We start from the raw sequence: 1,153,433 nt of genomic DNA on the forward strand, positions 1-1,153,433 counted from the left end.
CAGTTAATTTTTTCTTTTTTATTCTTGGTTGCACCGATCTAGACACTCCATTTGCTTGGCTAATTGTGAAAGTAACTTGGCTATCTTCCTGCAGTATCAAGGCCAGGACCGCTTTATTTTCTCCCTGAGATGCAGTGTTAAGGCTGCATAATTGTTTCTGTCCAATTTCTGTGGGACAAGAAACAGTCAAAAGGATAGAGATGGTGGTGTTACTTCCAACTGAATCTCTGCTTTTTTCTTTATGAATTTTTTATGTACACTACTGTTTACTCTTATTAGTTATAGGCAAGGGTAAATTGAGATTGAGTGAGTTTACAAAAATTTTAGAGCCCTTGTTAAGGAACATATGGCAAAATTATGAAAACAAAATTAGGTCCAAAGGACTCACATAAGTGAGGGAACCCTGAAGCTTAAGCTTTCTTGTGTTAGTGAAAGTGCTAGTCACTCAGTTGTGTCTGACTCTTTGAAACTCCATGGACAAAGCCTACCAGGCTCCTCTGCCCATGGAATTCTCCAGGCAATAATACTGGAGTGGGAATTCTCCAGGCAATAATACTGGAGTGGGTTGCCATTCCCTTCTCCAGGGCTTCTTCTTGACCCAGAGATTGAAATTGGGTCTCCTGCATTCCAGGCATTTTCATTACCAACTGAGCCACCAGGGAAATCCGAGTGGCCTACAGTCAATCTGCCTTAACTAGGTGCTGCCTGAATCCTTTATCCATGTCACTCAAAGTTATTTTTATTATGCAATGTGTAGTCCTGATACCTTTCTTTCTATCAGAGTCATCTTCTCCATTTTCTTTCCCCACTTTACAGACTCTACAGAAGTTTCCAGATACAGTTTCCTTTGTTTCACGATCAGAAGAAGAATAAGAGAACGTTCCACCTTTGGTGGCTTCACCGATATTTTGCCATATTGCTTGGGATTGTCTGTGCAAATGACACTGTGTTTGAGTCAGGGTTCTCCAGAGACACAGAACAAGTAAAATACATATATTGATATACATATGAGGAGATATGTTTTAGGAATTGGCTCACATCATCATGGTAAACAAAAAGTCCTAAGATCTACTGTCTGTAAGCGGAGAAGAAGGAAAGCCTGAAGAATAATTCAGTCTGAGTACAGAGGCCTGAAAAGTGGTGAACCACTGCTGTACCCAGAGTCTGGAGGCCTGAGAGCCAGGAGCTCCCACGTCTAAGGTCATGGGAAGATGGACGCCCCAGCTCAAGACTGGAATGACAATCCACCCCTCCTTTGACAGTTGTTCCCTCAAGGGATTGGGTGAGGTCCACCCACATTGGTGAAGGCCATCTTGTCTGTGCAATCTGCTGATTCAAACGCTAATCTCTTCCAGAAACACCCTCACAGACACACCCAGAAATACTGTTACTGGCTCCCTGTGTACCCCTTAGCCCAATCAAGCTGGCACATAAAATTAACCATCACTGGGAGGGACAGGATCCAGGCCAAGCTCTACCTACTCTTGGGGAGAGTCCTACACACTTTCCCTTTCCCAGTTTCCTAATTTAAGTTATTATTGTTTGTTTACTATTTATAAATTTTATCACAGGTCTTATTTTAGGAAAGAAGAGACAGATTTTGTGAGAAACTTCTTAGGGTAAAATTCTCCATTCACTCCTTAATCCTTCCAAACTGCTCCCACCACTCCTCTGTTCCATCAGGGGGCACAGTAGCCTCCTTGTTGGTTAAAAAACAACAAAACAACTCCCTGAACCCGTCTTTCTCGATCTCCCAACATAATTTTCTAATATTATTTATTGACTTTATTTAAATATTTTTCCCCTCGGGTTTCCTGAAACAAACTGCTCCTAATTCACTGGCAAGGATTTTGCTGTCTTTTGGCTCAATTCTTCTCCTTGACTTCTGAAGAGAAGTTACCTTCAGGTTACAGTCTGGAGCCATTTTCATTTCCTCCACACCTGTTCATCCCTGGCTTACATACCTGTTAGTTGAGCTAAGAGTTCCAAATTGGTATCTGTAGCATGAACTTCTATTTTGAGCTCGAGAAACAAATACCTCTCTGCACTTATATATTTCACAGCTATCTGTAACTTAAGTGACCATAAGAGAATTTTACCTTTTCTTGTCTCAGATCTCTACCTTGCATTCCACATGATTGTATATTTTATTAAACATGACAATTCATATTCTTGCTCATCTATTCACTGTTGAAAATAAAGCAGATGTGCAAAAGATACATGTGTACATAATGTACAATTTAATGACTATTAAATGGCTATTAAGAAAATAAACACATATGGACATGCTAGTGACCCTAATTAAAGAGATTAGTATTAGTAACTTTGAAGCCCTTCTCAGATGCATCTCCTACCCAACTCCCCCATGTAATCACAATTATGATATTTCTTATGCTTACTGCATATATGTTGGTGTCTGAATATAACTATATATATGTATGTTTATTGGAGAGGGAAATGGCAACCTACTCTACTTTCTTGCCTGGGGGATCCCATGGATGGAGGAACCTGGAGGGCTGCAGTCTTTGCCGTCATAAAGGGCTGGACAGAACTATAGCAACCTGAGCACACACACGTATATGCTTATATGCATATGATTTGGCATGGAAGCATGCTCAGTTCAGTTCAGTCGCTCAGTCATGTCCGACTCTTTGCGACCCCATGGACCGCAGCAAACCAGGCCTCCCTGTCCATCACCAACTCCTAGAGTTTACTCAAACTCATGTCCATTGAGTCAGTGATGCCATCCAACCATCTCATCCTCTGTCATCCCCTTCTCCTCCTGCCCTCAATCTTTCCCAGAATCAGGGTCTTTTCAAATGAGTCAGCTCTTCACATCAGGTGGCCAAAGTTTTGGAGTTTCAGCTTCAACATCAGTCCTTCCAATGAACACTCAGGACTGATATCCTTTAGGATGGACTGGTTGGATCTCCTTGCAGTCCAGGGGACTCTCAAGAGTCTTCTCCAACACCACAATGCAAAAGCATTAATTCTTCAGCACTCAGCTTTCTTTATAGTCCAACCCTCACATCCATACATGACTACTGGAAAAATTATAGCCTTGACTAGATGGACCTTTGTTGGCAAAGTAATGTCTCTGCTTTTGAATATGCTGTCTAGGTTGGTTGTAACTTTCCTTCCAAGGAGAAGCATCTTTTAATTTCATGGCTGCAGTCACCACCTGCAGTGCTTTTAGAGCCCCCAAAAATAAAGTCAGCCACTGTTTCCACTGTTTCCCCATCTATTTACCATGAAGTGATGGGATGAGATTTGCCATGAAGTGATGGGACCAGAAAACATTCTTAGTTTTCTGAATGTTGAGCTTTAAGCCAAATTTTTCACTCTCCTCTTTCACTTTCATCAAGAGGCTTTTTAGTTCCTCTTCACTTTCTGCCATAAGGGTGGTGTCATCTGCATATCTGAGGTTATTGATATTTCTCCTGGCAATCTTGATTCCAGCTTTTGCTTCTTCCAGCCCAACATTTCTTATGATGTACTCTGCATATAAGTTAAATAAGCAGGGTGACAATATACAGCCTTGACATACTCCTTTTCCTATTTGGAACCAGTTGTTGTTCCATGTCCAGTTCTAACTGTTGCTTCTTGACCTGATTACAGGTTTCTCAAGAGGCAGGTCAGATGGTCTGGTATTCCCATCTCTTTCAGAATTTTCCACAGTTTATTGTGATCCACACAGTCAAAGGCTATAGCATAGGCAATAAAGCAGAAATAGATGTTTTTCTGGAACTCTCTTGCTTTTTCCATGATCCAGCGGATGTTGGCAATTTGATCTCTGGTTCCTCTGCCTTTTCTAAAACCAGCTTGAACATCAGGAAGTTCACGGTTCACATATTGCTAAAGCCTGGCTTGGAGAATTTTGAGCATTACTTTACTAGCGTGTGAGATGAGTGCAATTGTGTGGTAGTTTGAGCATTCTTTGGCATTGTATTTCTTTGGGATTGGAATGAAAACTGACCTTTTCCAGTCGTGTGGCCACTGCTGAGTTTTCCAAATTTGCTGGCATGTTGAGTGTAGCACTTTCATAGCATCATCTTTCAGGATGTGGAATAGCTCAACTGGAATTCCATCACCTCCACTAGCTTTGTTTGTAGTGATGCTTTCTAAGGCCCACTTGACTTCACATTCCAGGATGTCTGGCTCTAGGTGAGTGATCACACTATCGTGATTATCTGGGTCGTGAAGATCTTTTTTGTACAGTTCTTCTGTGTACTCTTGCCATCTCTTCTTAATATCTTCTGCTTCTGTTAGGTCCATACCATTTCTGTCCTTTATCGAGCTCATCTTTTCATGAAATGTTCCTTTGGTATCTCTGATTTTCTTGAAGCGATCTCTAGTCTTTCCCATTCTGTTGTTTTCCTCTATTTTTTTGCATTGATCGCTGAAGAAGGCTTTCTTATCTCTTCTTGCTATTCTTTGGAACTCTGCATTCAGATGTTTATGTCTTTCCTTTTCTCCTTTGCTTTTCACTTCTCTTCTTTTCACAGCTATTTGTAAGGCCTCCCCAGACAGCCATTTTGCTTTTTTGCATTTCTTTTCTCTGCCCAATTCTCTCACCCCATGAACTGTAACCTACCAGACTCTTCTGTCCATGGTATTCTCAAGGCACAAATACTGGAGTAGGTTGCCATTAGTTACTCCAAGAGATCCCTCCGACCCGGGGATTGAATGCCCGTCTCTTGTGTCACCTGCATTGACAGGAGGATTCTTTCCTGCTGAGCCACCTGGGAAGCCCCATATACATATACTCTTATACACACACACACACACACACGTGTGTGTGTGTGTGTGTGTGTGTGGTGTGTACACACACACACCAGGATCCTCTGTCCATGGGATTTCCCAGGCAAGACTACTGGAGTGGGTTGCCATTCCCTTCTCCAGGGGATCCTCCCGACCCTGGTATCAAACCTGTGTCTATAAGCATTGCAAGCAGAATCTTTATAATCTGAGCTACCAAACTATGGAATAAATGGTACTGGAACAATTATGCATATGGAAAAATCTAAACTGAATTCCTGTATCACTCTGCTCATACAAAATCCCTGTTTATTTAAAATAAACACATAGTTAAAACAGTCTTTTGGACTCTGTGGGAGAGGGAGAGGGTGGGATGATTTGGGAGAATGGCATTGAAATATGTATAATATCATATATGGAATGAGTCGCCAGTCCAGGTTCGATGCACAATACTGGATGCTTGGGGCTGGTGCACTGGGACGACCCAGAGGGATGGTATGGGGAGGGAGGAGGGAGGAGGGTTCAGGATGGGGAACACATGTATACCTGTGGTGGATTCATTTCAATATTTGGCAAAACCAATACAATATTGTAAAGTTTAAAAATAAAATAAAATTAAAAAAAAATAAAAAAACACATAAATACAGCAAGACTTAAGAAACAGGGGTGGCACACATCAGAACAGGAAGATCAAAGAAAGATGCCATTCTCTTACACATAATAGCAGTTCTCTCCACTGTTCAGCTGTGGTGCAAATAAGTCATAAAAATAAGTAACAAATAACTTTAAGAAGGAAATGCTGTGGTGTGCTATGTCGCTCAGTCATGTCCAACTCTTGGTGACCACATGGACTGTAGCCTGCCAGGCTCCTCTGTCCATGGCATTCTCCAGGCAAGAGTACTGGAGTGGGTTGCCATGCCCTCCTCCAGGGGATCTTCCCAAGCCAGAGATTAAACCCAGGTCTCCCTCATTGCAGGCAGATTCTTTACCATCTGAGCCACCAGGGAAGTCCTTAAGAAGAAAATGTGATTATTAAAAGAACAGAAAACTTTAAACTGATATTAAAGCAAAATTTCAAACCTAACAGAATTGACTTAAATGTGAAAGAGACAACCAAAAATTAAGACCAAAGAGTAAAACTGGGGAAAGTATAAGACTAAGAATATATAAGTTAGACTAAAATAATACTTAAAATAAGGACGACTATAAAAGTTATGGAGATTTTTTTGAGTGGTGAAGTTGAGATATATCTGATAGCCAAAAGATAAAAGTTTAACATTTTGAAGAAACATAGTTGAGAGTTAACAGAAGAGAAGGAAAAAGTAAGTAAACAGCGTTAGAAGGAGACAGGAATCGTGTATTGTGGGGTTTTGAGGGCTTGCCAACTTCTTTGGGAATATCGTATTCTACCATGTATTTCATGTCTCTATTTTCTTTTTGGACATCTGAGAGATAGAGTCATTTATTATTACTTCTTTTTATTCCATTTTTCATTCTACTGCACATCACAGAACTTTTTTACTTCTAGTATCCTCTCCTGCTTATATTGCCATTTGGGTCTTTCTTCCCCTCTTCCTTCAGAAAGGAAACCTCAGTTTGTCCATTGAACTCAAAGTTTGAACATCGTTTTCATGTACAAATAAAACTCAGACAGCAAACTTTTTACAGTGTACTGAGCATAATTTATATATTTAATGGCCATTTACTTAATATTCAAGGGCAAGAAGATCATTAGGGTTATTTAAAAGCAAATTAAGGTTGACTGAGATTCTAATATGAGAAATTTGGATCTCTCTGTCGCTCTTCCTCTACAGCAGAAGCTGAGGTTTACATGAAGTGTGGAACATGGGAGAGTTTGCTGAAATCACAGCAAATCCTGTTGTTACCGTTTCTCCTTCCAATCACAACCAGTGAACACCTCCTCTTCCTATTTCTGTCAAGCAATGATGCCTCTGAGAAGCTCAAGGGTGAATCTCACTCATAGCAGGCTTAACTATAAAGAACTTTGCTGCTTCTCTCTAGGGCTCATGTTTGTGACCCGGGCTTCACAAGCATCCTAACTTCACCTCCCCTCCAGCTTGCCAAGAACAAGCCATCACTGAGAAAACTACACAGACTGTACAACAACCTTGTCCCTTCCTAGTCAAGGAAGATGAAAAGTATTGCTTTCAGGTCCACAACCTAAGCTCAGTAGCATCTGTTCACATCCATTCCCCTCCTACATGCACACACACACACACACACACACAAATGTGTATAAATTATATACATGTAAGTTCCAGATGATGAAAAATGCTATATTAGAGGTTGAAAATCACCTCTCTGCATCCAAAGCACAACTACTGAGTCCTAAGGAAAGAGAGTAAAACACACACACCATGCACAGAGGTAACCTTTCATTCTTTCAGTCTCTTACTCTGGTGAAATCAACATCTTAAGGATGAATTTCTGTGTCAACATGACAGTCTTACACTGTCCCCTTATTTTCCACTCGTGGCCCCGCTTCTATGGCTTTCAGTGCCCATGTTCCATGACCATTTATTTCTGCAACTGCTCAGACTTTGTCAACTCTATTTCTATGGTTCTAGCTGCTCTGGCCACTCCAACACCTTTATTATCTAGTCTGCTTAAAATCCTGTCTTTGACCCTTGCAAAGTATGAGGTCCTTTCTCTTCGTCTGACTGTATCTTCACTTTGAATATTTTCTTTGCTCTCTTCTATACTCTTCTTCTACTCGGAAAAACTGGGAGGAATACTATGGCCCTGCCTGTCTTTTAGATGAAAGAAAGAAGCTTTCAGATCGCCTTTGACCCCGAGCCTTCTTTGATACGTCTTGAATTGTAGCATCAAACAGCACCTTCTTTCTCCACTTCACCTGAAATGGTATAAAAATTCACAGCCTAACTCTTTCCTGCCACCTCCCTGTAGGTTATGTCAAGAGATTCTAGTGTTTCCACATTCAGCCAAATTATGAAAAGGTTTTAATTAGAAACTTATGCTCATTAAAGAAAGCTCACATTTTATTAGCTGACTTTCTTCCCTTCATGACAAAAGAAATGGGGGCAGTGTCTCCTGTTAGCAACTAACTCCACCCTTACTTATCTGATAAAATGCAGATAGGATATTGCTTCTCTTTCCTAGCTCCGCTATTCTTAGGTTTTCCTTTCTTGAAGGTTAGAAAAAAACACTGACAAGGAAAAAAGCAAAGGTAATTACTGTTCAGATTTCATGAATTAACTGACTTTGAAATTTTTGGTTTTGTGCTAAAATAATTTTCTGAATGACTAAATTATTTTATTGTTAGACTTTTTTAGTTTGTTTAGAATTTTGCAGTCTAAAATGTGTCTTGGGGCAAATGTTTAAATTTAAACTCAGTGATGTATTCCTACAGTAGTTTGCTCCAGCCCTCTGTTAAAAAATGCTACTATTTCTTTCATTGTTTAGAAACATTTGAAAGAAACTTTCAGTTTCTCCACAATTGTCTTAAAATTTAGAGCTCTAAAATACAGGATGAGTCTAAAAATCAAGGATCAGTTGGTAATTTCTTTTTCATAAGTCACAAAACTGGCTATGATATTAAACTAACTTATATTAGAAGTCACTATTCTATAATGCAGGCTACCCTAGTGGCTCAGTGGTAAAGAATCTGCCTGCCAATGCAGGAGACTCAGATTAGGTCCCTGGGTCAGGAAGAGCCCCTGGAGAAGGAAATGGCAACCCACTTTAGTATCCTTGCCTGAGAAATTGCGTGGACAGAGGAGCCTGGCAGTCTACAGTTCATAGGGTCGCAAAAGAGTCAAACACGACTTTGTGACTAAACAACATTCTATGATACAAGTTAGCCCTGCTTTCACACTCCCAGGTCATTCCTATTCTTGTAAATTGCATAGAATAAACACTGACAATCATGTTGCTTTTCAATAATTGGGACTGAATTTCTTTTTCATAAGAAACCACTTAAAAATTCTTCCAATGCAAGTTGGGGTGAGAATGTCTACTTTATACCTGAACTATGGGAAAAACATTCAGCTGTCCGAATGTACACTCCATGCAGACCGTCTTGGATAGCACCTTTCTATTAGTCCTTATTCTATTAGCACTACTTTTGATGTTTATGACCTTCAGTATCAGAGAAAGTTCTTTTGATACCAGTCTGATCCATGTGCACTGGAATTCAGATGGAAAGTACAGCATAAACCTAGCTTGAGAGAAGCAAAGGTATTTATAGTTTTGAACAATTCTGCTGGTCTTGGCTAAACATTTTAGCCTTTAAAACACAATTTACTAGAAATTAAATGTGAAATATATGTTAGTAGTACCTATCGAAGCTATAAAAGAATGGCTATATTTTATACCGCTTTGCTATGGCTTAGTTATGACAGTCTATGAAACTCTGAAGTGATATTCAGGGAATGGCTCTCTCAATACCCACCTCTGATCACTGTATAAACCTTACTCCATTACCTCAAAGAAGACTGACGATATTTTCTCTTGGCCTAAGAAAACAATGTATCCTTTTGTTACAAAGAGGTTCAAGAAGTTAGCCACACTAAATATGATTCTGGTTTTGATTATATAACAAATGCCACAGCCTGTACTGATGGCAAAGTCACATCGCTCTACTGCAGATAGAAAATGAGAGAACTGGAACTTGCTGTGCTAAACTGCTGAGATCACCATCATGCATTATTAATTAAAATAAATAAGAAATAAAAGAAAAAAATGACTTTTGCTCCTGCTACTTGAAAGGTCTGTAGTCCATTATCTAATCATCAATTCAATTTCTTTTTTACCACATCATGCATCCAGACATCAACTCTGTGGGTGACAAAATTCTCTCTCTGACCTTGTCATTTCAAGTACCCCCCTGACCCCAGTATCTGTCTCATTGTCATTAGAAACTCACTTCTTGAATCTTATATTCAAAAATCACAGAGCCTTGGGAAAAAGGTAAAGCTGCTGTCATTGATGGGTTATTTCAAAATGACTAAAAATAATATGAGTGAATCTGTCACTGGAAAACTTAGAGTGAGTGCTGCATTTTGCTGGGTGACCTTGCAAGAAACATTTATGTTATGACTACTAGATTTCCAAACAGACAACTGTGGTGGCCAGATGAGGAAGACAGCCAGTCTTAGAGAAGAGAGGAAAAACTACAGGAGGAAGAGAAAACCTACAGGAGGAGGAGAAAACAGGAAGGAAGAAAGATATTCAATTTATTGGAAAATCCAATTTATTTTCCATTTTATTGAAATAGCCAATTATCTTTTAGTGAAGTTACTAGCTATTAGAGTAAAATAATCAGTCTTTTAAGCAAAAAAAAAAAAAAGGAAATTTTAATCCTCCAGATAATCTTCAGTGATTTCAAAATATTTCAGCAAGCTCACTGACATTCCTTGCCTCAAAGGGAGAAGCTTAATTTCCCTACCATTGAATGTGGGCTGGAATGGAATTGTGAATCCTTTTTGGTAAACAGAATGTGATGAAAAGCAAGGCCAGGTCTCAAAAAATGAAAACTTTTTTTTTTGGTATCACTTCTAGAGGAAGCTGGCTGCTACAACATGAAGATACTCAGGCAGCCCTGTGGAAGGTTTATGTGGCGATCTGAGGCTTCTCAAGACAGCCAGCACCAGTTTGCCAATCATGTAATTGAGCCACCTTGGAGGTGGGTACTTCTGGAAGAGTTAAGACATCAGATAATACTTGACTAATATCTGACTACAGCATTGTGAGAAGCATCAAGCCAGGACTGCCCATCCAAGCTGCTCCTCAGTTCATGACCCATACAAGCTATGGGGGATTAAAAGTGGACTGCTGTTTTGAGACCAAAGTTTTGGGGAACCAGACAAGGACACTACAAGAAAACTGTAGGTCAATATCTTTGATGAACATAGATGCAAAAATCTTCTACAAAATATTGGCAAACTGAATTAAAACATTAAAAATATCACATACACTACAGTCAAGTGGGATTTACCCCAAGGATACAAGGATGGCTCAACATCTGCAAATCAATTGATGTCATGCAACATATTAACAAAATGAAGGATAAAAGCCTATGATCATCTCAATAGATGCAGAAGAAACATCTGATAAAATTCAATATCTATAAAAGCCTTCAACAAGATTGGTATAGAGGCAACATACCTCAACATACTAAAGGCCATATACAACAAGCCCACAGCTTTCACTTAGTGGTGAAAATCTGAAAATGTTTCCTCTAAGATCAGGAACAAGGTGACGCCCACTCTCACCATGTTTATTCAGCTTAGTACTGGAAGTCCTGGTAATGGCCATAGATAATAATGAGTCATAATAGATTTTCATTCTTTACCGTTTACTCTTTGAGTTAATGATGGAGATGACTGTCTCTTTTGTATATATTCAGGGCTTCCCCGATGGCTCAGTGGTAAAGAATCTGCCTGCCAGTGCGGGAGATGCAGGAGATGGTTTGATCCAAGGTGGGGAAGATCCCTTAGAGGAGGAAATGACACCCCACTCCAGTATTATTGCCTGGGAAATTTCATGGACAGAGAAGCCTGGTGGGGTATAGTTCAAAGGGTCACAAAGAGTTGGACACAAGAGAGCAACGGATACTTGTATATATTCTACTATGATTTTGTTTCTTGTGTTTCTTTGCTTAAATCCCCAAACAAAAATAACATAATAGAAACAAATATGAATTTCTATTAAAGATGGCTTTTGGATGTGATGTAGCAAATTGTCTCAAGGATTGTGTTTATTTCTCTCTCTACTTTTATTTTTTGCAGTTAATTCATTTAACAGACATGTATTGAAGTCCAACTCTGTGCCTGCTAGTGGGAATCTAGTAGTGAAGATTACAGACACTAAGCAGTTTACAGAGAAATTGATCTATACTGTAATTAATTTATGCCATAATATGAAGAGCCTGAAGTGATTAAGCATACTCACATTGTAGCGAGAAGAAAGGCCCTCTACGGAATATCTCTTTGCCAGTGCTACTCAAAGTTCTTGTCTATGAGGAGGTCCATGAGTGTGCCTGAGGGAAAATCAACACACTGCTGCCTTCATTGAACAAGTCTTACTAGGAAAAAAACAGCAACTGAAGTTAAGAGTATACTTCATGATGCAGGTAATTTATGTTCTGGTACAAGCTCCGTATCTCATTATGCAAATTCTACGAAGGTCCTTTCTTTATAGTCCAACTCATCCACACATGACCACTGGAAAAACCATAGCCTTCACTAGACAGACCTTTGTTGGCAAAGTAATGTCTCTGCTTTTTAATATGCTATCTAGGTTGGTTGTAACTTTCCTTCCAAGGAGTAAGCGTCTTTTAATTTCATGGCGGCAATCACCATCTGCAGTGATTTTGGAGCCCAAAACCGTCTGACACAGTTTCGACTGTTTCCATCTATCTGCCATGAAGTGAGGGGACCGGATGCCATGATCTTAGTTTTCTGAATGTTGAGCTTTAAGCCAACTTTTTCACTCTCCTCTTTCACTTTCATCAAGAAGCTCTTTAGTTCTTCTTCACTTTCTGCCATAAGGGTGGTGTCATCTGCATATCTGAGGTTATTGATATTTCTCCCGGAAATCTTGATTCCAGCTTGTGCTTCATCCAGCCCAGCGTTTCTCATGATGTACTCTGCATATAAGTTAAATAAGCAGGGTGACAATATATAGCCTTGACGTACTCCTTTTCCTATTTGGAACGAGTCTGTTGTTCCATGTCTAGTTCTAACTGTTGCTTCCTGACCTGCATACAGGTTTCTCAAGAGGCAGGTTTCTCAAGAGGCAAGACCTGACCTCTTTCAGAATTTTTCACAGTTTATTGTGATCCACACGGTCAAAGGCTTTGGCATAGTCAATAAGGCAGAAACAGATGTTTTTCTGGAACTCTCTTGCTGTTTTGATGATCCAGCAGATATTGGCAATTTGGTCTCTGGTTCCTCTGCCTTTTCTAAAACCAGCTTGAACATCTGGAAGTTCATGGTTCACGTATTGCTGAAGCCTGGCTTGGAGAATTTTGAGCATTAGTTTACTAGTATGTGAGATGAGTGCAATTGTGCAAAAGTTTGAGCATTCTTTGGCATTGCCTTTCTTTGGGATTGGAATGAAAACTGACCTTTTCCAGTCCTGTGGCCATTGCTGAGTTTTCCATATTTGCTGGCATATTGAGTGCAGCACTTTAACAGCATCATCTTTCGGGATTTGCAATAGCTCAACTGGAATTCCATCACCTCCACTAGCTTTTTCGTAGTGATGCTTTCTAAGGACCAGTTGACTTCATGCTCCAGAATATGCTCTAGGTGAGTGATCACACCATCGTGATTATCTGGGTCGTGAAGATATAAAGAAAGCTGAGCACTGAAATATTGATGCTTTTGAACTGTGGTGTTGGAGAAGACTCTTGAGAGTCCCTTGAACTTCAAGGAGATCCAAGCAGTCCATCCTAAAGGAGATCAGTCCTGGCTGTTCATTGGAAGGACTGATGTTGAAGTTGAAACTTCAATACTTTGGCCACCTGATGTGAAGAGCTGACTCATTGGAAAAGACCCTGATGCTGGGAAAGATTGAGGGCAGGAGGAAAAGGGGACAACAGAGAATGAGATGGTTGGATGGCATCATCGATTCAATGGACATGGGTTTGGGTGGACTCTGTGAGTTAGTGATGGACAGGGAGGCCTGGAGTGCTATGGTTCATGGGGTTGCAAAAAGTCAGACACGACTGAGCAACTGAACTAAACTGAATGGAACTGAACCAAGGTCCTTATCTTGCTGCAGACTAGCAAGAAACTATTTAGAGATGGGCAGTCAGTCTTCTGATCTTACGTTGGAATGCACTGCTCTGGACTATATTGCAGCTTTATTGAGAGTGATCAATTGTAGCCTCAGTTCACAAAGGCTGTAATTTGAGTGCATGGATAAGGAAGAGCTAAATCTTAGTATAAAAGGTCCTAAGAAATCCCACTGAAGTGTATACTTTGGGAGGCTAGTACTTGTTATTTCAAACCTGTCACACATGATAGATGAAGGGTAAACTCTTACAACCACAATTTTTAGAGAAATGGTTTCTTCTTTAAATTTGAATCTTTACCATTTTCCCTATCATCCATTATTCCTTTTAATCATTTTTGAAGATTTATATTGGCTACATATTAATAGGAAATCAGTTATTAATATAATGCTGATTAGCATATATCTTTGGAGAAGGAAATGGCAACCCACTCCAGTGTTCTTGCCTGGAGAATCCCAGGGATGGGGGAGCCTGGTAGGCTGCCGTCTATGGGGTCGCATAGAGTCAGACATGACTGAAGCAACTTAGCAGCAGAGACTTAGCAGCATATATCTTGGAATTTGTTAGGGAAATGAAATATCTAGGAAAATTCTTTTCTTTGCCTGGGGTTAGGGAAAGAAAATAAATTTTATTCTTTTGTTCTGTACATATAGGCATGTGTTTTGTGGCATTCATTCAATTGCTTTCTAAAACAAAAACAAAACTTTTCTAATGTTATTTATTGAGAGCTCCCATTTTAAATTATATAAACAATTTTAAAATAGCTTAAAGCAGAGTAGTATAAAGGAAATTTATTATATGGAAACATTTAAAAATTATTTTCCTTGTCAGAAGGTTAATACATTATAATTTTCGTGCCAAGATCTTAGGATTTATCTGGTCAGACCCTCTCAGCTTATACCATATATTTTTTTCCTATAGAAAAATCAAAGCCCAGTGAGACTGGGCAAAAAGTGGGATACATAATGCTAGAGCTTATCTAGCAGAGGCTTTTCCCACTTCTTTATCATCTTGCTGCTTGTTTTAGATATATTTTTATCAGCATGCCAAATTTATATTTGATATCAGTTACTATTTCATTCTGAAATCTTATACCATTTTCTTACTTTCCATCTGACTAGCCAAAGGAACACTGTTTTTCCATATCACAAAAACACTATGACTATAGAACTAAAACTGGCTCAGAAAGTCCAGAGGCTGCTCTGACTTTGTGCCCCTGAGCCCATCACCTGGATCACTAGTGTACAGGGGTAGGTGAATAATTAATACAATTGAACTGCATTCTGGCTCCGTAGTACCTGGGTGTATACAGGTTATTTCTCCTCTACACCTATTTTCTTGAACATATAACCAAGTTACTAAAGAATAGAATATGAAAATATTTCACTGACCTTTCTACCGGGATAGGTCATCAGTGAAATCTCTCATGTTCTTCATTCTTTTTTTTTTTTTTTCAAAATTGAAATCTGTCTCCTTGAAATTGTTTCAAGGGGCATAGGTTTTTTCCATTCCATACTGCATATTCCTCTCCTGGAGGAGAACTCAGTCACATTTCTGCTTCTTATTCTTTAAAATAATCCAGGTTTTACTCCCATGATTCCATGTCATGAGACCGTCCTATCTAGCATCTTTCCTTCACAGTTGGTATGACTCTCTCGTCACTTTTTCACTCCTTGAAAATTTTAATTCCTGCTTCACGGTCCCTCTCTCCACCACTACTCCTACCATATTTCTAAAGAACTGTGGTATCCACTTAGATGGTCCTTTCAATGTCTTTGCCTAGAGCTCTTTGACATCCTTCCTTCCAATGCCCATGTCTCCAGCTCCTAAAACTTGTTGTTGACAGTAACTACAGTCCCTCCAAATTCCATTTACAACATTCGTTTTCCCTCCAGCAACCACATCCTATCTTTTCAGTGTATTGGTCTAAAATTCCAACTCCAACAAGCTCTTTGAGTCATGGATCTCTACTGTTAACCCGACCACCTTTCTTTATCCCTCACCCATCGTCCATTTCTACACCCCTCCTATTCTGCTTATTCCATGTTCAGTCGCTATAATCACTCCCTGACCTCTTCAGCTTCCCTGCCTTTCACTTATTTTCTCTCCCCTCTTGACAAAGCCTATATGTACCTGTTTACACTTCACTTATCTCATTTTCTACTCCCTGCCCAAACCAGACAGCTGAACATCCTGGGGGAAAAGACACCACAATTCTTTCAATGTGACTACAAATGTCAAGTGAGCTTTTTTTTTTTAATTTTATTTTTAAACTTTACATAATTGTATTAGTTTTGCCAAATATCAAAATGAATCCACCACAGGTATACATGTGTTCCCCATCCTGAACCCTCCTCCCTCCTCCCTCCCCATACCATCCCTCTGGGTCGTCCCAGTGCACTAGCCCCAAGCATCCAGTATCGTGCATCGAACCTGGACTGGCAACTCGTTTCTTACATGATATTTTACATGTTTCAATGCCATTCTCCCAAATCTTCCCACCCTCTCCCTCAATGACACCTGGGATTCACGTTTTAGTTGCCCAATCTAGTGTCTCTTCCCTTTTCCTGGATAACTATTTTAAATGGTTTTCTCTCTCTTCAAACTTCCAACACCTACTCTTTTATGCACATTCTTAGTCCATGACATAGCATATTGTGTTTTCTGAGAATACTGAAGCAACAGAAGAAAATTTCAAAGAGCCCCAAACAGATATGCCTGCTACATGTACCCGTGCCTATGAACGGTGTCTATTGCTATAAACTGTACTCCAAGCCATGACCAGTCTTTCCACTTACGCGCCAGTTTCACTCAACCATGCAAGCACATTGCTTCCACCAATCTCCCCCTCTGCTCCACCATTGTTTCTTTTCTACTGAGATTTTCCCATAAACACAAAATAATCTCTATTATCTCTCTCCTTAAAACAATTTTCCTTGGAGCTCTCTTTTTTCTTCAGATACTACCTCAGATTTTCTTTCGTTACTTTGAAGAAAAACTTCTCAAAATAATTGTCCTCAGTGGCACTCCATTATTTCTCTTCCTATTTTGTAACTTCAACTCATCTCATTCAGGTTTTCATGCTTCCAACTCCACTGAAATGACTCTTGTCAATGTCACCAGTAAACGCTGTGTTGCTTCTATTCATAGTCTCCATCTATTGTCCTATCTACAGCATTTGACAGAGTTAATGGGTCCCTCATCCTTAAAACACTACCTTAACTTGGCTTCCAGAATGCTCACTGCCATGGATTTTCTCCTGAGTAACAGGTTGCTCCTCCTCAAGCTCTTTTATGCTGTGGTCTCCTCTCCTCACCTATCTCTAAACTTAGAGTGTTCCAGAACTAAGTATTTGAACCACTTATCTTTTTAACCAACACATTTTTTCAGCCTTGAGATCATTTAAATCTTGATGAATTATAAATGAACATCTTCAGCCCATACCTCATCCTTGAACTCCCAACTTGAACAAATAATTGCCTATTTGACATTTTCACCTAGGTGTCCTCAGGTTAAAATATTACAAAATGAACTCTTTAGGTTCTAACTTTCCAAATTGCATTTCCCTGCAGTCTTTATCATCACTTTAAAAGAAGCCCATTCTTCCATTTGTGTGATGCCAAAAATCTTTGGAATAATATTCTAACATCCTAAGTCAATCTGTCAGTAACTCCTTCTGGCTCTCCCTTCAAAATATACCCAGAATTTTTGCCCACTTTTCCACACCTTTAAAAAAGTCTCTCTAGTAAAAGACTTCATTATTATTATTCACTCAAATTAATGCTCAAACCTTCTTGCCAATTACTCAGCATCTGCTATAGGCCTCCTCATTCTGTTCTTACCACAACTGTTAGAGTGCTTCTTATAAAATACGTGCTTGTGAGTAGTTGCTCAGTCATGTCCGACTTTTTGTGACCCCATGGACTGTAGCCCACCAGGCTCCTCTGTCCATGGGAATTCTCCAGGCAAGAAAACTGCAGTGGGTTGCCACGCCCTCCTTCAGGGAATCTTCCTAACACAGGGATTGAATCCAGGTCTCCCACATTGCAGGCAGATTCTTTATGGTCTGAGCCACCACAAAAGCCCAAGGATACTGGAGTGGGTAGCCTATCCCTTCTCCAGAGGATATTCCCGACCCAGGAGTCCAAACAACGTCTCCTGCATTGTAGGTGGGTTCTTTACCAGTGGAGCTACCACAAGTCAGATCAAATCAACATTCTGCTCAACTCTTCAGAAGCTCCCCATATTATTCCATGTACAAGTCATTGGAAAACATCTAAATTCCTGTTAAAACCTCTAGCCTCAAAAAAACAAAAAGAAAAGAAAAAAAAATACCCTCTGGCCTTGTGCATGCATGTTTAGTCATGTCCAACTCTTCGTGACCCCACAGACTGTATCCCACCAGGCTCCTCTATCCACAAAATTTTCAGGCAAGCAAACTGCAGTGGGGTGCCATTTCCTCCTCCAGGAGACCTTCCTGACCCGGGATCAAACCCTGGTCCCTTGCTTCTCCAGCACCGGCAGGCAGATTCTTTACCACTGTGCCTCCTGGGAAGTGACAATTGCTCCTTTCTTACTTTGTTTCAGTCACGTTAACCTCCTTTCTCCCAGAGACAAAACAAAAATGCTTCCGCAGGAGGGCCTTTCTTCTCAGTTTCCTCTGGTGGCAGTGTTCTTCTTCGGGACCCTGTGTCACTTTATATCTCCACCAGATCTTAACTCAAACGTCACCTTCCCCATGAAGACTTTTGGCAACTGTACTTGAAACTACACCCTCTATGTACTCCCTATAATTCTTTCATTTTTTTTTTCTTTCAGTAGCACCATGTAATATGCTATGTATTTCATGGAGATTATTTATGATCTGCATTCACTCACTAATAAACTAAAAACTTTGTGAAAGTATGGATTCTGCTTTGTTCACAGCTGTATTTCTAGTATCTAGAATAGAGCATGATACAGAATATAAATTTTCATGATATGTATGTTAATTATTGTACAAAGTATTAATGTTATGAAATGAATGAGTCAATGAATCAATGTTGTAAAATGTATTTTTTGACATTCATGATGGTATGAGCAACATATACTAAAAGTGTATTCCTTTTATTCCTTATAGGTGGTTAGCACTGGGTGATTCATAACACAGAGTGCAGAGATTATTAAAAATGGAGATTCAGGGTCTTCTCAGACTGGATAGGTATGGCAGGCCAAGCTGAAAACCGTTAGAAGGGGAAACATGATGGCAATTAGCTTAGGGAAAAAATCTTTTCTTTGACTTTGTAGTTAAAATTGAGAGTGAATAAACTCAGGTACTCACAGAGGAGGGAACATCAAGGTATGGAAGATAATGATATACTTATGTGTCCCATAATTCTGATGAAGAAAAATGGACAGTTTCATCAACGTTTATAAACAAGCAAGAGCTAGCATTCATCTTTTAAATAAGGTGCCAAGGATCAGCAATCACAGCAATCGCTCTACACTATTTTCAAACATGTTTTCACATGTGTTCCCTTATTTGACTTGGAAAAAGCAGAGAGTCATTTCAACTACAGAAAGGAAGTCTAGAATTCATGTGCCACGGCCAATGTCATATGGCTTTACATGAGTAGAACAGGTATCTTTGCCAGCCTCTTAGTTCAAAACACTTCTCTGCATCATTCCCATCAATAAACCAGGTATCCCAATCGGGCTTAATCTACCTAGAAAGGGAGACCTTCATCTCTGGGGCACGAAGCTGCTGTGTGGCCCCTGGGACAGGACAGTCTCTTCCCAGCTGCCAAGGCTCTATAGCATGGATTGATCTTTTCATTGAAGCAGTGCTTCATAACTGTCCCACACAGAGTGAAAGTGAAAACCACTCAGTTGTATCCAACTCTTAGCAACCCCGTGATCTGTAGCCCTCCAGGCTCCTCCATCCATGGAATTCTCTAGACAAGAGTACTGGAGTGGGTTGCCATGTCCTCTTTCAGGGGACCTTCCTGACACAGGGGTCAAACCCAGGTCTTCCACACTGTAGGTGGATTCTTTACCACCTGAGTCACCAGGGAAGCTCAAACATGGTATTGCTGCTATATGAGTCATCTACTGCACATGACAATTCATCTCCAAATTTAATGGCTTCAAACAAACATCTTTTTGTATTGCCTGGATTTGAGAGAATCATAACTGAGTGATTCTGGCTTTAAGTCTCTCATGAGATTACAATCAAGATCTCTGCAACCATCTGAAGTCTTGACTGTGGCTGGAGGATCTCCTTCCAAAGTTGTCATCCCATGTAAGCTCTCAAGTTGCTCTTGACTCTTGGCAAGATTGTCTCCTTTCCTTGTCAGTCTGCTTCCCACAGTGCTGCTTGGGTATCCTTCTCTAATACCACCTGGCCTCTCAGGTGACCCAAGAAAGCAAGGTAGAAGTCTCAGTGTCTTTTATTTTTTTTTGTCCATTTTCTTTCTTTTTTTGTCCATGCTGTGCAGCATGAGAGATCCCAGTTCCCTGATCAGGGATTGAACCCATGCCCCTTGCAGTGTGGAATCATGGAGTCTTAGCAACTGAACCACCAGAGAAATCCCTTAATGTCTTTTGTTACCTAGCTTTGGATACCACATTCCATCATTTTTGCAGTACCCTGATGATTGCACAAGTCAGTCCCACTTAATACAGAAGGGCACAATAAGACAGTGATCGTAGGAGGACATGAAGACCATGAGGGGCCATATTAGGGGTTGGCTCCCACAGCTGCCCATGGGAGAACCAGGTCTCACATTTCTAGCATAAGCATTCTATTTTTGAGAGGATGGATCTGCATGCTGAAGGCCTGGATAAATGGACTTTATTCTAAAGTTATACAAATATTTAACTTAGCAGTTTATGTTTAAAAAATAGTTTTCATACATCCCTGGCTGCATTTATAATACACCTCAGCACTCAATTCTCCAGGAAGCTTGGCAAGATCAATCAGTTTAAGAGTGAAATAGTGAGAAGACGGAATCTCTCTGCTCACATCATAATAAAACATCTATTACTGGCACTCTAAGAGTAGTCATGAGTGCATAATTCTCATTAATTTAACATTAAATATCAAGCGAGCATTACCTCATCATATAGGTCCTGTTGCTATAGCAGTACGACGTCAACTGTTTTCCAATCAATTTAAATGTATTTTTGAGCGGAAACAGTGATGAAACCCCAGTAATCTGTAGATTTATAATGTAATTTTTAGGTTGGAGGAGAAAACACACATGATCCAATTGAATTGGATTGATTACACTGAGAATTTCCCAACTCTCAGGGAGTTAGTGTTGTTTTTACTTGTTAACTGATAAGAATATGATTATCTACATTAATACAACAATTTACTTGGGATCTAACAAGAAAAATAGAATAACCACGATTTTAACACATCCTATAAAGTTGAAAATAACCTAATCCAACATTTAACCCAATAACCACCATCAGCCAACCTACCACCCCAGCTTCAACATGAATAACGAGTGGTTATGTAGACCAACTCTCAGCCAACTTTTTCTGTAGAATTTGATACTAATTATTTTAGATCTGAGAACTAGATAATCTTCCACAAGTACTCAAAGAGCCTTGGGCAGTACATGGATTAATAAGTGTGGCTATGTTGCAATACAACTGTATTTATAAAAACAGGCAGATATGTGAATTTGACCCATGAGTCATACTTTTCCAATCCCTGATTTAGACAATGGATCATACACTGGCAACCCAGGCCAAATATGAAAACAATAGCAGTTTTCTTTGATTACCATTGAGTTCATGTTTATTTTTAGAATGAAATCCATTAAGCAAACATGTTCTTGGAAATACAGCCATCTTAGACTCTGTTTTTTCAAACTCAGTCAGCTTTTAAACAATCGTATGTATTGTCCACGTCCAAGTGCATTTGAGTCCAAGTCACATTTGGCTCAAATGCCTTCTGTGTTTGGAATCTCAGTATCTTTCGAGGTAACTTATTAACTGATTGAATGTATTTAAACAAATTAATCACTATATTCTTGGTTCTCCTTCGGTATATTACGTTACTTTCACTATTTATTAACTTTAATAGTATAGAGACTAGTCTCTCCTGCCCAAATGAACATTTTGAGACATGAGATTGTGTCTCATGTACTTTTTAACCTCAGCATCAGGTGCATTGTTCAGCGTACAAAAAGGGGCTTTAATATTTTTTGCTGTTGTTGAATTAAATATGAAAGTTTATCTTCTTTTGAACTTCTTCCCATGGACCTCTACTGCCATTGGGAGACTAATATTCTAATATCACTTCCAAATCCAACCCATGTAGTCATGACACCACTAGGCCACCAGCGTCGCGTGTTCTCTCAGGCTTAATTCTGATGACTTCTAACTTCTGATGACTCAACACAGTGCATGGCCCTGGACCCTTCATGACCTCCATCGTCCATCACTGGACGTGCTTCCAGTTGCTGGCATCCCTCTTAAGATGCTATGCTCACAGAGGCACTCAAGTAAGCATGCCGCCACACGGGGCAAGGCGCTAGTAGAGCTGTGCTTAACCAGGGCAAGTACAGGTGGTGCTTCATCTTTTTCTTTTTCCTTTACCTTATACGTGTTCACAGATTATTTTAAATATGCTGAAATTTAGATCAAGATGGAAGATGAGCCCCTTGGCCTACCAGCACTGTTTCTATACATTTTTCATCCTTTGGCTTCTCCACTGGTCATTATACTGCCTTCAATAGAATGATAGGGGCTCAAGGAGATTTATTAGAACCCTTGGATACTATGTTTCTGGACCAGAGATAAGACTGTACTTTGCAGTTTAATTGAGATATAATTCATGTAACATTATACAAACTTAAAGAGTACAATGTTTGATTTGGTACATTTATGTTGAAAAATGATTACCCTCATTGTGTTAGCCACTACCTCCATCAAGTCACATGATTACTATTCCTTTTTTTGTGATGAGAATATGAGATCTACTCAGCCATTTTCAAATATACAATATAGTATTATTAACTATAATCACCATGCTGTACATAGATTCTCAACACTTATTCATCTTATAACTGTTCCCTTTGACTAACAAGAGATAAAACTTGAACAGTCACTTCCCTCTTGTAAGCTCTTTATTTTTTACTTAAATTCAGCGTGGCAAGTAAGGAGTTTGTTAGATGCTACTGGGACTCTTTTGAAATAGTAATGATGTAAGACTTCATCTGTGACACACATGACAGAATATATTAAAATTTTACAGATTCATTGAAAGGAACTAAAAATCTGAATCACAGGCCAGGATAACAGGTAAAATTCATAGAAAAGGAAATCTATGCAGCCTGTAAACCTCCTCAATGATCAGGGAAGCCCTGTAACACATATATGGACACATGTAGTTACTTTTCATATGTATCTTATTTACATTCCTTGAGTATTCATGTATAGTAAGAATCTGATGTTAAAATGTGTGTTCCTGACTTCCTTAGTGGCTCAGATGGTAAAAAATCTGCCTATAATGTGGGAAATCTGGGTTTGATTCCTTGGTTGGGAAGATCCCCTGGAGGAAGGCATGGCAACCCACTCCAGTATTCTTGCCTGGAGAATTCCACGGACAGAGGAGCCTGGTGGGCTACAGTCTATGGGATCACAAAGAGTCAGGCATGACTGAGTGACTAACACATTCACACTTGTTCAGTGTTTTCTGTATTGGCGACTCTGCTTTCTTTTTCTATGAATTTTAACTCAAGCCATCAAGTTTTATTTCAGTCTCTAATCAAATACACACACACACATAGAGTCATGTTTAATTTCTTTATTTCCTTTAAAACCCCCTTATTTCTCCTAACAAAAGTTTTATAGCACCAGCAGTGCCCAGAAGACTTCCAATTTCTTATTACTTAGATATGTATGTTATGTTTCAACTCGCTTCTAAAAACATTCTAACATAGTAACCTCAGAATTATTGAGACTCAATAAATACTTGCTAAATTGAATGTAAATGCATGATGTGCATTCTGTCTTCCTATGAAGTCATAAAGGTGACAGCAGTGAGCGAGGCTGATATATACCACAGAATAGAGAGATACTTTCTAGCTAGCTAGGCTAAACTTGCCTCATGAGTACCATTCACCAATGGGTATTTTGCACAGTTCTCTGACACAAATGAGAAACTTTCAGCTCTCCCATCATCTGAGAATCCTCTCTTCCACTTGTATTCTCTTTCTTCCCAAGGCCTGGATCACTGTTTTTCAAACTAATGTTAATGAAACATGAAATCAACTTACAACCAGAATTTTTTAAATAAAGTGTTATTTTAGCCTGAGTCCCTTTCATGCTCCTCTCCCCAAAAAGGAGAATTTGTGTCTAAAATATATGTGTAAGTGGTTTATTTAGGATTTGACCCCATTCCAAGAAATAGTAGTTGGGGACTTAAGAGCGGGGAAGCCAGTACATGGAAAACCAATCCACAGGTGCTTTGTCCAGGACGTTACTACAGGCACAAGGGCAGAGCCCACTGGTTTGACCCTGAAAAGCATGAATCATGCATCTCAGAAGAGGCATGAAAGAATTAGTTACCTGACACTTTTAGTAATATGTATCAGAATAGTTGACGGTACTCTCATCTAGGCCAAGGTAGCAGTCAGTGGTTGAGAAGCTTCAGGGCAGAGAGCAAGAAATAGTTGACCCAGCCGAGGCAAAGACTGGTATTGAGATGCATAGCAAGACCCACAGCAGATACCTGGAGAACATTATGTAGCTCCAACACAAGTGAAATAGAATACAGTAGGATGGATGAGAGGACATAGGATATAGTGGGTTAGAAAATGTCAGAATAATGTCACAGGTAACAATTGTCATTGCCAATAACAATCAGCAAGTGTCATTTGATTAAAGCTTTACCAGGTGTGTGTTACTGAATAAAATAAAATACATATTTCTTAGCTTTGTCTGTGGCTGGAGTTCGAAAGCCACTTCGGCAGTGCTCTTCTACTCTTGCACATACTGATACCCGAGTTTCCTCTCCAGAACCCAGATTTTTTTTTTCTTACTTCTGTGATCAATTTTATATTGAACAATCATAGTGTCTAATAAACAGGACCATACAGAGCAACTGCAACATTGCAATCTTTCTCCTACCATTTATGACTGAGTATTAATTTATAGTTTAAGCACCTGAATCACACACAGAAAGCATTTGGACTGGATTGCGGTTTACCCAGGAAGTTAGGCAAAAGCTATATATTGTGCTTTGTTTATAGCTAAGGAACAATGACTGCACCTTGGCATCTACTATGAGAAAAATCAATCAAATGAAATAGGGGCAATGCATTGAATTTTAAAAGAATTTAACTTCTGCAGTATAAAACCCATCTCTATAAAGTACATTTCATTTTATGCACTTGGTGGATACCTAAGGAGAGAGAAAAACTAAGTAATATTTAGAGGCCTACAAGTAAGGTAAAATGTTCTTTAAAAATTCAGAGTTTTGATTATTAGATGATCTTTCCTGATTTCCTCCTCCATGTAAGGTTTTTGACTACTGTTGGGATTTTTCCAGAAGTACAATATTTGAGCACAAAGGAAAGCAGTGAGTTGGATCTTTCACCTATATGGCATGCATGTTGAAAGACCATATTAAGGTATGTAGATTGACAGCTTTGGATAAATTATTTAAAACTCCTCTATGTTTTGGATGATCAGGAGCAGAGTCTTTTTTCTGTAAGGTGTTTGTCAAGGCCGTCCTCAGGGAAATGTTGGAGAAGTTAAGGAATGTGTAGATTGGGGTGGAAGTTTTTATTTCATGCTTAACATGCTTAATACTACTGGTTATCCAGTCTGTGAAGTAGGCTAAGAAAAGGTCATTTACTATTTAAATGTTTTCAACCTTTTAGAATAAAAATAAAGGTATATACATTTCAAGGATCACCTTATCTTTGTTTGGTTTAGAGAATTTGCTTTGAAAATCTTATTAATGATGTCTTGGTTAGCAAACACTTAAACCACCATCTCAAGCACTAGAAGTCAAGTGTTAAATTGAATTTTCTGCCTGTGTCATTAGTGCATGTTTTTTTACTAATACTTGGCCGTCCCTAGCTTTTAAATGAAATAATACTTTCTCAATTTCCATTTTCTATAATACTAACTCTAACAGCTTGAATGCTATTAAAGAGGAGCAGCCACTTCTTTTAAATGTGTGTTTCTGTTCTTAATACTGACGGCATTACTCATAGATAACTAACCAGTGGCATTCCAGCTTTGGGTATGTGGACACTTTATCTGGTTTATCATTCAGTCAACAAAGTTAACTAACCAGGGAAAAGGGCCAGAAGTTGTGATAATGTTCACATTTTCTCTGCTGGGAAAGAAATAGTCATTTGGAGATACAAAACAGATGGGCTTCCCCTCAGTGGCTCGGTGGTAAAGAATCTGCCTGCAATGCAGATTCAATCCCTGGGTCAGGAAGATCCCCTGGAGAGGGAAACGGCAACCCACTCCAGTATTCTTGCCTGGAGAATTCCATTGACAGAGAGCCTGGTGGACTACAGTCCATAGGGTTGCAAAGAGGTGGACACAACTGAAGCGACTTAGCATGCATGCACAGATAAAGAGACAACACATGAGAGGGAACCAGAGGTGGTAGTGGTTGGAGATTGAAGTGTTGTTTTAAAGTCATTAAATAAAATCCCTGATACCTGAGTTTTAATGACTTCCTGTGTTGTTACAGGGCTCCAGGAGAAGCACATGTGTATAGTAGAGAATACTTCAAGTAGCGCCAAATCCTTAGCTGGTCTTTCATCTTGGTAAAGTAAGCTGAACTTTATGTGATCTAAGAAAATTCTTTTTGCTTCTTTAAGGCTCAGATTAAGTCAAACTCAGTCTACCCTAATCTTCTTCCCAAGCTTACATTTGAAGACTATCTTCATACAGTAAGAAAGCATGGAAGATTCAGATACGCAGATGACACCACCCTTATGGCAGAAAGTGAAGAGGAACTAAACAGTCTCTTGTTGAAAGTGAAAGAGGAGAGTGAAAAAGCTGGCTTAAAACTCAACATTCTGAAAACTTAGATCATGGCATCTGGTCCCATCACTTCATGGCAAATAGATGGGCAAACAATAGAAACAGTGACAGACTTTATTTTTGGGGGCTCCCAAATCAACGTGGATGGTGACTGCAGCCATGAAATTAAAAGACATTTTCTCTTTGGAAGAAAAGCTATGACAATCCTAGACATCATATTAAAAAAACAAAAATATTATTTTGCCAACAAAGGTTCATCTAGTCAAAGCTATGGTTTTTCCAGTAGTCATGTATGGATGTGAGAGTTGGACCGTAAAGAAGGCTGAGTGCCAAAGAATTGATGCTTTTGATCTGTGGTGTTGGAGAAGACTCTTGAGAGTCTCTTGTACTGCAAGGAGATCAAACCAGTCAATTCTAAAGGAAATCAACCCTGAATATTCATTGGAAGGACTGATGCTGAAGCTCCAGTATTTTGGTCACTTGATGGGAAAAGCTGACTCATTGGAAAAGACCAATTCTGGCAAAGATTGAAGACAAAAGGAGAAAGGGAAGACAGAAGATGAGATGGTTGGATGACATCACTGACTCAATGGACATGGGTTTGAGCAAGCTCTAGGAGATGGTGAAAGAAAGGGAAGCCTGGCATGCTGCAGTCCATGGGTTCTCAGGGAGTCGGACATAGCTAAGTGACTGAACAACAACACTGAAGACTCAACTCATAGGAAAAGGATACCTCCCCCTCTTAAAAACGTGTGTATGGCCAGCCACCTCACTCTTTTTGTGGCCCCAAATCCCACCCTATCCTGCTTGACTTTTCATCAGCAGAGAATCAGTTTATGCTTACTTTTCCATACTCTCTATTTGGGAAGAAAGAGAGGAGATGGAAACTGCTGTCCACGTCCATAAAAACTCATGACCATTAAAAAAAATTCTTATCACATGCCAAGTACTGTCCTAGGCTATTTACATTTAATATCTTATATATTTCGGAGAAGGCAATGGCACCCCACTCCAGTACTCTTGCCTGGAAAATCCCATGGATGGAGGAGCCTCGTAGGCTGCAGTCCATGGGGTCGATGAGGGTCAGACACGACTGAGCGACTTCACTTTCACTTTTCACATTCATGCATTGGAGAAGGAAACGGCAACCCACTCCAGTGTTCTTGCCTGGAGAATCCCAGGGACGGGGAGCCTGGTGGGCTGCCGTCTCTGGGGTCGCACAGAGTCGGACACGACTGAAGTGACTCAGCAGCAGCACCTTATATTTATAAGGTAAGAACTATCGCTGTTCTCATTTTACAGATTAAAAACCAAGAATGCTGTGATTTGAGAAGTCCAATGGGAAACAGCTTGTACATGGAGGCTCTGGGGTTCAGAAGAGTACCAAAGAAACACATTGCTTTGCTCACCTCCCACTTCCCATCTCTAGCTGTGCCCTCAAACCACATACCCCATCCTGCACACACAGCCGTGTGCCCTCCTTAGGGCAGGGTAGGGAATGACAGGGAATTTGACTTACAGAAAGTGAGTCTTTCAATGTCATTTATTTTTTAACTTATGGAGTCTATTATTAACATTCTTTCCATGACAGTCTCCCTAGATTTCCAAGGAGGGAAATTTCTAAATCTTTGAGAATGGAATCTGTTGCATTATGTATACTGACTGAAGTGGCTCTACAAATATTTAGCTCCTGTTTGATGCCAGTGTCAAAACATCCTGCAGTCATGCACAGCTCATCATCTAAAACATGTAGCAGAGCTTGTGCCTTTGAGAGTTAGTATCCTATAGGGATCACCTTACTTAGGATGCAGTTTTGAAGGGGAGAGATATTTTTACCAACTTTTTTTACACTTATTTCACTCTCCTGATGAACTTGCTTTTTCCAAATATTCTCTAAGGTCAGGAGAAATTAATAGTAATGGGCTCATTTGGAAAGCAATGGGCTCATGATCATTTTGGCTTTGTTCACTCTGCTAAATGGCTCCTGCTCACTTTATTTTAGGGAATTTTGCTTAGGCAAGATGCTGAGTGCAGCAAGGTGGTTTTCACTAAAATAAACTTATTGAATTTTGGTGAGCCTCTGGGACAAAAAAAGGAAAGAAAATTGCCTATAAAATGTGGGATTGTTATCTTTTGGTGAAGAAGAACAGTAGGTGTATGCAGCTCCTAAGTGATAAACATGTACATTTCTAACTTCATTTGGACACCTGCCAAATTTCCCCAGCAGCTGTCTACATTACAGCCATCTGAGCACTAATAGAAAAACCCAAAATTTCCTCAGCAACATGCATCATAACTAAACTCGAAAATGGTTTTTCTATGATCAGTTGGAAAGTTTAACAGAATGTATAATATATTTTAGAGTACAAAGTTTGTGGAGATTTTTATTCATTTTGTTTTACATAAACATTATGGTTTCAAAGGAGAGCACATTTAACACTTGGGAGTGAAAAATGGCAACAGAGTCTCTCTCAGGAAGCAAAGCACCTGATATTGGTACAGAGATGTAGGTAGTAACAGTGAAAGTGTCAGTTGCTCAGTCATATCCGACTCTTTGCAACCCCATGGATTATAGCCCTGCAAGGCTCCTCCGTCCCGTGGGATTTCCCAGGCAAGAATAGTGGAGTATGTTGCTATTTCTTCCCCAGGGGACCTTCTCAACACAGGGACTGAACGCAGATCTCTTGCATTGCAGGAAGATTCTTTACTGTCTGAGCTACCAGGGCAGCCCTATTTGACCCAAAAATGTCAAGGAAATGGTTGTATATAACAGGTTCCTATTCTCCATGAACACAGTTCTGAATACCTGGGTTTCATTTGTTTGTTTTTGTTTTTCTGGTTGGGAAAAGTTGGGAACATGGAAAGGAATAAACACTTCTTGCTGCTCATGGAGATTCTCCAAGGTACTACACGTGAACCATGAAATGAAAAGACGCTTGCTCCTTGGAAAAAAAGAAATGACCAACCCAGGCAGCGTATTAAAAAGCAGAGACATTACTTTGCTGACAAAAGCCTGCCTAGTCAAGGCTATGGTTTTTCCAGTAGTCATGTATGGATGTGAAAGTTGGACTATAAAGAAAGCTGAGCACCGAAGAATTGATGCTTTTGAACTGTGGTGTTGGAGAAGACTCTTGAGAGTCCCTTGGACTGCAAGGATATCCAACCAGACCATCCTAAAGGAAATCAGTCCTGAATATTCATTGGAAGGACTGATGCTGAAGCTGAAGCTGAATCTCTGATACTTTGGCCACCTGATGCGAAGAACTGATTCACTGGAAAAGACCCTGATGCTGGGAAAGATTGAAGGCACGAGGAGAAGGGGATGACAGAGGATGAAATGGTTGGATGGCATCTGTGATTTGATGGACATGAATTTAAGCAAGCTCCCGGAGTTGGTGATAGACAGGGAGGCCTGGCATGGTGCAGTCCATGGGGTCGCAAAGAGTCAGACATGACTGAGCAACTGAACTGAACTGAACATGTGAGTAGCTCAGAAGTTTGCTTACCCTATGGAAGCCTGAAAACGTAGACTATGGAAGCCTTGCTAGTTTTGGCTTGCATTCCTGAATCTTCTCTTAGTTATTCTGTTGCTTTGTGTAATTTGTTTTGTCTTTCTGCGTGTACCCACTTGAAAAATAAGGGTGAGGACCAGTGTCAACTGTGTTCAGTTATTATAACTGCTAGATAAGATCACATGTGCCAAATGCTTAGCATATTACCTGGAACATATTGCTAAAGAAAGGCAATTGATCTTACTCATGTGAAAGCTGGAAAATTTCATTTGGGAATTGATTTTCAGTGTTTATAAACCAGGACTTATTTGTAAAGGGCTTAGGAAGGACTTGAGAAAGTGTCCTGAAGGCTCTACTTTGGCACCATGAAAAAGGACCTGGGAGGTCAGGTTATGTTGCATAGTGAGGCAAGATACACATCAGAGAAAGCAAGCTTAGTCTCTCATGAAGGAAATGAGGCAGATGACTCCATGGGTGTGTGTGTCTGTGTAGTGTTTGCTTTTGGCATTTGATTGGGAGAAAGGGAATTCAAAAGCATGCTGAAGTTATAGGAGACAGAAATTCCAAAAATCTAAGTTCAACCTCAACATTTAAAGCCAGCAGCATTGGAACGACATTCAGAACTTGATTTTCAGCCTGCTGTTCACTGATACTGGGCAACACATTGCGATGGGATTTTACATGCTTATAAACCTTTGTTTTTCTAATAGAGAAGTAAATAATTCTTTTCTAGCTTCAAAGTTACATGATCTTTCAGGTTTTATAGTCACCTGATAGACTAGAAAATTGATGGCTTTCAAAGCAGGCATAGCTAAATTTGAATTCAGCTTCTCTTATATTGCTATGGAGTCTTAGCCAAGTCAGTTGCTTTAAACTGAGTGTTCATAAGACAATGAAGGTTTTAATACCTGCCATATAGGATTTCTGAGAGAATCAAAGCGAATAATCTATGAAACACCTAGGACAGTGCTTGCCTCATTGCTTGTGTCTGAGAGACTATATTAGTCTCTTTACATTTCATAATGGATTTCTTGATGTTAACTAGCAGTTGTAGTGGCTAAAGAGTTTATGGACATAAACCACCAAAGATGTTTCTTGTAAAAGAGTAACTGAACCAGATAATCTTAGTAAATGTAACACTGCTGCTGTTGCTAATTTGCTTCAGTCGTGTCCAACTCTGTGCGACCCCAGAGACGGCCACCTGCCAGGCTCCCCCATCCCTGGGATTCTCCAGGCAAGAACACTGGAGTGGGTTGCCATTTTCTTCTCCAATGCATGAAGATGGAAAGTGAAAGTGAAGTCGCTCAGTCATGTCCGACTCTTCGAGACCCCATGGACTGCAGCCTACGAGGCTCCTCCATCCATGGGATTTTCCGGGCACGAGTACTGGAGTGGGGTGCCATTGCCTTCTCCTAATTGAAACCAAAGCAGGTACTAGGTTAGTTTCTCACATGTATCCCTAAGGCCAGTCCACACAAAAGCCCTCAGATATCAGGAAACATATACAAGCATACAAACTTAGAGAGAGTCTGCAGTGGTGCTAAATATTGTTCTTGTTAGTATTGTTCTTGTTAAATGTAGGAGATAAAGATGATCCAGATACAACCCCATGTACACAAATTAGTAAGTAAGCTCTAGTCCTTTTTAAAAAACTATTATTTTCTAATCTGACTTGAAATGGAAGATTAAAAAGAATTTTCTGTAGTTTGGTTTCAAGCAAGACATTAAAATTAGTGACAAAGTTAGATATTCTTTTGAAGTACTATTTTTGTTTTAATGACACTTTATTATTAGTGTCTTAAACTTGTCTGTGGGATGTATTTGTAAAAGAGTTTTAGAGTGTCACAAACCTTCTTAAAGGCAGGAAAATAGCCAGAGTAGGCCATCATAATCTTGGGGCTTTCATTTCAAACCTGCCACAATTTATAACTTTGGCAAAGTGAAAACTTTTTGAACCTCTCCACAAAATCATTGCAATGAAAGTATGATCTTGATTTTGTTAGATCTCATCTCCTTCAAAAAGTGTTCCAAGTTCATATACATAAAACAAATACAAATCATTTGAATTATTTGAACTGACTGCTTTTTGGCATAAGGAAACCACAACAGGGAAGCAGCAAAATTTTTCCACGACTGTGAAGAATCTGCTGTGTCATTTTTCACAACACGCTGAAGTGAATATTTAAAATTATTCATGAGACATTGCTGCAAGAAATATTCAATTAAAATTGTTATTCTTTCAAGGGTTGCAGGCTGGTTATGTACATATTCACTCAAAACACATGTAAATTTAATTTTCCTTTATTTTAGATGCCACTGTTGAATAACGTATCAATAAAACCCTTTACAAATCAATCCATATTGAGTTTTCGAATCCTGCTTTGTTCTGGTCATGTTAAATGCAGATTTTCCTATATGAGATGCACATCGTAAGAATATTGTATTGTCATTACTAATACATATAAGAACAGTTCTGTATCAGTTCACTTTGGATATTAGATTTATTCTACCCCTTGCCAGAAGCTTACAGCTTCTGATATCATAAGAAGACTTTTGTTTAAGATTAGAGAGCAAGTATAAAGATTTCAGAGCTTGGTTCTATGAGGGAAACATTAACAAACAATATCAACGTGATTTGGAGCTTTCTAGGACTTAGTGGCAAAGTTCACTTTAACTCTAAATTATTTATAGCACAGAAGGAGACACTTGGTAAATAACAGGAAAAGCTTAGAAATCAAATGCAGATTGTGGTATCTGCTAACATTAACACCTGGGTTACCAAAACCCAAGCCTAGTGATAATTTATTTACTCTGAATTACTTCCCCAAAACAGTTACATTTCTGGTGGAAAAAAAGTAGGCCATTAATTAGCAAATGACTAGAAAAACTTCACAGGGAAAAAGAAAAATCATTCTCCTGATTTTATGTTAAAGCAAATTGTACAAAACTTCTAGGAATCTGAAAATATTTTTTTCTTAAAACTTACAAATGGTTGAAAACAGCCAATCCTATTTCAGTATAAATTAACATGGCATGTTTCCATTAAATGCAATATACCACCTCCAGGACAGTAAACAAACCCTCACAGGAAAGTTAGAAACATAGATATGGTCAGGGGCTTCCCTGATTGCTCAGATGATAAAGAATCTGCCTGCAATGCAGGAAACCCTGGTTCGATCTCTGGGTCAGGGATCCCTGGAGAAGGGAATGGCTACCCACCCCAGTATTCCTGCCTGGAGAATTCCATGGGGTCACAAAGAGTTGAACATGACTAAGGGACTAACACTTTCACTTCAATTCATAAATTGTTACATAGAGGTTAGAAAATTTTATATATATATATGCATATATATTTATATATATATAGCTTACTTGAGAAAGCTACTAACTAAAGGAAAAAAAAAATCAAAACCAAATACTTTGTGTCAACTCCAAACCAAGTTAGAATTATAGAAAAATTGATCTCTTCTTTCATTCAATGCATTTCAATCTCCTCTGTGGTATGCAAGTAATTATCCTTACTTTTAAAGCATTTTCTTTTAATACTTCAACACTTTTTTATTTAAACTGGCTTCTATTTGTGGATTTCATTTCCGACACTGTGAACTTGAATACTAAGGATTTGGTCAGCCTCCTTTTTCATGGAAGGAAATGGTCACAGATGATGTTTCCTTCTATTAAATTCAGTACAGAAAACTTTCATTGGCATCTGCTCCTGATGACATCTGGTTTATTTGCTACATAGCAAAGTTTTTTTTTTTTTTTTTTAAGCTAAAGTCATAATACTTTTTTTCTTGGAATTTCCCTTAAAGTTTCACTAGGCCTACCTTCTTAAACATTCAGTATTCATTATTTATATTGCTCAAGTTCATGGCAAACTCCCTTTAAATATAAATACCACATCATCCATTTTAGTTTCCAAGTGGCAGAGTCCAAATAGAGTAATACCTAGAGCGTGAGTGCAGCTTTCCCTTTTTTCACTCATCTTTGGGCTCTTATTCGGTTCCTCCTTTTCCTTCTCTCATTTTTTTCTTAGGAATTTGGAGTCGAGTCAAGCTGACTGTAAAGCCAGTGTACATTCTGCTACCCAAGGCTGTTTCTTAAAGGAAGGACTTTGTAAAACCAAAAATCCCTGAATATCTTAGATCTGGTTATAAACTTTTCTTGTAGACATGGACCATGTTATCAATTTTTTGACCCAAGAGGCAAGTGAGATCTGTTTCAGTGAGACACATTATGCATTCTTGGTAGGATGCAACAATTTATAGTTGAGATTCACAAGGGGACCCTTGAAGAAGATGAGAAACATGGAAGGGAAAAAGAGAAAAGAAACACTGAAAGAAGGCTCAGTTTGCTGAATTTGTGATTTGGACCAAAGCCAGACCAAGACACACATGCTGGAATAAAAGGTACTTGATCAGGCAATGTTTATGATTGTATCTATATATGCGTATGTACGTATGTGTCTTCTCCAAGAAGAGCTGCAGGTAAGTATAGGTTTTATGGAATTGTGAAAGGGAGGAGCTAGCAGAGCAGGAAACCTGCAGAATGGTAGGACAGAACCTTGTGACTTCATCGTGACTGATTTCCTGAGGTTCCTTGCTAGTGATGGGGAAAAAGCAAGCAACAGGCATACTTGTGGGAGATTGGAAATCTTGACCCTTGGCCCCTGAAATGGAAAGGTAAAGAGACCAAAGTAGAACAGGATGTTTTCAAAAAGACCTACTGGCAGGGAAAGTAAACATCACTCCCAAAAGAAAATAGCTGTGAGGAAAGGTAAAGTCTAAGGTAGTGTTTACAATAAGACAAAGGTCTAAATGCTTTTGAAGAAGAGTTGGTGTGAATAAAGCTTTCCCTTGGAGGAGGAAGCCCATACCGATAGAGCAACCACTGCATGGTGTTATATTTTATATTGGGGGGAAATGGCCAAACATTGTGAATAAAAGAAAGGAAAGCCAACTACTTTAGAACCTATGCTTGGGGTGCAGTCACTCCTATGGCATGCGGGAATCTGCACCAGCAGAAACATCACCAACAGGAAGTGTGCTGATAAACTTTAGTGGTGTCACCTAGCGGCTGAAACAAGCAATGGCACAATCGCAGGGGTCAAGACTCCTCTTGGCCTCTCTCTGTACCATCCCCCTAACCTTTCCTCTGCTCACACTACGGGCCCTGGTGATTCCTGCACCAGAAACAGGTATGACTTGGGTTTCATGAGAACAGGCTATGTGAAAACATGAGCAATCAATTGTAAAAATAAATGCGATGTGACTATTTTAGAATCCTAAGTTGATGTAGAAGGTTGAAGATTGAACAAATATACCTTTTCTTCTCTATCTGCCAGAAGAAAATTCTATTAATCTGCTTGTTTCTGTTCTTAGTCACTAAGTTGTATCTGACTCTTTGTGACCCTGTGGACTGTAGCCCACCAGGTTTCTCTGTTCTTGGGATTCTCCAGGCAAGAATACCGGAGTGGGTTGCCATTTTCTTTTCCAGGGGATCTTCCCAACCCAGGGATTGAAAGTGCATCTCCTGCCTTGCAGGTGAATTCCTTACCACTGAGCCACCTAGAAAGTCCATTAATCCACTGAAACGGTACACACAGTACAAAACATATATGAGGTATTTACTCTTCAAAGTGTTAAACTAAGAACTTCATTTTATTGGTAAAATTCCTACAAATCAGTTTTTAAAGAAATATGTTTTTGAACCTAAAGGAAGAATAGTATACTCCTCTTTAACCTAAGCATCAAATATTGTTATAACTTTACACTTAATGTTATGACTAGAAAACATACCTGGCTGTAGTGTTTCTTTATTTATTTTTATGGTTGTTTGTTTAATTAATTAATTTTTCATTGAAGGAAAATTGCTTTACAGATTTTTGTTATTTTCTGTCAAACCTCAACATGCGGACTGTAGCCCACCAGATCCTCTGTTCATGGGGTTTCCCAGCAAGAAAACAAAAGCGAATTGACATACCATCCTCAGGGGGATCCTCTCCATCCAGGGATCAAACCTACTCTCCTGCATATAAATATCCCCTATACATACATCCCCTCCCTTTTGAGACTCCCTCCTATCTCCCTCCCCATCCTACCCTTCTAGGTTGATACAGAACCCCTGTTTGAGTTTCCTGAGCCATATTGCAAATTCCCATTGGCTATCTATTTCACATATGGTAATATAGGTTTGCATGTTACTCTTTCCATAAATCTCACCCTCTCCTCCCCTCTTCCGTGTCCATAAGTCAATTCTCTATGTCTGTTTTTCCACAGGTGCCCTGTAAATAAATTCTTCAGTACCGTTTTTCTAGATTCTGTATATATGTGTTAGAATGTGATATTTATGTTTCTCTTTCTGACTTACTTCACTGTGTAAAATAAGTTCTAGGTTCATCCATGTCATTGGAACTGACTCAAATGCATTCCTTTTTATGGCTGAGTAATATTCCATCATGTATATGTACCACAAACTTCTTTATCCATTCATCTATCAATGGACATCTAGGTTGGTTCCATGTTCTAGCTATTGTAAATAGTGCTTCAGTGAACAATGGGATACATGTGTCTTTCTCAATTTTGGTTTCCTTTGGGTATTTGCCTAGGAGGGGAATTGCTGGGTCATATGGTGGTTTTATTCCTAGTTTTTAAAGGAATCTCCATACCGTCTTCCATAATGGCTGTATCAATTTACATTCCCACCAACTCCACACCCTCTCCAGAATTTATTGTTTGTAGACATTTTGATGAAGGCCATTGGGTGAGGTGATATCTCATTGTAGTTTTGATTTGCATTTCTCTAATAATGAGCGATGTTGAGCATCTGTTCATGTGTTTGTTAGCCATCTGTATGTCTTCTTTGAAAAAATTCCTGTTTAGGTCTTTTTCCCACTTTTTGATTGGGTTGTTTGTTTTTCTGGTATTGAGTTGTATGAGCTGCTTGTATGTTTTGGTAATTAATCCTTTGCTAGTATTCATTTGCTAGTATTTCCTCCTATTCTGAGGGTTGTCTTTTCACCTTGCTTATAGTTTCCTTTGTTGTGCAAAAGCTTTTAAGATTAATCAGGTCCCACTTGTTTACTTTTGGTTTTATTTCTGTTACCCTGGGAGGTGGGTCACGGGTCATAGAGGATCTTGCTTTAACTTATGTCATTGAATGTTCTGCCTATGTTTTCCTCTAAGAGTTTGATAGTTTCTGGTCTTACATTTAGGTCTTTAATCCATTTTGAGTTTATCTTTGTGTATGGTGTTAAGTGTTCTAATTTCATTCTTTTACATGTAGCTGTCCAGTTTTCCCAGCGCCATTTATTTAAGAGGCTGCATCTTTGCCCCATTGTATATTCTTGCCTCCTTTGCTAAAAATAAGATACTCATAGGCGCATGGGTTTATTTCTGGGCTTTCTATCTGGTTCCATTGGTCTATATTTCTGTTTTTTTCTGCCAGTACCATACTGTCTTGATGACTGTAACTTGGTAGTATAATCTGAAGTCAGAAAGGTTGATTCCTCCAGCTCCATTCTTCTTTCTCAAGACTGCTTTGGCTATTTGGGGTCTTTTGTGTTTCCATATGAATTATGAAATTTTTGGTTCTAGGGATTTGATAGGTCATTTGATAGGGATCACATTGAATCTGTATATTGCACTTGGTAGTATAGCCATTTTCACAATATTGATTCTTCCTATATAGGAATATGGAATATCTCTCCATCTGTTTATATGTTCTTTGATTTCTTTCATTAGTGTCTTATAATTTCTGTGTACAGTTCTTTTGTCTCCTTAGGTAAGTTTATTCCTAGAAAGGAGGAGTAGCTGTGCAGTGCAGGGGCAGCGGCCATGCAGTGCATGGGCAGCAGCTGCATGGTGCAAGAGCAGCCGAGAGAAGATACCACATGTCCAAGGTAAGAGAAACCCAGTTAAGACGGTAGTCACTGAGAGAGGGGATCAGAGGGCAGACAGACTGAAACCACAATCACAGACAACTAGCCAATCTGATCACATGGACCACAGCCTTGTTTAACTCAATGAAACAAAGCCATGCCATGTAGGGACACCCAAGACCGATGGGTCATGGTGGAGAATTCTGACAGAATGTGGTCCACTGCAGAAGGGAATGGCAAACCACTTCAGTATTCTTGCCTTGAGAACACCATCAACAGTACGAAAATGGAAAAAGAGAGGACACTGAAAGAAGAACTCCTCAGGTCAGTAGGTGCCCAAATGTTATGGATATGAGTGGAGAAATAACTCCAGAAAGAATGAAGAGATGGAGCCAAAGCAAAAACAATACCCAGTTGTGGATGTGACTGGTGATAGAAGCAAGGTCTGATGCTGTAAAGAGCAATATTGCATAGGAACCTGGAATGTCAGGTCCATGAATCAAGGCAAATTGGAAGTGGTCAAACAGGAGATGACAAGAGTGAATGTCAACATTCTAGGAATCGGCGAACTAAGATGGACTGGAATGGGTGAATTTAACTCAGATGACCATTATATCTACTACTGTGGGCAGTATCCCTTAGAAGAAATGGAGTAGCCATCATATTCAACAAAAGAGTCTGAAATGCAGTACTTGGATGCAATCTCAAAAACAACAGAATGATCTCTGTTCGTTTCCAAGGCAAACCATTCAATATCACAGTAATCCAAGTCTATGCCCCAACCAGTAACACTGAAGAAGCTGAAGTTGAACGGTTCTATGAAGACCTACAAGGCCTTTTAGAACTAACACCCAAAAAAGATGTCCTTTTCATTATAGGGGACTGGAATGCAAAAGTAGGAAGTCAAGAAACACCTGGAGTAATAGGCAAATTTGGCCTTGGAATACGGAATGAAGCAGGACAAAGACTAATAGAGTTTTGCCAAGAAAATGCACTGGTCATAGTGCACTTTCTCTTCCAACAACACAAGAGAAGACTCTACACATGAACATCACCAGATGGTCAATATCGAAATCAGATTGATTATATTCTTTGTAGCCAAAGATGGAGAAGCTCTATGCAGTCAGCAAAAACAAGACCAGGAGCTAACTGTGGCTCAGACCATGAACTCCTTATTGCCACATTTAGACTTAAATTGAAGAAAGTAGGGAAAACCACTAGACCATTCAGGTATGACCTAAATCAAATTCCTTATGATTATACTGTGGAAGTGAGAAATAGATTTAAGGGACTAGATCTGATAAAGTGCCTGATGAACTATGGATGGAGGTTCGTGACATTGTACAGGAGACAGGGATCAATACTATCACCAAGAAAAAGAAATGCAAAGAGCCAAATGGCTGTCTGAGGAGGCCTTACAAATACCCGTGAAAAGAAAAGAAGTGAAAAGCAAAGGAGAAAAGGAAAGATATACCCATTTGAATGCAGAGTTCCAAAGAATAGCAAGGAGAGATAAGAAAGCCTTCCTCAGTGATGAATGCAAAGAAATAGAGGAAAACAATAGAATGAGAAAGACTAGAGATCTCTTCAAGAAAATTAGAGATAGCAAGAGAATATTTCATGCAAAGATGGGCTCAGTAAACGACAGAGATTGTATGGACCTAACAGAAGCAGAAGATATTAAGAAGAGGTGGCAAGAATACACAGAAGAACTGTACAAAAAAGATCTTCATGACCCAGATAATCACAATGGTGTAATCACTCACCTAGAGCCAGACATCCTGGAATGTGAAGTCAAGTGGGCCTTAAAAAGCATCACTATGAACAAAGCTAGTGAAGGTGATGGAATTCCAGTTGAGATATTTCAAATTCTAAAAAATGATGCTGTGAAAGTGCTGCACTCAATATGCCAGCAAATTTGGAAAACTCAGCAATGGCCATTGGACTGGAAAAGGTCAGTTTTTACTCCAATCCTAAAGAAAAGCAATGCCAAATAATGCTCAAACTACCACAGAATTGCACTCATCTCACACGCTAGTAAAGTAATGCTCAAAAGTCTCCAAGCCAGGCTTCAGCAATATGTGAACCATGAACTTCCAGATGTTCAAGCTGGTTTAGAAAAGGCAGAGGAACCAGAAATCAAATTTCTAACATCTGCTGGATCATGAAAAAAGCAAGAGAGTTCCAGAAAAACATCTATTTCTGCTTTATTGACTATGCTGAAGCCTTTGACTGTGTGGATCACAATAAACTGTGGAAAATTCTGAAAGAGATGGGAATACCAGACCACCTGACTTGCCTCTTGAGAAACCTGTATGCGGGTCAGGAAGCAACAGTTAGAACTGGACATGGAACAACAGACTGGTTCCAAATAGGAAAAGGAGTACGTCAAGGCTGTATATTGTCACCCTGCTTATTTAACTTATATGCAGAGTTCATCATGTGAAATGCTGGTTTGGGTAAAGCACAAGCTGGAATCAAGGTTGCTGGGTAAAATATCAATAACCTCAGATATGCAGATGACACCACCCTTATGGCAGAAAGTGAAGAGGAACTAAAGAGCCTCTTGATGAAAGTGAAAGAGGAGAGTGAAAAAGTTGGCTTAAACCTCAACATTCAGAAAACGAAGATCTCGGCATTCGGTCCCATCACTTCATGGAAATAGATGTGGAAACAACATAAATAGTGACAGACTTTATTTTTGGGGGGCTCCAAAATCACTGAAATCAGCCCTGGGATTTCTTTGGAAGGAATGATGCTAAAGCTGAAACTCCAGTACTTTGGCCACCTCATGCGAAGAGTTGACTCATTGGAAAAGACTTATGCTGGGAGGGATTGGGGGCAGGAGGAGAAGGGGATGACAGAGGATGAGATGGCTGGATGGCATCACTGACTCGAGGGATGTGAGTCTGGGTGAACTCCGGGAGTTGGTGATGGACAGGGAGGCCTGGCGTGCTGCGATTCATGGGGTCACAAAGAGCTGGACATGATTGAGTGACTAAACTTAACTGAACTGAAAATCACTGCAGATGGTGACTGCAGTCATGAAATAAAAAGACACTTACTTCTTGGGAGGAAAGTTACGACCAACCTAGACAGCATATTAAAAAGCAGAGACATTACTTTGCCAACAAATGTCCATCTAGTCAAGGCTATGGTTTTTCCAGTAGTCATGTATGGATGTGAGAGTTGGACTATAATAGAAGCTGAGTGCCGATGAATTGATGCCTTTGAATGTTTGATGCTCTGGTGTTGGAGAAGACTCTTGAGAGTCCCTTGGACTGCAAGGAGATCCAACCAGTCCATCCTCAAGGAGATCAGTCCTGGGTGTTCATTGGTAGGAGTGATGTTGAAGCTGAAACTCCAATACTTTGGCCACCTGATGCTAAGAGCTGACTCATTTGAAAAGACCCTGATGCTGGGAAAGATTGAGGGCAGGCGGATAAGGGGATGACAGAGGATGAGATGGTTGGATGGCATCACCAACTCAATGGATATGAGTTTGGGTAAACTCTGGGAGTTGGTGATGGACAGGGAGGCCTGGTGTGCTGTGGTTCATGGGGTTGCAAAGAGTCAGACAAGACTGAGCTACTGAACTGAACTGATTCATTTTGTTGCAATGGTAAATGTGATTGATTCCTTAATTTCTCTTTCTGAGTTTTCATTGTTAGTATATAGAAATGCAAGTGATTTCTGTGTATTGATTTTGTATCCTGCAACTTTGCTGAATTCACTGATTTGCTCTAGTAATTTTCTGATACTATCTTTAGGGTTTTCTATGTACAGTATCATGTAATCTGCAAACAGTGAGAGCTTTACTTCTTTTCCGATCTCAATTCCTTTTCTTTCTTTTTCTTCTCTGATTTCTGTAGCTAGGACTTCCAAGAATTATGTTGAATAATGGTGGTGAAAGTGGACACACTGTCTTGTTCCTGATCTTAGGGGAAATGCTTTCAGTTTTTCACCATTGAGAATAATTCTTGCTGTAGGCTTATCATATATGGCCTTTACTTTGTTGAGGTAGATTCCTTCTATGTCCATTTTTTAAAGAGCTTAATCATAAATGGGTGCTGAATTTTGTCATATGCTTTTTCTGCATATTGAGATTATCATAGTCCCTTTAACATTTGTTGTAAAGCTGGTTTGGTGGTACTGAATTTTCTTTACTTTTGCTTGTCTGAAAAGCTTTTTATTTCTCCATCAATTTTGAATGAGCTCCTTGCTGGGTACAGTAGTCTTGGTTGTAGAATTTTCCCTTTCAGTACTTCAAATATATCCTGCCTTTCCCTTCTGGCCTGCAGAGTTTCTACTGAAAGATCAGCTCTTAAGCATATGAAGTTTCCCTTGTATGTTACTTGTTGCTTTTCCCTTGCTGCTTTTAATATTTTTTCTTGGTGTTTAGTCTTTGTTAGTTTGGTTAGTATGTGTCTTGATGTGTTTCTCCTTCGGCTTATCCAGTATGGGACTCTTTGTGCCTCTTGGAATTGATTGACTATTTCCTTTTCTATGTTGGGGAAATGTTCAACTATAATCTCTTCAAAATTTTCTCATACTTTCTTTTTCTCATCTTCTTCTTGGACCCCTGTAATTAGAATGTTGGTGCATTTGATATTGTTCCAAAGGTCTCTGAGACTATCCTCAGGTTTTATCCATTGTTTTTACTTTATTCTGCTCTTCAGAAGTTATTTTCACCATTTTATCTTCCAGCTCACTGATTCATTCTTCTGCTTCAGATATTCTGCTACTGATTCCTTCTAGAGGATTTTTAATTTCAGTAATTTTGTTGTTTGTCCCTGTATGTTTATTCCTTAATTCTTCTGGGTCTTTGTTAATTGATTCTTGCATGTTCTCCATGTTGTTTTCAAGGTTTTTGATCATCTTTACTATCATTATTCTGAATTCCTTTTAAGGTAATTTGCCTATTTTCTCTTCATTTATTTGGACTTCTGTGTTTCTAGTTTGTTACTTCATTTGAGTAGTATTTCTCTGCCTTTTCATTATTTTTTTTTAACTTATTGGGTTTGAGGTCTCCTTTTCCCAGGCTTCAAGGTTGAATTCTTTCTTTTGGTTTCTCCCCTCCTATGTATGGTCCAGTGGTTTGTGTAAGCTTCATATAGGGTGAGATTTACGCTGAGATTTTGTTTTTGATTTTGTGTTTGTTTGTTTGTTTTTCATCTGATGGGCAAGGCTGAGTGAGGTGGTAATGCTGTCTTCTGATGATTGGGTTTGTATTTTTGTCTTTTGTTGTTTAGATGAGGCATCCTGCACAGGGTCCTACTGGTGGTTAGGTGATGCTGGGTCTTGTATTCAAGTAGTTTCCTTTGTGTGAGTTCTCACAATTTGATTCTCCCTAGGGTTAGTTCTCTGGTAGTCTAGGGTCTTGGAGTCAGTGCTCCCACTTCAAAGGCTCAGGGTTTGATCTCTGGTCAGGAACAAAGTTTCCACAAGCGGTTTGTTATGGCATTAAGTGAGATTAAAACAAATACCCAAAACCGATAAACCAAAGAGGAATCCCAGACAAATGACAGTTACAGAATCAGGTAAATATAATGAAAATAATGGAATATACACATAGACATATACACCTATAAGCAAAGTCAAAACAGTCCAATGAAAATAAAGTACAGCGGACTGACCTGGAGAACAAAGCAAACCAAAAATTCTATCTACCAGTTAAGAACAAAAGTAACTAAAGCACAACCTGGAAAACAAAACTAAACCAAGGTGTCATTTGGGGAATAACGCAATGAAATAAAGCTAACAAATATGTTGAGAGGGAAGGAAAGAAAGAAATGAAAGAAAGAATAGGTGTACAAAGTTAAATAGAGGTAGAAAAAGAAGATATATATACATTAAAGATTAACTACAAGAGAAAAAGAACAGTAGGATAGGAAAACAAAGGAATAAATGTAGAAAAAACAATAATAGGTTTTAGAAGTTAAAAATTAAAATTAAAGAAAGATAAAGGGGGGCGGGGGGGTGGGGGAGGAAAACTCCACAGAACTGCAAAAGCTCACTGTAGAGCCAGAGGTTTACAACAACAACAACAACAAAAAATGTGACTGAAAAAAAAAAGCTCAAAAGCTTAATTAGATTTCATAGTACCAATAAAATTGGCAGCTACAAAAGGGGGGCGGATAAAAGGAAAAAAGAAAACAAATCCAAAAGAATCTACTGAACAAGTCAAAACATAAAATTAATAAATGTTGTTCTTGAGTCACTGCTGTCAGAGTCCTTTTTCCCTCGCTGGGAGTCACAGTCCACCTCACCTCCCTAGGATGCCCTCCAACACTGCTGGTCTCTGGACCTACCGTGGGGGAAGCTCCAGTGTTGATCTGGCTCCTGTGTGTTCTTGCCTCCAACGTCCACAGCTCTCAGAACTAGTGTATTTTCTTTTGTGGAGCTCTCAGTGTCCTTTTATAAATTCCATAGAGAGAGTCTGCCTAGTTGATTGTGTGGATTTAATCCATAGCTTGTAAAGCTGGTGGGAAAGTTTAGGTCTTCTTCATTAGCCACACTGCCCCTGGGTTTCAACTGTGGTTTTATTTCCACCTCTAAATGAGGGTTGTCCACTTGGGTTTGCTCCTGAGGCTGCCCTGGAGGACTTGGGTTTGCCCCTGTGAGGGCCAGGTGTGGAGGTGGTGCAGCTGCTTGGGTCACAGGGGTTCTGGCAGCACCAGGTACTCAGAGGAGATGGCAACTAGGGCGGCAGGAAATATAGTGTTCTAGAAAGATATGGCAACCAGTATTGGCCAATACACTCCAGTATTCTCGCCCAGAGAACTCCCCTGACAGAGAAGCCTGGCAGGTGACAGTCTACAGGGTCACAAAGAGTTGGACATGACCAGTGCGACCCTGCATGCATAGACAGAAGAATTTTTTTGCCTGTGACATCTCTGCCCCAGTGAGAGTTGAACGTGAAGGTGGCACAGCTGCTTGGCTTGTGGAGACCCTTGTGGCACCAAGTGTTAAGGACATCGACTGCCTCTGCCCCAGGAGTTATGGCCCTGTCAGTGTCTTTTTTTTTATCTTCTTGTAGCTGATGATCAAAAGGGCCTCTTTGGCCAGTCTTTCTCCATAGCTCACAGCACATCAGGCACATAGAGAGGCCCCCCTGGCTGGGGTCCTATTCTGTAGATTGGTGCATCAGGCACTTAAGGAGACACCCTGGGTGGGGTCCTACTCTGTAGTTGAGTGTGTCAGGAGTTTGATGGGTCAGCCTCTCCATTGTTCAGCTGGCAATGCTGGCGTGTGGGAAGAGAGAGGCTATGGTGGTGGCTCAATCACCTATGTGTGACTCAGCAGTATCACTTTGCTTCCATGGCTGCCTGGCTTTCCTCCACAGGCATTTCCCACCACAGTCTCCTCCCTCACATCCCCTCAATCTGTCTCTCTGCAGTCAACAGCAGCCCTCTCCCTGGGATTGCTCCACAATCCCTAAACTCCAGCTCCCAGCCTCTGTGCCTTCTAGGGGACCCGAGTCCCTGTCCAGCGTATGTATGGCTGTGACAAGGCCTGTCTGATTCTCATTCCATTTAGGCTGCTACAGATCAGCTGTTTCACTCTCAGCCTTAAATATTTCTCCTCTGACTTAGATAATTGCCAGTTCCTCCACCTGCCAAGGGCAGGTCCAGTCCTACCAACACTCCTGTTTTCCCCCTAGTTCCTTCCTCCTACTGAGTTTTGCATGGTTCTATATATTCTTTTCCACTGGTCAGGTACTCCTGTCTGCTCTCAGCTGGTGTTTTGCATGCACTTCTGTGTCTGAAGGTGTATTCCTGATGTATCCAGTGGAGAGACATGTACTCTACAACCATTTACTCCTCTGCCATCTTGTTCTTCTCTGTAGTGTTTCTGAATCAAGTTTTCTAAACAAAACAGAAATAAAAATTTGAAAGAACCTGAAGCCTCAACTTTTAAAATAACAAATAATCAATAGTTAATTTAAGCATATTCATGCTTAGGTTCCCATATTGTTGTTGTCATTATCCTTAGTTATTTCAATTACAACCTTCAATTGCCTAGCTTATTTGGGGTTTTGCATTTTACCCATGACATATTAAAACTCTGAATAACCTTGCCAACTCATGTCCACCCCACTCCTTAATTATCCCCATTATCAGGTATCGTTCTTTCAGAAGAAACAAATTTTAATATTTGCCTAATAAAATATAATTATGCAAATTGCCTCTACAATTAATTATTCTCTGAAACCAAGTGTTTTGAAAATAGCTATACTACTATAGACTTTTATTGGAGAATTCAGACTTGACTAGAATTCTATTTGAAAAGTCTCTTAGAATTTTGTATTTTTTAACAATTTGAACTATTTATGGAGAAAGAAGTAGTCTTGGAATAGGTGGGTGCTTTATTCCTAGTTAACTATGGGAATGTAGACAAACAACTTAATCTATGCATGCATAATTTTTCAAAGTATGTTTAATGAGGGGTTCTTACAGCCCTAAATATTTGGTTCTAAAAGTGTAAAGTGTTACTGGGGCTGATTTAGATAATTAAAAATATGGTAGAAAGTAAATGATAGTTTTGACAAGATAAAGACACCAGAGAATCAGAATTCTGTTCACATACCTGAAGTACAAATCCCAAGATTTAAAAAATGATTTAAAAACTAAAATGAGCTATAAAAAATTATTTTTTTTAAATTTATAAAAGTCAAATTCCAAAATAGCTCAAAAATGAAATGGATATTTTCAGTAATTTAACCATTATAAAATTAGATGCTATTATACTTGTCAAAAAATATATGGACTAGAAACCAATGGAAGATTGAGTTCTAGGATGGAATACTGATTTGATGCTATTGTTTTCTATTTTCAAATGCCCATTACCCCTTCTCTCAAATCAACAGACATTTTTAGTGTAGGAGCATTTATAAATTAGGAGAATAAAATCACTATAAGAGCAAAGGAGTTAAGAATTTATTCTTGAACTTCTAAATATTGTTCTTAAATGCCAAAACTATGTGTTTAGCAGCAAAGTTATTTGAAACCAAAAGATCATTTAGATACCTTAATTTATGCATTCATTAAGGAATAGAGATTACTTTTTTAACCAAAGAATCACCACTGATCTTCCAGCTGTATGGACCAAAGGGAACCTCTATTTGGCCTATTTGTTTTCTTTCATAAAAATAAAAAATAAATAACTGAATAAGCATTATCCAATAACATTCAAAATTCCTTTAACACTATAAAGTTTAATGCCTTGAAATTGATACAGGTTATAACTGACTCCCCCATTCTTCAATTATATTTACTTTGCCAAATTGTGTGTGAGGTGGCATGTGTTATGTGTCTGTGAATAAATGAGTGGTAGACAAAACTTGTGTCTTTTTCAAAGAACCTCTCCAAAAGGTAGAAAACACACACTGAGAAGAAAAAAAAAATCTATGATATAAAAACTTTAAAAGACATGCCAGATATTTAGAGTTGCATATGTTAAGGTAATCTAAAATATTACAAGCCAAAACCCAAGTAATTCTTCATGGATGTGAAAAATAGAGCTCCCAGCATGCAGTTACTAGAGAGCGCAGAAAAAGTTACAAATATGTGCAAACATTTTGAAAATATTTATTAGCTCATCTGCAGCTCTTTATAGATGCTAAGTGTTTTAAACTCCTATTTTATCCATTATTTCTTGCACAATTACATTGTAAGTCACAATTTAATGACTGGAGGCAGTGAAACAAGCTTGGAATACATTAATTAATTCTCTAATAAATAATAGGATATTAAAAGCCCTGCATTTTCTAAGATTACAAGGATGTTAGAGGGTAAAAAAATATGAGTGTAGATGTCCTGGAATTCCTTGAAGAGCTCTGAGTTCTACTCAAAGTCTCCTAGGTCAGCTATTACTCAATGCTTTCCTATATATGTGGTGGCTAAGGTCCCTTCTTCACTGTAACATACCTCACTCGATTCTGGACTGTGATTTTGATGAGATGATTGGTGTGTATTTTTATTACTCTTGTTCTTTCCTCCTCCAGTCAAAATAGCTTATTCTATATGCAACAAAGATATTATAAAAATTTTAAAGCTATTTGCATGTACATGGAAAAGAATTCATTTTATTTAGCATGTTTTCCTATGTTATTAGTAGTGTATGAGTAATATACCACCGGAAAAGGGAATGGCAAACCACTTCAGTATTCTTGCCTTGAGAACTCCATGAACAGTATGAAAAGGCAAAAAGATAGGACACTGAAAGATGAACTCCTCAGGTTGATAGGTGCCCAATATGCTACTGGAAAAGAGTGGAGAAATAACTCCAGAAAGAATGAAGAGATGGAGCCAAAGTGAAAACAGCTCCCACTTGTGGGTATGACTGGTGACGGAAGTAAAGTCTGATGCTGTAAAGAACAATATTGCATAAGAATATGGAATGTTAGAAACATGAATCAAGGTAAATTGGAAGTTGTCAAACAGGAGATGGCAAGAGTGAATATCAACATTTTAGGAATCAGTGAACTAAAATGGACTGGAATGGCAAATTTAATTCAGATGACCATCATATCTACTACAGTGGGCAAGAATCACTTAGAAGAGATGGAATAGCCCTTCTAGTCAACAAAAGAGTCTGAAATGCAGGACTTGGGTACAATTTCAAAAATGACAGAATGATCTCTCTTCATTTCCAAGGCAAACCATTCAATACCCCAGTAATTCAAGTCTACGCCCCAACCATTAATGCTGAAGAAGCTGAAGTTGAACACTTCTATGAAGACCTACAAGACCTTCTAGAACTAAAACCCAAAAATGATGTCCTTTTCATCATAGGGGACTGCAACACAGAAGTAGGAAGTCAAGTGATACCTGGAGTAACAGGCAAATTTGGCCTTGGAGTACAAAATGAAGCAGGGCAAAGGCTAACAGTTTTTGCCAAGAGGATACACTGGCAAACACCATCATAGCAAAGACCATCTTCCAACAACACAGGAGAAAGTTCTACACATGGATATCACTAGATGGTGAATACTGCAATCAGATTTGATTATATTCTTTTGCAGCTAAAGATGGAGAAGCTCTATACAGTCAGCAAAAACAAGACCAGGACCTGACTGTGGCTCAGATTATGAACTCCTTATGGCAAAATTCAGACTTTAATGGAAGAAAGTAGGGAAAACCACTAGACTATTCAGGTATGACCTAAATCAAATCCCTTACAATTATACAGTGGAAATGACAGATAGATTCAAGGGATTAGATCTGATAAACAGAGTGCCTGAAGAACTAAGGATGGAGGTTCATGACATTGTACAGGAGGCAGGGATCAAGACCATCCCCAAGAAAAAGAAATGCAAAAAGGCAAAATGATTGTCTCAGAAAGCCTTACAAATAGCTAAGAAAAGAAGAGAGGCTAAAGTGAGGAAAAAAGGAAAGATACCCATTTGAATGTGGAGTTCCAAAGAATAGCAAGGAGAGACAAGAAAGACTTCCTCAGTGATCAATGCAAAGAAACAGAGGAAAACAACAGAATGGGAAAGATTAGAGATCTCTTCAAGAAAATTAGCCATACGAAGGGAACGTTTCATGCAAAGATGGGCACAATAAAGGACAGAAATGGTGTGGACTTAACAGAAGCAGAAGATATTAAGAAGAGGTGGCAAGAATACACAGAAGAACTATAAAAAAATATCTTCATGACACTGATAACCATGATGGTGTGATCACTCACCTAGAGCTAGATATCCTGGAATGTGAAGTCAAGTAGACCTTAGGAAGCATCACAACAAACAAAGCTAGTGGAGATGATGGAATTCCAATTGAGCTATTTCAAATCCTAAATGATGATGCTGTTAAAGTGCTGCACTAAATATGCTAGCAAATGTGGAAGACTCAACAGTGGCCATGGGACTGGGTAAAGGTCAGTCTTCATTCCAATCCCAAAGAAAGACAATGCTAAAGAATGGTCAAACTACCGCACAAATGCACTCATGTCACACGCTAGCCAAATAATGCTCAAAATTCTCGAAGCCAACTTCAACAGTACATGAATTGTTCAAGCTGGATTTAGAAAAGGCAGAGGAACCAGAATCAAATTGCCAACATCCACTGGAGCATAGGCAAGCAAGAGAGTTCCAGAAAGCCATCTACTTCTGCTTTATTGAATACACCAAAGCCTTTGTGTAGATCACAACAAACTGTGGAAAATTCTTCAACAGATGGGAATACCAGATCTCCTTACTTTCCTCCTGATACATCTGTATGCAGGTCAAGAAGCAACAATTAGAACCAGACTGGGAACAACAGAGTGGTTCCAAATTAGGAAAGGAGTATGTCAAGGCTGTATATGGTAACCCTGCTTATTTAACTCATATGCAGAGTTCATCATGTGAAATGCTGGTCTAGATGAAGCACGAGCTGGAATCAAGGTTGCTGGGAGAAATATCAATAACTTCAGATACACAGATGACACCACCCTTATGGCAGAAAGTGAAGAAGAACTAAAGATCCTCTCGATGAAAGTGAAAGAGGAGAGTGAAACAGTTGGCTTAAAACTCACCATTCATAAAACGAAGATCATGGTATCCAGTTCCATCACTTCATGGCAAATAGGGGAAACCATGGAAAAGTGAGAGACTTTATTTTGGGGGACTGCAAAATCGCAGCAGATGGTGACTGCAGCCATGAAATTAAAAGATGCTTGTTTCTTGGAAGAAAAGCTATGACCAACATAGACAGCATATTAAAAAGCAGGGACATTACTTTGCCAACAAAGATCTGTCTAGTCAAGGCTATGGTTTTTCCAGTGGTCATGTATGGATGTGAGAGTTGGACTATAAAGAAAGATGAGTGCCAAAGAATTGACGCTTTTGAACTGTGGTGTTGGAGAAGACTCTTGAGAGCCCCTTGGACTGCAAGGAGATCCAACCCGTCCATTCTAAAGGAGATCAGTCCTGGGTGTTCATTGGAAGGACTGATGTTGAAGCTGAAACTCCAGTACTTTGGCCACCTGATGTGAAGAGCTGACTCATTTGAAAAGACCCTGATGCTGGGAAAGATTGAGGACAGGAGGAGAAGGGGACGATGGAGGATAAGATGGTTGGATGGCATCACTGACTCGATGGACATGGGTTTGGGTGGACTCCGGGAGTAGGTGATGGACAGGCAGGCCTGGTGTGCTGCGGTTCATGGGGTCGCAAAGAGTTGGACACGACTGAGTGACTGAACTGAACTGAAAGGAAATCAGTCCTGAATATTCATTGGAAGGATTTATGCTGAAGCTGAAGCTCCAATACTATGGCCATCTGATGTGAAGAACTGACTCATTGGAAAAGACCCTGATGCTGGGAAAGATTGAAGGCAGGAGGAGAAGTGGACGACAGAGGATGAGATGTCCATCACGGACTCGGACTCAATGGACATGAGTTTGAGCAAGCTCTGGGAGCTGGTGAAGGACAGGGAAGCCTGGCATGGTGCAGTCCATGGGGTTGCAAAGAGTCAGACATGACTAAGCGACTGAACTGAACTGAATATGTCAGTGTTAAAAAAATACTTGCATCATGCTGTAGGATCACTGAAAGGAGAGCAAAGTGAAAGTGGGTAGATGAGTTATATAGTTACTGAGAAGAGTTCAAATGAGAGATAAACAACAAAAGCTAACCAACAGCAGGGGGAATAGAAGTAGAAGACAAACGAGAAGATGTGAAATAAACTGAATAGTGAACCTTGGGTAACTGATTTGATATTGAACAGTGCTATGCTTGTGTGCTTAGTCATGTCTGAATCTTTGCAACTTCATGGACTGGAGCCCACTAGGCTCCTCTGTCCATGGAATTTCCCAGGCAAGAATACTGGAGTGGGTTGCCATTTCCATCTCCAGTGAAATAGTGGGTCATACCATTTCCATTAAATTGAAAAGGCAGCTACAGACCTGGGAAGTTTGTCAGGTGAGAATGTAGAAGAGTCAAATTTCTAGCATAGTGAGTCCGTGATACCTGTGAACATCCAGGTAGAGTTACCAGGAGGCAGCTGGATTAGGTCTGTGGCTTGGAAATGAGATTGGGCTCTTGGTGAAGATTTGAGTATGGAACAGGGCTTTACCCAAACCATTGTCCAAAGTCCTGATGTAATAAACCAGAGAACTTGAGGGACTATTTTCAGTGACCTATTGCAAACCTGAAGTTTCACTTTAATATTTGTTCCATTTTAAACATGTATATGGATTTCCGTTGGTTTTTACATAACATTTTTTTCCCACATTTTAGCTAAATATGGGAATCCCAAAGATACTCGTTCCTTGACATCCAACATTAAAAGGCATGTATATGTTGAATAATGAGAAGTACTTTGTAGGATTTAAGCCCCTATTCAATCTCCTTATAGCTAAAAACTCTGAATTATCTTCAACTCCAGTAATTAAAAACAGCAACATCATGTAATATAAATAAAACATTTACCATATTTATGTGTTTGTCCCTTTTGTTTTATTTGTAAAGTCATTTCAGGAAAAGTTCTCAATGAAACTAAGAGTTAATAAAATTTGATTAGGCAAACTGAATAAAGAATGAAAAATGTCCTAAACTTAGTGATAATATGAAAGTTATTACTTCTACTATAAACTACTTGTTTATAAACTTCCCTAGTATGGCCTCATGAAAGTTTTTAATTAAAACTTTTAGGTACTGGCATTTTAAATGGCTTCATGGTCCCATCAGTTAGAATATATTAATAATCTACATGAGGACAATGACCTTTGCTTTAGTCACACGCTTTCTGAGGCATTTGGTAAACATTTACAGGCATTTAGTAAACACATTCAGAGAAGGCAGTGGCAACTCACTCCAGTACTCTTGCCTGGAAAATCCCATGGGTGGAGGAGCCTGGTGGGCTGCGGTCTATGGGGTTGCACAGAGTCAGACATGACTGAAGCAACTTAGCAGCAGCAAAAGCAAACACATACTAAATCTGTTAAAGGAATCAAGAGATACACATCATTTTCATCTGAGTGTTTCAGCATGTTTAACCTCAGTTGAAACAACTGACATCAGCAATGATCCAGACTTCTTAGTAGAGAGAGAGAATGTGCTAAGATAGTAGTGAGTCTCACCATCACCAGGTAGACAAATATCACTATTTTTCCTAACTACAGAAGAGGCAACTTATAGAAGAAAAAAAATTCTTAGTACTTAAAAGTTTGGGGCTGAACAACACTTATACAAGTGTTTTTGCTTATTTGTTAGCCACACAGCATGTTAAAATTAAAAGACTTCATACAAAAATCTTAATATGCCATTCGTCTTGGAAAGTGGAAGAAATGGTGATGTCAGCATACCTTTCTCATTTGGTAGCAATCTGCTTGCCCCCATGTGGCTCCAGCCACCTATAAACCAAGTTTTAGTGTGTCAGTTCCGGCACAGTTCTCACCTTTATCCAATGCCCACTTACATGATTTAACCAAAGGGCTTTGGTCCTTATGTTACCCCTGTGAAGGGGGAGAAAAAAAAACAGGTTCAAAATAGAGTTGCTTATGTTAAGCTTCACATGAAACAGACTTAAATACAGTTTCAGCTCTTGAGAAATGGAATCTTAAACCAGTCAGTCCAGAATCTCCTAATCAGTAGTTAGGTATCGGCCCGATAAGATTCCGGCCTCTCACTCAAGCAAAGTAACTTTGCAATAACCACTCAGCTTTTCGGCTCATATTACTTCTTTGTTCCTGTTCCCTTCTGTGTATGAAAGGCTTTCATTTTGGACAGGTCCTTGGAGCTCCTTTCTTTTTGCTAAATTAGATGTTGACTGATTCTAATTGATTTTTGCTTTTTTAAAAAATTAATTATTTTAATTGGAGGATAACTACTGTCCAGCATTATGATGGTTTTCGCCACACATCAACATGAATCAGCCACAGGCATACATGTGTCCCCACCAACATAAACTCCCCCTCCCAGCTCCATCCCCACCCCATCCCTCTGGGTTGTCCCAGAGCCCTGACTTTGGGTGCCCTGCTTCATGCACAGTCATGAAGGTCATCTTTTTTACAAATGATAATATACATGTTTCAATGCTATTCTCTCAAATCATCGCACCTTCACCTTCTCCCATAGAGTCCAAAAGTCTGTTCTTTACATCTGTGTCTCCTTTGCTGCCCTGCATGGATGATCCTTGGTACTGTCTTTCTAAAATTCCATATGTATGCATTAATGTCCAGTATGTGTTTCCTTTTCTGACTTACTTCACTCTGTATAGTAGGCTCCAGTTTCATCCACCTCATTAGAACTGACTCAAATGTGTTCTTTTTTATAGCTGAGTATAATATTCTATTGTATATATGTACCACTCAAATTAACTCAACATGTTTAACATGACTCAGTTTACCTTTTCACACCCTCTTGGCCTCTTTGGGTATTTGTCACCTTTCCCTTAAGCTTTGATAACTAGTTCCCTTTATAAAAGCAGCAGTCTTAGGTAGGATGTTAGTGCTGCCTTTGTGCTCAGAAAAGCTCCCTCAAGACAAGGCTCCCTCCAAAGAAGGGGGAGATTGGGTGTAGGAGATCAGTCCTGGGTGTTCATTGGAAGGACTAATGCTAAAGCTGAAACTCCAATACTTTGGCCACCTCATGCGAAGAGTTGACTCATTGGAAAAGACTCTGATGCTGGGAGGGATTGGGGGCAGGAGGAGAAGGGGATGACAGAGGATGAGATGGCTGGATGGCATCACCGACTGAATGGACATGAGTTTGGGTAAACTCTGGGAGTTGGTGATGGACAGGGAGGCCTGGTGTGCTGCAATTCATGGGGTCACAAAGAGTCAGACACAACTGAGCGACTGAACTGAATTGAACTGAGTTCATGTCGAAGGTAAAACCTGGAAGCAAAAGTGAGAAACAGAGGCAGGCAAGAGACCTAAGACAAGGTAAAAAAAGCGTATGTCAGTGAGGGGGCTACTGCTATAGGCAACTGGGACTCAGTCTCACTGGCAACCCTCTGAGAAACCACACCTCCAAATTGTCAGGACTAAAAGGACAGGAGAAGCTGGGACATTTATCAGTGGACTTCCACTCCAACTAATGGAAAATTGAGCTGGGGGCTAACACTAGACCTCACTTCTGAGTGGAGCCTAGGCATGCCCTAGCAGGTTTAATTCCTTGCAGGTGAGTGTTCCCGGCAGAGAAGGGTCAGTGTAGGGATCTTTCCAGAGCTGCAGGTGAACTCAGGATCTGGGGTGTATGGCCCTTTGACAAGTGCCTATATTACAAAATTGCAAGGCATCAATTTCTTAAATCTTTCCAAGGACAGTAGCAGTTATTCCTACATTCTGATTTTTTTTTCAAATTATTTGATTGCATTTAATCAAATTATTTGGAAGATAAATTTCTGAAAGGGAATATTATTTTATAGGACTGGAACTTTGAGACAGTCCTTAGACTCTGGTAATATGCCATCGTTATATGAATTTTTCATTATACCAGAGATTAATGGTAATGAAAACATTGACACTTGTTCCCTGACACTTGTTTAAGCAGGGTAAGAACATCATTATTGGGGCAGCGGCTATAGAGAGAGGTACAGGAACTGTAACCCACCAGGACCCCATGGAGCCTTTCTGACTCCAGGGGGCTCCCCACCCTGACTCTCCACCCCTGAGCCCCATGTCTTCCAACTGCCTCTTTGTAGAAAAATCTTAGCCTCCTAGGGCTACACCAGGTTGCAAAGAATAAATTTAATCAGAGAAGTGAGAAAATGCAGCAATGAAGGAAAACAGTCAAGCAAGACAAAATAATAATTTAGCCATTAAATAAAGTCAAGGACCTTTAGTTCCTCCTTAAGGGAACTAAATAATATTCTGAGCCGTATCCTTTGAGCTGCTTTGCAAATGTTGAAACCCCCACCAGGTGGAAGAAGTTAACTGCATGCTGCCCCAGAGCGCATAGACCCCAGACCCCTTGGAACCTGAAGGTTGATGATGTTGTCTCCCAGTGATCTCACTGGCAACCAATCAGAACTTTGTCCACAAGCTGATGACATAGCTGGCGACTGTCCCTCACCCTGTCATTAAAAACCTCTCCCTGAAAGCCATCATGGAGTTCCCGCTTTTTGCACACTAGTTGCCTTGACTCAGTGCATGGTGCCCTGCAGTAAAAACTGCATTTTCCTTCACCACAAACCAGTGTTAGAAGATTGGCTTTACTGTGCAGACCCAAGTTTGGTTCGGTAATAGAACCACTGCAATGGAACTTTACGATAGACGAGAGAGCCTGGACTCAACTGTAAATATGACATGGGCAATGGGGATTTATAGCTAAGGGGCAAATTACTTAGAATTGGATGGAAAATTACTCAGAATCACCATCTGGGGCAAGGGGGCATTCTCGCCGAAGGCAGGCACAGTGATCAAGTGTCATCTGATGGGTAGTGGTGGGGATGAGAAACCTGATTAGCTATCTCATGATCAGATGTGGAGGTTGGGGAATTTGGCTAAATTGCTTCAACGGGATTCTTGCTGGAGCTGGACAGTGCAGAGACAAAGAAATCCAAAAGTTGAGGCTTAGTTGGAGAAAAGTTCAGGGGAGCCTGAAGTTCAAGGAGGGAATTTTTGTCACTAAACTGTACCAAGACCACCAATTTGATTTAATTTCCCCCAGATGGGTGGGTGGCGATTTCAATGTGTGTAACTCACCATAGTGAAGGTTCCAGAATAGGAAAAGGAGTCAGGTTAAATATATGCTAAGTTTAAGTTTTCATCTGGCTGCAATCTTCCTTTGACTTGGGAAATTCTTGTTTAGAAATAGAATCCAGTATGTCTTTTACATTGTAAAATATTGGCAAGGTATCTTAATTTCCCCCTCAAACTATCTGACACTTGTCACACAAACCAGTTTAAATTAATTAGCGTTTACCAAGCACACTCTTTCAAGGCTTCAAACTGGGATAGCAATCCAAAAGCAAAAGTAGGGCTCTGACCTGGAAGAATGGGAGGCTTCATTAGTTGACTCTGTTCAGCTACTGCTCCCGCTGAAGCTGAACCTGCAAGGGAACGTGCAGGAAATTGTGGGACTGACATAATAATTTAATTTGAGAAGGTAACTCTAAACCTCTCCTTTAAAGTCATCTTTTATCATTCCTTCCTCCTACAGGCAAAGTGGCAAGTGTCGTTGGTGTCCCAAGAAGGGGAAAAATCATACTACAAACTTTCAAATAACTAAAACCAGGATAAAGTATATAGTTCAGTTCAGTTCAGTTGCTCAGTCGTGTCTGACTCTTTGTGACCCCATGAATCCCAGCACGCCAGGCCTCCCTGTCCATCACCAACTCCCGGAGTTCACTCAGACTCACATCCATCAAGTCAGTGATGCCATCCAGCCATCTCATCCTCTGTTGTCCCCTTCTCCTCCTGCCCCCAATCCCTCCCAGCATCAGAGTCTTTTCCAATGAGTCAACTCTTCGCATGAGGTGGCCAAAGTACTAGAGTTTCAGCTTTAGCATCATTCTTTCCAAAGAAATCCCAGGGCTGATCTCCTTTAGAATGGACTGGTTGGATCTCCTTGCAGTCCAAGGGACTCTCGAGAGTCTTCTCCAACACCACAGTTCAAAAGCATCAGTTCTTCGGCGCTCAGCCTTCTTCACAGTCCAACTCTCACATCCATACATGAGCACTGGAACACACTCTCAAAGGCTCTCCGACTCTGATCTCCTCTTCTGACTCTGACTGCTTCTACTTTAAAGGGCTCTTGAGATTACATTGGGCTCATCTGGATAATTCAGAATACTCTGTTTTAACGTCAGCTGAGTAGCATTCTTGATTCTTCCTGAGACCTTAATTCCTCGTGGTCTTGTAACGTGTTCACAGGTTCCAAAGATGAGGGGGCCCTTAGTCTGCTTATCATCTCCCCAGCTTCTTTTGGAGAAGGCAGCTGTCCATTGCTCTTACTACGGCACGGGCATGCAGATCCCGTGCAGACTGACTAACATCCATTTGTGTGTGCTCAGACCTGTCAGACTTTTCGCGACCCCATGGACTGTAGCCCTCGAGGCTCCTCTGTCCTGGGATTTCCCAGGCAAGAATACTGGAGTCTGTTGCCATTTCCTCCTCCAGGGGACTGAACCTGAGTCCCCTGTGTCTCCTGCATCGCAGCCAGATTCTTTACTACTATTGGTCACTAAATTCACTAAGTTGGAAATACTGTACTATTGCATATGGGAAAGTGACGGGATGAAAAGGACATTAGGATAAAGTATAAGTTTACTCACCCAACGTTTATAAGGCATGATAAAATACTTCTTCTGTGGTATTAATATCAATTTTATGATTTATTACAGACTTTTCCCTTCCTTTTTAATATTTTCTTCTGAAACAAGGAATACATTTTATAGTGACTGGGACTTATTTTAGTGGTTGTTATTTATTCATTCAAAAATTATTGGATATCTAATACAGGATAGTCCAGGGGAATAGTTAATGATGAGGACCCAAGGCTAGCATTCAAATGACTCATAAATTTAATGAGAAAATCAGGTATGTAACTATCTAAAATACAGAGTGAAAGAACTTTAGAATAGATGTCAGAGTTTTAAAGGAGCACAAAAATAAACTCATCGGAATAACTCATTCTAATGCATTCAAGACCAGCGTGGCTCCGGAAATCCTTCTGAATGGAGGTAAACAAACCCTTGAGGAAGGGAATGTGGCAGTGATTATAAAATCTTATAAAAAACCAATCTTATATAAAAACAAACTGCATGGTCCTGAAAGAGCATGGTATATTTGGTGAAGGCAAATAGCTGTAACTAAGTTTGCACATGGGGTCAGAGGGGAGAGGACACAGGAAAGGTTGACAAGGCACAACTTCTGAAAGCCCTCTATGCATGAAGATTTTGAACTTTTATCATGTAAAAAACAGTGATCCAATAAGGAAAATCATCTACTTCCAGACAAATACAGTTGGCATTGAAGAGGAAGGGCTGAAGTAGGGACAAAGAGGTTTTCCTGCTGCTGCTACTACCAAAATTACTACTATTATATTTCCATTAAAGCTGAAAAAAGTCATTTGATTGCTTGCCAATAGAAAGTAATTTTGAAAGTTACCTCGATTTAATCTCACAATAACCCTGAAATGGGTGTTGTGTTTATCTGTATTTTACAGGTGAGAAAACTGAGGCTTAGAGAGATTAATTTTCTCCTGAAACATATTCTGTGAAAAAAGCAGCTGGGATTAACTTTACACCGCTGTGTCAAGAACCTTCTTAGGGCTGCCAAAGGCAGAGTTATCTTGAAGTTCCCACGCCGGCTCTTCCATTTATCTCACTGGCATGGGCCCATTCCAAAGCTTGATGAATACAGGGATGGAGCGGCAGCCTGCTCAGTCATACGGTTGAGTCCTAGAGCACTGTTTCACTCTGGGGACCAACTCATCCACCAGGACATCGGGCAACACTCCACATAGCCTTAGGTGAGCTTGCATGCGTGCTCAGCCGCTTAGTCGTGTCTGACTCTTTGCGACCATATGGACTATAGCCCTCCAGCCTCCTTTACCCATGGGATTTTCCAGGCAAGAATTCTAGAGTGGGTTTCCATCTCAATCTCTTCCAGGGTATCGTCCCAGCCCAGGGGTTGAACCCAAGTCTCCAGCGGTTCCTGTGTTGGCAAGCAGATTCTTTATCACTGAGCCACTGGGGAAGCCCAGCCTAGGTAAGCATCCATAACTAATCTTGACCTCAAGTAAAAGGGACCCCAACAAACACAGCTCTACTCTGAGTTCAGTGGCCATTTTCATCCTGGCATACTGGCCTCTGGGTCCTGTGAGGATGTGAATGAACTAGACCATGACTAAATTGCCAACATCCGCTGGATCATGGAAAAAGCAAGAGAGTTCCAGAAAAACATCTATTTCTGCTTTATTGACTATGCCAAAGCCTTTGACTGTGTGGATCACAATAAACTGTGGAAAATTCTGAAAGAGATGGGAATACCAGACCACCTGACCTGCCTCTTGAGAAACCTATATGCAGGTCAGGAAGCAACAGTTAGAACTGGACATGGAACAACAGACTGGTTCCAAATAGGAAAAGGAGTACGTCAAGGCCGTATATTGTCACCGTGCTTATTTAACTTATATGCAGAGTCCATCATGAGAAACTCTGGGCCGGAAGAAGCACAAGCTGGAATCAAGATTGCCAGAAGAAATATAAATAACCTCAGATACGCAGATGACACCACCCTTATGGCAGAAAGTGAAGAAGAACTAAAAAGCCTCTTGATGAAAGTGAAAGAGGAGAGTGAAAAAGTTGGCTTAAAGCTCAACATTCAGAAAACGAAGATCATGGCATCTGGTCCCATCACTTCATGGGAAATAGATGGGGAAACAGTGGAAACAGTGTCAGACTTTATTTTTCTGGGCTCCAAAATCACTGCAGATGGTGACTGCAGCCATGAACTTAAAAGACGCTTACTCCTTGGAAGGAAAGTTATGACCAACCTAGATAGCATATTGAAAAGCAGAGACATTACTTTGCCAACAAAGGTCTGTCTAGTCAAAGGTATGGTTTTTCCAGTGGTCATGTATGGATGTGAGAGTTGGACTGTGAAGAAAGCTGAGCAATGAATAATTGATGCTTTAGAACTGTGGTGTTGGAGAAGACTCTCGAGAGTCCCTTGGACTGCAAGGAGATCCAACCAGTTCATCCTAAAGGAGACCAGTCCTGGGTGTTTTTTGGAAGGAATGATGCTAAAGCTGAAACTCCAATACTTTGGCCACCTCATGCGAAGAGTTGACTCATTGGAAAAGACTCTGATGCTGGGAGGGATAGGGGGCAGGAGGAGAAGGGGACGACAGAGGATGAGATGGCTGGATGGCATCACTGACTCGATGCACATGAGTTTGAGTGAACTCCAGGAGTTGGTGATGGACAGGGAGGCCTGGCGTGCTGTGATTCATGGGGTCGCAAAGAGTCAGACATGACTGAGCGACCGAACTGAACTGAAGGGGGGTTAAAGGGCTTGAATTCTCTGCAATACCAGCTGATATCAGGCATATGAGGAATGTAAAAACAAGACAAAAATGATACAAATGAACTTATTTAGAAAACAGAAACAGAGTCACTGACTTAGAGAACAAACTTATGGTTCTCCGGGAGGGGAGGGTCAGGGGAAGGCATAGATTGAGGGTTTGAGATCGACATGTTCACACTGCTATATTGAAAATGGATAAACAATAAGGACATACTGTATAGCACAGGGAACTCTGCTCAGCATTCTTTAAGAAACTAAACGGAAAAGGAATTTGAAAAAGAATGAATCGCTTTACACCTGAAAGTAACACAACAGTGTTAGTCAACTATATGCCAATATAAGATAAAAATTCAAAAATATATAACCACAAAAATGTTACTTTGGAGGAATGACCATGGGATCTTACCAACAGGAATTAGAAAGGCAAAACCAATACAATATTGTAAAGTTAAATAAAATTTTAAAAAAAGAGATTATTTTAAAAAAAATTAAAAAAAAAAATAAAAAACTTATTCAACCATTGTAGAGAAAAGACCGAGTTATCTATTTGCTCTGTAGAAAACTATTACAAAACTGTTATCATTAACACATTGTACAATTAGTATTCTCTATTACTTTAGTTTTCTGTAAATTTTAGAGTTTTTAAATTATATTATTAAGATACTTTTAGTTAAAACTCTCTGAAAATGTAGGCTGGCCAGATATTGCTTGGAGGCTTTCCAAGTCAGACTTGGTAATTGTATTTTTATTTCTCCTTGATTTTCCTTGATTCCAGGATGCAAAATTAATTGATAGTCACTTAATCCTAATCTGGGGTTTTGCCTTTATTCTCTCTCCCTCCCGAATTACTTCCCTTCTTTATTTTTTCCATGCTCCTTTTTTCCCTTTCTTGCTTCTAATAATTTTTTTTAAAGATCCACTATTCAAAGATCTAATACATGAATTCCCTAATCTTTTGATGAATTGAGGCAACGAAGCCTGAGGACCTGGTTTCTAACCCCACACCCTCACTCATCTTCCCTGATTCAAGAGCTCCTTCTTTCTCTTTGTCTCTTCACGTAAAGACAAGTTAGCCTGAAAAGCCATTTGCAGATTTATCTTCTCTGGAGGATTTTTTAAAATCCTTCAACCAAGTAATCTTTTCTCATTTGAATATGTATCACATTTTGCTTAACTTGGTCTTTTCATGTGTGTGTGCTCAGTCGCTTCAGTTGTGTCCGACTCTTTGTGACCCCATGAACCATGGCCCGCCAGGCTCCTCTGTCCATGGGATTCTCCAAGAAAGAATCCTGGAATGGGTTGCCCTGCCCTCCTCCAGGAGATCTTCCTGACCCAGGGATTGAATCTGTGTCTCCTTCTGTCTCCTGCAATGCAGGTGCATTCTTTACCACTGAGCCACCAGGGAAGCCCAACTTGGTCATTTCCTTAGTCAACAATTTAGTTAACTCTTCCAATAGATGGAAAGGCACTTAGGGATTTACATCACGAAAAAATTCTTTAATTTCTGCAGCTCCTTTGTAAAATATTGTGTACCTACTCAGTGCCTGTGAGATATCTGGTGAAGTCTGTTACCCAAAATAAAATCAGAAATCAGTTTCATCCAGAAAATTGAATGTAACCCTCACAGAATCCCCGGTCTAGTCTTTCGGTTCCCTTGATGCAATCAGTGGGTTTGCTGGCATTCCTGGAATTTATAAAATTGGTGGAACATTGTTCTTAGCAGAATCCTGGGGCCAAGCAAAGCAGAAATGGTTCAATTCTTAATGACACCAAAATTCAGTCCCCCAATACTCAGACTCTTTATCTCTGACAAAATACAGGTGGCCTGCCTGGTACCCCCAGTGGATATCCACCGGGGTAGATTGTCAGCTGCTTGAAGAATTAATTTATGGACAAAAGTTGGGCAAAATGGTGGAAAGGAATGACATAACCGAGTGTTAACATTTTTATTTCAAAAAGCAGAATACTATATATAATAACACTTTCTGAGAAAATAAGATAGCATAATGAAATGAATGAATTCCATGTTTTTAAACACAATAAGGATATAGAGAATCCTTTAAATGTGATTTTATTCAAACTTTATTTAAATAGAATGCACTTTCATTGAGAGACTTAGGGGGTGATTTCTGCATTTCCCCAAATAAAAGCTCCTTGGCAAATTTTTGCTTGTTTATTTATTTATTTAAGTTTTACATCCTCAACATATATTACAAGGGCTTAATATTTTCATTTAGAATATATGTACTCTATTTGAATAGCTCTTTGGGCTAATATGTGCCAAGAGAGGAACATTTTCCTTTTTATAACCAATAAGAAACAAACTTCTGACACATAAAGGAATGGGGCTGTTTGAAAGTTTTGTCTTATTCAAGTAGAATACAGTCTGAGATTCAAAACAGATTCTTCCTTGAAAAGCACAACTGTTTCCCATCCTCCTAAATAAGGAAAAAAGAACAAAATGTGAAAAAAAACCATATATATCTCATTCAATAATTCTCACTGGAGTTAAATTTCCCCCTGCAGTAGAATACACTAAATATCTGAGTCTTTAGCTTTATTCTGGCTATAATCACACAATCTGTTTAAAAATAAAAACTCTTTTAAAATTCTATTTTCTTTACTTCCTACCAGATATATTTTCCTTCCACAATAAATTTAACAGCATCAGATATACATGGTATACACACATAAGTAGAGGAATACATTTATGTCCATTAAAATTCTCCATTCTACACAGAAACCTTCTTTCCTGTTAGCAGCATAGATATCCAGCTTTATTTTGGAATTTCTATTTATCTACTCAGTGTATGGCAATACTCAGCAAAGTACATATCTCTTTTCCCATTTTCCTCTGAACCCAGAAATCCCAGTTATGATATTTACTCAAGAGCTTCATCCATTTAAAACTTTATACAACTATATCTACTGTATTTAGAAAAGGTTGACTCAACAATGCAAACGTTGACCCACACACATATAAGAAAAGTTTCCACCTTACAAAGCTAACTGTATTTAATATTTCTATATACCACAGAGCTTTCAGTTTGGAATGTTTCTTAAAATACATATTCTTCACTTGAAGCTGTCAGAAAATGGTGAGAATATCTTCTCTGATTTCAAAACTATCAAAGTAGTTTTTAAAAATCACTTTCCAAACCCCTTGAGTAGTGTTCTTGAAGGGCAAGCTCATCAGTATCTTCAGAAAGTGAGCTGGGGAGAGGAAAGTTCGATTCCTGTTTGAACATTTATGATTGGTACCAATGAATCCCACTGACTGAAGATGTAACTACAGTTGTTACTAATTATAACTACATAGCTACATTGAAGGAAAGCTACAGCCCAGTATTTCAACTATTGAGGTCTTAAGCAGGTGGCTTGATTTCTCTCATCTCACTGTCTATTCAACAGCTCTTCAGTGCACAGATTGTTAAAACTGATTCACAAACTGGTGCTGCCTTCAAACTATGAAAGGTAGCCAGGGAATAATTGTATGCTGTCCTGAACACAAAATAATTTGTGCCTTCAGAGTATGTTTCTGACACAAAGCCTGCCGGCCCATTACAGAAAATGTTGTCAGTCTGTGTGAAAATATTTATTACCTGTAACCATAGATACACAAAAATCAATGTGTGTGTTATGTAACATTATGTCAGTAATGCATTTGTTACTGTTTTGAGATTTCTTCTGGTCTAGATGGCTGCTCTGCCAAATAACTTTTATTGTACTAGGGCAAGTGATTGCTGTGCTACATTTGCAACTATAACGATAATTTTCCTGAGAATGCTAAATAATGTCTTAATTTATTCAAAAGCTTTTATTTTTAAAGCAATTAAACTTTTGTTGATTTATATTTACCATCCAATGTTCCTGAAACACTAAAAGAAAATGCTTTAGACATAATCTTCCAGGATAGCACATTGCTGGAGAGTAGTTATTTGCTATAACAACATTCAGTTGAGTCTTCCAATCAAAGAACAAAAATTATAGCAATTTAATTTGAAATCCATAAGTCCATGTACAGGATTATGTTCAAGAATCACTAAATGCTATCTGTAATTCAAAGATGAATGAATCAATAGAAAAACAGAACTGAAAATCATTAGTACTTTAATGCAGAATGGAGAGAGAAACTAATAAATCATGCATTTCAAGCACTTGTTTTCCTTATGGCATGTTTAAAAACATAAAACATGCAACGAGGAGATGCAGCTCAATATGAATGAACAATACCAAAACTGCTCAGAACAAGCATTTAATTTTATATCATAGGTTTAAATGAAACACTTAAAAATACTATTCCATAATTTCTTCAAACAATCAGAGAATTCAGCCATGCCATGAAAAACTTTAATAACAATCTAGGGCATTATTTCCAAATAAATATTTGAAAAGTCATGGAGATGGGAGTGCAGGAGTTGAAAAGGGAGGGTGCCAACTGCATGCATGATTGACTTCAAAGAGCTCAATATTATTACAGGGATCAATTTATACTCGAAAGGAAATGATACAATCATTTACTTTCGCAAGTGTACTTAGCTGACCCATTCAAAATTATAGACACCTATACTCACAAATGACCAAAAAAGCAAGAAATTAGCTATTGAGCTTTGATTGTGTTGCATAGCTTATTGTCTGTGAAAGGAGATTTTTAATTATAATTAATGGGTAATCCCTTCTCTTCCAGAGTTTTAGCCATCACAAAATTAATCATTAGAACCATAAATTTTCTTCATGATGCTTAATTAATTATGCATAACCCATTTCTTTCAAGCATCTTTTTCTGAATCTTTGGTGGGAAATACACTTAGGCACATAGTTTCAAACATCTATTTGGTTACTGTTGTGATTAAGAATTTTCTTCTAGATTCACATGCAGAAGGGAATAAGGCTTGCCATAACACACTTTACTGCCGAGTAACATGATTTCACTTATGTGTAGAATTAAAAACAAAACTAAACAAAATAAAACCACTTCCTACTTCTCAGCACAAGAAAATTTTACACCTGATATTTTATTAATAAATTCCACTCAGAAGCATATTAATAAATTCCACTCAGAAGCATCAAGAAGTCAAAGGAAAACTATTTAGATACAGCAAATAGACAACTATTTAATAAAACCTTTCAATTAAAAGTTGCTCCTCAAGTCATAGGTCAAAGATCATTGATATGCTTTTTGATTCTTAAAGGGAAAAGTATAGCAATCTGCAATTATGATCACTGAAGCATTATTAAGTAGTGCTTATTAATAACTGGAATCACATTTTCTGTGACATTTCCTTTTTTTGTTGTTATTGTACAGACTTTTCTTACAGGTTAGTATATGGAAATTGGTGAAGGAATGGATAGGAGACATAAAAATCTATGGGAATGCATGCAACAAAAATATGCAGTATCACTTCATGTAAACTTCCGCTTTCTTCATGCAAAGATGCCCATGAAAACTGAGACAATAAATTTCCTATTAGCTGAATTTTACATTAACTCAGTCACAAAAACTGTCAAACCAGTTCCATGATTTTACATGAGCAGGAGACTTGAACTTGTTCAAAGGTTTCCAGCATAAGTGTTCCATGGCCCAATTATGCTAATTACAGTGCCAACAGTGGAATGATACGGGATTATTCCTTGCTTCGGTTTCTGGTTCTTTTGACGAGGGAGCAGAACAACCCGGTTTTGGGAGGAGGACCCATCAGCATTGGGGCTTGGTTCTTGTGTATAATTTTTATCTAGGGACAAAAAGAGAGAAAGAGTAGGGAGTAATCCTTGGGTACAATACGAATTTCTGAGAATCTCTGTTAAGGTTAATCACATTGCCTGTGTTACTGAAACAGCACAAGAGTAAAATGTAGTTTCAGAGTTTCTATTATTGCAAAAATATTTTTAAGGAAGATAAGGTATGATTTTAAACCAATGCTCAGGGTGCTAACAAGAAACCAAACTTAGTTGAAATTACATTTTAAGTATCATACTATTTCTAACCTGGCTTGTATTAAACCCCCAAATTCCTCATTCATGCCACATGATTATTTAGTATAATTTATTGACCATTAGTTATGTATTATTTATTTAAGACAGGAAAGGATGCACCATTATAGTACTCAGAATCTCAATTATACCCCCACATCAAGATGTACTTGGTACCAAGGCAAGCCTTATTTACCCTGTTAATCAGATTGTTTCTCTCTTTCAACACGAACTGCAAGCCTTAATTTCAAAACAATCATTTAGAATGAAAGTCAAAAGCTAACGTGCATAAAAGGTCAGAAATGATGAACTAGCTTTCTAATTTGTTAATTAATTGGTAATAGAATAGAATCAAATATTGAAAAGCCTGCTTAAAACATTCTGAGAGACTGTTCTAAAGCTCTTCTTTTTGATTTCTTTGAAATAAAACTACGAATCACCTTAAATGAGACAACCTTAAAGTAGATTATGTCTGTAATTTTCTCTAATTCAAGTCTAAATTAGAGAAGACATTTTATGAATATATGCTATGCTCAAAGCTAATTGAAAGCAATTATCAAAGTGGCATTTTGTCTGTGACTTTAAGATACATTGTAAGATAATAAATGATTCTCATTATGTAATAAAAAGGTCACATCATGCCTTTGGGCTAGTGATGCTAAGAGTTTTTCAAAAGCAATCTGAGACATTTTCTTTAGAGAACTGCGACTAATATAAGAACCATCGCTTATTAAATATCAGTTGTCACCTGCACAGCACTTGCATCAGAGATGAGTATTTCTTTCAAAAAGAAACACCGCCTCATTACAAGCTGCAAAAATATATCTCTTAAAGTGCATAGCTGACATTTTCAAGTTAAAATGAATATCCTTCACTTGTCATTTACTAACAGCAATGAAAAAAAAAAGGATGTCACATGGACTGGATCATTAAAATTCACACTGAGGCCTTTGGGAAATAGAGATCTTTCTAGACAGTCTAGAAAGACAGAAGTATGTCAAGAATCAGGATAAATGAGCAACTTTATTTAACTCTGTGGGAATCAGGTTATTCTGGGAAGATCCAGTGTTCTTTGTGCTGTAAAAATAAATTGCACCTGTAAAGGCCACCAGGTTCAACCAGCCTCAAACTCTCTGTACATCTGATTTCATCGGATTTTACTTTTGTTATCTTATTAACCGAGGAATCAACAGCCAGATATTTAAGATGTCAGAATGCACCTATCTATGTAGATTGAAAAAGATCTCAGCCAGATTTTCTCTCCTAATAATTCACACTTAGATTACACTGTACCTCTTACCACTGAATTTTATACTCCTCTAGAGTATCTAATATACCATCATTCATTCATTTCATAAAATGTATTGAGCTCCTACTATGTTCCAGACACTGTACCAGCAGCCTTTAACAAATAGACAAAGCACAAATCTCTACCCTCAATAAATTCTAGTCAAGTAAGAAACAGAAATTTAACAAGTATGTTCAATAGTGTTATAGATGCTGAAGTATGAGGCTAAGCAGAAAGGTACTATTTTTTAATGCTGAATATAAAAATGAATCTTTTCATACAAAATGTCCTTTAAAAATGAATATGTGAGGATGCAGTTAACACATGCTGCTTATATAATAATCTTAGATTCAAACAGAATATAAGAAGCCATGGTAAGAAAGTGAAGATTTCTGATTCACAGTTATTAGACTAAATCCTTTAGAGGGTATGTTACTATTAGGGTCTTTTGGAAAACAATATCATTATTACCAAACTATTGTTGTTGTAGGAAAAGAAGTATATCATGCTAGTCACTTAAAAAAGATTAGCATCAATTTATAACAAAGTAGAACCAAAATACCACAACTTATTGTGTATGAGATTTTGTTTGCCTTCTGTATTAATATTTTTAGGTTATTTAGATTTTGTTTCATCATGGCTATCTTTTTATTAACAATCTCTTTTAAAAGAAGTCACATTACTATTCCTTTGAAAATAGCACAATATCTCACTAAGTGCTCTTGACACAGTAGGACCCTTAATCCATGCTACTGACTACTTTGAAGTTCTAGTTCTAGTTTCTAAGCTGGATAATGGCCAGTCTTATTTTTAAAATCATCTACCCTCTGTCCTCTTAGTTGTTTAAGCACTTCTATGGTCACACACAACTCTTTCACATTATTTCTGTAAACACTGAAATCTGTCTTTTTGTCCATTCTTTATAAAAATGAGAAACAACGGGCTGCTTTCCTCTCAGGGAGATACCACGGAAGAAAGCTGCACTCATGAGATTTCTATGGTGTATCCAGGCTCTTTACATACATTGCCTCATCAAATAATCTTAGATCTTTGAATATTTGAGCGGAAGCAAACTCTACTCCAATAAGGATGAGAATAATACCAGTCCAGTACCAGGTTGAACTGCCAGTTTTATAATCACAGAAAGTCCAGGTGTAGGCTTCAGAAAACTGTAGGGCCTAAAGTGTTACTTATGTTCAGATGGTTCGTGTTGGGGGATCCTGGTTAAGGGTGATTCAATAGGCATGCGATAATGACTCAAATGCCTGTTTCAACTCCACACCCTTATATTTTTATTACTACTTTTTAGAACCTGTTATCCATGAGGAAAAAAATACTGAGAAAGGAGTAACATATCCCTAAAGACATTAGAATAGATTAAATCTCCGCAATCTGAAAACATGAACCAAACATGAAGATCTCTTTGAGTGCTTCCGTTTTTTTAAGAGTTGGGTAGTTACTTCTTAGTTGTTTCTGAATACATTAATATTTATTGAGCACCAACTATAGCAAACACCCTCTTCCAACAACACAGAAGACTCTACACATGGACATCACCAGATGGTCAACACGAAATCAGATTGATTATATTCTTTGCAGCCAAAGATGGAGAAGCTCTATACAGTCAGCAAAAACAAGACCGGGAGCTGACTGTGGCTCAGATCATGAACTCCTTATTGCCAAATTCAGACTTAAATTGAAGAAAGTAGGGAAAACCACCAGACCATTCAGGTATGACCTAAATCAAATCCCTTATGATTATACAGTGGAAGTGAGAAATAGATATAAGGGACTAGATCTGATAGATAGAATTCCTGATGAACTATGGAATGAGGTTTGTGACATTGTACAGGAGACAGGGATCAAGACCATCCCCATGGAAAAGAAATGCAAAAAAGCAAAATGGCTGTCTGAGAAGACCTTACAAATAGCTGTGAAAAGAAGAGAAGCCAAATGCAAAGGAGAAAAGGAAAGATATAAGCATCTGAATGCAGAGTTTCAAAGAATAGCAAGAAGAGATAAGAAAGCCTTCTTCAGTGATCAATGCAAAGAAATAGAGGAAAACAACAGAATGGGAAAGACCAGAGATCTCGTCAAGAAAATTGGACATACCAAGGGAACATTTCATGCAAAGATGGGCTCGATAAAGGACAAAAATGGTATAGACCTAACAGAAGCAGAAGATATTAAGAAGAGGTGGCAAGAATACACAGAAGAATTGTACAAAAAAGATCTTCACAACCAAGATAATCATGATGGTGTGATCACTCACCTAGAGCCAGACATCCTGGAATGTGAAGTCAAGTGGGCCTTAGAAAGCATCACTACGAACAAAGCTAGTGGAGGTGATGGAATTCCAGTTGACCTATTTCAAATCCTTAAACATGATGTTGTGAAAGTGCTGCACTCAATATGCCAGCAAATTTGGAAAACTCAGCAATGGCCACAGGACTGGAAAAGGTCAGTTTTCATTCCAATCCCAAAGCAAGGCAATGCCAAAGAATGCTCAAACTACTGCACAATTGCACTCATCTCACACTCTAGTAAAGTAATGCTCAAAATTCTCCAAGCCAGGCTTCAGCAATACATGAACCGTGAACTTCCTGATGTTCAAACTGGTTTTAGAAAAGGCAGATGAACCAGAGATCTAATTGCCAATATCCGCTGGATCATTGAAAAAGCAAGAGAGTTCCAGAAAAACATCTATTTTTTGCTTTATTGACTATGCCAAATCCTTTGACTGTGTGGATCACAATAAACTGTGGAAAATTCTGAAAGAGATGGGAATACCAGACCACCTGACTTGCCTCTTGAGAAATCTGTATGCAGGTCAGGAAGCAACAGTTAGAACTGGACATGAAACAACAGACTAGTTCCAAATAGGAAAAGGACTACGTCAAGGCGGTATATTGTCACCCTGCTTATTAACTTCTATGCAGAGTACATCACGAGAAACACTGGGCTGGAAGAAGCACCAGCTGGAATCAAGATTGCTTGGAGAAATATCAATAACCTCAGATATGCAGATGACACCACCCTTATGGCAGAAAGTGAAGAGGAACTAAAAAGCCTCTTGATGAAAGTGAAAGAGGAGAGTGAAAAACTTGGCTTAAAGTTCAACATTCAGAAAACTAAGATCATGGCATCTGGTCCCATCATTTCATGGGAAATAAATGGGGAAACAATGGAAACAGTGTCAGACTTTATTTTTTTGGGCTCCAAAATCACAGCAGATGGTGATTGCAGCCATGACCCATGGCAGATTCATGTTGATGTATGGCAAAACCAATACAGTATTGTAAAGTAAAAATATATATATATATATATATATATATAATAAAAAATTAAAAAAATAAAATAAAAGACGCTTACTCCTTGGAAGGAAAGTTACGACCAACCTAGATAGCATATTCAAAAGTAGAGACATTACGTTGCCAACAAAGGTCCATCTAGTCAAGGCTATGGTTTTTCCAGTAGTGATGTATGGATGTAAGAGTTGGACTGTGAAGTAAGCTGAGCACTGAAGAACTGATGCTTTTGAACTGTGGTGTTGGAGAAGACTTGAGAGTCCCTTGGACTGCAAGGAGATGCAATCAATCCATTCTAAAGGACATCAGTCCTGGGTGTTCTTTGGAAGGACTGATGCTAAAGCTGAAACTCCAGTACTTTGGCCACCTCATGCGAAGTGTTGACTCATTGGAAAAGACTCTGATGCTGGGAGGGATTAGATGCAGGAGGAGAAGGGGACAACAGAGGATGAGATGGCTGGATGGCATCACCGACTTGATGGACGTGAGTTTGAGTAAACTCCGGGAGTTGGTGATGGACAGGGTGGCCTGGCGTGCTGCAATTCACGGGTTGCAAAGAGTTGGACACGACTGAATGAATGAACTGAACTACAAGCAAGGAAAGTTTGCAACTTGACTGTTTTGTTTGGAAGGAATCTGAGCTTGTAACTGAGAGAGAACTGTAGGCAATCCTAAGCAATGTTGATGGGGCTCCTAGGAGCTGGAATGGCTGTATAAAGGTAGAAGTGTGAAATGTTAGTTGCTTAGTCGTGTCTGACTGTTTGTGACCCCATGGACTGTAGCCCACCAGGTGTTTCTGTCCATGGAGTTCTCTAGGCAAGAATACTAGAGTGGGTATCCATTCCCTTTTCTAGAAGAGCATTGCTAAGATAAATATTGTCAGAATTAGAATGATGTTTTGTATAATTTCTTCATTTCTACTTAGCTATTCCTTTAGAAAGCAACAGCATGAAAATCTCATGACTCTTTCTACTTCTATCTTCCCATGTCAAATTAAGATTGAGCACCTCTAAAAATAGAAACATGAAAATAGTTGGTTTCAGTTTTATAAGTTTTTAATACGAAGTAAAAATGCACATATAGAAACCAGATGAAGGATTACAAGGCACAGTTTTCTTGTCTGTGTAGAACTGTCAGGGTTACATAGTATGATAGGTGGTCCCACCTTACACTGTAATATTAACAATAATAATGACAAGATTTGACTCTAAGCGTGTGCAGACTATTACACTAAGTGCTTTACACATGATATTCAGATGCTACCTGTCTCATTCTTCTCTTTGAGTTGTTCTTGACAAAAGTCTACTCTCATAAAAGTATTATTATCAAAGCACATAGAATTGAAAACCTATGTCCTAAAAGGGATAGAGGAGAGGTTTACAGCTTACAGTACATGGTGAACAGTGTCTAGTTGACTAGCTATTTGTGTTCTCTCCAAAGTCTTTGTTTTGTTCTTGTTCATTTGCTTAGTCATGTCTGACTCTTTGTGACCCCATGGACTGTAGCACACCAGGCTTCCCTATACTTCAGTATCTCATGAGTTTGCTAAAATTCATGTCCATTGAGTCAGTGATGCCATCCAACCATCTCATCCTCTGTTGCCCCCTTCTCCTTTTGCCCTCAATCTTTCCCAGCATCACGGTCTTTTCCAATGAGTTGGCTCTTCCCATCAGGTGACCAAAATACTGGAGCTTCAGCTTCCGCATCTGTCTTTCCAATGAATATTCAGGATTGATTTCCTTTAGGATTGACTGGTTTGATCTTTGTGCTGTTCAAGGGATTCTCAAGAGTGTTCTCCAGCACCACAGTTCAAAAGCATCAATTTTTCAGTGCTTGGTCTTCTTTTTGGTTCAGCTCTCACAACCATACATGACTACTGGGAAAACCATAGCTTTGACTGTACAGACCTTTGTCAGCAATGTGATGTCTCTACTTTTTAATACCCTGTCTAGGGTAGTCATAGCTTTTCTTCCAAGGAGCTAGTGTCTTTTAATTTTATGGTTGCAGTCACCATCTGCAGTGATGTTGGAGATCAAGAAAATAAATTTTGTCACTATTTCCATTGTTTCCCCACCTATTTGCCATGATGTGATGGGACTGGATGCCATGATCTTCATTTTTTGAATGTTGAGTTTTAAGCCAGCATTTTCACTCTCTTCTTTCATCTTCATTAAGAGGCTCTTTAGTTCCTTGTCACTTTCTGCTATTAGGGTGGTGTTATCTGCATATCTGAGGTTATTGATATTTCTCCTGGCCATCTTGATGCTAGCTTATGCTTCATACAGCCCAGCATTTCACATGATGTACTCTGCATGGAAGTTAAATAAGCAGGGTGACAATATACAGCTTTGACATACTCCTTTCCCAATTTGGAACCAGTCCATTGTTCCATGTCTCCTTTTAACAGTTGCTTCTTGACCTGCATACAGATTTCTCAGGAGGCAGGTAAGGTAGTCTGGTATTCCCTTCTCTTTAAGAATTTACAACAGTTTGTTGTGGTCCACACAGTCAAAGGCTTTAGTGTATTCAATGAAGCAGAAGTAGATGTTTTTCTGGAATTCCCTTGCTTTTTCTTTAATTCAACGCATGTTGGCAATTTGATATCTAGTTCCTTTGCCTTTTCTAAATCCAGCTTGTATATCTGGAATTTCTCAGTTCACATACTGCTGAAGTCTAGCTTGAAGGATTTTGAGGATTATCATGTGAAATGTGAAACTGAGCATGTGAAATGAGTGCCATTGTGTGGCAGTTTGAGCATTCTTTGGCATTTCCCTTTTTTGGGATTGGAATGAAAGCCGACCTCTTCCGGTCCCGTGACCACTGCTGAGTTTTCCAAATTTAGCTAATTTTAGTTCCACTAAAACTGAGGAAGAGAGGAAGGTCTTCCTGGATTCATCCTCCAGGCATAATTTGGCCCAGCTCATTGATATTGTCTTTCCTAGCTCCTTGTTTTTCAGCTCTGAATATTCCTACCTACTCTTTGCTGTGAAGAGTATTATTTTTCTTCCTCATGTTGTAGGAACACCATGCTTAACACCCAGTCTCTGTATGCCACATCCACCAAACCAACTGCTTCTCAAAGCATCCTAATAAGATTAGAATGAAGATGGATCTACTCTATCTTCAAGGAATTCTCATACCTAATACCAAAAGAATATTTTTTTCATAACTTTAATTATATATTATCTAAATATACCCTCCCAACAGCCCTAAGGAGGTAGGTGTCAACACCTTTATTAATAATGCAGGACAAAAACTTATGTTCTGTAACATGAAATGCCCCACTCAAGGGGCATGCAAGGGTTAATGGAAGGGCTGTGTTTGAAAGCTGATTCTCAGATCTTCCAAGCACTCCTTGTTGATTCCCACTTCTGTATCTTTGTGCCAAGTACTGCTCTTGAGAACCTCCCAGCAAACTTTGATCCCTGCCCTGCCCAGCTCAAATCACACATTATTTTGAAATTTCAAAGCACAATGACATAAAGAAGGTTCTAAATGCCCGCTGAAGCTGAAGTTCCAATACTTTGGCCACTTGATGTGAAGGGCTGATTCACTGGAAAAGACTCTGGTGCTAGGAACTGTTGGAGACAGAAGGAGAAGAGGGTGACAGAGGATGAGGTGGTTGGATGGCATCACCAACTCAATGGACATGAGTTTGAGCAAACTCTGGAAGACAGTGAAGGACAGGGAAGCCTGGCACACTGCAGTCCATGGGGTCACAAAGAGTCGGACACGACTTAGCCACTGAACAACAACAACAACAACAACAAATGCCCTCTGAGAGGAAAAACGCGTCACTTACAGAAACATGAAAATCAGCATGGCATCAGGCTTCTCAAAAACATTAATGGTAGAATAAAACAAAGAAACGCCTTTAAACCTCAGAGGAAAAGTTAATTCTATCTTAGATTTCTCAATGTGGTTGGTATATCAATTAAATGCAAGGGTACAATTAATATATTTTCAGTCATAGAAAGATCTAGAGAGCTTGCCTTTTATATGCCCTTTAAAACATATTTGAGGGTGTTCTCCAGCAAAACAGATGTATGAGCTAAGAAAGAGATTCAAAAAAACAGAGGATCAAATGGACAACACCAAGAGTAGGTGAGGGTGTGGAGTAACAAGAACTCCCATACATAGGTACTGGGAGGGCAAAACGGTACTTTGGAAGACAGTTTGGAGGTTTCTTATAAAACTAAATATACTCATCATATGATCCAGTGTTTGTACTCATGGAATATATACAAAAAAGTTGGAAACTTATGTCTGCGTAAAAACCTGTACACAAATGTTTACAGCAGCTTCTTTTATAATTTTCAAAACTTGGAAACAACCAAGAGGTCCTTCAGTAGGTGAATGGATAAATAAATTGTGGTGCCTCAATCAAGACAAAGGAAAACTGTGTGTGTGCGCATGCTAAGCTGCTTCAGTTGTGTTTGACTTTGTCAACCCTATGAACTGTAGCCCACCAGGGTCCTCTGTCCACGGGATTCTCCAGGCAAGAATACTGCAGTGGGTTGCTGTGCCATCCTCCAGCAGATTTTCACGACCCAGGGATTGAATCCATGTCTCTTATGACTCCTGCATTGGCAGGCCCATTCTTTATCACTAGGGCCATCTGGGAAGCCCAAAGGACTATTCAGTTCAGTTCAGTTCAGTCACTCAGTCATGTCTGACTCTTTGAGACCCCATGAATTGCAGCACGCCAGGCCTTCCTGTCCATCACCAGCTCCTGGAGTTCACCCAAACTCATGTCCATTGAGTCGGTGATGTCATCCAGCCATCTCATCCTCTGTCGTCCCCTTCTCCTCCTGCCCCAAATCCCTCCCAGCATCAGAGTCTTTTCCAATGAGTCAACTCTTCGCATGAGGTGACCAAAGTATTGGAGTTTTAGCTTTAGCATCAGTCCTTCCAAAGAACATCCAGGACTGATCTTTAGAATGGACTGGTTGGATCTCCTTGCAGTCCAAGGGACTCTCAAGAGTCTTCTCCAACACCACAGTTCAAAAGCATCAATTCTTCGGCACTCAGCTTTCTTCACAGTCCAACTCTCACATCCATACACGACCACTGGAAAAACCATAGCCATGGCTAGACGGACCTTTGTTGGCAAAGTAATGTCTCTGCTTTTGAATATGCTATCTAGGTTGGTCATAACTTTCCTTCCAAGGAGTAAGTGTCTTTTAATTTCATGGCTGCAATCATCATCTACGGTGATTTTGGAGCCCCTAAAAATAGTCTGACACTGTTTCCACTGTTTCCCCATCTATTTCCCATGAAGTGAAAGAATATTATTCAGTGCTAAAAAGAAATGAGCTATCTAGCCATGAATGCACATGAAGGAAACTTAAATGCACATTATTAAGTGAATGAAATCAATCTGAGAAGGCTATATCCAGTAAGATTCCAATTATATGACACTCTGGAGAAGGCAAAACTATGGGGACAGTGAAAAGATCAGTGGGCCAGGGGTTTTGGGAGAGAGGGATGAATAAATGAAGCACAGAGAATTTTCATGACAGTGTCATTCCTTATGATCTTATAATAATAGGTATATTATTATTGTAAAGACCTTATACACTTGCCCAAGCCCATGGAATGAACAACATCGAGTGGACCCAGGGCAAACTATGGACTTTGATTGAACATGATGTGTCTATGGAAGTTTACCGATTCTATCAAAAGTACCATTTGTGGGGTAATTCTGTTAGTGGGGAGGCCATGCGTGTGTGGGGGGTGAGAGCTATATGGGAAATCTCTGTACCTTCCGCTTAGTTTTACTGTGAACCTCAAAGGGTTCTAAAATATAAGTCTATTGAAAACAACAATGGCAACAAAAAGAGGATCCAACTGAGACCCTGATCTGGAAGAAACTCAGGAAGAAACCTGCAGGGAAGGGCTTCTGCCATATAAAGAAGGGAGTGGGGATAATGGATTAATTGATATGGTGCAGTGTTTAAGAAATGAGAATTATTATAATGATGGCTTTACAAAGAAAGGAAAAGAGATGATAAAAGCTCTGTAGGAAAGAAAATGTAATTGTGTGTCAGTAACTTGGTTCTATAGTTGATGACATTTTCATAATCTCAATCATTCTATGTTTTATATGGATTCAAATATTCTTTTTTTCAGAAGCAGAATAGAATACTGGTTAAAAAATCAGACTGACAGGATCCTCACTTCCTATCTGGAGACTTTGGACAAATGACTAAATTCGTTTTCACTGTCTATACCACAGAGATAGTGCCTATTTCATTGGTTGCTTGTAAGGAGTAAATGAATCAATGCATACAAAATGCTTAGAACATTATCTGGCACATAAAAATCACCCAGCAGATACTAAGTATTAGCAAGATTTAAATGGAGTGATGTTACAAACCACTTTTGTAAAGCATAAACTAAGCAGAATATACCTAAAACTATTAAGTAAAAAAACAAACAACCAAACAAAAAAAAAAAAACCCCAAAACTATAGCAAAGCAGATTGAGTGAAAAAAGTGTTAATCACTCAGTTGTGTCTAACTCTTTGTGACTCCATGAACTGCAGCCTGCCAGGCTCCTCTGTCCATTCGATTCTCCAGGCAAGAATACTGGAGTGGGTTGCCATGCCCTTCTCTAGGGCATCTTCCCGACACACGGATCGCACCCTGGTCTCCTGCACTGTAGGCAGATTTACTGTCTGAGCCACTGGGGAAGCCTCAGTCAGAAGAGACAGCCAAAGAATCAAAGAATGGATCTGGTGACGCAAATGATGGGACAGAAGCTAGTCATTTTCCTTGAAATTCCATACATTTTGTTCTTTTCAATGTATACATATAATTTTGGTACATGTATTAAACAATAAAAATCCTTCGGCAAGAAACAGTTTTTCTCTCTAGTGTTTTGGTTCTCCAAATGTGGTCCACAAACCAGGAACACTGACAGCATTGTGAGAGATGCAGTCTCCTAGTCCCACCCCAAGCCTGAATCAGACTCCACTTTATAATAAGATTCCCATGTAATTCACACACGCATTCACCTTTGAGAAGCCTGGGTCTGTTTGTCACTTGCTTCCCTTTCTAAGGGGGTAAGACCAGTAGGAATCTGTTGACTGACTGAATAAATGAATGTCCAGCACCTTCTTACACTCATCCCCCAAACATATTGCTGAAAGCTAATATCAATGGAACCAAATAACCTAATTTAACTCAATTTTAATTAGCTTGATTGTTCATCTAACAGGTCTAGCTTTTTTCAGTATAGTGATGGGGGTTCCAAGTTGAACAGATACTGTTTACAATATCACTGAGGTGCACAGAGTCAACTGATGGTAACATATGTAGCAGCAGGATGTGACACACAATATGCTATGGAGATATTCTCAGAGTGCAATGGGAGCACAAAACAATGTCCTTCAGATCACGGGAGAAGGACAGGACATAATTAAACTGAGTCTTAGCAGTGACACTCTGAAGCATGGCTTAGGGGCTGCATATCATACCAGAAACAGGGAGATCAGATGGGAGGTGAATAAAATAATCTAGAAAAGAAGTAAAGTGGATTTTAGTTGCAGCATTGGCAATGGGGACAGAATAGAGGGCAGATCTGAGAGATACCAAGGAGGCACACGTTGCAGGGTATAATGGATGCAGGGAGTAATCAAAAAGAGAAAGGTTCTAGTATGACTTTCATACTTTTAGCTTTGCTTGTTGTGTGTGTGGTGATGCTTTTTCACAGAAAGAGATGTATTTTTTGGCATGAGTGAGAGCCAGTAAGTTGGTGAACTCCTATAGCGTGTGATATTCTAGAGGAGATGCTCAGTGTCTTTGGGATATGTAGATCTGGTGTTCAGAAGGGAGAATGGCTCTCGAGACAGATTTGGATGTAATGATGCTGTAAATAACATTATCCATTGGAAAGAGATGACTAAAAGACAGATGTGTTTTTCAAATGTGAATATCAGACATTATATTATATAATGGGGGAGCATGGACATATAACAGTGAAGCAGGAAATTATATACTATGAAAGAATATGAGGACAAGTAACCTGGGAGTTAGTAGAAAAAACTAGAAAGAAGTATGATCATGCAAACATTTCAAACCTGTCTTCAATGTGGCCTGCTCGTTTTCTATTAATGAAGGTGAGACATTCAAATTACATGTATCTGGGCTAGGCATGCCTCCATTTTCACAATGATTTGCATGTAAGTTATGTAAGCTACTAAATTAATACTAATTCTAAATCTAGAAATCATGTTTGAGAGTTATATAACTGTAAGATGCTTATGCAATTTAGGGGTTGGCAAATATTTTCTGTAAAGGGCTAGATGATAAACACTTTAGGCTTTGTGGTCTAAGAAGTCTCTGTAACAACTCTGCTATTGTGCACAAAAGTAGCCACAGACTAAATGTAAACAAATGGATGTGACTATGTTCTAGTCAAACTTTACGTATGAAAACTAAAATCTGCATTTCATATACTTTTAACATTATAAACTATTATTATTCTTTTGGATTTTTCAACCATTTAAAAATATTAAAAATATTCTTAACTCTTTGAGACTATGCAAAAACAGGTGACTGGGTAGATCTGGCCCAAAGATTAAACTTGCTGACCCTTGATGCAATTACAGTCAAATAATGAATATTAATTTAAGACTATGACTTAATGGGTCAATATCTAAAAGACTGCTTGACAGGTGGCTCAAAGAATCCAGTTGCCAATGCAAGAGACACGGGTTCAATCCCTGGGTCAGGAAGATCCCCTGGAGAAAGAAACTATAACCCACTCCAGTATTCTCAACTGGGAAATTCTATGGGCAGAGAAACCTGGCAGGCTACAGTCCACGGGGTCACAGTCAGACGTGACTTAGTGACTAAACAACAACAAGCTAAAAGATGAATAAAAGTGGAAATAGTCTCATATGGCATCTCTTTGCTATACTGAGTGCCACCATTCATAATTTATTCTGTGAAAATTCTGAATTAGAATATATACTAGCTTTCCCAATTTTAGTAACAGATCAACTGATCAAATTTGGCTTCAATGTTTAATCTCTTTATTGCTTTGCACCAGGGTGGGCTTAATAATATTGTGCTTCTTAGAAATTATCTCAGAAGGTAGGATTTTCCTTTTTAAATATTCCCCCTGCATTTAGCCAAAATTTTCTTTTCCTGATTCATCTCTTTAAGAATTTATTATCACTGGATTTATTCAGCTACCTTAAAAATGAATGGGGTTTTCAGAGCAAAATAAATGCCATAAAATATCTGCAGAGAGAGCTTAATTTAGCAATTATCTGGAACATTAAAAGTTACCTAGCTTGATTCTGGAATAAGAGTGTCTCTTTCCAATAATGGAAACCATTTTGAATTCATGCGTGTAGCTGAGCCATATGACAGTGGGAATAAAGAGCATGCTAAATTTTTCAGGTCCATAACTGCCAAAAAGCAAAGCAATGAAACGTAACAATTTTCTAAAATCCCTGTGCCAGCTTCTTTATGATTCCAGCCATTATTTTCTGGAATGATAGTAATTTCCAAGTTTAATGTCAAAGTCTTTGATCTAACATCAACCTCAAAGAAATCACTGTGGAGATTTACAATAAAATCTCTAAAAGAATGGGTTTGAGAGGTTTACTTGCTGATTAAATTCACAGGAATTTTAAATAGGTATGGCAATAAGAAAAGAGAAACTTTCTCCTGAAAGTGATGGGCTATTTGTCCAAACAGCAGAGGAAATATTCATACCTGGGTTTGAAATCTCTTTTAAGATATAAATTTGGTTTTCATTTTATTTCATTATTATAAGCTGGTAGCCAGGAAGGTCAATGACATTAAAAAAAATGTTTTTATAATTTTCATGTCTTTGCAGAAAAATGATATCACAACTTAACCTAGAAACTATTTTTCTTTTTCAAGGGTCTCTCCAAATATTTGATCATATTGGAAAAAAGCAAAAATTTTAAAAAAGAACAAAACAATAAAATATTTCTCCTTGACTGCAACTGGAGAATATTAACAATATTCACAATTTGAGATTCTACTTTTCATGAATAATATTTTATACATCTTCTTTTCTGTGGTCTTTTCACATAGCAAATTGTCACATGGATAAAGCAATGTACAGGCATACTTCCTGCACTTCATTTTATTGTGCTTTGCAGATATTAGGTATTTTTTTTAATACAAACTGTAAACTTGTGACAACCTCACATCAAGCAAGTCAATGCACACAATTCATGCAATTTCCCAACAGTCTTCATTCATTTCATGTATCTGTGTCACATCTGGGCAACTATCACAATGTTTCCAACTTTCTCATTATTATTCTGTTTGTTGTGATGATCTGTGCTAGGTAATCTTTGATGTTATTATTGTAATTGCTGTAGGGCACCATGAACTGTACCCATATAAGATGGCAACATTAATAGATAAATTTTGTGTGTTTTAACTGCTCCAGTGATTGGACATTCCTCCATCTCTCTCCCACACTTCAGGCCTCCCTATTCCCTGAGCACTACATTATTGAAATTTAGCCAAATAATAACCCTACAATGGCCTCAAAATGTTCAAATGAAAGGAAGAGTCATACATCTCTCACTTTAAATCAAAATCTAGAAATGATTAAGGTGAGTGAGGAAGGCATGTCAAAAGCTGAGTCAAGCCAAAAGCTAGGCCTCTTGTGTCAAACAATTAAGTTGTGATTGCAAAGAAAAAGTTCTTGAAGGAAACTGAAAGTGCTACCCCAGTCAACACAAGAATGATAAGAATGCAAAACAGCCTTATTGTCGAGATGGAGAAGGTTCCATGGTTTGATAGAAGGCTGAATCAGCCATAACATTCCCTTAGGCCAAAGTCTGATAAAGAGCAAGGCCCTAACTCTCCACAGTTCTGTGGACGCTGAGGGAGATGAGGAAACTTTAAAAGTTTGAAGTTAACGGAGCTTAGTTCAGGAGGTTTAATGAAAGAAGTCATCTCCATTACAAAACAGTATGAGGTGAAGCAGAAAGTGCTGATGTAGAAGCTACAGCAAACTATCCAGAAGATCTAGCTAAGACAATTAATTAAGGTGGCAACATTAAACAATAGGTTTTCAATGCAGACAAAACAGCCTTATATGGGAAGAAGATGTCAGCTAGAGAAAGTGAAAATGTTAGTAGCTCAGTTCAGTTCAGCCGCACAGTCATGTCCGACTCTTCGCGACTCCATGAATCATAGCACGATTCCATCACCAACTCCTGGAGTTCACTCAGACTCACGTCCATTGTGTCTAACTCTTTGCAACCCCATGGACTGTAGTCCACCAAACTCCATGGGATTTCCCTGGCAAGAACACTGGAGTGGGTTGCCATTCCCTTCTCCAGGGGATCTTCCCAACCCAGGGGTTGAACCCAGGTCTCCTGAATTACAAGCAGATTAGCACTGAGCCACCAGGGGTCAGTACTCATAGCTAGAGAGGAGAAGTCAATGCTCGGCTTCAAAACTTTAAAGGACAGGCTGACTCTCTTGTTAGAGGCTAATTCAGGTGGTGATTTTAAGTTGAAGCCAGGGCTCATTTACCATTCTGAAAATCCTAGGATGCTTAAGAATTATGCCAAATCTACTGCGCCTGTGCTATATAAATGAAAGAACAAAGCCTAAATGATAGCACATCTGTTTATAACATGGTTTATGAATATTTTAAGCCCATTGTTGAGATGGAGTGCTCAGAAAAAAAGATTCCTTTCAAAATATCATTGCCAATGCAACTGGTCATTGAAGAGCTCTGATGGAGATATACAATGAGATTAATGTTGTTTTCTTGCCTGCCAACACAATATTCACTTTACAGTCCATGGATCAAGAATTAATTTTGACTTTATTTAAGAAACACATTTTGTTAGGTTATAGCTGCCACACATAGTGATTCCTCTGATGGATCTAGGTGAAGTCAACAGAAAACCTTCTGGGAAGGATTTACCATTCTAGACATCGTTAAGAACATTCTTGATTCATGGGAAGAGGTCAAAATATCAGCACTGCAGGAGTCTGAAAGAAGTTGATTCAACCCTCATATATGACTTTAAGGGGTTCAAGACATCAGTGTAAGTAGTAACTTACACTTATAGTTACAAGAAGTAACTATAGATGTGGTGAAAATAACAAGAGAACAAGAATTAGAAGTGGAACCTGAAGATATGACTGAATTGCTGTAATCTCACGATAAAAATTCCACATATGAGGAGGTGCTTTTGTGGATGGGCAAAAAAAGTAGTTTCTTGAGATGGAATCTACTCCTGCTGGATATTGTGTAAAGAACATTGAAATGAAAACAAAGGGCTCAGAAGATTACATAAATTTAGTTGATAAAGCAGTGGCAGGGTTTGAGAGGACTGACCCCAGTTTTGAAACGAGTTCTCTTGTAGGTAAAATGCTGTCAAACAGCACTGATGCTACAGAGGAATCCACTGGGGAAAGGAAGAATCAATGCAGCAAACTTCATTGTTGTCTTATTTTAAGAAACTGCTACAACCACCCAATCTTCAGCAGCCACCACCCTGATCAGTTAGCAGATGTCAACAACCAGGTAAGACCCTTCTCTAGCAAAAAAATTATGACTCACTGAAGGATCAAATGTAAGTTGTGTGTTTTTTTTTTTAAATTTAGGTTTACACTTTCTATTTTAGAAAAGTGCTATCATACATTTAATAGACTACAGTACACGGTAAACGTAACATACAAGCACTAGGAAACCAAAAAAAAAAAAAAATTCATGTGACTTATTGTATTTGCTTTATTGTAGTAGTAGGGAACGAAACTGTGTGGTACAGACATACCTAGGAGATATTGCAAGTTTCGTTCCCTACTACTACAATAAAGCAGATACAATAAGTCACATGAATTTGACATTACTTTGCCAACAAAGGTCCGTCTAGTCAAGGCTATGGTTTTTCCTGTGGTCATGTATGGATGTGACTGTTGGACTGTGAAGAAAGCTGAGCGCCGAAGAATTGATGCTTTTGAATTGTGGTGTTGGAGAAGACTCTTGAGAGTCCCTTGGACTGCAAGGAGATTCAACCAGTCCATTCTGAAGGAGATCAGCCCTGGGATTTCTTTGGAAGGAATGATGCTAAAGCTAAAACTCCAGTACTTTGGCCACCTCACGCGAAGAGTTGACTCATTGGAAAAGACTGTGATGCTGGGAGGGATTAGAGGCAGGAGGAGAAGGGGACGACAGAGGATGAGATGGCTGGATGGCATCACTGACTCGATGGATGTGGGTCTCAGTGAACTCTGGGAGTTGGTGATGGACAGGGAGGCCTGGCGTGCTGCGATTCATGGGGTTGCAAAGAGTTGGACACGACTGAGTGACTGATCTGATCTGATCTGATGTCTGTAATATTTTAAAATCCTCTCTTTTTAAAAAATCTCCAAAAAAAAAAAAAAAAATCTCCTCAAATAAGACATGTGCAACTGTGTTCTGACTATTCAAGGAAATAAAAACAATGAATGATTAAATTTTATTCAGTGTATTTTATTGTTTTTAATTAAAATTTTTATTCAAAATTAGTAACCCATCTTGGGACTATTTCTATGAAATACTGTGCTCTGTTCATGGATAAAGAAGGTTTACTCTTGAAAACTTTTAGCAATACTGTATGTTACATTTTGAGGAAAAGTTTAGAATATGTTAGCCATAGTTTCTAATTTTTAATGCACAAAATCAGAAGAAATGAAGAACTAGATAAAGTCTTTCACAAGGGAGAAAGATCAGGTTCAGGCCTAATGAATCTATAGTTTGTATCCAAAAAAGAGATCTCTGACTGCTTTGGAAAGAAAAAAATCAAACTTATTTATTGGTACAACAATGCCCATCAATTAAGAGACTTTACTAACTTTACCCATTCTACAGAAATATATTTAATTTTGAACCAGATTTAAATATAAATATCTACTGGTCCTTTAGAAAGCTAATGACAAAATTCTGTTGAGTGCATATCATTCCATCATTTGTAGCGTGTTCAACAGTCCCAGATCACATCAATACAAATGCATAAGGTATTATGTACATATATATTTCTTATCTCAGTTTCTGCCCTTTCATGTCTTTGGACATTGTGTCCACTTTGGGTTTGGAGTTCCTATCCAAGAACATATCTATGAAAGATACTATTATCTTCGAGCTAAGCAGAAATGAACTTTTCTAAATTGAAACAGTGTAGATTAATTCAGGTTTCAAAATGAAAAATAAAAGAACAATGTGGGTTTATTTAACAATATTTAAGTAGAATGTATTAAAGAACTATAAAAAGGTGTAAGTCTAATTGTAAACATAACTCGTTTGGGATCATTTTTAAAATACAATTCAGGAAGAAAATGTTTAAAATATTTTTAATGTTTAAAATATTTAAACATGTTTAAAATATTTATACGTGCTTAAATATGTTTAAAATAATTTTGTGCAAAATGCAAGCAAATCTAATCAGTTTGGCATCAATTAAGCTCTAACAATGTACTTCAGTATCTCTCCTAAGTAGAGTGATCTGTTTTCCCTTCACCCAGGTCGATTTGTGCACATTATGGTGTCATCATAATTTTAAAACATACTGAGAAAATGACAGAGCTGCAAAATTAAAATAAATGATTAATGGTAGTTTTTTCATGTTTTGTACTAATAGGTATTACTGAGACTTTAAATTAATAGAGCTGTCAAGCTCACGGATGTTACAGATCCAGCAATGAACCAAAATGGAAATTATATATTCCACAGACACCTAAAGATGACACTTTGGAATATTTTAAATTTTAATTAGTAGGTGCAATTGTTTTGTTCCCTGTAACTACCGCAAATTAATTGGAAATTAGTCACAACCAATCTTTTTTTTTTTTTTTTAACCAATCTAAGATGAAGAGGTTGGTGCTCTACACCTTAACATCTTTGTTTGCAGGCCAGAAAGCATACATGCAGTAAATTGCATTGTCAATTACAAAAACAACAACTGTTGTGAAATTAGGGAAAAATTATGCACAGGTAAACAAAACTAATTAATGCATAAGTAACAGGGGAACACACAAAATAATGCCACTAAACACTAACATGCTAGTCTTTGGGGGGGAAAAGAGGCTTAGAAATGTAAATCTATGCAAGAGCATTTACCAGTGAAGTTTTAGGAAAAAGGATGCTTTTAGTTTATGTTTTATTTAACTGCTTTTGGAGTCTTACTACCACTCATACCTTAAAAAGTATACCCACAAGAACAGCCACCTGATTATCCAACTGTGTCTCAAGATGACAGAAGACTGTTATTAATAGCTAATTTTCTTTTCCTCAAAATACCAAGATTTATACCCATAACAAATGAAGAATCTTAAGATTCATCCTTATTTTATGTTTAAATATTAAGTAAATAGTAATTTTCAGGTGTACACCCACCTATTAACAATTTTCCTACTGATAGTTTATGGGTTACCTCTTTCCTTTTAGCACCAAAAATACACATAACCTTGTCTACTTTTTCCCTTTTCTAAAGTGAGCCCATTAGAACCACTTAAGATTCCTTAAAAATGGTGTATCTGCTAAGGCAGCAAGTGTCAAGTTACAATAGCTGGGTAACTTTGAATGAGAAACTAATTTTCTTATCAAATTTTCAAAATAAAACTTCCCAGGAAGTCAACCTGATGCATTGCTGCTGCTAAGTCACTTCAGTCGTGTCAGACTCTGTGTGACCCCATAGACGGCAGCCCACCAGGGCTCTCCCGTCCCCGGGATTCTCCAGGCAAGAACACTGGAGTGGGTTGCCATTTCCCTCTCCAATGCATGAAAGTGAAAAGTGAAAGGGAAGTCGCTCAGTTGTGTCCGACTCTTCACGACCCCATGGACTACATACAGCCTACGAGGCTCCTCCGTCCATGGGATTTTCCAGGCAAGAGTACTGGAGTGGGGTGCCACAACTATTATTTAATATTATTTCAATCTAATAGACAATGCAAGGGTCTTGGGAGATTCAAGAGTTAGGCAATCTGCATTTTCATGCAGTACTCTATTCTGCATGACTTTTAATATAATTTTCCTTTTATATAATTACTAAAGATGCTAAATATTATGGTGAAGTGATATCCTTTCCAATGAGTTTATCTGTAAATGATTACAGGAAAACAGTAAAAATCACTGCTATATTTTCTATTAACACCTTGGCTAAATCTCAAAAAGATGTCAAATACTATCCCAACACAAAATACCATGAGTTTAACTATTTTCTCTCCCTGTATGACTCAGAATAACAAGGAAGTTAGTCTAAACACTGAAAAAGAATAAAATCCATGTGTATTATTGGTTATAACAAAACTAATAAACACTAGAAAATAATACTTTTTTAGTGTTGACAAATGAGATACAAACTAATTTTCAACAACCCTCCAGTACTGTCATAATTTGTAGGCAGCTGGTTTTAGTAATAAAGAAACAGTTCCACAAGTAAGCAATTCTCTGAAGTCCAGAGGTCACCAATACAACAAATATGAAACCCCAGATTCTGGTTTTTATTTCTGTTTTCTACCCATTGGGATACAGGTATTTTGCTATACTATTTCTAAGCAACTTTTTCCTCCCCTCCTTATGAAAATAACATAAAACACTATTTTCAAGGAATGAAAAATATTTTTAACCTCAGACTACTTTGAATTTCTGCAAATGGGCTAGAGAAGTGGACTTAGTTATGGATGCCAGTCTCTCAAATTTGCCCCATTCTCCCCATAAATCTTTTCATGGACTGTTTATATATTTAGACTTTAGTAGCTTCTGGTCATGATTTGCCTTTAAAAATATTTATTATATCTTTGGTAATCCAGAGAGAGGTATAAGCACATAAACAATGGAAACAAGTGATCCAATATCAAAGAAAGACAGTGGCAAATGTTCAAACTACCATACAATTGCACTCATTGCACATGCTAGCAAGGTTATGCTCAAAATCCTTCAAGCTAGGCCTTAGCAATACATGAACCAAGAACTTCCAGATGTACAAGTTGAGTTTAGGAAAGGCACAGGAATTAGAGATCAAATTGCCAACATCCACTGAATCTTGGAGAAAACAAGGGAATTCCAGAAAGACATCTATACGAAAGCCTTTGACTGTGTGGACCACAACAAACTGGAAAATTCTTAAAAAGACAGGAGTAACAGACCATCTTACCTGCCTCCTGAGAAACCTGTATGCAGGTCAAGAAACAACAGTTAGAATCCAACATGGAACTGGTTCCAAACTGGGAAAGGAGTATGTCAAAGCTGTATATTGTCACCATGCTTATTCAACTTCTATGCATAGTATATCATGTGAAATGTCGGGCTAGACAACTTACAAGCTGGAGTCAAGATTGCCAGGAGAAACATCAACAGCTACAGATATGCAGATGACACCACTCTAATGGCAGAGAGCGAAGAGGAACTAAATAGCCTCTTGATGAAGGTGAAAGAGGAGAGTGAAAAAGCTGGCTTAAAACTCAACGTTCAAAAAATGCAGATCATGGCATCCAGTCTCATCACTTCATGGCAAATAGATGGGGAAACAGTGGAAACAGTGACAGACTTGATATTTTTTGGCTCCAACATCACTGCAGATGGTGACTAGAGCCATGAAATTAAAAGACACTTGCTCCTTGGAAGGAAAGCTATGACAGACCTAGACAGAATATTAAAAAGTAGAGACATCACTTTGCCAACAAAGGTTCGTCTAGTCAAAGCTATGGTTTTTCCAGTAGTCATATATGGATGTGAGAGTTGGACCATAAAGAAGGCTAAGTACTGAAGAATCTATGCTTTTGAACTGTGGTGTTGCAGAAGACTCTTGAGAGCCCCTTGGACGGTAAGGATATCAAACCAGACACTTCTAAAGGAAATCAACCCTGGATATTCATTGGAAGGAGTGATACTGAAGCTCCAATACTTTGGTCAGTTGACAAGAAGAGCCGACTCATTGGAAAAGACCCTGATGCTGGAAAAAACTGAAGGCAAAAGGAAAAGGAGGTGGCAAAGGAAGAGATGGCTGTATAGCCTCACCCACTCAAAGGACATGAGTTTGAGTAAACTCCGGGAGACAGCAGAGAACAGAGGAGCCTGGCAGTCCATGGGGTACATGACTTAGCAACTGAACAAAAACAATCCATCTGATAGTATTGTATTTTCTAATATAATATCACATGAAATTCTCATTTAAATGGTATCCCCAAGCAGAAAGGATTTTCATGATATTCAACTTTACAAGTGGGCTGAAAGGGCCATTAAAACAATCTCTCTTCTTAAAACTATGCAATTTGCTTCTCTATGTAGGTGCCCTCTGCTTGGTTTGCAGTGGTCAGAAGCTGCCGGAGAAAATCTCACTGCCTGGCTCTTTGTTTTACACCTGCACTCCTTTACCCACTACTGTGCATTACAAAAATTTCAGAGGCCTTCTATTTTCTCCTCTTTGAACTTTTATCCTTAGGCAAATAAGCCCAATGAACTGATGATGAGACTAGAAAAAATAAGAAATAGTCCCAGTTTTATAATTCTTTACTTCATGACCTCGAACATTCACCTAACCTCACTGCCACAGTCTAAAACCCTCCCATAAAATCACATAACTTACTTGCAACAGTCTATAAAACATGTTTACCTACACACGAAGTAATCTAAAAAAAAAAAAACACCTCATATGGTCATCCACATCATTACTGTCTAGACAAATATGTAAAACTTACCTTTATTTGTATAGGAGGGTAGAAAATCTGTCTTTTTGGTTGATTACTTTTACTCAAGTGACAAGGTAAATATGATCTCTGCTTAAATGCACGACACAGGAATGGAAGAAAATTGAAGAAGTTTTCTCATAAAGAATAAGATTTATGATTCAAGGTTTAGAGCACTTCTGAGATTTATGACCATTGAATTGAAAAGCATATTGAAAAGCAGAGACATTACTTTGCCAGCAAAGGTCCATCTAGTCAAGGCTATGGTTTTTCCAGTGGTCATGTGTGGATGTGAGAGTTGGACTGTGAAGAAGGCTGAGCGCCGAAGAATTGATGCTTTTGAACTGTGGTGTTGGAGAAGACTCTTGAGAGTCCCTTGGACTGCAAGGAGATCCAACCAGTCCTTTCTGAAGGAGATCAGCCCTGGGATTTCTTTGGAAGGAATGATGCTGAAGCTCTCATGTGAAGAGTTGACTCGTTGGAAAAGACTGTGATGCTGGGAGGGATTGGGGGCAGGAGGAGAAAGGGACGACAAAGGATGAGATGGCTGGATGGCATCACTGACTCGATGGACATGAGTCTGAGTGAGTGTCCATCACCAACTCCGGGAGTTGGTGATGGACAGGGAGGCCTGGCGTGCTGCGATTCCTGGGGTTGCAAGGAGTCGGACACGACTGAGCAACTGAACTGAACTGAGATTTATTTAGAATTTTTGTAAAATACATGTAAGTGGGGAATATACTGTGAAATCTGAAGTTGGCAGATAGGTACTTCTGGCTAATAATATACCAATTTTATGGGGACTATTCATGCAGAGCTCAATACAGCCAAATACAAAATCTAAGGAGAGGGGTGGTGTTTTCCGTTCTAGTCAAAAAAGAAGTAAGCACATTCCGTGACTGTCCCACTGAAGGCAACTACACACCCTGCACAGAACGCATGGCACAGCTAAGCATGGACTGCTGAGAAGCAAGCGACAGTAGGTAGACTGGGGAAGGAAACCAGAGCAGGGCGTGTCCCTGAACCAGTGACATCTTCCTGTTTTCTTCCTCCCCTCTCATATTTACCAGTCTGGAGTTAAATGTGGCTTAACACTTGGAACTGTACAACAAGTACAGATGGAGAGCGCCATCGAAAATCCCTGTGTTTCTGGTTCAAGGGGTAGGAGATGAATGACCTGTCGGGAGAGGTCAGAGCGGGTGAGAGAGGTATCTTGCTTCATTTCGCCCCTCCCCTCGCCGCCTCAATCTCTCCGACCCCAGTCACCTGGGAATTCCATAGCAGTGGCAGGTGCCTACAGCTCCAGTGACGCTCTCCCTGGTCCATGAAACTATGATCCTCAAATCATGGGCAAATACCTACTGATTTTTTCTCTCTTTATCCCCTTACTACAGGGCCCTGGAGGCAGGAGCTATATGAAGAAGTACATGGCAATGCAGAGAAACGAAAGCCTTGTATTTATAATCAGAGGAGCCCTGGGAGTCAAAAACCATCAAGGAGATCCTGGAGTGGAGAGGACCTCAAAAAGACTATCTCTTAAAGTTGTATATGATCCCCTGAGTTTTCCCCTCAGGAGTATATGCATAGATTTGACCTTATGAAGCCTAACATAGAGAACTGAATTTTCAACAGAAAAAAAATCAATGACCAAAATAAAAGTTAACTGCATGGGCTCAAGAACAGCATGGAGATAAGGGAGGAAAAAGTCAGTGAGCTTGAATATAGGTGAATAGATATTATCTAGTATGAGGAATAGAAAGAACAAAGAGGAAGGAAAAAATTAACTAAGACTCAGATATTGAGATACTATATAAATATCTAAAACATGTCATCAGGGTTTAGAAGGAAAGGAGAAAGACTGTGGGCTTAAGTCAATATTTGAAGAAATAATGATTGAAAACTTCCCAATGTGGCCAAAGACATAAACCTGCAGATTCATGAAGTTCAGAGAAACCAAAACAAGAATAAGTTCAAAGAAATCCATGACCAGACTCATCAAAATTAAAACACTGAAGAGTCAAGACAAAGGAAAAAAAAATTCTTGAAAGCAGCCTTGGAAAAATGATACATTACATTTTGCAGAGCAATAATTCAAATATGGACTTTGCATCAGAAACCATATTATGTAAGTGAGGTATGAGGAGGAAGTGAAGGTGAAATCATAAAATGCTTACAATTAAGTCAGAAGAACTGGACAATATCAATAGAAAATATCAATAGAGAGTCACAGGAGTGCAAAGAATCAGTTTATTTCAGATAGATACAGAGTTTAAAAGGTTTCATTAGAAAATTGATGCTAAGCTTGCCATTGAAGGAAGAGATCTTATTTTATTTTTGGTATATGTGCATTTATATTCTATTGCTTTCCAGAAAGATTTTAAAGTAACATATAAAAATATACATATCCCAACAGCACAGGATAATTAATTCAGGCAAAATAATAAACCATAGGAAAGATTAAATGAGTCCTAGAGAACTGTTAGAAGGAACTAGATTCCCTGTGAGCATGCTTGAAGGCAAGAAGAATGTGTCTATTTCTAAACCACAAAATAAGGGATGGAGATTTTAGCAGTATGAATTAAGCAGTATGAATAGAAAGCCTTTGGAGAGTGGTCCTGACGAAGTATAGTTGGCAGATGGAAGCCTTGGGAGAGTGATTTAATGACGTGACAAGGACACTGAACTCTATGCTGTAAGAAATGAAGAGGCAGTGAACTTTGAGATCAGGAAGTTGGATGATCATAATTATGTTGCTCAGTAGCAATTCTGGCAATCAGATGGATGGCTTTGGCTACACTATTTAATACATTAAATAATGTATTAAACAAAGAGGAAAATGTAAACAAGGTGAAAAAGAACTGAATTCTGTTATAAACGATAAGCTGTAATTGACTACTAATACAAGCAACTGAGTGAGGTGGCAAAACCTCATAATTAAGGGAAAAAGCATTAGAGCCCACTGACTGCCTCTAATTGTGTGGCCTTGAACAAAGTGGTTGGCTTATCTGTTTCAGGTTTTAATTGTTTAATTTATGATATGGTATGGTTTCCCAGGTGGTGTACCGGTAAAGAAGCCTCCTGCCAATACAAGAGGTGCAGGAGACATGGGTTTGATCCACAGGTCAAGAAGATCCTCGGGAGTAGGAAATGGCAACCTATTTCAGTATTCTTGCCTGGAAAATTCCATGGGCAGAGAAGCCTAGTGGGCTACAGTCCATGGGGCTGCAAAGAGTTGGACATGACTGAGCAACTGAGCACACACATAGGAGTTACAATAACTTTACTGACTTCTTAGGGTTGTTTTGAGGATCAAATAAAAATATGAATATACAGGACAGAAACTGGTAAGTGATGCTAAATAATGTTAAACAGTATTACTATGGTTTCTTCCAAACATCTTAATGACATCTAAATATTTTGAAATTTAATTAGCCTTCATCTACATATCACTAAATTCCTGGAACTGGAAAATCTTACATTTATAAAATTTGTGCTTTCTTTCTTAATGTCCTGAGATTAATTTGTATTTCAGCAAATGGTTTCAGATAAAATAACACTTTAAAATTATGATTATTTTAAATAATTACAACAAGCACATCAATAAAATTTAATAGGCCCCAAAACTCTGTTTCTCCTTTAAAGAGTTTGCATTTTAAAACTGTTCTGAATATATTCTCTTTACAAAAACAAGTGTCAAAATGAAGACAAACTCCAAGTAACTTCAGTGTTTAGGGCGTAGGAAAAAGATCCAACCTTCCTAAGAGAGGGGGCAGGCAAAGGCGAGGCAACTAGCCAATGTCTGAATCAATTAGATGCTAGAGCCAGAGAAGGAAACTGGCATGCAAGCCAGAAAACAGCATCTTACAGAATGGCCCACACAGTGGAAATGGGGACTGAAGGAGGGAGTTGGTTCATGGGCACTCAGTGAGCAAGTATGTGTCACACAAATACTAGGGATCACGAAGCAAGACTACCAGGCTTGGCAGGGATTGCCTGACTACCGAGTCAGAGCTGAGTTGAGTGTTGAAGGTATTTAATATTAGAGGCTGAGATTGGGCAAGTGGGTCAGAGTCCTGAGAATCATCATACAAAGGAGTATATTTAAAATAGGCAAAACAGCACCAAAATACTTGTAAAGGCCTTCACTAGAAGTTGCCTTGACTTCAGCTATCACCTTCATATTTCACCTGTGGTCATTTCACCATTTAGTTCATGATGTGTTCCTGACTTCCTTCCCATCCTCTACCACATGGAAGAAAGTTTCAGGCATCCTTTCTGAATTAATCATACACAAAGCGCCCAGAGTGATACTGCATTACAACCTCTTTGGCATCACTTTTCATAAAAGTAACACAAGTAATAATTCACATATGACTATTAATATTTCAACATATTAATAGAACGCAGCCTATACAATGTGTAAAATGAATACATAATTGATAATACAGAAGGAAGTGGCCCAAGAAATTTAATTGTCTTATATCAGGAAACAGATTAAATCTTTTAAGGTTAAGAAAGTATTTCTTCCTGGTACATTCAAAATTCTTTGCTTTGAGAATGTAATGAATAAAGATAACTTAAAATAACTTTTGCTGCTACTGCTAAGTCACTTCAGTCATGTCCAACTCTGTGCGACCCCACAGACGGCAGCCCACCAGGCTCCCTGTCCCTGGGATTCTCCAGGCAAGAACACTGGAGTGGGTTGCCATTTCCTTCTCCAGTGCATGAAAGTGTAAAGTGAAAGTGAAGTCGCTCAGTCATGTCTGACTCTTTGGGACCCCATGGACTGCAGCCTACCAGCTTTTACATGTATGTATATATGAAATGTATGAGAATGAATTGCTAGCCAACCTATATTATGTTCAGTGAAAGATTTAGTAGAAAGCATTTTTTTAAATTGTTATACTTCTCCAAGAATTAGTTAAGGAACACAAACTCAAAATACGCATGGTGTTGGCAGCTAATGGTGTGTGAGGCACAGTGTTATTCTCTGGAGGTAGAGAGGTGACCAAAATCATAGTGTCAGACCTCAGTAAGCTTATGTCTACCAAGAAGCTAGTCAAAAACCCAATGATTTCAATTTAACATAGGTAGCTCTTTGATAAAGCCATAAAGCACTGGGGCTGAGTTTTTAGACTAGTAGGGATCACAGATGAGATGGAATGAAGGGAGGGCTGATATTCAAAAAAGGAAGAGTGGAAGCATGAAACGAGTCTCAAAAGACGAGTTGTGTAATTCAACTGAAGACGAAAAGTTTATTTGGGCAAAAGCAAAGTATATGAAAATATAAAAAAGAAGTAATTGATGATTGCAATGAAACAGGAAGCTTGATTCAAATTATACTTTATCAGATAGAAAGTAATTAAATGTTTTAATTAGAAGAGTGCCAGGGTGAGATTAGTATATAGCACCCCACTCCAGTACTCTTGCCTGGAAAATCCTGTGGACAGAGGAGCCTGGAAGGCTGCAGTCCATGGGGTCGCAAAGAGTCGGACATGACTGAGCAACTTCACTTACACTTTTCACTTTCATGCATCGGAGAAGGACATGGCAACCCACTCCAGTATTCTTGCCTGGAGAATCCCAGGGATGGGGGAGCCTGGTGGGCTACCATCTATGGGGTCACACAGAGTCGGACACGACTGAAGCGACTTAGCAGCAGCAGCAGCAGTGATCATTTTGGTAGAAAAGTTAAGGATGGATTTAAATAGGAAAAAAAAAATGGAGAAGGGGAAAGACTGATGAGGTACCTCATGAGAGAGATAAATGAAATGGGCCAAATCTAGGACAATGGTGGTAGGGATTAAAAGAAAAGACCCAGAAATATGACACTTGATCAAAGTGTGCACAGATACTGAATTTTAGGGTGTGAAGAGAAGTATAGGATGACTCTCATATTTCTAGCTTAGGAAACAAACACTGAGCTCCACTAGCTCAATATGGTAAAAGGAAGGATAGGAATTCAGGAACTTAAGGAGAAGTCATTAATAGTGAGTGGGGAGGAGATGGAAGAAGGTGCATGAAGAGTCCATTTTGGTTACATTGAATTTAAGGCTTAGTATGGTTGCTCCTCACTTAATGAAACTTAAATTAGGCACCCATCACTTGTAATAAATTGGGGTGGGAGGGCTGGGTGTGCAGATCCAATATGAAATCTGACCTAGGGCATGACCTCTCATACATTACTACTCTCCCTTCTCTCCTATTGAAACTATTCTTTTTTTTCCTTACCACAATGAGAACATATTGACAACAAAGTCAGTATATTCCAAGTCCTCAGGGAGAAGGACTGGGAAGAAAGAAGATAGGAAGGGGAGCATAGTTAAGTTCTAGACTCCACCCTGAAGAAAGGCTCTTCATGAACTGCTTCAACATAATGTCTTCTAGAATCAACTGTGTCTTTGTCATGCTTATGCAACAGAAGATTAGATGGTTGGATGGCATCACTGATTCAACAGACATGAACCTGGGCAAACTCCGGGAGGTGGTAAGGGACAGGGAAGTCTGGCATGCTGCAGTCCATGGGGTCGCAAGGAGTCTGACACGATTTGGCGACTGAACAACAATTGTTAAACGGTTAAAATCTGTTCTCCATTAACTCATTGACTCTTACAAAACTGAACACAGGCATAACTAACAAGTTTCTGTTGACTACTTTATAGTACGTTGATAATCATAAAAATAATTGTAAAGCATACATTTGAAGAGATAGCTTTAAACTCTTGCTTTCCGCCCCCCGCCCCCACTGACCTGATAGTTGAACTTAGAATTGGTAAAATCTGTAAGTGAATATCACCTTAATTTTTTTCAGTTGCTTTTTTTTTTAATTGTGGTACAACATATGTTATGTAGAGTTCACCACTGTAATCATTTTAAAATATATAATTCAATTGCACTAAGTATATTCATGCTATTGGGCAACCATCACCACATCCATCTCCAGAATTTGTATTACTCTGGTTTTTAAAAAGTGTTCATTGATTTAAGAATCAAGACCTATTTGTCATTTGCTTTTCTATTTTAAATATTTCACTTACAGAAAAGCAGAACTTCTGCTATGCTCTAAAATTATATCTAGAGCAATCCCTTCATAAATTGAGTATCAGCTTATGGATATTTAAATTCAGCAAAAAATTTGAACATTCTATCATTTTGATGTTCTGTAAGAGGAACAATGTGTTATTCAAGTGAAGCAAAGAACACTCTTTGGTCCAACCATACCAATGCTATGAATACTAAATATTCTCTATAGTTAAAACGAAATTTAAAGTTCAGATTTCCATGTGGTTCTAGGAAAAAGAGGGTATGCCAGAATGTGAAATAACAATAATGAGCCATAGTCTAGTACAGTTCTTGGCCCACTGTGTAGACTGCAATAAATGTCTTAAATGAATAAGAGAAATTACACAGAGAGGAAACTGAAGTAGACATATAAAACCTGTTACTAATTTAACCATTGTTTAGATCATGGTAATTAATAGCTGAAATGAATATCTTGTTATTCTTTGAGAGAAAAGTTAACAAAAGAGTCATTAGAAAAGCTTGTGTGAAATATGCTACAAGTATTATAAAATATTAATTAGATTTTAATAGATAACAGACTTCATCTGTTGGCTGCGGAGAGGCAGAGGTGATTTATTAATAGCAAAGGTCATGCTCTAGCGTGGCAGGCCACGGGGATGGCCTGGGGCCCTCTCAGGTGGAGAGCCAGGGTGGGGAGCAGCCATGAAGGAGCCGGACAGTAGAGCCAGGCTAACTGCATTTTAGCTTCTACTCTGCCACTTAGCATGTGTGGAATCAGGCAAACTAACCTTTGTCTGCCTCAGCTGTCTTACCCATAAAATGAAGCTTATTATATGCTTTCTGTGAGAATTCAAAGTGTCAATACAGGTCAAGTGACACAAACTACAAGCTTAATAAATGTTAGAGATTACTGTTGCCATTAATCTTTCTTGATTTAAAACATGGCACAGGGACTAAATCTCGCTTCTCTCCGAGAAGAGTCCACAACAATGCAGGGTACTCATGGAAGCTGTTTGGTTTCTCTGTCTTTCATTTATTCTTTTGTGACCCAGACTGAAGACCAGTGACCTTTCATTAAAACAAGAATACTGCTATTACCACTGCCACTACCGTCCTGCATCCTGACCACGAGCACCGCCTACACTGATGGCACCTCTGCCAGTTCACCTTGACCACCACTGGCCGCCATCAGCACTCGCACCAACATCATCAAACTACCATCACCGCAGGCTTCACCATGACCACCACCATCCCCATCTCTACAATCAGTGTATCACTGCCACCACTGGCAACAATAGTAACAGGATCTTTAATATACATGTGAGTGTAAAGGTGTAAAGGTCACTGGGAGAGTGAAGAATAAGAAACAAGATGCAAATATACATATGCTGGTAAAAGGAGGAACAGGAAATTTCTTAAAAGATACTTGGAATCAAGCACAGAGATACAAGAAGGCATAAGAAATTGCCATCCTCGAAAGACTTTTTGACAAGTTTGTCTTACATCATTATTGTAGAATTACTAGATTTACTGCAGAGTAAAGGGTACTGTCATTCTCAGATGGCAGCTACCTCCATGGTTCATCTCCTTCCCTCATTCCTATCCCTCATCCCAAGGGAACTCTTTAACAAATTCTCCTTTCACCCCCAGAATGTACCTCAAATCCACCCACTTCCTAGCCACTATTGCTGTCCAAGCTCAGAGCGCTTTGTTGAACCCTATGTCCCAGTTGCTACTCAATACAATCCATTCTCCACACAGCAGTTAAGGTGAACTTTAAAAATGTAAGTCAGATGATGCGTAAAGCCTTCAGCAGCTTCCTATTGTACTCTGAATCGGATGTTAATTGTTCACCATCATTTTTTTCTACTCTGTCTCCTGCCCATCTTTTCTACTTTGCCTCTTACACTCTCACCCCACATCTGAAACTTTGGTCACACCATCCCTCTTACTGTTTAACACACTGAGCTTTTGGATCCGTCTTTGAAAAAGGCCTCCCAGACACACTTACCTAAAGCAGTCTTTTTCATACTCCATCTTCAGTTCCTCTTCATCATATTTCATACCTCTTGTAATCAAAAGTTATATTATGCATGTTTCTCTATATTTATTGATTTATTAATTTACTTAATCTCCTATTATCAGAATGTAAGTTCCTTGAGGACAATTATATTATTGAATACATTCTATTTCATGTTCTTATTACTCTAATGTTTTATTATGTGATCAGAGTTCTATTTTTAGTGCCAAGATTAGCACCTAACATATTATTGAAATGTAATATTCACTTAAAAATGAAATTTAGTGAGGTCTAAATGTCTGAATTAAATAATATCTCACATAAAGACACTATAATGCAGTCTTTCTATAGATAAGGAAGCTCTCAAATTCCAACTGGAGGCAAAGAAGAGATGAGTAATACATTTAGGAAGAATCATGTCTGAAGGTCCCATAAATATTTTTCCTATAAGGTATTTGGAAATAATTACAAGAAAGGTTAAGAGAAACCTTAACAAATTTGTTTAGTTTCACAGTTTATAACTGTGGTTATATGTGGTTATATATAGATAACTATGGTATCTAAAGATTACACTTTGGCTAACATAAGCATTCAACTCTCAATCATTGCCAAAGGCATATATTGCCTAAAACCTGAATGCAATGGCTCTGTCATATAAAAAAACAAAAAACAAAGCAAAAAAGGCTCTTGGAGATAGGTCCAAAGCTTAGGTATTGTGATTATTTACTTATAGGAGTATATGATTAGTTAGCTATGGCAGGATATAATATCTGGGAAACAAACAGGAAAGTGACATAGCTTTTAATTACTCTGTACTCACAGTGCATGGGGTCTGCATCCATGGTTCCCCATCAATCTGCATTGGCAGAGACTTGCTGGTCCTGGAGAAAAAAAAAAAAAAACAATCCAAGTCTAGCACAGAAATACTTTATACAGCAGACTATATGTCCCATATAAAATGGTGAGACCAGGGAATGCAAATATGGTAAAAGCTGGGTTCTGTTCTCAAGTAATCTTTTATAAAAGGAACTTCAGCTCTTGACTTGGGCTCCCCAGGAGGATCAATGGTGAAGAATCTGCCTGCCAATTCAGGAGATGCAGGTTCAATCCTTGGGCCAGGAAGATTTCCCTGGAGGAGAAGGTGGTGGCCTACTCCAGTATTCTTGCATGGAGAACCACATGGACAGAGGAGACTGGTGGGCTACAATCCATGAGATCACAAAGAGCTGGATATGACTGAGCACAAACCTTGACTATCAATGAATACCCTGTACCTTAGTTACAAATATGTTAAGTGCTTCCTGGTAAATGTGATGATATACACAAAAAGTTCTGGATAACAAAAGACAAATGTAGGGTGTATAGTTAATGACACAATCCAAATTACTTGGTTTGTTTCCAAGGCAAATCATTCAACATTACACTAATCCAAGTCTATGCCCCAAACACTAATGCTGAAGAAGCTGAAGCTAAGTGGTTCTAAGAAGACCTATAAGACCCCCTAGAACTAACACCAAAAAGAGATGTCCTTTTCATCATAGGTGACTGGAATGCAAAAGTAGAAAGTCAAGAGATACCTAGAGTAACAGGCACGTTTGTCCTTGGAGTACAAAATGAAGTAGGGCAAGGCCTAACAGAGTTTTGCCAAGAGCTAACCCTTTCAACAACATAAAAGATGACTCTACATATGTATATCACCATATGGTCAATACCAAAATCAGACTGATTATATTCTTTCCAGTTGAAGATGGAGAAGCTCTATACAGTCAGTAAAAACAAGATCGGGCACTGACTGTGGCTCAGATCATGAACTCCTCATTGCAAAATTCAGGGTTTAGGGAAAACCAGTAGGCCCTTCAGGTATGACCTAAAGAAAATCCTTTATGATTATATAGTGGAAGTAACAAATATATTCAAGGGATTAGATCTGATAGAGTGCCTGAAGAACTATGGTTGAAAGTTTGTAGTACTGTATAGGAGTCAGTGACCAAAATCATCCCAAAGCGGCGCGGGGGGGAAAGCAAGAAGGCAAAGCAGTTGTCTTAGAAGATTTTACCAATAGCTTAGAAAAGAAGAGAAGCAAAAGGCAAAGGAGAAAGAGAAAGATATACCCCTCTGAATGCAGAGTTCCAAAGAACAGCAAGGAGAGGTGAAAAAGCCTTCTTAAATGAACAATGAAAAGAAATAGAGGAAAACAATAGAAGACTAGAGATCTCTTCAAGAAAATTAGACCAATGTTCACCCCAATGTACCCCAATGTTCATCGCAGCACTGTTTATAATAGCCAAGACGTGGAAGCAACCTAGATGTCCATCAGCAGATGAATGGATAAGAAAGCTGTGGTACATATACACAATGGAGTATTACTCAGCCATTAAAAAGAATACATTTGAATCGGTTCTAATGAGGTGGATGAAACTGGAGCCTATTATACAGAGTGAAATAAGCCAGAAGGAAAAACATAAATACAGTATACTAACGCATATATATGGAATTTAGAAAGATGGTAACAATAACCCGGTGTACGAGACAGCAAAAGAGACACTGATGTATAGAACAGTCTTATGGACTCTGTGGGAGAGGGAGAGGGTGGGAAGATGTGGGAGAATGGCAATGAAACATGTAAAATATCATGTAGGAAACGAGTTGCCAGTCCAGGTTCAATGCATGATGCTGGATGCTTGGGGCTGGTGCACTGGGACGGCCCAGAGGGATGGTATGGGGAGGGAGGAGGGAGGAGGGTTCGGGATGGGGAACACATGTATACCTGTGGCGGATTCATTTTGATATTTGGCAAAACTAATACAATTATGTAAAGTTTAAAAATAAAATAAAATTGGAAGAAAAAAAAAAAAAAAGAAAGAAAATTAGAGATACCAAGGGAACATTTCATGCAAAGATGGGTGTAATAAAGGACAGAAACAGTCTGGCCCTAATAGAACCAGGAGACATTAAGAAGAGGTGGTATAAATACACAGAAGAACTATATAAGAAAGGTCTTAATGACTCGGATAATCACAATGATGTAGTCACTCACCTAGAGCCTGATATCCTAGAGTGTAACGTCAAGTGGGCCTTAGGAAGCATTACTACGAACAAAGCTAGTGGAGGTGATGGAATTCCAGCTGAGCTATTTCAAATCCCAAAAGATAATGCTGTGAAAGTGCTTCACTCAATATCTCAGCAAATTTGGAAAACTCAGCAGTGACCACAGGACTGGAAAAAGTCAGTTTTCATTTAAATCTCAAAGAAGGGCAATGCTAAAGAATGTTCAAACTACAGCACAATTACACTCATTTCATGTTAGCAACGTAATGCTCAAAATCCTTCAAGCTAGGCTTCAGCAATATATGAACTGAGAACTTCCAGATATACAAGCTGGACTTAGAAAAGGCAGAAGAACCAGAGATCAAATTGCCAACATCTGTTGTTCATAGGAAAAGCAAGAGAATTCCAGAAAAACATCTGCTTCATTGACTACACTAAAGCCTTTGACTGTGTGGATCACAACAAACTGTGGAAAATTCTTCAAGAGATGGGAATACCAGACCACCTGACCTGCCTTCCGAGAAACCTATATGCAAGTCAAGAAGCAACAGTTAGACTTGGACATGGAACAACAGACTGGTTCCAAACTGGGAAAGCAGTATGTCAAGGTTGTGTATTGTCACTCTGCTTATTCAACTTCTATACAGGGTATATCATGTGAAATGCTGGGCTGGAGGAAGCACAAGCTGGAATCAAGATTGCCAGAAGAAATATCAATAATCTCAGATATACAGATGACACCACCCTAATGGCAGGAAGCAAAGAGGAACTAAAGGACTCCTTGATGAAGATTAAAGAGCACGGTGAAAAAGCTGGTTTAAAACTCAACATTCAAATAACGAAGATCATGGCATCCAATCCCATTATTTCATGGCAAAAAGATGGGGAAAAATGGAAACAGTGACAGACTTTATTTTCTTGGGCTCCAACATCACTGCAGACAATGACTGCAGCCATGAAATTAAGATGCTTGCTTCTTGGAAGAAAAGCTATGACAAACCTAAACAGCATATAGAAAAGCAGAGATATCACTCTGCCAGCAATGGTCTGTATAGTCAAAGGTTTGTTTTTTCCAGAAGTCATGCATGGATGAGCGTTGGACCATAAAGAAGGTTGAGCGCTGAAGAATTGATGCTTTTGAAATATGGTATTGGAGAAGACTCTTGAGAGTCCCATGGACTGCAAGGAGATCAAATCAGTCAATTCAAAATGAAATCAGCCCTGAATATTCACTAGAAGGACTGATGTAAAAGGTGAAGCTCCAGTACTTTGACCACCAGATGTGAAAAGCCACTCATTGGAAAAGACCCTAATTCTGGGAAAGATAGAAGGCAAAAGGAGAAGGGGCCTCAGAGGATGAGATGGTTGAATGCATCATCAACTCAATGGATATGCGTTTGAGCAAACTCAGGGAGATAGTGAAGGACAGGGAAGCCTGGTGTGCTGTAGTCCATGGGGTGGCAAACAGTCAGACATGACTGTGTGACTGAATAAGAACAACAGCAAAATGAGCCTCCTTGTTTTCATGCAATCGCATGTTGCAAATGTGGAGGAAAAGTGTTTGATATCTCACATTTTCCAGTATTAACTTTCATATATGTTAATATAACATCAGTTATATCTGTGCTATAATCTGTAGTTTCATGTTAGTGTAATATTAGACTTTTGTTTTACAGGCATAATTTTGAAAAAGGGTTTTCAAAAGATTTAAATGCAATATACATATAACATTTTACTTCATAATAATTATTTAATTTATAGAAGCAATGGTAGACTTCATGAAAGAATGTATGTTAATGATGCCTTAACAGCATTTTCATTGGGTAGTTTGCCTAGTAGATACTTCAATGCTTCTGTAAATTCAACCGTGTGTGTACCAGACTAGAGGAGATAGAATTTGTATGTTAGAATTGTATCCATGGTCTCAACAAAAGATTATCAAATTCCAATGAACATGGTAAGTAACAGTGAATCAAATCTTTATAAATTCTGTCAATTTCTATTATTTTGAAATGTATCAGTATTAATCATTGATAACAATGTATAGATGAAACGAAATCATTATCAAAATCTTATATAACATTAATCTAAATAATTTGTAGTTATGCCATCTCTGGTGGCTTGACAGTAAAGAATCCGTCTGCAATGCAGGAGACTGGGGATCAAATCCCTGGGTCAGGAAGATCCCCTGGAGAAGGGAATGGCCACCCACTATATATTCTTGCCTGGAGAATCCCATGTACAGAGAAACCTGGCAGGCTACAGACCACGGGGTCACAAAGAGTGAGTGACTAATACTTTCACTTCACTTTTCACATGTCAACCTCCTTTCTGAATTACAGAGAAAGGGATACCTGATGACAACAGAGGAGCACTGAGCCAGCCGCCTCCCAGCACTTTTCAGTCCTGTGTATATTTGCCCCATCTCCATGGCTCCTTCCAAGCCAACCACCTCCAGCAGCTGATCACTCAGATCTGAAAGGAAACAGAAGCCTTGTAAATTACAGTGTATATGCATACAATGCCATTCCATTAGACACTATGGAAATGAAAAATAAAAGCTTCTTGAGAAAGAAAGCTTCTGTCTGAGATACTATACTAAAAGTAACAAAAAGATGGCCTGTCTGTCTTCTGAAACTCTCAGTTTAAGCACCCCTTTCCCCACAGGGGTGCTGTGGGGAAAGATGTGCTGTCAGCTTATTCTACAACAAAATGGGAAGAAAGGATTCTGAGCCAAATTATGCCAAAAAATATACCAGTAGCTTTAACATCAACAAACTTAACATTATTCCACATGTATATATGGGACATTTATACCCCCCACATCGGACATTTGGCAGCAAATACACATTTCAGTACTATAAATAAAGTATGAGGACATGCTGTCAAACGTGATTTTGTTGAATTAGTCAAACAAAAGATCTTAGAGATCATGGGATTAAAGTTTCTTATTTTAAAGATAAGAAGACTTGAGGCATTAAATCACTGAGTGACTTGTCCACGTGCGGGTTAAGTTGCTTCAGTTGTCTCCAACTCTTTGCAACCCTATGGACTATACAGCCTGCCAAACTCCTCTGTCCATGGGATTTTCCAGGCAACAATACTGGAGTGAGTTGCCATGCCCTCCTTCAAGGGATATTTCCAACTTAGGGATTGAACCCACATCTCTTATATGTCTCCTGGATTGGCAGGCACGTTCTTTACGCCACAGTCATAGGTAAACTTGTGCAGAGTTTTTCTTGACCTTGAAAAAAGAAATGTTTTCCTGATGGTAAAGAATATGCTACCAAATTCTAGAGTAGGTTAGATAATTATCACCATATTAATACAGTGTTTTTTCTTTTTTTAACCAGAGGACAGTAAAAAAAAAAAAAAAAGGTTAATTGTATTAGGTACTGCTTGTCGAGTGTTTCCAAAGTACCTGTCACTGCCTAATCACTCGCTCCATATCACCTCACTTGCTCCCCTCGCAAAACCAATTTAAGACAAATACGATTATTAGAATTTACAGACAGAGAAACTTAAAATCAGAGAAGTTAATTCAATTTATTTATATTAACATAAAGAGGAAGTGACAGAGCCAAAATCTGAGGTGTAATCACAATGTTATATTTGGTAAATCAGCCATACCAAAGAGAGATACTTTTAAAACTGATAGAAGTATTTCTTATTGAGGGAGTGACAGTGGTGTCTGCGTGAGCTGCAAGGTCCCTTTCCAACCTGCAAACTTTCACTCTCCAGAGTAGCAGAGGATGTAGTCGTATCAGTAAAACCCTACAGAGCACAACGGTGGCACACAGCCCCTCCACTCACTTACCTGGCTCAGAATGCCCGAACCCTTGATTTGAAGGCAAAATTTTAGGTGCACATATATGGTCCTTTTCTATCATGATATTTTCATGTAATCCCATATGTTTTCAAATGCAAATAAATTGTTTAATACTGTTTTCAGTAGCAAAAAGAGCTGGAGGGGTGGCATAGAGTGGTATAAGGTAAGATATGATTATACAAGTTAACCGTGTAATAACTAGTCATAGCTGAGCGTGGACTTGAAGCAAAACCAGCATATGTGTGCTATATGTACTCCATTTTGTACAGAAAGTCCTCATTTCCCACTACTGAATCCATTTTAGCACAAAGTTCAGAGAGATGAATGATATATTTTCAGTGTTGTTCATGTGTGTGGTAAACAGCACTTTGAAACTTCAAAATTTGTTAGGCCCATGATCTTCAGCACATTGTATCTAAGCTCTGAAAACACACTGTGTGACCAATCCACTGTACGTTTTTTGAATTGAACTGACTTTTAAAAACCATTGTTTTTTAAACTTTAAGCGCGAGCTGCAGCAGGAGGTTTCTTCACATGTGGACACAACTATCCAGCTACTGAATCAAAGGCTAACAAGTCATAGTATCTTAGAGCATTCACCTTGCTGTTCTAAACCATATTTAGACTGATTTCTCATCAAACTTATTCTGTGTTTCTAGTTTAAATTTATGTTGCCAAGAACAGATGGACAAGGAATGGAAACATATTCTTTCAGCTGTAGCCGGCACTAAAATGTGCTTGGCTCTATAGCCTGGGTGTTAATATACGCATTTCTTAGATATATGTCAACCAGAAAACTGCACTGTGGCAAGCTCTAAAACCCCAGATGTGTGTCTGGTGATATTTATAAAACAACAACAACAACTACCACGGAAACGAAGCTCCTGTTCAGTATTCTGTGTTTTCCACTGCTTGGTTCTTAAATAGGTGAAATTTTACACTGATTTCTGTAATGATCTGGTGGATGGGAACTGTTCTACAAGAAATGAAATACTTCCTCACGACAGAGTTAATCTGTGAGCCCTAACTTTTCCATGAATCACGGGGACTGTCTGCATCTACACCATATTGCTACTGTCTACCACCCTCTTTCTGATTTTTTTCTTTCTTTTAATTTGTCTTTGTTTTTCTCCCTGCAAAAATGCTCCGAAAATCAATTCTACCATTAATCACTGGTAATGAAGACTTTGATTATAGATTTAGAAGACGTAGGCATTTAACCTTTCATGTTCTTGCTAACACAAAGAACTGCATAGAAATAGTGTTATATTTACTAGTGCAAAATTAACAACATATTCTTTTTAATTAAGCATTCAGAAAAAAAAAAAGAAATTCTAATTTGTGCTGCACAAATTTGCTCCCATAACACTTCAACAATTTTATATACAAAAGCCTGTAAGGTCTGTGTACAACTGCTGCCTCTTACATACTGTCTTTGGGGGCAGGGTCCTCACTGATTTCAGACAAAGATAATTTCTACATAATTTTGAATTTTATTTCTACCTGTGGTATCATCTAGAAACATCAAAACTTCCTCACTTCACATGCTAGCTAAAATTTATTTTAAGCACAGGTCCCCTTGAGATGGTATAACCAACCAGATTCACCTCCTTAATTGGTTTGTTATGTGGCTACTGCTTTGAGCCCATGAACTGAATCAAGCCCACTGTCTGTTTATGTATGGCTTGCAAGAGTGGTTTTTACATGTTTACAAATGGGAAAAAACTGATACACTGTGACACCTGAAAATACATTAAGTTCAAACTTGAGCATTCATTAATTAGTTTTTGTTGGAAGCAGACACTGGTTGGTTGAGGTTTTGTCTATGTCTGCTTCCACACTATAATGGCAGAAGAGAGTGTCTGCAGCAGAAACCATGTGGCCCAGAAAGCCTACAATGTTTATTATTCAGACCTTTAGAAAGAAAGTGCCAAGCTCTGCCTGACTGCTTGAGTGAAATCTCAACTATTTCTGGCCACTGAGGTTTTCAACTTTAGTGCATCTGCGTGCTAAGTCACTTTAGTCACGTCGGACTCTTTGTGACCCCCTGAGCTATAGCCCAGCAGGCTCCTCTGTCCATAGGATTCTCCAGGCAAGAATACTGGAGTGGGTTGGCATGCCCTCCTCCAGGGAATCTTCCTGACCCAGGGATCGAACCCGTGTCTCCTGCATCTCCTGCTCTACAGGCAGGTTCCTTACCCACTGAGCCACCTGGGAAGCCTGGGTTTCACTTTGGTACTGCCTCTATAGATCCTAATGGCATCACAGTTTCCTGAAAGACATAATGTCCGAGCACTCATTCCTTACTGTGTGTGCTGGTTTGTAAAAGAACTTCAACTATAGAATCTCACCATACTCATATACTGTGAGGTTTCCTACAATCAGTTTGCTGTTGATCGTGAAATACCAGTTTCTAAATAACCCCGTTACAAAAGAAAGTAGAGCAGCTTAACATTCAACATTATGCTCAGTCATTGCATCTGGTTAGCCTTCTCGTGTGTGAAAGTACAGTCATAGGTAGGAAGGCAGAAGTCTCACCCAGGCCTGAAGATACACGTGTGTGTCTACCTGTGAGAGTCTCCAGCTGAGTACTGAGAAACCCTGACCTCCTGATACTAGGAAGTGTCTCTATTCCAAGGAAGGTGGTGCTTTTGATCAATTTAATGTTGCTTTTGAAGAGGAAAAACAGTACATTTCTGAAAGAGTTAACGTATCTTTCCAAATGCCTCCATGGGTATAACAGAGGCGAGGAAATCTGCCAAATTTAGTATTTCCATTTTTAAAATAGAAAGTCTAGAAAAGGTGTTCAGAGGGAACAGATGTCATGAAAAACAAAAACTGGGTATAGTAGAACAAGATTTTTAACACAGGGGCAGTGATTCTGAATGCAGAAAAATATGACTTTTTTTACCAACATTAATTAAAATTAAGAATTTCTTTCAATTATAAATTTAGGCAAGAAACCACAGTTGTAGTAGAAATATCTCTGACTTTGTCACTGATAGATATCACACATATTTCCATATCACATTATAGTTGTTGCAATATTTAAAAATTTATACTTTATATTTAAGAATTCTATTTATATTTTAAAAGTCTATTTTTATAATCTTTGACATCTTAATAATTACTAAGCCTCTGCTAGATTTCTAAAAGTAATTTATTAAAATGGGAAAAGAATCTAAAAAAGAGTGGATACACATACACACACACACACACACATATGTATAACTGATTGTGTCAGACTCTTTGTGACCCCATGGGCTATAGCCTGCCAGGCGCCTCTGTCCATAGGATTTCCCAGACAAGAATGCTGGAAGGTTTCCCTGATGGTTGAGCGGGTAAAGAAACTGCCTGAATGCAGGAGACTTAGGAGATATGGGTTCAATTCCTGAGTCAGGAAGATCCCCTGGAGGAGGGCATGGCAACGCACTCCAGTATTCTTGCCTGGAGAATCCTATGGACAGAGGAGCCTGGTGGGCTATAGTCCACAGTGTCGTAGAGTCGGACATGACTGACTGACTAACACTTTCACTTTCTTCAGGGGATCTTCCCCACCCAGGGATCAAATCTGGGTCTCCTGCATTGCAGGCAGATTTTTTACTGTCTGAGCCACACACCACTGTTTATCAACTATACTCAAATAAAAATTTAGAAAAGAAGCACATATATTACTGAATTGAAATCTTAACATTTCAATATTATGGATTTCCTTTGAAGCCTACATTTTTTTTTAATTTTATTTTTAAACTTTATAATATTGTATTAGTTTTGCCAAACATCAAAATGAATCTGCCACAGGTATACCCGTACTCCCCATCCTGAACTCTCCTCCCTCCTCCCTCCCTATACCCTCCCTCTGGGTCATCCCAGTGCACCAGCCCCATGCATCCAGTATCGTGCATCGAATCTGGACTGGCGACTCGTTTCATACATGATATTATACATGTTTCAATGCCATTCTCCCAAATCTCACCACCCTCTCCCTCTCCCACAGAGTCCATAAGACAGATCTGTACATCAGTGTCTCTATTTCTGTCTCGTACACAGGGTTATTGTTACCATCTTTCTAAATTCCATATATATGTGTTAGTATACTGTATTGGTGTTTACATTTTTTTTAATGAATTTTAAAACATTACTCCAAGGAAGAATCAGTAGATTTTACCAGGATGGCAAAGAGGACTATAGCACAAATATGGTAAGAAACCCTACTTTAATCTGCCTTTGACTTTGTATACCTTTTCCTGAACATTGCTAGTGCTGCATTATTGAGATACAGGTAATCTGGGGGTATGAGCATAAAATCTGAAGGTCAGTAGTGTGGTATAGATTTGAGAACCCAGGAGCAGCACAGCTAATAAATGGATAATACTTATTCGTGCTTAGTCTCTTCATTTTTGACAGTTACACCCTGATAATACATCTCATTATGTAATTGTTTCAGACTGACATATGTAGGGAACAGAAGAGGAGGCACGACAAACACAGACTGAATGTGGGTTGTAGCATTTTGGCATTTCGTTGAATAGAGTGTGTACTGAAGGGAGAGGGACGAGGTGGGGACAGGGCAGGGCACACTCCTTTGTGCATGGTGTCCATCAACATGCGGTAGCACAGGGGCCAGCTATGTCCTGGGGTACACTCAGTGACTCAGAAAGGACACTCTGTCATCACCTAAATTGCTAATTATATCACAACTCTTAAGGACTTATTGGCCAAGGTGACACCAGGCTAGCTACGGAGTTGTACCTTCTAAGTGCTAAGACTGCATGCCTTCCAGCAATGCTTGTTTTAGCTAGCAAACATTTGAAACATGCCTGAGGATCCAGAATAAACTTTAAAACCCCTAGGGGTATATGAAATTACTAAAGTGAATTCTTCAAGGATGGTTTTGTAGCATGTCCGTCTATTACCCATTGATTCTTTATTTTTAATTTATTTGGCTGTATTTGGGTCTTAGTTGTGGCACGTGGGATCTTCACTTGTGGTGAGCAGGCTCAGTTGCTCCATGGAATGTGGTATGTGGGATCTTAGTTCCCCCACCAGGGATCTAACCCTTGTCCCCTGTATATGGTAAGGCAGATTCTTAATCACTGGACCACCAGGGAAGTCCCTGCCAATTGATTTATTTTAAAATATTTGTTTATTTTTAAACAGTTTATTTTTGTTCTGGGGTACAGTTGATTAACAAACAATGTTGTGACAGTTTCAAGTGAATAGCAAAGGGACTCAGCCATAAATATATATATATATACACACATACATACACATGTATCCATTCTCCCCCAAACTCCTCTCTCTATAGGCTGCCACATAACATTAAGCAAAGTTCCATGTGCTGTAGAGTAGGTCCTTGTTGGTTATCCATTTTAAATATAGCGGTATGTACATATCCATCCCAAACTCCCTATCTATCCCTTCTCCCCATTCTTCCCTCGAGCAAGTACAAGTTCATTCTCTGTGAGGCTCATTCTGTTTAGTAAGTTCATTCATATCATTGTTTAGATTCCACACAAAAGTGGTATCAGATGATATTTGTCTTTCTGTCTCTGGCTTATTTCAGTCAGTATGAGAATCTCCAGGTCCATCCATGTTGGTACAAATGTCATTATTTGATTCCTTTTAATGGCTGACTACTATTTCATTGTATATATGTATCTGTGTGTGTGTGTGTGTGTGTATAGATACACACCACATCTTCTTTACCATTCTTCCGTCAGTGGACATGTAGGTTGCTTCCATGTGTTGGCTATTTTAAACAGCGCTGCAATGAACACGGGTGCATGTATCCTTTCAACGATGTTTTTCTCTGGATATATAACCAGGAGTGTGATTGAGGGTCACATGGTAGCTCTATTTCTTAATTTATATGTACGCCTCATGAACATAAAGCTCTTTTCTCCAACCTCCATAAACTAGAAAATGCAATTAGAAAAGCATCTGAGGGGAGAGAGCTGGAGCAAAAGCGTATTAACATGAACTCTGTGTTTCAAGTTCAGTTCAGTTCGGTTCAGTTACTCAATTGTGTCCGACTCTTTGCGACCCCATGGACTGCAGCACACCAGGCTTCCCTGTCCATTACCAACTCTCAGACCTTGGTCAAATTCATGTCCATTGAGTCAGTGATACCATCCAACCATCATCCTCTGTCGTCCCTTTCTCTTTTGCCTTCAATCTTTCCCAGCATCAGGGTCTTTTCCAATGAGTGAGTTCTATGCATCAGGTAGCCAAAGTATTGGAGCTTCAGCTTCAGCACCAGTCCTTCCAATGAACATTCAGGACTGATTTCCGTTACGATTGACTGCTTTTGATCTCTTTGCAGTCCAAGGGAATCGCAACAGTTTTCTCCAACACCACAGTTCAAAAGCATCAATTCTTTGGTGCTCAGTTTTCTTTATAGTTCAACTCTCACATCCGGTTTTTCTGGAAAAACCTAGAAAAAACATAGCTTTGACTAACAGACCTTTGTTGGAGAAGTAATTGCTGTACTTTTTAATATGCTGTCTAAGTTGGTTATAGCTTTTCTTCCAAGGAGCAAGTGTTTTTTAATTTCATGGCTGCAGTCACCATCTGCAGTGACTTTGGAGCCCAAGAAAATAAAATCTGTCACTGTTCCACTGTTTCTCCATCTATTTGCTATTAAGTGATGAGACTGGAAGCCATGATCTTCATTTTTTGAATGTTGGGTTTTAAGCCAGCTTTCTCACTGTCCTTTTTAACTTTCATCAAGAGGCTCTTTAGTTCCTCTTCACTGTCTGCCATCAGGGCGGTGTCATCTGTGTATTTGAGGTTATTGATATTTCTCTTGGTAATCTTGATTCCAGCTTGTGCTTCATTCAGCCTGGGGATTTCACATGATGTATTCTGCATATAAGTTAAATAAGCAGGGTGACAATTATATAGCCTTGACATACTCCTTTCCCAATTTGGAACCAGTCTTTGTTCCATGTTCTAACTGTTGTTGTTCACTTCTAACTGTTGCTTCTTGACCTGCATACAGATTTCTCAGGAGGCAGGTAAGGTGGGCTGGTATTCCCATCTCTTTCAGAATTTTCCAGTTTTTTGTGATCCACACAGTCAAAGGCTTTGGCATAGTCAATAAACCGGAACTAGATGGTTTTCTGGAACTCTCTTGCTTTTTTCTATGATCCAACAGACGTTGGCAATTTGATCTCTGGTTCCTCTGCCTTTTCTAAATCCAGATTGAACATCTGAAAGATCTCACTTCACATACTGTTGAAGCCTAGCTCGGAGAACTTTGGACATTACTTTGATAGTTTGTGAGATGAGTGCAATTGTGCAGTAGTTTGGCACTGCCTTTCTTTGAGATTGGAATGAAACTGACCTTTTTCAAAGTATCTTTAAAGCAAACTTCTGGCATCTCATGGAACATACTATACAATTATGTCTGTCAAGGAAATAGAGATTATATATATACATTATATATACACATAATATGTGTATATATAATGTGTATATATATATATATATATGCTACATCTACCCTGAGAAGACTTTCTGATAGGAATTTATAGGCATTTTTCCATTTAAGACTTCCAACAATGCCTTGAGGCCAGTATTATTCTTTTTTTTTTGAGGAGGAGGAAACTATGTTATCTATTCAAGTCTTCATACACAGTTGAAAATATGGTTTTCCAACTAGGTTGCTTCACTCCAAAATCCATGTTATTAGACATATTGACAACAGTTAAGAACTAACCAATTAAATGTTATCAGTGACTGAAAGACAAAAGTACAACAAAGAAATATATAATACCATAAAACGGTGCCATTAATAATCATACCACTGAATCAGGTCAGATGTTCTCACCAAATTATAATATAGTATAAAACTCTCATTCACTATGACTACCCTAGGTCATGTAAAAGAATTATACTTAGAAGAATTTTGATAAGAAGCCTAAGACATGCAGAACACTTTTTGAAAGGATTTCTATCCAATGTGGATAGAAATATTTTCATTTTAGAAAATAAAAACGAAAAAGGTTAAAGTGTAGTACATAAAGGATTAGGAGAGTTACTTGGAAAATCTAGCAGTGTGAAGTATCCCATTCTCTGATTAAATCTGAAAAATAAGGAGTTAAGGTATATACAGACACACACACACACACACACACACACACACACACACACACACACACAGAGCAGAATCACATGCCTGACTTTAAAAATGACTTTTAAAGAATAGATTTGATCATCTCTTTTAAAGCCATCTGTTTTTTAAAAAAAACAACCAGCTATAGCTGACTATAACTTCATGTATTTTCATTCTAAAATTCTGAACTTCCCTAAATGGATCCAAAAAAAAAAAAAGAATCATAGTAGTCTGGCATACTGTCAACAACTGCCCTACTGCGATCAAAGTGGTCCAGGCCTGGCAATCACTTTATTATGGCGTACTTGAAAGAGGACTCTCACCTGACGACACACAACCCCAGAAATCAGGGACATTTCATACACAAGGCCGTAGAGAGCCAGCTTTAAGACTCCCCACAGAAAGCTATTGCTACAACTGGCAAAGAGAATTATCAGTAAATGTAGGCATAGAGTTTAGGAGTACAAGCTAGCAGTGATTCTGAACACTGCTGCTTCTGGGGTCTTGAGTCGGTTTGCTCTTGTTAAGCTTTGAGGAGGGACTGAATTTCAGGCTGATGCTTGTTTTCTGTGTGAATGAGCCATTAGGGTGTGAGGGGCTGTTTTCACAACATCACGCTTCCCATGCCCTCTTTCATAAACCAAACTACTTTACGCGTCTCCTCGCATTAGTGCCATCACTAAACAAAGTGAGTGCACGTGAATGAGGGCTGATGTCAGCAAATTCTGAATAACTTCTGGAGGGGCATCCTGAGTTCCAACACTGAAGCCTGCTAAGGGGCTAAAGGCTTCCCTAGTGGCTCAGATGGTAAAGAATCTGCCTGCAGTGCCGGAGCCCCAGGTTCAATCCCTGGGTCAGAAAGATCCCCTGAAGAAGGGAATGGCAACACACTCCAGTATTCTTGCCTGGAGAGTTCCATGGACAGAGGAGCATTACAGCCGATAGTCCATGAAGTTGCAAAGAATGGGACACAATTGAGCAACTCTATCTAAGAGGCTAAAGTGACCAGGAAAATCACCAACCCTTACCTTCTAAGAAATAAGTAGTTCCAATAATTAAAAAACAATTTAAAATCCAACTTAATAGAGGGCAGTGGTGATCTTATTTTACATATAACTATGTGATATTTGGCCTTCCATGGGGCTCAGAGGTAAAGAATCTGCCTGCAATGCAGGAGATGTGGGTTTGATCCCTGGGTCGGGAAGATGCCCTGGAGAAGGAAATGGCAGCCCATTTCTGTATTCTTTCCCGGGAAATGCCATGGACAGAAGAGCCCAGTGGTCTACAGGCCATGGGGTTGCAAAGAATCAGATAAGGCTGAAGCAACTGAGCATGAACATGATGTGATCTTAATATTCAATTTCCAGAAGCACTAGGAAAACCAGCTATTTTCTTGAAATATATTATAGAATATAATAGTATAGTCCAACAGTCTCCTTATTTTAGTTTTAATGAAATGTGAAACACACTTGTGAACTAATAAAATTTTTAAAACTTGGTAATACATTGGAACTCACTTATAAAATTAAGGCTGAAAATTAAAATACAGACAAAATATAATTGTGAGGAATAGTGATTTACACTACAAATTGGCCTGTATAACAGAGCTGGCTTTGATATCCAATTATTCCTGGTTACATATAAATATTATATGCCTAGCAAGAGTAATACATTGGGGTTCCTGTGCTTTCTGAGGCCATTTGCATAAAAGTACTGCTGGTCAGAAGTAAATCTTACTCTCCTGGCAGTTTGTTTTCTGAAAAGAGGCTACATGACTAACCAGAATTAAATCCAAGTAATCTTTGGAACTTTTTGGTAGTGGTTAAAATATAGGATCATATCCTGAAATCACTTTGCCGAAAAAGGTCTGTATAGTAAAAGTTATGTTTTTTTTCAGTAGACATGCACAGATGTGAGAGCTGGACCATAAAGCCCAGAGCACTGAAGAATTGATGGTTTTGAACTATGGTGCTGGAGAAGACTCTTGAGAGTCCCTTGGACTGAAAGAAGATCAAACCAGTCCATCCTAATGGAAATCAACCCTAAATATTCATTGGAAGGACTGTTGCTGAAGCTCAAACTCTAATACTTTGGTCACCTGATGTGAAGAACTGACTGATTGGAAAAGATCCTGATGCTGGGAAAGACTGAGAGCAGGAGGAGAAGGGGACGACAGGATGAGATGATGGATTGCATCACTGACTCAATGGACGTGAGTCTGAGCAAACTCAGGGAGCTAGTAAAAGACAGGGAAGCCTGGTGTGCTTCAGTCCATGGGTCACATAGAGCCCGTTTAAGGAGTTTTGCTGTTATGCAGGGGCGAGGACCACCACCCACCCCAAACAACCGAGGACAGGACACAGGAACAGGACTGAGACAAGAACTGTGACAGCCTCAAGCACTGACAAACAACACACTTAAATCACCATTGCCTCACCATTTAAAGAGGAACACTTCTTGATTCATTCAAATCAGAGAAGACACTGTTTCATTTGGCTTATGATCAATTACAGGCAGATGGGGTAATGTATCTAATATGCTACCTGTTAACAAGTTAGTATAGATTAAAATACACCTGAATTCTTCTGTTTTCTATCTATCCTCCTTGTTTTTTTTCCTTATGCAGTAAGATAATTTTGTTTCATGGCTTTATGGCCACAGAAGAAGAATTAAATTACATTCTGGATTACTAAATTGAATTAATGTTGACATAAGTAGTTTTATTTGGATGAGATTTTTAAATTAATCCCATTTGTAAATACTTATAAGAAATACAATATCCTTTGTCATGTCAATTAGGAAGTTAGCAGAGAAATCCATTACACATATGTGATCACTTAGGAGTGAGACCCTGTAACCTACTACTGTGTAGAAGCTTTGCAGTGTCTATTCAACTCATGACACTTATTAATCATGTACTGACAAGCTTCCAAAGAGCTTGAATTTTTTTAAAAATTAAAGAATAAGCCCTTGTATGTAGACATGTTGAGGGACTCAAATAAGTACAAAAGGTCTCTGTGAAAAAGTTTTTCTTTACATTTTAAAAAGCATGTCATTTTAACTTTAGAAAAGAACCACACTGATATTAATTCATCTTTTAGGAAATACAGCAACATTCATGACTAATAGTAATGGGGAAAGTAGAAATGGAACATTCAAAGTATGTTCACCCTTAAAAAACACTTGAGAACACAACGGAAGTTCAAATGCAAACTTTCAGATCTCCAATACCAAGAAACTCAGGACTTTATCTCCCCTTTCAAGGACTGCCTTTGGGTGTGGGGGAAACCAAAACCTCTTTGGTAGCACAAACTTTACTAACATAACTCATTCTTCTCCTACCCCCTCATATAAGAGATATACCCTTTAAAAAAAATAGTTTAAAGTACTACCACATTGATACCCTCCATACAGAGAAAATTTATTCTATTTAGTAGCATTCTTTGAAAAGTTATTTACTTAAAAAGGCTTTACTGTATCGGTCTTGTAGCCCTTCATACAGCTGAACAAAAGCAGTTCTATGAAAGAAGTCTAAACTTGGACAAACCGTAAAAAAAAAAAAAAAAAAATAGCAAAGTTCCTCTCTGTTTTTATCAAATTTGATTGCTGCAGCTGTTCCCAGTTTCTGTATTTTAAAAATAGCCTTATTCAGTGCCTTGTTGGCTAAAGGCCAGAGTGCCATTAGAACATGCTGTACAGAAAACCTCTATTCAGTTACAGATACAGAAATATATTTAAGATCAGTGGGGGTCATCTGCAGCAAACACTTGGAAGGGAAAATAGAATTTTAATGTGTTTGGACCAATCACCACTTCTACCAGAAAGGTTAAAGCTCCTGTGCAGAAAGTTCCTATTCTTTTTTTTCTCCTAGTTGGGTAAAAATGCAGAATGAGTATCAATTTCACTGGGAAAATATTATTAGAAATGTCTACCCCTCAAATAGTGTTTGTATAGCTGAGATGCGCATTTCAAAGGATACCTACTAGTGGTTTCTGTTGGACAAGTATGGCTGGTATACATCTACCCAGGGCAAAGGTGCACATTACTGAACAAATGCTATGGAAGGAACTGCAACTTTTCTCTGATGTAGGCCACCAAACTAAGGTCATCAGGCGTGAAATAAAATAGTGCATGCAGGGGAAATGAGCCGAGGGACTAATTTTGGACTGATAAATCCATACCTTTGGGCTGGAAGTGTGAGGTCAAAGAATTGAATTATTTGGTAGCATCTTTAAAACTGTACTCAGATATTCAGTTCTTTCCTTTTTTTTATCTTAGTAAAGGATTCCATAAAACTAGCATGTTCAGAATGGAAAGTTACTATAAATTACAAGTAAAAAGACTATTCTGCAAGTATCGTCAATAAGAAGAAATTGTTGAAGCCCAGGAATGAGAGTAATAAGAAAAAATTAAATAGCAGGTGTCTAGAAAGAACCTAGGTGAGAGGAGAAGTTTACACCAGAGAATGTACATCATGATCAAGAAAGGAAGTATCCAAGATTTTACCTTTCTTGAAAGCTACCATGATAACTTGTCATGATCAGAGGGAGTCTGGCAGAAGACCTGAACTTCTGGAGTCAGAGATCCAAGACTTTATTACCCATAACACTAATGTCAGTGCCCTGAACTCCAGTTTCCACAAGGTGAGGCGAAGAGTATTTCCACTTTAGAGTCAAAGACAGGAAAGAAACCACATCAGCAGTTTGCAGGCTTCTTGGGATAGGAGTGGGCTCACTGTAAACCCAGGGGCAGAAATAAAGCCCAGTTTTCACGTTAATTCCATGAAGAATGGGAATGAAAAGATGATGCCCAGGACTTCTTGGTGCAATACCAGAACCAAATGTTCAGTGGGATTGAACTGGTGGGTAGAACAAAGCTGAACCATAAGTAGGCTATAGGTAGCCCACTGTAATGAAGATCTTTCTTAGATCATTAAATTAATACAATAATTGTATTGCTATTCTTTATGATTTTTGAAATAAAAATATTAGTGATGCAAGTATACAATATCTTAGATCTCTGGGAAGACTACTGGAAAATAGGACATTTCTTATTAACTACATGCTTATTATAACATCATGAATAACAGAAACAAAAATGTTAAAACAAAAAAATCAAAGAAAGATTAAAACTATATGTATCAGTTGCTAAGCTAGGTGCTAAGGGTACAGTGGTGAGCAAGACAAAAAACAAAGACCAAATACAATCTTTGGAAAGTAGAATTTCACATTGTAATATAAGTCCAAAAATGAACAAGTCTGAAGCTTCTACAGGGCAACTTGCCACTGCATGAGAGGAGCCATTCTGGTTATTAAATTGTCTGTGCACTTAAGACTCAGCTATTCCTGAAATTTGTCATTGACTTCTTTTTTTGGCTACATGAGCAAATGTACACATTTTGTATCTTTCAAAATCATTTTAGATATTTATAAAAAAAAGTGGCCTAGTTTTATCTAGTCAGTTGAATTGGGTTTCTCTCACTTTCAAACTGAAGGGCACCTGAGTGTCATGACTTACAGTTCTTACCATTGTCAAATTCACCCTGCTTAGTGTACTTGGGGCATATCATTCTCTTTCTCTGACACGTTTAATGATTCAGTTCAATTCAGTCGCTCAGTCGTGTCCAACTCTTTGCGACCACAAGAACTGCAGCACTCCAGGCTTTCCTGTCCATCACCAACTCCCATAGTTTACTCAAATTCATGTCCATTGAGTCCGTGATGCCATCCAATCACCTCATCCTCTATTGACCCCTTCTCCTCCTGCCTTCAACCTTTCCTAGCATCAGGGTCTGTTTCAATGAGTCAGTTCTTCACCTCAGGTGGCCAAAGTATTGGAGTTTCAGCTTAAGTCCTTCCAATGAATATTCAGGACTGATTTCCTTTAGCATGGACTGGTTGGATCTCCTTGCAGTGCCAGGGACTCTCAAGAGTCTTCTCCAACACCACAGTTCAAATGCATCAATTCTTTGGTGCTCAGCTTTCTTTATAGTCCAACTCTCACATCCATACATGACTACTGGAAAAACCATAGTCTTGACTAGATGGACCATTGTTGGCAAAGTAATGTCTCTGCTTTTAAATATGCTGTCTAGGTTGTTCATAAATTTTCTTCCAAAGACTAAGCGTCTTTTAATTTCATGGCTGCAGTCACCATCTGCAGTGATTTTGGAGCCCAGAAAAATAAAGTCTGACACTGTTTCCACTGTTTCCCCATCTATTTGCCATGAAATGATGGGACCAGATGCCATGATCTTAGTTTTCTGAATGCTGACTTTTAAGCCAACTTTTTCACTCTCCTCTTTTATTTTCATCAAGAGGCTCTTCAGTCCTTTTTCACTTTCTGCCATAAGGGTGGTGTCATCTGCATATCTGAGGTTATTGATATTTCTCCTGGCAATCTTGATTCCAGCTTGTGCTTCATCCAGCCCAGGGTTTCTCATGATGTACTCTGCATATAAGTTAAATAAGTAGGGTGACAATATACAGCCTTCACGTACTCCTTTCCTTATTTGGAACCAGTTTGTTGTTCCATGTCCAGTTCTAACTGTTGCTTCCTGACCTGCATACAGGTTTCTCAAAAGGCAGGTCAGGTGGTCTGGAATTCCCATCTCTTTAAGTATTTTTCACAGTTGGTTGTGATATACACAGTCAAAGGCTTTGGCATAGTCAATAAAACAGAAATAGATGTTTTTCTGGAACTCTCTTGCTTTTTCGATGATCCAAAGGATGTAGGCAAATTGATATCTCATTCTTCTACTTTTCTAAATCCAGCTTGAACATCTGGAAGTTCTCAGTTCACATACTGTTGAAGCCTAGTTTGGAAAATTTTGAGGATTCCTTTGCTAGCGTGTGAGATGAGTGCAATTGTGCGACAGTTTGAACATTCTTTGGCATTGCCTTTCTTTGTGATTGGAATGAAGACTGATCTTTCCCAGGCCTTTGGTCACTGCTGAGTTTTCCAAATTTGTTGGCATATTGAGTGCAGCACTTTCACAGCATCATCTTTTAGGATCTGAAATAGCTCAACTGTAATTCCATCACCTCTACTAGCTTTGTTTGTAGTGATGCTTCCTAAGGCTCATTTGACTTTGCATTCCAGGATGTCTGGCTTTAGGTGAGTGATCATACCATTGTGATTATCTGGATTGTGAAGATCTTTTTTGTATAGTTCTTCTACGTATTCTTACCACCTCTTCTTAGTATCTTCTGCTTCTGTTAGGTCCACACCATTTCTGTCCTTTATTGTGCGTATCTTTGCATGAAATGTTCCCTTGGTATCTCTAATTTTCTTGAAGAGATCTCTCATCTTTCCCATTCTAATGTTTTCCTCTATATCTTTGCATTTGTTGTTCCTTAAAGTGCAACAACTTTGGCATTCGGCTGCTAGTAATTTTATTTCCAGTATTCCTCTATGCAAACTTTCACACCTTGTTCAAACTAGTATTTTTCTGTTCCCTAAAATTGTCCCATTGCTACTACTCTGCTCCTCACTATTAAGCAAAGCTTTTTCCTCACTTGCTTAGACTCTGTTAATCCTTTAAGGCTTAGTTTAATAACACCTCTTTCTGTACTGCTTTCTTTTATGCCACCAACCCACTGCTAGATGTTATAAAAACACTCTATCTTTATGATCCTTTTGACACTCAACCCACACTGTGAGGCAGCAAACAGAGTACCAAAGATTCACATCGTGTGGACCATGGAGCGCCAGACCTAGCAATTCAAAAATGACACAAATGACTTTTCACTTTGGTCATCTCATTGCCTAATGGACTACATGAAAGCTCTAACTGTTGAGTGTAATTGTTATTGATATTTTAGTCTAATTCTGATTTTCCCCCCACACTACTCATAAAAGTAATCCCAACTTTTACATAGCTATTATGAATTTCTGATGATCTAATTTTATTCCATCTTGATTAGGAATTTTGGCAAGAATTTTTATTTCCCTGACTTAAATGTCATCTCTATTTTGTTAAATCATATATATTGTTTCAGAAAAATTAACATTCATGCGTTCATTTATCCATTCATTTCATACAACAAAGTGACACTGAGCACCAAGTAGATGCTCAGTAGGTCAATATATGCCAGGCACTGTGGAAAGTGACTGAAACTGATGCGAAAGATGTTACAGTTTCTAACTTCAAAGAGGTCAGTATTATACGAGAAAGGATAAAAAGAGTAAAGAAAAATTGTAATGTAGCATAAATAATGCTACAGTAGACACATATTCAGGATTCCCAGGGAGCACTAGTGGTAAAAATCCCACCTACCAATGCAGGAGATTTAAGAGATGTGGGTTTGATCCCTGGGTTGGGAAGATTCCCTGAAGGAGGGCATGGCAACCCACTCCAGTATGCTTGCCTGGAAAATCCCATGGGCAGAGGAGCCTGGAGGGCTATAGCCATGGTGTTGCAAAGAATCGGACACAACAGAAGTGACTTAGCACACACGCAGACACATATTCTAAGAATACATTAGAAACAGTGTTGAGTGTTTAACTCCATGGATGGTACCTGGGGGTGGGGAGAGTCAGACAGGAGAAGTTTAGGGAAAGTCTTAATGGACTGATGATGTGATGATAAATTTTAGTTTTCTGATGTTGGGTTAAGTGAAGCTCTTCCAGGATAAGAAAAGTGTATAGAAACAAAAGGACATTTAAAATAACATGGAATGTTCAGTGAATTATAAAAATCTCCATTTTTCCTGGGTTATAAGAAGCACAGGGAAAAGTTGTGACAAGAGAGGTAATGAGGCCTCACTCAGGAAGGGCCTTATAAACCTTGATTGGAAGCTTGGGTTTTCCCTGTGTTTGACTGGAGGCCAGTTAAGATTTCTAAGCTGAGAAGTGAATACATTTAAATTTAAAAGTAACAGTTAGGGAGTGATGTGGAAGATATATTTATAAAGAAAGGAGGTAAGAAGCAGAGTGGGCAATTGGAACACTGCTGAAGAATCCTGGTTAAGGATGACAAGGAGTTATAGTAAGGCCACGACCGTGAGCATGGAAGGGAGTAGAACTGACATACCATGAACTGGGATTCTGGGGGTGTTGGAAGGCACAATGATGCCCAGGTTCATGCCTGTGAGGCCAGCTGATGGCAGTGCCAACAACCAAGATGGGGAAAGTCAACAGAAAAGCAGAAAACATGGTAAATTTGGTTTAGGATATGCTGATATCATGGGCTTCCCAGGTGGTGCTGGTGGTAAAGAACCTGCCTGCCTATGCAGGAGACATGAGAGATGAGGGTTCAATCTTTGGGTGGGGACGATCCCTGGAGGAGGGCGTGGTAACCCATTCCAATATTCTTGCCTGGAGAATCCCATGGACAGAGGAGCCTGGCAGGCTACAGTTCATAGGGTCACAAAGAGTCACATGTAACTAAGTGACTTAGCACCCACTCAAGCTGATATCACCAGTCTCTGTGAAGGCATTCACGCAGAGCACTCTAAAACTCCAGAGAGGACTGCCTGGAGAAAACGAATCTGTAACTATGAACACTATCGCCAAATTAACTTAAATCTGTAAGACTGAGAATCGTACATGGTGTTGCTTTGGAGTTTGTTGTTTTGTTTTTAGATCCTCAAATGCACAACCTGGCACAGAGCACACAATCAATAAGCATATGCTGAATTAGTAATAAGTATTGTATTAAGTACACTTCAAGCTTTCTGATACTTCTCTAGAAGAGTCTCCAAAAGAAAGACAGGCTCACTTTTGCTAGCTAGGGAACAAAGAGGCTCCTGATTTTAGAGAAACATTCTTGAAGGGACAAACAATGTATTCTTTTTGATTACAGATAAATACTGATAGATTAGGTTTTGCTGTTGTTTAGTGCCTAAGTTGTTTCCAACTCTCTGTGACCCCATGAAATGCAGCACACCAGGCTTCCCTGTCCTTTACAAGATTTTCTTTTATGTAGTCGTAATTTCTTACATTTATCTGGCTCTGTTTAGTTTCCCACATTTTTTCATGATTTAATACACTTATAGTACTTAAGGACTAGCCTTAAGCCACGGTTAGATGGAATTTTTTAATTTGCAATGGAAGATTTCTTACTGATACAATTTTACAGATGGAGAAGTCACAGAAGACAAATTAGGGTGTCTAGGGTTCTTCTCAGGATATCAAAATTCCTCCTTGCATCCCAAGGATGCTGATAGAACAATTCTTTGGACTCTTTGGAAAACTGTCATTAATTAATAATGTCAAGGTCATTTTCAAAGGCAAAAACAGTTGTTATCTAGCCATTTTGTTTTTGGAAACTAGTTTGTCATTACTAATTCTTCTTAACCTTTATCATGACTCAAAAATATTGATAACGTCATTATTTTTATTGACCACGTCACTGCTTTTACTTTTAAAAACTGAAATTGATTACCACATTCTTTGATATATTTTAAGCCACAAAAATAAATTAGGAATACGTCTATAACAATACAATAAAGTGTTATATAGCTGCCAACTAAATGTTTTGCTTTCAAATATTTCCAAAACTGATTAAAATTTGATAAGATTTTTAAAATTAAAAAATTCTTTCTTTAAATTAGAAATAGATACTTGTCAGTATAAGAGGCTAATCATATCTTCACGTGGTTAAGTGTTAGAAGTATTTTATGAATTTTGAATTCTATTAAATGATGATTTATTTTTTCCAAAGAAGTCACCATGCAAGAGGCACTTACTTATTACACATGTTTTTCAGCATATGTTGCAAGTTTATTTTAATGCTGAAGAGGCACATTATGATCAAAGCTGAATTCTGCCCAATTTAAACTATTCCAAGCTATTTTCATACATTCACTCATGTAATACTGTAAGATTTACATTAAAATAAATGTTCCTCTACAATTAAGTGATTCAGTCAACATTAAAAAAAAGGTGCAAATGTGTGCAACGTGAAAAAAAAAATCAACAGATGTGCGAATAATCTCTGCTTGGGGTATCAAAAAGAACAGTAGCCCCAAAAAATAAGTTTCAAGCTTTATTCTTTCAATACTCTACAGTTTCTCTGCACTCCAGGAAAGGACACACACACAACATTTTCAGGGTTTTCCCTAATACTCATAACTGGATCAGCCAGTGATAAATTGGAATGAGGAACAAATAATAAACTACAAAATCTATAATAGCACTCAGAGATGGATATATATTTTGATCTAATCTTGTTCTCATGTGTTTTTATTCTGATAATGAATAAACTCCAAGGGCAGCAATGATTCATCCATGTTTGGAGAAATGTCATATGTATAAACCAGAATATTCAGCATTAAAGCATTTACGCTGGAGTGAGTCAGCCAGGATACAGTAACAAAAAGCAAAGCTTCAGATCCTAGAGGTCGCTAAAGCTGCAGGTCAGTGCGTGTAGCTGTCCAGGTTGCATACCACATCACTTTGGGGTCACCAGTCACATCCTTGTCAAGTGAATGGCCTCTCCTCAGATTTTACAGAGCACACCCTATACAGTCACAGACCCCTGGGCCCTGGAAAATGTCATGAAGCTGTAGGAAATGTGAAGAGCTTTATTTAGATGGGATAAACGAGATGCAAGTTCTTCACAAAGCTTCATTTCTGTCTCCATGAGACATATCGTGGTGACCTCTGGAAGGATGTCCAGTCTTCATCTATCTATGTCAGTAGGTGTGGGGCAAAGAAAAACTGGATGCCAACTGACAACCTGTAATATTTAGCTAGGCTGGAGCTGCTAGTTGAATGGCACCCATAAAAGGCACTTCAGCATCATTCCTATCCTCTCCTTTCCCAAGGAATTTCAAGATAGCTATCCTTTTGTCATGTTAACCGAGCTTCCCAGAGCCATCTACTTGAGAAAATAGAAAATCGGAGATGGTACTCACAGATAAGCATATTCCTGACTAGGAGGAAAATGAGTTGGTGCAACTGCACTTAAAAATATTGTCCAGTAGTGTTTTTTCAGCTAATTAACTTTTATGTAAATCACTGATATACGTTATATTAAACCACACACTGCAAAATGAGGACAGGACCGTTCTTTTGTTCACAAATTTCAACATGCTATGCTACAGTAGATGACATTTGGACACACGGAAACTTGTTTGGTGTCTGCTCAGTCCTGCACTCTTTTGCAACTCCACGGACTATAGCCTGCCAGGTTCTCAGTCTATGGGATTTTCCAGGTCAGAATACTGAAGTGGGTTGCCCTTTCCTACTCCAGGGAATCTCTCTGACCCAGGGATCAAACCTGAGTCTTTTTCATCTCCTGCATTGGCAGGAGGATTCCTTACCACTGTGCCACCTGGGAAACCCTGGGAACTTGTATACTGAGGCTTAATATAAGCATTCATGTTCAGTTCTGACATGACCTAAATGTTCAGCTCTTATACACAGATCTACAAGTAGCCTCGGTAGGTAAATTGAACCTTCTAAATGTGTCTAAGTGTGTTTGTCTATCCAGATAAATATGAGCAAAGAAACAGTTAGCCTGAAGTCTCTAGTGAAGTCACTGACCATACTTCAATCCATTACATGGTACCAACTCGCCACACACATTTTAAACAGGGAAATATAAAACTGCTGAGAAAATATAGGGTTTATGATTGGCTGAAGAGTTAATATGATCTAAATTATCTCATAAAAATCTTCACTAGCTTTTTACTCATGAGAACTAAAAGGTTTCAGTTCTTAGTGAACTGGCTAAAAGGAGACCATGTCTTTGAAACACTATGAAATAGTTAAGACCCCTGTCATAACAAAAGGGCAGCAATTATTTTCCACACTTAGAAAGGATATTGAAAGAAGGGTCATGGGTATGGAAGAGGAACACATGCTCAAGTGGATCAATTCAAGGAGAAAATAAATAAATTAATTGTTTCTGTTCTTTATCTCTGGTAGTTATTTTCATGCAACTCTTTGAAATCAGGGGATATGCTTTTATTTGTAAAAAATAATAATTTGAATAATGCATATTGTGTGTGTATGTGTGTTCAACAAAAATATTGTAGCCTTTACTTCCTGTTAATCAACTTAATTGTGCTTAACATTTTCCCATTATCCATCTTCTCTGCACACTCCATCTCAGATATTTTAAAGAACCTTTCCTCTCTGAAAGTTGTATAATATCCAGGACAATTTGAAATAGGCTGTCATGTTTAGTGTCGTATTACCATGATTATTTAGGGTCACAAGCTTGCGTTTTGATGCCATGAACGTGTGGAACTGAGGAAGATTCCTGAGACTTGTCTCGGGGCTTTTTCTCAGCCTTTCCATCTGAGGACATCTTCTCACCTTCTCAGGACTCTTCCAGGGCGCTGCCTGTGGTGCTACACTGTTCTCAGGACCCATCCCCACAACCCTTTCCCTGGCTGGTCTAGCAGAATCTCTCCTTTCCCCTTAAAGTTCCTCTTTCTTTGGAACATCTCATATCATCTCTTCAGAGAGCAGAAGTCACAAATCGTTGGCCAGAGGGATGAATCTGCTTCACACACTTGTTTGACTCATACTATCAAATGTTCTAAACTTTTAAATTGTTGCTAACTTTTTATTGGACTTTCCTGGTGGCTCAGTGGTAAACAATCCACCTGCCAATGCAGGAGATGTGGGTTTGATCCCTGGGTCAGGATCCCCTGGAGAAGGGAAAGGCAACCCACTCCAGTATTCTTGCCTGTAGAATTCCAAGGACAGAGGAGCCTAGCAGGCTACAATCCATAGGGTCGCAAAAGAGCTGGACACAATTTAGCAACTAAACAACAACCATGAATGTCAAACGTTTTATTAATCTCTCAATTTTTTAAAACAAAACTATATTATTAAGGTATAATTGACATATAGAAGCTGAATATATTTAATGTATACAATTTGATGAGTTTGGAAATAAGAATATACTCATGGAACCATCATCATAATCTATGCCATAAACATCCCAGTTCCAAAAGTTTCCTTCCCTCCTTTTTTGTGATAACACCAAAACATAAGATCTATCCTCTTAGCAAACTTTTAAAGTATACAATACAGTGTAGTTAACTATAGGCTCTATGCTCTACAATAGATCTTTAGGAGTTTTCTTCTTGTACAACTGAAATTTTGTATCCTTTGAAGAACCCCTGCATGTTTTTCTGTTCCTGAAGTCCCTGGTACCCCTGGTTTTTATTCTTTGCTGCTTGTTTGCTCAGTTGTGTCCAAGACTTTGCAACCCATAATCTGCAGTCCACCAGGCTCCTCTATGCATGGGATTTCCCAGGCAAGAATACTGGAGTAGGTTGACATTTCCTACTCTAGGAGATTCTCGCCTTCTGTGAATTAGACTCTTAGATTCCTCATATAAGTAGGATCATGTAGTATTTGTTCTTCTTTGTCTGGCTTATTTCCATTAGCATAATGTCTTCCAATCCATCCATACTGTCACAAATGGCAGGATTTCCTTCTTTTTTTAAGGTCAAACAATATTTCATTGTATATATACCAAGTTTTCTTAATTCATTCACCCATTCTCTATTCACGAACATTTAGGTTGCCTTCACGTCTTTCCTATTGTGAATAACACTGCAGTGTACATGAGAATACAGACACTGCTTAAACATTCTGATTTTTGTTCCTGTGGAAACATACCCCAAAGTGGAACTGTTCAATAATATGGTAATTCTACTAACTTTCAGAGGAAATTCCATACTGTTTTCCATGGGGGCTGCACCAATTTTTACATTCCTATCAACAGTGTACAAAGTTGCCTTTTCTCCACATCTTCACCAACAATTTTTTTTTTTTTAATTTGCATCAGGTCAGATCAGATCAGTCACTCAGTTGTGTCCGACTCTTTGCGACCCCATGAATCGCAGCACGCCAGGCCTCCCTGTCCATCACCAACTCCCGGAGTTCACTCAGACTCATGTCCATCGAGTCAGTGATGCCATCCAGCCATCTCATCCTCTGTTGTCCCCTTCTCCTCTTGCCCCCAATCCCTCCCAGCATCAGAGTCTTTTCCAATAAGTCAACTCTTCGCATGAGGTGGCCAAAGTACTGGAGTTTCAGCTTCAGCATCATTCCTTCCAAAGAAATCCCAGGGCTGATCTCATTCAGAATGGACTGGTTGGATCTCCTTGCAGTTCAAGCGACTCTCAAGAGTCTTCTCCAACACCACAGTTCAAAAGCATCAATTCTTCGGCGCTCAGCCTTCTTCACAGTCCAACTCTCACATCCATACATGACCACAGGAAAAACCAGAGCCTTGACTAGACGAACATTTTTTGGCAAAGTAATGTCTCTGCTTTTGAATATGCTATCTTGGTTGGTCATAACTTTCCTTCCAAGGAGTAAGCGTCTTTTAATTTCATGGCTGCAGTCACCATCTGCAGTGATTTTGGAGCCCAGAAAAATAAAGTCTGACACTCTTTCCACTGTTTCCCCATCTATTTCCCATGAAGTGATGGGACCGGATGCCATAATCTTCGTTTTCTGAATGTTGAGCTTTAAGCCAACTTTTTATCTCTCCACTTTCACTTTCATCAAGAGGCTTTTGAGTTCCTCTTTACTTTCTGCCATAAGGGTGGTGTCATCTGCATATCTGAGGTTATTGATATTTCTCCCGGCAATCTTGATTCCAGATTGTGTTTCTTCCAGGCCAGCATTTCTCATGATGTACTCTGCATATAAGTTAAATAAACAGGGTGACAATATACAGCCTTGACGAACTCCTTCCTATTTGGAACCAGTCTGTTGTTCCATGTCCAGTTCTAACTGTTGTTTCCTGACCTGTATACAAATTTCTCAAGAGGCAGATCAGGTGGTCTGGTATTCCCATCTCTTGAAGAATTTTCCACAGTTTATTGTGATCCACACAGTCAAAGGCTTTGGCATAGTCAATAAAGCAGAAATAGATGCTTTTCTACGATCCAGCGGAGGTTGGCAATTTGATCTCTGGTTCCTCTGCCTTTTCAAAAACCAGCTTGAACATCAGGAGGTTCACGGTTCACATATTGCTGAAGCCTGGCTTGGAGAATTTTGAGCATTACTTTACTAGCATGTGATGTGAGTGCAATTGTGCGGTAATTTGAGCATTCTCTGGCATTGCCTTTCTTTGAGATTGGAATGAAAACTGACCTTTTCCAGTCCTGTGGCCATTGCTGGGTTTTCCAAATTTGCTGGCATATTGAGTGCAGCACTTTCACAGCATCATCTTTCAGGATTTGGAATAGCTCAACTGGAATTTTATCACCTCCACTAGCTTTGTTCGTAGTGATGCTTTCTAAGGCCCACTTGACTTCACATTTCAGGATATCTAGCTCTAGGTCAGTGATCACACCATTGTGATTATCTGGGTCGTGAAGATCTTTTTTGTACAGTTCTTCTGTGTATTCTTGCCACCTCTTCTTGATATCTTCTGCTTCTGTTAGGTCCATACCATTTTTGTCCTTTATCGAGCCCATCTTTGCATGAAATGTTCCTTTGGTATCTCTGATTTTCTTAAAGAGATCCCTAGTCTTTCCCATTCTGTTGTTTTCCTCTATTTCTTTGCATTGATTGCTGAAGAAGGCTTTCTTATCTCTTCTTGCTATTCTTTGGAACTCTACATTCAGATATTTATCTTTCCTTTTCTCCTTTGCTTTTCGCTTCTCTTCTTTTCACAGCTATTTGTAAGGCCTCCCCAGACAGCCATTTTGCTTTCTTGCATTATTTCCCATGGGGATGGTCTTGATCCCTGTCTCCTGTACAATGTCCCGAACCTCAGTCCATAGCTCATCAGGCACTCTATCAGATCTAGGGCTATCCTAAGAGGATGAGGTGAGAACTCATTGATTTGCATTTCCCTGATGATTACTGTTGCTGAGTACCTTTTATACACCTATTCTTAATTTATATGTCTTATTTGGAGAAATGCCTATCTTGTTTTGTTTTGTTTTTGCTAATCAGTTGGAGGGAAGTTCCTTATATATTTTGGATATTTATTGATTATCAGATACATAGTTTGCAAATACTTTCTTCCCACTTGGTTAACATTTAAAAAAAGTAGACTCCACATAAATATGTAATTCTGAGATTCTTGAAAGGCGGGAAGATCTGGCAACACTGGGCCAACCTGCCCTCCTTGCAAATCTCCTTGTCTCACTCAACCACATTCCCGCCCAGAGCATTTCACTTTTGGTTCTGCTTGGCAGTTGTGACTTTGTCTTCTGAGCTGATGATATTAACTGCAAAAAACCCCACGCTGGAACATGGAAGGGTCTTACTGTATCTGTAAAACTGGGAATGGTAAAATACAGGCAGACAAGTCAAATAATAATATATTGTGTATAAATAAAATACAGATGCAGTCAGAAAGACGAACAAGCAGACATAAACAAGAAAAACCAGACTTTGAAGAAGACAGTATCTGCTATTTCATACTAAACAGGTGATAATTTATTAATGCACATATTCAGAAGAAATGTATGTACTAAATAAAAGCTGTCAATTTCCTTAAAGAGCTAGCATTTCTGAGAACAATTAGGAAGACATGGTATATATTCTCACAGAGATTCCAGCCTAATAAAGAGAGGAGGTGGTGTGGGGAATTCACATAGGCAAACAGTTCACTAACACACTAACTGAAAAAATGCGATAGGGATTAAGATGGGGCTAAGTTTAAGATGCTGGGTAGCATGGAAGAAGGGAAATTCTTAAGGAAGATTTCTCAGAGGAACCTAGGAACAGCAACAGCCTGAGAATATGAGACTCAGCTAGGTGAACAGGTAGGCAGTGGCGGTTTTAGGCAGAGCAATAGCATGTGTAAAGGTACAGTGAAAAGTGAGAAAAATCCTGGTACTTAAAATGACTCAGAAATGGTTCAATACGACTGCAGCATGGAAGTTCAGGGATTATGAAGGAAGAGGCAAATTAGATTCAGAAAATAAGCAAGTGCTGGGCACATGGTTTTATAAACTACCTTAAAGAGTTTGAATTTATGTTGAAGAGCTGCTGGTCTTCCACTGAAACACTTTATGTGACAGATAACAAAATCAGGTTTAGGGCACTGAGACCCCTCTGAAATCTAGTTTCTTCAATTTGTAAAGTGAAAATAATGTCATATAACAAGCTTGTCTTATTGGACTATTGCAGTGGTCCAATAATAAATGCTAAAGTGCAGCCAACTCTAAGATACAAGTAAACATCACATTGAATAAAAGTAATTTCTTTTGACTATTTTGTAGCAAGAAGTCTGATAGGGAAGTAAATTTTATTACTGGACTGCAGTGGTAAAGGACAACTTACAGCAGTTGCTAAGAAAATATTCAACTAAAAGACATATATGATAGAGAAAATGTTAAGTATTAAGGTAAAAAAAAAAGTATGAGATGGAGAATAAAGGTGTTGAAAATAACTTTTCATCTTTTCTCTTATTCAGCAGTGAAGATATTTGCTTTTTTTTTCTCTTGCTGCCCAGCACTTATAAAGTCATCTCCCTGTGTTTTAGGAATATAAATACTGCCTTCAGCAGAGCGCAGCAGCTCACTGGCTCTGCCTTCTCTGGAGTCAGCATATGATCCGTCAGCTTGTGACCCACCGGCACATGGTCTGCCTGCACGTGACCCAGCACCTGGGATCCAGCAGCATGTGACGTGGGCATTGCCAATCAGGCACATCATGTGAGGCTTTCATTTGGAATTCGGTGCCCTGAAGGAGGGGCCAGGCAAAAAGGACTCTGGACAGGATGGCATGGCGAAAGTGTTTTCTGAGGGGAGAATGTCAGAAGGGAGCATCCTGCACCTCTGTTGCAAGCTACCATGCTCCTCCACAGAAGCCGTGACAGTAGCGGTCCCTGTGCAAAAGGGAGGCGATGGACTTTGCTTGTGGTTCCTGGCAGTGCAGCTTTTAAGCCTGATTCTGTCCTTTGGAGAGGCTCTGGAGCTACTAATACCATGAAATAAAGTCCTTCTTTCTTGCGCAAGACTAGATCCTGTTGTTTCCAACCAAAAAATCTGATATTATATGTGTGTGTGTGTATGTTAAGTCACTTCAGTCAAGTCCGACTTTTTGTGACCCTATGTACTGTAGCCTGCCAGGCTCCCCTGTCCCTGAGATTCTCTAGGCAAGAATACTAGAGTGGGTTGCCATGCCCAACTCCAGGGAATCTTCTTGACCCAGGGATCAAATCTACATCTCATATGTCTCCTGCATGGGCAGGTGGGTTCTTTACCACTAGTGCCACTTAGAAAGCTCAACACACATATGTATATATACATACATACAAAGCAAAGTTGTTATTTTTATCCTGAATTATGTCTTATTCTACTTGGGAACTAGGGCATGAAAACACTGAGGGTGAGATTGTAAATGTGGAAAAAAAATAGGAGAAAAAAATGCAACCCAATCCTATATCCTCTTGGCAAAGTAATATATAATCTTACAAATTAGCAATCTCAACATTTAAATATTACTTAATACCATTTCTCATGTGATCCTTGAACATGTCTACAGAATTTTGTTTGTAAAATTGCTCTATGATCTTCTCAGTAAAGTTTGGTAGTGATTAAACATGGAAACTTTATGAGATGTGAATCCACATTGTTGTGACTTCAGTTACTAATTATGTGACCTTGAAAAATATTTAAACTTTGCAAGTACCTGTCTCTTTGATTGCAAAATAAAATATCTATAAGAGAATATGTTTAAAAAGAAAGCACCATACTTGGTACAGGACAGGTCCTCAATAGTTGTTGCCAATATTGTTAAAAATAAAAGCATTTCATTTAACTAAGAAAGCATTCCAAGGGTTGAATAGTAATAGTGAGTACTAGTACTCCAGATTCTTTTTAACAAATTATTATTAATTTATGTTTCTGTGAATTTATTTATGTATGTATTTATTTATTTTTGGCTGTACTGGGTTTTCATTGCTGTGCTCAGACTTCAGTTGCGGAGAGAGGGGGATACTCTCTAGTTACAGTGCACGGGCTTATTATTGTGGTAACTTCTCCTGTGGATCACACACTCCAGAGCACAGAGACTTCAGTCGTTGTGGTGCACAGACTTAGTTGCCTCAAGGCACGTGGAATCTTCCTGGACCAGGGATCAAACTTGCGTCCCCCTGCAATGGCGGGTGGATTCTTTATAGTTGGACCACCAGGGAAGTCCCAGTGCTCCAGATTCTTGAACTGGAGTGGCAGTGTAGTATTAGAAGGCCTTCAAAGATCAAAAAGCACAAAGATTAGTAATGCTATTTTATCCTCATTTTTGAAGTAGGCGGCAGGGAGGATTAATGGAGACTCAAGTCTATTTCAAATATTTCCTGTTTATACTGGATGCTAGGGATTGCCAGACAGCCCTGATTTCTTCCTCTTTATATGTCTTCTTTCTTTCTTCTAAGTTATGGATTGATGATTCTTTGCACCTATGTGTACACATATGCCGGCTTTTTTGCACAGAATCAGAGTTCTAAATGGAAAGAGTTAACATTAACTTTAGAATATTTAAGAGACTCCCTTTACTGCTTTCTTCTTGATTTTTCTGCATTCCGGCTTTATGTCTTTAACTTTGGAATACAGCACTACTAGGTAACCGCCACAGCTAGCCCAATTCCATAACTATTCACTGAACACACTGCCAGTGTGTGTTCAGTCCTGTCCTAGAGCTCCAAGAGGTGTCAGAAATAAATAAAAGGACATTCAGAGCCTTCTGGGCTCTGGGTATAACTCGTTTTAATTTTTTTCATTTACTTCTTTTGTTTCTTCATTCTTCTTGGGTTCTCCTCTTCTTTCTACTCCGTCTCTTAATTAGCTGGTTTCTTGATTGCCTCAATATTCTGCACAAAGAATTACTAAATTACTCCAGTAATATTGATATAATGGCACGTGTTGTTTCCCTTTTCTCTGTAGGCACATGTATAAAGTCTCATGCAGAATATAACTGTGGCCATGTGCAGAATGGAAAGTAAGCAGGACATGAATATAAACCTGGAAAACTATTACTACTGATGAAAAAAACTTTGAAAACCATCACCACTTATCTATTTTTAAAATGTAGCTCATGTTTAAACATTTATTTGTTTCAAATGAATAATGAAAGGCAGTTCCATTTCCCCCCCAGACCAAAATTAAGTAGCACTGAAATTCCTTCTCATAGAGATCTTTCAAAATTAGCTATTTGGAAGGCTACAGATGCTGCTTGCAATTATGAAAACAAGATCAAAACATTTTGATGCCCTTTCCCTACTTCAGTAAGATAGCAACTACACAAGGGTATTCTCCAGAGTAATGATCTTGCCTCCCTCCAAAGGTTTTTTTATCCCATATTCAGGAGGTCACATCCAGTCTCCAGCTGCACAGAGTTCTCTGCTATTAATTTAAAATGGGGCCTTCAGAGGTTCACATACAGGAAAATCTGCTCCTTAAAAGGTAAGCTCTACCAATCTATTTGAAGAGAACAGGAGAATTTAGCTTTGAACAAAATAATCCATTTATATAACCTATCTTCACTAATCAGAAATAAAAGCTTAAACTGGAGGTCCATAAAATTATCTTTGCTTAAGCATAATTCAGTTTACTTCAATGTCTTAATAACATTGTTTTTATTTTATTTCTTTTTCTTAGAGGGGGAATCTGGTATTGTTATTTTTATCATCATCATCATCATCATTTTTGTCAAGTTATCTGGCAGATACAGAAGGTTATTCACTCTATAGCTCTCTCATTAAAAAAATGTTGAGCAGTCATTGAAAAGGATGAAAGAAATCTGGTTGAAGACGCAGGTGCACTAACAAATGGGTGGTCTTTGGATTACAGTATTTATGTGTGCTATGGCAAAGCTGAACAGAAACCTAAATGTTATACATACAAAGTGGTACAACAAGAACATCTGTGTTGCAAGGATTGAACTGGCATGGCTAACACCTCCAGTGCCAGGTGCAAAGGAAATTTCAATACAGCTTGAGTAATCTTGACTGCTAGCATCTGCCTGCATGAGATTATCTCCTGTGTTCCTAGTCCACCATTCTCCATTAGGGCATTTATGTGATACATCTGGTGGTGCCATGGCCAAGCACGAAGGAGCCATGCCTCCACCACTGGGGGGCGAATGCCTGACTCTTTAACTTAACACAAAAGCAAAGAGGAATTCTTTTCAGGATCAAGGGCAGCCAGCCAATTCTCCGAGACTGGTTAGCAGACAGCACTCCAGAAAGATGGCAGCTTTCATCTTTTCCGGTTAATTAGATGTGTATCCATGAGCGTAATATGGAGAAGGTTAGTTCTTCAGTTTACAATTCTGTCTCTAAATATTATTGCCAGGAAAAGGACAGAATTTTAATATGAGAACTGAAACAGAGTTTTAATGCGACTTGGCTCGGCACACAGTCTCTGCATACAACTCATCTTCAGAATCGATCAGCACGGTAGGGTGAGGATGGTAGAGATGATCCATCCAGCAGTCTGCAGCACGGAGCCTCACATAGATTATGTCCCTCTCTTCAGATCTCCCCTACTCTCAAGAAATGACCACAGCACCTGCTGCTGAGAAACTAGAAATCGCTAGAAGGGCACTGCTTCAAGAGTTTTCTGTTTTAGAGCCTACACAACCCAGCACCCACCTGGTCCCCTTTGTTTCCCATTACAGTAGATTTGTGGGCTCTTTATGGAGCAAACCCATGTCTATCTACATTATATCCTCACCTTTACCTAAATGTTCATACTCTCTCTCTTTCCCCTGGATTTTTGCTCTGTGAATTAAACCCACTTAGGATTCCCTCCTTAAAAGAAACCCCCACTGATGCTTGCTCCCCTGCAATGGTCACCTTTCACCATTGCTCACCTCTTTCACAACTAAACATTTTTACAAGTTTCTTTATGTTGTTCCTCTCCCACCTACCTCTCAAACCATTCAACTCTGGCTTCTTTCCTTAACATTTCATTAAAATTCATCATGTTGATGTCATAAGTCATCCCCTTTGTGATGCTAAAATCAAAGGGTTTCATCATGCTCTTAGAGATGCCTGTGGCATATGATATATGTGACTGCTCTTTCTCAGGCAGTCTCTTAACCTTTGCTTTGTAACATCCCTTCATGTTTTGTTTCCTGCATTTCTGGCTACATATTCCTAGTTACGTATTCACTCCCCATTTTCTCTAACAATTAAAAGATGGAATTCTGCAAGGTTCTTTTTCTTGAGTCCTGTTAATACTCGTTCTTTAGAAATTTTCATTTACCAACATGATTTCAGATCAATTTTGTAGCTGACTTATACATTTTAATCTCCACTTTTCTAAAACTCAGGCTTCCCTCGTGGCTCTCCCTCTTTCCATTTGCTCCTTCCCAATTGCTCCTCACACTTTCTCACTTTTGTTCTCTGATACCACCATCCTAGCCCAAAGTAACTGTAGCAGCTTCTGAACTGGTAGCCTTCATCACTCTGTGTGCATGCATGCTAAGTCACTTCAGTCGTGTCCAACTCTGTGCAATCCTATGGACTGTAGCTCGTCAGGCTCCTCTGTCCCTGGGTATTCTCCAGGCAAGAATATTGGAGTGGGCTTCTATGCCCTCCTCCAGGGGATTAGTCACCCTCAAATGCAGATCTGATCACATCACTTTCCTGGTTAAACACACTTCACGTCAGTTCAGTCCCTCAGTTGTGTCTGACTCTTTGTGACCCCTTCGACTGCAGCAAGCCAGGTTTCCTTGTCCATTACCAACTCCTGGAGCTTGCTCAAACGCATGTCCATCGAGTCAGTGATATCATCCAACCATCTCATTGTCTGTTGTCCCCTTCTCTTCCTGCCTTCAATCTTTCCCAGCATCAGGGTCTTCTCTAATGAGTCAGTTCTTCACATCAAGTGGCCAGAGTATTGGAGCATCAGTTTCAGCATCAGTCCTTCCAATGAATATTCAGGACTGATTTCCTTTAGGATGGACTGGTTTGATCTCCATGTAGTCCAAGGGACTCTCAAGAGTCTTCTCCAGAACCACAGTACTAAAGCATCAATTCCTCGCCACTCAGCTTTCTTTATGGTCATAAATACACTTAGTCTTTCTGATTAACCTCAAGACAAAACTCCAAACCCTTGACAGAGCCAACATGGCCTCATATTTTCTTCTCCCTGCTCACCTCTTTGCTCCTTTCTTGAAATAAACTATAATCAGCAGCTAAAATAAGGTGAGGATATAGTATTCTCTATACTCCTATGGTGAGAATAGAAACTATACGGTTATCACCACAGTTTTATAAATGTTGGTGGAAGACACAAGACTCCTGGATTACAGATGAAGTTTAGTTTTATACTCTTAGCAACAGTAGTAGCCATAATATCAGTAGTTTTTTTTTTTACTGATTCCCCAAGCCTTATTCCCCACAGAATGACTTAGAGAAGGCCAGATAACATCACCTATTGTCATCATTTTCTACAGCAAACATAGGTTTTCCCTTTCTTGAATATGCCATAGACTTGTTTAGAGGATGTTCATTTATAAAATCAAATTCAATATGCTATTTCAAAACTATATTTCCAAAGAAATTTATTATGATTTCACATTTTGGAAATAAAAAATTAAAAAAAAATGTGTTCTGCTTGTACACTGCAATATAAATAAAAGTATAGGAAGAAAACATACAGAAATTTTACATGGCAGTTATTTCTGAGTTGTAGGATCAATACCTATTTCTTATTTTAGTTATTTTAATTCCATATTCTTCTCTTTCCTGCAACAAACATATTTTATACTTTACCAGGCAAGAGTATTGGAGTGGATTGCCACTGCCTTCTCCGACTCTTTAATTAGATTATATTTTCTCAAAATCTGTCTTTTTTTTGCCATTATTTTGTGCTTTTCCATCACATGATTGCAACAAAACAATGAAACTTCAAATGTGGTGCATGGTTCTACATGCAAGAATGCAGCACAAATTTGAAAATAGCAAGAGAAGATTAAGTGTGTGAACTACTTCTTTGCTTACTGCTTAGTCACTTCAGTCGTGTCCAACTCTGTGCGACCCCATAGACGGCAGCCCCCTGGCTCCCCCGTCCCTGGGATTCTCCAGGCAAGAACACTGGAGTGGGTTGCCATTTCCTTCTCCAATGCACAAAAGTAAAAAGTGAAAGTGAAGTCGCTCAGTCGTGTCCGACTCTTCGAGACCCCATGGACTGCAGCCTACCAGGCTCCTCTGTCCATGGGATTTTCCAGGCAAGAGTACTGGAGTGGGGTGCCATTGCCTTCTCCAGAACTACTTCTTTATCCTCACCTAAACTAACTTCAAATTAATCAGAACTAAGGAAAAACAGCATTAAGCTGAGGGAAAATTCCATCGCCTGTTTGAGAGGTTTTAGAGCCACACAGTGCTGTCTCGGCTTTTGCTATCCTCTTGTTCTCACTCTTTTGTTCCTCCTCCCACTCAACACTCAGGAAGCACCATCTAAGCACAAGGATGGCTGCTAAACAAGTCGAGGAGCTCATGGGGAAACGGAGGAGCTGATTTAGGAACACCTACCCTCATCATGATGGCAAATGATAAGACAGAGCATGAAGACAATGGTTACGATGAGAGGTGCCATTTGAGTGGAGCCTCAGGGACAAAGTGGACACGTGTTTGGTGGCTGAGGTATGCAGTGAGATTTTTCATATGAGGGAAATAAGAATGTTTCAGGTTAGGCAAATAAAAACAATTTCATAAGAGAGGAACCTGTTATATCAGCATGCATGTGTGACAAGTTGGTTAATGACAAACCTGGGAGAAAATGAAAGTTTTAAGACAACTTTTTTGTAAGGGCAAAATATGGATAATATAGTATAAGCACTTCACAAAGTGTGAAGTGAATTGAAAGTCACTCAGTTGTCCGACTCTTTGCAACCCCACGGACTGTATAGTCCATGGAATTCTCCAGGCTGGAACATTAGAGTGGGTTTCCTTCTGCAGGGGATCTTCCCAACCCAGGGATCAAACCCAGGTCTCCCACATTCAGGTGGATTCCCTACCAGCTAAGCCAAGTGCAGGCTCATGGTAAGCATAAATATTAATGTTCTTCCTTTTCTATCACTTATGTGCACAATTTCTTTCTCTTAAATTTCATAGCAGTCTGTGCATGCAGATAGGCCCACGATAATAGTGGTGATAATGATAACAATAATATTAATATTCAGAACATTTAATAAGTGCAGCAAGTATGGAAATGGAAATCACTTTCACTCAGTCATGTCCAACTCTTTGTGACCCTGTGGGCTGTAGCCTATCAGACTCCTTTGTCCATGGGATTTCCCAGGCAAGACTGGATTGGGTCGCCATTCCCTTCTCCAGGGAATCTTCCCAACCCAGGACTCGAACTGGTCTCCTGTATTGGAGGCAGATTCTTTACTATCTGAGCCACCAGGGAAACCCAAGAGAAGCAGTAGTATACAACTGTTTCATATGTTTTACCTAATTTAATCCTCAAATTGTCCCCCAAAGAAGTTACTAGTATCTCTATTTTACAGATGAGAAAAACTGAAGTAGAGTTAATTAACTGGCCTAATTAATTAATGCTAGAGATGGGATTTGCAAGCAAGTAAGCTTACTCCTTGGAAGGAAAGTTATGACCAACCTAGATAGCATATTCAAAAGCAGAGACATTACTTTGCCAACAAAGTTCCATCTAGTCAAGGCTATGGTTGTTCCAGTGGTCATGTATGGATGTGAGAGTTGGACTATGAAGAAAGCTGAGCACTGAAGAATTGATGCTTTTGAACTATGGTGTTGGAGAAGACTCTTGAGAGTCCCTTCGACTGCAAGGAGATCCAACCAGTCCATCCTAGAGATCAGTCCTGGGTGTTCATTGGAAAGACTGATGCTAAAGCTGAAACTCCAATACTTTGGTCACCTCATGAAAAGAGTTGACTCATTGGAAAAGACCCTGATGCTGGGAAAGATTGAGGGCAGGAGGAGAAGGGGACGACAGAGGATGAGATGGCTGGATGGCATCACTAACTCGATGGACATGAGTTTGGGTAGACTCCCGGAGTTGGTGATGGACAGGGAGGTCTGGTGTGCTGCGTTTCATGGGGTCGCAAAGAGTCAGACATGACTGAGTGACTGAACTGAACTGAATCTGATTTTGGATTTGAGGTCTTATCTAATACGTTTAATACTGATGCTATTTCTCTGTGTGCTAAAATCATACACATACAGAGAGAGAAAAAAGACTCAGAAGGCATGTGTTTTACTCATAAAAGTCAAACATTTCGAAACATATTTGTTTATAGAACGCTAAGCTTATTTTCTCTATAAGTGTGCCACTATGTACACATGGCCTGGATATTATTTCCTTAAGCAGATTGACTTGAAGTTTCACTTACAAATAGTTTTAAACTCTACTATGTGTCAAGGTTTGTACTAGAACTTCAAAGGGTTGAAAACAATTAGATACCATTCCTGCCTTCTTGGAGTTTACTGTCTAATAACATTAGCAGATTAAAAAAAAAAACACTAAGATTAACAAATTATAAAGAATCAGTTCAGTTCAGTTCAGTCGCTAAGACGTGTCTGACTCTTTGAGACACCATGGACTTCAGCATGCCAGGCTTCCCTGTCCATCACCAACTCCTGGAGTCTACCCAAACCCATGTCCATTGAGTCGGTGATGCCATCCAACCATCTCATCCTGTGTTGTCCCCTTCTCCTCCTGCCCTCAATCTTTCCCAGCATCAGGGTCTTTTCAAATGAGTCAATTCTTCGCATCAGGTGGCCAAAGTATTGGAGTTTCAGCTTCAACATCAGTCCTTCCAATGAACACTCAGGACTGATCTCCTTTAGGACGGACTGGCTGGCAAGTTACTATGAAGGAAATGAACAATATACTACAAGGGGAAAGAATAATAAGGGAACACAATTTTGATCTTTACCTTTTTAATCAGATTGGAAGTTGAAAGTAAGGAATACATTTAAGAAAGAATAGAATGACATGGGTAAAATGTGGTGAACATTACTCCAATTTCAGCCATGCCCAATAGTTTTTGGACTTCTTAAAGTTATGCTAGTGTATTTGTTATGTCATGAATGAGAAATTTTGTTTAAAATATTATAAATTATAGAAAGAAAATTATTGTTATGAAAATAGAAATGGTATGTTACCACTTCTGCTAGTGAATATGTGTGGGAGGGGCCTGGAGACAAAGTATTGTGAGTTCAGAAAATAGTTTGAAGAATTTGTATGAATGTGTTGCTCATAGTTATTTTTGAAAGAATTATGAATGATATTTATTCCTTTTCAGAAGTACATATTTTCTATACATTTCCCTGGTGGCTCAGATGGTAGAGAATCTGTCTGCAATGCAGGAGATCTGAGTTTGATCCCTGGGTTGGGAAGATCCCCTGGAGAAGGATATGGCAACCCACTCTAGTATTCTCGCCTGGGGAATTTCATAGACAGGGGAGACTGGAGGGCTACAGTCCATAGGGTCACAAAGAGTCAGACATAACTGAGCAACTAACACTTTGATTTTTTATCAATTTTACACATTATGTTTCACTAAAAAAATACATAAATCTATAATATATAGATATATTATATAGATATAATATATAATACATTATATATAATATATATATATTATATATATAGATATATATAAAGTTAGTGGAGGTGATGGAATTCCAGTTGAGCTATTCCAAATCCTGAAAGATGATGCTGTGAAAGTGCTGCACTCAATATGCCAGCAAATTTGGAAAACTCAGCAGTGGCCACAGGACTGGAAAAGGTCAATTTTCATTCCAATCTCAAAGAAGGCAATGCCAAAGAATGCTCAAACTACTGCACAATTACACTCATCTCACACGCTAGTAAAGTAATGCTCAAAATTCTCCAAGCCAGGCTTCAGCAATATGTGAACCGTGAACTTCTTGATGTTCAAGCTGGTTTTCGAAAAGGCAGAGGAACCAGAGATCAAATTGCCAACATTCGCTGGATCATGGAAAAAGCAAGAGAGTTCCAGAAAAGCATATATTTCTGCTTCATTGACTATGCCAAAGCCTTTGACTGTGTGGATCACAATAAACTGTGGGAAACTCTGAAAGAGATGGGAATACCAGAACACCTGATCTGCCTCTTGAGAAATCTGTATGCAGGTCAGGAAGCAACAGTTAGAACTGGACATGGAACAACAGACTGGTTCCAAATAGGAAAAGGAGTACGTCAAGGCTGTATATTGTCACCCTGTTTATTTAACTTATGTGCAGAGTACATCATGAAAAACGCTGGACTGGAAGAAGCACAAGCTGGAATCAAGACTGCCGGGAGAAATCTCAGTAACCTCAGATATGCAGATGACACCACCCTTATGGAAGAAAGTGAAGAGGAACTAAAAAGCCTCTTGATGAAAGTGAGAGTGGAGAGTGAAAAATCTCAACATTCAGAAAATGTAGATTATGGCATCCAGTCCCATCACTTCATGGGAAATAGATGGGGAAACTGTCAGACTTTGTTTTTCTGGGCTCCAAAATCACTACAGATGGTGACTGCAGCCATGAAATTAAAAGATGCTTACTCCTTGGAAGGAAAGTTATGACCAACCTAGATAGCATATTCAAAAGCAAAGACATTACTTTGCCAACAAAGGTTTGTCTAGTCAAGGGTATGGTTTTTCCTGTGGTCATGTATGGATGTGAGAGTTAGACTGTGAAGAAGGCTGAGCGCCGAAGAATTGATGCTTTTGAACTGTGGTGTTAGAGAAGACTCTTGAGAGCCCCTTGGACTGCAAGGAGATCCAACCAGTCCTTTCTGAAGGAGATCAGCCCTGGGATTTCTTTGGAAGGAATGATGCTGAAGCTGAAACTCCAGTACTTTGGCCACCTCATGCGAAGAGTTGACTCATTGGATAAGACTCTGATGCTGGGAGGGATTGGGGGCAGGAGGAGAAGGGGATAACAGAGGATGAGATGGCTGGATGGCATCACTGACTCAATGGACGTGAGTCTCAGTGAACTTGGGGAGTTGGTGATGGACAGGGAGGCCTGGCGTGCTGCGATTCATGGGGTTGCAAAGAGTCGGACACAACTGAGCGACTGAACTGAACTGAAGGTGGCAAAACAACTGTACTTGGAAAACTAGAAGATACTGATGAAAAACACTAAAGGGAACATAAACAGATGAAAAGATATACTGTGCTCATGAGGCGGAAGAATTAATGTTGCTAAAATTACCCAAGGCAACCCACAGACTCAATGCAATTCCTATCAAAGTACCAATGGCATTTTCCCACAGAACTAGAACAAATAATTCTAAAATGTGTACAGAAACACAAAATAACCTGAATATGTCCAAAACAATCTTTGATAAAGAACAAAGGTGGAGCTATCACCTCCTTGATTTTAGACTATATACTACAAAGTTACAGTATGCAAAATAGCATGGTACTGGCACAAAAAATAGACTCATAGATACATGGAATAGAATAAAGAGCCCATAAATGAGTCCACACTTACATGAGCCATTAATCTATGAGGACGAGGCAAGAGTATACAATAGGAAAATGATACTCTGTTCAATAAATGGTGTTGGAAAAACTTGACAGCTATATGCAAAAGAATCAAACTGGACTTTTGCACACCATGCATAAAAATATGTTCAAAATAGATTATATATATATATATATATATATATATATATATATATATATGGCCTGAACTAATAAAACTTCTAGAAGAAAACATAGACATTTTGCCCTTTGACATTCATCTCAGAAATCCTTTTTTTGGATATGTCTCCTCCAGCAAGGGAAACAAAAGCAGACATAAACGTGTGGGACCACATCAAACTAAAACGCTTTTGCACAGTGAGGCACATTTTCAACAAAATGAAAAAGCTGCCTATCGACTGAGAGAAGACATTTGCTAACAATATATCAAATGAGGAGTTGATACCCAAAATATACAAAGAACTCTCACAACTCATTGTTGAAAAATCCAACCTGATTAAAAAAGGGTAGAGGAGCTGAACAGATGTTTTCCCAATGAAGATATACAGATGGTCTATAGACATATGAAAAGGCTTAACATCACTAGTTACCAGGTAATGAAAATCAGAATCAGAAAGTGATATCACCCAACACCTATCAGACTGGCTACTATCAAAAAAAAAACAACAAATAACAAGTGTTGGTCAGGATGTGGAGAGAAGGGAACCTACATGCTCTTGGTGGGAATGTAAATTGTACAGCCATGAAGAAAAACAGTACTGAGTTTCTTCAAAAAATTAAAAATAGAACTAACATATGCTCCAGCATTTCCCCTCCCAGGTATTTATTCAAAGAAATTGAGAACGCTAATTAGAAAAGATACATACACCCTTATGTTCACTGTAGCATTATTTATAAATGCCAAAAGATATGGAAGTAATCAAAATGCCCAAGAATGGATAAAGAAGAGGTGATATACAAATATATATATATATATATATCCATACACACAAACATACATATATACATATGTACACATACACGCAGCAGACTATTGCTCAGCCATAAAAAATAATGAAATCTTGCCATTTGCAACAACATGGATAGAGCTACAGAGAATTGTGCTAAGTGAAATAAGTCAGACCAAGAAAAATACTGTATGATTTCACTTACATATGGAATTTAAGAAACAAAACAAATGAACAAATGTGACAAAACAAAAACTGTCAGATCCAAAAATCAAAGAGGTGGCTGCCAGAGGGGACAGGCATGAGGGGGGAAGAGAAACAGGAGAGCCAGATAAACAGGTACAAATTTCTAGTTGCAGCGTAAATGTCATGAGGATGCAATGCACAATGTGGGGAATATAGACAATACTTATGTAATATCTCTGTAAGTTGACAAATGGTAACTAGACTTATCTTGGTGGTCTTCTTGAAACATAAGAAATACCAAATCACTGTTTTGTAACAGGAACTAACAAAGTGTTGTAGAAAATTATACTTCAAAAACAGTTCAAAGAGATCAGATTCACTGTTACCACAGGTAGCAGGTCAGGGGAGGGGGAACTAAGTAATCAAATTATAAGATAAATACTAGGAATGTAATATATAATATGATATAGGTAATCAACACTGCTATATGATATATATGAAAGCTATTAAGACAGTGAATCCTAAGAGTTCTCAACCCAAGGAAAATTTTTTTTCCTATTTAATATTGTAACTTTATGAGATATGTTCACTAAACATATTGGGACAATCATTTCATGATCTATGTCACATCATTATGATGTGTACCATGAATCTGTGCAGTACTCTATGTCAATTATATCTCAATAAAACTGGGAGAAAAAAGTCTGTGATGAGGTCATAGTGGTAATTACAATAGATCTGGCTAGGACATAAATGGAAAACAGCAAAACAGACCTCACAATAAACTAAAGGTAAGTTATACACAAATCTGGAAAAAGCGGCATCATTCCTTCACATGTAGATAAATGAAAATTTCCATTCAGGCTTGAAGCTATTTAATTTTCTTCCCTCCCTGTAAAGTCACCACAAGTTTGCCAGGTGAACTGAGCCTTGAGAGAAAGGTATGCTCCTCTCAAGGCAGCTCATTCGCTTTCCCCTCTTCCTCCCTTCATTAGTTGAGGTCTAGGTAGTAACAACTTCACTGCATCTGATACCCTGGTCCTACTCACGCTTTTGTAGTAAGTCCTTTGTAAATAAACCCTCCTCAAATTAGCCTTACTTGAGTGTTTAATCAGTTTCCTGTTAGGGTCCTTTCTAATGGGCAAATGTTAAATGTCATTTGACTTTGAAATAAGATAAGTTTTATTTGGTAGGGTAGATTCATATAAACCTAGATATGCCTACCAGATGTGGCTTTATGTTCCTATGACTGCAGTCTTTAAAAAGAATTTGAACAAAAAGAATAATCATTTTCAATATGAGGATTTTAATATTAATGTGTTCAAAACAGAGAACAGAAAAAGGAACGTACTGGTTTACTCAGAGAAAATGGAGAAAGAATTTGAAATCTTTTTCAAATAGATACTAAATTTGAGCTCTATCCTAACGTAGTTATGACACTTGAAATCATATTTAAAAGGTAGTTTTAAAAAGTTATAAATCTTGATCAAGATTATATGTCTCAACATTGAAATCATTTTGCAAAAGCACTCAATTGTTCTATAAAAATATCACTCTAATAAAAAATGTGTAAAAACCACAATGATATTTGCTCAACCTCATAGGTGAATTTGTTGGTGGTCTAAAACTGTCTGCCAGAGAAAGCTCTTTCTGTGCTCTGAATCGACCAAAGGCCAAATGCTAATGGGAATGAAGACCTGATCTACTTTGGAAGTGGCTCTTGCCCATAATGAATAAGATATGGCCTAAAGGAAGATAAGGGGAAGCTGATCATATTTTTGCCCATTTATGGACTTTTCACACTACATACTTTGGGGAAGTAGCTAAACCACCTGGGGCAGAGACTGTTTTATTTGTTTTGTTTTTTTTTTTTTTTTTACGGCTTTAGTGAAACAGAATTCACATTCTATAGAATTCAACCATTTAAAGTATACAATCCAATGTTTTTCAGTATACTCAAAGTAAACTTTAGAACATTTTTATACCCTTTAAAAGACACCCTGTATCCTTTAATGTTGTCCCCTTAGTCCCTAATCCCCAAATCTCTCAGTCCCATTCTCTCCCCAGCAACTACTAACCTACTTTCAATTCCTATAAATTTGCCTATTCTGGATATTGCATATAAATGCAATCATATGATATGCTGCCTTTTGTGACTTGCTTCTTTCACTTGGTATAATGCTTTTATGGTTCATCTATGTTGTAGCATATATCAATACTTTATTCCATTTCATGGCTGAATAATAATTCATTGTATGAATATATTTTGTTTATTTATCCATTGGTAGATATTTTGGTTGTTTCCAACTTTTGACTTCTATAAATAATGTTGCTATAAACATTAATATAAAACTCTTTGTGTGACCACATGCTTTCATTTCTCTTGGAAATTTACCTAGGAGTGTAATTGTTAGGTCATATGCTAACTCTCAGTTGGTAAAGAATCTGCCTGCAATGCAGGAGACTCCATTTTGATTCCTGGGTTGGGAAGATCTGCTGGAGAAGGGACAGGATACCCACTCCAGGATTCTTGGGCTTCCCTACGGCTCAGCTGGTAAAGAATCTGCCTACAATGCAGGAGACCTGGTTTCGATTCCTGGGTTGGGAAGATCCCCTGGAGAAGGGAAAGGCTACCCATTCTAGTATTCTGGCCTAGAGAATTCCTTGGACTGTATAGTCCATGGGGTCACAAAGAGTCGGACACAACTGTGCAACTTTCACTTTCACGCTAACTCTATGTTTAACCATTTGAGTAAGTGCCAGACTGCTTTCCAGAGTGGTAGCAATCATTTACAATCCAGAGAGCAAGGTATAAGGGCTGTGATTTCTTTACTTCTTCAACACGTATTATTAATCTGACTTTTTAACTCTAGCTATCCTAATGGATATGGAATGGTAGTTCACTGTGGTTTCGATTTGCAATTTTCTGATCAGTAATGACATCAAGCACTTTTGCATGTGCTTATTGAGCATGTGTATATTTTCTTCAAAGAAATATCTATTCAGAAACTTTCCCCATTTTCGAACTGGATCATTCATCTTTTTGTTATTGAGATGTAAGAGCTCTTTATATATGGCAGATACAAGTCTCTTGTCAGATACATAATTCACAATTGCTGCTGCTAAGTCGCTTCAGTCACGTCCGACTCCGTGCGACCCCATAGACAGCAGCCCACCAGGCTCCCCCATCCCTGGGATTCTCAAGGCAAGAACACCAGGGTAGGGTGCCATTTCCTTCTCCAATTGATTCACAATTACTTACTCTTATATGTGTGCTGTCATTTCACTTTCTGGATAGTGTCCTTGAAGCACATGCTTCCAATTTTGATGAAGTTCAATTTATATATATATTTTCTTTTGCTGCTCATGCTCCTGGTGTCTTACATAAGAATCCATTGTCAAATTTAGGAATCAAGATATACCCCTACATTTTCCTCTAAAAAATTTATAGTTCTAGATCCTCAATTTAGGTCTTTGACTCAAGTTATTTTTGGTAAATGTTATAAGGTAAGAGTCCAATTTCATTCTTTACCTGTGTCTGGCTTGTCCAGGTGTTGCAGTTCTGTTTGTGGAAAAGACTCTTATTTCCCCATTTAACGGTCTGTGTGCCTTTGTCAAAATCAGCTGACCATAGACACATGACTTTCTCATTTCTATTCCATTGACCTGTATGTCTATCCTTATCCAAGTGCAGCACTGTCTTGATTACTTAGTGCTTTATACTACTTTCTATTGGGAAATTTCTATTTCTAATTGGGAAGTGAGAATATTTCAAATTTGTTCATCATTTTCCTGATTCCTTTGGCCATCCTGGATCCCGTGCAATTCCATGTGAGTTTTAGAATCAGCTGGTCACTTTCTACAAAAAGTCTGCTGTGATTCTGACAGTGATCACACTGAGTCTGTAGATCAATTTGGGGAGTATTACCATCTTAACCAACCTAGACAGTATGACCAACCTAGACAGAATATTAAAAAGCAGAGACATTACTTTGCTGACACAGTTCTGTTTTCTAGTCAAAGTTATGGTTTTTCCAGTAGTCATGTATGGATGTGTGGAGAAGGCAATGGCAACCCACTCCAGTAGTCTTGCCTGGAAAATCCCATGGACGGAGGAGCCTGGTAGGCTGCAGTCCACGGGGTCATGAAGAGTTGGACACGACTGAGTGACTTCACTTTCCCTTTTCACTTTCATGCATTGGAGAAGGAAATGGCAACCCACTTCAGTGTTCTTGCCTGGAGAATCCCAGGGACGGGGAGCCTGGTGGGCTGCCATCTACGGGGTCACACAGAGTCAAACATGACTGAAGCAACTTAGCAGCAGCAGCAGCAGCATGTATGGATGGGAGAGTTAGACCATAAAAAAGGCTGAGTGCCGAAGAATTGATGATTTTGTACTGTGGTGCTAGAGAAGACTCTTGAGGGTCCCTTGGGTGGCAAGGAGATCAAAACAGTCGATCCTAAAGGAAACCAGTTCTGAATATTCATTGGAAGGACTGATGCTGAAGCTGAAACTCCCATATTTTGGCCAACTGATGTGAAGAACTAACTCATTTGAAAAGACCCTGATGCTGGGTAGATCGAAGGCAGGAGGAGAAGGGGACGGCAGAGAACAAGACGGTTCTATGGCATCACCGACTCGATGGACATGAGTTTTACCAAGTTCTGGGAGCTGGTGATGGACAGAGAAGCCTGGTATGCTGCAGTCCATGGGATTGCAAAGAGTCAGACACGACAGAGCAACTGACCTGAACTGAACATCTTAACAATTTAAAATTTTTCATTCATGAAGAGGAAATGTTTAGAGTTTCTTTAATTTCTTTCAACAAGTTTTTAGTTTGCAGTATTAGTTGAGTTTTGAATTTTGTTTAACTCCTAGTATATTATTTTATGATGCTATTATAAATGATATTTTTAAATTTCATCTTTTGCTTAATTGCAAATGTTAGAAATATAACTGATTTTTATATAATGATCTAGTATCTGACATGTATGTTCAATTTCAGTTCTAATAGTATTTTAGTAGATTTTTAAAAATCTCTAAATACAAGATCATGTTTTATAAGAATAGAGATAGTTTTACTACCTCCTAGTCTTTGAATATAAAAGGTATTCTATAGACAGAATAGAGTAGGATTATTTGTTTTTTTGTTTGTTTTTCCCCTTTGACAACTTCTGCTTTTGATCAGGTTTTTAAACTAGTCACATTTAATGTCTTTTTTATATTGTTGGATTTATGTCTGTCATTTTACTTTTATGTTTGTATTTTGGTATGGATCATATCGTTTTTGTATCTTTTTATGGATTTTTTTGCAAGTAAATGTTTTCTAATGTAGTATTTCAATTAATTTAATGATTTAATTACTTTAAAGACTTTTTCACCATTATTTTCTTGAGCCATGTCAGCATTTGCCCTGAGGCCTACCAAATACATTTTTATTTATAAAAATTAGCTTCAAATTAACACTAGCTCAATTGCAGTCACATATAAAAGTGTTACTCCTATTACTCTATTCCTTTTTCTACCCTTTTATGATATTACTTTTATAATTATATCTATAAATGCTAATATTTTAATATTATATTTATAATTGTCACATTATATACTTTTCTGTCTTTTAAAGAAGTTGGGAGAAGAAATGAGAGCAAATAAGCATCAATTCAGTTCAGTTCAGTCACTCAGTCATGTCTGACTCTTTGCAACCCCATGAATTGCAGCACGCCAGGCCTCCCTGTCCATCACCAACTCCCAGAGTTCACTCAAACTCATGTCCATCGAGTCAGGGATGCCATTCAGCCATTTCATTCTCTGTTGTCCCCTTCTCCTCCTGCCCCAATCCCTCCGAGCATCAGGGTCTTTTCCAATGAGTCAATTCTTTGCATGAGGTCACCAAAGCATTGGAGTTTCAGCTTTAGCATCAGTCCTTCCAAAATACACCCAGGACTGATCTCCTTCAGAATGGACTGGTTGGATCTCCTCGCAGTCCAATGAACTTTCAAGAGTACTCTCCAACACCACAGTTCAAAAGCATCAATCTTCAGTGCTCAGCTTTCTTCACAGTCCACTCTCACATCCATACATGACCACTGGAAAAACCATAGCCTTGACTAGACGGACCTTTGTTGGCAAAGTAATATCTCTGCTTTTTAATATGCTATCTAGACATGGGAGAAGGCAATGGCACCCCACTCCAGTACTCTTGCCTGGAAAATCCCATGGACGGAGGAGCCTGGTAGGCTATAGTCCATGGGGTCGCTAAGAGTCAGGCACGACTGAGCGACTTCACTTTCAATTTTCACTTTCATGCATTGGAGAAGGAAATGGCAACCCACTCCAGTGTTCTTGCCTGGAGAATCCCAGGGACGGGGAAGCCTGGTGGGCTGCCATCTATGGGGTCGCACAGAGTCGGACACGACTGAAGCGACTTAGCAGCAGCAGCAGCAGCAGGTTGGTCATAACTTTCCTTCCAAGGAAGGAGTAGGCATCTTTTAATTTCATGGCTGCAGTCACCATCTAGCTTTTCTTAATTAACCTAACATTTCTGATCTCTTCATTTGTTCCTGTGAATCAAGTTACTATTTGGAATCAATTTCCTAGCCAAAACAGCTTAGATTACTCACTTCCATTATATTATTTTGCCAAAAGTATTACACATGTATATATTACAGGCCAAATAACATATAAAATTTGTAGCCTGTAAAATCAGTTAAGAAAGGAGAAAAAATATATAAATATGCTATATTTTATAGTTATATTATTAACTTTATTATTGTTTTCATATGATCTGGTAAATTTCTGTTACTGTATGGGGTCAACTGCTTTTAGCCTAAAGATTTTCTTTTAGTATTTCAAACCATGTGGGTTTCTTAGAAACAAATTCTCATGCTTTTATTTGGGAATATGTTTATCTTGCCTTCATTTATAAAAGTTTTGCTCAATATACAATTTTTGGTGACATTTTTTTCTTTGAGCTCTTTAGAATGTTGTATATCCTCCACATTTGTGGTCTGCCTTCCACTGTTCTATTAATCTTATTGGAACTTTCTTTTAGAGTGTTTTTTCTTCTTGTTGATTTGAAGATTTTCTCCTTATCTTTGGATTCAATACTTATACTGCGATGTCTCTGACTATGGGCCTCTTTGTGTTTATATGACTTGACATTCATTGGGTTTCCTGGATGTGCAATGTTTTCAATAAATTTGGCCAGTTTCTTTAGCTATTATTTTTAAATGGTATTTATGCTTCTTTCTCCTTTCCTTCTGGTACTCCTATTATACGTATTTTGGTACACTACAGTGTCTCCTATCTCTCTGCACTGCATTTTTCTTAATTCTTTTTTACCCTTCAAACTGTATAATCTTTATCAATCAATTTTCAAGTCACTAATTCAGTTTAAATCTACTGAATTTTTCACTTTCGGGATTTATTGAAGTACTCAGTGAGTCAGCTGAATAAAACGTAATATTCAATTTTCTGGTTGTGCTTATTTTTTAATATACATTTTTGTGATATAACACTGTCATCATACTTTTACTTCTTTTATCATTTTTTTAAAATTTCTTTGAATACATTTAGGTGACTACTTTGAAGATTTTGTCTGTTGAATCTAACATTTGGTTTAATCATAGAAAGTTTCTGTTGTCTTCCTCCCCTGCCCCCACTCCCCTTGTACATGGATCATATTTTGGGTTTCTCTGTAGTTGTCCCTCTCTCTCTTTTTTTTTGAAACTTGACACTTTAGATAATGTGCTTTGGTAACTCAGGGTACTTCCCTCTTACCCTAGGGGCTTGTTATTATTTGCTTATTTGTTTAGTGATTATTTCAGGCAATTTTCCCACTACTACCAATTCTCCACTCACACCCCTTAGCATTAAGCCTCTGATGTTGCTCCTCAGGGAACACAATCTTGGATATTGCTACAGTTGCTCTGGGAAAACAAGAATTTTTGTGGGGCTCTCTTTGTTTCCTTCCCTTACCATAACCAGGCCTAATACTTGGTAATTATCTGTGCTCTTATTTTCAACAATGTCCTGAGGCATAAATTGCTTGACAGACTGATCCAATCAAACTTGGGATCATCTGAAAGAACAGTTTCTGAGATTCTTGTTTGAAATTTGTTTTAATCCAAGGAAGCCACTTCCCAGATACATCTGTCACTGATTCTTCCCCTTGAAATAGCCAACTTAAGGTTCAGCTTATATTTCCATTGAAGCTGTCAGTCTCCTCCCAACTGTCTATTTTTCATAACCACAACTACATCTGAGAGTATTCTTCACTTTGAACTTCTCTACGTTTTATTGCAGATGATGCCAGTTCTTGTGGAAAGATGTGGAGCTCTGAGCTCAAGCTCTGAAGCAGAAGTGGGGACGATAGAATACTTCTCTCTGAATTTGTAACACCTTTACTTTATGAGCTGAATATTCAATTGATGGGACTGGGTACAATAATTCTAGCAGATTTTGAGTGCTTCTTATTTGTTCATTATATGATATATGTTTGCCTTGCTTAGAACCACTTAAGAGACTAAATGTTCCCCTAGGACCATTTCTGGAGGCAATTTTTTAAAACAATTTTTTTTCACTAGAATGAATCCACAGAACTAAAAAGTCCAAAAGGACTACCATGTCAAAAGTGAAACTTTAGAGGTGTTTTTTTGGCTGAGATTTGGGACTGGATTTACATAATTCAGCCACATTTTTACTTGAAATGTTTGTCCTTTTTTTAAATAGCTTGGTGCAGTCAAGCCACGGAATCAGATAATTATTATATACAGACATTAAAAAGCCAGTGACTGGTAGAATATTGTGATGAATTAATTTTGATTAGGTTAGCTAAAGAAAAAGATAATCATGTGATCTATTAAGGTGAATTGATAGAAATCAAGACAATAATAAAAATGAGTTTATTAACTAAGAAAACTTTTAAATTTTCATGCAATAAAAAATGCTTAATATACTCTGTAAAGTCAGCCAGGTTTATGCCTATGAAATGTGCTATATCTGTATGAAGGGAATTTATTATTTTAGCATAACAATTCAGGACATTTAATTTTATAGTTAGTTTCTCTAAAATAAATTAGAAAAATATTATTCTCTTCCATACTTAGTAGAATTTCTGTTTATTTTTCTCTCCCCATTAGGCACTGATTTTCTAGTTTCTACACTAGTCACTGACTTTCAGTTTGAAATATCTGAAGGTCAAATTATTACTTAGCTATAGAGATCCAAGGATTAAAAAAATGTCTAATCACATCATAAATAACATTTCAGAATCCCAACAAGGTAAAATAGAAATGAAATAAGTAAAAATAAATCCACACACAGAGACAGAAGCATATCAAAAATTATTACAAAAGGTTGAATTTCAGGGAAAATGTTATTACAAATATGTAATCCCTGGTTACTAATTTTCCCCCAGATTCTTAGATTTAAAGTCAGATTCCTTCATTATTTCTGACCTGATATGAAACACCATCTGGCATGTGAATGTTAGGAGGATTATATGTAAGCAAAATAGATATTTTTTCTCTTTCTGATTCTAAGACTTTTTAAATTAGATTATTTTTAAGTTTGAAATGTGAATTACAACCAAACTGATAAAGAGAGAAGATGGTTTTCAGTATTAATTTTTTAAAGGAATTACACATTACCTATTTTAACTGGTATTCTGTAATTCTCTTTTTTTGTAATTCTCTTATAAATTTCAGCCTCATGACTATTTTTCTTGAAGAAAGATTTTAAATCAAGACTTCATAAAGCAAATGATAACAAATATTTTTATAATTATTTTATGATATATACACACATCAAACTGAATCATATAGTTCACCAAATCTATGTTGGCAAATTTTTTCAGATAATTAGCAAATACTTATCAATATCCAGTGGTCTTACTTATAATACATGAAATGAATCACATGTAAAAATAATTATGGCATTAGAATTAATTTCTTTTTTTTTTTTTTTCTGTGTCCTGATTTTATTGTCCGCAGCGGAAATGCCCGACGGAGAAACATAATCGCGCGCATTCGGCTGTGCAAAAGAGAGGATAGTGCTTAAGTACAAATGGAGACATGATTTTCTTAAATAAATACTTAAACACGGGTTGGTCCTACAAGCACCTGGAGTCTAGGTCTGGTGTGTGGAGCTGCCTCGACTGTGGACCCATGGAGACCCCCCCGATTGCCCTCTCCCCCCACCCCAATCAACGCGTGGACCCAGGGCCGATGGTTCTATAATTACTTTTTTAGATGAGACACTTATGCTGTCTTTAACATTCACTTAGAATCATAAACTTTTAAAGCTAGTGGCTAACAGGTCATATGGTTAAAATATTTAATTTTAATGATAAAAAACCTGAGGTCTACAAAGTTTACATAATTTATCTAATGACTGAGTGAGATATCCAGGGTTATACTGCTGCTGCTGCTAAGCTGCTTCAGTCGTGTCCGACTCTGTGCGACCCCATAGACGGCAGCCCATCAGGCTCCCCCGTCCCTGGGATTCTCCAGGCAAGAACACTGGACTGGGTTGCCATTTCCTTCTCCAATGCATGAAAATGAAAAGTGAAAGTGAAGTTGCTCAGTTGTGTCCAACTCTTCACGATCCCATGGACTGCAGCCTACCAGGCTCCTCCGTCCATGGGATTTTCCAGGCAAGAGTACTGGAATGGGGTGCCATTGCCTTCTCCGAGGGTTATACTATAGGTTATCAAAGTTCTGGTCCACTCTACTTTGAACTCTGCTTTTTTTCATAACCTTGATGAACTCCTGTCCAGAAAATCTCACTCTGGAGAGTTTGAGAGATATATGGTTACCTGATCCTCACTTACAACACACTGTAAATTAAAACTAGACTTACACTTTGAAAAGTTCCCTTTTCTTAATGTTTTACTCAAACATATAATTAAATGTTTGAGTTTCAAAACATTTTTCCCAAATGTGCAAGTTACTAGAGAAATCTATGAAAAATAGCCAAACAAAAATAGCCAGTGTAAATTTAAAAAATAGACTATATAACAAATAAAAACAAAAATTATTTTCTAAGATCAATTCATCAGGAATAAGTGTCAACTGAATTTCTGTTTCAAGTATGGAATTTCACTGGGTTCTACCTTGATAAAATTACACAAGAAGAAGAGAAAATGAAGGAGGAAGAAGGGAAAAAGAGAGTCAGCAACCTCGTTTATTGTTTCAGTCCTTCATGTTGGACTCAATGAAAAAATATGCAAATACCCAAAGCATGGAACAAAGAGATATAATTCATACATATTTCATATATACATATGTAATATTTATCTATGATTTCATTGAAATAGAAAACTGCAGGTAAAATAAAACTGCTTCCCTGATAGCTCAGTTGGTGAAGAATCAGCTTGCAATGCAGGAGACCCTGATTGGATTCCTGGGTGGGGAAGATCTGCTGGAAAATGGATAGGCTACCATCCCAGTATTCTTGGGCTTCTTTTGTAGCTCAGCTGGAAAAGAATTTGCCTGCAATGCAGATATTTGGGTTCGATCCCTGGGTTGGGAAGATCCTCTGGAGAAGGGAAAGGCTACCCATTCCAGTATTCTGGCCTGGAGAATTCCATGGACTATAGTCCATGGGGTTGCAAAGAGTCAGACATAACTGGTCAACTTTCACTTTCACTTTAAAACCTGAGGTTCTGTTAAAGTTTGATCTACTCTCTTTCATCTCTTGCACAAAAGATCATATCTGTCTTCAGAATTCTGGACAACTATGTGTGCTACTGAAAAATATTAAATAAAATAGTTTAGTGAGGCTCATTAGTGTTGTTTGTTCTGTCTGCGAAGTGTATCATCAATTAAGACAGCATTTATCAAGCCACTGTCTATGCTGACTAGCTACTGTACAGAGTGGTTTAACTACTCATGTTCTTTGGGCTCAGATAACTCAATATCAGTATCATAAAGAATTTCTGGCTTTGAAAACTAAGGTTGCTATGTCATGAGCTTCTGTGGCTCACTAATCCCTCTAAAAACAGGGTTCTCTGTAATTTATTTTAATTTAATTTTATAACTGATGCTATTTGCCTAGTGACCACAGGATAGAAATAGCTACGGAAGTTGGGGATTTGGGGTTCTATATATTAGGAGCTCAAATGTCAAAACAAACAAAAAGCCAAATAGACTGAAAAAATTAACTCTTCTTGGATCCTTCGGTGAGAGGAGAACACAGATCAAATTGGTCTCCAACTGACAGGCAAACGTAGGGAATCTAGGCTTAATGCAACAGACTTCAACTCATAAGCAAGAAGTACTATGAGCATCACTGCTGAGGTAGGAAAAGCTAAATGGTAAATGATAAATTGCTGGAGGCTCAGTAAAAACAATTCAGAGTTAAAAACCCCAGGGGGCTTCAGTCATAGGGAGCCCTCAAAATACTGTAAGATTTACCTCCAAGATCTTAACCAGATTCCCACATTAAATATCAGAGAAAAATCCCCTCAGGCTTTGTGCATGAGGACAGTAAAAGGAACCATTAAATATATACCAGAATATTTTTTTATTTTTGACAAAGCTTGTCTTGGGAAGGGAGGAAGGACTAATTAATCATAGCTTAACTTGCTGTAGTATTACCAGAGTTTAACTGAGTAGTGTAAAGGAGATACCCAACTCCAGTCCATTCAAGCCATTCAGGGAAGGAACCACACAAAGAGGGAGAAAAAAAGCAAAAATACTTCTCAAGTTTACAGTCAAGAGAACTAAAAGACCTAAGTGTAGGACTACAGAATGCTCCCTTTCTCTGACAACTCACTACCCTCACTACCCCTTGGCTAAAAGTCAACTTATAGTAGTTCCTCTTACTTGATACATCATATTCCACTATCAAGAAAATTTTACAAGGCATAGAATAAGGCAAAAAGGAAAATTTAAAAAGAAAGAGCAAGCATCAGGACCAGATACAGCAGGGATGTTGGAATTTTCAGAGCAGGAATTTAAAACAAGTATGATTGATATGCTAGTACTCTAATGAGGATAGTATGCAAAAATAGAGAATATAAGCAGAGAGACGGGGATCCTAATAAAGAATTCCAAGGAAATTCTAGAGATTAAAAAAAAAAAAAACACTTTAATAGGAATTTTTTAAATGAAGAAGGGAATGGCAACCCACTTCAGTATTCTTGTCTAGAGAATCCCATGGACAAAGGAGCCTATGGGGCTACAGTCCATGGGGTCGCAAAGAGTCGGTCATGACTGAGTGACTAACACTTTCACTTTATGGGCTTAACTGAAGATGACTCAGGAAAGAATCTGAATGAAGACTGAAAAATACAGAATATAATATCTAAGGACGGTAGGACAACTATAAAAGGTGTAACATACATGTAATGGGAGTATCAGAAGAAGAAAGAAAAGGAAGAGAAGAAATATTTGAAACAATAATGACAGAATTTTCTCAAAGTAATGTTAGATACCAAATCACAGATCAAAGAATTTTAGAGAATACCAAGCAAGATAAATGCCAAAAACACTCTATCTGGGCATATCATTTTCAAATTAGAGAAAATCAAAGGCAAAGAAAAAAATTTTTTAAAGAGGCAAAGGAATAAACACTTCGCCTAGAGAGGAACAAAAATAAAAATTACACACAACTTTTCCTGAGAAGTCATACAAGTAAGAAGAGCGTGGATAAAATATCTAAAGTGTTACCAAAAAAAAACCATCACCAACCTAGAATTCTGTACCCTGTAAAATTACTCTTCAAATATGAGAAGGAAATACAGACTTTCTTATACAAGCATAAATAGAAGACATATGTTGCCTGTACACTTGCCTTGTAAGAAATATTAAAAGGAGTTCTTTAGTGAGGAGGATAACAATACAGGTCAGAAACTCAGATGTACATGGAGAAAGGATGACGAAAAAGAAGAAATAAGTGAAGATAAAAGAAAAAATGTTATTTTTCTAATCCTTAATCAATCTAACAGGTAACAGTTTATTCAAAAGAATAATAACAACAATGTATTCATATATATGCTTATGTGTGCTTATGTATGTGAAATAAATGACAGCAGTGAAAAAAGGGAAGAGGGGAAGGAATTAAAATGATTTTGTTATTATAAGGTACCTACAGTACTCGTGAAGTAGTATGGCTTCATTTGAAGGTGAATTTTTCATAACCACTAGAGAAAGTTAAAAATATCACAACTATAAGTGATAGGCTAAGGACAGAAACAGAATCATATGAAATGCTCAAATAAAATCACAAAAAGCAGAAAAAGAGTGGAAGACAAGAAAGGAACAAAGAACAAGGGCAATAAATAGAAAACAGTAATTAATATTGTAGCTGCTAATCCAACTGTATTAATAATCACATTTTTAAAAAAGATTTACTAATTTTATTTTTTGGCTGTGATGGATCTGCATTGCCGCATGCAGGTTTTGTCTAATTGAGGCAAGTGGGGATACTTTTTAGTTGTGGTGAACAGGCTTCTCATTGTGGTGGCTTCTCTTGCAGCAAAGCACAGCCTTTAGGGCACGTGGGCTTCAGTAGCTGTGGCACATGGGCTCAGCAGTTGCAGCTCCAGGCTTTAGAGCACAGGCTCAATAGTTGTGGTACACGGGCTTAGTTGTTCCGCAACATGTGTAATCTTCCAGGTCCAGGGATCGAACCCATGTCTCCTGCATTGGCAGGCAGATTCTTTACCACTGAGCCACCAGGAAAGTCCTCAATAATCACTTGGAGTGTCACGGGTCTAAATGCCCCAGTTAAAAGACAGAGCTTGCCAGAGAGGATCAAAAACTACAGCCCAACTATATGTTGTCTATGAGAAAACCACTTTAAGGGAACGTATTAATAGATTAAAAGTAAATAGATGAAGAAAGTATATCATGCTAATACTAATCAAAAGAAGGCAGAAGTAGCCATATTAAATATCTGATAGAGCAGACCTTAAAGCATGGAAAATTTTCAGAAATAAAGAAGCACATTATATAATCATAAAGGCACAAATTCTCCAAGATGACATCACAATTCTCAAGGTGTGTGTTCCTAATAACAGAATATCAAATGAAATGAGGCAAAAACTGACAGAACTGCAAGAAAGAATAGACGAATCTACTGTCATAGTTGGAAACTTCAACATCTCCTTCTCAGAAGCAGACAGATCTTGGAGGAAGAAAATCAGTAAGGACATTGCTGAACTCAACAATATCATCAATCAAATGAATATAATTGATATCTATATATCATTGAACAATAGAAGAATATGCATTTTCCTCAAGCTCATAGGACACATCACCAAAACGGACCACATTCTGTACAAGAAAACACACTTTTATTAAAAAAAAACTTACTCAAATAATGTCTACTCTCAGATCACAATGGAATTAAATAAAAAATTAGTAACAGAAAGATAACTGGAAAATGCCAAGCAAAGTACATGGAGATTGAACAGTACATTTATAAATAACACATGGATCAAAGAACTGAATGAAAATGAAAACACAACTTATTTGTGGGATTCAGCAAAAGCTATGCTTAGAAGGAAATTTATAGCGCTGAATGCATACATTACTACACAAGAAAGATCTAAAATCAATAATGTAACTTATCATCTTAAGAAACTAGAAAAAGAAGAGCAAATTAAATTCAAGGCAAGCAGAAGAAAATAAAAAGAATTACAGCAGAAATCAATGAAATTGAAAACAGGGACCCAATAGAGAAAAACCAATGAAACCAAAAGCTAGCTTTTTGAAAAAATCAATAAAGTTGATAAGCCTCTACCCAGGCTAACTAGGAAAAAAGAGACAGGGTATGAATTACTAATATCAGGAAATGAAAGAGCAGATATCACTACAGATGCCATAGAAATGTAAATAATAATAGAGGACTACTATGAACACTTCTATATTCACAAATTTGAAAATACGATGAAATGGACCAATTTCTCAAAAGACACAATTTGCCAAAGTTCACACAAGAAGTAGATGATCTGAACAGGACTATATCTATTAATGATATTGAATCAACAATTAACAATCTTCCAAAACAAAAAGCACCAGGCCCAAATGGGTTCAACAGTGAGTTTGATCAAACTTTTTTTTTTTTTTTAAAGAAACTATACAAATTCTATATTATTCCTTTGAGGCAGAGGGGATACTTCCTAACTCATTCTATGAGGCCAGTGTTACTATAACGCCAAAACTGAACAGGGACATTATAAGAAAACTACAGACCAGTATCTCTCAGAAACTTACATGAAAAAATCCTCAACAAGATATTAGCAAACTGAGTCCAAAATGGTATAAAAAGTATTACACACCATGACCAGGTAGGATTTATCTGTTATGCAAGATTGGCTTAACATGGGAGAAACAGTTATGTCTTTTTTCAACACATCAATAGATAAAACAGCAAAATCACGATTCTTTCAATAGGTGCAGAAAAAGCATTTGACAAAATCCAATAACCATTCTTGATAAAAGCTCCCACTAAACCAGGAACAGAGGAGAACTTTCTCAAGTTGATAAAGACTATCTACAGGAAACCTGCAGCTGTCATATTTAATGTGAGAAATTCACAACTTTCCTTTAGGTATAAAGTTATCCTTTCTCATTACCATTGGTTAACATCAGACTGGCAGTTTTACTAATGCAATAAAGCAGGGAAAAGAGAAGGAATGGTGCCAAGATATGGAAAAAGAAATATAAAATTATCTTTGTTTCCAGCTGACAGGCTCATCTATAGAGAAAATTTGAAAAAAAAAATAATGGAAAAAACTCCACAAACTCCAAGAGCTAATAAGAAATTACAGTAAAGTTGCAGAACAAAAATCACTTGTTTTCTATATATACATAATGAACAAGTGAAATTTGAAATTAAAAACAAAATACCATTTACACTGACACCTTCCTAAATTTAACACTTAGGTATAAATCTAACAAAATATATACATGATCTATAAGAGGAAAACTACAAAATTCCAATAAATAAAGTCAAACAAGTAAATGGAGAGATATTCCATGTTCATGGATAGGAAAACTCAATATTGTCAAAGTGTCAATTCTTCCCAAATTGATCTGTAGATTCAATGCAGCAGCAATCAAATCCTAGCAAGCTGTTTTATGGATGTCGACAAACTGATTCTAAAGTTTATGTGGAGAAGTAAAAGACTCAGAATATTGAAGGAGAACAACTGAAATGAGAAGACTGATGTCACTTGAGTTCAGGACTTGCTATAAATTTATAGTAATCAAGACAATGTGACAATAGTTAAAGAATAGAAAAATAATCAGTGGAACAAAACAGAGAGCCTACAAACTGACCCTCATAAAAACAGTCAGTTGATCTTTGACAAAAGAGCATAAGCAATACAGTGAGGCAAAGATGGTCTCTTAAACAAATGGTACTGGAAAACCTGGACACCCAGAAGGAAAAAGGAAAGAATCCAGACAGAGACCTCATATTCTTCACAAAAACTAACTAAAAATGGATAATAGGCTTAAATGTAAAATATATATTTATAAAACTCCTACAAGATGAGAGGACCAAGATGACTTTGAGAATGGTGTTGCCTTTTCAGACATAATACTGACCCATGAAAGAAATAATTGATAAGCTGTACTCCATTAAAATTAAAAGCTTGTCCTCTGAAAAAGACCACATAAAGAGAATTAGAGGAAAATACTTGCAAAAGGGGAAACTACTTGCAAAAGACACATTTGTTTAGACTTATTGAAAATAAACAAAGAATTCTTAAAAATCAACAGTAAAAACCAAACAACCCAATTAAAAAACAGGCCAAAGATCTTAGCAGACACCTCATCAAAATCATATATGGATGAAAATATGCATATGAAAAGATGCTTCACATTATATATCATCAGGCAAATGCAAATTAAATGAGGTACCACTACATAGCTATCAGAATGGCCAAATCCAGAATACTGACAATACCAAATGTTGACAAGTATGTGGAGCAATGAGAACTCTTCACATTGTTACTGGGAATGCAAAATGGTACAGCTACTTTGAAAGACTGTTTGGAGGTTTCTATAAAACTAAACATATTCTTACCAAACAACCCAGAAATCATGCTCTTTGGTATTGATCCAAAGGAGTTTAAAAGTAGGTCTTCACAAAAATATGAACATGGATGTTTATAGCAGCTTTATTCACAACTGCAAAAATTTGGAAGCAACCTAGATATCTTTATGTAGGTAAATGGATATATTAACTGTAGTAATTTGGAAGAGTGTAATATTAAAGAGCCTCCTGATGAAGGTGAAAGAGGAGAGTGAAAAAGTTGGCTTAACACTCAGCATTCAAAGTACAAAGATCATGGCATCTGGTCCCATCACTTCATGATAAACAGAATGGGGGAAAAAAAGGAAACAATGAAAGACTTTATTTTCTTAGGCTCCAAAATCACCACAGATAGTGACTGCAGCCAAGAAATTAAAAGACATCTTCTCCTTGGAAGAAAAGTTATGACAAACCTAAACAGCATATTAAAAAGCAGAGACATCATTTTGATGACAGAGGTCCTTCTAATCAAAGCTGTTTTTCCTAGTAGTCATGTACCGATGTGAGAGTTGGACCATAAAGAAGGCTGAGTGCTGAAGAATTGATGCTTTTGAAGTGTGGTACTAGAGAAGACACTTGAGAGTCCCTTGGACAGCAAGGAAATCAAACCAGTCAATCCTAAAGGAAATCAAATCTGAATACTTACTGGAAGGACTGATGCTGAAGCTAAAGTTCCAATACTTTGGCCACCTGATGCAAAGAGCCAATTTATTGGAAAAGACCTTGATGCTGGGAAAAATTGAGAGCAGGAAGAGAAGGGAGCAATAGAGGATGAGATGGCTGGATGGTTTCAATGGACATGAGTTTGTTGTATAGACATGAGTTTGAGCAAACTCCAGGAGATAGTGAAGGGAAGGGAAGCCTGGTGTGTTGTGGTCCATGGGGTTGCAAAGTGATTGACTGAGTGATTGAACAATAACAACGTTCAACATTAAAAGAAATGAGCTATCTAGCCATGAAAAGACATGGAGGAAATTTGGTGGCTCAGATGGTAAAGAATCTGCCTGCAATGCAGGAGAATCAGGTTCAATCCCTGGGTTTGGAAGATCCTGTGGGAAAGGGAATGGTGACTCACTCCAGTATTCTTGCCTGGAGAATTCCATGAACAGAAGAGCCGGATTGGTATAGTCCATTGGACTGCAAAGAGTCAGACATGATTGAACAGTTTACACACAAATGAAAAAAGCCAACCTGGAAAAAGACCAGTGGTTGCCATATATTTGTGGGGAGGGACAAATGAACAGGCATAGTGCAGAGGATTTTTCAGTCCATCAGTTCAGTCACTCAGTTGTGTTTGACTCTTTTTTTAGGGCCATAAAAATACTCTGCATGAGACTATAATGTTGGCTTCATATTATTACATGTTTGTTTAAATACACAGAATGTACAATATCAAGTTGAACCCTAATGCAAATTATGAAATTTGGATAACTATTATGTTTCAGTGGAGATTCACTGATTGTAACAAGTGTAACAAGGTCTGTATAGTCAAGGCTATGGCTCTTCCAGTGGTCATGTATATATGTGAGAGTTGGACCATAAAGAAGGCTGAGCGCTGAAGAATTGATGCTTTTGAACTGTGGTGTTGGAGAAGACTCTTGAGAGTCCCTTGGACAGCAAGGAGATCAAATCAGTCAATCCTAAAGGAAATCAATCCTGAATATTCATTGGAGGGACTGATGCTGAAGCTGAAGCTCCAAAACTTTGGCCACCTGATGCAAAGACCCGACTGATTAGAAAAGACCCTGATGCTGGGAAAGACTGAAGGCATGAGGAGAAGGGAACAGTAGGTGGTGGCAGAGGACGAGATGGTTGGATGGCATTACCAACTCAGTGGACGTGAGTTTGAGCAAGCTCTGGGAAATGGTGAAGGGCAGGGATGCCCTATGTGCTGCAGCTCATGGGGTTGCAAAGAGTCAGATAAGACTAACAACTGAACAACAACAAGTGTACCACTTTGGTGTGGGATAGTGATAATTAGAGACCCTTTGCAAGTGTGGGAAGCAGTGGTGATATGGGAAATCTCTGTATTTTTTCTCAGTTTTGTTGTAAATCTAAAATCGCACTAAAATATATATATTTTTTAAAAAGTCATAGACCAGGACCAAGAAAACATTATTAGGACAAAAATGCTCAACACAATTTGCCTCAAAAGAAGAGGTTAACTTAACATATGGTAAAAGATGCTTTCTCTTCAGTCCCTCACTTGGCAAATCCACACAATTCAAATTTATTTTGTGTGAATTATTTGATTAGAAAATCTGACTTACCACAAATGGGTGAGTGAATTTTGGCCTAAAACACAAATGTCAACAGAAAACCTCTTATGGTCAAGTCACTTAGTATATTCTTGGGGGAAAATGTCATTTCACTGTGAAAAATATGAAATCTAGTCTATATATTTTCAAAAACTGTTGTACTGAAAAGTCATTAACTGAAGAATTTTTAAAATTAATTTATTTTTTATTGAAGGATAATTGCTTTACAGAATTTTGTTTTCTGCCAAACCTCCACATGAATCAGCCATAGGTATACATATATCTTTGTGAGATAATCTGTAACGTTAAATATCCTGCACAAATGAAGGAAAAGGAGAAATTAATGACATCAAGATAAGACATTGACTGAAAAACTGGTATGACCAGAAGATTATGGTAACATTAACAACTTTGCTACATTCCATATAGCAATACAGATTCATAAGTATTTTAAAATGTTAAACTTCAGAATAAACTTGCTAGATCAGTAGACCATTCTCATTAGTCTTGTCCCTTTACATTCTCTTTGATGTTTACTTTCCTTAGCTGAAATAAAGAAAGTAAACTCACTTTAAAAGACCCTGACGCTGGGAAAGATTGAAGCCAGGAGGAGAAGGCATCTACAGAGGATAAAATGGTTGGGGATGGCATCCCCGGCTCAGTGGACATGAGTTTGAGCAAACCCCAGGAGATAGTGAAGGACAGGGAAGCCTGGCAGGCTGCAGTCCATGGGGTTGGAAAGAGTCAGACACAATGTAGCAACTGAACAACAATAAAAACAATCAAGACCCAGCCTTCTCTACTCAGTGTATCTCTAACACATGCTAATATATCTGGCTGGAAAGTGAGCTTCTCCCTGTGTCCTGCTAAGTCTAAATACTTCAGGGCAGTCATCCTTTCTCTCCTACCAGATGAAACATGTCCCAAAGGTGTAGATCTATTATAAATATCTTTAAAACAATTAAATAATTATTATGTAAATATTTGTATCTTCATTATTATGCTGTAGTCCTCCTGGAACACGTTTCAAGTCTCTGTTGCTCATTTTTGATTGACAAATTGGATTAAGCAAGAGTGTACCTTTTAAGGACTACTCAGGTGATGCCACATTTGCTAATACTATTCCACAAAAGAAAACTATTCTGTAAAAAAGTAATTCATTAGCATTTTGAAGAACTGAGTATATCAGAAATTAATGACATAATTTCTACAAAAGAATAGTTCAGCATATGGTCAAATTAAATTTTATGTGCATATACGTATGTGCATATTTGCACATGTATGCTGTATTTGTGGTATATACATACATTAAAAAGTTTTAGTCACTTAATCATGTCCGATTCTTTGCAACTTCATGGACTGTAGCCTGCCAGGCTCCTCTGTCCACAGAATTCTCCAGGCAAGAATACTGGAGTGGGTTTCCATTCATGTTTTCCAGGGGATTTTCCCGACCCAGCAATCGAACCTGTGTCTCCTGCACTGAAGGCAGATTCTTTACCATCTGAGTCACTAGAGAAGCATATACATATATGGGTGGATTTCTACATATATGTACGTGTTGTATATTTATATATATAGCCTCTTGGTATGGAATGAAAGATAATTTTTTGTTATTCAGGAAAAATATTGCTTAAAACTAGTTACTATGTTATGTCTTTGACAATGCTGAAGTTTTATGGTATTGTAATTCTGATGAAAGAGAATCATGTCTACTGAGTTTCTGAAGGAAAAAGAAAAATTTAGTTGATATGCATTTATAAGGGGAAAAAAAGTACATACTATCAACAATATTATTCAAATATCCCAAATTTATCAAGTCTGGCTTACAATGTTCAATTTGGAAGCCCCTTCCTCTGAGTTGGGGAGAACTTGATTAGGTTTTATTGAATTTTCCTATTAATATTTTTAAGAGTTCTCAGGAATGCTTTCACACCACACAAACCCGCCACGGACTTATCTCCTGGTGACCACTGCCCAGATTCTTCTGCTGGCCCACTCCAGTGAGCTATGAACTACTGGTTCAGATTGTTGTATTCCTTCTGCATTCTTCTGCCTCTCCTTTAACTCCCCTCCCATCTATGACACAACTTAATAAAGATTTAACAGGAGGGAATTAAATGAAGGAAAGTAACAGATTACAGTGAGTATTAAATATCCCCTCTTCTAGAACACAGGCTTCTAAAATGGCTCAGTGGTAAAGAAGCCATCTGCCAACGCAAGAAACCCAGGTTTGATCGCTCAGTCAGGAAGATCCTCTGGAGGAGGCAATGGCTACTCATTCCAGTATTCTTGCCTGGAGAATCTAATGGTCAGAGCAACCTGGTGGGCTATCGTTTATGGGGTTGCAAAGAGTCAGACACAACTGAGCTCTTATGCTTCTAGAATGTGTAAGTCTCACCTCCCCAGAAGTCCTACCTATGGGCCCTCTTTATCCTTAGTCCTTAAGTACTTGGAAGTTTCAGAAGCCATGTGTCTTCAGTAGAAAAACAGCTGTTCAAAATCCCTTCCATTCAAAGTTCAGGGAAATTTAGGAGGGGAAAAAATGAGCTCTTTCCCTCAGGATCCCAAAGTTGCCTTTGTGTTTATATGATTAAAAGTGTGACCATGTATCTGCTATAGTAGAATATTTACAACCTACCATAAAGGGTGATCCAGACCATGGAGACAAAGGCAAGCGAATCTTTAAAGTAGAACGACTGGGTCTCAAAATCTGTGATTCAGTCTCACTCTCCCTGGCATATGCATGCTCTAAGCACAGGGTGAGCTCAGATTCCTACTGGAATTAACTAATCTTTTAAGGACATCCAAAATAAGAAAGAAGCAACTCTTACGAAGCACCTAAGACACGTTAAGTTAATATTTACTGTGAATTGTCTAGTTACTAGTTCAAGGGGTCTCTCAGAGCCATGAAGAGGTATCTGTATGACTAAAACATGCCCTGCAAAGTGCAGCTCCCAGAATGATGAGCATGCCCAATTAGAGGACAAATTTCAGGCTCCCTGTGAAGCAAAAATTCTTCACAAGCCCTAAGATATCTGCTTCTAAGCTCCAACAATTGTGAGATACAGACTACATCCAAACCAACAGGAAGAATCCGCCGACCATTTAAAAATAGCCTTTTGTCTTTGACATACAGAAACAACTCAAGCTTATTATCCATGCTTGATATTTTGCTTTAATGGTTTAAAAAAGGAAGAATGATTTCTTGAGGTGTCTTGGCTAGAGTTGGAAGACAGAGGGGAAAACATGAAGGGAACTCAAGACAACACAAGCCTATGTATTAAAAAGGCTTGCCTTAAGCTATGAGCAGGCAAAGAAAGACGAAAGGGAACACAGACAGGAAGTACTGGGAAATGATTCTTCCAGACAACACACCACCCTAGTCTGGTGAGCTAACAACAATCTGGACTATACGGAGAGACTGAGTGAAGAGCAGTGTATGAGTATCTCTGTCTTTCTTTTCCTTGTACTTTATCTCTTAGCCAAGGGAGGATACTTGTATTTGCTATTTTGTAAAGAATTCATGCCAACGTCTTTTCTTCTTTCCCATAAATGGAGTCCCAGAATTTCCTTTTTGATGTCCTGTTGAGTCCCAGGACTCATTTTTTTTACCACTCTGAGTTGCAAACTTAGCAGTGGAAATATTCTCATTTGTTCCTTTTGTTCTTTTGTCTGTCTTTTTAGCAAGTGTGAGAGAGGGTGATTGGGAAAAAAAGTCTTTCCTCATCAGAGGTCTGTACTGCTCAGTAATAACCATTCTTGGTCAGAGGGATTGAAAATAACTCCCTGAGGTAAAGGTAATAATGGTGTGTGCTTGCTCTGTTGTGTCCGACTCTTGGTGACCCCATAGTCTACAGTCTGCCAGGCTCTTGTCCATGGGATTCTCCAGACAAGAATACTGGAGTGGGTCGCTATATCCTGCTCCAAGGGATCTTCCAGACCCAGGGATCAAACCTGCATCTCTTGCATCTCCTGCACTGGCAGGCAGATTCTTTACCACTGAGCCACTGGGGAAGCTCAGTTGTGACATGGGGAGAGACAAACAGAAGCTTTATTTCCTGCTTCTTTCCCTTTCTGGGGGTAGGAGTACAGATCGCAGGGACAGAGGTAGGAGGCTCTCTTCTCTCCATCTTCGGAGACATGCACCTCACCCACTCCCTCTACTCTGCTTCCTGTTTCTTAATGTTCTTAATATAGATAATGTTCTTCTGGGACTACCTGCCCTCCTCCCAGCTCCATATAACTTAATATTCTTAGATAATGAATATTCTTAATATTCTTAGATAATGATGATCTTGGCTTCCCTGGTGGCTCAGATGGTAAAGAATCTGCCTGCAATGTAGGAGATGTGGGTTTGATCCCTGGGTCAGGAATATCCTCTGGGGAAGGAAATGGCACTCCCACTCCAGTATTCTTGCCTGGGAAATCCCATAGACAGAGGAGTCTGGCAGGCTACAATCCATGGGGTCACACAGAGTCAAACACAACTGAGAGACTAAACAATGTCACAATTGCCTTAGCCAGAGGAAAGGCCTGGCAAGGGCGATTTTAACTGTGATGCTCAGAGGAGGAAGTACACCTAGTCTGGGTTCAAAAAAGAGAAACCAAGTTGTCTAGAAGGCATGGTATCTTCAAAGTGCTCCTTGTCAGGCAAGTAACAGCTCTTGAGAGCTATAAACCTCTGCCTGCATGCTCATTCTTCTACCTTTCATTGGGGTGAAACTTTCCAGCCTGGAGGAAAAGTAAGGAATTTCTTGATGGACTTTGAAATTCAACACACTACAAAACCATGAAGGGAAAACAAGTCCTCTATTCCTTCTCACAAACACAGTTACATATATACTTGTCATTGCTAAGTAACTGGGGAATTAAGGATCAGGTATTAACCACAGATTTAAAAAGAAAATACATTTCATATACTACTCTCCAAAAGTAAATGTGGTTTCTGCAAATATGCAAACACACATATGTATTTTTATGGTTCTTAGACTATTTGGAGGGCTTCCCTGGTAGCTCAGATGGTAAAGCATCTGCCTACAATACAGGAGACCCAGGTTCGATCCCTCAGTCGGGAAGATCCTCTGGAGAAGGAAATGGCAACCCACTTCAGTATTCTTGCCTGAAGAATTCCATGGACCGAGGAGCCTGGTAGGCTACAGTCCATGGGGTCACAAAGAGTCAGACACGACTGAGCGACTTCACTCACTCACTCAGACTATTTGGAACTATCTTAGCAATATCTCCCCAATAAAATATTCCTCTCCTTGAAAATGTGAAAAATACAATGCTAAGAGAAATACTTGCTATAAATATTTTCACAAATATTTACAAATGCTCTAAATGTCAAATTAATTGCTAGAAATAAAGATAATATTTTTGAAAACAGTTTCATGTGGATGGATTGTTTATGCAGACACAGATTTAAACATCTGAATCAAAACAATAAAATTCAGTTTAAAATAGCCTCATTATAGTATACCACCCTATCCAGATTTTATCAATACTTACACTCTTGGAACATTACTTCCTTATTGATACTTTTCCACTGGCAACAGTAAAATTCCAAAGGAATTAGAAAAGGTGATGGATCTAGTCTTAGATATAGAAGTATTCACTTTAAAGCAATGTAATCCTTTTCTGTTTCTGCCCCAACATTTCATAATTATGTCATTTTACAAGAATTGTGTAATTTACATAACCACCTAAATTGTCATAATTGCTAGAAAGTGCTGAAAAAGCATACGTTAGGCATTTCGGATTCATTTCAGCTCTCTGTTTTAAATGCATTTGAAATGCCTTTTGCATAAAAATTCTTTTGGTCAACAAAAAAGTAACTTGGGTTTGATTTTGAAGGAACCATCTCTTCTGCTCAAGCTGGCTCCTCCTCCTCTTCCTCCAGGGAGCCTTTGCCAGGTGGATACTGAGGTTCCACGGAGGTAAATAAGTCCCTTATCTGGTTTTACAGACAAGGAAACAGACCTGGAGAGGTTGGCTGATTCCATCTGACTCTCCCAGGTCACCTCCATGGATTAAAGTTAGAACTCACTTTTTTTTTTTGACTTGCATATTCTGTTTACTGCTCCATACCTTTATCCACTGCATTCAGAAAGAGGAAAAAGGAAGGATAAAAGAAGGGAATGGTTTCTCCACAGTTTTCTCAGCATGCCATTTCCATTATAATTATCTTAACCATCTGTTTTGCTTGGAACAGGCAAAGGAATTTGATATTAAGAAACTAAACTGTCATTCTGTACAGCAGAGAAGGGCTTCAGAAATGGGACCCTATTTCAGGATGCGGGAGTGAATATCAATTTTATCAGGGGTTTTTATCAGCATCAGTGAAGCACAATGCCAATATTTGATCACTACTCCCTGGAAAATTAGTGGTTTGTAATTTCATAAATAAAATTTTATAATTAAACATCATTGAAACATATTGTATATGGTACTTGCTAAAAGTGTAATCAGGCAACATGTGAAGTAAGGTACCGATAGACAGTTAAATGTATTTCAAAATGCCAACTATTTCTCTTTAACTCTGCTTCAACATCTCCTCTGAAAAGCTAAACTATCCTTACATATTGAAAAGCAATGAATTAATGTTTAGCTTCTTGAAGCTAATGTGGATGTTATGTAAATCTATAAAATCTCATGGCAATAATGTGCATAAATAGCAAACCATGTTTTCCCAGTGCTTCTGCCCCCATGCACACACACATGTATGAACACACGCAGCCACACAACACACATGCACAGCTAATTTATGATACTCCTAAGTCAGGCTGACTTTTGAAATAAAATAAATAAAAATGAGCTCATGTACTTATTTGATAATTTTTATCAAAAGTTACTGCAAAATATGCATTTTAATCCTGATTTTAAAATAGAATTCAAAGAGTGATGTAACTGTTTTGCAGTTACAGACTTTTCAAATTACAGATACCATTTGAAGAACCAATAATACTTCATAATCATCACTTAAAATGAATTATAATTGTTACAATTTAACCAAGCATCAGAACAAGTAACTATCAACAAAAAAGGCAGCTTATCATTTCCCAAATAAGTAGGGATGGCACAGCAGTTTTCTAGAAAAGTGAAGTTTATTCAGTACAATTAAGGAAGAAAGTAATGATAAATTATTATTTCTGCCAAAAAATTGGGGCAATATTAGCAAAGCTAAGGAACCAGAGACCCTTTGAACAAATCACTATTGTTCCAGAATATATAATTTATCATAATGTCACCGAAGAACAAAAAGGTTAAAAATAAAAAATAAATATATTTGATAAAAGGACAATTTTGAGTTTTCAATGAAAATCAAATTAAGAATCAAATTTCACACAGCTGATGAATGTAACATAGTCCTCTGATTTAAATAATTTTAGAAATAGTGGGAAATCTTTAACTGAAAAAAAAACAACGTTCATAGAATTTTCTAAAAATCAAAGCAATTAAACTTTTCCCAACTCTGAATTATTTATGAGAAGTAATTTAATCTCAGATTTCTCTTTTCTGACATAGTTGCTAGCAAAACATTTATGAACCTTAACTTATCAAGTCAACAGACTTAAATGAATTCAGTTCTCCCACCAGAAATACTAATAGGATGATTATATTTCAAAAATTAAAACTAACTGGAAAAAAGTTTTAATGAAAATAAGCTGTGGACAACTAAACATTTTCAGAATATTAGGTCTATTTTTTTTCTTCCTGGACACTTTTCTTTTTTTCTTTTAAGTCTTAATGTAATATTTACCCTCCATTTTCTAATTTTTTCATAACATCATAGAAGATCAGTAAATCAATCTGGTAAACAGTCACCTAGAGACAGACATCCTGGAGTCTGAAGTCAAGTGGGCCTTAGGAAGCACCACTATGAACAAAGCTAGTAGAGGTGATGGAATTACAGTTGAACTATTTCAAATCCTAAAAGATGATGCTGTGGAAAGTGTTACACTCAATATGCCTGCAAATTTGGAAAACTCAGCAGTAGCCACAGGACTAGAAAAAGTCAGGTTTCATTCCAATCCCAAAGAAAGCCAATGCCAAAGGATATTCAAACTACCATACAATTGCATTCCTTTCATACAAAATAGCAAAGCAATGCTCAAAATTCTCCAAACTAGGGTTCAACAGTACGTGAACTGGGAACTTCCAGATGTTCAAGCTGGATTTAGAAAAGGCAGAGGAACCAGAGATCAAATTGCCAACATCCATTGGATCATCATAAAAGAAAGAGAATTCCAGAAAAAAAAAATCTACTTCTGCTTTATTGACTATGCCAAAGCCTTTGACTCTGTAGACCACAACAAACTGGAAAATTCTTCAAGAGATGAGAATACCAGACCATTTACCTGCCTCCTGAAAAACCTGTATGCAGGTCAAGAAGCAACAGTCAGAACCAGACATGGAACAAAGGACTGGTTTCAGCTGGGAAAGGAGTCCATCAAGGCTGTATTTTGTCACCCTGCTTATTTAACCTATATGCAGAGTACATCATCCAAAATGCCGGGCTGGATGAAGCACAAGCTGGAATCAACATTTCTGGGAGAAATATCAATAACCTCAGATATGCAGATGACACCACTCTTATGGCAGAAAGTGAAGAGGACCTAAAGCGCCTCTTGATAAAAGTGAAAGAGGAGAGTGAAAGAGCTGGCCTAAAACTCAACATTCAAAAAACTAAGATCATGGCACCCAGTCCCATCACTTCATGGCAAATAGATGGGAAAACCATGGAAACAGTGACAGACTTTATTTTCTTGGGCTCCAAAAATCACTGCAGATGGTAACTGCAGCCATGAAATTAAAAGACACTTGTTCCTTGGAAGAAAAGCTATGACAAACATAGACAGCGTATTAAAAAGCATAGACATTACTATGCCTACAAAGGTCCATCTAGTTAAAGCTATGGTTTTTCCAGTAGCCTTGTATGGATGTGAGAGTTGGACCATAAAGAAGGCTGAGCACTGAAGAACTGACACTTCTGAACTGTGGTGTTGGAGAAGAGAGAAGACTCTTGAGAGTCCCCTGGACTGCAGGGAGATCAAACAAGTCAATCCTAAAGTAAATCAACCCTGAATATTCATTGGAAGAACTGATGCCAAATCTAAAGCTTCAATACTTGGGCCACTTGATGCAAAGAGCCGATTCATTAGAAAAGACTCTGATGATGGGAATGACTGAAGGCAGGAGGAGCAGGGGACGACAGAGGACAAGATGGCTGGATGGCATCACTAACTCAATGGACATGGGTTTGAGCAAGCTCAGGGAGATGGTGAAGGACAGGGAAGCCTGGTGTGCTGCAGTCCATGGGGTCACAAAGAGTTGGACACAACTGAGCAACTGAAGAACAACAACCATAGAAAAGGTGAATTCAGTTAATAAAAACAGGTATTTCCTAGTAAATCAGCAGTAAAGAATTGTCTGTAATGCAGGACATGTGGATTCAGTCCCTGGGTTGAGAAGATCCAGGAAATGGCAACCCACTCCAGTATTCTAGCCTGGGAAATCCCATGGACAGAGGAGCCTGGCGGGCTACAGTCCATGGGGTTGCAAAAGAGTTAAGACACGACTTAGTAAGTAAACAGCAACGATTCCTAGAAAAAACTTAAGTCAAAGCTGTATCTGATTTGACATATACTTCTTCAAACTAATATTTGAGGAAAATTTTAGTTGATTAACTACATACTATATCTATGTATAAATGATGATTAACTTTCAGATGCTTGTTGAAGTATTATAGGAATATTGCCTAAGAAAGTTAGCATGCTTTGTCTTACGTCTTAATGTTTTTTTTTTTTTCTTTTAACTTGTCAAAAGGAGATAGAGGCATATAAAGCAATGATTATACTACAGTGAAGAGAGATTTTGTTCTGTCAGCAATAGAACATCTTCCAAGGGAGATAGATGAATGCCCACTCCCAAAGCCTAACTTTGTAACTGCTTGTTCTGTTAGTTTCCTCTCATTCATTTTGCATCCGTGTTAGGCTTGCATCTGTTTATGTACTTGTCTATTATTCATCTACAGGATAACTGCTCAGCAGTCGTTACTTCCTTTCATATCTTTTCTGTATCTTTTGTTTCCATGGGTTGTTTTGGCAATAAAACCAAGAAAAGGGTACAAAGCTTATAAAAAAGTGCAGTTGGAACATCATGTTTTTACAGCTCTAGGAATGTTATTGCTGATTTCAAAAAGTTTAAAAAAATGTTAAAATGCATTCAGCAAAGTTTAAAGCTCATAGGTATGATAAATGTGAAAATCAGAGAGCATGGAATTTAAAAAGTGCTTTCTAAAAGAGTTCACTTTGATCTTTACATGGCAGACTGCTTTGTGCAATTTTCTGTAGACTACGTTTTCACACCAAAGTCTCAAGCAATGCAGTCACGGTAATTCCTTACATTTGTATAGCACTTCATCATTTCATCATGTGTTTGATCATCCATTATGTACTCTGAACTTTCTAGGTAGATGATTAGTATTTTCATAGTAACTAAAAAAAAAAAAAAAGAATTTGTTAAATTATCTGCTAGGTCAAAAGGTCAATGAATCTCTGAGCCTTATACCAGAATCTACATTTACCGGACATCCATCCAGCCTCGTGTAAACCAGGAAAAACTCCACAGTATAGTTGCCCCAGGCTTCTTGTGGACCAATGAGAGTAAAACATAATTTGGAACTCAGTTTATGTAAGCATAGTTCTATGTGTGATTTTAAATTAGTATTGTGTTCTCAAATTCAGTAAGACTCTGTTGCTGCTGCTGCTAAGTCGCCTCAGTCGCGTCTGACTCTGCGTGACCCCATAGACGGCAGCCCACCAGGCTCCTCCGTCCCTGGGATTCTCCAGGCAAGAACACTGGAGTGGGTTGCCATTTCCTTCTCCAATGCATGAAAGTGAAAAGTGAAAGTGAAGTCGCTCAGTCGTGTCCGACCCTTAGCGACCCCATGGGCTGCAGCCTACCAGGCTTCTCTGTCCATGGGAGTTTCCAGGCAAGAGTACTGGAGTGGGGTGCCATTGCCTTCTCCAGAAATAAGACTCTTGGTAATTAAAGTCCATTACCCCTGAACATGGGCTTCCCTGGTGACTCAGACGATAAAGAATCTGCCTGCAATACGGAAGACCTGGGTTTGATCCTTGGGAAGACGCCCTGGAGGAGGGCATGGTATTGTTGCCTGGAGAATCCCCATGGACAGAGGAGCCTGGTGGGTTACAGTCCATGGGGTCACAAAGAGTCAGACACAAATGAGCGAATAAGCACAAGAACACAAAATTTTTATGTTTTACTTCTGAGGGATGATTATGGATTCTCTGAACCCTTTTTATTCACCCCAGAATAAAAACTTCAACTCTGTATGATTAATTTGGTCTCCTTAAGCTACATTGTTTCTTAAGAATCTGTTGAATCTGATTTAACATGGTAAATTGGGCCCAAACATAACGCTAGGTTATTTTCAGAAAAAAATAAAATAAAATTGAAGGTCCATAAAGCCAATTCAGATTATCAAAAGCAAGACATCTGTATAAACTCATGAATTCAGAATACGCTTACACTTCTTCCTTTGTGAAAACTGCATATGTTACATGAGATGATCTGTAGAGTATTAGGACTAATTGCTCTTTTCCTTATTCAGATACATATTAACCTGTTCAATAAGCCTTCACAGCTGTGAAGAGCATAAATAACTGTAAAAGGCAACTGCAGTGTTATTCCTTCATATATAAAGCCCATTAACCATGACAATATTACATTCCTTAAATCTTGATAGGCACAATAAAAGGAACAATGAAAATCACGGTAAAGTCCTTGTATACGATACTATCAATACTTAGGCTTGGTTGAGTTAAAAATGTTGAAAATGTCACACACAATTGGTTCTGACTAGGGTGAGAATTTTATCTGAATGATGCAAAATACTCTATGGTTTGGGATGCCTAAAAGTTTTCTCAGATTTACAACAGTATTGTGAAAATGAAAGTCACTCAGTCCTGTCCAACTCTTTTCGACCCCGTGGACTGCAGCCCACCAGGCTCCTCTGTCAATGGAATTTTCCAGGCAAGGATACTGGAGTGGGTTACCATTTTCTCTGGGGATCTTCCCGACTGAGGAATTGAACCCCAGTCTCCTGCATGGCAGGCAGACTCTTTACCCTTTGAGCCACCAGAGATTCTTTCAATAAAAGCCAAAGACTTCTACTGGAGCCTATAGGCTGCTGCTGCTGCTAAGTTGCTTCAGTCGTGTTCAACTCTGTGCAACCCCATAGACGGCAGCCCACCAGGCTCCCCCATCCCTGGGATTCTCCAGGCAAGAACACTGGAGTGGGCTGCCATTTCCTTCTCCAATGCATGAAAGTGAAAAGTGGAAGTGAAGTCGCTCAGTCGTGTCCGACCCTTAGCAACCCCAGGGGCTGCAGCCTACCAGGCTTCTCCATCCATGGGAGTTTCCAGGCAAGAGTACTGGAGTGGGGTGCCATTGCCTTCTCCGTTAAGATAGGCTAGGATTTCCAAAACAATGCTGAGTGGGGTCATTGGTGATGAGACCATGCCTCTAGCTGTCCTGATTGTTATGAGACTGACATTTAGTTGGTACAAGGGATTAATATGAGATGAGAGCTTTAAGATAAACCTATAGAGATATATGTATTTAACCTTATTACAATTTATATACCCTATAGGAACACATTTAATGTTGATGAGAAATATATTAATAATTTAAAAATATCGTAATTGCCTCCTGGCCATGATACACAAATTGTTTTTAAAACATTAATGGAAAGGAAAAGGTGAGGAAGAGAAGAAGACAGCACAGTAGAGGTCCACATATCTTCTGTGTCCCCCTTACCAATTATGCATTGCTAATATGTTGTTATTATCCAGAAAACACTTTTATGCTTAAGAGATTTCATTATTAACTCTCTCTGTTCAATGATTTCAACCTTCTACATCCCAGGGTGGCAACAGAATAACAAGGTGATCCTCCAAAGCCAAGGTTCTGCTTAAAAGAATTTTTCTTTGGTGACTAGCAGTACTTGTGAAAAATCATGGCATTTTAACAAGCCATTTGTATTGCATCCAAAATAACCAAGAAGTGTCAACGTTTAAATAGCTGTGTAATTATTTTAAAAGTTCTTATCTTTGGACTGGTTAAGCTATCATTAAGTGATAAGTGGCAAATGATTTTATTTTGGCCTGTGACATCCAGGATTCTCCTCTGAAACCTATGTCTGTGCTTCCTTATTATTATCAGCACAGTCACTGTAGCACAAGATGCCTTATAATAAAAAATAAACCGCTTCCCTCTTTCAATCCCCTCAACCAGAAATGTCATAAAGTGCCCCTTACCTTTTGTTCCCTCCCCAAAAGAAAGATCCTTGAGAAAGGGCTTAGCTTCTGCCATTTGGGACTCCTATTTACTTTTATCAAAAAATAAAGAGAAAGCAAGTGGCAAGAAGCTGCATTTGCTCTGACATCTTGCTCTTCCTTGTTGTTTTTCAGTTGCTCAGTAATTAACTCTTGATAAGCTAAGACATCTTCAGTAAATAGTAAATGGTTACTGTTTATAAAGATGAATAGAGGTGCTATGCTATTAAAAAAAAAAAAAAAAACCTAATAAGCCAAGCCAAAGGAGTCCCTGGAAATTTTTAAAGTACCTCTTACTGAATTTGTGGGGCTTCCCTCATAGCTCAGTTGGTAAAGAATCTGCCTGCAATGCAGGAGACCCCGGTTCGATTCCTGGGTCGGGAAGATCCGCTGGAGAAGGGATAGGCTACCCACTCCAGTATTCTGGCCTAGAGAATTCCATGGAGTGTATAGTCCATGGGGTCACAAAGAGTCAGACATGACTGAGTGACCTTCACTTTCACTTTCTTTCTTTTATTGAATTTGTAGAATCTGTGAGTTAATCATTTCACAAACCATTTGGGGACGTTCTCTTCAAGTCTCTTTCAAGTAACTATGACCACAGATACGTCCTTAAAGCCTATGTGACGTTTATCCTCCTTTTTGACTCTTGATAAATAAATGCCTACCAGTCGTTACAAACTCAAGCACCACCAAGAAATGGTCCAGAAGTGACTGCACTGCTAACTGACTTAGATTTAGTCAGATCATTAATTAAATGTATGGAGCTTTCTTCTAAGCTCATTCCACAGGCATATAATTAAAGTAAATGGTCATTATTATTATTGCTATAAACTATAACATTAATAATTGCTCTGCATACGGTACATCAGATAAAAACTCAAAATATAAAAACAATTAGTAATCTTGAATATTCATTGGAAGGACTGATGCTGAAGCTCCAATACTCTGGCCACTATATGCAAAGCATGGACTCATGGGAAAAGGCCCTGATGCTAGAAAAGATTGATGGCAAGAGAAGAGGGCATTAGAGGAATGAGATGGCTAGACAGCAACACTGACTCAACTGACATGAGACTGAGCAAACTCTGGGAATTAGTGAAGGACAGGGAAGCCTGGCATGCTTCGTCCATAGGTTGCAAAGAGTCGGACATGACTTAGCCATTGAACAACAACAAAAGCCCAATTTTCTCTTAGTAGTTCAAACATACAATTTCTCCTAGCTAAGATCTTTATCTTAGCATTTTCTTCCATGGTGATTCATAACTCTATAAAGGCTATCAAAATCCTGAATAACTTTGATCATGTGAAGAGGAGTCCTACATAAATTCTAATATATTAAAATTACATATGTGAGTGTTATATTCCTAAACTCAACTCATACAACTTATGAAAAATGACACAATATTCTACAACACTTATTATGCCTGTCCTAAAATGACTTTTAAGCAGCTTATATTCACTTAACATGAAACAGTACAAATTAACAGGCTCTTAAAAATTTAATTGAATTAAAAATGTTCTGTTTTAGCTGGTTGGCTTTTACCTGAAAGTAGAAAAGTAAAGTAAAATGAATGAATAATATTGATATGCCTGAACTCCAGGGAACTTATATATATCATGAGAAAATTTACGCAGATGTCAGAAGAGAAAGAAGGCACGTGTGAGAGATACAGCATGTGAAGTCCTGGAGAAAATATTAAGAAAGAAGCAATTTTACAATATTATAAAATGATTGCAAATTAGTGATTAAAATAAAGTATAAAGAAACTCCCTTGCAATATCTTATTTTTAGAAGTAACAGGTATCAACAAGCTAGCTGGGGTAATAGAACAAATTGTATTACATTACTGACCTGCAGTGATTTATATATTTCAACACATCAGTACAAAAAGGTCAACGTGAAATAAATCAACATTCTCTGGTCCATATTTATTAGGCATATGATGCCTGGCAGACAAGAAAACCTACGCTGATTTCATTTGATTCCACCAGTCCCTGACCTGCCTGCAGGCTGACATCATTTTCCTTCATAGACACCAGTTTCTGGTGGTTACCAGACTTGATCTCATCTAGTGGAGAATGAGTTCTCTTTGAATTACTGGAACGGGGTGTACCCAGGATGGATAAATCAGCCAAAGAGAAAGGCCTCACAGGGCAAAGAAGCAGTAGGGCACCTTTCCTTGCATTGTCCTGAAAATGACCTTGAGAGTGACTTTCTGCAAGGTAAGAGGTAATTCTGTCTCCACTTTGGTGCGGCTTATATCACTCACAGTAAAGGTCACAAATCCTGACAGCTTTCTGTGCTTGAGAATCAGATTACTGTTTGTCTGAGAAGGCGCGCAGAGCCACGTGGCTTGCTTCTCTTAGGAATCTAGGTCAGAATTCATCCAGTAACACCACCCAGGCCCTTCAAAGCAATATCTTACATTGTGGAAATACTTTGAGTGTATCCTGATGGTTGTTCATAAATTATATTACAACCTGAAGGAAGAAAAAGTTATTCTGCTCTTCTTTTGACTCCGGCTTTTCATAAGGTAAGTTATAAAATTTAATTGGTGACCTTGGAGAAAGGTCATAGTTCTTAAATTCAACTGTACCCTTCATAACTTCCAAGTCAATAACAATAACTGAAGATGATGTTAGTGCTTTTAAATTCTATAGAAGTCTCATAAATATAGAAGAACCACATCCAAATATATGAAGGCTGTGTGTGTGTGAAGCTTTCTGCGCATTTCTGAGACACTGCAAGAGTTCAGAATTTGGACTTCATGCAAATAGGAGGCAAACACATATTTCTTAATAAAGATGACAATATGAAAATTGGTAATTTGAAGATGATCTGATGGAAAAAAAATTACAGTAATAGAATAATCTTTCTTTGAAAATGTAGTTTGACGTTAAATGCAAATAAATGAGAAAGTCCATAAGCAAATGCATTAAGCCTATTTTCAGGCAATTTAGCTTTTCTTAGACTAAGAAAAGAAGAGATGGATAAGAAAAAGCTAAAATATAAAAGAGGAGACTTGGAGAGAAACTTGCATGTTGGTCCGAGGCTGTACAAAGGTTGCCAAAGCTACACCCAGTGCCTTCTAATGAGTGGGAGATACAATTTGCACTGAAGAAAGTGTGTGCTGTGACTGCAGCGTTTGGAAACCTATCGCTCCTATGGATGGAAATGAACTTTTAGTTCTATCAAGGGGCAGACAAGTCAAAGGAAGTGAATAAGTGATGGACTGGTGATGACACACAGCAATACATTTTAAAATTCCCAGAACTAGATGTAGATGGATGCTTTTTATTTGCTTTTAATATCAAGTAACTAACTCAGATGGAGAAGGCAATGTCACCCCACTCTGGTACTCTTGCCTGGAAAATCCCATGGATGGAGGAGCCTGGTAGGCTGCAGTCCATGAAGTCGCTAAGAGTCAGACAGGACTGAGCAACTTCACTTTCACTTTTCACTTTCATGCATTGGAGAAGGAAATGGCAACCCACTCCAGTGTTCTTGCCTGGAGAATCCCAAGGACGGTGGAGCCTGGTGGGCTGCCGTCTATGGGGTCACACAGAGTCAGACACGACTGAAGCGACTTAGCAGCAGCAGCAGCAGCAACTAACTCAGATATCCTGATTTTTACCTTTCTTTTTTTTTTTGAATTTAATTTTATTTTTAAACTTTACATAATTGTATTAGTTTTGCCAAATATCAAAATGACCTGTGGCGGATTCATTTTTATTTTTACCTTTCAATGTCAAGGTCATATGCTGAAATTACCAACATCTCATCCACTTAAGTGGAGAAGGCAATGGCACCCCACTCTGGTACTCTTGCCTGGAAAATCCCATGGATGGAGTAGCCTGGTAGGCTCAGTCCATGGGGTCGCTGAGGGTCGGACATGACTGAGCGACTTCACTTTCACTTTTCACTTTCATGTATTGGAGAAGGAAATGGCAACCCACTCCAGTGTTCTTGCCTGGAGAATCCCAGGGATGGGGGAGCCTGGTGGGCTGCCGTCTATGGGGTCGCACAGAGTCAGACACGACTGAAGTGACTTAGCAGCAGTAGCAGCATCCACTTAAGACATACTCAATATAGGGAAAGCACAATTTTAGCTTCTGATATGGCATTTCAGTTTCCAAAGCAAACAGATTCAGGAATGTCTTTTGAAGCATTAGCACACCAAAGCACATGGCTATTCAAATACTTCATGTAGACAAAAAATATTCAAGTTGGTTATTTCTTTAGCATACTATATCTGATACATGAAATCTTCCCTCTTAATAGTATTACTGTCCTCCCAATAAAACTGAGATGACAATTACCTTTGACTGTAGCCTCTTTCTGAAATTAGCCTGTAATATTGTCAGTGTTTCCTTCGAAATAACGCTTACTTTAACAGCTGGACACAAGTACTGAGCGACTCTCATTTCACTCTCTCCTTTTATTTCTACAGCCATGCCATAATCTGAACCTAAACTGAGAGTCACAATAACCGATTTCTAGTCCCATCTTTGCTATTTGATACTGGTCAAAGCTTCTAACTTTACTTCTCATTTTAATAATAAACATGATCCAAGCCTTGAATAATGAGAATAATGTTAAAAAGATAGAGAAGGAAGTAAGAATGAATTTATCCACCATCATTCTTTTTAATAATTTTCTCACAATTTATTTTTTCATAAAATCTTTGAGCAGTATCACTAAATGCCAACCACTCCATGGAGGAGGCAAAGATTGCTAAATGCAAATTCCTATTATTGATATTTTCCTTCTATATAAGATATTATGAGGGATTTTATGGGAGCATGGGGAGCAGAGATCCACTTTACAGGTACTTATTAGTACATAAAGAGAATAAGGAGACTTCTAGTAAAATGAGAAAGACAGGGGAAGACATAAAGAGGAAATAGAAGATGATCCAGGCCTTGAATAATGAGAATGACATTAAAAAACTAGAGAAGGAAGAGATTCATTTATATGAGGGAAATACACACACACACACTCATTCACACACACTATGATAAACTTTGGTAATAATAAAAGAAAAGGCTGTCTGGTAAAATAAATCTTCTCCTGAAAACTTTGATGAAACCTCAAATTCTAATTACTATTATTTAGGGATGTGGTCAGATAAAGAAGATTGAAATTTGACTGCAGTTAAGTAAAAACAACAACAAAATGACATGTTTAATGATATCATGACCTTTGGGGAAAATATCTCACAAAACAAAAGAGGAAGGTGAATGAGCCAAGTAAGCACATGAAAAGAGGTATTCGAGAAGTTAGTGGGCTTCCCAGGTGTCTCAGTGGTAAAGTAATTGTGCCAACACAGGAGACACGGGTTCGATCCCTGGGTTGGGAAGATTCCCCTGGAGAAGGAAATGGCAACCCACTCCAGTATTCTTGCCTGGAGAATTCCATGGACAGAAGAGCCTAGTGGGTTACAGTCCCTAGGGTTGCAAAGAGTCAGACACGACTGAGCAACTAAACCACAACAGTGAAAATCTCCTGTGCTAAGAATGGTATGTAACTCATTGTACAACTGTGTAACAAGTTATAATTCTAAAGAATGCACTCAGTGGCTTTTGAAATAAAATTCTGTTTTTGCTTTGGTTTTTTGGGGGGAGGGTGAAGGAACTAGGAGTAACTAAGAAGTGAGGCACAGTGTTAAGGCCTATGAGTTTGGGTCTGTTCCCTTTCCTGGGTCCCAGCTGTCTGGCCCTGGCTATCAGCATTGGATTATCTAATGTCTCCTGAAAGGCCTGCATTACCTAGTCTTAATAATTGATTATTAACCACTGAAATAGCTACCTCTCCCTATTTCCCCATCCTTAATGCTCTTATGTCTGAAATCCCTCTGGCAACCAATTTTTTTCCCCACCTGCCAGATTAGAGTTTTGAATAAAGTAATGAGGACAATTTTTAAAAACACCTTCAATAAAATCTTTTTCTGCTTGGAGGTGAAAATTAAAAGGCCCCTCCCCTTCCTCTGCCCTCCTCTCAGAAGCATGAGTCTGCTCCTCCACCATGGTGAGTGACTCCACCACACTCACCACTCCATTTGTCCTGCTCTTCCTTGTTGGCCTCTCCCCCTCCACCCTGTCATACTCCACAAGAGGACAGACCTGCTTGTCTCCATCAGTCATCTTCTGAAGTGAACATGTCTGTTTGGCTCATCTTTGTGTGGAGAACGATCCACTGTTCTCCAGAATACACTGTGCAGAGATGTGACTTTGGTTTAAGTACTAATGGTTATCTAGTACCAGCTATGACCAATTTAATAGGATCTGAAAAATGATTTTATGCTTAGATGCCAAAACGTCATTGCTAAATTCATGAGGGTTATGGGGAAAATTTATTTTTTGAGTTATTTTTGGCTCTCCAATGTAACTATGAAACACTTTCTTAATAACAAGGCATTTAAACTCAATAACATTTGGTTTTCCTTTCATTTATGAAGAAGAGAAAGAAGAAAGAGATGAAGGAATAGAAGAGGAAGAATGAGGAGAAAAATAACAAAAATAGCTACATTTCATATAGGCAAAATCTGAAACACAGAGGGAATGGAAAACTTTTGGGAGGATATGAAAGCAGAGACATTACTTTGCTAACTAAGGTCTGTCTAGTCAAGGCTATAGTTTTTCCAGTGGTCATGTATGGATGTTGAGAGTTGGACTGTGAAGAAAGCTGAACACCGAAGATTTGATGCTTTTGAACTGTGGTGTTGGAGAAGACTCTTGAGAGTCCCTTGGACTGCAAGGAGATCCAACCAGTCCATTCTGAAGGAGATCAGCCCTGGGATTTCTTTGGAAGGAGTCATGCTAAAGCTGAAACTCCAGTACTTGGGCCACCTCATGCGAAGAGTTGACTCATTGGAAAAGACTCTGATGCTGGGAGGGATTGGGGGCAGGAGGAGAAGGGGACGACAGAGGATGAGATGGCTGGATGGCATCACTGACTCGATGGACGTGAGTCTGGGTGAACTCTGGGAGTTGGTGACGGACAGGGAGGCCTGGTGTGCTGCGGTTCATGGGGTCGCAAAGAGTCGGACACAACTGAGCGACTGAACTGAACTGAACTGACAAGTATCAAAACTTGAATTGAATGCAAGATGCTTGCCTTGAACTGCTATCACCTGAATCCCAGAATCGACTCCATGTTCTTTTTAAGAGGTCTTCTCTACACTCTTGTGCTTATCATATGTTTTACCAATCTTTCTCTTGGTCACTTGCTCTCTCTCTCACACACTGACACACACACACAGAGTACTTAATATATTTCAATTATTTTAAGCTACTTCTAGATACTTAAAAATCTTTTCTAAATGTCAAAAACTGTGTTCATTTCCCTGCTTTTTCTTGAGAGCAAACACAGTAGTGCGTTACCAAGTTTATCCTAAAAGATAAGAAATAAAAACTAGAACCCAATTGAGTTTCCCTGCTTTTTAAAATCCCATCTCAAACCTTTCCTTAATACTTCACATAGAATTCGTCCTTCTGTACATATTCAAAAATACTGATGACTTCCCAAGTGTGAACAATGCTCCTTAGCACTGAAAAGTATAAACAATAGGATTTTTCTTTTCTTCTTGGCAGAGCAGTCAATGGAAACTGAAGGAAGTCCCACATCTGATCCATTAAATTAACTTCAAAAGAAAAATTCACAAATTTCTTTCAAGTAAAAATGATTACAGCAAGAAAAAAGGGTACAAAATAAAATACAGATGTGGAGGACAATGAAGTGGGGTGTCAAAGCAATTAAATTTGCCTTCTCTTAAAGTTGTCCCCATTGTTGGAGAAAGAATTATTGGAAATCAAAACAAACTTGAAAAGTCTTGTTGAAAGACAGATATAAATGTTGCAACAAAGATGAAAACATTGCCATATTAAGCCTTGGAAAAAATAAAATAATGTAATTAGAGGTGTTTTAATGATTAAAATATTTTAATATTAATCACCCTCCTATTGCTACTACACATAATGCAATCAGCAGAGTCAATATGGGTATACTTTTATAATGACAAAAACCAAGACACAGAATTCAATTAAAGACATTTCACTTTACTCAAAGCATGTCCCTTGGCCCCTAATTAAGTGGGAAGGAAAAAAAAAAAAACCTATAAAAAGTATCTTGAAATATTTTCAGAGACCTGTAAACAGGAACCATAGCCAGAGGTTACTTGGAGACCTCTCTGCTGTTTCGAAGGTAAGAGTGGAGAAAAAAGCTAAAATGTTGTCTTTTCTGAAAATTATTCTCTTTTCCACACAGAGAATAATACTATGAATACCAGCTTCCAGCTCCCAAACTCACCTCCCTCTCCTAATTCTCTCACTGTGGTTTGTGAAAAATCTCCACTTCTTTACTGGATTATCCTCCCAGCTTTTTCTCCTCATCTTCCCTTCACAGCTTTTAGCAAAATTATTGAGCTTTATTTTCTACATCTGCCATTCACTCTTCTGTAACTGCATTCAAGCTTTGATCATGTGCTCTGACCCCACTGAACCTATCCAGAAAAAATCATTGAGGTCCTACTAAGTATTAGACATAGTGCACATATATTTCATTTCTTTTTCTCTTGAACTGTAGGGGGCTTGTGAACAACTCTTTCCAGAAATTATCTTGTTTCAATCTCTTCGTTCTAATGTCCTCTTACAATTCTCCTCATTGTTTATTTACCATTCCTTTTAAAGCTCAGTACTTTTTTTCCCCCATTATATTAACTCTTCCCTGGTGACTCAGACACAAAGAATCTGCCTGCAGTGTGGTACACCTGGGCTTAATCCCTGGGTTGGTTCAATCCCTGGGTTCAGGAAGATCCCCTGGAGAAGGAAATGGCAATTGAGCCCAGTATTCTTGCCTGCAGAATTCCATGGACAGAGGAGCCTGGCGGGCTACAGTCCATGGGGTCACAGAGTCAGATACAACTAAGCAACTAACTAGACTTTCGAAGAACCAGTCCTTTTATTTGCTTATCTATGGAGTCTTTGTTTTCTAGTAAGTCAGTTTCTACTATTACCTTTTATATGATTTTCCCCTTACATGATTTTTGCATTTATGCTATTTTCCTAACATTCTAAGTTAATTTCAATCTTTCTTCATTCCTAGTACTTACATTATAGCTAGATATTTTTCCCTCTAAATATTGAGTTACAACAGACAAAGTAAATAGCAGCATCATTAAGAAACATAGGAGAAATGTGAGTAAAGAGTGAGCAAGGGCCAGGAGTAAGTACTTTTTCTATGAGTCTTTTCTAATTAAATAATAAGTGTAACTCATATTGGGTCTAAGCTTTAAGTTATCTGAGCCTGCACTAATGAATTGCACCTTTAACAAAAACACAGATATGATACATATTTATTATCTTAGTAAACAGATGTCAATGTAAAACAATGGCATTCTTTATTTGGAAGTGTCCTGACTAGGAAAGATAAAATAAACCAAAGGACCATGATGAGTATAAATTGATGTGCATAGCAGTACAAGGACTTCCTTGTAACTGTCAAAAGCCTTTACATTAATAAATCCTGCTTAACATTCACTGTTTTTAAAACCAATAAGGTTTTGTGTTATATATCACTTCCCTGATATCCTTAATTTTTGATGGGCATCCAGAATAAAATGCTGTGTTTGTGTTAGAGATAGGAAGACTTGAGCTTGGGGAAGGAACTTTGGATAAGAAGAGGAATACAGATTCTTTTCTGTTGGTGTCTTAAGATTTTTTTTTCATAGTCAAGAATCAATAGACTGTCTGGATTAAATGCATTTTAGACTTGTAGCCCAGAGGAATAACTAAAGATACATTTTCAAGACCAAAAGATGCAATTTACAAACTGCTGAATTTAGAGTGAAATGCAACAGGACACTTTGTCTTATAGCTTCCTTGCATAATCCAAGAACATTTAATCAGTTCAAATTTGCCTGAATGGAAGAGAACAAAAATTGCTAGAGGGTGAAAGAGATGGGAGGGAACAACCCAGAGATGGCAACTGCAGCTGTAGCTCTCCAATGGCAACAAGTGTTATGGAAATACACATAAGCACAATCAAGTCTATGTACAGCAGAAACTTGGTCTTTGGTACAAAGAGGAACAGACTTTTCACAGTTGATTTAATTTGTCCATGTCACAAGATGGAATAATGACTCAATAAGGAATGAAAAAGGGATCTGGAGCTCTAGGGTGAGTGTGTTTCTTCAACTAGGGTCCACCTCTCTAAAAAAAAAAAAAAGTGATTAGCCCAAGAAAATCTGTAGCTTTTAAATTATTGTTGGAAGGCATTTATTTTAAAACAAGAAAATTCTGATTCTTAAAGCATGAATCAAATACTGCACTAATTTGTAATGCAGATGTCTTATGCATTTGTCTATGAAATTTGTTCAACAGGTTTGAAACAGCTATTCAATAGCACAGCTTTTTTCCCCCCTTGAACTCTACACCATTTCCTGTTAACATGACTTAAGAAATTCCTTGGACACCCATCTCTTTCCTACCTAGATTACAGATTCACTAATGGGCATTGATGGTCTCTGTCTTACCTAATGAAAATTTTCATTGAAAGAAAAAAGTTAAATGCAAACTCAGAAGTGTGCAACTATGCTCAATAAACTTTGACATAAAAGGGCTATTTCAAATATTTATCAACAAGAATTATTTTTTAAAACAATGCAACATTGGCAACATAACAAGGTTTGTTAACTTCAATGAGATTTTCTGTATTTGTTCAAAATACAGTAAATGTTCCTACAGTTAAGTGAACATATTTAAAATGTTGATTTTCATTGCATTTGCCTTACAACTATGCAGTATATGATACTGTAAATGGAAAGCTATGGGTTTCTCTTTTTAAATAAGCAATAGGTACTTCTGATATTGTCCTTGAAACATTAATATCATAGAAATTTTTAATTGCATTTCTTCCTATTTCTCTTTTCACCTTTGATCTAATGTTAAATGGTGTGTCTTAATTTCACAAGAATTGCATTATATAAAATAAATACAATTTGTTGAGCACTTTATCTTCTTAGTTGGCAATTATGCATGTCCTGACTTTGAAACTTTATTGCAGATTAAAAACAGATTAAAACACACACAAATATACACACACAACCTTGAATTTGCTTAGGAAAGAAATCCATCAAAATAAATAATTCATGTTGGGATGGACTGAAATCTAGTCTTTTAGGAGGTGCCAACAGATGGTTTACATTTATAGAATGCACACTTGCTGACTTCCAAACAGAAATTAAAATTCATAAAGTATGTCATTAGTACTCCTTATAAGCAGGATTATGTTTATGATACGAATTTGGATTTTCCCAGGTGAACAGTTTTCCATCATAATTTTACTAAGAAAAAAGTGAAACAAACTGCTTTACAGTTACTATTTTGTGTTAGCAAGTTTAAAATTAAAACTTGCTGGTGATCATCCAGCAACATAAGCCAGTGGGCTCAGAGCTAGATGAGACTGTTGTTTTCATGACATGCAAGATATCATAAGAACTCCTAGACATTATCCATCATTCAAATAAAAGAGATTATTACAAATAATAAAATAAGGCAGCATCTCTAGCTTTCAATTCTTATTGCATCAGTAAGGTTAGGAACTTTCAACCAATATAATTAAGAGTGAGACTTCAGCTTATTAAAGGTCAGCCAACTAGGCATTTTTAGTTAATTTTAGCCACTCTTGGGGTCTATGTGTGACCATTTAATACCGTGGAATTACAGTAACATTTCATTTCTGTGAACCTTACTACTAACCAAAATGTTAACATTTAACTCAGGTAAGGTTATGATTAAAACTTGCTTTAAGCCCACAGAAAGATATGCTTTATTGCTCATTAAGATTTTGTCTACCCAATAGAAAGGGAATATTGCCAACTATACACTGACTACAATTAAAAGTCAAGAAAACCATTAAAAAAATTCTGGGACTTTATTCACTAAGTGCAGTTAGCTAAATAAATATCAAAGCTTCTTTAGAAAGACTGCATTTACACTTGCAGAATGTAAGAAGATTAAATAAATGGACTGGGCAATTGCTTGATGATTTTAACATGTTTTAACTGCTTTAAATTATGCAAGGTATGCTTTTTCATTCCCTTCTTCAACATATTGGGTTGCTTGATGTCAAAGTAATTCAGACAAATATTACAGAGGCAAAAAAGCCATTTCAGTCAAATATATATGTTTGGGTATCACAGAAATAAAGCAACTAATGCATAGACTGGATTTGCTATTTTTCAAGCAATATTTTCAAAATGTATAGCTAGCTCCTTCATATTTTTATGCAGAAATAAGTGCTGGTATGAATTATTTGAAGAAATGAAATCGTTTCCCTTTGTAAACTGCAGATGGTGAAGGATGAGAGACAGAAGTTTTGGACACAGCTATTCAAAACCACCTAGAATTAGGTTGATATTTTTGCTTTTTTAGGACTGACTTGATATTCTCTTTAGAAATTATAATAGACATTATATTTAGATTCAATTAATCCATAATAAATTTAATATATAGTATACACATGATCAGGCTTCCTTGGTAGTTCAGCTGATAAAGAATCTGCCTGCAATGCAGGAGACCTGGGTTCGATCCCTGGGTTGGGAAGATCCCCTGGAAAAGGGCAACCCACTCCAGTATTCTTGCCTAGAGAATTCCATGGACTGAGGAGCCTGGTGGGCTACAGTCCATGGGGTTGCAAAGAGTCAGACACGACTGAGTGACTAAGCACAGCACAGCACATACACATGGTCAAATATAAAATAAGATTGAGCAAGGTCCTCTTCCTTAAAATGAATGTAGGAAGAAACCAAAACATGGTCTATATAGCTGTATTTTATTCTAACAAAGAAAATAATTTTTGCTATTTTAAAAAAAGTGCATTATTGGTATCTTTTAAATGTTTAAGTACCAGGATTTGATATTCCTACGGTCTGATTCTTTTTCAACTAGACGTGCAGTATTCCAAAAAATATCCTTATGAACACAAAACAAAAACAAATTCTTTCCTGTAAAGCTTCCTAATGAAATAACTTGAGACCAAACTGTGAGAATAAGACTGCTTAGTAAAATGTGCTTTACATGTTACAGAAGACTTCGAATAACTTCTGGGGTTTTGTGGTGAATAATTAAGAATGGGGATTTATCTTCTCTGGCTTTGAGTTAAGAGAGGTATAGTGAGGCTAGTGGAGAAGGCAATGGCATCCCACTCCAGTACTCTTGCCTGGAAAATCCCATGGGCGGAGGAGACTGGTAGGCTGCAGTCCATGGGGTCGCTAAGAGTCGGACATGACTGAGCGACTTCACTTTCACTTTTCACTTTCATGCACTGGAGAAGGAAATGGCAACCCACTCCAATGTTCTTGCCTGGAGAATGCCAGGGACAGAGAAAACTGGTAGGAGGCCATCTATGGGGTCGCACAGAGTTGGACACGACTGAAGCGACTTAGCAGTGAGGGCAGAGGGAGTTTTCTAGAGAGTCAGAGCTCCCCAGATGGTAACACAGAATTTGAATTTTCAGCTTCTCAAAATAAACTCAATATCTAATGGTGTTGAGTGGAAAGAGCCATCTCTTTTATCTTGTAGCTAGGCTGAAACCCAGATATACACTGTACCTGGAGGAATGGCTGGGGTGCCTCCTGGGCTCAGAGCCAGGGACCTGCCACCGGGCTACTGCAGAGCATAGTTCAAGCAGATGGAGCTGTGAAACACCCAGACAGAAAGAGGATATGAGATGCCACACACAGGGCTCTGGCCAAACCAGCTCCTACTAGTAAGACCACATTAAACTGTAGCTCAAAACACCAAACTGTAGCTCAAATCAAACTGTAGCTCAGAACACCAACTGGACAAGCGGTGATGAGCAACATAAGGTTTATCACTCTCAGACTCAAGGGAGATAGAAGACACTTTATCCAACAAGTCAAACTTTCCTTTCCTATCATGAGGTGAGTTAGGCCACACCCTTCTCATCACACATCCAAATGAGATCCTAAAAATCTGAGAAGGGGGTGTACATTTTATCTTAGAATCACTAAACATTATGTAAAGAGATTCATTAGGTGCCTTAAGTGCATTTTAAAACAGACAGGACTATATTTTGTTTCTTTCCTGCTGCTCAGCAGATGGTAGTAAATCAGACCTGATTAACTATTGGTAAAATAAACTAAATGTTGTTCACATACCTGAGTAAACTGTAAGTTAGCAACCTTTTAAAAGCAGGCAGTATTAATATGTTATGTCTTTATTTTGTGATGACATACCCTACAACTAGATGAAGGAGGAAACCATGAAAAGATCAACGTTTTAGTATTCATATATTTTTATAGAAATCTCTCTGAAAAAGCCATACCAAATATTCTGAGTTTAGCTTTTCTACATTAAATAAACCCAAAGATAAGTGAAAACATTTGTTTCCAGGGATACCTCAGTAGGACATCTAGGAATGCTCTTGTTTGGTTTTCCCGGTAGGAATCCTAAAACGATCATAAGTCCTGATCGTAATTAAGGTTCTTATTTAAGAGTATGGCTTCCCAGGTGGTACAGGGTTAAAGAGTCCATCTGCCAATGCCAGAAACTCAGGAGACATCGGTTTGACCCCTGGGTTGGGAAGATCCCCTGGAGGAGGGCATGGCAACTCACTCCAGTATTCTTGCCTAGAGAAATCCATGGACAGAAGAGCTTGGTAGGCTACAGTCCCTAGGGTTGCAAAGGGTTGGACCTGATTGAGCAATTGAGCATGCTGTTAGGGTGTAGGCTCAACTCTTGTGAGTGGCAGAGATCATCAGTGAACAGGGCCTACACCTTAAAAAGGCTAAGGAGCTACTGTGTTTGCACTTTTGGGAGTTCCAACTCATCATATAAGAAATGTGACTACTCTCATGGAGTGAACTTTAGAGAGGTCATGTGGAGAATGATTCTCAAGCCTACAGGGAAAGAAAGAGAGGCCCAACTGTCCAAGTGTCCCAGCGTGGGTGCAGCATGTGAGTGAGATGTCTTGGGTGTTTCCTTCCATTTGTGCACCTGGATGAACCATAGCTTCAGCCGACATCACCAGGAGCAGAAAACCTGCCAAGCTGAGTACAGTAAATACACAGAATCATGGGAAAAGAAAATGGTTGTTTAAGTTACTCAAATCTGGGTTGGTTTAGCGGCAAAACACACATACACACATGTTACATGGCAATAAGTTATAAAGCTGAAACATTACCAGAAGTATGGTTTTGCTAAAACATAAACCAGTCAGTCCTAAAAAAAATCAACCCTGAATATTCATTGGAAGGACTGACACTGAAGCTGAAACTCCAATATTTGGTCACCTTATGCAAAGAGCCAACTCATGGGAAAAGACTGATGCTGGGAAAGATTGAGGGCAGGAGAAGGGCGTGACAGAGGATGAGATGGTTGGATGGCATCATTGACTCCATGGACATGAGTTTGAGCAAACTTTGGGAGACAGTGAAGGACAGGGAAATCTGGCATGGTGCAGTACATGGGGTCACCAAAGAGTCAAGACATGACTTAGTGACAGAACAACAAAAACCAAAAATATGTAGCATTGTCTTTCTGACAGGGATCGAGCAGAATCTGGAAGGACTTTGAGAAGATGGTCATGAGAGCTGGAAGGCTTCTTCTTTTAGCTTTCCATACTTGACTCACATTTATGTAATAGCAACTTCACCTTCCTGTCTCTGGTAGTTTTTTTTTTTTTTCCCCAAGCCAGAGCTCATTTAAAAAACAAATATGTCATGTTAGATTTTAAAACTTTCAAAGTAACTTCTTTAGAAATTGGATAAAAATTTTTACTTTTGTACCTGGTACTTCATGATCATGCTTTTTTACCTCTGGCCCCAACCATCAGCACATAACCTTTTGGCTTCAGGAACTTTTCTCTATATTTGGAATGCCTCCCTTTCTCTTGCATTCTCTTTTTTTTTTCCTTAGAAGTTTTAGTTCATATGTGATTCAACTTACGACATACTCCTCTACTACCCACCCATACTGTTAGTTGCTCCAGCTAACACATCTTTTCTTATCTCCTGATAGTCATATTCCTTTCATATTCCAAATCTTTTCCTTGACTGAGCTAATTCTCAAAATGTCCTTTTGGTCTTTCTTTTGGGAAATCTCTCCCCAGTTTTCCAAAACTGAGTTAGGATGCTACGTTATCCCATCCTTGTCCCAGTAACTGCATTTTCCAACTATCTGTTTATGTGTATTTTCCCTTTAGGTTCTTACTCTATTGAAGGCAAGAACTATGTCTATTTCTCTCTGGTCTAAGCACTGATAATAGTATCTGGCACATAGTAGGTTCTTTAAATATATTCTGAATAAATGAATAAGTTAGAAAATGAAAAAATGATTGAGCCAAGCAGTTGTTCATTTTTTCATAATATAATATTCTTTCTGGCAAAGTAAACATACAAAAAATGTCTTCCAATTTGGGGTGTTTATGTGAGTTTTAGTGTGCTATTGCTTTTATTGCAAGGGGACTATACAGTGAAAATGGTGGTTAAAACAGGGTAGTTTGGATTGCTGTTGAAGTACCCTCTTGCCCTTGGCCCAGACTAAGTAGGTAAATGCTACTGAGTTTATGTTAGCGCTACATAAAAGGCAACCTTTTCTATGGTGGTCTATTCTCTGTGCTCATTGAATTGTTATTTTACAAAGCAAATAGCTATCAGTGTGTAGAGAAGCTATCAAGCTCTTATAGATGGTTTTAAAATACTGTTTTTAGTTTGTATGTCTTCAAATTGCACTTAAATAACACAGTTATTTTTGACTGATTGATTCTAAGAATTTTGCTATTACAGCCAAACTATGACATTTTGCATCATATATTTTTAGCATTTTTAAAGAATGAAACGCTTTTCTATTTTTTAAAATGATTTTTCATTTTGAGTTTCAGCCAAATATCTCAAAAATCCATAGCTCCTAGAACTCAGAGAAAATTAGCAAGGCCAAATAAAATATATGTGGCTTACAGCTGCAGCTGTATATTTTAAAGAAAGCTAATATATCGACTGGTTCTTAGAAGAGCATTCATAATTGCTGTCTTTGAAAAATGTTTGCAGCTATAAAGGCTAGAGATGATGTCATTTTGCTGCTACAGGTAGAGGCTTCTGTGCATTTGACCTTTTAAGTATTTCTATTGAGAGTCTAAATACCAATGTACCAAAATATATTCACCATTATTTATCCAACATGTCCAAAATAAAACAATATTCCACTGTATCATTTTATATTTATATACAATTTTACTCTCTGGTTATTTTAATGGCTCAGTTGCCTTTTAATACACAAAGAAATACATATTGTTTTAACTAAATGGACAATGCTGTTCATTTTAATACAGTCTCATAACTTAAAATGATCATCTAATCCATTTCCTTGATACTAATATTAGATCACCAACAGCATTACAATGCAGTAATACTTAAGCAAGCAAATGTGCTTCAGTGTAACTGAAGCTTTTATGTTTTAATTTCTCTGTCATTAGTCATTGGAAGGACTGATGCTGAAGCTGAAGCTCCAATACTTTGGCCACCTGATGAAAGAGCTGACTCATTAGAAAAGACTCTGGGAAAGATGCTGGGAAAGATTGAAGGCAAGAGGAGAAGGGGAGGTCAGAGGATGAGAAGGTTGGATGGCATCACTGACTCAATGGGCATGAGTTTGAGCAAACTCTGAAAGACGGTAAAGGATAGGGAAGCCTGGCATGCTGCAGTCCATGGGGTCACAAAGAGTTGGACACGGCTTAGCGACTGAACAACAACAACAACATTACCTTATATTTTAAAACCAATTTCACTTGAAATATAGATTATGAGCAAGTTGGATCCCTCTAGAGTTATCTGTTGCTTATGAGACATACTGGTGCAGTCTTCCAGGATGCGACAGATTAAAGCTGCCGTAATTATTTGATGTTTTTCCTATCATGCCCTAGAAAGCTCTGGATTGTTTAAACCAAACGACAACAGCAGAGGTGATACTGTGCAGTTTCTGGGGAAGCCCTTAGGAAAACTGGCAACCTCCTCCTCCTGTCTGTTGGAACTACACGGACCATAAGATGGACCCACGTGGACTCGGCCTTTCAGCTCTACACTAGGGCCGAGCTGGCGTCCAGGAAGCGACGTGATCCCAGTCATACCACAGGGAACAGAAGACATACTCAACAAATTACTGACCCAAAGAACCTTGAATTTTACCAAACTGTTGTTGTTTTAAGCCGCTAAGCTTTGAGCGTTTTGTTATAGAACAAGAAATAATCAGAACATAGGGCTTCTCATGTGGCTCAGTGGTAAAGAATCCACTTGTCAATGGAAGAGATGCAAGAGACCCAGGTTTGATTCCTAGGTTGGAAAGATCCCCTGGAGAAGGTGATGGCTACCCACTCCAGTGTTCTTGCCTGAAGAATTCCAGGGACAGAGGAGCCTGATGGGCTATAGTACAAGGGGTTGTGGAAGAGTCAGAAACAACTTAGTGACTAAATAACAACAAGGGTAAATGGTGCAAATCTCTGGCTTGACACTCCATTTTGTGATTGTCTTTCATGAAACTATTTCAGAACCATTCTAATAACTAGGCTACAGTAGGCCAAACATCTAAATATCAGAAACTAATTCATTATAAGAATATACAGAAATAATGAAATAATTAAGTCCTCAAACCCAGGGCTAAAGAAAAATCTCAGGGATGCCAACCAAGGATTACCCTGTGTTCATGTTTGTTTTAGAGATGTTAGGTCTGTTAGTTTCTAGCCCACTGATCTAATCACTGAACAGAACAATCTGACTTGCAGATTTTAAACATCTATCTTAAACATCAAAAAAACTCCAAGTACTTATCACCAATTTTATAAGTCATCTTATAAAGATTCTGTGAGCTAAGCAGTGAATTCACCTACCACCCACAGGCAGCTGCTTCTTGGGAGGAATTAATCTTCAATGGCAATAAATAAATAAAGCAAAAATGGAATGAAAAAGAACATATGCATTTTAGTATTCATATATTGTGTATATATGTGTATAAGTACAAGATTCTTTAAGCATATGCAAGATTATTGATTTAGAATTCAAAATGAAGAGGTACTCAAAGAATCCAAGGAATAACAATGTAAAAACATATAAGAAATTCTTCTTCTTGGTTTCTTTTAAAATTTAAAACTGATTTAAGAAATGATTAAATGATCATTTAAGCATGATTTAAGAAATAAACGTGTTCAAGGATATAGAATCTTTGGGAATTCCTGAACAACAACAACTAATCGGTTTTGGAGAAAGTGAATCTTGTTTTCCCTTAAGAAAAGCATGCAAATATTTTATTGGTTGAACAAGGTAATGGCAACCCACTCGAGTACTCTTGCCTGGAAAACCCCATGGACAGAGGAGCCTGGTAGGCTGCAGTCCATGGGGTCGCTAGGTCGGACATGACTGAGCAACTTCACTTTCCCTTTTCACTTTCATGCATTGGAGAAGGAAATGGCAACCCACTCCAGTGTTCTTGCCTGGAGAATCCCAGGGATGGGGGAGCCTGGTGGTCTGCAGTCCATGGGGTCGTACAGAGTCAGACACGACTGAAGGGACTTTGCAGCAGCAGCAGCATAACATATTTACAAGTATACAAAGTATAACATATTTAGAACACACACTAAACATTTTGAAAATAGGGTACATTATGTATCATTTCTGATAGGGAACCTGCTGCTGCTGCTAAGTCACTTCAGTTGTGTCTGACTCTGTGCGACCCCATGGACGGCAGCCCACTGGGCTCCCCGTCCCTGGGATTCTCAGGCAAGAACACTGGAGTGGGTTGCCATTTCCTTCTCCAATGCATGAAAGTGAAAAGTGAAAGTGAAGTCGCTCAGTCGTGTCTGACTCTTAGCGACCCCATGGACTGTAGCCTACGGGGCTCCTCTATCCATGGGATTTTTCAGGCAAGGGTACTGTGGTTATTGACAAATAATTTGAATATCACAACATTAAGTACCTTTGAGTTTCATGGTCTCCCTACAGGATGTAAGGGTAGGGTGTATATGTGTACCTGTGTGTGTGTGTGTGTGTTGCTCACTCATGTCTGACTCTTTGTGACCCCATGGACTGTAGCCTACCATGCTCCTCTGTCCATAGGATTCCCATGTCAGAATACTGGGGTGGGTTGCCATGCCATTCTCCAGGGGATCTTTCCAACCCAGGGATCGAACCCAGGTTTCCTGTGTTGCAGGCTGATTATTTACCGTCTGAGCCACCAGGGAAGCCCCAAGGGTAGTGTACTAGTTATCTGTTATAGGTGACACATTAACTTCAGGTTTAGCAGCTTAAAATTGCAAGCATGTATAAATGCAGAGTTTCTGTTGATCAGGAATCAAACAGGCTGATTATTACTTAGTTTCTCATGAGGTTGCAGCCAAGCAGTCACCAAGCATCTGAAGATTTACCAGGGCTGATCTGCTTCTGGTAATGGCTCACTCACATGGCTACTGGCTGGATGCCTCAGTCCCTCACTGGCTGTTGGCAACGGCCTTAGTTCCTTGCCTGAGGATCTCTCCTGACACAGCAGAGGGAGGGATCAGAGAGAAAGGAGGGAGTTGCAATGCCTCTTATGACCTAGTCTCTGCAATCACATACCACAATGTGCAATTATTCTAGTCCTTAGCCGTGAGCCACCCAGTCTACCCTGGACTCAAGAGGAGGAGGATTAGGCCCCACCTGTGAGCAATATCGAAGAATTTCTAAATGTATTTTAAAACCACCACTGCTGGACTGGATGAAGCACAAGCTGGAATCAAGATTGCTGGGAGAAATATCAATAACCTCAGATATGTAGATGACACCACCCTTATGGCAAAAAGTGAACTAAGGAGCCTCTTGATGAAAGTGAAAGAGGATAGTGAAAAACGGCTTAAAATTCTACATTCAGAAAACTAAGATCATGGCAAATAGATGGGGAAACAACGGAAACAGTGACAGACTTTATTGTTTGGGCTCAAAAATCACTGCAGATAGTGACTGCAGTCATGAAATTAAAAGACGTTTGCTCCTTGGAAGGAAAGTTATGACCAACCTAGACAGCATATTAAAAAGCAGAGAAATTACTTTGCAAACAAAGATTTGTCTAGTCAAAGCTATGGTTTTTACATTAGTCATGAATGGCTGTGAGATTTGGACCATAAAGAAAGCTGAGCGCCAAAGAATTGATGCTTTTGAACTGTGTTGTTGGGCAAGACTCTTGAGAGTCCCTTGGACAGCAAGGAGATCCAACCAGTCAATCCTAAAGGAAATCAGTCCTGGGTGTTCATTGGAAGGACTGACGCTGAAGCTGAAACTCCAATACTTTGGCCACCTGATGCGAAGAACTGACTCATTTGAAAAGACCCTGAGCTGGGAAAGGTTGAAGGTGGGAAGAGAAGGGAACCACAGAGGATGAGATGGTTGGATGGCATCACTGACTCAATGGACGTGACTTTGAGTAAACTCTGGGAATTGGTGATGGACAGGGAGACCTGGCGTGCTGCATTCCATGGGGTTGCAAAGAGTCGGACACGACTGAGCGACTGAACTGAACTGACTGCCAGGCCCAAAGACTCCATTGGTTTGTTTGGTGACAGTCTAGTGCACACTGCACGGCTTTAAGTCGTAGGTAGCATATCGTTCTGAAGACTATATTCTCTCAAGGACTGTTTCTGAATTCACATTTCTCCAGTTCCACCACTCAGTCTCACAAAAATCAAATATATTCTCTCAAAATGTAACTTCATATTCTGGCAGTGTGGCAGCAATTCAGGTCAAGGTACTAGCCAGATCAGAGGAAAATAACCAGCACTGAACTGCCATTCATAGATTTAGAAACTTTGTGTTTAGATGCAATCCATTCTTCTTCTTTGTTTTATTTGTTAAGGAAATTTGGTTTTACTCCTGAGAAATATTGGGATCTGATTTGAATCTAAAATACATCTTAGAATGAACTACACAGAGAAGGTTTTATGATACTTCTTAAGACAGGTCACAAATATTTAATTACCTGTGTTTAAAACCCTGTAACATTTCATAAGATAGAGAATTAATGGGTAGGCATTTAGAAAAACTGATTTTTCTAAATCAGGGGTCAAGGAATTCTATGCCTTTAATTAAGTGTATTGCTTATTGTGTGTGTGTGTGTATGTGTGTGTGTGTGTGTGTTTGTGTGTGTGTGTATTACTTGCTTAGTCATGTAGGGTCGGACTCTTTTCGACCCCATGGACTGTAGTCTGGCAGCCTCCTCTGTCCACGGAATTCTCCAAGAATACTGGAGTGGGTTGCCATTCACTTCTCTAAGGGATCTTCCCAACCCAGGGATCAAACCTGGTCTCCTGCATTGCAGGCAGATTCTTTACCATCCAAGCCACCAGGGAATAAGGCCTTTTACTGTTGCTATTTCAAGAGAAGAATTGGAAAGGGGTTTAATTTTCAAGACGTATGTGGATACAAGTGAAAACAGAAAAGAACAGCTATCAAAAGTGATGCAATTCCAGGTCGGGTCACTCTCACTGTCCCTCTCACAGGCTGCACACTGTCTCTCATGGCATTTTCACTTTTTACTGCACATATGCTACATCTTCCTCTCTTCCTCCCTCCTAACCAGGCTCTTATGCTTACTCACAGTTTCTATTCCCTCCCAACTTGAGCTGGCCTTTGGGATCCTAGCTGTTCTCACCCCTCTGTAAAACCATGCATTTCAGCTGTGAAGTCACTCCTCAGCCCAGGTTCTGTGTTGTGTAATTTGGGTCAGGACCTCACCCATCCTTTCCATCAGCTCTGACTGGGGTAGATGTGGGCATAGGGGGCTGCAAAACACTGCCTCTTCAGGAAGAGACCTGGGAAACTGGCTCCTCTCAGAAAAAGGTTTTTGGTGGAACAGGCATTCTGAGTCCTTGTTCAAGCAGTACAGTGTTTAAGAAAATAGGCGAGTTTATGAATACACTATTTTAGTCCTATCTTTCTACTAATTTCCTATGTGATCTCAAGAAAATAATTTTATACATATGTTTTATCTGTCAAAGATATATTCATTTTGGTAACTAAATAGACATATTGAAGGCTTATTTATGAAGCCATAGCTAAAACTTGTGGAGTTCTGAAAGATGCTTAAGAAGTTTGTTTACCTTCAAAAGCTTCTAGTGATTAACAGGATGGATGAAGCATGTAAACAAATGGGTAAAATACTTAAGGTTTTTGTACCTTAAAATATTAAATATTTAAAGTATAAAAACAAATAAAGCAAAACTGACTTTTTAAAAGAGAAAATTTAAATATGTAGCTGTTAGGATTTAGATTAAAATTGGATAAACCATTATTATTATTATTCTGATATTGCTCAGCCATGTATGACTCTTTGTGACCCCATGGAATGTAGCTTACAAGGCTGCTCTGTCCATGGAATTCTCCAGGCAAGAATACTGAAGTGGGTTGCCATTTCCTACTCCAGAGGATCTTCCTGACCCAGGGATTGAACCTGGGCCCCCAGCATTGCAGGCAGATTCTTTGCCATTTGAGCCACCATAAATCACAGAAAATAATATCTCCCTTAAAAACTTTATAGAAAATACAGTATTCCACCTGATATAATACGGGTCAAGCTTGAAGGGAAAAAACTATAGGAACACATTTTGAAAAGAATAGAGTCCTATGGGAATACAGGCTCTCTTATGAGTAAACAATGATTTAGGAATTGATGACTCACTAAAAAATTTAAAGAGCTGCCTTGAACTTTTAAAAATGGTTTATAAGACTCTCAGACCTTTTCCAGAAGAAGTCTGTAGCTAAATTTAAATTCATTTTCTCAATACTTTAATAGGTATCAGAACTTCCATTCAAAGGAAAATAGTATGAAAAACAGAATATGTCACGGACCAAGCTATGCTGCTTGCTGTTTTATGTTGTTGTACAAGTCTGAATTTCCAAGGCCTCAGTCTTCCTTGAAAACATGAAATGATGTAGAGCGAAGAATTTGAAAATCCGTGTAGCTCTGTGATTCTATTGAGCCTGGCCCAATGAGTCAGAGAGTTACCTATCATTACAGAAGCTATGGTGTATACATTGTAGCACCAAACCACAACTTAATAACAGGGCCCAGGAGCCACAATGCCTCCTATTCTCTTCCATTACTAATTTATCAGGGGCTAAAAGCAACCAAACTGAGAATCCCAGGCAGACAATGGTGCCTTTGAGGGCAGGATAAGCATCTTTAAAGGGAAAGCATCACCATCCCAAAATAGTGGCAGAGCACATGGCCTGCGTGCTCTGAAAGAGAGCACTACAAAAAAGGTATTCTCAGCTTAAATGCCCTTAACACAAAAGCTTCTAGTTGGGATTTATAAGGGAAAAGAAAAAAAGAAAATAGCTCCCAAGAACTTGATTTCACCAGTATCCTTTTGTATGTGTGCTGCTGAGGAGGGGGTGGGGATAAGGGCAAACTCTGATTTGCCAAAAATCTAACAATACTATGTTTCTTATTTAGAACAAAACCCTAACGTTTTGCTAATGAGGATAAAGAGAGCAGAAGAGAGGTTTCTGTGTTCTTGCCTGGTTTGGTTATGGGAAGATCATGCGTACGGCCATATGCCTTCAGTGTGTTCAAGTTACAGTTCCATGTCTCTAGCCTTCTTCTTTCCTTGACACTTTGATTTAAAACAAGTAAACAAGCATACAATACAATAGGTGCGGATGTGACAATTTAATTTGCTTTGAAGGGCAGCAGTTAGACTAAAAAGCAAACAACTCTTGCTAATCATGCCATTTATATATTATCCTTCACCAACATCACAAGATGATATTATATTTTTATTTGGAGAATTAGATGAATTAATCATTTTTCAATTTAAAGAAATGTAAAAGATATATGTGAAAGTAACCTTTTAATATCCCTATCAGATTGGCAAGGCACTTGGTCACAGACTCTCAGTACTAAAGTTCTTTAATTGTAAAAAATTCTATACAAATGGCAGACGTTATTATTACCATAAAGAAGGCAGATAGCAAAGAATTTGGCTTTGAACTGTGGTGCTGGAGAAGACTCCTGAAAGTCCCTTCGATAGCAAGGAGATCAAACCAGTCAATCTTAAGGGAAGGGAAATCAACCCTGAATATTCAGTGGAAGGACTGATGCTGAAGCTGAAGCTTCAGTACTTTAGTCATCTGATGAGAATAGACGACTCATTGGAAAAGTCCCTGATGCTGGGAAAGGTTCACGGCAGAAGAGGGCATCAGAGGACGAGATGGCTGATCAGCATCATGGATGCAATGAACATGAACTTGGGCAAACGCAGGGAGATGGTGCGGGACAGGCAGGCCTGGAGTTCTGGGGTTGTAAAAAGTCAGACATGACTGGGCGACTGAACAACAACAACAACATTACTACCATATACATATGTGTAAGATTATTGGTTGGAAGAAAAATCTCATGTGATAAAAAAAGGAATGTGTTTTTTAAATCTATGTAGAGGACCATGAACTACGAAAGAACATTTAAAATTTTCAATAAGAAAAACATATTTTCCAATTGTTTTTTGGGTTGAGATTTATGTCTTTGAAGAAGCTATGCAGTTAGCTGAAGATCACACTGTAGTTTCTTTTTCTGCCATATTGTTAGAATCTTCTTCACTGTGTTTATTTTCACTCTCCCTTTAATGTTTAAACATCCACAACTGAAAACACTTTTTCTCTCTGACCCGTTACTGTCTCTATATAACAAAATAAATCACGTAAGAACCGAGAGATGTTCATAGTTCATAAGAATTTTTATATTTTAGAAATGGCTGTTGCCCCAGCATTCTTAAATGAAAGATTCCAACTGCAAATCCATTCTGAATAATGAAAGATTTAAGCAGGAAATAAAAATGCAGATGGTAGTACTGAGACTAGGGAGCCTATTTTTGGTGGTAGATAGAATAGTTGGATGAATGGATGTTTCTGATAATAGGATATTTAGAATAGCTGAACCAAGAGGTGAAGATAATGCAACCCAATGTGTGTCCCATCATCAGTCTAAATTCATAACAAGGATCACAACTTTCCTCAACAGGAGATGTGATGATGTGTTTGGCAGTCTCATTTCAGATGAGATTCTATAACAGAATAAGAACATGAAACTGATGTGCATGTGTAGTTTATAGATTCAGGTTGACTACTTAATACTCATAGCCAGTATGTTTCTACGAAGCACTGTGAGCTCTCTGGTTTATCACACTGTGCTGGTAACGATGGCAAGGCTGGAGGGCTGGATTTGGGATTGATTAGGATTGTGCTATGGAGAAGGCAATGGCACCCCACTCCAATACTCTCCCCTGGAAAATCCCATGGATGGAGGAGCGTGGTAGGCTGCAGTCCATGGGGCTGCTGAGAGTCGGACACGACTGAGTGATTTCACTTCACTCACTTTTAGGATTACGCTAATCCTTGGAGGGACTAATGCTAAAGCTGAAGTGCCAACGCTTTGGCCACCTGATGTGAAGAGCCGACTCACTGGAAAAGATCTTGATTGAGGGTGGGAGGAGAAGGGGGCGACAGAGGATGAGACGGTTGAATGGCATCACCGATTCAATGGACATGAACTTGGCCAAACTCTGGGAGACAGTGTAGGATAGGGAAGCCTGGTGTGCTGCAGTCCATGGGATAACAAAGAGTCAGACATGACTGAGTGACTGAACAACAACAAGGATCTTACTGTTCTGATTAGCACGAAAGTGAAAATGTTAGTCACTCAGTCATGCCCCACTCTTTGTGACCTCATGGACTATAGCCTGCCAGGTTTCTCTGTGCATGGGATTTCCCAGGCAAGAATACTGAAGTGGGTTGCCATTTCTTTCTCCAGGGGATCTTCCTGACTCAGGGATTCAACCTGGGTCTTCTGCATTACAGGCAGATTCTTTACTGTTCTGGTTAGCATAGTATATTATAATGGCTGGTATTCATGTAATATGGTACAGAGAACAGATTATAATTGACTGACAACTCTACTTACAAATGCTGTGTAATATATATTTCCACTGATAAAATTCATCTCTTGTTCTGCAAAGGCATGTTCTAAAACTGCATAGATATGATATTACTCAGTTGTTACTAGTAAAGGGTCTTTACTTTCCCTTCTCTTTCCTTTCCTTCCCTCCCTCCCTTTTGTTCATGTTGAAGAGAGTGTGTGTGCGTTTTTGCAAAGATATATCTGCATATTAGTAATTTCATTTTGTACCCACAGATAAGCAATATGATAATATATGGAGTTATTTCATATTTTACTTGCAGAATGATTTTTAGAGGGATTTTAAATCATTGGAAGCATACTTATATTTCATCGAATTGTGAAAAACTGTTCTAGATTTGACCATCTATGTCCCTTTTTTTTATGGGCTTGAGCAATGCACTTAGATGGGAGTTGGGTTAGTAAGACAGCATCACAACCTGCATGCTCTTGTGCATAAACCACCTAGGATTTGAGGTAAAAGGTGAATTCCTGTGTGGTCACTGACTTCCTACTTGCTCCAGGTAGCACCTCACACCCCCACCACCAAAATGTGACAGTCTTATGCTTCAGTTTCTTCCTCTGGATTTTGGCATTCTATTTAGAAGCTTCCTTGCAAGTATTATACAATGATCTGTCCTGCTTTTGGCAATAGTCTCCAACTTTTAACCTTGTTTTCTCCTCTTAACAACTTAATCCTACTTTCATATATCTCGTCAGAGTTTTTGTTTTTTGTTTTTTTTTTTTCACTAAGATGCCTACCTTCTCAAATCTATGAAAAATCATCAGTGATTTCTAGTTATTCCAAATTCAAATGTGTTGGTATAGCAAAAAGACCCTTTATGAACTGACTCTTCCCTACCTGGCTTTAAATTGTTTTGATCACTTGATACTTGTTCTCTTTAATATCAGACTAACAGCTTCTCACATTCTGCTATTTCTCCTTGCATGTGTAGCACAAATGCATTTTTGTCTACTTTGAAAGGCTTTCTCCTTTGCCTTAGATAAATTTCTCTTCTTTGTTTAAAATTCAGATTAAACATCACTACCTATGAAATGTTCCTCTACCACCTTTGGGCAGAACTAATGGAAAAGGAGTACGTCAAGGGTGTATACTGTCACCCTGCTTATTTAACTTATATGCAGAGTACATCACGAGAAACGCTGGGCTGGAAGAAGCATAAGCTGGAATCAAGATTGCCAGGAGATTTCTCCTGGCAATCACCTCAGATATGCAGATGACACCACCCTTATGGCAGAAAGTGAAGAGGAACTAAAAAGCCTCTTGATGAAAGTGAAAGAGGAAAGTGAAAAGGTTGGCTTAAAACTCAACATTTAGAAAACAAAGATCATGGCATCTGGTCCCATCACTTCTTGGCAAATAGATGGGGAAACAGTGGAAACAGTGTCAGACTTTATTTTTCTGGGCTCCAAAATCACTGCAGATGGTGACTGCAGCCATGAAATTAAAAGATGCTTACTCCTTGGAAGGAAAGTTATGACCAACCTAGATAGCATATTGAAAAGCAGAGACGTTACTTTGCCAACAAAGGTCCGTCTAGTCAAGGCTATGGTTTTTCCAGTGCTCATGTATGGATGTTGGACTGTAAAGAAAGCTGAGCGCTGAAGAATTGATGCTTTTGAACTGTGGTGTTGGAGAAGACTCTTGAGAGTCCCTTGGACTGCAAGGAGATCCAACCAGTCCATTCTAAAGGAGATCAGCCCTGGGTGTTCTTTGGAAGGAATGATGCTAAAGCTGAAACTCCAGTACTTTGGCCACCTCATAAGAAGAGTTGACTCATTGGAAAAGACTCTGATGCTGGGAGGGATTGGGGGCAGGAGGAAAAGGGGACGACAGAGGATGAGATGGCTGGATGGCATCACCGACTCAATGGATGTGAGTTTGAGTGAACTCTGGTAAGTGGTGATGGACAGAGAGGCCTGGCATGCTGCAATTCATGGGATCGCAAAGAGTAGGACACGACTGAGCGACTGAACTGAACTGAACTGAATGTCACTTTTTATGTTACAGTTGCTTTGAATATACTTAACTCCCATGGTTTTGCTTTTTTTCATTCCATTTTTAAATGTGTATATATTTACAATGTTTCTGAATTCCTCTTTCTGTTTTCTCATTGTTAGTTTACAGGAATGAAACAGATTTCTCTGTGTTAATTTTATATCCTGTAACTTTACAATATCCATTGATTAGCTCTAGTAATTTTCTGGTGGACTCTTTAGGGTTTTCTATGTAGAAGATCATGTCATCTGCAAACAGTGAGAGTTTTACTTCTTCTTTTCCAATCTGGATTCCTTTTATTCCTTTTTCTTCTCTGATTGAGAAGAAACTTCCAAAACTATGTTAAATAGTAGTGGTGAGAGTGGGCACCCTTGTCTTGTTCCTGACTTTAGGGGAAATGCTTTCAATTTTTCACCACTGAGGATAATGTTTGCTATGGGTTTATCAGATATGCCTTTTATTATGTTGAAATATGTTCCTTCTATGCATGCTTTGTGGAGGGTTTTTATAAAAATGGACGTTGAATTTTGTCAAAGACTTTCTCTGCAACTATTGAGATAATCACAAGGTTTTTATCTTTCAATTTGTTAATGTGGTGTATCATGTTGATTGATTTGTGAATATTGAAGAAACTTTTCATCCCTGGGATAAAGCCTACTTGGTTATGATGTATGATCTATTTAATATGTTGTTGGATTCTGTTTGCTAGAATTTTGTTGAGGATTTTTGCATCTATGTTTATCAGTGATATGGGTCTGTAGTTTTCTTTTTTTGTGGCATCATTGTCTGATTTTGGTATCAGGCTGATGGTGACCTCGTAGAATGAGTTTGGCAGTTTACCTTTCTCTGCAATTTTCTGGAAGAGTTTGAATAGGATAGGTGTTAGCTCTTTTCTAAATTTTTTATAGAATTTACCTGTGAAGCCATCTGGTCCTGGGCTTTTGTTTATTGGAAGATTTTTGATTACAGTTTCAAATTCCATGCTTGTGATGGGTCACTTAAGATTTTCTATTTCTTCCTGGTTCAGTTTTGGGATGTTATACTTTTCGAAGAATTCATCCATTTCTTCCAAGTTGTGCATTTTATTGGCATATAGTTGCTGATAGTACTCTCTTATGATCCTTTGTATTTCTGTGTTGTCTCTTGTGATTTCTTCATTTTCATTTCTAATTTTGTTGATTTGATTCTTCTCCCTTTTTTCCTTGATGAGTCTGGCTAATGGTTTGTCTGTTTATCTTCTCAAAGAACCAGCTTTTAGTTTTGGTGATTTTTGCTATAGTCTCCATTCTTTCCTTTTCATTTATTTCTGCCCTAATTTTTGTGATTTCTTTCCTTCTACTAACGCTGGGGTTCTTCATTTCTTCTGTTTCTAGTTTCTTTAGGTGTAAAGTTTATTTGATTTTTCTCTTGTTTATTGAGGTAACCTTGTATTGCTATGAACTTTCCCCTTAGCACTGCTTTTACTGAATCCCACAGGTTTTGAGTTGTTGTGTTTTCAATTTCATTCATTTCTATGCATATTTTGATTTCTTTTTTGACTTCCTCTATGATTTTTTTGTTATTCAGAAGCATGTTGTTTGGCTTCCATATGTTTGTATTTTTAACAGTTTTTTTTTTTTTTTTCCTGTAGTTGATATCTAATCTTACCACATTGTGATCAGAAAAGATGCTTGAGATGATTTCAATTTTTCTAATTTTTCAAGGCTGGACTTATGGCCCAGGATGTGATGTATCCTGGAGTATGTTCCATGTGCACTTGAGAAAAAGGTGAAATTCATTGTTTGGGGGTGAAATGTCCTATAAAAATCAATTAGATCTAACTGGTCCCTTGTATCATTTAAAGTTTGTGTTTCCTTGCTAATTTTCTGTTTAGTTGATCTATCCGTAGGTGTGAGTGGGATATTAAAGTCTTCCACTCTTATAGTGATACTGTTAATTTCTCCTTTCATACTTGCTAGCATTTGCTTTACATATTGTGGTGCTCCTTTGTTGGGTACATATATATTTATAATTATATCTTCTTCTTGGCTTGATCCTTTGACCATTATATAGTGTCCTTCTTTGTCTCTTTTCATAGCTTTTATTTCAAAGTCTATTTTATCTGATATGAGTATTGCTATTCCTGCTTTCTTTTGGTCTCCATTTGCATGAAGTATCTTTTTCCAACCCTTCACTTTCAGTCTGTATGTGCCCCTTGTTTTGAGCTGTGTCTCTTGTAGACAGCATATATAGGAGTCTTGTTTTTGTATCCATTCAGCCAGTCTTTGTCATTTGGTTGGGGCATTCAACTCTTTTACATTTAAGGAAATTATTGATAAGTATGATCCTGTTGCCATTTACTTTGTTGTTTCAGGTGTGAATTTATAAACCTTTTCTGTGTTTCCTGTCTAGAGATGATCCTTTAGCATTTGTTGAAGTGCTGGTTTGGTGGTGCTGAATTCTCAGCTTTTGCTTGTCTGTAAAGCTTTTGATTTCTCCTTCATATTTGATTGAGATCCTTGCTGGGTATAGCAATCTGGGTTTTAGGTTTTCCTCTTTCACCACTTTAAGTATGTCTTGCCATTCCCTTCTGGCTTGAAGAGTTTCTATTGAAAGGTCAGCTGTCATCCTTAAGGGGATCCCCTTGTGTGTTATTTGTTGCTTTTCCCTTTCTGCTTTTAATATTTGTTCTTTGTGTTTGATCTTCATTAATTTGATTAATATGTGTCTTGGGGTGTTTTGCCTTGGGTTTATCCTGTTTGGGACTCCCTGGGTTTCTTGGACTTGGGTGGCTATTTCCTTCCCCATTTTAGGGAAGTTTTCAACTATTATCTCCTCAAATATTTTCTAATGGCCTTTCTTTTTGTGTTCTTCTTCTGGGACTCCTATGATTCGAATGTTGGGGTGTTTAACATTGTCCCAGAGATCTCTGAGGATTTCCTCATTTCTGTTAATTCTTTTTTTTTTTCTTTTTTGCTCTCTTCATTTATTTCCACCGTTCTATCTTCTACCTAACTTATCCTATCTTCTGCCTCAGTTATTCTACCTTTGATTCCCTCCAGAGTGCCTTTGGTATCAGTTATTGCATTATTCATTATTGATACTTTTTTATTTCTTCTGGGTCCTTGTTAAACATTTCTTGCATCTTCTCAATCTTTGTCTCTAGTCTATTTATCTGTAACTCCATTTTGTTTTGAAGATTTTGGATTTTATTTACTATCATTATTCTGAATTCTTTTTAAGGTAGACTCCCTATCTCTTCCTTTTTGGTTTGGTTTGGTGGGCATTTCTCACGTTGCTTTACCTGCTGAATATTTCTCTGCCTTTTCATTTTTTTTAGATTGCTGTGTTTGTGGCGGCCTTTCTGTATGCTGGAAGTTTGTGGTTCCTCTTTATTGTGGAGCTTGCTTCCTGTGGGTGGGGTTGGACTAGTGGCTTGTCAAGATTTCCTGGTTAGAGAAGCTTGCATTGGTGTTCTGGTGGGTAAGGTGGATCTCTTCTCTCTGGAGTGCAATGAAGTGTCCAGTAGTGAGTTTTGAGGTGTCTATGAGTTTGATGTGACTTTAGGCAGCCTGTATTTTAATGCTCAGGGCTATGTTCCTGTGTTGCTGGAGAATTAGCATGGTACGTCTTGCTCTGAAACTTGTTGCCTCTTGGGTGGAGCTTGGTTTCAGTGTAGGTATGGAGGCTTTTGGATGAGCTCTTATTGATTAATGTTCCCTGGAGTCAGGAGTTTTCTGGTGTTCTTAAGTTTTGGCTTTCAGTCTTATTCTTACAGTAGCCTCAAAACTTATTCATCCATACAGTACAGATGATAAAACATCTAGGTTAATGGTGAAAAGATTTTCCACAGTGAGGGACATCTACAGAGGTTCACAGAGTTACATGGAGAAGAGAAGAGGGAGGAGGGAGATGGAAGTGACCAGGAGGAGAAGAGGGGAAATCAAAAGGGGAGAGCCAGTAATCAATCCCCTATGTGCTCTCCAAGTCTGGAACACCCAGAGAGATTCACAGAGTTAAGTAGAGAGGAGAAGGGAGAGGGAAGAGCTAGAGGTGACCTGAGGGAGAAAAGAGAAAGTCAAAATGGGAGAGAGCAATCAAGGCAGTAATCACAACCCTAAGCAAAAATGGATACTGAAGATTAGATTCTTAAAGGTGCAAAACTGATAAAAAATACCAAAAAGCAAAGATTAAAAATCTAGAGTAGAGGTTAGACTCTGAAAAATACAATATTAAAAATACAAAACAAAATCAGTCACAAAATTATAAAAAAATATATATGAAATTTGCTTTAAAAATAGGGGTTTTTTTTTTTGCAAGGTAATAGTAGCTTATAAAAATGAAAATTAAAGGAGTAATAAAAAACTTAAAAATAAAAAAGATAATAGTAAAAATATATCTAGGAATTTCTCTGGAGCTGTTGAGGGCAGTGTGGGGTCAGTGCAGTTTCAGATAGTTCCTTGTTCCAGCTTATACTTCTTCTCAAGGTCTATAGGCCCCTTCCAATCATTAGTCATGCTAACTACAGGGTTTTAATCTGTTGCACCTGTCACTTCCAGAGCAGTTCCCTCTTCTTGGTTTATTTTGGCTTTCTCTGTTTGCAAGTCTCTTCAGTGTTTAATTTCTGTCCTGACACAAGGGGGTGAAGGTGGTCACTTGTTTAGGATCACTTGTTCAGTTGTGCTGTGGGGAGGGAGGAACACTGCAAACAAATATCACTCGTGTGTGTGGGGAGTGCTCACTGTGTATGGACAACACTGGGTTTGCCCCAGCTCATGGTGTGTGTGCTGTCCCGTGCTTTCCTGACCAGGTGCTTGGAGAGCCATTGTCCCAGGTGGGCTATGCATCTTAATCACCTCCCTGGTCTGGCCACTTGGTTTCCCGGTGCGCTGTGGGAGTGCCATTTCAGGTATGCTCTGTGTCTCCTCTGGGGAGCTGATCTCTGGCTGTGACCCTCCTGGCAGATGTCTACCCTCCACGATCCCAGGAAGACCTGGTTAGCAACTGGGAGCCTGGTCACAGTTTGGTGGAGGATGCTTTCTCTGGGGCCAAGATTGCCCCTCGCCTTTTGGCTCTGGATGTCGCCTGCCTGCCTCTCTGCCTCTGGTGAGGGGATGGGCCAATCCACAGCAGGCTAGCTCTCCTTTGGTATTTGCTCAATCCTTTGTTCTGTGAGCAGATCAGGCTGCACCTTAGGTTAGAGTTTTTCATGGGAAAGTTCTCTCTCTCTCTCTTTTATTTTTCTCTTTCTCCGGCTATCCCACAGTTTGGGTTGCTGTCTCACGTTAGGTCCCTCAGATTGTCCTCAGGGCATTCGGGTCAGGTCCTTATCCTTAGCATGCAACCTGCACCTCTGTGTTCAGCCCCTGCTCACTGGTGGCTGATGCAAGCGTCTGGGCTACTTCTCCACTGAGAGTTGTGGTTAGGCGCGTATTTTGTGTGTGTGTGTGTGTGTGTGTGTGTTTCTCCTGGTTATGTTGCCGTCTGAGATTTCTGAATGCCTGGTGTTCTCTGCCAGTGTTCAGAAGTTGTTTAGAGGAAGTTGCTCAGCATTCAAATGATCTTTTGATGAATTTGTGGTAGAAAGAGTGGTCTTCCCGGCCTATTTCTCTGCCGTCTTAGGACCACCCAGAATTATTGCTTAATGTTAAATTTAAAATAACTTATTAGAAATAACTCATTCCTAATATATATATTTTATTGATTTGACCATTTATGTACACCAAGCCCTAAGTACACTCATAAAATGTACTGCCATTGCATGGGTGCTACAAAGTTGAACAAGACATGAAACTTACTAGTGTGTCCAGAAAGTTATTGATTGCATCACAGTTACTGCTATAATAGAGAGGCTATGAAGTGGTAATGGACCTAAGTGGTGGGAGGGATGCAGTAAGCAAATGTCTCAGAGAAGATGCCCTCATAGGTGATGAAGATACCCTAATTTAGGGGTTTAAGCTGCTCATCCTATTCATCTTTCTCAAAGGCATTCCAAATGCAGCAGACTGAGAACTGACAAAGAACTAAAATTAAGTATACAACAGTTTAGCAGAGGTAAGGAAATGTTATTTGAGACAAAAGTCTCATAGATCACTTTGTGGAGGACAAATAAGCTGGGTTAGGTTCACTGATGGTTATGCATACCAAGCTGCATCTGATGACTCACAATATACATTAATTGGACCCCAATTAACTATGTGCCAAAGATGGACATTAAATGCTTTTTACTTTTGAAATCAGTTATGAAACATACTTTGGGAAGGTAGATCTATGTATGTAGGAAAATGTTACATAAGTAATTTAGAGAAACACAAATTTAGCACATTTGAGAAATCCTTGACCTTAATAACCCTGATAACAGTCAGCATTTCTGGATTAACTTCAAATAGTTAAATATCACATCATATTTGTGTTTAAACATTTTTTAAAAGACCTATGTTTGGAACTGCCTTTTCTGTATTACTAGAAATTATTCTGTATACATCAATGGACCGGTATACAATTTTCTTTTTTAAAAAATTTCCTTTAGAAAGTGACAGCAATTAGATGTTAGAGACCTCTTTGCCTACTGATCCACAAAATTTTCAATGTCAGAAATCATTATTTATAATTAGTGCAAGTATACAGCTGAGCATTCTCTTCAACAACCGTGGGAAGCCCTTAATGAAATCTATCTTATGTAACAGACAACACCTGTGAGCCAGCTTTGCCCAGGTCTGTGTGGTATCACTTCTTATCTATCCAAAGTGTACACTTCACTGAGCACTGGAGCATAATACTTTGGAAGGGCAGAGTACATATAACTGGACAAACTTAAGGAATAATATAACTTCACACATTAGCATGCTGACAATATGGGCTTTATGGCATCTAGACTCTTACAAGTGAAATGAATAATTAGAGAGAACTGCTTAAGCACTAATATTTTGTACTAAAGAATATGAGAGGAGATAAAATTTGGATTTGGATTTCAGAATCTCTTATGGTAACTAATGATGTTCAAAAGAGGAGAAGGTGTCTGAACTGAGAATTGGGTAAGCATTCATACATGGAAAAGTTTACTTTAAAATGACATTCATGGACACTGTTCACTGTCCTAAACTCTCATTTTTGCAGTTCTGTGGGAAAGATTGAGGGCAGGAGGAGAAGGGGGCAACAGAGGAAGAGATGGTTGAATGGCATCACTGACGCAATGAACATGAGTTTGAGTAAACTCCAGGAAACAATGAAGGACAGAGAAGCCTGGTGTGCTGCCGTCCATGGGGTAACAAAGAGTTGGACACGACTGAGAGACTGAAAAACAGAAACTGTGTTGCATGACATTTTTCAGATCTTTTTGGATGGGAAACTTTTGTAAGTTCATAAGAACTTTTTCATAAGTTCATTGATCATTAAATGTCTGGATAAATTCTGAGATTCCAGACTGTTTTTCAATAACTGCAGTTATAAATACATAAGCATATTACAACTTAACATATTTTAGTCATTATTGGAATTATACAATACATGCCAAAATCTAAGACAATGTTAGAAAAATGTTTCCATTGAAAAGTGAAGTGAAGTGAAGTTGCTCTGTCATGTCCGACTCTTTGTGACCCTGTGGACTGTAGCCTACCAGGCTCCTCCATCCACATACTGGAGGGGGTTGCCATTTCCTTCTCCAGGGGATTCCCGACCCAGGGATCGAACCCAGGTCTCTCGCATTGGAGGCAGATGCTTTAACCTCTGAGCCACCAGGGAAGCTCCTTTCCATTGAGAAGAAGGCACCAAAAACATAAAATTGGGAATGTCAACCCATTCCAGTAGTCTTGCCTGTGAAATCCCATGGACAGAGGAGCCTGGTGGGCTACAGTTCATAGGATCACAAAAGAGCTGGACATGACTTAATGACTAAACAACAACAACAGTGAGTTTCTGAGTTCTACATTTCAGTATTCCTTTTCTAATTAGGTTACGGTTAATTCAATCAAGTAGGGTTTGTGATGCCATTTTTTCTTATCTCCAGAATTTTTAATGGAAATTTTCTAGGAATTTCTAAGTTGTTCTAAATGTGTTACCATAGTTAACAATTGGTAGATGCACAATAGAGATGTGTTGAACTAATACTCATTTAATGACTGTTGGTTTTCACCTACGTCTATTGAATGGACTACATGACGGATATGGAAGCCATGTCACTGTAAACACACGATTAGAGTCCATGGTTCACATGATACTAGATCTTCACTAGGAATAACTGACAGCCATAGGCTTCAAACAAAACATTTAAGTGAAGCACTCTTTTAAACTAGGTGGTAGAGTAACGAGAGAACAGCAGAGAAAGTGAGTGCAGAGATTTTTCAGTACATGAGTCCTAGAACTTGGTGCCAAATTGTTGTATTATTATACAACATGAAATAATAACAGATTTCATTAATATGCTTATATCCAAGGCATTTTAATAATTTTAGTTTAATAGAAGGGCCATGTCCAATGGGTTGAGCCTCACAGAACCTACTGTGAAATATATCTGAAAGGTCAGAATTTTAAGCACAACTTAATCCCATGGCACTGTCTTATTTTCACCTTGGTTCTTTTGGGGTACACTGGAATGTGTAATGGAATGGAAATGGCACAGGCAACTGAGACTATAACACTTCAGGAATAATAGAAGCTTTCTTTGCTAGTTTTCTTAAGATTCTTATGATCCTAATGTTATCAGGATCAGAAATGGACAGAATGAAAAATACCATGTCTAAGCCAAGAAGATCATGTTTGTGGGTATATAAGAAAAAGTATCTTGAGCTTTCTGAACTGGTTGGGGAGAACTTGAAGGTGTTAGAACTCCTGACATTCTGGAAATGAGGCGTCTATCTGAGTTTTTACTATTAATAATCCTGGATGACTTTGGCCTGGGAGAGATCATATTTATTATTTTTCAATATTTTTAGTGCCATTGTTGTTGTTTAGTTGCTAAGTCATGTCCACTCTTCATGACCACATGGACTGCAGCATGCCAGGCTTCCTTGTTCTTCACTATCTCCCTGAGTTTGCTCAAACTCATGTCCACTGAGTTCGTGATGCTATCCAACTATCTCATCCTCTGTAGCCTTCTTCTCCTCTTGCCTTCAATCTTTCCCAACATCAGAGTCTTTATCAATAAGTTGGCTCTTCATATCAGGTGGCCAAAGAATTGGAGCTTCAGCATCAGTCCTTAAAATGAATATTCTGAGTTGATTTCCTTTAGGATTGACTGGTTTGATCTCCTTGCAGTCTAAGGGACTCTCTACTTTTCTCTAGCACCACCACGTCTATGGTATATTTCATACACTGAATTAATATACTAAGTTCATGGAGTCGCAAAGAATCAGACACGACTGAGTGACTAACACTTTCATTTGCACATTCATAATTTGAAAAGAACTCACTCAGGAACTGACTGTAAGAACATATTTTAGTAGTTAGGCCTCACTCATGGTTGCTATGATTTACTTCTGACCAATTATATACTCCCAGGAGTAAAGTGCCCCTTGCACTTTTAACCACTACCTTCTCCTATGTTCTTCCTTGCAACATTTTCCATGCTTTTCTGTTTCCCTTTTAACCCTCCATTTAATTGACACCCTCTTTCTACTCTCTTTACCTTCATCATTTTATCCTTGTAGAGTAGCCAAAGTCAGCCTGTGCTTGTTAGTCAGACTCCACGGGCAATTCCCTCAATGTTTTCGTTGTTTACATAAAAGCATCCAAATGTATAGCAAATAGACCAGCTGGAAACCTCCTCACAGACAGACGTACCCAAACAGGAGGTTCCTTGATGTGTTGTGGTGGGTCAGTCTGGTTCTGCTACCAGAAAGCACAGCCCACACCCATATGCACTGTTGCTCCTGAATGCAAGGCTTGCGATAGCATCCACGCAGGCTGGGTCTCAGCCAACACTCAGCCCCTAGCACATACAGTGATACAGAAAGATGTGACGACAACAGTTTTGGAGTACTGTTTGTAGCATGCTGTTCTTTGGCATAGCTCTTCAGGATCTAAGAACAGATTTCTCCTAATTTCCCAAGACACATGGTTTATTATAGAAACAGTCTTTGAAAATGTCTATAGATCTGGAAGCAATTGATAGATTTAATATTAAAGTCAACATTTACTGTAGATGTCTTAGAAATTGTTTTGAAATGTTGCAACAGAGACTCATGCTTGAAAAAAACACCTAGTTTTTAGTGTTTTTTCAGAGTGAGGGAAGAAGAATATTAGTAATGAGACAAATGCACTGATACTTTACTCTAATTGGAAAAATGCAGTGAAGATTTATGAATAAATGTAAAATATTTAAAACTGAAGTAAATATATTTGAAGGCATTCTAGAATACAGGCAATTTCTGAACACAAATAATATATTTGAAAAAGTGTGCATTTATATTAGACAACATACTTAAATTTTATTAAAAATAAATGCTTCAGGTAATTTTGAATATTATAGGATATGGACTAATCACACAAATTTAACCAGAAAGTATTTTGTTATAAGTGATTTGAAAGAGTAATCAATTATAAATTTCTAAGTCATGATAACATGCAATAACAAAAAAGGATAATACCATTAAATACTGTCTGAATTTTAATTTGGTTTTTTAAATACCTTTCTTTATCACTATACTTTAAAAAGGAAAAGACAAATTCCACAAAATTGTAACAAAAACAATTCTATAAGAGTAGTGGGTCACTAATACAATTATGTAAAGTTTAAAAATAAAATTAAAAAACAAATGTCATGGTGCTGAAAAAAAAAAAAGAGTAGTGGGTTGGAGACACATATTGTTAGCCTCTTCTAAGCAAATGCCTGGGTAAAATGTAAGTGTGGCTTTGTAAATCTGTATGCAGGTCAGGAAGCAACAGTTAGAACTGGATGTGGAACAACAGACATGGTTCCAAATCAGGAAAGAAGTACGTCAAGGCTGTATATTGTCACTCTGCTTATTCAACTTCTATGCAGAGTACATCATGAATAATGCTGGGCTGGATGAGGAACAAACTGGGATCAAGATGGTCAGGAGAAATATCAATAACCTCAGATATGCAGATGACACCACCCAGAAAGCAGAGAAGAACTAAAGAGCCTCTTGATGAAAGTGAAAGAGGAGAGTGAAAAAGTTGGCTTAAAACTCAAAATTCAGAAAACTAAGATCATAGCATCTGGTCCCATCACTTCATGGCAAATAGATGGGGAAACAATGGAAAAAGTGAGACTTTTTTGTGGGGTGAGGGGCTCAAAAATCACTGCAGATGGTGATTGCAGCCATGAAATTAAAAGACGCTTGCTCCTCGGAAGAAAAGTTATGACCAACTTATATAGCATATTAAAAAGCAGAGACATTACTTTGCCAATAAAGGTCCATCTACTCAAAGCTATGGTTTTTCCAATAGTCAGTATGGATGTGAGAGTTGGACTATAAAGAAAGCTGAGCACCGAAGAACTGTTGCTTTTGAACTGTGGTATTGGAGAATACTCTTGAGAGTCCCTTGGACTGCAAGGAGATCCAACCAGTCTATCCTAAAGGAGATCAGTCATGAACATTCATTGGAAGGAATGATGCTGAAGCTGAAACTCCAATACTTTGGCCACCTGAGGTGAAGAACTGACTCATTGGAAAAGACCCTGATGCTGGGAAAGATTAAAGGCCAGAGGAGAAGGGGATGACAGAGGATGAGATGTTTGGATGGCATCACCGACTCAATGGCCATGAGTTTGAGTAAGCTCCAGGAGTTGGTGATGGATAGGGAGGCCTGGCATGCTGCAGTCCCTGGGGTCACAAAGTCAGACATGACTGAGCAACTGAACTGAACTTGCAAATCTGTATGATTAGTATCAAGAAAAACAGCTGTATTTTTCTGACCTTTATGCTTGCTACTCTGGAGTGACCAACCTGAACTACGAACTCATTAACTGACATTCAGGAAATGTGCAAAATTAGATGCTATAACCCAATCCAAAGTGCATGTAACACTGTTATAAATTTGGCATATATTACAATCAACATGGAACCTTCAACATGTATGGAAGGATGCACATAGACACAGTAAAGGAAAGAGAGGCTTTGGCTTGACCCCAAAGCCCAACACAGGTACAGGGTGAAAAGCTGTTCCTTATTCTAAGCAACCTCAGGTTTTCAAGGCACTGCATTCCAAGAAAGAGATTTGGAAAACAGAGGAGTGAGCATTAGACCTCTTATCCCTCTTTGGGAAAGACATTAAATTGAATTCCAGAGACTGATTGAAAGTTAATTATTTCATCTTCTACAATCTGAACATCTTGAAAAGAATGACTTCTTAGATTTAACTTTTGGCACTGGAAAACATAGGTTCTGAGAGATCAATGATGAGAGATCAAAACAAAGAACCTAAGTTCTTGGTGACTTACAACCAAAAAGCTTTATTTTTATCTGTGCTGCACATTCAAGATGAATTCTAAGTTGGCTGCATATTTCCTTCAAACTATCTGGGACACTGCTGGCTGCTGTGATGGGGGTGGAGGGAGACATGCTAACTATACATTGCTTCTTGAAGGTTCTGCCCAGAGGAGACACCAACTACTTCTTCTCATATGCTATTCAGCAAAAAGGGTCACATGTCACACAGGAAGTCAAGAGGTTATAGGAGCAAATGTATCCTTTTCTTCTATCAGGGGAATATTTGTGAACAATAATTCAGTTTATCACAGATAGCATAATAGAAAGTGAAGTCACTCAGTCGTGTCCAACTCTGCGACCCCATGGACTGTAGCTCACCAGGCTCCTCCCTCCATGGGATTCTCCAGGCAAGAGTACTGGAGTGGGTTGCCATTTCCTTCTCCACCACCTAATTTCCAGGAGTTAAGTAGAGCTAAATCAGGGAATGTCAGACTCTCGGATGGACTGGGATTGCATAGTCAAGGAAAATGATCACAAATAACAGACCCATTGTGTCTCCTACCCCCACAGAGTACTACTAGGGAGGAAGTGCCAAAATACCACACTATCTGAAAAGTAGACAAATGCTGTTCATTGTTAAATACAAAGAGATGAAACATTAAATCATTTCCTAACTTGTAAATTTAAGGAATTTCTTTATTATTGACCTAGGTACAAGAAAGACTTTCATTTATATCTCAAGGAGACATGAGTTTGAAGTGAAATTGGTCCTAAAATGTCTTCTCAGATTTTGGCTCTTTCCTTGGTAATCCCCAATTGTTTTGATTCAGGAATCTTAAATCTTCCTCAGGGGGTTCCCTCATGGCTCAGTGATGAAGAATCCTCCTTCCAATACAGAGGTCATGGGTTTGATCCCTGGGCCAGGAAGATCCCACATGCTGCAGAGCAACTGAGCCCACGTACTGCAACGAAAGTGCCCTAGAGCTCATTCTCTGCAAGAAGAGAAGCCATTGCAATGAGAAGCCTGCACAGCACAACTAGAGAAAAGTCCATGCAGCAGCAAAGACCCAGCACAGCCAAAAATAGATAATAAATTTAAAATATCATTAAAAAAATCCTTCTTAGAGGAAATTCTCCAGTCTTATAGTTATCTATAGTTTTGGCCCAACAGAAGTTTGAAATTTGACCATTTTTGTTTTGATGAGAAAATTTTTCAGTATAATCCATTTTACATGACCCAGACAAGAGTTCCAGTTTTAAAAATTTATTTTCAGAAATTTTTTATAGATTTCTAATAGTAAAGAGCAGGAACACATCGAGGTAATTGATTCTATGTAAGCAGAAAATTCTGCCACTACTAGTAAAATCACAAACCCTATAAGTAGGTAACAAAGATCTTGTTGCCTAAACATTTTGCTTCTCTAAGCAACAGATCATAAGGTTATTTTAGACAACAAAGCAAACACTGGCCAGAGAGCCAAGAGCTAATCTCAGGAGTTTCACACAAAGTAACTTCTGGAAATTGTTAGTACATCTACTATTTACCTCCTATTCAATTTCTTCATAAAAGAGGCACAATCTCTGAGGGACAAACGCTTGCTTTTGAAGTCTGAATATTATGTTTAACATAACATGCTGTGAAAAGCAGTAGAAATTATGTCAACTTATTCATTTTGTTTGTGAAAAGTCACTTCGGCTTAATATATTTTTGGTTTTAAAAAGTAATTGTTCATGTCTTTGGGAAGATGTTAACTATAATGTTGAAGTACAAACATCCTTCCCTATAAGAAGTCCGTTTTCACTGTGCTTTTATCTATGGTGGCTCTGACATGACTCACTTATGTGGTCTTCTCTTTGTCCTGCTGCGTCTTCCCTTGCAAAGTAGTGCTGCGCCATCGGCACTGACTCAGAACGCAGGATCGGGTGAGGTCGTCTTTCTCACAGTATTTTAAGTGCATTCAAGCTGTGAAAAGGGTTGCAGCAACACTCCCATTCTCTGTCAGCTGAACTCTGCTTGCTTGTGTTCATATGTTGGCTTAACTACAATTCAAACCTGGCTCTTTTTTAAAATAAACTGGTACAAAGTAAAAGGTATATTTCAGCAGTGTTTTGGAACTTTTAAATAGGGAACCAATCTTTGGACATATCTATTACCTTTCTGTCTGGTGGAGTATCAATCCTTAAACCAGCAGGTGAAAGTACATGTTATTAAATGGCTCATTCTAATTCAGATCCTGGGTGGTCTTACTTATTGGATGAATTATACTACCATCCTAAGAAAACTATTTAACCTATCTGCACATGGAGAGAGCCTCTGCATACCTGCTATATGATTTCAAACCATGAGATGAGCAGTTTCTGGCTTTGAAATCAGATTTCTCAGAGGTGCTGGTCTTAACAATGGCTCCTACTTCAGTCATTCCCTTCTCCAGGAGATCTTCCTCATGCAGGGATTGAACCCAAGTCTCCTGTATTGCAGATAGATTCTGCACAGTCTGAGCCACCAGGGAAGCCCTCATTAAAAACAGTATAAGTATGCAGAGCTTTGGCTACTACTGGTTTCATTTGAGACCATCTTTACATGATGCAATTTATCAGATCAAAAATTAATCATCTAGTGTATTGGGTCTTCTGGATGGTAAAACCACAGATTGAGAAAACTAGAATGATTGTGTCTAAATCATTCTTAGGATGAGAAAATACAAGGAAAAAAAGTTCAGTAGACACCTACTGACATGTCCTTTGAACCGCTTTATTTAAAAATAATTTTCTTTATATTTAAATTAGAAATACTGCTATTTGTTGAATATGTGCATTTAGTACATACATTATACTTAGAAACACCAATCACTAAATAGTTTGGAAATGAAAATTCTTTTATAAATTTTCTCACTTAAAAATAGAAAAACTCCTCAGATATCATGTCAAGAAAGACAGTTTACCTGAATTTGCAGCTGTATGATAAAAATATCTCAGTGCCCAGTTTCTATTTGTACCTGCCAGGATGAAGGGGAACAGAGGAAACTGTGAAATCTCCCCATGGTTTCTGTATTTCATTCCATCATGGGATACCCAATGTCGTTTTCTCTTCTCTTCACAGAACAGGACCTAATTATCTCATATCTGTGGCTGATTTATTCTCTATGTTCTTTGCCATTTATTGACTATTTTTTACCATACCATGTAAAGTGTGCTCAATAAAGAAACTTGTAAAACAGAAAGAAAAAAAATAAAAAAGAAAACACATGAATTACCTGACCTGTCAAAATTCAAAATAGCTAATGGTAACATGGTTTGGCTTTCTGGTACTTTTTTCTTTTTCTACTCCTCATCTCTTCCTGGGCTTTCTTCTTCTTTCTATCTGCATCCTTTTTCTAGGTGTTATCCTCCCGGCTTATCTATAATCCATCTTCCACAGAGTGGACTGAGTTTAATTTCTAAAATTCTATAGTTTAAAACCGCTCCATGGTTTCTTACTTCGCTCTGAATAAATTTCAAAGTCCTTATATGCTGTTCTTGCTGAATCTTTCACAACTTTCCTTTCTGATTGTGTACAGTCTGGTTCTTTTACTCTCCTCCCCTTTATTAGTTTTCCATTGTTGAAACAAATTAGCACAAACTCAGTGCTAATTAGTCAGGAAGACAAATTGTTAATCTTTCAGTTCTGGAGGGAAAAAGTATAAAGTTGGGTCTGAATAAGCTAACATCAAAATGTTGGTGGATATGCTCCTTTCTGGGGGTTATGAAGGGGAATCAATTCCCTTTGTCTTTTGCAGCTTCCAGACACCATTTGCATTGCTTGGTGCCTGGGCCCCTTTCAAAGCCAGCAACTTTTGGCTGCATCTTTCTCATGCTGCTTTCTCTCTGGTTTTCTCTCTTCTTAATTCCCTCTTCTAATTATAAGGACTGTAATGGGTGAATTTAACTCAGATGACCATTATATCTACTACTGCAAGCAAGAATCCCTCAGAAGAAATGGAGTAGCCATCATGGTCAACAAAAGAGTCCGAAATGCAGTACTTGGATGCAATCTCAAAAACGACAGAATGATCTCCGTTTGTTTCCAAGGCAAACCATTCAATATCACAATAATCCAAGTCTATGCCCCAACCAGTAACGCTGAAGAAGCTGAAGTTGAACGGTTCTATGAAGACCTACAAGACCTTTTAGAACTAACACCCAAAAAAGATGTCCTTTTCATTATAGGGGACTGGAATGCAAAAGTAGGATGTCAAGAAACACCTGGAGTAACAGGCAAATTTGGCCTTGGAATACGGAATGAAGCAGAGCAAAGACTAATAGAGTTTTGCCAAGAAAATGCACTGGTCATAGCAAACACCCTCTTCCAACAACACAAGAGAAGACTCTATACATGGACATTACCAGATGGTCAACACCGAAATCAGACTGATTATATTCTTTGCAGCCAAAGATGGAAAAGCTCTATATAGTCAGCAGCAAAAACAAGACCAGGAGCTGACTGTGGCTCAGATCATGAACTCCTTATTGCCAAATTCAGACTTAAATTGAAGAAAGTAGGGAAAACCACTAGACCATTCAGGTATGACCTAAATCAAACCCCTTATGATTATACAGTGGAAGTGAAAAATAGATTTAAGAGCCTAGATTTGATAGATAGAGTGCCTGATGAACTATGAACTGAGGTTCGTGACATTGTACAGGAGACAGGGATCAAGACCATCCCCATGGAAAAGAAATGCAAAAAAGCAAAATGGCTGTCTGGGGAGGCCTTACAAATAGCTATGAAAAAAAGAGAAGCGAAAAGCAAACGAGAAAAGGAAAGATATAAGAATCTGAATGCAGAGTTCCAAAGAATAGCAAGAAGAGATAGGAAACCTTCTTCAGCGATCAATGCAAAGAAATAGAGGAAAACAACAGAATGGGAAAGACTAGAGATCTCTTCAAGAAAATTAGAGATACCAAGGGAACATTTCATGCAAAGATGGGCTCGATAAAGGACAGAAATGGTATGGACCTGACAGAAGCAGAAGATATTAAGAAGAGGTGGCAAGAATACACAGAAGAACTGTACAAAAAAGATCTTCACGACCCAGATAATCACGATGGTGTGATCACTGACCTAGAGCCAGACATCCTGGAATGTGAAGTCAAGTGGGCCTTAGAAAGCATCACTACGAACAAAGCTAGTGGAGGTGATGGTATTTCAGTTGAGCTATTCCAAATCCTGAAAAATGATGCTGTAAAAGTGCTGCATTCAATATGCCAGCAAATCTGGAAAACTCAGCAGTGGCCACAGGACTGGAAAAGATCAGTTTTCATTCCAATTCCAAAGAAAGGCAATGCCAAAGAATGCTCAAACTACTGCACAATTGCACTCACATCACATGCTAGCAAAGTAATGCTCAAAATTCTCCAAGCCAGGCTTCAGCAATATGTGAACCGTGAACTTCCTGATGTTCAAGCTGGTTTTAGAAAAGGCAGAGGAACCAGAGATCAAATTGCCAACATCTGCTGGATCATGGAAAAAGCAAGAGAGTTCCAGAAAAACATCTATTTCTGCTTTATTGACTATGCCAAAGCCTTTGACTGTGTGGATCACAATAAACTGTGGAAAATTCTGAAAGAGATGGGAATGCCAGACCACCTGATCTGCCTCTTGAGAAATTTGTATGCAGGTCAGGAAGCAAGAGTTAGAACTGGACATGGAACAACAGACTGGTTCCAAATAGGAAAAGGAGTACGTCAAGGCTGTATACTGTCACCCTGCTTATTTAACTTATATGCAGAGTACATCATGAGAAACGCTGGGCTGGAAGAATCACAAGCTGGAATCAAGATTTCCGGGAGAAATATCAATAACCTCAGATATGCAGATGACACCACCCTTATGGCAGAAAGTGAAGAGGAACTAAAAAGCCTCTTGATGAAAGTGAAAGAGGAGAGTGAAAAAGTTGGCTTAAAGCTCAACGTTCAGAATTCGAAGATCATGACATCTGGTCCCACCACTTCATGGGAAATAGATGGGGAAACAGTGGAAACAGTGTCAGACTTTATTTTGGGGGGCTCGAAAATCACTGCAGATGGTGACTTCATCCATGAAGTTAAAAGACGCTTACTCCCTGGAAGGAAAGTTATGACCAACCTAGATAGCATATTCAAAAGCAGAGACATTACCTTACCAACAAAGGTTCATCTAGTCAAGGGTATGGTTTTTCCTGTGGCCATGTATGGATGTGAGAGTTGGACTGTGAAGAAGGCTGAGCACCAAAGAATTGCTGCTTTTGTACTGTGGTGTTGGAGAAGAATCTTGAGAGTCCCTGGGACTGCAAGGAGATCCAATGAGTCCGTTCTGAAGGAGATCGGCCCTGGGATTTCTTTGGAAGGAATGATGCTAAAGCTGAAACTCCAGTACTTTGGCCACCTCATGCGAAGAGTTGACTCATTGGAAAAGCCTCTGATGCTGGGAGGGACTGGGGGCAGGAGGAGAAGGGGACGACAGAGGATGAGATGGCTGGATGGCATCACTGACTTGATGGACGTGAGTCTGGGAGAACTCTCGAAGCTGGTGATGGACAGGGAGGCCTGGCGTGCTGCAATTCATGGGGTCGCAAAGAGTTGGACACGACTGAGCAACTGAACTGAACTGAATTATAAGAAACCTTGAGATTACACTAGACTGAACCAGTTAATCCAATATAATCTCTTTATTTTAAAGTCAGTAGATCAGCAGCCTTAACTCCTCTGCAACCCTCTTCTCTTTTGCTACATAACAACATAATTCACAGATGCCAGAAATGAGAGGATGCGGTCCTCTTGCAGAATGGGGAGCATTACTCTGTTGACTACACTCTCAATCATTCTCTGGAAAGTCAAAGCTGGCTATGCACTACTCTCAAAAGCATCAAGCACACAGATCCTGTGGTTGCCCATTGACAGCCACTCTGATGTGAAGAGTGTCATCTTGTGCCTAATGAATCATTTGAAAAGTTGGAAATGTTGGAATATTGCCAATGGAAAGTATAAAAGATGAGGAGGACATGAGGATGAGGGTAAAGTTATTCAAAGTTTATGAAGGATAATAAAAATACTTGTTTTGTTCTACTGATCTCTGTTCATTGTGATTTACCAAATAAAGACTGTTTTCTTTGTATATAATTTCTTTGGGAATGCATCCTGTGTTTTATTGCAACTTGCATTTTGGTGGCTGTCTGTTATTCAGTCATTCAAAAGATTATCTGAAAATCTATTATGGGATGGCTTTGGGGAGATCGTTGTGACTAGGACCTAGGACTGGGCTTTTAAGTGACTCACCAGTCCACTGAGAGAATCAGATGGGTAATAAGAACAATTAGCTTAGGTTTCACAGGATCTTTATGGGGGCTAAAAAGAGACTAACCAGAGTTACCTGACCTCTAGAATAGGGAAGTTCCAGAAATTTTTCCAAATGGAGCAGCTATTGAGGCATGGGATGTGTCATTGTGTACTACATTTCTTTCTCTGTTATCTTTTTCCTCTCAAAAGCCTCATGAGAGAAAAAGATCTTTCTCTTGATCATTACTGTTTCCTCAGCAGTAGTCCAGTTCCTGGCACACAGTAAGCTTTGTATAAATATTTAATGAAAGTCAGTATGATTGCATGTATAGAAAATATCCACTTTTTCTTTATGGAAAGGGCATTGTACTGGATGAATTATTTGGTAACTTATTTTATTTTCAGTTAGCAAATATGTCACCATCATTGCCTGATCTCATTTTGGTAAAATTTAACCTCAAATAAATGTTTCATAGGTCACTTTACATTAGATTTATTTATCTAGAATTATAGAATAAAACACATTATTTCCTTTTATTTCTTAAATGAGCTTCAGGGACCAAAAATGTGTTTGAATTATAATTTTTCAAAGCTCCAAACCTGCATGTATCTGTTAAAAGGCATTTGTGCTTTAGATCTTTACTTCTCTCCATTTTCTATCTGAGTTCAGGGTTATGGGGCCTGCAACTTCACTTACCTTTTTCTTGGACATGGTTTTCTGGATAGTTTACTTTTTACATACTCTCTCAAAAACATAGAACATACTCTTGCTTCCAGTAAATAAGTATCTGAATCATCAACCCTCCCTCTACCTTGTTTCATGACCTTCTATAATTGGTTCTTTTCTAACCAATCCTCATCATTTCAGTTCATATTTATCCAAAGTTAGTGGAGGTGTTGGCTGTGGAAGTGGATATTAGAGGAAAGGTAGGTAGTAGCAGGCAGAAAAAGTGAAAGGACATTTTATACAAGTTCCAGGCAAGCTATAATCTAGAGTTTCCAAGGGAAAAAGTAAATGAAAAAATGGCTATGTGGAAAAGCCTAAAAAAATGTAAAATGACATTTCTATAATAAGAATCATTTGATCAATGTATCATAATCTTCTAGAATAGTTTTTGATACATTATAAGGACTCAATATTAAATGGGTGAATGAATAAATGACAGAATATCTTAAAAAAAGTTTGGGGGAAAAAGATTTGCTTCAGTACAGAAAGCTAAATAAAAAAAACCACTATTGATATTAAGACTAATGTACTTCATTTAGACCAACAACTACTACAAAGTATTATCCCCATTTCAGCTCATCCTTCTTTATCTTTCTCCCTCCCTCCTTCACTCTCTCTCACACACACACAGACACACACACACACACAGACACACACACAATGTATATCTACTGTGATAAAATTTTATGAATCAAACACTGAGTCACATGGTTTAAACCACATGGACAGGAGAGTATATGAAGAGTTTCTGGAAAGGCAGAAAAAGGGGCGACAGTTACAAACTCACTTGGGGGTGCTTTTACACTTGGTACCTCTCTTATATTTTCTTACAGGTCCCCATGGGGCACAACCTACATTCCTCATGCCCGAGACATATTGTAGTTTGTGTTATACTTGTTGCTATTACTGAGCCCAAAGAGAAACAACACACCCACCAAAATCCCTGTATTTACAACCATTTGTTGTTCAGTTGCTAAGTCATGTCTGACTCTTTGCAACCCCAAGGACTGCAGCACACCAGGCCTCCCTGTCCTTCACTATCTCCTGGAGTTTGCTCAAATTCATGTCCATTGAGTCAGTTATGCTATCTAACCATGATGTCCTCTGCCACTCTCTTCTTTTGCCTTCAATCTTTTCCAGTGAGTCGGCTCTTTGCATCAGTGGCCAAAGTATTGGAGCTTCAGCTTCAACATCAGTCCTTCCAATGAATATTCAGGGTTGATTTCCTTTAGAGTTGACTGGCTTGATCTCCCTGCCATCCAAGGGACTCTTAAGAGTCTTCTCCAACACCATAGTTCGAAGGCATCATTTCTTCGGCGTGCAGCCTTCTTTATGGTTCAACGCTCATATTCGTACATGACTAGTGGAAAAACTGCAACTTTGACTATGTGGACCTTTGTCAACAAAGTGATGTCTCTGCTTTTTAATATGCTGTCTAGGTACTTTCAATCAATTTTAACATTTTCTCAACTTTATATTTAACTCCTACATTAGATGTTTCTTTTTTTTTTAATACTTGTCCTTTAAGCCTAACTTTCTTAAGCATCCAGAATCCAGTTTTAGCAAATACATCATTCACAGAAACGTCTCCTCTGAAGCTCTACTCTTCTTTTTTGTTGTTTCCTGGCTTTGAATAGTTTTACTTTTAGCTTCAACAAGGAACTTTAAGAGACTTCCTTTCAACTAAGGCAAATGGTTGTTGAATTCACTGATTCACTCAGCAGAGAAAGTTATTAGACATTGGTTTATCAGTCAAAGATGACTTGTTTTTAACCAGATGGGTTTTCTTAAGGAAATCCTTCAACTGGATGCAGCTTTGATCGGATTTAATTTTCCTACACTATTAGGCATTGGAGTTTCATAGGTTCACACATTACCTGCAATACACTTGACATGATTTTAATAGTCAAGGTTTTAAAAATAAATTATTGCACTTTTCCTTAAGTTTATCTGTGGCATTTGAAATTTTATTTAATAAATGCATCGTCCTATAATTATATTTCCAAAATGCAAAATCTGAGAACATATTTTAAAAATGGAAAAATAACACCAAAGAAAACAATCTCATTTGACTAACATATCAAGTTGCAATGAAATAGGAATAGCTTATCCTGTACAGAATTTTCCCTTGGAAGTCAAGTTATTTAACACCTATATTTCCCATATCCTACATACCTGACAACTGGAAAGTCCTGAGATTCCTACCTAAAGAAAAATAAGCTCTCTCCACAGATATCATATCCAGCCAAAGACATCTTCATCTATTGTGCAGACAACAGAATTATTGATCTAGCTTATATTCTGTCTTTAATTCTTACCACTTAAGTAAATTCCATTCTTCTTAAGGTAGTCAGTATTTTTAAAATATAAATTAGGAAGGCTTTACTTATTGTGATAAGAACTAGGTAATTTGGGCCAGTTCTACAAAGAAGATAAGGAGTGTTGTTGTACACATACATGTTCATATGCATAAGCATATCCGTATATATGTACATGCCCAGGTATATGTGTATATGCCAACAAAGGTCTGTAGAGTCAAAGCTGTGTTTTATTCTAGTAGTCATGTATGTATGTGAGAGTTGAACCACAATAAAGGCTGAGTGCTGAAGAACTGATGCTTTAGAACTGTGATGCAGAAGAATACTCTTGAGAGTCCCCTGGAAAGCAAGGAGATCAAACTAGTCAATCCTAAAGGAAATTAAACCGGAATATTCATTGGAAGGACTGATGCTGAAGATGAAGCTCCAATACTCTGGCCACCAGATGCCAAGAGCTAACTCACTGAAAAAGACTCTGATGCTGAGAAAGATTGAGGGCAGGAGGAGAAGTGAGCGACAGAGGCTGAGATGGTTGGATGGCATCATTGACTCAATGGACGTGAGTCTGAGCAAATTCCGAGAGACAGTGAAGGGCAGGGACGTCTGGTGTGCTGCAGTCATGCGGTTGCAAAGAGTTGGACACGACTCAGCAACTAAACAACAAATGTGTGTATATATATGCAGGTGTGTGTATATGTATATGTCCATCTACTTGAAGGCTTAGAAAGCTAATAAGGAAGTAAAGAAACTGGGTCACCCTCTGACTAAGGATGGACATACCCAGGATAGTGGACTACTTTTACCCTGTGGGCTTTCCTTCATTTCAGGAGGAATTTCAGGAGAGTGAAGAATGTTCTTGTCACAGTCATGGGGCTGAGTTCCAGGCCACCAAAGTAGGTGGCTTGCAAAATACTGTTTGCCTTGGTTTGGGACCCCGAGTGGCAGAACTTTAGCAATAAGAGCCAATTGAAATCATGCGACTCTCACAGGAACTGCATTCTACTTTGATTTTCTCAGTCTCTGCAATACTGTATAGCAACAAATATGAACAAACCAAAGTCAAAGACAACAAAATGAGCAGATTTCACAAATATAATACTGAATAAATAAATGCAGATACAGAAGAATAAATGACTGAATTTATTTCAACACACAAGTTAAACTATAATGTTTAGGGATACAGTCTTAGGTGTTAAAATTAGATGGAAAATCATGAAAGCATTTATCATCAAGGTCAGGATAAGGGTCTCTAATGTGGTGGTTCAAGGCTAGAAGATGAAGAGAAAACATAAGGAAATTTTCTGGGGCGCTGCCAATGTTCTATATTTTTGGTGATGTTACTCAGGTTATTTTACACAGGTGATGTTACTCCATGATAAATCACGGCAGGGTATTTTTTGTTTTGACACGTGTGTTCATGAGTGCTATATTTTGTCCTAAGATCAATGAAGTGTTTATTAGATCATGGTCCCTACTGAAAACCTTCCAATAATCTGCCATTGTCTTTTCCTATTTTCATCTGTAAATAGCCTGCCTTCCCTCTGCTCATTTCACTCTAGGCACACAAAGTTCCTTGCTCTTGCTCAAAAAGACAAAAATATTTTGCCCACATCAGGATCTCTGCAATTCAACTTCCTTCTTTACCAGACATATACCTTCACTGGCTCATCACGTAACTGTTTCCTCGTTTTTCTGCTTCAAAGTAACGGAAGCTTTCTTAGAGAAGCATGCCTCACCACTCATTCTAAATAGGAAGACATCCATCGATTACTCTATACCATCTTGTTTATTTCTCTCATATCAGAAAGTGCCATATAGTGAAACTGAATTTATAAATTTTTGTGTATATTTACTTGATGTAAAATCTTTGCTATAATGTAAGATCTATGACAGCAGGTATTCTTTTAGTCTTTATTCTCAACACAGAATGAATCTTTGGCCACAAAAAAAATATCTTTAAGAGTCTCAAGAATAGTCTATTATGCTGTAGAAGTTAGGAGAAGCCCAAGATCTCATTCAATAATGTGGTTATCATAGATATGTTGCAAGGCAAAAAGAATATTTATTTATGCCAGCTATCTAGAATTATATTAGACTAATTTTCATATGTATTCAAAATGACTTTCTTCCTGGCATACCTAAGTGAAGTATTTCTCTCAGGGACATTATGAAACATGGAAAGGGAAGACCATAGGTGGTAACGACAACGTTTAACTGTAATATAACAAAGTACAGTGAAAGTGAAAGTGTTAGTCTCTCAATCATGTCCAACTCATTGCAACCCCATGAACTGTAGTCTGTCAGGCTCCTCTCCATGGAATTCTCCAGGCAGGAATACTGGAGTGGGTGGCCATTCCTTTCTCCATGGGATCTTTCCGACCCAGGGATTGAACTTGAGTGTTCTGCATTGCAGGTAGATTCTTTACCATTTGAGCCACCAGAGAAGCCCAACATAAAGACAAACATGACTGTATTTCATTTTTATTTAAGGAATTGCATAGGTTCTTCAAGAAAATTTGTCTTGGTGTTTATGACTATTTTTCCCTTCATGGAAAAGTAAGATTAATTTATTTTTCTTTCTTTCATTTTAGGAAGGATGTTTTACATAAAACCACATTCACCCCTCCACGATAATAAATGGATACTTAGCCTGAATTCAGAAAGGATGTATATCTTACTGATTATTGATCCTTTTGATACTGTGCTTCTTTCTACTTCATTAAATACAATAACTTACCTGTTATATTTACCCTTTGAACCCTGGTTTGCTTTCCCATTTAATTTTTTTTTTTCCCTTTGCTGTTTGATATTTCTTTGTTCAGACCAGACCTGGTCTTGATCCAGCTGCACTGTGCTTGTGTTCAAGTTCAAATACATGCACTGAATCATGATGGTACTCTCTATTAACTTATAAGCATTAGAGAAAGTCAGTTTAAACAGGGATAGAAATCCCAAAGGTCAACTGCCACTTATACTGAAACAACAGCTCCAGGTAAACACTGAAGTCGTTTCTTTAGTTAAAAATAATGAGTGGCCAGGAGCCCTCTGAGTGCAGGCTGCAGAGTCTTTATGCAGTTTGTTTTCAGTCTTCTTTTGCCATCCTGAAAATCACGCGAGGACTTAAAAATCTATCATAGAGGATAAATGCTATCATACACACAAACAATTCAAAGTTTTAATGAAATCCTAAATTGGAAGATAGGTTTGCTTCTTCATTTTTATTTTATTTTTTATGTTATATGTCTGTTAGTCTACATAGCTTCCTCTTGTAGAACTAGCATCACACACACACACATACACACACACACACACACCCTCATATATACACAAACCCTAAGCAAAGGAGGTGGCTGCAAATAGATTTTCTCAAAAATAACAAATCAACTTGTAATTCTTCATGTTCAAGTTTATTTGCTTCAGGTTAAAATGACTGACCTGAAGATGAATTATCTTTTTCTTTTTAGTTTTTATTTATTTATTTATTTTTTTTGAGATCTGCCTACCCTGTCAGGGTTCTACATTTGGCATCATTACACCCAGTTAATGTAAGACAGCTTATTTTTGCAGTGTGGTGTTTTATAGATTTTTTTTTATTGCACCATTAAGAGCATTTTGATTTCTGCAATATTTCCAGGTTTTCTTGTCACAACATTCCACAGTCTCACTTTGTGCTAAGCCTCATAGCATTCACTTACATCCAGTTTTCTACCTCAGAAGGCCAGGTAATGAGATGAGCTTCCAGAAAAGAAATTGCAGGCTTAGTTTCTTACATTAGAGTCCAAGCAGATTGTTTTCTCTTCAAACATTAGCCAAAGCTCAATTCACAGACATTTCCTCTGGTAAGCAATCACTGCAGTTTAGTGTCCAGCAGTGAGTTCATAAATGTCATTTGACTTTCAATTTTTAAACTGAGAAATAAAATGTCTATTTTAATACACTGTGGATTTTAATGGAAATTTTGTGGAATTTTTCAACTTCTCAATAAAGTAAAAAAATTGTCCATTTATGACACAGTAGGCCTATTTTAAGCCTAGTGAAAACCATTACGAGTTTAGATTATTGATACTGACTACATCTGGCAATATTATAGAATTATTTCAATGACAGAAAGCAACCTCCAGATTTGAAGTTTACATAGTTTATTACTGTATTATCTGTGACTTTTTACTCAAAGTACATACATATCTCAAAAATACTAGTTGAGATTTGTACCTCATTTCGTTATTGCCTGGAGAATCCCATGGATGGAGGAGCCTGGTGGGCTGCAGTCCACGGGGTCGCTAGAAGTGGGACACGACTGAGCAACTTCACTTTCACTTTTCACTTTCATGCATTGGAGAAGGAAGTGGCAACCCACTCCAGTGTTCTTGCCTGGAGAATCCCAGGGGCGGGGGAGCCTGGTGGGCTGCCGTCTATGGGGTCGCACAGAGTTGGACACGACTGAAGCGACTTAGCAGCAGGAGCAGCAACAGTTATTATTTAGTTAATTCAATCTACTTGCACAATATTTTTTGTTTTGTTTGCTTGTTATTTTCTTGCCTCATTTCCAATCATATCAAGTAGGGATCTAATTTCTTGTAGTCAGGTGTGAGGTTGACATGCGGACAATAAGGCAGTCATGATTAGAAAGAACCAATTTTAAAGACAATGACTTTTCTTATATATGTGGATGTATGTTCACAATCACTGTTCAAATGCTGAAATTCAAGGCTTTCTGAACATGTTTTATGGCAATTTTCATTTACAGATCAAGTGGTTTGTGATCCATCACATGGCCCCCTTGTCATTAACTTCAGAGACAAGAAGGTCTTCTTGGCACTGTTCCAATACACTGTATAAGTGTAATTTTAAGACTGTGATTTGGTAATGAACTTATCATAGCAGTGATCCCTAAAGTCTTTTCAGGTTTCTTACTTCAAAAAAAATTTTTGGAGGATAATTGCTTTACAATGTTGTGGTGGTCTCATCAATGCAAATCAGTCATAATTATTTATCTCTATTCCTCATGAGCATCCCTTCCCCATATTCTACCTCTCTAGCAAGAAGATCCAACCAGTCCATCCTAAAGGAGATCAGTCCTGGGTGTTCATTGGAAAGACTGATGTTGAAGCTGAAACTCCAATACTTTGGCCACCTGATGCGAAGAGTTGACTCATTGGAAAAGACCCTGATGCTGGGAGAGATTGGGGGCAGGAGGAGAAGGGGACGACAGAGGATGAGATGGCTGGGTGGCATCACCGACTCAATGGACGTGAGTTTGAGTGAACTCTGGGAGTTGGTGATGGACAAGGAGGCCTGGTGTGCTGTGATTCATTGGGTCGCAAAGAGTCGGACAGGACTGAGCGACTGAACTGAACTGAACTGAGGTCATCATATAGTACCAGGCTGGGCTCCCTGTGTTATAGAGCAGCAGGTTTCTTATTTTAAAAGACAAATATTAGAAAGCAGAAGGTTCTGTAGTAATTGCCAGAGCTTGACAAGATGACTAGATTGCCAACTTGAGTATTTTTTTCAGATGTTTGTATTTAAACTTTTATCTAAATGATAATGTCACTTTGCATGAGAACAGCAGAGTGCAAAAGCAGATGAATTTTCAAGGGTTAAAAAGAATGGATGAGATCAAGTTTAATTCTAGGACTTAAATTTGAAGATTAGATTTATTCATCTAGTTGGCCTGAAATCTAAGTGATATTTTTTTTTTCCCTTAGAGCTGATAGTCTCAAGTAAGATTTTTAAATTCATTACAAAGTAGTTGAAATTTTTGAGAAACTATTTACTTATCTGGAATCACTTGTTTTTTGTTTTTTAGTTTGAATTTTTTTTTTTAATTTTATTTGTAAGCCAGAAAGAATCATTTGGTTTTATCCAGTGGCACTGAGTCAGTCAGAGTCTCTCTCTGTCTCTCTCTCTCTCCACACACACATACACATCTATATTTTTGTGATGTTTACAGGTAATCACTCTGTGATAAATCACAGTAAAACAAGATAAAGAAGTTAGACTAGAATCAACAAAAATTAATAATCCAAAAAGATACATGCATCTCAACGCTCACTGTAGAGCACTATTTACAGCAGCCAGGACATGGAAACAAATATCCATCAACAGAGGAATAGAAAGATTCCTATCTGTGAAGATGTGGTACATACGTACAATATGTGGTACCTATGACTTAGCCACTACTAAGGACAAAATAATGCTATTTGTGGCAACATGGAGGGACCCAGAGCTTGTCATACTGAGTGAGTTACAAAATAGAAATACAAATTAGATGGTTTACCAGGGGGCAAGGGGATGGGAAGGGATAAAATGGGAGATTGGGATTGACACATACATACTGCTATATACAAAATGAGGCTTCCCTGGTGGCTCAGACGGTAAAGAACCTGCCTGCAGTGCAGGAGATCTGGGTGCGATCCCTGGTTTGGGAAGATTCCCTGGAGAAGGGCATGGCCACCCACTCCAGTATTCATGCCTGGAGAATCCCCATGGACAGAGGAGCCTGGCTAGCTACAGTCCATAGGGTTGCAGAGAGTCAGACACAACTGAGCGACTAAGCACCTAGCACATATATAAAATAGATAACTAATAAGGACCAGCTGCATAAGCACAGGGACTGTTACTCCATACTCTGTAACGGCCTGTATGGAAAAAGAACCTAAAAAAGACTGGGTCTACATATATGTATAACTGATTTATTTGCCGTACACATGAAATTAACACAACCTTGTAAATCAACTATATGCCAATAAAAAGTTTTTTAAAAGCTTAATAATGTATAAAATAAAGTGAGCAAGAAGGGAATAAAATAAAAGATATTAGTTTAAAAGCAAAGAATTAGTAGAGGGATTAATGATCCTATAGCTGGTTTCTAAGAAGGGGCTGTTAATTAATATAGCAAGAATATGGCTGGGACTTGAAAGTGCTTCTTTTTGGCCAATAATAACAATGAAATAGGTACTGATAGTGGTTATTATATGTTTATATTGTGGCTTTTATCAAGTGAAGTGATTTTCTTCTCAGAATTTTTGGCTGGCAAGGTTGATAAAGGACTAAAATGGAATGATCCCTGGCTCCTATGACTCCATACTTCAGAATTAGGCCTGTGGTTTTGTTTTTTTTTCTAAAGAGTTATGATGTATATTGGAAATCTTTCTAGCTTTGGGCAGAACTGAGTTCTTCACTTCACTGTATACCCACTTAATGAGTTTGAGCACTGTTTTAAACTGGGTCAGTTGCATCACTAGTAGGGGTAATATTAAATTATCTATGTGATGTATATGAAGTCTGTCCTCAGCCTCAGGGTTTCCAGTTCTCCTCTGGCTTTGTTTTGTTTTCACAAATAATCCTTGGGTTACTACTCTGTACCAGGAACCAAGCTCAGTCCAGGGGAATATAAAATGAAACAGAAAAGAATGTTTCTTGCCCTCATGATTCTCACAGTTTAGCAGGAGAGAAGGGGACACAATGCAAGTAACCAGGCCAATCATTAGCTAGTTCTAATGGGACTTCTTGCTGAATGTCTTCAGCTCTTCAAATGTGTCCTCCTGTCCCACCAGAAATCTGTTGTTATTATTTAGTCATTAAGTTATATCTGACTCTTCTGCAATCCCATGGACTATAGTTCTCTGGGCTTCTCTGTCGGTGGAATTTTCCAGGCAAGAATATTGGAGTGGGTTGCTAGTTCCTTCTCCAGGGAATCTTCCTGACCCAGGGATTAAACCTGAGTTCTTTACCACGGAGCTACCAGTGAAACCCCATCAGAAACCTAGAATAATAAAAACATTTATCTCCATCTCTAGATACTTAATTCATTCTCATTCTTCAAGTCTTCACTTAATGTCATCTGTTTTCTAACTTCCCTAATCTCTTCCACAAGCTGTGGTGCTCCTAGTATATATTTCTATCACTAGTACTTCCCCCTACAGTTGATCATATACTTTATTATGGGCCTTCCCTGGTGGCTCAGACTGTAAATAATTCACCTGCAGTAAAGGAGACCTGGATTTGATCCCTAGATCAGGAAGACTCTCTGGAGAAGCGAATGGTTACCCACGCCAGCATTCTTGCCTGTAGAATCCCATGGAGGGAGGAGCCTGATAGGCTACAGCTCATGGGGTTGCAAAGAGTCAGATATGACTGAACACATACTTTATTATAATTGCTGGTTTAATTTTATTTTCTACCTTCTATTCAAATCTATCACATTGCTTAACATATAAACTAGCACAATAATACTAGTAGAAAAATGGCTAAATAATTGAGTAATATGCTTAATTCTATGTTTGGAGCATAGTAGAGATCAAATACCTAACAACTATTATCACTATCTCAAACTGTACTTGTCTCTAATTTCTAAAACAGGAAAATTTTTAACAGTATAAAAAAATGCTTAGAGTCATTTAATATTTCTAGACTTCAATTAATTAAAGTCTTTCATAGAAAATGATGTGGTGTTATAAGCTTTCATCTAAGACATTTAATTCTAGTTTTAACATATTTCTAATGTATGACTGGGCATATTAATTAGATAGTCAAATAACAGTAAAGGTTAAAGACTAGAGAATTTTCTAAATGAAAGATGAGCTGCTGGCTGCTATATATGCATATAGGAAAAGAACAGCTGGAACTTTCTTAGGATTAGAGAAATGTGGCCATATGTGTACAAATAAAATAAAATATAAATTTTACCATGTACAGTACTGAATGCCAACTCATAAATAAACTGTTCTGTGATGGTAAACTCAGTATCAGTAGTTAATATGAATAACAGTATATGTTGCTAACTACATCCATTGTGCTTTTCCCTAAATATAATAATGCATCATTGACTTAATTTTTCTTTTTCTTCTAAAACCGTAGTATCTTACTCAAAATTTTATATAAGCTCTTTAGATTTGTTCAAAGCCACTGATATATTCCCATATTGACATCCTGAAATTATGTGTAAGTATCTTTTACTTTTGGAGAAGGAAATGGCAACCCAGTCCAGTACTCTTGCCTGGGAAATCACATGGACAGAGGAGCCTGGTGTGGTGCAGTTCATGGGGTCACAAAGAGTCAAACACTACTTAGTAACTGAACAACAACAACATCCTTCACTTTAGCTCAGATGTATCAATTAACTAATAATCCCACTGGCTTAGGGACTTAGGGTAAATATCAAGAAGATTTTTTAAAAACAAAATATTGTGAAATACTATATTTTCCTGTTTTGAAAAGTACCCACTCTAGTATTCTTGCCTGGAGAATTCCATGGATAGATGAGCCTAGCAGGCTATACAGTTCAGGGGGTCACAAAGAGTTGGGTGCAACTGAGTGACTCACATACAAACATAAACTAATTATAGAAAATTTGGAAAAAATAAAAAATAAGCTATTATCTCATTTTGGAGATAATTCTTTACGTACTTCATGTATATGTATATACTAAAAATAAAATAATAATAATGCTTTTTGTATAGTTTTATATCAGTTTTTTTGTGTATAATTCAACATCATAAATATCCTTAAATATTATTAAATTTCTGAGAGCATATTGCAATTGTAAATGTATCAAATCAATACATGTATACCTTAAATCTATATAATATTATATGTCAATAAAATACCAAGTGAAAATATAAATGTAAAACAAAACAATACTTCAACATATGATTTTTGATGGCTATGCCATAACTAGTACAACATTTTCCCTAAATTTGGACACTTACATTTCTCTTTATGAAGTGAATATATTCAGATTAAGTTGCTTCTCTATTTATTAACTTCTAATAGATTTCTTTAATAATGCTTATTAAAGGACCTAAATTTTTACACTATACTGCTAATATTAACATGCTATTTAAATGGTATAAAAATATCTGTTCTGTGGTGGATTCATTTTGATATTTGGCAAAACTAATACAATTATGTAAAGTTTAAAAATAAAATAAAATTAGAAAAAAAAAATATCTGTTCAGAGAATAGCCAAAATAAAAACATGTTTTTTCTTTTAATTACAAACATTTCTGCAAATCTTACTATAAAAGAGAACAGTACAGAGGCATAAGCATCTTTTTTTTAACACAAATAAGGTGAGGTTATCGAATTAGTTACAAAATTACAAACATTAAGCAATGGTTTAGAACTATTAGGTAAATCTAGAAATAAGTGTAGAACTATAAGTATCAATATAGACAGAGGGGAAATGTACGGGCTACATGAGGGAGGAACCAGGGAATATTAAACCTGATGGGAAACTTAAGGGGAAAAAGCCCCTTAGAGGCTGTGCCAGGGTAGAATGAGGTCTTGTTCCTAGAATAAGCTAAAAATAGGGGACACACTTTACTCACTTCTATAAGTAGGTCTCCAGCGGTGTCTATGCTCTCTGTTCTACTACTGATAAATGACCTGAGTTTCTTCACCTTTAAAAATTGGCAAAGCTCTGCTTTCTTTGCAGGACTGTTGCTAGGATTAAATGAAAGGATCTGCTAGAGGTAGAACACTCTCTCTTGTTCATTGTGTATACTCAGGGCCTAGCATGAAACAGATCTTCCATACAATTTGTTTTTTAAAATTGCTCAAGTGAAAGCAAATAGTATACTTGATTAATCACTAATTCCAGGCAAAAAGGGAAAGCCAGAGGGCTTCTTATGCAAAATTTAAGGATATCTAACCCTCTATAGCCAGAGAGCAAGGACAGGAAAGGACCAGGCCTGGCACTTAGTCATGAAAGCACCGGACTTCAGAGAAGTTTGATCTCCTAATCCATGATCAGAAGAACATTCACAATTGTGGAATTTCTTTGGTGGTTCAGTGGTTGACACTTTGCCTTCCAATACAGGGGATGTGAGTTTTATTCCTGGTACAAGAGCTAAGATCCCACATGCCTCAGGGCCAAAAAACCAAAGCGTAAGACAGAAGCAGTATTGTAGCAAATTCAACAAAGATTTTAAAAACAGTCCACATTAAAAAAAAAAAAAAGAGAGAGAGAGAGAGAGAAGAATCCTGAGAGCTACAACTGTAATACCTGGATAGATGCAATTCAGAAATCAGATTTCCTAGATTCTCCCTGGGCTTGTAAAAAGAGGCTCTATCTCTCTTTTTATAAGATCTACTCTGCACAGTCCAACTTGTAGACCAGGTAGAGACCTGACAAGAGGCAGGTTTCTGATAAATAATCCTGCCTTCCCTGTGAATTTGCTGACATCAGTCCCCCTGACAACCAGACAAATGTTAATGGTCACATATCAGCACCACCAGACCAGAGATGCTATGGGGTGCTAAGAGATGGAGGGGCTATCAGTGAAGTTGGTGAAGGATCTGCAGGAGCTGGGAGAGTACGCACAGCATGGATCCTGAGGGTCCTTGTCAACAGGTGACAGAATACACATTGAGATACAGTAGTTAATTGATATAAGAGCACTTTCCTGTGATACAGAATTTAAAACCCTGGCACATATCCTAGGAAATGGTATTAGCAGCTGCCAGGATGGTTCTTAGAAATTTGAGAAAATTTATGACCTATGCTAAGTGGGTAGAAATTCCAGAACTCCCATGGGAGATGAAGGATGAAGAGATCAAAGACTCAGTGAATTGGGCATGCCTGAGAAAAAATAAATATGTAAGGTCAGAAACCCCACCAGCTAACTATAATCTAGGGGCGAGCCCATCAGATGCTCCATTTACCAAATACTAAAGAATGTGCTATGGGGAGGTACATCAGTATCACTGAGAAGCTCAGTGGTAGCTGTCTTCTGTAGGGAAGGTTGGAAATGACATTACAGACCTAGGATTCCTGATAAAAATGTGAATGACAGAATCTCTAAATAATAAATACCAAGAAGTGGCACTTAATGACCAGAAGAAAGGCAGGTGCAATCATTGCAATGAGCAGGAACACAGGCGTGGCAAAACTGGGTATTACTTTTAAAAAAGAAGATAGAGTAAATAAATAGAATATGGAGTTCCCACATCAAGATAGATGGGCAGGGTGTTGCTCAATTTACACAATGAGAATAAATCAAGAACAGATGAATAGCAGACTAGTTCAGGTTTCCCTCCTTGATCTGTTCCTCCCTCTACATCACTCCCACTTTCCACTCACCATCTCTTGAACAGTTTGGAGAACTGGGTTGAGTCTCAGACTTTTGTTTGAAGACTATCTGCTGAAGGACAGGACAGATCTCTAAGAGGTGGCACCAAGCAGTGTCATGGTAGCATGAAGTCATAATTCCCATACTCCTTTTCCAAAGATTCTTAAGACCCTTTACTCAAGGGACTATGCATTGGATAAAGAGAAATATCCAGAACTTTCAAGGATTGTTCACTCAGAGTCAAAACTAAAACTGATATCCTGAGGCCCAGAATGATTCAACAGTCCTCCTAATAGAAAAGACATGGGAGGGAGCCAGATAATAAACAGAATTCTGGCCTTCATCTGGCACATGGATGTCCACAGACCCATCAGGTGGTCTTTTCTGAGACCTCTAAATATATTATTGGATTGCACATCTTTGCTAATTGGCAGATCCTTCCCATTGGTTTCTTGTTCTGTGTATAATGAATGTCATTTACAAAGATTTAAAGAAGGCAGAAGTAGTAGTCTCTGTCTTATTCTCATTTATGACACCAGTTTAACATCTGTTAAAAATAAGGGATGGATAATTGCCTAGAACAGTAGAAAACTAAACTTTACAAAATAGCAACATCCATTGCATTTGCTCTGCAAATATGGTATTTTTCTGGAGCAGAGTAACACAGCCTTCAGTGTGAGGTACAGAAAATGTATCTATTTCTATCTCTTTCAAAAGGAAGAAACAAAATAAGTTTGCATCCATGTGAAATAGACAACTGTAAACTACAGAGTCTGGAGAAGGGAATGGCAAACCACTTCAGTATTCTTGCCTTGAGAACCCCATGAACAGTATGAAAAGGCAAAATGATAGGATACTGAAAGAGGAACTTCCCAGGTCAGTAGGTGCCCAATATGCTACTGGAGATCAGTGGAGAAATAACTCCAGAAAGAATGAAGGGATGGAGCCAAAGCAAAAACAATACCCAGTTGTGGATGTGACTGGTGATAGAAGCAAGGTCCGATGCTGTAAAGAGCAATATTGCATAGAAACCTGGAATGTCAGGTCCATGAATCAAGGCAAATTGGAAGTGGTCAAACAGGAGATGGCAAGAGTGAACATTGCACTCTAAGAATCAGCAAACTAAAATGGACTGGAATGGGTGAATTTAACTCCGATGACCATTATATCTATTATTGCGGGCAGGAAACCCTTAGAAGAAATGGAGTAGCCATCATGGTCAACAAAAGAGTCCAAAATGCAGTACTTGGATGCAATCTCAAAAACGACAGAATGATCTCTGTTCGTTTCCAAGGCAAACCACTCAATATCACGGTAATCCATGTCTATGCCTCAACCAGTAACGTTGAAGAACCTGAAGTTGAACAGTTCTATGGAGACCTACAAGACCGTTTAGAACTAACATCCAAAAAAGATATCCTTTTCATTATAGGGGACTGGAATGCAAAAGTAGGAAGTCAAGAAACACCTGGAGTAACAAGCAAATTTGGCCTTGGAATACAGAATGAAGCAGGGCAAAGACTAATAGAGTTTTGCCAAGAAAATGCACTGGTCATAGTGCATTTTCTCTTCCAACAACACAAGAGAAGACTCTACACATGGACATCACCAGATGGTCAACACTGAAATCAGATTGATTATATTCTTTGCAGCCAAAGATGGAGAAGCTCTATACAGTCAGCAAAAACAAGACCAGAGCTGACTGTGGCTCAGATCATGAACTCCTTATTGCCAAATTCAGACTTAAATTGAAGAAAGTAGGGAAAACATCTAGACCATTCAGGTATGACCTAAATCAAATCCCTTATGATTATACAGTGGAAGTGAGAAATAGGTTTAAGGGACTAGATCTGATAGATAGAGTGCCTGATGAACTATGGACTGAGGTTCGTGACATTGTACAGGAGACAGGGATCAAGACCATCCCCATAGAAAAGAAATGCAAAAAAGCAAAATGGCTGTCTGGGGAGGCCTTACAAATAGCTGAGAAAAGAAGAGAAATGAAAAGCAAAGGAGAAAAGGAAAGATATAATCATCTGAATGCAGAGTTCCAAAGAATAGCAAGAAGAGATAAGAAAGCCTTCCTCAGCTATCAATGCAAAGAAATAGAGGAAAACAACAGAATGGCAAAGACTAGATATCTCTTCAAGAAAATTAGAGATACGAAGGGAACATTTCATGCAAAGATGGGCTCAATAAAGGACAGAAATGGTATGGACCTAACAGAAGCACAAGGCATTAAGAAGAGGTGGCAAGAATACACAGAAGAACTGTACAAAAAAGACCTTCACAACCCAGATACTCACAATGGTGTGATCACTCACCTAGAGCCAGACATCCTGGAATGTGAAGTCAAGTGGGCCTCAGAAAGCATCACTATGAACAAAGCTAGTGGAGGTGATGGATTTCCAGTTGAGCTATTCCAAATCCTGAAAGATGATGCTGTGAAAGTGCTGCACTCAATATGCCAGCAAATTTGAAAAACTCAGCAGTGGCCACAGGACTGGAAAAGGTCAGTTTTCATTCCAGTCAATGCCAGACAATGCCAAAGAATGCTCAAACTACTGCACAATTGCACTCATCTCACACACTAGTAAAGTAATGCTCAAAATTCTCCAAGCCAGGCTTCAGCAATACATGAACCGTGAACTTCCAGATGTTCAAACTGGTTTTAGAAAAGGCAGAGGAACCAGAGATCAAATTGCCAACATCCGCTGGATCATGGAAAAAGCAAGAGAATTCCAGAAAAACATCTATTTCTGTTTTATTGACTATGCCAAAGCCTTTGACTGTGTGGATCACAATAAACTGTGGAAAATTCTGAAAGAGATGAGAATACCAGACCACCTGACCTGCCTCTTGAGAAATCTGTATGCAGGTCAGGAAGCAACAGTTAGAACTGGACATGGAACAACAGACTGGTTCCAAGTAGGAAAAGGAGTACGTCAAGGTTGTATATTGTCACCCTGTTTATTTAACTTATATGCAGAGTACATCATGAGAAACGCTGGACTGGAAGAAGCACAAGCTGGAATCAAATTTGCCGGGAGAAATATCAATAACCTCAGATATGCAGATGACACCACCCTTATGGCAGAAAGTGAAGAGAACTCAAAAGCCTCTTGATGAAAGTGAAAGAGGAGAGTGAAAAAGTTGGCTTAAAGCTCATCATTCAGAAAACGAAGATCATGACATTTAGTCCCATCACTTCATGGGAAATAGATGAGGAAACAGTGGAAACAGTGTCAGACTTTATTTTTTGGGCTCCAAAATCACTGCAGATGGTGACTGCAGCCATGAAAATAAAAGATGCTTACCCTTGGAAGAAAAGTTATGACTAACCTAGATAGCATATTGAAAGCAGAGACATTACTTTGCCAACAAAGGTTCGTTTAGTCAAGGCTATGGTTTTTCCAGTGGTCATGTATGGATGTGAGAGTTGGACTGTGAAGAAGGTAGAGAGCCGAAGAATTGATGCTTTTGAACTGTTGTGTTGGAGAAGAGTCTTGAGAGTCCCTTGGACTGCAAGGAGATCCAACCAGTCCATTCTGAAGGAGATCAGCCCTGGGATTCCTTTGGAAGGAATGATGCTAAAGCTGAAACTCCAGTACTTTGGCCACCTCATGCGAAGAGTTGACTCATTGGAAAAGACTCTGATGCTGGGAGGGATTGGGGGCAGGAGGAGAAGGGGATGACAGAGGATGAGATGGCTGGATGGCATCCCTGACTCCATGTACATGAGTCTGAGTGAACTCCGGGAGTTGGTGATGGACAGGGAGGCCTGGCGTGCTGTGATTCATGGGGTCGCAAAAAGTCGGACACGACTGAGTGACTGAACTGAACTGAACTGAAGGACCCATAGTTTAGGGATAACCAGGATCCGGGCAAATACATCAGACAAGCTGCCCAGTTCAGCAGAAATACTAGCTGAGTTTTAGTACATATTTTTAAGATAATTACATTTTTAAACATAAGAAAAATTTTGGGTGCAGATGGCTTCAGAGAATATATTAAGATAGTAAACTCCTTAACTTGTATTACAAGGCTGGCATAATATTAATAACTTTAAACTAGCTAGTGAGGTTAACTAATGAGCTTAACCTGGTTTACCTTGTTAATTCAACCTAATAGTAACATTATAAGAAAGTAAGTAGTGATGATTCTCATGAATGCTAAATCTATTAGCAGCAAATTCAACCCAGTGCTGCACAGAGACGACAGAACATCATGCCAGGTTAGATTTTGCAATGGAATGCATGGTTGCTTTAAAATTTGAAAATTAAAGTAATTCAAGGAATGAAAAAGTAAATTTGCATGCTTTTCTCAATACATATGGAACCAAATTTTGATAAAATTCAATACTCATTTATAGTAGAAACTTAGTAAACTTGAAGGCTAAATCTTTAGTCTAAGATGTACCTATAAAAGCATGCAGCAAACATCAGATAAACAGTGAAATACTAAAATTCAGCTCTTCACTATCCAAAATCAAAGTCGCTATCATCACCTGCATTTAGCACTGTACTGCAAACTTTAAGAAGGCAACTAAGAAGAGTAAAATGGAAAGGTCTAAGAGCAGAAAAAGAAAAAAAATACAGCTGTCATCACTTGTATCTGATATGAAAACAGGTATTTAAAATCCAACAGAATCGATGCATACACTGTCAGAACCGATAAGTAGCTTCAGCAAGTTTTATATCTATATAACAGCAACAATTAGGAAGTAAATATCAGAAAATATGCTATTTAGAATAGCATACCCAAACATCAAATATCTATGCATAAGACTACTACACATCAAAAATTATGAATCATTATTTTGAGAAATGTTTTTAAAAAGCTAAATCAAGGAAAGATACAGTATGCTCATGAATTGGGAGACACAGATTGTAAACGTTAATTTTGCCTAAATTCACCAATGTAATTCCAATTACAATCCCCTCAGTTATTTATTTACTTATTTCTTGACTGGAGGAATTAACATGCTGATTCTAAGATGTGTAAGAAAAACTTAAAGGGAATATTCTTCTTGAAAAACAAGACATTAATGAGGACAGTGCGGTATTGACATAAACATTGACAAATAGGCTGATGGTGGTGAACAGGTGTCAGCAAACTGTAGCTATGAGTCAAATCTGGCCTGCCACCTGTTTTTGGAAGTACTTTTACTGGAACAGAGCCATGTGCATTCATCTATGTAGGGTTTTTGACTGCTTTTGTGCTACTGTGACAGAGTTGAATAGGTGTGATAGAGAGCACATGACCCCCAAATTTTAAATATTTATTCTCTGACATTAGAGAAGTTTGCCTATTTTTAGTATAGAATATAGAGTTCAGAAATAAGTCAATAAATAAACAGATACCTGAATCAACATTATGTTACCATTAAACAATGGAGTTAAGGAGGCTTTTCAACAAAGTGTGCTTTGTAAATTGAATAATTATATGCAAAAAGCAATTATCCCTGACCTCAATCTTAAACTATGCACAAAAATCAATTTCATTTAAAAGTTAAACAAATAAAGCTTCTCCAAAATAACATAGGAGATGTTAAAAGATTTAGAAAAATAATTTAAAAGACCTAACCACTGATAAAAAGCAATAATCAAAAAGGAATAAATATACTAAAACAAATCAAATCAAGAGGTTCTGATTTTCAAAAGACATCAATAATAAAGAGGTAAGCCACATAGTGGGAGAATAAATTATCAATCCAAAGAACCAACAAGACTCTAGTTCTTTCAAATATAAATACACAGTGAGCTAACTAGATTGACCCAATAAAAAATAGGCAAGAAACTAGAGGATATCCAAATAACCTGTTCACATAAAATGGTGCTCCACATTATTAGTCAATCAGTAACATGTGTATTTAAAGCACAACAAAACAGAATGACTAAATTAAAAAGACTCATCATACAAAGTGTTGGTGAGGATATGGAATCAACTGGAAGCCTTGTCTGCTGAATGGAGTGTAAACTGGTAAAACCACTTCTAGCAGTATCTACTACAGCTGAATATACACAAAATCTACGATCCAGTAATTTTCATTTCTTAGTCTATATTCAGAATATATATAGATATACATATACGCATCATATGTGTATATGATGCATATACACATCAAAAGACCTGTATAAGAACATTCATAGCATTAGAATTTATAATAGCTTCATGATGAAAAAAATAGCATACTAATACAATGAATAAAATTGAAAAATGAAATTATGAAATTAAAGAAGCTTGACATAAATGAATATATGCTACATGACTGTACTTATGTAAAGTTTAAAAACTGACAAAACTTATTCATAGTAATAGAGGCCAGGATGCTGAGGAGGAAACAGGTTTGGGCTCTGTTCTGTGAGGTTGGTAATATTCTGTTTATTGATCTGGAAGAATTGCTACATAGATGTGCTCACTTGCCAAAACTCACCAGTTGTACAACTATGATATGTACAATTTTCTGTACAAGTGTTTTAGTTCATTAATGTGTTCAATTTTTTAAAAAGGATAACACATAGTAAGACAGGGGTAAGACAGGGACAATTTTCTGTATAAGTGTTTTAGTTCATTAATATGTTCAATTTTTTAAAAAGGATAACACATAGTAAGACAGGGGTAAGACAGGGAGTAGGGAGTGGGAAGGAACAGCATGATATTTTAGGTATGTGATCAGGGAAGCCCTTTCCAAAGGGAGCATATTTTATCAGCAATCTTAAAGAAGTGAAACCATGTGAAGAGCTAAGGTCAGAATATTCCAGGCAGAGGGAATATCAATGCAAAGGCTCTGAGATGGTGCCATGCTTGGTGTTTGTGATGAGCATCAAAAAGATCAATTTGGCTTGAGTGGAGTAAGTAAGAAGGAGATGATCACAAGTCCGATCGGCTGGGCATGTATGAATGAATATCTTGTGTGTATGTTGTTGTTTCTGGTCTTAATATCATTGCTCTTTGTTACCTATTCATTAAGCATACATGTATGTTCAGCCACTCAATCATGTCCCAATTCTGTGTGACCCCATGCCAGGCTCCTTTGTCTATTGAATTTTTCCAGGCAAGAATACTGGAATGGGCTCCCATTTCCTACTCCAGGGGATCTTCTCGACCCAGGGATCAAACACGTGTCTCTTGTGTCTGCTGCACTGGCAGGGAGATTCTTTACCACTGAACGACTTGAGAAGCCCTAAGTATACATAGCACACTGTAAAATGATTTTAAAAATCCTACCTACTAACTTCAGTAAAACAGATTTAAAATGAGGGAAATAAATTTGCTCAGTTGAAGAGCTTATTCCTGTTTAACTCAATCTTTAAAGTTCTGTCCATCCTACACAATTTCTAATGAAGACAAAAACCATTAGTTAATCAAGAAAACAGGTTGAGAAAAAAATTGTTAGTAAAAGCATAATCTGTTCATTCACTGATCATTTATGAAAAAAGAGTTACATGCATTCTCTCTCTCCCCCTATATATATGTGTATGTATATATATATATATATATATATATATATATATGAAAGTTTACACAGAGATAATGCTAGATATAAGACTTTGCACCAGCAATCCAGCAATAATGGAAACAATGGACTGGTTCCAAATTGGGAAAGGAATACATCAAGGCCATATATTTTCACCTTGCTTATTTAACTTATATGCAGAGTACATCATGCAAAATCCCAGGCTAGATTTAGCACAAGCTGGAATCAAGACTACCAGGAGAAATATCAATGGAAACAGAAAAACAGAACATCATACTTTAAAGGGACATATCACAGTTAACCTAGTAGAGATTAACCTAGTCAATCTCTACTAGGGTTATCCAGGAAATACTAATAACTTATATATGCAGATGACACCACCCTTATGGCAGAAAGTGAAGAGAAACTGAAGAGCCTCTTGATGAAAGTGAAAGAGCAGATTGAAAAATCTGACTTAAACCTCAACATTCAAAAAAAGAAGATCATGGCATCTGGCCCCATCACTTCATGGCAAATAGATGGGAAAACCATGGAAACAGTGACAGACTTTATTTTCTTGGCTCCAAAATCACTGCAGATGGTGACTGCAGCCATGAAATTAAAAGATGCTTGTTCCTTGGAAGAAAAGCTATGACCAACCTAGACAGCATATTAAAAAGCATAGACATTTCTATGATGACAAATGTCCGTCTAGTAAAAGCTATGGTTTTTCCAATAGTCATGTATGTACGTGAGAGTTGGACCATAAAGAAAGCTGAGCGCCAAAGAATTGATGCTTTTGAACTGTGTGTTGGAGCGGACTCCTGAGAGTCCCTTGGACTGCAAGGACATCCCACCAGTCAATCCTAAAGGAAATCAGTCCTGAATATTCATTGGAAGGGCTGATGCTGAAGCTGAAGCTTCAATACTTTGGCCACCTGATGTGAAGAGCTGACTCACTGGAAAAGACCCTGTGATACTGGGAAACACTGAAGGCAGGAGCAGAAAGGGCCCACAAAGGATGAGAGGGTTGGATGGCATCACCAACTCAAAGGACAAGAGTCTGAGCATGCTCCTGGTGTTGGTGATGGACAGGGAGGCTTGGCATGCTGCAGTCTATGGGGTCACAAAGAGCTGGGCATGACTGAGCAACTGAACTTACTGACTGACTATACCACACTCTAACTCTGTGAGACTTTTCCCATATCAGTTTAAAAATACTAGTGTCAACATCACCAACAATAGTAAAACAATACATGCAATAACAACAAAATAAAAACTCAAAGTCTTGAGACAATACAGAGTTCCCTGAGAACTGGGAGTGACCTGTAATGACACTGCAAGCCTGCTGCCTAGAAGGAGCTGTTCCAAAGCAGGAGGCTGTGAACAAGTTAGAAAACTCCGACTTTCCTTTTCTTACCAAGTCTATGTTCAGTTCAGTCCAGTTCAGTCGTTCAGTCATGTCCGACTCTTCGTGACCCCATGAATCGCAGCACGCCAGGCCTCCCAGTCCATCACCAACTCCCGGAGTTCACTCAGACTCACGTCCATCGAGTCAGTGATGCCATCCAGCCATCTCATCCTCTGTCGTCCCCTTCTCCTCCTGCCCCCAATCCCTCCCAGCATCAGAGTCTTTTCCAATGAGTCAGTTCTTCGCATGAGGTGGCCAAAGTACTGGAGTTTCAGCTTTAGCATCATTCCTTCCAAAGAAATCCCAGGGCTGATCTCCTTCAGAATGGACTGGTTGGATCTCCTTGCAGTCCAAGGGACTCTCAAGAGTCTTCCAACACCACAGTTCAAAAGCATCAATTCTTTGGTGCTCAGACTTCTTCACAGTCCAACTCTCACATCCATACATGATCACAGGAAAAACAATAGCCTTGACTAGACGGACCTTTGTTGGCAAAGTAATGTCTGTGCTTTCAATATGCTATCTAGGTTGGTCATAACTTTCCTTCCAAGAAGTAAGCGTCTTTTAATTTCATGGCTGCAGTCACCATCTATAGTGATTTTGGAGCCCCAAAAATAAAGGCTGACACTGTTTCCACTGTTTCCTCATCTATTTCCCATGAAGTGATGGGACCAGATGCCATGATCTTTGTTTTCTGAATGTTGAGCTTTAAGCCAACTTTTTCACTCTCCTCTTTCACTTTCATCAAGAGCCTTTTTAGTTCCTCTTCACTTTCTGCCATAAGGGTGGTGTCATCTGCATATCTGAGGTTATTGATATTTCTCCCGGCAAATTTGATTCCAGCTTGTGTTTCTTCCAGTCCAGCGTTTTTCATGATGTACTCTGCATATAAGTTAAATAAACAGGGTGACAATATACAGCCTTGACGTACTCCTTTTCCTATTTGGAACCAGTCTGTTGTTCCATGTCCAGTTCTAACTGTTGCTTCCTGACCTGCATACATATTTCTCAAGAGGCAGGTCAGGTGGTCTGGTATTCCCATCTCTTTCAGAATTTTCCACAGTTTATTGTGATCCACACAGTCAAAGGCTTTGGCATAGTCAATAAAACAGAAACAGATGTTTTTCTGGAACTCTCTTGCTTTTTCCATGATCCAGCAGATGTTGGCAATTTGATCTCTGGTTCCTCTGCCTTTTCTAAAACCAGCTTGAACATCTGGAAATTCATGGTTCACATATTGCTGAAACCTGGCTTGGAGAATTTTGAGCATTACTTTACTAGCGTGTGAGATGAGTGTAATTGTGCAGTAGTTTGAGCATTCTTTGGCATAGCCTTTCTTTGGGATTGGAATGAAGACTGACCTTTTCCAGTCCTGTGGCCACTGCTGAGTTTTCCAAATTTGCTGGCATATTGAGTGCAGCACTTTCACAGCATCATCTTTCAGGATTTTAAATAGCTCAACTGGAATTCCATCACCTCCACTAACTTTTTTTGTAATGATGCTTTCTAAGGCCCACTTGACTTCACATTCCAGGATGTCTGGCTCTAGGTCAGTGATCACACCATCATGATTATCTGGGTTGTGAAGATCTTTTTGTACAGTTCTTCTGTGTATTCTTGCCACCTCTTCTTAATATCTTGTGCTTCCGTTAGGTCCATACCATTTCTGTCCTTTATCAAGCCCATCTTTGCATGAAATGTTCCCTTGTATCTCTAATTTTCTTGAAGAGATCTCTAGTCTTTGCCATTCTGTTATTTTTCTCTATTTCTTTGCATTGATCTCTGAGGAAGGCTTTCTTATCTCTTCTTGCTATTCTTTGGATCCCTGCATTCAGATGCTTATATTTTTCCTTTTCTCCTTTGGTTTTCACTTCCCTTCTTTTCACAGCTATTTGTAAGGCCTCCCCAGACAGCCATTTTGCTTTTTTGCATTTGTTTTCCATGGGGATGGTCTTGATCCCTGTCTCCTGTACAATGTCACAAACCTCATTCCATAGTTCATCAAGCACTCTATCTCTCAGATCTAGGCCCTTAAATCTATTTCCAACTTCCACTGTATAATCATACGGGATTTGATTTAGGTCATACCTGAATGGTCTAGTGGTTTTCCCTAGGTTCTTCAATTCTATGTTAAGTCTATATTGAAGGGCCATAAATCTTGCTGACCGATATTGGCACATCAACTGGCACACAGTCAGTACCAATTTGAAAAGATTTTTGCAGCTTCAGTTCAGTTCAGTTCAGTCGCTCTGTCGTGTCCGACTCTTTGCGACCCCATGAATTGCAGCACGCCAGGCCTCCCTGTCCATCACCAACTCCCGGAGTTCACTCAGACTCACGTCCATCGAGTCAGTGATGCCATCCAGCCATCTCATCCTCTGTCGGCCCCTTCTCCTCCAGCCCCTAATCCCTCTCAGCATCAGAGTCTTTTCCAATGAGTCAACTCTTTGCATGAGGTGGCCAAAGTACTGGAGTTTCAGCTTTAGCATAACTCCTTCCAAAGAAATCCCAGGGCTTATCTCCCTCAGAATGGACTGGTTGGATCTCCTTGCAGCTTAGCTAGCTCCTATTACCTGCCCCTTGCCCTCTCCTAAAATTTATGTTCACTCCAGCAGACAGCACCTCACAAAGTCAGTAATTTGTTATGCAGCTTGTCCTTTCCATTACAGCTTACTTAAGCGAGGGATTCCCTGGTAGCTCAGTTGGTAAAGAATCCGCCTGCAATGCAGGAGACCCTGATTGCAGGGTCAGTTCCTGGGTTGGGAAGATCTGCTGGAGAAGGAATAGTCTACCCACTCCAGTGTTCCTGGGCTTCCCTTGTGGCTCAGCTGGTAAAGAATCTGCTTGCAATGCTGGAGACCTGGGTTCGATCCCTGGGTTGGGAAGATCCCCTGAAGAAGGGAAAGGCTACCCACTCCACTATTCTGGCCTAGAGAATTCCACAGACTGTACAGTTCATGGGGTCACAAAGAGCTGGACATGATTGAGCGATTTTCACTTTCACTTATAAACAAACATCTCTATGAATCACCAGTAATGCTGCCAGGAGGGGAAACCAAATTTTAAGAGCAGCAGGTACAATCTGAACTGATGGGCAAAGCAACTTGGTGGGCAATTTGCTTATCTGGCTCCCAAAGAATCAGTACTATGGCCACCACAATCCTAAGACTTTTGTGAGAAAGAAAAACGGAAGGTGTGCAATCAAAGGGAGTGCAGAAAGGAAACATTTTCCACAATTCACCATGAAGAAGAGAGGAATGAATGAGCAGATGAGACTCCAAGAAACTAACCAGCATAAACAAAATATTTCTATCATCCCAACACCTGGAAAGAGTGAACTGAATTTTAATCAACTTTGGTTGGCACAAATATTTTAAAAGGAATTTCCATTTTCTTGGGAAAGGATGATTAATAATTGTTTTACTTCAATGGTAGATCAGTACTTATTTCCGTGTCAGATCTCATTTAAAGATTTCAAGCATTGAGAATTCTACTATTTAACCATAAAACAGTTTCTCAGGAAAAGAAATATAATTCATAATGTGAAGTAAGAATCCTATTTATTTTTATAATTCTGAAGAATGAGGATTAATTCTTAGAAAGGCTAAATTTTCCATGGATGGAGAATGACTGCTTAATCTTTGCCTCCTCTCTCATAAATGTGGGCCAAACACACAAATGCTTCATACACTCTAGGGTGATAGCTTTGTCCATATCCTTAAGTTGATCAAATATGCACCTTACGTTTCTATAGTAAATTATTTGAAATGTGTTAATATGTACAAATCACTCTGTAAGGTGAAAACATCATAAAGGATTATTTTCATTTATATACAGGTTAGAAAACAGACTTGCCAAGTTAACAATTGGTCTGAGGTCACAGATTTCTTTCTCTTTTCCATAAATAACTTATTATTGCTATATTCTTACAGTCCAGAAAATCAAAAACTAAAGTCTATCTCTAAGAAATTCACTGACCTATAATGTCCAGGTCAAAAGTCTTTCCCCTCAGGGGCTGTTGATTTGAAAAGATAGTAGGAAGAAGTCAGCCTGGATTGGCATGAGGATTTTGTTTAAGACAAACAATTGGTGTGATATTATTTTGCTCATTTTTTTTCCTTGCCATGGAATATAAACTTCTTTTTATCACACACATCATGAGAAGGCATATAATCAAAAAATAAAAAAGTGAATACAGTATAGTCAACAACACTGTACTATAAACTTCAGAGTTGCCAAGAAACTAGATCTTAGTTATTCTCAACACAAACAGAAATAATAATTACGTGACATGATAGAGGTTTAGCTAACACTATGGCGGTGATCACATTGCAAAATATAAATGCATCAGATCAACAAAGTTGTACAGCTTAAACTTATACAACGTTATACGTTCAATTATAGTTCAACTTTAAAAATGAAAGAAAGGAATGTCAATGCTGCATTGGTAAACAATGTCAGCTATAAATTGGCACTTGCCATCTACCTCTGCAAGGATTAAATCATGTGCCCCTGCAGCTGCTGATTTTTAACACCCCCTGAAGGGAGTTCAGGGTGGAGAGCAGCAACGAGGCACTCTGTGCTCTGAAGAACTGTCAGAACAGGTTTTCAGATAGTTAGGTATTTAGGGGAGCCAATTTTATGAGCCCAATTTTTGTATCTCCTCACATCTAGAAAAGCACTAAAATCCTTCACAGTAATGATTGTTTCCCGTGACTAGCAGAAATCTTCAGGAGACTAGTAGAATCCTTCTGGAAAAACATGGGATTGACTGCATGTACTCTCCCTTCACCAAAATCACATAAATACTGTCTTTCCCCCCACCTCTTCGGAGCAGCTTCTCAGTGCTATCTAAGTGCTGTCTCCTCAGCTATAATCTTCATTTTGCCCCCAGTAAAACTTAACTTTCAACTTGCATGTTGTTCGTTTTTTTTAAGTCGACACAATTTTCCTATAGACCTTCAGAAACTACTGTCTTCTGATTCATAAGTAGGTGTAAACGTACTGCAAGGATTGATCAAGAGGGTTCAGATCAAGAGTGTTCGGCTACTGTTACAGGGTCACTCTGGGATGGGCTTGCTCGTCTGAAGATAGAAGAGTACGGGAATCTGAAGACAGCATTATTCCCAAAGGATAGCATAAAGTGGGGAAAAAAGGAAAGGAATACAGAATAAAGAATTCCCTTCTACCTATTTTCATCTCTTTTTCCCTTGGAATAATGGGATCATGATTTGTATTTTAGAGAATGCTTTGTTCTATCATGCTCTTTCTATTGCTATTAAAACAAAAATAAAATTTCCCTTCCTTTCTTAAAGCAATGCTTTGTTTCCCCTGCTTTTCTTTCTGATTGGAACTTCCAAAATAAATTGTGTTCAAGTGATTCACTTCCATGCATCATTGGGATACCTGCATGTCCATATGTCTTACCCCATAAACCATCAACATATATGTCTACCTACAAAGGCACACACGCATACAAACTCTGTCCCAGCATATACACGATTAAGGCATTTTATTTGTGTACTCACTTAATACACTCTTCTATGAAGTCTACCAAAGGTATTTAAAATGTCAGATTTATAAAAATTTTAATTCAATTTTTAAGCCTAAATTAACACATTTACTTCATTTTTTGCCTGCTATTTTCGATAACTTTGATTTCTTGGCTTTCAATGGAAGTTAAATTACGATATCTACCATAAACAGGATATTCATTCCCTTCTTCAAGAATCAAAATACCTATCATAATCTCTTGTTAATTCCTAACTTTTGTATGAATATTGGATGAAATGTTTACAAATGTAACATATATAAAATATTCAGAAGCTAAATAGCACAAATTAAAAAATGAAACAAAAAAGAAATCTAAAAATAATCTATCTTATAAAAAAGAGATGAAGACCTATATAATCCCTTCAGAAGAAACAGGTTTCATTAATAAAAAAGGACAGAAAATATATAATGAAGAATTATAAAAATAACACCTAACTACAAAAAATGCACAATATCTCATATTCAAACTTTGACTCCAAGTAGCATTGTTAATATATCAGCATGTTTTAGTTGCATACACATAAAATGAGACACACAGATTATTTCATTTCACAGCTCTGGGAGTTCTTCAGATCCTACACATGTTTAAAATTGCTATTTATATTTGATACAATTACTGTCTTTAAAAAATCAAATAGCATCTTTTATATTTTTATACTGAATAAAAGATGCACAGACTCTCTGCTTCCCACTAAGCTCACTGAATATGATATCCTGTACTACAGTTTTAGCAATCTGGGCTGGACGATGTTAAGAAAAGACTACAATATACGAACTCCAGGAAGAAAGTGTTTATCATCAAGTATAGAAGGCTTGGCAAAATCATCAGTGATTGATATATTATTTTATTACTGTCCAGTTACTTACCATACAGATTTATGTTGATTTAAAGCATTTGCTTGCATGTGACCATGGGTAGCTTATTTCACAGTACCAACATGTTTAAATATGAGGTGCTATGTATTAGACCTATTTTCTATTGAAGTCACATTTTTGTGCACATGAATTTCCTTTTACTTTTGAAAAGACATTTAGTCACAGATTCTATGCAGCTTCCTTGCAGTCAGTTTAAAAACAGAAAGTTCTTTGATATTGGTTAACATTCTACTCATTATTTTTCTAAAAAGATACTCTTAAAATGTGAATGACATTTATTTAGTAAGAAAATAGTATGATATAATATTTGGATGAAGTAAATATTCTCAAGCATCTGTAGTGAAGAAGACTATATGCTAAGGGCTTTAACTATCAGAAGAGAGATAGGTTAAATCACTGTACATAAAAAAGATTCTTAAATACTTTTTGCTATTCAACATTAAAAATGTTTGTTTCATTCATAGAAATTGAGTTCATTTCAAATAGCAGCTGATTCCTTCATTAAATCAGAACCAAATTACTAATTTCAGTATTAATGGTTAGCTTTGACATGTTTAAAAAGGGTAGAAGATACTTAATAGACTTGTCTTCCACCTTGAAACGAACTGTTCAGGGAAATGGAATTGTTCAAAGATACATTTTCTTTCTGCCAATCTGTGAGATATAATTATTCTCTTAATGAACCTCTCAACGAGTGGCAATTTTCAGAACTTGAACAGGTAAAATATAATGATAATGGGAACAGCTTTATAAATATAAGGATAAAGTGAGGTTGTTATTTTATACCATATTATGGGATAATTAGAATAACAGTGCAGCAATTGAACTTTCTCAAAAAAGCCGCTTGTGGGCTCATTTAAATTAGTTATGTTTATCCATAGATGTTTTTAGTCTTTTTTCAAGTGACTGTCACTTTACAACATTCAGGCCTCAATTTTTAATTTACTCTGATTAATAGCTGTACTGTACACCAGCCAATAGACAATGCCTCAAACAGACACCACCTGCACCCAAGTTATAAATCTATAATTTGTCCAAGGAAGAATAATATGACTGTTTTTATTTAACCAGGAGAATAATTATTCAGTATGGAAGGAATTGTGATCTATATGAATCTCCATCAATTTCCACAAAAACACAGTTGGCTGGATATTGTCCAAGAAATTACCATTTCTATGCTAACTAGCTCTATCATGTATTTGTAAAAAGTAAAATTCATGGCAGTGGTTAGTTATTTTGGTTAAAGGTACATACAGGCTAAAGATAATTACTTATGGTGAGATTTGATTCTTTCAAGGAACAAGTCTCTTTGCTCTCTGCTAGATCCTACCCTGACCCTGGAACACTTTGGTAGTTAAGACAACTGTCTGTAAGGAACATCAGGAGCCAGACTGGCGTTTGCATTATATCCATTAAGGTAATCAAATATAAAACACTTATAAATAAAGAGGGGTAAAATAAAAAGTTCAATGTCTCTATCATGACATGAAATCATTAGACATAATATCACTTCAAAAGATGGTATAATTAAAGCTTCATTATCAATAAGATTATATGTTTTCTTGGTTATTTTCTCTCGATGGAAAAGAAAATATGGTGTTTAATACAAATAGAAAAAAAAAATGGAACCATGACTCATATTTAAGAATTTATGTAACTGATTTCATGTCTTTTTGATAGTTCTTTTGTGTTTACTGTTAAAAAAAAATTCTCCTATAATCAGGACATATGAAACCATTTTTATATGTACTGATTAGCCAACACAACACCACCACCAATAGCACACGAACTCAAGATGAAAATAATATATTGGTAAGCTGTTCTAATCAACTTTAAAAGCTCTGTGTGTGCTGCTAATATGAAAAGATTGTCTCTCCTCTTTAGCTTCCCATTCTATTTCACCATCTCTTCAAAGTTATGTCCCAGAAAGCCTGAAAATTTATCTGCTGCTGCTGCTGCTAAGTCCCTTCAGTCGTGTCCGACTCTGTGCGACCTCATAGATGGCAGCCCACCAGGCTCCCCCGTCCCTGGGATTCTCTAGGCAAGAACACTGGAGCGGCAACCCACTCCAGTACTGATTATAGGAAAGCTATTTTAACTTCCCTATTAGCTGAGTGTCAAACCATCATCCTCAAATGACAAAGTTATTTGTATATATTTGCTTTATATTTAGGACACTTCTATGAATGGCCTCATATTGGGAAACTTTATGTGACTACTGTTTGAAAGCATACTCTACCAGTGTTAACGAGTCAAGACTTACATAATCAGCCAGTATTTATTTAACTTGGAAATATGCTTTGTATTTCTACCATGCACAGGTTAAATAGATTAAAATTTATACTGCAGTTTTAGCCTGAGTAAATAACTTGGCATTATTTTAAAAAAACTCATGATTCTATGCTATGTCACAGAAACAAGTAAGATGGTTGTCTTATCCCTAATATCAGACATCAGCATTGTGGAGAAAATGACCTGTTAAAGCATTTATATTTTCCATCTTTCTCTGAATTTAAAATTAAACTCAGAAGTTGAATTTTAGTTAGAAAATAGTTAGAAATACAGAAATAATAGTCAGAAACACAGAAGAGTCTGGGAATAGCATTAGCAATTTGAAATGAAGAAGATACTTTGCCTCAGAAGACAGAGAAGGTAACAGCTGAACCTTCATTTAAAACTCCAAGTAAACAAATTCCTTTCCCTTTTCCCTTGCATCAATTGCCAAATCACATATTTTTCAAAACGCAACCATTACTAAAACCTCATTTTTTTTTCAAATTTCCTAGATTTGTTAGGTGAAAGCAAATGGCCCCTTGTTCTACAATTCCTATCTACCTGTTCTTTGGATTTTCTTCATTTTCCTAATTTCAATTTGTTTTCAGGAATAAACCTTTAATTTCAATGATATCATTAATATGTATAAGAAAACACCACATTTCTGTTTAAATGATAACTTATACTGTATTATGTCCAAAATAATTTTGTAGCCTTACTGATTTCACTATAATAAATTCAAGATTTGTACTGCATGTCAGATTTTATTTCTATAATTATACTGTCTGTCAGATTTTGAAACTTTGACTATTGAACATGGGGTATAGGGCAATAATCCTAGTCACAAAATGGTATTTCATATAGCTCCATAATAAATAAAATAATTTTCTAAAGATTGATATTTTAAGTTTTTATAGTGTCATGACAAACAGGACTTTCATAAATACTTCTTCAATATATGCATGATTTTATAGGACAGCTAGGGAAGTTATGACCAACCTAGACAGCATATTAAAAAACAGAGACGTTACTTTGCCAACAAAGGTCCATCTAGTCAAAGCTATGGTTTTTCCAGTAGTCATGCATGAATGTGAGAGTTGGATTATAAAGAAAGCTGAGCGCCAAAGAATTGTTGCTTTTGAACTGTGGTGTTGGAGAAGACTCTTGAGAGTCCCTTGGACTGCAAGGAGATCCAACCAGTCCATCCTAAAGGAGATCAATCATGAATATTCATTGGAAGGACTGATGTTGAAACTGAAACTCCAATACTTTGGCCACCCGATGCGAAGAACTGACTCATTTGAAAAGACCCTGATGCTGGGAAAGATTGAAGGTGAGAGGAGAAGGGGACAGTAGGAGATGGCACAGGATGAGATGGCTGGATAGCATCACCGACTTGATGGACATGAGTTTGAGTAGACTCTAGGAGTTGGTGATGGACAGGGAGGCCTGGAGTGTTGCAGTCCATGGGGTCACAAAGAGTCGGACACAACTGAGCAACTGAACTGAACTGAAAGGCCAAATATAAGAGCAGATGATCTTATATTTTGAAAATATATTTTTATACATAAGAAATGTTTTGTATTTTATAACTTCTTTTTATAGTTGTTTATAAATTTTAAATTCATGCCTTTTGTAAAAAATAAAACTAAAAAAAGGAGAGAGACCTATCACATTAATATATCCAGGCCTATGATGTAATTTTCAAATGGCAAACAGAAATTTTGATATTTAGATGGCTTTATTAAGTACTTGCTATTACTTGCATTATCCATTGCTAGAAATTTTCAAAGGAGGCAGTTTAAAAACATACAATTAGAAACTCAACTTGAGACATCTCCTTAAAGGTTACTAGACAGCAAATGTGTGGATTTATCTATTTTAAACTAATGAAATTGTCATGGTATTGGTATACGCATATATCTCTGTAAAATGCAACATCTCAAATGCCATGATCTTTTTTCAGCAATTTTAACATCGAGGTATAATAATGCAACATGAAATCCTTTTTTTGCTTCTAAATGTAATTGATTTAATCACTGAATTTAAATGCCTGGAAATTGTTCTACTTGCTGGTGTTTGAATGCCAAATTCATCATCTACAGTTCTAAAATGAATGTTGCAGTTATATTTAGACAACTTAAAAAAAATGCCTTCTAAATTACCCTACATAACCCATAGAAATGTCTATAAAATGTATAATGCATGACAAATGTCCATTTTTATCAAATTTCAGGTGTGGGTTAGTTGCTCAGTCGTGTCCAACTCTTTGCAACCCTATGGACTGTAGCCCGCCAGGCTCGTCTATCCATGGGATTCTCCAGGCAAGAATACTGGAGTGAGTTGCCATTCCCTTCTCCAAAGTTACAAAAGGTAATTGTAACTTTTACAAGGAGTAGGAAGCGTTCGATTCTTATTATTTAAATATCCTTTGTGCAGTTTTCTAGGCAAAACAGTAACAGCACACATAGGTTAATCCCAACTCTTCGAGAACTCACAATCCCCATTTTAATGATAAAGACCTTGAAGCCAATAACCTTATTTATTTTCAGAAACAAAATTCAACTTTAGCCAAGCTGTCACAGATCTCAACTCATTTGTTTTCTTCAATAAGTTCGGCTTGGACTGACCTTTTTTTCCTTTCTACTTCTTCAGAGTTTTCAAAAAAATAGATAAAGTCATTTGATATAGAGAGTCCATGACAGTTAATCACATACACAGTTTTACCCTCTAGCTCCTAAAAAGAATGAGGGTTTTAGTCTCCCCAGTACAGAGTACAGACATCAAATAAGGTGGGGTAGGGGTATGTGCAGTGTAAGCTTATTTGGGGGGAACTTATACATAGTAAATTTCATACGAGATAATGAAGAATAAAAAAATATGTTTACACTAAGTATACAAAAGTGGGGTTATGCAAATAAAATAAAGTGCTGGAATCTGTAATATTAGCCTTCATGAAGTTTTCTACACTTTAGTCTTTCTGGTCCCACCATCAGTTTTTTCCATATCCACATACTTCCTCTATTATTTTTTAGTTTTGGCTCAGTGGTAAAGAATCCGCCTCTAACACTAGAGCCGCAGAAGACGTGGGTTCAAACCCTGGGCCAGGAAGATGCCCTGGAGGAAGTCACGGCAACCCACTGCAGTATTCTTGCCTGGAGAATCCCATGGACAGAGGAGCCTGGCAGGTTACAGTCCAGAGGGTTGCAAAGAGTTGGACGTTACTGAAGCAACTTAGCACAGCACTATTTTAATTAAATGAACTTATTTCAAAAATGAAATTATTTAAAATTACAAATTAAGAAAAAAGTACCCCTTACCAAAAAGAAAACAGCAGCCACTGTACATATAAAAACTATCACACTTTAAAATATTCATCTGAGTACAGCTCAGTTTTCCTTCAGTGGAGTATATGCTACCCTGAGAAATTTGGCCCAAAGAAAAGAATTAGCATTGGCAAATGGGAATGAAAACATTGAAGATTTTATTGACAATATCGTACGTTAATTAGCTTTTAAAATAAACTTTTCTATCTGTATCCATATCTGGGGTAGACAGTCACCTAGTTAATGAGGTTTCAAGCAGGAAGTCCAGCTGCTCCTGACAGTACCTCCCTTAGCTTTTGGCAAATGTTTGAAATTCTACGGCTTGAATGTAATTACTTTTGCTCACTGGTTTTCAAACTTTTTAAAGCAGTCAACCTTTTTTTTTTTTTTAAATGAAGCAGTATTTTTAAGACCAGTAAATTAAAAATAAAATTAGAATTTTATGTCTGCAAATATATTTCAGAGGTTCAAATTGCTAACACCTGTGATATAGTCACTCTATGGGAATAATGGAGTTATTATGAGGAGGGCAGCTGCAGCGTTATAGGCAGCCTATTTTTTATTGATTTCTGGAGTTCTTTTGTTGTTGTTGTATGACGTCGTATGATATTCTGATCAAGCTGCTGCTGCTGCTAAGTCACTTCAGTCATGTCCGACTCCGTACGACCCCATAGATGGCAGCTCACCAGGCTCCCCCGTCCCTGGGATTCTCCAGGCAAGAACACTGGAGTGGGTTGCCATTTCCTTCTCCAGTGCATGAAAGTGAAAAGTGAAAGTGAAGTCGCTCTGTTGTGTCCGACACTCAGCGACCCCATGGACTGCAGCCCACCAGGCTCCTCCGTCCATGGGATTTTCCAGACAAAAGTACTGGAATGGGGTGCCATTGCCTTCTCCAATCCTGATCAAGACAGATACGTAATTGTAAATGACATGAACTTTGTACCTCTCACTTGACAGTCTTGCACCATTCTGCATTCCTTACTGGAAAATGGTATAGTTAGACTTTTATCTTCAAAGCTTAAAACCATTAGAATATGTAAAAACTGCTTACATTACTTGAGAGGTCCTTGATGTTAAAAAATAATTTTTACAAGTATCCTTTTAGTATAGTTTTTCAACTTTGTCAATAAAATTTACTTGCTGCATGCTTCAGATGTTAACTCAAAGTTTCAATTAGTCAAATTTGTCTTATTTCTACACATTATCTGAAACTGTTTCAGTTTCATCGTTGTCTCTTTAGCAGAAGTTGTGAGCATGTTTGTATCATAAATCTCTGTTAAAACTCCATTGTAGTACAAACTTCTTATTTGGCGGAGACAGTTAACTAATGCAATTTCCTATAACGCAAAAACTTTTCCAAGTGACTTCCATTTTCATTAAAAGTATTAATTACATTATTATCACCACCTTGTTTTCATTTCCTTTGATTGTTAAGCTCTGTTTATTGCTTGTGCCAAGCAAAAGTACCTGAGCTTGCTGGCCTTTTAGTTGTGATTCACATACACTGTGGTGGTAATGTACCCATTTGTACAATTTTCCTCATTAAATATACAATGATGTATATTAAAATGACCATTGCACAGCTAGAACTTTCCAATTAATGTCACATTTATCTATTTACTCATTTAGACATGTATATGTTTACAAACATGTGTGTAGAAAGAAATAACCATCATGTTCTCCATCTATCTACAGATCAATCCAGCCACTGGGAAGAGGAGGTGGAACAGGAGGAAGAAAGGAAGCTGCTTTGTGTAGTAACACAATTTGATGATTTAAGAATAGTCAATATGACAAAATGTTTCTATAGAATGCACTTTACAGGGTTTTGTTATAGGTTTTCTGCTGTTGTTTCAAAATATGACAGAAATGAATTATAAACAAGAACTACAGTTATAGCTCAATGGAACACAGTATGAAAAATAATGGTTTAGCTGAAGGCCTTTGCTTCTCTTAAAATGCAAATACCTCTACATTCATGGGCAGTCATTTATATATTAATGTGAAGGAATTTATTAGATATCTTTCTGATGCTCGGATTTAATGCAGAAGAAGTGGAGAAGAATATTTACTTAGCAACTGAAAGAAATGGGAAAGACTATTAAGGCTAAGGGCACTGAATATCAAATTTAATGATTTCACAAATTTGCTTAAAGACCATGCTGTCAATATATGATACACACATTTGTATTTCCTAAAGAAGTAAAAGAAAGCAGACAACAAAAATAAAACAAAAAGACCAATGCACAAAGAAAATGTCTGAATTAGATAAATGTACAAAAATGTTTCAGAATTGCATCCAACTGTTCTAGAATATTTTACTAGAACAATAATATAATTAAATTAATTACTTATAATTTTGATCAACTCGAATTAAATCAACCATAAAGTTTCCAACAAGTGAATTTATTAAGTGAAGATACTCTGATCTGATACTCTCAGTGTCTTCAAAGATTGCAAGCAAATAAATTGTGTAGGAGTTGCAGATCATGTAGGGCAAAGTATAAATGAGTATGTCATGCTCCAAACCTGATCTTGTACCTTATATTTATGACATTAAAAAATTAAAACAAACTTGCAAATTTTTTTCTTAATTTAAATCTTTCCACTAAAGAATTAAACATTCTTTATTTCAAGAATCAAGTTAGATATGCTCTCCCACCTCCCAACCACCAAAACTTCCTAAAGTTTATGGCAACAAACTTACATTTTAATACAGCAAAAATTTAGTTTAAACTTCAAATCTTTTACAGAGCCATATCAGAAAGTTGCTAGTTAATATTTAAAGAAGTGCATCTTAAAAAGAAGACATTTAAATTATTAACCTATTTAATTTATTTAATTCTATCTTTCTAAGAGTGAAATTATTAATTTGAACCTAGGTTAAATAAGAAAACTTGTTGGACTAGAATTATATTCTCTGTATTTCATTCTACAGACAATACCTGTTCTTTTATGTAAATTTGAAAATACAGTTAGATTTAAAATACTGATTGACCTTTAATACTATTTATTATTTTGGCATCAAGAAATTGAAAACAAGATCAAATGATAGAAACAATTACCATTTCAAAGAGGGATACATGCAGATATTTTAAGTAGTAAGTTTCTTTCATTGCTGATAATTAAGTATAACATTTAAGAATTGATAGAATGAATGTGAAATCAAAACTTAGAAACATTTTGAGATATTCTTAACTATTCTGTTGTGAAACATATCAAAATGAAAAAATCTTGATAAAATTAATAAAAGAAAAGACTGGTTAATATAGAAATCTTTACAAAAATATTCAGCTGATAAGGTAATTTTAAGCATTAACCTGCTCTAGTATTCTTGCATGGAAAATTCCACAGACAGAGGAACCTGGTGGGCTACAGTCCATGGAGTCATGAACAGTTGGACATGACTGAGTGACTGAGCAAGCATACTGATCTTGAAGTAAAATTAATCCAAACTTACAAGCACATTTGGTACAGAGAGTAGAAAAACAGTTTAGCCAAATCCATTATAAAGCATGCTTTTGTACTAATACAACTTTTGAAAACTCTGATTTCTGATGTTTTTCCTGATCTTTGTACGCCCTGGTGGCTCAGATGGTAAAGCGTCTGCCTACAATGTGGGAGACCTGGGTTCAATCCCTGTGTCAGGAGATCTCCTGGAGAAGGAAATGGCAACCCACTCCAGTATTCTTGCCTGGGAAATCCCATCGACGGAGGAGCCTGGTAGGTTACAGTCCATGGGGTTGCAAAGAGTCATATACAACTGAGCAACTTCACTCACTTGTACTGAGAAAAATGCATCCTTAAGTCACAAACTCTGTAGTTTCTCACTTCTTTCTTTCCCAAGATTATGGAAACTTGAAACCAACAGTTTCATAGTACAAAGCAAGAAGATAGGATGGGAAGAGAGACCTTTTTCTAGAGTTATAGGCACTGACAGTCTATACTTCTGGCTGATCTGTCTGTTCTTCACACCAAATGTGTATTCCTCAGCATACCAAGGGGAATGAATGAGGTCATGAGTGTGTGCTAAGTCACTTTAGTTGTGTCTGACTCTTTGCAACCACATGGACTATAGCCCACCACGTTCCTCTACCCATGGATTTTCCAGGCAAGAATCCTGGAGTCGGTTGCCATTCCTACTCCAGGGGATCTTCCTGACCCAGGGATCAATCCATGACTCTTATGTCCCCTGCATTGATAGGCACGTTCATTACCACTAGCGCCACCTGGGATGCTAGATCCATAGTGAGTCTACAGACACTTATCCTGGTGGAGCACAGCCATGAATTTTACAAACTTTAACAACATCTCATTGGGTAAACATAGTTGGCAGCTGAGCACTGAGAATCAATTCAGATACACACCTGAAATATCTACATACAAAGGACATGCCAAGTATTAACATATAGCGATCAAACAGAAAAAATAAATGTAGAAATTATTACATACATATTATATATATACACACACACATATATATATAACTTCTTTTTTAACTCTGTGGATTATATTATTATATGTTCTCATTGCTTCCCTAGGGATAGAAGCAGAGATTTTTAGGTTTTGTCTTAGTATGGTTCTTGAACTAATTTTTTAACTTAGAAATTTTTTAGAAATCTTTTTAGAAATCTACATTATTAGTGTCAACAACTCCTAGAAATAAATAGTTATACCTAATTCCCCTCATTTTAAAATTCATATAGCACAAATTGATTCATTTTTTTCTATGTATCTCTCCAAAAACCATTTTTCTCCATGTTTTCATGCAGTTATATTAATTCTGAATATAAAGCTTTTTAATTAATTTGGTACACACTTTCTTGCATTAAATTCCACAACTCTATAAGATTTGTCTTTTTAGGATCGCCAATGCATTTAATAGGCATAAAAACTTTCTGTTATTGGCAGGTTGTAATAAACACTTTCAAGAGGATACTTAATTGCTTCCTCGTCAGTTTTTTTCCACCTTCATGGTCACCAAATTCCACATTACAGAAGTCTCTACTGAAACTTGAATCAGATACCTGAAGACACCAAAACATGAAGCTATTTCCCACCAGCATCAAGCTGATCAACCATGCTCACATTTTATTTCTTTATTTAAAAAAACAAATTTTTATTTACTTTATTTATCCCATAAGTTTGTAACCACTTCCCATTTTGTCTTTGCTACACACGGCTGGGCCAATATGTTTTCTTGGCCATCTGAATGCCATCAGTGGTTTTAGGTAGATTCTAGAAGGCTAAAAAAATAGTATGGATACATAAACTGGGACATGATCAATTATTAGAATACCACCAATTTGGTGTCTATGTAAAATCTATCAACAAGAATTAGTTGTCATGTCCCAAGGTGAACTCTATTTCAGTGGAACTGAAAATTAATCCATCACTATTGCACCCTATTTGTTAGCCCTTTACCTTTTGTTTTCCAGGCATTCCAAGTTTTACTAAATTTCTGGAAAAATAGAAGCAGATAATCCAAACTGACCATGGGATATTTAAACATGCCATTATATATGATGTTTATGACAACAGCTTCATGTAAGAAAGCCAAGAATAAAACTTGCAACACACCTCAGGAAAAGTGTTAATCTAGGCCCTGGTTATAGCAACTCAAACATCTTAACCAAGATGATCACATTCTAGAATTTAATGTATAATACATCCTATATTATAATCTACTAAAAACTCACATACATTTTACTTCCTGTGTAAAGAACTATATCCAGAAAAGGAGAATAAAGAGAAAAAGTCCATGAAAAAATAGACAGTTACATGACTTTTAGAATCTATTATGATATAACAATCTCACTTGTGTATCTAATATCATTAAAAATATAACCACATAAATATACAGGCTATAGGGAAATGGAAAACTCTTTAATTTTAGAGTAGCCTTCAAGAGCTGATTATTAAGCCACTTAACAATTAAATGTTAGAAAACTTACCTTGACTTGCAAACTTCAACTCTTTGGCATCTATGAGCGTGGTCCTTTTGTCAGACCCTTTTTTCTCTATTCGGCGATGGCTTCGTCTTTTCTTAGACTCTCCCCAAAGATTGGACCCTCCATGCATGCTGGGTATATTCAAAATAGCAATTCCTTCCAGAGAGATGTTTATTAAATCAATCTGTACTCCATCACACTGATCAGAAAGATGAAAAGAACAGAAACAATATGATTTCATCTTTTGCATTTTCTCATCTTTCGGTAAGAATTTTTAAATCTATAATCTTATCCTTTCTAAATTAATCTTTATAAAAGATAAAGCAGTCAATAACATTTACCAGGTATCATGAATAGTCTTTAAAAATGATCAAATTAAGTCATTGACATATCTTTGTTTACAGAACACCTTTGGAAGGCACACTTTAGTGTCTGCACATATAATGAGCTGCAGATTTCCAATGCATTACAGAGGTTGACTCTGTTAAGCTTGGTGACATTTCAGACTGAAATTGTAATGACTGCTTCCTATTTAGAACACACTCCAGGGTTTTATTGGGGAAAAATTAAGAAACAGAATTCATAATTCAGGGTCTCATTTTTGGGGAGCAGAGAAAGAAGTGGCTTAAAGACTTTCGAAAAGAGAAGGTAATTCAAAGAGAGATGAATTACACTCAAGTGGCCAAGGATATTTCCCTGGACTAGATTAAGTCCCAAGCACAGTGTCAAAGGCAGAGAGATGCACAGCTATTTAGATGAGTGTGGAGGAGCAGAGAGGCTGAGCAAAGGAAATGCCAAGATCAGCCTCAGTAAAAGGAATTCCCATCCTATCATTACTAGGAACTGCGGTAACAAAAGACTGAAAAATGAAACCAGTTAGTCCAGCCAGATTTTTTGTTTGCTGGGTGATAAGACATCCTTCACCCTTCTGACTGTGCAAAATAGGAAACATTCTACCAGACAACGCTATTCAGAATGGTCACTGTTTATTTTTCAAATTTTCTATACATTTCCACTGATGGATATGGGTGGAAAGTGACAAGGCATACTGTATTTTTAAAGTATTATTATTTATTCATTTGCTTTGGGTTTTCTAAAACGATCATTGGAGTAGTTTATAAATATATCCCAGATATTCCTCTGCCATTTTTAGTTAGAAGTTAATATGAGCAGATTAACTTGCTTTACCAGTAAGTAACCCTATGCTTTACAAGTAAATATTGTTAGGAATATGAACTTCACATATTAAAGTATAGCTTCAGTGGGATTGTTTATTTGCTGTGTTTTTATTACAGAAAAAACTGTGGACATAATTTCATCATTTTCTTTCAAATAGTAATCATTGATTTTTGAACTCAGAAGAGATAATCTGCCACCAAAATTATAAAAACAACAAAAGTTAATTGTAAAAAACAATGAAAAAAACCACAAACCTCTCTTCTCCCACATTTTCCTGATCATACTGAATCTAACACTGTATCTTGTTCACTAAGATATAAAAACTGTGAAATAAAGCAACACATCTTGAGCCTACTTGGAGGAGCTAGAAACAAATTCTAGAGACGGTGCCAAGTTTTCATTCAATTTGTTTCAACGAGGGTGAAACCAAGATCTGGGTGATGCTTTTCTTTTCCGCCTTAGAAACAACTGATTTTTTCCCTCTTCTTTTCATATATTAAATTAAGACGATTTCTTTTTACTAAAGAATTCTGCTCATGTGTACACTCACTTACTGCTATATATTCTAGATAAACAGATATTAATTTCATAATTAAAAGTAATCTTGTGTAAATACCCTGCAGGCCTCCATGAATCAAACACATACTGTGTGTCAGGCCCCCCACCGTCTTCAAGTGGAATGTACTGGCTGGATAATTAGATAGTACATATTTTTTAACCTTATTTGCATGCATATTATATCTTTTGCACACTGACAAGCAGCAGTAACAACAAAAGTCAGATTACCACAGGGAATTCCCACAAAGAAGTCTTCATTCCTTATAATTTGCAGCCTAAATTAAAATAATTTGATCTTTGACAAGGATGAAATGTCAAGCAGAAGGGGGTCCTCTACAAGCCACGGCCTGTGGCTTCTGAAATCTGCCTAATTTATGTCAGTCACTTCTTAATACATATTTAAGTATTACACGAAAAAGATGATAAATATGCAATCTGACACCTTTGGTATTTCCCTGCTGTTAATTTATAAAGGTCTGGCTTCCCCCAAACTGACTAAAATCATTTAAATAACAGAAGAATTGTGAAATAAGCTGGAGTTGGGGCCTGGCTTCCATTTTCACTCAATATTGAACACAGCAGGCAGTACGCTAAGACAATTATTTGACTAGGCCTCCGAACCCCACTGTGACAAGTTACTTTCAGAATTAGTGAAGGAGCATTCCTTTGTTCATCTGCAGAAAAGGAGAGCATGCTGCAAATAGGTTTTTTTGTTTGCTTTTAATTGAACTCAGGGAATCACATGTGACAACTTAAAAACATCAGTGTAGACTATTATTCATGTTTTCACTCTCCATAGTCTTGTCACGTGTAGGTTTAAGGAAATAGTAAGCAGCTCTCTGAAAACTCGAAAAACTCCTTAAGAAATCCCAAAGAAGAAGGACCGATGAAGAACACTGAGGTTCCTATGAAAACTGGACAATGTTCTTACATAAATGCCTATTTATTAATAATTTGTTTCCACTAGTTTTTGACCACAGGCTACCTTCGTCTGTTGGCTTTAACACTGTGTTGATTAGTCTGGAAATTTCCAGAGCTGGTTCTGATGGAGACCAGGAGTTGTGGCATACCAGTTTGAGTGCATGGAAATAAAAGCTGAAGTGAAGGCTATGAAATATAAACAAGTTATAATACTGTGTCAGATAATATTTTCATCCACTTGGAAGATTTATGATTTTTAAAAAGGTAGCTACAGAGGAAAAGAATTTAAAAGCTAACAGCCTCAGTGAGTCAATAAATCCTGAATATTTTTATTATGTTGAAGAAAGGTTATTAACATATAGTACTCTAGGAGCCATTTGCAGAGTGCAAGGTTGTCAGGCCACTGTCCACTCATTTCAGTTTTGAAATGGAAGATCTTATTCTAGAGACAAATTTACCAAAAAGAAAAGAAAATGGTTTACATTTTTCTTCAAATATATTTTAATCCTAGATTATAAATATACCATGCACCATACTACACAGAAGTGTTAAAGACAAATTTTTATATGTGATTTTAGTGTTTGAGATTCAGTTAATGAGCATTCAAAACTTGTGAAGAACTTTGAAGAGCAATAAATGTGCACAACAAATCTGATGAGATATGATTAATGATAAACTGTAAATATTTTTTCATAGTGACTTTAATTCTATGCCCAGGTCAGATAAAATTATTCATAATTTTACTTACTAAAATGTAAAACATTGCTTTGTTCACTGTTTAAAATGGCATGGTGTAAAATGACTTAAATAAACCTGATTTTTAAAAGAGTTTCTGCAAACTTATAGGTAATTCATAGCACAGAATTACGTTTTACAGAAAACCACAGCAGCAAATCTACAAGTTAAAACAGACACATACACATAAGTGGCTCAACGGGACTTCTGATATTTAAAGGCTGTGTACTCTGTATTTCACCAGTGATTAAGCTCCATGTTTTTTGAAATGCATTTTAAAAGTATTATCCACAAAACACACTGTAATATAGGGACTCAGAATGCCTTTTAGGCAATTGTAGTATTAGCTGGTAATCTGGTAATGGTGATAAAAGTGCTGATTACAGATAATCGCATAGTTTTTTTTTTTTTTTTTACAGTGGAATGGGAGACAGCAGGCAAAGGAGAGGAAGATGGAAGCACACCGCATACCTGGAAACAGGAATATTGAGAAACTGGTACCATGCCTGCACATACACAGCTGCTGAGCATGCTGAGAATAACAACAGTGCTTTGGGTTCAAGATATCAAGCACTAGCCATAAGTATTAGCAGAAAGCCACTTTAATTTTACATGTTTCTCTTTTTAGGAGATTCTGTGAAAGTCAGAAATTATAGTTGGGATATTAAGTTTCTCACTAAAAGCTATTAAAAATAACTTCAGGTAAATATAGAAATTTCACCTGTTGCTTACCTTTTACCTGTCTCATTTTTTCCTCACCTCCTCAGTAAGAAAATATAAAATATATTTATCTTAATGAAATGGTAACACTGTCTGACCCCCCCCCACACCAAATTTCTTATTTTTTCCTGGAATAAGGAGGTATTTTTTTGTTTGTTTGTTTTGGACTTAATGAATTCAATTTTTGTTTCCTATGATCATCTTGGTTGAGGTCCACATCTTACAGTTTCCCTTCATTTTTGCTTCTAGAACTGCATTTCCCAAAAAAAAAAAAAAATCAAAAACAACACCTGTGTAACTTTAGAAGCGAGGGAAGATCTTTTGACTATTCTTATCAGTTATGTGTACACACACATACATACACACACATGTGCACACATATAGAAAGAGGGCAAGGAGATACTTTTGGAGGTGATGAGATGTTAATGGCTTTGATTATGATAATTCCACAGTATTTCTTTTCTCCAAACTCATCAAGTTGTCTACATTAAATATGTATAGCTTTATATACGTCATCTATGCCTCATTCAGGGTTTAAGAAAGAATATTCATCCGCAAGTTTTATTTCTCCCACTCCAAGATAGTCTTTTGCAGGGGGAAGGCTGGGCTCAGGTTCTCTAAGTACATGCTGACATATGATCCAGGATGATTTTGATATATGGGGCATAGACAAAGCTGTGAAAACCTGCCTTGCTGCTGCTGCTGTTGCTGCTGCTAAGTCGCTTCAGTCGTGTCCGACTCTGTGCGACCCCATAGACGGCAGCCCAGCAGGCTCCCCTGTCCCTGGGATTCTCCAGGCAAGAACACTGGAGTGGGGTGCCATTTCCTTCTCCAGAAAATCTGCCTTACTACTGCCTTTATAATTTTGCTTTCTGGGTTACTGGTCAATCAGAATCTTGTCTTTCTAATTCTGCTAATTAACTTTGTGTCCCTGACACACTTCTTGCAATTTGTTAATTCTTGAACTCATTTAGGTTTTATGGAAATGTCTAAGTTTTATGTCTTAATCATTAAGACAAAGCTCAGGGTTGGAGGATGGAAGTTTTGGCCTTAAAATAACATCCTCCCAAGTCTCACCAAATACCAAAAGACTGAAATACTTTGGAGAATGGGGCATTTTATTCTCTCATGAACTTTGCCGGTACAAAGAGTAAATTAAAAATTCATGAACTTCGTAAGATTCAATCCCAGTTGACGACATGAGAGTGTTAGGTACATATCCATGCTCCAGATAGTTTAGTATAAATGTTGCTTTTAATATATTACCTTGTAAATTTAAATTATTAATTTAATTTTTAAATTTCTTTATGTTTTGTTATGAAGTTAGAAGATAAGAAACTCTTCAAGTTAAAAATTTCACCTTTGTTAAATCTCTTTCACTGTATTTGGGCAAACTCCAAGAGACAGTGAGGGATAGGGAAGCCTGGCATGCTACAGTCCACTGGGGTGCAGAGTCAGACACGACTTAGTGACTGAACAACAAAAATATGTGTGTGTGTGTGTGTGTATTCATTCTCCAACTGATTTGTTTTCTTAGATTTAAATATTTTGGCAGCAAGCAATACAATTCTTTTTTTAAATTATGAAAAAAATGCTCATATGTCTCTGCGGTAGAGAAACAATAGAATCTCTTTAAATGAAAGGATTTGGGGGAAGACTAAATCAGGCAATGGATGTGCATTGCTTAGCACCAAGCATGAGGTATATTTAATAATTGATAAATCTTAATATTATTATTATCAACTATTATTGTTCAGTCAGTCGTGTCCGACTCTGCAACCCCATGGACTGCAGCACACCCTATTACCCCTTGATATTAACATTACTCCAAATATTCACCTTCTTTGGGGAAAAAAAGAGCTTCCTAAATAAAAGAGAGATGTGAAATAAAGGGTCACACAGCAAATGGTTTGTTTTGAAGAAGCTGTCATTAAAATATATATCTATTACTTGAGGTACTCTTGTACTGAAGTGCTTTTATTCTGTTATATATTTTCAAACCATAGTTGGTATAATTTTAGGCCAAACAGGAAGCGAGAGCAAGCAGAATCAAATTTCCAAATTGCTGTTTTTATTATATTTAATTAGGAAGTAACCTTGAGGGTACAAAGGCGTATATTCTGCTAATATGATAGGCTGGATTCATTAAAAAGTGAGTAGAGAAGCAGATTTTACATCACCATCCATACACACAAACACACACACAAACCAAGTTTTAGAAGTAAGATAAATGCATACAAATCATAACAGTATTTCAAGATATACAACAATAGAATGAGGAGTGCACAGCGCTGGCTCTGACTTAATAAATGCTACCGTGGTGGTGGCTAGAATAAGGCAGTAAATGTAGAGCTGGGAAGCCAGACTTGGAGGACATGTAGAAACACGAACCTAAAGAGTTCTCAAGATGTAAAGCTTGGTGGAACAAAATCACTGAATCTTATCACTTGTAATGTTAAAATCAATGTTTTCCATACTTATTTTCATCACATGTCTTTTGCTATATGATATAAACTCTTCCTTGAACATTTTTCACTTTGTGACTAGCATATTACTGTATGATAGATTGATGTGTTTTCTTTTTGGAAATTAAGACTTTACTTTTTAGAGCAATTTAAGGTTCATGGCAAAATTGAGGGGAAGGTACAGATATTTCCTGTATACTTCTGTTTCTACAAGTGCATAGCTCCTCCCACTATCATCATCCCCTATTCGAGTGGTACATTTGTTACAATTGATGAACCTACCTCAACACTTCATAACCACCTAAAGTTTACAGTTTCCATTTGGATTCACTCTTGGTATAAATTCTATGGCTTTGAAAAAATGTATAATGACATGTAGTCACCATCATTATATCACATAGAGTATTTTTATTGCCCTAAAAACTTCTGTGCTTTGCCTGTTCCTCCCTCCCTCCTCCTTAATTGGCAATTGGAGATCAGCCCTGGGATTTCTTTGGAAGGAATGATGCTAAAGCTGAAACTCCAGTACTTTGGCCACCTCATGCAAAGAGTTGACTCATTGGAAAAGACTCTGATGCTGGGAGGGATTGGGGGCAGGAGGAGAAGGGGACAACAGAGGATGAGATGGCTGGATGGCATCACTGACTCGATGGACGTGAGTCTGGGTGAACTCCGGGAGATGGTGATCGACAGGGAGGCCTGGTGTGCTGCGATTTATAGGGTCGCAAAGGGTCGGACACGACTGAGCTACTGATCTGATCTGATCTGATCTTTTACTGTCTTCATAGTTTTTTCCAGAATATCATATGCATTATACAGCATATAGCTTTTTCACCATGACTTCTTTCACTTAGGAAGATGCATTTATGTTTCCTTCATGTCTTTTCAGTTTGGTAGCTTTTCAGCCCTGAATAATATTCTATTGTCTGGATATACCGCAACTTATTTTTCTGTTCATCTGCTAAAGGACCTCTTATTTGCCTCCAAGTTCTGACAATTATTAAATAAGTTGTTATTAACATCCACAGGCATGTTTTTGTGTGTACATATGTTTTCAGCTCCTCTGGGTAAGTACTAAAGAGTAGGATTCCTGGATCATGTGGTAAGGGCATGTTTAGCTTTGTAAGAAACTTCCAAACTCTCTTCCAAAGTGGCTATACCACTTTGCATTCCCACTAGAAATTATTTAGACCCCCTATTGCTCCATATCCTCACCAGCTTTTGGTTTTAGCAATATCCTAATAGCTGTAGAGCAGTATTTCATTATTGTTTTAATTTGCATTTTCCTTATGAAATATGATGTGGAGTGTCATTTCACCTGCTCATTTGTCTTCTGTGTATCTCCTTGGGTGAGGTATCAGTTAAAGTCTTTGGCCCAGTTTTCAATAGGGTGGTTTATTTTATTATTGTTGAATTGTAGGGGTTCTCTGTATGTTTTGAATATACAAAGTTCTTTATCAAATATGTCTTTTGCAAATATTATTTCTTAGTCTGTGACTTGTTTTCTCATTCTCCTGACACTGTCTTTCAAAAACCAGAAGTGTTTCATTTCAATGAAATCTGGCTTATCAATTCTTTCTTTCTTGTTTTGTGCCTTTGGTGTTATATCTAAAAGGCATCATTATATCCAATGCCATTTAGATTCCCTCCTATGTTATCTTCAAGCTTTAGAATTTTGCGTTTTACATTTAGCTCTGTGATCCATTTTCAGTGATTTTTATTAAAGGTGAAGGCCTGTTAAGAGGGTTTTTTTGTGTTTTTTTTTTTTTTTGCCTGTGATTTCCAGTCATCTCAGCACTATTTATTTAAAAACTTTCTCTTCTCCATTGTATTGGCTTCCCTCATTTGTCAAAGAACAGGTGATTATATTTATGGGAATATACTTCTGGGTTCTACAATCTGTTTCCTTGCTTTGTCTGTTCTTTCACCAACATACACTGTTTTGATTATTTTCTAGTAAGTCTTAAAGACAGATAATGTCAGTGCTCCAACTTTGTTCTCCTTCAATTCTGTTTTGGCTATTCGGGTCTTTTGACTCTCCAGATAAATTTTAGCATCAGTTTGCTGATATTCACAGAATAATGTGCTGGAATGTGGGGATTGCATTAAATCTTTAGTTCAAGTTGAGAAGAACTGACATCACTACCACAGTGAGTTTACCTAACCATGAGCATGAAGTATCTCTCTCAGGTAGTTTTGTTCTTCAATCTATGTTCAGTCTATGTTCAATCTATGTTCAGTGGTAGGCGAAGATAAAGAGAAGTGAAAGAGGTTTCACAGTATTTACCCTATGTTACCCCACTCCAGTACTCTTGCCTGGAAAGTCCCATGGACGGAGGAGCCTGGTGGGCTGCAGTCCATGGGGTTGCTAAGAGTCGGACACGACTGAGCGACTTCACTTTCGCTTTTCACTTTCATGCATTGGAGAAGGAAATGGCAACCCACTCCAGTGTTCTTGCCTGAAGAATCCCAGGGACGGGGGAGCCTGGTGGGCTGCCGTCTATGGGGTCACACAGAGTCAGACACGACTGAAGACTTAGCAGGAGCAGCAGCAGCAACCAAAAGCCACACTTCAATTTTTTCTTTTTCATTTTTGCCTTTTGCTACAGATTTTCTTTAAACAACAGTTTTTGAGGGCAGAAATACTTAAGATCTACTATATAATGAATTTTTAAAAATTTATATGCACATATAGCTATATAAGTATATATATATATAACATATATACACATTTATCATCACAAATACCAATCACAGAAAGTCCATGTTGAGCCCAAATCCTTGACCTTTTGTGAAAATAATCCTTTTCAGGATTATGAGCTGATTCAGTCATGAAGGGCCTTTCCCGTACCATGACAATCCATTCTACCTGTAATACTTTGATTTATTTATCAATCATGACGAAGAAAAAGTCCGAAGAGATATAGTCTGAATTAGTACCACTTTTGCTGTTATTATTATTAACAGTAAATTAGAAAGCTGAGATAATGAAGAACCTAGCCAGATGATCATATTTCTCTGTGGTCCCTAACTGCTTTTGTCTACCAAACTTATTACCTGAAAAGTTGCCACTAAAGATTTAGGTCTCAGCTGACAAGTTGTTTCTTTTTAAAATGAAAAGTGTTAAAGCCAATATTTCTCAATTCACATAAGCTAGTCATTAGGCATCCTTGTTTCATGATTCTGTTCATTTGTCTTTACTACTTATCAAAATTTAACTTTTCCTTTTTCTTTAACCCCTAAAATCCTCTAAATAAATCTAAGTCATTTTCTATTATAGCTTGTCTCCAAATTTTTAGTCCTACAATGTATTTAATTTTGATAGACATACTTGCTCCAAACCTTTTTAAAGTCTATCTTTTCTTGCTATCTTCACTCTCTTTCTTGACTTTTTCACTTTCTACAAATGTAATGGGGAATGGCAACCTCAGGAACTGAGAAAACCTAGCTAATGAATGGGTATGGGGAATGGAAAAGTATATTTTTTAACCTTTATTCATGAAAGTAAGTACAATTTTAGTGAACTGTATTTTTAAAAGTTATATGATATTGAGACCTAAAAATAATATGTTTTTTCCATGTATTCTGCAACTTTTTTCTTTCCCTTCAAGTACTTTCTTTTATCTTACAGCTTTCTGTCCATACAGTATCCAGTGATATCTACAGTTATTTCCACCTCTCAATTATTTTATGCTGTATTAAACAATGCATACTCACACTTAGCTTTTCATTAGTATTTCAGATAGTGCTAGATTTTCAATAAGTGACAGAAATGACATTTTAGAATACTGGGTAAAGCTATGTGGATTGCTAAAATTCTAACTTCTTCCATGGGCTATCACAACAAATTAATACACTCAAGCCATTTCATAGAATTATAAAGAGAATTCATTTTCTTACTTCTATTTCTACAGATTCATGTAGCTTCTTGCAGGTGGCTGAGAAAGTTTCAGATGTGCCAAACTCAAAATACCAAAATTTGTTCTTCATTCTGAAAAAGGAAAGGAAGAAGCGGCTTAGGCAATTATTAATAACAAAAGGTATTTTTAAAAATTGAGTAGACCTGTCTTGTATTATGAGTGATTGAAAAGGTGTGAGGACATGTACCATCTGTTATGTAAAAAATGCTCACATAATTTTCAAAGTTTAAGTGCTATTGTCAAATTATGTGATTGTCCTGGAGGGGATTATAGGGATGTGTTGATCTATAATAGTGGTTGCTCAGATTTTAAAATATGGTTTTAGTGCTTATGATTTGTAGCTAGTTCTTAGACAACTTGATTTGAGACCAGCCACTGTGTAACCATAAAGAGAAAGAGAAAAAAAAAAAAGCATAGACTTTTCATGAGATCTTTTTTTTTTCCTTTTTCAAGAAACCGAACTGAAATATGCTCAATTTTTCTAGATGGCTATGCATTGACTAGAAATTACCATGATTGGAAAGCATATTAAACAGAAAAAAAATAGTTATCCACAGGGTAAAATTCAGCATTTTTTAGATAACTATCAATTATCATTTAAAGATACTGTCCTCTGTTACATGAATGGCAGTGGGAAATTATGATACAGCCTGATAGAACTAAAGAAGTAATAACAATATTTTATCAGCAAACAAAGTTGTGAAGAAAATATAGTTTTAAATTAGTACAGTATTTAATCTGGAATTAAGATATTCAAAATTTATTTTCTCCCAGAAATCAGTGACCATATCTTGGTTTCTTTGTACAGGTAATTAAATTAATGATCATTTAAAGTAATTGTACAAAGGATGACTAGATTTTTATGTAATCTTGTACTGGATCTAAAAATTAATTTTCACAAAAAGCTGCAGTTTTTAATTATACATAGTCTAACATACTGTCATGCCCTCAGTTAGAAGAAAATACAGGTAAAATGAGATATATGTTTTCACACATGAAGGTAAAACAAAAGAAAATTTTTATAATGATATTCAAATGTCTCTACAACAGCAAATTATTTTTTTCTTTATAAACACTGACATGTGATTTTCACATTAGAATGTAAAGCATTTCAACAATTAACAAAGACACTTGGCAGGGACCTTACTATTTAATGCAAATACTATTACTTGTTATAAAAAATGACATGGAGTACTTATTGTTATGCTGTGTTGTATAGAGTTCTCTGATATGAAATATGAATTATAAAAATAATCTTATCTACCTAGACACATCCAATAATATTTAATTTCCTACAAGGTTTATTTGCTTACAAAACTTTCACTTGCCTTCTTGCACTAATCACCATATTAAGGCCGATAATCTAAAAATCAAAGGTAAGTTTCAGAGGATTCTAGCACTATGAATTATCATTCTTTTTCTCGAGACTGTCTTCCTTGCATATGGCCTGATTTCATATGTCTGAGTAGATAGAAATAGATGATAACTAGTTAGAAAAAACAATGACAAACATTTAACAGTAAGACCTGTGGGTCTAGGCCTACATGTATGTTTATGTTAAATTAATGAAAACAGTCTACTTTATAGAATAAATGTAGTTTTACAATTTTATACATTGGTTGAAGTTTAGGAAAATTAAAAATATTTTCCTATTAATGCACCATTATCATAAAAAGATACCATTCAATAAACTGATAGGAAGATATTGTTCAGTATCAAATAGTATCTAGACAATCTTTGAATATTATTTAGTATATATTTTATGCTGCTTCTATTTGGAATTGTCTTTCTACATTCAAAAAGTTTTCTAATAATACTTTTCTGTTGATGTTTTATCCAGACCTTCCTGGATTCATTTATTCATCACTCATGCAATCAACTTTCAGTGAGAACATTCACTTCTATATTCTGTGTTTATCCTAAAGATACAACTATGAACATGATTATCTTCGTCTCTAAGGAGCTCAGGATGTTAAAGGTTATGGGCATATAAAATAATTAAAAAGCGAATCCTCTAAATTAAATATGACTGAAATATTGTGAAGAAACACTTTGGTGAATCTCCTGCTTTTACCTCCAGGGTCCAAAAAGCTTTAGAAGAGAAGGTGGCATCATAATGGATAAGCAGAAGACAAACAGGAGGAAAGGGAGACAAGTTCTGGAGCAGATTGTTAAGAGTTCAGTGTGACCTGGGGGGTAGGGATGGGAGGAGGGAGGGATGCTCAAGAAGAAGGGGATATATATACACTCATGACTGATTCCCAGTGTGGTATGGCAGAAACCCAACACAACATTGTAAAGCAATTACCCTCCAAATTAAAAAAAAAACAAAAACAAAAACGTGCAGAATGACTTAAAGAGATTCCTAAGCGTGGGCTAACTAGGCGTATGCCAAGTTAAGGGGTTTAGACTTGATATGACAGATTTACAGGATGCTATAGAAGTCTGTTAGCACTGGAGGGATGTGGCCAGTCTTGTTATATGGATAAAATAAAACTCACAGAAATGAATAACTGAGTGGCAATGTCGAACTGTTAGTGCTATGGACAGAAATGTGGTAACTGGAATAGCACAGGTGAAAAATAACCAAGGGGCAAGGAAAATGGGAGAAGAGGCTCAGTTTAAGAGACATAAATTCAGGTGCATCAATACGAACTGGTAGTATTAGATAACACTAATTTCTGCCATACCTGGGTTATCTCTGGGGGTATATGTGGGGATATCAAAGTATTACTCCAGGAAAAAAGAGGGGGGCTATGAGTTCATGAGTCTACATTTTGACAGGTTTGGTGATATTTTCAAACTTCACTGTATTGAAGTTTGAAAATTATATACATGACTTCAAATTGCATGTAAATGATTACTCCCAACTTTTTTTCCCAAAGTTCTTCATAGCTTAACCGGGATGATGAGGAGATTGTATAAGCTAACCAAGATATACTTACTTTAGCAAACACATCACAAGAAACAGAAATTCTGAGAATTTACATTCAGGCTTTATTCACCATATTAGTTAGCATTACTGCTCATGTGCAAAAGCTGCTTTAAATTCTCCATTATTACAACCATTTTATGTTTCACTTAGATAAATATATGGAGGCAATAAAAAGCACATAGGATCAGATTCCACATGACAAATTAAAAGTTGTTAAATTTTATTTTTTCCCACCAAACTAGTTTTTAGGTTGTAGAAATGCAAAAAGCACATTTAAGCATGTATGCTATTTATTTTTATCACTCACATTAGAAAATGATCCAAATAATTCAAACTCAAATTTGTCAGAGGAAACATATAGCTTTGGATTTGAAGAACAAGGTAACAGGACATTTAACCCCCTATGAAATGTTCACACCACAGTCAAATTTATTGTATCCTTAGACAAGTTTCGTGATTACAGGTATGATGACATAAGTCCTCCAAAAAAAAAACAGTTATTCATACTATTATAATTTTAAGCTGTTAATATATTAAATCCTATTTCAATGAATTTAATTGTAGGTCTACAGCCTTCAGTTTAATATTTAAAGTGCTTGGCTACCAGATGTTCAGGTAAAAATGAAATTGACATTCATTTGCCAGGCATTTATTTTTCTTGCTACCAGTAATTTTGCTTCTTTTACACACTCTCAGGAAAATGTGAACTATCAGAGATATTGCTCAGAAAGACAATTATTCTTGTCACAATGAAATGTAGGTAATATTTAGTTCCACAAGTTTTGTTCAAATAGGCATTTTAATTTCTAGCAATATATTTAACCTTAGAACTTGTCTTCCTGGTTTACAATTTTTTTAAAAACTTTTGTCTGCTAAGTAATGATAATGTAGCAAACATAAAACAAAACAAGCAAAACATGAACTGCCAGTGCAATTCCCAAAAAAGAATACCAAAGAACCTAATTAGATATGAAGTTCACTTTAGCAAAGATACAACATAAAAAGGGTGAAATTGCTTCATTTACCTTACTGTAGCAAACTTGAAAGTCATAAACACAGAAAAAGTTTTAATTCAGTCAAATTACTCTTAAATATCATTTTTTTTCTTTCACAGGTGTGCTTTTTTTTTTTTCATGTATTTAGTGGTGATGTAGGAGATACTGGAAGTCCATTTATATATGTGTAAAACTGAATAGACACCTGAATCCATTCTCAGACATCCGTAGCTAAGGGATTATATCTATACTATCTGAATAACATGCTCATCAGATAAAATAAAATTCTGACCTTTGCTTTTCAAATGAAAGCAAAAACATGAAGCCCTCAGTAGCTTAGTCAAAATGGATTTTAAATGAATATTTTTTTACTCATTAAGCATGCTTCAAAAACCTCATTTATATTAGCTTGCTTTCATTTTTGCCCTGTTATCCTGTTATGTAAGCATTTCAAAGTCATTTCAAAACTTGTTTTAAAATTATTTTCCATGGAGAACAATGCTTCTGACATTTCAATAACTTTATTTTAATAATAAAAATTCAGTCTCACAATTTGATGGAATACTCTAGAAACAGGAATTTTGAATTTGGCTAACAATGTTGGTGATGAGAGATGTGGCACTGTTGACTTATAGCAATAGGGTAAGTGTTGAAAGTGGTACACTATGTCATAAAACTCAGATCAGGTTTGGTTTTCACTGCCAAGAGACGTTACAACAAACACAAGTAATAGGGTTACTCTTTCATTCCCAAACGAGGTGAGGTGTTACTCTTAATATGATTATATCTTATAAAAAGAACTACATTTCATTGAAACCCTCAAATCTATGCTTTTTTTTTTTTTAAATAGGAAGTTATACTCTCTCATAGCAAAAGAATAATGATGGTAATACCAGTTCATAAGGAAGAAACATGGCTGTAATGACTACAGTGGAGTCACTTTATATTCATATGGAAGACAGCAAACTTTCCTCATATTTGCAAACAACAGGTAGAGATACATTTTTTGAAATGACATATAAAAATGCTTGTATCTAATGTGCATCCTTAAGGCACACTTGTTAAGCCCTCAGGAGACAATGAAACATGCTACAGAAACTTCAGACAGAATCATAAAACATTCTAACTTAGTATGTAAAAACAAAAGAGATGGGTAGTCTAAAAATGCAATTTTTAACCTGAATTACTTGTATAAGATTAAAGTTGCTCATATGTAAGGTGAAAGCTGCTCTCAAAGATTGAATATTTTAGTCTGTTTTAATTCTCTGGAAGAAAGAAAAAGAATATGTGGTTATATAAGACTACTTTTATATAAGAGGACTTTCTTCCTTAACAGAAAACAATTATTTCTTTCCTAATGTTCTTTCTCCTGCTTTTTGATTCCCTGGTAGCTCAGTTGGTAAAGAATCCACCTGCAATGCCAGAGACCCCAGTTCAAATCCTGGGTGAGGAACAGCTACCCATTCCAGTATTCTGGCCTGGAGAATTCCATGGACAGAGGAGCCTGGCAGGCTATAGTCCATGGGGACGCAGAGTCAGACACGACTAAGCAATCTGCACTAGAAAGAATTAGGAGTGTTAGAATGGAAAAGTATAAAAGCAGTACGATGAAAGTGAGAGAGGACAGTGAAAAAGTTGGCTTAAAGCTCAACATTCAGAAAACGAAGGTCATGGCATCTGGTCCCATCACTTCATGGCAAATAGATGGGGAAACAGTGGAAACAGTGTCAGACTTTATTTTTCTGGGCTCCAAAATCACTGCAGATGGTGACTGCAGCCATGAAATTAAAAGACGCTTACACCTTGGAAGGAAAGTTATGACCAACCTAGATAGCATATTCAAAAGCAGAGACATTCATTACTTTGCCAACAAAGGTCCGTGTAGTCAAGGCTATGGTTTTTCCAGTAGTCATGTATGGATGTGAGAGTTGGACTGTGAAGAAAGCTGAGTGCTGAAGAATTGATGCTTTTGAACTGTGGTGTTGGAGAAGACTCTTGAGAGTCCCTTGGACTGCAAGGAGGTCCAACCAGTCCATCCTAAAGGAGATCAGTCCTGGATACTCACTGGAAGGACTGATGCTGAAGCTGAAACTCCAATACATTGCCACCTCATGCGAAGAGTTGACTCATTGGAAAAGACTCTGATGCTGGGAGGGATTGGGGGCAGGAGGAGAAGGGAATGACAGAGGATGAGATGGCTGGATGGCATCACCGACTCGATGGATGTGAGTTTGAGTGAACTCCGGGAGTTGGTGATGGACAGGGAGACCTGGTGTGCTGCGATTTATAGGGTCGCAAAGAGTCAGACACGACTGAGTGACTGAACTGAACTGAATGTCATATTACAGAATCTAAAATTCTAAAATCCAAAATCTAAAAATCTAAAATCTATATATAAATACATAGTAAGACCTCAAAGAACAAGGATAATTAATAATTAAATCAAATGTGTCTAAACGGGTGTTTAAGATGTTTAGAACTTAGTATTTTTTAAGAGCAACTAGATCTCTATTATTAAAATAAGTATTTCATAATCATAAAATGTTCTTAAAGAAAATTGTTAGGGAGATTAAATGAATCTGTGATAGTAATATTTGTATTGTCATTCAGCATGGCACTGTCACAGGTGAACCCAAAGAGGTTTAAAGTCACTCACCCAACCTAATATGGGAAGCAGCAAAATCTAACTCAGAAATTCTACCTTTTTTCTCATACTGCCTCTTATTAAATATAATAATGAATGCAGCATCACATGAAACCTTTTTCTAAGCCATTAGGGAAATGTTCAGAGAAGGCAATGGCACCCCACTCCAGTATTCTTGACTGGAAAATCCCATGGACGGAGGAGCCTGGTAGGCTGCAGTCCATGGGGTTGCTAGGAGTCCGACATAACTGAGCAACTTTACTTTCACTTTTCACTTTCACTTTTCACTTTCATGCATTGGAGAAGGAAATGGCAACCCACTCCAGTGTTCTTGCCTGGAGAATCCCAGGGACGGGGGAGCCTGGTGGGCTGCCGTCTCTGGGGTTGCACAGAGTCAGCCACGACTGAAGTGACTTAGCAGCAGCCGGGAAATGTTAGAGGTCAGATGGGTGATCATCACTAAATGACTTTTTTGTTCATATTTCTATTTTAAAAGTATTTTTAACTCCCCTTTCTTGAAATGAGTCAATTAAAGGTGACAATGTAATCTAGAGCAGACCAATGGGACCTGAGAGATGTTCCATTCTAAAAAAGAGACATGTAGAATGTGAAAGCAAGGCTCATTCTTTCTCAGATGGTAAAAAATCTGCCCACAATGTTCGAGACCTGGGTTTGATCCCTGAGTCAGGAAGATCCCTTGGAGGAGGGCATGGCAACCCACTCCAGTATTCTTGCCTGGAGAATCCCACGGACAGAGGAGCCTGGTGGGCTACAGTCCATGGGGTTGCAGTCTATTACTGGCTCTCCACTCATGTGAGATTGGTAAATAAGCTCATTAGTTACTTCATATATTCTGTTACTTGTAGCCAAAAGCACACTGACAGCACTGTCCATTATAGTTCAAAAGAGAATTTTCACAATATTATTACCAGTGAGATATTTGGAAAACCCCAAAGAGATATATATTTGGATATATATTTGTTATACAATACAATTTTTCTAGATGTGAAATTTTGTGGTAACTGAATTAAGGGAGTTAAGGTAGTGAATTCGGAGAAGGCAAGGCCACCCCACTCCAGTACTGTTGCCTGGAAAACCACATGGATGGAGGAGCCTGGTAGGCTGCAGTCCATGGGGTCGAGAAGAGTCTGGCACGACTGAGCGACTTCACTTTCACTTTTCACTTTCATGCATTGGAGAAGGAAATGGCAACCCACTCCAGCGTTCTTGCCTGGAGAGTCCCAGGGACGGGGGAGCCTAGTGGGCTGCCGTCTATGGGGTCACACAGAGTTGGACACGACTGAAGTGACTTAGCAGCAGCAGCAGCAGATAGTGAATTTCTGTTTAGCATAATTCCCTGTGCTTATCTTGTGACTAGATATGCAAATATCCCTGAAAAGCTATCACCTTAAATTTTAAGGAATGATTTCTATGTTTATATACTTGAAATAACCTCAGGGAAAAAGTCACAAACCACCCCTTTCTGAAGTGTTCCTAATTTGCAACTAATACTCTTATCAGAGTTATAGACGAGAAACCAGCTGGTAAGTTCACACTTCCCACTTTCTTCTGTCCCATATCCAAAAACTTAGAAATCGAGTCAATGATATTTGAATTAATAAAATAGACCATGATGTCTGAGATGATGTACAGAAATATTTAAGGTAGAGTATCTCTCACTAATATAAATAGGAACACCTTTACACAGCCTAGCTGAAGTTGACAGTGAAACTCTAATGAAGGTTTGTATGCCTCGATATAAAATAAAGGTCTACTTCTTTTCAGTGGATTGTGGAATTCATAAACAGAAAATGTCCCTAATACAAAAATTCCCTTCAGTATGTATAAAAGCAAAAAGAGGTGTGTGTGTGTGGTCAGGCTCTTCAGTCATGTCCAACTCTTTGTGACCCTATAGACAGACTTTAGCCTGCCAGGCTCTGTCCATGGAGAGGAAGGCACTACAGATGCAGGAATTAGGAAGTTTCCATGCCTAACTCTGAATGTCAGGGGAAAGTAGAGAAACTTCTGCTCTCTATGGGGAAAAATTCATTTATCCATATTCTCAACACCTACTGCAAGGAGATCCAACCAGTCCATTCTGAAGGAGATCAGCCCTGGGATTTCTTTGGAAGCAATGATACTGAAGCTGAAACTCCAATACTTTGGCCACCTCATGCGAAGAGTTGACTCATTGGAAAAGACTCTGATGCCAGGAGGGATTGGGGGCAGGAGGAAGAGGGGACGACAGAGGATGAGATGGCTGGATGGCATCACTGACTCGATAGATGTGAGTCTGAGTGAACTTCGGGAGTTGGTGATGGACATGGAGGCCTGGCGTGCTGGGATTCATGGGGTCGCAAAGAGTGGGACACGACTGAGCAACTGAATTGAATCTAACTCTAGACATGGAACTGTGACAGACAATGGGATTACATCTGTACACAGGATGGAAGTGTCTGCTCGCATTACACTTAACTTCTAGTTAGGAAAAAAAAAGTGTATGAAATGATTTAATATCAAATGTGATAAGTTCTAAAAAGGAGGTTCATAGGATGCAATAAGAGTGAACACATTAAAAAGGAACAGCAAATTTCTTTAAGGAAGGAAATTGGCCGGGTTTTCCAGAGTCTGAGACCCATCCCTTTCCTTTGCTCTAATACCATAATTAATAAGCAATCTGGAGCTATTCTGAAATTCCATGGATTTTGATATCATGAATATGTCTTGAATTATGGAACTGTTCATTCTACTCTGGAGAGGAATCACCACTATTTTCCCCCTATTTTAAGTGGCTCAGAGGTTAAAGCATCTGCCTGGAATGCGGAAGACCCAGGTTCGATCCCTGGGTGGAGAAGATCCCCTGGAGAAGGAAATGGCAACCCACTCCAGTATTCTTGCCTGGAGAATCCCATGGAGGGAGGAGCCTGATAGGCTACAGTCCATGGGGTTGCAAAGAGTCAGACACGACTGAGCAACTTCACTTCACTTCACTTCACTTCTTCATACATTTTATTATATGGTAACTTCAGCAAGTGATTAAGAGCCCCATCACTTCTGGGTGCCATGATACAATGATATTTTTCCATTTTCTAAAAATGAGGATGAGACTGGGCTAGGATCACACAGTCAACATACTGCTCCCTGGGAAGACGTCTATAAGACAGCTTTAAAGGCCACTAAGACATCTAGCTTGATAACAAATCGAGTATGTTGATCTAGATAGTAAAACAATTTCTTGCTATATCCTCTTCTTTCTACTATTTGCCAGTTGACTTTCTTGGTTATATTCGTCTCCATCTCTGTCTCTCTTTTCTCTGTTTTATTTGCTTTTACTGAATGCACTAAGCCAATCAAGTATTTAAGCACTAAATACAAAACTATAAGGCCTTCCAAGGTGGCACTAGTTGTAAAGAACCTCCTGCCAATGCAGGAGACACAAGAGATGCGGGTCCAAACCCTGGGTCAGGAAGATCCCCTGGAGAAGGAAATGGCAACCCACTCCAGTACTCCTGCCTGGAGAATCCCATGGACAGAGGATCCTGCTAGGCTGCAGTCCATGGGGTCACAAAGAGTCAAACAAGACAGCAACTGAGCACGCAGTTTCCCTAGTTTCAGGGAATTTAACTAAATGTAATAGTTTCAGTAGACTTACAGGAAAAACAGCTCCAGTTTTCTGACCTGACTCATGGACAAGTCTTTAAAGCTAGAATATGAATTAATTTATAACTTTGTGCATTTGACAGTTATGAGAAGGAGTCAACATTATTAAACTAAGTAACTCTGTTTAATGGCATTTGCTTTGCATGTTAAAATATTAATGACATCTGAAATCACTAAACTAGTTTCAAACATAGGGAATTCAACATGTGAAAAAGATTACATGAATATTTTTGCAAAATACATCTACTTTTCATTATTGAAAGGCCAATTAATTCTTTTCTATTACTATCCTCAGTGTCATAGAATAGCTTGCAATCAGTAATGATGAATCATTATAAAATATTACACCTTGCTATATTTTTAATCTGTTTCTCTTAAAGAATTTTTAGATACTCTATTTTGTAAAACTTACAAAAAATAAAGAAAAAAAAGTTACACCTATCTAGCTCCTTCACCAGAGAAGGCAATGGCAACCCACTCCAGTACTCTTGCCTGGAAAATCCCATGGATGGAGGAGCCACATAGGCTTCAGTCCATGGGGTCGCGAAGAGTCGGACAGGACCAAGCAACTTCACTTTCACTTTTCATTTTCATGCACTGGAGAAGGAAATGGCAACCCACTCCAGTGTTCTTGCCTGGAGAATCCCAAGGACGGGGGAGACTGGTGGGTTGCCATCTATGGGGTCGCGCAGGGTCGGACATGACAAGCAACTTAGCAGCAGCAGCAGCTCCTTCACACATCATTTCCCTTGCCTATATTCTGTTGAGGACTAACACAGCTTCACAACTTAAAAAAAAATTACTTCTAATAAAACTTGTTTCTACTCTCTGAATATTAATGTTTTACTTTTGTTTTTCCTCACACATCAGCAGTCCTTTTCCAATTCTGCAGCAAGAGCCACAGCTGTGCATTTTGAAAATGCTATTCACCTTAAATCTTCTCTCACACTGGAATTAAAAATGAGACAATCCTCCTTTTCCCAATGCTATAGAGGGATGGCTTTACCAACACATTAATTATTTGTATAAAAATGATAAGGATAGGAATCAGACTACTTGAGTTATATTGAAAATACTGATATTTTCAATCAAATTGAAGAATTATATAGTCTAACACATGAATAAGTAAATCTGTGACTATTTAGATTGCATTTTTTGTCACTGATTTATATCCTGAGGGACCCAGATGACTCCCTGAAATATCATGATCTGTTTTTGTTTCCAGTCAAGATACTAAAATTTATATAAAATATTCAGGCTGACTTGTATATGAACTAATTGACAGATGTAGGGATTATTATTTGGGGATTAATCATTGTGCTGGTACATTCAAGTACATGTTAGACAATTCTAAGAAAGATTTCCTTGTCTTTTCTCTCTTGCATTATTTATTTTTTATTAAAAAATTATGCCAAGCCCATATTCTATGTTCTACTGTTTGAAATTATGCTCAAATAAGCAGATAATAAGTGGAGATGAATTATGGTTGAAGATATTTTATAAGATAAAACTTTTTCCAATCTGCATTACCATCAACAAATCAATAAAGTAACATTTTTTGCTATAGTAGTATACTTAGCAACACGTTGCATCACTTCCCAGAATTTAAATAAAAAGTCATCAAGTTCGATGCAGGATACAGGATGCTTGGGGCTGGTGCACTGGGATGACCCAGAGGGATGGTACGGGGAGGGAGGTGGGAGGAGGGGTTCAGGATGGGGAGCATGTGTACACCCGTGGCGGATTCATGTTGATGTATGGCAAAACCAATACAATATTGTAAAGTAATTAACCTCCAATTAAAATAAATAAATTTAAATTAAAAAAAAAAAGTCATCTGCAAAAGAGACACTGATGTATAGAACAGTCTCATGGACTCTGTTGCAGAGGGAGAGGGTGGGAAGATTTGGGAGAATGGCATTGAAACATGTATAATATCATGTATGAAACGAGTCGCCAGTCCAGGTTCGATGCACAATACTGGATGCTTGGGGCTAGTGCACTGGGATGAACCAGAGGGATGGTATTGGGAGGGAGAAGGGAGGAGGGTTCAGGATGGGGAACACATGTATACATTTTTTTTTTTTAGGGGACTAGGCACTGTTTAATGTCAGTTTAGGAACAACTCACTGGACCAGAGCACACGGAAAGAACCAACCACGGCTTTGCAGAAACACACACGTTGGGCTCACTGGAATCCACCGATAGGCTCTGCAAACCTGTGCCGAATCAGGAAAGTGGCAACAGCTTCAGCTACCTTGTCTGGAGCATCCTCATGGACTGCGTGGCCACACTGGGGCAGGACCTGCATCTGGAACTTCCCTTGCATTTGGCCAATAGTCAGATCTTTATCCAATCTATCAACACCAGCCAGGAGCAGCAATTTAGGAATAGGACAACTAAGAAAGAGATTGGATAAGCCTCGGAACCAGCCATCCCAGTATTTTTCTGTTTTTGCCAGTTCAATTCTCCAAGTGTATGGATGGTCTTTCTTGGTCTCCATGTCATCTTCCTTTTTCCTCTTGTTTACTGACTCACTTCCTTCTTCGTCTTCTTCTTCTTCCTCTATGATTCCTTCCACTATAGACTTTGAGCCTTCTGGACTTGTAATTCCTTCACACTGTTTGACTTGGCCAACCATTGATACACGGGCAGACTCCAGATTTCGAATCTGGCCACTCTTCATACTCCATTCAATGGCATTCTCCAGAGACTTGAAGGTTTTAGGACGACCATGTAAGAAATTCTGCATGCTATTAAGTGCATCCATGGCTGTACCTTCCACAACATCAATCATGCACAGACCCAAGAGGTTTGGCACCAGGTTCGACGATACTGTGTGGACTGCAATAGCACCGTGTGGATTCATTTTGATATTTGGCAAAACTAATACAATTTGTAAAGTTAAAAAAAAAAAAAAAAGTCATCTGTATTTTTCAGCTGAGGAAAAACAAAATGATACTTTTGTTCACAAAAATTTTGCTGAATCCAGATATAGTACTGAAGTCGTTTCATACTGAATATTATTAGATATGTATAGTCACTCATTTAGGTTAGTGACTCAGTGATGTTTCCTATTATGAACAGACTATAGAGAGTGCAGAGGCTATCTTGTTATTTTTATCAATCAATATGAAAACAAAATCTATTGGAGGCTCTTTTTAGTAAGTCGTCAAATGTAAAATAATTATAATATTATTCATATGTGTGTATTATGTTTTATTATCGCTAAATCTTGACAGAATTCATTATTATGGATTCATGGATATATTCATGGAAATAATATCTTACATAAAAACTCAAATAAACTTTTTGAACAACTCAATATGTGGATGAGCAGAAACACTACTTGTCCCTCAGCCTTTTCCCTAAAAATTTACAACCTAATCATTTGAGACAGATGAAAAGAAAAAGTGACTTCCTTAAGAACATAAAAAGGAAGATCAAAGAAAAGGATGTCTATTAATTTTTCTCATTCATTCATTCATTCAACAAATATTTATTAAATACCTCTTATGTACCAGAAATTATTCTAATTGCTGGAAGTTCATGATTAAGTTCCTGCTCTTATACAGCTCACAGTCTTTATTTATCTAAATGTGAGATTAGATCGCCTATTATCTCTTAGAATTGATGAACCACTCTCTCCGTTTCTTCTCATTCTTAGAGCACAGTGTATATAAAGTAAAATTCCAAAGCAAATACAATAAATGATAAAACATATATATCAGCCAATTCCTGAACTAGCTTCAAAATTAAATTATAGTTGCATTTATAATTAATTAAAATATTACTGAATACAACAGTAGATTGTTTAACAGGCACAAATTCTTCCCAATCCTGCATAAATGCCATTATGCAACAGGACTATGCTGCATTTCCTTTCCAGAGGAAAATCTTTTTCTTCACCCACTTTGCATCTGGACTAGCCCTAGTGACTGACCAACAGAATACAACAGAAATGATGCTGTGCAAGTTCAAGAGCTTAGGCCTCAACAGCTTTGTAAAGGCCACCTTCCCTCTCATGGAGCACTGTCTTAAGAACCTCTTGCCTAGGGTAGAAAATGATGTGATGAGAAAGATCTAATATCCTAGCTGAGCCCAAGCCCAGAAAATCCACCAGCTTATTGTAGCTGAAGAGCTGCCTTGCTAACCCCAAAAGTATGAAAAATAATAAATTGCTGTTATTTTCAGGTACCAAGTTTTGGTGTGGTGAGCTGTGTAAAAATGGATAAAAGAGACTTATTACACAGAAGTGTAATACACATTACACATTATTACACATTATAAGTTTTGTTATGTGCTAAGCATAACATGGACGGAGAAGGCAATGGCACCCCATTCCAGTAGTCTTGCCTAGAAAATCCCATGGATGGAGGAGCCTGGTAGGCTGCAGTCCATGGGGTCGCTGAGAGTTGGACACGACTGAGCGACTTCACTTTCACTCTTCACTTTCATGCACTGGAGAAGGAAATGGCAACCCACTCCAGTGTTCTTGCCTGGAGAATCCCAGGGATGGGGGAGCCTAGTGGGCTGCCGTCTATGGGGTCACACAGAGTCGGACACGACTGAAGCGACTTAGCAGTAGCAGTAGCAAGCATAACATGGAGAAGGCAATGGCAACCCACTCTAGTACTCTTGCCTGGAAAACCCCATGGATGGAGAAGCCTGGTAGGCTACCGTCCATGGGGTCACTAAGAGTCAGACACGACTGAGTAACTTCACTTTCACTTTTCACTTTCATACATTGGAGAAGGAAATGGCAACCCACTCCAGTGTTCTTGCCTGGAGAATCCCGGGGACGGCGGAGCCTGGTGGGCTGTCGTCTATGGGGTCCCACTGAGTCAGACATGACTTAAGTGACTTAGCAGCAGCAGCAGCAAGCATAACATATAAAGAAGTCAGCAAAAGCTTCCATCAATTCTGCCTTAGAGACTCTGCCCTACAGTACAGTGGGAAAGACAGTAATTCCTCAAGCACACACAAGTGAAATTGCTATGGTACCATGGGAAGGAGAAGAGTGAGAATGTTTTCATGAGAGGTTATAAACTAGGAGGGAAGCACATTTCTAGCACAGGTGACAGTACAAAGGCCCTGTGGCAGAAAACATACCCAAAGCCAAGTGGAGGAGACCAAACAGCCCAGACTAGAATGTTAGCTCAGTGTGTCTAAGTGCTGCTAGAGGAGGCCAGACATTTTGCTGCATAGTATATTTTTCTTATGATGAATACTGTCAGTGGCAGCACTTATACTGAATTTGTATTTCTTTGTCTATGCATATTATTTCTTTTGATACAATTATTTGCTGCATGAGCATTCAGGAAGTGGTAGCAAAATACGTTCCTAAAAGATCAGCAGATAAATGCTTGAATTTCATTGCTAAAACCCTGTGCATAACCAAAGCCTCAGAGCTGAAACTAAGTAACCTGAATAAATTTAATAATGGAAATGAATTAGAGAGAAGAGCACTCTGGTAACTGTGGTTGTATTTGTCTTTCAATTGAATGATTTAGACTTTTACACCAGATGAAGAGGAATATGATAGGGCAATTAAATACAGTAATAACTAGGCAAATCAACAAGTCTCTGTTGTACAAGTTGACTCTGTACTATGTGGTCATAAAATTCATCAATTCAGCATCACATAAAGAGGATGCAACATTCTGAAAGGGAGATACAATTTCTCAGACTCTCACTGTTCGCATAAAAGGAAAGCATTAAGTGAAAAAGTAACAGTCAATTACTTCCAATCAGATAAAACTACTGAAATATTTCTGTTGGAAACAAAGTCTTGCTTTCCTCTCAGCTCAAAAAATATAGACATAGCGAATTAATGTTCCTGGATTTCCCTTCATTTGCTTATTAGACTCACAGTTACATGATTGCTCATAAGGATGAGGAGGCATTTGGGGAGATTATTGGTTTAAGCAAGAACCCATTAAAGCAAGGCAAGCAGAAAGAAAAAAGAAAGAAAAGAAAAAAAAAAAAGGAATCTGAATTCTTTTTGTTACACACAATCGTCACAATAGAGTAATTTTCTCTCATCATCCATAAATCTATCATCCTGCTAATACTTCGGTAAAATCATTTCATTGTAGCACATAATATATATTAATAAGCTACTAGACTTTTTCTAATAATCTACTTTCCTTTCCACTTTAGATTTAACAATCATATAATAATCACTGTTCTGCTTGCGAATGAATCATATGCAATAGTAAGGAAATAGCTAAGAGGGAGATGCAGCCCATGAGAGATTTAATCATAGGAAATGGCTGACTTTTTATTTCCAATAACCATCTGCACTCATGGTAAATCAGGTGCTAATGAAGCTCAGGCCCAGACTGCACAGGAGCATAAATCTCAAGAACCAAAAGTCGTGGAGCAACAGACTTCAGAAAAACAGAATTTCCTAAGGAAATGCACCAAGATTATCATATAGAAGGTCACCATCTGCAAATGTGTCACATAAATGAATATATTTGGTAGTCCTAATTCCACTTTATGACGCTGGCTGTGAACATCAAATATATACCTTTCTTTTGAAACATCATTTTAAAGTATTGTGATCATTTATGGTTTCCTCCTAGAGAGTCAACATTTTAATGATTGAGACTCCATGCTGCTGCTGCTGCTGCTGCTAAGTCGCTTCAGTCGTGTCGGACTCTGTGCGACCGCATAGACAACAGCCCACCAGGCTCCCCCATCCCTGGGATTCTCCAGGCAAGAACACTGGAGTGGGTTGCCATTACCTTCTCCAGTGCATGAAAGTGAAAGTGAAAGTGAAGTCGCTCAGTCGCGTCTGACTCTTAGTGACCCCATGGACGGCAGCCCACCAGGCTCCTTCCTCCATGAGATTTTCCAGGCAAGAGTACTGGAGTGGGGTGCCATTGCCTTCTCCAAGACTCCATGCTCATTTCATTTTGATCTTCTTCATAGTGCCACAGGCTTAGAAGTACTCAATACTTAGAAAATCAATGATGAAAACAAATATTAATTGTGGAATCTCACTTTTAGAGCAGAAAAGTACTGCAGAGCTTTTTTTTTTTTTTTTTTTTTACTGCCTCCCCCCCCACCCCCAGTGAATGTGGATCTAAAGTGGGTAGAATTGGGGCCAGACATGGGATTAGACTCAAGTCTTCTGAGAATTGATCAATATGACAATGTCTTCTAAGACTTTCTGTCTCCATCATCATAATTCTCTACTTTTTGCCTCATTCAGCCACTGTTGAAGTAATATCCACAATACGAATCAACACAAAAGTAGAGGGGCAACGAACAGCCCAGCATCTACAGTATAAATCAAATTCTGTCACATGCACAAGAAAAGGATTCAGTACTAAGCACTGAATACTGACCTCTTTTCAATACGGACTTTGTCTAGCCCCATGATTTTTAATGATTATATTCTTAACCTTTTGCAAATACTACAAAAACGGGGACCTGGAATTACAGGTAAAGATGAGGCATGGGTTTTATATTAACACTTGAGTCAACCTAAATTTCCCACCATCCCCAGTGTAATGCGGCTTCATCATTCTCGATGTGTTACCATGTATGCAGGAATTCCAGTGAAGTGCTAAAAAGTCTTTTCTCTCACTTTTGTAAAAATAAATTAGAAACCATGTAAAAGAAATCTAGATGCAATAGCCAATTAGACTGTAACTAGCTTTATGAATTATGTGAAGCAAATACAAAGAGCAATGGTTCATAGCTTTCTGTGGGTCATGGACACCTTGAGAATTCAATGAGTCATGAACCTTCTGTGCTGAAATACACAGGACACATATGTAAAGGTTATGCCTAAAACCTATAGAGTTTTTTAGTCTTCCTGAATTCTACTCATACTGTCCAGAACTACATAAATTCAAGTTAAAATTCCTGACTATGGTCATATTTGAAATCTTGAGAACTAACAAAAATCTTAGGTCATATGTGTTGTAAATGATAGATCTTAAAGATAATGTATCTTTAATTTCTTACTCAAAGTTACTTGATACAGCATTTATCATGTTAGAGCACAAATGTCATTTTCAAACTATATTTTCCCATTATCTACATAAAGTAATTAGATAATTTATTTCATTTCAAATTCAGTTCAGTTCAGTCACTCTGAATGGTTGTATGAAGAGCTACAAGATCTTTTAGAATTAACACCCAAAAAAGATGCCCTTTTCATGATAGGACTTCCCTGGTGGCTCAGATGGTAAAGCATCTACCTACAATGCGGCAGATTCGGGTTTGATCCCTGGGTTGGGAAGATCCCCTGGAGAAGGAAATGGCACCCCACTCTAGTACTCTTGCCTGGAAAATCCCATGGATGGAGGAGCCTGGTAGGCTACAGTCCATGGAGCCACAGAGTGGGACACGACTGAGCGACTTCACTTCTCTTTTCATGATAGGGGACTGGAATGCAAAAGTAGGAAGTCAAGAAACATCTGGAGTAACAGGGAAATTTGGCCTTGGGAGTACAGAATGAAGTAGGGGAAAGGCTAACAGAGTTTTGCCAAGAGAACACACTGGTCATAGCAAACACCCTCTTCCAACAACACAAGAGAAGACTCTACACATGGACATCACCAGATGGTCAACACCGAAATCAGACTGATTTTATTCTTTGCAGCCAAAGATGGAGAAGCTCTATACAGTCAGCAAAAACAAGACCGGGAGCTGACTGTGGCTCAGATCATGAACTCCTTATTGCCAAATTCACACTTAAATTGAAGAAAGTAGGAAAAACCACTAGACCACTCAGGTATGACCTATTTCAAATCCCTTACAATTACACAGTGGAAGTGAGAAATAGATTTAAGGGACTAGATCTGATAGACAGAGTCCCTGATAAACTACGGATGGAGGTTCATGACATTGTATAGGAGACAGAGATCAAGACCATCCCCAAGAAAAAGAAATGCCAAAAAGTAAAATGGCTGTCTGAGGAGGTCCTACAAATAGCTGTGAAAAGAAGAGAAGTGAAAAGCAAAGGAGAAAAGGAAAGATATACCTATCTGAATGCAGAGTTCCAAAGAATAGCAAGGAAAGATAAGAAAGCCTTCCTCTGTGATCAGTGCAAAGAAACAGAGGAAAACAATAGAATGGGAAAGACTAGAGATCTCTTCAAGCAAATTAGAGATACCAAGGGAACATTTCATGCAAAGATGGGCACAATAAAGGACAGAAATGGTATGAACCTGACAGAAGCAGAAGATATTAAGAAGAGGTGACAAGAATACACAGAAGAACTATACAAAAAAGATCTTCATGACCCAGATAATCATGATGGTGTGGTCACTCACCTACAGCCAGACATCCTGGAATGTGAAATCAACTGGGCCTTAGGAAGCATCATTTTAAACTGAGAGGCCATATTTTACTAATTGGTAGGTATTTTAAGGATATGATATTATAGTTATATTATTGTTTTGATACTCTAACAAGAATTCACAAAATTAGAGTTGATTATATTTTATGCGTGAGTTTTAATCCTCAATCTATAATCCTACCTCCTGCAAATTTACTTTGCTGTATCCTAAATACATTGACATTTGACTTGTGTTAATTGCTCAGTTGTATCCAACTCTTTGTGACCCCATGGACTGTAGCCCACCAGGCTCCTCTGTCCATGGGATTCTCCAGGCAGGAATACTGGAGTGGGTTGCCATTTCCTTCTCTAAGGGATCTTCTTAATCCAGGGATCAAATCCAGGTCTCCTGCATTACAGGCAGATTTTATACCATCTGAGCCACCAGGAAAGTCCCTAATTTGCTATTAGAGAGAGAAGTATTTTTACATGTATCATATTATTTTCACTTTGATTTGTCTTCTTCTCTCATTTATTTTAACACATAGTAAAGAACTTATTTTTTGCTTCTTATACAAATTATTATATCTGAAGCCAAATCCCAATCTATATTCTTAATTCCACAAATAACATGAAGTACACAGTGATTTTGTCATCTAACATTGCACTTGGGTGTATTTTTGAAATAATCAATTAGTATTCATGATAGAGGATATTAAAAGCTAAATATTAGCTTTGAACTTAAAGTTTGCCTCAAGGATTCCCTCTAGAGAGGAATATACTTTTATAATTATATCCCTGACTGTATCAAACATATTAGAAATTCTGCAAATCACAATATGAAGGAAAATACATTTAGTGATATAGCCTATAATGAAAGTACTGAATACATCATAACTTGTGGCAATAAGTAGCAGAGTTTTAAAAAATATGCCAAAGCACTGCAATGGAAATATCTGCATCCTTGTGACTCAGCTTCTCTTTGTTTCATGATATCTTTACCATTAGAGGAATGTACATACAGAAAGAATTAAATATAGCCACGATTTCCTAAGGCAATTCCTAGAGCAATTAGATGGTAACAAAGGTGTTACGTTTATATTTATTAATCTATTACTTTACATATTCACATTGTTTTATTCACTCATACACTTTCTTAGAACTCATATAAATCATAAATATGCTTTCAAAATTATACCTCTAGAAGACTTTATTCAAGTATATCCTTCAAATCCAGTCATTTAAAGTTTTATTTCTGTTACTTTAATCTCAGTCATTATCATCAATTGCCTTGATCATTTAATCACACAACTGGATAAATATTTTCCCTTTGGGGAACAAGATGAATTATATTTCCTGGTCCGTGTAAGGTAGGATGGGGCCATGTGGCTACTTCTGACTAATGGGATGTTAATGAACACAACGTGGGTCATTTCAGGACTGGAATATTTAATTGTCCTAAAGAGGCCCTCTGAAATCCTCTCCTTTCTTGAACATTGAATGACAAAGTACAGATACATGGCTGTGCTATCAACTTGGATTCTTGATTGGGCAGAGTAAACCAAGCTCCTCTGTCCCTGCAAAGAAATTGAGGGCATGATGGAGACAAATCTTTGGTGGTTTTCGGTCACCTTTAGTTTGGCATTGTTTATTATCTTAGCATAACACTTCTTAACATGTTCAAAACATGCTCTAACATATCTTTCCAAACATGCTGTTCCACTCCCAAACTACTCTCAAAGAGTAGACATTTTTTTGTTTATTTGTTCAATTATGTAACCGTCATATTGAATTAAACTGATTAAAGGGAGGTTATCACAAAAAATAACTTTTGAGATTTGCTTTAAATTTATTCTATAATTAGTTCTTTGCTCAAAATGAAAGTTTTACATCATTAATTAAAATGCTAGTTTCCTCAAAACTCTTAATCTAATTTAAAGTTGACATTTCTTCCCTGCCATAGCTAATGGTTGGTGAGAGAAGAATGCCTATGGTAAGGAAAAGGGAGTCAAATTCTTCACTCCTTTATCACCTAGGCCTGATTCTTTTCCTGCTCCATCTTACCATCTATATTCTCTGGCCCTTTTGATTTACAACACGGGGCAGAAGAGGCAAGGAGAGCAAGATAGTTCTCATTTGTTTTGCATCATAATGGGAAAACTTCTGTACTTCTGTAATATCTTAAAAATTCCCTTTTCCCTTGGGCCCTTGCTTTCATTCTTTAGAAATTCCTCCCAACACTGTCCTCTACCCCTTTCCCCCAACACTGGAGCTATTTCAACCGCAGTCTCCTGAGACGGTCAAGATTGTTGTCACTCCAGCTCATTCTGCCCTTCTCCACATTCTCTGGAAGACAGTCAGTCTAACTTCCATCTCCTGCTGCAGCCACTTCGTCCTTTTCGAAGGATCTAAAACAATCCCAGAGCAGCTCATGTTCTCCCCTCTCCTACCCACCTCCTCTCCCTGCACATGGCATCTTGCCCTCAAGCTGAATGATTTGCTCTGGAAAATCCAGAGAGCACAATCCTTTTTCAAACTGCAGTCCTCCACTCTGCTATCAACAGCTGCCTCAGTCAGCCACCTACTGTTTACCTCACTCAGAAAAAAATCCCACTCAATGTCCCACAAAGAGGCAGAGACAGAGAAAGATCTCCAATTCCTCAAATCTCCTTTCCCTACACGGGTGAGGTGGGATTTGCAGGGACTGACTCCACTAGGAGGGTGAAGAGGACCCAACAGCACATCTTCCTCCAGGAAATCCACTTCAAAAATCTTCCAGTTTATACCTATTAGACTCTTTGGTACTTTGGCATGGTGTGTGCTCAGTCACTCAGTCCTGTCCGACTCTGTGCAACCCCATGGACTGTAGCCTGTCAGGCTTCTCTGTCCATGGGGTTTTCTAGGCAAGAACACTGGAGTGGGTTGCCATCTCCTTCTCCAGGGTTGCTGTGGTGGAACATTTTAACAAGTCACACGTTGGTTCTGTATGAGCACCCATCTTTGGAATGTCATGCCACAGCGGAGATTCCCATTGTCATAATCTGTTCCAAATATAAGTCAAGTTTTGCCAAATCCATTTTTCCCCCATAACGTCACACCACTGCCGCCCACAGACATTCTGATTAAAATCCTACAGTGAATTTATTTGAATTTAGGATACAATTTAATTAAGCCTATAAAGTCCTATGAGATTGTTTGATCACCCTCCAATGATAAGATCTAGTCATAGGGGTCTTCCTTTTTTTTTACATGAGACCATTTTCCTGCCTTATAGCAGGATAAGGGCCAAATCATTCTTTGTGGTGGGCCTTGTCCTGTGTGTTACAGAATATTTAGCAGCACCGCTGGCCTCTACTGGGCTTCCCCTGTAGCTCAGATGGTAAAGAAACTGCTGCAGTGTAAGAGTGTGTGTGTACTTCGTTGCTCAGTCATGTCAGACTGTGACCCCATGGAAGGTAGCCCAGCAGGCTTCTCTGTCCAGGGATTCTCCAGGCAAAAATATTGGAGTGGGTTGCCATGCCCTCAGTGCAGGAGACCTGAGCTCAATCCCTGTGTTGAGAAGATCCCCTAGAAAAGGGAATACCCACTCCAGTATTCTTGCCTGGAGAATTCCATGGACAGACCATGGGGTCGCAAAGAATCAGACACGACTGAGTGACTAACACTGGCCTCTACTTATGCCAGTAGCATTTCCTGCCTTGTGACCATCTAAAATGTCCTCAGACATTACCAAATGTAGCCTTGAGAGATGGACAAACTATCTACCTTCTGTCTTAGAAACTTTGTCAAGGATACTTCCTTTGCTGGGGTTCCTTTTTATCATTTTTCACCTAGAAAATTCTTACTTATCTTAGACTTGGCTGACCCAAATTAAATAAGCTCTTCTCACCAGAAAGCATCCCATAGGGCAACCCCTTGGACTGAAGCATTCCTGGCTTCCCTGTCCTTCACTATCTCCCAGAGTTTGCTTAAGTTCATGTCCATTGAGTCAATGATGTCATCCAACCATCTTATCTTCTGTCAGCCTCTTCTCCTCATGCTCTCAATCTTTCCTAATATTAGGGTCTTTTCCAATGAGTCAGCTCTTCACATCAGGTGGCCAAAGTACTGGAGCTTTAGCCTCAGCATCAGTGCTTCCAATGAGTATTCAGGGTTGATTTCCTTTAGGATTGACTGGTTTGAGCTCCTTTCTGGCCAAAGGACTGTAACTGTATATTTCTCAACACTCTCTTTAACTTCATGAGTTACCTAATCCATCAAGTAATATTTTAAATATATTTTCTATCTTTCTTGTCACAAAGATTATGAAAACAGACATATTTTCACCATAAAAATAACCTTACATCAGTTGAAGATTCTACCAGTATGCCTCCAAAACAAAGTTACTAGTTATGCAATTTTCCATTTTAAATTCCTGTCTCCAGAAACCTATTAAAAGTTGAGCACTTTATAGCAGAGGTAATGCTGAATGTTCACAAATTTGAGAAACCATTGTTACAGTGCTCCAAACTCTAGCAAATAGAATGATAAAAGCCTCAGAAAAACCATGACTGTCCCACCTCTGACCCTTAAGAAGCATGTGTGTTGCTTATCTAAATATAAACTCATGTAAAGCCAACTTATGAATCTTATGTGCTAAATAATTTTCTAAGGTGATAAAGGATCACCCAGATATTTCCATGCAGGAAGACTGGTGAGAAGTTGGTCTTTTAAAGCAGAAGCAGTCTTTCTATAAATAACAGAACTTGGCAGAGAAGTTTGCAGTTGGTGTGAGAGTCTGGGACCTCATCCTTTCCCCCAAAACCATGGGGAAAATTTCCAGGAGAACCAGAGCACAAGGCAGCCCAAGGCTTCTGTAACAAGCCAGTATTTCGGAAATGTAAGTGCCCGACTGTCTCTGCATTTTGCAGGTTCCAGTGATGATGTTACAGTACATGGGTTAAAGTTGGGGGGCTGGTTTATGAATCATGAGAACCCCTAAATTTGAGACAATTCTGTGCCATGAGATTCTGAGTTCTTGCTCAAGGGACTTTATCCTTTGAGCCATTGTACAGAATGGTTTCCTAATCAGGCTCTTTCAAAGCTAAAAGGGACAAAAATGCGGTCAAGCAGCAAGCCGCCAAGTGTACCTTTTATAAATCTATCTCTAAACTTGCAGAGAATTCTAACAATGGTTTCATTAATTTAGCAATCACTCAACATCATATCTATTATAATGTACTAAACTCTTAAGAGAGAAAGAAAAATGAAAATTGTTTTATTCCCATGATTTAATCTAAAACGAAAGATGAAAAACTGCAATGATAATCGTCTTGTTAAAGTTTTTAAATTCTCTTTATGATTTAAAGTATGGACTTGCTTTCCTTGAGGGGCATGCTTTTGTCTTCTATTTTAAAACTCTTCAGTGTCCATTCTTATCTTTCTAAGGGCAGGTATGACACCACTGAACTGAGGAGCTGACTGTGGCTCAGACCATGAACCCTTATTGCCAATTCAGACTGAAATTGAAGAAGGTAGGGGAAACCACTAGACCATTCAGGTATGACCTAAATCAAATCCCTTATGATTACACAGTGGAAGTGAGAAATAGATTTAAGGGCCTAGATCTGATGGATAGACTGCCTGATGAACTATGGACTGACGTTCATGACACTGTACAGGAGACAGGGATCAAGACCATTCCCATGGAAAAGAAATGCAAAAAAGCAAAATGGCTGTCTGGGGAGGCCTTACAAATAGCTGTGAAAAGAAGAGAAGCAAAAAGCAAAGGAGAAAAGGAAAGATATAAACATTTGAATGCAGAGTTCCAAAGAATAGCAAGAAGAGATACGAAAGCCTTCTTCAGCGATCAAGGCAAAGAAATAGAGGAAAACAACAGAATGGGAAAGACTAGAGATCTCTTCAAGAAAATCAGAGATACCAAAGGAACATTTCATGCAAAGATGGGCTCGATAAAGGACAGAAATTGTATGGACCTAACAGAAGCAGAAGATATTAAGAAGAGGTGGCAAGAATACACAGAAGAACTGTACAAAAAAGATCTTCATTACCCAGATAATCATGATGGTGTGATCACTCACCTAGAGCCAGACATCCTGGAATGTGAAGTCAAGTGGGCCTTAGAAAGCATCACTATGAATAAAGCTAGTGGAGGTGATGGAATTCCAGTTGAGCTATTCCAAATCCTGAAAGATGATGCTGTAAAAGTGCTGCACTCAATATGCCCGCAAATTTGGAAAACTCAGCAGTGGCCATAGGACTGGAAAAGGTCAGTTTTCATTCCAATCCCAAAGAAAGGCAATGTCAAAGAATGCTCAAACTACCACACAATTGCACTCATCTCACACACTAGTAAAGTAATGCTTAAAATTCTCCAAGTCAGGCTTCAGCAATATGTGAACCGTGAGCTTCCTGAAGTTCAAGCTGGTTTTAGAAAAGGTACAGGAATTAGAGATCAAATTGCCAACATCCGCTGGGTCATGGAAAAAGCAAGAGAATTCCAGAAAAACATCTATTTCTGCTTTATTGACTATGCCAAAGCCTTTGACTGTGTGGATCACAATAAACTGTGGAAAATTCTGAAAGAGATGCGAATACCAGACCACCTGACCTGCCTCTTGAGAAATTTGTATGCAGGTCAGGAAGGAACAGTTAGAACTAGACATGGAACAACAGACTGGTTCCAAATAGGAAGGAGTTCGTCAAGGCTGTATATTGTCACCCTGCTTATTTAACTTATATGCAGAGTACATCATGAGAAACGCTGGACTGGAAGAAGCACAAGCTGGAATCAAGATTGCCGGGAGAAATATCAATAACCTCAGATATGCAGATGACACCACCCTTATGGCAGAAAGTGAAGAGGAACTAAAAAGCCTCTTGATGAAAGTCAAAGTGGAGAGTGAAAACGTTGGCTTAAAGCTCAACATTCAGAAAACAAAGATCATGGCATCTGGTCCCATCACTTCATGGGAAATAGATGGGGAAACAGTGGAAACAGTGGCAGACTTTATTTTTGGGGCTCCAAAATCACTGCAGATGGTGACTGCAGCCATGAAATTAAAAGATGTTTACTCCTTGGAAGGAAAGTTATGACCAAACTAGATAGCATATTCAAAAGCAGAGACATTACTTTGCCAACAAAGGTTCGTCTAGTCAAGGCTATGGTTTTTCCTGTGGTCATGTATGGATGTGAGAGTTGGACTGTGAAGAAGGTAGAGAGCTGAAGAATTGATGCTTTTGAACTATGGTGTTGGAGAAGACTCTTGAGAGTCCCTTGGACTGCAAGGAGATCCAACCAGTCCATTCTGAAGGAGATCAGCCCTGGGATTTCTTTGGAAGGAGTCATGCTAAAGCTGAAACTCCAGTACTTTGGCCACCTCATGCGAAGAGTTGACTCATTGGAAAAGACTCTGATGCTGGGAGGGATTGGGGGCAGGAGGAGAAGGGGACGACAGAGGATGAAATGGCTGGATGGCATCACTGACTGGATGGACGTGAGTCTGAGTGAACTCCGGGAGTTGGTGATGGACAGGGAGTCCTGGCGTACTGCGATTCATGGGGTCGCAAAGAGTCGGACACAACTGAGCGACTGATCTGATCTGATCTGATCTGAACACATATTTAAATGCAGTGCTTGGTTGTGCATGACTCTTTGCGACCCCATGGACTGTAGCCCACCAATCTCCTCTGTCCACAGACTTTTTCAGGCAAGGATACTGGAATGAGTTTCCACTTCCTTCTCTATGGGATCTTCCTGACCCAGGGACTGAACCCAAATCTCTTGCGTCTACTGCATTGGCAGGCGGATTCTTTACCACTAGTGCCATAAAACTTGGTAACAAATCCAGCCCCAAAAGCTGCATATACAAAAAGTGCATATCAAAACAACATACCTTACCAGGACCCCAACGTATCTATGGTAACAACAAAGTACCATGTCTCCCATCAATAATCATATACCTCACACTGGGCCCCTGTCCAGGATCCCTGGATTTTCTGGGGATTCTTGCCAAATGCAGTCAGCAGGTCCCATGGGAGGATGTGCTTCTTTAGTGTTGTGCACAACTGTTCATAGCCGGGGCTTGTGGTTTTCCCTCTGAAGTGTATTTGTAGACAGTACAATACCATCCTGTCTTTACAGTGTTCCTTGGATGGTGACCTAAAACAACTGTCTTTTCAATCCACAGAGGGCTTTCCTAGACTGGAAATGCACCGGGCCTGCCAGCCTACTCAGTGCCCCGGTGATTCTGCAGTGCAGCTGAAATCTATCAAAGATACTCTGTCAGAGACATTCTCAAGATAGTTTAGACTGTGCTCAGGATGGCACAGCCAAACCTGTGTAAATTGTGTGACTGCAGGGGTGAAAGTCTTCTACTGAAAGCAAAAAATATGAAAAAGAAAAACAGATGAATTTAATTCGAGGCTCAAGAGGCCCTTTTCCTCCCTGCTAATTTTGAAATTGACCTCTTTATGAACATTGTTCTCTTCGGAGATTCAGTCATTTCTAGGGGAAGAGAATGACGTTCTCTTTATGTGCAAATACCTTTACATATATAAACAGAGTAAAAAAAAATAGTAATGTTAATTTATCAGTTTGGGATGTTTACTTCTTAGTTTGGCAAATGTCTTATGACTAAGTTGTTAACTTTAGTGGAAAGTGGGTAGAAGATGAAATTATTTCATCATTCTGGATTTCCCCATCTCTGTGCATCTCTGGGTATATAGAAATTCTCTATACCATCTTTGCAACCTTTTTTCAAAAATACGTATCTGACTCAAAATATTATTTAGTGATAGAAGTTGAGAGAGTTAATTCTCAGGTAGGTTGATAATAAGCCTGGGGTACCTGAGGAGGAAAAAGTGTCTGGGGCTCTCGAGGAAGAGAAAAAGACAAACTTTCTTCCACCCCCACCCCCCACATCCCTTTCTCTTAGTCACATTTTTTTTTTTTCCCCTTAAGCCCAGATCTAATGATTACACAACAAAACAACTCATCTGGCTCAAGGATATGTTCTTCCTTAAATGCTAAACACTATATAACAACAAGGAGAAGGCAATGGCACCCCACTCCAGTACTCTTGCCTGGAAAACCCCATGGATGAAGGAGCCTGGTGGGCTGCAGTCCATGGGATCACTGAGGGTGGGACACGACTGAGCGACTTCACTTTCACTTTTCACTTTCATGCATTGGAGATGGAAATGGCAACCCAGTCCAGTGTTCTTGCCTGGAGAATCCCAGGGACGGGGGAGCCTGGTGGGCTGCCGTCTCTGGGGTTGCACAGAGTCGGACACGACTGAAGTGACTTAGCAGATATAACAACAATATATCCTGCTGGAGGACATGTTTCTCCTTAAGAACCTTCTGACTAATCTTGTTATCTAAAACATGCATTATGGGAGTGGGAAGATCTTTCTATTATTAATTCTAATCCTGTTATCTTAAAATGTAAATTATGGGAGTGGGTCTGGTAATACCTTTACAACCTTGAGATGTTTTTCCATTTATTGTTAATAAGCAGTTGCAAAAGAACATAGCTCCCTTGCTAAAACTAATGACAGGGTCCTCCCCCTTCCTTTTCTGATGTCTGTGTCAGAAGCTTTCTCTGTGTTTTTTCACTAATAAAACTTCTGCCACAGAAAAGCTCTGCGTGATCAAGCCTGGTCCCTGATCCTGAAGCTAAATCTTCTTCAGAGATCATGAATCCAACATGAATCCCACATCCTTTACCATAAGCTATCAAAGTCATCTCCAGGAATTAAAAAAGTCAAGTACAGGGGGCAGTCCTAAGATGGCAGAGGAATAGGATGGGGAGACCACTTTCTCCCCCACAAATTCATTGAAAGATCATTTGAACACTGAGCAAATACCACAAAACAACTTCTGAACGCTGGTGGAGGACACCAGGCACCCAGAAAGGCAGCCCATTGTCTTCGAAAGGAGGTAGGACAAAATATAAAAGATAAAAAGAGAGACAAAAGAGTTAGAGATGGAGACCCATGCTGGGGAGGGAGTCATAAAAGATGAGAAGTTTCCAAACATCAGGAAACCCTCTCACCGGTGGGTCTTTTGGGAGTTTTGGAAGCTCAGAGGCCAACATAACTGGGAGGAAAAAATAAATAAATAAAACCCACAGATTACACGCCTAACTGCAACTCCCAGCGGAGAAGTAGCCCAGACGCTCGTGTCTACCACCAGAAAGCGGGGGCTGCATTGCTTAGGGTAAGGACCAGGCCTGAATGCCCTGAGGACAATCTGAGGGAGCTAACGTGAGAAAGCAACCCAAAACCTGGGATAGCCAAAGAGAAAAAAAAAAAAAAGAGGAAAGAGAGAGAGAGAGAGAGAGAGAACTTTTCCTTCAAAAGCTCTAACCTAAGGCACTGCCAGGCCCACTCACGGAACAAAGGACTGAGTGAATACCAGAGGACAGTTATCTGGTTTCAGACCTGCCCATCCCCTGATAGAGGCAGGGAGGCAGGTGGGCAACATCCAGAGCTGGAAGGCAAGCGGCAAACTCGGCCCCAGAGATGGTATCCCCTGCCAAACTGTGAGCAGGCTCCCAGTTGCTAACCAAGTCTTCCTGGGATCCTGGACGGTTGACATCTCCTGGGAGGGTCTCAGCCAGAGATCAGCTCCCCAGAGGAGACACACAGCACCCCTGAGCCAGCGCTCCCGCTGTGCACCCAGGGAACCAAGTGGCAGGGACCGGGGAGGTGAGAAGACTTACTGCAGCTGGGGAGAGTGCGTTCACCGAGCACCTGGTCACCTGAGCTGCTCGCACCTGGGAAGCGCACAAAATGCAGGCCCAACGGAGTCTGCACCTTTCTGGAGTACCAGAGAACCTGAACACGAGTGGTGAACACACAACCCAGGGCCCGCCTTAGACATCTCCCCTGTAGAGCAACCTGGAGCCTGAGCAGTGTAGACCAGGAAAACACACACGCTGTGAGCGGGGGCAAACCCAGCGTGGCCCAGGCATGCAAGCACTCCCCACACACGCCAGTGATATTTGTTTGCAGTGTTCCTCCCTCCCTGCAGCACAATTGAACAAGTGAGCCTAAATAAATGACCACCTTCCCCCCCTTGTCTCAGGGCAGAAGTTAGATACTGAAGAGACTTGCAGAGGAAGCCAAAATAAACAAAGAAGAGGGAACGGCTTTGGAAGTGACAGGTGCAACAGATTAAAACCCTGTAGTTAGTACTGGACACACTGGAAGGAACCTATAGACCTTGAGAAGAAGTATAAGCTGGAACAAGGAACTATCTGAAACTGAACTGACCCCACACTGCCTTCAACAGCTCCAGAGAAATTCCTAGATATATTTTACTACTATCACTTTTTAATTTTTTTTAAGTTCTTTATTACTCCTTTAATTTTCATTTTTAAAACATACCATTACCTTGAAAAAAAAAAAGACCATATTTTTAAAGGAAATTTCATTTTTTTAATAACTTTTGCAATTTTTTTTTTAATATTGTATTTTTGAGAGTCTAACCTCGACTCTAGAATTTTAATCTTTGCTTTTTGGTATTTGTTATCAATTCCATACCTTTAAGAATCCAATCTTCAGTACCCATTTTTACTTAGGAGTGTGATTACTGACATGATTGCTCTCTCCACTTTGGACTCTCCTTTTTCTCCCCCAGGTCACCTCTATCTCCTCCCTTCCCCTTCTCTCTCTACTTAACTCTGTGAATCTCTTTGGGTGTTCCAGGCTGTGGAGAACACTTAGGGAACTGATCACAGGCTAGATTGGTCTCTTTTCTTTTGACTCCCCTCCTCCCCTGCTGGTCACCTCTTATGTTCTTCCTCCCTCTTCTCTTCTTTATGGAACTCCGTGAATCTCTCTGAGTGTTCCAGACTGTGGAGAGCAAATAGGGAATTGATTACTGGCTAGATTGCTCTCTCCCCTTTTGATTCCCCCTTTTATCTTCCTGGTCACCTCTACCTCCTTCCTCCATCTTCTCTTCTCCATGTAACTCTGTTAACCTCTCTGGGTGTCCCCCACTGTGGAGAATCATTTCACCATTAACCTAGATGTTTTATCATCTATGCTGTATGGATGGAGAAGTCTTGAGGTTACTATAAGAATAAGACTGAAAGCCAGATGCATGAGGCCTAAATCCAACACTTGAGAACACTAGAAAACTCCTGACTCCAGGGAACATTAATGAACAAGAGCTCATCCAAAAGCCTCCATACCTACACTGAAACCAAGCTCCACCCAAGAGCCAACAAGTTTCAGAGCAAGACATACCAAGCTAATTCTTCAACAATGCAGGAACATAACCCTGAGCATTAAAACACAGGTGGCCAAAAGTCACACCAAACCCACAGACACCTCAAAACTCACTACTGGACACGTCACTGTACTCCAGAGAGAAGAGATCCAGCTCCACCCACCAGTACACTGATGCAAGCTTCCCTAAACAGGAAACTTTGACAAGCCTCTCATCCAATCCCACCCCCAGGAAGCAAGGTCCACAATAAAGAGGAACTACAAACTTCCAGCATATAGAAAGGCCACCCCAAACACAGCAACCTAAACAAGATGAAAAAGGCAGAGAAATATTCAGCAAGTAAAGGAACATGATAAAAGCCCACCAAACCAAACAAAAGAGGAGGATATAGGGAGGAGTCTAACTGAAAAAGAATTCAGAATAATGATAGTAAAAGTGACCCCAAATTTTGGAAACAAAATGGAGTTACAGATAAATAGTCTGGAGACAAGGATTGAGAAGATGCAAGAAAAGGTTAACAAGGACCTAGAAGAAATAAAAAAGAGTCAGTCAATAATGAACAATAAAAAAACTGAGATAAAAAGCACTCTGGAGGGAACCAACAGTAGAATAACTGAGGCAGAATATAGGATAATCGAGGTGGAAGATAGAATGGTGGAAATAAATGAAGCAGAGAGGAAAAAGAAAAAAGAATTAAAAGAAATGAGGACAACCTAAGAGACCTCTGGGACAACGTTAAATGTCCCAAAATTCGAAAAATAGGAGTCCTAGAAGAAGAAGACAAAAAGAAAGGCCATAAGAAAACACTTGAGGAATAGTTGTAAACTTCCCTAAAATGGGGAGGAAATAGCCATCCAAGTCCAAGAAACCCAGAGAGTACCAAACAGGATAAACCCAAGGCAAAATACCCCAAGACACATATTAATCAAATTAACAAAGATCAAACACAAAGAACAAATATTAAAAGCAGCAAGGGAAAAACAACAACACACAAGGGGATCCCCTTAAGGATAACATATGATCTTTCAATAGAAACTCTTCAAGCCAGAAGGGAATGGCAAGACGTACTTAAAGTGATGAAAGAGAAAAACCTACAACACAGATTACTGTACCCAGCAAGAATCTCATTCAAATATGAAGGAGAAATCAAAAGCTTTACAGACAAGCAAAAGCTCAGAGAATTCAGCACCACCAAACCAGCTCTTCAACAAATGCTAAAGGATCTCCTTTAGACAGGAAACACAGAAAAGCTTTATAAACTCGAACCCAAAACAACAAAGTAAATGGCAACAGGATCATACTAATCAATAATTACCTTAAATGTAAATGGGTTCAATGCCCCAACGAAAAGACAAAGACTGGCTGAATGGATACAAAAACAAGACCCCTATATATGCTCTCTACAAGAGACCCACATCAAACCTAGGGACACATACAGACTGAAAGTGAAGGGCTGGAAAAAGATATTTCATGCAAATGGAGAACAAAAGAAAGCAGGAGCAGCAATACTCATATCAGATAAAACAGACTTTGAAATAAAGGCTGTGAAAAGAGACAAAGTAAGACACTACATAATGATCAAAGGATCAAGCCAAGAAGAAGATATAAATATATATGCACCCAACAAAGCAGCACCACAATATGTAAGGCAAATGCTAACAAATATGAAAGGGGAAATTAAAAGTAACACAATAATAGTGGGAGACTTTAATACCCCACTCACACCTATGGATAGATCAACCAAACAGAAAATTAGCAAGGAAACACAAACTTTAAATGATACAATGGACCAGTTAGACCTAATTGATATAATATCATTAGGTCAATTGATTATATATATATATATATATATATATATATATATATATATATATAATATATATTATATATCATATATATATTGATCTATATAGCATATATAGATCATATCCTGGGCCATAAATCTAGCCTTGGTAAATTTAAAAAAAAGTGAAATCATCTCAAGCATCTTTTCTGATCACAATTCAGTAAGATTAGATGTCAACTACAGGGAAAAAAACTATTAAAAATACAAACATATGGAAGCTAAGCAAAACACTTGAATAACCAACAAATCACAGAAGCAATAAAAAAAGAAATCAAAATATGCATAGAAATGAAAACATACAACCTAAAACCTATAGGATTCAGTAAAAGCACTGCTAAAGGGAAGGTTCATAGCAGTACAAGCCTACCTCAAAAAACAGAAGAGAAATCAAATAAATAACCTAACTCTACAGCTAAAGCAACTAGAAAAACAAGAAATGAAGGACCTCAGGGATAGTAGAAGGAAAGAAATCATAAAAATTAGGGCAGAAATAAATGCAACAGAAACAAAGGAGACCATAGCCAAATCAACAAAGCTAAAAGCTGGTTCTTTGAGAAGATAAATAAAATAGACAAATTATTAGACAGACTCATCAAGGAATAAAAAGAAAAGAATCAAATCAACAAAATTAGAAATGAAAACAGAGAAATCACAACAGACAACACAGAAATACAAAGGATCATAAGAGACTACTCTCAGCAACTATATGCCAATAAAATGGACAACTTGGAAGAAATGGACAAATTCTTGTAAAAGATAACTTTCTAAAACTGAACCAGGAAGAAATAGAAAATCTTAAGAGACCCATCACAAGTACAGAAATCAAAACTGTAATCAGAAATCTTCCAAAAAAACAAAAGCCCAGGGCCAGATGGCTTCACAGCTGAATTCTACCAAAAATTTAGAGAAGAGCTAACACCTATCCTACTCAAACTCTTCCAGAAAATTTCAGAGGAAGGTAAACTGCCAAACTCATTCTATGAGGCCACCATCATCCTAATACCAAAACCAGACAAAGATGCCGCAAAAAAAAAAAAAAAGAAAGAAAGAAAAGAAAACTATAGGCCAATATCACTGATGAACATAGATGCAAAAATCCTTAACAAAATTCTAGCAAACAGAATCCAACAACATAATAAAAACATCATACATCATGACCAAGTGGGCTTTATTCCAGGGATGTAAGGATTCTTCAATATTCATAAATCAATGTGGTACAACACATTAACAGATTGAAAGATAAAAACCATGTGATTATCTCAATAGATGCAGAGAAAGCCTTTGACAAAATTCGAAATCCATTTATGATAAAAACTCTCCAGAAAGCAGGCATAGAAGGAACATATCACAATATAATAAAAGGCATTTCTGATAAACCCATAGCAAACATTATCCTCAATGGTGAAAAATTGAAAGCGTTTCCCCTCAAGTCAGGAACGAGACAAGGGTGCCCACTCTCACCACTACTATTCAATATAGTTTTGGAAGTCTTGACCAGAGCAATCAGAGAAGAAAAAGGAATAAAAGGAATCCAGATTGGAACAGAAGAAGAAAAACTCTCACTCTTTGAAGATGACATGATCCTCTACATAGAAAACCCTAAAGATTCCACCAGAAAATTACTAGAGCTAATCAATGAATATAGTAAAGTTGCAGGATATAAAATTCACACACAGAAATCCCTTTCATTCCTATACACCAACAATGAGAAAACAGAAAGAGAAAATTAAGGAAACAATTCCATTCACCATTGCAATGAAAATAATAAATTTAGGAATAAATCTACCTAAAGAAACAAAATACCTGTATATAGAAAACTATAAAACACTGATGAAAGAAATCAAAGATGACACAAATAGATGGAGAAATATACCTTGTTCATGGATCGGAAGAATCAATATAGTAAAAATGAGTATACTACCCAAAGCAATCTATAGATTTCAATGCAATTCTTATCTAGCTACCAACAGTATTTTTCAGAGAATTAGAACAAATAATTTCACAATTTGTATGGAAATACAAAAACCCTTGAATAGCCAAAGCAATCTTGAGAAAGAAGATTGGAACTGGAGGAATCAACTTGCCTGACTTCAGGCTATACTACAAAGCAACAGTCATCAAGACAGTATGGTACTGGCACAAAGACATAAATATAGGTGAATGGAACAAAATAGAAAGCCCAGAGATAAATCCATGTACCTTTGGATACCTTATCTTTGTCCAAGGAAGCAAGAATATACAATGGAGAAAAGACAATCTCTTTAAGAAGCTATGCTGGGAAAACTGGTCAACCACTTGTAAAAAATGAAACTAGAACACTTTCTAACACCATACACAAAAATAAACTCAAAATGGATTAAAAATTTAAATGTAAGGCCAGAAACTATAAAACTCCTTGAGGAAAACATAGGTAAAACATTCTGACATAAATCATAGCAGGATTTTCTATGACCCACCTCCCAGAGTAATGGAAATAAAAGCAAAAATAAACAAATGGGACCTAATTAAACTTAAAAGCTTTTGCACAATGAAGGAAACTATAAGCAAGGTGAAAAGACAGCCTTCAGAATGGGAGAAAATAATAGCAAATGAAGCAACTGACAAAGAATTAATCTCAAAAAATATACAAGCAACTCCTGCAGCTCAATTCCAGAAAAATAAGTGATCCAATCAAAAAATGGGCCAAAGAACTAAACAGACATTTCTGCAAAGAAGACAAACAGATGGCTAACAAACACATGAAAAGATGCTCAACATCACTCATTATCAGAGAAATGCAAATCAAAACCACAATGAGGCACCATCTCACCCTGGTCAGAATGGCTGCTATTAAAAAATCTACAAACAATAAATGCTGGAGAGGGTGCAGAGAAAAGGGAATCCTCTTACACTGTTGGTGGGAATGCAAACTAGTACAGCCACTGTGGAGAACAGTGTGGAGATTCTTTAAAAAATTGGAAAGAGAACTGCCATATGATTCAGCAATCCCACTGCTGGGCATATACACAGAGGAAACCAGAACTGAAAGAGACATGTGTACCCCAATGTTCATCACAGCACTGTTTACAATAGCCAGGATGTGGAAGCAATGTAGATGTCCATCAGTAGACGAATGGATAAGAACGCTGTGGTACATATACACAATGGAGTATTACTCAGCTATTAAAAAGAATGCATTTGAGTCAGTTCTAATGAGGTGGATGAAACTGGAGCCTATCATACAGAGTGAAGTAAGTCAGAAAGAAAAACACCAATACAATACATTAACACATATACATGGAATTTAGAAAGATGGTAACGATGACCCTATATGCAAGACAGCAAGATACACAGATGTAAAGAACAGATTTTGGACTCTGTAGAAGAAGGCGAGGGTGGGATGATTTGAGAGAATAGCACTGAAATATGTATATTATATGTGAAATCAATCGCCAGTCTAGGTTCGATGCATAAGACAGGGTGCTCAGAGCTGGTGCACTGGGATAACCCTGAGGGATGGGATGGGAAGGGAGGTGGGAGGGGGGTCAGGATGGGGAACACACGTACACCCATGGCTGATTCATGTGAATGTATGGCAAAAACCACCACAATATTGTAAAGTAATTAGCCTCCAATTAAAATAAATCAAAAAAATTTTAAATAAAAGGGAAAACAGAAAAAAAAAGTCAAGTACACACTAGGGAATGATGAATTCAGTCTATATAAAAGATGGAAAATTACCTAGTTTCCATCCTAGATACAATGACTGTTTTCATTAGAGATGTGTGTGTGCTGTGCTTAGCTGCTGTCCTGCCCGACACTTTGTGACCCCATGGATTGTAGCCCACCAAGCTCTGTTCACAGGGATTCTTCTGGCAAGAATATTGGAGTGGGTTGCCATGCCCTTCTCCAGGGGATCTTCCCAACCCAGGGATCAAACCCAGGTCTCCTGAATTGCAGGCAGATTCTTTATTGTCTAAGCTCCACGGAAGTCCTTTATTACAGACTAACAACAAATACTTCAACGAAGTATTTATGTGTAACACTTACAGACTCGGGGGAATGCATACAGTGGGATACAGACTGAACACTGAAAAACTCAAAAGGACCAAAATCAACCCTTGTTTTTAATAAACTGTTTACCTGTAAACATCTACCTACTTATTTTCTTCAGATCTCTTTTTTTACTAGGTGCTTATGCAAAGCATTAGGAAGGGGAGGAGGGAAATTAATGTTCTTGTTCTTGTCTATTATAAATACTTACACAACTTGGTGAAATAGAAAAGAAGTTGTTAGAAAAGTTTTCTTGAAAGAGTAGGAGGAAATGTTGATTAAAAAGAAAGCATAATGACATTGACGAAAATGTCATCTGTGGAAGAATTTTTAATTTATTTTTTAATTGTAGCCAACATTATTTTTTGAGAGTGCTGAAGACAATTTTGTTACACACACACATTTTAAGAATTTTCCCTACTACAATAGATACTTTCAGTTTCTAAAGTGTTATCTCTAAGTCAGATTTATTTTACTGACTTCATCTTGTCTTTATATTAAGCTAAATTCAGTGAGTGTTTTGAACCCTCTTTAAGTAAAACCTGTTATTTGTTTTTTTCATCTGCAAGTCCTCCATGAAGGAGTCCTTGGGCCTAGAAAAGAAAACTGTCTCAAAGGCCCTTGCTGAATCATCTGACTTTGGGGAAAACAAAACTGAACTTCAAGCCCCTCCGTGATACCCCTGGCCTGTTGCATCTACCTGGGACTTATCACCCCCTCCCCAGAAACTTCCCACCCCCTATTCAACTACAAATGCCATCTCAACTAAAGATTACCCAAAACGTCCTGCCTGACTAATGTTTCCCTTATCACTTCCACAAACCTCCCTTTAAATATGAAGCCTCCCTGATCCCTCTCGCCTCAGCCTGATCTTTAGGCTGGCTGTCACCCCTCCTTGCCTGAATAAAGGTAACCTACCTCTGCTGAGGTTGTCTCTCCTTCTTTTCTGCCTCGGCCCAAACTATACCTTACACTCCATGTACAAAATCATTTTTTCTTGCACCAACTTCACACACCACAGTTACTAAAAATTCTAAGATAAATCCATCATTAAGTGCCTCAAAGAAATTATGGAGTTGGTTTTTCACCCAGTTTCATTTCTAGTCCATATGTGGAAGTTTGAAGAGTCAGGAAAAGAGGAAATAGAGTGGGGTGGGGGGAATCCTGACTGATGCCATGTGTTTGGCTAGTTGATGACTTCAGCTGATTTTAAGCAACTGCTTTTAATACAATAATTCCTCTTTTAATGTCTTCCAAGATAGACCTGTGCCTACCTCTAGAGACTGGGCAGTCCTCTCTCCTGATGACAGAATATGCTGGTAGGACCCTTAGGCTCAAGGGTTGGCCAAGGAGATGCTGTGTTCAGGAGGTATGTGCAGACTGAGGTGCCCCTGTAGATGAAAGCTAAGCCCCCTATAATGCTCCATGGAGCTGCGGTTGGGAAAAGAAGAGGAAACATCCAGCTGAGGGCTGTGGCTAGGGCCTCATTTTCTCTGTGCTGTCATCTCCAAGTGAGAAACTTCACAAAGTTGGAACATGGCCCTCTATGTTGTTGTGCCAAGTTAATCAGGTACAATTTATTTTATTCAGCATTAATAAACAAGTTAGTGGTTGCTGCTGCTGTTGCTAAGTAGCTTCAGTCGTGTCTGATTCTCTGCGACCCCATAGACGGCAGCCCACCAGGCTCCCCTGTCCCTGGGATTCTCCAGGCAAGAACACTGGACTGGGTTGCCATTTCCTTCTCCAATGGACGAAAGTGAAAAGTGAAAGGGAAGTCACTCAGTCATGTTCAACTCTTCGCGACCCCATGGACTGCAGCCTACCAGGCTCTTCCGTCCATGGGATTTTCCAGGCAAGAGTACTGGAATGGGGTGTCATTGCCTTCTCTGTTAGATCGACTTAAAACTTATAAATATTTAGATATATGTATGGTATGCGGACCTCCATTTTTACTTTTTTTTCTAAGTCCTAAAATCCGCAGGTACAACCCTAAGAATAATAATCCAGTGATTAAAATTTAACTGAGTGGCTTCTATGTGTCAGACACTATGTAAAAAGTTCTACATGTACTACTTTATAGAATTCAGATAACAACTCATTGAGATAAATCACTTTGTACACACATTTTAGAGATGAGAAAATGGAAGTTACAGGAGTAGAAATGTATCTTACTAACAGGTTTTCCTTTTAGTCACAGATTTTGTAGGAATATTTCTTTTTTTGGCACTGAGGTAGTAGATGTCCTCCTCAGTTTCTTTCTGTATTTAGACATGGCCTAATCATAAACCTCGGAGAAGGCAATGGCACCCCACTCCAGTACTGTTGCCTGGAAAATCCCATAGACGGAAGAGCCTGGTAGGCCAAAGTCCATGGGGTCGCTCAGAGTTGGACATGACTGAGCGACTTCACTTTCACTTTTCACTTTCATGCACTGGAGAAGGAAATGGCAACTCACTCCAGTGTTCTTGCCTGGAGAATCCCAGGGACGGGGGAGCCTGGTAGGCTGCCGTCTGAGGGGTCACACAGAGTCAGACACGACTGAAGCAACTTAGCAGCAGCAATCATAGACCTAAGTGACAATCCTAGAAGTTCCAATAATTTGGATACGTGATGCAAAGAGCCAACTTACTGAAAAAGATTTTGATCCTGGGAAAGATTGAGGGCAAGAGAAGAAGGGGACAACAGCGGATGAGATGATTGGATGTCATCACTGACTCAATGGACATGAGTTTCAGCAACCTCTGTAAGATGGTGACGGACAGGAAAGCCTGACGTGCTGCAGTCCATGGGGTTACAAAGAGTCAGACACGACTTAGCAACTGAACAACAACAATCACAAACCATTTCCTAAAACATACTGGTCTTAGAAGAATGCTGATTGAGTTCGCCACAGTTTCAATTCCCTTCTGTGCTTAAAGTGGAGTAGCACCCAATCAGCAACCTTTAGCTTTGGTTACTGATTCTGCCAACTCTTTGTAATAATGCAATCTTTTCATTTTGTCAGCATGATATCTTTCTGGACCCTGAATTATGTATTTCACATGGGTTCAAATTCAGCCATCATTCTTCAACTTCTTTTTACAAGACGATTTAGTCTTAGACTACAAATAGCCTTCATATCATATTTCACCTGGTAGTCTGGTAACAGTTGCCTGAATGGCCCTACAGAGAAGGACAATGGGATTGTATGTGGATACAGTAGGGGAGAGCAACTTAGAAGACTAGAGTTGGGGTACACCATCTATGAAGTTCTTACCCACAATTAACAGGCTTCTCTGTGCACAGAGGTAGCATTTTTGTCCACTAAAGTGTTATTAGAGATACCAAGGGAAAATTTCATGCAAAGATGGGCTCAATAAAGGACAGAAATGGTATGGAACTAACAGAAGCAGTAGATTATTAAGAGGCAGCAAGAATACACACAAGAATTGTACAAAAAAGATCTTCATGACCCAGATAATCACGATGGTGTAATCACTCACGCAGAGCCAGACATCTGGAATGTGAAGTCAAGTGGGCCTTAGGAAGCATCACCACGAACAAAGCTAGTGGAGGTGATGGAATTCCAGTTGAGCTATTTCAAATCCTAAAAGATGATGCTTTGAAAGTGCTACACTGAATATGCCAGCAAATTTGGAAAACTCAGCAGTGGCCACAAGACTGGAAAACATCAGTTTTCATTCTAATTCTAAAGAAAAGCAATGGCAAAGAATGTTCAAACTACCACACAATTGTACTCATCTCACATGCTAGTAAAGTAATGCTCAAAATTCTCCAAGCCAGGCTTCAACAATATGTGAACTGTCAACGTCCAGATGTTCAAGCTGGATTTAGAAAAGGCAGAGGAACCAGAGATCAAATTGCCAACATCCGCTGGATCATCAAAAAACCAGGAGAGTTCCAGAAAAACATCTATTTCTGCCTTATTGACTATGCCAAAACCTTTGACCATGTGGATCACAACAAACTATGGAAAATTCTGAAAGAGATGGGAATACCAGACCACCTGACCTGCCTCTTGAGAAACCTATATGCAGGTCAGGAAGCAACAGTTAGAACTGGACATGGAACAACAGACTGGTTCCAAATAGGAAAAGGAATATGTCAAGGCTGTATATTGTCACCCTGCTTATTTAACTTATATGCAGAGTTGATCATGAGAAACGCTGGGCTGGATGAATCGCAACCAGGAATCAAGATTGCTGGGAGAAATATCAATAACCTCAGATATGCAGATGACACTACCCTTATGACAGAAAATGTAAAAGAACTAAAGAGCATCTTGATGAAAGTGAAGGAGGAGAGTGAAAAAGTTGGCTTAAAGCTCAACATTCAGAAAACTAAGATCATGGCATCCTTTCCCATCACTTCGTGGCAAATAGATGGGGAAACAGTGGCAGACTTTATTTTTCTGGGCTCCAAAATCACTGTAGATGGTGATTTTCATGGTGACTGCAGCCATGAAATTAAAAGACGCTAACTCCTTAGAAGGAAAGTTACAACAAACCTAGACAACATATTAAAAAGCAGAGACATTACATTGCCAACAAAGGTCTGTCTAGTCAAGGCTATTGTTTTTCCAGTAGTCATGTATGGATGTGAGAGTTGGCCTGTAAAGAAAGCTGAGCACTGAAGAATTGATATTTTGTACTGGATTTGGAGAAGACTCTTGAGAGTCACTTGGATGGGAAGGAGATCTAACCAGTCCATCCTAAAGAGATCAGTCCTGAGTGTTCATTGGAAGGACTGGTGTTGAAGCTGAAACTCCAATACTTTGGCCACCTTATGAGAAAAAATGACTCATTTGAAAAGACCCTGATTCTGGGAAAGATTGAATGGGGTAGGAGAAGGGGACAATAGAGGATGAGATGGTTGGATGGCCTCACCGACTCAATGGACATGAGTTTGAGTAAACCCGGGAGTTGGTGATGGACAGGCAGCCCTGGCGTGCTGCATTCCATGGGGTCACAAAGAGTCAGACACAACTGAGCAACTGAACTGAACAGAAAGTGTTATTCAAAGAGGCACACAACATATAAAGAGGAATATCTCTGTATTCATTCATATTTCCTTTCCTTTTATTTTCTTATCAACCATCCCCAAAGACCTTTTTAAATACTTGCATACGTATGCACATATACAATGATGCACACATAAACCCACATGTCCCCAAATGGATAAAACATTATGTGAGAAAAAGATCTTGATTCTGTTCACAAAAGAAATTATACTTCTTACTGATAGGTATGATTACCTAAAAACACTTACTAAGGTAGTATTAAAACCAAAATAACAACTCTTACAAAATTAAGCATTTCAGAGAACCTAAAGATATTTTGTAAAATAAGAGTGTTTTCAATAGCATACTGGAGTGGGATACCATGCCCTCCTCCTGGGGATCTTCTCTACCCAGGGATGGAACCCGTGCCTCTTGTGTCTCCTGCATTGGTAGGCGGGTTCTTTACTACTAGTGTCATTTGTGAAGCCCAAGCATGCAAAGGTATTTTGTAAAAGAAGAGTGTTTATAAAAGGAAGGATCATAAAGTTTATGAGGTTTTAATGCCATGGGCTTTCCCCTGTAGCTACAGATTGAGAAGAAAGAACAAAGATGGTGCCTGGGGGTTCTGGGACTATATTTCTGAACCTGAATGGCTAATGCTGGTGACTCTCAGTGAGGTGGACTTTGCAACAGCAACAGGGGCCAGTGGGTGGTGAATGTGGAAGTGCCAGTGAAGAGACAAGAGGGGATCCTTCAGGAAATTTAAAATATGAAAAATATAATAACCGCATGCAGGGCAGGCAAGAAACGAAATAATCTCATTGCTATTCTGACTGCCCATGGGGTAACATTTTGATAGGTCTGAGCAAGAAGAATTTCCTCCTTCTTTTCTTTTAGAGTAGACTGAAAAGTAAGATTTCTGATAAAAACAAAGTTCAACAGCAAAGTTTTTTTTTTGCAATAAATAGTTCCTATTTATAATGGTTCTCAGGGAAGAACATCTCTGGAGAACACAGGGTTTCCAAATAACATTTCAGATCTCCTCACCTCTTTTCTTTTGGGACTAGTGTCCAGGTAATACCCCTGGAGGAGGGTATGGCAACCCACTTCCGTATTCTTGCCTGAAGAATTCCATAGACAGAGGAGACTGGCGGGCTACAGTCCATAGGGTCGCAAAGAGTCTGACATGACTGAAGTGACTTAGCGTGCACGCCCAGGTAGTTGGTCTGAAGTTTACCAGTTCCTTAAGTACTTAGGAAGTCAGGCTTTCATATGATCACCCAATGAACATTATAACCATTTTCAAACTTATGACTAATTCAGTCAAGTGTGATTATATTTTATAGCCCATAACATAAAAATCCAAAGCCACATTAGTTTAAAAAGTTAGGAGTGTATTCATTTTTCATGTAGCAGACATCAGTAGGTACACAGTCTTTTGTGCTGGCTTCTTAGTGTCATAAGGGACCCAGATTCCTATCTTTCTGCTCAGCCATCCTCAATGTGTGGTTTCTATGCCCATTGTCCAAGATAGCCTCTACTGCTAAAGCCCTCATATCAAATGCCAAGCCAAGAAAACAAAGATGCCAAGGAAAACAAAAAGAGACTCCTTGCTGGTAAACTATTTAAAATCATCCTTTCTGAATATCCTGCACAACACATCTATGAGCTATGTCTCAGGCCACAGCTTGAGTCATACAGTCACATGGAACTGGAGAAAAGCCTGAGAAATGTAGTCTTTTAGCTGAATGCATTATCACCTTGCAGTAAGCCCAGGGTTCTAATTCTAAGGAGAAAGGGGAATATGGCTATGCAGTGGTATCATTTAACATAGCCTGTCCACAGAGGACATGTTAATTGGCTTTCATACTGAGGTTTTAATAAAGCATATAGTTTGTTTATAGGAACCAAGATAGACTATACTGTGTGGCTGTCTTTGGTTATAATCAATCATTTACTGAAAGGCTTTTAAAGATGAGGTATGTATTGTCTAACATTTCTGTAACAATCCACTTACTCATTTCCACCTTACTTTCAGGCACAAGATACATAAATGTTAACAAATCTGTGAGGACTACATCACGCTGATTCATTAACTTATATAAACAAATCTTAGATATGACACAGCGTAAATTTTGAAAATTAGTATAATTAAATTATTAGCTGAATATATTGAATACATAAAATGTTTCTCAAAAATCATCTTTCCTTATTTTAGATCTAAAATTAATAAATAGCATTTAAAGTAAGGGTGAGAAACCTAGATTGCTGGACAAATTTAGCTTACCATGCTTTTGGTATAAATAAAGTTTTATTGAAACCCAGAGACTCAAATATTTACATATTGTCAGTGTCTGCTTTCACTACATGATGGCAGAACTGAGCAGCTGTGTCAGACGGTCTGACCCACAAAGCCTAAAATATTTACTATCTGATGACAAAGAAAAAGTATGCTGATACTTGATATAAGGCCTAACAAAATAAATAGCAGGACGTACTGAATTTTCCTCACATTTAGAAGTAAGGGCCACAGAACACTCTTGAAAAACTGCCTGTGTAACTGTATCATTAATTATATAACAGATCAATCAGTTTTCACCTTGACTCTGAAATGTTCCTAAAGAATGACAAATTCTTTTCTCTTACAGATATTTAATCCAGTGGTTCTCAAGTGGGGCCAATTTTGCCTGCCAGGAGACATCTGCAGTATCTGGAGACATTTTTAGTTGTTGCAACTGGGGCAGGGAAGGATGCAAGAAGCTGCCACTGGCATCTAGTGAGCGGAGGCCAAGGGTGATGATAAGCATCCTGAAATCCACAGGACATAGCAGCTTACTGTAACTATCTGGCCCCTCATGCCAATGGTGTGGGTGTTGAGAAACCCAGTGGCAAGTGAGAACATGAACAAGTGGTTGCCAATGATCAATCACTTCCCTTGAAAGAAAGTGTCTTGTGGTATTCTATCTCAGTGGTGGTAGCCATGCTATATTCATACCTCACCTATTTTTTTTTTCTCTCGCTGAATCAAAACACCATTTTTACTTGCACTTATCAACTCAATGTTTTCCATTTATCACTTAAAATGTACTAACACAATGTTTCCCACACAGGTTATCAGGTTAAATGCTAGCTCTTAAGTTCTGTTCTGAAAGAGAAAAGGATTCCATGGCAAAAAAGAATTGGGGGAAAGATGCTTAGAATATCATAGTAACATCTTTTTGGAGATTCATATTTACATAGGCTCTGAGAAGTCTGGTGGTGAAAGAAACCTAGGAACCTCGGGCACGTTGATCCCACTGAGGCAGCCAGGTATAGACAGAACTCTAGAATAATGTGGTAGATCCATGGAGCAAAGGTCATGCCAAAATTTTCTCAAAAGTGTCCCCTGGAAGACTCATTCCAACTTGATTGTCAGTGGGAAAAATAAGGATTCAAAAATAAATAATTTTGAAATTACTAGGTTAGACATAATTGAATAAGTTTATTCCTAGCAAAGGTTTTCAACCACTTTTCATGTAACAGATCCTTTTGACAGTCATCGATCCCTTTTCAGAATAATGTTATTAAATACAGAAAACAAAATCTATAGAGTTTTAAAGGAAATGAATTGTACTGAAGTGTCATTACCAAAAGATAAAAATAAGTTTGTGGCAAATATCAATGCAAGTATTTATTAACATATTAAATAAAATCTAGTAATAGGTCAAATAACTACAAAAATTATAAAATAGGGTTGAGTATAAACAATTCTTCATTATAGTTGCAACAACCCTAATTTGATATGAAAACATCTGTAATTTGTAACTGGAAACAAAGTCTCAGGAACTAGTAGAGCTTTGTATCTTCATTCAAATCAAAGGGAATACTGAATTTCAATGAGAAGCTAGTAAAAAACTAAAATATAAAATATCACGGAGCCTTTAAAATGTTATGCGGATTGTGAATTTCCTAGAGTGAGGGTTATAGTACTTATTTGAACTTGTTTAAATATGAGAACTATTAATTTATTTCAAAACTACAGTTCCACATGGCATGTGGGAAATTCTGCTCTGAGCTAGTGCTTTCGGCCTGGAAGCTTCTAATGTCGTAATGCAGTATTGCATTTATAATCATTGTTTTAAACTAGCATTTTCAAATCCAGTTCAGCTCCCTGATAACAGCTGTTGTTTTTTTTAATGATACATTTCACTTTCAGAAATAAATTTTTAAAAATTTTCTTTGAGCTTCCTACTTGTTCCTATCAAGAATCTCCATTTAAATTCCAAGGATAAAATCGCTCTACACTTAGGGATTTAGGGCTGCGTGTGACCTTCTGCCCTAACATGTGACTATGTATCAAGGATAATTCTTTTCTAATTCAACAACCTCATTCATCGAGAAAGATCTGTGATGAGAAGGTACTTTTATGCCACAGGGATCACTCCACAGCTATGTGCTGGTTGCTGAGACAGCGGCACAGATTTTAGTAAAAAGAAAGAGATAAGTGAGAAAGAAAGTATGAATTGTCAGCCCATGAATTACTGCTGTCCCTGGTCTACAGTAATTACAGCAAAGCAGTGGCTAACTGTCCCTCTGGTGAACTCCAGCAAACATGCGTTTTTCAAGCTTATCAGCTTGACATGTACCGCTCCTCTCCCAGGAGGTCTAGCCTCCTCTAAATGATCAAATATTTTGATAGGGGAAATGAAGGACAAAAGGGAGGGGGGAGAGAGTGAAACAAAAAGATTATTAACATCAATCAGATTTTTGCATTTATTCTATTTGGAAGGTCTTTCAAATAGGAGGCTTTTATGTTATGGTTTCACTAAGCGGCACTTGCCATTTTAATGACAATTAATGGATATAACAGAAAACTCAGGTAGCTAAATTTTGTACTGTGAAAGCAAAATAAAGGAAAGAATCAGGTAAACCAAATTTTAAGCTATAAATTCAAATGATTGATCACCACTGCTATTACTTTATAAAATACTTTCCTCTCAAATATCTCATGTGGTATGTGCTCTATTATTATTCCCATTTTACAGGTTATTACTGTCAGATGGAGAAGTGTCCTTTTCAAACCCCACTGCTAGAAAATAGTTACTGATTTGAAGGAAAATTCTCTTTAACAGATTATGTAAAAATGCTCCTGAAATAATTTTAATGAAACAATATGCAATTTTCCCCAAGTTTTGGTTTTAATATTAAGCAAATATACATACAAATCTAAACCCCCCTCCCCAGAAGAAGACTGAAAGGAAAAGTACTAAAAGATAACAGTACTTATTTTAGATTGAAGGACTTACGGGTGATCTTTTTAATACTTAAAATTTTATTTACTACCTAAATTTTCTGCCACATGCAAATATGATTTTATTGTCAAGAAAGAAAATATTATAAAGATAATTGTATATTATTAAAAACTATAATCGATTGATGAGTGCAAAGTTCTCAATTGATTTTTACTCATAATACAATTTTTAAAATTCTTTCAGTAAGGTGAGAAAGAAGAATCCCTGATAACTTTTCCAAACAGCAAAATATCAAAAATTTAAAAGACAGTTATGGTGATGACAACTGAGAAGAGCACAGAGATGAAATGTGAAGCTTGTTGAACTCCTTTCTCCCTCTGTGGCCAGCGCAGGATAGAGAACTTCCATATAGAATTTCAAGGGCCATCCTTCACCCCTTTGTTAACTCAATCTAAACATGAAGACAGGCACTCTCCGGAAGGTCATTTAAAACACTTAACTGGCCTTTCATTGCAGTCTTGTCATGGCCTTGCCCGAGTGAACAGTAAGTCACAGACAATTTTTCACTGTTATTGTTGAAGCATATCTTTCAATATTATAACTGATTTAAGTGTTGACGTCTTTTTTTAACAGTCGGACTAACAAGGTACCATCTGGGATGAGCCCTCCTTTGTGTGTAGGCTTCATTTCTTTGTTGGAGTTACACATTTTCTGTGTGTGGGATTGAGGAATCATGGAAAATTGCCACTTGTGTGATAAATTACTGTTTTCACCCATCAAACATCGAAAATGCTCCATGCGAGCCTTGCACACCATTATGTTGTCCCATCCAGGACCCTTTGAAAGTCAGCGGGGTGCATTTGGCTGAAATTCATTCAGGCGATTAAATTTATTCAAGCTTGGTGAACTTGAGAGCTTTCAAAAAGACAGACACCAAAGTGATGAGATTATAGTCCTGACAGGGCTCTGGAAAGGTGTATGACATCTGACGGTTCATAGTGAGGCATGATACCTTGTTCCCATTGATTTGCAACAAAGTCTTTCTCAATAAGTCTTTCCACTTAACATTTCCTCTCAGGGAACCCGTGCAGTTGAAGATATTTACGAGTTGCTTTCAGCTTAAAAATAAATCACCTCTAATTCTTCTAAGCGAAATCAATCAAAAACCTGTAAAAAATGGACTGGTTGTTTGGTCGATTCTGGCAGAAAAGTAAACAGCACTTCAGCTTTTCTCCGCCATTAAGGCCTAAATGGCCTAGAAAGTAAATCAATATTTCTAGTCAGCCTTCTGGCTATTGTTTAGCCAGTAGATATAGATTTGCTCTGGCTTACTGCACTCCGTCGGGACTAACCTATAATCCTCCGAGAGGAATAATAAGTTCGTTATCTAGTTCAGCTCTCTGTTGTACATTTAAATGGACCACATCCATCAACGGCCCTTGTTAAAGTTAAAAGATGAGGGCATGCCATTTAAGCCCCTTTACAGTGAAACACTTCCAACATGTACGGGGTGGGGAGCATCGTAACTGGTCGGCAAATGACCTCCAAACCCTACGCGGGGGGTGCAGGCAGTCATTTGAATGTAAGGAGACAGAAGTATATCACAGCTGTTTCCAGAGAGAAAATACTACTTCCCATTTTCTGAGTGAACTGTGAGCCATACATAAAACTATCTGCTAACAGAATCTTGCCTACTAATCCCTCTTCAATATTTCTATTTAAATACTAGTGTAATTCCAAGTGGTCAGAGCTATTCAGAACTTACTTCTCTTCTGATGCTGCAAGCCAAAATGTTTCCTTGTCTTATGCCAGCAAATGAAAATCTCTCATACTCATAAAATTTCACCTTAATTATTTGTCTTAATAACTTGATAATAAAGGTCTTGAGGATCCTAGAAGAGGCTAATCTTAGGGAAGAGAGATTTTCTTAAAGAAATAAATTTTTACTTGCCCTTTTCAGCTTGATAAACTAAAATTCTCCTTTAAGTGCCATCCATGGCTTAACATGAGAAAGTTATAATGAAGGAACAATTTATCTTTGAACTATTTTATACACTTAATTCTTATGTCATTTCATCGATTTCTTGACAAGAACCACAAAGAAAAAGATGAATTATAATCATCTGAAATTTTGAACATAGAATTTATAGTACACAAGACATTTCTTCAACAAAAAGACAACTACAACAACAAAACAGAAGAAATTGGGGTTATTTTTCACATATCCAAGAGCCAAAGGTATTTCATTTTATCTTGGTTTATATTTCATACAGAGATCTTTTCCACGATTTTACTTAAATTATCACAAGAGAAGTGAGAAGGGGAAATATAATTATTTACATAAAATATTGCAAAAGAATTTAGAAGATGGAATAGGTATGCATAAAATACTCATTTAGGAGAGAAAGGTGTACCAATTAACCAGTATTGATGTAGAGTAGATAAAATGACTTGTTCTGAGGAGACATTTTTGATGTTTCCTTTAAGAACTCACCTCTTCAATTTCTGGAATGTTTGTTTTAGCTTCAACCAAGTTATAACTTAAATTAGAGAAAATATTTAATTCTTTGGAAATTTGTTTTTAGCAAAAATTAATAAAATTCAGGAAAAATCAACATGAAATCAGTATGTATTCAGTTTGACATATTTATTAATTCCACTTGCTAGTTAGAGGTATTTTTGTGATTAAAAGAACATATTTAGTAACAATATCACATTAGTTCACTTTTAAGTATCCATGTAAAACCAATTGTGTATGGAAATATATAATTTTATCTATTTTGCTCTTTGCTGTGTTTAAGTCTGTGGTAAGAGTCTGACTGAAATTTTGACACTTACAAGTTGAGTCAACTTTCTTTCCCCACAACCTTTCATATTCTATCATCCTACTTGAGCCAGGAGCTTCTAAGGAGAATGGAAGGAGATAACTTGAAAGATATTGGAAAATGGCCATTTGTATCTTTCAGACATGATACATGGACACTTCAAATTCATACTTCTAATTCTTTGGTAATATACATATGCTAAAGATAAAATGAAAAATTCTGTGTTTTCATTGTATCACTGGATTGGAAAGATATAATACTGAGAGCCTTTAGATGAGAATTAGACAAATAGTTGATTTAGAACATTGAGTTGATTTTTATCTTTGATTGTACTTCCCATGTGGTTCTAGTGGTAAAGAACCTGCCTGCTGGTGCTGGAGACATAAGAGACCTGAGTTTGATACCTGGGTGGAGAAGCTCCTCTAAAAAAGGGAATGGGTACCCACTTCAGTATTCTTGCCTGGAGCATCCCATGGACAGAGGGGCCTGGCGGGCTGCAGTTCATAGGGTCACAAAGAGTCAGACACGACTGAAGCAACTTAGCATGCACACACACACCTACTTGAATATCCCCGTTAAAAGAGCTATATTAAAACTGCTTGAAAATATACATAAAAGCAATAGCTCCAAGGGTATATTTTATATAAACTTCATGTGCTTCCTCAAAGAATATATGAATAGCATGATAACACCAAAAAGTACCTGACCGTATTTTCTTTGTCAAGAAAGTTTTATGTTCTTTGATGTTAACTGCTTCAGAAATTTTAAAGCATGTACATTTTCTACTTTTACTTTCTTCATTCTTCTGATCTATGAAAAACACTAATTTACATAGAAAATACACAGTTCAATTTTTCAGGCAAAACATTTTAAGACTGTACGACTGTAACCTTTTTCTGGGAACTGTGAGTACAAGAAGACAGGTAACAAAAGTCTAGCTTATTTCCTTATGTAGTTAATATCATGATGTAATCATGAAAATGGGGCTTCCCTGGTGGCTCAGCGGTAAAGAATCCACCTGCAGTGCAGGAGCTGCAGGAGCTGTGGGTTCAATCCCTGGATTAGGAAGATTCCCCTGGAGAAGGTAATGGCAACCGACTCCAATATTCTTGCGTGGAAAATCCCATGGACAGAGGAGCCTGGTGGTCTAGAGTCCATTGGGTCAGTCAGACATGACTGAAGTGACTTAGGACAGCACATTCATTAAAATATTCACAGAATATTTCTGTGTCCTCATAATTATCAATGAGTGGAATACTCTATGTATTCAATAGGACTGCTTAAAGAAAGTATACATAATTAATAAGTAAATTAACATATATGAATATACATAAACAATCATTTTGTTTCTGTAATAGAAGCTTAGGCCATTTATCCATCGATATTTTGGGTATCACTTGGGCACTAAAAATCACTGTCAGAGTGAATTCAGCAAGTGAAGCAGATTTGGTATTCTGGGCTGCACTTAGGAAGTAAAGAATGGTTGGGTATATGTGATTTTGGTCAAAATTTATTGGAAATTCCAAAACCTGTGGGTAAAAAGTAATTTTGATATACAATTACAACTAACAAAATAGAACACGTTATTGTCTATTTGAAATCTTTTGAGAAGATTTTCCCCTGAAAATTCTTCTTACAAAAAAAAAAAATTGTTAACTGAGTGTGATAATGCATGTTAATTGTGTTTTGGTGATCATTTTGCAATATATATGCAGGTCAAATCATCATCTTTGTGTACCTAAAACTGATATAATGTTTTATGTTGATTATATCTTAGTTTAAAAGACACACAATGTTCATTATAAAACAAAGCTTATAAATAAGAAAAAGAAAGAATTCAGGGATATTTGATCACACTTTTAATTGACTAGAAAACCTTTATTCTACACTTTGGGTACAGCTCTAGTTTGGGGTCCAAATACAGATGTTTCAGGTAACTTTGGGCTAAGATTTCACCTGATTTTCCCATACAAGAGATAAAACATCTATAGCAAAAGCTCTACCATAGGTCCAAAATACGTTAAGAAAGGACTTGGTAAGGACTTGCAGATCCAAACAAATCTGTTTCTATATAGTTTGTATGTTTACAACTGATTTGATGACAAGGAACACAAAATTTGAAACAATTAAGCAAAGTATTACTCCCTTAAAATAGAAAATCCATTCTCATTACTAAACATGTATTACCAATATAGCACTCAACAAATATTATATTTTAATGTCATCAATAAAATGTATGAAAATGTATTTTCTTTCTTGTTATGTAATAACATATACAATATTGTTAATTTTGCACCTTACCCTGAAAGTCCTAAGCATTTATTATTTGCTTTTACAGAAAAAGTTTGTGAACCCCTTTAAAAATAGGGTATTATTGCTCTATTCCCTCAAGATCATAAAATGTTTACACTCCTAATTTACCTGAAACAACATCTTTGGGCTTCCATCTTTTCTGTGTTTCCTTTACCATTCATTTACCTGTCTTACTGGGTTTCCAGTTGCTGATGGAGCAATCTGAGGATAAAGGTTTTATAGTTTCTAATGATTTATTTGTTTCTAAATCAGGACAGGAAACTGTGACTACTACTCTGTTCTAGAAAAGCTATCACCCAGCTATCTGAAGTGATTTATATAACACAAATATTGCATATATCATCTCAGAGCCACTAAGAACAATATCAGGCAAGGACACAGACAAAAAGGTGGCTATAGACACAGCTTGATTTCAGCTTGTGTTTCATCCAGCCCAGCATTTCACATGATGAAGCACAAGCTGGAATCAAGATTGCTGGGAAAAATATCAATAACCTCACATATGCAGATGACATCACCCTTATGGCAGAAAGTAAAGAACTAAGAGTCTTAGTTCTCAGTCTTAGTCATCAAGAGAACTAAGAGTCTTCTGATGAAAGTGAAGGGAGAGTGAAAAATCTGGCTTAAAACTCAACATTCAAAAAACAAAGATCATGGCACCCAGTTCCATCACTTCATGGCAAATATACCATGAAACAATGGAAACAGTGAGAGACTTTATTTTGGGGGGCTCCAAAATCACTGCAGATGGTGACTGCAGCCATGAAATTAAAAGACACTTCCTCCTTGGAAGGAAAGTTATGATCAACCTATACAGCATATTAAAAAGCAGAGACATTACTTTGCTGACAAAGGTCGGTCTAGTCAAAGCTATGGTTTTTCTAGTAGTCATGTATAGATGTAAGAGTTGGACTATAGAGAAAGTTGAGCACTGAAGAATTGATGCTTTTGAACTGTGGTGTTGGAGAAGACTCCTGAGAGTCCCTTGGACTGCAAGGAGACCCAACCAGTCCATCCTAAAGGAGATCAGTCCTGAATATTCATTGGAAGGACTGATGTTGAAGCTGAAACTCTAATACTTTGGCTACCTGATGTGAAAAACTGACTCATTTGAAAAGACCCTGATGCTGGGAAAGATTGAAGGCTGGAGGAGAAGGGGATGACAGAGGATGAGATGGTTCGATGGGTCACCAAGTCAATGGACGTGTTTGAACAAGCTCTGGGAGTGGACAAGGAAGCCTGGTGTGCTGCAGTCCATGGAGTTGCAAAGAGTCAGACACAACTGAGTGACTGAACTGAACTGAACTGAGACATGGCTTTATGCTGTGTGTGTGTTTAAGCTGCTCAGTTGTGTCTGACTCTTTGCTACCCCATGGACTTTAGCCTGCAAGGCTCCTCTGCCCATGGGATTCTCCAGGCAAGAACACTGGCATGGGTTGCCCTGCAGTCCTCCAGGGGATCTTCCTAACCCAGGGATCAAACCCACGTTTCATTATGTCTCCTGTATTGGCAGGTGGGTTATTTACCACTAATGCCACCTTGCTAAACTTTTAAAAAATATATATATAATAAACACTTGCAAGTCCAGTTCATTTCTTTTTGTTTTAAATAGTAAGAAGGTAATCTTTTCCCATTTAATTTACAGTAGTATCTAGAAATCAGTGATGGAAAAGAAGATCAATTATGTCATTTAGTTCCTTTCCAAGGTTTCCATTTTCTCATTCAGCATAATAACTTCTGCCTGTCCAAATTTAAGTGACTAAAGAGATAGGTTTCCACAACTTAACTTAGGAGATATTTCTAAATCAAATTCATCTGTATCAAAGCATCATTAAACACTTTGCTATTAGAATTATCCTAAATTGTTCTGTGCTTAATTGCATCTCATTTGTCCTTTATTGCCCTTGGCTAACCAAAGCAAACTATTTTTTTTTTTTTGACTACATATATTTTATACCAGTGAAGTCCACATATATTATGGATAAAGAATGTATAATTAATGGTTTCTGTTTATTGGATGTGTTGTTTCATAAATATCTGTGTTCCTTTGCTCAAATTACTGTGAAAGGGAGGTGTTTATATTAAAATTTACCACATTTCATAGGAGAAATTCTTAAATTCAGCAAGGATTCCAAGGGCTTATGTGGAACATTTTCTAGCTTTATTTTTCAACATGTCAAACCATGAACACCTATAACTTGCTCTTATATGTGCAGTTTCTTCCTGCCATGTGTTTCCCTATCAATGCTTGCATTTTGATTTTCTGAAACCTCAATCACTTTATGCATTTCTTTTTCTGCAATAAAGCACAGCCTCTCTACCCTTCATTGATTATGTCTAACAAGAAATTCTGAGGATGCTCGGTTCCCTGGCATATTGTTCTCTTCTTCCTGCCCAGTTGATGGATATCCTGTAATACAACCTTGAATCACAAAATTAGCTGATTAAAGAAGTATTAAGAAAATCCATATATATGACTAAGTCAATCCATCAGTGTTTTGTTCAGTAGGGTCAACTTTTTCTGTATGGAGAAAATAACGCTGCCAGGAGATAGTAATGAACTATGACCTCTGAGAGTTTTGTAGCAGGAACTAATGACAAGGAAACAGTTGCTATTAGACCAAATAGACTTCTAATCAACATATTATCGATCCTTCATTTTTGTCAAGGTCATTTTGTGCTTTAAAAAATGATCCTACAATGAGGCTTTAACAGGAAAAGTGGACTAATTTGATTTAAAGAGTAAATGCTATTAATTATGAAAGACAGTCAATAAAAAGCTTGTTCTTCCAAACATAAAGGCAAATCTTACAGTGCCTTTGATTTATGGTAATGAACACAATGATAAAATATTTTCACTACTATCTCTTACTTCCATCCCACCATTTGCTCTTTTTCATGCTCATACATTAGAAAAATTTTTAAAATAATCTTTGTAATCCAAAACAAATTTTGGTTAACAATATTTCTTCATAATTTTATTACTATGCTTCTCAAATATATAATAGATAAATCTGTTAGTTAACAGTTTGATATTATTTCTGGAATAAATGTAAGAAAAGAAAAAATCTTTTAGTTAAAGATCTAGGTAAAAAAATTAAAGACGCTAATTCTAAAATGTTGATGTTCGAATTTACCATTGAAAATATAAATGAGAATTCCAGCACTATATGAAATTCATATAAAAACATTTTAGAGAGCCATCATGTCTAAATGATATCTTACCATATGTACAAATATGTACATTACCATACCATACATATAAATATGTACAAATTCCTAATATGCAATATCTTAGATAATTGGATCTATCAAACACTTTTAGGTTTAATTAACATATTATTCACGTTATATAAAAAAAAAACCAAGGTATAAACTATGTAATTGATAAAACAATAAACTCAGTTCATTTAAGATAATAAAATCCTTGAACATTTATGCCTACCTATTGAATTTCTCCAAGAAAACGGTAAATATTCCCCCCCTAAAAATGACTTCACTGAAACAATACAAGCTACTCCATATATCACTTTCATAACATAAAATTTCTTGGTTATAAAATATGCATTTGAAGAACTGCCTTCAATATAAGTTTTCCCATTGTGAGTCGTAATATATGAATTGTTTGCTCTCCTAGACTGTAATTATGTGACTATGTCACCAAAGAGTGACCGAGCAGGGCAACCTTACACCTCTGTAAAGATGCTTTCTATTTGCTTCTTTATATGTGGAGTAAGTTAGGAAATAATATATTTTAAGTATAATAACTAAATGAAAGTAAATGTAAATTCCCAGAGTTTAGTTTGATTGCAAAAAGTTACCAAAGAAATCCCAAATATTATTCTAAATTTTACTGAGGATTTATTTATTTGGAAAAAAAATAATATCAAGGTAAAAATCCAATAGCAATCTTATAAAACATAAGAAACAGAGAAGTTTAGCTCTGCATGGTGATTAAGTGATCAAAACTTTATATGGAACAAATATCTTAGGCCATTTGTCTCAATTATTAAAAGATTATCTTTTCTAAATAACGTATGTTGGCTTACCATTAGGAATCTCATTAATTATGGACTCAGAGCCATTATTAGTTAAACCTTACATACCAAGATGTAGCACAAAGACAGTAATCAAGCCCACCCCAAAGCAAGAAGAAGCCCAGGTCTTTGTTGCTATGGGCCAAAAGGCTGTTATGAGCTTTTGTTTGTTGATTGGGATTTTTCAAACAGCATAGTTAACAACATTGATGATATGTATGTCAAACTGGTTTCCCATGTGGCTCAGTGGAAAAGAATCTGCCTGCCAATGCTGGACATGTGGGTTCAATCCCTGGGTCAGGAAGATCCTCTGGAGTGGGAAATGGCAACCCATTCCAGTATTCTTGCTGGGAGATACCACAGATAAAGGAGCCTGGTGGGCTATAGTTCATAGGGTTGCAAAAGAGTAGGACATGACTTAGTGATGAAATAACTACAAGAAGAACAACGCTGATTGCACATTTAAACAGAATCAGCATTTCTTTTTTTAAGTGCTGTAAGACTTGTGCTTTATAGTGCTTCTTGCTGCCTTTCATACCAGGGTGATAATATGCTTCAATCCACACCCAGCTCTCCCACAGCAGAAGCTGCTATGCTATGTAAATATCTACTAAATTGATAGAGTACTAGAACTCTAAAGACCAAGTAAAGAATAAAGCCAAACAGCTTTGTTATTGAATAAAAGAGGCAGAATATGCTGCCTGTTATCTACGTCTGACTAATTCAGAGCAAGGAGAATTCCCAACTCTGAATTTGGTTGAGAAGTTGTCTACTAATCACTTCCCAAGCTTTCTATTGTAAAAATTATGCTACATGAAGATATTGGAGGGATATAATATTCTGTCCAAGGAACTTTTCAAGTTTTCTGAGAGAGTTTTATACTGATTTATATAAACTGGGGCACAGGAATCTCCAAAAGAATTACTGTGTTCTTTCAATATTGTTTAGGCAGTCAGAACATGACAAACTTTATTAATGACGGCAGATGAGATTATTAACGTTAATGACATGTGTTATACTCTGTGAAGAGCTGAAATTAGAGGTGTCAGTCTTACTAGCACAGAACTGAAGAGGGGATAAGAACTGTCAGTGCATTAGCTGTGGATGTTTGCCATCCTCAGACTGTTTAAGCACAGTGGCTGGTCTACTTTTACCATGCAGACTACTTGGGAACTACAGAAGTTTCTGCTCATTTACCTCTTTCTGCCTTCCCATTATTACCCAGTCACTAGAAAGAATCTATGGGCGTATCTTCAGGTTCTAATGTGGTGACTTAGATCTTAGCTTCTCTTCTCCTTTTAAGGTAGCTCACCTCTAGGAGATACTTTTCATGAGTTCTGGAGTCCAGAACCACTGTGGTTCTACCAACAAAGCCGCTTTTGCTACTATGCCTCTTCATGGTTCGGTTTTCTTTAGCATTATAGTCTCACTCACCACTTGCATCACTATCATTACCTGCATCGTTGCTACCATGGTCCAATGAACCCTTCTTTAGTGTGTCTTCCCTGTTCACTACACAATTCCACTTTCACTTGGGTTTATTCAATATGGCTACTCTTTTGCTTCTTAGCTTTCATGTGAAAAAAAAAGTGGATGGTTCTCATCAGCTGATGAGAGTATGTACTATTTGGCTGCTTTATTATATCAAGTATAATCTTTGAGTCTTCTATTTCTTTTGGATAACTTTAGTTGTTCCTAGTTGCCTAACAATTAGACTCTGTTTTCAAGGAATTGGACCTCCTTCTACTCATGTTCTTTCAAGATGAATGGGGGAACAAGAAGTCTGGTTTCAGATAACCAAAATTTTACTGAAATCTCTGAACACAGCATTGGTAGAAAAATTGGATTCATTTCAAAGAATGCTTTATGTGTTGCAGAAAATGTGACATAAGCACCATAAATGCTCACATACTGTACGCAACTACCTAAATATCTACTTTGATCTCATCCTCTTGAAGGATTTTGATCAATGATAATGACCAGCTGAAAGATTAAAGATGGTAAAACAAGAAATACCAAGTTTTATAGTATCCATTTTAAAACATTATGCAAAACCACATTTACCAATAAATAGTCTCCTATGTTTCCTATGAGCTGAGGTTTTGAAAACGTCCTTGTGAATACAAAATGAGTAATTATAAAAACAGAAACACACCTTACAATGGACATCAGTGTGATTGGTGCACACGGTTCTAAAGGTATAATTCATTCAAAGGCTTCACAATTGACAATTAGGGCTTGGAGCACAAATTCAGATTTATGATTCTGACAAATTCATGTTATCACTTCAAAAATGAACAGAGAGGCAAAGCTACAGCTACTTCCATAAAAAGGAAAACTCACTGGCATGTGTGAAGGCAAAACCTTGAACTCTGTTTTTACTATCATTTTTTCTTCTCAAAAGAGAAAATGATCTACTGGAATAAAGGACTCAGTAGTAATTTATCTCTGATGAACTAGAAAGAGGGTGCAGACAGAACAGTGGTTACAAACACATCATGGGAATGGAATTAGAATGAACAGTGGTTGGCATTTGTTATCTGGAGTCATCTGTGAAGTAATGTGAGCACAGATGTTAACCCATAGTCTATGACTGCTGCTGCTGCTGCTAAGTCGCTTCAGTCTCCCCTGTCCCTGGAATTCTCCAGGCAAGAACACTGGAGTGGGTTGCCATTTCCTTCTCCGACTAAAAGGGTGCAAAAACAAAAGGTAACAGCCTGCCTAAGGTCTTATTTTGAAAGTCGTTTGGGTTTCTAAGCTGGCCAAATCAGTGGTGGGGCCAGTCTAAGGCTACAAATTTCAAGGACTATTTAAATCAACTTCAGCAAGCCATCTTGAGATACACCTGCAAACTCTACAGATAAAGGATTCCTACTCACATTTACACCTGGTGCAAATGGAAGAAAGGTATGAAATTAGTAAGAAATTTTGAATAAAAAATGAATCTCCTGAATTTACCCTCTAATTTATAAAACATATGAATATGAACCAATGTTTTCAATTCTGTAAGCCTCAATTTCTTACTGGTAAACCAGGAATATAACTATTATCATCATGACCATTACTACTCCTAAAAAAAAAAGCAGTCTCTAACTTTTGAGAACGGAGAAGGCAATGGCACCCCACTCCAGTACTCTTGCCTGGAAAATCCTATGGAAGGAGGAGCCTGGTAGGCTGCAGATCATGGAGTCGCTAAGAGTCGGACACGACTGAGCGACTTCACTTTCACTTTTCACTTTCATGCATTGGAGAAGGAAATGGCAACCCACTCCAGTGTTCTTGCCTGGAGAATCCCAGGGACGGGGGAGCCTGGTGGACTGCCGTCTATGGGGTCGCACAGAGTCGGACACGACTGAAGCGACTTACAAGCAGTAGCAGCAGCAGCAGCTTTTGAGAATGTATTTCTCAAAATAAATATATTAAAAATGCTTAAAGAAAGCACTTTAGTATGTAAACAATATATTTTTTGTTGTTCAGTCGCCCAGTTGGGTCTGACTCTGTGACACAATGAACTGAAGCATGCCAGGACTTCCTGTCCCTCACCACTTCCCAAAGTTTGCCCAAGTTCACGTCTATTGCATTGGTGATGTCATCCAGGCATCTCATTCTCTGATGCCCTCTTCTCCTTCTGCCCTCAATCTTTCCCAGCATTAGGGACTTTTCCAATGAGTCAGCTGTTCACATCAGATGATCAAAATAATGGAGCTTCAGTTTCAGCATCAGATCCTTCCAGTGAATATTAAGTGTTGATATCCCTTTACATTGACTGGTTTGATCTCCTTGCTGTCGAAGGGACTCTCAGAGTCCTCTCCAGTGCCATAGTTTGAAGGCATCAATTCTTTGGCAATCTGCCTTCTTTTTGGTTCAGCTCTCACAACCACATATGACCATTTTGAAGACCATAGGCTTGACTATACAGACCTTTTTTTGGCAGAAAAATATCTCTGCTTTTCAACACACTGTCTAGGTTTCTCATGGCATTCCTGCCAAGAAACAATCGTCTTCTGATTTCATGGCTGCAGTCACCATCCACAGCATCCTTGGCTGCAAAGAATATAATCAATCTGACTTTGGTATTGACCATCTGGTGATATCCAGATGTAGAGTCATTTCTTGTATTGTTGGAAGAGGGTTTTTGCTATGACCAGAGTGTTCTCTTATCAAAATTCTGTTTGGCTTTGCCCTACCTCATTTTGTACTCCAAGGACAAACTTGCTTGTTACTCCAGGTATCTCTTGACTTCCTACTTTTTCATTCCAGTCCCCTATGATGAAAAGGACATCATTTTTTTGGTGCTAGTTCTAGAAGGTCTTGTAGGTCTTCATAGAACCATTTGACTTCAACTTCTTTGGCATTAGTGGTTGGGGTACAGACTTGGAGTACTGTGATATTGAATGGCTTGCCTTGGAAACGAATAGAGATCATTCTGTTGTCTTTGAGATTGCATCCAAGTACTGCATTTCGGACTCTTGTTGACTATGAGGGCTACTCCATTTCTTCTAAGGGATTCTTGCCACAGTAGTAGATTTGATGGTCATCTGAATTAAATTCACCCACTCTGGTCCATTTTAGTTCACTGATTCCTAAAATGTCAGTGTCTACTCTTTCCCATCTCCTGTTTGACCACTTGCAATCTACTTTGATTCATGGACTTAATAGTCCAGTTTCCTATGCAACATTGTTCTTTACAGCATCAGACTATACTTTCACCACTGGACACATCCACAACTGCGTGTTGTTTCTGCTTTGGCTCAGCCTCTTCATTCCTTCTGGAGTTATTTTTCCACTCTTCTCCAGTAGCATATTAGGAACCTACTGACCTGGGAAGTTCATCTTTCAGTGTCATAGCTTTTTGCCTTTACACTGTTCATGGGGTTCTCAAGGTAAGAATACTGAAGTGGTTTGCCATTGCCTTCTCCAGTGGACCACATTTTGTCAGAACTCTCCACCATGACCTGTCTATCTTGAGTGGTCCTACATGGCATGGCTTGTAGTTTCATTGAGTTAGACAAGGTTTTGATCTAGGTGATTAGTTTGGTTAGTTTTCTGTGACTGTGGTTTTCATTCTGTCTGTCCTGTGATGGATGAGAATAAGAGGCTTGTGGAAGCTTCCTGGTGGGTGGGTTTGGCTGGAGGTAAAACTGGGTCTTGCTCTTGTGGGGAGGGCCATGCTCAGTAAAATGATGATGCTGTTAAAGCGCTACACTCAGTAAGCCAGCAAATATGGAAAACTCAGTACGGCCACAGGACTGGAAAAGATCAGTCGTCTTCCAATGACAAAGAAGGGCAATGTCAAAGAATGTTTAAACTACAGCACAATTGCACTAATTTCATATGCTAGCAAAGTAATGCTCAAAATTCTCCAAGCCAGGTTTTAACAGTACATGAACTGAGAACTGCCAGATGTTCTAGATAGATTTAGAAAAGGCAGAGGAACCAGAGATCAAATTGCCAACATCCATTGCATCATAGAAAAAGCAAGAGAATTCCAGAAAAACATCTACTTCTGCTTCATTGACTATGCTAAAGTCTTTGACTGTGTAGATCACAACAAACTGTGGAAAATTCTTCAAAAGTTGGGAATACCAGACTACCTTACCTGCTTCCTGCAAAGCCTGTATGCAGGTCAAGAAGCAACAGTTAGAACTGGACATGGAACAACAGACTGGTTCCAAATTGAGAAAGGAGTATGTCAGGGCTGTATACTGTCACCCTACTTATTTAACTTATATACAGAGTACATCATCCAAAATGCCAGGCTGGATGAAGCACAAGCTGGGATCAAGATTGCTTGGAGAAATATCAATAACCTCAGATATGAAGATGACACCAGCCTTATGGCAGAAAGTGAAGAGGAACTAAAGAGTCTCTTGATGAGAGTGAAAAGAAGAGAGTGAAAAGGTGGCTTAAAACTCAACATTCAAAAAACTGAAATCATGGCATCTGGTTCCATCATTTCATGGCAAATAGATGGGGAAACAGTGGCAGATTTTATTTTCTTGGGCTCCAAAGTCACTGCAAATGGTAACTGCATCCATGAAATCAAAAGATGCTTGCTTCTTGGAAGAAAAACTACGACCAACCTAGACAGCATATTAAAAAGCAGAAATATTACTTTGCTGACAAAGGTCTGTCTAGTCAAAGCTGTTGTTTTTCCATTAGTTATGTATAGATGTGAGAGTTGGACCATAAAGAAGGCTGAATATGGAAGAATTGATGCTTTTGAACTGTGGTATTGAAGATGACTCTTGAGAGTCCCTTGGACTGTTAGGAGATGAAACCAATCAATCTTAAAGGAAGTCAATCCTGAATATTCATTAGACGGACTGATGCTGAAACTCCCATAATTTGACCACCTGATGGAAGAGCCTTAGAAAAGACTCTGATGCTGGGAAAGATTGAAGGCAGGAGGAGAAGTGTACGACAGAGGATGAGATGGTTGGATGGCATCACCGACTCAGTGGACATGAGTTTGAGTAAACTCTGGGAGATGGTGAAGGACAGGGAAGCCTGGGGTGCTTTAGTCCGTGGGATCGCAAAGAGTCGGACATGACTGAGAAATTGAATAACAACAAAACTATGTTTTGAATACGGATATAACTGTGGGGATAAAAAGGAATTTATCACTTGAATGTTCAGTTCTTCAGTAATTATCTATAGCTCTATTTTATGCCATCAACCAAAATATTATTCAGAAGAATTTATTTGATATTAGTCAAATCCAGAATCATTATATTGTATCATTAACACATGAGATCACTTAGTACCTCAGTTCTATAACAAGGATATTTCTCTAACAGAAACAAAGATGAAAACTTAGACTCTATATTTACCTACATTATAACCTTTAACTAATTCTATAGCCAATCACTAAGGTTTGAGACAAGTAAGTTGATTACCATGTACAGTGATTATCCTATATATTTACTCCTATGAAAAAGTGAGCTTTGCTTTCGGCTTAAGGAAAAAAAAAAAACAAACACAGAAGGGATCGCACTTTAATTGAGACAGACTGGAGAGTGACATTCAAAGTGTATGTTTCTAGAATGACAAAGAAAATCTACTTCAACATGGTGTCCTTTTAAAAAGCCATTTCTCCTGAAGTTCTCAGAATGAGGCAGAACAGGGAACAGACTATTTTGAAATCTTTGAATCTAACAAAATGAAAATTTAACAATCTTCAGACTGCCAAGAGTTTTCTCTTTTGATAGAAGAGATACATGATAACAACATCAACAACAACAAAAATTATTATGAAAATGACCATTAATCCTGACAAGAATAATAGAATTTCATCTCAAAGTACTTCAAGGAATGGTTTACACAAGTATTTACGAGACTATTAAAACCATTTGTACACTAGAGTGTGTGTAACAATAGTTTTCTAAAAGTTCATTTTGAAATCCCATATAAGTTTTTTTCAAATGAGTTGTGAGTCTAAGATGAAAACACCCTATATGGTCTCCCTTAGAGTCAGGATCATGATGTTACTTCCTTCCTATTCTCAGTCATGCCAAATGTAATGCATATGCAGTAAACAGAATAACCCACAGATTTCCTTGCATTATATTTAATAATTTGTGACTCTTAGAGAAGTAAAGCAGTGATTCCTGAGAGAAATCACCCAACTAATCCAATAACAATCTGAGTACTTCAGGCCTCTTCTGCTGTTTCTACACTGGCCAAGTACAAGCGTATACTCTGGCTTTTGGACAAATGCTGGTGCCTGTACAGAAAGCACCATATTCTCCAGATATCTGGCAAGTCACAGGCTTCATCTTGCCAGTGTAGAAATAGCATTAGAGCAAGACTAATTGCTGGAAAGCCTGTTCAGAAAGATTTGTCATTCAGGAGGGTAAAAATAATCCCACTTTTTAGAGTACATTCAAACTTAAAAAAAACCAAAATTCCAGTATTTAATAGAGATCAAAACAGCTCCATTTCTACAAGTGAATGCACTTTATGTAATACAGTTACTTCCTTTGATTCGAGTTCAAGCAGAGAAGCTAAAATGAAAGAAAAAAAAATCTGTCTAGACTTACCATGTTTGTTCCTCATGTAAGATGAAATTTATTAATTCTAAAATGTGGCTTTAGGAAGTATTCATGTGTTCCATAAATATCTTATTGAAAAGAAGCAATGCCAAGAGGGAGAGATCTTTTAGATACACACTTAAAATTACAGTAGAGTATAAACACGTTAGACTGAAGTGATAGGTCTAGAGATGTACAATAAAGGGAGTTCCATGGAACCTGTGGGCCAAGCTATCCTTCACTGCTTCTTAACTTAATTTGTTACCCTGTATTAGAATGTGACACCTGCTACAAAAATACCACCCAAAATTCTTGCTTGTAGCAGCACTAGCCAGCACCTCTCCTAACTTTAATAATATTCTGTCTGTGGCCATATCTCTCATACAATCCATTGTCTCTTATTATTTTAAGTGTGGGTTCAAACTTCGGATTTTTATTTTAAATGTCCTCCCTTAGAATTACAATCATAATCCAAAGTATCTTCCATAGTGCAGGGTCAGACTGCCATAGTCTTAATCAACACAAAGTCCAGATAAAGTCAATTTTCTTTACTCTTAACCTTTAATGGTGATGTGAACATAGCTGTTGTATTTCCAGCATATTAGTATCCTTATCTCCATCCCATGAGCCTAAGGAAGCGTATCTCTGGTTAGTAACACAAGAGAGCCAACATAACCCCAGTAAATAAAGGAGAAACATGTTATGATGTTAAGCCATGTGCACTGGTTGGCATTCATTCAGTTCACTGTAGCTGAAAAAATAACTGTGAAGTTCCATATCCCATTAACACAGTGTTAATTATTGTCATTGTCTCATCAGTGGTTTGTTTATGACAGCTCTGGCTGACAGGAATAGTGGGATGTTCTGTCAAGGCCATCACCTGATGAGATTTTTATTGGCAAAAGATCTTTCTTCCCTTTACTCGACTATATTAGGGGAATCAGTGCTTCATTAACTCCAAACATAATCGTTTGCATTAGGCTAGTTTTAAAATGTTTTAGATAATTAGTATAATAATGTCTTTCTGGCTTTATAGTTAACAAATTCACTCTTTAAAAATGGAGAGACTCTTCAACCTTTCTCAGCTCAAAAAATTGAACTCAGGGGCAGTGAAAGGGAAACACTGCCTCACTGGGGGAGACTTTTTAAATATTGGTAGAAAAATTTCTCTCTTTATGTATGACATCTGCAAATAAGAGTAATTCCATAGGAGGGATAATCCATCTCAAGAGGAAAAAAAAAAAAAACTATCATTTATATATGCATACACACATCCTGTTCAACAAATACGAATCACTGCCCCTTTTCAACTGTGAAAAGACGTTTCAGTCTCCTTCAGAGGGAGGGGGACTTCAGATTCCTTTGCAGGGACTGAAGGATTTCTCTTTAATTCTCTCTCCTCCTCTCTAGCTATAGATACAAGGTTATCTGAAAGAAGTAGGTGTGTTTCATTTCTTGAATGATTTTCACATTTTTCAAAAGAAGAAGACAGAATCATTCTTACCATCAAAATTATTTTGTCACAGTTCACCAATTTCTGTTAAGTAAAAATAGTTCAAGCTAAACTGAAGCTGCTTACAAATTCAAATGCATAGAATAATTTTAATTTAATAATAAAGATGTTCATACCAAAATAACCCAAATAACACCTAATTTGAATTCCAGGAATATATTTTCTTATTAACAATTTTCTATTGGCTGCTAATTCTATTCTTTATGACACTGGATGTAAACTTCAATGTACAATTTAAGACTTTAATGTTTTAAATGATTCTGTTCCCTTATTTATGTCAATGGACTCAAATTTGCTTCTCTGCTTAACTTGCAATAATGTTGGGAGAGTATGAAATTTATGACTATATAGTATGTAAAACTTTAGTTATCAAAATGTGAGAGTTTATTATCTATAGCACAGACCTGGCTATAAGTAGGTACAGTTAAGTCTGTTAGTTAATTTTAGACGTCCACTTAGTCAGCTCATGATGCTCAAACACTGCTACTAGGTCAAACATCAGTCTGTGTGCTGTTGTGAAGGTGGTTTTCAGATTAACATTTAAACTAGCTGACTTTGAAAAAGTAGGTAACCCTCCGAAATGTGGGTAGGCCTTATCCAATCAGTTGAATGCATTAAGAGAAAAGACAATGGTCCCTTTGGGGGAAGGGGTTCTGCTCCCCAGATTGCAACACAGAAAACCTGCCTGAGTTTTCAGTCATTGGATTCATGACTGTAATACTAGCTTTAGCCAAAATTTCCAGCCTGCTAGCTTGCCCTGTAAATTGTGTCAGTCCCACAATCCAACCACATGAGTCAATTTCATAAAAAAAGTCTCTTTCTCTTATATTGGAGAAGGAAATGGCAACCCACTCCAGTATTCTTGCCTGGAGAATTCTGTGGACAGAGGAGCCTGGTGGGCTGCTGTCCATTGGGTCGCACAGAGTCAGACACGACTGAAGTGATTTAGCATGCTTTCTCTTACATACATATGTGTATATATACATACATATATACATATATATATATACATACATACATACATACATATATACCATGTGCATATAAGCTTTTATATGTTTTATTACATATGTTACATATATACTATAGTATATATCCATTCTATTGGTTCTGTTGCTCTAGAGAACTCCAACACTTCTCTTCTAAACTGACTTCAGAATCCCTTCCTTGATAACAAAATATCTGACATTCCGGAGTAAGGAATCTCACGGTGTCATCATAATTTTCTGCTCCTACTACATTTCTGCCAACAGATACTGCATCCTCCTTCCTCTAGCCTTATGCAAGCATGAAAGTAATTAATTCTCATGCTTATTTGAGTTTGGTTTGGCTTTGGCACAGCATGCTTTCCTTCACAAACCATAATTGATTCTGAATAATTGATCAGCGACAAACATTCAATTTTCTTTATCTTCTCTTCCCTCATTCTTCTATGATATATGTTTTCATTGGGGGACCATTTTCCACTTAAAAAAAAAAGCCTCAAATGCAAGGCCTTTTAGTGATCAAATCAATTTATGCTGCTTTCTGCCAATTCGCATCAATTCCAATGCAATTCCTCTTGGAGAACTCTTAGGGAACACTAATTAGTGTCCCAAAGTATCCATTAGTTTTCAATACGGAAGTGAACTTCTCACATAAAGACCTCAGAAACTATTTACATATGACCACTTTGCCATCTACCTAACCACCACAGTGACTTGCTCTTTTCAAATAGCCTTTGACAAAGATTGTTATTGAAACCAGTAAACTCTACATGAATCATGGAAACTGGGAGGATAGACACCTAAAATCAAGACCTGTGATACCTGTGTGTGTGTGTGTGTGTGTGTGTGTGCATGCACTTTGTTAATTTGCTTAGTGATTATTGTCTTCACTGAATGTGAAAGTAAGGTTACATTATAACAGCACCCCCCACTTATCTAATTGTTAATGAACACAAGACCTTCTTTTAAGAAAGAAGTAAAAGAATTCCTTTGAAGAAGATAGTTTTTAGAGAGTTCATCCATCAGAAAGAAGCATATATCCTTCTGGCCAAAGTCATGCTTACTGTAATATACAAAGTCAGTTTAGAAAGGTTGAAAATCCTCTTTTCTCCTACAGTCAAACATAGATATTAGGTAAAAATGTCAGAGTAAAGTAGGCTAGAAACTGTTGAATGCTGATATTGTGAGATGCATCTATACACACTCTCAGATCACTCCATTTAACCTACTGTTTCCTTCAGAAGCCATGCTCTGCTTTCCACCTCAGAAATCGGAAACAAAAATGCTACCATTGGCTTCTGTTTATTGAATGCTATGCTATGTTATCCAAACCTTTCCAACCTGGTCAACTAAACATTTAAAAGAGCAAATCCACAAACGGACTTTATTTTATTATTCATTTTCCCTAGGAGCAAACTAGCATATACAGTCAATTGATTTACTCTGCTATAAATTATTCCTCAAATCAAATTATAACTCAATATTCAAGGTGATCCTGTTGCATGAAATTAACATTTACTGGGTAGTCACTATATGCCAGAAATTGAGCCCAGTGATGAAAAGAGAGATGCAACCTCATTTCATAATGAATTTCCCAATGCAGTGGTCTGTATGTACCTTTTTAAAAAATTAATTTATTTTTTTATTGAAGGGTAATTGCTTTATAGAATTTTGCTGTTTTCTGTCAAACCTCAACATGAATCAGCCATAGGTATATATATATATATATCCCCTCCCTTTTGAAACTTCCTCCCATCTCCCTCCCCATCTCACCCCTCTAGGTTGATACAGAGCCCCTGTTTGAGTTTCCTGAGTCATACAGTAAATTCCCATTGGCTATCTATTTTACATATGGTAATGTAAGTTTCCATGTTACTCTTTCCAAACATCTCATCCTCGCCTCCCCACTGCATCACTATTTACAATGGCTAGAACATGGAAGCAACCTAGATGTCCACTGACAGATGAATGGATAAAGAAGCTGTGGTACATACACACAGTAATGGAATATTACTCAGCCATAAAAATGAACAAAAAAAGGAAACATTTCAGTCAGTTCTGATGAGGTGGATGAACCTAGAACCTATTACACAGAGTAAAGTGAGTCAGAAAGAGGAAGATAAAAACCATATTCTAATGCATATATACTGAGTCTAGAAAAATGGTACTGAAGAATCTATTTACAGGGCAACAATGGAGAAACAGACATAGGGAATGGACATACGTATTTTTTGATTACCTCATCCATTATCAATGGCTTTCAGTGGCTGAAAGCCAAATCCAATGCCAGATGACCCAATAACCTGGCAAATCCACCCTAAGAATTCAACCTTCTAGCAGAAAAAGCAAAGGTCAAGGAACTGATCTGAGAACACAGTGGGCCAGAAGTAGCAGAAGATTCTTCAGTTCATTAAGGCTCACCATATTCAATACTTTGGGGAAAGGACCCTACTGTGAAGTGAAAGATGATGACCTATAAATACTATATTTTTAGGGATATAAAGAAAAATACTGCCTATCCCTTATATAAGAAGATGGGAAACAGACAAAAGTTATATACTACTGATCAAGACCACACTTACAGGCCCTATCTGGCTGACTCCCAGAAAGATGGCTCTGTATGGAAAATGGAAATAAATTTTGATGGTGACCTTGATTTCTTTAGAAGGAAAACAAGCTTAAGGGTGCAGAGAACTGGCCCACTTTGTGACTGTCTAAACCTTTTCACTCTGGGAAATAAATAGAGTGAGAGAAACCTCTAGAAGATCTTACACATTCTGCTCTTAAGCTAAGTAGCATCTTGAATAATTCATGAGCTACGGCAATATTTGCATCTCATTTTGTGGAGTTATTTAAGTTATACAATTTCCCACGATTATACTACTAGTCTGACTGAAGAAAGAATATAAATTGCGGCTTGATCTATGTTTGGGGTTTGCAGGAAAGATATATAGCAAATGAAAGAGAAAGACTGGGTGAGGATTTACTCGAGTGACTATGGGTTCTGTATTGAATAGAAAGTTTAACTCAAGGAGATGCTGACAGTTATGGGAAAAAATGGAGGCATCAATACATGAGTTTTTTTTGAGGTAGAAAAGCAATTAAGAAAGAATGCAGGAGTGAGAGAGCAAAAAGGATAAAAAACAGAAGTCAGAGAGTGAGGGCAATGATATATTTTATGTATGAATATGACAAGGAGTAGAGGGACACAATAGAAATGATAGTTCTTTTAGTGCATGAATTTCAGAAACTATAATCTTAAAAGCTAAAAAGTTGCGAAAATGGATTTGGCTTCATCAAATGCATTAAGTAATTATAATATCTGCTAATTAGCTTTGGTCACTAATAAACAATTTCAAAAATCTCACTAGTATATAATAACAAATGTTATGGTCTTAAGCCCATGGGTGTTCATTTTGACTGTATTTAGTTGATCAAGGTTGGGCGTACCTGGGCCATTTTGTGCTAAGGTGCTTGTGTGGGATCTTTGCTCCAGTATTTAGATCTCCCCTATGTTGTTCTCATTTGAGTGGCCAAGCTGATGGGAAAGAAACTGCCTTGGCATGTTCTTCCCATTTTGTGTGACAAGAGGACAAGAGAGAGCCTTAACTCAATTAATATATGCTAACATTGCACTGCCCAAAATAAATTACATGACTCAAACTGAGATTAATCAGGTGGGGAAAAATAATCCACCTTTTCTAATGAGTTGTATTACAAAGTAATATGGCAAAATCTGTGATTAAAGATAGTGAAGAATTCAAATGATGATGCAATAAGAATGAAGACAAATATTATAAATCAGGCACCTTGAGGCTACTGGCAAGTGAATGGGAGGTCAATAGAACCACCAATAAGGACAGATAGAATAAACAGAATTAGGAATTAAATTTCAAAGATTAAACCCTGCCGCCCTCTTCTAGACAAAAACAAAAGAGTAACAGCCTGGACAGAACAATAATGCAGCATTAAGAATAGAAGCTCCCATCCTCTGGGAAACACATGGAGGGGGTGTGTGGGTAACTTTGTGTTAACTATGTTCTCTGTATTTTTCTCTGCATAAACAGTATATGATCAGTAAAATACACTTGTTGGCAACTATGAATATTGACACAGAGAGATGTCAGAGGTGAGAGAATTGTCAACTCTAAAACAGTTTTGTACAAAATATAAAATCCAACAACACTGGAAGACATCACTTTTCAATTCTTGGGGGTCCATACTGATAACTGTTATTCACTTGGAGCTAAGGTTGTATAATATATACTCTAAGAAGGTAGAACACATTTTGCACATAAAGTTGTGAAGAAAAAATATGGTGGTTCTTGACAAAGTAAAACATATCCTTCACCCAGTGTGTAGTGATCAGTTACTCATTTGAAGTTTTGGTCTCTGAAGTTTTAACAATCAGCTAGGCATTATTAATAAGCTCTGGGTGTCAGAAGAAATCAGGGATGCATCAATTATCATGGAAGTACTCCAGATTTTATATTGGGGAGAGTAAGCACTAAAATAAAGAAATTTTTCTAAAATTAAAAAAAAAAAAAAAGAAAATTTTCAAATCAATAAGCAAACAACTATATATTTATTGACAACCATATGACCAGTATGGTTCAGTTAAAATAGGCAATTGGAGAAGGAAATGGCAACCCACTCCAGTGGTCTTGCCTGGAGAATTCTGTGGATGGAGGAGCCTGGTGGGCTGCAGTCTACAAGAGTCGGACACGACGAAGCAACTCACACACACACACACACATACACACAATAGGCTATATGGAAGGATTATAGAACAAAGCACTCATATACACAGCATATATGAGAGTGAAGTTAACCTCATTATTAATGTTACCGGGCTTTTAGGTAAACAGGAAATGTTTGGATAATTATTTATACTGAAAGTGTTAGTCGCTCAGTCATGTTCAACTCTGAGACCCTACTGACTGTAGCCTGCCAGGCTCATCTGTTCATGGGATGCTCCTGGTGGCACAGTCGGTAAAGAATCTATCTGCCAGTGCAGGAGACACAGGAGACACTGGTTCAATCCCACTGGTTCAAGAAGATCCCCTGGAGAAGGGAATGGCTACCCACTCCAATATTCTTGCCTGGTGAATTACACGGACAGACAAGTCAGGCAGGCTACAGTCCATGAGGTTGCAAAGAGTCAATAAGACTGAGAGACTAATACTTTCAATTTCTTTTATCATACTGAGGTGAGAGCAAAGTAATTTGGGGAGGTACTTTGCAAATTTATGCAACTATTCCCATTTCTAACTTATTCTATAATCTTATTCCTCTAGTTCACTGCATTCTTTATTTTAAATTTTTTAACATTTTGCATTTTTTTCATTATAGCAACAGTCATGGAATTTCAATGAATATAACACTATGATACTACAATTTACAACACCCTATCCATATGTAAAGCCCTTAGCTATTCTTCCATCAATTATTCTGATACTTTAATCACACCAAGCCTGTTTAGATATATATATGTAAATATATACACACACATATATGTATATACATACATACACACACATATATATGTGTATATAGATACACATACATACATATATACATACTTTTCAAAAATAATCTTTTAGCAGAATATTTTAACATATTTTAAAATTTATAATAGCATATATTTTTATGAAGTCTGGTTATGGGTAACTTTCTATTCATTTTGTTCCAAACTCATTTCATGTGTACATTCATTCTATTTCTAAAACCTTTAGCTATTCCTATTTCTAAGACATTTTTACTCAGCAAGACACACCTAAAATAAATTTTATCTACTTATATAACCAACCATATTTATAATTTATATTTCTAAGCACACTTCTTTCAAGAATTAACCTATACCCATTATTAAAATGTTGTCAAAAGTCAAATCTTGAATATGATAAAAGCATATAGTTTTAAATTATTTGATTAAACAAGAGTTAAATTGATTGTAACAGTAAAAGTACACACACATACACACATATACTTCATAAACTAAGTTAAAAGAAAATTAATAAAATAGGAAAACACCTGTAACAGATGAGGCACACAGTTAATGCCCTTAATATAGAAAGAGCTCTGGAGAATCAATCATATTAAAAAAAATACACTAGTACAAATGATAAAAGACCAGACAACTCAGAGAAAGATACAAATATACTGAAACTTATTTATACTCAAACATATAACAATGCACTAAAGATAAATTCATATGTCTTTAAATGAAAAAAATATATTTCCTCTATAAGACTAGAAAGAGCATTAGTATCGATGGAACAGATATGGAGTATAGACTAGTTATAAATTCTATGGAGGGAAAGAAATTTAAAATGACTATCAGTTCAGTTCAGTTCAGTCGCTCAGTCATGATCGACTCTTTGCGACCCCATGAATCACAGCACGCCAGGCCTCCCTGTCCATCACCAACCCTTGGAGTTCACTCAAACTCACATCCATCGAGTCGGTGATGCCATCCAGCCATCTCATCCTCTGTTGTCCCCTTTTCCTCCTGCCCCCAATCCCTCCCAGCATCAGAGTCTTTTCCAATGAGTCAACTCTTCGCATGAGGTGGCCAAAGTATTGGAGTTTCAGCTTTAGCATCATTCCTTCCAAAGAACACCCACGGCTGATCTCCTTTAGAAAGGACTGGTTGAATCTCCTTGCAGTCCAAGGGACTCTCAAGAGACTTCTCCAACACCACAGTTCAAAAGCATCAATTCTTCAGCACTCAGCTTTCTTCACAGTCCAACTCTCACATCCATACACGACCACTGGAAAAACCATAGCCTTGACTTGACGACCTTTGTTGGCAAAGTAATGTCTCTGCTTTTGAATATGCTATCTAGGTTGGTCATAACTTTCCTTATTATTAATAAGTCTTAATGTAATCAGATAGACTAGGACTCAAATTGTTGACTCTCCATTTGCTTGTCTTATAATCCCAATAGTTTCCTTCATGCCATGAGTCTTAACTTACCTTTCTGTACAATGGAGATCATAATAACCATCTTACAGGATGTTTGTCAAATAAACAACATAACAAACATTAGATCTGACAAATAATAATTGCTTTTAAGAGCAATTAATCTGAGGGATTAAAACTGTTAGTATTTCATTATGCTTCTTTATCTCCTTATTTTAATCTGGACCTAATTACAGATATAAACAGAGCTTAATATCAAAAATGCTAACCAAGTTATCATCTATAACAGTAAAATAAGATGATGGTGATTTCAAACATCTTTCACATTCATGTGGTGGGATAATACACAGCCATTTAAGTATCACTATAGAAAAAATAATAAAATTATTTAATAAAACTAGGCCATGTTGATATAAGAAAAAAAAGATTGTATACATATGTTTGATTATCAAAATTTGTATACATATGTGTATGGGATAGGTGTAAGAGCAGCTATTTATATGTGAAGGTCATGTGTAGACATGATATGATGTGTATGAATAATGGTGTGCATACATGTGTAAGTACAGAGAAAAATGGACATTAAACATTCATTTATTAAAATATATATAATGAATACCTGCTATAAAGCAGATACCACACTAATATCTGATGATAAAAGTTCTCAGAAAAGATAAACACAAAGCACAGACTTGTATAATACAATTTGGGGAGACAGATATTGTCAGAATAATCTCATGAACAGATTTAAAATAGTAATTGGAATAATGCTATAAAGGAAAAATGTATAGAAAAGTGTATAACAGGGATACTGACTTATAAAAAGAAGTCAGATCAGGCTTGCCTACTAAAGATGGAATGAAACTGAGATCTGAAGGAAGAGCAGGCTATATACAGTAAAAACTGGAGGAAAGATAGCTCAGAGAATGCCCTAGATTGGAAAGAAGCAAGGGACTTGATGTGGTTTTAATAGGTAAGTATAGTATCCAGTAAGGCTGGAGGGTCAGGTGAGTGACAGATTAAACATGGGATATAGGTGTTATTAATATTTAAGGAGGTGTTCATATAGGGAAATGATCAAAGATGTGTTTGAAAAACATCACTCTGGATACAGATTGAAGGCTAGCAAGTCAGTGAAGAGAATGGTGAAGTTATCTGAGTAATGCAAGTGAGAGATTATAGGACCTTGGATGAGGAAGGTGTCAACAGAAATGAAATGAAATGATAAATCTAAAATTTACTTATGAGGCAAAACTAAAATTATACAACAGTGGATTGGATATGGAGAGTACAGTGTGAAGAAAATGGTGGTATCTTCCTTCTAGAGTTATGAAAATGAAAAGACAGTACGTCACTTAAACAGTCAGCACAGGGACAGGGCACAGAAAGGGCCAATCCTGAGTGAGAAGGAGCTGATGAAGGTGGTTTACAGGACCCTCACTTGCAAAATGAGAAGAACATTGCTGCCATCGCAAGAGACGGCAAATGCTGGAATGGCATCAAGTTTCAGAAGGAAAGTGATTAAATCCATTTTATATATCCTTACCTTGGATTTACCTTCAAAACATACAAGAGCAGATGCCAGTGGGGCACTTGGATAAATTAGCCTGGTCCTGAGGAGAGATCTGGATTGCATGTATATTTGAGAATTACACATGGGGTCAACAAAGTAAAGGTAAAAGAGGTTAATAATGAGTCTTTAGCTATTCCAGATGAGAGGGGAATCATCCTGAAGGGGAGATGGAGCAGAAGTTGCTAGAGATATGCTATCATAGTATTCAAGTGAAAAAAATGTTTTTAGAAGTATCCAACTGTAATGTCAATCATAAAGGCAGTCAATCAGTCCTGAATATTCATTGGAAGGACTGAGGCTGAAGCTGAAGCTTCAAAACTTTGGCCACCTGATGCTAAGAACTGATTCACTGGAAAAGACCCTGATGTTGGGAAAGATTGAAGGCAGGAGCAGAAGGTGAGGACAGAGAATGACATGGTTGGATGGCATCACCAACTCGATGGACATGAGTTTGAGCAAGCTCAGGGAGTTGGGGATGGACAGGGAAGCCTGGCATGCTGCAGTGCATGAGGTCACAAAGAGTCAAACACGACTGAACTGAACTGTAATGAATGTTGCAGAAAGCTCATGTAAGGATTGGTTAAAAGGAATCTCACCTTAAAGAGATTCCTTAGAAGAATCTCTTAAAAGAAAGTGACATGAAGGTAACAGGCACCCACAAAAAAATATCCACGTAGGTAAGATTGGATCAGACTTGAGTAGTGGAAACAGGAAATATAGAAATCTCCTTCAGCAGTTTGGCTATAAAGAAAAAGGGCTATAAAGCATATTAGCTAGAAGGCCATGAAAGCATTAGTCACTTAGTTATGTCCAACTCTGCGATCCCATGGACATCGTCTGTCCATGGGATTTCCCAGGCAAGAATTCTGGAGTGGGTAGCCATCCCCTTCTCCAGGGGATTTCCTGACCCAGGGACTGAACTCCTGCATTGCAGGAGGATTCTTAACCATCTGAGCCACCAGAGAAGGGCATAAACTATACAAATAAAAGAATCTGTTTTCCAGTGGGAGAGATTAGGGCATATTAAGAATAGAGGTTTGCTCTTAGAAGTTGGAGGCTAAATCTACAATAATCCAGCCCAGAAATAAACCCTTACCCTTACAGTTAATCTACGACAAAGAAACAAAAGATACAATGTAGAAAACAGTCTCTACAGTAAGTGGTGCTGAGAAAATTGGGCAGCTAATTGTAAAATAATGAAAACAGAACATTCTCTAATACCATATATAAAAATAAACTCAAATTGGTTTAAAGACCTAAATGTAACACCAGAACCTATAAAATTCCTAGAGGAAAATGTAGACATAACAGTCTTTGACATAAATCACAATATATTTTTGTATCCACCTCCTAAAGCCAAGGAAATGAAAGCAAAAATAAACAAATGGGACCTAATGAAGCTTAAAGTTTTTTGCACAGCATAGGAAAGTGTGACAAAACCAAAAGAGAACTTATGGAAAAGAAGATATTTGCAAATGATATGACTGATGTGGTATTAATATTCACAATATATAAACAGCTCACACAACTCAACATCAAAAACACCAATAAAACTATTTAAAAAATGAGCAGAAGAATGAATCAAAAATATTTACATTATTTTAAATAGATTGTACATATTTTAACTTTACAGGCTTACAATCTTTCACAGGCAGTTCAAGAAAAAGAGTAAATGAATACTGGAAAAAGATGTCATAATACATAACAATAAAAAGATGAAGCAGATGAATATTAAGGACTACTGAATAGCCCTTCCATATGTCTAGAGTTTAGAAAGTGAAACTTTCCAAACTTTCTCACAGTGAGAAAGTTTGTAAGATACTGGACAGGTCAGAGAAAAAGTGTGTATTAGGAATATGAAGGAGGTTAAGCAAAGTTTACCCTCTGAAAGCAGAACAGAGCAAATTTTGGAATGATTTTTAAATTTATCTGAACAGATGAAAAGAATCACATGATATCAAGAAGGCCATTTACATATTGCTCTGGAGATGGTAACAGTACAGTACAGCTGAAAAGTCCCTTTCCAGAAGTCAGGTGCAAGGGCTTGCTCTCATCTTCGCCAATAAAAAAGAGTGGCACCTATTTAAGATGTTTAATTAATCCAAGTTTTAGTTTCTTTACAAGTGTAATTCAAGAATTTGCCTACATTATATGTCTCTTACAGCATTAAAATTCTTTACTTCTGCTACCTAAAGAAGAGAATAGGTACGCTGCAAGAAAAAAAATAATAATAAAACAAACAAACAAACCCTGAAATAATCTGAAGTATCCGTATATCATGATATAGAACTTTTTTTTTAATAGCATGATAGAACTTTTTTTAAATTGTAGATTCCTGTGTAACTGAGAATAAAAGCTCCACACATTCCTTGGCTTAATACTGAATAGGTTGGCAGAGTTGTGAAATGACATTCTCCAGCCTTAGGCGTGTGTGAAGGGCACTTTACATTTCTGACAAGCTGAGTCATTTGACTTTATCCCCGTAGTAACTTATCCATTAAAATCTTATTTCTTGTGCCCATAATTTGACAACTATGTATAACTGAAATACTCCAAATAAGACAGCAAATCATTTCAAGACTTTTTAATGTGATCTATGTTTAAATCAACAGAATACTACAACAGAGCATTAGTAAAGAATGGATTTAAAAGTTAACACATATTTCCTAAAGTAAACATGTTAAAAAAAAAAGTGTGCAAAAATAGTGAATGAATGACATATAAAGTAATTACAAGTAAATACATCTATTTCTTTTTGGAAGCTTTATTTTCTAGTAAGAATTTAAATTAGTTTGGTTTTATGCATAAAACCAATGATTAACTGAGTCATATTATATTCATGTATTTATAAATATGGCTTTGCTTTGATTTCATTATATCTAAAGGAATAAAATTCTGTGCTGCTTCTCAGCTGTCTTATGGAACTGGAGAACTTCTGATATTTTGGAAGATTTCACTTTCATTTTTTAAATTATCAAGACCAAAATTTAAAATTTTCTTAGATTATGTATCATGACCAAAATCTTGCACTTAACCTTAAATTTATTCTTAAATAATTTAAATTAGTTCATTTCTATAACTCCAATCAAAATTACTCGACATTTCCTTTGGTGGGCGACTCATGGAAATCTTTTCTAAGTTGCAGTTCACGCTTTCAATGGTCAGGACTGTGCTCTGCTCACCAGGCATCACTTATAGGGTGACTCTTTTTTCTTCATGTTAAGTTTCTGATACAATCACATTCTAACAGTTACTATGCATATCATTGATATTAAAGATATCTAATGGAAAGAGCGAGGATCATAGGAACAGATATAATATTTTAGCTTTTCCAATAAAGCATTCTATGACATTGCGGAAGATATATAAGTTCTCTGCTTCTCTACTATTTTTACTAAGGATCATTTTCTGTTCAAACTATTGCACAATTGCGCTCATTTCACATGCTAGCGAGGTAATGCCCCAAATCCTTCAAGTTAGGCTTAAACAGTACATGAACTAAGAACTTACAGAAGTACTAACGATGGATTTAGAAAAGGCGGAGGAACCAGAGATCAAATTGCCAACATTGTTTGGATCATAGAGAAAGCAAGGGAATTCCAGAAAAACATCTACTTCTGCTTCATTCACTACACTAAAGCCTTTGACTGTGTGGATCACAACAAACTGTGGAAAATCCTTAAAGAGATATGAATATGAGACCAATTTGCCTGCCTCCTGAGAAACCTGCATTTAGATCAAGAAGTAACAGAAACAATCAGGGAACAACAGATTAGTTCAAAATTGGAAAAAGAGTACCTCAAGGCTGTATACTATCACCCTGCTTATTTAACTTCCATGTACTGTACATCATGCAAAATGCTGGGCTGGATAAAGCACAAACTGGAATCAAGACTGCCAGGAGAAATATCAATAATCTCAGAAATGCAGATGACACCACCCTTATGGCAGAAAGTGAAGAAGAACTAATGAGCCTTTGATGATGGTCAAACAGGACAGTGAAAAAGCTGTCTTAAAATTCACACTCAAAAAGCTAAGATCATGGCATCCAGTCCCATCACTTCATGGCAAATAGATGGGGAAGCAATGGAAACATTGACAGAATTTTATTTACCTGGGCTCCAAAATCACTGCACACGGTGACTGAGCCATGGAATTAAAAGATGCTTGCTCCTTGAAAGAACACCCATGACAAACCTAGACAGTGTATTAAAAAGTAGAGACATCACTTTGCTGAAAAAGGTCTGTTTAGTCACAGCTATGGTTTTTCCAGTACTCATGTATGGATGTGAGATTTGTTCCATAAAGAAGGCTGAGCGCCAAAGAAGTGATGCTGTCAAACTGTGGTCCTAGAGAAGGCTCTTGAGAACTCCTTGGACAGAAAGGAGATCAAGCCAATCAATCCTGAAGGAAATCAATCCTGAATATTGAATGGAAGGACTAATGCTGAAGCTCCCATACTTTGGCCACCTGATGCAAAGGGCTGACTCATTGGAAAAGACCATAATGCTGGGAAAGATTGAAGGTAGGAGGAGAAGGGGTCAATAGAGGATGAGATGGTTGGATGGCATCACCGACTCAATGCACATGAGTTTTGGCAAACTCCAGGAGGCAGTAAAGGACAGGGAAGCCTGGCATGCTGCTGTTCATAAGGTAGCAAATAATTGGACATGGTTGAGTGACAGAGTAACAGCAAAAGTGTTTTTTGAAATCACATTCCCTCTAAGTTATAGGATTCTACATTTTTGAGTATATTTATGATGATTAATTGCATAATATCAAAGAATTCAGTGTTTACACTTATTTTGTTGTTGTTATATATAGACACTACACTAGAATAAAACAAAAACTGTGAAATAACTAGAAACTTCAGTGTTCACGGCTTCCCTGGTGGCTCAGATGGTAAAGCATCTGCCTGCAATGCGGGATACCCAGGTTCGATCCCTGGGTCAGGAAGATCCCCTGGAGAAGGAAATGGCAACCCACTCCAGTACTCTTGCCTGGAAAATTCCATGGACGGAGGAGTATGGTAGGCTACAGCCCATGGGGTCACAAAGAGTCGGACACAACTGAGTGACTTCACTTCACTTCATTTCAGTGTTCACAAAAAACACTTCAGGGAAACATAACAAACAGACTTACTATGGTTCAGTAAGATAAGCTATAAATTTTTTGAGTGGTAAAAGCTGTTAGAATAAGTAATCATCTTTTATTTCAGAATATGAAAATTTTCATATAGTTTCTGAATATTTTCCTGTTTACTTCACCCAAGGAAAATTTATTCTTGAACTTCAACAGAAAAATTTGATAAGTAACATTTAAAATGAATAAAAATCATTCACCATACAAATTAACTTATTTACAAAACAGCTAGAGTCACAGATACAGAAAGCATACTTATGGCTACCAGGGGAAAAAGGGAAAGGGATAAATTGGGAGATTGGGGTGACATATACAAACATTAACAGGCTTCCTTGGTGGCTCAGTGGTAAATAATTTGCCTGCCAATGCAGAAGATACAGATTTGATCGCTTGGTCAAGAAGATCTCCTGAAGAAGGAAATGGCAACCCACTTCAGTATTCTTGCCTGGAATATGCCATGGACACAGGAGTCTGGCACGGTATAGTCCATGGAGTCTCAAAGAGTCGGACACAACTGGGCGACTGAACATGCATGCATCCAAACAGATTACACACTATTATATATAAAACAGATAACTAATGAGAACTTGCAGAAGATAATAAGAGGTGGCAAGAACACACAGAGGAACTATACAAAAAAGATCTTAATGACCCAGATAACCATGATGGTGTGATCGCTGACCTAGAGTCAGACATCCTGAAGTGTGAAGTCAAGTGGGCCTTAGGAAGCATCACTATGAACAAAGTTAGTGGAGGTGATGGAAGTCCAGTTGAGCTATTTCAAATGACCAAACTTTATGACAGAAATTGAAGAGGAACTCAAGAGCCTCTTGATGAAAGTTAAAGGGCAGAGTGAAAAAGACAGCTTAAATTTCAACATTCAAACAGCTAAGATCATGGCATCCAGTCCCATCACTTCGGCAAATAGATGGGGATACAGTGGAAACAGTGAAAGACTATTTTCTTGGGCTCCAGAATCACTGCCGATGATGACTGAAGCCATGAAATTAAAAGGTGCTTGCTGCTTGGCAGAAAAGCTATGACCAACATGGATAGCCTATTGAAAAGCAAAGACACTGCTTTGCCAAAAAAAGGTCCATCTAGTCAAAGCTATGGTTTTTACAGTAGTCATGTATGGAAGTGAGAATTGGACCATAAAAAAGTTGAACACCAAAGAATTGATGCTTTTGAACTGTGGTGTTGGAGAAGATTCTCTTTTGAAGAAATCTCTAGTCTTTCCCATTCTATTCAGTCTGTTCAGTTGAGTCACTCAGTTGTGCCCGACTCTTTGCAACCCCATGAATGGCAGCACGCCCAGCATCCCTGTCAATCACCAACTCCCAGAGTCCACTCAAACCCATGTCCAAGGAGTCGGTGATGCCATCCAGCCATCTCATCCTCCAGCATCCCCTTCTCCTCCTGCCCTCAATCTTTCCCAGCATCAGCTCTTTTAAAATGAGTCAGCTCTTCGCATCAGGTGGCCAAAGTATTGGAGTTTCAGCTTCAACATCAGTTCTTCCAATGAACACGCAGGACTGATCTCCTTTAGGATGGACTGGTTGGAACACCTTGCAGTCCAAGGGACTCTCAAGAGTCTTCTCCAACACCACAGTTCAAAAGCATCAATTCTTCAGCGCTCAGCTTTCTTCACAGTCCAACTCTCACATCCATACATGACCACTGGAAAAACCATAGCCTTGACTAGACGGACCTTTGTTGGCAAAGTAATGTCTCTGCTTTTTAATATGCTGTTTAGGTTGGTCAAAAGTTTCCTTCCAAGGAGTAAGCATCTTTTAATTTCATGACTGAATTCACCATCTGCAGTGATTTTGGAGCCCAGAAAAATAAAGACTGACACTGTTTCCATTGTTTCCCCATCTATTTGCCATGAAGCGTTGGGACTGGAGGCCATGATCTTAGTTTTCTGAATGTTGAGCTTTAAGCCAACTTTTTCACTCTCCTCTTTCACTTTCATCAAGAGGCTCTTTAGTTCCTCTTCACTTTCTGCCCTAAGGGTGGTATCATCTGCATATCTGAGGTTATTGATATTTCTCCTGGCAATCTTGATTCCAGCTTGTGCTTCATCCAGCCCAGTGTTTCTCATAATGTACTCTGCATAGAAGTTAAATAAGCAGGGTGACAATACACAGCCTTGATGTACCCCTTTTCCTATTTAGAACTAGTCTGCTGTTCCATGTCCAGTTCTAACTCTTGCTTCCTGACCTGCATACAGGTTTCTCAAGAGGCAGGTCAGGTGGTCTGGTATTCACATCTCTTTCACACTTTTCACAGTTTATTGAGATCTACACAGTCAAAGGTTTGGCATAGTCAATAAAGCAGAAATAGACATTTTTCTGGAACTCTCTTGCTTTTTTCCATGATCCATCGGATGTAGGCAATTTGATCTCTGGTTTCTCTGCCTTTTCTAAAACCAGCTTGAACATAAGGAAGTTCACGTATTGCTGAAGCCTGGCTTGGAGAATTTTAAAATTACTTTACTAGCGTGTGAGATGAGTGGAATTGTGTGGTAGTTTGAGCATTCTTTGGCATTGCCTTACTTTGGGATTAGAATGAAAACTGACCTTTTCCAGTCCTGTGGCCACTGCTGAGTTTTCCAAATTTGCTGGCATATTGAGTGCAGCACTTTCATAGCATCATCTTTTAGGATTTGGAATAGCTCAACTGGAATTCCATCACCTCCACTAGCTTTGTTTGTAATGATGTTTTCTAAGGTCCACTTGACTTCACATTCCAGGATGTCTGGCTCTAGGTGAGTGATCACACCATCGTGATTATCTGGGTGGTGAAGATTTTTTTTGTACAGTTTTTCTGTGTATTCTTGCCACCTCTTCTTAATATCTTCTGCTTCTGTTAGGTCCATACCATTTCTGTCCTTTATCGAGCCCATCTTTGCATGAAATGTTCCCTTGGTAACTCTAATTTTCTTGAAGAGATCTCTAGTCTTTCACATTCTATTGTTTCCCTCTATTTCTTTGCATTGATCCGTTGAGGAAGGCTTTCTTATCTCTCCTTGCTATTCTTTGGAACTCTGCATTCAAACGGGTATATCTTTCCTTTTGTCCTTTGGTTTTCACTTCCCTTCTTTTCACAGCTATTTGTAAGGCCTCCTCAGACAGCCATTTTGCTTTTTTGCATTTTTTTGGGGGGGGAGGGTCTTGATTCTTGTCTCCTGTACAATGTCACGAACCTCCATCCCATTCTATGTTTTCCTCTATTTCTTTGCATTGATCATGGAGAAAGACTTTCTTATTTCCTCTTGCTATTCTTTGGAACTCTGCATTCAGATCGGTATATATCTCTTTTTCTCTTTTGCCTTTAGCTCCTCTTTTTTCCTCAGCTATTTGTAAGGTCTCCTCAAACAACCTCAAACAACCATTTTGAATTTTTGTATTTCTTTTTCTTGGGGATGGTCTTGATCTCTTCCTCCTGTACAATGTCACGAACCTCTGTCCATAGTTCTTCAGGCACTCTGTCAAATCTAATCCCTTGAATCTGTTTGTCACTTCTACTGTATAATCATCAGAGGTTTGCTTCAGGTCATACCTAAATGGTCTAGTGGTTTTCCTTACTGTCTTCAATTTAAGTCTGAATTTGGCAGTAAGGAGTTCATGATCTGAGCCAGTGTCAGCTCCCAGTCTTGTTTTTGCTGACTGTATAGAGCTTCTCCATCTTCAGCTGCAAAGAACAAAATCAATCTGATTTTGATATTGACTATCTGGTGATGTCCATGGGTAGTTTTCTTGTGTTATGGAAGAGGGTGCTTGTTACGACCAGTGTGTTCTCTTGGCAAAACTCAGTTAGCCTTTGCCCTGCTTCATTCTGTACTCCAAAGACAAACTTGCCTGTCACTCCAGTTATCTCTTGACTTCCTACTTTTGCATTCTAGTTCCCTATAATGAAAAGAACATTTATTTTTGGTGTTAGTTCTAAAAGGTCTTGTACATCACCATAGAACCGTTCAGCTTCTTCTGCATTAGTGGTTGGGGCATAGACTTGGATTACTATCATACTGAATGGTTTGCCTTGGAATTGAACAGAGATTATTCTGGCATTTTTGAGATTAAACCCAAGTACTGCATTTTGGACTGTTTTGTTAACTATGAGGGCTCTCCCTTTCTTCTAAGGGATTCTTGCCCAGAGTAGCAGATATACTGGTCATCTGAATTAAATTCTCCCATTCTAGTCCATTTTAGTTCACTGATTCCTAAAATGTCATTGTTCACTCTTGCCATCTCCTGTTTGATCATTTCCAATTTCCCTTGATTCATGGACCTAACATTCCACGTTCCTATGCAATACTGTTCTTTATAGCATTGGACTTCATCACCAGTCACATCCACAACTGGGCGTTGTTTTTTCTTTGGCTCCATTTCTTCATTCTTTCTTGGGTTATTTCTCCACTCTTCTCTAGTAGCGTTTTGGGCACCTACCAACCTGGGGAGTTCATCTTTCAGTGTCATATCTTTTCGCATTTTCATACTGTTAATGGAATTCTCAAGGCAGGAATACTGAAGTGGTTTCCCATTCTCTTCTCCAGTGGACCACGTTTAATCATAACTCTCCACCATGACCTGTCCATCTTGCATGGCCCTACACAACATGGTTCATAGTTTCATAGAGCTAGACAACGCTGTGATCCATGGGATCAGTTTGGTTAGTTTTCTGTGATTGTGGTTTTCGTTCTGTCTGCCCTCTGATGGATAAGTTCAATTCAGACACGAGCTAACTAAATCCTTACCTAAGTGATGAGAAAGAAGCTATCATTCACACATTACAAATGTATATGCTCATTTGTTTCTCAGAACTTACTTCATTCATTCATCGAAATGGCTCAAGGTATTTTAGAAAAGCCTTATGTGCTAGTTTCTTGCTGTTAGGCCATAAGCAAATGACTTTTATGGACAGATAAATCCCTGGATCAGGAACATGCCCAGGAAGAGGGCATGGCAACCCCCATGGACAGAGGAGCCTGGCAGGCTACAGTCCATAGGGTCTCAGAGAGTTGGATGCGACTGAAGCAACTTAGCAAGCATGCATACAAATAGATAGAAAGACAGAATGATAAAGATAACACATTTCATAGGTTTTGCTCAGGCTTAATAAAATAATTTATTTTAAAAGTACTTCTTAAACTGTAAACTATTACATAATTTATCAGTTATTGCCCATGTTTTCTCCCCCCACAAGTCAAATAAAGTGGAAAGTGGATATTTGTTCTAAAATAAGTCACTCAAATTATCTAGAATTACTGTTTAAAAAAGAAGAAATTTTAAAAAGAAATTTGCCTTTCACCCTTTATCAATGGAAAACATTTCACTCAATCTTAAAATATAATTTCCATAGATATTTTATTGGGTAGAGTATATTTTAAAAGCTCTAAAATAAGAATATTGTTGTAATGGAAAATAATGTTTAGTATCAACATTGAATAGGCAAAAAGCATACTCCTGTAATTAGACACACTTAGACAGACAGCTAAAGAAACTATACCTCTGGGAGAAACTGTGACTGCTATTACTGTTCTCAAACGAATATGGAACTCAAAAATACCTATTTCAGTGCTGATATTAAATGTCTCACCATGTTCCCATTATAAACCATTCTTTTAGGAGTTTATAACAGGCAATAAAAATTCACTTCAGACAATACTTAGCATCCAAAAAAGCTATTACAGCCTTCTGGGTAAATAATAAGAATATTTATAGAATGTATATATATAAATATCGATATATTATGTTTATCTATTTTTAAAAATGCACTTGTAACAACTAATCTCCTTTATCATATTGCTGAATCATGTTACCATCTTCAGTTCCAGTAATCTAAAAGGAAAAATACAATTAAATTTAGTGCTCTTTAATTGCTTCTAAATATGATTAATCAAGTGTCAAGCAGGTATCACTGTACTTCAGAATTTGCTTGCTGGCCTCTAGAAATATCAAGAGAAGGGTCAGTTCCCTTAATGTTAATAAATTCATATATTTTTTTGAAATTTATTTTTGTGTTATTGTTGAGGACTGCCATTGCATAAATGTATGCAAATAAAACCTCTCTTTTTTCTATTAAATAAAGAAAGAAACATAACAGGAGAGATAAGAAAGGCTTCCTAAGTGAACAACACAAAGAAACAAAGGAAAACCACAGAATGGGAAAGACTGGAGACCTCATCAAGAAAATCAGAGATACAAAGGAAACATTTCATGCAAAGATGAGCACAATAAAGGACAGAAATGGTATGGACCTAACAGAAGCAGAAGATATTAAGAAGAGGTGGCAAGACCACACAGAAGAACTATACAAAAAATTCTCAATGACCCCGATAATCATGATGGTGTGATCACTCACCTAGAGCCAGACATCCTGGAGTGTGAAGTCAAGTGGGCCTTTGGAAGCATCACTATGAACAAAGCAAGTGGAGGGGATGGAATTCCAGCTGAGCTATTTCAAAACCTAAAAGATGATGCTGTGAAAGTGCTGCACCTAGTATGCCAGCAAATTTGGAAAACTCAGCAGTGACCACAGGACTGGAAAAGGTCAGTTTCCATCCCAATCACAAAGATAGGAAATGCCAAACAATGTTCAAACTACCGCACAATTGCACTCATTTCAGATGCTAGCAAGTTCAGTTCAGTTGCTCAGCTGTGTCTGACTCTTTACGACCCCATGGACCGTAGCATGCTAGCAAGGTATTGCTCAAAATCCTTCAAGCAAGGCTTCAATAGTATGTGAACTGAGAACTTCCAGATGTACAAACTGGATTTGGAAAAGGAGGCAGAACCAGAGATGAAATTGCCAACATCTGTTGGATCATAGAAAAAGCAAGAAATTTCAGAAAATATCTACTTCTGTTTCACTGACTATGCTAATGCCTTTGACTGTGTGGATCACAACAAACTGGAAAATTCTTAAAGAGATAGGAATACCAGACCACCTTACCTGCCTCCTGAGAAACCTGTATGCAAGTCAGGAAGCAAGTTAGAATTGGAGATAGAACAATGGACTGGTTCAAATTTGGGAAAGGAGTACCTCAAGGCTGTGTACCATCACCTTGCTTATTTAACTTATATGCAGGGTGAGTGAGAGAGTGAGAGTGAAGTCGCTCAGTCGTGTCCAACTCTTTGTGACCCCGTGGATGGTAGCCCACCAGGCTTCTCCATCCATGGGATTCTCCAGGCAAGAATACTGGAGTGGGTTACCATTTGCAGGGTACATCATGCGAAATGCCAAGCTGGATGAAGCACAAGCTGGAAGTAAGATTGCTAGGAGAAGTATCAATAACCTCAGATATGCAGATGACACCATCCTTATGGCAGAAAGCAAAGAAGAACTGAAGAGTCTCTTGATGAAAGTGAAAGAGGAGAGTAAAAAAGCTGGGTTAAAACTCAACATTCAAAAAACTAATTCATGGCATCTGGAACTATCACTTCATGGCAAATAGATGGGGACACAATGGAAACAGTGACAGAATTTTACTTTCCTGCACCCCAAAATCACTGTGGACAATGAATGCAGCCATTAAATTAAATGATGTTTGCTCCTTGGAAGAAAAGCAATGACAAACCTAAACAGGGTATTAAAGAGCAGAGACATTACTTTGCTGACAAAGTTCCATATAGTCAAAACTATGGTGTAGGGAGAGAGTAACTTAACAAAGATGGTGCATTCAAACTCTCTTCCTCCACCTTTTGTAGATAATGGCTATGTAATAGCTAAGGTCATTTATAGCACTGAGCATGTGCATCGCAAGGTACTCATTTGGACACAGGCTGTGTGCTCTTTGCATATATGAGCTTCACCTAGAAAGTTGCATCATTACTGCTGTGTTACAGCTGTATCCATTAGGTCTACCATGACAGGAGTGAATATAGCCTGTCTACTGCTACAGCTGCTGCATCAGCTAGGAGAGAAGACTGTTAATGGCGCTGTGTCAGCCAGGAGACAGGTTGTGTTGTGTTAGGTTATGCTATGTATGGCTGCTCCTACAGCTGTTGGGTCAGCCAGGAAAGAATAAATATGTCTGCAGTTCCCTGGCTCCTTGAGTCTTCTTCCAGCCTTTTAGCTTGCCCCTTGCCTACCTCGGGTTCAGCAAACAGTGTGGACAGTGTGAACAAGACAGTGTGAACAAGACAACTGGCATCACAAGCAGGATCAATGTTACACATGGTTTTTCCAGTAGTCATGTACAGATGTGAGAGTTGGACCATAAAGATGGCTAAGCACTGAAGCACTGATGCTTAGGAACTGTAGTGCTGGAGAGGACTCTTGAGAGACCCTTAGACTGCAAGGAGATCAAATCAGTCAATCCTAAAGGAAATCAGTCCTGAATATTCATTGGAAGGACTGATGCTGAAGCTAACGCTGCAATACTTTGGCCACCTTATGTGAAAAACCAACTCACTGGAAAACCCTCACGCTGGGAAAGATTGAAGGCAGGAGGAGAAGGGAATGACAGAGGACGAGATGGCTGGATAGCATCACTGACTCAATGGACATGAGTTTGAGTAAACTCCAGGAAATGGTGAAGGACAGGAAAATCTGACAGGCTGCAGTCCATGGGGTTGCAGAGAGTAGGACACAACTTAGCAACTGAACAACAACAACAAATACTGTCTTTAAATGATTACTTTTAAATCAGAAAAGCTTAAAATTCATGAACATTTTATTCAGGTAAAAGATTATCCAATTTTTCCACACTTATTCACATATAGCAACATGGAACAAAAAGAACTCCCAGGCTTTATTTATTTCAAATATCAAAGGATGCTCTTGAAAAGAAAATGCCTTTGATGTATTTTATTTGATAGTATTGTTTTAAGATTTTATTTCTCTTACAGGATATTTTTAATCTTAACTGCTAACAAGTTCTTCACATTAACATATTTTTAATGCTTAATGCTATGTTATTCATCTCGAGTTTGAGCTATTAAAAATTCCATAAGTACAGTAGAATCATCAAAATCTAAAAATAATAACAAAGATTAATAACAATATAAGAAATATTACCAGCAAGCAATTATTGGTACTATCTATATCTCTGGTATGGTGTTAAGATCTTCACATACATTATGTCATTAAATTACCTCTATGAAGTCAATGCATATTTTGATGAGAAAACTAGGCTTTAGGGTACAAAGTGACTGATGTACTATTTTATAGGTAAACACTGGAAATGCTTGGACTTAATTTTTTTTCTGAGAATATAGCCTGCATTTCATGATCATGCTCTATCTCTCTTATAGAGAACACCATTATGATTTGGTAAAAGTCCTAATAATAGGAACATTACACCTGACCTAATTAATAGATGGATAACTATATGACAAGATAGCCAGATGGCTAGACAGTAAATAATATAATATCTATATGATATTGAGATGCAATAGCATAATGTATTTTTGCCATCCTAGAAATTATTCTTTAAATTTATTACACACTTTGTATTTCAGTCTGAAAGGTAAGATGAATAAAATGGCCTATGTTTAAAATAACTGTCAAAGAGAATAATGCTATTTGTCTTGAAATCAGCAATGGAATATTAATTGCATGAACACTAATAAAATTATCTGACATTTAAGAAGTTTTAAATGGCTTCATAATTTACACTTTTAGTCTTTACTAAATAGGTGCTCAAATATCATCTGGTCCATAATTAGTATATAAAAGCCAATGAATCTTGTTATGCATAAATTTTTTATTTAACTGTCATTACTCCTTAGCAGTTCATTAAACTGGTTTGGAAATATTTTGAAAGAGTTATCAGTAGCTTTGCATCTTTTAACTCACAAGAATGTTATTTCATATAAAGTTTAACTAAAATTCAGAAAGGAGAATTTCTGAAAAAAGTTAACTGAAATCGTTGACATTTCACACAGTGATTACATCTAAACCACTGACATACATTTAACATTTATAACTATTCCAATCTTTGAATTCGGTACATGGAAATCAACTGAAAATAAAACTCATGATCTGTTCCTCATCAATCTGATTCTCCTACAATTGTCTCCCCTTAATAAATGATTCATCTACTCTTCTAGTTGTTCAGGCATAAATTTTAAAATTTACCATGTATTTATCTTTCACATCCTACATATAATCAACCAATGAATCCCATTAATCACCTTCAAAGCATATCCAGAATGGAGCCTCATCTCACCCCATTCCAACCAGTATCACTCCCTGCTTGGACTGGTCTTGCCACTTAAATCCTTACTTCCATTCAGTCATTATTCCAGGCAGAAATCAGAGGTGACCCAATAAAACTTGCCAAACCCCACCAATCAGTAAAACGCAGTCTTTATCACTCTAAGAGGCCCAGTGTGGCCTGGACCTCTGCTCTTCTGTCCTCATTCTGCTCCCCTCCCCTCCGCTTTTTCCTTTTGTTCACTCTCTTCCTATGGCATTGCCCCATTGCCTTGAATATACCAAGCCTGGATTTGTTCCTGGTTTTTCATACCAGTTCTCCTTGCTGCTCAAAATACTCTTCACTCCAGATTTTCTGTATGTCACATTCACAAGCAGGATCTTAGCTTCCTGACCAGGAATGCCCCTTGCATTTGGAGCACACAGTCTTAACCACTGGACCATCAGGGAAGTCCCCAGATTCCCTTCCTTTTCCTAAGTCTCTGCCCAAACGCCATTTAGCAAAAAGCTTTTTTTGACCTCTCTTATATACAAGAATTAAGCTCCATCACTTTCTTTCTGGAAGTTTCATTATATTAATATTCCAGGCACCCTGCTAAATGTATTATATACACTATCTCACAATCTTCAAAACAACTCTAAGAAGTAGGTTTTATTTTTTCTCTTTCGTCCAGAAGGCTGGAGAACTTAAGTAACTTACTAAAATCTATCAAATTCTCTAGACATATGACTAAGAATCAAACTGAGTCTCAAGATTCTTTAGTTCTTGCTCTTTGTCAACTACCCCATCTTGTGTATTCTTCCGAATTCTCCCATTTTTACAACGGGACATGAGACTGAAGAGTTTAAGAAAATTGTTCAGGATCCCATAGCAAGTAGATGGTAGAAAAGGGATTCAAACCCAGGTTGATCAAACCTGGCAGTTACTCCCCTGCATAACACTGTCTAAGATATGTGTTAACCCTGCATTTCTTCCCAGCTTCTTATTCACTTACTCAACTTTCATTTAAGTAAATGATTACTTCAGTTCTATCATTTGGTTAGAGTTGAAATATAAGAAAAATACTCATATTATAAAGAACATCACCAATACTGACTTTATCCCAGAAATTATTTAGAGTTGAGACTTATGATTCCCACTGATTTTTCCTTCTTTTATTGGCTAATTTATTCTATCCTCTTAATAATGCAACTGTTAAACTTCTCATTTTTCAATGTCTACACTGGACAAATGCATGCATTAAAATTCCTTTAAAATAATAACTAGGAATGCCTTTAAATGTACTTTTAGCCATAATATAAAGCATATTCTTTTATAATCTTTGTGATGGACCACTGGCATTAAGGCCATAACACAAATTCTCTTGTATTGCTTTTATATTTAGTGAAAGATAAAGATAAATCAGCCTTTGGGGCTTCCCTCATAGCTTGCTGGTAAAGAATCCACCTGCAATGCAGGAGACATGGGTTCAGTCTCTGGGTCCAGAAGATCCTCTGGAGTGGAAAACGGCAAGCCACTCCAGTGTTTTTGCCTGAGAAATCTGATGGACAGAGAAGCCTGGCAGGCTGCAGTCTATAAGGTCACAAAAGTTAGACACAACTGAAGCGACTTAGCACAGCACACACCTTATGTATCACATTACACGAATTACCTAACACAAAATACCTGCAGGTATTGAAGTTGTTCAGTCTACTTTTTTTTTTTTTTTAAGCTTATTTCAATGGAAATTTTCTATATGTACATTAAAGAGTAAAGCTGGACTTAGAAATCTGTATACTAAGATAAGTGATTTGAGGATATGCCATCTGTTTATGAGATATATGAAATCAAAACCTGATTCTTTACTGGAAAAATAAACCTCCCCTTGAATAGAGTAGGAGATCAATAAATGATTGTTAAATGAAGTATGGCTAGATGGCCTAACTTCCTTATATAATAAAGCCATCCATTGCAGTAAGGAAGGGCAGAGTGGGAAATAAAAAGTCTTTGCAAAATAATTTGACTAAAAGATTTTAAACCTTACTGTACCCCTCTGCCTGGCCTCAGATATAAGCAATTTTTTGATAACAAAGTAGTCCAGTCATTTCTTACTCAAATTATAAGTAGAAGAAAGAAACTATTAAGCAGATTACAATTATCATGAAAGCTATCACTGAGCCGTGTGTTTAAAGTTTGTTGAATCCAATACAATTACTTCTACTAAATCTGTATTAAGCAATACTACTATGGAAACTTTATTTTTACTTAAGGACAGTCACATCTCTATATCCATTTGTTACATCATTGTTTTATTGTTTAATGAGTGAAAATTATGACCTTTTTTAATTAAAAAATTGATTTGAAATAAGTCTGTTTGCTTAAAAAATGATTCAAAACCTAAAATAATTAAATATTTCTTATATCACTAAAAGGTATCAGAGTATTCCCAGCTTAAGATACTTAAGCCATTTCCTTGTTATTTACTTTACTTTAATTCAATCTATTCAAGTTTCCACTAACTTGCATTTGTTTCTTCTTTAATTCAGTTTTAAAATATTTTATATCTATTTGTTCAGTTTGAATAGCTCACATTTCTCCAATGTGAAAACTAAACTGACCATAACGTTCATGAAAGTATACTAAGTCGCTTCAGTCATGTCTGACTCTTTGCGACCCTATGGCTCCTCTGTCCATGGGATTATCCAGGCAAGAATACTGGAGTGGATTGCCATACCCTGATCTTGCTAACCCAGGGATCAAACCAGAATCTTTTATGTTTCCTGGGCTATGGTCCATGGGGTTGCAACAAGTCAGACACAACTGAATGACTAAGCACAGCACAGCATTGGCAGGCGGGTTCTTTACCACTAGTGCGGCCTTGGCCCCATAATGTTCATACCAATGCCAAAAACAATGATTAATATAAACAGGTGACCACTTCACTGTTTCTAATGATAAAGTTTTCCATATGAATTATTTTATTATACATACTTATATGACTTGACATCTTAGATCCAATTCATCTCAAACCAAGATTGATTAAATGCAGCTAAGACAAAGGAACTAAGTACTTTCATTTATCAAAAGCATTTATTTAAACAACTGTCTTGACGTCATTATATGAAGACATGTTTGACTTTGCTTATGGTTTCAACTAATGTTTTACCTAAGATAAATTAAAACAGTTAAGCTTATAATAAATTTATATACTATAATAAATAACAACAGAATATACTTCATATATTATTAAATATATAGATCTGTATTGCTTCATTATTTAAATAAAATTGTTAAAAAGAAATAAGTGGTCCAAAATGGAGTCACTTTTAAGCCCCATCAAAACTTAATACCTAACCTAATTGCAATTTTAGCCTCCCAGTAGAATTTTAAACCAGTCTGTTTGGAATTTCCTGATCAAGGCTAGCGAAATAATCTGCCTGATAAGACCCTAGTCCTTCATGGTCCCTAAGAGGAGGTAACCTTACCAAAAACAATGTATTCTTTTCTTTCACTAATACCCTTCTTGTCCCACAGTGTTTCTGCCTAATAAAGCCTTCCATTTTGTACAGCACATCCCAGTGTCTTTCAACTTACTAGAAATGATGCTGCCTGATTCATGAAATGTTGAATAAACCAACTAGATCTTCAAATAAACTCAGCTGAATTTTTAAAAATAACTTAAAATTAATTTAAAAATTAACTTTTCAGTTTCTATTTATTTTTATTTATATTTTCATTTGTTTTATTAACAATATTTACAGAATGGAATTCTCAGTCTCAGTTATACATATATGCAACCTGTAAGATTGAGGCAAAAGGAGAAAAGGGCAGCAGAGGATGAGATGGTTACATAACATCACCAAATCAAAGGACATGAATCTAAGCAAACTGATGGATGGTGAAGGACAGAGAAGTCTGCCTTGCTGCAGTCCATGGGGTCACAAAGATTTGGATACGACTTAGCTACTGAACAACAACATGCAACTTGTAGTTCTTTCATTAAAGTATCTTTAGGAATGTTTTTTGCAAGTTTAAAAATATTTATATCAAAATAACATTTTAGCTGGTTAAAAATCTTGGGATTCACTCTTTACATATTTAAGAATTTCATAGGAAATTTTTCCTACCATCTTCCAGCACTGAATGTTTTTTTGTGATAAGTCTCAGACCAACCAGAAATGTTTTTCTTTAGGGCCAACTTGAAATTTTTTGCCTAGATACTCCAGAGAGTCTTTTTCTATATTTCAAACCTAATGTAATATTGTTGCTGAGTCCAAGTTTGGTCTGCTAGCCATAGGACAAGCCAATTAATCGAGAGACAAGGTGTTGAGGCAAGGAATAAGACTTTATCCAGAAAGCCAGCTGACCAAGAACATGGCAGATTAATGTTTCAAAATAACCATCATGGGCGATCTGGATGCCAGATTCTTCTATAGGTCAGAGAAAGGGAGGGGTTGAGGAAGTATAGACTGTTATCTTGCAAATATCTTCCAGATGGCCAACCTCAGGGCAAGGAAGTATTAATCTCTTCAAGCAGAGGGACAGGGTTCCTGAAGGCAGGGCATCATGTATGATTATAAAAACAATAGCTGAAAAACAAAGGTTAAAGTCAATGGAACAGAATGATCACAGAGTCAGAACTGGCTCCTCTATAGAATAATACAATGTTTCAGTGTTGGTCATTTACATTTCGTCCTATAAAACTGTACATTCAAGTCTATATTCATTTAAGTATATATTTATATTATTTTTATGTGTGCAGTTTTCTTTCAGAACACCTATTTTATATAGGTTTATTATTTGTTCAACTGGCATTTGGCAATAATAAGGCTTGTTATGCACTAGACACTGTCCTAGGCTCTGTCTTATAATTTTTTCTGATATATACATATGTGTGTGTGTGTCAGAAAAAAAATTTTTTTCTACAGTGACTTCCACTTTCATTTAATTTCAGTTTGCTCTGCCTCATCAATTCTGTTCTCTGCATCCCTGACTCCTTCCATCAGTGGCATTCTGCATTACTCTCCCCGGGATTTTCTTTTCTGTAATTGTTTTCTTAATATATCTTCCACACCTTTCTTAATCTCTCTCTTCCAGTTCAGGTTTTACCTTTGTAAATCCTGAGGTATTGAAGTTTGCCTTCTTGACTTATTGCACTGAGGCTTTTGATGGGCCTGAGGGAGTGCGCATTTCACAATAATAAGACAGATGTGATTTCTTTCTGCTCATGGCAATACTTTTCTGGTGTCTCTTTTCAGCCTGTATTTCTCTATTGCTGTACCACTGTATAGAGTCTGCACTGGTACCTTTTCTTGATTACTGCTCTTAAATGAAGTATTTAGTTTATTTGGACCATGGGGATAACTTGGGAACTCTAAGGGAGGATAGCAGAGACATTTTTGATTTATAGAAAGCTTGTTAGGAGAAAAACATATTTGTGCAAATATGTGCATGTATATATTTCTGTATTACATTATAAACTCTCTCCTCTTTTAACCTTGATAGTTATTAATTCAGATTAAGGGAAGACCTAAAAGCAAAGGAAATTGAGCCTTTTTATCATATGTAGTTAGAAACCTTCATGTAACTAATAACCAGGCTACTTGTTTTAGGAAGTAAAAATTTTATTTTGTCAGGAAAAATAGGAATTTTTGTGTTATTCATGATAGTAATTTATGAATGCTTTGTGTGGTTTAGTCACTAAGTCATGTCCAACTCTTGTGACCCCATGGACTGTAGGCTGCCAGGCTCCTCTGTCCATGGGATTTCCCAGGCAAGAATACTGGAGTGGTTTGCCATTTCTTTCTCCAGAGGATCTTCCTCACCCAAGGATCAAACCCAGCTGTCCTGCTTTGCAGGCAGATTCTTTACCATCTGAGCCATCAGGCAAGCCTATGAAAGTATTAGTCACTCAGCCAGGTCCCATGCTTTGGATGTGTTTAATCCTTGTCCCATGTAATGTATATCTCAAAGAATCTAATCTACACTTCATCCTGGTATTTTTCTACTTTCTGATGGGTTCTAGAATAAATAAGAAAACCTGTTATGGGGAAATATTGGCAAACCTACTAGTTTTAACACATATTGTTCTGGCTTCCCTAAGTAAAATCTTTGGTTTTACTGACTTTGTCCTTTTTCTAGACTTCTTACTTTCATTCTTCCATAGAAATGTTGTTGGGTTGGGCTAGACTGTATTTGTTGTTAAGGTATACAAAGTCCTCTTTGGTCCATTTTGGCTCCCAGCAGGGCAATGATTAGCTTACACTTCCACATATCAATGGAACCTTTCTGAGCAAAATGAAGTAAGACTCAGAATAAGATCTATGCTTTTATATCCCACCATACATTTGTCTTTTTAAAATATTTCACATTCCCACCACTTTTATTTGACACAGTAGCAAAAGTCCTAGATGACTATCAGGCAAAAAATATAAAAGGAATTCAAATTGGAAGGGAAGAAGTAAACTGTCACTATTTGCCAATGATATGATACTATACATTGAAAACCCTAAAGTCTCCACCAAAAAACTAGTAGAACTGATACATGAATTCAGTAAACTTGCAGGATACAGGGTTAATATACAGAAATCTGTTGCTTTTCTATTTACTAATAATGAACTATCAGAGAGACAAAGGCAAAAAAGAAAAACAGTCTGGTTTAAAATTGCACCAGAAAACAACAACAACAAAGAATAACTTAGCCAAGGTATGCTACGAAAAACTACGAAACACTAATGAAAGAAACCGAGGATATAAAGAGATGAAAAGAGTCTCCATTTTTAAGGACTGAAAAATTAGTATTTTCTAAATGTCCATACTACCCAAAGCAATATATAGATTTAATGCAATCCCTAACAAAATGCCCGTGACATTTTCCACAGAACTAGAACAAATAATCTTGATATTTATACAGAACCACGAAAGACCCTGAATATCCAAAGCAACCTTGAAAAAAAAGAAAGCTGAAGATCTATACTTCCTTGCTTCAGACTATACTACAAAGCTATAGTCCTAGCACAAAAACAGATACATAAATCATGGAACAGAATAGATAGCTCAGAAATAAACACACGTACTTGTCCATTAATCTAAAATAATGGAAGCACAAATGTGCAATGAGGAAAAGACAGTCTCTTCAATAAGTAGTGGTGGGAAGACTGGACAGCTGTATGTAAAAGAATGAAATTAGTTCATTTTCTCATACCTTGTACAAAAATGAACTCCAAATGGATTAAACACCTAAATTTAAGACTGGAAACCATAAAACTACAGAAGAAAACATAGGCAGAACACTCTCTGATATAAATTGCAACAATATTTTTTTGTCTCTGTCACTGAAGGCAAAGGAAACAAAAGTAAAATAAATAAATAGGACCTAATTAAATATAAAATGACTTCTACACAGCAAAACTGTTGACAAAATGAAAAGACGACCTATGAGTGGAAAAAAATATTTGCACAGAATATGCAATAAGGGGCCAATGTCAAAATACATAAATAGATCATACAACTCAATATCAAACAATTAAAAAATGGGCAATGGATCTGAATAGACAATTTTCCAAAGAAGATATAAGATGGCCAACAAGCAAACAGAAAGATGGTGAGGATGTAAACTGATGCAAGCAGAATGGAAAACTGCATGGTCATTCCTCAAAAAATTAAAAACAGAACTACCATATAATTAAGCAATTCTACGCCTAGGTATATATCAAAAGAAAAGAAAACACTAATTCTAAAAGCTGTATGCACCCCGATGTTCATAAAGCATTATTTACAATAGCTAAGATATGGATGCAAACTAAGGGTTCATCAGGAGATGACTGGTAATGATGATGTGGTAAATACACACAATGAAATACAACTTGGTCATAAAAAAGAATGAAAATTTGCCATTGGTAACATTGATGATCCTAGATGGCATTATGCTTAGTGAAATAAGTCACACAGAGAAAGACAAATGCTGTATGTTATTTTGTATATGTGGATTATAAAAAATAAACAATTCAATATAGGAAAACAGGAACAGACTCACAGATACAGAGAATGAACTAGTGGTTAACAGTGGTGAGAGGAGAAGGGGAAGGGGCAACATAGAGATAGGAGACTAAGATATACAAACTACCATGTATAAAATGAGATACAATGATACATTGTACATTAGAGAGAATATAGAGAATATTTTATGATAACTTTAAATGGAATATAATCCATAAAAGTACTGAATCACTATGTTGTACATCTGAAATGAATATATTTTATATCAACTAAACTTCAATAAAAATGAATAAATAAATAAAATATTTCAAATTACGGTGCTTTTTCTTTAATGCCTAATACTATTGGTTATATTTTGGCTGCTCTTTTGAGATTCATGTGACTATCATCTATAATTCTCAATCAGTGAAATAAGTTGTTGCATATTTAGACATGGAAGATATCATAATCTGTCAATTTATTATTATTTTAAATTACATCCAGAAACAAAAATCCATGACTGTTTCAGTTCAGTTCAGTTCAGTTCAGTCACTCAGTCGTGTCCAACTCTGTGCGACCCCATAGACAGAAGTCCACCAGGCTCCCCCGTCCCTGGGATTCTCCAGGCAAGAACATTGGAGTGGGTTGCCATTTCCTTCTCCAATGCGTGAAAGTGAAACATGAAAGTGAAGTTGCTCAGTCGTGTCCGACTCTTCCTGACTCCATGGACTGCAGCCCACCAGGCTCCTCCATCTGTGGGATTTTCCAGGCAAGAGTACTGGAGTGGGGTGCCATCGCCTTCTCCATAGATATCATTAGCCTATATTTTATTTTATTTTCAGTTTTATTTATTTATTTTTTTACTTTACAATATTGTATTGGTTTTGCAATACATTGACATGAATCCGCCATGGGTGTACATGTGTTCCCCATCCTGAACCCCCCCCTCCTATCTCCCTCCTTATCCCATCCCTCTGGATCATCCCAGTGCACCAGTCCCGAGCACCCTGTATCATGCATTGAACCTGGACTGGCAATTCATTTCACATGTGATAATTTACGTGTTTCAATGCCATTCTCCCATGTCATCCTGCCCTTGCCCTCTCTCACAGAGTCCAAAAGACTGTTCTACACATCTGTGTCTCTTTTGCTGTCTCGCATACAGGGTTATCATCACCATCTATCTAAATTCCATATATATGCATTAGTATACTGTATTGGTGTTTTTCTTTCTGGCTTACTTCACTGTGTATAATAGGCTCTAGTTTCATCCACCTCATTAGGACTGATTCAAATGTATTCTTTTTAATGGCTGAGTAATACTCCATTGTGTATATGTACCATAGCTTTCTTATTCATTCATCTGCTGATGGACAAATGCCCTGGCTATTGTAAACAGTGCTGCGATGAACACTGGGGTGCACGTGTCTCTTTCAATTTTGGTTTCCTCGGTGTGTATGCCCAGCAGTGGGATTGCTGGGTCATACGGCAGCTCTATTTCTAGTTTTTTAAGGAATATCCACACTGTTCTCCATAGTTGGCCTATATTTTTTATGAAAATAACAGTTATCTAGTTTCCCCGGTGGCTCAGCCAGTAAAGAATCTGTCTATAATGTAGGAGACCTGCATTTGATCATTGGGTTGGGAAGATTCCCTGGAGAAGGAAATGGCAACCCACTCCAATATTCTTGCCTGGAGAATGCTATGGACAGAGGAGCCTGGCAGGCTACAGTCCGTGGGCCCACAAGGAGTTGGACATGACTGAGCAACTAAGCACAGCACGTTCATACCATACCACACTGATTTTCTAACGCTAACCATCACCCCCCACCCCAGACAATACTAGCTCTAGATTTGTGTCAAGTCTACATAGAAATATCTAAACTAGAAGTATGTCCCTGGAATTGCCTATATCACAGAGGGATTTCTTCTAAAGCATCATTTCCTTGCTGTCAGTCTCTCGCCTTCCTTGTTCTGCTCTATCAGTTGGCATGGCTTTCTTTCCTAGCTGTGGCTGATTTTCTGAATCTCTGATCATCTCCCAGGGTAAACAGTTACTTCTCTCTTGTACTGCTGATTTTCTACTTCATTGTTACATATCCTTATTAGACTTTTCCTTTCTTGACTGGGTGATTTCCCCCCCTGACTCATCTGATTTGGTGTCTGCTTTTCTGGCCACATACCTGGCATCTGACCCACTATCTGTTCTACAGCTTCATTTTCACTACCAGTTGAATCTCCTTAAACTTTACATTTTTTCTACCTCCAGTGAGACATTACTTTAAACTGTTGCACTGTAATATCCATTTGAAACACAAATCTTCTGCTTTTCTAGGTGAAAAAGTAGTTGAATGACAGAAATTTAATTGGATCAACCTAATCTTAAGGGTAGACATAAACTGTGTTGCTGAAAATGTTTGGAAAATAAAACTACTTCAACACTCTAAAACCATTTTATGAACTAAAGGAACAATCTGACAGCTCTCACATAGATTTTTAAATTATCTTCAAATAACATTAAGTACTTACTTTCTTTAAGGCAATGCTCTAACAGCCTTAAGCTTCATCTGTATTAAGTATTAAACAAATATTTTCTGACAATACTTTAGTTTTATACTTAATCCAATAATTAAGTTATATTTATATTACTAAAGTATTGATAAATTCTTAAGGAGAAAGAGGCATATATTGATTTATATGAGATTTCTCATAAAAATTATACTGAAACAAAAACAATTTATATGTATGTAATCGCAGGAGCAGTGGCTGAACAGTGCAGGAGCGGTTGAAGGAGATACCCCATGTCCAAGGTCAGCAGTAGTGGCTGAGAGGAGGTACCCCATGTCCAAGATCAGGAACGGTGGCTTTGAGGGGATACCCCACAACCAAGGTAAGGCGTGGTGGCTATGCTTTGCTGGAGCAGCCGTGAAGAGATACCCCACATCCAAGGTAAGAGAAACCCAGGTAAGACAATAGGCACTAAGAGAGGGCAACAGAGGTCAGACAGACTGAAACCACAATCCCAGACAACTAGCCAATCTGATCACATGGAGCACAGCCTTGTCTAACTCAGTGAAACTAAGCTATGCCGTGTGGAGCTACCCAAGATGTACAGGTCATGGTAGAGAGGTCTGACAGAATGTGGTCCACTGGAGAAGGGAATGAACAGTATGACAAGGCAAAAAGATAGGACACTGAAAGATGAACTCCCAGGTCAGTAGGTGCCCAATATGCTACTGGGGATCAGTGGAGAAATAACTCCAGAAAGAATGAAGGGATGGGGCCAAAGCAAAAAAAAAAAAAGAAAAAAAACCACCCAGTTGTGGATGGGACTGGTGATAGAAGCAAGGTCCGATACTGTAAAGAGCAATATTGCATAGGAACCTGGAATGTCAGGTCCATGAATTAAGGCAAGTTGGAAGTGGTCAAACAGGAGATGGTAAGCGTGAAAATCAACATTCTAGGAATCAGCAAACTAAAATGGCCTGGAATGGGTGAATTTAACTCAGATGACAATTATATCTACTACTGTGGCCAGGAATCCCTTAGAAGAAATGGAGTAGTCATCACAGTCAACAAAAGAGTCCAAAATGCAGTACTTGGATGCAATCTCAAAAATGACAGAATGATCTCTGTTCATTTCCAAGGCAAACCATTCAATATCATGGAAATCCAAGTCTATGCCCTGACCAGTATCACTGAAGAAGCTGAAGTTGAATGGTTCTATGAAGACTTACAAGACCTTTTAGAACTAACACCCAAAAAAGATGTCCTCTTCATTACAGGGCACTGGAATGCAAAACTAGGAAGTCAAGAAATACCTGGAGTAACAGGCAAACTTGGCCTTGAAGTACAGAATGAGGCAGGGCAAAGGCTAATAGAGTTCTGCCAAAAGAATGCATTGGTCATAGCAAACAGCCTCTTCCAAAAACACAAGAGAAGACTCTACACGTGGACATCACCAGATGGCCAACACCAAAATCAGATTGATTACATTCTTTGCAGCCAAAGATGGAGAAGCTCTATCTAGTCAGCAAAAACAAGACCGGGAACTGGCTGTGGCTCAGATCATGAACTCCTTATTGCCAAATTCAGACTTAAATTGAAGAAAGTGGGGAAAACTAATAGACCATTTACGTATGACCTAAATCAAATCCCTTATGATTATACAGTAGAAGTGAGAAATAGACTTAAGGGACTACATCTGATAGAGAAACCTGTATGCAGGTCAGGAAGCAACAGTTAGAACCCGACATGGAACAACAGACTGGTTCCAAATAGGAAAAGGAGTATGTCAAGGCTGTATACTGTCAGCCTGCTTATTTAACTTCTATGCAGAGTATATCAGGAGAAATGCTGGGCTGGAAGAAGCACAAGCTGGAATCAAGATTGCCGGGAGAAATATCAATAACCTCAGATATGCAGATGATACCACTCTTATGGCAGAAAGTGAAGAGGAACTAAAGAGCCTCTTGATGAAGGTGAAAAAGGAGAGTGAAAAAGTTGGTTTAAAGCTCAACATTCAGAAAATGAAGATCATGGCATCTGGTCCCGTCACTTCATGGCAAAAACATGGGGAAACACTGGAAACATGGCTGACTTTATTTTTTTTGGCTCCAAAACCACTGCAGATGGTGATTGCAGCCATGAAATTAAAAGACGCTTACTCCTTGGAAGTAAAGTTATGACCAACCTAGACAGCATATTCAAAAGCAGAGATATTACTTTGCCAACAAAGGTCCATCTAGTCAAGGCTATGGTTTTTCCAGTAGTCATGTATGGATGTGAGAGTTGGACTATAAAGAAAGCTGAGTGCTGAAGAATTGATGTTTTTGAACTGTGGTGTTGGAGAAGACTCTTGAGAGTCCCTTGGACTGCAAGGAGATCCAACCAGTCCATCCTAAAGGAGATCAGTCCTGGGTGTTCATTGGAAGGACTGATATTAAAGCTGAAAGTTCAATACTTTGGCCACCTGATGTGAAGTGCTGACTCATCTGAAAAGACCCTGATGCTTGGAAAGATTGAGGGCAGGAGGAGAAGGGGATAAGGGAGGATAAGATGGTTGGATGGCATCACTGACTCAATGGACATGAGTTTGAGTAAACTCCGGGAGTTGGTGCTGGACAGGGATGCCTGGCATGCTGCAGTTCATGGGGTTGCAAAGAGTCAGACACAACTGAGTGACTGAACTGAACTGAATTACAGGAAAGCCACATGAATATATGGTAAGAGAGATCATGTCTTTATTATGATCTTCACTTGCACATTAACATGATTATTTATAAGGTACATTATGCAATGTCTTGACATTTGTTAGCCGTGAAAGGGTATGCCAGATATGCTTCAGTGGAAAATGAAAGTGCTTGCCCAGAAATATAAAAACAATGATGACTCTTCTCCTAATATTTACACGTTTTTATTTCTGTTGATAAAAACAGACTTCAATATGCTTTCTTGCTACTGCTGTGCTTATATATATGCAAAACCCCCAATTTACAAAATCCCTTACAATTATTGATTTCTCACTGCTAAGTGAAGAAATTGCTACCATCAAATCAGAAATGTTTCCCTTTGTAACTTTCTGTCCTTATTGTTACATCTATAAAGGGTCACTTTGGCTATGAATTATGTAATTTTCAGAAGAGAAAGTAGTAAGAAGTCCATACAATAACCCTTCCAAGAATTATGGTATTTTACTTACATGCAGAGTACATCATGCTAAATGCTTGGCTGGATGAGTCACAAGCTGAAATTAAGACTGCCGAGGAAATATCAACAACCTCAAACATGTAGATGATACCACTCTAATGGTAGAGAGCAAAGAAGAACAAAAGAACCTCTTGATGAGGGTAAAAGAAGACAGTGAAAAATCTGGCTTAAAAACTCTACATTCATAAAACTAAGATCATGACATCTGGTCCCATCACTTCAAGTAGATGGGGGGAGAGTGGTATGCCAAACTTTGTTTTCTTCAGCTCCCAAATCACTGCTGATTGTGACTGCAACCATAACATTAAAAGACGTTTGCTTCTGGGAAGAAAAGCTATGACAAACCTACACACTGAAAGCAGAGACATCACTTTGCTGACAAAGGTCCAAATAGTCAAAGCTATTGTTTTCCCACGTATGGATATGAGAGTAGGACCATGAAGGCTGAGTGCCGAAGAATTGATGCTTTTGAACACTGGTGCTGGAGAAGACTCTTGAGAGTCCCTTGGACAGCAAGGAGATGAAACTAGTCATTCCTATCGGAAATCAACCCTGAATATTCCTTGAAAAGACTCATGTTGAAACTGATGCTCCAACACTTTGGTTACCTGATGTGAAGAGCCAACTCACTGGAAAAGATCCTGATGCTGGCAAAGATGGAGGACAAGAGAAGGGGGCAACAGAGGATGACATAGTTGGATGGCATCATCGACTCAAAGGAAATGAGTTTGCGCAAACTCAGGGAGATAGTGAACATGGACAGGAAAGCCTGGCATGCTGCAGTCCATGGGGTTGCAAAGACTTGGACATGACTTTGCAATTGAATAACAGCAACAAAAAGAGTCATATTCATATATCACCACCAGCCTCTTTTTGGACTTCCCTGGTGGCTCAGACAGTAAAGAATCTGCCTGTAATGCCAGAGACCCTGCAATGCGGGAGACCTGGTTCAATCCCTAGGTTGGGATGATCCCCTGGAGAAGGGAATGGCTACCCACTCCTGTGTTCTCGCCTGGAGAATTCCATGGAGAGAGGAGCCTGGCAGGCTACAGGCCATGGGGTTGCAAAGAGTCGGACACGACTGCGTGACATTCACTCACTCACTCACTCACTCACTCACTGTGTGAGTGAAAGTTACACTGGGCTGCAAACACTATCAATGTGTATTGCAGTCTCTTCCAAATCAATTTGCTCTTTCAGGATATATTTATAAATTGATTCAGCCCCAAAGTCTTTCCACCTCTTCTCCGTTTCTTATTCGTGATTCTACTTCTATTTCTCCAGGTTTGGTCTGCGGCCCTCATCTCTCAGAAAGAGTTTCAATTCCCCTCCATGGTCTTTGGCTTTTATTTGCATCCCTTGGGTTTACTGGCTTGCTACTACTTTTAAAAGTTATACACAGAAATTGACCTGTAAGATCCATATGGAAATGAGTCTGCGCAAATTCAGGGAGATACTATGAACCATAATCTATGAACTAATAATCTATGAGCCATAATCTATGGTTCTATGAACCATAATCCCCCAAAGAAGGATATTGGAGGAGTGGTTCCCCTGTGTGTCTACCTGCTGCCAAAATTCTGACTTCTCTATCCTTGTCCCAGTTCTAATTTCATTGCCTCCATTTCCCTCATTCCATGCTTCACTTTCTGTCTCTCCTCTTGTTTTCTTTTCTTCAGTCTGCTCCAGAGCCATGTTTCTTTTGCAAGTGACACATTTCAGATGTGCCTAGGAGGAATAAGGAAGTATGAAGCCCAGAAACCAGTTCTAGGGAAGAAAATCAAATGCAGTAAATGGATGGAACTCTAATAAGCACAGATGGAAAGAACACATGAGGATAGTGGATATTCTAGCTATCTTCCTATTTCCTCCCTTTGAAGACTAATGTTCCCATTTTTCTAGTTGCTGGAAATACTGACAGCTGATCACAGCTGGGCAGGGAAGAACCTCTAGCCTTACCTCATAGCTTCTCCTGGGGAAGTACGTCAGTCAAAGACAGAGGAGTTTCACCTTTTGCTTTAAGAATTATTCTCAAGGGCCATTCTAGCTCTAGAACTCTCTCCATGGGATCAACTGAAACTTTTTTGAGATTTAATTAAAATTCAACACTTCTAATCATAATTTTTTGTTCCCTCACCATTGTTGATACCAATGCATTTCCTGTATACAAAACTCCATTTCAGAATCATTTTCTGGGGAACTTGACTTTAAACTATAAGCATTGGGGTCAGAGAAATCTGGGTTTGAAACCAAGCACTTTAATGTGCTGTGTGACCTTGGGTTCTTAAGCATCCTCAGCTTCTGTCAACAAAAATGGCAATATGAAGGCAACAGTATTGTATTTTATGAGAATGATATCATGGATTTGTGCAACCTGATTATCTGGAAAAAATGACTTAAATGAAAAATTAAAAAATTAAAAAAATTAAAAAGACTCAATAATTATATATGTGTATATATATTCCTTTCTAACTTTAGGGAGATTGATGAAAATGAGAGGGCAATAAAGCACAGTTAATTAAAAATATATAATTACCATTTTTGGAATATAAGACAGTCATCTCAGAATCAAAAATACTTTAAGATACTTTAATTGTATCAATAAATCTAAGCTAGACAAGCAGTTTCACACTACTGTTTGCTGTGGTTTGTTTGTTTGTTTGTTTTTTGACCAGGAAAGTTTACTCTTTGTATTAGGCAGAATAATCCCCACCTCCCTCAAAGTTGTCTAATCTTTTATGTCCTCACCCCCCAAAGCGATGACAATGTGACAGTACATAGTCAAAAGAGCTTTCCAGATACGATTAAATTTAGGACTTTGCATGGGGAGATTATTCTGGATACCTAATTGAGCTCACTATGATCACAAATGTTCTTAAAAGTAGAAGGCAGCAATAACTGACTCATTTTGACCCAACTTTTTGTTTTTTGTTAGAGATGGCTTCATTATAGAGGAAAAGACAAATATATAGACATTTCTTTCTGTGCACGTCTTACACATGGAAAAAAACAAATAAACTATATATATATTGGTTCCATTCCTCCATTTACTGTACTAAAGGATTACTGGCACATACCAAATGGTTATTCCCCCTGAGTACATATATGTTCATGTTTTCATGGGTTTTCCACAACTGTATAAGAGCTTATTGGATCATTTACTCTAAAAGGTAGAAATGTAAATAAATAATTGTTAATATTTAAAATCAATGAAAATATACTCTGTTTTAACAGACATTGTCTGCTAAAGCTGAAAGGAAATAAAGAGAAACCTCATTTTTTTTTCTTCTATATTTACTTTGGGAAAGTTTATAAAATTTTATTTCATGGAAAAAATTAAAACACATTTTCAAAGATAAAAAAAAAAAGTAGAAGGCAGAAGAAAATCAAAGGGATATGTGATAGTACAAAAGAGATTAGAAGATATGATGTGAAAAGAACTCAACCTGGATTTGAAGATAGAGAACATGGATTGTGCTAGAAAAGTCATGAAAATGGATTCTCCTGTAGAGGAATGCAGCCCTGCCAATACCTAATCCCTAACACAAACATGTGGCAAAAATTTCTGACCTAGAGAGCTGCAAAATAATAAGTTCTGGGGGTTCTTTATTTCCTTTCTAAGTAGTTTGTAATTTCCTAGAGACTACATTTAATGTAGACTACATTTAGACTATTTATGTATAGACATGAATTTCTTTCTTTGTCTGAAGAGAACTCAGTTTTGGTCAGATTCTCAAAAGGAGATAACCAGTGGTACAGGATGAGAAAATGCGTCTGCTGTACAGTGTTTATCACAGATTTGTAACATGTCGTGGTCTTGATAAACCAAAACCTTAAGCATTTGTTATTTAAAATTTTTAGATCTTAAGTAACAAATCAGAGACAATGTTGAATATCCCTTCCCAAACCACATCTATGCCCCATCATCCCCTGTTGCTGTAAGACACTAGGTTTGAGGTAATATGCACAGCAGCAAAAGAAAACTAATATAATCTTCATGACTCATGCATAGGACTAAGTGGTCAGATAGACTTAAGCTCAGTTTTTGCTCCCTCACTGGGTCAGTATGTGATATTGAGAAATTTATTTCAATGTCTAAATCATAGTCATCTCTTCTGAAAAGCAGGCTGTACTGACCCAACGGGGTGATTTTGAGTACAGTAAGTGCAATTAAAGTATTGTGGCAACTAAATAAAAAATAAACAATTTATTAATAAATGACATTATTTATTATTATTTTAAGAATCAATGAAAGTAATAAAGAATGCTGTGACAATGTTCCCAACATGATAATCAATGTCATATTATCTTCAATGGTTTATCTGCTTCATTTCACATACTTCTCTAATTTCTGTTATTTCTCTTATGCAAGAAAAAAGCAAACTTAATTGCTTTTATCAGTTGGAAAATGTAATTATGTTTGAAAATAATATTTAATTTTCTACTGTAAATCATGACAGAAAGCAAGTTTTCTAAATATATTTATGAAAGCAATCTCTAGAAATATGTTCCAAGCTCCAAACAAGAAGATATAGTTGTTAAATATGACATGTCATACTAACATTTCTTTTCTGGAAATATAAGGCAAATGGGTACTATAATTGATTATGATTTAGAAAAATACCAAAGAAAGGATCTGTAGAAATTATCAGTGTTCTTCAGGCAAAGAGTATTTCAAATAGAATTTAATGCCTAACTATCCTCATTACGTGCATTAGCACTTTAGAAAATGCAGAATTTTAAAAATTAATTTCCAATACCAGTATTAATTCTTATTTAAACAGTACTGAATGTTTAACTTTGAGCAAAGAGAATTATGAAATAAATAAAAGTTAAACATTAAATTCATCAAACTAATAGTTGTTACTAGAGTTGGATTCGTTTAACAACGGAATGGATATCGCACCTCTTGTCTGGCTGCTGCTGCTGCTGCTAAGTCGCTTCAGTCGTGTCCGACTCTGTGCGACCCCATAGACGGCAGCCCACCAGGCTCCGCCGACCCTGGGATTCTCCAGGCAAGAACACTGGAGTGGTTTGTCATTGCCTTCTTTTGTCTGGCTAAGGACTGAGAATTCTTGATCCCTGTCTTCACAGGCATTTCTGCCTCTTGGACAGTTGTATTGGGAGCGTGTCCACTCGGGGGAAGGGTATTATACAACTCTGACCACTCTCCAGCTCAGAGAGAGTGTTTGTGTGTGCTCAGTTGTGTCTGACACTGCAACCCTGCGGACTGCAGCAGGGATCAAAGCCACATCTGCATCCCCTGCATTGGCAGATGGATTCTTTACCAGTGCACCACTTGGGAAGACTCCCCTTAAAAAAAAAACAAAAACAGTGTTTGTTTTTTTAACTAAATTTTTCATTTCACTCTTAGTGACTTAGTGATTCATCAGTAAGTAGTGTATTTCGCTCATAAAGTTCATTGAAGATAGTCTTGCCTTAGCTCAAACTCTAGGAGGCTGACCTTCATTTTAATTAGAATTTTCAGTATAATATTATTAAAAGTATTAGAACACAAAAAAGCAAGCATAATCTTCAAAAATATTTAATGACTCTCAAGACTGAAATTACCTAAGTGAACTATTAAAAACTATATAATCGTTAAAATGCTTTCACAGAATTTACTAAGACAACTAATTTCATGTTCCTTAATGAACTTAATTTGCATGAAGCCTTTTTTTTTTTTTTTGCTTCTCTTTTTGCTTATTTGTGTGTTTCTGCAGTAAAGAACTGCAACCTCAGCAAACCATAAATTTCATTTTTATACACAAAACACTTTTCTGGGAACCAAGACTTTATGATTTATGGAGATGCATTTCATTTTTAAATATATAAAGGAGATGAAATGATAATAACAGAAAAAATCTTTATATTGAGGCTCAGAAAAAGCGATAATAACTAAACACTAAGCTAGAGTTGATTGATTCAGTAACCAAGTCCACAAAAGTAGAGATTGAATTTTTACATTACTTAGTACTGCAGAATTAACATAAAATGACTTTGATACTTTTAAAACTATTCATATTTTTATACTGATTTCAAACTTCCTCCACATTGGTTCCTGGTTTAGAAAAGTAAAATTTAGTTTAAGCTGAGGAGCAATACAGAAAGTATGTTCCACTCTTTAAAATGTGCTAAACATATTCACTAAAATTTTCATTAGAAATTATTTACTTACCAAATGTGACTACATGCCAGCTTTCTTTAAGTGATTTATTATTTTTAATTGCATTATCTCCTAAACATATTTTTGACTAAGATAACTGTGTTAATTGGAATCTTTAAAGACAATCTCCAAAACAGAGAATTGTCTTTTATCTCTGGGGATTTAAAATATTTTCAACAATTTATCATGACATTTTCAAAAGTCAATTTCCCCACTTACACTGTATAACCCCTCAAATTTCCCCTGCTGCTGCTGCTGCTAAGTCACCTCAGTCGTGTCCGACTCTGTGCGACCCCATAGACGGCAGCCCACCAGGCTCCCCCGTCCCTGGGATTCTCCAGGCAAGAACACTGGACTGGGTTGCCATTTCCTTCTCCAATGCATGAAAGTGAAAAGTGAAAGTGAAGTTGATCAGTCGTGTCCGACTCTTCGCGACCCCATGGACTGCAGCCTAAGAGGCTCCTCCGTCAATGGGATTTTCCAGGCAAGAGTACTGGAGTGGGGTGCCATTGCCTTCTCCCAAATTTCCCCTAGTATTCTCCTTTAAGTCTTTCTTAGAAAATAACTGTAAGATTGTGCCTTAGAGAATTCTAGGGAAAGCATTTTCAAGGCAGAATTTATTGGCCTTTAAGTAACTGAAAAATAAGACAAAGAAAATGAAGCTTACAGGTTAAAATTTTCCGCTCAGTATGGGAAAGATGAAATTACAAAATTTAAATATTATATTACAAGATAACAAATAACAAAAATCATTAATACATGACAGTACCTAGATGGCAAAGCCTTATTATCAAGTCTGCAGTTTCTGAAGTTTTTAAGTATTGTGTTCTATGTGTATCTATCTAAATCAAACAGAAATGCAAGGATACTAGGACAAATTAATTCGGACTGGAGAGTTTGCTGATCCAACTTGTCAGTGTAACAGTAGAATAGCCAGGATTAAGAAAATGGGGCTCAATCTCTCCACCGTGTTATCAGGTTTTACCCTGACACTGATGTTTAGTGAGCCTGATGGAGTTGCATTAGTTGGTCAAGAGAGCAAAAGTAGTCTTTTTTTTTTTTTTTTTTACAGTCTAACGAAACGTGACATTTTGGAGGAGGACTTAGTAAAGAAACCATCAAAAGCAGTGTTATTTTTGTATTCATGTTCTAAAAAGAAAAATAAAAGTAAACGTGGACTCTCTTATTAAAGGAATACTGTCAAGCTAGACTTATGTGTTATTGAGAACCATTTACTACCCAAACCCACTATACATACAGTCAACATAGTAATTTAGATAAAAACAGAAAGTGCAGTGAATCTTGCTTCCTGAAGTGACAGAGGTTGGAGCATGGGTGAGATTTCAATGAACTTCACTTAGGAGTGGCCATGAATTATAGATGACAGCATTGTTAGATGCATTATTTTATCTCAAATTAGACCTGACAGTGTGAAGCAAGATGTCCTTCTAGCAATCTAAGTAAGTGTTGGCAGCAAGAATCGGTTTCAATCTAGAAATATATTCCTTAAAGAAACATTCAATTAAGTATCACCTAATTATCTTCTCTATGCCTTTTGAAAGGTTAACACCTCCATGTCTTAAAATCTAAGTAATAAGAAAAAAAAAATACATAGTGAACTGAATATATCCCCTAACCTTTAACAATTTCTAACATTTTAAACATTTCCAATCCTTTAATGATGAAAAAATTATATATTACTGGGAGATAGCCTTACTATTTTTTAATTCAGGCTTTCTCCAAGTCAAGAGTGCCTGATATTTAATTGAAAACATAGTCAGATGAGACGTCGCCAACTAAAGTATGTTTAAAGGAAACAAACATGAAAGGAGGTGTGGCTTTCCTAAGGTAGGCTTGCTTTTATTACATGTACTTATATCTAAACTTCCTCTTTATACTTACTCTGTATCACACTCATTCCTGAAATAAGCTGATGTAATGTCAGTGTTACTCCTACTTCAGTGGAGAAGAAAATGAGATTTTATGGCATTTGCAAATGTTTGTTAAAGTATCTCAATATAAAAGCCATACACTTTTCTATTTCTATTGAAATATTATTACAAAAATTTTATATATGACATGATGAATAGAAGTATTATAAAAATACTGGTGATCCCGTCAGATAGTTCCCCTCCTCTCTCTACATAGATAACTACTTTCTTTCACATAGATAACTACTGTCTTTAATTTGACACTTGTCATCTCCATGGATTGATTATGCTTTCTCTATGTATGAATTTCTAAAACATAAAAATGTTTGTAAGTTTTAAAACTTTCTGAAAATATTATTAGAGATATGCATTTTACTGCACTTTCCTTTTTTAGATCAAGCATTGGGGTCTATAAGATGTATTCAGGCTGACAGATGTAACTCAAATTCTTTCATTACCATTTCTGAACACTATTCCACTGTTCAAATTTGCTACCACAGTTTATTTATCGACCTACAGTTGATGGCACGAGCTTCTCTTGTGGCTCAGCTGGTAAAGAGTCAGCCTACAATGTGGGAGACTTGGATTCAATCCCTGAGTTGGGAAGAGTCTCTGGAGAAGGGAAAGGCTACCCACTCTAGTATTCTGGCCTAGAGAATTCCATGGATTGTATAGTCAGTGGGGTCACAAAGAGTCAGACATTACTGACTGACTTTCACTTCACTGCTGATGACACAGTAGGAAGACTCAAATTTATCTTTCAAGTACAAACAATGCAAAGAATGTTTACCATTTTCAAACAAGTCTCGTGGTATATATATGTTAGAATTTCTCTAGAATACATAGCTAGAAATAGAAGAGCTGGGTCTTAGCATATGTACATCTTTACATCTACTGATACACTGTTCTTCAAAGTGTTCCTATCAACATAAACATGATAGGCAGTGTTTAAGATCTGCCTTTGCTTCTCATGCACGCCAACACTTGGTGTTATCCGACCTTTAATTTTTATTATTCTGAAAGCTATAAAATGGTAACTTTTCATTTGCTTTTTCCTAATTGAAACCAATTGAACAATTTGTATTCACTGGGTATACATTTTCCCTTATAGAATTGTTTTCTTCATATCTTTTGTCCATTTAAAAAAACAAAAAACCTCACTTTTCTGTTTATAACCACAGAAAGCTTTTTCATGTTCTAAATAATACTTTAACAGTTACAGACATTACAATTATTTCTCCCTAGATACAGCTTATCTTTTGTATTGAAGTTTTATTTGAGATACAGATGTTATCAACTTATATGAAATCAGTTTTATTAACATTAAACTTTTTTTTAAGTTTGTGATATAATATAGAGATCTGATTTACTCTTTCCGAAATAGACAATCCCTGAAGACAATTTAAACAATCTCCTCTTTGATTTACAATGCTATTTGACATATGTTATGCTTTCCTGTGGTGGGACTTGTATCCAGGTACTCGTGTCTAATTGCTGTTGCTCTTAAGTTGCTCAGTCATGTCCAAAACTGTGACCCCATGAACTGTAGCAGAGCAGGCTTCCATGTCCTTTGCCATCTCCCAGAGCTTGTTCAAACTCATGTACATTGAGTTGGTGACACCATCCAACAATCTCGTCCCCTGTCGTCCCTTCTCCTCCTGTCTTTAACCTTTCCCAGCCTCAGGGTCCTTTCTAATACGTCAGCTCTTCTCATCAGGTGGCCCAAATATTGGAGCTTCAGCTTCAGTATCAGTTTTTCTCATGAATATTCAGGGTTGATTTCCTTTAGGATTGACTGGTTGGATCTCCTTGCAGTCCAAGGGACTCTCAAGAGTCTTTTCTAACATTTCAGTTCAAAAACATCAATTCTTCAACACTCATCCTTCTTTATGGTCTAACTCTCACATCCATACATGACTATTGGAAAAACCATAGCTTTGACTAGATGAACCTTTGTCAACGCTGTATTATCTCTTCTTTTTAAATATGCTGTCTAGGTTTGTCAAAGCTTTCCTTCCAAGCAGCAACTATCTTTTAATTTCATGACCACAGTTACTATCTGCAGTGATTTTAGAGACCAAGAAAATAAACTCTGTCACTGTTTCCATTGTTCCCCCATCAATATTCCATGAAGTGATGGGACTGGATGCCATGATTTTAGTTTTTTGAACGTTGTGTTTTAAGCCAACTCTTTCACCTTCATCAAGAGACTCTTTAGTTATTCCTACTTTCTTCCATAAGGGTGGTGTCATCTGCATATCTAAGGATACTGATATGTCACCCAGCAATCTTGATTCATGTTCAAACTAATGCACAGTTGCACTCATTTCACACATTACCAAAGTAATGCTTGAAATTCATCCAGCCCGGCATTTCGCATGATGTATTCTGCATAAAAGTTTAAGTAAGCAGAGTGACAATATACAGCCCTAATGTATTTCTTTCCCACTTTTGAACTAATCCATTGTTCCACGCCCGGTTCTAACTGTTGCTTCTTGACCTGCATACAGGTTTCTCAGGATGCAGTTAAGGTGTTCTGGTATTAGCATCTCTTTAAGAATTTTCTACAGTTTGTTGTGATACATAAAGTCAAAAGCTTTAGCATAGTCAGTGAAGCAGAAGTAGATATCTTTCTGGAATTCTCTTGTTTTTTCTATAAACCAGTGGATGTTGGCAAGTTGATCTCTGGTTCCTCTGCCTTTTCTAAATCTAGCTTGAACATCTGGACGTTCTCAGTTCACGTACTGTTGAAGCCTAGCTTGGAGAATGTTGAGCGTTACTTTGGTAGTGTGTGAGATGAGCGCAACTGTGCATTAGTTTGAACATTCTTTGGCCTGCCTTTCTTTGGGATTGGAATGAAAACTGACCTCTTTCCTGTCCTGTGGCCACTGCCGAGTTCCCCAAATTTACTGGCATATGGAGTGCAGCACTGTCAGAGCATCATCTTTTAGGATTTGAAATAGCTCAACTGGAATTCCATCACCTCCACTAGTTGTGTTTGTAGTGATGCTTCCTAAGGCCCACTTGACTTTGCACTCTAGATATCTGGCTTTTGGTGAGAGATCACACCATCGTGATTATCTGGGTAATGAAGATCTTTTTTGTACAGTTCTTCTGTGTATTCTTGCCACCTCTTCTTAATATCTTCTGCTTCTGTTAGGTCCATATTGTTTCTGTCCTTTATTGAGCCCATCTTTGCATGAAAAGTTCCCTTGGTATCTCTAATTTTCTTGAAGAGATCTCTAGGCTTTCCCATTCTATTGTTTTCCTCTATTTCTTTGCATTATTCACTTAGAAAGGCTTTCTTATCTCTCCTTGCTATTCTTTGGAACTCTGCATTCAATGAGTATATCTTTCCTTTTCTCCTTTGCCTTTTGTTTCTCTTCTTTTCTCAGCTATTTATAAGGCCTCCTCAAACAACCATTTTGCCTTTTTGCATTTCTTTTTCTTGGGGATGGTTTTAACCACTGCCTCCTCTATAATGTAATGATCCTTTGTCCATATTTCTTCAGGCAATCTGAGATCTAATCCCTTGAATCTACTTGTCACTTCCACTGTATAATCATAAGGAATTTTATTTAGGTCCTACCTGAATGGTCTAGTGATTTTCCCTACCTTCTTCAATGTAAGTCTGAATTTTGCAATAAGGAGTTCATGATTTGAGCCACAGTCAGCTCCCAGTCTTGTTTTTGTTGACTATATAGAGCTTCTCCAGCTTTGGCTGCAAAGAATATAATCAATCTGATTTCGGTATTGACCATCTGGTGATGTCCACGTGTAGAATCATCACTTTTGTTCTTGTTGGAAGGTGTTTGCTATGGCCAGTGCATTTTCTTGGCAAAACTGTTCTAGCCTTTGCCCTGCTTCATTTTGTACTCCAAGGCCAACCTGCCTGTTACCTCAGGTATCTCTTGACTTCCTATTCTTGCATTCCATTCCCCTATGAGGAAAAGGACATCTGTTTTTGGTGTCAATTCTAGGTCTTGTAGGTCTTCATAAAACCATTCATCTTTAGCTTCTTCCGCATTAGTGGTTGGGGTATAGACTTGGATTACTGTGATATTGAATGGTTTACCCTTGATACAAATAGAGATCATTCTGTCATTTTTGAGATTGCACTCAAGTACATGTTTTGTTTTATTGACTATAAGGGCTACTCAATTTCTTCTAAGGGATTCTCGCTCACATTAGTAGATATAATGGTCATCTGAATTAAATTCTCCCAATCTGGTCCATTTTAGTTCAGTTCAGTTGATCAGTTGGGTCCGACTCTTTGTGACCCCATGGTCTGCGGCATGCCAGGCTTCCCTGTCCATCACCAACTCCAGGAGCCTGCTCAAACTTATGTTCATCAAGTCGGTATTGCCACCCAGACATCTCATCCTCTGTCGTCCCCTTCTCCTCTTTCTCCTCCCTTTTTGTTCACTGATTCCTGAAATGTCAATGTTCACTCTTGCCATCTCCTGCTTGATCATTTTCAATTTACCTTGTTTCATAGAGCTAACATTCCAGATTCTTATGCAATATTTTTCTCTACAGCACTTAATAATCAATTTAAGTAATATCTTCTTTGAGTCACAATGTTATTTGTCATATATTATGCTTTCCTGTTTGGGGGTGGGGGGGGCTTGTTTTCAGGCACTCCTTTCTAACAGTATTTTTCCATTTTTGCACCCAAACCACATTTCACATTGCATTAATTTTCATAGCTTCATAATACATATTAATATTTGGTAACACAAACTCTTATATTCTATCTTTATTGTTTGTAAACATTTGCCTTCCATATACATTTTAAGATAAGCTTGTCCAGTTCCATTTAAAAAAATACATTTTTAGGATTGTAAATAAAAGTTAAGGTGAATTGACATTTTGATAGCCTTCTTACTAATGAATAGGTTTTTAATCCCCTTCCATAATGTCTAAGATGGTAAAGAATCTGCCTGCAATGCAGGAGACCCACATTTGATCCCTGGACCAGGAAGATCCCCTGGAGAAGGGAGTGACAACTCAGTCCAGTATTCTTGCCTGGAGAATTCCATAGAAAGAGGAGCCTGGCAAGCTACAGTCTATGGGGTTGCAAGACTAAACATGACCAGGCAATAATCAGACATGCATAGCGTCTAATCCTAACTTCACCATTTACTGGCTGTGCCCTCCTGAACAAATTCTATAATCAGGGCACAACTGAGCGACTAACACTAACACAATAAATGCATATTATTTTTTTGTTCTTGAGGATCTTATGCAATTTTTGTTAGATTTATACAGTGTGATTTTTATTTTCTGACATGTTTGTAAATAGGACTTAATTCTCTCTCCTTTGGATTATATTTGAAAACTACCAAATATCAGATGGCTCATATTGTTTTTAATAATTTGAATGTAGACTATTTAGTGTTCTCCATATAATCATGTATATAACAAATAACAAGGACAATCTAGTTCCTTCTTTCCCAGTCATAGTAAATTTTGTTTTACTTCATGCTTTTGACTTACTAATCTGATACGTTCTGGTATAGTGTTCCACAGAAATAATTAGATTGTAAGCATCTTTGTATTCTTCCTCTACATAAGTATATACTTTCAATTTTCACCATTATCTATCAAGTTTGTTAAATTTTGTAACAGATATTCTTCATCTTTTATTCCCAGTTGCTAAGGATTTTACTTAGCAGATCTTAATTGTATTTACTGTCTTTCTTTTAATATTTTAATGGGATATGTAAAAATTACTTTAAAATGTTTGCTTTTGATATATGTCTACTATAAAAATACTCTAATTTTGAATAACTCTTGTAATCTTGGGATAATCTACTTGATATAGTGCAGTTAATATTTTAAAATCTGATTTAGGATTTGATTTCCAAGCATTTGCTTAGAATTTTGCAGCTATTTTAATATTTGAAATCAGAACTAATTTGAAATTAGTTCTCCTTTATCATTCTATTTTGGACTATGCTTATCAGTATGTTCAAAAAATAAAATGAATGGTTTAGAGTATCCTCTTTATACTCTCTAGCTGGTATGTACACTATTTAAATTCACATATCCTTGAGTATCTGTCCAAGCATGTTTTAAAAAACATTTGTGAATGAAGGAGTGGTTTAATTTTTAACTGCTATTTAAATGTTTTTTGTTTTATACCTAACAAGTTTTACTTTTGTTAACAGTTTTATAAATTGTATTAATCTTACAAATTGCCCTCTTTCCAGATGCACTGTATTCAAGTTATTTATTTTTATTATCTTGATTTCTGCATTTCAATTTTCTTACAAAATTCCTGAAATTCTTGCTAAAAAGAATTTTTAGCACCTAACTTGCTAAAAAATTTTATCTTCTCCATAACCAAATATTTAACTTTTTTTCAAATTTGGGTTTTTGTTCTATATATATTTCTTTAATATCATCTCTTATAAATATTTGGAGAAAGAAATGGCAACCCACTCCAGTACTCTTGCCTGGAAAAATCCCATGGACGGTGGAAACTGGTAGGCTACAGTCCATGAGGGTCTCAAAGAGTCGGACGCAAATGAGCGACTTCATTTCATTTTCTTATAAATATTTTAAAGATACTAAATATTTTAAAGTATCTTTAAATTATTTGAGGGTATGCTAACTTTTTAAGTTAATGATTGACTCATTAATTTACCTTTTTCCCCCTAAGGTAAGTGTTTACAGCTATGACTTTCCTTTAATTACACACTAACTCTATCATAAAAGTTTTAATATATTTTCATTATACTTCATTTCTAAATATTTTCTGCTGTCCATATGACTACTTTCTTTGATCTATAATTTGGCATTTCTAAATAAGGGTTTTACTTATTTTCTTTCTGTTATAGATTATAATTGATATGGCTGATTAACTTTTTGTATAAAAATATACTTTTCATTATCATGATTCTTGAAAACATAGATAATATCACATATAAGGCAATTTCATAAATACAAATTGCCAATGACTGTTCTGTACCTGTCAAGTTTAATTCAACATAATATGTTGGGTATGCTTTTATGTTCTCAATTTTATTCCATTTTCTGTAGCTCTTTTGCAATTTCTTTTATCTTTCTTTGTTTTACTTGACATTTGATTGCTTATTTTTTTCTTTACTGGTTTGGAAGTAGGGTTTTACTTCTGAAGCATACTGTAAACCTAAAATCTTTATACTCCTTCATTTCTCTCTCAACTTATGTGTTTGAATTATACTGTTATCTACCTCTCAGTTAAACATTATTGATTTATTCAGCCAATACTTAGACTTGTCCATGTTTATATAAATATCTTCTCACATGCTAAATTTTATTTTGAACATAAGTTAAATTGAGAACTTCCTGAAGTAAAAGTTTATTGGAGATAAAACCTCTTATTTATTGTGGAAGCATGTTTCATTGTTTTGTGGTCCCCAAATGATAAATTCACTGATTTTCAAATCATGGGTTATTGGTTACTTTCTCAGAAATGTAAAGATACTCTGCAGTACTCTGACTTTTATTGATAATGTTAAATAATTAATTGTCCCGTGTGTTGTGTTCTTCTGAAGAGAACCTGTCCTTTCACTCTGGCATTTTTTTAAGCCTCTCTCATTCCGTTTCTCTCCTTCACTGGTACTCTGTAGTTTTACTAAGATGAATCTGGAAGTTTTTTTTTTTTTCGTACTTTTTGGATTATTATTTTTACTATATCAGCTTTGTATCTAGGCCAAAATATGTTTTTTTTTTTTTTTCCTACTGGCTGAGAATGGATTTTTCTTTCACCTCTCTTTTCATTCAGTTTAAAGCATTTCAAGTGTTTAGCTTTGAATGGGAAAGACTAGAGATCTCTTCAAGAAAATTAGAGATACCAAGGGAACATGTCATGCAAAGATGGGCTCAATAAAGGACAGAAATGGTATGGACCTAACAGAAGCAGAAGATATCAAGAAGAGGTGGCAAGAATACACAGAAGAACTGTACAAAAAGGATATTCACAACCCAGAAAATCACGATGGTGTGATCACTGACCTAGAGCCAGACATCCTGGAACGTGAAGTCAAGTGGGCCTTAGAAAGCATCACTACGAACAAAGCTAGTGGAGGTGATGGCATTCCAGTTGAGCTATTTCAAATCCTGAAAGATGATGCTGTGAAAGTGTTGCACTCAATAGGCCAGCAAATTTGGAAAACTCAGCAGTGGCCACAGGACTGGAAAAGGTCAGTTTTCATTCCAATCCCAAAGAAAGGCAAAGCCAAAGAATGCTCAAACTATGGCACAATTGCACTCATCTCACACGCTAGTAAAGAATGCTCAAAATTCTCCAAGCCCGGCTTCAGCAATATGTGAACCGTGAAGTTCCTGATGTTCAAGCTGGTTTTAGAAAAGGCAGAGGAACCAGAGATCAAATTGCCAATATCCACTGGATCATGGAAAAAGCAAGAGAGTTCCAGAAAAACATCTATTTTTGCTTTATTGACTATGCCAAAGCTTTTGACTGTGTGGATCACAATAAACTGTGGGAAATTCTGAAAGAGATGGGAATAACAGACCACCTGACCTGCCTCTTGAGAAATCTGTATGCAGGTCAGGAAGCAACAGTTAGAACTGGACATGGAACAACAAACTGGTTCCAAATAGGAAAAGGAGTACGTCAAGGCTGTGAACTGTCACCCTGCTTATTTCACTTCTATGCAGAGTACATCATGAGAAACACTGGACTGGAAGAAACACAAGCTGGAATCAAGACTGCTGGGAGAAATACCAATAACCTCAGATATACAGATGACACCATCCTTATGGCAGAAAGCAAAGAAGAATTAAAGAGCCTCTTGATGAAAGTGCAAAAGAAGAGTGAAAAAGTTGGCTTAAAACTCAACATTAAGAAAACTAAGATCATTGGAATCCAGTCCCATCACTTCATGGCAAATAGATGGGGAAACAGTGGAAACAGTGTCAGACTTTATTTTTTAGGGCTCCAAAATCACTGCAGATGGTGACTGCAGCCATAAAATTAAAAGACGCTTACTCCTTGGAAGGAAAGTTATGTCCAACCTAGATAGCATATTCAAAAGCAGAGACATTACTATGCCAACAAAGGTCTGGCTAGTCAAGGCTATGGTTTTTCCCATGGTCATGTATGGATGTGAGAGTTGGACCATGAAGAAGGCTGAGCGCCGAAGAATTGATGCTTTTGAACTGTGGTGTTGGAGAAGACTCTTGAGAGTCCCTTGAACTGCAAGGAGATCCAACCAGTCCATTCTGAAGGAGATCAGCCCTGGGATTTCTTTGGAAGGAATGATGCTAAAGCTGAAACTCCAGTACTTTGGCCACCTCATGCGACGAGTTGACTCATTGGAAAAGACTCTGATGCTCGGAGGGATTGGGGGCAGCAGGAGAAGGGGATGACAGAGGATGAGATGGCTGGATGGCATCACTGACTCGATGGACGTGAGTCTGAGTGAACTCTGGAAGTTGGTGATGGACAGGGAGGCCTGGCATCCTGCGTTTCATGGGATCGCAAAGAGTTGGACACGACTGAGCAACTGAACTGAACTGAACTGAACTGAGCCTTCTAACACCAAAATAAAGACACTGTAAATCTTAGCTAATGACCCCATTGGAATAGGTAAAATATAATTTTTGAGAATACTAAATTCTGTAGACATACCCAAAGCAGTTTTGCTTCCAGTTAAATTTAGATTATCATTGTTCCTCTCCCAGTTTTTGAACACTGAGAAACTCCCTCTGAATTGCAACACAGCCATGAATTTATATTTTACATTTTATCATAGCCAAGAATTTATATTTTACTCAGCAGTTTTAAGTGTTTGGCTTGAGGGTCATCACAATATCTATCCACTAAAATTGTTGTTCAGTCACTAAGTCGTGTTTGACTCTTCGTGACTGCATGGACTGTATCCCACCAGGCTCCTCTGTCCATAGGATTCTTCAGGCTATAATACTGAAGAGGGTTGCCATTTGCCATTTGCATGCATCTTCCTGACCTAGGGATCGAACCCACATTTTCTGCATTGGAAGGTGGATTCTTTACCATTGAGCCCCCAGGGAAGCCCATCCACCATAATGCCAAGAAATAAAAGACTATTTAATTACCTGCATTTTTTACTTTGGAAAAGAAATTTATAAACATTGGTTATTACATGGAAATAATTATACTTTATAAATAAAATTAAAAATCATATTCACTGCAAATATTCTTCTTATACATATACGTTAGATTATAATGTCAACAAGTTTAGTTATTATACTGCCAAATTTTATAGATCATTTTTATATCTACAACTGTAGTAATTTGATAATGATGATTCTCAACAATATTCATAATGATTTATTATATCTGTAAGCTATAATAAAGTCACATGGGGATTTTAAATTATCCATTCCTAATAATTGCCAACATCTGCTAGATCATCAAAAAAGCAAGAAAGTTCCAGAAAAACATCTATTTCTGCTTTATTGACTATGCCAAAGCCTTTGACTGTGTAGATTACAATAAACTGTGGGAAATTCTGAAAGAGATGGGAATACCAGACCACCTGACCTGCCTCTTGAGAAATCTGTATGCAGGTCAGGAAGCAACAGTTAGAACTGGACATGGAACAACAGACTGGTTCCAAATAGGAAAAGGAGTACGTCAAGGATGTATATTGTCACCCTGCTTATTTAACTTGTATGCAGAGTACATCATGAGAAACGCTGGGCTGGAAGAAACACAAGCTGGAATCAAGATTGCCAGGAGAAATATCAATAACCTCAGATAGGCAGATGACAGCATCCTTATGGTAGAAAGTGAAGAGGAACTCAAAAGCCTCTTGATGAAAGTGAAAGAGGAGAGTGAAAAAGTTGGCTTAAAGCTCAACATTCAGAAAACCAAGATCATGATATCTGCTCCCATCACTTCATGGGAAATAGATGGGGAAACAGTGGAAACAGTGTCAGACTTTATCTTTTGGGGCTCCAAAATCACCGCAGATGGTGGTTGCAGCAATGAAATTAAAAGACGCTTAATCCTTGGCAGGAAAATTATGACCAACCTGGATAGCATATTGAAAAGCAGAGATATTACTTTGCCAACAAAGGTCCATCTAGTCAAGGCTATGGTTTTTCCTGTGGTCATGTATGGATGTGAGAGTTGGACTGTGAAGAAAGCTGAGTACTGAAGAATTGATGCTTTTGAACTGTGGTGTTGGAGAAGAATCTTGAGAGTCCCCTGGACTGCAAGGAGATCCAACCAGTCCATTCTGAAGGAGATCAGTCTGGGGTGTTCATTGGAAGGACCGATGCCGAAGATGAAAGTCCAATACTTTGACCACCTCATACGAAGAGTTGACTCATTGGAAAAGACCCAGAGGCTGGGAGGCATTGAAGGCAGGAGGATAAGGGGACAACAGAGGATGAGGTGGCTGGATGGCATCACCGACTTCATGGACATGAGTTTGAGTGAACTCCGGGAGTTGGTAATGGACAGGGAGGTCTAGCGTGCTGTGATTCATGGGGTTGCAAGGAGTCAGACACGACTGAGTGACTGAGCTCACCAAATAATTCTAAATTTCTGGGTTGGATTTTGATATTATATTAATATATGGTTGCTATAATTTTTAGTATTATCCAGTTGATATGTATTAGCACTGTTTTTCTCACTAATAATTGTATACTATTTTTCTTTATAAAACTTTAATGTCACAGCAATATCATTGAAAAAAAGATATGATATATTTGTTTATTAACACATTATAGCATGTTTGCCAAATTCATAGACTTCAAAGATGGACAGATTTTAAGGATGGATAGACTTGAAAGATGGATAGATAGGAATTCAAATATTGTATCCAATAATTACAAGTTTTACAATTTATGTGACCTTTCTTACTTACCTTCAGTTCCAAATCTGGAAAATTGGACAATGAATACTGTATCATTAAGTGCTAAAGTAACAATAAAAATAACAGCAATGACAAAATAGATAATGCTGAAAATTTACTGAAATTTGCACTAAACATTTGTTATTGATCAGACTTTTCATCTTCACAGGAGACGATAAATGAAGTCCTATTATTATTCCCATGTTACAAATATATGCAATGTATATAAAGCCCTTAGCTTAATATCTACTAAATTATAAATACCCCCCAAATTAATATTTGTTATCTTTATGTATTGTTATAGCTAGTATTACTAATTTTAAAACCTACAATTTCAAGATAAACTCATGAATACTGTGTTCTTAGGAATGTTATTTAAAATGGCATAAAATAATAAATAATATATTCTGTTTGAAATACCTTAAACCACCCCAGAATATACCTATTTATATCCTGTAGCAAATTCACTTGAGAAATATGATGATTAGCTATTCATTTGCTAAATTAAAAAAAAATTAATTTTCCAATTAAAGAGTTGGACACGACTGAGCAACTGAACTGAACTGAATGAGTAATAGACATAGCATTAACCTTTAATATATTTCAGATTATCTACTATTTTCCGCAAGATCGCTGTCATTTATGTACTTCTACATCTTCCTTTAATAGCCATCCTGATGGTTCCTTTATCTTTCTATAAGATCCAGGACTAATTTCTTTTCTGATCGTTATGGTTACCTGATACCAATTCCCAGGTTTCTTACACTAATACAAAACAAATAGCAGAGTATATTTTGAAGGTCAAACAAAGAAAATCAAGGAGAAATGTTAATCTTTTCTCAAGTATAGGATCTATTAATTATGATATTTTTATAATATCTCCTATTTTCCATGTTACAAATGAAAAAAGACTGCATTTATTGTTTTTCCTTCACTGAATGAGTTTAAAATACTATAAAATATATCAAAAGATACATATTTATTAGCTGTAAAATGAAGGCATTTAAGTTACAAAACATGGAAGACCAAAGAAAATACAATTTTAATTTGAAAGACCGACTAATACATAGAATCACATATCTAAATAATTTAAAAACTTAAAACAGAAAACGAGCCAACTATCAACAGTCACTCTTCATGTTAATCCTTGAATGATTTCTTATTTTAAGTTCATGTAACCATATAAACTATACTAGATCTTCAAGATGACTATTTTCAAGGAATTGTTCAAAAATAAATGAACACTTAAAGGTTATTATGGCCAATTTAATTTTAAAAAACTGATTAAACATTCCCAGGAAAAATTTGTGCAGGCAAATTTTAGCACCATCTTTTAGCAGATAACCATTCTGTAGAGACATTTAAAAGGAAAGAAAATTGGGAGAAAATGTTCAAATCCTAATGCTCCAGCCGTAAGAAAAACAAAAAACAAAAAACTCTGTATAATATCAAAACAACTTATTACATACTGCAAAATCATTTCATAAAAAGTATAGTTGTTAAAAATTTGAACTAATCATTTCCCTAGCGTATTTCTTAATTCTTGCTGTTTCTTTCTTTGTGGCACCTTGGCATGATGTATATTTTAAAATGTGCATGGCTTCTAGTATGACAAACTGTGATGAAAATGAAGAAGTAAAGCCTCTCATCTCTTAATTTCCGGTATTTTAATGATATATTTTGGATATACTATCTGAAAGACTGCCCACATTCCACTGCATTATTATCTTCAAGGTGAAATTAGTGTTTATTATCAAAGCAAAAGTTGATCTAAACTAAAAAAAAAAAAATCCAAATAGAAATATCCCAATTTTGCATGTCTTTTGTCTTATTTGTTAATCATATTTCTTTTTATTTTCCAGAATTATTTAATAATGATTTACTAGGACACATAAAATTCAGAAGTATAATTAAATAAGATGAAGCAACAGAAAAGAAATAATGGAGAGAAGGTCATAATAATGGATCCCCAAATATGAACTTTGGCTTTAATTGATCAAGATAATAAGACTAGATAAATCATTTTCTTTAATTTTAAAAGGTGGAAACTATTTCCAAGGATCATAAAAAAAAAAACAACAAACCTGCATCTTCAAAGATAAAATGTCCATAATGTCATATATTCATTAAACACAGTCACAAGTTTCATGTTCATTAAACACAGTCACAAGTTTCATGTTTCTTAAAAACCAAGACATCAATCAAAATGCTATTTTTTGTCAGAATTATGATTTTCAAAACAAATGCAAGTCTTAAAATAATGCTTTCTATGAAACTCAACTACTTTTTGTTGCAGAAATTCCCTTGAGTTCACAGTTCTATCAGAAGAGGAAGTCTACACTGAATTTTTTAGAGGCTTTTTCTTTTTTCAATTTTAAGTTAAATTTCAATCAGCATAATCTGATTATTATGAGGATTAACATGAGGAAAATCCATTTTTCATTGACTTCTTTGGCTGTTTATCCTCTCTTTTATATACATCACAATCAAAATTGTCTCCAACACTTCTAGCAATCTCCTGTTCAGTCAATGTATAGGGCCTCCCCATACAGCATGAACTGAATTCCCTTTGAAGTCAATTTGTGTTCTAAAAGGAATGGAGAAAACCCTGTCAACAGTGGACCCAAGAATCATACAAACTCTGTGTGTTTTGAAAGGCAGCTGCTTAACTAATGTTCCACTCCAACAAAATGTGTTCTTCTCTAGGACAGTTATCTGCACATCCGTAGAACCACTTCTAAGATCCTCATCAAACCTTCCTGAGAACTTAGGTAAATTGGTTTACTTAGTTGTTTTATCAATTGCTCTATTACCTCCTTAAGAATGATACAAGGGGGGAAAGAGGTATAGTTTTCTTTAATAGAAACTTGCTTTGTTAGCTTTTTCACACTCCATATATGACTTTAACACATGACATGCAGCCATAAACAGCATGTTATCATGAATGTCAATTTAAAAATTCAATTAAACATTGACCAATGATCAAATCTTTGATTAATAATATTTCTGAAAAATTATGATAAAATACCAACTTGTATTCCATGTGTTTTAAGAGCTTTGTGTATTTCTCTCTTACTCAATTTACCACTCGGTCAATTTGTATCTAAGGACACATTTAAAGTCTCTCCTCCAGAGTTCTTGCTAAGAACTTGTCCAAGGACATATGGAGGCTCAAATAAAAACAAGCTCATAGATATTATTTAACACAGGTCAGAATGGCCATCACCAAATGTTTATAAACAATAAATACTGGAGAGGGTATGGAATAAAGGAAACCTTCTTACACTGCTGATGAGAAAGCAAATCGGTACAGCCACTATGGAAAACAGTACAGAGGTTCCTTAAAAAGCTAAAAATAGAGCTAACATAATCCCAATCCTCCGCTAATACTCGGAGAAAATTCTAATTTAAAAAGATACATGCACCCCAACAACAGCACTATTATAACAGCCAAGACTTGAAAACAACCTAAGAGTTCATAGACAGATAAACGGATTAAGAAGATACGGTGTACTTATACAACAGAAAAGAATATCATAAAAGAATGAAATAAGGCCATTTGCAGCAGCAAGGATGGATCTAGAGATGATCATACTAAATGAAGTCAGACAAAGGGAAGTATCTTGTTTATATCACTTATATGTGGAATCTAAAAAAAAATACAAATGAACTTATTTACAGAAGAGAAAAAGATTCATGGACATACAAAAAAACAATTACCAAAGGGGAAAAATGGTGGGAGGGATAAATTAGAAGTGTGAAATGAGCAGATACATACTACTATATATAAAATAGATAAACAACGAGGACCTCCTGTATGGAACAAGGAACTATATCCACTATCTTTGAATAAACTATAATGGAAAGAATCTGAAATATCTGTGTATGTGTGTGCATAAAACGGAATCACTTTGCTGTACACCAGAAACTAATGGGATGGAGCAGGGGTCTGTAGGGCCCACCCTGGTACAAATTCTTTCCATGGCTCCTGTTTCTTGTTTGCAGAAAACAGGCTCCATTCATTCCCCTTGACCTCCCCTGCATTCTAAAGGGGTGATTCAGTTGCTGATCAGGAAGGCAAGGGAATACAGATACAAAGGAGGAATGGTCAAATATAGCCTTGGGGCAGGGTCCTGGTTCTTCAGGAAGAAATATATATATATATATATATATATATATATACACATACATACACATATACATATATATACACACATGACATTATCTTTGAGTTCTTCTGTAGGAACTAAGGCTCTCACCCAGGTGGAGGGCAAAAACTTCAAGCTGAACACAATGAACAAAAGACTCCTGGAACACTGCCCTGTTACCTCACCACCAGTCAAAGAGAAGAAAGTCACATACCCTGTAATCTGCACACCAAATTTTGCCTTTAAAGGCTTCTCTACCAAAATGATAGGCGAGTTCAGATTTTTTGACCTCATTAATGCCAGGTTCTATTCTAGTAGCTTTCAAAATGTGGATCATGGATAGGGTACATCAGTATATTACAATGGGTCTGAAAATTCACATATCCAGAAAACAAGTTAGAAATATTTTGCACCTATATACACAAATAATTCTCAAAGATACTTATCTTAATTAGGTTATAAGATACACTCATTTTAAAGCATTGGTATATTTATGCTACTTTGTACAATTATTTTCTCAGTCACTGGATACTGCCAACACATCCAGTTCTCAGACTTGAAATCATGAAAACCCTTCTTAATATGAACAGGCCTATGCTAATAATCATGCAGAGGCTATGTTGACTGAAGAAAAGATGCACAACTTGAGAGCTGTGAGTTAAATTTTGTTTGGGGTAGAATGAGGACTGTAGCCCGGGAGGCAATATCTCAGAAAGCTCAGCAAGAATGTTCCAAAGAGGCATTGGGAGGAAGTTCAGTATATAAGGTTTTGGAGAAGGGGGAGTCCAATGCAATCAAGTGTGTACTTTACAGGAGGTTTTCCGCTACTCAGGAGGATCTTACGTCACCATGAAGGGATTTAGTGCTTTTCTAGACATGAGGTCAAGTGTCAATTTTACGAAGTTGACATATCAAGTGCCAATTTGTAGTTTACACATCAACTACAAATTGGCACTTGCCAAGTGCATTGCCAATGACTGAACAACAAGGGCATTTGCTATCTGCCTCTGCAGAGACTGAATTCTGTGCTGTTGCAGCTGGTGACCGTCAAAAGCCACTGAGGGAGTTCAGGATGGAGGGAAGCACTCTGTGCTCCACGGAATCTGGTGGGACAGGTCTTTAGATAGCTGGATTTTTTAGGAACAGATTTATGATCTCAATCCTTGCATTTCCTCATATCTACATATTGATCTTCCTCCCAATGTCTCGTTGGAGCAGTCTCTCAGAGCTGAGATGCTACCTCCCAGGCTACAGTCCTCATTTTGCCCCAAATAAAACTTAACTTACAACTCTCAAGTGCATCTGTTTTTAGTTGACAGCTACAACTGTTGCTTCTGTCATAGCACACCCACTGGCATTCTCCAAGATAAAACCCATTAGCTGTTTCTAAGCTTCTGTGTGTATCAGAACATTTCTCTGACCTTGGTCGTCTCAAGCAACACTAATTCTGTGCTTTCATGGAAAATTTTAAACTAAGTATCTGATTTTTAGTGGGCTCTTGACTAGAGACATTTTCTTAAATCTGACAGAATGACACTGAAATTCTGAGAACCTCAGGCCTTCTAATCTCTTTAAAGCACAAGAAATCCATTTGTTGGATACTTTGATTTATGCATGCATTTACTTATCTGCATATTCATTTTCTCACTCACCATATACTTAGGAGCATCTTTTGCGTGCAAGGATACACACTGAGTGCTGATGCTCCATACACTCTTTAAGAATTTAGCAATTTAGCTAGAGAGACACTACGGATTACAAAAATAATTTATTACCAACATAACATCATTATATGTGTGTTTGAGGAATTGGGAAGGGGATATACATCAGGAGAGGGTGAAAAAGAAAACCATGACACAGGAGACAGGGTAAAGGAGGTATCTGAATGTTGTGCCTGATCTAATATATAGCTTATGGATGGAGATGGGTATGGTATTGGAATGCTGATTAGCATCCTAGTTTGAGGAAAGCTACAGGTTAAAAGATGCAAGCAAGAAAATACAAAAGGAATGGAATACCTGCCTATGGAAACAAGGTTGGTTAAGACAGGGAAATCAAAGGCTGGTTGAAAAGACCTTGAATGCCTTAGAATTTTTAATTTTCTGTTGTGCAGCAGAGAGTCCTAAAGTTTTCTGAGCATGATCATGACCTTTATTTAGCTAAACACAGTGCACTTGAGAGGTGTCCAGCATCGCTTTAAATCTTTTGCAAATAATAACATATTTATTCTTCTTAATGAAGCCAAGTAGGACCGTGTGGGATTCCTGGGTACCAAAGCCTTTCTCTGTTGTGTCCCCAGTTTCTTGTTTGTAGGAAATAAGTTTCAGCGTCCATGACCTTCCCTGAGTTCCAAAGGGCAGGTTCAAACAGCTGCTAACCGGGAAAGGGAGGAGATGCAGAGACAAGGGAGGAACAGCCAGGAAACAATAGTGCAGTCTTGGGGCAAGGTCTCGGTTCCGCCTCAAGGGATACTCATAACGGTATCTTTGAGCTCTTCTATAGAATTACCACCCCATCCAGTGGAAGCATTCTTCACTCCATAGAGAAGGTCACAGTGTGATAACATTGAAAATCACAGATCATCCGGAGACCACTGGAGGCCAGATTAAAGGGATGCAGGCCATGCACACACTGATTCTTATCAGCAACCCTGCCCTTGAACCACTGCCGTAAAACTCCGCATCAAATCCACCCCATCACAGGTTGGGACACAGTTTTTAAGGCACAAGCCCCTCTGTCCCCCTTTGCCTGGCAAAGCAATAATGCTAGACTTCACCCAAAACTCTGTCTCCAATATTTGATTCGGCACTGGTGCACAGAGGTTGAGTTTTCGTGTCTATAACAACTTTCTAAGGTAAGTACTTTTATCATCCATGTATTTGATACATACTTTTAGAGCTAGTAAACTGAGAAGTTAAGTAAGTTGCCCAGATCATAACTAGGAAGAGGCAGGACTGGGACTCAAGCCTGGGTAGTCTGTTTCCAAGTTCTATATTCTTATCCATGAATCTATCCAGTGAATGAGTAAAACCAATTTTTAAGAAAATCAATCTGAATGTAACATATTGGTTTCTTTAACTGGAAAGGCTGGGAACGGAATTAGATTTTTCAGTGGTACTTGCATGGGCTAATGTTATTTAAACCAAAATGGAGGTTGTAAGTAATGGCTGGATGGGATAAATTCGAGAGTCAATTGTGAACTCAGAAAACAAACATAATGACTCCACAAGTTAATCCATGTCATTTCTCAAACAATCTATGTGTATAAATATAAACAGAAATCTTAGATGTTAATCATATTTTTAAAATGCTTGATGAAATCTGATCTTTTAAAACTCAAACTCAGAAGGCATATTAGTAAGGTTTTCCTAATTAGGAAATTATTTTTTGTTGATAAGCAATAGCCAAGTGTTAAATGTGAAAATATTGACCACGGTTTGCTAAGTTCTATTTTACGCGGTGTTAACTTTCTGTTTGTGTAATTTTGCATTTTTCTGATTCCTTACGGCCATAACTATGTCTTTGTGAATTGTCTGTAAGCTTTCTGGGATATAAATTTCAGGTTATTTTGAAGTTATGCCTGTTTGTATCATTCGCCCACTCAAGATATCACACATTCTTCCAACCACCCCCTACACTTGGAACAGGCACTCAATTAATATATGCCAGGCAGGCAGGCCACCTTGCTCTTCTCCTTCAAAAACTCCTAAAAAACCATCTGCTCTGGGAGGCATTCCAGCTAAAATAACCACCTACTACTTTCAATTGCCTATAATATCTACATCCACTTTCTTGAGCACAGCTGACATATTTTACCATTACAAATTCCATAAGATTTTTAAAATATCTTGTCATGGTATTTAACCTCCCCTCAAACATCTACATTCCCTTGATATTCTTGCAAGCTTTTCTTTCATGGCTGATTAAGGAAATATCAGCTTCAAAAGAATAAGAGAATTAACATTTAATTTGTGTGTGGCTCTTGAATCAAAATGTTTAACCAACCCAGTTAGTTATTCTGATCCAGTTTTGTGCCAGACTCACATGGAGAACATTCAGTGAAACCATCTAATTGGAGACTTTATAAACGTACTACATAGCATAGAAAGTAAACAAAGGAGTGAATTGTGTAATTAAATTAGTGGACTTTGATTTTCAAAGCTCAGTATGGTTTACTTTTAAGGTAAAAATAACTCACTGTAATTTTATGATATTTCTGATAAATTGTTTAATAGAATAAAAAATAATATAAGAACACATTTTATGATTATGCCACATAGATGCAACAAAGTTGTTTTTCTTATTTTTGAAATATTACATTCATGTTTGTCTTGCTGGTTAATAACAAAATCATGAATGCCTGTGAATCCCCTACTAATTACATAAACATGGATATCATTGTGGGGATGGCATTATCCAGGTAATCAACTAAAGACACACATTTCTGACTTTTTAAAAAAACAGGCCTACTTGAAAGACAAAGGGCCCTTGTACTTCCACAGCAGAGACTTACAGACTTGCAGAGACTTACAGACTTGCAGAGACAGGTACCAGAAGATTGAAATGAACTAATGCACAGAAACTGCAGAATAAGGAGACATAGTAGGGATTCCTGCTAAATGAGAAGGGCAAAGCCCTACTGTTACTGGGTTGCAGTGGTGGGTGACAAAATGGGAGAAAAAATACTGGTAATGGAAAGACAAGAGATTATGTCTAAGTGTTGCTTCCCTCACTCTTCCAGTCAACCCCTCAGATTGGCAAAGGAAGGTACCTACATAGGATGAGGCAATCAAAGAACCTAAGAGTAATCTAGGGATATCCTATCTGTGAGTAGAAAGAACAATGTTTGTATAATTCCATGTCCTACGTGGCATAGGCTAAGTGAAGAAGTAATGGTGAAAGAGGTGTCCAGTCAATGCATCTGGAGAAAGACCTCAAGGGTGACAGAGACCTTACTACGGCAAAGAAAAAGCATCTTGGAATTCTAAGACCCTTCCAAAACATGGACTCAAAAGTGTTAAGAGGATGAAAGAGGAGGAGGCATAGATTAAGGACAAGTTAGTAGTGAGTGCGGAATACTGAGAAAGAAAGCCCTTACACAGTCCACAGTCCTGAGGAGCAGGTATCAGCCATCTCCACAGAGGATATCAGACAGAGGAAGATGCCCAGTGACTTCTGCTCCATTTCATTAGAGACAGAGGCCACCTGATAGAGATGAGGGAGTTTTTTCTGTATTAAGAGGAAATGTCTTATGCCTTTTATATCCAAACACTGTTCTGGGAAGGAAAATGGGCAGGACAAAGGCAGTGAGTAGAGACTGATACCTAGAAAAATTAGGAAGCTAAATGAAAGAGAAAAATCTTTTTTTTAACTTTTTATTTTATATTGGGCTAGATGGCATCACTGACTCGATGGACGTGAGTCTCAGTGAACTCCGGGAGTTGGTGATGGACAGGGAGGCCTGGCGTGCTGCGATTCATGGGGTCACAAAGAGTCGGACACGACTGAGCGACTGATCTGATCTGATCTGATAGCCAATTAACAAAGTTGTGATAGTTTCAGAAGGAAAGCAAAGGGACTCAGCCATACATATACAAGTATCCATTCTCCCCCAAACTCTTCTTATATCCAGGCTGCCACATAACTGAGCAGAGTCCCTGTGCTATACAGTAGGATCTTGTTGATTGCCCATTTAAAATACAGCAGTGAGGAGTGTGTACATGTTGATCCAAAACTCCCTATCTCTTCTCCCCGCTCTTCCGCCCAGGTAACCATAAGTTCATTCTCTGTGAGTCTGTTTCTGTTTTGTAAATAAGCTCATTTGTATTGTTTCTCTTTAGATTTTTGCATGTAAGGGATGTCATAAAATAAAGAGAAAAAAAATTAATAGAAATGACAAGCATTTTAATTGACAAAACCAATTGTTTACTCCTTTGATGAGAATAGGGACTCAAAAACGAGATCAATTACAGAAATTAAAGAAAGGCACTTTTTTGCAGATTTATGATTGCTTTATATTTTACTGCTTGTATTAATATGGTTATTGCCAAGGCTAGTAATTTATATAATAATGTGAAATAAACTTAGCTACTCTTACCATTAACTCTATTCCAAAAATATTTAGAGATCATTAAAACTTCCATTGAAAGGTAACAAGAGACATTTATATCTTAAAATTTATATCCTTCAATACACTTTGAATTATCTACTGTGTACTAGGCACTTGATAAAGAAGATACAAAGATGAATAAAGCATGATCTTTATCTTTAAAAATTTAACATAATCCTTTGTAACAACATTCAAAATTTGAAGACTTTCAAGATAATTTCTACTTCTTTTTTAAGTTCTTTTTGAAGTCATTCAACAAGTTTGTTTTGAGATCTATTTGGAAAGGTACACCTGTTTTCTGACTGTTTAGAAAATATTAATTATCACCATCAATATGCTTGCAATATTTCTTGCCAAATAGAAAAGAGCATACGTGACATACATCTCTGAGCTAGAACATCTCAAGATCACATAAAATAATGCAAAAAAGTAAATTTGAAACTGTAAATCAGTATGTACATGTATTTTATTATTTAAAAAATAATGATAAGGGTCAAAATTTTTTTTAGAACACAAAAAACAAGCTGATAATTACCTAGGGTATATTAACACCTTTATTCTTATATGAATTTAAAACTATTCAATTATGTATTTTAAGATAATATTTATTTAAAATTAAGGATAAACTTGGAACCCTAGAATTGCAAATTTTGTCCTTCAGTACAAAAGTATGCTTCACTTCATCTATTGAGGCCCCAAAGAAATATTTATATAGTGACTAACATTTAGATAACTATTGTTTGCAAATCACTTTATAATACACTTTCTTGACTGAAATTTTCAGATAAGATTCCATTTGTCCAAACAGATATATCTATATGAAGGTAAAATTAAACGATAGCCCTATGAAGGCCAAAAAAAAAAGGTCAAATGAGACTGAGTTCACACTGCACGGTGTAAATCATAAATAGTAAATAGAAATAGTACAGTTAACATAAACTAATATATGCATGTGCATGGAAACACAAGTAGCATGGCTTATGCATACTGTGATTAGTACACGCCAGTCATAGTTCTTTGAGTTTTACATTAACTCATACACTGCTTTCCTACTCTCAAGGACGGGAACTACAGTCATGCCTTTTTACAGAGAAGGAAACCAAGGCACAGAGAGGGTGCCTTGCTCACCAACTGGTAAACAAAGGAGCCTGGATTGAGACCTAGGCTGTCAGATTCCAGAGTGTGTCCTTGTCATTGAGGACACTATAGCCATCCTCATCACTATAGCCATTTCTAAAATCAAATTAAATGTTTCTGGTATGCGCTGCCTTTCCTAACAAATAAGCAAAAGCTGAACCAGATACAGACTAAACACAGAGTATCTATTTCACATGTTGTCCTAGGTCACAATTTTGTGTAACACATATGGATCAGAACTAGAATGTATTACCTTTTGGAGAGAACTCCTTTCTCCACAATTGCTCAAAACTCACACATGACTTAAGATCAGAAGCCTACTTAAATTCCTCATCCACAGTACAAGTAAGCCCCAATTTTTTGCAAGTTTGCTTTACGTCGTTTCACTTTTGTGAAAGACTATTTATTTTCCCTAACCTAAAGAAATCCTGACAGGATCTTCACTTCCATGGAAAAAGGAGAAAAGCAAAAATAGTGTTCAGGTTGATTTTGTAGTAACAGCAGGCACCCCAACAGCAGAGTAACACATTCAAGCTCCTTCCCTGAGAACTAAACTCAGCATTTCAGCAGCAAGTCATCCCAGTTCTGAACTGCATCTGTGAGCACCTCTACTTTATATTGAATTATCTTGTGTATCCAAAAGCAGGCTTCTTAGCTTTACGCCATTTTGGCTTAACAAAAGATGTCGTAAGAATGGCCCATTTTCAGATAGTTAGGGAAACCTGTACTTCCCAGTTGTATCTATTGTTTATGTCCCTATGGTATAGAACTGGATTTTCTTCCCTCCTTTCATATCCTCTGATATCTACCCTCACTCTTTTGAACCTTTTCTCCATAATTATAGTTTTCTATCTCTTCCAGGGGGTAAATTCTTCTGTAAAGGACCTGATAGTAACTATTGAGGCTATGCGGATCACATGGCCTCTGTCACAATTCAACTCTGCCCATGTGGTTTGAACACAGGCATAGACATCAGGAAAACCCAGAAACTTGGCTGTGTTCCAAAAAACTTTTTTTTTTTTTTTCCCACAAAGCGAGCAGAGAAATGGAACTGGTATGGGGCACTATAGTTTTCCGACCCCTGATCTATCTTGCTTGGCTGTACTAGAAATTGATCATAGCTTGTGCTGCCTTTCAGGAGGGAAGGATATTCTGAAAATGCTCTTCCATCTAGAGATACTGCTGAATTCTATGGCATTCTCTGTATGTACTTGCGGGTTAAGTTGCTTCAGTCATGTACAACTCTTTGTGACGCTATGGACTAGAGCCCGCCAGGCTCCTCTGTCCATGGGATTCTCCATAGGAGAATACTGGAGTGGGTTGCCATGCCCTCCTCCAGGGAATCTTCCCAACCCAGGGATTGAACCCATATCCCTTATGTCTCCCACATTGGCAGGTGGGTTCTTTATCACTAGTGCTACCTGTATGTATCTATCAAATTTATCTTCTCTTTTTGACTGTGATTTTTATTGGCAAATCATCCTGAGCCAGTTCTTGTGCTAGCCTGTGTTTTCACGAACATTTTCACACCAGAGAGGTACAATGAACCAACGACGTGTCTGATCAAAATCATTCCAGTTTATAGAGGACATAACGTCCACGACCAGGAATAATAACATAGCTTTGTAATCTAAATTCTGTGCTCTTTTTACTATATCACATAATTTTTGCATTACATAGAAAAATCATATGTGATTATCAGACACATGCTACTTTTTTTTGTTTGTTTGGCCATGGAACATGTGGGAAACTTGGTTTCTCAACTAGGAATCGAACCTGTGCTCCTTGCATTAGAAGCAGAGTCTTAACCCCCAGACCACCACGGGAGTCCCATGCTATTTACCTGTTAAATACTCACTTTTTCAAAAACCTCCTACTTCATTTTCCATTTTCTATAAATCACTTAGTATTTCTGACCTGCCTTCCTAAATTCCAGAGAATAAATCACTTAGTATTTCTGACCTGCCTTCCTAAATTCCAGAGAATTACTGGCCCCTGTATTCTGACATCAGTATTCCTTATGCACTTCAAGTGATAATATTGATAGTAAATTCTGATGGGAATAAAAAGGAAAGAAAGTAGTATTACTTTAGCTGTATCCTCTGCATTATTCAATTTAATCTTTTAACAACCCTGAGAACTAGGAATTCTATTATGATTCTGTACCTGTTTCTGTTGTTTTAAGTGATAAAATGGTGCTGATTCTAAATAATTTGCCCAAAGTTTCAGAGCTGGTAGGAAGCAGAAACAGAATTCACACACTGTGTGCACTCTCTATGACAACATGACAGGCCAGTTTCAAATTTCCGCTTCATCAGTGTACTTTTTCTTATGCAAGCCCTGTTTAGAGTCTCAACAATTCTTAATGAGGACCAGGAAAACTTGCTCGTATCATTTGAACAATAAAGTTAAAAATCACAGAAATAACTTCAGTATGAGTTTTATTACTGTTTATGTGCTAGAGAGCTTGAACCATTCAGAATGAAATTAAAATGCATTTCATTGGTATGGAATCATGGACATTTGTCAAGTTGTTTTGTGCAAAATTCTCTAGGTTTTCACAGCTGTATAAAAGCTCCCTCAAAGAAATAATTGCAGAATGAATAAAAACAGATGTGGCATTTTTGCATATTATCAATAAAATCTCCTTTTATCTTGCCAGTGTCTTACCATAACTTCATTTATGTCGTAATTCTGTATATAACATGCATAAAGAAAGTACATGACATTTGCAGCACATGTAACAAGGTTTTCTGGTTACTTACATTTCTCTACAGATTATCCTTAAACAGGAGCTAATTCTGTATGTTTTCTAACTAAAACCCAACATTTCATGATGTACACTCAAAGCTACACCAAACATTCTTCACTCTATTAAAAATAATTGAGTCAGAACATATAAAGGTATTTTAAATGAATGTGCACTGAACAGTCTCCAACTTGGTTCAGGAAATAGATTTAAGAAAGTTTTTAATACTCTGAAAACTTTAAGAAGAGGAAATTACCTTTGGTTATTTAAAGCTAGAGAAAATGAGGCTTTAGAAATTTAAGACAACGTGCTATCATCAAGCACAAGGCAATGAGAGTTTTTCTTTTTAAAAAAATCACTTAGTGTTTTGCTTTTATAAATTCTGTTTTCACTGTTGGAAATTCAAACACCATAGAGTACTTTCCAGGTGCCTATTTGGGGGACTGAGTTAATTTTGTGTAATATAAAGTTAAAAATGAAATATAATCATTTATAGTATCTCATTAAGCCCTCAACATTAGAAATTGAGGATGTTAATATACATGCACAAACTAATTCTATGTGACTTCTGAAAGATTAAACTGCAAGATCTGTGTGGAAAGAGCAAGAAATTAAATCAGGATATGAATGAGTGTAGTTTTATTAGGTAAATGTTCCAGCAAAGCCTAATACTATTGTTTTACCTAAAAAGTTAATCACCTCTTACATTATTTTTCCAATTGTTAACCTTCCAAAGAGTGATGTTAGCTTAAAATTAACTTGGTATATTGGCTGTATTCACCTAAAAGTTCACACAGAAAAATATTTTACAGCTTTTGTTTCAAGTTTGTATAAAGGATTAAATATATTTTAACTTGCATCTATATAACAGACATGATTATTTTATCCTAATCTGAAAACCTAATTATCACCTTCTTATGAAGGACAGGGAACAGCTTTAGAGGCAAATTAATGTATCCTATCAGTGGGACAGTTTGTCACTTTATTAAATAATCATCATCTTGGCAAACTTGGCAAACAAAATTGTTACAAGCTTCATCAAATGAAGAAAAGAGGCTGGACCCCCTCACACTATTAAACATTAAAATTAACTTCCTGCAGGTTTCTAAACAGTTCACTACACTTTCACTGTGTTGGATCATAAAGTAGAAATGAGAATTTTAACTTCTCTTTATAACATATGAAGCAAACATATTTCACAACAGCTTTTAAAAGTAAACAGATTTCAGAAACTCAACAGATATAGCATGCATTTAATCGTACACAGTTTAAAAGTATGCTGCATGTTACAACAACAAGAAATCAGTGTGTGCTAGTAAAGAGGGCATTTAAAAGGGCCAGCATCATTAAAAACAAATTAATATTATTAAGCAATTACCTAAAATACACAGTTGCCAATAAAGTAGGTACGTTAAAAAGCTTCTCTGAGTTAAAAATGTTTTCCTTATTTTCTTATCTAAATGGAAAATTTAAGAAAATAATAATAAATATATGTAAAATATGAATTTAGCTAAAATGCTTTTTAAAGAAATATATTACATTTTTTAATATTTAAAAGATAATATTTTTGCAAGATCATTAAATATTCTAAGCCCAGGAGGAAAGGGATGTTGAAAAAAATCTTAGAAATAATTTATGTATTATAACATAGTAATGCTATTGGTCTTTAATTATCTAAGAATTTTTTAAGTAATATCTTTTCTTAGAATGCCCTCAGTTCCAATTAGACAATTGCTACAGACATTTGGGCTTTTTTAAAATTAGTAATGCTACAATTAAGAAAGTATCAAAACTTTGACATTCAGTTTGCCTTAAGTAACATCCTTTCCACATCAGATTAAATCTGGTCCTGTCTATCAAATGTGATCAAAACCTCCTTAGTTGGTTAGCAGGACTAGGGTATACAAATGTCCTTTGGCCTCTCAACACAGATTGCTCAGATTTTGACTTTTTATAACAAACTCTCAAGTGTTCAAATACAACTCAAAGTACACTTTGCTAAAACAGATGCATATTTACACAAGACAAGGACTACTGGTATAAATATCTACCTTCTGGTACTAACAAAACTCTCTGCAAAACAATTACCTTGCCAGTGAGCTTATTAAGAAAGAACTCCCTGCCTTGTCTTGATGACAAGGATCGCTGCAATGACTGAGCGTGTGTAGGCCACCGCCCTCTGCTGGTTTGATTTTTCAACTTCTTCTTCTTTTTTTTTTTTAATTTTATTTTATTTTTAAACTTTACATAATTGTATTAGTTTTGCCAAATACCAAAATGAATCCGCCACAGGTATACATGTGTTCCCCATCCTGAATCCTCCGCCCTCCTCCCTCCCCATACCATCCCTCTGGGTCATCCCAGTGCACTAGCCCCAAGCATCCAGTATCGTGCATTGAACCTGGACTGGCATCTCGTTTCATATATGATATTTTACATGTTTCAATGCCATTCTCCCAAATCTTCCCACCCTCTCCCTCTCCCACAGAGTCCATAAGACTGTTCTATACATCAGTGTCTCTTTTGCTGTCTCGTACACAGGGTTATTGTTACCATCTTTCTAAATTCCATATATATGTGTTATTATACTGTAAAGAATCGTTTCAAGACTTGTTATGATAGGATGGCCTGTCTTTCTTTCTGGAATTAAGACTCTATGGAAAGGAAACTATGTAAGAATGTGAACTTTAAACTTAATTCCAGGAGTTCTAACAAAATGTTTTCTGTGAGTGTCACAATAAAGGTTGATTCTTAAATTTCTTATCCAAAAACAATTAAAGACACAATTTAATAAGCTAATATTCCAAAATAATAAATAATGCTTCTGAAAAAATAGCCTAAATAAGCAAATAAATAAATGCCTCTTATAAAACTAGTAATTAATAATGTACATATTACATATATTACTAGAGTTATATGTAATATAATTTTATCTTATAATATGTGAAAATACATTACTAATTCACTAATGACTTTAAGTCGGTGTCTTCAAAAAGCCACTTATTACAACAAGTATATTTCAAAGTATCCAAACCCAGTCAAAGGACAGAGTTATCACTAATCTGGATCTTACCAATGCTCTAGCTTATAGATGATGTGCCAAGAATGGTTCTTTTAATAGCTCTTCATCTCAATCCCAGACACTCCATATAATGCCAGGCCAGTAAAAGGATCTACTGTCTGTGGAACTGATCTGGTTTTTCCATAGACAGATATCTCACATTCAACAAGCATAGAAAGAAATGCATAATCTTCCTCCCACATACCACCTCTTCTTCCTATATTCGCCTCTTGGTCGGTACTGCTACTATTCTGCCTTCATTCAAATATTTTCATTCCCTATTTCCTTCAAGTCCATACTCACAGCCATATCAATTAGTAAGTTTGATAACATTAGCTCCTTTTCTAAAAATCCATTTCCTTGGTCTATATGCGTGTTTTTAAACCCTATTATTGTTTCATATTACCTCAAGGATATAAAGTCCCAGTTTCCAGTGCCACTATCCAAGTTCTTTGTGATCAGAGTATGATCAACAAATACCCTTCAATTTTCCATTTTTTACATTTCAAACTCATCTATCTATCCATCCATCCATCCATCCAACCATCCATCCATTTATCTGAAACTATTTATGGTTCTCACTGCATATGGGTGTGTTTTATGCCTCTTTACCTTAACATATGATATTTTTTCTGTTAACTCCACAATCATCTTTCAGAACTATGTTCAGGAATTACTTTTTCTACAAAGCCTTCCCTTGTGCTACCACATGAAGATTGTCTTCACCTTCATATACTTAGGTATGATGTGATTACTGCATTCATTTCATAGTATGGTAAATATTTTCCCCATGTGTGTACATAGTTGCTAAGCCATGTCTGACTCTTGGTGATCCCATGGACTGCAGCCCACCAGGCTCCTCTGTCCATGGGATTGTCGAGGCAAGAATATTAGAATGGGTTGCCATGTCCTCCTCCAGGGGATCTTCCTGACCCAGGGATCAAATTTGCAATCTCCTGCATTGGCAGGGAGATTCTTTACCAGTGAGCCACTTGGGAAGCTGCTACTGAGCCATAGATTCCATGCCACTGGAATGGTATCAAACTCATCTCTTACCCTGAGCAATAAAAATATTTTCTGGTTAGTAGATATATACTAAATGACTGTTCATCAGAACAGAAGGCTTGTAACTTGCTGAATATGTAAATTAAACAAGTTCCTTATAACTCTAACTCTACTTTCCAACAAAGAGTGGGAATAATGATAGCCCCAATGTCGTAGGTTTGTGTGTAGACTAAATAAAATAATATAGAAAAACCATTTGGTAGTGTAACTAGAACATAGTGAAGCCTTTAAGACATTTGTGATGAGTTTTATTATAGTACATGGTTGCTTCAGCAATATGTGAACCATGAACTTCCTGATGTTCAAGCTGGTTTTAGAAAAGGCAGAGGAACCAGAGCTCAAATTGCCAACATCTGCTGGATCATGGAAAAAGCAAGAGAGTTCCAGAAAAGCATCTATTTCTGCTTTATTGACTATGCCAAAGCCTTTGACTGTGTGGATCACAATAAACTGTGGAAAATTCTGAAAGAGATGGGAATACCAGACCGCCTGACCTGCCTCTTGAGAAACCTATATGCAGGTCAGGAAGCAACAGTTAGAACTGGACATGGAACAACAGACTGGTTCCAAATAGCAAAAGGAGTTTGTCAAGGCTGTATACTGTCAGCCTGTTTATTTAACTTATATGCAGAGTACATCATGAGAAACGCTGGACTGGAAGAAACACAAGCTAGAATCAAGATTGCTGGGAGAAATATCAATAATCTCTGATATGCAGATGACACTACCCTTATGGCAGAAAGTGAAGAGAAACTAAAAAGCCTCTTGATGAAAGTGAAAGAGGAGAGTGAAAAAGTTGGCTTAAAGCTCAACATTGAGAAAACAAAGATCATGTCATCCGGTCCCATCACTTCATGGGAAATAGATGGGGAAACAGTGGAAACAGTGTCAGACTTTATTTTTGGGGGCTTCAAAATCACTACAGATGGTGACTGCAGACATGAAATTCAAAGACGCTTACTCCTTGGAAGGAAAGTTATGACCAACCTAGATAGCATATTCAAAAGTAGAGACATTACTTTGCCAACAAAGGTTCGTCTAGTCAAGGCTATGGTTTTTCCAGTGGTCATGTATGGATGTGAGAGTTGGACTGTGAAGAAGACTGAGCGCCGAAGAATTGATGCTTTTGAACTGTGGTGTTGGAGAAGACTCTTGAGAGTCCCTTGGACTGCAAGGAGATCCAACCAGTCCATTCTGAAGGAGATCAGCCCTGGGATTTCTTTGGAAGCAATGATGCTAAAGCTGAAACTCCAGTACTTTGGCCACCTCATTGGAAAAGACTCTGAGGCTGGGAGGGATTGGGGGCAAGAGGAGAAGGGGCTGACGGAGGATGAGATGGCTGGATGGCATCACTGACTCGATGGACGTGAGTCTAGGTGAACTCCGGGAGTTGGTGATGGACAGGGAGGCCTGGCGTGCTGCTATTCATGGGGTCGCAAAGAGTCGGACATGACTGAGCAACTGATCTGATCTGATCTGATCTGATGGTTAGAACAAAATACAACTATCAGATTTGTAACTACTAGGCTATGAGAATATAAGATGGGTACTAATAAATGTGAAATTATGTTAAGTGTTCATGGTAATTCATGGTATTTCTTAATGAAATATTTTTTCTAATAAATAATGAAAATTAATAAAGAGAAACAATATAGTATTTATTAGACTTTGTATTCTTTTATGCATGCCATATGATTGTTTCAGCTAGTTTATATATATCTGAATACTGTTTAGATAATACAAAACAGGCTAAAACATCTAGTTTGAAATGTAAAAATGCCAATAAATATAAAGTGACTGAGTATGAATATAACTATAGTTATATTCATAAATTCACAGATTACATGAATTAAAGGACATGAATGTTTCTGTACTTCAGAAGTTATTATCAAAATTCCAAATGACCTTTGTAATTTGAATATGACTTAAAAACTAAAGCAAAATGAATTAAATAAGGGGAAAATTAATGACAGCAAGATGAAAATATGTAAAAAATACATGTAAAGAACTGAATATGTCTACGTGTAAGAATAATCCAAAAAAAATTATGCTGTCACAGTGAATAATGAACTTTTCATCAAACTAAAGGGTGACATAAGTGGTGTGTGCCCTGCCTAGAGATAAACAGACAAGTAAAGATTTAAAGTTAAAAGGTGATAAATATGGGACTGACCACTTGTATTATGAACAGGATTTATTATGTAAGTGTTTTTTCACACTATCTTTAAGTATTTTTGTTACATCATTAAGCATATGTAATAGAAGATGAAGACCACAGAAATTTAGACATAACTGACTTCTGAAACCTGAGAAAGTGAACTAAATATCCTAAGGTCCATGAACAGCCCAACCCACTTTTACAAGACATTTAGATTTTGGCAGAGTCTGCTGATCAACTTCCATTTTCTTTCTTTCTATGTGTAGCGCTTCCCAGGCTTCAAGTGGGCATCTATCCCCACAGTGGGAGACCACATTTTCCTGAGCTCTTGCCTTTCAGGATGGCTGTTTCAGAATCACACCGTGAGCAGAAGTGACATGTGTGACTTTCAGAGGAGGGACTTGGTGACGATGCTGTAAGCAGTGGACGTGACTACGGAGAAGACTAATTTTTAAGGGTAATAGCCTCTTTCCTTCTTACCTCCAACAGAACCAGACACTTCCTCCTAGTAGCACACTGCACTCAATTTTGCAGTTAACTTTAGCGATAGTTTTTAACCACATTTTATTGTGATTACATGTTTGGTTTGTCTTTCCCACTGCCCTAGAGGCTTTTCAAGGGCAGGGAGGATATTTCATTATTAACCTCACTTATTTTCCAAGGACTTTTATATTAGAGACCTAGAATAAACATTTCTCTCATGTTACATGACTGAGTGCCTAACACACACATTGAATGGAGAGGGTAACAGGGAATCATATACATTACCATCTGTAAAATAGTTGGCAGGTGGGAATTTGCTGTATGACGCAGGGAGCTCAATCCCTCTGTGACAACCTAGAGGGGTAGGATGTGGTAGGAGTGAGGGGGAGGTAAAAGAGGGAAGGGACATATGTATACTTATGACTGATTCATGCTGATGTATGGAGGAAACCAATACAATACTGTAAAACAATTATCCTTCAATTAAAGATAAATTTAAAAAATTATGAAAAAATATGAAACTGTTAAGGGTGTTTGTGTTAAAACTGTGGAACTTTTTAAAATTTGGTAGTAATTGTTTTGCTTTTATCAATAGATTGTAACTGTAAATCTTTAATTCTCTACTGAATAAGAAATATGAGTATTCTTGGAATATTAAAACATTCAGCCATAAACTAAGAAGTGATTAATTTTTCGAGAGTCAATATTTGCCTAAGAGAAGTATATATATTTGATGTACATACATGGAAAACTTCTAACATTTTAGTTATAGGGTAAATCTATTTGTTGATTAGTTAGACAGTTTCTTAGAAACTTATACTCAAGTTTCTCTCAGCACTTATAAAAATTTTCAGAGATGAGCCATTGCACACCAGAGACAAAGAAGACAAAGAGAGAGAGCTGGAAAAAGTGAGATCCAAAGAATTCACATTTACTTAATCATTTGAAGACCCACATTTGCCTAATTATTTGAGGATCTAGCTATGCTAGACCCTATCATCTTTTGGAGAATAAAATTATTTTAATGCTGATTGTAACTCCTTTAAAGTTTTCAGGCAGCTTAAGTAATTTTATACTGAGCTTAGGACTTGCACAGATATTCATATACCAATATTCAGAGCAGTGCTATTCACAATAGCTAAAAGGTGAAAAGAACCCAGATGTCCATCAACAAATGAATGAATAAACAAACTGTAGTATATATACACAATGGAAGATTATTCAGCCTTAAAAAGGAAAGAAATTCTGACTATAATACACTACAAAAATGCTACAATATGGATTAACCTTGAAGACATTATGCTAAGCGAAAGAAGCCAGTCACAAAAGGATAGATATTGTATGGTTCCCTTTACATGCAGAAGTCAGATCAGAGAGACAGAAAGTAGAGTGGTGGTTACCAGGGACTGGAGAGAGGGGAGAAAAAGGATTGTTGTTTAAAGGGTACAGAGCATTACTTTGAGAAGAAAGAAATTTCTGGAGATAGATTGTGGTTAGGGCTTCCCTGGTGACTCAGACAGTAAAGAATCTACCTACAATGTGGGAGACACAGATTTAATCCTTGGGTCAGGAAGATCCCCTTAAGAAGGGAGGGCTACCTACTCCAGTGTACTTGCCTGGAGAGTTCATGGACAGAGGCGCCTGGTGGGCCGCAGTCCATGGGGCTGCATAGAGCTGGACAGACTAAGTGAGTAATTGGAATGGTTGCACAGTGATGGAAATGTACCAAATGACACTAAACTGTGCACATAAAAGTAATTAAAGCCGTACAATTTTGCTATATGTATTTTACAACTTTAAAAATTAGTTAAAAACACAAAATATAAATCAAATTTTGAAAAAACATTCATCAAAAGAAAATAAACATCTGACTATGACTTTATTTATGACCTTATGGCAGAAAGTGAAGAAGAACTAAAGGGCCTCTTGATGAAAGTGAAAGAGGAGAGTAAAAAAGTTGGCTTAAGGCTCAACATTCAGAAAACTAAGATCATGGCATCCAGTCCCATCACTTCATGGCAAATAGACGGAGAAACAGTGGAAACAGTGGCTGACTTTATTTTTCTGGGCTCCAAGATCACTGCAGATGGTGACTGCAGCCATGAAATTAAAAGATGCTTACTCCTTGGAAGGAAAGTTATGACCAACCTAGACAGCATATTAAAAAGTAGAGACATTGCTTTGTCAACAAAGGTCCGTCTAGTCAAGGCTATGGTTTTTCCAGTGGTCATGTATGGATGTGAGAGTTGGACTATAATGAAAGCTGAGCACCAAAGAATTGATGCTTTTGAACTGTGGTGTTGGAGAAGACTCTTGAGAGTCCCTTGGACTGCAAGAAGATCCAATCAGTCCATCCTAAAGGAGATCAGTCCTGGGTGTTCAGTGGAAGGACTGATGTTGAAGCTGAAACTCCAATACTTTGGCCACCTGATGTGAAGAGCTGACTCATTCGAAAGGACCCTGATACTGGGAAAGATTGAGGGCAGGAGGAGAAGGGGACGACAGAGGCTGAGATGGTTGGATGGCATCACCGACTCAATGGACATGGGTTTGGGTGGACTCCAGGAGTTGGTGCCGGACAGGGAGGCCTTGCGTGCTGCGGTTCATAGGGTCACAAAGAGTAGGACACGACTGAGCAACTGAACTGAACTGATGACTTTATTAAAAGTCATACAAGTGTGTCTACATTAATAGTCTTTATTCAGCATTAAAAAATTGTTATGTGTTGTATATGATGAAGCTTACATTAAAAAAACTGGTCTGAAAACTGAAAATTTGGAATTATGAAACAACCATAACTAGATTTGAGAAGTAAAACTAGGAAAACTTAACAACTATAAAGCACATTGGAAATAGAAATCAGTAAGGTCTTCCTTTATTTTTTCAATATTTTCATGGCTTAATGCAATTGTCATTCTTTTCCAGGCATGACCAACTCCAACATTAGTTTCCTAAGTACATTGCTCTTTATTGTCAAATTGCTTTGAAGCGCCATAAAACTACATATTTTCAAATAAAGCTTTTCTGTTGTTTCAGATCACTTCAGAGATTCTGTAATATAATTATGACTACAACATAAATATCATGCCCTGAGTCCTTCAGGCTTCCACTTTGATATTCACAAGCCAGGATTATGAAATTTTAAAATCTATTCTCAAACTTTTATCTCTGACATGAACTTCAAGTATTTTGAAATTTAATAACTGAGATTTGTGACCCCTTCTTCCCTAACCTTATCATGAAGTAGTTGCTGTTGTTCAATCGCTAAGTCATGCCTAACTCTTTGCAACCCCATGGACTGCAGCATGCCAGGCTACCCTGTCATTCACGATCTCCCAGAGTAGAAGATGCACTAAAATACAGTTTGGAAAAAGGAAGAGCCTGGAAGTTAAATCAAAACTCTTTAAGGAATTAAAAACACAGCAAAGACTGATCCTCTAAAAAATATACAAAAAGAAAAGCATAAGGTAGTTCAGGAGCCTAAAACCCAGTCAAGTGAAACAAGAGAGAGCCATCCTTAGGAAGCAGTAACTCAGTCAATATCATTCTAAGGAACAGCAACAGCCAATCTAAAAGGCTGCTGCTGCTGCTGCTAAGTCGCTTCAGTTGTGTCCGACTCTGTGTGACCCCATAGACGGCAGCCCACCAGGCCCTGCCGTCCCTGGGATTCTCCAGGCAAGAACACTGGAGTGGGTTGCCATTTCCTTCTCCAATGCATGAAAGTGAAAAGTGAAAGTGAAGTCGCTCAGTCATGTCCAACTCTTAGCGACCCCATGGACTGCAGCCTTCCAGGCTCCTCCGTCCATGGGATTTTCCAGGCAAGAGTACTGGAGTGGGGGAGATGCAAAAACAGCAAAGGACAGAGAAAACGTCAAAAGTCAGGCCAGGAAACAAATCATGGAGTGCCTTATAAACTAGTAGGGATTTGAGAAATTAACCAGCTTGATAAAGGAAGGTGGGTTAACTCTCACCTTCCTTTGAGATCACTCTCAAAGAAGTTTCTGGAAAGACTCTCAGAATTTATTCATTATTTCATGATAACAAGAGGATCATTAAAGTAGTTGTTCCTTCTTGAGAAGTTCTGAGATGCAAGTCATTATCCCAATAGAGTTTGGGATAAAGAGCCAGGATTTTCCCCAAAATAACAATTTGCTCTTAAAATTTAAGTTGTCCTTTAAGTTACAATAGCCTGGTTTCCGAACCAGGTCATCTCAGTTCTGTCTATAGACATGAAATAGTGTCCATGTTATTTATATAACCTGTCTAAAGAAGATTATATGTAAAATCTAGCATTCCCTTTGTTACCCTCACCAACCCTTAGCAAATTATAGGCACCTAATAAGCACAGTGAAGATTTGAGTACCTGGGACAGGTTTCAAACTCAGCAACCATGGTTAGCAGTAACTGGTATTAATGAAACACAATCAGCATTAAAACTACTGAAATGTTGTTACCAGATATACAGGATCCAGAAAATGAAGAAGCAACTGGGAATTCCAACAGAAGATCTAAGTCAAGAACCAAAAGTGAGTGCCAGGAATAAGGGCAGGGCATGAAGATAGTGTGAAGACATCATTTACTCTTGACTATGCTTATGTCTGAAGGGCATGAGCTTTGGTTCTCCTACTGTGAAGTGTTTTGTGGACAGTAACCATGTCTACTACACGTCTACTACTACTACAAAATAAAGACAGCAATAGTTACAGAGCAGCCTTTCTTTACGGATTAAAGAAGATATATGATAAACTCAATTTAATGATGTGAATCCTAAAGGAAATCAACCATAAACATTCATTGGAAGGACTAATGCTGAAGCTGAAGTTCCAACACTTTGGCCACCTGATGTGAAGAGCCAACTGACTCACTGAAAAAGACCCTGATGCTGGAAAAGATGGAGGGCAGGAGGAGAAAGGGGTGACAGAGAATGAGGTGGTTGGATGGCATTACCAAATCACTGGACCGGAGTTTGAGCAAACTCCAGGAGATAGTGAAGGACAGGGAGGCCTGGCATGCTGCGTGCAGTCCACGGAGCTGCAGAGTCGGACATGACTGAGAGACCGAACAGCGGCAAAAACAAATGATGTGAAAGTGTTATTCCTAAATAAATAGTAGCTTCTATTAAGTGGTATTTTGTGATATTTTTCCCATTAAACTCTAAGCTGCTTTGAAACAAGACTTTAGTATTCTACATCATTGAATCCCTTCTGTGAAGGTTACAGAACATATCTCAGTATTCCTCTGGAAAGATATCAGTGTCCCCTCCCTTTGAATCTGACTAAGCCTTTGAATATTTCAACCAATAAAAAGTACAGTGAACATGAAACTCTGTGACTTCCAATACTAAGTGATACAGCGTTTCCCTGTCTTCTCAGGACACTAACTTTTGGAGGCCTGAGCTGCTGGTGTCCTAGACCACCAGACTCTGAAAATGCCCAGGCCACAGGGAGAAGTCATTTGTAGGTCATTGATAGTTAATTTTATGTGATAATTTGGTCACAGGGTGCTGCAATTAAACATCATGTCTGGGTGTGTTTGTGATAGTGTTTCTGGATGAGACTAGCATTTGAATTGGTGGACTCAGTAAAGTAAGGTATTCTCCCCATTGTGGGTGGGCACTCTCCATACTGTGAAGGACCTGAATAGAATAAAAGGCAAAGGAAAGAGGAATTTGCCCTCTTCCCCCTGCCTCACTGACTGAACCGGGACATTTTATCTCCTCTTCTCTGGCCTTCAAACTGAGATTATCACCATCTGCTCCTCTGAGCCTTTGGCTCAGACTGAATTACACCACTGTTCTCCTGGGTCTCCAGACTGCAGAAGGTAAATTCTGGGACTTTTCAGTCACTACAGTCATATGGTTGATACCATATACTGGTTCTGTTTCTATGGAGAACACTGACTAGTAAATGCTTCAGATAAGGTCTCAGCCAACAACCGGCATCACCCACCATTGTTTAGTTGCTAAGTCGCATCTGACTCTTTGTGACCCCATGGACTGCTGCCTACTAGGCTCCTCTGTCCATGGGATCTTCCAGGCAAGAATACTGGAGTGGGTTGCCATTTCCTCTGCCAGGGGATCTTTCCAAGTGAGGGACCAAACCTGTGTTTCCTGCATTGGCAGGTGGATTCTTTACTGCTTAGCCACCAGGGAAGCCATGATCCCATCAAATCACTTCCAACCAGTGAGTCTTCCCAGCTGAAGACCAAGACGTGGTGAAACAACGAAAAGCCATCCTTGCTTTATACTGTTTGTACTGCTGACGCATGGAAGCTATGCATATAACAAAATGGTTGTTTTACATTGCCAAGCCCTCAAGTAGTTTATTATTTAGCAATAGTAAAGGAAAGAGATTTTGATATGTGGAAGTGAAAGGCAGTAAATCAGAAAACATGTGACAACTGCCTTGGAACTGAAGGTTGAAAAGAATCTGGAAGAGACAGGATGACACTGACAAGACTTAGGATACTGCTAGGGAGGGCTTCAACAATAGAGGAACAATGTTATTGGAAAAGGGAAGAAACTGAACTGAATGGTGGCAAAGAGCTTGTTATGGAGCAATAACAAAGAGAATACCTTGGCGATTCTTAGTGTATTTTGGCCCCTTGTAAGTGTTTGCCAAACAAAATCTTAAAAAAATACAATAAAGTTATACCATGTTTGCTATTTTCCTTGATAGAAGCTGAGGTGGAGAGGGAGATAACTTCTAAGATGTTAAAATTAAAAATTCATAATAAGTCAAAATTTTTTGTACTTCTACTTTCTTTTTTTTTTTTTCTCCAATTTTATTTTATTTTTAAACTTTACATAATTGTATTAGTTTTGCCAAATATCAAAATGAATCCGCCACAGGTATACATGTGTTCCCCATCCCGAACCCTCCTCCCTCCTCCCTCCCCATACCATCTTTCTTAGTCTCCTCAGAAATTTATCCATTAAGGAAATATTTTTCCATGTTCTGGCTATTATAAACAGTGCTGCGATGAACATTGGGGAACACATGTCTCTTTCAATTCTAGATTCAAACCTAGATGTCCATCAGCAGATGAATGGATAAGAAAGCTGTGGTACATATACACAATGGAGTATTACTCAGCCATTAAAAAGAATACATTTGAATCAGTTCTAATGAGGTGGATGAAACTGGAGCCTATTATTCAGAGTGAAGTAAGCCAGAAAGAAAAACACCAATACAGTATACTAACACATATATATATGGAATTTAGAAAGAGGGTAACGACAACCCTGTATGTGAGACAGCAAAAGAGACACAGATGTATAGAACAGTCTTTTGGACTCTGTGGGAGAGGGAGGGGGGGATGATTTGGGAGAACGGCATTAAAACATGTATAATATCATATAAGAAATGAATCGCCAGTCCAGGTTCGATGCAGGATACAGGAAGCTTGGGGCTGGTGCGCTGGGATGACCCAGAGGGATGGTATGGGGAGGGAGGTGGGAGGGGGGGTTCAGGATGGGGAACAGGTGTACACACGTGGCGGATGTATGTTGATGTATGACAAAACCAATACAACATTGTAAAGTAAAAAATAATAATAATTTAAAAAAAATTTTTTAAAAAGGAAATATTTTTCTTCATATTTTAGGGCTAGTACATAGAATAATGAGGGTGACTTAGATTCCCCACTTTGTGAAAATACTGGTCATATAGAAATACAAAGCAGAAAACACAAACTTCAAGATGCTGCATATTTGAGAATATCACCTTTTTCTCCAAAGAAAACTGTATGTGAGAAAAACCTTTTTTTTTTTTTTAAAAAAGTACCTGCCATTCAAGGTTAATCTTTTAGAATTAATTATATTTAGCCAGAAAATAATGCCGAACATATCCATATAAGAACATGTATTCCAAAAGGAAAAGCTTTAGTAACTAATGCTTAGGTGGAGCAAGAAGGAATGGAGAGCATCTAATTAGTTCCAATTAGCCATGCAGGAGGATTACTCTCCAGGTAAAATTACCTTATAATGAGGTGATTAACCTCTTTGGAAAGAGTTCAAGATAGACTTACTTTACACTTAATATGTCTCATAAAGAACTGGTATAACAAGGGTCCTCAAGGATCCACGCCAGGGATAATTTTTAACAGGAATCAATAGATTTTATTTTGGAAAGCCCCCAAATATTTCTACTGTTATTACTGATGGAATAAATCCTAAAGCATCTGGATACTATAAATGAGGCATTTAAACTTCATATCAAATTAACTAACTTATCTGGGACTAACTTTATCTATACTAAAGAATGTAGGAATTGAACTCTTAATGAATTACAAATGCTAGCCTCTAGATTACCGATGAACAACTAAAGGAAAAAAATTTCTGTTCTTCACACTGGTCAGCGTTACAAGCTCTTTTGCCAAAATCTTTTGTCTACTGTCTAATTAGTGCCGTGGATCCCCTCAGCCCCTAGAGCACATTTGGTTCTTGTTACAGTTAGACTAATGCTAAACCGGGAAAGGGGCCTGAACACAAAGGAAAGAGAAGCTTCAGTATTTCCAACAATAAAACACTTGGTAAATTAAGGCAGGGTTCTTAGAGCTCTATCCTCAATTCAGAGCTTAAAAAACAGCAGCTTCAACTTATGGCTAGGCTTATCTTTGGTTTTTCTCTTAAAATCGATCATTTATCATGGACTTCTTGAAATTATATATATATATATACACATTTATATATATTACATATATATATGCTGTCAGCTTAAACAAGAAATAATTTAGTGTTTCAATTTGATAATTATTTTCTGAAAGATTCCATGTACACATAGAATCTATAATAATGAGCAGAAATTCTTTTTAAATTGCCTTCAGTTTAAATTCTTCCCTGTAAGAAAATACTTTATATCTTTGATTATTTATGTCTTGGATTATTCAGTTGTGACTTTTTAGACATCATCTCTGAATTAACCACTGTTACTTCACAAATCTGGTTTCTTAATTTGGTATCCTAGGAATTGTGTTTGTGTGTGAGTCAAAAGTTTTGCATAAAACACTTGCAAATTCATGTAAAGCAAAAACACAAATCCTGAGAATAGAGAGGCAAAATCAAGGAGGAAAAATTTGGAATATTTGCATGGAGATGATATTAATAAAATATCTAAAAGTATCTTGCAAACAGAAACTAACACTGTTTCTTCTTCAGCTAAATCAGATAATATATAAGCAATATATTGTACAATACTCTTTAGAGCTCAATGTTCACCTTAGCTTGGGGGCCCCATAAAATATCCCTCTGTACTCTTACAATGTAGACTTTTCTCCCAGTTTACATTCTTCTGCAGGACCTAGAACCATTTATGGTTTTTGTATAACCCCAAATTCATTTTCCTCATTTGTCTTAGAGAGTTTAAAAATTTAACATCTGGTGCACTGCCCATCACATGAAAAGAACTACTTATTAAATGTCAACCAAATCAATAGCAGATACTGATATTTTATCCAACTTCAAGACCATCACTATTCTTTTGTTACTCCTCTGCAGTGTCAAAAATAAACAAAACAAACAAACAAAAAAAAGAGAGCAGGAATAAGAAAGCCAGAGAGAATGAAGAAAAGACAGAATGAGAGGCAAAGATGGAAGAAAAGTTACTGAATCTTTTCCTGATTTATGCTCCAGTTCTCACTCACTCTATTTCAAAGAGTTATCTTACAAACATGGTTTTGAACAACTCTGATATAAAAGTTAGCATTTCAGTTTAATGGTACCAGGAAATAATGCACAAAGATTCAGGGGAAGCGAATCTCTTGTGTCAGAGGGCACATGGCTTTAACTCGCTTAACCATTTACATTTCCATCTGCTCAGATCAGACACATATTTAATGAGTTTCAACATACAGATGAAACTATATGGATAGGATAGCATAGTAACTAAATTATTTTAAATTCTGTACTACAAATACAGCAATAAGACATACAATTATGAAAAACTTAATATATGTATGATATGAAAAGCTGAAACTCTCAGAAAATATATATAGCATAAGTGTACACAAATAAATAAATCTATGGAACACAAATGTACATTTGCATCCCCATGGACTATATAAGCCTGCCAGGGTCCTCTGTCCATGGAATTCTCCAGGCAAAAATATTGGAGTGGGTAGTCATTCCCTTTTCCAGGGAATCTTCCTGACCCAGGGATAGAATCTGGGTCTCCTGCATTGCAGGCAGATACTTTACCAACTGAGCCACCAGGGAAGGTGTGTATATATGTACACAAAAGTATAAATCTATAGTTTATATACCCATCCATTTAACTATGCAATATGTCTTATATGAGGGTAATAGTTTAGCCATCTGGAAAAGCTGACCTAATAATGCTTATACAAAAAATGAAAGAAATGTTATTTAAATGATATAATTGAGTAGTCATTCTAAGTGCCAATGAAAAATGAGTACATTTTGTTTTTAAGCATAGATCAAAGTTGGCCAGGTACACAGAAAATAAAGACATAAAAATGCTTTAGGTCATGAGAATCTCATGGTATATAATTCTGTCCAAAACGTCCCTGTTCAATGTGAAAAATTCTAATGAATACAGCTTTATTCAAAGTACTAAATGACAAATATTCAAAATTTTAATATCAATAGTGTCATTTCCCTAGTTGGTTTTTAAAAGATGGTATCATTTACAAATGTGGAAGTTTACAATGAAACATAATCTGTATTTTTAAATGGAAAAAATGTTTCACTATGCAATAATGAAGTTGTCTTGACTGGTGGATGCAAAAGTGGGGTCAAAGGCCTAAAATACAATGCCACACAGAATTTGAACATTGCTTGTGAAGCTTTGAACATTTATTTTATTGAATTCTAACAATATATTGGGCTTCCCAGGTGGTACTAGTGTTTAATGAACATAGCTGCCAATGCAGGAGACAAAAGAGACATGGGTTCAATCCCTGGGTCAGGATGATCCCCTGGAGAAGGAAATAGCAACCCATTCCAGTATTCTTGCCTGGAAAATTCCATGCAGAGGACTCTAGTGGGTTACAGTCAATGAAGTAGCAAAGAATTGGACACGACTAATCAACTGAGCACACACACACAAGAATATATTATGACTGGTTTTGACTGATAAAAAATATTTGTGTAGTTAAATATCTCTTCAGGTTGTTATAATTTAGGCAAAATTTAATTTTATTGTCTTTTACTTAATATCACATGATATACAACTGCAAAACAATTATTGTATATACATGTATACACAGAGGTAAGATAGAGAGATCTTTTCTATTCACTCTTTAGTTAAACGCCATCACAGGGTACGTGCTGGCTCAGTCACTTCAGTCGTATCTGACTCTTTGCAACATTATGGACTCTAGCTCGCCAGGCTCCTCTGTCCACGGGGATTCTCCAGGCAAGAACATTGGAGTGGGTTGCCATGCCCTCCTCCAGGGGATCTTCCCCACCCAGGTATCAAACCCATGTCTCTTATGTCTCCTGCACTGGCAGACGGGTTCTTTACCAGTAGCGCCACATGGGAAGCCCAAGGTAATATTAATAACTGAGAATTACATATTGTTAACCTATAAAGTTGATAATACAAGTGTTACAACAAATCTATAAGTAAGCATGTGCTATTAATTAGCAAAGCATTCACAGTGCTCAGGGATTTATATAGTAAAAATTTGTTAACACTGCTGGCTGAGGTCTTGGGATATTAAATACATGAATACAGAAAAATCTTTTAGTACCTAAAAGAAAAGTTATTTAGAATCAAGACTCATTGTAGGCATACTTCAACTTTCTTTCCATTATCTTTCTTAGCAATAAGTAATTAAGATATTTCAAAAACAAATACACCACTTAATAATGTATAATTTAATGAATAAATTTAGTAAATATCTATTCACTGCTCATTATATTCCATGCACTACATAGATACTAAAGTCCCAGAGAGAAAGAGTCTCATTCCATGATCTCCCAAAGCCTATTATCAGGGAAAGAAGTCAAGAATCACTCCACAGCATAAGTGTGTTCTTAAAGGCAGAGGCAAATCTTCTAAATTCATGTTGACTATTACTTTGAGCAATCTGCAGAGCACAAATTCTTTTCAAAATTAGGTTTTATTAATATAGTGGTGGTGGCTTAGTCTCTAAGTCGTGTCTGACTCTTGCAACCACATGGACTGTAGCCCACCAGGCTCCTCTGTCCAAGGGATTCTCCAGGCAAAGAAACTGGAGTGGGTTGCCAATTCCTTCTCCAGGAGATCTTCCTGACCCAGGAATTGAACCTGGGTCTCCTGCATTTCAGGAAGATTCTCTACCAACTGAGCTGAGAGGGAAGCCCCTTATTAATACGGTAGTATCAAATTATTAGTCCGGAACACTAATTTTTCAGTTTTGTTTCTTCTCACATATTTAGAAGGCAAGGCTCTCTGTCATATCTTATATCATTACCTAGATTCTTAGTTAAAATGCATTATTAAAATTTACATACCAATTTAAGTTTTCTATTTACAGATTTCTTCATAAAACAGCAGAAAGTAGGACAGAAATAAGGGTCATACCTTTGAACAGGGGACTAAGAAAATGATCTTTGTTTCATTCAGAGAGTTAGAGACGAGATACTTTTAAGTGATCAACATGATATAATGAAACAGCATCTTTGTGGAGCACTGCTAGCCCTCGGTGTTTGATAGCAGGTGCATTAAGTGTTGTATGTTAAGAATTGGAATTTGTACTCTAAAAATAAGTTATGACTACATTATTAAGAAGTTTCTGCAAATCACTAAGGCTTTTTCTATAGTTAGCTGCATTTTGCATATTACTTATAAGTCCTTGTTAATTTTACACAGATTTATACATAGAATTCAACCATTTTCTCCAAATTATTATAACCCTTCATAATTATGTTAATATATATTTTAATGTGTTTATGTGCAGTTAATTTTTTTAGGAAAAGCAAAAACTTAAAATGCTTCTTCTAAATAAATTGGGAAAGGTATAATGAATTTGAATTATGAGCAAAAGACATAGTATCACAGACACTTCAAGAATTATTTTTTCCAGCCTAAAAGAACAGAAATATTTATTTAAATTCAGTTTGATTAAAGACTATCTTAAAGTTTAGAAAGTTGAAAAGCACATTCCTTTTAACAGTTAACATAGATTTATGTAGAAATTTTGGAAAAAAATATGATATAAACCTCTCAACTAGCACTTGCTTAAGCACCACCAGAAAAATCATTATCTTTCCCAGTTCTTTCAATTTCTGTCGTAAGAAGCATAGAGAACAGAACTATATATTTTGGTAATTGATTTCCTTAAGATAATGTTAGAAACATCATGTTCTTTAAAATATAAATGAATTTCAAGGTGAGCATGCTAGAGGATAATATTAATGGCGTATGACTTATTGTGACAAGAGATCTGATCTGAAACACCATTATTAGGAATACTTAAAAAAATCCATTTGCAAATTCCTGAAAATACGAAAGTGCCATAGCTGAGCCTGTATCGATGTTGAAATGTAGAAAGTTGTCCTTGTGAGTATGGAAGTGCTTGTGCACACTATCTGGCCTTCCTCTTCATATAAATTTATTAGAAAATTTTCATATTCTGAATATGCTGCATTGTAGTGTGGGGAATTACCTAAATGCTCATAACACTGAGTGAAGGCAATCTACAAAAGTTCAGAGTCAATACATATGGATAGTTAACTTGGTAATGTATATAATTTTAGGGCTGACTGTTACCTTAAAAAAATAGCGATAATTCACTGAGCAACTACTGATATAGCTGGCAATCTTTGAACTCATAGTAGAAACGTGTGAGCTGTGTCAATATAGAAGGGATTTTCTATGTTATTACCGTTCCAAATGAAATACTCCCTTTATTTAAGCGAGAGTTACTTTTGACGTAAATTTACACTTACGCTTCAGTAAGATGCAGTTTTACATCTTCTAAACTTGGGATACATAAGCACATTGTAGTCAATGATATCTAACCACATGTTAGGCAGTGAGCAATGTCATAGATTAGTACTGCAGTTAATAATAAAAAACTTAAATAGACATATATGAATAATAGAAGTCTTCATTATTAAAATAATTAAAACTATTCTGGAGAACAGAATTGATTAGCTTCGAAGGAGCATTATAAATACTGGCATTCTAATAAAGGCCATCAAACGAGCATCTCATAAATATATCGATACACTGCTCTGTACTCTTCTCCTTTCTCCCTCCCCATTGCACATGTCTCTCTTTCTGTTTCTCTGGTTTTCTCCACTCTCTCCCTCATCCTATCTCTGTTGAATAAGTTTGGAACAAAAATTTCCCCCCTTAAGCATATTTTAATGCATTGATGGGCTTTTAAATTGTAAAACTCCTAAAGGGGTGCACTGCATGCAGCATTTCTCAAATAGCATCTTTTTGGCTTGAAACCTATTTTAATATATGAATATCAACACATGAAAGACTCATAGAATGGCACTGGGGTAAGCATAAGATAGTTGATTCTATAATATGGCTTTATGTGCTTTAACAAATGTGTTCGTTTCCAGTACATTCAAGGTGGATCATCAAGTGCTAAAATACTTACAAAGTAAATGTAATTTTATTGTTACATCATTTTTACATAAATTTCATGAAATAAAATTAAATCTTGTAAAATGAAAATGTATATTCTAGATATAAAGAAAAATGGTGTAAAGTTTTAAAGAAGTTACTTTTGACTTAATTTTGTAATATAGATGGCATAAAATTAAAATACTGCAATAAAAATTCAGTATCCATCCCATCCACTTCTTTCCCTTTTCCAGAAGAAACCAAAGTTGAAAGATTTTTGCAAATCTTTCTAAAGATATTATATGCACATATACATATTTATTACATACTTTCTTTCCATTTTCCTTAAGACAAAATCATAGATGCTTGAACTATGAAAGAAAAAGTAAACCATAGCATCATGATTTATCATCTGTAGGGTAGGAAGATCTCAAGGTGATACCTGGGGTACATTTTAGAAATACATTTTCATATGTCTTGCTAAAACATTTAATATAGATCAATATAATGAAAAATTAGATAGGATCTTGCATGAAACTATTTAATATGATAATTCTTATATAAAGTAGTACACTAAAGTCTATTGTTAAAACATCTAAAATAGATTTAAAATACATTCATGTATTATGGAATCACATGGAAGAAAAGTATGTCAATCTCCTGGTGTATAACAAAACTGAAATAAACAGAAGAATTTTCAGTACTTGTAAGTGTTCTATAACACTCATGTTATAATGTCAACCTAGCCAAATAGAGAGATCCCAGGGCCTTTGACTTTGAACATTAATATATAAATCACTTAAATATGTATATATAAATGTTGACTATTATTTTGTAACTGTGAAATGAACAGAGTAGAAATGGGTATAATTAAACAAAATACACTTTTGCCCAAAATTTCCTGGGTAGTGGGGTGGAGATGGCCATATTTCCTTCTAGAAATGGGGAAGATAACAAAGCCCATCTTTCTCAATTTCCCTGAATATCAGCAAAAGTCAGTATCTACATTTCTGAGGAAATAATGTCTGTGTATTGTTATAGCAGCAAAACTAATTTTGGCTTTCAAGGGCTTTTGCTCTGAAGAGAAAGTCTTTAACAGTAGTTTTTGTCAGCACTTACATTTCTCTGGTTAATTTTCCATTTAGCTGAAGCCAATACAGGACTGATAGTACAAAAATTAGAGGTCTTATATGATACCTGTGGAATGTACAGTTACTCAGCATGACCAAATCAGAGCCGCGTGATTCTCCTTCAGATTTAGGATGATCACCCCTCACATACTGGGCCACGTAAAGGCTTCCAGTGTATCCTAATAACTACCTTCACCTTATACTTGGTATCTGTCTTCTCAGTATGAAAATGGACCAAAGATGACCACATTGTATTCCCCATTATAACCTCCCTAAAATTTAGCAAGGAAAATTAAATATGTTTACATTTATGTCTTAATACTTATACACATGCCAAGCCCTATTCAGTCATTCACATGTTAAATGCTTTATATCATACAGTGACCCTTTTTATGACACAGTCCATCAACAGCAACCATAATTACAATGAATCATTTTTTCATCTTACCTACTATTGAATTTTTCTGGGTGTTTCTCTCTCATGATATGGAATCTGTGTGCAATGGAAGCATCCTAAGGAGAGAAAGAGAAACAAAAGACAGGACAGTTTATGATCCTAATATCTTGTGGAAACAATTAAAAGAGAAAAAATTAAAGAATAATAGTTTAAATTAACCTTTCCCAAAAAATACCATTGTCAAGAAGATATTGTGTAATTAGGCAGAAACGAGTAATACACGTAAATTCTGTACAAGTATGAATTAGTCACTGTTGGTTACTTTTCATATTTACTTCAAGGAATTAATTTCTATATAATGCATACACCTCCTCTACATGCTTTTGGTCTATGCTTAAAGAATGTTTAAAATAGTTCATATGTACATAAATGCCAAAAAATATTTAAAATTCTTGTTATACAAAAGCTAGAAAGATGGTGTAAGTGGAGAAATGATCGAGTGCAGAAGCTCTTACTCTCCTCATCTTTTGAGATTAATTATGGCAAAAAATATAATGTGACCGTTTCTATCTAGTACAGGTAAGTTTGATACATGACTTCAAAGTTTGTTAAGAGTGTACTGGATGTGTAGTTATTAACTGCTCATTCCACAAGCTACTTTCGGACTTATCTTGATTACCAGAGAAAAATAACAAAGGGGAAATTTACTTTTGGAAAATTGGTGACAAGTGTATCTAAACTCTGAGATCCCAAATATACCAGTTCCACACCCTAATGGATGTTTCTTCCATTTAGGAAATGCATTCAGAATTTCTATGACACAGAATCACACAATATGTGAGACTGGTGGAATATTGTGATTCATGCTTCTCAACTTGCTGTTCTTTCTGACTTTTAATAGTTGTCTCTATTATTCTAAGCAAGGAGATATTTTCCCTTTCTTCATCGACACATGATTAATCACTCCAATGAGAAACTAATATATTTACCAGTCATCTCAGAAGAAATGGGGCAATTTTAGCGAATAACTGTTATTTTTGTTTCCTAGTAGGGATAAAAGAAAAAGAAAAACCAAACACAAAGGAAATAAAGAAGCTGTGTATTTGAAAGAATCCTGAAAACACTAATCAAGGATTAAAAGTCTAATGAATGAAATGAAAAGGCTAATGTGCTTACTCATGCATAACAAAGCATTAGCCACAAGAGAGGGACCAATGCCCTCTGCAGATGGCAGACAGAGCACTGCTTTCCCCCAAGATAGAGATGTGATAGAACTCTAAATGCTTTTGTATATTTTATCCTCTAAAAAGTGTTGAGTAATTGAATTAATCCACAAGGGTAAAGGACACGAAGGTATAGACAGATGTGTAGTGAAACAACACTTGTAAAATAAAAGTTATTGAAAAATTCTATGTTTTGATATTCTGATATAATTTTGTTATACATACATGGTCAATTTCCTGGTTTGCCAAGTATGAATATCAAGGTGTTCACTCTTATTAGTCCAGTAGCTTTGAAAAAAATTTTTCACTAATAACTCATAAAAATACATTTTAAATAAAGCAAAGTTCTGTTGCTATGGTATGAAATTATAGGAAAAATCTGAGTTGGGCTATTATTGGTGTATTATACAGCATTATCATTAATTAATTTTTAAAAATCATTTATTTTGATTTTATCCCTAATCTGGTTCAAAATCGATTTGGAATATCTTATTATGTAGTTAAATGCCTTCATCCAATAGACTATTTAAACAAAACTAAAGAAACATGAATCGAGTACTAAGAATGAATGGTCAATATTAGTTATCCACAGAGATATGATCAGTGAATTTACCTCTGCTTGAATTATTTGTTTCTAAGTTATAGAAGTGAAACTTTTAAAAGTAGATTGCTTCATAAGCATATATTTTTGCAATAATAGATCTCTTGCTTTCCAAAACAACATAAATAGGACAGATGGAGGGAGGGAGGGAGGGAGAAGAAGAGAAGAGAAAGGAGAGGATCAGATCAAAAGACCATTTATGTAGACTGGACTATAACTGACTAAATTCCTAGAAATACAGAACAACACACAGCCAAAGACAAACTTCGACTTAGCTCCTCTATTTCCAAGACACTCAGGCAATGAATCATGTAGGAAAGAGACGGGGGAAATAAAAGCTAGTGAAGAACACTGGCATGCCTTTTCCTTGTGTTGAATGGGTCCCACCACAAAGAGAGAGCTGGCATTGCTGAGTAAAGGATGGATAAGGAACAATGACAGCAGGTGTTCATTTGGATGAAAATTCAGACTAAATTCCCATGGGACCCTGTCCCTTTGGCATAACCCCAAGAGGCTTCAAAGAGAACTGCCAAACCCTGCAAACTTACCCAGCAGCCATATTTCAGGGACACTAAAGGTTCTCTAAGAACCAAATAATAAAACACAGGCTTCCCAAGTGGCGCAGTGGTAAAGAACCTGCCTGCCAATGCAGGAGATGTAAGAAACATGGGTCTCATCCCTGGGTCAGGAAGATTCCCCAGAGGAGGAAATAGCACTCACTTCAGTATTCTTGTTTGGAAAATTCCATGGACAGAAGAGCCAGATGGGCTAAAGTCCATGGGTTCACAAGAGCTGAACACTACTGAATGTGCACACACACACAATGTTGGTTTTTTACATGAACTTTGCCCTTTCAGGCTCTCTATATTGCAGTTTTTAGGAAACAAAACCTAAACTGGCATCTCTTTCATATCCTAGAATGGTTAAATGTTGAGTTCAGACAGACTTTCACTTTCAAGACTTGTTACTTTGAGCAAATTACTTATTTACCATGAGTCACGGTTTTCTTATCTTTACAAGAAGATACTAATACCCCTTTATAAAAGTACTGTGGTGAGATATTTTTTGATTATTTTGTATAGCAATTGCAATAGTCTTCTGTATAACTGGGGTATTCATATATTCTACACCCACATTAGAATGTTACTGAAAGTTAAGGAGAACGCTAAAAAATAGTTGAATTTGATAATTTTGAAAGATATATTTACTGACTCTCAATTTGGTTTTATTATTTCCTGAATTTTAAAAAAATTTCATCTTAATTTAAAAAATAAAATCAGATAGAGAAAATAAAACTTATTCATTTTTTTAAAGCAAAAAAATTTAAACCTCATTAGGTTGATTTTCAAAGCAGAGTATTTTGTGTAGTACTTTATAATTTATATATATGTAAATATGTACATATGTGTGTGCATATATAATGCATACATATATAAATATGTATATATATAAATATATAGACACATGCATACAAATATATCAAAGAATTAGCTTCTTAGCCATATCTACCTTTAATACTCTGTACTGGTATTTTTCTAAAGACTAATTTTTTTCTTTTCCTATGAGAGCTTATTATTTTTTTAAAAAAGGAAGTTAACCTAAATCTCCAAAGTGGCATTTTAAGTTATGAAAAAGTTGATTATTTTCTGTAGGTTATAACATTTTAAATAGAGCAAACAAAATTTCTGAGATATCTATAAACAGCAAACTCTACTAAGAAGAGGACATTATCAATACTAATCTTTTACTTGAGGTGTAAAATATACTTACCCAAATATTATCATAGGTACTATATTTTTAATTCATTTAAAGAATATTTCTCTGACAATTATTTTTACAAAACTTGACAAATAATTTATTTCTGAATATTATAGCAAATTAAACATTTTCTCAATTCCATTACAGTTTAGGATAGAATATAAATCTAATGAGTGACAAATGGATATTATCAAGAGTTATTCCAAATGCAACCATAGAATTTAAAATTAAACTTTGTATACTAGATGAATTTTCACTGATTTCCTGAAATAGTTCAGTTCCTCCTTAGTTTTGGATGAATAAATGACTTCCTGTGTGTCTTTAATAACTGCGATTTCTTCAAGAGCTTCAAGAGCTGAAATGTGTGATGTTCCATTTGTTATTTTTTGAATATTTTTCAAAGATTTTCAAATGAAATTTTGATGTATTATTTACATATAATAAAGTTTACCAATTTTAAGTGTACAATTAAATGTCCTGAGTAAGGTTTTAATAACTACTGTCAACAATCACGATACACAAAATTTCCATCACCCCAAAAGGTCCATAAGGCCCTTTGCATTTATGTACTTTCATACATATATACATATACAAATCATTGATTTGCTGTCTTTATAGTTTGTCTTTTCTAATATTTCCTATAAACAGAAATTAAAAGTACTCTCATGTCTGGCTTCTTTCATTTACTATAATGTCTTTAAGATTCAGTCATTTGTTCCAATGTCAGGGGTTTGTCCCTTTTAATTGCTAAGTAGTATTCTATTAAATAAGTATACCGCAAGCTGTTTGTTTATTCATTAATTGCTGACATTTGCATAAAAGTGCTATGATCTTTTGAGCACAATTCTTTTTGTACACATGTGTGATTATGTCTTTGTGTAAAAACTTAGGAATGAGACTGCTGTGTTCGATGGTATGAGTATATTTAACTTTATATAAAATAAAAACATCACCTTATTTTTCAAAGTACTTGTACCATTTTGCATTCCTACTAGTAAAGTATGTGAGTTCCAGTTATTCGACATCTTTACCACACTCCACATCTACAGCCAGTCTTGATAGACTTTTTAAATTTTACCCTCCTAAGAAACAGTATTCTGTTTTAGAGCGTTAACCCTTATTGAGTCACACTATCTGCTTCAGTACAAGGGTCTGTCAATTCTGGCAAAATTATAGGATTTCAAGGTTCTGGTACAGATTTAATAAATGCTTCCAGCTTTATCACAATTCATTCATTCTCACAGCTGTTAGATATCTTCTCAGCTTTGCTATATTCAACAATTACAAAAGAGCAATGAGCACTTTGTGCGTTCAACTCAACACTCATCCCATGCACAGCCTCAAGGATTTCAAAGGATTTTTTTTTTTTTTTAATTCCTTCAAAAGATTTTCAGAGAATATCTTAGGGTATCTCTTTTTAAAGAACTAGAGCTCTCAAATTGATTATGATCTCTTTATTTTTGTTAAAGTGAAGTAAAATTGTTAGTTGCTTCAGTCTCTCCAACTCTTTGTGACCCTATGGACTGTAGCCCTGGAGGTTCCTCTGTCCATGGGATTCTCCAGGCAAGAATACTGGAATGGGTTGCCATGCCCTCCTCTAGGGGAACTTTCAGACCCAGGGACTGATATGTAGTATTAGTTAGTTAGTTGCTCAGTCATGTCCAACTCTTTGCAATCCCATGTACTGTAGCCTGCCGGGCTCTTCTGTCCATGGAATTATCCAGGCAAGAATATTGGAGTGGGTAGCCATTCTCTTTTCCAAGGGATCTTCCCGACCCAGGTATTGAACCTGAGTCTCCTGCATGGCAGGCAGATTCTTTACCATCTGAGCCATCAGGGAAGCCAATATACATTAAATAAAAGCAATATTTAAAATTCAATGTATATAAAAGTATATGAAATGTGAAAGACCCACTTTTCCCCAATTTTAATTCTGAGAGATAATAACCAAGGTCCTTTCTATGCATCATTTTGAAAACAGCCTATCTAAAAATCATAAATGTATGAAAATACATATGCACAACTGTATATTTACAAAAATAGACATACGAACTGTGCTGAAACTTGGATTTTTTTTCACTTATCAATAAAGCATATACATATCCAGGAAACAGGAATTTTCCTAATGTTTTTAATGCCAGTAGCCTATTGCCTTTAATAGATGTGCTATTATTTATGCAGCTATCTCCTTTTTGTAGTGGTTTGGGTTTACTATTTTGCTACCAAAATTAATATATAATGTTTTGTTACCAAATTATATACAACCTTCATGCATCTCTGTGAATATATATTTACAACAAATACTCAGAAGTGGAATTCCTGGCTGAAAGTGTAGGTAAGTATTATGTTTTATTGTGTAGTGAAAAATTACTCTCTAAAATGTTAACACATTCCCACTAACAGTGTCTAACGTGACTAGTCATCATTAAGATTATCAACTTCTGAATTTGATGGGCTAAAAAGTATTGACACAATTGTTTAAATAAAGTTTTGTCATTGTTGATTGAAGTTGATGATCTTTTCATATGATTTTGTTCATATTTATTGATTTGTGAACTACCTACTTAAGTATGTTATCCATTTGGTCTATGTACATTAAGAAACTATTTATGTTAATAACCATAGTGAGGAAATAGTACTTAAATATTTACTACTACTGACAGAATGTGGTCCACTGGAGAATGGAATGACAAACCACTTCAGTATTCTTGCCTTGAGAACCTCATGAACAGTATGAAAAGGTAAAATGATAGGATAATGAAAGAGGAACTCCCCAGGTCAGCAGTATGCTGACCCCAATATGCTACTGGAGATCAGTGGAGAAATAACTCCAGAAAGAATGAAGGGATGGAGCCAAAGCAAAAATAATACCCAGTTGTGGATGTGACTGGTAATAGAAGTAATGTCCGATGCTGTAAAGAGCAATATTGCATAGGAACCTGGAATATCAGGTCCATGAATCAAGGCAAATTGGAAGTGGTCAAATAAGAGATGGCAAGAGTGAACGTCGACATTCTCGGAATCAGCGAACTCAAATGGACTGGAATGGGTGAATTTAACTCAGATGACCATTACATCTACTACTGCAGGTAGGAATCCCTCAGAAGAAATGGAGTAGCCATTATGGTCAACAAAAGAGTCCGAAATGCAGTACTTGGATGAAATCTCAAAAACGACAGAATGATCTCTGTTCATTTCCAAGGCAAACCATTCAATATCACAGTGATTCAAGTCTATGCCCTAACCAGTAATGCTGAAGAAGTTTAAGTTGAACGGTTCTATGAAGACCTACAAGACCTTTTAGAACTAACACCCAAAAAAGATGTCCTTTTCATTATAGGGGACTGGAATGCAAAAGTAGGAAGTCAAGAGATAACAGGCAAATTTGGCCTTGGAGTACAGAATGAAGCAGGGCAAAGGCTAATAGAGTTTTGTCAAGAAAATGCACTGGTCATAGCAAACACCCTCTTCCAACAACACAAGAGAAGACCCTACATATGGACATCACCAGATGATCAACATTGAAATCATATTGATTATATTCTTTGCAGCCAAAGATGGAAAAGCTCTATACAGTTAACAAAAACAAGACCAGGAGCTGACTGTGGCTCAGATCATGAACTCCTTATTGCCAAATTCAGATTAAAATTGAAGACAGTAGGGAAAACCACTAGACCATTCAGGTATGACCTAAATCAAATCCCTTATGATTATACAGTGGAAGTGAGAAATAGATTTAAGGGACTAGATCTGATAGATAGAGTGCCTGAAGAACTATGGAATGAGGTTCGTGACATTATACAGGAGACAGGGATCAAGACCATCCCCATGGAAAAGAAATGCAAAAAAGCAAAATGGCTGTCTGAGGAGGCCTTACAAATAGCTGTGAAAAGAAGAGAAGCGAAAAGCAAAGGAGAAAAGGAAAGATACAAGCATCTGAATGCAGATTCCAAAGAATAGCAAGAAGAGATAAGAAAGCCTTCCTCAGCGATCAATGCAAAGAAATAGAGGAAAACAATAGAATGGGAAAGACTAGAGATCTCTTCAAGAAAATTAGAGATACCAAGGGAACATTTCATGCAAAGATGGGCATAATAAAGGACAGAAATGGTATGGACCTAAGAGAAGCAGAAGATATTAAGAAGAGGTGGCAAGAATACACAGAAGAACTGTACAAAAAAGATCTTCACGACCAAGATAATCACGATGGTGTGATCACTGATGTAGAGCCAGATATCCTGGAATGTGAAGTCAATTGGGCCTTAGAAAGCATCACTACGAACAAAGCTAGTGGAGGTGATGGAATTCCAGTTGAGCTATTTCAAATCTTGAAAGATGATTCTGTGAAAGTGCTATACTCAATATGCCAGCAAATTTGGAAAACTCAGCAGTAGCCACAGGACTGGTAAAGGTCAGTTTTCATTCCAATCCCAAAGAAAACCAATGCCAAAGAATGTTCAAACTACCACACAATTGCACTCATCTCACATACTAGTAAAGTAATATTCAAAATTCTTCAAGCCCGGCTTCAGCAATACGTGAACCATGAACTTCCAGATGATCAAGCTGGTCTTAGAAAGGCAGAGGAACCCGAGATCAAATTGCCAACAACTGCTGGATCATGGAAAAAGCAAGAGAGTTCCAGAAAAGCATCTATTTCTGCTTTATTGAGTATGCCAAAGCCTTTGACTGTGTGGATCACAATCAACTGTGGAAAATTCTTCAAGAGACAGCAATACCAGACCACCTGACCTGCCTCTTGAGAAATTTGTACACAGGTCAGGAAGCAACAGTTAGAACTGGACATGGAACAACAGACTGGTTCCAAATAGGAAAAGGAGTACGTCAAGGCTATATATTGTCACTCCGCTTATTTAACTTATATGCAGAGTACATCATGAAAAACGCTGGGCTGGAAGAAGCACAAGCTGGAATCAAGATTACCGGGAGAAATATCAGTAACCTCAGATATGCAGATGACACCACCCTTATGGCAGAAAGTGAAGAGGAACTCAAAAGCCTCTTGATGAAAGTGAAAGTGGAGAGTGAAAAAGTTGACTTAAAGCTCAACATTCAGAAAACAAAGATTATGGCATCCAGTCCCATCACTTCATGGGAAATAGATGGGGAAACAGTGGAAACAGTGGCCGACTTTATTTTTCTGGACTCCAAACTCACTGCAGATGGTGACTGCGGCCATGAAATTAAAAGACGCTTCCTCCTTGGAAGGAAAGTTATGACCAACCTAGATAGCATATTCAAAAGCAGAGACATTACTTTGCCAACAAAGTCTGTCTTGTCAAGGCTTTGGTTTTTCCAGTGGTTATGCATGGATGTGAGAGTTGGACTGTGAAGAAAGCTGAGCAACGAAGAACTGATGCTTTTGAACTGTGGTGTTGGAGAAGACTCTTGAGAGTCCCTTGGACTGCAAGGAGATCCAACCAGTCTATTCTGAAGGAGATCAGGTCTGGGAAATCTTTGGAAGGAATGATGCTAAAGCTGAAACTCCAGTACATTGGCCACCTCATGCGAAGAGTTGACCATTGGACAAGACTCTGATGCTGGGAGGGATTGGCGGCAGGAGTAGAAGGGGATGACAGAGGATGAGATGGCTGGATGGCATCACTGACTCGATGGACGTGAGTCTGAGTGAACTCCGGGCGATGGTGATGGATAGGGAGGCCTTGCGTGCTGCAATTCATGGGGTCGCAAAGAGTTGGACATGACTGAGCAACTGAACTGAACTGAACTGAACTACTGAAGCACTGTTTTAAAAGCTTTATATGTAGTGTTTAATTTAATCCCATAAAAAATTTTATGAGCTAACTATTGTTATCTAGCATTACAAATTAGGAAATAGGATTACAGAACTTTTAATCATCCCAGACCATATGAGAAAGGGATATAGAATTATCAATTGAATAAAAGAAATATCTTTAGAATGCAGGCATTTCATGCCCTTTTCACTAATATAGAAAAAGTCATGCATTGCAAATATTTCACAAGTCTGTTTTTTTACTTTTTACTTTGTAGAGTTTAAACTGTATTTCAGTTATATCAACATTTTCTGAGTTTTGAGTCATGCTTAGAAATCTCTTTCTTTTCTCCAATTTAGGAATAATACTACTTTTTGTATATCTTGCCATTATTGTTAGGGGAAGCACACTGATTGAAACCTCCCAACCTAGCCAGGCACCACAGTAACCATTTGCATGAGTTTTATGACAAGAGATCCTGATAAGGAATACGGAACTAATAAGCCACCACCAACCAGAAGAGTTCAGGAAAGGTCTAAAGGAAACACCACATGTCTGTCCACTTCCCCGAATCCCTCTCATTAGCATCCATCTTGGCTGAGCGATGAGTGCACCACCAGGAAAGACTCTGAATTAGAATGATTGGCCAAAGACCACAGGAAACTAATCCCATCACCATAAAGCCTGAGACTGCGAGAGCCACGCGGCAGAGCAGTTCTCCTGGGTTCCCTTACCCTACTGCTCTCCACCCGGACGTGCTTTCCCAATAAAATCTCTTGCTTTGTCAGCACATGTGTCTCCTCGGACAATTCATTTCCGAGTGTTAGACAAGAGCCCAGTTTTGGGCCCTGGAAGGGGTCCACCTTCCTGCAACATTATGACTTCATATTTTACAGTGTAATATCTGAATCATTTCATATTATTTTGGCATAAGAGTTAAGCAGAAATTTTGCCGAATTTTTGCCAAAATACATATTATTTATGTTAATACGAGTTTGTCAACAGTTCATGTTTCCCTCTTTGTTTGAAAGACACACTTATATATAATAAATGTCCATCTCTGCATTTCTCTGTTACTCTGAACCAGTATACCAAATTATTTCAATTATTGTAATTCTGTAATCAATTTTCATATTTTTGGGGCAAGGATCATATTCCTCATTTAACTCTTTTAAAAATGTATGATTATTTAGAAGATTTGGTAAAATTTGACATCATTTTTATTCACATTACCTTGCTATGAATATTCAGCTAAAATCCTTGGGTGTTGCAATTAGATCTGATTTGATAGATAATTTTGGAAGAATTAGAATGTTTTATAATATTACATGCTATTTTTTAAGATGTATTTCTCTGCTTACTATATTTTCTCATATGATTTTTAGTAGGGTCCAAAATTTTCTTCACATTAAGTCCTATATATTTTTATTAATCTCATACATACTTTATACTTATCTGACTTTTGTATTTACCATAATATGATTCTTTATTATTTTGTCTTTTTAACTAGCTATGTTTAATATAGAAAACATTTTTATTATTTATTATTAATCTTTTAAACCTTATAATTCTGTTATTTTATATGGTTCCCTTCAATTGATTGAGTTTTTCTTGGAACTCAGTCCTACCATCTATAAACATGCTCCAGCTCCTTTCAGACATTTCCACCTCTAAGTCTTTTTTCTTATCTAATTGCTTTACATAGTACACCCAGAACAATACCAAATGGAAATGCTGGTACACATTTTGCATATTTAATTTAATAATAATATATGTAATATGTTGTTATTACTCAAAATGCTTTCTTCACTTTTGAGAAATTATGTTTTTATCAGACTTAGAGATGTTTTATTCAGTTATATTTTATTAAGAGTTGTCTCCCTTTCTTGCTTTATTTTTCTATAATACCAATGATCATCTTACACACAGCATGCTAACACAATCTGACAGGCTATGTATTTGTCTTTTACAGCTTTTTTATCATCTTCTCCTCTTAAGTACTGTGCAAGGTGATGTAGGCTCAGTGAGTATACACATTTTCTATGTGTCTAATTCACTTCCATATCACAGAATGGGATATCATATCATTTTACTAGCCTACGAAAGAACAAGCACTCAAATTGTGATTGACTGAATGGATGAATTATTAAAATAATCACTAGACACTGACTGACGATAGCAGAGAGGTTGAGAACTTGGACTCTGGAGTTAAACTTCCTGAGTTTGAGACCTGCTGTAACCTTAACTGGATCTTTGACCTTAAAAAGTTGCTTAGGCTATTAGTGTTTCTAATTTCCCATTTCTAAAATAGGAATGATACTAGTACTACCTGCTTTACTATGAAGATGTGGATGTTCTAATAAAATCGTGCCTGACATTATAAAGCAAGCAAATAAATGCTAGCTCTTATTATTACAGAAATATATTTATCACTTTGAGAGTCACATGATTTTCTCTTTTGGTTTACTGGTTTAGTAAATTAAATAAATTCCTATATGCATTAGATGAAGCACTTAAGAGACAGTTGGGCTTTGGTATTTAAAACTTTGTGGACTTCAGAAAAGTTACACTATTCATAAAAGATACATTAAATAACAAACCCAAAGGGTCAGGAACAACATATTGTAAAATTCACATATTTCTGTACTAAGACATATGGATATTGACTTAAAGAAAGATAAATTAACACTGCAAAGAATATGCCAGTTCAGATTATACATCTCACAAAGTAAATAATGAAAAGATTAGTTTTCTGAGCTTTGTTAGTTTTGAAATTTTGAATAAGAGATTACAGTCCTATAATATATTTCCCACCTGCAGTTAATCTGTGTTCTCCTGACACTCTTTACCTGAATATCTGAAATACACCATATATTTTCTGTTAATATTTTATTTGAGAACATTACATTGATAGCTACAGACAAGATTATTTCATAGGCAGATTTTTGTCAGATATTGATATTCTTTTTGTTGGCTTAATAAAGGGAGTCAGGTTTCCATTTTATGGCTTACAATAGTTAATAAAGCAAAGAGTTTGTTCTTTGAAGGTTTTAAAGGACTATGTGTGAATTACTGGCCTAGCAGTTTTTGGAAGAAGCAACATCATGACAATTTTCTAAATTTCTGTGATTTACTTAGGTTTCCTCTTTACATATAAGTCAGTATTTTTCATGATGTCATCTGTAGGCTGAAAGGTGGCCACCTAATTCCTAGAAGGTATTAAAACCTAATTCTGACAACCTTGTAAACTTCTTGCAGATGTTTCCAACTCAAGTATTGATATTGCTTGGGGTCGATGACCCTGTGCTATCTTGCCCTTTCTTTCAAGGAGGAATGTTTAACTGTTACACTGTGCTTGTTTCATCACCATAGAAAGCAGTTAACTTGGTTTCTAGTTTTATACAATAAATAATTTTTTTCTGAGTCTCATCTATAACTGATTCTGATGATTTAGAAGATGGGATTTGGTACTGTGAGGTGATGACATTTACATGAGACTTCTGACCAGAGGTGTGATTAAAACAGTCATAAAATAATAAAGTATGTCTGAAGATTCTCCAAGCCAGGCTCAAAATTCTCCAACCCACACTTCAACAGTACATGGACCCAGAACTTCCAGATGTTCAAGCTGAATTTAGAAAAGGCCAAACCAGAGATCACATTGCCAACATCCATTGTATCACCAAAAAAGCAAGATAGTTTCAGAAAAAAAAAATCTACTTTTGCTTTATTAACTAAGATAAAGCCTTTGACTGTGTGGATCACAATAAACTGTGGAAAATTCTGAAAGAGATGGGAATACCAGACTACCTGATCTGCCTCCTGAGAAACCTGTATGCAGGTCAAGAAGCAACAGTTAGTCCTGGGCATGGAACAAAGGACTGGTTCCTTTGAATCAGTCTTATGAAAGGAGTAGGTCAAGGTTGTATATTGTCACCCTGCTTATTTAACTTTTATGTAGAGCACATCATGTGAAATGCCAGGCTGGATGAATCACAAGTGGGAATCAAGACGGCTGGGAGAAATATCAACAACCTCAGATATGCAGATGATACCACTTTAATGGCAGAGAGTGAACTAAAGAGCCTCTTGATGATGGTGAAAGAGAAGAGTGAAAAAGCTGGCTGAAAACTCAACTTTCAAAAAACAAAGATCATGGCATCTGGTCCCCCATCACTTCTTGGCAAACAGATGGGGGAAAAGTGCAAACAGTGACAGATTTTATTCTCTTGAGCTACAAAATCATTGTGGACAGTGACTGCAGCCATGAAATTAAAAGATGTTTGCTCCTTGGAAGAAAGCTATGACAAACCTAGGCAGCGTATTAAAAAGCAGAGACATCACTCTACCAACAAAGTTCGTATAGTCAAAACTATGGTGTTTCCAGTAGTCATGTATGGATGTGAGAGTTGGACCATAAAGAAGGCTGAGCACCAAAAAATTGATGCTTTTGAACTGTGGTGTTGCAGAAGACTCTTGAGAGTCCCTTGGACTGCAAGGAGATCAAACCAGTCAATCCTAAAGGATATGAACCCTGAATATTCATTGGAAGGACTGATGCTGAAGCTCAAAGTCCAATACTTTGACCACCTGATGCAAACAGACAATTCACTGGAAAAGACTCTGATGCTTGAAAGACTGAGGGCAAGAGGAGATGGGAGTGACAGAGGATAAAATGGTTAGATGGCATCACTGACTCAATGGACATGAGGTTGAGCAAACTTAGAGAGTTAGTGAAAGACAGGGAAGTATGGCATGCTTCAGTTCATGGTGTCACAGAGAGTAAGACATGATTTGGTGACTGAACAGCAACAACAATACCATGTGACTCTATAAGGTAAATACTATGGTAAAGAAAACAGCGACGTTTCATCAGTTTGTATAACCTATCATAGGTCATCAAGTTGGAGTAGTCACACACAGAGACACATCCACACAGGAAAATAAAAATCCACTGTCTTCAAAGGCCAACTGCTTCCAAAATTATTTTAGCTTTATTAAAAAATGATTTCCAAATGAGACTATGTTCTTTATGTCTTAAAAATGATACTAAGAAATGGTTGGTTTCAGTAGGTACCTGAAGGTGACAATGTATGCTATTTTTACCTGGTCTATCTTAGAGGACAAACTCACTGGAGTACTGTACTGCATTTCATTTTCCTGTCCTCTTTCCCATTCCTGCCCCTCCACCTTCTCTTTCCTATCTATCTGTCCTCATTTTCTGTCTTTCTAAATACACACACACTAAAAGGTAGATTTCATCTTTTTTTCTCCAAGATACCCCTTTCCTAGAACTGTATACCTACCCATGGCATTTTGGTTCTAACAGGGTTAAACTGGGCTGTGGCAGATGCCGTCTGATGCCTTTCCAATATGTATTTCCCTCCTCTTTTTAACCAATGGAACTCTCATCTCATCTGGGCAGCTGTGTACCCACCGAGCTAATAAACACGTGATCAAGCAGAAGCAAGCAAACCCTAAATCCTCAAGGTTCCTCTTTATGGCAACAAACTGATCTAGATATAGCTCCTTTCCATCCTTTACCACCACCAGTCTCACCACAAATTTAATCACAGGAAATTGGATGTAATTCCTAAGAGGTATAAGCAGATAACTTGAAAACATAAGGATAAAAGTCACTGCTTAAAATTGCAAAGGAAAAAAATAAGAAGCCTGATTCTTTAAAACATCTTGATGGCCACAGTAGTGTCTGAACACTAGATGTCCAGCCAAAAAAAAAAAAAAGGATTCTCTGATTTGTCATTTTGTAATTGCTTCATGAAGTCAAATACAATAGAAGAAAACATAGGTGATAACTTCCCAAGCAACTCATTCCTCTGAAAACATGACAATGAAAAGTGAAAATGTTAGCCACTCAGTTGTGTCCAATTCTTTGAAATTCCATGGACTATAGCCCACCAAGCTCCTTTGTCTATGGAATTTTCCAGCAAGAATCCTGGAGTGGGTTGCCATTTTCTACTCCCAGGGATCTTTCCAACCCAGGGATCAAACCTGAGTCTCCTGCATTGCAGTCAGATTCTTTATAGTCTGAGTCATCAGGGAGCAACTTGTTCCTCTGAAAACATAATGACAGGGAGTCTACAAATTCTGTCATGGTGATTTCTGGGAAATATTTCCCTTAACTATTTTTCCTTATGTGTAAAATTCAAAATGCTATATTTGTACAGATACATGATTTTTAAGGGATTTCTGGAAAATTATCTATTTTGTCCCCATGCATTTTACAAAATTACATATTTACATTTTTTGATAGAAAAGACAGATATTAATATCTTTATTTCAGAATGCAAATATCTATCTGGGTTTAATGGCCCTTCCTGAGGTGACACACCTCACCAGATGGACAAATGACTTCAGTCTTTCATCACCCAGTCCATTGCTCATGGTGTGACCCCCTTATTTAATCCAGCAATATGGATAGGTCACTTAATGTTCCTTTTGATCATATTCTTGTCAAGAGGTATTTCACCATTAACTGCTGTTAATGCTATCAGCATATTTCCTAAAACAACTATTATTATTTAGAGAATCAGGAGACACTGCTTGCGTCCATAATTCTATTTGCAATGTAACAGTAAGCACAAAGTGAAGTTGACTGGTAATCATTAAATAAATAAATTTGCCCTTATTATTTGTCCTTAAGAACAAATATAACATTAGCTGTCGTTTCCTGTAATCATATTCTCTCCTTGAAGAGAATAAAATCAGTAAGTCGGTAGCTTGAGACCATAATCAGAGGTTCCTGATTCATCTAAGGTAGAAGAACTTGACTCCAAAATCCCTCACCCAAGATACTTTTTGCCTTAGTGCTACAAAGAACATCATACAAAGTGACTACAGAACTCCCACATCAGTAAACTAGTAACGTTAATGAGGATAAAGGGCTATAACATTACCCTTATGAATTAGTAATATTGGTAAGTAAGTTTATAAGAGATTTCAGAGACAAAAGTACTTTCCTTCTAACATAATAATAATAAAAAAAAGTTTACTTAGTATCTAGGAAAAGTTAACATTATAAGGGAAAGTTGTCCTTTCCGTCTGTCACACAACTCCAAAACAAAATTGTTTGTCCTACAAAAGATTTATCATAGTGGCAAATAAAGACCTGTAACCCTTACGTGTTGTAATGTATACAACACTAATTGTGATAGGACACACTCTTATCACCCAAGGACTCACAACTTCTTCCTCTGATGTTTGCCCACTTCTTTTTCTCTTTCTCTATCTATTGCAAATGGAAAGTTCAGATACCTCTTAAATTGAATTTTGGAGAAAAGCACTATTACACAAATAATTCCATTTCTTATGAGATACCTAAAAGAGTCAACTTCATAGAATCAAACAGTGGAATGGTGGTTGTCAGGGGCTGGGGAGAGGAAAACACAAAGTTACTAATTCAAGGGCATAAACTGTCAGTCAAATAATATGAATATACTTTAGAGATTTGCTGAACAACACTGTACCTGAGTTAGTATATGCTGCTGCTGCTGCTAAGTCGCTTCAGTTGTGTCCGACTCTGTGCGACCCCATAGACGGCAGCCCACCGTCCCTGGGATTCCCCAGGCAAGAACACTGGAGTGGGTTGCCATTTCCTTCTCCAATGCATGAAAGTGAAAAGTGAAAGTGAAGTCCCTCAGTCATGTCTGACTCTTTAGCGACCCCATGAACTACAGCCTACCAGGCTCCTCCGTCCATGGGATTTTCCAGGCAAGAGTACTGGAGTGGGGTGCCATTGCGTCAGTATATATTGGACACTTCAAATTTTGTTAAGAGGCTGAATCTCAGTGTTTTTTTTTTTTACCATAATAAAACAACATAAAATATAATATCCAGAGGGAGGATATAATATCTGAATGGGAATATAATATATCTGATGCACACCTTGTGGGGCTATGTCATCAAAAAGAATGGAAGGATGAAGAAGGCAACATAATGCAAGGGAAGCCATTGAGTGCTGTTGGAACTGGGGAGTTTAGAGGTGCTAGAGACGAGTTCATATGAGTTGTGTTCAAGGAAAATAATTCTGTTTGGCTCATCCTTTAAACTGAATTTTACTCCAAAATAAGCTAGTTGGTCTACAGTTTTTAACTGAATGACTTTGACCTTTTGGACATATTAGACATTCTTACTCTTTTCACACCTGTGAAGGTGGACTTATTGTCTATAACACACACACACACACACACAGCTTACCAAAGGAAATTTCCAAATATACAAGTTTTCTTCCCCTCTAACACAGGTCCCCTTCATCCATTCCAAGATCAGCCCCCAAACCCGTGCTTAGATCCTATCTCTTACCGATCTCTTAAGAATCACAATACCTCAGGAGTTTATACTCTTTCTCTACAGTACCTCATCCTCTTCCTCTTTATTGGCTCTTTTTCTATAACATTAAAATTGCTTGCTGCTGCTGCTGCTGCTAAGTCGCTTCAGTTGTGTCTGACTCTGTGCGACCCCATAGACAGCAGCCCACCAGGCTCCCCCGGCAAGAACACTGGAGTGGGTTGCCATTTCCCTCTCCAATGCATGAAAGTGAAAAGTGAAAGTGAAGTCGCTCAGTCTTGTCCCACTCTTAGCGACCCCATGGACTGCAGCCACCAGGCTCCTCCGTCCATGGGATTTTCCAGGCAAGAGTGCTGGAATGGGGTGCCATTGCCTTCTCCATAAAATTGCTTAAAAATACCATAAAATTGGTATCCATAAAGTAAACAATAATCCCTTAACTCCTGTACTACAAAATATTGACACTTTTCTTCTCACTTTTTACTCAAACTTCTTAAAAATACTGACTAGACTTTTTGACTTCACTTTGTCAGTCTCTCTGGCCATACTGAAGTCTGGCTTTCAATATCACAACTTAAAATTTTCAACTATGATTTCCCTCTTTGCTTTCTCTACTTTTACTCCCTACCCTATTGCCATCTAGAGTGTAATTTATCAGTCCCTCATCAATGATAGCCTTGATCTCAAGGTAAATCGGATTCTAATTTGTTTTATTCCTTTAATACTCTCCTTCATTGATTTGTATCAGACCAACTCAATTCCTGGTTTTCCTTCTATTTTCCAGGTCATTTCATCTTGGATTACTTCATTACTTTTCTGCATATCACTTCAATAATAACCTTTCTTGGAATTCAGTCCTCACATTCCTTTTTACTAACTCTACACAACTGGATCTTAAAAGTAAAGACTATTCATGTTAGGAAGATGAGACTTCATTCTAAAACCATGAAACTACAGAAATGTCTTATACCAGGCATCTTGTTTGCATTTTAGAACTATCACTTGGACACTGTATGAATGATTTATTTGGTGGGCTCAATATTAGGGAGATACAATATAACTGCTGAGTTAGAATTGCAATATATATAATAGTAAGGGTGGAAAGGAACGTACTTGCTCATGAAATAATATAAGGTCAATACTTTATCAATACCTGATGATTGATTGATTGATTGCTTAGGCACTGACTGAGTGCTAAGCAGGAAGAAAGGATTAGAAATGATTCAATGGTTTTGGGTTTGGGTAATTTGACTTTATTTTTTTGGGCTCCAAAATCACTACAGATGGTGACTGCAGCCATGAAATTAAAAGATGCTTACTCCTTGGAAGGAAAGTTATGACCATGCTAGATAGCATATTGAAAAGCAGAGACATTACTTTGCCAACAAAGGTCCGTCTAGTCAAGGCTATGGTTTTTCCAGTGGTCATGTATGGATGTGAGAGTTGGACTGTGAAGAAGGCTGAGCGCCAAAGAATTGATGCTTTTGAACTGTGGTGTTGGGAAAGACTCTTGAGAGTCCCTTGGACTGCAAGGAGATCCATTCTGAAGGAGATCAGCCCTGCGATTTCTTTGGAAGGAATGATGCTAAAGCTGAAACTCCAGTACTTTGGCCACCTCATGCGAAGAGTTGACTCATTGGAAAAGACTCTGATGCTGGGAAGGATTGGGGGCAGCAGGAGAAGAGGACGACAGAGGATGAGATGGCTGGATGGCATCACTGACTTGATGGACGTGAGTTTGGGTGAACCCCGGGAGTTGGTGATGGACAGGGAGGCCTGGAGTGCTGAGATTCATGGGGTTGCAAAGAGTCGGATACGACTCAGTGACTGAACTTAATTTGATTGATAAGATATCTCCCTCCAACTGAGATAGAATAAGATTAGGAAGTTCATAAGAGACAACAAAACCCTCTGTGATCATACTGAAACTTTTTGCTAAACTTTGCATTGAAATTTAACATCTAGTTTATAAAAGTGTATACAATGAATAAACAAACACAACTGCATAAGCAACATTCTGAACAACAACAAAAATTGAATATTTGTGTGGTCGCCAAAAGTCCAGCCCCATCATGAAAAGTAGAATTTTAGTCCTATAAGATTTTGTAGTGAGTTCCTGACTTGTTCAAGTGTAGGTCATATATAAAAATTATATAAACACCTAACACACAAAGCTTCACCTAAATATTACAGTAAAATATGCGATTTGACTAGAGTCATTGCCTATGTCTTTGAAAGGCTTAATGGCTAAAAGCCTACTTAAAGTTATTTCTGTAATTTACGAACTTATATGAAACTATAATTATGTCATGGTGTCATGAATGACTTTTAAATAACAAAACAGTACAGTAGACTGGAGACTATTATTAATATGAGAGTCTGTGTTAACTAGAAAATATTAAGAATATTAGAATATCAAATCTAAACTTATGTGATATGTTGCTATAGTATTAAAAAACTGATTTTTTCTAGAATTTATGTTTTCTTTGAAAACTGGCTTCCGATTGAGCTATTTCAAATCCTAAAAGATGATGCTGTGAAAGTGCTGCACTCAATATGCCAGCAAATTTGGAAAACTCAGCGGTGGCCACAGGACTGGAAAAGGTCAGTTTTCATTCCAATCCCAAAGAAAGGCAATGCCAAAGAATGCTCAAACTACTGCACAATTGCACTCATCTCACAATTGCTAGTAAAGTGATCCTTAAAATTCTCCACAAAAACATCTATTTCTGCTTTATTGACTATGCCAAAGCCTTTGACTGTGTGGATCACAATAAACTGTGGAAAATTCTGAAAGAGTTGAGAATACCAGACCACCTGACCTGCCTCCTGAGAAATCTGTATGCAGGTCAGGAAGCAAGAGTTAGAACTGGACATGGAACAACAGACTGGTTCCAAATAGGAAAAGGAGTACTTCAAGGCTGTATATTGTCACCCTGCTTATTTAACTTATATGCAGAGTACATCATGAGAAACGCTGGGCTGGAAGAAACACAAGCTGGAATCAAGATTGCTGGGAGAAATATCAATAACCTCACATATGCAGATCACACCACCCGTATGGAAGTAAATGAAGAACTAAAGAGCCTCTTGATGACAGTGAAAAAGGAGAGTGAAAAAGTTGGCTTAATGCTCAACATTAACAAAAACTAAGATCATTGGAATCTGGTCCCATCACTTCATGGCAAATAGATGGAGAAACCATGGAAACAGTGGCTGATTTTATTTTTGTGGGGCTCCAGAATCACTGTGGATGGTGATTGCAGCCACGAAATTAAAAGATACTTGGAAGGAAAGTTAAGACCAACCTAGACAGCATATTAAAAAGCAGAGACAATACTTTGTCAACGAAGGTCTGTTCAGTCAAGGCTATAGTTTTTCCAGTTATCATGTATGGATAAGAGAGTTGGACTATAAAGAAGGCTGAGCACCGAAGAATTGATGCTTTTGAACTCGATGTTGGAGAAGACTCTTGAGAGTCCCTTGAACTGCAAGGAGATCCAACCAGTCCAACCTAAAGGAGATCAGTCCTGGGTGTTCATTATAAGGACTAATGTTGAAGCTGAAATTCCAATACTTTGGCCACCTGATGCGAAGAGCTGACTCATTTGAAAAGACCCTGATGCAGGGAAAGACTGAGGGCAGGAGGAGAAGTGGACGACAGAGGATGAGATGGTTGGATGGCATCACCGATTCAATGGACATGGGTTTAGGGGGACTCTGGGAGTTGGTGATGGACAGGGAGGCCTGGTGTGCTGTGGTTCATGGGGTCACAAATAGTCGGACAAGACTGAGCGACTGAATTGATTGATTGAAAACTGGAAATCATCAGCTTAGATAAAACTTAAAATTACATATATGAATAAATTTATGGAATGCTTATATGTATATGAATAATTCAGATTTTGCTACTTCATGATTCGAGGAATGTCTATTCTTATTTTTTTTATACATTAAATGAACAACCATTCAATTTTTCAGTTGGAAAAAAATCAAACATGACTCAGTATTAAATAATTCTTACTTTAAATATTTTCTTCATCATTAACTAGCAGTGGAATCCTGGGGAAATTTTTTCTACTCTTCGAAGTTATGGTCAGGATTAAGTTAGAAAATAATTTGGTAAAGCAGTCAAACTAACAGCAATATAGAAAATACTTGATAATGAAAACGATTATTTTCTTTTTTCATTTTTTTGGATTTACTAATGTAAAACTTGTCAGTTTAGTTCAGTTACTCAATCGTGTCCGACTCTTTGCAACCCCATGGACTGCAGCATGCCAGGCTTCCTTGTCCATCACCAACTTCTGGAGCTTGCTCAAACTCATGTCCATCGATCAGATATGCCATCCAACCATCTCATCCTCTGTTGTCCCCTTTTCCTCCTGCCATCGATTTTCCCCAGCATCAGGACCTTTTCCAATGAGTCAGTTCTTCACATCAGGTGGCCAAAGTATTGGAGTTTCAGCATCAGCATCAGTCCTTCCAACAAATACTCAGGACTGATTTCCTTTAGGATTGAGTGGTTGGGTCTCCTTGCAGTCCAAGGGACTCTCAAGGGTCTTCTCCAATACCACAGTTCAAAAAATCAATTCTTGGGTGCTCAGCATTCTTCATAGTCCAACTCTCACATCCATATGTGACTACTGGAAAACCATAGCTTTCACTGGATGGACCTTTGTTGGCAAATAATGTCTCTGCTTTTTAATATGCCGTCTAGGTTGGTCATAGTATTTCCTTCAAGGAGCAAGCATGCTTTAATTTTATGAATGCAGTCAACATCTGCAGTGATTTTGGAGTCCCCAAAAATAAAGTCTCTCATTATTTCAATTGTTTATCTATTTGCCATGAATTGATGGGACTGGATGCCATGATCTTAGTTTTCTGAAGTTTTTAAGCCAACTTTTTCACTCTCCTTTTTTCACTTTCATCAAGAGGCTCTTTAGTTCTTCTTTGCTTTCTGCCATAAGGGTGGTTTCATCTGCATTCTGAGGTTATTGACATTTTCCCCAGTAATCTTGATTCCAGCTTGTGCTTCATCCAGCCTGGCATTTTGCATGATGTATTCTGCATAGAAGTTAAACTAACAGGGTGATAATATACAGCCTTGATGTAATCCTTTCCTGATTTGGAACCTGTCTGTTTTCCATGTCCAGTTCTAACTATTGCTTCTTGACCTGCATACAGATTTCTCAGGAGGCTGGTCAGGTGGTCTGGTATTGCTGTCTCTTGAAGAATTTTCCACAGTTTGTTGTGATCCACATAATCAAAGGCTTTGACATAGTCAATAAAGCAGACGTAGATGTTTTTCTCAACATCACGCTTTTTCTATGATCCAACAGATGTTAGCAATTGATCTTAATCAAATGCCATAAATATCTGAATGGGGAAAAAGTTCCATATTTTGGTACCAACATATTAGTTTCAATCTTTTAGGGGCTTTGAATGTTTAAACATATAAAAGTGCTTTCCAACTCAAACTATAAATCCTCCCTGCTTAGAGAAGATGTATGACTAAAATGTATTGTCTTATAAAAATTGTCCTTTAAAGAGTAAATCTTTAGTACATTTAGTATTTATAATTTTATCCTACATGGTAATCTGGTATTTTAGTTTATTTAGTGCTTCATAAAATGACAAGATTTTACATGTCTAACTCAAAACATATGCATAGCTTAGGACAAACCATATTTAATATTTCCAATGGGATAATTTTTTCAGTTTTGTGCTGGTCTTAACTCAGGATCCCATTATTTAAAAGAAGTACAAAATCTCTCAGTTTTTCCAAATATAAAAAGATAAATTTACACTTTATCTCTTTTCAAATTACAAACATTTATAAAAATAGCTTTCAATTAAGAATTATAACCACTTAAAATTAGTCTCACAAGCAAAATATTATGGGGCACCTTGGACTGAAATGGTTTGCTAGGCCAAGCATCACTGACTCTGACATTAAATATGAAAATAGAAGGTTGAAAGCACCTATGGCTTTCTAAAGATATTCAAAATTAAATGTCTGTAAAACACTACTTTGCTTCCATGATTTAGTTAAATCATTTTATGGAACTTAAATTATATACTATTCTTTCACCCTAATGTGAAATGAAAAAAAAAATACATATATATAGACAGTAATCCAGTATCTAGTATGACTATTGTTGGCAAGCCTAGTGAATATATGTGATATGGCTTCATGATAAACAGTCATCTTTCCATGATTAACAATAATGGTTCAACAAATAAACTAAAAACAATCCTTCAGAAAGCCAAAGGTACTAAGGTGGTTAAAATCAAATTTGATATTATTTTTGATATCTATCACAATCAAATTATTTTCGTTGTTTAAATGAAAAGTCCAAATGCATTCCTATTATATTTCAGGTTGACCTGTGAACATCTACATGCAGTTGCCACTAATTAGTGGCACCATGGAATTCAAAAACAAGTCTTTCCTGATACACACAATGGAAAAGACTTTAATAAGTGAATGCCTAAGAATCTATAATACCATTACACAAAGAGAGCTATAATAATAGTCAACAAATGGCTTTTTAAAAATGTACTATTTGTCACTAAACACACTCCCATTATAACAAGAAACCTTTTGTGCTTTAAAAGGGTAACTTTCTCTCAGTAAAATATTTATGCTTTATAAATTACCAGAATATATAGCTCATCCACAACAATTTCATTGTTATTGCATAAAATAGTAAATTATTTCTTTTAAATTATTAATTTAATAGAAAAAAGAATTTTTTCAGGCATATAGTCCTTTGAAAGGACAGCAAAATAGATGAAACAAAACCAAAATGACAATTTCAGCATTTAAAATTTACACATGATAATTCAAACAAATGTTATGACATTTAAGATAATGAAACCCTTCATTTATTCTACTATCTGGTATGAGTTTTGTTTCACATATAAGGAGTCAGAACAGATGTCCAAATATTGTAATGCCAAAAGAAAGTTAGGGCATATCTTGATTAATACCCTCAGAGCAGTCTGAAGTGTCTCTTTAAAACTGGCATGCATTACCTCAAAACAACTATTCAAATCCATTCTAGGAAATATAGCTAGTCAAAGCATTCCAGAGACAAAAAGAAAACAATAAAGCTCAGAATAACCCTTTTAGCAATGTGAGTTGCATATTATTGACAGATCATTCATTGCAATCAGGGAATGATTAATTGCAAATTTGTTGCTAAATTGACCACACTCAAAAAAAAGAGATAGGCTTCAGGCTACTGTTAAAGAGGAAAAACTTATGTTAAAAATGATGGGAGACTTTTTGCAGTGAATTAATTCTAATCAATATGCTTGTTGACTACAAAGTAGAAAAATGACTTCCTTAAATAGCAGAAGTACCCATTATTGCAGACATTGAAATTAATATTTAACCTACTGACTTGCAGTTTTAAAAATTTATTGAAGTAGCATTTTCTTGCTTTACCTTTAACAAATAAATAGTCCGTGTTTTATCAAACATGTGTGTAAGATTTGTTTTCCTATTTCACATGTAGATTGCAAAAGTAATACCCATATGGTCAAACTTACAATAACTGCCTGAAGCATTTTGTTGTTGGATTTTTACCTTAGTGGCATATTAAAAATATAAAAGGTGATAAGATAGTACAATGTGTAAGTATTTTTTTCTTATTTACAAATGGCTGTTATTTCTTAACAAACAGAATGCCCTCAGGTTCTTTTATTCAAATCAGAGTGATTCCGGCAAAAAAAAAAAAAAAAAAAAAAAGAATGGTACAGGGGTATATTATTATTACACGTTGTTGAAAATGACTATTTTCATCAAACTAATTTTCAAAGTAATTTCTTGTATAAATATTTATTCAGAACCTACTATTGGCTAAACATTGTGCTGGGTTCCAAGCTGACAAACACACTTAGACTTGTGCTTAGGTAAATCACAGCAGCTGTAAATTTCTATTTGTCTTACTTTTCTTTGATGCAACAGTGACTAAAAGGCAGGAACAATACTCTGACATTTTTGTAAACAGAAGAAGCAATGTTTTTTGCAATAAAACTGAAAACAGAAGGTAGAGTTGCTTCTGGTACTTACAGAAATTATATTACTGCTCTATAATTATGTGGATGATTATGTGATTCCAATTTCAGGTAGAGTATCAAAAAGTCAACATACCTAATAGGAATGTAATTCTAAAGATATGTGAGAACGCTTCAAGATGTAGGTTGTACAAAGCAGGAGAGTGGTATAAAAAGTGAAAAATCTTTAAACACTAGCCCTTCGTATTGACATTATTTATTTGGGAAACGTACATCAAACTCTGAACTTCATCCCCCATGTTACAGAGAATGTCTTCTGTGGCTAACTTCATGCTCCTGGGTTCTTCAAACAAGGCATCTAATAGAATGTGTCACTCTATTTCCCAACACACATCTAGACAGGCACAAGTAAGCTTAAACAGCCTGTACTACACAACTTAAGAAAATACCAAATGACCCAGAGTTTGTAAGCAAGAACTGAAACTTGGCAGGATCACCAAGAATAATAACCAGAGAAAACCATAATTCAAAAAGATATATGGACCCCAATGTTCACTCTTGCACTATTTACAACAGCTAGAACATGGAAGCAGCATAAATGCCCACTGATAGAGGAATGGATAAAGACGTGGGGCGGGTGTGTGTGTATGTACACATATACATATACGCACGATGAATATTACTCAGCCATAAAGAAGAATGAAACAGTGCCATGTGCAATAACATGGATGAACTCAGAAACTGTCATATTGAGTGAAGTGAGTCAGAAAAAGACAAATGTCATGTGATATCACTTATAAGTGGAAATCTTGAAAACTGGTACAAATGAACATATTACGAAACTGAAACAGAGTCATGGACATAGAAAACAAAATTCTGATTACCAACAGGGTAAGGGAGGGAGGGATAAATTGGAAGATTAGGATTGGCATATATACCCTACTATATTTAAATAGATATAATTAATAAGTGTTTACTGTATAACACAGAAAACTCTACTCAATAACCTGCAATGACCTATCTGGGAAAAGAACCTAAAAAATAGTGGGTGTGTGTATATGTATAACTGATTCACTTTGCTGTACACTGAAACTAATACAACACTGCAAATCAGCTATACTCAAAAAAAATAATTGAAAATAAAAATAATCCACTGAGTTGGATATTATTGTATACATAGTTGAACAAAGTGACGTTCAACAATGCTCAATAATCGTGCAATGTTTCAAAATCAATATCTGGTTTCAAGTGGTATTCAAATGGCTCTGTTCTAGGAGATAGTCGGTTATCTGATTTACATGTCACCGATGCTGATAAAACTGCTATCACCAAATGCTACTCAAGGAAGAGCATTTGACATCCTAGCATTACTAAACCTCAAGGCAAAAGTTTGGCTGTACACTTAATTGCATTAATAAAAATATATATTTAAAGTGCTTTTAGACTTTTATATCCCACTTATATTGAATTAAATTCTTATAATTTTAAAATATATGGGAAAATAATCATAGTTTACTCTATCTGAAGGGTTTAAGTCCAGTCTAGGAATATTTTCTATTTCAAAAGTTATGTAATTTTTATCTGTTCCTTAATTTGTGAAAAGTACCTTTTGAAGCAAACAAAAATTGTCTTGGAAAAGCAAATTTGCTGCTTTATTTAACAGCATTCGTTGAAGATGCTTACTTTGCCTAAATGCCTTTAAAGCTCATTAAAATACACTCACAAACATTAACTATTACATTAAAAAAACTGCTCTACTAAGGATGCATTAATATAGCTAACTTAATTAACACACAGTATTATAAAATTATAGAGCTAAAAACTGAAAAGAAAAATAGCATAAGCAATAAGCCATGGAACTCTAAAAACTTGAAGAGGTTTTCGAGAGTCAAACTCACAGATTCAGAGGATAATCTGTACAACAAATTATTCGAAATCAAAATCCATTGTAAATTAAATCATTTTAATTAAGGTCACGAAGTAATTTCAGGGAATTATCAATCTTTTTTGCCTCAAAAAGTATAGAATTCTATCAATGAGTATCAGGATTTATCTACAAGCACTTGTCAGCTTTTTGCTAGCAAGGGCATATAGGACCAAACTAATTTGGATTGTACAGTGAGAAAACATTCATCCCAACAGACTGAAAATGTCAAAATTACTAATTACTTTAAATAGTGATATATATTTACTTTACATTTATTAATTGCTCACATATGGGGAACAATTATAATTGATAGGGAAGCAGAAGAATCACTTGGAGATGAAGTTAGAAGAAAACTGGATTTTTTAAGAGAACAACAAAAAAAAGACATTTGTATGAACGTGAAAAGGCTGTGACAATGTGAAGGTAAAGAGTTTTAATTTGATTTGATTGACAATTGAGTCCTCATCATATATTCTTGAACAGAGTGGGTAAAGGGTATATCTTAAGAGTCTCAATCTAAAAAGATAGCTGTGATTCTGTTTTGGAAAGCTTACCTTTTTACAACATTAATAAAAGGTTTTTACATGTGTTTCTTAAGTGGTAAAATGCAGTAAATGATGTCCCAAATATGTTTATGCTCAAACTTATTTTCTGTCCCTTTCACTGGTTTTGCACAGCAATATAACTCTGTTCTGAGCTGGCATCAAGTAGTTATTTGAGGCACAGCATTACCAGCTTTACTGGGAAGCAAGGTTTTGTTTGATTAAAATAATAAATGTTTCCACTTTTCAGTATGTTTTGTTTATCTGGAACTATTCAAGAGAGATGAGTGAGTTTTTTGTTACCATACAAAGCTTGACAAACTCTGGGAGATGGTGAGTGACAGGGAGGCCTGGCGTGCTGCAGTCCATGAGGTTGCAAAGAGTCAGACACAAGTTGGTGACTGAATAACAACCATCTACAAAGACATGATTTGTATTGGTTATCAATATCACTTTTGAAAGATTCATTTTTGATTTGACTCCTCTGTCTTCTGGTGCAAGAATTCTTAAATACCGAAAATGAAATTAAGATATTTCAGATCAGGGAAAGATTAACATAATCATAAATATGTAATCTCACAGATCATCTTGTTTGAAAATTTCTTGTACAACCAAGAAAACTGAGGGAAACACTCTGAATGGAATGATTTGCAAATAGTTAACGAGCTGTGGCAGCAATATCTGTCTCTTGAGTCCTAGCATATGCCCTTATACTACATAATCTAACTTTAATGCCAAGTAGCAAATAAATCAAATACTTTCTGAAGAGTGGTAGAAGTTGCTCAAAGCATGGCTGAGTGCAATAATAGAAAATATAGAACAATTAATATTTTTCTACATACTGAAAACAGAAGATCTAAGAACTGTCAAAATGGATCAGACCCACGGCTATTCTAGTATTTTCTTTCTGGCCATGGCAATGAGAAGAGGACACATTTCTTCTTCCACAGGTCAAGCCCCAAATTAGAAAATACATTAAGCTGAAGCACAATTATCCTTGTGATGTTATTATCACGAATCTGTTATAGCTTTTCTGAATATTTTATATATTTCTGTTTCCCAATTTTATATGGTCTATAAATAATATTCTTAACTGAGTTTTATTTGGTATAAATTAATGTTAACTTTCAAGAATCAAACAATGGCTAATTTTCTTGTATTTTTAGTTTGATTAACATCTTTGCCCTTTTAACTTTACCAACCTAGACTATAAGTCATCTAAAACTTCATCTTTTGGGATAAAAAGTTTATAAGGTTTTCATGGTTTTATTGATCAACCTTTCAAATAAAATTATCTTACCTTTCTCTGCATTTAAAAATTGCTCTTTTTTATGGTACTGATGACGGTACTCATGGTACTTATGATGCTCTTTTATGATACTCGTTTTTTATGGTAGGGCAGGAATAGAGAGGAGAAGGAAATGGCAACCCACTCCGGTGTTTTTGCCTGGAGAATCCCGGGGATGGGGGAGCCTGGTGGGCTGCCCTCTATGGGGTCGCACAGAGTTGGACACGACTGAAGCAACTTAGCAGCAGCAGCAGCAGGAATAGAGATGTAGACGTAGAGAAAGGATTTAGAGGGTGGAACCATCTGAGAAAGTGGCATTGACATATATACAGTACTATGTTTAAAACAGATTGCTAGTGGGAAGCTGCTGTATACTGCAGGGAGCTAAGCCTGGTGCTCTGTGATGACCTAGAGGAGTGGGATGGGGAAGGTGGGAGGGAGCCTACCGAAGGAGGGGATGCTATTTATACTTATAGCTGATTCACATTGTTGTAAAACAGGAACCCAAACAACCTTATACAACTAGATTCCAATAAAATAAATACCATTTTTAAAAACTGCTCATATTTTTACTATTAATTCACTTGAATTTTGATATATGTTTGGTACCAGAATTAGGGCCTGAGTAACAAAAGGACATGATTGAAAAGTTCCTTGATTTTTCTATTGCTAGCATAACTTTCCTAACAGCTAAACATAAGCAATCTACTGGTACTGTAAGCATTTTTGCTGAAAGTATTGGTTTGGGGGAGTGGCTGATGTGCAGAAACTCAAAGGATATCAGAGCATCTATTGGTGAAATTTGAATTGTTGTTCAGTCACAAAGTCATGTCCAACTCTTTGCGACTCCATGGACTGCAGCATGCCAGGTTTCTCTGTCCTTCACCATCTCCCAAAGTTTGCTCAAACTTATGTCCATTGAGTCAGTGCAAAAATGGTACTGGGAAATGGAGAAAAGAGGACCTTTGTTATATAGTGGTGAAATGCTGAGTAACATTTCTCCTCCTTCTTACATGGAAGAAAGGAATGGTATCTAATAAATTCATGAATATGGTCACAACAATTTCTAGGCAAAATGTAAAAAACAATCCGTTCACATCTTCTAGTTGCCTGTAATAAAATGCAAGACAGAGAGGGAGGGAAAGATGAACCAAATAACAAAGGAAGTTTTAAAGTAAATGTAAAGGAAAAAAATAATGAGCCAGGATTTGATGGGTTTGAAAAATTTGTTTCTCATTCTCAATCCCTCTCATCAAATATTCTCAAGAATTGGCTTCAGAGGGAAGATAAAACCCAGGTACTACAAATAACACATGGAATCAGGCTTAAGATCACAAAGTTGCTACTACGGTTCTTTGTTAAGATCTCAAACAATTTTAAGGTCTTGCTTAATGGGTCTTCTAAGACTCTTAACAGTATGCTTTATAGACTTTCAGTTAATAGGGATTGGGAGGGATTGGGGGCAGGAGGGCAGGATATAAGATTTAAATCTTAAATCTCTTAAGATTTAAAAATCTTAAGAGAATTCTTCCACAGGAGACTCTTAGCAAACCCAAGTTAGAGAAAAGTCTATCAGGAAGATATATAGGGGTATGTCTGTTGTCTCGTGGGGTGGATTTATCGTTTGACATGTAGACAGCATGAAAAGTTTTTTCAAGAAATTCTTCCAGTTGGACCAATGGGAACAGAGACAGAACAGAATGAAAAGAAGTTGCTGTAGCCCCATTGTCCTATGGGAAGGTAGCAAGCTGAGTAAAAGTTTAACAGAAAATACGGACTACATTTTTCTGGAAACAAAACAGTGTTTCAGATAGCAGGACTAGGCGTTCAGAAAATCATCTCCAGGAAGCTGAACTAGACACTAAACACAAAACTGACAAGATGTGCTCTGGTGAACTTCAGAACTGTTATGAACCAGTCACCTCTATGCCTTGATACTTCGCATTTCCTAACTTTTGAGTGGGAGTGTCTACGGCTTCTTTTCCCATGTCATTGTATGTTGGGTGTGTATAGAGGGTAGAGAGCTCTTCATAGATCTTCATTTCAGGATAAATCATACTCAAGGTATTGTGGCACAGGAAGTGCACTCAGGAACCTCGTCTTTGCTTGCACCTGATTTCAATAATGACTTTCTGGAATTTGAGCTGATGTCATACTGGGCTGAGGCTTTTGAAGGAGATGGCATATTCTGCATGTAATATGGCCATAAATTTGAGGACGGGTGAATGTTATAGCTTGTCTCAATAGCAGTTGTTTTCTATTCCTGTATCATACCCACATGAAATGTAGTACAGTCAAATGTACAGTGTATTACCCTCTTTATGTACCTGGGCCCGACTGACAGAATGGAGTGGAAGTGATATTCCAGGTCTTGCAGCTTCCTCTTTAGTCTCTTGGAGCGCTGTTTCTGAAATATTTGCTTTGTGGGGGACCCACCGGGCCTCCATATAAGAAGCTCAACTAAGCTGAGACCTCCATGATGTAAGAGAGAGAAGAGCCTTGCCATCCTCGAGGCAGAGAGGAAAGTCAAGCAGAGCACCACCGGACCAGATACGTCGGGGAAGAACCTATTTTGGATTTAGATCCCACAGCCCCAGCTGCCAGAGATAATGTCCATGAATTAGAGATAAATCACCCACTGATCACTTTCCAAATCTCTGCCCTTCAAAACTGTGAGAAAGATAAAATGGTAGTTTTAAGTCCTCACAGTTTGAATTAGTGTGTTACACAATGACAAAATAATTTTTAACTAAGCCAAACACACCTATCCTGTCATTTCACTATTCATTTATGATTCGGAAATCCTTTGGCAATTGTTTTTTTCTGGCACTAAAATGTTATTTATAAAAGTTGAGCCTTGAATGCAGTTGATGGAAATAAAAAGATCACAAGATCTGACATTAGATTGACGACTTAATTCAAAGTTGGATTTAGACTGTCTTGAGTTTTATAAACACTGTTAAAATGCCAATACATAGTCCTTGAAAATATGGTGAAATCTGTACCATTGCTCCTATCACAGTGCATCCCATCTGCAAAACTGCTCTTGCTGCTTGTCCATATCATCCAAAGCCCCTTATATTTCCTACCAGCTTTCAAAAACCTTACCTAGTGTTCTGACTCTCAGACTTCCTTTCTCCTTCACTTAAGAACTTTCTACTACCCTCAGCTACATTGTCTCCAATAGTGGGCTACATTATCCCCCAATCTTCCATTCAAGGATCAGTTTTCTTATTTTAAAACAACAACAACAGCAACAAAAACTGAATCAATGAAAGCATCACTAGAGAGCTTAAGATTTCAAAGGTCTTGCTCTGTCCTTCTTTCAAATATTTGCTTTCACTTCAGCAATTAACTTTTTGTCCTTTTCCCCTTGTGATTTTGCGTTTCTGCAGGATTTAATGTAAGTGACTGTATGCCGTTGCTAGTCTTTCCTTAGAAACGTCTGCATTCTTGCACAAATTCTGCATTTGTGACTATTTTCTCCAGGAACTGACCAACCCTCGTCTACTGTGTTATCATTATGGAGGAGACAAACCTCTTTCTTTCTACTATAACACTACAAGGGTTACTTACATACACTGATTTTTCACATACTTTGAACTAATGATCTATATTCAACTCCTTTTTATTTAGGTAAATGTTTAATCATTTTATTAAACTGGGAGTATATTTTACATACTGGTATTCTGCCCAAAGTGGGGCCTCCCTGATAGCTCAGCAGTAAAGAATTTGCCTGACAAGGCAGGAGACATGGGTTTGATCCCTGGGTTGGGAAGAATCCCTGGAGAAGGAAATGGCAACCCACTCCAGTATTCTTGCCTGGAGAATCGCATGGACAGAGGAACCTGTCGGGCTACATTGTCCATGGGGTTGCAAAAGAGTTGAACACGACTTAGGAACTAAACAATAAACAATTTTCACTACAGAAGCGTTTTTCAAAGATTAGTATAAATAAAATCAATTCCTAGACTTGTACAGAGGATCTGGAAAAGAGCTTAAAATCTGCATTCCAGAGGTTTCTGGTTCAGAAACTACAGTGTAAACAGTGCTCTATACAATGAGGTTAAAAGTCAAGACAATTGTCTACTAGTGTCTACTAGTAACATAAAGAGGAGAAGGCAACGGCACCCCACTCCAGTACTCTTGCCTGGAAAATCCCATGGACGGAGGAGCCTGGTGGCCTGCATGCAGTCCATGAGGTCGCTAAGAGTTGGGTACAACTGAGCCATTTCATTTTCACTTTTCATTTTCATGCATTGGAGAAGGAAATGGCAACCCACTCCAGTGTTCTTGCCTGGAGAATCCCAGGGACAGAGGAGCCTAGTGCGCTGCTGTCTATGGGGTCGCACAGAGTCGGACACGACTGAAGCGACTTAGCAGCAGCAGCAACATAAAGAAGTGACAGACTAGCAAATGGGTTCAGTTAGAAAACCTTTGTAAAAGTGCAATGAAGAGCCACCAGAAGCCTGATCTAAGCAGTGGAATTATGGATAGAAAGGAGGGGACAGATGGCAGCTAAACTAGCTATTAATAATTTTGTGCAACTGTTTTCTATAAAAGCTGCCTTGAAACAAAAAATGAAAATGTACTGTTGTTAAGTACTAAAACAAACACAACCAAAAAATGTTTTCTTAACTGGGAAATTATGATGTGCAGTTATGTTTGGTACGTCAATGCAAATTCTGCATGGAGGCTGCATTTATGGAAGAACCGAAAACCACCACAATATACCATATTATAACAAAAACAAAACAAACTAGCTGTACTTGGCATAGTAATGATAAACCCTTTAAATTAAAGCTTTATGCAGAATCTATTTCCTACTCCAAACTTTTCATGGAGCCTGTGTAATTTTGATGTGTAAACCAACAAATGGATATGCTCTGTGTACTGAGTAGCTGGTTTGGGTACCAGCTGGCTTGGCTGCATGCCTTTCTAATGGTAATGAAGTCACACAGCTGCTAGGACAATCAGCTGGAGTTCAGATTATCTCTAGCTAAATGGATATCCATTGACTTGCTTCTTATCCGGACTCATTAAAGTTCAGTATTGACAAATGAAGAGTGGTTAGAAGGTTGTAGCTAAGAGGCATCTAGAAATGAACTTGTTGACTTTTTTCCCCTATAGGTTTCTCCTTGTGATTCACAGGGTACCATTCATCCATTTGAGATGTGTAATTACTAATGTACTATAAAATTTTAAGTACTCTTCCATTACTATTTTTAAAGCGAACACATACTCCAAAGTGACTAGTCTCATGCATCACTAAGAAGTTGTCAATATATGAAAACAAAATCATCACCAATAAGTACTGTTTTTCTTTAAACCAAACAGATAAAGACATGATTCTCACAAAAACTTCATAGTTGAACTGAAATGGCTTTTTATTTAGAGACTCTTCTTTGCAGGCATTTTAGTGGATAATCTCCAAAATTTGACTCCAACTGCACAAGTCTGTGTGTCACTGAAAACGAAATTTCTTTCAACCAAACAAACCAGGTAAAGTATGTCATGTAACTTAGTTACTTCTATAGGTAATCATCCCTTCAATGTGTTAAAATATTTTCAAATCCTCAAATTCACAAGGATTTGCATTCAATACCTGTTACACTCTAAGGATCAGAAGCAGAAAATAAGATTTTACATTACAACAAAGCTCTCTAATGTTGTTCTTTTAGCCCCTGCTGTAGTCAAGGCATAGAGCTCAGAAATAATATCCCCTTTCTGAACTTGTCAACTATTTATTTCACGTTCTTAATTTTTGTTTCATCTTGTTTCAAGACTGCCTAATCTTATTTCCCACACTCATCTGCATCCTCCATTATCTTGTAGACTACCTTCTACTTATCACAAGTTCAGTGCCTTTGCAAACATTCTAAAATGCTTAGTCCATGTTATTCAAATTATACCTTCAAAAATCACTTTAAAATTGCCTCCTAAACATATATGCATATAATTATTTGCCTTAGGCTTTGATTAAATATTCTTTAGACCCTTCCTCTTTTTGAAACAGAAAACAAATCTTTAACTGACGTTCCTCAAGAAGATGGGTTTCCCAGGTGGCGCTAGTGGTAAAGAACCAGCCTGCCAATGAAGGAGACTTAAAGCGATTCCTGGGTTGGAACAATCCTCTGGAAGAGAAAATGGCAACCCGCTCCAGTATTCTTGCCTGGAGAAGCCCTTGGACAGAGGTGCCTGGAGGGCCACAGTCCATGTGGTCACTAGAGTATGGAAATAGCAAAGTGCTGGGGCAGTACACATGTGAACGAAGCTCAAAACCCTAGTTTATTTGCTTCTTTACAAAGTCCACATGCAAATTCTCTATCCCCTCTCTGATCTGCAGCACATTTGTTTAATATCTAGGTCTCTTCACTGGTGATTCTAAGGACAGAGCAACCTTATTCCCCTGCCAGCAACGTGACTTCAAATGCTTTCACTTTTAGCTACACACAGATTCTTCGGTAAGGGCTGCATCGCATTTTCAAGTGTAAGGACCACAAGGCAGGACTTATGGCATTATTGAATGTATATCCTCTAACTCACAATGCACTACCGCCATGACTAACCACACTTCCTGGTAACTCAGAAGAAAAGATTTTGGCAGAATCCTCTTAATAGGGAAGAACAAAATTCCAGGCCTCCCACAAACTAATAACTGTAAATGAACCCACAGGAAGGATGTTGTCCTGACTGCACAGAGCATGCTTATGGCAAGTCCAGACCATCACCCAACGCACATTTGTGGGGAGGCAAAACGGCAAAAATATAGTCAAAATGACTTTTTAATTATTTTTTAAATTTCTTAAATTGAAGAATGATGTTGTCCAGCTTCAAAATATTTACGCAAAAAAAAGTAGAAAATCTGCAAATAAAGTGTCCTATGTATTGGAGCAGAGCCTCACCTGGAATCAGAAGATCTGGCTATTTTGGGAATTTATAAGAATCATTTAATCTCTTTTAGGCTGAGTAGTACAATAGGAGTTCAGTTTTCATTCATTCATAAAACAAAAACATGCCACAGACTGTGCAAGGCACTGGAAACACAGAATCAGAAAGCCATGAATAGACCTGTGAGGAGATGACACCTGGGATCCCCAGGGTATATGAAAATTCAAGATTCTGTTGGCAGGTGAATGGGTAGGAACATCAGGACACCCTTGGATCTTCCACACAAAAAAATATTTACTGCTGACATCTTCTGCTGTAGCAGTGGCTGCTGACACTCCCTGATACTCTCTTTTCCTCTGTATTTCCTAGCAGGTTAACCACTGACTAGTTCCGGCCAGTAGATTTTCAGTGGAGGAAGTAGGAGTAGTAGCTACACTTGTGTCCAGGTGTAGTTACCTGTCCAGGGCTCCTTCTTTTTGCCCTATTCCCCACTCCATCTGTAGGCTGGATGATACCAAGGTGACAATGGACTTACAACATGGCAGAGGTAGTAGCTGCAAGAGCCTGGGGTATTGAGAAGACAACTGCCTAACCCATGGACAACATATAATGTCTACTGGGTTAAAGCATAGAGATTTAAAGGCTTGTTTGTTGTTGCAGCATCAGCTAGCATTTGTTCTTGTTCAGTTGCTCAGTCAAGTCCGACTCTGCGACTCCATGGACTGTAGCACGTCAGACTTCCCTGTCCTTCACTGTCTCCCGGAGTTTGCTCAAGCTCATATCATTAACCTGATCATCCAAACATAACCTAGCATATATGCTTAATTCAAACAACTATATAATATTAAAAGTCTCACTCACTGACATAAAAAATTAAGATCAACCAGTGCTTTCCATGAAAATTCTAAAACCTAGCATCTTATTCTTTGACCCGCAAAATTCAAAAGTATCATTTAAGCTCTGATTATTTTTTCCAAGGAATACTGTGATTTTAACAAAACACTTAACTCTCTGAGCATATTATTGGATATGCTCCTGAAAAAGTAAATGTGCCTATAAAAATCTTAGTGGTCTATTACTAATCAACATTTTCACGGAGGCTCCACATATGACTTAATTTTAAATATGTCAAGCCATAAGGTGTATGACAATGTTTTCATTTTGTACTTGTATAGACATTGTCACAGCATTCTTACTTTTGTTGCCATTTGGGAGTATCTGTGGATTTCTTGTCTCTGTTCACCCTTTCTCCTCAGGTATCCATGGAAGGCCATATGTTGAACCAACGTGGTGCCCCCTGAAGCAGGTTTTCTCCTTTAAAATGTTATATTTTGCAGCATTCTATGTACCATCCATCTACATTCCATTATGTTGGCACAGGTCTGACCAACTTGCAAGTGGGCATAATGCCAAACACACAGATGGCATGGTGGGGGGGGAGCCAAAAAAAAAAAAAACCACAAAACATGTGACTTAACTGTGTGTACTGATGGCACAATTCCCAGACATGAAAGTCCAAACACTTGTCCATCCTAAGCTTATAGTGCATGCTCACAGATACACAGATTTGTCAACAGTCATCTAGCACTGATGGACTCACATTATAAAACATTTTTAAAGCCACCTTTGGTTGCTGAGGATAATAGCTACAAGGCAATACTGCTACAAATGCTGATGACAGTCTTCTATCAACCATGTGACTCTCCAAGAGACAACAGGGCGGGACTCTTTAAAAACTGTTTCTAACTAAATCAGTTATAAACAATGGAAAAGGTGTATCTTGGCTTTATTCATATATACTGTACAATAAAATCAGGAGACAAATGTTAATAAACTATACGTTAGGACCAACGATTACACAGCAGGCTTCAAACTGTGGCTTTGTTAATATCCATCTTTTACCCTTCTATCTGTGTGATCAAAAAATGTATTGCTTCATTTTATTATTTTTAAAGAATATTTATTTATTCATTTGCCTGTGCCAGGTCTTAGTTGTGGCATGCAGGATATTCCATCTTTGTTGCAGTGTGTTGGACCATTATTTGCAACATGTGAATTCTTAGTTGCAGCATGTGGGATTTAGATCCCTGATCAGATATGGAACCTGGGGCCCCTGCATTGACAGCACAGAGTCTGAGCCGCTGGACAACTGGAGAAGTGCTCAAAAATGTATTGTAAAAACTAGTAAAATATTATCAGGATTGGATCTGTGAGCACCTGAAATGGACAGTATATGATTTGAGGATCTTTAAAGGGATCATCGACTTAAAGAATGCCTTCCCTACTGTCTTGACAGGCTGCCTAAAATTTCTTAAATTACTGCTACTTAGGTTAAGCTATTTTACCTCCTGAAGATGCCTATTCGAAGGAAAACATTTTCTTAGGGAAGAAACAACAGGAGATTTTGATTTGGGGGACAGATAATGTGCAATTATTGCAGCAAAGGCCCTGTGGACCTATTGGGAAAGACTCCCAGAATCCCTTCTCCTTACTTATGAGCTATATGGGAATTATCCCAACTGAAGGATTGAACCTAGATCTCCTGCATTGCATGCAGATTCTTTACCATCTGAGCTACCAGGGACATCCATACTAAGCATAATTCCTATTAAATCAGTTTTAGAGATAACATATATTAGATAAGTTGATACTGAACTCCTTGAGGCTGAAAATACTTATAAAATTAATTTAGGACCTAGATAACCTAATTAATATATTTAAAGTGACTGAGTGAGTCATATATTTAACTCAGGTTTCTTGAGCCCAAATCCAATGCTATTGTTATTATCCCATTATCCTTCCATCTTACGGAGTTGAATTAGTTCATCTACATAACGTTTACAGTTTAAGATGTGAATAGGAATATTATATTCAATTTTTAAGTGACCTTTTATGAAATGTCTACTATTATATATGATTTCAATCAGGAATGGAGAAAACAAGTTGTCCTTTCTAAATGGTTGATTAAACTATGTTATATTTCCATAATTTTCTTAAATTTCATTGCATATATTATACACAGACATTTAGTCTTTTCTATAATTAGACAGCTCAGCTGTCTAATTATTTAACCAAGAAGGTTAAATATTTTAACCTAACCTTCTTGTTGTTCAGTGGCTCAGCTGTGTCCGACTTCTTGTGACCCCATGGACTGCAGCATGCCAGGACTCCCTGTCCTTCACCATCTCTGGGAGCTTGCACAAACTCATGTCCACCAAGTTGGTGATACCATCCAACCATCTCATCCTCTGTTGTCCCCTTCTCCTCTAGCCTTCAACTTTCCTAGGATCAGGGTCTTTTCCAATGAGTCAGCTCTTTGCATCAGGTGGCCAAAGTATTAGACCTTCAGCTTCAGGATCAGTCCTTCCAATGAATATTCAGGACTGATTTCCTTTAGGATTGACTGGCTTGATCTCCTTGCAGTCCAAGGGACTCTCAAGAGTCTTCTCCAACACCACAATTCAAAAGCATCAATTCTTTGGTGCTCAGCCTTCTATATAGTCCAACTCTCACATCCACACATAACTACTAGAAAAACCATAGCTCTGACTATATGGACCTTTGTTGGCAAAGTAAGGTCTCTGCTTTTTAATGTGCTGTTGAGGTTTGTCATAGCTTTTCTTCCAAGGAGCAAGCATCTTTTAATTTCATGGCTGCAGTCACCGTCTGCAGTGATTTTGACCTGGTATTAAATTTTAACCTTGATTCCAGTCAATTTGCGTCCATCATCTACAGGTATCTTATTTACCAAATGATGAATACATACCCCCAATACAACATATTCACATTTGTACAGCATTAAATACAGTCACAGAAACTGGTATATGAGAAGTCTACTATAATGCTTATTTTCCTACAAGACGGAATTATTTGGCTTCATTTGATTACCAAAGAGGATCTATATAAGGGATATATATTTAACAACTACTCAAACAGAAAAGTTTTTTCAATCATACCTTTGTTTTTTTTGAAAGATAGTAAAATGTTAAGAAATAGATTTTCTCTTGAAGTGTACCTGCATATGTGATAGTATTATGCCCTTAGATAGCTTGAATCTTCTAAAATGTCATCCGGAGAACTGTATCTTTAATTTGTCTTAAAATGTTCCTATAGATAGCTCAGATTTTAGAGAATGGATTAATAGTCGTTGCCAAAAATAAAGAGTATCATACATATCTCTCAAATTATAATTAAGGTATACAACCTGTAAATACTTACTGGGTCATCCATTTTTCCTACTAAATATAGTTGAGAGTCCCGGTCCATTAATACACCATAGTACTCAATTATTGAACAGTTCACCATTACAGAGGTTTCAAAAGATGACAAATCGAAACTACCTGGCAGTAGAAATTTACACACCAAAACCTGAAAACAGTTTACCTGATCTAAAGAAAGAGATTTTTTCTTTGTGACAATTGATTTCTTTTCTTTTTTATTCTTTCTTTCATTTAATCATGAGGTCACTTATGCATTCACCAAACAACTGGTAAGCATTTGTTACATGTCAAGAACTGAGGCAGTTATAAAGAAAATATGGTATGTGGTCAACAGAAAATTCCTCTGGTACAAGATTCCAAATTGAAAAGATTATATAACTTCTGCAATGAATACATGAAAGGAGATGAGATTTTCATCCAAGGTAGAAAATGACATCCATTATAAAAGCGCTATTAATAACAGACGTTTAATATTTAATAGAAGAGAGTGATTAAGACAGAATCCATACTTTATTATTCTATCTTCTATGTATTAAGTAGGTTTGACCACATTTGGGGGTATTACATATAATTAAGAATAAAAGTAAAAAAAGAAAATTAATGTCTATGGAACATAGTAGATGCTTCTGTCCATTTAGAAAAACTGTATCTATGTCAAATGCTTATTCTGCTTTTATTACATGCAAAATTGTGTAACTTTTAGTTTCTCACTAAAAAAATAAATAAAATGAATTAGCTCTGTGCCCATAATGAGGGGAAGTTTTTTGAGAGTTTATTCATTTAAATTTTAAGAGACAGACTCACTCTAATTCTGGAAGCAATTAAGACTTAAATAATTATTACCTACATTTTCCTATTGTACCAACAAAAAGGTTTTACTAAAACAAGATTTTTTCAACATGCCTACTAGATTTTAAACACTATAGCTGAAGGTCAATTTTTTATCATGAGTGTTGCCAAATTTTTATAGTGAAATACATTTTTTTACTAGGCTGTAAATGTTCTTATGGGAAGAACTATATGTTGTTCAGCTTTGCTTATTCCCTAGGACCTAGGATAATGTCTCATTTAATGAAAGAGTGTTAGAATGAAATTAAAATTGTGAACATATGGATGATTTTCTAAATATACAACTCCTCTATGTAGTTACTATGTTCCACTGATTACTACTGGTTAAAATGTTCTACCTGCTATTTTGTGCCTAAATTTGCTGGTTCTGCTTTTGGGTTACCAACATTTCTAGGCAGTTAATTACCAAAAAGTAATCTGATTCTCATTTTAAAGTTCCATTTCTTTGCAAGGCAAATTAAAATCTTTCAACCCAGGAGATAAATGATAAATGTTAACTGTATAAAAATGCCAATGAAAACCCTACTAATTAACTTGAAAACTGATTATATTTTGGATACTATTTAAATCACAAGGTGTTTATAGTTCTAGCTAATGAAATACTTTTTGGAACATCTTTCTAAATTGTGATGTAAATAATAAACAAAACTTTGATCTTCTTTTCAAATCATGCAGGTACATCACCCACTACAAAAGTAACTTGTTTTAAAAAATTTTAGTTTAGAACTGACAAATGAAAATATATGAGGGTCATATTCTTACCTCAAAATAACTTTTAAAATAGGACATTAACTTGACTTTCTTAGAAGTTATACTCAAGTAGAACTGTATAAGTATCAATTTATTAGTTGAATACTATTACTTATACGCCACAGAGTTGCTTATAATTGCAAATAATCCTTTATTTAAATATCTGAATATGAAATATACTATGGATTGGTAATCTAATTATAAAACAAGCAAGTGATTAAATATGTTATGAGCAAAACATGCTAATAAGCACACAGATATCAACAGATATTGAACTATTATTTTGTATCAAATTAATCTATTTTTAATTTTACCTTGTATCAAGTATAGTAATTAAAATGAATATTCTGAATTAATTTTTACTACAACTTTACAAGAAAGGTGCTATTAAATTCCCAATTTAAAAGATTAGTAGACGAAGAGTTAGCAACTTCGAGATCCCCCTCTCAGACCTGAGATATTCCTTCAACAACATAAATTTTTAACTAACAACTCTCATCTTTAGAGAATCAGAAAGTCAGTTAATAAATATTAAAATCAGCAAAAATAAAAAATGGGGACACTCATTATAAGTATAGTTTCACTTGTTTCTATTTCATTACTAATTTGAGGAAAATTATTCCAAATCTTTGAGAAAATTGATTATAGCCGATTCTGTGACTATTTGCCAGGAAAATAATGAAATCAGCAGTGGCAGTATTCAAGGTCTCAAAATACGGAAAGGAGTTGTTTGCTCTGAGATGGATTATCTCGTAGTTGTTCCTGACAGGCAAATCAAACACTTCTCCTTCCACTATTATGAATAAATCAGAAACTGATTCAAACAACCTAACATGTTCAATAATTTAAATTTATTAAACTATCTTTTCATTAATCTATTAAGTTGAATATCACTGTTTTCAAAAAGACTTAGGCATCTAGTCAAAAAAAGTATGAATCAGGGAGAGGGAAAAATCAAAACATTTCACATTTCAAGGGTTTAATAACAAAATATTCACACAGTTTGCTACAATCTGGCCACCACCTCAACCTTCTACCTTTTCACCTAGAAATAAGAACTTCATCATTAAATTTTCTAAATAAACACCTTATCTTTTTTTTAATTAAAGCTATATAGGTTATAAATAAATAGTATGGTTATTACAGAAATGTAAGAAGATTTCTCATTCAAAATTGCTATCACAGAAGTTCTATTATTTTAAAAGACAAAAACTGTTTTACCAACACAAGCAAATCTATCCACTCTAGGAATAAATAAACTATGACTGAGATTCCTAGGACTTAAAAAAAAAAGTAAACCCTCCAAGTAAGTACACAATGTGAACAAAGTCATTGAATTAACTGAAAATATGGCTACGAAATCAAACTCTACATACTATCTCCCAGAACTGTTAAAACAATACTATATTAAAAATATTTTCTTGCATGCTTGAATAATTCAACGTAGTTTCCAAAATCTGTAATTTGTACTGAAGTAGTTTGGGATTCACTCCAGCACTCTTGCCTGGAAAATCCCACGGACAGAGGAGCCTGGTGGGCTGCAGTCCATGGGGTCGCAAGGAGTCGGACACGACTGAGCGACTTCTCTTTCACTTTTCACTTTCATGCATTGGAGAAGGAAATGGCAACCCACTCCAGTGTTCTTGCCTGGAGAATCCCAGGGACGGGGGAGCCTGGTGGACTGCCAACTATGGGGTCGCACAGAGTCGGACACAACTGAAGTGACTTAGCAGCAGTTTGGGATTTAACTGAAAATTAAAGGTAAGGAAATTAGACCCCAAAGGGTCATGCAGATAATGAAGATGTGTGAAGGAAGCTCTGTGGGATGAAGACACACGAAGAGCCCTCTGTGTCTCAAAGGATACACAGGATCTGCTCCAGCTCAATACTGCCATGGAGGGAAGACCAGAGGAGTATTGCCTCATCTTGTGGTTTTTTTCCCAAGAGAAACATGAATTTATGCTTTTGTATATAATACTTATGTTAAAAAAATATTTGCCTATTCAACATTAAAAAAAATAAATAAAAACACATTTGGCTTATGGAGACTTAGGAGCTGTGTATTTATTTTCTCCCAGAGAAAGAGAACCACACTACTATAGGAATGGGAAGGTATATGGCTCTGAAATTTGAGTATACAACAGAATCAAGGTGAAGGCTTACTAAAATAGATTGCTGCCTCCCCTGCCCAAAGTTTCTGATTCAGGAGGTCTGGGGTAATGTTTGATAATTTGCATTTCCAAGTTCCCAGGTGATACTACTTCTGCTACATTGTGACACTGATGTACATTATTCTCTTTTGAGTAAGAAGTAACAAATCATAAGCCTCCATTAAAATTTTTAAATGTTACTGAATAGAGATACAAGTATTTACACCCACATAACTTTTCATTTCTCTTGGATGAATTAAATTTTTAAGAAATTGCCTAACTTATTCAAAGTGGTTGTTCCACATAACCCATCAGAAATTAATGTGGGTTTCATGTTTTGCACATTCTCTCCGTCACTTAGTATTACCTGGCTTTTGATCATAGATTTCCTACTGGGTATGCAGCAGTATACTTCAGTAAGCATCACTGCAAATAAAGCTAGTGCAGGTGATGGCATTCCAGTTGAGCTATTTCATTTCCTAAAAGATGATGCTGAGACAGTGCTGCACTCAATATGCCAGCAAATTTGGAAAACTCAGCAGTGGTCACAGGACTGGAAAAGGTCAGTTTTCATTCCAATCCCAAAGAAAGGCAATGCCAAAGAATGCTCAAACTACTGCACAATTGCACTCATCTCACATGCTAGTAAAGTAATGATCAAAATTCTCCAAGCCAGGCTTCAACAATTCATGAATCGTAAACTTCCAGATGTTCAAGCCGGTTTTAGAAAAGGCAGAGGAACCAGAGATCAAATTGCCAACATTTGCTGGATCATGGAAAAAGCAAGAGAGTCCCAGAAAAACATCCATTTCTGCTTTACTGACTATGCCAAAGCCTTTGACTGTGTGAATTACCACAAACTGTGGAAAATTATAAAAGAGATGGGAATACCAGACTATCTGACCTGTCTCTTGAGAAATCTGTATGCAGGTCAGAAAGCAAGTTAGAACTGGACATGGAACAACAGACTGGTTCCAATAGGAAAAGGAGTATGTCAAGGCTGTATACTGTCACCCTGTTTATTTAACTTATATGCAGAGTACATCATGAGAAACGCTGGGCTGGAATCAAGCTCAAGCTGGAATCAAGATTGCCGGGAGAAATATCAATAACCTCTGATATGCAGATGACACCACCCTTATGGCAGAAAGTGAAGAAGAACTAAAAAGCCTATTGATGAAAATGAAAGAGGAGAGTTAAAATGTTGGCTTAAGCTCACATTCAGAAAACTAAGATCATGGCATCCGGTCCCATCACTTCATGGCAAATAGATGGGGAAACAGTGGAAATAGTGACCAACTTTATTTGGGGGGGGGCTCCAAAACCACTGCAAATGGTGATTGCAGACATGAAATTAAAAGACGCTTACTCCTTGGAAGAAAAGTTATGACCAACCTAGATAGCATATTCAAAAGCAGAGACATTACTTTGTCAACAAAGGTCCAAAAAGCTATGGTTTTTCCAGTAGTCATGTATGGATGTGAGAGTTGGACTACAAGCTGAGCACCAAAGAATTGATGCTTTTGAACTGTGGTGTTGGAGAAGACTCTTGCGAGTCCCTTGGACTGCAAGGAGATCCAACCAGTCCATCCTAAAGGAGATCAGTCCTGAATATTCATTAGAAGGATTGATGTTGAAGCTGAAACTCCAATAATTTGGCCACCTGATGCAAAGAAATGACTCATCTGAAAATACCCTGATGCTAGGAAAGATTGAAGGCAGGAGGAGAAGGGGACGACAGAGGATGAGATGGTTGGATGGCATCAATGACTTAATGGACATGAGTTTGAGTAAACTCCGGGAGTTGGTGATGGACAGGGAGGCCTGGTGTGCTGCAGTATGGGGCATCGCAAAGAGTCAGACATGACTGAGTGACTGAACTGAAATGATGCAGCAGTTTATTATTGTAATTTACTTTCCTATTGATTAAGAATGCTATGCTCTTCATGTACTTATTTGTTTTTTTAAAAACTATTTGAAAAAAATTTTTAAGTCTATATCATATGCAATGCTGAAACAACCCAGAATAATTTTCTCAAAATTACAATTTCCTGGACATCTCTGTCATTGGAGGGCCTACAATGGGGAGGAGTAGTTGAGAATCAAAGTGACTTTTTTCAACCTGTAGGCTCATATACCTTGAACAAATTAATGTTTGATACTAAAAGCATTAAATCAAATATAATTTATTCTGCACCTTAAAAAAGTAAATAAAAGTTTTTGGTGAAATATATATTCATTTGTCCATTTTATTAATCAAGTTGTTTTATTATTCTTGGATGATACTTATTTACATAATATGGATACAAGTCACTTATCAGACATCAGATCAGATCAGATCAGTCACTCAGTCGTGTCTGACTCTTTGTGACCCCATGAATCGCAGCACACCAGGCCTCCCTGTCCATCACCAACTCCCAGAGTTCACTGAGACTCACGTCCATCGAGTCAGTGATGCCATCCAGCCATCTCATCCTCTGTCATCCCCTTCTCCTCCCGCCCCCAATCCCTCCCAGCATCAGAGTCTTTTCCAATGAGTTAGCTCTTCGCATGAGGTGGCCAAAGTACTGGAGTTTCAGCTTTAGCATCATTCCTTCCAAAGAAACCCCAGGGCTGCTCTCCTTCAGAATGGACTGGTTGGATCTCCTTGCAGTCCAAGGGACTCTCAAGAGTCTTCTCCAACACCACAGTTCAAAAGCATCAGTTCTTCGGCGCTCAGTCTTCTTCACAGTCCAACTCTCACATCCATACATGACCACAGGAAAAACCATAGCCTTGACTAGATGGACCTTTGTTGGCAAAGTAATGTCTCTGCTTTTGAATATGCTATCTAGGTTGGTCATAACTTTCCTTCCAAGGAGTAAGCGTCTTTTAATTTCATGGCTTCAGTCACCATCTGCAGTGATTTTGGAGCCCCCAAAAATAAAGTCTGACACTGTTTCCACTGTTTCCCCATCTATTTGCCATGAAGTGATGGGACCGGATGCCATGATCTTCGTTTTCTGAATGTTGAGCTTTAAGCCAACTTTTTCACTCTCCACTTTCACTTTCATCAAGAGAATTTGCAAATATTTTTCCGACTGTATCTTTTTGAAAATTTTCTTACTTCTGTCTTTTAAAGGGCAAGAAAACTCACTTTGCCTAATCCAAAGTCACAAAGATATTTACCAGTTTTCCTCTATGAAACTGTTAGTCACTCAGTCATGTCCGACTCTTTATAACCCCATGGACTGTAGCCAACCAGGCTCCTCTGTACATGGGATTCTCCAGGCAAGAGTACTGAAGTGAATTGCCATTTCCTTCTCCAGGGGATCTTCCCGGCCCAGGAATTGAACCTGGGTCTCCTGCATTGCAGGCAGACACTTTACCGACTGAGCCACCAGGGAAGCCCATTATAATGACTACTTGATATCATATTGTGTATTTAAAAATAATTAACAGATAAAACAGGAAAACTGGACTCACAGAATCTTTTTATATTTCCTTACATATTTACCATTTCCGGAAATCTTAACTACTTCCTGTAAATCTGAGTTATTCACTGGTGTCACTTTCTCTCATCTTGAAAGACTTCTTCTAGCACGTTTTGCATGGCAAGAAATTGTATACGAAATCTTTCAGTCTTTGTCTGAAAAGATCTTTACTCACATTTATTACTAAGGATAATATTGCCCAATAAATTATTCTTGTTGACAGGTTTTTTTTTTCTTGCAGTACTTTGAATAAATTACTCCACCTTCTTATCACCTTCACTGTTTCTGATTAGAAGTTGCCCATTTTCAGTTCAGCCATACCACTGTATGAGTTGTTTCTCCCTTGCTACTTTCAAGATGGTGATTTCATCTTTGAGCAGTGTGACATATGGCATGTCTCAGTGTGATTCACTTAATATTTATCTTATTTGATTACTTCTTGATTTCCAGGAGTTTCAATTAGTATTTTTCATCGTTTTGAGGGTTTCAAACCACTGTATCTCAACCCCCCTTTCTCATTCTAGGACTCTCATTATCTGTATTTTGGTATATGTGAGAGTTGGACTCTGAAGAAAGCTCAGCAATGAAGAATTGATGCTTTTGAACTGTGGTGTTGGAGAAGACTCTTGAGAGTCCCTGGGACTGCAAGGAGATCCAGCCAGTCCATTCTGAACGAGATCAGCCCTGGGATTTCTTTGGAAGGAATGATGCTAAAGCTGAAACTCCAGTACTTTGGCCACCTCATGCGAAGAGCTGACTCATTGGAAAAGACTCTGATGCTGGGAGAGATTGGGGGGCAGGAGGAGAAGGGGATGACAGAGGATGAGATGGCTGGATGGCATCACTGACTCGATGGACGTGAGTCTGAGTGAATTCCGGGAGTTGGTGATGGACAGGGAGGCCTGGCGTGCTGTAATTCATGGGGTCGCGAAGAGTCGGACATGACTGAACGACTGAACTGAACTGAACTGAATATTGTCACCAAAGTCCCACAGTCTGTTCATTTATCTTCAGTATTTTTGTGTGCTCAGATAAGAAAATTTCTATTGCTCTGTGTTCATGTCCACTGGTTCTCTTTTCCTTCTCTTTTTTCATCAATCTGCTATTGAGCCCTTCTAGTGAACTTTTCATGTTTCAGTTATTGTACTAACACTTTCACAATTCCCACTGCTTTTTAAATATTTTTTCCCTTGTATATAATCTATTCACTGAGTCATTATCTTCATATATACTTTAATTCTTTTAATAAACTTTATTTTTAACATATTTATAATAGCTAATTCAAAAACTTGGCCTACTATTTTCAACATTTGGAAAAATTCAGACAAATTTCTATCTTTTTTTTTCATAAGTAGGGTCACACTGTTTCTTTGAACATCTCATAATTTTGTTGAATATTGGGCTTTTTAGATAATAAAACAATCAGAGTATTGCTTTCTTTGCTTAAAGCTATTGCTGTTGTTCTGCTAGTTTGTTTGTTTAGTTTGCCTAAACTAAATTTATGAAATTTCTCTCCCCAGCAATGCATGATTTACAATGTATATCTCCGTTCAGTTTGCTTTTTCAAGCCTGGCATTGTAAGAGCAGCCTCTGTCATTATATAGCTTAGTATCCAAAGAAAAATTTGGTCAATGTTTGCTGAAGCTGAAACTCCAGTACTTTGGCCACCTCATGCAAAGAGTTGACTCATTGGCAAAGACTCTGATGCTGGGAGGGATTGGGGGCAGGAGGAGAAGGGGATGACAGAGGATGAGATGGCTGGATGGCATCACTGACTTGATTGACATGAGTCTGAGTGAACTCTGGGAGCTGGTGATGGACAGGGAGGCCTGGCGTGCTGTGATTCATGGGATCGTAAAGAGTCGGACATGACTGAGCAACTGAACTGAACTGAAGTGAACCTCAGCCATTAAGGCTTTTATTTTCTGATGGGTCTACTTGTGACCCAGATAGTACACTTAAACTTTAGACTGTGTTTTCAAGTTCATCCTGGGTTTTACTTCTTATAAGGCTCTCAGACGTCTGTGCCACTCAGTGGTTCTATAGCCAAAGACTGCAGGTTTCTTAGGACTGTTTTGTTACAAGAAAGCCTGCAACAAGACAGCAAAAGAAACAGAGATGTAAAGAACAGACTTTTGGACAATGTGGGAGAAGGTGAGGGTGGGACGAAATGAGAGAATAGCATTGAATTATATTACTATGTGTAAAAGAGATGACCAGTGCAAATTTGATGTGTAACATAGGGTACCCAGAGCTGGTGCTCTGGGACAACCCAGAGGGGTGGGGAGGGAGGTAGAATGGGGGTTCAGGATGGTGGGACACATGTACACTCATGGCTGATTCATGACGATGCATGGCAGAAACCACCACAGTATTGTAAAGTAATTAGCCGCCAATTAAAATAAATAAATTAATAAAAAAATTAAAAAGAATGCATCTAAGATCTAAGTTTTTGTCAACTTGTGATACATGGAAAGTTTGCCAAGCCCTCTATGTCTTCTTGACCTCCTAAACTTCTGTTAAGTTTGTGGACAGTCTCCTGGACCTGCATATGCCATACGGGCCTGTGCACTAAGTCTTAATAAAGTATTCATCATCTTTGTCAATTTGCTCCTGAGATGACCACTTTAAGTGACAATACTCCAAACTAACTGAGCCTCAATTGGCAGGGGCAGCAAGAAAGCCCCTCCCTGATTTAACTACCAGACTTACACAGGGGAAGGGAGTGTAGGAGCATATCCAGGCAAAAATGATATATAGACTTGAAGTGTTCTCACCTAAAGTTCACATTTTTCATGAATCAACACCCTTCCCTTTATATTTTTGCTTTAATTCTAGAGCAAATAACTGTTTGCTTTATGTTTGTCCAGCTTTAGACTTGTTTGGGGGGTGAAAGGATTTGTTGACTCTTCATTTGGTTATGCCACCCACTGACTTTTGATTTACAGAAGATTACTAAAAAAAATAAAACAAGCTGTTGAGATCAAGAAACCTAACTCTTTTTGTGAAGAAAACATTGAGACAAGAAAAAGTATAAAACTAACCAGATCTGAACTGAATGTGTTCGACTAAGTTGAACCTAAACCCAGGTTTGATCAACAGCCCCATACCAACTATCACATTATGCTTCCAGGAGACACAAGAGACACGGGTTCAGTCCTTGGGTTGGGAAGATCCCCTGAAGGAGGAAATGGCAACTCACCCCAGTATTCACTCCTGGAAAAATCCCATGGACAGAGGAGACTGGTGGGCTACAGTCCATGGGGTCACAAAGAGTCAGACACAGCCTAGTGTCTGAGCAAACACAGGAATGGACTATTGATAATTTAGTGTTTTCTGAGTCAAAAAAGTCAGAATTTGTTGATGCTAAGATAAAATATAAATGTCAATAATAGGAAGCTGCAAATTCAGATCAAATGGATAATATCCTTTCCTCTGTTTCTTAAAAAATTCTCTTTAAAAGCATATTTGAAGGTAAAAATTATCAATCATAAGTTCTCTAAAAGTCATTTAATGTTGACAACATCTCCTTTGACAGAAGATATCATGGAAACTGAGAAGACAGACTTCAATTTCTCTTGTTCATGAAAGTTGTTTAAACTAAAGAGATACAGTCTTTCAAACAACTGGTAAAAGACATTCCCCAAAAAAGTTTGTCATAGGTACAACCTTTATGATTAACAAAAAATAGGTTATTCCTCTATACTGAAGAAATGCTTCCTTCACACAGTTCAGTTAACAACCTAGAAGACAGGCTCGCCTACAGTGAGCTCTAGATCCCTAAGAATATCTGTGCTAAAACTATACTACAAGGCTACATACAAAATATAAATGTTTATATATTAGAACACAGTGTAATACAGATGATGTCAATAAAACAGTCATATGCCATCTTGTTTGGATATAATTATTATATACAAATGCTCTCTACAAATAATTATGAGTCACAAGATATAAAACTGCTGCTAAATATGTTTCATAGGAAACACAGCATACTGCAGTAGAAAGAGCCTGAGTTTCAGATTAAGACCACATCGACGTTTGAATGCTAATTCTACTACCTATTAGCTGGGTGATTAATGTGATTAAGTCTGTCTCTGCTTCAGATTCTTTATCTGTATAACAAGGATTGCAATAGCATGCATACTGTATATCTCTAATAACTAAATAATGCACTATACTATATAAAGATAATTATTAAAAAATCTGACATATATGCCAGAAGTAAAACCTGTCCTTTTCTTTGCACCCCCAGCTCTGAATGGAGGCATATAGGCATACTGAATAAATTAATTGCTTTGTTCTCCTCAAAGAGTCACTTTGGAAATGTCTAACATTGATTTATTAAGACCTGAGAGTGACTGTCTATTAAATTTTTGTATTGTATATTTATTGTGTTACTTTCAAAATATTATAAGATACATTCCAAAAGAGTTTCCTAGGAAGCACACTAGTAGCTTAAACTTGAAAAAAACAAAATCCAATGTTCTTGGAAAACAGCATTCCCAGTGAACTGGTTATAGTTCCTTTCTCTGAGTGTAGGCAACTATTCTCACTCCCTGCTGAATTCCAGACAAGAGAATTGTAAAAGCAACACTCTCTTCCCAAATTGGAGCCAGGCCACTTGTTACTCGTGAAATCCCTAGACCCTATCTACATATTTCAAAATAGTTCATCCATTAAATTATACCCAATTAGCCCAATTTAATGTGTCATTTTTTTCTATTAGGATTGTGAAAACATTAAGGGATTATTGCTAATTTTGTTAAATGTGATAAATAGTAACTGTATAATAATGCCTTTAGCAGTTAGAGACACATACTATAATCCTTACAGCTGAAATAAAAATTGGCAAGATTCTATTAATTATTGAAGTGGCTTTAACGTATATAACCATTCTCTCCAGTTTCTGGTTTAAACATTTCCATGGTAAAAAGTTAATTATTTTTTTAACTATTCCTACTTTTTTTTTTTTTCTATTTTAGAAAACTATCGCTACTTCAAATCCCCTTGATAAGTTATTTTTAGCAGTATCTCTGATTTGGTGGCCCTGCCATGAATACAAATAGAAAAACCATTTTTAAGACAAGTGGGTTAGTATTTTCTGTTTCGTCCACTCTGTAACTCTGATCTTGGCAACTTTCTCCAACTTCAGTTAAAATTTTCTTTATGCATGATTCTAAACTTCATCTTCATTTGTTTCAGGGGAGCTCTAGGTTTCATTTGTGATGTTAGATTGAGATTGAAGGAAAAAAAAAAAGAAATATTCTGAGTGGTTTAAAAGTTAGACTTCGCTGGAAACAAGAATGACTGTTCTGGAAATTATACTCTTTTGCTACATTTCTACCATGTCTTGAAAAGAGTGTTATCAAGTTGTCTCCATGAAGCAGCACAGGAAAGATCATTCTGCCCAACAAGGAATTCTCTCTCATTTGGCTAATCATTGGGTACATGCCCTTGGCAGGTCACTTAAGTGACTTGGTCTAATGACCTTTAAATTAGAGCCATACACTGTTCATAAAAGGCAAGACCTGATGATCCAGTTGCTATAATGGATGTAGAGACACTGGTAATTCAAAAGAAATAACCAGTAGGCAGACTGAGACAGTTTTACATGTGGAACAGTAAAAATATTTTAGCCTTTTTTATTATTTACTAAGCTAACTACCCATCTAAACATATTCCCCATGAGTTATTAATCTCTATTAATAGCATCATAACAACTGTGTCCACAGTTTGGTTATGAAAGAAATATTTGAAGAAAATTAGCATTAAAAAGGGAAAATTTTCGGATTTTTATGTCATTAAGAAACTTTTTACATATGCTGAAAATTATCTTTCTGCTTCCAAAAAGCTAGGCAGGCTAATTTTTACTTTATACTTTATATAATACTTTTCAAACTCAATTTCATGTAATTTTTTATTTGTGTATGTTTTAAAAGATTTTGAGCAAAAAAGAAAACATTCTGCTAAAATTCTATAAGGTGAATTATAGACTCTTAAGACAAATGTATGCTTATTCCTTTTAAGCAGGATTTTCCAATCTCAGGTCTATAGAATTAGAACTGAGTAATTCTTCATTGTGGTGGGCTGTACTGTATACTGCTGTGTATAGTATTTATACTAAGGACTGTACTATATACTATTTAGGAAAAGCCATGGTTTCTATTTAATAGATGTCAGTAGTATCCCTCCTAAGTTGTGACAACCAACTCATCTCCAAAAATTTCAAATGTGCCTAGGGAGACCAAATTACCTGCTGTTGAGAAGCAATGATTTAAGGTACGTTTTGCTTTGTATCTACCTAAATTCTAATTACTCCCAAAGGATTATAAGTTAAATAACAGGAAGAGTAAAACAAGAACAAAGCATGAAGAATTTTGAAAAGGGCATGAGATTAGAAGATTTCAATTAAAAACATTTTTAAACTAAATAACTTCAAGTAATGTTAACTGAATGTGAGGATCTAAAAGAGAGTACCACAATGAGCTGTTGCTTTAAAATCTAAGTTGCTTACACAGCCCAGGAAATAGTAGGATGACAAGCAATGCATTTTTCACCAATTTGCTTTGATACATTTTGATCTAGAACAGTTCATCATAGAAAAGGAATGAATTTTAAACCTTAACACATCCAACCAAAACTGGCCAAAGGTAAATACAAACACACATTTTGATAAGAGAAAACTTAATTTTTAGTTACTTAACATTTAATCTATTTTCCCACCTCCTTTTTTAAAATATCAAGTGATAATGTTAAATATAGTTGAACAGCTAACTGAATTTCCTCTTCAGTAGTTCAGTTCAGTCGCTCAGTCGTGTCCAACTCTTTGCGACCCCATGAATCACAGCATGCACGCCTCCCTGTCCATCATCAACTCCCAGAGTTCACTCAGACTCATGTCCATCGAGTCAGTGATGGCATCCAGCCATCTCATCCTCTGTCGTCCCCTTCTCCTCCTGCCCCCAATTCCTCCCAGCATCAGAGTCTTTTCCAATGAGTCAACTCTTCGCATGAGGTGGCCAAAGTACTGGAGTTTCAGCTTTAGCATCATTGCTTCCAAAGAAATTCCAGGGCTGCTCTCCTTCAGAATGGACTGGGTGGATCTCCTTGCAGTCCAAGGGACTCTCAAGAGTCTTCTCCAACAACACAGTTCAAAAGCATCAATTCTTCGGCGCTCAGCTTTCTTCACAGTCAAACTCTCGCATCCATACATGACCACAGGAAAAACCATAGCCTTAACTAGATGGACCTTTGTTGGCAAAGTAATGTCTCTGCTTTTGAATAGGCTGTGTAGGTTGGTCATAACTTTCCTTCCAAGGAGTAAGCGTCTTTTAATTTCATGGCTGCAATCACCACATGCAGTGATTTTGGAGCCCCGAAAAATAAAGTCTGACACTGTTTCCACTGGTTCCCCATCTATTTTCTATGAAGTGATGGGACCAGATGCCATGATGTTAGTTGTCTGAATGTTGAGCTTTAAGCCAACTTTTTCACTCTCCACTTTCATCAAGAGGCTCTTTAGTTCCTTTTCACTTTCTGCCATAAGGGTTGTGTCATCTGCATATCTGAGGTTATTGATATTTCTCCCAGCAATCTTTATTCCACCTTGTGCTTCTTCCAGCCCAGCGTTTCTCATGATGTACTCTGCATATAAGTTAAATAAGCAGGCTGACAATATACAGCCTTGATGTACTCCTTTTCCTATTTGGAACCAGTCTGTTGTTCCATGTCCTGTTCTAACTGTTGCTTCCTGACCTGCATACACGTTTCTCAAGAGGCAGGTCAGGTGGTCTGGTATTCCCATCTCTTTCAGAATTTTCCACAGTTGATTGTGATCCACATAGTCAAAGGCTTTGGCATAGTCAGTAAAGCAGAAATAGATGTTTTTCTGGAACTCTCTTGCTTTTCCCATGATCCAGCGGATGTTGGCAATTTGATCTCTGGTTCGTCTGCCTTTTCTAAAACCAGCTTGAACATCTGGAAGTTCATGGTTCACATATTTCTGAAGCCTGGCTTGGAGAATTTTGAGCATTACTTTACTAGCGTGTGAGATGAGTGCAATTGTGCGGTACTCTGAGCATTCTTTGGCATTGCCTTTCTTTGGGACTGGAATGAAAACTGACCTTTTCCAGTCCTGTGGCCACTGCTGAGTTTTCCAAATTTGCTGGCATATTGAGTGCAGCACTTTCACAGCATCATCTTTCAGGATTTGAAGTAGCTCAACTGGAATTCCATCACCGCCACTAGCTTTGTTCGTAGTGATGCTTTCTAAGGCCCACTTGACTTCACATTCCATGATGTCTGGCTCTAGGTCAGTGATCACACCATCGTGATTATCTGGGTCGTGAAGATCGTGAAGATCTCCTGTGTATTCTTGCCACCTCTTCTTAATATCTTCTGCTTCTGTTAGGTCCTTACCATTTCTGTCATTTTCGAGCCATCTTGCATGAAATATTCCCTTGGTATCTCTAATTTTCTTGAAGAGATCTCTAGTCTTTCCCATTCTGTTGTTTTCCTCTATTTCTTTGCACTGGTCGTTGAGGAATGCTTTCTTATCTCTTCTTGCTATTCTTTGGAACTCTGCATTCAGATGCTTATATCTTTCCTTTTCTCCTTTGCTTTTCACTTCTCTTCTTTTCACAGCCATTTGTAAGGCCTCCTCAGACAGCCATTTTGCTTTTTTGCATTTCTTTTCCATGGGGATGGTCTTGATCCCTGTCTCCTGTACAATATCACGACCTCTGTCCATAGCTGCGATGGCACACAGAGCGTGGCCAAGAGGAACTACCCCACATCCAAGGTCAGGGGCAGCAGCTGAGAGTCCCGGGCTGCGACTGCGCAGGAGCAGCGGAGAGGAGCTATCCCACGTCTGAGGTCCGGGTGGCAGCCGAGAGCAGCTACCCCATGTCCGAGGTCAGGGGCGGTAGCCAAAAGTGCCAGGCTGCGACAGCGCAGGAGCAGCGGAGAGGAGCTACCCTCCTCCTGAGGCCGGGGGCGGTGGCTGGGAGAAGCTACCCCCTGCCTGAGGCCAGGGGCGGCGGCTGAGACCAGCAAACCCATGTCCAAGAAGCGGTGGCTGCAGGGGCGCAGGAGGGCCTAGAGGAGCTATTTCACGTTCAAAGTCAGGAGGGGTGGCGGTGAGGAGATACCCCTCGTCCAACATAAGGAGCAGCAGCTGCGCTTTGCTGGAGCAGCTGTGAAGAGATACCCACGTCCAAGGTAAGAGAAACCCAAGTAAGACGGTAGGTGTTGCAAGAGGGCATCAGAGGGCAGACACACTGAAACCATAATCACAGATAACTAGTCAATCTAATCACACAGACCACAGCCTTGTCTAACTCAATGAAACTAAGCCATGCCCGTGGGGCCACCCAATACGGGTGGGTCATGGTAGAGAGGTCTGACAGAATGTGGTCCACTGGAGAAGGGAATGACAAACCACTTCAGTATTCTTGCCTCGAGAACCCCATGAACAGTATGAAAAGGCAAAATGATAGGATACTGAAAGAGGAACTCCCAGGTCAGCAGGGGCCCAATATGCTACTGGAGATCAGTGGAGAAATAACTCCAGAAAGAATGAAGGGATGGAGCCAAAGCAAAAACAATACCCAGTTGTGGATGTGACTGGTGATAGAAGCAAGGTCGGTTGCTGTAAAGAGCAATATTGCATAGGAACCTGGAATGTCAGGTCCATGAATCAAGGCAAATTGGAAGTGATCAAACAAGAGATGGAAAGAGTGAACGTCGACATTCTCGGAATCAGCGAACTAAAATGGACTGGAATTTCCTCTTAGGTATTTACAAAGCCTGGGCTTCCCAGGTGGCATTATTGGTAAAGTACCCCCATCTGCCAAAGCAGGAGACATAAGAGACATGGATTCAACAATCACTGGGTCAGGAAGAGGAAGGCATGGCAACCCACTCCAGTACTCTTGCCTGAAGAATCCCCACAGACAGAGGAGCTGGGCAGGCTACAGTCCATATGATCACAAAGGGTAGGACACATATAAGGTGACGTAGCACGAGCACACATTTACAAAGCCTGCAAGTGTAAATGATTCATTTATTTAGCTTCTGAAAATATATTCTAAATAGCATGAACACTTAAGTTCAAACAGCCTTGAACTACTTTGAATGTGCTTGCATAGCTTAGCATTGATCTCTGGTTGATTTTATGCCTACCAGTAAACAGGAAGCTCATTTGGTTAGCATTGTCCAGTGTACAAAGAAAAGTATTAGGACGACAATAAAATCTGAGTAAGTATTTAAGACTTAAATTGAGAAACATTTTCCCCTGTTTTGTGGTTACCTTAAGTTTTAGTATCTCCATCAAAGAAAAGTCAAAATTAAAGAATAATAAAAGCACACATCCAAACCACTGGTGAACTACCAACTTCACCAATTTTTACATAGATAAATTACCTAAGAGAATTAAGGTTAGATGGATTTCAACTCAGAGTTTCCCTGGGATTTCTAGACATGCCTGCTTCTGTCTGAACTACTTTGGGGAGTTTCAAAGAAAGTGTAGGACAATATTACCATAAATGTTATAAATTTGTTTGGGTTTGAGATTTACTTCTTTCCTCTTAACACCAATAATGCCAATTTCTTTTAATGAAACTTGACTGTAATTAAAATAAACATGTAGAAAATAAAGCATTAAAAGAATCACATAGCTCAGTATGCAATTCAATCATGTAAAGCTATTTTTAAAGCATCAACTTTTATTTAACTCTCAAAGTGAAAAATTATCAATTCTTGCCATGCAACAACTCAATAAAAAGAAAATGTGCTAACTATGATCTTTTGCTGAGTGCCAGGTGCTGGCACTTAAAACTTGTCGCTATAAGAAAGTGAGATGGGAATTTTTAGTGTGTGAACCTTGTACTGTATAATTTAAAATGGTCTATTAGTAGCCCCCCAAAAAGCATCTTTGGATAAAGTGAAAAGAGATACTGTAGCAAAAATGACTTGCTGAAAAGAACAAAGTGATGGGCTACCAAATTTTAAAGAGTTAATATAAATTCTAGGGTTTTTTTTCTGTACATATTTTATAGTTACTTTTAAAAATGTCAAAAATCTCAAAAACCACTACTTCACTTTGATAGGCCTTTCTACTCTACTGCCATCTGCTCTCACCTTTACAACATGGCCCCACTCCCTCAGTTCTTCCCCAGTGCAGCCTGCAGTGACCTTTCCACGCCTGAGTCATGAATACCTAAACATAGGGGACGAAATCACTGACATGCCTTCCATATGCTGGTGTGAATGCACTACAATAATTGCTCTGTAATTGCATGGTAATTATTGACCATTTAAGTACATTTAAGAACAGGGTGAGTACTATGTAATCAAAGACTAATTATCTAATTATTTCTGTCTTTTAAACTGCAGGCTTACAAGATATAAAAATTGCAAGTAACATGATGATTAGTCATTGAACTACATGCTAACTTGAAGTATAATTATGAAGTAATCTGTAGAAATCGTATTTTTATTGTGGGTCTCCTCAAAGGTAATTGCAGAGTAGCTATATTGTAATATACATTCTCTAAAGCGGTAACAGAAAAAGTCATCAATATGTTATACTAATGGAGCATGCATATGGGTAACCAAACATATCACACAGTTCATTAGAAAAACATGTGACTGGGGATATACATTTTACAAGATAGGTAGTAAACCTCTGATTGTATCTTTTCACAGATGTGTAATATTTTTGCATATTGCTTCAACAAAGATGACAGGGCAAACGGCAATTAACTATGATAGGGAAAGAGAAGTAGAAGGATATTACAAGGTCAAAGCAGAATAAGTTCAGAGACTGATCATTTGCACTGGTGTTTAGTGGCAGAATCCAAACCAAGAGTGAAACTTAAAGTGTATTACTAATTCGTAGGATTCAAGTTGGAATCTTCGCTGGTGGCTCAGGGCTTCCCTGGAGGCTCAGACAGTAAAAAAAAAAAAAAAAAAAAAAAATCCTCCATAAATGCAGGAGACCTGGATTCAATCCCTGGGTTGGGAAGATTCCCTGGAGGAAGGCATGGAAACCCACTCCAGTATTATTGCCTGGAGAGTCCCATGGACAAAGGAGCCTGGTAAGCTATAGTCCATGGGGCCACAAAGAGACATGACTGAGTGACGAAGCACAAGAAAGATATTTACTTAAATTATTTCAAAGCTTCGACTTTAAGTTTGGAAATGGATAATTATGGATTCTCTCCTGAAAATTTATCTGATATTGTCTGAATTTAAAAACCTAAACAAATACTAAAAGTGCAGTGTGGCAATGATAAATACCAGGAGAAGGATTTTGTGGAATATGTTTTACATATGTATTTGCTGAGGGTGAAGATCAACTATTTTGCTGAGGAATGCCCCTGCCCTCTAGTACTTATCTGGGATTGCACACTTACTTTGGTAACAAAATGTAAAACTGTCTGTCAACTCTGGGTAAAAGTCTTTAAAACCCAATACTGAATCTAATACCATTTCCCCCTGTGACAGTGAAAGATGCTCTGGATGGGGAAGACTCTATCAGCCTGAGTCCCCTGAATTAGCACACACAGAATATTGTGCCTGCTGGACTGTGACAAATATATAACACGTTAGCAAGAAATAAACTTTCAATGTTTTTTAAGTTCCTAGATTTTGAGGATTTGTTTTCTCAGCATAAACAAATCTATTTTGGCAAGTACACATATTACTTTTATTTAACTTGTTACTCTTTTATCCAGTAATTGTACCTGTAAAAATACTAAGTCAAAAATAACAAATCAATTTTTTCATAGTTCTTCAATCGTCTCAGCTAGATTACAGTCATCTTTAGAGGAAATATTGCTTATTATGGTACTTAAATAATACTCTTACCAACAAGGACAATTATATTCATGTAGGTAGAAAGCAATGGCACCCTACTCCAGTACTCTTGCCTGGGAAATCCCATGGACGGAGGAGCCTGGTAGGCTACAGTCCATGGGGCCGCTAAGAGTCAGAGACGACTAAGCGACTTCACTTTCACTTTTCATTTTCATGCATTGGAGAAGGAAATGGCAACCCATTCTAGTATTCATGCCTGGAGAATCCCAGGGACAGAGGAGCCTGGTGGGCTTCCATATATGGGTGGCACAGAGTCGGACACGACTGATGCAACTTAGCAGCAGCAGCAGCAGCAGCAGGTAGAAAGCAAGGATTTGAATTAATCTTTCAGTTTCCTTCTTTAGTGACTTCCCAAGTTTTTTAATGACTTTTGGTGAGCATATTTTTGGCTTTGCCTACCAAATAACCCTTTCCTCTTTTTCATAATAAAATCTCTCTTTATAATGGACACTTATTCCTTGTAACTCAAGAAGGAATTAAAAATCTGTAAAATCAATTTAAGCAACTATTTCTTATTTAATATTATAATGAAAAACATCAGTAACATGAGCCCTGAAATAGAGATAATGTCAATTCCATTACAAAGTAATTATGATGATATTCTGTATGTAATGTTGGAATGGAGCTCTGGAATGTGTCAGTACCATCACTGTCCATGAAAAAAATGTTTTGAGCAAAAGATAAAATTTTCTTACCTAAAGGATAAAGGTGATTTGACAGCATCCAGAGAAATGATAATGCTATCATATTGGAGCTTACTTACTTTCAAATTCTTTGCAAAAATTTTCAACATAATCCAAATGCTGTTATTTTTTAGAAATTGTCTATTTTTTCTCCAAAGTTCCATAAAATACAACATATACCTTCAAGTATTTCTGCATGGTTTATTTTAGATTAAGCCTTAATTTATATTGTTTTGCCTGCTGTGTTTCTTCTCCAAGGAATTCTATACTACAATAAATTATAATCTGAAGTACTTTCAAATATTGTCCTGTACAATTAGCCAGATACAAATGCATAGTCAAGTGAAATGCTATTAGTAGTCACTTATGAATTTGTTAGTGTTTTGACCTGGGCAGCTACTCATAAAGTGAAATCCAGAATGGACTATGGTAGATTTATTTGATCAGCATCGATTAATTCTTATGTCATTAATGAAGCATTTTTTTGATTGAGATCTCATTAAAGGTTTCTGCCTTACATAAAAATGTCAATAATCTTTCAGAGACAGGAATGCCACTTTACTGAGGCTATATTTTTTAATGTTGTAACTAAAAATTATTTATAAATGCTTTCCCAAAGTGAATCGCTACACTATTAATTTTTAAAATAAATTACTATACACTGCTTCATGAAGCATAAAAAACCGGGAGGTAATAAATAAAGATCATGCATTGAGTAATGCCTTTGGTCAGCCTGAAGAAGGGAGTTGGTAAGTAATTAACATGGCTAGCCAGTCTGTATGTACAATAACTCATCTCAAGTTGCCTCCTCCCTTGATTATTTAACTGAAATAGCCTACAATTTAAAATTCCTGTCTCCTTTATAAAGAGGGAACGGTGAAAAGTGAATGGCATATATAAAATATGAAAAGATGTTTTAAGTGTGTTTACCATACAATATTGGTGTCTCAAGAACACATCCATGAGATCAAGCTACTCATACTTAAGTTCCTGAGAAGAAACATGTCATCATACAAAAGACGGCAAAGGTGGATCAAACTGACTTAACAATCGCACCATGAATCATTTTTGTAATTTACCATTAGACTAAACATCTCCTTTGTCTTCCTTTCCCTTCCTAATTAATTCTCTAGTACAGGATAACATTTCTCATAAAATAAAGAAGGTAGCATAAAATACCATGAATGGATACCAAGTTTTCCAGTTCATTTTATCTAGGCTGTTTCCCCCTATAAAATAATTAAAGAAAATATCTAGTAGACCTAAAGACTCTAAATCTAAAACAAAACATTAAAAATTGCTATATAATATGGAATAAAAAGTAATTTTAGTCTGTTTAATAACATTATCAAATATTGTCAAAAATATTCTGCAATTAGGTCACATTTTTATATTGGCAAACACATAAAAAGCAAAGTTTGTGTCCTCAAATTCACTTGAATATAGCCCTTAAAAATTGCTACACTAAATGGAATATCCACTTCATCACTTAAAATCAAAGCTTCAGCTAAAGGTTACAGCTAGAGCAACAAAGAAAAAAAAAAGGAATTACATATGTCCAAAAAGAAAGAAAGGAAAACTGCATTTTATTTGCAGATGACATAATCCTTTATGCAGAAAAAGGATTCCTCCACTCCTACAAGCCCAGTAGAAAATTACTAAAACAAGGACCTTGCTGGTAGCTCAGTAGTAAAGAATTCTCCTGCCAATGCAGGGGATATGGGTTTGATCCCTGATTCAGATGGACCCCACATGCCATGCAGCAACCAAGCCTGTGCACCAAAACTACAGAGGCTGTGCTCTAGAGCTCAGCACCAACTACAGAGCCAATGTGTCACAACTACTGAAGCTCCCACATCCTATAGCCCGGGCTCTGCAACAAGAGCAGCCACTGCAATGACATGCCTGCACTAGAGACTAGCCACCACTCACTGCAGCTAGAGAAAAGCCCAAGCAGCAATGAATACCCAGCACAGTCAAAAATACACATTATTTTTTTAATTACTAAAACAAGATACAAAAGTCAATCTAGGAAAATTGATTCTATTTCTATATATTAGTAATGAACAATCTTAAAGCAAACCAAGAAAATACTATTTATAATAATTCCTAAGACTAAAATTCTTTAAAAATACCTGAACAACACATTGCTAAGAGAACTGAAGGAAATCTAAATAAGTGAGAGACATTTTATTTTCATGGGTTGAAAAACAGTGCTGTCAATATCACAACTTTACAGAAATGCACTAAAGATTAAATGAAATCCTTTTCAAATGCTTTTTCATACTGTTCATGGGGTTCTCAAGACAAGAATACTGAAGTGGTTTGCCATTCCCTTCTCCAGTGGACCATATTCTGTCAGATCTCTCCACCATGACCCATCCATCTTGGGTGGCCTTACACTGCATGGCTCATAGTTTCATCGAGCTGTCCATGTGATCACTTTGGTTATTTTTCTGTGATTGTGGTTTTCAGTCTGTGTGCCCTCTGATGGAGAAGGATAAGAGGCTTCTGGAAGGTTCCTGATGGGAGAGACTGACTGAGAGGGGAACCTGGGTCTTGTTCTGATGGGCAGGGCCATGCTCAGTAAATCTTTTGTGTTGATGGGCAGGGCTGTGTTCCCTCCCTGTTGCTTGACCTGAGGCCAAACTATGGTAGAGTCAATGAACCTAATGGCGACCTCCTTCAGAAGGTCCTGTGCCCCTACTACTGTACTCAGTGCCCCTGACCCTGCAGCAGGCCACTGCCAACCACGCCTCCACTGGAGACTCCTGGACACTCATGGGCACATCTGGGTCAGTCTCTTGTGGGGTCACTGCCCCTTTCTCCTGGGTCCTGGTGTGCACAAGGTTTTGTTTGTGCGCTCCAAGAGTTTGTTTCCCCAGTCCTGTGTAAGATCTGGTGGTTCCATAGCAGGGAGATCCAACTTGTCCATCCTAAAGGAAATTAGTCCTGAATATTCATTGGAAGGACTGATGCTGAAGCTGAAACTCCAATACTTTGGCCACCTGATGTGAAGAACTGACTCATTTGAAAAGACCCCTGATGCTGGGAAAGACTGAAGGCAGGAGGAGAAGGGGAGGACAGAAGATGAAATAATTGGACGACATCACCAACTCAATGGACATGAGTTTGAGTAGGCTCCAGGAGTTGGTGATGGACAGGGAGGCCTGGCGTGCTGCAGTCCATGGTGTCACAAAGAGTCGGACACAACTGAGCAACTGAACTGACTGACTAACTTATCAAATGCTGGTAGGAAATTTTGGATTACTGACAAGATGATCATATGACATATGTGGAAATAAAAAGAACCCAGAATAGTAAGAACAATTGTTAAAAGGAACAAAATGAAAGACATACACAATCTAATTTCAGAACTTACTACAAAGCTTTAGCAATGGGGCATATGGTATTGGTATGTATAATGATAGCCATGTAGACTAATAGAACATATTTAAGAGTCCCAAAATAAACTCTTAAATTTATAGTCAACTGAATTTTGACAAGGACATCAAATTAATTTAATGATGAAGAGGACAGAATTTCTGCAAATGGCAGTGGGATAACTGGATATCAAACTATACAAAAAAATGAACTTAAAAATGGATCCTACATGTGAATAGATGAGTTAAAACTACCACACTTCTGCAAGAAAATATAGGAGAAAATCTTAATGGCCTTTGGATTGGACAAAAGAGTTTGTAGACATGACACCAAAAAACAAAGATTCACAAAATTTTTAACCTGGACATCATTAAAATTAAAACTGTTAAACAACAAAAGACACAATTCAGAAAAGGAAGACAAGTCACAGACTGGAAGAAAACATTCAAACATATATCTGATAATGGGACAATGCCTAGAATACACAAACATCTCTTATAATCAACAGTAGAGACCTTTTGTTTTTCTTTATGGGACAAAGTTTTAAGTAGATATTTAACCAAAAAGAGATAAATCCTATATATGCTAATATACACATGAATAAATGATCACTGTCATCAGTCATTAGGAAAATGCAAACTAAAATCATGAGACACCGCTGCACCCCTTTCCTGATGACTCAAAAAATGACCATATCAAGAGTTAGTGATGATGTGGAGAAACGGAACTGTTGGTGTAAGGCAGGTAGGAATATAAAATGGCACACAGAGCCCCTGTGAAAAACAGTTTCACAGTTTCTTAAAATGTTTAACAGGTACTTGCCAAACAACTAAGCAGAAATCTATCTGACAGAAATGAACATGTGTATCCACATGAAGAAATGTATATGAATGCAGAATTATTTATATTACTCATAGTTCAAACTGGGAATAATCTAAATACATATTAAATGAAAGAATGTACACCACTTGATATAACTATATAGCAGAACACCATTCAATTAAAAAAAATTAGACTACTGACGTATGCTATATTACAAAACTTAAAACATTTTGCTAAGTGAAAGAAATGTCAAAGTCTAGTTGTGATTTTAGTTTTATAAATATTTATAGACATTTATCCAAGGTAGACATATACATGGCCAAACAAGCACATGTAAAGATGTTCAGCTTCACTAATCAGCAAGGAAGTGCAAATCAAAATCACAATGAGACACCATCTCACACCTGTCAGAATGTCTACTGTCAGAAAGATAACAAATAATAAGTATTGGCAAGAATGTGGAGAAAAGGGAGCCTTCTTGCTCTATTGATGGGAATGTAAGTTTGTATAATCACTATGGAAACAGTATGGAGATTCCTCAAAAAAAAAAAAATGTAGAATCACCATTTAATCTAGCACTTCCACTCCTGGGTATTTACACAAAGCAAATGAAAACACTAATTAGAAAAGATAAGTGCAGCCCTATATTCCCTGCAGCATTATTTACAATACCCAAGATATAGGATCGAGCTAAGTATCCATCCATAGACAAATGGATCAAAAAGATGTGATATGTGTATATATGTTTATACTAATATACATACATATACACAGAAATATATGAATATATATATAATAGAATATCACTCAGCCGTAAAAAGGATGCAATCTTGCCCTTTGCAACAACATGAATGGACCTAGAGGGTATTATGCTAACTAAAGTTAGAGAAAGACAAATACTGTAGGATTTCACTTATATATGGAATCTATAAAAGAAAACAAATTACAGAATATAACAAAATGGAAACAGAGTCAGAAACAGAGAATAAGAAAGTGATTACTAGAGGGGAGGAGATGGGGAGAGGAGAAAAATGGGTGATGGAGATTAAGAGAAACAGACTTCCAGGAAGAAAATAAATGAGTCATGCTATAAAATATACAGTTGGGGGACATAGTTAACAAATACATAATATTTCTGGAAATAGAACTCCCATAGGACCCAACAATCCCACTGTTGGGCATACACACTGAGGAAACCACAATTGAAAGAGACACCTGTATCCCAGTGCTCATCACAGCACTGTTTACAATAGCTAGGACATGGAAGCAACCAAGATGTCCATCAGCAAATGAATGGATAAGAAAGCTATGGTACATATACACAGTGGAATATTCAGTTCAGTGCAGTTGCTTAGTCATGTCCGACTCTTTGCAACCCTGTGAACCGCAGCACGCCAGGCCTCCCTGTCCATCACCAACTCCCAGAGTCCACCCAAACTCATGTCCATCGAGTTGGTGATGCCATCCAACAATATCCTTTTGTCGGTGATGCCAGCCAACCATCTCATCTCATCTTGTCCCCTACTCCTCCTGCTCTCAATCTTTCCCAAAACAATGGAATATTACTCAGCTATTAAAAAGAATGCATTTGAATCAGTTCTAAGGAGGTGGAAGAAACTGGAGCCTATTATATGGAGTGAAGTAAGTCCGAAAGAAAAACACCAATACAGTATATTAATGCATATATATGGAATTTAGAAAGATGGTAACGATGACCCTATATGCGAGACAGCAAAAGAGACACAGATGTAAAGAACAGACTTTTGGACTCTGTGGGAAAAGGCGAGGGTGGGATGATTTGAGAGAATAGCATTGAAACATGTATATTACTATATGTGAAACAGATTGCCAGTCCAGGCTCAATGCATGAGACAGGGTGCTCAGGGCTGGTGCACTGGGATGACCCTGAGGGATGGGATGGGGAAGGAGGGGGGAGGGGGCTTCAGGATGGGGGCCACATGTACACCCATGACTGATTCATGTGAATGTATGGCAAAAACTATAACAGTATTGTAAAATAATTAGCCTCCAATTAAAATAAATAAAAATATTTTGGTACAGTAACAATAACTAGACATATCATGGTGATCAATTTGAAATGTATAGAAATATCAATCATTATGTTGTTTATCAGAAATTACTATAGTGTTACAGAGTACTGAAATTTCAATAACTAAACAAGCCAACAGCATCAAAGAAAAAGAGATCAGAGTTGTGGTTATCAGGGGTAGTGGGTGGGGAAAGGAAGAATTAGAGGAAGGCACTCAAAAGGTACAAGCTTCTAGTTATAAGATAAATAAGCACTAGGAATGTACAGCATGATAAATAACACTGCTGTATGTTATATATGAAAGTTGTTGAGAGTAAATCTGGAGAGCTCATCACAAGGAAAAACATTTTCTATTTATTTAGTTGTGGATGGCAACCCAGTCCAGTATCCTGGACTGGAAAATCTCATGGAAAGAGGAGCCTGGTGGGCTGCACTCCATGGGGTCACAAAGAGTCGGGCATGACTGAGCGACTAACTTTCTTAACTTATATCTATGTAAGATGATGGATGGTCACTAAATTTATTGTGGTAACCATTTCATGATATATATTATTCAAATCATTATGCTGTACAATTAAACTTATACAGTGTTGGATGTCAATTATATCTCAATAAAACGATATGCAGGTCAGGAAGCAACAGTTAGAACTGACATGGAACAACAGACTGGTTCCAAATAGGAAAAGGAGTATGTCAAAGCTGTATATTGTCACCCTGCTTATTTAACTTCTATGCAGAGTACATCATGAGAAATGCTGGGCTGGAAGAAGCACAAGCTGGAATCAAGATTGTTGGGAGAAATATCAATAACCTCAGATATGCAGATGACACCACCCTTATGGCAGAAAGTGAAGAGGAACTCAAAAGCCTCTTGATGAAAGTGAAACAGAAGAGACAAAGTTGGCTTGAAGCTCAACATTCAGAAAACGAAGATCATGGCATCCGGTCCCATCACTTCATGGGAAATAGATGGGGAAACAGTGGAAACAGTGTCAGACTTTATTTTTGGGGGCTCCAAAATCACTGCAAATGGTGATCACAGCCATGAAATTAAAAGACACTTACTCCTTGGAAGGAAAGTTATGACCAACCTAGATAGCATATTCAAAAGCAGAGACATTACTTTGCCAACAAAGGTCCATCTAGTCAAGGCTATGGTTTTTCCTGTGGTCATGTATGGATGTGAGAGTTGGACTGTGACGAAAGCTGAGCACCAAAGAATTGATGCTTTTGAACTGTGGTGTTGGAGAAGACTCTTGAGAGTCCCTTGGACTGGATGGAGATCCAACCAGTCCATTCTAAAGGAGATCAGTCCTGGGTGTTCTTTGGAAGTACTGATGTTAAAGCTGAAACTCCAGTACTTTGGCCACCTCTTGCGAAGAGCTGACTCATTGGAAAAGACCATGATGCTGGGAGGGATTGGGGGCAGGAGGAGAAGGGGACAACGGAGGATGAGATGGCTGGATGGCGTCACTGACTCAATGGACATGAGTTTGACTGAACTCCAGGAGTTGGTGATGGACAGGGAGGCCTGGCGTGCTTTGATTCATGGGGTTGCAAAGAGTTGGACATGACTGAGCAACTGAACTAACTAACTAACTGCAATGTCTAGAAAAGACAAATATATTCAGACATAGTATATTAGTAATAGTTTGACTGAAGATGGGACTGGTAGTAGCTTTAAGTGAACATTAAGAAGCCAATGAATGGTATACTTAAAATGACTTAATTTTAGACCATGTAAATTATACCTCAACTGCTATAAAAAAGATTAGAAGAATAAAAAAAGATACAGAATAGAAATTTAAAATCCAAAAAATGAGCAGTAAATGAAGAACAAAGGAACAAAATTTCACGCGATCTGCAGAAAATAAAGACAAAACAACAGATGTGAAAACATACCAGTAATTATAGAAATATGAAAGGACTTATTACTTGCAGAGATGATCAACTTGGATACAAAACAAGATTCAACTATAATCTGTCTACAAGAAACATGCTTTAGATTCAAAGACAAAACTATGTTGGAAGCACAGGGGTGGAAAACAGTGATAACAGGTAAACAGTAATCCTGAGAGAACTGGAGTCAATTTAGTAATACATAAGAAAATAAACTTTAAGCATGAAAGACCGCTAGAGGCAACAAGTTTCATAATGACAAACTGTCAAACATAAGGAAGTTATGATAATCATAAAGGATACTCATGTCACAATAGATCCCAAGATACATAAAACAAAAAGTGACAAAACTGGAAGGAAAACAGACAATTTAACAATTATATTTAGATATTTAAATACTTCACTCTTAATATGAGGTAAATCAACGTAAAAATAGATGGCTAAAACAACACTACCAACCATATCAACTAAGCTGATATTTCTTGAACACTAGATCCAAGAATGGAAGCTACACATTCTCTTCTTGTGTACAGGAAGCATCATCCAAGATAAACAATTTAAACCAATAAAAAGAATCAGCAACTGTAAATTTACTGTAATGGATCACTTCAAAGGATGTGCTTCAATCGCAACATGAAACTGGAAATCAACCACATAAAAAATACAGAGAAATTGCCAAACATTTGTTAAATGTCACTCTTCCAGGTACACATTGGTCAAAGAGGAAATCATTAAGGAAATAGAAAATGTCTGAACTGAACACATATCAAAACATGAAAAAAAAAAAAAAGTATGGGTTGCAGCTAAAGGGACGCATAGAGGGAAACTGATATCTTTAAAACACTGTCATTTCTATAGGTATTGAAAAATAATTTGGTAAAGTACAATAAAACTCATTATGACAATCTATCAACAATCCAGCATTAAAAAGAAAGTTTCTTACCTTTAGAAAAGACACTTGAATTTAACTGTTAATCTCGAATTTATCCCTACTATTGTAAACAAGAAAAGTATACCCACTTACCAGACTGTAGTCAGTGCAATAAAGAAACAAGAGACTGAAAGGAAATTGCTAGATGTTGGAGGTGGCTGACTACAGAGCTGACTGCATGAAGGGCTGACTGCAACTCTAGGGATGAGAGAAATGTCTTAGAACTGTTTTATGCAGATGGTTACACAGCGATACAAATTTAGTAAAAATCGTTGTGTGTGTGCTCAGTCAAGTCTGACTCTTTGCGACCCGTGAACTATAGCCCACTAGGCTCCTCTGTCAATGGGATTTCCCAGGCAAGAATACTGGAGTGGGTTGCTGTATACTCCTCCAAGGGATCTTCCCCACCCAGGGATCCAACTGCATCTCCTACATCTCCTGCATTGACAGGTGGATTCTTTACAACTAGCACCAGCTGGGAAGCCAACCTGAGTCCTGTTTACTGTGAAAAGCACACACACACAGATACATATAATTTATATATATTATTTATATATATAAGAGTTTGGGACATTTGCAGCTATATAGTGGATAACTCAGAGAAGGCAATGGCAAGACAGTCCAGTACTCTTGCCTAGAAAATCTCATGGATGGAGGAGCCTGGTGGGCTGCAGTCCATGGGGTCGCTATGAGTCGAACACGACTGAGCGACTGCACTTTCACTTTTCACTTTCATGCATTGAGGAAGGAAATGGCAACCCACTCCAGTGTTCTTGCCTGGAGAATCCCAGGGACGGGGGAGCCTGGTGGGCTGCCGTCTATGGGGTCGCACAGAGTCGAACAGGACTGAAGTGACTTAGCAGCAGCAGCAGTGGATAACTAGGAAACAGCCCCATGATACTGAACTAGATGTTATGATGTTATTTGTTGTTATTTTAGATACCCTGTCATGTCTGACTCTTTTGCAACCCCATGGACTGGGATTTTCCAGGCAAGAATACAGGAGTGGGTTACCATTTCTTTTCTCCAGGGGATCTTCCTGACCTGGTGATAGAACCCATGTCTCCTGCATTGGCAACTGGATTCTTTACCACTGAGCCACCTGAGAAGCCTCCCAAAATCACTGAACTTTATTCTTAAATGAGTTAATTCTATGGTGTGTAAATTTTATTTCCTAAATGTTTCAAAAATACTGCTGAGATATGAAACCTGAGTAAATTACTTACATTTCGCAAGAATTTTTAAATGTTTCATTTTTAATTTCAAAAACAAAATTCTTCTTGACAGCCAGAGGCATTCAGGTTGTAATAAAAACGATAACCCTAGAGTTGCTTCTGCTCAGTGTTCTGTGATGATCTAAATGGGAAGGAAAACTAAAGATGAGGGGACATATGTGTGTGTAAAACTGACTCACTTTGCTGTGCAGCAGAAACTAACAGCATTGAAAAGCAACTACCCCGCAATAAAAAAAATCAATAAAGAAAATAGCACAATCCTACAGTTGCTATCCAATTACTCAAGCAGCATACTAAAATAGTTTATATTTAGGACACGCCTTCTGGTCACCTTCACACTACCGATTTGTGTCTATACTTAATCAAGATCCAGAGGTGGATATTGATCATTAAATAGTCACAGTATGGGGACTGTCTTTCAGGAGTAACCCCTTCATAGCATAATACTTAGACTTTTTAATTATTGATTGCAACATATTTTTAATTCTCTGTAGTGATTTGAAAAATTTTACCTAATCTCCCACAGTACAAATGTTCACATGATAAGCAGATAAAACATCATTGAGCCCATTTCTCTCATCACATCATTGTTATCCCTTAAGCGAAATATGTGATAGAATGCAAAACTCCTTTGTTTGTTCTTCTAAGGTATAGGTCAATAATGTTATGATACAATCAATAGTATCATTCAATACAGGAATTTTCCCATACATCATTTTTGGTGGGGTATGAGATTTATTAACCTTGCAGATGTTGTTATAATACTCTCAGCAACCATGTGACATATTTACTATGAAAATGTGACTTTAATGTTGCCTTTGAAATGCTGCTCTCTTCCTTGCCTTTGGCAAAAGTAATAGTAATCAATTTTGTAAACACTGTATTATGACTGTTCTGAAATAACTCAATTGGTTTGCCACAGACATTATTGTTCTTTGTTTGAAAATTAAGCATAAGTTCATACCCCCAATTGTCAGAGATATCTAACCTAAAAAGCTCTAGGGTAAGGTATAAAAAGTCATTAATACAATAAGATCTAATTTTAAAAGATTTTTATCTTCATAATTCCTATCATATCATTTTCTGTTTTGGCTGCTTGTGCAAAGTCATTACACTTGTTAATGTGCTTCCCTGAGAATATTCAGTTTTATCTTCTACACTTACAATACAGTCTGGTTCACAGTTTGAGTTACAACTTCATGACTGATTTCATTATATTTATATTTGAATGGCCCATTTTGAGGCTCTAGTTAACTTTCAATGAATTGTGGATAAAACTCAATGTAACAGTAAAAATGACAAATGCATATTTATAACATGCAAGCAATAAATGCAAGTAACATGAACATATCAGGTGAAAGGAAATTCACCCTGTTATCTGAACATGTTTTAAGACAAGTGATCAACACTGTCCTTTTAGCATGGATATACCCTTTCAAATGCAACTATTATTATAGTATAATAGGGTATTTATTAAAATAGTAATTAACCTTATTTTCAAATTAGTGTAATATATGTGGACAAAACTTCACTGTGGTTTCATCTAAGCCACCAGACACCTTGCTGACATTTGATAGGTCATCAGTATTCACTAGTGGTTCATGGTTTACACTTGGAAAAATATTCCATTAAAAATGCTTTTCCAGACATGTTCATGACAAGTGATGCCCTATCCAAAGATCTGTGATATTCTTTCATTCATGAGAACAAAGATTAACTCAAAGTCAATAACAATTGCAGCATTACAAAAATAATGATTCTATGCTCATAAACATTGAAATAAAAATCATTCAGAAATGTGGGTCAGTTATAGTACCATTTCACTTATAAGGCATAGTGAAGTGCTTCCCAACTGAATTAAAGATTTGGCAGTGCTTTATAGCCCAAATGGGACTGTAGGAAATATATCTGGGTACTTGCTATACATGAAAAATGAAGCAAGAATGAACTGAGCCCAAGTATAAATAATAAAAGATAAAATATAACTGAGATTTCCCCACAAATACACATATAGAATAACATATTTTAAAGTAATTATTTGTGCTTTAGAGTTCCTATATTAAGAAACAATAGACATTTTTGTTTCTGATATTTAGAGAACTGCTGCTGCTGCTGCTGTCGCTTCAGTCATGTCCAACTCTGTGCGACCCCAGAGATGGCAGCCCACCAGGCTCCCGTCCCTGGGATTCTCCAGGCGTCAGTCGTGTCCGACTCTGTGCGACCCCAGAGACGGCAGCCCATCAGGCTCCACGGTCCCTGGGATTCTCCAGGCAAGAACACTGGAGTGGGTTACTTAGAGAACTATACAGAAGCAAACTCAACATTTTAAAAGTCCCCAAGGTATGTAAATGACTTATTCTCTCATTCAGAGACCACTTTTTTTTTTACATTCTATATCATTTCCCAATGATATCCCATAATAATCTATGCTCAAATTTACTACCACATCCTCTTTTGTGTTACAGACCTGAATTTTCAACTCAATCAGACAGTTCTGAAGTCATACATTTTTAATAGCCATGTGGACCTCAATTCAAATCCATTACCAAAATTTCCCAATTGTTCCTTGGGTCTTTAGCACAGCTTGACTTCTGATATCGCCATTCTGTTTCATTACATCATCATCTAATACCATGGAAACTGCTAGCCTCTGAGCTCATTACTGGTCTGCCTGCCAGCACTTTAAAATACATTTTATTGGCTGCAGTCAGATTATTCTTCCTAAAATATCATTCCTTTCAAATGATCAACTGTTTTCTCAAATTCTTCAATGGTTCTTTACAGACTGTATCTTAACCTCCAAACCCCTTATCAATTTTTTCATGGTGAACCAGACTGCCGTTTTTGAACTCTCATAGGGTCATCTACCAGCAAATACCTGTTAAGTCACAGTCGTCACTCTCCCTGTCCCCTGAACATGGTTGGTGCTACCTAAATTCCCTACTTCATAACTGCTCACATCATTCTTCTTGTCCAGGAAACTTGTGCATAGTTCATTTTCCTAGATAACTCTTACACTCCCTTAAATAATCCTGGAGAAAAAGATTTTCTGCATAGTTTTACCAATTTTGCATTTCATTCATTTGCCTGGTCGCCTGAGCCAACCTGTAGCTGCCTTTCTCTTGTGGAGCCAAAAGATTCAGACATTCAGGCAAGAATATAACACTTCTGCTTGTCAGTGGCCCATGAACATAATTTGCAGATTTTCTGCTAGGAAGGATCCTGTTTGGGCATGTCTTCCTGAAACTTCAGTCATGCCTCCTCCCGTCTCTCCCAGTAGATTGCCAGTCAGATTACTATTGAGGCCCCAATACTTCAGGAGATATTGATGCACAAATAAAATGCCCTATCTCTACAACTAAACTGTTCCCAAATAGAGGATTATCTGACTTTGCTGTGATGGCTTTGAAAATAGAGTGGTTCCATTGGAACCATTTAAGGATTCTGCAATAAAGAGTTACTTGCACAATTTTATACTATGGACCATAATATATTACAGGTCCACATCATATTTTATTCTTTCTTAAAAAGATGAGAAATTAATTTCTATATATAAAGTGATGAACAAATTTCCATATTATCAAGGCTATTTTAAAAGGATGTGTTTATGAAGAAGGAGATAATAATAACAGTTACAAAACCTACCTGAAAAAAAGGGGGAAAAAGTAAGAATTTTTACATCATCCTCTCTTTTACCAGCTGCATCAATATGGTAAAAATGACCTCCCTGAATCTCAGTTTTCTCATCAACAAGAATGAGAGAGGAGTTGTAGTCACTAGCTCACAGTGATGTGAAGATAATCAAATGAATTAAAATTTGTAAAGCATCTATGGTATGCTAAGTCGCTTCAGTCATGTCCAACTCTGTGCGACCCCATAGACAGCCGCCCACCAGGCTCCACCATCCCTGGGATTCTCCAGGCAAGAATACTGGAGTGGGTTGCCATTTCCTTCTCCAATGCATGAAAGAGAAAAGTGAAAGTGAAGTCGCTCAGTCGTGTCCGACTCTTAGCGACCCCATGGACTGCAGCCCACCAGGCTCCTCCATCCATGGGATTTTCCAGGCAAGAGTACTGGAGTGGGGTGCCATTGCCTTCTTCAGTAAAGCATCTAGTACCAAGTAACTTTCACATACAGAAGAAGCTCAATAAACAATAAGACATTATTATGGTAATAAATTTAAAATCAAGACGCTGCTACCTCAAAAGCTATGGATTGGTTACAAATGCTAGGGAGAGAGTTCCACAAATTATTTCTGGACATCTTCATATACCTCAGGGATTTCAAAAAAGATAGAACATTGTAGATGTAGAACACCATATGCATTTTATAAAAGTTACACTTTGATAAAAAAGAATATTAACTAAAATTCTTTTTTAATACATTATTAAACATATTACTTTGTTTTAAGGATAGAAGGTTACTTCTTTATGATCTAGCCATTAATTCTGAAATTTCAAGTCACCTTGAAATAATTTTAAAATATTCAAGTTACAGTTATAAGATAACCATCAGATATGTAAAAATCACATATATTTAGGACATTTCAGCAGAAAATCACAAGACAGTCTTTGTGTTGGTTCAAATTATAATAATGAAAGAAAATAATCCCCTCTTTAGGTGCAGTCATTATGAATATTAAATGACTAAATTCATCAAATAAAAATTACACAATATAATTTTTTATAATGTTGCATTTATGAATATTTAGCTGGTGGGAGTATAAATCAGTGCACTCATTATGGAAAACAATATAGAGGTTATTCAAGAAATTAAAAGTGGTGGTGGTAATTTAGTTGCTAAGTCATGTCCGACTCTTGCGACCCCATCTACTATAGCCTCCTAGGCTCCTCTGTCCATGGGATTCTCCAGGCAAAAATACTAGAGTGGGTAGTCATTTTTTCTCCAGGGAATTGTCCCAATCCAGAAATTGAACCTGGGTCTCCTGCAATGCAGGCAGATTCTTGATCATATGATGCAGAAATTCCATTTCTGAGTATATATGCGAGGGAAGTAAAAACAAGATCTCCGCGAGATATCTGCATTGCCATATTTACTGCAGCATTACTCACAATAGTCAAGTTATGGAAACAATCAAAATATCTATCTAGAGAAAAAATGATATATATACATAGTTATGTATGACTCCTGCAAGCCTATGGACTATATAGCCCACCAGGCTCCTTTGTCCAAGGGATTTCCCAAGCAAGATTACTGGGGTGGGTTGCCATTTCCTTCTCCAGGGATCTTCCTGACCCAGGGTAGAACCTGGGTCTCCTTAAGGCAGTCTCCTGCATTGCAGGCATATTCTTTACCGACTGAGACACCAAGGACATCTATACAAGTATAATGGAATATTATTCAGCTATGAGAAAGAAGGCCATTCTGCTGCTTGTAATATAGTTGGACATGGATGGCATTAAACCAAGTGAAATAAATTGGAGAAAGATAAATAATGTATGATATCACTTAAATGTAGAATCTAAAAAAGCTGAACTCATAGAAACAAATGAGAATGGTAGTTACCAGGGGCTGAGGGGTAGTAGGTGTTTCAGACGGTAAAGCATCTGTCTACGATGCGGGAGACCCGGGTTCGATCCCTGGGTTGGGAAGATCCCTTGGAGAAGGAAATGACAATCCACTCCAGTACTACTGCCTGGAAAATCCCATGGACAGATGAGCCTGGTAGGCTACAGTCCATGGGTTGGAAAGAGTCGGACACAAATGAGCGATAATATTTGATATTTGATTTGAGGGGTAGTGGGAGTGGAGAGACACTTGTTGAAGGGTACAAATTTCCAGCTATAAGATGAATTAAGTCCTGGGGATCTAAAGAAGAATATGGTGATTATAGTCAATACTTTTATATACTTCAAACTTACTAAGAGAATAGATTTCAAATGTTCTCACCACTGAAAAGAAATAATAATTATGTGACATGCTGCAAGTGTTAGCTGACACAATGATAAGTAACATTTTGTAATTTATAAGTGTATCAAATCAACATGCTATACATCTTAACCTTTGACAATGTTATATGTCATTTATATGTCATTTACATCTCAATAAGGTTAGAAAATCTTACATAATTTTGTATTTATAAATGTTAGTAGAAGAGCAGTGATTTTCATGTGCTTTGAAGATACTGGTCAAGGAATATAGGCTTATAAAACAAAGGAAATACACCTAACATAATCATTCAAATAATAGAAAATCTTCATTAAAAGAATTTAAAATTCACCAACACATGTTTGGAGAGTCCCTCACTTTTTTGGTATAAAAATGTCCAGTTATATTTGATTCTCATGGGTCCCTAACACTGCTGATACACAAGTCAAATTTTTGTCTTTAGTGGAACACAATTCGGGGTTGGATTTCAAAGAATATTCAGATTATCTGGCACCTTTATTATTAGGATTACATGGATAGTCAAATATGTTGGGGTATGAATAATAGTAATGATAAGACTTCACATGCTGTTTTTGACAGGAAAATTCTTCTAGGACAAGAGTGTTAATAATTTCTTAGTAGTGTTGTTTTCTCTTTTTATAGAAATCCATTTTTGCTTTTCAGGCCTGTCACACTTTTTTTTTTTCTCTATATAAGTCAGTTCTTTCTTTGCTTTCTAGGCTTGCTCCCAAATGTCAATTTTCCCTTTCATTCACTCCCACTTGTATTCCTACTGTCAGATGCCTCTTCATGTTGATGCCAAGATATGCTTTTTTTAAAAATAAACTCAGGTTTTGAACGTTTACCATTTCCTTTATACCTGCTTTTCTACGCATTCTATCACCATCCCTCTAACTTCCCTCTATTGCTAAATGTTTTATCCCTTTTACAGGTTTTCCTAAAATTGCATTACTTTTTCTACTCCTCTTTATGCATTCAAGCTAGGATAATCATTAGGGTTGTTTATCCATATTTCAGTTTCCTTTTCCCAGGCACTGACAGGAATTAGGAAGTGGGCATGTGACTTGTTAAAGGAAAAAAAAAATTAAGTGAACCAAAGTGATACATATCACTGTCAGTCAGATGCTTTGAAGAGCCTGTGTGTACTTCACTGTATCTCTTTTCCGCTGCCAAGACAACCATCAACTTTCCAAGTTGTAGAGACAACATCCAATTATGGTCCATGAATGAGGATGATATGGATCAGAGAATCCTGGCAACATATGCTGGACACAGAGCTTGAATGAAAAATAAACTGTTTTTAATCCACTGAGACTTGGAGTGTTTTTTGTTACCACACTATAACAGAAATTGTCATCTTATAGAGGATATTATCATGATTTGAAGAAAAAGGGGAAAAAAAAAAGAAAGAAACCCTTACGACATTGGCGTAGCAGTTAGGCCTAGGATGCTATGTAGTAAGGAAACTATTATCAAAGATAGTAGCAAAGAAGGTTATTACACCTTGGTGAAAATGAATGGGATCATTCACTAAACATCTAGAGCTCTAGGAGAAACCTTTAACGTAAGTATTGTGTGTTGGTTGCCACTGCTAGCATTTGGCAAGGTATTTCAAGAAAGAAATGAGCACAGGAAAAAACTGGAGGTTTGTAATGAAAAATAAAAGAAGATAAAGATAATTCATTAGGGCTGGAAGAGGAAATTTCTCAATCTCATACGGTACAAGATAAAACTGACACAGTTATAGAGAAACAAAAAAAGCAGATTAAAACTCAGTTTTTATAAAGAAAGAGTACAAGGTTTATACCTATTATTAAAAATTTTCAATTTACTAAACTGGCTCAAGATAAGGATGATTCAAGTTACAGTCTTTCTCCCATTGTTACGGGCTTCCCTGCTGGCCCAGATGGTAAAGAATCTGCCTGCAATGTGGGAGACATGGGTTTGCTCCCTGGGTTGAGAAGATCCCCTGGAGAAGAGAATGCAACCCATTCTAGTATTCTTGCCTGGAGAATTCCATGGACAGAGGAGCCTGGTGGCTAAGTCCATAGGTTTGCAAACAGGCAGACATGAATGAGCATTCATTTTCACTTTCCACAGTGTTAGAACCTCTGAGAGATTAGTACTCACTACAGAAAAAGCTAGGCTAATGTGCGTGGCACACAGTAAATTCTTATAGTTGCAAAAGATGGCTCAAGGAAAAAAAGTAAGATCAAATAAGGTTGAATGTCCATAGTTGAAGTTTATATAAATTAAATATCCTCAATTAAAAGGGATTGTGGGTATATGTATTAGACCATGTTGCTGACTGGAATCAAACAGTTAGCAAGTCAACTTATGGGTCAAAATACTGTATATTTATTTCCTACTCTTTTTATGACATCATTCTCACATCATAGGTCTTAACACACTTTTATTTATGTATTTGGCTGTGCTGGCTCTTCGTTGCAGCACACTGGATCTTCCATCTTTGTTGTCATGTGCGGGATCCTTAGTTGTAGCATGCAAACTCTGAGTTGTGGCATATGGGATCTACTTACCTGACCAGGGATTGATCCTGGGGCCCCTGCTATGCCAGCTGGGAGTCTTAGCCACTGGAACACCAGGAAAGTTCCAGTAATCAAAATATTTAACAAGTGGTGCTGGGAAATCTGGTCAACCACTTGCAAAAGAATGAAACTAGACCACTTTCTAACACCATACACAAAAATAAACTCAAAATGGATTAAAGATATAAACGTAAGACCAGAAACTATAAAACTCCTAGAGGAGAACATAGGCAAAACACTCTCTGACATACATCACAGCAGGATCCTCTATGACCCATCTCCCAGAATATTGGAAATAAAAGCAAAAATAAACAAATGGGACCTAATTAACCTTAAAAGCTTCTGCACATCAAAGGAAACTATTAGCAAGGTGAAAAGACAGCCTTCAGAATGGGAGAAAATAATAGCAAATGAAGCAACTGACAAACAACTAATCTCAAAAATATACAAGCAACTCCTACAGCTCAATTCCAGAAAAATAAACAACCCAATCAAAAAATGGGCCAAAGAACTAAATAGACATTTCTCCAAAGAAGACATACAGATGGCTAACAAACACATGAAAAGATGCTCAACATCACTCATTATCAGAGAAATGCAAATCAAAACCACTATGAGGTACCATTTCACACCAGTCAGAATGGCTGCGATCCAAAAGTCTACAAATAATAAATGCTGGAGAGGGTGTGGAGAAAAGGGAACCCTCTTACACTGTTGGTGGGAATGCAAACTAGTACAGCCACTATGGAGAACAGTGTGGAGATTCCTTAAAAAACTGGAAATAGAACTGCCTTATGATCCAGCAATCCCACTGCTGGGCATACACACTGAGGAAACCAGAAGGGAAAGAGACACGTGTACCCCAATGTTCATCGCAGCACTGTTTATAACAGTCAGGACATGGAAGCAACCTAAATGTCCATAAGCAGATGAATGGATAAAGAAAGCAGTGGTACATATACACAATGGAGTATTACTCAGCCATTAAAAAGAATACATTTGAATCAGTTCTAATGAGGTGGATGAAACTGGAGCCTATTATACAGAGTGAAGTAAGCCAGAAGGAAAAACATAAATACAGTATACTAACGCATATATATGGAATTTAGAAAGATGGTAACAATAACCCTGTGTACGAGACAGCAAAAGAGACACTGATGTATAGAACAGTCTTATGGACTCTGTGGGAGAGGGAGAGGGTGGGAAGATTTGGGAGAATGACATTGAAACGTGTAAAATATCATGTAAGAAACGAGTTGCCAGTCCAGGTTCGATACACGATACTGGATGCTTGGGGCTAGTGCACTGGGACGACCCAGAGGGATGGTATGGGGAGGGAGGAGGGAGGAGGGTTCAGGATGGGGAACACATGTATACCTGTGGCGGATTCATTTTGGTATTTGGCAAAACTAATACAATTATGTAAAGTTTAAAAATAAAATTAAAAAAAAAATCAAAATATTTTAAAAAGCAAGAACTAAAAAAGCTTAAATCTACAAGACTGTAATGACCTGTGAGGCCTTAACAATCTTTGAGTAGAAACTTTGCTGAGAACACATATCATTCCTCAAGAGAGACTAATTTCCAAACACCTACCCTAGATGTAGCCAAAGAGGACAATGAAAAAGACTAAAACAAAGGAACTGTGAAAAATGGACAGCAGGGTCTCTGGAAAGCAGAAAATAAGTTTAATTAGGTTCCATCACACTTTCCCATTTAGCCTTTTTGCATTTCTTTTTCTTGGGGATGGTCTTGATTCCTGCCTCCTGTACAATGTCATGAACTTTTGTCCATAGTTCTTCAGGCACTCTGCCTATCAGCTCTAATTCCTTGACTCTATTTCTCATTTCCACTGTATAATCGTAAGGGATTTGATTTAGGTCATACCTGAATGGGCTAGTGGTTTTCCTTACTTTCTTCAATTTAAGTCTGAATTTGTCAATAAGGAGTTCATGATCTGAGCCACAGTCAGCTCCCGGTCTTGTTTTTGCTGACTGTATAGAGCTTCTACATCTTTGGCTGCAAAGAATATAATCAATCTGATTTTGGTAGTGCATTCTCTTGGCAAAACTCTATTAGTCTTTGCCCTGCTTCATTCTGTACTCCAAGGCCAAATTTGCCTGTTACTCCAGGTATTTCTTGACTTCCAACTTTTGCATTCCAGTCCCCTACAATTGGTGTTAGTTCTAGAAGATCTTGTAGGTCTTCATAGAACCATTCAACTTCAGCTTCTTCAGCATTACAGGTCAGGGCATAGACTTAGATTACTGTGATACTGAATGGTTTGCCTTGGAAACAAACAAAGATCATTCTGTCATTTTTAAGATTGCATCCAAGCACTGCATTTTGGACTCTTTTGTTGACTGTGGTGGCTACTCCATTTCTTCTAAGGTATTCTTGCACATAGTAGTAGATGCAATCGTCATGTGAGTTAAATTCACCGATTCCAGTCCATTTTAGTTTGCTGATTCCTAAAATGTCGACGTTCACTCTTGCCATCTCCTGTTTGACCACTTCCAACTTGCCTTGATTCATGGACCTAACATTCCAGGTTCCTATGCAATACTGCTCTTTACAGCATCGGACTTTACTTCCATCACCAGTCACATCCACAACTGGGTGTTGCTTTTGCTTTGGCTTCTTCTCTTTATTCTTTCTGGAGTTACTTCTCCACTCTTCCCCAGTAGCGTCTTGGGCACCTACCAAACTAGGGAGTTCATCTTCCAGTGTCCCATCTTTTTGTCTTTTCATACTGTTCATGGGGTTCTGAAGGCAAGCATACTGAAGTGGTTTGCAATTTCTTTCTCCAGTGGACCACATCTGTCTAGTCAAAGCTATGGTTTTTCTAGTAGTCATGTATGGATGTGAGAATTGGACTATAGAGAAAGCTGAGCACTAAAAAATTGATGCTTTTGAACTATGGTATTGGAGAAGACTCTTGAGAGTCCCTTAGACAGCAAGGAGTTCCAACCAGCCCATCCTAGAGGAAATCAGTCCTGAATATTCATTGCAAGGACTGATGCTGAAGCTGAAACACCTGATGCGAAGAACTGCCTCATTTGAAAAGACCCTGATGCTGGGAAAGATTGAAGGCGGGAGGAGAAGGGGAATACAGAGGATGAGATGATTGAATGGCATCACCAACTTGATCGACACGAGTTTGAGTAAATTCCAGGAGCTGGGGACGGACAGGGAGGCCTGGAGTGTTGTAGTCCATGAGGTTGCAAAGTGTTGGACACGACTGCACAACTGAACTGAACTGAACACTTCGCCACTGTTGGAACCCTCACAGTTATATAAGCTCAAGAACCTTTAAGAAATGCTAAAAATTAGGGTCGGCTGGGTGATTTCCATTCTTTCCCTTTGTGGGAGCATGTATGTGGGTCATTTTGTTCTGAATCATCGTATACATGGTGAGAAAGAGGGCTGGAAATTGCTATTTTTAATTCTACATTTCTAACTCAAGAGAGGTCAAACAAAGAACTGAGATAGACTACTTTCTCAGCTCCTGAAGAAGAAACAAGTATGATTAGGTCAGAGATTGTGGACTGTGACCAGTTTGGATGTGACTGGCTAGGCGTGTAGGGTTGGCATCCTTGATCAGAGCACAAGTGTACTGGGTATGGTGTAGCGGTTACACTATTTCCTAACCAAAAGATCTAATTCTGCTAATCACTGCACATATTCCTCAATATTCTTATTATTCTAATGGCTTGTGTGTTATTTAGCTGTTTTTTAGTTGCTAAGTCACGTCCTACTTTTGTGACATCATGGACTGCAGCCTGCCAGGCTCCTCTGTTCATGAAATTTCCAAGGCAAGAATACTGAAGCGGTTTGTCAATTCTTTCTCCAAGGGATCTTCCCAGCCCAGAGATCAAACCCAGGCTCCTGCACTGGCAGGCAGATTCTTTACCACTGAGCTTGTTCTTCTAATGGGTACATGGGGCAAAAATAAACTTCCCTGCCCCCTTGCAGTTATCTGGGACTTCACATTTCCTTTGATAATGAAGTGTAAAACTGTTTTCTGTCAGCCTTGGGCAAAAGCTTTTAAATCCAACATCAAATCCAATACCATTTTGCCCTGCCATAATGAAAGGAGATGTTCCGGATGGGGAAGACTCTTATCAGCCCGAGTCCCCTGAATTAGCATACCCAGAATACTGTGCCTTCTGGACTGTGACGAATATGTAACACATTAGCAAGAAATAAACCTCTGATTTTTTTAAGCTCCTAGATTTTGAGGATTTGTTTCCTCAGCATAACCTAGTCTGTTTTGGCAAATACACAATTTTTTTTTTTTTTTACTTAACTTGTTATTCTGCTTTTATCTAGTAATTGCATCTGTAAAAATAAGTCAGAAATAACAACTCAATTTTTTCATGATTCTTCAAATCTTCTCAGCTAGTTTGCAAACACTTTTAGAGGAAATAATGCTTATTAATGTACGTAGGTAATATTCTTACCAACAAGGAATTATGTCCATGCATGTGGAAACCAGGGCTTCCCAGGTGGCACTAGTGGTAAAGAACCCATCTGGCAATGCAGGAGACGTAGGAGACACAGGTTTGATCCCTAGGTCAGATAAATTCCCCTGCAGAATCCAATGGACAGAGGAGCCTGGTGGGCTACAGTCCAAAGGGCCGCAAAGAGTCAGACATGACTGAAGCATTTTAGTGCACACACACAAGTGGAAATTGAGGATTTGAATAAATTTTTACTTGAATTAATCTCTCAAGTTTCCTTCTTTAGTAACTTCCCAAGTTTTTAATGACTTTTGGTAAGCATGGTTTTGGCTTTACCTACCAAATATCCCTTCCTCTGTTTTTCATAATAAAATCTCTCTTTAAATAGGACAACTTATTCCTTGTGACTCAAGAAGAAGTAAACTCATCACCATCAGCACCACCCTTCTTTGGTACAATAGTTCCTCAAGACACGGGGACTGCTTCAGGCAAGAGTCCATGCTGAGCTGGGATTCAGGGGCATAGGACTTGTGTACTCACAAAGGGCTTCATCATCAGGAGGGTCCTTCAGTAGGTTCTACTATTTTATTCTTGAAACTCTTAACTGCTGAACAGAAGGCTCTTCCTTCTCATTTTGCACTGGGCCTCACAAATTATGTAGCCCATCTTGAATGTAGGTCCAAAAGTTTTTCAATCAAATGCTTCCCTAGGGTTTGTGGCTGCAACTATGAGGCAAGACTGCATCTTTCTACTATGGATGTAGAATTTCAGGAAATGAGTTCCTCCTCTAGACGAGGTGAGTCTGAAGTAGACCCGAAAATTGAGATAAGTTCAGAATTATCCAGATAATACTATCTGGACCTAAGCTAGAAAACAAATCAAAGATCAACTGAATTGAGGGACAAAATAAGTAATACGGTATTGATGATTGTGTTGAGCCTCTAAACCCAGCTTCTAGCCTGAAACACTACTTGATCAGTTATGTGCGTCAATTATTCCCATTTTAGCTTAAACTAGCATGAGTTGGGTTTTGACCATGTGAATTCCAAGCAGTTCTCTAGAACCAAATCATGTTTTAGATCTGTGTTGAGTCTCATTTGTTTTCCTAATTCACTAAAATGTTCTTGAATGTGTCTAGAAAAGCACCATACTTTGAACAAAGTAAGCTCTCTCCTGGTAACTCATAACCATAACAATCACTGAATGCCTGAACTTGTGAAGATTCAGTATTCAGTATGGAATGTATGGAATAAATACCTGGTTTTGAAAGTCAGTATTTACTTAATTTCTTTGAATCTTTTCTTCTTTATATGTACTCAGTGCAGACTGAATGCCACACCTCTGCTTTAATATTTATTGTATACATCTCCACATTCTCAAAGAATTCAAAATAGACCTGCTGCATGACGTGTCAGTGAGAGGTAATCACAATAAATCAGGCTTTATCTTCAATTTATTCATTTCTGTACATGCAATGTGAAGAACTGACATCTAATCCTGCCTTTCAAACAGAGGGGTAAATGGAATAAAATGAAAATGGATGACAATTATATTATGATAATATGACTGAAGTATTAAGATGAACTGTTAATCATTACTTAGCAAATTACAACTTTCATATGGAGAAAATAATACCTTACATATATAATGAATAACATTACACTTGGACTAATATGGCTGTAAGTTAATTACAGACTACACAGCTGATTTAGTTTCATTTACCTAAGGAGCTGTTCTCACCCTGTTGCAGATTAATTACATCTTCACGAATACAGTCTCATTTATCAATGTCACTTGCAGCATTATAGCTCTTACCAAGTGTGTAGGGCTTTTTTTAATATTAAAAAAAATTCCTTGTCTGTGATACATTTTGCATGTTTAGTCATTAAAAGCACATGACAGCTAAAACCAGGTAAGATTAAATTAGTTATGGAACATTAGGAAAGTCCATGTCCCAGAAATTAAATGACTTTACGAAAATTAAATTCTGTTAAAACCGTTCAAGTCAGAAAAGGCTTCTCCTGTATTTACAGATTGTTTGAGAAGACCCCATGCTTTGAAATACATGTATGAAAAATACGTAACACACTATGAATTCATTTATACACATTAAGCAGATTTACAATATTCCTATTTTCCAAAATTAGTAAAAATAATTAAAAGAATACCATGTTAAACTTTCTACATATATAGAAAAATTTTAAGTTATGATGGAAAATTTTTAACGCTTGCTTTTCTCTAACAATGAGAATGTTTTTGACTAAATGTGAGCAAGAAAAAGAACCACAGAGATCTGACTGTAGTTTGGAAAGGAGTGGAATATGTATTCATTCACAGTAAATGAGCATTTAATATCTATTAACAAATGCTATATGCTAATGTGTGTGCGAAGAATAGGCACACCTGAATAACTTACCTTGCTAATCTCAAAGTGCTCAGTTTCTAGGGAAAGACAAACAGATGACTATAAAATGTAATTAATTTTAAATAAAGGTATGTGAAGAGAGACATGAGGTACAAAAAAAAGAGTGTCAAACCTAGTCTGACAGCTCAGGAAAGAATTTTCAACTGAAACATAGCATGAGTTGATTATTCACAAATGTACTGCTGCTAACCTTATAATTTGTGAAGAAGAAAAGGGTAGATATATTGGGGGAAAATTAGTGATGGGGGCTGGGGGATTGATGAAGGGGATCTGTTTCACCCTGACAGAACTGCTGGCACGAGAAAAACTATAGATTAGGGAAAAGCATTTCAGAAAGGACAGGCAGTTTCCAAAATAGAGATAAAGCTGAAGATATGTCAGGGCCAGACATGATAAGGTTAGGGTTCATCTGTATGACATATCCAGCCACTGAAGGTATAGCTGCTTAGGCAGAGCCTGGATTTGAAGAATTAAGATGGAGGCAGAGAGGAGCCACATGGAGAAACCAGAACAGTGAAAATTAGAGGTGCTAAGAGTCTGAGCTCTTTAGAGGCAAAATAAATAAATAAAAAATAAATAAACCAAAACAGAATAAAAGAAAATTGAAAAGGACACACTTACAGAATATTCACATACAGAAGCATCACAATTCCTTGATTAGGTGTGGAAATTTGTGAAACTCCAGAAGACATCTACATGTGTGATACAGAGATTGCTACCCTATTGTCCAGATAATGACTAAAACCACGAGGAGGAATGAAATAGCCTACCAGCCATAGAGAAAAAAGAGCAGAGCTGGTAATTATTTACAATTAAAGGAGAGATGAAGTTAGTAAAATACATGAAGGTGACACATAATCAGCAAGGTGGTCAGAAAAGAATTCTAAGTTTTGAGAGGGTATGGGGCCAAGGAAGTGCAAAGAAGTGAGAAAAGAGATTCAATAAATAGAAAGTGATTCACAGTTTCTTGTTGTTTAGTAGCTCAGTTGTATCCAACTCTGCAGCCCCGTGAACTGTAGCCCAGCAGGCTCCTATGACCATGAGATTTCCCAGGAAAGAATACTGAAGTGCATTGCCATTTCCTTCTCCAGGGAACCTTCCTAACCCAAGGATCAAACACGTGCCTCCTGCATTAGCAGATGGATTATTTACCAGTGAGTCACCAAGAAATACAAAGTGATTCACAGTTAAGTGCAGCAAAATATTGGGAAACCAGTGTCACTGAATTGGTGAATCTGAAGGTCAAGGATAACAAAAAGAAGTTTTGGGAAAGTGATATGAGAGAAAGAAGAGATAACAAAGCCATCTTGTACTGGTTCCGCAAAAGGGAGAGGAAGTGGAGGCAACTAAAATTCTCTGAACTGAGATTTTACCTAGGAATAAATATTTCTTTTTTTAAATGTAATGTGTGTTTTACAGTTTCCTTCTTTTCCCAAATTTTATATTCTATTTAAAATTTTACAATAAAATTTTATATTTCATTTGAAATTATTTAATATTTAATTATTTTATATTTTAATTAAGGATTTTAAACACTGCATGTATCATCTTCACAGGTCTGTGTCAATAATCAAAACCACTATAAATTTTCTTGAGTGATAAAAGAAGTGCAGGATAACTAACTCAAAGTATTTAAACCTGCACATTAAAAAAATTGAATACCTGGAGAGAAAAAAAAGGCAGTCAGAAAATACAGCTACCAGAGGCTTAATGAAAGAGCAATACTTGAACATTTATTAATATATGAACAAATTTGTCCCAACTTCAGATACAATGTTTTAGTTTGGAGTTTTTGGTTTGGGGGGTAAAATATAATTATAGTATCATCAGTTTTTATTTGATGGATCTGTTTTTTAAACAGATCAATTCAATCAGCAAAAACAAGACTGGGAGTTGACTGTGGCTAGGATCATGAAAAACTTTCTGCAAAATTAAGACTTAAATTGAGGAAAGTAGGGAAAAATCACTAGACCATTCAGGTATGACCTAAATCAAATCCCTTATGAGTTTACAGTGGAAGTGACAAATAGATTCAAGATATATCAGACAGAGTGTCTGAAGAATTATGGACAGTGGTTCATGACATTGTACAGGAGGCAGTGATCAAGACCATCCCCAAGAAAAAGAAATGCAAAAACACAAAACGGTTGTCTGAGGAGGCCTTATAAATAGCTGAGAAAAGAAGAGATAGGAAGGCAAAGAAGAAAAGAAAGATAAACCCATTTGAATGCAGAGTTCCAAAGAAAAGCAAGGAGAGATAAGGAAGCCTTCCTCAATGATCAATGCAAAGAAATAGAGGAAAACAACAGAATGATAAAGACTAGAGGTCACTTGAAGAAAATTAGAGATACCAAGGGACCATTTCATTCAAAGATGGGCACAATAAAGGATAGGAATGGTAGGGACCTAACAGAAGCAGAAGATACTAAGAGGTGGCAAGAATACACAGAAGAAATATACAAAAAAAAAAAAAAAAATCTTTATGACCCAGATAACCACGATGGTGTGATCACTCACCTAGAGCCAGGCATCCTGGAATGCAAAGTCAAGTTGGCTTTAAGAAGCAACACTACAAACAAAGCTAGTGGAGGTGATGGAATTCCGGTTGAGCTATTTCAAATGCTAAAATACGATGCTGTTAAAGTGCTACACTCAATATGCCAGCAAATGTGAAAAACTCAACAGTGGCCACAGGACTGAAAAATGTCAGTTTTCATTCCATCCCAAAGTACAGCAATGTCAAAGAATGTTCAAACTACTGTACAATTGCACTCATCTCACATGCTTGCAAAGTAATGCTCAAAATTATCCAAGTCAGGCTTCAACTGAATGTGAACCATGAACTTCCATATGTTCAAGCTGGATTTAGAAAAGGCAGAGGAACCAGAGACGAAATTGCCAACATCCGTTGGATCACTGAAAGAGCAAGAGAGTTACAGAAAACATCTATATCTGCTTTATTTGTTACACCAAAGTCTTTGGTTGTGTGGATCACAACAGACTGTGAAAAATTCTTAAAAAGATGGGAATACCAGACTACCTCACCTGCCTCCTGAGAAATCTGTATGCAGGCCAAGAAGCTACAGTCAGAACTGGATATGGAATAACAGACTGGTTCCAAGTCAGGAAAGGAGTACGACAAGGCTGTATACTGTCACCCTGCTTATTTAACTTAAATGCAGAGTACATCACGCAAAATGTCAGGTTGAATGTAGTACAAACTGGAATCAAGATTGCCGGGAGAAATACCAAGAATCTCACATATGCAGATAATACCACCCTTATGGCAGAAAGCAAAGAAGAACTAAAGAGCTTTTTGATAAAAATGAAAGAGAAAAGTGAAAAAGCAGGCTTAAAGCTCAACATTCAGAAAACTAAGATCATGGCATCTGTTCCCATCATTTCATGGCAAATAGATGAGGAAACAATGGAAACTGTGAAAGACTATATTTTTGGGTTCCAAAATCACTGCAGATGGTGATTGCAGCCATGAAATTAAAAGACACTTGCTCCTTGGAAGAAAAGCTATGAGCAGCATAGATAGCATATTAAAAAGCAGAGACATTACTTTGCCAACAAAATTCCATACAGTCAAAGCTATGGTTTTTCCAGTAGTCATGCATGGACGTGAGAGTTGGACTATAAAGAAAGCTTAGCACCAAAGAATTGATGCTTTTAAACTGTGGTGTTGGAGAAGACTCTTGAGAGTCCCTTGCACTGCAAGGAGATCCCACCAGTCAATCCTAAATGAAGTTAGTCCTGAATATTTTTTTGGAAGGACTGATGCTGAAGCTGAAATTACAATACTTTGGCCACCTGATGCAAATAGCTGACTCACTGGAAAAGACCCTGATGCTCTGAAAGATTGAAGGAGAGAGGAGAAGAGGATGGCAGAGGATGGTTGGATGGAATCATTGACTCAATGGACATGAGTTTGAGCAAGCTCTAGGAGTTGGTGATGGACAGGGAAGCCTGGCGTGCTGCAGTCAATGGGGTCACAAAGAGTTGGACACAATTGAGGGATTGAACTGAACTGTTTTGAAAAAAATTCTCAATATTTTATATGACACTTAATGAATAAATTATTTATCATTCAGTAAAGAGTAAGTTGATTATTCTGCAATTTACTAAACAGTTTAATGTGGCTGAGCCAATAAAAGAGAAACACTATCTAATTTTAAGAAAATGGTTAGAACTAAATTTGCACTGAAATTTTGTAGATAAATTGCTGTGAAGTAAATTTATCAAGTATTTGAGATCACTAATTTTTGGTGCTTGGCAATTTACTCAAATACTATAAATCTTTTAAAAATAGCCTATTTCAGAAACAATATCTAATGAAATGGAATCTTCCAATAAAAATATGAAGTTGACTATCCAGAAAAAACATATTATTCAATATAGCATTAATATTATTATAAATTTCTCCTTGTCATAAAATGTGGAAAAACACATTTCAAAACAATGTCATTTTATAATGAGAATTGTAGATGTTACTTGATTAATGTTTCTAACTTCCAAAATGTATAATCCAAATTCCTCATTTAAGAAAATACACAAATTATTACTGGCTTAATAACATAATTATCTTTAGACCAATAGAATTCAGCCAAAACAAATTTAAAGTTAAGTAATAAATGGGTTGTAGCTTAAAAATTATATAATGTTTATAATAAAAAGGTAAATGAAGTGGACAAAGCAAGGAAATGAGATTTTAAAACAAAACAGATTTGGTTTAAATCTGTTTACATTTAAACAGCCTCAAATCTGTTGAGTCTAATTTAACTGATTTCAGGACCAGACCAAAAACTCTATGTTGTTAACCAGTCTGTGATCATGACTAAATGTATGCATGTGTGCTAAGCTGCTTCAGTCATGTTCTTTGCAGCTGTATGAACTGTAGCCTGCTGGGCTCCTCTGTCCATGGGATTCTTCAGGCAAGGGTTGCCATGCCCTCCTCTAGGCGACCCAGGGATTGAACCCATGCCCCTTAGGTCTTCTACACTGGCAGGTGGGCTTTTTACCACCATTGCCACCTGGGAAGACCAGCTAAATGTATAAGGTTAAGATACTTCCTTTGTATTTTCAGTAAAGGCATAGGGCAACATGTAAGACAAGGCTAATGACTATAAGAATTCTGATTGCTAACTATTCCACTAACTTGATATTTATGGTTATGAGAATTAAGTAGTCACATTTTTCCTATCCTGGAGAAGTAAGAGGCTCTTAGTGACTAACTAGGCTTGAAGGCTATTAAATCATAGCCATGCAAATATCTATTTGATAGGACATCTGGGTGGTAATATATATGATGCACTAAAAGTCTCCTAGTCTTTCTCAGATTTCTTCCAGACTCACAGAGTAATTCTAAAGGAATCACAGACCCACTTCCAATTTCAGAAGTACAAATATGAATAAGGTTTTAAATTTCATGTTGGCTTTCACTTTTTACACAGCGTGTGATACTAACTTGTTTCTGGATATGTTCTGCAAAAACTGGAGGACCTTTCCAGAAGCCTTTGAAATTCTTTTTGCCTTGCTTGTTTCTGCTCACAGTGCTGACTTCTGTGTTGAAGAGTGTCCAAATTGGAACTTACTGGGATGATTAACAGCTGCTACAAAATCAATACTCTATGTAGGGAAAACAGAATTGGACTAAGATGATCTTACATGAGTACTAGTCTGTGACTGAATATCTACCAATGTCAACAAGCCAGATACAATTTATGTTAGTGGAAGCGTTTCCATGGATATAATCCATGGGCTTGTCAGAATCGCCCTTAGAAACCTAGAGGGTGGGGGAGATAACTCATAGGTTTTAATTATGCATACTTATGCATTTTCTCAGTTGCAAAGCTGATCACTGATATACTTAGTGAGAAATGGGTTTTCTTAAATCTTCCATTATTTTAATATTTACTATGGTTGAAACACTCAGTCATTCTATTGCTACTGCAATGAAAGTGAAAGTCGCTCAGTAGTGTTCAACTCTTTGCGACCCCATGGACTATACACTTGATGGAATAATCCAGGCCAGAATACTGGAGTGGGTAGCCTTTCCCTTCTCCAGGGGATCTTCCCAACCCAGGGATCGAACCCATGTACTACAGGTAATACAGATGGTATTTAAAAAGGTAATACAGATGTTTGTGTATTTATTTTATTATACACTGATCCTCCAATTAACAGTAAGGTAATAGCTGGCATACATCCTAAAATTCCTATCTATTTTGGAAAGCTAAGTATTCTTTATAATTATGTATTGTTTTCTTTATGCTGTGAAAGTGCTGCACTCAATATGCCAGCAAATTTGGAAAACTCAGCAGTGGCCACAGGACTGGAAAAGGTCAGTTTTCATTCCAATCCCAAAGAAAGGCAATGCCAAAGAATGCTCAAACTACCGCACAATTGCACTCATCTCACACACTAGTAAAGTAATGCTCAAAATTCTCCAAGCCAGGCTTCAGCAATATGTGAACCGTGAACTTCCTGATGTTCAAGCTGGTTTTAGAAAAGGCAGAGGAACCAGAGACCAAATTGCCAAAATCCGCTGGATCATAGAAAAAGCAAAAGAGTTCCAGAAAAACATCTATTTCTGCTTTATTGACTATGCCAAAGCCTTTGACTGTGTGGATCACAATCAACTGTGGAAAATTCTGAAAGAGATGGGAATACCAGACCACCTGATCTGCCTCTTGAGAAACGTGTATGCAGGTCAGGAAGCAACAGTTAGAACTGGACATGGAACAACAGACTGGTTCCAAATAGGAAAAGGGGTTGTTCAAGGCTGTATATTGTTACCCTGTTTATTTAACTTATATGCAGAGTACATCATGAGAAATGCTGGACTGGAAGAAACACAAGCTGGAATCAAGATTGCCAGGAGAAATATCAATAACCTCAGATATGCAGATGACACCACCCTTATGGCAGAAAGTGAAGAGGAACTCAAAAGCCTCTTGATGCAAGTGAAAGTGGAGAGTGAAAAAGTTGGCTTAAAGCTAAAGATCATGGCATCCGGTCCCACCACTTCATGGGAAATAGATGGGGAAACAGTGGAAACAGTGTCAGACTTTATTTCTCGGGGCTCCAAAATCACTACAGATGGTGACTGCAGCCATGAAATTAAAAGACGCTTACTCCTTGGAAGGAAAGTTATGACCAACCTAGATAGCATATTCAAAAGCAGAGACATTACTTTGCCAACAAAGGTCCGTCTAGTCAAGGCTATGGTTTTTCCTGTGGTCAGGTATGGATGTGAGAGTTGGACTGTGAAGAAGGCTGAGCGCCGAAGAATTGATGCTTTTGAACTGTGGTGTTGGAGAAGACTCTTGAGAGTCCCTTGGACTGCAAGGAGATCCAACCAGTCCATTCTGAAGGAGATCAGCCCTGGGATTTCTTTGGAAGGAATGATGCTAAAGCTGAAACTCCAGTACTTTGGCCACCTGATGTGAAGAGTTGATTCATTGGAAAAGACCCTGATGCGGGGAGGGATTGGGGGCAGGAGGAGAAGGGGATGACAGAGGATGAGATGGCTGGATGGCATCACTGACTCGATGGACGTGAGTCTCAGTGAACTCCGGGAGTTGGTGATGGGCAGGGAGGCCTGGCGTGCTGTGATTCATGGGGTCGCAAAGAGTCGGACATGACTGAGCAACTGATCTGATCTGATCTTCTTTATACTTAATATCAATGTTCAGTTCAGTCACTCAGTGTGTCTGACTCTTTGTCACTCCATGGATGGACTGCAGCACGCCAGGCTTCCCTGTACATCACCAACTCCCGGAGCTTCCTCAAACTCAGGTCCATGGCGTTGGTGATGTCATCCAACCATCTCATCATCTGTCGTTCCCTTCTCCTCCTGCCTTCAACCTTTCCCAGCATCAAGGTCTTTTCAATGAGCTAGTTCTTCACATCAGGTGGCCAAAGTACTGAAGTTTCAGCTTCATCATCAGTCCTTCCAATTCAGGTCTGACTTCATTTAAGATTGACTGGTGGAATCTCCTTGCAGTCCAGGGGACTCTCAAGAGGCTTCTCCAACACCACAGTTCAAAGGCATCAATTCCTCAGCATTCAGCTTTCTTCACAGACCAACTCTAACATCCATACATTACTACTGGAAAAACCATAGCTTTGACTAGATGGACCTTTGTTGGCAAAGTAATGTCTTTGCTTTTTAATATGCTGTCTAGGTTGGTTATAACCTTTCTTCCAAGGAGTAAGCATATTTTAATTCCATGGCTGCAATCACCATCTACAGCAAGTTTGGAGCTCCCAAAATAAAGTCTCTCATGTTTCCATTGTTTGCCCATCTATTTGCCATGAAGTGATGGGACCGTATGCCATGATCTTAGTTTTATGAATGTTGAGTTTTAAGCCAAGTTTTTCACTCTTCTTTTTCACTTTTATCAAGAGGCTCTTTAGTTCTTTGCTTTCTGCCATAAGGCTGGTGTCATCTGCATATGTGAGGTTATTGATATTTCTCCCAGCAATCATGATTCCAGCTTGTCCTTCACCCAGCCTGGCATTTTGCATGATGTACTCTGCATATAAGTTAAATAAGCAGGGTGAATAACACATAGCCTTGATATACTCCTTTCCTGACTTGAAACCAGTCTGTTGTTCCATGTCCAGTTCTAAGTATTGCTTCTTGACCTGCATACAGATTTCTCAGTTAATACCATAACCTTAAAATATAAGATAAAGACTTCCCTGATGGCTCAGCTGTAGAGAATCCACCTGCAATGCAGGATACCTGGTTTCAATCTCTGGGTAGGGAATATCACCTGAAGAAGGGAATGGCAGCCCACTCCAGTATCCTGCCCAGAAATTCCATGGACACTGGAGCCTGGCGGGCTACAGTCCATAGGGTCATAAGAGTCAGACATGATTTGGCGAGTAAACCACCAATAAGATAAATATGCTGACAGTTTAAAGGGACTAAATTAATTCCCTGAAACATTACTTATTGGTATATCTTCTAGCCACATTAAAGGAAAGATGCATGTATGTAGTGATTTATGTCCAGCATGGTGGAATTCACACTTTTTTCTGGCTTAGTATTCATCTTTGTACCCACTATAATGCTTATCAGGAACTACAACATGCACTGAATAAATATTTGTAGAATACACTAATAAATGAACTCCCTTGTGACTAAAATACTAATCAGAACTAGGGTACTAAATGACCATGATGAGTCAATATTTTAGATTTTATGTTAATGCAAGTACAATCAGAAGTTATGAAATATTTATTCTATATGCCATTTATAAATTCTAGTAAATGGCCCATAAGAATATTCTGCTGTTCTTTTAAACTGGACCCTGTACTAGGAGTACCTTTGGTATTAACATCCTTCCTTCTCTGATCTTATACACGAATACTCTCCTTGTTGCAATATGGCATGTTTTGTTTAGGTGGATGATTACAAATAGGGCAGGGAAAACTTCATAGTTACAGGGACTTATAATGATCTTTTAGGTCTTCCCTTGTGGCTCAGCTGGTAAAGAATCCACCTGGAATACGGGAGACCTGGGTTGGGAAGATCCCTTGGAGAAGGCAAAGGATACCTTGTCCTATATTTTGGTCTGAAGAATTCCATGGACTATATAGTCCATGGGATCGCAAAGAGTCAGACACGACCAAGTGACTTTCACTTTCAATGAACTTTTTGTGTATTTGAGGCAGCTATTACTAATTTGAACTATACCCTTTGCATTTTAAATATATAATCTCTCTTGCTTTCTGTACTGGTAAGAAAAGTGAATCAACAGAGAACTTTCACAGAGTATGGGTTCTACAGTCTCCAGATGTACATGCTTCCCATGAGTATTTTAGCCAGGAATTGACTCACCAGCGCAAAGCCACAAAAACAAAAACATGAGAAGGCAGGGTCCGTGTCATTATGGACGAGGAAAGCCACAGCTATCGATAAAACCAGAAAGCTGAAAAATAAAATTAATGAGCCAGGCATCTAAGGCTAATAATAAGTACCTTGATACACTTGGGATATATAAGGCAAAATCACCAAAGGGAAGATAGCCAAGAGAAAGTGGAGTTGTAAGAAGCAAATGGAGAGAACACTAATTGGAAAAGATACATGCACCCCCAAGTTCATTCATGCACTATTTACAACAGTCAAGCTTTGAAACAAGCTAAGTTGAACTGATGGATGAACAGATAAATGAGGCATAGTGCACAATGGAATATTAGCCATAAAAAGAAAGAAATCTTGCCATTTTTGACAACATGGATGAACCCTGAGAACTCTATGCTAAGTGAAATAAGTTAGAGAAAGTGAAATACTGTAAGAGTCTCACTTGTATGAGGAATCTAACAAAATAAATAAACAAAATCAAGCTAATAAATACAGAAAATGACTCAAGGATGCCAGGAGAGGGGATGCAAATGGGTGGAGGGGGTCAAAAGGTATAAACTGCCAACTATAAAGCAACTGTGACTGGAATGTAGTACACAGCATAGAAACTACAGTCAGTAAGACTGAATTGCATATTTCCAAGGTGCTATATAAGAAACTAGGTCTCAAAGGTTTTCAACATGAGGAAAAAAGAAAAAACAAACAAACAAACTTGTAATCGTGTATGGTTCAGTTTAGTTCAGTTGCTCAGTAGTGTCCGATCTTTGCCACTGCATGAACCAGAGCATGCCAGGCCTCCCTGTCCATCACCAACTCCCAGAGTCCACCCAAACTCATGTCCATTGAGTCGGTGATGCCATCCAATCATCTCATCCTTTTCATCGTTCCCTTCTCCTGCACTCAGTCTTTCCCAGCATCGGGGTCTTTTCAAATGAGTCAACTCTTCGCATCAGGTGGCCAAAGTATTGGAGTTTCAGCTTCAGCATCAGTCCTTCCAATGGACACCCAGGACTGATCTCCTTTAGAATGGACTGGTTGGATCTCCTTGCAGTCCAAGGGACTCTCAAGAGTCTTCTCCAACACCACAGTTCAAAAGCATCAATTCTTCAGCGCTCAGCTTTCTTCACAGTCCAACTCTCACATCCATACATGACCACTGGAAAAACCATAGCCTTGACTAGACAGACCTTCGTTGGCAAAGTAATGTCTCTGCTTTGTAATATGCTGTCTAGGTTGGTCATAACTTTCCTACCAAGGAGTAAGTGTCTTTTAATTTCATGGCTGCAGTCACCATCAGCAGTGAGTTTTGAGCCCAGAAAAATAAAGTCTGACACTGTTTCCCCATCTATTTGTCATGAAGTGATGGGACCAGATGCCATGATCTTCGTTTTCTAAATGTTGAGCTTTAAACCAATTTTTTCACTATCCTCTTTCACTTTCATCAAGAGGCTTTTGAGTTCCTCTTCACGTTCTGCCATAAGGGTGGTGTCATCTGCATATCTGAGGTTATTGATATTTCTCCTGGCAATCTTGATTCCAGCTTGTGCTTCTTCCAGCCCAGTGTTTCTCATGATGTACTCTGCATATAAGTTAAATAAGCAGGCTGACAATATACAGCTTTGACGTACTCCTTTTCCTATTTGGAACCAGTCGGTTGTTCCATGTCCAGTTCTAACTGTTGCTTCCTGACCTGCATACAGGTTTCTCAAGAGGCAGGTCAGGTGGTCTGATTATCTTGGTCATGAAGATCTTTTTTGTACAGTTCTTCTGTGTATTCTTACCACCTCTTCTTAACATCTTCTGCTTCCGTTAGGTCCATACCATTTCTGTCCTTTATTGAGCCCACCTTTGCATGAAATGTTCCCTCGGTATCTCTAATTTTCCTGAAGAGATCTCTAGTCTTTCCCATTCTGTTGTTTTCCTCTATTTCTTTGCATTGATCACTGAGGAAGGCTTTCTTATCTCTCCTTGCTATTCTTTGGAACTCTGCATTCAGATGCTTCTATCTTTCCTTTTCTCCTTTGCTTTTCGCTTCTCTTCTTTTCACAGCTATTTGTAAGGCCTCCCCAGACAGCCATTTTGCGTTTTTGCATTTCTTTTCCATGGGGATGTTCTTGGTCGCTGTCTCCTGTACTTTTATATTCATATTAATAGTTAATTTTATAAAGGAAGAATTTACGGTCATTTTCCTATATATTTACCTAGTATTTGGCAACTGAAATTGATTTACTAGTTTCATTTTTAGCTGATGCATATTGACTATATATATGACATTGTGTCATCTCCAAATAACATTACGCTTGCCTCTTGTCAATATTTACACAAATTTTTATTATTAAATTAGCTCATTTTCCTAGAAATGCTAACTACAGTGGTGACACATATAATCCCTGCATTCTTTTTGATTTTATTTGGGATGCCTCTAGTATGCCACTATTAATATGATATTACATGTTAATTTGTAGGAAATGGTTTACACAGTTTCAGTAGTTTTCAATTATAAAAATCACAAACCTGCTTCTTTTTTAAATAATTATGCTAATAACACATTTGCCTTTGTTGAAATAAACCCTCCTCTGTTAATAGGTTGTATTCCTTAATTTCAATACTTGAATTTACTTGCTAATTTTGTTGTTTGCAACTGTTGTATTTATATACATGTTCTTTTTGGAGTTTTGTTAGTGAGGTTTTTATACTGAGGTTTGCTAGCTATACAAAATGAAGGGGGAAACATTCTGTCTTTCTACTCGGGAACAATTTTTAAAACATAAGAATTATCTGTGCTATGAAAGACTGTTTAAATGACACCAGTTTTAATAGCTCTTTTACTATGTTTTTACTTCTTCCTCTTTGGTTGTACGCTTAGAGAAATGGTTCTCAAAGTGTGACCATGGACAAGAGATACTGGGACCACCTGGGAGATGTTAGAATCATCAGTTCTTGGACTCCACTTCAGACCTACTGAAAGCCTGGGCTTGAGGGTCACAATCTGCATTTTAAAAAGTCCTGCAGGTGATTTTGATACATACTTAAGTTTGAGAACTATTGCCTTAGATTGCCTACCCTTCAGCAGGGGTTCCCAATGTCCTGAATCTAATCTGTAACGATCTAAGGTGGAGCTGACATAATAATAACAGAAATAAAGTACACAATAAATGTGATGTGCGTCAATCACTCTGAAACTACCACCCCCACCTAACCCCCGAAAAAGTGGCTTCCACGAAACCGGTCCCTGGTGCCAAAAAAATGTTGGGCACCGCTGCCATTCAGCGTATTTCACTTTTTCCATTTAGATGGGCAATACTCAATTTCTTCCACATTGTAAAGTTTACTGGCACAGATGCACATGATTTACTCTTATAACCATTAAAATATTTTCCATAACTGTGGCTGTATTTTTAGATTTATTATGCTATGTGTTTATTTCCTTTTGTTTAAAAAAAAAACACACACACACACAAAAACCTTGGCGAGAGAAGTGGGCAAGATAGTGCAGGGGGCGTTTTCAGTAGTCACCCGCCCGCCATCCCCTCCTCAAGGAATACAGCTTTCGACAATCACTAATGAATAGATAGTACCTTCGCCGAGTCAGGGAGTCCAGCGGAGAAGTTCCAGCACAGCAAAATATCCAAGAACAGATCCACTGAAGGGGGTGAGAACACTTTTCCTTTACTGGCATGGCCACTCCCCCAGCGTGGCCCAGCTCAGTTGCAAAAAAGGCTCCATTCAGTCCCAGATTTCCCTCAGCATCAGGATGGAGTGTTTAGCTTCCTGTGCCTCGCAGGATGCTGCCGCAGAGGCCACTTCTTTCTCATCTCACTTGGAGCACAGAGGGTCTCAACACCAGTTTGGTGGGGAGTGGGTGGCAGAGGCTGGGAGCAGGTAGGAGAGAGAAGGCCTCACAGTCACTGGGGCATTTTGAGCGACTGATCTGATCTGATCTGATCTGAGGGGCGATGGAGCCTACAGATCAACGCAGAGATTCCTCCAGGAGCATGGCCCCTGAGCTGCTTCTGGAAGCCTACACTGATGATTTTAGCAGGCAACTGACCCACCTGGTGCCCACACAGGTTTGTGGGCCTCCTTCCTCCCCACCTCCTGGCTGGCACTCCGTGCACGTGCCCTGTGCGTGCTGCATGCCGTGCGTGCGTCCCACGTGGGACAGCAAGCCGAGAGCAGGTGAGCATCTCCAGATGGCAGGCTAACTTCAGGTGACTAGAGGAAGGTTCTAAATGTGAGCATTTGGGGATTCTGCCCTAAGGAAAACACAGGTGGCGCTCAGCACCCAGCCAGGCTTTGGGGAATGAGAGAAAGCAATCCTAAAACTGCCTCTCCCCTACCTTCTCCAAGAGGGAAGGAGAGGTGGGGAGTTCATGTATCTATAGAAAAGAGCCTAGAGAGCTTCGGGATCTCTAGCTGGGCTGACAAGGTGTTTCTCTCTCCAGCCTGGTTAATTAAGACTGGAGAAATTGACAGCTTTTTAAAATGCAGACTACAGATCTATTTAAAAAATATATTTAGTATTTATTTTGCTGTCCTGGGTATTAGTTGCGACATGCGAAATCTTTAACTTATGGCATGAGAACTCTTAGCTGCAGTAGGTGTGATCAAGCTCCCTGATCAGAAATCAAATCCATGACCACTGCACTGGGAGCTTGGAGTCTTTAGTCAGTCGACCACCAGGGAAGTCCCAAGACTATGGCTCTTGAGGCTGCCCTGTAACCTGGCTGCAGTCCCTCTTAGCTATGGTGACAGGGTCCTATTTGCTTAGGGATCCAGAAGAAGACACGCTCATCCTTGCACCAGAGGAGGCCCACTTACATCTTTCCTATTGTCCCCTGAAGATACTGAAGCTGCCTGTAACTCAGTATAATTCCAGCCCCTCTCAACTATTTCCGTCTGCAAGTGTTTCCACATTCTGAGGTTTATACTTACCAAGAGTCATCTGTGTGGTTTCCAACACTGTTTATGCCAATTTTAGTCTTTATTATAATTATATAATTTAATTACCTATTATAGCAATGGAAAATATAATTACAAAAAGAGCCTTTGTTTTATATATGAAAACAAAGATGATTTGGGAAGATTGGATATAAATGCAGTTGTGAAACTGCCATAGAATTATATGTTCTTTGCCATAGAATTATATGTAAGAGAGAGCATTATAAAAGATTTTTGAAACTATTGTAAAAATCTAAAAGGATTTTATACTCAGATTGCTTCACAAGTATCTTTTGGGTCTTTGTTCCACTTAAAAGAATCTAAAAATGGAAATAACAGATGGTTTATTATGGAGTGTGATTTATACAAGCAAACTTTGTAGAACCCCCATTGATGACCGACATTCAAAGAAATGACAGTAGCTGGGCCTTTAAGAAAAAATTGGCCAATTCAATTATTTTTATAGATTTTAGGTTAAAATGAAATATCCAAAGCTATATGGATCATTTTTATCAGACTTGTTTTACCTTTCTATTAATGTCTAACTTCACCTCTAGTAGAAGACCTTCTGCTATACATAAATTGGACTACTTCATTTCCTGACTGTATTCACTGAATCATTCAATGGCCTCTCTTAAAAAACAAAGACCACATCTTGGCTTTGAAGCCTCTTTAAGACACAGGAGCAGCCATTTATGCTATTGTCTTTTTTGTTATTCATTCCCAGCTTCTCTCTTTATGTTCCAGGCACACTGACCTTGTAGGTCAGAACACACCAGGCCATTTGTCTCCTCAGGCTCTTCACATACAGTTATACCTGCTTGGTATGCACTTTCCATCTATTTGGTGTCCACCTGACTTACATGTATTCCTTAGATCCCCTCTTATATGTATCTTATTTATACTGACCTTCTTTTACTATGAGAACTAAATTTGTCCCTTATTCTAGCTCTTGGCAACTTTTCTTGTCTTTCACAGTGTATATCACAATTCACCCCCCAAAGTTGTATTTGTGCATTTTTTAAATACTTCTACTATTGAGCTCGGGATTTTAATAATGAGGTAATCTGTCTCTTTTATTCATTTCTACAACTCCAGGGCCTGACCAAAAAAAAAAAAAAAAGATACTTTTTTTTAATAAGCAAATGAATGAAGAATCAACAACGAGGGTGAAACTAATGGCATATATGAATTTGATGTTATCCAGTAGATGAAAAATTTTCTAACTGTAAGTTCTGAGATTATCTATAGTCATTAAAGTACAAAATCAGACTAAAAGGTAGCAACTATCAGTTTTTCTTAGTAATTTTCATCATCTGTATTTCTAATACCCAGATGATAAATCTCTCATGACAATTCTGTCTCACCTCACAGTATTGTAAGTTTAGTGATTACATAGACTTCTTCTATCCTTTTCACTGCCAATCCTCAAACAGTATCTAGCACAAGAAGATAATTAATAAAGAAGCTTTTATTTAAGGATCACCACTATAGATGAATACCTATTTTCAGAGTTAACCGTGACTTCAGAATTATTTCCACTGTTCTGGCTAAAAGTGAAAGGCATTACAAAGAAAAAATTAGGAGAAAGTGGCTAGTTATTTACCAATTTCCCCTTTTCATCTTGGGCAAACAGAATTCCTTTCCGAACAGTTGTGTGCATGCTAAGTTGCTTCACTCACATCCAACTCTGTGCGAACCAATGGACTATAGCCCACCAGGCTCCTCTTTCCATGGGATTCTCCAGGCAAGAATTCTGGAGTGGGTTCCTGTGCCCTCCTCCAGGGGATCTTTTCAACCCAGGGATCAAACGTGCGTTTCTTACATCTAACCTGCGTAGGCAGGTGAGTTCTTTACCACTAGTGCCACCTGGGAAGCCCGTCCTTACAATTAGGTGTAACTGATTAGGATACAGCCAGTGGGTTTTAAGCTGAACATCTTCCAGCCCTGGTCCATTTTAAAAGAAAAGCACTCACAAATGTCAATATTTCATTCTCTTTTATCACCCAGTTGTTGAATAGAGAGGACTCTGTATCTAGAGGAGGGTAGAGCCATAATGGCACCCCCTCCAGTACTCTTACCTGGAGAGTCCCATGGACGGAGGAGCCTGGTAGGCTGCAGTCCACGGGGTCGCTAGGAGTCGGACACAACTAAGCGACTTCACTTTCACTTTTCACTTTCATGCATTGGAGAAGGAAATGGTAACCCACTCCAGTGTTCTTGCCTGGAGAATCCCAGGGACGGTGGAGCCTGGTGGGCTGCCGTCTATGGGGTCGCTAGGAGTCAGACACGACTGAAGCGACTTAGCAGCAGCAGCAGCAGCAATGACTTGAGGTACATGATTCAGTTATTTTTGTTGTCTGCTGGATTTACTCACCGGGGCAGAGGATCATAAGTTGATAAATAGAACTCATTGAGTGAAAGCCAGAACTTGAACTCTATAAGGTCTCCTGGTCTGATTTGACACTGAGTGTTGATCCTCTGTCTTGCTGGGACAGACGCAAATATTTCAGGCAAGAATGCTTTCCCTCTTTTCACACCTCTCCTTCCCATGTCATATTCAGTGAAAGAGGCTGCAAGTTAAATAGAACAGCACTCTTCTAAAGAAAACAATCAAAAGCTGCCTTGTTTAGTTCTGTGTTACCTTAATATCATATATGAGTGCCATTGCATATTATTTTATACTTTTATTAGGCCCTAAACCTTGCATTTCAACTTTAGTACTTCAGTATTTCTAGCAATTGCCTATGTAATGTGAGACAGAGTTCTAACAAAATTTCCTCTCCCTAGGAAGCTAGTGTCTGAACACATATCAACTGAGCACCATTATTTTTCCAATGAGATTTCAGGCTACATCCATTCTGTCAAGTTTCTGTATGTGTCTCTCTGCTTTTCCATTGAGTTCTTCATCTACTCATTCATTACATTATTTTATTATAATTATGCAATTCATTTGTAGCATGTCTAATTTGGTAAAATAGTTCTTTCTTCTTATTAAGATGTAATGAGCTACTTTGTTACATATATTTTGGAAAAAGTTTTTCAAATTTTTCATACAAATCCAGCTCTAATTTTGATTAGTTATAGGTTAAAGGTATACATTAATGTGCAATATTATATTAAGCTATCTCATCTAAGAATAGAAACTATCTCTATTTATTCTCATCTTTTATGTCTTGTAGAGAGTTTTAACATTTCTATTTGTAGGTTTTGCATGCTACTGCTGCTGCTGCTAAGTCACTTCAGTCGTGTCTGACTCTGTGCGACCCCATAGACGGCAGCCCATTAAGCTCCTCTGTCCCTGGGATTCTCCAGGCAAGAACACTGGAGTGGGTTGCCATTTCCTTCTCCAATGCGTTAAAGTAAAAAGTGAAAGTGAAGTCGCTCAGTCGTGTCCGACTCTTAGCGACCCCATGGACTCCAGCCTACCAGGCTCCTTCGTCCATGGATTTTCCAAGCAAGAGTACTGGAGTGGGGTGCCATTGCCTTCTCCGGTAGGTTTTGTATATTCTTTATCAATTTCTAGATACTTCCCATTTTTGCTTGCTGTTTTTGTAAATGTGTTGATTATTGCTTATATAATGAAATACTATTGAATAAATTTATTTTATATTTAGTAACTTTGCTACACTCCCTTATTTAGTCTTAATATATTTTCAGTTAGGATATTACTTTTTGTCTTTACGGAGGGATTTTTGGTCTTTATCATTCTATATTATTTGCAGTTCTCTTTACAATATTTTTAAAACATCAGTTTTGCAGTAGATTTGATTATTTCCAATAATCAAGTTTTATTTCATTAACATACTCTTTTTTGCTCTTGTTATTCTTTGTCCTGTCATTTCTATTACAGTTTTTTCTTCTCATTTCTTTAGGTTTTAGCTATTTCCCGTTTTCCAACATCTTGAATTTTGTAATTAATATTTTTTTCTTAATATCAAAGTTTCTCAGCCTCAGCTGTATTGACATGTTGAACTATGTGGTTCTTTCTTGTGCATTTGGGGGGCTGTTCTATGAAATGGGAATGTTTAGCAGCATTCCTATCTTCTATCCATTAGCTGGCAAGAGCAATACTCTCTCACCCATGACAAGCAAATGTGTGTCCAAACATTGCCACATGTCTCCTGTGATGGAAGAGAAATAATTTCTGTTGAAGACCACTGAAGATTCATCAGAGGCATATAACAAATTGACAACTGTTTACCAAAAAAAAAAAAACTACTGAACCTAAGATAAGAATGCTGGCAATCTGATGTTTCAATCTTGAGCTGCTACCTCACACTTCAGTTCCATCAGTGCAATAGTTCTAGCGGGGTTGGGCACACTAAGAAAGCAAGCGACTTTACTGTCGGGGGAGCCAGCATGATTTGGAGTGGAAGCTAGAGAAATTCCATTACCCAGAGAGTTATCTAAAATAATAGTCATCTCAGTGGCAAATGTAGCAGCTTGCCTAAGTTTGCAAAACTGATTAAGGCAAGCAGCTAACCAGGCAACTAGCCCTATTTTCAATAGGAGACCTTGGGAATGATGCAGCCATAACGGGCCTCAATGCTGCAGCTGCTTAGTTGGTTCAGTCATGTCCGACTCTGTGCAAACCTATGGCTGTAACCTGCCATTCCTCCATCTGTGGAATTCTCCAGGCAAGAACACTGGAGTGATTGCCATGCCCTTCTCCAGGGGATCTTCGCAACCCAGGGATTGAACCCAGGTCTCCTGCATTGAAGGCGGATTCTTTACCATCTAAGCCACCAGGGAAGCCCCATGGGCCTCGATAGGTTGCCACATACTCCTTGCTGTCTGAAACACTAAATGCATGGTTGTATATATGTGCAGGACAGGTGAAAGAGGGTTGCATCTGTGTTCAGGACAGAGTAACACAGGCCCTAGTTATCTACACATCCTTGGCTAAGTGAGAAGCCTTGTACGTGAGCACAAGACATAAAAGGGCCAACAGACATTAAAAGCTGAATTAGATTTATAACTGCCTGAAGTTTGTATGCATTCCCCAATGAACATACAGCAGCAAAGGGATGAAAACCTACTGTCTCAAGGGGTTTAAACACAAACTTTGGTCATTCATACTGACATAGGAACAATCCTCAGAAGCCAGTGTTAATATAAAAGCAAAAGGAAACACAAAAATTCAGAGGCAGCAGTATATTCATACACTAGAAGGGAGAACAGCTCCATATAATTAGTTCTGGGAACTCCCTAAACAAACACAGGAACAACCATAACCCCTGTGGGCGAATGCAAATCCACAGCTGTTAAATATGTTGTAATCTCTAGTTTCCAACCAAATATTCACAAACACGCAGAGGAATGGGCAAGTGTAACACATACTTTCGAAAAAAGCAAACAATGTCTCTGATGGATTCTAGATGTTGGACTTAGCAGACAAAGACTTCAAAACAGTATTATATGTATTTTGATGTATTATATCAAATTATGATGTATTATAAATACATCAAAGAACTAACATAAACTATGCTTAAATAATAAATGAAAATATAACGATGACTATTCAAATAGAAAATGCCAATTAAAGGCCTAAAAATACAAAAAAAAAAAATAACCAAATAGAAATCCTTGAGTTAAAAAGTATACTAACTGAAATAAAAAAATTTAATTACAGGGACTTAAAAGAGTAACATTATTCATAATATCCAGGACTGGAAACAATCTAAATCTACATCAATTTGTGAAGAGATAGACAATATATTATAAGTCCATACAATGGGATACTTACTACTCAGCAATACAAAGAATACAGTATTTCATGTAGTTCATATAAGTGAACCTCAAAACATTATGTGAAGTGAAAGAAACCAAATGCAAAAGACTATATATCATATTATTTCTTTCATATGAACTATCCATAAAGGGCAAACCTTAGAAAGATTAGTTGTTGTTTGGAGCTAGGGTAAGGACTCAGAATTGACTACATGTGGGCATGAAGATTCTTGCCTTGCTGATAAAAACATTTTAAAATGAGACAGATTTATTAAAATCATTAAAAGGTTTACTTAAAATGAGTGAATTAGGTCAGTAAAGATGTTAAAATATTGCTATTCACATTCATATCAAATATAAACAGGATTTTTATGGATCAAATGCATTACATTTTTCTTGAAAAAAATAATTATTATCATACTATAGTAACAATTGTATACTTAGCCTTCATTATGCATCATTATATGAGGCTCTTTACATGTATAATCCCATTATTTATTACTATGAGGGAGAAAATAATAACCATCATGACACAGGTAAATTGATGGAAACTAGGAAGAGAAAAAAATTGTTAAAGAACTCTTACCAAGGTAGCTTGACTCCTAAGTTCATGGACTCAACCAATACTTTCGATAGTTTGCTATTTGTGTTTGTGTGTGTGTGAGTGTGTGTGTGCACATGCACATCCATAAGAGAGAAATGAGACATGACGTAAATTAATATTGGGCGACTATGTTCAATAAAATGTAATGCTGTAGATATATATTTTAAGACGTCATAAGTCTGGGTAATATATAAATACATGTAAAATCACTGTTAACTTTATTAATTCCTTAGGGATTGAAATTTCAATAACTGTTTCAATTGCCAAATGATATTTTAATTTCAGTCTCAAAGTTATCAAGAAATTAAGACAAACATTAGTTTTTTACTAATTAACCACTTGAGAATACTAACAGCATTTTTCTTAGACTTTAAAGTAAATCATAATTTTAAAAATAATGTCTATAAATAGAAAATATATTGTGATATTGTAATATAGATTTCAAAATAAGATAACGATGCATTCTTGTCACACTTTTAGAATGTGAAACTTATAACCTTATAAACCATTTTATAAACCTTATAAAGCATTTTAAGCTTAATTTTACTAAACAATTATCAAACAATTACATATAGTTTCTTTCCTTTGTTTAGCACATGAAAAATCTATCACTGATTCTCTGATTTTAAATAAATTCAGAAGTTTTACTACTATTACCCATTAGAAGAGGTGTTTTGCTGACACAAAGGTAAAATAAATTACTTATAAGCAGTAAATCTTCGTAAATAAGAGTTTATGTCAGTGATTATGCAGAACTGGTTAAAAAAAAAAAGAATGTTTAGTGGAAAATCTTACCACGCCAATGGAAAAATAATTATTGATGATACTGTAAGGCACTGGGTCTCCCTTCTCATCTTTGTCATTAGGTATGACTTCAAACTTCCACCTGTCCAACATGACTTCTGTGCTGTTTTCAATGTCTTTTAAGATTTTCATCAAATTCTCACCTTCATAACCTAATGAAAAAAAATTTTATCTTGAGAAAAAATATAACCAAACAATAAAAGCTATTACTTATATTTAAGTGTGTGAATGCTTGATTCATTCTAAAGTTAAATAATGCATTTCAAAGCAAATTTAATGCAAGTTGAAGAATTAAGACCAATCTTATTATACTCATATCAATATTTTATCTGTAGCTTTAATTTACAACTCATATTTCTCTCCTGTGGTACAAATTCTTAATATAGCCACTGCGTGCCTCTCACAAAACTTTTTATCAATATGTTCAAAATGGAATTGATGATCTGTTTGGGTATCATCCTCCTGTGAATTCTGCCTCCCAAAGATGACACCCTCCACCCACTTGCTAAAATAAAAGTTCTTGCTGCCATGTTGAACTTGTCCTCTGCTTCTACTCTCTCTGCAGGCTTTACATTTGATAATACTTTTTCCCAGAAGCCACCCTCCCAAAATGATAGATTTTACACAGGACCATAACATACAGTTTTCAAAACCAGCCATAGCATAGAACTAGTATATTGCACTATAATTATTTACATCTTTCTCCTTAGATGTTCCTTTTCCCAGATGTACCCTCCAATAATGCTCAACAAATCCATTTTTAAATAAATCTACTATAGATAGTAACCATGGCCTGAAAGTTATTGCTTAATATTATATTTTCTCTTAAATGGACCTTTAGTTATGTAACATTGTAGTTAATTAGGGGCGTAGCCTAACCCTGGCTGTGTTATTTACTGAAGTGTTTGCTTTTAACATTCTAAATAGCTTCTTTCTCCATAAAAACTTAGCTTTGGTGTGAGAATGAAGTGAGGAAAAAAGAGAAAATACATAAAGGGTCTTAGTCTATGAGGCAAAAGAACAGAAAGTTGTCAACAACAATACTGATGATGAAATTAGGATGTCAAATGTTATACTAAGTTAAATAATGTATCTCTAACTCTAATACACACAGATTCTTGAAATGATGTTTTGAGTTGGACAACATTTTCATAGATGTTTTCTGTGTCCAACTCAGGTTTATATTTTAATAATTTATCTGTTGAATAAGTATATGCCAGAGGCTATGAGTCCTCATTAGAGGTGTTAACATACATACACTTAAAAAAAATGAATTGGATTAAAAGAAAAAAGAATAGGTACCATAATATGCCAACATTCTCTAAAGACAAATAAATTATATTTATGGTGTATTTGTTGAATTAACTATTAGAGAATTAATTATTAACCAGAAATCAGGAATATTCATCCTGGAACCTACATCTCTTATCATACACGGGTCTAAAAAAATAATTTTGAACTATTCAACACACACAGCAAAGAGTACAATAAACTGTGATTACACTGACATAAACATTAAAGGAAATAATAGATGTCATATCATATTTATAGCATAATTCAAAATTGATGAACATATTTAAAATGTATAGAATAGTACTCAGTGATTAAAAAATGAATTGTTTTCACTGCAAGGCAACAAAAATTAAGTGTACTTATTTTTCAGATCTTCTTAATAGTTCTACGCTCATTCTCAATATTTATTTCCTTGTTAAATTTCTTTTAAAGCTCCCAATTATATATATATATACATATATATATATTCCACATTGAATGGAATAAAAGGAGTTTATATTCATATATTTTCCAAATTCTATTCTTATTTGAAAATAAGTTTGATGGTTTTAGATATAAATAATTTACATATATTAAACTAATATTATATAATATAGTATGAAAATATACACACACTCAGCATAAATATAAGTAAATGATAATGCTTTAAACAAACATTGAGCTTCTTTTCAGCTACAGCTTATGTTAATAGAAACAGGAATGGAACTGATGAGGAAAGAACACAACAGAATTTAATTTAATGAAAGTATTAATAAAATGAGATTAAGTAGGGTCAATCAACTTAAATTCTTTAGCACTGGAAATGTTCTCAAAGTTTTTATGGGTAAGTATGAAAAAGGCTGGGCTTCCCTGGTGGATCAGATGGTAAAGAATTTGCCTGCAATGCAGAAGACCTGGGTTTGATCCCTGGGTCTGGAAGATACCCTGGATAAGGAAATAGCAACACTCTCTAGTATTCTTGCCTGGAGAATTACATGGACAGAGAAGCCTGGCAGGCTACAGTAAACTGGGTTGCAAAGAGTTGGACATGACTGAGCGACTAACATACACATGAAAAAGGCCGGTATCAATCAGTCTTCTAGCCAAATAAAAATGGAAAGATAGAGGCAATAAATCTATTTTGAGAATCATACATGAAGTTCAGTATTAATTCACAAAGGTGAAGAACTCCAAATTGTTGTTCTCCACTTAACAAATATCTATGCCCTACATGTTTGTATTTATTTGTGCTCAAGCTTGTTAAATAATGATTCATAACTATAAATAGCATTCCTGAACTCAGTAAGATTATATTTTTTAAAAAAGAAAAACTTACAAATAAGCAAACAAAAGCTTGCTCTAGAAAAGAATGATGATACTTTGTTTCTATTATTTTGATTTAAAGCCTATAATCACTCTAGGCTAAGAAATCAAATGAAAACATAATTAGTATTTATCTTCCATTTAATGATATGATGTTATCATAATAACTGAATCTATCTAAAAAGTCATTTTTACAAATGTAAGATCACATGAAGAAAAGCAATATCTAAAAAGTCATTTTTACAAATTTAAAATCACATGAAGAAAACATTTGTAAGAGTGTGTTGCATCTAAAACTCTGTCTCTTACTCCCTTACTCTTCACAGTATTTTTTCTTGCAATAATTTTCAGAATTTTGTTTGAGGGATTAAGTATTGCCAGAAAAAACTGCAAAGGAAATGAAAATAAAGTATTTTTTCAAATGCCCTGAGAAGTCCTACATGTGTACATTTTATATTTTTCAAAATTTGCAATACATTCATAAAAATTAAACTTCCCAGTCAATAGATTCCAGTGACATTAAGTGAACCAAATGATTATTAGTCAAATGAAGTAATTTCTTTCCCAAATGTTAAGTATAATGATAATTAGTACAATTACAAGAAGGGCTCAGACACTGGGCAAATAACTTGATATCTAGGGTGTAAGAACCCACAAGGTAGGGTTCTTAGTGCAAAATGTCAGTCACTCAGTCATGTCTGACTCTTTGAGATCCTATGGACCATGGCCCACCAGGCTCCTCTGTCCGCGAGACTCTCCAGGCAAGAATAATGGAATGAGTTGTCCAGGAGATCCTCCCAACTCAGGGGTCAAACCTGTGTCTCTTCTGTCTCCTGCACTGGCAAGTGGGTTCCTTACCACTAGTGCCATCTCCAACTATTTTCTTCAGGTTCTGATGAAGAATCTGAAGCACACAGTTTTAAGCAACTTGCTCAAAGTTAGACACCTGACAAGAAATAATTCACACCACTTCAGAGTGTGTGTCTTTATTAGTAAACTCTATCAAATGGCACCCTCATTTTCCTAACTGCTCATCTTGAGCATCTTGCAGTGCCCCCTTAATAGCCCACTTTCACCAAAGCCCCCACCCAATCCATGGGCAAGCTGTATCAGCCTATCCCTGAAAATGTCAGTGTGTCCACTTGCTTCATTAGCATGACCACTGCCCTAGCTTGGTCTGTTCATCCTCTAATTTCAATGGTAATACAAGTTCTGATCTCTAAAACTATGCTTCCCCACATCTCCATATTTTCTTAGCTTTTTTTATGTCCCCAAATTAACTTATTTTGAAAACATAAATGTCATTGTGTCACTCTGCTTTTGAAACTCTTCCAAAGTTTTGCTATGTGCTTCAATAACATAAGTTTCTACCATGACCACCAAGACCTACCTAATCTGCTCTTACTTCTCTCTCCAACATCATACTATTCCCACCTCCCTCCTGAGGCCATACCTATCGGTCACCCAACAATCTCTTAGAGTTACATCATCACTTTTCCTTCATTCCTCTCAATACAGAGAGCGCTTTCTTTTTCTGCATATTTTAAACCCAGCTTAAATGTTACTTCCTAAAGGACATCTTCTTGACTATATAGCTGAATAGTTTCCCTCTGTGTCTTGCTGTGCTAAGTCGCCTCAGTCATGTTTGACTCTTTGCAACCCTATGGACCATAGCCCAACAGGCTCTTCTATCCATAGGATTCTCCAAGCAAGAATACTGAAGTGAGCTGCCATGCCCTCCTCCAGGGGAGTTTCCCTGTATTATTCTCTAAAAATACATTCTGATTCTTTTATAATCTTGACCTTATTTTGCAATTATATATTTCATTATTCACTGATCTATTGTCTGGATACTCAATGAAAATATAATTATCAAATAGTAAAAGCCCTTTATTTCTCACTCACTATTTAGCACATTGAACAGTGCCAACATATACTAGATACAAAGAGTTCATCATCAATATACACTCTAACAAATACTATAATCCACCTGTCTCTGTCCACTGATAATAATATCTTTAAAACTGTTTTATAAGGAAATAATTAGAGGATACTCTGGAACTTCTATACTCAATTTTGAGATTTAAGGCATTTGCCAGTTTCAAACCAAATAAAGTTATTAATTTTCAAATACCAAAAATACTTTTGAGAAGAATATATAAGAAGCCACATGAATGAGTCTCTTCTTTTTAATCAATATACAAATATTAACACTGGAATACATGAGCATCTCATAAGCAATGGTTCATTCTTTCTATCTATCTATCTTTAGATTCTATACAATTTAACACATCATTTTATAATATTCTTTTATTGTTATATCCTTAATAAAAATCACAAATATATCATATGCCATGTTTTTAACTTGGTTTCAAATTCTGTCATATACACAAATACATATATATGTCGTAGAGTCCATAAGTTATCCAGGTACAAATGGAACAATTGTTCTCAAATTTTTCTGTGAATCAAGTTACTTAGGGAGTTTGCTTAAAAAGGAAATCACCTGTGCAGTTTCATCTCTAGAGATTCCAATTCAACATATATGAGGTGAGGTCAATCCACTGTATCTTTAACAAGCTCCCCAAGGGTTTCTGATTCACACTGTCTTAGTAGACACTTTTCAAACTTCACTGGGTTTAGATGCTAAAAATATTTAGGATTCAGTTCTTGCTTCTTAGCAAATATGGTTTTCTTTTCTTTGATATCTTCAGGTAAGATTAGCCTATTAATGATATTTCAAATTATTTTAAGATTTCATCTTGAAATATTCTCCATTTTCTCATCTGCTCCATCTACAGTATTCCATTTTTGAGTTCCTTCAGTATGTCAAGTGACTTCCTACCTCTAGAGGTATAAACCTGATATTTATTCTGCCTGTCAAGCCCACCTTCAATACTATATGGCTCTGTCATTATCCACCTATTAGAGTACTCCCTATTTTGGGCTTTTCTCTCAGCTCAAATGGAAAAGAATCTGCCTGCGATGCAGGAGACCTGGGTTCAACATGGAACAACAGACTGGTTCCAAATCAGGAAAGCAGTATGTCAAGTCTATATATTGTCACCCTGCTTCTTTAACTTATATGCAGAGTAAATCATGCAAAATGTAGGGCTGGATGAAGCACAAGCTGGAATCAAGATTTCTGGGAGAAATAGCAATAACCTCACATACGCAGATGACATCACCATTATGGCAGAAAGCAAAGAAGAACTAAAGAGTCTCTTGATGAAAGTGAAAGAGGAGAGTGAAAAAGTTGGCTTAAAACTCAACATTCAGAAAACTAAGATCATGGCATCCGGTCCCATCACTTCATGGCAAATAGATGGGAAAACAATGGAAACAGTGAAAAACTATCTTTTAGGGCTCCAAAATCACTGCAGATAGTTACTGCAGCCATGAAATTAAAAGATGCTTACTCCTTGGAAGAAAAGCCACGATCAACCTAGATAGCATATTAAAAAGCAGAGACATTACTTTGCCAGCAAAAGTCCATCTAGTCAAAGCTATGGTTTTTCCTAGTCAGGTATGGATGTGAGCACTGGACTATAAAGAAAGCTGAGTGCTGAAGAATTGATGCTTTTGAACTGTGGTGTTGGAGAAGACTCTTGAGAGTCCTTTGGACTGCAGGGATATCCAACCAGTCCATCCTAAAGGAAATCAGTCCTGAATATTCATTGGAAGGACTGATGCTGAAGCTGAAGCTCCAATAGTTTGGCCACCTGATGTGAAGAGCTGACTCATTTAAAAAGAACCTGATGCTGGGAAAGATTGAAGGCAGGAGGACAAGGTCACAACAGAGAATGAGATGGTTGGATGGCATCATCAGCGCAACAGACATGAGTTTGAGTAGGCTCAGGGAGTTGGTGATGGACAGGGAAGCCTGATATGCTGCAGTCCATGGGGTCGCAAAGAGTCAGACAGGACTGAGCAACTGAACTTATTTGGGGCTTCTCTCTTAGCTCAGACTGTAAAGAATCTGCCTGCAATGCAAAAGACCTGGGTTCGATTCCTGGGTTGAGAAGATCCCCTGGAGGAGAAAATGGCAAGCCACTCCAGTATTCTTGCCTGGGAATCCCATGGACAGAGAAACCTGGTGAGCTACAGTCCATGGGGTCACAAGAGTGGGACATGACTTAGTGACTAAACCACCACCACCCCTCAAGTTCTCCCTATTTTACCTTGTCAGTTCCTAAGTAAGCTCATTCATTATGCTGATTATTATCTTGCTTGTCAGTAAGAAGTCTCACAATTTACATATGACTTCATATTCCACTAGAATTTAAGGCCCTTTATAAAGCAGATCTTGTGTTCTTTCTATTCTTAACTGTCTATCCCAAGTGCAGAACATACCACGTAGTGCAAAGTGAGTCTCAGAAAATTGGTTACATCTTGTACTCTTCTGACTTCCCTGGTGGCTCAGACGGTAAAGCGTCTGTCTACAATGCAGGAGACCGGGGTTCAATCCCTGGGTTGGGAAGATCCCCTGGAGAAGGAAATGGCAATCCACTCCAGGACTATTGCCTGGAAAATCCCATGGACAGAAGAGCCTGGTAGGCTACAGTCCATGGGGTTGCGAAGAGTCAGCCACGACTGACCAACTTGACTTTCACTTTCTTGTACTCTCCTGGACAAGTTGTCCTTTCATCTTTCAACACTTTTCCTTTGTTTGTGATTCTTTCACACAAGTCAGAGATTAAAAATATGAACATTATTTTAAATTTAACCCATGCTTACCTCATTTCTTAAGTTGGAAACCCAAAAACCAGAGAAAGAGAAAGTTAGATGCTTGCCCTCCCATCTAGTGTATAATTAGCAATCACAGTCTAACTCTTGGTCCACCGTTTGTTTCTCTACCCCAGACTATTAGTCAAAATTATATTACATCTGACAGCAGTTACATTTGCTAAAAGCACATGAAAGCTGTCATGCAGTGAAGAAATGCTAACTTTAGTTTATTGAAAGACGGTGCTCTGCACTATATTACTGTTTTTTAAAGATTTTTGTTGTTGTTGTTGGTTTGTCATATCTATTTACCTCCTCCCCATCGCAGGCATCTTGCTAGATCATTGCCGGTCCCGAGAGGCAGAATAGCCACTGGAGGATGCTTGACTACATTAGCCTTTTCTGTATAATTGAAAAATTAAAAGAAAAAAAATTGGTCATTGACTGAACAACAATTAAAAAAAAAACACAGCTTGGCATGGAAGACATTCTACAGGGTACTTAGAAAAAGTCACATTTTATATATATATATACAATATGAATTTGTAGCAATTTATAAAACAAGTAAATAACATAATTCACAGTGTGACAGGAATTTTTAAGACTTATATGTGAGGAAAGACTTTTAAATATGTTAATTTAGTTAAAAATTGTAGCACATTTGACTTAACTCAGTTGAAATTCTCAAGGGTGCAGGTATATGCAACACAAGGATAGCGCTAAAGTGGAAAAGTAGGTTCTTTAGAAAAGTCCTTTGGCAACATCAAGTTTAGGTATACTTTAAGAAAAATATATTTTGAAAACAGTTGAATTCTAAAAGTTAGTGAAATGGGGAGAGTGAAAAAGTTGGCTTAAAGCTCAACATTCAGAAAACAAAGATCATGGCATCTGGTCCCAGCACTTCATGGCAAATAGATGGGGAAACAGTGGAAACACTGTCAGACTTTATTTTTTGGGCTCCAAAATCACTGCAGATGGTGACTGCAGCCATGAAATTAAAAGATGCTTACTCCTTGGAAGGAAAGTTATGACCAACCTAGATAGCATATTAAAAGCAGAGACATTACTTTGCCAACAAAGGTCTGTCTAGTCAAGAATATGGTTTTTCCAGTGGTCGTGTATGGATGTGAGAGTTGGACTGTGAACAAAGCTGAGTGCCGAAGAATTGATGCTTTTGAACCGTGGTGTTGGAGAAGACTCTTGAGAGCCCCTTGGACTGCAAGGAGATCCAACCAGTCCATTCTAAAGGAGATCAGCCCTGGGTGTTCTTTGGAGGGAATGATGCTGAAAGTCCAGTACTTTGGCCACCTCATGTGAAGAGTTGACTCATTGGAAAATATTCTGATGCTGGGAGGGATTCGGGACAGGAGGAGAAGGAGACGATAGAGGATGAGATGGCTGGATGGCATCACTGACTCGATGGACATGAGTTTAAGTGAACTCCGGGAGTTGGTGATGGACAGGGAGGTCCGGTGTGCTTTGATTCATGGGGTCACAAAGAGTCGGACAGGACTGAACGACTGAACTGAACTGAACTGAACAATGGTTCTATTGCTCTGTGTCAGAGTCAACAAAAGATTTTGTTTGAGATTCAAGTTGATATAGTGTTTGGGTTCAGAAAATATCATATCACTGAAATTCCACATGCTTTTGTTTGAGTTACTAAAGACGTCTCACAAACATATATTACTTTATTTTTCTCCCTTCTCAGTGCCTCAGAGTAAGCATATGTGGGTAAAAAATGGGTAAGGAATAGATTATGTAGGGATGTGCCACAGTATACTACCAAAGGCTTAGATTTTAGGGACTAATGAAAACCAATAATTCCTACTATTTTCACTAAAATTCTTACAAGTCCTCAAACACTGTTCAAGGGACTCCTTAATTTTGGTAGTTCTTGAACTCTGGTTTTGTCCTTAAAATATCAATACTACTGACATTGTTTATTGGAGGGCCAAAGAATACAATTTTCCCTTTTCTTTTTGGAAAAAAAAAAAAAAGGTTAGTAGAGTAAAATTGTTAGGTGCTTACCAAAAGGGTATTGACAATATGTATTCATTTTTAATCTGAATATTTTTGAGGGTATGAAAAGGTCAAATATTCTCCACTGCATTAATTGAATAAAACTTTGCTTCAATACATATAGATAGTAAAACTTCTTTTGAATCAGGTCTTTCCTTTTTATGAAAGGATCTATTTTTAACAAAGAATTGGTCAGTCCAGATCTGGAAGTATCTGTGAAAGTCACTCAGTCATGTCCAACTCTTTGCAATCCCATGGACTATACAGTCCATGGAATTCTCCAGACCAGAATACTGGAGTGGGTAGCTGTTCCCTTCTCCAGGGGATCTTCCCAACTCAGGGATCAAACCCAGGTCTCCTGTATTGCAACTGGATTCTTTACCAGCTGGGCCACCAAGGAAGCGGTTTTATTAAATTCCATGAAAAAAATGAATGAGAAAACAAGCATTTCTAGTTATTTGTAAATTATTTTGACAGTTAAAAATCTGAACTACAGAATAAATTAAGCCATCAATATTCCAGATGTCTGATTGTTATCACTATGTATTTTATTTAACAAAGATATGGATGTGTTAAATAAACAAATGAAATACACAGAATTTAAGGTTTCCACTCTCACCCAAGCCACATTAAATACGTGTCTTCATTACCTATGCAGTCCAAAATCCACCCTACAGTTCCATCTCCACCGCAGGCTAACACTCTGAAATCAGGAACATCACGGAAAAAGTTTAACCTGAAAAATAAGCATGTTACAGCACATGATTGATATTTCAAAGTTAGGACATTTTTATTTTTGTATATTTAGCATTTCATCTAATGAAAGATTTAGGTTTTGTTGAAAAATAGTAAACCCTTATCTACAATGAAATTCTAAAATAGAAGTATCAACATATCCTAATTTAAATGTTATCATTATAAATTCTATATTCCATAATACTTATATTTTTCTTTTAACAACTCTAAAGTGAAAAAATAAAATTAATAAATTATAATAATTTTCATTAAGGTACAATCCCATACGTGATATGCAGTTTACCTAGACTATACAGATTACCTAGACATATGTATACAAATATGTTTTATTTACTAATTTTTATTGACCAACAATTCTCTCTTGAACAATTATATAAATGTGACTAATAGCTCAGTAAAAAATGTCTTTGAGAGTTTTCTGCCTTCTCCCTTACTGGGAGAAATTGGTCAGGCTGTATCTGAGGTTTTAGCCAACTGTTTTCAGTGTTTCCTTCTGACTTTGAATCTGAATAGAAGCCAGGCTTCCTCCTCTCTTTTGACCTCCTTGGCAGTGTTTACCACCCAGAAACACACAAAAATGTCTGGGTTGGGTGTGATAAGTGCTCACCACTTCTGCTGCTACTGCATGCAGCATGCTTATGAATGCATCCTACCTTGGGGAAAACTACAAAGACAAATAATGCATTCAGTTATACAATCATGCATGCCTATTTTCTTGAAAAAACAAAAAACAAATTTGAAACAAGACAGAATATCTGGGAATGTGTCTCTTCAACTTTCTAGCCCTGGTGGTAACAATATAATATAACTGGCTCTTCCTATCTGTAGATTCTGCATCTGTAGATTCAACCAACCAGGAATTGAAAGTCTTTAAAGATAAAATCCAGGAAGTTTCCAAAAGTGAAACTTGAATTTGGTGAATCACAACTTATTACAGAGAAGGTATATTGTATTTTACAACTATATACATAGCATTTCCATTTTATTAGGTATTATAAGTAACCTAAAGTTCATTTCCAATGAGTCAACTCTTCACATGAGGTGGCCAAAGTACTAGAGTTTCAGCCTCATTCCTTCCAATGCTGGGAGGGATTGGGGGCAGGAGAAGAAGGGGACGACAGTGGATGAGATGGTGGATGGAATCACTGACTCGATGGATGTGAGTCTGAGTGAACTCTGGGAGTTGGTGATGGACAGGGAGGCCTGGCGTGCTGCAATTCATGGGGTCGCAAAGAGTTGGACATGACTGAGCGACTGAACTGAACTGAACTGAACTGAACTGAAAGTTCATTTAAATGTATGCCAACAATTGCCACTGTTTGTAAGGGACTTAAAGCTCCTGTGAATTTTGTTATCTGGAGAGTCCTGGAACCAATCACCTGTGGATATCAAGGGAAGACTATATGCAGTCATCTAAGAACATTTTCTTTAATATTACATATATAAATGTACATGTCAATTTTATCACACTGGGGCTTCCCTGGTGGCTCGGATAGTAAAGAATCTGCCTGCAGTGCAGGAGACACAGGTTCAATCTCTGTGTAGGGAAGATCCCCTGGAGAAGGGAATGACAACCCAACTCCAGTATTCTTGCCTGGAGAATTCCATGGACAGAGGATCCTGGTGGGTTACAGTCCATGGGGGTCACAAAGAGTCGGACACGACAGAGCGACTAACACAATATAACATTTTATGATTAAAAATAATGTCATTTCATGTACTTTATTTTTAGTGTTTCACTGCCACAAAATAACAGGTATTGTAGTTAATGTTGTTTGAATACATTTATTTGAGCAAGTGTATCAGTTTTGAAAGCTAATCTTCTAGAAGGGAAATAATTACAACAACACATTACCCTCTGGATGGTTCCCACTATAGAAAATGTACATGTCCATTTCCTTGAAACTCTAAAACACTACTTATAAACAACTTTATGATATTTCTTCAATAAGTAAGAAAAAAAAATACCATGGTGCTATTATCATAAAATCACATTCCCCTGTTTACTAGCTGTTGAACGTATTTTGTAGGCTCACAGACCTGTGACCTTCTTTGTGAACTGCATCATCAAAGCATTGTACCTCTTTCCTATGAGTTGTATTTTATTCTTATAAACACTAGACATTATTAGTAATATTTTCATTCAAATTAGTATCATTAAATTTTTGGTTAATGTAATACAAAATGTGTAAATATAATAGTAATGTAAACAAGTCAACTGAACCACCGCCACCTAGAAACAGGAAGCACAGATATTTAGAACACAAAATTGTCCTGTACTTCGTTGTGTATTATATTGTGGATATTTACCTTTTGTTAGACACATTGCAAAATTTTCTTCCAGATTATCACTGGGTTAGTTTGCTCAGATTATATAAGCAAAACAATGTACCAGCTGTCCACCCCAGAGAGTAGAACATTTCTAATAACTTGCATATGCTTCTGCGTTCCTTCCCCATAGGACCCTCCTCCCTTGTTAACAAAAGTGGGCATTATTCTGAATTTCAGGTTAGCATGCACATGCCATAAACAACACATTGTTTGTATTTTGCCTTTTCTTCACAGCATTAAGATTCCTCCATGTAGTAGCTGAATTTCCATCCATCAGTAGTTGAAGTCATTTATACCCACTGCTGTGTTCAATACCATTTCTGTGATTATGCTTTTTAAATCCATGCCATTGTATATTTGGAGTATTTTATATTCTTATAAAAATCCATTTTCAGAAATACTTTCTAATGCACATGGACGGTGATCACTCTTGCAATTTGACAAGATATTATCAATTGGTATCCTATAGTAGTTATAGCAATGCATGTACTTATCAGGAATATTAGAACAAGTGTGCTGAGCCCATCTGTTCTAATACTTGTAATGTCACTTTTTTTTTTTTTAAATTTCATGTGTTTCCTCAAATGTGCAATGTCTTCCCCATCTTTACTCCTTATTTCTTGCTGATTTGTAAAAATTCTTTACTTTTTCTTAATTTTAATCCTTTTGAGGATTTTTTTGTTTGTTTACTTTGTGGTTTTTTGAAAAATACTTCCTACAGGAAGAAAGTTTCTTCTTTTACTTTCCTAAATGTGTATTTTAACAAACAAGATTTTAGTTTTAATGTACTGAAGTTTATCCATCTTATGATAAATGGCTAGCACTTTAGCTTGTTTTGTGTAACAAAATAGTTGTTTCCTCAGTGGTCAGAAGAGAACACATGTACTCTCTTAAAATTTCAGTTTTATTTTTGACTAAGAAATTGTCTGTGGGGATGTGAGACAGGATAGTATGAAGTATTAACATAGAAGAGAATATATTTTATACATAAAATATTCACAGCATTCTACACTGGTTGTGTCAAAAAGGGATCCCTTTCTTTTCCCTTCTTCACTACCTTTCTTCTTCCTCTGCTGCTGCTAAGTCACTTCAGTCGTGTCCGACTCTGTGCGACCCCATAGACGGCAGGGCTCCCCCGTCCCTGGGATTCTCCAGGCAAGAACACTGGAGTGGGTTGCCATTTCCTTCTCCAATGCATGAAAGTGAAAAGTGGAAGTGAAGTCGCTCAGTCGTGTCCGACTCTAGCGACCCCATGGACTGCAGCCTACCAGGCTCCTCCCTCCATGGGATTTTCCAGGCAAAAGTACTGGAGTGGGGTGCCATTGCCTTCTCCTCTTATTCCTCTACCCTCACTCTTTCTCTTTCTCCATTTCCCCCTTTCTCACTTCCTGCCTTCCTTCCTTTAAGCTATTGTGCAACAATTTCCATCCGTAAATCCATCTTTTCATGTTTTAGATAACTCAACTTAATATCATGCAGATCCATCATGAATCAAATTTCCATATGTGGGTATTTTTCTTTTAGACTCTATTCTATTTTATTCATGAATGTGTCCATCTCTGGACCAGTACCACACTTATAATAGGTCAGCTTTATAGTTAGTCTATACCTCATTGAGCATGAAAAATTTTAGCTATTTTTTCTCTTTTGCTTTTCTATATACATATTGAATTTAATTTCTCATATTCCATAAAAGTAAAAATAAAGACACAAAAAATCTTTATTTTTTAAAAATTGGAGTTACATGAAGCCTATGTATGATGTTATTTATTTCCTCATCCATGGATATAGGATGTTTCAATTTACTCTTTAACATCCTTAAATTTTAAAAATTTTTTGCTTGCAAGTCTTTGTTACATTTACTCTTGGATGGTTTGTAGTTTGTGTTAGTATCTTAAACTTTTAAATTGTTAATTAATGTTTTTGTTGCTGGCATGTAAAATACATTTGAGTTTAATTTATTGATTTTATAAACAGCCACATTATTCTTCATTTTTTTCTGTTGCCTATATTTTATTTGTAGACTTATTTGGATTTTTATCTAAACAACTATATCATGTGCTAATGACAATGATACTGTTGCTGATCGTCAATCCTTATAATTATTTCTCTCCCTGTCTTGCTGTGCTGGCTATGGAGGGCTTTAATAATTTGCTGAATTAGAGCATACATACATACCTTGTGCCTGAAATTACATGGAATACTTTCAGAATTTATCCACTTAGGATGATGTCTGTTGTAGGCATTTTCTCCTTCTTTTCTGAGTGACATCTTAGATAAGGTTAATAAAATTTTCTTCAATTCTTTTATATAGAAGGAATTTATATTATAATTCAGTGTTAATACTCTCTGTACCTTGTGAAATACTGATATGATTCATTTAACTGGAAATGTGGGAGTATACATTTACATATTTATGTATCACTAAACCATTCTTACTATGCTTTCACGTGCTCAAATTGACACTATTTATTAACATTTTTATAGAGAATTGGGTTTGGTTTGCTAACATTTTATTTACAATGTTTCATGTATATTCATGGACACAATAGATTTAATATATTTTTCTTCATACCACCTCTAATTTTTTATCAAATTATTCCATCTCCTAAAAACCTTTGCAGAATATGCCCTTATTTTGGAGTATCTGTATATTAAAACTGTTAGCACTTGCAAATCAACTATCCAATTTCTGGTGAGTCTTTGATATTTTTTAATTAATAAATATTAAATATTACAATTAATTTAATAATTACTGAAAAAGGTAATATTTTCTAATTCTTCCTAAATTAGTTTGTACCAACTATATTTCTGTACTAATTTGTCTGTCTCCTACATTTTCAAAGACCTTGTCATTAAAGTCTATAAAAGCTTTTCAAATATGCCAGTATCTGAAATGTTTACCATAACTGTTTCAAGTAAAAGCCTAATCACCCATATGACTCACCATTGCTCTTCTATTCCATAATGATATTTCATCTGTTACTAATTCTTATTTTCTTTTAAAATAGTCATTTTTCGTTCTTCTGCAACATCCTACCCCTAAATATAAACTGCGTGTGACTGTCAGATCAGCTTACTCTCTGTAAACTGATTGCTAAATGGATTGAAAAACTGACCTCTCTGTCTTAACTTCTTATTCTACTCCATCCATGCAGTTTTCCCTAGAGATTAATTCATTACTTACTTCATTCATTCCTTGAATACCATGTGTGTGTTAGTCTCTCAGTCATATCTGACTCTTTGTGATCCCAGGGACTGTAGCCTGCCAGTCTCCTCTGTCCATGGGATTCTTCAGGAAAAGAATACTTGAGTGGGTTTAATTCCCTTCTCCAGGGCCTTGAATAGTAGCCTTAGGTGAGCTTCAGTTTGGTATCTTTAAAATGGAATTAAAACCCCCTGCTTTATTTGCCTGTATTGTGGAATAAACAAAGGATGTATATAAATTTAATTGTATTATAAGCCATGCTCTGTGGAGACACCCAAGACAGACAGGTCATGTTGGAAAGCTCTGACAAAACATGGTGTACTGGAGAATGGAGTGGCAAACCACTTAGCATTCTTGCCTTGAGAACCCCATAGACAGTATGAAAAGGCAAAAAGATAGGACACTGAAAGATGAACCCTCCAGCTTGGCAGATGTACAATATGCTACTGGAGAAGAGCAGAGAAATAATTCCAGAAGGAATGAAGAGGCTGAGCCAAAGTGGAAATGACACCCAGCTGTGGATGTGCCTGGTGGTGAAAGTAAAGTCTGATGCTGTAAAGAACAATATTGCATAGAAACATGGAAAGTTAGGTCCATGAATCAAGGTAAACTGAAAGTGGTCAGACAGGAGATGGCAAGAGTGAACATCAACATTTTAGAAATCAGTGAACTAAAATGGACGGGAATGCATGAATCTAATTCAGATGACCATTATATCTACTACTTTGGACAAGAATCCCTTAGAAGAAATGAAGTAGCCCTCATAGTCAACAAAAGAATACAAAATGCAGTACTTGGGTACAATCTCAAAAACAAAAGAATGATCTCAGTTCATTTCCAAGACAAACCCAATATCACAGTAATTCAAGTCTATGTGCCAAACACTAATGCCGAAGAAGCTGAAGTTGAATGGCTCCATGAAGACCTACAAGACCTTCTAGAACTAACATCTAAAAAAAGATATCCTTTTCATCATAGGGGACTGGAATGCAAAAGTAGGAAGTCAAGACACACCTGGAGTAAGAGGCAAGTTTGGCCTTGGAGTACAAAATGAAGCAGGGCAAAGGATAACAGAATTTTGCCAAGAGAACGCACTGCTCATAACAAATACTGTCTTCCAACACAAGGTACCACTCTACACATGGACATCACCAGATGGTCAATGACAATATCAGATTTATTATCTTCTTTGCAGCCTAAGATGGAGAAGCTCTATACAGTCAGCAAAAACAAGACCAGGAGCTGACTGTGGTTCAGATCATGAACTCTTTATTTCAAAATTCAGATAAATTTGAAGAAAGTAGGGAAAACCACTAGCCCATTCAAGTATGACCGAAATCAAATCCCTTATGATTATACAGTAGAAGTGACTAATAGATTCAAATGACTAGATCTTAAAGTGTGCCTGAAAAACTATGGATGGAGGCTTGTAACATGGTACAGGAGGTAGGGATCAAATCATGCCCCAAAAAGAAATGCAAAAAGGCAAAATGGTTGTCTGAGGAGACCTTACAAATGGCTGAGAAAAGAAAAGTGAAAGGCAAAGGAGAAAAGGAACAATATGCCCATCTGAATGCAGAGGTCCAAAGAATAGCAAGGAGAGATAAGAAAGCCTTCTCAAGTGGACAATGAGGAGAAATAGAGGAAAACAATAGAATGGGAAAGACTAGAGATCTCTTCAAGAAAATTACAGATACCAAGAGAATATTTCATGCAAGAAGGGCATGATAAGGATAAAAAGAGTATGGACTAACAGAAGCAAAAGAGATTAAGAAGAGGTGGCAAGAATATATAGGAGAATTGTACAAAAAAGGTCTTAATGATGCAGATAACCAGGATGGTGTGGTCACTCACCTAGAATCAGACATCCTAGAGTGTGAAGTGAAGTGTGCCTGAGGAAGTATTACGAAGAACAAAGCCAGTGGAGGTGCCGTTCCAGTTGAGCTATTTCAAATCCTAAAATATGATGCTGTTAAACTGCTTCACTCAATATGCAGCAACTTTGGAAAACTCAGCAGTGGTCACAACTGGAAAAGGTCAGTTTTCATTCCACTCCCAAAGAAGGTCAATACCAAAAACATCAAACTACTATACAATTGCACTTATTTCGCATGTAATGCATCCTTCAATCTGGGCCTCAAGAACCAAGAACTTCCAAATATATAAGTTGCATTTAGAATAGGCAGAAGAACCAGAGATCAAATTGTCAACATCTATTGGATCATAGAAAAAGGAAGGGAATTCCAGAAAAACATGTATTTCTGTTTTGTGGACTACCTGAAAGCCTTTGACTATGTAGATCACAACAACTATGGAAAATTCTTAAAGAGATGAAAATACCAGACTGCCTTACCTACCTCCCGAGAAACCTATATGCAGGTCAAGAAGCAACAGTTAGAACTGGACATGGAAGAATGGACTGGTTCAAAATTGGGAAAGGAGTACATCAAGGCTGTATATTGTCAACTTGCTTATTTAACTTCTATGTAGAGTGCACCTTGTGAAATGTCGGGCTAGACGAAGCTCAAGGTGGAATCAAGATTGCAGGGAGAAATATCAGTAACCTCAGATGTGCAGATGACATATTCTTAATGGCAGAAAACAAAGAGGAACTAAAGATCCTCTTGCTGAAAGGAAAAGAGGAGAGTAAAAATGCTGGCTTACATCTCAACATTCAAAAAACTAAGATCAAGGCATCCGGTCTCATCACTTCATGGCAAATAGATGGGGATACAATGAGAACAGTGACAGACTTTATTTTCTTGGACTCCCAAATCACTGCAGATGGTGACTGCAGCCATAAAATTAAAAGACACTTGATCCTTGGAAGAACTATGATAAACCTAGATAGCATATTAAAAAGCAGATACGTTACTTTGCTGACAAAGGTCCAGTAGTCATGTATGGGTATGAGAGTTGGACCATAAAGAAAGCTGAGCACCAGAGAACTGATGCTTTCAAACTATGGTATTGGAGAAGACTCTTGAGAGTCCCTTGCACAGCAATGAGATCAAACCAATCAGTCCAAAGGAAATCAACCCTTAATATTCATTGGCAGGACTTATGCTAATGATGAAACTCCAAAACTTTGGTCACCTGATGCAAATAGCCAACCCATTGGAAAAGACCCTGATGATGGGAAAGATAGAAGGCAGGTGGAACAGGGGACACAGAGGATGAGATGGTTGGATGGCATCACCAATTCAATAGATATGAGTTTCAGCAAATTCCAGGAGACCATGAAGGACCAGGAAGCCTGGTGCACTGCAGTCCATCAGGTCGCAAAGAGTCAGACACTACTGAGCACTGAATAGCAACGACAATTCAGAGATATTATTAATTTAAGAATTTTCTCTTTATGAAAAGTAGTAAATATATTTTATAAATCAGATTGTCCCTCCTCTATTTTACCACCATCTTCACCCATCATGTTCTGACAAAATAGCCTTTTCTAGGAGCAAAGCTGGACAGTGATGAACTGGGAGACCTACTTATGGCAATGGGGACAGAAAGTGCATAGGAAAACAGCTCTGCCTGAAAACAAAGGCAAGAGACTTGGCAGAGTCAAAATGCAAGACTTTGTGTGACAATTTACTTTTCATTCATTAAGCTGCAAAAACCAGCAGATGTGAGGCTCATACTTCTTAAGTCATACTAAGGATGCGGAGGATGAGCGAATGAGGAGTGTTTGAATAGATTCCCCTTTGTGGACACTTGGGTACTGTAGACTATGTTTTACCTGTGAAGGTAAACGTTTCACTTGAAGAACCAGTAGGTTCTTTTTTTTTTTTTTAATTTTGCAATGAAATAATCATGTGTGGGTCCTGAATTTATTTTTTTGCCATTTAATGGAAATTTTTTTTAAAAAATTGGGACACTTTTTAAAGCAAATCAATGATTCTTGAGTTTTCAGTGTTCATCATTGTAGCACTGACTCTCCTAGAGTATTTTTTCTTTATCCCTGACAGCTAAACTCAAGCAAGATCCTATGTAATTTGTGGGTTAAGCAACTCTGTGTCTAACGCCTCACACTTCAAAAAAAAAAAAAAAAGGTGAGTAGTAAGATCAAGATGGTTAATGCCAATGAAAGCAAGTAAAAGTATTTCATCTAAAAAAAAAAAAAAGTATTTCATCTAAGATTCAGAAGTCTACTTTCCATTTTAAGTAAGTATTAGGATAAAACAGGTATAGAAAAATTAGGAAGTTTTCATTGGTGCCTGATAACAATATCTAAAAAGCACACCAGAAAAACTTGCTAAGAGAGAAGAAAAATTGCAGCACTGATTCCATTATCTTGGAAAGTGTCTTATGACTGGATTTTTTAAAGGACAATATGTAGGAATTTCTTTTAATTCCAATTTCACATTTTATTATTCACAGAAAATGGGATACTGCCATTTGTATATAATTTTTATATATCAGGTTGAGCATATAAATATAAATAAACATATGGTTATTAAAATGTACATATCATACATTATATATTGCAAAATTATATTCTTTGATACTTGTAGGAAATCAATATGAGACTGATAAATATTGTTAGCATAATGATCCAGAGTGAATGCTCATTTCATTGTACATATTCACTTCGTTGTATTAAGGATCCAAAATAAAGGCTTCCCTGATAGCTCAGTTGGTAAAGAATCCACCTGCAATGCAGGAAACCCCGGTTCTGTTCCTGGGTTGGAAAGATCTGCTGGAGAAGGGATAAGCTACCCACTCCAGTATTCTTGGGCTTCGCTTGTGGCTCAGCTGGTAAAGAATCTGCCTGCAATGCAGGAGACCTGGGTTCGATCCCTAGGTTGGGAAGATCCCCTGGAGAAGGGAAAAGCTACCCACTCCAGTATTCTGGCCTGGAGAATCCATGGACTGTACTTTTGCTTTCACTTTCATTTTTTCCTTCTCTTAGTTTAAAATAGTTTACTTCAAGATTTTGCCTTTAAAAAGGTCTACATTTTGATTTAAACATTCTGAGCCAGAAACAAGCATATTTAACTCTTATTATTCAGCTTAATTCATATTCATACCTCCCTTCTCCAGCAGATCTTCCCAACCCAGGAATTGAACCAGGGTCTCCTGCATTGCAGGCAGATTCTTTACCAACTGAACTATCAGGGAAACCCTCATACCTACATATACACAGATACATATTATTCTTACACTTATAAGATTAGATGGCTTCACAACCGTCTCACTAAAATCAGGCAAAAATATTTGGTCTGTGATGTTGTTGTGGTTTGAAAGTATTTTCTTTTTGGTCTAAAAAAACCAATTCTTAATACCTTCCACCTTGATTTAGGATACCCACACTGTGTCTATACATACTTTGATATCATTGATATTATTACTGCTGTTTCAGCCAATTTGAAAAAAAAACTATGCATTTTTATATATTAAAATATATATATTTGGAAATGTAATTAAAATATTTTTCAGTTTGTAAGTCACACAACTACAACACAGATAAAACTGACTAACAATTTTAGAATGAAGTGAAAAATATGATAAGGGGTTTAATTTAGCCAGAAATTACACCTATTTCCTGATCTTTCAAAGTTAACTTGGAAAAACTCATGCTAGTTCTTAATACTTTCAATTGGAAAGCACAGAGATATAATCTGTGGTACAAACAAAAGTCTAAACCCCTAACATGTAGCAGTAAAAGTGATTACTTTGGGTCTGTTTGGCAAGGCCACTCAAATCCATTCTGTTATCCCAATGTTTTTAATAATTAGGATGAATTTTATTTCATATGCATCAGATCATTCTACCAAGTGACTTCAGAATGAAAAAGTAAGAAGTTATTCTAAATTAGGAAATAATCCAGACATATATAAAGATAAAATTTTATTTTGACTAATATCAAAGTACTTTGGCCACCTCATGCAAAGAGTTGACTCATTGGAAAAGACTCTGATGCTGGGAGGGATTGGGGGCAGGAGGAAGAGGGGACGACAGAGGATGAGATGGCTGGATGGCATCACTGACTTGATGAACGTGAGTCTGAGCGAATTCTGGGAGTTGGTGATGGACAGGGAGGCCTGGCGTGCTGCGATTCATGGGGTCACAAAGAGTTGGGCACGACTGAGTGACTGAACTGAACTGAACTGAACTGAATATCAAATACAAAAGAATAATTATATCTATAGAAAGGGATACATTAATTAAAAATCCATATACCTAAAATAATTTATGAATGATATGGGACCTGTATCAATTATCTTATTTAATATGCATTTATTAACAACATCTCTGTACCAGAAACTGGGTTACAGTCCAGAGACTTAAAAGCAGGTAGAGTCCTTGCCATCAAGTATCTTAATTGAGAAGGCAGACAAGAAAATATCCAGTTCATATCACTATGGGATGTTTTCTGAAAAAAGTTAATGCATTTAACGCAGATTAGCAAGAGGAGCCTGCTGCCGTCTATGGGGTCGCACAGAGTCAGACACGACTGAAGCGACTTCACAGCAGCAGCAGCAGCGAGAGGAGCATAAATGCATACGAAAGTGAATTTTTTTTTCCATTCATCAAGTTATAGTCAGTGAGCAAGTTTGGAAAAGAATGAGAGAATGAAATGTATAAAATGTAAAATTTGAGATGAAGTCAGGGGGAGAAGGGGACGACAGAGGATTAGATGATTCGATGGCATCACCGACTTTATGAACATGAGTTTGAGCAAGCTCTGGGAGTTGGTGAAGGACAGGGAAGCCTGGTGTGCTGCAGTCCATGGGGTCGAAAAGATTCGGACATGACTCAGCAACTGAACTGAATTTAACTAATGGGACATTAGCATGGAATTGTAGACTATTAGTAAAATAAGTCTACATGGGGAGATAAATCTGAGATGCAGTAAAATATTCATAAGGAATCCATGTATACTTGACGATCAAAATCACGAAATGAGAATAGGCTCCCTAAAAACTAAAAACAGAGCTACTGTATGATCCAGCAATCCCACTTTGGGGCATATATACAAAGAAAACTATAATTCAAAAACATACGTGCAACCTTATGTTCATTGCATCACTGTTTACAATAGCCAAGAAATGGAAGCAACCTAAATGTCCATTGACGGATGGATAAAGACGATGTGGTTATATACATATGATATATGGAGAAGGCAATGGCACCCCACTCCAGTACTCTTGCCTGGAGAATCCCAGGGACGGGGGAGCCTGGTGGGCTGCCATCTATGGGGTCGTACAGAGTCGGACATGAATGAAGCGATGCAGCAGCAGCAGCATATATATATATATATATATATATGATTATTATTAGGGTTAGGGGGGTGTGTGTGTGTGTGTGTATATATATGTATGTATGTGTATATATATATTTATATATATGCATACAGAGTTGAGAAGGTAAGTAGCTATACATTTGTACAGAGATTTTCTAATTAAAAATGAGAATGTGCTCAAGTTAACATGTTGCTCACATTTTTGCAACTCTGCAATGACCTAGGAAATATTATTCTGTTTTCCCCTTTGTTCCTGAACCTCTCTCCTCCAACCATTCCTATTTAATCTGTGATTATAACACTTTAATCATCACACATGCTTCCATACACTAACCCATATTATTTTATGCAGAGTAGTCATATATTAAGAGAGCTTACATACTTGAAATACAAAGGAATAGCTCAATATGTACCAATGAGATGAGGTGGATATAAATAGAGTATCAAAGAAGCAAGAGGAGCAGGCACCCAGAACAGAAGCTGAATATATGTTATGTAGGAGGAGAGATGCCTCTTCAGTGAGAGAACAGGGAAGGAAGTCAGGATGGGTATGAATATCAACGTGTTCATCAGGGCAGGAGTAATGAAAATAAATTGAGATAATTTACTTCCCATGGCCTCTGATTGATAAATTAGGATTAAGGATGAATACTGATTTTCTGGAATGTGATGTTTAGAAAAATTGGAAATCCTCTATAAAAATATGCAAAAATATATACAAATTTAGGTGTATATATACTATATATACATATATAAATCAACATATAATATACACATAAAATTTATTAAAATAAATCACAACACTGAAAATTTAAGGTAGCTCATAGATATCATCATAAAATCTAGAATAAAAACAATTATATTAATTAGCTTGATATACTTAAATTTTTTCATTTGATTGGCTTTTCATATGAACAATTTTGAATGATAATTTTATGAAAAAATGAAAAGATAAGGTCAAATTGAATATTTCTATAAGCTGATTGCCTCCATATCAGATTATCTTAAACTTGAGTTTTACAGTTTTACATTGATAAGGAGGGCATAATCTGAAAAAGTTGAGCCAGGATAGTGTTATCCGTAGAGATTTTAAAGACTTCATTGCCTCAGTGACCTAAGATTTGAGTCTTACTTTTTTTCCCCCCAAAGGTCCCTTAGTGTCTGTAGAATCAGTAAGAGAATGATTGAATAATTTGTGAATGTGTGTGAGCATGTGCGTATGCATACACCTTGACAATTAAGGCTTTCATTGTAATTCATAAGACTGTTAAGGTGTCTTTGAAAGCAATTATGATTTATGTGCATGCCACAACCAATTCAAAGCATATATTTTTATCTATGTTTCTTACTTTAATAAAAAACATTTTTGTCATAATGATGTGGTTTACCAAGATGTCTATTTAAATTATCACCACAAAAACAAATAATTGGATCTTCAGGGCTGTACTTTTTAACTGAGTCTATGATAACATTATCAATGTCCAGTGTTTTCCATCATTGAAACGAACTTCCAAAAACTCGATTGAGAGTTCATAAATTGAATGCACTAAAATAATTATTGCAATAAATGAATGTTCTATTTAAAACATTCTGATGCCTCTGATGTAAAAATGCCATTACTTTATGTTTTAAAAGTTTTTCTTTTACTTGTATAACCAAAATTTTAATAAATATTCTTACTTATAACACAAAAAGACAGCTTGAAATAAAAAATGTACATTAATTTTAAAATCACACTATATCTAAATGAAAAAATTGTATTTAAAAATCTGCACACATGCTAAGTCACTTCAGTTGTGTCTGATTCTGTGCAACCCTATGGACTACAGCCTGCCAGACTCCTCTGTCCATGGGATTCTCCAGGCAAGAATGAATACTGGAGAGGGTTGCCATGCCCTCTTCACGGGCATCTTCCCTACCCAGGGATTGAACCTGCATCTCTTATGTCTACCTGAACTGGCAGGAGGGTTCTTTACCATGAGCACCATGTGGGAAGCCCCATATTTAAAAGAGTGATATGCAAACAGATTTTCTGCAGTTTAAAAGATTGCCTTCAAGCAGAGAACTCACGATTAATTTTAAACAGAAACTGATGCTTCTTTAGCATTTTTGTGTTTATGGTTTCCATGTGGTCCGTGATATCACTAGAGTTCCCATCACAAATGGAATAGATTGATAAATATTTCATACAAATTATGTATTTGTCATCAATACTTTTTAAAACACAGAAATTCAGAACTTAATTTTTCACTTAATATGCATTTTCCTTTTTGAGAAATATTTGATGAAAAGTTTTATTGCAAAATAAAAATGTATTATTAAAAGTATTTTTTTAATTGGAGAGGCTCAAGACAATATTTATGTATGATATATTCGTTTAATAAGACACCTAGGAAGAGTATTCAAACCTCATTAAACGTATTTAGCAGACTGTTCAACTTCTCTTCCTCACATATATTTCATGTCCATCTATTCTATGATTTCTCAATTCTACACTGACAATGCTGATTATTATATCTGTTCCCCTTTGCATCTTACAAGGAGATGAGAGGCACAGGCCACAGCATAACGGACTAGCATAACAAGTATACCAGTCGGCCAACAAGGTTTCCCAGTGAACACTGGATTTTATTTTTGAATTCTCTGTATATTGTATTTCAGAAGAAATTGTTGCTTTCTTCTGGGGAGGACTGGGAAAAGAGTGTTTTTTCCCTGCTTTTTTAGATGAAATATTTATAAGTCAAAATGAAAACTCAGTTCATTAGATGTGTTCATGAACTCTGTTCATTAGACATCTTGCATCTTGTTAGAGGATAACAGTAGAACCATGATGAACAAATTAGACAAATCGCAAACCTCTCAAGTTTATTATAATGTACCCATTATATAATGTACCCGTTAATAATAATACTTAAATTAACAATACCTAATTCTTATGCTAATACTAAATTGGGTTGGATGCTGGAACACCAGGAATAAACCAGGAGAATCCCAGGTAAAATTAATTATTATGGTCACAGAAGCTGTAAGACCCTATGTGATTTGACCCATCAGTACTATCCTAATAAGCTATCTCGTATTCATTCTGCTCCAGCCACCCTGACCTTCCTGCTAATGTTTCCCAATTATGTCAAATATTCTCCAATCATGATGCTTTTACTCTTGCTCTTTCCTCTGCTTTAAATGTTATTACATCTCCTGCACTGGCAGGCAGGTTCTTTACCACTAGTGCCACCTTGGAAGCCCAGATGTTATTCTATAAATAACCAAATGACTTGTTCACTCATCTCCTTCACGTCTATAGTCAGTGAGTCCTTCCCTGCTCAGCCTATTTAAAAGAACAGTCACATAACACTGACTACCAATGTACACTCTTTGCCTTCCCTGCTGACATGTATATATTTTATTACTTTCAGTTCATTTCAGTTCAGTTCAGTTGCTCAGTCGTGTTCGACTCTTTGCAACCCCATGAATCGCAGCACACCAGGCCTCCCTGTCCATCACCAACTCCTGGAGTTCCCTCAGACTCATGTCCATCGAGTCGGTGATGCCATCCAGCCATCTCATCCTCTGTCATCCCCTTTTCCTCCCGCCTCCAATCCCTCCCAGCATCAGAGTCTTTTCCAATGAGTCAACTCTTCACATAAGGTGGCCAAAGTATTGGAGTTTCAGCTTTAGCATCATTCCTTCCAAAGAACAAACCAGGGCTGATCTCCTTTAGAATGGACTGGTTGGATCTCCTTGCAGTCCAAGGGACTCTCAGGAGTCTTCTCCAACACCACAGTTCAAAAGCATCAATTCTTCGGCGCTCAGCTTTCTTCACAGTCCAACTCTCACATCCATACATGACCACTGGCAAAACCAGATGTATGCCTTTTTCTACTAAAATATAAGACTAGGAGAGCAGAAAGTGTTGTCCCTTTTGTTCATACTGGGTTGGCAGTGCTAAGACTTTTTCCTGGCAACTGGTGGCCACTGAATTAATATATGCTGAATCAATTTACATTACTAATATTAAAAATATATATACACCCATATATGTTGTTATTATTAAACTACCATTTCACATTTAGTTGGTGCATCATTATTCTGTTTAGAGTGGACTACATTTAATAGTCCAGTTATTATTTCCAATTAAATTATAGGAGTAGTTTACTAAATTATCATTAATAAAGGATTCAGAGATAATCATCTGCTCTGAGTTTTCTTATTTTCACTCATTAGTAAGACATTGCTATTTGACTCCCTGGGGCTGACAATAAAATTGTGCCAGGGAGCTTGCTTAACAGACTTAGTAACAGCAAACTGAGGACAGTCAACAAAAATAGCTTATGATACTTATTAGAAAGTTGACTTTTGTAGAATAAAATAAGCAACAGGTAAAAGGATACAGATAAATGAATCATTCATTTCCAAAAGCCAATTTAGGAGAAAATATCATTTTTTTACAGTGTTCAACAAATTTGGATAAGTAATCACCTCTAACAGTAGCTTAGGCTCTATAACCTGTTGTTCAGCTATTATTTTCTCTTTGAAATGAATAATAAAAGTTCAGATTTTTCAATATCTTTTAAAGTCATAATCAATTTGTTGATGTTTGTGGAAAGTGACTATAGAGTTGTAATACCCAAAATTCTTTTGCAAGACTGGAAGTTATATGACTGTTAAGTCTAGGAGCATATTGTATTTTTGTTACTTGTATAACCTGCAGATCTTTAGTACAGAAGCATAGTTTGATTCTCAGACTCAGTTGCTAAGACAGAATTATGATCAAGACAGAGATAGAATTATGCCTACACATTTAATTGGGGGGTTGCAAAAACATCTACAGCATATTTTATGATTAATTAGGATTGAAAGGGTAAGTTGAGAGCTTTATTCTTACACTAGCAAAGCAATGCTTATTTCTCTGGAAATTTCCAGTTCAGTCAGATTGAATTTTTTTAATTAATTTACTTATTTTAATTGGAGGCTAATTACCTTACAATATTGTGGTGGTTTTGCCATACATTGACATGAATCAGCCATGGGTGTACATGTATCCCTCATCCCGAACACCACTCCCACCTCCTTCCCGATCCCATCCCTCTGGGTCATCCCAGCACACCGGCTTTGAGTGCCCTGTTTCATGCACCAAACTTGGACTGGTCATCTGTTTCACAAATGATAATATACATGTTTCAATGCTATTCGTTCAAATCATCCTGCCCTCACCTTCTCCCACAGAGTCCAAAAGTCTGTTCTTTATATCTGTTTCTCTTTTACTGTCTCGTATATAGGGTCATCATTACCATCTTTCTAAATTCCATATATATGTGTTAATTGAACTGATACTGTATTGGTGTTTTTCTGACTTACTTCACACTGTATAATAGGCTCCAGTTTCATCCACCTCATTAGAAATGATTCAAATGTGTCATTTTTAATAGCTGAGTAATATTCCACTGTGTATAAGTACCACAGTTTTCTTATCCATTTGTCTGCCAATGGACATTTAGGTTGCTTCCATGTCCTGGCTCTTGTAAACAGTGCTGCAACGAACATTGGGGTACACATGTCTCTTTCAGTTCTGGTTTCCTCGGTGTGTATGCCCAGCAGTGGGACTGCTAGGTCAAATGGCAGTTCTATTTCCACTTCTTTAAGGAATCTCTACACTGTTCTCCATAGTGGCTGTACTAGTTTGCATTCCCACCAACAGTGTAAGAGGGTTCCCTTTTCTCCACACCCTCTCCAGTGTTTATTGTTTGTAGACTATTTGATAGCAGCCATTCTGACTGGCGTGAGATGGTACCTCATTGTGGTTTTGATTTGCATTTCTCTGATACAGAGTGCTGTTGGGAATCTTCATTTGTGTTCATTCTCCAGTGAACACAATCTTCATTCTCCAATCTTCATTCTCCAAAGAATACATACATCTGTATGTATTCTTTGGAGAAATGTCTGTTTAATTCTTTGGCCCATTTTTTGAATTGGGTTGTTTACTTTTCTGGTATTGAACTGCTTGTATATTTTTGATATTAATTCTTTGTCAGTTGCTTCATTTGCTATTTTTTCTCCCATTCTGAAGGATGTCTTTTTATGTTGTTCATAGTTTCCTTTTAAGAAAAAGCTTTTAAATTTAATTAGGTCCCATTTGTTTATTTTTGCTTTTATTTCCATTACTCTGGGAGGTGGGTCATAGAGGATTCTGCTGTGATTTATGTCAGAGAGTGTTTTGTCTATGTTTTCCTCTAGCAGTTTTATAGTTTCTCGTCTTCCACTTAGATCTTTAATCCATTTTGAGTATATTTTTGTGTATGGTGTTAGAAAGTGTTCTAGTTTCACTCTTTTTCACGTGGTAGACCAGTTTTCCCAGCACCACTTGTTAAAGAGATTGTCTTTTTTCTATTGTATATTCTTGCCTCCTTTATCAAAGATAAGGTGTCCATAGGTGTTTGGATTTATTTCTGGGCTTTCTATTTTGTTCCACTGATCTACATTTTTGTCTTTCTGCCAGGAACATACTGTCTTGATGACTGTAACTTTGTAGTATAGTCTGAAGTCAGGGAGGTTGATTTCTCCAGATCCATTCTTCTTTCTCAAGATTGCTTTGGCTATTCGAGGTTTTTTGTATTTCCATACAAATTGTGAAATTATTTGTTCTACTTCTGTGAAAAATACCATCGATAGCTTGATAGGGATTGCATTGAATCTATAGATTACTTTGGGTAGTATATTCATTTTTACAATATTGATTCTTCTGATCCATGAACATGGTATACTACTCCATTTGTATCATCTTTGATTCCCTTCATCAGTGTTTTATACTTTTCTATATATAGGTCTTTTGTTTCTTTAGGTAGATTTATTCCTAAGTATTTTATTCTTTTCATCGCAATGGTGAATGTTATTGTTTCCTTAATTTCTCTATTTTTTCATTGTTAGTATATAGAAATGCAAGGGATTTTGGTTTTTTAATTTTATATCCTGCAATTTTACTATATTCATTGATTAGCTCTAGTAATTTTCTGATGGTGTCTTTAGGGTTTTCTATGTAGCGAATCATGTCATCTGCAAACTGTGAGAGCTTTTCTTCTTCTTTTCCAATCTGGATTCATTTTATTTCTTTTTCTTCTCTGATCGCTGTGTCTAAAACTTCCAAAACTATGTAACAGTAATAGTGAGAGTGGGCACCCTTGTCTTGTTCCTGACTTTAGGGGAAATGCTTTCAATTTTTCACCATTGAGGATAATGTTTGCTGTGTGTTTATCATATATGGCTTTTATTATGTTGAGGTATGCTCCTTCTATGCTTGCTTTCTGGAGAGTTTTTATCATAAATGGGTGTTTAATTTTGTCAAAGGCTTCCCCTGCATTTATTGAGATAATCATATGGTTTTTATCTTTCAATTTGTTAATGTGGTGTATCACATTGCTGCTACTGCTAAGTCGCTTCAGTCGTGTCTGACTCTGTGGGACCCCATAGACGGCAGCCCACCAGGCTCCCCCGTCCCTGGGATTCTCCAGGCAAGAACACTGGAGTGGGTTGCCATTTCCTTCTCCAATGCATGAAAGTGAAAAGTAAAAGTGAAGTCGCTCAGTCGTGTCTGACTCTTAGCCACCCCATGGACTGCAGCCTACCAGGCTCCTCCGTCCATGGGATTTTCCAGACAAGAGTACTGGAGTGGGGTGCCATTGCCGTATCACATTGATTTATTTGTAAATATTGACAAATCCTTGCATCCCTTGGATAAAGCCCACTTGATCATGATGTATGATCTTTTTAATATGTTGTTGGATTCTGTTTGCTAGAATTTTGTTGAGAATTTTTGCATATATGTTCATCAGTGATATTGGCTTATAGTTTTCTTTTTTTGTGGCATCTTTGTCTGATTTTGGTATTAGGGTGATAGTAGCTTCAAAGAATGAATTTGGGAGTTTACCTTCCTCTGCAATTTTCTGGAAGAGTTTGAGTAGGATAGGTGTTAGCTCTTCTTTAAATTTTTGGTAGAATTTACCTGTGAAGATATCTGGTCTTGGGCTTTTGTTTGTTGGAAGATTTTTGATTACAGTTTCTATTTCTGTACTTATGATGGGTCTGTTAGGATTTTCTATTTTTTCCTGGTTCAGTTTTGAAAGGCTATACTTTTCTAAGAATTTGTCCATTTCTTCCAAGTTGTCCATTTTTTTTTGCATATAGTTGCTGATAGTAGTCTCTTATGATCCTTTATATTTCTATGCTGTCTGTTGTGATTTCTGAATTTTCATTTCTAATTTTGTTGATTTGATTCTTCTCCCTTTTTTTCTTGGTGAGTCTGGCTACTGGTTTGTCTATTTATCTTCTCAAAGAACCAGCTTTTAGTTTTGCTGATTTTTGCTACAGTCTCCTTTGTTTCTTTTTCAATTATTTCTGCTCTAATTTTTATGATTTCTTTCCTTCTACTAACCCTGGGGTTCTTCATTTCTTCTTTTGATTAACAGTTTCTTAGCATATTAAGGATTTGTTCCGCTCTCTGACATAACAAGATTTCATAACAAGAGACATAAGTAATAGGTCTTAAATTCTGATTCAAGAGGGTTTTTATTTAAGTAAGAAATTTTGTTACATAAAACAGCATTTTAAATTAAGAAAGTCATGAAATCTGTGGAATGTGTTATGTGTTTTCTAAATTACAAATTTATTTTAACAAGAGAATATATTCCAAGGCTTTAATATGGAATATGTGTAATACTTGGAATATGTGAATCTGTATGTTGACTGTTACATTTTTTTTAAAATTATATATGTTCTACATTTAGTTCAGGTAGATGAAACCAAAGACTTTTATAAAGCACTCATTCCAGAACAATTCTTTATGCCTAACTTTGCTGAAAGATCTGGAAAATAATTTATTTTACATAATTTAAAAATATTGATCTTGTATATTTTTTTCAATTCAATAAATACTTGTTGTTTTTTACTTAAATATTTTAGGGATGATATGAGAACAAGCCATCTGTACTTTCATGAAGCTTAAAGTCAGAGGGAATAACCAATATCACATGTATGCAGAAAACTTGATATTAACTTTTCATAAGTCACATTAGCATATGCAGTTGGTATAACAGCTAGAGATGTGCATATTTATTATCATGTTGTGAGGGAAAGAAAACTCATCTATGAAGACCAGTGATATATATATATATTTTTTTTTCTTTTTTGCAACAAATTTGTACCAGCAAACAAATTATTCAGTTACATCACAATACGCTTCATTAAGATGAAACAACTTATAGGATTCAGATTCTAGTTTCAGATATCTTTAACTAAAATAGTCATTACCAGAGTGAAAGAATTTATGTAAAGAGACATAATACAAACAAACACCTATTTATGTCTTAAAAACAAAGATAAAAAGGGACATGACCAGAGAGTTTTGGTAGTTCTAGCTAACTCATACCAGATATTAGCAAGGCTTCAATACATTAAAAAAAAAAAAAAGCTTCTAAACAAAATATGAGAGAAGAAATAAAGATAAGATAGAGAAGAGATGCATACAAAAAGATTTTAAAAATTGGGGAAAAAGGAAAAATGAAAAAAAGGAAATTAAAAGAATGAATAAAGTTTCTGCAGGTTTAAGGTGGCAGATAAAATATTTCTTTTAAATATATATCTACTTTTTAAAAGTAGCATTGGAAATGTAATAAATGAAAAATAAAAATAAAATCGCAATGGTTATTAGGTTAGTAAAGAAACCTTACAGAACAGAACAGTTTCAAAAGCAATACATTGAAAGGGCACCACTGTAAAGACACCTCCTGCAGCTGACACAGGAGCAGGGACGGCACAGCTAGAAGCAGGGATGGGAGGAGTTATAACAAGTGAGCAGGTCAGCTATGGGATTAGTGAAGGCTTACAGCATCGCCTGGCCAGAATCCTGTTTCAGAACAGCTACCTATGGCATTTGCCTCCTGGAATACATCTGAGGAGCAGCTCTCTTAGAAATGCGGGTCTACCACTAGCCATGTAGCCTGGGCACTGACATCAGAGATAAAATAGGACACCCTTCCCCAGTGAAAAAGTAATTTTCCTGTCAACAGTGTGGTCAATGAGAAAGGCAACTATAGGAAGAAAATTTCCAGTTAAAGAATATGAAACCCATTTGCTAATCGTGGGGGGAGATAAAGCTTTTAAATTAAACAATGTAAAAAGAAATGATCAAGATGAAACTGGAAATTCAATCCAATTCCCTTCAAACTCATATTTTAAGATTCAAGACAATAACAACACATTGAGGAGAGTAAATGTCATTAAATTTTGAGGACTTAATAGGGACTTACAAAAGGACAGTCACTAGTGAGAATCAATAAAAAGATCAATGAAGCAAAGAAAAGTGCAATGATAGTCTAACGTAAATATGCTTTCACCTTATATGAAGGATGTCAAATCAGTGGTATAACGGTGAACTAATGAACAACTTTTGTTGGGACAGCTAGATTGTGATCTGAAGGAAAAAAGCATTCCATTTTGATCTCATCCTTTCTGTCCATGTATCTCTAAGAAATTTGTAATCTTCAAAGATTAAAGGTTAGAATTTAAAACAAAATATAAAAAATAAAATACATAAAGAATATTTCAGTAATTTTGGCTTGAGGAAAGATTTTCCAAAACATAAAATTGAGAAAGCATTCAGCATAGAATTAACAGATGAAATTTTTATATATTTAAATGGGCAAAAAAGAACAAAGTATATAAATTGAAAGCAACTAGAACAAAGTAAAAGAAAACTCTTCCAACATATATAAAATGATGATGTAAATACTTATGCCATAAGATTTTAAAATGAACATGAGAAAAGACAAATCAAAATGAAAATAGGCAAGTAAAAGGGCATATGCTTTACATAGGAAATAAAAAGTTATATACATGTAAGAGAAAGTGTTTGTTTGGATCATCTGTTGCTTTGGCCTTGTTTGATTATAAGAGGAAACACATTGCTGAATACAATATTGGAACATTTATCAAACAAAGAAGGCAGCTATATTGACCCAAACAACGGGATAGGCGTGTAGCCAAACCTAGGTCTATGAGATATCATGTTTCTAAATTTGAATAAAATCAAAATAGATTCCTGATTCAGCCATATGAGGCAACCTGCAAAAATGGTAACACAAAAGATTCATGGTTGTCGAATAATTTAGAGTGATTATTTATTATTAATTTAATTGGGAAGTTACTCTAATTTCAGCATATCAGTATGGCCTGTAATACCTATTATATAGCAATTAATCTCCTAAATCAGTGGTTATCCATGCCATCTCCATAGAACCAGTTGGGGAGCTTGGTAGGCCCACACCCCAGATATTCTAAATCAGGCTGTATTCCCAAACCCACTTACAATCCATACCTATGTCCTCATAGGGAGTTCTCTATTCTCACTGTTTAAGGATAAAATAAGAGGCACTCATTTTCCAGTGCCTCTCCATGATATATCAGAAGTAGCCAGCAGTAGGCTACAGTGGCAGTACAACTAAACCAGCAATAATTTTGAGTATAAGGAAAAAAATGACATTTGACCAGTGGGCAGTATCTCAAACAATAAAATTTCCTATTTACCTTTTCTGGATAGAGAGACGTTCAGAGTTGAGGAAACATACAAATTCAATAGTACCAACTAATAACAAATATGTGTCACGCTATTAAGGACTTGGAAAAAAAAAGAATGGACTATTAGCGATGGGAGGAAATTTTATGTAAGTGAATTTCTCAGAGTGGACCCAATATTGGGACTATTACTGCTCCAAAGAAATGCCAGTTAGCAATTTTTCATAGTCACTCCATGAGTGTTCAAAACACTCATGTTCATGTTGGTAAGGACAGAAGCTCTGGAAGGGATAAAAAACATGAATGTAACTTTAACAAGAAGAGTAGTTACTGACTTTGGAGTACTCAATTGTCATTGAATGAATCAATTAGTGAATTCCAATGTTACTATAACTCAAGGGAATTTAACCCATTTACTTAAGGGTAACCTAAAGTCACTGGTCCCTTTCCATAATACAACTGCAGCCATTTGTCCTTACTAACTAGACATTTGTTCTAGAAACTGTACTAACTTTTCCTTCCCATTATGCCTTGTCAATGGTCACAGCAAATGGCTTACTGAATGCTTTATCATATGCTCAGTCACTCGGTCAGGTCCAACTCTTTGAGAGACTATGGACTATAGCCCACCAGGCTCCCCTGTCCATGGGATTATTTAGGCAAGAATACTGGAGTGGGTTGCCATTTCTTTCTCCAACAAACTATCATGGTGTCTCACATATTGCTGTCTCCTTTCAAGGAATGCCTTTCACTGGAGAAGGAAGAGAGTGGGTTGAGGCTCTAGAGACATAAAGGTCATCTTATATGTTTTATCAGGAAGAAACAGTCGTCCATAGCACATTGAAATAACCTACTAAAGACTCAGTCACTGAATCAGTAGGAGCACTTACACTATCAAACAGCTACGTCATATGTTCTGAACTATATGATGCTGTTTTACCCAATTCCGAAAATACGGTTCTAGAGCCAAAATGATTCTGGAGTTTGGGTATTGAAACTTACAACTTATTATAGTTAATACTCACTGTGAATCTTAATTTTATGTGTCAAATTGGCTAGACAATGGATGTGCAGGGAACTGATCAAACATTACTTTGGGTGTTTCTGTGAGGGTACTTTTCAATGAGATTTAACATTTAAATCAGTAGACTGTGTAAAGCAAACTGCCCTCTCTAAAACAGGTGAGCCTCATCCAATCAATTCAAAGTCTGATAGAACAAAACGCTGATCCTATCCCAGGAAAGAGAATTCTCCAGTGTGATCACCTTTGAACTAGGATATTGACACTTCTTAGTTCTAAGCAGTTTACCAGCCTGTGAATGCAAAAATAAATATCCACTCTATAAATTTGGATTTGTCAGCCTCAATTAACATGTGAGCCAATTCCGTATAATAAATCTTTCTTCATAATATATACTATTGGTTCTGTCCCAGTAAAGAACACTGGCTAATATACTCTTTCAAACATTTTTCTTCACACTCTCTAGGTGTTTAACTCTGATGTTTTAAATGTTTTAACACCAAAGAGGAATGCTACCATTTGAGATAAAATTTGCATTGAATTGAAGCTGAACACTGATACTTGGACATTTTGAGGTGCCTTATACCACTAGACAAATAGGCAAAAGTGACAGCTATGATGTCAATTGGTATACAACTGACTCTGATTCCCAAGGAGAAATAGATTCACTGATCTACAATGGAAGTAGGGAGGACTAAGTAAGATTTCTGCTCCAATCCCTGGTTTAGTTGTAAGGGTGAGGTTACACACAGCACCACACAACCCCCAATATTAGTGGCATAATCTTACAGAGGCTTATTTATCATTCATTCTATGGAGATCTCGGTTGGGTAAGGCTGGGGACGGGGGCCCTCTCTCACCATATTTTCAGGCCAATACTGCTGATCCCTGTGGTAAATGAAGAGAAACAGTGGAAACTCTACTTTCTGGTCACACTTTATTATAAGAGAAAGTCAGAGGCCACTCTTTATACCAAGGTGAAAGGAGTAAAGTCAAAATCAAGTGCCTGGAAGGAGATCTGGAAATCTTTGCTAATCAGTACTAAGAGTGCCATGCACTACCATACCTGTCACTCAAAGTAAGTGAAAAATGAATCCTGCTCTACACAAGCAGTACAAACAAAATCTCAGACCTATCAGCTAAAACTGCTTGAGTCCCTACACTAGGGAAGCATTTCCAAGAAGCTGAGGAATGTTTTATGCTTCAGCTACAGCTTTCAACCAGTAGTAAAACTAGGACTATAGGCCTACAGACTTTACACATGTTTCATTCTTTGTATTATTAATAATTTCATTTAATGAGATTCACTTATAGTTGAATATACATTTTTCTTATTGTATTTATGTACATTGAGATCAAATGGATAAAGATAAAGGAGAAAATAATCATCCCCAGAAATGTTTCCAAGAACCAGGACTTGAAGCTGGATATAGTAACTATACAAGATGCTGGGTTATCTACATTTAAGGAAGATGTGTATTTTTGCTGACATATTTAGTAGCATTAGTAATGATTAGTATTTTTTTTCCAACTTTTATCTTCAGAAAAGAAAAGATATTGGATAATTCAGTGGTTGGATGGTGGTGAACACATACTGCTTACTCCCAACAAGAATTTGTCTTTCATCCTCAGGTTATGACACCCTCATTTGGCTTTGAGGAAACAAATAATTTCATAGTAATCTTGTTAATCAAGAAGCCCTATTCCAAAGTGCTAACACTGTGACATGGGAAATAAGACAAACCAAAAACATGATTCTCCTGAGGATCTGAATCTTGAATAGAGGAATAAGGATACCCGAAGCATTTGGAATCAATTTATCTTAGCAGTAACCTATGGACTCTGTCTTCTTAGTCAGAGTTTCCTCAAACTGTTGTTTTCTTTCCCTTTTTTTCTAATTGGATAATTGCTTTACAGAATTTTGTGGTTTTCTGTCATACATTAACAAGAATCAGCCATTCCAGTTTGAGGAGTTGCCTCAAACTGCTCTGATTCCTATCTTTTCTGAAACATATTTCTTCATTTTTCCATTAATTCTATGAGCAACTTCATAACTTTTCAGTAAACTCTATTTTGGATCAGAAACTAGATTTTATTTCTGTTGTTTATAGAAAAGTCAATCTAACTAATGCCATATCCAACTTTAAAACTGATTAGCCATGCAAATAAAAATAAGGACATATTTTTACCTTTGACAAAAATAAAAACTACTGAAGATAGCCAATTTAAAAGATGTTATGGGAAATAAAACATTATATATTGCTTTTGGGATTATAATTCAATACAAAGTTTCTGTATGGCAATTCAGCAGAACCTGACAAGTAAAATTTAAGATATTTGAATATGCTTTTAAAAACAGATTGATTGTTAACTTAAATTATTCCAATATTTTTAACATGCAGGCAATATAAATATCTCCCAGTAAGAGTAGCTAAAAACAAAAACAAAAACACTATGGAATACTGTACAGCTCTTAAAAACATTTAAACTTATCAGTATCTACTGAATTCAAACAATATTTACCATATGTTTTTGAGCAAAAAGAAGCAAGCTGCAGAGCAACAAAAAACTATACTCTAAATTATACAAAAGATCTATTTCTCTACACAAAACATACATGTAGGTCTATATATGAATACATTGTATATATACGAATGCATTCACTCAGTCATGTCTGACTCTTTGTGATCCCAGGGACTGAACTCCTGCCAGGCTCCTCTGCCCACAGAATTTTCCAGGCAAGAATACTGGAGTGTGGTACCATTTCCTACTCCAGAGGATCTTCCTGACCCAGGGATCGAACCTACGTGTCTTGCATCTCCTACATGGACAGGCAGATTCTTTACCATTGTACCACCTGGGAAACCCTAATATACATATATTAATATCTATATTTATAGAAGGTCTTAGAGGATACACACAAACAATTCACAATAATAATACCCTGAAAGGTGCTAGACCTTAAAATGGGGCCCTTAACTTAATTTCTAAATTATATTCATTGTAGTGTGGAATTATACAAGTACATATTTTACTTTAATTTTTCAAAATATTAAAATAGATAAGGTAATAGGATGCCTAACAGTCAAAGAGTAAAAGGAAACATGTTATATATATATAAAGTGCAGTAGGAAAAAAAATGAAATGTGAAAATAAGGCTAAAATCAATGTTGCTGCTGCTACTGCTGCTGCTAAGTCACTTCAGTTGTGTCTGACTCTGTGCGACCCCATAGACGGCAGCCCACCAGGCTCCCCAGTCCCTGGGATTCTCCAGGCAAGAACACTGGAGTGGGTTGCCATTTCCTTCTCCAATGCATGAAAGTGAAAAGTGAAAGGGAAGTTGCTCAGTCGTGTCCGATGTTACTACAGTATATTTACATAGAGCTACAATGGCACCCCACTCCAGTACTTTTGCCTAGAAAATCCCATGGATGGAGGAGCCTGGTAGGCTGCAGTCCATGGGGTCGATAGAGTCGGACACGACTGAGCGACTTCACTTTCGCTTTCATGCATTGGAAAAGGAAATGGCAACCCACTCCAGTGTTCTTGCCTGGAGAATCCCAGGGATGGGGGAGCCTGGTGGGCTGCCATCTATGGGGTCGCACAGAATCGGACACGACTGAAGTGACTTAGCAATAGCAGCAGCAACATAGTGATTATGTTATTAATTAACATTACTAAAAATGATACTGATAACAAAATTCATCAGGGACATATTATGTAGTAAGTACGTTTTTATATGCTTCATGGGAATCATCCCAAATTTACTTCATAACGATCCTATGATGCTGGTACTATTATTGCATTTCATGGAGAAGATGATGACAACACAGGGAAGTTAAATGATGAGGTTTACAATTACCAGAGTCAGCAGACAATTAGTTTAACTATAAATTACAAGCAAATCCTAGGTTTACTTGGTCTAGTGAAGTTACAGAGGTCTTGGAGTAGCTCAACTTCTTAAAGCACAGTTCCTTAATCCTGCAGTGAGTGCTGAATAAGTCGCTTCAGTCATGTCCAAGTCTCTGTGACACTACAGACTGTAGCCTGCCAGGCTTCTCTTTTCATGAAATTCTCCAGGCAAGAATACTCGAGTGGGTTGCCATGCCCTCCTCCAGGGGATCTTCCCAACCCAGGGATGGAACCCGCATCTCTTATGGCTCCTGCACTGGCACATAGTTTCTTTACCTCTAGCGCCACCTGGGAAGTCCCAGCAGAGTAAGAGCTATTTTTTGAAGTGCAGAGAATATTAAAGAACAAGAAAAAGAGGCACCCTGGTTGAGCATCTGTGTTAATATCAAGGCTTTACTTTTGCTTGTCTTTGACAAGGCTGGAACTTACTGCATGTGGCTGAGTTAGTCAATAATCTGATCATGATCCTCTACTGGAGTTTGACAAAGGCAGTGTTCTGAACTAAATTCCTATGGGGAGCCTGCCTTCTACAGCAAGGTGGTTCCACCCATCACTGCTCAGCATTTGAAACTGGCCCTGGACAACAGGTAGCAGGGAGGGAAGAAAAAGATGAGTATAAGTGTGGGAGCCTGTGCTAATTAATTGCATATAGTTTCATTTATCTAACAGAAGATTTGATGGTGTACATTTTATTCTGAGCATTTAAAAGATAACTTTAACATTTGCTTTCTCATTTCTGAGAATAACCTAGAAGACTTACTTTGATCATACTGACATATTTTTCAAAAAAAAACTTTGTTTATAGACCTTTTTTCTACTTCATCTGGTTTAATGTTTCCTATCATGTTGACAGACAGAAATCAGATCAGTGAAAGATGACATTAATTAGTTAAACAGGTCAAACTAATAATGATTTATTTCCGTGCATAGTGATGACATCAAAAGTATATGGTATCTGTTGAAAAATAATTGTATTTCATTACATCTTGCCTATTACAAAGTATCTTATAAGACAGTGATAGTTATTGGATTTTGTAGGTAGTAAATGGAAAAATCACATTATGATTTCCAGTCTTTGTTAACCAGCATTTTTTCTTCTGTAGTAGATCTATATCTTATATTTAATAAAGAAAGGAAAGGAAAGCAGCACTTCCAACCAATAGATGGTTTAGTTATTTCAGCATCCAGCTAATATATGTGTATGTTTGTGGTACAATTATTATTATTATTAACATTTGCATAGTATGAAAATTACTTCACAATATTTTTAAAAGGAGGAAAATCTGATTGAAACAGGTCATTTTGAAAAACAGCATCTGCACTAGTTACTCTTATGTAGTTGATATTCAATGTTGTTATCTATGCTAATCTGGCTGCTGTATTTGAATAACATTATTTCCAGGCTTGTCAGCCTGCTTATTTAATTAATTAGTATTAAATAAGTTAATGGTAATAATATATTTAGACTTACCCTGGCATTGGTCCATTTCCAGCAAGACTGTAAACCTGACGAGGATTTAGTAGGTATTGGAATTTTCTGTAAATTCTATAAAGGTGAAAACATAGAAGAAAAAAATTAAATTTAGTGATACCTCCAAGTTTTTATTCTAAAATGCACATTGATTTGGAACATTCTCTATCCTGCTTTTGCATATTATTTATCTAATAAGCTTTCAAATAAATACTTTAAAATACCAGGATAAAATTAAATATCTTTTCTTAATAGATCCTTGTGTAATTTACAAATTGGACTACCCTAACAGAAATTAAAGTTATTTATCCCATATATATAATGGTTTTGGACACTTTGTATGTATGTTAGTGAAGACTATGATCCCATTTGCTTAATTACTTCACATAAACAATCAGCTTGATGAGCTAGCTCACAAAATTTGCTAAACTATTTCACCAGGAGCATATCAAACAATTCATTTTTTTCTGAAATAAATTAATCATTGTATAACCAATGCAATAGAAATGTTTCTAAGTATACACACATCCCATATCAGAATTCTGAGGCAAAATATCACATGTAAAGAAATATATTTAGTTTTTAAAATTAGTTTTTACATACATGTGAAAATATTACTATATATCTTAATGCCTCCATCTCATGTTTACTGATAGGGCTTCCTTGATAGCTCAGTTGGTAAAGAATCCACCTGCAATGCAGAAGACCCCAGTTTGATTCCTGGGTCGGGAAGATCCCCTGTAGAAGGGAAAGGCTACCCACTCCAGTATTCTGGCCTGGAGAATTCCATGAACTGTATAATCCATGGGGTCACAAAGAGTTGGACATGACTGAACGACTTGCACATACACAGACACATTTACTGATAGAAATCTTCAAATATCTGTTTATATCGTCCCACTTCCTTGAGCAATACCCTTGCATTCTAGATCTGGAATAATGATACCACCCAGTGTCTTAAGAATGATTTTAGTCATCTCGGGACCTCTTTTTCCCCAGCACCCGAAACAGAGGACAATCCTGTACCTTCTAACTGAGTAATGTCTACCATACCTGGTTATTCTATCTCATGCCTTACTTCAGGCTTTCAAGTTCTCTCACCAGATCTGTGAAAGTCTTGCCTATCCAGCCTTCTTCTGTACTGCTACTTAAGTACAGTCATGCTGTTTTCAAGAAGAAAAATCACTGCCAGTCAGGAAACTTATACAATATTTTATTATATTTTCTCACCTTTCTCCTTCTTCCTCTTAAATTTCAACCCCAATGAATATCTTCTGGCTCCTTACCAAAACAGCACACCCATCCACAATTATGTCTTTTTTCTTCTTTTGCCTGTCTAATACCCACTTAGAACCAACTCAAAGTCTTCAGAGACAATCACTGTTTTCCTCTGAACTTCCATGGCACCTTTATTTTAAACACTCTTAACTTCTACCTTGGGGTTATTATAGAAAATCTATTTATGTGTCTGCCTTCCTGTAGGACTATATCTTCTGTCTCATCCCCAGTTTCTAGCAGAGACTAGATTCTCTCAAGTGTTGCCATCTAAATGATGTGTGAGCACTTCCACAACTGTTGATGGGTATGGGAAACTACCTATGTGTGAATATTTATTTCTGTGACCTTTTCCTGTTTACCTAATACATCAAAGAAGAAAATCTACATATTTTGAAAGGAAAACCCTGAATGCTGTGCTGTGTGCTTAGTCGCTCAGTCATGTCTGACTCTTTGTGAACCCATGGACTGTAGCCTGCCTAGGTTCCTCTGTCCATGGGGATTCTCCATGCAAGAATACTGGAATGGGTTGCCATGCTCTCCTCCAGGAGATCTTCCAAACCCAGAAATCGAACACAGGTCTCCTGCATTGCAGGTGGATTCTTTAGCATCTAATCCACCAGGGAAGAAACATATTTTGAAAAGAAAACCCTGAATAGAATCCCCTTATTTGTGAAAGATGGCTCCTATGCATTCAGGACAATTTATGATCACACACATAATAGATCTCCTTTAAACATATTTACAGTTCTTTTGACTTTAAATGGTCCTTGTTAGTGCATAAAGGACAAAACGTGAGTGTGCATACAGGAGAACTCAAATATCCTCCTTGCCCCATTAAATTTAATTTATTGATAATTTCAGTGTATCTATCTATATTTTTTAAGGAATTAGTTTTAACTACTGGGAGAAGAGAGAGAAAGATATTTCATTTAAGGGTCATTTGGCATGATTAACGTTATTTTAATTTGAGGGGGATTTTTCCATTTGAAAATTCTTTTCACTTTATACTCTGTTTCTAATTTCAAATATGAATTTTAGCCTCATCTATTGCTTTGTGAAGAGTGTGCTTCTTTTCAAGATATCTATAACATAAACAACAAACAAACTATGAGTAGTAAAGGAAGAAATGATTTTATCATCATCATTTACTATTTCATGTGTCTAAAAGAAGGCAACTAGTCTCTTTAGTAAAACATTATAAACACTTTATATCAACAAGCCACTAGTTATTTAAAATAATTTCTATCATATTTAGCAGAGTTTAAAATATATATGTATCATGATAAAAAGGGAACACTTTTTAAGCAGAAATAATATTTTATTGAATGGAAAATGACCATTGTTCATTTAACTGAGATAAAGTTGGAAAGTTAAATGATAGGAAAGGAAATTACTTTTCAAAATTCCATTATTCATAGAAACATTTCAACTTCATTATTTGGTAAAACCACAATAGAAATTTCTATTTTATTATCATAGTGTTTGTGTGAGTGCTTTTATCTGATTGCTCATTTTTTAGCTGGGATCAGTAAAAATTTCTAGAAATTATTAAGGTAACAGGTAACAACTAAATTTCTGTTTATGATACTCCTTAGGATGACATAAGATTTATTCTTCGGTGTGGCAACTTTCATATCTTTAGCAATTATTAGAATTTAATCATTAATTTTACAAAAAGGAAAAAAAATAGTGTCCACAAGAATACTGAGACAATACGTAATGCAGTTCATTATTATTATGAATAAATATACTATTCTTCTCCAGTGTATATGTCATCATGTTCTCCAAACACACATGCAGATAATCATTAAAATATATTTTGTCTAGAAGCTGAATGTAAATTCTGTTTCTTACTACTGGGCAGGTGATGAATTCCGTTCCTTACTACTGAGTGATGATTTACCTGAAGTCACCTGTTGATCATCTAGAGAACCAATTTTCATCCAACCGTATTTATGGGCTGTGCTATATGCAAAGCTCTTTGTTAATGGCTAGGGAAGTCATAGGGAGGGTGGAGAGAATTCAGATATCTGAGATATGATAATAAAATCTCTACAAATGGCCATTACTATATTAAAATTTCACTGTAAAACAGGGAGAGATTATACCAATATACATTGTTACACAGATATGACAGCACCATTTATTTCACATTAAAATTACTGAACCATGAAGGATAATAGTTTTAAATGTTTTTATACCATAAATTTAGTTTCTCTTTTCACATGTATATGACATAGTAATAAAGCTGATTTTTTAAAAAATCAGTAAATAAAGCTGATTTTTAAAAACATACCGTTCTCCTTGCTTCCCACCACTTTTGGGATTCACAAAAACTAAAAGTGGATGAGTACCAGGAACTGGAGTGATCTAGAAGAAAAGTTGAATATGTGGACAAATTATTTACATTAGATATAAAGAGAACTCCTTGTTATTTCTACTTTACTGCTAAGTCACTTCAGTCGTGTCCAACTCTGTGTGACCCCATAGACAACAGCGCACCAGGCTCCCCTGTCCCTGGGATTCTCCAGGCAAGGATACTGGAGTGGGTTGCCATTTCCTTCTCCAATGCATGAAGGTGAAAAGTGAAAGTGAAGTCGCTCAGTCCTGTCCGACTCAGAGCGACCGCATGGACTGCAGCCTACCGGGCTTTATGACATTCCAATTAACAAATTCAAGAATATGGTTCATTTGTCCTGTAATGAGGAGATAAACAGCACAGATAGATAATAGATACTAGATCTATTTAATAACCTAGTTAAATCCTGTGCTTTGTCTCCATATGTATCAACAGGAATACCCACTCCACTAGGAACAGGGGCAGAGGGTAAGGCAGGTATAATATGAAAAGAGAATAACCTCTCAGTAGCTATGAGATGAAAACAATAGATCCAATTGTGGGACACTAAATAAACCACCTAGAATAAAGCAGAATATAGTGGGGAAGAAAGTTAGGAAAGAAAGAGCTCAAATTAGAGCCATCTTAGAAATGATCCCTACTCCAGAGCTTTGTAGCACATTTGGAATCCATCTTCCCAACGACTTGTGAACGAGACTCTAAATAGATCGTTTGGGGCCACTTTCAGCCTGAGTCCCCATCTGCACAGCAAATTCCTCAATGCTTTCTTTTCCTACTTGAGAAGCAGAATGCCAGTTAATCCAGGCTACTTGCTAAACAGGAATTCATTAAATTGACTGAATCCCTATATGCCATGCACTTTTCATCATTATATACTCGATTTAATCCAAAAAAGTGCCTGTCCTAGTGGAGCTTATAATCTGGGAGAGAAACATGAGAAACAAACAAATAAATATATATTTAGCAATGAAAAGTATCACCAGAAATAAAGCAGGTAAGGTAATACCATTTCATTGATGAGGGGGAGAAATCATCTTTTGATAGAGTGGCAAAGAACATTTGTATTTTGTTCAAGTTCAATGTTAAGAGATAAGCTCTTTTAAATAAAAGTATTTCTATTCAACGTATGACTATAAAATTCCCATTTAAACATAGTTTGATGATAATATTTTAATAATAAAACATGCAACTAACATAATTCTCTAAATAAATATTAAGTTGAAAGGTTTTAGATCAGTCTACTTTTTGAAAGTAGATTCAAAATATCCTTTATTGCTCTGGTATTTTTCCCTTAGAAAGTACCTGAAATATTCATTGAGGAGATTAAAAACAACCATTTCATTATATCATATTTTTTCCTTTTGCTTGTTAAATAATATGTTAAAATATCCTACCAATCTATTTTCTTCTAATTTTTGTGAAATGCCATTTTTCTAATGATTATAGGCACTGAGAAATTGGTGACATCTTCAGATGGTATGAGGAGGTTGAATAAAACATTCACAGTTCTTCTACTCGTATTTAACTTGTTCTTCTCACAAGCTATTTTTTCTGACTCAGTTTTACTTCCCTTTGTAAAGAGGGCACACAGATTTTGTTTCTGATTAGTCTCTCTTTCAGTTGGGAGATGAGATGGATGAGCTGAACCTGGAGTAACTTCCCAGCTCTTCTCCCCTGAACTCCATGAGCTCAATTATTACTGTACAGAAGGTGCCTCCGAGGTTAAGCCATTGTGTTACAAACTTGCAGTGTGTCTTCCTCTCTCCTTCATTAAAAGCTGAACACCAAACACACCTCTGACAACCAGTATTCAGTCTCCTTTACTTCTCACTCTATTACAAATCAGATGGAACTCCTAACATTTTCACATGCAAAAAAGTAACAGATTTGGGAGAATGGCATTGAAACATGTAAAATATCATGTATGAAACGAGATGCCAGTCCAGGTTCGATGCACGATACTGGATGCTTGGGGCTAGTGCACTGGGACAACCCAGAGGGATGGTATGGGGAGGGAGGAGGGAGGAGGGTTCAGGATGGGGAACACATGTATACCTGTGGTGGATTCATTTTGATATTTGGCAAAACTAATACAATTATGTAAAGTTTAAAAAAAAAAAGTAACAGATGTGGATCTTGGTTGATTTTTTAACTTAATTTAAATTGTCCTTATTTTTAAATGGAAGTGGCATTCTCAAGATAAATAAAAAATTTTAGGAAAACATAGCATGAACCCAAATACTAAGTTAGGGTGATTATCTCAAAATTCAACCTTCAGCTTACCATTACATGAGATTACATTACATTTATTTGGGCAAATTTTCTATCACTTGAAAATATATCCTGGAATGTATTTCAGAAAGGTTTATTAATTGAAATGTTGAAAGACATATTATGATTTATCAAAAAAGGTCGGTATCATGCTACAGAAAATTGTGTTCTGAGGAAACAGTATTACGAAGATCCCACCAGAATATAGTATAGTCTGTTGTTTAGTCACTAAGTTGTATCCAACACTTTTGTGACCCCATGGACTATAGCCTGCCTGGCTCTTCTGTCTATGGGATTTCTCAGGTAAGCGGGTTGTCATTTCCTTATCCACGGTATCTTCCCCACCCAGGGATCAAACTCATATCTCCTCCACTGGCAGGTGGGTTCTTTACTACTGAGCCACTAGGGAAGCTCCAATACAGTCTGCCGAGGATCTCAAGATACAAAAACCTAGATGTCATTTTTAGGAGTCAGTAGATGGATAATTATGTCAAATGGATTTAAAAATATGAGAGAATCTAAATAAAGAATTTAGGATAACGATGATACTCTACAAGTCACAAAAGTTAAGTACCGAACAAATGGAAGAACAGAAATAAAACCAAGTTATCAAACTTTTCCTTACATAGCCCCTTACCATAAATTAGACTTGTAAAATAATACTATATAAAAATAAAACATTAAACACTTCAATATTTATTTGTAAGTTATCAGAGACTACAGAATAGTGCCTATTTGACAATTATTCTAACAGATAAGTCACCTGACCTAACATAACTTCCACTGAAGGAGCAATATGCGATTCCCTATCAGAACCACAGAAATTCTGGTATTATGGGATCATTTAACAATGGTGGTATTTATGTATGAAATGTGATGGTTTCAGGCAAATCAGCATCTTTTTCAATGCTCATTCAAAAAGCTTCAGAATTCTGCTAACCTTTGTTACTATAAAGGCTAGCATACTAAATTTGGGTGCCAGGAGACCAAAGACTGTGTTTTTAGATTTGAGAGCCAAAGACCTACAGTACCACACAGCCATTTTCAAGTCTGGTGTGTTAAAAACAAACAACTACTGTGTTCTCTTATAGTCCTGAAGTAAGAAGCAGCAAGCTCTGGGAGATGGTGAAGGACAGGGAAGCCTGGTGTGCTGAAATCCACGGGGTCGTAAACAGTCAGATGTAACTGAGCAACTGAACAACAACAACGAAGCCGCATCTTAGTGACAGAGACTCTAATTTGTAAATTAATTCTCATATTTCTCTTTATCCTTAGTAAAAGAACCCTGGGCTTTTAGGATTGCCTACATATGAGAACATTCTCTTCTATAAACATAACACAATCATAAAAATCAAGAAGCTAGCAAGATTCTGAACTAGTTTCTTTTGTTATAAAAGCATTACTGAGACAACTGATGAAACTAGAATGAAATCTGAAGATTAGATAGCACTAATGCATCAATTTTACATTCAAGTTCACTAATTGTCTTTTGAATTGTATCTAATGTAGTCTTTAACAGGACACATTCTGAATTTTTACTTTTATATAACTCTGAAATAAAATATAAAAGAATTACTTTGAAAACTGATTTACTGTCATTCTAAAATCTCATATGCATTTTGTTATAGATTTTAGTGGGATGGGAAACAGTAAGACAAAAATACAAATATTTTTAAAATTCTGTTGTGCCTGTGTGTGTGCTCAGTCATGTCTGACTCTTTGTGATGCCATGGACTGTAGCCTGCCAGGCTCCTCTGTCCATGGAATTTTCCAGGAAAAACTACCAGAGTGGTCAGCCATTTCGTACTTCAGGGGATCTTCCCAACTCTTTGACTTTGTAAGTAAATATTTATATAGCACTTGAAATAATTTCAAGTGGCTGCTGCTGCTAAGTCGCTTCAGTCATGTCCGACTTTGTGTGACCCCATAGACGGCAGTCCACCAGGCTCCCCCGTCCCTGGGATTCTCCAGGCAAGAACACTGGAGTGGGTTGCCATTTCCTTCTCCAAGTGGAATGATATATAAAATAGATGAAAAGCAAATTACTCTGTCTGATGTGTAAAAGAACCCTGAACCCGTTCTCAGCTTCCCATCACACCACTCTTGTGCTTGAGGTATGTCTATGGAATCCTTCTCAAAGCAGTTTTAAAAAAAAAAAAAAAAAAAAAAAAACCTTGGGAATGGGTAATACAGTATAGCAAAGAAAACACTGATGCTGGGGGAAAGTGTTCAGGAATATTTTATAGCAAGTGTGATACTTGAAATCCTGCAGAATGGTTCTAAATTAGGTGTGAAGGCACTACATAGAGTAGGAAACAGTTCATACTGGATTCTCCTCTATAAAAATAAATCACTCAAGATTGCATTTACTCATATAAAGGAGCAGTTTCAATTATATATTGTAAACATTTTAGAATATGGCTTTAGGGTCAGACTGGTTTGGGATCCCAGTTCAACCATTCTCTGGACATATGCTCTCTCTTTAGCGAATTCATATGTGATGGTATTAAGTGCAATCAATATACCTTTCTGTCCCAAATTCATATCTACTCTCACCCCTGAATTCTAGATTCACATATCTGTCTGCCCAGTCAACACTTCTATTTGGATACTGAACAGCATCAGATATTTTACTACCAATTTTATTTATCCAGACCCTCTCCATCTCAGTCAATGGCAGCTCCATCATTCAGTGCCATGGGCCAAAGTTCTTGGCAATGCCCCTACTCTTCACTTCTTAATGAGACCAATCTCCCTATCTCACATGAATTATCGACAACGCCAATTTTCAGCCCTGACACATCTTAGCTTATTCAGTTCCATATTTTCATTTATAACCGAGCACATTTTATATATATGGAGACCAGAACTCATTTTAGGGGTTGTTATAATACCCAAAATATAGAATAGGAATTCTGGACTTAAGAGACTTAAAATGACAATGAAGAGCTGATTATCAGAATCAGTAAGCCTGAGGATCCCAAAGTGGACATACACATAATCAAAGAAAAAGAATAAATTTGATACCCATGCTCTACATTTCTGTGTAGTGCATATATGCATATGTAGTTTACAGTTTGGGGAATTATAAGAATGAGATAATAGTAAATAATAAAAATGGTAGGGAAAGAGAAAAGCGGTTGTGGTGGGGACAACACTAGTTCACTTTTAGATATTTCATTATAAAGGTTCCTCTTTATTTTTTGCTAAGAGTATTACACACTATAGACTTTTTGGTTTGTAAGTGACACATTCGGAAATTTTTCTCAAAAGAATATTTAGGGACAAGGTAACATCGGCATAATACAGTTCGAACAACTGCTCTGTTTTTCTAATTGTTTGTTCTCATGTAGCTAATCATCTGTATTTTCACATCGCTTGCACATTTCAGTTACATTTGATCATATGTATTAAATGTAAACCTATGGTGTGAGCGATGACAAAGACGGAGTGCCTAACCACCTCTATTTGAAGTCCCCTAGGACTCGGGTTAATTAATGAGACTCATCCTCAGGTTATACATGATCTATTACTTCCTCTAATTAGAAATAATAATCCTGATCATTATGCTGGTTAGCTGGAAAGAAGTAAGATGAATGTGCTTAACTGTGATTAATAGTCTATAAGCCATGTAGATCTCTTCTGTCACTGAGTTATATGCAAACCGGGCTGCAACTCACTGCTTTTCGGTGATATATATTTTTATAACTCGCAGAAAATTAATTTTCTGGAAGATATTTTTAAATTTTGTGACAAAGAATAAGCATTTTATTATTTTAAAATGGATTACCACAACAAAAAATATTTTTCTATTCTGTATGAAATAGCTATCCAATAATTTATTGTCTACTTTTTAAATATTTTCTCCCAAATTATGTGAATACATATGTGCATCATATTGTAGTCCATTCTGCTGAGGTGAAAGAGACTGCATGTGAAAGTGAAAGTGAAGTGATTATGTACAAATATTTTTAAGATAAAAATTAAATAGCCTTCATTTTCTGATGGCCTTCATTCTCACCTCACTAACTGAGAGACCCTAGGAATAATTTTACTTTAGAACATCAATGTATTCATTTTTAAAGTGGTAATAATAATATTTATTATATGTTGGAGACTTAAGAATTCATAATTATCTCAGACATCATTGAGAAGGATCACTTAATATTCATAAAACAGTATTTACTTACTGATGTGTTATAAGGGCTGATGCCTTCCCTTTGCTAACCAACAAATTTACCTGACAATTTTATATGTCAAAGAGAACTATAAAGTTATTATCTGGTTAGAAAAAGGAAACACATACACAGAGAAAGTTAATCATCCATTTTTTATATGATTTAGTTATAATAAGATTGAAAATTTTACATCCTTTAGAATAAAAAAGAAAATACATCTTATATTGCTACGTCAGTTTAAAGTCTTGGTTTTGATGTTTGAGTAAAGACAGGTGTAACTATAGAAATATTAAGAAAGAGACTAAAGCAGTTATAATTCTAGCACTTTCAAATTTTTGTTTCAAACTTTGCAAAAGTAGTACATGGAAGAGCAAGGAGGTCAGAAATTTAGCATTTCTAGACCTGTTAAAATTTGTTAACCAAAGGAACAGGGATCTCAGGACTGTAACACAAACTCTGAGTCTGATGGCCTTCATTCTCACCTCACTAACTGAGAGGCCCTAGGAATAATTTTACTTTAGAACATCAATGTATTCAGTTTTAAAGTGGTAATAATAATATTTATTATATGTTGGAGACTTAAGAATTCATAATTATCTCAGACATCATTGAGAAGAATCAGTTAATGTTCATAAAATATTATCACAGTGGCTAGCATAGCCTGTTTAACAAATGATGCATGTTTCCCATCTATGTATGTTGGAAGTATGTTGTGAAATATATTTGTGTGAAATATATTTGAATTTTAAAATGTGTGAAAAATATTTAAATTTCAAAATTAGGTTTCCTTTTGTTATTTTCATTGCAGGAACCCAGAGTAACTAAAGATTTAAACTAACCAGTATCATCAATTGACCTATTAAAACTACAAATGTTGATTTTTTTTCACTAAAAATTTCACAGGATCACTAAACTTAAAGTTTTTGCTACCATAATTGTGGATAAATTTTATATTTGGGACTTCCAATGAGATTGCTTAACACACAAGTATGCCTTTAAAAATGTGTAGAGATTGATTTCCTCTTTTGATAATTAACTTCTATACTCTCTAACCAATGTAAATAATTTTATCTCTCAGAATTTCCTCTTTTTACATTTGAATTTAATGATTCATAAACAATTTTCTATTCACAATATGTTTTATTATGACAAAAAATCAGTAATCGGATTATCAACATGTAAGCAATAATTATTGTTTTCAGTGAGACACTCAAAAAATGAAAAAGAAAGCATTTACGCAACTACCATGTGATCTCAACTGTCCTTGCAAACGAAGGACATAAAAGACATAACCCATAGAACCACAGATAAAATAATAAGTGAAAACGATATAAAATAATATATATTGAATTGAGGTATGTAACATACTATATCTTTGTGTGGTAAGAGGTTGGTAAATTTTCTTGGAGCACGTGAAAACTGCAGCATATTCTTAAGGAAAAGAATTAGAAATTGGAAGAGAGAAACATACAGATAGGAAAACAAAACAAAAATGACTTCAGAAAACAAAACAACAACAAAAACTTAATCCATAGATTAAGCCAAGTTCTTTGAGTGTGTTCATGTTTGAAAGGGACACAGGTTCAATTCCTGGTCCAAGAAGATTCCACGTGCCATGGAGCAACTGAGCTCAGGGGGCCAGAACTACTGAGCCCGCATACTACGACTGCTGAAGCCTGAGTAACTAGAGCCTGTGCTCTGCAACAAGTGAAGCCACCACAATGAGAAACCTGAGCACCACGAGAAGGAGATGCCCCTATTCTCTATAACTAGAGAAAGCCAGCGCACAGCAACGAAAACACGGCACAGTCAATTATTAATCAATTAATTAGTATTAAACATTTCAAATATAGATGGTAAGAAATGTTTCTCTTGATGTCAGGGACCCCTAGGGGTAACTCAGAGATTTTTAAAGGACTAAGAACATGATTTTGAGTTACCTGTGTTAAACTAGATACACATATGCAGTTTCAATGTCAACTTAAAACACTGGAAGATATGAATAAATTATAACGGATTCTTTATTTTTATTATTGATTTGAAAAAAAATTCCACACAGAAGAGGTCATTTTATTATTTTCTGAAAACATTTTTTCAGTCAAAATGACTTCCAAATAGATAGAATAATATATATAGGGAGAAAGTATGCTTGTAAATAAATAATGCATACATATATAACAAATGTGTATATTTAATAATAATTTGCAAAAGCTTCAGATTGACAAAAGATCTCTTATAAATTTGAGTTTAAATGAAGACAAGGGCATAAATGATTAACCTAATCAGAATGTCACTTTCTCAATCAACTATAAAACTGACATCTTGATAAATTAATAAAAATGTTTCTAAAATTATCTACTGAACAAATTTTCACATTAAATAAATCTGTTGATAGCTGGACATATGCCCTTCTAAGAGCACCAAAGTAACAAATATGAAAGCTATGAAAATTTGGATTAAAATAATCCTACCTGCAGGCCTTGTCCATCCACAGTAACAGAGTTAGCTCTTTGCATTTTGTTCTTGTCGGTCACTTTGTTTGACTGCTGGGAACTACCCTTTTCCCTTTTCACTGTCGCTTGTCTTTCCTGTTAGGAAAAAATCTTTTATCAAAATATTGAAAATATTTAATTGCTTTACTACAAAGGCAACATAGAGAAGAATCTCATGGCTACTAACTTGGACCCAGCTTCCTAATTTGGGGTTTCTAATGAATAATATGAAACCAGATGCTTTCTACTGGCTCAAAATATATGATAGATGCATGACCATAATATCAGTTAAAGAAAGGTTGTGAAAGAAAACCAAAACATATTATCATAGGTGCCCAATTATGACTCTGTTAAAAGTTCTTAAGGACTACTAAAGCTAATCATTTTCATAAAAAATGGTACAGATAATACTACAGGTCTGTAAAGAAATTTGTACTGAGCACTAAATTTAATGCTTATAAATAAATGCAATATTGAAAATAGACCCTTAAACTACTATTAATCATCAAGAGTGACATAAAACTTAAAACACACACTCCTTCCCAGCTAACACTTATATTCACCATAACAGAAAACATTTTCATAGTTGTCTTCTTCCTGTTTCTATTTCTTCTCCTCTCACTCTTTTCAACCCAATCTAATAAACTTTTATCACCACTAATGCACCAAATCACGTTTTATTCAAATCACCAGTGACCTGCTCATTTGCTGCACTTGTTGATCAGTCTTCAACTTATCAATTTTTAAGCAGCATTTGACAGAATTTACCTTTTCTTCTAGAAAATTTGGTTCAACTGGGTTCCAGAACACTTTTCTTAGCTCTCCTCTTACTTTACTAACTTCTCCCTAAGTCTTTTCTGTTATTCCTCCTCCAGCCTTATAATCTCAACATTTAACCCTTGACCTTTCCCTTGGGTCTCTCATCTTCACTGTGTACACACACTCCCTAGGTAACTTCATTTACACCCAAGGCTTTTGACTTCAATTTGATAATGAACACTAAGTTTATATTCCCTGTTAAGAAAAGGAATATTCTTGCCATATCAGTAAACAACGATATCACAGAGATCAGCAATTTCATCCCTCTAAATGTGGATTTCTGACCCCTAAGGGCAACCAGGAAGAACAATACCACCTTGCTGCAGCCACTCTGTATGGTGAGCACTGAGGAACTCAGAGTGTGAAAAAAATGCAGGATACTGTTCTTAGATAGCTGAGATGCATATGAAATCATTTCAGTGTCCAGATTCTTGCATCATCCCATACAGAAAAAGCTTCAAATTTCTTAACTTGAGATATCTGGTTTTAATTCACAAAAATATTTTTGATGTTCATAATACCTGCCTTCTGTTGCAAATTTCTATATATCCTGACTCCTGCCCCCACATCCTCAGAGCAGTTCTCTCAGGGTTACTTGAAATGTTGTCTCTTGGGCTTAAGTCCTAAAAATTCCCACCAAATAAAACATAACCCTGAGCTTTTAGGTTGTAACTATTTTTTATGTCAACACTGTTCAGATTTTCCCCAGGAGCTTAATTCCTATAAATAAATGCCCTTTCTCTCTGTCCATATAAGTACCTAGAATGCATATGAATCCTGAAACAATAAAAACTAATTAAAAGTTTCTCCCTATCCACCTTAAAAATAAATCCCAAACTGGATGATGATTCATCACATCTATCATTACATGTTTTAAGCCCCCATTATCTTATTTGCCTTAATTATTGTGGCCATCACCTTAATGAGTCAATCACTTTCCATTTTGTCTCCCTCCAGGTGATTCTCTATGTAACAGCCACACTCATCCCTTATTATTGCACTCCAGCTACACCAACCCCATCTTTGTTTCTTGATCACAACAATTGTGCCTTAATACAGGGCTCTTACATCCATTCTGCACTCTGCTGGACAGCTCTTCTTGCTCCTGGTCAAACATTATACTCTGTTCCTTTATATGTTTGTGTGTATGCATACTTTTTTTTATAATTTAAAATGTTATCTATTGAATACTGGTCTTCCTACACTTTAATCAAAGCTCCATAGAGAAATGACTTTGCTTAACTGTTTCACATTGAATCCTAGATCAGTGCCTGATAAAATCACTATAAATGAATGCAGAAATAAATCAGTCTTAACATTCAAAAAATCAAGCAATTTAAAGTGCCTGAAATATTGTGTTGAGAAGAATTCCTAAGGCATGTCTAAGCTTGATATGAAAAATGGTCCTGATCAATTAGCAATGTCTCCTATGTGTGCTTAAAGGTCTGAGTGCCATGTATTCTCTGTAATATATTCAGATACATATATATGTTTCTGTTCCTATATTTGCATGTATTTTGTCAATTACTTCTCAATTACTGTCATTTAGGAAAATATTTTTAAGTGGAATTAAAAGTAAAGCTCTTTTCATATATATTAAGGCCAAATGGAACAGAAAACTTCTTGGACCAAAATAAATGCTAATCAGCATAGCCCTTTTATAGTCCTTGCAATTTCATGGTGCACTGAATATATTTTTGTGTAGATAAAAATGGCTTGTGCAATAGGATTCCTGAAATTCAAATTCTTTGGAAACTGATATATATTCATATAAGCAGAATTTCTGGCAAAGATATTGGTATTTTAAGGAACAGATCATTCTTTCTAAGCATGTAACTTACATTTTGTCCACAGATAGTTAAGAGTATAATGAATAAATGAGTGAATTATAGGATGAGATTTGGAGTCAGAAATCCCAAGTGGAATCCATCTCCACTACTTAAATACTATGTAGCCTTAGAGAATTGAGTCTTACTCAAATGGAGTCAGCAATACCTATTTCTCAAAGTTGTATATGACTTAAAAGAAAATATATAAAGTTCTAATGTTGTGCCTACATTGCTGCTAAGTCGCTTCCGTCGTGTCTAACTCTGTGCGACCCCATAGACGGCAGCCCACCAGGCTCCCCCATCCCTGAGATTCTGTAGGCAAGAATACTGGAGTGGGTTGCCATTTCCTTCTCCAACGCATGAAAGTGAAAAGTGAAAGTGAAGTCGCTCAGTCATGTCCGACTCTTAGCGACCCCCACAGACTGCAGCCCACCAGGCTCCTGCGTCCATGGGATTTTCCAGGCAAGAGTACTGGAGTGGGGTGCCATTCTCCACAATTATGTTAACATGCCATAAAATATTAAACCTGAGACGTTTATTCTATTTCTAAACAAATCAATCTTAACAAACTGCAGCATTTACTCCGTATTATTCCTTCACAGTTGTGTCTCTTTACAGAAACTCAATTTAGATATTGGTTTAAAATGTAATATAAATTAAGGGAAAGCATTTTAGAATACAGAGCTGAGCTGTTTTTGAAAACACGAAAGCAGCAAAATGAAATATTCAACAAATTTCATGAACTGAAAAGAACTTCGAGAAACTATTCAGTAGTCGAACTTCCTAACTCACAGGTAAGTTACCGTAAATTAATTTCTGTAAACCCATACGGAATCCTCCTAACAAAACCTCTTCTATAGGCCTGCAAACTTTTATTGATTATAACCGAACAGTCTGAATACTCATCAACTTTTTGGAGAGGGCTGTAAAAAACAACCAACCAACCAACCAACGGTCCTAGTGCATGTGCTAAATAAATGAAAGTTATAGTGAATAATGTAAAATAGGTATAGCTTTTCCATTAGGGTGCTCTTTAATATCACCATTATGTAAAATGCTTGTTATATTTTCAAATACATATATATGAAAAAGTTAACTAATTATAGTAGGCATACTTATAAATGAGTAAAGCTCAGCAACCTACATTTGAAAATCCATAGCATGTTGCGCTGAGTTCAAGCATGTAATACTTGGTGGGTGTGGGGATTTTTTTTTCTGAGTTCTAACATTCAGGTAAATAAAATGTGTTAACAGTGTTTTATAAAAATCTACACTGTGAAAGTTATCATTTATATATCGTATATTCTGCCTTGTAATCCAATATTGTTATTTAGCATTAAATTCCCAAATGCTTGAGTTATAAGATCTAAATAAAATTTAAGTTGATTAGTCACAATGAAACTCAGTATTTGCATCCAGACTATTTATAAATGTAATTCTGGGCATTTAAAACAAGTGAGTATATGTCTGTAAAGAATTACCAAATTATCAATTAATAATATTTTATTCTTAGCCCATAGAGCTGGGCTTCCCTGGTGGCTTAGCAGTACAGAATACACCTGGCAATGCTGGGCACATTTTATCCATGGGTTAGGAAGATCCCCTGGAAGAGGAAATGGCAACCCACTCCAGTATTCTTGCCTGGGAAATCCCATGGAGAGAGGAGCCTAGTTGGCTACAGTCCATGGGATCCCAAAAGAGCTGGGCATGACTTAGCAACAAAACAATAAAAAAAGTGTATAGCTGGGGGAAATCCTGAAACTCTAGCTGGCAGAAAGCACTTGTTTAAGTGATTTCATTTCTTTCTAGGGGGGTCATCCCTCTAAGAAAACTGCAGACTAGACAAATCTAATGCTTTCTAGTAGCAATAGTAAAATTTAAAAAAAAAATTTAAAAACCCTAAATTGACTTTTCAATTGTTAAAACTTTATTTTTAAAGTCTAGAATCATAAGAGGTATATCACAGATTATGAAAAAACTTCAGTCAACTCATCATCTAGATAATAAAACATATTTATTCAAATACACACACACACCAAGAATAAAGTGGTTTCTTTGTTTAATGGAAATATGCTTAGTGGTTGGAATTTCTAGAATTAATCAGACTGACAATTTAAAAACAGGAAAGACTCATAAACCATCTAATATTTTTTCATGGTTTTCTTTGTATTATACTAATTTGTTTCATGTTTACTTCCAAATTGTATGGAAGTCTCTCTGAGCTATTCACTATATTTTACTTAAGCAGCATAGGATAACAGGAGAGTAGTTGAATACTTTTCCCTATTTCCACTAAGAAAATCTTTACTTCTTTTCAATTCTATATGAGCCACAGGAAGGGTCAAGCAATTACATCTTTGAAAAATCTGATGTCCACCAAAATGTCACTGGCCCATGTTGGGGGTTGATTTTCCCTGACTGGCCAAGTTCTATTATGATATCTAAGAATGTTACTTCCAATGCTAAAGTTATAGAAAAATTTCAGGAAGAGCTTGCCAGCATTATTTTGCATCTTTATTCAGGATAAAAGTGCTCTGTGATAATATGGGGCAGTACTTATCACTTCATCTTCAGATTTTTTTTTTTTTTATGTTTTGGGGCTCTAAATCACAAACTAAATTAGTTATAATTAAGGTAAATTTTGTCCTGCCAGATAAATTATCCTAGATATAAAGAGTTGGAAAATTATTGCTTCAATCAATAGGAATTATTCAAACACTGAAAAGAGCTGCTTTAACCAAAAAAATGAAAGAACATAGAACATATAACTACAAAATATAAAATACAGTTATCGATATTTCAGCATTTTCAAATATCAACCATTTGTGTTTGCTATGCAGACATTTAAAACATAGAATTCAGTGTCTTGTGATCCTTAGACTCCACTAACTGGGCAATATGTTCTATTAGGATTCCAAAATAATCACCGTCATCATAAACAGAGAAGAAAAGATGAAAAGACAATCCACAGAAGACAGAAAGATGCAATAAATGAAATAAAAAGACGTCACTTTAAAATATGCGCTCTAAAAAAAGTCTTTTTCTGTCTCATGCTGGTTCTCAGAAGTAGAGTGTTTGTAAGTTGCTGAAAAGTGCTTTCACAAAAGAGATGTTTACCACAGTACTTAAGCCTGCTGTTATCGATCACTCACAGACGACAAGCAGCAAGTGATGATTACCTCAAGCACAGGATTTTCTTCTCTTTGTCCAATCTCAGCATGAGAGACAGGCAGTGGCAAAGCGCCTTGATTGGTACAAAAGCCACAAAGGGTGGGGGCGAGTTTTGCTTGCCTGCCAACAGTATCCTTTACTGGAATCTCACAACCTGCTTTCTCTGCTACTGCATCACTTGCCCAAGTGGTGCCTTAGCCAGTTCTGCTACTGGAGCTAGGCCCTAAGCATTTCCCTGACACTCTAACATTTTAACTCCAGGAACACAATGTAAAATATCTCCCTGAAGCAGGAGTGTTACCATGTTCACCAGGATTTAGACAAGTTACAAACTCCAAGAAAGCAACTTAATAACAGTTGCAAAGCTGCACCTTTAATTATCACAACCTTATTACAAGATTTAAACATGTTCCTGCTGAGAAACATTAAATCATTTCAATCATGGTGAAGGCTCAAAATCTACTAGAAATCCTTAGAAGTTGCAGGGAAACACGGCTGAGTAGCAAAGTAGTCTTGATATTTTTAGAAATATTTTATATAGTTTTAAGCACAGCTATGACAAATGATATAGAGATTTCCATTTCTTTTTAATTAGTTAAATAAATACTTATTCAAAAAGCAAAAAATATTTTGTACAAAGGCAAAAACGTGGGCTTGGAGACTGTATTCGAGCTTTGTCTCTGTAAGGACTTGGGCAAGTAAGTTGTTTACCTCTCTAAGCCATCCAGTAATTCATCTATAAAATGGGAAGTTTCAAGTGATAATAAATTGAGAAAAAGCAGATAAAGTACTAGCATTAATTAGGCACTCAGTAAATGACAGTAATTTTTTAAATAGTAAAAAAAAAAAAAAAAAGGCTACATTTTATCATTAACTCAGGTAGGTTTTTTTGTAAAGATGGGGCTTGTGAAGAAGTACTTTATTTACTTTACAGTATTTTATTTATTTTTCCAGATGTCACCATAACTCAGTGTGATAATCTGAGTCTTTTGTAGGAAGACAGAGGAAAACAACTGAGACAGAATCAATCCTAGTCTTAACATAAGGATTAAGGTGCTACTCACCAACTCAGCCTGAAGGTAAAATTTATACCTTGATCCACAGCCCTGTGGATCATATATCACACATGATAATGTGTATTCTCGTCTAGCATAATTTCATACTGAATGTTAAGTGTGAAAGATTAGAAGATTTCTGTTCAAGAAATTCTGATTAGAAGAAATGAAATTTAGGAATGGGAAAGTCCATGCCAAAATCATTTGGGCTGTTTACTAGCTATGGCTGTGCCACTAGAAAATTAGGTCCCAGTGTATAGACCTCAACACCACTCACTCTCCATTCCCTTGATAAACCGTAATAATTGATGGCCATGGAAAACTGAAGATTAAAAACCTATAAGTAGCTCTCTTGTATTTTCATAGTCATTATCTCGTTCTATCAGGTGAGTTAAAAGCTTAACTTAGTAATTTCTATGTATCTGTTTATGCAAGTTCTAAGTAGAATTTATCTTATATTTTGAATTGTGTAATTTAATTATCACTCAACCAATGAGTTTTGAGTATACAATAAGGTGTTACCATGAAAAATTACTTACATCCTTTGGAAAGGTACATAAAACAAGATACGTGTGTGTGTGTGTGTGTGGGTGGGTGGGTATGTGTGGGTGGGTGTAGGAAGATCAGTCAAGTTGGCCTGGACGCAATGTCTATAAAAGATTTGAGAATTAGTAATAAAAAGTGAGAGGTTTTTACACTGAAATTGATTTGTAGATGTCTGTGAGTTTTTCTTATACTTTTAAACAATTGAAAGTATTTTCTTAATAAACAGATATCTTTTCACAAAATAAGGTATGCTTTTGTTATACTTTGAAACAATTGATAATTGAAACTTATTGTGGGCAATAAGGCTATGATGTATGCAAGAAAGGGTCTATGCCACTTCTAAATAATAGATGTATCCACAAAGAAAAGCTCTTGCTCCCAAGTGAAAAGTTTAGCCAATAAATATACATTTACATATATGCACACACAAAACCAATATAGCTTCATATATATATATATATATATATATATATATTCAGTATAGGAAGACTTTTTAAAACTTCATAGCAGAAAACAATGACAAATAAAAAAAATCATGTTTTGGAAACAGCAATTTTGGTCTATTAATTTTATTTATAGTGTACAAATCACATGACTAAATATGGGAGAGCTTTTGAGATTAACAAGTCTAAAGAAAAAATTTTTTAATTTGCAGTTAATTATCTAATGAGCTATGATAGGGCAAAAATAAACTCAATTATCTTAACCATAAAGTTAATTCTCTGACATTAAAAAAATTAGCCTAAATAATAAACTTTTCTAATACCTATGTTACCTGAGTGTAATTTAACATGTCTACTTTAGAATAATTATAATAATAATGGTATCAGCTGACTTAAAGAATACCAAAATAGTTTAATATCTCTCAGAGTAGAAACATTATATATGAATCATAGCTACTAGTATATTTTAGGTATGTCTGTAGTTATAAAAGGAAATTTTTAAAAATGTAATGAGGCAGTCTACACTGATTAGAAAATACTTTAGAGCAGAAGAGAGAGAGATTATTACTATTTGTGCAATTATCTATCTTGTAAGTGGTGTTGGAGAAGACTATTGAAAGTCCCTTGGACTGCAAGGAGACCCAACCAGTCCATCCTAAAGGAGATCAGTCCTGAATATTCATTGGAAGGACTGATGTTGAAGCTGAAACTCCAATACTTTGGCCACCTGATGCAAAGAGCTGACTCATTTGAAAAGACCCTGATGCTGGGAAAGATTGAGGGCAGGAGGAGAAGGGGATGAGAGAGGATGAGATGGCTAGATGGCATCACCAACTCAATGGACATGAGTTTGGGTGGACTCTGGGAGTTGGTGATGGACAGGGAGGCCTTGTTTGCTGTGGTCCGTGGGGTCGCAAAGAGTCGGACACGACTAAGCGACTGAACTGAACTGAACTGAAAATAAATCAGACTCATATAGTATTTAGATATCATGAGTAATATATTCTAAGCAAGCAGATTCAAATTATAATTTTAAGTGAAAAAATACCATCTGAGCATATGCTTTAGAGATAATAGCAACTGAATGGGGTATCATCAGAGAAAAATGTAGAGGCTTTACTTCATTAATTTGAAGGTAAAGTTAACACTTTACTGAAAATAAATGCTGTGGCAATGCTTACATTTATTTTCAAAATCAAAGTCATTTATTTAATGACTTATGGTATTCCTATGACTTCCTATGCAATGTTTTATGCTAAGTGATTAATGTAGATGTACACTCTTAAAAGTCATAGGCACTTCAATGTGAACAAGAGTTTCTCGATTTACCATCACTGCAAGCTACATTTTAAGGGCTTACACTAGTGAACTGTTTGGGTTTTCTGCAAAGTTTAAATGTGACAAATAGGAATAACGCTATTCTTACACACGGGTCAAAACTCTGCAAAGTCACTGTTATTTTATCCTGCTTATTCTGTGCCACATAACTTCTTGTTTCCCTAATGCCTGTCACGAGGGTAGATGGTACAGGCTTCAAGTCTACCCCAACATGAAAATATTAATACAAAGATCCCAATTCCAAATATAAGAATATGAGACAAAATAAAACATACAAATTAACATTAGTATGTCACTCTCACAGCCCAAAATGGTCTTTATAACAATACGGATGGATAATGACCTATAATTATAAGTGTGAAAACCTTTTTTGCTTACGCACCTCAGGGGCTGAAACTCCTGAAGTGGGCAGAGTCTGCTGAAAAAGAGAAGTTCATATTAAAACTGAAAAAAAGTCATACTGAAAGCAAATACCAATGAAAATTATATCACTACACACCTATGAAATAATTGAGTACATTACAAGTGCATTTCTTTGTCATAATTTTTCTTCTTACTTTCTTTAATAAGCAAAGATCTCTTCATGAAATAAAGATCATTCTAAAGCAGAAGAGATCATGTTATAGAGTTACTCATTCAAAATACAATTTCATATGTTTAAAGTAGACTAACATTTGGTCAATTTCACAGACCTCTCTATAATAACAGTGATATATTACACTCATATTTTGGAATGGGACCTCATCTCCAAGTTCCATTATCATTCATAAACCATTCTTACTAACTTTTTCACTTGCCCATTTACCAGCCCACTATTTCACTTTCCAGTCCAACTCTCAATCCTATCTCAAAAACACTCATCTTCTTTTTGATGTAGATAAAGCTTATGGAGTTGAATTAACGTGATATTCTGGAAATAAAAAGTACATATTCCATTAATAGCAGTAAGAATTCAAAATATAATGAAATAAGTAGAAAAATTTTACTTGAGAATAATTATTAAAAGATTAAGTTAAATACACTGAAACCAGTCTTTGTGACAGTATATCTTCAATTACCCACTACCTGTTCTTTTCTGAGTCACATGGGGAATGTTTTTTGTTTGTTTGTTTGTTTTGTTTTATTTTTTCTGGCAAGAAACAGAGATTCATTTACCAAATTCCAAAAAGCTGTGGCCTATGGGACTTTATACCATAAAACAAAAATCTGGATGAACAGGTGATAAATTACACTCATCATACTAGATAAATATTTTCTTTGGTTCAAGCAGGAGTAGGAAAGGTTGATAGGAAGCTAGTTCTTAGACACTGTATCTCTAGAAAGAAGAGAACACTCAGAATATTTGAGTTTCCTCTCCTGTACCAAGCCATGTGAGGATAACTCCCAAAATGAGAACAAAAGAGCTGAGAGTTCAGATACTAGTTTATTCCCTTACCCAGTTGAACACCAGAAAGGAAGTAAAACCCAGAAGAATAAATAGCTACATGAGAGGTTCGTGGCTATTGGATCCTTCTAGAAGGATCCAACACATCCAAGAGCAGAACAAAACAAGTGTAAGACAGCCCTAGAGGAAATTAGTGTTCAGGAATAAAACTTTTTGCCATTTTATACTGTGAAGGAGGAGAGTGAAAAAGCTGGCATAAATTCAACATTTAAAAAAAATAAGATCATGGGGCATCATTTCATGGCAAATAGAAGGGGAAAAGTTGGAAGCAGTGACAGATTTTCTCTTCTTGGGCTCCAAAATCACTGTGGACACTGACGGCATCCATGAAATTAGAAGATGCTTGCTTCTTGGAAGGAAGGCCATGACAAACCTACACAGTGTATTAAAAAGCAAAGACCACTTTGCCAACAAATGTCCATACGGTCAAAGCTATGGTCTTTCCAGTAGTCATGTATGGAGGGAAGAGTTGGACCATAAAGAAGGTTGAGCACCAAAGAATGGATGCTTTCAAATTGTGGTGCTGGAGACGACTTTTGAGAGTCCCTTGGAAAGCAAGGCAATCAAATCAGTCAATCCCAAAAGCAATCAACCCTGAATATTCACTGGAAAGACTGATGCTGAAGCTGAAGCTCCAGTGATTTGGACACCTAATCTGGAGAGCCGACTCACTGGAAAAGACCCTGATTCTGGGAAAGATTGAAGGCAAAAGGAGACGAGGACTTTTTTGGATAGCATCACCAATTCAATGGACATGAACTTGGGAGAACTCCAGGAGGGACAGGGAGGCCTGTTGTGCTGCAGTCCATGGGTTGCAAACAGTTGGACATGACTTAGCGACTGAACAACAATGACAACAACAATACAACACTGGAATATATTTCCAGACTGTAAGTATAAATTACTATAGCAACAGATTTTCATCAAAAAAAGTTATGGGGTCTGGGAAGATGAACTTGGGACAACTATCCCATTAACAGGAGAAGCCTCTGGGGGCCACCGATGCTGTTTCTCAGATGTATTGACAACAGGTTTGATAGAACTTCCATTGAAAGCTTCTGGTGTTGGTAATACGCTTGACTTCTGAGTCCAAGTCACTCAATAAAACAACCCAGGGCAATTGGAGGTAGGGAAATTGTGTGTGTTAGCTTCTGTTTGGGCCAGTTCAGAGCATTTTGTCAGCCCTCTACCTTTCTTACTTCTTGGTTGAAGTTTAGATCTAAATAAACATTTAAAGACACAGATGTAGCTCTTCTATCTTTATTACAATATACAAATGTGTGATCTCCTTAAATCCAGATTAAGTGGCTTATCCTATTCTATGGCATTGACCTGAGAGAGTCTCCAGAGACTCTCAATAAATCAAATAAAGATGCTCAACCAGCAGTCACTACACATGGACATCACCAGATGGTCAATACCAAAATCAGACTGATGATATTCTTTGCAGCCAAGATGGACAAGCAAAAACTGGACTGGGAGCTGACTGTGGCTCAGATCATGAACTCCTTATTGCAAAATTCAGACTTAAATTGAAGAAGTTAGGGAAAACCACTAGGCCATTCAGTTATGACCTAAATCAAATCCTTACTATTAAATAGTGGAAGTGACAAACAGATTCACGGGATTAGATGTGATAGACAGAGTGCCTGAAGAAGTATGAATGGAGGTTTGTAACACTGCAAAGGAAGTAGTAATCAAAACCATCCTCAAGAAAAATAAATGCAAAAGGCAAAATGTTGTCTGAGGAGGCCTTGCAAATAGCTGAGTAAAGAAGAGAAGTGAAAGGCAAATGAGAAAAGGAAAGATACACCCATATGAATGCGGAGTTCCAAAGAATAGCAAGGAGAGGTAAGAAAGTGTTCCTAAGTGAACAATGCAAAGAAATAGAGAAAAAAATAGAATGGGAAAGACTAGAGATCTCTCCTCCAAGTCAGGCTTCAGCAATATGTGAACCATGAACTTCCTGATGTTCAAGCTGGTTTTAGAAAAGGCCGAGGAACCAGAGATCAAATTGCCAATATCTGCTGGATCATCGAAAAAGCAAGAGAGTTCCAGAAAAAGCATCTATTTCTGCTTTATTGACTATGCCAAAGCCTCTGACTGTGTGGATCACAATAAACTGTGGAAAATTCTGAAAGAGATGGGAATACCAGACCACCTGATCTGCCTCTTGAGAAATTTGTATGCAGGTCAGGAAGCAACAGTTAGAACTGGACATGGAACAACAGACTGGTTTCAAATAGGAAAAGGAGTACGTCAAGGCTGTATATTGTCACCCTGTTTATTTAACTTATATGCAGAGTACATCATGAGAAACGCTGGACTGGAAGAAACACAAGCTGGAATCAAGATTGCTGGGAGAAATATCAATAACCTCAGATATGCAGATGACACCACCCTTATGGCAGAAAGTGAAGAGGAACTCAAAAGCCTTTTGATGAAAGTGAAAGTGGAGAGTGAAAAAGTTGGCTTATAGCTCAACATTCAGAAAACGAAGATCATGGCATCTGGTCCCCATCAGTTCATGGGAAATAGATGGGAAAACAGTGGAAACAGTGTTAGACTTTATTTTTTGGGCTCCAAAATCACTGCAGATGGTGACTGCAGCCATGAAATTAAAAGACGCTTACTCCTTGGAAGGAAAGTTATGACCAACCTAGATAGCATATTCAAAAGCAGAGATATTACTTTGCCAACAAAGGTTTGTCTAGTCAAGGCTATGGTTTTTCCTGTTTTCTTGTATGGATGTGAGAGTTGGACTGTGAAGAAGGCTGAGCGCTGAAGAATTGATGCTTTTGAACTGTGGTATTGGAGAAGACTCTTGAGAATCCCTTGGTCTGCAAGGAGATCCAGCCAGTCCATTCTGAAGGAGATCAGCCCTGGGATTTCTTTGGAAGGACTGATGCTAAAGCTGAAACTCCAGTACTTTGGCCACCTCATGCGAAGAGTTGACTCATTGGAAAAGACTCTGATGCTGGGAGGGATTGGGGGCAGGAGGAGAAGGGGACGACAGAGGATGAGATGGCTGGATGGCATCACTGACTCGATGGACATGAGTCTGGGTGAATTCTGGGAGTTGGTGATGGACAGGGAGGCCTGGCGTGCTGTGATTCATGGGGTCGCAAAAGTCAGACACGACTGAGCGACTGAACTGAACTGAGAGATCTCTTCAAGAAAATTAGGGATACCAAGAGAACACTTCATGCAAAGATGGTCACAATAATGGACAGAAACAGTATGGGCCTAACAGAAGCGATTAAGAAGAGGTGGCAAGTTACACAGAAGAAATGTACAAAAAAGATCTTAATGACCCAGATAACAACAATTGTGTGATCACTCACCTAGAGCCAGAAATCCTACAGTGTGATGTCAATCGGGCCTTAGGAAGCATCACTATGAACAAAGCTAGTGGAGGTGATGGAATTCCAGCTGAACTATTTCAAATCCTAAAAGATGATGCTGTTAAAGTGCAGCACTCAATATGCCAGCAAGTATGGAAGACTCAGCAGTGGCCACAGGATTAGAAAAGTTGTTTTCATCCCAATCCCAAAGGACAATACCAAAGAATATTCAAACTACTGCATAACTGTACTCATTTCACATGCTAGCAAAGTAATGCTCAAAATCCTTAAGCTAGGCTTCAACAGTATGTGAACTGAGAACTTCCAGATGTACAATGTAGATTTAGAAAAGGCAGAAGAACCAGAGATCCAATTGCCAACATCCATTGGATCATAAAAACGGCTAGAGAATTCCAGAAAAAATGTCTACTTCTGCTTCATTGACCATGTTAAAGTCTCTGACTGTGTAGACTACAAGAAACTGTGGAAAATTCTTCAAGAGATGGTAATACCAGACCATCATACCTGCCTCCTCAGAAACCTCTATGCAGGTCAAAATCAAAAGTTAGAACCAGACATGGAACAACAGACTGGTTCCAAATTGGGAAAGGAGTACATCAAGGCTGTATACTGTCATCCTGCTTATTTAACGTATATGCAGAGTACATCATGTGAAATGCCAGGCAGCATGAAGCACAAGCTGGAAACAAGAGCAGGGAGTATATCAGATATGCAGATGACACCACCCTTACAGCAGAAAGCAAAGAGGAATTAAAGAGGTTCTTCATGAAGGTGAAATAGGTGAGTGAAAAAAAGCTGGCCTAAAACTCAACATTCATAAAACAAAGATCATGGCATCTGGTCCCATCACTTTATGGCAAATAGATGGGGAGACAATGGAAACTGTGACAGACTTTTATTTTCTTGGGATCCAGAATCACTGTGGACGGTGACTGCAGCCATGAAATTAAAAAATTCGTGCTCCTTGGAAGAAAAGCAATGACAAACCTAGGCAGGGTATTACAAAGCTCAGACATTACTTTGCCTGCAAAGATCCATATAGTCACAGCTATGGCTTTTCCAGTAATCATGTATTGATGTGAGAGCTGGACAGGAAAAAAGACTGAGCACTGAAGAACTGATGCCTTCAAACTGTGGTGCTGGAGAAGACTCTTGAGAGTCCCTTGGAAAGCAAGGCAATCAAACCAGTCAATCCCAAAAGAAATCAACCCTGAATATTCATTGGAAGGACTGATGCTGAAGCTGAAGCTCCAATACTTTGGCCACCTGACGAGAAGAACTGACTCATTGGAAAAGATCCTGATGCTTGAAAAGCCTGAATGCAGGAGGATGAGATGGTTGGATGGCATCACCAACTCAAAGGACATGAGTTTCAGCAAACTCTGGGAGATGGTGAAGGACAGGGAAGCCTGGCATGCTGCAGTCCATGGGATCACAAAGAGTCAGACATGACTGAGAGATTGAATAACACCAAGGGCATGAATCTCATATGCCTTCTATTCCAAGTGAAAAAACTATAGTTATCAAGTGGTTCAGAATAATAGCCAAGTGCAGTGCAAGAACTTCAAATAGCTCCTGTCCACCCCAGCACTACCAACAAAGAGATAAAACAATCTACAAAAGTCATTTTTAGATAATTATCAGCATAGAAATATAGAAAGAATTATTACTGATTTTATGGAATAGCTAATATTTTCATAATAAATTATAAATGTTGCTCTTATCTTAGAACTTACCTGCTGAAATATTTAGATAAGGTGTCATACTAGTTGCAACTTACTTTCAAAAGGCCCAGCTTAATAAATTATATATTAGTGTGTGTATTTTTATAAAATATATACACATGCATACATATAGCCATATATACATATATAAGAATGATTGAAAATTCAATTATTATTTTATGTATTACATATATATATCATAAGAATTACTGATAATTCATACAAGCTTGGGGATATATACTGGATTCATATGTATTGTGTTTGAGAATACTTGTAATAAAATTTGTGGGAAAAATTGATCTCTCTTTTTACCTTCTAACCACATCCTCTAATTCCTAAAAGAGTGCAAAAATCTATAGTGAAATAAAATACATGTATGTGTGTGTGTGTGTGTGTATATATATATATATATATACACATTCTCCATGAAAACATGGCAATTCTAAAAGTTTAGGTGGAGACAGCATGATGTGCATAGGAGGCAGTAATGAACACTATTTTCATGGAGACTCAAGAGTCCTCTTTTCAAAATTAAAAAAAATAGGTATTCATCCAGGAGAAAGAAGCTGGGAGAAAGAAGCAAAGAGACACACAGAGAGACCATTTGAAAATAAAAAATAAAAGGACGTACTTCAAAAACTTTTTTCAGATGAGGCAGAAGCTTATACAAAAGCTATTAGTCTTTTCCAAATCTATTCATTTTAAAAGTGAAAAGAAAGAAAGTGAAAGTCTCTCAGTTGTGTCCAACTCTTTGCGACCTCAAGGACTATACAGTCAATGGAATTCTCCAGGCCAGAATAATGGAGTGGGTAGCTGTTGTCTTCTCCAGGGGATCTTCCCCATCCATGGATCCAACCCAGGGCCCCCACACTGCATGCAGATTCTTTACCAACTGAGCCATCAGGAAAGCCTAAGAATACTGGAGTGGGTAGCCTATCCCTTCTCCAGAGGATCTTCTAGACCCAGGAACTGAACTGAGGTCTCCTGCATTGCAGGCAGATTCTTTACCAGATCGCTTTTGGAGGGGGTGTTGCGAGGGGAGGAGGGGCACAGCACAGGCTTCTCTGGTGGCTCAGCTGGTAAAGAATCTGCCTGCCATGCGGGAGACCTGGGTTGGATCCCTGGGTTGGGAAAATCCCCTGGAGAAGGGAACGGCTACCCACTGCAGTGTTCTGGCCTGGAGAATTCTCTAAGCCACTATTCATTTTGAGGGAGTGTCAAATGGTGAAAAAAAGAGCTCTGAGATTGTACTCACAGGGATTTGGAATGCAAAAGTCTATAGGGACCAAGAAGATAATATAAATGGGCCCAGTGCCACAAAAGGCAAAGACTGTGCCAAGTTGAATAATAAAAACCCCATTTTAAGGTATCCCCCATGAAAACACTATGGGATGAAATGGAAGCCTGGCTGCCATTTTGCTACCACTTTCGTAGAGAATCTGTTAGTTACAGATACTCATGTTTGTAAGCTTCATCTTTCTCAAGAGTAGGGGGGATGTGAGTTATCTACAGAGGGCGAGTAAAGTTGGCAGAGAGGTAGTAGAGAGGAAGAAATTAAGGAAATAGTACAGATTTTGTCACTATTTCCCAGAAAATGGGAAAGCAGCTGATAAATAACAGGATCAAGAGAAATTAAGAGCTCAGTGGGAACTAGAAGTAATAAATACATAAGAGAGAAAGCAACCAGCTCTGAGAATTTCACCATCAATGCTCAGCCATCTGACAGCAACACTAGAAATTCACTCCAAGAATAAAAGTGATGGAAACAACATATACATGAGCTCATTTTCAATCAAGATATGTAGGCAAAGAGTATACATTAAATTAACTTGCTTATCAGTAGCCTAATCTTGAGTTACAATAAGAAAACATGGCATCTGGGAAAAATAAAAAGAAGCAACTTGACAGAAAACAAAGTCAGAAGTTGCATACTTCTTTTTTTTTTTTTCATTTCTGTATACAATTTTTAAATATCAAGGGTGAGCAGAGTAAATGTTTCAGTTTTTTTGAAATTATCATGAATGTGTAACTCTATAAGTAATGTATTTTTAATCAGAATTAATACAAGAGCTGTGTATTGTTTTATTTAAGCAAATGTGAGGTGTGACTACAGAGGAATGTGATTGATTTTTTTTAATCAGTACCATTTTAATATTAAACAGAATACAAAGAACAGATAATTAGTTTAAAAGATACATTTGCCTTCAGGGCACTTATTAAGTTTAACTTAATATTAAGAGTTTTTAAAAATCCTATTATTCTTAAGTATTGAGATATCTCTTGTCTTCATATTTTCTAACATGTAATCATTTTAAATTGACAATTTAATTCAAATTGTCATAAGACAAAGAAAAAAACCTTTGGTGGAGAGATTAGAAGTTTGACAATGTTTAAAATACAATCATAGTATAGTGCTAACATTAAAAGGGTCATAGTTATTTCAAGAGAATGCCAAATTAACAGAATTATATCATTAAATGTATTTACTGATTAACAATGTCTAATTAGTTATAAATCATTATTAATTATATTAACACCTTATACCGATATAAGAATATTCATACATTTTTGAAAATGCTTATGGTATCATTTAATCCTCCCAGTAAAACAAGATATCCCATTTTCCAGATTGGAAAATAGAATCAAAAAGTTTAGATGACTAGCCAAGAAATAAAGTTAGTGACAGAATTCAAACCTATTGCTTCTCTCTGCAGGCGTCATTTATTAAAACAAAAGCAGACTTAACAAAAACTTTTTTCCAAAGCTTTTGTTCTTTAGCCACGTCTCTATTTTTCAAGTGATTTTGAAACAAAATTAGTTTAAATGTTGACAAACACAGCCAAACAGAAACCACAATGTTTCCCTGTTCTGACTGAGAGAACAGGCTTGGATAGCAGCATGGATTAGTTTAACACAAAAACTTTCAGTGCCATGATAAACCTAAAGTGGCCAAATAAAACTAGCTTAAAAAGCTCGTTTCCCTTATATATAATGGATATTTCTGGCATTAAAAAAGGAAAGCAGTTTTGGGTAAAGAAAAATGGTATTTGTAAAATGATGCACTGCTTATCCCTAAGAGGGTAAATGATTCCTTCCTCACACGTGATATATATATATATATCCATCCCGAGGACATCTCTAGGTATAGAAACCAAATATGTTTCTAGGAATTTTATGTTTTACATTGAAGTGTCATAATTTTTTTAACCTTTATGATTTTGCACATTCTTAAGTACGTACACTCACAAATCTGAACACAACACAAATTTTTAAAGGAAATGGATCAAAAATGATTTGTATACTTCTGTTGTTTATTAACATCTTTAACCAAAGGTTATTTCAATGTATGGCAAGTGTATCAGAAGAAACATGAATTGTTTCTCTTTTCCCCTGGCCCTTGACATATCTGATTAATATGTGAGAAGGAGGGATGGATTAGCAGGTGCAAACTATTATATATATATAGAACAGATAAACAATAAGATCCTGTTGTATCCTATAATAAATGATAATGGAAAAGTATATGAAAAAGAATATGTATATTCATCATATATAATGAACATATATATGACTGAATATATATGCTGCTGCTGCTAAGTCACTTCAGTTGTGTCCAACTATTCGTGACCCCATGGACTGCAGCCCACCAGCCTCCTCCGTCCATGGGATTTTCCAGGCAAGAGTACTGGCGTGGGGTGCCATCGCCTTTTCCACTGAATATATATATTCATTACAAATAATGAATATGTATATACATGATTGAATATATATATATATATATATATATATATATATATATATATCTGAATCACCTTGTTATATACCACAAACTGAAATACCATTGTAAACTGACTATACTTCAATATTTTTTTTTTTAAGAAAATACACATACTGTAATCTTATCCAGTGTTCTTAGTCTAACCACTTCTCACTGGAGCAAAATTTTGAAGCTTGCACCAACATAACTTTAAAGATTAACATATTTTTCACTGAGATGATTTCACTCTTCTTATAATCACTCACAAAGGTGTTCTATTCTTATTTTGGTTGATGTGATTGTTTCTGTGTATTTGCAGACTATGTTCAGGAGATACTGAAGATAAGGGCTCCCTCCTAAACAGCTCACTCAATATTCGTATCTGTGTCCAGAAAGAAAGCACACTGAACCATCTGGGAATGCATACACCTGGTAAAATGGACAACTGGAAACAAAAGTGGTGCCAAATGTTTTCAATATAAATATTAAAAATATGTTTAATGCTGATATCAAAATCATTTCAAACATCACTATCTATATATAAAGACAATCAACAAGAATAATGTTATTGTCTTGCCTCCCTGATTACCTAATGAAATAAAGCCACTAGAAATATTATCCTATTTGGTTAGGCCTCATAAAATTATCAGAAGCCAGTACAGTGAAGGGAGTGTTTTTGATTTCTTTCTGGCTGTGATTCACAATAAATATAACTTCACAAAGATGGCTACACTGCTCGCCTACTCTCCGATCTATTATTCTCTTTTCATTTCTACTCCCCTCTACTTTACTTCAGTACTTTTCTTCAGCATTTTTCTTCTCATGCCTTTTTTGAAGGTCTAGATGCCCCAAATTTACTTCATACCTCACCAGTTTTGGAGGATGGTAGCATAAACATAAAAGATAAGTTTACAACATGGGATTCAGGGTAAGGCAGGTATTGCTTCTAACACTTGCATGTTGTGTGAACTTAGTATATTCCTTCTCCTCTCTAAGCTTCACTTTCCTCAGATGTAGAGGGGATATCATCATTATATCACCTTCAGAATTAAAAGGATGTCTGGCAAATAAGTTCCCAATTAACGTTAACTGCTTTATGAACCGTAGAACCCAAACATTTCCACTGCCTGCTCAGGGCTCAGCAAGAAAGGACTGACTGTATTTTCCTCAGCAGAAAACACTTTTGTTGCTAATAAGGAGATGGGACCAGGCAGATTTATCTTTTAATGAAAATGTCTATGTGAGGATTATTAGAAGAGAGAAAGAAAGAAAGGGGGTGGGGGTGAGGAGAAGTGATCAAAGCAGAAAGCAATGAACAAAAAGGAGATGATAAGCGAAGAGTTTTAGAAGACAAGAGGGTTGGGAGAATCTAGCCTCCTCAATCTTGGAGACTGTCTCTTCCAAAATCTGAGCAAAGGAAACAATGAAATTGAGTAAAGAAAGGATGAGAACCAATATTTAGACCATGTCCTTAGACTTTTGCTTGAAATATTACAAAATTCTAAGTATCAGATTTAAACCGCCAAAATGCATTCCAAAATGAAATATATATGACTTATTAGTTATTTTTTCAGAGTATTCTTTACAACTCTTACTTTATAAATAGATAATTAAAAGTTACCTATTTATGGGCATGTATATATAATTATCCTTTGAAAGTGGGGGGCAAGAGTCTGAATGAAATATGTTGGTTTGAAATAATAAAGCACCCTAATACAGTAGACTAATATCTACTGAATTTACATCCATAAAATGAGTAATTCTTCGGGCTATGCCTATTTTTTCTCTCAACAAATATATGAACCTGTTCTAGAAATGTACCATTCATTGCATCTTTAGTGACTTGCTTTCTAAAATACAGAAAAATCTCTCAAGGTAATGAAATAATATTGATAATAATATTTAGAATTAAAGCATTAGGCTGCTAAGTTTTCCTTTTCATCAATCTTGGAAAAGACCTTGAATTAAGAAATGAATAAGTTATAATGAAATTTCCTTTCATCCTTTGCTCCTCTAAATATCCACTGATCTCACACCAAAGCATCTTCTAACCAGGTTAAAGTCCAATTCTGTATTCACATTTGGCTTAGATTCAGTTGAGCTAGAATTTTACACTGCCTGCCAGTCAACCTTATCATGAACTTTCATTATGTGCATGTAATTAATTGGGTCCAATGAACAATATCAGTACTGAGTTATAGACTCTTTTCCCCCGACCATATAATTAGAATATAATTACCCACAGGATATCAGAATGATGCAAAACCTTTCCTCTAAATGCGCCCTCATTAGGAAACAAGTCTCAATGTACATTTATTCAATCAGTGTGAATTAATTAAAATGTTACTGAAATAAAAGAGGGCAGCGATAAAAAGTATCTGATATCTATTAAGAGACTATTACTTGAGCTCTGCATGCACTTTATATTTAATCCCATTTAGCTCATGTAGGAACTTTGCTGTGATGTTACATACATCCAGCATGTTAGGAAATCTGAGTAAATGAGTCATGTGTGCCATTATTTCTGAAAAGAGCATAATACAAAATGCATATACACATCTTAAAGAATCTGGATAAAATGCCAGAGGCCCATTATTCCCTGATGAATCCATAAATTTGTTATCATCACATGGAACATATTGGGAGGAAAAAAAATTATTTTTAACTTGAGTATTCAGGCAATTAGGTGTTCATCTCATACCTTTTTATTTAAGTCTCATCTATTTATTCTAATCTGGCTTAGGAGATAATGGTTGGAAAAGCACTATTTTCTTTTAATAGAGAAGATATCCTCAATTACTCATGCTAGATCAAGTTCCTTCAAATGTATATTTCCTTTAAGCAGAAGATTCCTGTGTACCTAAGGATATATTCCTTGTAAGAGTACATATAATATCACATCACATATTCTGATTATACAAAATATGGAAAAAATAGCAAATGCATAAAGAAGCCATAGGACATAAGATGCATATCCCACAAGAAGCTGCGGATTCACATAAAGTCATTCTTTCTAAAAGCTATTTATCTTAGTTAAATACCTGGCATAATGTCATATACAATAAAATTTTACTGAATAAATTAAAAGATAAATAACCATCACACAAAGGAATACTCAGGATTGTTCGAGAGCAATATCATAAACAGCAGCAAAAAATTTTAAAGCTATGTAGCATCTCTGTATATTTAAGATAAACAGAAAATGTTAAACCTTCTATGCTACATAATTCCTCAGACATTTTTAGCTTTAGAAGTAGGTTTAATAAAAGTTTATCCTGGTAATCAAAATTCAGTATTCATACTTACAAATAAAATTTGTAATGAAATTTGTAATGGAAATTCTGAATGAGCTCTAAGATAAACTAACCCATCTACAAATTGCTCTTTTTCATACATGCTTTAGAATTAAACTCCAACCAATCTGTCAATATTGATAATTACAGCTTACTTTTTACAAGATATTTTAACTTCATAAATTATATATTGGTAAATGTTCTGAATGCATGTTATATTTTCAAAATGATATAATGCTTCATTCAGATATTAGATTGGCCTCAGGAAAATCCAAAACTGAAAGAAATAATGGACTCATTCTTGCTAAGCAAGGAGATTATCGCATACTAGTTTGCTTTATTTTGAATATAAAAGTTTCTTTAGAACTTCAGTTAACAGATATGCAACAATGGTTGCTTACTGAAAATGCTGCGATTTGAGTAGCATTAACTGAAATAGCACAGGTACTAATAGTAATCACCACAAAAAGAACAAAAAAAAATCTAATATAATATGAATAATTTAAAAATTGCATCTTGTAGTATACATGAATTTTGAGAATTAAGAAAATATTTATAATATTTCACATGAACTACTGTGCTACTTAAGCTATATTCTTAAAATCCAATTTTAAATATATTAATATCCAGGGGAAAACATCCTAATTCTCCCAGAATTTTTAACTGTTTGCTTAAACTCTCTACCTGCAATACCGCTTTAAACATTAGGCATTTTACAGTACCATCTATTGGATACTTTATATAACTACAACAACATAACAATCACAAGTTTTTCAAAGTATAGTAATAATTATAAAATACCTCAAATGCCACTCCAGAAATACCATGCTAATTTGACATTCACTAATATTATCATGACACACTTCAAACTCAGTTTTATTAGCTTATAACAATAAAATTCAATTATCATTGGTTAACTACAATTTTTTAAAATATAAGCTTCATTATTGCATATTGATTTGTATTTAATATTTCTATCGTTGTGTGATATATTTTATTCCTGACTCAGGAAAGAGAGTGACGACTGTTTGGAATAAAAGAGCTGACTGTTATTCGTTAACTCAGTAAATATTCGTTGAGCACCTACTATATGTCAAATTGAATTAGGTGCTAGACATAAAGAGATACACCATTCCTGGTATATTGGCTTTGAGGCCTCTCAAAGGAAATTTAAAATGTGACATTGAGTATTCAGATCTAAAGGGTATAAGGGAGAACAGATATATTCAAATGCGGTAGTTGTGCTCATGAAATTGGATGAGGTAATTTATAGACAGCATAATGACATGAGAATATAACTTAAAATGGGCATCTACACATATTTAAGAATAGAAAGAGGACTAGGAATTTAGCGATGTGGATGTGTGGCTAGAGAAGCAGAAGCTAGTAGAAATGCCATACTTGAGTTTGACAGAATATGACAACAGAGCATTTCAAATACTGTCAAATACTGTCGAGGATTCAAAACACACCCTCCTTGGAAAGGGTGTCTCGTAGATGCTGCTAGCAGCCCAAAGCAGATCCACCTGAACAGGGCATCGATCCCCAACTGCTCTGAGTATTGACTGCTGAGAACTCCCAGCTATCCCATTTTCTGCAGAATTATCCTTTGCTCATTGGAGCAGGCTCTCCAGGGAGCACCTCCTATTCTGCAGGAGGCCACAGCTAATAAATGACTGATACAGGTTACAAAGGGGCTTCTCAGGTGGCACTGGTGGTAAAGAACCTGCCTGCCAGTGCAGGTAGACATAAGAGATATGAACTCAATTCCTGGGTTGGGAAGATCCCCTAGAGGAGGAAACGGCAACCCACTCCAGTATTCTTGCCTGGAAAATCCCATGGGCAGAGGAGCCTGGTGGGCTACAGTCCACAGGGTCACAAAGAATCAGACACGACTAAAGCCACTTAGCACGCACACATGGGTTACAGAGTGCCACCCCCTTGTTTTAAGAAAAATCCTATGATATGATTTTGTCCGAGAACCTTCAAGATTTAGGCCAAGGTTTAAACTCTCTCTGTGACCACCTCCTTGCTCAAAGCCTGCCTCTTTCTTCTTCTGCTTTCTCCTCCCTTAAAGATTATTTTTGCTGAGTCATTCAGTCATTTCCAACTCTTTGTGACCTCATGGACTGTCGCCTCCCTGGCTCCTCTGTCCATGGGATTTTTCAGGGAAGGATAATAGGGTGGGTTGCCAGTTCCTTCTACAAAAGATTATTTTTAATAAAGAAATATTCCTCTCTATCACACACAACTAAACCGAGTTCATGTCCTACTCCTTGGGAATCCAACTAAAAAGAGTGCCATTGGATTTAGGAAGGCCAGAGTAGTTTTAGACCCATTTCACAGTCAGAAATTAGAATAATGTAGGTTGAGGAGGAAGGAGGAAATTTGATACACTGAATGTATCTTTACACCTGCAGATATCTATACACTGAATGTACACCTGCATATACCTGTGGCTACATTAAGAGGCAGGAAAAGACAACAACCATACATAAATATGGAAAACAGTATTGCACATGAGAAAAAACAGCCCCTTCAGCTGGTATGGGCTCTTTGACAAATACACAACTAAGTGTATAAACAGCGAAGTTCAAGTGCTGGGCTCGAATTATAGTGCTGTCAAATGCTACCTATCATAAGCATGTCAAACTGCACCTTGTTTGAGATTTTTTCAATTGGAAGCTTGCAAATCAGTATAGTATTCGATTGTGACTAATACCATAAGGGGAAAAAATTGGGGAGTTCTAGGAAAGAGAGAGCAGACAATGCTTGAATGAAAGTAACTGGAGGACTATAGGCCTTGGATAACTCAAAGATGTTGGAGAACTGGTAACCACATGACATAATTTGAGAATATTAGCGGTGGGGATGAAATAAGAGTAATGTCACAGGAATAAAACAAGAGGTGATGAGCTGTATTCCTTTAGAACTTGGGTTTCCTTGGGTAAATGAGAAGGAATTGGTGAAAGTTCCTGTTAGTGTTAGGAACAGAATTTAGAATGATAGATTTTATCATCTAGACTGAAAAGCAAAGAGTAGGCATGGAGGTCCCCGGCAGAACTAAACTATCCTTATTCCATATTTAGAGAAAACATAGGTTGAACTAAGACTGAGTTAAAAAAAAATCACTGCAGTATGCATTAAATTGATGTATGGACAAAAAGTTATATATAAATCAATTCTGGCTCAGGTTTCAAGTGAAAGTTGAGAATAGACAAGTTATATTTAACAGTAAAACAGAAGAAAGCATGTGTATAAATACTTCATGAGTGCCACCATTTCACCTAGAATCATTAAAACCACAAAAACTTAACCAACAAAGGTTACCTTTGCAAGGTGTATTTATTCTTAAATGTCTAGTGGTGAAGGGAATCATTTTTACTGAACTCAAAATTTAAAATGTAGAAGAAAGGAATGATATAAAGCATGTATTTCTACTGTAATGAAATCAGATCTGTATATTTGTCCTGTAAAGAGTCGGACACGACTGAGCGAATGATCTGATCTGATCTGAACCTCAATCTTTCTTTGGGGTAGGGGTGGGATTGGGGCAACAAGCAGAAATATCAACACTAAGATGTTTTGGGGAGCTTTTAGGACAGTTGGGGGCAATTTGATCTTACCAATGTTTAAAGAGAATAGACAATTTTCTAATCATTTTCAGCAATGAGCAATATCATTTCAAAAAAGCTTATTTCATTTTTCAGTGTGATAGTCCTATTTATAAGCTTTAAGTCTTAAAACTATTTTTTAGTTATTTGCATTATTTTTACAAAACAGGGCTTTTTGTTATAATGCTTATGTTTATCTTGATTTGTAAGTTTTAGCCTTTACCATTTTCTAAAGAAAATTTTGACTGGCCAAGGCTGTCAACTTTTATTTTTCTCTTTAGGAAAAGAAATCAAAAGGCTTTCAAAAGGCAACAATTAAATCCTCAATCCATGTTTGATTCTGGAAAAGGTGGAAAGTGGAATTTATCTTAATTTAGCTTACTATATGGCTATAGAGTAATCTCAACATGCATAAATTCCAGTAGCCCCTACCAGATTGGATATGCAACATTCATCATATTCCACACGATTACATATAGTTCAGTATGTTTTATACCTTCTTCCAGTTCTTTGTAACTCCTAGAGCTACTATTCCATCATTTTGATCACTGTAGCTTAAGTAAATATAATCTTAAGATTTGTTAATACAGGTCTTTCCTTACTTTCCTTCCTCAGAATTTATAATATGTTTGTGCACATTTATTCTTTTTAGCAAACTTTGGAATCATTTTGTCAAGCAAAAACTATTACATGGAAATTGCATTAGGTAGATGAGTAAATTTGAAGAAATGTAGGTTTTTTCAAGATGGCACAGCGGTAAAGAATCCACCTGCCAGTGCAAGAAATGTGAGAGACACGGGTTCATTCCTTGGGTTGGGAAGATCCTTTGGAGAAAGAAATGGCAATCCACTCCAGTATTCTTGCCTGGGAAATCCCATGGACAGAAGAGCCTGGTGGGCTACAGTACATAAGGTCTCAAAGAGTTGGACCAGACTGAGCACTCACTTTTTATTCAACTTGATTTTCTTCAATATATTTAGACATAATAGTTTTAATTTTTTGTTTAGGGGGTAGTTCACACACACACACAAGGTCTCTTCCTGTCTTCTCATTCTCTTTTCATTGTAGGAGTTTCTTAACCTTTTCCTCCAAATTACTGATTCAGTTGTTCTCACTGCTGATTTTCCCTGTGTAGATACTGATACATTTTAGTTTCTGCTAAGGCATTACTTTTTTTCTCCACATATTTTCTTGACCTTCTAGATATCCCTTTCAAATCAGTATGCTGTGAAAGAGATGTTTTATTTAGTATTCTTGGTCATGTAACTTTATCAGCATTTTCATCTGTCTGATTGCTCCAATCTTTATTTATTACATCCATCTACCTTTTACTGCTATGCTTGTTTATTTACTTATTGCAGAATTATTACTATTTTATTTTGGCAATAGGTAGACTCATTTACACTAAAGTACACTTTGGCCACAAGCCATCAGTCTGCATTGACAGTTGTTATAAAAAGTGAAACCAAAGGAAACAAACACTATCAGACTGATTACAGTAATATTACTACAGCGTAGTCCCATACCAATATGATCTCATATGGAAGAAACTAATTTGGAGTCTCAGTAATAATACTAACAAAAAGAAGAGTTTCCTCTAAGAGAATCATTAGTGTTTAAGGTGTGAATGCTGTCAAATCGATATTTTCCCCCTTTTCTGAAGGCTACTAAGTAACTCAGGTACAAATTTTTGAATTATCTTTGTCAACTTTTTAGGATACTTTGACATAAATTTCTAAATCTAACAATTTGGCACAAACATTACGTTTTATATTACTGCTCACTGTATATTCATATAAGTTGCCTATAATATTGTTGGTAATAAGTTGTCAAATAATAATTCACTACTAGATAATCTCACATCCTCACATTAGAGTCAGGCATACACATGATATTCTTTATTTTGAGTCTATTTCATAGATTTTAGGTTTTGAATATTTTTAATGCTTCATTTTTGTCTACAGGTTTTAGATTTCAATCAGATGTTCAAGTAACTGAACTTCCAGTATATCCCATATTAGTCATTTGTTTTTTTGTGGTGTCGCTTGTTTGTTTTTAATTTTGGCTGTGCTGGGTTTTTGTTGCTTTGCACGAGCTTTCTCTAGTTGCAGCAAGTGGGGGCAAGTCTCTGGCTGCAGTGCATGTGTTTCTCATGTGATGGCTTCTCTTGTTGCAGGGCATAGGCTCTTGGCATGCACACTTCAGCAGTCGCAGCACATGGGCTCAGTAGTAGCAGTATGTGGGCTCTAAGGTGCACGAGCTTTAGTAGCTGCAACACACAGGCTCAGCAGTTGTGGTCTGTGGCCTCTAGAGCCTGGGCTCAGTGGCTGTGGTGCACAGCTTAGCCACTCCGAGGCATGTGGAATCTTCCCAGAGCAAGGACTGAACCCATGTCCCCTGCACTGGCAGGCAGATTCTTATCCATTGTGCCACCAGAGAAGTACCAGTGTTTTATTTTTGACAAAACCAAAAAGGTATACATTTGTCTCTTTAAAAAAAATGTTATAACTTGCTCTGGATACTGCAATATTTTAGACATAAAATATCATGGAAACTTGTAGGACTATTTCTGCAGTCCTATTAAAAATAAACTAAAAACATTTAGTCTCAGAAATAGAATTCTACCGTAATCACTAGGTAAGAATATAATTAACTATGATATACTAACTTTTCTTCTATATTAGACCTTGCCTATGGGTATACATATTCTGTATAATATAGCCTAAGTTAGCATAAAGATGGGTTCTTCAGGAACCAATAGAACTAACTAAGACAAAGTAATATATAAATGGTTAACCTTACAAGTACAGATGATGGAATCATTACTAAAAGATGCTGGGTCCTTTTCAGCCTTCTTGTACTATATGGCCCTTTAAATGAAGACTATGCACAAACAAAATGGATCTACAGATATCTTATAAACATTATAGCTCTCTCCAATAATATATCCTTCATTGGATTTTGAAGCAAAAAACCACAGGCAAAAAATATAGAACATTCAGAATTTAATTTTATGTATGTAAAAAATAAATTTAAAAAAGCTGCTCTCCTTTATGAATAATATCCTGAAATTGAATCTGAGTTAGATTTTCAAAATATGGGGAAAAATGAGATTCCTTCTTGCCTATCATTACTCTGATGACAATTATGAATTGATCTATAATGAATATTAATTAAATGAATATTAAGTAATGACATTGATGAAACATTTATTGAGCACTGACAATGTGCTTTGTTCCACTCTTTAGACAAAAAGTGAAAATTACATAGGCACAAACCTATGGTACCTTACATAAAGAATTTTCAAGGAAATGGATGACTTTAGTAACTGTGGTTAAGGTTAAAGAGGTAAATGGAAAATGAAGCAGCTGAAATGATGTTAAATAAAACGTGCAGCAAGTCACATCCTTAGCCAACTGTTCACACCTCTCTCCCAGACTCTCTACACTTCTGTGCACTCTCTGACTAGTTCAGGAAATAAGGTTAATGAGAATTCAATAGCTAACATTCGGAATCACAGAGAATTCAAATATCTCCCTCCTTCTTTTAATGAGCTGATGTTTGGTATTGAGGTTGTTGCTATTAACAGTCATTGGTTAGGGTTAAGTGAAAGACGGGACAGGAAGAACTCAGAATCCTGGGACTGTGACAAAGAAAGCGTATGTGATACTTCCACTCCCTAACAGGCCTCTGACATCACTGGGGAGTAAACACATGCTCGAAGGAAAGATTTAACATACTCTCTGCTATTTAAGACTTCCCATATCTACAATGCATAATTTAGTAGAATTCTTATAATAGTGGAAGAGTAAGAAAGATCGGAATAAGAAGAAAAGTTAATAGAGACATATGGTTCTCTGAGGCTGTTATACCTAGAGATACACAGATTGCCGCCTCAGCAATACCATGACTTGGCCACACTGCAAAGTCACAATAAAGAAGAGAAAGGTAGAATTAGAATCATATGAATCAAGTCTAAAGACTATGTTTAAAACCTATATTCTCTCAGTAGTTTTGCTTTCCTTTCTCTGAGCTAACAAGTTTTATTATTTATTTTGTTGGCATTCATAAAGGTGAATTTAAATAGGATATTTAAAGGTGATATTAAATAGGATTCATAAAGGTGAATTTAAATAGGATATTACAATAAGAGAAAATGTTCCAGGAAGAACACACCCCAATTGGTCCAAAGAAGCATGTTGCTGAACCTATTCTTTGTTTTATATCACTTCCCGTCAATGAATACTATCTTTACAGTATATTCTGATAATATTATGTTTGTTGAAAAGTAAGATAAAATAGTCCCACCAAATTAATCTTTCAAATGTTTAAATAAGGAATTAGTTCAGTTCAGTTCAGTCACTCAGTCGTGTCCGACTCTTTGTGACTGTAAAACTAGTGTTTGACTTTACGATGCATCTCTTGTTCTGTATTCCTGATTTGGAGGTGTGTTCATAGTACAGAAAAAAACAAAACAACTGTGAAATCTGATTCATTTGCAGAAAAAAATAAGTTTGTTTGGGGAAAAAGTAATACTTTGTAGTTCTGATTAAAGAGCAACTTGGAAAAGACACTCTTCATAAAGATGTTCACTAAAGTGTTATTTATAAGGTCAAAGTAAGAATTGCAAATATGCTAAATATAAACATTGTTTCAACTGAACCATATCTTCAATTAATGAGATATTATACAACCATTAATAGTGATGTTACACAGTATGTAGAAATACATAGACACTTAATGATGTCAGTTTATATGTTAAAATAGGATGGTACATGATATGTCAAGGCTAATTATAAAAATGCCAAAATAAACATTTAAACATCAACAGGTAAACTTAAGTAGTGGTCCTGCTGCTGCTGCTAAGTTGCTTCAGTCGTGTCCGACTCTGTGCAACCCCATAGACAGCAGCCCACCAGGCTCCCCTGTCCCTGGGATTCTCCAGGCAAGAACACTGGAGTGGGTTGCCATTTCCTTCTCCAATGAATGAAAGTGAAAAGTGAAAGTAAAGTCGCTCAGTTGTGTCCGACTCTTAGCAACCCCATGGACCACACACAGCCTACCAGGCTCCTCCATCCATGGGACTTTCCAGGCAGGAGTACTGGAGTGGGGTGCCATCGCCTTCTCCGAAGTAGTGGTTCTATTGATATGTTAATAATTGTTCTTATATAACTGTTTTAGAGACTTTTAAATGTTTTTCTAGTCATTTCATATTATTTTAATAAGTTATGTACAATAAATGCATACTTCTCATACAATAAAGGGTTAACACTCATTTTCTGGTTCAACATAATGGACTTTACCATCCTCTGAAATTAATTTATCTTGAAATAAAATCAAGCCCTAATATTCTGTTCTCTGCTACGATCTTCTATCCTCTTTCCCTCATTTTCTTCCTCTGTTGGTGTTTTGTGATTTTTTTTCCCCTCACAACCTAGTCATTGCACTCTCATACCTCCTCTGCTCTCTGCTTTAAATTTACTGTAATTGAATTATCTTTCTAAAACACAAATCTGATCATGTAGTGCTTTATTTATATTGGATAAAGCCCACTTCTTTGACAAGAAAGGTCAAGCTTTTCAGCATCTCAGACTTTGTCTTGTCTGTCTCTCCACACCTTGCATTTATTCATAAAACTTAATAAACATTTTGTTGTTTCAAGATCTCACCCTGTGCTCTCTTATTTCTGAGACTATCCATATAAAGCTCACTTTGCATTTGCTGGCCAAATCCTTGTTTTTTTCAAGATTCAGCTCAAGCATCTTACATTCAAGAAAATTTTCATTTACTCTTTGAATTACCCGCAGAATAGATGAAGATTCTGTTCACTGAAAAGCCCTAGTAAGCCAAGATTTACACACTGGAAATGTAATCTCCTTGCCCGTCTTGCCCAACAGAGTCAAAATTACAGTAAATAAGAGAACAGTTCTTATCTGAATTTTTAACTTTGGTGACTTCCATAAAAGTCAGTGGAATAAAGGAAGAAAGAAAGAAGGAAAGAGAAGGAAAAACAAGAGGAATCTGGTGCTACAGCTATTATAAATAAAAATAATATACATTGTTCATCAACAATGATCTGAAAAACAATTTAAAGGCATAGTCTTAACAGTTACATGAAGAATGGATACTTATATGTAATATAAATCCAGATTTAAAGTAATCAACATTACATGGTCCCCATATTTTATCAACTTTACTAATATATGTTGATATAGAAAATTACTAATTAGCCCCTTGTTAGAGAATAGAAGCTTGCTTTTATTTTTTTTTTAATTTTATTTTATTTTTAAACTTTACATAATTGTATTAGTTTTGCCAAATATCAAAGTGCTTGCTTTTAAATTCTAATGTAAAGTAATTATTTTATAAAGAGAAAATTAAATCACAGAGCTAAATATAATAGAAATGATTTTTATGGTGATCTGCTTTTGCTGTTCAAATAAAAAGTTAAAAAAGCTACTTCCTCAGGAGACATCGCAAGTATGCATTTGTTGACAGGAGCAGAATTAATTGAATAAAACCCTAACACAAACTGAAAATTATTATAAAAAACACATGTAATCATAGACACTCAGCCTATCATTAGAAAAAAATACATAAAATTTATAATTAATGTAAGACTAGCAGTACTCTTGCCTGGAAAATCCCATGGACGGAAGAGCCTGGTGGGCTGCAGTCCATGGGGTCGCTGAGTTGGACACGACTGAGCGACTTCACTTTCACTTTTCACTTTTATACGTTGGAGAGGGAAATGGCAACCCACTCCAGTGTTCTTGCCTGGAGAATCCCAGGGACGGGGAGCCTGGTGGGCTGCCATCTATGGGGTCGCACAGAGTTGGACACGACTGAAGCGACTTAGCAGCAGCAGACCATAGTTCTAGGGAAGTATCAAATTTAAAGCTTCCACTGTAAAATTATTCTGAAAATCAGATGGACTCTATTTGGCCTATTCCATTGATTTCTGGGACCTAAAAAAATTTTGTACTATCAAAAATAATTTGAGAAGTACTGAATGAGACCATTATAGTGAACAAAATTTGTGAAATGGATAACAACAGACACAGACTAGCACACTGAAATAAATAACATACAACTGAGCATCACAGTCAAACATCAGTATAAATTTAACTCTATTATTCTTAAGGATAGAAGATGAAACATGATAATAATACTAACCTTCAGAGGTTATTAAACGATGATAAACAGAGCGGAAAGGGACTTCTGTTAGGAAATGAAGGACTCTCTAAAAACATACCTTTTTCATTACAGTGGAGCAGCTTCATAGTATTTTTTTAAAGTCTTTCAGTGTAGGTTGATGACATAGGGGTACAAAATAATTAAAGCAAAAAATTTAGTCCCTCTGAGGGACTAAAACATGGGCCAAATCTGCCTGGGTTAGGAGTAAAACTCATGAAAGAGTGGGCAATTTTCATGCTCCTCAGGTCATGATTTATATGAAATTATTACCATTTTTACATTGACATTTGAGTGGGATTGGGAATCTGAGATTTCTGAGAATCATCTGAAATAAGAATCAGGAATGCATTTTTTATGGAGTCCATTAAAGGAAGAACATCTGTTTTGACTATCATTTGGTAAGGGTTAATGGCTTTTTCTAGAAATTAAGCTGCTGATCAAGAGCCCTGACTAACTGGATTGGATTGGATTCACTTTCCAGTTCTTTGGAAGTGAGATGAGGATAGACCTTCAAGAAATCTACTTTGTAAACAGTTCTGAATTATCTTCAGTATGGAAGTAGAGACAGAATAGTTCTAATCATTTTAATTTTTTTTTTTTTTTTGCTGGGAAATCCTCAGAGAAAGCATTATAGGTTCATAAACACAGTCACAAAGAATGTAGTTAACTTTTACATGATGAAGCTTCTTTTGATCATATACTTAAAATATGCTAGAAATCAATTGCAATTCCAGAAATCCATGATTATATTTGATATATGGAATCATTGATTACATTTCTATTTCAATTTCAGAATAGTTGGCTTTATTTTATGGAAAGAGACACTATCAAGACAAATTAACTGTGGAAGTAATTTTTAGTGTACGCTTATAAAAGCATGTCATCAGTGCAAAGAACATGCTGACTTGGCTAATCTTCATAACAGGTGAGCACATATCTATTGAATCATTAAAGCTAATAAGTATCTGGGAGAGTTTGGGGTCTGAGAAGAGAGGTATAGAAATTTTAAAGAATAAATGAATAAAATTAATACCTGAAGGGATGCTGTAAAATATAAGACTGTTGTTACTGACCTTGACCTAGAAATATGCCATTAAAATGCTTCAACCAGAGATAAGATATCTAATCTATAGTACGTTTACATTGCTCATTCAATAACTGAATAAAAATGATAAATTTGATATTCAAGATGAAGCACCAATGATAATTCTTAGGCTTCTGGCTTGGGAAGGTTGGAAAATGAAGGTTTTAGAAAAGGCCAATAGGAGAAGATCTATCTTGGGACTTGGAGAAAGGCTAGAAATTATGAGCTCAGTGTACAAGCTCTGGAATGATTGTTCTTGGGTTCCAATCTTGGATTGCTACTTCATAGCCATCTGACACCGAAAATTTACTTAATCTCTCTGTTTCTCACTTTTCTCATAGGTAAAATTGAGAAAGTGACAATATTTACTTTTTGGCATCACTGTGATATTTAAATTAATTCATACCTATCATCATCAATAACTGCAACCCCTCCATAACCTCAATTGTTATCTCACTCATTCTTGTAACTTGACATTAATAAGGTTGATTTCAACAATCTTTGATCCCGCTGTAATCCACAAATGTATTTTTTTAACATCCCTTAGTGTACTTTACTCTCCATGTCTTTAACTTCCCTTGTTTCCCAGCTTAAAATCCATAGCAAATCCCTACAATTACTTGCTTGCACACACTCTCAACTCCTTTGATTCCCTCTCCTTTGATCATATTGGGTAAAACACATTCTCATTAAAGCTGACCCATGGCTATTCTACTCCTGGAATTAGAATATAATTGGAGAAATAAGACTGAATATCACCAGAGAAATGTACCCATTCAAGTTTACTTATCTTGTTTTAAATTCACTATTATTAATCCAAGACTGTTCCTTATTCCCTGGCAATCATCTGGTATTTCCTTGATCCACATAGCTCCCATTTTCCAAGTGACTGTTGTGTAATTTCTTCCTGATCCGCAAAACTCTCAAACTATCCTTTTTCTCAGCAATGAGGCAGCTTCCTACTTTTCTAAAGAAAATCTAAGTGCCATTTCGGGTGTTAGCCTGTAAGCACACGTTAGACTGATGTTCTTTTAAATATATAAGTCAGATCATTCTCTCATCTGGTCTGACTTCCAATTTCTTTCACAGTAAAGGCTAACGACCTTAGAATAGCCTAAATTGTCCCTACCTATGCATATGAAAATCTTAAGACATATTTGAAATTCTCTGCTATTATTCGCCCTGCAAAACAGACTCAGGCACTAATGTCTTCAGATAATGTCAGGCTTCTCCTGCCTGAGTCTGTGCTTCTCCTCCTGGGTGACTCCTCTGTCTACAGAGTTCTGTTCCCAGAGAGCCACAATAGCAACTCTCTCACATTCCTCAACTCTTCGCTCTACTATTTCCTTGAACTCTATTTTCCTTGAACTCTTAACTTGCTTTCTTATAATTGCAGTTCCAACATTCCTTCTTTTCTTTTCCCACTTTAATTTTGTCCTTTAAACTTTAAATGCCACCAGTAAGTTAATATAAAATTGAAAGTGTTTGTTGCTCAGTCGTGCCCAACTCTTTGTGACCCCATGGACTGTAGCTCTCCAGGCTCCTCTGTCCACGGAATTTTCCAGGCAAGAATACTGGAGTGGGTTGCCATTCCCTTCTTCAGGGAATCTTTCCCACCCAGGGATTGAACTTGGGTCTCCCACATGGCAGGCAGATTCTTTACCATCTGAGGCATAAACAGCTACTAAATAACTTACTTATTGCTTTGCTTATTGCCTATTTCCCACCACTGGAATGAAAACTTTATGAAGACAAAGATTTTATTTGGGCTTCTTTCCACTGTTAATACTAAAAAAAAAAAAAAAACACTTTTTGAATGGACTAAGATATTTAGCATAGTAGCTGGTATAATATATGTGCTTAATAAGTAGAAGTTACTGTTACTACTTATAATAATATATCATGCACGTGAACAACATGGAGCCTCCAGGTTGAGCGCTTGAGACTCATAAGCAGAGGCTGAACTTAGTACAAATTAACACAATAATGAAATAAATGACTAAGCAAGATCTCACTGGGAAGAATGTTAAGAGCAGAAAGCCATGACATGCGAGTGAGGGTAGGGCATATGCATGGCAGCCAACATGGGGCAGGCTGAACTCTTGAAAACTAGGAAAGATATGAAAAGCAAATACCCAGAGAAACACAAGAAGATCAGGAGAGGGTGGGATAATGGGAGTCAAGGAAGGTAGACATTCATGAAGGATGAGGTGATTAACAGTGCCTAATACTTCAGTTAGTACCAAGAAAATGATAATACAGCAAATGCTGAGATACAAATCATGATAAAAAGCCTTAGGAAGATTTAATGAGAAAATAAATCTTCAGAATCAAAAGTGTCTACAAAAGAGTCTGCAAGATTGTTCAAGACAAAACCATTTATTCAACACATGTTCTTTACCTTTGATTCTTTCAAAGAAAGGAAGGATGGGATAATAAAAGATTCTATCTCATTTTTGAGCTTATAAGACTAGAGGCTGACATAAGTAGGTCAAAGAAATAGTCCCCTGGCTCACTGAATTTAGTAGGGTTTTACACAGATAGTTGGATAATAGAATGACATAATAGATTTTTTCCTTAGAGTTAAAATCTGAGATTAAGAATGCGTCTAAACCAGTAAAAATTACTATGTATTTTTTCAAATGCAAATAGATAAAAATTCTACAAGCTCTTTCTCTTTAAGAAAATACTACAAAAGAATAAAAAAAATTAATATGGCTCTCATTAATTTTAATTAATCTTATTTACTACAGGATGTCTTATAATTCTTACATGATAAAGGGAAATTTAGAATTGGTTATTGCTATCCTCAGCAATATGGAGGTATTTTCTTCTTCTTTTTCTTTGCAGTTTGAGAAAATAAAGAGTTTTTAATTTTTTTAAATAAAGGCATTTAAATACATCCAGTATTTTACAGATAATTACAAAATGAATCATAAGTGGGTGCAAATTGAGTAATTTGATTAATTTCTAAGTTGACCTTTACAAAAGTATTTGTCTAACATTTCTTAGTTGTTGTTATTTTTTTACATCAAACTGAAGTTCCAGCTAGTTAATTTCCATGTTGTTAAAAAAAAAAAATGAGAACTGCATTATGGATATAAAATGGTTTGTTTTGTAAAATAACTGTTTCACTTTAGAAACAATTTGGATTTTGAAAGGTAATGTGAATATTATCTTTGAATAGCTGCTTCTCTTTCTATCAGGATTTGCTCTTATCAAGGTAACTTTACTTATGCATTTTTTTCGCTTGTATATTTATTGAATCAAGTAACTGTTTTGCAGGTAGTTAAATTTATTGTTCACTAATAAAACATAAAATACACCTCGTGGCAGTGCACAGCTTTCTTCCAGGTGGGTGTCCTCATTCTAAGTAGCCTCTGGCTTAGGTGAGAGACTTCCCAATTGAAGATACATAATGTGCATCTCCAGCAAAACTGCCCATAAGAATAACTTCATTATTCTGGGAAGCTCGATCTATAAAACACGTAAAATGTGGAAGTGTTCTGCCTATACAATTTCTGGTAAGTACAACATGACTGAGTGATAAAACCTGAGTCAGCTTCAGTTAGAGCATACCTTACTGATAAGTTAATTGTGCCATGAAGGCAAAAGGAAATATAGTGGGCAAAGAGGTCTTCTCTGAAGTAAGGAGGTATTTTAGGTCTACTGAGCTCTGCCTTGATCAATGGAAAATGACCTCTGAAAGCATCAAGTGGTACGGTGCACCAGTTAGTTACAGAAATCCCAAGTCATAGCAGAATAATGAGAAGGAAAAACTCACCAGTACCACTGGACAGATTGTGGTGGGTGGTAAAATATGGTCCTTCAAAGGTCCGCAGTCACATTCAGGTTTCAGATGAGAAGCACATTTATTATGCAGCTAGGGAAGGAGAAAGAGGAAACTATCATTTTGCATAACAACAGCAAACATGAAGCAGATTCTACTTCACCTGAGATGCAGCAAATACATTCAAAGAATTACAAGAACAAACAAATGGGATCATAAAGGGACTCCTACGACATCTGTTCTTATACAGTCTGCCTTAAATAAACTGAGCAGCAACCTCCGTGACCCAGCCTATATATTTTCTAATTCTCAGAAATGTTTATATTAGAAATGTCCTTTAGGTTTTTCCCCTGAAAAGCCTGATTCCTTTGACAAACACACATTATCATCCATTACAATCCTTCCTATGCTTATCTGTTAGCATAATCTTGAAACCACTGTGCACTGTGGCTGCTTTTTTTTTTTGACCCTCCTGTTTTCTCAAAGTCATTCCAAAGTGCACAGCTCAGTATGGGGCATAATTGATCCCATCATTAGTTTTAACTTTCTAATTCAATATGTAAATGTAACCAGAGATTCATCTCAGTGGGAGCAGGATATAAATATAAGAAGATGATTATGATTATAAAAATTTATCTTTATATTGTATTTATCAGCTCTACATTAAGTAAGTGTATAATCATAAGTGTAATTTACTTCTCAACATGTATGAATTTAAACTGATATTTTTATCAAACCTGGCCACAAGTTGAAATTAAGGTATTATATTATGGTATATTAAATAAGTGATTTTTTTTTAATTGAGGTGATAATTCTTATTGGAGCCATATAGAATTGTTAAGGTAATAGTTGTTTAAAGGACCTATGGATGCCTTTATCCCCTACTCCCTATCAATGGAATATGAAATAGTCATGCAAAAAATAATGTATTCTATTGCAATTATAATAAAACAGATTTGTACTATAGAAAATGCTATTTGTGTTATTAATTTTAATTTTATTTATTTTTTAAATTTTATTTTATTTTTAAACTTTACATAATACAATTTTAATTTTTAATCTTTTATAACATGTATGAAAGATTTGCACATCGCAATTAGGCATCCTTGAAAATAAAGCTTTACTTTAAGAAAAAAAAAAAAGTTACAGATGTTAATAAAATAACATGTTTTGTTCAGAACCAAAAAGGAGCAGACTTATTTTTCAGTTCTGAACCAAAAGCTACCCATTTAAATCTTGGTTATATTAATTTCCCACACAAGCCTACCTTTGTAACAGTTCATTAACAACCAAGCACAGGATCTAATGAGAGTAGACGTGCTGCTGGCGATAAGAGCTCACCTGAGTAGTTCACTACCGAAGGGGTATTTCTGTTGTCCTTGGATCTAAAACATCTATCATGGTAACGTCCTGCCTTGGAATTAAGGCTACTTGTACTATAATTAACTCACACTAGGCCACAGTACATGAAATAAAAATACCTTTACACATTCATCCATAATTAGCAGTTTTGCTTCTCAGTGACATGTAAACTCCTTATTAAAAAAGTGGTTTCATCTTACCAGGCATTGCTTTGTCAAGAGGCAAGGGGAATTCAAGATAAAGAAGCACTTGGAGCCATATGCAAAATAGAACTAAATTAACAGGCAATCATCTGGCAAATGGAAATGCATAGTTTCCACAAAATAAAATTAGTGACTGGTTTAAATATATTATTAATATATTAGACTTCATCAATTTTCTCAGAATAAATCATGACCCTGAAATTTGGGATTCAGACCAAACAGATTATCAAGTGTTGCAGGTTAAATTGAGTCTTTCCCCAATTAATGTCCTGAATTCTAGTATCTGTACAACATGCACTCATTGAGAACTAAAATCTTTGTAGGCATATTCAAGTTCAATTGAAGTTACACTGAAATAGCTTGGAGTTTAATCCAATGACCGGCTTTCTTATGAGAAGAGAGACATCTGGATATAAAGAGACAGACGTGGAGGCAAGAGGTCATTGACAACAGAAGCAGGGATTTGGTGATGAAGCCAAAGGCCAGGGACCACCGATGATTGGGGCCCACTCTCAGAATCAGCAAAAGCTGAGGGTGGATTCTTCACTACAGCCTTCAGAGGGAGCGTGGCCCGCTAACATCTTGATCTTGGGTTTCTAGCCTCTAGAACTATGAAAGGATAACTTTCTGCTCTCATTTTGTAGTGTTTCATTATGGTGGCCCTTGGAAAGGAATGTACCAATTGCTACGAAAACTGAACCAAAAATCAAAGTCAGGCTGTGTGTCTTGAAGGCTCTTTTGTACTGTGGTGTCACAGAGAAAAAGCTTCTGCTTTTCCATCCTGCACTACCTATTTAAAACTGACAATGCAAGACTCTAAGATAAAATTTCTGTGTGCACAGAGTGAGAAAAAACTGAATTTTCATGCTTGCAGTGACTGAAGTTTTACATGCAACTCTGAAGGACAGAGAGACAGGATACTGAGATCTTGCCAGCATTGACCACCTACACAAGCTCAGCAGCTCAGCCTCCACCCTGCCTCCATCCCATGCATTTCTAACAATCTGCAACTGATATGGGAAGGGATGACTAACCTCTCTATACAGTTATTTGAGGGTTACCAGATGTAATAAAAGACGCAAAAATAAAATGAATTTAATGACAGCTTTTTGGTATTTAAGCTAGTTTTCCAGCAAAACAAACAAGGAACTGAGCACTCAGAAAGAATTACAAAGTTGTTAAGCCAAACAGAATATCTGGAGTACCTCTTCATATTGAGGTTTGAGGGTTTCAGAGCATAGGTACCGAAACGGGTCCTATGAAACACTGCTCCCGGCATGTGTGCTGCGTGCTAAGTCACTTCAGTCATGTCTGACTCTTGCAACCCATGGACTGTAGCCCACCAGGCTCTTCTGTCCATGGGGATTCTGTCCAGGCAAGAATACTGCAGTGGGTTGCCATGCCCTCCTCCATGGGATCTTCCCAATCCAGAGATCAAACCCACATCTCTTATGTCTCCTGCACTGCCAAGTGGGTTCTTTACCACTACCATCACCTGGGAAGCCCTGGCTTCCCTGCAGAGCTACATGAAATCAGCACGGCACTGCCCTTTGATTGCCATGTGGTCCCAGGTGGCTATGAGACAGAGTCTTGCAGGAACAGAAGCATGTAGCAGGATCCACAAAGACGTCAGTAACCATATCATCGTCAGTGAAACAGGAAGACACAGTGCAAGAAAATTCTCCTCCTTAAGAAGTCTGTATTAACTAATAACGTATAAGGTACCTTACACTTCGCTTAAGACTGGAATCTGGCAGCTGCTAAATATGTGTGGGTGTCCATCAACATCATGACATTATTTGTAGCTGGAAGTATCAAAGCTGAGGACACCACATTGGAAAATCCTGATTTTTCCACAGTGTGTATAGCAGGGCTACCGCACTGAACATATTGTTCATAAACATACTTGAAGACGAACTATAAAATATGAAGAACAATGAGAAAATGCTTATGGTTCCCAAGACTATCAGGATTAAAAGTGTATTTCATTTTTGCTGTGAAGTTAAAACTTTGCAACAAATGAAGTCTATTTAAAAAATAGGAAATACCAACAAAATAGAAACCATATAATAGAATTTAAAAGCCACTAGCCCAAAAGTATTTCAGGTTATTGGTAATGTTTTGTTTCTCCATCAGGTGTTAGCTACACATGGTGCTCATTTGTGCAAAATTCACTGAGCTCTCTCCCTGGGATATTTATAATTTTCTATATGTATGATATGTTTTAAATAAAAATGTAAAAAGGAATAAAGTGAGTATAATCAGTAATAATAACAAGTAGCTTAAACTCATCACCATGCCATTTTACAGAAAAAAAAAAAAAAGTCAAAGCTGAGTCCTTGTCAGTGATGGTAAGATACTGAAGTCTGACAATTCTCTTAAAGATAACCCAGATTGTAAATCAACAAAACAGAGAAAAAGACTCATCAAGAAGAGCAATAAACTAGACCATTAATGAGTGCTGCCTCTTAAATGGACTGGCCAATGGAGCCCCAGAGTAAAGAAATTGTTACCTTTTAAACAGTGTTTTTATTTTTGTTCACAGTTACCTTTGCATTTTTAGACTAAGGCATAGAAATCATCAGGTCATATTTTTTATTATATGTACAGAAACTTCCATTTCTGTGTAAGGGTATCAGTATCATAGCTAGAAAATTCATAAAATATAAACCAGCTATTTCTGGAAGTGAATTAAACACTTGGAAATAATTTAAGAGTTTACAACATTTCTAATAGCACTTAATTTAGAGCCAGATCTGTGTTTATTGAAAAAAGCTGTCTCAATTTAGGAAGAAAAAGAAAATGTGTGAATAAGCTTGTGTGTATGTGTGTATATATGTATATGTGTTTATGGGATGGAGTTGAGAAAAGAGTGATGGTGTTGTACTGAGAAAAAACAGAATCTAAAAAGTTGAAAGGAAGAAAAATAGGAAATAAATTTCTATAAGAATTTGGAAGAAAAAGAAATAGTTTTTCTGCAGAAAAATGAAGTGACCAGATTAGAGAAATATTTGTTGATTTATATGTATTTTTGTCTCTAACATTTTTCCATTTCAGGTGCTGTGTTAACGCCGGCATTTGCTAAAGCATGAATCTTTATATTGTTAAGTCATTAGAAACCTTTAAATATTATTGCTAGGAGTTGACTATTTTAAAAGAAGTAGTAGTCCTACATGATACCAAAAGTCAATAATCTATAGCCACAATATAGGCTTGCTTTTGCCAAGCTCAAATGAAAAGTATCCACCGATACTGTGAGTCCTGCCTGACCATGAACATTTTACCACAACCAGGAGCAAATGACAACCTATTTTAATAGAATGTCCAGAAAATGCTTTCAGGGTAGAAATCAACAGGTATAAAGAGTGAGATCTTTTTTGTAAAAAAAATTATTTTTAATTGAAGAATGATTACAATATTCTGATGGTTTTTGCCATATATCAACAAAAGTCAGTCATATAGCTATACATATGCCCCTCCCTCTTAACCTCCCTTCTATCTCCCTCCCCATCCCACCCACCTAGGCTGTCATAGAGCACGAGCTTTGGGTTTCCTGTGTCATACAGAAAATTCCCACTGGCTATCTATTTCACAGACGGTAATATATACATTTCAATGCTACTCTCTCAAATCATCCCACCTTCTCCCGCACCTACTGTGTTCTCTATGTCTGCCTCTCCATTGTTGCCCTGTAGATAGGTTCATCAGCACCATCTTTCTAGATTCCATGCTGCTAAGCTGCTGCTAAGTCACTTCAGTCGTGTCCGACTCTGTGCGACCCCATAGACAGCAGCCCACCAGGCTCTGCCGTCCCTGGGATTCTCCAGGCGAGAACACTGGAGTGGGTTGCCATTTCCTTCTCCACTGCGTGAAAGTGAAAAGTGCAAGTGAAGTCGCTCAGTCGCGACCGACTCGTAGCAACCCCATGGACTGTAGCCTACCAGGTTCCTCCACCCATGGGATTTTCTAGGTAAGAGTACGGAAGTGGGGTGCCATTGCCTTCTCTGTCCTAGATTCCATATATATGCATTAATAAATGATATTTCTCTTTCTCTTTCTGATTTACTTCACCCTGTTTAATAGGCTCTAGGTCTGTCCATCTCATTATAACCAACTCAAATACATTCCTTTTTATTCAGTTCAGTTCAGTCACTCAATCATGTCTGACTCTTTGCGACCCCATAAATTGCAGCACGCCAGGCCTCCCTGTCCATCACCATCTCCCAGGGTTCACTCAAACTCATGTCCATCGAGTAGGTGATGCCATCCAGCCATCTAGTCCTCTGTCGTCCCCTTCTCCTCCTGCCCCCAATCCCTCCCAGCATCAGAGACTTCTCCAATGAGTCAACTCTTCGCATGAGGTGACCAAAGTACTGGAGTTTCAGCTTTAGCATCATTCCTTCCAAAGAACACCCAGGGCTGATCTCCTTTAGGATGGACAGGTTGGATCTCCTCGCAGTCCAAGGGACTCTCAAGAATCTTCTCTAACACCACAGTTCAAAAGCACCAATTCTTCGGCGCTTGGCTTTCTTCAGAGTCCAACTCTCACATCCATACATGACCACTGGAAAAACCAAAGCCTTGACTAATGGACCTTTGTTGGCAAAGTAATGTCTCTGCTTTTCAATATGCTATCTAGGTTGGTCATAACTTTTCTTTCAAGGAGTAAGCATCTTTTAATTTCATGGCTGCAGTCACCATCTGCAGTGATTTTGGAGCCCAGAAAAATAAAGTCTGACACTGTTTCCACTGTTTCCCCATCTATTTGCCATGAAGTGATGGGACAAGATGCCATGATCTTCATTTTCTGAATGTTGAGCTTTTAGCCAACTTTTCATTGTGTATATGTACCATAACTTCTTTATCCATTCATCTATCGGTTCACATCGAGATGGCTTCCATGTGTTAGCTATTCTGGTTTCCTCAGGGTATATGCCTAGTAGTAGAATTTCTGGGTCATATGGTAGTTTTATTCATAGATTTTGAAGGAATTTCCATACTGTTCTCCATAGTGGCTGTATCAATTTGCATTCCCATCAACAGGACAAGAAGGTTCCCTTTTCTCCATACCCTTTCCAAGATTTATTGTTTGTAGATTTTTGATCATGGCCCTTCTGACCCGTGTGAGGGGATGCCTCACTATAATTTGGATTTGCATCTCTCTAATAGTAGTGATTAAACAGTGACATCTTAAGGATCAGAGAATGTCAGCAAGAGGAGGAAAAAAGAAGCAATGAGGACATTCAGCCCAGCTGATTGAATTGCAAGCACAGGGAAGTAGCTGCCTAAATGTTAGAAGGAAGTTTATATTGTTCTTTCTTAGGATTTTCCTGTTTTCATTTTTAAGTGGTGAGACTTACAAAAGGAGATAAAACTCAGTTCTAAGCGCCTAACTTTCTTATCTAAATGATGGCAAAATTCTGTAACATCAAGAATCCACAGGTTCTGAATAAAATGGTGGCTGGTGGCTCAGACTGTAAAAATCTGCCTGCAGTGTGGAAGACCTGGGTTTGATCCTTGGGTTGGGAAGATCCCCTGAAGAAGAAAATGGCCACATACTCCAATTCATCCCTGGAGAATTCCATGGACAGAAGGGCCTCACAGTGTACAGTCCCTGGGGTTGCAAAGTGTCGGATGCTACTGAGCGACTAATACTTTTTTATATCTTTAAGTATTTGTATACACACACTTGTATACCTGATGTATATTTGAGGATTACAGGATTTAAAAAAAAAAAACAATTTAAGTCATACATTTAAAATTCACTATTTAGCAGTAAGAAGAAAAGGATATCTGTCATGAAAGTGAAATTGTTGAGGATATCCTCTATATTCGGCACTGAATCAAGATTTAGGGTGATTAGGGTGATCCAAGGTATATATTGGATCTGGAGCTGGATAAGACTGTGATCGAGCAGTGTAGACAATGATAGCATGCAGACATGACAGTTCTAGACAGCATTTCAGTCTTCCTTTGGTATGGAATAAAAGTTTGGAAAGTATTCAGAAAAAGTAAACATATAGTGTCAAGGAAAATCTCAAGGGAAATACGGAACTTAATTTGGTTCTTGAAGTGTAGTTAGAATTTGAGTTGGGTGCATTCGGGACAATCGGAGTGAGCAAGGGACTTCCCTGGTGGTCCAGTGGTTAAAATCCACCAATGTAGGGGACACGGGTTCAGTCACTGGTTCGGGAGGACCCCACATGCCATGGGGCAACTAAGCCCATGTGCCGTAACTACTGAAGCCCACTCATCCTAGGGCCTGTGCTCTGCAACAAGAAAAGCCACAGCAGTGAGAAGCCCGAACATGGCAACTAGAGAGTGGCCTTTGCTTGCCGCAACTAGCGAAAGCCCACATGTGGCAATCAAGACCCAAAACACAGAAAAATAAACAAATAAAATTTTTAACAATTCTAAAAGATAAAATAAAGCAAGGTGAGCTAAATAACAAGGGTGAAGCATGGCTTTCCCTGGGAACTGTCCACAGACAAACTCAACTTATAGCAGGGTCTGGGCATGGAGGGGAATATTACATACGTCATGTGCTTAGGCTTGGCTCTCATATTTGGGGAAATGAAAACCAGGTTGAGGTGGGAAGAAGTGAGGGCTGCATTTATTTTCACAGAACTATTATGGGTTGCCAAAGGTGGCATATGATAACAAAACAGTATTTTCAGAAGTTGATTCTGGAGGTGGTTTGCAGCCTGTGTTATAGGAAAAGTACCTTCTGTTAGGGAGGTAAGCCAAGATTTCTGACTCTAATCTAGTTAAGAGGTGCTAAGAGCTTGCACTTGGGCTGTGAATGGTGAAGACAAAAACCAAATCTGAGAGAGATATTTTAAGGAGGAAACTTAGAGGCTCAGTGATAGGTTGAATATATGAGACAGAGGTGAAAGACAAGGATAAGAGATTGACTTCCAGCTCTATTTCCAATCATTGCAAGCATGATGTTACTATGTTTCATAGAAGAGAGTTTGTGAATATAAATAAATCAGCTTAGTCTAGGCTTTAGTGATATTCAGGACCACATGTTTCTGAATGCTTTTAGAACATGCAGGTGTTATTCTTAGACTGGGAAATTAGAGTTCCTTCCAGAAGGGAGAGAGAAGGTTTGAGTAACATTCATGGAGTACCCTCTGTGAGCCAGAGGTTGGGCTTTGTGCCTCCACATGACAATTTACCTGGGCTTCCCAGGTGGTACTAGTGGTAAAGAATCTGCCTCCCAATGCAAGAGACGCAAGGCATGTGGGTTCAATCCCTGGATTGAGAAGATTCCCCTGGAAGAGGACATGGCAACCCACTCTAGTATTCTTGCCTGAAGAATTCCATCAACAGAGGAGTGTGGTAGGCTACAGTCCATGGGGTCTCAAAGAGTCAGACACAACTGAGCATGCACACACACACACACACACATGGCATTTTACCTAGCCTTCACTGTGAAAGTAATTGTCGATCACTAAGCACTAGGCACTTCCCTGGTGGCTCAGGCGGTAAAGTGTCTGCCTACAACACTGGAGACGCGGGTTCAATCCCTGGGTAGGGAAGATCTCCTGGAGAAGGAAATGGTAACCCACTCCACTATTCTTGCCTGGAGAATCCCATGGACCAAGAAGCCTGGTAGGCTACAGGCCATGGGTTCGCTAAGAGTCAGACACAACTGAGTGACTTCACTTTGAAGCACTAGTATGGGCTTCCCAAGTGGAGTTAGAAGTAAAGAACATGCCTGCCAATGCAGGAGACTTAAGAGACTCAGGTTTGATCCCTGGGTCAGGAATATCCTCTGGGGAAGGAAATGGCAACCCACTGTGGTACTGTTGCATGAAGAATCCCATGGACAGAGGATCCTGATGGGCTACCGTCCACGGGATCGCAAAGAGTCAGACACAACTGAATCGACTTAGCACACATGCAAGCATTATTATGTATGAGATTCTGCATTAAACATATTTATACAGATTTTTTTTAATTCATTTAATTTTTATAAAAAAATGTCTTACAAGATAGGTATCATTATATCCATTTTGACAATTCAGAAACTGGCCAAAGCTTGTATATACTTTGTCCAAGATTATACAACTACTGCCTTAGTTGTTGAACAGAAACACTTATAGAATATGGTTGGTCTAACTTATGACTAAATTAAGACACAAGCAATTGCCAAAGCCCTAGGTTTAAAGGAAGTGATAGCATTTGTAAAACCACTGAAATGAAAGCAGGTTTCATTCTCTTTGTTTCTCTCTACAATCTATTCCATGCAGACTCCATTCAGACAGGCCTCCCTAACACTCAGCTCTGATGGTGCATATCCCATCACTTTCACAGCTTCTGCTAGCTCTTTACTATATTTATAGCACTTTCTGGGAAGCATAAAGACGTAAGAAAGTACATTCAGTTTGTTTAAAGGCAAGCAGGGGACTTCCCTGGTGGTCCAGTGGCTAAGACTCTATGTTCCCAAGGCAGGAGGCCCCCGGTTCAACCCCTGGTCAGAGAAGTAGATCACACGTGCTGCAACTAAAGGACCCATGTGCCCCAACTAAGAGTCGGCGCAGCCAAATACATAAATAAATATTTTTTAAAAATAAAGGTTATCAGGAGTGTGTCAGTCAAGACCAGATCAACTTTAAACTGAATTCTTCATACAATAGTTCAAGAACGAAGTATAGATCATACTAAATATAGAAATGGTCAGAGGTAGATATCTTCTATTTAACCTAGGCAGATAATCAATAAATTAATAAATATATTCATAAAATTGCTTAACGTTAAAATGCCAAAAGAGTACAGAAGCTGAAGCTACGTATAAGAAGCTTATATATATGTGTGTGTATGTGTGTGTGTGTACATATATATGTATTCTTCTGGAAACATGAGAACTTTTTTTTTTAATTTTGAGTTTTGTTTCATGAACCAAACACTCACAGAACCCTGGAGATCATGGTTTATAGCAAATAAAGCTGAAGTTAGCCAGAAGCCTCAGGTCTTGGGAAAGTTTAGTAAGCTAAGAAGCACCCTGAGAAGCTCCATTTCTCTCTGACTCTGCATTAAACCCTTCCGTGCTCATGCTCTGAGTAGAAGGTGGGATTTGAAGACATTTATAGCTTATAAAGTGCTTTGTTGTAGTGACAAAAGAGTCATCTTCAGGTTCACATTGACCTTAAGAGGAAGATGTTAGGGTCATGTTGTCTGAACTGAACTGCACCTGAAATCCTCAGATTATACAAGCAGAATTTATTCAGACACAGTGTCTTCTTTCCTATAAAAAGAAAGGCCTAATTTCTTATAAGACTAGGATCAGGATCAAGACCAAAAATAAGTGTATAACTGGAGATTTATGGGGCTAGAAATGTAAATTTTCAGTGTCAGAACCAAGAAACAAAAGAAAACAAGAAAAGCAAAATGGAATATAAAACAAGATAAACATTTCAAGATGCTTTGATTATCACTAAGACACTATTAGCAATGGTAACTCTGAGGAGAGTCATTCCCATAGAATGAAAAAGGCAGAAGATATTAAATACGGGAAAGAGAAGAGGAGTCAAATAAAGAAACTTAAAATCTCTAAAAGCTTTTATATCAGGAAAGGAGGCAGTGCATAATTTTATAGTGTTCACATTTTAAATACACAATTTAAAAAATCCTGCAATGTTCACTGCAGCACTGTTTGCAATAGCCAGGACACGGAAGCAACCTAAGTGTCTATCAACATGGGAATGTGTAAAGAAGATGTGGGCCATGTAGACAATGGAATACTACTCAGCCATAAAAAGGAGTGAAATTGTGCCATTTGCCAAGACGTGGATGGACCTAGAGACTGTCATACAGACTAAAATGAGTCAGAAAGAGAAAACCAAACGTTGTATATTAACACAAATACACGGTGGGACAGATGGACTTATGAGCAAAGAAGGAATAGAGACACAGACATAGAGAACAAATGTATGGATACCAAGAAGGGAGGGATGGGGAACACGTGTATACCTGTGGCAGATTCATGCTGATATATGGCAGAACCAATACAATATTGTAAAGTTAAAAAATAAAATAAAAAAAAGAAGGGAAGGGTAGGTGGAATGGATTGGGAGATAGGAACTGACATATATACACTGCTGCTGCTGCTAAGTTGCTTCAGTCGTGTCCGACTCTGTGCGACCCCATAGATGGCAGCCCACCAGGCTCCCCCACCCCTGGGATTCTCCAGGCAAGAACACTGGAGTGGGTTGCCATTTCCTTCTCCAATGCATGAAATGGAAAAGTGAAAGTGAAGTTGCTCAGTTGTGTCTGACTCTTAGCGACCCCATGGACTGCAGCCCACCAGGCTCCTCCATCCATGGGATTTTCCAGGCAAGAGTACTGGAGTGGGGTGCCATTGCCTTCTCCGATATATGCACTACCATATATAAAATAGACAACTAATGATAACCAACTACATAGAACAGGGAACTCTACTCAGTGCTCTGTGGTGACCTAAATGAAAAAGAAATCCAAAAAAGAGGGACTGTATGTATACATAGAGCTGATTCACTTTGCTGTACAGCAGAGACTACTAACACAGCATTTTAATGCAACTATACTTCAATAAAAAAAAAGAAATTGAAAATGGGAAAAAAAAAAAACACATTTGAAATGTATTAATGATGGGAAATAACTTGAAATACAAGGAAGAAACAAATTCTGATATTCTCCAAATTCAGTTTGCAGTAAAATAAAGATATAACTAACAAAAATGTACTCCGTGGGGAAAATAAGAGGAATAGAGTTATATAAGATCTGAAACAAAAATTAAATTTTGTATAGACGCTTAGAAAAGAAAACTAATATTTTAATGAGCACAAGGTTTTTAATAAATAAAATAGGTATGGTTTTCTTAAAACTGAGAAATCAATGTGTTTAAGTAATTCACATGTATAGTTTAAATCATTGTTAGAGGTTTTATTATAATACCCAATCACTTCAAAAAAATAAAACTGTCTTTCAAAATTGAGGAAATTTCAAATGTAAATATAATTTAACTGAGTAATAGCTGAAAATGATTGAAGAAAATGTGTTCATTAAAAAAAAAAAAGTACTTAATTGTACTTTTGAAATACAAGTCACAGTTTGTTTTTCTCATTATCCCGTGTGTATGTGTGTGTGTATGTGTACTTACGAAAAATTTTAAATGGTGTGTGTGTTGGGGAGGACTGCTCAGGGGCACTACACAGAAACTTATTTGCTTAAGTGATACACTGCTCTCTACTGTTTAATTCCCACAGTGCAAGAACAATTTGTCCTATAAATAAGATGACCCATACACTAGGTGTAAAGAGAAAACGAAGTCAATGGGGGGAAACTTCAGCCCCATAAATGTTTTTGTACTAAATGGTAAAAAAATGGTTATTCTTAAAAATGTGCATTCTAATTAGTTTCCAGAAATACAACATGAAATACTAGAGGTACCACCTAATAAATATGTTTATCCCAGAAGTTATTTGAAGCAGCTTTTTCAATTATGCAAGCCAGGGAGAGTGCAAAGATTTCCCAGGAAAGACCAAGTGACCTTTCTTCATTGTCAATGCCATTCATGGTTAGCATTTACATCCACACCTGTATCCCTCAATCTATGACTTAATGAAAGAGCAAGACAACAACACATTGTAAATAAGGGTTAAGTGAGTTCTTAGAATCATCAAGAACTAAAATATGGACACGCCTGCATCTCTACTTAGCTGTGTGGTCATTAATGATTTGCTTAAATTTTCTTGGTCTTAGTATCTTCACTATAAAATTAAGTCTTTGAATCACATTATTCATGGTTCTATCCTTTTTAAGCCTAATAGATTCTACACTCAAAATAAATACAGAATATGTCGAATAATAAATTCTACCAAAATAGAGTTTCAGGGCAGAGAGCTAGCTGAGCTCTACCCAGTCAATATTCCAAGCTCACTGCCCATTCACAGCCACGGTGCCTTGTTACCTTTCTAGAACTCCACAGAGCACAGTTTGAAAGCCTCATGACAGTACTATCTCTAAGGTTAGCTCTAAAATTCTGGACCCTCTGAGGTCAAATTCGACTCTGACCTTTATCCCTTTGGGAACCACACATGAGATGAGTGGCTCCCATGATGCTATGCTAACTTGGACTTAGTCTAAAGTCAAGATGGCCTTCTAAGACTCATCAGAGAGCATGGGACACGGCGTGTGCATCAAGAGTGAGTGGAAGAGATACATTCTCCGATGTTACTCACTGTGATCTGACACCAAACACAATGCAGTCCCGTCAAGCCCTGGTAACATTTGACCGTTTTGTGGCACTTATCACACTTGGTTGGGCAGTTGCCTTCAACCCAGTAATGATGCATCACCTAGAACAGAACGAGAGCACTGCAGTGAGAAGAAGCATCCATTAACAACACACTCCCAAAGCCAGCATGGCCATGCACTCACATCAGTGTTCTTCTTGGACTTCACGTAAGTCTTGATACATGAAGGAGGCGCTCTAGCCACGCAGCGCTCATGGACTGTGTACTTGCAAACTGTAAGAAAACACATACACAAATTCAGAGCTCATCCTGGCCCAGACTGCAATTTTACAGAGAAAGAGTGACATTAACAGAACCTTGTTTCATAGCCGCTGCTCCCTAATCAATCCAATCAGCGGCATCAAGAAAAAGTCCAAGTCTACTGTTTTGACCATGGAATACAAAAGGCCAATTAGTACAGGAAATATTACGCATGTGAAAAACCAAGACTCTTCTATCACGGCATAGCAGGAAATGCTTAATTAAATCAGGCCTCACTCAAATTTTTCACAATAATTCCCAGATGACAAAAATATTAAAGACAAATTGATGAATGCCAAATGGCTTGGTGTCATTTGTTAGAAGGAAAAGATCTATATTTTACAGAGTATAGGCATGAGAGCAGCTGGCAGGCATGGGAGTAAAAGCCCATGAGTTTCTGCTGTTTTGTCTATTGATTTATCTAAATCTTAAATAGCTGGTTAGTCTATTTCCAGAGAATAGATTTCCTCATACATGCCAGGCCTTCAGTTAAACTTCATCCTTCATAGCCATCATGGCAATCTGTCTCCAAAAGGAAAAACCTTTGCTAGACAGCATATGGTGTGTGTGTGTGTGTGTGTGTGTGCGCGAGCATGCATGTGTGCATGTGTATGTATGTATTTTATGATATATAGATGCAAAAATTAATATATATGTACAAATGTGTATATATACACATATACAAAGATATACATGTGTATATATATTTATATTTTGTGTATATATATACACAAAATTAATATGTATATGTGAATATGTATGGGTTTCCTTGGTGGCTCAGATGGTAAAGAATCCATCTGCAATGCTGGACACCTGGGTTCAATCCCTGGGTTGGGAAGATTCCCTGGAGGAGGGCAGGACAACGCATTCCAATACTCTTGGCTGAAGAATCCCCATGGACAGAGGAGCCTGGCAGGCTATAGTCCATGGATTTCCAAAGAGTCAGACACGACTGAGCGACTAAACACAAATATGCATATATTCACAAATACAAATATATATATGGGTGTGTGTGTGTAAAATGTGACATAAAGCCAACATATACAGTTTATTGGCATCTGTAAATCACTACATGGCTTGATTTTGAGTATAACTCAGGGTCTTATAAAGATATTCTTTAATAAAATACTGTTTCTAATTAAGAGTAACAAATGCATAAATACAGGGAATAAAAATTAAGTAAAAAAGCAACCAGGTAGTTCTCTCAACAAAACAAAAAGAAATTAACAACTGCATGGAATTAGAATGAAAAAAATAGTAAGTTCACATAATACTTATATAGTAAAACTCTCCCCCAATAGCCACATCTGTGACTCCCTTTGGCAACAGTGAGGAAGAAAAGATAGTTTCTCTTCCCTTCCCTAATGGTAATAATGTTGTATATTACATTTGCTACACTTACCAGTTAGAATTTGTGAGTAAGATTCTCACTCTTACATGACACTGCCCACATTATTTGAGAATTACCATTTTGTTTCATAAGCTCCCATCAATAGAAAATACTATGAAAAATTATTTTCCTTAAAAATAATAAATCCTTGAAAATAAATTACTTCCTTTGTACATGGAGAATGTTATGGGGTAACCAGCCTCTTAAGTGTGGCCACCAGAAACAGCCCTCTGAAGTGGTATGACATAATTTTATGTTACTTTATCAAAATCTGTAAACATTTAAAAGCATCCTAAAATATGGTTTTTAATGTCAAATAAAACATCTGAAAGTCTTCTCCCAATTATGCTACCAAAGAAGCCATTAGCTAAAATTAATATCTGAAAAGTATGTATTATATGGAAGCCAGGTAAGAAATTAGATTTATTATAAATGCACAAAAATGGGATGTGTCCAATAAACCTGACAGGTTTTGTGAACATACACTGCAGACAAGGGTTTGGTTGGACAACGTGCTGGACTGAGACAAAGTCACCCTTAGTGAGGAGGACTCAGTATTCCCCCTGTTTTAGCAGAAGTATCACAGAATGCAAAAGTTCCTCAGGAGTACATGCTGTTGGTTTAAAAATTCTTAAGTGCCTTTTATAAATTGATGCAAGCATTATCTGAAAATTCCAGTGGGCAGTATTTCGTAGAAGAAAATAAATATTGCAAAGTTAAGTGTGCTGAAATAAAAATAATGGCTGCAATTCATGAACGGGCAAAACTTTGCATTCTAATACCTGTTAACCATATATGAAGAACTTCTCCATGATAGAATTAAAACTCATGTGTCTGAGGTACAAGGTTAGTTTTTATTCCTTGTGATTTCTTAATCTGAGTGCAAACTGATCATGTAATTATTTTTATTTATTTATTTTTTTAAATTTTACTTTATTTAACTTTACAATATTGTATTGGTTTTGCCATATATCAAAATGAATCTGCCACAGGTATACATGTGTTCCCCATCCCAAACCCTCCTCCCTCCTCCCTCCCCCTACCATCCCTCTGGGTCGTCCCAGTGCACCAGCCCCAAGCATCCAGTATCGTGCATCGAACCTGGACTGGCGACTCGTTTCATATATGATATTATACATATTTCAATGCCATTCTCCCAAATCATCCCACCCTCTCCCTCTCCCACAGAGTCCAAAAGACTGTTCTATACATCAGACACACACGATCATGTAATTATTTTTAAAAGACTGAAAGGAATAAGCTCATTATAGGAAAACAATGTGAATAAAACAACTAACGGGGAAAAAAGGACAAATATGCGTAAATGTAAGATAAAAGTATGATAGGCCAGTGGAAATTTTCCTAATACTCGCAGAAGCAATGAGAATCATGAATAAACTAAATTACAGTGGAAAGAAAATGGCTTGTGAGTTGGAAAATGTCCTTATTCCTTTCCCAAGGAGAGGGCTTTCCAAAACTGAAGGAAGTTAAAACTAGAATGACCTAAGCCTTCAGAAACATATTACAGGGAGACATAAATCATAGGTACAGGAAGGGTCAGGTTAATTTCTTGACTCTGTCTGCAAACAGGACTGTGCCATGAAATCAACCTTTCCTCACCGGAGGTGATGATGTCCAGGCAAAGGAAACATACTCACAGGAGCAGCAGAGGCCCTGCTTCCCTACTCCGATCAGCATGTTCAGGCAAAGATTGCAGTAGGCAGGTTTGTTAAAGTGCTTGAGTCGCCACACATGCTGTCCGTCATCCTTCACATTCTGCACGGGACGTAAGAGAAACAGATTTCACTTAATGAAATAAACAGTGGAATAAGAAAATGCCAATAAAATTCAGAGCTGGACGGCAGCATTTGAAGACAATCTGTTATTTCATCCCTGACTTTCTGCAGGATCGCCACAGAGTCTAGAAAAACACATGTGCTCTAGTGGAATGAGATCCTGCTAACAAATCTCAGATGCTACAGCAACCCACATATTCTCACCTAATGTCAACAGTTCAACAGGAGGTCCCGAACCAGCATCACGGTCAGCCCAACTGAGCACTGCTGAGAACAGAGGCGTGTCTGCCTCACCTGGATATCTTATTTTTAGGACAATTCCATAAACAAATACGTGAATAAAGAAAGACAAAATATTCTTGAGTGGAAGATTCTGAGAGGTGAAAGCCTAGACAGAATATATTAACATTTGATCTTCCAGACCAAAGGATCAAACCTGGGTCTCCTGCACTGCAGGCAGATTCTTTTTTTTTTTTTTTTTTAACTTTACATAATTGTATTAGTTTTGCCAAATATTAAAATGAATCCACCACAGGCATACATGTGTTCCCCGTCCTGAACCCTCCTCCCTCCTCCCTCCCCATACCATCCGTCTGGGTCGTCCCAGTGCACTAGCCCCAAGCATCCAGTATCATGCATCGAACCTGGACTGGCATCTACTGAATTGAGCTACCAGGGTAGCTCCAAAGCCTTGCTTAATAGTAGGAATATACAAATTTCATGATGGTGATTAGGTCTTTCTTATAAGGAAGTAGAGGGGTAGGATGGGATGAAAACATAAGACTTAAAAGTAAGTTACTGATGGTATTCTAAGGCTTCAGTTGGGGGATTCCTTACATGTTATAATTTACATTTATATATTTTTGTATGCCTCCAATAGTTAAATTTTAAAAAATAAGTATTTGTAAGGCTCTAATTAATTTTTCTTTACTTCTCTTTTGCAAAACATGAATGATTATAAGAAAATAAAAAAATATGAATGAATTTAATTTCATGGAAAAAATGGCAAAATATTAACACTGTTATTGTCTTTATTCATAACAATCTCTATCATTTTTTACCACAATAAAATCCTGAGTTTAATTAATCCAAAATCTTGGCAAAACTGTAATTATCATTTATTCTTCTAAAATTCTATATAATATTACAATAGCTATCCTCTATCAGATACCTAATTACATCTGCATCGTCCAAAACTGAAGTAAAACAAAATAATAGGATGCTTACAAATCTCTTGAATTCCTTACAAGGAGGTCAAGATACTAAACGAAGTTACTATACATTTATCACTTTTTTCACCATCATTTTCTGTATTAACATGTACTCCTTGTACATCATTCACCAAATTGTATCCAACTCAGATTAATTTTAGACATCATTTATTGGGATTCTATAGAAACCACTGCAGGTCTCGATTCTTCAGGTCAGTCAAGTTGCCATATTTCTTGGAACACACAGACCTAATAATTTTTTGAGCACCTATTATGCACTGAGTCACTAATACAAATTCTGTGGGAGTGAAATAATATAAACATGTCCTGATCATCTTGTTTCTCTAAATAATACAATATTAATAGTAATGCTTCCTGACCACTTTTTCCTATTCCTAGTCAAGACATAAACCACCAGATTTGAAGCACTCAATTAAATTCATAGTAACTAATTCTTACATTAGAACCAGAAATGTCAAATTTGCATCATAATATGAAGCATTAATGGAAATGCTTCCTGGGAGATAGTTCTCCATGGGTCTCTTGATCATCTGCACATTTTGTAAGCAGAAGAACTGTCCTCTTTCAACAATGTACAGCCTTGCATTGTAGAGACATATCTCCCTCCAGAGCAGAGGGCAGGTTTACTTACAGTCTGATATAATGAAAATAATTTCTCTTTTATAGACAAAGGTTAAGCAAGCTTGTTTACTGCATATGATAATAGCTTCCCCGGTGGCTGAGACCGAAAAGAATCTGCCTGCAACATGGGAGACCTGGGTTTGATGCATGGGTGAAGAAGATCCCTTGGAGAAATTAAATGGCTACTCACTCCAGTATTCTTGCCTGGAGAATCCCATGGTCAGAGGAATCTGGTGGGCTACAGTCCATGGGGTTGCCGAGTCAAACATGACTGAGTGACTAACACTTTTCATTTCACTTTAGTTACCCCAAGCCAGAGAGTTCTCGGCTTTGATGTTGTTACTTGGGCCTCTGCATCACCCCAAGAGACTTTGCAGGCCTGGAGAGCTAGATCAGCTCTGAGACTCTTACTGCTTCTTTGCAGTGAGACAGCAATCTTGGTTTCTGACCCAGACACTCACGTCCTCTGCCAGCACCCACAGAACTGTGGCAAGTTCATTTGTTCACATACAAGTAGGTAACTCTTAGAACCTTCACAGTTGTTGATAATACTCAGCTTCATTTTCCCAACAAAAGACTCACAAGCTCTCCACAAAAGCACTTCTGCAGAAAGTGTCATGGAGAGGACATCTCAAGACAATGGGGTTTCATTGTTTTCCCCAAAACTTAAGAAATAGCTTTTATAGTAATTTCTGAATCCAATTCTGGTTTGCTTGAGTCATAAGATTTCTAGTATCTTCGTTATATGAATGGAATGCTTTACGCAAGCATGTACTTAGTCGTGTCGGATTCCTTGTGACCCCCATGTAGCCTGCCAGGCTCCTCTCCTTGGCATTTCCCCAGTAAGAATACTGGAGTGGGTTGCCATTTCCTTCTCCAGGGGATCTTCCCAACCTGGGGATCAAACCTGTTACTCTTGCATCTTCTTCATTGACAGGAGGATTCTTTACAGAGTCACCTGGGAAGGCCAGGTGGGAAAGCTTTATATATTTGCTTAATTCTGCTATAGTTTATAATAAACTGTCTATATTTAAAATTTTTCTATTCTTTCAAATAAGAATAAGGTAGCCTGATACTAAAAGATTAAGAGATAATTTTTTAAAAATATATATTGATAAATTTAGCATTAAATGTTGATAGGATCAATGCTTAAAAAACATTTTTAAGTGAAAAAGAGAAAGGAAAATTTAGTTCTCATATGTATGACTGTTCTCATAATCCCTGTCATTTTATTTTTAAATGAGTGTCCATTCCATGTGAATAAGCCTCCTCCCGTGGAAGAACACATATGGACTAAGTTAGCTGGCATTTTCCTTATCAAAAAATAAACAAGTCTGAACGTGGGTGTTCTGTCAATCAGAACACTTAGCCATGTTACAGGCTGTCACTGATGTACAAATCCATTATCCAGACATAAAACGCTTTACCAAAAACAAATTAAATAGCTTTATAGCTCTTAGCCGGATACATTGCCAAACTATGCAAAGGATGAAATATGTATGTGACTTCAAGAGAAGAAATTGAAACCAGGAGCCAACTACTTCTCAGCAGTGCAAATTACACTCCAACGCTCTGTATTTTCATGTCTTGTCTTGTTTGTCTTATTTAGATGGTAAGCTTGGTGGGGGCGGGGGAGGATGGGCCCCTTACTATATTCCATCAGCGGGGACAGCATATGCCTATTAGTACTTCTATTGCAAATAAATATTTATTGTCATAGAAAGGAATTCATTTTTCTAAAAAAGCAATGAAGAGCCAATCTGGAAGGCTTGATTCCTGGCCTCTGATGAAAATGTGGATAAGCCATTTCACCTTTATTTTCCTCTCTAATAAAATGACAGTAACCACTTTCCTCACCCAGACCGTGCTGTGAGGTTTCATTATACAATACCTGTGAAGTCAATTTAGCTCCTCAGAAGATTGGTGTTACATAAACAGCAAATATTATTACCATCATTGGGTTGAGTTGTGTAACATCCCAGCATTTCAGCTAAAAGATTTGAGAAGGATGTTTGTAGATTTAAAATGGCTTATTTCATAAAAATTGTGTTCTATTTTTTTCCATCATTAGACATTACTCTTAATAAAAATGTATTCCTGATATTTAGTAAACACTGTATTTTATAATGAAGTAGTTCAGTTCTGTGCTGACGTCAGAGAAATGTTTAATGAAATCCAGGAAAATTCAGAGCATCATCAGGGTCTTCCTCACCTTTTAATTCCTTTTGACCTTTTAAGTCAAAAGGAAGTTTCAAAGAGAAGAATGCTCTTTGGAAAATATTGAAAACTATTTCTTTATCTAGTGATTTGTAAAGTTTTAGCTTTTTCCCCTTAAATACCTCCAGGATTGTACACAGTGCTCAAGTGAACTAGGAATGTTATAAATATCATTATGTTCTAAAGATGGAGAAGGAAACGGCAACCCACTCCAGTGTTCTTGCCTGGAGAATCCCATGGGTGGAGGGGCCTGGTGGGCTACAGTCTATGGGGTTGCAAAGAGTTGGACACAACTAAGCAACTAACACACACACACACACACACACACACCTTTTCTAAAAATGTCATGGAGAAATTTCACTGATGTCAAAGCCAGAATGCTCCCATTCCCCTGCTAAGCTCATTTCAACTGCCTTCAATTACAACACATAGGGAGCTAAGGTTGCAAATGGATTCCAACTCAATCAACAATAAGCACCATTAAATTATCTTACTTTTCTGTTCAAGGTCTCAAAAAAATATAACAATACAAAAGAAACTGCCCTTTTAGACAAAAAGAAAATGTAGAGAGAAGTTTTAAAATTCTGAGCAGAGCTACAACCAACTATCCTTCTCCAGATCGCACGTTCTGAAATCAGGCTCAGACCCTGATAATCTTATGGTTCAAATGCCAATTCAACAGACTGTAACATCACATGGTTATTTTCCTTGAATGACCTGATGTGGAATCTCAAGAATGGTTGCATTTATCCAGCTTCATAACTCCTTTCCTGATTGAGCAATGTATAAACAGCAGAGCAACATTGCAACCAAATTAAAAAAATAGAGTGTGAAACATTACTTTTCCAAATACAGCTTAGAATACATCATCTTCTGCTCTCCATTCATATTCACCAGGGGACAATATTCATCAGAAATCAAACCAAACAATACTTTTACTTTATTGAATCAGGCACAAAAATACATATACCAAAACATTAAAAACAATGGCAAAGTTTACACTGTAAACTGCCTATAGGGTTTAAAAACCAGGTCTCTGAACAAAAATAAAGAAGTCAAAATAAATAACCATTCAAAAATCACACAGGCCAGATTTGGCACCAACAATCCAAGACTAAGAATTTAAGGTATCCTTATTTTAAGCCAGGCTTCTATTTAAATCTGTATTCCAGTTTTTATGATAGTGTGAATTTAGAAACTTTCTTTGAAAAATCTAACAATGATCCCAGATCAAAGATTTCAGGAATTGGAGCATCATTAATTGGGGCTTCCCAGGTGGCACGAGTGGTAAAGAACCTGCCTGCCAATGCAGGAGACATAAGAGACGTGGAATCAATCCCTGGGTTGGGAAGATCCTCTAGAGGAGGAAACTGCAACCCACTCCAGTATTCTTGCCTGGAGAATCCCATGGACAGAGGAGCCTGGCGGGCTACAGTACAAAGGTTTGCAGAGAGTCAGACATGACTGAGCAACTTAGGACACGCTCACAGCATCATTAATTATCTTGTTCATCTAGTACAACAAACGTTTGAACTGAAAGAATATTAGAAAAGGAAAGGGATATTCCTGACTAACTTCTTTGAACACATCCAGAGAAGATGACTGTCTAGCAACAAAATCACCTGGTCAGTTCATAACCAAGCTGGTTATTGTTGTTGTTTAATCGCCAAGTCATGTCCAACTCTTTGTGACCCCATGAACTGTAGCCCACCAGGCTCCTCTGTCCACAGGATCTCCCAGGCAAGAATACTGGAGATGGGTTGCTATTTTCTTCTCCAAACCAAGTCAGGGTGAAGGCCAATTTGATAATGTTAACTGCCATTCTATCATCTCTTCATTGGTCCTTACTGGAATGATCTAATTGATCTATTTTTTTTAAAATCAGACTTTTCTTTCCAAAATGATTTAAAACCAGTTAAAACTCATTGTATTTTATGACAGAATATATAATATGTAATTTGTGATATGGCATAATAACAATAGAATAAATCAGGGGTCAGCAAACTATGGCCCTTGGGTCAAACATAGCCAACAAGCTATTTTTGTAAATAAAGTTTTATTAGAACACAGCCCTGCTCTCTCAATTAGGTGCTGTCTGTGGTTGCTTTTGCACCTCAGGGGCACAGTCTGGCAGTTGCAACAGAGACTTTATGACCCACAAACTTTAAACTATTTGCTATCTGTCCTTTAATAGGCAAAGTTTGTCATCATTTGGAGTTTATTGCTAGACACAGTTATTTTAATAAATTTTATCCATTCAAAGTAAGATTAAAAAAAAAACATATTCTTAATTGAGATGAATGCTGAAGGAAGAATGACTCAGTGTCATACATAAATTTTTTATTGTAATCAAATGCCCCCCCCAAAATGACAGACTATCATTTTATACTGGGTCTCATGAAGTTTGAAGGACTCCTTCTAAGGGAAAGAAAATGACTCTTACCCTCTAGCATTTAATAAAGAACAAGGTTTTGATAAACTACGATTCTGCTTTTGGCACCAAAATAGGTACAATGTAAAACAGTGTAGTTTTAAAGATCCTGTTGGTGGAGAAAACTGAACTCCAGTAAAATCACAGCTGCTCTGCGTAACATTACAAGTGAGGACTGCTCTCCCAGGACAATTTTCTATCTGTGTAATTGGGGACATACACCATGGTCATTTTCAAATACACCGTGGTATTTAACAGGCACTGTCAATTAGCATCTACTCCCTGAGCTCATAATAGACAATAGACAAGAGTATATAACAACAATAAGACAGGCCTCATATTAAGTGGCTGAATTCAACCTAAAACTTCTAGATTTCTAATCTGAAAAGTAAAAGTAGGGGGTAGGGTATGGGGGAAATGGCTCCATGAATTAAATTCTCTACAGGTAATAATATAGCATATTAATTGCCTACAGAAAAGGAAATAAATCTCAATTACTAAAAAGAAAAGGCCCTCATCACTCAGTTGTCATTCCTGGTTTGTAAAACACTAACCATGTCTGGGAATTAAAAAGCTCTTTTTAACAAATAGAGGCTCTGATTTGTGAATATAATTAATGGCTTATCTATTTTACAAAAGACAATATTAAAAACATTATCAGCTTTTTTTTTTTTTTAAGAAGTGAAGAAAACACTCTAAGAATTGTTCTTCAAAGGGAAAACATCCAATCTCATAGGCCATCTACAAATGTTAAACAATGTAGCCCTGCCATCTAGTGGCCATCACTGGGAACGCAGCTCAGGTTTCTTTGAACCCTGAATTTCTCCCATTAAGCACTTGCTTGGAAAATCCCATGGACGGAGGAGCCTGTTAGGCTGCAATTCATGGGGTCGCGAAGAGTCGGACACGACTGAGCGACTTCACTTTCACTTTTCACTTTCATGCATTGGAGAAGGAAATGGCAGCCCACTCCAGTGTTCTTACCTGGAGAATTCCAGGGACGGGGGAGCCTGGTGGGCTGCCGTCTATGGGGTCTCACAGAGTCGGACACGACTGAAGCGACTTAGCAGCAGCAGCAGCAGCATTGGAAAAGACTCTGATGCTGGGAGGGATTGGGGGCAGGAGGAGAAGGGGACGACGACAGAGGATGAGATGGCTGGATGGCATCACTGACTCGATGGACGTGAGTCTGAGCGAACTCCGGGAGTTGGTGATGGACAGGGAGGCCTGGCGTGGTGCAGTTCATGGGGTCACAGAGTCGGACACGACTGAGTGACTGAACTGAACTGAACTGAACAAGCATCCCCCCAAAAAAAATCTTTTAACGAAACACATACACTATAAATCTAAGAATATCAATATAAAGTAAATTATGTAATATTAGCATGATGGAAATTAATGGCAAAGAACTTTCATTCCGCTGAATTAAAGAAGTTGCTGCTAGAAACTGGAAGGAAAGGAAAGAGAAGTCGCTCAGTCATGTCCGACTCTGCGACCCCGTGGACTGTAGCCTACCAGGCTCCTTAGTCCATGGGATTTTCCGGGCAAGAGTACTGGAGTGGGTTGCCATTGCCTTCTCCAGGGGATCTTCCCGACCCAGGTGTGGAACCTGGGTCTCCCTCATTGCAGCAGACTCTTTACCCTCTAAGCCACCAGGGAAGCCCTCTAGTATCTGGGGTATACCATATTGGTTTAAAATATTTTTAATTAACATGCATACAGATTTGTGGACTATATTTATCCAGGCAATGTTCATAATTTCACAAAGATCTGTACTTATTAGTAAAGCTGTAAAAAATTTGTAAGCAATGTCTTCCAAAGAAAAATATTATTTCAAATTTTTTCTGGGATATTAGAAATATAGATGTTTCCAATTCCCCAGGTTCCTGTCAAACCTGCTATTATCAAATAATTTACTTGCTCATTCCTAAATCTTCTCTCATACTAGAATTTCCATAAATGTTTTTAAAAAATTTAGTTTTAAAAACATAAAATTCCATTCTCAGGAACCACTATCATTGGAACATCTTGAATAGTTATACCAACTATTTTTCAGTACAGGACATATACCAAACCTTCTGAAGTTAAGATTTTGTCAGTTTATTTTCTGTTTTCACCCAATATTCTGATTTACATATGCCTTTGTCAAAGGTATATTAAAAAACGAAACAAATATTTTTGATGCAGAGATACATAGTAAGTTATTACAAGAAGATACTAGGTTATGTATAGTATAAGAACATCAGACACAAGAAGTATTGCTTCATTAATTCTCAAAATGTGGAACTATGTATCTATTAATAAGGCTGATATTATCTTTGTTTTAATAAATTATTTACCTTAAGATTAATTTCCTATTTATCATCTATTAGTAATTCTACTTTTCCCTACTCTGACCATTGCTAAAATCCAATGGGCCCCCTAAGATTAACCTGAATGTAAAAGAATTTGAAGATCCAGATGAAACAGATGAATTCCACCATCCCAAAGCCCATTTATATATTCCCAAAATAATATGTAAAAATGTGCAACATATTTTTACACACTATCACATATTTCACACAGACTGCAAGAGCTCTTGGGAACTGACTTAAAAATCGGGGCTCTTGAGTTAACTATAGCATAGTCTTGAATTTGAAAAACTGTTATTGCTGGTAACAAGAAGTGTAACAGGGGCTTCCCTGGTGGTTCAGTGGATAACAATCTGTCTTGCAGTGCAGGGGGTACCAGTTCAATTCCTGGTCCAGGAAGTCCCCCATGCTGCAGGGCAACTAAGCTCAGCTGCCACAACTACAGAAGCTGTGCTCTAGAGCATGCGAGCTGCAACAAGGAAACCACTGCAGTGAGAAGCCCACGCACCGCAACTAGAGAGCAGCCCTCTCTGCAGCTAGAGAATGTCCACACAGCAACACAGACCCAGGGCAGCCCGTAAATAAATACTTGAAAAAGCAGAGAAGCAATGAACACTATGATCTTGCATCTCAAAAGTCTAACTATTCCATGTGCCATGCTGCTTTCCATATGTAACGCTCTTTGAATCTAATTATACATTATACTATCTGAATGTGGTAGTTAATTCTTCTTTATTAAAGCTAAGTGTAAAAATCCAGTGTCGAATTTTTAAATTAACTATTACCGAAATTCAACCAAACTGGGGTAGTAAGCTCTAGATTCAAAGTCACTATCATATCACATTCTGATCTGAGGTTGGTATGTTATTCCCCAAACCACCAGTTTTAATTACCACTGGAGGCAGTGATATGAGAAAACATTGACAGGATTAGAAGGAAAAACTGTGACAAACTACTGCTACGTAAGGAAAACAAAAAGATGCTTGCTCCTTGGAAGAAAAGCTATGACAAACCTAGACAGCGTATTAAAATGCAGACACATCACTTTGCCAACAAAGGTCCCTATAGTCAAAGCTACTGTTTTTCCAGGAGTCATGTACAGATGTGACAATTGGACCATAAAGAAGGCTGAGCATTGAAGAATTGATGCTTTCTAATTGTGCTGCTGGAGAAGACTCCAAGAGTCCCTTGGATAGCAAGGAGATCAAACCAGTCAATCCTAAAGGAAACCAACCCTGAATATTCACTGGAAGGACTGATGCTGAAGTTGAAGCTCCAATACTTTGGCCACCTGAGGCAAAAAGCCGACTCATTGGAAAACACCCTGATGCTAGGAAAAATTGAGGACAGGAGGAGAAGAAGGTGACAGAGAATCAGACGGCTAGGTGGCATCACTGCATCAATGGACTTGAATTTGAGCAAACTCTGGGAGATAGTGAAGGGCAGGGGAGCCTGGTGTGCTGCATGCAGTCCATGGGGTCGCAGAGTCGGACACGACTGAGCGACTGAACGACAACATATATGGAGTGCTGTGGAGTGTTAGTCGCTCAGTTGTGTCTGACTCTTTGTGACCCACGGACTATAGCCTACCAGGCTCCTCTGTCCATGGGATTCTCCAGACAAGAATAATGGAGTGGACTGCCATTTCCTTCAACAGAGAATCTTCCTGATAGGGGGATCAAACCCGGGTCTACTGAATTGCAGGCAGATTCTTTAATGTCTAAGCCAACAGGGAAGCCCATGTCCAAAATATGCTTACACTTACGTGTATATAGAGTCAACCACCTTGATTATAATTGGCTCCTCCACTTACGGGTTTGTTTACCAATAAACTAGATCATCTTCATGAGGAGAAGTATAGAAATGGATGGAGTGTGATAAGAACCACAGCATGCAATCATGCTGGGGTGTTTCTTCCATTAGATAAAAAGAGATCAATAATTTTTAAACTAGATTGCACTTTAAATGGTGGGGAAAAGAGAGCAATTATGTATTAAATAATAAGGTAATACCTAAAATGAACTAGTATATTCATGGCAAGTATTATTATACAAGGAGCTACTGTTAAATTGCACAGAGTCATACATATTAGAAGGATCAGGCACTCAATAAATACTTAATTGTAGAAAATAGATGAATTTATAATCAAAATGTATAAAAGAGACCTCCACTGACTTACCACCATGTTACCCCATCTATGTAAATACTTACATTTTCTAAGCCCAGGAGCACAAGGAGTGGAATTGTTGTCATGCCTCCTTGAATCCATTCCTCCAGAGAGACTGTTCCATCATGATCATAGTCAATTTCTTCCATCATTTCATGGAGGATCTAGAATAGAGAAGATGAGGAAAAATTTGAAAATGAATCAATAAAATAAGTTTCATGTGATACAACCAAGTATTACAATGAATTGATTATAATAAACTCTGTGTGTGTGTGCATGTGTGTAAGTTGCTTCAGGAGTGTGTGTGTAAGTTGCTTTGCGACCCTATGGACTATATAGCTCTGCAGGCTCCCCTGTCCACGGGATTCTCCAGGAAACAATACTGGAGTGGGTAGTGATGAAACCCGGGTCTCCTGCCTTGCAGGCAGATTCTTTACCATCTGAGCCAGCAGGGAAGCCCAATAAACCGTGACTAGCAGCAAACTGCTTCCCAGGTGGTGCTACTCGTAAAGAACCCACCCGCCAATGCAGGAGACACGGGTTCAATCCTGGGTTGGGAAGATCCCGAAGAAAATGGCAACCCACTCCAGTATTCTTGCCTGGAAAATTCCAAGTACAGAGAATCCTGGCAGGTTAAAAGTCCAGGGGGTTGCAAAGAGTTGGACATGACTCAGTATGCACACCCACATGTGCACGGGTACACGCGCGCGTGCACACACACACACACACACACAACAGCAGCTAACTGGGAAGTTGAGGTAACTATCTAGATAATTTGTTACAATGTTAATCCTGTCATTGAGAATAATAGTAGTTTTGCTATGATTTCTAGAACATGACTACTTATACTGACTAGCTTTTAGACATAATTGCTTAACTTTTTAATATTTTCTCACTGAATGGCAGAGCTTAAACAAAAAGGTACCTTTAATTTATGGATGAAAGTGATCTTTAATTGCTGTCTCTAGATTATTTTTTTTATTCAAATATATGCCAGATAATGACTGAACAAATTAACTTCATGGCAAAGAGCTGAAATAATTCTTTGCTAAGTGGTATGGGGCAGAGGAATTAAGTCGCTTTTAATTGCCTATCAGAACTTAATAGAGCCAAGAAGTTAAACAATCAGACCATTTGGATTAGATTTCTTTTCTAAAGATGACTTGCATACAGTATCCCGAAGTGTTCTCCACAGTATGCGGAATACATTTACCTCTTGGCTGCATAGTGCTAATATGTGTTGTTAATTCCAAGGGTTGGTGTGAGAGTTAGATGTGCTAATACAGTCTAAGTATCCTTGAAGAGTATCTAGCATACATAGTAAGTTTAATATAGCTGTTGTTAGGGTTATATTATATGTTCAGTGGGTCAGTCATGTCCAACTTTGTGGCCCCATGGACTGTAGCCTACCAGGCTCTTCTGCCCATGAGACTCTCCAGGTAAGAATACTAGAGTGTGTTTCCCTGTGTTTCTCCAGGGAATCTTCCCGATCCAGGGATCAAACCTACGTCTCTTGTGTCTCCTGCACTGGCAGGCAGAGCCTTTACCCTAGTGCCATCTGGGAAGCCCCAAGTTACATGAGCAGAAATTATATTACTGCTGCTGGAAAGGTGTAGTACCTCCTACCTAATGGCACCAAAGAGGAAAATGTGGAAGACTCCAGGGAAGGAAGTAACTCACCACCTTTATCTAATATGGAAGTTTTAATCCATTAAAAGAAAAAAAAAAACAAGAAAGAAACACAGAGCGCATTAGAAGAAAAATTTGAAAAGGTGCAATGAATGGAATACTTGATATGTTTGTTGATAGAAGGATCATTTGCCTCAACATCGCTGAACCTGGTTGATTGGTGTTTTTCCTCAAGAAGTATTTTAAAATCAGATAATTTTCCTTCCTAGAAACAAATGTATCTATAGGTACTGGAGAGTCTTCTTGGGAAAAAATGATGCTGTAATAGTTTCATTACTCTCAAAATGAAGGACAAGGGAATTCATTTAAAATTGGGCATAAGGTCTGATTAAAAGGCCCTGCCTCTTGAAGGCACTCTCATGAACCAACAGAAATGAACAAACGGGACGAGAACTAAAACACAGAGCATTTGTTTCAGAGAACTGATCCATTCATTTCGTACTTAGTAAATCTAATGGGAGAGCCTGGATTAGTTTTTAAGAACTCTGTTCAAGGACATCTCATCTCCCCTACTAACTGCCATCAACATCAAATGTATCCTTCTCGTTATTTATCATGCCAACTTAAGAGTCAAACAATGTATATAAAAGCACACACACACTTGAAACGGGGAGAGCTGCTGAATCATCAGGCAGGATGAGGCAGTTATTATGACAGCAGCTACAGACATAGGCAAGGCTTTTATCTTGACACTCCATACTGCCCACAGAAAGGACAGACTTATTAGTATATGCCACAAATGACTAATACTGCTATTTAGCTTATTAATCGCATTTTCCAGTATGTATTTGTTCTAATTAGACCACACAGCCACCACTAGCCCTTCCACAGAGCATCCAGATCCCCATTTTCTCAAACCCCACCACCACCAAATACTTTTCTTGTGATGTAGTGGTGCTTCCGTCTGCTTAGAAAGCTGACTAAAAAAATGGTTCTCTTCCCTTTATTACTCCAGTGAGCACAAGAGGCTTGATTAATGGATAAATTATATTCACAGGTATTAAGTATGATAGAGAAAGCTGTTTTACATAAACACAACCAACAAAGGCAGCAGAACTTACAAGAAGTCCTTTGATTTCAGTGCAAACAGTATCACAGTGAATCAAGAAATATTCTTCTAATTAAATATGTTACTATCCACTTTATTATTCCATATGCAAACTGAAATTTTGTTAATGATATCTGCCACTCATTATGTGTACAACATATGCATTTCCACTTTCAAAAAGGAAAAAGAAAAACCAGCTGAGTTAAAACTTGGAAAACCCTGATCCCAGTAAGAATGGTGCTGGCCCTGTACACAGCATTGCACTGACTTGGTTGCACTTTAACTGCACTAGTTTGCAATGCAAGGAAAATGTGATTTGAGCTCTCCTATCACATTATCATGCCATTACCATGGAGCTGACTGCATAAATGGGAATTTATGTGGTTAAATGGGCTCTTTGAATTCATATAAAATGTAAAACATTTAAATTAAATTGATTTGTATTTACTTAACTAATGTACAATTTGCTAAATTGAGTTGGTTTCAAGAGAAACTAAAATCAATAACATTCATTAACTCTCCCCCAAATATTACCTGTGACTGAAGTAAAAATTTCAAACCACTTTTGTTTTAATACACATTTGAATAATATTGGTAACTTGGATATAAATCTATGGAAACAAGAGGTTTTTATGCTCTTATAGGCACTGTTCGATACTGTTTCTTTAAACAACATGATTAATGTTTCCTAGCTCCATCTTTCACTAGCTAGAGAGTTTGGGAGCAAGTCACTAATACCATCCCTGGTGGCTCAGATGATAAAGCATCTGCCTACAATGCCGGAGACCTGGGTTCAATCCCTGGGTCAGGAAGATCTCCTGGAGAAGGAAACGGTAACCCACTCCAGTATTCTTGCCTGGAAAATCCCATGGACCGAGAAGCCTGGTAGGCTACACGCCTTGTGGTCTCCAAAGAGTTGGACACAACTGAGCAACTTCACTTTCACTAACATTTTGGAGTCTCCCTGCAATCCTGAGCATGTATCTGGAAGAAACTATGATTCAAAAAGATACATACACCCCAATATTTATTGCAGCACTTTTTACAACAGCCAAGACATGGAAGCAACCTAAATGTCCATTGAAGGAAAAGTAGATAAATAAGACCTGTTACATAGATACAATGCATTGTTACTCAGCCACAAAAAATGATGAAATAGTGTCATTTGCAGCAACAAGGATGGACCTAAATATTATCATGTAAAGCAAGTCAGCCAGACAAAGACAAATACCATATGATGCCACTTACATGTGGAATCTAGAATATAATGCAAATGCACTTACCAACGAAACAGAAACAGACTCACAGCCACAGGGAACAGACTTGTGCTTGTAGGAAGGGGGTGGATGGGAAGGATGGACTGGGAGTTTGGGGTTACCAGATGCAAACTATTATACACAGGATGGATAAACTACAAGGTCTTACTGGATAGCACAGGGAACTCTACTCAAAACTGTGATAAACCATAATGGAAAAGAATGTGTATACAAGTATAACTGAATCATTTTGCCGTACAGTAGAATGTAACACAACATTGTAAATCAACTACACTGCAATAAAATAAATTAAAACAGAAACCTTTGGGGTCTCAATTTCCTCATGTGTAAAATGAGTCAAACAGTAGTGTCTACCTCTTAGGGCTGCGAGCCTTAAATAACACAGATGGAAAGACAACAGTGCTCTGTGCACAGACAACCATCATTATCATCTTCATAATCACCTCTTCCTCTTTCAGATTGACTACTCCAGCTATTCCCAAATAAGGGAAAACATGGAGATCCTAAAATACGTATCTATTTGACTTTTTCATGGCATGGTATGACCTTGGTAGTGTCATCAACAGCTTGTTTACTTACACTTATTTAAGACCATCAATTCAGATTAATTTCCGTGAGAAAGAAAAGCAAGATGTCACTGCTAAGAACTTCAGAAAACCACATACATTATTTTATACTCAGAATCCACTTTGACTACTGATTATAAATAGTAAGTTAAGAGTTATGAAAATATAAAATTAAATGCCAGTTACATACTAGGATGGCAAAAAAGATGAAAGAAGCAAGTGCCTTCTAGAAAGTAGCCAAGAGTTAAATCATCCCTATACCTACTGGATTCAGTTCAGTGACGTCCCATTCGAGGTACTCGGCCACGTGCATCATCTGACTGATGATATTTTCTAGTTCCTGGAGGAGGAGAGGAGAGGGAGAGAGACAGGATGAATACAAGGTCTTAGTAAGTTCTTCAACTTTGACTTTGATTTGTTCAGCGTGTAGCTCAAACACTAAAAGAGTGCAATGATTACTTTTATATAAAAAGTAAACATATGCATGCATGCTCAGTCATGTCCAACTCTTTGAGACCCCATGAACTACAGTCCTCCAGGCTCCTCTGTCCATGGGATTTCCCAGGCAAGAATACTAGAATGGGCTGCCATTCCTCCTCGAGGGTATCTTCCCGACCCAGGAAGCTAACCAGCATCTTCTGTGTCTCCTGCATGGGCAGCAGGATTCTTTACCACTGTGCCAACTGTGAAGTCAACTATACTAAATATCTGCTCCTTCTGGACTTTGTCTAGAAAGCTTCACCAGGAGAGGGCACAATTATACAAAGAAAGATTTCCTTCCAGCAGAAGATTTTTAGGAAAAGTTTTGTTTGGAAAGCAGTATCTGATGAAAGTAGGAGCATGCATAATTTCACAAGCTTATCATTTTTTTTATTTGTTCTTTAACTGAAGGTTAATTGCTTTACAGAATTTTGTTGTTTTCTGTCAAACTTCGATAAGAATCAGCCACAGGTACACACACCCTTGTTCACTCTGTTCCAAACTTCCCTCCAAGTATCCTTACTCCACAGCTTGAAAACAGGTGTGGAAGGGTGGGAGAAAGCGTTTGAGGGTAACTCTGAGGTTTATTTTTATTCTGATATAATGAGAATGTATATTGACTATTTTAGCCATTTATTGGTATAATTTGCTCTGCTAGAGGTGTGTTCAGGTCAAGGTTTGGAGGCTAAGGCATGTAGAATTTATTTTATGAGGAGACAGAATTTTAGGTTGAATTTTCACATTCTTCTGCTCAATAACAACTTTGTGAAGAACTGATGGTTAATATAGATGCCTTGGCTAAATAACTTAAAATATATTTTCATACCGATTTATTTAATGTTTTAATTCTTCTGTATCTTTAGAACAGACTAAATGTAGTTTGTGAATGTTAATAACTTTAAGTCAGTAAATGATATAATTAGAAGTAGTGTTTTATAGTATGATAATTTAAAGTATAAGAAGTATAAAAGAAGAAAGCTGAAAAGCATATTAATAAAATATACTCAAATCTCTAATCTAATATATATGGTTAATAAAAATGAAGAAGAAAATATGGTTAAAGAGGTTCTCTTGATAGAAGGATTTGTGCATCCCTCTGAGAAACTGAAAAATATAACTCTAATCATAAAAGTATTATTTTTATAACATAGGCTGTTTCAGAAACAACGCAAATACAAATGTGTTTATTTACTACAGATAAGAAAAAATTTCAAACACATTTGACCAGGATCAAGTGTAGTATCAGGACTTTGCTGTAGCTCAGATGGTAAAGAATCTGCCTGCAACACAGGGGACCCAGGTTCGATCCCTGGGTTGGGAAGATCCTCTGGAGAAGGGAATGGTAACCCACTCCAGTATTCTTGCCTGGAGAAACCATGGACAGCGGAGCCTGGCAGGCTACAGTCGGTGGGGTGGCAAAGAATGAGACATGACTGAGCAATTAACATTACTATTTTGGAATTAGAGGCTAGAATTTATGTATGTGTGTGAATCCATGGGGTCGTAGAGTCGGACACGACTGAGCAACTTCTGTGTGTGTGTGTGTGTGTGTGTGTGTGTAACTAATCTTCCAGGTACTTTATCTTGGCATATATACACCTTCCTACTTCTGACAATCCCCTCATTGGGCTTCCCTGGTTGCTCAGTGGTTAAGAATCCGCCTGCCAATGAAAGAGATGCAGGAGACGCAGGTTCCATTCCTGGGTCAGGAAGATCCCCTGGAAAAGGGAATGACAACCCACTCCAGTATTCTTGCTTGGGAAATCCCATGCTCAGAGGAGCCTAGTGGGCTACACCCTTTGAGGTTGCAAAAGAAGTGTGCATGATTTAGTGACTAAACAACAATGATTTGGGACCACTGAAGTCTCTGGATATGTTTTGAGAAATTGAAACTATTTTGGGTGTGCTATTGTATGGGCATGTGATATCAGATAAGTCATTTAACCCCTCAAAGATTCAGTAAAAATGGATATGCTAATAGTACCTAGTTAATAGAGTTGCTACAAAGATTAAATACATTATATAAAATACATTGATCTTATCTGAGACAAGTAATCAATAACATTAACTAGTATTATTAGACATACTGGTCATTTCTCAAAGTATTAATTTTATTCTGCTGTATTTCCAATATATGAACAGCTAAGCCTTTAAATTTCTAAGAAAATGACATTGGAATTGCAGTTCCAACCTGGTGGTGAAGAAAATCTCCTGGGGCAGAAAATTGTGTGGCCAAAAACCATAGAGCTTTATTTACAAAAAAAGACTAATTCAGTCATAAGCAAACATTTATCCTCAGCTTGTTGTATAATATTCAGAATATAATTATAAATATTTTTAGTAATTTACTATATGTTAACCAAAAAATGTCCAGAGACCAAAAGAAGCATTTGACTGGATTTTCAAATTAGTTGCCAACCCATGGCTAAAAGTCTAGTAAAGACACATTCTTTAATTAAAAAGAAAATTATTTAAATAAATTAATTTTTTAAAATAAAGTAATAGAACTATTAAAAAAGAAAAAAGAAAACAAATCTGATTTTAAAATAAATTTACATTGGTATAATCAGAAGTGTTACAATAAGCATATTGACATATATAGAAGAAATCTAAATGACTAGCCATGAAATGCCCCCAGAAAATGAGCAAATGTATCATGCAGCTTAATATTCCTAAGTGGAAAACTGAACACTACTAGGCACTAAAGATAACAGTATTTGAAAAATTAGAAATACCCTAGCATAAGAAATCCCACAATCACAGCATCAACTCAGATTTCTAAATGAGCAATTGTATATTTTTATCTCTCTGTGGAGAAGCTAATGTACCATTATCCTACTCAGTGTTACATTAATGTATGTCCAACTTCATTGCTCTGCTTGTAAAAATCTGTTTGAGTTCTGCCATTGGGAAGTACATCAGATGATGAGAAAAACTCGTTGTCAGAAGTGTTTATTTTAATCAGTATTCAGTATATTGAAACATTTGTTTTTATAGGTACCTATGTACTTCAAAATTTCCATAATCTGACACTTATTCTTTCAGTAATATTCTTATATTTTCTTCATACAATAGGACATGATATAATATACAAAATGTTAGGCAGAAAATATATCTGAAATACATATATACATTCATCTGTTAAACAGATATATTTATAAGGTTCTGATTTGAGAACTAAGAAGCTAACTACTCCTTGAAAGCTGTGAATGATATGCCTATATTATGAATAAAATAAATATTTATTGCTTTCTATGAGATTATATTTTCTTCTATTTCTTTTTATAACTAAAACTATAGATAGAGTGTAAAATGGGATAAGGTGTTTTTCAAAGGGAAGTTTACCAAAGCAATTTTAAAGATAATGGCCTATTTTATCAACATATGAGACTAAGCACCCCACTCCAGTACTCTTGCCTGGAAAGTCCCATGGATGGAGGGGCCTGGTGGGCTGCAGTCCATGGGGTCACTAGGAGTCAGACACGACTGAGCGACTTCATTTTCACTTTTCACTTTCATGCATTGGAGAAGGAAATGGCAACCCACTCCCGTGTTCTTGCCTGGAGAATCCCAGGGACGGAGGAGCCTGGTGGGCTGCCGTCTATGGGGTCCCAAAGAGTCGGACACGACTGAAGTGACTTAGCAGCAGCATGAGACTAAGAGTACTTTTAAAATGTGTGTGGGTGCTATGCGTTGTCATGTCTAACTCTCTGCGACCCCGTGGACTGTAGCCCGCCAGGCTCCTATGTTCATGGGGTTCTCCAGGCAAGAATACTGGAGTGGGTTGTCATGCTTTCCTCCGGGGATCTTCCCCACCCAGGGATCAAACCTGTGTCTCCTTCTTTGGCAGGAAGATTCATTACCACTGCACCACCTGAGAAGCCTCTTTAAAAAGTGGGAAAATAATAAAATGAGTGAATTGACTTTATAACTCTTTTAAATTCTACCTGTGTTCTTGACATTTTCCTAAGTGTCAAATCTCATTGATATATATAGAGATATCTTTTTAAAGCATTGCCCTCATCTTTCTCTTACACTTTATTCAGACAGGGCTGGGGTCTTTTTTATCTTTCTTTGTATAAAAAGTCACTTTTCTGTAGTAAACTTATTTAATAGAACAACTATAATCCTAATAGTTTCCTCTGATCACTTGCTTTCAAAAAGTCAGATGATAAAAATGTTGTATCAGTGCATGGAAATTATATTGTGTCTTCTGTGGTAATAGCTATAAATTTATTCATTGCACTTTTCAGAACAAACTACTCTTAAATTTTCACAGATAATTTGAAGAAAAAAATTACCGAGCTGTCCAGGAAGCCATTTCCATCTGTGTCATAGAGGCGAAACATAACTAGAAATAAAAGAGGTGTTGAAAAGAAGATTAGAGGTGAGTAAGATCAATGCTGGAATAAGGCATACTCTTGAAAAATTATTTTCTGTCAGAAATAAATACTACTAAATCCCTCCCCACCTTCAAGTAACTGATTTATGGGATCATTTAAGCTTTCAATGTGAATTAATCATTAATCATTAATAACAGTACTGGATATCAGATATAAGTTCTACTGATTTTTGTTATTCAGCTAGAAATCATGACAAACTGCTATTGTTTGCTCAAATTTTTTTACAAGATCATTAAATGGAAATTCAAAAATAAAGGAAGAGAAGGAGTTTAGACATTCAGAGTCTGGATATTAAAGAACAGTGTAGATAAGAAGAAATAACTGATTTAGAGGTTTGGAGATCAATTATAATCTGAAAACTGCCATCCACCGTTATGTGAGCTCAAACACTGCTTTCTTATCTATACTATGAGAATCCTCACCATGTCCTAAGACACATATTTGTTGTAAAAGTTAAGCAAGATGACACACACAAACATGTATCAAAAGCTATAGGTCATGGCACACAGATAAGCCATTGATCTGACTGATCATTAACAGCATGTGAAAGGAAAACTTAGTGTAAAATAAGGGAATTTTTCTGATAGAAGATGCAGAAACAAAACTATGTTATTGTCATGGGTATAATGATATATTTGTTTAAATCTAAGGGTTAGTTTCATGGGGTAACCAATTTTTGAACTAATCAAACATGAAAATGATGCTGTTGGCTCCACCGCAGAGAGCTCAGGAAAGCAGCATGGCAGAGGTCCATGGCTGGCCTAAGGACCCCTTGAAGAGCTCACACACCATGAGGAGACTACAGAAAAGGCTGCAGGTGCTGGGCTGAGATAAACAGAGAAGAATGCCACAGCTGTAAAAATAGAGGAATGGAAATGAGGGTTGTGTTGGGTTTGTATAATTTCCTGAAGAGTCTTGATGTCTGAGGCTTATAACATGAACTAAAGACAGTGACAACTAGGAGACATAGTTATGAAATGACTTTAATCTGTAACTCATTATTTTTCATGTTTAAAAATGAGTATTATATTTAAAAAATTCTAAGATATTTATAAGATGCAAAACTAGCCTGCTGTTGTTCAGTTGTTAAATCATGTCCGACTCTTTGTGACAGCAGGAACTACAAGACTTTAGACTTACCTGTCCTTCACTATCTGCTGGAGTTTACTCAAACTCATGTCCATTGAGTCAGTGATGAAAACTAGCCTGCATATCATTAAAAGGAAAAAAAAAATGCTACCAACCTAGCTATGATGTCCTATTTATTATAAAATGGAAACAGACTTTAAAGATGTTGAAAAGTAAGGGGAAAATGTATACCTATTGAATTAAAGGATACAATGTTAGGGCTTGCTTAATGACATAAATATCTTGCAAACCATGATAATTGTTCTTATGTACTAAATAATAAAATTCAGGAAGAAAAAAAGAACTTACCACAACAAAGATACCATGCATTTCAAGATTTTCTAGTATACTACAAAGCTACAGTCATCCAGATAGTATGGTACTGACACAAAGACAGAAATAGAGATCAATGGAACAAAACAGAAAGCCCAGAGATAAATCCATGCACCTATGGACACCTTATCTTTGACAAAGGAGGCAAGAATATACAATGGAGAAAAGACAATCTCTTTAACAAGTGCTGCTGGGAAAACTGGTCAACCACTTGTAAAGAATGAAACTAGAACATTTTCTAACACCATACACAAAAATAAACTCAAAATGGATTAAAGATCTAAATGTAAGACCAGAAACTATCATATTCCTAGAGGAAAACATAGGCGAAACACACTCTGATGTAAATCATAGCAGGATCCTTTATTGACCCACCTCCCAGAGTAATGGAAATAAAAACAAAAATAAACAAATGGGACCTAATTAAGCTTTTGCACAATGAAGGAAACTATAAGCAAAGTGAAAAGACAGCCTTCAGAATGGGAGAAAATAATAGTAAATGAAGCAACTGACAAAGAATTAATCTCAAAAATATACAAGCAACTCCTGTAGCTCAATTCCAGAAAAATAAATGACCCAATCAAAAAATGGGCCAAAGATCTAAACAGACATTTCTCCAAAGAAGACATACAGATGGTTAACAAACATATGAAAAGATGCTCAACATCACTCATTGTCAGAGAAATACAAATCAAAACCACAATGAGGTACTATCTCACCCCAGTCAGAATGGCTGCTATCCAAAAGTCTACAAGCAATAAATGCTGGAGAGGGTGTGGAGAAAAGGGAATCCTCTTACACTGTTGGTGGGATTGCAAACTAGTACAGCCCCTATGGAGAACAGTGTGGAGATTCCTTAAAAAACTGGAAATAGAACTGCCTTATGACCCAGCAATCCCACTGCTGGGTATACACACCGAGGAAACCAGAATTGAAAGAGATACCCGTACCCCAATGTTCATCACAGCACTGTTTATAATAGCCAGGACATGGAAGCAATCTGGATGTCCATCGGCAGACAAATGGATAAGAAAGCTGTGGTACATATACACAATGGAATATTACTCAGCTATTAAAAGAGTGTATTTGAATCAGTTCTAATGAGTTGGATGAAACTGGAGCCTATTATACAGACTGAAGTAAGTCAGAAAGAAAAACACCAGTACAGTATGAACGTGAAAGTGAAGTCGCTCAGTCGTGTCCAACGCTTTTTGACCCCGTGGGCTATAGCCTACCAGGCTCCTCTGTCCATGGGATTTTCCAGGCAATAGTACTGAAGTGGGGTGCCATTTCCTTCTCCAGGTGATCTTCCCAACCCAGGGATTGAAGCCTGGGTCTCCTGCATTGTAGACAGACGCTTTACCATCTGAGCCACCAGGAAGTCCCTAGTACAGTATATTAATGCATATATATGGAATCTAGAAAGATGGTAACGATGACCCTATATGCAAGACAGCAATAGAGACACAGATGTAAAGAACAAACTTTTGGACTCTGTGGGAGAAGGCGAGGGTGGGATGATTTGAGAGAATAGCATTGAAACATGTATATTATATGTGAAATATATACATTATATGTGAATCAGTCCAGGTTTGATGCATGAGACAGGGTGCTCAGGGCTGGTGCACTGGGATGACCCTGAGGGATGGGATGGGGAAGGAGGTGGGAGGGGGGTTCAGAATGGGGAACACATGTACACCCATGGCTGATTCATGTGAATGTATGGCAAAACCCACCACAATACTGTAAAGTAATTAGCCTCCAATTAAAATAAATTTTATAAAAAACAAACAAAACAAAAAAGATTTTCTAGTATAGCATAAAATGATAAAAATATCTTTTTAAGTGGCAAGAATTCTTGCACCACTCAAAGAAGGGGTTAAATGCCAGGAACAAGGCAAGGACTTCCCAAAAGCCTAACTATATTTTAGAATGAGGGACAGCTGTGACTCTGTTAATCTTTATTGGCATAAGGATTAATTAATGCCAAACAATTTCATACTGCTCTGCTAGGTGGAAAAACCTATGCCTACTGGTAAGTTTTCATGGAAATATGAACTCAAAGACACACACACACGTGGTGTGAATTTGTGGGTATCTGCCATTCATTTTGGGCAGCATCTGAAACTTCTTCCTAGATTCTAAAAGCCAGACTTATAAAGCACCATAACAGATGAAAAGTTAGACACCTTTTCTTCACTAGCCTGACTTGAAAATAGAGTTTGCACAAGAGGCAGCCTCTACCTATCCGAAGTACAAGCCTAGAAGATTAATCAGATGGTAGTGACCCAAGAAAAAAAGGACCTTTTCATAATCCATGGTGATGACAGGCAGCAGCAGTAATCATTGAAGAGAAGGGTGTGTGGCAGGGGGGCTAACACTGAAAGGTGCTGTCACAGAGAAGCAGCAAGCAGTTGGCATACATATAAGAAAATAATTATTAAAACTATCTTTAATTACAAATAATGCATTTGTATGTTTATAAAATGCTATTGAATCATCAAAAAGAATTGGAACTTATATATAAAAATACATATTTCATATATATAAGAACTTACATATGTATTAGAACTTACATAACAAATATGTTATATACATATATATGAAAGTGAAAGTGTTAGTTGCTCAGTCATGTCTGACTCTGCAAACCCATGGATTGTAGCCCACCAGGCTCCTCTGTCCATGGAATTCTCCAGGCAAGAATACTGGATTGGGTTGCCATTCCCTTCTCCAGAGGATCTTCCCAGGGATCTAACCTGGGTCTCCTGCTCTTACCATCTGAGCTACTAGGGAAACCCCATCATATATATATATAGAGAGAGAGAGAGCGATGTCTTACATTAAAACATATATATCATATTTATTACACCTATATTAGAACTTATATAACTAATATAACTATGTTAAGTATTACATCTTATATAACATAGGTTATATATTATATTAGAAATTATAATGTATAAATACTGATATATACGTTTACATATAAATATATATATGTATACATATTCAGTGATGTGGTAAGATAAAAAGGCAATTGCAGTTTTATTACTTACAAAGAACAATTAGAAATTGAAACATAAAATATACCTTTTACAATAATATCCAAAAACCTAAATACATAAGAAAAATTTATCGCATTGGACAAGACCTTTGTGCAAAACGTATAAAACCACCAAGAAAAACTATATAAAACCTATAAAGATATACTATGTTAATGAATTGAAACATTTAATATTAAAATGTAAATTCTTCACAGATTGTTCCATATAAGGGAGACAATCTCAACAAAAATAACAGCAGCTTTGTTTTAAATAATCACATGACGGATGACTCAGCAGATAAGTATCTTCTGGCAATGCAGAAGACACAGGAGACTTGGGTTCAATCCCTGGGCCTGGAAGATCCCATCAAGGAGGAAAGGGCAATGCCTGGGAAAGCCCATGGACAGAGGAGCCTGGTGAGCTACAGTCCAAAGGGTTTCAAAAAGTTGGACATGACTGAGCGACTAAGCACACAAATATAAAAATTAAAAAAATAAACTTGGAATAGCCAAACTTTGAAAAGAAAAAAACAAATCTGAAGGATTTACATTACCTAACTTCAAGAGTTGATAAAAATCCAAGGAATCAGGACAGTGGCATCCTGACTATGCAAATAAAATAACAGGAGCTATAGGCGACAGAGATCCATACATGTACGGTCAACAAGGGCCAAAACAACTCAATGAGATAAGAAAAGTCTTTACAAAAAATGATGATGGAACAGCTGGATGGATATTCATGCTAAAAAATTACCATGACCCGTACTTCACACCAAGTATGAACATTAGCTCAAACTGAATTACATTAAGGCAGAGCTTTAAAGATTCTAGAAGAAAATATAAGACAACATCCTCATAAATCAACGTAAGCTAATATGAACCATCAAAGACTGTATTTTTCAGTAGATAAATTAAAATTCATCAAAATTAGAACTTCCGTTCATCAAAAAAAAGACTATTAATAAAATAAGTCAGCTGCAGATTTGAAAAAATATTTTCAGAACACACATCTATATAGCAAAGGACTTGTTTCTAGAATATTATGAACAGACCATATAACTCAGTAATAAAAAAAAAATGCATTTAAGAAAGGCAAAAAAGTCAAGCAGATACTTCAGAAAAGGAAGATGTATGAGTAGTTGATCATAACAAAGTACTCAAAGTTATCCATTATAAAGAAACTGGAAATTTACACCACACTTAGAAGCATAATACACTTGCTAGAAAGAGTCCAGAATTCAAGTTTTTCCCCCAAGATCTGCCTACCAAAGCTCCTTACCTTTTCAGCCTCTCAGCCATCTAAGAAACTATACTTTAAAAATATTGGCAAAAACCTGGCTCCCCACTCCCACGAAATTTACCCACAAGTTGGACAATGTTGTCTTGATAAGTTTCCTAAAATTTACAAACAATTTTTATATATATACATATAGAGTTTAAATGTTCTAGTTGTTTTGAGCAGGAAAGTTGATCTGAAAACACTTTGTTGCAGAAAAAGAAGCCAATTCTGACTCCATGTTGGCACTGTTTCTTTGACTTGCTTTTAGTTGCTTTTGTTATTATTATCATACGGAATGGGCTGCCTCAGAGAATCCTGTCCCTCTACCTGACTGTTGAACCACCTTTGTTCAGAACTAGATCCACCTGTAATTGGCAGGAAGGAAGAAATTAACACATCCCCTGCCAGAGGCTTTCCATTCTAGAAGATGTTTGCAAGATTAATAGCCATTTTACTCTGCTTCCTCACCTCCTCTCCATTTCTGATCTATAAAAGAACCTGGCCTCCAGACCCTGATAAGATAGTTTATTTTAAGGCAGTAGCCTGCCATCTTCTCAGTCACCTGGCTTTCCAAATAAAGTCGTTTTCCTTGCCTCAACACCTCCTCTCTCAGATCCACAGAAACAATTTTACTACTGAATGAAATAGAAGCCCTAGTATATTTTTAGTGTTGATTTCTAAACACATTAACAGCAGTTAACGGCTGTCTACAAATTCAAATTCATCAGGGAAGAAAGCTGGAGAATTTCAAGTTTTAATTATTATAGCAATAATAAAAGTAACATACATGTATTGAGCACTAAGTATCCAATAGTCCAAATCTCATCAAGTATAAATCAAAGACAAACATTTTCTTTGATCCTGGATTAGACATAGGAATTCTAAAACTTCTATTTTCAAAAGTAAGTCTACTTTCCTAATTTAAAATTGTAGTGGTGTTGCACAAAATATGAAATATTAAACATGTGTATTTATGCTATCTTTCTATTGAAAGTCCACCAGCAACAGTTAGGGATGAAACGGGCATAAACCCACAAGTACAAAGGAAATGTGAGGGGAAATAAGAATCATAAAATTTTAGAAGCTGGAAAACACATGGGGACTGACTGAGAAACCTAAGGAATATAAACTTAAGCTGGCGGTGAAGAGGAGGCACAGATTCACACAGAAAGGGAAACTAACTTTTTCATGAAGATAAATTAGTCCTTTAAGTTCAACCCCTAACACCTTGGACCTGAGGGTATGCCAACCCCCTAATTTATAGGATACTGGATCTCTGACCTTTATAGCAGTCAAACCACAGGGGCTCTGAGCTCCGGGTAGTCAGGTATTCTGATGGTAGGTGTATCATACCAAACAGACTGTAATCACATGAAGGTGTATACACTGAACACTGAGAAAAGTGAACTCCCTCTTCCTCACCTCTCATGAGTCAGGCTTAAACCTCATCCACCCACCCACCTACCCACGAGCACCAAGCAGTTGTTTCAAATCAAGGCAAAGTATTTTGGAAGAAAGCAGAAAGCAGGAAAGGAGGAAGGGGAATCTTATAACTAAGAGGAAAGTTTCAAGCTATGAAATAATAATAAAGGTAAATAAGGATGGTGTTGAGAACAAAATGGAGTCTCTGAAGTGCAAATCATGCTAGAAAGAGTAAAAAAAAAAAAACGTCATCATAGATGTAGAAGATGTGCTCAGTCATGTCCAACTCTTTGGGACCCAGTGGGCTGTAGATGGCCAGGCTCCTCTGTCCAAGGGATTTCCCAGTAAGAATATAGAGTGGGTTGTTGTTTCCTCCTGCAGGGGGTCTTTCCAACCCAGGGATCAAACCCCTGTCTCTTGTGTCTCATCTCCTGCACTGGTAGGCTGATGCTTTACCACTGTGCCACCTTGGAAGCCTGTAGTAGATGTCTCAGATGTCAGATAAAAGACAAAAGAGAACAAGTTGTAAAATTTAACAATATTATAATTCAAAGTTCTGTCTTGGAACTCTAATGTCTAAAAATAGTGATTTCAAAGACTGAGCAATTAAGATAAAAGGGGAAGGTAACTAACAATGAAAAGATGAGGGAATGGATGAAGAGCACAAGTTTCTAAACCAGAATTTAGGGTGGAAGATTTGAAAATTAATTAGTTATATAGGAATAGAGAAACTAATCAAATAAAGAAAATAGGACAGTTATTAACATCATGGAAGATAAAAATTATTTGGTGTGGTAAGCCTATAGAAACTTTCTGTTCTAAAATATGTCTGAATAATATTGATAAAATTAATATCTATCCTCAAACATTATAATAAGCCTATTTTTGTTAGAATTTAAAAATATAATTAGACTCCAAGGTCAAGTGAATTATTGAACCAATAGGTTTTATTTTTAAAGCCAATAGGACATAGATTTTTAGGTGCAAAATTAATTTAAGCTCAATATTAAAATTATTCTGTCAACATGATAGCTTCCAAAGATGGGTACCTGTTATAAAATCACAAACTCATTTAAACCACTTTTTTTCTATTTTTATGCTCATGCAGTTACACTTTATATAGAAACAATTATGTGCCCACACATGAATTTGGTTAAAAGATCAAAGGAAAGGCACATTATGTAATATGAGAATAATTCTATCTAGAATTAATCTGTTTTCCAAAAGATTTGCAGGTTTTTAATTTATCTTTGTATTGAATATGTCTTTGTTTTTTGCATAATGTTATTGATACAAAAATATTATTATGGAAATTGTTATTAAGATTACAGTCTATACTTTAAAAGACATTTAAGCTGGAATTTCTTTAACTCATAATTTTTACTGTTTTATGTATTTCAAGACCTACTTAATAAACCATAAGGGCAGTGGCAAAAATAATACTTAGAGCTTTGGTATCTAAGGTAATGGTATTATACTTTTTCCTATTTTCTACAATAGAAACAATAATCTAAAAAAGGAAAGGCAGCTTTGCAAAATAAAAAGAGCATCAAGTCAGAGGGGCTTCCTTGATGGCTCACAGTAAAAAATCTGCCTGCAATGCAGGACACTTGGGTTGGTCCCCTGGAGAAGGAAACGGCAACCCAATCCAGTATTCTTGACTGGGAAATCCCATGGACTGAGGAGAAGGGTGGACTACAGTCCATGGTGTTTCAGAGTTGGACATGAAAATGACTAACAGACACACAGCAGGTCAGAAATCATGCATTTTAGTCACAGCCAGCTAAACTTGTGGCATAAATAATAATCAACCTCTCTGGGCTTTAGATTTTTCATTGACAATACAGGAAGGTTAACTAGATGATATCTAAGGTCTATTCAATGTTAATTTTCAGTAGTCCTTAAATTGATACTAGACATAGCAATAACTTTAACGTACAGGGTAGTTCTCATTATCTGTTTGTCAATTACTTATTTTCTGGATATTTTTGTATTGATTTCTTTTCAGTAACTGTAAGTTAACTTAGAACTTACTCTAGCTAAGTCATCAATAACTTGAAAAACACTAATTCAAAAGTGAATGACAAGTATTTAAAATAAAGGGTGTAAAATTAATATTATTTGATAACTTCAAACAGTTCAGTTCTGTTGCACAGTCGAGTCCGGCTCTTTGCAAGCCCAGGGACTGCAGCACACCAGGCTTCCCTGTCCATCACCAACTCCCGGAGCTTGCTAAAACTCATGGCCATTAAGTTGGTGATGCCATCCAACCATCTCATCCTCTGTCGTCCCCTTCTCCCCCACCTTTGATCTTTCCCAGCATCAGGGTCTTTTCCAGTGAGTCAGTTCTTTGCATCAGGTGGTAAAATATGGGAGTTTCAACTTCATCATCAGTCCTTCCAATGAATATTCAGGCTGATTTTCTTTAGGATGGACTGGTTTGATCTTCTTGCAATCCAAGTGACTCTCAAGAGTCTTCTTTTGAACACCACAGTTCAAAAGCATCAATTCTTCGGTACTCAGCTTTCTTTATGGTCCAACACTCACATCAATACATGAGTACTGGAAAAACCATAGCTTTGACTAGACAGACTTTTGTTGGCAAAGCAATGTCTCTGCTTTTTAATATGCTGTCTAGGTCGGTCATAGCTTTTCTAAGAAGGAGCAAGCATCTTTTAATTTTATGGCTGCAGTCACCATCTACAGTGATTTTGGAGCCCCAAAAAATAAAGTGTCACTGTTTCCATTGTTTCCCCATTAATTTGACATGAAGTGATGGGACCAGATACCATGATCTTAGTTTTCTGAATGTTGAGTTTTAAGCCAACTTTTTCACTCCCTCTTTCACTTTCATCAAGAGGCTCTTCAGTTCTTCTTCGCTTTCTTCCATAAGGGTGGTGTCATCTGCATATCTGAGGTTATTGATATTTCTCCCAGCAATCTTGATTCCAGCTTGTGCTTCCTCCAGCCCAGCGTTTCTCATGATGTACTTTGCATATAAGTTAAATAAGCAGGGTGACAATATACAGACTTGATGTACTCCTTTCCTGATTTGGAACCAGTCTGTTGTTCCATGTACAGTTCTAACTATTGCTTCTTGACCTGCATACAGATTTCTCAAGAGGTAGATCAGGTGGTCTGGCATTCCCATCTCTTTAAGAATTTTTCACAGCTTGTTGTTATCCAAAAAGTCAGAGGCTTTGGAATAGTCAGTAAAGCAGAAGTAGATGTTTTTCTGGAACTCTCTTTCTTTTTCAATGATACAATGGATGTTGGCAATTTGATCTCTGGTTCCTCTGCCTTTTCTAAATCCAGCATGAACATCTGGAAGTTCATGGTTCATATACTGTTGAAGCCTGGCTTGGAGAATTCTGAGCATTACTTCACTACCGTGTGAGACGAGTGCAATTGTGTGGTAGTTTGAACATTCTTTGACATTGCCTTTCTTTGTGATTGGAATGAAAACTGACTTTTTCCAGTCCTGTGGCCACTGCTGAGTTTTCCAAATTTGCTGGCATATTGAGTGTAGCACTTTCACAGCATCATCTTTTAGGAATTGAAATAGATCAACTGGAATTCCATCACCTCCACTAGCTTTGTTCATAGTGATGCTTCCTAAGGCCCACAAGACTTCTGACTCCAGGATGTCTGGCTCAAGGTGAGTGATCACACTATCTTGGTTATCTGGGTCATGAAGATCTTTTTTGTACAGTTCTTCTGTGTATTCTTGCTACCTCTTCTTAATATCTTCTGCTTCTGTTAGGTCCATACAATTTCTGTCCTTTATTGTGCCCATCTGTGAATGAAATATTCCCTTGGTATCTCTAATTTTCTTGAAGAGATCTCTAGTCTTTCTCATTTTATTGTTTTCCTGTATTTATTTGCCTTGATCGCTGAGGAAGGCTTTCTTATCTCTCCTTGCTATTCTTTGGAACTGTGCATTCAAATGGGTATATCTTTCCTTTTCTCCTTGACTTTAGATTCTCTTCCTTTCCCAGCTATTTATAAGGCCTCCTCGGACAGCCATTTTGCCTTTTTGCATTTCTTTTTCTTGGGGATGGTCCTGATCACTGCCTCTTATACAATGTCACAAACCTCCATCCATCCATCCATCCAAACACCCTCTGTCCACAAACCTCCAAGCACTCTATCAGATCTAATCCCTTGAATCTATCTGTCACTTCCACTGTATAATTGTAAGGTATTTGATTTAATCATACTTGAATGGTCTAGTGGTTTTCCCTACTTTCTTCAATTTAAGTCTAAATTTGGCAATAAGCAGTTCATGATCTGAGTCACAGTCAACTCCCAGTCTTGTATTTGCTGACTGTATAGAGCTGAAAAGAATATAATCAATATAATCCATCTTCAGCTGAAAAGAATATAATCAATCTGATTTTGGTATTGACCATCTGGTGATGTCCATGTGTAGAGTCTTCTCTTGTGTTGTTGGTAGAGGGTGTTTGCTGTGACCAGTGGGTTCTCTTGGCAAAACTCTATTAGCCTTTGACCTACTTTGTTTTGTACACCAAGGACAAATCTGCCTGTTACTCCAGGTATTTCTTGATTTCCTACTTTTGCATCCTGTTCCCTATAATGAAAAGGACATCTTTTTTGGATATTAGTTCTAGAAGGTCTTGTAGGTCTTCATAGAACCATTCAACTTCAGCTTCTTCAGCATTACTGGTCGGGGCATAGACTTGAATTACTGTGATATTGAATGGTTTGCCTTGGAAACAAACAGAGATCACTCTGTCATTTTTGAGATTGCATGCAAGTACCGCATTTAGGACTCTTCTGTTTACTATGATGGCTACTCCATTTCTTGTAAGGATTCTTGCCCACAGCAGTAGATATAATGGTTATCTGAGATACCTTCAATAATTTCCATTATTTTTCTCTTGTCAAGCACCCATAGTCTGCAGTTCCATATAACTATCCTTAATCGAGCATCTATCTTTTGAAAAGTACACAGACACAAGTGGTAGGTACTACAGTGGGAAGTTATACCCAGCATAAGGGTACAAGGAAGGAGAGTGAAATACTTCAATTAGAGATGGCAACACGATTCATGATGTGAGCAGGGCTTTAAGTGCAGACTATACCAGATGGAGATAGTGGTAAAGAACCCATCTGCCAATGCAGGTGACATTAGAGATGCAAGTTCAATCCCTGGGTTGGGAAGATTCCCTGGTGGGAGAATCCCATGGACAGAGGAGCCTGGCGGGCTACAGTCCATGGAGTTGCAAAGAGTCGGACACAACTGAAGCAACTTATCATGTACGCACAGACTGGATCTAATATACCATGGGAAACATATACATATCTAGCAAAGGCACATTTTAAGCAAAGGCATGAAGCTGGAAAAGCTCTGGGTTTGTCCAGTGATTAAAAAGTAGATTCATGAGCCTGGGACTTTTTATGCAAAACAAAGCCAATTGCAAGATGGGCCAAGTAGGTTGGGGTCAAATTGTGGAGCTAGATTTGTATACGGATGCTAAGTTAAGGGCTCACTTTTGTGTGTTACTCAGTAGGGAATGATCAAAGACACACATTCATCCTGAGTCAGAAGAGAAAGAGGAAAGTACAGGTGTAGAAGCTGACAAGTTTTAGGAAGTTACAAGAATTCACAGCTCAGGGAAATGATGATTACATAGTAGGTGTTTGAAGTTACAAAACACCTAAATGAACTTCTAACTAGAGTAAAATAAATGATTAGAGAAACACTAAAGGCACTGAAGGCCAGCTGAGGTTTGTGAGTAGAGTTATAATCCATTGAATTGTATTTTTATTTCACAATATCTCTGGCAGGTTAGTATATTAGCAAATAAACTGTATTGTCCGAACCTAAGTGAGAAGGAATGGTTGACCTCAAGGATTATGAATCAGTCTTTACATGATGGGGTGGGAGATGCAAAAAATGCAGGCAAGCTCAAGAGGAAGTGGTCAGGGGGTGAGAATTCTCATTTTTATTTCACTTAACATTCACATAAATATAAAGGAATTTAAGTAAGCAAATAATGGTTCATTTAATTCCCGTAGGAAACATACAAGATAGACATTACTATTATATCAGTTTTACAGCTGAGGAAACTAAGGCCTAAGAGGTTTTACACATGTGCCCAGATTACTTAGATAGTAAGGGTCAAAGCTAAGATTCATTCAATTAGTGAAATGAAGGGTTCAAGTTCTCGAGAATTGTGCTATAAATATTTAAATTAAAAATTGGAAAGTAAGTTAAGTGAACACAGGCTGTGGTACGAGTAAAATCCCAGAATTTAAATTTTTCAAATAAGAGTAGTCTTTGGAAATTACAAGGCTTGCACATGTGTGCTAATTCGTCCCCGTCATGTCTGACCCTTTCCGACCCTATGACTGTAGACCACTAGGCTTCCTCTGTCCATGGGATCTCCAGGCAAGAACACTGGAATGGGTTGCCATGCCCTCCTCCAGGGGAATCTTCCCCGACCCAGGGACTGAACCTGCGTCTCTTCTGTCCCCTGTATTGGCAGGCGGGTTCCTTACCCCTAGCACTCCCTGGGAAGCCTTACAGGTTTTAGAGTATAGCAACAAAAGTGAGCGGCTGAAATAAAATGGAGGAGAGGTCATAGAACTGGAGGAATGTAAGGAGACCCTAAGAGGGATGTACTGAATGACTCTCCATAAAGCACTGTTGTGGGCTTAAGGGGAAGAGGGCAAGTCAGCCCTGGCACAATGTTCTCATCTATGTGTCTGGATGGTTGGTAACTTGTGCCAACGAGGAGACATAAAAATAGAATTCCTCCACAACTTCAGGACACGCACACACATGCGTGCACACACACTTTCCAAGGGTGCATGGGAGCAGGTGAATAAATATCTTGTATTGATCAGGGGCGAGGGTGGTCTCAGTACCTGCAAAGTCCACATTTGGGCACTAGGACTGAGTTAAAGATCAGTGATGGAAAGCAAGTTGAAGATGATGTAATCAGGGGAAAGTTCAAGAGCTTTGGTTTGTTAGTTTCCTTTCAATGGAAAAAAAAAATGCTTTCTTCTAAACATTTTGTAAATGCCTGGCAGAGAAGAGAGATGGAGAGATTAGAAGTGGCAGCAATCACTGAATAGATTTATAAAACATTGTTTTGTGGGGGGAAGAAATTTAAAACAGTACCATTCATTTATGTAATAACCCAGGCAAGTGAAGTGAAAGTCACCCAGTCGTGTCCGACTCCCCGTGGACTGTAGCCTGCCAAGCTCCTTTGTCCATGGGATTCTCCAGGCAAGAATACTGGAGTGGGTTGCCATTTCCTTCTCTAATAATCCAGGGAAAAGCATATCGAATGCTGTCACCGACAACTCCAAGAAACAATTGTAGTTTCAGGTGAATTGTGTGTCTGTGTATGTGTGTGTGTGTTATGTATTTTCATTAGACAAAAAGAATTGCATCAACCAATGCTTCTCAAAGTGTGGTCCCTGCCACATAAGCATGACCTGAAAATTCTAAAATCCCGTTCCAAGCCTGATGAACGACATATACTGGAGTTGGGGCCCAGTAAGTGTGTTCATAAGTCCTACAGATGATTCTACATGTGATAAAGTTCAAGAATCTCTGACCTAAGGCAATGTGTCTCTACTCCTTTATTACTTAGCTTTGAAAACTGAGATTCCAAAATAACACTCAGCAGCAAAAGTTAATTATATCAGGTGCTTCATCATATCCACTTTGTGGTAATTTTAATTTTCTTAGTTTCTTCTCTCTAGTATATATTGTGTTTAATGAGTCATAACCATTTTGGAAATAAGTATGTATTAAATTAACTACCAGGGGTTTCCTTGATGGCTCAATGATAAAGAATCCTCCTGCAATGCAGGAGCTGCAGGAGATGCTGTTTCGATTCCTGGGTTGGGAAGATTCCTTGGAGAAGGAAATGGCAATTCACTTCAGTGTTATTGCCTGAGAAATCCCATGGACAGAGGAGCCTGAGGGGGTACAGTCCGTGGGGTCACAAAGAGTCAGACACAACTAAGTGACTAAGTACACAGGCACACCAATTAACAACCATTAAATTTTTTTTAAAAACTTATTGAAAACCTTTTCAGAATCTGTAACTGTAATACAACATATGAATGTTCAGTTCAGTTCAGTTCAGTCGCTCAGTCGTGTCTAACTCTTTGCGACCCCATGAATCGCAGCACGCCAGGCCTCCCTGTCTATCACCAACTCCTGGAGTTTACTCAAACTCATGTCCATAGAGTCAGTGATGCCATCCAGCCATCTCATCCTCTGCCGTCCCCTTCTCCTCCTGCTTCCAATCCTTCCCAGCATCAGAGTCTTTTCCAATGAGTCAACTCTTCGCATGAGGTGGCCAAAGTACTGGAGTTTCAGCTTTAGCATCAGTCCTTGCCATGAACACCCAGGACTGATCTCCTTTAGGATGGACTGGTTGGACCTCCTTGCAGTCCAAGGGATGCTCAAGAGTATTCTCCAACACCACAGTTCAAAAGCATCAACTCTCCAGCACTCAGCTTTCTTCACAGTCCAACTCTCACATCCATACATGACCACTGGAAAAACCATAGCCTTGACTAGACGGACCTTTGTTGGCAAAGTAATGCCTCTGTTTTTGAATATGCTGTCTAGGTTGGTCATAACCTTCCTTCCAAGGAGTAAGCATCTTTTAATTTCATGGCTGCAATCACCATCTGCAGTGATTTTGGAGCCCAGAAAAATAAAGTCTGACACTGTTTCCCCATCTATTTCCCAAGAAATGATGGGACCAGATGCCATGATCTTAGTTTTCTGAATGTTTAGCTTTAAGCCAACTTTTTCACTCTCCTCTTTCACTTTCATCAAGAGGCTTTTTAGTTCCTCTTCACTTTCTGCCATAAGGGTGGTGTCATCTGCATATCTGAGGTTATTGATATTTCCCCCAGCAATCTTGATTCCAGCCTGTGCTTCTTCCAGCCCAGTGTTTCTCATGATGTACTCTGCATAGAAGTTAAATAAGCAGGGTGACAATATCCAGTCTTGACGAACTCCTTTTCCTATTTGGAACCATTTTGTTGTTCCATGTGCAGTTCTAACTTTTGTTTCCTGACCTGCATATAGGAATTTGTAAATGTGCAATTGTAAAAGGGTAAATGTATAAGTACATGGCTAGGGAAGTACATGAAAGAAATGTTTCTGATTTAATTGGTAGAGCAAGGAGCCAAGCACTGGCATTTAAAAAACAGACACAAACACAAGCTCCAGATGAGTAAGAACCAGGTTAAAGTCCTCCAAACTTAAGGATGGTAGAGAAGAAAACCACAACATAGCTGGTACCTTCATGTGCTTCTGAAATTGAAATGCATTTACTTTGCAGACCTGGTAAAAACCACAGCAGTAATGTCAGGAGCTAACAGGTCTGTCTATGAGGAAAATCTAAAGATATGGTTAAGGCAAAAAGAAAATGCAACTGAATGTTAAAAGTTCAAAAAATTGCTGGAAAACTCAAAGAACAGACAGAAGGGGATTGATAACACTGAAGAAAGGTGAGCAACAGGTCAGGTTTGACTTGATTTTTCCAATGTTTTTGAATCATTCCTGGGTTAACATTCTGCCTTGCAATAGCAGACAAAGACTATGGATTCAAAGATTCAAACAGAGAACTTAAAACATACCAAAACATACCTCTTAGGAATTCTACCTTAAAAACAAAATACTTCCAGTTGGCCTAAAAATAATTAAACTGGAACACAAAGACCGTGTTGGGAGAAGTGATGTCTTTATTCATTCTCAGACCTGGAATAGAATATTTGTCTTTGGATTTTTAAAATCATCCCAAACCTGGCCCTGATAACACCTGAGAAAACTTTCTTGCTGGCCTTTACTTCAATAGAAATTCACTAAACATTAATATTTATTTTGGAATGAGAGAGATTTCTACAGGTTCTTAGGAATACAAATAAATCTTGAAATGCAAATATTCAACATTTAGAACTAATAAATATGTATTTAAAGAATGATGTTAATATGGTTTATTCATAACCTAAGCAGGTGTGACTTAAATAATCATATATTAAATTCTTTATTAGTAACAGAAATATTTTTTAAAAAGTTATCATTAAATTTAACCAAGCATGGTACCTAACCATAATTCTGAGCTCTCATAATATTCTACATTTGATTTAGAAATATCAAATTTAGGATTCATTGTCTTTACTATCATCCCAGTAGCAAGAATATTTAATTCATTTTAATGCTATCTATTATAACCAGGCTAATCAGATTACCGAGCAAACCACCAGCTCTCTATTTAGCAAGGACTTTAGAGACAGAATAGATTATTAAATGATTGGGCTTACAGTAAAGGTTTAAAAAAAGTATTTTCCTGCCTTGTAATGAGTACAGTCCGCCACCAGAGAGAGCTCAGTAACTGTATTTTATTAAAGAGATCACATGTCCTTTCAACTAGATTGAAATTCTCTATCAGAAGTGCCTGCTACATGCTAGAAGGAAAATATCTATTCTTTAATTATAATATTCAGAGTCAGTTTCTAGAAATGAAACTCTCATATTTGGCATTTAAGAAATTATTTGTTCCTAGCAAAGAAACTTAGTGCAGAAGGTTTCAAGGAAGATTTCCAAAGAGAAAGGCTCAGGTTGACTGTGTATAATGAACTGAACCCTCTTTCTGACTAATGAGAAGATCTTTTATATATTAGAAGTAAGCATTTTTTCAAAAGAACACAAAAGATACTTTTCAACATAACCTGGTTAACAAACTGAGTAAATTAAAAAAAAAATAAGTCAATTGATAAACATACTCAAATACTCAGTAATAAATGGACTTTGATCAATAATAACCTAAAATTGCTAGATTCTTAATGTCTTTTAACTGTCTGATTTTCAGTTGGAGGATTTTTTATTATTAATAACCAAGGTCACTTCATTTAATAAGAATGTAGGCAACCATAGTAGAAACAATTTTAAGTTTGTCAATATCCAGCCCCTTCCACAACCCCAATCATGATAAGTAAATTAAATGAAGAAGCACATACACTCCAGTTTATCCTCAGGTCTTCCTCTTTCAAGGAGAGACAGGTAACAGACTATATCCTTCAGATGGATTACTTCTGGGGAACACGTGTTTGCTGGAGAAGTACGAGGAGGGGTGATGGCACCTTTGTTCATTTTCAGACCTGGAAAAAAAAATATTTGTCTTTACATACTTAAAGAAATTCACAGTGCTCTCAAACAAACAAACAAAAAAGGGAAATGGAGAGATAACGATTGCATAGACCATATAAAGAACTGTATGTTTCTAAGGCATCAAACAACCCAAACCTCTGGTACTAGTATAACAGAGACAGACATTCCATGACTCTTTTAAGTAATATAGAGTTCTTTGGCATTCAGGGACATGGGGGCTGCTCTGCAGACTCACTGGAGGGTATGTGGGTCAGAATTCTGTGGCCCAGGGTTGGTTGGTGGACAGAATCCAAAGCACGAAGCACTACTTCCCTATTCCACCTTTCTCCACTTTAGGCAGTGACAGCTGTAAATCATTTGGAAGACTGAAAAATGGTCTTTCATTAAAAAAAAAAAAAGCTGAGGAAATGTGAATCCGTCACAATATGATTTATATACTGACAACCAGGTATCATTCATACATAAAAACATGCATTTATGTCCAATCATGCAAAACACATCCTTTTCGCCATCAAGGAATCTTCCCATGGGCAAGAGAAAAAGAACATACAAAAAAACCTGGATAAACATGACAGATTTAATTAGCGAGGTAAGACTACACAACTGCAGTTTAAATACGGTCCATACTTTATTTCTGACACCTATTCTTTGTGCCTATTCCAAGACAAGGGTGAAGAAGTGGGTGAAATGAAGTCGCTGAGTCGTGTCCGACTCTTTGTGACCCCATGGACAGTAGCCTACCAGGCTCCGCCGTCCATGGGATTTTCCAGGCAAGAATACTGGATTGGGCTGCCATTTCCTTCTCCAGGGAATCTTCCCAACCCAGGGATCGAACCTGTATCTCCTGCATTGCAGATAGACACTTTACCGTCTGAGCCACCAGGGAAACCCCCAAGACAAGGGTAGTGAACGTGAATGCCTAGTCATAAGAGCTGATGACTGCAGGTTATCTGGATGATGATAAATAAGCTGAGACCTTTTCACAATAAATAGTTCCATCTTATGAGAGAAGCCTCTGAAACAAGACCATATGCATCTGACAAGGTACACCCCGATAATCCTTTGAGGTCTGTTTGGTCACATGAAAAGTATGAGGGTGAAATGGCTAATGGGGCGAATGGCTACATGGTTCCTAATCAACCAGGAGTTACTGGAACAGAAGGAATAACCTTAACCAAATACAGTCTAAACGCCAGTCATTCATCTGTCATTCACCAGCACACCTCAACCTAACGACATCTGTTGCTCTAGTTTATTTCCTTCCATGTGTAACTTTGATAAAATACCTGTCATTTCCTTCAGCCATTTCAAGATATCCAGGAATACAGTTTCATGTATTACGAAAAGTCAGAAGTTAGTTTAGTAGTCACAAGGTTACTACTAAGAAAATGTGTCATTTACTGAGTGTATGATATGTGGCAGGAACCATGCTGGGCACTTGAACACAAAACATCATCTTACTTAACTCTCCCATTACCCCTGTGAAGGAGACTGCATTATTACCACTTTACAGATGAGAAACAACCTTAGTGAAATTAATTGCTAGAGTTTCATAAGTAGCAAATTTGTCCTCTTTAGCCTACATTAATAGCTTACAGACTATTTTTGTTCAAGGCCAATAGGAAGAAAAAGTAAGAAAAACAATTTACATCTTCAGTTCAATTCAGTCGCTCAGTCATGTCCAACTCTTTGCGACCCCATGAATCACAGCACACCAGGCCTCCCTGTCCATCACCAACTCCCAGAGTTCACTCAGACTCACGTCCATCGAGTCAGTGATGCCATCCAGCCATCTCATCCTCTGTCGTCCCCTTTTCCTCCTGCCCCCAATCCCTCCCAGAATCAGAGTCTTTTCCAATGAGTCAACTCTTTGCATAAGGTGGCCAAAGTACTGGAGTTTCAGCTTTAGCATCATTCCTTCCAAAGAAATCCCAGGGCTGATCTCCTTCAGAATGGACTGGTTGGATCTCCTTGCAGTCCAAGGGACTCTTAAGAGTCTTCTCCAACACCACAGTTCAAAAGCATCAAATCTTAATCCAGCACAAATACAAACCCACACATATACTAGTAGGTTTCCTACATGTGCCATTATTTTCTTTCCTTTGTTAACCTATTCTCTTCTATTTCATTCTTAAAATTCTTTTGTCAAAGATCCCTTAAGTTGAATTCATTATGGGCCACAGTTTTCAAATCCACAGTTTGAAAAACAGTGCTTTATATCTTTCATTTTTACCAAAGCCTTATTTCAAATATACCTTTATGCCTCACATTAATGCTACTTCTGTTCACCGTTATTGAAAAAGATACACACACACACATATATATATATACATGTGTTATAAATCGATTTCTCCCCTTGACAAAAGTGTCACTGTATATCTAATGCAAAGTAATATGGTCACTTTTATAAACCAAGGGCAGAGAATAGAAGACAATTCTGAGCTTTAAAAAGAAAACACCTGACTACTTCTAACTAACCATCTAAAGCCTCACCAGCTGTAGGAATAAGCAGTCTCAGTCTACGATAAAAGACATTTTGGCACTGATCCTTCACATGGCCATAACTTCCAGACTTGGAGAACACAGCACTTGAATTATGGTTGGATAAACTATGACCTAACTCATCCTGCATGATGAGCTAATCCTCTCTTCCATGCCCCCCCTTTATGGCAGTGAAATGCTTTAATAAGTTACATTTAATTATTTTACACTACAACTCAGCACAAAATAAGAAAGAATAAAAAGCGTGTGTCATCACATTCATCTGGAAGAAAGACAAAAAATATCCATTTTCACTTACATCTTTTCATTTATGATCATCTGTATTTATAAAATTAAGGTTATGGTATCTCAGTATCAGTTTTCATAATACTGAACAAAAAAATTTGGAGAACATGAGTATCACAGTTTTCTGCTTGCCTTTCTTGTATGTCATGTACATACTGAACATGAACATAAATGTATAATTTAAATTTAATACTACTTTTGGTCAAGAAACATGCTACTCTACTAAGATTGCTTCTGCTTGACAAAATGACCATCTGCCATTTGCAATTCATGATATGTTGTAAACTAAAAGTTTTATGATGCCTTGAATTGCATCATAATTTCACATATAAATGAACTGAAAAGTTATTAAAAAAGAAATTATGGGCATATATGACAACACACAATGAAGAACTAATTCCAATTTTCCTTAAGCCCTATTTCAGCTAAACTTGAGAGGTAAAATGTATACTTTTTGCAAAGATTTATAGGGTGCATCAGAGAAAACAAATAAAATGTCAAAGGCCTTTTTCACAATTACTTTACAACAACAACAACAAAATATAGAGAGCTGGACTACTAAACCTTAAGGTATTGCATTAAAAAGCTTGGGATGGTTCCTGCCCCAACCTTCTCCCTTAGATCAGCCCACTTTTTCTTATGTGATGAAAATGTTTATTTTTTATTTAATATTTTGAAAACAGGTCATAGGGCCTCAATCTGTCTTCACAGAGGTTATTTTTACATCCGTACTCCACCCTGTAAAAAATTTTTTCCTGTCCCTAAATTTGGCTGTAGGTCTTACCCAGTACTTACTCATCTCTCAGAAAGTACACTTCCCTGAAGAAAAGTCTTTTTCCTTTTAAGCCGTCTGTGCTACGGGTTCTACAGAAAACACAGGAGACTGTGCAAATGGCAAATGAACATGGCAAGCCTGGTTTCCTGCCTACAGCATCTCATGAAGTGAGATGGTAAATGGAAACCTACACTTCTCTTTAGCAGTAATAGCCTCTGAAGAAGAGGCTCAAAAGCCTACTTTCCTTTAACAAAGCCCATTTGAACCCATCCAGTCACTGGTGAAACTCTCTGTTCACAACTGGAACTGTGTGTGAAGCTAGGTATAAAAGCAAGGTGTGTTTGTTTTGCCTTAAGTGGTCAACATTTAGTCCTGAAGATCATGTGATTGACATCCAAATTCACACATTCTGTGACTTGCCCAAGGTTATGCTTCTTTAAATATTTCCCCACAAAATTGAAGTATATACACCTGCACACATGCCATTTATGTCTGCAGACCCATATATAGCTATACACATATAACATATATTACAAGGTACAACCAAGTACAAAATAAGTGAAAAATAAGCATGGCAATTAGAGTCTATTAGTTTTATTGGGAATAATTAAATTGTACTCTGATGGCATTTTTCTGCTTTTATGATGATTTTATATATATGTATATATACATATATATATATATAAACATTCTTCTCTGCAAAGTTTTAAGTACAAAAACAATTAGCATTAGTCAAATTGAATATTGTTAATAACCAACAAATTCTTCAAACACCTTATTTTCATTGTATTCTGATATGGATACTCTATTTCTTGAAAAACTGACTTTAAAGGTTCTGTTCTAATAGATACATTTAATTCCAGTCTCAAGGTTCAATTATTAGCAAATCTGTCTTGGTACATGTTCAATTACCGTCTCTGCTCCAGTTTAATTTATCTTCAAACACTAGCATTACAGAAAATGAAAACAGTAGTGTTATCTCCATTATTTCCCTTCCTCTATTAAAATGAAATATTCAAAACTAATAACACAAATTAAAATTCTAAAGTTATCATGCAAGAAAACACTCTGGTAACTTGGTTTTTCCAGTTTTTATACTGGTTCAATTTGCAGAAATTTATCGGGCTTCTCAAGCAATTTATCACATAGTATAATCACATATCAAGGCTTCCCAGGTGGCTCAGTGGTAAAGAATCTTCCGGCCAATGCAGAAGACACAGGAGATGTGAGTTCAGTCCCTGAGTCAGGAAGACCACCTGGAGAAGGAAATGGCCATCCACTCCGGTATTTCTGCCTACAAAAATCCCATGGACAGAGGGGCCTGGCGGGCTACAATCCCAGGGGTCACAAAGATTCGGACACGACTCAGTGACTGAGCATACAAGCACATCTTATTTCAAACTTCAGGCTCTTTTCAAAAAGCAGTAAAAACAATACTTTTCTATCAGTCCTGACCAGTATAATATTCTGCAATGATAGAAATGTTCTATACATTGCACTGTTTAATACAGTGCTATTAACCACACACAGCTGTTTAGGGCGTGAGACGTGGCTGGTATTTGAGTAAAGAACTGAATTGTTTTAATTGATTGTTAAATTTAGATTTCAGTGGTACCTTGAGCTTGTGGCAACCACAGTGCAGGCGACACATTGTCCACAGGCAGCGTATTGAGAGTTGGTTGAATTAATCTCAGTTCCCTAAATATACTCTGAGTGTGGGAATTAAACCATCAGATGTGAAAAGTCATGTTACCAAAATTCCTGTATTTGTCACATCGAAATGAAATCTCCATAATACTTTTTATTTTTAATTAAATCATTAACTAATTTGGCTGTGCTGGCTCTTCATTGCTGCATGCAGGCTTCTCTCTAGCTGAAGAGAGTAGGGGCTACTCTCTGGCTGCAGTGTACAGGCTTCTCATGTGGTGCTTGTTTTTTGGCAAAACATGGGCTCTAGGGCCCACAAGGCTTCAGCAGTTGTGGCTCTCAGGCTCTAGAGCACTGGCTCAGTATTTGAGGCCCATGGGTTTAGTCACTCCACGGCATACAGGACCCTCCTGGACCAGGAATTGAACCCATGTCTCCTGCACTGCCAGGCAGATTCTTATCCACTGTAACACCAGGGAAGTCCCTAATAATACTCTTTAAATTTTAATATATACTTTCTGGGTGTATGATATTGTAAGGGGGAAAAAACTGCACTGAATTTGATCTTTATTCTGTATTTGCAAACTGAAATATAGAAAAATGACCTGTTTGTGAATAACAGTAATAGCTGGCACTGTTAATGTAAATTACATTTTTGAGTCTCACACGACCCAGTAAGTCAGACATTATTTCCATTTTGCATTCAAGAAAACAAAGACCAGTTGTGCACCGACAATTTAAAAGGCAACCTGATGCAGGATTATTTTAAGCTTTAAGTATACTTTTGCGGCGCTAGAGAGCAAAAACCAAATCAGTGAAATCTGTCTCCTACCTCTCAATAAATGACCTTTTAAGACTCTGGTTTTCAAGACTCTTGAGAGTAACTACATTGATTATTTCATAAACTTCTGGAAGGAAATTAGAGATCCTAGCCATAGCTGAGAGCTCTTAAATGTTCACCTTCCATTCAGATCAGTCCTTGGGCCATCCACTTAATACAGGTTTGTGAGAAGACTTTGTATACACTGGCTTGCATGTATAAGCATGCACACATAAAAATACATATTTACCAAATCTTTACCTGCATTCTCATAGGGAAATGGATTGTGAATGATTTTTCTTTTCGTTTAATAGATATGCAACTAGCATATTCTTTATAAGCATGTTGTTGTTAGCTAGCCACTTAGTCATGTTTGACTCTTTTACAACCCCATGGACTGTAGCCCAGCAAGGTCTCTGGATTTCCCAGGCAAGAATACTGGAGTGGGTTGCCATTTCCTTCTTCAGGGGATCTTCCCAACAGAGGGATCAAAAAAAAAAAAAAAAAAACTGTCTCTTGCATTGGTAAGTGGATTCATTACTGCTGAGCCACCAGGGAGTCCCAAAACTAAATAAATATTAAAGACCTTTAGTGTTATTCATGTAAAATTAGGTTCTAGGCACTGAAGATCAAATATTGAACGACACAGATGAAAATCCCATTTTCATAGGGCTTCTGGTCTAGCGCATAAAAACAAATACCTAATATCATGGCATATTTTCTAGCTTGCTACTAAATATTTTTAGAACACATCACAAAGTAAACCATACCTATGATTGATTTGAGGCTCTGTAAATTAATCAAGCTGGTTTTAGAAAAGGCAGAGGAACTAGAGATCAAATTGTCAACATCCGATGGATCGTGGAAAAAGCAACAGAGTTCCAGAAAAACATCTACTTCTGCTTTATCGACTATGCCAAAGTCTTTGCCTGTGTGGATGACAATAAACTGTGGAAAATTCTGAAAGAGATGGGAATACCAGATCACCTGAACTGCCTCTTGAGAAACCTATATGCAGGTCAGGAAGCAACAGTTAGAACTGGACATGGAAAAACAGACTGGTTCCAAATAGGGAAAGGAGTACGTCAAGGCTGTATATTGTCACCCTGCTTATTTAACTTATATGTAGAGTCCATCATGAGAAACACGGGACTGGAAGAAACACAAGCTGGAATCAAGATTGCCAGGAGAAATATCAATAACCTCAGATAGGCAGACGACACCACCTTTATGGCAGAAAGTGAAGAGGAACTAAAAAGCCTCTCGATGAAAGTAAAAGAGGAGAGTGAAAAAGCTGGCTTAAAGCTCAACATTCAGAAAACGAAGATCATGGCATCTGGTCCCATCACTTCATGGGAAATAGATGGGGAAACAGTGGAAATAGTGTCAGACTGTATTTTTGGGGGCTCCAAAATCACTGCAGATGATGACTGCAACCATGAAATTAAAAGATGCTTATTCTGTGGAAGGAAAGTCATGACCAACCTAGATAGCATATTCAAAAGCAGAGACATTACTTTGCCAACAAAGGTCCGTCTAGTCAAGGCTATGGTTTTTCCAGTGGCCATGTATGGATGTGAGAGTTGGACTGTGAAGAAAGCTGAGCGCTGAAGAATTGATGATTTTGAACTGTGGTGTTGGAGAAGACTCTTGAAAGTCCCTTGGACTGCAAGGAGATCCAATCAGTCCATTCCAAAGGAGATCAGTCCTGGGTGTTCATTGGAAGGACTGATGTTGAAGCTGAAACTCCAATACTTTGGCCACCTGATGCAAAGAGCTGACTCATTTGAAAAACCCCTGATGTTGGGAAAGCTTGAGGGTAGGAGGAGAAGGGGACGACAGAGGATGAGATAGTTGGATGGTATCACCAACTTAATGGGCATGAGTTTGAGTAAACTCCAGGAGTTGGTGATGGACAGGGAGGCCTGGCGTGCTGCAGTCCATAGGTTCACAAAGAGTCGGACACAACTGAGCAACTAAACTGAACTGATGGCTAATAAAGAACCTTTACTGTTATAAGGGAGATTCCCTGGTGGCTCAGATGGTAAAGCATCTGCTTGCAATGTGGGAGACCCAGGTTCAATCCCTGGGTCAGGAAGATCCCCTGGAGAAGGAAATGGCAATCCACTTCAGTACTCATTCCTGGAAAATTCCATGGATGGAGAAGCCTGGTAAGCTATAGTCCATGGCATCGCAAAGAGTCAGAGACGACTGAGCGACTTCACTTCACTTCACTTTACTGTTATAAAGTTAATATTTTGGGCCCTGGGAACCCAACAGGAATATACAGAATGAGTGTTTGAAGCATCTAATGAACCATACGACCTCCTCTTCTAATTAGCCTACTCTTAGAGAAAGAAATGTTACAAATGTCACAAATGTCACAAATATTACAGTGAATTGCTATCTTAATTTAGCTGAAATGGGTTATTCCTAGGAATGCATGTGCTACAACAGTCACAGGTGGGAGCCGGAGATAGGCAGGGATATGCCAGCTATCCTGCAGGTGGCAGATGGTGGGACTTTTACAAGGGTGCCCACGGTGCTTCCCAGCTGCATTCTCTAGGGACCCCATCTCTCCCATCACTGCATCCCTAATACGGAACACAGCATACCCTTTTGAATTAGAATGAAGCCCTCTCTGAGACATGAAGGAACTGTGTTTGCTGTGAAATAAGGGCAGAGGAAACAGCATGCAGAAAAGTTCAGAGTCCTGAGTAAGCAAAGCACATGTTAAGTCACAGCTAACAGTTGGATATGAAAAGGATCTGGGTGCATAAGGCAAGGAGACAGAGAATGAGGGCTGGAGGCAGCCTATGCAAGCTGCATGTGCCTGCATGCGTGTGTGCTCAGTCATGCCCAACTCTTTGCAACTCCATGGACTTTCGCCCACCAGGCTCCTCTGTCCATGCAATTCTCCAGGCAAAAATACCGAGTGCCTTGCCACGCCCTCCTCCAGGGGATCTTCCCAGCCCAGGGATAGCACATGTATCTCTTAGGTCTCCTGCATTGGCAGATGGTTCTTTACCACTAGTGCCATCTGGGAAACCTCCTGCAAGCTGCATGGCATGGGCTTGAAGTGAAGTGGAGTGAAAGTCATTCAATTGTGTTCACTTTGCGAACCCATGGACTATACAATCCACGGAATCCTCCAGGCCAGAATACTGGAGTGGGTAGCCTTTCCCTTCTCCAGGGGATCTTCCGAACCCAGGGATTGAACCCAGGTCTCCTGCATTGCAGGTAGATTCTTTATCAGCTGAGCCCTTGGGAAGCCCATGGGAAGCCCATGGCATGGACTTAATGCTATGAAACTCAGACTTTGTCACCTTCTTAACTGTCCTGCCCAGGCCCTGGAGGCTCAGCTAGGGCACTTCAGGATGGGGTGTATCCAGCGTGGGGAAGCGGGGGGTGATGAGGGGGTAGGAGGGAGGCAGAAAGATTAGGACTTCCCTGTACTTAGACCTCTCCTGTACCATCCCCAAACAAAAGAACTCAGCTTTGCTGCTAAGTCACTACAGTCGTGTCCGACTCTGTGCGACCCCATAGACAGAAGCCCACCAGGCTGCCCCGTCCCTGGGATTCTCCAGTCGAGAACTCTGGAGTGGGTTGCCATTTCCTTATCCAATGCATGAAAGTGAAAAGTGAAAGGGAAGTCGCTCAGTCGTGTCCAACTCTTAGCGACCCCACGGACTGCAGCCTACCAGGCTCCTCCATCCATGGGATTTTCCAGGCAAGAGTACTGGAGTGGGGTGCCATTGCCTTCTCCAGGAACTCAGCTTTAATTGACTTTAAATAACTAGGATTTACGTTTACTTGGAAAATAAAGGTTTAAAAAACATTCCACCAAGTGACAGTGAAAGCCAGAACCCCAAAATAATATTATCAGGCTGCTGTGTTAGAAAAACCATTTTGCACACAGAAGGGTAGGGCCTGGCTGGGAGTCATGCTAACTAAAAGTCTATGACACAATGATGAGTCAAATGACACTGGCAGAACGTTTGAGAAGAAGTTACAACGAGTAACAGAGAGCACTTTTCGATTAATTAAACATGAGGAGAAAAGCAATGAAGGGTAGGGAGAGTCCAAGATTTTCAGGTAGGGAAATTGATAAATATGCAGGTTCCATTCACCAAGAAAGATGATAGGCATAGAAGCAGATTTGGGTAGAATATAATTATTTGACTTTCAGATACAATTAGTTTGATTCCTTATGGAACACTCAGACAAAGGGCTCCAACTGGAATATAGTAATATATATTCTCCAAAAGGGTAATAAAGAGTTTTGGATCGTGTGAGAAATAACTGACGCATTTTATGTTAGACAATGCCTGTTGTGTATGTGTGTGTGTGTGTGTGTGTGTGTGTGTGTGTGTGATGTTAATAAAAAATGTCATCTGTTGAGAGAGAGGGGAAAGACACGAATAAACTAAAAGAGGTTTCAAAAGTTTAACTGATCTAGGAGACGGGAACAAGAATAAATACTTTTCAGGGGATTTTTTTTTTTTTTAAGCTGAAGAGGTGTTAAGACCATGTTAATACTGGGTGTTAGCCTGTTGTTCTTTAGTTGCTAAGCTGTATCCATTATCTTTGAGACCCAATGGATTGTAGCCCATCAGGCTCCCCTGTCCATGGCATTTCCCAGGCAAGAATACTGGAGTGAGTTGCCATTTCCTTCTCCAGGGATCTTCCCCAAACAGGGATCGAACAACCATCTCACACTGGCATGCAGATTCTTTACCACTGAGCAACCAGGGAAGCCCGTGGGTGTTCAGTCACCATGAGTAAATTAGATAGCTAGCAGGAAGCTGTGGAGAACCGCAATGGCAACCCACTCCAGTACTCTTGCCTGGAAAATCCCAGGGACGGGGAGCCTGGTGGTCTGCTGTCTATGCGGTTGCACAGAGTAGGACATGACTGAAGCGACTTAGCAGCAGCAGCAGGAAGCTGTGGTACAGCACAGGGAGCTCAGCTCTGTGCTCTGTGATGACCTGGAGGGAGGGAGGGAGGGATGCAGACTGGGAGGGAGGCTCAGAAGAGAAGGGATACATGTGTACTAATGACTGATACATGTCGTTGTACAGCAGAAACCAACACAACCTTGTAAAGCAATTATACGCCAATCAAAAAATAAAAGAAAAAAAATATCTGGTGTTAGGAATTTATAGTGACAAAAAATTTGTGTATTTATGAGATTTCTCTCTGGTTATGCTGTGCTCAAATCATAGGGACTGAAATATGGGATCATAATAGTGATCCATGACTGAGAGTTTGTGAGCCTCTTGAAAGGAAGAAAAAAAAAAAGGATTCCAAATGAGAAAACCATTTTGTAAAGGCAATAGTTCAAGTGATAGATTCTAGAGAGGGTAAAATGAGAAATGTGTCATTGGAATAGTAAAGAGATTTGGAATTAAGGACTTGGCATTTACAATTAAGCAGAGAGGTTATGGGAAAGGTGGAAAGATGGTACATAGATACATTCAAAAACTAAGAGCACAACATGGGAATAATAGAATTAATAATCATCATATATTTAAATAGGTGATAAGAGGCACTTAAGGGCAACAAAACGTTCCAAAGCAATATATCATCTGCTACATGAAACGCCAGGTGGATCATTCAGTTCAGTTCAGTTCAGTCACTCAGTCATGTCCAACTCTTTGCAACCCCATGAATCGCAGCATGCCAGGCCTCCCAGTCCATCACCAACTCCTGGAGTTCACTCAAACTCACGTCCATCGAGTCGGTGATGCCATCCAGCCATCTCATCCTCTGTTGTCCCCTTTTCCTCCTGTCCCCAATCCCTCCCAGCATCACAGTCTTTTCCAATGAGTCAACTCTTCACATGAGGTGGCCAAAGTATTTGAGTTTCAGCCTCATCTTCATTCCTTCCAAAGAACACACAGGGCTGATCTCCTTTAGGATGGACTGGTTGCATCTCTTTGCAGTCCAAGGGACTCTCAAGAGTCTTCTCCAATACCACAGTTCAAAAGCATCAATTCTTCGGCACTCAGCTTTCTTTACAGTCCAACTCTCACATCCATACATGACCACAGGAAAAACCATAGCCTTGACTAGATGGACCTTTGTTGGCAAAGTAATGCCTCTGCTTTTGAATATGCTGTCTAGGTTGCTCATAACTTTCCTTCCACGGAGTAAGCATCTTTTAATATCATGGCTGCAGTCATCATCTGCAGTGATTTTGGAGCCAAAAAAAATAAAGTCTGACACTGTTTCCACTGTTTCCCCATCTATTTCCCATGAAGTGATGGGACCAGATGCCATGATCTTAGTTTTCTGAATGTTGAGCTTTAAGGTGGATCATTAGGCTTTACAAGTTCAACAAACACAACTACCTACACACTCATAACACTTAAACCTATTTATGTTTATCTTAAAATATTTTATTCTATAAAAACTAAGTATTTTACTTTTACCAAATACATGATCATTGTTCATTAACAAGAATAATAGTTTTTCCTTTTAAAATGTATGTCTTCTAGTTAAGAAGCCCTTATTATCCAGTCTATATATAATCAAGAATGGCTATCATAGTCCTGCTGGTAATCTGGTGATGAAATAGATGAACTCTCAGAGCGATCAACAAAGCAGATTATAGTGCCTCATTATTCAATAATAATTTGTGATTTTTTTCAAACATGAATACATCTTATGTAGATAGCTTAGATTATTTTAAGTCTCAAGGAATTTTATATATATATATATATGTTTCTGAGTCAAGGTTACCCCAGATCTTGAAAATTTTATTATTATCCAGTGTTCTTTATTTCCCAGAAAAAAAAGACTATCGAAGGTAATCCTGAAAAGTACATAGGATGAGAAAGAGTACTACCAAGGACACTATGCACCTATGTTTTAAAATTGGAGGCCATGCTTTGAAAAGGCATCATGGTTTAATTCATTCTTGTGCTATGAGAGTTACATAGCCTACCTTATAATTCCTTTCAAGTAGGTCTTTGCAGAATGTGTGATTATCTCAAATGAAGTACAAGCTGTTAGTCCTTATTTTTTCCCTATTTTGAAACCCCATTTGATCTCTACTCCTTGTAAATTTGGCATCTTACATGTAGCACTTACTATATCTATCTAAAGAAAAGAGGGTTTGAGACTTGAATTTCTTATGAAACTACCAAAATAATTCAACTTGTCTCTTTCTTCCAAGTCTGACACAATTAGTCTGAATCTGTTGACTCAGAGAGAGAACATATCAAAAAATGTTCCCGCTTCTTTTTCAAAACCCAAGGACAGTATTGCTTGCTCATGTAAATTTAAATAAGGGACAACTTTGCTATGTCTGAATGTGCAAACCATTTATAGAAGGAAACAGAGAATACAGAAGTTTTAATCTCTAGATCCAAGTAAGAATCTGTACCATTTAAAAATATGCAGCACAGAACACTGGTAAGCTGAAACCATACATCAGAATAAACTAAATGAATTTCACTCAGAGAATCAGCAAGTGTGGGGAGTCCTCTCAATTCATGAGATATGGGGAATTATTTGAGGAACTAAAATATTTGATGGGTAAAGGCTATAAGCATATTAATTGTTTAATATTTTGAAGGGATCAAAATATCACATATGAAAGGTATACATCTATTTTAAAAAGCAGGGAACAACAAAATTACCCAAGGAAAAATATATGACTTCTTTAACAGAAAGGGAAGGAGTATAGCATAAGACTTAACAGTGTGGACTCTTCATCAGATTGCTCAATTTTGGTTTATGACTCAATCACCTATTTCTTAATTATATGCTTTAAACTTTTTATTTATTAGAGTGCTAGCTAGTAAAATTCCCCTCACTTCTTTACTCACACTTTGATATTCTACATTGTAATGTCAGGGCAGGAAGTCTCTAGACCTGTGGCTCCCATGGGATAGATGAGTCTCTCTCAGGGGATTTGTAAGGTCAAAATGGTATAAGTGTGGTTTCTGAGCTATCATTTGTTTTTTTCACTCTCATTTTCTCATGAGGGTACAGAGGATTTTTCAAGGGGTTACATGACATACATGTCGACACAGAAGCAAATGTGGTTACTCAGCTGTCTTCTATATAGCTGGACATTAGTCATTTGTAACAATGTAATATAATGTACACCTTTTCATTTTTAGTTTGAAAATAATCATTTTTCATAAAGATAATATTGTTGTCAACATCTAAGGGGTTTATCCAAGGGAATATTTCATGCAAAAATGGACACAATAAACACAGAAATGATATGGACTTAACAGAAGCAGAAGCTATACAAAAGAGATCTTAATGACCCTGATACCCAAGATGGTGTGATCACTCACCTAAAGCCAGACAGCCTGGAGTGCAAAGTGAAGTATGCCTTAGGAAGCATCACTACAAACAAAGCAAGTAGAGGTGATGGAATTCGAGCCGAGCTATTTCAAATTCTAGAAGATGATGCTGTGAAAGTGCTGCACTCAATATGCCAACAAATTAGGAAAACTCAGCAGTGGCCACAGGTCTGGAAAAGGTTGGTTTTCATTCCAATTCCAAAGAAAGGCAATGCCAAAAAATGTCAAACTACTACACAATTGCACTCATCTCATACACCAGCAAAGTAATACTCAAAATTCTTCAAGCTAGGCTTCAACAGTACATTAACTGAGAACTCCAAGATGTTCAAGCTGGATTTAGAAAAGGCAGAAGAACCAGAGATCAAGTTGCCAACATCCGTGGACCCTAGAAAAAGCAAGAGAATTCCAGAAAAAAGCCTATTTCTGCATCGTTGACTATGCTAAAGCCTTTGACTGTGTGGATCACAACAAACTGTAGAAAATTCTTGAAGAGATAGAAATACTAGATGACCTTACTGGCCTTCTGAGAAACCTGTATGCAGGTAAAGAAGCAACAATTAGAACCAAACATGGAACTACAGACAGGTTCCAAATTGGGGACATCAAGGCTGTGTATTGTCATCCTGCTTATTTAACTTATATGCAGAGTACCTCATGAAAAATGCCTGGATGGATGAAGCACAAGCTGGAATCAAGATTGCTGGGAGAAATATCAATAACCTAAGATACACAGATGACACCACCCTTATGGCAGAAAGCAAAGAGGAATAAAGACCCTCTTGGTGAAGATCAAAGAGGAGAGTGAAAAATCTGGCTTAAAACTCAACATTCAAAAAACTAAGATCATGACCTCTGGTCCCATCACTACATGGCAAGTCTATGGGGAAACAGTGCAAACAGTGAAAGACTCTATTTTGGGGCTATAAAATCACTTAGAAGATGACTGTAGCCATGAAATTAAAACACACTTGCTCCTTGGAAGAAAAGCTATGACAAACCTAGACAGCATGTTAAAAGCAGCGACATTACTTAGCCAACAAAGGTCCATCTCGTCAAAACTATAGTTTTTCCAGTAGTCATGTATGGATGTGAGAGGTGGACCATAAAGGAGGCTGAGCACCGAAGAACTGATGCTTTTGAACTGTGGTGTTGGAGAAGACTCTTGAGAGTCCCTTGGACTGCAAGGAGATCAAACTAGTCAATCCTAAAGGAAATCAGTCCTGAATGTTCATTGGAAGGACTGATGCTGAAACTGAAACTCCAGTAGTTTAGCCATCTGATGCGAAGAACTGACTCACTGGAAAAAAACCTGATGCTGGGAAACATTGAAGGCAGGAAGAGAAGGGTACAATAGATGATGAAATGGTTGGATGGCACCACCATTGCAATGGATATGAGTTTGAGCAATCTCCAGGAGATGGTGAAGGTCAGGGAAGCCTGGCGTGCTGCAGTCCATGGGGTCACAAAGAGTCGAACACGACTCAGTGACTGAACAACAGGGGGTTGATCATTATCATTTATAGAATGTGTCATCTTTAATATGACAAACAGAAATAAATATCACACATATAAACAAAACTGTTTCGGGGTCTGTAAGGATTTATGGTGTGATCACTGACCTACAGCCAAACATTCTGGAATGTGAAGTCAAGTGGGCCTTAGAAAGCATCACTACGAACAGAGCTAGTGGAGGTTATGGAATTCCCGTTGAGCTATTTCAAATCCTGAAAGATGATGCTGTGAAAGTGCTGCACTCAATAGGCCAGCAAATTTGGAAAACTCAGCAGTGGCCACAGGACTGGAAAAGGTCAGTTTTCATTCCAATCCCAAAGAAAGGCAATGTCAAAGAATGCTCAGACTACCACACAATTGCACTCATCTCACACGCTAGTAAAGTAATGCTCAAAATTCTCCAAGCCAGGCTTCAGCAATATGTGAACCGTGAACTTCCTGATGTTCAAGCTGGTTTTAGAAAAGGCAGAGGAACCAGAGATCAAATTGCCAACATCCTCTGGATCATAGAAAAAGCAAAAGAGTTCCAAAAAAACATCTATTTCTGCTTTATTGACTATGCCAAAGCCTTTGACTGTGTGGATGACAATAAACTGTGGAAAATTCTGAAAGAGATGGGCACACCAGACCACCTAACCTGCCTCTTGAGAAACCTGTATGCAGGTCAGGAAGCAACAGTTAGAACTGGACATGGAACAACAGACTGGTTCCAAATAGGAAAAGGAGTACGTCAAGGCTGGATATTGTTACCCTGCTCACTTAACTTATATGCAGAGTACATCATGAGAAATGCTGGGCTGGAAGAAACACAAGCTGGAATCAAGATTGCCAGGAGAAATATCAATAACCTCAGATATGCAGATGACACCACCCTTATGGCAGAAAGTGAAGAGGAACTAGAAAGCCTCTTGATGAAAGTGAAAGAGGAGAGTGAAAAAGTTGGCTTAAAGCTCAACATTCAGAAAACTAAGATCATAGCATCTGGTCCCATCACTTCATGGGAAATAGATAGGGAAACAGTGTCAGAATTTATTTTTGGGGGGCTCCAAAATCACTGCAGATGGTGACTGCAGCCATGAAATTAAAAGACACTCCTTGGAAGGAAAGTTATGATCAACCTAGATAGCATATTCAAAAGCAGAGACTTTACTTTGCCAACAAAGGTCCGTGTATTCAAGGCTATGGTTTTTCCAGTGGTCATGTATGGATATGAGAGTTGGACTGTGAAGAAAGCTGAGCGCCAAAGAATTGATGCTTTTGAACTGTGGTGTTGGAGAAGACTCTTGAGAGTCCCTTGGACTGCAAGGAGATCCAATCCATCCACCCTCAAGGAGACCAGTCCTGTGTGCTCATTGGAAGGACTGAAGCTGAAACTCTAATACTTTGGCCACCTCATGCAAAGAGTTGACTCATTGGAAAAGACTGTGATGCTGGGAGGGATTGTGGGGAGGAGGAAAAGGGGACGACAGAGGATGAGATGGCTGGATGGCATCACTGACTCGATGCACATAAATTTGGGCAAACTCCGGGAGTTGGTGATTGATCGGGAGGCCTGGCCAGAGAAGGCAATGGCACCCCACTTCAGTACTCTTGCCTGGAAAATCCCATGGGTGGAGGAGCCTGGTAGGCTGCAGTCTATGTGGTCGCTAAGAGTCGGAGGTGACTGAGTGACTTCACTTTCACTTTTCACTTTCATGCATTGGAGAAGGAAATGGCAACCCACTCCAGTGTTCTTGCCTGGAGAATCCCAGGGATGGGGGACCCTGGTTGGCTGCCATCTATGGGGTTGCACAGAGTCAGACACGACTATAGTGACTTAGCAGCAGTAGCAGCAGCAGGGAGGCCTGGCGTGCTGTGATTCACGGGGTCACAAAGAGTCGGACACGACTGAGTGATTGAACTGAACTGAAGGATTTTTCAGAAGCCTTAAAGAGTCCTAGATAAGAGTTTGAGACATACTGCTGAAGATTACATTTCTCCATTGACTGATGGAAACTGGCTGGGTTCAGAGAGGGCATGAAAGAGACCTGAGAAGGGAAGAGAGAGAAGGGCTTGGTTCCTGCCATTCTACCTCCACTTCCTCTTAGATCTCTCCAACATGTCACTCTCACAGAACCTGGTTCCAGCAGCAACTGGCCTCTAGTCTACAGCTTACAGCCCACCATTCAGTCCTGCAGAGACCATGGTGATGTTGAAAGAGGTCTGACTTCCAGGGCTGTGGGCTCCTCCCTGAGTTCCTGAGCTACCAGAGCCTGTCAGATAGGATCCTCTGCACAGGAGTCTGATGGTTCACATCTGCCAGGCAAAATCCCCCACCTTCAAACTCTGCCTTCCAACTCCAAGAGGTTCTCCTTCCTAGCTTCTAGGTTTTGATGACTCCAACCTGGGGGAGGAATATGCTTCCTGTGGTTGTACTGCCGCATGCCTCAGTGTTCATCTTTGCTTTTCAAACTCTCCAACGCTGTTTTACCTGTTTCCTATTTCATATTCCCTAAAGTAACATAGTGAGATTTCTGTTTTCCTGACTTTGTGGAGAGTGACACATTTATTGACAAGTAGTAATGGATTAAAACCTACACCTAATAAGAAAACTAGAATCTCTGTGGTGACAAAATTGAATTAAGTATCTAAGAGGAAAAGTAATACTCTGAGGTTACAAATCTAAAAATGTGAAAGAATACCGGTAATTTGAACAAGTAATATTAAATACTATGTTTTCAGACATAACTGCCTTGTGACTACTGATATATGATACATGGTGTATGATATATATTATATATTTTCCAGTCATTTAAAAGAGCACTTTCACGCCAGTCAGAATGGCTGCGATCCAAAAATCTACAAACAATAAATGCTGGAGAGGCTGTGGAGAAAAGGGAACCCTCTTACACTGTTGGTGGGAATGCGAACTACTATAGCCACTATGGAGAACAGTGTGGAGGTTTCTTAAAAAACTGCCTTATGCCTTATGATCCAGCAATCCCACTGCTGGGCATACACACTGAGGAAACCAGAATTGAAAGAGACACGTGTTCATCGCAGCACTGTTTATAATAGCCAGGACACAGAAGCAACCTAGATGTCCATCAGCAGATGAATGGATAAGAAAGCTGTGGTACATATACACAATGGAGTATTACTCAGCCATTAAAAGGAATACATTTGAATCCGTTCTAATGAGGTGGATGAAACTGGAGCCTATTATACAGAGTGAGTTAAGCCAGAAAGAAAAACACCAATACAGTATACTAATGCATATATATGGAATTTAGAAAGATGGTAACAATAACCCTGTATACGAGATAGCAAAAGAGACACTGATGTATAGAACAGTCTTTTGGACTCTGTGGGAGAGGGAGAGGGTGGGATGATTTGGGAGAATGGCATTAAAATATGTATAATATCATATATGAAACGAGTCACCAGTCCAGGTTCGATGCATGATACTGGATGCTTGGGGCTGGTGCACTGGCATGACCCAGAGGGATGGTATGGGGAGGGAGGAGGGAGGAGGATTCAGGATGGGGAACACATGTATACCTGTGGCAGATTCATTTTGATATATGGCAAAACCAATACAATATTGTAAAGTTAAATTAAATAAAATTTTAAAAAAAGAGCACTTTGTTAAATTTTATGGAATTATCTCTTAAAATTATTACCTAAAACATAGACTTCTAAGACACTGTAATGACAAGTGATGTATAGTGATAAAGTATATTTTCTCTAATGTTTAGTTACACAATCTTAGTTTGAAAAGATAAATCCTGCAACAAAGGTAATTTCTAAGCAAATCATCTCATCTTATAGAGAACTTATACTGACATTTCCCTTTGAGGTTTTTGCATTATATAGATTTTTAGTAAATACTTAGACTTACCACTTGAGAGGAGAGCAGGCTTACTTTTTACCATTGGACTAGAATGAGGAAACTTGTTGCTAAATGACATGAAAAGGTGTGTTGTGAAATCATCAGGAAGCTCGGCTTCCAGGAATGTCTTCATAAATAGCTTGAAACCTTCAAAATCTATTGTCTGAAAAGAAAAAAATTTAAATATATATTTTAAGACTCAGCCAATGTTAAGATTGTTTGCAATGTTCAAGAGCATTAGCAGGAGAAATGATCTCAAACATTCTTACATCCAAGTCTACAAAAGGAAGGTAACTCTTTGAGAAACAAACCAGGCAGCCCTACGCTGACACGGGTGATTAGATTTCGATGTCTTACCTGCAGCAACGGAGCAAGAAAAACAGGAGCTTTCCAGTCGGGCATCCCTATTTCCACAGTGTCTGTATGGCCTTAAAAACTTTACTCTTAGAAAGTTAATTTCCTCCTCTGTAAACTGGGGAGAATATTCACAATTCCATGGAGTTATGATGATTAAATCAGACAACTACCTGAAGGTGCTGATGCAGAATCAAGAACACAGCATGAATACACAAAGTTATCCCTCTTGCCTCCTTTCTTTGTCTCTAATAATAAACACTGTTTTGAACCACTGGAGAAAGTGGTTAACGTGAAAGTTTTACCTTAACACCAAGACCAATGGATATAAAATCCTAAAGTGAAATTCTAAATCTTCCTAGGCAATTGTCAAAGAAATCTACTTCAAGATCTCCGCCCACTCTTAGTGCAGAGCTATAAAAGAGCTGACATTTGCACGCAAAGATCCATTGCTACACTGAGAATCTCCATGTCCACTTGGGGAAATGGTGATGGGAGCTACCTTCTATTCTCAAGTTCACAGGAGAATTTCACAGGACTGACTGAGAGAGCTTGCTTTCTCCAAGCAGATGTGAACAGTGGGCCAAGATCTGACTCCTGCCTGGGAAACTGAGAACAAGGCTGTAGGTACTTTAAGGCCAAGACAGGACAATGGTATTCCCTGGGCTTGCCACTGCCCGGACACTAGTGCATAAATGTTGCCTGGGAAACAGATGCAGACTTCATGGAAGAGAAGGCTCCTGGAGTTGTGTAGGGTACTACCTACTAGGCCACTTGAAGGGAGTAGGAGACCCACAGATAAGAAACTGAGATGAAGCCACATCTGTCCAGATCAAAGGACTGCAAGTGCTATAGGCCTCATAGGAAGCCCTGGAAGGGTACTTTTTTTTTTTTTTCCCCTTACCAATTAGTTCAATATAATGGAGATGAAACTAAAAATAAGGCAAAAACAAAACTTGGCAGATTAATGCTCCCAATTTTTTTCAAACTCCTGGCAGATGAGAATAAACTTAATTTCATAAACTGCAAATTTTGGATACAAAAAGCTTATTTTTTCTTACATAAAAATATTGGGGTATGGTGGTAGAGAATGACCAATTTTATCACTGTACTATTTTGAATAAACCAAAAATGGAATAAGACATATAAGGATATCAATATGAGAAAGTAAATTTTTGCAGATTAGATCATATAACATTTAACTACATATACTGTGTATGCTTTTGTACCTAATATTATCTCAAGCCAATATAAAAAAATGTATTTTATTAATGATTCTAAGATCCTGTCTGCAACTTAATCTGACATTTTTAATTAAGTCTTGTTTTGCTTATCCATTCTCAGTAGGGCACTTCAAATATTTATACATATATATGTGTCTAAGTATATATATATATATGGCAGTGGTGGTTTAGTTGCTAAGTCGTGTCTGACTTGTGCAATCCCATGGACTGTAGCCTGCCAGCCTCCTCTGCTCATGCAATTCTCCAGGCAACAACACTGGAGTGGGTTGCCATTTCCTTCTTTTATATATATATATAGTTGGTTCTATATTGGTGGTGGTAAAAAGACTTCATTTCTTTCCATGTTCAATGAATCATCACCACCACAGAATATTACGAATTCTACTAGTAGTTCAGTTCAGTCTCTCAGTTGTGTCCGACTCTTGGTGACCCATGGACGGCAGACTACAAGCAGACTGAACCACAAAACTAAAATCTATAAATAACATGAATATATAAAGAATAGCATCAATCAGCTGAAGTACTTTCAGAAAGCATTTGCTACAATGAGTGAAGGGAACCAGGAGTTAATTCAAAAAGTTATAGGCAATTTGTGTGATAAACATATTCACAAGTATCATGATTAAAATCAAAGTTACTTATAGTATTTCTTCACTCTGTACCCTTTGGTAAGTCAGCATTATGTTTGAAAACAGATGATAGAAGCATGGTCTTGAAGTCAGACTCCTTGGATCAACTCTTGACCCAACACTATCCAGCTGTGTGACAGTGGGCAATTTATTAATCTCTCTCTGTGACTCAAGTTCTTCATCTATATTAACAATCTCTTAGTTTGTTAGGAAAAATTCCCAACAATACTGGAAGAATGAACCTTAAACCACATCAACATAAATGTTTCCATTTGCATTTAATAGATCATTACATGGTCCACTTTTCTTTGTTGTTGGGCATTTTTGTTTGTTTGTTATTGGCTTTTCCTTTGTTTTTGCTTTTGAGAGATCTGGTAATTAAATCTGAACAAAGGACTATAATTACTGAATTTTTTCCTCTGGGTCTTCCTTTACAGTAAGATTCTATTTTAAAACAGAAGTCTTTCAAGTCAAGGGTTTAACACAGGAAAATAACAACAGCCAACCAACAAAAACAACAACCAGGACTTCAGAACAAAACAATTTTGTTTCATATTCCAATACCTCCACTCACCACCTGAGTGATTTGGGGCAAGACATGCATCTGCTCTTTTAAGGAAAACTCTGCCTCATCCCAAGTCTGTTTATGCCTTTTATAGAGCCCTACATCACCCACATAGAACAACCTTGAAATCGGTGCCTGTGATTTAATGATGAAAACCAGGAAAATAGCCAGTCCAAAAGAAAAAAAAAAAAGTGAACTTAATGTATGACATCTCTCTTAATAAGGAATACATTTCTCCTTGATGCTTTTTTTTTCAGGTCTCAGGAAAACTTTTTTGAACTTGCTCCAGGGTTGTAGCTCTCCCATACTCAGCAAGCAAAAAAATAGCTTGTTTTTATTATCTGACACCTCGAAACCTTGATTTCCTCCATATATGATGAACCATTCAGCAGTGCTGCCTCAACATAATAATAAATTGATGTAAAGCACTTAATGTACCTTTGAGCATAAAGGATGTAAAAGAAATAAAATAGTTTAAAAAAGGAAAGGGAATAAATAAAAAGAAGCACTGATTTGAAGTTAGACTTTTATAACCTTAATTTGCCCTAGTCTATTGATTCAGAAAATTAGAAAATTCATTGCATTTTTCCAAATTTAACCCAGAGTTTTTGTGTCTTAGATACTGTGCTGTAATTGTTCTGGGTCAGGCAACATTGGCAAATGACTGCCTTCAGAAAGCAAGCCTTTAAAAAGAGATTAACTTACTTTAAAATAACTAAAAGCCTTTCATAGACATAAGAATAGAATAAAAATTTCCTTAGCTCTTAAATGATTTCCACAAGATGATGTCATCCTATTTATGACTGAAGTTTTAGTGATGATGTCAGCTTCTTCCTCTAGCTTCTTTACAGTGTTGGTAGGAGCAAACTTCCTTTCTCTTACATTTCCTGTCATTACACACAGCTTGCTCCTGCTGCTGCTGCTGCTGCTGCTGCTAAGTCGCTTCAGTCGTACCCTACTCTGCGAGACCCCACAGACGGCAGCCCACCAGGCTCCCCCGTCCCTGGGATTCTCCAGGCAAGAGTACTGGAGTGGGATGCCATCGTCTTCTCCGTACACACAGCTTACAATGTTGTAAAACCCAAACTTCTTCAAAGCCAAAAGGCAGCTGCTTCAGTGTTTCATATTCATTAAGGAATTAATCTTCAATGCCTTTCCTGGTTAAGTCATTTACTTCTCATTAGCAAAAGATCTTCCAATCTTCTCTAAAATTTTGTGTTTTCCAGAATATTAACACTTTCATACATTGATACTATCCTCAATCTGTACATTTTTATCTCACGATTTAGCAGAATATTTCCAAATTTACATCTCTTATTTTCTACTGCTGTCATGTAGCAGCATTAGCATTGGTTTCTGAAGATCGTGACCTTTAAATAGAATGAAATCATTTATATGCATAGCAATAGAAATGAAACACTCACACAAAAAGTAGGATCAAACAACTAAATGAGTTCTCAAAAATCAAATTGGCTGGAAGTTCAGAGACACACAATCCAAATTATATTTAAGATTTTGAAAACTGTTTTTTTTTTTTCATTATTTTTTTTTTTAACTTGACGGAGCGGCCACAGACTATTTAGGGAGATAGAATCTCTAAAGAATACAAACTCGGGAAGCTGCTCAGAGCTTGCTGCCAAGTTGGCACAAATTCAAAACACATTTCTATGTGCCTTTCATTATTCTATCTGACCATCTGGATTCTTGATGTTTAAATTCCTGCTAATACTAAAGAAATAACTCTAGTATTCATCCAAGTAGATTCAAAGTGAATGAAAATAAATGTCGTCACTCTACCATTAATTTATTTTGGCAGTTTCAGGATGAAGATTTTCTCATATTCAGCAAATGTACATTATGCATATATCCACTTTGTACTGGGCTCTGTTCTAGGTCATGGGGTAAAAATGTTACTGATAAATGCAAAATCCTTCCATCAGGGGGCTTATCTTCTAATAAAAGGAATAAGAAAAAAAATAATAGCTTAAATGTATAGTGTCTGAAGGTATTAAGTAGTGTGTACATATGTGCTAAGTCATATCTAACTCTTTGTGATCCTATGGATTGTAGCTCACCGTGCTTCTCTGTCTGTGGGATTCTCTAGGTAAGAATATTGGAGTGGGTTGCCACTGCCCTCTCTCCTGGGGATCTTCCCATCCATGGATCAAACCCACATCTCCCGCTTTTCCTGCATTGCAGGTGGATTCTTCACCACTAGTGCTACCACCAGGTAGCCCAATTAAATGTTGTATAAGAAATAAAGAAGGAAGATATTTGTATATTGGGGGTGGTGCTTGTAGTTTTAAACCTGATGATTAGGAAATGAGAATCTGTTCTTTGAATAAAGACTGAAATGAGATGAGGGAGCAAGCTTCACACATATTTGGAGAAAGAACATTCCAGAGAGATAAAAACTGGTGGTGCAAATGTCCTGAGGCATTAAGATGTTCTTGTTTTAGAGGATTTTCTATAAGAGGTACTGAAGAAAAGCAAGAGACTAGAGCAGGATTGAGGACGGACTAGAATTACAGAGAGGAGGTAAAGGACAGGATCTTTGGTGGTGTGTATATGGGGGCAGACTCTGTAAAAAACATTTTAGACCATCAATACAGTGCTATGGTGAGACTTTCCTGGTGGTCCAGTGGTTAGGACTCTACACTCCCAATGAGAGGGCCCATGTTCAAACCCTGGTCAGGGAACTAAGATTATACAAGCCACAACTAAGCTTGGCACAGCCAAATAAATAAGTAAATAAAAATAAACAAATTTTAAAAATAAACCATTATGGCTTTAAAGTCGAGTGAGAGCAACAGTTATTGGAGGGTTGCAGCAGGAAATCATGTGATCTAACATATTTTAACAGGATCATATCATCATAATAGGGCTTCCCTGGTGGCTCAGATGGTAAAGAATCTGCCTGCAATGCAGGAGACCCAGGTTCCATCCCTGGGTCCAGAAAAGCCTCTGGAGAAGGTAATGGCTACCTATTCCAGTATTCTTGCCTGGAGAATTCTATGGACAGAGGAGCTTGGTGGGTTACAGTCCATGGGGTCACAGAGAGTTGGACATGACTGAGTAACTAACACTTTCATGATCACAATAGGATAGTAAGACTAATAATAATAGGATCATTTTATATAACAGGATCTTATAACATTTATATCAGACAAAATGTCCAATTTTCACAATTGCTAATGAGCTTGCATACACAGCTGATTAATAGGTGATCTTTAAAAGACAAAAATGAATCACTGAAGTATCAAAGATTAAGTAGCTAAAACTATTAAGAAAGAAATTACTTCAATTCATTTATCATTAAGTGTTCACTGAATGCCTACTATGTATACAATACTGCTGGCTATTGAGCGAAAGAACTCAATGAGGTAGGCAGTAATTTAAGTTAGTCAGTAACTTAAGTTAGTCAGTAACTTAAATTAAATGGTGAAAGTAATTCTTTGTCCATTTCCATGTCAATTTTCCTAGTTTGTATTATTATATGTAAATTTATAACATTTATATCATTAACTAATTATGTTAAATCAAACACTGATGTAAAGGTTACTGAACCAAAACATATACATTAATATGTAGTATGGCTAACTTTCTGAGATTCTAAATACATAATTTTGATATTAAAATATTTTCAGAAAAGAAAATCTACATTTTAAATGTCTCATTGCTTATGCTTGTCAGAAGGCAATGGCACCCCACTCCATTGCCTGGAAAATCCCATGGACAGAGGAGCCTGGTGGGCTGCAGTCCATGGGGTCATGAAGAGTCAAACACAACTGAGCGACTTCCCTTTCACTTTTCACTTTCATGCATTGGAGAAGGAAATGGCAACCCACTCCAGTGTTCTTGCCTGGAGAATCCCAGGGACGGGGAGCCTGGTGGGCTGCCGTCTATAGGGTCACACAGATTCAGACACGACTGAAGCGACTTAGCAGCAGCAGCAGCAGTACTGAAATCGATTCTGCAATAGACTGTACATTACTTCAGATTTCAGAGCACTCCTTGACAGTCTCCTACACTGCCATGGAGGAACTTCCATTAAAGAGAAAGAGTGAAAGTGTGAATTTCACATTGGATATTTAAAACTTAGTTTTGGCAAATGGAATTATCTTAACTACCTCAGAAGTGCATAATTTATTAATTGCACCAGTCTTTACTTAAAACTAACATCTATTAAGTCTCACAGAGAGAAATAGACATGGGGTTTTCAGTAAGAGATGGCAAATGGCAAGAACAACCAACAATGATACTCCAAATTATTTTAGTAATTATGAAATGCACATAATAGATTAGAAAAATTTTAAGCAGGTTACTTTTACTGTGATTTTCAGTATATCTTGTGATCAAGAGTCTGTATCCAACTAAAGTTTGTACTTCGGCTGACATCTACTGTTTCATAAAATTTTTACTGGAGTATAGTTGATTTACAAAGTTGTGTTAGTTTCAGGTGTATAGCAAGGTGAATCAGTTATGCATATACATATAAACACTCTTTTTAGATTCTTTTCCCATATAGACCATTGCAGAGTATTGAGCAGAGTTCCCTGTGCTATACAGTAGGTTCTCATTAGTTATTGCTTTTATACATAGCATATATATATAAATACATGTCAATCCCAACGTTCCAACTTATCCCTCCTCCTCTAACCCCCTTAACCATGAATTTCTTTTCTACATCTGTGACTCTATTTCTGCTTTGTGGACAAGTTCATTTGTAGCATTTTTTAAAAATCGACTCCACCTTCATCTCGTAGGACGCTGTCCTGTCTATGCGTCAGTGTTGTCACTACAACTGGTGTGAGTTATTACTGAACCACATGCCAAATGCTCTAAAAGGTATTTCTCCTCGAAAAATAAAACAGAATAAAGATTTTGCGAATAACCATGCATCTAAAGTTTTTAAGGATTGCATACTTGCATCTTCATGGAGGGAGATGGGAAGGAGGTTCAAGAGGGAACAGATATATGTACACCTATAGCTGATTCATGTTGATGTCTGAGATAAAATAACAAACTTTTGTAAAGCAATTATCCTTCAATGAAAAAAATAAATTAATTTTTAAAAATTCCCAAATGAGTCTCTTAATGCAGGTATGTATACAGGCAGAATTACAAGTATCTCTTGTTCCCTGCTAGACTATAAGATCCAACACAGCTCTGCGCCACAGAGTGCTTAACATAATTCTTTTACGTTGCAGGGTATTGTGATATATTTGAAGTATGGACACTGGAATAGCAAAAACAAAGAAATAAGCACAATTTCACTTAATACCTCTTTGTATGACATCTAACAAGAAAGAAAATTGATTCAGGTAGGATGGTAAGAATTTGTGAAATAGAATAAATGCAAAAAGTTTTTGACCAGGAATATATTGTTTTAACAAATCTCAAATGAGATTATTTTAAAGTATGATGGCATATGGATATATATGTAATATTGTAGCAAATTAAAACTAAATCAACAAAACTATTAATAATATAACAAAAAATTTGTATAAATGATTTCAAATACATATTATCCTAAAAATTCTCTTTTTTCTAATCCATCAAGGCCCAAATATGTCTGGGTTATTATTGGGAGAAACATCAAGATGACAAGGTATAGAAGACAGATCAGGAAACGCTCAGCTAGCATGTGAGAGTGAGGGATTGAGAGTCTACAGGGGGGTCAGGGAATTCATTGATTATTTTCAGGACTTAAGAATTCCTTTGTAGTTTAGCATTAGTCTGTCAGTCATGTCCGACTCTGTGACCCTATGGACTGTGACCCGCCAAGCTCCTCTGTTCATGGCATGCTCCAGACAAGATTTCTGGAGTGGATTGCCATTCCCTTCTCCAGAAGATCTTCCCGACCCAGGGATCGAACCTGGGTCTCCTGCATTGCAGGCAGATTCTTTACCATCTGAGCTACAGGGAAGATTCCCTAGTTGAAGTATTTTGCCAGCAATTTGTAAATTACATTTAATTACTTGATACTTCTTGGTAGCAAAGGTCATCTTGACCATTTCTATTTCTTCCACATGTCCAGATACAGTGAAGGTAAAAGTGAAAGTGTTAGTCACTCAGTAGTGTTGGACTCTGTGCAGCCCTATAGACCTCAGCCCACCAAGGTCCTCTGTCCATGGGATTCTCCAGGCAAGAATACTGGAAAGTGTTGCCACTTCCTACTCCAGGGGATCTTCCCAACCCAGGGATTGAACTCGTGTCTTCTGCACTGCAGGCCAATTCTTTATTGTCTGAGCCACCTGGGAGCAGTATCTGATACATAATATACATGCATTATTTGGGATGCAACCCAATAATTTTTGTTCAAAGTGCTTTTCTCACTTTTTATATGTTTATCCTCACTTTTTTTGTGTGTGTGTGAACTACTTCTTAAAGCCTTCAACCTCTCCTTTCAATCTTTATAGTCAGTAATATGCTCTATTATCCATAAATGGAAAAATAAAATTAGGATTTCCCTAAAGTGTTTGTTGTATATATGGAAACTTACCTAATGTTATTGTGTTCTAGGAACTGCACTAAGTATGTCCTGTATACACTATACTTCAATAATCACTATAACTCCATGAGCAAATGTGACTATCACTCCTATTTTATAGACAGCAAAGCTGTAAATGAATTTTCTGAGCCTCAGAAAAATCAAGTAAAATGCCCAAAGTCAAAGGTTCCTATTTATTGCCTGGGAGCTGAATATTTCTGATTTCAAAAGCTTCTATATTATAGTTAAGTATAATTCTATAGGCAGATCTTGATTTTCCGATATCCGTATCTAGTACAACTGGTTTGTCACCATCAACTCTGTTGACTAGTCTATCAATAAGCTAAACATTAGACAAAAAAGGGAAACAAATATAAAAATAAACAGTGATGGTATAATTATCTCAGTTTCACAATCTTGAAAACTCTGAGTTGACTATAATTCTTTTTGATATTCTAAGTGTAACCAATTCCTTTTGACCACATATCTGAAATATATTCTAAATCTGCCCTCAGGCTCTATTATAGTCCTCCTTGCCATTCCAGTTTTCATCATTTGATTGGATTTCTTCAATAACGTATACCTGGTCTTCTCTTGAATGCAAGCCTGTTATTCCCATTGGCTTTAGAAATAATTTAATAAATAGAAAATTTAACTTATTGATCTTCCGTTCAGTTCAGTTGCTCAGTCACGTCTGACTCTTTGTGACCCCGTGAACCGCAGCACACCAGGCCTCCCTGTCCATCACCAACTCCCGGAGTTTACTCAAACTCAAACTCATGTCCATTGAGTCAGTGATGCCATCCAACCATCTTGTTCTCTGTCGTCCCTTTCTCCTCCTGCCCTCAAGCTTTTCGAGCATCAGGGTCTTTTCAAATGAATGAACTCTTTGCATCAGGTGGCCAAAGTACTGGAGTTTCAGCTTCAACATCAGTCCTTCCAATGAACACCCAGGACTGATCTCCTTTAGGATGGACTGGTTGGATCTCCTTGCAGTCCAAGGGACTCTCAAGAGTCTTCTCCAACACCACAGTTCAAAAGCATCAATTCTTTGGCGCACAGCTTTCTTTATACTCCAACTCTCAAATCCATACATGACTACTGGAAAAACCATAGCCTTGATTAGATGGACCTTTTTGGCAAAGTAATGTCTCTGCTTTTGAATATGCTATCTAGGTTGGTCATAACTTTCCTTCCAAGGAGTAAGCGTCTTTTAATTACATGGCCGCAATCACTATCTCCAGTGATTTTGGAACCCAAAAAATTCAAGTCAGCCACTGTTTCCACTGTTTCTCCTTCTATTTGCCATGAAGTGATGGGACCATATGCCATGATCTTCGTTTTCTGAATGTTGAGTTTTAAGCCAACGTTTTCACTCTTCTCTTTCAATTTCATCAGCAGGCTGTTTAGTTCTTCTTTGCTTTCTGCCATAAGGGTAGTGTCATCTGCATATCTGAGGTTATTGATATTTCCCCTGGCAATCTTGATTCCAGCTTGTACTTCTTCCAGCCCAGCATTTCTCATGATGTACTCTGAATATAAGTTAAATAAGCAGGGTGACAATATACAGCCTTGATGTACTCCTTTTTCCTATTTGGAACCAGTCTGTTGTTCTATGTCCAGTTCTAACTGTTGCTTCCTGACCTGCATACAGGTTTCTCAAGAGGCAGGTCAGGTGGTTTGGTATTTGCATCTTTTCCAGAATTTTCCACAGTTTATTGTGATCCACACAAAGGCTTTGGCATAGTCAATAAAGCAGAAATAGATGTTTTTCTGGAACTCTCTTGCTTTTTCAATGATTGAACAGATGTTGGCAATTTGATCTCTGGTTCCTCTGCCTTTTCTAAATCCAGATTGAACATCTGGAAGTTCACAGTTCACATATTGCTGAAGCCTGTCTTGGAGAATTTTGAGCATTATTTTACTAGTGGGTGAGATGAGTGCAATTCTGAGGTAGTTTGAGCATTCTTTGGCATTGCCTTTCTTTGGGATTGGAATGAAAACTGACCTTTTCCAGTCCTGTTGCCACTGCTGAGTTTTCCAAATTTGACATATTGAGTGCAGCACTTTCACAGCATCATCTTTTAGAATTTGAAATAGCTCAACTGGAATTCCTTCACCTCCACTAGCTTTGTTCGTAGTAATGCTTTCTAAGGCCCACTTGACTTCACATTCCAGGATGTCTGGCTCTAGGTGAGTGATCACACCATCATATCTGGGTCAAGAAGATCTTTTTTGTACAGTTCTTTTATGTATTCTTGCCACCTCCCAGTCTTGTTTTTGCTGACTGCATAGAGCTTCTCCGTGTTTGGATACAAAGAATATAATCAGTCTGATTTCGGTGTTGGCCATCTGGTGATGTCCATGTGTAGTCTTCTCTTGTGTTGTTGAAAGAGGGTGTTTGCTATGACCAATGCATTCTCTTGGCAAAACTCTATTAGCCTTTGCCCTGCTTCATTGTGTACTCCAAGGCCAAATTTGCCTGTTGCTCCAGGTGTTTCTTGACTTCCTACTTTTGCATTCCAGTCCCCTATGACAAAAAGGACATCTTTTTGGGGTGTTAGTTCTAGAAGGTCTTGTAGGTCTTCATAGAACCATTCAACTTCAGCTTCTTCAGCATTACTGGTTATTGATCTTAAGAATATCATTTATCATTTCCTTTAGCTATTAAAAAAAAAAAAAACTTAAAATCCTTAGACACTCTAAGTCCTTATACACAAATGTCCAGATTTTCCACTAATATCCTTAAATATATTCCTGCTGAAAAAATCTATTCCTATTGATGCAAGCATACAAACAAACACAACAGACAAACCTTCAGATAACCTTCAGATAGGTGTAGCAAGCATCTAAAGAATTTTCCCTATTTGTCTTTGTGCTTTGTCACTCAGTCATGCCTGATTCTTTGCAAACCCATGACTGTAGCCTACCAGGCTCCTCTGTCCACAGGGATTCTCCAGGCAAGAATACTGGAGTGGGTTGCCATGCCCTCCTCCAGGGGATCTTCCCAACCCAGGGTTAAAACCCAGTCTCCCACATTGCAGGTAGGTTCTTTACTGTCTGAGCCACCAGGGAAGCCCAAGAATACTAGAATGGGTAGCCTATCCCTCTCTAGTGGATCTTTCCAACCCAGGAATCAAACGGGGGTCTCCTACATTGCAGGTGGATTCTTTACCAGCTCAGCTACCAGGGAAGCCCCTATTTTTCCTTAAACAAGTAAAAAAGATCACCTGAAGTTCCCAACATCACTTTTTCTCTGATTTTTAACTCTTATATGAATTATTTAATAAATGTTATTAAAAAAAATGAAAGACCATCTGCAAGTCTTCTTTGGAGAAATGTCTGCTTAGGTCTTCTGCTCACATTTTGATTGGGTTGTTTGTTTTCTGGTATTGTGTTGCATGAGCTGCTTGTATATTTTGGAGATTAATCCTTTCTCAGTTGTTCCATTTACTATTAATTTCTCTCATTCTGTCTTTTCAACCTGTTTGTAGTTTCCTTTGCTATGCAAAAGCCTTTCAGTTTAATTAGGTCTCACTTGTCTATTTTTGGTTTTCTTTCCATTACCTTAGGAGGTGGGTCATAGAGGATCTTGCTGTGATTTATGTCATTGAGTATTCTGCCTATATTTTCCTCTAAGAGTTTTATAGTCTCTGGTCTTACATTTAGGTCTTTCATCCATTTTGAGTTTATCCTTATGTATGGTGTTAGGGGAAAAAAAAGAAATGAAAGAGTAACCTATACAGAATGTTTACTACATGTCAAAGTTAGCGCTTATCATCAAATTAAAGAGAGTTACCAGCCTATTTTTCAAATTATTTAAGCTTGTTTTAGCAGCTCATCTGTAGAAAAAGCAATTGGAAGCAATTAGTATAATTACATCTTATATATTCTAAATATTTACCTATTTTCAAATTTCTGTATATTTATTATAGAACATTAAGGGAGAAATGGATCATTTGTGACATGTTGACTGTGACAGATATCACCTAGTCACTTAAGCAGTTAAATCATTAAGCTTGCAATTTAGGATAAGATGTGGCAGATGGTCCATTCTCAAACTCTAAATATTTTCACAGATATAAAACAGTGTGTTTTTTTGGAAATGATGAGATTTGCTCCTCAGTGCAATTACTAGAAACCTGCAAGGAGTTATTCAAATTGATTTGTTTAATTATGACATAACTAATTAATCTCACAAGGAGCTATGCAAATATTTTCTCAAATTTTTGGACATGGTCCATTCCAAGTGAGAGCAATTCTTGGAGTATCAAGGGCATAAAAACTGGGGCCACGTGTTGAAATCAAAGTTACAAAGTATTTCAACAATAAATAATGCATAATCAAAATGAGGTTAATGACAGGATGATAGTAGGCATTTTATTCTTCCATTTCATGGTATGTTTTCAAAACTGTGTTCTGGCTATAAGTTTCAATGGCTTTCAATGAAAGTTCTGGAGAACATATAAACGATAAAACCAAGAATATCTGAGATACTGTGTTCTGGCTATAAGTTTGATAAGAGGAGGAAGATGACTGAAAGTGTGTTGATAGCAATAGGGTAGAGGTGAAGCAGGAATATGGGTAAACAGGTTACATCCATTCCTTGCTAACTAATTGTCCTGGCATTTATGCAGTTGTCGGGGGCGGGGGACAACAGACACCCTAATTCTACCACCAGGACAGCATTCTAGACCGCAACGAGGCTTGGTGGAGGAAGCAAATCACATGACTTGTCCTCCACTCATACCTTAGAAGGAAATCAATTGAGTGATGGAGAAAGACATCAGAGTCACCATGTTACACCTCCTGACTTTTTGGATGAGAAACACTGAGGCTGTGAGAAAACTGAGGTTCTAGGATTGGTTGGGATATCTCAGATATTCTTGGTTTTATCGTTTATATGTTCTCCAGAACTTTCATTGAAAGCCTGTTGCTCCCTACAGTGTGACCAACAACCACTGCCTCGAAACATCGGTGGAACACCCGTCAGACACAAGGGTTAAATATTTTACATCTACTTTAGAATGTTACCCTTTCAACAATTAAACAGAGTATATACTCTCTTCATTTGATAGGTGAACAAACTGAGGCCAAGAGAGATGAAGTAACTAGTCTAAGACCTGCTTGTATGTGGCAGACGTGGAATTTGAACTCAGTTCAGTTGGATTCCTAAGACTGTATTTTCTCTATTACACTTTCAAGGTGGTTTCTTTAATGGCAAAGGTTGAATTTTATTCTGGAAGGACAATTATAGCTTAAAATAGAAGGTTGTTTATCTTTGCTACTAATTACAATAGCATCAATATCCTTTTTAAAGACATTTAAAATATACATTAGGTTCTGAATTCCCAGGTTTCTTCCTAAGGGATTGAGGCAACTCACTTCTCTGAATATAAAGGGTATGCACATTAGCATAAACCCAGTACAGAGTACTGAGTACAAAGATAAGGTATACCCAGGGAGCTATAAAAAGTTAACTCAGCCTTGGGCCAAGAATCATCTACGGACAGGAAATATAAAAAGACAATCTTACACTCACAGGACACGATAGACAAAAAACATACGGAGAACAATAAGTATGCATGGCTCATACTACTTTTTCCCTTGGGCTACCCTCAGCTTTCCACGTTGTTTATAGTCTGCAACTGAAATGGCTTCCCTGCTAAACTGCATCCAGAGCAAAGGCTGAACAAGGAATAGGAAGGAGGCAGCTCACTAGGCTGACGCCATACAGAGACAGGCTCATCTGCCACCAGTTTCAGACAGCCTGGAGGGGGAAGGCGGGTTGTGTGGGACGGTGTGTTTGTGAACCAAAGTACACAACAAATGCCCTTCAGAAGCTAGAACCTGCTTCATGAAAACAACTGCTTATTCTCAAGTGGTTGTTGTTTAGTCGCTAAATCATGTCAGACCCTTTTGCAACCCCATGAAATGTTGCCCACCAGGCTCCTCTGTCCATGGGAGTTGCCGCCTAATAACACAGACCTCATGGAAACTGCCTTTGGGGGAGCTAGTAGGTTTCCTGAGAGGTCAGGTCTGAAAGGGGCTGGTAACAATTATCACCACCAATGAATTTCCATTTCAGCTGTGTTGCAACCTAGGCGAGTGTAATACATAGGATCAGCATCTAAGTCAGTCAAGTTCATTCTAATGTAATCAATCATACTGGGACATGTCAGGGACGAAACTACAGTGCATCCTGTCATTGAAACAACATGGAAACTAGCGAATAAGAAGCAGCTCGTACATTTTTCTCCAAAACTCTAGATAGCATTTCTAAGGAGTAGCCATATTTAAAAGCAACTGGACTACATGATGACCTTTTATCCAGCTTGTTTCACTTTTTCTATTTCATACTCAATGCTTCCATTTCATTTAGTTTATGTTTTCCAATGTCTCTATCTCTTCTTTTTTTGATGTTCTTTCTAAGCCTTTATCAAGCATAGAAAAAAGCCTTTTCTTTTGTGTATTATGTATAATATATATGTTTTAGAAAACTTGAATTTTTTCCTAGCTAACATTTTTATTACATTTTGATCCCATTTGTTTGACTTAATATAAATAGAATGCTAGATTTCTAATTTAAAACAATAGATACACAACAAGCAAAAAAGGTTAAATGTATAGCATGGGGAACTATAGTCAAGATCTTGTAATAATCTATAATGGAAATCATCTGAAACGGAATATATGTGTATATGTATAACTGCATTGTGTACCTGACACATTATAAGTCAACTATACTTCAATAAAATATATATTTTAATTAAAAAATAAGCAGCTAATACATACCTAGTATGGCCCAAGGGACACAATATGGTTTTAGACAGCTCGTGCATTTTATTAATAGTAAAATTGCATGCACACACTCCTACTGGGATATAAACATCCATTCAGAGAACTCAACAATGTATTGTAATTCTGTGCATCCAACTGAACTATGGACCTGAAACCTCCTTTACAAAATGGACATGACTAGGAGAGAGTTGTTGAAACCACAGAAGTGTTTACTCTTTTTCCCAGGAGGGTGAAAATCAAGAGCTTTTCACTCATATTTTCCTCACATATGCTAATAGCATTGTAGACCAGTCAAAAGTTCTTATCAATTCCATTTAAATCCTTTTGTTAAATCTCTCATCATAAATTAATAATTTAGGGCTTTTATTAAATAAATCTTTTTACCAAATCCTGATGCCATTTTGGTGAAATTAGAAAAACTAAGCTCAAGAGTATACAAAACTGAAGCCTGCACTCTGGACCCTTTTGGATTCTATTGAGGTATAGTTTCTCTGTCTGAAAAACTTGAACAAATATCAGTCACTTTTATCTTTATAAGCATTACAGTTAATCTTATATATGCATCTCACTGGTACAGAAGTATAGCTCAGTGATATGGATGAGAAATTCATAGCTCACATCAGAATAAAGAAAGAAAAGACAGATTATAATACAAAAGAAAATGTCTTACTTGATTAAGAATGTCTTGTTTCTGTGCATGCAAGGAAAGAAAGAATACATGTGTTAATGTAAGATAATTTATACTCATCATCTCATATTGCTGATAATGTAACTACAAAGCCAAGTTTACAGACTGATTTGAAAACACACTTTAGATGCATGGGTCTCAAAATGTGGTTCCGAAATAGCTTCAGCATCAACTGGGAAACTGATAAAGAGAAATTTTTGAACTCCATTCCAGAAACTAAAGTGGGGAGTCAGGGGACTATTTTAAGAAGACCCCAGGTGATTCTGATGCCAGCTACAACTTGAGACTCATCGAACAGATCAATCTTAGAATGTAATAAGCAAACAGTTCTAATTGACATAGGCAAATATAATGAATAACACATACACTATAATGGAAACCTTCCAGAGAAGAATATGAAAATAGAATATATAAAGGTATATTTGATTATACTTATTCCCCACTTCTAATGATTCTTCCTGTTAGAATAACATGCCTAGCTTCTCTCCATCTCTTTAAAGGTAAATATTTAATTTCTCTCTATATATGCTACTACTTAATTTCTTCCCATTGTTTTAGATGCCAACAAAACAGTTTGATACGGAATTTGAAATCCAGGTGAAAATATTTATATTTTCAATAACAAACTGATGTTCATATTACAAAATTCTACTACTCTCATGAATCTATTATATCTGCGATGTTCTGACTGGTTTACTATGAACCTTCTCACCAAGAATGGATGGCCATTACGATCTACCTATAATGACAGGCTTTACATTGTTCACATACAATTAGGTGAAACTAGCAGGCATCTCTTACCTTGCTGGGTATGATTTAGTAATAATTGGGTGCAATGGAACATGCCATGCTCATACATAAGTAATGCCATTCAATGCATATGAAATGCGTTTTCCTTCCCCTCATCCTTCTCATATCCCCTGGTTTTCCCTTATTCTAATGGCCTCATTAATTAAGTAAACAGGAAATATCTTAAACTGGGATTACACACATCTAGGTTTTAATTATAGTTATTGTCACAAACCTAGATGGTACATCTTGGGAAAGGCATTTTACTTTTCCTAAAATGAGTTTCTTTATTTACCATCATATTTGGTTATCTCAAGACTTTCCTCAAGCTTTTATGCTTAAAACATCTTTAAAGCCATTGTTTAAATGTATATTTTATGATTCTGTCATTTATTTCCTCATAGGAACTAAAAATAAATGATTCATCCATATATTACACTTAATATTCTCTGTTCACACAGACTAAAACAGGCCACATTTTCATTGGATTAAGTCTGTGTACACAGCTTTTATAATTCAGTAATTCAAGCAAGTGATAACAAAAATAATGCATCTACCCTTTAAGGAGCTTTACTTAGTAAAGGAGAAAATGATTTGAGAGATATTTAGGTTGTAGTCTCTTTGAAAATACATTTTCCATGGATGATACAGACTATGTCTATTTTAGAAAACAAAGTATTAGTCATTTACTATAAAGCATGACTAGATTAATCACTTTCCTAGTTTTTCTTGTATAGCTGAACATTAATTAGGTACCCAACTATATCTACTCTGAGCTCAACTTGACCAGTCAATAGAGAGTGATATTTTCACACATGTGAGCTGACAGTATGAATTATTTCCTACTATTAGAGTAAACTTTTATAAACTTGATGAAGGTATGTACCAAACAGAATCTTTAGACCTTGAAGTTTTAATTCTAAACATTGAATATTTCTAAATATTGCCTATTGATTTTTATAAAATACATACTAGTGTTTTTTAAGACTCATAAAAACTTTAAATTTTCTTCTGAAGGGAAAATACCTATCAACTTTAAAATTTGAGAGAGGTTTTACTCAAATTAGAGATACTTTTGAGTCTTAAAAAGATCTAACTTTTTGTTTTTTGACTGTTCATTATTTTAATAATGCATTACAAGAGCAAGTCTGTGCATTTATGGAGAGGTATTACATTATTGAGAAGGCTGACATCATATGCATCTAATAACGAATCTAGTAACTACCTCAATGAATCCAGTTATCAGTCAGATTAAGTCCTGAGAGTCCTTTAAATAAGAAATAACTGAAGCAAAAAGTCTATTTGCAAACAAGATCACATTCCAAATGAATTTCTAGATGACAACTATCTTTAGGGAGAAAAAAACTGGTTTTCTCTCTGTACATAAATAGGTACATGCAGGTTTTCAACTATGTTTGAGTATGTAAATAATTACTGAATTTTAGAGGTCTTATAACAATTCAGTAAAGCTGTCATTTTTACCTCTTCAACCCTGCTTTCTTGGTCTTCGAGATTTTCAGTTCTACAAATTTACCTGCCAAGATTTTTCTCTCTTTCTAAAGCATCTAGGAAAATAAAATCTGAGCAGAATGAGGGCAAATATGTGATTTTTCCCCCATGATGTCGGCAAATGGAAGTGGCTTTAAGTTGTCTATTTTCTGCATCATTTGTAGGCACTAAACATTAACTTTATTTAAAAAAAAAAACAAAATGAATCTCAGATTAAAAAGTTTTAAAAAGTATAGTAATGTACTGGAATGCAGACAGAATAAAAATATAACAGGAACGAGAGTAATTATTATAATAAAAATAGTAAGTTTTGAAAATACTAAAAGGAGGTCAGAATTTAAAGACTGAGTTTTGACTAAAACATTACTTCTATAAATCCCAGAGAAGCAAAATATTAAGGATAGCCAAAAACTGTCATTTTGTAAACATTCAAAACCACAATAACAATGATAACAAAAACCAAATCACATTTTAATCAGCAAACAAATCTGTCTAAATACCTAGATAATATATCCAGGTAAAAGAGTTCTGGGCAGTTTGTTTTAATTCCCATACAACCCAACTATTTGGGCAGTTTAACTCCCATAAAACCCAACTATCACTTGGTAAAGGTGCAAAAGAACTTAGAGCAATGATGATCAAACATTTAATATGTAGCATTTCTCAGCTAACATAAAAGACAGGGTTATTAACAAATAATTAGGAAGGGAAAGGCATTCATTCAAGAAAGGGGTTTCAAAGAAATTGGACAGTACATCGTTTTTATAGGGAAAGAATTTCAGGGACTCAAAAGCTTACTGGTACCAGACAAAAACAAGATAAGAAGAATAAATTCCTCTCTTTGTATCAAAGCTTGCTCTTTAAAGTAATAGATCACTTATATCCATCATTTCTTCAGTCAAGGTACCACTTCCTGCCCCGATGCTTAGTTAACATTAAGTAACGTCTTAGAGAGAGTCAGAAACACTTTCTCTCTTTTTCTATCTAAAAGTGTTTCCTGACTTTTAGGAAAAGAACCTAGCATATATTATAGATAAGCTATACACTTCCAAGTATACAATATAGAAATGCTATTTTCATTAGCAAAACATTTTTGGATGAAAATAAGCAGTACACCATTTAATGTGTCTTCCAGAATAGCATCTCATTATGAATTTCATTTTGGATATGAATATATATTTCCAAGAACTCTTCATTAAGAAATCCCTCCTCCAAACATCTATATGAAACTTAAATAAAGAAAAAAAAGGCTTTACCCCTTCAGGATTATACTTTGCAAGCACACCATTACCATGGAATTCTTCAAGAACATCTTTTAATTTCTTTGTAGAATCTATAAGAAATAGAAAACACATTGTTTATATCTGCTAGTACGCTGGCATAACCCAGTTCAGAAACAAAGACTTTTTAAAATATAAATAAATACCACCAGATACTAAATTTTAAGATAAATATGCAAAACATTCTTTATCATTTTTGAATGGATATATAATTGGAAAAGGCCATCACACACACACACACACACACACACACACACACACACACACACACACAGAAAGAAATGGGAATTTTCTGGTGCTCCAGAGGTTTGCGCTCAGCACCTTCACTGTTGGGTCCAGGTTCAATCCCCAGTCAGGGAACTAAGATCTAGTAAGTTGTGTGTGTGGCAAAAAAGAAAAAGAAAGAAAGAAATAGAAAAGAAACAGAAGAAAACATGTCCTGTCCAAGAATGGGGCCACTATCTATTACTATACAAATTAGTATGCAAATAATGAATCAGTAGCATGTTTTTCCCCTTTCTTTTCTTTATAACATTTAAGTGAATGACACAGTTCTAAAAAAACAGAAAACATAGCTATTCTTTGTTGAACTTTACCATACACAGTGCACCTTCCATATACCACTCCATTAACTAAAAATAGCCCTGCTGGATAAATAAAAAAAATAGTATCCGTTCAGAGGCAAACTATACATCTTAGTATTTTGCAGGAGAGAATTTTCTAAATATCTGTAAGGCTCAATTTACCTATGTCAATTAAGAAAAAAGTTTAGATATGTTACCAAAAGTATTTTAAATCATGATTTTCCAAAATTTTTATACTTTTAAGGAATTTCATCATATTAAGATGGTAAAAAAAGAATTGAATTAACACAGGAAATCATGTCATGAAAGATCACAATTATGAGCTTAAAAATTATATATAAATGTAATAAAAATGTATGTAGTCAATCTGATAACATAATGTTATCATATCAAAATACAATTTTGACCAAGAAATCTAAGAATTACAATATATTTAAAGAAGAAAATTACACAAGTATCATTGTCTTTTAAATATTCAATCAAGTTTAAATAACAATGATAAAATGAGCTTGAAACTAAAATGTGGGAAATAAGCAGATTTTTAGTTTTCTATTAGGGGATAGGGAGTGGATACTATTTTCCAGCACTTGAATATAATCCTTCCTGCCTACCCTCAAAATTCAGTTATATCTGAATCACCATAAAACATTTTCCAGTTCCCAAAACAACTAATTTACAAATGAGCTTTTGAAAAACTCTTACAAAATTCACTCTTAGATGCCCATTAAGTGCATGATGCCTATATTTTACAAATTATACTTTTATTTGTAATTTATAATTTTCTTTATATTGCAAATTGTGTTTAAAGTGTTTGTGACTGTACTTTTTTACCGTGATAAAATTCACAGAACATAAACCTCCCACTTTAACCATTTTAAAGTATACAAGTCACTGGTTTATTAGCATATTCACAACACTGTGTAGCCATCACCACCATCTACTTCCAGAATATTTTCTTCACATCAAAAAAGAAACCCATATCCTAGACATTTCATACAAAAGGGATTATATAAGGCATTGTCTTTGTGTTTGACTTCTTTCATTTAGCATAAAGTCTTCAAGGTTAATGTATGTTGTAGCACATGTCAGTACTTCATTCCTCTTTACAGCTAAAAATATGACATTTTACGAGTATACCACATTTTATTTTTTATTCATCAGCTCATACATAATTGAGTTTTTTCCATGAATAAAAATGCTACAAACATTCATGTATACATGTTTTTATTCAAATATATGCTTCAGTTCTTTGGGTATATGCCTAAAAGGAGAATTGCTGGGTCATATGGTAATTCTATGTTTAAAGTTTTGAGGAATTGCCAAACAGATTTTCACAGGGCTGTACTATTTTACACACCTACCAGAAACGTATTAGGGTTCCAATTTTTCTGTATCTTTGTCAATACTTGCTATTTTTTTAGTTTTTGTCCCTTGGACTGCAAGGCGATCCAACCAGTCCATCCTAAAGGAGATCAGTCCTGGGTGTTCATTGGAAGGACTGATGCTAAAGCCACCTCATGCGAAGACTTGATTCATTGGAAAAGACTCTGATGCTGGGAGGGATTGAGGGCAGGAGGAGAAGGGGACGACAGAGGATGAGATGGCTGGATGGCACCACCGACTCGATGGACATGAGTTTGAGTAAACTCCGGGAGTTGGTGATGGACAGGGAGGCCTGGCGTGCTGCGATTCATGGGGTCGCAAAGAGTCGGACACAACTGAGCGACTGAACTGAACTGAACTGATGGATAAAATGATTACGATTTGTACTGGAGTAGTCATTTACTAAAGACTAATGATCTTCAACATCTTTTCAAGTGCTTATTGGCCATCTGAATATCTTCTTTGAAGAAATGTCTCTTCAAGACTTTTGACCATTTTTAAATGGACTGTTTTGTCTTTTGGCTGAGATTCTCTGGTGTGAGTGTTTGTGTGTGCATGCACCATAACATGCTTAAAGCCTGTGCAGCTTTCTATAAATAATTTTTTTCATTATATATTTTGCTAGCAATTTCCATACTGTGCTCCAGGTTAAATTGCTTTATTGTGTCCCTTGCTAGATTGTAGGTGACCCTAGAGAAGAAAATTAACATTTTTTTTTATTTTTGAACAACATTCAATTTATTACAAAGCTGAAATAATAGAATTGCAATAAATATTTGGGTTGAAATGATCAGAGCTATTCCTAAAATACAACAAATTACAGTAATTGCTTTGACATGCACCTTGGCAGAAACTTATACTATTTCAGAGACCAGGTGCTATGTTAAAAAGAATAAAAAGCTGATTCTTTATTCTCAAATCCTTCTCTGTAGATAATAAAGGCACTAGTCTAAGTTAGGACAAAACCTTTTACTTCCTCTTGCTTATAGATTTAGGTGTATAACCTTCTGTACGTACCTATAGAGACATACACATATATAGACATACATATATCCATATGTGTAAAAACTAGAATAATCCTAGTAGAATATATCCCAGTGGACAATTTTAACCACAGCTTGGCTCCATAATAAAACTGAAGGGAAAAAAGAAAAAGTTGGTTTCTGATACACAGGCCTTACAGAGAACTTTAGAGATACCACCTGAAGATGGGCTTTTCATTTTAAGCATGCACGGGAATGAAAAACACATTCAGTAATCATTTATAAATACCCCAAGAGAAGACAACAGCCTTCAAATTTATTCTTGTCACTTTTTAACAGTTTTCTGGTAATAGTTCACACTGGAATAGTTTTAGAGGGAGACCACTAAGAATAAACTAATGAATTAAAAGCCAAAATCTCTATTTCGATGACTGCATTTTCCATGATCTGAGGCTCAGTGACGATCAGGGTCTGGGACAATTTAAGAAGCTCTGATTCATATTCAGATGAATCACCATCAACTCAACTTGTACTCCTCTTCCAATTCTCAAGTTCCATTTTTAACGTCTTGACATCTGAAGTTTACCCACAATCCAATCCCCACTCCATAATCTAGTTTAGAACCCGGAACCTTATCTTGCTCTTTTATTCATGTCCCAGGAACTCCTCTTGGGTCCAGTCTTTCAAAGACTGAGGTCTTGACTTTTCTAGCCAATCTTCTATAGATAGAGATTTTGGTACGGAACATCAAAGCATTCCAGATATCTTGTCTTAGCCTCATGCTTTTTAAACAGAATCCCCTTATGTAAATTGTTTACACATCTGCTTGGATTCCCAAATTGTGCTAGACTGTAAAATGTCTACTGCTGTGTGCTATGTGCCTTTATAGGAGAATTACATACTAACTTATTTTGTATATCAGTTGCTTTTCTGGATTTCACCCTATTACCTATAATCATAAATATTGCTAACTTTTTGCTTATGTCAACTCTGAATCATGTCTGTCTAAAACAATACTGGGCAGGAATTCCCTGGTGGTCTAGTGGTTTGAACACTAGCTTAAACTGCAGGGGGCATGAGTTCCCTAGCTGGCCAGAGAACTAAGATCCCACAAGCCACATGGCACCTCCAGAAAACAAAAACAAACGAAAAAAAAAATGGAGCAGCAAAAGAAGAAAGGATGGATAACTATATTCATCCTACCCTCTAGCAGAAGACAAACCAAGGAAGTGACGCCTAGATGAACAGATAGTAGCTGAGTGAAAGACATAATTTCAGTCATAGTTCAGCTAATATTAGAGCTTCAAGTACAAGAGCACAGTGACAGATTCTGGGCTGAGAAATCCAGGCAGGAAGCCAAACAGGCAGGCAGCTGTGAACTGGGAGATCAATTCACAGTTAATACGTATTTGTAATGGGACAAAGGTCCAGCTTCCAAAAAGATTGACAACTGAAATACTGGGCAGCCAGATTCAAACAGCTGGTTTAACCCTGGGAATAAGGAATCAGCATAGATGCTCAGCACAAAATACCGAGTCTCCTACAAAGCCAAGGAGGCTCGTGACTTGAGGCAACTCTGAAATAAAGGGCTAATTCCAGAGTCCTCAAAGCTGGCCCTGGCTACTAGGAAAGGAAACTTGGAGAAGAACACTGGATACCAATTGCTGCCTTTTGACTAGCATATCCATCCTAGGAGGAAGTAGTTTAACGTTAATAACCACAACAAAGAGAATGGATTCACTTTAGCTGGTCTTTTCCATCACTCTTGCCGCTAAGTCGCTTCAGTCGTGTCCAACTCTATGTGACCCCATAGACAGCAGCAAACAAGGCTCCCCCGTCCCTGGGATTCTCCAGGCAAGAACACTGGAGTGGGTTGCCATTTCCTTCTCCAATGCGTGAAAGTGAGAAGGGAAAGTGAAGTCGCTCAGTCGTGTCTGACTCTTAGTGACCCCATGGACTGCAGCCCACCAGTCTCCTCTGTCCATGGGATTTTCCAGGCAAGAGTACTGGAGTGGGGTGCCATTGCCATCACTCTTAGCCTGATCTAAAAAGCAAGGTGGTACCGAGTGTAAAAGCAGGGGTAATTTTGTTCAGCAAATACCTTTGATGTATGCTTGAATGGAGGAAATCTACCTGGGAATTGATAGAGGAGATTTTGGCTTGTCTTTCTAACACCTGCTCTACTGCATGAGTTGTTCCAGAAGTCTTTTAAAGGGCTCAGTCTCTGAATCCTTTCAAGTTTGGCTGAGTCACAGAATATCTAATGCCATGAGAGCTAAACTAGTTACATTTTAGAAATGTACAGCTAGTAACATTCTGAATGTGTACATGATTTTCAAGGAAAATTTAAATCCTTTTACATAATTCTGACATAAAAATAAAGTGATCAGTGTATTTGGCAATGTTAAGAAAATAAAAGAATCAAACTAAAAGGTCCTATAAAACACAGCTGAAAAATAGAATGTTTCATATCTCTTTAGGTATTTGTTGTATCTCAAGAGAGCTTCCTTTGTGATTTCACTGCCTCTTTGCTTCCTTATTCCAAAAAAACTCAACATGCATTTGTCAGATTAATTGCAAAGGTCCCATGGAGTCTTGGAAAGATTTAAAGGCAGATAAATTTGGATTTGAGTCTTGGCTCCAGAACTCTTGTCTGAATGTCCCTGGGTATATATTTAACCTCTGTGGCTCAGTTTTCTAATACTTAAAATTGTAATAATGACACAGACCTGGAAACACTGTGCATAGCAAAGGGTCAAGTATCCAATAAATGCCTCTTCCTTTCATGTTCCATCCTAAACAGACTTCAAACATATCACCATATTTCAATGCTTCCTGTTGCCTTTGAACTGAAATACAAGCTCCTCCTGTTGGCATCACAGATGTGTCAAAATATGATCTACAGCTACCTACAAATAATCATTTTCTGTGCCTTCCCTGTCAACAATATACAGACATCTAATTCCCAAGGTAACTCATGATTTCAGAGCCCCTCCTCTCTTCATGACGTTCTTTTTACCCAGAATCCCCTTCAATATCAAGTTCCAGGATAGCGTATCCCATATTTATCTGACACCTTGTCCGTAAAACTCTCAGGGTCACCTTGAACTGTAGCAGACAACAATTTGCCCTGTGTGGAGCTCATCATAATTCTCTTAAAATCTATACCTGCTTTATGCTCTGAATACTATGGACACTATGAATTAAAGTTTGTACGTGTAGAGTGCTTTGGAGATTGCAAAGTTCTTTATCTTAAATTATTTAAAACTCAAAATTACCTTATTACTTAATCAAACTTTCTCCCCACTTAACACATACAAAATCAAGGTTAAAGAAGCCATTATTATTCAAAGTCTCACAGATAAAAGAGAGTAACATAGTGATCCAAACTCTTTTATATAACATAAATCTGGTCTCTTTATGACAGAAAAAGAAGTAATAGAATTTTCCATTACAGCCAGGTCTTCTCCTTTGGAGTCCATGACTTTTGTGAGTTCAGAAAATTATATTACTTGTTTTTCTAGTACAAGAAAATAGTCTATATTTTTTTACTGACTTAAATTAACAGATGAAGAATATGTCATCTATGTATACAACAAACAAAATAGGAGGGGCCAAGATAGTGGAGTAGAAGTTTATCTCCTCCCATGGCACACCAAAATTACAACTCTTTACAGAGCAAACAGCAATGAGAACAATCTAAAGACTAGCAGAAAAGATCTTATAAAACCAAGGATACAAAGAAGCCACAAGACTATAGACGGGATAGAAATGTGGTATGGTCAAGACCCACAAACTGGAAGGCACATCCTGGAAGCCTTGCACTAGAAAGACAAGTCCCCAGAACATCTGGTGTTGAAGAAGAGTGGGACTGGTATTCAAGAGAATGGAAAGATGGTGGGAAACAGACACTCTCCCCTTCAAGGGTACACACAAAGTCCTCACATGATCTGAGACCCAGAGCAAAGGAGTAATTTCAAAGGAGCCTGGGTTGGATCCATCTACTGATCTTCGCTCTACGACCCAAAGGCAACCTCTACTTGCCTTTTGGAAAGGCAAGTCCCCAGTGTCTCGCCTGGGGACACAGGACAGCCAATAGTTTTACTGTCCAAATAACAGTCATAGCTAATAAGAGAAGACAATCATATTCCACAGATTAACAACATGACTTTTCAACTTGTCAAATTCATTCACCATTTTTTAAAAATAACAAGTTTTAAAGAACTCATAATAAATTAATAATCTTGTCCTTTATTTGCCAAACTAGATAATGCCATGGGTCCCTACTTCAGTGAGGACATGGGGTTTTCAGGGAAAAATAACCTGAAGGAGGCTACCAATGCTTTTAATCTTCATGTTACATGGGACTATAGAAAAGCCATCTTTTAGTTCTCTCAACTCAGTGTTTTCAAAAGTTTCCTTCAAAATCTAGACTTATCAGCAGAGGTTTTCCCTTTTATCACAAAGAAGATTTGTGGCTTAGAAATCTTTCCTGTGCCCAGTCAGAAGCATCTTGGCAGCAGCTGTTTTAACCCTATAATAGTAGGGTTGCATAGCTGCAACTGTGTAAAGAGAGACACACTTTAGACATACTTTTCTAATACAGGTACTGACTTAGCATTCATGTGTATAACATACTAGCACAGATATTCACAATTTTGATGGGTAATGTTCTAAGCCCAACATAAGCTACAAGTACCATAACTTGAAAACACATTTAAGACACCTAATATCTCAGCAAATACCACAGCATAGCCTAGCCTAATGGAAGTGTGTTCAGAACATATGCATTAAAGTTTTTATGATTCAGCAAAATCATCCAACACAAAGCCAATTTTACAATAAAGTGTGGATGTGCATTCAGATGCTAGTCATGTCCGACTCTTTGAGGCCCCATGAACTGCAGCCCACCAGGCTCCTCTGTCCATAGGATTTCCCAGACAAGAATACTGGAGTGGGTTGCCATTTCCTTCTCCAAGGAATCTTCACGACCCAGGAATGAAACCTGCGTCTCATGTGTCTCCTGCATAGGCAGGCAGATTTTTACCAATACCAACAGTGCCACCTGGGAAGCTAGTGGATGTCATGTGGAATATCTCAAGCAATGTTCATTACTGTTGTTGTGGTTCAGTTGCTCAGTCATGTCTGGCTCTGCAACCCCATGGACTACAACACACCAGGCTTCCCTATCCTTCACTGTCTCCCAGAATTTGCTCAAACTCATAAACATTGAGTTCATGATGCCATCCAATCATCTCATCCTCTGTCGCCCCTTCTCCTCCTGCCCTCCATCTTTCCCAGTAACAGGGTCTTTTCCAGTGAATCGGCTCTTCACATCAAGTGGCCAAAGCATTGGAGTTTTACCTTCAGCATCAGTCCTTCCAATGAACACTGTATTGAAAGTGAAAAAAACGAATGATTGTATGGGTAGACACTGGTGGTAAGTATGTGGGTTGGTAACCCTCACAATCCTGCGGCTGACCGGGAGTTGCAGCTCACTGTTACTGCCCAGCATCATGAGTGAGTAATGCATTGCATGTGACTAGCCTGGGAGCCCACTCCAGTGTTCTTGCCTGGAGAATCCCAGGGACGGGGAAGCCTGGTGGGCTGCCGTCTATGGGGTCGCACAGAGTGGGACACAACTGAAGCAACTTAGCAGCAGCAGCAGCCTGGGAAAAGATCAAAATCCAAAATTCAAAGTAGAATTTCTATTAAATATATATTTCTTTTGAACCACCAAAAAATCAAAAAAGCAATAAGTTAATAAATTGGGGACTATCTGTAAATGGCACAAAATTATATGTGATAATTAACATTTCCCTTAGCAACATATGGTATTTAAAATTAGCAAAAGAGTCAGACATCCTGGAGTGTGAAGTCAAGTGGCCCTATGAAGCATTACTATGAACAAACCTAGTGAAGATGATGGAATTCCAGCTGAACTATTTCAAATTGTCAAAGATGATGCTGTTAAAGTGCTGCATTCAATATGCCAACAAGTTTAGAAAATTCAGCCATGGTCACAGGACTGGAAAAGGTCAGTTTTCATTCCACTCACAAAGAAATGCAATGCCAAAGAATGCTCAAACTACAATACACTTGTGTTCTTTTCATATGCTAGCAAAGTAATGCTCAAAATTCTTCAAACCAGCCTTCAACAGTACATGAACCAAGAACTTCCAGATGTACAAGCTGGATTTAGAAAGGGCAGAGGAACCAGAAATCAAATTGCCAATATCTGTTGGATCAGAGTAAAAGCAGGAGAATTTCAGAAACATCTACTTCAACTTCATTAACTATGCTAACCCTTTGATTGTGTGGATCATGACAAACTGGAAAATTCTTAAAGAGATGAGAATACCAGACTACTTTACCTGCCTTCTAAGCTGGAAAGTTCTCAAAGAGATGAGAATACCAGACTACTTTACCTGCCTCCTAAGAAAAATATATGCAGGTCAAGAAGTAAAAGTTACAACCCAACATAGAACAACAGACTGGTTCAAAACTGAGAAAGGAGTACATCAGTGCTGTATATTGTCCCTCTGTTTATTTAACTTATATGCAGAGTACATCATGCAAAATGCCAGGCTAGATGAAGCACAAGCTGGAATCAAGATAGCCGGGAGAAATATCAATAACCTCAGGTGTGCAGATGACACCACCCTTATGGCAGAAAGTCAAGTGGAACTAAAAAGCCTCTTGTTGAAGGTGAAAAAGGAGAGAGAAAAATCTGGCTTAAAATTCAACATTCAAAAAACTAAGATCATGGCATTCAGTCCCATCACTTCATGCTAAATAAATGGAGAAAAAAATGGAAAGAGTGGCAGATTTTATTTTTGGGGTCTCTGAAATCACTGCAGACAGTGACTACAGCCATGAAATTAAAAGACACTTGCTCCTTGAAAGAAAAGTTTTGACAAACCTAGATAGATCATTAAAAAGCAGAGACATCACTTTGCTGACAAAGGTCCATATAGTCAGAGTGATGGTTTTTCCAGTAGTCATGTACAGATTTGAGAGTTGGACCATAAAGAAGGTTCAGCAAGTAAGAACTGATGCTTTTGAGCTGTGGTGCTGGAAAAGCAAGATCAAACCAGTCAATCCTGAAGGAAATCAACCCTGAATATTCATTGAAAGGACTGATGCTGAAGCTGAAGCTCCAATCATTTGGCCACTTGATGTAAAGAGCCAGATCACTGGAAAAGACTCTGATGCTGGGAAAGATTGAGGGCAGGAGGGAAAGAGGGCAACAGAGGATAAGATTGTTGGATGGCACCACCAACTCAATGGATATGAGTTTGAGCCAACTTTGGGAGACAGAGAATCCTGGTGTGCTGCAGTCCCTGGGGTCTCAAAAAGTAGGACACAACTTAGCAACTGAACACCAACAAAAAGCTTTATCTTTGTCCAACAAAAACAGTTTTTTGTCTAATCCAGTGGTACTCAAACCTAGATCCATCTTACAATCACCTGTGTAACTTTTAAGTATACTGATGCCTGGGCCCAAAACATTAGTCTGGGATGGATCTCAAAGACTAGGAGTTTTTAAAAAGATTCTCACATGATTCTCATATTCAGATAAGGTTGAATTAACCATAGCTCTGATTCTCTAAAAGATATACAAATAAATTGAGAATTAATCAGCAATTAGTCCCTGCTGCATTTTCCTATGCATGTGTGTGTGTGTGTGGTGTGTTTGTGTGTTTGTGTGTAGTCTGGTTATTGCTCAGTTAGCTTCAATCCATGAAATAAAATCATACTAGAACATTTTATTTAAACATTTTTGAACTTTCACTCCAGTCACAATGGCCAAAAAATGGTATTTTGAAAATCCAGAAATTGATATTGCTATTAAAGCAATTCCTCAGGTGATACAGAAGATGCTCTACTTACACTCTATTCAGTAGCAGAAAAGGAACACCTACGGCAATATAAAATAAGATATTTGGAGAACTAGTCATCAGGAGACAGAAGTTCACATCTCCTTGTATGAAAATTACAGTAAAAGCACCAAGATACTGGAAAAAAAAAAGTGTAACTTGTTAAAAGTGAACAGTCACGGTGTAGCACCACTAGAAACCTGTACACTTGTATTTTAAAAGAACATCCTGAGAAGAATATTCTAATGATACAACTACATAGGGAAGAGATATAAAATAAACTCTTCACCTGTTCTCAGTGTATGTTTCCTCTCCACATATTCTTGCAAATTTCTCAGGATTACTATTAACTTATAAGGCGAAGGCCATAATATCATAGAGAAAAGGGCTACAGGCACGGCAGTAGCTATGGCCATTTTTCCAGAAAGACAAATATTTAATTTCAGAATTAACTGTTGGTTTGAGACTATGAAGAAAATTTCCTTTCTCCTTTTAATATTCATTATTTGCTGATAATGCTCTTAAACAACTAATCCTGAAAACACTTTTATGCATTTGCTCTTACTTCTTCCCTTCTTCATCTACCTGTACCCAACTTCTTGATGTGTGATTCTGCCACGATGTCTTGGACAGGATATTCGTAGGAGAGAATCTTGGGTAAATAAAATATCTGAGAATTTTGTTGACAAACTGAACGCATCTGGATACTGTCCTAAAAGCCTGTGAAATAATGTATATTGTATATACACTGTATTGAAAGGAAATGGAAAATATATACTTTTATTTGAGCCACTCATCTATACAATATCACAAAATTGATAAGGAAAACAATTCTAATTAAAAATTTTAATTGGTGGCTGAATTGACTGGCCAGATTCAGTGTTGTGCTTGCAAATATTTAACAATTACTGAGGATACAGGGTGCTGACTTGATGTGTTTGCTGATTTAGCTCTTATAAATATTCCCATCATGGCCACTTCAAGCCTTCGACGAGACATCATGAATGTGGAGTTGGGAAGAAATAATAACACTGGACTCATATGGGCAGTATTTAATTAACTAATAAAGACAAAATGTTTATATAAAATATACTTCAGGGAGAAAGAACAGGTCTTTCATAACAAACAGAGATAAAGACAAAAACAAAAGCCCCAGTTTTAAGTGTGCAATTATTCTTCCAAATATTTTTGTCTAGTACAGGTATGATTCTAAGTCCCTGGAATATATCATTGCACAAAACCAAAAATATTCCAGCTCATCAGGTTTATAGTCTAGTACAAGTAGATAGAAGATAAACATTATACACAAATATAGTATGTTAAGAGATTTCAACTACTATGGAGAAATATTATAAGGTAAGAAGGATTATCAGCTTGCAGAAAGTTTATGGTTTAAAATAACAAGATTAGAGCAGACTATTGTGAAAAAGCAAGATGTGGGCAAAACCCTGTCTAATTTATATTTTAAAAGAAGCACTCTGTTCATGTAAAACTGATGGATAAGTTTTGTGGATAATACCAACATTTATTTTCTGGTTTTGAGAGAATTTTATAAACTGTAGTTACATAAGAAGTAACCATCTGCAACTGGTACATGGAGAGTCCTGTACATATATTTTAGTAAGTTTCTGGGAGTCTATCACTATTTCAAAATATTTTTTAAAGAGCACTATATTGTATTAAAAACAGACTGTGGAAAGAAGGATAAAAGCAGGGAAATAATTATGGAAGTATTATATCAATTCACTCAAGAGATATGATGACTTTGCATGAAAGTATTAGTGTTGGAGTAGTTATTTTGAAAGCAGAGTCAAAAGGATTTTCTGATGGATTGGATATGGACTGTGAAGGTAAAGAGTCAACAAGGATCTCCAAATTTTGTTGAGATGTTTAAAGAATTAGAAAGATGACGTTGCCATAAGGGGGAATGGGGAACACCACAGAAGGAGCACTGAGATGGAGAGTTCTCAAGTTTTGTTTAAGGCAGTTTATATTTGAGAAATCCACTAGACATCCAAATGTAGCCATCAAGGAAGCAATAGCTACTAAGCATGGACTTCAGAAGAAGATCTGAGCTAAAGAACTAACTTTGAGTTTGATTTGTATAAATGACATTTAAATGCAGAACTGGATGATACCACGTGGAGAGTGAATGTAGAAAAGATACCAAGGACTGAGACCAGAAACAGTCCCAGGTTCAGATGTCAGGAAAAAGGGGGACCATGCAAGGAGATTAAGAATGAGTACTGAGTGAAATACCTCAGATATGCAGATGACACCATCCTTATGACAGAGAGTGAGAAGGACCATCCTTATGACAGAAAGCGAGAAGGAACTGAAGAGCCTCTTGATGAAAGTGAAAGAGGAGAATGAAAAAGTTGGCTTAAAACTCAACATTCAGAAAACTAAGATCATGGCATCTGGTTCCCTCTCTTCATTGCAAATCGATGGGGAAAGAGTGGAAACAGTGAGAGACTTTATTTTGGGGGCTCCAAAATCACTGCAGATGGTGACTGCAGCCATGAAATTAAAAGATACTTGCTCATTTGAAGAAAAGCTACGACCAACCTAGACAGCATATTAAAAAGCAGAGACATTACTTTGCTGACAAAGGTCCATGTAGTCAAAGCTATGTTTTTTCCAGGAGTCATGTATGGATGTGAGAGCTGGACCATAAAGAATGCTGAGTGCCAAATAATTGATGCTTTTGAACTGTGGTGTTGGAGAAGACTCTTGAGAATCCCTTGGACTGCAAGGAGATCCAACCAGTCCATTCTGAAGGAAATCAGTCCTGAATATACATTGGAAGGACTGATACTGAAGCTGAAACTCCAATACTTTGGCCACCTGATGCAAAGAACTGACTCATTGGAAAAGACCCTGATGCTGGGAAGGATTGAGGGCAGGAGGAGAAGGGGACAACAGAGGATGAGATGGTTGGATGGCATCATTGATTCAATGGACATGAGTTTGAGCAAGCTCCGGGAGTTGGTAATGGACAGGGAAGCCTGGTGTGTTGTAGTCCATGTGGTCGCAAAGAGTCAGACATGACTGAGCTACTGAACTGAACTTAACTGAGTGAAATAACAAGAACACCAGGAGAAGCAAAGAGGCATGAAAGCAAAGTGTTATATAATGTAAAGTAAGATGAAGAGCAGACTGGATTTAGCAAGAAGAACGTCATTCGTGTTTTGTCAATAATCATTTCAGTTAAGAGAAAAAAGCCCAATCAGAGTAAATTAAGAGAAAGTAAGATGAGGAAGGGTGCAGCAAACAGAGGCAACTCATTAACAAGATTGCTCCAACTGGAAGCAAAGAATTTGGGCAGTAGCTAGACTGCAGGAAGTGGACTCAAGATGATTTTTTAAAAGGAGAAAAAAGAAAACAGCATGCTAATAGAAATGATCTAGTAGATGGGGAATTGTTGAAAATGAAGAGGAAACAAACAAACAAAAAAAAACCACTAAAATAGTGGAAAAGAAATGATGCAACCTCATTCACAGCAGGAAGTCAGAAGGTCTGGGTTAGGTAGGGGTTTGGACAGTTTACCTAAAGAAGATGGGAGAATATACGAGTCCATGTGCTGGGGGAACTAGGTGTCCAGCTGGTATATGTAAAGCTCTCTTCCGATTAGAGTTAAGTCCTCTACACACAAACCTTCGAGTTGTGAACTTTCAAAAATGTGAATGTGCCCCTATATGCCAGTTGTACTGTAGCACTGTACAAGGCACTGAATTGTGAAATTTAAAATATTTTCTTTGCTTTTTTATATATCATTTGTGTGAAAGGAATTATAAACCTATTACAGTACAATACTATACAGCCAATTGTGTTAGTTAGGTACCTAGGCTAACTCTGTTGGTTGATGTCCAATTGCTCAATCGTGTCCAACTCTTTGTGACTCCATGGACTGCAGCACACCAGACTTCCCTGTCCTTCACTATCTCCTTGGAGTTTGCTCAAACTCATGTCCATTGAATCACTGATGCCAACCACCCGTCTTATCCTCTGTTGCCCCTTCTCCTCCTGCCCTCAATCTTTCAGAGCATCAGGGTCTTTTCCAATAAGTCTTTCAAAACGTGGTCCACTGGAGAAGGGAATGGCAAACCACTTCAGCATTCTTGCCTTGGGAATCCCATGAACTTTGATGGACTTATGAACAAACTGGACTTACAAATGAGCTCTTGGGATGGAACTTGTTTGTATGTAGATGACTTACTGTACTTTACTCAGTGAAGAAGAAAGAAAGGGCATCAGCTGAGAAAAGAGAAGAGAGGAATTCATGGAGATTTGAAGAAAGATCTGGGGTTTTGAGGGTTTCCCAGGTGGCACTAGTGGTAAAGAACCCATCTACCAATGAGGAGACGTAAGAGATGTGGGTTCAATCTTTGGGTGTAAAGATCCCTTGGAGGAGGGCATGGCAACCCACTCCAGTATTCCTGCTTGGAAAATCCCATGGACAGAAGAGCCTGGAGGCTACAGTCCATAGAGTTGCAAAGAGCTGGACATGACCAAAGAGACTTAGCACATACACGCTGGGGTGTTGAAAAGTCATGCAGAAGACAGCAAAAGTGAACAGATAAGAGAAATGGGGCATGACTATCTCACTGGACCAGTGAGATATATTGCGGGGGAAGAGTTCAAGTTACCTAGGGTTATGGTTTGTCCATCCAAGTGCTACGGAGTGAGACAGGGGAAGAGAGCTGCAGGAGGAAACAAGCTGCTAAGTCGCTTCAGTCGTGTCCAACTCTGTGTGACCCCATAGACAGAAGCCCACCAGGCTCCCCAGTCCCTGGGATTCTCCAGGCAAGAACACTGGAGTGGGTTGCCATTTCCTTCTCCAGTGCATGAAAGTGAAAAGTGAAAGGGAAGTCGCTCAGTCGTGTCCGACTCTTAGCGACCCCATGGACTATAGCCTACCAGGCTCCTCCATCCATGGGATTTTCCAGGCAAGAGTACTGGAGTGGGGTGGAGGAAACAAGGGTTCAATTTCAATTACTTCTCATGGGGGATGCCCTTGGGTTTTAGATCATTACTTCAACTTGGGAAGACTCTACTGTGATGTTGCAGGTCATCCTCTTGAGTTTGAAAGAACAATTTTGAGCAGTCGCTATGCTTTTCAGAGCTTTATGCCCTCTACTTAGACACAAACCTCCTTTGTACCAGATATAATGGGATGTGGAAGAGAGAAATTGGCACCTCGGGTTGCTTTCTATGTGTGCTTCCCCAGAGCCAACAGTACCTCAGTGGTCCTCATCTTTCTTTGTGATCCTGTTCTTTCAATTTTCTCTCCATTCTGTTAAGCATCCAATTACACTTAGACACATAATGTTCTGTTCAATAATGGTCCTTTTCAGCCTTCTTCCTTGTTCAGAGGATGACAAAATAGAAAGCTCATGCAGTTCAGCTCTATGTCGAGTCATCACTATTCATAATGAAAAGGATTATTTCTCTAGAGAGGCAGGATAAGACTCTTGTCCCCTTTTCTACCACCCCTGCTCTGCCCTGCCTGTCTGATAATGCTCCACCCACGCCAGTACAGACTCACTCAATTCACTTTGGAGAGGGTGAAAAATAACAGTGAAATGATTCTTGATACTCTCCATTCCTTGATGACACTTTCTAACTTGTGTGTGGTTGAAGTTACTTACTTCTCTTCCCAGTCTTTGAACTTAAAGTCAAGCTCATTTATTCTCTATAATTTTTTCTTTCTTTTAAAACATCATTTTAAGTCATTTATCAGCTTCAGTGAAGGTAGGTTTTACATACTGAATACGTTGCATTAATATTTTTTTTTCCAGAAAGAGACTATACAGACAGATAGGTAGGTAGATAGACACAGATGTATAGTGGCAAGAAACAATCATTCCATGCAGTATTGTTCAAGCAGCTCCTTCACACATATGATGTGACATCTTCAAATTAATGAGCTCCTTTTCAACTAAATATTGATTTTTAGATTGGCTAGTGCCAATTAAGGGGGTTCCCTGGTAGCTCAGCTGGTAAAGAATCTGCCTGCAATGCTGGAGACCCCAGATCAATTCCTGGGTTGGAAAAACCCTGGAGAAGGGATAGGTCACCTACTCCAGTATTCTTGGGCTTTCCTTGTGACTCAGATGGTAAAGAACCACCTGCAAGGCAGAAGGTCTGGGTTGGATCCCTGGATTGGGAAAATTCCCTGGAGGAGGACATGGCAACCCACTCCAGTATTCTTCCCTCGAGAATCTCTATGGCTAGATGAGCCTGACGGGCTACAGTCCAAGGGGTCACAAAGAGTTGGACATGACTGAGCGACTAAGCACAGTGTTAAATAACTACCATTCACTATTTGTGATGACAAAACTGCTATTTGTAAATGGGATAATGATAATAACTTCCTTGTGCTTCTGCTGAGATTACTACCTGGTACACTTTAACTATGATTATATTATTAACTGTGAGCCATTATCATCTGTGCTGTCAGATTTACACTGAGCTCTGGAAGTGTTTTCCAAAATTGCTGGCATATTGAGTGCAGCACTTCCACAGCATCATCTTTCAGGATTTGAAATAGCTCAACTGGAATTCCATCACCTCCACTAGCTTTGTTCATCGTGATGCTTTCTAAGGCACACTTGACTTCACATTTCAGGATATCTGGCTCTAGGTGAGTGATCACACCATCGTGATTATCTGGGTCGTGAAGATCTTTTTTGTACAGTTCTTCTGTGTATTCTTGCCACCTCTTCCTAATATCTTCTGCTTCTGTTAGGTCCATACAATTTCTGTCCTTTATTGAGCCCATCTTTGCATGAAATGTTTCCTTGGTATTTCTAATTTTCTTGAAGAGATCTCTAATCTTTCCCATTCTATTGTTTTCCTCTATTTCTTTTCATTGATCGCTGAGGAAGGCTTTCTTATCTTTTCATGCTATTCTTTGGAACTCTGTATTCAGATGCTTATATCTTTCCTTTTCTCCTTTGCTTTTCACTTCTCTTCTTTTCACAGCTATTTGTAAGGCCTCCCCAGATAGCCATTTTGCTTTTTTGCATTTCTTTTCCATGGGGATGGTCTTGATCCCTGTCTCCTGTACAATGTCATGAACCTCCACCCATAGTTCATCAGGGACTCTATCTATCAGATCTAGTCCCTTAAATCTATTTCCACTTCCACTGTATAACCATAAGGGATTTGATTTAGGTCATACCTGAATGGTCTACTGCTTTTCCCTACTTTCTTCAATTTAAGTCTGAATTTGGCAATAAGGAACTCATGATCTGAGCCACAGTCAACTCCCGGTCTTGTTTTTGCTGACTGTATAGAGCTTCTCCATCTTTAGCTGCAAAAAATATAACTCAATATGCCAGGAAATTTGGAAAACTCAGCAGTGGCCACAGGACTGGAAAAGGTCAGTTTTCATTCCAATCCCAAAGAAAGGCAATGCCAAAGAATGCTCAAACTACTGCACAATTGCACTCATCTCACACACTAGTAAAGTAATGCTCAAAATTCTCCAAGCCAGGCTTCAGCAATTTGTGAACCGTGAATTTCCAGATGTTCAAGTTGGTTTTAGAAAAGGCAGAGGAACCAGAGATCAAATTGCCAACATCCACTGGATCGTGGAAAAAGCAAGAGAGTTCCAGAAAAACATCTATTTCTGCTTTATTGACTATGCCAAAGCCTTTGACTGTGTGGATCACAATAAACTTTGCAATAAACTGTGGAAAATTCTTCAAGAGATGGGAATACCAGACCACCTGATCTGCCTCTTGAGAAATTTGTATGCAGGTCAGGAAGCAACAGTTAGAACTGGACATGGAAAAACAGACTGGCTCCAAACAGGAAAAGGAGTACATTAAAGCTGTATATTGTCACCCTACTTATTTAACTTATATGCAGAATACATCATGAGAAACGCTGGGCTGGAAGAGCACAAGCTGTAATCAAGATTGCTGGGAGAAATATCAATAACCTCAGATATGCAGATGACACCAACCTATGGCAGAAAGTGAAGAGGAACTCAAAAGCCTTTTGATGAAAGTGAAAGAGGAGAGTGAAAAAGTTGGCTTCAAGCTCATCATTCAGAAAACGAAGATCATGTCATCTGGTCCCATCACTTCATGGCAAATATATGGGGAAACAGTGGAAACAGTGGCAGACTTTATTTTTGGGGGCTCCAAAATCACTGCAGATGGTGACTGCAGCCATGAAATTAAAAGATGCTTACTCCTTGGAAGAAAAGTTATGACCAACCTAGACAGCATATTCAAAAGCAGAGACATTACTTTGCCAACAAAGGTCCATCTAGTCAAGGCTATGGTTTTTCCAGTGGTCATGTAGAGTTGGACTGTGAAGAAAGCTGAGTGCCGAATAATTGATGGTTTTGAACTGTGGTGTTGGAGAAGACTCTTGAGAGTCCCTTGGACTGCAAGGAGATCCAACCAGTCCATTCTAAAGGAGATCAGCCCTGGGTGTTCTTTGGAAGGAATGATGCTAAAGCTGAAACTCCAATACTTTGGCCACCTCATGCGAAGAGTTGACTCATTGGAAAAGACTCTGATACTGGGAGGGATTGGGGGCAGGAGGGAAAGGGGATGACAGAGGATGAGATGGCTGGATGGCATCACTGACTCGTTGAGTCTGAGTGAACTCCGGGAGTTGGTGATGGACAGGGAGGCCTGGCGTGCTGCGATTCATGGGGTCACAAAGTGTCAGACACGGCTGAGTGACTGTATTGAAATGAACTGGGAGGGTTGTTTTTTGTCATAACCTTAATTTAAGATTATTATTGATTTTCATTCTCTTTTGCATTTTCACTACATATTTTAAACTTCTTATTTACAACAATAACCAGGACATAATATATAATGTTTTAAAGTTATATTTAAATTATTAATTTTAATCTTATGGGAAATTTACTCTTGTAGGCAACAGAATTAAATGGCCATGTATATGTGCTCCAGTCAAAATATTTAATGACATGCAACTATGAGTTATAATTTAAATCTATACATCATTAAAAATTCTGAAACCCATATAAGCTCATATATGTAAGTTTTATTTTACTGTTTAAGTTATTTTGTGGGCTGCAAAACATGTACTGAGGAACCAGACATTCTGGAAACAATACTGTATTCTGTAGTTGCAATGCTAACACTACCCTGTTTTAAGACAATACAAAAATCATCAAAATTTCTAAATAGTTTCTGATCATAAAAATTTCCAGCACTCTGTACATTTACTAACAAACACAGTATTATGCAATCTGGAAAAATGGAAACTTATTTATTTTGCTGGTATACAGATTTCAAAGAACATAATTTGCTCACATACATATTTTAAAGAACATAAAACTCTAAAATACTGTCCCCATGTTTTAAATTCAAAACAGAACTCAGGGAAATGGGCCATATTTATCTTGCGGTTTTCTGCACCCACTCATCCTTACCATGCCTCCGGAGAAAGTGAAAGCTTTAATGTGAAAAGGAGAGCTGTCACCATACATGGAATTATTCTAGACCCCGGATCTCAGATGATCTACAGCAGCGGTCCCCAGCCTTCTTGGCACCAGGGACTGATTTCATAGAAGACAATTTCTCCACGGATGGAGGTGGGGGGGATGGTTTCAGGATGACTCATGTACATTACATTATTGTGCACTTAATTTCTAATCTAATGCTGCTGCTGATCTGACAGCCCAGAGACTGGTCTGCAGCCCAGAGACTGGGGATCCCTGATTATAGTATAGCCCTCTCATAAAACAGACCTTCATTTTCTCCCTCTAACACTAAGGAAATTAGAAGAAACAATATTTAAGGACTCTTCCAGCCACAACAGTCAATGACTCACAATTGAAAACATTACCAGATATGCTAGAAGGACACTCAGCTCCACATGCCATAAACATTCCCTTCCTAAGATGCTCATCTCTCTTAAATACATCTCAAACTCCTCTTAAATATTATCCAATTTTTAAATAGAAAGTTCAGATTGAGGCACTTGGAGATTTCTGATCCCACTACCAGATAAAGTGAGAAAAGGAGAGAGGAGCAAGAAATCCAATTTAAAAAGGAATATGCTTCTCTGGCATGTCAAATTCCTCAGGACATCAGAACCTCTAGTAACATTAGCACAGGTATCAGTATTTGAGAAATGTGTTTAGAATTATACCGACTACTCTGAAAAGTGATTGGCTTTGATTACATTCCCTTAAATTGACAATGTTAAACTGAAATTTTTACCTACCATGTGACAATCAATCTTTACATTTTTACAAGTTATTCATCAGAAAATAGACTGGAGATAAAACAGTGGGTTTGGATATTGTCACTTAGTGTTCTGAATATTACTATCGGTATTCAGAAGAGAAATTTATGGTGTTTTTTTTCATGGTTTCTCTCACATTCTACAACTTACATTGGAATATTTGCTATAACAACTTAAAACTGACTTTACCATAATCTGCAATCAAATAAAAAAAAAATCTTGCTAAAACGCTAATAAATGTGGTGGCTATTCTGAGTGAAAGGATTTATTTCTGATGCAGTTTAACTGTGTTTCAGCCATTCACCTATTAGAGTAAAAGCTTGCCCCACACTATTTAAATATTTTTGAAGATCTATAGAAAAGAAGGGAATGATTAAGGGTGATGATTTTGTAAAGGAGTTTAGTTATAAAGCAGCCAGAAGTGTTTTAAGGACTGTGCACCACTGCACCAGTTAAGAATCAGAAATGAGAGAATGAATGGGGCTGTAGCAGCCTCCCCAGTGAATTACAGGAATCCATTGATCAATGTGTTCTACTACAGAGAACATTCTCAGTCATGTCTGAGAAGGGAAAAAAAAAAAAACACCTGCCACCAATACAAAAGCTGCCAAAGGTAAGCTAACTCAGTTTAGGTGTTTCTTGCTACTGCTAAGTCGCTTCAGTTGTGTCCAACTCTGTGCGACCCCATAGACGGTAGCCCACCAGGCTCCCCAGTCCCTGGGATTCTCCAGGCAAGAACACTGGAATGGGTTGCCATTTCCTTCTCCAATGCGTGAAAGTGAGAAGTGAAAGTGAAGTCGCTCAGTCATGTCCAACTCTTAGCGACCCCATGGACTGCAGCCTTCCAGGCTCCTCTGTCCATGGGATTTTCCAGGCAAGAGTGCTGGAGTGGGGTGCCATTGCCTTCTCCGTAGGTGTTTCTTAAGCTGCTTTAAAAAAAAAATACCACAGACCAGGAGGTTTAAAATAACAGAAATTTATTTTCTCATGGTTCTGGAGGCCAGTAGTTTGATATTAAGGTATCATCAAGGATGGTTCCTTCTGCAGACTCTGAAGGAGAATCCGTCTTATGCCTGCTCCTTAGCTTCTGGTGCTGGAAATCCTTGGCAATCTTGGCCTTGTTGACCCATCACAATGATCTCTGTCCTTATTGGAACACGGCCTTCTCTGTTTCGCTGTATCTGCTCCTCTCCTGCCTTTTATAAAGGACACTGGCCTCTAGACTTAGAGCTTTCTATAAATCCAGGATGGGATCATATGGAGATTTTTAATGACATTGGCAAAGACCATTTTCCTCCAACAGTTTTCAGGGGGCACTGTTCTACCTACTGCACACTAGATTCAGCCAAAACTTTTATGGCAGCATTGCTTTGAAAAACCCAGGGATCTTAATGGAATCTTGTGAGGTTAATTTTTAAACAGTATGTTACCTCAGCTTCTCTGAGATGTTCATGCAAAAAAATGGAGAACACGTGTGAAAGATAAAAGGGAGAGGGAGCAGGCAGGGAGAAGCTTCATAGTCTAATGCTGGTCTAGCACTTGGGGAGGAGATGAGAAAGAAGAGAAAAGAGAAGCCAGGCCTATTAAGTGCAGCAGCTCTGAGAAAATCTCCACCAGGGCAGCGAGGAGCTCCTGAGCAAACACCATCCACTGGAAGCCTGTCCTATTGAAAACTGGATCTATTGCCAACACTATCATGCTTGGTCACTGACTAGGAGCAATCCAGGAAGAAGACTGTGGTGAGTCCAAAGTGTAACATGTACAAGATGAAGAGGCAGTCACAGTTCAGTGAAAAGCTTTCTGTCACCATTCACCAGAAGTTTCAATGTTCATTGCAGTACTATTTACAATAGTTAGGACATGGAAGCAACCTAGATGTCATTAACAAACGAATAGATAAAGAAGATGTGATACATATATACAATGGAATACTGTGTGTGTGTGTGTGTGTGTGTGTGTGTGTGTGTGCTCAGCTCTGTCTGACTCTTTGGGACCCCATGGGCTGTAGCCTGCCAGGCTCCTCTGTCCATGAGATTCTCCAGGAAAGAATACTGGAATAGGTTGGCATGCCCTCCTCCAGGGGATCTTCCCAACCCAGGGACTGAATCCACATTTCTTGTACCTCCTGCATTGGCAGGTGGATTCTTTACTATTGAGCCACCTGGGAAGACCTGCATGCAATACTACTCAGCCATAAAAAGGAATGAAATTGGACCATTTGTAGAGACAAGGATGGGCCTAGAGACCGTCATACACAAAGAAAGTATGTCAGAAAAACAAATATTGTATATTAACCCATATATGTGGAATCTAGAAAAAAATGGGACAGATCATCTTGTTTATACAGCAGAAACAGAGACAAAGATTTAAAGAACAAATATATGGACAGCAAGGGGGAAATGGGGTGGGGGGAGTTTGGTGAATTGGGAGATTAGGACTGATACATATATACTATTGATACTATGCATAAAACAGATAACTAATGAGAACCTACTGTATAATTCAGGTAACTCTACTCATTACTCTGTGGTGACCTAAATGAAAAGGAAATCCAAAAAAGAGGGGATGTATGTATACATAGAGCTGATTCCCTTTGCTGTACACTAGAAACTAACAAAACATTGCAAAGCAATTAAACTGCAATAAAAATTAATTTAAAATAAGTTTCAAGAAAGAAACCTCTACAAACAGCTCTTCTGCTATATCTAGGGCATGTCCTGCTCAAGGACATCCTTCTAGGATTGTTGATTATGAGACAATATACAAGCAACCTTTCTATCTTCCATTCAGTTCAGTTCAGTTCAGTTGCTCAGTCGTGTCCGACTCTTTGCAACCCCGTTGCAGCATGCCAGGCTTCCCTGTCCATCATCAACTCCTAGAGTTCACTCAAACTCACGTCCACCGAGTCATTGATGCCATCTAGCCATCTCATCCTCTGTCGTCCCCTTTCCCTCCTGCCCCCAATCCCTCCCAGCATCAGAGTCTTTTCCAATGAGTCAACTCTTCGCATGTGGTGGCCAAAGTACTGGAGTTTCAGCTTTAGCATCAGTCCTTCCAAAGAACACCCAGGGCTGATCTCCTTTAGAATGGACTGGTTGGTTCACCTCGCAGTCCAAGGGACTTTCAAGAGTCTTCTCCAACACCACAGTTTAAAAGCATCAAGTCTTTGGCGCTCAGCTTTCTTCACAGTCCAACTCTCACATCCATACATGACTACTGGAAAAACCCATTACCATTGTTATTATTACAGCCAGGGGTACTGACAATATTGGAGATATATGATATGATGTGAGTGATGCAGTATCTGTGGTGGGATGCTGATGCAGATGACTTTGCTCTGATGGAAGATTAATTATAATGGTCCTGATATCAAAAAGATACTCAAATAGATCAACTGGAATACAAAACAGATCTCATGCCTAACAATAAATAAAATATGAAAAAAGACCTTGTTTTATACTTTGCTGCTAAACTTTCAAAATTTTTATGAAGAGAAATAACCAAACACCCATCTTGGGTCTAATATAGAGGTCACATTTACTACTATGAACAGTGAAAATATTGCAGAATAAGATTGTATGCAACAGCAAGGAATTGCAGCAAGAAATTCCTTAAAGTAAAGTATTATTATAAATTGAGAGAAAATGTAAATATTTGATGCAAATCTTTAAATAAATATTAGGCCATACAGATAAAAACAATTTGGCAAAACGTGTTAAGAAACATAGTCTGTCAATTATTCTTTCAACTAAAACTGGTATCCTATGAGAAAAGAGAATAATTCACCTAGCACCTCTAATAATTATGCAAATGCTTTTCCTTGGGAAAACATATTTCTCTGTCCATCAGAATTAATAATGCCATGTTGGTATTGTTGTTTTAGTCACTAAGTCTTGAGACTCCATGGACTGTAGCCCTCCAGGCTTCTCTATCCATGGAATTCTCCAGGCAAGAATATTGGAGTAGGGTGCCATTTCCTTCTCCAGGGGATCTTCCCAACCCACCCAGGGATTGAACATACTTCTCCTGCATTGGCAGGTAGATTCTTTGCCACCGAGCCACCTGGGAACCCCCTTACTAATGCATATTTCTTATTCATCTTTTATTACATAGAATATTAAAAAGACACACTCAACTGCAAAAATTGAATTAAACTGATTATTTGTAATGCTTATTCAAAGACACTCTTAATTAACTAAATAAATTTTAAAATAAATACATGTTATCATGACAGGAATATGAATAGCTCAGATTGTCATATTATCACGTTTTATTGACACAAACAAAGGGAATGGAAATGGATATGGAGTTAAGAGTTTTAGCCTCCTGTTGTTATATATAGCATCAGTTGATAGTTTTACAATCATCCATTTCTAGAGTCAAAAGGGCCAAAAGGACAAAGCTGTCTACTAGTTGCATGTACTTGGACATGGCCTTGTACTGAGACATGGTCAAACCACAGGCATTTATTCCTGCCTCTCTCACACTTTCACCAGCCCCCTCCTGCTCCTCTTTCCACTTCAGCAAGCAGCAGCAGCTTTGACTATATCTTCCACCTCTTTTCTCACCACTAAACTTCAATCAAAAAATCTGTTTAATTTAAAATCTATCTTGTCACTTCATTGTTTCTATTTTCTAAAGGTTATTTTTATTTACTGCATCTTTAACACATTAATCATTCTTCAAGTCTGTGCTTAGGAGGAAAGGTAATTTGTATTTCTAATACTTTACATGTCAGTGTCATTATATACTGCACACATATACACTAATACACTCCAAAGTGCTAAATAATTAGGTGTTAAATGATTAAGTAACTGTTGCTTTAGTGCTTTACATTATGCAAAAGTCTGTGGAATTTTATCAATATATAGGTGCTTCAGTATTCATTACAACTTGGGAAAATTTGGGTGTTTTTATAGGCTGGGAATGCATTTTAACTTTCCTATTAAAAATAATGGCATAAGACTTCTATTTAAAAAATCAATAGTCAACACATTTTCAATAATAGATTTGATACAGATAATGAGGGATGCATACATTCCAATTACTATGTAGAAATAGAATGTATACACCCAGCGAATTCAAAGTAACTGAAGAATAACCAAGGTAATGAGGAAGAGCCCACAAGAGTGAGAAAAGCCAAGAACGGCACTGGAATTTAATGCAGTCTATCAGAGGATCCAGGCAAACCTGAACAGTATGATCCCCAATATCAGTTGTTCTAAATAAGGAGTAATATTCTCAGGTGTATTTAAAAAAACCATGAAGTCATCAATAGCAAAGAGCAGAGAATACATAATTAAACTATCTATACTGTAGAAAATGTCAGGAAATGAGTATCAGAGGACAAAATATGAGATCATCAGGAGACATAAATGAACCATAAGTAAAAATGACTATATTGGGCAATACCTTTGGGAAATTCTTTTGTGTTGTAACCTGTCAAACATCATGATAAAAGCACCTTTGTATCAGACAGTGATGTTTTCATAAACCCGTGAAAGTGAAAGCCGCTCAGTCGTGTCTGACTCTTTGTGACCCCCATGGACCTATAGTCCATGGAATTCTCCAGGCCAGAATACTAGAGTGGGTAGCTGTTCCCTTCTCCAGGGGATCTTCCCAACCGAGGGACTGAACCCAGGTCTCCCGTATTGCAAGCGTATTCTTTACCAACTGAGTCACCACAGAGATCCTCGATAAACCCATACTGCCTCACAAATTTTTGCAGTGTCTGCAGCAAACGGGAAAAAAATGACAATAAGCTCATTTTCCTGACAGTGTGACTTTTGTAAATTGGCTTGAGTTACTAGAATGTGTAACAGCCAGCTGCCTTGTTGGATTTTTGGCCCTTACTTGCATCAGAATCATTTGCTCTCACTTACAGAATTGAGAAGAGTATAAGGACAAGTTGGGCTTCCCTGGTGGCTCAGACTGTAAACGGTCTGTCTGCAATGTGGGAAACCCGGGTTTGATCCTTCAGTTGTGAAGATCCCCTGGAGGAGAGCATGGCAACCCACTCCAGTATTCTTGCCTGGAGAATCACATAGACAGAGGAGCCTGGCGGACTACAGTCCATGGGGTCTCACAGAATCAGACACGACCGAGAGACTAATACACACACATATAGACACGTTACAAGCCTGAATGATTGGGCATGAGAGATTTACAGGCTATGCTGAAATCATCTTGATGTTGTTTTTGCGATAGGAGAGACCTGAGAAAACTGAGAAAGTATCTCCTCCATAGTTTAAGAGAATTCCAAGAAATTAAAATAAACTCTTAATTATTATCTAGCAAGAGCTTTATGTAACTCAGGCACATAATTCAAGTACATACACAACTATAAAGAAATTCTAAATAGTTTTGAAAGTTGTTTCCGTTGAAATCTGAAATTATGGAAAAGTTGAGAATAGTGTGAAATGGAAAGTGGTGAAAAGGTTTAGGTTTTCTCTTACTCATTTGTTACTATCGTTGTCATTTTGCTATGGCATACGGACTGGTTTTGCTTGAATGTTACTCTGAAGTTATCAGATTAAGTCTGTAACAACTGTCCCTTTGCCAATGCTGTTTAGAGCTTAATCAGATTACAATGGAATATCAATCATTCTTTTTTTAAGTTTAAGAAACTGTGTATCATATGCAACAATCTTTTCCAAATTATTAGATTTTCTAAGAAAGTCTGAGTTAACCAAGACAGATGGCCAATTGTATGAAACTGGCAGCCAATTTATCCAAACTTATGACATTATAAACAATAATTTGTTATTGTCTTAGTATTCTCCAATTCCTTTCCTCCCTTCTGTCACACATTACTTTACATGTCTCAGCTCTCAATGCCCAGAATGACATCATGTTAAGTGGCGTGTGCTCCTTTGCCATTAAAATTTTCACATACAAAGGCAAGATCATTGTATTTTTATGAATATATAGCTAATAATGCTCATTAAAAAAACCAGAATGCACTTAAATATAAAAAGATATAACCATTTATAATCTTTCTACCTGCAAATGACTACTACTATCATTGTGATACCCTTAGGGAATGCTTTCAATATGCATGTATAAATATATATTTAGAAAACTGTCATCAGAACTTATGAAAAATGTGATTACAGATTACATGAAATTTTCAAGTTGTTTTTATATTTAATGTATTTTAAATCTTTTTTTAAGTTGATAGACATATATCCACACCATTAGTATCATTAGAACTGGCTGAAAATTATGTCCTTGTGTGGCTGTGTTTCATTTATGAATCTCTTATATTTGAGATCTATTTTTTAAAAATATGTTAATATTAAAAGCATCATAGACATGCATGCGTGCATGCTCAGTCATTCAGTCATAGCCAACTCTTTTGTGACCCCATGGACTGTAGCCCACCAGGCTCCTATGTCCATGGGATTTTCCAGGCAAGAATACTGGAGTTGGTTGCTATTTCCTCCTCCAGGGGATCATCCTGACCCAGGAACTGAACCCCCGTCTCTTGTGTCTGCTGCATTGGCAGGCAGTTTCTTTACCCCTGCCCCACCTGGGAAGCCCATAATGAGCATGACATATATATACATGTATCTTTACACCGTATTTGCTTCTGTCTTTGGATAAATTCCTGAAGGAAACATAGACGGGTCAAAGGTTTAACATATTTTAAGACTTTTTTTTACATCATGTTGATTTGCTCTTCACGAAGTTTGAACCAATTTAACTTGTCATTGCAGTGTATATGTGGTACTGTGTATAGAGTCTGGACATGATTCAAATGTGGTGCAAATCTACTTGCACTCTAACTACGGGGATCATGTGCTCAAGTAAAAATGCCACATTAATTTCAGATTCTATACTGCTATGAATATTAATAATTAAGTTGCGTTAGTTATATCCGACTCTTCGCAGCCCCATGGACTGTAGTCCACCAGGCTCCTCTATTCATGGGATTTCCCAGGCAATAATATTGGAGTGGGTTGCCATGCTCTCCTCTAAGGGGTCTTCCCAACCCAGGAATGGAACCCACATCTCTTTCATCTCCTGCATTGGCAGGCAGGTTCTTTACCACTAGCACCACCCGGAAAGCCTTAAGTAGACATAGGTATTACTAGGAAATTATTTTTTCTTGCATTGTAGCAGTGTGATTACTGAACATCATGATCTTAAAGAATATCAAGATAAACGGATTGAAGAATAAAAGTCCTCTCAAGTGGATTGAGCACAAGATTCAGAGTTAGGAGAGCAGTACCACTAGGGCAAATACACTCCTTGAACCTAATTTTTGTTATCTGTAAATAGAGATGATAGATTGGGCAACTTCTAAGCCTTTTCCAGTTGTAAAACACTCTGTATATAATATATTGCAAACCTTATTAAGTAAATGACTATGACTTACTCCCAGTTTTTTTCCACAGCACCTGATATATAAACTACTTCCATAAAAGTCTTTTCTTTATGGTACACTGATTGCATTAAAATCTTTTCATAAATGAGTACACTAGCTGCTTATTAACCAAATCTCATTTCATAGGATTGTATCAAAATAAACTAAAAATTGATTTTCTAGTATTAATTACTCTATAACCCTTTGGAGATGGAATCATTTTTCCTAATTGCTTGATTTTTTCTAGAAAGTAAAGAGAAAAAGGTTGAGGTCCTATGTAACACTTCTGATACAAAATATCCAGTCAACTAAGAAAGCATTATTTTCTTATTTCTTGCCTTCAGTTAAAAGAACTGAGGAATTGACCTTTACCTTTTATTCTTGTAATGGCACCCCACTCCAGTACTCTTGCCTGGAAAATCCCATGGACGGAGGAGCCTGGAAGGCTGCAGAGGTTGCTGAGGGTCGGACACGACCGAGCGACTTCACTTTCACTTTTCACTTTCATGCATTGGAGAAGGAAATGGCAACCCACTCCAGTGTTCTTGCCTGGAGAATCTCAGGGATGGGGGAGCCTGGTGGGCTGCTGTCTATGGGGTCGCATGGAGTCGGACACGACTGAAGTGACTTAGCAGCAGCAGAGATAGCACTGCAGTTTCAATATATGTATTACTTCATTTTTGTAACTTTTAAATACAATATGAATTACTTAGTAGAAAGAAGAAAACATCTGTTCTTATCTTTACGTCAAAGGCCTAAATTAACAAAGGGAACTTGAAAGGTTTAATTAAGAGACATAGCTATCATGTTTTAACATTATTCTATTTTTGATTACAGAAATACTATTATTGTAACCACCATTTAAGAGTAATATGGTTAAAGTATTTATTTTATACCGGATTAAAATATTCAATCAGTACCAAAGGGTATGAAAGTAAAAAGCTCACCCAAACCCCAGAATTAACCATTTGTATCTCTGTTCTGCTGTTCTGCTCGGCGATCTGTTTTTTGTCACAATATCTTTTATTATAAAGAAAAGAACTGTGTTGCACATAAACCTTTCCCAAAACACACAGATCTACACAAAATTTTACTGGTTCTATCACTAGTTTTATTCTCTTGATTAGCATTTTATAACTGCAAACAATTCACTAAAACTCTATCTCTTGATCCTCCAGTCTCAATATATCTGTTGTCTGTTCTCTGTGCAGTCTGGGAAAATTGTTTGGTCTACAGTGAAACTCCAGCACTTTGGCCACCTCATGCAAAGAGTTGATTCATTGGAAAAGACCCTGATGCTGGGAGGGATTGAGGGCAGGAAGAGAAGGGGACGACAGAGGATGAGATGGCTGGATGGCATCACTGACTCGATGGACATGAGTCTCAGTGAACTCCAGGAGTTGGTGATAGACAGGGAGGCCTGGCGTGCTGCAATTCTTGGGGTCACAAAGAGTCGGACTCGACTGAGCGACTGATCTGATCTGATCTGAGCTGATTTCACTACTCCTTTTCCCAATTTTTCTTGACCATGTCTTTATGTTTACATTTTTATTCTGTGATGGAGATTCCTCTAATGTAGTAGCTGGGCATATGGCCAGCTTAGATGTAAAAATAGGGCATGGAATACCAGGAAGTTATTTGTGCTAATTCCAAACTGGGACACTTTGATAGTGATGCACCTTCTTCAGGCTTTCTCTTTCCTAGTTTTGCCAGCTGGAAAATGAACAGGACCTACTCACAGCCTAGAGTGTGCTCTGGCAAGGCCACAGGACAAAAGGAAATGACTCTGTGATGTAGAACCACCCACAGCTCTGGAACATTCACTACCCGTTTTGTGCAGGAAGGGTATAAATTTGTTCCTTCTATAAATCGAAGAAAGTTTAGTTCTCTCTGTTTGAGCTTCTGAGTTCAATGTAACAAACACACTTCAGTATTTTCCCTGTTCTTTGATTCTAAAATTTCAAAACCACTCAGCATTTATAAAAATGAGCACTTAATAGTAACATTTACTTCTTAACCAAATAATGTGATTTCTCCCTGAAGAAAGGAGCTGAAAAGCTAATCTTATGTTATTAGAAATGCATCAAGTAGATGCCCTTTTCTTACAGTCAACAGCTCAAACCATTCCACACATTTTAGTCTGCATAGCATTTCGAACATGATATTTTTATGTAGGCTTTTTTCCAAATTCCCTAACATCTTTACTATTTCTAAGATTTTTACTAAATGATTATTAGACTTTACAGCTCTCTGTTATTTGGCCCTTTGTACAAAATGGATACATTATTTACACTCACAGCATTAAGGTCTTCTTCACCTATATATTATTTTGTATTACTCAACATATTTTTAATATTGGCATCATGATTTTAATATTGGAGATGTCTTGCTAATTTTTGTTCCTCCTTCATCATAAAATTGCTGTTTTATTATATAGCAAAATTTCTTAAATCTCCCTAACAATTTAGTGAGAATTTCTTAAATAACAGTAACAATAATATTTACAAATGCTTTTTTAAAATATTAATTAAATCTATGACTTAGTTAGTGGAAAACAGGTGATTTTTTATACAGCTTCCAAGACATGAATATGAAATATGACACCTTATATTTATATCAGCTTCAATAAATTTTCATAAAACTTTATGACTTTCTCCATTAGGCTGTTGTACATATTTTGTCAGAATTATTTTTAAGTACAGTATATATTTACTGCTATTTTGAATAACATCTTTTTTCTTTTTCTTAATTACATTTTCTTGCTGTTGTTTTTGGAATGTAGACATGTTTTCTGTATTTGTCTTACATCCTCAGTTCAGTTCAGTTCATTTCAGTCGCTCAGTTGTGTCTGACTCTCTGGGACCCCATGAATTGCAGCACGCCAGGCCTCCCTGTCCATCACCAACTCCCGGAGTTCACTCAAACTCACGTCCATCAAGTCAATGATGCCATCCAGCCATCTCATCCTCTGTCGTCCCCTTCTCCTCCTGCCCCCAATCCCTCCCAGCATCAGAATCTTTTCCAATGAGTCAACTCTTCACATGAGGTGGCCAAAGTACTGGAGTTTCAGCTTTAGCATCATTCCTTCCAAAGAAATCCCAGGGCTGATCTCCTTCAGAATGGACTGGTTGGATCTCCTTGCAGTCCAAGGGACTCTCAAGAGTCTTCTCCAACACCACAGTTCAAAAGCATCAATTCTTCGGCACTCAGCCTTCTTCACAGTCCAACTCTCACATCCATACAAGACCACAGGAAAAACCATAGCCTTGACTAGACAGACCTTTGTTGGCAAAGTAACGTCTCTGCTTTTGATATGCTATCTAGGTTGGTCACAACTTTCCTTCCAAGGAGTAAGCGTCTTTTAATTTCATGGCTGCAATCACTATCTGCAGTGATTTTGGAGCCCAGAAAAATAAAGTCTGACACTGTTTACACTGTTTCCCCATATATTTCCCATAAAGTGATGGGACCAGATGCCATAATCTTCGTTTTCTGAATGTTGAGCTTGAAGCTAACTTTTTCACTCTCCTCTTTCACTTTCATCAAAAGGCTTTTTAGTTCCTCTTCACTTTCTTACATCTTGCACCTATTCAATTATTAACCCTCAAAATGTGTTTATAAAGCATTTGTTTTTTTTTTTTCCTTAATCACTAATTTTCAGTTAAGTTCAGTCACTCAATGTGTTCGACTCTTTGCTACCCCAAGGACTGCAGCCCACCATGTTTCCATGTCCATCAACAACTCCCAGCACTTACTCAAACTCATGTCCATCGAGTCGGTGATGCCATCCAAAAATCTCATCCTCTGTCATCCCCTTCTCCTCCCACCTTCAATCATTCCTAGCATTAGGGTCTTTTCAAATGAGTCGGTTCTTCGCATCAGCTGGCCAAAGTATTGGAGTTTCAGCTTCAGCATCAGTCCTTCCAATGAATATTCAGAATTGATTTCCTTTATGATGGACGGGTTGGATTTCCTTGCAGTCCAAGGGACTCTCAAGAGTCTTCTCCAACACCATAGTTCAAAAGCATCAATTCTCTGGTACTCAGCTTTATTTATAGTCCAACTCTCACATCCATACATGACTACTGGAAAAACCATAGCTTTGACTGGAGGGACTTTTGTTGGCAAAGTCAAGTCTCTGCTTTTTGATATGCTGTCTAGGTTTGTCATAGCTTTTCTTCCAAGGAGCAAACGTCTTAATTTCATGTCTGCAGTCAGTATCTGCAGTGATTTTGGAGCCCAATAAAATAAAGTCAGCCACTGTTTCCATTGTTTCCCCATCCATTTGACATGAAGTGATGGGACCAGATGCCATGATCTTAGTTTTCTAAATGTTGAGTTTTAAACCAACTTTTTCACTCTCCTCTTTCAGTTTCATCAAGACACTCTTTAGTTCTTCTTTGCATTCTGCCAAAAGGGTGATGTCATCTATGTATCTGAAGTTATTGATATTTCTCTCACTAATCTTGTTTTCAGTTTGTGCTTCATCCAGCCCAGCATTTTGCATGATGTACTCTCCATATACATTCTCTGGAGAAGGGAATGGCAATCCACTCCAGTATTCTTGCCTGGAGAATTCCATGATCAGAGAAGCCTGGTGGGCTACAGTCCATGGGATCACAAAGAGTCGTACACGACTGAGCGACTAACACACACTCTCCATATAAGTTAAATAAGCAAGGTGACAATATACAGCCTTGACATAGTCTTTTCCTGATTTGGAACCAGTCTGTTGTTCCATGTCCAGTTCTAACTGTTTCTTCTTGATCTGCATATAGATTTCTCAGGAGGCAAGTCAGGTGGTTTGGTGTTCCCATCTCTTAAAAATTTTCAAAGGTTTGTGGTGATCCACACAGTCAAAGGCTTTGGTATCATCAATAAAGCAGATGTAGGTGTTTTTCTGGAACTCTGTTGCTTTTTCTATGATCCAATCAATGTTGGCAATTTGATCTCTGGTTCCTCTGCCTTTTCTAAATCCAACTTGAACATCTGGAAGTTCATGCTTCCCATCCTGTTGAAGTCTGGCTTGGAGAATTTTGAGCATCACTTTGCTAGCATGTGAGATGAGTGCAATTGTATGGTTGTTTTAGCATTCTTTGGCATTGCTGTTCTTTGGGATTGGAATGAAAACTGACCTTTTCAAGTCCTGTGGCCACTGCTGAGTTTTCCAAATTTGCTGGCACATTGAGTGTTGTCTGGTGCTGGAGCAACTTTAAGGAGATATCCCATGTCCAAGGGCAAAGGAGAAGCCACAGTAAGATGGTAGGAGGGGTGAAATTTTGTTTAGAATCAAACCCCATATCCACCAGAGACTCTCAGAGGGCTCAAAAATACCTTGTGTGCACCAGAACCCAGAGACCCCACAGAGACTGAGACAGAACTGTGTTTGAGGGTTTCCTGAGGAGGTACGGATCAGCAGTGGACTGCTGCAGGGGCAGGGGCTTTAGGTTCAGTAGACCTGGGTATGGCATAATCCCTCTTGGAGGAGGTCACCATTAACTCCACCATAGAGCCACCAGAACTTACACAGCACTGGGGAAACAGACTCTTGGAGGGCACAAACAGAACCTTGTGTGCACCAGGACACAGGAGAAAGGAGCAGTGACCCCACAAGAGACTGACCCAGACTTGCCCATGAGTCTCTGGTGAGGCGTGGGTTGGTGGTGGCCTACTGCAGGGTTGGGGGCACTGAGTGCAGCAGTGCATGCATGGGACCTTCTGAAGGAGATCTCCATTATCCTCATTACCTACACCATAGTTTGGCCTCAGGTCAAATAACAGGGAGGGAACACAACCCTGCCCTTCAACAGAAAATTGGATGAAAGATTTACTGAGCATGGCCCCGCCCATCAGAACAAGACCAAGTTTCCCCCTCAGTCAGTCTCTCCCATCAGGAAGCTTCCATAAACCTCTTATCCTTCTCCATCAGAGGGCAGACAGACTGAAAACTACAATCACAGAAAACTAACCAATCTGATCACATGGACCACAGCCTTGTCTAACTCAATAAAACTATGAGCCATGCCCTCTAGGGCCACCCAAGATGGACAGGTCATGGGGGAGAGTTCTGACAAAACATGGTCCATTGGAGACGGGAATGGCAAACCACTACAGTATTCTTGCCTTGAGAATCCCATGAACAGTATGAAAAGGACAGTGAAAGATGTCCTCCCCAGGTCAGTAGATGCCCAATATGCTACAGGAGATCAGTGGAGAAATAACTCCAGAAAAAATGAAGAGATGGAGCCAAAGCAAAAACAACACCCAGTTGTGGATGTGACTGGTGATGGAAGTAAAATCCAATCCTGTAAAGAGCAATATTGCATAGGAACCTGGAATGTTAGGTCCATGAATCAAGGCAAATTGGAAGTGGTCAAACAGGAAATGGCAAGAGGGAACATCAACATTTTAGGAATCAGCGATCTAAAATGGACTGGAATGGGTGAATTTAATTCAGATAACCATTATATTTACTACCGTGGGCAGGAATCCCTTAGAAGAAATGGAGTAGCCATCGTAGTAAACAAAAGAGTCCGAAATGCAGTACTTGGATGCAATCTCAAAAATGACAGAATGATCTCTGTTCATTTCCAAGGCAAACCATTCAATATCACGGTAATCGAAGCCTCTGCCCCGACCAGTAATGCTGAAGAAGCTGAAGTTGAACGGTTCTATGAAGACCTACAAGACCTTCTAAATCTAACACCCTAAAAAGATGCCCTTTTCATTATAGGGGACTGGAATACAAAAGTAGGAAGTCAAGAAACACCTGGAGTAACAGGCAAATTTGGCCTTGGAGTACAGAATGAAGCAGGGCAAAGGTTAATAGAGTTTTGCCAAGAGAATGCACTGGTCATAGCAAACACCCTCTTCCAACAACACAAAAGAAGACTCCGCACATGGACATCACCAGATGGTCAATACTGAAATCAGACTGATTATATTATTTGCAGTCAAAGATGGAGAAGCTCTATGTCATCAGCAAAAACAAGACCAGGAGCTGGCTATGGCTCAGATCATGAACTCCTTATTGTCAAATTCACTTAAATTGAAGAAAGTAGGGAAAACCACTAGACCATTCAGGTATAACCTAAATCAAATCCCTTATGATTATACAGTGGAAGTGACAAACAGCTTTAAGGGATCAGATCTGATAGACAGTGCCTGAAGAACTATGGATAGAGGTTTGTGACATTGTACAGGAGACATTATCCATAGACTATATTAATTTGCTCCTCTTATTCCAACCCTGTATCTTTTGTTTCTTTTCTTATTTTACTGATAAGAACCTCCATTATAATGTTCAACAGAATTAGTGACAATGGGCATCCTTGTTCTAGATTTTAGAGGAAACACCTATACTGTCTTGCCATTACAAATAATACTTATTATTCTTTTCTGCTAAATGCTTTTAATCAAGTTGAAGACTTTTTTTGTTTTTCTAGTTTATAAATAATTTTTAATCAAAAATATCTATTGACTTTTATTAAATGTTTTTTAATGCTCCTTTTTCAAGAGTAATGTGATATTGTAAATTGCATTAATTGCACCTTGAGTGTCAAAAACTCTTTCATTCCTGGAGTAAATATATAGTGAGATTAGGATATACTGTATTAATAATTTTTGCAACTATCACTACCTACTGACTTGCTGCCCTCAGCCCATGTTCTTTTTGTACTCTTATGCTTTGCATGTCTTATCCTATAACATATTATTTGAATGGTTACACTTGAGATAAGATTATACATACTTATATTAATAAAGTTTAACTTCAATAAAAATCTGAACAACAAAAGAGCCATTGAAGACTTTAAACATATTCACATCCCTTCCAAATTATATGCAGGTTGATTAGAGTTCTAACTATGCATTTTTTAGTCTTCATAAGAAATTATTATGATTATTTGTATATTTAAGAGTGATTGAATTATTGGTAGTATTCTTTTCCCCAGGGTAACCAGGTTTCTTTGTTCTCTTACCCATTCTGTTTGTTTTTTCCTTTGGAAATTTTTCATGTTTTTATTTTTGTGTGAGTTCAACAACAATATATTTTAATGCATGCTTACTTTTGCAAAACTTCTCAACATGGCTAGACTGTCACACTGCTGAAAGACTCTCTCCTTCCTTTACCAGAGCACAGCTGTCATAAACTAAGGTGTTGTCTGTGTCACAGTAACATGTCCTACATCACTATGTACCATGAGATGAAGGTACCAATGTGCTTTCTGTGATAAAGAGCAAGTAAGAGTCATCTAAATATTTTGAATGACTTTCATCTCTATTTTCCATTTTCCCTTGACAGTTTACATTTATTTTCTCATATGATTATTTCTCATATCAAAGTCTCAGAAAAATGCATGGTAAAAAGTAATATGATATAAAAATATGATACTTCAAAGATTTAGAATCAGTAATCAGCTTTTTAAAATCATTTTCAGATATCTTATTCTCAGTATCTCAAGAAAACTATAGGAAATGACTGGCAAATTTACTAACTCTAAGAAATGCCTTTGGCCACCTCATGCGAAAAGTTGACTCACTGGAAAAGATCCTAATGCTGGGAGGGATTGGGGGCAGGAGGAGAAGGGGACGACAGAGGATGAGATGGCTGGATGGCATCACTGACTCGATGGACGTGAGTCTGAGTGAACCCCGGGAGTTGGTGATGGACAGGGAGGCCTGGCTTGCTGCAATTCATGGGGTTGCAAAGAGTTGGACACGACTGAGCGACTGAACTGAACTGAACTGAATAAATGCCTTTGGTCATGCTTTTCTAACCTTGCCTTGTCATTTGATTTATTTTTAAGTAAAATATTTTGGCTCTAATATTGTTAGGTCATTAAAATCATACATGTATGTATGATTATACATATGTGTAAGCATATACCATACATATATGTAATAGAGAGCTAAATCATACATATATATAATAGAGAACTGAACTAGAAATCTAAGGGCTCCTGCATTAAAAAAAAAAAAAAAACCTGTGAGAAAGAGCATGTAACAGGATGAGTGTGACACAAAGAAAGTCAAGTCTGATTTTCCAAGCTGAAAACACAAAATAGAAAATCAAATATTGAAACACAATCGCAAACTGTACAGACACTGTACATTCAAAAAGATCATAAATAATATCATTTCTGAAATACCAGATTAAGATAAATATTTATTTCATATACCAAAATTTGGGGTAACTCAAATTTATCTCAATAGTATTGAAAAGTGCAATATTCAGATATGAAAGGAAGAATTTTTCTTTTCTCACTACAGTTTTTATCTGTGGATAAAAGAAAGCTATATTATAATTTTCTATCCCATAAGTTCAAATAATTATTTACAAATAGTTTTTGAACTCTTTAGCAGAAAGTCATTAGGAAGCATCACCTATCTCTCTCTCTCTCTCTTTTTTTTTTGCTTTTCATGTTCCTAAGCAATAACAGATATCTCCTGTTACAAACTTCATAGGAAGCAAAGGTTCGAAAAATTTTCAGGAATACACAAATATATACATTTACAGCATTACAGATTCTGCAAAACTTCATGGCTAAGACTAGGCTGGAGCAGAAGACCAAAAACATGCCACGGGACCCCAGGGGACTGGACTGAGTAACAAGCAACACTAGGCCACCGCTGGGGAAGAGACAGACAGCCCTCTGAACTGATACCAAGCAAAAGCTTGCTGCTATTGAGAGAGGAGCAAGAAAATCCTAATGCCTTTTAGCACATGGCCCTGATACAGAGCAGTGGTATGTTGCCTCTGAGGGAAGGCCAGGAAAATTCGGAACCTCAGGAGCCCTGAGGAGAGGGTGTACAGAATCTTTCTAAGTCTGAGAACACAACAAATGATATGAAATTCTCCACTGTTGTTCCTGTTCCACCAAAAGCATATATATTGACCATGCCTTTTGGTTTCTGTACTATCATGCTTTGATGTCCTCGGGCCTTGCTGAACCTGAAGGGATGGTTCCTTGCAGGGTGAGCTAACTCTCAATCTTGCCTGTGGGCTTCCCTGATAGCTCAGTTGGTAAAGAGCCCACCTGCAGTGCAGGAGATCCCAGTTCGATTCCTGGATCAGGAAGATCCCCTGGAGAAGGGATAGGCTACCCACTCCAATATTCTCGGGCTTCCCTTGTGGCTCAGCTGTTAAAAGAATCTGCCTGTAGTGCAGGAGACCTGGGTTCGATCTCTGAGTTAGGAAGATCCCCCGGAGAAGAGAACGGCTACCCACTCCAGTATTTTGGCCTGGAGAATTCCATGGACTGTGTAGTCCATGGGGTCACAAAGAGTCGGACGTGACTGAGTGACTTTCACTTCAATCTTGCCTGTGGGGCTTCCCCGGTGGCTCAGTGATAAAGAATGTCCCTGCAATGCTGGAGACCCGGGTTTGATCCCTGGGTTGCGAAAATCCCTTGGAGAAGGGAATGACAACCCACTCCAGTACTCTTGCCTGGAGAATTGCATGGACAGAGGAGCCTCAGGCAATAGTCCATGGAGTCAGAGAGTCGAACATGACCGAGTGACTAACACTTTCACTTCTTGCCTGTGAGCAGATCTTTCCATCTCAATCCAGAACTTACAGTCCAACCTCTCCTTTATGAGGTTTTTACTGTGGACCACTATCTATTTGCTCTGTTTACCCCAGAGTCAAGCACCACGCAACCAGAGCCAGGTCCAACACCCCACAGCTTGCAGAAATTAATTATTCAAATTAACCAATTCTAAACTGACTGACCCTGCCTCACTCATTCTTTCCCTGCCTCAACTATTCTGTCTCACAGAAATCATAATAAAGGCTCTCCCTCAAGTTTTCTCCTCGCTTCCTTTGCCTCCTGATTGCCCCTGGTGCTTCCACATTTAGCCCCTCATCACAGAATGTGCCCCTTCTCTTAAGATCTGTGAATGCAACAAGCTACGTTCTCAATTGCAAGCATTCCCTGATCTGTTAGGCTTGCTACACCTAATAATAATACAACCTATTTTTTAAATTTTATTTTCTATTGGAGTGTAGCTGATTAACGATGTTGTGATAGTTTCAGGCGGACAGCAAAGGGACTTGTGTATACATGTATCCATTTTCCCCAAACTCCCCTCCCATCCAGGCGGCCACATCACACTGAGCAGAGTTCTCTATAGGACACAGTAGGTCCTTGTTGGTTATCCATTTTAAATATAGCAGTGTGTACCTATCCATCCAAAACTCTCTAATATAATGTATTTTAAAACACATTACACCGAGCAACACGGGACTGCAGTCTACTACTGTAGCACGAGAGGTAACAGCAAAGTTTCACTGTGCCATAGGCACTGGGGGTCTGCTGAAAGACCGCAATGGATGCAGCAAGGTCACAAAGAAAAACCCGTCAGTACTCCCACCCTGAACCTCAGCAATATGCAGCTGCAGTTTACCACTGGGGGGTGGGGGTGGGGGTTAAGTCATTCATTTATATCTGAGATAACTGTAGATTTATATGTAGTTCTAAGAAATAAAAGAGAGATCTCATGTGTTCTTTTCCTAGCTTTCCTCAACAGTAATGTCTTGCCATTTCCTAGTTTCCTCTAGCTGCCACCTCCTTCTTAGTCTGACAGACACTCATCTCTTCTTTGTTTTTATAATTTTGTATTTCCGAAACATGATATATATGAAATCATACAGTACACAACATTTTTGGATGACTTCTTTCTATCAGCATAATCTCCCTTAATTTATCCAGGCTGTTGCATGTGTCAATAGTCAGTTCATTTGTATTTCTCGGTACCATCCATCTGTATGGAGCTCCCAATATTGGTTCAACCATTAATGAGGTGAAGAACAATTAGGTTGTTTCTAGTCTTTGGTATTCATCAGTTCAGTTCAGTTCTCAGTCGTGTCTGACTCTTTGCGACCCCATGAATCGCAGCAATCAAACCTCCCTGTCCATCACCAACTCCCGGAGTTCACTCAGACTCACGTCCATCGTCCCCTTCTTCCCCTGCTCCCAATCCCTCCCAGCATCAGAGTCTTTTCCAATGAGTCAAATCTTCGCATGAGGTGGCCAAAGTACTGGAGTTTCAGCTTCAGCATCATTCCCTCCAAAGAAATCCCAGGGCTTATCTCCTTCAGAATGCACTGGTTGGATTTCCTTGCAGTCCAAGGGACTCTCAAGAGTCTTCTCCAACACCACAGTTCAAAAGCATCAATTTTTCGGTACTCAGCCTTCTTCACAGTCCAACTCTCACATCCATACATGACCACAGGAAAAACCATAGCCTTGACTGGACGGACCTTTGTTGGCAAAGTAATGTCTCTGCTTTTGAATATGCTCTCTAGGTTGGTCATAACTTTCCTTCCAAGGAGTAAGCGTCTTTTAATTTCATGGCTGCTGTCACCATCCACAGTGATTTTGGAGCCTAAAAAAATAAAGTCTGCCACTGTTTCCACTGTTTCCCCATATATTTCCCATGAAGTGATGGGACCAGATGACATGATCTTTGTTTTCTGAATGTTGAGCTTTAAGCCAACTTTTTCACTCTCCTCTTTCACTTTCATCAAGAGGCTTTTTAGTTCTTCTTCACTATCTGCCATAATGGTGGTGTCATCTGCATATCTGAGGTTATTGATATTTCTCCCAGCAGTCTTGATTTCAGCTTGTGTTTCTTCCAGCCCAGCGTTTCTCATGATGTACTCTGCATTTATAAGTTAAATAAGCAGGGTGACAATTACAGCCTTGACATACTCCTTTTCCTATTTGGAACCAGTCTGTTGTTCCATGTCCAGTTCTAACTGTTGCTTCCTGACCTGCATACAGGTTTCTCAAGAGGCAGGTCAGGTGGTCTGGTATTCCCATCTCTTGAAGAATTTTCCACAGTTTATTGTGATCCACACAGTCAAAGGCTTTGGCATAGTCAATAAAGCAGAAATAGATGTTTTTCTGGAACTCTCTTGTTTTTTCCATGATCCATCGGATGTTGGCAATTTGATCTCTGGTTCCTCTGCCTTTTCTAAAACCAGCTTGAACATCAGGAAGTTCACGGTTCACGTATTGCTGAAGCCTGGCTTGGAGAATTTTGAGCATTACTTTACTAGCGTGTGAGATGAGTGCAATTGTGTGGTAGTTTGAGCATTCTTTGGCATTGCCTTTCTTTGGGATTAGAATGAAAACTGACCTTTTCCAGTCCTGTGGCCACTGCCGAGTTTTCCAAAGTTGCTGGCACATTGACTGCAGAACTTTCACAGCATCATCTTTCAGGATTTGAAAGAGCTCAACTGGAATTCCATCACCTCCACTAGCTTTGTTCATAGTGATGGTTTCTAAAGCCCACTTGACTTCACATTCCAGGATGTCTGGCTCTAGGTGAGTGATCACAACATCGTGATTATCTGGGTCATGAAGATCTTTTTCGTACAGTACTTCTGTGTATTCTTGCCACCTTTTCTTAATATCTTCTGCTTCTGTTAGCTCCATACCACTTCTGTCCTTTTTCGAGCCCATCTTTGAATGAAATGTTCCCTTGGTCTCTAATTTTCTTGAAGAGATCTCTAGTCTTTCCCATTCTGTTGTTTTCCTCTATTTCTTTGCATTGGTCACTGAGGAAGGCTTTCTTATCTCTCCTTGCTATTCTTTGGAACTCTGCATTCAGATGGGTATATCTTTCCTTTTCTCCTTTGCTTTTCACTTCTCTTCTTTTCAAAGCTATGTGTAAGGCCTCTGCAGACAGCCATTTTGGTTTTTTGCATTTCTTTTCCATGGGGATGGTCTTGATCTCTGTCTCCTGTACAATGTCACGAACCTCATTCCATAGTTCATCAGGCACTCTATCTATCAGATCTAGACCCTTAAATCTATTTCTCACTTCCACTGTATAATCATAGGGATTGGATTTAGGTCATACCTGAATGGTCTAGTGGTTTTCCCTACCTTCTTCAATTTCAGTCTGAATTTGGCAATAAGGAGTTCATGATCAGAGCCACATCAGCTCCTGGTCTTGTTTTTGTTGTATGTATGGAGCTTCTCCATCTTTGGCTGCCAAGAATATAATCAATCTGATTTCGGTGTTGACCATCTGGTGATGTCCATGTGTAGATTTTTCTCTTGTGTTGTTGGAAGAGGGTGTTTGCTATGATCAGTGCATTTTCTTGGCAAAACTCTATTAGTCTTTGCCCTGCTTCATCCCATATTCCAAGTCCAAATTTGCCTGTTACTCCAGGTGTTTCTTGACTTCCTCCTTTTGCATTCCAGTCCCCTATAATGAAAAGGACATCTTTTTGGGGTGTTAGTTCTAAAAGGTCTTGTAGGTCTTCATAGAACCATTCAACTTCAGCTTCTTCAGCATTACTGGTCGGGGCAGAGACTTGGATTACTGTGATATTGAATGGTTTGCCTTGGAAACGAATAGAGATCATTCTGTCACTTTTGAGACTGCATCCAAGTACTGCATTTTGGACTCTTTTGTTGACCATGATGGCTACTCCATTTCTTCTGAGGGATTCCTGCCCGCAGTAGCAGATATAATGGTCATCTGAGTTAAATTCACCCATTCCAGTCCATTTGAGTTCGCTGATTCCTAGAATGTCTACATTCACTCTTGCCATCTCTTATTTGACCACTTCCAATTCGCCTTGATTCATGGACCTGACATTCCAGGTTCCTATGCAATATTGCACTTTACAGCATCGGACCTTGCTGCTATCACCAGTCACATCCACATCCACAGCTGGGTATTGTTTTTGCTTTGGCTCCATCCCTTCATTCTTTCTGGAGTTATTTCTCCACTGATCTCCAGTAGCATATTGGGGTCAGCATACTGCTGACCTGGGGAGTTCCTCTTTCAGTATCTTATCATTTTGCCTTTTCATACTGTTCATGGGGCTCTCAAGGCAAGAATACTGAAGTGGTTTGCCATTCCCTTCTCCAGTGGACCACATTCTGTCAGATCTCTCCACCATGACCTGCCCGTCTTGGGTTGCCCCATAGACATGGCTTAGTTTCATTGAGTTAGACAAGGCTGTGGTCCTAGTGTGACTAGACTGACTAGTTTTCTGCCCCCAATCCCTCCCAGCATCAGAGTCTTTTCCAATGAGTCAACTCTTCGCATGAGGTGGCCAAAGTATTGGAGTTTCAGCTTTGGCATCATTCCTTCCAAAAAAATCCCAGGGAGGGATCTCATTTAGGATGGACTGGTTGGATCTCCTTGCAGCCCAAGGGACTCTCAAGAGTCTTCTTCAGCACCACAGTTCAAAGGCATCAATTCTTTGGCGCTCAGCTTTCTTCACAGTCCAACTCTCACATCCATACATGACCACAGGAAAAACCATAGCCTTGACTGGACGGATCTTTGTTGGCAAAGTAATGTCTCTGCTTTTGAATATGCTATCTAGGTTGGTCATAACTTTCCTTCCAAGGAGTAAGCGTCTTTTAATTTCATGGCTGCAGTCACCATCTGCAGCCTAAAAAAATTTTGGAGCCTAAAAAAATAAAGTCTGACACTGTTTCCACTGTTTCCCCATCTATTTCCCATGAAGTGATGAGACCAGATGACATGATCTTCGTTTTCTGAATGTTGAGTTTTAAGCCAGCTTTTTCACTCTCCACTTTCACCTTCATCAAGAGGCTTTTTAGTGCCTCTTCACTTTCTGCCATAAGGGTGGTGTCATCTGCATATCTGAGGTTATTGATATTTCTCCGTTCAATCTTGATTCCAGCTTGTGCTTCTTCCAGCCCAGCATTTCTCATGATGTACTCTGCACATAAGTTAAATAAGCAGGGTGACAATTACAGCCTTGATGTACTCCTTTTCCAATTTGGAACCAGTCTGTTGTTCCATGTCCAGTTCTAACTGTTGCTTCCTGACCTGCATACAGGTTTCTCAAGAGGCAGGTCAGGTGGTCTGGTATTCCCATCTCTTGAAGAATTTTCCACAGTTTATTGCAAAGTTTATTGTGATCCACACAGTCAAAGGCTTTGGCATAGTCAATAAAGCAGAAATAGATGCTTTTCTGGAACTCTCTTGCTTTTTCCATGATCCAGCGGATGTTGGCAATTTGATCTCTGGTTCCTCTGCCTTTTCTAAAACCAGCTTGAACATCTGGAAGTTCACGGTTCACGTATTGCTGAAGCCTGGCTTGGAGAATTTTGAGCATTACTTTACTAGCGTGTGAGATGAGTGCAATTGTGTGGTAGTTTGAGCATTCTTTGGCATTGCCTTTCTTTAGTTTACTAAGAAACTGCCAAACTATTTGCTAGAGTAGCTGTAACATTCTAAATTCCTGCCAGCAAAGAATGAGCAGTTTCTCCACATTCTCTCCAGCATGTGGTGTTGCCACTATTTCTTTATTTAGCTCTTCTAATAGGTGAGTAGTGGTGTTTCATCAATGATATTGACAGCTTTCCACATGCTTATTTACCATCTGCATATCCTTTTCAGGGATGTAACTGTTCAGGTCTTCTGTCTATGCTCTAATTGGAATGTTTGTTCTGTTTTTTACTGTTGAGTTTTGAGATTTCTTGAAATATTTTAGATAGTGATGCTTTTTCACACGCCTTTTGTAAATACTTTCTCCCAGTGAGTAGCCTGCTCTTTTTCCTTGTAACAGAGTCAACTGCACAATGTTTTGTTTTGATGAGGTCCATTTTATCAGGTTTCCCTTTTATGGACTGTGTTTATAGTATCAAGTCTAGCATTAAATCCCTAAGATTTTCTTCTATTTGGTTTTTCCTTAAACGTATTATATCTTTAAAACTAAGGTTGTGATTCATTTTGAGTTAATCTTCTAATAAATTTTAAGATTCAGGCTCATTTATTTGAAGCTTTGTTTAGGTAAAGCATGCCTAATCGCTTAAGCACTTCTTGTTTTAAAAGTTCTTTTCTCCATTAAGTTGTGCACTTTTGTCAAAAATTAGCTAGGCATATTGTTTGTGGGTTTATTTCAGTGTCCTCTGTCCACATTAATCATGTCTCTAACCTGAAAAAAACCACACAGTCTTGATGACTGTGGTTATACAATAAAGTTTTGAAAGTGAGTAATTAATTCCTCTCACTTTATTCTTTTTCTAAATTGTTCTGGCTATTCTAGTTCCTTCAGCTTTTTCATATACATTTTAGAAAAATACTGTCTGTATCTACTAAAAAAATCTCGCTGAGTTTTTGATAGTAATTGCATCAAATCTGTATATTAGGGATAATTTCCATCTTTGCTATGTTGAGGCTTCCAAACCATGAACATATCTGTCCATTTATTAAGATTTTATTAGATTTCCTTCATCTCAATTTTTAATTTTGAGCACACCAGTCTTATGCATATTTTGTTAGAATTACATCTAAGTATATTTTGAGTAATTATAAGTAATAATGTTTTGAACTTCAGTGTCCATATGTTCTTTTCCAATTCACAGAAAAACAACACATACTGGAATCTTTATCTTTTATCTTGAAAACAGAAACTCTCTTAATAATTCTAAGTTTTAAAAAATTGATTTCTGAGGATTTTCAACAAAGACAACTATTTTATCAGCAGATAGTGATAGATTTATTTCTTATTTTTTGATTTTTATTTCCCTTTCCAATACTTTGGCCACCTGATGCAAAGAGCCCACTCAATGGAAAAGCCCCTGAAGCTGGGAAAAATTGAAGGCAAAAGGGAAACGGGGTAGCAGAGAATTAGATGGTTAGTTAGCATCTCTGACTCAATGGACATAAATTTGAGCAAACTCCAGGAGATAGTAGAGGACAGAGGAGCCTGGTGTGCTGCAGTGTATAAGGTCACAAAGAGTCATACATGACTTAGTGACTAAACAACATTTCCTATCCTTTCCTTTTGGGTTGGCTAGAAATTCAAACACTCTTTGAATTAGAAGGGGAAAATAAACATCTTTCCCTTGTTCCAGTCTTTAGGAGAGACATTTTGTCTTTCACCATTAAGCAGAATGTTGGCTGTGTCTTTTTTATAGATGCTCTTTATCAAGTTGAGTATATCCCTCTCTCTTTTTTTGACAGTTTTTCTTTATGACATATATTTAATTTTATCAAATGATTTTTCTGCATTGATTGAAAGAATTGTGTAATTTTCATTCTTTGGCCTGTTAACAAGGTATATTGAATTGTTTGATTTTCTGATATTGAATCACTCTGATATCCCTGGAATATAGCCAAACTCAATTATGCTGCATTGCTTTACACATTGTATTTGCCGAAATTTTATTAAGAATTTTTGCGCCATTTTTATAAGGGATGTCAGGCTATCATTTGTTGATATTCTACTGTCTTCATCTGGTTGTGGTATCAGGGTAATGCTAGCTTCATAAACGAACTGCTCAGTATTTCCTTCCTTTCTATTTAATAGACCAGTATGTGTAGAACCGGTGTTCCTTCTTTAAATGCTTGATAGAATTCTTCAGTGAAGTCATCTAGGCCTAGAGATTTTTTTCAGGGAATTTTATCAAACCACAAATTCAATTTATTTGATCGTCATAGGGCTATTCAGATTATCCACTTCATAGTATGTGAGCTAAGACTGGCTCTGCTCCCTGCTTCATTTCTGATATTGGTAATTTGTGTCTTCTCTCTCTTTACTCTGTCACTGTTTCCAGAGATTTGTCAATTTTTATTGATTTTTTTTGAAAGAACCAGCTCTTTGTTTCATGTAATTTCTCTGTTGGTTTGTTGTTGTTTGTTTTCAATTTTATCGACTCCTGCTGTCTTTGTAATTTTCATCCTCCATTCTTGGTAGGATTTAGTTTGTTCTTACTCTTCTAGGTTCTTGAAGTGAGAGACTGGAATATTGATTTGAATTGTTCCTCTTTCTAATATATGCATTTAGTGCTGTCGATTTCCCTCTCAGTCTTCATTCACGTCCCACAAGTATTGATATGTTAAATTTGCATTTTCATTAAGTTCAGTCTTGTAAGGTGATGATCCATCTCATGGTCATGAGAGCAAGAGGTAAAAGAATTACATTGAAGTACCTAGGAAAATGCAAACCAGTCCTTGAAGAGAGCTAACAGAAGCACAGGAAAGGTGGAAGAATCAGCTTTGTTTTGCTAATATCCATAAAAATATTATAAATAAATAGGAAAATTATTTGGGGCATCTTAAAAACTGTCTTTAATCTGCTTTTCTAAATCAGTTCATAGAGGTTATTTTCAGCTATAACATAAAGCATCTTACAATCCCCATCAGGAATTAAATATGAACACATATGTCTTCTTATTGGCTAGTCCTCTGTCAAATGTTCAAAAGCAATAAAAAGTGGACAATGAGATGAATCACAGATCAGGGGGCATCCTGCCAGTTCAAACGGTCTGAAGAATTTTCTGACATTTTCAGTACTGTATTACTTAAAATAGCCATCTAGCTGGGTGTGGTGGTTATTACTGTTCCAGGAATAGATTTGCTTACAAGTGGCAGGAAGCCTTGACAGAATTCAGACTGAGTTGTACGGTCATTCGCGTTGTTTCAGAGCTATAATCCGCTTTGCCTTCCCAGAGCAAAATGTTCCAACATCACCAAATATGAGAATGAAGAAGTGCAGAGCTTATTCATGCCACTCTAATCCCCAAATCCAATTAGCATTCAACCTTGTCATGTAGCTACCCTTCTCATGCTTTTTTAGCTCCATGAAGTTCTGCAGCTCTGATTAAAAACAGTGGGTGGCCTTGATCATTTAAGATGCTTCTTATAAAATCATCAGAAGCCTAGCATAGAAAGAGGCTAAATAGAAAGATAGAGACTATATAACAGTTCAAAAGAAAAACACATTGCTGTATACCAAGAAAGACATTTTCATCTTAAACCATTCATTGACAAGATTAGATGAGGAAGATGGAAAAGCAGACTCATATTTTTTACAATATTAACTTGAACAATAACATACAAAAAAGAAGATATAATTTTCTACTATATGCCTACTATATGGCTACAATATGCTGCATACTCTCTATATTCATATTAATTACCTCATTTATCCTCATCATGATCTTCTGAGGTATCTATTATTTTTCTCATTTTACAAAGGAGGTAAATGAAGATCAGAGATTCTAAAGAACTAATTTGTGTTCATGGATTCAGTAAGTAGCAAATAAGACTCCAAATCCAGGTCTCTCTGATCCTAATGACTATATTTTAGTGGGGGGGGGGGCGGTTTGGTCTCCAAAATCTCTCATTATATAATTTCACTTTTTAATTTATCAGTTAACTTCCTGGCATCTCAATAACTACACTGTCTTTTATTCACACTACCACATCTCTGATATACCAATTTGAAATGACCTTATCTCTGTAATTACATATGAAATGAATTTGGTAACTGCGAGGGGTGAAAAAAAGATCCTTCCCAATTTCTAAAACAAATACATATATATATATATATATATATATGCTTTGGGGATCACTGAAAAAGGACTGCTACAGCGAAAATTTCCTTAGATAATAAAGAATACAACGTAGCTATTAAGAAATAATGAGAAAGATCTTTATATACAGCTAGGGAAACAGTACCAGTTAAGTAAAAAAGCAAAGTGCAAGAAAAAATATATATCTCAGAAAAATTTTGCCTAAAAAGTAAGAAAGATAATAATGTATATTAGATGTTGCTTATATTTGCAAAAAGAGACACTGGGAAGATAAATAAGAAACCAATAAAATGAGTTACCAACAGGGAACCAGAGATGAGGAAAGGAATGAATAGGGACAGCCCTTCACTGTTACGGGAATGAGACTTCTTAGATTATTCTCTTTTTTACTGTCTACCTTTTAAACCACATACATATTCAACCTATTCAAAAATAATTTAAGAAGAAAACTAAGGACCCATTTCAGACAGTGAGAAGAGTGAGGACAGTAGTTGATAAGGACGACCTTAAGGGATGTTTAGCACAGGATCTCGGAGAAGGCAATGGCACCCACTTCACTACTCTTGCCTGGGAAATCCCATGGATGGAGGAGCCTGGTGGGCTGCAGTCCATGAGGTCGCTAAGAGTCGGACACGACTGAGCGACTTCACTTTCACTTTTCACTTTCATGCATTGGAGAAGGAAATGGCAACCCACTCCCGTGTTCTTGCCTGGAGAATCCCAGGGATGGGGAGCCTGGTGGGCTGCCGTCTATGGGGTCGCACAGAGTCGGACACGACTGAAATGACTTAGCAGCAGCAGCACTGGATCATAATCATTTAGTGTTCCATTCAAGTAAAAGATCAAGAAACTTAGTTGTAATGTCAGTTGGGACAAGACTGGACATTGGGACGAACAGTCATGAGTTTAAATTCTAGCTTTCTTGTTTCCTAGCTATGTGATACTTGCCCGTTACTTAGTATCTCTGAGTTTCAGGTGTATTCGTAGTAATAATGGTATCGACATCAATAGGATATAATGAAAATTAAATGAAATAATGATTGTAAGGTACTTACACACCTTAAAGGACTGCCATCATTATAATCATCATTCTCATCATAGAAGTGGAAAGGAAATAGACAGCACTTCTTGGAAGCCATTCAAAGAAGGAGTAGAACAGTCTCAAGTAGCTGCACAATGATAGACTTAACTATTCTGTCTACTTTGAAACTTACTTTGTGAATATATTAGAGCATTTTGGATTCGTTTAATATAATGACCCCTCATCTTTTTGCAAAATGTCTTTAAGGAAAATGCATCAGATCTCCAAAATTACCATTAAGCCCTTCATACTTTTTCCATTCAAATACCTTTAAGTCAATCCACTAGAAAATTTTCCGACATGGAAACATAATATTAGTTTCATAAAAAGAAATTCTATAGGAAATTATCTCCATGTTAATTTCTCCATGTTAATTATCTCCATGTTAATAAATTTCTTGAATCTGACAATTAAATTAAAAAAAAAATACTTTCTTTCAGCAGAACACTAACATCTTCATTAAGAAGAAAAGGAAAGCACATGTTGATGAAAATATATACACGATATAAAAAAATCAGATGAGGCAAAATTACCAGTTGAGATGCTTGAAAAGGACTGCATTGCATTAACCATACTTGTGTATGATATACATTATAATATACATCTTAGAGGAAGAGGAAATGAAAACATCAGAGACAATAGCTAGAGAAGCTTCTTAGAATTCCTAAAGGAAAAGATGCATTTGCTATTCTGCATTAATATTGGGGTGAATTTTAAGAAAAATAATGGCAGTCATTCTGGCAAAAGACTATTGGCAAAGGACTCACGGACTATAAGAAATAGTCCATCGAGCTTCTCAGATTCAGAAAAGACAAAACTCTTTGAATGGGATTCCTCTCTTCATCTTGACTTATCAAGATGTGTCAATCCACCACTAATGTCCCAAGAAAGCATTCCTGCCTCTTCTCCACCCATCCTTCACTTGTGATATTCCAGTACTGTATTTCCTCTTTCAGCTTCCAGACGCATTGACCCTGCATCTGCCTTCTCTGTCTGGGTATCTGAATCTTACAATACTCAGTTTTTAGAAATCAGGGAAGACTGTATGATTTTAAAGTATCACTCAAATATTTTGTATACTTTGTACTCAGAATTTTAAAGAAGACAATTAATAATGCTTGTATACTTTGGCCTCCTGATGCAAAGAGGTGATTCATTAGAAAAGAACCTGATGGTAGGAAAGATTGAAGGCAGAAGGAGAAGGGGATGATAGAGGATGAGATAGCATCACTGACTCAATGGACATAAGTCAGAGCAAGCTCTAGGAGATAGAATGACAGGAAAACCTGATGTGCTGTAGTCCATGGGGTTGCAAAGAGTTGGACAGGACTGAATGACTGAACAACAACAATATTGCTTTCCAGAAGCAGAGAGATGTACACACATCTCAGGTTTTACAAAAACAAATGTATGTACAAGTTGACTTTAAAAGCAAACTTGTGATAAGATTAGCAATCTCCCTGAGAAATTTCTATCTAAAGTTACAACTATTGTCAACATCAAGGATTTTGTCCCTAATTTATGGTCCTTTTAAATCAAGAGTTCACTATTATATTATAAATTAAAGCCTATTAAGTTGATTTTAGTCATTTTGTACTTGATTTAATTTCCAATTTACAAAATCCCCACCACCACTGTAACTGCAATCTAATTTTAAAGGAGTACTCCTTTCTACAATTCTTTTTTGCCTCTCTTATTTCTCTGCTGTCATTAATTTTACAAATGCAATTATTTTTCTGCAAATGTTCATTACAACCAGTAGGAATGTGGGGGTTATAGCACTTAAGTTGGTAGATCCATTAAAATCTAGCCAGCCTGATATTAATAAGGCCAATAGTATGTATTTGGCCTCTCTCAGGCTATTTTGTGAAGATCACACAAAATATTATTTTTAATTTCTATGATCATCTCTGAATATTTTTTAAAATCCTTATTTGTTAACATTTATAATGTAATTAATTTATGAAACAAGGTTGAAGTGTTATCAAATTCTAATTGATGAAATTATTATTCTATTAGTAATATTTCAAAACTGCAGAGAAGCTTAGAGAATAAAATTATACTCATCAGTGTACCCACCACACATATTTAACAAATGCTGTGTTATATTTTTCTTCAGTTCACTTATAACAATTCAAAATAAAATCCATTCAAAATAAAAAGGTTCATTAAGCCTGTATACATATTCCTATAAATACTACCTACAAATAACCACATCATAAAACTGAAGAAGATCTTCACCATCCTGATTTCTTTTTACATTTGCTGCATAGTTATGAATTCATAAACAGAGAGAGTGTATATATTTAATATTTGCAGAAAATTTTTCATAAAATTTTTAGCAATTTATCTTTATTCATAAACTAAAAAACAAACTATAAACATAATGAAAAATCTCAGAAATGACAGTGCTGAAAAATAAAGCAAGAAAGGAGGGTTTGAAGTGTTTGAGTTGAGGGTAGTTTCAATATAAATAGAGGAATGAATTTTAAGTTTCTTGGAGAAGGTGTCATTTGAGCAAACATTTTAAGAGGAGAGAGTGGTTTATTTTCCTCCCCTATTATTACATTGGTTTGGATCTCTCAATACCAGGAGACAGCCTACTTATTTTTATTAATGCTTTTGCTTTTAATTCTTTTATCTAGCATTGTTATACCAGCTAATTGTGTGAGTGTGTTTGTGTGCAAGGAGTGATTACAACTTACCTAAATATCTCCTGCCATTATTTTAATTTCACCCTGTCTTGTTTGTTTCTCATGTCTTCATTTTTGGTTGATTTAAAAATATCAAATGGCTTTCTTTTTCTTCAAACCTGTTAGGCACCATCGCTTCATGACTGAGTTAATGTGTTTGACGTAACGATGACTGCTTTTTAATTGAATTTATTTCTATCACATGGTATATGTGAGTGTCTATGTCTTTGTGTAGGTGGGTATGTGTGCTTTTTGTACCGTTTTTTCTTTGTTTTATCTTTAGAAAACTAGACACAATGTTTTAAGTTGATTATGCTTATATGTATTATACGAATAGCCAATATTTCTAATATCTAAAATAGTTCTGTTTCTCTATTACAGTTTCAAAAGGATGTTAGCATATTTCAATAACAAGTGAACACTGCCCTTTTATCCTTGTAACTATTATTGGAATTTTAACACTTTCTTTTGAAACTTAAAAAATTCCTTATTATTAATTATTCTACTCAACAGTGCATTACACTTACCACATTGGTTTCTGTATTGTTTCTTTACATTGAGTTCACTCTCTGTTTTTGGTGTTTTTGTCAGTAGTTTTTAAATTCAGGTAGTTTGGGGGCTAAGCTTTGAGGTTGAGTATTTACTTGCCTCTACTCTTAAATCAGTTGACATCACTTTGAAAAAGTATATTTTTTCCAGTTAATTTCCTTGAGCATCTTGAATTCTTTTTTCATTGTGTGGTGATTTCACTTATTGAAGAAGATGTCAGCCCCTAAGCATTTAAAAAATAAATCAGGTATTGTCTTCTTCATTGAATTTCTTTTAATATTTACTTCTTATATATTCTGCAGCTTCAACATTATAGTCTCAATACATTCTTTGTGTTTCTGTGCTTATCTACATATGCATGTATGTATCTATTTCTACTCAACCATCCATCCATCTATCCATCCCTCAACCTTTCTATCTTTCCTGGTCAACACTGGGCATTCACTTTCAAATAGAAGATTTGTGTCTTCCTTCAATTCTAGATAATTCATGGGAATCATTTTTCAAACATCAACTAACAACTTCCATTCTCTTTTTCTAGCACTCCCAACATATTTTCAATCTGATTTTTTGTGTCTCTGTAATGTTCCTTTCTTATTTTAACTTCATCTGTCCTACATTTGGGGAATCATCCTCTACTATCTTCCAATTTACTCATCTACTTATTTCCAACTTAGGCATTTTTCTACCTATTCAGTTTATTGCATCTCAGTAACTTCATGGAAAATAGATGGGGAAACAGTGGAAACAGTGTCAGACTTTATTTTTCTGGGCTCCAAAATCACTACAGATGGTGACTGCAGCCATGAAATTAAAAGATGCTTACTCCTTGGAAGGAAAGTTATGGCCAACCTAGATAGCATATTCAAAAGCAGAGACATTACTTTGCCAACAAAGGTTCATCTAGTCAAGGCTATGGTTTTTCCAGTGGTCATGTATGGATGTGAGATTTGGACTGTGAAGAAAGCTGAGCACCAAAGAATTGATGCCTTGAACTGTGGTGTTGGAGAAGACTCTTGAGAGCCCCTTGGACTGCAAGGAGATCCAACCAGTCCATTCTGAAGGAGATCAGCCCTGGGATTTCTTTGGAAGGAATGATGCTGAAGCTGAAACTCCAGTATTTTGGCCACCTCATGCGAAGAGTTGACTCATTGGAAAAGACTCTGATGCTTGGAGGGATTGGGGGCAGGGGGAGAAGGGGACAGAGGATGAGATGGCTGGATGGCATCACTGACTCGATGGACCTGAGTCTGAGTGAACTCCGGGAGTTGGTGATGAACAGGGAGGCCTGGCGTGCTGCGATTCATGGGGTTGCAAAGAGTCGGACATAACTGAGTGACTGAATTGAACTGACTGACTGAGTAATGATATTTTCTTTCCCAGAGATTTCTTTGCCTCTTTTCAAATGCACCTATTATTATTTCACTTCTATTTATTGTAATTCATTATGTCTTGTCCCTGCAGTTGTTTATAAATTCTAGTTCTTTGTGAAATTTTTCAGTCAAAAAATTATTAAAATTCTGTTAGAACTGATTTTTATTGGCTGCGTTTTGTTTGCTTGTTTTCTTTTTCTTATTGGTTATCATATTTACATTTTTAGGTCTATTGTGAGTAGATTTATTCCTTGTTTTATTCTCATCTCTTTCTTTATAGAAGTTATTTAATTGTCTTCATTCAGTCTTAAAGCCCACTGCCTAACCTTAAGATTTAGGTTGGTGAACTGTTATCCTAAGACCACATAACTCTAGTGGATCCATTTATTTGGGCTACAGTGCAAACCATAACCTTGAGAACTGCGCAGTATACCATCTAAACACTGTAAGCTGATGCCCTGTGGAGTACTGCTCACGTGAAAATGGGACTGTCACAGAAGAAGTTATAAGCCAGTGGGTAGTCATTCTAAGATTCTAGCTGCTTTGTTCCCCTTTCTTGTTTCTGATGTTCTAAGCAACAAGGACATCATTTCCAAGCTTCTTCTCACTGGTTAGACTCACCAAAGAACCTGTTTCCTAACTTTGACCATATTTCTGGTATCTCCTCTTTCTTGGGGTTCTTTTACCTCTCAATGATACACAAGCACTGAAATCTCAGCCTCTTATATATGAGTCTACAAGCAAATTCCAGCACGCCTACATATTTAGTTACACATCTTATTTCATGTTTCTCTCCAGTTTCTAGTCCATGGAAGTGTATAGTGTTTTCTTAAGATAAACTATGATTTTGTTTTCAACTACTGAAATACCTAATGTATCAACACTAGTAAGATTTTTCGGAGAAGGCAATGGCACCCCACTCCAGTACTCCTGCCTGGAAAATCCCATGGATGGAGGAGCCTTGTAGGCTACAGTCCATGGGGTCACTAAGAGTCGGGTCGCTAAGAGTCGGACACGACTGAGCGACTTCACTTTCACTTTTCACTTTTATGCATTGGAGAAGAAAAGGGCAACTCACTCCAGTGTTCTTGACTGGAGGGACGGGGTAGCCTGGTGGGCTGCTGTCTATGGGGTCGCACAGAGTCAGACACAACTGAAGCGACTTAGCAGCAGCAGCAGCAGTTAAGATTTTTAAACAAAAGGTGTGACCTTATAATTCCATCTTGTAAGTATTCCACAGAAATGATCTCTATGCTTCTTTCTGGTTCTCAAAAATTTTAAGCCTATAACTTCTTTCCAAAGTAATTTTATAAAAAAAAAAAAAGTAATTTTATTAAGAATTCATAGAATTTGAATCTCAAGTGTATTTATATCTTTTTAATTAAAATATATCCTATATTTGTAATCATGTTTTAAAAAGATCTTTATACCAATTCAAATCATTTCTGCTTACTTGAATTTTCAGTGTTAAAATGTTCTGGTAATAACCACTATTATTTTACATATACACTAGGATGTTAATAGTTCTTCATATTTTATTCCAAAAATATTTGAATATTTTGTGCAAATTTATATGTCATGTTATTCTCTGATTTTTCCATCATAATTTTACACAGTAGTGTTTAGCTTCCATTTTTTTTATAACTCTATCTTAATTTACAATCTTCCTGAATAGCTAACTTTAATTCAAGGTGAAGTTCAGAAAGATTAAAAAAATGTTCTGTAACTAGTTTATATTTGAATGATTCTAATATTCTTTCACATATGTATATGGGATTACTGCCAAGCATTGTACTGTATTTACTGATCATATGGCTATAGGTCTTATATAAAGTTCCTAATGAGCATCTGGATCTTACACATATATAAATTAAAATACAGTGAAAATCATGACACAATACCTAGTTCTTCATAACCAGTTCTGTAAATACATGATCCCAAATAAAGGAAAAAGTAAATACAAATAGGCAACTTATTCTCTGCTTTATAAAAGCCATGTGAATGCATGTATAGCTAGTATGAGGAAAAATTTTGAATATGAAATCATACTCTTGTCCTTAATTCACATGGAATCACCTTGGTTGATGTACAGTATCCCTCCTAAGCTTCCGCAAGTACCATGTAACATCTTATTTGTCACATCTCATTTTCTGTAATGAAGAGCTGTCCTATTTGACTACTTACCAATCTCCTTTAAAATCCAGAGGCCCTCCCTGGATAGCACTATAATTGAGACCCAGATAGTCAAAGCCACAGCTCTTGTGGCAATGAGCAAGTGAGTTGAGACGCTATTTAGCATCATCAGCTCTAGGATTTCCCTGAACAATCAGAAACAATGACAGCTCTTTCTGCCAGGTTTGTACACCAGTAAGGTATTCATGGATCACTGCTCAAGTCACCCTGCTGCCAGAAGGAAAGACAAGGAAGCTTGGGGGAGAGAAAAATCAGAGTTGAGAGATGGAGACAAATTCCTGAAAGCAGGAAGCTATGCCTAAAGCTAGAACAGTCTTGGAATTTTTCAGGTAATTAGGTAAATTCTCTCTCTCATTCTCTCATTTTTTCATAGACAATTAAAGCTTAGCTTCTCTGTAATTGCAGGAGCTTTACCTCCCAGATCATATAATTTCCCATTCTCTCCTTTGTATCACCCACTATATTATGTCTCTTGAGAACAGAGATGATGCCTTATTAATCCTTTTATGTTAAGTTTCTATCATAGTATCCAACTCAAATACTTAATAAAAAAAAGAACAAATGAATAAGCATCAATTTTCATAGCTATAAGACTAGATCTTAATAATTTAAAATAATTGATACTTTTGTCTATAAGTCTGAGTTAAATATTTTGAACTGGCACCAAATAAATATTATTTTCCTTCTACACTGCCCCATGGGGGATTACCATGAAAAACTGGAACATTAGTTTAGAAAAACATGGCATCAAATCACACTGAACTTCACCTTGAATTAAAGTTAGCTATTCAGGAAGAATGTAAATTAAGATAGCGTTATAAGAAAAATAGAAGCTAAACACTATGAAAAAGATTAATATTGATGTGTATCAGAAACTATATAAGCTAAACATAAGCTAAACACTTATGAAAAAGATCAATATTGATGTGTATCAGAAATTATATAAGTGGCATTGAAAGGGATAGTGTTACAAGTCCTAGAAATGCCTCCTAACACACATCTTCTCATCTCTGTCATAGAGTTCCTACATTCCAAAATTATATTATCCAACAAATAGGAGAGAAACATTTGGGTATTACTGCTTTAGAGCATCTTCTTAGTATAATAGTCTTTCGTTTGGTTTCAGTTTTGTTTATAAAATTCTCACAGTATGAAAAATGTGCCCTCAAACCAGCTTCAGTAATTGTAGTATTTTGTCATATTTGTTTATCTGTCATTTATCTATGCAAATACATGTTTTGATGTTACTTTATGGTAAGTTATAGACATAATGACACCTCACCTATACTTTCTTCATCATGTAACTCCTAAGAATAAGAATCATGACAAAGTTAAAACACCATTATGACACCTATAATAACTGACAAAAATTCATATCTAGTCTTTAAACCTTATTCAAATAACCCCAGTTGTCACAAGAGAGTACATTAGTCTCCTTTTTTAAATTAGATTCATGCATTGCAAGTGGTCATTCAGTCTTTTTATTCTAAACTAACAGGATTTCTGTGAGTACTGTTTCTATGAACAAATAAATCAGATTTTCCTTACCTGAACATTCCCCGAAATACTACTGCTAAAAATGTTCATGTTTATCGTACAAAAAATATTATTATGAAGCAAATAAGTTCTTCAGAAGGAAGAGTCCTATACAAAATAAATAATTCACAATATGAAAAGGACACATTTGTTAAAAAGTGGAGTAGCTGCACAAAAGATTTTGAACTATTCAAGTCAGGCATAAACACTAAGAGTTCATCACCCTCCATTAAAACTCTGAAGAGTTCAAAAGAAATGTAGTAAGGCTGAATTTAAAGAGAGAGAGAGTTGCTTGTATATTTTTGAGATTAGTTGTTTGTCGGTTGCTTCATTTGCTATTATTTTCTCCCATTCTGAAGGCTGTCTTTTCACCTTGCTAATAGTTTCCTTTGATGTGCAGAAGCTTTTAAGGTTAATTAGGTCCCATTTGTTTATTTTTGCTTTTATTTCCAATATTCTGGGAGGTGGGTCATAGAGGATCCTGCTGTGATGTATGTCGGAGAGTGTTTTGCCTATGTTCTCCTCTAGGAGTTTTATAGTTTCTGGTCTTACGTTTAGATCTTTAATCCATTTTGAGTTTATTTTTGTGTATGGTGTTAGAAAGTGGTCCAGTTTCATTCTTTTACAAGTGGTTGACCAGATTTCCCAGCACCACTTGTTAAAGAGATTGTCTTTAATCCATTGTATATTCTTGCCTACAGCTCAACTCCAGAAAAATAAACGACCCAATCAAAAAATGGGCCAAAGAACTAAATAGACATTTCTCCAAAAAAGACATACAGATGGCTAACAAACACATGAAAAGATGCTCAACATCACTCATTATCAGAGAAATGCAAATCAAAACCACTATGAGGTACCATTTCACACCAGTCAGAATGGCTGCGATCCAAAAGTCTACAAATAATAAATGCTGGAGAGGGTGTGGAGAAAAGGGAACCCTCTTACACTGTTGGTGGGAATGCAAACTAGTACAGCCACTATGGAGAACAGTGTGGAGATTCCTTAAAAAACTGGAAATAGAACTGCCTTATGACCCAGCAATCCCACTGCTGGGCATACACACTGAGGAAACCAGAAGGGAAAGAGACACGTGTACTCCAATGTTCATCGCAGCACTGTTTATAATAGCCAAGACGTGGAAGCAACCTAGATGTCCATCAGCAGATGAATGGATAAGAAAGCTGTGGTACATATACACAATGGAGTATTACTCAGCCATTAAAAAGAATACATTTGAATCAGTTCTAATGAGGTGGATGAAACTGGAGCCTATTATACAGAGTGAAGTAAGCCAGAAGGAAAAACATAAATACAGTATACTAACGCATATATATGGAATTTAGAAAGATGGTAACAATAACCCGGTGTACGAGACAGCAAAAGAGACACTGATGTATAGAACAGTCTTATGGACTCTGTGGGAGAGGGAGAGGGTGGGAAGATGTGGGAGAATGGCAATGAAACATGTAAAATATCATGTAGGAAACGAGTTGCCAGTCCAGGTTCAATGCATGATGCTGGATGCTTGGGGCTGGTGCACTGGGACGGCCCAGAGGGATGGTATGGGGAGGGAGGAGGGAGGAGGGTTCGGGATGGGGAACACATGTATACCTGTGGCGGATTCATTTTGATATTTGGCAAAACTAATACAATTATGTAAAGTTTAAAAATAAAATAAAATTGGAAGAATAAAAAAAAAAAAATAAAGAGAGAGAGAGATTGCAAATTAAAAAGATTTCAAGGACAGTTTAAGGACACTGAGCTGGAATCAGTAGTCAGTGAAGGAGTATTGTGCAGGATAAAGATTTGATGAAGATAATAATTGGGGGAAGACATAAATGTAGCAAAATTTTAAATTTTTCATTTTTAATTTCAAAAATGAAATTCTTGATAGCCAGAGAAATTCAGTAATAAAAAATACAACCCTAGAGTTGCTTCTGCTCAATGCTCTGTGATGATCTAATTGGGAAGGAAATCTTAAAAGCTTCCCTGGTAGCTCAGCTGGTATAGAATCTGCCTGCAATGAAGGAGACCCTGGTTCGATTCCTGGGTCTGGAAGATCCCATGGAGAAGGGATAGGCTACCCACTCCAGTATTCTTGGGCTTCCCTGGTGGCTCAGACAGTAAAGAATCTGCCTGCAATGTGGGAGACCTGGGTTCGACCCCTCAGTAGGGAAGAATTCTCCAGTATTCTGGCCTGGAGAATCCCCATGGACAAAGAAGCCTGGCAGGCTACAGTCCATGGGGTCGCAAAGGGTCAGACATGACCGAGCAACTAAGCACAGCACAGCCTGAATGTAGCACAAGAGATCACAAAAAGGAAATAAAGAATGGACTTGGGCTGTTATAGCAACCCAAGTGAAAACAGACAAGAGAAGAATGTTGCCTTTAATTCAGAGGATTCATTTTGCCAGGAAAGGCCAAGAGCTTCTTCAGAAATAGTGGAAACAACTATACCAAGATACAGATATTCCAGGTCTTTACCCCAGACGTGTCACTACTTAGCTATGTGAGCCTGTATAACTCACGTACCTAGGCCTCCTGAAATCTGAGGGGCAAAACAGATGACAACTAAGGTAACAGTTCCAAGTGTCTCTTACTTGAGGAGTAGCTCAACCATATCAGACACCCTTCATACACACTTAAACTTTAAAGTTTTCAAATGATGTGGATATAGAAGCTCTTATTTTTTAACAGGAGAACTCTAGAAACAAAACTTGAGAAAGTGATAACTTAAATGTAGGCCAAGTTTTCGCGTAGCATCCTCTTTCTAGCTCTTGTGGGAAAGTGTAACTAATTAAGAGGAAGACATAAATCAAAGTATCTCATTGTTGTTCAGTCCCTCAGCCATATCTGACTCTTTGCAACCTCATGAACTGCAGCACACCAGGCTTCCCTGTTTTCCACTATTTCTCTGAGTTTGCTCAAACTCATAAGTCAAGCTCATCTCATAAGAAAGTCTGTTTATAAATTTAAGGATTCTCACTAAATTATTTCTAAGTAAGATAAGTGTTTATATTTAAATATTTATTTGCATGTGAAATTTGTGACTTAATTTACAACAGTATTAATTATTCACCCATAAGCACCAGGTTTCTAGCTGTAGGCCAAGGGTTAATATCTGATATTTCAGGTCAACTACTAATAGAGGTCATATTTTCAAGGTCATATCAAAAGGAGTGAGTGAAACATGAGGTTTAAGATTTCAAGTTCAACTGCAGCTAGGGTCAAGGAGTGTGTGAATCATACGAGAGGTGCCATCATTCCCAGAAACATGGAGATCTTATTTTACCTTCCATTCAAGTAAGAAAAGCAGGATTTTTTTTTTTTACAACAAATATTCTAACATATTTGGGATTCTCTAATAAATGTTCATTTTCATTAGTAAACAATGTGTAACAGTAGGCAATTTTTTTCCATGAAGATTCTTAGGTTTTAGGAAATGTTTTACAAAATCAGTTTGAATGCATGTCTGAACACAGGTATACCTGTGGCAGATTCATTTCGATATTTGGCAAAACTAATACAATATTGTAAAGTTTAAAAATAAAATAAAATTTTTAAAAAATAAAACAAACAAACAAAAAAAAACATTTAATAATTTAGAGCCAAAAATGCAGCAGAGTTTTAGGCAGTAAAAGGATATAGAGTGAAAATCATCATTCAAAACAGTAAATGCAGTTCTTTCCTCAAGAAAATTTTAACCTTGTTGCTTTAGATTACATATATGAAAGTGAACAACAGATCTTTTACTCAGGAGGCACATTTTAGTGATATCAGTATGCTGCATTAACAGGAAAAATACATCTATGTAGATTTCCAATATGAAACTTCTAGGATTGTGCTTACCTGCCTCTTTTCCACTAACTCTGGTGCACAAGCAAATTCCTGTTAAGCCGATTAGGATCTTCTGTTAACTCTTTCAGCTCACTGAATTCCACATTTTTAGTCTCCTATTTAAGTTTCTCCCAAAGACTTGAACGAATGTACCATAGTGCAAACTTGAATGACTTATCAACTTAGAAATTGTCCTAAAAATAGGAAAAATAACTCTCAAAGGCTCTACTCAGAGATCAGTGGCAGAAGCATCCATGTTGCAACTTTCAAGAAAGACAGAGATTTGGGAACAAGGAAACTATGGTTTGGGGCTTCCCTGGGGGCTCAGATGTAAAGAATACTCCTGCAATGCAGGAGACGAGGGTTCGATGCCTGGGTTCGATGCCTGGGTTGGGAAGATCCCCTGAAGAAGGGAATGGCAACCCACTCCAGTATTCTTGGAGAACTCCATGGACAGAGGAGGCTGGCAGGCTTCAGTCTATGGGGTCACAAAGAGTCGGACACGGCTGAACAACTAACACTTTCACTTTCAAGCTATGGTCTTGTTTCTGGTAATCTAGCTGAAACCTAGTCACTCCTGACAATTAATCTCTATTCTAAGTGAAAGTATCTCATCCTGAAGTGGTTTTCTCATTATGAGGTTCAGCTATGTTTAGGTTATAACATTCTAGGACAGCACTTGCTGTCATTTAAATAGAATGCAAGCCACAAAAGTAGTTTGCCACAAAAGTGCCACAAAAGTTGGTTAAAATTTTGTAGTTGCCACATTAAACAAAGATAAAAAGAAATAGGCAAAATTCATTTAAATAATCTAATTCACAATACCTAAAATATTAACATCTCAACATGTATTGATATTTTAAAATATGAATGAATATATGTACTGATATTTTAAATTATGAATTAATACATTTATCTTACTAAGTCTTTGAAATGTAGTGTTCATTTCATGTTTGTCAAAAATTGGAGTAATACCAAGTCACACAGTCAGTAGCCACTCATGGCAGGAGCTTAGACCCTAGTAGTATTAGACCCTGCAGTTCTGCAATGTTCAGTTTTCAAAAGCTTTAAACAGTGCCAAGTAGAGTGCCATGAGCTGCTAGATTATTCAAATGCTCTTTGATTATCATGGTATAACTAAAAGCTGGGGCTTTGGAGGACTGGAAGAGACCTATTTGAAATATTCCATACTTCTCAATCTCTATTAATATAATACTTGTAAAGTTGTGTTGCTTTAAAACCAAATAGGGATAAATCAGGTATTTGAGAATAACATATACACACTACTAAATATATATATAACCAATAAGAATCTACCATATAGCACAGGGAACTCTACTCAATATTTTGTCTCAACCTATAAGGGAAAAAAATCTGAAAAAAAAAAAAAAGAGAGAGATATGTATGTATAACTGAATCACTTTGCTATACTTCTGAAACTAATACAATATTGCAAATCAGCTATACTTCAATAAAAAAATAGCAAGGGCAATGTTAAATTGTTCTCAGTGTTTAATTATAAAGAATTATGGACTTCCCTGGTGTTAATAATTAACTGGAGATTAATAATTAATTGGAGATTAATAACAGTCTCCAATTATTATTGGAGAAGGAAATGGCAACCCACTGCAGTATTCTTGCCTGGGGAATCCCATGCACAGATGAGCGTGGCAGGCTACAGTCCAAAGGGTCACAAGAGTCAGACATGACTTAGCGACTAAACCACCACCACAGGTACTGCAGTAAGAATTCACTTGCCCGTGCAGGGGACACAGGTTCAATCTCTAGTCTGAGAATATTTCTCATGCTGCAGAGCAACTAAGCCCATGCATCACAACTACTGAGCCCACGTGCTGCAACTTCTGAAGCCCGCATGCCTAGAGCCTGTGCTCCAAGGCAACAAGGGAAGCCACGGCAGTGAGAAGCCCACCCCTGTCCTGCAACTGGTGAAAGCCCATGCACAGCAATGAAGACCCAGCACTGACCAAAGTTAAAAAAAAAAAGAATTATATCTAGGAGTTACACAAGAAGAAGAGTACATACTTTTAAACACTGGCTCTTCTAAAACAAAATTCATAGTTTTCATTAAGTTTTTATTATTCAGAAATGAAGTCCTTTCAATATTTTTTCTTATTCATTCTATATTTATAAAAGTGGAAATGAGTACATTATCTACTTTGAATGAAAGAATATTCAAATTATGTAGGTAATTTGTTAAAACAGCCTAAGATCACAATTTCCTAAGTTGATCGTTTTCATCTCATCACTTAAAGTTTCTAAAACTGGAGAGGGGGAGGCATCACTATTTTTTTTTATTGTGGTAAAATACACATAACATAAAATTTACCATTGTAACCATTTTCAAGTGTATAGTTCTGTGGCATTAAGTACATTTAGGTTGTTCTACAACCATCACCAGCATCTATCTCCAGAACTTTTTTATTCCTCCCCCAAGGACATGACATGTTCTACCCATATCAAACTTGAACTCTCCCTTTCCCTCTTCCCCTAGTGCCTGGAAATTAACATTCTGCTCTTTGCTCTGAGGACTTTGATTACTCTAAGTACTTCATACAAGTGGAATCATACAATAGTTGTTTTTTGAGACTGAAATATCTCACTTAGCATAATGTCCTCAAGGTTCATCTAATAAGGAGAATCTATCAGAACTTCCTTCTTTTTAAGGGTAATATTTCTTTCCACTGCATTTTGCTCATATATGCATCATTTGATGGACACGGGTTGCTTCCACCTTTTAGCTTTGTGAAAAATGCCACTATGAACTTGGAGTGTACAAATAACTGAGTTCTGGGCTTTTGCTTTTATTACCTACCTAAGTTTGTGAAGCACTTATCTTTCTATTCTTCTTTCATTAAAATGGTGGCAGCTTTTTTTCACTCTAAAATAAAATTTTTCCTCTCAGTGCTGGCAATACAATATATTTTCCTAATAGAATAGACAAATTTATTTTCTTGAAACTTCTCAGTTTTTTCCTGCCCCTTGCTCCCTAGTTCTTATTTCACTATATTCTTCTAAGATTATCATTCTTTGAGTCATTGTCCATGTAGAAATATTTGCATAATGAATTCAGAAAATTAAAAATATCTGTAGAATATTCCAACCTACAGCTCCCTGGGTCCCAGATAAATTATCCCAGTTTCACATTTGGGTTGGAAGCTATCTTGTCACAGACTTTTCAGGCTTCAATCTTTCAACCCTCTTCACTCTATTAGTTCTCTCAGCTCCCACATGTGAACTATTCTTGGTATTAAAAACTCATTTTTAAAGCAATACAATTTCAACAACTAAAATACCATGTGTTCTTGGTTAGGTTAAATTTAGCCTTGTGAAATTGCACCTTAGCAATTTTGCAGCATCAGTAAGTGTTTCTCCTATCTCCAGTTCCCTTTTATCCTCAATCCACAACTTGGATTCAATTGTAATTTCTTCCTCTCTAGTAAATACGGCTTTGAGGGCGCAAGATCCAAACCAAGGAGAAAAATAAACGAAATGATGTACTAAGTATGATCTAAAAATATGAAAACAAAGCTCATGAAATCTTGAGAACTGATGTGCAAAGCAAAAGCAGCCTGTTCTCTTACTTTTGCAATGCCATATTTAAAGTGTTCAAAGACTTGTGAGAAGCATAAGATCATTTTATTAATAACCAGCACTATGCCAAGGACCTTGACTGTCTGAATTTCTAACACATTCAGTGCTCCTAACTTGCATCTATTTTCTTTAGCAAACCTTAGTAGGAGAGGAAGAGAGATATGGATGAGCAGATGTAAATAATGCAGAATTCAATTTTTGCTTCAATTGCAACAGAAAAACTACTCTCATATTTAGTATACCTATCAGGCATATTTCCCCAGCTTTCCCAGCCAAGATTTCTCTTGGGAACATCAAGCTATCACAGAAATGAAAAGCAGTGAGAGAGAAAGAGAGATGACATGGAAAAAATATAGGCATACACATAAATGCTGGAGCACTGTGAGCCAGGATTTCCACTGCTGTGGCCCAAAATACTGTTGACAGTAAGAATTTCTTCAAGTAATACTATTTTGCTTAATAAAGAACCAACTGATTTCAAGATCACAAAATATCATATAAATATCTGGGTATTTGCCTCTATTGTGTTCATTTATGAATGGGTTAGGTTTCAAATTTTAAACCTGTTCTCCACTCAACTTTAACTAGAATAACTTCATTTTCTTCTGCAAACTGGCTCTGAAGAGGGAAACCTAAAATCTGATCAAATGTTCTTATTTAGAAATCACTTGCTTAAGTACATATAAATGTTTTCCTTATCCTTCAAAGTTAAAAGTATTATGAGCGTATTCTAGGTAAGCGTTTCCTTTTATTAGCTCTGTTCACCCTTGTGAACAGTAGATTTGTGTCCTTCAGCTCAGAAAGGCATATTCTAATATATAATTAACTACTGTTTATGATCAATTTCTTCCACTCTTTTGTTCTGGCATTTCAATTACAGTATTTTATAATTTCTCTAGTCTTCATATTTTCTGTTTTCCTGGTGATTCACATTATTTTAAATGAAACATTACGAATTATACATGAAATACAATGAATTATGAATAAATACAAAGGGTTATAATCAGGAAATGAGGGGATTAGGAAGGAGGGGCTACTTTTATGTTTTGTTTGTTTGTCTCTTTGGTGCTTCCTTGTTTCCAACTTGCCATTTTATCAAAAGTTTTTCTGAGCTCTTATCCATGTTAATGGTTGGAAGTTATCATTGATCATTGTTTTTGGCCTCTACTTGTTGTAGGACAGAAGGAATTGTGACCATTCAACAGAATAGAAAATGAAAAAAGAACATAGACTATGTAATCAGACATACACATATTCCATTTCTGATTACATAGTAAAGCTGTGCCACCTCTTAAAACCTTAACCTGAGGCTTCTGGTTCAAGTTGGAGTAAGAGAAGGACATGTGCCCATCACCTCCTGTGAGAGCATCACAATTACAACTAGTTGTTGAACAACCATCGAAAGGAGGATGCTGGAACCCACCAAAAAAAGATACCCCACATCCAAAGACAAAGAAGCCATAGCAGGATGGTAGGAGGGAATCAATCATGATAAAATTAAATCCCATACCTGCCAGGTGAGTGACCCACAGACTAGAGAACAATAATACCAAAGAAGTTCTTGCACTATTGTGAAGATTCGGAATGCCATGTCAGACTTCCTAGCCTGGGAACCAGACAAAGGGACAGGGAATCCCCAGGGAATCTGGCCTTGATGCCCAGCAGGATTTGATTATAAGTCTTCCAGAGGACTAGGGTAAACAGAGACTCCAGTCCTGTAGGGCACAAACAAAATTTTGCATGCACCAAGACCCAGAGGAGAGGAGCAATGACTTCAGAGGAGACTGAATCAAAATTGCCTGCTAGTGTTGGAGGGTCTCCTGTGGAGGCCTAAGTTGGCAAGGGCTCGCCACAGGCTTGGGAGCACTGCAAGGTCCTCTTTGGCATAAACCCTGTTGGAGTTTGCCATTAACCCTACCAAAGAGCTCCTAGACCCCAGGGCCAAACAACTATGGGAGAGGGAGCACAACCCCACCCATCAGCAGATAATTGGATTAAAGCTTTCCAGATGTTCAAGCTGGATTTAGAAAAGGCAGAGGAACCAGAGATCAAATTGCCAACATCTATTGGATCATCAAAAAAGCAAGAGAGTTCCAGAAAAACATCTACTTCTGCTTTATTGACTCTGCCAAAGCCTTTGACTGTGTGGATCACAACAAACTGTGGAAAATTCTTAAAGAGACAGGAATACCAGACCACCTGACCTGCCTCTTTAGAAATCTGTATGCAGGTCAAGAAGCAATAGTTAGAACTGTACGTGGAACAACAGACTGGTTCCAAATCGGGAAGGCAGTACGGCAAGGCTGTATATTGTCACCCTGCTTATTTAACTTATATGCAGAGTACATCATGGGAAATGCTGGGCTGGATGAAGCACAAGCTAGAATCAAGATTGCCAGGAGAAATATCAATAACCTCAGATATGCAGATGACACCACCCTTATGGTAGAATGTGAAGAACTAAAGGGTCTCTTGATGATGAAAGTGAAAGAGGAGAGTGAAAAAGTTGGCTTAAAACTCATTAAAGGCAGGAGGGGAAGGGTATAATAGAGGATGAGATGCTTGGATGGCATCACCAACTTGATACACCTGAGTTTGAGTGAGCTCTGGGAGTTGGTGGTGGACAGGGAACCCTGGTATGGTGCAGTCCATGGGGTCGCAAAGAGTCAAACGTGACTGAGTGCCTGAATTGAATTGAACTGAGCAAGGCACTGCCCACCAGAGCAAGATCTAGTTTTTCCCATTGCCAGTCCCTCCCATCAAGAAGTTTACACAAGCCTCTTGGCCTCATCCATCAGAGGGCAGATAGTAGAAGCAAGAAGAATCAAAATCTCACATTTTGTTTTGTGGCTAAAACAAAAACCATATTACAGAAAGTTGATCACAATGAAAAATCAGAAAGTTATGTCCCAGATAAAAGGACAAGATAAAACCCCAGAAAGGTAAGTAAATGAAGTGGAGATAGGCAACATTCCAGAAAAAGAAATCAGAATAATGATAGTGAAGATGATTCAGGATCTCGGAAAAAGAATGGAGGCAAAGCTTGGGAAGATGCAAGAAATGTTTACCAAAGAACTAAAGAACAAACAAACAGAGATGAATAATACACTAGAAGGAATCCAAAGCAGAATAACAGGGGCAGAAGAATGAATAAATGACCTGGAAGACAGAATGGTGGAAATCACTGCCATATAATAGAACATAGTAAAAAGAATGAAAAAAAAAATGAAGATAATCTAAGAGACCTCTGGGACAACATTAAACACACAACATTCGCATTATAGGGATCCCAGAAGAAGAGAGCGAGAGAAAGGACCTGAGAAAATATTTGAAGAGATAATAGCTGAAAACTTCCCTAACATGGGAAAGGAACTAGTCAACCAAATACAGGAAGCACAGAGAGTCCCAGGCAGGATAAACCCAAGGAGAAATACACTGAGACACATAGTAATCAAACTGACAAAAAATAAAGACAGAGATAAAATAGTAAAACAACAAGGGAAAAACAACAAACAACATACAAGGGAATCCCATCAGGCTATCTCAACAGAAACTCTATTAGCCAGAAGGGAAGAACCTATAACCAAGATTACTCTACCCAGCAAAACTCTAGTTCAGATTCGATGGAGAAATCAAAAGCTTTCCAAACAAGCAAAAGTTAAGAGAATTCAGCACCACCAAACAGCCTAGGGAATTCTCTAGGCATGAAACACAAGATCAAGAGAAGACCTACAGAAAATAAATCAAACAATTAAGAAAACGGTAATAGGATCATACATATCAATAATGACCTTAAATATAAATGGACTAACTGAAGCAACTTAGCAGCAGCAGCAGCAAATGTACCAACCAAAGGACATAGACTGACTGGGTGGATGTATGTACTTCCACTTACCACATCACTCTGCTTGATGACCCTATCCCCACCCAAATTGTATACAATCATTTTGGCTTGTAATTATCTTTATTTATTTATTTTTTGGCCTGGCTATTAATTGCAAAAACTAATAAATATCTTTTACTATTGCGATTATGCAACTATAACTCATTTAATACCATTGTTATCATGATTGGTAAACAGAAAAATAATAGAACTCTGTATCACCAAAACTAAGATCTAATAGAAAAACCTGTAATCACTTTTTAAAATCCAGATGCATATCAGAATTATCTTGAAATTTTTTGAAAAATATTAATGCTCAGGTATTCCTTTTTTTTCTCCAGAGCTCCAGATACATCTCTAATGAGCAGTCATGTTTAAAAACAAATGGAAGATATGATGATCTTTACTTTTATCAAGTTTGTTTCACTTTTTGTATTTCATATCCAGTGCTCCCATTTCATTTAGTTTATGTTCTCCAATTTCTCCATCTCTTTTTTTTATGTTCTTTCTCAAGTCTTTATCAAGTGTAGTAGAAAAGCTTTTGTGTATATATATATATTTTTTGAAAACACGAATTTTTGCTTTACTAAAAAATGTATGACATTTTGATTCCACTTGTTTGACTTCGTATGAATAGAATGCTAGATTTCTAATTAAAATATAGATATGCAACAAGCAACAAAGCTTTACTGTATAGCATAGGGAACTAGAGTCAATATTTTGTGATATGATGGAAAATAATTTCAAAAATAATATGTGTATCTGCATGATTGAATCACCTTGCTGTGTACCTGAAACACTGTAAGTCAACCATACTTCGATGATTTTATATATATATACATATATATATATATATATATACACATATATATATTAAGGGGCTTCCCTCATAGCTCAGTTGGTAAAGAACCTGCCTGCAATGTAGGAGACACGGGTTCGATTCCTGGGTTGGGAAGATCCCCTGGAGAAGGAAATGGCAACCCACTCCAGTATTCTTGCTTGGAGAATCCCATGGACAGAGGAGCCTGGCAGGCTATAGTCCACGGGGTTGCAAAGAGTCAGACATGACTTAACGATTAAACAATATGTATTAAAAAAACTACAGGGAACATATAAAGGAACAGTGATCTAAATACACATTGGAGGCAATGGAGTAATGACTGCAAAAGTCTGGAATAGAATTATTTCTAACATAGAATTCTATACTCAGCCAAGTGTTCCATCAGCTGCCAAGGTAAAACAAGGATATTTTTAGATATTCAAGGTGCAAAACAAAGAAAAAACAAAACCAGGACACAAAAAACCATGTACCTACCTTAATAAGAATGGAAAATGTCTGTTACCAAAATATGGAAATAAACCAAGAAATTAAAAAACAGAGAGAGAAAAAACCCAAAACTAGACAAAAAGGAAAGGTAGGTGTAGTGAAGAGAGAAGACCCACAAAGCACTTATTCAGATTGAAGCAGCGCAATTCAGGAGACAGGATTTGGGCAGCAGTCACCATGTCTTTCGTCCTTTTCAACCTGACTAAATTACTGAATGATGCAGCCTTTTCAACAAGGGAGTAAAAGAAAGAAAGAAGGCATAAAATCCATGAAATGGGTAAACAAACTCAAAAGAAAGGTAAAGGGAATTCCAAGAATGAAAGAAAAAAGAAAACAAGGGAAGCTCAGATGAAAGAATTTCTCAAAGGATTTCTCTAAGAAAAAATATGTAACTACTCATGCTCTAATGTTATGAAAATGATGTTGATAGGTTAATAAAAAGTACGAGAAGAATAAGTGTGTATACATGAATCAGATACAATAATATATAATCAATGCATTAAAAAAATGGGGAAAAAAGACTAACTTCAATAACAATACAAATAAGAAACAAAAAACCCTTAAGCTTTTTAGTCTAAAAATAGTATAAATAATACTGTGTCTTAAGTTCAAAGCAAAGAGTAGCAAAGGCCATAGCACACTGTTTTACATATGGACGCATGCTATTATAGGATGATACCTGTATTCCCTGTGAATGCTTTTACTGCAACAGCAAACACTCAAATTTCTGAACCAACATTGCTTATAATAATAATGTTCACAAAAAGAAACAAACCTGAATGAAAAATGCCCTGTAGTAAAGCCGACATATTTATGCATGTATCATTCAGGGATGAACTCCTGATGCAAAGTATGACTTTATGTTCTACACCACTGCTAGGACACACTTACCAAAGAGAAGCTCACAGACTACTGACAGCTTTCTGTCTGTAATATGCTCCATTTCATATTACGCATCAATACTCGTCTTTTGATTTTCCTCATTTCAAATCCCTTCTAAAGTTCAGAACTTTTTCCAGTTTTTGAGATTTCATGAAATACCTAAGGGCTAAGAGTATCATGAAATTCATCTCCAACTTACTTTAATTTGACCATAATCTCACTCAGGGATTGTGACATTCTCTTTTGAGGATATTGGTTTACAACGGCAACTACCACACACACATATATGTAAAACTAAATGTCATTGAGATACTTTAAATCATCTGTACCACTAAGAATCCATCTCATAGTCTAGTAAATGCTGCAAGTTTTAATTTGTTAACCATAATATTAATGTCTAGTTACACTTGAATAAGAATTTAACTACAAAAAAAGAAAAAAAAACAGGTATAATATTTTTTAGTTAAAAAAAAAAAAAAGATGAAATAGAGCCAGACATCCTGGAATGCAAAGTCAAGTGGGCCTTAGAAAGCATCACTATGAACAAAGCTAGTGGAGGTGATGGAATTCCAGTTGAGCTATTTCAAACCCTGAAAGATGATGCTGTGAAAGTGCTGTACTCAATATGCCAGCAAATTTGGAAAACTCAACAGTGGCCACAGAACTGGAAAAGGTCCGTTTTTATTCCAATCCCAAAGAAAGGCAATGCCAAAGAATGCTCAAACTACCGCACAATTGTAGTCATCTCACATGCTAGTAAAGTAATGTTTAAAATTCTCCAAGCCAGGCTTCAGCAATACGTCAACTGTGAACTTCCAGATGTTCAAGCTGGTTTAGAAAAGGCAGAGGAACCAGAGATCAAATTGCCAACATCCGCTGGATCATGGAAAAAGCAAGAGAGTTCCAGAAAAACATCTATTTCTGCTTTATTGACTATGCCAAAGCCTTTGACTGTGTGGATCACAATCAACTGTGGAAAATTCTTCAAGGGATGGGAATACCAGACCACCTGACCTGCCTCTTGAGAAATGTGTATGCAGGTCATGAAGCAACAGTTAGAACTGGACATGGAACAACAGACTGGTTCCAAATAGGAAAAGGAGTACGTCAAGGCTGTATATTGTCACCCTGCTTATTTAACTTATATGCAGAGTACATCATGAGAAACACTGGACTGGAAGAAGCACAAGCTGGAATCAAGATTGCCGGGAGAAATATCAATAACCTCAGATATGCAGATGACACCACCATTATGGCAGAAAGTGAAGAGGAACTCAAAAGCCTTTTGATGAAACTGAAAGTGGAGAGTGAAAAAGTTGGCTTAAAGCTCAACATTCAGAAAACGAAGATCATGGCATCTGGTCCCATCACTTCATGGCAAATAGATGGGGAAACAGTGGAAACAGTGTCAGACTTTATTTTTGGGAGCTCGAAAATCACTGCAGATGGTGACTGCAGCCATGAAATTAAAAGGCGCTTACTCCTTGGAAGGAAAGTTATGACTAACGTAGATAGCATATTCAAAAGCAGAGACGTTACTTTGCCGACAAAGGTCCGTCTAATCAAGGCTATGGTTTTTCCCGTGGTCATGTATGGATGTGAGAGTTGGACTGTGAAGAAAGCTGAGCACCGAAGAATTGATGCTTTTGAACTGTGGTGTTGGAGAAGACTCTTGAGAGTCCCTTGGACTGCAAAGAGATCCAACCAGTCCATTCTGAAGGAGATCAGCCCTGGGATTTCTTTGGAAGGAATGATGCTAAAGCTGAAACTCCAGTACTTTGGCCACCTCATGCAAAGAGTTGACTCATTGGAAAAGACTCTAATGCTGGGAGGGATTGGGGGCAGGAGGAAAAGGGGACGACAGAGGTTGAGATGGTTGGATGGCATCACTGACTCGATGGACATGAGTCTGAGTGAACTCCTGAAGTTGGTGATGGACAGGGAGGCCTGGCGTGCTGAGATTCATGGGGTCGCAAAGAGTCAGACACGACTGAGAGACTGAACTGAACTGAACTGAGTCAGACATTATTACTATAATTTTAAAATCTCAAATAACCAACTATATAAGTAAAAACATAAAAGCTTCTAGGGATTAACTACAACAAAAACGATCAAGTAGAGATTAGTAATAAAACCAAGTAAATATTAGATAAGAGTTTGAAGAGTTTTAAAAAATTCTTTTTTAAGGTATCTAACATGTATGCTTCTTTAGTAATATACTGATTTTAGAATTTGAATCAGAAGAAGATATGTTAATAACATACATTTTTGCTTCTTACTAGGGAAATACATGTTTTCATCTAAAATAAGCACAACTGACACAATGTCTAGATTATACTGCCAAAACCAATTGTCTCAGTTCAGTTCAGTTCAGTCACTCAGTCATGTCCGACTCTTTGTGACCCCATGAATCGCAGCACGCCAGGCCTCCCTGTCCATCACCAATTCCCAGAGTTCACTCAGGCTCACGTCCATCGTGTCGGTGATGCCATCCAGCCATCTCATCCTCTTTCGTCCCCTTCTCCTCCTGCCCCCAAACCCTCCCAGAATCAGAATCTTCTCCAATGATTCAACTCTTCTCATGAGGTGGCCAAAGCACTGGAGCTTCAGCTTTAGCATCATTCCCTCCAATTGTCTACTTAGTGTCTATTCCCATATCCCTGTCACAGATGTTGACAATAATGATACAGTACAAAGTAAAGTCTATTTTTAATCACTTCCCCGTGAAATATAATAATACAAATGTCCATGTGCTTGCTGAAGCACAGAGATCATGGCCTGATGCTGAGAGCAAGAATCAATTCTTGAAACAACAACATTAAGTACCAGTAGGCGTCACATGTATCTGCCAAGCCTAATTCTGAATTGCTCTACTATGTGCTAATAGAAGAGAAAGCAACCCAGATACTAACTGGGAAAAACTCCAGGTTTTCCCTTGGGTATACAAATCGTGACTTCTGCTAGGAAACTTTGATAATATCAACGTTCCAGAAGATTAGAACATGAATTCTTAAGAGCCTGAAACTGCTATAGGCTCACTGAAGGGCAACCCTGAACAACTAAGCACATTCGTTTCAAAAATATCAGGAGAATTTGAGACATTGTCACAATCCTCCTACAAGGGGCTATTGAAAGTGGTTGAAAGGTATTTTCCAGAAATAAAAATAAAGTGACTGAAATCAGGGGTGGTCCAAATTCTGTTCCTTCTTAATTCAATCATTTAACTCTGCCCCCTCTAACACATGCAGTTCTAGAATCTTGAACCAGCAGGCTAAGATGAGAATGCCAACCCACCTACATCAAAGGAGAGCAGTAAAGAGCCAGGTGGGGTGGCCCCCTCTGCTCCCCAGCAGTGAGGAGAAACAGTCCATTAAACCCCTGCAGACACCCCTTTCCCTTCTCCCTCCTGCCACAGCACCGGAAAACTGAGTACAGCTGTCAGTAGAGGATCTGAACAAAGGAACAATAAAACAGCTGCAACATAAGGGCAACAGAAGCAGAGGCAATGGCTGTTTGGTAAAGAAAAAGACCTAAAAAACACAATTGCCTCCAGTCCAATTATTATATTAGTTAGGATTCTAAATCCAACTTCCAGCTGTTACATGAAGTTCCCACCTTGCAAGCAAGAAGAAGGGAATGATGATAAAGACGATGGCGTGTTTATGTTGTTGAAACTATATTTGGATCACTGTATGCTCAGATTCCATGTATTAGGGATGGTACTATCTGAATGAGGGACAGAGAGAACAACTAGAGATGATGGGACTGTAAGAATGTGCAGAAACACAAAGTCAGGCATGAGTGCCTGCTGCGAAAACAGGTTTAGTTCTTATGCAGTTTAAAAATAAATATAAAGCAGCAAATATTTAATTATTCATTAAAAGAACTGATTGCACTTAATCATTAGGGCATTTGCTCTTGCCTTTATGCTACCCACTTTTCATTTTTGCTTCCATTATTCCATTCTCCATCATTTCCAGATGCAAAGGATACATTCACTTTCCAAATTTGCTTTCTTCTGACCAATATCTATCATTTTTCTAATACATACAGAGTGTATACGATACAAAGGGGGAATAAATGGGCATGGAGACATTGATGTCCAGTTATATGTATTCTATTTGGATAAACTAATTGGTTTATTGACCAATAATGACAAGAAGTAAAAATTATACTTACTGGCAGTATGTCCCCATGACATATATACTGTAATCACCTACATTTTACAGATGAGGAAGCTGAAGAACAGAAATGAAGCAGTTTTTCCATAGTTGCTTAGCTTGTAAAGCAAAATTCAAACCTAAGCAGCTTAATTCTAAGACTACATTCTTAAACACTATATCATATGACTTAGTTTTTTTAAAAGTACCTAAACATTAGGTTAAGTCATTAAATGAAAAGTGAAATGAATGGTATATCCAATAAATGTAATAACTTCTGAAAAGACAGAGATTAGGAGAGGTTGAAATATTCAGAAAGAAAACCCTCCTCCCTCACCCCCTATGTGTGGGGTTCCTGTGGGTAAGAGAAAAAGCCAGAAAAAGAAGAAAGAGAAGGTGGGAAGAAGAGAGGGAGAAGTTACCCATGTTTTTCACCCTTTCAATACACTGCCGCTTGCCAGTTCATTGGACAAAGATCTAGTAGGCTTCAATCGTCATTCATCTAAAGATGCCCTGTGCCTTAAACCATGCTTGGTCACCTTCTACATAAGCAACAGAGATTCTAGACCAATTAAAAAAATTTTTTTTTAACTCAGTTTAAATAACCTCTTTTTTAAAACATCATCCAGAAAATCTTACCCTTTTAGGATAAATATGCAGACAATCTTGTATTATATAGCATTGGCATATAGTAGGGTCTCATTGTTTTCCAAATTGCTCAGACCACACTCTATTTCAAGATAGCGTTGACTATCTCTATAATCTAGTTCTGTTAACTGCTAAAATCTTAAAACAAACAAACCCCAAAACCAAAAAAACTTGACACTGGCATTTTGCAGTGCCTGATGAGGTAACACATGGAGAAATGCCCTTGGGTTGAGCATTTCAAAACATTTTTTAAAAATTTTAACTGCACATATAAGCAGGAAATAATGTTTATTTCCTGTATATGGTTTCCCATTAGCTAAAGTCATATATTAAATTAGCTTGCTCAAAAAAATAATCTCGTTGAAAAATTCAAAGTTTTTCAAGTCAAAGATAAATACAAAAAAGAAGTAAAATACTCTCAATGAACTTAGAGTTGATCATTGGGTAGACAGTTAGAAAATGTTTAATGTGAGTGGACTGTGTATGAAATGCTTTGGGGGAGATAGACCATGATATGTCTTTTTTTTAATCGGGTTTAAGCCCAGAAACTCTAACAAAGTTAATCTAAAACTATCAGAGAGATTTATCTCAGAACTAGAACTCTGAAAAGTACAGAACAAAGTGTGGCTCTGTTGTTAAAACAAACCCGGAAAACCTTAGTGAGCCCACTGAATACTTTTGGACCCAAATTTCATAGTTATAATCTCAGACTAAGCTTTTTAGAAAGACTTCATATATCTGCAGTAAATATGCTAAGTTCTCTGTATACTCTGTGAACATCTTCAACCAGATTCCAAACGGGTGTCCTACAGACACGTTATTACTTGGAGATTAAAAAAGAAGAAGACAAATAAAGGTCCATTTACATTCTTCACATCTAAGTCAATAACATAACCCATGACTAGAAGAAGGGGCATCTTGAAATCAGAAAAGCTTATCTTTGTATCAAAAGTTTATTTTTGTTTATTTTTGAGTATCCTATTGTGTCCCGTTCTATATATACAGACTAGAACAATTTTCTCTCTCTTAAGTTTCATTAATTCAGTAGTTTCATATTTACTCAATGCCCATTGTGTGTTAAATGCTATGCTTAAAGTTGGATATACACTTGTGAATTCCAAAGTTATGGAATAATAACAGCACAAATCCAAAATGCAGCAACCTAATAGAGTAACAGAATTGTATTTTAATTTTTGTTTTATTTTGATGGATCAGAAGGGAATTAAGAATTTAATTTTAGACCTGTTAAATGTGAAATGTCAAGGAGACTTCCCACTGAAGATGTCAACTAGACAGCTGCCTATTTAGAGCTGAAGTTGGGGGGAGAGGATTGGGTTAGAAATATACATCTGGAAGTCATTGTCCTATACACTTCATTTAAAGGAAATGAAAGCTGAGTTTTAGAAGGTAAGTGAATAGGAATAAAATACATGCTTCTTTGGCGTAGTGATTATTTAAGCTAGCTGTTTTTAAGAAATGGTCAATACAAAGTAAAGCTCTGAAAACTAAGTACAAGTTACATTTTTGTAACAACAACAAAAATCCATTCAGTTATTGCAGGTCCCAGATTCTAGAGCACAGGCTTAGTAGCTCTAAGGCAAGTGGGATCTTCCCAGACAAGGAATCAAATCCATGTCCCCTGCACTGGCAGGCTAATTCTTAACCACCAAACCACAAGGGAAGTCCAAGGAAAGAATACTTATGATGTCAGTTTCATAAATCTCTGCCAATAGGGTCTGAGGAAGTGGGAATCCTTTCATTTTTCTAAATTTAGCTTAGCAGGAGAAAATACTTGTGAAAATAATTATGTGAATATAGCTAAAACCGGAGGGAAAGCAGCAGGACACAACTTTCGAAAGAATGACATAGCCAGAGAACACAGCAGAAATTGATTAGAATAAAATGGGTCCAAGATGGCAGAGAGTCAACTTCCACTGGCCCTTGATCCTCAATCAGTGAGCTAAATGGCACACCCAGAGGCACCTTGACAGTTCCAAAGCACTGTCAATTGACAAAAAGTAGGCAGTGGCCCAATTCTTCCACCCCTTCCCCAAAATAGTTGGAATAATTCTCCCATTCATTAGCCTATGAATACCCAGCCCATAAAAACTAATGACACCACATTTTGGAGCAACCGCACTCACCTTCTGCAATGGCCCACACTCTGTCTATGGATTGTGTTTCCCTCTGAATAAATCTACTTCTTTTGTATCACTTTGTCTCTCACTGATTTCCTTCTGCAATGAGACATCAAGAACCTGAGCTTCATTAGGTCCTGAAACCACGTCTGTGATCTCAGTTGGAAGACTGTGGATTTTGGCTGGGTTCGAGTCTTGGCCGCATGGGTTCAAGTCCCAAACTAGGCTTTGGCTGTGTTTGAGTTCTGCCCTCATGGATTCAAGTCTCTACCTGAGGTAAAGGGTTTCAAAGCGACTTCGGTCATAATTTCTTTTAAGTACTCTCGCTTTATGATTCAGAGATAGTTATTGTTTTGTTCTGTGTGTCATTGGTATAAGGAGGAAAATCACAGTTTAATGAGGTTTTCCTTTCATCTTGTTCTATGTCCTGATAGAGTGACTCTGTCACCAGTGAGAATATTCCCTCTGGTCTCCACTAATTGGAGGATATATGTACTGGGATGCATTTGGTGGACAGCTGATCCAATAAGCAGCATTCTCTTTGTTCAACCATGATAGCTCTCAGAAGAGTTTGTCAAAAATGGGTTGCTATTCATACAGGGTCTTCGTCATCACAACCTTCATTGTTTTGTTAGTTCTAGGAAAGTCCCATTCAGGTAGTACCTGTACAATAACAGAGATTAGTGGGTCTATTGCTGGGAGCATCTCACATTCTTGGAACCTGGAATGTTCCGTGACAAGGAAAGTTCTTGCTTTCTTAGGCTAACTTTGGGAGTGAACTTTCTGAATCTTCTTGTGTTTTGCCTCTGACACCCCAAGTCAAGCCACAAAATGGCATATTAGTTTAAATTACTACTGAGACTAATAGACCCTACTCATCAACAGACAGATAATGGATCTTTTGCTCTCATCCTGAACAACTGTATTATTGATACCTAAGGAAAGAGGACACAAAGAAGTATAACACCTGGCCATAGGAGTTCCGTAATAGAATGAAAGAACAGAAATTGACTTAGAATAAAAATTAAGGACCACATCCAATGTAAATTCTCTTCACAAAATCTCTCCCCATCTGCCTGTTTTAACTTCTCTTATAAGATTTAAGATCACTCTAGCCTGATCTCCAGGACCTTGGTATACAGGTTAGTCATGTAAATACTGAAAGCCAGGAGGTAAATTTAGCAAAAGAACCTAGAACAGGCAGTGGGGCTCTCTCTCAACGGATAGTGTTGCTGTCTCTCAACACTCCTCCTGAAATGGAGCAGGACTCTGTGGGACTGTCCCAGGCACAAATTATTTCCATGTCCCCTGTCTCTTCTTTGTAGGAAATAAGCTTGACTTTCCCTGAGTTCCAAAAGGCAGATTCAAACAGCTGCAAATCAGGGAAGGCTCACAGTTTCATTGAGTTAGACAAGGCTGTGATCCATGTGATCAGATTGGTTAGTTTTCTGTGATTGTGGTTGTCTGTCTGTCTGCCCTCTGATGGAGAAGGATAAGAGGCTTATGGAAGCTTCCTGATGGAGAGACTGAGGGGGAAACTGGGTCTTGTTCTGATGGCTGGGGCCATGCTCAGTAAATCTTTCATCCAATTTTCTGTTGATGGGTGGAGTTGTGTTCCCTCCCTGTTATTTACCTGGGACCAAACTATGATGGAGGTAGTGAAGATAATGGTGACCTCCTTCAAAAGGCCCCATGCATGCACAGCTACACTCAGTGCCCCCAACCCTGCCGCAGGCCACCGCCGACCCACGCCTCCATGGGAGACTCCTGGACACTCACGGGCAAGTCTAGGTCAGTCTCTTGTGGGGTCACTGCTCCTTTCTCCTGGGTTATGGTGAACACAAGGTTCTGTTTGTGCCCTCCAAGAGTCTATTTCCCAGTCCTCTGTAAGTTCTGGTGGGGTCAATGGCGACATCCTCCAGGAGGGCTTATGCCATGCCCAAGTCTGCGGCACCCAGAGCCCCTGCCCCTGCAGCAGGCCACTGCTGACCCGTGCTCCATAGGGGACACTCAAACACAGCTCTATCTCAGTTTCAGTGGGGTCTCTGGGTTCTGGTGCACACACGGTTTGTTTGAGCCCTCTGAGCGTCTCTGGTGGGTGTGGAGTTTGATTTTAAATGCCATTTTGCCCCTCATACCATTTTGTTGGGGCTTTTTCTCTGCCCTTGGATGTGTGCTATCTCCTCAAAGTCGCTCCAGCACCACGCAGCCACCACTCCAGTGGCTTTTCATTGGATCATCAAAAAAGCAAGAGAGGTCCAGAAAAACATCTACTTCTGCTTTATTGACTATGCCAAAGCCTTTGACTGTATGGATCACAACAAACTGTGGAGAATTCTGAAAGAAATGGGAATACCAGACCACCTGACCTGCCGCTTGAGAAATCTGTATACAAGTCAGGAAGCAACAGTTAGAACTGGATGTGGAACAACAGACTCATTCCAAATAGGAAAAGGAGTACGTCAAGGCTGTATATTGTCACCCTGCTTATTTAACTTATATGCAGAGTACATCATGAGAAATGCTGGGTTGGATGAAGCACAAGCTGGAATTAAGATTGCCAGGTGAAATGATCAGGTATGCAGATCATACCACCCTTATGACAGAAAGTGAAGAAGAACTAAAGAGCCTCTTGATGAAAGTGAAAGAGGAGAGTGAAAAAGTTGGCTTAAAACGTAACATTCAGAAAACTAAGATTATGGCATCTGGTCCCATCACTTCATGGTAAATAGATGGGGAAACAGTGACAAACTTTATTTTGGGGGGCTCCAAAATCACTGCAGATAGTGACTGCAGTCATGAAATTAAAAGACGCTTGCTCCTTGGAAGAAAAGTTATGACCAACCTAGATAGCATATTCAAAAGCAGAGACATTACTATGCCAACAAAGGTCTGTCTAGTCAAAGCTATGATTTTTCCAGTAGTCATGTATGGATGTGAGAGTTGGACTATAAAGAAAGCTGAGAGACAAAGAATTGATGCTTTTGAACTGTGGTGTTGGAGAAGATTCTTGAGAGTCCCTTGGACTGCAAGGAGATCCAACCAGTCCATCGTAAAGGAAATCAGTCCTGCATATTCATTGGAAGGACTGATGCTGGAGCTGAAACTCCAATACCTTGGGCACCTGATGCGAAGAACTGACTCATTTGAAAAGACCCCGATACTGGGAAAGAACAAAGGCAGGAGGAGAAGGGGATGTCAGAGGATGAGAATGGTTGGATGGCATCACTGACTCAATGGAAATGAGTTTGAGTAAACTCCAGGAGTTGGTGATGGACAGGGAGGCCTGACGTGCTGCAGTCCATGGGGTCGCAAAGAGTCACACACAACTGAGCAACTGGGCTGGCTAAATCAGGGAAGGAAGGGGAAGGAGAAAAATGGAGGATCAGTCAAGAAACACTAGTGCAGCCTTGGGGCAGGGTCCTGGTTCTTCCTCAAGGAATGTACATAATATACAGAACAATACCTTTGATTTCTTCAGTAGGAACTAAGGCCCCCTTTCAGGTGGAGGATGGTAACTTTAAGCTGAACACAAGATTCCTGGAGCAACACCCTGTTACCTCAAAACCAACCATTCTGATGAAAGTGGTAGATAACACGCATTCTGACCCCTTCCCCAAATGATTCTCCCTTTAAATGTTTTCATTGGTTTTGGACATGAATATGCCTTCTCCGCAGGCTGCTGGCCTCTTAAATAAAGCCATTTTTCCTTTCAACCAACACTTGCCTCTAATGTATTGCCTTACAAGCTACAAGCAGCCAAAACTGAGTTCAGTAACACTGCTACTTCCCAGGCCTCTGTAGATGTATCCTGGATCCCCAACACAAAGAATTTAGTTCCCCTGGACAGCAGCAGATTTCAAAAAACTACTGAAATCAGAGGGTATAAGAAGTTGTTTCATTTTGTAGATCAATGTCACCAGCTTCCTAAGGAAACTACTGAAATGTGGTTGATCCTTGAACAGTGCAGGATTTAGGGACGCCAACCCCTCACACAGTTGAAAATCCATGTATAGTTTTCCTGTTATCTCTCAGTATTTGTCATTCTACATACATGATTTAAGTCTACTACAAATCTTGTAGTACTACAGTATATATTTATTGAAAAAATCCTGCAGTAAGTGGAACCATTAAGTTCAAACTTGCTGAACAAGGGTGAGTAGTTTGAAAGCCATGTCTTCAGTTTTGAAGACATGGCTCCCAGAGGACAAAAGCATGTTTCGGTTGATATAGAACCAACAGCTCACTACCCAGGTCACATAGTAAATGCTATAATTAAGGGGTCCTTTGCATAGGAGCACCTCATATAATCTTATTGTTGCAAAACCTAAAAGCAGTTTGGGAAAGCCTATTAAATTTGTTGTCTGAGCTTCCCCTTAAGGGTCTTACAGATGCTAATAAAAACATTAAGTTAATTGAGAAGAGTAAGGAGATAAAGGCAGTGCCAAAGAATGCTCAAACTACCACACAATTGCACTCATCTCACACGCTAGTAAAGTAATGCTTAAAATTCTCCAAGCCAGGCTTCAGCAATACGTGAACCGTGAACTTTCTGATGTTCAAGCTGCTTTTAGAAAAGGCAGAGGACCAAAGATCAAATTGCCAACATCTGCTGGATCATGGAAGAAGCAAGAGAGTTCCAGAAAAACATCTATTTCTGCTTTATTGACTATGCCAAAGCCTTTGACTGTGTGAATCACAATAAACTGTGGAAAATTCTTCAAGAGATGAGAATACCAGACCACCTGACCTGCCACTTGAGAAACCTATATGCAGGTCAGGAAGCAACAGTTAGAACTGGACATGGAACAACAGACTGGTTCCAAATAGGAAAAGGAGTACATCAAGGCTGTATATTGTTACCCTGCTTATTTAACTTATATGCAGAGTTCATCATGAGAAATGCTGGGCTGGAGGAAGCACAAGCTGGAATCAAGATTGCTGGGAGAAATATCAATAACCTCAGATATGCAGATGACACCACCCTTATGGCAGAAAGTGAAGAGGAACTCAAAAGCCTCTTGATGAAAGTGAAAGTGGAGAGTGAAAAAGTTGGCTTAAAGCTCAACATTCAGAAAACGAAGATCATGGCATCCGGTCCCATCACTTCATGGGAAGTAGATGGAGAAACAGTGGAAACAGTGTCAGACTTTATTTTTGGGAGCTCGAAAATCACTGCAAATGGTAACTGCAGCCATGAAATTAAAAGACGCTTACTCCTTGGAAGAAAAGTTATGACCAACCTAAATAGCATATTCAAAAGCAGAGACATTACTTTGCCAACAAAGGTCCGTCTAGTCAAGGCTATGGTTTTTCCTGTGGTCATGTATGGATGTGAGAGTTGGACTGTGAAGAAGGCTGAGCGCCGAAGAATTGATGCTTTTGAACTGTGGTGTTGGAGAAGACTCTTGAGAGTCCCTTGGACTGCAAAGAGATCCAACCAGTCCATTCTGAAGGAGATCAGCCCTGGAATTTCTTTGGAAGGAATGATGCCAAAGCTGAAACTCCAGTCCTTTGGCCACCTCATGCGAAGAGTTGACTCATTGGAAAAGACTCTGGTGCTGGGAGGGATTGGGGGCAGGAGGAGAAGGGGACGACAGAGGATGAGATGGCTGGATGGCATCACTGACTCGATGGACATGAGTCTGGGTGAACTCTGGGAGTTGGTGATGGACAGGGAGGCCTGGCGTGCTGCGATTCATGGGGTCGCAAAGAGTTGGACACGACTGAGCAACTGAACTGAACTGAACTGAAGGAGATAAAGATTCAAAGTTATAGTTACTCTAGAAGTCATGTATGATGTGACAGATAGAACATAAAGAAGGCTGAGTGCTGAAGAATTGATGCTTTTGAACTGTAGTGTTGGAGAAGACTCTTGAGAGTCCCTTGGACTACAAGGAGACCACACCAGTTAATCCTAAAGGAAATCAATCCTGAATATTCAGTGGAAGGACTGATGCTGAAGCTCCAACACTTGAGTCACCTGCGACAAAGAGCCAACTCATTAGAAAAGACCCTGATGCTGGGAAAGACTGAAGGCTAAAAGAGGAGGGAGAAGCAAAGAATAAGATGGTTAGGTAGCATTACCGACTCAGTGGACATGGATTTGAGCAAACTGTGGGAGATAGTGAAGGACAGAGAAGCCTGGTGTATTGCAGTTCATGGAGTTGCAAAGAGCTGGACAGGAGTTAGTGACTGAACAACAATAACAAAAATAAAATAGATGGACTTAAAGCAAAGGTTTTGATACAACACAATCAAAGGTTCGTGTGACAAAAGGAACCTACTCTTGGTCCCCCAAAATTAAAGGTCCCAAACTAGTCCACTGTAGTTACCCTAGCTTGAAGAAATTTTAAAACTGGAAGGTAGAAATTACAATGAAATATCTGACCAGCCAACGTCCCTTGGCTCAGTTCCTCACTGAGCACCCACAGTGTTTTACACAAGAGTCAGCAAAACCATCATGAGGTGAAGGAAAGAAAGTTCCCAGGAGTATGCAGGAGACTCATACACTGTGGCCCAGAAGCCACTGATGAAGCTCTGGTGTGGGCAATGGTTCATCTGAAAGACTACAGGAATGTAAGGGATCATAGGATTCTAAGGACTATAACATTTAAACAGGCTTTATGTAAAGAACTTGTGTCAGTCTTACCTGAATACTTTATGGGAAAAGTTATTATGTCTGGCCAGGAGCACTTTTCCTATTTACTACGTAAAAGCAAAACTTGTTGATGAAGTTTTAACTATATTCTTATAGTTAGGCTATAAGAGTTGATGGAATTAAGTACAAAGTTTATAGTGTGAAGTAACAATCATACATATGGCAAGACATTAAAAATTTAACTTTAAAAAAAATGTTCTCTGCCTCTCCTCTCTCCCCATTACTGCATTATACATGGACCAAACCTCCCCGTGTACAACCGGCTCAACCACGAAGAGCAATGTTTTCCTAGCACCAACCAGACAACTCCTTAAAAGATAACATTTCCTCTTGATCTTGTAAGGGGCTATGATGACCTACCACTTTGTACCTGCAGATCTGTATTGTGTAAACTGTCAATTATACATCATTTAATGCAGAGCTTTCTGTTTCAAAAACATATAACTGTTCTTTGAATTTTAACTGGTGGATTCTAACTATGCTGGGTTATAATCCACAATTTGGCTCTAAGAAAATTTCCCACTTTTTTCTTATACCAACTGATTAATTCTTCATGGACAGTAGGAAAAATGGTATACTTTAACAAGCTTTATGTAGAGTGATTGTGTCTCTTCTATTTGTATTTTGAGGATGAACACTGTAGCTCAATGGTGAATGTATACTTTATCCAATACTGTAAAAACAGAAGGCATATAGGGCTAAGCAGGATTATTTGTACATGTTAAAGGGACCAAGAAAACTGCCAGAAACCGCACAGTGTGGCACAGACGCTGGAGGCTGATATTTAAGGCTGGATAGAAGCCACATTAGAGGTTTTTCCCCTTGGAGTGAATTGGTGTAAGATTGAATGATGCACTTAGAAAAAGAATATCCAAATGCCTTTGTTAGAAAGCTTTATCCAGCATTTACAAAGGTGTAAATCTTTTGGTCTCCATCTCAGCTGGAAATCTTCTACATGATATAATAAAGGAAATAGAAGATAATTTAGTTGATGAGTGAGTCAGTGCTTGATATTCAATATGCAATCCAATTCTTTGAGAATTTGGAAGTCACCATTCCCTCGAAGACTCTCGAGAGTCACTTGGACAGCAAGGAGATCAAAACAGTCAATACTAAAGGAAATCAATTCTGAATATTCACTGGAAGGACTGATGCAGAAGCTGAAGCTACAATATTTTGGCCACCTGATGCAAAGAGCTGACTAACTGGAAAAGACCCTGATGTTGGGAAAGACTGAGGCAGAAGGAGAAGGGGCCAGCAGCGGATAAGATGGTAGGATGGCATAAACCACTCAATGGACATGAGTCTGAACAAACTCCAGGAGATAGTGAAGGACAGGGAAGCCTGGCATGCTGCAGGCCATGAGGTCGCAAAGAGTAGGACATGATTTAGTGACTGAACCACATCCCATCAGAAAATCTCCACAAGGCCAGAGGTGTGGTTCCACAGCCAAGTCTAAGCCCTACCAAGACCCAAACCCCTATTCATCCCCAAAGGCCTGTAGGTACTGGGAGATTACAAACAGAATTGTTCTCCACCTAAGAAGAGAAATACATTAAATACTAAGTACTCTAGACCTGTGATAATAAGCAAATGTGCCCTAAAATTCCATCATGGAAAAAAAAAAAAAAGCAAAAAACCAAAAATGTGGATACTTTCTCTGTGCTTTTGTGATTTGGATTCTCTACCACTCCTGTTTTCTAGGACCTAAGAGCCATTCTTTGAAATGCAAATTTTAGAGAGATGTTTCTAATCAACAAAAATAAAAAAATAAGGAGGAGGGTATTTCGAAATTAGGCAAGAGAAAAATCCTCTCCACAAATATTAAAACTATACAAATTCTCTGTATCTGTTTTTACGCTTATTTGTATCTACACAGGTGCACTGTAGATAGAGTAGTTCTCTACCACTGGATGATATTGCCAACATTAATTAGTAGAAGAGGGCTAATTAGTCAGGTGGAAGGCAAGGACATAAGAATTGCAAGTATGTAAGGCAAGCAACAGTTAGAACTGGACATGGAACAACAGACTGGTTCCAAATAGGAAAAGGAGTACGTCAAGGCTGTATATTGTCACCCTGCTTATTTAACTTATATGCAGAGTACATCATGAGAAATGCTGGGCTGGAAGAAGCACAAGCAAGAATCAAGATTGCCGGGAGAAATATCAATAACCTCAGATATGCAGATGACACCACCCTTATGGCAGAAAGTGAAGAGGAACTCAAAAGCCTCTTGATGAAAGTGAAAGAGGAGAGTGAACAAGTTGGCTTAAAGCTCAACATTCAGAAAATGAAGATCATGGCATCTGGTCCCATCACTTCATGGGAAATAGATGGGGAAACAGTGTCAGACTTTATTTTTTGGGGCTCCAAAATCACTGCAGATGGTGACTGCAGCCATGAAATGAAAAGACACTTACTCCTTGGAAGAAAAGTTATGACCAACCTTCATAGCATATTGAAAAGCAGAGACATTACTTTGCCAACAAAGGTCCGTCTAATCAAGGCTATGGTTTTTCCCATGGTCATGTATGGATGTGAGATTTGGACTGTGAAGAAAGCTGAGCACCGAAGAATTGATGCTTTTCACCTGTGGTGTTGGAGAAGACTCTTGAGAGTCCCTTGGACTGCAAGGAGATCCAACCAGTCCATTCTGAAGGAGATCAGCCCTGGGATTTCTTTGGAAGGAATGATGCTAAAGCTGAAACTCCAATACTTTGGCCATCTCATGCGAAGAGTTGACTCATTGGAAAAGACTCTGATGCTGGGAGAGATTGGGGGCAGGAGGAGAAGGGGACGACAGAGGATGAGATGGCTGGAAGGCATCACTGACTCGATGGACGTGAGTCTGGTGAACTCCGGGAGTTAGTGATGGACAGGGAGGCCTGGTGTGCTGCGATTCATGGGGTCACAAAGAGTCAGACACAACTGAGCGACTGAACTGAACTGAAGGCAAGCAATTCTCATATAAGGATTCAGTTCAGTCACTCAGTCATATCTGACTCCTTGCGACCCCATAGACTGCAGCACACCAGGCTTCCCTGTCCATCACCAAGTCCTGGAATTGCTCAAATTCATGTCCTTCAAGTCAGTGATGCCATCCAACCATCTCATCCTCTGTCTTCCTCTTCTCCTCCTGCCTTCAACCTTTCCCAGCACCAGGATCTTTTCAAATGAGTCAGTTCTTTGTATCAGATAGCCAAAGTACTGGAGTTTCAGCTTCAGCATCAGTCCTTCCAATGAATATTCAGGACTGATTTCCTTTACGATGGACTGGTTGGATCTCCTTGCAGTCCAAGGGACTCTCAAGAGTCTTCTCCAACACCACAGTTCAAAAACATCAATTCTTCAGTGCTCAACTTTCTTTATAGTCCAACTCTCACATCCATACATGACTACTGGCAAAACCATAGCTTTGACTAGACAGACCTTTGTTGGCAAAAGTAATGTCTCTACCTTTTAACATGCTGTCTAAGTTGGTCAGAGTGAAAGGTTGTTGTTGAACGAAAAGACACCCGATTCTTGGCCCCCGCAGGAGAAGAATTCAATCTGGGGCCAGAGACAAGGCTTGATCTCTCAGAGCCTTTGTGTAATAAAGTTTTTTATTAAAGGATAAAGGAGATAGAGAAAGCTTCTGACATCGGCATCAGAAGGGGGCAGAAAGAGTACCCCACCCCACTGCTAGTCCTCAGCTGGATGTTATATAGTCACTAGCAGTCTGTTAATGAAAGAAAGGAATGTCTTAAAACTCAGAATGGCACCAGGCCCCTCACCCATACGATGCATTTTGGGGTAATCTTGGCACAAAATGGTTCATCTTGGGCCATAAAATGATTAACTTGAATCTTGTAGAAGGACAGATTATCATACAAATAGTTTCGTTTACATAGATTAGGGGAAAATATCTGAGTATAACATGCCGGTTTGTCAAGTGGGTTCTGAGCCATTAGGCAGAACCAACTTGAAGACAGAGTTTGGGGTAAATGCATATTACATTAGCATAGCTTAAGACAAACATTTCCATAAGAAAAATGCATTGGTTATCTCAAGGTTTGAGAATAGTTAACTTCAGGTGAAACCAGGTGTCATTATGGCAACACAGTATTTTAAGAGAAAGAGAAGTGAAGTGAAGTCGCTCAGTCATGCCCAACTCTTTGCGACCCCATGGACACCAGGCTCCTCTGTCCATGGGATTTTCTAGGCAACAGTACTAGAGTGGATTGCCATTTCCTTCTCCAGGGAATCTTCCCAATCCAGGGATCGAACCCAGGTCTCCCACATTGTAGACAGACGCTTTACCGTCTGAGCCACCAGGGAAGATTTTAAGAGAAACCTCCTTTTAAATTTGTATATAGAAGGGAAGAAAAACATATCACTAGTTTGTTTCCTCCTGCCACTTAAGAGAGATAAAAATGTCTGACACTTGCAGCCTATTTCCTCCTTTGGAGACCCCTGGCCTTCCTGCCTGATACCCTCTCAATAGCTTTCCTTCCAAGGAACAAGTGTCTTTTCATTTCATGGCTGAAATCACCATCTACAGTGATTCGGGAGCCCCCCAAAATAAAGTGTCTCACTGTTTCCATTGTTTCCCCATCTATTTGCATGAAGTGGTGGGACCAGATGCCCTGATGCTAGTTTTCTGAATGTTGAGTTTTAGGCCAACTTTTTCACTCTCCTCTTTCACTTTCATCAATAGGCTCTTTAGTTCTTCTTCACTTTCTGCATAAAGGTGGTGTTGGGGTATACTAAAATTCTCAGAAATATAGAAACTAACTCAATTTTTTTTCAAGTTCATATGATCTGGGGTAATCTTCCGTAAATAAAAGCTAGTTGAAGTTTGTTGGGTTAATTAAAATAGCATATCTTCAGAGCTACAAGGACTTCCCAGGTGGTTCAGTGGTAAAGAATCTGCCTGCCAGTGTATAAGTCATGGGTTCCATCCTTGACTCAGAAGATCCCCTGAGGGAGGAAATGGCAACCCACTCCAGTATTCTTGTCAGGATAATCCTACAGACAGAGAAGCCTGGTTGGCTACAGTACACAGGGTTGCAAAGAGTGAGACATGACTGAGCACAGTACAATTCAGAGTTATAAGTATTTTATACAATGCGGACATACAACTTTAATTCTGCCTGGGTTTACTAGTCAAATAAATTCATATTATATCTTTTACAAAATTTGTCAGCAAGAAAATTAGCTTGAGATAATGGCTGAGTTTGTCCAATGTCTCATGGGTTTTCATGAATAATCCAAACAAAATTGTTAGAAGCAAGTGACTTATTGTAGATAGATATAAGTAGGATAAGAGTTTTTAGGTAAACCTTTTGCAATAATTATGTTTTAGGGTGTGTGTGGGTGGGTGTGGGTGCATATGTGTGTGTGCTCAGTCACTCAGTCATGTCTGACTCTTTGCAACCCCATGGACTGTAACTTTCCAGGCTCCTCTCTGCATAAAATTTTCCAGGCAAGAATACTGGAATAGGTTGCCGTTTCCTCTTCCAGTGACTCTTCCAGACTCGGGAACTGAACTCACGTCACTTGCATCTCCTGCATTGGCAGGCAGATTTTTTATCACTGAACCCCCTGGGAAGCCCCACGTTTTAGGGTGAAAGTGCAAAAGTATTAGTCTCTCAGTCATGTCCGACTCTTTGTGACCGCATGGACTGTAGCCCGCCACGCCTCTCTGTTCGTGGAATTCTCTGGGCAAGAATACTGGAGTGGGTAGCCATTCCCTTCTCCAGGGAATCTTCTCAGCTGAGGGACAGAACCCAGGTCTCTTGCATTGTAGGCAGATTCTTTTCTGAGCCACCATGGAAGCCCCCATGTTTTACGGTATATATACTTAAAAATAGCTTCATAATATTTTTGATAAGTTTGAAGTTCAGTCTTGCTAACTTAAATAAGTGTTGGAAATTTACTGAATTCCCAACAAAGAAAGCAAAATTTTAATAATATGTATACATCCTACATAGGCTTCCCGTGTGGCACAAAGGTAAAAATTTGCCCTCCAATTCAGAAGATGCAAGAGACACAGGTTTGATACGTGGGTCCAAAAGATCTCCTGGAAGAGGAAATGGCAACCCACTTCAGTATTCTTACCTGGAAAATTCCAGGGACAGAGGAGACTGGTGGGCTACAGTCCACGGCGTTGCAAAGAGCTGGACATGACTGAGTGACTGAGCATAGCATATATCCTATATACGTGAGAGAAACCCAGGAAAACTCAAAATACCCATTTTGAGTGTCCAAAATGGCCACAGCCACCACCTTAAATACCATTTCAAGCAAAAGACAAAAGAAAGATGTTGACCTAGGAAAGATCATTTAGGGGAGGTGATAGAGAAATTAAGTGGAAACAGTCTTGTTTAGGCTTTAGAGACAAGAAAGCAGAGCAGGCCTCTGACCTTGCTTCTGACCTGCCTGGACACTGTGCTGACTATGTATCTGCCAGTAGGTGCACAGACTGTTACCAGTAAGATGAGCAGGAATATAGATAAAATATGGAGCAAGTCTTGGAATTCTTGAGTCCCTGGAGGAGGTCTAGCCAACCGTATGAGGGCATAACAAAAGCCTATAACTCGTAAGATAAATAACATTATAAAAAAGATTAACGTGACATTAGACCTGCAATCTGCTCACAAGCTGATGACTATATCAGTTTTTGGTCTGGGACTATAAGTGGGAACCCTCAAAACTGCAATTCTGAAGTCTCACCTGTCGGGTGTACGCACCACCTCGGTGAAAGTGTTAGTCACTCAGTCGTGTCCAACTCTTTGTGACCCCATGGACTGCAGCCCACCAGGCTCCTCTGTCCATGAAATACTTATGCCAAAGAGGTATATTGGGGGATGGCATATTCTGTTCCCCTTCATAGTGAAAGAATAATGAGGGACTACATAAAGGGACAAGGGAGCTTATGAAAGGATCAGCATAAACTACTAAACGACAGATGGAACTACTAGAGCGTTCTACAACTCTTCTTGCAAGCACAAAATCAAAATTTAAGACTTTGAAGTTCTGATTTTGATGGCTTATTTGTAGATTTTTATTTCATCTCAGAAATCATGTATATCTAAAACTATAATATTTTTCAATTCAATATTTTAAGTATAGTTGAATGATGTAATCTATTCTTAGCTAAATTCACTGAAGATTTAAACTAATTTATATATTTTTATTGTGTGAAATGAAATTCATATTTTATGGTGAAACATGAAACATTTAAACATAAAAAAAACTTTTCTCTGCCCTTTATCCTCCATTCTCCCTCCTACTGTGCATTGTATATCTACATTATGCATTGAACAAACCTCCCCATCGGCAGAAATACCTGCTCCACCATAAAGTACAATATTCTCCTAACATCAACAAGACAACTCCTTAAAAGATACATTCCTTCTTGATCTTGTAAGGGGTCAGGATGACCCAACACTTTGTACTTGCAGGTCTACCTTGTGTAAACTCAATAATACATCATCGAATGGGCAGCCCTCTGTTTCAAAAAACTGATATAACTGTGCTTTGACTTCTAAAGGGTAGAACAGTTCTCAGAGCTTTCTGAGTTGCTGCTCCCAGGTTGTACGCTCAGTTTAGCCCAGACAAAATTTTCCATTTCTTTCTTAGATCAACTGATTCTTTTTTTTTCATGGACAATTGTGAACAATTCATTTGATAATTAAATTTATATCTACTTATGTCATTTCAACTCCAGTACTTTGGCCATCTCATGTGAAGAGTTGACTCATTGGAAAAGACTCTGATACTGGGAGGGATTGGGGGCAGGAGGAGAAGGGGACGACAGAGGATGAGATGACTGGATGGCATCACTGACTCGATGGACGTGAGTCTGAGTGAACTCTGGGAGTTGGTGATGGACAGGGAGGCCTGGCGTGCTGTGATTCATGGGGTTGCAAAGAGTCGGACACGACTGAGTAACTGAACTGATGTCATTTCAGACAAGTTATGAGCCTAATATTTCTTTGTACATTAAAAGAAAACTAAGAAGGAAAAAATCTTTTCAAAAACTATAATTGAGGAAGCAGTGTGATCTCAGTGCAAACTAAAGTTAAATTAGGAAGGACAAAGAAATGACTAAATTAATGGATAGAATATTGAAATACGTAGATAAGAAGTAACATTTAATTTTTAATTGATTAACATTTCTTATATCCTCACTAACAACTTTTGATTCCTAAACCAGCAGATTTTTAAAGCAGTTTCTTAAAAACATTATGTTTGTATATACTGAATATAGGATATTTTTGTCAAATTAGAAATTAGTTTTTGGATGTAACACAAATGATACTCCAATAAAAATTACCTTAAAAAAGAAATCAGTCTTTAGAGGAAAACACATAACTATTATAGCATCTTACTAAAGGTAAAAATATCACAAGGACATAGAAAGCTTTATAGTTTAGTTAATTTCAACTGAGAGAATGCAAAGAGTTTATAGTACTTTACAATATCAGAGATAAATTTTTAAATTTATGATTATTTTCTTACCTGAGAGAAAAATAAGCAATATTTAAAATCAATTACCTTCGAACAAACAACTCTTAGAAAAATAAATTAACAGTGAAGAAAGAAGTGAAACTAAAGGTATTACATTTTTTCCTCTTTCTCTATATTTTACAGATTACCTGAAAAGAAATACATGGCTTTTAAAGATAATTTTAATTCATTTCATTGTTCTCACTCCCCAGTCTATATTAGCATAACCTGTAACCCTATTAACTTTTCTTTTAGATGTGTTATGTTTTTCACGTCATTTATTTTCTCCCTAAATAAACAGCAAGTAATAAATGAGGCAAAATTCCATGTCAGAGAATAAAATAATTTTGTTTTTTCCAATGAGGATATTAATTTTTCCTAGGATGATAACTTTCTCTCTCAGAATTATGATTAAAAAATGGTATTTGAGGGAAGAAAATAGGAATGAAATAGAATGAAGATAGAATACAGCCTGAGATGAAAAGAGGGTGAGAGATGGATCAAATTCAATTACTTAGGAGAGGAAAATTAGTAGCAAAATATTTTCATTACTGATTAGAATTCAGAATGCTACATTATATAGCTAAAAAAAATATATTAACATATTTGAAAGTTTCTTCATTATCCTAGATTTGGAGAAGTTTGTGTATATGGTTTGATGTACCACAACCAAGTTGGGTTATTCTGGAGATCAGAGGCACATTAAGTTTATTTACACCTACCATTTATTTAAATCACTGAATTGATGGTTTGATTAGTCTTTGTTACTTGAGATCACATTACAAAGTTATATAAAGCAACACTTAAGGGTCTATTTTTATCGATTGTAAAATAATAATTTTAGATGTTTCAATTCTCATGATAAAGGAGCCATTTCATATGGATTAGTCCAAACAGAAACAGCTTGCTTGATGGACATATAAATTGGAGCCAAACTAAGAAAATTATGTACCAGGTGAGCAGAACTATTACAAAGCATTCATTCAGCTATTGTTCTGCAAGTTTTCTAGGTGGGGGGAAATACATGGCACCCTACAGGCTTGAACTGAAGATCTCCTTTCTAGAGCCAGGTATCTTTTAGATGTACTAGGCTGGAAATGGCAACCCACTCCAGTATTCTTGCCTGGAGAATCCTAGGGACTGGGGAGCCTGGTGGGCTGCTGTCTATGGGGTCACACAGAGTCGGACACGACTGAAGCGACTTAGCAGTGTCCGACTCTGTGCGACCCCATAGAAGGCAGCCCACCAGGCTCCCCATCCCTCAGATTCTCCAAGCAAGAACCCTGGAGTGGGTTGCCATTTCCTTCTCCAATTCATGAAAGTGAAAAGTGAAAGTGAAGTCGTGTCTGACTCTTAGCAACCCCATGGATTGCAGCCCACCAGGCTCCTCTATCCATGGAATTTTACAGGCAAGAGTACTGGAGTGGGGTGCCATGGCCTTCTCCGTATATAGTCACTGCTGCTGCTGCTGCTAAGTCGCTTCAATCGTGTCCGACTCTGTGCGACCCCAGAGACGGCAGCCCACCAGGCTCTGATATCCCTGGGATTCTCCAGGCAAGAACACTGGAGTGGGTTGCCATTTCAGGCTGTTCATTGGCTACCGCCTTACAAGGCATTACCCCAACTCTACAAAAATACTTTCCAAAACATTCACAATTTAAACAAGCGATCCAGGCTACTTCTCCTTTCCCTAAAATCAACTCTCTATTCAAAAGAAAAGGATAACTGAATTTCTACCCATTTAAAACAAAAACATAACTGAATTCTTACCTCTACATCCTAGCAACAAAGGATAGACTATGAGGTGGAGTGCAGAAGGAACACAAACACAGAGCTATCCTGGGCTTCCTGGCCGATTCATTTCATTTTTGTCAATTGCATTAACCCTCCAATTGCAAACTTCCTTTGCCCACTTACTAGATTATACCTTCAGCACTTCTTGTTACTGCTGCTGCCTGAGGCAGCCTGTTTGATTTTGCCCACACTGCTCAGGGGCTTGCACAGAGCAGTAGGGTTAAACTCGCAATAAAAAGGAGCCAAGCCTTTAAATGCTTCCTCAAATAACTTGGCAGACCCCATCATGCTTCTTCCTACTAAAGTCCAGAAATAGATTCTGCCTGGGGGAAATATAGCTTCTTCATCGAAACTTCTGTCCATAATCGCTCATTTTTTTCATGAAACTCTTACTGTTTTCAAAGTGACTCCAACTCCCTGCCCATTGGAACTATCTTCAGGCTGCCTTAAAAGGTGTATTTTTACACCTTTTCCAACACTTGGAAAATGATTCATTTCACAGCCCAGCAGCCTTCAAGAAATATCATACTTTATATTTTGTCTTCTTGGTCATAGCAAATATGTGTGTCCTTTATGAATAATTTGAACTCCTTAGGACCTTCATTCATTTTTCTCCTTCCTATTCTCATTTCTGCTGGAGAGCAATTTTGTTTGTTTATACTTTGTTTTAAACTAATGATCAAACAAAGGATAACAGTATAGCATGGTGATTAAATGCATGGATCCAAGGCACAGCCCACCTGATTTGAACCATGTCTCTGTATACTTTAATACCTCTATGACCATAGGCAAATTATTTAATTTCTCCAGACTTTAATTTCCTCATCTGTAAAATGGAGATAATCCTAATAATTGCTGGCCTCATAGAGTTGCTAAGGGGATTAAATATGTCAGCATAGTTAAAGCACAGGTACTTAGGAGAATGTGACCAAAATGAACTCATGGTAAACTGTTTGTAAGTATTAGACAGTATATTATATTATTCATCCAAGATGTGTTCTGAGTAATAATAAATATCAGCATGCAAACATTTGGCTTTCTTTAAAAGCACACCACTCAGAATACTCTAAAATAGACCCAAGGTCTGCAATGAGCTATCTTTTGCCCTCATGGGATGAAGCTATGAATAATAGCTGATCATAACTACCCAGGACACCAAAATAGTGGTCTTGTCAGCTTTGATCCAGTGGGACTCAGGCAGGAGGGATCCAAGACATTGCAAAGAGCTATGGAAAAAAAAAAAAAAAAAGAGAGAGAGAGAGAGAGACAGAAGGAAAACAGGAGAAGAAAGGGCAGAAGAGATGAACAAATGTTTCGTCTCATTTTTTGTATTCTAGGTTATGTTTTTGATCAGATATTCATGCTGTTACATTCTTTGTGAAACATGGACAGTTCCTGAACACCCTTTGAACTTCGTATGGAGTAATAGCATGGGACTAGTTGGAGAAGGCATTGCCCAGGATTTTTGACCTTCGGAATGGTTACACTTACATCCAAGCATACAATGCTGCTGCTGCTGCTGCTAAGTCGCTTCAGTCATGTCCGACTCTTTGCGACCCCACAGACGGCGGCCCACCAGGATCCACCGCCCCTGGGATTCTCCAGGCAAGAACACTGGAGTGGGTTGCCATTTCCTTCTCCAATGCACGAAAGTGAAAAGTGAAAGTGAAGTCACTCAGTCGTGTCTGACTCTTTGCTACCCCATGGACTGCAGCCCACCAGGCTCCTCCATCCATGGGATTTTCCAGGCAAGAGTACTGGAGTGGGGTGCTACTGCATACAATAGACAGTTTCAGAAACTTCCATTGTGGTATTTTACTTGACAGTAGGGTCATAGAACATTTTAAGAGAAAAGGCACTGGCAACATGGAGATATCTTGGACTCTGAAGTGAACCTGAAGGAGAAATATAAGCTTTGAGAATAATGTCTCCACTCAAAAGTTACGAAAAAGCTGTATTGTGTGTTTGTGCGTGTGTGTGTGGAGGAAAAACTAGAGAAAGTGGCAGTGTCTCTATACTGAGTTCTGTACTATTAGTGGTTTCAAAAGCAAATTTTTATTAGAGAAGGAAATGTCCAGATACCTATGCTAAGTTCTTGATCACCTGGGCAATGGAAGATAAACTAAATGCAATTCTGTGATACACTAGAAAGTTTTTACAAAATAATCTGGAGAGGAGGGCTAAGAAAAAGAAAGCCAGTTACGATTCAAACAAGACCTGGTAGGAGCAACTATATGGCCCAGTGTCATGCTCTGCCAGCCATCCATCTCTCATAGATGTCTGGGTATCTCTGTGGTTGTTATTAATTCAAAGGAATCAAGAAAAGTCAGAGGTTATGGTGAATCAGAAAAAAAAGTAGTTGATAAAGCAAGGGCCATATCAACTTATAAGATACAGACAATCGAAAGCTGAGATGTTAGTAGACACTTTAGGTGGCTGAAATGAGAACTTCCCATCTTCACCTTATGAAGTGAGGTGACACAGTGGGCAAGCTACAGGATTCACTTCAAAAAAATCATCCCACCTACTACTGAGGAAGACATTCTGGAGAAATGCATAGTATACAGGCTGGTAAATATGTTTCAAGTGGACTCTTCCCTAGAGCTGGACAAAAATGCCATACTATTGCATCTGACTGCACTTCCTGTAATAGTGCCTGCTGGAGCTCCTGACTTGCAAGACCCTGAGAAAAGTGTAACGATTCCAAGGTGTCTGCACTAACAGAGGAAGAATTCTGGACAGAATCTCAGGGGACTATTATTATTTAGTTCACCTCTGGGCATTACTGTTCACATTTCCCTAGAAAGAATATGGGCATATCTCTACGGTCTAAATGTAAAAAAATCTGTGCATCTGGGTTGACTACACTGAGAAGGCTCTGAAGTGGCCAGAGGAGAACAAGGCTTCAGAAAAATCGTTCGTGTGGACTCAGCACCTGTAAGTAGACTAAGGCTGCTACCGAAGGTCAATTTCAACTTCTTTTAGGTACTGACCTATTCTTTACCTCTCACAGGAAAGACTGAGTGCTAATCTTCACATGTTCTCCTTACGTGCCTTTGTGCCAACTTGTATGGTCGGTTAGAGGTCAAAATATCATCAGAACAAATCCACATGTCTCAGCCTATAGACTGCAGTGGAAAGGAGCCAACACAAAGTAGAAACTTTTTTGATATCGAAAGTTTTCAGATACCAAAGGACCTGCAAGAAGTAGATGAAAGGGAAACTACACAGTAGGAGAAAGAGCGCTTTCATTTTATATGGAATACGGACTCAGGAATACTGAAGCAACGTATAATTATAGGACACATGGAATTTTACCCGTGATCCATTTACAAATGTCTGTTTCTACAAGATGGAGCCTTTGAAGAATTACATTAAGTAACTCTTAAGTTAACGGTGTTGTTTTTCATTTTTCAACTCTATGTTTTTTAGATGAGACTTGGAGATAATGTAATATAAGGAAAATGAGCAGAGAATTCAATATAATGCTGAAGGCAGCCAATAGTGGAAGAAGGAGGAAGAGTTCTGCAAGGCTCTTTTGCCAGAAAGCAGCTTGGGAGATGGCAGAAATCATCATTAGATGGACGTGTGCCACATAACAGTGCCTCGTGAAAGGCCCGTGAAAGTAGTTACTGCTGCTTCAGAAATACTTCCCAGAGACACTGAGAGAAACGCCTGATGTATTTGACACCCAAGAAGAGAAAAGAGGCTGGATATCGTGACAGAGCAAGTTTTCTGGTCCCAAAGACTCCAAAATGTTTAAGATGTCTAATTTTCTTTAAAACTCTGCCATTCGTGAAGTGAATATATAAGGGGAGTGGAAAGGAAAATATGCCCTCCCAGAAAGGTTTATTATTTTTAAATAATTCTGGTTCATAAGCTTAAAAATGTTTACAATATTTTCCTATCATAAAGTTTATTTGATATTGGTAACAGGATATATCAGTAATCATATCAAATTACATCCCACCAATAATCAGAATATAACCTCTGTTCCATGCTTTCCTTGAGATTCCTTTCATTACAGGCTACCTCCTTGAATATGTAACAAAAGCATATTTTTCATGAGTAAATTTCTAGATAAAGATCCTCATTTGAAAGAATTAAAAAATTACCACTACCAACCTCTGATATCCATAGGGAAACTGTAAATGAGAAAGATTTGGCAGAATTTTGTAAACATCTGGGGGATGCTCATGTCCAAGTCGAAGTTATGGCTACCAGCATTTTACTCTTTTCCTGATTTTTTTTTTTTTAATGTGAGAGTTCTGCTTTTCCACTGTCTTCAGTTTGGGGGCATGTTTCAAGGGACAGTGGATTATCCTAATTTATCCTAAGTCTTAAAAAGATCTAGAAGTCATTTATCATTTGGCAGCTGTAGAAGCTCAAATGAGCTTCCCTGGTGGCTCAGCTGGTAAAGAACCTGCAATGGGGGAGACATGGGTTCCATCCCTGGGTTGGGAAGATCCCCTGGAGAAGGGAACGGGTACCCACTCCAGTATTCTGGCCTGGAGAATTCCGTGGACTATATAGTCCATGGAGTTGCAAAGAATCGGACATAACTGAGCAACTTTCACTTTCACTTTGAGAACTCCTTACAATTGCATGAATGTTGAGGGTCCTGCCTCATGTCATCAGTACTTCTGGAGCAGAACGTGTTACTAATTGAGCTTCTGAAAGTCAAAGTCCCTCAGTTCGACTCTTTGAGACCCCATGGACCATTCAGTCCATGGAATACTCAGGGCCAGAATACTGGAATGGGTAGCTGTTGCCTTTTCCAGGGGATCTTCCCAATCCAGGGATCAAACCCAGGTCTCTCCCATTGCAGGTGGATTCTTTACCAGCTGAGCCACCAGGGAAGGGGCAACATATTCAACAAAAGGGGAGAATTTGCCTGGAGTGGAGCTTTTGGTCTCCCTCTCCCAGATCCTTCCTTTCTATGTTCATTCTATAAAGAAGCAATGAAAAATAAATTAATGATTGCTACTTTCCAGAAAAAGGTGTGTGTGTCTGTGTAACTGTATTTTAAAAGACTGACTTTTAAAAAATAAAATGTAAGATTTATGCCTATTTTTCACAGTAGGCTCTAAAATAGCTTTAACTAACTGTATTTCCCTCATCCTCTCTGGATGAATATAGAAAAGTAGGTGACTCTCCTATCTTGAAAAGTAGGGTGTAAAATGGATTTACCTGAAAATCTAGTGTTAGGGTGCAGTGAAAGAAGAGGAATCAGAGACCAAGACAAGGAGACATCTGGGCAAAAATCTGAAGTTGTCTTTAAATGAACTGAAAGGCAATCTGATGGGAAGGTTTTCAACAATTTGTGGGAAAAGGAGTACGTCAAGGCTGTATATTGTTACCCTGATTATTTAACTTGTATGCAGAGTACATCATGAAAAACGCTAGACTGGAAGAAACACAAGCTGGAATCAAGATTGCTGGGAGAAATATCAATAACCTCAGAAATGCAGATGACACCACCCTTATGGCAGAAAGTGAAGAGGAACTAAAAAGCCTCTTGATGAAAGTGAAAGTGGAGAGTGAAAAAGTTGGCTTAAAGCTCAACATTCAGAAAATGAAGATCATGGCATCCGGTCCTATCACTTCATGGTAAATAGATGGGGAAACAGTGGAAACAGTGTCAGACTTTATTTTGGGGGGCTCCAAAATCACTGCAGATGGTAACTGCAGCCATGAAATTGAAAGAAGCTTACTCCTCGGAAGGAAAGTTATGACCAACCTAGATAGCATATTCAAAAGCAGAGACATTACTTTGCCAACAAAGGCTCGTCTAATCAAGGCTATGGTTTTTCCTGTGGTCATGTATGGATGTGAGAGTTGGACTGTGAAGAAGGCTGAGCTCCGAAGAATTGATGCTTTTGAACTGTGGTGTTGGAGAAGACTCTTGAGAGTCCCTTGGACTGCAAGGAGATACAACTAGTCCATTCTGAAGGAGATCAGCCCTGGGATTTCTTTGGAAGGAATGATGCTAAAGCTGAAACTCCAGTACTTTGGCCACCTCATGCAAAGAGTTGACTCATTGGAAAAGACTCTGATGCTGGGGAGGGATTGGGGGCAGGAGGAGAAGGGGACGACAGAGGATGAGATGGCTGGATGGCATCACTGACTCGATGGACGTGAGTCTGAGTGAACTCCGGGAGTTGGTGATGGACAGGGAGGCCCGGCGTGCTGCGATTCATGGGGTCACAAAGAGTCGGACACAACTGAGCGACTGAACTGAGCTGAATTGATTATGGTGGTAAAGACCATCACAAGTTTATATTCATCGGGAAACAATTCTCAATGTTTCTTTCATGTTTCTGCCGGTTTTGCAAGCATAGGCACAGACTAATTTTTTCCCAAAACTATCATTTCAAGGATGCTTTTGGAGAGGAAAACCATGAGAGACACAGATTGTGACCCCATTTTGGACAAAAAGACATATTTGTTTACTGTCTGTTATAAAATATTCAAGTTCCCCAAACTTGGGAGTTCCCCTTACTCAACTCACTGCTTGTAAAAAGGTCACCTGGCCCTTTTCCTGTTTCCCTGTGGAAACTAAAGTAGGGGAGCCAATAAAAACACAAGAAACATCATGTTTTCTGTGACATGATTAATAAACTCCTCTTTCTCTGACCCAGGAGTCTTGCATCTTCTAGCATCATGAAGCCACAGCAAGCTAACTTCTAAGACTATAAGTAGGATAAGATTTCAGACCCACTATAGTCTTGCCAATGTTCTTCCTTATAAAATACATTTTGGGAGTATGCAAAAATAATCCTTGTACCTGATGATGCCTAGGCAAGGCTTTGAAAGAGGCAACAGGATTTGAAGATAAATTGTGGAAAATTAGGCCACAAGAAACAGGATGGTATTTCTCACATAATCTCACAGAAACAAACTGTACAATTCAATAAATAATAAAATTATAAATGTGTATTTGGGAGAAACAGAGATACTAAACTACAAAAAGGAAAAGAAATAGCAGAATGATAACTCAGAACATTCTAATGATAGTAACAATAAAAACAATAATTAATTTACATATGGTAGTTTGCCATTTACAAAGCATTTCCACACGTATTATTTTATTTGAGACTTACAACATTCTTGTGAGTGGGTTTTTTATTTTCTTAATTACACAGTAGAGAAAATTAAACTTTAGAAAGGTTATGTAACTTGATAATGACCAAAACTAATACATTAAGAAAATAAACAGTAGAGAAGGACTTAAGAAAACTGAGTAAAACCAAAACATAATTCTAGATTTGGCCATAAGCTCAAAATCTTTCATCATCAAGTGTTTCTCTTTATATGCTTCCCAACTTGTTTCCTATAAACATGTCTTTCTTTCCTACATGAAAGAACAAAATCCCTCTTTTTATTTGATTAACTTTGAGTCTTTCTTTTTTCTCTTGGCTAAGATTCTATAAAGAGCTTGTATATATTCTGCCTCTCTTCCACTCAATATCTTTAATTTCTCCCAATGATTATATGTTGATAGGCAATGTTTTATTAATGCCACTTACAGATTTGTATTATATGACTGGTGGTGAATTCTTTAGTATTGTCTTCATACACATGTCCGTGTACACACATACCTGCTGAGACACAAATATATACATACACCAACACACATTTCCAACTCTTCCCTACTTTCCCAACTTTCTTTCATGCCTCAACACGTGCTCTGATATCTATTTGGAGTTTCTCTGTTTTTTGAAAAACTCTATTCAATACTTTCAATTAAAATTCCTCTCCCTTTTCAACACCTATCCATGTGAAGAAGAGTTAAAAGCTCTCAGAGTCTTGCTAGATTTTGGTTCAAGATGGTGACACAGGAAGCTCCTGAACTCACTTCCTCTACAGCTACATGGAATAATTCCCTAAGTAAGAACTCTGTAAATGAGGAGGATGTGAATAACCCCTACGTATAGGGCAAACAAGAAAAAATCCACATCAAAATAGGTAGTAAAGGCTGAGGTACAATTCTGCCATGAGCCCCAGCCCCACTGTGGTGATCCACAACCAGGAGGGAACTCATAACTACCAGCTTTTGCCTGATGAGCCAGGGGTCTGAACACCACATATGGTGCCCCAGCTTTGAATCCTTTCACTTGAGAGAGGAGCCTCCAAAACATATATCTGTGAAAGCCAATGGGGCTTGTGTCCAGAAGGCCCACAAGGCTTTTGGGAACTGAGAAAATGTTCATTACAGCCCAAGCAGACTTACTGTAGCTAAGCCCCCAGGTCCAGTGCAGAAGCAGCAAATTAAATATGTAATGCTCAGATTTCAAAATGAAACTATATTATGTACTGTTTATCAGACATCTGTACATACATAGAGGGATGTAGATATAGGTATATTAATGTAATCAATACCACTGAGAGATCACGGAGTGATGCAGAATTTTAAATGAGTAAAATGATTTCTTCTAGGAGAAAATATGCAACATTTTGTGTAGGAAAGATGTCCAGTCTTTTCATTAAAAAGGACTATTTTCTTAGCTTAAAAGCTGTGGCCTGAGGAGCAAGCATCTAATTTAATACCCATCTAGGGGCTGACTGTAATACTCTCCAGAGACAGGAGGCTGGCAGGCACCATCTTTGCTCTCTCTCTCTTTACCTGCCTTGCTCCAGGTGGCCTGAAATTCCAGAAAGGATTTTGCACACAGGTCTGGTACCCCAGATTTTGCAGCTGTGCCCAGGGGATATACCCCCGAATTATCTGGCTCTCCTGGCTAGCAGGGTTTATGTTCCAAAGTCTCACAAGTCTATAACAGAATATCAGATATCTATAACAGAATATCAGTCTGACCCACAGGGCACAGTGCAGAAGCTATGGACTGAAACACCCATTTGCTCAGAGAAAGACGCTTATTTCAGATACCAACAGGGGTGCTCTACATCACTTATCATTAAGAAAATGCCAAATGAAATCACAATGAGATAACACTTCACACCTCTTAAAATGGCCATCATCAAAAAGAGGTAACAAGTATCAGCAAGGATGTGCACGAGAACCTTGTACACTGTTGATGGAAATAAAAATTGGTGAAGCCACTATGGAAAACAGTATGGAGATTCTTCAAAAATTTTAAAATAGAACTACCATATTTTCCAGCAATTCCACATCTGAGTATTTATCTGAAAGAAATAAAATCGATATCCTGAAGAGATCTCTGTACCTTCATTTTCATTGCAGCATTATTTGCAATAGCCAAGATATATAAACAATCTAACTGTCCAGAGACAAATAAATGGCAAATAAAATTATGTGTGTATGTATATATATATATATATATATCTAATTTATAATATAGCTATACATATGTTATCTATCCATTAGAAAGAAAGACATTTGTGACAACATGTGCGGTCGTTAAGGACATTATACTAAGTGACGTAAGTCAGAAGAGAGACAAATACTGTATAATCTCACTTACATGTGGAACTCAGAATCTTACAGGAACAAAATCGTGCTTCTCCAAAGGCAAGGGGCAGGGTGTGAGTGTAATGGGTAAGAGTGTTTAAAAGGTACAGACTCCCCCTATTAAGAACAGCATAGTGACAACAGTTAACAATGCTGTATTATATATTTGTAAGTTGCTAAGAGAGTGCATCTTAAAAGTTCTCATCATAAGGAAAAAATCGTAATTGTGGTGATAGATGCTAACGAAATTTATTGTGGTCATCATTTTGCAATACATATCAAATCATTGTGTTGTATACCTAATACAATGTTATATCTCAACTGTATCTCATTTTAAAAGAACCTTGCATATATAATAGCAGGAGTTAAGTATTTTATTGCTTTATCATCATTTGCCATGGTATTTAGTCTCTCTGAATAGACTAAGCTCTTTGATTAAAAGAACCATGATATTCATTTCTATATTACCTGAAACCAAGCATACTGCCTAAGAGTAAAAGGTACTAAATACTTCTGACTAAATGACAAGCAATGAGTAAAATTAAGTTCCTCTAAATAGATGGGGAAACAGTGGAAACAGTGTCAGACTTTAATTTTGGGGGCTACAAAATCACTGCAGATGGTGACTGCAGCCATGAAATTAAAAGATACTTACTCCTTGGAAGGAAAGTTATGACCAACCTAGATAGCATATTCAAAAGCAGAGACATTACTTTGCCAACAAAGGTCCATCTAGTCAGGGCCATGGTTTTTCCAGTGGTCATGTATGGATGTGAGAGTTGGACTGTGAAGAAAGCTTAGCACCGAAGAATTGATGTTTTTGAACTGTGGTGTTGGGGAAGACTCTTGAGAGTCCCTTGGACTGCAAGGAGATCCAACCAGTCCATCCTAAAGGAGATCAGTCCTGGGTGTTCATTGGAAGGACTGATGTTGAAGCTGAAACTCCAATACTTTGGCCACCTCATGCGAAGAGTTGACTCATTGGAAATGACCCTGATGCTAGGAAAGACTGGGGGCAGGAGGAGAAAGGGACAACAGGGTGAGATGGCTGGATGGTATCAATGACTCGACGGACATGAGTTTGGGGGGACTCCAGGAGTTGGTGATGGACAGGGAGGCCTGGCATGCTGCGGTTCCCGGGGTCACTAAGAGTTGGACAAGACTGAGTGACTGAACTGAATTATACATACTCATATTAGTGTGTGTGTGTGTGTGTGTGTGTGTGTGTGTGTGTGCGTGCATGCATATGTGTGTGGGGGGCACTTCCTGCTAAGATGTAGATGGCAGCATCTATGGAAATTTCTAGAAAATAACAGCCTTTAATTTACAACTCAGTTAAGGATGAAGTGTATTATTTAACCTGCATGAATTTTTGTGATAACGTTTGTTACAATTCATCATACTAATATTAGTAAAAACAACAAGACTAATTATTTATAAGTGGGGAGTACTAGCCTCATTTTATAAGGTGAAGAAACAGAACCTTAAAGAGATTGCAATGACTTTCTTAATGTTCCATAGGAAATACTTGTGAGTTACTGTTCACATTTGTAGTTTTCACCAAATATTTCTATCTTTCCCGATGCTATACAGACAGAAGGAATGCACTTCTGTACTCCCTTCAAGGTAGATGTGATCATGTGGATTGCTTGGGCCAAAGAAACGTAAGCAATGACGTTATCAGGATGAAGTCTTAAGAGTCAGCCCCCAAAGTCTATTTCTCTCTGTCACAGCATGTGCCAATTTTTAAAGCTGAGGACTACTCCATCTGACTGGGACTTGATTAAGGACAATGTGAAATTAAACCATTTGCTGATTCAGATTTGGAAATGTAAATAGGAGCAAGAAATAAGCTTCTGTTTTGTTAAGCCACTGAGATTTTGTTAATTTTTCCAGTCATAGCCCAATTCGGTCCACTCTGATCAAAATACTTCTCAGAAATACTAACTTCAATATTAAAGTTTGTTTGACCATAAATCTTAATTTACGGCTTTGGGGCAATTTTGAAAAGTTGAAAAAAATAGATGTTAAAAGTCATTGAAAACGATGTTTTTTCAGGATACTGAAATAATGGAAACTCAGACATTCATAGTTATTACTTTCTTTTACTACTACAAGATTCAGGTATTGAAAAACTTAAGCTACATGGACCCAGAGAAGCCACCAACAGGAAATTCGGTCTGAAGCAGTACAACAAATAGGAACCAAACCCAGAGATGAGGCAAAAGAGATTATGCAGCCAACATACATTCCAGAAATAAAATCTGGGTCAGAGCCAGGAACTGCTGAGTTAATCAATGTGAATAAGAAGAAACAGGGTCAGAAATGAAAGACATGGATTATCTAAAATAGAGTCACAGATTCCAACTTCAGACAACTGTCAGGGCAAAGTCAAGACAGTCTGCGTGAGTACTAGAAGTGATTTTCATAGGAAATCACCTCCATCACCACCATTAGGATTCTCAACAAAAGAGTAATTTATTGAGTACTGAGCACGTCACAGCCCTCTTCACACTGAATCCTTATTGCAATCCTAGGGCATGGTGAGGAAAACAAGGTGCGCATCACAGCACTTGAACTCAAACCCAGTTTAACCTAACAAGGAGTTATGTGCATTCAGCCACTATGCTTATTGACACTGAGCCATTTGTTCTTCTGTTTGGGAAAAGAGAGTAATTAACATTAAGTGGCTTGGCCTCCCAAAATAGAGCCAATGTAACAAAGAGTCTAGGACAAACTGTAAGAGAGCTAATCCCACTGAGATGAATTAGAGGGCTAATATGTGATCTAAATTTGTTTACCAATAAGCTGAATATGCACAGGGGAGATCTAGTCTCTCCCTCCACCTCCTTAAACCTTCAGGTAGGGATCAAGCCCAAAAGATATCTCAAAGATACAGATCATCATGCTTGAGGGTGGGGTTTCTTGGGAGAGGAAAGCTACTTAAGACGGAAAAGGACTCTGACAATTGTTTTATTATTATTACAGTTGTGTGCTGATTTTATTCTCCTCTCTTTTCCCTCCCATGTTTTTCATAAGGAAGAGTAAGGGAGGTTCCAGAAATAGGAGAAAGATGTGTGGGCGGGATGAAGAAAAATGACTCCACTTAAGACAGGGCATCATGGAAGTCCACACAGGATCCAGTGCAATGAAGCAGAATAAGAGAGCAGAAAGGCACATTTGGGGGCAAAAGCCACAGGCACAGTTAGAAGCTCTGTCCTGTATACAAAAGCCCTTTGAGAGATGGTTGTGGCTGTTGGAGATAAGAGGACCTGATGAATCCTGGATTCCAGCTTCTCCTATTTGTGAAATATGATTAACAGCCTTTTTAATAACAAAGTGATATTTGTAAGAAATATTAAATGAATTATTACTGTTTTGATCTTTGCCATCACTTATTGTGCCACAGCAATGGGCCAAGTAATCTTCCTAAGAGATCATCTGCCTTCTTTAAGGCTTACTGTATTAAATGAATCAATACTTGTATTTAGAACAGGGTACTAAAAACCTATTATTGATGATGATGGCTACTGTCTCATTAAAACCTACAACACTGTGAGGTGGAATTCCACTTTTCCAGGTGAGTAAGCTGAGCCCCAGATAGTATATATAACCTCCCTAAGGCCCTAGGGCTAATAAGTTGAAGATAGAGCAGGGGTTCAACGGTGTCAAATATTAGTTTGCCTGCAAAGCCTGTGTTCTTTCCACAAAGTCATACTGCACGCCTCTCTCCAATGGAAGAAATTGTACACTAGGTCCAAATATTAGGCACACTGGTCCTTACTGAAAAGAACAAGTTCATCATATAATTTTGCAACTCTCTACAATGCCAGCTGCTATAAACAATATGAAATTTATGAAAGTTCGGAAGTGTTCCCACTGTAATAACACAGTATTTCTCAAAAATAATTTACATGCTCTATAACACTCTTTATAAATAGCAAATAAAAAGCTAATCCTAAGTGACAATATGTGGGCAGATAATGAATCACTTGGAAATACTGTGTAGATTTTACATAGAAAATATTTTCGTCCATGAAAAGATTTGGAATTTCTTAACCCTTTGCTGTGTCTTGAAACCACAGCAGGAAGCACTGACAAACTAATAATCTGATAAGCTCAATTCTCTACACGGCAGGAGTGAGAGCTCTTCATCTTACAACAACAGTTTGGATGACTTTTTATAAAGAGTGGGGAAGAAAATTATACTCCTCTCCCACATATCAATGGAAATGCTTCCCATGGAGTGACTCAGTCTGAAAACCTAAACAGGAGCATGCGCTCAGCATGCTGTAGGCGGCCACAGCGGGCTTCGCATTAGCTGCCTTGAGCATTTGTGGGGACAACACACATCTGAGGCTGCCAACAGCACCAGAAGCTTCTACCTTGTGAGAAAAATTTGGTCCTGTAGCAGAAAAAAGACATTGGTTCTTCATGCTCCAAAATGTGGCACTTTTTGACTCGATCATCAACAATATGTTCAAACAGCCAACAAAACAGTCCCTCCTTCTCTAATAAAATAATGATTGTAAACAGTTACATTACTTGCAACTCACAAGGCACTGTTCTCATTCCTTGACATATATTAACTCATTCAATTGAATACTCACAACATTTGACATATTTATTATTTTTCCCATTTTAGAAGTATGAAAATTGGGACACAGAGATGTTATATAACTTTTGAAAGTCAGACAAAGTACTATGTACTTTGCTATACTATGATGGGACCAGGACTTGAACACAAACTGTTTGATGTGCTAGCTGCCTAACCAGGAATGCTATGCCAATATCATTTAATTTTTCCCCAATTAATTATGAGGAAAGCCTAGAAGTTGAAACATGTATAGTTGCAGGGTATAACGGACTAAAATTTGTGTCTCCCCAAATGCATAACATATGTTGGAATCCTATTTTGCAATATGAGTTGGGGGGTGGGGGTGATTAGGAGGTAAATGGGCTTCCCTAATGGCTCAGCCATAAAGAATCTGCCTGCTCTGCCGGAGACGAAGGAAACCCTGGTACAATCCCTTAGTCAGGAAGTTCCCCTGGAGGAGGAAATGACAATTTCTCCTGAGGTCCTGAAGCTAGAACTCTGATTAGAGCCTTTATAAGAATCCCAGGAGAACTTTCTGCCCCTCTTGCTCTTTCAACCATGTGAGAATACAAGAAGCTGACAGTTTGCAGCTCAAAAGAAGACCTTTATCAGAATCCATGCAGGCACCCTGATCTCAGAATTCCAACCTCTAGAACAATGAGAAATAACTCTCTACTCTTTATAAGTTACCCAGTCTGTTGTATTTCATTTTAACAGACTAAACAAAGTAAGACACGATATATTATGGCAATTGTGGAGAGAACTCAAGATCAGATAACTTGAGGAAAAGATCTATATGGTATTATAGGACTAACACTGAGTGATTTAGTTTTGTGGGGGTAAGAGTTCCATGAATTCAATTCATCTCAGCCAAGAAACTGACAACCACACCTTCATTCCCCAAAAGCATATAAAACACTTATTTGAAATATATCACATATAACCTTCAGTTCAGATCAGTTCAGTCGCTCAGTCGCGTCCAACTCTTTGTGACTCCATGAATCGCAGCTCACCAGGCTTCCATGTCCATCACCAACTCCTGAAGTTCACTCAGACTCACGTCCATCGAGTCAGTGATGCCATCCAGCCATCTCATCCTCTGTCGTCCCCTTCTCCTCCTGCCCCCAATCCCTCCCAGCATCAGGGTCTTTTCCAATGAGTCAACTCTTCACATGAGGTGGCCAAAGTATTGGAATTTCAGCTTCAGCATCAGTCCTTCCAGTGAACACCCAGGACTGATTTCTCTTAGAATGGACTGGTTGGATCTCCTTGCAGTCCAAGGGACTTTCAAGAGTCTTTGCCAACACCACAGTTCAAAAGCATCAATTCTTCGGTGCTCAGCTTTCTTCACAGTCCAACTCTCACATCCATACACGGCCACTGGAAAAACCAATACCCTGACTAGATGGACCTTTGTTGGCAAAGTAATGTCTTTGCTTTTCAATATGCTGTCTAGGTTGGTCATAACTTTCCTTCCAAGGAGTAAGTGTCTTTTAATTTCATGGCTGCAGTCACCATCTGCAGTGATTTTGGAGCCCCCAAAAAATAAAGTCTGACACTGTTTCCACTGTTTCCCCATCTATTTCCCATGAAGTGATGACCTTGGCATGCTACAAATATAGACTTAAGTTAATAACTTTTAAAAATTGAGTCATTAAGTATATACAAACAATTTCTTATTGAAAGTCACAAAACAATTACAATCAAGAAAGTAATTAAAATCTAATATAGCATTTTTCTAATAGACTATGGAAGAATGTCACCTTGGCAACATTGCATTGCAACATGAAAAATCTGATCCTTAAAGGCTGCAAATAAACTGATGACATGTACTGAATAGCACGGAAAATATATCCCTTTTATAATCTTCAGGCTAATAAGTTTGTTTCCAGTTATGTTTTGACAATGGCAATTTATTACACAAAGATACATCCTAATTGTAATGGTCTTTGCATTTTAATTATACAGGAAACTTCAAGGATTAAATCTAGCACTTTTTATTGCTGTCGAGGTTATTTAAAAAAGAGAAGTTTAATGATCATGGAATCAGCACTATTTATTTCCTTTACAGTTAACTTGTCTTCTTAAAAAATCTGTTTTAATAATGTTCTTATACTCACTGTGTCATTGCTCACTATTTTATTGAATGCCCATTAGTCTTTGTCTCAATAGGTTACAACTTTTATATTTGACAATTTTTATTATACCTATCATAGGTATTTCTGTAAATTTATTACAAAATGAAGCATTTTAATGATGTAATTAAGTGTACTCCCGTATTCCTTAGCCAATAAAATAAAAGTAGTAGTCAATAATATATTTAATACTTTAGCATTAAATTCTATTTATCTGTTCAAATGCAATTTTAATATTTGAGCAAATGTTAATCTAAATAATAATTTAGCTGCTGTGGCAATAATTTATCTATTTTATATTAGTGCCTCCATAGGTATGTTTCCTATAGGTACCTGAGCACTGGAAAATATATTTTAAAAGTCCAGGTAAGTTCAATATAACCTAAACAAAACCATTATGTTTATTTTACTTGGGGAATTATGTCACCAAACTCCCCTGTCTTTCCAATCAAATTTTTAGAGCTGAAATCTGCTTCTCTCTCTCTCAATTCTCATATTTTATTATTGCCTAAATTCTCTTCCATTAGTTTTAATGATATAATACTAAATCTATGTTTTTATTATCATCTTTCTCCATTCAAATTTTTAGTTTATTGCAGTAGCTCACTGCCATGATTTCAGTCTGTTTCAAATACTATTCTCATGTTTGCAAATTCAGATTCTTGGGCTATAGTGCTGTTCGTAACAACCAACCCTTAGCATTCTACAAATACTTTTCACTGTCTAACTCAAGTTGGGTATTGTGTATTTTAATTCCATCTCAGTTTTACAGCCTTAATTCACTCACTTCTTTAATTTGTGGTGTAGCTAAATGTGGCTCATCTCACTTTCTCAAATATATGCTAAATTTTTCTTTTAAAATATATCATTTTTCTGCATGTACCTTGTCTTTTTTTTAATTCATTTCAAATTCCTCTTTCATGAAGATTTCACTTTCTCCCTATCTCAAGTGGCACACTGTAACCCTACAGATACTTAAACTTTGCTTGTAGCCCTTAGATTATATTTTATCTACATCTAGAGTCATTTATCCATCAGTTCCTAGCCTTCATTAAACTGTAAATTCCAAAAATGCACATCTGCATTTCCCACCATGCCAAGCAGAATACTCTCCATAAAGATGTTCAGAAATATTTACAGCAAAGAGCATATAAAAATCAGAAAACATAGGTAAACCAATTTTTCAGTTTCAGTTCAGTCGCTCAGTCGTGTCCGACTCTTTGCGACCCCATGAATCGCAGCACGCCAGGCCTCCCTGTCCATCACCAGCTCCCGGAGTTCACTCAGACTCACGTCCATCGAGTCGGTGATGCCATCCAGTCAACTTCAGAACTACTGAGTATAAACACGCTGACAAGAATTCAGCCGTTCTGGACTAAACTGTCCTCATGAGATAAATAGATGAACCATGCTTTCAGGGGCTCCAAACAGTTTTTGAAGCTGGGACCACATTTTGGTATCAATTATTTGCCCTCCTCCCCCTGATTTGGTAGTTGCTGTTGGTTTGGTTTTGTTTATTTTTAATCATTATTGATGGAGAAAACTCACAGGTTCTTATAGGAATTTGCATCTTCCTTGCAAATACCCACCAGCACTCTCAAAACCTTACCCAGAACACTTCAGCCCTCCAGTTAGAAAGGCTGGAATACCTATTTATTGGCCTTTTCATATAAACAGACATTCTAAGACAGTTCCTGTCTTATAATATGTACCCCATAAATGTGAGTCTTATTATCACTCACCTGTCTACTTATTATTATTCAAGATCCCTCATTTGAGTTTAATCATTTTTTCCACCTCTCCTTCAAAACATCATTCAATCCATTCTTGTCACTTCTCTCCTACACACCCCAACTCTTGGCATAAGCATCTCCAGCCAGCTGCTCCACCTTCTGCCTCCTTCACTACTGTGTGCTATTGGTTCTTTCTCACTGTCCATTTCTTGCATTTTCGTCACTCATAATCACATTCTTATGGCATTCTCTGCTTATTTTTTCTCTACTCATCATGCTCCCAGCAACCTTTTGCTGCTTTCTATTTCTTAGTTGCTTCATTTTCTCTAATACGTTGACACAGCTGCCCCCCATATTTACAGGTGAAACTCAATTTGTGAAATATATATATTTTTGAAAATCCATGGTAGAAACATAAATACGATCCTGCTGTTCATGTGTAAAGATAACCATATTTAAAAATTGCACACTATAAAGCAAATCACCATGGCTTATCTTTGTATTAATACACACACCCAAATACCTTCTCTTTCTTTTACAATCTCTTATTTTATTCTTTATTTTTATTTTACAACCTCTTATTATACATGTGGGATTGGCCACAATGTACCTAAGACTCCTTATTCCCAGTCTTATAGAAATGTTATGCTAACAAACAAGGTAAAAAAAAAAATAATTCACTTTTGCTCTTCCTTCTGCTAATCCTTCTTCTTGGTTACAGACTCACCAATCTCTATTCTCCCAAACTGCTTTATCCTTTGCATCACACCTATTACAGCTGGAGGGTTTCCCAGTTCAGTTCTGCATCTAACATCCAGTTCTTTTTCTTCTAGATTTAGTGATTTTCCTTTTCCTCATGCCAAACAAGTAGTTTCAAGTCCGCTTACTTGCAAACACAAAAGACCTTTATCCTGATGCTGAACAGGACCCATAATCTGTTTTTGTAGGTATATAATATGTCACTTAAAATAAATACCAAGTAAAATCATATCAATTTGAATACTTACACTCAGCATATTTCTGAAGCTGGGAAAATTCTGAAGGGCTGAGGTGGGCCCACTTTTCCTGGTTTGTCATGGTGGTGGTCAGGAGATCTCTTACATACCAGGTGAGGAATTCTTTATTCAGATTTTGGCAGAATGTAGGCTTCAAAGTTTCCACATGGCATGTTTCATTATAAAATATGTCATGCTTTCAAACTACGCAATCTGTCAACATGAGACCACTGTGGGTATGAGTTTGTAGTTTCAATAAGATATTAAATCACTGTAGAAAGAAAAACATAAAGATTGAAAGATTAGCATTATTGAATGAAGAAAAAAACTGACAAGTCTTAGAATGCTAAAGATTTTTAATTCCTAAATAATATATTTCAAAGGTATTCTATTTTGCATGATAATATTTCATTGCTCACTCTTTAATGGCATTTTATATACATTTTCTAATGCCAAATCATAGAAGAAATATGATTAAAAATACAAAGTGTGAAGACAATTTTATAAGGTCTAGTTTCATACAAGTAGTTTTTTTATGTTGTTCAGCTTTATAAACTCCATATACCAAGAGCAAAGAAAGGTACCACTTTTACCAATCTGAACTTATCAGTTTCTTAAATATCTAAATGAATGTTATGTTTAAAACAATTTTTTAAAATACTTTATTTATTTATCTAGCTGCATCGGGTTGTAGTTGCAGCATGCAGGATCTTTTTTTTGTTTGTTTTAGTTGCAGCACGTGGGATCTTACTTCCCCAACCAGGAATCGAACCCAGGCCCCCGAATGCAGGCCCCCTGCATTGGGAACACAGCATTTTAGCCACTGGACCAACAGGAGAGTCCCATAAAACAACATTTTTAAAAGAAGCTAAGTAAGATCTAAGTTACCTAAACAAACAAACTGCTGGTCTGTCAAATTTCTAACAATGGTTTGGAATGGTCATCAGTGGTAGCACAGATGTCTGTGCTTGTGTGTATGTGTGTGTGTGTCTCTGTGTGTGTGTGTGTGTTCAGTCACTCTGCTATGTCTGATCCTTTGTGACCCCATAGACTGTACCCTGCCAGGCTCCTCTGTCCATGGGATTTTCCTGGCAAGAGTACCAGGGTGGGTTGTCATTTCCTCTTCCAGGGGATCGTCCCAACTCAGGGACAGAACCTACATCTCCTGCCCAACAAGCAGATTCTTTACCACTGAGCCACTGAGGAAGCCCCCAGCATATATATTTACAATTATGCATATCAGTATGGGAGGCGCATAAACTGAATGTTTTCCTAGCAGTAAAAGAAAAATTTAATTTTACCATGTGTAAAACTCCCAATAAAATTTACCAAACTAAAGCAATTTCAAATGTCTGACAGACTTTCATAATGATAGTAGATAGAACTACTATGAATCATGCTTAAAAATAAACCCCTAGGTTGTCATGGCCCTGCATTCACTGCAACATCTATAAAAGCAAACAAAATGAAAAACCATCTGGCTTTAACTTTTTATCAGAGACAGTAATCAATCGCTCAGTGACCCACCGGACTGGCACTCTAATCATCGAAACTAAAATATTTAGAAACAATCACTTAGATATTTATGCAATTAAATCAATGGAAGGCTTAAGTACATAGATGTCATTACCTAAAGGCACGGAACCTGTATTTGGCATTAGTGCCTAATCTGTTTTCAGTATCTCTTTACTCTTCTCCACTATCAACCCTACCACCTTACTATCATATTCTGTCATCTTACCCTGAAAAAAACAACAGCAAATCTCTTTGTGTTGGTCTCATATGTTTACGGTTCCAGCAATTCGTTTTACAAGGTGATAGTTTGCTTTTAAATGGAAAAAAAAAAATGAAGATACCGATGCATTAACAGAGAACAAATCGCTAGATTTTTTTTTTTTTCCTCCCAGGGTACGCTCTTATATCACAACCATAACATTGTGGAAGCAACACAAACTAAAAGGAATGAGACTATGTGATAGATAATTTTGCACTTTCCACCCAGTTTCTTTCTGCTGATTTCATCCTTCACATTGATTTCATCCTGACCCTTTGCTTCTCTCCAGTTAAATGCCATTTTGGTGGGACTGTAAAACAAGGTGCCCTGTCGTATCCAGAGGGAGACAGATGATTCAGTAACATTTTGATGATCAGACTCCATCTCATGGGGCTTTAACTGTTGAACAGAGTTGTGCAAGAACAGCATGAAAATAGCTCTGGTCTTAATGCTTATAGCAATAATGAGGATACCTGTCCCTGTTTGACCCTGATGTTCTAGGTATCCTGTCACTTCTAAAGGTATCATTACTTTAATAACAAATAAGCAGGCCAGAATCAGTTTCTGTTACCTACAACTTAAAAACCTAAACTGATGACAATGGCAGTTCATTAATTTATTCCAAAAGATGTTTACCAATCTCTTGTGTGCTTGAAAGCATTCCAGACACCAGAAATGTAACAGAGAAACACATAAAAGATGAAAATACAGCAATTTCAGCAATGTGTTAGTTTTACTAAGAGCTTACAGTATGCAGGACGTTCCCCTGATAGCATTTATGTGTTGGATTATTCATTCAGTTCAGTGACTCAGTCGTGTCCAACTCTTTGCGACCCCATGAACAGCAGCACGCCAGGTCTCCCTGTCCATCACCAACTCCCGGAGTCCACCCAAACCCATGTCCATTGAGTCGGTGATGCCATCCAACCATCTCATCCTCTGTCGTCCCCTTTTCCTCCTGCCCTCAATCTTTCCCAGCATCAGGGTCTTTTCAAATGACTCAGCTCTTCTCATCAGGTGGCCATAGTATTGGAGTTTCAGCTTCAACATCAGTCCTTCCGCTGAACACCCAGGACTGATCTCCTTTAGGATGGACTGGTTGGATCTCCTTGCAGTCCAAGGGACTCTCAAGAGTCTTCTCCAACACCACAGTTCAAAAGCATCAATTCTTCAGCACTCAGCTTTCCTTATATTCTAACTCTCACATCCATACGTGACCACTGGAAAAACCATAGCCTTGACTAGACAGACCTTTGTTGACAAAGTAATGACTCTGCTTTTTAATATACTGTCTAGGTTGGTTATAACTTTTCTTCCAAGGAGCAAGTGTCTTTTAATTTCATGGCTGCAATCACCATCTGCAGTGATTTTAGAGCTCAGAAAAATAAACTCAGCCACTGTTTCCACTGTTTGCCCATCTATTTGCCATGAAGTGATGGGACCAGATGCCATGATATTAGTTTTCTGAATGTTGAGCTTTAAGCCAACTTTTTCACTCTCCTCTTTCACTTTCATGCTCAAACTACTCCACAACTGCACTCATCTCACACGCTAGTAAAGTAATGCTCAAAATTCTTCAAGCAAGGCTTCAGCAATACGTGAACCGTGAACTTCCTGCCTTAGAAAAGGCAGAGGAACCAGAGATCAAATTGCCAACATCTGCTGGATCATGGAAAAAGCAAGAGAGTTCCAGAAAAACATCTATTTTTGTTTTATTGACTATGCCAAAGCCTTTGCCTGTGTGGATCACAATAAACTATGGAAAATTCTGAAAGAGATGGGAATACCCGACCACCTGACCTGCCTCTTGAGAAACCTGTATGCAGGTCAGGAAGCAACAGTTAGAACTGGACATGGAACAACAGACTGGTTCCAAAAAGGAAAAGGAGTGTGTCAAGGCTGTATATTTTAACTTCTATGCAGAGTACATCATGAGAAACGCTGGGCTGGAAGAAGCACAAGCTGGAATCAAGATTGCCAGGGGAAATATCAATAACCTCAGATATGAAGATGACACCACCCTTATGGCAGAAAGTTGGATTATTCAATCTTTACCAAACAACTCTGTGAGGCACTAAGTCTCCCATTTTGACAAATGAAGAAACTGACCCGCCTGTTATCAATCTGACAGGAAATCTGCTAGTAACCCACACAATACCCATTCTTTCTTATTTTCTTCATAACAAGAAACCTAATTTTATTAAATGAAAATATATCCACCTAAACAGATTCCTTGGGTTCTTTGCATGAAGAAGTGGTCAGTGAGATGTGGCAGATGTTGGGCGAGATATACAGGAAGGTTCTATTTGAGGGAAGAGCTGGAACGTGCTCTTTTAATCTCTTCTCTCTGCCTCCAAACTTCCTACCTGTAATGTTGACACATTGGCTATAAATTCAGCAGTTTCTCATACTAGTGAGATAACTTCTAGAATGGAAGCCATAAACTAAGAATGGAAGTCTCATAAAGTAGACCAAGCTTGCCAAACCACTGATTACAGAAAATATTGGCTCACCAGCTACTTATGTAAATAAAGTTTCACTGGAATGCAGACAAGCCTATTAGAGAAACCAGTAAGAGGCCAATTTTTTACAGAATTTCAATGCTAAATAAAGAGGTTGGGGCACTATTCGGAAGGAAACAAGGAACAAAAAGAAATACAGGAAAGGTGAGAATCCTGATCACATTGGGAAAATGTCATTTTGGAAAAATGTCGATGTCTTCATTTAGTTTCTCATTCACTTGGATTGTGATAGCTTCTTAACCTGCTCCCCGGGTCTCTCTCCTTTCCTTAACATGGCCTGTCCATGGGTATTCATGAGCTGACATGATTCCAGAGGTCTGTCTGATAAATTACCAACAAGCTAATTAAAATTACAATAGTAATTTATTAAATACAGGTTTCCACCTGGATACCTGCTCTGAAATTTACTAAAATCCCTCAGTTAATTTGGTATAAGAAACTCAAATTTAAAATGATGCATTAACATATATATGGAATTTAGAAAGATGGTAACAATAACCCTGTATACAAGACAGAAAAAGAGACACTGATGTATAGAACAGTCTTTTGGACTCTGTGGGAGAGGGAGAGGGTGGGATGATTTGGAGAATGGCATTGAAACATGTATAATATCATGTATGAAACTAGTCGCCAGTCCAGGTTCGATGCACGATACTGGATGCTTGGGGCTGGTGCACTGGGACAACCCAGAGGGATGGTATGGGGAGGGAGGAGGGAGGAGGGTTCAGGATGGGGAACACATGTATACCTGTGGCGGATTCATTTTGATATATGGCCAAACCAATACAATATTGTAAAGTTAAAAAATAAAATTAAATTAAATTTAAAAATAAATAAAGTCTGTGGATTGGACTTGAAAAAAAAATAAAATAAAATGATGCATTAAGACTGTCATACAGAATGAAATAAGTCAGAAAGAGAAATACAAATATCGTATATTAACACATATATGTGGAATCTAGAAAAATGCTACAGATGATCTATGTGCAAAGCAGAAATAGATACACAGGTGTAGAAGATAAATGTATGGACACCAAGGGGGGAAGTGGGGTCGTGGGATGAATTGGGAGATTGGGATTGACATATATATACACATTATTGATACTATGCATAAAATAAATCACCTACATATAAAATAGATCACTAATGAGAACCTACTGTACAGATCAGGGAACTCTGTTTAATGCATGTGGTGACCTAAATAGGAAGGGACTCCAAAAATGGGGAACATATGTATACACATAGCTGATTCACTTTGCTATAACAGCAGAAAGTACTAACACAAACTGTAGAGCAACTATACTCCAATAAATATTTATTTTTAAAAAAGACTGATTAACGAACATTCTTCAAATCTTTACACAAATTATGTTTTTTCAATAAAGTCTTACCTGGTCATTCAATTTACACTTGAACATTCATACACACCATCCCTCCACTACACTTTTGTTAGGAATATAATATCTTATTATCAAATGTTCATATCAAATTTATTATCAAAAAGAGACACGTCCGACTCTTTGCAAACCCATGGACTGCACAGTCCATGGAATTCTCCAGGCCAGAATACTGGAGTGGATAGCTGTTCCCTTCTCTAGGGGGATCTTCCCTACACAGAGATCAAACCCAGGTCTCCCACATTGCAGGCGATTCTTTACCAGCTTAGCCACCAGGGAAGCCGAAGAATAGTGGAGTGAGTAGCGTATTCTCCAGGGGATCTTCCCAACCCAGAAATCAAACCAGGGTCTCCTGTATATCAGGTGGATTCTTTACCAGCTAAGCTACGAATTAAATAACTAAAAATACTTATTCAACTAGCCTTTCATCTGAACCATATTTATTCGATTTTGAGTCACCATCTTCTCCTGTGCTCTAAGATAGAAGTTCCATGAAGACATGGATTTTTATCTGTTCACTGCTGGTTCACAGGGCTTAGAAGGGTGCTTGGGATATGTAAATATTTATAGAATGAACTCACTTAAATGCTTTTTCCATAATGAAAAACAAGGATAGGGCAGTTAAAAGGAGACCCTGAAGTTGATAAAGACAAAATGGCTCATAAAGAAGGAGTCAGGAACAGAAGTCACCAAAGGTTTCACTTTCCCTAAAGCCACTTCCCCTCCCTTCAACTGACTGGATGTAAACAAAATAAGTTGTGCTTAGAGATACAAAGCTTTTACAATTAAAAAAAAAAAAAAAAAAAAAGCTTTACTTCACATAGCTTCTATGTTTGGTTTTTAAATATAACTGACTTTGTATAAATCAGCATTTCCAAGGGATGCCATAATCGAGCTGTCAGTTAAGCAATATATAATAAAAACACTTACACATGAACACCAGGACAATATATAAATTACATCTACATATTTAACAAAAATACTACATAGCTTTTCTTTAGCATTATCTTGTCACTTTAGGTCTGTACTTTTTATATCAAGGACAGGATTTCTAAATTGATCTAATCCATTTGGATATCAGCAAGAGGTATTTAGAGGGTTATGACATCCCTGAAGGACTCAAAGTAAGTTCTCTGGTTCTTTGATCTGGTTAATTCCAACACCAGTATGCTCTGAATAGAATTTCTCCTTCTGACTCTTCTCGTAAAGGAAGCCTTTTGATTTTCACAATTATGGTTATTTCCAACTCTCACCATATGACATGCAGCCAAATAAGAAAAAAAGTAAGGGTGGGGTAAAAATGAAGATGGTTTTCCTAATCAAATGTTTTAAACTAGATGAACTAACATATCATATTTCCTAAGCAAATATTTTAAACTAGCTGGAATAATGTATCCTAAGTCTGTAAAGAAAAATGTTGCATGTGTAATATTAAATCAAGAGGCATAGCTATGCCTCAGAAGGAGATGGGGATGATGGCAACATCTCCTTATAGTCTCTGCCTCTTTATAAATGTATACAAAGAAAATAACAGTATTCAGCTGAGATTTCTTATGATGCTTTCAACAGACTTCCTGTTTTCCTGCATGGGGTTTTCTCTGGGCACATAAAATGAAAGTCAGGAAGAATCCACTCTGCTGGCTGTTGGAGTGCATTCTCAACTAGTCAATGGACAGGCCACTTTGCTTAGTTGGTGGCAGGAAATGCTTACAGTGGAGGAGCTGGAGAAGGCTCTTTGGCCTGTTGTACCTGAATTAAAACATTTCTCCAGAACTAGGAAAAGAAATCAATCTCTTCAAGAAAATGTCTAGATAAGGGGCTTCCCTGGTGGCTCAGGGGTAAAGAATCCACTGAGCCATGAAGATTCAATTCCTGTGTCAGGAAGATCTCCTGGAGAAGGAAATGGCAACCCACCCCAGTATTCTTGCCTGGAAAATCCTATGGACAGAGGAACATAGCTGGCTACAGTCCATGGAATCACAAAAAGAATCAGACACAACTTAGTGACTAAACAACAATAACAACGTCTAGATAAATGGATCTGATTGGCTGGATGTATGTTACTCACATTAAATGTACATTTCTAAATAATTATTCAAAGTCAGTGTGTAATGAGTCCAATCACTGAATAATGTTAATACATGCTAAAGCACACTGAAGACTCCATGTACATGAATTCTGATGACTGAAAATATTTACTGGGATTCAAGGGTCATAAATCCCCAGAAATAAGGTAACCAATGGAAAAATCATAGGAGTGAAAAAGGAGAGCCAAAATATCAATCACAGAATTTCTGAAATAAAAATAGGATGAAATTAAATGGAACACTAAAGTTATCACTTGGTTTATAATTACTTGTTCATTTTTCTATGAAAAGAAGTGTAAATTGAGACCCAGTAACATGATAGACACTGAGCCAAATGCTGGTGATGCAGTTATAAGACAGTTCCTTTGATTTTGTTTGGTTGAAAGATCCACATTCAACAAAACCAACTACTCAAATAAATAATTATAAGCTGCAGTGTGTATGCTCAGCCACTGAGTATGTCTGACTCTTCACCAACCCATTGACTGTGGTCTGCCAGGCTCCTCTGTCCATGGGATTTCCCAGGCAAGAATACTGGAGTGGATTGCCATTTCCTCCTCTAGGGGATCTTCCCAACCCAGACATCAAACCCACATCTCCTGCGTCTCCTGCACTGGCAGGAGGATTCTTTACCACTACCCTAAACTGTGAGTAAGTTATATGAAATACAGGTAATGGAACGCTATGAAAGAGCCCTGATTTAGATAAAGAGTTCCAAAGTGGAATACATGTAGAAGTTTTATTTACATTATGATTTACATTAAATCATAAAAGTTGAGTAATAGTTATAAACTTGAGTGAGAAGAAAAACATTTTGAGCTGAACCTGGAAGTGAAGACACAAACACAAAACAAAAGAATATAAATATTAGAAGACCTCCAGAGAAGGTAAGTGTGACTGGAGCCTGGTGAGGAAGAGGGGAAGGGACACGTGATTAGCTCACAGAAACAGGTAAAAGCCACACATGAACTTTCTTAGAGGCCGTGTTGAGGATTTAGCTCAAGTAAAATATGAAGCCACTGACATCTTTTGAGAAGGAGACAAACATATTCCCCATATATCTTAAAAAGTTTTTTTTTCTTCAATGGATTGGAAGATAATACGAATGGAAGTGGGAAGGCCAAAACAGAAGGCTATTCCAGTAACTGGATGAGAGCTGATAGTCGCTTTAAGTAGGAAAGTCATAGTAGAGATGACAGTAAAAAGCCAAATTCAAGATACATTTCTGGAGTCATATCTGATAATGAACAGGATACATTGTGTGCATGATGAGGGGGTCAGGAAGGACTCCTGTAGTTTTGGCTTGAGCACAGTGTACAGAGGGCTTCCCTGGTGACTCAGTGGTAAAGAACTGACCAAGCACTGCAGGAGACAAGGGTTCAACCCCTGGATCAGGAAGATGACGTGGAGAAGGAAATAGCAACCCATTCCAGGTATTCTTGCCTGAGAAATCCCTTGGACAGAGGAGCCTGGCAGGCTACAGTCTATAGGGTCACAAGAGTCACACATGAGTTAGCAACTAAACAACAGCAACAGAGGGTACATAAGGGTGGAGTTGAAAGTTTCTAAACACTAGAGCAGTATCAAGTATAAGAAGAAGAGAAAAATCAGTATATTTGTTTCGTGATGTGGTAAATTTGTGAAGAGAACTGGAGGTTTAAAGGATTAGTAGGTAGTGAGATAAGCCTAGAATTAATAAAAGAAATACAGAGGCATGATATTGTGAATTTTCTGATACAGACAATATGTGAAGATACAGAAGAACAGTTCCCCTGATATGGCAACCACACAGCTGTGCTACTAAGCTCTGCCTTCAAGAAAAAACTTGCATTCAGCTGCAAAGGGTTCAGTTAGCTGACAGTTTTGAGTTCTTTTTCCTTCAGAATACATGTAGCTTTTGAAGCAAGGTCACATTCTTCAGAGGTAGAGGTTGATGATGAAAGATGATCGATGTATGAAGGTCATGCCACCTTTGTCCAATGGGGGAATCCTTTAAAGACCCATATTTGCTCCAAAACTCCCCAGTGGACTCGCTGAGACTGGCCTGTCTGTATTATAATCTGATGCTATTCATAACCAAGGCTGCATCTTCCACCTTCCTTGTTTTCTCAGGTATTTGAGCTGCATTGTTGTCTGAAGGCTCTTTCTGCCTTATCTTCCTTTTCTTCTTTTTTATCTTTCACAGGAATAACTTGCAGATAAGCCTTTGTTTCTGTAGCTCCACCTCAGTCTTTGTTTCCTGGTGAAGGATCCTATGTGTAAGGATCCCAATAGGAAACAGAAAATAATACTATTAAAATGAATAAGTAGGGGTTTAATAAAAGGATTATTTAGGAAGTGTGGACAGAGATTAGAAAAGCCATTAGAGGTTGGTGCTGTATCCTGCTCTAGCAAAAGCTGGGAACTTACTGACCCTAAGCCCAAAGGGACTAGAGATGTTGCAGCTAAGAAACCTCAGAGTATAGAAGATCATCTGATAGGAACCACAGACTTGCATAGTAGGATACTAGAATGTGTCTCCCTTTCAGTGATTTAGCTGGGGAGGAGATGGGCAATAACTTCCCCTACCATGTTATCTTCCAACTCTCCAGTGTCCTCCCTTGCCTCACACTGACCAAACCTAATCATAAGCCATAGCACAAAGACAGCCATTGGTGCAGTCTATATGAAATCGCCCCATGAGTCACCAACCCAAGTGGGAGGAGGATAAGTAGGGAATCTGAAGGGACAAATATGAAATATCAAGCACATCAGCACAAAGTGTGTGGCATGAGGAAGTGGGCCCAGACAAACCTTTAGGGCATTTCCAAATTAGCGATTAAAAGTGGAAAAACACTGGGGGGAAAAAGACTATGGTGTTAAACCGACTACAGAAGGGAAAGAAAAGAATCTTTAAGGACAAGGAAGAAAGGCGCTTTTCAAAAGTTGCTAAGCAGTTAAATAAGAAGAGAACTGAAATATCCAATGGCAATATGCTGGTCTCTGATGACTTCAACAAAGCAATTTCTCTGAAGCTGAGTATGCCAGACTGAAATGGGTTGCACAGTAGAACTGAATTTGGGAAGACCGTGAATATCATCAACTCCTTGAGAACTGTGATTGTAGGGGTGAATGGAGAGTCAAAAGGAGTTATGGAGAGGAGAGAAGAATGTGCAGTGGATTTCATTTGTTTGTAGGACTCCCTGGGAAAAAACTTGTAAATTGAAGAGAATAATTTATAGTAAGAGTGATTCAAACTTCAGGAAAGAAAGCAACTGACTGGAGTTTCAAAGTCCTTTTATAAAGGATTTTAAAAGTCATTAATAGCAAGAGAAGATAAGTTCCATGCATTACATAAGGACCAAAATTAATCTTACCAATGTGCATAGATACAAGTGGTTTTATAGATTTGGTGCTGATAAAATGAAAGACTTCTGATTGACAATTTTGGTTTTCTCAATTTTTATATCTCTATATATCTATTATTACCTGAGAGATTAGTTAGGCAATGATAAGGGAAGAGGAAAGTAACAGTGTATAATTGAAAACAATTATACACCAGTGTGGTAAACTGAGCTCATTAAAGGCATGTAGTATAAACAACAGGCAGAGTTAAAAGCTAATGGGATATTGCTTTTCATTAATTTAAGATTATAACAGCCTGATTTTAATTGGTTAATTCTTAATATATTCTTAACCTACCACTTCTGAATCTGATAGCTCTGTATCCCCATTCAAGTTTGGAGTTGTCTTCCTGAGGTAAAGCAATTCAGTTAATCTATCTGAGCTTTAGTTCCTTTTTCATGAAAAGTAGATAATACCACGCACCTCCCACAGGTATTATTAATGAAATAACATGTGCTTGGTGCATAACAAATAAAAGATTCTCAATAGCGGTTCCTTTTTCCTTGCTTTTGTAAGTAAGGATCTAAGATATATCTATAGTATTTAATTTATACATATATACAGTATGCATATGCGGGAAACAGATTAGAAGTCTAGAAACCTTTTAGAAGATTGTGTGGGTGGCTTAATATAAGACTCATAATTGTGTTATTTTTGAACTCTGCCAACACTTTCAAGGGAAATCTTTGATGATGTAAAACGGAAATAAATCAAGCCTGGAATTAATAGTCTGCATTTTGTAGTCCTGGTTTTTAACTTGACTATTTTATTCTTCTTAAGAAAATTACTTTATGTGAATTTTCTTTTTCTTTTCACATATAGTTTCAAGGAGGATACCTCTTAAGATAGAGAATAGACAGTAAGGGGAAATGATGATCACGCAGTGGGTACAAGCTTTCTCAATGTAAAATATTGAGTATAAATGCCCTTGTAGAACTCTGTATATATAGAACCTTTCCAACAGGTGCTGTCTGTTTCCTCCTTGTGTAATGGTGAGTACATTTGCAACTCTTTTTTAGCCAGCAGATTACAGTGGAAGTGATGCTCTATGATGCTCTAGAAGAAAGCCTGAGGTAGTCATGTGAAGGGACCACCTGGAGATACCATGTGTAGGCGTACCAGTCAACAGTCTAGGGAAGTCTCGGGCAATATCCAGGATCACTCTCAAGTATGTGAGTGAAGACGCCTTCGGATGATCCCACCCCAAGTTATCAAGCAGTCCCCTTCTCCAAGCTGGCAGTTTCCCCAGAAGAGGCACCACAGACAGTAGAAAAAAAAAAAAAAAAGTGAACCCATGAAGCCCATTCTAAAAGCATGACCCACTGAGTTCATGAGTGCAATAAATGGTTGTTTTAAAGCATAGACTATTTTGTGGTTTGTTATGGGACAGTGAAAAGAACAAGTGACTTGGAGCAATATTTGACACATACAAAAAATACAAAAAATATCATTTTACTATGGTGATGGTGATTACATTTTCATAGATGTTCAAATATGCAAAATGTATGTGAGTATATGAGTGTTTAACTGTTAATTTACTATTCTTACATTATACAGTCAAGTTCATATGGCCAAGTATTTTCTATCCCTCTGAAGGGAGGAATAGAGCCTTTGGGAGTGGAGTATAAATATTTAATGTGGGTATTCTTCTAACTTTGGACTTTACAGTGATGGATTGCTCAAAGACTGAGAATCTTGGAACAAAAAATCAAAACCTAGCAGGATATATTACTCAAAGGCAAAGATCATGAACTCAGAAAAAGAAAAGCTACATTTCATATGCCAGTTTTTTGTTTGTGTTATATTTTGACAGGAAACGAGGCTTGTTTGTCTTCTATAAAGATTTTCCAAGTATAAATTTAAGCCCAAATAAAGAGGAGAAAATGAAAAGGAAAAAGGATAACCCTTTCCTTCCACCTCCAGGATGGAACACGGATTAAGGAAGAATGCCATTAAATGGCTTTTTCAATCTATTTGACCTGGGACTTCTTCAACAGAAACAGTAGCTAGAGTGCTGACTATGGTAAACTGATAAATGTTTCTTTACTGTTTTCCACATCTAGCTTAAGAAAGCAGAAATTCACTAAAAATAATTCTTCAAATATTAACTCCTTTCTTGAAGAGCCTCCAATATAATACATTCAGATTTTGTATTGAATTAAGAATGCAGGTGCTTATAATCTTCATCTATTAATTAAAAAAATAATAAATTCAGTCTCAGGCACTTCCTGTAAATTGATGATTGCTGGAAGAAGTAGTATCTTTCAAACCTTTAATCCCTTGAAAATAATCAACTCTAAAGATGTTATTCAACTTCAAGTTACAAGACACAACTGCCTAAGGAAAATCATTATTGAAGTACACCAGGGACCTTTTTCCCAAATGAAATTTGATGGTTGCTCTGAGGAACAAGTAATGCTTGCAGTAAATCCACAGTATAAAAACACAGAGCTGTATTCAATTTACAGACACACAGGTAGATATCAGTAATAGAATATTAAACATCTTTTACCAACCAGTCCATTTTAAAGGAGGTCAGTCCTGGGTGTTCTTTGCAAGGATTGATGCTAAAACTGAAACTCCAATACTTTGGCCACCTCATGCGAAGAGTTGACTCATTGGAAAAGACCCTGATGCTGGGAAAGACTGAAGGCAGGAGGAGAAGGGGACAACAGAGGATGACATGGTTGGATGGCATCACCGACTTGATGGACATGAGTTTGAGTGAACTCTGGGAGTTGGTGATGGACAGGGAGGCCTGTCGTGCTGCGATTCATGGGGTCGCAAAGAGTCGGACATGACTGAGCGACTGAACTGAACTGAACTGAAAATTACCAAGGGTTCAAGATTAGTGACTTTTTTTTTTTTTTACCATAAACTACAGAAACTTTTAGAAGTGAGCTTGGACATTTTTTGAATGTAACTATTTTCCCTAAAATGTATGTAAAAAAATGGTGGTTAGTTTAAATTTCACATGACATTCTATAAGCAAAACATACATTGTCTCCATCCCTCTAGTCACTGCATTACAAAATATCTATATGACATCTTCCCTCATTCATTTGACCTCAGCCCTCTTTATTCCATTATCAGCACTGCAATCAAGGTACGCTTTCTAAGAACCCATCAGCATTTGTAGCTCTGACCTCTGATCTGACCTCTGACATCCTTTAATGGTTCTTTATTACCTACAGAATAATGTCCAATTTGTATCATTAAGCATATAGAAGTCAACCATAAACTCTAAAACTGACTAAGAGAACACAATTTTAGCATAGTAACCTCAAAGCCATATTTTCCCTAAAACTGTTACTTGGAAAAATATTTAACTTCTTTATAACCTATCTTGGGCAAAATTATAATATAAATAATCTCAGGGGGTATTAAATATGTTGTGGAAGGCACCATATTTACTACACTGAATAACTGAATGGAAAGAAGGACTTTTTTTTTCTTTTTTTTACAAGTTAAGGTTTTACTCTTAGCCTGCAGAAGTTTGTCCTCAGAATTACAAAAGAACAAATCAACTAATGAAATCAGGCATATGTTAATTGTTCTGAAGGGGGGAAAAAAAAAGTGAACATTTCTATAGCCAAAGAAACATATACAAAAAAATTGTTCTAATTCTGGAATTATTCTAAAATTCTGGAGTAATTCTTCAGGAGAAGCATGCTGTAGGGTAATGCATTCCAGACAGCCTGTAGGATGTCCTTCAGAAACCAGAAACACTGACAAACTGAACCATATGACAAAGGTTGTAATGTACAATAGGTTTCTTTAAAAAGGTACTGAAATTCAATTACTCTTTCTGAGAAGAATTCAAGGTGTGAAATGAGGTTGTAATATTTTAAATCAGGTCTATCTCAAAAAAGATTGAGGAACAGCAGCAGCTGTTTGGAGATCAGCAGAGAAATAGCACACCTCAGCCTCTCCTGGTTAGAATGGCCTAAATTTAGCAGCACTTGTAAATTCAAGAAGAGCCTAAATCACCCATGAGAACTCTTTCCAACTAACAGATTCTATCTTCAAAGTTCTTTTAGAGACAAGATGTATATCCCTTCCACTTAAGGCATATACTTTTAATCTTGAGATGTTTGTTACAATTGTTTCTACGACATACTGGACAAGGATGAAGGACTGAACATTTGATTCTATAAATGTGTATCTCCATTAATCAACAGACATAGCTGACTCTCATATACTCACACAAGCACACACACAAAACACATGTACCCATTTTGTCAGAGACAGAGCGTGTTGCTTTCCTGAGTTAAAAGTGATTAAACTCTTTTAGTCTCAGATATTTAGCAAAAGCATTTTTGATACATGTTTGTGGAAAGATCAGATTCTTTCTATACTCAATTCATTGTTCTCATTTTAATTTCTAAATATTAACACTCTATTCTGATTGCAAATGACTTTTGATAAAACTCTATTCTTTTGAAGAATAGCTCATGTGTACTTTAAAAGATATTTGTTTACCCTGAGAATAGGGCAAAAGTAATAAAAACAAAATATAATGTAAAACATGCAAAAGACAATATATAAAAATATCATTTTATATTTATACTATGGCATTTAGTGTCAATTTAGATGATGCAATAAATACTAGTAATTAAATTTTTCCTAAACCTATAGTACAACTGAATTTCTGGATTTCCATCCATTTTAATGATAGAAATAATACCATAGTCAAATATGAAATCTTATAATATTCAAGATACTTTTTATAATGGAACTTATAACTGAACAACTTTCAAGGAATAAACTTTGCCTTATTAGCCTCCTGAGGCTTATTTCTAAGAACAGAAAAATTCCAGATTAAATTGTAAAAACTGTCTGCTTGGAATATAGCACATAGATCCCCAGGTGTCCTTTGAAAAAAGTTTCTCATTGAAATACAAATATAAAAGTTCTTAGTTACAACTGATATTTTTCCAACTGGTAAGCATACATTTTTTTCATGCATACAAACTCACTTACATCTTCTAAAGTTCAGATGTTAACACCACTATTTATCATTTCTGCTGCTGCTGCTGCTAAGTCGCTTCAGTCGTGCCCGATTCTGTGCGACCCCATAGACGGCAGCCTACCAGGCTCCCCTGTCCCTAGGATTCTCCAGGCAAGAACACTGGAGTGGGTTGCCATTTCCTTCTCCAATGCATGAAAGTGAAAAGTGAAAGTGAAGTCGCTCAGTCGTGTCTGACTCCTAGCGACCCCATGGACTGCAGCCCACCAGGCTCCTTCGTGCATGGCATTTTCCAGGCAGGAGTACTGGAGTGGGGTGCCATTGCCTTCTCCAATTTATCATTTCTAGCTTCTTTTTTTCTTTTACTGTGTCTTTAACATATAGATAGATAGGTAGATAGATGTGTGTAGGTATAAAGTAAACACTATATAGTATCATTTTATATGTTTTGTCACTTTATATACTTTGTATAATACTTTCTATAACTTGTATTTTTCACTAAATTCTTCTATAAATAAATATCTACATACATTCATTCATACATATATTTTATACATATATATATGTGAATGTATAGCTCTGATTCATTCATTTTTACTGCTCTGTGGAGCAAAAGTATTCATTGTATTAATACATTGTATCAAAAAAGAATAAAATAACTTGGAATAAATCTACCTAAGGAGGGAAAAGACCAGTACTCTGAAAACTATGAAAGAAATTGAAGCAAACTCAAACAGATAGAAAGATATACAATGTTCTTGGATTAAAGAATTAATACTTAAAATGACCAAATTACCCAAGACAATCTATAGATTCAATGCAATCCCAAATTACCAATGGTATTTTTCATAGAACTAGAAAAAAAAATGTTTAAATGTATGTGGAAACACAAAAGACACTAACTAGCTAAAGCATTCTTGAGAAAGAATTACAGACCTAAGGGAATTAGGGTTTCTGACTTCAGCCTATACTACAAACCCAGTCACCAAAAGAGTATGGTAGTAGCACAAAAACAGACATATAGATCAACATAACAGGATAGAAAGCCCTGAAAAAAGTCCCACACACTTATGGTAAATTAACCTATGACAAAGGAAGTAAGAAAACACAGCCGAGAAAAGAAAGTCTTTCAACAAGTGGTCCTGGGAAAACTGGACAGCTACACATAAAAGAGGGCTTCACTAGTGGCTCAGCAGTAAAGAATCTGCTTGCCAATGCAGGAGATGTGAGTTTAACCCCTGGGTCAGGAAGATCCCCTGGAGAAGAAAATGGCATCCCCTCCAGTATTCTTGCCTGGGAAATCCCGTGGACAGAGAAGCCTGATGGGTTACAGTCCATGGGGTCACAAAAGAGTTAGACACGACTTAGTCACTAAACAACACCATGCAAAAGAATGAAATGAGAACACTCTCTAACACCATACACAAAAAATAAAGGCAAAATTAAAGACCAAACTATATGGCTGGATACTCAGAGGAAAATATAGGCAGAACACTCTTTGACATAAATTGCAACAATATCTTTTTGAATGTGAATCCTAGAATAATGGAAATAAAAATAAACAAATGGGACCTAATCAAACTTACAAACTTTTGCACAGCAAAGGAAATGATAAAACAAAAAGACAACATACTGATTGCAAACTACACAATTAACAAGAGTATTGTTCAGTTATATGTAGATACATATTACACAAACAGTTCATATAGCTCAATATCAAAACAACAACTCAGTAAAAAAATAGGCAGAAGATCTAAGTAAGACTTTTCTCCAAAGAAGACATACAGATGGCTAACAGGTACATGAAAAGATGCTCAATATCTCTAATTAGTAGAGAAACATAAGTCAAAACTACAATGAGGTATTTGTCTCACTCTGGTCAATACCAATCATCAAAAAATCTACAAATAATAAGTGCTGGACAGAGTGTGCAGAAAAAGGAACTGTCCTTTACTGTTGAGGGACTGTAAATTGGTACAGCCACTGTGGAGAACAGTATGGAGGCTCCTTGCACAACTAAAATGGAGTTATCCGCAATTCCACTCCTGGGCATATATCTAGATAACATTATAACTCAAAACCATATATTAACCCCAATGTTAATACAGCAATATTAACAATAGCCAAGACATGTAAGCAACCTAAGTGTCCAGTGACAGATGAATGGATAAAGAAGATGTGGTATATACACACAATGGAAAGTTATTCTGTCATAAATATGAACAAAATATGCCATTTGCAGCAACATGGATGCACCTACAGATTATGATACTAAGTGAAGTAAGTCAGACAAAGAAATACCATATAATACTGCTTTTATGTGGAATCTAAAAAAAAAAAATACAATGAACTTATTTACAAGACAGAAATAGACTCATAAACATTAAAAAACAAATGTATGGTTACCAAAGGAGAAAGGGGGATAGGGAGAGATAAAGTACGAGGGATGAGCATATACCAACTACTACATACACAATAGATAACCAACAAGGACACACTGTATGGCACAGTGAAAAAGTGGAAAAAAATCTAAAAAAGAATACATGTGCAGAACAGTCTCTCCACATATAACTGACTCCCTGTGGTACAACTGAAACTAACACATCATAAATCAGTCATATTTCAATGAAATTATTATGAATATGTCAAATTTATCCATCTACTCTTCTATTTACAGAATTTATATTTTATGTCTTATTTTTCATTATTAAAAACAATAATGCAATTGGACGTTTTTTCATACATCTATCAGGCACATAAGTATGCATGTGATTTCTGGCTTTTTAGAGCACATTTTACTATATGCGGCCAAATTTCTCTTCACGATGAACTTATTTTAGCAAGCTTAAGTTTTTGCCCATAAGATGAGTGTGAGAGACACATTTGAGGGTGAATCCCAGTGAGTTACCCCTTAAATAATCCCTTCCTGTTAACTGTGGATGACAACTGTGATTTATTTTTAACCAACTGAATATGGCAGTGGTCACTCCTTTGATGAAGTTTCATTATATGCCAATGAATTTGTAGGTAGTAAAAGTCCTATAAGACCTCTAACAGCATTCTTTCAACAGAATCCAAATAAATATTCAAGATTGTGTTAAGAATTTGGAATGTGAGCTGAAGCTGTTTTCGAATATTGGCCTGTTGTTATTGTTTAGACACTAGGTTCTGTCCGACTCTTTTGCGACCCCATGAACTACAGCCCATCAGACTCTGTCCATGTTATTTCCCAAGCAAGAATACTGAAGTGGGTTGCTATTTCCTTTTCCAGGGGATCTTCCCAACCCAAGGACTGAACCTGAGTCTCCCACACTAACAGGTGGATTCTTTACCACTGAGTCACCTGGAGAGCCAATACTGGCCTATCAGATCAGATCAGTTGCTCAGTCGTGTCCAACTCTTTGCAACCCCATGAATTGCAACACACCAGGCCTCCCCGTCCATTACCAACTCCCAGAGTTCACTCAAACTCATGTCCATCGAGTCGGTGATGCCATCCAGCCATCTCATCCTCTGTCATCCCCTTCTCCTCCTGCCCCCAATCCCTCCCAGCATCAGTCTTTTCCAATGAGTCAACTCTTCACATGGGTGGCCAAAGTACTGGAATTTCAGCTTTAGCATCAGTGCTTCCAAAGAACACCCAGGACTGATCTCCTTCAGAATGGACTGGCTGGATCTCCTTGCAGTCCAAGGGACTCTCAAGAGTCTTCTCCAACACCACAGCTCAAAGGCATCAATTCTTCGGCACTCAGCTTTCTTCACAGTCCAACTCTCACATCCATACATGACCACTGGAAAAACCATAGCCTTGACTAGATATACTTTTATTGGCATGAAAGTGAAAGTGAAAGTGAAGTCACTCAGTCATGTCCAACTCTTTGCGACCCCATGGACTATAGCCTACCAGGCTCCTCTGTCCATGGGATTTTCCAGGCAATAGTACTGGAGTGGATTGCCATTTCCTTCTCCAGGGGATCTTCCCAACCCAGGGACTGAACCCGGGTCTCCCACATTATAGACATATGCTTTACCATCTGAGCCACCAGGGAAGTCCCAAGAACCACACTTTAGGTTATTTGTTTACAATTGCCTCCATAAGATGATACTTCAGAGATTGTCCACTGCAGATCTTTAGGTTAAAAAATAACAACAATTAAAAGGATGTTGAAGACCAACAGTAATATACATCAAAGAACTAGCATGATTACATTCTTTTCATGTTTTTGTAGGGTATGAATGTATATATCCTGAGGAAAGTAAAAACAGAAAGTATGTGTATAAAGAAATAGAAATGCATGCAAAAGCAATGGAAGGCATATGTAAAACGGCACAGTCAACTCTACATGAGATTAAGATCCTGCCCCATGGAACACAAACAAAATTTGTTTCGTGAAGTGGCACTCACTTTGAAGGCAGCACAATTTCTTGGCCTGCAAAATGTGTGTTATAATTAGGTGGCAGAGCACCACGAGGGATATTAAGTTGTCACGGTGTCACATGGCAACAGATCAAGGAAGGAGAGGAAAGAGAAAGAACCACTAGAATAGCAGGAAGCCAAAGGATATGAATAGGAGCCTCCATTAATGATCAACAAAGCCACCAGGCCGATCATCAAGGGAGCTGATAAAAACTAGCCAGAGTAGACAAGGCACTGATATTCAGATCACACACTCATCAAGTAACAAGTCATGGGTTCTGGAGAAAATAAACATAATTAAGCAGTGTTTTTGGATCTCAGTGAACTCATAGTCTATCTGGAAAGACAAACATAAACACATTCACCTTCACATGAAGCAGCTTGGTGAACAAGTGCACTTTTGGAAGCACAGAGGTGAGAAAGTGATTCTGGCTGGAAAGATCAGGGTGAGCTACAAAGAGGAAGTGTACAATCCAAGTCTGACCTTGAATAACATGTTCACCAGGAGACAGAGAACAGGACAGAGGGCTTTCCAGGCAGCGAAAACATTGTGGTCAGCAGTCAAGAGATAACCCAGGCACAGAGTATGGATTGTAGGGTATGTCAGGAATGAAAACCAAAATCTGAGCAAAAGGGGATTGGCACCTGGACAAAAGATCTGAATATAACGAAAAGTTGGTGTTAGTTGCTCAATAGTGTCTGACTCTTTGTGACCCCAAGGACTGTAGCCCACTCCTCTGTCCATGAATTCTCCAGGCAAGAATACTGGAGTGGGGTGCCATTCCCTTCTCAAGGGGATCTTCCCAACCCAGATTCAAACCTGCATCTCCTGTGTCTCCTACATTGCTGGCAGATTCTTTATCATCTGAGCCACCAGGGAAGCCTGAATATCAAGAAAAGAAGGTAGTAAAGGGATGTGGTATCAGAGTTGGGTCTCCTTATTAGTCTTGGTAATGACATTTGATTCTTCAGTCATATGTGACAATATTGGGTAAGGAGGAAATAAGTTCTGGAACCAATCCCCAGTGCATACCCAGGGATAAGTGTGTACTGTTATTATCAAATATGCATTTTTTCAGAGTCAGAAACAGACTATATAAGTAAGCCCCACAAAAGATAGGAAAGCTTGACTCCAAAACATGAACCGAGAGAACTGAAGTACAAAGATCACTGGGTTTTATATTCAGGCAAACAAGAGTAGAGAAGGAGGTAACTAGTAGTCTAGTAGTGTAGGATGTTGGAAAGACATTTTTTTTTCTCATTATTGTTCCAAGAGTTCACATATTTCCTTCTCCAGTCTCCTCCTACCAAACCATTGAAGATTACTGCTGCTTTAATTATGGAATCTCCACGTTGTTTAATAAATACCTTTCTTTCTCACCTCCTTTCTTGGCTAAATGCAAATATTAATACCTAAACTAGATTAAATGCATATCTCACAATAGTTATGTTAGATCCAAGAACTCTTTTATGTAATAATGTCACTTTCAATACACATTAAAGGCACCCAAAGAGATGCAACATATAGCCAAAGTTGTAACAGAAGGCCTAGAGGCAAAAATTAAGGTGATTTCAATAAACAGCCATATGGTCAGAAAATAGTAGCAAGAAATAAGAAACAATTTGATGGCATGTATTTATTTTCACTATAACAAAATGACAAGAAAAAATTTCATTAACTATTCATATATGGGGGAAAATGGCTTTATATTTTCATACTTCAATGATACAGTCTAACAACAATGTGCCAGGTATTTCCTTTGTTAAATAACTTCTTTGACTATAAATGACAGCATAATAAATACTTTAAATATAATCTATCATTTCTGTCATTTTAGAAACTGAAACATTCTAATTTCAAGCACCTGTTTTTAAATGCTTTATATTTTAGATCTATAAGGGGCTAAGTATTTTCTTACAAAACACAAATTCACTTTTGAATGACAAAAGTCATCCACTCTTGAAAATTCTTGGCCTCTTTCATAACATAAGTGCTTCTTGAACAAACTTTGAGCTCTGACAACAATCATTTACATTTATATTTATCTCCCATTATATATTTCTTTTATATGTGTACATAATGCCTAATAAACTGGAACTCAGGAAATAATTTTGTGAAGGGCAGACAGAAACTGAGATAAGACAGGAAGCAAAAGAAAATTATTTTAAAATGGCATTTTGGCATCATTTTCTAAAGACAGATACTTTATTCTCTTTTTATTACACTGTAAAATTGGATGATATGTAAATACTAAGAGATATTTCATTTCTCTAGTGATGCTAAAGCTGAAACTTAAATACTTTGGCCACCTCATGCAAAGAGTTGACCCACTGGAAAAGACCCTGATGCTGGGAGGGATTGGGGGCAAGGGGAGAAGGGGACGACAGAGGATGAGATGGCTGGATGGCATCACTGACTCGATGGACATGAGTCTGAGTGAACTCCGTGAGTTGGTGATGGATAGGGAGGCCTGGCGTGCTGCGATTCATGGGGTCACAAAGAGTCAAACACAACTGAGTGACTGAACTCAGTGTTAATCTGGGTTTCCCTGGTAGCTCATTGGTAAAGAATTGACCTGCAATGCAAGAGACATGGGTTTGATTCCTAGGTGGGGAAGATCCCCTGGAGAAAGAAATGGTAACCCACTCCAGTGTTCTTGCTTAGAAAATCTCATGGACAGATGAGCTTCATGGGCTACAGTCCATGGGGTCACAAAAGAGCCAGGCATGACTTAGCAACTAAACAGTGATAACAATCTATATTTATTTACTAATTTTATAGTTTCAAATGGCATAGTTAAATATTATTCACATTTAGAGGATCATGTATAACAATCTCCTTCCTTGAGTTTCTCCCCTCAGGATATTTAATCATTCACGGACCATGTCAGGGAATCTTTGAACACCCTATTAATATGTGCAAAATTGTGTGACTATGTGTATAAACAAGAGAGAAAATTCATAGATTTTGTGACATTCTAGAAAAGCTCTAAGATGCTAAATATTGACTTCCCCTGGGAATTTTGAATGATGCCAAATACTTCCTTCATAAACAGTGAATGATACATTATATCCCTGTATTACTATATTGGGGTAAGAAAATGACTCTTAGTAGTGATACAAGATATCACTGTAGGGAAAATTCAAACTCAGAATTCAAATTCAGGATGATTTTCCTACAATCTCATTTTATTTCAAGATAGCTGGCATATATATATAATACTAGGCCCCTGAAAATCTTTGGCCACTATATTTAGTTTATGAATCATATAAATCTATGGGTTTTTTTCACTATTTGTATTTTTATTTGTTATCTTTCTCATTCTAGTGTGTGCTCAGTTGTTCAGACATATCAGACTCTTTGTGATCCTATAGACTGTAGCCCACCAGGCTCCTCTGTTTATGAGATTTCCCAGGCAAGAATACTGGAGTCGGTTGCCATTTTCCCCTCTAGGGGATGTTCCCAACTCAGCGATCAAACTTGAGTCTTCTGCGTCTCTGCATTACAGATGGATTCTTTACTGCTGAGCCACTGGGGAAGCCCCTTCTCAGACTCTAAAACACCCAGTAAAATATACAAAAATATTTCTGCTCAGTTATACTGTCAAATATAAGTATATTAAATAGATTTTACAACAGAAGAAAATGTGTTTAAATGTTTAACTTTCAGCATAATCTAAGTAAACTGTGAAATGGTTAAAAATAGTAAATGATCAATAAATAGAAAAAATAAAAAGATAGGTAACATTTATTAAGTGTTCTCTATAACCTAGATACATGTTTAACTCTTTATATTTATTTAATGGTTATAACAACTTTGCAGTGAGGTAATATTATTTACATATTTCATATAAGAAAACTCAGATGAACATTTATTTGCCTCAAGTTACACAGTTAAATAATGATGGAGTCAGAATTCAAACTCATGGGATCTAGTGGAGGAACCTCCTCTCAGTGGATTGGAACCACTAAATTCTACTGTTACCTTATTTATAAACTAAATATTTTAAAGGGCCCTCATTACTTCTCTTTTCTTTTTTTCTTTTTAACATATAGTGTTCAGTTCAGTTCAGTTCAGTCGCTCAGTCATGTCCGACTCTTTGTGACCCCATGAATCGCAGCACGCCAGGCCTCCCTGTCCATCACCAACTCCCGGAGTTCACTCAGACTCACGTCCATCGAGTCAGTGATGCCATCCAACCATCTCATCCTCTGTCATCCCCTTCTCCTCCTGCCCCCAATCCCTCCCAGCATCAGAGTCTTTTCCAATGAGTCAACTCTTCACATGAGGTGGCCAAAGTACTGGAGTTTCAGTTTCAGCATCATTCCTTCCAAAGAAATCCTAGGGCTGATCTCCTTCAGAATGGACTGGTTGGACTCCTTGCAGTCCAAGGGACTCTCAACAGTCTTCTCCAACACCACAGTTCAAAAGCATCAACTCTTCGGCCCTCAGCCTCCTTCACAGTCCAACTCTCACATCCATACATGACCACAGGAAAAACCATAGCCTTGACTAGACGGACCTTTGTTGGCAAAGTAATGTCTCTGCTTTCGAATATGCTATCTAGGTTGGACATAACTTTCCTTCCAAGGAGTAAGAGTCTTTTAATTTCATGGCTGCAGTCACCATCTGCAGTGATTTTGGAGCCCAAAAAAATAAAGTCTGAGCAACTTTTGATATTTATTGCTGCTGTTACTGCATTAGTTGCTTCAGTAGTGTCTGGCTCTGTGCGACCCCATAGACGGCAGCCCACCAGGCTTCCCCGTCCCTGGGATTCTCCAGGCAAGAACACTGGAGTGGGTTGCCATTTCCTTCTCCAATGCATGAAAGTGAAAAGTCAAAGTGAAGTCACTTGGTCATGTCCGACTCTTTGCGTCCCCATGGACTGCAGCCTACCAGGCTCCTCCATCCATGGGATTTTCCGGGCAAGAGTACTGGAATGGGGTGCCATTGCCTTCTCCGTTTGATATTTATTAGACATTTGTAATTTTCTGTCTCTTTTTTTTCACTTTGTCCATTTTCCACTAGGACTCTGTTTTCTTGTACATGTAATTAATATTTTATATTAGGTATTAATCATTTGGTTCTCATATGTCATTAATATTTCTCATTTAAATTTAAAAAAATATTGGGTATAATCTGCAATTATAGCAAAAGAAAAAAATAAAAAAACAAAACAGATCATTCTGTGGTAGGGTTCCAAGGTGTGGGAACCTAAAGACCTAAGGGAGATACCTGACGGGTTTTCGGAGGCTTTGTTGGTTTTGGGGGCAGATAGCTGAGCAATGGGTGCTGAAAGGACAGCTCCTACCTGCCCCACTGCACTGGAACAGCACCTCTCTGTGTAGTCTTCCCCTCCAACGCCCACCCTGAGTGGACCACCTTCCAGGCCGAAGGGGATGCTAAAGGAGTCAAGGTGAAGGATGAATCACAGAGAAGATTTTTAAGGTTATCTGCTAAACCCACTCCTTCAAAGTCAGAGCCCAAACCTAAAAGGCAAAATGAAAACTAAAAAGATCTTGATTAAAGTTACATATTTTAGAATGAAATAAAAAAGTAAACTTCACAATATACCATTTAATATGAGAAAAATGGGAAAACCACTTCAAACCTAAAAGGAATGGATATTTACTACATATTTCTAGTTGTGTAAGATTTAAGAATATTGTAAGATACCTTAAAATATAATTTTACAATTTTAGGTAGCATGTGTTAAAATTTAAAAGATACCAAATTAAAAGTAGGATACTGACTCTGCAAAATTATGAACTTTTAATTTAATTTTCCTATAGAAACTACTTTATAATCATCTTTATTATACATAATAGATATATTTCTGTAGGTATCTCTACTTGTTCTTAAGTCAAATGACAGAGTGTATGTATTAAATTATTAAATACAAGGAGATAAATATGGGCTTTCACAGTGGTAAAGAATCTGCCTGCCAATGCAGGAGATGCAAGAGATGTGGGTTTGATCCCTGGGTCAGGAAGATCTGCTGAATAAGGAAATGGCAACCCACTCCAGTATTCTTGCTTGGGAAATCCAATGAAAAGAGGAGCCTGGTGGGCTACAGTCCATGGGGCCGCAGAAAGTCATACACAACTGAGCATAGTACAGCAAAAGAGAAGGAGATAAATACAAATAGAGTTACATATGACTGGGCATTAGAGAAAAGGTTTTGCGAAAAATGAGGCATTTGAGAAGAATCCTATAGAAGCACTAGGAGCTAGCTAGGCTTAAGGAAGAATACATATAAAGAAAGAAAAATAAATAGGTAACAGCTAAGGGTATTATAAATCATTTAAAAGCACTGAAGAGAGGCTATGGAGAAAGGGATGATAGATGATAACTGGAGGGAAAAAAAATGGAATCAGAGACCAGGCGAGGCCTCCAGACTATTCTTTGGACAATCAGTAATTATGGCAAAAATATAAGCAGGAGAATCTCATGGTTGTAATCATGTTTCAGCAAGAACTGTGCTGGCAGTGAAATCTAGAGGCAGGGCTCCTGTGAGGCAGCTCTCAATTCAGTTCAGGCACTCAGTCATGTCTGACTCTTTGCCACCCTTGGGACTGCCCACACCAGGGTTCACGACTGTCCATCAACAACTCCTGGAGCCTGTTCAAATTCATGTCCATCGAATCAGTGATGCCACCCAACCATCTCATCCTCTGTCATCCCCTTCCTCCTTGCCTTTAATCTTTCCCAGCATTAGGGTCTTTTCAAATGAGTCAGTTCTTCACATCAGGTGGCCAAAATATTGGAGCTTCAGCTTTAGCATCAGTCCTTCCAGTGAATATTCAGGGTTGGTTTCTCTCAGGATTGACTGGTTTGATCTCCTTGCTGTCCAAGAGACTCTCAAGATTCTTCTCCAGCACCACAGTTCAAAAGCATCAGTTCTTCAGTGATCAGCTTTCTTTATGGTCCAACTCATATCCATACATGACTACTGGAAAAGCCATAGCTTTCACTAAATGGACCTTTATTGGTAAAGTAATGTTTTTAGGTTTGTCTAGGCTTGTCATAGCTTTTCTTCCAAGGAGCAAGTGTCTTTTAATTTTATGGCTGCAGTCATCATCTGCAGTGATTTTGGAGGCAGCTCTGTAAGGGTGCAAATAGAGCCCTAATGGGCTTCCCTGGTGGCTCAGACGGTAAAAGAATCTGCCTGCAACGCAGGAAACATAAGAGGCTTGCATTTGATCCGTAGGTCAGGAAGATCCCCTGGAGAAGGAAATGGCAATCCAATCCATTCTTCTTGCCTGGGAAATCCAATGAACAGAGGAGCCTGGCAGGCTACAGTCCATGTAGTTGCAAAGAGTCAGACATAACTGAACGACTAACACTTTCACTTTCACGGTTAGACACAAAAGTCACAGGGGTGGGGATGGAGAGGAAATGGCAAATTCTAGAGATACTCCAGAGCTAATTTTGTAAAGGATTGACCTATTGATGAACTAAAAGATGACCACAAACAACCCATATCAGATCAGATCAGATCAGTCGCTCAGTCGTGTCCGACTCTTTGCAACTCCATGAATTGCAGCACACCAGGCCTCCCTGTCCATCACCAACTGCCGGAGTTCACTGAGACTCACATCCATCGAGTCAGTGATGCCATCCAGCCATCTCATCCTCTGTCGTCCCCTTCTCCTCCTGCCCCCGATACCTCCCAGCATCAGAGTCTTTTCCAATGAGTCAACTCTTCGCATGAGGTGGCCAAAGTACTGGAGTTTCAGCTTCAGCATCATTCCTTCCAAAGAAATCCCAAGGCTGATCTCCTTCAGAATGGACTGGTTGGATCTCCTTGCAGTCCAAGGGACGCTCAAGAGTCTTCTCCAACACCACAGTTCAAAAGCATCAGTTCTTTGGCACTCAGCCTTCTTCACAGTCCAACTCTCACAAACAACCCAGGTAAATGTTAATTCCATTAACAGGACTCTAGAATGGGATTCCCTGGTGGCTCAGATGGTAAAGAGTCTGCCTGGAATGCAGGAAACCCGGGTTCGATCCCTGGGTCAAGAAGATCCCTTGGAGAAGGAAATGGTAACCCACTCTAGTAATCTTGCCTGGGAAATTCCATGGACAGAGGAGCCTGGTGGGCTATCGTCCATTGGGTTGCACAGAGTTGGACACGACTGAGCAACTTCACTTTCACTTTCAGAAAAGGAATGGATTTGTTATCATCAAGGAAAAGGACTTCAATGAAATGATCTTTTGAGATATATGAGTTCCAGTCTGCTTATTTACAGTTCCTATTATTCCTACTATAACCTCAGCTCCTTTGCTATCTGAGGTTAGCAAACTGTGCCATAACCCCCATACAGAAACCAGCTCACAGGAGAGTCAGAAAAATTAATCTGGTTTTTAAAAGTTCCAACTAAGTTTAGAATTACAGATGGCACTTATTTTTTTTTTAGTTGTATTTGAATTTATTGGGCTCTTCCTTAGGTATAAGAAGTCCATTTCTAAAAAGCAAAATGAGAGTAGTTGTCAAAGAAATTGACATTCATCAAAGTATGTCTAGTCACAGGCAGAATGTTCCACAAATATCATTTTATCTCTTTTGAAGAGCATCTTCAAATACAATGACTTTAATTAATTCATTCATTAGTAACAAATAATCTTGGTTGGCCAAGATGGAGAGTGTCATAATACTAATTTTTTGAGCTACAGTATTATACAAAGCTTGTGAAAGTCAGCACAAATAGGAAATCTAAATTATTTTGTATTAATTATGAATAAAATGAAAGTGTGAAAGTGTTAGTCACTAAGTCACGTTTGACTCTTGTGACCCCGGAGGAGCCCGCCAAGCTCCTCTGCCCATAGGATTCTCCAGGCAAGAATACTGGACTGGGCTGCCATTCCCTTCTCTAAGGATCTTCCTGACACAGGGATTGAACCAATGTCTCCTACATTACAGGCAGATTCTTAATCACCTGAGCCACCATGAATAATATAAGCAAGTACTAAGCCTTAGGATAATGTATGAAGGTAGCTCAGATGGAGTTAAAGATGACTTTTTTGGGACACAAGCTCTCACGCTGTAACAATTTTTCCCCAGGAGACAGTTGGCAATGTCTGGAGAGACTTTTGATTGTTAGGACTGTGGGGTGGGTTTGAGGACACTATCAGCATCCAGAGGGTAAAGGTCAGGGATGTGACTACATACCCAGTGATGCCCATGACAAGCCCCAAAGAATTCTCTGGCCCCAAATGTTAATAGTGGCAAAGTTGAGAAATTCTCTTATAAAGCACTGTAAACTGGTATCTTTAAGATACTGATATGCATAGTCTTAGGTATGGCAACCCACTCCAGTGTTCTTGCCTGGAGAATCCCATGGACGGAGAAGCCTGGTAGGCTGCAGTCCATGGGGTCGCACAGAGTCAGACATGACTGAAGCGACTTAGCAGCAGCAGGTAAATTACTATATTTATAATATAGTATATAGTAATATATTATATAATATTATAATATAGTAATATAATATAGTATATAATATAATATAGTAATATAGTAATGGTGACTATTTTAGAGGCCACTTAATTATTTGAAGAGAGTGGTACTGTGTTCTAATCCAATCACATAAATTTATGAAATACTTTCAGAAAATACTCATTTTCTACTTACACTGTTCTTCTAAAATGTCATTTCTCTTGAGTTTCAAGCACTTCAAGAACTCATTTCCAGCAGCAGGCAAAATATATTAAAGCCAATATTTTTCTGCTTACATTTAAAAAAAAATATACATTCTTGAACTGTGTTTCATTTTATGAGATGGTACTGCTAAATTACTCTTTAAAGCCTGACTTTGTGTTTTTTGAAACTGGAACACTGATTTTTCAAATTCACTTGCTTAGCAGTGTTTATGAAAAACAGTAATAAAGCTCTGCATATTTTTAAATTATTAAAAAGAAAAGGTAGTTAACCTATATAAATATCTGAAATGAATCATATTTTTTCCTTTACTTTTAATGGCATGTGAAACTAACTTAGGCTTCCATTTACTCCTTTGAGAATCATCCTTAATAATAGCAGCAGAGCTGAGAAGTACATTTTCTTAGGACATATTACTATATGCAAGAACCACTAGCACTGATTCTCTGACTGATGTCTAATTCTCAGATATCTGTCAAAACAATCAAATCAGCTATCCAGACATTGTTAACAGAATGATAACTAAGGTATCATCAACAAAGGATACAGCAGTGTCTCTGAGGTGTGTTCTCTTGGCTTTATAGCTGATCTCAAATGGCATGCTAATGGAGTAGCAACATATGAGATTTGGCATCAGATAGACCTGGACCGCACTGTCTTTAACATCTCTGCATCTCCATTTAATCATCAACCTGCAGTCTTCATCTAAGTGAACTTTGTTCTGGCTCTAATCTGACCAAGAAGCCTCCTGAGGTCAGTTTTTCTGGGACAACAATGTGGACTATATGTAAGGTTTTACAATACAATACATAAGAAGGAGCTATTACATACATTTTCCTTTAACCTCCCCTGGTCACTGCTCCTCTATAGCTCCCATGCTCACCTGTCCTATTCCATGGATTCTCACTTAGAGAAGTTCTATGCACGGTGACTCTGGTTCTACCCCCAATCTCATGCCTTCCTCCCACCTTCACTTTAACTCTGCACTTACCTTCAGGAACAGTTTCTCTTCCATTCAACTTTTCTAATATTCCATTTGCCAGTTTCCCTCTTTAGAAGTGGAGAAGAGGGTAAATCCTCCCTAATATATGAAATGGGAAGACAGTACCTACCTCAAGGGGTTCTGATGGAATTAAAGCATAACCCTAAGAATCTACCAGAGTCTCTGTTGCATATTTCAGCACTCAGTCAATGTTAATAAGCTGTGTACTCCTTGCTTCCTGGCACAAAGGCAAATTTCAGATACCTCAAAAGGAAGATAAAGACATAAAGTAGTTCCAAGAAAATAGTGAAAAAAGAAATCTCTGTCACTGCATCTTCAAGAAAGAATGTTTTTATCAAGCTGCAAGGACATGCCCTCTAGATTTTATAATCTAAACACTGTAAGAATTCTTTATAACTAAATGTTATAAATCCTTGTGATGGCAATCACTAAAATTTAAACCCACAGAGATGAGCAATGACACCTTGCCAAAGGGAAGATGTCATGGCTCTTACATACAAAGAAAAAGAATAACATTGCTCATCAAAATGAGTAATGAAAAGCCAAAAATATCCTATGTAATTCTTGGAAAATGCAATTAAGAATTCAGTCTATGTTTTTATTTTACATCATGGTCCACTCTAGAGACTTTGAGACTTAATCATGTTTTAAAAATTAAATACGTAGAGCTTACCTCAGTCCATAATTTCCTGTACATTTTATTTTTTTACTAATGCAGTTTATCATAGTTTTGTAATTGAGCATACGTTCCTCCAAAAATTAAATATTCATTCCACTTATAGGAAAATGTTTATGCTGCTATGTTGTATCATATGGTTATCAATACCTATTCTTAATAAATCAATCAATCCATAGCAGTTGTGTTTTACTTTGAAAAATATATAATTAATCACCCCAATAAAAGTTTCTGGAAGTTTCTTCTCATTAAATTTTATAAAGGTAGTTCACTAATAGGAAAGTAAACATACATTTACTATACATGGGCATTTCTCTGTTCTATAACCAATTTTTCTTTGAAACTATAATATACACAAAATATATTCAGATTTTTAAATTAATTATGCTGTGCATTTATAATAATGGCTGTCTGGGGGGCGGGGCTTACAAATAGCTGTGAAAAGAAGAGAAGCGAAAATTAAAGGAGAAAAGGAAAGATAGAAGCATCTGAATGCAGAGTTCCAAAGAATAGCAAGAAGAGATAAGAAAGCCTTCCTCAGCAATCAATGCAAAGAAATAGAGGAAAACAACAGAATGGGAAAGGCTAGAGATCTCTTCAAGAAAATTAGTGATACCAAAGGAACATTTCATGCAAAGATGGGCTTGATAAAGGACAGAAATGGTATGGACCTAACAGAAGCAGAAGATATTGAGAAGAGATGGCAAGAATACACAGAAGAACTGTACAAAAAAGATCTTCACAACCCAGATAAATACGATGGTGTGACCACTGACCTAGAGCCAGACATCCTGGAATGTGAAGTCAAGTGGGCCTTAGAAAGCATCACTATGAACAAAGCTAGTGGAGGTGATGGAATTCCAGTTGAGTTACTTCAAATCCTGAAAGATGATGCTGTGAAAGTGCTGCACTCAATATGCCAGCAAATTTGGAAAACTCAGCAGTGGCCACAGGACTGGAAAAGGTCAGTTTTCCTTCCAATCCCAAAGAAAGGCAATGCCAAAGAATGCTCAAACTATCGCACAATTCCACTCATCTCATACGCTAGTAAAGTAATGCTCAAAATTCTCTAAGCCAGGCTTTAGCAATATGTGAACCATGAACTTCCTGATGTTCAAGCTGGTTTTAGAAAAGGCAGAGGAACCAGAGATCAAATTGCCAACATCTGCTGGATCGTGGAAAAAGCAAGAGAGTTCCAGAAAAACATCTATTTCTGCTTTATTGACTATGCCAAAGCCTTTGACTGTGTGGATCACAATAAATTGTGGAAAATTCTGAAAGAGATGGGAATACCAGACCACCTGACCTGCCTCTTGAGAAATTTGTATGCAGGTCAGGAAGCCACAGTTAGAACTGGACATGGAACAACAGACTGGTTCCAAATAGGAAAAGGAGTACGTCAAGGCTGTATCTTGTCACCCTGCTTATTTAACTTATATGCGGAGTACATCATGAGAAACGCTGGACTGGAAGAAACACAAGATTTCAAGATTGCCGGGAGAAATATCAATAACCTCGGATATGCAGATGACACCACCCTTATGGCAGAAAGTGAAGAGGAACTCAAAAGCCTCTTGATGAAAGTGAAAGTGGAGAGTGAAAAAGTTGGCTTAAAGCTCAACATTCAGAAAACGAAGATCATGGCATCCGGTCCCATCACTTCATGGGAAATAGATGGGGAAACAGTGGAAACAGTGTCAGACTTTATTTTTGGGGGCTCCAAAATCACTGCAGATGGTGACTGCAGCCATGAAATTAAAAGATGCTTACTCCTTGGAAGGAAAGTTATGACCAACCTAGATAGCATATTGAAAAGCAGAGACATTACTTTGCCAACAAAGGTCTATCTAGTCAAGGCTATGGTTTTTCCTGTGGTCATGTATGGATGTGAGAGTTGGACTGTGAAGAAAGCTGAGCACCGAAGAATTGATGCTTTTGAATTGCGGTGTTGGAGAAGACTCTTGAGCGTCCCTTGGACTGCAAGGAGATCCAACCAGTCCATTCTGAAGGAGATCAGCCCTGGGATTTCTTTGGAAGGAATGATGCTAAAGCTGAAACTCCAGTACTTTGGCCACCTCATGCAAACAGTTGACTCATTGGAAAAGAATCTGATGCTGCGAGGGATTGAGGGCAAGAGGCGAAGGGGACGACAGAGGATGAGATGGCTGGATGGCATCACTGACTCGATAGACAGTCTGGGTGAACTTTGGGAGTTGGTGATGGACAGGGAGGCCTGGCGTGCTGTGATTAATGGGATCGCAAAGAGTCGGACATGACTGAGTGACTGAACTAAACTGAACTGAGTCACTATCAAGAAGGAAATGGCAACCCACTCCAGTATTCTTGCCTAGAGGATACATGGACGGGGGAGCCTGGTGGGCTGCCATCTTGGGGTCGCACAGAGTCGGACACTACTGAAGTGACATAGCAGCAGCAGCAGTCACTTCAATGACACAGCAGTAGACAAATAAGAGATAACTCATTAATGTTCATGCTATGTCAGATCTAGTTTATAATCTGGAAGACAATATTAAATTATGTTTTATAATCTGGCACTTACTTTTTATATTATGCTCTCTTTGACGATACTTCCACCTCTCTATTTTCTAATTTCTGTTATCAACTTTTCTTAATTTCTGCAACACATTGGCCCAGAGTTGTATCTTGTGGGTCTTGACTTTACGTACTTTTGCCTGAGTGACCTCACCATATCTATGGATACACTGACACAAATAAAAAGCCTTCTAAACTTATCTGAGTCCCTAATTCTCATGACATCCAAGCCCACAGAGTCATATATTAAATCAAGCTTTTCATCTAGGTATTCCATAAATACCCTAAATAAAGTTATTGCTTCAATCCCCTGTTTATTCCATTTTGCAGCTTCCTATAATCTGCACTATAGGTGCACAAGCAATTTTTTGGTTTTTGAATAAATGAGTGAAATGAAATAAATACACACATGAAATAATGAGTTAATTCTTTAGAAAATACTTTGGCCTTCTACCAAGGCTATTTTCTCTAATGCCTTGGAAAAAAATCTTTTCTCATTTTCTCTAATTATGGAAATCCTGACAAAGACTAACTTAAGCCTGACCTTCTTGAGAAAATTTGTCTCTAGGTTTCAAGATTAACTTTATTCTGATTTACTATCCTTAAGGTCAGTCCTATACAGTTTATTATTTATTTATAACATGCTTACTGTTTATGCCTTTGATAATGTTAATATACCTACACATTGGTATGCTAATATTATCTAGAATTCAGACTCAGAAAGACTAGGTTTTTCGTTTCTTATAAAACATGCATAATATAGAGCTGAAAAAAAGTCTTAGGACCCATAGACCTGCCATCTATCAAATAACAAGCATTCAGTGAGCCTTTACTAAGTACCCAGCACTGTTTAGATCTTGTAAAAACATAAACAAGTTTACTGTTAATTGCTACATATGGGGAGATATAAAGACAGATGGCACAGTGCAGACAATAGCCCATCATTATCAAAATGAACTGTAATGTTTACCCATTTAGTTTCTGTACTTTTATCCTAAATGATCTTTAGAAGCTTGAAATGTTAACATTCTCTAATGTTTTTTGCTAAAACTTCTATCATGGTTATGGCACTTGGCCAAAAACAAGCTATCATTGAGACAGGACTAAAATTCTCAACAACATTCACCTCTCTAAGTTCATTGTGAAGCAAAGGGCAAATGGTGATTCATTAGATCTAAAAATAAATATGAGTTTGTAAAGGATGAATACTTGAGCATCGTAAGTCATTTCTGCAGTTTAATATAAGAACTATTATTTATTAACCTGCTCATATTATTCTTTACATAAATATGCTACCTATAAAGCACAACTATTCTTTTTCAGTGAAATGCCAATTCTAAAAAAGAAAATTGTAGAACAGGGATAGCAAATACATCACATACCTGCTACCACTAGACACTCAAACAGCCACAATAATAAATAAACAATTTAAATAGTTTACTGCTGAGCCAAGAGGCAGACTCAGACATTTCCTCTGTACAAAGCACTGGAGGCAAATACTACCAGTTGATTAATGCTGGCATATGTAATGAAACCTATTTCTATATCCAGGAAGTATCTAGACAAAGTATCTGTCATACATCTTATTATATTCCAAATGCCCAGCACAGTTACTGATTTACGGTAGGTACTAGATAAATGCTTGTTGAACGAGTAAGATAATTATTAGTGCATATTTCTATAGCAGTGACATCATCAGCATTGTTTCAAGAACCCAAGTGGCTCCAAAACTTCTGAAAATGAACTCTGCTTGTATTGCTGCCTTTAGTTATTTTCAGAATTGTGCCCTTTATAAGTGCCTTTTCTCTAACAGTCTTCCAGCCTCATGCTTAGCTCCCAGCAAAGAAAGTTGCTTATTAAAATATTTGCATGCTGTAAATAATACATATTTCTCTGAGAAGCTTCTTCAACTCTGAAATAGCCAATGTGAAAGGCATAAGGAATTTAACATTTTATTTGATAAACAACAGAGTAGGAATACAACTATTTAGTGATAATCACAACATACTCAAATGTAATCCATAATGTAAGTTCAAAAAAGTCATCAAAGAGTGGGGTCATCTACAAGAATTGACAGTGGAATGGAAAATTCTAATCACCGTCAAAAGTAAGAAAAGTATCCTGGCTCAAAAACAGAACTTTCCAAAAGCTCTGTTAAACTTCTTAGGAATAATATATATATAATATATATTATATATAATAATAATATATTATCTTTCAGTTCAGTTGCCCAGTTGTGTCCAACTCTTTGCGACCCCATGGACTGCAACACATCAGGGACAGGCTTCCCTGTCCATCACCAGCTCCCAGAGCCTACTCTAACTCATGTCCATCGAATCACTGATGCCACCCAACCATCTCATCCTCTGTTGTCCCCCTCTCCTCCTGCCTTCAATCTTTCCCAGCATCAGGGTCTTTTCAAATGAGTCAGTTCTCCACATCAGGTGGCCAAAGTATTGGAGTTTCAGCTTCAGTATCAGTCCTTCCAATGAATATTAAGGACTGATTTCCTTACAATGGACTGGTCGGATCTCCTTGCAGTCCAAGGGACTCTCAAGAGTCTTCTCCAACACCACAGTTCAAGAGCATCAATTCTTTGGTGCTCAGCTTTCTTTATAGTCCACTCTCACATCCATACATGACTACTGGAAGAACCATAGCCTTGACTAGATGGACCTTTATTGGCAAAGTAATGTCTCTGCTTTTTAACATGCTGTCTAGGTTGGTCATAACTTTCCTTCCAAGGAGTAAGCGTCTTTTAATTCATGGCTGCAGTTAATTTCTTGTTTAGAAAGTACAAGTTCAACACAGCCAGCATTCCTTTCTACTACCCCTCTGCAGTCTTCCATTCAAATATAAACTCACTTAACTTCATCTTTACTTGTGTTGGTATAAAGTACAAATAAACATTTTCACATTTTGTTCTTAATCATGAAAGTAGCCTGTTTGGTGGGCTTCCTAGGGGGTTCAGTGGTAGAAAAACCTCCTGCCTAAGCAGGAGATGCAGGTTTGATTCCTGGGGTCACAATGACCCCCAGGAGAAGAAAATGGCAACCCATTCCAGTATTCTCGCCTGGGAAATCCTATGGACAGAGGCACCTGGAGGGATACAGTCCATGGGGTCGCAAACAGCTGGTCTCAACTTACTGACTAAACAACAACAGCCTGCTTAGGAGTACCATAATTAACACCTGAAAACATTTATTAATACCCTATACTCTGATCACAATGACAAAATAAAAACATAAGGAAAGAATATAATAAAACGGATATAAATTTAGAAAGTTACTCAAGTAAAAGTAACTCAAGAATAGCAAATAGTAAGAGTTCAAACCCATTACATTTTTTTGAAGACTATACCTATGATTTTGGTGTGAAACATTCCAAATGTAACAAAACAAAAATATCACCAAACTAGTATCAACTATCCCAATAACCTTTTTTTAATTAATTTACTTTTTAATTGAAGGATAACTGCTTTACAGAATTCTGTTGTTTTCTGTCAATTAACTTTTTATATGTTTTTATATATACACATGCACATGCTTATATATACATATATGCAAATATATGCAAACACCTGTTTATATATACATACATTTGCACATGTGCATGGTTTTTTATGACACATAGGTATACAATGATGTAGTTACTTCTGAGCTCCACTATTCCTGGGGAAAGTTACCAAAGTGCAAACTTACAAATTCATTATTACTGAAGATCTCTGAACTGAATTAAAATTACTTAAAATTGTTTCAGTTTCTCAAAGAAATAAAAGTGGCAGATTCGGTAATGGCAGCATTTATGTATTCCATTAGTAAATTAATTATAAAATATTACATAGGTGGTGAGTACACAGATACGGAAAAATAAGTTTTATTAGTCAAAATGTGAAAAACTAGAATGCTGAGTTACTAACAATGAATAAAAAATATACAGTTGTGATTTTTAAATATTTTTAGTAATAGCTTTTTGTCCTCTGAATAAAATTCTACTAGTCCGGTCAATGTATCAGAGGATGAATTTCTCTAGCTGAAGAGATGTATCCTCTTATCCTGCAGTACTACCTATGTAAGTGTGCATGTGCATGCATGTGTGCACGTGCAAATTCACACACACAGATATACGCACACACACACACTTGTCCTTGAGAAATCTGTTTTGAAAAGGATAATAAAATAAGGACCTGAGTTCCTCTGCTCTGTAGCTTTAGTTGCCCCATTTACTTCCCTTTAATCAGGATTTATTTTATCATAATTGAACTCATGGATCATTTCAGTAGACATGCATTCACTATAATGCAATTTTTGTGGAGAAAAGTTAGTTGATACAGCTTAGCATTGGAAATAGAATATACTTTCCATATTTCAGATTCAATCCATTAAGGTTAATAATACAAACAAACTGTTTACATCCATTTGTCCTAATATATCAGATGGATTAATGAATGAGAATTTCAATTTTCTTATCTACAAAATCTCACCGTGAGTTTATAATTAGGAAAAATATTATATTACTTTAAAATACAGTAAATGATATGATATTACTAATAGATAATACTAAACATTTACATACAGTTAAATACTGTATATACATATATGATAAAAAAGGAGATTATCACTACAAAAGATTTAACTCATCTGAAATAGGGCTTTTTTTCAGTAACAACTGGAAAAAAGTAACAATTTCAACAAAATTCATTATATCCTGAGCTTTGAGGCATTATTTGAAATCAATCCCCCTACATGGATTTATTATTAGATACAACAAAAAACTTAGATCACACAGTCCCCTGAATGTAAATTTTCAAGTTGTTCCTCTAAAATAAGAAGGAGGAAAAAATAGCTTTGCAATATCTTCCCTTCCCAAACTCTTTTTTCATCTTGCTAGCTTATGGGAAGAAAATTAAATGACTAGATATTTTGCATAAGTCCATGAGCATCTTTGCATGGTAAGGGATTTTTCTCCTGTGTGAGAAAATAATGCTCATTATCTACAGAGGAGTTCGATGTGTCATTAACAATTTCAGCGTGATGAATTTCCCTGAGTTAAAATGAATTTCCCTGAAATCCAGGACAGCATTCAAAGAATAAGAATTTAACCACAGTTTGATCAACAACACATTAACAGAAGTGACGATGAAGAAATGAAGCTGTCTCTACGAGCTGCAGACAAAATAAGTTCTGTTCCTCTAAAGTTATTTGCCATCTAGGACTTTCTATTCTTTTTCAGGCATCCTCACTAAATGCCAAAACCACTTCTTTTATTTTGGAAGGGAAATTCTGCCTCCTATATCTGCTTGTAGCTTAAAAATCTAAGAATATTTTAATAGTCACCTTTTAGAAGTCATCATGCTTTTTCTCATTAAGCCACAGAGGTAAGTGAATGTTCTATATTTGAATTATACCCATTTGTCCCCTTCTGTAAAATAAAAATGCTTCTGGTAACTACTGATATAATGTCTTATGAATACCATTTAGAAATTAATGTGAATTAATATGTACATACATGCTAAATGTTAGATTTAGTACACACATACTATATCCTTCACTCACAATCATTCATATTGAGATAGAAAGAAATGATCTTTCCTAATACACTATTAAGCATCATTCAAGTAAATAATGTAACTGTTGTGACTACATTTTTGCCTTGAAAACTAAGAAGAGTCAAGCTAGAACCCAAATAATCTTCCTCAGCTGTTTTTCTTATATTTGTTAGGTTTTCATGCTTATCTCAGAGAAGGCAATGGCACCCCACTCCAGGAATCTTGCCTGGAAAATCCCATGGATGGAGGAGCCTGGTAGGCTGTAGTCCATGGGGTCGCTAAGAGTCGGACACGACTGAGCGACTTCCCTTTCACTTTTCACTTTCATGCTTTGGAGAAGGAAATGGCAACCCACTGCAGTGTTCTTGCCTGGAGAATCCCAGGGACAGGGGCGCCTGGTGGGCTTCCATCTATGGGGTCGCACAGAGTCGGACACAACTGAAGCAACTTAGCAGCAGCAGCAGTGGCATGCTTATTTATATCAGTGCTACTGTATCAGCTTTATACTGTTGTTTTTTTACATTGTAAGTTGCAACAAATTCAACTCAACATAACTCACCTGCATTTCTGGATTTGTCTTTCCTGTACTGCTGGTGCTCAAATTGAACTGCATGATGCTCTACAGTGTCATCTGATGACATGGGCAGGTCTCCTTAACAAACAGGCTACATCCATGTCTGTACTTCAAATCCACTGTGCCTAGCACTATCTATAGTACATTCAATGTAAATAATTGTCATCAATAGAATCAAATCATAAAAAAACTTTTAACTTTTATTTCAAACTGCTGTCCTCATATCCTGTGTATCCTTTAATGAAGATTAGTAACAGCCACCAAATTCTGTGTTTTTTTTTTAATTTTTAACTTTATTTTATTTTTAAACTTTACATAATTGTATTAGTTTTGCCAAATATCAAAATGAATCTGCCACAGGTATACATGAACCCTCCTCCCTCCCCATACCATCCCTCTGGGTCGTCCCAGTGCACTAGCCCCAAGCATCCAGTATCGTGCATTGAACCTGGACTGGCATCTCGTTTCATACATGATATTTTACATGTTTCAATGCCATTCTCCCAAATCTTCCCACCCTCTCCCTCTCCCACAGAGTCCATAAGACTGTTCTATACATCAGTGTCTCTTTTGCTGTCTTGTACACAGGGTTATTGTTACCATCTTTCTAAATTCCATATATATGCGTTAGTATACTGTATTGGTGTTTTTCCTTCTGGCTTACTTCACTCTGTATAATAGGCTCCAGTTTCATCCACCTCATTAGAACTGTGTTTTAGAAATTAAAAATTTCTCAATGTTTGCTGTTTCAAGATCTCGAACTGTGCTTAGTGCTGAGAAGATAATAAAAGGACATTAATAGTTTTAGACATGCATGTGAAAAAATTAAGAAGACTTACACGACCACAGTTTTTTAAATTCATTCATTCATTGATTTTTGTCTGTGCTGGTATTTGTGCTGTGCAGGCTTTTCTCTAGTTGTGGCAAGCAGGGGCTACTCAATGGTGTGGCTTCTCTCATTGCAGAGCACAGGCTCTAGGCACACAGGCTTTAGTAGCTGCGGCACATGGGCTCTGTAGCTGTGGCTCGTGGGCTCTGGAGCACGGGCTCAGTAGCTGTGGCACACGGGCTTAGTTGCTCCACAGCATATGGAATCTTTCTGGACCAGGGATGGAGTACCTGTCCCCTGCATTGGCAGGCGGATTCCTATCCACTGTACCACCAGAGAAGTCTCGACTACAGTTTTAATTAAAGAGTTTTTCTCCTTGTGAAACAATGCTGGGGATGCTAAGGGGAGTTTCGTAACTACTGTCTATCATTACTGTTGTCTCTGAGAATTCACATATGTAATTTAACCTCTACAGTATTACTGCTGACAATCAGCCAAATTTTTTGGTCTCATTCCTACTTATATATTCTTTTGAAAAATTCTGTTTTGGGTAATCACTTGGGCAATACATTTCCATCACCCTTGTGCACAGCTGGTGCTGGTTTGCATGTGTCAGTGGCTTATAACTTATACATATACCTTCTTTAGCTTTGGAATGTTCTCCAGAATATCAAGCTTGTGATCGACGCTCACTGTTTATTTACTAAGGAAACTTTTCCTAGGGGATAATGAAGTAACTCTCCACAGAGCAGAGTTCTACCAAAAAATAGTCCCTTGAAGCTTTTGAAAATATGCTGATTTGTCATGAGGAAAAATTATATATAGGATAATTAAACCAAAGCCCTAGCTGTGAGGGACTGATTGTCATTTTATGATTTTTTGTAACTCTAGTGCCTAATTTATATGTGTTCAAAAAAAGAATTCATATTTGTGCCAATTTTTACAGAAGGGGCAGAAATAGACTTTTCATTTTAACTTACAGTGACTTTGAAATTATCCAGTTAATGGGGAAGCTGATAATATTTTATCAGTGAACTGCGTACATATACCAATAAAGTCTGTCAACAATTTTTTTTTATGTCTGACTGTTATACATATGCATTTATAAATCAAGTGAACTAGAAAACTTTATGCCAATAATAATCCAGAATTTAACACTTCCACCTTTCCCTTTATTTCATCTGCACCCATAAATAATAATGGAGAGTAAAACTTGGACTAATGTTCCTGCATTGAAGCTTTAAGTGATGTCAGCAACTACAGTAGTTATACAACTACCTATTTTATGACATAATTTGTAAGCTGGTGAAAAGTTGTAGTTTATATTTTTATTGAGTATAAAAAACTCAGACGTAAATATTTTTATATTATGTGATCTATTTAAATATCTTACATATTAATCTTGCTTCCCTCGTATTGAATTAATTTTATATCTTGCATATATTTTAGCTTAGGAGCATAGGTCATAAGATCTCCCCAGGCCATTCAACTTGCATCAAAAACCCAACAACTATTTAAACACCACCACCAAAATAAAACCTATAGTTCTATAAATCATTCTATTTTAGGACACAAAAATTCATGCCTTTCTCTGATAATGAATTGCATACTCACAGCCTCATGTAACCAGACAGAATAATCTATCATACAGATTTCTGATACATCTGTTTTATTAAGGATGTATTGTGTATCAAGGCTCACAGCTCAGGGTAATGTAACTCCTTCCAAACATAACAATAAAAAGATCTATACTGATGTGTTTCAAAACATTCATCACCTGGGCTTCCCTGGTGGCTCAGTGGTGAGAATCCACTGCCAATGCAGGAAACATGGGTTTGATCTCTGATGCGGGAAGCTGCCACATGCCGCGGAGCAACTGCTACTGAGCCTATGCTCTGGAGCCTGAGAGCCGGAACTACTGAGCCTACGTGCTGCGGCTACTGAAGCCCACAGACCCTAGAGCCCACGCTCCGGCAGCAAGAGAAGCCACCACAATGAGAAGCCTGCACGCCACTAACAGGGGGTAGCCCCTGCTTGCCACAAATAAGAAAACCCTGTGCAGCAACGGAGACCCAGCACAGTCAGAAAGTAAATAAAAATAAAATTATTTAAAAAATATTCATGACCTGAGGTAAAGGATATCCTCTTAAGTTATGATTTGTCTATGGTTAGCTGCTGCTGCTGCTAAGTCACTTCAGTCATGTCCGACTCTGTGCGACCGCATAGACGGCAGCCCACCAGGCTCCCCCGTCCCTGGATTCTCCAGGCAAGAACACTGGAGTGGGTTGCCCTTTCCTTCTCCAATGCCTGAAAGTGAAAAGTGAAAGTGAAGTCGCTAGCCAGGCCTATCTAATGAGACAATTTAATATGATAAGCTTCCACTCTTTGATTCAGTACATGACTCTGGTCAGATAAATCATTTGAAAGAGACTGTTTCTATTACTTCAGTGGGAGTTTGCCCCCTAAATATAAAACACTTAACTCTTCTTCCAAGTTAGTTGGATAGTTTATACTTCATCTTGTCAGAACATCCAAAATAATGCTTCATTCTATCTAAATATTTGTCTTTAGAAGGTTCTAAACCAAATAGTCAAAACTCTTTTTTAAAATCTGAAACAACCTAAGTCTATAAAGTCCAAAAAATAGACCTATGATCTTAAATATTTAGGCTAGTAAACAAACTTATAAAACTCCCTTCTTTTACCCAATGAAAATGTTTCCAATAACCACCTTATAGTTGGGAATAAAGATCAAGCAAGGACAGTCATTCTTATCCAAGGCAAATAAATGCTATGTTGAAATAATCTTGCCACACGAGACTTTTGCATTACAAGTCGAAATTCTTTCTAAATGAAACAGTCCAGAATTGTACACCTGACCCTTGTCTTCTGTCATAGTAGGGTTCTACTTTTTAAAAATTACATTTAATGAATATTTATCTAGTTCATCTTGCAGAGCATGCTGAAAATCTTCATATTAGCAATTCTGAGCTTCATATGAGGTCGATTTGGTTTCTATTAAAAAACTACATTCTCCAGAATCCTTATGAGAATTCATGACTGAGGGACCTAATTTCTACTAGGGGATCAAAGTGACAATTACAGGCAAGTGACAAACTGAATCAGCCAAAAAAATTTCGGGAAATATGGTTCCAGCGAGACTGTATGGTAGTGAATAGAAAGTGTTTAAGTTAAGAAAGAATTACTCTTTTTCAAAATAAATTAAAAATTAGATATTATTCCTCAAGACTGTTTTGGAGTACTAGAGTTGCTCAAGGTCAAGTTGGAGCAGAACTGAATCACAGAAGACTCACAGATGGGGAAAGAAGTTTAGATTGCATTCTTAATGCCATTAGAAGACCCTTGAAAGATAAATTTACATGTAAACTCAAAAAATTAATGTTCTTTTAAACAAAATGCTAAATTATCAAATTTAAAAATGTATTTCGGAGTCTCATATCAGTCTCATAACTGCAATCTGACCACTGGTAAAACTTTGTGTAACTTTTCTCTGCTGATACAGCCTCATCATAAATAGGAAATACTTAACTCTCTTCTATTAGATGTTTTTTAGTTTTTAAGGATATGATCTTCATGTAAGTCAAATCACTATGCTGTACACCTCAAGCTTATACAATGCCATATGTCCGTTATAATCTCAGAAAACTGGAAGAAAAAAATATTTAATCATAAGCTACACATTCCATAGTTTACCATTATTGCTTTAAAACAGAAAAGACATACATGTGATGCTAACATTCTCTGTATCCACAGAATATTACATGTATGGAAGTATAATTTACTCAATAATATCTATTGATGCTTATTTGCTCTTATTCCAGGTATATGCTATAATAGGTAATGCGACAATAAAAAAAAAATCACTGCCATGTTTTATGCTCAGATATCTTTACTGAATAAAAATTAGTGGAGCTGTTGGGCCAAAATATGATGGGAAATTTGAATTTTAATAAGTTATGGCCAGATGCTTTTCAAATTTTCCACAGCATTTACAGAATTGCTGACAGTTCCTAAGAGCAATTTCTTTATATCCTTGTCAATACTGGATGCATTTAAGTGTTTTTAAATTTCTCCAATCTAATGGGTGAATTCTCAATTATATTATTGTTGGTGGTGCTGGTGGTATGGTCATCATTTTGTTTCTATGACAACAATTGAGACTGGCATCATTTCATAGGCTTAGCTATCAGAATAGCTTTTATAATTTGTTCTTTCTGTAGCTCCATCACCTTTTCTAAAATTGTTTTTTTACACATCATTGAACATGAGAGAATTTAGCACTTTGAGTATTATTTGAATAAAATGTAGTTCCTCCCGACAAATCATTTTTAAAATTTTAATTGATACCTTTTTCATAAAGGTGATTTAAATTTCCATCTAATAAAACTGTCAAAATATTTACACATTTTACAATTTCCTAGGGAAAATATTAGGAGTTAAGAGTATACACAGAAAAATCAAGTCATGCACTTCTGTCTCTATTTGGAAACAGCCAAGGATTACCTGGTGTTATTTCAGTATAGTGGTTGGGTACTATATACCAGACACATCCAAAGGGGAAATTTTATGACTTTACAGGGCTGGGTACTTTTGTTCAACTGCCTATTTACTATTGATCAAAATATGCTCAGTTCAGTTCAATCAGTCGCTAAGTTGTGTCCGACTCTTTGCAACCCCATGAATCGCAGCACGCCAGGCCTCCCTGTCCATCACCAACTCCCGGAGTTCACCCAGACTCACGTCCATCGAGTCAGTGATGCCATCCAGCCATCTCATCCTCTGTCATGCCCTTCTCCTCCTGCCCCCAATCCCTCCCAGCATCAGAGTCTTTTCCAATGAGTCAACTCTTCACAAGAGGTGGCCAGTACTGGAGTTTCAGCTTTAGCATCATTCCTTCCAAAGAACACCCAGGGCTCATCTCCTTTAAAATGGACTGGTTGGATCTCCTTGCAGTCCAAGAGACTCTCAAGAGTCTTCTCCAACACCACAGTTCAAAAGCATCAATTCTTCGGTGCTCAGCATTCTTCACAGTCCAACTCTCATATCCATACATGACCACTGGAGAAACCATAGCCTTGACTAGACAGACCTTTGTTGGCAGAGTAATGTCGCTGCTTTTCAATATGCTATCTAGATTGGTCATAACTTTCCTTCCAAGGAGTAAGCATCTTTTAATTTCATGGCTGCAGTCACCATCTGCAGTGATTCTGGAGCCCCCCAGAATAAAGTCTGACACTGTTTCCATGGTTTCCCCACCTATTTCCCATGAAGTGATGGGACCAGATGCCATGATCTTCATTTTCTGAATGTTGAGCTTTAACCCAACTTGTTCACTCTCTTCTTTCGCTTTCATCAAGAGGCTTTTGAGTTCCTCTTCACTTTGTGCCATAAGGGTGGTGTCATCTGCATATCTGAGGTTATTGATATTTGTCCCAGAAATCTTGATTCCAGCTTGTGCTTCTTCCAGCCCAGCATTTCTCATGATGGACTCTGCATATAAGTTAAATAAGCAGGGTGACAAGATACAGCCTTGACATATTCCTTTTCCTATTTGGAACCAGTCTGTTGTTCCATGTCCAGTTCTAACTGTGGCTTCCTGACCTGCACATAGGTTTCTCAAGAGGCAGGTCAGGTGATCTGGTATTCCCATCTCTTTCAGAATTTTCCACAGTTTATTGTGATCCACACAGTCAAAGGCTTTGGCATAATCAGTAAAGCAGAAACAGATGTTTTTCTGGAATTCTCTTGCTTTTTCCATGATCCAGCAGATGTTGGCCTTTTGATCTCTGGTTCCTCTGCCTTTTCTAAAACCAGCTCGAATATCTGGAAGTTCACGGTTAGCATATTGCTGAAGCCTGGCTTGGAGAATTTTGAGCATTACTTTACTAGCGTGTGAGATGAGCGCAATTGTGCAGTAGTTTGAGCATTCTTTGGCATTGCCTTTCTTTGGGATTGGAATGAAAACTAATTATATTCTTCGCAGCCAAAGATGGAGAAGCTCTATACAGTCAGCAAAAACAAGACCAGGAGCTGACTGTGGCTCAGATCATGAGCTCCTTATTGCCAAATTCAGACTGAAATTGAAGAAAGTAGGGGAAAGCACTAGACCATTCAGGTATGACCTAAATCAAATCCCTTATGATTATACAGTGGAAGTGAGAAATAGATTTAAGGGACTAGATTTGATAGATAGAGTGCCTGATGAACTACGGACTGAGGTTCGTGACATTGTACAGGAGACAGGGATCAAGACCATCCCCATGGAAAAGAAATGCAAAAAAGCAAAATGGCTGTTTGGGGAGGCCTTACAAATAGCTGTGAAAAGAGAAGCGAAAAGCAAAGGAGAAAAGGAAAGATATAAGCATCTGAATGCAGAGTTCCAAAGAATAGCAAGAAGAGATAAGAAAACCTTCCTCAGTGACCTTCCTCAGCGATCAATGCAAAGAAATAAGAGGAAAACAACAGAATGGGGAAGACTAGAGATCTCTTCAAGAAAATTAGAGATACCAAGGGAACATTTCATGCAAAGATGGGCTCGATAAAGGACAGAAAAGTATGGACCTAACAGAAGCAGGATATGCTGCAACCACCTAAAAGTAAAGGTTAACTGGTAGAACTGATTGAAATGCTGATGACCCTTCTTTGAGAAAATTTTAAATGATTTTTGTCTAAGAGAAATACAAGGACTTCTATGACAAAACTCAACTGCTATTATTTATTGCCTTGTATGACTATAATACCCACTTTTGTATCTTTCATTTAGTTAATTTTTCATTGCTCCTACGTGACCAAGTCTGTAAATCTCAACACTGTCTAATTCTCTTTTGAATCATTCTGGGCATTTTACTAGGTCCTTCAGTAACTGATGAAGTGAATAAAATCTTTGGAATGAGCTCATATTGAGTCACTTCCATGAAAGTCATATTTTTTGCTATTAATATTCTGTATTTATTATATACACATATACATGTATACACACTTTTTGTTTTTATATATTTAATTGTACATATGGATATATACTGGAGAAGGCAATGGCACCCCACTCCAGTACTCTTGCCTGGAAAATCCCATGGACAGAGGAGCCTGGAAGGCTGCAGTCCATGGGGTCGCTGAGGGTCGGACACGACTTAGCGACTTCACTTTGACTTTTCACTCTCATGCATTGGAGAAGGAAATGGCAACCCACTCCAGTGTTCTTGCCTGGAGAATCCCAGGGACGGGGGAGCCTGGTGGGCTGCTGTCTATGGGGTCGCACAGAGTCGGACACAACTGAAGCAACTTAGCAGCAGCAGCAGCAGCAGCATGGATATATACACATGCACAGACACATTTTTAAATTAGTACATACACATGGTTTAAATTTCAAGAAGTTAACTTTAGATACTAATGTTGTACAGCAGATCTCTAGAACTTATTTATCTTATATAATAGAAACTTTATTGTGCACTTTAAAATATTAAGAGGTTAGATCGCACGTCAAGCATTCCTCCCAAAAATACAAAGAAACCATACACACACACACACACATACCACAGAAGAACACAAGGAAATTTGGGGGAATTTGGAAGTAATAGATATTTCAGCTTTAACAGAAGTTTCCTAAGAAAGAGAATTTAGTGGTTTCAGATAGAATGATGAAAATAAACAGTAGGGGAGTTTGGAAGTAAGAAGACAGAAACTGTAAATATATTTGAGAGAATGAAGAAGAAAGAGGAGTAAAGGATAAGACAGAGAAAGAAAGAATGAGAATTATTAAGGGAAACAAGGCAGTCCACAAAAGGGGAGAGAGTCTGGCAGAGTATATACTGAGACCCTGATGCTGGGAAAGATAGAGGGCAGGAGGAGAAGGGGGCGACAGAGGATGAGATGGTTGGATGCCATCCCTGAATCCATGGACATGAGTTTGAGCAAACTCTGGGAGATAGTGAAGGACAGGGAAGCCTTGCATGCTACAGCCCATGGGGTCCCAGAGTTGGACATGACAGTGACCAAACAACCACAAATACTGAAACCATTAGACTCTACGGGAGGACCAAATCTTCCTCTCATACTAGCAGAAAGAAGGAGGGGTGGGGATGGAATCATTCTGTAATTTGGTAGGCAGTGCTGTATTTCCTGTTTCAAATGTTTGAATTTCTGTTACATGTTTCTACATGAAATATGAACCACAGTGATCTGAGAATTGCATGAAAAGTAACAGCTGAAAATTTAAGAAGGGAAAAGTTAAGTGTCATTTTAAGCATATAAAAGCCCTTGTGGCTCAGACAGTAAAGAGTCTGCCTGCAACACAGGAGACCCAGGTTCAATCCCTGGGTTGGAACTATCCCCTGGAGAAGGAAATGGCAACCCACTCCAGTAATCTTGCCTGGAAAATCCCATGGATGGAGGAGCCTGTCAGGTACAGTCCATTTAGTCACCAAGAGTCGAACAGAAAAAATTAATGGGATTAGTAGAGTAAAGTGGGGAAAAAAAAAAAAGGTGAAGTAAAAGTGTTAGTTGCTCAGTCATGCCCAACTCTTTGGGACCCCATGGCCAATAGCCCACCAGGCTCCTCTGTCCATGGGATTCTCCAGGCAAGACTAGTGGAGTGGGTTGTCATTCCCTTCTCCAGGAGATCTTCCTAACCAAGGGATTGAACCGGGGTCTCTTGCAATGCAGGCAGATTTTTCACTGTCAGGGAAGTCCCACATTGAAGTACTTAGTATAATTATGAATGTATAAAGCGACTTCTCTGGGATATACTTTCTCCTCTCATCTTGTTTTTTCCTTACTTCTCACTTTTTGCCTTAGCTAAATAATTACTCTATTAGAAAAAGGTTCTGTAACTCTTCTGTCCAAATGATGATGCCCTGTAACAAATTCTGTTTTTACCTTCTGTATATGGCACATGATAAATTTGTCATTTTACATATAATTTTTTTTTCCATTTTGATGTACTTATTTATCTCTAACATTACCTTGTTACACAAAAGACTCAAGGTGGTCAAATGTACCAAGACTTTGAAACTGCCATCAAAAGATGCAAAAAGACAAGTGTTGCAATCAGCAGGCCAGGCAGGTGGCCAAATAAGGTGAGTCAATCTGCTCCTGTTGCCTGGAGAAGGGAGTACACACACCCAGGACAGCCAAGATCTGTTTCTCAAAGGATGGCAGACATGCACATATCCTGATTTGTATGTATCAGAAACTCAGTGTTTTAAGAATTTCAGCTCTGAATCTCTGAGGTTAGAAGTCAGGCAGTGCTTTTCCCTGAAGGATAGGGATGACCAGGATGGGACATCTGGGGGAACACTGGGAATTTTCTGTTTCTTGATCTGGCTTGGCTACATGGGTGTGCACAGCTTGTATTTCAAGGAGTCATACACTTAAGATTTGTGCCTTTCCTCTCAGATAAAAGGTAAATGGGAGAAAAAAATATACATGCAGTGAAGGTATGAATTTGTTTCTGATGTATTGTCAGGGAATGTTTAACAGTAGGATTCCTATGTTTTCTCTCTCTCTTGAGCCCTCTGTTCCTTATCAGTTCTTGATCGGAGCTAGCAGAGTGGCAAGCCACTCCCGGGACTGAGATCAAAGAGATGGGATTCTTGCATAGGATTTCCTTCATTCAGTTCAGTTCAGTTCAGTTCAGTCCCTCAGTCGTGTCCAACTCTTAGCGACCCCATGAATCATAGCACGCCAGACCTCCCTGTCCATCACCAATTCCCACAGTTCACTCAAACTCACGTCCATCGAGTCAGTGATGCCATCCAACCATCTCATACTCTGTCATCCCCTTCTCCTCCTGCCCCCAATCCTTCCCAGCATCAGGGTCTTTTCCAATGAGTCAGCTCTTCACATGAGGTGGACAAAGTATTGGAGTTTCAGCTTCAGCATCAGTCCCTCCAAAGAACACCCAGGACTGATCTTTAGAATGGACTGGTTGGATCTCCTTGCAGTCCAAGGGACTCTCAAGAGTCTTCTCCAACACCACAGTTCAAAAGCATCAATTCTTTGGTGCTCAGCTTTCTTCACAGTCCAACTCTCACATCCATACATGACCACAGGAAAAACCATAGCCTTGACTAGACGAACCTTTGTTGGCAAAGTAATGTCTCTGCTTTTGAATATGCTATCTAGGTTGGTCATAACTTTCCTTCCAAGGAGTAAGCGCCTTTTAATTTCATGGCTGCAGTCACCATCTGCAGTGATTTTGGAGCCCCCAAAAATAAAGTCTGACACTGTTTCCACTGTTTCCCCATCTATTTCCCATGAAGTGATAGGACCAGATGCCATGACTTAGTTTTCTGAATGTTGAGCTTTAAGCCAACTGTTTTTCCTCTTTCACTTTCATCACGAGGGTCTTTATTTCCTCTTCACTTTCTGCCATAAGGGTGGTGTCATCTGCATATCTGAGGTTATTGATATTTCTCCCGGAAACCTTGATTCCAGCTTGTGCTTCCTCCAGCCCAGCATTTCTCATGATGGACTCTGCATATAAGTTAAATAAGCAGGGTGACAAGATACAGCCTTGACATATTCCTTTTCCTATTTGGAACCAGTCTGTTGTCCCATGTCCAGTTCTAACTGTGGCTTCCTAACCTGCATATAGGTTTCTCAAGAGGCAGGTCAAGGGGTCTGGTATTCCCATCTCTTTCAGAATTTTCCACAGTTTATTGTGATCCACACAGTCAAAGGCTTTGGCATAGTCAATAAAGCAGAAATAGATGTTTTTCTGGAACTCTCTTGCTTTTTCCATGATCCAGCAGATGTTGGCAATTTGGTCTCTGGTTCCTGCGCCTTTTCTAAAACCAGCTTGAACATCTGGAAGTCCACGGTTCACATATTGCTAAAGCCTGGCTTGGAGAATTTTGAGCATTACTTTACTAGCGTATGAGATGAGTGCAATTGTGTGGTAGTTTGAGCATTGTTTGGCATTGCTTTTCTTTGGGATTGGAATGAAAACTGACCTTTTCCAGTCCTACGGCCACTGCTGAGTTTTCCAAATTTGCTGGCATATTGAGTGCAGCACTTTCACAGCATCATCTTTCAGGATTTGAAGTAACTCAACTGGAATTCCATCACCTCCACTAGCTTTGTTCATAGTGATGCTTTCTAAGGCCCACTTGACTTCACATTCCAGGATGTCTGGCTCTAGGTGAGTGATGATACCATCATGATTATCTTGGTCTTTTTTGTACAGTACTTCTGTGTATTCTTGCCACCTCTTCTTAATATCTTCTGCTTCTGTTAGGTTCATACCATTTCTGTCCTTTATGGAGCCCATCTTTGCATGAAATGTTCCTTTGGTATCTCTAATTTTCTTGAGGAGATCTCCTTCATTAGCTTTTCCTTATGGTGAAAAGGATTATCTAAGACCCTCTTTTGACATGGATTGTCTTTTGGCTTTATGGACCCTATTAGTCCTTGTTTCCTTGGTAACTTGTAAAGTCTGGTCTTTTGATCTTTATCTGAAGAAGCTACCTTGTAATATGGTATATATATCCACACAGAATTCAATAAAGCATCCTTGTTCCACCAGAGACTTGGGTCCCCATGTCCTTCTTTCTCTCTCTCTCTCTATCTCTCTTTCTGGCTGATTCCATGGAGTGCAGAGTCCTGCCAAGCTCATTTTCCTGCCCGGGTTTTCAAGACCCCTCAAGACTTCTTGAGAGGGTACTCCACACCTACGTGAGTGGTACAAGCTCTGTCCAAGGGGTTTACTGGTTTTCTGCATAACCCAGGGAATATTAGACTCTTTCTTTCTTTCACTTTCTTATCATCGACTCCAGATCACCAAGTTCCGGCCCATTAAAGGACCCCAACAAAGTATTAAATATTTATCCTCTCCAATTATGAAGATTTGACAAATTTGGGAGTTGTGCCTTTTTGCTCCCTTTTAGTACCTATCACAGTGCTAATATTTGGTTAGACGATCATCAATGAGTGCTTGTAAACATTTAGTACATAACTAGAACACAAAATATGTAGATATATATAAAATATTAATACATTCAAATTTTCTAGTTTCTTTGAGTGACTATGTAAGATGGAAGAATACACACACAGAGATTGAGATGTTAGAGATGGAGAGACGGAGACAGAGGTAGAGTGTGAGACAGTCTATAGGGTGTTTGCTAGGAGTCTACACTTAAAGCTTTGTGGTTTTACATTAACCACTGTGACCATTTGTACTTTTGAACAAACTGGAGAATCTTGAACCTACAGGTTTAATTGGCAATTTGCTCACACCAGTAGACTGTCTAGCTCTACAACTAATGCCTAACTCTGTGATGTCTAATTAAGCCCCTCATCAATGCTTTACTTGGATGAGGTTGATATAAATGTATTATCTTTTCACTGTTAGCCCTATTTTAAACCCAATTATATCTGACAAATGAATCAATCAGTAAAGTAGTATGCCAATAATTAATAGATGAGCTTCCCAGGTGGTCCAGTGGGTAAAGAATGTGCTTGCCAATGCAGGAGGCACCCTGAGTCAGGAAATCCCCTGGAGGAGGAAATGGCAATCCACTCCAGTATTCTTGCCTTGGAAATTCCATGGACAGAGGAGCTTGGCTGGCTAGTTCATGGGGTCACAAAGAGTCAGACACGGCTGAGTGACTGAACACACACACACACAATAAACAGAGCTACCATCACAATTCTGTCATTTATCACAATTAGAGCAAGCTTCTTATTCATGTCATTCTAGAAAACAGAATAGAAAAAAATGTCCTTCTTGGCCAGAAGTTAACGATCTTTTTCTTAAAGGATCACCAAGCAAGTACTTTAGGCTTTGCAGGACGAAAGGTCTCTGTTGTGACCACACAACTCTACTGTTTTGGTGCAAAAGCTGCCACAAACAATATCAACAAATGACTTCAGCCACATTCCCATATGTTCTGTTTACAAAAACAGGCCAATCTCTGCTTTAAGCAAACCCGGCACAGTACTTTATAATATAGTTATTTATTTCTCATGTCAGGATATCTATTCCTGAAACAGAACTTAACTTGCCAGTCTTTCTCAGTTCTGCATTACTGCAGGAAAAAGAAATATTCATCTTTGAATAGTCACAGATTTCAGATTAGTCTTTATGCCTGGGCAGCCCATAAATTCTAAACAAAATGGACGGAAAGCCATGTCAGACTGACCTTCTCCCTTACCTTAAAAAGTTCTCACACAGGTTTTTAAAAGGTCTGTGCTTATCCTGCCCCTGCTTCCCAAACGTGGAGATAAATATGTTCCCTGACAGCCTGACTTTCTCTAAGGCAGCACTCAATTTATCACTGCTCCTGGAGCACATTTTCCAAAACCTGACAAAAACATCCCTGAAACCTTCAGAGGGGAAAAATAAACCCTCATCTCAGGCTGTGTAAATTACCACCAAGTATAGCCATGAATAAAATAAGAATCAATCCTGATTCATGCCTTTGGAACACCCTAAAAACCGGCAGCTCATGCTCCAAAGGCCAGGACTCGGCAAAACTTCGACCACAGGAAATTAGGCAGGAAACAGAAAAGATATTAAATATTCTTCTTTTATGACACTTTTTTTTTAAAGAACCCAATTATTGGAGATCTCTGAGTGGAACAGCATTAAGCCGGCTATTTGGCTACCTCTGCTAAGACTGCTTCCTCCAAATTATGTATAACTGGGAGAAAAAGACACCAAAAAATCCCCCAACTAATGACTTGGAACACAAAGACAGGCCCATTGTTGCCAGAAGGGCTTAGTTAAATGTACTCAGAGTTCCTGAGAGCACAGGAAAACACATTAGCAATGATTGGTTTAGAAGCCTGCTGACTTAAAAGCTCCTATCCTTAAGGAAAAAGATCTGGGACAGGTAATTTGATGTTTCTGGACATGGAGTAGAGCCAAAATCAGTGTGTGAGAAGGAAAAGAGAGAATATGTACAGGTGATTGAAGGCATTGCCCACTTACACCATAGTCATTTCTTTACAAATACTGGAAACACTATGGATGCTACACAAATAAATTTCCAAAATGCAAGGAAGCAACAGACAAGGCTATAGACAAAGAGCTGATAAGATACTGGGTTGGGCAAGATGTTCACTTGAGTTTTTCTGTAAGATGTTACATGTTGATGTATATAAAAATGTGGGGGAACAGAACCTGAGACTGGGGAGGGGAAGGGCTGAATAAGGAACGTTTACAAGAGGGAGAGAGAAGTAAGGAGAGAGGAGAAGGGAGAGGAGAGAGAGAGAGAGAGAAAATGGACCTGTTCCTTCAAGATATGAAATAATTCAAACAGGAAGAAATTGTGCTGGGGGGAGAATCTGCCAAGAGGAGGAGAAAGCATTCTAGGCAGAAGTATGTGTGATATGCCATGTGCTCAATCACGTCCGACTCTTTGGTAGTCTACATGGTAGTCCACCAGGCTCGTCTGTCCATGGGATTCTCTGGGCAAGAATACAGGAGTGAGTTGCCATTTCCTCATCCAGGGGATCTTCCTGATACGGGGATCAAAACTGTTGATTTTCTTTAACTTGCTACCCTATCTAAGGCAACGCTTAGGTGCAAATCTTGACTTTAGCACTTACCAGTTGTGTGATTTGGGTTGCGTTGTTTAGTTACAATTTACATCTCCTCTGTCTCCTGTATTAGCAGGTGGATTTGTTACCCACTGAGCCATCAGGGAAGGAGTCTAATATGGCACCAAAGGGAACTGAAAGGTGTGCTCATGATGTGGTTAAATCTGTGTCTGCATATAGAGCAGGCACATAGTGCAAGACTCACAGAATTATCCCAGAATTTGTATTAAATGAGTGTCAGCTTTGTGCAGGGGCTGTGCAAAGAGAATTTCATGTATTTTGACATTAAAACAACCAAGTAAATGAGTTGCTTTTATTAACCCCATTTGAAAAACAGAAAATTGTAACTAACCAATGCAACCCAAATCACACAACTGGTAATTGCTGAAGTCAAGATTTAAACCTAAGCATTGCCTTAGACAGTATAGCAAGTTAAAGAAAGTCAACAATTTTATTATTTTTTTTTTAGCTGAATGCAAACCCCAGGGGAACTTATGGCTTATTTCAAAGGAAATGGGGAAACACTGAATTATTTTGAGCACAGACATGAGAAAGTCAGAATCTTATACTGAAAATTTGATACAGAGGATTAAAAAAGAAGGACAAAGCAAGGAATGGCTTGAAAATGAAGACACTACATAGCAGGTTAAGAGTACAGATGAGTAAAATTCAAGAGTCTGAAATTGCCTGGTTGGGTGAAAAATGGAAAAGAAGGAAGAAAATGTGAGAGAGAACAGACAGGAAAGATCAAGAGGCTTGACCTTGAGTCAGCTAATATGGATGCTGAGAGGGTACCAGGAAGAGGGGACATTTCAGGTGACTGAGCCTGGGATCACAGAAAGGAGAAAGTTGGGAGGATAAAAATAAACTCAGTTTTAATAATACTCTTGAGAAGTCAATGTGATGATAGAAAATTCTAGTAGGCAGGTGAAGAGGGCTCAAAAGTCCCTCAAATGCAAATGAATTCATTAAGGCCCACAAAATTAACAGCAAACCCTTAGAATCCTGCTCCAATTTTCTCTCCATTTGGTACCAAGGTACTGCCTCTCTACACCAAATGTTAGAAGTTTAGAGGTCATTTAAACTTCTCTACTTCATTTCCTCATCATCTCATAACCAGATTGCTATAAGCACTATTCACAGTTCATAAATATCACTCAGATTTATCTTTATCTCCCTTGGACAGCAAAGGAGATCAAATCAGTCAATCCTAAAGAAAATCAACCCTGAATATGCACTGGAAGGACTGATGCTGAAGCTCCTTTGGCCACCTGATGCAAAGAACTGACTCACTGGGAAAGACCCTGATGCTGGGCAAATATAGAGGGTGGGAGGAGAAGGGGATAACAGAAGATGCAATGGTTAGATGGTATCACCAACTCAAAGGATGTAAGTATGAGCAAACTCTGGGATAGAGCAAAGGACAGGGAAGCCTGGCATGCTGCAGTTCACGAGGTCGCAAAGAGTCGGACACGAATTAGCAGCTGAATAACAACAACAACTTTCACTATTACTGCTATAAAGTAGACTGAAAAATCACTAACCTTTATCACCACAATGCCTTGCTAATGGGTTACTCAACTGCCATCAACCTGCTATTCATTTTATACACACTACAGATAGAGTAATCTAATCAAAATAGATAATATTGTTCCCTTAACAGCAGCTCCCTTAAATCATCAGACCTTAAAGCAGCTTTATACCATCTGACCCCTCTTTAAGCTCATACATACTCACTCCAAACTGAAAAGACTTCTCTTTCAGCCATCAAGTATGCCATGCAATTAAGTCTTCTTATATCATTTTCTATTTCTGCTTTATTATCTAGCTAATACTTTCAGACCTCAGTTTATTATCACTTCATAAAACATTTCAAGCCCTCTTGACTAGGTCAAGTAATACTGTTATATTTGGACCATTCATTTTGTGTGTGATTTCCCAACTTATTTGCACTGGTATTTAATTTGTTTTCTTTCTACATGAATACCAACCACTCACATTTCAGTCTGCTTCAGTCTGACTTTTGCCCCTCCAGTCTCCTGAAACTGCCCTTTGCAAGGTCAACCAAGATCTCTGTCTTCCAATCCTGTGATCGACCTGCAGCTATCTTGCTGGTCTTCTCAGTGGCAATTGCACACTTCAGCAGACCTTACTGAAACACTTTCTTATTTGGCATCCTGGGAAGTAGTGATACACTCTCCTGGCTAGCTCCTGCTGCTCCTTCTCAGTTGCTTTTGTAGATTCTTCTACCTCTTCTCTATCCCATGAAATGCTGGTTTACCCCAAGGCTCAGCACTGGACTTTCTTTATCTACATTCAGTCTCTACGTGACCTCCCTTGGTTCCAGGTCTGTACACATGTTCACTTTTTTAAATTGAGGTAACCCTGATTTATAACATTATATGAATTTCATGTACACAACACTGTATTTCTATTTCTGTATACCCTGCATAATGACCATGACCAAAAGTGTAGTTTCCACCCATCACCATATAATTGATCCCCTTTACCCACTTCTTCTTTCTTTCCAACCCTCCTCCTCTGGTAACCACTATTCCGTTCCTTGTATCTCTGTTTTTGTTTGGCTTGGTTTGTTCATTTGACTTGTTGATGCTCACATTTTTTGTCTCCAACAACTTCCCTTAATTTCAACTTTGTTGATCCAACTGTCTACTTAATACCACCTCTTGAATACATTAAAAACATCTTAAACTATTATATACAAAGTAGAAAAACAACAAGGTTCTACTGTCGAGTGCAGGGAACTTTATTCAATATCCTGTAATATATCATAATGGAACAGACTATGAAAAAGACATACACACACCTATATATACATATGATGCTAAAGCTGAAACTCCAGTACTTTGGCCACCTCATGCGAAGAGTTGACTCATTGGAAAAGACCCTGATGCTGGGAGGGATTGGAGGCAGAAGGAGAAAGGGACAACAGAGGATGAGATGGCTGGATGGCACCATTGACTCAATGGACGTGAGTCTCAGTGAACTCCGGGAGTTGGTGATGGACAGGGAGGCCTGGCATGCTGAGATTCATGGGGTCACAAAGAGTCGGACACGACTGAGCGACTGATCTGATCTGATCTGATAACTGAATCACTTTGCTATATACCTAAAACTGACCCAGCATTGTAAATCACCTTTACTTGAATAAAAAATTTCAAATGTAATATGTATACAGAGAATGAGACAAATTTTTTAAATAAATATAAAATAGTACAGTATTTAAATTAAAACCTGTTCTCTATCACTTTCTTCTTGTCCTGACTTAGTTTTCTTCATGGCACTCATATATAAAATTATATATTTAATTGTTGAGCTTCCTAGGTGAGACAGTGAAAATCACATGGACAGAGGAGCCTGGCAGCCCATAGGGTCACAAAGAGTCCGACATAACTGACAACTCCTCTAAGAAGATTTAAGTTTTTCAATGTCCTGTTTTTTACACTCCATTTCTAATGCCTAGAATAGAACTTCGCACCACATAGGTGGTCTGAAGTGAAGTGAAGTGAAGTTACTCAGTCATGTCTGACTCTTTGCGATCCCATGGACTACAGCTTACCAGGCTCCTCCCTCCATGGAATTTTCCAGGCAACAGTTCTGGAGTGGGTTACCATTTCCTTCTCCAGGGGATCTTCCTGACTCAGGGATTGATCCCACATCTCCCACAATGGTGGCCAGATATATTTATTAAATTAAATAATAAATGATTAATATCAATCCAGCTCCCTAAACTATAAAGTCAGTAGGGACAGAAACTATTTATGTGTTTGAATGGCATTGTTATCTGAGTGCCTGGCAAATAATGGTCATTAAATGCTTTTGACTGCTTGCATAAATAGAAATGATGCTATAGTAGTGCATTCTTAACACATGACAGAGGATCGAGATGTAACAGTGAGTGAAGCTATCAAAAACGGCTAATGCTGAAGAGGCTGAAGATGACAAGAAATGATAAAAGGTAAATGCACCTGATAATTCAGAAATTATTAATAAATGATAAGGTCAATTATAATCTAGGTGCATGTTGACGGCAACTGTAATTGTTTAAAGAATTAGTGGGTGGCAAAATGGTAAAGAATCTGCCAGCCAATGCAGGAGAGCCAGGTTCAATCCCTGGGTTGGGAAGATCCATTTGGAATAGGAAATGGCAACCACTCCAGTATTCTTGCTTGGAAAATTTCATGGACAGAGGAGCCTGGTGGGATACAGTCCCTGGAGTCGCAAAGTGGCAGACACAACTGAGCAATTGAAAACACACACACAGAGGCCACCAGAGTAAGAATTCTATAGTAGACATTATTCTTAACACCCGGGTCTCCTTCATTGTACATGCCAGTGTTGGTATTTCTTGAATCATTTAATCAACTAAGACTCTAATACCTCTCTTCCCTGTGTTTAATGAGTCCTCTTTCCAATTGCTATCTTAAATCTGAAAGGAACAACCCTCTTCATTTTCATATTTTGTATGAAAAGAGAGCCATATATCTGAAAATTAGAAGGCAAGGCCATTGCTTAGAATGTTCAGTTCAGTTCAGTCACTCAGTCGTGTCCAACTCTTTGAAACCCCACGGACTGCAGCATGTCAGGCTTCCCTGTCCATCACCAACTCCTGGAGTTTACTCAAATTCATATCCATTGAGTCGGTGAGGCCATCCAACCTTCTCATCTTCTGTCATCCCCTTCTCCTCCCACCTTCAAACTTTCCCAGCATCAGGGTCTTTTCAAATGAGTCAGTTCTTCACATTAGGTAGCCAAAGTATTGGAGTTTCAGCTTCAGCATCAGTCCTTCCAATGAATATCCAGGACTGATTTCCTTCAGAATGGACTGGTTGGATCTCCTTGCAGTCCAAGGGACTCTCAAGAGTCTTCTCCAACACCACAGTTCAAAAGCATCAATTCTTCAGTGCTCAGCTTTCTTTATAGTCCAACTCTCAAATCCATACATGACTACTGGAAAAACCATAGCTTTGACTAGATGGACCTTTGTTGGCAAAGTAATGTCTCTGCTTTTTAATATGCTGTCTAGGTTGGTCATAACTTTTCTTCCAAGGAGCAAGCGTCTTTTAATTTCATGGCTGCAGTTACCATCTGCAGTGATTTTGGAGCCCAAGAAAATAAAGTCTCACTGTTTCCATTGTTTCCTCATCTATGTGCCATGAAGTGATGGGACCGGATGCCATGATCTTAGTTTGTAGAGCAGAGAATGTAGAGCATTGCTATGAAGTTTCAAAGTTCGTAACATGTATGTACTGTTTGAGCTCTCTTATTTAAATACTGAAATTAGGAAGTGTAAGTAAACAAGCATTAAATATCTACTGGCCTGTCAGAATTTTTTTTAAACTTAATGATTTCTGTAATATTTATTAAAACTATACATCTTGCACTCCAGGGGGTATGATGGGGATAAAAAGGAACACCATGGAACCAGGTAGAGGCCGTGGCAAGGAATCTATGTCTAGCCCAGTAAAGATCTTTTCTACCACTGACTCTAATATGGTGAGAAGAAAAAAATCTGGTTCAGATTCTAGCATTGGCAAGAATTAGGACCATGACTCAGCTCTGTTTGGCTTTCACTTTGATTCACAATTACACTAGCAAATAATCCTTGCAGAGAATAAACATAGGATTAAGAATGTAAGTGAGTAGATGCTCCCTGAGGCTTTGTTTTATTCCACACAAGGGCATAGTCAAAGTTCAAAGTACCAGAATACCATGCAGAGGGCGGAATCCTCCCCGCCAACACAGTGTAGGACCTGGGATTTGGTTCTTTTAATCCCCATCTGGGTAGGAGGACCATATAAGTACTAAAGGGCCAGCCCTCTTCATGTCACTGGCATTCTTGCTGCACTAAAGAGCTACTTCTTTCTTCTCTTTCCTGCCCTTTATCAGGCCAACCAAACAAACTGCAGAGGGCCTCGCTCTAGCCTACCATAAAGCCCACTGGGAAAATCGTCCCGCTCCAAAACAGATGGGAGAGGAAGGTCATCTCCTAAATCAGTGCTCAGTTTAAGAAACAGAACTGCACGTTACCTAACAGACAATGAACACTCCCGGGTTTGTAACAGGCCACCGACACGCTGCTCATTGTATGCTGCTGCTGCTGTTTACTGGCTAAGTCTCGTCCCTCTCCTTGTACCCCATGGACTGTAGCCTGCCAGGCTCCTCTGTCCATGGGATTTCTCAGGCAAGAATACTGGAGTGGGTGGCCACATCCTTCTCCAGGGGATCTTCCCAACCCAGGGATCAAACCCTTGTTTCCTGCTTGGTAGGTGGATTCACTACCACAGAACCACCTGGGAAGCCCAGGTGCTCATCATCGTATAGGGAAGAACAAGTCTTCAGGTGAATCAACGAATAGTTTTTAATTAATCCCTTGGCAATATAAAGTGGAAAATGGAAAGGAAAGATGTCAAATAAGAAAATAAAATTCCACCCCCAACTGACAGAAACAAAAACGTGGAATAAACAGACTCTGGACAAGTAAGACAGGGGGAACCTTGGCTTCCACCACCTTCAATTCAGACCAATCAAGGAAGTCATTTTTCAAAACCGAAAACTAGTTTTTCATTTTTTTTTTCCTGTTTAAAAAAGTGAAAGTCACTCAGTCGTGTCTGACTCTTGGCAATCCCATGGACTATACAGAATTCCATGGAATTCTCTAGGCCAGAATACTGAAGAGGGTAACCTTTCCCTTCTCCAGGGGATCTCCCCAACCCAGGAATCAAACTAGGGTCTCCTGTATTGCAGGCAGATTCTTTATCAACTGAGCTATTCCTGTTTTGCCTACAACAAATGTTATACAGAAATCCATTAACCTCTTTCAGTGATGTAGAAAACCAATAAAAGGAAAAAATCTAGCATATGCAGTTACATGTGTCAGCTTACCAGAATTTACCAAATGTAAAATCTAATAGCTTCCCAGTTTGAAAGGCTTCTCAAAAAAAAAAAAAAAAAAAAAAAAAGGCTGCTTTTCCCACACAGTTTTAATTTCCTTGTGAAGTTATACTTTTTTCAAATCCCAGAAATAAAATTAATGAGGGCACATACTATACTGAGTTCTAGGCAAAATGACACTCTGGTATTCTTGCCTGGAGAATCCCATAGACAGAGGAGCCTGGTGGGCTACAGTCCCTGGGGTCTCAAAAGTCAGACATGACTTAGCAACTCAACAACAAGTTTTTTATAGGTCTCAGTTAACCTTACTTATTTATATTGCTTAGGTAAAAGTACATAGGAAAAAAAAAAAAACACTAGAAATTCAAAAGCTTTTTCAGGGACACCCTCAGTCTATAATTTCTGAGACTACATGTAAGTGAAAAGTCCAAATTGCAAAGTCCAATTGCAAAGTGTACAGCTATGAATAAATTCACTTGAAGTTAAAGTTGACAGGAATAATATTTCCTCCAAAAAATGCCCTCAGTTATCTCCTTAGTTGAGATCTGCTTCTATGGGAAGACTGGAGGGAGGATGGGGTTATGGGAAAGCAAGAATCTGAACAAGTGACCACCCACACACCAATTGTGCCTGGAAATCACAATGAAAGCTTTCTATAAGAATTTTTCCACATTTTTTCTAATATGTCTGAGAAAACTATTTTTTTTCTGTCATTGGCACATCATCATTTAAATAAAGCTCTGAGAAAGTGTCCTAGCACCGGGGAAAATAGACTAGGTTATTTTCTATTCTCTCCACATCGGTGACCTCTTAGCTTTCTGTTTACTTCCTATAAGCCCTCAAAGTCTCCCTCCTTGTTCTTGTCAAATATTGAAAATAACCCTGATCCTTTTCCCTCCTTATATTCAGGTTCACAACTGAATGCCAATCATCAATCTGCAGATAAGTGTCACAAATAAAACAAATGCCTAAATCTAATGTAAGCTGCCAATCTTGGAGAAATAAAGCTCTAATTCCTACGCTCATATAAAAAAAATAATCTCTTCCTGTATGGCAGAAACCAACACAACATTGTAAAGCAATTATCTTCCAATTAAAAATTTAAAATTTTTAAAAATTAAAAAAAGATTAATCTCATTCTCTCAAAACAGAATCACATGACTTATATCCAGTTGAGCAAATATATTTATTACTATTATGTTCCAAGGGGAAAACATATGCTAAAGCATAGACAGTTGTTCAGAATCAGTAAAAAATCATGCTGAAAAATGCACAGGGAGGACGTAAGAAATAATGTATTTCAGAGAATGAGGATAAAAACATTGCTGACCCAGGGAGACGCTCTACAAGATAACTCATCGTCCCTAGTCTAGAAAGAGACATTTTCAAAGTTCACTTACATATTCAGTGATTTTTTTTTAGGTACCTGTTTTATACCAGCTACTGTTCTAAGCTCTGAGAAATAAAGAGCCTGAGACACAATGGAGAACAAGTAAGATGAGAAAGGAGCTCTGACAGAAAGGGTATTTTAAGCAGCTTAATGTCAAAAGAATACTGGGCTGGAAGAGAACAGAGTGGCAACAGACATTCTTGAAGAGATAAAGAGGGGCAGTGTCATGGAGTTTTATCTCCATGTATGCTTAGCCACTCAGTCATATCTAACTCTCTGCAACCTCTAGGACCACAGCCCACCAGGTTCCTCTGTCCATGGGATTCTCCAGGCAAGAATACTGGAGTGGGTTGCCATTTCCTTCTCCATTGAGCAAGATGGGTGGCAATGGGGAACAAAGTTGAAGTAACTGTGGATATTCATATTTTTTAAAATTAAAACCAAAGTTAATTAAAATATTTAAATGCCAGTACAAAAGAGTAAATGACACAGAGGAAAGGTTACAGATATTCAAGTGTTTCTTAAGGAAATATACATGTGTGGCAGGGTTATGAGAAGGCTGCTGTGGAGAATGGTAAGGAAAATAAAATAGGGAGACTTGAAGAATTAGCAAGATGAGACTAAGATGGGAGATCACAAATTTATTATGGTACTAGTTTTCATTTTTTTTTTTAATTTTCACTAGCATTCAGTACCCCAAGTGAAAAAGCAAAGCCAGGGTGCTCAATAGAGAAATGGTAGATTTTGTCAGATATAAAAGAAAAGAAAAGAATACAAAGGAATAAAGATCTGGTTGAGCAAAAAGTTATTTATTTAAGTTGTATACTAGGCCTTGCCTGAATAGTATAGAAAAGGTGAATGAGAAAAAAATCATTGGAAGAAAAGAAGGTATGTCAAGGTACCAGAGACTGGTGGGAGGTAGAGAGAATTAGGTGATGACTGCTTCATGATTCATTATCTCAAACATGATAAATTTCAGGTAATATCAAGATCCAGACTGGAGTCATTGTCCAGTGGTTAACTTGCAATAGACTGGTATGTTAATGAAGGTAAGGTGGCCAAGGAATTTCTGTAGGGTACTGATTGACTTATCTACCTATATACTTTCATTAATCATTATCAAAATAGGAGATATAAAAAACTGTCATCCAGATTTCTAAATTTGAAAGAGTAATAAAGAAGATGACAGATGATAGCAAAGGCAGTAGGGGATGATAAAAAGCAAAGCAAAATGAAACAATGTATCTCAGATGAACTGTTTTTTATGCCATACCCTGAACTGCTGAAAGGAGTCACACATTGAGTGATAAACAGCAATTTACTACTATCATTGTAAATTGATTACTTAAATGCCCCCCAATATAATCCAGATTCTAGATTTCTCTTATCATAAAGTCTCCAGCACTGTCAAAAAACTTTAAACGTTCTCCACTTTGTACAAATTCTACAAAATAAATTTAAATTCCAGAAATATCCTCAATTTAGCACTACAAAACATGCACACCTACTCAGATTGCTCTTCTCCTCCTTCCTTTCCTCTTTCTTTATAGAGAATGTTACTCGTGGTCCAAGTCACCAATTCAATGCCACATTCTGTGGTATCCATCAAACATCCCTTTAGCTTCTACATTTTAATTATTTCAACATCTCATAGTTATGTAAACATGCTTAAGAATCTCCCACATTAGAAAAGAAAAAGCTTCCTCAAATTTATATGATTCTTCAGAACCAGCCTATCTTTTCTCAAAAGCTTTGTAGACAGACATGTAGAATGAGTCACTCTATCTCCATTTCCTGAGCTCCTACTCAATCCTTAACACATTTTTTATGTGGGCTTCACCCCAATCACACCACTAGCTAAGTAAGATCAGCATTGAGCCCCCTGTGTTCAAATCCAAGGATTTTTTTCTCTTTCCACTCCTCATCTTAACCTCTCAGCAACATCTGGCAGCTATGAATACTTCGTCTTTCTTGTGGGAGGTTTTTCTCTGGTCGTTGGAATACCACAAATCTCTCACTGTTTTCCTCCTCTGTGACGATTCATTTTCCTCTTCACAATCCCATCTACTCCAATACACTCAAAAATATTAGAATTCATCAAGATTTGTTCCCTAAATTATCTTCTTTCTCATTCTACATTATTTTCTCATGAATTGCTATCTATTTCAAAGGAATGAATTACCATCTGTACCACAAAATTTATATATCTCTTTCCCTGTTTGCTGCTCTCATCTCTTTATTCATGTAACCAACTGTTCACTCAAGAGTTGTGCTGGATGAAAGGAATACAGGTTTCCACATGAGGGTAAAAGAATAATGATCTCTTGTGAGTATATCCTTGTGAATACTTTCATTGCCCTTTTATTTGATAAATTCCAAATTTTCCTCAAGACCCAACTCAAACTCTAAATGATCTGTGATTAATTTCTTAGTGTCTTATTTCTTCATCTCCTATAGCAATCAGGTAATCCTCTGCATCTACTTTTATTGCTGCATGCAGACCACGATATTATAACTTCTACATCTATGTGTCTTCCTGCAACACCCAATTTAGAAGCTACTTAATGTTAGGGCCAGATTCTATTTATAATTTTCTTCCCAGAACTTACTAATCTGATGTATGGTAGACGCTTGAAAATTAGAACAACACATTGTGTTCTGGGGTTTTCAAGTATATATTAATAGATACTTCCATAAAGAGGGATTCCGTGATTAAATAAGGTCAGAGAAGTTTGTACTAAATCTCACTCCAAGAGAATCTAACACACACTTGCATCTGAAGAATTGTAAGACATCCTTAATATAGAAAACTATTTAACTTTGCTTAATGTGTAGATGGGCTTCTCAGGTGGCACAGTGGTTAAGAATCTGCCTGCCAATGCAGGAGATGCAGGTTCAATCCCTGGGTCAGGAAGATCCCCAGGAAAAGGAATGGCAATGCACTCCAGTGTTTTTGCCTGGAAAATCCCATGGACAGAGAAGCCTGGCGGGCTACTGTCCATGAGATTGCAAAGAGTCAGGCACAACTGAGCAACTAAACAACGTTTAGATAAGGAAAGCTTTCTTTCCCTTTTCTTCTCTTAAAACACATTGGTATTTCTCAAACAATTTTTCCTTATTTCTTGAGATAGGATTTTAACTTATTAGGATCAGCAAAACAGATGTCAAAGACCAAGGGTATGGCACGTCCTCTTCACCCATGATACTCATCAACGTATAAGTCCTTCAAAAGAGCTCTGACACTCCTTAGCAGAAAAGAAATTTTGATCAACAAAGTACTACCTTTCTCCAATGGCAGCCCACTCCAGTACTCTTGCCTGGAAAATCCCATGGACAGAGGAGCCTGGTAGGCTACAGTCCCTGGGGTCGCGAAGAGTCGGACACGACTGAGCGACTTCACTTTCACTTTTCACTTTCACGCATTGGAGAAGGAAATGGCAACCCACTCCAGTGTTCTTGCCTGGAGAATCCCAGGGACGGTGGAGCCTGGTGGGCTGCCATCTGTGGGGTTGCACAGAGTCAGACACGGCTGAAGCAACTTAGTAGTAGTAGTATACATCAAGTCTAACAGATTCTTAGTGTTTCCTTTTTTTGCAAAGTTATTAATTTCAAGAATTCAACCAATAGAATAGGAAAATTATTACAGCCACATTGAAACCATTCTTTGGGGGGTTTTTTTGAAAGTGTGCTTATAAAGATAATACGGGCTTCCCAGGTGGTGCTAAGTGGTAAGGAACCCAGCTGCCAATGGAGGAGATATAAGAGATACAGGTTCAATTCCTGGGTCAGGAAAATCCCCTGGAGGAGGGCATGGCAACCTACTCCAGTATTCTTGCCTGGAGAATCCCATGGACAGAGGAGCCTGGCAGGCTACAGTCCATAGGGTTGCAGAGAGTCTGACATGCCTGAAGTGACTTAGCACACAAAGATAATATAGTTACCTCAACACCAGCTGTGCCACCACGCAGTTATGCAGGTAGTTTGAATGATAGAAGCATTGGTAGCTCCAAAACAGAATCCCCATTTGAAGCTCAAAAATCTTACCACTTTACTCCCACAAAATGCTGTCTAGTACACTTTGGATAGAGCACATTTAAAACCAAGGACCCAAAACAAAACAGCAGCCCTCCCGTGAAAAGCTTCTATGCTTTGCTTTCTTCCATGTGTTATAGGGAAGGAACCTCTACTTGCCAAACAGAAAGTTCTGACATATGGCGTGGCAAATAACATTATATAACAATAAAGGACCCATCCTGGTAATCAGAACTCTTATTAGAAACAACAGGATCACAAAGTGACTCATCAGCTCGTGTGCTCTCTCCCGATTCTAGTAATTTGGGACAAGTGTGGGGAAGTTACAAGTTGTTTATGTGCAGCCCAAAATGACAGGCAAGAGAAGTTACTAAGCAACATTAAGTACTTGCATTTTTCTCATCTTTAAAAGCTGCCACGAGCTGAATAATCCTGTAATATAAAGGTAAAGGGAAAAGCAATGTGGGAGTCATGTTTTTGCCTGAATGAAAATGTTTTGCTCAATAATTCTGAAATTCTGATTCACCATGAGTTCATCTGTCTTGGTTTTAAGGATTATCTCAGGTGTATAATCCCCTTCTAGTCACGGTGAACACCAGAAATTTGTTCTATAATGAAAAAGAAAAAAAAGGGAGTGTGAAGGGGAGTAGTTCTTATGGGTCTTGAAACCAGTTTGTCCTCCAGTAAATGGGATCTTTGTTCTCTAGCTTTTTGTTTTTTTTCATAGCATGTATTACAACAATAACAACCACAACAATAAATCATGCCCTGGTGTCTTTGTTTAATGTATCTGCTTCCTGTTTCTCTCTCAATGAAATGAGTTCAGTACTGTAGGAACTTGTCTATTATTTTCCACTGCCTTCCCTGAGTCTGGCCCAGTGCCTGACAAGGACAGTAGCCCCTCCATGACTGAGAGATGAAACAGAATCCAGTGTCATGGTATTGGGAGTTGTGTTTCTTAAGAAGATGGTTTTAATAATTATGTCTACTGAACCTTACATTTCCCAGAAATAGCTGAGTGTTGCTGACAATCTCTACCACATATACTACAAAGAGCAGGCAAGTGAGAATTCCCTAGCTCTTATGTCTTTTGACAGCAGCAAAGGGATTCCTTGGTCAAAAGCCCAGGAAGAACTTTTCCTTATATTCTCTGTCTCAGCAAAACAACTTGCTGAATAAACTACAAACTCATCTTTTGTGCTTGAAGTCTGTTTTCAGGTCAAGGATCCTATAATGCTTTTGCACAGCACCTCTCTTTCTTCCTCTTTCCAGTTCATCTAATTCAAAAGGAGCTGATCTAGGGAGTAATCAGTCTCCTCACAGAAGAGGTCACATTTCCCAGCAGGCTTGGGTATAAACAGCAGAGTAGTCAATATCAATGAAAACAAAATATCATTCTGTGCCTTAAATGAATGATGTATGTGTGTTAGTCGCTCAGTTGTGTCCAACTCTTTGCAACCCCATGGACTGTAGCCTGTCAGGCCTCTCTGCCTGTGGAAGCCTCCATGCATGATACTGGAGTGGGATAGCTGTGACTATATTTTTAAGAAGAATGAAATTGAAAGACCTCTTATTATGATTCTAGTTAAGAGGAGGTGAATTAAAATTTTGCCAGCCACTCTATGGGTGGTGTTTACATGTGTTATTTAAATGATCTGGGTTAACTGTTACCATTTTTAATAATTCAATAAAAGCCTTTTGGGAAAAATAAAAAGAAGACTCTCTATAGAGAATGTTGATTATAACGTTTAATAGATTTTATGAGTCATATTTTTAAGAATATAAAACTAAGATAAAAACTACTTTTAGATTTAGATTTTATTTCAAATATTTTCTCTGTTATTGATACTTCATTCTTTACCTGAGACAACATCCCCAAAATTAATAGGAAATAATAAATAACTAATACTTTAAAATATTTATTATGCGCCTTCTGTTCTCAGACCCTTACATGATTAAATCATTTAATTCTATGAAGTGGGTATCATTTTCATTTATCCCTGCTTTTCAAAGAGAAATCTAAAGCATAGAATTTAACTCACTTGCTCAAGGTCATCCAAGTAGTAAAGGTTTGCAGCTAGGCAATTTGAATATAAAATGTAAGTTTTAACCCCTATATCGTAGTGGCTAAGAAGGGAATAATGAAATTCAAATGAGCATTGTTGCATGTTCAGAAATTATACATGGAGTCAACTTCTCCACATCTTCAAGATGAATCATCAAACTATGATATGAGCTAAGATTCTTTCAACTTAATTGTAATTATATTACAAAAGAAGGCCTAGCCACCTCAGTGGGGTAAGCTTATCCAGAGATTAGTCTGTTGACAGAATTTCAAAGAGATTTTAAATAGCTACCGCACTCCTTATTCAGTCTGTCCTTTTCCTGGTTATTATTTAATATTTCATAACTAATTCATGTGGATTAGAAAGAGACTGAAATAGAATCATTTGACCTAAGATGATATTTTTAATAAAAATATTGTATTTTGGAAAGCCTTATGTGATGTCCATCTAGTTCACATTGTTATAATATTTACATACTTACTGAAAGAAATTTTAAAAATCATTTAACAAGTAAAACCCAAATTATCCCATAAACAAAAAATGCTTCTTTTGGAGGAGGAGAAATGGGGATTGATTTTCCCCCCATTATCCAGCTTCCCTTGTGGCTCAGCTGATAAAGAATCCACCCACAATGCAGGAGAACTGGGTTCTATCCCTGGGTTGGAAACATTTCCTGGAGAAGGGAAAGGCTATCCACTCCAGTATTCTTGCTTGGAGAATTCCATGGACTATACAGTCCATGGGGTCACAAAGAGTTAGACACAACAGAGCAACTTTCACTTTCACTTTCATCCATTTCTTCATTTTTCTCTAGTGGTAGGCAAGTTTCTATCGTCTGGTCACAGATATGACTCAATATTTTTGAGCAATGACTGAATCAAAGCCTCAAGACTTTTCCTCAAAAGCAAAAAAGAGTTCAACAATTTATAAAAAGCACCATTTTTGCAACTTTATTGTCCCACAGAGCAAAACATTTTTAATGGATAATTTATTCTAATATTTGTTTTCCCCCTTAAAAATACATTAGTACCATAAACTAGATATCATTAAAAACTTCAATATTATGATTTGGAAATAAGTATGACATCTATCATATCGGAAAACATTATCTCCTATGTTCTAGATATGCAGTTCCAGACAGGGTGAGAAATATCTTGTGAGTAATTTTATAATAATTATGAATTCAGTGTATTAAAATATACTACATGGCTCAGACCTTGCAACTTACAACTGAAAGACTATTCTCTAGCCTTTTTTTGCAAAGGGTAAAGCCTGTGAAGGGCCTCCCTTGTGGCTCACTGATAAAGAATCTGCCTGCCAATAAGATCCCCTGGAGAAGGAAATGGCAACCCACTCCAGTATTCCTGCCTGGAGAATACAGAGGAGCCTGGCAGGCTATAGTTCATAGGGTCGCAAAGAGGCAGACACGACTTAGCGACTGAACAACGACAAAGCCTGTGAAAGGGACTATCTATTTTTTTCATACAACTGAATTAGAGCTTTGAATTCAGTGTACCAAAAGTGTAACTTATTATTGAACTCCAATAATGTATTAGACACTATCTGCAGCACTGAAGTCCCAGAGATGAAAAAGGCTTGGCTTCCTTAGATAAGATTATTTCAACCTTCTCTGGCATATTCAATTTTAAAGTCAAGCACACATTTCAGTGGAACCATTGAGAAGGACAGTGGGGCCAGTGGTAAAATACAAACAGAATTCAAGAAGGTCATGATACTAGAGCAGAAGATTAAGAGTTACAGATGCATCATCATGTAAAACCTAATAGACTGACTGTATCCAGAAAGAAGTTATAGACAGAGATAGCCTTCTCCAGGGGATCTTCCCGACCCAGGGATCAACCCTGGGTCTCCTACACTGCACACAGATTCCTTACCATCTGAGCAACCAGGGAAGCCCAAAAATAGCCATAAGCAGAAACGAAAAAGATGAACAAGTAGCTTGTAACATGCAGGGTCATAACAAACCAGTGATAAGCTTTTGGTTAAAAGCATGGGCTCCAGAGCCAGACTGTCGGGTTCCCATCCCAGCTGGATCCTAATCTCTAACTGTGGCTGGTAAGTCAATTAACCCTCTTGTGCCTCAGTGTTCCCTGTATAAAATGGAAATGATGATGATAATAGGATTATCCCATATGAGTGTTTTCAAGATTTTATGCTCAAGATGCTTAAACAAGCAACTAGCATGTAGGAGGCACACAATAAAAGTTACTGTCACCATTTTTAAAATATGAAGGCAAGAAAGCCAAGGTACCACATTCAAAAATCAAGCCTTGAAACTAACTCTATTCCTAACCTCCACCAGCAGTATCACAAATGACAAAGAAAACAGAAAGAATCGGGGCTGACATCATGAATGTGTTTGCAAAGCCCCATCACCATACAGATCTATGACAACAGCTCAGTAACATCACCTTTCCTTACGGAGCATGTATATTTATACACTTATTTTGAAGATGACAGCTTTTGTGCTCCTTAATCTGTAGTGACTGGCATATTGCCAATAAGAAATAACTGAGTCAAGGACATTGTGTTTCAAATTTAAAATGCAATCCCTGTTACAAGGCAAATTCTTCATTTCCAATTGTTGACTCAGATAATACTTTAAAAAAAAGAATTTCAGCTGTTTAAATTTAGCATGCTGAGAAAGACCAATCTTAAAATATTGTTTGGCATTATGCCCATAACATTTTCATTTTATTCCTTGTTAGTATTTGTCTTCTGTGATGAGACGACAAATGACAGTAATCATGTTATTCTCCTTAACACTTCAAATTTTACCTAAATGAACCATTTTGCTTTTATCCTCACCAGTTAAAGATGGTCTTTCATTTCCTGGCAAATTTTCAGAAGGTGATTATGCAAGAGCCAGTGATATTTCCAAGTACTGTTTTACCTCTTCGGTCATCATCTGGTCTTTCTCCCTACTTTTCTTTGAATCATCATCTTTACTCTTAAACACACATACACGCACACACACGCAAAGGAGATTATCTGAACACAAGGCTACTCTAATTTTTATAATCAGACCTATTTAAGGAGACATTTTGATTCTCTGCTTTATCTGGGTCTTTAAACATCTCCACCCCACACACAGCCCGAAGAGGTTGTTTTTAAAAGTTCCTCAGAGCACAGAATCTAGACAAGGTCTCAGCCCAGCCTCCAACCATGTGATCTCCTTATTTTACTCCCACATTAACTCCATCATCTTTCTTCCCAGCAAAGATGCCCTCGGCTTCATTTTCATGATTCATGAAGCCAGAGCAGAACACTGAAATTGGAATTGTAAAGTACGCCAAATTTGGTTTGGGGGTCAATTTAGGTTCCAATTTAAGCAGATTCAATCTTGGGTATCAGTAAAGCTGAGAGTTCTCTCTTGACTGATATAATTTTTCAAGCACTCTGAGCCCATACCATCTGCAAAACAATAAGTTCATTCCACTTGATCCATGGTAGAGTACTGTTGTAATAAAACAAAGTGACAAAGTGATGAAGAGTTGGAGCTAGTCACACTTGAGGGCTAATCCAAGCCCACCATTTACTAAATATGTTCCTTTGGTAATTTACTTATTCCCTCTGGGGCTGAATTTCTTATAAATGGGAGAGAATGCCATCTCTTACCTGTAGCTCTTATCCCATAAGTGAGAAAACATATTCAAAGTGCTTAACCTTGGGAAGGGCATGACAGGAGAAGGTACAAACGACTTGGTTTAAAATAAATAAAATACAAAGATGTAATACACAGCTCGGGTTATACAGCCAACATTTTATAATTTTTCAACGGAATGCAATCATAACAATACTGAACCACTATGTTATACACTTGAAACGCATACTGTAAATTGACTACAATTATAAAGCAAACAAACAAAGTGCTTAACCTAAGTCCTGCCATTACCGCACTCACCGTAACCAGGAACTTCTGATGGGTTACACAGTGAGAAAACCACCATACATGCAAATAACTTAAGGAGCTATCAAGGAGTTGAACCTACTTCACAGTTAATACCTTAAGGATGAACAGGTGGGTGGGATGCTTACTGGAGGTCATATTTTGTGTTGGTGTTTTGCAAGAGAAAGAAAATGCCATGGATGCAAGAGGAACATTAGGAAGAGGCTTCTCCAACATCTTGTCTAGAGCTTTCTCCAGGCAGGTGCTTCTAAACTAAAGGCATTACTCTTGTAAAGAGAATAATGCTAGAGTACCAAGCATCCATAAGTACAGTTCTATTCCTGAGGCCAGCCAGGAAGAGAAGCACCCAGGAAAGGATATTCTTAAAATATCATTTCAAGCCTAGATATCAACATCACAGTCATGATTGGTAGGCAGAATTAGATTGAGGGACCAGATGATCTTCGTCTGGCTTGTCTGGCCACAACTCTTCCTTCTTTCACGTGTGCAAGGAAAAGCATGAGTCACAGGATACTTGTCTAGTTCAGACTCTGTTCCAAGAAACCTTACCAATGGTTTAAACTTTAAAATAATTATTTTATTCCAAAAATGGCTTTGAAAATCTTCTCATCGGATATAACACGAGGTTTGTTTACCAATAGGACAACCAAAATACCAAGCAAAGAAAGGTATTCCCCAAACTCAATACCACCTAAGTTTTTTCTTTAAAGAAATCCTGAAGGCCTCCTATTCAATCTAAATTCTTATCAATTTCAACCAGGCTCTCAGGCTGATTTTTATTCTCTTTAGCTAAATTATTGAGGTTCGGGTAATGATTTATTCTAGAGTTATCTGGGAACTACTTATAAACTCACAACAAACATTATTTTAGTCTTTGTATAGATTGTTTTTTCTTTTTTGCTAAAAACTTTAAACACCATCATGCATGCACTATCATAACAAATATATCCCCTGGATTATATTTGACTTTGTGATGTAAGTTTTTTTGCACTGAGAAATTATGCATGTCTGGAATGGATTACCTCCAAAAAGCTGGATATAGCAATAAGAACACAAATATACCTGGAGATCCCTAAGATGCATAAAGTTATTAAATTATATTCAGAATATGTTTATAATAAAACATGATTAGGTGGTTAGAGAAATATTGATAAAACTGAAAACTAAAATATTTGGAGATATTAAAAGAGATATTTCTCTTTTAAAACTATAGAAACATAGTATTGTCTTCAAGGATCCTGTAGCTAAATCTAGTTTTTTTGTGACATATTCTTTCTGCTTGAGAGAGTCCCCTTTTTTTCTTCATTATAAAAATCTAGTCAGTGTAAAAGAGGACCTGGTTAGAAATACCCCAGTGTTCTTAGATTATTCCTGGTTTCCTTTTTGAAAAAGACCTTTCATGTTCTGCTTGTATTCGCATTCATTTGGTCATTTGCTTTACAATGAGCTGACCTGTTTCTACATCCTTTTAAAAGTTGGTTATCTGCAATTTGAGCAACCAGTAGAAGTCATTTTTTTAAAAAAAGTTTTTTAAGCCTCAATTTTTTTGGTTTTTTTTTTTGCCGTGAACACAATGCTGCTTGGATCTAAGTATAAATCCATGTACGTAATAAATCAACACTTAGAAATTTCAAAGAAGGCACCGTTTAGCAAGTGGAAGAGATTATTGCAGTAGTAAGAAAGTGGGGGAATCCTGTACCCACTAAAGAGTACTTGAATGTTTCTCACATCATCAGTGTTGCCTCAGGTTGTTGCCTAGCAATTATTTAAAGATCTACTTCACGTCTTAATAAAGTAAATCAAAGACTCTTGTTTTGTTTGATGGCTTTTGTACAGGTTAGGAATAAGTCTGGAATGAAACTTAATTAACTGGGCATTTGAAAATCTAAGCCAGCCTCCTCACAAATTTTCTGTAGAAAATGCAAGCTGTTATGCATTAGTAACTTTCAGAAGCCCACTCTTGTAAATAAATCTAGAAAACGCATTTACCAGTGTTGTTGCCGAAAATCACCATAAACAGGGTGCTTCCTGCAGACCTACCCGACAAGCAGTGTCCGTAGGTACCTAACTGAGAGTAACTCGGTTACAGCCTAACTAGGACAGAAGTCAACGAGACAAACCGATTCAATATCTCGTGGAGAATCCAAAGCTCTGCTTTTCTAACTTTCCTCGCCATTTCTGGTCAGCTTCCCTTCCCCCCGCACCACATACCCAGAAGCCACTCAAATTACCAACCGTGTCGAGCTGAACTTACTGCAGTGTGATGCAGGCGAAGGCTGGGCACAGCTCTGAAGCCAGAGCGACTGCTTTTCCGGAGAGGAACCGGGACTCGCCAGCTAACAGGATCCCTTCCAATTCACACGCTCCGCTCAGTCAGAAGGCTCCCTCACAGCTCGGCTTCCCCAGAGGAGTGGAGCTTCAAGAACTCTGCTCACAGCATCTCCTCCTCTCGACTTCCACCCCCCTTCCAGAACACCCAGCCCAGTCTAACTAGTGTCTGAGAGATGGAAATCCACTTCCAGTCAACAACACGGGCTGCCGGCAGCCTCCCGGTTCCTGACAATTTGCAACTCAAAAACCGCGGAGGCTGAAAGCTGGAGGTTTCCGGATCCTCAAAGTCATCTTTGGCAGCCCCCCTCCCCACCCCTCACTCCTCCCACTTCCCTCCTCCTCTACCGCGGCCGCCTCCAGGCTCCCACTAGGTATCACGAATGATTATTTTATTATCCATACCAATAAGCATCAGGAGGAATTTGTCAGAGATGAAATACCTGTTGTCCATGACTAATGCTCTTCTCTCATGTCTTTGAGTCCTTGATTTATAGCGAGATGCGTTGATATTGAAGTGTGTGTGTGTGTGTGTGTGTGTGTGTGTGTGTGTGTGTGTGTGTGTAGCGAGGAGGAGGCGATCCACTCAGCGGCTGCAAGCAACAGCCTTGCCTATCTCTGGCTGCCGCTTCTACAGCTGCTGTTGTTACTACTGCTGTTGGAACTCAGGGAAAATGAGACAGGAGACGGTGCTCGACAGCTATTTAACTGCTGGACCAGTAATAAGACAAGGGAGGAGACTGGACAGGTATGAGTGGCTGTCGTTGAAGCACTGAGCTTGATTCAGGGCAATTACTACCATTCAGAATACAATTCCCCTCCAACTGGAAAGCTGATACCTGTCTGTCTCTCCCTTCAGCCAACTAAAGTCCTTGATGGGTCATTGTTCATCAATGACCTGCCTAACCCACTTCTAGAAACTGTAGCAGCTGCACACTCTTTCTATATTCAGACTTGGTAACCTGGGAACAGGTGATTGGGGGATGGATGAGGATGAAGAAGGAAAGGATGGGAGAGAGTAGGCAAATATTAAAAGAGTTGTACATATGTCTAACCAATTAGGGCACAGGTAAAAATGAAAGTTTTGAGTTATGTATATAAAATAATGAATTGGGGGGTAATAAAAATATAAGTCAGTAAAAAAAAAAAAAGCCTGTTTTACAAAATGTGTGCAAAGCCAGACAGCTATTAAGGAGTGTGTTTACAGCTTAAATGCAGAGAATGTTGATATACATGCCCCTGGATGTCTCTCAGCTCCTCTGTGATACATCTACTGTGATTTCAATGTGTTAATAACACTGTCGGCTACAAATTCTGGTGAAACCTACTGGTTACCGCTGTCTATGAATGTTCCCTTTCTCCTTATTGGCTGCTCGTTCTCTGCCCTGTTATATCTCGAGATTATTCTCACACAAGGTGATATGCAGTAGAATTTATAAATTAAAGAGGGTCTCCAAACCCCCCAAGACTAGAATACTTCTTAATGACTAAATTTATCTGCTATAGTCTGTCTTCATGTTCTTATTCTGTAATAGGATGGGAGACTATGAACACACACATGCACGAGTGTGCACGCATACATCTTAATTGAATATTACTTTTAATCCTCTTTCAGCATTCAATTTTCTGAACTAAAAATAAACTTAATTATTTTTTATTTTATTAGTAATGAACACCTTTAATTATCTCTACCTTGCTCTGAGCAATTTTCATATTTGCCATACATTTTCCCAGTTGTTAGGGATTGTAGAGTCAGGATTAAATTGAACAGATGTTAATGCAAAAAAAAGAAAAAGCCCCTGGAAATACAACAGGGAACCCAGAAGGAGGGAAGAAACCCAAAAGGATTAGACAGTACATCTTTTCCTGATCTGTTTACATTAGAAAAATCACTGCCTTTAGCAAAACAAAGGCCAGTTAATGTTCAAAGCATTTCTCAATTATCCAATAAATATCAATTTTACTAAACCAACCCAACTACAATTGTAACAGAAAAAAAAAGTTTTCTTTTAAAAATCATGCAATACAGTAAATTCAGAGTATCTACAACTTTTCAAATGTCAAATTCTAATGAAAACTGATGCCAAACAGCCACATATTTTTGCCTCAATTTCTTCCGTGGTGTCTCAGATGGTAAAGTGTCTGCCTGCAGTGCAGGAGACCCGGGGTTTCATCCCTGGCTTTGGCAACCCACTCCAGTACTCTTGCCTGGAAAATCCCATGGACAGAAGAGCCTGGTAGGCTACAGTCCATGGGGTCACAAAGAGTTAGACACAACTGAGCAACTTCACTTTCACTTTCATTAAATAAGTATCAAACAACATGCAACTGATATTAAAAATCTGAAGAGTAGAGTAACATGAAAACATATACACTACCATATGTAAAATAGATAGCCAATGAGAATTTGCTATATGACGCAGGGAACTCGAAGGACCCTGTGACAACCTAAGGGGTGGAATGGGGTGAGAGATGGGGTGGAGGTACAGGAGGGAGGGGAGATATGTATACCAGTGACTGATTCATGTTGATGAATGACAAAAACCAACACAATATTATAAAGCAATTATTCTTCAATTAAAAATGAACAAATTAAAAACATAATAAAAAATGTGAAGAGTAACTCCACATTTCATATACAGTGGAACCTAAGGAACTAGGCAAAAGTAGTGTACATCACTTAAAGACACATTTGATACAGAGGCTAACTTTATTCCTAAGTGATGTGATGTGAGAGTTATCCTGCCTTTCAAATCCCATAGTTTAGCAATACGGCGGGGGTGGCAGGGTTTCAGCTTTACTTTTACTCTCATTTTAAAAGTCAAATATATTTAGGAAGAGTAGTTACATTGTAAACATTCTAGAGAGAGAGAGAATTTCTTAGATATCTTTATTACAGACAAACAGGAAACTAAAGATCCAGCCTAGATAGAAAAGTAAGAACCAGGAAGAATTGAAATAATTGATCATGAGCACTTAGTTTGGCTGGCTTTTAAAAAATTGCTTACAACATTAGTGAGATTTAAAGAAGAAACCACTTTCTTAACAAGACTACCACACAATCCCCAAGGTTTGATAATGGAAGAAGAAAAGTTTAGGTTGGGAATTGATGGCTGATCCTTATCTCTGACCCTTGCAACTCAGTATTTTCTATTTTGGAGGAAAACTTAAAAATAACTGCTTTATAAACTCATGCTCATTTCTCTAAGATGCCTCTTGGCCCCCAGTTCTAAATTTTCAGAAACTTCATAAGGATCATTGTATACTTAATCTAAAAAGATAGTGATAGAAAAATGAACTTGTCCTATAAATTTCCATTAGTCAAAAAAATCTACAATTTATGGGAATACAGAAAGAAATAATTTCTTAACTTTCAACTAAATCTCTTTTGCCATAGAAACATGTACTCTCAAACTAAATTCAGTGATTTAATAATACTCATTCACTGCAAAGAAAAGCCAAAGGTCAGTAAACCTACAATGGCAGAAGTCCTGTTTGTTTAGCTCGCTCATGTATCTCTGGAATCCATCAAAGTGCTTAAAATATGTGTATGCATAGTAAATAATTGTTTTTTTTTAATAAATGAGAAAATGAGTCAATGAATCAGCCTATGAATGCAAGCCATTGGAAAGATAAGTGGACAGGGAATAAAGATGTTTAAATTCACCCAGCCCTTACTCTGCTGGTAAATAACTGTGGCACTTTAGGGAAGTGACTCACTTCTTGTGGTTTCAAGCATCCTTTCAGGCGTATCACTCAGACCCCACAGAACTGTAATAAATGCCTGTCCCCAGTACTTCTCCAAAATGGTTTTTCTACTACACAAATTCAATCAATAAAATTCCCTAAAATCTCATTTCCTGAACGTTGTACAAACCAGTAACAACAGGACCCATATAATCTCTAAGAAACACATGGTTTTCTCCCACTTTTGACTCTTAAATCTGCAAATGGTCTGGTGAATACTGGGCCAGATGCTTAAAGAAAATAGGATGTTACACACTTAAATGTGTCTTTCTAAAATAATAGTCCTGAATCAGTGATTACAAGCAAGACCTTTGTTGACCTTCTACAAATAGAAATAAGATAAATCTTATACAAACAAAAAATTATGAGAAGCAGAGCTTGAATAATGTAATACCATAGATTACATACAGTAAATATAAGTCCATGTTCAATCACAGACTTTTATGTAAACTGGTATTTAAAAACACCTTGTCATGTTAATTTTATTCAACAAACATTTACTGAACATCCATTTACTGCAAAGCATTGGAAAGACAAACACAGTCCAATTGCATTTAAAGGACATATGGCCCCATAAAAAATGTATTCCTACTTTGTAATTAAACTTTTTTGACTTAAGTATATTATGATTTATAAAAATAAAATAGTTCAAACTTATATCAAACATGATCTAAAACCTAGCCAAATTTGACTTGGATGATGAAAGGAGAGCTACCTCTTAAATTGAGCATACTGTCACATGGGGAATATTCCACTGGTTTCCAATCCGTGAATCAGTAGATGTAGGCTGGGAGGTTGGGGAAGATCCAGAAAAGATACAATCTTATGGAACTGACTTTAAAAAGTAATAATCACAACATGCTGGCTATGGGCAGGCCCTTTGACCTTATCTAGTTCAATTTTCATATTTTATAGGCTAGAAACTAACATCTTATTTCATCATGGTTTATTGCTTGGAAGGTTATTTATCGGTTTCTCCACTGTGAAGGAATAGCACAGTGTTAGAGACTGGAGTACCAGACCATCTTACCTGCCTCCTGAGAAACCCATATGCAGGACAAGAAGCAGTAGTTAGAACTGGGCATGGAACAACAGACTGGTTCAAAATTGGGAAAAGAATATGTCAAGGCTGTATACTGTCATCCTGTTTATTTAACTTTTATGCAGAGTACATCATGCAAAGTACCAGGCTGGATGAAGCACAAGCTGAAATCAAGATTACAGGGAGAAATATCAGTAACCACAGATATGCAGATGACACCACCCTAATGGCAAGAAAGTGAGGAGGAACTCAAGAGCCTCTTGACGAAGGTAAAAGAGGAGAGTGCAAAAGCTGACTTAAAACACAACATTAAAAAAAATGAAGATCATGGCATATGGTCCCATCACTTCATGGCAAATAGATGGGGAAATAATGGAACCAGTAATAGACTTTATTTGCTTGGGGTCCAAAATCATTGTGGGTGGTGACTGCAATGATGAAATTAAAAGAAGCCTGCTCCTTGGAAGAAAAGCTATGACAAACCTAGCAGCATATTAAAAAACAAAGACATCACTTTGCTGGCAAAGATCCGTATAGTCAAAGCTATGGTTTTTCCAGGAGTCATGTAAAGATGTGAGATTTGGACCGTAAAGAAGGCTGAGTGCTGAAGAATTGATGCTTTTGAACTGCGGTGTTGGAGAAGACTCTTGAGAGTCCCTTGGACAGCAAGGAGATGAAACCTGTCAATCCTAAAGGAAATCAGTCCCGAATATTCATTGGAAAGGCTGATACTGAAGCTGAAGCTCCAATACTGTGCCACCTGATGCAAAGAACAAACTCACTGGAAAGACCCAGGTGCTGAGAAAGACTGAGGGCAAGAGGAAAAAGGGGCGACAGAGGATAAGATGGCTGCATGGCATCACTGTCTCGATGGACATGAGTTTAAGTAAACTCAGGGAGATAGTGAAGCACAGGGAGGCCTGACATGTTGCAGTTTATGGGGTCACAAAGAGTCAGACACAACTTAGCTACTGAACACCAACAACAACATGTACATTACCAGGATCTCAGGAGAAGAAAGAAATGGGCAGAAAATGCAATTGATGTAATAATGGATGAAAATATCCCTTCACTGAGGTGTAATCCACAAAATTAGAATATATTTAAAGTGTACAGTGTGGTAATTTGAGGTACATATACATTATGAAAGAATTCCCATTACCAACTTAATTAACATACCCATCACTTCATGTATCTGATTATTTTATTTTTGTGAAAACACTTAACGCTTCTACTCTCATAGCAAATTTCTATTATAAAATATAGTTTTACTTACTATGTCACCATGTTATGTATCAGGTCCTCACAATATATTCATCTTAAAAATGAAAGTGTGTATCCTTTTACCAGCCTCTACCTAATTCTCCCACTACTGTTGATAGTTCAACTATTTTTTTAATTCCATATATAAATAAAACCATGCAGTATTTTTTTTCTCTTACTTATTTTACGTAGTTTAATCCCCTCCAGGATCACCTATATTATTAAAAACCACAGAATTTCCTTCTTTTCAAGGCTGAGTTAAATATATATATATATATATATATATATGTATGTATGTGTGTGTGTGTGTGTGTGTGTGTGTGTGTCCCAGGTAATTGCAGAGTGGTGGAGGCCACAAAAAGGAGAACGCTCCTTTTGGATCAACACTGTTGGCAGGTCATGGGTGGGACTCACAGTGACCTCACAGCTGTCTCTTGCAGCTAATGCTCCTGCCTAGAGTGAGAGCTACTCCCTGGTTCCCAAAGGGTACCCACCAGAGGACACAGAACAGGATGTCTAGAATGAAAAATGCAACTTAGGCTGAAGGGCAAGGAGAAGCAGATGCTCTGCAGTGGCCAGAGAATGTTTGCATGCTGAGGTGGAGATGCATCCTGTTACGTGGGTGTGGGCGTGGGAATAATGGCTTCCCTGGTGGCCCAGACAGTAGAGGATCTAACCACAATTCACGAGACCCAAAGTTTGATCCCTGGGTTGGGAAGATCCCCTGGAGAAGGGAGTGGCTACCCACTTCAGTGTTCTTCCCTGGAGAAGTTCAAGGACAGAGGAGATGCATTTTCTTTATTCATTCATTGGTTCACAGGCACTTAGGTTGTTTCTATACCTTGGCTATTGTGAACAATGCTGTCATGAACATGGGAGTAAAAACACTCAGGATCATGACTTCCTTTCCTTTGGATATATATGTATACACACACAGAAGCCAGAATCTGGGATCATACAGTATTCTGAATTTTCTGAGGAATCTGCATACTGCTTCATACAGAAGTCACATTGATTTATTTTCCCACCTACAATTCACAAGTTCCCATTTTTCACATCCTTGCCCCCATTTAGCTCTTGTCTTTTTTATAACAGACATCCTAACAGGTGTAAGGTACCATATCACTGTGGTTTTGATCTGCTCTGATCTATGTTATTTTCTTCCTTCTACTAATGAGCTTAGTTTGTTCTTTTTTTTTTCTAGTTCCTTGAGGTCTAAAGCTAGGTCATTTATTTGAGATCCTTCCTTTTTCTAAATGTAGGCATTTATCACTACCAACTTCTGTCTTCCAACTGATTCTGCTGCACCTCATAAGTTTGGTATGTTGTGTCTCCACCTTCATTTGTCTCAAGTTTTTTTTTTTTTTTTTTTGATCCAGTTGTTGTTAAGGAGCATGCTGCTTAATCTCTACATATTTGTGAATTTTCACTTTTTCCTCTTGCAGTTGGCTTCCAGATGTGCTTGAAAAAGATGCCTGATATGATTTCAATCTTTTTAAATTATTAAGACTTGTTTTATGTTCAAGCTGGTTTTAGAAAAGGCAGAGGAACCAGAGATCAAATTGCCAACATCCGCTGTATCATCGAAAAAGCAAGAGAGTTCCAGAAAAACATCTATTTCTGTTTTATTGACTATGTCAAAGCCTTTGACTGTGTGGATCACAATAAACTGTGGAAAATTCTTCAAGAGATGGGAATACCAGACCACCTGATCTGCCTCTTGAGAAACCCATATGCAGGTCAGGAAGCAACAGTAGAACTGGACATGGAACAACAGACTGGTTCCAAATAGGAAAAGGAGTACGTCAAGGCTGTATATTGTCACCCTGCTTATTTAACTTATATGCAGAGTACATCATGAGAAATGCTGGGCTGGAAGAAGCACAAACTGGAATCAAGATTGCCAGGAAAAATATCAGTAACCTCAGATACGCAGATGACACCACCCTTATGGCAGAAAGTGAAGAGGAACTGAAAAGCCTCTTGATGAAAGTGAAAGTGGAGAGTGCAAAAGTTGGCTTAAAGCTCAACATTGAGAAAACTAAGATCATGGCATCTGGTCCCATCACTTCATGGGAAATAGATGGGGAAACAGTGAAAACAGTGAATTACTTTATTTTGGGGCTCCAAAATCACTTCAGATGGTTATTGCAGCCATGAAATTAAAAGACTCTTACTCCTTGGAAGGAAAGTTATGACAACCTAGATAGCATATTCAAAAACAGATACATTACTTTGCCAACAAAGTAATGGTCCATCTAGTCAAGGCTGTGGTTTGTCCAGTGGTCATGTATGGATGTGAGAGTTGGACTGTGAAGAAAGCTGAGTGCCGAAGATTTGATGCTTTTGAACTGTGGTGTTGGAGAAGACTCTTGAGAGTCCCTTGGACTGCAAGGAGATCCAACCAGTCCATTCTGAAGGAGATAGCCCTGGGATTTCTTTGGAAGGAATGATGCTAAAGCTGAAACTCCAGTACTTTGGCCACCTCATGCAAAGAGTTGACTCATTGGAAAAGACTCTGATGCTGGGAGGGATTGGGGGCAGGAGGAGAAGGGCATGACAGAGGATGAGATGGCTGGATGGCATCACTGACTCGATGGACGTGAGTCTGAGTGAACTCCGGGAGATGGTGATGGACAGGGAGGCCTGGCGTGCTGCGATTCATGGGGTTGCAAAGATTTGGACACGACTGAGTGACTGAACTGAACTGAAGACTTGTTTTGTGGCCTAACATTTAATCTGTCCCAGAAAATGTTCAATGGGCATTGTGAAGAATGTGTATCCTGTTATTGTTAGAATGAATGTTCTGTGTATGCTTGTTACATCTATCATGTAGCCTAAGTCCACTCTTTCCTTATTGATTTTCTCTCTGGATAATCAACCATGATTGAAAGTTGGGTATTGAAGTCCCCGAATACTGTACTCCTGTCTGTATTTCTCTTCAGATCTGTTAATATTTGCTTTATACAATTATGTACTCTGACATTGGGTGTATAAATATTTATAATTGTTATATAATCATGATGAATTGACCTCTTTATTATCATACAATGGCCTTCTTTCTCTCTTGTTGCCATCTTGGCTTAAAGTTTATTTTCTTTGATATAAACCTAGCTACCTCTGCTTTCTTTGGCTTGTCTGCATGAACCCTCTTTTCAGTAAATCACCTATCCCCTTTTCACTAAGATCATTTTCTAAAGATTTATCTTAAAAAAAAAGATTTATCTTGTTCTTTTGTTTAGAACATATTCCTATATTTCTTCCTTTCCCTTGCCTTTCCAAGTTGGTTTCTGAAAATTAGATAAGACAGCCACCTCTCCTAATCTTGACACACTGCTCTCTTGTAGGAGACGAAGTCTATCAGTCAGTGCAGTTCAAGCTCTGGGTTTTGTCTCAGTCCTTTGTGATTGTCCAAGCTGCAGTCTTTGTTCTCAGTGGCCCCCAGTATTTGAGGGTGTGCCAAGACCTGTCAGTACACCAAACGGAATGCTTGCAGCGGGCACCTAGCAGGGTATCTAGCAGGGTAATTAGAAGCCAGATCCTCAAGTATCAGCTGGAAAAGTATGCAGTTAAGCCTCCACCCAGGAAAAACTAGGACATGGGCAATTTTGCCTGTTTCTTCTGTGTTGAATATGGGTGTATAATCATGGTGCAGGGGTGAGGTACTCCTGTTCCCATTTAAAAACTTCTTCTTTTTAAATTAAATTTATTTATTTTTAATTGAAGGATGATTGTTTTACAGTATTGTGTTCGTTTCTGCCAAACATCAACATGCTAACACCTGGTTCTTTAGAAGACACAGACACATGAAAAGATATCCTGTACTCATGGATTCTAAGAATTAATGTTTGAAAGTGACCATTCTACCCAAAGCAATCTATTGATTAAATGTAATCTCTATCAAAAATCCAATGACACTTTTTACAGAAATAGAAAAAGTCCTAAAATTGGTGTAAAATCACAAAACACTTCAAACAGCCTAAGCAATCTTGAGAAAGAACAAAGCTGGTGGCACACTTCCTCATTTCATACTGTGCTTTGCTAAGCCGCTTCAGTCGGGTCCAACTCTATGCGACGCTATGGACTGTAGCCCTCCAGGCTCCTCTGTCCATGGGATTCTCCCAGCAAGAACACTGGAGTGGGTTGCCCTGACCTCTTTCAAGGGACCTTTCCGACACAGAGATCAAACCTTTGTCTCTTATATCTCCTGTGGGCTCTTTACTACTTGTGTCACCTGAGAAGTCCAAGTTCCTTGACTTTGTTTCTGGCAAAGATTTTTTTAGATATAATATCAAAACACAGGAAACCAAAATAAAAAGTGGACTACAAGAATCTAAAAGCTTCTGCACAGCAAAGGAAACCAACAAAACAAAAGGGCAACCTATGCAATGAGAGAGGATATTTGCAAACCACATATCCAAAAGGGTTAATATCAAAAATATAAATGACATTTACATTACTCAACAACCAAAAAAATAATAACTCAATTACAAAATGGGACAAAGATGTGATAGATATTTTTTCAAGGTAGACATACAAATGGTAACAGATATATGAAAGAGTACTCCACATCACCAGTCACTAGGAATATGCTAATTAAAACTACAATGATGTATTGTCTCTCACCTGATAGAGTGTCTCTCATCAAAAAGACAAGAGATTGCAAGTATTGGTGAGGATATAGACAAAAGGGTACCCTGTGCATTGCGGGTAGGAATATAATTGGTACAGTCAGTGAAGAGACTGTATGAAAGTTTCTAAAAAATTAAGAATAGAATTATCATATGACCCAGAACTTCTATTACTTCATATATATCCAAAAACTGAGAAGAGGATCTCAAAGAGACATCTGCATCCCCATGTTCATGGCATCATTATTCACAATAGGCAAAATAGGGAAACCTAAGTGCCCACCAAAGAATGAATGGCTAAAGGTGAAATGTGTATGCACCTATATTACATACATACGGTGGAATTTTATTCAGTGATGAGAAAGGTAATACTGCCATGTTCAACAACATAGAAATCCTTTGATTTGTATACATGCATTAAATCATCACAATATACACCTTAAATATCATAATTTTACATGTTGATTACACCTCAATAAGGCTGAAACTTTAAAAAATTTAAATAAAAGCTATGAATTTATATACAAAACAGAAAGAGACTCACAGACACAAAATTAAGCTAATGATTACCAAAGGGGTAATCATCGAGAGGAGTGATAATTTAGGAGTTTGAAATTAACATATACACACTAATTATATATATATATATATAAACATTTCAGAATCTTTTGTTGACTATGATGGCTACTCCATTTCTTCTAAGGGATTCTTGCCCACAGTAGTAGATATAATGGTCATCTGAGTTAAACTCCCCCATTCCAGTCCATTTTAGTTCACTGATTCCTAAAATGTTGATGTTCACTCTTGTCATCTCCTGTTTGACCAATTCCAATTTGCCTTGATTCATGGACCTAACATTCCAGGTTCCTATGCAATATTGCTCTTTACAGCATCAGACCTTGCTTCTATTACCAGTCACATCCACAACTGGATGTTGTTTTTGCTTTAGCTCCATCTCTTCATTATTTCTGGAGTTATTTCTCCACTGATCTCCAGTAGCAAATTGGGCACTACCAACCTGGGGAGTTCATCTTTCAGTGTCCTATATTTTTGCCTTTTCATACTGTTCATGGGGTTCTCAAGGCAAGAATAATGAAGTGGCCAAAGAAAGGCAATGCCAAAGAATGCTCAAAATACCACACATTTGCACTCATCTCACATGCTAGTAAAGTAATGCTCAAAATTCTCTAAGCCAGGCTTCAGCAATACGTGAACCGTGAACTTCCAAATGTTTAAGCTCATTTTAGAAAAGGCAGAGGAACCAGAGATCAAATTGCCAACATCTTCTGGATCATGGAAAAAGCAAGAGGGTTCCAGAAAAACATTTATTTTTGCTTTAGCCTTTGACTGTGTGGATCACAATAAACTGTGGAAAACTCTGAAAGAGATGGGAATACCAGACCACCTGACCTGCCTCTTGAGAAACCCGTATGCAGGTCAGGAAGCAACAGTGAGAACTGGACATGGAACAACAGACTGGTTCCAAGTAGGGAAAGGAGTACATCAAGGCTATGTATTGTGACTTATTTAACTTATATGCAGAGTACATCATGAGAAACGCTGGACTGGAAGAAGCACAAGCTGGAATCAAGATTGCCAGGAGAAATATCAATAACCTCAGATATGCAGATGACACCAGCCTTATGGCAGAAAGTGAAGAAGAACTAAAAAGCCTCTTGATGAAAGTGAAAGAGGAGAGTGAAAAAGTTGGCTCAAAGCTCAACTAAGATCATGGCATCTGGTCCCATCATTTCATGGGAAATAGATGGGGAAACAGTGGAAACAGTGAATGACTTTATTTTGGGGCTCCAAAATCACTGCAGATGGTAACTGCAGCCAGGAAATTAAAAGACACTTATTCCTTGGAAGGAAAGTTATGACCAACCTAGACAGCAAATTAAAAAACAGAGACATTACTTTGCCAACAAAGGTTCATCTAGTGAAGACTACGGTTTTTCCAGTAATCATATATAGATGTGAGAATTGGACTATAAAGGAAGTTGAGCAATGAAGAATTGATGCTTTTGAACTGTGTTGTTGGAGAAGACTCTTGAGAGTCCCTTGGACTGCAAGGAGATCCAACCAGTCAATCCTAAAGGAGATCAGTCCTGGGTGTTCATTGGAGGGACTGATGTTGATGCTGAAGCTTTAATACTTTGGCCACCTGATGGGAAGAACGGACTCATTTGAAAAGACCCTAATGCTGGGAAAGACTGAAGGCAGGAGGAGAAGGGGATGACAGAGGATGAGATGGTTGGATGGCATCACCGACTCAATGGAGATGAGTTTGAGTAAACTCCAGGAGTTGGTGATGGACAGGGAGGCCTGGAGTGCTGTGGTCCATGGGGTCGCGAAGAGGCAGACATGACTGAGCGAACTGATATATAAACAAAAAGCAATCAAGGGCTTAATGTGTAACACAAAGAACTATACTCAATTCTGTAATAACTTTAAATGGAAAAGCATCTGAAAAAGAATACACATACACACACACACACAAATCACTTCGCTGTATACCTGAAACTGACACAATATTATAACTATACTTCAACTTAAAAAAAAAAAGCAAAAGAACAAAACAGCTCTGCTGTAGTTCTGTTGGAGTTGTGAATGCAAGCTCTATTGGCTGTCAGAGCCAGGCGATCTGATGGTCACACCCCTCAGGTGGCTGTCATAAAAACTGGGACCCAGGGTCTTTAAATGAGCTATTTCCAGAAAGATGTTGGTGATCTAGTTTTATTGTTAGAGTGCAATGGAGGAAGGAAGCAGTGGAAGTGCCCACTGGCTTCTCCTGACATCATGGAGAATCACAGCTTGCTCCTAGACACAGGCAAATTAGACCTGAGAAAGGAAGCATCATGTGAAGCATGTAATAAAATCCCTTCCAAGTAAAGACTGAGAGCATGGGCATTTTTGCCTCTCCTCCTGTGTTGAGCCCCGGGGTGATAATTTGGTTAGTTCTTGAGCGCCTGTTAAGAACTGCTTCTTTGTTTGCTATAGCCCAGATGGTTTTGTGGACATAAGCCCCTTTGACTTTCAGAAGCGTCCCTCACATGGAAGCCTCAAAAGTTGGTCCATTGAGGTGCGCTTCAAACCATTCACTCCTCAGAAAGAAGCTAGGAGTTAGGGGTTCCCTCCTAAGTATACGGCTCCGTGCCAGGAGTGGGGTTTCTGGGGAGAGGATGTCTCAGCTTTTTCTACCCACTTTGATGTTGGTATTTTCTCATTCACCTGAAGTGGAGGAGTCGCTCAGCTAGTTTCCGGGTTTCTCTCAGCTCTGTATTTGTAGCTATGCAAGTGGTGCCGCCGTGAGCTGCTCCTACAAGACGTTCGGGAGCCTATGTTGCCATCTTGGTCCCTCTCAAAAAGAGGATAATAACAGCACCATAGAGGGATTTAGGGACTCAAAGAATTCTGCACATGGAAAGCACAGAGCTCACTGCCTGGCAGGGTTCCACATGCACTTATGCACCTGTATGCCTGTGCATGTATGCACCCACACATCCACACAGGCATTCACACATACATGCACATACACACACTCACACACACACACATGCTCACACTCACATGCACACACATTCACGCACACACACAAGAACTATCAGTCTTATGATTATTATCTCTCCTCCTCACTGGAGGTTAAGGTTTAAGTAAACGGCTTTCCTGTTATTTAATTTACTTTGAATGAATAACAATGTAGAATCTGCATGATTCACTTATGGGCAGCAAGCACACCACTAGTATGACAAAAGACACTTTTTAAAATCACACAGAACTCCCCCTCTACTTCAAGGATGGTAAATGGTGCTGTAAAGAGGTCTGACAGAACAAGTGATAATATGAATTACTGAAGAAACAGCTCAACGAAATTTTTTAAAGCATCCACACTGTGTGAAGTCCTGAGCTACACACATGGTTAAGCATTACAGAAAATACAGCAAAACATGATTTAAAGCACAAAATAGAAAGCCTATGACAGAGAAATTGGAGTATTGAAATTGAAGTTTTACATGGGAAATTAGCAGTCTAGCCATTCATTTGACTGTCTCCATGATAGATGTGGATTACCCTGTAATTGATTTAGCAGTGGTCATCCACTGAGTGAATCCCAAGACAATTCCTGAAAATGGTCATATTTTATATTGTATGGTCCCACTTTATTAATTGGACCAATGACTTAAAAGAAGACAAAGCATACCTATTCTGCAATGACTGGTTTTTTGTTACTAAGAAACCAGATAGGTGGATTTAAATAATTCTCTAATCCTACAACAACATCCTTGTCATTCTCCCTAACACTCTAGAGCTATTTGTTTGTCTTTTCCAAGATTTACAGGTCAAATTGTATGTCTATTGTATTTGTACATGGCTTACAAACATAAAACACTCATGTATACTTATGGCTGATTCATGTTAATGTATGGCAGTAAACAACACAATATTGTAAAACAATTATCCTTCAGTTAAAAATTTTAAAAAGAGAAAACACTCAAAGATTTTTCAATTGCACTGATATGGACTTATAATAAATAATCCTTTTAAATGCAATTTTTGAATGGGAATACCTAAGTCTTCATTTAATAGCTGAATATTTAAAAGCAAATATGGGATTCTCTTATAGCTCTGTTAGCAAAGAATCTGCCTGCAATGTAGAAGATCCAGTTTTGATTCCTGGGTCGGGAAGATCCCCTCTGGAGAAGAAAATAGCAACCCACTTCAGTATTCTTGTCTGGGAAATCCCATGGATAATTTCAATCTTATTAGCTTGATAATTTATAGATACTTTAGCTTTAAGCTATTTAACTGGTTAAATGTGGTTTACATTACTTAAGTTTAGGAAAGACGGCCATAAGATGAAATGCAGGGATTTCTGACTAGGGGTAGAGGTTGAAAGGCTTTCTATTGTATCCTTTATGTGATTTAAACTTAAATTTCTAGTAAACTGAAACTTAAATTTCTATAACTTCTAGAGTGGCAGGTAACCTGGGAAGAAGAGCCTGTATTGAAACCTGTAACAGTAATCATGCCCACCTGCACTATGCATTGACAATGTATATAATACAGGTTGTTTCAGGTGAATTTAACAAAGCACTTTGTTGAAAAGACAAATGCTATACAATCACGAAAATTTTAACAAGATTCATTACCTTTATCTTCACTACTATGAAATCAGCCATCTGTATGATATTTGAAGTTAGTTTGAGAAACTTAGGATGTATCTTTTCAATGAAACTTCTCAGTCCCAGTGAGATAAATATTTACCAAGAGATATATATAAATACGAAAATATTGAGCACATGCACAAAATAGAGAAGCTCATTCTAAGTCTTAAGTAAATTTCTTTTCTTAAACTGAACTCATTTCTTTGTGATGGCTTTCTATGATTTTTTTGCATCCCGTTTGAAGGAGGGGAAAATCACACCCCAAGCAGCTATGCCTATTAAGGCAAATTCATTTCTCCCTACAGTAATTTCTTCTCTTCAGATTGTAACTATTTTTAAATGTCAGATTCTCAAAACACTCAGCGTATAGAAAGATCTCCTGAAAGAGGGGGTGTTCTGGTGTCCTGTTATCTTTTTCTAATCATTCTTAACAATTTTTATAATCTTGCCATTCTTATGTATATCAATATCAGGTATACACTGCATTATTGGGATTCAGCCTTGTAGTTCTTCTTAGAGTAATATGAGGAGAAACACAACAGTATTTTTCATTGCAGATTTACTAAATAATTATAAATATACCCAACCCACTGTTTAAAACTAAAATTTCTTCACCAATATGAAAAATTAAATTTGCAAATGGGCTTCACTACATGTCAGCCTACAAATAAATTGCATAATTAAAACAGACAATGACTAAATATATTTTTAAAAATCAGTCACTTTTCCTCAGTTGGTATGACCTGAATTCCAGGCACTGTATTTGTCCTGGATGATTTATCTAAAAATGGTTTTTGAGGTTGAATAGTTCCATGAAGTACTGGCTCATAAGCACTTCTATATCAATGGGAATTGACGTCAAATGCTTACGGGAAAGTTTACACCTATTATGATAATCCTGGGAAGCTGTGATGTCATGATAATTTATACAAAAAAAATTATGACATTATTTTAAAAGCTACAGAAACAAACACCTATAGTAAGCAAATTTTTTATTAGAAAGATTTATTCAAAAATACATTTTTTAAAAGCTTTATAGCTTTTTAAAAAAGCTTTATGTTAACTTTTTGTTTCCTTTTCATCCACCAAAATATATTCATGTTCAATAAGAAATCATTTTCTTCTAGGCACTAATCTAAAAGTTATGTAATACACAATGGTACCTCATTTAACAATCAAAACTATCTCAAAAGGCAGATAATGTTGTGATTTCCAGTTTTCAGATGAAGAAACAAAGCACTGAGTATCTAATTAATTCATCCAAGGACCAAATTCAGTGATGAATGGTGAAGGGCCTAGAACTTTATAATGTGGCTCCAGATGTTATATTCTTAACAGCTCTGCATTATCATTTCTCTACTTATAACACGGAAGTATCATTTAAGATATGAAATTAAAATGCTGAAGGCAATACAACAGACAACTGATTAATCTATGTTTAATCAGTACAGGATGTAACTAATATTTGGCAACATCAATAATTTATATTAATATTAAATTACTTAGAAGTAGATTTCTTGACAATTTAAAATCTTAATTAAGCTACATTTCTCAATTTATTTCAAGCACATGCATATTTATTGTAACTGATAATTTGTATCTATATACATCATACCAAATTAAAGATTAACAGAACCATTAATTTATGTGTTTTAATAATCTTGTTAACTTTAAATGCATGCATGCAGTGGAACAGGCTAAAATAGTACAGTTACTCTGTTGGCTCACCCTCATTAATGACACAATAAACTCAGTGAGGAAAAGACGCTCATTTGCCTTTGTAGTTTTAGTTCTTTGAAAAAAAACTGAAACTAGAAACATGCCATAATTATCACAGTATCAATAAATGTGTCTGTGTGAGGATCTGTCCAAATGCTGAAAATACTTTAAGCAGTTGATTTTACATTCTGCTAAGTCACTTCAGTCGTGTCCAACTCTGTGCGACCCCATAGACGGCAGCCCACCAGGCTCCGTCCCTGGGATTCTCCAGGCAAGAACACTGGAATGGGTTGCCATTTCCTTCTCCAATGCATGAAAGTGAAAAGTGAAAGGGAAGTCGCTCAGTCGTGTCCGACTCTTAGCGACCCCATGGACTGCAGCCCACCAGGCTCCTCTGCCCATGAGATTTTCCAAGCAAGAGTACTGGAGTGGGGTACCATTGCCTTCTCTGTGATTTTACATTATGTAAATGTTATAGCCACGTGTTGAAAAAGAAGTATGTGTTCCTTTTGAGGGCTTAGGATAATTATTAATTAAATAGTGCATTTGTTGTTTATTTGCTTAATATTTGCCAATGTCACTTGTAAGCTCTATGAGAGGGAGAATTCTAATTTTTCTTTTCTTTTTTTACTATTACAGCTTCAACATGTAGCTCAATGTCAGATAGTCACTAAAGTTTAATGATTTATTAATTACTCACATCTAAATAAAATTAATAAATTCAAGAAGAGGTAGTAAGTCTTTTTGTTTGTTTGTTTTCCTTCAAAAACCACACTGACTTTTCCAAGTCTCAATCATCTGATAAAGATGTATATGATTATCTGAGACTTTCATGAGTGCTTTAAAGTACATTGTAAGCACCTGTGTACTAAAAGCCAGAGAACTTAAACTGCAGCAATAATTGTATTTCATTTAATCTAAGACGGGAGACCAAGGGTGTTGAAGTAAAAGTGAGAGTACTGGTGGAAGTTTAAGTCGTGTCCGACTCAGTAAGTGATTCAATTGGTGGGCCATTTTTCTGTTATTTATTTTCTGACTTTATTTATATAACAATATGTTGAAATGTTGTTGCTCAGTTGCTCAGTCATGTCCTGCTCTTTGTGACCCCATGGACTGCAGCATGCCAGGCTTCCCGGTCCATCACCATCTCCCAGAGCTTGCTCGAACTCATGTCCATTGAGTCGGTGATGTTATTTATATAACAATATGTTGGAATGTTGTATGACACTAAAATAGTACATGGAAGCCATAAAAAGAGAAGAGGTTGGCTATCAGGCTAAGATCTTCGGGCTATATTCAAAATATATCTGAGTTTTGATTTTTGGACTTGTTTTAGTTTCTGTTTACTCCTACTTAGCTCTACTTTCCTGTCTTCTGGTAACAAACTCTGATTTTCCTTTGGATACAATTTTGTTGGATGGTAAATAAAGATACCTTGTTCCTAATGTCAAGGGAACGAACTTAATCCAGTAGCACTCTCTCACTAGAAATTTAAGTTTCCCAAACTATATGAAGATATTACAGTTGATAAACTTCCATAGAAACATCCTCACATGTTTCTGTCTAGATCATCAAGTCAGCCTGGTTTCTAAACTTTCTTAAGCCTGGGCCTATTGTGGTTTATTTAATTTATGAACCATTTTCTATTGGTGGAATGATACTATCTTGGGTCAAGTAGCCAGGATCTGTTTCACTTGTCTGCAACAGGAACATTAGCAGTTGATCAAGCAATGTTGAAACACTCAGAATGTGCTTCAGAAGAATGAGTTCATTGGGAGAACAGTTAGGATGATTCATTTGGTGATAATGAGTAGAATGGACTAGAATAAAAAGAGACAAGCACCAGGAGAATAATACAGGAAACTATTGAAAACTTCACATGAGAAGCCAGAACTGTTTTAATGAAGCTAAAATGAAAAATATTTAGTGTTATATAGATTCAGGGAAGCCTGGTATGCTGCAGTCCACGGGGTTGCAAAGAGTCAGACATGACTGAGCAACTGAACAACAAGTTTCAGCCACAAAATTCATCATTTTTCCCCCTAGATACAAAAGTGAAAGTAAAGTCGCTCAGTCGTGTCTGACTCTTTGTGTCCCTGTAGACTGTAGCCTATGACGCTCCTCCGTCCATGTGATTTTCCAGGCAAGAGTACTGGAATGGGGTGCCATTGCCTTCTCCAGAGGATCATCCCAATTCAGGGATTGAACCCAGGTCTCCCACATTGTAGGCAGATGCTTTACCTAGATACGAAAGTAGAAATAAATAGATGCCAATGCCAAAGCTAAGTATTTTAGTGGAAACCGATTATCTGGGGGTTCCCCCAGTGGTTCAGCAGTAAAGAATCCACCTGACAATCCAAGGAGCAGTAGGAGACACGGATTTGATCCCTGGATCAAGAAGATCCTCTGGAAGAAGAAATGGCAACCCACTCCAGTATTCTTGCCTGGACAATCCCCTGGAGAGAGAAGCCCGGTGGGTTACATTCACAGGGTTGCACAGAGCTGAACATGACTGAACATTGCCTTGTCTGCTTCCTCACCATTATCACTCTCATGATTCCAATGGTGGCTTCAGGCTTATTTCTTTTGTAGAGTGCTAAGTGTCCTGCACACATGATGGCCCCACACTTCTCTATGTCTTCCCTACCTTCAAACCCTCTCTCACATTGCCTTGTTCCAGAATCTCTTCTCTGTTCCCTTTAAGTTGCTCCTTCTTGTTTTGAACCACTTTCAATGGTCACTACTCTCATTTCCCTAATAATACACTATTTCAGGCGTTAGGGTTTTTCCTTGAGACTCCCACCTGACACAGTCCTCTTACTCAGAACAAATGACCTTGTCTTCCACTTCACCAAGAAAGCTGATGCTGTCATGCATTCTGCTCAGCTTCAGCCAATCTTACACATAATGTTCCAACATACGGATCAGTGAGTCTTCACCCCACCATGTGGTCAGTCACATTCACATTCTTACTCGAAATGTCATCTCTGTTCTTTCAAGATTGGTCCCCCGGGACCTTTTTTGTTTTGTTTGATTCAAGCAACTCTTTCACATCACATCGAGTTCAGGTTTCTACTTCTCTAGAATACATGAAACTTATCCTTTCATACATAGCACCTGGGCACTCAGGAATGTTTGTACTTTTTACCTTGTATATAGAATGCCTATTAGTTTCCCTGTTACTCCAACTAAAACATGTAACTTAAGGTTGCTGCTGCTGCTGCTAAGTCACTTCAGTCATGTCCGACTCTGTGCAACTGCATAGACGGCAGCCCACCAGGCTCCCCCGTCCCTGGGATTCTCCAGGCAAGAACACTGAAGTGGGTTGCCATTTCCTTCTCCAATGCATGAAAGTGAAAATTGAAAGTGAAGTCGCTCAGTTGTGTCTGACCCTTAGCGACCCCATGGACTGCAGCCCACCAGGCTCCTCTGTCCATGGGATTTTCTAGGCAAGAGTACTGGAGTGGGGTGCCATTGCCTTCTCCGAACTTAAGGTTAGGCATCATATTGATCATAATATTAATTATTTTTGCATATGAAAATTAAGCCCTACATGTTAGAAATGGTGCTACTCATTATAAACACTGAGATAAATGATACACACTTTCCTAACATAGAGAGCTCACCAAGCAATTCAAAGATTACAGATGAAGGCGATAGCATTAGTAAAAGTAGGAGAAGGAGAGTAAAGAAGGGTATGAGGTAGATCAACCAAATCAAATAAAAATGGGAAGAAAGTGACATGAAAATTTTCATTAGGTGCTTGATATTTGAGGAGAATTTTTAAGGATGAAGTGATAAATGGAAAGAAAAAAAGATAGTCTCTTGACTCAAAATGTTACCTTTGACATATAAAGAGATTAGAACTTGTCATTCCCATCCTCACATCAAGACATATTGGAAAAAATGGAAATCAATGACTTTTCTTATAACTATTAGAGATCTGAGGTCACAAGGCAAAATATCATCCAAAACTAGAGAGAACAGCAAATATAGAGAATCACAGTGGTAACCAGCTTAGCAGTGGCAGAAGCCATATATTTTGGGGTTTTGTTGAGTATACAATCATCACTGTGTATTCTTGGCAGATGGAACCTTTTTTCATTATGTAATGGCTCTGTTAGTATCTAGTAATTCTCTGTGTTCTGAAGTCTACTTTATTTGATATTAATATAAGTATTCCTGTAATTTTCTACCAATATCTATAAAGTATATTATTTCTTTCTTTTTTTTTTTTTTTTACTTTCAACCTGTGTATGTTATGTTTAAAATAAAATTGCTATAGTTGGATTGGGTTTATTTTAATCTGTCTTTTAACTTGTATTTTGACTACTTGTATTTTAGTAATTATTCATATCTTAGATCTTAAGTATGTGATGATAATTTGTTTTGCATTTTGTTGGTTTCCTCTTTTTCTCTTTTCTTACATTCCTATCGGTGACTTTAAAAGTTTGTTTTTTAAGACTTCATCTTGATTTACTCATAGTGCTTTTGAATATTGATACATTGCATTGTATGTTTTTCAGTGGGTGTTCTAGGTATTACTGTATAGTGCTTCAAGGAAACTTTAAAATCTCACTTCCCCTTAGAATGCTTTACTTTTAAAAGTGGAATTTTAAGTTAATGTTCACTAACAATTCTTTTTTAGTTTTCTTTTGTCTGAGAATGTCTTTATTTTTTCTCATTCTTGATGTTTATGTTCATCAAGAATTTGCGGTTGGCATTTTTCTTTCACAACTTGAAAAAGGTCATGTCCTTCCTTCTGGCTTTCATAAATTTCAGATAAAAGGTCTACTATCATTCAAACTGGTGTGTGTGAGTCGCTTCAGTCGTGTCCAACTCTGTGCGACCCCATAGACGGCAGCCCACCAGGCTTGCCCATCCCTGGGATTCTCCAGGCAAGAACACTAGAGTGGGTTGCCATTTCCTTCTCCAATGCATGAAAGTGAAAAGTGAAAGTGAAGTCGCTCAGTCGTGTCTGACTCGTAGCGACCCCATGGACTGCAGCCTACCAGGCTCCTCCGTCCATGGAATTATCCAGGCAAGAGTACTAGAGTGGGGTGCCACTGCCTTCTCCTCAAATTGGTGGGTGGGTCCTCTACAATTAATTGCTTGCTTCTCTGTGGTCACTTTTGAGAATTTTTTCTTTGTTTTTAGTTTTCATAAGTCTAGTGATAATGTGTCTTGGATCCCTTTTAAAAATTTAATTCTTCTTTAGCTTTTAGGTTTATAGCTTTAACCAAATTTGTGAAGTTTTCTGCCATCATTTCTTTACAGACTGTTCTAGTCCCACTTCTGCCTTCTCTGCTTCTGAGACTGGATGAGAGGAATGCTAACTTGTACTGCAAATTTAACTTTATTTTCCAGCTGCTTCAATAGCCCCACAAAGAGGCTGTGATAAGCACCAGTGTGATAAGGCTTGCTATTGCTACAAATTACCCCGTTCACTTTCCTATGACTGAGACCTAGTGACATTCAAAGGAACCTATGTAATCCCCTTGCAGCTTCTGTTTGTGTACTCCACCCGACCCCACAAAGGGCATTTGTCCACAGGTCCTTGCTTTCTCAGCTTGCCACTGCTTGGTTGAACCCATTCTCTTAGTACTGCTCCCATCTGGTCATCTGTGGCATGTGGTGACTCTGTCTCTCTAGAACATGTGAATATGATATCATTAAATTTTTGTGAGTGTGTGTGTATGTGTGTGTGTGATTCTTTTCTCTTTATCAAGCATCAAGTTTTCAATACAGGCAACTCCTTCCTGTTGGAGTTGTTGGGAGATGGATATATCTACTTAACTCTTTCAAGATGATTTTGATTTTGTGCATCCTGATTTTTTGCAGATGGGGAGGATGGTGGTCTCGTCCACAATGAGTGGAACCTAGGCTCTTTTCTTCTCTCTCCTGTATTGCTATAACAAACATATCACTCATAGTACTATATCTAGATGAGATGAGCACAAGTAATGGAGTTGCTTGGAATTTTGTGATATCTAATTAAATAAAATTTTATTGCAGAAGTCCTTTCAACTTGGCAGCAAAAATCTATTTAAAATTAGATTTATAAATAAAAGTTAATGAAAATAGATATGCTAAAATATAGAATAAGTCTTTCAAATATTCACTGAGCAAATATTATTTGTCAAGCACTAGTAATTCATAAATGAACATAATTATGGCAACATAAAGATTTATCATATACATAAGAAATGCTAACTATATAAATACCTAGTTATCCTAGCAATATGCTAATTATAATCAAGCTTTCCTTAGAATTTTATTGAAACTGTTAGCATCTCAAAATAATATGTTCTTTTCTCTGCCAGATTATAAAAATCTCTTTGATCACACATATTTCTTTGTCTGTTACTGAATTTCTCTGTTCTTTCAAAGCAAACCTTTGTTTCAGTAGAAATATACACAGCCTGGATTAATGCCTTCATTGTTTCAACACACTCTTCTCTATATTCTGTGCTCTATGTGTCATTTAAACTACTCTTAACAATGTCAGCAGGGCCTCCCTGCTCCACTGACTGTGGATCATTGGTAAAGAATCCGCCTGCCAATGTAGAAGACATGGGTTTGATCCCTGGGTGGGGAAGATCCCCTGGAGAAGGAAATAACAACTCACTCCAGAATTCTTGCCTGGGAAATCCCATGGGCAGAGTCTGGCAGGCTATAGTCCATGGGGTTGAAAAAGAGTAGGATACAACTTAGTGACTCAACAACAATGATGTCAGCAAGGACTTCCCTTCTATCAAAATCAGCTCACATTTTTGGCTTTATCTGAATTACTAGCAGTTTCCCAAATGCATACCATACTTCCAGATTATCGTGCATTTTATTAATCATACAGGCAAACTTTGTAACACATATGACTTGTTATACCATATCCACGGCAAAATCTCCCAATGCTTTTTTAATTGAAGTATAGTTGCTTGGCATCACCAACATGATGGACATGAGTTTGAGTAGGTTCCAGGAGTTGGTGATGGATAGAGAAGCCTGGCGTGCTGCAGTCCATGGGGTCGCAAAGAGCTGGATGTGACTGAGCGACTGAACTGAACTGATAGTTGCTACACAATACTAATGGAAATTACAGGTGTACGATATTGTGATTAACAATTTTTAAAGGTTTTACTCAATTTATAGTTATTATAAAATATTGGCTACCTTCCCTGTGTTATACAACATACCCTTACAGCTTATTGTACCTCTTAATCCCATATCCCTGTATTTCCCCTAACCTTTCCTCTCCACACTGGCAACAACTGATTTGTTTTCTGTATTTCTGAGTCAGTTTCTCTTTGTTACATTCACTAATTTGTCAAATTTACCAATGCTGTTCATATCCATTAAGGGATATTCAAGAATTAGGAAACAAGCTAGGCTTTTCAAACATGATTTCTTACTATAAATGGTTACTCATATATCAAAAGGCTAAAGGAAAAATGGGATATAAAAGAAGTAGTTGCAGTCCCTAAGGCAAGAAAAAAATAAAAATACTCAAAAGTATTATCAGAACTGGGAGCTGAACAAAACTACTTAATGATGGGTGAATTTAATTCAGATAACCATTATACTGTGGACAAGAATTCCTTAGAACAGCCCTATACCATTCTTTTTTTTTTTTTTTAAACTTTACATAATTGTATTCGTTTTGCCAAATATCAAAATGAATCCGCCACAGGTATACATGTGTTCCCCATCCTGAACCCTCCTCCCTCCTCCCTCCCCATACCATCCCTCTGGGTCTAAGAATTAAATAATGTGTTCCTCTTCAAGATGATGAAGAGCCAAATGCTTTTTGTTAATCCCTCTGAAAACCTTGTTCAAATAACATTTAAAATGAATCTCTAACCCAAGGGAAAAAATAAAACTCAAAAAAGCTTTTTGTAAAAAAATAAATAAATAACATTGAAAGTTAAAAAAAAAAAAAAAAAAAAAGAATTCCTTAGAAGAAATGGAGTAGCCCTCATAGCCAATGAAATAGTCCGAAATGCAGTACTTGGGTACAATCTTAAAAACAACAGAATGATCTCTGTTTGTTTCTAAGACAAACTATTCAATATCACAGTAATCCAAGTCTATGCCCTTACCAGTAATGCTGAAAAAGCTGAAGTTGAACAGTTTTATGATGACCTACAAGACCTTCTGGAACTAACACCAAAAAAAGTGATATCTTTTTCATCAAAGGGGACTGGAATGCAAAAGTAGGAAGTCAAGAAACACCTGGACTAACAGGCAAGTTTGGCGTTGGAGTACAAAGTGAAGTACGGCAAAAGCTAACAGAGTTTTGCCAAGAGAACATACTTGTCAGAGCCAACACCTTCTTCCAACAACACAAGAGATAAGGCTACACATGGACATCACCAGATGGGCGACACTGAGATCAGATTGATCATATTCTTTGCAACCAAAGAGGGAGAAGCTCTGTACAGTCAGCAAAAACAAGACCAGGAGTTGACTGTGGCTGAGATCATCAACTCCTTATTGTTAAATTCAAACCTAAATTGACGAAAGTAGGGAAAACCACTAGGCCATTCAGGTATGACCTAAATCAAATCCCTTACTATTATACAGTAAAAATGAGAAATAGAGTCAAGGGATTAGATCTGATAGACAGAGTGCCTAAAGAACTATGGACAGAGTTTCATAACATTGTACAGGAGGTGGTGAGCAAAACCATCCCCAAGAAAAAGAAATGCAAAAAGGCAAAATGGCTGTCTGAGGAGGCTTACAAGTAGCTGAGAAAAGAAGAGAAGCAAAGGCAAAGGAGAAAAGGAAAGATATACCCATCTGCATGCAGAGTTCTAAAGAAAAGCAAAGAGAGATAAGAAAATCTTCCTAAGTGATCAATACAAAGAAATAGAGGAAAACAATAGAATGGGAAAGGCTAGAGATATTTTCACAAAAATTAGAGACACCAAGGGAACATTTTATGCAAAGATGGGCACAAAAAAAGGGCAGAAAAGGTATGGATCTATCAGAAGCAGAAAATATTAAGAAGTGGTGGCAATACTTCATGGATGAACTATACAAAAAAGGTCTTAATGACCCAGATAACCATGATGGTGTGATCACTCACCTAGAGTCAGATCCTGGAATGTGAAGTCAAGTGGGCCTTAGGAAGCATCACTATGAACAAAGATAGTGGAGGTGATGGAATTCCAGTTGAGCTATTTCAAATGATAAGAGATGTATGCTCTTATAGTGCTGTACTCAATATGCCAGCAAATTTGGAAAACTCAGAAGTGGCCACAGGACTGAAAAAGGTCACTTTTCATTCCCATCTCAAAGAAAGGCAATGCCAAAGAATGTTCAAACAACCACACAATTGGACTCATTTCACAAGCTAGTAAAGTAATGCTCAAAATTCTCCAAGCCAGGCTTCAACAGTATGTGAACCCAGAACTTCCAGATGTTCAAGCTAAATTTAGGAAAGGCAGAGGAGCCAGAGATCAAGCAAGATAATTCCAGAAAAAAACATCCATTTATGCTTCATTGACTATGCTAAAGCCTTCGACTGTGTGGATCACTACAACTGGAAAATTTTTCAAGAGATGGGAATACCAGACCACCTTAACTGGCTCCTAGAAGCCTGTATGCAGGTCAAGAATCAATGGTTAGAACAGGACATGGAACAATGGACTGGTTCCAAATTGGGAAAGGAGTACTTCAAGGCTGTATATTGTCATCCTGCTTATTTAACTTATATGTAGAGTACATCATGTGAAATGCCAGGCTGCATTGAGCACACGCTGGAATCAAGATTCCCGGGAGAAATAGCAATAACCTTAGATATGCAGATGACATCACCCTTATGGCAGAAAGTGAAGAGGAACTAAAGAGCCACTTGATGAAACAGAAAGAAGAGAGTGAAAAAGCTGGCTTAAAACTCAACATTCAAAATACTAAGATCATGGCATCCGGTCCCATCACTTCATGGCAAATAGATGGGGAAATAATGGAAACAGTGATAGAATTTATTTTTTGCGGCTCCAAAATCACAGCAGATGGTGAATGCCACAATGAAATTAAAAGGTGCTTGCTCTTTGGAAGAAAAGCTATGAGAAACATAGATGGCATATTAAAAAGCAGAGACATTACTGTGTCAACAAAAGTCATAGTCAAATCTATGGTTTTTAGTAGTCATGTACAGATATGAGAGTTGGGCCATAACTCTCAGAAGGCTGAGAATGAAAGAACTGATGCTTTTGAACTGTGGTATTAGAGAAGACTCTTGAGAGCCCCTTGGACTGCAAGGACATCAAAGCAGTCAATCCTAAAGGAAATAAACTCTGAATATTCATTGGAAGGACTGATGCTGAAGCTGAAGCTCCAATACTTTGGCCACCTAATATGAAGAGTTGATTCATTTTAAAAAAAGACCCTGGTGCTGGGAAAGATTGAAGGCAGGAGGAGAAGGGAGTGACAGAAAACGAGATGGCTGGATGGCATCACTGACCCAATGGACATGAGTTTGAGCAAACTCCAGGAGATGGTGAAGGACAAGGAAGCCTGGAGCGCTGCAGTTCATGGGGTCACAAAGAGTCGTACGGGGTGAATGACTGAACCACGACAACTGTAATGATGACCAAAGGGCTTCTAGGTGGCATGTAGGAACCTGGCTGGGGATTACAGTGTAAGAAGAAGAGGTGAGGGAATATGGTGGGAACTTTATGGGTAATTCTTGGGCCACCTTGGAAAGTGCTAAGTGGTTGTCTCTAGAAGTACCCAATAGCACTAGAGCTGCTACAGTTTGCTGATGCTAAAAAGATGCAGATAGAAGCTGTAGGGAGAAAGACAATCCTTGCTTTTCTCTATCCTTAACCAATAACACACCATCGCTTCCCAGATAGTAAAGAAATTGCACAAATGGAGTTTGTTGACTCCCATTCCCAATATCACACTGAATACAATAAAATGGGTGAACCTGGCACTGAGAAACAATAACCTCCAGAGGATATTTCACTTAGGATATACTTTAACATCCAGATTAATCAGCTACTTAAGCATCTCCAGGCTTCACTGGTGGCTCAGTGGTAAAGAATCTGTCTGCCAATGCAGGAGATGCGGGTTAGGTCCCTAGGTTGGGAAGATCCCCTGGAGAAGGATCTGACTTAGCAACTAAACAACAACACCTTCACCACTTAGTCTCTATTAGATTATTCTCTGCCACCTGAATACACTTAAACTTGCCATTATGCACATTACATCATGACAACTCTGTATCCCTGGAATTGTTCTGTCCTCTCTTTATCACTGCAAATTGTATCTATCAATCCCTTAAGTCACTCAGTCGTGTCCAACTCTTTGTGACCCCATGGACTGTAACCTACCAGGCTCCTCCATCCATGGGATTCTCCAGGCAAGAGTACTGGAGTGGGTTGTCATTTCCTTCCCCAACCCAGGGACTGAACCCGGGTGTCCTGCCTTGCAGGGAGACACTTTAACTTCTGAGCCACCAGGGAAGTCCATCCATCCCTTAGTTCCTATCTTAAATTGATTTGTTTATAAAGATTTTCCTTATCCCCAGAGTTAAATTTTTATTCTTCGCACAGTGTTGGCATATAATCTACGGGAACTGTGTATGCATGAATCAGTTCCAGCTATGTTTGTACCTCTCTCAAGGTTACTACATTCCACCTTTTTTATTTAAGTAATTATTGTGCTAATTTTATGACTTCACAAGTTCCTTCAGGGTAGAAATGATGTCTTACTCATAACTGCAGTCCCCATATGTTAAGTGACCATCAATTGATGGAATTTCCAAAAGTGATGAATAAAAAGAAAAGAAAAACATTCACATACACACAAACCTTAATTTTAGGAAGGTAAAATTTCAACTAGCTTCAGAACTCAATGTTTTTTTTCAGTTTTTCTACTTTCTGCTTTTCTGCTCATTAATTATAGTTAATATTTAAAAGAACAAACATACCTCACTTTCAATGGTTCCAGAAGCTTCTCTATTCAATTGAGGTTTGAAAATTACAAGGCACTGCTTTGTTATTTTCTCTTTTATCAATTATGGCACAGAAGTGAAGAACTGGGAAAGGCTGTCTCCTTAACAATATTACATCTCAATACATCCTCTCCAGAATCTGCCCCCTGACTCTGTAGAAAAAGGATGCCCTGTCAGTAGTGATTTTTATTCGTGGCATCACAGAAAATGACGCCCTATCTGATTGCCCTTTCATTGTCTTGTATCTGCAGATGATCAATGTCCTCAGGAAAAAGCGAGCATTTAAAGTACCTGTCAGCTCCAGATTCAGTAAGTATGTTTTCAGTGTTTCAACCTCATGAATAATTTCAACTTCCGTTTGATCAGCAGAAAAATAATTTCAATTATTTTTCCCTTTTGACATCTCTAACACTCAAAATTACTAATTTAATAAATCACTCACAGGTGAGGAACAGTACTTCAAAAAGTTTTAATGGCAAATCTTATTTATCTGTATGCAAATATGCTACAAGTATATTTTAATACGATAAATAAGCATTTGTAATAACAATTAAAAGTATGCTATTTATAAATGCAATTATCTGATAATCTGAAAATTATCAATTCTTTCAGTGCAGGAGTGCTTGGCATTCTATAAATTATCAATATGATCTCATTGAATTAAAATTTCATTTTCATTTATTTATTTTCAGTCATTGTTGAGAGATTAAGCTATTGCTTTTTGAATGTGTTGATTGAAGACCCCAAAGTAGAGAATTTATAAACAATAGGAAATCATTAAATGCTAATTTTAAGAATAATCAAGAGTGAATTTTTATATATATTCTACCACAATTTGTTCCTATTTACATCTATACAATATAATCTGTCTAATATAATAAATTTTATCATGTAAAAATAATATGCAGAAATGGGTATATTTTTGAATGAATACTCACTTAAACAAATGAAAAATAAAGCCAAACAATTACGATAAGAAATGTCTGTTTCAATCAGCCCCCTTAACTTGATTTAAAATGCCATGTGGTTTATTGATCTGTGCTTGACATCTGCCCAATTTTTTTAATTCAATGACTTTTATCAGCGACTGAAGCAAACAAAAGAAAACCCATACAACTGTATTTCTTTTCCATCATCATTTTCTCTACAGCCTAATGTTACATTTGGAGTCTTGTGGTTCTAAAAGCGCTTTACTAATGCTGAGACAAGCCTTAAGCTGCTTTGAGTTTTATTGGATGAGAAAGCATTCACGTGTCATCTTTACTTTGGACATATCAACTGACAGATCAGTGGTGACTAGGTCCTATCTCATTGCAGGCTTTAATGAGCTTGCAAATAGGATGCCAATTGAAAGTGGCTTTGGCAGCCTTATTTGTCTGTGAATTCATGATGTTTTTATAGGAAATCTCCAGAAAGGAAGACAGCCTTTATTGTGAAAATGTGTAAGACAGGTGAGTGTGTCACACTGAGGGTATTTTTTTTAACCAAGGAGAAAAATAACATTTATATTACATCAACAGCAGGATGAACTCTGTAGGTTTTAAATGAACCACGAAAGAGTCTCAAAGACTCAGTAACACCTCAAATAAGGTCATGTCTATCAAGAAATTATTTTCTAAAAATATCCTACCATATAATTCCAGACCAAAAAAATCTTTGTGTAAAAATAATATAATAAAGCTATTACATGCATTTTTTGACTAAAAGTGTTCACATAAAACAGTCACATAAATGTTTATAGTTAGGTTTGATAATCATGAATAAGAGAAATAATGCCATATGAAACAGAAAATGAGGGATTCAGTGAATTAGATCAGTGTCCAATATGCTCTTTACAAGACCTCTAAAGTATATTATGTGCAAAATATTCTTTCTTTATGTAAAGCTTTAAGCAGCTAATCACACCGTGAATATCTAAGAGGAAAAACAATCGGTACTCTCTCTTCTGTCTTCTGCTTCCTTTCCTTCCCCTCCCCTTCCCTATTCATCTCTTCTTTCCTTCTTCCTCCTTCCCTCTTTACTTTCCTCCTTCCCTCCCTCCTTCACCGTTCCTGAGTGCCTGTCTCTCTCCAAAAAATTTCATGGAACTCATATTTGACAGAAAATGAAGTATTAGTCATTCAGTCATGGGGTTGACTCTTTGCAACCCCATGGACTGTAGCCCACCAGGCTTCTCTGTCCATGGGATTCCCAAGTAAGAATACTGGAGTGGGCTGCCATTCCTTTCTACCAGGGATCTTCCTGACCCAGGGATTGAACCTGGGTCTCCTGCATTGCAGGATTCTTTACCATCTGAGCTACCAAAAAAAGGATCTTATTAAAAATGTAGGTTCTAATTCAGTAGGGTCTGAGGACTCATCATTCTAGAATAGCATTGAAACATATACATTATTATATGTAAAACAGATAATTGTGGGATGTTACTGCATAACACAGGGAACTCCACCTGGTGCTCAGTGACAAACTAGAGGGTGGGATGGAGGTCGGGGGAGGGAGCCTCAAGAGGGAGGGGCACATGTATACTTACAGCTGATTCACGTTGCGGTATGGCAGAGACCAACACAACACTGTAAAGCAATTATCCTCCAATTAAAAATAAATTTGAAAAACAAACAAGCAAAAAATTACCTGATGAGACCTATATAGCTGGTCTCTCAACCATACTTTGAGTAGCAAGGCTATAGGATTCATCCTGAGAAATGCTAATCAGGCAAAAGATAAATGTGCAGCCAGTCAGGAACTATTGACTATAAAACTGAGAAGAGGGATTTTTCAGAGCCAGAGGTTGAGTGATGAGGAGCATCTCCATGAATTAGTAATAAGAGGATTGATAAGAAAACAAAGGTGATATTCTTAGCAAGAATAGAGGTGTCACTATTTTCCATGGATTGGACTTGCTGGGAAGCAAGTTCCATTTTGGTATGGTTGAGGCCACAGCAGGATAGTAAGTGAAGGACCTAAGCAAAAGTTAGAAATAAAGTTTTTAGTGGAGAAGTCACACTTACACCTATACATTTAGCTGAGGTCTAAACATTAAATGTTTAGCAGAATGAAAAAGAATGGTTGAAAAACCGCTTAGAAAACACACATATTTTGGAGGTGGGGAAGGTAAGAAATATCATACCAGAGACAGAGAAGTAGCTATCAGAGGTAGGAGGGTAACCACAAACGGAGTGCTTGAAAAATGGAAGAGAAGAAAGTTTCCATCTGGTGCTTTCTGAAAATACAGGGAATATGAGAGTAAAAAGAGTAAGGACATACATGAAACAATTTTATTTGCTAGTTATCTTTTTAAAAACAACCTGGGGAGTATTCAGTATCAGACACCAAAGTGTAGGTGAAAAATAGGGACAAGAAAATGAACCTAGCAGGTATAGAGTAAAAAAAGAGAGAGAGAAAGCAATGAGGAGAAAAAGAGAGATGGATTGAGAGGGTATTAAGATTGAAGGGAAGATTTGTTTTGCTTTCTCTGCAAAGGGCAAGCCTGAGTACACCAGCTGGGAATTGTACAAATGAAAATGAAGGAAACTGATGTAGAACAGTTCCTGTAAAAACTGGTTAAATTGGATCCAAATCACAAGTAAAGTACTCCACCTGAATGAATATGGACATATCTTAGGAGCAGAATGGAGAGGAGGATGAAGAAAAAGAAAATCTTGGGAATCTTCTCTGTGTTGTAACAGCAGGGACTTGGGGAACAGTAGACAAGTATCTCTAGCGGGCACTTTCTGTTCCTTTTCTCAGTCCTTAAATGTCCTGCTTAACTTTGACTTGTCTATACCGAACATTCTTCTGCCCCCTAAAGAAAACACGAAAGGAAGGAGAAGAGGAACCGAGAAGGAAAAGATCACAATTTAGGGTTGCATGTAAACAAAGGGCAGGCTCATCTGCCTGCTCAGCATCCTTTCCACCCTCTTTTGCAAGCGGATGTAGATTTCCCTTTGGGAAACTCTCCTTCTATCATTCTGTATCATCCTGTTCAAATCATTACTCAGGTGTCCAAGTTTCCAGGCCAATATAACTTGCCTTTACAGGAATATTCTAGTAGTATTACACCAGGATAGAGAATGATTAAAGTAAAACCATTCTATTTGTGGGATTTGTAGAAGCATGCTCAGTTGCTCAGCTGGGTCCAACTCTTTTCGACTCCATGGACCGAAGCCCACCAGGATCCACTGTCCATGGAATTCTCCAAGCAAGAATACTAGAGTGGGTTGTCATGCTCTGCTTCAGGGGATCTTCTTAACCCAGGGATCAAACCCTGGTCTCCTGCACTGCAGGCAGATTCTTTACCGTCTGAGCCACCAGGGAAGCCCCAGATGACTTCAAACCTTCAAATGTTCTTCTTGTATGCTTTTCTAGCATTCTGTGTGCATACTTTATATCATATGTAATGATATAAAGTCATCTTACTCATCAAATTTTAAGTCTTCAAAGCTAGACTACATCTTCATTAATATTTCTGTTACATGCATTTTATTCTGTGCCAATCAAGTAGGTGATGAATATATATTTTCCACAGTATGAAAGAAATAGTAATAAATCAGATCTTTTTCCTGCATGTTACAAAGAGTTAGCCTCAATGTTAAAATAATCACTTGCACTTATTTTGGAAACATAAAGTTAGTGATTTGTGAAATGTCCAAAACTCCCGTAAGTGTTTTATTCTTAACCTTGGTGGTAAAATTGTTTTTCTCCACTTAAAATCTTCTTTATGCAATACTCAAATTCTGAGAAAAATTTAACAGAGCAGAGAGCCTGGCAAGGGTGGCAGTGTTCTTTCTTCCATGACATTAAAAAATATATATAATATGTATGTTCTCTAAAACATCTGATACATGTAACATGTTATCTCATTTGTAAACTAGGATGATGATTAATACCAGCTTCATAGCATTGTTGCAAAAATTAAATGAAATAATACATATGATAGGCCTAGACAGAACCCAAACAAACAAGCCATGAACGAAACATCTGTGCCTTGTCTTTTCTCTCCTCTACTGGTTTTATGGCCTCTGTGCCCAGCTATGGAGAAGGCAATGGCACCCCACTCCAGTACTCCTGCCTGGAAAATCCCATGGATGGAGGAGCCTGGAAGGCTGCAGTCCATGGGGTCACTGAGGGTCGGACACGACTTCACTTTCACTTTCACTTTTCACTTTCATACATTGGAGAAAGAAATGGCAACCCACTCCAGTGTTCTTGCCTTGAGAATCCCAGGGAAGGGGGAGCCTGGTGGGCTGCCGTCTATGGGGTCGCACAGAGTCGAACACAACTGAAGTGACTTAGCAGTAGCAGTGCCCAGCTACAGCATATATAAACCTGCACACAACACACAAGGACCCGAGTAGGCAAACGTGTTAATGCCCACGGATGTGATTAGCAACACAGAAACCATGGAGGTTCTGCATGTTATCTGTACCTCCTCAACACACACAATTTCAAATTGGTTAAAAATATGAATATGTTGTCCATGCCCAAAAGTCCCTGAAAGGATTTTTAAATGCAGTTTTAGAAATGACATCCAAGAGAGGAAAACAGCAAGAAGAGCCCTAGAGTAAAGACTATTAGGCATTGGAGTTGGGCTGACTGAAATAGATAAGCAGATAATAAGGATTGAGTCTCCCTCATAGATGGGCTTCCTTGGTGGTTCAAATGGTTTTAAAAAAAAAAATCTGCCTGCAATGCAGGAGACCCCGGTTTGATCCCTGGGGTGGAAAAATCCTTTAGGGTAGGAAATGGCAACCCATGCCAGTATTCTTGCCTGGAGAATTCCATGGACAGAGGAACCCAGCGGGTTATAGTCCATAGGGTTGCAAAGAGTCGGACACGACTGAGCAACAATACTTTTCAGAAGAAATACATAAAACTTTAAGTTGCGTTTTTTTTTTCTTGTCCAATAAAGCAGATCATATCAACAAATGTATAAAGTTAAATATTTTCTTCTGGAACTACAACAATATTTTTCTGTAAGGCATATTTGTCTGGGACCATATTTTGCCAAAAGCATCAAAAATCACTATTCAAAATTTAATATTTCCTATGTTACCATTTTTTTTAACAACTAAGGACACTGATAAATCCTATTTAAACTCAAATGTATATATTTTATCATAGTAAGATGTGATTCTAGGTATTTTATTTCATGGGAACATGAAATTAAATGGTTTTTAATAATTCCTTAGACTGTTCCTTTCAAGTAATGTATGTCCAAAATAAAACTTTGATTGAATATAAATTTATTACTTGAAGTCTCAAAGTGTACAGACCATACCTTTATCTTCAGCATTTTTCCACTGAAGTATAGTTGATTTACAGATCATACTTCTTGTAATGAATGGTAAGGATCATGATTTAAATATTAGATGTGAGGAAAGCAGAGTTATATTTTTTTCATGAAAATTTATGAGATGAATTACTTATTCTTGCTCAGAGCAAAGGTCAACTAACTTCAATAGAGCATAGACAGTAGGAATGATTACCAAAAGAGCTGATATTATCATAAGAACTGCATCTGTTCAAGCACATATAAAAAATTATTAAATCAGTAGTGTCTTATATAATGAATAGGAATCTTAATTGGAGATTGTATGGAAGAGGATTTATGAAGAGACTGTCTTATCCATAAAAGAATTCAATGTGTGATTTTAACGGATGATTTTTTTATAAAAGATGATTTTTAAAATAGTAATTTAAATCAGAATTCCTATCTTGTGTGTGTGTGTGTGTTCAGTCGCTCAGTCATGTCCAATTCTTTGCAATCCCATGGGCTGTAGACCGTCAGGCTCCTCTGTCCATGCAAATTTCCAGGTAAGAATACTAGAGTGGGTTGCCACTTCCTCCTCCAGAGGATGTTCCTGACTCAGGGATCGAGCACAGGTCTCCTGCAGATTCCTTACCACTGCATCACCTGGGAAATCCCTGAGGCTTGTAGAATTAAGGGGTGCTTAAATGGATTTTATAGAGAGTGTTCACTGCGGAAAACATGTACATAATTCATACATGTATACATTGTTCATGGAGATAGCTGATAGTTTACAAAAATCCTTGAGGTGGTTCTCAGGTAATTAATAATAATGATTGAAATATTGGTGAATAATGTCCAGTACTAACTTAAGTTTCTTGTCACTCATTCTGAAAAATCCTCTGGAAGTGACTAACTAGCTAGAAAGGTCAATTCCTAATCACTTAAAATAATGATTACATAAGATTTGAAAAATAATACTAGATTTTAGAAATTGGTTATAATGTAAAGATACAAAAATTATACTAAACAGTTTGGATAAAAATTCACAAAGTGGATGCTTAGAAGCAGTATAGATTTAACAAGATATAATTTCACAATTTACTAAATTACTACTTCCAACTCAACTTAAGTAACAGTCAATTTTAGAATCCAATTAGTAATAGTTTCTTTGGAGCTGTACTCATTTACGTTAATCTAGTTCACAGATTTATCTTTGCTATTGCATGAAAGATTTATCAGTTCAAATAAACTGAGGAACATAAAGTGACGGATACTGTTTGCCCACTCAATAGCAATTTTCCCCAATCTTACCTTCCTTCTTAACAGAATCATAGATTTATTTTTTAAAAATTACATTAGACAAATAATTTGTTTAGGTAAAATGAGCCTTTGTCCCCACATGTATACCTGTGGCAGATTCATTTTGATATATGGCAAAACCAATACAATATTGTAAAGTTAAATAAAATAAAATTAATTTAAAAAAAAAAAGATTCTGAATCAAGGATGTCCAAAATGAGGAACTCTGTCCTCCTGTGCCAGTGACTAATTTCTGCTGAGACCTGATGGAGGTTTTCGTATCAATTCAAAAGAGAAAGAGGCATGAGGAGGTGAAACATGCATTGAGAATTGCTTCTCTCTTAGATTGGGCAAAGACAGGATACATAGAGGAACAAAAACAATCCTTAGGCCATCAGAGAAAAAGAGTAAAAGACTTGTTGAGCCTTTAAATTGCCTAGAATTGCCTAACTCTCGCTTCTAGTTCGGGATAAAAATAAATTAATGAATATTCCTACTGTTTAAGACACTTTGAGGAGAGATTTCTATTACTTGCAGCTCAAAGCATCCCAAATGAGTGTATGGTGTACTATCTTCAGGTTGTTTTACATGGAAATATTCCTACAGCTGAACTTCGAGTTTTATTCATAATAATGTTCTAAACTACAGATAAGCAATATTTAAATAAGTCTATTATAATTTCAACCACATATGTTGAAGTATCTACTATAATCATGCAAGTTCTAAAGTTTTAGACATAGTATTTTAAAAGAATTGCATATAAAATAATGAATCAAAAGTGTGTTAGAGACCTAGAATAGTGAATGAATATAAAAATGTCTTTATAATATTTTCAAGTATAAAATTGTAAAAAACATTGAGAAAAGGAAATTTTTCATTACACTTCTTATTTCTTACTCTTAAAAAAGAGCCTGACACTAAAATAATGCATATTAATACTCAGTAAATAAATGAATTAATGAAGCAAATTTCTCCAAGTAAAGGTTATTATAACAAAAATGTACACAGAAGATGGAAATGCAGGTTAACTTAACAGGAATAACACTATGTTCATTCCTGTTCACTTGTATTATTATATTATTAATAATAACAACTTTATTTGAAAGTTATTTCTCATATATATTTTTTATAAAGGGACAATTAGGGGTCATAATTTCCCTGTTTTTGTTTTCAGTTCAGTTCAGTTCAGTTGCTCAGTCGTGTCCGACTCTTTGCGACCCCATGAATCGCAGCACGCCAGGCCTCCCTGTCCTGTTTTTGTTTTCATATTGTGATATATCCTAACAGGGCTTAGCAATTATTGATTCAGTCTGTGATTCTGTTATCTCTTTCATTTACTGTTCTCCTCAATATACTCTGCTCCAGCTTGCTTTCCAGGTGGCGCTAGTGGTAAAGAGCCTGTCTGCCAATGAAGGAGATGCATGAGACTCTGGTTCGATCCCTGGGTCATGAAGATCTCCTGGAGGAGGGCATGATAACCCAATCCAGTATTTTTGGCTAGAGAATCTCATGGTCAGAGAAGCCTGGTGAGTTGTAGTCCATGGGGTTGCAAAGAGTCAGACATGACTGAAGCGACTTGGGCACACATGCAGATTTCTTCACTTCCCTCTGTCCTTTGAATTCTCCAAACAAGCTTCTGCCTCAGGGCTTTGGCACTTTCCACTCTCTCTGCCTGGAATTCTCTTCCAGAAAGTCTCGCTCCTAGACATGTGCATGACACAGGTTCTTATTTTACTTCAGCAACAACTCAAATGTTATCTTTCCTAAGGTCCTTCCTTCATCACTTTAAAATACCTTCTCCATTTCACTTACAATCCTCTGCTTATCAAAGAACAAATGTAAATGAATCAACATGAAATGAAGGACAAGCCCTGAAATTAATACAAAGATGTGCTCTATTTTATTCATACCTGGAATAATTTAACAAGCACACTGTAACTGCTCATTAAATATTTACTGGATAACCAACTGACTTATTGAAAAAAGTATAAGTTTATTTTCTTTATTTTTGTATATAATATAGAGAAGTTTAAAAAAAATATGTACAGATTCCTTCACTTGAGATATAATGAAAGGTCATTTTCTGTTGTATTGTAACATTGTTTTTAGAAGGATGAAAATAGATGTTATCAAAGTTAATGAGGTCTTAGTTTTAGAATGGAAAAAAATCATGTTTATACACATCAATGAATTTCTTTTCTGAATCTAATGCTATACATAATGTCATAGGAAAATAAAACCCCACACACAAAAAATTCAGATTATCATAATAAATCAAGTGTAGCCTACAATAGATAACAATGATTACAACTAGATGGTTATCTTATAGACACATTTTCTGTTCAGGGAATGTATGAACGCATAATCCAGAGAAATTATCCACATTATTTTTATTGTTAGGGAATGATGAAGATGAGTCTTAGACTCTGGTTTCTAGATAGTGTGATTATATACAGATATTTTTGGCCAGATATTTGGTGAATAGACCTTTGATTGTAATGCCTGTTTTGAGATAACAAAGCACATGTGTGAGTATCACTCATGCATTTTCACAATCAGTGTCCCTCAGTGGTTTGCGAAAGGCAATTGTACCAACTCATGAGAGTCAACTATACACTGAATTTTCAAAACTCTGCTGATTCAATTGTTAAACACAGCCATTGCTAAAATTAACTTACAGTTAAACAAGGTACATTAAAATAAAGTGAATAAATATGCAAATCAATGTCTACTAATTACTACAGTTTACTATTATCAAGTGCATTTCACTCCTCTCTTGGTCTCCACAATTCTTTCCTTCACAGTGTTATTTGATTTCTCTTTAACTGTGAATTACTCTTAAGCTATTACCCTACAAAGACTGTCCCTCCTTCTGTCAAGAAATGTGCCCATCAAAGGTCACTTTATCACTGTAGCAGGGTTTTTCTGGGGGTCATTATTGAATAAATTCAGGCTCATTGTCAATGGCATCTAGACAATTAGATTTCATTGAATGACCTAATAAATTCATTAGTGTTGTGCTTTATTATCCCAATGTTTCACATACTTTACATGAGGAATTGCATTCAAACCTCAGAATAACTCTACATACTAATGCCAATATTCTGTACAAGGGAGGATTGGGAAAAATAGAGACTCACTAGCTTATCTATTACAAGATTTGTAAATGGTAGATTCAGGAACCCAGCATTATTTGGACCCACTTAACCACAACAGTTTGCATTAGAACTTTTTGGATGTTGCAATTAGCTAATTAAAGAGGAAATCTGTGATACTTGTGAAGAGATGCACTAAGCAATAATTGCTGATGATAAAATTTGGGGGGGAATTTATAATGAGTTTAAAGTTATTCTTCTGGATTTTGTTTTTAATGGGATATTCATGCTACAATTTGATGTGGAATAAAATTTTAAAATTATTTGTTATGGGGAGACTTCCCTGGTGATATAGTGGTTAAGAATCTGCCTTCCAATACAGGAGAAACCAGTTTAATCCCTGGTATGGGAACTAGGATCCCACATGCTTTGGGGAAACTACTGAGCTAGCGGAGGTGATGGAATTCCAGCTCAGCTATTTCAAATCCTAAAAGATGATGCTGTTAAAGTGCTGTACTCAATATATCAGCAAATTTAGACAATTCAGCAGTGGCCACAGGACTGGAAAAGGTCAGTTTTCATTCCGATCTCAAAGAAAGCCAGTGCCAAAGAATGTTCAAACTACCACACAACTGCACCCATTTCACATGCTAGCAAAGTAATGCTCAAAACTCTCCAAGGGCTTCAACAGAACATGAACTCAGAACTTCCAGATGTTCAAGCTGGACTTAGAAAAGGCAAAGGAATCAGAGGTCACATTGCCAATATCCACTGGGTCATATAAAAAACAAGAGAATTCCAAGAAAACATCTACTTCTGCTTCATTGACTATGCTAAGGCCTTTGACTGTGTGGGTCACAACAAACTGGAAAATTCTTCAAGCGATAGGAATACCAGACCACCTAACCTGCCTCCTGAGAAATCTGTATGCGGGTCAGGAAGCAACAGTTAGAACCAGACATGGAACAACAGATTGATTCCAAATTGGGAAAGGAGTAAATCAAGGCTGTATATTGTCACCCTGCTTATTTAACTTATATGCAGAGTACATTATGTGAAATGCCAGGCTGCATGAAGCACAAGCTGGAATCAAGACTCCCGGGAGAAACATCAATAATCTCAGATATGCAGATGACACCACCCTTATGGCAGAAAGCAAAGAGGAACTAAACAGCCTCTTGATGAAGGAGAAAGAGGAGAGTGAAAAAGCTGGTTTAAAACTCAACATTCAAAAAACTAAGATCATGGCATCCAGTCCCATCACTCCATGGCAACTAGATGGGGAAACAATGAAAATAGTGACAGACATTATTTTGAGGGGCTCCAAAATCCCTGCAGATGGTGACTTCAGCCATGAAATTAAAAGACACTTACTGCTTGGAAGAAAAGCTATGACAAAACTAAACAGCATATTAAAAAGCAGAGACATTACATTGCCGACAAATGTCCATTTAGTCCAAGTTGTGGTTTCTCAGTAGTCATGTACGCATGCAAAAGTTGGACCATAAAGAAGGCTGAGTGTCTAAGAATTGATGCTTTTGAACTGTGGTTCTGTAGAAGACTCTTGAGAGGCCCTTGGACTGCAAGGAGATCAAACCAGTCAATCCTAAAGGAAATCAACCCTGAATTTTCACTGGAAGGACTGATGCTGAAGCTCTAATACTTCGGCCACTTGATGCGAAGAGCCAACTCATTGGAAAAGACCCTGATGCTGGGAAAGATTGAAGGCAGGAGGAAAAGGGGATGACAGAGGATGAGATCATTGGATGGCATCACTGATTCAAAGGACATGAGTTTGAGCAAGCTCTAAGAGATGGTGATGGACAGGGAATCCTGGCATGCTGCAGTCCATGGGGTTGTAAAGAGCAGGCGAGGACTGAGCCACTGAACAACAACAACTGACCCCACACTCCACAGCTGGAGAGCACATGGGCTCTGGAACCTGCACACCATAACCAGAGAAGCCTACGCAGAAGAGCCTGCAAGCTGCAACAAAAGATCCCACACGCTGCAGCTTAGACCTGATGCAGCCAAAAAAATAAACATATATATATTTTTAAAGTATTTGTTTATTAAGTTCTTTTTGTGTGTGCTTTTGGATTTTCATGATCTGCTCATCACCTCCAGTAGAATTTAAGCTTGACTTTTGACAGAAAGTTTTCAGGAAAAAAAAAAATCGCGCACCAATTCTTGCAGAGAAAAATCAATACACCGTCTGTTTTCTATCACATTTTTCTTTAGGCCAGACTCCACTTGCTTTTACACTCGTTTCTTAATATATTTCTATTTTAATCATGGTAATCTTTGGTTTAAACTGATTTCACTCCCCTTAAAACACACACACATGCTACATAAAAACAAAAATTTGGGCTTCCCTGGTGGCTCAGTGGTAAGGAACCTACCTGCCAATGCTTCAATCACTGGTCCCGGAAGGTCCCACATGCCATGGAAAAATAGCCCTGTGTGCCACAACCATTGAGCCTGTGCTCTAGAGCCCAGAAGCCACAACGACTGAAGCCCACACACCCTAGAGCCCCATGTTCTGCTACAAAAGAAGCCACTGAAATGAGAAGCCTGTGTACTGCAATTAGAGAGCAGCCGCCCGCTCACCACCAATAGAGAAAAGCCCTGGCAGCAGCAGATACTTAGCACAGCCAAAATAAACAAATAAAATTCAAAAATATATAAATTAAAAGAAATTTAAATCTACACTTCATAGGTTGTAGTTGATTCTGTATCTTTTTAATGTGAAAGAGCTCAATGACAGCATCCTCAATGCCCACTTCAAAACTATATGCATAATAAATTTAAATTAAAAAAACCAAAACTATATGCATACACATAAACACAAATATCAGGACCTCAAAGTTTCTGACTGTCTTGCACCCAAGGAATCTATGTCATCATGAAAGTGGGGCAAGTTGAAAAATTTCAGAAGGAGACATGACCTGCCCACAATCACATAGCCAATGAATAATAAAAAAAAAAAAAAGAAAGAAAAAGAAAATTACTCTGTCTTTTGAAATTCCTTTCTCAATACTGTATCTATACCACTTGGCAAGATTCTTCTAACATTTGAATCAAGTTTCTTAATCTATTGTTGTTATACTGGATTGATTCATCAAAACTAGCCACTTTATATTTTTCATCAGACAGAAATAGTGGAAAAATGTTTCCAAATAAAATAGTTTGTTTCTAACATGTAAGAAATAACAAGTTACAACCTAAGAGAATATTTAAATAATATTGTATTTTTTAAAAATAAAAAAAAATTCACATAGTGAGACTGTTGTTAAGACAAGTGATTAACAAAAAAGGCAGAAAATCTGAAGAAAGAATTATCTGTTGTATACAGTTTCAAGAACTAGTAGAAAAGCAAAATTCTAATTTTTGTAGTGAGTCATCTTTTTATTTTTACTAAGCATCTTTATAATGTTTCAGTTTGTTATACTTAAACCTAAAAAGTATAAGGTCTGTTTAGGTATCTAAGAGCCTAGCAACAAGAATATTGTTTTAAGCCATTTGTCACTTTGCTTGTAAAACAAATTCCTTTACAAAAACAAAACTGTTCTCTTATGAGTCTTTTAATTTATGTTTCTGTCATTCCACTTGTTTCTAGGTGAATTACTGCTCAAATGTAAATTTCTACCTAATAATTTATTTTTGCATCCTTAACTTTTTAAACACAGGAAATATGTGTACATATACTTAACTGCTATTCTTGTATTAATGAGATTTATTCTGAACACACTGGAGTCAGGTTAATGTAATTATATGATCATATAATAGTATGTACTGAATAATATCCACATAAGAAAACACTCTTCTTGGTTTATATACATGAAGCACTTTAAAATCAAACAAATATGAAAATATATGTGATTATCTTAATTTGTATCATAAATAGTTTATCGTGTATCTTCAAAGAGAAGTTCATGAAAAGCAAATGCTTAAAGAGATATATTAGACATAGCTGAATGTACTCAGTTCCAATATTTTTGTCCAATCATTTTTTTTAATATGGAACACTTTACGAATTTGCTTGTCATTCTTGAGCAAGGGCCATGCTGGTCTTCACTGCTTCATTCCAATTTTACTATATGTGCTGCTGAAGCAAGCCCTATCCATGCATCTCTCATTTTTCCTTTATTTTAGTGGCTTCAATAACTCCAATCAGTCCATTACCATTCATCTACTCCTTTCATTGACAACTTTCTACATTAATTCTTAACCTTTCCCAGTCACTAGCTTCCACATAAAACCTGCATATTATGAAGACCTAAAGCAAAATATACTCCTCCCAAGGTCAAAATAATAAAGGGTAAAAAGTCATTTGTTCAACCAACACACCTGGAGCAATCCCCTCTATTAATAGGTAGTTTACAAATCTAAGTATAACATATTGACAATTGTATTTTCCTATCTGAAGAGAAACTTGTCAACAGAAGAAAAATAATTCTTGAGGTCTAGAAAATGCAGTTCAATATGAAGACTGTATCAGAGTATCCAAAATAGAATAATTCTGAGATTACAAACGTCCTAATGTTACCCTTTTCTATCTCCACTGGTTTTTTTCTTAATCTGGATTGAAAGATTATTTACTTTAAATCCACTCATTATGAAAATTCATAACAACTCTTCCCTCTTATGTTTCTACTGAAATTTTATTTTTTAACTTCAAACTTCTCAGCATGGCATTTAAAACAGTGACGTTGCAGACCAATCCTCTAGAAACCCACCCTCCATCCCACTGAAATATGCTAAGTCTCTATATTAACTACAACATACAAAAATTTAACACTTTACTGGGTCAATTAGAATGTGGAGGACATTTCCAAATTGTAAATTTACAACAACAAACATGGAGTTTAACTTTCAGCAGAAATAACAGACAAGAAAAACTTAAAGTGTTTTATCTTAAGATATTAGTAATCACAGATCAGGGTGTTATTACAGGTCCCCCAAGTATCTGAAGAAGCTAACGCTTGCCACCTAAAGTTCAGGACCCATAGCAAGGTCCCAGAAATGCTTATCTAAATAACTTAGGATGTGGTACAGGAATCAGTGTTTTTTTAAAAAAACCCCACCAGGTATTCCTACCATGCAGCTAAGACTGCGAACATCTCAGCAGAGCAAGGCTTCTTAAAGTGTGGCCCCTGGACCTGCAGCATGAACAGCACCTGGGGACTTGCTGGAAACATGGATTTCAGCCTTTCATACCAGCCTTACTGAGTAAAAGACTCAAGGGGTGGGACCCAGGCGTGTCATTTTACTAAGCCCTCCAGATGATTTTGATGCTGCTGTAATGTGAGAAGCACTCTATCAGGGGATCAAAGGAGGCTTTTCTAAAGAAGTTTCATCTATGTGGGGAATCTCAGATTTAAGTACGTGTGAAGAGAGAAAATGATGTAGATCTGCTTGTTCAAGTAAAAAATCTAGACGTCATCTCTGACTCTTCGACCTCCACATTAAATTGCTCTCTATGTGCCGAGATGCTGCACTTCTAATAAAGCGACAACTGATGTCCATGGTGATGGCCATGACAAACAGTCTTTTAGTCATGGGTAGAGAGCACTTCAGTGAGATGAGCATTGAGGATGAGTTTGGAGAAATACATTAAATATCAGGTAGGGAGTTATGAGATGAGGCTGAAAAATAAAAAGTTATGCAAAGCCTTGCAAGGAGCACCAAGGTTTTGAATTTTATCATATTACAGTAAGCTGTTAATTGATTTAAGTAGTATAAAGATGAGATTTGCATTTAAAATAATCACTCCAGCCACAGAATTGAGAATAAACTGCAAGAACAGAGAGAGTGAAACTTAGAAGGTTAACAGAAGGCTCTTAGAGTCATTCTGGTAAGCATGGTGATTCTTTTGGATTATAGAGCTGGTGTCAAGATAAGGAAATACGGACCTAGTTGAGACATTCTGGAGGAAGAACCAAATCCAATAATTATTTATATATTAGATATTCAATTCAGTTCAGTCGATCAGTCATGTCCCACTCTTTGCGACCCCATCACTAACTCCCAGAGTTTACTCAAACTCATGTCCATTGATTTGGTGATGCCATCCAACTATCTCATCCTCTGTTGTCCCCTTCTCTTCCCACCTTCAATCTTTCTCAGCATCAGGGTCTTTCAAATGAGTCAGTTCTTCACATCAAGTGTACAAAGTATTGGAGTTTCAGCTTCAGCATCAGTCCTTCCAATGAATATTCAGGACTGATCTCCTTTAGGATGGACTGGATGGACCTCCTTGCAGTCCAAGGGACTCTCAAGAGTCTTCTCCAACACCACAGTTCAAAAGCATCAATTATGTAAAGACAAAGGAGATAAGAAGAATATATAATAAAGTATATTAAATATAGAATATATAAAATATGTAACATAGATGCCTACTAGATATCTAAGTGGGGATTATGAGGAAATAGTTGTCTACATATGTCCAGAGATCTGAAGAGAAGTTTAGGTTCAGGATCAAATTTAGATGTCACTGGTATGTAAATATTTTTCCAAACACATAGAAGCTGCAGGGAGAACACACAAACAGGAGGTGGTGTACAGCTGAGTCTGAAGAAAGTCTAAAATTAAAAGGTTCACTAGAGGAGGAGTCGGAGAAGGTGATGGCACCCCACTCCAGTACTCTTGCCTGGAAAATCCCATGGATGGAGGAGCCTGGTAGGCTGCAGTCCATGGGGTCGCAAAGAGTCGGACACGACTGAGCGACTTCACTTTCACTTTTCACTTTCATGCATTGGAGAAGGAAATGGCAACCCACTCCAGTGTTCTTGCCTGGAGAACCCCAGGGATGGCAGAGCCTGGTGGGCTGCCGTCTGTGGGGTCCAGTTCTGATAACTTATGAAAAATGTGTAGAATGAAAGTCAAAGAGCAGAATCCCAAGATTTAAGAAATTAAAAGAGAATTGAGCTTGCAAAAGAGATTGTGAAGCACTATTTAAAAAAAAATTTTTTTTTTTGATCTAGGGTATAGCCAACTAGTAAACAGTATTGTGCGAGGCACTAACTTTGACAAGAATTGTTCACAGGGGTTCTCTCTACTTCTCTTATTCACTCTGCAGTTGAAAAATCTCTGGCTTCTGCCCTAAAGTTTCCGTTGGACTGGCACCTGCAAATTATCTTCATTGTTGAATCAAATGTGTGCTTCCAAGTCCTAATTTTATTTGACGTGTCAACAACTTATCACAGTTGATCTCACATTATTCCAGACACTTTGTTTTCTTTATACCTGTCAGTCCACAAAAGAGACTTAAGCGAAAGAGTTAGGAAGAATTCTCAATAGGGCTTCCCACATGGCTCAGTTGGTAAAGAATCTGCCTGTAATGCAGGAGACCCAGGTATCAAACCCAGGAAGATCCCCTGGAGAAGGGATAGGCTACCCACTCCAGTGTTCTGGCCTAGAGAATTCCATGGACTGTATAGTCCATGGGGTCGCAAAGAGTTGGACACGACTGAGCAACTTACACTTTCACCTTCTCAGAAGACTGTCAGGTATAAAGAAAACAAAGTGTCTGGAATAATGTGAGATCAACTGTGATAAGTTGTTGACATGTCAAATAAAATTAGGACTTGGAAGCACACATTTGATTCAACAATGAAGATAATTTGCAGGTGCCAGTCCAATGGAAACTTTAGGGCAGAAACCAGAGATTTTTCAACTGCAGAGTGAATAAGAGAAGTAGAGAGAACCCCTGTGAACAATTCTTGTCAAAGTTAGTGCCTCACACAATACTGTTTGCTAGTTGGCTATACCCTAGATCAAAAAAAAAAAAATTTTTTTTTAAATAGCGCTTCACAATTTCTTTTGCAAGCTCAATTCTCTAAATTTCTTAAATCTTGGGATTCTGCTCTTTGACTTTCATTCTACACACTTTTCATAAGTTATCAGAACTATACCTTTTCCATTAAGCAAAACTTTGACCTCAGAGCTATTTCTTTATATTTGCCTAAGTTCTTTCTAGAAATAGATTTCTATCTTGAAATTTTCAGTGGTGCTTCAACCCAAACTCTTCACCCCAAATAAACACATGCATTCCTGATCATCCTCCTGTTTTCCTTTCTTCTGTGATTGGCATGAACTTCAACAAAGTTGTTCAAGTCAGAAACTTGGGAGTTATCTTTGACTTTCTAGTCTTGACTATGACTAAGTACAGTCATTCATACATCCTGTTGATTTCTGACTCCCTTACCACTCTATCAAGTACTCTATTCATATGTCAGCCTTTGTTTTGATCCTTTTTTAAACTATTTTTTCAACTTACCTGCATTTTGTTTTTCCAATCTATGGTGCCCTTTCTCTCACAATTTATTCTCAAATTAAATATATTCCATGAATCAAATTTGATCATCTTATTTCCCTTCCTTGAAATGTTTTAGGGTTCCTCCTTGTAACCAGAAGTCCATAGTTTTTTTAGCAAAATGTGCAATTTGTAAAATATCCTTATTTGACAATCTAGTGAAATCACATCCTACCACATTCACTGTCACACCCAATTCTTAAACCATAAAGCATCTAGTTTCCCAAAGCACTGTATTATTTCTGTTTGCTCTCACATGAACCCTTTCTTTTATCTTTAAAACTCTATGTTTTGGGCACACCATCAGAAATTACTTCCTACTCATCTTTCAAAACTCAATTTAGGTATCCGGCTCTCGACTCTTTGTCACTCAGGCATGTCTGACTCTTGGCAACCCCATGGATTGTTGTCCACCAGGTTCCAATGTCCTCGGAATTCTCCAGGCAAGAATACTGGAGCAGATTGCCATTTCCTTCTCCAGGGGCTCTTCCTGACTCAGTGATTGAACCTGGGTGTTCTGTATTGCAGGAAGATTCTTTACGGTCTGAGCCACCAGGGAAGCAGGTATATTTTCCCACATTAACTGAGTTTTTAGCCCATTCCCCTTCCCAACCTCTGCTGTTGGGTCTCTTTCCAAGGCTTTCCCATTGTTTCTATTATAGCACCTTTTGCAAACTGTAATTGTGTGTTAACTTGTCCCCTTGACCAGACTGTGAGCTCCTTTTTTCTGTGGCACTAGTACTTGCCATACAGGAATAATTCTGTTAATACTTGGAAAGGAAATGGGTAAATACTACATGTATTAAAAATGGTTGCTTTGCTATTGTATTGAGTCAAAAAGAATTGGAAAATTATTTGTTTTCAAAGTGGGGTGAAATTATTATGCCATATACAATGGTTTAAAACAAAAAATGATAGTTGGAGACAGATGGTTTTGATTCAAAATCCAACTGTAATGTAACAGTCAATGTCCTAGGAGAACCATTTAACCTAAGTTTGTCACTTAAGAGATTTAATGACCCTATAGAATGGTGATATAGACTAAATGTATCCTCCTCAAATTCCTATCATGAAGCCATAAGCCCCTGCCTCCAGTGTGGTGATATTTGGAGGTGGGACCTTTGAGAGGTAATTAGACATAAAAGAGGTCATGTGGGTTTTGTCCCATGATGGGATCAGTGTACTTATAAGAAGAGGAAGAGATAAGAGCTTGCTGTCTGTTTCCCCCTGTTAGAGGATATAAGAAGAAGGTGGCTGATTTCAAGGCAGGAAGAGAGTCCTCACCAGGAAACCTAGGTGTTTGCACTGAGATCATGTACCTTTCAGTCTCTAGAATAGTCAGAAATATTTATTGTTTAAGCTACCCAGGTTCTGAGATTCTGATATAGAAGCCTGAATGAATTAAGACAATGACCAACATCATAAGATAGCCAGGTTTTAAATAAGATACTGCATAAGAAAATGATTTATGTTCTGTGTTGCTTTTAGCAAATATTGGCTACAATTTTGAAGACCCAGTTCATGAAGCTATTGAAGAGGCCGAACAAGGCCCCAAAATCTAGGTTTATTTACTTTTAGTTCAATAGGTTTGGTTTGAGCATAGCACTGCTTGGATCTCCTAACCTTCCAGAGGGGCCATGTAAGCCTAGAGTGGCCACAATTCATCCCTCTGACTGTAACTGGTCCTTTCCATTTTCTCAATGTACTACACAAATTGTAATGTTTTGTAATTGTGCAGTGACTGCATCAAATTTAGATATCACTAGCGTACAAAACCAGTCCACCTCCCCCATACTTACTGATGGTCTGTCCTGGTTGTCAGGCTCTGAGTGGTTTTAAAGTAGAATACAAACAGGATTTTGGACAGGGAGCTGTAACCCTGATGCTACTGGCTAGAAGCAGTTTCAATGTCCTTTGGAACCAAAGAGGGCCTGTTTGTGGCTATAAAAATGTCTTTCCAACTACTCCTGCATCAGCTGCATGGTACTTCAATGATATTGTCTGAATTATGGACACAAGGGTCAAATCTCTGAGTTTCCCTTGAAAATTTTATTTTACCTTGCTTTGATTACTTGCACATTAAAAAGTTGACATACTTTGAGGGGCAATGACCTAGCCAAAGGATTTGCTTCCTGAAGGGTAGAGTATCTTAAAGTCAATAGGAGGAAAAAACTCATTACATACACCTTTAATGCCCTTGAGCCATCTGCAGTGGAGGCCAGTCCTCTGATGCCACAAACCCTCTATTTGGCAAAATTTAATGCTAATATTGAACAGGTCCAACTTTTCACTGGGGGATAGAGTCAACCTTCTTGGCTGAGAACAGAAAAGCCAATCCTATAAAAAGCCAGTCCTATAAAATTTTACTTCATGGACTAATGGTGACTTATCTTGAAGGACAGTCAAGTTTGGTCAAAGAACCAGCAAAATTGCTCCAGTTCAAACTGACTGAGTTCAAAAAACACCTGAAAGTCATCTCTGAAGACTGCAAAGCATCAGAAGGAGGAGGGAGACATTTAATGATATTCATGTGAACATGTAGCTTCAGGGAAACCTAGAACTGCTTGTCCAGGAAGACGCCAGCGGGAAACAAAGAGTTCAGGAGCTGGGACAGAAAGACATGCTTTAAAACTTCAACACCCAGTGAAAATGGACGGCAGTGATAAAGAGAACACGATAAAATGAGTGAAACTGTACTAAGAGGACAGTCACAGATGATACACAGGATCATGAATATACAGGTAATAACCATTATTTGCTATACAAGCACTATAAGCAGAAGGCATATCTGAAGGTGGGCATCTCTTCATTTGACTTCAGGCCTTTAGAATGTAATTCTTTAGAAAGAATGATCAGAAGTTCCATTGACAAAGCCAGTATGAGATATATATCTTCTGGGAGACAGTAATACCTGTAACATGGAAAAAGTGATCGTTTTAAGAGAGATATTAAAACTAACATTGGCAAAGCTCACGTGAGGCTACTTGACACTTTTCAAAGAATTTTGAGTACAGTGATTTACGTAGACAAATCTTCCCCAAATCAAAACTAGTTTTGCCTCCTCATAATGACTCCGATGCCCACATAGTAAAGGACTCTAAATTTGTTAAAAGGCTGAGTACTGTTACTGTAAAGTTGATTATCACGTATGTGCTGTTATTTCATTAGTTTCATTCAATATCTGGTAAAGATTTTATGAAGCCTTTCTTGAAATTCAAAATCTGCTGCCAAGTAGTAACATATCCATTGTTGTTTAGTCACACCGTTATGTCTGACTCTTTTGCAACCCCATGAACTGTAGCCCACCAGGCATTTCCCAGGCAAGAATACTGGAGTGGGTAGCCATTTCCTTCTCCAGGGGATCTTCCCAACCCATGGATCGAACCCCGGTCTGCATTGGCAGGCAGATTCTTCACCATCAAGCCATCAGGGAAACCCAGTAACATACCGCAGAAGCCCACATTTTTATGGGATGTGAAAGTGTGTTGCTAATTAATTCTATTTATCCAAAAATTGATATGCATTCTATCTGTACCAGAGAGGCTATGTGAATGAGTATGACAGCTTCTCAGCTTTTAATTAGAACCGCTTGGCTTCTAACAACATTCCAGTGTCTGTACAAGAAATATTGTCATAACATCACCAACCAACTTAATTGCATAAAAAATATGGGCTCTTAGAGAAGAAAAAGATAAATATACCCATGTGTGTAGCACAGCAGATGTTAAGATGACGTTTTGGTTGTATATGAAGCATGAGACTTTGCTTTGGTTAAAAAAAAAAGAGAGAGAGAAAAGGCATTTCATTAAAAAAAAAAAAATACAAAAGGCAAATGAGCAGAGAACAATGTTAAAACATTCATGTAGCCTTCCTTCTTGTTTCTCTCTCCTTGGCTTCTCTAAATCACCCTTCACAATTCCATTGCAAAAGGACCAGTCTCTCTAACCTGTAGCAGGCCAATCATATGCTAACACCAAATCTGAATTTGTGAGCCTCTTAGTTTTTTAGTTTCATGGTTCAAATTTCGTATTTTTAAATGTATTATCTTCTTAAATATTTTGCTTCATTTTTAAAAACAAAGATGGCATAAAAACCATTAAAAAACTCTAAGCATGTTTCAAGGCCTCCAAAAATTAGTTCTCAGGCAATCTTTGAAAATTGCTGATTCTCTTCCTTTTTTTTTTCTTACTATATTATTTCTGAAGCTTTCTGGAAATGTCCCAAGAAGAACTGTGTGAAAGATGCTTTGACCCACTTAAAGAGTTATTTACCCTGTGATACTTTTGGGATGGATAAAATAAATAGTATAGCCTAGTACTGGAGATATTTCCTTATATTACAAATTGAAATATAAAATAGAATATGTTAAAAGTAGGGATTGGGAAGCAAAAGAACATGAGAAGGAAATAGAGAGGTTAATTCCAACCAAGGAAGACTGAGAAAGATTACAGATGTGTCTACAAGGATGGGAAGGGTTATGAATGTATTTTCTGCTACTAGCTATTATTCACCTAACAATAACCCTGAGACCCTTTCCTCACATTACATCTTGACATGTGTTTTGTAAGCTCTTCCTTTTTACATGAGTTTGTGATGATTTTTACTATGTCTATTTCTATATACTACAGATTTTATACCTGTCCTAAAATATTGTACATAAAGGCCTAAATAATATAATTTGACAATAAAGCAAATAGACTCATTTATAGAGTTTTGCATAAATGAGTGAATATAACATACAGTGAAATTTCAAAATTAAGTTCTCAGTTGTATAGTTGCACAGAATCTGTTACACTGCAGACTCTATTATATCGTACATGTACAATTTAACTGCACTGTTTTAAAACCCTTATACAACTTCTAAATAATTATATTACTCAAACAATTTTTACAAGAATTAAATCAACATCCAGTCAACCTGGCACCCATATCATTGTATCTTTCAGCATCCCCAACTGCTGTGATAGGCATTTGTTTCCCTTCCATCTGCAAAGTTTTCAAAGATGTAGCTAAGAAGTCCTCCAGGTGGTTCTGGCGACCTCATGAGGATGGGATCTTCAGCAGAGGAACCCTTACATGACAGAAGATATTTTAGTAGATGGCAGATGGTAAACATGCAAAAAGGAATTGGGTAGTTTCCTAACTTGTTAAGCAACCCTGTTAAAAGATAAGCTGCTGCTGCTGCTGCGGCTGCTGCTAAGTCGCTTCAGTCGTGTCTGACTCTGGAGGCACATTTAAATTTTTAAGAGTTGATTTGAGCATACATCAATTTGAATTGGGTCGGATGAAACCCAATGTAGTGAGGAGGGCTATACTGACAGGAATTAGGGGAGACCTTTTTATAGAGAAAATGAGGGAGCAAAGCAAGGACATTGATTGGCTACAGTTTAGACAGTTGCCTTAAACAGGAAAGCCTAGTTGGCTATGCGATGGGTTGTTCTTGGGTTTCATCTCCTCAGACTTAGTGGCTGCATTGACTCTGACTTAGATTTTGGTTTGCTTCCATGCGCTACTGAAGCCTGAGAGCCATCTCGGTCTAGTGGCCTTCTTGTTTAATTATATTAACACCACTCTCCACCAATCCCTCTACATATATTAGATATAATACCAGAAGATATTACCAAAATAGCAAAGAGAGAGAGAGGAAGAAAGGGAGAGAAGAAGAAAGGGAGTGAGCAAGAAAGTCAAAGTTTCAGGAAACGTGTTCAATACTTTTAAGCCCAAACCACCTGATTTTCTTCCTTTAATGATTGATTTTATGACCAAAGTTCCCAAAGATACCATTTCTATTTCTTAAAGTAACTGATATTTTCTTTACTTCAGGGTTTTCAACTCCACCCTCTTTGCTGATCATCTCCACACAGGTACCATGCAGATCCTTAGCCAATTTTTTAATCATCTCCTCATGTCCTTACATCTCGTCTTTTCACAGTGATTCCTATGAAAGAGACCACACCATGGTCTCTTGGTTGTCAATGGGAACTTCTCTTGAGAAGGAACTTTTAGGTGTTCTAAAATTCTAGGCATAAGGAAATGTCCCAGTTCATAGCTGAATAAATAGTTTTATTCTTACATCAAAAGCCAAGAAAGAACCTAGCTATGTAATTCCAAAGTTTCATGGTGGTCATTGTTTTTGAAATTAACTTCTTTTTGTAGAGAAATCACTGATGCTGATTATTTTACTTGGTATTTTGTTTGGGATTGGACTGAGTTATGAATCAATAGGAAGGGAGGTTAGAAGAAACCCGACATCTTCACAAATATGTATTCACATTTAGGAATAGTGAACTTGCTTCCACTTGCTCAGATCTCTCACACTTTTTTAGTAAAATGCTATACATTTCTTGATACAATAACTGCACCTTTAATGATAGGTCTATTTCTGGGTATTTATAGTTTTTTTCAGTTACACTGTGTAATTGCCTATAGTTGGGTTATGTGAGAACTGCTGATTCTGACAGAATGATTTTTATACCTGGCTCATGACTCTCTTGTTTGCCAGCACAGGAGGGAGATCTTTTTTAAAAACTCATTTTTCATCCTTTTAGGGTATTTCAGGTAAACAAGAGTTATATGCCTTTATTCACTCAATCTGCCATCATGATCCAGTTTCTTGAATTTAATATTTTTAAATTTGAGGGAGGAAACTAAATCGGGTATTCACAGTCCTACAGTCCACTAAGGCCGGCATAACTCATTTGTAACCTAGTAAGCATTTTTGTTACTAAATTACATATTGTGGTGCTAGCTCACTAAGTAACTGCTCCAATGTGCCAACCTGAAAGAGGTCACTGGAAATCTCAGTAATTTAAACATTTTAGTTCTATTCTTCCAGTCCTTGCTGTCAAGAAATGAAAAGCTCTAAACACTAGATTTTATTACTGAAAGTAAAAAAGAAAAAAATGCAAATACAAACTTGTTTATACTATAATTTGAGAAAATTTAATTTATAAATATGACTTTATTTGATAGAGCGGATCTAGCCAAGGAGTGAAAATGACAGTGACAATTGTGATTTTTCCTCCAAAACCTATATTGATACTGACTAGTGTGATACTGCTCTCAATGTCCCATAGCAGATCCTCTTTTTCTTCATTCTAAAGTTGATGTGAATACTGTATGCTCAGTACTGAGAATCCACTTATCTTCTCTCTCCAGATTTTGAAAGTTTTAATAACAAATACTTCTTTTTCTGTCAAATAAAATAAAAGCCATTGGTAAATTTTTCATTAGTCAGGATCTCAGGCAGAAGGGCTCAGACACCAGAGAACATCACATCCGAACTTACAGATTTATTACATGTTTTAATTCCACATACTCACTCGTACATCTGGCAAACTCATTCTTGGAGGCGATAGTTATTTTAGGGGTTGTATGGTTTATTTAATAAATGTTCCAGTTTAGAAAAGGCTTTTTTAGGTCCTTCCTTTATTCCATTTTCTTTGGCATGACTCTACTTATGCTCATCATCTATTTCCTTTTATCCTTGAATTTTTATTCTATTTTGAAAATGGTTTTGTGTTTCATTTGTTTTGAAGATTTGTATGCATGCATGTAAACTGTTTATTTTTAAGTTTTATTGAACAGAATATTGATTTTATTTCCATATCTCTCCTTCCATTTGCCACTTGAGCACTTTCTGCTGGTAACCACTAGATACTTCAGTAAGCAAAACCTTTCTAATTTAAAAACACACTATTTAGAATTTTGGCCAACAGTCCTGTTTCTCAAAGAACTGTGCTTACTAACTTGATTAACATACACCTTTCTTATTAGTCTATGTATCTCCAATGTGCCCAGATGGCTCAATTGTAAAGGATCCTCCTGCAATGCAGGAGACACAGGAGACTCAGGTTTGATCCCTGGTTTGGGAAGATCCCCTGGAGGAGGAAATGGCACTCCATTTCCTTCAGTATTCTTGCCTGGAAAATCCCCATGGACAGAGAAGCCTAGTGGGCTACAGTCTGTAGAGTCGCTCAGAGTCAGGCGTGACTGAATGTGCCATGGTGATGCAAGGACAGCATCCTTGACCAGCTCTGCAGAGCGTGGTTCAGATAATGGCTTCCATTTACGAGGTCTTTCTCATTCATCACAAATTTTGAGCCAAGGCCATTCTTTGGATGCAACAGATAGTTGAGTAAACTGTGGTATACAAGTTGGGTCATTTCTGCTTAACAAAGGACTCTTCTATTGAGTAACCTTTCTTTCAGACTTCTCTGTTGGATTGCCAGAATTTAATAAGTTCAAACCTTGGACTGAACGTTTCTCCTGCAGAATCCTGCTGATTCCTCCTCGCCTGCTTTTCTTTCTTTTTTTTTTTTTAAACAAGTTTCTTTTTTTTATTTTATTTTACTTCACAATAAACCTTCACAGCCCTTCTGAATAGATAGATCATCAGCAACTACTTCTCAGAGGATCCACATTGCATATAATAGAAAAAATAGAATAACATGAAGACACGTAGTACAGGCTGCTTCATTATGACATCTATCCACACTTCTCCTCTTAGCCTTGATAGCACATGGGATGATATATTTATGAATCCTTTATAAGTATAGTCTCACCAACCACACAACCATTTGTCAAGAATTGTGAAAAAAATACTTGTCAGTATGAACACTGTATGCGAAAGTTTATAATCATCAATAATCATCCGTTTGACTTACTACTGATCATGTAGTGGTTTATGTGTTTTTATGAGGTACTTCAGACTCTCCAACTTGAGAAATAAATTACACATCCATATTATAAGCTCCCCTATTTCTCCAATTTCAGAAATGAATAAGGTACTTTCCATTTGAAAATAGTTGTTTTAAATGACATTCTTCGGGGGAGGAGCCAAGATGGCGGAGGAGTAGGACGGGGAGAACACTTTCTCCCCCACAAATGCATCAAAAGAGCATTTAAACGTCGAGTAAATTCCACAAAACAACTTCTGAATGCCGGCAGAGGACATCAGGCACCCAGAAAAGCAACCCAACTCTTCGAAAGGAGGTAGGAAAAAATATTAAAAACAAAAAAAAGAGACAAAAGAGGGAGGGACGGAGTTCCGTCCCGGGAAGTTTCCAAACATCAGGAAACCTTCTCACTGCCGAATCTGTGCCGAGCTTTGGAAGCACAGAGGGCAACATAACAGGGAGAAAAAATAAATAAACAATTTAAAACTCGCAGATTGCGAGCCCTACGGTAACTCCCCCAGCAGAGAAGCAGCGCAGACGCCTGCATCCGCCATTAGCAAACCGGGGCTGGGCAGGGAGGCGTGGCGTGGGCTGCATCGCTGAGAGTAAGAATCTGGCCTGAATACCCTGAGCGCTATCTGAGCGAAATAATTTGGGCTAGCAAACCAGACTGTGGGATACCTACCACGCGAAAAGCCAGCCCTAACCTAAGACCGCCAGGCCCGCGCACGGAACAAAGGACTGAACAGAGATAGCCGGCTGCAGACCTTCCCCTCCGGTGACAGGCAGCCAGAGCCGGAAGGGGCAATCGCAGCCCCAGAGAGACATTATCTATAAAATTGTAAGCAGGCTTCTTTGCTAACTAAAACTTCTTGGGGGTCTGGACGGTCAACATCTGCCTGAGAAGGTGCGCCAGTTTTACATCCAGATAACCGAGTGGCGGGGAGGCGATAAGTCGCAGCATTGGTGCTCGCCTGGGAAGAGCAAATTGGCGCTCGGACCTGGGAAGAGCACAAAACGCAGGCCCAACTGAGTCTGCGCCTCTGAGGACTACCCGAGTGCCTGAACCTGAGCGGCTTGGACCTGGGAGGTGCATGCAGCCCAGGGCCAGCCTCGGATTGTTCCCGGCGGAACAACCTAGAGTCCGAGCAGTGTGGACAGGGAGGCTACACGCGCCGTGAGCAGGGGCAAACCCAGGGTGGCTGAGGCACTGCGAGCCCACGCCAGTGTTATTTGTTTGCACCCTCCCTCCCTCCCTCCCCACAGCCCGACTGAACAAGTAAGCCTAAAAAAAAAAAAAAAAAGTGTCCTCCACCGTGCCCTTTGAGTCAGGGCGGAAACCAGATACTGAAGAGACTAGCAAACAGAAGAAGATATAACAGAGGGAAACGCCTTGGAAGCTACAGGCAATAGATCAAAACCCTGTGGTTACTACGGACTACATAGGAAGGGGCCTATAGATCTTGAGAAATATAAATCTGACCAAGGAACTAGCCAAAAATGAACTGAACCCTAGATATATTTTTATTATTTTTACGATCATTCTTTCTTTCTTTTTTTAATTAAAAAAAAAAAAATTTTTAGTCCTCTATTGTTCCTTTAATTTTCACTTTTATAACCTATTACTTTGCAAAAAAAAAAAAAGACCCTATTTTTTTTCTTCTTCAGCAAACTTCATATATATATATTTTATAATTTTTTGACCTTGCTTTTTTTGTTTGTTTGTTTTTGTTTTTCTTCTTTTCTTTAACATTGTATTTTTGAAATTCCAAACTCTACTCTAGATTTTTAATTTTAGCTTTTTGGTATATTATCAATTTTGTACCTATAGATATAATTTCTGTGAGTTTCTTTCTCTATATAACATTGTATATCTGAAATTCCAAACTTTACTCTAGACTTTTAATTTATGCTTTTGGTATTTGATATCAATTTTGTACCTGTATTTTCTGTATAATTTTTGTGACATTGTTCGTATTTGCTTGTTTGTTTTCTCTCTTTATTTTTCTTCTTCTTTTTTTTTTAACATTGTATTTTTGAAATTCCAAACTCTACTCTAGATTTTTAATTTTTGCTTTCTGGTATTAGTTATCAATTTTGTACCTGTACTTTCTTTATAATTTTCGCGACCTTGTTTTAACATCGTATTTTTGAAATTCCAAACTCTACTCTAGATTTTTAATTTTCGCTTTCTGGTATTAGTTATCAATTTTGTACCTGTACTTTCTTTATAATTTTCGCGACCTTGTTTGTTTTTGTTTGTTCGTTCTTTAACATCGTATTTTTGAAATTCCAAACTCTACTCTAGATTTTTAATTTTTGCTTTTATGTATTTGTTACCAATTTTGTACCTTTAAGGACCCAATCTTCAGGACCCATTTTTCACTAGGGAGTGAGATTACTGGCTTGACTGCTCTCTCTCCCTTTGGACTCTCCTTTTTCTCCACCAGGTCGCCTGTGTCTCCTCCCTAACCCCTCTCTACTCTACCCAACTCTGTGAATTTCTGTGTGTTCCAGACGGTGGAGAACACTTAGGGAACTGATTACTGGCTGGATCTGTCTCCCTCCTTTTCATTCCCCCTTTTATCCTTCTGGCCACCTCTGTTACCTTCCTCCTTCTTCTCTTCTCTGTATAACCCCGTGAACATCTCTGAGTGGTCCAGTTGTGGAGTGCACATAAGGAAGTGACTACTGGCTAGCCCACTCTCTCCACTATTGATTCACCTCATCTCATTTGGGTCACCTCTAACTCCCTCCTCCCTCTTCTCTTCTCCATGTAACCCTGTGAACCTCTCTGAGTGACCCTCACTGTAGAGAAACTTATCATCTTTAATGTAGATGTTTTATCAATGGTGCTGTATAGAAGGAGAAGTTTTGAAACTACTGTAAAAATAAGACGATAATCGGAAGCAGGAGACTTAAGTCCAAACCCAGACTCCAGGGAACTCCTGACTCCAAGGAACATTCATTCACAGGAGCTCATCAAATGCCTCCATACCGACACTGAAACCAAGCACCACACAAGGGCCAATAAGTTCCAGGGCAAGACATACCAAGCAAATTCTCCAGCAACAAAGGAACACAGCCCTGAGCTTCAAGATACAGGCTGCCCAAAGTCACCCCAAAACTATAGACATCTCATAACTCATTACTGGACATTTCATTGCACTCCAGAGAGAAGAAATACAGCTCCACCCACCAGAACACCGACACAAGCTTCCCTAACCAGGAAACCTTGACAAGCCACCTGTACAAACCCACACATAGCGAGGAAACACCACAATAAAGAGAACTCCACAAACTGCCAGAATACAGAAAGGACACCCCAAACTCAGCAATTTAAACAAGATGAAGAGACAGAGGAATACTCAGCAGATAAAGGAACAGGATAAATGCCCACCAAACCAAACAAAAAGGAAGAGATAGGGAATCTACCTGATAAAGAATTCGAATAATGATAGTGAAATTGATCCAAAATCTTGAAATAAAATGGAATCACAGATAAATAACCTGGAGACAAGGATTGAGAAGATGCAAGAAAGGTTTAACAAGGACCTAGAAGAAATAAAGTCAATATATAATGAATAATGCAATAAATGAAATTAAAAACACTCTGGAGGCAACAAATAGTAGAATAACAGAGGCAGAAGATAGGATTAGTGAATTAGAAGATAGAATGGTAGAAATAAATGAATCAGAGAGGATAAAAGAAAAACGAATTAAAAGAAATGAGGACAATCTCAGAGACCTCCAGGACAATATTAAACGCTACAACATTCGAATCATAGGGGTTCCAGAAGAAGAAGACAAAGAAAGACCATGAGAAAATACTTGAGGAGATAATAGTGGAAAACTTCCCTAAAATGGGGAAGGAAATAATCACCAAGTCCAAGAAACCCAGAGAGTCCCAAACAGGATAAACCCAAGGAGAAACACCCCAAGACACATATTAATCAAGTTAACAAAGATCAAACACAAAGAACAAATATTAAAAGCAGCAAGGGAAAAACAACAAATAGCACACAAGGGAATTCCCATAAGGATAACAGCTGATCTTTCAATAGAAACTCTTCAAGCCAGGAGGGAATGGCAAGACATACTTAAAATGATGAAAGAAAATAACCTACAGCCCAGATTATTGTACTCAGCAAGGATCTCATTCAAGTATGAAGGAGAAATCAAAGCTTTTCAGACAAGCAAAAGCTGAGAGAATTCTGCACCACCAAACCAGCTCTCCAACAAATACTAAAGGATATTCTCTAGACAGGAAACACAAAAACGGTGTATAAACTCGAACCCAAAACAATAAAGTAAATGGCAACGGGATCATACTTATCAGTAATTACCTTAAACGTAAATGGGTTGAATGCCCCAACCAAAAGACAAAGACTGGCTGAATGGATACAAAAACAAGACCCCTACATATGTTGTCTACAAGAGACCCACCTCAAAACAGGGGACACATACAGACTGAAAGTGAAGGGCTGGAAAAGATTTTCCATGCAAATAGGGACCAAAAGAAAGCAGGAGTAGCAATACTCATATCAGATAAAATAGACTTTAAAACAAAGGCTGTGAAAAGAGACAAAGAAGGTCACTACATAATGATCAAAGGATCAATCCAAGAAGAAGATATAACAATTATAAATATATATGCACCCAACACGGGAGCACCACAGTATGTAAGACAAATGCTAACAAGTATGAAAGGAGAAATTAACAATAACACAATAATAGTGGGAGACTTTAATACCCCACTCACACCTATGGATAGATCAACTAAACAGAAAATTAACAAGGAAACACAAACTTTAAACGATACAATAGACCAGTTAGACCTAATTGATATCTATAGGACATTTCATCCCAAAACAATGAATTTCACCTTTTTCTCAAGCGCACATGGAACCTTCTCCAGGATAGATCACATCCTGGGCCATAAAGCTAGCCTTGGTAAATTCAAAAAATAGAAATCATTCCAAGCATCTTTTCTGACCACAATGCAGTAAGATTAGATCTCAATTACAGGAGAAAAACTATTAAAAATTCCAACATATGGAGGCTGATCAACACGCTGCTGAATAACCAACAAATCACAGAAGAAATCAAAAAAGAAATCAAAATTTGCATAGAAACGAATGAAAATGAAAACACAACAACCCAAAACCTGTGGGACACTGTAAAAGCAGTCCTAAGGGGAAAGTTCATAGCAATACAGGCACACCTCAAGAAACAAGAAAAAAGTCAAATAAATAACCTAACTCTACACCTAAAGCAACTAGAAAAGGAAGAAATGAAGAACCCCAGGGTTAGTAGAAGGAAAGAAATCTTAAAAATTAGAGCAGAAATAAATGCAAAAGAAACAAAAGAGACCATAGCAAAAATCAACAAAACCAAAAGCTGGTTCTTTGAAAGGATAAATAAAATTGACAAACCATTAGCCAGACTCATCAAGAAACAAAGGGAGAAAAATCAAATCAATAAAATTAGAAATGAAAATGGAGAGATCACAACAGACAACACAGAAATACAAAGGATCATAAGAGACTACTATCAACAATTATATGCCAATAAAATGGACAACGTGGAAGAAATGGACAAATTCTTAGAAAAGTACAACTTTCCAAAACTGGACCAGGAAGAAATAGAAAATCTTAACAGACCCATCACAAGCATGGAAATTGAAACTGTAATCAAAAATCTTCCAGCAAACAAAAGCCCAGGTCCAGACGGCTTCACAGCTGAATTCTACCAAAAATTTAGAGAAGAGCTAACACCTATCCTGCTCAAACTCTTCCAGAAAATTGCAGAGGAAGGTAAACTTCCAAACTCATTCTATGAGGCCACCATCACCCTAATACCAAAACCTGACAAAGATCCCACAAAAAAAGAAAACTACAGGCCAATATCACTGATGAACATAGATGCAAAAATCCTTAACAAAATTCTAGCAATCAGAATCCAACAACACATTAAAAAGATCATACACCATGACCAAGTGGGCTTTATCCCAGGGATGCAAGGATTCTTCAATATCCGCAAATCAATCAATGTAATACACCACATTAACAAATTGAAAAATAAAAACCATATGATTATCTCAATAGATGCAGAGAAAGCCTTTGACAAAATTCAACATCCATTTATGATAAAAACTCTCCAGAAAGCAGGAATAGAAGGAACATACCTCAACATAATAAAAGCTATATATGACAAACCCACAGCAAACATTATCCTCAATGGTGAAAAATTGAAAGCATTTCCTCTAAAGTCAGGAACAAGACAAGGGTGCCCACTTTCACCATTACTATTCAACATAGTTTTGGAAGTTTTGGCCACAGCAATCAGAGCAGAAAAAGAAATAAAGGAATCCAAATTGGAAAAGAAGAAGTAAAACTCTCACTATTTGCAGATGACATGATCCTCTACATAGAAAACCCTAAAGACTCCACCAGAAAATTACTAGAACTAATCAATGACTATAGTAAAGTTGCAGGATATAAAATCAACACACAGAAATCCCTTGCATTCCTATACACTAATAATGAGAAAACAGAAAGAGAAATTAAGGAAACAATTCCATTCACCATTGCAACGGAAAGAATAAAATACTTAGGAATATATCTACCTAAAGAAACTAAAGACCTATATATAGAAAACTATAAAACACTGGTGAAAGAAATCAAAGAGGACACTAATAGATGGAGAAATATACCATGTTCATGGATTGGAAGAATCAATATAGTGAAAATGAGTATACTACCCAAAGCAATTTATAGATTCAATGCAATCCCTATCAAGCTACCAACAGTATTCTTCACAGAGCTAGAACAAATAATTTCACAATTTGTATGGAAATACAAAAAACCTCGAATAGCCAAAGCGATCTTGAGAAAGAAGAATGGAACTGGAGGAATCAACCTACCTGACTTCAGGCTCTACTACAAAGCCACAGTTATCAAGACAGTATGGTACTGGCACAAAGACAGAAATATAGATCAATGGAACAAAATAGAAAGCCCAGAGATAAATCCACGCACATATGGACACCTTATCTTTGACAAAGGAGGCAAGAATATACAATGGATTAAAGACAATCTCTTTAACAAGTGGTGCTGGGAAATCTGGTCAACCACTTGTAAAAGAATGAAACTAGAACACTTTCTAACACCATACACAAAAATAAACTCAAAATGGATTAAAGATCTAAACGTAAGACCAGAAACTATAAAACTCCTAGAGGAGAACATAGGCAAAACACTCTCTGACATACATCACAGCAGGATCCTCTATGACCCACCTCCCAGAATATTGGAAATAAAAGCAAAAATAAACAAATGGGACCTAATTAACCTTAAAAGCTTCTGCACATCAAAGGAAACTATTAGCAAGGTGAAAAGACAGCCTTCAGAATGGGAGAAAATAATAGCAAATGAAGCAACTGACAAACAACTAATCTCAAAAATATACAAGCAACTCCTACAGCTCAACTCAGAAAAATAAACGACCCAATCAAAAAATGGGCCAAAGAACTAAATAGACATTTCTCCAAAGAAGACATACAGATGGCTAACAAACACATGAAAAGATGCTCAACATCACTCATTATCAGAGAAATGCAAATCAAAACCACTATGAGGTACCATTTCACACCAGTCAGAATGGCTGCGATCCAAAAGTCTACAAATAATAAATGCTGGAGAGGGTGTGGAGAAAAGGGAACCCTCTTACACTGTTGGTGGGAATGCAAACTAGTACAGCCACTATGGAGAACAGTGTGGAGATTCCTTAAAAAACTGGAAATAGAACTGCCTTATGATCCAGCAATCCCACTGCTGGGCATACACACTGAGGAAACCAGAAGGAAAGAGACACGTGTACCCCAATGTTCATCGCAGCACTGTTTATAATAGCCAGGACATGGAAGCAACCTAGATGTCCATCAGCAGATGAATGGATAAGAAAGCTGTGGTACATATACACAATGGAGTATTACTCAGCCATTAAAAAGAATACATTTGAATCAGTTCTAATGAGGTGGATGAAACTGGAGCCTATTATACAGAGTGAAGTAAGCCAGAAGGAAAAACATAAATACAGTATACTAACGCATATATATGGAATTTAGAAAGATGGTAACAATAACCCTGTGTACGAGACAGCAAAAGAGACACTGATGTATAGAACAGTCTTATGGACTCTGTGGGAGAGGGAGAGGGTGGGAAGATTTGGGAGAATGGCATTGAAACATGTAAAATATCATGTAGAAACGAGTTGCCAGTCCAGGTTCGATGCACGATACTGGATGCTTGGGGCTAGTGCACTGGGACGACCCAGAGGGATGGTATGGGGAGGGAGGAGGGAGGAGGGTTCAGGATGGGGAACACATGTATACCTGTGGTGGATTCATTTTGATATTTGGCAAAACTAATACAATTATGTAAAGTTTAAAAATAAAATAAAATTAAAAAGATGCTTAAAAATAAATGACATTCTTCACTTCAGCTGCAGAAGTATAGAGAACATCACATTTTTACTTGAAAATAACAGTAGCAACAACAGCAAAAGCATGGCATCGCCTTTTTCAAAGATCTGAATCAGTTTAGCATTTTATGTTTTGAATAAAATGATTTATTCTGGGGTAGAAAGTACATGTTCACATTAGAAAAAATGAGCTTTTCATCACAATCCTGGCAAATCAAGATTTTTGATGCAATTCATTCAAAGTATAATGAAACATCTCCCTTTGCCTCTTTAGAACACATTAATGTTTATGGAATTCTTTGTAAATGGATATAGATGTAGTGTGTATGTGTGTGTGTGTACATACAAAACAAGACAGTACTAGTAGCAAAGCTCATAAATGCTTCTATGATTATTTCAAGCGGTAGTTTTCATTTTCCATCTTACTTTCAACAAATATACAAAACCCTGAAGCTGTTAATATAAATACACATATATATGTATATATACTCAATTTTATTTTTTAGGATTCCATTGGTTTCAAGTGACAGAAATGCAGGTAAAATGAGCTTAGGCCAGATATGGACCACAGGTCCTAAGGAAGGCCACCAGAAGTGAGAGCTTGTGAACCATTTGTGTTCTCTGCCCCTCGTCTGACTGTCTGTCTCTCTCTCCGCTGCTCAACTTTGTCTCTCTTGGCCTACCTGTTTGCTTGTTTGTTTGTTTTAAATAAATTCACATTGGATTAGGGGTGAGTGGGATATCTGCCCTTGAGAATCAATTACCTTACTAAAATCCGAAAACAATTGTTTGATGTGCTAGGGAGTGATGGAGCAAGGTTTGATTGGCAAATAACCTTGTTCTAGAATTCCTGGTGTTAAACATGAGCTATATACCCACTCCACAGCTAACATATATCAAAAATCCTTTACTCTTCCTTTCAGTAGGTGGAAGATTTATTCTAATTCAACCAATATTAATAACAATCTACCATACTGCAGGCACTGCATTAAGCAATGGGAATATGTAGATAAATATAGGATAGACCTTTCCCTGAGGTAGTATATAATGCAATAAAAAAGAAAAAATGTATAAATAAAATTTAAAATGTAAATATATGATATTACCCTAAGGAGTTTAACATATAAAACTTTACATTAGTAAATTTGATTATCTTTAGGGAAAAGGGTTGAAATTTAGGAGTAAGGGAAGACTTTACATTGGAGGTGATGCCTGATAAAAATTTGGAAGAACTGATGTGTTTAATAGTTGAATTTTATAAATAAGAATATAAAGTGCTACATCATAGAGTCACTTTAATTTACATTCCTTACTTGCCATTTATCTGAAATATTACAATTATTCAGAGTGCACTCTGAATAATTGTAAATATTAATATATATTATAATATATATAATATTAATATATAATATATATTAATATCAATATAATATTCAGAGTGCACTCTGAATAATTGTAAATATTTCAGATAAATGGCAAGTAAAGAATGTAAATTAGTTTAGTAGACAAAGAATTAGATGGATAGTCAAATCCAGAAGAAAAAAAAAAGATTTATAGATTATCAAAAGAACACTGGAATTTATTCTAACATAATTAAAAATTTTTAAACAGGAGTTGGGTAATCTGGGGGCAGTGAAAAATTATTTTTAACTTTTCATTTTAAAGAGATCTTGCTGACAATAGTGAGGAGAAAAGACAGATGAATAACTGACTGTTGGCCATTAAATGAGATAGGGGGCAAGAAGTATAATTTCTTTTTTTAATATAAATTTATTTAATTGGAGGTTAATTACTTTACAATATTGTATTGGTTTTGCCATGAATCCGCCACAGGTATACACGTGTTCCCCATCCTTAAATTTTCATTTTAAAGAGATCTTGCTGACAATAGTGAGGAGAAAAGATGGATGAATAACTGACTGTTGGCCATTAAATGAGATAGGGGGCAAGAAGTATCATTTCTTTAACCAAATCAGTGATGCTCAAGATGGCAGAATGATGATAGAAACTGGAGCACCATTTATAGCAAGATTTGTAAGAAAACAATCTCAATCTACATTTTAGAAGAGACATTAAATTAAATAAAACCAAACCAAAACACTTGTCTCTTAATTGTGGTTTAGTGATGATTTGTATTCATTACATACACAGACCACTTAGTTATCTTTAGGAAATACAGATTTAATTCAAAACATAGAAAAAGAAAACAGAACAGAGTAATAATAGCATATTAACACCACCATCCATACCCTATTAAATCTGGATAGGCCTACCATCAAAAGAACATAAAATAAAATGAAACAAATTTCTGATCAGTTCTACAATCATATATTTGACTTTTCAATGCTCTCCATTATTTGGCAGCACTGCCATATATTTAAGATCATTTTCAGGAAGGGGAGGGTGAGATGAATTGGGAGAGTAAGATTGACATACACATTACCTTGACTAAAATAGATAGCTAGCGGGAAGCTGCTCTATAATACAGGGAACCCAGCTCAGTGATGATCCAGAGAGGTGGAAATGAGGCAGGGCCGGGGGGAAGTACATGAGGGAAGGGATGTATGTATACATATAGCTGATTCACTTGGTTGTACAGCAGAAAGTAACACAACATTGTAAAGAAATTACACTCCAATTAAAACAAATCTCAAGTCATTCATAGCAAGCACACTCCAAAATGGCCACTCCCTTCTCCCTCTTAAATTTGCTATTTTCTTTCTGATTCATATATTTAATTATATTTTTTCCCATCATAGCCTATCTTTCATTCTTTCTGTCAACAAAACTATAACCTTCCAACTTCTCAAGGCCTGACTCTAGTCTTTTTCTTCTGTGGTGATTTTATAATAATGGCCCATGCTAATCATTTCCTTCTCTCATTTCCTAGGAGTGAAGGAATAAGATACAATTTAGCTTTTCAATGTGTCTCCCTAGTTAAGACACAGTGTCTTGATGGAAGGACTAAGGCTTAAAAGGCTTTTTTATATCTCACATAGTACAGCATTAAAAGTGTAGTAAAATTTTGCTAAATAACTTTTTAGTGATTCATGCTGGTGATATCAGAATGGATTGGTACCATTTTCCTTGTTCAAGGGAAAAATCCTAATTAGACAGCAATGGGAGAAGTTTGTAAAAGGATGTTCAGTGTTGCATACTCCCAGAGTCTGTGCTGCCTCTATTAAACTGACTGGCCAGATGAGGGGTCGAGTTGGATTTTTCCCTTGGCCCCAGTCCATGATAACCTCAGGAGGTCTAATTAATTTTTTAATTTTCTTTTGTGGTTAACTCAAGCACAGGGATATTGTAAAGACAAACAACTGAGAATTGGAGAAGGAAATACTCCATTGGATTGCTAACACGATTTTGTTAAAATATACCATATAAAATTCATATTATAGATCATTATATAAAAATAAGACGATGGAAAATTCTTCACAGCTAAAGCCCTTTAAATTCCATCTAAAGGACATAATATGAATAAACTGTACATTTTTACAACAGATTCTGACATGTTTTATTCATTCTACATGTAATGGAAATTTTGTAAGAGCCAGTTATTTGAGGTTTCTCTTTTTTAATATTTATTTTATTTATTTTTTATTTATTTGGCTTCACTGGGTCTTCATTGCACATGTAGGATCTTTAGTTCAAGCATGTGAACTCTTACTTGTGGCATGTGGGATCTAGTTACCTGACCAGGGATCAAACCTGGACACCTTACATTGGGAGCTTGTCGTTTTAGCTACTGGTCAACCAAGGAAGTCCTCTGCTGCTGCTGCTGCTAAGTCGCTTCAGTCGTGTCTGACTCTGTGTGACGCCATAGACGGCAGCCCACCAGGCTCCCCCGTCCATGGGATTCTCCAGGCAAGAACACTGGAGTGGGTTGCCATTTCCTTCTCCAAGGAAGTCCTCTAGGAGCCAGTTATTTGAAATGAACAAATTTAATGATATGCCTCAAAATAGTTATTGGTTCAGTTAAACTACTGAATTAATACTAAGTTTCAGACTGAAGCATAGCTGGTTATCTACAGAATTTTTTTTTACATGAAAGATGAAAGCAATTTTAAATGAAAACTTTAATCCAAATGTGCTAAGGAAAATTTAAGAGGATTTTTAAACTCCCAAATAAATAGAAACACACTATTTTATATACTGCTGCTGCTAAGTTGCTTTAGTCGTGTCCGACTCTGTGTGACCCCATAGACGGCAGCCCACTAGGCTCCTCTTTCCCTGGGATTCTCCAGGCAAGAACAAATGGAGTGGGTTGCCATTTCTTTCTCCAATGCATGAAAGTGAAAAGTGAAAGTGAAGTCGCTCAGTCATGCCCAAATCTTAGCGACCCTGTGGACTGCAGCCTACCAGGCTCCTCCATCCATGGGATTTTCCAGGCAAGAGTACTGGAGTGGGTTGCCATTGCCTTCTCCGATTTTATATACAGCATACCCTAAATAAGAAGAGCTTGCTAACTTTAAACAATGTGATTGACACTTTAGGTGAATGGCTTTTATAATTAAAGAAACTATGAAAAACTACTTTGATGTGACATACTTTCAGACTTGATTTTGGGGCAACATGTAATTGCAGAGTTGAAAAGACTTGAATTATCTTTGCTGATGAACAATATTGTTTAAAATATAAAAATTACCAAAGTATGTACAACTAATAAATTCTACTGGAGAATGTTAGCCAGAAAAATAATTAGAACTCAAAGTGTTTGAGAAACTGAGAGACTTGCAGAAAGACAGACAGGCAGACAGGTTTAAGTTTAAAAGAAAGAATCTACTCTAATAGTTGCTGGGGATCTTTCTGGCAAAGAAATAGAAACATGTGGTAGCCCATGAAGCCATATTCTATGTATCAGAGAAATTTGGAACAGAAATATCTGTGTCTACCTTCTGCTTAATGGTGATGGTAACACAAAATTCAAGAACATTTCTATTATCCTCATACCTTTAAATCTCAGATAAATTTGATCTTTTTGCTTCCTTCTTCCCCACCAAATACTAAAATGCATATGACAATAACAAAAAAAAGCTCCTGTTGACTTTCTCTCAGATTAGTCAAGAAACACTAAACAGAACAAGGCTGCTCCTAGTTGATAAGCAGCTAAGGTGATAAGAAACTAGAATGTGAATAAGCAAAACAAAAATTTAAAAAATGAGCTTCTAACTTGAGGCTTTAGAAAATTTTATTTAAAAGATCTTTGATTTGTTGAGTCTGCATGTATGGCTAACTGAATCAAAATATATGCAACAGTGCTGTTTTCACAGTGAAAATTAGAATATTTATGATAATAAATTACCCATTTATACCTCTTTTTAATACAGAAGGTGAAACTAAAATCATACATTCTCAAGAGAGTTCTCTTGAAAAAGAAATTAATATATCCACTACTTTTGATGACTGGAAACAACAGATTCTGTCTTTTCCCATTTCTTTCTGGGGTTTTTGTTGTTGTTACTGTTTGGGTTTTTTGTTTGTTTGCTTTTTAGTCTTGAATTACTTAGCCAATAGTCAAATTTCAGTCTTGTAAGAGACTTGAATATCATACACTCCTTTCTACTATCCATTACTGGAATTTTCCCTGTAACATGACTGAGAGATAATTATTCATTCTTTCCCCAAAGATCTCCTTGGGGTGAGGGTCAGGTTTCTTGCTCCAGAAGAGCATGAACTAAATTAAATCATCCCTGTTGAAACAGAAGTAAAATTTTAATATCCACCTTATAAATGCAATGCATGATATCCCTTATTTGAGCATATATTTTTATCAAAGAACATGAAATTCCTGCTTTTAGCATATTCACTATACATTTGCATCATTCAAAGAATATGGTATGTTTTGTTCTCACACTAATATTCTGGGCATTTTCTTATTATGCATTGTTGACTATTTTTTTAAACTTAAATACAAGAATTTCCATTAATTTTTGTAAAACACTAGCTCTTTATTTTGACATGTTTTCTGTGTGTCAAAATTATTTTGATTGTTCATGGCACCCCTAAACTTTCATTGTCCTGTCCTGCATTATGTCATTTGTAAGGGACCTGTAGTCCAGTGGTTAAGAATCTGTCTGCCAATGCAGAAGACACAGATTCTATCCATCCCTGATCTGGAAGGCTCCCACATGCCTTGGAGCAACCAAGCCCGTGCATCACACCTACTGAGCCAACCTGCTGCTGAGCCCACAAGAGAAGCCACTACAGTGAGAAGCCCACGCACTTCTCAAAGAGCAGACCCTGCTCGTTGCAACTAGAGAAAGCCTGCGTGCAGCAATGAAGACATAGCACAGTCAAAATAAATACATATTAAAATAATAATAAAAGTTAACAAAAACTCTGATAGCAACAACTGTGCCAGAGGCAGAGGATGTTGGAATTAGCGCAAGGATACACTCTTGCTGTTACCATCCATCTTCTTTCAGGATTTTTGAATCATAAACAATGTAAAGACAATTAGGGGCTTGGCCTCAAGCATGGTTCCTTTAATACATTGTTAATCTCACACACAAAAAGTAATTCTAATGCCTGTCGAATACCAATGGGCTGCAAAGATGATGAAAAGGAGAGATTGCAGAAACCCTCTGACTATAGGAAATTCTGGGTTATCTGAAAGTGAAAATGTATGGAATCACTTGGTCATTAAGTACATTAACATAATTTGGGCCTTATCAATGCCAGTGATTCCTCTTGTAAGACTTCCTTCATTCATGCTTTCATTTTTGAACAAACATTTAAAAATTTTAACAAAAGGTAGCTGCTTAATTATTATTATTGTTATTTAGTATCAACACTACTTTCGCTAGATGCCAGGCCACCCACTAGATCTGGGAGAGTCAGCATTGAACAACATGGAGACGTTCTTTTTCTCACAAGGTGCAAATTGTGAGAGAGAAACACACCATGAAGCAAACATTTGTTTGGATGGTATCAAGTAGTGAAGAAATCCTAGACGGTAATAGGAAAATGCAAACTCTCGTATTAGGAGCAAATTCGGCAAATAAAGTGGCTCACAATGCGAAAATGCTTAGTACATAATAGTTGAATGAATAAGTTAAAAAATGAATGACAAGGGAGAAAGAAAATAAATGAATGAATGACTCGGAGGAGAAAAAGACAAAGAGGATAGAAATCAACCTCAAAATGTGTCCCTCATCAATCTCAAAGAGAATGCAAATAATATTGCCCCTCAGAACTTCCTGCCCATTCCCCAAAGCTGCCTTTCTGGTGATTTTTCTTCTGGGAAAGCTATCCTTGTTTTAACAGGTAAACAAATCTTAATGAGAACATACTGTGCAATAGTCCTTAGACTCTCTTCCAAAAGATGGCCCTGAACTCCTGCTGTGGAAACCATTTATAGATCTCTCTGTTGAGTGCAGATCAGCTGTAAAGACTAGGTTGGCACAGAACACAGGGCTAGAGGGTGGAGGTGTCACAGGGCTCTTGAACCATTTTTGTGCTAAGTCCTAAAGTGAAATTTCAAATGTAAATCTGAATGAAAAATAATTAGCCTTTTCTTTCCATCCCAAGGAGTCAGATCAAGTAAACTATTGTATCACAATGAAAAAAAAGAAAAATTCCTCTGCTCCCTAAACGACAATTTCAATTGTTGGAATAATTGATTTCTCAGTTGAACAACATCTGCGCGTTGGATCATTCTTTTGCTGCCTCTGTTCAACTCAAAACATTTTCTGACAGATGGTGATATAGCAAGTAAATAGGGCCTATGTATTTCAGAGCCTGAAACATGTCTGGGCTCACAAAATAAATATCATAAATAAATATATTTTATGGTATCCCTATGCACACTGAGCTCTGAGATGGTAGAGGAAAAAAAATATCTCATTTATATTGCAGAAAATAAAGCTTCCTACCTCCTTTTGCATAATACTAACAAAAGACTCACGGTATATTCATAGCAGAAAAGTCTGGTCCCAGGATATCTCATTTGTGGACACTAAATACAGTCTTTTAAAAACAGTTATTTGATTTAAAATTTGTAGGTGAGTAAAAATATCTATCCGATTTTCCATTTCCTAACTACAAGACAAAATCAACTCAATTTAAAACAAACTTTGTGAAACCAATTAGGTTTATACAAGAAAAAAAGAAAGGAAAAAGAATTAGGTATATTAACATTAAGCTTGTGAAATACAATACTGTATGTGGAAAGATTCCTTGATTCATGAAAGCCTTTTATTTTTTTTAGTATCTCATCATACCTAAACCTGCTTATAAAAGAACACTGAATGTAACTTTAAGCTAAATCAAGATGATACTGCTTCAGAAAAGTAATGACAAACTACTTTGCCTCAGGAACTGGATAAAGTAAAAAATCAGTGTCTGAGATCTTTGTCATGCTAGTCACAAATGCCATTTTAACCACACATTGCACAGAAACTAAGGCTCGATATATGCTCTAACATACATACTAGAAAAAAAGTTTCCATTTTAAATTGAGTACTTTTTCAAATGTTAAGATTCCCTGTGTGTGGTAAAAGCTATTTGATGTAACTTAAATAGGCGATCTGCAATAAATCAGTCTGTGTATAACACAGAGATTATGCTGTCCTTTCTCTCTAAATTTATAAGCAGTAAATCTTATTTATTTCCAGAGCAATTAAATAAAACACTTGCTTTTTAAATCCTAAAGAAAGAAAAAGAAGAGTACTTCACCGTCTTCTATTTCTGACGCGCTATAAAATCACAGAACTTAAATCTAAAACACTAGGTGAGGGAGCAGTCATCATGTTAAAGTGATTAATTTAGTAGGATTAATATCCTATTAGACCTAAACTATATTCCTTAAGATTTGAACTCCTTTATGATTCTGATGCCCTAGCTCTCTCAGAGATTACCATAATATCTGTGGCTGCTCAAATCTTCAAATAAAAAATTGTTCTCAGGGAACTGAGTTTTAAGTTTGTTTACTTTTGTAAGAATTTTAAAGGACAGACATGAAAATAAAATTATTGTAAACCATATCAGATGGGTTACAGAGAAGAAGAAACATAAAAGCATGTAAATGTATGTTTGTGTCTGTGTGTATGGGAAAAGGCTGTAGAAATTAGGTTAACTTTATAGAGGATACAGGAAATCTAATGCTTGTGTTATTATATGATAAAAATAGGTTAGATGAGTGATACTGAGCAGACTTTTTTAGTTATATACAATATGCTCTGCTAAAGGCTTACTTTAAAATAGAAACTATAATTTGCAGGGGAATTATGCCTCCTGGACACAAATCTTTTTAAAGCAATCAATTTGAAGTTGTTATTGTTTTCCCACTAAAAATACAAGTCTGAAATTCGTTCTTCTCTTGTTTCTGCATATCCAACAGACTTTTAATTATTTTTCTTCTCTTCATATCTATGCTTATCTGTGTTTAATTTTTGCTTCAGATGCCATTGAAATATTTTCAAAACATCTTCTATTGAAATATTTATTTTCTTCTTTGTCTATGGTGTTTAATACAGCTATCATAAGTAGAATTTGGAAAACAAAAGTTGTTTAATTTAAAAAACAGCATAATCAGGGAGGGAGAAAAAACAGTATAATCAGAATATGTACATTTGTGTTCTAAGACAGAGACTTATACAAAAATATATACATATTGAATGTCGAGTTAATCATATCACTTCTCAGAGAAACTTCAGGATGTTTACAGATAAATATTATCCATGTTCAATTTTTTGCAATTATTTTCCCCAACTGTTTCAGATGGATACTTGAGTAACACAAAAACATACTTGAGTTTTTGCATCAAATAATATAGTTGGAATAGCACGCCTTTTGTCAAAAATGTTTATTTTTCCTTCAGTGTGTCTAGCACCAAATGATGCAACATACATTTACAATTAAGAAAAGTCTTTCAATCATGTTCATTAAGGATTTTGTAATTAAGGGAACACATTGACTAACTCTATGACTGCAACTCCTGTTTCTATATGATATCTGTCATATTATCTTAACTCTCGAAATGAAAGGTAGAATTTCAAAATCCAGATAGGTCATACCTTTGCTTTCCTTTTTATAGGTCAACCAAGTTTTATAAAGAAGGAATTCCTCTAAAGAGTTTCTATTTGGCTCAGATCAAATAAAAAGGCAAACATTCCTGGGAAGATTGACATTTGTCAAATGTTTCATGTCATGTTGTGTGGTGATAAAGTTCTCTAAGCAACAAATGTCAGAATGCTGACACTCTACTGTACAAACCAAAACAAGTACAAAATTGAGCATAAATAATCTAAAAATATAGGCAGCAGAGTGTGTTTAGGGGGACTAATATTTTCTCTCTATGGGTACAGCATACCTTTGTTTATTTTCTATAGGACATCCCTATTGGGAGGGGAACACAGAACGCATGAGAGTCAACTTATTTTTAAAGCTAACAATGAAAACATGGTTTTGAATCCTTGCTTAATTAAAAACGGAACAGTACAAGACGGTGACTCACTTCTATCACAAGAAGCTAAAAGTTAAAAATTATGCAAAATCCTAAAAGCATACAGACTGATTCAAATACTGCTTCACAAAGAAAACTTCAAATAGATCCCAAAGCTCACTTATTTATTCAGACCGTTTGTTGATACCACAGCTCTGTGCTTCCTTAAATGCAAAACAAACAAAACAAAAAAGCAGATGAAGAGTACTTATTGCCTCCAATAGTTCCTTATAACGATAAAACAATTGATTCCTTTCTAACCTCCTGAAAAATTAAAGTATAGAGTCCTCAAATAGTCAAATCTTACCTTTAGGGAAACATAAACGGGAATGGGTTCTTCGTCCAATTGTGATTCGGCACTCCCTAGCCATTAAGGTAATAATTTATGCAGGAAAATAGAAATTCTAATGTGTGTTACATTTTATTCGCAAATACAGATGACAATTCCTTTTACTAGGTAGCTGAGAGTGACTAGTTCTTGTCATAATGTTGTCATAGTGATAGTGACATCAATGTACTTCATGGTAATCAGTGCAGAGATTTATCTGAGAAAATATTAGTGCTGATTCCTGATGCGCTTTATATTTTAAAATGTTGAAAAATAGGCTATCTAATATATTACAGGTAAATGTGTTTTCCTTAAGCAAAGCAGATGGAAACTCTAGACTAACTGATGGATATATAAATATATCCATATATATGAAATACACACACACAAAAACAAGCATCTGAATGGATGATGGGGATATGGGTGAACAAGCCATGAGATCATGATTAAGTGGTTGCTAAGGAAGAGCCTGCTCTCAAGTGCCTTTGCCAAATGCAAAAGCTCCTCTAGTCATGAGCCTGGTTTAATTATTTTGTTAAATCCTTTTTAATATTTTTGGACTCCAAGAGTGATATGGTGCTGATAGTCCTGAATTCTGGATTCCATCCCTCGCATCTTGGCAAAACACTTTCGGTCCTCACCTTTCATGCCAAAGGGTTGTCACTGAAACTTCAGATGTTGCACTTAGTGGTTTAATTACCTCTTACTCCAACACTTTGCAGATGGATGTCACGATAAGCAAGGAGAACACTTGCAGAATCTCTCAAAGATGGAGAGAAATCCCATTTTTAGGTCACCAGCATATTAAAAATGAAAACTATATATATAGTTTTCATATATATATATACTTTATATAAATATATTTAAATATATGCATATATTTAAATATATATATTTATATATACACACAAAAAGGATTATAATTCTCTATATTTAAAATGCCTTTTTAGAAACTAACATCAAACTATGATACAATAATTAAGCTTTCACACAAAATTATAGGATTTATTTTTTAAAATAGTAATTGAAACGTGGATGAATGAAACATGGATAAATGAAATGTGGATATTAACCAGTAAAGGATTCCAGGCTTAAATTTGGAAGAACGTTGCCTTCTTTTTCAATCCAGGCAACATGTATCTGTGACTGATTGTGCAGCCTCATTTTGAGATCTTAATGCCCTTCATGCATGTGTGAATATGGCCAGTCATAATTCCTTATCTATGGGTAATCAATCCTAATTAAAATAAAGGGATATACGAGGCTCTCAGGGCAAAGGAGACCTCACCGTACTCAAATTCCAAACTCAAAAGCTTTTGCTGTTGTTGTTTTTTAATTTTACATTTTCTGATTTGTGTGGTGGTTTAGTCGCTAAGTCATGTCCAACTCTTGCAAGGCACCTCTGTCCATAGAATTCTCCAGGCAAGAATGCTGGAGTGGGTTGCCCACTTCCTTCTCCAGGGGATCTTCTCGACCTAAGGATCGAACCCAGGTCTACTGTATTGCAGGCAGACTCGTCACTGACTGTGCCAGCAGGGTAAGGTCTATCATTTTGTGGAGGATAAACTATAAACCATAATCATTCTCATTGGCTGGACTCTGAGAAGTAGCACTGCATCTTCATCAGCCTTGTAATTTCACTTCAAAAACAGTGACTTAGACATGGCCAAACGTAATAATTTCTCTGCACTAAAAGGACTATCTTTTAGTTGAGTAAAAAAATGATGTGTTTACTCAGGGCTCTATTAATAAAGATAGATTACATAGAGGTGATTTTGATTTGGTATTATTAACCAAGGGTTTTATTTCCACGTACGCAATTTGCACAAGTCACAGATTTGATATTTGCAGATTTGAGTATTTACCTTATACCATAGCATCTCAGACTCGTTTAGTGCAGAGGGATTGGAGGCCAAAAGCAATATTGAATATTTGCTGTCAGTAGCATGTTCATGTGCTATATTTACATTTATAGAAACATACTTATGAACATATTCATAATTCTGAGAAATGATCATAGAACAGAGCTTCCCAAATACAGGCTATTTTGCCACCCAGGAGACATATGCCAACATTTGGAAACATTTTTGTTTGTCACCATTGAGGGGGTGACACAAATGAGCGGGTGCTACCAGCATCTATTAGGTAGAGGACGTGGATGCTGCTAAACGTTCTGCAATGCATAGAGCAGGCCCTCCTTCACAACAGAGACTGACACAGTTGCAGATGACTCAAATGTCAACAGTGCCAAGGGTTACAAACACTGCCACGCACACACACACACAGCACACGTGAACACACACACACATACACACAGGATATATAAAATGAGCTGATAATCATGGCCACATACTGCTGCTCAAAAAGGCAGATCAAATAATATGCATTTTATAAAATGTGAATTTATCAAGGTTTAATCTTAAGCATGATATGTGGGGAACCATCCCCAGTTTTCAGACACACGCTCAGGCTACTTCAAAACCAGTACCAGTGCTGGACAATGTTTCGTGTATGTTCTAAGTGAGTGTGTGGTTTGCTGAACTGAGATGAATGTACATTGCTGCAATGCATATCTAATTGGGAAAGTCACCATGCTTCCACTCAGCAAGACTTAATAGGCAGTACAACCCAAAAGGATTCATGATGACCTATTCACATTATGCCCACACTCTGTCTGGATAGCCAACCATATTATCAGGAGCATATTTTCAGATCCATTGAGGAAAGTCTTCTGGACATTGCATAAAAGCAAATGCTTGCTGTTTTTGTTTTGTATTACTACATGTGTGCCCAGGAAAACATTTACCACCCAGAAGTGTAGAGATCAAATCCAAGATAATATACTATCTCTGGTAGGAAAAAAAAAAAAAAAGACTAATCCAAAAGGATTAGGGATACCAAGATTGCACAGAATCTTTTATCATAATTGGTATATCTGTCTTCTTTAGGTTAAAAATGATTTTTTTCCTCTAAGTGCATGCTTTCATTCTTACTTTTCATCACTTTTTCTCCTAGGTTGTTTTATCTTATCCTTCAGTTAGCAAACATTCACCTAAAATACTGATATATTCCATAATACAATGTCTACAAATAATACTGGAAGTAGTTGAAGGAATTAATAGGCACTGGTATTCCAGAAGACAGCTGTTCAATAGGACTTTCTGCAATGCAAGAAATGCCTTTTTGCACCCACCAGTATAGTCACAACTGGTAGCATGTGCCTACTGAGACCTGGAAATGTGGTGAGTGTAACTTAGGAATAAAAGATTCTATTGTATTTCATTTAACTTTTACTAAGAGCTAGTGTGTTGAAGAGTACCATTCTAGAATACCAATGACTCAAAAAAACTGAGATCAGAGGAAACAGATAAAACTGATTTGAACAGAACGACAGGAGAAATACGAAGACAAAAAAGGACAATGATTAAGATGAATCAATGCCTGTAAGAGTTTAATCTTCTTCTGACATTTAGGTTCTTTTGACATTTAGGTCACAAGGCTTTATTGGAGGTGGAAATGCATTTAAATTTGCGGTAACTTAAGGTGACTTATTTTTGCTTTGGGGCAATCCTAAGAATTTAGAAACTTCAGATTTGAGTGAAACATTCCTGTTCTTGCTTTATAGTCACAGAAAATAAACTACATGTTTCAAGAGATTTAAAGATTTTTTGATAGAGGAACAAAACACACTGACATTTAGATAGATGAAAAGGAGAACTCCCTGTCATGTAGAGTTCCAAAGAAGAGATGGCTACCAGACAGGGACATGCAAGAATTCCCCTCCTTACCACCCCATCAGGCACCAGCAAGCTATAGCTATAGAGGGTAGAGGAGAGAGGATCAGCTAGGTCCAGAGGGATCCCTGTGGGCTGGCTACTTTGGTTGCTTTTTCCGGCTCAGGTCATAGGGGCCGTCCTCAGTCGCCTGCTTCCTGACCTTGAGGCAGTTAGCATGGAGGCACAATGGTTCTGAAGGTGGGAGCCTGATAGGGGACATGGTTGGAGTGTGGACTTAATCAGTTGCTCAAGAAGGGGACTGACCACCTATTATTTAGGTCCTCAAAACTGAGTCTAGACAGCACAAAACCAAAACTATATTACAGTTGACCTTTTGTTGTCTTGGCATCAGTTCTCAGCTCAATTATCTAAGGAATTCTAGTAGCCTAGGTAGTAGAGGAAATATCAGAGAGTAGCATATATGTTCCTTTAAATTGCCTAGGAAAATGTTTTATTATGAGAGTCAGAAGGAGGAAAACAAGTAGAAGTATAAGTAGGTCAACCTGTAACCAAGTTTCCTATTTGTAAGGCAAAAAACTGACCTGAAATTCGGAAGTCTCTAACAATATCATGGTGGGCTTGTAAGGTGTGTTAATGTCCAAATAATATATTTTTGACAATATTATCTTGTATTCCCTGAGTCAAGGTGGTAGGCGCAGCAGTTTTGTAGACGGAGAGTATGAACTGCTTAGGGCTTCCCGGTTGGAACAGTGGGAAAGAATCACTTGCCAATGCAAGAGACTCAGGAGATGCAGGCTCCATCCCTGGGTTGGGAAGATCCCCCAAAGAAAGAAATGGCAACCCACTCCAGTATTCTTGCCTGAAAAATCCCATGGACAGTGGAACCTGATGGGCTACAGTCCATGGGGTCGTAAAAGAATCACACATGACTAAGCACACACATACACACACACACATATTGCTAGTTCAGTAAGGTATATGTAAAGGTTAGTGGTATCTGTTTATAGCCAAGGGGAAGGGGTGGTTATGGTGGCCATACCTATAGGGTGGGTGATTGTGGTGGCAAGCTGGAGGGAGAGAGGAAGCGGGAGAAGGCTCTACAGAGGGGGAGGTCCAAGTAAAAGGTGGACCAATGTGAGGCAGTTACCTATTTGGGGAAGAAATAATTTCTATTAATTTTTAGAATGGCACGGACAGCAGTAACCTTTCTAAGATGTCCCTTTAGGTCTGTAAGTGTAGATATAGAGCAAGGAGCATACCACAGGCTAAGTAAACAGCATAAGTCGAGAAACACACAGAATCCCAAATCTCAAAAAATAAATAAATAAAATAAAGAGTCTGTGTCCAGTTGGTTGGTATCTTAGGAGAGTCAATTGGACAGTGTTGCTGGGATGGTGGTCTCAATGTTCAGGGGTAGCTGTCTCTGTCACAGGGTGCGATTTCCAAGTATTAGGCCCAGGTAGTATTATCTAACATGGTATCTTTTCCAAGAACAAACTCCTAGTCTAGGGCAAAGCAATTTGGGATATGGGACTGAAGTATCTTTATAAATGGATACCCACTCAAGTTAATAAGGGTCTTGTTTTTGTGGCTCTATAGTATTATAACAAGACTGAGCCTCTTGTAAAATATGAAGATGATTTTGATCCTGGGAGCTTGACTTAAAAACATTTTTTAAATCAAGGCTTTTGTGGATGTACAGCTAACAAAGATGACGTTTGCCTCAATGAAATTGCCATAAGTGATCCAAAGCACCAGAACCCAACTGACATAATTAAATTCCTAATGAAGGGTGGCCAAATCTAAAAGCTTCTACTGTCCAAGAGATTGTCTAGATGGATGACGAATGGGATTCTATTGCAGACAGGTTTTAAATCACATGACCTATTCGGGGTACATATTGTTAATGGGACGTCATGTTTGTAAATTAAAATATCTGTGGCTGAGTGTGGAGCTCCAGCACTGCCCCATAGGCAAATCCTCCAATGTAGCCAATTACCATGGGCCCTTTTCCTCAGTTGCTGGTTTGGTGGGTAATAGGCAAGCCAGTGAAGACATCAGGTTGTAGGGATGTGGGTTCCAGAAACTGCCAAATTTGGTTGAAACAGTAACTTAGCTGGAGGACTGGAGCCTCTGAATTGCAAATCAATGAAAGCATCCGGACCAATAGCAACAAGATCAAGTTCTTCAGACGCTCAGTCATGTCTAACTCATTTGCACCCCATGGACTGTAGCTTGCCAGGATTCTCCGTCCTTGGGATTTTTACAAGTGAGAATACTGGACTGGGTTGTCATTTCCTTCTCCAGGTCAACAGAATAGTATGTGACTGCACTTGAAAGACTTATTTTTTGATGTAGATTTTCCTCTGGCATGTATAATTACCAATAAGGGGTTGTCTGACTTCATCATTATTTGGGATATGATGTTGGTTTTATCATTATCTCCTCATGTTATCTTCATTTTATTTACTAAGTCCAGTTTTCTCCCTTTTGTTAGCCCACACTGTCAAAGGGAATGTTCCCAGGGAAATAATTTTAATTTTCTGGAAGAAATCAGCTGGAGAGCCAAGATTAATTATCCTGGATATTGATGAAGATTCTTGGAGTGGTGGAAGTTTGGGCTCAAATGAGTCCCATGTCAGATGGGCAGGTTCCTGGCTCATGAGACAATCTATGGTGAATGGGTCTATGGGAGGGGAACAGAACTGAAATCTATAATAGCAGGAAAAGACATTATTAAAGGACCTCATATAACGCATAACGCATCTTTATATACAAGTAGCCAGACATCTTTCCCTTTAAATAAAGCAAATGTCTAAAGGAAGGATTTTCTGAAGGCTAGTGTGTGGTATGAGTTGGCTAAGAAGCTTTGACTTAAGAGGGATTAGTGCCTGGGGGCAAGATAGACAGTGTCCAGTGGTTTGTCATCTCTTGACTGAACAGAGAGATTCTGAGGGGCTCATTAGGCCTCTCAATTATACCAGCTGTCTGGGACCTACTGGAGAATTGAGTTTTATTGGCTGCCAGTCCAGCAGCCCAGCACCGTGTATTCTGAGAAGTGAAATATGTGCCTTGATCACTGTCAGCAGTGTCTGGAATGCCCAAAGGGATAAGGAGTGACCTGCTGGAGCCTTATATTGTGACCTTAATACATGCAGAGATATGTGTGACCTTGATTTCTATTCTGGGCTGTGAACAAAGAGGTTCACAGAGTTCTTTATCCTGAACAGAGGGAACAACTTTTAGGCAATGACTCAAGAATATGTATATGTAAAAAGAAAAGAAAAATGCATACAGAGTAATTCACTGATGAGGGCGTCCAGTGCTAAAATGCTTGTCTGAAGTATGGCAAATTTTCTGACTCTTGGGCCCTGTCCTTTATAACAGACTTATAAAGTTCTTACCACTTGGGAGATGGGAAGCACTGCTATACCACTGAAGTGAAGCGAAGTTAAGTGAACGTCGCTCAGTCGTGTCCGACTCTGCGACCCCATGGACTATACAGTCCATGGAATTCTCTAGGCCAGAATACTGGAGTGGGTAGCCTTTCTCTTCTCCAGGGGATCTTCCCAACCCAGGAATTGAATCCAAGTCTCCTGCATTGCAGGCAGATTCTTGACCAGCTGAGCCATAAGGGAACCCCAAAATGTTAGTTGCTCAGTTGTGTCTGACTCTTTGTAACTCTGTGGGTTGCAGGCCTGTCCATGGAATTCTCCAAGCAAGAATACTGGAGTGAGTAGCCAATCCCTTCTCCAGGGGATCTTCCTGACCTGAGGATTGAACCCAGATCTTCTGCATTGCAGGCAGATTCTTTACCATCTGAGCACCTTCCCTGATAGCTATACCATTGAGCTTCATCATTTATGATGGTGGCAATGCCGCCCAATAGTCTACAAAACTGAAATTCCGTTCCATCAGTTGATCCCAAGGGACTCCGTTGGTAGCTAAGGTAACTAGGGGAAAGACAGCCTTATCGAGCAGCCTGTCATCTGGCAAGAGACTGAGGATAGGAAAGACCAAGTGCTCCTCAGGTGGAATATCCCAGAAAACTCAGGTCTGGTTTCATCCCTAAAGAAGAAGGACTAAGTAGAGGTGCTAAGTTTGAGGGGTGCTGCATTTATAAACCAGGGAATAATTGCCAACTGGGTACAGAAGGTCACATGCTTAGGGATCTGTGAGAGCCACCATTTCTAGGAAAGGCCAGTATGTGGCAAGTGATTTTTGGTCTAGTGGTGTATAGCACTGAGCCAAGCTCAGTTCAGTTCAGTTCAGTTCAGTCGCTCAGTCGTGTCCGACTCTTTGCAACCCCATGAATCGTAGCACGCCAGGCCTCCCTGTCCATCACCAACTCCCGGAGTTCACTCAGACTCACGTCCATCTAGTCAGTGATGCCATCCAGCCATCTCATCCTCTGTTGTCCCCTTCTCCTCCTGCCCCCAATCCCTACCTCTTTTCCAATGAGTCAACTCTTCACACGAGATGGCCAAAGTACTGGAGTTTCAGCTTTAGCATTATTCCTTCCAAAGAACACCCAGGACTGATCTCCTTTAGAATGGACTGGTTGGATCTCCTTGCAGTCCAAGGGACTCTCAAGAGTCTTCTCCAACACCACAGTTCAAAAGCATCAATTCCTCAGTGCTCAGCTTTCTTCACATCCATACATGACCACTGGAAAAACCATAGCCTTGACAATATGGACCTTTGCTGGCAAAGTAATGTCTCTGCTTTTCAATATGCTATCTAGGTTGGTCATAACTTTCTTTCTAAGGAGTAAGCTCAGTTGCTAACATCCAAAAACCCAAGGGCAACCTATGGGCCCCATAAGCATTCTAAAATTCCTGCAGATGTGAGAAGAGGTTGATAAAACCTTTGTAGTGAAGGAGCCACTAATAGGAATGCCTGTCATTTTTTATTTTTCCAACTCAGTGTTTTTAATAAAGAGAAATATGTTTCTTAGAGAAAATAACTAAACTTATTGGTTTGCAGTCCTTCCAATGATACAATCTGATATTTAGCTGAGAATAATTACTACAACTGTTGAGATCAATACTACTTAGTGACTCTGTATTATGGCAGAGATAAGCCTCACTGGCGCTTCCTTTTAGAAGGGATATATCCACTGAGATGAACGGCCCAACTCATTTTTTCATGAGATGCTATTACTTCAAATTTCATTTTCTGCCCGTCAGTATCATGCACAACGGTGTTCCCTGTGAGGCTATGTTTTACTGCAAATCTTTAGCACCAGCTAGCGTGTTTGCACATAAAAGGGTAATTTTCCTCAAGCAGGGAGAAAATATGACTCTCAAGACCAAGCACAGTTGTGTGGCTTCTACCACAGTTTTGTCTCAGACACTGACATACACTGGGATGTGAGCTTTCACATGTTGCTTTCTGTCACCGCTGCGTTTGAATGTTTCCTGGCACACTTCATTGTGTTGTTTCATTTTTTGTGGTTTCTCTCCCATGTTTTTGCCACAGTGGCCATCCCTTCTGACATAAGTAGACTTAATGTAGTGATCCACTGTGAGGCATTGTCCTTTTTTTCCTTCAATTATAAGAGGTTTAAGTATAGGTAAAATGTGACTATTAGATAGAGAGGTGGTGGACATAATCACCTAATTACTATAGCACCTATAGTAATTAGGTCTTACATAAAGCTTGAATTTTTTTAAGGCCCTGTTTTAACTCATTGGGCCATCTTAACTATTTTCATTGGGAGGCACATGGAGTCCTTTTATATCAAGTCATTACCTAGCTTCAACTTATTACTCATTGTTTCAGTGTCCATATCCAATATAGAATATTTTAGGGCTACAGATATTACGACTATGGGAAATGTAGGCAGGGCTATAACTTAAAATGAAGAATATCTATTTTTTCTCTTTCATAGTTAGTTACTCTCCTAAGGTTAGAGGGGGTTGCATATTTAAATTTAGTAGGATCTTCTGACAAAACTGTAATATGAGATCCAGTACAATTAAGTGCATGAAGCTTTGTCAACTGGTACACTTTAGAACTTGTTAAAGTAAATTTAGAACCTAATCATTGGCCTTTGAATCCTTTTGTTGAAGAAATTATTCTAGTAAATTTTGGATTTTCAATTGTTTTAAGTTGTGGACCTTTGTTTAAAATATATATACAGTATATTATATATATGTATGGGCTTCCCAGGTGGCATCAGTGGTAAATAACCCACCCGGCAATGCAGGAGACATAAGAAACACTGATTCGATTCCTGGGTCAGGAAGATCTCTTGGAGAAGGAAATGGCAAACCACTCCAGTATTCTTGCCCAGAGAATCCCATGAACAGAGGAGCCTGGCAGGCTACCATCCATGAGGTTGCAAAGAGTCGGACGCAGCTGAGCAACTAACACACACACAGCAGGTCCCTGAAGGTGCAGCCTATGATATTCCTGAGAATCTACAGAGCATAACGTTCCAATGAGATACACAGCAGCAAAGACAAGTAGTTTCTACCCCTACTCGAGCAACACCAAAATGAGACCCAGCTGCCATTTCTCTCTTATGGGGTGGTCTCTCCTATGGGGGAGCCCAATCAACATCTCCCTGAACAGGAGCCCCATGAAACACACAGATCAACCAGAATTCTGCCCAAAACAATAACAAAGAAACTACCACCACCACCAAGAAGAATCCCCTGGAACAGGTCTCTGGCAAACACAGACTGTGACTAAAAGCAGACCTGCAGAATCTTCTGGCCTGGAAAGCATAGCTCAAGGGGCCTCAGGCTTCAAGACTGAAGCTCAAGCTCAAATTCCATTCCCAAACTCCTCTCTCCATGGTCTGGAGCCAATTAGTGGGCCAGGAGTGGTCTCCCAAGAAGTTATCCAAAAGTCAGTGGTTTTGACCACAGCGCCAATTGTTTTATAAGAGTTGAAGAATTCTTTTGATGGTGGTATACAACACACTGATTCATGCAGATGAAAAGCCTTTGTTGCTTTTCATGCAGAAGAACACTTTGTTACTTAATGCAATTTTGGAGAGCTGGCCGCTGGGCAGGGCCACTCAGGGAGCTGCAATCAGCGAGGGGGTGACACCATACAGGTAGCTTTGGCAGGCAAGGTAGAGTCGGGTTTATAAGGCTTGTGAGGATGGGCTGATTTGAATCATGAGCAGAAGGGTTATCTGTTGTTGTCTGGTTGTTGTTGTTTAGTTGCTAAGTTGTGCCTGACTCTTTTGCAACCCCATACACTGTGGCCCACCAAGCTCCTCTGTCCATGGGATTTCCTAGGCAAGAATACTGGAGTGGGTTGTCATTTCCTTCTCCAGGGGATCTTCCTGACCCAGGAATAGAACTCACATTTCCTGCATTGACAGGCAGATTTTTTACCACCTGACCATGAGGGAAGCCCAGATGTCTGGTTGTTGTTGTTGTTCACTCAGTCATGTCCAACTCTTTGCGACCCCATGTCTTTTACCATCTCCCAGAGCCTGCTCAAACTCATGTCCATTGAGGCAGTAAGGCCATCCAACCAGCTCATCCTCCATCATCACCCTCTCCTCCTGTCTTCAATCTTTCCCAGCATTAGGGTCTTTTCAAAAGAGTTGGCCAAAGAATTGGAGCTTCAGCTTTAACATCAGTTCTTCTAGTGAATATTCAGGGTTGACTTTCTTTAGGATGGACTGGTTGGATCTCCTTGCAGTCCAAGGGACTCTCAAGAGTCTTCACCTACACCACAGTTCAAAAGCATCAGTTCTGTGGTACTCAGCTTTCTTTATGGTCCAACTCTCACATCCACACATGACTAATGGAAAAACTATAGCTTTGACTATATGGACTTTTGTTGGCAAAGTAATGCCTCTGCTTTTTAACATACTGTTTAGGTTTGTCATAGCTTTTCTTCCGTGGAGCAAGTTTGTACTTGCCATTATTAGGGTGATGCAATGTGGCCCAGACTGTAAGAGCCTGGAAAGGGAAGTTAACTTTCCAGGGCAACATGGTACTAAGTTGCTTCAGTCGTGCCCGACTCTGTGCGGCCCCATGGACTGTAGCCCATCTGGCTCCGCTGTCCATGGGATTCTCCAGGTGAGAATACTAGAGTGGGTTGCCATGCCCTTCTCCAGGGCAACATGGTGGGCTCCAGCAAAATGAATCCTACACCCAGAAGCTGACAGCAGCCAGATTACAAGGCTGAAACAACCTGACCTGGGATAAATATCCAAGTGCCTTCACAATTTATAGGCAGATTCCATTTAAAAAAATGTCTAATGATTGACAAAGGCCTTTTTTTTTTTTTTTTTCCAACTTCTTGGCACATAAATGGGATGTTTAAATGAGGCACTCAATTTTCTTAGTTACTTTTTAATAAACATGAAATACTGGTTCATTTGACAAGATTCCTTTCAGAATTTTCTAAAATTCCAATAAAATACAGATAAATGATGTCAACTCTTAAAAACCTTCCATCTGAGTGCTCATTTTGAAGTCTTGAGAGAGTTACTGAATTTCACAAAGTGTTATATTTGTAAGAAGCCCGCTGACTAAGGAATTCTTACCACAGATTAATTAAGCAGAGTTAGGCAAAAAAGAAAAAAATAATAATTTTCCTACTCTTGGTCAGTTGTTTAATGTTTGTAAAAAATGAACAGACACTTCAATACATGTAAGTTTTAGGGTTGATAGCATCCAAATTAATATGGCAAAGCAATATAATATTAACAGCCTATCACAATGATTTTATGTAGATTTGTGCAAAGTAGCTTCAATCAGGTCTTTCATACGGTTCAGCAGTCCATCTGCATTACTCTAGAAACTTCCTTTCTCAGTTTTCCCAATGATTGATTCAAACTTTCTTCTCTTCCCCGGTATGTCTCCATCTTTCCTATTACATTAGAGGGAGTTTTTCTTTTCCTATCTAAGGCAACTCCTCCCATCTGTGTGTTTATTTTTTTTTTTTTTTATGAGAGGCTATAAACATATTTTTATTTGGAATGCTTTTCTTCTATCTAATTTAAATGATATATATATAGAAACATTATTCAACCTTTAAAAAGAAGGAAATTCTGCATTCGTGACAACATGTATTCAGTTGCTAAGTCGTGACCAACTCTTTGTGACCCCATGGACTGCAGCAGGTTTTCTTGTCATTCACAATCTCCCAGAGCTTGCTCAAACTCATGTCCATTGAGTTGGTGATGCTATACAACCATCTTGTCCTCTGTCATCCCCTTCTCTTCCTGCCTTTAATATTTCCCAGCATCAGGGTCTTTTTCAACAAGTTGGCTGTTTGCATCAGGTGGCCAAAGTATTGGAGCTTCAGCCTCAGCATCAATCCTTCCAATGAATATTCAGGACTGATTTCTTTTAGGATTGATTGGTTTGATCTCGTTGCAGTTCAAGGGACTCTCAAGAGTCTTCTCAAACATCACAGCTCAAAATCATCAATTCTTCAGTGCTCAGCTTTCTTAATGGTCCAACTCTCACATCCATACATGAATGACTACAGGAAAAACCATACCTTTGACTACATGAACCTTTGTCAGCAAAGTAATGTCTCTGCTTTTTAATATGTTGTTTAGGTTTGTCGTAACTTGTTTTCCAAAGAGCAAGTATCTTTTAATTTCACAGTTGCAGCCACCATCTGCAGTGATTTTTGGACCCCAAGAAAATAGTCTGTCATGGTTTCCATTGTTTCCCCATCTATTTGCTATGAAGTGATGGGACTGGATGCCATGATCTTCGCTTTTTGAATGTTTTTAGTTTTTTTTTTAAACTTTACAAATTGTATTAGTTTTGCCAAATATCAAAATGAATCCGCCACAGGTATACATGTGTTCCCCATCCTGAACCCTCTTCCCTCCTCCCTCCCCATACCATCCTTCTGGGTCATCCCAGTCCACTAGCCCCAAGCATCCAGTATCGTGCATGGAACCTGGACTGGCAACTCGTTTCATACATGATATTATACATGTTTCAATGCTATTCTCCCAAATCTTCCCACCCTCTCCCTCTGCAACAGAGTCCATAAGACTGTTCTATACATCAGTGTCTCTTTTGCTGTCTCGTACACAGGGTTATTGTTAGCATCTTTCTAAATTCCATATTAAGGAAACAATTCCATTCACCATTGCAATGGAAAGAATAAAATACTTAGGAATATATCTACCTAAAGAAACTAAAGACCTATACATAGAAAACTATAAAACACTGGTGAAAGAAATCAAAGAGGACACTAATAGATGGAGAAATATACCATGTTCATGGATTGGAAGAATCAATATAGTGAAAATGAGTATACTACCCAAAGCAATTTATAAATTCAACGCAATCCCTATCAAGCTACCAACAGTATTCTTCACAGAGCTAGAACAAATAATTTCACAATTTGTATGGAAATACAAAAAACCTCAAATAGCCAAAGCGATCTTGAGAAAGAAGAATGGAACTGGAGGAATCAACCTACCTGACTTCAGGCTCTACTACAAAGCCACAGTCATCAAGACAGTATGGTACTGGCACAAAGACAGAAATATAGATCAATGGAACAAAATAGAAAGCCCAGAGATAGATCCACACACATATGGACACCTTATCTTTGACAAAGGAGGCAAGAATATACAATGGATTAAAGACAATCTTTTTAACAAGTGGTGCTGGGAAATCTGGTCAACCACTTGTAAAAGAATGAAATTAGAACACTTTCTAACACCATACACAAAAATAAACTCAAAATGGATTAAAAATCTAAATGTAAGACCAGAAACTATAAAACTCCTAGAGGAGAACATAGGCAAAACACTCTCTGACATACATCACAGCAGGATCCTCTATGACCCACGTCCCAGAATACTGGAAATAAAAGCACAAATAAACAAATGGGACCTAATTAACCTTAAAAGCTTCTGCACATCAAAGGAAACTATTAGCAAGGTGAAAAGGCAGCCTTTAGAATGGGAGAAAATAATAGCAAATGAAGCAACTGACAAACAACTAATCTCAAAAATATACAAGCAACTCCTACAGCTCAACTCCAGAAAAATAAATGACCCAATCAAAAAATAGGCCAAAGAACTAAATAGACATTTCTCCAAAGAAGACATACAGATGGCTAACAAACACATGAAAAGATGCTCAACATCACTCATTATCAGAGAAATGCAAATCAAAACCACTATGAGGTACCATTTCACGCCAGTCAGAATGGCTGCGATCCAAAAGTCTACAAGCAATAAATGCTGGAGAGGGTGTGGAGAAAAGGGAACCCTCTTACACTGTTGGTGGGAATGCAAACTAGTACAGCCACTGTGGAGAACAGTGTGGAGATTCCTTAAAAAACTGGAAATAGAACTGCCTTATGATCCAGCAATCCCACTGCTGGGCATACACACTGAGGAAACCAGAAGGGAGAGAGACATCTGTACCCCAATGTTCATCGCAGCACTGTTTATAATAGCCAGGACATGGAAGCAACCTAGATGCCCATCAGCAGATGAATGGATAAGAAAGCAGTGGTACATATACACAATGGAGTATTACTCAGCCATTAAAAAGAATACATTTGAATCAGTTCTAATGAGGTGGATGAAACTGGAGTCTATTATACAGAGTGAAGTAAGCCAGAAAGAAAAACACCAATACAGTATACTAATGCATCTGTGTGTTTAGACCCCCTTATAATTTCTCAGGAATATTATCTAACTTCCCTTTCCTTAACATTTAACCATATCTTCTCAACTAGACCTTTTCCATGAATATGGAGTCATCCTAGGCTTCTATCATATATCATCCTTACTTACATTCCTATCTCTCTGCCACTCCACAGTTGGTCTTTAAAAGAAACTACTTGTCTTGCTGTCTTCATTTTCTCATCTCCTATGCATCTACTAGCATACTTTATGCCAACATAGCTATGTACCATTTATTTATGGAACAATCCGTCTTAAGGTCATCAAGGACTTGCATTTTGCCAAATCTAGGGGATATTTTTAGTGCTCATTTCATCGATTTCTCAGCAGCATCTGGCACTGTTAACTGCTTACTCTTTCTTTAATTACCCTCTTACTTGTGCTCCCATGATGCAATCCCACTCCTGTGGGATGCCAGAATTAAAGTACCTAAGTGAAAGAAACATCAATAGGAATGTAAGATTAAAGAAAAAAGAAAGATGAAACCCATCAACAGTAAACCCAAAAATAATTATGTGATTGTTGCCAAGACCATGCACCAAAATCCCTTCTCCCTTCTTGAATAGCAACTGGATATAAGATACCTAGTTACATTACATTTTTCAGCCTCCCTTAAAATTGGCTGTGACCACTTGCTGAAATTCCTCGAAAGGTAAGTAAGAAGCACTACAATGGTCCTATGAATGACACATCACCTCACTCTGGTCAGAATGGCCATCATCACAAAATTTACAATCAATAAATGCTGGAGCAGGTGTGGAGAAAATGGAACCCTCTTGCAGTGGTGGGAATATAGATTGATAAAGCCACTATGGAGAAGTATGCATGCATGGGTGCTAAGCTGCTTCAGTTGTGTCTGACTCTTTGGCACCCTATGGACTGTAGCCCGCCAGGCTCCTCTCTCCATGGGATTATCCAGTCAAGAATACTAGAGAGGGTTTCCAGGACCTCCTCCAGGGGATCTTGCTGACCCAGGAATCGAACCTGTGTCTCCTGCATCTCCTGCATTGCAGGCAGATTCTTTACCACCAAGCCACCAAAGAAGCTCAGAGAATAGTGCAGAGGTTCCTTAAAAAACTAAAAATAGAGCTACCATGAGACACAGTAATCTCACTACTGGGCATATACTCAGAGAAAACTATAATTCAAAAAGACACATGCTCTCCAATGCTCATTTCAGCACTATTTACAATAGCCAGGATATGGAAACAACCCAAAGTGTATCAACAGCGGAACGGATAAAGAAGATGTGGTACATATACACAATGGAATACTACTCAGCCATAAAAAGGAATGAAATTGGGTCATTTGCAGAGATGTGGATGCATCTAGAGCCTCTCATGCAGAGTGCAGTAAGTCAGAAAGACAAAAACAAATACCATATATCAGCACATATATGTGGAATCTGAAAAAAATTAGTATAGACTTATTTACAATGCAGAAACAGAGAAGAAACATGGATACCAAGTGGGGAAGGAGGAGGTGGGATGAATTGGGAGATTGGGATTGACATACATATGTTATTGATACAATATATAAAATAAATACCTAAGGATAGTATACTGTATAGCACAGGAATCTCTACTTAGTGCTCTGTGGTGATCTAGGGGAGAAAGAAATTCAAAAAAGAGGGGGTATGTGTATACACATAGCTGATTCACTTTTCTTTACAGTAGAAACTAGCATAACATTGTAAAGTAACCATGTGTGTGGGTGTGTTCAGCTGCTCAGTCATGTCCAACACTTTTGTGACCCCATGGATTGTAGCCTGCCAGGCTCCTCTGCCCATCAGAGGGATCCATCCGTCTCTTGTGTCTCCTGCACTGGCAGGAAGATTTACCACTGAGCCACCTGGGAAGGCAAAGCAACTATACTCCAATAAAAATTTTAAAAAGTGACACCTAAAAAAAAGAGAGATAAAGAAACTTCCCACACACCCTGCACTGTACTCTTACCTGTTTCATCAGGGCAAGTTGAAGATGGCAGAGATATAATCAACTTGGGTCTCTGAATGACTTAGTAAGGCAGAGATATCCCCTTTCACTATCATAAACATATATCTCCCTGAGTTGGAAAATTGTCCCACAGATTTTAATGTACATCAGAAATATCTGGAAAATTTACATACATTTTTGGCCCTCTAGACGAGAGTTTCTGATTCAGTACATCTAGAGTGGGGCTTCCCAGTGGTAAGGAACCCACCTGCTATTGCAGGATACATAAAAGACACAGGTTTGATCCCTGGGTTGGGAAGATTCCCTGGAGGAGGGCATGGCAACCCAACTCCAGCATTCTTGCATGAAGAATTCCACGGACAGAGGAGCCTAGTGGGCTACAGTCCATGGGGTCCAAAGAGTTAGACACAATTGAAGCAACAGCATGCAGAGAGGGGCTCAAGAATCTACTTCCCTTACAGTTCTCGTACTTTGAGAAGTGCTGTCCTAGACTATTGTGCAGAAAAAAACTAATTTTTTTATGTCTCTTTTTTCAGCCATTACATTCAGAGTCTATTGTTAAAGCACTGTAGCCTCCCCTATCTAACTCAGAAGTGATTATGGAAACATGGTCAAAATCATATTTTCATGCTGCTACAAATAGCTAATCCGACACAAACTACAACACAACCTTGTCAAGCACACTGCATGATTGGGAAAAGGGTCAAACTAAGTTCTCTAGTTTGCCATCTTTCTACAGATTGTCCTGTTTCTCCTACAACTGACCCCAGCTTCTAGGCCACGGTATCGTCCATTGATGCCCAATGTGTGAACAATTGAGGAGTTAAGGCTTAGAGCAGAAGAAATACAGAGACAAAAAAATGGAACGGGAAAGATACTTCACAAAGCAACACAACTGTGAACTTTGAAAAACAGATTAAATTATTCCAAAATTTATTTTGTAGTTTGGGGTGAGGGGTCTGGAGTAGGGGGAAGAATGTGTATGCTATTTCAAGCCAAATTAAAAAGGACAAACGCTCTTCAGAAAGAATGGGTGTACTGGATAAGAGTCAGCAGAAATGGTCACTGATTCAAATTCTGTAACTTATCAGATGAGAAATCTTGGATGATAGAATTCAACCATGAAGGGAGTGATCTAGATGAGCCCTAAGATCCCAACCAGATGTGACAACCTGACTCTTGCTGAACAGCTTATTTTATAACAGGGAAAAGAATAGACCTTTATCATTCTGTAATGACACATATATAGTACGCTCAAAACATTTTGATGGAAAATATGCTTTTCACGACATTTAACGAGAATAGAGAGAAAATTCCATCCTTAAATCTGACATATTTCGATTTAAATGCCTTGGATATTTTTTTTCCTATTTTGGTGAGGGAATAAGATTTAAAGCAAGAAATTAAAAATTGAGACATGCTGGCTCTTAAAATTTCCAAGTAATACAGGATAAGGAAGAGAGCTTTCCTTCTTAAAAGCCAGTTTGTATAATAGCTTTACTAATATTTAGTGTTTAAATTTGTCTCAGATTTAGGGGATGCTTTTATTTACCTTCTAAATGTCCTTAGGCCACTCAATGACTAAATATAGGCTTTACCTTTCCCAATATTATTTTCTATCTATTTCATATAATCATGATTACTTTAAATTGACAGTCTCTTTACTGGTTGACATTCAAGACACCTTAAAATTTTCAAGAAACCATTTAGAAAATAATGTTTCCTTTACTCCTTCTCTCCTTCGATTAGAAGCATAAACCCTAAAGAAACACAAATATTGTCTTTGTGTTTTCAAAGATACTCCAAATTTTGCTCCTGGAAATACATTTTATAATTTCTCATCATCCCATGTCTCTCTCCTACTTTACTATTACATAAAACAATGGAATTGTTTCCAAGCAAGAACAAAGTGTGGCAACTTACACAAACCAGAAACTAAAACAATAAGATGAAAAAAACACCTACCAAGGAAATCTAAAGTTAATCTGATTCTGTAAGGCAGGAATAGAATTGAATGACGATCACTAATATCACTGTGTGTTAAGCCTCTTCAGCCATGTCCAACTCTTTGTGGCCCTATGGACTGCAGTCCACCCGGCCCCTCTGTCCATGGACTGAACTGTGGCTCAGCTGGTAAAGAATCCACCTGCAATGCGGGAGACTTGGGTTTGATCCCTGGGTTGGGAAAATACCTTGGTGAAGGGAATGGCAACCCACTCCAGTATTCTTGCCTGGAGAATCCCCATGGACAGAGAAGCCTGGCAGGCTACAGTCCATGGGGTCACAGAGAGTCGGACATGACTGAGCAACTAACACATACCACCTGGGAAGCCCCAAATCACTGCATTTTATAATATATTATAGAGGCGCATTCAGTGGAAAGACATGAGAGACTGAATTCTCATGTTAGGGTGATTTCTAAGGATATTAGACACCAGGTTATGTATGGTATGACGTAGAAGACCTGAAAGTAAGACGGGAGGTCTGCTCTCAAGGCCTAACTATCCCACCTACATCATTTGAGGTTAACTGGCTTATTGAGTGAACTAAATTTGACGGAAATGTGTTCTGGAAGTCTATTTTTAACCAAGTATTCCACTTATCATTCCTTTTTGATCAACCTTCCCTGCTCCCTGAGAGCACATTATGCAAATCTCGTAACTTCCAAGTGACTTCTATTTCCTCTTCAGTTATTATGACTCACTCTCAGTCAACTTTCTTCAAAAGTCCAATTTAGTCTAAATCACAGCTCCAATCTCAAATTCCATTCAGAGCTTCTTTCTTCTCCACAATTCAAGACTGGCCCACGGGTCAAAGTCTTCCTATGAGAAAGGGCCTTTTTCACTTATCTTTCACTTTCCCTCATCCTTCTCCTTCCTTTCCTGCTTCCTCTTGGACTGAGGTGAGAAAAGAGGAATTGAATGAAGAAGGGCAGAAGTCTTTTCTCCTATTTCTGTAGTCTGGCCTTTGTTTTCTTTCATGACAGCATTCCTGAACGTTTGCCGTCTTCAGGCACGTTGTGTGGATTTTTTCAGAGGGTTTGGAGTGGGGTATGGATCTCCACAAGCATAGGATTGTATTGTGGGTGCTGGGCTCTGGGGATCTCTTCTTGGCAGCTTTTCTCTTTCATCTGCTTGTGTTGTGCTTAGTCTCTCAGACATGTCCGACTCTTTGCAACCCCATGGACTGCAGCCCACCAGGTTCCTCCACCAGGCAAGAATACTGGAGTGGGTTGCCATTTCCTTTTCCAGGAGGTCTTTCCAACCCAGGGATCAAACCTGGGTCTCTTGCTTCACAGGCAGATTCTCTACCACTGAGCCACCAGGGAAGCCCAAAGCTTTCATTATATTCATGCATCTACCCTGCAGGGATTCAATTAAGCAGTGTCTTGTGTTCTACTCCAAGGAAGACCACAAGATAAGCCTGTGAGTTTCTGTGACTCCTAAGCATTCAACCATGGGGTAGCATGGTCTGCCTTTCTTTAAGGCACTGTCAGCCTCTATTTGCTTTGCATGGGTCACCTTATCTTGGAGGGAAAGAGCCTCCATGGCCCAGTATTCTCTTCTGAGCTCACAGCTCAACAACCCAGATGAAGTATTTGTTTCTAGATCTTATTTAGACTGAACGAGGTGTGAGTGTGAGGGTCAAGAGAACTGCATTAAGTGAATATGAAGAAGCAGATGGTACACCTCCTCCTGTTATATTTTATCAAAGCAATAATGATGGCTCAGAAAAGGCGAGTCCATTGAAGACAAGGAATCTGACTGGAGGATGACACACCAAATATAAGCCACATGGACCATGGTCCTCACTTACCTCCAGAATAGAAGAGCGGTTGCTGTACCTCAGTTTGATGGCCTTCTTCTTAAGAATTATTGTCACAGACTTTTCAGCTATCTCACCCCACTGATACTGATAATCATTCTAAGCTGAAAGCACTATGGAATGATCGTACACTCCAATAAACATTGCTACTGCTGCACAATCATGGTAGAATTACCTTGTCGAAAGTGCTAGGTTCATTTTGCAGAGATGGAAGCAGGGCACTTTAGCGTTGAAGAATGTGGTTGAATGTCTAATTCATAAAGGACTGCTGCTCTGTTGGAGCAGGTGGCCTCTGGTATGGAAGCCCTGTATTTGATGCTGAGCTTGTGAAAACCTAAAATGAATAAATATTTTCCCATCAAAAAACCCCAGCAAAACAAAACCAGACACTAGCCATGCCATCATTTTGTTAAGTGCTTTGTGAATTACTTGTAACTACTTGACAGTCTGAAACATGGGAGTGATTTCTGCCTATGATGATAAACTTTGGAGCACTGTCTAAGAACACAGACACAGAACGCTTAACTATCTTTTACCGAGGTGTTGTGATACTGAACGAGGTACCTAACCTTTACCTGAGTTCCCCAGCTGGGCTGCTGTATTAATGTCCTGTGAGCGTTATAACAACCTACCACAAACCTGATGGCTTAAAACAATGCAAATTTATTATCTTAAAAAAGTTTTGGAGACTAGAAGTTTCAAATCAATTTAATTGGGCTAAAGTCTTGGTGTTGACATGACTCATTCTTTCTAGAGGCTCCAAGGAATTATCCATTTGTTTACCTTTTCTAGCTTCTAAAGGCTACCTGAATTCATTGGCTCATAGCTCTTCCTTATATCACCTCAACCTCGTTTCCAAATTAGACATCTGCTTTCTCTTGGATCTCCTGCCTTCTTCTTACCAGACCCCTGTGATTACAGCCCATCTGGATGATCCAACATAGTCTCTTCTTCCCAAGGTCCTTAGGTAAACCACATCTATAGGGTCTCTTTTTGTTATCAGGCATCCTTTACAAGTCCTGGGGATCAGGATGTGGATCCTTTGGAGGGTAACGTTCAGCTTATCACAGTTGCTTTACGGATTATATTAGATCATAAAGTGAAAAGTAAAGTTGCTCAGTCGTGTCTGACTCTTTGCGACCCCATGGACAGTAGCCTGCACCAAGCTCCTCCTGCACCAGGTTCCTCCATCCATAGGATTTTCTAGGCAATAGTACTGGAGTGGGTTGCCGTTTCCTTCTCCAGGGAATCTTCCCGACCCAGGGATCAAACTCAGGTCTTCCACACTGTAGACAGACGCTTTACCATCTGAGCCACCAGGGAAGTCCATATTAGATCATAGACTTAGATAAGTACCTATTATAATATCTGGCACATATTAACACTCAGCACATGTTCATTTCCTTCCTTCTACCTCCTCATTCTATTTACTAGGTTGTAGGATTTGGGTTAAGACACCTGATAACTTAAGAGCCCTTGCTACCTCATCTGGAGAACTGAATATATTTATAGATAGATATATTTATAATATATCCTCTAGAAATGTAATGATGGATAAGACTGACTTAGCATCTGCTATCCTTAAGTTTTGAGATTCACATTCTATTCAAGAGAGCAGACAATAAAATCATCTTATATATGTATTATAACATCTATAGTTATATGATATTAATTAGTGCCATACAAGACTTTAATCAGGGGAGAAAAGATAATGGGGGAAGGGCAGGATCACACAGAATCTACTCTTCATATTTATTTAGCCTTGTTAAATGTCACCTCCTTAGAAAGGACATGATTGACCATGTGATCTATGAGAGTATCCCTGCCCCCTCTACCTATCTTTCTCCTTTTCCTTGAATTAAATTTTAGGGCACTAATTACTATTCCAAATTGTATGTTCTGATTTTATTTACTAATTTAATGTCTCTCCCTCTAGTACCATGTGAGCTTCTGGACAATGGGGGTTCATTCATCTCGTTCATCATTACACTCATAGAAGAGTCTGACAAGAGTGGGAGCTCAGTTAAAGTTTATCAAGTGAATTGAGAGGCTATTTAAATCTCATTAAATACTACAGTCCAGGGTGTTGCAGAGTCAGACACAACTGAGCAACTAACACATTCCCATGTGGCTGTATATCATCAAAACAAACTATCCAATCAAAATATGGGCAGAAGATTTAAACAGACATTTCTCCAAAGAAGATATAGAGATGGCCAAGAAACACATGAAAAAGTGTTTAACATCACTAATTACTGTTGTTCAGTCGCTCAGTCGTGTCCAACTCTTTGCGACCCCATGAACTGCAGCGTGACAGGCTTCCTTGTACTTGACTATCTCCCGGAGCTTGCTCAAACTCTTGTCCATTGAGTCGGTGATGTCACCCAACGATCTCGTCCTCTGTTATTCAGCTTCTCCCCCTGCCTTCATTTCCCACCATCAGGGCCTTATCTAACAAGTCTGCTTTTCTAATCAGGTGGCCAAAGTATTGGAGCTTCAGCATCTGTCCTTCTAATGAATATTCAGCTTTGATTTCCTTTAGGATTGACTAGTTTTACCTTTCAGTCCAAGGGACTCTCAAGAGTCTTTTTCAGCACCACAGTTCAAAAGCATCAACTCTTCTGTGCTCAGCCTTCTTTATGCTCCAACATTCACATCCATACAAGACTATGGGAAAAACCATAGCTTTGACTATATAGACATTTGTCGGCAAAGTAATGTCTCTGCTTTGTAATATGCTGTCTAGGTTTCTCATAGCTTTTCTTTCAAGGAGCAAGCATCTTTTAATTTCATCGCTTTTGTAGTCACTGTCCTCAGTGATTTTGGAGCCCAAGAAAATAAAGTCTGTCACTGTTTCCATGGTTTCCCCATCTATTTGCCACGAAGTGATGGGACTTGATGCCATGATCATCGGTTTTTGAATGTTGAGTTTTAAGCCAGCTTTTTCACTCTCCTCTTTCACCTTCATCAAGACTCCTCTTTGCTTTCTGCCAAAAGGGTGGTGTCATCTGTGTAGCTGAGGTTATTGATATTTCTCCCGGCAATCTTGATTCCAGCTTGTGATTCATCCAGCTCGGCATTTCATATGATGTACTCTACAGAGAAGTTAAACAACAGGATGACAATATACAGCCTTGACACACTCCTTTCCCAATTTGGAACCAGTCTGTTGTTCCACGCGAGGTTCTAACTATTACTTCTTGACCTTCACATAAGTTTCTCAGGAGGCAAATAAGGTGGCCTGGTATTTCCATCTCTGTAAATAATTTTCAGTTTGTTGTGATCCACACAAAGGCTTTGGCATAGTCAATGAAGCAGAAGTAGATGTTTTTCTGGAATTCTCCTGCTTTTTCTATGATCCAATGGTTGTTACAATTTGATCTCTTGTTCCTCTGCCTTTTCTAAATCTAGCTTGAACATCTGGAAGTTCTCGCTTGGTGTACTGTTGAAGCCTAGCTTGGAGGATTTTGAGCATGACCTTGCTAGCATATGAAATGAGTGCAACTGTCTGGCAGTTTGATCATTCTTTGGCATCGCCCTTCTTTTGTATTGGAATGAAACTGACCTTTTCTAGTCCTGTGGTCACTGCTGAATTTTCCAAGTTTGCTGGCATATTGAGTGCAGCACTTTCCCAGCATCATCTTTTAGGATTTGATATAGCTCAGCTGGAATTCCATCACCTCCACTATTGTTGTTCATAGTGATGCTTCCTAAGGTCCATTTGACTTCACACTCCAGGATGTCTGACTGCAAGTAAGCAATCACACCATCATGGTTACCCAGGTCATTAAGATCTTTTTTGTACAGTTCTTCTGTATATTCTTGCCACCTCTTCTCTATATCTTCTGTTTTTGTTAAGTTCATATCATTTCTGTCATTTATTATGCCTATCTTTGCATGAAATGTTCCCTTTGTATCTCTAATTTTCTTGAAGAGATCTCTAGTCTTTCTCATTCTATTCCTCTATTATTATTAGAGAAACGTAAATAAAACTACAGTGAGGTATCACCTTATACCAGTCAGAATTGCCATCATCAAAAAATCCACAAACAATAAATGCTGGAGAGAGTCTGGAGAAAGGGAACTCTCCTACACTATTGGGTATGTAAATTCGTATAGCCACTATTGAAAACAGTATGGAGGTTCCTTATAAAAATAAAAATAGAGTTACTTTATGATCATGCAATCTTACTCAGGCATATATCTGGAGAAAAACATGGTCCAAGAGGATAAATGAATCCCAATATTCATTGCAACAGTGTTTATAATAACCAAGACATGGAAGCAACCTAAATGTCTATCAACACAGGAATAGATAAAGAAATTGTGGTATATATATACAAGGGAATGTTATTCAGTCATTACAAAGAATAAAATAATGTCATTCACACCAACATGGATGGACCTAGAGACTGTCATACTAAATGAAATGTTAGAGAAAGAGAAACGTAGTATGATATTGCTTATATGTGAAATCTAAAAAAATTGATACAAATGAACTTATTTACAAAACGGAAACAGACTCACAGATTTAGAGAACTCACCGAAGGGGGGATAGTTAAGGGTGTGCGATGGACATATACACACTGCTTTATTTAAAAGTGCTTGCTTGCAAAGTCGCTTCAGTCATGTCCAACTCTGTGTGACCCCATAGATGGCAGCCCACCAGGCTCCCCCGTCCCTGGGATTCTCCAGGCAAGAACACTGGAGTGGGCTGCCATTTCCTTCTCCAATGCATGAAAGTGAAAAGTGAAAGTGAAGTCACTCAGTCATGTCCAACTCTACGCGACCCCATGGACTGCAGCCTACCAGGCTCCTCCATCCATGGGATTTTCCAGGCAAGAGTACTGGAGTGGGGTGCCATAAATAACCAATAAAACCTACCACATTAAAAAAATGGAGAGGGAAAAGAGACACATAGATGAGATGAGATTGTTCATGTGTTGATAATTCTTGAAGCTAATTAATGGATTCATGGGGATTTATTACACTACTCCTTTCACTTTTGTGTATGTCTGAAATTTTCCACAATAAAAAAGGTTTTGAAAAACATGTTCATCATTTACAGATGTCCTCATTAATGAATTATTGATTAAAAATAAGAATACATGGTATTTACTGCTTATTTCAACTAATCATTATATATGTATCATAAATATAATTTTGTGTAAATAAGTACATTGGTCAATAATAAGACTCTAGATTTAGACACATCTTTAAGTAAAAATATATATATATATATTCAAAAGGAAACATGTTGCTTGTCTAAAAAATCTCATTTGAGAATCCAATTTCTTTTCAGAATTGAAGTTGGTAAAGTTTATCTTCATAAAATTAAAATATGTTATCTGATCTACAAAATTTAAAAGCAGAGTTCACATACCATTTAAATATTGCTATCCTAGACATTGAAACATACTAGTTTCAACCATCTACAGTATAGTCAGTTTAGTTGTTTTGAGAGTTGGCAAATATGAGCACTCTAAAATTGCTTACAAGCTACATTTCTTGATGAGCTCAAACAACACATTTTCAGCAAAAAATACTAGCGGCTTCTTGATGGGTACCACTCAGTGTGCACAGTCTTTCTAGCATCCTTGGTTCCCTCAGGGTTGATGTGTCAGAAGGTAGTAAACAAATAGATTCTACTTGTGTGGGGAGAGGTCCTGCCAGGTGTGAGACAGCAATGAGTGGAGGCTTCACCCAACTTCTCACTCTCCCATCACAAACTAAATATGACCACAAATGCTTTGGTACTCTCCCCATTAAGAATCAGGGTCTCATGGCCCTGCCCCTTAATTTGGGCTGGCAGATGACAACTGACAAGTAGAATTTGGCACAAGTGAAACTATGCTAGTTCTGGGCTCAGCTTTTAAGACTGTGGGCAGCTTCCACTGTGGTCTTTGGGAGCCGCATACATCCACGTAAGTAGTCTAACTACCTGGTAAAGATACAGAGATATCGTATGGTGAGGCCCTAAAACTACACAGCAAAAGAAAGGAAGAGAAACCCAGCTAAACCCAGCACTCCAGCAATCCCCACCAAGAAATAAGGCATGTAACAGTCTCAGACCCTCCAGTTGGGCTCAGCTCCAACTGGATACCAACCAGTGATCCAAACCACTTCCATGGGGAGCGGGACTGTCCAGATGAGCCCTACCTGAATTTTTAACCCTCAAAGCAGGAGATATATTAAAGTGATTGCTATTTTAATTCACTAAGCTGTAGGGGAGTTTATCAGGGCAGCAGGTAACCACAACAGCTACTAAGCCAGTCATCTTGACTTTAGCAAAATTAACCTTATATGTTTGAAAACAGTCTTGGTCGAGCTGTTATGAAATTAAGCTCCAGAACAGGACACACTGTCTTTACATCACCCATGCTATCCTTCTGCAGTGCCCACAGTGCTGAATAGAGGAGAGGACTGTCTCTCACTTGCACAGTAAATCAAAACTATGCAATGTTATAACAAGCATGCAAAATCACTCATGTTCTGCTTGACAAGGTCTAGGAGAAAGTGAGAAGGGCAGAAATGTCATCCTTTAAGATCACTGGCTCTAAAGCAGATCAGTTCGACTTTCCTCTTTGCAAAAGAGCAAACACTGATTGTTCAGTCAGATTCAAGACATCAGAACCATTTTCCACTACCGTATTGCTCAAATAAAATTAATATCAGAGCTCTGTAACATCTAACATTTAAAAAATGTATTGTATTATATAGGCCTTAGCCCCATTTATGGGTTTGAGGTCTTTTCCTTTTCATAGTTTCCCAAATTCATTCCACTAGTATTTTTATGATTTCATTTTCTACCTTAAAAACTGTCAGTAATTTCTATTTTGCTATTTTTCAGTTGCTCAGTCATGTCCAACTCTTTGCTACCCTATAGACTTCAGCATGCCAGGCTTCCTATCCTTCACCACCTCACGTGGCTTGCTTAAAATCATGTCCATTGAGTCAGTGATGACATCCAACCATCTCATCCCCTGTCGTCGCCTTCTCTTCCTGTCTTCAGTCTTTCCTAGCATCAGGGTTTTTTTCTAATGAGTCAGCTCTTGGCATCAAGTGGCCAAAGTACTGGAGCTTCAGCTTCAGCATCAGTCCTTCCAATGAATGAAAATGAAACGAAAGTGAAAGTTGCTCAGTCACGTCTGACTCTTTGTGACCCCATGAACTAGACAGTCCATGGAACTCTCTAGGCCAGAATACTGGAGTGGGTAGCCTTTCCCTTCTCCAGGGGATATTCCCAACCCAGGAATCGAACCAGAGTCTTCTGCATTGCAGGCAGATTCTTTACCAACTGAGCTATTAGGGAAGCAATATTCAGGATTTACTTCCTTTAGGATGGACTGGTTTGATCTCCTTGCAATCCAAGGGACTCTCAAGAGTCTTCTCCAACAATACAGTTTGAAAGCATCAATTTTTCGGCGCTCAGCATTCTTTAAGGTCCAACTCTCACATCCATACATGTGTACTGGAAAAATCATAGCTTTGACTACATGGAGCTTTGTTGGCAAAGTATTTCCTAACTATATGTAATATTAAAAATCAAATTTTCATTCTTGTTTTCCTGTCCTTCCTCAGTTCTAGAGTATTTTCTTCTCTCTAATCTTAAAATTAGTTTAAAAAAAACCTCTGCTGATCAGTATATCTAACTGTAGAAAATAATATTCAATTTTGAGAAGGAAAAAGTTACATTCTTATTTCGCTAAAGATAAAGCTGAGGTGAGGCTCACATCAATAGACATTATACATTATTTTAAATTCAGTTTTAAATGTTGAAGAAAATGTTTTACTTCACCTATGTTCTAGAATTTTTGCCCAGATTGAAGAAGCCAGCATGATAGAGCTGAATAGATAAAGTGGGCTCATGTCCACTGGCGGCTTTCAGATGGTGGCTATGGGGTTTAGGTCAACTTAGAAACTGCCTGATGAGCCTTTCTTTAAAGAGTATTAACTCATATGTCACAATAATAGATTTAGATCAAAGAAAACTAGAGGTAACATTTCCCTGTGGTTAATGGTGGCTCAAATGGTAAAGAATCCACCTGCAGTGTGGGAGACCTTGGTTCAATCCCTGGGTTGGGAAGATCCCTTGGAGGAGGACAAGGCAACCCACTCCAGTATTCTTGCCTGGATAATCCCCATGGACAGAGGAGCCTGGCAGGCTACAGTCCATGGGGTCACAAAGGGTCAGACATGACTGCATGACTAAACACATACACATTGGTTAAGAGCCCATAAAGTGAAAGTGAAGTCACTCAGTCGTGTCCGACTCTTTTCGACCCGTGGACTGTAGCCCACAAAGCTCCTCCATCCATGGGATTCTCCAGGCAAGAATACTGGAGTGGGAGCCCATAACCAATCAGTAAATACCCCTGCTTCTCTCACTCTACCAATCTTAACTGATAATCTGTTTTGTACAATTCATTTTAAAACCACTCAAACCAATCTCCAGTACCCTGTAAAAGCTTCTATTTCCTCAGATTGATAAAGTCCCAAGGCTGGCCTGTGGAGTGTTCTCCCTTGCTACACCAAGCTAAATAAACTTGACATTGTATGACTATAGATGTGTCCTTGGTAGCATTTGGCCAGTGGGCTTCAGAATTACCACTAACAAAACATGTAATTATGGCGTAGTTACACAAAAGTCATGAAACTCACGTCTTTTTCTTTGTATAATACTGATAATACTTAACTTGTAATTTGCAGTGAGGTTTGGGCTTCCCAGGTGGTGCTAGTGGTAAGGAACTCACCTGCCAATGCAGAAGATGTAAGAAAAACGGGTTTGATCCCCAGGTTGGGAAGATCCCTGGGAGGAGGGCATGTCAACCCACTTCAGTATGGAGTCTCCACACTGGAGATTCCCATGGACAGGGGAGCCTCTGGGCTACAGTCCATGGAGTCTCAAGAGTCGGATATGACTAAAGCAACTTAGACCATGTGCTCACGTGGTGAGGTGTAGGGACAATATGGGAAAAGTATTTAGTGTTATACATACTAGATAGTAAGCACTAGTAGATAGTGGGTAATTACGGGTATATTTAAGTTGTTTTTAAAAATACAAATTGCATCTAATAGAATTGGCAGTGCTCTTGATAGAACTCCTGGTTCATTTCTTTTAAACTTAATTTTCATAGTAGCCTATGCCTGGGAATATAAATCTGCATGAACTGTCAGACAGGGACATTTTGAACAGGGATGACTAATGCTAATTTGGAAGACTGAATAGAATGTTCATAGTCTATTGGCTTTTGAAAACTAGAACTGCAACTGGATTCAATGACCTTTCAAAATTTTCTGTCCTTATTAAATCATGCATCTAGAAAAGAAAAAGTTGGTGTCCTGTACTCTTGATGTGATCAAAATTTGATCAAGATTGCTAAAAAGGAGAAAGAGGGAAGTGGTATAAGACTTTTTGAGACAATGAGCAAAGTAATTTAATAAAATGATGGTAAAGTAATGAGAAGATGCAGAGACTTCCCAATTTCCTGTTAGAGTGTATGCATTTTCAAACTATAATTAATTAGAGAGGAGGCCAATGCCAAGGTCAGTGCCCTAGGTGGTAGACTCCGAGACTGACATTTGTTTGCATATGGTATATTGAATAGTACCCTTCAGAAAAACACCAGAAAGAGAGGTAAGGAGGCAGGATTGGGCAGAAGGAAAAGTCTGACTATGAAAGGGTGACCACAGAGGACTGATCTGATTCCCTGGGGAGTTCTGGGGTTGGCATTCTACCTAAGAAACTTCCCAAATTGAGGCAAAGGGGCTCAGGTTTTGTTCCCTTTTACTCTTCCACCTGTTCTGGAGAGAAGGTTCCCTTTGGCTGAAGACAATTTTGGGGGAGGGTTGTGAGCCAGGAACTCCCCCATCTGCAGAAGAAACTCAGGCATTACTTCTAAACAGGTGGTCTATCTGGTATACCTCAACATCCACTACAGTAGAGGCAGGAAGAAGCTGCAAATTTATCAACTTTTGTGTTTTAGGACATATTATCTGATTATCTTCTATTTGTCTTTCGAAGAAATAAATATTAATTTAAGATTCATTAAGGAAACAAGTTTGATTAAGTCTATATTATCAAATCCAATAATGAGACATTCTTAAAGTAACCACCCCCTCACCCTTTTAGCACATAGATTGTTGTACTGCTGTTTGACAATTATTTTCACCTCATTCTCTTTTTTTTAAGATTTTTTTTGACATGGACCATTTTTAAAGTCTTTATTGAATTAGTTTCAATATCGCTTCTGTTTTATTTTTTGCTTTTTGGGCCACAAAGCATATGGAATCTTAACTCCCCGAAAAGGGATTGAACCCACATCCCCTACATTGGAAGGCAAAGTCTTAACCATGGGACCACCAGGGAAACCCCCCACTTTTATCCTTTGAAATATTAAACTAGGCTTATGTGTGGTAGAGATGACTGTCTTCAGAATTGGGTTGCTCACACCTTTGTTCCTTAATCACATTTTTGGTGGGTCTCTACTTATTATTTTGTCAATGGCATAATATTGAATTCTAATTTTGCTTTTCCTCTTACACAAAATTGATGGAGGGCTGCATGAGACAAAATGATTTGCCAAGTGCAGCCACTGAGCATTTAATCATTAGTGCCTGGGAGAAAGAAGTGGCTTCAGAGTGTTGGTGTGAGACATACATCATATATCAATTTATGAGCTGAAACTTGCCCCAAACACATTTACTTAGTTTCTATATGAGACTGTTTCCATGTGATTAGTTTATTTACACAGTGATGTAAAGTAATACAATCATTTGTGATATTTGTATCTGGTTTTGTTTTTCCTTCATTGTTTCTGAATGTCAACTCAATGTTGACCTGTGCTAATCTATTTCCCATGGCAGTTCCCAGATCCATAATATGTCTAGTACTTCATCGAGAAAACAGAACAGTTAATAAATTATTTTCAAGTGTGGATCACATGACCAAGAATCAACTTATTTTAAAATAAGAAACATGAGTTAATAATGTGGTCCATCACGTTTAGATTTTTTTTTTTCCTTCTTTCAGGCACTAGCGTCTGTATACTGAAGACCTGATGAGAAGAGTTGACTCACTGGAAAAGACCCTGATGCTGGGAAAGATTGAGCGCAAAAGGAGAAAGGGGCAGCAGAGGATGAGATAATTAGATAGCATCACCAACTCCAATCGGACATGAATTTGAGCAAACTCTGGGAGAAAGTGAAGGACAGGGAAGCTTGGTGTGCTGCAGTTCACGAGATCACAAAGAGTCGGACATGGTGACTGAACAACAACAAATATTTATGAGGAACGCTAAATAGGTAAAGAAAAATGCTTCCCTGCAAATATTTAAAGTAGATTTTCTAAGATAAAACACTCCCTAGTAAGACAGTAGAACAGGGACATACTTGAAAACAGAGAGAATAAAATATGAGGCTAACATTCAGCTAAGAATGATGGCTTGTTCTGCTTGAGATGACTGATATGCTCTTAGCATGTAACCTATGCTTCATTCTGCCCTGGGCACTGCCATTATTTTATTCTGTCCCTTAGAGTCTTTAAATTTACTGTGGAAATTTCAAAGACCACTATAACTTATTGGTAGGGATACTGTTGTTCATTTCCCATTCTCTACTGAGACTCTCAAAATCTCTCAATGAGCACTTTATTGTATGATCTCACTGAGCCTAATACATCCTGATGAGTAATCAGCAGTACCTGTGGAACACCTTTGTCATCTTTTGTAAATCTCTGAAGGGTGAAATCACACTAGAAATGAGAAGAATGTCCCCATAAGTGGTGTGTGCTATATTGGAATGCATAAGACTCTGATTGTAAAATGAATTACCTTTGCTCATCCTCTTTCAGATAAACAGAGGTAAATAGATTTTCTTTTCTGTCACGCTCTGTTTTGAGTGTGCTGTTCGGATCTGTCACTCAGAAGTTAAAGATAATAGAAGTAAATTGATATGTCTTGGGAACTTCTCTGATTCGATATGTTTGATGAATAAAAAGATGTGATGATTAAAATTTTCAAGTTAAGTAAAAGCTATTTATCTTCTCATTCTCTATCATGTGCATGTAGTATGTTGAAAATGTACAACAAATTTGGTTGCTATTATTAAAACTGAGAATTAGTGTTTTAAACGTTAGGATCTCAGCATGCTCTTTTAGAGGTGAGAATAACAGGATACATCATGTCACTAGAATCTTTAGAAAACCTCAAGAGGCATCCAATTTACTCAGGAGGCCTCAGCTCAGACAAGGTAAGTAAGCTGCTTGAGTCCATAATACATCACAGGGCCGGAGCTTAAACTTTTGATTCCCAATGCAGTTTCTTTACTCTTAACCACAGTACCTCAATTTATTGAAATGTACACAGTCCACAGGCCCACATGAAAGATCCTTGTTGATGAAAAATTAATTAAAAATTTCAGCTTATATAGCAATGCTGAGAGCTAAAGAAGGAAAAATGGTAGGTAGTAGTCAATGATTGGATTTAAACACACGGAGCAGCAAGATCTGTTTAAGAATTACATTTCTAAACAACTGCAGACAATCTCACACTCTAGCTTCTTCAAAGATAGTTTACTTGACATGGAGAAAGTGAACATGAAATAGACTATTGCAATGTTTCACAGGCCTAAGGACTTTGTTTGCGGTTCTATCGCTCATACATAAAATAGTGTTTGCACATAGTATACTGAATGAATGAAAGATTTAATAGTTTGTAAGCAGCCAACCTATGGAATGATTTATAAAAAATAGTTCCTTAGCAAATATGTGATTAGATCCTTGAGCAGGAGGATAAAACAACTCTACTATTTTGAGATTACTCATTGAAGGCTGAATGTGATCATAAAATACATCCTTTTGTTCAGAAAGTTTAACTCTTTGATTGATGTTTCATAAATAAATATTATAAAACTAAGTTAATAAACTGTGCAAACTGGAGAATCTATCAATGAATATGGAATGATTTCTTTTCATCTCTTACTCAGAAACAGTACAAAACTAATGCCTCTGATTTTAACTCAACATTTCTTCTTTAAGGTTTATAATTAGGCTAAAGAGGCCACCAGGAAAGTCCTTCTTGGGGGGAAGCAAACATTGCAATTTATTCAAACCAAAACATATTATTGATGTTACCTTATTTGTAAATAGTTATTTCTGAGGCTTAAAATTCTGACCTTTAGAAATGTCTACAATTTATGGACTGGTAATGCTTTAAAATAATTTACTTTCATTTCTGAAATATTTCCCAAACTCATTTTGACAGGAAGCCATTTGATCATCTTCTGTGTGACATTTTTACCATTAGCTTCAATTACATTTGAAGAGCGAGTTGTCTGCCTCATCAGGTAACAGGCACAAAGAATTACAGAATGTGGAGCTGAGGTGGACCTCAGATAACCTGGTACAGTCATTTTGCTTTTGCAAATGAAACAGAAGGAGATCCAGAAGGAAGATGTGATCTGCCTGAGGTAACAAAGTGAGATGTTATCAGCAACGATAGACAGGCAGAAGCCCAGCCCATTTTGCTGCAGGAGACTCCATTGCTACAGAAACATGGTCCTTAGAAAGCCATGGAATGTTTTTCCTCTAGATTTAACCCATTTTTGACAATTTACAGGTAGCACTGTGCCACTAAGTGTTATCTAACCATAATCAAGAAAGCATGAAACCCTATTTTCTCTAATCAAAGTATATACTCTGTAGTTTTCTCTGGCTCCTCTTTCTTTCAGGTACTTCATTCATCCTGTCACCGCCTCCTTTGGGGCTACTTTTTTTGTCTACCCTGAATTCATTTTCTTTCAAGATTCACCCACCTTGATCCAAATAGCAGTTGGCATCCAATCTGTCTATTGCATTAGTCCTCCTCTAGCTGGCCTCCCCACTTCTAATCCTACCTCCCTATGTCTAGTATCTAAAACAAGGGAAGTCTCGAGGATTGTACAAGAAACACGAGGGTTTCTCTGATTCTCCATCTTTCTCTGAATCTAAACCAAAGTCCCTACTGTAACCTCCAGGCTCCACGTTAATATTCCCTGAAAATTTAAGTTAAAGAGAGATCCATATTTCTCTCTCTTTCTCTGTGTGTGTGTTTATACACATGCACAGATCAACAGTTGCCAAGATCTACAAGTCTCAGTAGAACAGCTGGGGCATATAACCAAATTCACTGCCTGCAAGAGAAGTACCATGGAGTACTTTTTCCTGGTGTTTAAGAGTCATAGCCTGAATACAGATAAAGGAAAGTTTCAGATCCTAGGTGGCCAGGAATAGGTATTCAAGCCAGTGAACTGATATGGGTCTATTCTGAACTAACTGTTATTTACTTCTCAATCCCGTGTCTCCAACGAGGGCAGCAGGTTTTTCCAGGAGATTAAATCATTTAATATCCCATTTAAGAATGCTATCTAAAATTAAGGGTGAAAGCAACCTACAAAATGGTAGAAAACATTTGCAAATCAAATATCTGATAGGGGTTAATACCCAAAATATATATAAAGAATTCACACAGTTCAATAGCAAAAAAAAAAACCAAACAAACAAAAATGATTCACAACTGGGCAGAGGAACTGAATAGACATTTTCCAAAGAAGACACACAAATAGCCAACGGTATATGTAAAGGTACTCAACATCACTAATCATCAGGAAAATGCAAATTAAAACCACACTGAGATATCACTTCACTACTGTTAGGATAACTGTCATCTAAAAGATAAGAAATAACAAGTGCTGGCAAGGATGTGGAAAAAACGGAACACTTGTGCACTGTAGGTGGAAATGTAAGTTCGTTCAGTCATTATGGGAAACATTATGGAGGCATCTCAAAAATTAAAAATAAAATTATCATATGATCCAGCAATCCCACTTCCGGGTATATAGCCTAAGGCAATGTAATCAGACTCTTGAAGAGCTACCTGTATTCCTATGCTCACTGCAGCAGTATTTACAGTAGCCAAGATATGAAAGCAATCTAAGTGCTAAGTGTCTGTCAATGGATGAATTAAGATGATGTGACACACACACACACACACACACATATATATAATGGAATATTATCCAGCCATGAAAAGGACATCCTTACATTTGTGACAAATGACTAGAACTTTAGGGCAGTAAGTGAAATAAGTCACATAGGAAGACAAATATTATATGATAGCATTTATATATGAAATATGAAACAGCTGAACTCACAGCGGCTGGGCATGGGAAAGAAGAGATGTTGGTCAAAGAGTATAAACATCCAGTTATGAGGAGGCTCTAGGGATCTAAAGTACAATATGGTGATTATAGTTAATAATACTGAATTAAGTACTTCAAAGTTGCTAAGAGAGTAGATCTTAAATATTTTCATCATGCATGTGTGCATGCTAAGTCACTTCAATCATGTCTGACTCTTTGTGACCCTATGGACTGTCACCCTCCGGGCTCTGTCCATAGGATTCTCCAGGCAAGAATATTAGATGACATAATGCAGGTATTAGCTAACGTGATGGTGATGATCATTACGCAATACATCAGTGTATTATTTTTATCTCAATTATATCTCAATAAATCTGGAGAAGTTAAATGGGCAGTCTTTTTTTCCCATAAAACAGCCTCTGGAGGGAAAAACCAGTTGAAAAATGTGAGGCCAGATTTGGGTTGTATCACTCATGTTAGCTAAGACTTAGCACACTTATGGGGAGGTTGGGCAGGGATACAAAGCATTCTATAAAGTCTCTCACTTCTTTCCTGTCATTTCTACATATCTGTATGTGCTATATATGTGACTAACACAGAGAAAACTACAGTGAAGCCTTAAAGTAGAAGATGCAAATGATAAATAGAGGTGCAAATCAGGGCAAAGTTGCTGTGGGGAACTCATTCCCACAATATTTAACAATTACGCATGTCTTCGGTTTAAGTGTTTCTATTTCTAGCTGAATTCTATTTTAGTGTCAATACTCCCTCAGAAAAGCACTGCACAACTAAAATGTTATCCGAATGTCTTCATCCAGACCTTTCTTCTTCATCAAGAAAGAAGAAAGTATCCAAAACATGGGGGTAGGGAGGTACTGGATGAGTGGGATGAGAACCGCAAGGAGAGTGGGTAGTTTGGAAAGGAGGTAGCTATTATTTGACCTACAGTACACGTCTGTATACTGAGGTTGAGAAGCTATCCTGCCAGTTGGCTACGTGGAAGTCTAGACATGCACTTATCTATTTGTTGCTATTAAGTCTCTAAGACCTGACCCCGTGACTGTAGTCTGCCAGGATCCATTGTGCATGAGATTTCCCAGGCAAGAATACTGGAGTGGGTTGCCATGCCCTCCCTCCAGGGGATCTTCCTGACCCAAGGATAGAACCTGTGTCTCCTGCAGTAGCAGGCGGATTCTTTATCACTGTGCCACCTGACTCCAGAACTACATGATGATTCGCTAGACCAAAGTTGACCTGAGGTTATGTTTAATGTTATCAAGCTGCCTACCTTTCCTTTGCTCTTTCTCGTCTATAGGAATAATGTTCAAATACAATGTTATAAACAAATCACAGCAGATAACTGTGAAAGTGAAAGGCAGTATGGCCTGGTAGCTTACAGCACTAAGTAATCTTGGGCAAGTTGTCTCTGTTCCTCAGTTCCCCCATCGACAAAAATGAGATAAAAATACTTACATTCCAGGGTGGTTGTGAGAATCAAATGAGGGCTTAGAATATTGCCTGGCACGCAGAAAACATTCAGGGAAGGTTTTGCTATTATTGGAGTTATTGGCTTCATTTCGAATCTACATCTTGCTTTTTTTTTCAACTGATCAGAATGTCTTCAGTTTTAAAGGAATTTTACTTTGGGAGTAATTTTGTATTTAAAAATATTACATATTTGCTTAATAAAAGGCAAAACTGTTTAAATCAGAAAATTAAAGTGCCTTCGTTCTTCCTCAATACCACTTCTCACTCAGATATTACTGCTTATATGCATATATAATGGCTTCCCTGGTGGCTCAGAGGTTAAAGCCTCTGCCTGCAATTGGGAGACCCAGGTTCGATCCTGAGTCGGGAAGAACCCCTGGAGAAAGAAATGGCAACCCACTCCAGTATTCTCGCCTGGAGAACCCATGGATGGAGAAGGCTGATAGGCTACAGTCCACGGGGTCGCAGAGTCGGACACGACTGAGCGACTTCACTTTCACTTTCATAATATATACAACTTTTTAAGTCATTCCCATTTCTTTTCCTGAGTTGTGACTTTGCTCTTCACAATTTCCAGCTATCAGTGCCCATGAAAATGAACTCCAAACGTTGCTCCTCTTATAACAAACTAGCTAGTGGCAGATTTAAATGTGTAAAGATGCACTTGGAGCAGATAGTGAAGTGCCTGGCGCACTGCTCTGCAGCTGCAAACTCCCATGTCGTGAAGAAAAGAAAGGTGTTTTTCATGCCAGCCGAGGATCACAAAAAGGGGTAAAATAACGCCAGATTGTGAACCCACCACTGAAAATCTCATCTGCAAACCCTAGGTCCTCACTCTCCGCATCCATTTTGCCCTTCCTCCACCCTCAAACACGTGCTAACCCAGGTGCAACCTGATTAAACTCAATTCCAAGGGCAGAGGCAGTAAGTGAGAAGTGGGGGGTAGGGGGAGTGGGTGGCAACCGGGGTTGTTGGGATGGAGAGGGGGTGGGAAAGGAGGAGGCTGTCTGGGTTGCCTTGGCAATACACAGAAGAAAGTCAAGAGGGAGGGATTTATCTGCCGATGCTAATTGCTTTTGCTAATTGCATCTATTGTGCTGACCTGCCCACTTCCCCAGTGCTTCTTTCTGAGTCATGAAGCCTCTTTCCCAGAGCTTCCCTAAGCAAAGTGTCTTCTTCCCGTCTATGTCGTCCCTCTTCCCGGCCCCAAGCTGGGTAATCAGAGTGCTACCTTTGGCAACGCGCTGGGGAAGGTTCTGTTGACTCTGCAAGGTTTTAGAAAGCTTGCAGGAAAACACTTCCCTGCTGGAGTGTGCTGGGAACTCCAGCAAAGCAGTTGCTTTGCTGCTCAACCGAAGCATGGATTTACAACTAAAAAAAGCAGCTGGGGAAAAAAAAAAAACACACACACACAGAGAAAATAAATCTGAAAGAAACTTCCCACAGTAAAATGGAGGCTGCAAATGATTCTCCGGGGTGGGGGGCTGGGGGGAATACTGAGCAGTTCCCTCTGGAATCGAGTGTACCTTCAGTTGGAAAGTTGCCTAGACAGGGCTTTGAGACGTGTTCGCTTGCTCCCCCTTGTGGGAGTTCCATTTAATTACAACAAGAATCTGAGCAGTTAAGCACATCTGAATACATCAATAGCTACTTGTGAAGAATGCTTTCTTATGCCTCCTCATCACTGAATGGAAGTATTAGCTTCTATCACTTCGTGCAGGTGGTAAAAATCACCAGAACATGACAAAGCATGAAGTTTCAATGGATATGTGAACACAGTCAAAGTCAGTCAATATATTTAAATATTTCAAAAGTAATACATATATGATCATGGCTACCCAGATTGTGCTAGTGATAAAGAACTGCCTGCCAGGGCAGAAACATGAGATGTGGTTTCAGTTCCCTGGGTTGGGAAGATCCCCTAGAGGAAGGCATGGCAACCCACTCCAGTATTCTTGCCTGGAAGATCCCATGGACAGAGGAACCTGGCAGGCTACATACAGTCCATAGGTTTACACAGAGTCGGATGCTACCTATGCATTTTAGCATGCATACACATATGAGATCTAGGTTAAAATAAGTTGTTTTTCGTTTCTAGACATATTCACTTTTCCCTTTGATCTTTATTTACAAGCAGAGCCTAAGAATTGGCAAGGTCTTTCCTCAGTCTATTTTTGTTTCCCTTAATTATTTTTATCTCCCTTGATTTAAACATTTGCTCTCCCAGGTCGTTCCATCTCTATTAATTTTCTAAGAGTACAATTTTGCTATTTTGTTCCAACTCCTGCATTTTAACAGCAGACCTCCTCTGAATTCTCACCTGGTGTTTCTGTATTTCTCAGGCACTGAGGCTCTTCACTGCTCAGAGCTCAATCGGCTCTTGCAAGGATATAAAAGGCAGGTCAGGCCTTCTCTAGGCTGTTCGGTGTCTATCATCCTGTTTTGCATTTGGTCATAAAGTATGGCAGATTTATCTGAGTGGAAAATTTCTTCTATGGAAAAGTTTAGTCACTGTACACGTTGAAAAAACACTGCCTGCTGAAGAGCAGACACCATTCCATTCTGAGTCCTTGGTCTCACACCAGTGTTTTTCCCTTTTATAAGCCTATGAAATTTCTTGCAATCATCAGCAATGATATGGGGAAAAGGAGAAAGAAGGGGGCTTTGGCTGGGATCCCTGATCATTTTGATGGATTTGCTATACTTATATCTGAAACAACCCAATCCAGTGTTCTTGCCTGGAGAATCCCAGGGACGGGGGAGCCTGGTGGGCTGCCATCTCTGGGGTCGCACAGAGTCAGACACGACTGAAGCGACTTAGCAGCAGCAGCAGGCACATTGCTGGCTGTGCGATCCTGAGACCGCGTTCATTAGTTTGCCTTTGTATAGTGTCACAATGGATAACAATAGCAGGTGGTTTGTCATGCTGAAATTGTTAAGGGGAGCAGAATTTATCACCCCAAACTATGCCTTCTTGAAATAAAGGTTATTCTAGCCTGATTCTTTTTAAGAAACAGCAGACATAGGAAAAGCTCTGAAAAATGGGTGGAAATTACCCTTTCGTAAGAGAACTTTACATTTATAAGAGAAATCTCTAAATCTGCAGCAATTCTTATCAATGAAAAAGGCAGTGACCTAAACCTACTTAACTACCATTCCCTTCATAGCCTTGTTTGCTGTGCTTTTCCCGATTACCTCCCATAACTGGCCTCCCCACTCCCAATATCTTTCCTTTGTCTTTAGCTGGAGAAAGTATTTAACATGCTGGTTCTGGCCGTTCTGAACACTCACTTTTCCCAGTTATTTCCCATGTGTACAGGAGATGAAGATGTTATAAATTTTTGTTTTTCTCCTGTTGAACTTTTATTATGGAGGGGGTGTTCCAACCATGAACTTAGAAGCATAGATGGAAAATTATTCTTCCTACACTCCAATTGCCATTTTGCATGAGATTTTAACACAGGGTCTGAATCTGCCTGGATGCGATGTTTGTTTTCTTACTGACACAAAATTTGGTGGGTGGGGAATACCTCAACGGTATTCCAAGCTTGGGAAATGGATGAGACATGTTCTCCCAACCACATCAAAGCCTCAGTTAAAAGAAAAGTAACGTGATTTTGAGAAAAGCGAGAAACAGTCACTAAATCCATATCTCACTCAGGGTTTCATGAATTTGTGCTTGACTCCTAAGAGGGATGAGTATAAATTTTAAAAGTATCAGGAAATAAATAATTTCGTCTCTAAAAAAATCTGCAGAGGACTGGAATACAAGATGCTATTGTTGTTACAAGGTGTAATTCAGGAAAGAGTGAGGAGTCTTGTCTCTTTCTCTGTATATTATTCAATGGAGGGAGTCCACACAGAATGTTTTAAGCACTCAGCACTTTGAGAGCAGCAGCAGCACATATGGTGGCAGAGACCAGCAATGGTACCTGGTAAGTTGCTTCAGTCATATCTTGACTCTTTGTGACCCCATGGACTGTAGCCCACCAGGCTACTCTGTGCATGGGATTTCCCAGGCAAGAATACTGGAGTGGGTTGCTAATCCCTTCTGCAGGAGATCCTCCTGACACAGAGATCGAACCTGTATCTCTTACATCTCCTGCGCTGGTAGGCACGTTCTTTCTCAGGTACTTTTTACCACCTGGGAAGCAATGGTGCCTGAAAGGAAAAAACGGAATTTGACTTGCTGAGAGCTTGGAGCACAGTGGCAGAATCCCTTCACACAGGTCCTTTAGTGGCAAATTATCCATAGAGGAGAGGGAACAGCAGACTTATGGTAACTGACAGGAGTGGTTCATGAGCACATGTGCAAATCCCTTAAGATCTCCCAAAAATAATGGAGGAAGACTGTTTTAGGGATATTTATAAAAATATAAATATAGTTTTATTTATATTAAACTAATATAAATATATATACTAATTTATAGTAGTAATATAAATTACTAATATAGGATGGCATGTTAACTAATTTCTGTTAATGGTAATTAATTTGTACACCCCAGGGAACTGGAATAGCAGAAAAGTGAGTTCCCTATTTTCAAATATAAAGTAACAAATGTTTGTTAATGAACATTTATGTAGTTTTGCCTCTGTTCTAGGAAGCTTGTAATGTTGCAGTAAACAAGACAGACTTGGTCCTTACAGATGGTAAACAAATTTTAACAGAAAATAGGTTAATTATAAGTGGGGTAAGGGATATAAATAAAAAGGAATAAAAAATATATTTGGGGGAAACCAATGCAGGTCTCAAGGGCCTCCCTTGTGGCTTAGATGGTAAAGTATCTGCCTGCAATGCCAGAGTCCTGGGTTCAATTCCTGAGTTAGGAAGATCCCCTGGAGAAGGAAATGGCTACCCACTCCAGTACTCTTGCCTGGAGAATTCCATGGGGAGACGAGCCTGGCGGACTACAGTTCAAGGGGTCACAAACAGTCAAACATGACTGAGTGACTAATACCCACAATACAGGTCTCAGGTGGTGGGATGTGAGGTGGGTAGGAGAAACTTCATTGGGAATCAATATTCAGTTGTGATTTGAAGGAAGAACAGAAAAAAAGTCCAGATAACTGAAAGGAGTCTGAGCTGAAGGATCACTCTGGGCAGAAGAAATGACACCTGTGATGATGCCAAAGGAGGGAATTATGCAGTTCATAGAGAATGGGAAAAGTTGGTGCTGACTGCAGTCATTAATGTAGGCATGTCCAGAGAACATCAGCCATGTTAAAACTTAGAGGCTTTTTGTAAAATAGTGATGTCTTCATACTAAATATGTATAAGTATTCAAACCATTTATTCCCTCAAATATTTATTATGAAATACCATTTGCCAGGCTAGATCCAGGCTAGACCCTACATGGAAAAAATGACTCACTGTTTACCATGTAATCCTATTATTTGTAAAATAGAGAATAAAGCGTTGTAAAAATATACGAACTAACACACTGTGAATCAATTATACTTCAAAATAAAATTTTAAAAATTAAAAAAACTTTAAAAAACTAAATAACATAAACTAATTAATTAAAACTAATACAATGGTACATGCCAATTTATAGCTCATTAGAAAAAAAGACAAATATAGGATAATTTATGATTTGAGAATTTTCAGGAATTTTCTGGGCGAACAAGAAGATGAGATTTCTCCTTTAACCAGAGTTTACATTTGAGGAGGGTAGTTATAACTAGTAAAAAATATGCAATCAAATTAATAGTTTATTAATGGAGACAATAAATCAGGTGATGTGATAGAAACTGAGTAGAAAGGGCTTCATTAGATAAGATGGTCTTGAAATGCCTCTTTGAGAAGACACTTGGGCTGAGACCTGAAACTGAGAAGAAGTCAACTATTTAAAGCTCCAGGAGAATAGCAACCACCACAATCTTGAGACGGACAAGAGCCTGTCCTCTTCGATGACACTGGGAAGATTAATGTAGCTTAAAAACAGTGAGCGAGGGAGTGGGATTATAAAAAGGCAGGCCATGGAAAAGATTATGGCTTTTATTCCAGTTGGAGTGGGAAGTCACCGAAAGGTTCTAGTGAAAGAATAATGTTGCTGCTGTTTTTGTTGAGGTCATCTAGTACTTCTCCAGTGCTGACAGAGTAAGGATGAAAAGGGAAAAGAACAGAAGCAGAGAGACAACATAAAGCCTATCACATTGGTCTAGGAAAGTGAAATCGAGCAAAAAGTAAGACTGATGGTGAAGATGGAGAGAAGCACATGTGTTCTAGCTAAATTCTGGAGATTAGGAATGGCATTACTTATTGATGTATTGGGTTACAGGAAGGAATAGAAAGAAGATGATGAAGATAGATGGCTAAACTGATAATGATGCCATTTCCAGAGATAGGAAAATTTAGGAGGACATAGTAAGAGCTCTGATTGGACATGTTAAGCAGGATGACTCTTAGGCATTTGAAGAAGGTGTCTTAGGAGTAGCTGGATATAAATCTAAAGCTCAGGAAGAAGATGATAGTCGAGTCAATAAATTTATGGACCAGTGGTCCATGGGCAAAATTTGATCCAAAGATATGTTTTATTGATCTATATATAATTTTATTTTGTTTGAAAATGGTCATCAACATTTAAAAATCAAGGAAATTTGCATAAAATTGGAGCTGGTAATAATAGCTCTGCATTCTCACAAGACTCCAGTGACCTGGAGCCGAGTAATGCCTGTGTCTCTCCTACAAGGTTTTTGTCCTTCCATTTGCCGCACTCCCCACCACTCCCCATTGTCTCTTACACAATGAGTCTGAGTGTCAGTTTTCACTAATAAAATTTTTATAGTAGAAAAGTATTTATATTATACAAAAGCATTTACATTTACTCATGTCTGAACCACCCAGGGAGAAAACAGATAATCCCGAAGACCCTGTTTTATTTGTATCGAGCCTGCACTTACTGAAGTGCCTCACAGGAAACAGTTCCTGTGTTTACAGTATTGAAGGCTGTGATCCCCTCACATAGATCAGATCCCACAGCATGCAAGAGAATGGGAATGTAGACACATGGAAGAAGAGGGCCCCATCACAGAGTTCAAGGTCCTGCCACTTGCAAATGATGTGAATCTTCCTTTCAGTCTTATCAGGAAGGGAACCAGTGGAAGATGAGAAGAGAATGCCAGAGAAAGCAGACATCAAGAAGGCAAGGGGAAAAAATAGCAGAGGAAGAGCACTATTGGAATTTCCCCAGAATGAATGGAAAAGGATGAAGTCTCTCTCTTTCTCTATCTCTCTCACACACACACCACACACAGTAAATGGTCCCTCAGTGTCTACCTGAGATTACTGAAGGAGAGTCACAGTATGACTTTGTCATGGTTACTAAGATCATTGTAGAGCTCGTGTTATTATAGCTGTGAGTACTAATAAAATTTATGACAGTTTTAGAAAAATAAATCTTCTCCTTTCTGACATAATGAAGGAATGTGGTGTTCTGGTTAGTCAACTATCCTAAGGAATAAAAAGGGCATTTCACCCACATTGATACATCATATATATACCACAGATGTATTTCCACACTGCAAAGTTATAAAAATGATGACTAGTCTTATGCAGAGGAAGTGGCTGCCTCCATCGTATTCATGTCTTAAAATATTTTCATCAGCAGGCTGTCTTAGGCATCAAAAGTCTATTATTCCTTAAAGTAGCCTAGCCAAAATAAAGTGTAAATATTCTACACTGACCTTTCACACACTTTCAAAATCATACAATACAACTATCAATTGTCATAGTAACAAAAGTATGTGCAAATGTTCAGTGATTGGATATTTCCAGATGGTAAGATAGCAGGCAATAGACGCCTTTGCATATACTGTTTTGTGAGCATGCATCCTTTGTGTATTATGTAAGAAGCTAGAAGTGTTCATTTATTAAATGCCTATCAGAAAAAAATAAACTCAAGCAGTAGAAGATAATGGGTCAGATCTGATTCAAAGCCAGGCTGACCTGGCCACCACCCTATCAAGAGATAGAATCTGCTTCCCCTCCCCCTTGCACCTGTGCAGTCCTTAAGATGGCTTTGACCAGGAGCACACACTGGGGAGGATTCTGTGTCCCTTCTGGGCTCAACCCTGAGCTCAGGTTGACAGCTCCTCTTTCATGGAAGTCAGCCACCACATAAGAAAAGTGAGTACCCTGAGATCACCATGGTGCAAGATGTCAAAGTCTCACTGTGATGCCAGATGGAGACAGGGGAGCCAAAGGGCGTCCAGAGAGCAGACCTGTGAATGAAGAAGTCATGCTGGAAGTGGGTCATCTGGTCCCAGCTGCTCCATCTGATACCAAGAGGGTCAGAGACACACCTCTCAGCTGAGACTTTCCAAATTCCTGATGCATACAATTAAGTGAAGTGTTATAAATATGATATCTCATATGCCCTTAATAGGGCTTCCCTGGTGGCTCAGATGGTAAAGAATCTGCCTGCAATGTAGGAGACCCAGGTTCAATTCTTGGGTCAGGAAGATCCCCTGGAAAGGAAATGTCAACCTATTCCAGTATTCCTGCCTGGAGAATCCCATGGACAGAGGAGCCTGGGGGCTACGGTCCATAGGGTCGCAAAGAGTCGGACATGACTGAAGTGACTTTGCATGCATGCATGCTCTTAATAAATTGTAATAACCATAGAAGAAAACAATTATTTGCATATTTCATTACAGTTTATAAAGGATTTAAATTTAATCCTTAAAATTTCTGAGGAAAAACTGCCACTTTTATTTTGTCAATGAGAGTTTAGAGTCAGAGAAAATAAATCATGGCCCCAAGATATCACAGAGCTGTGCCAGAAATAACACCTGGTCTTCTAATTCCAAGCCAGATGCCTAGCCACAGCTGTCTTCTACAAAAAACTTATTTTCTCTTCAAGGCATTGATTAGACTATGGGACCATCTACACTAGGAGGAAAGAAGTTAATCATCTCTCTTCCCTTTTGCATGGTATCTGATTTTACACTGTAGGGAAAGGATTTCTGAGAATCATCCGTATGATTAATCCATGAAGCCCTGAACTAGCATTTATTTCCATAATAAATAGAAAGTGAATCAAGGACAATTTCTTCTGTGCAGTAAAGCACTTTGTGGTATGATTTAAACCAAGTCAAGTTCCTAATTAGGACCAATCATGACTAAATTATAGTAAGATAAAGTGGATTTATAAATATATATATTCACATACATATTTATATTCATTTAAAGTTTTCAAGAGCAAACTATGCTTTTTCTCATTATGCGTTTATTTAGTTTCAGCTTGATTCTAAAACCTCTTGAAAAATTTGCTTAGTCATCATTTGAGATTCAAAGACCATGCATGCGCAGTAAGTCGCTTCAGTCTTGTCCAACTCTTTGCAACCCTATTGACTGTGGTCCGCCAGGCTCCTCCATCCACAGGGATTCTGCAGGAAAGAATACTAGAGTGGGTTGCCATGCCCTCCTCCAGGGGGATCTTCCCAACCCAGGGATCGAACCCACATCTCTTACGTCTCCTGCATTGGCAGGCAGATTCCTTACCACTGAACCACCTGGGAAGCATATATATGTATACACATACACACACACACACACACACACATTTATGAAACACATAGGGAGCTTTCTAGTTCATGCATAAAAACTGAATGCCTACTAGCCAAATTTCCCCCTTAATTGTATTTCAACATAGGACAGGTATTATAAATGATCATGAGTGTTTTTTTTTTTTCTAAAGCATCTTTATGTGACTAAAGCAGTAGGTATTACTCCTTTCAAGTATCAAAAGGAAACTTCACATCTCCCTGGCATGAAGTATGATGCAATTAGGGAACAGAGACAGAGGAAGGAGTGATTAAGCATTAGTGAGCTCTCTAAAAATAATCTCAGTTTGAAAAGATTGTATGAGTTATAGTTATTTGATCATTGTATTTAACCAAACAAAATTATGTATTTTACAACCTCACTGTATTAAATAGGGCTAATACAACTCATATGCCACCCTCTAAATAATTACATTTGACCCAATACTTTTAAAAAATATATTACCTTTTAAACAAAATATTTTCCTTTTCTGGGAGAGCTTTTTCTTTTTTTAATCCACCTCCCTCCTCCCCACTTTCCAGCCCACACACACGCATATCCCAAATGGGAACTGAGACATTTTACCACCCCTTGCCTTTGCAATTGCTTTCCTATCCTTTCTCTGGTGTTTTTTCCCCCATTCTTCCAGTTTCTAATATTCTTTAAATCTCAAAACCTCAGATTTGTTTGCTCAGTTGTGAGGTCATTCTCTATAATTCCTACACAGGTATCAGTTCAGTTCAGTTGCTCAGTCGTGTCTGACTCTTTGTGACCCCATGGACTGCAGCACACCAGGCCTCTCTGTCCATCACCAACTCCCGGAGTTTACTCAAACTCATGTCCGTTGAGTCAGTGATGCCATCCAACCATCTCATCCTCTGTCATCCCTTTCTCCTGCCTTCAATCTTTCCCAGCATCAGGATCTTTTCAAATGAGTCAGTTCTTCCCATCAGGTGGCCAATGTATAGAAGTTTCAGCTTCAACATCAGTCCTTCCAATGAATATTCAGGACTGATTTCCTTTAGGATGGACTGGTAGGATCTTCTTGCTGTCCGAGGGACTCTCAAAAGTTTTCCCCAACACCACAGTTCAAAAGCATCAATTCTTCAGTGCTCAGCTTTCTTTATAGTCCAACTGTCACATCCATACATGACTACTGGGAAAACCATAACTTTGACTAGATGACCTTTGTTGGAAAAGTAATGTCTCTGCTTTTTAATATGCTGTCTATGTTGGTCATAACTTTTCTTCCAAGGAGCAAGCATCTTTTAAACATTTCCTGGCTGAAGTCACCATCTGCAGTGATTTTGGAGCCCCCCAAAATAAAGTCTGTCACTGTGTCCACTGTTACCCCATCTATTTCCCATGAAGTGATGGGACCAGATGCCATGATCTTAGTTTTCTGAATGTTGAGTTTTAAGCCAGCTTTTTCATTCTCCTCTTTCACTTTAATCAAGAAGCTCTTTAGTAGCCCCTTCAAAAAATAATCTATGTGGAAAAAAAGGCATCCTTTTGTTCTTATCCTATATACATACATGTATATAGGATATATATATATATATATGTAGGTTATACATATATGGGGCTTCCCAGGTGGCTCAGCGGAGAAGGCAATGGCACCCCACTCCAGTACTCTTGCCTGGAAAATCCCATGGATGGAGGAGCCTGGTGGGCTGCAGTCCATGGGGTCGCTGAGGGTCGGACACGACGGAGTGACTTCACTTTCACTTTTCACTTTCATTCATTGGAGAAGGAAATGGCAACCCACTCCAGTGTTCTTGCCTGGAGAATCCCAGGGATGGGGGAGCCTGGTGGGCTGCCGTCTATGGGGTCGCACAGAGTCAGACACGACTGAAGCAACTTAGCAGCAGCAGGTGGCTCAGAGGTTAAAGCATCTGCCCGCAATGTGGGAGACCTGGGTTCGATCCCTGGGTCAGGAAGATCCTCTGGAGAAGGAAATGGCAACCCACTCCAGTACTCTTGCCTGGAGAATCCCATGGATGGAGGAGCATGGTGGGCTACAGTCCATGGGGTCGCAAAGAGTCGGACACGACTGAGAGACTTTACTTTACTTATACATATATATGACCCAAACTAAGGTTCTTATGCCCAAAGTACTCATGCTCCTAATAGCTGGTAGCAACACTACACTTAAAACAAAAGTGGACAAAGATAGTTTAAATCATTATTTTTGTATTCCTATTCCTGTTTTTGTCACAGTGGAATGAATACTAGAGACCAAAGCCATTAAACCCAAACTACTACTTACCTACAGAAAAGCAAGCCAAATCCCAGTTATATAAATAAAGTGAATGTATATTGTATTTTGAAGTTAAACATAACAAAAAGGACGTAATTCCAAGTCAAAAAATGAATGTCAGTTATTTTTCTTATATGTGCATGGCTATGAGACTGACTTTCTCATGTGTGTACTTTTCTGGGAGCTCGTCTGAAAGAGAAAACAAGTGAGTTCTAGCATGGACCGTTAGTTGGCGTCTTGTCTTCTCCTCAGCTGATAAAGACCTATGATCACTGAGGCTGTAGCAGAGGGCTTTAACCTTGGCTGGAAATGAGTCACCTGAGGATCCTTTAACATTTACTGGTGACTGAGGCCCTCCCTAGATAAGTTAAATCAAATTATGTAAAGTTTAAAAATAAAATAAAATTAAAAAAAAAATTCACAAGACAAAAAAAAAAAAAAGAAAAAGAAACTCTGGTGGCAAGATCTGACCTTAAGTATAGTGAAAAAACTTCCCAGGGCTAGATCTGCTGTAGCATTCTCATTCTATTATTGGGGGGGTGGGGGGCAAAAATGATTATTGCCAAGGCCACACACTTTGACATTCTAGGCCTCTGGATTCAATATATAAAACCTGGTGATTTGCTGCTACAATGAATGCTCTATAGTCTGGTAGGGATTATAAACTTGAAAGAAAACCATGGTGCAAAGATAATGCTTTTGGGACTCTTAAGCAATGAAACCCATGTCCAGATTTCAGCTGTCAGTCTGTTTCAAGCTGGTATGAAGATGCCAAAGGTTAAGCAGCCCTGAGGAACAGCTCTCACCTCGTACATAGGTTCAGCAGAGTAAGCACAATGAACAGAACTCAAGTGGAAAATGAAGTCTCTCAATCAATAGATCGTACTTTCAGATAAATCATCATCATAGTTGAGTATCATGACGTGGCCTGAATGGATTTTGAAGGACAGCCAGACTGCAAATATACAGGTCCTGGAATATGTAAAGAGCTGGGCAAGGGAACCCAGAAGAGAGAGACTGGGGTTCCATTACAATGATTTCCCTACATTAATAGTTTTTTCTAAGCCTATTTTTATATTCTGGAAAGAAAAATCATTAATCATTCTGAAGTAGGACAAAGGATCTCTGATTTGTCAGATTATGGATACTTAAAATGTTCAGCTTTTGACCTAATTATAATTGTCTAAAATTAGTGTCTTAGTTCAGAAAGAAAAATATAACCTTATATAAAAATGTAGTCAATCAAACTTAAAACACTTAATTTGCCTATTCCAAAATTCTTTTTCTAGCAGGCATAATAATATTTGGTTCCATTAAGAATCAATTGTGAAAAAAAAAATTTTGCCACAGTTACAAATGTTCTAAATGGCATGGAACAACTGATGCTTCTATTTTTGGTTCAGTAAATGAACCTTCTCAAAGGAAATGATGGCAGTGAATGAAAAGAAATCAAGTAAAATGTCTTTCTTGAATAAAATTAAGCATAATTCTTTGGAGTTTTAATAAATTTGTGATAGCATGAATAGTTCATATATACTAAAATGCAATAAGCAGTTTTCTTTCTGTACTTTGCTACAAATTCCTTACTACTTGTATCCTCACTAGGAACAGTGAGCCAAGGATGTGTCTTGATGTACTGGAGAATGTCCTGCTTTAGAAACCAGGACATTTGGATCCTGGTTCTGCTTGTGCTCTAATATATTCTATGACTTCCAGTAAATCACAAAACAACTACTCTTTAAATTTCTCCATCTCTTAAAAGGGAGCAATATACCTTATTTCTTCTGAAGACTTTCTCTGAAACTAGTAGACTTCAACAAGATAAAGAACACAAAGCATCTTAAATATGTGTAAAACTACGTTATGTTGAGCAACTTTTGGTATAGTGTGGATATACAGTTTGTTAAAGCAACTTATATGGGTACAAAGATGCATTAATTCCTTCATCTGCGAATTATTCACCTCTGAATAGATAGACATGCTTAACCAAAATGTATGGCTGTGAAGGGAGGAGGAAGAGAGGATATAAAAGCTTGTCAAGCGGTAGTGTCTGGTTTCACAAAGACAAATATAGATGGAGGGATGATGAAGCTCCCCGTTGTCCGAGGGTAAACACCGAGGTGGACAGAATCAGAAAGACCCACCCACAACGTCAGACTCACGGCAAAAGCGATTCTGTAGAAAGCATGAAGGTAGCTATTGAATGTCAGCGCTTAGGGTTTTCCCCAAGGACAAGGTTTTCCTTCCTCCCAGTTATTGAGCGAATGTTTAATTAGTGTTACTGGAAGGCTTGTAAACAATATTTGATGCAGTCACATAGGCAATTATAACAGATTGTCCTCACTCAGTTGGGAAACTAACCACATTTTTAGACTACACTAGGCTTAGTTTGTGGAGAAGGCAATGGCACCCCACTCCAGTACTCTTGCCTGGAAAATCCCATGGGCAGAGGAGCCTGGTAGGCTGCAGTCCATGGGGTCGCTAAGAGTCAGACACGACTGAAGTGACTTAGCAGCAGCAGCAGCAGGCTTAGTTTGAAAAACACTAAGAAATTAAACTTCTTTAAGAGGAAAAATAGATTGTTTACTTAAAAACTATTCATACTTTGTATGAAGTGGCATGTTTAATCCAATTTTTATTAAAGTTTTTCCATCTATGTATTTCTAGCTATCTATTCGTGTGTTCTTCTCTTAAAATATATGAGAGGGATGCATGGAACTGTGTTAATCTAACTTTTTATAGTGTTTGCTTGCACATATGAGGTGATCTTTTACATTTTACTTCTGGATTTAATGCATTTTTAAAAACAGCAAGCATGCACTGTTTTTAGAAAATAAGAAATTCATTTCTTAAAACATTATTCAAATATTTAAATACAGGCATAACAGTTACAGGGGAAATTCTCAAGAATCTACTAATGTGTGGTAGATTTGTTTGTTTCAATCACAGTGAGAAAAATGTAAAAAGTCAGATTTTATCACTGACAATGATTTATGGTCTTTGTCATGCTCCTCTCCACATTTCTATGCAAATTTATTATCTGTGACAGTGCTGGAAACTTTGAATGAAATATACTCACAAACAAGAACGTGACTGGGTAACAAATTCAAGATAGTAGAACAAATTATTTAACTGCTGCTTTGAAGCTATACCTATTCTTTCATTACTTTAGTTGGCATTTAAAAAAATTCGATATCGTTATCACACTATCCAATTACTAAAACAATGTTTTGTTTTGTTTTGTTTTCCAATTTCTGCAATTCTCTCTGCCTAAAGAGGTTGCCTGGTAGGCTACAGTCCATGGGGTCACGAAGAGTTGAACACGACTGAGTGACTTCACTTTCACTTTCACTTTTCACTTTCATGCATTGGAGAAGGAAATGGCAACCCACTCCAGTGTTCTTGCCTGGAGAATCGCAGGGATGAGGGAGCCTGGTGGGCTGCCGTCTATGGGGTCGCACAGAGTTGGACACGACTGAAGCAACTTAGCAGCAGCAGCAAAGAGGTTGGAGAAAGACTCTTGAGAGTCCCTTGGACAACAAGAAGATCCAACTAGTCCATCCTAAAGGAAATCAGTCTTAAATATTCATTGGAAGGACTGATGCTGAAGCTGAAACTCCAATACTTTGGCCACCTGATGTGAAGAACTGACTCATTTGAAAAGACCCTGATGCTGGGAAAGATTGAAGGCGGGAGGAGAAGGGGATGACAGAGGATGAGGTGGTTGGATGGCATCACTGACTCAATGGACATGAGTTTGAGTAAACTCCGGGAGTTGGTGATGGACAGAGAGGCCTGGCGTGCTGCAGTCCACGGGGTCCCAAAGAGTCAGACACGACTGAGCTCAGAGTCGTATCTGACTCTTTGTGACTGAACTGAACTGAACTGAAGAGGTTTAAGTTGCAGAAAGATTAAACTACAAGGGACTTAAGACTGGGTATCATGTCTCATTCAACTTTATATTTTCTCCTAACAGAGAGCTAAGACCCTGTAAAGCATGGGGGGAGATCAGTGAATCTCTGAAGAATGAATGGGAGAAGCATGGCTCCTGCTTTCTTGCATTTCTACTAGGATAAGAACAGCAAAATGGACTCTACTGACCTCCTGTGTGATAGAGAGAGCATGATTTCTGAATCAGACAAACCTGGACTTCAATCTTGATTTTCTCATTTAATAATACTACTGAGTTTCTCTAAGCTCATGTTTCTCAGCCTACCAAGCAGCCAGTAACCTTCTTTTTGTGTAGGATTGTATGAAGATAAAATGAAATTGAGATGCAAATCCCAAATAGCTCTTGGCACAAAAATTGCCAGATGGAATAATTTTTTTTTCTCTTTGTTAAGCCATTGAAACAAAGAATGACTGATCTGAATGATCTGGTTTGCAAAGCTAGATGAATGTGGACAATATAACTAAACCGAAAGTAAACAGGAGGATTCAGGTTTGAAGGTGGGGAGGGGGCGGAATGGTAGATAGGGAGTCCAGACTGGGATGACTTGAATTTATCATGTCCGTGAGACTTCTGGATGGTCTAGTTCATGAAATAAGTCTTTATTACAGATACAGATTCAAAGATTACTAGACTCCAGATGACTAGTGAAGTCTTGGAAGTGATGTGCTCATCCATGGAAAGACTTAACTTTCTTCACCTTTTCTGTTATTCACTTCTTTGAGAGACTGGTAAATCTATGAAAGCCTTAAAAACCTTTTTAAATGTGTAGAATTAAATACACAGGGTCTCAAAGAAGACCATTTATTAAAACACAACTCCTAAAATGTTGACAAAACATATTTGAATGATCATACGTTCACCTCTTCACTAAAAAAATCAATAACAGGATCCTGTGGAAAACTAAGAGCTATTATAATTTCAAAGTACTGGTGAGTATAAGTGATATATTGGGTATCTATAATAAGTGGCATGTGATATAAAACGATTCAATGTCTATTGCAGTCACAAAGATACAGGTATTGTTACTACTACTGTGGGTTTCAACTACATTCAAATTTTAAATGAAAGGTTAATGAACATAATTGTAATTCTTTTTCTTATCCAAGTTCATAGATTCCCGCCCTGAATTATAACAATAACTTTGAGGTCTGTGAACTTCAAGTTAAGAATACCTACCTGACTTGCACTGATAGAATCCTGGGGAGAACTGATCCTTAAAGGGAACACAAGGAGAAGCAACTGCCAGCTAAAGAATAGAAGGAAAAGGAATTAAGAGGGGGAAAAAAATCAAGAAAGAGTGATCATCTTGAAGTCAAGGTAGAATACAGTAACTACCAATATGTGGTGGTCAATGCAATGTAATGCCTGAAGGAGATCAAAACAAGTCTGAAACACAAACAAGGTTAGTAAATAAGATGTCATTGGCATTCCAATGTTCCAGCCTCTATTAGCTATGCTGACACTGAAGAACTCAGTGCCTATACCGAACACAAAATAGAACTTGAGATACTTAATAAAAAAACAATAACTCAGATAATTTTGACCACTACCTTAGATATTGCAGATATTTCAGAATAAACTAAAATTAAAATAATTCAGAAGTTAACAGATGGATATTTACAGATTATTGTGTTCTATATTAGGTCATACCACCTCTACATTACAGTTGCTTTGTATTTTTAACTAAATTAATTAAATGTATAATATGTGAACATGAAAAAAATAAATCCACCACTGAAAAAGAGGTCAAACATAAGGATCTCTTCTGAGGTAATAAATTCTCCTCACAAAGGCTATGTCAGTTAACCATCTGTGTACTCTTCAAGAAATTTTCTATGTATATAGATGCATACATATTATATATCAATACATATATAAACCTTTTTAATACTAAAAGGCTACATTATAAAATTTTTTCCACCTTTCATTTTTTACTTATGAATATATCTTAGAGATAAATTGTATACTTTTAAAAAGCTATTGCGTAGTAATGTATTAAATGCATAACAAAGAATAATGATTTATTCAACCAATGACCTATAGGAAGTTGTCAGTTTCAATGTTTTGTTATTGTTAAAAAAAAAAAAAGCAATGATATATATGCATGAAACATACCTGAAAAATCTATCTCTGGGTTAAATTTTGAACAGTAAAATTTCTAGTTAAAAGTTAGATGTGAATTTCAAATTTTTATGCATAGAAAATATCACCCCTTTCTTGTGGTCCTACCAAGCTACGCTCCCCCAAATTTCTACAGTGTATGAAAAATTCTGCCTTCCTGAGCCCTTATCTTTGTGTCTACTATCAAAATGTGATTTTGCAAAAATAAAAAAAAGAAAGAAAATGTTATTTTGCCAAAGTAATAGGATAAAAACATGTCATTGTTGTAACTGCCTTTATTTAACTGTGATTGGGATTGAGCATCTTTTCAATAGTTCGGAATACTATCTAGATGGCTAGATTTCCCATATCTAGATGGCTGAAATAATCCCAGTGAATGCAGTTGATCTAATTATTTAGGCTATTTCCACAACAGGTTCAGACACACAATCCTATTAAGGCTGCTCCAACAGAGTGTTCAAGACACATAAAATGACAAGATGAAGTCAATCTTGAGTTCCTTCTTTCTCTCACACCCTGCATTTTTTCCATCAATAGATCCAGCATCTGACCCTTCTCATTACCTTCATAGCTATACTTTAGTCCCATAATCAACTCCTCCCTGGGTTATTAGAATCCTATTAATAGATCCCACCTACTCCATCTTTTCAAATCTGCATTCTGTTCTCAACACTCATGAGAGGGATTCTGCTAAAATGTAAACCACATAAAATCAACTCAAGTAAAAGCAACAGTTCTGATCATGCCCTAAAACCCCTCCATGAGCAGGGCCTCTGAAGGCCATGGGCCTTCATCTGTTGCTATGTCTGCTGCTTTTCTGCTAAGGTTAGGCCCAGCCACACCGACCTGGCTGTGCAGTAAACATGTGCATTAGGCTCAGAAATTTAACACTTCTCAAGTTTCTTTTCTCAGACAACTAGAAAAATAAAAATAAATAGAAAAGACTGAGAGAGGAGAACGTTATCATTAGTGGTGGGGGTTTCACTTAGAAGTCTGATTTTGCAATCAGAAGTTTAGGATACCTATTCATTCATAGTAGCACCATATTGGTATATGATAGATGTGGAAATCTCATCCTGATTTTATAAAATATGGTTCCAAGAATAAGTAAATTATAGTTATGTCATTTCTAAAGATGGTATAGCTTTCATTAACAAGTATAGCCATGTCGTGTGATCCTCAGATCCAGTTTGCGAAATTCTGGTGAGAGAAGCATGTATAGTTTTGAGAAGGAGGTATTAAGAAAGGATACTCTGACAGATATTATATAGAGACAGCCTGTTAGATGTGTCCCAAAGATTGTCAAGAGAACTGTAAACAATTAAAATGGTTTTCTTTCATGACCCACTGAGCTGGCCAAGGGCAGAACACTCTGAACATCCTCTCTATTGGCTGCCAGCCAATCTAAAAGGAAAAAATTACTTTTACCAAAATCATCTGTATTTGTTTTCTTCTCACTTTCATCTTTGATATAAATCATTTTGCTCTTTCTCCTTTGATGGATAAGAACAATCTATTGATTGTTATACTTTATATGCAGGTGAAAGCATTTCCAAAAATTAACTATATGACGGAATTATTCTTCAGAAGTGTTTATAATAACAAAAACTTTAATCTCCAGAGGGAAAACTTGGATTTACTTTTCAAAAGACTTCTTTATATGTACTTGTCCATTTAATTTTTTGTCTCAACAATATCCAAAACCATTTTGAAAGGCTAACAGGGGCACAGAGCTCTGCGGGTCATTGTGATATATCATGTTTCCCAGTTTGGTCTGTTACAGGAGTTTGTAGTCCAGTGGGAAACAGAGTAAACGAAAATCTTTATCTAGTTTTGTTGAAGTTCAATTTCTGCCCCCATTAAGGAGAAAGCCTCATTGTCCCTTTTCCACTATGGTCTGGTTTTGAACTGTTTGGGGGGTAGGAGAGTAGACAAACAGAGATGATATGGTGTATGTTCTTAAACTCTGTTTCTGCAAGATGGAAGACCTGAAATTAATAGAACTATTTCTTCATGAGAGACTTAGCAAGGTTCTCAATGATGGACCAAAGGATTGCAGGCACAGGTGAGGCAACGGCAGGAAGATGAGCAGCTCCAGCTGGAGGGTAATGTGAGCCCACTCACCTTTGTGATGGCAAATGTGAACAACCAGTCCTGCAGTAGGCATTTCTGATGTGGAGCTCCTGTATTATATGCCTAGGATTGTGAGGGTTTAAACTTTCAGTGTGCTTGAGGTCCTAGGTTGAAGAGTTCAAAGGCTGAACTTCCAGAAGAACTTTTACCTTTCATGGATAATAGAAGACTTGAAGTAAAAAACGGACAAACAACACTGGGATAATTAGCCAACACAATGTGATTGCCAATGTAAAAATTCTGGATAATTTTTAAATGAGTGGGGAATCTAAGTACCAGTAGAAGCTGGGGAAAATAGTGAAAAAGAAGGGAGAGGGAAAAGAGGGACAGAGGAGGAGAACAAGGAGGAGACAGATACCTCAGTAACTGTTAGCAAAGGTGGCTGGCTGGGTGAAGTGAAGCAGAAAAGCAGAGAAGACAGAAAATATACTCATCATATTATTATTAAATTTGCTTTTAGTACCAACATATCTGGAAGCACTAAATCATGATATAACAACTAAGTAGGCTAATGTTCATATTGTCCATTAAAATACATAAAAGTTTGTAAAAATGCAATTGTATTATAATAATTCTAAAAACTATATGGTCAGGAAATTGAGTAAGTCTCTTGGGACAACTAAACTCAAATTTTCTTTGGTGTGCTTTAAACCTGAATGAAGTAAGTTGTACAACTATCTACTTAAAATTAAGAAATTAATCATAGGTGGAAGGGAAGTTGAAGAGGGAGGGGACAGATGTATATCTATGGCTGAGTCATGGTAATGTATGGCAGAAACTAACACAATATTGTAAAGCAATTATCCTCCAATTAAAAACTAAAAAATTATAAAAAAGAAATTATTCATAAATGATATGTAAATAATGTCAATTTCCTTAACATTCCTTAACATTCAATGGATAAACATTTCCTCACTTTCATTTTCAATGCTCACTAGGAGATAAACATTACTCTTTTTATTTTTTTTCCCACGAGTAGGCCTCAGAATTTTCATAAAAAGTTTTGAAATCTATATTAAATCTCCCATTGCTGACGGAAAAAAAAAGAAAAAAGAGATGGAATTTCAAGATACTTTCAAATGTCTCTTTAACTCTGTTTTTAAAAATGTATTCTTTTTTTGTTTCTATCACAAGTTTTTCTAATCAATGGCATATTCCCAAAGCAATTAATTTTGAAATGAATTATTCAGTGATGAGTTTGGAAATGTCCTGTTTACTGTCCATTCATATTTCAGTCATTATACAGTCCTAAATGATGCTGGAATGTAAGTATCACTAAGAGACTTGAATTAGGATATGTATGTGCCATCCTCATAATTAAAAATCCTAGTGAATACCAGAGAGCTATTTTCTATATATCATGGAAAGAATCTATCCCCTGATTATTTTGACTTATGAATGATTTAGCCAAGGAAACATAAAAATAAACAAATGCATAATGACAAAAGAATTTAGGTCTTACAGCATATTATATGATTTCAACAATACAAGCTAAGAAAATATAGGATATCCACAGCTGAAAGTTAAGAAAGATTTACATAACCATGTATTTCAGTAATTCTTTGTGATGTAGTGGACTGCTTTGCAAGTGTTAATGAGGAAACTAAATTAAGTCTTGGAGGAAAATCCACAGTGACTAGAATAAATGAAGATGAGGGTGTAAAATTCATGGCCAAAAGACAAAACAGGAAAGGATTATTAGGAAGAACAAAAGGAAATTAAAAGAGGAATTGAGTTTGATATAAGGATGCAGGGACAGTTTTGTGATATAAAATGAGCTTACAGTGGCCTATTTTATAATAAAACTGATAGGTAAAACTGATAAATATATGTGAAAATTACAATAGACCTCCCTTTCCCTTCCCAATTTTTATTTTAAGAGAATCAAGACCAAATAATATAATATTTTAACTTCCCTTCCTTCTTTCCTTTATAGCATCTTTTTCAATCTTCTCATACATTTTATATGTTCAGAATTTAATCATCAGTTTCTGAAATTCTCCCTATTAGTCACTGTAGTTGTAACCAACAAATGATAAAACTGCCATTTACCCAGCTAGCACTTAAAAGACTGCTTTATCATTTTTTCTATATATGATTGAATGTTAAATTTAAGTATTAAATTATAAACTATACACTAAAAACAAACTATCAGAAAGATAAATAAAGAAAACAATTCTATTTACCATCACATCAAAAAGAATAAAATTCTTAGGAATAAACACCCAAGGAAGCAAAAGACCCATACTTTGAAAACTGTAAGACATTGATGAAAGAAACTGAAGATGACACAAACATATGGAAGAATACAGCATGCTCTTGGATTGGAAGAATCAATATTGTTAGAATGACCACACTACCTACGGCAATCTACAGATTCAATCCCTACCAAATATTAATGGCATTTGTCACAGAACTAGAACAAAAAATCTATAAATTTTTATGGAAACACAAAAGACCCCAAATAGCCAAAATAATCTTGAGAAAGAAGAATAGAACTGGTGGAATCATGCTCCCTGGCTTCAGACTGTACTACAAAACTACAGTAAATAAAACAGTATGGTTCTGGCACAAAAACAGACACACAGATGAACAGAACAGAATAGAGAGCCCAGAAATAAAACCATGCACTATGATCAATTAATTTATGACAAAAGAAGCAAGAATATATCATAGAAAAAAGAAAATCACTTCAATTAGTAGTGCTGAGAAAACTGGATAGCTACATGTAAAACAATAAAATTAGAACATTCTCTAATACCATATACAAAAATAAACTCAAAATGGATTAAAGTCTTAAACGTAAGACCAAATACTATAAAAGTGCTTGGAGGAAACATAAACAAAACACTCTTTGACATAAATTGTAGCAATATTTTTTTGGATCCATCTCCTAAAGAAAATAAAGCAAAAATAAACAAATGTGACTCAGTAAAAAGGCTACCTTTAAAAGTTTTGTACTGCAAAGGAAACCATTAACAAAATGAAAGGGTAACTTACCAGATGGGAGAAAATGTTTGCAAATTATATGACTCATAAGGGATTAACATCTAATGTATACAAACACTTTGCACACTTCAACATTCAAAAAAAATTTTTTTAATGGTTAGAAGAACTGAATAGACATTTTACAAAGAGAAATTTTCATATGGAAGCATGTGAAAAGATGCTCAATATAGCTAATCATTAAGGGAATGCAAATCAAAACTGTAATGAGATATCACCTCATACCTGTGAGATTGGCTAATATGTATAAAAAATTAATAGTTGTCAAGGATGTAGAGAAAATGGAATCCTTGTACACTGTTGATTGGAATGTAAATTGGTACAGTCACTGTGGAAAACAATATGGAGTTTCCTTAAAAAACAAACAAAAAAGTCTAAAAATAGAACCATCATATGATCCATCAATTCTACTTCTGGGTATGTATCCAGGAAAAAAAAAAAAAGCCACTAATTAAAAAAGATACATACCCCACAATTATGTAGAATTATTTACAGTTGCCAAGATATCAAGGTATGCAAGTCATCTAAGTGCCCATCAACAGATGAATGGATAAAGAAAATGTACACATATATACACACATACACATATACATGGGCTTCCAAGATGGCTCAGTGGTAAAGAACCCACCTGCCAAGCAGGAGGTGTGGGTTCAATCCCTGGATCAGGAAGCTCCTCTGAAGGAGGAGATGGCAACCCCCTCCAGTATTCTTGCCTGGGAAATCCCATGCACAGAGGGGCCTGGCAGACTACAGTCCATGGGGTTGTAGAGTTGGACATGACTTAATGACTCAACAACAACATACAAACAATGAAATACTACTCAGCCATTAAAGAGATGAAACGTTGTTATCTGCAGCAACATGGATGGACTTGGAGGGCATTAATGCTAAGTGAAGTAAGTCAGATAGGGATGGAAAAATACTCTATAATATTACTTATATGGAATCTAAAAGATACAAGAAACTAGCAAACGTAACAAAAAAGAAGCAGAGTCACAGATACAAAGAATAAACTAGTGGTTACCAGTGGTATGGGGGCAGTATAGGAGTTGGGGACTGGAAAGTACAGACTATTGGATGTAAGATAGGCTCAAGGGTGGGTTGTACAACATGGGGAATACAGCCAATGTTTTTTAATAACTGTAAATGTAAAGTAATCTTTCAAAATTGCATAAAAATAAAGAGATATACTACAAAAGACTGCTCAATCATTTTTCTTTCTATGTCTGATTGAATGTCAAATTTAAGCATTAAATTCTAAACTTTATCTTAGCACATTAGAGACAATTCAATTAGCTAAGTAAAATCTGGTTAAAAAATAAGTGCAAAACAGCAAGAACATTATAAGATATTTGAGAAATGAGAAATTTAAAAACTCACTATCTGCCTATAGTTAATAACTCAATAAAATTATTCTGACTGCCTTTTAAAATAATCATTGACTATTTTTAAATTAATTTAAAAGTTTTTTTTAATGTAAAATACATCAGTCTGTACTGACCAGTCATTGTTCAAAGGATAAAATATTAAGTCTCATGTTACTGCAAGCAGTTTTAGAAATACAGCAATAGGTGCTGTCTAAAATTGATTGCAAAAACAAACCAACTAAAGAACAGTCCACAAGAGGGAGCAGACAGCAAAGCATGAAGTTAAGGAAACCATGAAGCAACCCTATCGTGAGGACAGAAGTAGAGGGTGGGTCAGCCAATAGGAGAAAGTGTGTGCCTTCGACCCAATAGATGGTAAAGCAGGTCATCTAACAACATGAAAATGACTCCCAATATATGTGTTCTTGAAAAATTTGTGCATGTTATATATTCCTATTTTCCAGGATAATATTCTGGAGGTTTTTAAAGATCTCTCCAAGAGTAGAAAATAGTATGAATAAATCATCAAGCTTCAAAATACCATTTTTTGACTATATAAATGAACTATATATGTGAAAAGAACTTTTGAGTTTGTGTATGAAGTCCTTTAAGTTACTGAAAAATAATCACAAATTTTAAAGAAACTCGTCAGCTTGATCTCAGCTCAAAAGTGGAGGCTGGCCTGAAGGACTTAGCAATGAGACTATCGACTGACCACAGTCTTTAGAACTGGTCAATGAGTCCTTTCTTGAAGAAGATCTGCGTGGCACATCTTCAAACCTGCCACCATCGTCCCTATGTGTCACACGAGTCCACTTACCCATATACCTTTAGGGAGCCCTCATCCAGAATTTGAGTGCCCCTGCTTTAACGAGGGGACATTTAGAAGGAGGATGTTAATTTGGATAAAATATAGTCCTTTTCACAGCTGCATTTCTCAGGTCTTCCCAGAAATGTAATCTTCTGCTAGAATATCAGGCTTTACCCAGAATATCCACTCTTTCACTTCCCTGAGCCTTTTAATTTATTTCTCAACTGTCTGCCAAAGGATTTCTGGCATTTCACATTTGTGTCCAGCAAAGTCATCACTTTCTACAGGTTTCCAGTACCATCCCCACAGTAAATTTTAGGGTTCTGTATGTGGTATTAAATCCTGTATATCAAAAGAAGTTACAAGTCAATAAAGGCTTTTTTGTCTAGTCTTATGGGTTGGGAAGATCCCCTGGAGAAGGAAATAGCAACCCACTCCAGTATTCTTGCCTGGGAAATCCCACAGGCAGAGGAGCCTGGCAGGCTATAGTCCACGGGGTCACAAAGAGGCAAACATGACTTAGTGAATAAGCAACAACAAATTCAGTCTTATATGACCCTCTTGATCAAGCACCCTTAAAATCGAGTCCTACCTGTACTACCCCAATTCCTGCCAATATCCAGCAGATAATTGCTATAGCTCTTGTGACATAAAGTCTTTCTCTCTTAAGATATGTGACCTGACTAAGATAAGCTGTTACTTCTGCCTTGCTAATGACTTGAAGACAGGAGAGAAAGATCCTCATGATGGCCCCCTGTTGCCCTGGTTGGGAGAGGTTTTGCAGTGTCTTCTCTCACACGGAGATCATAAGCTCTTAACAGAGAGAACAGGCCACCTATGTGCACTCTGAGGCTTCAGAGAAATCTGAGGAGTGGAATGTTCAGGTTTGCTCACCAAGATCTCATGTGTCAGGGTTCCAGGTTCTCTGACCTGCTCAGCTGAATTTTAAAAATATCATGGAAAATTTAAAACTCTATTAAATCCTTTAGTTTATTATTTTCTTCTCTCCCCCTGCAGGAGATAAAACCCTCTGGCTTTCACACTTAGTTTTCAATTATTTGTTAAAAGCTTTTAGGCTTTCAACATCTTTTAGTTAGGATATGAATGGAATTTAATTTCAGTCAACAGATTCTGTTGACCTTGTATGCATAGTTTTCTCTGCATTTGCTATCAGTGACAAGTTGAAATTTTAGTAACTGGACTGCCATCTTGAGCTAAGCAATATCCAGGCCCCACAGTCTTCTTGATATGTGGTTATCATTTCCAGCTAGGCAGGTAGTGATCCCATTCTAAAACTTCAGTTCTGGCCTCATCGAGTCCTCTGAGAATCAGATACCCATATGGAGTTAGGAGTACAAAAGTTACATTTGGGAGACATATCTGGGAAAGGAAATTGGAAAAAGCAGAATTGGAAAGGGATAGTCATCAAACCACGGTGTAGGTCAGTCTGCAAAATGTGTAATGAATTTGAGAAGTCCCACTCTGAGCAGACATGCCTGTGTCCTGATGCCACAGCCTGACTCAGTCATCAGCCGGGGCCTTTCTGTGCAAAGCATGTCCTCAGTTGCAAAGCTGAGGTAGACTTGATGGAATTTAAGTTGTAAAGCTTCCCAGAGTCCTTGCTTGAAGGGGGATATGGAGGCACTTCTATGTCCACCATAGGGTGTTAGTTGCTCAGTTGTGTCCAACTCTTTGCTACCCCATGGAACATAGCCCACCAAACTGCCCATGGAATTCTCCAGGCAAGAATTCCGGGTCCGGACCCAGGGATCAAACTTTGGTCTCCTGCACTGCAAGCAGATTCTTTACCATCTGAGCCACCAGGTAGCTCAGTAAGCAACTAATTGAATGAATGATGGAACAAATAAAATAAGTATTCTGGCAGCAATGATTTCACTAGTAAAGCAGGGTAAGACCATGACATACAATAACCAAAGGTCAATTCAGGTTTATCTTCCAGGTTATGATATGAAGACTTTGAACAATGATCTGTAGCAGATCTCCCAATGTTAATTTGTGGAACCTGGGTTGCACTGTGAATCAGAAACCAGTTTTAGAGTGATCCATTAAGGACAGACACATCACTGAATTTGTTGGACATGAATAACCCATTTGTAATTCAATATCACAAATGCTTTTTCCAGCTGCACTTTATTCAAAATACCAGCCTTTGCACAAATGCCATTGTCTTCTGTGGGGAGCATTTATTATGTTATATGTATATAAACCAAATTCACTTCAATTCTTCACAAAGTCATAGGACACTATAATAGGGGATATAAATAAACATATTAAATTCATCCAGAGAGGATGAACCAGAAACATGTAAGAAAAACAGTTTTAAAGTAGAGCTGACAGTGAGAAGACTGGTGAGAGTTTGGTAAGATACTAAAACTGGGATCGGTGGAGAAAAAGTGATAACTATCATGCAGAGTGTACAAAATCCATTTTCAGATACTAAACCCAGAAACAGAGTGTCACAGATTGGGGGAAAAATATTTAGAAAAACACATCAATTAGGTATTAGAGGATATTAATTATGTATTAATTGGAGATTTAGAGAACAAGAAGGAGTTTCTGATTGAAATCTTATATTGCATTTACTAAAGCAGGTCTACTGCAAAGTAATGAAGATCATGCAATTATTTAAAGGAGAGACAAGCCCATTTTCTGAATGCTTTTTCTTTTCTTTTCCCAGGGGTATGGATCTGAGGGAAGGGCAATGGAAAGACTGAGAAATCATGTTCTTAACTAGATAACTGGAAAGCTCTTTATAGAATCAGCCACAAGAAGTAAGCATGTTTGTGTTTATCTATGCATATACTTTAGGGAAGGCAAAATAATTTGCACAAAAATTTGGAGCTACACACTTCATAGAAAGCTACTATTAGCAGATTTTGAAAAATCTGATATTGCAAATATCTGAAACCTCTCTTCAGTTCCCATGTTGTAATTTCATGCTGTCCAAGAAATCTTCTGATTATAGCTTTTGTCCACAGAGAAAGAATGCATAGAGGAGCTTAGTCCCCATACAGCAAGCAGCCTTTACAATTTTTAATGTAAACCAGTGATTTTATCATAGACACTGGTGTCAGTGAGTTTAACTGAATTCCACCTGTGAGAGATTTATGAAGCACCATTTGGTATACAAAACATTGGGTTTCTGTAGCTATGTGGTTGAAGGCTGGCCTATAAAATGAACTGATTTCACTAACAGACAAGTTACAGGGACCTGTCTAATAGGCTTCCATGGTAGCTTAGACAGTAAAGAATCCACCTGCAATGCAAGAGACCAGGTTCGATCCCTGGCTTAGGAAGATCCCCTGGATAAAGGAATGGCTACCCAGTCCAGTATTCTTCCCTGGGAAATCCCATGGATAGAGGAGCCTGGCAGACTACAGTCCATGGGGTGGCAGAATCGGACATGACTGAGCAACTAACACTTTTCAATAGGCACATGATCCCAGATCCCTCATTTACTGTGAGATATCTCTGAAGTTTTCAACTAACTGTGAGTATAAATAATTATTAGAATCTTTTAGAACTTAAGCTCTATGAGTGCAAGCAACTTTGCTTTATTCACTGATGTATCCCAAGTAACTAGAACAATGCCAAGCATAGAGTAAGCACTCAATTAATACCTGTTGTTAACTTACTCTCATTAAATAACATTGTTTCTATGTATACTTTTAGTGTAAGTCTTAGATAAATTTAGATTTCTATAAGTAATTGGGGATTATGGATTTATTAATATTTCATGAAGTACAGAGCAAAACACCACTCCCTATTCTAGAATTTATTACAATAAGCAACATATTGGGTTGGCCAAAAAACTTATTCAGGTTTTTCCATAACCTTTTGGCCAACCCAATATACTGTCAGCTCTTAAAATAATAGTTAACATATTAACTTATCTAAAATTATCTAGTTTACTCTAAACTTTTTATTTTTGTGATTTGTGTTTTTGTCCATATTAAAATTTGTTAAGGGTGATGAATTATTTCCATATTTGATAGACTGTTTTCTCCAGAGAGGAATGTACCAGGTGTTGAGAGACTGCATGGGTGAAATTGTAAATTTCAATATAAATTAAAAAGTTAGTACAAACCAATTCTTGTCCTAAGAGTGAGTGCAGACAAGCGTTTGGCGCTTATAAAAGCTGGAAAAGTTGGCTTCCAATTTTCTGTTTTTCTTGCAGCGACAAACTACTTCTGAATTATGATTTCAGGTATTCCACTGTTACATACTTGAAATCAAGTAAAAGAATGTTTACACTCGCCACATTGTAAATGGATTCTTAGAGTTTCTTTAAGTATGTTGTTTTTCTAAATATTTAAAGATGATGGAACCATCTTTCAAAGTGAGGTACTCTCAAAGAAATGACTAAAGTACAGAGTCAAAAAGTGGTGGAGGGCATAAACCTGAGCACAGTGGGGGGCTGTTATGGTAGTTGCTTTTGATCGCCTGGCATGGTTCTCGCCCGATCTTTCTTCTAGTCATGACTCTGACCTTGGTGAGCCCAGCATACTTCACAGTAATGTCTAGGTACACGACCCAGCAGGACCAATCAGTATCCTTCTCTGGAATTTTATATGAATGTGTGTGTATGTCAGTTGCTCAGTCGTGTCTGATTTTTTGTGATCCCAAGGACTGTAGCCCGCTGGCCTCCTCTGTCCATGGAATTCTCCAGATAAGAATACTGGAGTGGGTAACCACTCCCTTCTCCAGAGGATCTTCCTGACCCAGGGACTGAACGTGGGTCTCTCACATTGCAGGCAGATTCTTTACTGCCTGAGCCAACAGGGAAGCCTCTTCTATAGGAACTGCTGCTGCTGCTACTGCTAAGTCACTTCAGTCGTGTCCGACTCTGTGTGACCCCATAGACGGCAGCCCACCAGGCTCCCCCGTCCCTGGGATTCTCCAGGCAAGAACACTGGAGTGGGTTGCCATTTCCTTCTCCAATGCATGAAAGTAAAAAGTGAAAGTGAAGTCGCTCAGTCGTGTCTGACCCTCAGCGACCCCATGGATTGCAGCCTACCAGGCTCCTCCATCCATGGGATTTTCCAGGCAGGAGTACTGGAGTGGGGTGCCATTGCTTATAGGAACAGTGGGGAGTTATTCCTGCTCTAGAAGTTGATCTACATAAAGTAAACTTGGAATTTGGGGCAGCATTTTCCCAAACCATGAAACAAAAGTTTGTCAACAGAAGGAAGAAACACACCAAGGAAAGCTGAACTGAGATCAAGAGAAGGGCAGTTGCAATGGAACTGGTTTGATGTTGTTGTTTAGTTGCTCAGTCATGTCCGACTCTTTGTGACCCCATAGACTATAGCCCATCAGGCTCCTCTGGAGCCTGGATCCTCCAGGCAATACTGGAATGGGCTTCCATGTCCTCTTGCAGGAGATCTTCCCAACCCAGGGATTGAACCAAGGTTTCCTGGATCACAGGCAGATTCTTTACCATCTGAGCCACCAGGGCAGCCCTGAGTTTGCTTGGGCTATCATAATGACATATCATTAGTAATATTTATAGGTATTTATTTCTCACAGTTGCAGAAGTTTGGAAGCCCAAGGTCAAGTGCTGGCAGATCCAGTTTCTGGTGAGTGCTCTCTTCCTGGCTTGTAGACAGCCACCTTCTTGCTATGTCTTCTCCTGGCCTTTCTCTTCCTCTTCTTCTAAGTACCCCAGTCGATCTGATTAGAACCTCACCCTTATGATCTCATTTAACCATAATTACCTCCGGAAAGACCCATCTCCAAATATCACCACACTGGGCTGTACAGCTTCAACATTTGCATTCTCTAAGAACACAAGTCAGTCCATTGCAATCATGGAGTGAAATGCCATTTCTTCACTTTTGCTTGATCTCTCCGATAGCAGTGCCTTTATGCTGTGTCTCATCCCTTTAATGGTTACTTCCACAGCTCAGCTAATCATCATTTCTTCATGGGAACTTTCTCTGACCTCCATGATTAGGTGAAATATCTTTATCACACTCTTATTTTATGTTCTCATACTGCTCCATGCTTTTCTTTTGTAGCACTTTCATAACTGTCAGGTTATTTGTGCAAGAATTTGCTCTCGGTCTGTTTTCCTAGTTGGACTTTTATTTCCTTGGGGCCAAAGACTGTGTCTTATGGGCTCACCCATGTATCTGCAATGTTATCATAGCACCTGGTATGTTGTAACTAATAAGAGCAGTTTCTTGACCAAAAAGATAAAATATAAATATGAGTCATTTGGTTATAAAATAAAAGACCAAGTATTTTCCAAGCAGAGGTAACAGCTTATGCAAAGACTCTGAAATAATTAGGATCATCTCTTATTAAAAAGTGGAAGTGTTAGTCTTTCAATAATATTTGACCCTTTGTGACCCCATGAACTGTAGCTTGTCAGGCTCCTGTGTCCATGGAATTCTCCAGGCAAGAATACTGGAGTGGATTGCCATTCCCTTCTCCAGGGGATCTTCCCAACTCAGGGATTGAACCTGGGTCTCCCACATTGCAGGCAGATTCTTTACCATCTGAGACACCATGGAAGCCCTTATCTCAGTGAAGGAGCTATGAAAAACAAAACTACACAGAAGGTGAAGATGGTAGACAGCTTAGAAGGAATATGATTCTGCACGTTCTTATTTTTCCTGTGAGGGAATTTTGTCTTTTTTCCTGAGAGAAATGAGCAAATATTGAAGAATTTTAAGCAAGAAAATGGCATGCTCTGTTTTGCATATTATTAGAATCTCTCTGACTCCTAAGCAGGAAATAATTGGACAAAATCAAGATGGATATGTCAACAGAGGGAAAAATCTAGAAAGGAGATAAACTGAACTGAGGTGGTGATATGGAGATGGGAAACCAAGAATATTAAAAGGTGCTTGAATGAGGACATCCAATAGTTTGTATTTGACCTATACTAAAGCAGTCCGATGGACGTGAGTCTGTGTGAACTCCGGGAGTTGGTGATGGACAGGGAGGCCTGGCGTGCTGCGATTCATGGGGTCACAAGAGTTGGACACGACTGAGCGACTGGACTGAACTGAACTGAAAGCAGTCCAATACTTCCATTATAACCAGCTAATTCTCCACTTTGCAAATAATATGTCAATTTTCCACTTATGTCAAGACTACTCAATATATGCTGTTAAGGTTAAGGTTATTTAGTGCCAAGAAAATAGAAATGAGGAGTAGCAGCAATAAATGAATGGAAAGTCAATGATCTGCTATTAAAATCCTTCAGGCATTCAATTTTATGGAGGCCCTGCAACCAGCTAAGAAAGAAACCAATTCATAAAAATGCATAAATGCGCTCCATAATGTTCAGGGTATGCTCACTTATATTTAGCTGTATTCATAATAAATTTCAGAGCTTAAATCAATAGGTATATGAATTAGAGGTATTTTACTGAGAACTTTGTTTTATAGTCTTTTGGTAAAGTATGAGATGCTTAATTTCATTAAACAAAGAAAAAAAATTAGAGTGAAGCTTATAAAAATTCTCAATAATCAGAAAACATCACTAAAGTTTTTGAAGGATATAAGCTGCTTTGTTCTTTCTTTTGTTTTTCCATTGACTTTCAGTCAATAGTTAGGAGTCAGGAATTGGCTTATTATTTTAAAACTAATTTAGTAACTAGTTAAATCATAGTTAAAGATGAAGAAAATATCTGCATAATGATATATTTAGGTCAAGATGGGTGACTGAACACTCAGGTTTTTTTCTATTCCTTTTGGAAAACATATTGAAATGCCAAAAATAAATACTAATAAAATAATACCTATGCCAGTGACCTCAGAAGACTGCAAGGACTTAGCAAAAAGAAAACTGAAGGGTTAACAGAATTGCCTGAGATCTAAAAGGGGTCACTGTGATTGTGAAACAGGATAAGTGAAGAGTTGATAAGCTCCCACCAAAGACAGACACCAGCTTTTTAAAGGTGAGTTTTCATAACAGAATCTTGGAATCAGCATGAGAAGGGGACTGAGGACTGCTTTATGTAGTCTGCCAAAGGGTGGCAAAACAACTATTTTTATTTTCTTTCTCTAAATGCTGCTGCCTCCAGTGTTAGACACGGCTTCACCAGTGGAGTCAAGTTCATCAACTGCAGATGTGGATGTTTTGATGTAGGAAACTCTAAAAAAGAGCACTGGGGTTGAGGAAGTAGAGTACTGCCATAAGTAATTTTATCAAGAGTTTGTTCTGCATCAATTAATACAACTTTATAAATCTCTTTTTATCCTATTAATATATAAAGTACATTAATTTTTTACTTTAAAACTGTCTTGTATATCTAAAATAAATTCAACTCGGTTTTGATGTGTTATATCTTTTATATTTTATATTTGTTTGTTACTGTTGATTTATTTATATTTTAACATCTATGTTCACTAGAAAGATTAGCCTGCAGATTTCCTTTAGGTCTTTGTCAGATTTTGATATAATTACGCTGGCCATATAAAATAAACTGGTAAGTATTCCTTTATTTTCTGCCTTGTGTAAATTTTATAGAAATTAGTTCTTAAAGTCACCAATGAAGTTCTCTAGTCTGCTGTTTCTTTGCATCATGCCTTTACAAAAAAAAATAAAGTAGCTTCATCAAAGCATAACTCATTCTACTATTCACCCATATAAAGTTTACAATTCAACATTTTTCTTTTTTTTTAATTTTATTTTTTTTATTCAATTTTAATTAAAAAAAATTATACATGTGTTCCCCATCCTGAACCCTCCTCCCTCCTCCCTCCCCATACCATCCCTCTGGGTCGTCCCAGTGCACCAGCCCCAAGCATCCAGCATCGTGCATTGAACCTGGACTGGCATCTCGTTTCATACATGACATTTCACATGTTTCAATGCCATTCTCCCAAATCTTCCCACCCTCTCCCTCTCCCACAGAGTCCATAAGCCTGTTCTATACATCAGTGTCTCTTTTGCTGTCTCGTATACAGGGTTATCGTTACCATCTTTCTAAATTCCATATATATGCGTTAGTATACTGTATTGGTGTTTGTCCTTCTGGCTTACTTCACTCTGTATAATAGGCTCCAGTTTCATCCACCTCATTAGAACTGATTCAAATGTATTCTTTTTAATGGCTGAGTAATACTCCATTGTGTATATGTACCACTGCTTTCTTATCCATTCATCTGCTGATGGACATCTAGGTTGTTTCCATGTCCTGGCTATTATAAACAGTGCTGCGATGAACATTGGGGTACACGTGTCTCTTTCCCTTCTGGTTTCCTCAGTGTGTATGCCCAGCAGTGGGATTGCTGGATCATAAGGCAGTTCTATTTCCAGTTTTTTAAGGAATCTCCACACTGTTCTCCATAGTGGCTGTACTAGTTTGCATTCCCACCAACAGTGTAAGAGGGTTCCCTTTTCTCCACACCCTCTCCAGCATTTATTATTTGTAGACTTTTGGATCGCAGCCATTCTGACTGGTGTGAAATGGTATCTCATAGTGGTTTTGATTTGCATTTCTCTGATAATGAGTGATGTTGAGCATCTTTTCATGTGTTTGTTAGCCATCTGTATGTCTTCTTTGGAGAAATGTCTATTTAGATCTTTGGCCCATTTTTTGATTGGGTCATTTAGTTTTCTAGAGTTGAGCTGTAGGAGTTGCTTGTATATTTTTGAGATTAGTTGTTTGTCGGTTGCTTCATTTGCTATTATTTTCTCCCATTCTGAGGGCTGTCTTTTCACCTTGCTAATAGTTTCCTTTGATGTGCAGAAGCTTTTAAGGTTAATTAGGTCCCATTTGTTTATTTGTGCTTTTATTTCCAATATTCTGGGAGGTGGGTCATAGAGGATCCTGCTGTGATGTATGTCAGAGAGTGTTCTGCCTATGTTCTCCTCTAGGAGTTTTATAGTTTCTGGTCTTACGTTGAGATCTTTAATCCATTTTGAGTTTATTTTTGTATATGGTGTTAGAAAGTGTTCTAGTTTCATTCTTTTACAAGTGGCTGACCAGATTTCCCAGCACCACTTGTTAAAGAGATTGTCTTTAATCCATTGTATATTCTTGCCTCCTTTGTCAAAGATAAGGTGTCCATATGTGCGTGGATTTATCTCTGGGCTTTCTATTTTGTTCCATTGATCTATATTTCTGTCTTTGTGCCAGTACCATACTGTCTTGATAACTGTGGCTTTGTAGTAGAGCCTGAAGTCAGGTAGGTTGATTCCTCCAGTTCCATTTTTCTTTCTCAAGATCGCTTTGGCTATTCGAGGTTTTTTGTATTTCCATACAAATTGTGAAATTATTTGTTCTAGCTCTGTGAAGAATACTGTTGATAGCTTGATAGGGATTGCATTGAATCTATAAATTGCTTTGGGTATTATACTCATTTTCACTATATTGATTCTTCCAATCCATGAACATGGTATATTTCTCCATCTATTAGTGTCCTCTTTGATTTCTTTCACCAGTGTTTTATAGTTTTCTATATATAGGTCTTTAGTTTCTTTAGGTAGATATATTCCTAAGTATTTTATTCTTTTCGTTGCAATAGTGAATGGAATTGTTTCCTTAATTTCTCTTTCTGTTTTCTCATTATTAGTGTATAGGAATGCAAGGGATTTCTGTGTGTTGATTTTATATCCTGCAACTTTACTATAATCATTGATTAGTTCTAGTAATTTTCTGGTGGAGTCTTTAGGGTTTTCTATGTAGAGGATCATGTCATCTGCAAATAGTGAGAGTTTTACTTCTTCTTTTCCAATTTGGATTCCTTTTATTTCTTTTTCTGCTCTGATTGCTGTGGCCCAAACTTCCAAAACTATGTTGAATAGTAATGGTGAAAGTGGGCACCCTTGTCTTGTTCCTGACTTTAGAGGAAATGCTTTCAATTTTTCACCATTAAGGATAATGTTTGCTGTGGGTTTGTCATATATAGCTTTTATTATGTTGAGGTATGTTCCTTCTATTTTTAATTGCTTTACACTGTTGTGTTGGTTTCTGTCATACAACAATGTGAATCAGCCAAAGTATATATATGTCCTCCTGACCCCTGAACCTCCTTCCCAATTCCCAAACCATCCCACCCCTCTAGGTTGTCACAGAGCACCAAGCTGAGCACCCCGTGCTATGCAGCAACTTCCCATTAGCTATCTATTTTACATATGGCAGTGCTTATGTTTCAGTGATACTCTCTCAATTTGCCCCACATTTTACTTCCCCTGCTTTGTCCACAAGTCTGGTGTCTATGTCTGCATCTCTAAACAGTTTTCTTGTATTCAAAGGATGGTACAATAATCACTACAATCAATTTTGGAAGATACAGTTTATTCTAAAAAGAAATCCCATATTCTTTTGCAGCCACTTTCCATTTATTCTCAACCCCTACAAACCTAAGCAACCACTAATCTACTTTCCAACTACACAGACTTGCCTAATATAGACTTTTCATATAAATGAAATCATAAAAAATGTGATCTTCTGTGACTCGCGTCTTACACTTTGTATACTATTTTCAACATTACGCAAAAATGTTGTAGCATGCGTCAATATTTCATTATACTGTTAAAGAGATTGGTAAACAATGTCTATAGGCCATGCAGCTCTAAAATTATCCAATCTCATCATCACTCTTTTCATCTTTCAACAGTGGTGTCTATCACATGTACCATTCTCCCATTTATTTGATGATCAGTAATGGAACAACTGGCTTTCTCTGGTCGCTCAGTTGGTAAGAAACCCACCTGTAATGCAGGAAACCTGGGTTCGATCTCTGGGTCAGGAAGATCCCCTGGAGAAGGAAATGGCAATCCACTCCAGTATTTTTGCCTGGGAAATCCCATGGACAGAGGAGCCTGGCAGGCTGCAGTCCATGGGGTCACAAGAGTTAGACAAGACTTAGTGACTAAACTATGATTACCAATGGAACAACTCCTATGCGGCAAGTTCTAGTGTTACAAAATAGTCTGGTCAAGGAGACAAGCAAGTTAAAAGACGGCTGCAATATACTATGAAAAGTAAAATTAGAGAAGCTAAACTCCAGTACTTTGGCCACCTCATGCGAAGAGTTGACTCATTGGAAAAGACTCTGATGCTGGGAGGGATTGGGGGCAGGAGGAGAAGGGGACGACTGAGGATGAGATGGCTGGATGGCATCACTGACTCGATGGACGTGAGTCTCAGTGAACTCCAGGAGTTGGTGATGGACAGGGAGGCCTGGCTTGCTGCGATTCATGGGGTTGCAAAGAGTCGGATACGACTGAGCGACTGAACTGAACTGAATTGAGTACAAGCCTAGTGGGATGCACTGAAAGCTCAGTACCAACAAGAATTACAATAAAGTGAATTTTGAAAGAAAAGTGGAAATTAGTTAACTTTAGTGTTGAGACCAGAGAATAGATTTTTCAAAGTAGAATAGAATTTTCAAAGTAAAGGGGACAGTACATTAAAGAGAGTAAAGAAAATTAATCTGTGACTTTCAAAACCACAGATGGCTTTATAGTTGAAGCACTGGGCCTGACAACTGTAGTGACAGGTATCATCTGAGCACACCATCACAGGGAAGTTACCATAAAGTTCTGGGGAGGACTTTAAATTTTCCATTCTATATGTAAGGCCCTTATAAATCATCACTCCAGTCCACACACACACACACACACAAAAGGTGATCAAACTGAAAAAGTATGTTTGAAATACACCGAGCACTCCCTGTGCTTTTGAACAAGACAACTGCCTCAAGAGAATCTATTTCATCAGAGCCTAACTGCCTGGGGTTTTACCAAAGCCCAAACTCACCAGGAGAAAGGGAGATATGAAAACATAGCCTTCTCCAGTCTGTGATGTGGGAAAAGAGAAATACCCAACTCAGGCTTACTAAAAGACAGACCTAATCATATAGAATGCTTCTCCTTTTCCACACCTCACTAGGGCTGTTGTACAACAGTAAGGGATTACAACTAAAAGACATACAAGGCTTAGATCCTATTGAAGGACTCTCTAGACCCAAAGACAACATTGGAGATAAAAACAAGGATATTTCAGAAAATTTAGCCTCTGATACCACAGCTACAGCTGTGGAGTAAAGTCTGACTCCTAGTCAGCTAAACTTAAAGCTACACACTAACAGCTTCTCTACCCCAGTTCCTTTAACTTCATACAGTATGTCTGACTTTTACAAAAATTAACAAGATGTGCTAAAGGTCAAAAAACACAGTCTAAAGAGACAGAACAGGTATCAAAACCAGATTCAGTTATGGCAGAGATGTTGGAACTATAAGACTGGAAATAAAAAAGCACCTATGACTAATATGCTAAGGGATATAATTTAAAAAGTGGACAATATGCAAGACCAGATAGATAATAAAAGCATCTCAAATGTTAATAATTAAAAACAAATGTTAAGAAAATACAAATTACAGATAAAAAATGAAAAGATTAGTTATCATTACCAATACCATATTTTTAAGTGGATAATAAGGGATTATTATTAAAAAAACATTATGTTCACAAATTTGATAACTTAGAAGAAAACAGACCTATTTCTTGAAAGATGCAATCCATCAAAAGTCACACAAGGAGAAACAGACAATCTCAATAGGCCTAAATGCATTAGAGGAATTGAAGATGAATTAATACCTCTCCAAAGATAAAGTACCATGCATAGATGGGTTCACTGGTAAATCTACAGAACATTTAAGAAGAAATGATATCATTTTTCTACCATCTGTTTCAGAAAATAGCAAAAGGAACATATTTCTTAATTCATTCTATGAAGCCAAACTAGGCAAAGACATTTTAAGAACAGAAACTGCAAATCAATATTTCTTATAATCATAGATACCAAAATTCTTAACAAAACATTAGCAAATCAAAACCAACAATATATACAAAGAATTACACAGCATGACCAAGTGTGATTTAATTCTAAGCACTCAAGTTTTATTCAACATTTGAAAATATTCATGTACTCTGAGGCTATTTTTCTATGTGCATCACATCTAAAATTGTCATGAATTTCACTTTATCATTATAAAGTGTTCCCCTTACAGCCTACAAATGGCTTGAGTGGAAAATATGGTGTGGCTTTAAGTAGGGAGAATTTTTTTTCCACATGTGCAGCTTGAAATACAGTTTAGCCATCTGCAATGAATTCTTCACTTTTGCCTGTTATTATATGAGAAGTCTTGATTGTGCACATTTATTGATATAGCTAAAATTTTCAAGTCATTCTATAATTAACAGTTTATCTTTCAATTTTAGAAAGAGAAATGTGCATTCTAAGTGGGGGAGTTTACTAATATCAAACCAATTTTCTTGTCAAGAACAATTAACAAAGCAGATAAAAGAGAAATAAATCTTATTTTTAAAGGCATCAGAGAGGTACCAGGTTTCCAAGGCAAACCATTCAGAATCACAGTAATCCAAGTCTATGCCCCAACCAGTAAGGCTGAAGAAGCTTTGAATGGTTCCATGAAGACCTACAAGACCTTCTAGAACTAACATCCAAAAGAGATGTCCTTTTCATTATAGGGGACTGGAGTGCAAAAGTAGGAAGTCAAGATATACCTGGGGTAACAGGCAAATTTGGCCTTGGAGTACAAAATGAAGCAGGGCAAAGGCTAATAGAGTTTTGCCAAGAGAAAGCACCAGTCATAGCAAATACCCTCTACCAACAACACAAGAGAAGACTCTACACATGGACATCACCAGATGATCAACACCGAAATCAGATTGATTATATTCTTTGCAGCCAAAGATGGAGAAGCTCTATACTGTCTGCAAAAACAAGACCAGGAGCTGACTGGGGCTCGGATCATGAACCCCTTATTGCAAAATTCAGACTTAAATTGAAGAAAGTAGGGAAAACCACTAGGCCATTCAGGTATGACCTAAATCAAATCCCTTACATTATACAGTGGAAGTGACAAATAGATTCAAGGGATTAGAACTGATATATAGAGTGCCTGAAGATCAATGGATGGAACTTCATAACATTGTACAGGAGGCCATGATCAAAACCATCACCAAGAAGAAGTGCAAGAAGGCAAAATGGTTGTCTGAGGAAGCCTTACAAATAGCTATGAAAAGAAGAGAAGCAAAAGGCAAAGGAGAAAAGAAAAGATATACCCATTTGAATGCAGAGTTCCAAAGAATAGCAAGGAGAGATAAGAAAGTATTTCTCAGTGATCAATGCAAAGAAAAAGAGGAAAACAATACAATGGGAAAGACTAGAGATCTCTTCAAGAAAATTGGAGATACCAAGGGAATCATTCATGCAAAGATGGGCTCAGTAAAGGACAGAAATAGTATGGACCTAACAGAAGCAGAAGATATTAAGAAGAGGCGGCAAGAATACACAGAAGAACTGTACAAAAAAAGATCTTCATGACCCAGATAATCATGATGGTGTGATCACTCACCTATAGCCAGACATCCTGGAATGTGAAGTCAGGTGGGCCTGAGGAAACATCACTAAGAACAAAGCTAGTGAAGGTGATAGAATTCCAGTTGAGTTATTTCGAATCCTAAAAGATGATGCTGTGAAAGTGCTGCACTCAATATGCCAGCAAATTTGGAAAACTCAGCAGTGGCCACAGGACTGGAAAAGGTCAGTTTCATTCCAGTTTCAAAGAAAGGCAATGCCAAAGTATGCTCAATGTACCTCACAATTGCACGCATCTCACACACTAGCAAAGTAATGCTCAAAATTCTCCAAGGCAGGCTTCAGCAGTACGTGAACCGTGAACTTCCAGATGTTCAAGCTGGATTTAGAAAAGGCACAGGCACCAGAGATCAAATTGCCAACATTTGCTGGATCATCGAAAAAGCAAGAGAGTTCCAGAAAAATATCTACTTCTGCTTTATTGACTATGCCAAAGCCTTTGACAGTGTGGATCACAATAAACTGTAGAAAACTCTGAAGGAGATAGAAATACCAGACCCCCTGACCTACATCTTGAGAAATCTGTATGCAATTCAAGAAGCCACAGTTAGAACTGGACATGTTGTAGGGTACGGAGTTAAAGAAAGCGAGGTTCAGATAAAGAACGAGACTGGCACTTTACAGGAACAGATCACCTTTAATGAGGCGAAAAGGGGCAGCAGTCAGATTAGTGAGCTGCTCAACTAACCCAAGAAAAGAGTAAATATATATAGGCATATATGTGGAAATCTACTGTCTTAAGGGGGCCTGTTCTTCTCCAAGGTTGTTCAGAGTAGTTATCTCTTAAATGGCTGAGGCAAGGAATTCTGGAGATAAGCCAGAGGCTGGCCAGCTGGGAGCTGGGCAAATCAACCTTAATGTCCATTCTTTTTTTCAGGTGGGAGAGTTCTATGTTTTGCATAGAATGGTGGGGAGGACCCGAAGAGAGGGGAGTTTAACTCCAGGCTCTTTTGCCATGTAACTTTCCTTCACCTGGAACAACAGACTGGTTCAAATCAGGAAGGAGTAAGTCAAGGCTGTATATTGTCACCCTGCTTATTTAACTTATATGCAGAGTACATCATGAAAAACGCTGGGCTGGATGAAGCACAAGCTGGAATCAAGATTGCTGGAAGAAATATCAATAACCTCAGATATGAAGATGACACCACCCTTATGGCAGAAAGTGAAGAAGAACTAAAGAGACTCTTGGTGACAGTGAAAGAGGAGAGTGAAAAAGTTGGCTTAAAACTCAACATTCAGAAAACGAAGATCATGGCATCCAGTCCCATCACTTCATGGGAAATAGATGGGGAAACAGTGGAAACAGTGACAGACTTTATTTTGGGGGGCTCCAAAATCACTGCAGATGTTGACTGCAGCCATGAAATTAAAAGACACTTGCTTCTTGGAAGAAAAGTTATGAACAACCTAGATAGCATATTAAAAAGCAGAGACATTACTTTACCAAGAAAGGTCCATCTAGTCAAGGCTATGGTTTTTCCAGTAGTCATGTATAGATGTGAGAGGTAGACTATAAAGAAAGTTGAGCACCAAAGAATTGATTCTTTTGAACTGTTGGAGAAGACTCTTGAGAGTCCCTTGGACTGCAAAGAGATCCAACCAGTCCATCCTAAAGGAAATCAGTCCTGAATATTCATTGGAAGGACTGATGTTGAAGCTGAAACTCCAATACTCTGGCCACCTGATGCGAAGATCTGACTCATTTGAAAAGACCCTGATGCTGGAAAAGATTGAAGGCAGGAGGAGAAGGGGATGACAGAGGATGAGATGGTCGGATGGCATCATAAACTCAATGGATGTAGTTTGAGCAAGCTCTGGGAGTTGGTGATGGACAGGGAAGCCTGGTGTGCTGCAGCCCATGGGGTTGCAAAGGGTTGGACACGACTGAGTGACTGAACTGAACTGAACTGAGAGTTACCAAGACTAGTAAGGACTTGAGGAAATACTTAAGTGGTAAAACCCTTTCTACTTTCCCTCAGATAGTATAATTTTTGGAATTTTTAAACAACATAACAAACCTACTTAAATATTTGCTTTATTCTGTAACATATTCTCAAGAGTTCAAAACTACTTCAATATTTCTTTATATTTCTTGAAATAATTTTCAAAATTTCTACACTTGTGTCCTTAAATGTTAGTTGGTAATAGTCTCTAAGAAACCTGAAGTCTGGCAATGCACACTGCAAATGTACATTCAAACAACAGGAATTTTTAACTGATACATATACAGGGGGTATATAATTTTTGCTACATACTGGCCTCACTTAAAACAAAAATCTAATCAGAGACAAAGCTTCTTAGTTAGACAGATGAGAAATTAAGGCAAATAAATTGTCATCATGTCTAAATCTCCTGTGATTGCAAGCTTATATATTTCCTCATTGGCTTCAGATGGAACTGCTCTGCACTGAAAAGGCAGACAGGATTAACTTGCTGTCAAGCAAGGAATGAAAACTAATCCTTGTTGACAAGGTGTATCTGTTGTGAAGAAGTGATGACACTTTCTTCTAAACACTCCATTTTCCAAATGTTCCCTACCAAAATCTTGTATTTTTCAAAGTTTCGTGCAGGCAATTCTCAGTAAGGGATGTTTTAAAAAGCCTGATAAAGACATGCTAATATAATGCCTATATTTACATTTGATTTACTTGTATACTTAGGGCACATTGATTATTTTCTACCAAAAAAATGCAAGTGAGGAAATTTTAGACATGCACATCTGTATCTTTTTTAAGACATGCTTTCTTCTAAGTTTTGGAAGACTACTATACTAGAACCTCTCTACCTGATAGAAATACATTCCAGGACCCACAGTGGATGCTGAAAGTGAGAATAGCACAAAATCCTATATATATTATGTTTTCTCCTATATGTACATACCCATGGTAAAGTTTAGTGTATAAATTAGGCACAGTAAGAGGTTGACAACAAAAATTACCAATAAAATAGCACAATTATAATAATACATTGTAATAAAAGTTATGTGAATGTGGTCTCCCCCTCTCTCAAAATATCTGATTGTGTAAGTGTAATGCCTTTTCCATCTTAACTGAGCATTTATGTACTGTGGCTATTACTTTGCAGTTTGAGGTGCACGGATTTCTTTTTCCTTCATCACAATTTCACAGATGGAAGATCTGTTCTTACTGAACATCTTAGCAATCTCAGCATGTGACTTTTTTTTTTAATCTCATTAAGTCAAGAATTTTCACTTAAAGGAAACACTTGATGGCTTCTCTTTGGCATAAATTGCCAGCATCACTACTTTTGTGCATCGTGACCATTAAGTAAAATAAGGGTGACTTGAACACAAGCACTGTGATACCAATAGATCTGATAATGAAGATACTCCTAAGTGACTAGTGAGCAGGATATGTTAGACAAAAGGATGATTCACATCTGGTGGGCCAGCATGAGATTTCATCCTGATATTCACTGCTCAGTCAGTCAGTCATGTCTGACTTTTTGCAGCCCCATGGACTGTAGCCTGCCAGATTCCCCTACCCATTGAATTTTCCAGGCTAGAATATTGGAGTGAAGTGCCATTTTCTCTCCCAAAGGATCTCCCCAAGTCTCCTGCATTGGCAGGCAGATTCTTTTCCACTAGTACCACCTGGGAAGCCCCATGCTACTAAGAATGATGTGCAATTTAAAATATATGAATTGTCATTTCTGGAATTTTTCATTTCATATTTTTGGGACTCAGCTGACTGTGGGTTAACTGAAATCATGGATGAAACCTCGGATAAGGGGAGTCTGCTGTACTTCAAAATAATGTATCTTTCTCAGTATGTTTTATTACTTGATATAACTCAATTTTATATGTCATAGTAATAATATATCAGGCTGAGGACATTTTGAAAAGAAACATTCTTGTTCAAAAGACTAGCAATTCAAGATGCTGAAAATACTTTGCAAGATCTAGGGAATTTTTAATCTCAAATTTACAAAAGTCAGTAACTCTTCCATATTCAGTTCAGTTCAGTTTAGTCGCTCAGTCCTGTCCGACTCTTTGTGACCCCATGAATCGCAGCACGCCAAGCCTACCTGCCCATCACCGACTCCCAGAGTTCACTCAGACTCACGTCCATTGAGTCAGTGATGCCATCCAGCCATCTCATCCTCTGTTGTCCCTTTCTCCTCCTGCCCCCAATCCCTCCCAGCAGCTTTTCCTAAATAAATGATTTATCCTATTTAATGTTGAGAAGTAGTGCTTGTAGAGAAGGTCAGCATTGATTTTTATAATAATTACATGTGTTTAAAGATGTCCTCCAGTATATATAAGTGCTGTGATTATATAAATGGTTTTTCTCCCTTTGAGGCCTCCTCTCTAAACTGAAGGTTTATCATTTTATCACGTACACTTTAGATATTTATTTGCATAATGGAACATACAGAAATAAAGAGTTAGGCATGACTGGGAAGCTCTTTGTTGACAAATAAGATCCATCATTTTGTTGCTACGTTCAATTCTGTAATAGAGAATAGAAACAACCAGTTCCTAGAACAGAGTAATCTGGCTGGAGTGGATTTCAACAAACATTTAGTTGCACAGTTCTTCATTTCAACGTGTGGGAAACAGGACCGGAGAAATCGACTCTTGTCCACATTCTCCATATCAGTGTGAGAAAACATCAAATCTGAAATTTGAACTCCTATGTGTCTATACACAGCCCAGCAAGTATGTCGATGTCCTCTCTGCTGGGGGAAACAGATGCCAGAGAGAGTGAAGAAAAGTGGCCCCAAGCAACCACCAACAGTTTCATTTCCAGTATAATCAATGTATTTCTGAAAAAAAAAATTAAGTTATCATGAAAAAAGATCTGAGCTTGGAGTTAAAGTCAAAAGGAAATTCACAGACACTTTTACTGTTTTGGCCCCAAACAAGTCACTTTACAACACTGAATCTGTTTCTGTTTCCGCCTACTTTCTTTCATAAGGGTGTATGAGATAAATGAGTCATTGAATTTGAAAGCTCCCTGAAATCTGTAGAGTGCTAAAAAGTAAAGGCATTAAAAAATTGTATGAAGCATTCTTAAAGCTGTTTGTGGCTAATTTGGCAAGTGTGGAGCCAAGAAGCAGGCCTAGCAATTTATCTCCATTTCCAATATGTAAGATATGCAGAAATTAAAAATTTTATTAATGATATTTTATTCATACATGATATATATATTAAAGATGACTTTATTTTCTCTCCTTAAAGCCTCTTACAGGGACTTGCACATAGCAGGCTCACTAAAATATTTTGTTTATATTATGTAAAATGTTAATTATATGTTCATACACAAATAGAGTTGAATACTCTTTTAGTTTTATTTTATACAATCACTCTTAAACAGAAAAATGGAACAATTAATGCATGAAGAAGGAAATAAAAATATAAAGAGCACATTTAGACTCCTAAAGGACATAACTGTAGGCACCATAAAGATATTAAAGTATATTTGTATTCATCTGTACGTACCATAATAGCATCCCAAACCCAAAATATCTATACTTTAAGAGTTGTGCTTTGTCTTTTAAAAATAAAGTATTTGTGAACCTAAAACACATAAAAATACAATAATAATAAATATATTTAGATCATAACAGACAACATGGAAAGCAATATTAATAAAATATTGAAAGAAAACATGAACCTTCAGTTCAACAAAATACACTGCTCAAATAAAAAATATTTTATTTTATTTTAACATATTTGTCAGTGAGAAACTGTTCAGATAATTTGTTTAGGGGTAAATGAGCATACTGATACTCATCAAATATTTAGTAGTAAGTTCTAGGCTCCCAGATACAAAAGATGAGGGTCCTTTTTTGTGAAATGTGTCAAGTTATAAATTTGTTTTACTCTATGCAATGCATTGTGAGACAGTTGGTTTTTAATTTCAAGGGAAAATATAGAAACTTTCATATGTTTGATTTTTACTAATAAAATATTAAGCCATAATATCCTAAAATATGTCATGTAAATTTAATAATACTAAAGATCAAAAAAGCTTGAGTTAGGCATTATATTTAGATGTAGCAATGTACCTATTTTGGGTGACAGCTGAGAGGGAATACATCTGACAGGTAAACTTAAAAACACTGAATAGTGCATATTAGCTTATATGGAAAACTTTGGAGACTCCCTTGAAGGAAATGACTTCTAATCAAGTCCATAACTGACATAAGGATATATACAGATATATTTGGTAGATTTGGAAGAACAAATAGAAATGAAACTGTAGGGAACCAATGAGATGCATAACAGATTTCCTCATAATGGAAAATGTCTGGTTTAGAAAGACCAATTTAGCATCAGGATATACCTTTTAGATTGGGATTGGCAGTACTAAGAACGAGAATCAGACTAACTCAGTAATTTAGTGAGTATAAAGATGTCTGAGAAAAATTATTCATTTGAATTGAAAGAATCAACCTAATAAATTCTATAACATGAAAAAATGTGTGCATATTTTAGGAGAGTTTACAAAATTTCAGTCACTTGGCAGCCTACAAATTTTAAGAATATAAGGAGATAAGCTCTATAAATATAAATAAATTGTGGAAATTTAAAACTATTTAAGAAATATTTTTCTTTTATAGATTAAAAGGGCAGAAAAATGTATTATTTTCAATATATGGTTTTCCTACAGATTAAAATTATTTCTACAGATTACAAAAGAAGAAAACTGCAATAAACCTATAATGAATTTCTTAGAGATGATGATATATATTTAGTTCTGAGGTTTTACAATATGAAGTAATTTTTTTTCCTTTTCCCTTTCTATTCTCCTCCTACTCCTCTATTGCAGACCCTTTTCTGCCACTCACAACTTGCTTATTCATCTCAAGAATTTCTAGCTAAATCATAACATTACTGCTAGCCTTCAGGCTTTTCCCTAGGGAAAAACTAAATAAAATGCACAGAACCTTTGTAGAGAATAACACAGTCTCTCTAGACATGTCTTCTCTTTGTTGAGAAACCAAACTAAAGAAAAAGCTAGTGAATATACACGATGACTGAGAAACCAGCTGCACAGAAGTATTTGTCATTTTCATACAAAATGGTAAACACAATGAACATGGTTCAAAGACTCATATTCACAAATCATTTACTCACTGACCACTGAGACATACACCTCAACTAAAAAATAACACGAAGTGGAGAAACATATCACTATACTATTAACTTAAAATTTAGAAATCCTTATGTCCTAAAATTATTTCTCTAAGATTAAAAGTATTGAGGGTCTAAATTTTTACTGTTTATATGATGTAATAATATAATGAAGAGAGGCATATTAGGATAAAATGGAAAATATGTACATTCATTTGGCCATATTTTTTAATTAGTTAACTTATTTGGCTGTGCCTGGTCTTAGTTTGCAACACACAAGCTCCTCCATCTTCCTTGCAGCATGCAGAATCTTTTACTTGCTGCACGTGGGATCTAGTTCCCAACCAGGGATTGAATCCAGGCTCCCTGCACTAGAAGCGCAGAGTCTTAGCAACTGAATCACTAGAAAAGTCCCAAGTTGGCCATATTAATGAATTAAGAATGAAATAGGCAGTTATATCCTTACCATGAAAAGTTTGAAGCTTTTAAACTATATAAGATCCCATACAAAGTTCCCAAGTATAATTATATATATATGGGGAAAAAATCTATAGACCAAATAGTAATCTCTGGCACTTGAAAGGATAAAGTACCAAAGAAATAATATACAAATTTGAAAACAGGAAAAGAAAACCACAACAAAATGGATTATAGCATGCCCTTTTAATGTCATCATGTACCTTTTCTAATAACAAATCTTTCATTTTTTGGACCCAAGTGAGTGTATCTGTTTGTTTGTTTTTTTTTTTACTTTATATTTATTATATAATTTTAGTTCACAAAATGTGATGCTGCTATTAACTTGTAACTTTCTGTCTGGTGGACAAAGCTAGCCCAAAGGTATGGATTTATTGCCTTGTAAGACAATAAATAGAATTGTATGTAATTAACAATCTTATCCTTACAATACTCTTCTCTCCTCTTCCTCCTACTGCCAAGTTGCTAAGTCACTTCAGTCGTGTCCGACTCTGTGTGACCCCATTACAGCAGCCCTCCAGGCTCCCTGGTCCCTGGGATTCTCCAGGCAAGAACACTGGAGTGGGTTGCCATTTCCTTTTCCTATGCATGAAAGTGAAAATGAAAGTGAAGTCGCTCAGTCGTATCTGACTTGTAGTGACCCCATGGACTACAGCCTACCAGGCTCCTCCGTCCATGGGATTTTCCAGGCAGGAGTACTGGAGTGGGGTGCCATTGCCTTCTCCCATCTCTTCCTCCTCCTACTCCTTTAACTTCATATACTTCAATAAATTCTCAACTTCTTGAATGTTCTTGAAATAAGCTTTACTGTTTTTATTTGAGTGATTTCCTCATTAATGGGTATTAAATCTTTGACATTTTATTGAGGTGTAGAATGGATCTTTAGAGTTATTTCCAAGTGCCAATATGCTGACAGTACTTTTTGTTTCAGGTTATTGTTCAACTATGGTTCTGATTCTACTTTATGTATGACCAATAACTTATTTCTTACTGGGCTGCAGCAACAATTAGGATTCTAGTTCTGTAATCTGAACTTTTGATAATCTTTTCTGAGGTGATGGAGATCTTTTTCAGTCAGGTGAGAGATGATATAAATCTGTCTATTTAGTTTTTTATTCTGTTCATTTGCATTCTTTGTGAACTTCAATTCAGTTCAGTTCAGTGAACTTAATGAAGAACATAATTCTTGCCCACTAGAAAGAAGAATCGGAGAAGGCAATGGCACCCCACTCCAGTACTCTTGCCTGGAAAATCCCATGGATGGAGGAGCCTGGTAGCCTGCAGTCCATGGGGTCACTACAAGTCAGATACGACTGAGCGACTTCACTTTCACTTTTCACTTTCCTGCACTGGAGAAGGAAATGGCAACCCACTCCAGTGTTCTTGTCTGGAGAATCCCAGGGATGGGGGAGCCTGGTGGGCTGCCGTCTATGGGGTCACACAGAGTCGGACACGACTGAAGTGACTTAGCAGCAGCAGCAGAAAGAAAAATAGCTCTTTGAGACCTGCAGCATTGATTTTTTGTTGTTATTGTTTTGTGCTTATTTTTGTGACTGATTTGTAAAAACAAACCTGCAAACTCTACATATCTGTGTATTAAGGAAACATCTGTACCTCTTGATGTGAGTTTTGAAATTGTTCCTTCTTTCATGTTACACCAATATATTGAACTATAAAATCTCTTAAGGGGCACTGGTTAATTAGCTTATAGAGACTAATAAATGTCACATAAACCAAATATTAGGGAACCCATGGCAACCTACTCCAGTATTCTTGCCTGGGAAATCCCATGGACAGAGGAGCCTGGCAGGCTAGAGTCCAGGGGGTCACTAAGAGTTGGACATGACTGAGCAACTAAACAAAGTTTCGGGAAACCTGGGGGGGGGGGGGGAACTTCTAAAACTTTATGCTAATATAAGTATTAGTTAAGAATTAATAAGTATTCAGTTTCATTTTTGTCTGTAAGCTTAACAAAATGTTCAATATCCTTACTTAAGGACAAGCCTAGCCCAAAGGTATGAATTTATTTCAAATATTATTGTTGTTGTTGTTGTTGTTTAGTCGCCTAGAGTGTCCAACACTTTGCCACCCCCATGGACTTCAGCACGCCAGGCTTCCTTGACCCTCACCTTCTCCCAGAGTTTGCCGAAGTTCACGTCCACTGCATTGGTGGTGCCATCCAACCATCTCATCCTCTGATTACCTCTTCTCCTTCTGCCTTCACTCTTTCCCAGCATCAAGATCTTTTCCAATGAGTTTTCTGTTTGCATCAGGTGACCAAAATATTGGAGCTTCAGCTACTGCATCAGTCCTTCCAATGAGTATTCAGGGTTGGTTTCCTTTAAGATTTATGGGCTGGATCTCTGCTGTCCCTGGGACTCTCAAGAGTCTTCACCAGCACCACAGTTTGAAAGCATCAGAAGTGCTCTTCCTTCTTTATGGTCCAGCTTTTAAAACCATATGTAACTACTAGAAAGACTATCAGATCAGATCAGATCAGATCAGTCACTCAGTCGTGTCCGACTCTTTGTGACCCCATGAATCACAGCACGCCAGGCCTCCCTGTCCATCACCAACTCCTAGAGTTCACTCAGACTCACGTCCATGGAGTCAGTGATGCCATCCAGCCATCTTATCCTCTGTGGTCCCCTTCTCTTCCTGCCCCCAATCCCTTCCAGCCTTGATCATACTGAATATTCACTGGAAGGACTGATGCTGAAGCTGAAACTCCAATATTTTGGCCAATGATGCAAAGAACTGAATCCTTGGAAAAGACCTTAATTCTGTGAAAGATTGAAGGCAGGAGGAGAAGGGGACAACAGAGGATGAGATGGTTGGATGGCATCACCGACTCAGTGGACATGAGCTTGAACAAGCTCCAGGAGTTGGTGATAGACAGGGAAGCTTGGTGTGCTGCAGTCCATGGGGTTCCAAAGAGTCGGACATGACTGAGCAACTGAACTAAATGGATACAGACTGCCTAAGTTTGTCATAGCTTTCCTGCCAAGAAGCAATCATCTTCTAATTTCATGGCTGCAGTCACCATCCACGGATATTTTAGAGCCCAAGAAGACGAAATCTGTCACTACTTCCACCTTTTCCCCTTCTATTTGCCATGAAGTGAAATAAAATCATTAATAAACAATATTTTGTTGTTGTTTAGGGATCCCCTGGTGGTTCAAATGGAATCTGCCTGCAATGCAGGAGACACGGGTTCAATCCCTGGGTTGGGAAGATCCTCTGGAGAAGGAAACGGCTACCCATTCCAGCATTCTTGCCTGGAGAATTCCATGGACACAGGAGTCTGGAAGACTACAATCCATGGAGTTGCAAAGTCAGACATGATATCACTAAGCTGGTTCCAACTCTTTGAGACCCCATGGACTATAACCTGCCAGGCTCCTCTGTCCATGGGATTCTCCAGACAAGAATATTGGAGTGGGTTGTCCTCCTTCAGTAGATCTTCCCAACCCAGAGATTGAACCCGTGTCTTCTGCATTAGCAGGCAGATACTTATGAGCCTGCAGGGAAGCCTCCAAATAATATTTAGATACTTTGTAAAATATTACAAAGTGTGAATTTTATATATATATCAGAGGCCTGGCGTGCTGCAATTCATGGGGTCGCAAAAGTCGGACATGACTGAGTGACTGATTTGATCTGATCAGTTCAGTCACTCAGTCATGTCCGATTCTTTTCGACCCCATGAACCGCAGCGCACCAGGCCCTCCTGTCCATTACCAACTCCCAGAGTCCACCCAAACCCATGTCCATTGAGTTGGTGATTCCATCCAACCATCTCATCCTCTGTCGTCCCCTTCTCCTCCTGCCCTCAATCTTTCCCAGCATCAGGGTCTTTTCAAATGAATCAGCTCTTCATATCAGGTGGCTAAAGTACTGGAGTTTCAGCTTCAACATCAGTCCTTCCAATGAACACCCAGGATTGATCTCCTTTAGGATGGACTGGTTTGATCTCCTTGCAGTCCAGGGGACTCTCAAGAGTGTTCTCCAACACCACAGTTCAAAAGCATCAATTCTTTGGCACTCAGCTTTCTTTATAGTCCAACTCTCATATTCATACATGACTACTGGGAAAACCATAGCCTTGACTAGACGGACCTTTGTTGACAAAGTGATGTCTCTGCTTTTTAAAACGCTGTCTAGGTTGGTCATAATTTTCCTTTCAAGGAGTAAGATACACACACACACACACATATATATATGCACACCTTTTTTGTTACTTTAGCATGCTACAGAGTGGCTATACTTGGGGGTCGAGTTAATGAACATGTCCATTTAGTCAATTAAGAATGGGTAAAAGTAGTGTGGGTATCAGTAGGTAGCCCATTATTTTGCTCTAGATCCTTTGTTGTCTAGAAACATGGTTGACACTGACTACCTTCAGTTGCAATAGAACTTACCTGACTGAAAGTTATAATCAATTTTGATGTTTGAGATTAGACTAAGAATTATAATGGCATGGAAAAAATGACTGCATGTATGCAATAAGTTCTTGGTTTTAAGAGAAAGAAAGAGCATAGTCTTGTCCTCAAGCAAGTTTTTAAAAGTGAACTGATGCATTTTTTACTGCCACATATTAGTGCAAGACAGAATTTAGGTATAAATTAATATCATAATTGAAGTATGTTGTCATTTCTTAACACCAGTCAGTTCAGTTGCTCAGTTGTGTCTAACTCTTTGGGACCCCATGGACTGCAGCATGCATGGAGTATTGAAATGGTATGCCCAAACAGCTACATTTTCATGCCTCATCAGAGTATCCAAATAAATGTATGATTTTGTTTTGTCCTCATCATGTCCTTGATATTTAAACAATGAAAAAATATTGCTCATCAGAAGCAGCTGAGATTTCTTCTCTCATGTTTACTTAAAGTATTATATTGTCATACTGATTAATTGTTCTTAGACACCTAGGAGCCTATTTTAATCAGATGACCAAATTTTCCGTGCTAATCTTTTTTGTTTTCCTTTAGATCAAACCCTAAATTTAGTCCAAAAAATGCATGTCTTTTCTATCTAAAACTAAGTTTAGAGTTCTTAGAGACATTTGGAGAATAATAAAGGCTTGTTTTTCCTCATTTAATCAAAAGGGAAATAGAAAAAAATTAGATTTATTTGAAATGCTCCATATGTCTTGGCCTAGCTTAACACTATTATAAGAGATGCATGGAAAGAGATTTCAAAGTAAACGATGATTTTATACAAGTAAATTGTGAATTACATAAATATTTCAGAGATTCTACAATTTTCAAAATGGATTTCAAAGCCCTAAAGATTTGTCAATGCCCTCGCTGTCCTTAACATGTCCTCAGAGGCAACGCTGATACAATTCTTATGAAAGAGTTATTCCTGATACCCCGATAAAGAACTTTACTCCTCTCCTCACTGATACTGGTCTGTAATAAATTAAACACAGCTATTCAGTCTCATCTACATATGTTCTCTGCATTTATCTCAAGCATCTACAGATATTCTCTGCATTTATCTCATGCTTGGTTCTGTATAAGATATAGGCAAATGTTCATCTTCAACAAAGAAAGGTATGCTTACTTTCCTGGAAACCAATAAACAAGGCTTTTTTTTGTTTTTTTTTTTTTAAACTACTGATACCTATAGGAATAGACTCACAGTGTTAGGCTTTGGAGCTTAAACCTACCATCATTTAGACAATGGTCAGGCTGTACCAGGAGATTCAATCAGGTATCAAGGTTTTTGTTGTTGTTGTTTTAATCTAGAAGTGGAAAACTATACATGGTCATTTGCAGATTTCTGCCTGGGAGAAAAGACACGCTCAATGGGATTTTATTGCCTCAAGTTTTATATCTGAACTAGAAATCTTCTAACAGTCCCTTTTTTAAAATGTGTAAAAATACTCAGTTGCTCTGGTAACTACTAGGCTTCCCTAGTGGCTCAGACGGTGAAGAATCTGCCTGCAATGCAGGAGACCCAGGTTTGTGCTGTGGGTCAGGAAGATCCCCTGGAGAAGGAAATGGCAACCCACTCTAGTATTCAGGCCTAGGAGATCCCATGGACAGAGGAGCCTGGTGGGCTACAGTCCATGAGATCGCAAAGTGTGGACATGACTGAGGGACTAACTCTTTCTTCCTTCTTCCTTTTCACTAGGGTGTGATTCTGAATTACCTGTCCTCTGCCCAAATCCAACCCAGGCTTCAAGCCCAGAGAGCCCCTTCCCTTCCATAAGTCTTCCCCCAAGCCCTCAAGTCCTACAGCATCTCGCATCTACACCACTGGTAACTACATTTTAACGCCCACTGGTTCCTTCATTAATGAGTTCAAAATTCTTTGACATGTTCATTCTATATATTTATGAGTCAAGTTCTGAAAAATATGCTTTGAGAAGGTAAATTTGCTATGCTAATTTCTGTATTTTTTAATGCTTACATTGATTTTATATTACTTTGCTATCAGAAAAAAAGTCAAAAAGAAATAAAACAGGTTATTTTGTATCTGATATAGCAAAGCTGTTCTAGGGGGGATACATTATCTTTTGTAATATTTTAATACATGGAAAGTCAAACTTTTTGTTCTTTCATAACTAAAAATACCACAGTTATTTGGTGTTGAGCACCCAGCTCACCTTCAATATATCTGAAATATATAAGAGATTCAAAATACAGTGGTAGTATGTGATCTCTCAGATATGCTCAAGGGCACTCCTGTTCTGCATTGATTAAAAGTATTCTTACCTTCCCTGACACTACTGGTTATGCCTTCTTACTTATTTATGTGAACTGGGTCTGTCAGACAGTGGCAGTCTGCAAGTGAATGATGGAGAAGAATAGACAGGTCAATGTTACATCCCAAACTCACTGAAAATAGAAACTCAGCACCACTTTTCCGCTTTTTCCTACACACACCCTGAACAAACACTCCCTTGAAGGAAAGGGCTACATACCATTGTCCTACAAAATATCCTATTACAAATGGAGCCCAGTTGCAAAAAGGCAATAAAAACTGTCCTAAAAAATATTTTGGCAGTTTATTTTTATGTTACTTTGGTTGAAGCATGAAAGAAAATAAAACTCGGAATAAAAATAGATTTATCAGAATTTTATTTCAAGTAAAAATTGTACTAAATGGAAAAAGAAATGTCATCTTTTGCTACATTCCTGTTGGGTTTGTCAGTATAAGACTGAAGAAAAAATTTTTAATGAATTCTCTGTGGCAACAAAATTTGTCACTTAGGGTTCAATTTTTAGATGAAGAGACTGTATCTTAGGTTGCTCCTTGTTTTTGAAGAGTTTGTAATTCTTTCTAGTGATACTTTTTTTCCCTGCTGACATTTTCAGTTTGCACAAATTGTATCAACCATTTGAAAAATTTAAAGGCTTTCCAAAAAAGTAGTTTTAGGTCTTTTATGGAAGGATATTTATGGATCATTTAAAAGTTTGAAGAAAAATTCAAGGTGAATTATCTACCCTACCTTCAAAGGCTTGACTAGAAAAGAAAAGCATGCCATATTGAATAGTGAGATGGTAACATGTTGAAGCTATTTTTGGAACTGTAAATTTGTTCTGATGTTTCAAAGATATTGGTGTTATCTAGATGCTTTGGCTATTTCTACAGGGCTAAAAGTTTCTGAAATAAATTCTCAGATGAAGAAATTCTTGTTTGGAACTTTAGTTAAGGAAGCTACTAAACTTGGAGAAGGCAATGGCACCCCACTCTAGTACTCTTGCCTGGAAAATCCCATGGACGGAGGAGCCTGGTAGGCTGCAGTCCATGGGGTCGCTAAGAGTCGGACACGACTGAGCGCCTTCATTTTCACTTTTCACTTTCCACTTTCCTGCATCGGAGAAGGAAATGGCAACCCACTCCAGTGTTCTTGCCTGGAGAATCCCAGGGACGGGGGAGCCTGGTGGGCTGGCGTCTATGGGGTCGCTAAGAGTCGGACACAACTCAAGTGACTTAGCAGCAGCAGCTACTAAACTATAATATTAACTTCAATGTGCTGACTCATTAAGTAAATAAATTTAAAAAAATCTATATTCAGTCCAACAAAATGACCAGAATGAAACATCCAAAAAAATATGTAAGATGTGAAAACATGAAGATTAGTACAGTTATTTGGATATTTTTTATATTTGCTCTTAGCAGAACACCATCACAGATATTTTTACAGCACAGAGATCAGGAGTCATTCCACCCCCTAAAAGATCAAACAGAAATGAAGTGACTGGACGCCCAGTGGCTTTCGCCTATGAAACAGAGGTACAAGTGCCCACTCCAGAGAGAGCCCCGCACCTCAATCAAAACTCTCACTTGTCTTCCATTATAGCTCTCTGTTGGTTAAATAACACACTGTGGATATTTCTATTACTCAACTTCCCCTTCCTCTTGATGACTGCAGGCTCCACTGAGTCATTTAACTTGAATGAATTTGACAATAAATAAGTTGTGTATTCTCTGCAACCCATTTCCTTTCAGCTGGATTTTACATTTCCTGAAATAAAAGTCCAAGAAAAAATATGTCTCCTGTGACTTATTTAGCTTATTTTTATGCATGAATATGCATATGTGTGTATATGAAGAGGAGTTTACTTGGAAGGAGTACTTCTTTAATTTAGAGAAGTGGTTGTACATTAGACAATTCTAAAAACAGCTTATGCCCCCATCCTTTTATGACTTATCCATCTAGGCAAAGTCAAGAGCATAGGGGGAAAATATGTTTCTAATGCATCAGAGAACATTTTGGGCTTAGATTTAAAATTTTCAATAGAGAAAGAAAAAACAATGGCCCCTAAGGAACGGATTGAAAATGAAAAATAATTCAAAGGAACATTTGTTTTTGTTCTTAAATCACTTAGTCACACAAAAAAGTCACTGTAGAAGAAAAGAATGCTGTACAATTATTTTAATGTAATCTGGAGGAAGTATTAGGCTATTTTCAAAAACTAGAAATTTTAAAGTTACAAACTCTAAATGATACTGATATTACTACTTCCCTATTCTGTTTTATTCTTTCTCCTATTTATACTGAGGGAGGAAAGGAACAGGCCGAAGGAAAAGAAGGAAACTCCATCTTGCACTTTCAAGTGAGCTTTGGACTATGCGCCTGGTAGCCATGGGGATAACATACCATGGCCGAACTGGCCTCCCAGAATGATAAACACCAGATTCTATACCAAGATTTCCCATTGCCAAAAAGAATGTAATAATCCCCTTGTAGTCAATCACCTCTGTAATCTTTATGGTACCCATTGGTATAGGCTACAATGTATAACCAGCTGACCCTTCTGATTATGAATCATGGCTGTAACCTGATTGTATCTCCCTTTAACACTTTCCAGGCTAGGTTTAAGGAATTTGGGGATGTGGGCTTGAGCAGTACATTTAAGGTATACAAGGTTTTCACAAAGGTCGGTGTGGGTCCTTGGCTAAGAGGAGACTTTGCCTTGGGCCTGCCAGTGTAATAAACTGCTCTCCACTATCTGCATTGTCCTTCTGAGTGAGTTTGTTTCCCAGAAAATGTGGCTACAACAATACTATTTAATGATTTCTTTTATTAATGATTATGCTTAAGGCATCAGTTCAGTTCAGTCGCTCAGTCGTGTGCGACTTTTTGCAACTCCATGGATTGCAGCATGCCAGGCCTCCCTGTCTATCACCAACTCCCACATACTCAAACTCATGTCCATTGAGTCAGTGAGGCCATCCAACCATCTCATCCTCTGTCATCCCTTCTCCTTCTGACCTCAATCTTTCCCAGCATCAGGGTCTTTTCAAATGAGTCAGATCTTCGCATCAGGTGGCCAAAGTATTGGAGTTTCAGCTTCAACAGCAGTCCTTCCAATGAATATTCAGGACTGATTTCCTTTAGGAAATCTTAAGGAATACTTTGAAAAAAATGCAGTGCTTTAAAGTATTTAAGAACAAATAGCTCTATTTGGCCTTTCCCACATTTTTCCGATATATTTTGTCAATGGGAAGAAGTTAAAAGTCTTCAGATCAATGCTTTTGCTTAGAGGAAACTTAACATCTTTATATTTGAATCTTGTAGACTTGTTGCAAATCACAGTAATAAATGATGTCAAACTTATACTTGTAATTAAATGTTCTTCAGGCCTGAAATATTATTTGCAGTTTATCCTCTGGTAAGTCACTATTTTCAACTCTATGTATGTGTGTGTGTTATTTCATCACACACACACACATATGTATATATGCATTCATCCATAAAAAGACAGAATTGTCAATTAATCTACTAAAAACGAGGTGAGAGGAGATAATTATAATAATTTGCTTATTCCTTGAGTAAACGGAATTTGACATAAGAAATGATTTGCTTGAAATGTTGACACTTAGGCATTAGTTGGTAGCATTACTGATCCCACTGTCAACAATATGCTGGTTTACTAAAAATGAATATATATGAACCTTAAACTATTTGGTAAAAAACTACTTAGTATACTAATGGTCCCCTTTAGGCAAAGAGTCTGATAATTCATTCAGATAATGGAGAGTCAATGTTGAAAAAGCTATTTATTCAGATATCGGTAAAAAGAGTATGTTTGTTCTTAAATATATCAAGAGATAAAATCAGCTTTTTAGATAAAATAAATAGGGAAGGATAGAATACATTCAAATAAATTTTTTAGAACTCTTCTTTTAATTGAACTTTTATTACCATCTTAATATTTGGCAAAAGATACCACAATCCACAGAGTGGAAAAAATATTTGCAGTATATATACTCTAACAAAAAACATATTTAAAATAAACTTATTATAGGAGAAAGACAAAAATCTAACAGAAGAATGTACAAAAGACTTGAACAGATATTTGCAAAAGATACTAGATATTTAAAAGCCAATAAATATCTGAAAAGGTATTCCTTACTGTTATCTATAAATGTTTAGGTTGACTAAAATGGAATATCCTTACAAAAAGATACTACACAGTAACAGGAATGAATGATTTGCAACTAAAGGCAAAAGCATGGATAAATTTCACAAGTAAAATGTTGAAACAAAGAAGTCAGAAACAGACGGGCACGTAATGTATGATTCCATTAATAGCAAAAAGAAGCAGAACTAATCTAAGCTCTTAAGTCAGGACAGCAGTCACCTTTATCGTTAGGGTTATTAAGTGAAATGGGGTACTCAAGAAAGATTTTTGGTATCTTAATAATGCCCTACCTCTCAATCTGGGGGGCAGTTCCATTACTGTGTTCAGCCTGGTGAAGACTCATTGACGTTGACCCTTGAGATATGGTCTTTGCTTGACAAAATTTCAAAAATGAAAGTTTATCTCCTGAACACTTCCATGAGAAGAAAGAAAGATATGATATTGTGGAGGAAATTATATTTATGAAAAATAATATATATAATAAAATATGAAACTATTCACCTATAACTCTTACTGTTTTAAAGATATATGTATGACAAGCTTCTTTGAACCATAAGTTTCTTTCCAAATAATTACCATTCATAATTAAAATAAAAAATGAGTTTTATTATACCTATATTTGATTTTAGTTTAAAAATATATCAATATATAATATAGCAATGTATCTACATAAAAAAAGTGAAGGATTCACTATGATTTGCCCCCATTATATCCCCTTCTGAGCTTCCCTGGAGGCTTAGATGTTAAAGAATCTGCCTACAATACAGGAGACCTGGGTCCAATCCCTGCGTCAGGAAGATCCCCTGGAGGAGGAAATAGCAACCCACTCCATATTCCTGCCTGGAAAATTCCATAAACAGAGGAGCCTGGTGGGCTACAGCTCATGGGGTTGCAAAGAGTGGATAGGACTGAGCAACTAACACAGACAGACACAGACACATCCCCTTATATGTTCACTTATATGGCCTCTGGTTAAAACCATATGGGTTACAGTAGATGATGATGTAAAGGGCTATAGTGTTATTAATATGGCAGTCTTAAATAAAACTGCCATGTCTCATATGAAATGATTCATTTTCGCACATTCTTTGGCACTTATTCTGTAGAAATTGATTTGACAAAAATTTTCCTCTTCAAAGCTTCCACAAGCCTCTTATCCTTATCCATCAGAGGGCAGACAGAACGAAAACCACAATTACAGAAAACTAACCAAACTAATTACTTGGATCACAGCCTTGTCTAACTCAATGAAACTATGAGCCATGCTGTGTAGGGCCATCCAAGACACATGAGACATGGTGGAGAGTTCTGACAAAACGTGGTCCACTGGAGAAAGGAATGGCAAACCACTTCAGTATTCTTGCCTTAAGAACCCCATGAACAGTATGAAAAGGTAAAAAGATATGACATTGAAAGATTAACTACCCAGGTTAGTAGGTGCCCAATATGCTACTGGTGAAGAGTGGAGAAATAGCTCCAGAAAGAATGAAGAGGCTGAGCCAAAGCAAAAATGAAGCCCAGTGGTGATGGAAGTAAAGTCCAATGCCATAAGGAACAATATTGCATAGGAACCTGGAATGTTGCGTCCACGAATCAAGGTAAGTTGGAAGTGGTCAAATAGGAGATGGTAAGAGTGAACAGTGACATTTTAGGAATAAGTGAACTGAAATGGACCAGAATGGGCAAATTTAATTCAGATGACTATTATATCTACTACTTTGGGCAAGAATCCCTTATAAGAAATGGAGACGCCATCATAGTCAACAGAAGAGTCCAAAATGCAATCTCAAAAATGACAGAATGATCTCTGTTCATTTCCAAGGCAAACCATTTAATATCATAGTAATCCAAGTCTATGACCCAACCACTAATGCTGAAAAAGGTGAAGTTGAACACTTCTATGAAGACCTACCCAAGACCTTCTAGACCTAACACCAATAAAAGATGTCCTTTTCGTCATAGGGGACTGGAATGCAAAAGTAGGAAGTCAAGAGATACCTGGAGTAGAAGGAAAGTTTGGCCTTGTAGTACAAAATGAAGCAGGGCAAAGGCTAATAGAGTTTTGCCAAGAGAACACAATGGTCATAGCAAACAGCTTTGTCTAACAACATAAGAGATGACTCTACATATGGACAACAACAAATGGTCAATACCAAAATCAGATTGATTATATTCATTGCAGTCAAAGATGGAGAAGCTCTATACAGTTAGCAAAAATAAGACCAGGAGCTGACTGTGGTTCATATTATGAACTCCTTGTTGCAAAATTCAGACTTAAATTGAAGAAAGTAGGGAAACCATTAGGCCTTTCAGGTATGACCTAAATCAAATCCCTTACATTATACAGTGGAAGTGACAAATAGATTCAAGGGATTAGAACTGATAGACAAAGTGCCTGAAGATCTATGGACAGAACTTCATAACATTGGACAGGAGGCCGTGATCAAAACCGTCGCCAAGAAGAAGAAGTGCAAAAAGGCAAAATGGTTGTCTGAGGAAGCCTTACAAATAGCTATGAAAAGAAGAGAAGCAAAAGACAAAGGAGAAAAGAAAAGATAAATCCATTTTAATGCAGAATTCTAAAGAACAGTGAGCAGAGATAAGAAAATCTTCCTAAGTGATCAAAGCAAAGAAATAGAGGAAAACAATACAGTGGGAAAGACTAGAGATCTCTTCAAGAAAATTAGAGATACCAAGGGAACATTTCATGTAAAGATAGATATAATGAAGGACAGAAACTGTATGGACCTAAGAGAAGCAGAAGATATTAAGAAGAGGTGGCAAATACACAGAAGAACTATACAAAAAAGATCTTAATGACCCAGATAACCACAATGGTGTGATCACTCACCTAGAGCCAGAGATGGAGCACAAAGTCAAGTGGGCCTTACGAAGCATCCCCATGAACAAAGTTAGTGGAGGTGACAGAATTCCAGCTGAGCTATGTCTATTCCTAAAAGATGATGCTGTGAAAGTGAGGTACTCAAAATGCCAGCAAATTTGGAAAACTCAGCAGTGGCCACAGAACTGGAAAAGGTCTGTTTTCAGTCCAATCCCAAAGAAAGGCAATGACAAAGAATGTTCAAACTACAGCACAATTGTACTCTTTTCACACACTAGCAAAGTAATGTTCAAGATTCTCCAAGCTAGACTTCAATAGTACATGCACAGAGAACTTCCAAATGTTCAACCTGGATTTAGAAAAGGCAGAGGAACTGGAGATCAAATTGCCAAGGTCTGTTGGATCATATAAAAAGCAAAAGAACTCCAGAAAAACATTTGCTTCTGCTTCATTGACTATGGTAAAGCCTTTGACTGTGTGGATCACAACAAACTGTGGAAAATTCTTAAAGAGATGGGAATACCAGCCCACCTTATCTGCCTCCTGAGAAATCTGTATGCAGGTCAAGAAGCAAGTGTTAGAACCAGATATGGAACAATGGACTAGTTCCAAATTGGGAAAAGAGTATACAAGGCTATATATTGTCACCTTGCTTATTTAACTTATATGTAGAGTATATCATGCAAAATCCTGAACTGGATGAAGCACAAGCCAGAATCAAGATTGCTAGGAGAAATATCAATAACCTCAGATATACAGATGACACCACCCTTATGGTAGAAAGCGAAGTGGAACTAAAGAGCCTCTTGATGAAAGTGAAAGAGGAGACTGAAAAAGCTGGCTTAAAACTCAACATTCAAAAAACTAAGATCATGGCATCCGGCCCCACCACTTTATGGCAAATAGATGGGGAAACAATGGAAATAGTGACACACTTTACTTTCTTGGGCTCCAAAATTACTGCAGATGGTGACTACAGTCATGAAATTAAAAGACGCTTGCTCCTTGGAAGAAACACTGTGACAAATCTAGACAGCATATTAAAAAGCAGAGACATTACTTTGCCGACAAATGTCCATCTAGTCAAAGCTATGGTTTTTCCTGTAGTCATTTATGGGTGTCAGACTTGCACCAAAGTGAAAGCTGAGCACCAAGCCTTGATGTTTTTGAACTGTGGTGTTGGAGGAGACTCTTGAAAGTCCCTTGGACTGCAAGGAGATCGATCCAGTCAATCCTACAGGAAATCAGTCCTGAATACTCATCGGAAGGACTGATGCTAAAGCTGAAGCTCCAATACTTTGGCCACTTGATGCTAAGAACTGACTCACTGGAAAAGACCCTAAAGCTGGGGAAAGACTGAAGGCAGGAGGAGAACGGGATGACAGAGATGAGATGGTTGGATGGATGACTCAGTGTGCATGAGTTTGAACCATTTCTGGGTGTTGGTGATGGACAGGGAAGCCTGGCGTGCTGCAGTCTATGTGGTCGCAAAGAGTCGAACATGACTGAGTGACTGAACTGAACTTTCTTCTTGAGCTCCATGATAGGGAGCCCAAAAGCAGCTTACTTTTATATGTTAAAGCCAACAGTGCAACTTCAATGTAGAACTCAGATGAATTCTCTTCTTCTATCATAATATACACACATAGGCTTTGATTTTCTTTGATATGCCATACAAAATTACACATGATGTTCTTATATGTGGTCTACAGAACATCATAGACAATCTACTGTATTAGAGCAGGACCCTATGGGGCCATCCTGGGACAGGCCTTCTCCCATAATCTGCTTTAGCTCCTCTCTGAAGTACTTAGACAACAGTATTTGATGCAAATCTCCTGAACTGTTTTGCAGATGTGAAAACCCCCTACCAAAAGGAATATGTTAACTACCTGATGGGTGAGCACAAAGCCCCAGGCTTCCTAGAGCCTAAGGACTGATAATCTTAACCCCTGTGACACCACCCTGTTCCCTCATCATCAGTCAACCAGAGAAATGTGCACAATCTGATCATGCACCCGTGACCTCTTTCTCCCTCACCTGGCTATTAAAAAATGCTTTACCAAAACCCATGGGAGAATTCAAGGCTTTTTAGTGCAGGAGCCACCTCAGCTCCTTGTATGGCCTTGAAATAAACTTTTCTCCACTCCACACTCCGATGTTTTGGGCTTGGTTGGCCTCACTGTGTTGTCTGGCACACGACTTGTGTTAACAAAACTGTTGACCTCAGACTGAGACTTGAACCCATGTGCTGGGTCTCAAACCCAGCCAATACGCGGGTTGAGACTCAAACCCACATGACCAGGACTTGAACCCAGCCAAGACCCACAGTGCCTGGTTTTAGGACCTAATGGACCTCAGGTTCTTGATGTCTCATCACAGAAGGTACTCAGTGACAGATAAAGTGGATTTATTCAGATTCAAAGAAAAGCACACCCCACAGACAGAGTGTGGACCATTGCAGAGGGCCAGTCTGGCAACCTCAAAATGTGGCATGGTTAGCTTTTATGGGCTGGGCAATTTCGGGCTAACGAGTGGGAGGATTATTCCTATTACTTTGTCTAAGGGGTGGAGATTTTCAAGAGTTGGGCCACTGCCAATTTTTGGTCTTTTGATGGTGTCTTGGAACTATCATGGGCTTCCCTTGTGGCTCAGCTGGTAAAGAATCTGCCTGTAATGTGGGAGACTTGGGTTCAATCCCTGGGTTGGGAAGATCCCCTGGAGAAGGGAAAGGCTACCCATTCCAGTATTCTGGCCCAGAGAATTCCATGGATTGTATAGTCCATGGGATCACAAAGAGTCAGACACAACTGACTGACTTTCACTCACTGAAACTGTCATGGTGCTTCTGGGTGTGTCATATACCTTGCTGATGGAGGATCAAGACAAGTTGACTTGTCTTCCATCTTGGACTCACTTGATTCTAATCAGTTTATGTTGTGTTACTGGGCTATACTATTCTTTCAAAAGTTGAGCCCTGCTCAATGTTTTGTTGTTGTTGTTGTTGTTGTCTGACTCCTTGTGACCCCATGGACTGCAGCATGCCTGGCTTCCCTGTCCATCTCCATCTCCCAGAGCTTGCTCAAACTCATGTTCATTGAGTCAGTGATGCCATCCATCCATCTCATCCTCTGTTGTCCCCTTCTCCTGCCTTCAATCTTTCCCAGCATCAGCATCTTTTCCAAAGAGTCAGCTCTTCACATCAAGTGGCCAAAGTACTGGAGCTTCAGTTTGGGCACCAGTCTTTCTAATGAATATTCAGGGTTGATTTCCTTTAGGATTGACTGGTTTGATCTTCTTGCAGTCCAAGGGATTCTCAAGAGTCTTCTCCAACACCATAGTTCGAAAGCATCAATTCTTCAGTGCTCAGCCTTCTTTATGACTACTGGGAAAAAAACATAGCTTAATACTACTAGAAGTAACACCATATTGATCCTGGTGAGCAAAATGCTACATGTATCCTAGATCAACTAGTAATTCATTATCAGAATATAAAAGAGATTTCATGCAGCTGTCCTGCAACAGCTTTTGAGATCCAAATGTGTGTATCTCTTCCCAAGTATGGATTCTGAAATGCACTTTGATAATTTGAAATAAGCCATGGTGATGATGCTGAGTAGGGCCCTGTGGGACTCCTGGGCATAGAGGCCTTTTTGTTCCCCATCCTTGCAGGCAACACTCTAGCATCCATGACCTTCTCTGAGTTCCAAAGGGCAGAACAGTCACTAATCAAAGGAGAAGCAGCAAAGAAACCATCTAAGGCAAGGTAAAGTGGCCAGAGAAACACATCAAGATTAGGAGACAACCTAAGACCCTGAACACACCATAAGCTTGTCAGCAACCCCACCCTTTCAAAATTTTGCAGAAAAGAAATGAAGATTATGACTGCCTTGATCCTTATCACATATCTCAGGTAGGGGAAGCACACTGACCGAAACCACCCATCCTGGTCAGGCACCATAGTAACCATTTGCATGAGTTATTTTAGGACAGGAGGTCCTAGTGGCAGAGCAATTCTCCCAGGTTCCCTTATGCTACTGCTCCAGGGTGCTCCTTACCAATAAAACCTCTTCCTTTGTCAGCATGTAGGGCTGACATGCTTGGAAAAGAATTGTCCAAGTGTTAGACAAGAGCCCACTCTCAGGCCCTGAAGGGGTCCCTCTTCCTGCAACACTCCTGCCTGACTCTATAACCTCTCCCTATTCCCCAGGAAGGAGGGCACAGTTTTTGAGGTGCTAGCACCCTTAGCCTGGCAAATTAATGAAGCCAATCTTTCCTTCTCCTCCATAACTCTCTGTATTTCAGTTTGGCATTGGTGTACAGAGAGCCAAATTTTGGCAATAGTGGAAGTAGTTCTATGAAAGAATTTACATATCTAAAAAAGAGTACTTTTTTTTTTCTTTGCTAGAGAGCTAATTGTTAAACATTTCAGTTCAGTTCAGTTCAGTTCAGCCGCTCAGTCGTGTCTGACTCTTTGTGACCCCAAGGTCTGCCACATGCCAGGCCTGCCTGCTCATCACCAACTCCAAGAATTTACTCGTTGAGTTGGTGATGTCATCCAGCCATCTCATCCTGTTGTCCCTTTCTCCTCCCATCCTCAATCTTTCCCAGCATCAGGGTCTTTTCCAATGAGTCAGTTCTTCACATCAGGTGGCCAAAGTATTGGAGATTCAACTTCAGCATCAGTCCTCCCAATGAATATGCAGGACTGATCTCCTTCAGAATGGACTGGTTGGATCTGCTTGCAGTCCAAGGGACTCTCAAGAGCCTTCTCCAACACCACAGTTCAAAAGCATCAATTCTTCGGTGCTCAACTTTCTTTATAGTCCAACTCTCTCATCCATTCATGACTACTGGAAAAACCATAGCTTTGACTAGACAGACCTTTGTTGGCAAGGTAATGTCTCTGTTTTTTAACATGCTGTCTAGGTTGGTCATAACTTTTCTTCCAAGGAGTAAGCGTCTTTTAATTTCATGGCTGAAGTCAATGACTGCAGTGATTTTGGAGCCCCCAAAATAGTCTGTCACTGTTTCCCCATCTATTTGCCATGAAGTGGTGGGACCAGATTCCATGAGCTTAGTTTTCTGAGAGTTGAGTTTTAAGCCAATTTTTTCACTCTCCTCTTTCACTGTCATCAAGAGACTCTTTAGTTCTTCTTTGCTTTCTGCGATAAGGGTGGTGTCATCTGCATATCTGAGGTTATTGATATTTCTCCCGACAATCTTGATTCCAGCTTGTGCTTCATCCAGTCCAGCATTTCTCATGATGTAATCTGCATAGAAGTTAAATAAGCGGGGTGACAATATGCAGCCTTGACCTACTCCTTTTCCTATTTGGAACCAGTCTGTTGTTCCATGTCCAGTTCTAACTGTTAAACATTTACCAACACACTACCGGAGAAACTCTATAGATATTGAGGGGTCTGGATGACAACTGTCTGTGATGTTCTTGGATATTTAAGATAAAAAGAAAGATTCTACATTGTATTATACTTCCTGACACTAACTAAGACAACAGCTTTAGGTCTTTTGAGATTTCAGAAGTAGCATACAATATACTTGATAATATCCCAACTCATTTATTATTATCAGTTGTGAATAGTTGCTAGCTGTGAGTGGATCCCAGTGGAAAGGGATCTGAAGCAAGTTCAAAACTGCATCCATAATCTACATGTTACTGTGTTACTAAGTCATGAAAACATGGGTTATTTCAGAAAATCATCATGCAGTGGAGATCATCTGATCAGGACAGAACTAACAACATCCTAAAAAATATAAGAAAATTACATGAACAGGCAGTTTCACAAACAGACACATCCATTACCTCAGCCAAACAGGATACAAATACTATCTTTCAGAAAAGTATGGAAAGGGTAATTTAACTTATTTGCATATCTGTTATTCTGAAGAAGGGAATGGCAACCTGCTCCAGTATTCTTGCCTGGAGAATGCCCATGGGCAGAGGAGCCTGGTTGGCTACAGTCCATGGGGTCGCAAAGAGTCAGACACAACTGAAAGACTAACACTACTGTATCGATCATTTCACTCCTCCACACCTTCCCCCACCTCCAATGCTGGTCAAAGTCGAATTTCATGACAAGAGGAGCTAATATCCCTGATTTCAGGTGTATTACCTGGTCGTTCTCCAGCAATTGCAGAAGTCAATTTCTGGAGGAGGGAATGGCAAACCACTCCAGTATTCTTGCCTTGAGAACCCCATGAACAGTATGGAAAGGCAAAAAGATAAGACATTGGAAGATGAGCCTCCTAGTTCAGAAGGTGTCCAATATGCTACTGAGGAAGAGTGGAGAAATAGCTCCAGAAAGAGTGAAAGGCTGGCTGAGCCAACGTGGAAACAACACCCTGTTGTGGATGTGTCTGGTGGTGAAACTAAAGTCCAATGCTGTAAACAACAATATTGCACAAGAACTTGGAATGTTAGGTCCCTGAATCAAGGTAAATTGGACATGGTCAAGCAGGAGATGGCAGGATTAAACATCAACATCTTAGAAAATCAGTGAACTAAAATGAATGGAAATGGGCGAATTTAATTCAGATGACCATTATATCTACTACTGTGGGCAAGAATCCCTTAGATGAAGTGCAGCAGCCCTTGTAGTCAACAGAAGAGTCTGAAATGCAGTACTTGAGTACAATCTCAAAAATGACAGAATGATCTTGGTTCATTTCCAAGGTAAACCATTCAATATCACAGCAATCCAAGTTTATGCCCCCAACCACTGATGCTGTGGAAGCTGAAGTTGACCTGTTCTATGAAGACCTTCAAGACCTTCTAGAAGTAACACCAAAAAATATGTCCATTTCATCATATGGGATTGGAATGCAAAAGTAGGAAGTCGAGAGATACCTGGAGTAACAGGCAAGTTTGACTTTGGAGTACATCTGTAAGTAGTGGGAGGATAATGAGACTTTGGGCTTCAGTCTCAAATGGCTGGAAGACCAAGGGCACATGGGTTAGTTGTCCTGGTAGCATCTGCTGGAGCAAGGGAACAGACCAGGAGGCAGGTAAGGATAAAGGGATCTGACATCCACCATGACTGAGATATGCCCAGCGTACATACATTTACAAAAACTGATAGTCTCACACAAAATTTAAATATATAGCTAAATTTTGCTTACTTGAAACAAAATACTACTGTCAAATACTTATATCAAGTACTTTTCTAAGTGATTTACATATATTAAGTAATTTACTCTGCATCAAACCTGTGTCATGGACACTGTTGACTTAGAAGCTTAAAAGAAAAGAATCTACATAAGAAAATCATGAAAAATAAAGAGGTGAATTATAATTTTTAAGCAAAGTAGCATGCACGGCAGAAAACAATAAATGTGGAGAGAAGTCACACTATAATATAAGCAAGTACATATATTGCAAAGGCATAAGGATTAAAAATATATGCCAGCAATGGAGCAATAATATTATATACCTAGTGAAAATGAGCCCAAATTCAGGCTATATATGTCTAAACAAATCAAGTAGCAACAAATCAAAATGAAATATTATATTCAATACAAATAACACCCTCATATAGTCTGATGACAGAGAATGCTAAGGCTTTAATACAGAAGGAGAAAAGTAATTCACTACAGAGCACCATATAATCTTTCAGACTATCATGTCATTTCCTTCTCGTGGACAGGCTTATGGGAATGAAAGCAGATGATGAAAAGCTGTACCGAAGACAGAAGAAGGAGCCTAAGCTATGCGTGTTATAATTGCTTTCTAAAAGGAATTTTTAAGTCTTTCCTTACCACTAGTGCTTTCAAATGATTTATAGAGCAATGAGATTATCTAGTTTGAAGGACTGGTAGAATTCCTTTGTGAAACCGTTTGAGCCTGGCACTTACACGATAGTTTCTTAATCATTTTCTTGATTAGGGAATTGCCCTGTTGAAGCTGTCTAACTCGACTAGGGTTACTTTTGTTAATGTGTATTTCCCTAAGAAATTATCCATTTCATTGAGGTCTTCAAATTTATTTTAATTGAAAATATACAAACTTATTTAAATTTAAATTTCTTATGTTTCAGTAGTCATCTCTACTTATTATTTCTTATTTTGAATGTTTATGCCTTCTACTGTTTTTTCTTCATCAATTGAACAGCTAATGGTAGGTTTGTTTTAATACCATATATTCATCATGAATGAAAAATTTACTGTATTTGCCCTATGACAATTTTTTGCTGCTTTAATCTAAAAATTCATGAATACCTATCAGGAAATCTATGAATATGCTTCACTGCTTAATGGTTCAAAGGAGGAAAAAAATGTGAATTAAAGAAATCTCAAATTTTATAAAATAAATCACCATCCATTTGTGATTTTAAAACAAATAAAATTCTTAGCAAAATATCAATAGAAGAGATATTTCTATTAACTGAAAAATACTACAATATATTAATATTAGGCAATATAACTATTTTCATTTACCTGAAAATGTTAGCTAATATTCTGCTGGCTCAGATGATAAAGAATCTGCCTGCCAATGCAGGAGACGTGGGTTCAATCCCCAGGTTGGGGAGATCCCCTGAAATAGGAAGTGGCAACCCACTCCAGTATTTATGCCTGGAGAATCCCATGGACATGGGACCCTAGTGGGCTACAGTCCATGGGATTGCAAAGAGGTGGACACAACTCAGCAACTAACACTTTCACTTTCAGGACTGCTTTTAGTTACCTGAAAATGTTAGCTAATATTAAAAGTGAGTGAAAGTCATTCAGTCCTGTCCACTCTTTCCTGTAGAGTCCATGAAATTCTCCAGACCAGAATACTGGAGTGGGTAGCCTTTCCCTTCTCCAGCAGATCTTCCAGACCCAGGAATTGAACCACGGTCTCCTGAATTGCAGGCAGATTCTTTACCAACTGAGCTATGAGGGAAGCCCGTAGCTAAGATAGATTAGAGAAAAATAAGAGCTAAAATATTTAATCAATGGTGAAATTATTAAAGTCTCACAAAGCAAATCAGTGATTCTAAAAATTTTGTGCAACAGTCTCCCTTCCTGGGGGAAAACTGTCATATAATTGTCAAAGTTAAAAAAATTTTGCAAGAAATATATTTTATACCTTTAAAATTCAGTTATTATCTACATACAATATACAGACAATATTACGAAGACATATTTCTCCTTTTTTTTAATTAAAAAAACAGGAGATTATCACGTCAGAAAAAAAAGGAAATTAATACAAGCTATCAGTCAGTTCAGTTGCTCAGTTGTGTCCGACTCTATGTGACTCCATGAACTGCAGCACGCCAGGCCTCCCTGTCCATCACCAGCTCCCGGAGTTCACTCAGACTCACGTCAATTGAGTCAGTGATGCCATCCAGCCATCTCATCCTCTGTTGTCCCCTTCTCCTCCTGCCCTCAATCCCTCATAGCATCAGAGTCTTTTCCAATTAGTCAACTCTTCACATAAGGTGGCCAAAGTACTGGAGTTTCAGCTTAAGCATCATTCCTTCCAAAGAATACCCAGGACTGATCTCCTTTAGGATGGACTGGTTGGATCTCCTTGCAGCCCAGGGGACTCACAAGAGTCTTCTCCAACACCAGAGTTCAAAAGCATCAATTCTTCGATGCTCAGCTTTCTTCACAGTCTAACTCACATCCATACATGACTACTGGAAAAACCATAGCCTTGACTAGATGGACCTTTGTTGGCAAAGTAATGTCTCTGCTTTTGAATATGCTATCTAGGTTGGTCATAACTTTCCTTCCAAGGAGTAAGCGTCTTTTAATTTCATGGCTGCAGTCACCATCTGCAGTGATTTTGGAGCCCAGAAAAATAAAGTCTGACACTGTTTCCACTGTTTCCCCATCTATTTCCCATGAAATGATAGGACCAGATGCCATGATCTTCATTTTCTGAATGTTGAGCTTTAAGCCAACTTTTTCACTCTCCTCTTTCACTTTCATCAAGAGGGTTTTTAGTTCCTTTTCACTTTCTGCCATAAGAGTGGTGTCATCTGCATATCTGAGGTTATTGATATTTCTCCCAGCAATCTTGATTCCAGCTTGTGCTTCTTCCAGCCCAGCATTTCTCATGATGGACTCTTCATATAAGTTAAATAAGCAGGGTGACAATATACTCCTTTTCCTATTTGGAACCAGTCTGTTGTTCCATGTCCAGTTCTAAATGTTGCTTCCTAACCTGCATATAGGTTTCTCAAGAGGCAGGTCAGGGGGTCTGGTATTCCCATCTCTTGAAGAATTTCCCACAGTTTATTGTGATCCACACAGTCAAAGGCTTTGGCATAGTCAATAAAGCAGAAATAGATGTTTTTCTCGAACTCTCTTGCTTTTTCCATGATCCAGCAAATGTTGGCAAATTTGATCTCTGGTTCCTCTGCCTTTTCTAAAACCAGCTTGAACATGGGGAAGTTCATAGTTCACATATTTCTGAAGCCTGGCTTGGAAAATTTTGAGCATTACTTTACTAGCGTGAGATGAGTGCAACTGTGCCATAGTTTGAGCATTCTTTGGCATTGCCTTTCTTTGGGATTGTAATGAAAATGGACCTTTTCCAGTCCTGTGGCCACTGCTGAGTTTTTCAAATGTGCTAGCATATTGAGTGCAGCACTTTCATAGCATCATCTTTTAGGAATGAAATAGTTCAAATGAAATAGCTCAACTGTAATCCCATCACATCCACTAGCTTTGTTCATAGTGATGCTTTCTAAGGTCCACTTGACTTCACATTCCAGGATGTCTGGCTCTAGGTGAGTGATCACACCATCGTGATTATCTGGGTCATGAAGATCTTTTTTGTACAGTTCTTCTGTGTATTCTTGCCACCTCTTCTTAATATCTTCTGCTTCTGTTAGGTCCATACCATTTCTGTCCTTTATTGAGCCCATCTTTGCATGAAGTGTTCCCTTGATATCTCTAACTTTCTTGAAGAGATCTCTATTCTTTCCCATTCTGTTGTTTTTCTCTATTTCTTTGCATTGATTGCTGAGGAAGGCTTTCTTATGTCTCCTTGCTATTCTTTGGAACTCTGCATTCAGATGGGTATATCTTTCCTTTTCTCCTTTGCTTTTTGCTTCCCTTCTTTTCACAGATATTTGTAAGGCCTCCCCAGACAGTCATTTTGATTTTTTGCATTTCTTTTCCATGGGGATGGTCTTGATCCCTGTCTCCTGTACAATGTCACAAACCTCCCTCCATAGTTCCTCAGGCACTCTATCAGATCTAGTCCCTTAAATCTATTTCTCACTTCCACTGTATAATCATAAGGGATTTGATTGAGGTCATACCTGAATGGTCTAGTGGTTTTCCCTACTTTCTTCAATTTCAGTCTGAATTTGGCAATAAGGAATTCATGATCTGAGCCACAGTCAGCTCCTGGTCTTCTTTTTGCTGACTGTATAGAGCTTCTCCATCTCTGGCTGCAAAGAATATAATCAACCTGATTTTGGTGTTTACCATCTGGTGATGTCCATGTATAGAGTCTTCTCTTGTGTTGTTGGAAGAGGGTGTTTGCTATGACCAGTGCGTTCACTTGGCAAAACTCTATTAGCCTTTGTCTTGCTTCATTGCATATTCCAAGGCCAAATTTACCTGTTAGTCCAGGTGTTTCTTAACTTCCTCCTACTTTTGCATTCCAGTCCCCTCTAATGAAAAGGACATCTTTTTTGGGTGTTAGTTCTAAAAGGTCTTGTAGGTCTTCATAGAACCGTTCAACTTCAGCTTCTTCAGCATTACTGGTTGGGGCATAGGCAATTCAATCAATTCAATTCAATTAAACTGTACTTAAAGTTAAAAAAAAAATAACCTGGAAAATTAAGAAATCCTCTAAGAGCTAGTATGATACTCGAATCTTTCACATTAACATTAGAATATTGCTGTCAATAGTATTAAGTCCTTCATTTGAAACATCTGGTCAAAAAAATTTTTTTTCAAAGAATGTTGTAGCAACGAAAAGAAAGAATCTATGTTTTTGTGTTGTTTTGTTTATACAAATCTATATCTGAATGATTTCATCTAGAAAATCCAAGCAATGATTTGGAAAATTATAAAAATTAAAATTGATGATTTCAGTAAAGTGGATCAAGATCAGGGTTGGTAAACAATTCTCTGCAGGCCAAATCAGCTTACTGACCGTATTTGTAAATAAAGTTTTCTTAGAACATAACCATGCCCATTCCTTTAGGTGTCATCTATGACTGCTTTTACAGGCAGAGTTAGAGTACTTGTGCCAGAGACTCTATGGCCTTCCAAAGTCTAAGATATTAATATTTAGCCCTTTATAGAAACATTTGATAATGCTGATGAAGATAAATATTTGATAATCAAAAATTTTAACCAGCAATTAATATTTCCAGAAAGAGATAACAAAGAAAGATACAGGGAGGGCGATTTCTTGGACCTGAATCCTATGGGTTTTCAGATTATATATAAGGACTGTCTGATTACTCCATAGAAAGAAAAACAGTAAGCCAGGCAAGATCATAATGATACTTCAGACCTATATTCAGATCTTTTTTTCAGAGAAGGAAAAAGGTTACATATAAAATTTTCAGGGTATTTCAACCTACAGGTATTCAGGGTATTTCTAGAAGATCAACCTAGAAAATTAAAAGTCAATGAAATAATTCCAGCCTACAATTTAAAGTCAAGTCATGATTACACATATGAGGTCTTTAAATGCTTTACTCCTGATCTCTTAGAAAATACTCCACCTAAATTAGGCAGTAAATACCAAAATGGAACACATGAGATCCAATAGAGAAGTCAGAGGAAGAAAATTCTCAGGATGATGAAAAAATGGTAATATTCAAAGCCATATGTGCAGTGGGTTTTGTGAATAAACAGGTCAGATGGGAGCAAGGGAAACAGAGAGATCCAGGAAGGACATATCAAGGGAAAAATAGTAAAACTTATAGATGTATATTAAGTATTAGATCATATTGAAAATAATTTTACAGTTCTTTGAAAGCATTTGGGTGCTGAGTTAGTGTTAAGTATATAGCAAAAAGCAAATGAAGTGAGTGAGGTAACTCCAAGATAAAGAAAAACTCATACAAGAAATGAAGTGTTAGTGTCTTTAGTATAGAAATGAAGTGTGAAAGTTCTGACAATGACTCAACTGAGAGCAATATTTGCAAAACCATAAAAATGTAAACACTGAAATCTGACTTAACCAGGAAGTTGGATATTAGTATTTTAGGCGAATGGCTATAGAAGTGTAGTCCCAAAGGGAAGAACTCTACAAGGTAAATCCTCTTCTATAATGCAAGTCCATAAGTAAAGTTTAACAATGAAAAATAGACATGGTTCTGTAAACTACATTAGTTAGAAATGTGGAGACAATTTTTGAAAAGGATGATGGAGGGCAAAGGGAAGTGATAATGGGTGACGGAAAAAAGGGGGGCATTGTTATCACTAGCTGGGTACTACTATTAGAGATTTAGAAACAGAACAGAATTTGTCAATTATGATTCAGTAAAGCTGGAGAAAAGTAATATAAAATGAAATAAATAAAACCCAAACAAAGTATTGCTTAAGAATGCATGTTCTATATTTAAAAGGCCTATGTATAAACTGAACTTGGCCAAATATTAACTGCAACTTTGAGTGACTAAATCTGTCTCAATTTTTTTCCTTTTTAATATAGGTATAATAAAAGTAACTACACAAGAGACATAATAGACAGTATATGAGCTATTACAGGTAAGACTTTTATTTTAAAAACAGATTTTATTTTGCTAAAATAGCAATTATGATTTTAAAATAATAGGTATAAATGAGAAAACAGTTTCTTTACAGTAGATCTACAAAAGAATAATCTGTATTAGTAATATCTAAGACCTATACAGTGTTAGCAAACTGAAAGAGAGAAAAATTTTGAAAAATCCTGAATATGAAATCAGTCTATTTAAAATTGCTGTTAATTCTAATAATAAAGCTATATTTTCTGGTTGTTGAATCAGACTATTTTATTTGAAGACAACTGTATACAACATTTATGAAAAAGGTGAATAGAATAATTTTCATAAAATTTTATAGACATTTAGAAGACTACTGGCCCTTAGAAATTTTTTCCTAGGAAGAAAATCTTAAACATAAAAGAAAGAGGTTCTATGAACATCAACAATTTAGGTAATTTTAGAAATGTTTCTAAGAACCTAGTTTTTTTCAATTTGGTCTCTTATAGATTTCATAATTTATTATGATATTTACCATTGCATATTCACAACTCTTTTATAGATGTCAGATATCATTCCCATTATACCAATAATATTTGTAAATTAACCAATAACTATAATTCCTGGTTACTAGCAAATATTACTATCCTTTTGATGAGATGGGGAGAACTGCTTTAAAAATGTATATACATAATCTAAAAGCTTGGTCCAGAGATAAACACTTAAAACTGTGTGAAAGAGTCCTGAACTCAAAGGAAAATAAAATAGTTCAAAGATTTTTTCCTCTCTCTAAATAGAATAATTATTTTGAATAGAGACTGACCTCACAGCAACCATTAACTTTCACTAAAAACTGAAGTATTTAATTACCCAGTGTGTGACATCAACAGGATTTCTAGTCTCAAAGTAGTTTGCCTAAATATACCCAGAAATACCACACCTGCACTTAAGAAAATGTCTTAGCATCATGGGAAAAAAGTCAAAGATCATGCGATCTCCTCTGCTGGTTCAATCCTGCACTCATTACTATTATATGCACATCCAGTTAGTAATGATCCCCTCCCTGGCTTAACTGCAAAAGCATCCCCTTTTTCCAAGACACATTTTAGGATTTTCTAGAAAAAATGATGTAAAATTCCACACTTTCTCCTTACTAGCTAATCTTTTAAAAGGGACAGTACTGACCCACTTATATGGCATTGTAAAAGCATTTCCAAAACTTTTTCTTTCAAAACGGTTTCAGGGAACAAAAAGAGTTGCATACTAGGGATAACTGAATACCTCCCTACCAGAGACAAGAGAGTCGGAGAAGGCAATGGCAACCCACTCCAGTACTCTTGTCTGGAAAATCCCATGGACTGAGGAGCCTGGTAGGCTGCACTCCATGGGGTCGCTAGGAGTCGGACACGACTGAGCGACTTCACTTTCACTTTTCACTTTCATGCCTTGGAGCAGGAAATGGCAACCCACTCCACTGTTCTTGCCTGGAGAATCCCAGGGACGGGCGAGCCTGGTGGGCTGCCGCCTGGGGTCGCACAGAGTCGGACACGACTGAAACGACTTAGCAGCAGCAGCAGCAGAGACAAGAGAGTAACTGGACATAAAACAAGCTTCTTAGATAAAACTTAGCAGAAATGTATATACAGTTAATTGCTGGGGTGGACAAAATACGGTGGGACAATCTTGACTGGCCAGACACAAAATGGGGCAGCAGACAGCTCACAGGTGGTGGAGACAGCATATCAGAAGGATTACCAGCCGATGGCTCAGTGGGTGAATATTCGCCTGCAATGTAGAGACACAGGAGATGTGGGTTTGATCCCTATGTCCAAAAGATCCCCTGGGGAAGGAAATGGCAATTCACTCCAGTGTTCTTGTCTGGAGATTCTCATGGATCTCTAGAGAAGCCAGGCTATAGTCCAAAGGGTCGCAAAGAGTCAGACACAACTGAACAATTAAGCACACACCAGACCAGCCTGGAGCCCTGCTGAATGGATTTGAATTCCAGCTCTGCCACTTACTAGCCAGGTACTGAACAACAGATCTACCCATTGTGTGCCTTAGTTTAATCATCTGTATAATAGACACAACCCTAACACCAACTTCTTAGGACTGCAGCAAAGAATAAATTGACTCCTGCCTCTATTTAGATCATAGCAAACACTGTCTTCCAACAAAACAAGAGAAGGATCTACACATTGATATCACCAGATGGTCAACACTGAAGTCAGATTCTTTGCAGCCAAAGGTGGAGAAGCTCTATACAGTCAGCAAAAACAAGACCAGGAGATGGCTGTGGCTCAGATCATTAACTCCTTATTGCCAAATTCAGACTGAAATTGAAGAAAGTAGGGAAAACCACTAGACCATTCAGGTATGACCTCAATCAAATCCCTTACGATTATACAGTGGAAATGAGAAATAGATTTAAGGGCCTAGATCTGATAGATAGAGTGCCTGATGAACTATGGACTGAGGTTCGTGACATTGTACAGGAGACAGGGATCAAGACCATCCCCATGGAAAAGAAATGCAAAAAAGTAAAATGGCTGTCTGAGGAGGCCTTACAAATAGCTGTGAAAATAAGGGAAGCAAAAAGCAAAGGAGAAAAGGAAAGATATACCCATTTGAATACAGAGTTCCAAAGAATAGTAAGGAGAGATAAGAAAGCTTTCCTCAGTGATCAGTGCAAAGAAATAGAGGAAACCCATACAATGGGAAAAACTAGAGAGCTCTTCAAGAAAATTAGAGATACCAAGGGAACATTTCATGCAAAGATGGGCTCGATAAAGGACAGAAATAGTATGGACCTAACAGAAGCAGAAGATATTAAGAAGAGGTGGCAAGAATACACAGAAGAACTGTACAAAAAACAGCTTCATGACCAAGATAATCACGATGGTGTGATCACTGACCTAGAGCCAGACATCCTGGAATGTGAAGTCAAGTGGGCCTTAGAAAGCGTCACTACGAACAAAGCTAGGGGAGGTGATGGAATTCCAGTTGAGCTACCTCAAATCCTAAAAGATGATGGTGTGAAAGTGCTGCACTCAATATGCCAGCACATTTGGAAAACTCAGCAGTGGCCACAGGACTAGAAAAGGTCAGTTTTCATTCCAATCCCAAAGAGAGGCAATGCCAAAGAATGCTCAAACTACCACACAATTGCACTCATTTCACATGCTAGTAAAGTAATGCTCAAACTTCTCCAAACCAGGTTTCAACAATATGTGAACCATGAACTTCCCGATGTTCAAGCTGGTTTTAGAAAAGGGAGAGGAACCAGAGATTGAATTGCCAACAATTGCTGGATCATGGAGCAAGAGAGTTCCAGAAAAACATCTATTTCTGCTTTATTGACTACGCCAAAGCCTTTGACTGTGTGGATCACAATCAACTGTGGAAAATTCTTCAAGAGATGGGAATACCAGACCACCTGACCTGCCTCTTGAGAAACCTATATGCAGGTCAGGAAGCAACAGTTAGAACTGGACATGGAACAACAGACTGGTTCCAAATAGGAAAAGCAGTACATCAAGGCTGTATATTGTCATCCTCCTTATTTAACTTATATGCAGAGCACATCATGAGAAACGCTGGGCTGGATGAAGCACAAGCTGGAATCAAGAATGCCGGGAGAAATATCAATAACCTCAGATATGCAGATGACACCACTCTCAACTGCAAATTGGCACTTACCAAGAGCACTGCCAGTGACTGAACAACAAATGCATTTGACATCTGCCTCTACGGAGACTGAACCCCATGCTGCTATGGCTGTTGACCTTCAACAATCCCTGAGGGAGTTCATGGTGGAGTGAGGCACACTGTGCTCCAGGGAATCTGGTGGGACAGGATTTATATAGTTGGATGTTTTTAGGAACAGATTTTATGATCTCAAACCTTGCATCTCCTCATGTCTAGAGAAGCACTAAATCCCCTCATGGTGACATCAGACCCTCATAACTAACAAAAAACCTTTTGTAAATTGAGTGCTTCATGGTATTGAACTCCCCCTTCACCAAAACCTTATATATTGACTTCCCCCCACTGCCGCTTTGGAGCAGTCTCTCAGAGCTATCTGAGATGCTGCCTCCCAGGCTGCAGTTCTCATTTTGCCCCAAATAAAACTTGCAACTCTCAAGTTGTACATCTTTTTCAGTCGACACCACCCTTATGGCAGAAAGGGAAGAAGAACTAAAGAGCTTCTTGATGAAAATGAAAGAGGAGAGTGAAAAAGTTGGCTTAAAGCTCAACATTCAGAAAAGTAAGATCCTGTTATCTGATCCCATCACTTCATGGCAAATAGATGGGGAAATAGTGGAAACAGTGGCAGACTTTATTTTGGGGGGGGGCTCCAAAATCACTGCAGATGGTGACTGCAGCCATGAAACTAAAAGATGCTTACTCCTTGGAAGAAAAGTTATGACCAACCTAGACAGCATATTAAAAAGTAGAGACTTTAAAGTAATGCCAAAAAAGGTCCATCTAGTCAAGGCTATGGTTTTTCCAGTGGTCATGTACAGATGTGAGAGTTGGACTACAAAGAAAGCTGAGTGCAGAAAAACTGATGCTTTTGAACTGTGGTGTTGGAGAAGACTCTTGAGAGTCCCTTGGACTACAAGGAGATCCAACCGGTCCATTCTAAAGGAGATCAGTCCTGAATATTCATTGGAAGCACTGATGCTGAAGCTGAAACTCCAGTACTTTGGCCACCTGATGCAAAGAACTGATTCATCCGAAAAGACCCTGATGCTGGGAAAGACTGAAGGCAGGAGGAAAAGGGGATGACAGAGGATGAGATGGCTGGATGGCATCACCGACTCAATGGACATGAGTTTGAGTAAACTCTGGGAGTTGGTGATGGACAGGGAGGCCTGGAGTGCTGCAGTCCACAGGGTCACAAAGAGTCGGACACAACTAGTGACTGAATTGACTTGCTGACTGTGTTTAGAGTAAGAGTAGCTGGTAGAAAGAACATCCACATGGTCGACCAAAGGTATAATTTTCTTGTTCCTCAATTTGCTCCTGGTCTGTATCCGATTATTTCTTTTACCCTAGATTTGCTGCCCTGTGGCCTTTTTAGAGATTATTTCACATCTGTGTGAAACACTTCATATAAAAATTCAGGCAGAAAATTCATGTGAAAATTGACCTCCCTCGAACAAAAATTAACTGGTAAATGATTGCCAAGCACTTGGAACCCCTTAAGTGTTCCAAAAACTTTGCTTGTTAACTCTCCTCATCCTGAGAAGGGCCAGCTGATGACAATCCTAGGCTGAAGTATCTCATGTCATATAAATAGTGAATACAAAGTTTTTGTCAAATTTCCAATTTGCAAGCGGCCAGAGGGCACACTAAGAAGACAGTCACAGAAGAGCATTGCATTCTGCACCTGGCATGAGATTAGTGGCTGCTTCAGGGAGATGTTATTTCCAGCATTTGGTTTTCAATTTGACTTATTTTTTCACATTTTTCACATCTGACTATTTAAGGGAGCCTCACATAGCAATCTTCTTGTCATATAAGAAGATCATATGGTGAAAGACAATATTATCTGAGAAAAATCTGGACTGAGACTATGGAAAAAAATTACTATTTTTTGTGTGTTTAGTAAGTCTTGCAGATGACATCACATTGACAATTTTTATGTCCCAATGGTATCTTCAGGAGAAGTACACAGTGAAATCTGAAAGCAAGCTGTTTCATGGTATTGTGAATTGCACAGGAGAACCATCGAGAGATAAATATTCATAAGTCATTAACAAATTCCAGATAAGTTCATGATTATTCATCATAAGAGCACATGTACTCAATTTTATATGAATTATTCATTGGCTTTGTTTATGAACATCTTTAACTGATTAATGGTAAATCTTGATGAATATTCCTGAATTGTTCAAACCAAAGCACAGATCATAATGAATGAAGTCATGCATTGCTTTTCAGGAGTGTGAGATGAATAGCTGATACTGGGGAAAAAAATAAGAAATTTCAGTGGTTTTGCAAATATGTCTGGTTTGGAAATCTTAGGGCTTAGCTTTTGATTAGTAACACATTGACAATCAACATCCTACTCTTTAAGCTATGAGTTTTGGCTTCAGACTCAGAAAAGGTGATGCAATATGGTGCCAGGAAACATGCCTCAAGCACTTTAGACTTTCTTTGGTCCAGTTTTCTGAAACCAGGCCTCAGCTTTTCAATAGGTAGATCATCTGTTTAAGTAGCTTCTTCAACTATGACATTTAATTCTAATTTATCCAATAATATTAATTTTATTTGTGTTTTACTGTGGCATGAATGCTAAGTTGCTTCAGTCACGTCTGACTTTGTGCAACCCTGTGGACTGCAGCCCTCTAGGCTCCTCTGTCCCTGGGATTCTCCAGGCAAGAATATTGGTCTGGGTTGCCATACCCTCTTCCAGGGGATCTTCCCCACTCAGGAATAGAACCCAGTCTCCTGCATTGCAGGCAAGTTCTTTACCATCTGAGCCACCAGGGAAGTCCTTTACTCGTGTAGTAACTATAGAAATTACTATGAGTTCTACCCTCCTAACAGATCCTTAAGTGTATAATGCAGAACTGTTAATTCTAGGCATGATAACATACAGCAGAGCTCTAGAATGTATTCAGCATGCATTACTGAAACTTCACACCCATTGCTTAGAAGCTCCCCATTTCCCCTTCTCTCCTAGCCCTGGCAACCACTATTCTGCTCCCTACTTGTATTAGTTTAACTATTCTGGATATCTCATATAAGTGAATTCATGCCATATATATCCTCCTGTGGCTGGCTTATTTCACTTAGTATAATGTTTTTACAATTCATCCATGTTTTCACATATTGCACAATTTTCTTATTTTTTAAGGCTGAGTAATAGTCCATTGTATTTTTATATCACATATCCACTGACGGATATTCAGGTTGGTTTCCATATCTGGCTACTGTGACTAGTATTGCAATATGGAAATGCTACTATCTCTTTGAGACCCTAATTTCAATTATTTAAATAAATACCCAGAAGTGGGATTGCTAAATCATGAGGCAGTTTTGTTTTTCATCTATTGAGGATCCCCATACTATTTCCCAAAGTGGCATCACCATTTTTGCATTTCATCCAAAAGTTTACAAGGGCTGCAATTTCTCCACATCCTGGACAATACTCATCTTTTCCTTTTAATATCCATCCTAACAGATATGAAGTGATACCTCATTGTAGCTATAATTTGTATTTCTCTAATGGTTAATGATGTTTAATGCCTTTTCAAAAACCTGTTGACCATCTGTATGGCTTCTTTGGAGAAATGTTTATTCATGTCCTCAGTTCATTTTTAATGCTATTGGTAGTTGTTTCAATCTACTCATTGTTTCTTTTTCTCTGAAGGTTTTAGTTTGACTGAAAGACATAATATTGTTCAGTTCAGTTCAGTCGCTCAGTTGTGTCCAACTCTACGACCCCATGAATTGCAGCACACCTGGCCTCCCTGTCCATCACCAACTCCCGAAGTTCACTCAGACTCACATCCCATCGAGTCAGTGATGCCATCCAGCCATCTCATCCTCTGTTGTCCCCTTCTCCTCCTGCCCCCAATCCCTCCCAGCATCAGAGTCTTTTCCAATGAGTCAGCTCTTCACATGAGGTGGCCAAAGTACTGGAGTTTCAGCTTTAGCATCATTCCCTCCAAAGAAATCCCAGGGCTGATCTCCTTCAGAATGGACTGGTTGGATCTCCTTGCAGTCCAAGGGACTCGCAAGAGTCTTCTCCAACACCACAGTTCAAAAGCATCAATTCTTCTGCACTCAGCCTTCTTCACAGTCCAACTCTCACATCTATACATGACCATAGGAAAAACCATAGCCTTGACTAGACAGACCTTTGTAGGCAAAGTAATGTCTCTGCTTTTCAATATGCTATCTAGGTTGGTCATAACTTTCCTTCCAAGGAGTAAGTATCTTTTAATTTCATGGCTGCAGTCACCATCTGTAGTGATTTTGGAGCCCAGAAAAATAAAGTCTGACACTGTTTCCCCAACTATTTCCCATGAAGTGATGGGACCAGATGCCATGATCTTCATTTTCTGAATGTTGAGCTTTAATCCAACTTTTTCACTCTCCACTTTCGCTTTCATCAAGAGGCTTTTGAGTTCCTCTTCACTTTCTGCCATAAGGGTGGTGTCATCTGCATATCTGAAGTTATTGATATTTCTCCCAGCAATCTTGACTCCAGCTTGTGCTTCTTCCAGCCCAGCATTTCTCATGATGGACTCTTCATATAAGTTAAATAAGCAGGGTGACAATATACAGCCTTGATGTACTCCTTTTCCTATTTGGAACCAGTCTATTGTTCCATGTCCAGTTCTAACTGTTGCTTCCTGACTGCATATAGGTTTCTCAAGAGGCAGGTCAGGTGGTCTGGTATTTCAATCTCTTTCAGAATTTTCCACAGTTTATTGTGATCCACACAGTCAAAGGCTTTGGCATAGTCAATAAAGCAGAAATAGATGTTTTTCTGGAACTCTCTTGCTTTTTCCATGATCCAGTGGATGCTGGCAATTTGAAAGTCCATACTATCCAAAGTGATCTATAGATTCAAAGCAATCCCTATCAAAATCCCAATGGTATTTTTTATAGTAGAAAAAACAATCTAAACTACATTTGGAAACACAAAATATCCAAATAACCAAAAAATTTGGAGAAGGAAGAACAAAGTTGAAGGCATCACATTTACTTATTACAAGATGTACTGCAAAGATACAGTAATTAAAGAAGTATGGTATTAACATAAGGAAAGGCATTCACATCAATGGAACAACATATAGAAAACCCAGAAATAAATCCATGTATCATATGGTCAATCGATCTTTGACAAGGGTGCTAAAAACGCACAATGAGGAAAGATTAGCTTTTTAGAAAAATTGATATCCACATGCTTAAAAGTGGATTGGGCCTTAATCTTACATCATAAACAAAAATCAACTTAAAATTGATTAAAGACTTAATTCCCCAGACTCCAAAGCTTCTATATGAGTACACAGACATAAAAGCTCATGACACTGGTCTGGCAATGTTTCACAGATAAAACACCAAGGCAAGAGCAACAAAATGAAAATAGACAAAAAGAGGGGTATACCAACAAAATTCTTAAACATCAAAAATAACCTTATTTTTTCATAAGAATTGAAGTTTCTAGATGAGAGATTATTTTAAAGCCAGTCAATGAAGCAGATTAAAAAATGGAAAAATTTAAAGAGAACATAGTCTGTTTTTTTCCTATGTTAAAATCTTGTAGAGTTCTTGTACATATTTATGTGTATTCATGAGTCAATTTTCATATATATTTTCTTATTTCAGTATTTTTAACCTGACCTTTGATATTTTACTATAATAACATTTTATGATGGAACTGGAAAATAACATTCTGGTATTAGTAATTCAAATGGCACTAAAATACTAAAGGCAGAGTTATTTTGTGGCATAGACTTTAGTCAGAGTTTACTACTAAGCTATTATTAGAAAAGTCCACTGAATCAGAGCAAGTCTGAGAATGAAGGCAGATCCTTTGGGAAGTCTGGATAAAGGAAAAAACTGGATTATAAAATGAAATAAGTAGAAAAACCAAGTGAAAACATGAAACAGGGAATCTAGGAGGAACATTTTACTGAAGTTAGATATTTATTATTCTTGATTTTTATGTTTTAAAAAGTAAGCACAAGGGATAAATCACAAGCCCTAGAATGAAATTTTCCTTTGAATAAATGGCTTACTTCTAAAGTTTCTGTGGATGCTCTGAACCAGATAAACTGCTTGACTGTTCCAAAAATATAAGTACATTCTTCTTAGACCAACCAAATTGCCACACCATATCTCTTGGTATTAATTTTGTTAAGCTAGTGATCCCCAATCAGGTGTATATATTCCAATCATCTGTATGGCTTTTTGAACACATATACACTTTGAGTGAGAATTCTGAGGGAGAGGTGTATGTCTAGGTTAACATGTTCCACAGATGATTATAATCCCTACAGCAGTTTCCAATGTGTTCATATCACATGTGGTAGACTATTTCCATTACTGACCTTCTTCTGCTCCCCACCTAGTGTTCATGTTTTTTGACCTAAAACCAAACAGAACTCTCCCACTATTACTATGGATTTAGGCATAAGACTTGCTTTGGTCGATGGAATATTGGCAAGTATTTTAAAAGCAGGGCCTTGCAAAGTATTTGGAAGCTCTCCATTGTGCCCTTGCATCTCTGTCCTCACTGAGAGAATATGCTCAGCCTAGACATTTAAGGGCGAATGCTGAGAGCCAGCTGCACCAGCTTACCACAGCTAACCTACATCACTTTATAGCTGGTTGATTACTAGATCTGAGAATAAGTCCAGCCAGAATGAACAGAACTGACCAGCTAAGACCAGGTTAAATCAATGAACTACATGTTCACGGGCTAATAACTGCTTATTGTTTTAAGCCATTCAGTGTTCATATATTGCATAATTCAGCATTAGACTCTCAAAAGAAAGTCAGTATACCATTTTAAGCAATAAATTATTTTAGCTAGATTCCAATTTATATTTCCAATTTCAATTCTTTGGAAAAGTCCAAGGTAGAACGGGAGAATTATGGAAAATAGAATTAGATACTGAGCATATTTCACGAGAAATATTTTAACTTAGTGATTTTGGTCATATGACCCACCAAATACGATGACCACATGATATACGCAAATACTTTAATCCCTTGTTATTCCATTATAAATGCCACATAATATCCATTGAGTCTATTAAAATCTGTATCTAAAAATAAGCTACATAAACATTAATGGAGTAATATGTAAAATTTAAGAATTATTTTATTCATTGATCTATTACTTTTTAAGAATAATGTTTTTGTTACTCTACTATATACAAATATATGTTAATTATGATACACATATACTATATATGTGCAAATATATAAGCACATGAAAGAAACCGCATAAGACAACAATAAAGATAAGAAAATTACTTATCTTACCTCTCAAAAGATAAACAATCTTAATATTAGAAAGCATATTCTCCATTGTATATCATGCTATTTGATCACAGTTGTTTTCCAAGTTTTTAGAAAATAATGTCATGAATCTGTTTGGCTATAATTATTAATATTCCATTTTTTCAATAGCACTTTAATGACTCATACATTTGTATGTATGTAAAGAAGATATACTGTGTATTAAGAGATGCATTATACAGAGATGGCACATTGCATATGGGGAGAAAATATATTATCATGTACAGATAATTATGTATATATCACAGAAAAAAGAAAGATTCAAATGTAGCCTAATATATTCCAGTTCAAGAGTACAATGAGGAACAGAAATCAGCCTAAAAAAAGGAAAAAATCTGAGAAGGGAAAATCAGAGAAGTAAGAAGAAAATCAGAAAAGTGTGATGTCCTGTAAATTGCAGAAGCCAGTGTTCCAAAAAGAGGGTGCAGTCAACTGGATTGTCTGTTGCTATTCATGAAAGTCATTAACCTTCATGGAGCCACCATGAAAGAGGTACTCACTTCTCCACTATGGGAAACATAACACAGAAGACATAAGAGAGACTAAGGAGACTGAAACACTAAATATAGTGGAACATACAGAAATCTATCAAAGATAACTTCCTCTGTCTCCAATAGATTATCCAATTAGCTCCAGTGTCTTGGCCTACATAAACTGGGGATGGCGAAGAATGGTAGTACTAAATGGTCAGCAGTCACATGTGGATTTAAAATGTGAGAATCCAGAAATCTGGGATAAATGGAGACAGCAGAAGGTGCAGACAATACCAAAAGAGAAAGAAAGAAAAAAAAAAAGGAATGAAGGAAGGAAAGGGGGAATCTTAAATGTAAATATCAAAAATGTTACTGTGTCTTTCAGTTTATAGACTTAAAGTGTGCATTATATAATGTGTTATGTTATAGTGATGGAAAGCAGGGGTGATCTTGGAGGTGATCTTGAAAATTTTCTTAGAAATTTTGGTTTTTGACCTGAATTAGAAATAGTACTTAAACTACCTCTATAGCTTTCTTGCACAGAAAAAGCTGACACAAAACTTTATTTGGTGAGCTAGTCATATTTTGTTTTTTTTTTTTTTACTTTATAGCTCCTACAAAAAGCAGAGTTCGAATTCTAGTAATCCAGAGTGTGCAGAGCATTTTGTGGAAACTATATGTGGCATCAGAAAAAAAGATGATGGAAGTGATAAAAACCTGTATCACAAAGAGTAGAGAATTTGAGTACAGCTACTTAGAATGCACTCTCCTACAAGAATTATGAACCCATGCCTCAAACTTGGATTCCTGAATTTTGGGTTTCAAATCATTCCAACTTGTCATTCAGTTCTGTAACTTTTTTTTTTTTTAATCAGTAATGATATTTGAAATTATAGAGTTTAGAGATCTCAGGTTTCCTTATAACAATGCAAAAGAGAAGGAAAAGAGATGAATGGTAAGAAAAAGGTATTTTTACAGCTAGCTAGGGCTGAGTGATATTTAAGATTTTACTTAAATGGCAGCTCCTATTTTATATATATATATACAGTGCTTACCTGCACTGTTGCAGTAATGTTGGTAGACTCTGGGAACACCATTAAGTACTGGTAGATGAAAAATTATTGAAGCATCAAGTTGAGATACATAATCTTTTAAGTCAAAGAGAAGGTCACTTCATCATCAGTGACAAGGGACAGAGAGACCATGTCCTGGGCAACATTTTCTGTCCAGTATCATCATATAAGAATAATCAAGCCATTTTCCTTTTTAATCTAATTTAACACAGGTTTTAAAACAGGTTTTTGTTTATTTTTAAATTTTGTTTTAGGACACACTGCTGTCTCCATTACATTTAGACTGATGTAACCGAAGTATTATGAGTCTGATGTACCGGTGGTATCAAGCTCTGACTGCCCAATTTCATTTTGGGATTGTCTCCTCAGGGCTATACATTTTAGACATCAACCACTATTGCAAATTGAAGCAGAAAGGCTAAGAGGCAGCAGAAAAAGTAAAGTGTAGGATGACATATATAAACAAATGGTGGAAGTGCAGTTATACTCAAGCCAACAAAGTCATGGTCAGAAAACCATTTATCTGGCATGTAGTTGCTTATTCAATAGACAATTTTTCAAAGCAGGTAGATCTGTGGAAGAACTACTGTTAACTGTGTCTGAGAGCAAATAATGATGGAATTTAGGGAAACAACACTGTTTTCATCTCCATATATGCTCCTCAATAATTCTTTCCTATAAAATCCCCAGCTATGGTTTTTCCAGTAGTCATGCATGGATGTGAGAGTTGGACTATAAAGAAAGCTGAACACAGAAGAATTGATGTTTTGAATTGTGGTGTTGGAGAAGACTCTTGAGAGTCCCTTGGACTGCAAGGAGATCCAACCAGTCTGTCCTAAAGGAAAGCAGTCCTGGGTGTTCATTGGAAGGACTGATGCTGAAGCTGAGACTCCAATATTTTGGCCACCTGACGCAAAGAGCTGACTCATTTGCAAAGACCCTGATGTTGGGAAAGACTGAAGGCAGGAGGAGAAGTGGATGACAAAGAATGAGATGGTTGGATGGTACCACTGACTCAATAGACATGAGTTTGAGAAAACTCTGGGAGTTGGTGACCGACAGGGAGGCCTGGCATGCTGCGGTTCATGAGGTCGCAAAGAGTCAGATTTGACTGAGCAACTGAACTGAACTGAACTCCTTTTATTTCACTGATTGTCCCAGCATGAAAATTTTCAAGTTTTTGTTTCAAACTTTCTTTCAAGCTCTCTCCTTAATTTTGATTTTTAAAAATGTTTATTTCAGGATTAGTAAATAACAATGCTTCAAAGAACTGTATATTTGTGGGCAAACAGAATACACGGGCATGTCCTTTTAGTGGAAAAGATGAATTATCACAGTATAAGCTTGCCATGTTCTAATGAACTCGGTTGACTCAATCCATTGTTTCTAAATTATCTGGGCTATTATCACTTTGCTCATGTGATAGACACCCAAAAGTTCCCAAGTTACCATGACTCTTTTCTTGGATCCACTGGATTATCCATACTTAGATATGATCATACTTAGGTTATTCATACTTAGATATGATCTTCATGGCTTACTTAATGCTTCTTTCAAGGTTATTAGAGATTCTTGCAGCCTGGTGGTTTAGTCGCTAAGTTGTGTCTGATTCTTGCAACCCCATGGACTGTAGACTCCCAGGTTTCACTGTCCATGGGATTCTCCAGGCAAGAATACTGGAGTGGGTTGCCATTTCCTTCTCCAGGGGATCTTCCCAACCCAGGGATCAAACCCAAGGCTTTTACACTGCAGGCAGATTCTTTACCAACTGAGCTAGCAGCCTATTCTCTTTTAAATCATTGTCTTGCTCATATCCTTTACAAAACAGAGCCACATCTGAAACTGAGCTGGAGTCCAGGATCAAGGTAAGAACTGAAATGTTTATGGAATCTAACAATGGTGGCTTAAATTCTGCAGAGTTTTATAGATTGGAATGATATACAATTCTACATTTTTATGGAAAATTAAGTTTATTGAATTTTGCGCATGACTGGATAAAGATTCTTCTATCCTGAAAATAGTTTAAGAAAAAAGCAAAAAACATTTTGAAGCAAAATAACATAAGCTATATTTGAGAAACACTAAAATGCTCTTCCCAAAAAAGCATAAAGTTGCTAAAGTTCAATTATCACTTTTATAAGGTTTATAATAAATATTACGCTTTTTAGATATTTAAAGATCTCTATTATTAAAAAAAAATAAAATAAAAAACTACTACTAAAAACATGTACCCTCCCAGTTGTATTATTTACAAGTCAGATGGCCTTGGGAAAGTTATCTGACTTTTTCTTTATCTCTACATGTGTAAAACCAAAATTTCTTGTATACATATATACAAGGATATATACATGTCCTTACATCAGATGAAATAAAGCTAAATGTGAAATTCTTCATAGTTGAGCTGAATAAATACTACAAAGAAAGCTGTTTTGTGCCAATAGGGTCAAAGAAGCACTCATGATGATACCTCTATTAACAGTGACATGAAAACCATTTAGATGGTTTATGAAAATGGTTCACTGGGCCTTTTATCATTTGACTTGTTACTATGTTGTCAACATTTTAAATCAATTTTATGCTGTTTTTTGTCATTTATTTACAGAAAGTGACATTTTAAATAACACCAGAAGGAAGGAGATAAGTGAGTTCATATGAACCTGAAGAAAAAAGCTGTCTAGAAGGGGGAACAATAAAGAGTTAAAAGTGTACACTGGAGCATGCTGGTATATTTCAGAAACAGCACAAATGCAATTGTTGCCGGCACAAGTAAAAGAAGAGGAGCTTGGTAGGACATGAAAGAGATTAGGGAGGCTATATCATATAGAGTCTCATTGGCCTTGGTAAGGAAATTATAGTACTTTGAGGAAAGTATGTAACTTTCCTTATATTTAACATGAATAATTGATTTATGGCAGTCTGAGATGCTGATATATATGTAAAAAAAATTAAACATATTAAACTACCACTTCTAAACCAGTGCTCAAAACTTCTAACTAAAACTCAAATCATGAAATTACTTTATTATTCTGTTATAATTTTAAACTGTTCCATTATAGACCACATAGAATCTAAAAAGATATTCATCTAAACTCTTAGCAGTATAATATACAAATAAGTGTTAATTGCTCAATCATTATCTGACTCATTGTTACCCCTTGGACTATAGCCTCCAAGGCTCCTATGTCCATGGGATTCTCCAGGCAAGAATACTGGAGCAGGCTGCCATACCCTCCTCCAGGGGATCTTCCTGGCCCAGGGATCAAACCCAGGTCTCCAGCATTGTGGACAGATTCTTTACCATCTGAGCCACCAAGGATGCCCCAAAGAAATAAACACAATTTAAAAATCTTAATTTCAAGACAAATATAGTGAACATGCTATTTTTTTTAAAGTGGGCAATAACTTTAAAAGTTATCCTTAAATAAATTTTTATTTTAAATAAAATTTAAATGATACCACAGGTATATGACTGCCTAATATCAAAAAGAACTGAGTCAACATTAGAAAGCTTTTTTCCTCTTTCCACTATGATAGCACCATGGACAGTGACTAGCCAATACCAAGAGTTAAACCAAGTCTGTTGGTTAATATCGAAAATTCACAAATAACACCAAGTTTTTAAAAGAAGACTTAACTACCTAACAAGGCTCTAAGGTAATAATTAAAATCAGATATATGATTTAGTTCCTAAGCTTCATGAAAGAGCATAGTATAACACAAAGAGAATTGAATCAAGAATAAGGACAAGTATTTAAATATAGCTCTAAATATAGAAAACCAGACTGTCTTTGGTAGGCCAATGAATGTTTCAGGAGTTCACTGTATTTGTTATAAAATGGTGAGGTGGAAAGGAAATTTACAAAATGTTATCTTAGGTCCTCTCTGTTCTAAATTTTAACAATATTACTTAAAAGTTGTCCTACAAATTTGGATGAATGCAACCCTAATTGATACATCCATCCCATTGATACAAACTTTCAATGCTTTCAAATCCAATCAGAAAGAATGTCTATCACAAATAAGTGCTTCAATATATTGAATACCAAGCAGAGACCAGGGTTCATTTCCCTGGGTCAGGAAGATTCCCTGGAGAAGGGAATGGCAACCTACTCCAGTAATCTTGCCTGGGAAATCCCATGGACAAAGGAGCATGGTGGGCTACAGTACATGAGGTCGCAAATAGTCAGACATGACTGAGCGGCTAACACTTCAAGCATCAACTATATGCAAGTTAGAGAAGAACCAAAACAAGCTAACTTGGCAGTATAGAAATTTCATATTGCAGCTAAAAAGATCAGAGTCAGAATGACTGGCTAATTTAGTGGATACATTACATCATAATGAGTCATTCTTTCTATGATTTTTCTCTGCCTACATGTATGTTGACTAAGTCTTTTATGTTGGCTCAAGTCATGCTCCCAAACAAGTGCCAAAGTTTCAGGTGTCACAAAGGAATCCATCAGAGAGAAGACTTATTTTGCCTCTACTTTTTCTTGCTATCAGTGAGAATAAGTCTTTTCCAGAGCCCTCCTTGCAGATTTTCCCTCATGTCTATTGAGCCAGAAGTCAACCACATGTTTCAGCCATCAGCATGAAAACTGAATTATAATCATAGGCTTAGCTGAACAAAATTAGCCCCAGGTACGTACACTCTGAAATATATGACCTTTAGTATTTGGCTCTCCAGTGCCTGAACAAAAGTGGCGTTCTGTTAAAAAGAAAAAATGAGAAATGGCTATAAAGTCTACATTGTTTAATTTAAAAAGAAACACACATTCTACCCTATCCTGTATTCTTCTCTATATGCAAGCTGACATTGACAGACATGTACAACTGCTTTGCAATGAGGTATCATTTAGGAAATGGACCATTTCTTAATAGAAAGACTCTTCATCCATGACTTTCCAAACTCTTGACTTTTATCAATTATAGCATCACTATTATATGATTTTTAGATTGACAAATAGTAATGTCTTATTAGTACAGCACTTATAACTCTAGTTCAACTGATAGGTTTTTGACGAGTATTACAACTACCTTGTTTCATACAATTATCCCATAAAATTTATCCCAAAAGCTTATTAATAAAGCATGACCATTTCCAGTCATTCTCATTTCCAATTCGACGCTAAACTATACTGAAAAATTTTACTAAATTACCTTTTACCAGATATAACGTAACATTATCTTACCTAAAACCAAATCATTTTCTTAAAACTGCATTTTATCATTTCCCTCAATCTTAATACCCTTAATATCTACATTTTAATTTTTACTGAATGCTAATAACCCTAAATATTATGATATAAATATGATGTGCAATTGACTTAAAATATTAATGTAATTATTCACTTAAAATCTTCTTCAAATCAGGACTTCCCTAGTGGCGGTGGATAAGAATCTGCCTGCCAACGCAGGGCTCATAGGTTCGATCCCTGGTTTGGGAAGATTCCACATGCCGTGGAGCAACTGAGTTTGTGGACCCAAACTACTGAGCCCAGACTCTAGGGCCGATCAGCCACAACAAATGAGCCCCAGTGCCACAACTATGACGCCTACACGTCTTAGAGCAGGCAAGTCACAACTACTGAAGCTGCGTGTTACAGCTACGGAAGCTTGTGCACCTAGAGCCTGTGCTCCACAACTAGAGAAGCCATCAACATGAGAGTCCCTGCACTGGAACTAGAGAGCAGCCCCTGCTCTCCGCAACTAGCGAAAGCCCACGAACAGCAGTGAAGACCCAGAGCAGCCAAAAATAAAAACAAATAATAAAGCGGTATAGACATGTCAAAACAAAATCTTAAGAAAAAAAAAAAATCTTTAAATCATCCTAAGAGGGTATGTTTTAGTTTTCTTTGCCAGACAAAGCCATTAGCACCTAACAGTATAAAAGTTTTCAAGTTAACATGCAAAATGTGAAATTTTACTTTCCAAAGCCCTAAGCCAATGAGGAGGTATTAAGCATGATTAGCCTTACTTTATCAATGACACAATGCACAGACAGGTTAACAGATTTCAAACACCAAAATGAGAGACTGAGAACAAGGTCAACCTGAGTATATTAACCAACTCTATTCTTAATTCTCTCCGTCACAAAAATATGATTAATACAGCAAATGCAGGCTTGTTACCTGATTATTATCCCTTCTGGGTATGACATAATCCTGCCTGTCTCTTTACAAATATATTCCATGTGTGATGTTGATCCAGTGCTCTGCAAAACACACCAGGAAGGCATTAAAGACTCTTTGCTCAAGAGAAAAAAATCATTAGATTTATGCGAGCACTGAAAATGGAGATTTATATTGTTAAATGCCATATGCCATTTTAGCAGGGCTCTGGTTTTTCCAAATACGACATCATAATTGTCCTATGAGGGAGACAAAGAATGGGAAAAATAGTGATTAGTTGATCCTTCAAAGAGCAATGGCTTTTGGATCTAAAAAAATAGATGATTATGTATCAATCTTCTGATGATGTACTTTAGGCTTCTTTTCTTGAACATATGCAATATGAAAGGTCATATTTCGTCCCATAAAGCATTGGGCTGGGCTCCACTCTTTGTGTCAAAGCCTAAAGTCAATGGATAATTGCCATGAGAATGTTGCTTCTAATCTCTCCTTCACAGAATGCATTTAATATGTCATAGTTTCTGAAAATGAGGGAAATGACAAAGGCAGAGGTAATGAAGAAGTCTGAAGACCCACTAGCTCAGAAGGTATGCACTATCTCTTTATTTATACTGCTTAATATTTGGTGATCACACTTTTTGAGTAGCTCAACCGCCCTGTGAAATGTCAACTTGCCACAGACAGCAGCATCCTTATGAGAACCTAGTGTTTAAAGACAAGTGGTACACATTGGTGGAATAATACTGAAGGGTGGACTATTATCACTTGGAAGCATTTCTCAGAATATTAAGGTCAGGTGGTCTTGCTTTGTGAAATCTCTGCTTATGCATTTAAGTTATGCACCTTATAAAATCTGCACTTATGGATTAAGAATTGCCTGTAAAACTTTTCTGTATGTAAACTAGGATTTATTAGAATCTTGAAAATAAATTCCTCAATAAAACAGTGAGTAACACTTTATAATGAACAAAGCCTTATGATTGCATAATTAGGCAGAAATACATTATTTTCAGGAAAAATATTTGTAGACAATTGTAAACATGGAGGTAAAGTAATATTTCTGTTTTCCGTAAGAGATTAAAGGTCACAGGTTCAGAGGTCCACAGCCATACTAAAAAGGCAATTAAAGTTCAACAAAATCTACGAAGATTTCATAGCAGTTGTCCTTCTGACTTTAACAGGTCACTAGAAGGCAAGGTACCCCACTCCAGTACTCTTGTCTGGAAAATCCCATGGATGGAGGAGCCTGGTGGGCTGCAGTCCATAAGGTCTCTAAGAGTTGGACACAACTGAGAGACTTCACTTTCACTTTTCACTTTCATTCATTGGAGAAGGAAATGGTAACCCACTCCAGTGTTCTTGCCTGGAGAAACCCAGGGATAGGGGAGCCTGGTGGGCTGCCGTCTATGGGGTCGCACAGAGTCGGACACGACTGAAGCGACTTAGCAGCAGCAGCAGCAGCAGGTAGATATTGTGAGAAAATCAAATGGATTTGTTGATGTACATAAGTGTGAAGTCAAGATCTTTTAAAAAAGAAAAAAGTTGCTTTATTTTGAAGTAAAGCAACAAATGAATAAATGGACAAACATAATTCTTATAAACACTGAAATAATATAATTAGGTGGAGTTTGCTTTATTGAACACTTATTCTCTGTCAAATCAAATGTTCCTGTAAATCAAATTTTCTGATATTACGTGTACTTTTCCTACAGAAAGTTTTTAATTAATTTTGCTTTAGATTTTTTTATTGCTTTCTATTGATTTTTTATAAAATGCAGATATAATAAATAGATATGAGGAAGAAAAGATGAACCATCCACAACAGGTATATAAAAAACTGCCTTTTCTCTGATTATCCTGGAGGAAACTTAAAAAGTACACTCAGAAAAATGTAACATTAACATAACATTAATCATTACCATTTTGTTTTAGCACAAGACTACCCTATCCAAACATGTGGGTTTTTAAATTATTTTCTTTGGTAGATGTTGAGGGTTTTGAAGAGTTCAACAGTTAATAAACTCAGTTAATTTAATTTACATTTATCAAGTCATATACTACATTTCAGCATCAATAAGTTGCAATTGGAAGTTTATCTCATTTAATAAGATATGAGAGAATTGATTACCAAAGAAGAAAAGCTGGAAAGTATGTGACTCATGAAGACATTTGTTAAATTTTCAGTTTTCTAAATAATTTAGATGGTATAAATTTGCTATGAAATTTTTAACTGAAATTACTATTCCAAATGGGAAAGAAACACAATAAATGAAAATCAACAGTTATTTAAAAATAACTAAAAATTAAAGAATTAAAGTATTGTTTACTCCCTAGAGTAAATGAGATTTACTTGAACAATTTCAGATCTATTATACTAAGACAGTATGTGGAACAATTTTTACACACTTGTTTTCAGGTCTTCAAAATTGTCAACAATTATTTTTCATATCTTGTTGTGGCAAAACGTAGCTACAACATTTACATCAATCTATGTGTTTTTACATTTATGGCAAAACCATAGGATAGTTATCACCTGATGCTTTTATTAAATTGAATAAAACACTCAATTATTAACTAACATTAATAACAACTATTCGCCTAGGATATTCTATGACAGAATAAACTAGATACTTCACCCACAGTTGAAGTCACAATAAACCAAAGACACGGATAGTATAAGAGGAAACTAGAGTTCAGAGAGGTGAAGTGGCTCACCCAAAGTCACTCAGTTGGTCAGAAACAACCAAGATTGAACCTATGCCTATTTGATTCCATTTTGAACTCAGATAGCATATTCAAAAGCAGAGACATTACTTTGCCAACAAAGGTCCATCTAGTCAAGGCTATGGTTTTTCCTGTGGTCATGTATGGATGTGGGAGTTGGACTGTGAAGAAAGCTGAGTGCCGAAGAATTGATGCTTTTGAACTGTGGTGTTGGAGAAGACTCTTGCGAGTGTCTTGGACTGCAAGGAGATCCAACCAGTTCATTCTAAAGGAGATCAGTCCTAGGTGTTCTTTGGAAGGAATGATGCTAAAGCTGAAACTCCAGTACTTTGGCCACCTCATGCGAAGAGTTGACTCATTGGAAAAGAGTCTGATGCTGGGAGGGATTGGGGGCAGGAGGAGAAGGGGACGACAGAGGATGAGATGGCTGGATGGCCTCACCGACTTGATGGACATGAGTTTGAGTGAACTCTGGAAGTTGGTGATGGACAGAGAGGCCTGGCATGTTGCAATTCATGGGGTTGCAAAGAGTTGGACACGACTGAACTGAACTGAACTTTTAATAGCAATTATGTGTCACCTTGACAGCTAATATTCTTGTCACTTGCATATCAAGCAGTGCAATGGATTATAAAGAAAAAAATTAGGCTAGAAACCTGTTTAATGGAGTTGGTTTAAATTTAATTCAAAATACTTTGTTGGCATAACCTGAAGCCATACTCTCAAACTGTTGATAAAAGGTTTTTATACAGAAGAACCAGCTATGTAGGGCTAACATTTCTATCATTTATTATTTATTCATTGCTTTCCTCCAAAAATAATCTGGGGCATTTCTAAAATTGACAATACATTTATAATAGCTTTTAACACCCTAAATAATGTGGCAGAGTAAAGACTGGCTGATCCTGGAATTTCCTAACTCGAAAACTAACAAAAGTAATTGATGAGGATATCTGGGTTGTGTGTTTTCCAAAAGCAAAAGGATCCAAATGCACTGGGGAAAAATTCAAAGCTCAAAAATATCTCTAAAAAGGACAGAACATATTCCAACCAGGTGGTGTAAGCCCTGTGACAGAACTCCTGACTAACTGCCAGTTCCCAAACTGAATACATAGTTCTAACTCAGCACTTTTGACCCTAACCCACTCCCACCTTCCCTTACACAAATACTGGCATATGTTCAGGCTCCTGGAAGACCAAAGAGAACATACAATTTATCCCTCTCAGATAAAATGTTAGATGTGGAGACAAACAAGTCTTAGATAAAACAGTAAGAAGAGTTAAGGAAAATTTAACTAAATCACATGAGAAAAACAAAATATAAATACAATTGTTCAAATTAAAAATGAGTGAAACTAACTAAAATAGATAACTAATGAGAACCTATTGTATAGCACAGGGGACTCTACTCAATGCTCTGTGGTGACCTAGTGGGGGTGTCAGTCGCTCAGTAGTGTCTGACTCTTTGTGACCCCATGGACTGTAGCTCACCAGGCTCTTCTGTCCATGGAATTCTCCAGGCCAGAATATTGAAGTGGGTTGCCAAACCCTTCTCCAGGGGATCTTCTTGACCCAGGGATCAACCTGGGGTCTCCTGCACTGTGGGCAGATTCCTTACCATCTGAGATACCTGGGAAAACATTGGTGATATAGATACGAAGAAAATGTTTGGCCACATAGGAGGCTGGTCATCTTGAGACAGAGAGTAAGATACTTATTTCGCAATCAGTGCTACTGATGTATGGATCATTTCTTTTAAATGCCTATAAAGATCACCATTTTGTACGAAAAATGCGTGTATAAAAATTATGTGTTCTCCTTAATTCTGGTGCTTTGGGACTTGTAAATGGATTATTATTATTATACTTTTCACAATAAAAGTATTTGTAGATAAATAAAAAAAGAGGAGATGGTATGATCATTCACCTAGAGCCCAACATCCTGGAATGTGAAGTCAACTGTGCCTTAGGAAGCATCACTAAAAACAAAGCTAGTGGAGGTGATGGAATTCCAGCTGAGCTATTTCAAACCCTAAAAGATGATGCTGTGAAAGTGCTGCACTTAACATGCCAGCAAATTTGGACAACTCAGCACTGGACACAGGACTGGAAAAGGTCAGTTTTCATTCTAGTCCCAAAGAAAGGCAATGTCAAAGAATGTTAAAACTACCACACAATTGCACTCATCTCAAAGTAATTACTTTGAGCAAAGTAATGCTCAAAATTCTCCAAGCCAGAATTCTACAGTACATGACCCTCTGTGAACTTCCAAATGTTCCAGCTAGTTTTAGAAAAGGCAGAGGAATCAGAGATCAAATTGCAAACATCTGTTGGGTCACTGAAAAAGCAAGAGAGTTCCAGAAAAACATCTACTTCTGGGTTATTGATTACTCCAAAGCCCTTGACTCTGTAGATCACAACAAACTGTGCAAAATTCTTAAAGAGATGGGAATACCAGATCACCTTACCTGCCTCCTGAGAAACCTCTATGCAGGTCAAGAAGCAACAGTTAGAACTGGACATGGAACAAAAGACTGGTTCCAAATCAGGAAAGGAATAAGTCAAGGCTGTATGTTGTCACTCTGCTTATTCAACTTATATGCAGAGTACATCATGTGAAATTCCAGGCTGGTTGAAGCACAAGCTGGAATCAAGATTGCCATGAGAAATATCAATAACCTCAGATATGCAGATGTGCTGTGCTAAGTCACTTTAGCCGTGCCCAACTCTTTGTGACCCCACGGACTGTAGCCCACCAGGCTTCTCTGTCCATGGGATTTTCTAGGCAACGGTACTGGAGTGGGTTGCCATTTCTTCCTCCAGGGGATCTTTCCAACCCAGGGATCAAGCCAGCGTCTCTTATGTCTCCTGAAAAGTTCTCCTAAAAGCATCCAACTATCTAAAGACCTGTCCCACCAGATTCCCTGGAGCACCTCACTCCACCCTGAACTCCCTCGGGGGTTGTTGAAGGTCAACAGCTATAGCAGCTTGGGGCTCAATCTCCTGTAGAGGCAGATGGCAAATGCCTTTGTTGTTCATTTGCTGGCAATGCTCTTGGTAAGTGTCAATTTCAGCCCCCTGGTGGTCATAAATCCGAGCATACTTTGGGGGGCCTTTCATGACCATTTTGTCCCATGTTGCTGGGAAGGCTTGTCCCCAGTTCTGAAGAAGGTTTTTGTTGATAGGCCACTCAATGTGTTATTTATTACTGGACTAGGCCTTAAAAGTCAAAGTTCTCTGGACACCTGTATTCTAGTTATGGTGCAGGAAAGTATTCCCTTTTGTTGCATCTTCCTATATCTAGAGTTACACTATTACAATCATTGATCATATATCGAGCTATACATTTGATCAACTGCTATAAGTCTAGTCATTATTATTTTTGTTCGAGGCTCAGTCATACATTTGGTTATACAAGAAACAATAATCTTGTGAAACAGGCAAAACACAAATAGTATAGTTAATATTATTAGCAGAATTAAAAGTAAATACTTTAGCCATGAACCTCCCACATCAAACCAGTTTTTTAAAAGATCATCAAGACTAGGGAATGGGTTACTTAAAGCAGAAATCTGATTTTTCATATGGTTCATCATATGTGTTACATACATTAAAGGATTTTCAGGAATGAAAATATAGTATTCACTTTGAATGGTAGCACAGATATCTCCCTGAGATGCTGTAAGGTGTCAAGGGCCTTGCAGTTGTGTAGCACTGCCTTTCTCAACAGAGAGATCTCAGAATTCAATAGGCTAATAGCCCAGTTACTATCATTTAAAGCTTATGAAATTTAAGGCTTTGATACGGCCAATTACATCCTCTAACCCCAATGAAGTCACACACACATACATAAAGCTGCTAGATGGTCATACCAGTAGAATACAGATCTTTGACACAATGGGATCATACCATTGGTAGATTGGTTGGGATTACCTCTAATTTGTTAACATGTATGACCTTAAATTCATGGGACTCCCATCCTACACCTTCATATTCATCCCTGTAGATGTCAGGGCCATAAATTAGTGCCAGAAATCCACTGAGTTCCATACCAATCACTCTCTCTAAGGGGAATAATAGGCATATGTCATAAAGTACCCAGCCTTGTCTCGTAATTATCAGGTTGATCATATTTTTAGTATGATTTAACCATTCCCAGCATAGAGGGGGAGAAGGCAATGGCAACCCACTCCAGTACTCTTGCCTGGAAAATCCCATGGATGGAGGAGCCTGGTAGGCTGCAGTCCATGGGGTCGCTAAGAGTCGGACACGACTTAGCAACTTCACTTTCACTTTTCACTTTCATGCATTGGAGAAGGAAATGGCAACCCACTTCAGTGTTCTTGCCTGGAGAATCCCAGGGACGGGGGAGCCTGGTGGGCTGCTGCCTATAGAGTTGCACAGATTTCAACATGACTGAAGCGACTTAGCAGCAGCAGCAGCAACACAGAGGAGCTTTTAAACTTAAATGACCATAGCCTGGTGTTAACCATGTAGATTCACCCCGTAATTGTGGGAGTTTTCCCACAATTAACAGATAAGAGGTTAATTTTTTATTCAGACTTAGCTCATCATTCCGATTGAGTTTGAATGACCCTAAGAGAAAACTTAAATCTATGGCCAGCATCAGAGCAGGTATGTTAATTGGCCAGGTGAGGAATCCCATCTAGTAATATCATGAATAGATAGAACAGGACTGAACATTCATCTGAAATAAACCTTAAAAGCTTCTGCACATCAAAGGAAACTATCAGCAAGGTGAAAAGACAGCCTTCAGAATGGGAGAAAATAATAGCAAATGAAGCAACTGACAAACAACTAATCTCAAAAATATACAAGCAACTCCTACAGCTCAACTCCAGAAAAATAAATGACCCAATCAAAAAATGGGCCAAAGAACTAAATAGACATTTCTCCAAAGAAGACATACAGATGGCTAACAAACATATGAAAAGATGCTCAACATCACTCATTATCAGAGAAATGCAAATCAAAACCACTATGAGGTACCATTTCACACCAGTCAGAATGGCTGCGATCCAAAAGTCTACAAATAATAAATGTTGGAGAGGGTGTAGAGAAAAGGGAACCCTCTTACACTGTTGGTGGGAATGCAAACTAGTACAGCCACTATGGAGAACAGTGTGGAGATTCCTTAAAAAACTGGAAATAGAACTGCCTTATGATCCAGCAATCCCACTGCTGGGCATACACACCAAGGAAACCAGAAGGGAGAGAGACATCTGTACCCCAATGTTCATCGCAGCACTGTTTATAATAGCCAGGACATGGAAGCAACCTAGATGTCCATCAGCAGATGAATGGATAAGAAAGCTGTGGTACATATACACAATGGAGTATTACTCAGCCATTAAAAAGAATTCATTTGAATCAGTTCTAATGAGGTGGATGAAACTGGAGCCTATTATACAGAGTGAAGTAAGCCAGAAGGAAAAACACCAATACAGTATACTAATGCATATATATGGAATTTAGAAAGATGATAACAATAACCCTGTGTACGAGACAGCAAAAGAGACACTGATGTATGGAACAGTCTTATGGACTCTGAGGGAGAGGGAGAGGGTGGGAAGATTTGGGAGAATGGCATTGAAACATGTAAAATATCATGTATGAAATGAGATGCCAGTCCAGGTTCAATGCACAATACTGGATGCTTGGGGCTAGTGCACTGGGACGACCCAGAAGGATGGTATGGGGAGGGAGGAGGGTGGAGGGTTCAGGATGGGGAGCACATGTATACCTGTGGCGGATTCATTTTGATATTTGGCAAAACTAATACAATTATGTAAAGTTTAAAAATAAAATAAAATTAAAAAAAAAAGAAATATATTTCCTAGGGTGTATCCAACAAAGCCCTAGAGAACAGAAATCCCCCAAGGTAACCCAGAAATACTAGACACAGGTATTTGGCCACAACCAAACAATCGGATTGAGTTTTAAACTAGCATAGAATCATGTCCATGAAAGAAAATATTTGATTGATAGGCATAGGTCTACGGAATCACGAAAACATTACAAATGATCCTAAAGGTCAGATCAGCATCTTGGGCAAGCTGTCTGCTTCTGATGTCGTCTTCTTCTCGTCCTGGTGTAGTGCAGTTTCCTCTGTTTGAGCATTGTTTTAAGCTGAGTTTGAAGTCAGCAGCATTCTCTATAGGCCAGTCCAGCTTAGGGGCCTTTGGAAGTGGGAATTAACCCAGGAGTCAATTTCCCTTCAGTTTCATTGGGTATGAGCTAGTTAAGAGTACCTGATAGAAAGGTCCTTCCACCCAGGTTGGAGACAGTTCCTTAAATTATGTCTTCTTCCAGTCTTGGTTGCAGGTCATGTGTGAGGCACCTGATCTTCATCCAAAGAAAGATTACTGAGATAAATGTCAGAAACAACCCTAGAGTGTCCCAAATTCACCTGCACCCACCCCCGACCCCCCGCCAGAGGAGGCAGATGGGCACAAGGGGCCACTGCTGGTACCAAAGCTCCAGTTCCTCGTGGAGTCAGGTGGAAGGAAGTAAGTCCTCTCTGGGTCACTTCGTCGCTTGCCATAATTATCGACTAAAAAATGATGTACAACTTGAGAGTTGTGAGTTAACTTTTATTTAGGGCAAAACGAGGACTGCAGCCGGGAAGGCAGCACTGCAGACACTTTACCATCTGAGCCACCAGGGAAGCCCATATGCAGATGACACCACCTTCATGGCAGAAAGCGAAGAAGAACTAACAAGCCTCTTGATGACACTGAAAGAGGAGAGTGAAAAAGCTGGCTTAAAACTCAACATTCAGAAAACTAAGATCATGGCATCTGGTCCCATCACTTCATGGCAAATAGATGGGGAAACAATGGAAACAGTGAGATACTTTATTTTGGGGGGCTCCAAATCCACTGCAGATGGTGACTGCAGCCATGAAATTAAAAGACGCTTGCTCCTCGGAAGAAAAGCTATGACCAACCTGCTGCTGCTGCTGCTAAGTCGCTTCAGTCGTGTCCAATTCTGTCTAGATGGCAGCCCACCAGGCTCCCCCATCCCTGGGATTCTCTAGGTAAGAACACTGGCATGGGTTGTCATTTCCTTCTCCAATGCATGAAAGTGAAAAGTGAAAGTGAAGTTGCTCAGTCGTGTCCGACTCTTAGCGACCCCATGGACTGCAGCCTACCAGGCTCCTCTGTCCACGGAATTTTCCAGGCAAGAGTACTGGAGTGGGGTGCCATTGCCTTCTCCCATAACCAACCTAGAGAGCATATTAAAAAGCAGAGACATTACTTTGCCAACAAAGGTCCGTCTAGTCAAAGCTATGGTTTTTCTAGTAGTCATGTATGGATGTGAGAGTTGGACAATAAAGAAAGCTGAGAGCTGAAGAATTGATGCTTTTGAACTGTGGTGTTGGAGAAGACTCTTGAAAGTCCCTTGGACTGCAAGGAGATCCAACCAGTCCATCCTAAAGGAAATCAGTCCTGAATATTCATTGGAAGGACTGATGCTGAAACTGAAACTCCAATACTTTGGTTACCTGATGCAAAGAACTGACTCCTTGGAAAAGACCCTGATTTTGGGAAAGATTGAAGGCAGGAGGAGAAGGGTATGACAGAGGATGAGATGGTTGGATGGCATCACTGACTCAATGGACATGAGTTTGAGCCAGCTCCAGGAGTTGGTGATGGACAGGGAAGTCTGGCATGCAGTCCATGGGGTCACAGAGTCCGACAGGACTGACTGAACTGAACTGATGCACACTTATAGCTGATTCACTTTGCTCTACAGGAGAAACTAATACAGCAATGTGAAGCAACTCTACTACAATAAATTCTTTTTTTAAAAAAAAGACATGAATGAAAGGAGAAATGAGGCAAAATGACTTCTATCCATGACACTATAAGAAGATACACTAAAGACATTAAAATCAGAGTGATGAAGTGTTCAATTCTGATGTTAAACAAAACCCAGACACACAAAATAACTTCACTAGTATTATAGGTGTTTCCATAAAAGAATTTCAACACAGCATACTTTGAACAAAATGAGATATTAAACATGAGATGATTAACGTGAAAAACTAAACAAATAGGAGGATTTTTGACTCAGAGGAACAAAATCATGAACCAAGCAACAATACTACAAAAGTAATGAGTTTGAGAAAGTGAATAAAAATATCCAAAATAAAATGACATAAAGGACTTAAAAATCACAGTTAATACCAAATACTAGAAAAAGAACCAATACAACAGAATAATATTTTCTTCCACTGAAAGAAGAATTAAATAAGTACACTGAAAATGCATGTTGTATTACTTAATTTAAAAAAAAAAAACTGTTTGGATTATTCAGGGAAAATGACACACTGAGACACACCCTGTTTAAAGTGCTGTATTTTCAAGAAAAAATTTTTTTTCAGGCAATCAATACAAAAGTAAGGGGGAGAGAGTTTATGGGAGTGGAGGAGAAAAAACTGGACTGCTCTCAGACTTCTCATCAATATCCAGTGTCATGAGATAATTAAAGACTGAAATATTCCAGGAAAAAATAATGTGATTTAATTTTTTTTTATCCTCAGTTTATCTGTCCTTACAGTATAAAATTTATGGGCAGATATTGCTAAACTGAAATAAGTCAAGGTAAATAGAACACATGGTCCCTTGCTTAAAAGATAAAATGTGATAAAATTCAATTGAGGAATTAAACTTTAAGAGCCAGAGAATGGCTCACCAGACCCGATTTCTTTCCATTTTCCCCATTCAGCAACAGAAATGTACCAGATTGGGGTCAATAAACTTTTCAAGAAGGGTCACATAGCAAGTATTTTAGGCTTGGCAGGCTTTAGGGTTGCTGATACAGGTGTTTTCCTGTGCTGTCTTAGTTAAAAGTAGAAAAAATGAGTATGTAAATAGATAGGTATGGCTGAATCTCAGTAAAAATGTATTTACAAAAACAGGGAGCATGCTGTTATTTGGCCTGTGGGCTGTAATTTGTCAAAATGTGGCTTAGATGGTCACTTTCCTATTAGCCTCAGGCCTGCAGTGAGGTGAGCTAGAGGAAAACCTACAGTAACCCACCAAAGAAATGTCATGAAGAGAAACAAACATGCTTTTTTTCTTTTTAATTGTAGGATAATTGCATTACAACATTTGTTTCTGCTGTACAGCAATGTGACTCAGATATAAGTATACTCCACCTGGTTTTAAACTGAGATTTTGGTATTTTTGGTTAAGTAAGCATAACCCACTATGTTCTGCATGACAAAAATGACAGAATTTTAGTAGACTGAATTGAAACATTTAGTAGACTAAATTGAATCTCAAATATAACTAAGCTAGTTCATATTTGTGAGATAATAAATCCAATGATATGCTAAAAAAGTGAAAGTGAAGTCGCTCAGTCGTGTCCAAGTCTTTGGGACCCCATGGACTGTAGCCTACCAGGCTCCTCTGTCCATGTGATTTTCCAGGCAAGAATACTGGAGTAGGTTGCCATTTCCTTCTCCAGGGAATCTTCCTGGCCCAGGTATTGAACCTGGGTCTCCCTCATTGCAGGCAGACGCTTTATCATCTGAGCCACCAGGGAAGTATGCTAAAAAAGGATTAAAATGCTCATCAACAGACAATCTGTAAATAACTTCTTATGCCTCCATACAGGTGACCTACAACATGAGAACTCTTTACTAGGAGCATGAAAGACTAGCTATCTTTGAAATATCCCGGCATTAGTCATGGTTCTCTCTTACTCTCTCTCTAATACCTATGTATATATTATGTGTGTGTGTGAGTGCACACTTGTGCTCCGTTGCTTCAGGTGTACCCAACTTTTTACAACCCATGGACTGTAGCTCACCATGTTCCTTTATATATATATATATCTCCTCTATAATTGCATAATTCATATATATGTGTGATTTATTGTAAAGAATTGGCTAATGCAATTATTAAGGCTGAGAAATACCATGACCTGCCATCTGCAAGCGGAAAACCCAGGAAAGCTAATTGTATAGTTCTAGTTCTAATATAGCTCCAAGTACAAAGGCCTGAAAACCAAAATAATCAGAACTGATGGTATAAAATCTAGTCCAAATGCACCAGGATCGCTTATGGTATAAGTCCTAGTTGAAGGACAGAAGACTAATGTACCAGCTCTACAGCCAGGCAGACAGAATACATTCCCCTCTCCAACTTTTTGTTCTATTATTCAGGCCCTCATAATTAGATGATGCCCACCCATACTGAGGAGAGCAATATCTTTACTCAGTCTACTGATTTGAAAGCTAATTTCCTTCTGAAACACCCTCACAGACACACCGAGAAATAATATTCAATCTGGGCACCCCATGGCACAGTTAAGCTGACACAGAAAATTAATCATCACAATTCTTCTGCTCAAATAGTAAAGATAAAGGATAAA

The 1,153,433-nt window shown here is 37.6% G+C and overlaps 2 protein-coding genes and 2 non-coding genes across 10 annotated transcripts; all 4 read right to left on the bottom strand.

Moving 5' to 3' along the window:
• Positions 1-63,069: 63,069 nt before the first annotated feature.
• On the bottom strand, positions 63,070-932,281 carry DGKB (diacylglycerol kinase beta). 7 transcript variants are annotated; one of them, XM_061413599.1, is made up of 26 exons: positions 932,151-932,281; positions 855,146-855,404; positions 739,584-739,660; positions 736,012-736,032; positions 719,265-719,418; positions 699,366-699,506; positions 681,037-681,086; positions 676,521-676,595; positions 671,720-671,839; positions 660,519-660,636; positions 657,355-657,443; positions 657,156-657,272; positions 643,358-643,456; positions 614,478-614,513; positions 604,874-604,990; positions 595,891-595,964; positions 592,317-592,391; positions 561,460-561,545; positions 559,100-559,189; positions 551,459-551,619; positions 442,561-442,625; positions 280,509-280,599; positions 270,034-270,229; positions 104,608-104,728; positions 100,026-100,086; positions 63,070-66,642 (listed from the first exon to the last, which is right to left on the bottom strand). In XM_061413599.1, the coding sequence occupies exons 2-26, from the start codon at positions 855,213-855,215 to the stop codon at positions 66,535-66,537; spliced, it is 2,412 nt and encodes an 803-aa protein (XP_061269583.1). In that variant the 5' UTR covers positions 855,216-855,404; positions 932,151-932,281; the 3' UTR covers positions 63,070-66,534. The 7 variants fall into 7 exon arrangements, with proteins under 7 accessions (XP_061269583.1, XP_061269584.1, XP_061269582.1 ...); XM_061413600.1 differs by lacking the exon at positions 932,151-932,281 and adding an exon at positions 931,672-932,091 and having other exon boundaries at positions 614,478-614,510; XM_061413598.1 differs by lacking the exon at positions 932,151-932,281 and adding an exon at positions 931,672-932,091.
• Positions 292,844-293,631, bottom strand: LOC133246722 (protein phosphatase methylesterase 1-like). The gene has a single exon (XM_061415361.1). It carries the CDS (start codon positions 293,629-293,631, stop codon positions 292,951-292,953), a length of 681 nt encoding a protein of 226 aa, XP_061271345.1. The 3' UTR covers positions 292,844-292,950.
• On the bottom strand, positions 490,114-490,185 carry TRNAC-GCA (transfer RNA cysteine (anticodon GCA)). The gene has a single exon. It is a non-coding gene; the product is annotated as a tRNA-Cys (tRNA).
• Positions 932,282-975,929: 43,648 nt separating the features above from the next.
• Positions 975,930-976,032, bottom strand: LOC133247011 (U6 spliceosomal RNA). The gene has a single exon (XR_009736248.1). It is a non-coding gene; the product is annotated as a U6 spliceosomal RNA (small nuclear RNA).
• Positions 976,033-1,153,433: the final 177,401 nt, after the last annotated feature.

The sequence above is a fragment of the Bos javanicus genome, chromosome 4 (assembly GCF_032452875.1).
Source record: "Bos javanicus breed banteng chromosome 4, ARS-OSU_banteng_1.0, whole genome shotgun sequence".
In the NCBI taxonomy this organism is placed as follows: Eukaryota; Metazoa; Chordata; class Mammalia; order Artiodactyla; family Bovidae; genus Bos; species Bos javanicus.

Coding starts and splice junctions, on each gene's coding strand:
- LOC133246722 (XM_061415361.1), bottom strand. CDS start 293,631: ATGAATCCACACGGTGCTATTGCAGTCCACACAGTATCGTCGAACCTG.
- DGKB (XM_061413599.1), bottom strand. CDS start 855,215: ATGACAAACCAGGAAAAGTGGGCCCACCTCAGCCCTTCAGAATTTTCC. Junction 604,991..614,477: donor CAGGAGTTTCAGCCCCTGAG/GTGCGTAAGCAA, acceptor TTTTCCTAACAG/GAAAGACAAGCGACAGTGAA. Junction 104,729..270,033: donor GTTGAAGTTTGCAAGTCAAG/GTAAGTTTTCTA, acceptor GTTTCCTTTCAG/ATCTGAGTGATCAGCTGCTG.